This window comes from Euleptes europaea, chromosome 12 (genome assembly GCF_029931775.1).
Source record: "Euleptes europaea isolate rEulEur1 chromosome 12, rEulEur1.hap1, whole genome shotgun sequence".
NCBI classification, from domain to species: domain Eukaryota; kingdom Metazoa; phylum Chordata; class Lepidosauria; order Squamata; family Sphaerodactylidae; genus Euleptes; species Euleptes europaea.
In genome coordinates, this window is record NC_079323.1 from 41,030,096 (window position 1) to 42,183,528 (window position 1,153,433).

A 1,153,433-nucleotide genomic window follows, 5' to 3' on the forward strand; every position below is an offset into this window, starting at 1 on the left:
TCTCTGCAGATCTCCTGCTATTACAACTGATCTCCAACCAATAGAGATCAGTTCACCTGGAGAAAATGGACGCTTTGGCAATAGGACTTTATGGCATTTAAGTCCCTCCCTTCCCCAAACCCCACTCTCCTCATGTTCTGCCCCAAAAACCTCCCCTCGGTTATGAAGAGGGACTGGCAACCCTAGAGACATTGCATCGAATCCAGACCACTAAACTTCAGTTTTATTCATGCCTTTTATTTGTGTAATCAGTAAAATGCACAACTATTATAGAAGAAGAAGAAGAGTTGGTTTTTATATGCCAACTTTCTCTACTACTTATGGAAGAATCAAACTGGCTTACAATCTTCTTCCCTTCCCCTCCCCACAACAGACACCCTGTGAGGTAGGTGGGGCTGAGAGAGTGTGACTAGCCCAAGGTCACCCAGCTGGCTTCATATGTAGGAGCGGGGAAACAAATCAAGTTCACCAGATTAGCCTCTGCCGCTCATGTGGAAGAGTGGGGAATCAAACTCGGTTCTCCAGATCAGAGTTTATATATGAAAATCTACTCATACTTTATATCTAAAATACATATATTATCAGACATTAGACATATACATCAAAGCCAAGGAAATTCATTTTATTATACAGGATAGACGTTTTGGAACAGGAAGTGCCGTTTACTTGTTTTGCGATCAGTTTAGAAGCCTATTTTTTCTTGTTATGTGTATGTGTGTGTATGAAAATAATACAATCAATACATAAGCATTGCAATAGAACATAGGCACACATAACTTTCCCTGGATGACGTCCAATATATCTGATTACTTACACGAGTTTGCATGAGATTTGTCAGGACATTATAATTTACAATTTCATAAGTAAATAAATTATTGATGGCATAATGTTCAACTGGCGTACATAATTTACAACCTGGAAATGGTGCAATAGGCATGCTCTTAGCGGAAAACATAAACTACTGCAGTGTATCTTGAATACTTAATCAGAATGTACTTAACAAATCAAAGTCCATTATTAAACTGTGCTTATGCATGATGTTTAGCAGGTGTGTTTTGGTTTGTAGAGCTATGGGTTGAGATATCAAATGCTTGTTCTTCATTTGGGGAACCTGTGTTTTGCAAAAGCCTGGGATCCATATTCATTTATTGCATAATGAAATAACTCTTTTAAAACTCGTTTTCAACAAAGGGAGTATCACAATATGACAGTTCAAATACTGAGCATGGTTATGCAGATACCACTCTATTATACGCTTAATTCTTCAACTTAACTCATTTTCACTGAAATTGTTTTTAGGTACAGCTTGATGTGGATTTATGCAACATGTACATATTTACAAAACTAAATTACCGCATGGTCCATTTATCCCAATGGCTACTCTGATCAGCAGTGGCTCTCCAAGACAGGAGGAAATTAAGAAATGCTGAGTCTCTGTGCTATGTCAGGTTTAAGATGACACATAACATTACCGGAAAAAAATTGTAATATAAAGTTCAATCCTAAGAACACATTCTTGGGAATAACCTTCACTGAATAAACCAGAATTGGATTCTGGATAGACATCTTTAAGATTGCTCTCTGCAATTTTTAATTTTATTTTTGTATTTAGAGCCCTCTGACAATGGGAGGCCTTAACTGTAGTGTATTCAGCTTCTATATCTATCCAGTTGTGCTCCGATGTCTTTCCAGACCTACTACCTTATATTCTTCAAACACACATGCCCATATATATACAGTATAATATGTAACTAATCAGAAAGTTTTTTCAGGAAATTATATACCTTTTTTCAGATGATGGCATAGGAGATCTTAACATTGCCATTTCATCTATCACTAAAACACTTACTTTCAAATGTGTATGACTGGTAGGGTTGCCAACCTCCAGGTGGGACCTGGAGATCTCTTGCTATTACAATTGATCTTGAGATGATCAAGATCAGTTCCCCTGAAGAAAATGGCTGCTTTGGAGGGTAGACTGTATGTCATTATACCCTGCTGAGGTCCCTCCCCTCCCCAAACCCTGCCCTCCTCAAGCTCCACCCCCCCCAAATCTCCAGGTATTTCCCAACCCAGAGCTGGCAACCCTAATGACTGGTTATATTCAGTAGTGATCAGACTGTTAGTTCATAATGAGCTAGCCATCTTAATTTCTGTGAATCACGAGTCTTATTCGGAAAAAAGGCAACAACCAAGGATTGGTAATTTTATGTTCAAAAGTGAGAATGTAAGAAAATGGAAAAAATGGAACTATGTGCCTCTCCTCCGTAACAAGCTGAAGTCACTCTGAGAACAATGATTACTATTTCTGACCACAGGCAGAGATCTCTGAAGTGTGAAGGTGAGGAAAATAAAGAAGGAGTGCAACCATCTAGAATTCAGAGGTTCTGTGAACAATTGTCCTCTTTGTCCAATGATTAAAATGTGAGGAGTTCAATACAATTTGGTAGATTTACTGGCTGCCAGTGAAATGACATTGTGGGCAGATTTAAAAGAAAACAGAGAAGAGCATTCTTCACTGAAAGTCAGGATTTAGCCTTGGTTATGATGAGAACTTCAACTGTATCAACAGGAACTTGACATACACAAGAAGTTAATATACCCAGCCAGAGAAACTAGAGTAGCTTTCTGGGCTATGAAGTTATGAATTTCCAGCAGCAGAAGATCCAACAAATTACTGTGACTCAGACTGGTACTGGAATATTTAATGGAACTACTGAACTAGAATATTTCATGGTGAGATATATGAAGAATTTAGGCAGTGGCTGGTTGTTTGTTAGAAAGGTATTTATAAAGGTGGTTATTTTTTACTTGACTAGTAGGGTTGTGCAAAAAATAAAATCAGTACATTTTGGGTTTGGGTTTATTGGGCCCAATATTTTTCAGTAAACCCAAAATAAGTCAAATACCCATACTGGTAAATATGGGTATTCAGCTTATTTCCCGATTTACTGAAAAAATTTGGGCCCATTATAGTCTATGGAAAATTCTTTTCAAAGCCCCTGTTGGGGTGTTTTGGAGGTAGAGTTCCCAAATGTTCAGGATAGCTTGAAGGGATTCTCCTTTCATGAACCCCAAAGTTTAGTGAAGATTGGGTCGGGGGCCCAATTTTATGGGGTCCCAAAGGGGTTGCCCCTATTCCCTATAGAAAAAAAGTATTTCTTCACACAAAACATAGTTAAATTGTGGAATTCCCTGCCCCAAGATGTGGTGATGGCTGCCAACTTGGAAAGCTTTCAGAGGGGAGGGGAGATGTTCATGGAGGAGAGGGCTATGGCTACTAGTAAAAATGGATACTAGTCATGATACATGCCTATTCTCTCCAGGATCAGAGGAGTGTGCATATTATATTAGGTGCTTTGGAATACTGGCAGGATAATGCTGCTGCAGTTGTCTTGTTTGTGGGCTTCCTAGAGGCGCCTGGTTGGCCACTGTGTGAACAGATTGCTGGACTTGATGGACCTTGGTCTGATCCAGCATGGCTTTTCTTATGTTCTCATCCCATCTGACTCTGTGAAGCAGGTTAAATGGAGAGATATTAAGTGGTCCACAGTCAGGCTTCCTTCCCTCCTCCCCCACTCAATAAAGAGGCTGTTGAATTTATAGTGCACATGAGCTACAACTCATCTGGTTCTCTAGGAAAATCAGGACACCCCCCCCCCCAAAAAAAAATCCTCCTCTAATTCCATCCCCACCAGTTCTGGCTTTTGTTGACATTGTTCCCTTCTTGTTAGACATGCATATTTAACCTTTGCTTGAAAATGTGTGGCATGATTGATGGGACATTTTCAAATTCTATTTACAGGAAACCAGTTTTAATGAATGTTCAAGATTGGACCTCATGGCATCATAAAAATATATGGTTAATCTAATTGTAAGAACTCTGATCTGAATATTTTTCTGTTATGACATCAGTTGTGGCCAAAGTTCAATACTAACATAGATTTTTTAACTACATCAAAGTTTTAAATATATAAAATATGTGAAACTTTCATGACATGAAGTTTATTCCATGGGATTTGACATATCCCCTGGGTCCCAGGAATAATTAGAAGTACATATCTGTAACATTTCCATGTTGGAAAATATCACTGGTAAGTTCCTCATTCTGCAATATTAAAAGAGTACAAAATAATGATACATCTTAATAAATGTACTAATATGTAAATATGTGCCTGATACATTAATGTAAGTAATCATTACATGTAGTTAAATGCCAACAGAAGTATTTGCAATTCTTTCATTTCTTCATATAAAATTAACAGTCTAAATATATAAAGGAACAATTTTCCGTTGTCTGCTAATCTATTTTCTGCAAGTATCTTTCTGAACTTTGTGCAAGAGACTCTTGGCTGTACATGTCCCTCTAGTGGTGTCCTTTATGTAACTGATGATCACGAAGCCTTAGTTTCACACACCTGAGTCCTATTGCTTAAATGTGTTCAACAAAGCATTAGCAAAGATACATATTATTTATGTTTGGTATTCAGTGACCACAAGTTGGCTACCTTTGTGTATCTAGCACACATCATTCAAAGCCACAAAAGAGATAATGAGATATATTTTCTATTGGACTAAAATTTGTTATCGGAATGCCTGCAGAATATATACATGTGGTTAAATATGTGTTATTTTAAATTAATTTTGCTTTCTTGATTCACAAGGACTTCTCATTCCAATGTGTGTTGAAATGGTATGAAAACAGGAATATAGATATTGCATTACATTAATTAAATGAAATTAAATTCCTTATAAAGTTATATCTTCATAGATGACTAATCATGTTACAAAAAGTAGCTTGCATAGGGGAAGATTTTTCTGCAATATATACTATCAATAATATTTAATATTGTTATAATATTATTTTATTATCAAATTATATTATATGATTAATGTAATTCAATATAATATTTAATAATATCAGGCCTCAGGGTAGGCTACTAAAACAGAGAAGTATTAAATTCAGGACATTTAATAACTGAAAACAAAGCATGCTTAACAAAAAATATTTTCCAAAATAATATAGATTCCTGTGCATGTACCACTCATTGCTAACTACAATAGGCAGTGTCCGTTAAGTATATAAGAGCACCTTTCACTGGCATTGCTGAATGTGGAAGGATACCAGTAGTATGTACAGGGTCATCTATACATTCAATTGAAGCGTGAGGACTTGTTGACAAGTTGGAGCGTGTCCAGAGGAGGGCGACCAGAATGATCAGAAATCTGGAATCCATGCCTTATGAGGAGAGACTTAAGGAGTTGGGTTTGTTTAGTTTGGAGAAGAGAAGGTTGAGGGGAGACATGATAGCCATGTTTAAATATTTGAAGGGATGTCATGTTGATGAGGAAACTAGCTTGTTCTCTGTTGCTCCAGAGACTAGGACACGGAGTAATGGACTTAAACTAATAGAAAAGCGATTCCACCTAAACATTAGGGCGAACTTTCTGATGGTGAGGGCTGTTCGATGGTGGAATGTGCTGCCTTGGAGGGTGGTGGAGTCCCCGTCTTTGGAGGTCTTTAAGCAGAGGCTAGATGGCCATCTGTTGGGAGTGCTTTGATTGTGGGATCCTGCATGGCGGGGGGAGGGTTGGGGTCACTGGGGATGTGGGGGGAGGTAGTTGTTAGTTTCCTGCATTGTTCAGGGGGTTGGACTAGATCCCTTCCAACTCTATGATTCTATGACTTACAGTATGTGAAGTTAAGTAGCCAATTGCGCTAGTTTTTTGTGTGATGGACACGAAATCTGTAGTATGTCCCTCCTTTCTGATTCCACAGTTCTGTGCGGACCCCATCACAATGACAGTCTGCACCCCAATTAGCAGAATTTAAACACTAAATTAAATCATTCGGTAGCAAAAAAAAATAAATCTTGATCGTTACATTTTGATGTGGCAGCCCTGCCCTCGGCTCCTTCCCTCCTCCATTATGTTTTCTTAATGATTTGCAAGATTCTGAAGGAAGGAGAATTTTCTTTTTATTTGCAAATAGTATTCTGTATTACAAAGGATGGTACAAATACCATGATTGTGATGTTTAATCCTGTGAGTGCTAACATAAAGTACTTATAAAAAAAAACTATACCATTCAAAATATTCACAGCATTCTCATTTCCATGTACATCATGAAAAGTAAATATTGTTCTCTGCAGTTAGAACACTGCTGCATACATTTCCAAAGGAATATAACTGGTATAAATTAACAGGATTCATTTGTCTTTGAAAATATAGTGAAAACATTTGTTTCCTAGATAGATTTGTGATCACATTTTTAAATGCTGTAAATCATACTGTTCTGCATGAGAACTAAGAAAAAAAATATTTCCTTCCTATTAAGAAGGCTTATTAGGGTGAAGCATAGCCTTGTATGAGATGACTCATCACAGTGTTCAAGAAGAGTTCATCAAACATTTGCACAGCTGAAGGAAAAGTTTTTAACAGAAGGCAAATGAAAGGACAGATTTTCTCCGGGGATTTAGTTGTGGTTAGGCTATAACACTCAATCCATTTAAAGGACCTGCTGACTACCATTCTGTTCTGTTATGCTGGTTGAATACTAGAAGTAGAATGTGAATGTATACACACACAAGTGGGAAACTGCAAGTAATTGTGGGAAGCATCTCATTTCCCTTCCCTCACCATTTCCTCTTTCTGTTTCCTGAAAGCCCCCATAGCCTCTCCCCTTTTCCAGCTTCCTTCTCTCCTCTTAGGGTTGCCAGCCTCCGAGTGGAGCCTAAAGATCTCCTGGAATCACAACAGATCTCCCAACTACAGATATCAGTTCCCCCTTAGGGTTGCCAGCTCCAGAGTGGGAAATTCCTGGCAATTTGGGGGTGGTGCCTTGGGAGGGTGAGGTTTGGAGAGGGAAGTTTCCTCAGCAGGGTATAATGCCATAGAGTCTACCATTCAAAGCAGCCATTGTCTCCTGGGGAACTGATCTCAGTCATTTGGAGATGTTGTAATTCTGGGTGACCTCCAGCCCCCACCTAGAGGTTGGAAATTCTGGTTGCCCTGGAGAAAAGGGCTGCTTGGAGGATGGAGTCTTTGGCATTACACTCCTCTGAGGTTCCTTCCCTGCTTAAACCTCACCCTCCCAAGGCTCAATCCCAAAATATCCAGCTATTTCCTAACCTGGATTTGGTAATATCTCCTTCCCATCCAACAGCCAACTTACCTTTACTTGCCCCTCTGTCTTAACCTTTTCTTTCCCACCTGACAACCTTTGCCTAGGAAAACTGTGCCCCAGTTTTGTGGTGCCAGCCCCTGGGCTATGCCCACTTGCATGGTAGGAGCCCTCAAGGACTTGTGGAGTGGTACCTCACTTCCCCCTATATCCCCCTCCCCACACTATTTCATCTTTCCACCCTCCTGGTAACCCCCAAATTCTCTCCCTTTTCCCTGCCTCATTCTCTCCTTCTTAGCCATTCACCAACCTACCTTTCATCTGCCTCCCATCTTCAGCTGCATTTATTATTCATTGACTTCATTTATACTTCATCTTTCTCCACAGTGGGGACCAAACAGCTTACATTATTCTCCTCTCCTCTTTTTATCCACACAACAACCCTGTGAGGTGGGTTAGATTGAAAGTATGTGACTGTTCCAAAATCACCCAGTCAGCTTCCACAGCAAAATGAGGATTTGAACCTTTCAGACCCTATTCTGAAGCTCTAACTCCTAAACCACGCTGGCTTTCATAGGTTTCACATTTTTCTGCAAACCTGGGGTCCTTTTCAGGTTTGTAGAAAGATATGGCTTGCCCGTTCACAGCTCCAATCACTGGATTTAAGTTTCTAACTTGTCCAACTTCACTATTAGAATATAAGATACAAGTGGTAACTTGCAAGGACTTGGCAGGAGGCATCTCATTTCTCCCTCCCCCACAATTTCTTTTTTCATTTTCCTGAAAGTGTCCATAGTCTCTCCCCTGTTCCTGTTTTCTTCTCCCTTTCCCAACTTCAGACTTACATTTATCCAACCTTTGTCTTCAGAAAAAATCTTGTTTTCCTCCTCTAAAAACGTGTCTTAAAGAGCGAATGCCAACTGGGACGGCGTGAGCCGGCGTTCCCCGCCCCGACAGCCAGCTGGGAGGCGGGCAGGGCTGCACAGAGCCGGCTGGGCGCATGCGCCGGCTCGCTCTGTGTGGCCCCACCTGCCTCCCAGCTGGCCGTCGGGGCGGGGAACACTGGCTTGCGCCATCCCGAAGCGCCCGCGCCCAGCCGGCATTCGCTCCATAAGACGCACGGACATTTTCCCTCACTTTTGAGGAGGAAAAAAGTGTGTCTTATGAAGCGAAAAATACGGTATTTATATATATATATCCCTAAAGTTCAATGCATGTAACAATACTTTCCTTATTTGTCCATTTTCAGGCCCATAAATGATTTATTTTCCTTTGTTAAAGTAACAGGCAATTCCCCAAAGCCCTTTCCCCTACTTCCTGCTACACAAAATATTTCGGTGAGGAAATAGGGTGGATTGTCCTGCCATTTCCCTGGATAATCACAGGCCCATAAATGAGATTAATATTAATTAGAGATGAACAGCTGAAGCCTCCTCAGAAAATCATGCCAGGACCATTGAATACTGATTACTAGGACTGGAACTCTAAACTAAGTATCTTAGGTTGAATTAGGTTGTGGGTGGCAGATATAATGTTAAAATCCAAAATAAAAGGGAAGATTTAAATGGTTTATGATTGTTTTAGAGATAGGTGTGCTTTACAGAATATGTATTGCGCTGGTTGGCTGGTTTTAATGATGTTAACCACCCTAAGCCTGGCTTTGGCTGGGTAGGGCAAGATAAAAAAAAATTGAAAATAATGAATAAATAATAAAAACAATACCACATGTAATAAGAAACAACTTTAATGCATGTTTTTATGTTGTCTCCTGCCCCATCGTCATCATTCTCTATCACTGGCATGCAGTTCTGGTTTCCTTATCGCATAAAGTCTGTACAGAGAAGTGAATATAATATTTAAATTGTTTATTTGGCAGGGACTACCGCAGTTATGCAGGAATTGCTTCATTAAGCAGCTTTAATAGAACTTCCAAAATATGTTCCTTTCACCTTTTTTTCCGCAAGATTTTTTTCAATTACATTAGCAATTATATTAAAGCACGAGTGTCAGATTTAGCTACAGCAAGCACATTTAATATCAAATGCTATTTTCCTAGGTAAAAGTGGTGAATTCAAATTACAGAGAACTTGAAATGATTATTGGTAGAATCCTAAACAGAGGAACGCCCTTCTAACTCCATTGAAGTGGGCTAAGAATGTCACTGACCTTAGAATGTCACGGGGTTTATGCTACTGGGTGATGAACACTTAGGAATGTAAAATCTTGGAAAACATGATCACCTACAGGAGATTTAAAACATTAGTCAACACTCCTGATCAGCATAAATTTCAAGAAATAAGGGCTATACAGGTAAATTTTCCCTCACATATTACTAAAACAAAGTAAAGATTGAAGCTGTGATACTAAATTAGAGAGGGAGTCCCATGAAATTCAGTGCTGCTTATATCTGAATAATCATGGCTAGGCTAAGAGACCCTGCAAAATACTGTAAACCTTATACACACAGGGCATGTTCTACAATCACCATTCATTGGGGAGACAGAGACATGCACCATTATTTCCCCTGATACTAACATAAGGACTGCACATTTATTTTAAAGGTGTCCATTATTCAACCAGCGTGTAAACCATTGGCAGGCTTGCCTGTGTAAACCCCAGTGAAATGAATGAAATCCATGCAGGTCACTGTACCATGTTCCAGGCCAAGTAGCCCTTTCAGTTAACCTACTGCACAGGGCTGTTGTAAGAATAATTGAGATACACATCCCCAAAGCAAAATCCCATTAAGCGAGACGCCAAAGCCTGCCTGAGTTTCTACAGGTTTTCTTGTAGTTTCACAACTTTGTTATAATACATTATCCATGCTGAATGCTGGTGAATGGAATCAACCATGCATTTAGTGAGTTTGCAGTTTAAACCTTTTTTCACATTGTTAGAATCCCCCCCCCCCCACCCAGATGCTACAGGGATTAGAGAGGGTTGCCACGAAAATACAGACTGCAATCTGTAAACATGACCTTACTGGTAATGCCAGGATACAATAAGAAGCAAATACCGATAAATCATGTAAACAAAGACGCCTCCCTGATATGGAGAAGACAAATGTAACATTCTGAAGGATCATATATCTCTTTCTTTGTTATCAGAGACACTATATTTTGTTATATGGACTTGGTAAAGGAAGCATCCATAATCTTTACATTTATATTTGCCCATTTTGCCTTACTCGATGATCTCCAAATCTAAGTTTTTGGTTGTCTTGCACTGCTGCTCAGAGCGGTAGATTTGTCTAATGCATTCTAAGCATACAGCAATATAACCAATGTCACTGACTATGCAGTTGCAAAAGCAGCACATGCACACTAACATAGTTGGTTTTAAATTATTCATGACCTGCCTAAGGAAGACGCTTGGGCATGAGCAATCGAAGAAATCCAGGAAATTGTAAGTAGCATTCTACACTAGCTACCTAGCCAGCCACCATGGAGAATGCCACTACCACACAGACATAAAACTCCTTGAAACTGATCATTTTGAAGTGATAGTGATTCATTAGGTGACCACATGAGGCACTCAACTCAATGCAAATAGACATTGTGAATAACTTTCATCTGATTTTAAAACACCTGATGGCAAACATCAAATTATCCCTGATTGGCTGTGTGACTCAACAGTTGTGTGATTCAACAGTTGTGGAGGGACAAACAAAGGGGAGGGAAGTTAGTTTCTGTTACCTTCTGTGACGGATAAGGGGTTCATCTGCAGCAGGAGCTGACAGACAAAGAGTGGGGGGAGCCAGAGAGCTGACACTCTGAGCTCTGAGAGACAGGAAAGCATCCAAAGCTTGGGACCCAGCCTGGGTAGAAGGCTGTGAAAGTAGTCAAAGCTTGGGACCAGCCAGAGAAGGCTGTGATAGATTGGAAGCTTGGTAGCGAGACCGAGCGGAAGCCAGACTGTGCTCTGTGAACCTGAGGGGTTCTGTTAAAGCCGAAGCTATTGACCCACACAACCTGTGGTGGTGACAGGAGTGAGAATTGGGTTAGAGAGGGCCCATTCTCAGGTCACAAGGGGAAATTAGTCTCTGAGGTAGAGCTATTCCGGTAGCAGGGAGGTGTGGAGGATTACAGCCACTAAGGTGGGGTAGTCAGAGAGAGCGCTAGGCTGGGGACAGAGACTGAGCATCTGCGTCTGAGTAACAGTTCTGAGGGACAGAACCAAGCTTGAAACTAAGAACGGAAGGAACTTGATTTAAGAAAACATCTAAGCTATCTCTTTGAAGTAATCTTATGTAGATAAACCTGACTTTGAGTTTTCCCTCCAATTTCTGCCTTTTCCTTGAAAATCAATCTCTGTGAGTTCTGTTCAATAAGCTTCCCTGTTTTGTCTGTTTAAGTTAAAAAGCCTCTTGTGTCCTATTTCTCTCTGAGGTAAATACTGGTGTGGGACTGGAGGAGAAGGAAAAAAATCTCCCCACAAATATACTCAGGCCAACGCTTTTTCCCTCAGCATATACGGCTGGGCTGAGTGAGTGGGATATTGAAGTGGTTGAAAGGGGGGGGGTGCGTCATACCTTCATGTCCTGCTTCTAGGCTTTTGAAGACCTCTGACTGGCCAGTGTTGGAAGCAGAATGCTGTACCTGATTGATCTTTGGTCTAAAACAGCAGGGCTGCCCTTATAGTTACCTGCATGATAACAAATAGGGATATGCAAAAAAATAATAATTGGTATTTTCCAGATTCTGGTATATTGAACTGGAAAATATCAGTATTACCACTAGTCCCAAATTCCAATACCAATATGGTGTTTGGATTAGGGTGTTGTAGTTGTTGTTTTTGGAGGGAGATCCAATTTTAGGGGGTCCATTATTCCAAATGGAGAAAATTTCTGAGTGGCTGAGGGGGTTGTTTTTAAAAGGACAGGCACCAAAATTGCAGGAAAGCTGCTGGTGCCTGTCCTTTAAATAATCTCTAAATGTTAAGTAGATTGGACCAAAGTGTCCAATTCAATGGACCCCTGAACAGGCTGCCCCTAGCCATCCCACATTATTTCCTATGGGTGAAAAGAAGGGGGGACCGCCACACTGCTTCTAAGAAAAAGCCATGCCTGCAAGAAGCATCACTGGTCAAACCATGCCTCTCATGGAAGAACCAATGCAACAACCCCAACAGAACCATTGCAGAACCCAGTAATCCAAGTAGAACCACAAGCCAATATGCAAAGCCAAACAAAACCAAAATCAAACCACAGAATCTCTTCCATGGAAACTCCAGGTGGGGCAGACACTTTTGCAAGCCCAGCAGAACAAATGGCAATGTACAGAATGCCCCGCAGAACTCAGTGCCACTCAGTCAAGATCAACAGGACTAATAGGAATCCAGAGAATCACAGACAGCAGGACTGTGCTTTGGATGGCACTGTATTTGGTGGTATGATATAAGCTTATAAATTATGAATATTTATGTATTTATTTATTTTTCATATTTGTAGTCCACCCTCCCCAGCAAGCCGGCTCAGGGCGGATATTGTGGAGAGAAGTGAGAGAGAGAAAATATTTTCTAACCTATTCACAATGCTAGAAAGTCAAGGTCACCTGATGAAGCAATAGGTTCAGGCAGCTAACAGGAAGTACTTTTTCACACCACAAACTCATAGACTCAAGTTCACTGCATGATGGAGTCATCCCAACTAGTTTATATGGATTGTTAACAAACTTGCCAAATTTATATAGACATTTCTTCAATTGTCTTTGAAAGCAGCCTAATTACTACATGTAACCTCATGGTTCATGTGCAGTGTACCTCTAAGAAACAGAGTGCCAGAGCTATGTGCTACCACAAAAATCTTTTTGCAAGGCACTCTGTGATGCATGCTTTTTTTTCTTCAATATTTGGAGGGGCAAAGTACAACTTAGTGTGTAGTATGGATTTGCTTTTGAGACGGTGATTGGGTCCACCTTACACAACAATCAAATTGCTCATAATTTCTACTATTTTAGAAATGGGGTTCTCACTGTTTGAAGGTTTGCAAAACAGATCTTTGGTTACCTTTGATTATTTGCATGCCATCGCATGCCGGTATTGTGGGGCAGGGCTAGTGGTGGACAGCCTGACTTTCTTTTGTGTGCTGTGCTCACAGATCTTTGCACCTGATTTCAAGAGGGTGGCATTTGTGTACTGTAATAGCAGAAACAATTTTCAGCTGAGATCAGATGTATACTCGACGAAAGGGATTTCAATTGTTCCTCACATTAGCATAGTGTCCTGTGGGAAGAATTACTTCCTTTTATTGCAAACAATCTCAGCACGGTGGATAGAATCATATGTGTCACATCACACCAGAGTGAGATAATACAGGCAAAACAAAAGGCAGAGTTATTGTTCCAACAGAACATTCATCTGTGGCGATGATAAACATGTCTGGACCTGGGCCTGGAGCTCTTTCTTCATTATGCTCTAGTTGGATAAGGGCAAAGATATATGCCTTGGTAATAAGTCTGGTTGTTGTTTGCATTTCTTGTTATTTGTACTGTGCCATGGTTTACAACCTTGGTGTTTTCTCATTTTCATCTGCAAGGCACCTGTGCTGAAAGAGAAAAACAACAACAACAAAGAGGAAGATTAAAATCTTTAGGTGGGTACCATGTTAGATTGAGACAAACAACAAGCAGCCAAACGCCTTGGTTTCAGATGTAGTATATGTCCCCAAACCATGATTATCCCCATTATTTTCTATTGTAAAATTCGAGCATAGTACATAGGAAGAGTTTTTTATTTCAGTGAATGAACAAGGGTAAGGAATACTGTTGGTAATAAGGGTACATTCATATCCTACAGCTCAGTCCTGTGCATATTTACACAGAAGCAAGTCTTCTTATATTGCTCACAATAAGAATGTAATAGGATCTGCAGAACACTTGTTTTCATGGGCATTGAAAATACTTTGGTAATAGAAAGTGCATTGGGGTATGCAGTTCCTCTCCCTCTCTTCAGCATGGCTGCCTTTAGTTTGCACACAAGCCTTTTGTTAATGCAACATCAAATAATGTCTCCAACTGCCTAAGTTTTGTAGCACTGTCACTTTTGCCTTACTGTTCTGTTTCAGTTTAATATCCAGTAGGGTAAAAAAAGAAGCCATTGATTACAAGATCTTCAAGTCAAGATCTCAGAAAATGTATAGATCAACCGTATTTCGATTGTAAACTCCTCTTTCTTTTGGCTTTTGGTATGTTTTTGCTCTAAAATATTAGGTACACTGATTACATCCTCCACTTCCCCATCATATTGGCATGGTTCAGAACCAACAGGAATTAAGGCTTCACCTTATGTGCTGCATATGAAGCAAATATAGAAGCTGAATTATGATTTTTTAAAATGTTGCAGTTCCTTATAGAAACTGAAAATAGCATTAAAATCAGGGACTGTGAGGCTCTTGGCAATTCCTTGAAATGCCTTTTGAGTTTCCATTAACAAAAAGAGATATATATTATGGCGGAGGGAGAGAAAGAGAAGATTTCACTGTCTCTGACACAATTTACTCCCAGCCAAAAATATTAGGTTGGATGCAGTGAAGCATAAGGGAAAGGAAAATATGTGCATGGATTGGGAAACCTGCACATCTTTCCACCAGACCTTGCTCAAAAAGTTCACGTTGTGCTGTAATAGGTAAGTTTTACAGCAGTCCTCATGCTTTAGCTTGTACAAGTATTGTGCAAATGGAAGCACATTGTAAGATTTACCGACCCAATTCTCTCGAGCACTGTGCAGAACAGCCCTTCGATGAATGCCTGCTTGATGCGGAAGGGCACTTGTGGATCCAGCCTATTGTGTTCAGACTTAGTAACATGATTTTCAAGGGGGGGGGAGTAAGAAATGAATAGGGGAACCAAAGGGGAAACTGAAGAACCTGAAACCATTCAGTGTACTGAAAGGCAGATGAAGGAGAAAGCACGATTTTTCAGCATCTGAAAATGAAACTGTTGAGAAGAAAAGAGTAACTATTGTAAGCAGTGATGTGTTCAATTTGCAGCAAAACAACTGCCACAAATAATTCTAATTCTATAAAGATTGGGATGAAGGAGATAGGTACCCAGGAAAGCAATGAAGTTTCCTGGGCTATTTTAACTGAACAGTGGTTTCACATGGTGCTCAAACATGCTATAATAGATAAATCACACAGACCAAAGCAGCCAAAGGCATAGCTTGGTTCATTAGCAGGTGCGTGCTTTAGTAACAATGCATCCAGCTATCAGACTTACTGCATAGTCAGAAACAGAGTCACACCCTGCTAAACCCAGTGACTTCAAAGCAGGGTTTAACCCTGCTTAAGGGTGCACTGTTAGGGCTGCAGTCCTGATGATACATACCAGGATGGAGTTACCAATTGATGCAGAGAGCTGGATTCCACACTAAGAGCCCATTCCTGAAGAAGGGGAGAAGCTCCTTAGAAGCCGGCATGACCCTGTGCCGGTGTAGGTGCCACCAGGTGGCATGTATGCCGGTGTGGGGGCAAACATACTGGTGTCTGGGTGCCCTGCCCCCACTGCCAGCACAGCCATGCTGCTGTGGGGGGGGGCATTCCCGGGGCATTCCCAGGGCTGGAGCTGCCTTTAGGCAGCTTCCACAGCCCTTTCACCCCAGGAAATCCCCTTGAGCGGCAGCGGGGCTGCACCACCGGAAAAGGTGGTGCAGCCCCATTGTAGACAAAAAAGCTCTTACTAGTGGAAAATACCATAGGTAGAGGAAATTTTTAGCAGTAGCTTACCCATTGTTTTTCTATAATGCAGTTTATGTATAACTTTATGTATATGTATAATGCAGTTTATGTATAACTTTCCAATATTGGGTTGGCCAAAGAAACCCTAAGATTTTGAAGGTTTCTTTCTTTTTAACATTTCTTCTGTAGTAAATTTTAAGAGCCACAGTTCCACAGTGGAAAATACAGATGTAGGGCTGTCAATTCGGTTCAGCCCGAACTGAAAATCAGCCGAATTTCCCTTGATTCGGCGGTTTTTAGTTCGGGAGGAACCGAACTCAAAACTGGTGGGCACCCGGGGGGGCCGAATTCAGCGAGTTCGGGAGTTCGCGAATAAATTCGGCTAATTCGGGGCCGTCAATAAGCAGCATAACCTTCAGTAAGCAGCATTCTCCTCCCCCGGCCAATCGGTGGCCAAGCTGGGTCTTCTTCTGGCCAATCAGTCAGGATTGAGTACTGGAGGAATCAGCTGATGTGCGGCCGGCTGGGGAAAGAGAGAGAGAGAGGGAAATCCTCATGTGTGTGTGAGGGGGTGCTTGTGCACATTCGCTCCTTTCCATGGCTGCAGGGGGCGCATTTTTTGGGGTACAGACCCCAAACTTTCAGGGGATATTCAGACAGGTTTTCTTAAAAGACCACCCAAGTTTTGTAAACATTGGGTCAGGGGGTCCCGAGATATGGGCTCCCCCCTTTTTCTTTCCATGGCTGCAGAGGGCGCATTTTTGGGTGTGCCGACCCCAAACTTTCAGCGGAGCATCAGACAAGGCTTCTTAAGATACCCCCCAAGTTTTGTAAACATTGGGTCAGGGGGTTCCGAGATATGGGCTCCACCCTTTTTTCCTCTCCCCCCTTTTCCATTTTCGTGGCTGCAGGGGGTGCTTTTTTGGGGGTTCAGCCCCCAAACTTTTATCATAGCTTCAGAGAATCCCTCTTAAGAGACCACCCAAGTTTTGTAAAGATGGGTTCAGTGGGGGCTGAAATATCGGCTCCCCCCCTTTTCTCTTTCCAGGGCTGCAGGGGGCACATTTTTGGGTGTGCCGACCCCAGACTTTCAGCAGAGCTTCAGTCAAGGCTTTTTAAGAGACCACCCAAGTTTTGTAAACATTGGGTCAGGGCCCCCCGAGATATGGGCTTTCCCCTTTTCCCTATTGGGATGAATGGATCACCCTCGAGAGATGCATACATATGGATCTTATATTGGATACAAATGGAATCATATTGGATTACCCAGCCTCCCAGCCCCTCCTGCTGGAACAGAAGACAGCCACAGTAAGACCCCTTTGGGGGCTTTAATCTATAATTTTTCTTTTCTGTGTGTGTGTGGGGGGGGAAAGCAGAGTCTGTGTGTGTGTGTGTGGGGAGGGAGCAGTTTCTGTGGGTGGGGGGGGGGAGCCAAAGGGGGCTTTTGCCGGTTCTGCCTGGGGTGTGTGTTCCCCCTCCAGTCTCTCTCTCCCTGGTTTGAGAGGGGGCTTCATTTTTATTCTTCAGGTTTTTCCTCATTCATAAGATCAGTTAGGTTATTTTGATGCTTGCTCAAAACTGGTTTTCAAATGGTGACTTAAAGAATGCATCTGCCTGGTCCCAAGTCCAATGCAAAAGGAGAAATTCCACCCCCTCCTGCTCATTATGCATAGCTAGCTGCCTCTGTCCCTTTCCATGGTTTGCAAACTCCCAGGTGTCAGGTGTTGCTTTGCACTGTTGCAAAGGTGTTGCATTGCGTGCTTGTGTTGCTTTGCAGTTGTATTGTTTTGCAAAATTCTTCACACCTGCCCCGCCCTTTGCATGTTTGCAAAGGTGTTGCTTTTCAGTTGTGTTGCTTTGCAAAGTTCTTAGCACCTGCCCTGCCCTTGCTCTCATCAGCTGTTTGTCGGGGCTGGGAGCTTTGTGCTTGGGCGGCAAGCTCTGCTGAGAGATACACATTAAGGGTGGAGGGACCCCTTTCAGGGCCCATATCTCAGCCCCCCCTGACCCAATCTTTACAAAACTCGGGGAGTCTTTCAATATATGTCCTTTGAAGCTCTGCTGAAAGTTTGGGACCTCTAAGCCCAAAAATGCCGCCCCCAGAGCCGCGGAAAGGCACGGTTGTGTTTTTAATGCCTTTATTCGGCCGAATTTTTTTTCCGAACTTTGAATTCCCCCCGAATTGACCGGATCCGAAGTTGGGGAGTTCGGACTTCGGCACGTACCGAACCCACAAGGGCCAAATTCGGCTGAATCCGAACTGTACCGAATTTTTTTTTGACAGCCCTATACAGATGTGCAACCTCAGTTTTACCACTACTGCTTCTAGCTAAGGATATATTTTGTCTACCTTTGTAGCCAAAATATATTTTTAAAATCTTATCTTTAATGTTAAAGTTATTCTCTTTGATGATTTACTGCCATGTGTTTGATTTCTTCCACATACCACAAACAAGAGATGTAACCTTTCTGTCAAATGCTTTTTTCTATCCATGGTGACATATTACTCATATGCTCTCATAAGATATAAAATTCAAAAATTACTAATGTTATTGAACCCTTAATTATTTCACTGAACGTACAGTGACATTAGTAACTACAAAAATAGAGTGTGTAGTGTACTGCTGAGAGGACTTCTGTTCAGTTTTATAAAAGATAAGGCCTGAGTTAAGAAACTAGTTTTTTTTCCACTTCTGAAAACAATTGCAAAGAATTTAGCGCATCTAATTGACAGTATATGCAAAAGATTGACGGGTGACTCAAGATACCAATGCAGGGCCATTTCAAATGAATGGCTGAAGCAATCTGAAAGTTAGATTGTGGAAATGTTTATGGGGAGGGGGGCGCAGTATTCATGCCTATCAAAGAATAAGTAGATCTAATTTATTAATAGAACTGCAGCTCTGCATTTTAAAAGTTAGTGCTAAGTTCTCAAAAACTAAAGATGCAATCCATACTTAGACCAAGGGAACTTATTTACAAGCAAACATGTTTAGGATCATATTGTGCTCAAAGTCTAATAGCGACTAAAAGAATAAATCTAGAGGTGTTAATCTGCTGTAGCAATGCCACCTCAAAGATTCACAACATTTGGTTCCTTTCCTTTATCCCTTAGAAGCTCCTTGATCCATTGATCTTGAGCAGCGTAAATCTAATGTTTGAGGGATATAAGGACTGAAATAAATCTTGCCACGGACAATGTAGCCTTGGGATCCCTGTCACTTAATAAAAAGGCATTATGTCAGAGACAGAGGCATTAGATTTATATATTAAAAGGGGAGAGATGTAACGTGATTGAAGTTCCTCATAAAAGCGGCATTCCAAGAGGGCATGAGTTAATGAATCGATAGAGCCAGAAGAGCAAAGACAGGTCCTGTCTGGGTTTGGTATATTCAAAATCCTGCCCTGCATAACCATAGAGGGATTAGCATTCAGTCTAGCTAAACAGAAGGCTCTAGAAAGACGAGGAGTTGTCAAATAATAAGTATAAGCGGGCAAACTGCGTGGTGGTGGTATTCCGAAAAACTGAGATGAACAAACGCAGGAAGCATGAAAAGTAGTGCTGTTATAATCAAGCTCGTTAATGCGCTTTTACAACATTTGGTTCAGTGTAAGCTTTTGTGAATCAAAGTTCACTTCATTAGATACAAGGAGGGTACAACCATTAGGCACCTGGAGTGAGCTTTAACTCACAAATGTTTAAGTTGCAAAACATTGTGTTAGTCTTTAAGGTGTTGCAGGACTCCTGTTTAATTGTTTTTTAAAGACTTATAATACTTCCTTATTTTTTATTCCTGTACAGTTAATAGATTTTTAGAAACGGCTATATTCTACTACTGATTCCTTTAGGGACATTTTATTAAAATGTAGAACAGTACTGCAGTCCAAAGCTTTGCTCACGACCTGAATTCGATCCCAACAGAAGTCGGTTTCAGGTAGCCGGCTCAAGGTTGACTCAGCCTTCCATCCTTCTGAGGTCAGTAAAATGAGTACCCAGCTTGCTGGGGGTAAAGGGAAGATGACTGGGGAAGGCACTGGCAAACCACCCTGTAAACAAAGTCTGCCTAGAAAATGTCGGGATGTGACATCACCCCATGGGTCAAGAATGACCCGGTGCTTGCACAGAGGACCTTTACCTTTACAGTTAATAGATTTTTAGAAACGGCTATATTCTACTACTGATTCCTTTAGGGACATTTTTATTAAAATGTAGAACATACTACAGGAAAAGGAAAAAAGGAACACAGTTTTAAACAGCATGACCGGGTTGGGATCAGGGTGCCCTTTAATACTTGGAGCAGTGTCAGACTTCCAGGTAATCTCATTGCACATTACATCCTGAAGAATGGCTTACACGACAGGCACAAAAAAATTTGATCTATACACTATGGTTAAAAAGAAAAGAAAAGAAAAGATTGTGCTCCCTTCAGTTCTAGACAAGATGCTGACAGAAGATTGCAGACAAAGAGTGCTTCACAGCTGCCTCCTCTGTAGTTTTCTTGACTAATAAATGGTTCATAAGCATGCCATCAGTGTGTGCCAGTCAGCAAATTTTGCTTTGTCTGTATTTCTATACATTTTTAAAGGGGGGGGGGAGGAATCACTGAAAAACAAGATAGTTTGATAGCTCCTCTTCACTCTGAAGACAGTTAATTAACATCAAAAGAATGCTAGAAAACTTTTGTGTGTGTTGATGTGAAGAGCAGGTTGACACGATTGAGGCTATTCCTTTGATTCAGTCCTAATGAGGTGTGTGGGTGGGGGGGGGGAGAACCCAGTACACATCTTAGCTTTGGAGAAAATATAATTTTTAAAATAGTAATGAAAACTGTTGAGGGAAGTTTATGTGTGTCCATTTTCAACAGAAATCTCTGTATTCTAGTTCTACTAAGCCCCTGTCACAAAAAATACAAACACCCCTTTTTGATAACGATGACATTTCAGGGAGGTGGGTTTTGCTTTTATTGGGGTTTCTTTTGCATATATGTGACATTTGTATGATTGTGCAGGATGCTTATGATTATTGTAGGACACACATTATTTAAAGTTAATTATTTGTATAAGTTCACAGTGCATCCACTGTGGAAATATAAATAGTAGATCCTAAAGATGTGAACATATTCAGGTGTGGTCAAAGGCAATTCACCAATAAAACAATATGTTTTGTTGCAATATTCACCAATAAAACAATAAAACAACAAATTATACACTTAGCTCTTTTCACTGTACCATTTCATGATTGTTTGCTGTGTCTTGTACAGCTCAAGGTTATTTGGAGTTCAGCCTTTACTCTGCTTGACAGTGGAAAGAAACATTTTTCTCTGTGATATTCTGTGTAGTTCTGTGCAGAGTTAAACTTTTCTACATCCACTGTCGTCGGTGGACTTAAAAGGGTGTAACACTGTTTAGGATTCTACTGCCAGTCAGTCAGTCATTTTTTGTGTAGCCTATGCCATGGCCTGTGAACATAAATACACAACAAGGGGAAAATGGTGGAGGGTTTTGTGAGTTTTGTTTTTTTGGGGGAAACATTTGCAAGTTTTTAAAAAGATACCCAGCTACGCAAAGCAAGATACTGTCCCTAGGCTTTTATAAGTGATTCATGTGAGCATATCTGTTGATAGCACTCTACTAATCTGAAATTTTTCACTAGGAATAGTCAAAACATGAAGGCATAGATTTATAGGATGGACACACTATTTAATTCCTATGGTAGTGTGGCTATAAATAGTGGAGGGGGCCATAGTACAGTGGCTGAACACACATTTTGTGCACACAATGATCATCTCTGGCTAAAAGGATCTTAGGTAGCCGGACTAGAAAAAAGATCCTTCTCTGCGATCTCTGAGAGCTGCTGCCAGTCAAAGCAGAAAACGTTCAGTCTGTGGCAGATCTGTATCTATCAAAAGAAATATTTTGACGTAAACTTTCATTTCCCCCCATCTGTTAAGATTGCATCCTTTGGTTCTCGTTCAATGTCATTTGAAAGGTATAGGTTGTAGCTGTCATTGCCTGGGTATACAGGCACACCCCTACGACCTTGCCACTAGACACCATTGTCCTACTGTTTTCCCACTCTACACACACACACATACACACTTTTTATTCTTTGTCATTCTACATTGGGGCATTCCCTTTGTCTCATTCTGTTGCCCTATTTACTCCTCAGTGTATTTATTTCCATTTTGTATTAGTTGTTATCTTACTTCAGTAGGATTTTATAGTGCTTTCCTGAAGGGCTCACCCATGCATTAGCTCCGTAATCCTTACTGTAGACTATTTCTTCATATCACATCATTATCATCATCATATGATATCATGATATCCTTCATATCACAGTTCTGGGATGTGGTGGACTGAGGCCACCCATTTAAACTGGGGGTTTCTAGCACATAATCCAAACCAATATATTATACCCCTCACTTGTTTCCAAACTGCCTCCCCTTTCCTCTAAGGCACGGACATGCTGAAAAGCCCTAAAAATCTACCATACATTTTCATTGGGCTTGAACTTCCCTCCATGGCAACAGGGTTTAAAAGGCCCCCATTCAAAGTATGTGCCATGTATTTGTCATCAATTTGTGTTCTGTGGGTGGATCACATCTCATTTGGAGTCTAGATCCTGCTCCTTTTACCACCAGGACCCGTTTGACTTCGCATAGGACGCCCAATCCGAACTGGTCCTGCAACTGCTCTCGCGCCCTTACAGGGCAACACCTATGCCACCGCAGGCCAGCTGGCACTCCAGAAACAGAAATGCTGCTCCCGAAGATGCCTAGCACCCCATGGGGGCAGCATGGGATGAGAAAAAGAAGAAGAAGACGAGTTGGTTTTTATATGCCGGCTTTCTCTACCACTTAAGGAAGAATCAAACTGGCTGACAATCACCTTCCCTTCCCCTCCCCACAACAGACATCTTGTGAGGTAGGTGGGGCTGAGAAAGTGTGACTAGCCCATGGTCACCCAGCTGGCTTCACATGTAGGAGTGGGGAAACCAACCCAGTTCATCAGATCAGCGTCCACCACTCATGTGGAGGAGTGGGGAATCCAACCCGGCTCTCCAGATTAGAGTCCACCGCGCCTAACCACTCCACCGCGCCGAGTCCCCCCAGTCCCTGCGCTGCCGCCGCCCGGCAGGGCTCCAAGGGGGATTGCAAGGGGCGCAGCCGCCCTTGCCTTCAGCGGAGGCAGCACGGGAGGGGTCCCTCGCATCCCACCCGGGTGGGCTGCGAGCGGCAGCCCTTCCGCAGCCCGCCCGACCCGGCGGCAGGGGGTGCGGGTGGGAGCAGCAGGGAAGAGGGGGTCCAGCACGGCGCAGAAATGCCTTGAGCGGAGGCGCCCACCGCCTTCTCCGTGCCCCTAGCCACCAAAGCTCCGAGGGAGGGGGGAGAGAGGGGCCATTGATGCCCGGGAGGTTTTGCCCTGGATTTCCCGCTCTCCAAACGGGGATGTACTAAAACGAATGACAAGTCAGCCCTCTTTTCTCCCATTATCTTCAATGGGCTGTGCAGCCTCTCCCATTGCTTCCAATGGGCTGACTTGTCATTCGTTTTAGTACATCCCCTCCAAACGCCCCTGTCTCCCCTCCAAATTCTAAACCCTCTGCACGGGGGCTTATGGTGGAGTTGTGAGAATTTAGATGGGGGGGGGGAATATGTGCATCTAAAGAGCGGCAGATCCAAAGCAAAACCTCCCACGCATAAATGGCCAGAGAGAGAGACATTACCCCATAGCGACAAGAGAGCCTGTCTAGGGCAGGAATGGTGGTGGGGGGGGGGGAACAGCTCCAGATAACAGATCGCCCCCCCCCAGTCCGTAAGGACGACCAGCGTCCTTTGAATCTCCTGCCATTGCAAAGTTGCCGCCTGCCCAAAAAGCCCAGTCGAGAGCCCCCCCCCTCCCCGCCTTATTTCCCCCTCCTCTTGTCGACGAACCCCCTCTAGCGCCGAACAGGCTGCATTTGACCCGCGGGCTGCTCGCCGCCGCCGAGCCGGGCCAGCTCGCCCTCCTGCCTCCCGCCCCGCCGTCCCCCCCTCTTCTCGACGGCACGACCGAGGCGGGGGTCGCCAGAGTCCCGCCGCCCCCTTCCTCCCCCCACCCCACGCTTCTCCTCTCTCCTCCCTTCCCACGCGCCCCTCGAAGGATCCGGGGATGTGGCCGTGATTCCCCCCCCTCCTTCCTCTCCCGCCCACCCCCCCCTTGGCGGGGAAGGAGAGGGAGCAGGAGGGATCTCTGCAGCCAGCCGCTGCCTCCGCGCTGACCCGGCTCCTGCCTTCCTTCCTCCCTGGCCCAGAGCCGCTCGGCTTGCAGGACCGGGAAAGGGGAGTCGTCGAGCCCCGCGCCGGAGCCGATGGGAAGCCACGGAGATGCCCCGGGGGACCCGATGGGCAGCCCCGCCTGATCGGCGGCAGCTCGGCGTCGGGAAGCCCCGCTCGGGGCCGAGGGGAGTCCGGCAAGTTGGCGCGGCGCGGGCGGGGGGCGCGGGGAGCTGTCCAGCGCTTCAGCCCCTCGCCGCCGCGGCCGGAGCGGCTCCAGCCCGGGCGGAGACCGGCTTCCCGGCCGCCGGCCCCGGGGGGCGGATGGGGGGCCGGGCAGTGCCCAGGGGGTCCCGGGGACGCTGCCGCCGGGCGGGAGGCTGCTGCCGAGGCGGCGCGCTTCGCGAGTGAAGAAACTGCCCCCCGAGGGCCGGAGCCGAAGGGGAGAGGGGCCGTCCGGGCTCCCCCTTTCGCGCCGACACGCAGGTCTTGCGCCCCGGCCGGGGAAAGTTTGCCTCCTGCGCTCTTGGCCACCCGAGCGAGCCCTCCTTGCCCGGGTTGCAGCGTCCCTGGGTGCTGCCGGGGGACCGGCGAGCATCTCCACGACGCCACCTGTCCGCCCACAGTGGATGCCCTTTCTCCAGCTCCGGGAGCACCGGGTCTCCTGGAGCCCCCTCTTGCCCGTGGGGTCTCGGGCGCTGCTCGTTAGCCTGGAGGAGGAAGAGACCGTGAAGCCCCCACCCCCTGCCGGGGGCCAGGACCAGGGGCTCCGGCATCAGCCATGGAGAGCTGGGAAATGGGGGGCTTCCTCTGGAAATTGAGCTTGATCTTCCCTCTGGTGACGGTGTGTCCGGGAGGCTACAGTCACGTCTCCAGCAACCAAGGTAAAGGGGAGCCGTTGGGTGTGGGAAGGGAAGGACTGTTGGGGGGGGGGGAGAGTATTGCATGTGCGAACCAAAATCAACTTGTCTCCTGTCTGAAGCTCAAGGCGTCTGCGGGGCGAAGCCGCGAAAGGATGGCTGGAGCCTCCCGGTGGGTTGGTGGGAACCTTTCTCCTTGTCAACTGCCTCTGTCGATCGACTTGCCCCACTTCGGGGACCGAGGGAGGGAAAGCCTTTGCATTCTAATGCAGGGGAGAGTGGCAGGCAGGCTCAGGTGGTAATGGCAGGATTTCCCAAGGCTGGAGGACCACAGCAGAGGGTCAATTATTCCCAGGCTGAGGAGTGATCTGAAGCTGTGCCACTGATTAAGCACTACAGTGAAACTTCAGAAGCACTCAGCTCCTCATTTTAGTTTGCAACAATATCTTGTTTTCTCCATGGCCCTGAAAAGAGAGCACAAGCATGCCGTGTTTCTTCTTGATTGAAAGCATGTATGTGCTATCTGCAAATTTCTTATCGGTGGGTGGGTTAGTTGTGCACTTGATTTTCTTAAGAAGTCCAGGGAGGGTCTGTTGCAGCTGTGTTACTAAATGGTACTTTGAAAGCCAGTGCCTCCAGGTTTTGCTCTTAATTACCCCCTCACCAGCCTGCCAAAAAGTCCCCCTCCTCTTCCCGTGGCCTACTTAACAACATACTTGATTCACATTGCTAGCCTGGAAATCTTTGGCTGGAATGGAAATGCCACCCATACTTTTGACCGTCTCTGGCACTCTGAAGGCCCTCCCTGCTAGAGCACCATCTCAAACCCCTCCCCCACCCCGGACCCATTTCATAATGTCAGCATGAAGCTGTCCCAAAGTAGCACAGGGAGTGGCAATTGCAAGGGACAATCCAGAGAGCCCCCCCATGCATGCACAAAGTGAATATGTACATGGAACTCCCTGGATCCTGTGTTGTTTTCAGTACGGTACAAAACGTTAACATGCTCATGTAACACAGTATCTGGAATTCTGCACATGTGTTTTTAACATTATCCTAATCCTAATGTTATTTTAGGTGATTCTTTTACCATGTGAAATGCTATCACTGCCTTCGTCTTTTTTTCTCCTGACATCAGCTTTGTATCTAGGCCATCTGTTTTTACATTTTACAAAAGGGAAAATGAGGCTGGGCATTGGTCACTTCCCACAGACCAGCCAGTGGTTGAGCACATGTTTGAACCCTACACATCAATCCAACACTTTACTCAACAGCATCAACTATTCGGTTTAGATCCCAACCTGAGTGATAGGTCAGCCTGCGCTGAAATGTATGGATGTTCATCAACCATTTCCTTTCGTCTTCTAAAAAAAAAATTTAAAAAAAGAGAAAGGGAAAGAGAAAGAAAGGGGAGAGGCAATACAGAAGCAGAACAATGACCATATGTAATAAAAAGTGAACAGTGGGTCCCATGTAGCAGGTAGAGCCCATAAGTAGTTTCCAGACCTGAAATGCTTTTATGAGGTCAACTATGACAAAACTTTCCAGCAGATTTTGTTCTTCTCGGGAGATTTCTGAGTAAGTAAAAAGCTTGATATCTTGTGCTCACAACATAATTGGTCTCATGAAAGGTATTATCTGAGCCATTCCAGATCCCACTTTTCCGTCTGTCGGGAATCTCATGGCAAGCAGTCTTGTTACTTCTTAGTGACCTGTGGCCACGCACAATGACAAGAAAAGCCACAGAATGTCAACAGATGAACTCTTATTGATTTCTGTGAGCAAAGAATTCTACCATCACAGGAAATTGTGTGTGTGTGTGTGGGGGGGTATAATCTTCATAGCAGGATTTTATTGGAAAATACTTCTTATTTGGCTATACTTCAGAGTGCTGTAAAAAATTTTAGAGTAGCATGAAATAATCAATCTGCCTTATCATTATCAAGGCTAAAGGTGGGCTTTCTCTTTTTAAAGACTGGGATTTGTAATTGCAGAGGCAAAGTTGTTCTAGATGAATATGTCAGCATATGAAACTATCCGATACCAAGTCTGACCGTTGGTCCATCTAGTACAGTACTGTGTACTCTGGCCAACATCAGCTCTCCAGGGTCTCAGGCAGGAAAAGGTCATTTCAAAAACCAGCTGCCATTGAACTTTAAATAGAAAATGACAGGGAGTGAAATTGGAATCATGGGCTGTGCAACATATAAATGTTGTGGTCTTAATCATACTTCAAAATTCATCTGATTCTAAAGGCTTTCAGGGTTGGACTTAATCCATGAAGCACATGATGCAAGCTGGTTGTATTATTCTCACCATGATAAATTTTAATTCTCCGACATCCTTCATACAGTTACAGTAACATCATAAGCAGAGTTACACCCTAATAAGTCAATTGAAGCCAATTTGCTTGGAAAGGTGCAACTCTGCTTAGGATTGCACTATTGCCTCACAATGTTAGATTGCTCATTGTGTTATGCCTGGCTTTATTAAACATAAGTGAGTAAAGAGCTAGTGCCTGGCTTCTACAATGGCTTCTACTTTGATATCCTTGGCACCTGGCACTTAACGTAGGCTGTTAGCCTTTCAGAGCCTGTATTACATCTGTGCTCAGTCTAGCATCCATCATACTGTTGACGAATAAACAGAGGAAGGTCATCTAAAAATAGTGTAAAAGAAAATTGATGACACAACCTACTTATTTTGTGATATTGAACATCATGGTAAAGCAAAAACCATTTTCTTAATATGTTCATGTCAAGGGAGGAGGCATAAAAAGTATAACATGGACTGTGAGAAATGTCCTTACATTCTGTGAAGAGCATAATTCTCCTAATGTTAAATTAGTGTGATGGTAGAACAAAATTGGGTAATTTGACCTCTTAAAGTATTCACCAATATTCAACCAATAATAATTAAATATGTGTTTGAATTAGTTTTGCCTACTTTTGCTATAGGTGTTAAACTATTAAATCATTAGAAAAATTAGATTTCAATATACGTTTCAAGATATTACAAAGAACTTTGTGATAGGCCAGTTGCTATTTCCCTACTTCTCTTTGTTGTCGTCGTCGTCTTATTCTAGAAAGAACAAGACAGGAGCGGGAAAACTAATGCAAAATCCATTTTGATTATTGTCGTTCCCTGTATTTCCTAAATGAGTTGATTCTGACATTTATTTTTTATAAATAAATAATTCTGCTAAAATTAAAGGTCAAATATAACAACCATATTATGATCATGTGCTTATATGCTACCTTTCCGGTGAACAGGATGGTTTAAAGCAGAAATCAAGATGAATGCATAACAGTTAGTACACCGTCACATGGTAATAATGTAAACGCAATACAATCCAAAACTGAGTTACACCCTTCTAAATCCGTTGAAGACTTAGAGGGGTATAAATCTATTTGGGATTGCACTGTAAAGCATCAGTCAGAGACTGCTCAAAGGCATCCCGCTTTTAAATAAAATCTACCCTTGCAGCTCACATCCAATCTAACAATATCTCCCCAGAGACCCTATGAAGGATTTAGCCTTTTCACATCTTTGAGAATCCATGCCAAATAGTGGGTGCTAGTTTAGAAAAGACCTTTCTTCTGCTTTTAACTTCACCTGATGGACGAAAGGTGCCAACAGTAGCGCTTGCTGGTTTAAACTTAGTTGGTGGCAGGAATCATACGAGAAAAGGCTTTCCCATAACAGCTCAAAGAACTTTACCTACTGGACAGTTCTAGAGATACCAGAATGGAGCGGTAGCCATTCTCCATACTTGTTGGCCCAACTCACTACCTATTTATATAAAATATCTTCTAGAATATACTGATGGAGTGGTACCTCTCGAGCAGCAAACCAAGGAAGGGTAAATGTTGTCAACCTATCTCATGGGATGTACTACATAAAGAGTTTAATCAGATCATTGGGAGATGGAGCTAGAGGGAAAAGGAACCAGGATGTTCTGGCACTATAACAGTGAACCAGCAGTGGTCAATGAACTAACCTGGAATATATGTCAGCATTACTGTGTCCACAATACAAAGAAATGTGTGGGCTCTGTGTGAGAAATCATTTGTTAATGCCACCAGGGAGTTCATTGCTAGGCTAAGTTTTGAAATACAAACTTCCCAGCTCATAGTTCACACACATAACCCATCAAACGACACCATCCTTTAAATTAAAGATGTGTTCTTCAGATAGTAATTACTTGATTTTTAAAAACAAGACTTTTTAAACTGGGTATCACATTTATTACCCAAAAACATCTGGTGTTAAAACAGCAGTATTAAAAAGAGAAATGTGTTGTGGAGGAATGCTCAAGACAAGCCATTACAACCCAAGTGAAAACTGTCAGGATGGAAGTCCATTTTTAATGGTTACATCAGGAAAATATCAGAGTATAGATTACTCAAGGACAAGATGCAAAACCTTTATATGAACAGCATGAAACAAACTGGCTAAAAATGTTTAGAGTGCCTAATACTAATCCACACCTCTTATTCCAGGCTCACTGACAGAAAATAACTAACCCCACTCCTAATATTGTGTTCACAGTCACTACAGCAGAGTAACATTTCCAGTAGACCTATAAACATGATCCTGCTTAGAATACCTGAATGAGTATTCGTTATTTATGTTTAACTGATGGGAGGGTGGGAACTAAGCTTTTATATGAGACTATCTGCTTGTTCAGTAGAAGTGAGCTAAAACAAACTGAAACATTTCACTCATGTCATAATGATAACTTCAGAAGTGAATTTGTCTTAAGACAATAAGCAAAGGGATGACTCATTCGTATTTGCATCTTGTTCAATTAGCTTTTGACATTTATTATTTTATCTATTTATTTAAAACATTTATCAGCTGCCTTTCTACCCTGTGGCACACAAAGGGGCTTATGAGGTAAATAAAACAATGATTACAAAAAACATATAAAAGACCACAATTTAAAACCTCAATTGTGACTGCCAATAAATAAAAACTAAATTTTGAAAGGACGCATAATCCTAATGGGCTCTACAAACCCATAGGTTCTAGAGGTGACAGTTGTTTCCTCTCCACTGTTCTAACAGAGAAGAAGCTTTAGTTCTTTAAATTTTGTTCTGCAAATGTTGTTTCCCCCTTGCTTGTAAATCACTGGATCGTGCCTTGCGCTATCTCTGGCGAGGCCGACTGAAACAATAGTATTGACAAAGAAGTGAACTTCTTCATTCGTCTTAATTGAGTGGTAACTTCAAAAAAATAAATTGTGACCAAGGTAAGGACTGGTCTCCACTCCTGAAAAGATATGTGGACAGCCCAGATAATTGCTCACAGAACTCTGCGCACAAGAACTGCATCAAAAATGAACTCAAAATCAAGGCTGTGTGAGCTCTGCTTGAACATAGCTTTCCCCCCCAATTCTATACTTCTCTGTGATTAGTGTTTAACTGAAAACATTGATGAGATTTAAACATATTTTTTTATGTTTGGACTGTACATTTGGACTGCAAGTTTATAACAGATTAGTTCTCTTTTATTTAAAAGTAACAAGATCCTATTCTTACATTAAAAGGTAAAGGTCCCCTGTGCAAGCACTGGGTCATTCCTGACCCATGGGGTGAAGTCACATCCCAGTGTTTTCTAGGCAGACTTTGTTTACGGGGTGGTTTGCCAGTGCCTTCCCCAGTCATTTTCCCTTTACCCCCAGCAAGCTGGGTACTCATTCTTACATTGGGGGTGGGGGAAACAGCAATCAAAAACAGATACTAAATTAAGATGAATAGGTAAATGTGGAAGATATTCTTATACGGTTACCTGGATTGTGTTTGTTTCAGGAAGGATTACAGAGCTTTTGGCTTAGGTGAACATCAGACGCAAGGAAAAGAGCAGGAACACATTTTTTAAAATGTGACAGGTGTTGAAAACAGCACAGTGGATTCAAATTTCTGCTGAATAAAAAATTCCTAGATTACTAGAGGCTTCATGCAGTCCTGCTACTGCTACTTAGCATTATTCCAGCACCAGAATCTACTTCATTCAGCCAGATTTCCCCTCAGCTAACTGGCAGGAATTAGCACTGCAATGACAATTCACTCAGCATCCCTTGGCATACCTTATGAGAAGAGCCTTCTATCATTTTCCAGCATATGCAAAAGCTTCCATATTCTAAGTGCATCACTCAGCCAAGAAGACTAGAGGTCTGCTTTTAAGGAGGCAAACAACAAGCCGTAGCAGTGACCAGATCATATTTTAGAAATTTTATGTTGTCTCCACGGTATTTATGCAGGTAGACTTGTGGAGTGCCTGTGAATAAACGTGACTGGAAGAGAAAAAATGGGAAATCCAACCTCACCACTCAAAATCTGCCCCTCCAAGATTCTGTTACCTCAGGACTTGAGCAAATTCATTTTAGGTCCACATTTTGATTCCTAGTTACTCTTCATATTCTACCCCATTTGGAACACTTTTAGTTCTCATCAAAGAATTGTTTCGTTACCCTTTTTGGTTAATTTGCAAAGTTGTGGTGGTTTTTGTTTGTTTGTTGCACATTTAGCTCCTTAAGTCTGGATACCTACAGAGTCTCCTGAGCAGGTAGAGAGCCTCCCTTTTGTGTTGATGGCCAGGTTTTGCTCCACGTGGAGGACAGCCACTTTGTGCCTGGAGTGGGGATCAGCCCATTGGGGGTTGGGAGAGAAGGATGGCCTTGGTCTGATTGTAGGGGGGGATGGAAATTAATCCAATCCCTTTTGGGGGGCAATATCCCAGCACTCACTTGGTGCAGGATATTCCACCTGTATAAAGCAGCAGAGTTCAAAACAGCCAAAAACGATGTGGAGGAATATGAACAGCACACATATTAAAGGGGCCATGGCTCAGTAGTAGAGAATCTGCTTGGCATGCAGAAAGTCCCAGGTTCAATCCCTGGCATCTCCATTTAAAGGGACTAGGCAGGTAGGTGATGTGAAAGACCCCTGCCTGAGACCTTGGAGAGCCGCTGCCGGTCTGAGCAGACAATACTGACTTTGATGGACCAAGGGTCTAATTCAGTATAAAGCAGCTTCGTATGTTCGTATGTTAAGGAATCAGGCCACGACTTTACATTACAGTCTTGGTGCAGCAGAGGCTGGGGGCCATGGGTGCTGTTAACAGCCCAACTGCTGCAGCACCTTCCCCAACCTGCCTGTTGGGTAAGTGAGGACAGAGGGCTGGTGTTAGGGCTGGAAGAGGAAGAAACGGCTGTTCCTAGCCATCCTCCTCCTCCTGGGGCTGTGAGCAGCCGGCTGTTCTTTGCCCTCCCCCCCAGAGACCCTTAAGGGGACTCCCCTTTGGTCATGCAGGGAGCCTATCCTGCATAACCTACACTATGTTCCCTAGCCAATGCTTCAATGCCAGTAGCCAGCTGTGACAGTTAAGCTCTTCAAGAACACACAGTCCTTATATACACCCCAGGGGCTCAGAGCCAGCCAATCAAAGCCCTGGGAAAAATTCCTTTCCAGGCCTGTTAACCAGCGATGCCTTGCAGTCATAGAAAAGTATGAGTAACACAATTAACATAAACTCTGAAAGCATATGGTTGGAGTGGAGGTTCCAGAATGGCACACCACCCTCAGCCAGTTCCTTTTCAACCCAAGCTGTGGACCAGAGGGAAAACAGGGGCTCCAGCCCCCACCGGCACAGGGCTGCTTCTCAGAGGCAGGTGACAGGGAGCTGGCTTAGAGCAAACTTGGCCCATCCCTCTCCCTAGAGTTATCCTTGCTCCCCCCCACCCTTCAGCTACATGGCTAGGAGACTGTCTTACTATTAAAAGTAGTGCCAATCAAGGAAATAAGGAAAGATAATTTGAAATCCCCCAAGATTTCCCTTTCCAGAATTCTCAAACTTGTCACAGGTTTGGGCTGGCTGAATTTGCCGTCCCTTTTTACTTTACCATTACTCAGCTGATCTCAACATTCTGTCCCTTCTAAGATTTTTTTTCTTTTTCTTCTCATTAATATATGCATTCATTTTGTTCTTCACGCCTTAAGACGTCAGCCAAGCAGGCAGATACCCTTGCATTCACACAGGCATGGGTGTCTGTGGGACCAAGGGGGTGCTTGCCCCCTCTGGAATATGTAAGCCACATTGTGCTATCTTGAAGCCTACTTTATAGGCACCCAAATATTATGTCAGTTTAAAGCCATGTGGTCTTTTAATTTATGTCAAAACATGCCAGTGATGGAAATATGTCATTGTGAAAGACACTAGGGTAATGTTTGAATTCACTTGCCTACTGTGCATGTTTCTATATGTGATAAAATGTAAACATCTGTCATTTGGGAGAGGCAGAGCAGGGAATGAATGCATATGGTTTCTTACAGTTCTTTGCATGAAGAACTTGGAAGGCTCTATGAGGGGAGTGGACATGTTCATGGAGGATAGGGCTATGCATGGCTACTAGACAAAATGAATGCTAGTCATGATGCATACCTATTCTCTCTAGTATCAGAAGAGCAGGGCCATTATATTAAGTACTGTGGAACACAGACAGGATGCGGCTGCAGTCGTCTTGTTTGTGGGCTTCCTAGAGGCACTGGTTGGCCACTGTGTGAACAGACTGTTGGACTTGATGGGCCTTGGTCTTATCCAGAAGGGCTTTTCTTAATATGCAAGGTTCAGTTTTGCTTGTTCATGGAGGTTTGGCATGGAAACCATACTGTTAAATTCTACAGTTACAGTTTAACCTCCTTGTCTGTTCAATGTCATTGTTTCAAATATAGGTCAGTGTAGTTTAAACCTTCCTTTCCCAAATAAAATCATATCTCTTCTCCATGGTTGCTGTAAGCAGGGAAACTGTTGGGGGAGAAGGAAAGAAGAATGCTCCTGCAATATATGTGTGTGTCAATACCAGTCAATTGTTTAGTGGACAGGAGATTCCCATGAACAGCTATGGGTGTACAACCCACTTTTCTTTGAGAGCATCTCAGGAATGGAACTCTAATCATTTTCAATAGCTGTTATTAATAAATCCTAATGGAAATTCCTAAAGCCAGGTCATATTTAACTCACCATATGGAACAGCTGTGTGATTTAATGGGAAATGTGAAAGCCCTATCATTTCAATTATTATCAAAGACACTGTACTGCCTAGAAGAGCCAGAAGGAGATGGCAGTGACACCCAAATAGGCCTGTAATTAGGTTGGGAAACCCGTGTGGCTATTATTCATCTGCTTCCAGTCTTGATTTTGGTGGCTACAGGGATAAGAGGCAAATGATTTGTCATTCCTCTTGACCCTGGAGTCAAGCACGACAATCTGTTTTCAGTCAATCAGTGGGAAACAAGCAAGGAGTTCTATATAATTGGACCTTGCCCTGAATCCTCCAGGATTAATTGGTGAGGTTACTTTTGAATCCCTTTGTGATCAGGAGCACTGGCTGAAAATTCATATGCACAGCTGTACTGTACCAAATTCAAGAGGCCAGTGCAAAGAATATCAATGGCAGGGCCTTGGTCTGCTCCTAGTTTTACATGATTTTATATTTTATTTTTCTGTTTGTTTCTCGAATGTTTGCTTTTAGAAACCATTCATAAATGGGAGTCTTGAATAATAGTCAGTCCCCAACCCAATGCACTCATTTTCTGTATATATACCTATGACATAGCTATATTGACGGCTGATTCAGTAAGCCAAAATTGTGAAATAGAGCCATCTGGTAAATGGATATTTATTTTTTGATTTCTAGCCCATCCTTTAATCCCCAACCAAGGCCAGGCATGAATTGAGAGCAATATTTTTTGCAAGGGCAGAACTTTTTATGGAATACTTTCAGGTGGGTAGCCATATTAGTGTGTAGTAGCAGAACGAAATTCAAGTCCAGTGACACCTTCAGAGACCAATAAATTTTTTTGTGAGCCAAACTCATGACTCATGAAAACTTATACCCTGAATTTTTTTGCTGGTCTCTAAGGTGTTACCAGACTCAAATTTGTTCTGCCATTTATACAAGAGCTGCTAGGAGCGTTTCATACTGAATTGTAAATACTTCTTTGATTTTCTTCGAAGTGTCCTCATTATTATTTGTTTGCTTTGCTAGCAAGAGGATTCTCAGGTCCATCCCAGTTTATGCTTTAATGAATATTCAGCCTTCACTGAAAAGGGACTAGGAAGCAAGCAGCTGCTGTTAGGGTTACCTACTCCTGGCTCAAGGTGTCTCCTGTTCCGTTAACAGGGAGAAACTTGACAGTTGCTGCATATTCTGACACACTGCTCCATCTGTCTTCCTCCCCACAGGGACTCTAGCACATTGTAAGGGGAGAAACTACAACTGCCAGTTTCTCCCTCCATACAGATGTTTGAGGCAGCAGTGGCTCCCTTTGGGTCGAGGTTTGCAGACCAAAGTGCTCTAGAAGTTCGTACAATACAAACACTGCAAATCTCATGCCCCAAATGGGGAGACTCAGGCAAATCATCCCTGACAGTGAGTGTTGGAGTTTAAATGCGAGTACAGGAAAGAGAGATCAATGAAGTAGAAGCTTCCATGAGACTTAAGTTCACTGGCTACTTTTTCAGTGCATCTTATCCCATTCGTTCCCCTTTCAACTGACTCTTTGAGCTGAAATGAATAACATGTTGTAAAGGCATTTCACAATGACATGGTGCAGCATAATCAATACCACATAGCCACATTGCTAATTCATTTATGATTCATCTAATTAACAGCATTATTAATTTATTAAAGAAGGGGAGTTTCCGGTGCTTTGTACCTGGTGGGCGCATTCTGAGATTTTAAAGTGCCCCCCCTTCTCTGGACTATCTTTTAGCCTTATTTTTATTGGGAAAGCACATTAGTGCCTGGCTATAATGTTTTTATCTTCTTGTTTTATGGTGAACTTATTAAAGAGTATGTAAAGTTACCCTGTGGCTGTATTAGGGCATGTTTACACAAACTTTCTTTGCTCTCTGTTGGGCATTTGAGCACTGTGTGGGAGGCATCTTTTGTTCATGTTGCAACCTTGTTTTATTGGAAGGGGCAGCCCTTTTCAGCGAAACCGGACGTCTTATATATTCACACCCTCCCTGATGAGCTTTTAGACAATATAATCAAGTGCTTTACACCAGAGCTTTGTTAGTGCCTTGAAAGAGTTTCTGTGTGTGTGTGTTAAGTGCCGTCAAGTCGCTTCCGACTCATGGCGACTCTATGAATGAAAGTCTTCCAAAATGTCCTATCTTTGACAGCCTTGCTCAGATCTTGCAAACTGAAGGCTGTGGCTTCCTTTATTGAGTCAATCCATCTCTTGTTGGGTCTTCCTCTTTTCCCGCTGCCCTCAACTTTTCCTAACATGACTGTCTTTTCCAGTGAAAGAGTTTCTACTTACACGTTATTTTATAGCTAATATTCTTATAGCCATTATTATTTTATGTGTCTGTGTGTGTGCCGACAAATCACAGATGACTTATGGTGTCCCCGTAGGGTTTTCGAGGTGTGACGGTTGAGGGGTTAATCTTCAGAAGAAGCTCAGAGACAAGGAGTGGCCGGAGCTTGAAGGGTCACTCTCTCTGAGAGAAAGACAGGATTCTAAGATTGGTAACCTGCATGATAAGAAGCTGTGAACAACTCTGTGAACTGTCTTGATGATTCGGTTTGACCTAAACTGTGGAAAAACACAATCTGTAGTGTGACAGGATTGAGATTGGGAGGAAAAGGGCCCTTTCTGAGGTCACAAAGAGAGAATGGGCTCTAGAGAAGGAGATATTCCAGTTACAGGGTGGTGTGAAGGGATTACTGCTGCTGGTATGGGGTAGTTCAGTAGTGAGAACCGGAAGAGAGAGTCGAGGAGGATTCTCCATACTTCTGAGTTCTCTGGGAAAGAGAGGTTTTAATCTCTACCTTTCCTGATAGCATAGCAGCAGAGTCTGGTAAAGGAACATCTATTGGAAAATCCAAGAACTGAACTTAATTTATGAACTGAAGCTGTGAACTGTAATCAAGAAGTGAGATTTTGTACCATCAAAGCCATCTGACTCTCTCTGAAGTGAATCTTGTAAATATACATATCTGGTTTTGGTGTTTTTCCTCCAATACAGTTTTCCCTCAAAATCCATCTTTTGAATAATATTTAATAAATTTCCCTGTTATCTATGTTAACTCTAAGAAGCCTCCGGTGTCACATTTCTTATCTGAGGTAAAATAAGGTGGGGACTGGGTAAGGAGAAAAATAATTTCCACATAACACCCTCTGGTTAACAAGAAGTGAGTGATCCCTGTCTCTCTCTGCCTCAGAACAAAAACTGATTATTGGGAGACAGTAGTAGGAAGGAGGGGGGTCTTCATAAAGACAAAGATGTTCAGAGGTTGTTTGCCATTGCCTGCCTCTGCTTGGGCTGAGAGTTCTGAGAGAACTGCGACTGGCCCAAGGTCACTCAGCAGGCTTCATGTGGAGGAGTGAAGAATCGAATCTGGTTCTCCAGATTTGAGTCCACGGCTCTTAACCACTACACAATGCTGGCTCGCTAAGATTATTATTTTATGTGTGTGTGTAAAGTGCTGTCAAGTTGCAGCCGACTTATGGCGACCCCTTTTGGGGTTTTCATGGCAAGAGACTAACAGAGGTGGTTTGCCAGTGCCTTCCTCTGCATAGCAACCCTGGTATTCCTTGGTGGTCTCCCATCCAAATACTAACCTGGGCTGACCCTGCTTAGCTTGCAAGACATGATGAGATCAGACTATACTATGTTGCCTTCCTCCCTTTTATTTAGTCGCTATAGGTTAAAAGCAGAAACTCATACAAAGGAGGGTTTAGGCTCAAAGATTTATTCTGTGTTCAGCTAACAAATGGTGAAACCTTGATGGAAAGAAATTCAAATGTTTTCAAGAGTATTCATTTACTGTAGGTGCTACTTTGGACCCAGTTTCTTTTTATGCCACTCTGTGAGTTCCAAATTTTCAAACAACAGCAAAATGTGTCAGAACATAGCAAGTGTCCACTTGGTTTATGTTTTGGCCATGTAGATACTAAGGGTAAAACAAGATAATACACGTGGCAATTATTGGGTTGGGGGGGGCACCAACTCAATTTACAGGGACATGTGAATTCAGGGATAGGGCTGTCGATTCAGTTTGTCCCGAACTGAAAAACAGCCGAATTTCCCACGATTCGGCGGTTTTTAGTTCAGGACGAACCGAACTAAAAAAAGGCAGGAAATGGAGGAGCCGAATTCGCTGACTTCGAGGGGTTTGGCGAATAAATTCGGCAGATTCAGGGTTCCCCCTGTGCGCCTTCGTGGGGCTTCCATGAAGGCGCGGGGGGGCTCTTTAAAAAGATCTGTTCCACCCCCCCGCGTGCCTTCAGGGGGCTTCCCTGAAGGCGCACGGCGGGGGGCCTTTAAACAGATCTGCGCCTCCCGGCTGGAAGGCACAGATCTGTTCCACACACCCCCGCATGCCTTCAGGGGGCTTCAGAGGGCTTCCCAGCTGGAAGGCGCAGATCTGTTTAAAGACCCCCCCCCCACACGCGCCTTCATGGAAGCCCCGTGAAGGCCCGCGGGGGGGGTGAATTTCCCCCCGAACTCCGGATCTCACGCCGAAGTTCGTGGAACTGAAGCGGGGTAGTTCGGACTTTGGTATGGCCCGAATTTAAACGGGCCGAATTTTGCCAAAACCGGATTTTTTTTTTCAACAGCCCTATTCAGGGAACTAATGTTCTCAAGTGCTCTAGGGCCCAAATAATCTCAAGAGAATAGCGCTGAGGAATGAGGGGCTTCAGCAGTCCCTTCTGTGCTATTTTACCAAGCTGAAGCCTCCACAGGGCGGGGGCTGTTTGCTGCAAGAAGAGCACATGGAGCCCCATAGCAGGGCAAATAGATCTGCCTATGGGCGTTTGGGCTAGGGAAAATGGTGCAAGAGGGAAGGCTGAACCCTTTCCACCCACAGCACTGTGCTTCCAAGCCTATTTGGGCCCTAGAGCACTTGGGAACATTAGTCAGTAAGGTTGCCAGGTTCCTCTTCACAACTGGCGGGACATTTTTGAGGCAGAGCCTGAGGAGGGTGGGGTTTGGGGAGGGGAGGGAGTTGGCAACCCTATTAGTCAGTCACACTCTTGTGTAACTGCAAGTCGGGTTGAAAGCTTCAGACCTGAGTTGTTTCAAATTTATTGTCTAGTTTGGCCCTAGGAGTTCATACCTCTTCCTACTGAAACTTTCATATCTTCTAATAAGTCGCAGAGGAACATCGTTATGCAAGAATTTGTAAAAATGTTTAGTACATGAGTCTTTTTTTCTTCACCTCTTTTACCCAGCAGTATTCTAAAGCAATGTGTGCTGGAGTCGTACATAAAAGCCCGCCCCTCCGGTTCTAAAAATGTAATGCTTAATAAACCATTTAACTTCATAACAGACCTTATTGTACTTACTTTAACTGATACCTGCAGCAACATTTACTACACAGACAAGGAGTTATGGGAGAATGGAAATGAAGGAACGTGCTAGCATTTTGTTTCAGAGGAAAGTCATGTTGCTTTGCAGTAGAAGAGCTAGATTCGAGTTCAGTCGCACTTTAGAGACCAGCAACATTTTCAGGGTATAAGGTTTCAAGACTTAAAGCTCCTTTTTGTATCTGACACTCAGAAGCTTATACCCTGAAGATCTTGTTGGTCTCAAATCTAGCATTCTGTGTTATTGCTCACGTATTTCCATGGAGAGACAGACACCAGAGTAAACTGCATTCCCAGTCTACTCCACTGACCCATTTTTAATCTTGAGAGGAAGGAACCTGATGGATTCTATTGCATATATTCACACTAATGAACACTGTAATAAGCATCTCCATCTTCTCCAAAGGCACAATGAGGACAAAAGAAAGCTAGGGTTTTATTGGATGGTACCAGAATATAGGAAAAGCTGGGATATCTTTGTTAAAAGGTTAACTGAAGTGGTATGAGATGGAAACATCTTCCCAGAATGTAATGCTTTTGTCATTTTGAATAGTTCAAAATAACCAGTGTAGATAGAGTTTTTCATGTGGAGATGCAGCTGTAAGATCTGGCCATGACACAAGATACCTCAGCTGATACAGATATTTACATAAATTTTCTGCCGCCTGAAACCAACTTTAAGGTGACAGAAAGGTTGTAAAGAAAATTATCCAGAACACTCCATTAAATTTTACTTAAGAATTTATTATACACATAAATTCTTAAGAGACAGAGAGAAAGAGGAATGATCCTCAGTTTTTATGCCCTTCCCCCAGGCCTCTGGAGAAAAATGTCTACAAATCTGTAAAATTCCACATCATTTTTTTAAAAAAGCCTTCCTTCTCAATTAAATCTCATAGCCAATTATTATTGTAAAATTACCTGCAGTAAATTACATCTAATACTTATAAAAATTAATTCTTTGAGGAATTAAATACCCTTGAATGTGGGCTTTATATTATATTTGCATCATGAAAAAAATTCATCATTACAATAAGAGTTCAAGAGTTTTGTCATGGTGATTGTGAATATTTTATTGCCATATATGTATTTTAGAAACATCCAGTTTCAGTTTTAATTAGGGAAATATGCATCCCACTATTATACAGATAAGAAAATAAATTAATATCTTGTATACCTTTTTACATTTCGTATACAGCCTCCTAAACTTAAACAACTTCACCCACAATAATGAACTTCTAACATGGACACAGAGTCGGGACCAGGGCTATATTCACTCTGACAACACAATCCCTGGGCCTAATACCGCCAGCCATACTATCTCAGGTTCATTCACTTGTTCATCTTCCAACAATATATATGCAATGAAGCGTCAACAGTGGCTTTCCGCCCTCTACACTGCGTAAATAGGTCAGTCCCTACACAAAAGAATAAATAGGTATACATTTGGCATAAAAATCACAATACGCGTGGGAGAACATTTTAATCATCCAGGACATACCATTGCTGACCTAAGAGTGGTAGTCCTTAAAAAGAGAAGATTAAAGGGGAGATTACAATATGAGATTGCTGAACTTGAGTTCATTGACAAATTCAGAACAATGGACCCCCCCACCCCCAGGACTGAATAGGAACATGGGATTCATGCCTCTCTTCAGATGCTAATTTTCTGCCCTTAAGCAGAAAGCCAGCATGGTGTAGTGATTAAAAGCAGTGGGCTCTGATCTGGAGAACCGGGTTTGATTCCCCACTCCTCCACATGAAGCCTGCTGGGTGACGTTGGTCCAATCACAGTTCTCTCTGAACTCTCTCAGCCCCAACTACCTCACAAAGTGTCTGTTATGAGGAGAAGAAGGGAAGATGATTGTTGTCTGTAAGTTGGTTGTCTGTCTTGTCTTGTCTGCTGGCTGGAGATGTGTCTGGGGGAATAGAATGGGGACAGGGATGGTGCCACAATCAATAGAGTGTGGGGTAGAGGAAGATATAGTGGTGGGAGAAGAACAGGCCAGTTAAGGGGAAGGGACAACAAATATTTGTGTGCTGTTGCCCCTTCTGGTTCTTCTTCCAGCCAGAGTGATGCTGCTGACCACATTAACATCCCACTAGGCTTTAATATTTTGCTCTTAAATGCCAGATTGGTTACAGGTAAAATGGTAGCCATCCACTATTTAATTCTGCATGAGAGGGCTACCATGGTATGTATCAGTGAGACCTGGTTGGGGGAGAGGGAGGTGTTAACCTTTGCCAACTGTGCATCAGCATAGGCCTGGCAGGTGGGGAGGTGGTATCACTGTAGTCTATTGGGATTCTATCCCCCTGGCTCGATGCCCTATCCAGGACTCTGCTGGGTTTGAGAGTGTGCATCTATCAATGGTAATGCGAGACAGGACTGGGATTCAGTTGGTGTACCACCCATTCTGCTGTCCAACTGTCTTCCCATTTGAGCTTGTGGAGGTGGGCTTAGACGTGGTGTTGAGAATGCCTAGGCTGGCTGTTTTGGGGGACTTCAACATTCATGCCAAGGCTACCTTTTGGGGAGTGGCTCAGGATTTCATGGGCTTCATAACACCCATGGGCCTGTCTCAGGTAATAACAGGCCTGACACACTATGCAAGTCACACTCTTGATATGGTATTTTGCTCTGGCCAAGAAGAAGGTGATCTGAATATGGGGAGATTGAAGACAGTCCCCTTGTCATGGACAGATCACTAATCCCTGGGGTTTAGATTTAGAGGGGTACAAAGATTCCACAGGGGTGGGGGATCAATTAAAATATTCCACTCCTATAGCCTGATGGATCCAATAGATTTTAAGAAAACACTGAGGGATTTTCCTGCTGATATGGTCAGTGCTCCTATTGATGCCCTGGTTCATCTCTAGAATGGGGAAATGGCCTAGGCAATTTACATGATTGGACCTAGGCACAGTCTCTCAGGTCAAAGTGCCCTTGGCTTACTGAGGGGCTGTGGATGATGAAAACACATGGGAGAGAGCTAGAGCGATGACAGTAAAAGGCTCAGGATCAATCTGACAAGGCACAGGCCAGAGCTCACTTGAAAGCCTACTCCATGGCAGTGATGGTGGCAAAGAAGCAATACTTCCCCACCACTGTTGCATCTGCACAGTGTAGACCTGAAGAACTCTTCTGGGTGGTCAGGAGCCTACTGGATTCTGGCCAGCAGGAGGTGAACTGCTCTGCAGCTTGCTGGAATCATTTTGCTAAGTGCATCGAAGATAAAATCTCTCACATCTGTTTCAACTTGGACTCTACATTAGCAGCAATAAGATCAGATGGTCCCAGGGTGCCAATTTGTCCAGTTGAATGGGGTATTTTTCAGCTTGTGCAGTCTGAGAATGTGGACAGGATTCTGGAAAGTTTGAGATCTACCACCCTTGCCTCTACTGGCTGCTTAAATCTACTGTGAGGAAGCTGAAGGATGGGATGGTCATTCCTCTCTTGAAGCGGGCAGTGGTGCATCCACCCCTAAAAGAAACCTACTCTGGACCAGGAGAGTTTAATAACTACCATCCTGCCTCAAATGTACCATTCTTGATCACAGTGATTGAATGAATGGTGGCTGACTAACTTCAGGGTTTCCTGGTGGATGACATGCACAGTGATATGGACAGCGGGAATGTGGCCCAATTAATTCTCCTGGACCTTTTGGCAGCTTTTGATACCATCGATCATGGTATGCTTCTGGATCATCTTTCAGGACTGAGACTTACTTTGAAGGAAGGTTTCGAAGTGTGGTGCTGGAGGAGTGCTGCTCTGCCCCTTGGCCTTTGGCCTATGGGGTTACCTATGGTTACATCTTGTCCCTGTGTGTCATGGGTCTGCTTGTCAATGCCTCCTTGGATGAGGAAGAGACAGAAGAAGTCAGCCCCAACCCTTGGAGGCCACAGGACTATTAATCAGACAAAGTAGAGACAAAGTAGAGTCTGGTGCAGAAGGGGAGTCTCAAGCCGAAGTCAGCATGCCACACCTTCAATCTCACACCCTGGGTTCTGAGGCTGTAACAGAAACACTGCAGCCACTGAAGTGTCTGGTTGTCTTATAGAGTCCAATAAAGACAACTAGGAGGAGGTTAAAAGCAACAGTTCTTTATTTAGCTAAACACAGACCTGGGGTGAAATAACCCACAAATAAGATGCAGAGTTACTCACCAGAGAAACAAAGGAAGCTTAGTATCATTTATGCATTCGCATGGGGCAGGCCCATGGCTGCTGACAAGCAGATTGATACACAAAAGCACCAATGCACATTAGGTGTCTACTCCACTCTAATTAGCATAGCCTATAGATATTGCCCAAAGGTGTCTCTAAGCAAGTGCTAGGTCTTGTGATCTTGGAAGTAGAAAACACATTCCTAAGGATGAAGGTAATTCAGAGCTCTCTACTGGTGAAAGGCCGTACCAGGCACAGAGAGCATGATTTGTGGGTTCATGGCTCCCGGATGCCAACTTCCCCAAAGCTTCCATGTGTGTGCATATGAGTACATAGTATTTTATACCAGCCCTTATATCTGGGCATTACACCACCAGCCTCACTTCCAAGGTCAGCTTTAGAATGCCAGAGAAGGTGGGCCCAAAGGGTGGCACAGGAGCACGCAGTTGGCAGCCCAACACTGGTCAGCTTCTGCCTGTGAGCTTGAGTCACCACAGGATCAGGACTGAAAGCTACAGAGGCTGCTGAGTCACTAATGAGTAGCACCTGTCTGTGGATAACTCAGCAGGTTGAGGAGTTGCACCTGCTCCTGATCAGGCTTTCTCTGACAAAGCAGTCACAAAAGAGTGCAGAAGCAACTTGGCCTTAACCCTTGTGTACCAGCTGGTGTGTGGTGCCTTAGAACTCTGTGTGTTTCACTTTGGACTGGATTTGGACTTTGTTTCTTGGAGTTATCCCTTACCTTGGACTGTGATGTGGCTTGTGCTTTCTGGATTTGCCCTTCTGTTTTGATGCTTGAACTTCTAACTATGTGTGTGCTGACTCTGAAGTGTGCCTTGGATTATGCTTGCTGCCTGTTGCCTCAGGCGCCTGTCTGAATGTGGACACCATTTCAACATTCATGTAAAGCTGCTGGGAGAAGTCATTTGGAGATTTGGGCTGAGCTACCACCAATATGCAGATGACACTCAGCTCTATCTTGTATTACCAGCAGATCCCAGGGAGGCTGTGTAAACTGTTAATAGGTGCCTGAAGGCAGTTTTGGAATGGATGAGGGCTAACAAGCTGAAACTTAACCATGACAAAATGGAGGTGCTACTGGTGGGGGAAGTCTGACCCTGGTAACAAGATATCCCCTGTTCTAGATGGGGTTGCACTCCCCCTAGAGGAAGAAGAAGATGAAGAGTTAGTTTTTATATGCCGACTTTCTCTACCACTTAAGGAAGAATCAAACCAGCTTACAATTGTCTTCCCTTCCCCTCCCTGCAACAGACACCCTGTGAGGTAGGTGGGGCTGAGAGAGTGTGACTAGCCCAAGGTTACCCAGCTGGCTTCATTTGTGGGAATGGGGAAACAAATCCAGTTCACCAGATTAACATCTGCTGCTCATGTGGAGGGGTAGGGAATCGAATCTGGTTCTCCAGATCAGAATCCACCACTCCAAACCACCGCTCTTAACCACTGCACCACACTGGCTCTCATGCTGGTTGGAACAGGTGGCAGTGGTGGCCAGTGGGGCTTTTCAGCAGCTTTGGCTGGTGAGCTAGCTGTGGCTCTTCATGGACTGAAAAGATCTTGCCACTGTGGTGCATGCCCTGGTAATATCTAGATTGGATCACTGCAATATACTGTATGTGGGGTTGCCCTTCCACATTGTCTGGAAGCTACAGTGGGCACATAATGCTGTGTTGTCTGGAGTGGATCATAAGAACCATTTCACTCCAGTCTTATTCCACCTACACTCCTACCTTTTTTGTTGTGGCAACTCTGCCTGTAAAGTCAGTGAACATTCCATTATCTTTCATTGTGTAATACCCAAGAAGGAAAAGTATAGGTGATAACAATACATAATTATTCCTATGTTGCCAGTAGAAAATTGAGAAGGAAGATGTATGTGACCTGAGGCTGGTTTCTCCATGTGTAAAGTGTGTGTAAAGTGCCGTCAAGTCGCAGCCGACTTATGGCGACCCCTTTTGGGGTTTTCATGGCAAGAGACTAACAGAGGTAGTTTGCCAGTGCCTTCCTCTGCACAGCAACCCTGGTATACCTTGGTGGTCTCCCATCCAAATACTAACCAGGGCTGACCCTGCTTAGCTTCTGAGATCTGACGAGATCAGGCTAGCCTGGGCCATCCAGGTTTCTCCATTCTGTAGAGTATATAATGACAGAAAATGAGTAAACTAATCTATAGGTAACATCCATTTGTTCTTTTTCGCATGACTAACAATACTCATAAAACAACCTCAGACTTTCTAGTGATTTCCTTTTGACCTCTGTGCCTCTTTGCTTTCTAATGCTATAATCGAAGTGACGTACTAGAGCATTAAATATAATTCTACTTCACCAGACTTTGGCTACAACTTATTTTCCTTAATTCCTCATGATCCTGCTGCCATTATTAATGTAACATAAATATTTGAGGAAAGAGGAGGAGACTGTCTTTGGAAGAAAAATAAAGATTGGCCAGTCCACGGTATCTGTAGCAAAAGATGTTAAGGTATTGCATGCACTGACAAAATAAAGGACATGGTAAAAAGGTATATTTACCAAGATCTCTGCAGCTGCAATCCATTTTATGGTTTAGGCACCTAGAACAAAAAGAGGAAAAGTCACAGAGTTAACTGTATCAGTGATGCATGTAATAACTGATTTGCCTTGGCTGAGGCTCTCCTGTCAGAGTGAAGATACAAGTGACATTTACAACCTTTCACTGTTAGCTATTTCTAGATTCATTTGCTCCAACTACTCCCTTTTTGCCAGGAATAAACTGTGTTTTCTGGTATCTGTCCCTGGAATAAATGTTATTTCTATTTCATCTTGTTAAAAAAGGATAACATTTTAAAAAGTGCGTCTTATGGAGCGAAAAATACGGTATGTTTGATTGATTATTGTTTATACTGGTATCCTGCCCTCCCTCTTTCTTTCAGGGCTCAGGATGGCTAGCAACAAACACAAACATCATAAGTATATAAGTTAAAAATATTAAAACCATAACAAGTGAATTCAGTTCATTGCATCTAGTGCTTTAGATGTCAGAAACAATTGTCCCAATTCAAACCACCAGTGAAGTTCATTGCGCACACAAAACTCTCTATGAGCTAGATCTTCCTTGCTTATTTCAAGGATGTCATCCCATCCTTGTGGCTACCTCCAATCTGCATCTTCTGCCAGTTCTTCAGGGAGGCACTAAAACATTGGAAAATGGCTGAACACATAGATATTCAAAAGTTATGTAATGAACCCCTATGACAGCCCAGCAGATCTCGATAGCTGCTCATACTAGCCATTTGCTAATCCAGATGGGGAACTGTTTTTAAACATGTATCACCAGCTCACAGAAACACTTTTTAATGGACTTTATTGGGGACTTTTCATATTTGAATTTGCTGTAAGGTAAACTGGGTCGAAAACTCAGGTGCCTGTTTCATCTAATTATCACACATTATCACTCAATTTGTTAATTGGTCTTCTTAAAAAGTGTGAGAGAGGGTCCATCAAGGCAAGTCGGTGCTATTTAACTGGTGCATTTATGTATTGTGCCCTTTTATTTATTATGCTGATAGGTCGTGTATCTTACGGGAACTGTATGCCTCCAGGAAAATATGCTTATAGAAACCGGTGATACAGATGTATATTTGCAAGGAAGATGACAGAATCAATAATAGATGAGGCTTGATTACGTGTTGACATTTAGAGCTATGCATTCAGGATGTTAAAATATATTGGCAGCAGAACATTTGTTCTCCTTATCTGGACTGATACCTTTATTCTTGGTTCAAATATAGAACATGATTTGTAAAGGTTAATGTACATGTGATGATTTAACTAGCAAAAAAAGCTCATTTGGTTCACAACTGAGCATTCTGGGCTGATTATAACATGACACCTCACCTGTGTAACCTTTAGGTGCTGCCTTTTAGAGGCATGTGGGAAGATAAGGGAAGATCTTGAATATGATTCTTCTTTCACAATATCTTTACATCACAGCAGTTCATTTTATTTCAGTGGCATTATTACTAGTTAACACCCACTTAAACGTAAGGGAACAAGGCATCAGTTATGTAGTACCATATTATTCTGCTACTCCTAATGCTAACAAATGTACAAATAAATACCATCACAATACTAATAATTCTAATTATGCAAATAGAGGCCACTTGGATCTGCTCACCATTTGTATTTTTAGGGGTTTTTTTTGGGGGGGGGAAGGTTTGAAGTTTGCAAACTCCGTTTTGCACCTCATTCTTTCAATCAGTTCACAACTCTAATTTTTGCACCATGAACTAACTCCTTGATATAGTTCAGTGAAGATTAATGTGCGTTACTGTTTTGTGAACAATATTATCCATTCCGATCATGAGCTATCATGAGTTAACCTCTATATTCATTATTTATAGCAAACTTTTGTTGACCTTCTATTTGAAGGCATGCTGAACCCCAAGGTCCAGACCAGGATCAGAATTGGTCTTTACCATGAGAAGACTCTTTAATCCCATAATCACAATCACAGGTACATATGCAAATTATGCCTTTACATGCAAAGGCATCTATCTATGTGCACCTCTGCAATGGTGATGATGGAGTGTTAATAATTGAAGTTAAATATTTTAAGAGATCCAAATTCATTATATAGTTCTTGTGATGGGAAAAACAGACACAAAAATCCATTCTGATTGCTCAGTATGCATCTGCAATGGAATTTATCCCAGGATTCCGGTTTCTTTCATAGCATGCATAATTGAAATATCATTGAAATACAGCAGAGTTAAGGTTTTACTCTTACTCTCATTTCATGTTGTATATTAAAATCATTTCATCCTAGACCAGGGAGCATAATAGTGATCTCTCTCTCTCTCTCTCTCTCTCTCACGCACCCACACACACACACACACAAATGCGCCATGGGCCAAACAGTTTATCATAATTACAGATTGTGAAATCTTCATGCCAAATGAAAGTGGTCAGTTCAGGAATCAAGGCTTTGTAGTGGCATGCTAAACACAGTTTGTGCCCCTGATGTTTGCATTTCTTTTTGACTGGTGCAGCTGAGCTCAGTTCTTGAATCCACCATGAAGTACTTTGCTTACAAATGATAGATTTGCTAATTCAAACAGTTACTCATTACTTAGCAACCTAATTTAACCTCATTTTTCTGAAAGGTCATTTTTTAGAAAACAAACATCTACATCCTGTTTATCTCAGTGCTGGAGTTACATCTGCCAAATGTCTTAGTCATTTAACATTTTTTTTCTCTGAAGAGAATTGTTTACTAAAATGTATATTCTCACATACATACACATAGACGTATATTGCTTTGCCCTGCCAGCTTCTCAGCAGCACACCAGAGATTCCAGGTGACATTCCCCCTTTGCTCACTAGGACACATAAGAGCCACTTAAGGCTGAAGTGGACCTTTGGAGAATTACTTTGAACTAAGTCACTCAAAATGACATTACTTCGTTTTCAAGAGTAGTGATGCAACGCTTCGGCTGCCTTCCACCCGCCTAACTATCTTCCCCCCAGACATTTTCATTACAGACCACAGGATGTCTCAGAAGTACGGATTTCCTAGGACAGATTTGTCACAAATCCTTGCTCGCAAAACACCAAGTTTCTCATCATTCTCAATGATGCTAATGTCTGTGATTGCTGAAGCACAGAGTCTCATTAGTAATAGTAAAGCCTGCACAAAATGTTAAGCTCCCCGACCCACTGAATGTATAACTAAGATTTTCTATTTTATGAGAAAGTGGAATGTTCCCATTTGACAGGGAGAAGGAGAAGGAGAATTCGTTGTTATATGCTGACTTTATCACTTAAGGAAGAACCAAACCGGCTTACAGTCACCTTTCCTTCTCCTCCCCACAACAGACACCCTGTGAGTTTTGGTTTACCCCTTATTTGGAGATGGCTGACCTGGCCAAACTGATCTGTACAAAAGAAACCTCAAGGCTTGACTACTGTAACACATTCTATGTGGGCTGATTCTGAAACTGCAATTGGTGCAAAATGCAGCAGTCTGCTTGTTAGTGGGATCAAGTCACAGGATTACATTAAATCAATTTTGGTATCGCACCCCTCCTACCTTTATGCCTTATTTTCATTAATTGACTGTCCCTGAGGGTTTTTCTCTTGACTAGGATAAATGCTTTCTCCTCTGCTGATTTGGTGAGAAAATCCAAGGACTACCCTGTTCAGACAGATAATGTTCCTGTGGTCTGGGATGATGGATTATATCTTTGATTATACCTGTGGTCTGGGGTGATGGATTCATCTTTGATTATATCTTGGTCACCCCCCTGAGAGATCTTTGGATACAGCCAGTGATAGTTTATTATGCTCCTCTTGTTTCTGTGTCTTCCCTACTGGATGATACTGATTTTGGTATTACTTTGGCTGTGGCTAAATTTTTGGCAACATTGGTGTCTACGTATGGATGGAAATGCAGGGTGGCATTTGCAAGACTGCTTCTGTTGAAGACCATGGGGTCATCATATTAAATAAAGACAGTCATCCACCTTAAGTGTCAACAAGAAAGGCAAATAAGAAATTAAATACATAAATATTTATGTTAAATATAGTCAAACAGTTATCCTAACTGGCAGCCTTAATCAGGAAGGAGTGTCTTTCTTTAATCTCTTTGTTTTTATATCATCAGCCATGGTATCTTTCTAGACTAGTTGGTTGAGGTTGATATCAAGGATGCCACACTTGGGTAGTTTTGGTCCTAGAAGGTGGACCAGAAATTCCAGAAGGTGGTGCTCGGTGACATTTGCTTGACCATTTGAAATATGGAGTTCTGCAGAGCTCTGTCTTGACCCCTGTGCTGTTAAATATCAATATAAAACCACTGGGAGAGATTGTCTATAGAACTGGCTGACCAGTCCTCAATATGTGGATGACACCCAGTTCTACTCCTTTTCATCTGATTCAGCTGATATTCTGGAAGTTCTGGTTTAAGAAGTGGTACTAAGCTGGATGGGGGAGGGAAGGCAGCATGGTATACCCTGATCTCGTCAGATCTCGGAAGCTAAGCAGGGTCAGCCCTGATTAGTATTTGGATGGGGGACCACCAAGGAATACCAGGGTTGCTATGCAGAGGAAGGCACTGAAAAAACCCACCTCGGTTAGTCTCTTGCCTTTACAACCCTTCAGGGGTTACCAGAAGTTGGTTGTGACTTGGTGGCACTTTACACACACACTCAAGGCTGGATGAGAGCTAATAGCCTCAGTATTCACAAGGCTGGTACTGTTGGTTGTAAACAAGGCCAGTTGAGGTTTATAGAATCTCTATGTTCTGGATAGGTTTGCACTTCCTTCTTAAAAAGCATTTCTACAGTTTGGGGTACACTGCAAACTGGCAGTACAAATTGAAGTGCAGAGCTGCCTTTAACCATCTTTTAAATATCTAGGGTTGCTAACCTCCAGGTACTAGCTGTAGATCTCCCGCTATTACAACTGATCTCCAGCCGACAGAGATCAGTTCCCCTGGAGAAAATGGCTGCTTTGGTAATAGGACTCTATGGCATTGAATTCCCTCCCCTTCCCAAACCCCGCCCTCCTCAGGCTCTGTCCCAAAAACCTCCTGCCGGTGGTTAAGAGGGACCTGGCAACCCTACTCTGCTTCTATTCAAGCAGATCAGAACCCCTCTCCCTCCCCCAAATGTACCCATCCACCTCTGGTTTCCTCACAGTCCACATGGGATGCAGGAGCAAAGAAAGGGGAAGGCCAGTGCCAAAACTTGGAGCAGGGAGAAAAGCATATGCTAGCAGTTTGAGGCTGCCCACATTCAAGTCTTGCTCAGGAAGAGATTACAACTGGCTAGATCTTAGGGTTGCCAGATACCAGGTAATGGTGGGCAATCGCCATCAATTAAGGGGGCTGCTCACTGCCCCTCAGTTGGCCGGTGGGCAGAAACAGGCCAGCTGAGAGGTGGGGGATTAATGTCACTTCCAGGTTTACCCACAGAGTTTTTGGAGGAATATGTTAGAGCATCCCCATCACTTCCAGGGTAAACCCGGAGGTGATGTTATTGCACTGATCACCCCCCTCCAGCCCCATCCCAATGAAGCTCCTGCCAGTGGTGAAGGGGGACCTGGCAACCCTACTAGAGCTTGACCGGATCACAGTATTTGGCTACAGGAAAAGGCAAGGGTATTAATTCTCAATATAATTGATTCCCAATAGAGCTATTAAATTCATAATAATTCTAACCTTTGCTGGTTAAAAGTTGCTCATGCTTCAGCCTGTCCAATTCTGTGCAGTGAGGGCTCCAGCTTTCCAGACCTGTGCTGCCTCTTGTGGAGATGCCTGTTCTCCTTCTCCATCTTCCGACAGACAGTTCCAGTTTGACTGATTTTTGACTTCCTGCCTGCGACCAAAATGCCTTCCTGTCTGGTCAGCCAGCTAACTCGGTAATGCCAGCCCCTGCGAAGCTGCCACAAATCATTCACGAACTCAGCCACTTGTGGGTAGGGTTGCCAGCTCTGGGTTGGGAAATACATGGAGATTTAGGGTGTGGAGCCTGAGGAGGGTGGGGTTTAGAGAGAGTAGGGACTTCAATACCATAGAGTCCAGTTACCAAAGTGGCCATTTTCTCCAGGTGAACTGATCTCTATCAGCTGGAGATCGGTTGTAATAGCAGGAGATGTCCAGCCACCACCTGGGGGTTTGGTAGTCAAACAGAAATAACTAGTGCCCCAAAGGAGACTGTGAAATCAAAAAATTGAGCACTTATGGCATAAAAAAGCTGTTAAGCCTTGTTATTTCTGTTTGACTACCAAACACCCAGCATAGCAACTTGGTCTGAGACCTTTGCATACACGGCAGAAGACCATGACCGCATTATAGGTGACTTACCTTCGCTGCAGGATACTACAGTGTGTTTTACAAGTGTCAAGGACCTAGATAAAGGTTGCACTATTCTGAAATAGGCTTAGCAGCTTTTTTATGCCATAAGTGCTCAATTTTTTGATTTCACACCACCTGGAGGTTGGCAACCCTACCTATGGATAACTTGAAGTTAGCCTCCCCCCCCCCCCAAGAAAAAAACATTTGCAATCCTTGGAAGCACCCAACAAGTCTCTGTTTTTCCTCCTTTTACCTCTAACTCCCTCCCTTAATATATGAAATAAAATAGGTCATTTAGGACTGCATTTTCACACTGAAAAGAAAGCTGACTCTTCCTAATACAATGTTGATATAAATTTTTAAATCCTTTTTATACTTTTTTTTGTTATGCTTATGGATTAAGGTCTTTTGGAGAACAGAACTTCTGAATACCTTCTGAATGTACTGATTTCTTCCAGCAGAACAATTTTCCCAGCAGTAGAAATTATAGTTAAAAATACTAACCCTGGGTAGACATCTATTATACCTATTATCCTGAAAAGATTGCTATGCAAATATTGTCAAAGATTTCAGCATAACAGGAACAGTTTTAAGCCCTCAGAGTTGTTTTGGTCCCTAGGAATGTATAAAATGCTATTTAGTGAAAGATGAAATAGAGAAGCTGCATTGTTACGAAATCTTATTTCACTCCATTTTAATTGCCAGATGTGACATCCCAGAGAATTTTATTCTGCTGTGCTGTTTACTTTATAAAATTTCATACTTTAATGGCAATCAATTGTCAAACAATCAGTTGACACCAAGGAGTAAAAGAAAATCAATGAATACAACTACATTCAAGACTTCCATCCATTGTTCATTTGAAATGGCTGATATTCAGCATCAAATATTTTACTAATTTATTTTAGTAATCTTGTATATTGTCTTTTGGCCTTAAGATACCCCAAGGGAGCTAACAGTATAATTCCAAAACTTACAACAATATAAACTACATCAAAATAAACAATTTAAAACTGTTTATTTATTAATTTTCTTCATTTAGACCCTGTCTTTCTCCCTAAAAGCAACCCAAAACAGGTTACATTATTCTCTTCTCCATTCTGTCCTCACAATAAACCTTGAGATAGGTTAACCTGAGAGACGGTGACTGGCCCAAGGTCACCCAGTGAGATTCCATGGAAGTGTAGAGATTCAAACCTAGGTCTCCTAGATCCTAGCCTAACCACTATACCACGCTGACTGTTTATATAGATATAGATATAGATATAGATATAAAAGCATCAGATACAGTAAAACCACTAGGCGCCATCCCAAGATCAATCAGTTTGACTCAAAGGCCTTCTAGTCTAAAAAGCTTGCAGAGATGACCTCACCACACCAGAATTTGGGGGCAGCTGGTGAAAAGGCTTTCCTGCAGGCCCTGACCAAGTACATTTTGGATAGGTTTGGTTTCCTCATGAAGACACCATGCCTAAACTTCAGTGTTCAGGCAGGCAGGCAGGAGGCATTCCTTTAGGAATGTTTCCAAATTGCCTATAGATTTCCCATTTCTGTGTTGTGTCTCTTTTATCACTCCTTTATAATAGCCAAAAAAAATTACTCACACTGATCCAGTAGGTTCTCTGGAGAGGTGGCATAGAAAATTTCTAGTCAAAAGATAAATCAAAACTGTATTTTTGCCTTTAAGTTTATTGTAAAGTGGACTATTGTTTGTTTCCTCATGTCTCTTCCAAAAAATCTGTTGTCCTGCCTTACCATTTATTATATGACTCTCTAATTATAGTACTTTTTATTATTCAGCCAACACATACAGACTTCTAACAAGCTTTCCCTAAAGAATAAACAAATCAAAACTTATCCACGGAGACTAGACTTTTTGGTCACCTAATACTGGCATTGAACTGTCATTTCTAGTTAGAGAAATATGGGCACATTTCTACAGGGGCTTATAGTTTGTTGAAAACCAAATTCTACTGCCCTTGGGCCTTCAGAACCTGAACTTTACTTTTCTCTATAGAGCAATTAGGCACTTTTTTCAAAGTTCTATGAAATACTACAAACTAAGCAGGATAAATAATGCAAATAAATGTTTGCACTTTTACTTAGAATATAATCGCCTTTGTGATTCAACCACATTGGTGTCTCTTTTCATCCACATTTATTGATTCATCCAGTATTTTAAATGTTAATAATAGGCTAGCTGCCTATCATAGAGACAAACATTTTGTACTTTTAGCAGATTCAGAACAAGTAAAAATAATTTTCCAGGGGGGAAAAAAACTCCACCTGTAATATTGGAACAACAAAGCTTCTGAAGTTTTAACTTAAATTTGATTTAAAAGTTTTCTTTAAAAAGAAATCTTTTTGTTTCTCCACGCAAGTTAAAATTGAATGGCATGTTTTAATTCTTTTTGTAGTTCATTTTACTATGGGTGAAAATGCATGGTCGCTTTAGCCTCCTTTATTCCCTGTTTCAGCCAGGATTCAGCCAGGATCGAACTCTTGCGTTTTCGCTGAGCGTGCGTTCGATCCTGGCTGAATCCTTGCTGAAACAGGGAATAAAGGAGGCTAAAACGACCATGCATTTTTGCCCTTAGCCTCCTTTATTCCCTGTTTCAGCCAGGATCGAACGCATGCATTTTCGCCTAACGTGTGTCCAATCGTGGCTGAATCCTGGCTGAAACAGGGAATAAAGGAGGCTAAAGCGACCATGAGGTTTCGCCCTATAAATCTCAGGGCATGATCCATCCAAGGTGAAATGCTATTGATTTTAACTAAAGAATTTAGAATGTGTTTGCCTGTTTCTCCTTGAAGTCAGTGGTAACTAATGCTGCTTAATCTTGGCTGGATCATGCCTTTGAGTTTTTACTTGATCTATAGGGCCTGTTTAGATAAAACTAAATGTACAACCAGTATGATCCTTAAACTGGAGATTTAAAAAAAAGATATGAAAAAGATGATCAGCACTGTGAAAATGTCAAATGACCGTCCCATCAGACAACATTAGCAGGAATTCAGGTTGATTTGTCACATTATAGTGAAAATGCATTAAAAACCTTTAGGGATGGTAGCAATTTTGTTCATATCTTTTGGAACTGTGCAAAAATGCAGAATTTTTTGGGATTTTGTAATCCACCACAGTTTGAGGAATTACAGAATCATATCATTATTTATTAAATGGCAGGAATAACTATGAGATATTTTTGTTGTTTATGGCAATAGGACATTAATTTTTATATCTATATGGGCAAGCTAATCAAGATATATCATTGATATTATAACAATTTAGTGAGCTGGTAAATTTAATTTATACTGTGCTTGTGTCAATGAATTATGAATCACAGAATTCTTTATAGCCCATGTGTCTCAGTGAATCAATGTTTAAAAAAGTTTTTTAAAACCATTTAGGATTGGATATGTATGTGTTTATATATTACATGCCATTTGCCCAATGAAAATGTAACCTCATTTGCTACATAGGGTCCAAATCCTCAGTCTTTGGTCCAAATCCTCAGTTCTGTATAGTTAAAGCCAGGGTGGTCTAGGGGTTAAGAACGGATGACATTAATGTGGAGAACCGGGTTTGATTCCTGCTCCTCCACATGAGGTGGACTCTAATCTGGAGAACCAGATTAGATTTCCCAGTTCTCCACATGCAATTTAGTTGGGTCTAAAATGACACAAACAATCCGTTAGCCACCAGCTGCTAAAATGGATTATAAGGGCAGTTTGAAAGGGGCCAATGTCAGAATTGGTCCTTGGTTTAACTGCTTATACATCTTCTTACCTCTTTACTTCAGCCTGACTTTATTTTAACAGGGAGATATAATTTGCCTGGGTCTTCATATTATGCTTTTATTTGGTCTGCTGATCACTGTCAAGATTTTATGTGTTCAACGGCTGTGGAAAGAGTAAGTTTAAAGTAGCTAGTCATATTATGCGATCAGTGGTGGATCTACTATGAAACTAAGGAAGCTTAAGCTTCAGGGCCCCTAATCCCAGAGGATAGACCAGCATAGGACAGCTTCTCAAATCTATAGAGATAAGAAAGATGATATTTAACTAAAGATATTGGTGTCATTAGAGACATTAATGATTTCCTTTTAATTTCTAGTTGTCTTGCTTGATACAACCACTGCAATTGGAGAGCTAGGATGGAAAACCTATCCTCTAAATGGGGTAAGCTACTATGTACCTTTTGGTGATTCTGCATGCTACAGTTTTAAAATAAATTATTGTCAATAAATTGCAATTTCTCTGCTTGTAGCCCATTGTAACAGGTATCACAGTATTCAGTTCAAGATGAAACTGGACTTTAGTTTTAAAAAAAGGAACTGCATGCGTAAAATGCTGCATATAACAAAATTTTCTTAGTAAAGGTAATATCTCAGCATTTATATAAAAAGTCAGCATTGTCTCATCAACTGTCTCTCAAAATATTAAGGAAACTTGCAAACTCATGAAAGTGTTGATTTATCAACAATCACAATGTTTACCGAAGAAATTCGATTTTACCCTTGAATTAGGGTTGCCAGGTCGCTGCCCCCAGAGGGAGATTTTTGGAGTGGAGCCTGAGCAGGGCGGGGTTTGGGGAGAGGAGGGACTTCAATGCCAGAATCCAATTGCCAAAGCGGCCATTTTCTCCAGGGGAACTGATTTCTATTGGCTGGAGATCAGTTGTAATAGCAGGAGATCTCCAGCTACTCCCTGGAAGTTAAGGAAATCAGTACAGGAGCCATTTTTCAGACTTTACCCTGGGTGGAAGGAACTCTGGATCTTACCCTTCTTGGGATATATTGGATATTGCAATATTTGAATGCTTACCCTATGGGGATTTTATGATATGGATGATGACAAATGAAATCATGAGACTTTGTGATGAAGGACTGATGAAGAATTGAACTTTTGGACTTCGAAACGATTGTATCCTCTTGATAAACTCTCGTCCATTGACATCCTCTCGTCCATGCATACCTGCCTCTGTGAAGAAAGAAAGATTGATAATTGTACTCACCTTATTTTATTACAAAATCTTTGTGTCTGACACAAGTTGCATGTTTGTATGTTGAAGGTCATTGAGACCACGATTGAAAATTATTGTGTTTACCTGTAATATATTTTGCTATTTTTCACTAGTATTCGCTCCTGTACTGATTTCCTTATCCTCCTGATACTTGTACAGAGGTGTCGTATTTTCTCCTCCACTCCCTGGAAGTTGGCAACCCTACCTAGAATTCTGGTTTACAATGAAAAGAAAGGCTGTTTGAAAGGTTATGTTGGAGGACATTTGACCACCTGATATTAGGGTTTCCACTCTCCAGGTGGTGCCTGGAGATCTCCTGGGATTACAAGTGATCTCCAGATGACAGGGATCAATTCCCCTGAAGAAAATGGCTGCGTTGGAAACTAGACTCTATGGCATTATACTCCACTGAGGTCCCTCTTCTCCCCAAACTCTGCCTTTCCCAGGCTCCACCCCCAAATCATCAGGGATTTCCCAACCTGGAGTTAGCAATCCTATCTGATATTAAAAATATAAATATTATCTAGCATTGAGATTATAAGGTTAACAGATTCAGTTTTGCAAACATTAACCCTAATCAATGAACCATCTGCAAAACAGCATCCGTTGCTGGCCACGGGTGTCAGGGATCAGCAAATGCAAGCTGTTTTATAGCAAGCGGAATTGGATCAGTTGTAATAGCAGGAGATCTCCAGCTAGTATCTAGAGGTTGGCAACCCTATTCCAAATCCTTTCACATGATTTCATGTTTGCGGAACTACAAAAGTGGCAAAGAAAGGGAACACCGCTAAACTAAAGTTAAGAAATATCCTTTGAAAGGTATTCAGAGCAGCTTCAAATAAACTAAGGTTTTTGAACATAAGAGAGCAGCTGAATACATCAGGGTCTATAATAACAGGGCCGGTGTGTCTGTGTGTGTTGTGACTAGCAATAGTGATACAACAAAAAATGGGTAAAGGTAAGAGTATAGGGGTTTTATTCATTTATTTTATCAGATGATTTATTGCCAAGTGCTGCCAAGTGATGGATTGCCAAGTGCCCGGTGGTGGCGGGTAAAATACCGCCATTCACCCAGGCTGCCTGCCGACCTGCTGAGGGCCGGCGGGCACTGCGTGTACGCGCGCACGCACAACAAGCCTACGTCGCTCCCCAGTTTACCCGGAAGCAACGTGGACACTCTAGCAATTTCGGCCAAAAATCTATGGTTTCCATAAAGTTTCAGCCGAGATTGCTAGAGCGTTCACATCACTGCCGAGTAAACCAGAAGTGACGTAGACGCGCAGGCACGTGGGCGCATCATGCCAGGCACGCGCACACACCACACACTCCAAAAAACCTCCCGCTGATGGACCAGCAGGACCTGGTAAGCCTATTTACAGCACACTTTTCTATTTAATATATTACTCATAGCTAAAGTTGCCAGGTCCCTCCTGGCCATCGGGGGAGGGGGCTGGAGGATCGTACCAGGCTTAAAATGAGGCCTAGGCCTCAACATCTCCTGTATGATGATGTCACTTCCAAATACAAAAATAGAAGCTGTTTTTACCATAGAGTTTTGTCCAAATACCAGAGCGTCTCCCCAGTCATCACCTGTGCGATTATGTCACTTCTGGAAGTGATGTCATCATGATGGTGACATTGAGGCCTAGGCCTCATTTTAAGCCTAGCAAGACCCCCGCTGGCCAGCTCGATGGTGCCGGGGGAGGGGCCCAAAGCAGGGGATTCCCTGCCCCCCCCAGGGAGGGGGGTCTGGCAACCCTACTCATGGAAGCATGCAATCAACAGCAATTAAAAATAGATTATAGCAGCCATTAAAACTTACTAGTTTTGAAACCAAAAATCAATTTTAAAAGGCTTTCTAATATTTAAAAAATTAGCTGACTCTAGAAGGCCTCTAAAGAATGAACTGTATCCTATGATATCTCCAGTTTTTAATCTACTTCTGTTTTAAGTAGTTTTACCAACATATTGTAATTTTATGACGTTTCATACTGTTTTTATTCTACTATTGCTGCTGATCTTGTTTTTATTGTCTTACTGATTTATCTTCATAGAGAAGTATGTATTTGCAATCAGTCAGTCCATAAAAGAAATCCAGAAAAAGCATATATCATCTGTTCTCAAGCGGCTACACTTCAAAGATCAGGTTATGCTTTCCACTTGGCTAGTTCATTTAATAGTACATGGAGGACCTTGTATCGTTCAACTTTTAATTAAGATGCAATATATTTAAGCACTTAATCCATTTTATAGATTACTTTCTTATCCTGAGAACTCTTTAAATTAAATAGTTCCTTTGCCAGTATATAATTTATTTTTATGTGATTTTCATTCTCGTTGCGGAATATTTAGAAGGATGCTTATGATGATACAAACATTTGGACACAATAAACCACCAAGAAATTCTCTTGTACAAGCCATCTTTTTAGACTAGTCCTAATCATTTCAAAGGTATTTTCACAAATCTTGGTGGATAGAGCCCATAGAGGACTGGAAGCATTGCTTCTTGAAGAAAACTTTTTGTTTCATTTCTGGACTATTTTTCTTCTGGGAAGAAAGATATATTATACTTCCTCAGCACCATAAAGTATACTTTAAATGCCCTTTTACTGACTCTGCCCTCAGGGACTTTAAGCAATATGACATTTCTTAATCTTAGCCTGTTTCCAAGTTTATGGATTACATTTTTCAGGGTTTTACAGTCCTTTGTATTTTTGAACGGTATTTCCAGTCTATTAAGAAATACCATTTTATATTTCTTTTACCGTTTCATGTATCTCAGATCTTTGATTCTGTCCCACGCCCCTGAAAATATAGGCAAACCAAATATGGGTGAATATTAGCAAAATAACACATTTGTTCATTATATTAGCCTTTTAAAATCAACTGAATTATGGCAGAGAAGAAAACATTTTAGATTAGTCTGACTCACTTCATTGCTGGCATAAAAGGGAATGCCAGATTACTCCTTCCTAATTACTAAAATACAGGGGCTATCCTCAGATAACATCACTTGAAGTGTTTTCTAGTCTCTTTTTAAAATTGCTAGTAGATTGCAATAGCATGGCTAACTACAAGCATGGCTAACTACCATGAACTGTGCCAAAATAGCATCAAGCTTTTTGAAGCATAGTGTCTAGAAGGCAAAAAGGAAAATGCTATTTCAGAAAAACAGTTTTATTGACCCCTTCCTCTAGGCTTATTTGTAACAGCAATCATAGAGTGCTTCCTGTGTGCTTTCTCATGCTTCTTCCATTGATCAGAAGTACATGTGCAAAGGAAAAGCCCCAGCACAGATGCACTGAGTGAGGTTTAATTTGTTTCTGCTATTAGATTAAGTGGCTATTTTTTCATTAGATGTTATTGGACAGGGTGGAGTGGAGGAACATGTGTGTGAGAGAGAGAGAACTTGCCCCCACTTGTTCCCCCTCCCTCCTGCTGTATGGGATACTTGCCACTATAGAATAATAGAATCATAGCTTTGGAAGGGATCACCTGGGTCATCTAGTCCAACCCTCTGCACAGTGTAAGAAATTCACAACTACCTCCCCTCCCACACCCCTAGTGACCTCTACTCTGCATCTAGAAGATGGCAAAAAAAAAAAAAAAAAACACCTCCAAGAACCCTGGCCAATCTGGCCTGGGGAAAAATTGCTTCCTGACCCCAAAATGGTGATCTGCACTACCCTAGACATGCAAGAAAGCTCCACAAGAGCCAAACACTGATGCAAACTTTCCTGCCCTCCCTCTCATAAGCTGCCTAATGTCATAGAATCAGCATTACTGACTAGGGTTGTGCAAAAAAAAAAAAAAATCAATAAATTTCAGGTTTAGGGGTATTGGGCCTGATTTTTTTCCCAGTAGACCCAAAATAAGCCACATACCCATACTGGTAAATTTTGGTTATTTGGCTTATTTTCAGGTTTACCCAAAAGTTTGGGCCCATTATAGTGTATGGGGATTTTTTTCAAAGCTCCTGGGGGGCACTTATGGAGATAGCATCCCCAAATTTGCAGTGTAGATGCAAGGGACTCTCCTTAGATGGTCATAAAAGTTTGGTGAACTTTGGGACAGGGTTACAATTTTATGGGCCTGCAAATGGGTCACCCTCATCCTGCAAGCATTTGCAAGCCAAGCTGTCCATCAGTTTTCAGGTTCAAAAGTTCAGTGTTGGCAAGGACTGTCAGAAAGAGCCAATTCCAGACTGGCACCTCAAAATCTGGGGCTGCCTTTGTTTCTGGGTCGCTTTTCATGATGTCCATGCAAACGAGTTTTCAAACGGAGCAAAAAGGCTTAAATGCAAGAGAAATAAGGCACGGAAAACATTTCTTTTGGTGGCAAATGACATCCAGTGAGCAGTCCTTTATTGTGATCATGAAAAATCTGATTCCAAGTGCAGGGAAACAATATCAGAGCCAGCTGAAGTCATGACCAAGGCATCTCATGTTGACGAGCTTCCTCATCCACGTGGGTGAGGGAGTCTTCTTCAGAAAGCCCATGAGCAGCTGACAGAAACTAATATTCTCTGGGCTGGGTGAGCCCCATCTTTTAAAGTGCTGATCAGCTCACTGCTGTCAGTTGTTCAGACCAGGTTGGCTCCGATTACACGGCCCCTACCTCAAAAGGGCCCAAACTATGGGGCCCTAACAAAATCAATCCAAAAAAAAGAAAGAAAAAGGGGAGAAAGCACAGAGCCATGCCTCTGAGCAAAGGCGAATAGTCGAACCCAAAAAGCCAAATACCTATTTGGCTTTTTTGGGAATCGCCTATTCAGCTTCAGCTTTATCCCCAAGTTTTGGTATCCAATAAACCTGAATCCCGAATATGACAGAGCCAGCTAATTTCAGGTTTATTTTTGGTTCGGGTTTATCGATATGCGCAACCTTATTGCTGAGAGATGGCCATCTAGCCTCTGCTTAAAAACTTCCAGGGAAGGAGAGCCCATTGCCTCCTGAGGAAACCTGTTCCACTGAGGAACCGCTCTAACTGTTAGAAAGTTCTTCCTAATGTTAGGTGGAAACTCTTTTGATTTAATTTCAACCTGTTGGTTCTGGTCCGACCTGGGGTAACAGAATGCAACTTGGCACCATCCTCTATACGACAGCCCTTCAAGTACACTCAAGCTCTGCCCATTTGCTTGTCTAACTGTGGCTTGAGGCACAATAGGGCTCTGTGCATATGCACAAGGTCAGTGTCACTTCTTGCTTCCACCTCTCTTTCTCTTGCTCCTGTCTAATCCAGTGCAGCCAGTAGTTTCTAGTCTATGCATAGAAGAGTAGCCAGGCATGAAAGTGAAAACTCTGAACACAGTATGAACTCTGTAAAGAGAAAGCTCTTTATTTACTAAAACACAAACTTAAGTCATTAGAGCACAAGTGCATTAGAAAACTATATCACAGTATTCCAGGGTATTGCAGAACTAAGAAAAAAAAATAACACATAAGAGGCTGAGTTGTCTAGCCACTGGTGTTACCTTGGCATCCTTTCCTTGGCACTGACTGACACAAGCCCACTGGAACACTTGAAAAAGCAGCTGGTAAAGACAGATTTCATGCCATCCCCACTCTTGTTCCCCAGTCCTAGCTTGTATGCCCCTGAAAAACTCTTCAGACCTTTACCCCTTCCTGTTCCATTGGGTGGGTTTCCGTTTGCCCTACCCTGAGTTCAGGAATAGAGCCCCATGTGGATTATTCTGCATCCCTTTCTCCAATCAACTTAGGCTGTAGGTCTCAAACATTTATGACCCAGCTCAGATCTTCCAAACACCCATCCATTTGTCCCTTTCTGGCAGTTGTGCAAATGGTCACCTCCATGCAGGAAACTCATCTCCATTCAGCCAGCAAATTAAGCTGTTTATAGCTCCCCTCCCAGAGAAACAATGTTTTCCTTGAGCTGGGGGCCTCCTGCGTGTATCTCAAAGCATCTTGCTTTTCACTGTCAACAATATTTACATCGTATTTACATATTTGTATTTTTGAAGTAGATTAGTCCAATCATAATATGTACAAGAAAATTGTTCTGAACAACTCACTGCCTTGGTAAATGCCAGTACTTAATGTCAAATTCTAATGAGATTAGAATGGGGCCATTTGTTGATGGGACATAATGGTTATTGGCGTATTAAGACCAATTATGTCATCAGGCTTGTGTTGGGCACTTACAAGTGTGACAAGATAAATGCCATCCTTTACCAGTAAATTATGGAAATGCAGATGAAATCTGGCCACTACCAATGGCACTAGGCTGGTTTTGAGACAGCAGAATGCTACATTTTCCTGAGATTTTGCATTGAGGTCTGAAATCTTGAGAATTGCTGTTCAACATTTATCATATTTCTGACATATGTGTGTATATTATTGCTCATCATCTGTGCACATAGTATTTTATAGGGTGAAGTGAGCAATTGGTGTTCCTACCAAAAAGCTTACAATTTAATTTTTTTACTGTGTTGAATGATAAGGAAACAGCATAGGGAGAATAAAGATGGAAGAAAAAAGAAGGAAAGGGTAAATGTGGTTAGCCTTATAATTTTGAGCTTATCTGTTTCACTGAGAAGAAGCAAGTCTCTCACTGATTTCAGCCTTATGAGATGGGTAGTTCCCCTCCCACATAATTTAACTGCCTGACCTGGCCATTTATAGAGCTAGCGGGGGGGGGGATTGTTTCACCCACAGCACGGGTACAAAGGTGCCCACAAAGCAAGGGAATGGAATTCCAACCTTACAAGGAAACTAAATTCCACCACCACAGCTGCAAAACTGTTTGACAAATGTTTGACTTGGACGGAAAGTGCATTGAAAGGAGATTGTAAACTGGTTTGATTCTCCTTAAAAGGTAGAGAAAATCAGCATATAAAAATTCTCCTTCTTCCCTCATTCACAGTATAAGGCAGCATCCAAGGTGGACCAGACAGTAACAGAAAGAGAGCTTGCCTATTTATCTAACAGACTTACAGTGCATTCCTAAGGAGAGTTACTCCAGTCTAAGCCCATTGCAATGAATGGGTTTAGACTGGAGTAACTCTCCTTAGGAATGCACTGTTACTCCGGCTTTAACTGATGTGTGACACAGGTAGAAATTTAGCAGGTGAACTTTTACCAGGATGGGGTTGTGATGCTGGAGAAAGCTGTGCCAGGTGAATTGTTGCCATCACACAGCTGTGGATGAAACAGGAGCCAGGAAAAAAAGGGGGCTAGCCTCACTCGCACCACAACATTTGAAAGAGATCGCTCTTACCTCGGTGGACCAATTTGCAGTTTACATTTCCAAGGCTATCTTGAACGCTGAGACTCGGATCCCCAGGGTGCCGCTGTAAAAAAAAGGGAGTTTGTTGTGCGTCTTTCAGCTCTGAGTAAGCTGTGCTTACCTTTTTTTTTTATTTGCACACCTGTGCCTAAAATAGCTAATTAGAACACATCTGCATTGAAAGAGTCAAGCGTGAGCACCCTGGATTGTTTGGCTACAGTGGGACTCCAGAGAACATGTAATCCCAGTGATTGCAGCCATCGTAAACCCTTCCTTGTCAGTTAGCGAGCTTCCAATGAAATTAACCACACATGTAATTACTTCACTTCAGAAATGTATTCCACTCCCTGGTGAGCTCTTCTGAGGTTTTGAATAATTTCCCGTTGCTGATTTATTTCTTTTCTTTTTTTTAAGTTGGAGGAAAGAACCTTGGGTTTGAAATTTGTCATAATAAACAAACTATAGTTTGGCATTGTCAGTTTTAAGGGTTTGGGGCCTCTCTTTTGCTTGCAGCTGATAGATGGCTTTGCGCTTTCCGTTTATAATAATCCACAGTATATTTTTCACTCACCACTAGAATATTTGTCTCCCCCTAAACCAATTTGATAATATTGTTAGGCTCTCTGGCATCCTTTTTCTGGCGTTGTTTATCTCTTACCTGTCAGCCCACTAGCAGTTTGTTAGTTATGGTCATTTGTCTTTTGTGATATATTCTTGAGACGTCTGCTGGCTTTACACAGCAACAATTCTGGCATACTTTAACTCCCACTTTCTTTTGTTTTAAAGTTGTGCTGTTTTATGAGGAATGATCAAAGACCCTCAACTGGAACAGCAGTCATAAAACTGGTGTCAGGATCACAGCCTGGGGGTGTGGGGGGGAGTGGTTTAAATACAACAATCCAAGATTTTTTTTAAAAAAAGCAAAGATCACTGTCCTAAATGTTCAAGCTGCCACTAAAAACATGGCTATTTGCATGCATTTAGGCTTTAACATGTATTCAAATCAAGACACAGCCATGGTGAATATATGGGGGGGGGGGGGGAACTTTTGAACAATTCAAAAGGAAAGGTCACATTTAGGGTAGCCAGGTCCCTCTTTGCCATTGGTGGGAGGTTTTGGAGCCAGAGCCTGAGGAGGGCAGGGCTTAGGGAGGGGAGGAACTTCAATGCCATAGAGTCCAGTTGCTAAAGCGGCCATTTTCTCCGGGTGAACTGATCTCTGTCAGCTGGAGATTAGTTGTAATAGCAGGAGATCTCCAGCTATTACCTGGAGGTTGGCAACCCTACATGTATCTATCCCTTACAAGATGAATGATAGTGATCAGCTAGCTGTGAGGGAAATGGTCTGATTTGGTTGTGTGGAACCACCTTAATGTAAATCTATGTGCTTAGTTAGATTGTGAATTAAGAAAAACCTTCTGCAAGAAGTGCATAGTACTCAGAGGTGTGGCATCTTCTTATGGTGAATATGTAGACTTGTACAGCTGGAAGAATCACAGTGGATTAACTGAGTCAAACGCTTAATCTAGGACAAACTATCAGTAATGTAAATATCCCTGAACAGAAATTAATTTGTACAGTTCATAGACATCAGCCTGATCCTGTATGTCTTTACTCAGCCATTAAGATCCACCAAATTGTGTTGCACTTTCCCCTTGGTATGCAATAAGAATGGCTATTTAATTGCAAAAGTGCATTGCAATTCCATCAAAATCTATTACCTTAATTTTCTGCTTAATCTAACAGCCACATAACTTTTTAGATTTCTATTATGTTAATGTGATCTGATGTACAAATATGTTTGTAACAATGGACATGATTTCAACCTGAAAACTGGGCCATTTAGCAGTGGAGGGCACCCAGTAAGCTGAACAATGTGCCTTGCTAGTTTTCCAGTAGGATGACCTCTAACTAAGACTTCATGCTAGGAGGCTGTCATCTCCTTTCTTCCTCAATGACTGTTGAAATGCTTAGCATAAAGTTCTCAGGAGGGGGTAAAATCTATGTAGAATCCACACAGCTCATTAAAATGCATCAATTTAACAGTAATATAATAGTCTCTCTCTTAAGATTTGCTTCTCTCTTCTCAAAAGCTCTTTCTTTCTCATCCACCTTATTTTTTTACTGTTTGATTGGTTCATGGAATCATAGACACATAGAGTTGGAAGGGGCCATTCAGGCCATCTAGTCCAACCCTCTGCTCAATGCAGAGTCAGCCTAGAGCATCCCTGACAATTGTTGGCCCACCCTCTGCTTAAAGACTGCCAGTGAGGGGGCTGCTCTAGAAGTTGTAAATTAAAGCAATTTTTGCATAAAAGTGGATGATATAAGGGGTGAATGTTTAAAAGCTCCAGTTTTAAAGAAGAAACACTAGTTTTAGTTAAAATGTAACATAAGACAGCTATCATATCAATGGGTAACTACATATTTATATTCATAGAATCATAGAAACATAGGAGTTGGAAAGGACCACCAGTGTCATCTTGTCCAACCTCCTGCACAATGCAGGTTTATTCACAACTACCTCCCCACACACACACCCAGTGACTCCTACTCCATGCCCAGAAGATGGCAAAAAACCTTGCAGGATCCCTGGCCAATCTAGCCTGGAGGAAACTTGCTTCCTGACCCAAAGTCAAGAAACTATTGGCATTACCCTGGGCATGTAAGAAAGGGCCATGAGAGCCAAGCACTGACACAATTCTTTCTGCTCTGCCTCTCATGACCTGCCTAAGTTTACAAAATCAGCATTGCTGTCAGATGGCCATCTAGCCTCTGCTTAAAAACCTCCAAAGAAGGAGAGCCCACCACCTCCTGAGGAAGCTTGTTCCACTGAGGAACCACGTTAACTGTCATGAAGTTCTTACTAATGTTTAGTGGAAAATTATTTTGATTTAATTTCAACCCATTAGTTCTAGTCCGACCCAGAACCAACAGAAAACAAGTCCACACCATCCTTTATATGACAGCCCTTCAAGTACTTGAAGATGGTTATATCACCTTTCGTCTCCTCTTCAGGCTAAACATACCAAGCTACTTCAACCTTTCCTCATACAACTTGGTCTCCAGACCCCGTACTGTCTTTGTTGCCCTCCTTTGGACATGTTCCAGCTTGTCTACATGCTTCTTAAACTGTGGTGTCCAAAAACTGAACTCCACGCCATCCTCTACGTGAAATATGCTCTTGTTCATATGTTGCAAGAAACTACAATCATTAAATGGAAAAGTGCATTTTCAGGTTTGCTTGCTTCATTATCTGAGAAGACACCTGCAACTAAAGATCTCACTGTTGAATTCAAATCACTATGAAATTTGGCTCATTCTCCTATGATTACTAGTCCCACCAATATCTTTTATATTTTGTTTATATGTTTTCCTCCTTCAAAGAACCTTTAGAAAGTAACTTACTGGTCCATCCTACCTTTGAACTGCACATATTTATGTAAATGTTTATATACTGTCTTTCTTAGAATCAAATTGGTTTATAAATATTAAGACTAACAATAAAACCAATAATAAATAAAGCCAACAGTAAAATCCAAGCAGTAAAATCCTAATACTACAAATACAATACTGTTACAAATCTTGCTCAAAGGAGATTCTTTGCAGTATGCACTTTTAAAAATCAGTTCAAAGTTAATCTAAAAAGTTTTGCATCCCCTATAAGAGAAGTTGTTCCCCTAACATCCTCTGGAAAGGAAATCCAGAGTATTAGTACAATTGCAACAACCTTGCACACTTTGAATTAACTAGAAAAAAAGCTGAAACTGTCAAAAGGCCTTTATAGGCAGAGTGAGAATCCTTATATAAGAATATCAGAAACAGCCCTGCTGATGCAGATCAGTGGTCCATCTTGTCGAGCATCCCATCCCATACAGAGGCCAGCCAGTTGCCCTGGAGGACCAACCCTAACATCCTCCCTTGATATTGCCATCATCACATGTATTTAGAGGTTTGTTGCCTCTGACTAAAGAGTTTCTTTTGATGGACCTATCCTCCATGAACCTGTCTAAATCCCCTCTTAAAGCCATCCGTGTCCATGACTATCAGTACATCCACTGGCAATGAATTCAACAAGTTTAATCACTTGTTGTAAAGTAGTTAATCACTTAAGTAAAGTAGTATTTTTTCTTTCCTGAATCTTTTGCCTGTCCACTTCATTGGCACCCCAGTTTTGTGGAGAGGGACAAAAAGTTCTCTTTCTGATCCACCTCTCTTTTTCTCAGTACACCTCTTCATCCAGCAATATTTTTCTTTGCAGCCTCTGCTGCTTCTCTCTTAAGAACATAAGAAAGGCCCTGCTGGATCAGACCAGGGCCCATCAAGTCCAGCAGTCTGTTCACACAGTGGCCAACCAGGTGCCTCTAGGAAGCTACAAACAAGACGACTGCAGCAGCACCATCCTGCCTGTGTTCCACCACACCCAATATAATATGCATGCTCCTCTGATACTAGAGAGAATAGGTATGCAGCATGACTAGTATCCATTCTAACTAATAGCATGAATACCCCTCTCCTCCATGAACATGTCCACTCCCCTCTTAAAGCCCTCCAAGCTGGCAGCCATCACCATATCCTGGGGCAGGGAGTTCCCCCATTTAACTATGCGTTGTGTGAAAAAATACTTCCTTTTATCTGTTTTGAATCGCTCACCCTCCAGCTTCAGCAGCTTCAGCAGATGTCCCCGCGTTCTAGTATTATGGGAGGGGGAGAAAAACTACCTTGTCCCATCTACCTTGTCCCATCCCTTCAGTTACCTTTCAGCTTCCACTCTATTTGGTTTCCTTCTTCCTAAACCCTGTTTCCATTTAACTTCCTGGTCTTGAGCTCCCTTGTCTTTCTAGCACTTTATATGTATGGAGCCAGTTCCCCCTCCCCAGTTTCCAGTTTCAGCAAGAGTTTAAGTATCTAGTAGCTGCTTATTTCCTTTCAGACAGACTTAGACATAAGGAATGTTTGGGATAATTGTCTTCCTCAGTGGAAAAGAGGAACAGAATGCTGAGAATCAAACTTAGATTTCTACAGCATGACAAATGCTGATCAAGTATTTGTAATTCACTAGACAGCACCAAGAGATGGTTTTCCCCTCAATATAGCTGAATACAGAGCTTGCACTATTTAAAAAAGGGCATTTACATTCAACAGTTTAAAATATTAACAGGGAATGATAATATTATTAGTATCTGTTTTAAATAAACCCTTTGATGGAACTAGTCTAACATTTTTAGAATGACAGACCTACGAATGTATCTTTTTTTTAATTATCCTGCAGTTTTGTCTTTCAAATGATTAAGCATTTTCTGTTTTAGAAAATTCTATCACCTGTTCATCTCTGTGGCCAAATGATAATAACTAGCTCTATGGGATATGCATGTGTATATAGTGATGTTCATTTATTGTTACATGAATATATTGTCCAGGCTGCAGAATCCAATCATTGTTCATATAAACTGATCAATTAAGAAATATAAAATAATTTTCTATTTCGATTCCCATTTTGGGAAGCTGTGACCATCACGGTTTTTTTCTAGAAAAATACACACAAACCATTTGAAATAATATATCTGAAAAAAGCTTACTTAAATTTGAATGCAGATTTTAGGGGGAATTCTTCCTCATTCTAGCCAAGATGAGAGGAAATATTGGCTGGAAACCAAAGACTCATAAAAGGGGCTCACGCTAGCCTTGGTTTGTTTTCTTGGAAGAGCTGACCCCTCTGCTATATTATAAACTGCTTTTCAAACATCAGTTTAAAAATGTCAGTTGTCATGAAGCATGTGAAATTACTATTTGAGGGGAAATAAGTGTGCTGTGCCATTGTGGTAACAAAACTAGTTTCACAGTTCTTTGATCCTGGCCATGATATTTTCATTTCCCAAAATTCTAGTCTCTCCTTCCTCCTCCTCTTCCAAGCACTCTTCTTGCCTAGGAGATGGCATCCTATTAACTTTCCCCCCACTTCATATAACTCTCTCCATTATAAACTGCATGTCATTAACATACTGATGGACACTTTCCCCAAATTCCTGGATTACCTCTCCCAGCAGTTTCATGCAAATGGTAAACAGCATAGACGATAAAATGGAACTGTGTGGGACCCAACAGCTTAAGTGCCAGATGGACAGCAATCTCTCTCCCAGCACTTATTAGACTGCCAGCTAGAACTATCCAAATGTGATTCCACCCCCCTACCCCCACTCATCTCAAACAGATAGTCCTGAACAATGCCTTATGGTTTATGGTATCAAAAGCAGTCCAGAAGAAACAACAGTTGCCACTGTATCTTTCTTGGCAAATGTTAATCACAGGAGTAAAACAGGCAGTTTCAGTTCCAAAACCGGGTCAGAAGCCATATTGAAATAGGTCTAGATAAGTCACTTTATCTAAGAAAGTTTGGAGCTTCACAACCACAAGCCCAGGAAGAGAATATTTGATAGTTTTTTAAAAATCATATAATCCTCTGAAGATTCTTTTTTTTTTCATAAGAGACCTCGTGGGTGCCTCAATAAGTACTCAGACCCATCACCTACCTTAAGGAATTAACTAATCCCTGGAAGTAAGCAAGGTTTCTCTCCTCCAGCAAGTTGCAATAAACAACAGTGGTTGAACAAAAGTAATAATATCATCGAAGGCTTTCACGGTCAGAGTTCATCGGTTCTTGTAGGTTATCCGGGCTGTGTGACCGTGGTCTACAAGAACCGATAAGTAATAATGGTCATAAGTAATCTGGACACAAGCTCGTTTGTACCTCTCTGTCTATATATGGTACAATTACAGAGAACTTTCAAAGTTTTTGCCATGAACTTCAGCATTATGCCACAAAGTCATGTCTATCTAGTTCCTTGGTAAAGCACATGCTTGGCATGCAAAAAGTCCCAGATTAAACTCTCAACCCCTCCAGTTAAAAGAAGCTCAAGTATCACTTGGCCTGAGACACTGGAGAGCTGCTGCCCATCAAAGTAGACAATACAAAGCTAGACTGACCAATGGTCAAACTGGGTTTAATGTAGCTTCGTATACTTAGTACAATATTTGTGAGTCATATTCACTTTTTCCAAGTTTCTATGGATTCACTTGAAGGAAGAATTTGTATATCTGTGGAGAGAGCTTATCATCCCAAAATAGATACTACTTGCACCTAATATTTTAGAAGAGACAAGGAACTCTTTGGACAATAGTTAAAAATGACAGAAAGGGGATTTGTAATGAGGAACAGTGGGTGTAGTGGTTAGACCATCATATTGTGAGCGGTAACACCTAGGTTCAAGTCCTTACTCTACCATGACGCTAAACTCTTTCTCATCTTAACCTACCACTCGGGATTGTTATGAGAATAAAATGGGAGAGGAAAACCATGTATGCTCTCCTGAGTTCCTTGGAGAAAGAGCATAATTTAACAAGTGAAAGGAAAAAAAACCCATGCATGTACATCTCCTTTCTAGTTATACAGACTTGAGAACAGATAGTCCTTCCAACTATGAGAGCAAATATGCGCTGTGTTTCCCCCCCAAGCATTCGCTGTATTATGTATTTCATCAACATAATACATAGTATAAGTTTACATTGAAGACAAAAATGAAAAACTCTGACAGTGTAAAGAATAATGTATCTATCTAAATATATAAAATGCTACAAAAAGACGGAAAATATAGCAAATGTTTATGAAATGTTTGGATAAAAACCCAGCAAAACAAAGATTATTCTATTGTTCTGTTACCAAGGATAGGGGGAAAGAGAAAAGGATAAAGACAGATATAATAAGCCACCACAACTGTCCAAATGACTGTATAAATAAGAATTATTTTATATGAAGCTATGAAGATTAGGTGCCAGGAGTCAGATAAATGAGGAGACTCTAGAGAAGACCCCATTCTGGTAGATACCACTTCAATTACAAAAATAGTGATTTTATCAAGCACAACACTGGACTGCCTTCATCACTTGCTTACCGGTTATAAATTCAAGACTTTCAATATGATCTCCCTTGCCAAGAAATAGCATGTGAATCAGATTGCAGTTCAGCATGTAGATAAACAACACCATTTCATTCCCATATTTAATTTTCCTTCTTCTGAATGGTATCACCTCCTCTGGACATGCTGTCCCAATAATAAGAACTCCTTTTGCTTCATTATTTTCACAGCAAGAAATCTGACAGGTGGTTTAGGGCTGACTGAGAAATGACACTCCTACTTAGACCCATTTGTCACTTGTGAATCTGTTCTTTTCTCAGTTTCATGCAGCCAGTTTCTAGCTTCTTAAGGAATAAGAAATATGATTTTAGTGCTTGATTAATGAACAGAAAACAGTGAGTTAATTAATACTAAATAGCAACTTAATGAATTTTAACAAGTTTAACACTGCAAATATTATATGTTTTATAAAATAATAACTCCACCTTGCATGAACATTGAGGCTTCAAATGCAATGTAAATTGTATAATTCTCAAGAGTACATAATAAAAGACACTTTCATGTTATTTTCATACACTTTTTTTGCCGTCAAGTCACAGCTGACTTATGACAACCCCGTAGGGTTTTCAAGGCAAGAGACAGTTGGAGGTGGTTTGCCATTGCTTGCCTTAGCATCACGACCCTGGTATTCCTTGGAAGTCTCCCATCCAAATATTAGCCAGTGTCAGGGCAGAGAGTATGCGACTAGCCTAAGGTCACCCAGCAAGCTTCCGTGGCCCACATGGTCATTCAAACCTTGGTGTCCGAGGTCCTAGTCTGACACCTTAACCACTATACCATGCTGGCTCTTTATTTTCATACATGCATAAATATTTTTAAAAAAATCTTCCTAGAGAACCCATTGCAATCACATTTTTAAAAAAATATCAAGCTACTAACTGTTGGCAGAAATTGATATGTTGAAAGGGAATGGACAGCCCATTCCTGAAGGGGGGGGCAGTTAGGCAGCGGCCCTTCAGTGGGCTGAATACTGCCACAATACAAGATCATTGTGATCTAAGGCAAGCCTTTTCTCTACCAAATTGTCTTTTTATACCATGCTGGAAGGGATCCTCAGCTGTGTGAATCCTTCTAAACCTGAGATGCCATCAGTCAAATGAAGAGTAAGAAGCTTTCAGAGGAATGACAAGACAAGTTGGGAAGTGACTGGCTGCCTGTTTAGGTTCAGGAGGCTTCCGTCCGTTATGCCTACATGCTAATACTGGTCATGGCCTAGACTCAAGCAACTCATAAATATGTGTTTATGTGAACTCATTTCTGATATCTGCATTCATGGCCAAGGACTAGTTTAAACGGACTAAAAAGTACCCATCTGGTTTTATTTATCTATACCTCTCAACTTTTTCTGACTAGTTTCTGATTCCATTGTTTCTTTTCAAAGTTACTTCTGGTTTTCATAACATGTTCTTATTGTGATTTATGTTGTCCAAAAAGAAGTAATCAAAAAGAAAGGCACCAAACATATAATTTATGAGGACAACCAAATCAGCTTATTGCATCAGTAGAAACAATTGTTTCCCTAATTAGACCTTCCTGTGTTGAGAGAGAGGTTAGTATCCATTTCAAATCATTAATAGCCGAAAGGTGGATGGAGTTCCTTTTTTTAGCTCTGGCATAGCTAAAGTGATTGTGTTGCCTCTCTGTTTCATGTAGGATAGCTAAGGGGGTTGGCTTTAGCTCCCTGATTCTTGCCATGATGATTAAGGGGATTTGCTTAAATACCCCATTTCATGTGGTATAGCTACTGTAAAAGGATTAGCTTTAGATCTCATTTTCATGTGGGATAGCTAAAGGGATTAGCTTTAGCTCCTCATTTCATGCCACAATAACTAAGGGCATTTACTGGAGCTGCCCATCTAGTTGCACTCAGAACTTCTGTTTTGTATAATTTTTTTTTTTTGCTAGCCTTAGACTCAAAGACATTAATCTGATTGTACATGTATTTCCATTATAATCATCATATTCTGCATGACATTTTATCATATAAGAGCTTTTAAAGGAGCTAACTAACATATCACTTACCCACGTACCAGCATGGCTTCAACCTGTTGCTGATCATTTGTTTTCATTTTCTTTAGTGTGATTTTATTTTTTGTCCAATTTTTTATTGTTCACATGACATTGCTTTAGAATTTCCTGAGTGTCAAAATCCAGCATATAAATATTTCAAGTAACAAATAATATGTGTTTCAAAACATTCACAGGGCAGCTGTCCCTCTCTCAGCTATGTCTTCATTTGATCCTTTCTCATCATTTATATCTTTCTCAGCCTCTTCATTCAACAAAATCAATTCATTCAACAAATCTAACAAAATTATCCTCCATTGTGCGGGCTACCTTCTGTTATACTTTCCTCCATTTCTCTATTCATAATTTTTGCTGTGCCACTCTTCATAATCCCTTAATTTCTTAAGAAACTCCCCTCTCTTCCCCTGAATTTTACTTCAAACACTGTATTTTCAACAAAGTTTGTCATTAGTGATTACATTCTTCTTTTAATTGTTCTTCAACTCCCCCTTCAATCCATTGCACTACTAATTGTGAATTGCTGAGCCAAATTGTGTAGTGGATTGAGAATAAAGGTTGGAACACTGAAAATTTATTGGAAGCACCATGAAACGTATAATTACAATTTTTGAGAGATAAGGTATAATGAATCACCTTTAATATAAATTATATATATTCTCCCTCACCAACCACCATTATCACTTTTGAGACTTATGACTGTTTTCTGTTGTTTGGTTTTCCATCCCGTGTGTACGATGGTTGGGGAATCCGCCAAAGAAACTTTCTCAATAAAAGTCACTATTTCTAGAGGGTATTTGTTTTGTTTTCTATATAAAGTCAGAAATATTTGGCACATGAGAAGCTGCTTGAGGAAAAACTTTAAAAGGTTTTATTTTTCACTTAGGGGATGGTATAGGTCAGGTTAACAAAGTGTCATTAAATGAACTTGGCTTGTAACATAAAACCAAGGATGAAGAACTTTTTATAGATATATACAAGAGGTATTTTGTAATTGGGATGTTATTAAGATGGTTCACATACACGTGTTGATATGTTATTATGTACTGAGGCTGATTTTGCTTGGCAGTTATTGCTTTGTGCCATACACATAAGCTTCTTCAAACAATAGTTCTTGACTAAGAGGAGTTAGTATCATATACACACTTTCCCAGTTCACTTCTTTAAACTGGCCTGGGATCACCATCTTCCTTAGAGCTTTCCCCTGTAAAACATTTCAACATCACCCTCTTTGCAATAGTTATTTCCCTTTATAACTGTTTATGGAACCTGCTTGATCCTAAAACCAATGTGTGTTCCTCTCATGCCCAAGGAGAATCCATTATAGATAGCTTACAGCTCACTGAGCTGTCTCCAAACTTGTCTGTTAATTGTCTCCTTCCACAGTCAGCCCTCAACTTCCCATTTTCAATGGTCATCCTTGGAATTCCATTCAAACTCCCTGTCAATCATGGGTTTCTATGACCGGGACAACATCCTTAGAATGCAGCTGTCTGTCACAGAAGACAATGGAAAACATAGCATAAGGCAATGCTAGCATATTATTTTGTATATTATCCCACTCTCCCTCCAAGAAGTTTAGGATTGCTTATATTATCTTCTTTCCTCCCTCCTCCATTTTATTCTCACAACAACACTATGAGATGGATTAGGCTGAGAGATGGTAACTGTCCAAAGGCGACCCAGCTATGCAACAAAGTGATTCCCACCCAGGTCTCTTGGCCCAACTACTAAACTACATACACTGAGAAGGACAGCATAAATTTCTTCTGTGAAACGGATGACTCAATTGCTAAGATAGAAAGTGTAACCTTTTTCTTTATCCCTGTAGAAACTAGAATAAGGATTTCTACCATTACTGTATCTAATTAGTTCCTTTTACTGCCAACCTGCTATGACCACTGGTCACCTCCCCCCCCCCACACACACACAACAACAACAACACAGATCTGATTCAGTACTTTTACATCTTATTATGTCTTGCAAAGTGAGAAGTGGCAAATGGTGTTTGCTTAGCTAGCACTGATGAATAGTTGCTGCTCCTTTGGAGAAGAATATAGGTTACTTCTACATGACTGTATGATAGGTGGATAATTAATGCCCAGCCAATAGAGCAATGCACTTAAAAAAAATATTTGGGTGTTCTATTTCAATGATCTTCATCCTGGAAGGCACATTTTAATGCAGCATTGACAATTGCCCGATGGATTATTGGAGTTATCTTCAAAAAAAAATTTTTTTTTAAAGTGGTCAATATTCCAGGGCAAAGTAATTACCCAACTTCTGTATGGGGCGGAGATTTGGGGCTGGAATGCGAAGGTGCTCAGTCAGGTGGAAATTGTGCAGAACAACTTTCTAAGAAAAAATCTGGGCCTCCCTCAGGGTCTTCCAAATGCACATTTAAGGCTGGAGACAGGTCTTCCCTCATTTACAGTTACAGCTCACGTGAAATTGCTAAAATATTTTAAGAAACTGATAGCCTTCCAGAAGATCGCTTAGTGAAATCCTGCTTCTGGCATTATTGGGAGGGAGATTGGGGGATGAGTATGTTGTCCCACATTTTGAAAACCCATACCCTCTGTGAAGCAGGTTAAATTATGGGATACAAAAAAAAATCTGTCACTTGCTCCACGAGCATGATGCCAGTCGAGATGCTGCCCTGATTCAGCACTCAAAGTTCTCTCTCTGGTACCCTTTCCTTTCATAAAAACAAATTCACTTCACAGTACCTAGGCATACCTCACTAGTCCTCCAGTAAGAAAGGCTTTTACCAGATTTTGTTTCCAAACCCTGCCCTCAGCACATCTTGAAGGAAGGTTTGATAAAGTTTCTGTGGAGTAGTGTCTCTGTCCCTGTAGCCAGGCTCAAGTGGAAGACCTCAAACATTATATCTTATATTGCCCCTTTTGTAAAGGCATAAGAAAAAGGCGGTTGGGTCATATTATCATCAATTTCACAGGCACAGACGCAGAACATATTGAGTTTTTGCTGGCGGATGGTTTTCCTTATGTCAATCGTCAGGTTGCTATTTTTGCCTTATCTTTTAAAATTGGAGGGGAAATGTTTTACTCGCTAACCTTAATAGACACTTAGTTCAATTGTAGTTTTAGGTTCTGTCTGAATGTAATCATTTTTGGCATTTTATATTTTAAAGTTGTGGGGGGCAAGGCAGGATGGTATAGCCCAATCTCATCAGATCTCGGAAGCTAAGCAGGGTCAGCCCAGGTTCATATTTGGATGGGAGACCATCAAGGAATACCAGTGTTGCTATGTGAGAAAAGCACTGGCAAACCACCTCTGTTAGTCTCTTGCCTTGAAAACCCCATAAGGGCTTGCTGTAAGTCAGCTGTGACTTGATGGCACTTTATACACACACATTTTATAGTTGTACGGTTTATTTGTATTTTGTGCTTATGTTTTTGCTTTTATGCTTGTAACGACCATGTATTTACAACAATAAACTTCAACATGACTGTATGAGTGTGGAATGAAATGTTTTGATCGCTTTGAATAACCACAGCAACAACCACAGAGAGATAGGCCTCTTTTGAACAAACAAAAAATGACATTGACACAAAAGAAAGTGTATGTATAAAGATGCATATTGATAAGACAGAAATGTGTGGGTTTTTAAATCCCTTTTCAGACAATGCTGCTCATACAGGGTGCTATACACAAACCACCATTGCCATTTTGGCTGAAAGAAGCAATGACATATTTGCAGCCTTAGTACGTCATGCATACCAGAACCTGATGATGGCTATATATGTGTTTCCCTGCCCCTTTCAGACAAAGTGGCAGTCACATACACAGTACAATCCAATCCAATTACTGTTCCTTCAACCATTGTCATGAACAATCACATACACACATTTTCCAGGCTTCCAGTAAGTGTGACCGTAACAAATGAAAGGGGTTTCATCCTTAGGGATATTCACTTTTACACACTTTCTTGTGCTTTTGTAGATCTGAGCACAGGGCTTCTACAGCTGCTGCTGCTTCTTTTCTTCTTCTTCTTCTTCTTCTTCTTCTTCTTCTTCTTCTTCTTCTTCTTCTTCTTCTTCTTCTTCTTCTTCTTCTTCTTCTAAGTTAGCTGACAAGGGGCAGGTTTAAGAGGTGTGCTTTCCCTTGAGGAGACTGATACTATAGTGGTTAAAGTATTGAACTAGGATCTGGGAGACCAGGGTTTGAATCCCCACTTGTGCCATGGAAGCTCGCTGGGTGACCTTGGGTCAGTTACACACTCACAGCCTAAGCTACCTCGCAGACGCAGGGTTGTTGCAAGGATAAGTTGGAGGAGAGGAGAATAATGTAAGCTGCTTTGGATCTCCGTTGGGGAGAAGGGTGGGGTATAAATGACATAATATAATAGAATCATAAATAAATGAACAATTTATTAGCAAAAGTGCCATAAGTTTTCTGAACACTATGTTGACACAGAATCTACCCCGTAACTGTTCTCCCTGAAAATATCCTGCTATTGGGTAAGCAGGGGATGAAGTATCCCCAGGATTTATTAACCTATCCCTATCATCATCATTCATTTATAAGCATTCCTAAATTGTGTGACTAATCTATATATTATGTTAAATCGTAAAACCTTGTACAATAGGTATGTTTGCCTTCATAACTCTGAATCTAATTTACACATCAGGAAAGTGAGGGTGCAGAGAAAAAGCACCGTGGATCAGCCGCAGAGCGCCTGCTTTGCACTGCTGAAATCAGGGTCAGTCCCTGGCATCTCCAGGTAAAAATGATTTCAGCTAGAAATGTTGGGAAATCTGCCTGAGACCCTAGAGAGCTACAGCCAGTTGGAATGGGCAGCAAAATGAGCTAGACTGACCACTCTTTTAATTCTGTATAAGGCCACTTCATATTTAATATGCTGTGAGAAGATTGAATAACTGGCTGAGCAGAACTTGAATTCGGTCTCTTCTGTCCAATCCCAGCCTTCTATCTTTGTGTGTGTGTCAAGTGCTGCCAAGTTGCAGCCAACATAGCAACCCCTGGTGGGGTTTTCAAGGGAAGTGATTAGGTAGAGGTGGTTTGCCATTGCCTTCCTCTGCAGAGTCTTCCTCGGAGGTCTCTTTTCCAATTACCAGCCCAGCTTACCCATCCGAGATCTGAAGAGATCAGGCAATACTATACCATTCCACACCCTATTCTATCTTTAGGGTTGCGTTATTTATTTTTATTTTCCCCTTAAAACTAAAAATAAAGAAAAAGGAAAATTGGTAATGTGCCATTAAATTTTCAGCACCTAAAATGAGAAGAGGAACATTCAGAGATGTTTTGTATGCAGAGGCACTAACTTGCAGCTATATCACATCCTGAATATTTTATTATGGCATACATAGAACGAGCAGTATAGCATAGGCATTACTTCAGTGTCTACAGGCTCCCACAAGATTTGGTCTTTTGAGAACTCTCTTCATAGGTTGCATTAGACTATTACATTCATTTCCTTGAGTTTTAAACTTAACATGCCCAGGAAAATACAGCAAACATTATTTTCTTGCCACACTTAGGCACAAAATATACGTTTTGGTTCAAAAAAAGTGAGGGACTATGTATAATAGTCAAGACAATTTGCCAGTAGGTGTCGGTTTTTACACTGGACACTAAATGGGCATTTAAATAGCAGTCCTTTTGATGTAGTGCTACTAGATAATATTCCTTCATTAAAATTCAAAGTGCATTTTATACCCTACAAGTGAGAATATTCAAGGGAAAAGAAATGGCATTTCAGTGAGAGAACAGTAGTTAGAGGTAGAGCACATGTTTTGCATGTCCAAAAATCCCTAGTTCAGTCCTTGCCTTATCTGATATAATTTATTTAGCATATTCTGATCTTCTCCCTGGGGGGAATCCAAAGAGTCTAACAATGTTCACAGAGGGGGAAAACACACCAAACAAGAAAAGGAAGGGAGACCTGATGGTCAAGCAGGTTCTCTCCCTCTGCTGACTGATCTTGTGCTCAGCTCTAGGCCCAATCCTGAGGCTAAGAGCCAAAGGTCAAGAGCCCTTCTGCTTGTGCCTCTGGGTACACCTGCATATTGTATACCTGTGTGCAGAGAAAAGAAAAACTCACTCAGATGTTATTTTAGCCTATTAAGGCTAGCCTGATCTCGTCAGATCTCAGAAGCTAAGCAGGGTCAGCCTCGGTTAGTATTTGGATGGGAGACCACCAAGGAAGTCCAGGGTTGCTGTGCAGAGGAAGGCACTGGCAAACCACCTCTGTTAGTCTCTTGCCATGAAAACCCCAAAAGGAGTCGCCATAAGTCGGCTGCGACTTAAAGGCACTTTACACACACACACACACACACACACAAGATGTTATTTACCTGATGCAGCTAGCAGGATCTTCATCAGTTCCTCTCCTGCCAGGAGGCTAGGAGGCTGGGGTGCAAAAGCCCTCCCCCAGGCCATTTTCCTGACCTGAAATAGCCCCATGAAGTTGCTTTTTGCCCTGTTTGAGCAACCACACAAATACTTGTGCTAGTACCTGTATGTTTGTCCCAATAGAGCAAACAGAGGCTTTTTAGGGCCATTTTGTTTCGGTGAAATGGCACGAGGGAGGACTTAAAACCTTGCTTCCTTCATGCCATGGTCCCAACTGGAACGGAGCCCAGCACGTGCCTGGTTTTTTTAAAAGAAACAAATGCTGGGAACACCATTCACAGAACTCTCCACATATCATTTGGTATGGCCCCTAAACAATGTTTTGGCAGGGTTTGACTAGCATGTTGCATTATGTAACATTCATGATAAATCTACCGTATATACTCGCGTATAAGCCGAGTTTTTCAGCCCAAAAAAAGGGCTGGAAAAGCCGAACTCGGCTTATACGCGGGTCAATACGGTAGGAGAGGGGAGGGGGAGGAGGGAAGAGGGAGGAGGGAGGGGGGAACTTACCTCCATCACCGCCGCCGCCGGGCCCAGGCGCCTTCCTCCGGCCGGCAGGGGCCTTCCTGCCCAGGCAGGAGGCCCCCGCCGGCCACGCCACCGCCGCCCGCGCGCCTGGGCACGTTCCTCCGGCCGGGGGGGGGCCTTCCCGCCCAGGCAGGAGGCCCCCGCCGGCTGCGCCGCTGCCGCCCACGCGCCTGGGCGCGTTCCTCTGGCCGGGGGGGGGCCTTCCCGCCCAGGCAGGAGGCCCCCGCCGGCCGCGCCGCCTCAGGCCGCGCGCCTGGGCGCATTCCTCCGGCCGGGGGGGCCTTCCCGCCCAGGCAGGAGGCCCCCGCTGGCCACGCCACCGCCACCCGCGCGCCTGGGCGCGTTCCTCCGGCCGGGGGGGGCCTTCCCGCCCAGGCAGGAGGCCCCCGCCGGCCACGCCGCCGCCGCCCGCGCGCCTGGGCACATTCCTCCGGCCGGCAGGGGCCTTCCCGCCCAGGCAGGACGCCCCCGCCGGCGGCGCGGCCGCCACCCGTGCGCCTGGGCGCGTTCCTCTGGCCGGGGGGGGCCTTCCCGCCCAGGCAGGAGGCCCCCGCCGGCCACGCTGCCGCCGCCCGCGCGCCTGGGCGCGTTCCTCCAGCCGGGGGGGCCTCCTGCCAGCCCAGGAAGGCCGCGCCGCCGCCGCCGCCACCGCTTTGCCGCCTTTCCAGGTAAGGGGCTCTTCCCCCTCCCCCCTTGAATGGCACTGGGGGTGGGGTGGGGCGGGAGGGCCTGGGAGGCTGGCGGGAGGGCGACCTGGGGCAGGGCCCTGCGCTCTAAAATGGCGGCCGCCATTTTAGAGCGCAGCATTGCCGGTAAAGGGAATTTCTTATTGACCCTCGGCTTATACGCGGGTCAATAAGAAATTCCCTTTTCTGGCCTCAAATTTGGGGGGTCGGCTTATACTCGGGTCGGCTTATACCCGAGTATATACGGTAAGATGTCAAGATCTCTGGCTCGATCCTAAAACAAAATTTGAGAGAACACTGGACAATATATCTTCGTCAATATAACTGTTTAGCTAAGATTAGCCAAAAAGAAAATCGGTGAGGTTCTCTGTCCTGAAGTGAAACTCAAGACCAAGTTTAGAAATTTTTGGTTAGCCACGTCAAGGAACTTTAAGGGCATAGAACCGAGATACATGTAACTAGTGAAATGTGCCTGGCCCTAATTTGGCTTACATCTAGGGTTGCCAACATCCAGGTACTAGCTGGAGATCTCCTGCTATTACAACTGATCTCCAATCGATATAAATCAGTTCACCTGAAGAAAATGGCCGATTTGGCAATTGGACTCTATGGCATTGAAGTCTCTTCCCTCCCCAAACCCTTCCCTCCTCAGGCTCCACCCCCAAAAAAAACCCGCCAGTGGCAAAGAGGGGCCTGGCAACCCTACTTACATCCCTATCAACATGCATTCATACCGGAGTATGCCATGTCACATTATGCTGCGTGTGCTGCACCACAAGAAGCATGATGTTTATATCTTCAGTGCCATAAACCTTTCTCATGCAAACTTACGGGTCTTCTATGTTTTTACTTTGCATGCTGAGTGTGTTTCCTTTCACTGCTGTAATGACAGTATCGAACTTTACCCCGTTCCTTGAGTGGTCGGACATACTTTTTATTCTGGAAGAGTAACTCCTTGCTAACATTGGCTTTTCTCTCTGCCTTTCATCTTTTTCTGAACTTGGCAGCTATATTAAGGAGCTTTGATGTCAATACAGTTTACCCTTCTAGCGCAGCATAAGCTAATGGTTCTTTGGCAAGTTATTTGACTTTGACATGGCGGTTGGCTACCAGTTTCCTTTGTACTGTTAAGCGACTGCTAAATTCTCATCATGGGGTTCCATTTCAGTGTTACTCTCAATTTTGGCCCGCCAGAGGATTACCTACTGCACTTTCTCCTGGATCAGGCTGCATTTGTTGTACTCACAGTCACCTAGTTTCCCCTTTACTTCCTCCCAATTTTGTCCACGTGAATGCAGATGACTGCAACTCAGGAGCCCTACTCTTGTCAGTAGGTGAGCATGCTTTATTAATCTGGACACCTTACATACTCTTCAGGATGCCAGCTACAGTTTGTCAACCATAATCCTTTGGTTTCTTTCCTTTGCCACACTTTTTGAATACGAACAATGCTGTTCTGTGTCCCTTTGCGCTCAGCCAGCACAAGCAATTCACTTCCTAATCACCAGTTGGTTACTACTGGCACAGTATTCATTGCCTACTTTGCCTCTTGGTCTTTCCTGACCTCAGATATCTTAGCTTGTTAGTATATAATGTGGAGCTTAGGGATCCAGCTAAGGCAGTCTAGTGTATGCCTGAGACTGAAGCTTGGTGTTCAGTATAGCAACTCATATTTCTGCCTCTGGATATTATAAATATAAGATATTTATTTCATAACACAACTAAGAAAGAACAAATTTGTTTGTGCCTATGACAATGAAGTTACTGCACTTCAGTATGCTGTCGTCACCTTCATTTCCCCTTTCAAAATGCTTTAATGTGGTCTTTTATTTATATAACCTGCCCCTGGCATGAACTAGAAGAGAAGGAGTGGCATGGATATATCTTATTAAATACTTCTTTATTATGTAATACCTTCCCGACCTGCTACTTGCTCACCAGCTGTTGAGAAAGACATCTGGCTTCTCCAACACTAGAAACACTACTTTTGTCCAAAACCTCTCACAATAATTTTATAATTAATACTGCGCAACTCCCTGCATGAAGAAACAGTCATCTGTAAAGCACCTTGGTTGTACAGGCCTGCTGACCTAGACAGAATTTTCCTCCTTGCCTCAACTGCACCATTTGCTGCTTGCCCCACTTTTTCACCTTTGCCTGAAGTCACACTGACTATGCCTGATGGAAAAGGCCATGAGCAGTAGAGGGGTGGGGTGGGGGGAGCAAAGAGCCGGTAGCAGCATCAAAGGAACAAGAGGGAATCCTGCTGGTCTTATTCTTGCACCATGCACTCCCTCTCCTAACACTGTGCTTTGTAGTCTTGCTTCAAGCTGGAGCTAGACTCTCCACTTCTCAATGTCTTAATGAGATACCCATAGCCATAATGCAACTCTTTGGATGGAAGACAAGGCGAGATGAACACAAGTAATGAAAAAGGTGAAACAATTCACAGAGGGAAAACAGATCCCAGTGCTATTAATAATGCTATTAAGAAGGAAAGCTCAGCGTAACCTTAAAATAACCTCACTTTAAAGACTTAAATGAGCATATAATAGTAAGTGTCGCTCATTTGGGAGAAGCTTTATTTAAATATATGATGGTTAGGAAACTAAGTCAGTAGAACAAAAGAGTTTGCTGTGCTGGTCATGACAATTCCGAATTATCTTAGTAGGAAAAAATCAATAAAGAGAAATTGTTTGTCCTGGCACCCGTCCTCCCCAAATGATGACACGAGACAACAGAAAGTGGGTTCAACTAGTTTTATTTCAGTTCTTTAATTAATTACATGGCTGATCTATATCACTGTTTATTTCAATAAGCTGATGATTTAGAGGGTGGACTAAACTAGGCATCCTCCTGGTCTGCCTTTGGATGGATCCACCTTCTACCTTGGCTCCAAACTTGGTGTGCACTTCCACTGACCTTGGTTAACACCTCCTGCAAAGCTATATGTACAGAGAGGTGTCCCACTTCATCCTTCTCCCCTAACATGCTACAAGGTTCCTACTAGGTTCAAAAGATGCCGCTCAGCACCAAGGGTACTCCTTGACTAGGTGGTGCAGTGGTTAAGAGCAGTGGTTTGGAGTGGTGGACTCTGATCTGGAGATTCCCCACTCCTCCCCACTCCTCCACATGAGTGGCAGACACTAATCTGGTTAACTGGATTTGTTTCCCCACACCTACACATGAAGCCAGCTAGGTGACCTTGGGCTAGTCATAGCTCTCTTAGAGCTCTCTCAGCCCCACCTACCTCAAAGGGTGTCTGTTGTGGGAAGGGGGAGGAAGAGGATCGTAAGCCGGTTTGATTTTCCTTAAGTAGTAAAGAAAGTCAGCATATAAAAACCAACTCTTCTTCTTCACAGCACACCCAGTCATAAGATTCTAGCCCCCTCCATCACACCAGATGCCTGAGGGTGCTTTTCAATTAGCCCTGCCTATCCTGAGCAAGCCACCCTATTCCTGCCAACTACTTCTGGCCTAACTGTTTTACAACCTGGCTTACTTAATAGGGTGAAAAACCCTGTCCTCTGGAACAGTGTGAAGCAGGTGAAAAAGGAGTCTCGCACTTGATCAGTCTGATGAAAACCCCTTAAAAAATTCTGCTCAGCCCTAAATATAGTGACCAGCTAATCCTGTGCTCCCCATGGAGAGAGTGGGTAGGTCAGCTGCAGCAAAATACTTGTAGGTGAGCGAGCGCAGATGAATAAAGCAGCCTATCTTCTCCTGATTGGCTGATCAAATTTGCCTTGAACCAGTTGTACCTCATGCCACATTTGAAGTTCAGGGGGCTGGAGCAAATTGACCCAAGACATGATCTGGTGTTAATGCCTCAAAGTACAATTTACCTGTGAAGAACATTGTACAATGTAAAGAAAGGAGTAAGAAAGACTAATGAAGAAATTTTTATCAAAATATTTTACAATCCTCTTTCCCTCATGGCTCAGTGGCATTTTGTTTTGACTGGCTAAGTGCCACAAATAAATTATCTATCAGTGGCATTTTGCTGTTTAAGGGAAGGCACATATTTTTACTGCCTCTGCATAATTATAGTTGATCGTTTGATTTTATTAATTTTATGGAGTATTATGCTTTTTGTATATCATCTTGAGCATTTGGCTAAGACGAAAAGATGGTTTTAAAATATTCCAGAAAAATTATATATATCATGGATGAGAAATAAAGAGGATACAAACCAGCCAAATCTTTATAGAATACAATGGACCATAATTAATTGAAAGTCAGGTGCTATAAGTGTTTCTGTGTATTTGCATGCACACTATAATTAACAGAGTTGTCAACTGCCCAGAGGGGGCAGGCAATTGCCTGCCAACTCACTGAGCTGCCCCACCCCTCAGCTGGCCAGTGGGCGGACATAAACCAGCTGAGGGGGGATCTGTGTGCGTGGCATGATGCCATCACTTTCAGATTTACACTGGAAGTGCCAGCGATGCTCTAGCACTCCCCCACCCCGCAAAAAAAAAAACTCTATGGTTTCCATAGAGTTTTTGGAGGGATGCACTAGAGCATCCCGCGTGATGCCGGTGATTCCAGGGTAAACTCGGAAGTGATGTCATTGTGCCACATGCGGATCTTTGCACCCCAGCCCCAACCAATGAAGTTCCCGCTGGTGGGGTTGGGGGACCTGTCTGTTGGATTTAACGCTGGGTCTAGTTTGATTGGCAGGGGGCTCTGTGATCCTGTGGAGTCGGCCCCTCCCTTCAGGTGGCAGTTAGTTCTAATGGACATTTCCAACTGTCGTTTCCAACTGTCATTCCAACTGTCACTCACTCAGTATTCACTCAGCCCTCAGTCTAAGAAGTTTTCAGTCAGAAGTCTCTTTGTATAACTCTGTGTTTGCTCTCTGCCTCACATTCAAGAAGAAGTTACAATGTTTCAGTTAATAAAAGAAAAATAGTACAAACCTCTTAAGGAAAAAATGTTGTTTATTTACAGAACCTTATAATATTTTATTAACTGCAGTTTTCTTTATCCTGAATATGCGTGCTGTTAATATTCCTCCGCATAGCTTTTGGCTGTTTTAACTCTGCTGATTTACAGAGGTGGTATATCCTGCAACAAGTGAGTGCCGGGATATTGCCCCACAGAAGGGACTGCATTAACTTCCCTTTCCCCCCCCCCCTACACTGGCAACCCTAGTAATTAATAAAGTGTCTCTAATTCACTGAATAACTATCAGCAGGCTTGTATTTTCTAAAATGAAAATTCATATCAAAGCTGCTTGCAAGCTGTTTTCTCTTCAAGCATCTTCTGCTGCAAATACAAACAGCTAATTAGAGTTTACTTTATACCTTTGCAATGCCCCTCAGGGTAAGGAAAAGTTAAATAGGAAGAGATATGACCTTCTTCCAAAGTCAGAGACTGAAGGCCAAACTAGATGTTATGTTTCTTGTGAGCCGTCTGAGTTCATCAGATCCAAATTGCTATGCTGCAGTGACACAGCAGCTGGAAGGGAATGCCATTTTAAAGATCAGAGGGGGAGCCCTTTTCTGCTTGGAATAGCACAGTGCGGGGAAGAGGGGCTCCTGCCTCCCCCGTACTGTTTTGAGATGCTGAAACATCCCCTGGCAGGGAGTTATTTCCTTAACTTTGGAGCAGCATGTGGAGTATTCTGAGGGCATGCTGCTCTGAAGTTACGTCAATAATTCTGGGCCAGGGGCCGTTTCCGCTTCTGAAAAATTGTATCCAGGTAGATTGCAGCCCCTCCTTCCCCCAAACTCAAGTGCCAAGCTGAAAAGAGCTCCCTCTGATCTTTAAAGCACAAAAAGAAGCATCAGACTTCTGGCACAAACATGCTGACAGAAAGGCTGACAAGAGCGCAGTCGTCACTGGATTATTTGAGGCAGCAGTATTGTGCAAATATGGCTCTTCATCTCCGTTATGGAAAGGGATTTGGTGGCACATTTTGCATAAACTAGACCAGTGTTTTAGAAAGACATAGTTAAGAAAACTTCAGTAGCTTTGCATTTACTTGAGAAGGGGTGAACATTGCTACTAGTTCTTTCTCCTGCTGTAGCCCTTTGACCCCCCCCCTCCAATTTTGCTCCTAGAGGTCAGCATATCCACAGGAGCTACATAGTAGAGGTCTTCAGGGAAGAAGCGGTAGAAAACGAGTGTTCAGAATATGGTAGGATACAGGCCACTTAGGATTGCCAGGCCCCTCTTTGCCACCGGTGGGAGGTTTTTGGGGCGGAGCTTCAGGAGGGTGGGGTTTGGGGAAGGGAGGGACTTTAGTGCCATAGAGTCCAATTGCCAAAGTGGCCGTTTTCTCCAGGCGAACTGATCTCTATTGGCTGGAGATCAGTTGTAATAGCAGGAGATCTCCAGTTAGTACCTGGAAGTTGGCAACCCTAAGGCCACTAGATTTGCCAGACCACAAACAGCTCCACTTTCCTGGCTGCCACGGAAGCTTTAGGTCTAAATGGAAGTCTTATGCGTAGGCCAGAGGCCCTGCTGGTTGTTCTAAACCCTGAATGCTCAAAAGGGATCACATGACCAGCTGAGAGGGACAAATGAACAAAGATTTCAGCTGCAAGTCTTAAAGCTTTAGCGGTGTGTTTAATTTTAGGTGAAACATCATCTTTGTAAAAGAAGAAACAGGTCAAAAAGATGTGGGGTGTTTTGTTTAAAATAAAAGAGGCTAGCCTGATCTCGTCAGATCTCAGAAGCTAAGCAGGGTCAGCCCTGGTTAGTATTTGGATGGGAGACCACCAAGGAAGTCTAGGGTTGCTGTGCAGAGGAAGGCACTGGCAAACCACCTCTGTTAGTCACTTGCCATGAAAACCCCAAAAAATGGGTCGCCATAAGTCGGCTGCGACTTGATGGCACTTTACACACACACACATAGAAAGAAATCATTAATCCCCTGTTCATCTGCACTGAAATGCTTTTTGCCCAAGGCACTGACAATATCGCTGTATTGTTATTCAGAAATTCAGTGTGTCCACTGAACACTTCCCCCCTCTTCCTCTAGCCTATTATTACTTATGTAACCTTCAGATGGTTCAGTAAGACTCTCTTTTGAAGTCAGCTAGAGACGGAGCAGTTCAGAGTGGTTTTGATTTTTATAGATTAAAGGGATGTTGGTCTCCAGTGACACTGCAGTATTACCAGGTTAGGGCTGTTTATGGAGTGAACAAAAAAGGCCAGTCAGCATTTGCAACTCCGTGACTCCATACAACTTGGCCTCTCTGCTGTCACAAAGACTGGTCAATGAACATTAAAAATGTATTTTCATGTATTCGTCTGCTTTGGACTATACCCACTTTATCATCAATTATTAGGGTAGATAGCAACTACCTGATCTGCAAAAATGGGAATTCCAGAAAAAATATTGAATTGGATCTTTCTACTCCTCACAGCTAAGTACAGAAATTGTTTTGCTGGATGAAGGTTCTCATTCTTAGCTGAGTGAAATAATAGGATACACTCTCATCACATTTCTGAAATTTTTAATGTATGATCCAAGGGTTCAGAAGTCTACCATGCTCCCTACTAACATGACAAGCATGCATGCTCACTAAATCCTAACCTCTGTAAAAAAAAAAAAAGGGAAAAAAAGGATGCACTCCTACACTAAGCATTCTCATATTTGAACCCTTCTGTCTTTGAAATATGTATGCATGGTAATGAGGAGGGGCCATGGATCAGCAGTAGAGCATCTGCTTTTCATCCAGAAGGTTCCAGGCTCAATCCCTGCCATCTCTAGTTAATGGATAATGGGTGGTGGGAAAGACCTCTATCTGATACTCTTGTGACTAGGGATGCCAGCCTCCAGGTAGGACCTGGGGATCTCTAGGAATTACAGCTCATCTCCAGACTATATAGATGAGTTCCCCTAGACAAAATGGATGATTTGGAGGGTGGACTCAATGGCATTGTACCCCTGTCATCCCCAGGTTCTATTCCCAAATATCCAGGAGTTTCCCAAACAGAACCTGGTAACCCTACCCCCCCCATCCCCTGCCAATGGACAGGGGGGACCTGGCAACCCTACTTGTGACCTGCTGCCAGTCAAAATAGACAATACTGTTGTTGAGAGACCAAATGTCTGACTCAGAATAAGCTAGCTTCTTCGGGGTTTCTTCTCCTCCATGTGTTCAATACCATTCTAAAATTACAGAATTCATGATGCAGCCTAACCATAATAAAATCTTCCCACTGCTGTTGCTTCTCAGATTTGTGTCATAATACAATTTCCCAGTATGGGTAAGGAAATCTGCCTCTGCAGGACAGTTGAGATATGGGTATGCCCATGTTTTTGCAATCAAGACATGGATTGGGTTCTTGGAGATGTCCATCCTACAATTTAGGAGTCTTTCTGTGCTAATGATATCTAAGATCAGCTAGGTCCAAGAGGTAGTTAATGGTGTTCTGGGTTTGTCAATAAAACTGCCCTGGTTGCTCTGATTGAGGAACTGTAATAGGAGGGGGGGATACAATTTTGATTCTTTTGAGTCGTTCAGTGATTTTAATACTATTGTAAACTTCAAGATTAAATGGGAGTCACCATTCTCTAGTAGTTCTGCTCCTTTCTTAAGGGTAGATTTCAGATGGTGAGAGGAACAAGCTCTGTTGATTGTGTAGTGGGGCTTTATGAGCCTCTATTTTATCTCCTTTTAATAACAGTATAAACCAACAAGTTAAGGTTATCAGGGAATTTGGAGGGAGGTGGCTTACGTTGATGAGACCCAGTTCTATTTCCTTTTTCTTAAAAAAAAAATCTAACTTACATAATAAAGTGGATGAGCCTAGGGTTAAATGGATGGATGGGATGGATGAAGTCATTTCACACAAGAAGGAAATGTAGTCTTCAACCTGGTACAGTGCCGGTTCTGGACAGTGTACAACATGCATTAAAGGATCAGATGTATAGCTTGGTAACATTTTTAATACAGTCTTATATTTTTTTGCCCAAGATGATTCTGTAGCTTAACATACATTTTTCCAACTATGGTTAGTATGTCAGATGTGCTTTTAATTGAAAATTTATTGGAAATGTTATTGAAAAATTATCTGACTGCAGTTATTGATGTTCTGGATGAATCAAGACTTGATTACCAAAACTCTGCGTGGGGCTGTTTTCAAAGACCTTTCAGAAACTATATTAATCTAAAATTCTGCAGCAAGGGACAGTATTGTCAATATTGTAAGTATAACCTCTGAATTGTAAGATCTACATTAGCTTCTAGTTTTATTCTGGGCTCAATTCAAAGTATGAGGCCTCTGATTCCCAGAGGCCTCTCTAACTTTTACATACCTAGAGATACACTAAGCTCTTCAAAATCACGTCTCTATGTACCCAACCAATTGAAATCAGAAAGGTGGTATCCAGGAACAGTTTGCTGGTACAGGATCCCACCCCCCAGGAGGTGTGCCTGCTGTCCTCGCTGCTGGCATTCAGGAACCCAGAAAAGGCTTCTTTGTTTCATTTGGATTTGGGGTAAATTTTAGGTAGTAACTGGTTTTTCATGGCTGGCCATATCCTGTTGCTGTCATTTTTTCGGTCGTGATTGTTATGTGCTGCTCTAAAAATTCCATTTACACAAAGGCTCGTTTATTAATTTATTTAACACATTTATTTGCTGCCTACTTTGTGGAACTTGAGGCCATTTACAATCTAAATAAAACAGCAACTATAAAAATACATAAAAGGCTACCATTAAAATCACATTTGAGACTGGCAATAAATTTTAAAACAATTAAATTAAGCAAAAGCAGTCCTAAATAAAATGGCCTTCAACTGTGTCCTGAAGAGCAAAAGTGGGGGGAGGGGCCAGGAGTACTTCCCTGAGGAGGTTGTTCCATAATGGTGGGCCTTCCAGTGAAAAGGCCCTCTCTCGTGTACCCATCAGAAAATGTCTTTGGTCAATGGGAGAGTCAGGAAGACCTCTCCCTGTGATCTTAATTCCTGGGCAAGAGCATATGGGAGAAGATGGTCCTCCTGGTCCCAAGCCACATAGGGCTTTAAATGTCAAAACCAACACTTTGATTTGGGCTGAGGGGTGGATCAGAAGCCAGTATAATTGCTGTAGTATCAGGGATACATGCTCCTGGTAGCTGGCCCTGACCTGTAGTCTACCCATGGTATTCAGAATTAGCTGCAGCTTCTGAACACTCTTCAAAGGTAGTCCTAAGTAGAATGCATTGTAATAGTCCAGTTTAGATATAACTAAGTCATGGATCACTGTGGCCAGATCTAACTGAAGCAGGAATGGGTGCAACTGATGCACCCAGTTGAAGCTGGGCAAAAGCACTCTGAGCCACAGCAGCCAGCTTATTTCCTAAGGTGACTGCTGTGTCAAGCAGTACTCCTTCATTTTATAATGTATCTACCAACAGTGGCAAGAGCCCCGTGGTGCTGAGTGGTAAGCTGCAGTACTGCAGTCCAAGGTCTTCTCATGACCTGAGTTCGATCCCGACGGAAGTCGGTTTCAGGTAGCCGGTTCAAGGTTGACTCAGCCTTCCATCCTTTCGAGGTTGGTAAAATGAGTACCCAGCTTGCTGGGGGTAAAGGGAAGATGACTGGGGAAGGCACTGGCAAACCACCTCGTAAACAAAGTCTGCCTAGAAAACGTCGGGATGTGATGTCACCCCATGGATCAGGAATGACCCGGTACTTGCACAGGGGACCTTTACCTTTACCAACAGTGGACATGTAAATAGTTTAGGTACAATCTTGTTCCATTGTATAACAAATAGCTGATATTGTGTAGAAGGAAGGAAATAAAGCTTTCTACCTATCAGTTAGGAATATCTAATGCAGGGGTGTTCAAGTAGATTGTAGTATTGGTCTTTTCTTTTCCCACTTTTTTATCTCAGTACATAGGTCAATGATGTCATGACAGTCAATCATCAGGGAGTCTGCCTATCCTTGCTTGATCCACCAGAAATATTGTGCAATATTTCGAAGGCTATTAAGATAATGCATTATCCTTGTGCTGTGCTCTATCTATTTTATATTGTTCTAGATATGTCAACTTGTCCCTGTGTGCATTATTAAGTACATGGTTTGTTGTATGAGGAAATGGGTAACAGACAAAGACATAGCATCTACCTACCACATATGCTTCAATGAAGGGCTTTTTTCTATTTGAGGAAATGTTCTGGTCCTTCCATATAACACAAGGCTGGCTGAACGGCTGTCAAGTTTAGCTTCCTTAAACCATTCTGATCATTGATAGAGTGTTGGACTTGGTCCTGGTAGGCATCAGAGATGTCACAGCTGAACAAGTTTCTGCTCAGCCTTGAAATTACTCAGTGGTTGTAGATGAGTCGCTATCTGTCATCCTCAGTTTCTTATCTCTAAAATGGGAACATTAATTATCAATAACACCAAGTACCTGTGAGCATTAATGTGATAGGGCTATAAAGTACTTTCAATATGAATGATGCTATAGGAATTGATAGCACCCATAGTATATTAGCAATGAAATAAACTGCTAGAATTAGATATTTCACTAATTCATGCATATAAATCTGAAACTGAACCCTTTCTTTCTAAAAGCACTGTCTGATGCTTACTGTAAATTATACAGGAAATCTTGACTGTATGTTTATTCTAGCAACTGAATTTTAAAAATAATAATGGGAAATCAAGTCCTCTGAGACCTAGGCATATATTTCCAGTTAGAAATCTTAGTAACCCAAGCTTAATCCCAGTTTCTTTTTCTGCCAAACCTTGTTTAGAAACAAAATGAATTCTCGTTTTTAAAAGTTCAGCCTTTATCAAAACATGCTAGGCTGGATAATGTTGAGTTTACTGTAATTAACTTTTACATCTGCATACACACACAATTCCACTTGGAATCAGCATTATTTTACATCTTTAATAAGGTATTTTCTGCCCAACCTACTGTCCCAATAATAATCTTTGTGATTATGGTCCAGATGTCCCCATTGTAGCTTCAGAAATTAAGGAGCTGATCACCCAACTTTCCAACTTTCAGAGTGAAAGCATTCCAAGTGAGGTTGTTAAAAATAATTTTTAATATTATTTCATTTTATTAGGTTTCTACTCCGCCATTTGGCTCAGGGCGGCTAACAACAACCATAATACCACAATTTGAACGTTAAAACAATTGGGATACATGTGTGTGTGTGTGTGTATGTCTGTATTAAAAAAAACTTTAAAATGCAAATTAATAAAAACTAAAATGGTGCCCTAAGAACAAGTATGGCCAGATTATACCAGATGGGAAAAGGAAAGGAAAGGAAAAGGAAAAGGAGGAAAGGAAAGGAAAGGAAAGGAAAGGAAAGGAAAGGAAAGGAAAGGAAAGGAAAGGAAAGGAAAGGAAAGGAAAGGAAAGGAAAGGAAAGCCACCTGGTGTAACACCATTGCTGTCCTCAACCATAGGCCCGGCATCTCTGCTTACTAGGGTTGCCAGGACCTTCTCCTCCTCCGGCGGTAGGCTGTTGCGTGAAAGCGCTTGCATCACTTGCCTTGCAAGGGGGCTTATACCTCTAAGTTTGAGTGGTAAAACGGCCCTTTACCACTCAAACTAAGAGGTATAAGGCCCCTCGTGAGGTGGAACTTCTGGTTCTAAACTGGAAGTGACACGCGCAGTATGCACGGGCGTGGGCACATTTGCCCACCGACCCTCAGGTGGTCGGTGGGCAGAGGGGCAAATTGCTGGGGGTTTGCCCGCCACCAGCGGGCACCTGACAACCCTACTGCTTACAAGCCTTGTGGAACTGAGCCAGGTCCCACAAGGCCCGGGTCTCGTTTGACAGAGAGTTCTACCAGGCTGGGACCAAGGTTGAAAAATTGAAGATTTTGATTCATTGCTAAATTTGTAAAACAAAATGTGTGAGTTTTTGTGGTATCTTTTGCTGTGATGTGAGATTGTTTTACTTCTTAAAACCATTTTCAGGGAGTTTGACAAATATTGGGTGGGAGCTGGAGCTTGTGGAATGAGTTGATGCTGCTTTCCCCTTCTTTTTATAGCCGTGGAATTCCTCAAAAAGCAATTACGGTGGTTCAAAGGCTATCTGAATGCTATGGGGTGGTAAATGGGACCTGCAACAGGATGGGGCAATTGGCAAAAATCTCCCCGAACACAACTTTAAATCCCAGGGAAGATTCTAGAACAAATTATAAAGTGGTCACCCTGTAAGCATCTGAAAACAATAGAGTGGTTAGCAGAAACCAGCATCGATTTGTCAATAACAAATTCTGCTAGACTAATCTTATCACCATTTCTGCTGTGAAAGATAAATTCCAATAAGACTGATAGATGTGCCGATACAGAAGGATCTATCTTCCCTCACCACCAAATGGATACTCCCCTACAGTATTTACATTCCAGTGCGTAAACTGTCGCATGACCATGAAAATGGTCTAACTGCTCAGAATAAATGCACTCTGAGGAAATCTTATATGCTCTTCAGATTTTAGTTAATGCCCTCTATAGTGTCAGCTGGTAGATACTGCAATATTTTTTATTAGGTGCAGAGGTGTGAAAAAAAATTGTCTGCAGAGGTGTGAAAATTGAGGATTTGCTGCCTTATTTGTTTTGCTGCACCATTATAGAGCATATGAGGATAAGGTACTTCCCTGAGCTGTTGAAAGGTCACAAGCATTTTTTTAGATTTACAAAGCATGGTTTGTGTATTTTCTTTCAAGAAAAGGAGGTCAGCCAGGAAGTGGCCACTTTTGTGTTAACTTTGAGCAATACAAGTTTATGGACTTGATTTTCTGCTTCCAAAAGAAATGACATTAGAGTGTCCCAAGTAATGTATAATGAAGTCAATTATACATATGACACAGACAGATTATTTACATGCATATTAATCTGCTTGGAGAAATATCTTTACATAAATTATTTTGATAGGCACTTGAAAAACCAGTGTACCTGCTTTGGTGGATAAATGCCCTGAGTATGTGACACCAGCATACAAGAGGGCAGAAAATGGTTGCTAAAATAAGGAGACAAGGTTTCATACCGTATGAGCTGGAGCAACGCCTGGTTCCTTCTGCTTAGACTATCCTGTAAATTATCATCTGTTTTGATTCTTCTTGCATTCTAGGGGCCCATTCTGTTCTTCAGTTCACTGAGGACCTTGGGGTGAGGAAGCCGGTGGGCTGATAGTCTCAGTGTGAAGGAGTACTTGCAACAAATATAACTGAAAGAGAGCACATTTTGTGCCTATTCATATGAATACATGAAACTGCCTTCTAGGTAGGAAGGTCATAGGTCTATCAAGGTCAGTGTTGTCCATTCTGATTGGCAACAGCTCTCCAGGGTTTTAGGCAGAGGTCTTTCATATCACCTCTACCCAATCCTTTTAACTCTACAGTTTAAAGGGTTGACTAGAGGTGATGTTAATGATTAAACCTAGGCACTAGGGCTGTCGATTAGGTTCTTCCCGAACCGAAAAACTGCCAAATTTCCCCCGATTCGGGTGTTTCCGGTTCGGGACGAACCAAATTCAAAAAAAGGCGGGAAACGGGGGATCTGTTTAAAGAGCCCCCCGCGCACCTTCAGGGAAGCCCCGTGAAGGTGCGTGGGGGAGAACAGCTGTTAGGCGCAGATCTGTTTTAAGAGCCCCCCACGTGCCTTCACGGAACTTCCCTGAAGGCGCGCGGGGAGCTCTTTTTCCCCCCCGAATTTTCCCCTGAACTCCAGATCTTGCGCCGAATTTCGCGGATCGGAAGTGGGGGAGTTCGGACTTTGGCACGTCCCGAATTTAAAAGGGCCGAATTTTGCTGAAGCTGAACTTTATCAAAAAAAAATTCAATAGCCCTACTAGGCACTATGCAGACAAAGTAGATGTTTTATTATAAAGCCACTGATCAACTGTGGTGGTGATGGTGATGTCAGGGTGAGTTCTTACGCTCCACATAAAAATATTTTTAAATTATGATCTGGTAACTGTAGATAAAATTTTGATGCAGAGTGATTGCAGGATTAGTATTTTAGAAAACCTTAACAACATTTATTTCATTCTTTCCACAAATACCCAACAGTCTTAAAGATTATATGGAAATAAAATGGCTTTTGCTGCAAGTATCCTTAATTTCATTTTCGTCTACAGGCTTCTGTGCAGTCCCACATTGGGGACTGCGCACGCGCAGGCCTGCCGCCAGGAAGATTCCATAGCTTCTAAAGGCTAGAATAGGGGGCGCCGCGGCTACTGCGCACGCATCCGTTTTCCCGCCGAAACGGAGTCCTCTAGTGGCAGCGCCCCCGTATTCTCTCAGTTCTTTCTCTGCCGCCGTTCGGGAAAGGACCTTTTCTGCTTCTCTTGTCATTCTGACTGATCTGTGGTGAAGTATTTCTAATTCCTTTGCTACAGATACGTTTTAAACTCAAAATGTCTTCTTCAGACGCCGCGATCTTCAAGAAGTGCCAGAAGTGCGGCTCTAAGATGCCAAAATCTGATGAGCACACCCTTTGTGTTTATTGCCTGGGTGAGGGCCACAATATGGCTGCCTGTACGATTTGTGTTCTTTTCACACCCAGAGCACGATCGGCTAGAGTAGACAAACTCAAGTCTTGGCTCTATGAAAAAGCATTGTTGGGCTCAAAGACGCCAGCTTCGACCTCTTCAGCCGGGCGTGAGCTTTTGCCTACATTGGAACCCATTAGTTCCATGGCTTTGGACCCTCCTGTTTCTGGGCGCAAGCGCACGGTTTCTGTTGACTCTAAGGCTCCCAAGAAAAGCGCCACTGAACCCGTGGGCAAGAAAGCTAAGCGCAAGACAAAGCACTTAGATAAGCCTGGGAAGCTTGCGAAGCCCTCTAAGACCGCTGCTGCGGTTCCCTCGGTTCCAAGTACTACGGATCCGACTGGGTTGGAGGAATCCGGTACTCCACCTCCTCCTCGAACCCCTTCGCCACAGTTGGGTTCCGAGTCTCCCGGTTCCCAGGTGGCTTTTCCTGATCTGTCTGCTTCGGACTTGGACTTGGCTAAGTCCATGTTTATGCCTCCGGCTCCAAACCAACCCTCTACGTCTGCTCAGGCACTTGGATCCGTGCCTCTTCAGCAGTCCATGGGACCACAGCCTTGGTGGTCCCAGCAATGGCCGATGCAGTCTGCTGCTCCATGGAACCCCTACGGTGTGCCTTGGTTCCAAGCTCCATACCAGCAGCCTGTCCCATGGTCCGCTCCATTCCAAGCTCCCCCGCCGGTTCCAGGTCCGGCTGGTGACTCCCAGTTCTCTATCCATGGCAGTGGATTAGACTCTGACAAGGACTCGGTTCCTCTCCGATCCCACCCTGGTTCCGAGACGTTATCGGATCCATCCCCAGATGAAGCCTTCGCTGGCCTTCCTCTTTCCCCCAATGAGGATACTCGAGGCTTTGCCGACCAGATGTTGCGTTTGGCTAGATCCTTAGAAGTGGACATTGCATCTTCTGTGCTCAAACCAAAGGAGAAGATCCTGGCTCCTATTTATTCGGACGCCCCTCTAACTGTTGCGTTGCCTGTACTGTCTGATTTTATGGATAACGCTAACCGAATTTGGGAGAAACCCTCTACCTGTTCTTCTACTTCACGGAAGGTAAACAATGTTTATAGGATTCAGCCTTCCGACTGTGAGTTTTTGTTCTCTCACCCTCCTACTTCCTCTATGATAGTTGCGGAAGTGCAAGCTAAACATCGCCAAGGTATCAATTCTACTCCAGTAGATAAGGACAGTAGGAAAATTGATATTCTTAGTCGAAAGGGTTATACTGCGGATGCGTTAGGGTTCCGTATAGCCAATTACCAAGCGTTCATGGCGGCGTATCAAGGTTACCTGTGGAACCGAATGAGCGCCTTTATGGAATTTTTACCTGATGAACAACGTTCCTTGGCTAGAGTGGTTATGGGTGAGGGCATCAAGTTAGCTGGCAATCAAATGAATGCTGGTCGCCATGCCTCGGACTGCGCTGCACGGGCAATGGCTGCCTTCATCTCGCTTCGGAGATTTTCCTGGCTCAGGTTGACCAACCTGTCGCAGGATGTTAAAAATCATATTGAGGACTTACCTTTCGATGGCAAGACCTTGTTTGCCACTTCAACGGATGAGGCTTTGAAACAACTGAAGGCTCAGAAACAAACCGCCAGGTACATGGGGGTTTCTGCTCCTCCTCCTTCCTACCAGCGTCCTCGTTCTGCTTATAGAGATCGCCAATCTCAGAATCGTGGTCCACGTCAAGGGCAATATCAACCCCAGTTTTGGCACAGCAGGCCCTACCAACCCTACCAGCCTTACCAGCCCTACCAACAGAACAGACGCGGCCGCAATAGGTCTCGCAATTCGGGACATAAGCCTTCGTCTCCCAAGCAGGGCCAGAAACCTGCTTTCTGACTGGAGGGGGAGGGGTGCCCTCCGCAGTTCAGTTTGGTGATCGCCTGGCCCCCTTTTTGTCGGCCTGGCAAGCCATTACTACCGATACTTGGGTTTTGCAAATAGTTGAATTTGGTTATGCTTTGGAATTTGTTGTGTTACCCCCTCTTTCGTCTCCACCCTTCCTCTCTCACCTGCCCTTGCCTTCGTTGGGTCAAGCTTTGCAGGAATTGGTTTTGAAAGGGGCTGTTCAAATTTTACCCATGGGTTCATTGGGTTTTGGGTTTTATTCCAGATTGTTCTCAGTGCCTAAGAAGGATGGGGGCTTACGGCCCATTCTTGATCTTCAATGTTTGAATAAGTTTTTGGTTATTAAAAAGTTTCGAATGTTGACGGTTAACCATGTCCTCTCTTTATTGAACCCTGATTGGTGGTTTGCTGTGATTGACCTCAAGGATGCTTATTTCCACATTGGAATTTCTCTTGAGCATCGGAAATTCCTCCGCTTTGAAGTGGGAGGTCTTTACTTCCAGTACACTGTACTTCCTTTTGGGCTTTCTACAGCTCCCAGAGTCTTCACTAAATGTATGGCTGTGGTTGTAGCTCACCTTAGGTCCCAAGCTATCTCCATTTTTCCTTACCTTGATGACTGGCTTATTACTGCCCCTACTTCGGATTTGGTACGTACTCAAGTTCAGACTACGCTGGATTTGTTGCAATCGTTAGGCTTCCTCATTAATTTCAAGAAGTCTACGTTAGTACCCACTAGACTTACCCAGTTTATTGGTGTTATCCTAGATTCTTCCTTGGGTAGGGCTTTTTTGCCTGATGACAGACGTTACACCATACAGAAACTGGTGTCTGATTTCCAGGCTGTTCGTTTCAGACCTGCTCGGGACATTCAAGTGCTCCTGGGCCTGATGGCCTCCACTACTGCTGTGGTCCCTTATGCCAGACTCCACATGTGCCCATTTCAAAATTGGTTTGTTCGGAATTTTAATCTGTTCACTCACTCACAGTCTAAGAAATTTTCCATCCCCAGGGCGGTCATTAGATCTCTTACCTGGTGGTCTAGAGATGAGAATTTTGCATCTGGGGTTCCTTTTGGGGTGTTCATCCCTACTAAGGTGGTAACCACTGATGCATCTTTGCTGGGTTGGGGGGCCTATTGTGATGACCGTTCGGCTCAGGGCTTCTTCACAACGTTACCTTACAGGCCGTTCACATCGTGGGTTCCAGAAATGTGCTAGCGGACGATCTCAGCAGGAACTTCGCTCCTCATCACGAGTGGTCTCTGACTTGGTCTTACCTTCAGCAGGTGTTTTGTCTTTGGGGATTTCCCGACGTGGACTTGTTCGCAACCAAAGACAACGCCAAAGCTCCAGTGTTTTGTTCAAGGGTGGGATTCGATCCTCTCTCCATAGGGGATGCCTTCTCGATTCCTTGGGACAAAGGGTTGTTCTACGCCTTCCCTCCCTTACCTCTGTTAGTGAAGGTTGTCAAACGGGTCCAGTTGTACAAGACCCATTGCATTTTAATAACTCCCTTCTGGCCCAGACAGGTTTGGTTCTCAACAGTCATGTTCCTCTCACGGAACACATGGTTTCGTTTCCCCCCTGTACCCGACCTTCTGTCTTACAACGGGGTCCCTCATCCAGATCCCGGCAGACTTCGCCTGACGGCCTGGCTTCTCAAGCCACTAGCATAAACTTTTCTAATGATGTTCTGAAGGTGCTATTGAGTGCTAGGAAACCCTCTACCCGTCGATCTTACACTTGCAAGTGGTACCGTTTTTCTGTTTGGGCTAAGGCTCATGGTTTGCGACCCCATTCAGCTCCTTTGCCCAAGGTTTTAGACTACCTATTCACGCTCAAGGAGACTGGATTGGCTACATCTTCAATTAAAGTACATATGGCTGCCATCTCTGCCTTTCATGTCTGGATAGAGGGTGGCCCCCTTTTCTCGCATTACACCTCTAAACTGTTTTTGAGAGGTCTTAATAACCTATTTCCCCCGGTTCCTAAAAAGATTGACCAATGGTCTTTATCTTTGGTACTTTCTAGGTTAATGTTATCGCCGTTCGAACCTTTGGCCACGGTTCCCCTTTCTTTCCTATCTAAAAAGGTTTGTTTTTTGGTGGCTATAACGTCAGCCCGCCGCGTGGGTGAACTAGCGGCTCTGAGGGCTTCTTCTCCTTTTACTCATTTTTTTCCAAACAGGGTGGTCTTGAGGCCCAGCTGTGAGTTTTTACCAAAAGGAGTATCCAAGTTCCACCTAACCCAATCTGTTTCCTTACCAGTTTTCTTTCCTCAGCCTTCTTCCCCAGCTGAACAAACTTTGCACTCGCTTGATGTTAAAAAGGCTTTATTGTATTATTTACAACGTACAAAGGGCTTTAGAAAGTCTGATTCTCTGTTTGTTTGTTTTGCGGGACCCAAGAAGGGTCGGCCGGCTTCTTCTGCTTCTTTGTCCAGGTGGATTGTCCAGGCTATCCGGTCCTGCTATCATCATGCCAGTGTACAATGTCCTGATTCGCTGAAGGCTCATTCTACTAGAGCTATGTCATCATCTGCAGCGTTCCGCAGTGGTGTTCCTTTAGAAGACATCTGTAAAGCGGCCACTTGGGCTTCTCCAGATACTTTCGTCCGTCATTACGCTGTCGATTCTGAAAGTAGAAAGGATGCTGCAGTTGGGAGAGCAGTCTTGCATTCATTGTTTGACTAACAGCTCACTCCCTCCTCCTTGGTGAGTAGCTATACAGTCTCCCAATGTGGGACTGCACAGAAGCCTGTAGACGAAAACAGTGTTTCACTTACCTGTAACTGTTGTTCGTCCAAGGTCTTCTGTGCAGGCACACATCCCTCCCTCCTGCCCCGCTGTGAGCTTTTTACTGTTTGTGCTTGCTTACAGGTACAGTTGGCAGGAGAAAGAACTGAGGGAATACGGGGGCGCCGCCGCTAGAGGGCTCCGTTTCGGCGGGAAAACGGACGCGTGTGCAATAGCCGCGGCGCCCCCTATTCTAGCCTTTAGAAGCTATGGAATCTTCCCGGCGGCAGGCCTGCGCGTGCGCAGTCCCCAATGTGTGCCTGCACAGAAGACCTTGGACGAACAACAGTTACAGGTAAGTGAAACACTGTTTTCTTTTTCTTAGTGTTAATTGGTATGCAGATCCTGCTTGATACCAGAACTTGTTACACACATATTTACTATGATAAAGGAGAGAGTAAAAGAGATATCCATATACCACTAATACTGACAATCTGAATACTTGTGTAGTTCAGTAAAGAACAGGCAGAGCAACCCTGAAGGAGGGGGCAAAAGGTCTTTCGAGCCGGCTTTACCCCTGTGCCGGTGTTAGTGCCATTTGTGCTGGCTAAATTGGTACTAATGCCAGTGCAGGGCCACTTACGCTGGTGGGGAGCTACGCAAGGTGCCTACGCAGCCACCACATCAGCATTTACCCAGCACAAGGGCTTTCACCGGTGCCAAAAATGGCATTCCTGGGGGGCTGACTTTAGTCAGCTCCCTGAGGCCTTTCGCCCTGGGAATGCCCCATTTTGCCAGTGCAAAACTGCTCCTGCAAAATGGGTGGTGTAGCCCTGTGAAACTCAGTGGAGCAGTTTCATGGGGTTTTGAAACAATTCCCTTTTTCTGCATGCATTTTTGGGCCTGCAAGAATTTTTGGGCAAGCAAGAAAGGGTTTCAGTCACTTACTAGCACCTAAAAATCTGGCAGCTTACAGCATTATAGAGTCCAACAAGACAGTCACTTCTGTTTCATCAGTTCAACAACAGAAAAGTCTTCAGAAGTATCCTGATGTCTTGGGAAAAGAACACACCAGTTTGTACAGTGAGAAAAATTGCTCACGCGTTCTAAAATCAAACCATCACTATAACTGCAGCTGTGGCACTTGCATTAGTAAGCAAAGAAGACAAAATGGCCACCATGTGGTCTGGGTCCAATCACATAACATAGGATATCCTAAGCCAAGATGTTTCCATTCAGGAGGCAGCGAGGCTGCGCCATCTGCAGACGCCCCACAACTACTCCCCTTAGGATTGCACTGTAAATCTTTAAAAGAGGAGTGTTCTATATATTGAATGAGATGAAAGACATATTCCAAGTTCATCCTCACAAACCATTTCATGTATTCAGTGGAACATTTTGTAGATGCCTGTGTGAAAGACTCAGTAATGTAACAAGTGCTGAAATACAAAAATAGTCACACGGCCAGCAATATTATACTGGTGATAAAGAAGTAAGAAAACAATATGTGATGTGAAAGTTTCTGCTGTCTCAAAACAAGCGAATGTGGCTTCAGTTCAGAGCAAGCCTGAATTAGCCAGTTTTAAAGCTCTTTCCATAATAAGCTCTACTATTAGTGATGGCATGACTGTTAAAAGAGAAGTGTCTCTGCAAGCTTGGACAATTGGGGGTGCTCTGTTGCTCTTTACAGTGGAATTAGAATGTGTGTGTTGTCTCCTTAACTAAAGGAGTGTGTCACTTGTTATCTAGTAGTAAACTGAGAGTTCCTTTTTCATTCTGACCCTTCCTCTTCTTTCTGCATCTTTGTTATTTCTGTTCTGGTCTTGCTAGAAATCTATTATGCAATCATTCGCACATACATACTCCAGTTTGAGCATAGAGATGAATACAGATTTCAAGGGTAGGCACTCGCTAGTTAACCATGGATCCATTTTTAAACCACATAATTCCATGGTGTATGTGTGTGTGGGGGGGGGATACAATATGACAGAAGAGCACCTGCTGTGAGGATATGCAGAATGCCATATTTCCAAGCAATCTTACAACTGCCCTCCCAATCCCAGCCAATAGAAACCAAAAGCAGCAAATAAGAATTTCATTTTTATCATTAACTACAGATTCTGCATGAAGAGACTAGGAAAATAGTGTCTCCCTCTCACTGTTTTATGACAACAGAAGGAAGAGGGAGATGGATCACATCACTGCTCGTCTCACGCTATTGGCTGATGCAGGAAGGGCGTGTTTTCTGATTGGTTGCCGGCGCAATCACTGTTTCACTTTGTTAGAGCCCTGTTAAGCACAAGCCATTTGTTAATTGTACGCAGACAAACTAAAGCAATATAGCACCATTGTAAGCCTCAGTGATTAAAAACACAAACACCAGCAAGGTCTATGTTCATGTTTGCTTGCACTGAAATTCAGGGATGTCAGTCAATGTGTGCTCTGCCTGAGAATAAGTGAATAGAACAAAAACAGGCCACCACTGAGAGCAGATGTGGGTGGGGGGAGAGAGAGAAGGATTTCCTTGAGGCTTTGCTTGGCTATCTTCAAGCCCATACAAAGTGTTTGAAAAGGAAAGGGGGGTTAAAATCACTGTGGAGCAGGAGGAAAGAAGTGCACACAGCCAAAGACATGCTTCAGAACAAATTTCAGGACTGAACCTTGGCTCCAAAAGTAGGCAAAAATGGGTTACAGTCACTTACTGTGTGTGTTAAGTGCCATCAAGTCGCTTCCGACTCATGGCGACCCTATGAATCAGTGTCCTCCTATCTTTGACAGCCTTGCTCAGATCTTGCACATTGAGGGCTTCCTTTATTGAGTCACAGTCACTTATTGGCACCTAAAAATCTGGCAGTTTACAGCACTATACAGTCCAACAAGACAGTCATTTCTGTTTCATCAGCTCAATAACAGAAAAGACTTGCTTGTCTTCAGAGGTAACCTGATGTCTCAGGAAAGGAATGCACCAGTTTGTACAGTGAGAAAAGTTGCTCACGGATTCTAAAATCAAACCATCACTGCAACAGCAGCTGTGGTATTTGCATTAGTAAGCAAAGAAGACAAATTGCTGAGTGGCTGTTGTGACTGCACGAGCCGGCAGCACTAAGAACAGTAAGGCGGAGAATCTTAAATCCAGAGGCCTGTCTAGAGGAACATGCATAAATTGATGAAAATTAAAGTTACACAGTCAGTAATAATCTAGCAACCTGAGTCTTCGTAGGTCATTTACAGTGCATTCCTAAGGAGAGTTACTCCAGTCTAAGCCCATTCATTTCAATGGGCTTAGACTGGAGTAACTCTCCTTAGGAATGCACTGTTTAACTTCCAGAAAGGGGTTGTAAGGGGGGAAATGGAAATTAATCCAATCCCTTTTGTGCGGCAATATCCCAGCACTCACTTGGTGCAGGATATTCCACCTGATTCAAGTAGCAGAGTTCAAAACAGCCAAAAACTATATATGTGGAGGAATATGAACAGCACATGTATTAAAATTGAAGAAAACTGTTTTTAATAAATTTTAATAAAGTCCTTTAAAACAAACAGCATTTTCCTTTAGAGGTTTCTATAACATTTACCTCATATTAACTGAAACATTGTGGCATCTTAAGACAGAGTGTGAGGCAGAGAGCAAACACAGAGTGATACTGACAGTTGGCAGCGTCAGTTGGTTACAAGTAACTGTCACTAGAAGGGAGGGGCTGATTCTAGAGGAGCACAGAGCCCACTGTCAATCAAATTAGGCTCCAGCATTTAATCCAACAGGGGTCTCACAAGATCCTGATTTATTTCAGATTCCTAGATATACTTGCAATTTAAATATTTATAGTTGCCATGTAATATATGCTTTACAGAAATAAATTCACTGTTTATTAATGCAATACTTACAAAGCTGGTGACACTGCAAAAAGCACCCATGATTTTTGTACCCATCCTCAGCTAACAACATATACAGGGTCAGGATTCAAGAAGTACCACTCGCTATCAAAGTATCCAGAAAAAACAATAAAATGTTTAAATAAGGTCTATATTTCAAAACTAGGGAGTGAAAACTGTACACCAATGCTTTATGCCATTGTTTGAAATACTTATGAGGTGACTATAGCATTTTGAAAATGTCAAAGGGCATTGTCCTATGGCATTTTGCTGTCCACACTCCTGAGTCCTTCACTACTGCCTAATGTGTAGTAATTCAGCCACTCATGATACTTCACAGATTGGGGGAAGGGTCACCAAAAACCTAACTGGTTTCATGAATCCTTAAGTTTACAAAGGGAAGTGGCAGTACAAACAGTATACAAGGGAGGAACCAAAACTTCTAATCCAGCAAATCTTTCTTTTCTGACTCAATAATATAATGTTCATATCCAGGGTTGGGGAGCCCACCCATGCACTTACAGAGGTCAGTAGATGGGAGAGCAAATACCTGCCCCCCAGTACAGATGTGAAAGTTGGACCATGAAGAAAGCTTACAGGAAGAAAGTTGATTCTTTTGAAATGTGGTGTTGGAGAAGAATTTTACGGACCCGGTGGACCTCCAAAAATACAAATCAGTGGGTTCTAGATCAAATCAAGTCTGAACTGTCCCTAGAAGCTAACATGACTACACTGAGGGTATTGTATTTTGGTCACATTATGAGAAGAAAAGAGTTACTGGAAAATTGTGCTAGGAAAAGTTGAAGGCAGCAAGAAAAGAGGAAGGCTCAACATGAGATGGATTGACTAAATAAGGGAAGCCACGGCCCTTGGTTTGCAAAACCTGAGCAAGGCTGTTAATGTTTTGGAGGACATCAATTCATAGGGTCGCCATAAATTGGAAGCAACTTGACAGCACTTAACACACACACAAACTAGTTATGCTTAAGGCCTGCTGAGCCTCATCCTTACCATTACCAGGCACAGCAAAGAGCTAGTGAAAAACTGATGAATCACTGTACAACTGTCAGGCAGAATTTTACATATTATATTTAATACGGCTAAACACTAAATTTAGTCCAGATTACAAATATTTAATAGTGCAGTCCTGAACAGCCCATTGACTTGAATGGAATTAGGATTGCACTGTAACAGCTCATTCCTGAACCTCAAAGCAGCCAGGGATGTCGTGGCCTAGGTACCGCTGCAGCACCTTCAAAGTGGTTTCCCGGCCGCTGCAAGGCTGAAACAGGCCTTTTAAAAGATTTTTAAAAAATCAAAAATGGGGGGGGGAGCCCTATCGAAGACAGCGATGCTGCGCCGAGAAAAACTGGCACAGCAATGCTGTTGCTGGAGGGGGCATTCCCGGGCTGGAGGGGCTTAGGAAGCGGACTACAGTCAGCTCTGCCCCAGGGAACACCCCCACACACACCAGTGCCGCATTTCTCTTCCAAGATTTAGGTCCCGGAGAGCCTGCAGCATTGGAGAGCACCATGCAGCTCCCAGGCGCTGACAGAACTGCCCCCACTGCCAGCATAAGTGCCTCTTATTCTGGGCACTTACGCTGGCCGCGGGGTCACACCACCTCCACTACACTTTCAGCCCCCAACCTCAAGAATGGGCTGTTAGACTATTAAACACTGATTCCATAGATCTTGTAAAATTGTTCAGATAATTAGAAAGAACTAAAATATTGTATAATAATTTAATAAAGTAAATGTTGAGTTACTAGTGCAACTATTTGCAACAACGTTCATTAGCACAGCTTTCTACTAGCAGTATTTAAAGATACATATTTATTTGAAAAATTGTTTCAGTAGTTTCCACAGACATTTTTGTCTTTCAATAAGTCTTTATCAAACATTGCACATATTCCATATACAAAAACATCTATTTATGCCCTGAATGTGTCTTTAATCTATCTTTGAGCTATTTTGTCTGATTTTCTCTTTAGAGGTTAAAAAAAATGTAAGCCAGATAGACTTAGTCTACATATTTTGCAGTTTTCTATGCTTTTCTAATATTTCTGAACAGCTGTTTGACAAACTATGAAGGCGAAGGGTTGGGGTTTTTTGCCTGTCTGCTCTCCTGTGTTTTTTAATCCTTACAAGTTTTTGGTTCTTTCTTATCTTTACTTCCCCCCCCCCATGGTACTGTAATGTGTATTGCAGGATTCCCCCCCCCCTTTGTTAAATGTAGATACAGATATAGATCTTTTTCAGCAACTCCTTTTTATCTTTTCTAACTAGTCTTTTTTATTTTATTTTTTGTATTCCGACTTGATTCCCTGCTGATTTTAACCTTACGAACAACATGTCAGGCAAAATTTTATCTCAGACTTTCTGAAGTCAAGATAAACGTTTTTGTCCATTAATTGTGGACTTCTCTGAGAAATTCTGAGAGAAAGTTCCTTTGTTGGTCTCTATTTGAACCTCTATAGTTTCATCGATCCTTTTTCTAAAGCAAACGTTTTCTTCTAGCCATGTGTCAGAATCTTTCATTTAACTGTGAAAGTGTTTCTGGATCAAGAGTTAGGCACTTGATTTCAGTATTTGTGGCGGTGTGCTGACACAATTGTACAGTGGTGTTTTAAAAAAAAGATGCAGCAACAATAAAAATATATTATAACGGGATCCAGCTTTGTTTAGGTCTGTCATGACTGGGTCAGATTTAGCAGTTGGGGAAAGAGAGACTGCTTAAACTCAGCACTCAGCACTTTCCCAACCATCCCTGCTGTCAGCCACTGAAACCAGGGGCAGCATGCACACATGTGCCTATCCGTTCTGCACACATATGTACAGAGCCCTCCCACACACACACAGTGGGTAGTGTGTCACCACCTGATTCTTGCTTCTGAGGAGATGGCCAGGAATTAGGGTTGGAGAAAATGATCCACACATTTAGCATGAAGAAGAAATTCAGACACCATTAATTAAAGGTGTGGCCAGAGATGTAATATGCTGCTAAAACGAGCTAGGCGCCTCTTATCCCTGCAAGGAGAAATCATACCACTCAGGAAATACGCAAACAATAGAAAAAATTAGTGAGAACATGATCTCATTTTTCCTGTTGTTTGCATATTTCCTCTGAGTGGTCTGATTTCTCCTTGCAGGGGTAAGATCCCCAAAGAGGCTTAGCTCATTTTAGCCACATCACAGCAAGGTGACCAGTTGCTTAGCCACGATGTTCTTTCAAAATTCAGCACATCTAATTACACAAAGCTTAAACATGGGGCTGTTTCACACATATTTTTTAGTATATTGATATCCTTCCCCCCCAATGGATACCAAAGAGGCATATAACATCACTCTTCCTTCCTCCATTTTAACCTCACAATAACAACTCTTTGAGGTTGAACTGAAAGAGAGTTACTGGCCCAAGATCACCCAGAGAGATTCCATGGTGGAGTGGGAATCTAAGCGTAGTCTGCCTTTCTAATCACTACATCATTCTGGTAGACATGTACTTCACCCCATTTTTCTACACTTGAAGGCTGGGGGGAGAAGAGAGAGATTTAAGGTACACTTGGTTGCAACTTTTCTTCATCTTCAAGCAATTTTTAAAAAATATTATAACACTCATTTTGCAGCAGATGTTAATGAAACCTTAATAGACCACCTTAATAGATCACACTGCTCACCACTGTAACCTCTGTGTCAAATTACAGACTAGTGGAAGAAAATGACTGTATTTTATGATGAATGGGATTTTCTGACATGCTGATGAGAGAATGCCCTGAGCATTATGAACGGAGCAACACTTGCAGCTCCATAAAACATCTAAACTTTTTTGGGGAAGCAGGATCACTTTTGATGGTTTACAAGTTGTCAGTTTCCTTGAGGATTTGATATATAAAGCCAGCAAATGTAAATAGAGGTTTCTGCTGTGAATATATGTGGATGGTTTATGCAAGATGCAGTTCTGCATGGAATTTTTATCCAAAGGTGACTGCACTGCTCAGAATATGGGCAGCTGTTCTTATCTTTGTTGAGCATATATTAAAATGCACAAATCTTCCATGGTGCCTTCGAAAGTCCTTTTAGTTTTCCTTAGAAGTAGTAATGGAAAAATGCTTGCAGTGTGTGGAAGTGATATCAAATTGGGAAGGATCACGGGTGCTTTTGAGAGAGGAAGGAATGTGGATTCAACCTTGGTTTCCAAAAATAACAGAATACATGAGGTTTTAATCCAGAAGTGGTACATGAATGAATCATCAGTACTTTACCACTAATTATATTTAGAAAAAAAGATTTTGGAAATCCATTTTTGGATTTTAAAAAACTGACACAGTTAAAAGGCTACATTTCAGATGCATTTCATAGCAATCCAAGGAAGGCCAAGATCATAACGGGTAGCCGTATTAGTCTAGCAGTAGAAAAGAAGGAAGACGCCAGGAGCACCATGTGTGTGTGTGTGTGTGTGTGTGTGTAAAGTGCCATCAAGTCGCAGCCAACTTATGGCGACCCCTTTTGGGGTTTTCATGGCAAGAGACTAAGAGAGGTGATTTGCCAGTGCCTTCCTCTGCACAGCAACCCTGGTATTCCTTGGTGGTCTCCCATCCAAATACTAACCAGGGCTGACCCTGCTTAGCTTCTGAGATCTGACAAGATCAGGCTACCAGGAGCACCTTAAAGACTATCTGGCAGGGTATGAATTTTTATCTAAAGCTGTGACTCATGAAAGCTCATACCTTGCAAGAAATTTTGTTAGTCTTTGAGGTGCTACTGGAATCTTGCTCTTTTCTACAAGGAAGGCCAAAGTGATGTTAATTTCAGTTTTCCGAAAATCTGATCCATTCATGTTCTACATTAAATCATGAATATTTTGCTAAAAAAGAACCCAAACTGTTTTTTTTTTTTATTGTCCTGTTATTGGTTACTTTTATTCTTTCCCGCAAATTCTTTGTCAAAATCTTTTTTCTCTTGCAGAAAGCTATGCACCCACTTTTTTTTCTATTGGCTTTCTAGAGGGAGAACCTCATTTTTCCCAATAAACTTCACCTCAGAGCTGAGGATTCATTCTGACAGGACTATAAAACTTTCTGTTAGGCTAAGCCCACAAGGACTTTTTATTATATCTGTAGTAATTTTCTGATATATTTCAGCATTGTTACTGTTTCCACTCACTAAATATTTTATTTTATATATCTCTTCCTGCCATATCGACAATTTGTAATGTGGTAAACATAAGGTTTTGTCCAAGGACATTATGTTATGCTTTAGTCTTGAAGAGTCTACCCTTTGGTAGCAAAAGTTTACACATACCTGTTTTCCTTTGAAGTGAAATCTTTTATACACATGAATTAACGCAACTGTTGTAAGTTCTATTCTTGAAGTATAGAAATAAAGTGAGCTTTCAATTCCTTTGTCTTCTAAGATATATTTTGGTGTATCAGCCCTACAAGTTATGAACAGATATAAACATACTATGTGTTATAACTAGGAATCTGTATAATTCTATGCTACCTTACCAAAAAGTCAACCTTCAGTTTGAAAATTGTATCCTGTGTGCTAGGCAGGGCAAACTGGCCCTTTGCCCTACCAAAGTTTCCAGTGGGCCACTGCCCTGAAGGTCTGCTGGCACTCAAGAGTTAGCCAAGCTGAGTAGCAAACATGGAAGTAGACAGCGTGTATTTCCTTCCATTCCTCCACTGGCTGGGGCCAGGGCTGCTTGGTTAGTGCCTAATTGACCTGGACTCCCTGCTTCTGTCCAGCGAGAGATATATCCTAAGTCTAATAAAAGAAAGACTAGTCGATCATGAGTTCCAGCGCAAATTTCCTTTAACGCGGTAAATTTGCTCACCTCAATACTTTGGACTTCCACCTAATTACCATTTAAACTACCTGGACTGTCTTGACAATCCTAAGCTCAGGAAAGTCTTTATGCAAGCTAGGACTAATTCATTGCCTTCAGCGATCCTCCATGGCAGATTCCTGATAACACCTTATGCTGAAAGAGTCTGCAGATGTGGCGCATGATGTCCTGACTCCCTGTCTCATATTCTTTAGGACTGCCACCTTTATGATTCCCCAAGAGGAAACCTAATAAAACCTATAGTTTTGAACTTCTCCTCATATAATACGAAAATACTTTACAAACTATTAGCTGATAAGGACCCTGAGACAACCAAAAACGTGGCAAAATTTCTGACGATAGTAGTCAACTGATGGGAATCTAGTCGGAAGTAGAATCACAACACTAAGGAATGATTTATATTAATTTTACTAGCGGTACCCGGCCACGTGTTGCTGTGGCCCAGTCTGGTGAAATGGAAAAGAAAGAATAGAGAAAGTGCACGTTTCTAATATGTTTAATTTCACAATGCTTGTGGGTATACAATATTTTTTGTGGTTCCATTGTCTGTGCAGATATAGAGATTGTTTGGTTTGCCGACTCTAGAACACGCAACATATAATTGTCCATGTGAGAAGCAATCCATGTCTAGATCAAAACCGCACAATTCTAAAGATTGGCTCTGAGCTTTGTTGATGGTGATTGCAAACGCCAATTGAATTGGGAATTGCAATCTCTTAAATTAAAATGGCATATCCGTTGGAATCATAGGAATGTGAGGAGTGAGGACATCTTCACCTTTGAAAGGTCCTGTCAAGATTTCCTAGTTGCAGTTTGCCTCTTCTGTGGTCTCATGCAAGTAAACCGAGGAATAAAATCTAGCTAGCTAGCTAGGACTTGACGTCAAGCATAATGTTTGTGGATTTTTGGTCCAGTCTGAGAGCATCCCAGCCACATTTGCCCCCGCAAAAAGATGGCAAGACCTTTGTACACAACCTCTTTTGAACCACTCCTTTTGCTTGCCTCAGATTTCTACGTCTTCTACATAAAGTGAAGAAAAGTAATAGCACTAAGAACTGATATGAAAAGTTAAGAAGCTGATTTCTATTTGTTGCCATCTTCTGGGCTTGGAGTAGGGGTCACTGGGGATGTGGGGGAGGTAGTTGTGAATTTCCTGCATTGTGCAGGGGGTTGGACGATGACCCTGGTGGTACCTTCCAACTCTGTGATTCTGCAAACTGTTTTTCTGAAGCCCATGAAAGCTCATGGTGAGATGGAGTGTATTAGAATCAAATAATTAAATACAGGTCCAACAAATAGAGATGCCACTGATCATATGACATTCTAGCTTGAAACTCAGCTGTGCCACACTCAAGTATTACAAGGACAGCTAACACTTACTTAAGAGCTCTTCTGATAAATAACTCTAAAGCAGTCCTTTTCATGTGTGCACATTATGCACAGGAGATGGGAGCTTTTCTTTCTGGCAAGAAATCTGATAGCCTCCCTTTCCTTTGCTTGCCCTTTAATACATGAATATTAGAGAGATCCTGCTGGAATATGGGCAAGGGAGGAATATGGAGGAAAAGATAATCAAGGCTTGACTTTGATAGGAAACCCAAATGTTTCCCTTTCCTTGATCTGCCTTAGCTTCTCCTAAATATGAAAGTAAGTGAAAGTGCAAAACCAGTGAATGTACTTGAGAGAGTGGGCACCATTGAACTGGGAGGAAAGGACATTCATAATTTGGCTCTTAGATTCATGATCTGCATGAGGCTGACTTGAATCCAAGGAGAGACAGGGAGCTTGCCCATTTCCAGCCTTGATCCTGTGTCTGATGGATGAAACAACATTGAATTCTTCCAATATATTTCTGCTATTTAATTATAGTATGGAGATGCAGGCCTGTAGCCAGGAATGTTATGGTAAAGTAAGATGAGTACACCAAAAGGGAAGGCTATTTAGTATAGCGTGTGTTGCTTTAACGGCCAACAGATGGTGCTGTTTTCCAAAAAGCATGTTTTTACCTGTCACAGGTAAAATAAGCAGGTTTTTACCTGTCACAGGTATATAAAAACACGCGCGTATTTGAATGCAACGTTGTGTCAAAATTTCAAAGCAATCGGTGAAGAACTTTCGGAGATTTAAGATTTTGAACAAACGAACATTTACATTTTTATTTATATAGATTTTACTCTAACTTTTATCCTTTTATATACTGCAGATTGTACTATGCCAATAAAGGTATTTGAAATTTGAAAATTAGTGCGTAGATAGTGGAAGAATGGGGTGAACCTGTGAGCATCGCTGTCACTGGCTAGAGTTGAGGATGGTAGTGTGAGGGTTCCCGACCTTTCTGTGCAAACTCCATAAAATCACTTGCTCAGACAGTCATGCAGAAACAAGGAACTTTTATTGGAAGCTTCAGATGATACAGGCCGCACACTGATAAAGTTGCAAGTGAATACGGTTTCACAAAGACAGAATTATAACCCCTACAGGAAAGCAGATGTCAAACGTATGTTATGGGAAACTACGAGATAATTGTGCATGGTACAAAACATCAAAGAACTCAGGGCTTGTTAGTACTATCTACTCACCAAGGCCATAGTTGGTGAAAGGGAGTCAGTGAGAGCAAGGGAGGGACGTGGGAAGAGGGAGGGGACATTCCAACCTGGGGCCTGTCAGACCCGGCGCTTGAACCAAGGAAAGGCAAAAGGCCTGGACTGCTTTTATGAGTCCAGGGAGGGGGGAATCACAAAGGCTTACAGACATAGGCATACAGACCCTCACATTCTGCCCCCCTTAAGGCCCCCCTCCCCCGAGTCCGGGCGGACGAGGCTTGTCCGGATAGGCAGAATGAAACTCGAACCAAGCGGGGAGCCGCCACATGGGGTGCGGCCACCCATTCATCATGGGCGGATCCCAGGTGCTTCCAGCGGACCAAATAGAACAGTTTCCCCTTTTTTTGCTTAGAGTCCAACACTTTAGAAACTTCCAGATGCGTTTCCCCCACCACCACCGTAGGCATTTCGGACTTAGGGAGGGGGTGGAACTGAGGAGCAGCGATGTATGGTTTAAGTAGACTGATGTGGAACACTGGGTGTACCCCTTGAAGAGATTTGGGGAGTTCCAACTGCACCGTGACGTCATTGATCACCCGGGTGATAGGGAAAGGACCTACGTAGTTGTCACTAAGTTTTTTACAAGGCCGAAGTGAACGTAGGTTCTTTGTGGAAAGGTAAACCTGACCTCCCACCTTGAGTTCCCACCCCGGAGACCGATGTCTATCGGCCTGGTCTTTGTACTTGCGCTTGGCCCTCTCCAGGTTTTTCTGCAACCAGGGCCAAGTGGTCTGTACTACTTGTATCCAATCCTGGACCTCCTGCACCCCCTCAAGTTCAGGAGTGATGTTAGGAGAACCAAAGGGCCCAAAGTCTTTCCCATAAACCATATGAAAAGGACTGAAACCTGTGGAAGAATGGGGGGCATTATTATAGGCATATTCAGCAAAAGGCAGTAGGTCCACCCAATCATCCTGGTGGTAATTAACATAACACCTTAGGTAGCATTCAACTACAGCATTGACACGTTCGGTTTGACCATCGGTCTGGGGGTGGTAGGCTGAAGAGAGTCCTTGCTCTTCCACCCCCATGACTTTTAGGAAGGCCCTCCAGAATTTGGCAACGAACTGGGCCCCTCTGTCGGAGAGGACCTTCCTCGGGATCGAATGATGCTTCACCACATGATTAATAAACAGTTTAGCCAACTTCTGGGCCGATGGTAGTCCCGCACAGGGAACAAAGTGAACCTGTTTAGAAAATAAGTCTGTTATCACCCACAGTACAGTTTTTCCCCGACTTGGGGGTAAGTCAGTGATAAAATCCATGGCAATTACTTCCCAGGGCATGGTCGGGGTTTCCAGAGGTTTTAAGAGTCCGGGTGGCTTTCCCATCCGTTTTTTGGCAGTGGCGCAGACTGGGCAGCTGCGCACGTACAACTCCACATCGGCTCTCATATCTGGCCACCAAAATTGCCGCCGTAACAAATGCAAAGTCTTTACAAACCCAAAATGTCCCGCAAGTTTGGCCCCGTGAACCATTCCCAGTACCTCTCTGCGGAGTACCTCGGGGACATAAAGTTTACCCCCCTGCAACCACAAGGAGCCCTGTTGGTCTAGGTGTGCGGGGAGAACCTGCTGATCCGCCTCCCTCAGAGAAGCGTCCCGGAGCCGCTGTTGAAAAGCCTCCGGGATTCCCTTGAGGGGAGGAACATCCTGGCGGTGGGATTGAGACCGGGTGGTTACTGCAAGTCCCGAGACTTCCCCTCTCTGTTCCGGGGTAAACAAGGAATCCACCGGCCGGTCAAAGTCATTGCGGTATTGGGGGAGTCTAGAAAGAGCATCCGCTAACGCATTGTCCTTTCCTGGCACATGTTTCAGGACAAAGCGGAACTTGGCAAAGAACTGTGCCCAACGAATCTGTTTCGCGGTGAGCTTTCTAGCACCTTTTAAGGCCTCCAGGTTCTTGTGATCGCTGCAAACCTCAAAAGGGATCTCTGCCCCTTCCAGAAAATGCCTCCAAATGGTGAGGGCATGTTTAACTGCAGCGGCTTCTTTCTCCCAAATGGCCCAGTTGATTTCGGATTGGGAGAATTTTTTGGAAAAATAGGCACATGGTCTCAACTGACAGTTATCGTCCCGTTGCAAGAGGGCCCCCCCCCCATGGCAACATCAGAGGCATCGACGTGGACCACAAAAGGTTTTGCACAATCGGGGTGCGCGAGAACGGGTTCGGACGAGAAAAGCAGTTTGAGCGTATCAAAAGCCTGCTGGCAGTCCGAAGTCCATTGCAGCCTAGCAGAGGGCAAAACGGCTCCCGCCCCTTTCCCTTTTGTGCGCAGGAGCGAAGTGAGAGGGAGCGCTACCTGGGCAAAGTTAGGGATGAAGTTTCGGTAAAAGTTAGCAAAGCCCAAAAACTGCTGTAAATGTCTGCGCGTGGTGGGGGGTTCCCACTCCATTACCGCCCGAACTTTTTCGGGATCCATCTCTAAGCCCTGATGGGAGATCACATAGCCCAAGAAAGTGATGGAGGGTTGATGGAAATCACATTTAGAAACCTTAGCAAACAGTTTGTGCTCGCGCAGTCGCTGCAGCACCTCGCGCACCAGTTGTACGTGCTCCTCCATGGTTTCCGTATAAATGAGGATATCGTCCAAGAAAACCACCACCCCGCAGAACAATAAATCATGGAGCACCTCATTAATTAATTGCATGAACACACTCGGAGCCCCCGAAAGTCCGAACGGCATCACCAAATACTCAAACATTCCAAAACAACTGGAGAAGGCAGTCTTTGGTTCGTCCCCTTCTCGTATGCGGACTCGGTGGTAAGGGGGTATGCATTAGACTGAGTGACCGCATTCAGTCTACGGAAATCAATACACAGTCTTAAGTCTCCCGTCTTTTTCTTGACAAAGAAGGCGGGGGCCGAGTATGGAGCCTTAGACGGGCGGATAAAGCCCCGCGCTAGATTGGTGTCCAAATAGTCTCGCAACACCGCTTTTTCATTTGGACTCATGGGGTAGACCTTCCCCTTGGATAATTTGCCATCCCCCACTATTTCAATAGCACAGTCCGTCTCCCGGTGGGGGGGGCAATTCGTCACATTCCCGCACGTCAAACACATCAGCAAACTGGGAATACTCGCTGGGAAGCTGGGGTAGAGAAATTCCGATAGAAGGGGCCCCCACGAGGGCGGCTGCGGGAGTGCTGAGTACTCGGTCTTTATCATGAAACTCACACGGGTTGCGAGGAAAGGTGAGCGTCCGCTCAACCCAGTCTATGGAAGGATTGTGCCCCAGCAACCAATTCATCCCTAACACAACGGGTGCGGTGATGGGGGCAATGGTAAAATAAAGTCGTTCCCAATGCTCCCCTATAGCCATGACGACCGCAGCGGTGCGGTGAGTCACAGGTCCTTTTTTAAAGTCACTGCCATCCATCTGGGAAAAGCGGATGGGTTCAGGTAGCCGCTTTCGCTTTACGCGCAATTGTCGGGCAGCCTCTTCGCTTATCAGGGTGCGGGCACAACCCGAGTCAACTAGGGCCGTAAATTCTAAACTAGGGCCCCCCTTTAGGCAGTGAGAGATTGACCTTTACATACACATTGTCTTCTTGAGCGCTTACCATCAATGGAGCTCCGTGCACAACGTTCGGAGTGGTCTGCTGAAGAGCCCCCTTTACAGCAGACCGACGGCGTTTTTTGCCGGCGCGTCCCAGTCCTCCTCCTCGCCGGAGGAAGCAGATGCGGTATTTGTAATCCGTGACTCCGATGAGTCAAAGGCTTCATTTGTAATCCGTGGCCCCGATGGGCCAGAAGAGCCCGAGGCTTCGACCTCGGCACGTGCGTGTAAGGCCGAGGGTGCGCCCCGTCGGCTTGGTGCACCGCTCCGGCGGCGAGGTGGCCCCTCAGGAGGGGGCTTCTCAGGTTCGGTCGTTGTCGGACGAGACGGCCCCGGACGTCCAGGTCGGGAAGGGCATTGAGCAGCAAAGTGTCCTTTCCCCCCGCAAACGAGACAGACCCCGCTCTCAAAGCGTTTGCGGCGTTCGGTCATGGAGGGTCCTCCCCCCGAGGGGGGACAAGAGTCCTTCGGATCGCCGGGTCTGTCTCCACGGGGACAGGAGCAGCAGTTGCTTTCGGTTTTCGATGTCAGCGGCATGACGAACCCACCCTTCAACATCGGGAGGGTTACCTTGCATGAAAGCCCAGTGTTGCAATTCCGGGTTCAAACCTTCGCGGAAACACTGCACCCTGGTAGCTTCACTCCAGTCCAAAATTCGACTTGAGAGCGACTGGAACTCGCTTGCATACTGCGTGACAGATTTAGTCCCTTGGCGCAGTTGTTGCAAGGCAGTTTTTGCTCGCTCACCCAAATGCGGGTCCTCGAAACGGTGGCGAAGGGCGATCATGAAGTCATCGAGACTTCGCAAGACCGGGGAGCGGAGCTCATACTGCTGTACCATCCAGGCGGCCGCCTCACCTTGTAGGAGGGACGCCACGTATTGGACCCGGGAGTCTTCCGAGGTAAAAGTCCGGGACTGTTCGCGCATAAAAATATCCACTTGCACCATAAAAAACGTCAGCTGGTCACCCGACCCGTCATACGTGATCTTCAGATCTCGGTGGGCCGGTGGAGCAGGACAGATGGGAGGTGCGGGGCCCACAGGCGGACCTGGTGGTTGCCGTCCGTCCGTCGGAGCCACGGGTGGAGTCTGAACCTTCAGGTCATCCATGGCTTTAGCCATCTCCAGCAACACCGCGTTCATGGTATCCATACGTTCCAGTAACTCCTGGCGCTCTTCCTGCCAGCGCTGCCGCTCCTCATCCATCTGGTGAAGCAGCAGGGCTTCCTTTCGGGTGGGGTCGTCCTCGAACCCCAACCCAGGAACCGCAGTCCGTCGTGACCGCGCGTTGCTCTGCGGGAGCGACCAATGCCGGGGAGATTCCAGCCAGTTCTCCAAGCGAGTTTGCTTGGACTTTGCACCCAAACCTGACCCGGAGTCAGCTCCACTGGGCGTCTTCCCAGTCGACTTCCCGTCCGAAGGGGGTAGGTCAGGCTTTTTGGGTACAGCGTTGTCCTTCTGGTCACTGTCGTCCGGCTTGCCGTTGTCATCCCTGTTGCCTGCCATAGCTGTCCAGGAACGGTACAGGAGCAGGACAACGAGGCAGAGGACTTGCAACTTAATGTGAGGGTTCCCGACCTTTCTGTGCAAACTCCATAAAATCACTTGCTCAGACAGTCATGCAGAAACAAGGAACTTTTATTGGAAGCTTCAGATGATACAGGCCGCACACTGATAAAGTTGCAAGTGATTACGGTTTCACAAAGACAGAATTATAACCCCTACAGGAAAGCAGATGTCAAACGTATGTTATGGGAAACTACGAGATAATTGTGCATGGTACAAAACATCAAAGAACTCAGGGCTTGTTAGTACTATCTACTCACCAAGGCCATAGTTGGTGAAAGGGAGTCAGTGAGAGCAAGGGAGGGACGTGGGAAGAGGGAGGGGACATTCCAACCTGGGGCCTGTCAGACCCGGCGCTTGAACCAAGGAAAGGCAAAAGGCCTGGACTGCTTTTATGAGTCCAGGGAGGGGGGAATCACAAAGGCTTACAGACATAGGCATACAGACCCTCACAGGTAGAAGCACTTTACTAAAATGTGGTTGACAGTGGCACAGAGGAAGTAATAGGCCAACTTGCAGCCATTTGGCTGAGTGGCCCCTGCTGGACTTGTCATGTTCCTGAACATTTTAATGGGACAGTCATTTAACTGTCCCTCTCCTATAGGCCTGGTGAAATAGCTCCATCTTGCAGGCCCTGAGGAACTCTTTGAGGTCCCACAGGGCCCTGATGTTATTGGGAAGAGCATTCTGGCCCTTGTTGAGGACAGCCGCACACTCCTGGGGCCAGGGATCACCAGCAGATTTGAATTAGCAGAATGCAATGTTCTTTGGGGGGGTATACCAATAGAGGCAGTCCCGAAGGTACGAGGGTCCCAGACCGTATAAGGCTTTAAAGGTCAAAACCAGCAACTTAAACCTGATCTGGTATTCCAGTGTAGCTGGCCTATCACTGGTTGAATATGCTGTTGCAGGAGGTCCCTCTAAGGAGCCTCACTGTGGCATTTTGCACCAGCTGGAACTTTCGGATCAGACTCAAGGGCAGCCCTACATAGAGTGAGTTACAGTAATCCAGCCTAGAGGTGACTGTTGCATGGATCACTGTGGCTAGGTCAGGGTGGGGGAGGTAAGGCACCAGCTGCCGGGCCCGGTGGAGGTGGGAAAAGGCCGCCTTGACCAAGACTGTGGCCTGAGCCGCCATCGATAAGGAGGCATCAAGGATCACACCCTGACTCCTGACAGCAGCCACAGGTGTTAAAGGCACGCCATCAAGAGCCGGGAGCTGGCAGCCCGCCCCAAGCCGCTGATGTTGAATCCAGATAAGACTGGGGAGCTGTTGGTCCAAGACAGGGCCAGTCAAAGCTAGAGGAGTTATACTGCTCTAGATAGGATTGCACTCTCATGAATGAACAGAATCACAGCTTGGGGATTCAATCGTTCCCTTCAGATGAATATTCAGGTTGCTTCTGTGGCATGTACTGCCTTGAACCATGTTCGGAGGATTCATCAGTTATGTGCTTTCCAAAGAACCAATATTTAGCTACTGTTATCCATGTTCTGCAAATCCAGGCTAGGTTACTGCAAAGTACTTTCTTTAGCACTGCCCTTGAAAACTGTGCACAAATTTCAGTTGTTCAAAATGGGGTGGCCAAGCTATTGACCATGCTTGGCCTGGCCATCAAGTTCTACATCAGAGGCTCTGTTGTGTAATAAAATCAGAGATGCCATACTGGATCAGAACTGTGGTTGATCTAGTCCACCATCCGATTTCACACAAGGGCCAGTGATTTGCCCTGCAGAGCCAACAAAGAGAAAGTAGAGGCCAAGATGTAAAGAAGGTGGCACATGTGAGTTTTCACATCAGCACATAAATATTCAAGGAAGTTCAGAAACACGCCATGCAGTCTACAAACTGGACAGCATAGTCAGCCATGTAGGAGTGTCTTTTGATGAAGACTTAGTAATAAGTAGACCAGCTCCAACTCTTACAGCTCTGTGATTTTCTAAGGCAGTGCATAATTTTCTCCTTCTAAGTTGCCCAACATAGATTAAAATGATAACAGAGAGTAAATTTAGGAGTTCTGTTCTCCATGAACTGTTCTTTTGTAGCCTGTGTTGGAATTTGGAGGGTTGATAATAATGAGATTGGATAATTCAGTTTATCATTCTGCCACAAGGCTAGTCTATCAGTTTGCCTTAAGCTTTCATTATTACCGTAAATTTTAAAAATTAAAGATGGTAGGTTTGAACTGCCGTTTATGGAACCACCATTTCAAATTTATTGAATTTAAGCAATAAAGCATTCATAGCTATGTAAATTACCATTTGCTTGATATAAAGAGTTGTGAAAGATATATTGAACTAATTCTACTTTAAGAGATTCATTGATTAAAAACTCCTGTGGTATTGTATGCCTTATTTTAATGTGGAGCTCTTGTTTTATTGCAGCTATACAATAACCAGAATGTGAATAGTCTTGTAACAGGAAACATATTTCTGTTAGAGATTGCAAAGATATGGGGAAATTATTGATCAGGCATAATAAAACCACACAAAATATACCACGACAACTGGCATGAAATATTCACAGTGTTGTCAAAGAGTCATAGGTATAGTAATTTTAAATTTATTTGGTCATAGTATCAACAGTAATAGTTTTTGTGATACTCTATTTTGGTTGTAATCTTTAAATATACTTGCTTGGAAGTCAGGTCTGCTGAAATCAATAGGACTTTGGCCTATTTTATATGCTAACCATACAGTTTCACCAGTGCTGAAGAACTTCCCAATGGATTGCCAACAGCCTGGGGGAAAATGTCCTGGCTCTTTAATAGAGGCTCAATGTGTGGAAATGGACAGTTCAAATTTTGCATAACATGGAGGTAAATAACTTCAACTGGTAAAGAACACCCCATTAAGCTTCTATTAAAAGGACAGGATTTTTTTCCCTATGGGCTGTTGGCAGCCTTACTTCTCCTTGTAGTCTCCTTAGTGCATTAATAATACATACATTCCTAAATCACGCGTGATCACTAATAACATGGGGATACTTGCTAGCACAGTACCACCATCAGTACTACAGGCATTGGCATGAGAAGCTGCCAAATGATTCTGGCAACTCATGTAATCTCTGCATGCATTTATGAATAGTGTCATAAGGAGTCCAATCATAAGAAAGTTCTTTTTTCAGGGTGTCCATGCCACATCATTGATGTATGAGTCAGGTTAACTTCCTTTAAGATATAAACATATGCTAGCAGTCTGGCAGATGGCAATCCTGCTCTGGCATCTTAGCACATATCAAGCACCCATTGCAACTATCTAAGTCCGGAGCTGAATGTCCCACTTGCAATAAGTCCTGGTGGGTCTCAATAATAGATATGTCAAATATCGCCCTTAATTATGGCCAATATTTTCACATGCTCGCAGTCTAGTCTCTTAGGTATGTCCACCTATGTGTGATTTTCTGTGCAGAATCAAATTACACAACAGAGAATGTGTTGTAAGGCAGCTATTGATCTTACCCACTTACAGGCTAGTACGTTCTGAAGGCTTTGCACAGATGAGCAAAGTGATCATGGTGGAACATAGCAGGAAAAGCACTTCTGCAGACATAAGGGCCAAAGGCCATGAACAGCTTTGTATATGAAAGCTAGTATCTTGAACTGAGCCCAGTGGCTGATGGGTAACCAATGAAGTGACTATAGAATGTGTGTAATATGCATACTTTGCCTAATTCCCAACAGTAATTGAACAGCAGCATTCTGTACCAGCTGGAATTTCCAGACTGACTTCAAGGGCAGACCTATGTACAGTACATTACAATAATCTAGTCTTGAAGTCACCATGGCATGGATCCACATGGCCAGATTGGCTGCGTCAAAGCAGGGAATCCTCTTCCGAACAAAATGGATGGTAGAAAATGTTTTTATACAGGTGATCTGTTATACTCACCATGGGGATCAGCATTGGTTTAGCAACTTTCCCTACATCATCCTCAGTCTTCTTACATGCTTTTAGCGATGGCCAGCCACTGGCATAAATCACTTTAAAGGGGGATTAGAATTATTTATAGAAGATAGGGCTATCAGTGGTACTAGCTATGGGGAATAAAGGGAACCTCCACATTTATTAACATTCATAATTTTAAAAGTTCTATCAACTAGGTGATTTCATCTCAATAGCAAAAGAAAACTTGCCTTTTGAAATTAGCCCAAGTCTTTACCAAAAACAAATTAAATATTGACAGCTGAGCACTAAATGAATTGTCAGTTGGCCTGATAACAGCAGCTCCCTTCTCCCTGGGAATTTTAGATGAGTTCTGTGTACACAAAGTTCCATGCAGGCATAGTTTCATATGTGAACTCCAAAGTCAATGAAGTTAGAGATTAAAATCAGCACAGTGGATTTTGTTCAAAGCTACTGGATCATAAACCCATAATATGCACTTCTATTTGCAGAATCTAATAGTAAAAGCAAGGGTGCATTTTGCCATCATAGTAAAACAGCTGATTTATATTTATTTCTGTGAAACTGGGCAAACTATGATGCTCATTATGAGAAGACTGAACAAAAGTTAAAGCGCTGCATTAGTAATTTGATTCTTTAAGAAGCTTTGTGGGGAACTGGTCTGGAAATATGAGAAATAAGTAACGAAAATAATTTCTTCATAGTTTGAAGAGATGTTATGTGCTTTTCCTCCAGTTAATTAATTCAGATGTATAATCTTAATTAAAAAATCATAATGAAATAATGTTGCTGATGTCACAATCAACCTGCTCCTTTGTGACACATAATCCTTTCCATAAACTTAATTATATGGTTCCTGCATTGTGTAGGGGGTCTAACTAGATGACCCTGGTGGTCCCTTCCAAATCTATGATTCTATGATCACTTATATTTTTATCTTATATTATATGCATGTAATCCATGTAAATATATTATGCTAAAACTCTTATTATTCAGTTTACAAAAACAGTCCTCTTGCCTTTATCTATATAACTGGGAAACTCAGTAGAATGTATCTTGCCTATGTGTTAATGTCACTGAAAACATGCTAGTGTTTCAGCTTTGGCTCAGAAGGTGGAATATGTATTAAATAGCCTTAAATTATCATCATGGGAGGAACAGTGGCATGATATAGCCTTCCCTCGTCAGATCTTGGAAGCTAAAGAGGGGTAGTACTTGGAAGGGAGACTACCAAGGAAGACTCTGCAGAGGAAGGCAAACCACCTCTGCTTCTCACTTGCCCTGAAAGCCCCTTCCTGGGTTTTGCCATAAGTCAGCTGCAACTTGACAGCATTTTATACAAACAAATTTTTAACACGGAGGATGTTGTTGTTATCATCATCTATACAGTGTGTATTGATTTGTGTTATTAAAATCTACATTAATCAAAATGTTACAGCACATTTTCGTTTTGTTAGTGCAAAAAAATTAAGGAACAGATGAATAAATTGTCATATCAAAATGCACATTTCTGGTTTTAGAAGCAAGGTACAATAGATGCCAAGTAAATTGATTTATTTGATTTCTGGCAATGTTGTACACATTATTATCTCTTTCTACAGTGGCTGTAAAGTACATCTTGTCAGCTACTACAAGTTGTAAAGATCAACCATTCCAGCTCTTCCATATTCAGGCAGACTATTATTCACAACAGTGTTTCTGAGAACTGAATTTGAAAATTAATTTTATATTGTAACCTTTATAAATATTTGTATTAGAATTGACTAATACATTATTGAAATGAGACAGGCTGATCAATTTTAATCAGAAAGACTGGTAAAGGATTTTAAATACTATGAGATACTCATCATAGATATGAAAACTCTTATACTGTATGCAAACAGAATGTGAAAAAATATGAGCCTAATATTGTTTCTACAGTGGTATAATGTATCATTCATTCATATAGACAAAGCACATTTTCAGTACCAACCAAAATTGTAAAACTGTCACACAGAATTTTAAAAAATGAACTTGAATCTATTTCCTTTCATATATGTGTGTGTGTGTGTGTGTAGGGCAGGATATAAATTGAATTATAAACAAACAAACAAACAAACAAACAAACATATATATATATTCCCCATTCCCTATTCCCTATATATATTCCCTATTCCCTATTCCCCAGCTGAGGCCGAGCTCAGGGCGGTTAACATCATTAAATAACGTACGTTTCTGGCCTTGCTGAAACATACATTTTTCTTTATATAGTAACCAGAGCATAACATCCCAAATGATTTTGCAGTCCTGTCAATCAAGGAGCACAGTTCCTCTGACTACCATTATTGACTACATGAGATTTACAATTCTTGTCCTCACCTGAAAGTTGTTTAAACTGTGACCCAGGCAACATTCTGAATCTCCATCCTTATTGAATTCCTGTTCCCAACATCTGGTTTCCAATGATATCAAATGCAATGTTCAATTTACTTCATTTTTCCACTTTCATTTTCATGCTTTCTTGGCTCTCCCACACTCTCCTGGTCAATTACGTTATATTCCCAGAGCAACAGACACCAACATCTCAAAAAATGTTCCTGTTGGTACAGCTTACAGCTGTCCTGCCCAATGCATATTTATGACATAGTAGAATGCTTCTTTTGCATACTGAAGTGTTTGGAAATGTTTAACTAATTGGACAATCATGGGATTCACATTGTAGTATCCACAGTTCTTTTATTTTTACTTTCATTTTACAATCACCACTCAGTTGTACTGTTTGATGGCTACCTGCTTCTTGCCTGAATAAACAGAATTCAAGAGCCACTGTGGTGTAGTGGTTAAGAGTAATAATAATAATAATAATTTATTAATACGGTCACTGACCAGCAGAAAGTGGTTAAGAGTGTAAAATAGGGACATGCATTCAGTATATCTGAGCTGAAAAATAAACAAAAAACGCCTTACAGGTATTTCCCAGGGTTTTTTTCCCCCAGTCAAACACACAATGGAGAATCTGAACTGCTAGCCATCTGTCGCGATTCTCAAAAAAGCCCCCCCAAAAAAGAGGCTTTATTCAGGAATATTGTCGAAGGCTTTCACGGTCAGAGTTCATTGGTTCTCGTAGGTTATCTGGGCTGTGTAACCGTGGTCTTGGTATTTTCTTTCCTGACGTTTCGCCAGCAACTGTGGCCGGCATCTTCAGAGGAGTAACACTGAAGGACTTATTCAGGAATATTCAGGAATGGCGAACAGCAACAGTGAAAGGGGTGAAAGTGTCTTATGCACCTTTCCTGCATTTTGCCCAATGGCAGCAGTTCTTTTACAAGGTTATTTTGCTTCAGATGTACAGTCCAACAACCCTGCCCCCCCATAGCAGGTTTCCCAGGGAACAGGAGGGGGGAAGGAGGCAGTGGCAAATAGGATTGCAGGTATATGATTTGGGAAAAGCTATTATTTGGTATTGTAGCCTGTTTTCTGTTCCAAGTGTTCACTAGCTGGATTGTTGTTGTTATTTATTAGACTTTTACTCCACCTTTTCCAACCACAGTCAAGTTCAAGGCAGCCAACAAACAATAAATACAATGTAATAAATACATTATAAAATACATTATGCAGTATAAAATGGAAATTTAAAATTATTTCCAATGTTACATTAAAAAATTCAAGCAGCACCCCTGGCAGTAATGGGAGAACAACGAAGAACAAGAGGAGGAAGAGAAAAGGAATGGGAAAGGGAATGGGTTGTCCCTGAGATCTTGTTTGAGTTTTGATATCTTTGCTTGCACACACACTGCTTCTTCATTTTGGAGGTATCCACACTGTAATGTCAAGTTGACTGTTAGATTTACTTAATGTTTTCTTTTCCTGTAGATTCTATGAAAGGCTTTTAAAAAGCTGAATGTCTTTTCACGTGTTTCACATTGTTTGCAGGCTGAATGATTACCAGCTATTACTGTGTGGTAGGAACCTTTAGTGTTCTTGTTGTCCATAATTTTAGGGCCTATCCAATTGCTAGGACCTATTTAATACTGCACTTCTCTGCACTCCATGAATGTCTCAAACCAAAAGCCATATCTTCTGCATTGTTGGAATAAAAGAAATACTTTGGTCTTTTAATGGACTGGATCCATTTCTACATTCAACAGAATCAAATGATAAATGTTTTCTTAGACAGTAGCCTATGGATAGGAAGCTAACTGTTTGAATGCACCTCCTGAAAAGTTCTTTCACATAAATAATGTACCAAGGAGATTTTATCCTAGCCTTTTCCATTACATCCTGTTTTTCCTATTAATATGGAATATTTTTGCAGGAGAATATTCAAACATGCCACCCCCTGCTGACACCCTGAAATCCAGGAAAAGTTTTGTGACTCTTTTTTATCATGTGATATTAGGTTGTCCAGATTATTACAAAATGCTAACTGCAAACATTATTCAGCAGACCTTTGATGAAATATATGGGCCAATTTCACCAGGGTAAACACTAAAGTATAAATTTGAGAAAAAAGAAAGTATTTCAATAACCTCAGACATATAAGATTACTTTTTGCTTCATTGGTTTGAACATTTCAGAGTACTGATTTGTCTCAAGTGTATCATTCCAAATAGTGACTCCCCTCACATTGTTGGAATTAGGGTTGCCAACCTCCAGGTACTAGCTGCAGATCTGCTATTACAACTGATCTCCAGCTGATAGAGATCAGTTCACGTGGAGAAAAATGGCCGCTTTGATAATTGGACTCTATGGCACTGAAGTCCCACCCCTCCCCTAACCTCACCCTCCTCAGGCTCCTCCCCAGAAATCTCCCACTGGTGGCGAAGAGGGACCTGGCAACCCTAGTTGGAATCTAAATTATTCAGAGGCTTGAAAGATTCTTAAAAGTTAAACATGCTCCCTTTATATCAATGCATACTTTAGACTTATGTTTTACAGAACAGTTAAAGACATTGTATATATAATCTTGTGTAAAAAAAAAATCTCAAAATGAAAACCTAGCTCCTGTCTGAGAAAAAATATTGAACAATAGGAAAGGAAGGTCTAAAAAAATTGGTTTTGTTTTTCCCCGACTTAGTTAACCTTCAACTTGACCTTCAGAGATAATTTTCATGGAGTTAAAACAAAACTTTATTACCCATGCCCAATAGACTAAAGGTTGTGTTTTTTTTTTTTCATTTTCATACCATGCTAATGATTTTCACCTCAGTGGATTTTAATTAACAAAAAATAACTAGCTACTTGATAGCTCATCATGGTGATGTGTGACCATGTGAAGTCTACTTCGGAATATAGACAGGTAGTGAGGACGAATCTGGCCCCTGTAAAGACAGAAGGCTGCAATTTTTTGCTGCAAGGAAACAGAGTAGCATGTTCAACATTCCCTCAATTAAAATGCCATTCAGTATTAATGGCCCCTATAAGGAAAGTTAATGTAGGTTTAGGCAATCCGTTCAAGTTACTGATTGTGGAAGGCTGGGCATGTGAAGAACAGGAGCAGTAATTAATGGTTGTTGTTTTTAAGAGTGCACAGGACTCATCCATGTTTGAGAACATAAAACTGGGAGCTAATCCATGGTTAAACAAAAGAGAGAACTATTTCTGAAATATTTTAAGGCATATTGAGTGGTAGCATGTGGAACATGTGGTGGATTGGCCAACCTTGGGCCAGTCAGACATTCTCAGCCTAACCTAGCTCACAGGTTGCTATATAGATGAAATGGAAGAGTTAGGCCTGTCAGCTTCCAGGTAGGGTCTAGAGTTCTTGAATTACATCTGATCTCCAGACAACAGAGATCAGTTCCCCTGAAGAAAATGACTGTTTTAGAGAGCGGAATCTATGGCATCACATCCCTCTTGATTTCCCTCCCAAAAATGTGTCTTCCCTAGGCTCTGCCCCCATAATGTCCAGGAATTTACCAAGCTGGAGTTGGCAATCCTAGGAGCAGCGGAGAACAATGTAAGCCGCTTGAGTCCCTGTTGGGGAGAAATGCAAGGTATCAAATCTAAACAAATAAATCCCTGCATAATTTCTTGATGTTTATGCATGAAAATGTAGACAACACCCTTAAAATGTTTGTGGGGGGAGGACGTAAAATGCCAGCAGTTATCAACAAGGAAGAGATAACAAATTGATCTGTTTTGCCATTATTTTTATCTGATCTCTGCTGTAAACATGTTTGCCAAATGACTGTAACAGCCTTCACTTTACTCACTAAGACATTTCTTTGATATCAAGGGGCAAAGAACCAGGAGACAATACTTTGCAGCTTCAAATTGTATTGTTTATTAGGTAGAAGGAGTATACTTACTGTATGATATTATGTTTTTGTATCCCTGTCCTCATCAATGTTGTCTTTAAATGTAGCACAACATGTGTATTAAGGAGGATTAGAATGTTGCACAAGACCTGAGGGATACTTGCCTTGGGAAAACTCACAATTTCACCATTTCTTCACTTTCTTGAGCTACGGAAGGCCAAACGTGACTGCACGATTCAGCTGATGCATTTTTTAATGTATGACACTGTGGCAAACCTTTCTCACACCAAGCGCCTACCACCTTCCATAACCTCTCTCACACAGGTTCGGTGTTTCAGGTAGGCCAGGCAGACACACATCTATACCTGTCTTGCCTCTTTTAAAATATATAGAAAGCCATGACAGTTTCAGATCCCAGGTCCATTCTCCCACTCACAGAGCTATTGCCAGACAGATTAGCCCAGTCCCCTTTAATTATCGCCCCTCACTCAGATTCTGCACAGAGCTATTGGGGTTGGGGAATCAAACTGTTTCATTCACCTGATGTCACTATTAATTCATATTCTAAAATATCTATTGACTAGGGTTGCCAGGTCCCTCTTCACCACCGGTGGGAGGTTTTTGGGGCACAGCCTGAAGAGGGCAGGGTTTGGAGAGAGGAGGGACTTCAATGCCATAGAGTCCAATTGCCAAAGCAGCCATTTTCTCCAGGTGAACTGATCTCTATCGGCTTGAGATCAGTTGTAATAGCAGATCTCCAGCTAGTACCTGGAGGTTGGCAACCCTAATATCAACTGAGATTTTTGCTTTGTGGGGGTTTTTGCTTCTCCTGAGACAACCAACTCACAGGGTTAAACAAATAAGGAACTAACTTATATTTAAGGTTTGAACATAACACTGAAGGAAGTCAGCTTGAGGCTACAATTTAACTTTTGAACTGTTTCCCTATTCCAGCGTTTGGGATCCTTTGTTACAAATTGACTGGGTTTTTTTTTGGGGGGGGGGTCTTTGTGTGTGTGTGGGGGGGGTGACTTTTAAATCAAACTATCCAGCTTTCATCCAGCCCTTCATCCAAGGACCACAGGGTGATGCATGTTTTCCCTTCTTCCAGTTTATTTTTACAAAATCTTGTTTCCTGTCTTAGTATTTTATTAATTTAACTGGCTTATTACTACTTTTTTGTTCGTGTTGGTTTATGAGAATTATTGAGTTTTTCTTTTGCTATTTCTGTAATTTATCTTGTAAGCTGTCATAGAAATCTTGGTTGAGATTTCAAATAATAGGAAAAGGGTAGAAAAAATGGTGTGGGCAAACTGACAAGGAGTTCAGTTTTGGAGATATAAGTAGGAAATTAGAAAGACTTGTAGAGGGATCCCTTCCTTTTTGTTCCATCCTTGCTGGGCTGTGCACTTGTCCACCCTATGGAGCTGCCTACAAAGTGCAGCAGCTCCAGCTTTCCACTTCTTTCCCCCCATCTACCCCACTGCCACCCAAAGGGGACCTGCACATCTCATGGGGGGGTCCCTCCCTCCCTCTCAGTGGACCGGCACCTTGCTTGCCAGCCCAATCAGCTACAGCATCCTCACTGCCACCTCTATCGGCTGGAGATCAGTTGTAATAGCGGGAGATCACCAGTTATTACCTGGAGATTGGCAACCCTGCTCAGCTGTCTCTGGGCATGTATGGACACAGATGGCCCTTCCTACTCCTCCCATTCCCACTCGAGGTAAGTGTATGTTATCTGAGTAAGCACAGACAACGTTCTTTTCTTCGGCGTAGATTTAAGTTCCCCTTTATTTTATTTTTTACGTTTTCTACAACCTTTTTGGTCCCCTGAGTTTGTAGGAAAACTATCCTTGTCTGTACCTGGCCTAATTCTTTGCATCTATCAATCCACCCAGGGGCTACATTCAGAATTGGATAGAAGATTAAATCATGAAGCTGTCTAATTTGTGCAAACAGCAGCATGTGTATATTGTCTTTTCTTGTAAGCAGAAACCTCTGGAAGAAAAGTACCCAGAAAGAGCAGGATGGAAATTTCAAGAAATTTCAAGAGCAGAGATTTCTTCGAACCCCTCCTCCCATACGCTCTATTCATAGAAATTGCTGTTACATCTTGCATGAGTACTCTTCTCTGCATAATGTTACTCGTGGGGCTAGGCCATTTTTGTGAGCTGCTGCTTGCTCAAATTAGGCCGAGTCATAACGTATGAACTTTCCCTCTGTGGATTCATGTAGCGGCACAAAGATTTCTGAGTCATCAGCATAGAGGTTGCGAAAATACATAAACATACACGAGGCAAAACACTGGAGACAGCGAGAGCAGGAAGAAAGGCTGGCTACAGTGAAAGATATTGGGAATATTTAGTATACCGCGAGATTGTATGAAGTTATATTAAGAGCTTAATCTGCTGAATAAAGGAAGGAAGGAAAATCTAAACGCATGAGAATAAGACAATGATTTAGATTTTGACAGGGGAAAAAATTATGTCTTAGTGTATTTGCACTGGAGTGAAAATGTCAGGATCAGATGGAAACAAATCTGTCTGACAATGTGTGAATGTATGAAAAAAGTCATTGTTTTTAGGCTACTCTGAGGGATCTATGGTGTAAGACCTGATTCTCATATGCTTCTTTGCGTGTGGAAAGATATTAGGCCCTGTTTTAGAGAAAAGCACAGGTTTTAATGAAGGAGAGTAAAAAAAATTCTCAATGATGCTTCACCAGAGATAACAAAATAGGTGGCTAGGTTTTACAGACTGGTGAGTGTCACTAGGAAGGCCAAACTGAGCCATATTTTTACCCCAGAGCAGGACGGAGACATATGAGATTACTAGTTAGTTTTCTTTTAGGACATATCTGCCTGTTGTTATGCAGTGTGTGAATTTTAAATATTACTGGATTTGTACATTTTATGTGGGGATGGGAAAACTGAATGTTGTAGAGTTTTAAAGTCTGTGCTGAATTGGTCTTTAGACCACAATAAAAGATGATTGATTGATTGACTGCTGAATTACAACTAATAATGAAGCTCAAGACAATGCATTCTCTTGGATTGAATAGGGACCTGAGATACCTGTTTCATTACTAATGCCGATTTCTCCATGCCTACTACCCCTCTGCATATCACACCTAATCCAGTCATGCCTGCTAATGTCATTAACTTGCTTTTGACATTTACATGCTATTGCCATTGGGTGTCCTAATTCACTCTTCTCTACATAAGGATAGATGGATCCACATTCTAGCTGTATCTGAAGAAGTGAGCTCAGACCCACGATAGCTCATATCCTGCCCGAAATTTTGTTAGTCTTTAAGGTGCTACTGGACTCTTGCTCTGTTCTACTGCTATAGACAGACGACACGGCTACCCATCATGAAAACTCCTTTGTTTTTGAGAAGATTTTTCCACTGAGCTGGGGGAGATTGCACTTTAGGGCTGTTGAAAAAAAAATTCGGTATAGTTTGGATTCAGCCGAATTCGGCCCGTCTGGATTTGGGATATGCCGAAGTCCGAATTCCCCCGCTTTGGGTCCGTGCAATTCGGCGTGAATTCAAAGTTCGGGGGAAAAAATCAGCTGAATAAAGCCATTAAAAACACAACCGCGCCTTTCCACGGCTCCAGGGGGGGCATTTTTGGGGTTAGAGGTCCCAAACTTTCAGCGAAGCTTCAAAGGACCCTTCTTGCAAGACCCCCCAAGTTTTGTAAAGATTGGGCCAGGGAGGGCTGAGATATGGGCCCCGAAAGGGGTACCCCCACCCTTAATGTGCATCTCTGAGCAGAGCTTGCCGCCGACGCACAAAGCTCCCAGCCCTGACAAACAGCTGAGCTGCGGGGAGCAAGGGTGGGGCAGGTACGAAGAAGTTTGCAAAGCAACACAACTGCAAAGCAACACAACCATGCAAAGCAACACGTTTGCAACCATGCAAAGCAACACCTGACACCTGGGAGTTTTCAAATCATGGAAAGGGACAGAGGCAGCTAGCTATGCATAATGAGCAGGAGGGGTGGAATTTCCCCTTTTGCATCGAGTCCGGACCAGGAAAATGCATTCTTTAAGTCACCATTTGAAAACCAGTTTTGAGCAAGCATCAAAATAGACCTAACCGATCTTATGAATGAGGGAAAACCTGAGGACACACAACTGAAGCCCCCCCCCCTCAAACCAGGGAGAGAGAGACTCAAGGGGGCACACACACCCCAGGCAGAATGGGCAAAAGCCCCCTTTGGCTTCCCCCCACACCTACAGAAACTGCTCCCTCCCCACACACACACAGACTCTGCTTCCCCCCCCCACACACACACACACCCAGGAGAAAAATTATAGATTAAAGCCCCCAAAGGGGTCTTACTGTGGCTGTCTTCTGTTCCATCAGGAGGGGCTGGGGGAATGGGTAATCCAATACGATTCTATTTAAGCACGGGAGGTTTTGCCTTGGATTTGCCGCTCTGGAGATGCATACAGGATCGGGTGATCCATTCATCCCAATAGGGAAAAGGGGAAAGCCCATATCTCGGGATCCCCTGACCCAATGTTTACAAAACTTGGGGGGTCTCTTAATAAGGCTTGTCTGAAGCTACGCTGAAAGTTTGGGGGCTGCACCCCCAAAAATGCACCCCCTGCAGCCACAGAAATGGAAAAGGGGGAGGGAAAACGGGTGGATCCCATATCTCGGGACCCCCTGACCCAATGTTTACAAAACTTGGGGGGTCTCTTAAGAAGGCTCGACTGAAGCTATGCTGAATGTTTGGGGGCTGCACCCCCAAAAATGCGCCCCCTGCAGCCACGGAAAGAGAAAAGGGGGAGCCCATATTTCTGCCCCCACTGAACCCATCTTTACAAAACCTGGGGGGTCTCTTAAGAAGGCTTGTCTGAAACTATGCTGAAAGTTTGGGGGCTGCACCCCCAAAAAAAGCACCCCCTGGAGCCACGGAAATGGAAAAGGGGGGAGGGAAAAGGGGTGGAGCCCATATCTCGGGACCCCCTGACCCAATGTTTACAAAACTTGGGGGGTCTCTTAAGAAGGCTTGTCTGAAGCTCCCCTGAAAGTTTGGGGTCTCTACCCCCAAAAATGCACCCCCTGCAGCCACAGAAAGGAGCGAATGTGCACACGCACCCCCCCCAAGAGGATTTCTCTCTCTTTCTCTCCCCGGCCGGGCCACGCAGCAGCTGATTCCTCTAGTACTCAATCCTGACTGATTGGCCAGAAGAAGACCCTGCTTGGCTACCGATTGGCTGGGGGAGAATGCTGCTTACTGATGGTTATGCTGCTGCACCCCGAATTTGCCGAAGTTATTCGTGAACTCCCAAACTCGCTGAATTCGGCTCCCCCATTTTCCCGCCATTTTTTGAGTTCGGTTCGTCCCGAACTAAAAACTGCCGAATCAGGGGAAATTCGGCTGTTTTTCGGTTCGGGCCGAACTGAATCTACAGCCCTATTGCACTTCTTCTGCTTTCCTTGCAGCAACACCTCTTCATTCCTGTGAATTTCTAATGTCATGGCTCAATCCAGGTGCCTTTAAGAGACTCCCCAAGTTTCTGATCCCCTGGCACTTAGGTTATAAAAGAGGGTACCTATTAAAACAACAATGTCCAAAATAAGAGGGAAAGAGAGGTCTCAGCTAAAGGAGGGGGCAGGGCCTCCACAAAGTATAAATGCAAATGTAGTTTGCAAATATAGATATAAACATCAGGGATCCATGACAGTGAGTCAGTGGCAGATGTGGGTTTGCCCTGCCTAATGTGTGAAATGTATCCTTGCTGAAAATATTCTGATAGATTCAGGCGCCAGATGCCAGCTGTCCTTGCAGTTCTCCTACAACTCTGCAGGATATTCTGGTGACCTCAAGTTGCCCTCTCTTAAATCACTGCTCCTTGTGGCTTTAATTTTTCCTCAGGATAAAGTAGGGCTGCTTAATTTATGCCGAAAGCTGATGATGCTGCTAGGCCTTCTGTTTTGTCTACCTCATTAGTGTTCTTGGGCTAGTCCTGCCATCTCATTGGCAGACTACGTACGCCTTTGCTTACTAATGAAGGGTGGGGGAATCATATTGCCAAAGCTCATCAAAGTAGGTGGCATACTCAAGAAGAGACAACATTAACAAAATTAGCATCGTCGCCTACTAGCGACACTTCATGTGTTCCAAAGTCCTCCACCTGTTAGCTTCTGGAAATTATATATGGTTTCAATTAAATTAAATCTCTGCTTTACTGCACAGAGTGGCTGCAATACAACCACTTTTAATAAGTGCTCGAGGACCAAAGAATATTCAGAAGCCTTGGAAGTAAACAGTTTTGCATGTGAATGATTTTCTTTCAAAATATACACTTTATAAATACATACATTCTGACAGAACTACTTCTTCCACAGGTGGAAAGGCTCTTGCTTCTTGGGCTTCTTTCAGTACAATCCTAAGCAGTGGAGGTTTAGAGCCATGTAACTCTGCTTAGGCCTGCACTCTTGGTCTGCTGCAGGGATTTATGGGTACTTCTTCTCTGGATCTGGAAATGGGTACTTCCTCTTCTTTGGATCTGGAACCTCACCCTCCTCTTCAATAGAGTACTAAGTAGAGTAGCATTAGAATCCTGGTCCACGGGAAGGGAACAGCCTAAATAGCTGAATGCAGAATTATCCAAAAACCGTATGACTGCGTCACAGGTAGACCAGGATCAAGGAACAATCTGCCAACTTGATCAAAATCCAACTGAAACAAACAAAAAAACTTTTTCTGGAACCTGGACATCTACAAGGAGGGGACCAGGCAAGACTTTTGGGAAAAGAGGGGATGATTCAATAATAGCAATGCAACTGCACAAATGGTTGCATCCCTGGTCACTGTTTGCCTCAACTCTGTGAGCTGGAATGCTTGAAGATAATCATATTAAATGGGCAGGAATATGCAGGTAGATACAGTTCTTTAGATTCCCTGGTTCTATTCAGTTTATGCTTTTACTGGGGGGCATTTTTGAATGTAGAGCCCCCAAATTCACAGTGTAGCTTGAAGGGACTCTCCTTACACAACCCCCAAAGTATGGTGAGGATTGGGCCAGGGGGTCCAATTTTATGGGGTCCAAAAGGGGCTGCCCCCCTCCATTGACAACCACTTACAAACTTTGCAATGGTTGTCAGTGAAGGAGGAGGGGTGACCCCTTCCGAACCCCATAGAATCAGGCCCTCTGACCAATCTTCACCAAACTTTGGGGTTTGTGCAAGAACAGTCCCTTCAAGCTATGCTGTGAATTTGGGGGCACTACCTTGAAAAATGACACCCCCCAGGACCCGGAAATTTTTTCCCAGAATTGCCTATTTGGCTTCAGCTTTCTCCCCAGGTTTGTGCATTCGGTAAACCTGAACTGGAAATTTACCGAAATGGCTAATTTCAGGTTTATTTTTGGTTCAGGTTTATCGATATGCACACACCTATTTGCAATACATGAGTGATATGGTTATTGTACCATATTCCCATCAATACCTTGGCTGCTTGTATCAATCAAGCTTTTTGATGGCAACCCCACTATTATGAAACAACCACACACACCCCAGGAAGGGGTGCCTGGTGCCCTCACTTTTGATCTTCTGGAGACAGTAGAAGACAGTTTTATTTAGGACTGCATTTGACTACTTTAATTTTAATTTATAGACTGTCCTAATTGGAGTTTTTAAATTCTGATTTTAGGACTTTTTATGATAATTGTTTTATTTACATTGTAAGTTGGTTTGTTATTAGATGTTCCCGTTCTTCCATGCTGGGAGTGAATAGCATATTAGTTTAGTTACAAACTAGATGATAACAAAGTGTGTCTTTATATGGAAAGTTTAATCAAAATATAATAAGACATTTGAAGACTATAAGACATTTGAAGAAAATCTTCAACTGCAGAAGAGAAAGAACCCAAAACATAAATTTTTCTATCAAAGAGGATACTGAATTTATTATAAGAGAATATAAATGAAGGGAAAGTAAACCCTTATCAAAACAATAAATATGTAAAACACCAACCTATTACCCAGCATGTAGAAATTAGTATCATTTTGCAATGGTTGTTCTTTATAATGCTGAGTCAACTTCCAGCCTACATATTTTAGATGATGTTTGGAAAAATAATATTAACAGAAACATTTCTTTTTAAAAATCTTAATTATGTCGATTAGAAGTCCTCTCTCCACCTTATAGCTTTTATGTTCCTCCCAACTAGCATACCAGTGGGACTAAATAAACATTTAGTAAGTTCCTAGCTGGCAGAAATTATATTAATGTTATTTATCATACTTAGATGTTTCCTTCTTGTTCTTCCCAATGGTGACTAGTGATAAACGTTAAGTATGGGCATAACATAGAGCATGTTATGATATTGTCATTGCCCCAATAATCAGCTGGGAGTAGAAGTATGAATGTGTGACTGACTGAACACTGGCAAGCTGTGGGTTGTCTTGAGTGAGAGTAGTGAGCCAAGGCACATGACTTGACGCAAAGGTTTCAGTGGGCATATAGAACTCTGAAGGAGGTGAGGATATTGCTCTAAGTCAGAAGGCCCCAACATGGCACCCTCTGACACTTTTCCTGGTGCCCACCAAGTGTTTTTGGAAAGTGGGTGGGGCCAGGTGGGACATTTGAACAGCAGGGTTTCTTATTGGCCATTGATAATCTGATTTTTTTAAAAAGTTGCTTCAGCAGCAGGTGCCATCACAGCACAATCGGGTTGCCAGGGACCCTCCTGGCCACCGGCAGGGGATGAGCAGTAGGGTTGTGAGATCAGGATTAGGGAACTTCTGGAGATTTGGGGATTGAGCCTGGGGAGGACAGGGACCTCAGTGGGGTAGAATGTCATACAGTCTACCTTCCAAAGCATCCATTGTTTTCCAGAGAAAGTGATCGCTGTAGTCTGGAGATGAGCCTCTCATTCTGATCCTTGAGAGCTTGGGTTTTTGAGGAAGCAACTAAATAACACCAAGTATCCAGTACTCTGTAGTATATAATACCAGGGGCAAGTTATCACAATCCTCCAAATTATCTGGAAGTTTCACTACTCAAGAAGGGAAATGAGAGGCCATTGAGAGGAAAGAAAAGAGAGAATGCAAGAGAGAGACTGTAACCACCAATCCTAGAGTCCAGTATGATCTAATTGCAAGGCAGGGATTTGATACTGCTGGTCAAGAAGTTGTATAAAAGCGGGAGGGGAATCAGATAAAGACTATAAAATTACAGAAATACGCATGTGTTTTGGAGCCAGTTAGCAGTGGAAAGCATACAAAGGATATTTCTGGGAAAGGTTCCTGGCTTCCATTACAGGACAAGTGGAATAACCCATAAAAATAGATTAATGGTCTCAGTGCCAGGTAGTGGGTGAGGTGCAATGCCCAAGGTTACCTATTCAAGTCCATTCCATTTAGCATGATTAAATTGAGTGCAGTCCTACATTTTCTGCTCCTTCTCTGCCTGTTATTCCTAGAATGATTAAAAACCTGTTTACTTGCTTGGATTAATGGTCAACTGTGTCCTTGCCTGAGCTTGTGGAGGTGGTCTTGGTTGTGTTGTTGAGGACTCTTAAGATGGTTGTCTTGGAGGGACTTCACCATCCATGCCGAGGCTGCCTTGTCAGGAATGGCTCAGGATTTCCTGGACTCCATGACAACCTTGGGCCTATCTCAGATAATAACAGGCCCCACGTACTGTTTAGGTCACACTCTTGGTTGGCAGACTGGGTCCGGGAGACAGTAAATGCCTCCCTGAGAGATGGGGTGGTCGCTCCTGCCTTGAAGTGGGCAATGGTGTGTCAACTCTGAAGGAAACCTACTCTGGATGCAGGAGAGTTGAATAACTATCTTCCAGTCTCAAATGTACCATTTTTGAGGAAGGTGATTTGTCACATCCTTCCTGCTCCACCACAGTTTTCCCATCCCTCTCTGTTGCATTTCACCCTTTGTAGGTTATAGCTGGCCTTAGAAAGGGTTGGCAGAACCTAGGGTGTCTTCCCTTTTAAGTCTGTCCAACCCCACGAGATGATGAGATCCAGCCTGATCCCCAGTCCCGCACTCTTCTCCTCAGTGGGCTATAAAGCTCCCTATAAATCTTCCCTCCCCTCCAGAAACTCCTCCATCATCTTGCTTCCCACCAGTCACTGTCGAGGGATGGTTACTTCCTTCTTTCTTCCCTGTGGTCTGGCTCAACCTTGTCCGTCTGGAAGGGAGGGATTTGCTTCTTTTTGACACAACTCCACCCCGCTCTCACTTGCCGCTGCCGCTTCAGTGTTCCTGCCTCCCATTCTCCGCAGAGTTTCTTCTGCCCCAGGAGGCTCTCTTGATGCTCTCTACTTTCTCAGGGAGCTCAGTCCCACTGCTCCATAGAGCCATGGTGCCCTTGCTGATCCCTGCTGGTGACTATTACTGGCCCTCCTCCCTAATTCTGGTATTGTCTGTTAGTGTTTCTATTGAATTATTTTATAATTTTAAATGTTTTTAATTGTCTAAAAATGTGTGCACCACATTGTAAATGCTGATCAGCTGGATAGGTGGCATTAAAATGTTTTAATGAAATTAAATACATAAATAATATTAAAAATACTAGTGGGAAGCTGGCCCCTTTACCAAACTGTGGAACACATAAACAAAATGGAAACCGAACACAAGGGTTTATGAACTGTGCCCTAGAAACCATCTTCCTCATCTCTACCAAACAGAAGTTTCCAGCAGAGAATACTTGTCAGTCAGTCAGTCAGTCAGTCAGTCAGTCAGTCAAGCTTTATTGTGGTACATAACCAGCATAAGTCAAGTGAGACCATTATAGCCCCACACACAAAATGCACAGCCGTCAATACTTTATGCAGCTCATCTTTAAGACTGAAAACTGTAAATGAATAAAAGTGGTGAATTTTCAGGTAAGAGATCAAAGCCGAAGACAGCTGGGGAAAACAAAGTCAGATTTATATTAACCTAATAAATTCTCTACCTGTACATTTACATGATAACATAGTGAAAATTGCTGTGACTCTACACCACAGGTAACACCAGAGTTCATGGACCTTAATGATCCCAACATAGGGAGTAAAAGTTCATGTTTTAACTAGTCTATGATATTCTAGAGATCTTAGATTTAATGTCCTTTCCAGCATAATATACAAAGTAGATAATCTCATAAACTCTCAATTTCAACCTGAAAGACAGATCTTTGTTAAAAAGATGTGGGAATTGCCTCATAGATAATTTAATATGCAGGCTGTCCACAAATATTAAAAGAAAGAAAGAAATACTAGCAATTCAAGCAATTCCAAAGTACCCTGATGTTAAAATGCCTACTAAGCACATTTGGTTACTATAAAATGTCATTGCTCAAGAATGTCACTAACACTAACATAAAATTGTATTTAAAATCTTTAAAATTGAAAAGTACAAGGCAATGGAAAAGGCCTCCATGAAAATTATTACTTTCATTTGCTTCATCTGTATAAACGCAGTGAACTGAATGGGTTGTGGTAAATAAATACATCATATTCATATTTATTCTAATGAGGATTGTGCAGAAATAAATTATTGTATAACGCAAATAATTGTGATTATAATTCATTGTAATGCAGAGAACATGAAAAAGGAAGTTTACTATTCTTTTCAGAATGTTTTTTACAGGGTACAACCAACTGTGAAGATGCAGGTTTTTCAATATGAATTACCATTCATTATATAAAATTATGTCTACAAGTAAGCAATCATGTCATTCCATTTGGTTTCTCAAAGGCGCGATCTTTCGATCATTTATCTTCTTATGCCTAGTCCTTTAAATCCCATTGAGTTCAAATGTGAATAACTGGATCAACTCTAGCAAGAGGTACACTATAGTAATATATGTGCAACCATTCACATAGGTGCAACCATTCACAATGTGAAATGGAACAATGTGGACCCTCATTAGTGAGTGGTTCCCACATTCAGTTTGAACAATTAACCACACCAGTGCAGTTTTACTTTTTCATGGATTAGTGTTAGCATGGTTAAAAGTGGCCAAACTACATGACCCCACATTTTTGTTTGAAGCAACCACCTGCACGTGGCAGCATGCAAAAATTAGTATCCACTGTCAAAATTTAGTCTAGTTCATAAGGGAGTATGTCCCACATCTAAAGTGTCCCTGAAGAATGCTTCTGGCTAACCTATTTTTTAAAATAACCTTCAGACAAAACATGTTTCTCTTCAAATACTTCAAATTCTATGATTGAATCCTTTTTAAGATTAGGAAGGTCCTTGTCACACATTTATATTCAAATACAGGAAACTGCAGTAGATATAAACATAGATGAGACATTCATAAATTGAGGATTTCATTCAAAAAATATTTAATCTTGTTGTGAGATTTTTACTTTACCATCACATTTTGATTCATAAAATGTTCATGCTCTGTCTAAGAGAAGGACAAACATTCTGCTGACTTCAGCTAAGTTTATATACAATGTTTCCCATGCAAGTCAATATGCATGAGTTCTGATGTTTCAGCAGAAGCTTCTCATCGTGTTAAAATAATAGTTATGACCCTGCCTCTCGGATGGCGGCCCATGCAAAAATAATGTGAAATAACACTCAAAATAAAATGTCTAGCATTTACTTTATTGGGATTTCTTATCAGTAATACCACCTAACGTAGTGCTTTGCTGTCTATCTGCAGATCGGTGACAAAGATTCTTCTAACTCAGATTGTTTGTACAGAAGTTTCATTAATGCAGAAAACAAGAGTATAGGGTGTCGGCTTAAATTCCTGTAGGTTTAAATTCTACCTGAACCACATTCTCAGTAGAATTACTCTTTACTCATCTATAAATCTAAAATGTTTGATTTCACAAAATGTAAGGATAAGAGACTAAAGTTCTTTGTATATAGTGAAGGCCATAGAAATGGGAAAGAATTAAGTTGCGTGTTCACTGAATAGTAAAAAGGGCAGTACCAGAAGTGCCTTTTAATTTGTTGTATGTTGAAGCTTACTGACCCAAGATTTTGAAGCAGTGCTTTCAGTGCTGAAAAATTTCCAGTTTCTGTGAAGGTTTTGCAAGTTCAGGTGAAAGTCACAAGCATTGATCTAATGAGTTTCACATCAATATAGTTTTCAATGTAGCTGGAAAAACCAGTGACCTGTTACTTTAACCTTCCTCTCTTCAGTTCTAATTTTGCTTCCTTGACATAAAGTAATGTTGGAAAGGCACTCCCAAATTAAAAAGGTAGCTATATAATTGCTTCGCACTGTTATTTCTGTCCATAATATCACTTCTGATAGCGCTAGGAAAACATGTATTGTATTGAGGCCAGTAGTCAGATATTTTATGGTCAGAGGGCAGAAGTATATGGAATGAAGGTTACGGTTTCCAGTTCCCTATCACCCCAGATGCTGAGACTCATTGGGCAGAGTCTGATGGGGGACATGGCGATGTCACACAACAGGAAGTTAGAGCCTCGCATCACCAATTTATATTAGGGAGCTTGAAAGTGGATATTCATTGGTAAGTAAAATACATTCTTTACACGCTCAGAATCCCACAGTTCTTTCATACGGTTGATTATAGTAAGATGGCTTGCAATTAATGATTAAAACAGATACCAGTCTAATTAAAACTGAGTGTTCATTTTTCTGCTTTTGTCCCCCCAATGGCCACACCTGCTTCTGAGGCAACCTCCAAATTACAAACAAGAAAGACGTAATTGGCCCAGAAAGAAAAGGTGATGGAACAGAGCACATTTGAATTATTTTTGTCAGTAAGCTCTTCTCCTGCAGTTTTGCAATTTCCCATCTCCCATTCCTTCCAAGCAAGCCAGCCAAACACTGTTTGCACATTTCCCATTCCATAACCCAACAAAAAGGGGTAGATATTTTATTTATTTTTTTAATGAAAGCTAGATATTTAAGGAGAATTGCAACATATGGGCACTGGACCAATATGCCCTCTGTAGCTATGAGCCCAATTGCATGCCTTTCTACCTGATACTGCGATTAAATTTTGCAAACAAAATTGCAAATTGGTTAAAATGGAAACTCGGTCTCTTAAACATGGCTACTTAAGTGTTACTCAGCACTTCTTCCTCTATTCATTTAAATCCGTAATGGGACCAGAGACCAGTTAGTTACTCATAGTGATGAACCAGAGTCAGCAGTGTTGTAGGACTAGATGGAACACAGTTGGTCCATTGTGTTAGCTGACTTTTTCTGAACTGCTGGCTGCAATACTATGCACTGTAGTGATAGAGAATGCAGCTGGGAGCAGGAAAACAACTCCCTCTTCAGGTAAGACACCAGGATAATAAGTAGCATAAGGTACCAGGGACCTACTGCTGAAGTCCCCAATTTTAGACACTCCCCTTATAATCACATAATGAAAGTTCGTGTCTTTCGCGGGCAGTAATATATCTAATTTTGAAGTACAAGAAGCAAAGACGCAGAAAGACTATGTATGGTGAAGCGGAGAGAATAATTAAAATTCCCATTTTTCAATGTGTGCTAGTCTATATGTGCCATATACTATAACTGGCTGAGACACTGGGCAAGAGCCCATCTTCTTAAAGGTGAATTTTTGTCCACTTTGCAAAAAGCCTCAACTTCTAGACTTGCCAGGGGAATTTTCCCTACTTCAAATTATTTGAGGAATGACTGAAAGAGATGGTTGTGTTTTTCCTAGAGATGCGGGGGTGTAGGCAAGAACCTGAAGGCCTTTCATTTAAAAAAGAGAGGAAAGATTTGTTCCCTGCTGCTACAGAGGGCAAGATTTGATCTATTGTTACAGGAGAGCAGATTTCAGCTGAACGTTGGTGAAACTTCCTGGTGATGAGAGCAGTTCAAAAACAGAACCCATTACCTGGGCCAACTACCTCACCCCACTGAGTACAACCCCATTGCGGAGTACAACCTGCTGTTTCAAAAGCCCCTTTAGAGCTGCTATTTTTGTTCTGATTCTTGGGGGTTAGTTCCATTATGCCAGTTTGCATATGCAGAAAGCAAGGGTGCCTGGTTCTCCTGCATTTCCTTGTGCATACACACTCGGAGAAGCAACAAGAAAATTAGACAAGGTCACTCAGTAGTGAACATGTCCTCTGATCCTTGGTTCACTTCTCACTGTGGCATATCTCCTGGTTTTCAGCTTGTGTTTCTTGTCCACAGCTCTCTCGGTTTGCTGCTCACAATCCTGATCTTGACCCCAATGAGGTTATAAATCTGTGCCTCCTCTTCCTGTCACATAACTTCACATCATGTTGTTGCATCTCAGTGAGTCCCATATTCAGTGGTACTCATGCATGAAGGTTCTTTCTTGCTGGAAGTCTTCAAGGAGAAGCTGGATAGCCATCTGCGGGAAATGTTCTAGCTTTAGACATCTTGCACTGAGCAGAAGCTGGACTAGAGTAGACAGCCTAGATTAGATTATTGCAATGCACTCTACATAGGGCTGCCCTTGAAGACTCTCCAGAAGCTACGATTGGTACAAAATGCTATGGTCGGAATGTTAAAAGCAGTAGGTTATAGAGACCATACCACTCCAGTTTTTGCTCATCTATGAAGCCTCCAAATTTGCTTCTGGGCTCAATCCAAGGTTCTGGTATTGACCTCTAAATCCCTATGTGACCTGGGACCAGCATACCTTAAGGACTGACTTCTCTCATATGAACCAACCTATCCACACCACTCATCTTCGGAGGCCCTGCTTTGGGTGCCTCCACCATCTGAGGATAGATGGGTTGCAACCCAAGAGAGGGAATTCTCAGTCGTGGTGCCAGAACTTTGGAACTCCCTTCCCAAGGAAATTCGTCTGTCTCCCTTTAGCATTGTCTTCTGCCAGTGGGTGAAAACTTTTTTGTTTTGCTTGGCTGCTTAGCCCCAATGAATATTGTTGGCCTTCCTTCCTGGTTGTGTTGTTATATATATTTAAATGTTTGCCCCAGGCACCCACCCCCTTGAAGACATGAGACAACAGCCTGGATTTAACTAGCTTATTTAAATAATCAGATCTTCATCATAGTATTAAATATGCTATTTAAATTGTTTAGCTATGCTAGGCAGCCTAACCTTAATTGGGCAGATCCCCCCTGACTAGAGTTGCGCATATCAATATACCTGAACCGAAAATAAACCTGAAATTAGCCATTTCGGCAATATTTGGGTTTCAGGTCAACTGAATACCAAAACCTGGAAATCTGCCCAAAACTGAATAGGCAATTCCAGAAAAAGCTGAATCGGATTTTTCGGGTTTCAACTATTCACCTTTGCTCAGATGCACAACTTTGTGCATTCTCCCATTTTCCTGTCCTTGTCGGGTTTTGTTAGGGCCCCATAATTGGGGCCTTTTTTAGATAGGAATCGTGTAATTGGAGCAAAGTTGGTCTGACCAAACTATCCATCACCATTCAGTGGAGTGATCTGGATCAGGAGAGTCTGGAGGCAGAAGGGTCATTAAAAAGACAGGGCTCACCCAGTTCCGTCTGGAGGGATATACCCTCCAACTAAAAAGCACCTGAGTTCGATCCCAACGGAAGTTTCAGGTAGCCAGCTCAATGCTGACTCAGCCTTCCATCCTTCCGAGGTCGGTAAAATGAGTACCCAGCTTGCTGGGGGTAAAGTGTAGAATACTGGGGAAGGCACTGGCAAATCACCCCGGAAACTAAGACTGCCTAGTAAACATTGGGATGTGACATCACCCCATGGGTCAGGAATGACCCAGTGCTTGCACAGGGGACTTTTACCTTTACTTAAAAAGCACCAGCTTCAACAGCTGCTGAACAGGCTTCGTTCTGAAGAAGACTGCTCACCTGCATGGATGAGTAATCTCCTTCACAACAGCTGCCTTGGTCATGACCTCGGCTGGCTCTGATATCACCACCACCACCCCTGAAAGCCTGCTCTCAAACAGAAGGTCATCCCGAGTAGAGGCTTCGTTTCCTCGCACTGTGACCATCTCTTGAAATCAGATTTTTGATTACTATAATAAAGGACTGCTCACAGGATGTCATTTGCCACCAAAAGGAATGTTTTCCTTGCCTTATTTTTCTTGCATTTAAGCCTTTTTCCTCAGTTTGGAAGCTAATTTGCATGAACATCATGCTATGCATCCCAGATACAAAGGGAGCCCCCAGCCTGCCAATCATCTCTTTCTGCCAGTCCTCAGCAATACTGAACTTCTGAACCTGAAAACTGATGGACAACTCGGCTTGCAAATGCCTGGAGGATGGGGGTGACCTCTTATTGGGCCCATAAAATTGGACCCCCTGTGCCAACATTCATCAAACTTTGGTGTACACCTAAGGAAAGTCCCTTGCAGCAACACTGCAAATTTGGTGACTCTACCTCCAAAATGCCTACAGAGGAGCTTTGAAAAAAATCCCTTATGATGGTCAATAATGGACTCGAATTTTTTGGTTAACACAGAAATAAAGCTAAAATATATTTGGCTTATTCCGGGTTTACTGAAAAAAGCAGGCCCAGTAAACCCAAAATTTACCTCTCTTTTTTTTTTTTTTTTTGCACAACCCTAACCCGGACTCCAAACTTGGCCAGCATCTTCTGTCCACCTTGTTTATCATTGCCTGCACCCAATGTGCCAAAGGTTTCCCATTCCCACCCCCTCCCCTGATGGACCACATGGCCACTATCAGCTTCAGAAAGATGTTGCTCAGCACCATAGGTACTCCTTCCCAGCCACACCACACAGCCAGTGATGTGGTGTTCTGGACATGCCTTCCATCACTCCTGATGCCGCACGGTGCTTGTTGATCATCCCTATCTATCGTGAGCAGCCCACCCTATCCCTGCAAAACTAGTTATGGCCTAAACAGTAAGAAGGTCAGGCCTATTTAAGCCAACCTCTGCTATGACTTTATAGAGCAGGCAAAAAATGGCTCCCCTTATAGCAAATGTAGGGAATCCCAAAAAATTCTTGCTTAGCCCCAAAGGCAACCAGCTAAACCTGTGATGTCTAAAGGGAGGGTGGGTTGGTCAGCAGCCAGCGGGAAAAGCTTGGCTGGGGTAATCATGGCTAGAATATAAACTCACAAGCCATGCCTCCCCATTGGCTGGACCCACTAGGAGCTGCCCAATGAGGCTCATGGTTTATTTTAACTCATGGGGCTGATGCAGACTGGTCCCCGGCCTTAATGCTGGGAACTCCACTTTTACTTCATTGTTTAAATATTTCATATGTACTTTTTATTTTCAAAGTTTTTCTAATGTGCTAAATATTTCAACACTGAAATGTTTTGATGTTCACTGCCTTGGGGACCCCATTTGGGTGGAAAGGTAGAATAGCAATATTTTAGATAAATAAATAATATATGGCTTCTTATGTGATTCTAATAGAACTTTCCAGCTTAACCTTGAGAGTAGTCCTACGCAGGTCTACTCACAGGTCTGTTTGATTGAGTTTACTTCCAAGGAAGTGATTGTACTGATCATGGTTGGAATGGAATGTGCATAATCTGGATGGTACTGTCAATTTAATCTGAATTATAGCAGTGTCTTACCCACATGACACTAAGAAGGTGACATTCTCTGAGGGATGATGCACTCCAGGCATTTAAAGCTACAGAACCATCCATGACATACGGCTAGAAGACTATAAAAAGTTAGAGCAAATCCTGAAACACTGGAGTAAGGGGCATCGGGAATGTCCCCCCCCTTTTGCTTTAATGACAGTGCAAATGAAGGTGTACTGTAGTAGGCAGTTCTGCCAGGTGAAAAGCAAGTAATGTTTCTAATAGTTATTTTCTAAAGCTTTTGTAAAGCTGAATATTGCATTTATTTTTTTAATAAAATTAAACAGGCTGTAAAAATGCTTAGCACTGAGATAGGACTAGCAGAGGGTAATAAATCAGAGGCATTGCCCTTTATACTGCTGTTTGTATAACTGTTGAATACAAGTGAAATCTTAGGAGAAAATGAGTTCTGCTTAATGTAGCTTAGTAGATGCAAAATTCTGGGAGAACCATTTCGTCTACTAGTGTAACTTTTTTCTTACACATTCTTTCATATATTGAAATGCTGATTTCCATTATTGCAGTGAAAACTATTTAGCTCAAAGCAAAATTTTGCCTAATGCTGGCATTCTTAAAATTGCAGTATTTCCTAACATGATTTCTCTTAAACTTCATGATTAGCGAAGCATGCCATAGTGCAAAAGATGATGAAATACGTTTTGTGGCACTGCCATTATAATTTTTCCCAATTAGCTTAAAATATGGCTATCTTCGGTTACTGCTAAAACTGCCCATCTCAGAAGACCTTTTCAGTATTTCAAACTAGCCCCCCCCCCACTGCTCACTCTGCTACATAGCATACTATACTTTCAATCTTGTTCTCCAGAACTGCCCCCCCTTGTGTAAAAAGTAACATCTAGTTTGAGTCTCAGACTGTGGCTAAAACTCTTTGTGAAAATGAGTTCCCAACTACCAAGAACACAACTCTACTGCCTTGTGGATCGTACCCAACATATACAGAGTACCAACATGATGTAATTTTGCAATCTTTAGAAACTGATTTGTAATTTACGTTATTTTGAGGAACTCCTGTGGAATTTTTGAACTCGCAACTTCATTCTAACACTCTGGGGTTGACCTGCTGGATAAATTGTATATGTATTCTTAGTAACACCCTCACCAATTAATTCAATCTATTGTCAAGGGAAGGCTGCTCATTTTGCAATTTCTGGACAGATTACAGAACCACTGAAACAGACATATCTTAAGGTTATGAACACCCAACCATGAAGGAAACCACCTTAAGAGAGCAATGTGTGAGTTTGTACCATGCAGTTCTATGGCTAGCATTGTAACTGTGCTTTCTACTTAAGGCTGGTTTCTCACTCCACCTCCCATGTGGTTCCTGGGTGTCCATGGCCCCCAATGGTAGGATTTCAGGATGCATCATAAGCATAGTTCTGGCCTGTGAGCTAAATTGTGCTAACATAAGCCTAGGATCTAAGCCAATATGTTTAATTTCATTTTCACACTAGGCTGGCACATTACTAGCCTACACAAAATGCCTGCCATCAACCAGATCCCAGGCATTCTCCAGCTCTGTGGATTGGCCACCCTGAGGGGGTGAAGGGGACTACCTCCTTTGAGATCTTCAGGAAGCTCCGCAAGCCTTACTTGTTTGACAGGGCTTTTGAGAAGGGTTGAATGGCAGGCATCTTTTAAAAGGGGGAGGGAGGGAGGGAGAGATTTCGGGGTTGTTGTTTTATTCTGGTTTTCGTAGAATCATAGCATCATAGAGTTGGCAGGGGCCATACAGGCCATCTAGTCCAACCCCCTACTCAATGTAGGATCAGCCTAGAGCATCCCTGTCTAGTGATTGTCCAGCCTCTGCTTAAAGACTGCCAGTGAGGGGGAGTTCACCACCTCCCTGGGTAGCTGATTCTACTGTCAAACAACTCTTACTGTAAAAAACTTTTCCCTAATTTCCAGCCAGTACCTCTCCATCTGCAATTTAAACCCATTATTGTGAGTCTTATCCTCTGCCAACAGGAACAACTCCTTGCCCTCCTCTAAGTGACAGCCCTTCAAATACTTAGAGAGCAATCATGTCTCCCCTCAACCTTCTCTTCTCCAGACTAAACATTCCCAACTCCCTCAGCCTTTCCTCATAGGGCTTGGTCTCCAGGCCCCTGATCATCCTTGTCGCTCTCCTCTGAACCTGCTCCATTCTGTCCACACCCTTTTTGAAGTGGGGCCTCCAGAACTGCACACAATACTCCAGGTGTGGCATGACCAATGCTGTGTACAGTGGAACTATGACATCTTGCTAGTTGGATGTTATGCCACTGTTGATGCACCCCAACTGGATATGTTCTTTAACTATTATATGCTACCTTGAAACATGAGGAAAGAGGGTATAAATGTTTTGATAAATAAATATATACATAATACATTTAGATCTTAATACTAATTCCTGAAATATTCCACATTTTGCTATGATGAATGTTTGCATGAATTATGTGCGTGTGTGTAAAGTGCCGTCAAGTCGCAGACGACTTATGGCGACCCCTTTTGGGGTTTTCAAGGCAAGAGATTAACAGAGGTGGTTTGCCAGTGCCTTCCTCTGCACAGCAACCCTGGTATTCCTTGATGGTCTCCCATCCAAATACTAACCAGGGCTGACCCTGCTTAGCTTCTGAGATCTGATGAGATCAGGCTAGCCTGGGCCATCCAGGTCAGGGCTTACATGAATTATACAGAGTTAAAAAAAAGTAAAGCACATACTTCTGGTCTGATTCAGTTTTGCTGCAGCAGCACATGGAGATTTAGAAAATAAATGATTTTTATGTTGGCACTTCCTAGTACGCACTTGCTTTTTGATTGCGATGGGTAGCCTGTCTGTAGCAGTAGAAAAAAGCAAGAGACCAGTAGCTAAAGACTAACAAACTTTCCGCCGGGTATGAGCTTTCATGAGCCACAGCTCACTTCTTCAGATACTTGCTTTTTGAGTTCCGTAAATAAAATCCAAACTTGAAAAGAACAGGAAAAAACATGCCGCTTCAGGTCACTCCCTACCAATTGGTTTAATAGCAAAATCCTGGGCTTATTTTAGGTACGCGTATCAAAGCTGTTTCATGTCCAAGTGTCCTTGGCTTTGCATAGATACAGATTTTTAAAATGTCTGTGGGACTGGTAATTTCTCCCTATGGTCCCTGTCATGAGGCAGAGACCAAATCGTCCCCTTTCTTTGGAATCTAGTAACGAACAGCATATCTCCCCCAAAGCACAGATGTCATCTAGGCTTCCTTTGTCTCCTTGGAGCAGGAGGTGCTTCACAAGAGCCCAGGTAATACTACTATGGTGTCTTCAGGGACCCATTCAGATGAAACAGCGGACGTAATCATAGAATGCTTGCTTTGGAACCTCCCAGAATGTGATGAAACCTCCCAGTGTTTTGCAATTGGCAACCACCATGCCACCATTTTGTGACTGGCCCTGCCCCCATAACAACCATTTGATGCCATGGTGCCACTACTGTTTTTTTTCTAAATCCCTGAAGTGTCGGTAAGATCAACAAGATTGAAGACCCCTGAGCGACATTAACTCCAGTAAAAAGGCATACACCATGGTGTTAGTATTCTGGTGGTGTGCTGGAGGAGACATTAAAGATTTAGAAGCCATATTAAAATACACAAAACAGATGAATTATGACCTCTGAAGACCCTGTATTATTCTGGAAAGAAAGTGCACTGCAGGACAAGGACTGGATTAATGTGTAGATATTTGTAGATGGAACTTGAGTCACGGTTCTTTGGGATAAAATGCATGTAGAGACGTTTTGAGCAAGTTGTTCCTCTGGGGATCCAACTGCTTTCCATTCTCATATGCTTGATGATGACTGTCCTTTTGGATTCTTTTTCTTCCACATTTAGCTGACAATATGGTAAGTGAACCATTGGCAAAGCATCTAATTCTAGCTTCTGGGTGATTATTTCTCTAACAGAGCTAAAAAGAAATCAAGGGGAAGCAAAATCAAAATGCTAATGCTCCTGTTTAAAAGCTGATACATTGGGGGAAGTGATGTTTTATATTTATATATTATATTTATATTCATAAATATAAAATATAAAATGTTGATATTGTGAAGACAGAGGAACCATTTTGTTCTTGGCATCAGTGTATTCCTCATTTTGTATGTTTAAGGCCATTCATGCAGGGTCAGTTTTGATGCTCGCTCAAAGCTTTTTAAAAAAATGCTTATTCATGGTCCCGACGTAAAAGGAGAAATTACACACACACTCGCCTGCTCTTTTGTTCCTTCCATTAGCCAACTGCCATTTGCATAGCTAACATGCAGCTGACATTTTGCATGCTTCCTTGAGGGGATTCTTCGAGGCGGGGGCGGAACCAACACAAAAGGTCTCATTAAAGGGGCTCTTAAGAAATGCGAAGTAGGTGTGCGCCAGCTTCGCAGTCACTTCCTGAATGATGGTTCAGCGTGCAAAACTAAAAAAAAATGTGGGGTACTTAAGCCTGGAACGCGCTGCTAATTACCAAGCATAAATGGCCTTAGTTTTGCTTTTGCAGTTCCCAGAGGCCTAGCAGCATTTGTAGCTAACAAGCAACACCTGCAGCTTGTTACCCCAGCAGATAACATCTTCAAGGACAGTAGTGCATACCAGCTTCATTGGGTGATCTAGCTCATATGTGGGAAGATGGGGGGGGGGGATGAAGTCACTCTTTCTTCCTGGGAACATTATCCCGTCCTAAACCAGTTTGAATCATCCGGAGTCTTTTCCCTGGCAACTACTTTGATTGGGAGATATGGGTCATTTGACCTGAGTTCACTTTCCCATAAATCAAGCTAAGCCTCATGGTGGACATCTTCTATCTTTCTTTATTCTTTTGCTGTTCCTCACCTCAGCACCTCATGTAACGTTGTTACCTCTGAAGTGCTCCAGCTCCAGGAAGTTGTATTGCGGCCTGAACCAGCATAAGTAACTTTTAGCAATACCAGCAGCTATGTAACAGTTAGTACGTATATTCTAGTCAGCTAAGATTTATTATTTTCAAGTCAGTGTGCCCTAAGACTTAGTAACCTGTATTTAATCTTGTTTTGAACTTATCTTAATAAAGCCTCTTTTGCTTTTTAAAAGGCAGTGTTGAGTTTACTGACCTTGACTCGGTTACTCTACAACACTGCTAGAGCTCGGCAGGAGCTCGGCGGTGACATATATTTTATAATTTATAAGCTGCCTTTTGTAACATCTTCAGGGTCGTATCATTAGAGGCAGTCCATCTGAAAGTGGATGCCAGATCATGAAGGACTTGAATCAACACCTGACATTGAGCCCAAAAACAGGCAGTAAATGAAGATGTTGTAAAATAGATGTAACAAGCAGGGAACCTGCAAGGACTTGTGGGGGGGATCTAGGGTTGCCAACCTCCAGGTACTAGCTGGTAATCTCCTGCTATTACAACTGATCTCCAGCCGATAGAGATCTGTTCACCTGGAGAAAATGGCCACTTTGGCAATTTAACTCTATGGCATTGAAGTCCCTCCCCTCCCCAAACCCCGCCGTCCTCAGGCTCCGGCCCCAAAAACCTCCCACGGTTGTGAAGAGGGACCTGGCAAGCCTAGGTGGATCTCATTTCCCTCTCCCCCACCATGTCCCCTTTCACTCCCCTGAACCCCCACAGACTCTCTCTCTTTCCAGTTGCTTTCTCGCCTTCCCACCCACCTGCCAACCTACCATTATCTGCCTCCCCATCTTCAGCTTTTCCTCCTTCTCTGCCCCTGGCAGCCTCTCTCAGGAAAACTATGGCTGCGTTGTGCAGTAGCTAGCAGCCATGTGGCTGAGTCTAATAGTGCAGTTCTGGTCACAAGGCTGGGACCAGGCTTCTGCCACTAAGTGTCCTGAACAACTTATGTTGCTTTTGGTGGCGTGAAGGAATACTTGAGAAAACTTCATACAGGGACGATGATTCTGGTTATTTCGAGTACTGTGAATCTCCATTTCAGTGGTTGGCATTAATTCCAATGCCTGTTTTTTTTTTGCCAGCGTCAGGCAGCAGTGAAAAGATACTATTGCAAATTAAAAGATTAGTTCCAGCATTCGTTTGTTTTCTTTTTCTGTGTGTCTTTTGGACCTTAATTCGTGCCCTCAGTGCAACAGAAAGTATCTGCATATGATAAATCCTCCTTCCCTTTAAAGAAATTAGTCATCATTTAAATGCGGAATCCTCACTTGCCTCCCAAAGAAAGGAGATTTATACTATTAACTACATGGCTAGGAGCAGGATTCAAAGCTCTAGTTTTTGAACTTCAAACCAGGGTTTTGATTCAAAGTGAATATTTAAACAGTTCCATAGAAACTATCCTATTTAGGAGGGTGATAGTTTAACCATTTTTCTTTCTGAGGAGAAAGATGCACTTTGCAGCTTTGGGCTTTAAAAGGAATTCCCTGCAGCAAGACAATGTACTGTGGTTTAGCTGTTCAAACCTAAATTATGACTGTCACTGCATTTCTGTTCTAGTTTTTACCCCTGGAAAAGCCATTTTAATCAGGTTTTTGGTACAACTACATGACTGTCACAGATTTTTAATCACATTCCCCATTAAGAGTAAAATCCTCCAGTATAATATCTTGGACTTTCAACTGAATTTAATGGGGATTAGCCCATTTAAGATTATACTGTAAAGCTAGCCACAACCTGGTCAATAAAGAGCAATTCCTTTACACTATTGGCTTAATTGTGGACAGCTGCCCTGTGGACTGGGGAGTGGACATGTTCATGGAGGATAGGGCTATCCATGGCTATTAGTCAAAATTGATACTAGTCATGATGCATACCTATTCTCTCTAGTATCAGAGGAGTATGTCTATTATATTAGGTGCTGCGGAACACAGGTAGGATAATGCTGCTGCAGTCATCTTGTTTGGGCTTCCTAGAGGCACCTGGTTGGACACTGTGTGAACAGACTGCTGGATTTGATGGGCCTTGGTCTGATCCAGCATGGCTTTTCTTATGTTCTTATGTAATCTTAATATGTATATTTGGAAATAAATCCAGAAAAAAACACTCTGGAAATTTCAGCCTAAAATCTTCATTCCAAAGAAAAGAGTTTCATGGCCATGTTGCATAGAGTCATACATTGGCTTCTTACATTGTCCTGGATGTGTCTAGTGGCATTATTGCCATTTGGATATCTGACTAATATAGACTGTAATATGTCTGGAATGGTCACTCAGAGGTTGCCCCTCCCCCTCACTCATTCTCACCCCTCCATCTGTGTGATGTGTAATGGCTGATGTTGAACCATGGTAGATCCGGCAGTATCTCATCCCAATGGGACGCCAAAATAATGGTCCATTTCACAGCTGGTCTCAGACTAGACTTTGTTTATGAAGAAGACTAATTCAGCAAACAAAACAAAATGCTTGAATAAAATCTTTGCATCTCATATATATATATATATATATATATATATATATATATATATATATATATATATATATATATATATATATACCAAAATAGCAATTCTAAGGGTTTTGATCAAATGTCGCCAATAGCTGTTTGGCTTGCTTTGCCAACAGTAGTGTCTTTAGCATGGTAACATGTGACAGGCTTACATTTATAAACAATTACTTCCTTGGAATCAAAGAGCTTGAAGGAATATCATAGGTCCTGTAAGAAACCACCTGCACTGATATAGTGTTCACTGCAACAAAACCATATATTGCCGAAGACTTCCCATCCTGTCTCACATGGGAGATATATAGGCCACCACTTCATTTATTGCTTTTGTATGCAGGGACCTATCCACAACCAAACTATAGCTGAACAGCATCACTTATGAATGCTCTGCTGGTATATTAAAGTGATTACTGAGTTACTGCTTGTGTTTGTGTATTCTGCCTACAAAAGGCACAATTTATACATGTGCATACCATTCACAAATGGTGCATTTTGTAGTTTTTGGCTTCTGACAGACTGAATGATTGGAAAGCCAAATAAAAGAATATGTACAAAAAAGATAAAGCAGCCTTGATGTTCCCATGCATTGGTTGTCACTTTGTTTGTTTTTAATAACTAAAAAATCACCATGCAAATTTGTCATCTATACTTATGTGCCATAAAACTATGAATGGTTACATTGGTCTTCGAAGATCAGTGCAAATACATTAACTTAGCTAACCATACTTTTCTACAGATCATTACACTATGTACATATTTTCACTGTCTTAAAACTGAACCTGCCTATTATCTTTGTGAACCAAATCACATATTTTTGTGCTTACTCGTATATCGAAATACATTAGGCAGGCAAGGTATAAAACTTTGATTTAGCTTTTGTAAAATAAATAGTATGTTTCAGACAGAATGCTAAAGAAATATAAATAAGTAGCTGCACTATTAGTGACTGTAAACTCTTAATAGCAAAAAGCACACAATGACTATAACTTGAATAAAGCTGGAATATGTGACCATATAATTTAAGTAACTACTCATTTTGAGAGTGTTAGCAAGAGGGGGGGGGGTTATGTGTACCATTTACATTTCTAGCTGTTCCGTGAACTTTATTTTGTTGCCTATATATGCAAATATGGATGCAAACAACATGTATTCCATTTCTTCAGAACGTTTCTACTGCAAATATGAAATTCTGTAAAAGTTAATAATAAAAACACTATGAAGTTTTATGGTAGTGCAGAGAAGAACTCCAGTGGTTTGGGTGGTATTTATGAACAGATGTTCAGCTTTGTGATATATCATTCAATACACAGACAGAATTGCACACATCAAATGTCTTTTTAGAAGGCATATATACCTACCTCTTCTGAGGATACAGTAGTATCTTAGTACACTGTGAAGTCGTGGTTCAATGTGAGTGGTTAGAGGAAACATAATAAGTTCAGTCCTATTATATCTGTTATCAGTGAACGAGCATAATTGGTTGTTCTCTGTTACACTTATTGACTGAAAGGTAGTATGTTTGCTTGGACATCTACTTTATGGTTTCTGGTCCAGTTGTTCTAATATACCAGCCTCTGGAGGAGTTCAAATTCAGATTCTGATTGTGGCTCTCTTTCTCAATCTGCCCACATTTAGATGTCATGACAAACTTCTGCCCATGATAAGGCATGAACACAGCTTTTTTTTTCACACTTACACATTCTCACCCACCTACTCTCCTTGCATGCCAAGAATAATTGAAGGCTGCCAGCCAATCATCGCTGGTTTCTGCTGGAAACAAGAACTGGTTGTCCCTTGAGCTTGCTTTTGTAAGGAAAGATTTGTGTCTGGTAAAAAATGTGATGTATGGAAATCTACAGCAGGTTTACTGCTTAGACAACACGTGCCTATGTATGCTAGGGTTGCCAACATCCAGGCTCTTGCTGGAGATCTCCTGCTATTACAATGGATCTCCAGCTGATAGAGATCAGTTCACCTGGATAAAATGGCCCCTTTGGCAATTGGACTCCATGGCATTAAAGTCCCTCCCCTTCCCAAACCCTCCTTCCTCAGGCTCCACCCCAAAAACCTCCCGCTGGTGGTGAAGAGGGACCTGGCAACCCTAATGTATGCTAAGAAACAAGTATGCATGAGGAAATAGTTAATCAGCACAAGAAACGCCTATGGTGAATCTAAATTTGTTACAAGTATTTCCAGAAAGACTATCCGTTACTTATTTTTCAGTTCTAAATTCATTTACATGGATGCAAGTTGTGTTGATTTAAAATGAGACTAAGGTCATTTATGTATGGGTACTTTCACTCACATTTGTCCCCAGTCTGAATAGGTTGTTTTTGGGAGTTATGCATGAGTTTTCCATCCATTAGAGATGACCTTGTGCCCAGCCATCGAAATGTCCAGGTTTTCCCATTCCTCTGTTAACCCGACTCTTCTATCTTCCCTGAGCAAAGCCTGAGTGAAATCCACATGCAGAAGGCAAAGTGCAGGACACCCAAGCTTGGTTTCACTCTCAGCCAATTACAAAGCTGCATGTCCAGTGGCAGGGATTGAAATACTTCCTGCTTCCTCGGAGCTCTTTGTGAGCAGAAGGAAATATTTTTAAAACTGAGGCTTGGATTTCTCTCCCCCCTCTCACAGCAATCACTACAAATAGGCCAATTACAAAGCAGCATTTAAAGGGGCGGGACTTGGAGACAGCTGGTGCATAGCTTCCCAACAGGAAAGTGTGCATCCAGTGAGCAACGAACCTCAGGTAAAACTCCCATGCATAAATGACCTAACAGAGCAAACCTAAAGGGTGGGGGTAGTTTGGCCAGGACCGCACAGCTGCACAGCCTCCTGAGGGGCTGTCTACTAGACTCAGCAAGCCAAAAATGCTAATTTAATGAAAACCCTGTGAAACTCTCCATTGAATTCCAAAAAGCTATACCACCCTTTAAGCAGGTGTAACTTGGCACCTGAAAAAAGGGGTGTTCCTGGGCCAAAAGGGCTCAGGAATGTCTCCTTTGGCCCCAGAACAAGCCCCGGTGCCTGAGCTACACTCCCACGGTGGCTTTGCCCGCACCAGGGCAAGGCACTGCTACACCACTCTTCCTCCCAGCTTAAGTTCCTCTGTGCCAGGATAGATGCCAGTTTGGATGGTGGAGGTGACATCTATGCCGGCACAGGGATCACATTGGCTTCTATGCCCAATCAGGATTGCTCGGTAAGAGAGTGTTTTAGTTGAATTATTTTATAATGTTAATGTTTTTTTTAATTGTTCTAATGTCTTGGGGACCCTGATTAGGTGGAAAGGCAGCATAAGAATGTTTTAAATAAATAAAACGAAAGCTCATACCCTACCAGAAAATATTTTTGTTAGTCTTTAAGGTGCTACTAGACTCTTGCCCTTTTCTACTACTGCAGACAGACTAACACGGCTACCCACTGTGAATTAAATAAATAAATATTCATATTAATTTCACATGGGAAGCCACTTAGCTCGTACTGTCCCCAGCACTGATATATAGAAAACCATGCTTGGGTTGAGCTAGTTTATTTAAATGACTTGTCTACATCATAAGCTATCAGCCTCCTTTAAGAGAGGGTTGTGCAAGGTAACCTTTTGCAGCTACCATCATTTGGGCAACTCATTGTTTATTCTCACCTGCACAAGAACTGTGCCAAGAGATGGCAAGCTTCACCTCCATCTCCCATCAAGTAAGGGTTTGTTGATGCTGCTCAACATCACAGGCATTCTGTCCCATATCTACCCCCACCTTTGGACAAATGTTGGGCTGGTACATTAATGGCCCTCCATCAGTGCATGATGTTTCAGGGTACTCACCAGTTTGCCATACTTATCATGAACAAACTGCCCTATGCATGTGTAGTACCCATGATTTAGAAAAACAAACTGATTCCAACAGGCAGGTATTAGGGAAAACAAGGTATGCAGTCTTTATTTGACAAAACAAAATATACCCTTTTATCTAGGCTAGGTAGTCTTAAACCAAAATAACCTTTTATCCAGGCAAAATAATCTTACGAGGATGGGAAGTCGTCTCCTCTTTCTGGCAGCCCGTCCTGGTTCTCCAGATGCTTCTTCTCAGTCTCTCACTCCTTATCTGAAGCTCCGCCCTTTCTCAGCAGAGAACTAAACTAAATTTATTTCCCCACCACCATTATTTACAGTGCAGTGTGACAATTCACTCCCTGAAATTGCTTTCACATGGAGAAGGGCTGTATTGAGCACCACCTATCTCCTCGAGTGTACAGTGGTCTTCCGCAGTGTTCCACTACAGCATGCCAGCCCTATGGCCTAACCAGTCACAAGAGCAGGCCTATTTATCCTATTTCACCTGAAACATGGCAGGTGAAAAATGGTCCTCCAAAAGGCCTGCCATAGGAAACAGAAAAATCCTTGGTTAGACTAGTGACCAACTAGTCCAATACTGCCTCTTCAACAGCAAATGCCTATATTAAACAAATATTTTAATTAAGCCCATTTAAGGTTCTCATATTGTCATTTCCCATAGGCTGGGCAATTAACTGTCCCAGCCAATGTTTTGTGACTTATAAGAATTATAAAAGGGTCAATAGCATACTTGCCCCTAAGGGCCATGAATGAACTTGCTCTGTCATGAAAAGCAATATTCATGGTGCTCGCCATGATGGAGATGTAAAAGCTAATCTCTCTGGTGATGTGAAGTATGCAGTGATTCTATGGATTATGTTTCCACAGTTCTACATGTGTGGTGACATAATATCGCATTACTGTAACACTCTGTGCTTGGTGCTGGCTTTGAAGCAGATCTGTAACCTTTAAATCAGGGGTGTCGAACATATGGCCCACAGGCTGGATCTGGTCCCTTGAGAACTTTTATCCAGTCCGCAAGCCAGCCGAGGCAGCCACCACCACCCATCCTGATCTGAGCTGGTGAGGCATGGCCCAGCTCGCCCAAGTGACATTTATGTCATATCCAGCCCTCGTAACAAATGCGTTCAACACCCCTGCTTTAAATAGTGTAAAATGCAACTGCAATGGTTTTAAGTGAGACCTGCCTCCGTGGCTATATATCACCAGTATTGTATTGACAGCATGGGATGTCCATTTGGTTTGGGGGGCAATTAAAAGTCTCTTTAAATGTAACCTTTAAATGATGGATCTCCTCCACCCATTATGAGTTTGCCAATATTACCTACTCTGCTAAGCGTACCCATGCCACAGAAGTCAGCCTCTTTGATTCTGGGCTCAATCACTTCTGAACTGTTAGAGGCTGGAGTTATTCTGAAGGTCATTTGGTGGCAGCTGAACTAATATTCTCACATGGCCCTCATTTGCAAGGTTTTAAAAATATTTTTGATTGTACTGCTGTTGCTGGTTTTACCGTTTTTATCCATTTTCATGGTTTTCTGTTGCTGACAATGCTGGTTTTATAGTTGATCATATCTGTGCTGCTACTCGTTGTCATTTCTAAAGTTTTAAACCGAATCTATTTTACTCAGCTTTTAAGATTTTTGAAGCTACCGTAAATGCTTTCAGGAGACAAGTAGGATAGAAATACCATAACTAAATAAAGAGATTTCAGACAAAAGCTTTAATGTTTGAAACTGAGATAGTATTGGTGAATACAGAACTACTATCTGTCTCCCACTTCCAGATCAAATGCTTTTAGGATTATGGGTATATGTTAAGTTCTGTGTATAATTGTTTCATAAAGAGATAAATATTAATATACAATAACAAATCTGGTTCAGAAATAGCCGGAGGAAAGACTTCTTTAAATGCCATGCTTCCTTCAAATAGTAACAATCATTAGAATGTTAATAGCCTAATCCTCTGGGTTGCTGAGGCCTTGTTATTTTTGTTAGTTACCTTGCTAAGTTTCAAACTTGGCCTTCCACAATGACAACAATTTCTAATGAGTTTCATTATTCTTTGTACCCTTAATATGTGTTTTTGCAAATGGGCATGTTTTTTTTTTTTCATGAAATGCATTTTCTTTGCAGTGGGATGCCATAACGGAAATGGATGAATATAATCGCCCCATCCACACTTACCAGGTCTGTAATGTTATGGAAGCAAACCAAAACAACTGGCTTCGTTCAAATTGGATCTCCCGTGATGCAGCCCAGAAAATTTATGTGGAAATGAAGTTTACACTGAGGGACTGCAACAGCATTCCATGGGTACTGGGGACATGCAAAGAAACATTTAATCTCTATTACCTGGAAGCAGATGAATCCCATGGAATTAAATTCAAACCAAGTCAATACAGTAAAATTGATACTATTGCAGCTGATGAAAGTTTTACTCAGATGGATTTGGGGGACCGCATCCTTAAACTGAACACGGAAGTTCGTGAGGTGGGACCAATAAACAGGAAAGGATTTTTTCTTGCTTTTCAAGACATAGGTGCGTGCATTGCTTTGGTCTCTGTCCGTGTTTACTACAAAAAGTGCCCTTTCACTGTTCGGAACTTGGCTATGTTTCCTGATACTATTCCAAGGGTTGATTCTTCCTCTTTAGTGGAAGTACGAGGCTCCTGTGTGAAGAGTGCTGAAGAGCGAGACACTCCAAAATTATATTGTGGAGCAGACGGGGATTGGCTTGTGCCTCTAGGACGATGCATCTGTAGTGTTGGGTATGAAGAAGTGGATGGTTCCTGCCATGGTAAGAGAATTGTTTTTGATTGTATTCCAAGGCAACCTTTGGTTTTTCCTTAATTACATGGATTTCAGTCCAGTTTTCATTGAACTTCATAGCCAAACTTTCATTAATAAGAGGTAGATGGAGCTCAGTATCTGGTTTATGGTTGGAGGTTGTTTGGGATATATTCAGACTAGGCCTGTACTTAGTGAAGAATGGGTAGATGATATATTTTTGGAAAACAAACCTGTGGGCTTTTAAGAAACTTATGAGCAAAGAGAAATGTTTTAGATTGCTGGTTGTGAAGAATAGTGGAATTGAGTTGCAGGATGGATACCAAGTAATTAAGTGGAACGTATATGCCAAGTTAAATAGAAAAGATTTAATGCAATGTGCTTAAGGAATTTGGAATGAATACATGCCAGAAAAGCAATATATCAGGCCAGCACTTATTCTTTACAGTAATATATGTTGTTTTAATTGGAATATTAGTACAAAAAGTTTAACAATAATTTCAGGTGAAAAAGATAACAGGTAGACGCCCATGGTATGTGCTAGGATAGAAATTTATTGCATTATATTTCTTTCGTGTAGTAGTTTTTCTTGTACTATTGGTTGATGAGATTACATATATAATATCCACTGTGTAACTCTACAGAATAATTGTCATCTTTACAGACCTATATAGAAAAGGGTAGAGAATACTTTATTGTTAGTGCACCAGAGGATAGTATGAATGGTGCCTCTTGATAGCATTTTTGTTGCTTGAAAACACTTGCCCTATGTGGGTTAAAGTACTGAGTTGGGTGAGCCAAAGGCTTTGCCTTTGTTTAATTTCTTTTCTTAAAATCAGAAGGGTCATTGATTAATCTTGTTATGAGTGACAGGAATTCATATTATCTATTTTAGTTATTATTTTAAATTTAGATGGATGAGTTAAGGAACATTCAGCGAACCATTTGGGTGGTTGTTTGCCCAATCACCAAGTGGAACTAGTTTTGCGGGCCCAAGGACAAGTGAAGGAGCAGGGCAAGAAAGGACGCAGACACCGATATATTGGGGGGAAATAGGCCACAGCTTTATTGGCACAACCACAGGAGCACTGATGCAACGTGGGGAAGGATCCCTTATCAGGCAACCTAAAATCATGAAGCTACCTTGTACTGAATGAGACCCTTGGTCCATCAAAGTCAATATTTTCTACTCAGACCAGCAGTTGCTCTCCAGGGTCTCAGGCAGGGGTCGCTTACAGCATCTACCTGCCTAGTCCCTTTAACTGGAGATGCCAGAGATTGAACCTGGATGCCAAGCAGATGCTCTATCACTGAGCCATGCCCCCACTCCCCAGCCTTGGGGGGGGGGGACTGCAGAGAAGCAAGCTCTAGTATTTCACATGGGCACACTTATCTGTGTGGTTCCATTACCACCTGGTGTTACAGGGAATACTGGGGTCTCCAACTTTTAATGGGGGAATTAGTCAGTTTGGAGACAAATTTAGAGCACTAACGAGAGGCTTTAGCGGGGTCTATTCCTGTGTATATGCAAGGATGAGCAAGCCTTAGGGGGAACAAACCCAGAGAGAGATTGAAGTCAAATCAGGATGCACTTTATTTAGGGGAAGGAAAGGGGTACAAAACCCACAGAATGCAGTGAAATACAACACACACACACACACACACGAATCCTATAGGGATAGCACAGAAAGAACTCAATAGCTACCTATTCGATGAAGGTCTTGAACGGTAGAGGCTGCTTATGAGGAGGAAGGGCTGCTTCACAAACCAGCGCGTTACAGCCAGGAGGCCATGAAGAGAATCATGGGGCATTCTGATGGATCCAAAGCCAGATGCAACTGACATGTGCCAGGCAGCCAGTATTTATGGCTGAATCCTGCCCCGGGGCAGGCTGTCTCACAGGGCATGTGAACAGTGGGGCACAAAGATAATAATGCTTCAGGACTGGAGAAAGATTGAGTGGTGAAAAGGTGGGGGCCAGGGTGATCGGAATATGAGAGGATTATCGATGACTGTCAATCACTCAGCGATTGCGTTATTGACAGCTGGCAGGAACTGGGAGCAGAGAGGGGAAGGAGAAGATGGGATTAGCCTGCCCTGAGAAGGAATGTAAGGTGTGGAAGGGGAAAACGCTATTGTTCTGAGTCTGAAGTCATTAGGCAGATCTTGTTATGCCGGCCGTGTCTTCGGTTATGCAAAGGTGTCCAGGAAGACAGCTATTCCAGGGGCAAGTCGCTGGCAGGGAGACTCAGGAGCAGATTTTGGAGTTCTCTGTTCTGCTCCTGCATTCAGATCCAAGATGGAGTTCAGGTCCACTTCCCTTCTCCGGGTCCTGGTGCTGTGTGCCGTTCGCAGGTCTTTGCTGGTTCTGTACAGCGATGTCCGGTGGGGTATCTGGGGTGCTCTTGTGCCTTGGAGTGTGGTGTTATGTCTCGCTATGCCTCCCCTGCCATTTAGTAACAGTCTCAATGTACAGACATGCGAGTCCAAGGGTGTCTATATTACAGGGGGTATAATAGGGTATCGTTACACTGGTGGTGAGACCAGCAGACAGCCTCCGAGCTGGGCATGCTGCTGAGTGGCTTCACCCCCCAAGACCCCTATAAGGTGGTCCCCAACCAGGGGAGGTAGACTTTTTATTATTGTATTTTTATGTGAACACAGTGACTGGGAGAGCACCTGAGACTTTGTATGTACAAAGCAGAAGCTGTACCCACAATCCACTGCTCCTCCTCATCCTTGTAAAATAGCAGAAAAGGAAAAAGCATAAAGAAGAGTGGGGGCAGAAATGGGAGGGCGATGCTCCGAATTGTAACTGCAGGGAGGCAAAATAGTTGTTGTAAGGGAAGAAGGCCACCCTCTAATCCTTAACAAAGGGAGGAAGAAGGAGGGGTTTCAGGTGATCAAATCGCACCAACCAAGTGGAGAAACCCAACCACTGTTACCAGCCAGGCCCAATTGCTGCAGCGCCCTTCTGTGGTGGAGCCCTCCTCATAAGGCCAGCCCTTTTGGAAGGGCTGGCCATTGCAAAAGCTCCCTCTGGGCCGACCTGTGCCTCCATTGCCGCCACTGCCTGTTCGCAAGAAGCTAAAGAATGGGTGCAGTCGAACAGCTGATCACCACTGCTTTCTCCCCGCTGCTGGCCTCACACCCGCAGGGATTCACCGACCATTGAGGGAAGTTGGCACACCCCACCTGATCACACAGCCGATCACCGCTATTGTCTCCCCTCCACCAACCTCATATCCACAGGGAGTCCACATGGCCACGGCCAGAGAGAACTAGTGAAGAGCAGGGGGTGATGGGCGGGTGGCTGAGAGAGAAATAGGCTGGTTAAATAGGGGAAGGCAGGGTTGCCTCAGTCAGCGCTACATGACCCCCTGAGAAATTATTCTCAGAGGTGAATGATATTTTAATACTTCTGCACATCTCCAAATGAATGTCTTTGGTTCATGGTGTTCTTGCTGTGTTTTAAATTCTGCTCAATACGTATGTGTCCATACAAGTGTGAATGATTCAGAAGGAAACTGCAGGACTGAAAAGCTCTAAAAATCATACGTCTCTCTACAAACTGCTTTATAAACTGAACAGTAACTGTCAACAGCTCAGAATTTCTGGTTCGCTTGTCAGCACTGCAGATAAGCAATCATTGTGATGCTATACCATAGATTGCAAATTCTGTCTGGAAAAGTGTAGAAAAGGTTCACAGAGCATAGGATCACATGGTCCAGACAGATTTTTCAGTCTATGGTATAGTTTGTTATATTGCTCTGATGCAGAGGCCCTGAACCTGTAAGACTGTCTAAACTGTTGCTCTACTTACGTTAATATCCTTGTAGCATACATTTCATTATGCAGTGGTCAAATAAATTGAGACATTATATTAATGTATTATTTGCCATTCTTCTTTACGTGAATTGCTTCAAATAACAAACATTTGCCTTTATCCATTATTCCAATTAAACCTGCAAGAAAAAAAATGTTTAGTTCTAGACAGGATGCTAGATAGGGTTACCAACCTCCAGGCAGGACCTGGAGACCTCCTGGAATTACAACTGGTCACTAGATGATAGAGATTAGTTTCCCTGGAGAAAACGGCTGCTATGGATGCTGGAGTCTATGGTATTATACCCCACTGAGGTCCCTCCCCAGACACCACCTCCAAATCTCCAAGAATTTCCCAACCTGGAGTTACAAGAAGACCGATAAACTTTTTTTTTTAACATTAAAAGTTGTGGGAGTTTTCTATTTGAATGGGGGCTTTGGCATTGGGGAAGGGAAGTTTTAACTATTTGCCTTGTGCCATATTTTTCTCCCAGTGGGCAATATATCTCCGGGGTGACACTGAATATTGGGGAAAGGGTTCAAAGGTAAGAGTTAATCCTCCTGCATTGTGGCTGTAATAAGAACTGTAGCCCCATAGCTTCAGGTTAGCCAATAAAAAACACTGTAGATTTAATCATGGATTTTTCAACATGTTTTGTTTGAAGCTAACAGGTTGTTTTCAACGGACTTGGAAAGGTGTAACTCTGCTTTGGATTGCAGTGACTCAAACAACATTCTTTTTTACCAAATCTGATGATCAGTTATGGAAACCATATAAAACTCATAGCATGATTTATAGTAACATATTTCTTGATTGTTTCAAGAATGATTGTATCAAGTCAATGGGAGCGTTCCAGGGGTTATAAACAAACATTTATCAAATGTTTTATTGTGTGTGATATTATTGTTGCTACCTGCCTTGGTTCCTGACTTGGTCAGGAGAAAGGGGGGTATGGCAATATTTTAAATAAATAAAATACTCTTATTTCTTGTAGCCCAGGTTATACCAAGTACAATAGAGTTCTACTTGATTTAGAAACCAGTGTTAAAGCAGAACTCATTACTAGTTTTTGGGGAGGATGTTTTGTCACTGTTTACTTACATGTCACTGTTTACTTACATAGCTTGGATGTTAAGAAGAAATTTGATTCTGGTCAAAGGCACTTACCAATTCACTTTTTCAGATTTAATTATGCATGCTAGATTTTTTTTGTCTTTTTTTTGCTGTCCTCCCAAACTATAAAAAATGAATCTCCGGTGAATGTTAAAGTATACTAAGTTTCTGGTGCTAAGTGTAAACCATAATCTTTAACATTTTTTCGGCCTATATTGCAAACTCCATTGGAATAATTAATTGTCCACCCCATGTCCTGAATGAAGATGCCAAACACAATACTTGAGTTAAACTGCTTTTTATTTGCTCATAGCTGACCTGCACACTTATTACTTCCCACCTCCCCTTTAGTTCAAGTTATCCTATAGGGTTGCCAACCTAGTGCTGGCAACAATTAGGGAACTAGGTAGATGCAGCACTCTAGGTTTTCCCTGAAACTCTATGGTAAAAGCCATATACCAGGGAAATTCCTACAGTATCATGTGATGGAGTGATATTTCTGGATTCCTAGCTGGAAGTGATGTTGTGGTGTCATTTGATGAACGTTCCGCTCCTATTTGACCCTTCTGAAATTCCACTGAGCACCAGCAGGAAACAGGGAGCTCTGGTGGAGGATCCCTCACTCCTAGTGGGCATCTGGCAACTCCACCTATCTGCTAGTATGCCAGAGGGCTCCCAGCATTATAAACCATCTCACCCTGTCTTGATATTCCAAGTGATATTGCTTTTTCATCTTGCAGTTCCTTTAATGCACATCCATTGGGATGCCAAGGGATGCTGATCTTCCATCACCATCCCCCACTCAAGAGAGAGTACACATGGGTTCCTTTGGGCTCAAATAATAAAAACCCAGCCCTGATGAGGTCGCCTCACCAATACCCCTGGATCTGGTCACCCATGGAAGGCTGCCTTTGGAAACCTTCCACATTATTAGATGCCTCAGGCTTAGGGTTGCCAACCTCCAGGTACTTAGCACGGGAAAGTGGTACACAAATGCACATAAACAGGTTGCAAAAAACACATATGTAATGAAGATGGAAAGAACAGACTAGTGTACAACATGAAAGCTTAGCAACTAAGTGATTGTTTCATACTTACCTGTATATTTGTATATAACCAATCTATTGGTGTATATCTGGAGGCAAAAAAGTCCTCTTCTGAGTTTCAAAACTAATTCAGCAAGATATCCAATAGTAGATATAAATCCAAAAGCTGGGGGACGGCCGTTGCACTTTCGTTTCTTCAGCCCCACATTGCATCATTCATTTTATAGTTAGTCAATTACATATATAAGTCCATTTCAATTCAACATTCTGCATTGGGAACCTGTTGACAGTGCTGCTGCAGAATGTTGAATGAACTTACCTGTATATTTGTATATAACCAATCACTTAGTTGCTAAGCTTTCATGTTGTACACTAGTCTGTTCTTTCCATCTTCATTACATATGTGTTTTTTGCAACCTGTTTATGTGCATTTGTGTACCACTTTCCCGTGCTAATTTCCAAACCTATTTGGTATAGGAATGGAGGTGCCTTCATTTTTGTTTTGCTTAACCTCCAGGTACTAGCTGGAGATCTGCTATTACAACTGATCTCCAGCCGATAGAGATCAGTTCCCCTGGAGAAAATGTCCACTTTGGCAATTGGACTCTATGGCATTGAAGTCCCTCCCTTCCCCAAACCCCGCCCTCCTCAGGATCTGCCCACAAAACCTCCCGCCAGTGGCGAAGAGGGACCTGGCAACCCTACTCAGACTGTTTTCCATATTTCCTTACATTGCAGCAAAAAACCTTCACTGTTCAAGCCATCACCCAATAAGGGTGTAACCAATCTTCTCACCAGGCCAATTTAAGGAACATAATCACTCTTAACCACCATTAATAGCCCTAAAGTCAGCAATTTGAAGCAGGCAAAAAAGGACACACAGATTTCTTTCTGCCCAGGCCCAAGATGATGAGGTAATCCCACATCGCTTAAGTAAAAGTAACTGCCAAATGGAGGGACAGAGTATATTTAAATACATGCTGATGCATGCCCTGTGATTAGCCCTTCCTTTTGGGCAGAGAAATGGCAACCCCCTCCACACACACACACACACACACACACACACACACACACACACACTATAATGACTTAGCCTAGTATTTGGCAGTGATCCTTACATGATTTACACAAGGATTTTTTTTTTTTTTTTGCCATCAAGTCACAGCTGACTTATGGTAACCCTGCAGGGTTTTCAGGGCAAGAAACATTTGGAGGTGGTTTGCCATTGTCTGCCTCCATGTTACAACCCTGGTATTCCTTGGAGGTCTCTCATCCAAATACTGACCAGGGTCAAGGCTGACTGAGAATGTGTGTCTGGCCTAAGGTCAGCCAGCAAACTTCCATGGCATGAGTGGGGATTTGGACCTGGGTTTCCCACATCCTAGTCCAGCACCTTAACCACTACACCCCGCAGGCTCTCTACACAAGGATAGGCTCAGTGAAAACTTCAAGAATTATTCTTGATTAAATGAACTAAAAGTCCTAGGACCATCATTCAATAGGCTTTTGGAGAGTTCTTGGTTAAGTTGCAGGTCTTTTCTTTTTCAGAGGTTAAGTCTTTCTTGAAGTTGCCCCCTTCGACTTGGAGGCCTTGGACACATAGGCATAGATACTGCTTTAGAGCGTTGGGAGATTTGGGTAGCAGTCTTCAGGAGCCTATTTTAATTGGTCTAGGCAAATTTTAATTAGTAGAAACAAGAGTTAGAGCACACTTACTTTTAAAGCTACTTTAGTTCTTTGTGTGTCGTGGTTCTTTGATGTTTTATTGTAATTGGGAATGAAAAAAGCCTATCCCTCTAGCAATAAAAGCTATCTCATGTTTCCTTCATTTTCTTTAAGAATGTTCTTTATGTTTTAGTAATATGCAAATGTGTTTAATCTGTACTTTACAGGATGAAAATTCTTTAATAGCTGTTTAGTGATGTGGACAATGCATTCTGCAGACGTCAGATGCATTGTATTATTGCTGAATCCGGACATTAGGATAGGTTCCCAGACTGAGCTTTCAGAAAAATCCAGGTCAGGCTGGAGATAGCATGCCCATGAGCAACATTAATTATCTAAAAAGTAACAAATATGCTTTATTTCATATTTGGAAATTATTTTGTAGAACAGATTTGTAAAACTTCATATAGTCCTGAACTAAACCAAGCATCATATTGTATTATTTTATAGGGAGAGGGGAATCCATATCCCCATTTTTAACTCTCCATCCATTGGAAAGGTTTGATCTAACAAACCATGATTGGTAAACAAAATAATTACTGGCTGTTCCACAACTACTTAACAAGTTTTGTAAAATTAACAGAGTTCTATAGTTCTGTCACCATTCTCATGTTTCTGCTTGTGTAAGAGATTGTGGAAACTCTTGCACAAGCAGGACATCCCCTTTTGTGAGCAGATAGAATTGCCAGCCTCCAGGTAGAGCCTGGAGATCTCCAGGAATTATAAGTGATCTCCAGACTACGGAGATCAGTTCCTCTGGAGAAAATGGCTGCTTTGGAAGGTGGACTCTATGACATTATACCCCACTGAGGTCTCCACCCTCCCCAGGCTCCACCACGACATCTCCAGGAATCTCCCAGCCCAGAGTCAGCAGTTCTACTTCCATATGTGGAAGTGTGCCTTTGAAACCCCTGCTTAATTATTTAAATGTAATTGTTACATGGTGCCCATCATGTGCTTTCTGTCTTGTGTGTAGATCATGATGGGTAGCCGTGTTAGTCTGTCACTAGCAGTAGAAAACAGCAAGATTCCAGTAGCACTTTAAAAGACTAACAAAATTTCTTGCAGGGTATGAGCTTTCGTGAGCCACAGCTCACTTCTTCAGATACAGCTGACATTCTAGTTGTGTCTGAAGAAGTGAGGTGAGGCTCATGAAAGCTCATACCATGCCAGAATTTTTTTTAGTCTTTAAGGTGCTAATGGACTCTTGCTCTTTTCTTCTGTTTTGTGTATAAACAATATGAAACCAGAGAGCTCCTGGAACTCTAAATATGTATTTGTATGCTCCACGTTTCCCGAAAATGCACATTTGAAAAGAATATATATTATTGTTTTGCATGTACATGTTTGAGTGCACTAAAAACAACAACCCTGAAACAACAAACCAACCATTCAAAGAAATATAATGAAATGCAAATACAAAAAAGTGAGGTAAAGGAAATAGCAAGTAATGCTTTAAGTCTGATGAATAGTAGTGGATAGCTCAATGAAGATGTCAACCCAGGGTGCGGCTGCTGTAAAAAAGGCAAATTCCATGCTGGCCATAATTAGACGAGGAATAGAGAATAAAACTGCTGATATCATACTGCCCTTGTACAAATCTACGGTGAGACCCACACTTGGAATACTGTGTACAGTTCTGGTCACCACACCTAAAAAAGGATATTACAGAGCTTGAGAAGGTGCAGAAAAGAGCAACCAAAATGATTAGGGGACTAGAACAACTGTCCTATGGGGAGCGGTTAGGACGCTTAGGGCTGTTTAGCTTGGAAAGAAGGTGGCTAAGGGGAGACATGATAGAGGTCTATAAAATCATGCATGGTTTGGAGAGAGTGGACAGGGAGAAGTTTTTCTCCCTCTCCCATAATACTAGAACACGGGGTCATCTGCTAAAGCTGGAGGGCGAGAGATTCAAAACAGATAAAAGGAAGTATTTTTTCACACAACGCATAGTTAAATTGTGGAACTCCCTGCCCCAGGATGTGGTGATGGCTGCCAGCTTGGAGGGCTTTAAGAGGGGACATATTCAGGGAGGAGAGGGGTATTCATGGTTATTAGTTAGAATGGATACTAGTCATGCTGCATACCTATTCTCTCTAGTATCAGAGGAGCATGCCTATTATTTTGGGTACGGTGGAACACAGGCAGGATGGTGCTATTGCAGTCTTGTTTGTGGCTTCCTAGAGGCACCTGGTTGGCCACTTTCTTAACAGACTGCTGGACTTGATGGGCCTGGGTCTGATCCAGCAGGGCCTTTCTTATGTTCTTAATAGCTTCAAATTATTTTTAAAATAGCACATCTGCCCCCTAGGAATATGGTTAAAGATATCTTGTAAAATGTTACTAATGCCACAGATATGCCATGCATTCAAACGCATAATCACCTGTACTTTCTTTGAAGTAGGACATTATTGATTGCTATAGTCTTATTTAAACCACAGAATTACGTTTATGTTCATCTATTAAAGCACAGTGTTGAGAAATGTGAGTTCAGAAATAAAAGATTCCCTGTTGCAATCTGTAGTTTGAGAAATGCAAACTGTAGTTAATTTAATGTTTTAAATGATTCCATTTTCTAGACCCAATTAATGCATTATTTTTTACTGAAATGGGTTTGGGGTGTGATTTGTTTTAAAAGTGTTCTACACACATTTTAAACCATTTTTAAGTCATTCAAATAAGTGCTAACAAATATTGTAAGCTTGACAAACAAGCCTCATGGGAGAAAACTCAAATTAATAGCTCCATAACATAAATAGTGAGTGGATCTGATCTGCTTTTCCACTGGTGTAAGGGTTTGGAGGGACTCTTTACGAGTCTGAAAATGCTGTGCCTGGGAATGTGGAACTCACATGTATGAAAATCAAATGGATGAAGCTTCTGTGAGGAGAGGAATTGGACAAGATTGTCCTTTCTCCCTCACAATCCTCCAGAAATCTGGTGAGCTATAAGCCAGTGTCTGTATGCATGTATTTACCCTGGGATACTTTATAACACATTTTCCCTATCAACCTTATCTACCTTATCTTCCTTATCTATGTGCTTTTCTGCTAATTGATTAATATGAGATTGTGACCCTGAGGGGCAAATGAAGGATTAACAAATTCTTCTGCCCAAGAATTCCAAATCTGACCATGATCAACCTTGATCTTTCATAAGAACATAAGTGGGGAATCTAGTCCAGCATCCTGTTTCATAAAGCAGCCAACCAGCTGCCCTGGAGGGTCAAAAAACAGAGCATAGAAGCCAGGGTTGATGCTGACCCCTGATGATGCTGACACCTGATTCAGGGTATAAATGAATGGTGTATCTAGTAATGTTAGGATGTTGTTATGAATTGAGCTACTTTGGCTTGAAATGTGAACCAAGATTCTTACATATGCGTAGTTAGTGTTAACCAGGCTAAGTGCCCACAGCCAACAGCTGTGCATGCACAAAGGTTCTTTACTGTTGCCACTTACTTGTGCTGAAGCTCTCCTTGACTGCTATAAAACGACGTGAGCTATAAAGCCAGATGTTTTACAGTTGAATGCACAGAAATTCTTTTACATTTGCTGTTGCTGAAACTGTGCTTGATTGCTGTGAACTACATCACTGGACCATCTGACCAAGCTCACTTTCAATTGATTCTTAAGAACATAAGAAAAAGCCCTACTGGATCAGACCCAGGCCCATCAAGTCCAGCAGTCCGTTCACACAGCGGCCAACCAGGTGCCTCTAGGAAGCCACAAACAAGACGAGTGCAGCAGCACCATCCTGCCTGTTTTCCACCGCACCCAAAATAATAGGCATGCTCCTCTGATACTAGAGATGCTTATGTTCTCCATTTCTGTCAATTCACTAAATTTGTTTCTTGCGAATATTTTACGTGGTGATTGTCTCCCGTTCAGATTTTAATTCTTTGTTTTTTCCCAGGTGTGTTGATTTTGGAAAGAGAAAGGCAGTCGGCTGTTGATGATGGGGGGTGGGTGGGGTGGAGAACTGCGATTCCCAGGGAACAATGCAATAAGGAGTAGGTATAAGGAAGCATTACAAGCTGGGATATAACTGTTGGAAAATAGACTCTTACCGGATAAGTAAGCCTGTACTTACTAAGCCAATCCTTAATCAAAGTGACATGAGTTTATCCATCATTAGTGTTGTTCTAAACAACAAGCAAATCAAATAACCTACTGAAATTTGTTCTCTTCCAATTATTGCGATGAGCAAAACTACCCATGGCTTGAATAAAAATGTGCTCATTATGTGCTGTGAAAGCAAAGGATTTTTTAAAATCTCTTTTTCAAGTGTTCTAAATTGACAAGCGTGTTCTCATACTGTTGTTTGGGAGTTTCAGTGTAGATGCAAGGAAAGCCAGGGTATAGTTAGACAACCATGCAGAGTTCCCTTCTCTGTACACTGGGTGGGATCCTTTGCATCAGTTCCACTAACAACAGCTCTTTACTACAGTGCAAGGATCCTTCTTTTAACACAAGGGGCTCTTACACAGATTATACTGCCTCCCAGACAGAAGATTACTTATCTTTACAAGATAGAAGCATAACCCAGTCTATGAGAATTCATCAGTGGTCCCATTCTGCTGTTAAGTTCTCTCCCCCACTCCTGTTGCCTTGGGAGTCTGTGGAAACTGTAGAGTCAAGAGCAAAAATAGTTATGTGAGTGCACACTTCCATTATTCCATAATGTAGTGATTATGAAGAAAGTACATCTAGGTGTTTGCTAAGCTTCCCCGATATCTGCCAAGTGTGGACATTGGGGGTGGGGGAGTGAAGTCTTCTCTGCAATTCAGGAATCATCTGAAAAGCACATTCAAGTCTTCAGTAAGAGGTCTTTTATGCATGGCTGCTTCACTCACTGTCACCCCTCCAACAACTTTGGGTCTTTGTGTTGATTATGCATGCTGTTTCTGACAGTCAGAGGCGGCCTCTCTGTCCCCCTGCATTTCCCCGCGTTTTGCCCGTGTTTTCAAATTTGAGATAAAACATGTCTCTGAAAACCCAGGCAACATGTGGGGAAATGCGGGGGAAGAGTGAGGTGTCCTCTGATGGTAAGAAATGGCATGCATAATCAACACAAAGACCCAAAGTGTTGGAGGAGTGACAGTGAGTGAAACAGCCATGCAAAAAAGCCCAGACTCTGCATATGACTTATTCTTTAATGGGATGTATTTTTAGAGAGTCCACATGAAATATGGGCCCAGTATTTTCAAAATGTTACAGCTTCACTTCTAACTGCCCTTTCTCCTTTCAAGTTTTATAGTTAATTAACAAGGCTAAAGGAGATAAATCTAGCGCCAATATCCTTTTACGTTGATCACAGGCATGTATAATAGTTGTTTTCCATACCTTCCTCTATCTTTTCCATCTTCAAGGATATAGGTAACCCTGACTGTTCAATAACCCAGCATGTATGAACCTTCTGTTGGCATAAGCTCTCAAATATGTTGCATATTAATCACTGGAAATAATTTGAAACAACATCCCTTTTTGAACTTGTTACAATATCCTTTCTCTAATTCTTCCAAGTATATTTAGTGATAGCAGAGTAGATCAAAATAATTTGATTGAGAAATTACTTGAAGTGCTAAGTTAAAAGTAGAGAAAATGAATTTTGGGGAACATATTTCTTTTAACTGTTACAATTCTGCTCATTTAAAAAACATTTCATTTAGAACACTGTTCATGTATATAAGGTATATGTGGATTGAATGTTACTTTTATTTAAAATTAGCCTCCTCATGAACTGCAGTGACAATGTAATGTTCTTCTGGTTAAGTAACTATATAGAAAAAGCTGGTGCTAAAGCTATGAACAGGTGCTCCTTTGAAAAAGTATAAGAAATTCATGATCAGGGCAGACTTTTATGACATCTATTATATGTGAGGTCAAAACTGTCTCAACATTATGAGCACTGTTTCTGATTCGATCCTTCCCAAAGGAAGGAGGGGCCGTGACTGCAATTATATCAGCAAGTAGGAAATGTAAGCAACATAGGACCTGACTGGCAGATAGTACAGTATTCATTGAGGCACATGCTTCATGACTTCCTCTCACGAGAGTATTTATACCAGTATTCTTTTTAAGTCCCTGAATTTCCTTTCTCATCATCGAACTGCTAGCCCATCAACAAATGAGTGGCGCTCATGTATGACCCCCAACTTTAATATCTGGCACAGTTCGCCTGCAGCCTGCTATCTTTTTGTTGCGCTGAGCCTCTCTGATCCGCGCCACACTAGGTCAATTACTCTCACAGCTCTCTTCCATCTTGAGAGAAGGAAAGGGATTGTGATGGACTGTAATCAGTCAGAAAAGTGTGAGGGACAGAGTGGCAGTAACCTCGTGTTTTTCATAATTGGGGAGACACAGTGGAGCGTTATGACTATAAAGGTAAAGGGGCAAGGACCGGGTCATTACTGACCCATGGGGTGACATCACATCCCGACGTTTACTAGGCAGACTATGTTTACGGGGTGGTTTGCCACTGCCTTCCCCAGTCGTCTACACTTTACCCCCAGCAAGCTGGGTACTCATTTTACCAACATTGGATGGAAGGCTGAGTCAACCTTGAGCCGGCTACCTGAAACTGACTCCCATCAGAATTGAACTCAGGTCATGAGCAGAGCTTTAACTGCAGTACTGCAGCTTACCACTCTGCATCTCGGGACTTTATGTTGTTATGACCATAGCTTGCCACATCGGCCTGGAGTTCTGCTAGGACTTTCTGGTTTGACATTGGTTTTGTTGGTCTTATTGGTTCTGTTTGCATTTGAAGGCTTTTGGTCAATGGTTGCTATTTAAACCTTTTGTATGCTTCCTTTCCACCCAATCAGGGTCCACAATGTAGTGAGCATAATTAAAAAACAATAAAACATATAATTAAAATTATACAATTCAATTAAAAACACAGAAACAATATTATAACAATAATGGCTTCTTTGCCCTGGAGATGGTGTGGGATTCGCCCCCCCCCCCCAGGCAAAAATGGAGACAAGTAGGATGGCTAGAGGCACCTTGTTCAAGTACCTAAATAATTTGACCCCTTTATCCAGTTCACTAGAAACCTGTCGAATGCCTGTTTCACAGGCAGGACTAGGTTCTCTGCAACTTTGGGGTTATTTGCTTGACAAATGGCCACTGCAGCCCTTCTGAAACAGCCTACTCGTAGGGAATGATGGCTCCAAAATTTTCAGAATCCCAAAAGAAAACAACAACAACAAATCCAAAAATAGTATTGGGAACAAAAATAATTGGGAATACCGGTATGAAAACCATTACTGAAATCTGATCTAAAAACAAACAAACAATGAGGATAATCTTTCAAACTCTAGTTTTTATGTAACCCACAAGTAAATGCTCCTAGGAGATAAAGGTGGATATTCAAAAGTTATCATTTGCAGTATGCTTTTACCAGTCTATGCTTTCTAACTGTAGAATAAATTATGTAAAATAAGTCTCCTACCTACCAGTAAAACATCTAACAGAGTTGAAAACTGTACTTGAAATGTCTCTCTGTAAAAGAAGTGTGACTTCAAAGGGATAATGATCAAAGTGTGCATAAATTCCCAAAGGACATGGGAATATATACACAGAAGGATTTTACTCCAAATGCTAACAATGAATGCTTAGTTATTTGGAATCTACTTATTATATAATAGTAGCTATGTATGTAAAATGTCTTAATTTTGCTGTGACAGCTTGACTGTATTCCCACGTGTTAAATATTTCAAAGCTGTCCTTAAATTTATTCATAGACTAGATGAAAGTGTTAATTCTAATTAAAATGATGTTCATTCCAGTAGCATGCCTAATATTCAGCAGGAAATGTTCCAGAAATATCATATTTCCACTACGAGTCACTTTCTTTCCCTGTGAATCAGTTTCTGGAAAAATACAGGATTGTAGACTGCCATTCTACTTGGACCCAAACTAGATGATACATGTGGCATGAGTCGAGTTGGGGATCCTCCCACCCAACTTGCAGGCACACCACCATTAAGGAACTAATGTTCCCAAGTGCACTGGCACCCTATTTGGCTTGGGAACATGGCACAGGGAGGATAAGGGGCCTCAGCATTCCCTGCCAAGCCAAAATGGTGATGGGGGGGCTGTTTGCCCCACTCTATGTCTCCATGAATTGTAGTCAATATACGGGACACCGACAGAATAGGCATTTAAGTTGCAGGAACTTCCTGCAGCCTAAGGTAGAATCTTGCCCAGTCATAAGGTTAATTTTTGTTTCACAGTTAGTACACTTTTACTTTGTAAAGGAGTATTGTCTTACTGTACTCACCAAAAGCCTAGACTCCAACACAGTGGAAAACCCTATTAACTTTTGAGGATAAACCACAACAAACCAACCATGGTAACCTTTAGTTTCTAGATTTGTGATGGCATTCAAAATGTCCCAGTCTCTGGGTTAAACATAACATTCCCGCTTAACAGCTTTTCCCATGTCTAGTAACTGTTGGCAGAATGGTATCATTGATATCCACCATTGCTGATCACATTGCTGATCACACATGAACCATGAAGCTGCCTTGTACTGAGTGAGATCTTTCCCTATCGAGATCAGTGTTGTCTACTCCAGTAACATCAAATGTGGTGCCTGTGGGTGTTCTGGCACCCCTTCCTTAATCCCCAAAGCAACGAGCCACTCATGGCTTTCCTCCACCTTATTAGAGCATAAGACCCTATGAGACATCCCCTCTGTGTCTGCAAGGATTTCCCATCATACAGCGATGCTTGGCTTGGAATCTTCTAATATTTAGTGACTGCCTTCCCCACAATGATAGCTGTTTTGTTGTGGTTCCCACACAATATTATCAAAATTCTAAAGGTGCTCATAGGGTCAACAAGACTGTGAATCATTGGTTTACTCTGACAGGTCTTAGGTTGAGGTCTTTCACATCACATATTACCTGATCAATTTAATTGGAAATTCCAGGGATTGATCTTGGAACCTCCTGCATACAAAGCAGATTCTGTACCACTAAACCACAGACACTAGCTCAATGCTACAATTATGGCATGTAACCACACCACAGCCTATTCAAAATATCCTACATAATTACACATAGAAATTTATAAGATCAGACCTAGTGTCACTGAATAGATGCATATCAGGGTGACAGTCAGTGGACATGTGATGTGTGTTATATTCATACAAATATATATTAAATAGAGTATGAAATGTTTGTACAGATTGGTTCAGCAATAACACCACCAAAAGTGAAACAATTAAAATGTGTCTTTGAGTCTGCATTATGATGAGGACAGCACTCAGGATGGATCACCAGGCAATGTGACCTTGATAATTTCCCATTAGTGTGAGCTGTTGATTTTATACATATGCAGCATCTATTATATTTGAGTTCTCTGTGCATACAGATTTGCTGAATTTTAAATGGCCAGTGTATGGAGCAACCCTGTCACAAAGCTTTATAGATCTGCTATAAACATCAGTTTTATCAGCCATTTGACATTTGCATGCAAATGTATTGCACTGACATTTTAAAATAACTACGTATCCTTGTGGAGCGCACAACTTCCAAAAAGCCGATCACTCAAGCTAAAATTGAAATAAAATCTTTATATATGATTGCTTAAAGTTTTGTGGCACAGCCAAAATCACAATAAACTTTAGATCAAATTTTTAAATGTTTTCTAATGTACATACATGAAGACGTAGAAATATTTGTGGAAATGTACATATTGGTAAATATAAATATATTCTAGATTAAAATGTTGATTAGTATACTAGCTTTGCTTTTCAGGCAGTTAAATACTCATGGGGCGAAAACGCATGGTCACTTTAGCCTCCTTTATTCCCTGTTTCAGCCAGGATTCAGCCAGGATCGAACACACGTTCAGCGAAACACATGCGTTCGATCCTGGCTGAATCCTGGCTGAAACAGGGAATAAAGGAGGCTAAAGCGACCATGCGTTTTTGCCCATGGTTTCAAAAATATTCTTCTGCATGCTATTCATATATTGTTGCTCATGGATTATTTTAAACGTTGTGTTTCCAGAAGACCGTCCATTTTTCTTCTGTTATTGGGATTCAACTCATAAATAAGTCTTCTCCTGTTATCCTAATCTTATTGTGGTGAATTGTTGCCTTGTTGGCAAAGGAGCAGATAAGTCACCCACATCCACAACAGAAATAATTTGGAAGTGTGTAGAGTTTATTGGTTCTTGTAGGTTATCCGGGCTGTGTAACCGTGGTCTTGGTATTTTCTTTCCTGACATTTCGCCAGCAGCTGTGGCAGGCATCTTCAGAGGAGGAACACTGAAGAACAGTGTCTCTCAGTGTCAAGTGTGTAGGAAGAGTAATATATAGTCAGAAAGGGGTTGGGTTTGAACTGAATCATTGTCCTGCAAGAAGTATCAAAGGTAATGTGCTAACCATTGTCCTGTAAGTATCAAGATAATGTGCTAATGAGGGTGTGGTATGTAAATATGGAACCATTGTATCCTGAAGTGATCTATTAATGTGTGAAATCCAAAGCTAATCTGCATGGCTATTGTTGACTGTAGTCTTTGTTAGTCTGGAGGTTTTCAGGACAGGAAACCAAGCCTTATTCCTGTCCTGAAAACAGGCGCAGATCTGTTTAAAGGGCCCCCCGCGCGCCTTCAGGGAAGCCCCCTGAAGGCGTGCGGGGGGGGCGAATTTTCCCCCGAACTCCGGATCTCGCTTGAATGTCGGGGATCCGAAGCAGGGGAGTTCGGACTTCGGCACGGCCCGAATCAAAACGGGCTGAATTTTGCCGAATCCGAACTATACCCAAAAAAATTTTCAACAGCCCTAGCAGCAGGGGCAAGCAGCGCACCGGCAGACAGACCGCCGGACAGACACAGGAACCCCAGCACTTTCCCCTCGGCGATTCGGCTCCAGTTAACACACACATTCATTCCATAAGACACACAGACATTTCCCCTCACTTTTGAGGAGGAAAAAAGTGCGTTTTATGGAGCGAAAAATATGGTACATTTTATTGTGAGAGGATTGAGGGCAGGATTCTAAGCTCCATTCTGATGATACATTTGTGGCATGGTAACCATTAATAAACAAGGACACTTATCAATGGCATGCTATTTGTGTGTGAAGTTTCTTACCACCTAGATGTGGTGATCTTTTAATATATCAGCAAAATCACCCAAAAATGCCTCTCACTATCTGTGTATAAAGTCACTGCACAGAAATGGCTTCTCATGGAAGGAAGCTCATTCAGTTCCATTTTTTGTGTTTTCACAACACAAATTTAGCATCTGAAGCAGAATGAGGTGATTGCAGACAAGGCAAATAAACATGTTCAGAAAAAAGTTTGGTTAGGCCCCTTAAGGCCCTATTCTGCAGTGAAGATCTTAATGACCTTTGGAACAAGTTCATTTATTCATTATGTTTGTCTGGCCTATTTTTATTAGATCCGGGATAATTTACAGCTATTTGTTATTTCACCAACAGGCAGCTGAGTTATTAAAAATTCAGACTGTAATCCACTGGTATAACAGAAACATGATGATGTCACCTCTCTAAATCCCAGACCCAGAAACTGAAGACAGAGATGCTAGTTCCTTACACCCAAGAGATATTTGTGTTTGTCATTCTCAAAAATGAAAACACACATCCCATATTCTACAGAGCAAGTTGAAGGGCTTTAAAGTAGCTTTTGATAGGGCATGAAGATATCATAATCAAATAAAAAAGTTTAACAAAATCTCAGTGGCCTTCCTTAAAGCACCTCTTTGGATCCTACTCAAGGGTATGTGAAAACAGCAAGAATGTTAAGAGTTAATTGGGTGTTGATAGTTAATTTCATAGATGTGCTCAGTTCTGCAAATGTAGTTCTGCAAATGTACTATATGGTTCTGCAAAATATGGTTCTGCAAATGTACCCTCCATATGGAGGGTAAGCTTAGATAGCTAGATAGCTAGGGTTGCCAGCTGCTGGTTGGGAAATATCTGGAGATTTGGAGGCGGAGCCTGAGGAGGGTGGGGTTTAGGGAGGGAAGGGATTTCAATGCCATAGAGTCCAATTGCCAAAGCGGCCATTTTCTCCAGGTGAACTGATCTATATCAGCTGGAGATCAGTCGTAACAGCGGGAGATCTCCTGCTAGTACCTGGAAGTTGGCAACCCTAAAGATAGCCTTGGCAGATCAGGTCATACATATAGAACTTCTCTGCACCCTCCATCTGAGGCTGAGGATGGTGAGCAGCACCTTTCCCGCCATCATGACACTTTGAAAACAGAGGGGAGTTTAGAAGCATTTGTTAGTATGGCTTGAGAAGGGTGGGCCTGTGTGCAAAAGCGTGTGGGGGGGATCAGAAATATCTAACTAGGCATGCCGAGGCCCTTGACACACACATACCCCAAAGCAGCTTTTGGGTTGTACAACTTGTATCCAAAATAAAATGTTCTTATACAGGAATCTATTTTGTCTATTTCTGTGAATAACTAGCAAGTGGTGTTGCCTGTGGAAGATTCTGTTTCGATTATCAAGAATATGGAAATTTCCAAAAGGCTATCTTCTATATAGCCTCTTTTCATTTATACTTAGAAAATATGTTCCATTGAAAACCAACATCTCCCTTTGGAAAGAACTGTAACAGCAGTCAGTATTCAGTTATTCACCATGTGTCTGCTCTGAGAAATGTTTATCTCTTGTCTCCCTTAGGTAGCAATGGCTTTCTCTCTTCTAAAAGAATGTCTACTGGTCAGTGTATTTCTAATTCTCTCAGAACAGTCATTTGCATATCAAAGGCCTGGTATGAGTAAACATACTTCATGGTTCCATCTGTGATTTCATTCCCCATTGAGACATAAAATAAGAACAGAATACTAGTGAAGAAATGTTTGTCCTTCAAGTCCATACTGTTCTCCTTTTGAATTTTACAGAAAGCTATAGCACATTTTGTTTTTGTTTTTTTAATAAACATATTGCAGCAGCCTCTTTTGCCTTAAAAAAAACTAAATAAAATACAGGATAATGGAAACAATCCTTCCTAACAAAAGCTGAAAACAGATCTCTTAATATTTTTGCAAAGGAAATAAATAGCTTCATTTAGAGAAAAAAATCAATATGATTTTTGCTAAATAGTAGTTATAATTCAGCCAGATTAATTAATAGATTTTACAGAATGTCAAAATGTTCAAACACTTTGTTTCTATTTGGGACCCGATACCCATAAGCGGAGGACATATTCTTATTTTTCACCAGGCAATAAAAAATAAAGTTTGCATCTCTTTTAGGTTCTGTTACATTCTTTGAGAACTCAGTCAGCTAAGGATTCATTTAAAACAAAGCATTTCAACACTGGTTTTATATGCTGTTGAATTCTCTAACACAAATTACTGAAACAGAAAACTATCAATATCTTGTATTTACTATCCTCTGGTCTTTCCACTGGTGAGCTGCCTGTAGAGCATTTTCTCAGAGAAAAAAGTGTTAAAATGTGAATGCTTTTAAGAGGTTATTACCACTCTCAAATAATAGAAACCTGCCCAGTGTCATATAGACAGTTGTGATTGCACGGTGCCTGGCATTGAGGTTTCCTAACAGGTACCTAACAGAGGAACAGAGATAGGAGTAATGTTCCCAGGTTTACCTGTACTGTCTCTAGTCCCAGTGAAACCATAAATACTAGGGCATCAGTGACTGACACTCTGATCTGTTTCTTTTGCTTTGTTGTAATGGTATCACCCAAAGCTGTTAAGGGTTACAAGAAGAACCCCCTCCCCCAAAAAAGGCTTGGTGTCTCTGCTGAGAACAATTGGGGAGGGTGTGTGCAGACTAGAGACCCACAACCCATCCCACATACTTCTCAATGTACCTGGTCCCAGCAGGACTGGTTATGAATTCTTACCTGCTTATACCTGCTTATACCCTGCCAGAAATTTTGTTAGTCATTAAGGTACTTCTGGACTCTTGCTCTTTTCTATCTGCATATTGATGCAACAGTTGGAAGCACATTCCAAATGTTGCAAAACCAATATGGTTCAAGCTAATTTCCAACCAACGCAAGTTCTAATGGTATCCCTACGGTATTTACAGTGACATGTAAATTCATTCAGCTGCAAAAATTGATGTTACTTTTTAGTTCGAAGGCAGCTTGCGCAGGGGAGAAGACTACAGAGAAAGGGAAGATTCATTAAGGATACACGGGATGTAGCCACATTGAGAAGAAGAATTTGGAACCTCTGATGCTCACAAATCATCAGAATCAGCGGGAGAAAGATGTATGGAGTTCTATGACCTGGTTGCCCTCTAGCAGCTTTGCTCCAGAAGAAGACCAGCTGTCATTGGCCACATTCCCATTAAGCGGCTCAGTAGCAGCTGCAGACAGCACAACAAAGGCTTAATGGGGCTTCAAGTATTAATCCCCCTTTCGATATTTCCTGCGATCTCTATTTAGTTCTGGGATCCTGGGTGCAGATAGCAGCATGCTTGGCCACTCGAAACACAACTGCTTAGATGACGCTCCACGTGTCCAGCTGTTTTTGTGAAGCCTCTCTCCACAACAGTTGCCAATTGGCTAGTAAAAAACAAGTCTGAACATTTAAAAAAATGTGCTGCTGAACAAGTAGCTGAACAAGTATGGCCAAAGCCTACTAATTTCCACTTCTGGGTTTAAAGAAATATTTTGACTTCTAAAATTGTGTTTACACATGTGTTGGATTTGTACAGAGTGAAGCATATAAATGTGTATGTGTTCATATGCATGTGTGCGCACAGTGTGCTGGTCTAAGTAGGTGCATACTTACTTTAATGATATTGTTCACATGGCCAATTCGGCCCTGAACAGTGTCACACTGAGATCAAAAAGAAAACGTAACTATCTAACTAGCCCATAAAGAAATTAATATTTTTTAAAATCTAAATTGTATGGAAAAGAAATTTGGCAACTGCCAATGTAGCATTAAAATCCACCCCTGCTAAAATAACCTTCAAATTGTCCAATTTGGAGACAGATTCCTGGATAAAAGGCTTTATCCATCTGTCTCTAACCTCACTGAGCAAGTCACAGCTAAACAAAGCATGCTGAAGAGTGTCTATTTGGCCAGCACCACACTGACATACTCTCTTGCAATACGATACCCTATTTAAATGACCTGTTAATTCCCCTGATGAAATGGCATTCAGTCTAGCCAACATAAATAGTCGTCTGTATCGCAGGATTATCAGAAAATCAAAATACATTGGGAGGGATTGCGGCAAGTTTAGACCTAGGTATAGAGGTGAAGCACACTCTACATGCTCTAATTTTAGTACTTTCAGAATCCAGTTTTTGCAAGTAGCTCAAGATGGAAGAAAGAGCTACTGATGACCCATGCTCTTTTAGGTCAGAAAGAGAGATTCCTAAAGACTGGATACGACATTCAACCAGGATTGAAACGTCTAAGCGTTTTACAAGTTCATGCTTAATCTTGATTCATGCTTTTAAATAGGTGCAATTGAACTATCATGCTTGTTCCAGCTTGGGCTACTAAGGTCTTTTATGCATGGGTGGTTAGCTTCACGATCACTGCCATACTTAGGGTTGCCAGGTCCCTCTTCACCACCGGTGGGAGGTTTTTGGGGTGGAGCCTGAGGAGGGCAGGTTTGGGGAGGGGAGGGACTTCAATGCCATAGAGTCCAGTCGCCAAAGTGGCCATTTTCTCCAGGTGAACTGATCTCTATCAGCTGGATATCAGTTGTAATATCAGGAAATCTCCAGCTAATACCTGGAGGTTGGCAACCCTAGCCAGACTGCTTTGGGGCTTCATTGGCGTTATGCATGATTTTTCTGACCTTCAGAAGTCACTTCATTCCCACCTCGCGCTTTCCCTGCATTTTCCTGATGCTGTTTTGCCACAAATTTTAAGTCTGCACTGAGCCCAAATCGATGCAAATCACTGCAATTTCTGTGCATAGCCTTAACTTTGGGTTTCTCTTTCCACTCCCATTCTCGCTTCTCCACCCCTCATCTAACCCTTCTGCTAGAAGCTGGACTAATCCTCCCCAGTCAGTTTAACAGTCAGTGCCTTCAGACACTAGGGATCCAACAGAGCTGCACTGATTCCCCCCCTTGGTTAGTTTTACAGCAAGTGGTTCCAGACACATGGGATCCAACAGAGCAGTGCTGATTTCCCACCCTCCCTGTATTTATGATCAATGCAGTAAGATAGCCAGAAACAAATTGGTTGGGGGGTGCTTGTCCAGACCTTTCTCTGCTTTGGCTATAAAATGGCCACTTGGTTCATTTCAAATGAATCCCACTACAGGGCTGGCGGGGGCTGGCGACATATTTCTTTAAAATACACTATAGTCGATTACAAAGCAGCATTGTCAGGAGGAAGGGACTCATAATCTCTGCATTTTAACTGGGGATTCCAAGGTGCATCCCCAGTTAATTTCTTTGGGGCAAAAGCCCCCATGCATAGAGTTTTGAGAATTTGGATGAGAAAACTGTGCGTCTAGAGAGTGGCAAACCCAACACAAACTTCCCATGCATAAAAGGCCACAGTATCCTTTCCCCAAAACACAGGTACTCACAGAGATGAGTATTATAACAGGAGTGTAGTTTATTCAGACAACAACCAATACTACTCAGATATTACTGGGAAACAAAATTAAAAGAAAAGAACTATAGATGCTTGAATGTGAATCCCATAATTTTCCAGTTAACTCTTTCCAATCACTTTACTACGATGGCTTGTGCCCAGCCATTGCCTGACTATCAGGCTGGGCTTCTTCACTGAGACACACAATAGGGCTTGTTCATTTGCTCAGCGATCCTCTTCCTCAAGCCAAGGATATGAGGTGAGGAGTGTGAAGAGGAAGAGAGTGAGGAAGGCTTAGCACATGATGGTTGACTGGCTCGCTTCTGGCTCATTTCCTTCGCCTGCTTGGGGTGATGCAATCTCAAGCAAACCAAACCACGGAGGACAGGAACCATTAGCTGGGACAACCAAATAAGAGCTATGGATTGGTATGAGCCATTCAGTGAGTAGCCAGCCATTGTGAAAGTTTGGGGCTTCCCCCCCCCCCCCCACAAGGCTTGAATGAGTCTGCTAGCACCAGCAAGTAAGAAACAGAGATGGCTGCAGAGGTTGGAGTTCAAGTTGACACTTGGGATAGCTAGGCTGCTAGTTTTCCAGGCTATGAAAGAGGGAGTGTTATTTTATTTACTTCATGTATAGGGTGCCTTTCTTGCTGAGGCTCAAAATGGATGATAAAATATATTTTTAAAAAATTCCAAGAACATAAAACATCAAAGAAACAATGCAATAGGACTAGAATTACAGAGCTGGAAAACAGTGCAAACAAAAACCCCAAATCTGTCTAAGGCATGAAATACTATAATACATAAAATGGGTTACATGGTAGAAAACAATGCAGTAAAGGCAAAGCAATATATACAGCAGACTACAATCTTTTTCCCTTAGGAAAGCAACCTCCTGAGCTGTTCCCTTATACTACACTTCTAATCCCTTTATAAAAATATCCTTCTGAACATTTCTGTTTTGCACATACTGCAAGATAATAGAAGTGGGGAAGCTTTCCTGATATCAGTCAAGCCTTTTCACTAGGTCTAGTCTAGCATGACTCCACATGGCCAGATCATCAGAGTCAAGGTAGGGGCCATCTTGCAAGCTAAATGAAGCTGGAATGCTCCCCCCCACCACCTACATTAACTAATTTCTCCATCAATAATGCTGGATCCACTTAAACCCCTAGGCTCTTAACAGAGTGAGTGTCAGCTGGACACCATGAAAAGTGGGAAGCACAATGCCCTTTAAGACCTCAGCCTTCCAAACCATCATTACCCCCAAGCAGATGACCATTCCCATTCATGAATGGGTGAAAGGTGAAGGGACCAAGATGAAGGGCAAAAGTAGCCGCTTAACAGACCTTCAGATCTAGAATTTGCTGAAGAGCGGAAGGGAGCACGGGGAATCCTGGTGTTACTTGACTGTTCATAGAGTAGATTTCCCCCTCCCCTTTAGAGCAGGGAAATGTGGATCAAGTGGTTAAAAGACCTTCATTTGCCATGCAACAATATAGTGCCGTTTTGTATCAATAAACCCACGTTAGGCTGTAGGTGGCAGCAAAACCAAGATGCATTATGCAAAGAGAGTGAATGTAGCTATAAAGCTCAATTCATCTATTTCTACGGAAAGGAAAGTACAGCAAGAAACACTTGTTTCCACTTGGCTATCTCTCCTGTGTCACCATATATTATGTTTATATGAATGTTTACACAGCCTGTTTATCTTCAGCAAATTGTGATCCCAGGTTAATGCATGCCAAAATTTTAATCAGCATGACCATTAATATTCTGTGTTGCAGTTTTAGAGCAGAATCATCTCTGTACATGCCCTGCAAAACAGGCCTTGGGCTTTTGTGATAAATGGGAAGCATGAACCTTGTGCTATAGTCAAGCACTTTGAGCAGCTGAGGAACCCTGTCATAATGTTTCCTAAAGAATCTAGTTTGATAAGGGTGCTTAGAATTTTGTTTGTACTTCCCAGCTTCTTCCACAGAACTACAGTCCACAAAGTTCCCTGCAGAAATGAAATGATACTTGAACCAGTGTAAGTTGGTATGGTAGATACAGGCAAATAAACCTTTAGGACCTTTAGCCTAAATAATATATTATTCTTTGAAGCTGTTTCCTCTGACACAGAAGATTCTTGCAAAAACAAGCCTATTGTGCTATTGACTATTCTGCAACATAGCTGGATTTCCCTTTCTATTCACAATTTTTAAAAAAAATCTAGCGTGGTACTAAGCCTGCTTGAAAAGTATGCTGTTTCTTATCACCCTCTCTACTATTTTCAAACTTGGCATACCGTAGTTAAAGACAGTTTGTTTTTTGGGGGATTTTTATGCTGCCTTTCTGGGGAACCAACCCAAGGATGCTTACAAAATCACATCATAAAAAACAAACATTACAAGTTATAAATTAAAGCCCTGCCTTTAAAAAATTCCAACAAGAGAATGTAAAAATATATCATTGGACAGCTTAACATGAGATGAACAGTTTTCAGACTGAAATCACACCATAAGGTCATTCTTAAAAAATCAACCCCTTAATTAAAAGCTGGGGGAATGTTTTGGTCTGGCCCGTAAAAGAAAGTAACATAAGCATTTAGACAAGCCTCAAGGGGAAGGGCATACTACAGATGAGGTGCCACTACTGAAGATGCCCTGTCTCTGGTTGCCACCTGCCTCACTTCTAAAGGCAGGTCCATAAACAGCAGGCCTTGTGAGTTTTCTGTCTTGATTTCATCTCCAAAAGATCTTCCATCTTTGAAATACAAAGGAGCCAGCGGAGTGTGGGAGCCAGCATGGTGTGGTGGTTAAGAGCAGAGGACTCTAATTTGGAGAACCGGGTTGAAATCCCAGCTCTTCCACATGTAGCCTGCTGGGTGACCCTGGGCCAGTCACAGTTCTCTCAGAACTCTCTCAGCCCACGCAGAGGCAGGCAATGGCAAACCACCTCTGAACATCTCTTGCCTTGAAAACCTTATGGGTCTCCATAACTCGGGCTGAGACAACAGCCCTTTGCACACACACACACAAGATGGAAAACTGCAAGACTTCTATGTCCTTAATAATCTGACTTCAAACCATGGTTTCAGATCCTGATTTGATATACCTAATTAATGATCACAGAGTAGCTCATGTTTGGATACTAGTCATGTTTGGATACTATTGTCTCCAGGATCATGCCGAATATATTAGGTGCTGTGAAACACAGGCAGGATAGTGCTGCTGCAGTTGTCTTGTTTGTGGGCTTCCTAGAGGCACCTGCTTGGCCACTGTGTGAACAGACTGCTGGACTTGATGGGCCTTGGTCTGATTCAGCAGGGCCTTTCTTATGTTCTTATGGATGATCACATCAACCATAATTAATTAAGCCTTGATTTGGGGTGATGACTGATTCAAGCCACAATGTAAATGCCGTTACCACTAAAGCAAATAGGGCTGGTACACTGTATGCTACTGCATATTTCTGATGAAACAAATTTGTTGTAGTCTGTTTAAAAGAAATGCAGTTAAGAGACAATTATTTAAAAGTTACTACTTATTAAACTCATGAACATACTTTATGGAGACCAGACCCGGCTCCAATTGTTATTAGCCGAAAGTCATAATTTAGGCTTTAGTGGAAACTAGAATAGTTCCTTACAAACACTAGATTATTGGCTACCTAGTCTGAGACTAGTAAATGGGCTTCACTGCTGTGTATAACAACAGTACAGAGGAAACATGAAAAATTAATGCCTTGGGTAAGGAAAGAAAACTTCATCAGAGAACCCAGGGGAAACTCTTTTAATGCTAACTGTAAACCTTACTATCAACAAAACCAATAAATAGACCACTGTGGACACTGTGGATAGAAACTCATCACAAATTAAAGTCAAATTTAAGAAAGTCTCGGGCATCTATATGGGGAGACTTACTATTAAAAATAAAGGTCAAATATTTTATTAAAAGAACTGGAGGGGATATCATTTTTGTTTCCCAGTAAGGAGGATTGTAATGCACCAAAATGTTAAGAAAAACCATTTCAGGCAAAATTCGATTTTCTAAACCACCAGCATGACAATACTTAGTCCTATGCAAAAGAAGAGTGGCAAATCTCCCTTAGAGCTCTGAGGTAAGTTTGAAATGGTTTTTAATCAATGTAATTAATAAACGAGAATAAGGAAGATTAAAGTAAGACCAAATATGTGTTTGTTGCTATTTTCAAACGTATGAGAGAAATTAAACTAGATCCCAACTACTATGAGTGAAGCAATGTGAAAAGAACAGCCCTGTTTCTGCTCCGTTCCCCCTCAGTCAATTTAGTATCCCATACTCTGCTTCTTGGGATTATGGGTGCTCAGGAACAATATGGGGAGTGGTGAGAAGGAAAAACTGGGAAAAATCAATCCCTTACGCCAACAACAGAAGTACCATTCCACTAATGTTAGTGTCATTATGCTAGGGGAGCATCTTTTTGGGATACTAATATAATTTAACTGGTTTGACTGGATAAACGATGCACATTGTGGGATGTTGTATGAAGTTTAGAATATTCCTCAAGAGTATTAGATATCTGATAATGGGTTTAAGAGAGAACATGTAAAATAGAAGGAATCAGGGGATTTGGCAAGAGTTCTGGGAATCTAAGCCACAATACTTTGGTAAACATTTCCTAGGGAAATACAATTACATCATTGAACTCAAATACATTCTTGTAAGTCATAATGTTTCAAAGGGAGGGAGAATTCTTTGTGTCACTTTAACGGCAGTTTTAATGTGTAAATGCTTTGCTGTTTTTATTTTGCCTCATTTTGTGTTGTAAGATACCAATGTCCTCATTTTAAATATGTAGAGCCTAGAAATACAACCCTATTGAAGTACCCCACTGAGACGCTAGTCAAAGAGCTCTGAGCCCAGCTCTTCCTGTCCACACAGTAAATTACATAACAGCAAAGCCATATTAATTATTAAGAGCAATTAAGAAAAAAAACCAACATCTAAAATACAATCAATGGGAGCTTTGCCAGTGGTTTTTAATAGAGATTGATTGCATGTAAAGTGTACAGAACACAACAAATGGAAGTGGAAAGGATTTGGGGGCAGTTCTCATTTATCTCCATCAGATTTGTGCTGGAGAACTGTTGTTTGTGCCCCTAACGGTGCTGGTACAGCATTCTTTCCAGGTTTCTTTTCTCTTAGCTTTAAGCGCCCCACCATACTGCTAGGGTTGCCAACCTCCAGGTAGTAGCTGGAGATCTCCTGCTATTATAACTGATCTCCAGCCGATAGAGATCAGTACACCTGGAGAAAATGGCCACTATGGCAATTGAACTCTGTGGCATTGAAGTCCCTCCCCTCCCCAAACCCTCCCCTCCTCAAGCTGCACCCAAAAAACCTCCTGCCGGTGGCAAAGAGGGACATAGCAACCCTACATACTGCCATCACTCCAGTTTTCCTTTCAACTGTGTAGGCATAACAGAGCCTGAATCCCCTTCCCCTGCTGTACTGCCATTTTTTGATTATTTTAAAGTCCTGAAAGACTAATTCTGACTTGCCTTCTTTGTTCTTATGATTTCTTCATGCTCCACAATCTATAATTTCTCTAGTAACAGTCAGTTTGGATTAGTTGTCTTTCTTCTCAGCCACACCGTCTGTTAAATTAGAAATTCTCAGTGCCTTTCTCCTTCAGCTGCAGGTTAAATCAATACTGAGGCAGAGATACTCTTGACAGAATTCTCTGTGTTTTTGACACGACTAGCAGACAAACAGATTCAAAGAGCTCAGGCCCTACTTTTGGTAAACCCATTCCACAGCACTGTTGACCTACTAAAAGCTTCAGCTTCCTAGCATTATTGAATAGCCTTCTTGAGTTAACCTCTAAGTCAATCACTTAGGCTGTGATAAAGTTAACCTGGGACTGCAGCACATACTTGAACAGTTTCATTGCTTGACAACATTGTGAACTCTCAGCTAGTTTTAACTGCAGCTTTATGTGAGGCATGAATCCTGGATTAATATGGTTGTTGCCCTCATAACACAACAGGTTGGTTGAGACATAATATGAGGCCATGGTTTATTTTAACTAAATTTGTGAAACCAGAATTCCATTCACAGATGATCATTCTAATCCTGGTTTGTGTCGATAAATGCTGGTTTTATTACTTTTTCTCTTTTATCCCCTCAGGGACTCAGTATCCCAACATGCATTGCAGCAAGGAATGCAGCAGGAAACAAACCAAGGTTAAGACAGGAATTTTGTATTCATTCGTCATACAAAACCAATTTTAAATAACTGTAGTTAATAAACCAGCTTCAAACCAGATCCTGGTTTGGGCATTCCCTAACTCACCATAGTGGAGTGGCCCATCCACGGATGACCACACTAACTAGGTAAGGGTAGTCCCCTGAGCAAACACCGGGTCATTCCTGACCCATTGGATGACGTCACATCCCGATGTTTACTAAGCAGACTGTTTATGGGGTGGTTTGCCACTGCCTTCCCCAGTCATCTCCCCTTTACCCCCAGCAAGCTGGGTACTCATTTTACCAACCTCGGAAGGATGGAAGGCTGAGTCAACCTTGAGCCGGCTACCTGAAACCAACTTCCGTCGGGATCGAACTCAGGTCATGAGCAGAGCTTTTGACTGCAGTACTGCAACTTCTTCATGATGTTTAGAAACAATTTATGATTTAGAAGCACAATCACTCAGGGCCCACACAATGAGTCCTGCAAGTGGATGCTTATGTTGAGTTGTGCAGGTGGACTTCTGATGGCAAAATTCTTGGGTTCCAACAAGGGGGTTATAATCCAAATGATTCACTCAGAGGCAGCAAAATTTTTAAAGCAACTTTATTATGCCATGGCCAAAGAATCCTTCCTAACTACAAAGTCACAAAGCATTCTTTTGAACTTAACCCTTATGAATACATGTACATATACACCTTGTTACATTGTCTGGTTTCCAATCACTAATATGCAATAGCAACATAGTGCATCCAAACTTTCTTTTATTCTGTGCTCTTATGACAACAGACTTGAGCACTAACCATTCTAACAACAAAGCAACAATAAAAGAAAGAGTGCATCCAATCATCTATTGAAGCCCACTTTCATTGGTAATGACCCACTGCGCATATCCAAAATTCATTTTTTTCTAGAGAATTATGGCCTTCGCTACTGATAAATAGCTATGTTCAGTCATCTGGAACCTCTTGTAAAGTTTCTTGTTATTCTACCAACTCTTGGGGTACAAAGGTTCATTCTTAGCTCTGAGCAAGATAAAAATGGCGTCAATCATGCTAACAGGCAATGTTTCCCTTCACTTCTATGTGGTAAAGCAATTGGTGAGCAGCTCTGGAAAACTGTTTGTGTGCATAGAAACCATGCCAGTGCAAATGCGTGTTTTACTGTTGTGGCTAAAATATGGCCAAGTCTTATGGGAAGCTGCTGAGACAAATGAGTTGTATCTTGCACACAGTTATGTCAGCTTAAGTGCTTGAATAACTGGGACTTCCAAAGCGATGATTAGTATTTTCTGCCTCTGTGCTACAAAAGCTATTCTAAGAATAATTTTGACTGCACCTTTGAAACTGACATTATTCTTGTGCGACTTTGGTACCATCTCCTCTTCAAAATAGAGGTTATAAATGAGCCATTTGAGATAAAACGAAATGTCTTAAAGTAATGTCACAGTAAACATCTTTTGTCACTCTAACCACTCAGAGAGGCTGACAAGTTGGTTAAAGGGCATAAAAGGATGACTGACTCTTCAGTTAGTATTATTAACTGTTTTGAAAGCAGGTCCTGACAAAGGAAATAAAAAGTGATAAAGCCCACATAGGCTTGTTAGAGTGAGCTTTGATATTCCCCAGAGAATGGAAACAAAAATGGAATAAAAAATATGGGGTTCTCCTGTTGGCAACCCAACATGTATCATAGTGGCTGGCAAAAGGCAGGACTATTCAAGTGTAATCTAACTAGTTTTGGAAAAATAGAGTCACGCACAGTCCTTCAGACGTCCTGCTTCTTTTTAGAGAGGCTGTTTTGCAATTTAACAATTTCAGGGGGAGCTATAGGCTACTTTTCTGAAAGTATCTAGGAATTCTCTAACTCTTGTTCAGCAGTACTTCAAATAACAAAAAGAAGATAGAAGATAAAAATCCCTTCCCCCCCCCCCCACCTTGGATATTTATTGTTACCTCGTTGTGAAAATGGTTGATGCATCATGTAACATGAGGAAAAGTCATTTCCAACTCAAATAGTCTCTAGAAATGAAGCCATTACATTTCAAACATCTGGTGAGCGAACATTAATCTGTTTCTGTGAATAGACAGTCTTTACAAAAGGAAGGCATAGTCCCTAAATCATGGCTCCGTGCTTCATTTATGCTTTGTAATCTCAGATGTCAACTTTTCCCCTCTGATCAAAAAGGGGTACACGGACTGTCAGACAACAGAGGTACTCTTATAAGTACAGAAATGGCTTGGTACTAAGTATCCATTTGCACAGTTGGTAGATGTAGGGGATTTTGCATCACTACAGAAACCTATGTGTGAGGATGGAACTATCTGTGCTCACAAATCTTTTTTTTTTACACACAGATTGGACCTTGATAGAATGGGGCCCCATTCCAGTGGGCACAAATTCTACATCAGAAAAATATGTGCACAATATATTTAGCACGGCAGAAGTATTAGGATCTGAAAATCCCTGTCACAGGAATGTCAATGCCTACGACTTGCAAAACAGTGATATCATTTCTATGTGAAAATAGCCAAAGAGTATGCATGCCAAGTATAAAATACATCCTTTGACGATGTGAAATGAAATGTGTGCATTGATTTAATATTATGTAACATTATCTTGTTGCAAATGTTGCTTCTGTCGAAAACTAAAGAAGGGAAGCATTAAGTATTTTGGCTCTACCCCATTCTGCATTTATTTATTCTATAATTTTGAAATGACCTCTGTGATCAATTCTAATTGTTTTTTGCCACTCCTGAGTTGTCACCAAAGAGAAAATAATTTAATTTTAACTGGGGATGTCAAATCCCTCAGTGGAGATCTCAGGATGTGGTCCTGGGTTTTTTCCCTACTTACATGCTTGAAGTGTGTGATGTAGTTGTTTACTATGGAGAGCGAGTAATTGGATTAACTGCTGTTGAGCATCCAGCAAAGCCTTTCACTAGTGCTGTAACTTCAGACTCTGATTTCTCCTTTTCATTAGATTAAATCGGAGGTTATTATGCCTAGAGGTAAAACAGGGAAAAGAGCAAATAAGCCTCAGCCTGATAGAAGGAATTATGATAAATGATAGTTTATCGAGCATTGATGTGCATTTTTTTGTTTTATTTGTGCTTAATGCAGATATGCCATATAATGAAAACTTACTGCTGTCAATGCAGTTGTGGCTAGTGTTACATCCTGATAAATCAAGATTTGCAGAAGGCCAACAAGATATGGTGACGTCCTACACCTGTTTCCTACACCTCTTTTTGTCAGAATCCTTGAATATACTGTGTAGCCCAGGCTAACGTGGAATCCATATAGAGGTGACAGGGCTCAGCCTTGATCACATTCCTTTGCTTGGCTTGAGGTGCTCAGACACATCCCGCTTGCAACCATCTCTCCAGTTTCCTGTTTAATCGGCTTGAACCTTGACTATCTATGTCCAGCTCAACTGTACCAGTAACCTGACTACATGTGATTTAATTTCTCCAGCTTCTTGTTGGTAGATCAATCCTCAGTAAGCAAACTTTAACTATATTCAACCTCATGCCTAGATGGGACATATGAATTCCATCATTGTCACACAGATGCACGCTTGTAGTTGGACAGCTCACCTCTTTTTTATTTTTTTATTTTTATTTTTTTATTTTTTGCATTACCATGGGCTGATATCAGGCTATTGCAGTGGAGAAGAAACTAAGAGGTAGACACCAATCAACTGGATTAAGTGTGCCACAGATTTTTTAAGAAATGTAGCATGCTTACATTTATGTAGACTAGCATTTAACATTTGTTTCAAGATACCCAGGAAAACTGGCATGAGCAGCCTACTGAAATGTCCCCTGGCATAGTACAGCTCACTCCTGAACAGATGAATCATCTAATGGAAAAGGGAGTGTGAGGTTGTTGCTCAAATGGAAACATCTGCAACTCTGTTGGCTGCACCGTGCCTTCATAAGGTAGGCAGCTATGTGAATACTCTGCCACCCCACTTTTTCCAAGATAATCATCTCAGGCATCTTCCCTATTCCAGACGTCTTACGATTTTGTAATTTTGTATTTAATAAGAGTTTATATATATATTGTTGTCTCGCTTGTGCTGTATCAATTCAGGCACCTTCCCATTCTGTCCCTACTAGAAGCAGGCAATAATCCAAATTCATTTAGTTTACATTATCCAAAATTCCTTGGCTTTTGGAACTGCCAGGAACAGCAAGAAAGCCTGCCCATCTCACCTGCCAGTCAGGGCATAGAATATTCCTTCATGGCCCCATTTCAAGTGTAATCAGTTGAAGACCACTTTGTGGTACTGATTAAATACATGGGGGAGTAGATTGAGCAGTCTGCCTGCCCTGACCAAAAACTTCATTAGAATAGGCCCAGTTCTCACCTCTAGTCATACATCATGATTTCAGATGGAAGAATTCCTGTTGTGAGACAAAACTCTCTCTGATCTCAGCAATAAGCCCTCTTCCTGCAGGCTTTGCTGTAGAGGATGTGGTGGGGGGGAATCTTGTTCCACATTCCTGGTGAACTTCAGAGAACTATTCCTTATTTTGAAAGTTTTGGAAGAACCAATCAATCACTTTCACCTTAAAAAAGACAGTAAAATGAATGGGGAAACAATTCTTTCCTATATAAATTGCAATTAATTGAAAGCATAATAGTCAATGCACAATATCAGCCATTTTTTAAACTCAGATTGTGCCCCCTCTTAAAGAATGACATTTAGCACATATTATGGTTGTTTTATATTTCCTACACTGGATCATGTGACTCCATAAAACCAAGACAGATAATCACAGTTTCTCAGCTAAGGGTTATGAACAGGTCTGTCTTTCATAACATATCAACAAAAAATAGAATCTTCATGAAGCAAAATGTGTTTATACCCTGACAACTAGCTGTGCCAAAATGGAGATGATTCCTTTATAATTTTCATTACTAATCTATCTAGGAAACATCTTATGAGTGGGGAAGATCTCTTGCAAGTACAGCCTTCCATCAAAACTATATCTTGATGGATGTGATCACAGAATTCGACTAACAGCCTAAATGATAGAACATTCTGGGTCATAAAAGTGGAGCATCACTGCTGCTATAAATATTAAGTGACGCACCTTATAGCTAACATGTTCGTGCATCTTGTCTTGATGATTTAATACTTGCATATGACCTTGCCTTAGATAAGCTGCTTGGTGAATACTGAGAAGTATTTAGCAATTCTCATGATGTATGACTTGAACTAGATGAACATGACATTAAGTTGTCAACAGTTTAACTTGCAAAATCCCACTCTATTTTATCCTTGCTGTTCATTTTTTCCATATATAAGAATAGAATTGGTCATAGATTGTAGGTACCCCTTTCCATGGTTTAGTGCTTTGTTCTTCTCTCATCTCTCAGTCCCTTGCCCTTTTGAAGCTTTTTATACTGCATATGAAATTAATTTCATTTGGTCAATGTATCATCACCTATTTCCTGTTCTGATTGGCCACAGCTTCCCAGAAACAGCCCAGTCTCTGATCACCAGCCATTTGACCTCTGCAGGCAGGAACACAGAGAGCAAGACTTCAGATCTTAACCAGCATACTGGACAATATAGAAATAAGCCGTCCATCAAGTACCCTGCCAGTCTATTTGGGGCCTTATAGTTAAGAAGCAGCACTTTGAATTGTATCCAGAAATATATGGACGGCCAAGGAAATTTTGTCATCACCAAAGCTGGAATTCATAGTTCTGAGCCCTGGAACATGGTTCTGGGGAGCCCAAAGGCGATCCCCAAAAAAAGACAGGGATCTGGTAACCACCTGTTTGGAGTTTTTTCTTCATCAGGATTCACTATTTGTACATGGACTGCACTCTTGCTAGTACACATGCTGGGCTGGAATGCATGGAAATGAAGGACCAAACTTAGATGGTTGCCATACCCTGCGGGCAGCTCTGAAGTCCACCCCAGCAGCTAGAAAATGGAGGCAGGATCCTGGAATACCACATGATTTGGCTGCACATTAGAATCTCCCTGCAAGCAAAAGGTGGACTCCTCCTCTTAGCCAAGGCAGATTTTTCTATAACAAATCATCTTCAGCAACCAGGCAGGTTCAGCCTGCCCTATCTCCATGTTTCTAGCCAACACACTTCCTTCCTTATCCCCCTCAGCTTCTCCAAAAGGCCGGTCAAGGTTCAGGCTGCATCTGGATACAACACAGTCTCCGACTGTAAGGCTCACCTGGCACTAGGCCTGTGCATACCCAAACCGAAAATAAACGCGAAATTAGCCATTTGGGCAATATTCAGGTTTTGGGTTGACCAAATACCAAAACCTGGGAATCTGCCTGAAGCCAAACAGGCAATTCCTGAAAAAGCTGGGTTTCAGCTATTTGCCTTTGCTCAGATGCACAGCTCTGTACTGTCTCCCACTTTTCTATCTTTGACTGGTTTTGTTAGGGACCCATAGTTGGGGCTCACCCAGTCCCTTCCGGAGGGTTATAAGGTAAGGTAAAGGTCCCCTGTGCAAGCACTGGGTCATTCCTGACCCATGGGGTGACGTCACATCCCGATGTTTTCTAGGCAGACTTTGTTTGCGGGGTGGTTTGCCAGTGCCTTCCCCAGTCATCTTCCCTTTACCCCCAGCAAGCTGGGTCCTCATTTTACTGACCTCGGAAGGATGGAAGGCTGAGTCAGCCTTGAGCCGGCTACCTGAAACCGACTTCCGTCGGGATCGAACTCAGGTCGTCAGCAGAGCTTTTGACTGCAGTACTGCCGCTTAACACTCTGCGCCACGAGGCTCCTCCGGAGGGATATACCCTCCAATTTAAAAAATGGCCACTTCTACAGCTACTTATTGGGCTTTTGAAGAAGACTCCTCACCCACGTGGATGAACAATCTCCTTCACAAGAGCTGCTTTGGTCATGACTTCGGCTGGCTCTGATATCACCCCCCCCCCAAAAAAAAAACTGCTCTCAAACTGAAGATTGCCCTGAGTAGATGCTTCATTTCCCCACACCGTGACAATCTCTTGAAATCAGATTTTTGATGACTATAATAAAGGATTGTTCACAGGATGTCATTTGCCACCAAAATAAATGTTTTCCATGCCTTATTTTTCTTGCATTTAAGCCATTTTCCTCCATTTAGAAGCTAATTTGCATGGACATCATGCTATGTGCCCCAGACTTTGAGGCACAAGCCTGCCAATCGGCTCTTTCCACCAGTCCTCAGCAATACTGAACTTCTGAACTTGAAAACCAATGGACAGTTCAGCTCACAAATGCCTGGAGGATGGGGGTGACCCCTTTGTGGGCCCATAAAGTTGGACCCCCTGTCCCACGTTCATCAAACTGTGGTGTCCGTCTAAGGAGAGTCCCTTGGAGCCATGCTGCAAATATGGTGACTCTACCTCCAAAAATGCCCCCATGGGAGCTTTGAAAAAATCCCCATAGACTATAATGGACCTGATTTTTTTTTGTAAACTCGGAAATAAAGCCAAGACACCCCTTTACCGGTATGGGTATTTGGCTTATTTCGAGTTTACTGGAAAAAAATGGGCCCAATAAACCAGCATCCAAAATTTACTAGGTTTTTTTTTCCCCACGACCCTAGTCTCAATGTGGTTCCTTGCTTGCTTGCCTTTCTGCCTGCCCTCTTCTTTTCCAGTATTGCTCAAGTCTGGCTCCAGAAGCTTCTTTGAAGCACTTTATGATTAATGCCATGTTAATTGCCTGACAACTGCCTAGAAGCAATCAATCAGCAAAGGTTTACAGGTACATAAACCACAAAGATCATTCCTCTGTTATAAGCCCCACTTTTAAAACTCCTATAAATTCTTCTGCTGGCTTCCAAACTAACAGTGGTGACTGTAAAACAGCTACTTTCCCCTTGGGGAACCTGAGAAGAGTTTGCTGCAGGGGAGCATTCAGATCCAGGAGCAAAAGTGATTGAGCACTAAAAGTTAACTTCAAACTGAAGGAATCAATCACTCCAATAACTAGCCCCTCATTCTGCATGAATTCTGAGGTCCTATGGAATGAAATGATGTTGATACCTATCAACATCTGAGCTACCAAGAGACTATGCCCTAGGAAGGACACATGAAGCCACAGAAAAAGTTGAAACCCCCTTTCTGCTAGCAAAAACAGAGTGGGAAAGAAACCTGAAGGTCCTTTACCTTTGCTTCTGTGCAGCACTCCATCACAGCACAGAGAATTAATGCTTTTTAAGATAAATTACTCCAATGCACATTTGACTGCTAGTCTGGTTGTACACCTGTGATTAGACATGTGTTGGACATATCACATAGTTACACCCTAACAAAAAACCAAGGCTTGGAATGCCAGATAATATTGTTGTGGTTGCCTAGCAACACCCAAAATAGAATAATCAGTCTCAAAGTGGGACCTGAATTACATCTGATCTCCAGACTACAGAAATCAGTTCTGGAGAAAAATGGCAGGTTCAACATGTAGACTCTATGGCATCAGACCTTGCTTAGTTTGCTCCCTTCTGAAAACTCCACCCGCTCCAGACACTGCTCCCAAATCTGGAGGAATTTCCCAAGCCATAGTATTAAAGTAATGTCACCTACCCCAAACTAACCAGCAAAATCTCAGAATGTAGTCTCATGAGATTTCAGTGTACACTTCTCTCTTAAAGCTACAGACATTGCATCTGTTATTTGGAGGGTTCTAACCCCCCATGTGGTTTTTTTGTTTTAGATTTCTGATGTTTCTTCAAACCTGGGGCTTCCTTCAGGTTTGTAGAAAAATCTCCCCTGCCTGTCTGTTGTGTTGTTGTGTGTTCTGACCTGACATTCCTAACTTTATTTTTCTTTTGCTTTTCCCCTTGATATCTCATTTACCAGCCCAGCCATACTTTTTAGGGAAAACTGTTAAATATAAATGAAAACAAAATACATAAAATAAATGTTACAACATCTGCATGAGAAATACGTAAGAGCTTAAATTTACTGTTTTCTGAGTATAATGTATAACATGGACCAAGACTTGATGGGTTTTGATTTGTTCTACATATTAGCCAAATTATCTTCAAGCTATTTCAATATCCCAATCCAAGGTATATGTGTAAATAATGCAGTGGTAGAGGTTTTCTCTGCTTCATTCCAATTCTATTTTTTCCTTTGACTGAATAAAATAAGAAATAGGTTATGATTTTTAAAATACTTTGACAAAATGTTTTTTGATACAAGATGATAATTATTAATTTTGTTTAAAAGTACACTTGCACTTTTAAACAAAATGAATAATTATCATCTTGTATCAAAAACATTTTGTCAAAGTATTTTAAAAATCACAACCTATTTCTTATTTTATTCAGTTTGTTTATATAGCTTCAATCAATTCAAGCCTTAGAGACTTCTGCAAAAAAAAAAATGAAACTTTAGCATTCTTTGAACAACTTTTCTTTTTCATTGCTCTATTTTCCTGGTTATATCTTTTTTTCCAAATCACTGACACATTTCTTGCAGTGATTTTAAAACCATTATACTTTATTCATTGACTAATGAGAACAGATTCTTCATATTTGCCATTATTCCTCTAGCTTTTTGACAGATTAATCACATCAATTTCTTCTAACCTTTTCCTGTTGTGCCTTACTTTTCCAAATTGTTATTGTATCAGTTCAATGTAGCTATTATAGTGTGGTACCACTCCTTAGTATGCAATTATAATTTGACAGTCTTCTGTTAGTTATGTCAAGTTTCAAAAGAGTAATACGGTGACCACATATTTCACTCTAACACAGGATTCGTTTTTCAACAGAATCTTTAAAAATCCTACATTGCACACATACATGAAGATATATATCCAGGCCTCAATGAAGATCAAATTTGACATTACAATAAATCCTTGAATAGATGTGTCATTTAAAAAAAACAGAGGAAATGAGCTGTAGGACCCTGATTGAGATTGGGGCAGTGGTACATGGGAAGGAATTATGCCACATTATTTTACCCTCCACACCTCAGGAACTGCTTTTTTCAGTGTGAGGGTACCTGCATGGTACCTGCATATTTCTTGGGATTAAGTAAGGTTGACAAGTGTACACCTACCAATCCTGGGAGCATTTGAGGGATGAGAGGGGGAGTGTCACATGACATGGTAAATACCCAGAAATGGCATCAATATGTCATGCAACACCCTAGGAATTCCTCTAATCTATGTGGTAAAAACCATAGAGATCAGGGAAATTCCTAGAGTGCCATGGACACAGACACTGGAAGTGACATCACCACATCTGTGATTTCATTTCCCTTCCCCATTTTGTCCCAGTATAAGAGGAGGGGGGAGCCTGCATCAAGAGATTTAAAAGAATATTTTATTTTATTAATGTTATTTGTAGTCTGCCTTTCGCACTAGGACTCAAGGCAGATTATACAGAGTGAGTCAATACAATCAACAAGATGGGACGAAGACTTCTTGGTATGGTCAAAGACCTCTTGAATAATTCAGTTTGCATAGTTTGTGGAAAGCAAGGTGATTGGGAGCCTTCCTGACCTCCTCAGTCAGGCCATTCCAGAAGTCAGGGGTCACAACAGAGAAGGCACGTGTATGGGCAGTTGTTGACTTTGTCCATTTGCAGGTTGGCACCTGCAGAAGGCCCTGCTCAGATGAGCAAACCTGTTGTGGCGGAGCACAGGAGAAGAGACAGTCTTGCGGACAAGAAGGTCAAACACCATGAAGGGCTTTGTATGTGATGGCCAATACTTTAAATGGAGCCCAGTAACTGATGGACAGCCAGTGTAGAATGGGAGTAATATGCGTGCTCCATCCAGCTCCCGATAATAGCTGAGCTGCAGCATTCTGCACCAACTGGAGTTTCCAAGTTTATTTTGAGGGGAGATCAATGTACATTGAATTACAGTAGTCTGATCTTGATGTCACCATAGCATGTAGCCAGGCAGCCAGATCAGCCTTCTCAAGGTAAGGGGCCATTTTTTTGAGCAAGACTTTTTTTTGCAACTGATTTAACTGGCTTCTCCAGCTATAATGATGGGTCCAGTATAACTCCGAGGCTCTTAACTGAATCAGCAAGGGTCAGCTTAATTCTATCAAAAGTGGGAAGCCTAATGTCCTTCAAGACATTAGCTTCCCAACCAGCATTATTTATGGCATGTGCCCAAGAGGATCCCAAAAATAATTCCCCCCAAAAAGAAGTCAGATAGTACTTTTTTTATTAATACCAACCAAAATATCACAAAACAATGTACAGGCTTTCAAATCCAGCAGAACCCTTTATCTGTACTGATGGAAGTGGCATATCAGATATAACTGCTTCTTGTGTATGGTCAAACACCTAATTTACTAGGAGTTGTCTTGTGTATGTTGGCTGGCTTTGAGATGATATTGCTTTACTTTTTTGGACATAGTTCTGGCCTTAGTATCATGCAGAAGAATGTTGCATATTCACTACTTTAGACAAAACTCTAGTTGTTTGTGTGGGTTCTTTATTGCTCATGGAAAAAAGATTGTATCTGGCAACATGTTTTGACTTATTTGCGGTTAAAAAAAGACATCAATATCAAGACCAGCTGTTCAGGGATTTTGGGATTAAGTAGTTCTTCCTTACTTCTTATGGATGAGGGGTTTTTTTGATGTTGTTTTTTGTTATGACCTAGAATGATTGGCTACCATCTTCAGAATAAATTCATAGCTCAAGAGAAATTCGGAAATGTCTGATTAAAAAGAAATTGCTTTGCCATCAATTTGGGATACGGATTATGCTATTAATGCATCAGAAGACATAATCTTTTGGGAAAGTTGCATGGTCACTTTACATCAGGGTTGCCAGGTCCTCTTCGCCACTGGCAGGAGGTTTTTGGGGCAGAGCCTGAGGAGGGTGGGGTTTGGGGAAGGGAGGGACTTCAATGCCATAGAGTCCAATTGCCAAATCGGCCATCTTCTCCAGTTGAACTGATCTCTATTGGCTGGAGATCAATTGGAATAACAGGAGATCTCCAGCTAGTACCTGGAGGTTGGCAACCCTACTTTACATGTAGATTAGTAACCCTGTTAAAAGACATCTATGTATACTTATCAAGTATTCCTTCTTGTATGCAGAGCAAAACTGTGAAATGACACAGATAGAGTGGCCGGGCCAGAATGAAACTGGGGGGCAAACCTTTCAGGATTTCAGAGCATTGCTGTAGCAATGCAAAATGGCAACTGATAACCGTGGTTGCTACTACAAGGAGGGGAGTGGAAGAGAAGCAAGTGGAAGGAGAGGACTAGAGACAGGAGACAACACGGGGGCTGTGAAGGTCAGCAGCCAGTGACAGGAGATAGAACTGGGAAAGAAGTAGATCTCAGGGGGGGATAAAGGGAAGGAAGCACAGCTGTAATGTGCAGGGTGAGAGCAAAAGAAAACAGAGCTTAAGGCATCAGGGAGAAGAGCGAGCACCTTAATTTACATAAGTGTCTGGGGCCGGAGCAGGCAGGAGCTGCCTACTGTGGCTTGGCCCCAGACTTTCCCAGCCCCAGCAGCCCTGCAACAGCTGGCAACTTACCTGGGGCAAACAAGCTTGAACAAGTTTGAAGTCCCCGTCGGAGAGGGTAGGCCCCAGCCCCTCCGTATTGCAGACAGTGCATGCCAACTCAGTCTCCCACCCTCCAGCAGCCCAGGTAAGAGACAGGCTGACTGAAGGGGAAACCAGCAGGCTATGAAACACCACATCAGATGCAGAGAGACTACACCTGCAGAGGATGCTTGGTGTGGTGACCTAACCTACACCCTGCCTCATGAGTAAATGGTGTGAGAACTCAGCCAAGGGAATGACTGTGGTTGGTACTCAGGAGGAGGATCAACACTGAAGGTGAAGGGGGTGGGGCTTGGGAGAGAGGAAGAAGGAAGGTGGAGTCACCAATGGAAAGGGGACAAAAGAAGGGAGAAGCCAGACAATTAGGAGGTTAGACAGTAAGCCTGTGACAGAGAGTAGGGTTGCCAAGTCCCTCTTCACAACCAGTGGGAAATTTTTGGGGTGGAGCCTGAGGAGGGCGGGGTTTGGGGAGGGGAGGGACTTCAATACCATAGAGTCCAATTGCCAAAGCTGCCATTTTCTCCAGGTGAGCTGATCTCTATCGGCTGGATCAGTTGTAACAGCGGGAGATCTCCAGCTAGTACCTGGAGGTTGGCAACCCTACCAGAGAGACAGAGAGGCTACTGAGTCCTGAGCTCTGAGGGAGCATGGTTCCAAGAGCACGACCCATTCTGAGGTGAGTTGAAGGAAGGTAGAGCGAGTGGAGGAAGCTAGCCAGTATGGCGGGGGCAGCTTTACAATAACTAAGTTACCCATGAAAGTGTTTACTTTTTTAACAAAAGTTGCTGACAAATTTTGATCCAAAGTATTGTGATTCTAATGATGTTCGAAGCCAGAGGAGCAAGGCCACATAACTTTATAAGCTGAGAATATGAATATTTCTTCAGAAGCTATGATGAAAAGGGATTTTGAAGAACATACCCACATACTTAAAAGTTTTAGAATCAATGTTGAACAGCAAATGTGATTTAGTGGCTTAGTTAATACTCATAATTGACCAATTTATCTTTTTAAAATATATCTCAATTGTAATGAAGAAATCAACTACTCAACTGTGGGCAGATATTTCATTTTATATTTTCACAAACAAATTATCATAGTCAGTATGTTTTGGTTCCTCATCTTGTGGAGTAAAAAGTCCAAACTGTATTGTTTTGGCATCTGTATCATTGGCGGTGACTGTCTTATTAAGAAAAAGTATGTTGATCATTTAGCAAAGAACACAGCATAAAAGACAAATATTCAGCACAATTCAGTGTTTTCAATGGAAAATGGAGTAATAAAAATTAAATTGAAATTTGGCCTGTCTCTTTAATTGCGCAGTAACAGATAGCTAAAGTGCTAATCATTTTAAATGTAATTACATTTAATGATTGCAATTGCCACTCATATCTTCTGCCCTAATAAAGGTCTTGTTCACAAAACTGTTATCTTTCTGTCATATAAAAATCATGAATTGGGAATTTACAATAGTTTATTCAAAATGGGAGTGCGGGCTCTATTCAGCAGAGATAATGTAGAGTTTTAGTTTTGTGACCATTTTAAATGGTGATTTCCTTCATTTAAAGGGATGTGTTACTCAAATCCTTAAAGTAGTTCATTGTATCAACTTGTGCTGCTATGGGTTGAACATGCACCGATTGCACATTCTAATTGTTACAGGTTTAGGGTTTTACATAACGCTGTCATCAAGGGAGACAACATCTACTTGCCTTTCCATCATGTCTGGACATAGGCATCAATACAATTATGTTTAAAAACTATATTTTAAATCATATTTGTGGTCATTAAGGTCCACTCAGATGTTTGAAATTTGCTTCATGCCTTATGAACTGTGCTAAGGTTGCCAACCTCCAGGTGGAGCCTGAAGATTTCCCGTAATTAAAACTGATTTCAGACTACAAAAACCTGTTCCTCTGGAGAAAATAGCTGTTCTGGATGGTGGACTTTATGGCATTATGCCCTCCCCCGAGGTCCCTCTTCTCCTCCAACCCTGACTTCCCCTGGCTCCACGCCCAAATCTCCAGGAATTTTCCACTCCAGAGTTGGCAGCCCTAAGCTGAGATGAGCTGAATGCCCTTATAGACATACACAGGAAAGGAGGAATAGCTGTAGGGTTGCCAGGTCCTTCTTTGCCACTGGCGGGAGGTTTTTTGGGAGGAGCCTGAGGAGGGTGGGGTTTGGGAAGGGGAGGGACTTCAGTTGCCAAAGCTGCTGTTTTCTCCAGGTGAACTGATCTCTATCAGCTGAAAATCAGTTGTAATAGCAGGAGATCTCCAGCTACTACCTGGAGGTTGGCAACCCTAGATAGCTGCCTTGACATCTTCATAGACAGAACTGCTGCTTTCATGGCAGCAACTATGGTGAATGTGAAGACACACTTTTCCATTGACATACTCATAATTGCCATCAACGAACAGTCTTTCGTAGCAAGTCGGGGTGATCGGGTCTCTGAGGCAGTATTGGCTGTTTCATGTAGCGTGATTGACAAACATCTGCATTAATTATGTAGCTATCTGAAATCTCTTCACACTGCAGTTGCAAGGTACAACTTCCAATTCAGCATCCATTTACTACCTCATTCTGTGGCATGTAAATTGACCTTAAATCCAGTCAGTTTCAGTGTCCCGTTGATTCTGCAATTGATTGCCAAACTAGACAGGGTTTATCCTAAACTATCTCTCTCCGGGTTACAACTGGGCAATTGCATTTTGCATGCATAGTTGCTTCCATATGGCAATGATTCCCCACTGTTCAATGGTCCACCCCCCACCCCATGCCATTGGATGGCTTTTGGCTATTGGTTTTTAATCAGTAGTTGCTATATTACTATAGTGTTATTATTATTTTTAAAGGCAGCAAATGGCCCTCTGGTAATGCAGGCGGAAAGGGGTGGATGACAGAAGCAAAATGGTGCCTATATGAGTGGGAGGTTCAAAAATCCTCACCTCTCTGTCCACACAGTATGCAAATTCTCTTGCAATGTGGTCATTCAGTGCCAAGACAGTGCCAAAGCAGATTTGGAAAATATCAGAGCCAAGGAGGAGAAACCCGAGAGAGTGGACCAAAGGAGGATGATATTGTGCAGGTGCTTCTCCCCATTTATTAGGGTTTGAGAGCCAAGGCAGAGCAAATAATCTGTAAAGGAGCAACCCATGTCAGTGAGAAGCCTAGGCTGAATATTCTCTCCTGGACACATCGATTTTATACGCATGGCGCTTTCAAATAATTGGCCACCTACCTGGAGCCTCAAGTGGTATAGTTTAAGAAACTTTACTACATGGTTTCACTGAATATATAAATTAGCCCAGTGACTGTTAAGTCATCTATAGATCATCCATTGCTTCAGCTCTTACGAAAACTCCTAAACTCCCCTCGATGTGTTGCTGGCGTTACTCTTCGTTCCGAGTTTGGCCAAATGTCACTCGAAGCTAGGGCATGGTTGGCCGCCTTTAAACTACACCTTAAACTGTGCTTTAGCACTGAGGGGTTCCTAGCTTCTCTGAAGCACGACCCTTTTAAATCCTCATGGCAAAAAATCTTAGATGAGAAACTATCATTATTGGGCTTCTCGCAGGATATGCTTAGAACTTGGAAAAACTGAAGCTTTCACCAAATTAAAACACATTAAAGAGCTTGATTATAACAGCACTACTTTTCGTGCTCGCCGCGTTTGTTCATCCCAGCTCTTCGGAATACCACCACCATGTGGTTTGCCTGCTTATACATATTATTTGACAACTCCTCGTCTTTCTAGAGCCTTCTGTTTAGCTAGATTGAATGCTAACCCCTCTATGGTTATGCAGGGCAGAATTTTGAATATACCATATCCAGACAGGACCTGTCCTTGCTCTTCTGGCTCTATCGATTCACTAACTCATGCCCTTTTGGAATGCTGCTTTGATGAGGAACTTCGATCACATTATATCTCCCCCCTTTTAACATACAAATCTAATGCCTCTGTGTCTGACATAATGCCTTTTCTACTAAGCGATAGGGATCCCAAGGCTACATTGTCAGTGGCAAGATTTGTTTCAGTCCTTATATCCCTCAAACACTAGATAAATGCGGCTCAAGATCAATGGATCAAGGAGCTTCTAAGGGATAAAAGGGAAAAAAGGACTGTTAAGTTGGGGCAACAGCCTGACACAAAGATCAGAAATAGGCAAAGCAACAAATAAAAAGAGGGAAATACACTACTCTAAAGTAGCCACAAATACACTGCTCTTGTCTGCTCTAGGGAAATCTTCTCATGCTTGCCTAGGTTTCTGAATTATCGACAGTATGAGAAACAACTGCATCTCATCTGTTTCTGTTCAGCTGTGCTGTGACTGATAATGTTTCTGAAAGTGCTTCTTTTTATATTTGATGTCCATTTATTATAGGTTACAGTGAATAGTTCACAGCCTACAACGTGAGTAATTCAGGAAATGGATCTGGTAGAATGTACCATGGGGTGAATTTTTCAGCCTGCTTTCTTGTCCGTATTTTAGCAACCATGTCTGGAAAATTTGCTTGACAACAGATGGGTAAAGACTTGGTGATATATTTAGACAGCTTGAAATAATTGATGGGGTCTCAAAGGACTGATCTTGCTCTATAACTCTTCAGTATATGTGTGCAGAGGAAGGCACTGGCAAACCACCTCTGTTAGTCTCTTGCCATGAAAACCCCAAAAAGGGGTCGCCATAAGTCAGCTGCAACTTGACGGCATTTAACACACACATATGTTGAAAATGCCCTGCTCTTTAGTGTGCTCATATGAACTATAGAAGAAATTTGTTCAATAACTTTACGAGGGAGGAGAAGAAGAAGAAGAAGAGTTGGTTTTTATATGCTGACTTTCTCTACTACTTAAAAGAGACTCAAACTGGCTTACAATCACCTTCCCTTCCCCTTCCCACAGCAGACATCCTGTGAGGTGGGTGGGGCTGAGAGGATGTGACTAGCCCAAGGTCACCCATCTGGCTTCCTGTGCAGGAGTGGGGAAACAGATCCAGTTCACCAGATTAGCCTCTGCCACTCATGTGGAGGAATGGGGAATCAAACCGCTCTTAACCACTACACCACACTGGCTTTAAAAAGCAAAAGAAAGGAAAAACAAGAAAACGGAATACTCCAAGTTCCCTGTGGCAGTACCACATTAAACCTGAACAAAATATTCATTAGTAAACATATAGTTTTCAGATCAATAGTATGCACACCCATTATTTCCAGGACTGACATTAAACTTCTGTTCTCTCGGGATTACAACACATTTCCAGTCTACAGAAATCAGTTCCCACTATGGACTTCTTTCCCAAATAAGATAACTTTCCATACAGGATGGTTTTATTCCCCCCCCCCCCACTGTTTTCTTTTTTCCCCCTGGATGTTTTAATTATTAATTAATTGTTGATGTTGATGCTCAGAAAGGGGAAATAAATTAAATTGTACATTTAAAAAAATCAGTTCCCCTAGAGGAAATGGCAGTTTTGGTGGGAAGACTCAGTGGAATCACATCTCCATTGAACTCCCTCCTCTCTCCAAATTCTACCCTCATCAGCCTCTACTCACAAATTTCCAGGAATTTCCCAAGCCAGAATTGGCAACCCTTTCCTGGCAACATTAAGGCACTAGTGCACCCTCAGCAGGTTATAAACTAGTGGGTTCCCTTGCTCATCCTTAAGTATAACCAATTAGAAACATGTTGTTAAAAAAAAACCCTCCCCTGTACTTTGTTTCATTGTTATCGAAAACAAGTGGATGCCCACGAATCCCATCTCCACCCCCCATCGTGGCTCCAGGCCACCCCCCCCCCCAGCCCAGCTCTCTTGCTAGCTTGCCTGGAGCTGCTTGCCATAGCACAGCATGGCCTCCTGCCCCCTCACCAGCTCGCCATTTTGTCTGTGCATGTGATTTAAATATCAGGGGGATTGAACCCCTCCTCGGGATTTTTTTTTTAATTCAGATTTTTCTGCAGACCTAGAGGGGGTCCCCTAAGTCTGCAGAAACATCTGTTGGGGGTGAGGGTGCCCCCTATGTTCGTATTTAGGTATCTGCAGGCAGGAGCACAGGTGGGAATTAGATATATAGATGTTAACAGTATTACAAAGGCCAACAAGACTACAAAATAACACCCTGCCAAAAATACTGTTAGTCTTTAAGGTGCTACTGGACTTTTGCTCTTTTCTACTGCCACAAAATCATTGTTCTAGTGACTACAACATGCCCATGATCAGCTGTTGTTTCTCACAATAACCTAAACGCAATTCTGAAGCAATTTTGAAGCAACTCTTACTGTGCAATCCTGAAGGGGGGGGGCTGAATGTTCTTAGGAGTTGGCGTGACCCATATGCTGGTGACCATGCCACTTGCACCATGCAAACTGGCATAGACACTGTTATAGGGCCACTTACAATGACCCCCCCCCCCGCAATAGCCAGGAAGCCTCTGTGGAAGCGCCCGTTAGCTCTGCAGCTGCACCACCTCCGGCCGCTGAGGTTCCCAGGATTGCTCTGTTAGTCACCTTCTACAGAGTGACCGTATACATCTGATACATCTGATAGCATTGACTCATTGCTTTCTTTTGTTCAATATTCAGCCTTAGGAACGCAAAAGCTGACTTAGTATTTTATGAAGCTCAATGGGACTTACTTTTGTGAAAGCGTTATTAGGATTGCACAGCAACTTTTTTCAAAAGCTGCTAAGATTCAAGCCAGGAACATTTATTTATTTTTATGTATTGGGTTCCATTGGAGTGAATGTTATTGATGCAACAAAGGAAGTAACATGTAGCCAATTGTTTTAATTATTTTTTACCACTTAATTTACTTCTGTAGGTATATCTGCAGCTGCATGTGTGAGGGCATCTTTATTTTATTACCCCTATTATTACTGAATCATTCTGCTGGGTTATCCTCTTGCACATGAAAAAATCAGGAAGCGAAACAAAGCAAGCGCAGGAATCAGAGGAAGGGAAAAGACGTAGACTATTTAATATTTCAGATTCTAGAAGTGTATCTGCAGTGTAGCAGGCTAATGTGTAAGCACTCAGCCTGTGTGCAAATCTTGCTTATGGTGACAAGGAAAGCAAAATGCATTAGGCAATCTAACCCTGATCCCTGGAGGACATTTGTACACATCAGAAAGCCACTGCACAATTCAATATGATTGCTAGTATTTGGCTTAAGAGCGGCTCGGGGCTGAAAAAAGAAGGCCTTTTCAGGACACAAGTTAGGTGACTCAGCTGCGTTTATGGGCAGAGACTGTCGATTCTAAATACCACAGTCCTGCAAATGTCATATTCATGTAGGTAATGCAAAGGGCCAGAAATATTCAGTAGGGGCATGTTTATAAAAAATTAAAGGCACAGTAATCACTAGCTCGTGTGTGTGTGTAAAGTGCCTTCAAGTCGCTGCCGACTTATGGCGACCCCTTTTGGGGTTTTCATGGCAAGAGACTAACAGAGGTGGTTTGCCAGTGCCTTCCTCTGCACAGCAACCCTAGTATTCCTTGGTGGTCTCCCATCCAAATACTAACCAGGGCTGACCCTGCTTAGCTTCTGAGATCTGACGAGATCAGGCTAGCCTGGGCCATCCAGGTCAGGGCAATCACTAGCTCTTACCTTACAAAAAAATGAATAAGGTTGGTTATCTAATGAGAGAATCAAGATATAAGATGAGGACACATAACAAGGAATTCCACCTCATGGTTTTTTTTTTAACACAACCCACCCCTTCCATTAAACTCTTGTTCTGGTGGTGAGAAGTTGCCAAGACAACTTGTAGCAACCCTGTAGGGTTTTCTAGGACAGAGACTAACAGAAGTGTAGCAACCCTGGACTTCCGGTGGTCTCTCATCCAAGTGCTGACCCAGCTTAGCTTTTGAGATCTGATAGCCGGGGCCATCCAGTCTATCAAGATCAGTATTGTCCACCTAACAGCTGTTAGGCGCAGATCTGTTTAAAGGGCCCCCCGCGGGCCTTCATGGAAGCCTCGTGAAGGCCTGCGGGGGGGGGGAATTTTCCCCCGAACTCCGGATCTCTCCCGAATTTCGGGGATCCGAAGCGGGGGAGTTCGGACTTTGGCACGGCCCAAATTTAAAAGGGCCGAATTTTGCCGAAGCCGAACTTTAACAATTTTTTTTTCAACAGCCCTAGTTCTAAGGAGGTTTGTCACATGCATGAGGGGGCTGGCTGTGCAATCCTAAACACGGGAGCCCTGTGGAGATGACCTGCATGCATGGAGGGACAGAAAAAGGTACAAGCATGTGCGCCCTCGTCCTCACCTCTGCACAGTGTGAATGCAGATTGGAAGTGTTTGCACATATGCTCCCTCCCTGTGGTCAGCAATGTTCAGAAAATAGCATCTCAAAGCTGTATGTGCGGCAGTTCCTCTGCAAATTTGCACTGTGCAGACTATTTAAGGATTGTGCGCAGGTGGGGGAGGGGCCAAGGCACTCATGCCTACTCTCCCTCCCCGTGCAGTCAGTAGGGTTGCCAGCTCCGGGTTGGGAAATACCAGGAGATTCTGGGGGTGGAGTCTGAGTGAGGGTGGAGAAAATGGCCTCTTTGGCAATTGGCCTCTGTATCATTGAAGTCCCTCCCCTCTCCAAACACCACCTTCCTCAGACTCCACCCCCAAAATCTCCAGGTATTTCCCAACCCGGAGCTGGCAACCCTACATAGAGTCCAGTTGCTAAAGTGGCCATTTTCTCCAGGTGAACTGATCTCTATCGGCTGGAGATCAGTTGTAATAGCAGATCTCCAGCCACCACCTAAAGGCTGGCAGCCCCAGCTATAACCAGACTTATAATGGCAACAGTTCCTGCCCTGTTTCTGCTCATTTCAGTTTTGCTACTCATGGTACAGGATGATTGCTTATAGTGTACTGTAATAAAAACTCTTTGCAAAAAGAATTTGCAACTGGAATCAGCAACCAGGTTCCAGCCAGTTGCCAGTTCATATCACTTTACAAAACGACCCCCTCTCCGTTTTAACTGGCTCTTGCTGTGTGGCTGGAAGGGACCAGCAGTCCAAGAGACCAAGCAGCATTGGGGACAAAACACCAGCTCCCCAGCAGTAGTTTTGTCAACTTTAGGGATGAGACACAATTCCATCATAAGAATACCAGTTGCACCCAGGAACCGGTTTTGGGGTCCTTACTGTGTCTATGCAAAACCACAGCAATCTAGAATTTTAATCTTATAATCAATTATAAGACTGAAATTCTAGATTGTTGTGGTTTAAATGAATAGGTATTTCCAGACTGGTGTTAATATAACAAGAGCTAGTAAGGAAACTAGGAAACAGATTTTTTTTGAAAAAGATTATATTGCAATATTGATCATCCCAGTAGTAAGCAGATCTGTGATGATGCTGTCCCATGTTGACAGTGCCTGAGAGCTTTTTGGGATGAAACATGTCAACAGTAAAATCCAGCCTTCAGACTGAAAACACAATCTTTCATACATTTGATTGGTTAGCCTAGAATTATTTGTCCTGCTCTGGAAGGACTTTTCTGTGAATGCCACCAATATTTTTGTGAAAGGAACACAGACAATCCTAATAAATAGTACATTTTGCATGGCTCATTCAAGAGTTTGTCACAAAGAGCGACTCAACTGAAGACGGGTTAAAAGAGGGTTAAGGCTCCAGTGAGATGTTTGTGCTTTTCTGACCTTTTATGAATAATTAGAACTGAAAAGACCTATGAATATTAATAGCACTGTTAATTATGCACCTGAATAGTCCTTTTTGCATAGTACTCTTATTGATGTTTACAAATCTCAAACATTTATACTTACCCTTTGCCCACCTTAAACAAAACTGCATGTTTATGGCAGGGAGAGTATTCCAGGGCCTGAACTTTGCCCTAGTCCTCTAAAATATTTCATACTGCAGACATAAAAAGGTGAATGGAATGGTAAAGTTTGATAGGCAACAAATACCAAACACTCACACAAAAATAGCACAAAGCCTCTGTTTAAATCAGTGATATGACTGTATCTAGAATACTTATGTGCAGTTCCGCATTCCCTTCCACAAAGATAATATTGTAGACTAAGGTTGAAAACACATAGCCATTTTGTTTTGCGATTCTCCCGCGAATGTAGTGAATCTCCCCAGTCAATACACATGGGTCGTCTCCCATTTGTGGGATCAACCCACCTCCTTCTGAAACTTCCCCAGGGTTTTCAATTCCTGCTTTATCAATTTAAAATTAAGCATCGCAGCAGTTGTGAGTGCTTGCTGGTGCATTTCAGCACTCAGGTCAACTCCCTGCCAAGAGAAATCATTCCCTGCCCCTGGTGGCGGCAGCACCTTTCTGCCCCCCGGGCCCCGTGCCTCTCTCTCTCCCCCTCTCCCCCCGCTCCTGCACCCTCCTCCACCTCCCCCCCTTCCCTCCTTCCAGCACCAGCCAAGGTTTCAGCCTACCTTCCAGCAGCCTGCAGCCTGGCAAGATAAAAGCATGGAGGCCCACCATCAGAGGTGGAGCAGCAGTGGCTCCTTCTGACGCCAATGCCACACACTTCCAGTCACCACCACTTCCAGCTGCCCCCGCCTCCACCTGTCAGAGGCAGAGCAGCGGTGGCTCCTTCAGGCGCCCCTTCTTTGTCGCCCCATGCGTTACAGTTTTTGAGCGCAGGATTGGAAAGCGTGAGACAGAACAGGGACAAACAAATGACAACCTAGCCATGTGTTAACAGCCTAAGATTGTGTTCAAAAAAGACCAATAAACTTGAGCATGAATATGGAACATGGCTTGTATGAGGAGATATTTTTAAAAAATGTTATTCTTAAGCTTAGGAAAGAGGATACAGAATATGAGTGATGTCCATGAAACTAAATGTATATTGGTAAATGACAAGAGATTAGTTGCTGTCTTTCATCTCCATTTCAATATATGACTTCAAGAAATAAGGTTGGATGCACTCAGCAATTGCTTAATCATAGAAAATGAACAGGGAGTGATAGAGCTTAAGGGGAGAAGGAGTTGGTATTTTCCAAAATTTCCTATAAAATGGAGAGGGAGATGAATGGTATTTACTGACATACCTACAAATGGGAGTGTTGTAGATTGTTTTCACTGTTGTTGCAGACTGAGCTTGGCTTTGCTTCTAATAACGCACAAGCTTGCTCAGAACCCAAAGCATTTTTCTCCTTGCCCCTCCCACTATACTGCAGGTGATCTGCCAAGACTTACTTTTTACATTCACTTGGCGTATTTTTCTGATTAAATATTTGGTTGATGTTTTCTTTCTGAAAAGTCTCACCTAATCAAGCTTGAGAAATCCTGAGACCGCTTACCCTGAGAGAACGTCACAAGGACCAGCCACTCAGACCTGCAAACAACCTCTCTAGCCACAAACAAGAAAAATGGCTTTTCCTCTGAGCTTAATCAGAGGGAAAAGATTGTAAGGATCAAGCTAGAGAAGATAGATAATATGGTTCTCATAACACATTTTAAATGTAATATTCAGGTACACATAGGCTAGATGTGTGCAATGGGAGTTTGGTTTCTTCCATTTTTGTCATTAATTCCAAAGGGGCTGTTTTGTTATGAAGTCTCATGAAACAACTCGATTGTTTCCGCCTTTACTGTTGTTTTCTTTTCATAATTCTGTTTCATTATTATTTCCCTTTGGGTTCAATAGAAGACACCCCCCCTCTTCTTTGGTCTGATTCTTCATGGTTTTCCATCCAAATTGGACTGAGCTCTGGGGCACTGTAGTACTCACCTAGGACACACACATACTGCCAAATTTCAGACTGATAGAGGCAATGAAAGGCCCCCATGTTTAACATTAAATTCTATGGGAGAACTGATAGCAAAGATTCCACACAGTAACACAGACAGCACTGCAGCCTCTTACTTTAAGAATAGTAGTACATGGAAGAGGCAGACTGATAAAGCAAGGACATTTGGAGGAATGTGGAGCATAAGGCATCTGGGGAGGCAGGAAGGCAGGCAGCAGGAGGACCTTGAGGTAGATTTGCTTGGATGGGGGATAAATTTGGAGAGCAGCAGGTGCTCAGGGGAGCACAGATAGCAAGGGGAAATTTCACACAGGTATTAGGAGGAGAGAGGAAACAAAATCACACCCCATGTCCTTCAGGATTGGAATACCTCACATATGTATGTAATCTTAGTGGTTACAACTTGTAGGCAATGAAGAAAGCCTGCCTGAAGAAAGCCCTAAGCCTGCCCACCCCCTCTCTGAAAGGAACACTATGGTCTCTCAATGCTCTTATTAGAAATAATGTTGGCTGCCTTGTAAAAGTGAAAGCAATAGAGGCAGAGACTGCAATAATGAAAGAAACCAGGAGAAAACAAATGAAATTTGGGGGGGTTATAAGTAGGGTCTCCAGGTCCCGCTTCACCACCAGTGGGAGGTTTTTGGGGGGAGCCTGAGGAGGACAGGGTTTGGGGAGGGGAGGGACTTCAATGCCATAGAGTCCAATTGCCAAAGCAGCCATTTTCTCCAGATGAACTGATCTCTATTGGCTGGAGATCAGATGTAATAGCAGGAGATCTCCAGCTAGTACCTGGAGGTTGGCAACTCTAGTTATAGGCTGTTTAGATGGGGCCATGTTGGAACAGTACAGGTGTTTTAATCCATCCGCTACCATATAATAGCCTCTGATCCCTCCCCATGTTGTTATTAGCCCTAGAAGAGGGGGGGTTGCCCTATTGTTGTTCTTGTTGTTTCGTGCTTTGAAAGCTAATAATAATAGTGCAGGAGGGGCCAGTTTCAATTAAGGAAACTACATTGGGGGTGGGAGGAGTTGCAGCCCTGTCTGAAATAGGCTTTTATTTTCCTGTTATAAATTGTGTGCCGATTTGTTAATAGCTCTCCTAATATTGTCTCTGTTTTAATTCTAAGAGTAAAAACAAGATAGAGCAAAAGGTGCACAGAAAACCTTCAATATATAAACAGTGTTTATTCGATGATGCCAAGGGTTTTGCATCAGAAAGCTTCCTCGGGATCCAACCTTGCTAGCAAATGCCACAGGGCTCCTATCCTTTTGGTGACTACAGCACGGGGGGGTGGGGGAGAGAAGGGCTCCTGCCTCCCCTCCCCTGTGCTGTTTTCAAGAGTTGACACAGCCGTGTTTTAATGATATAATGCAGCATTGTTGAAAACATCTTGTTAACAACATGTTTTGAGAGCAAGGTCATAATTTGAATAGGTTAAGCGTCATGCTTTGTTCTTAAAAAAGAACTACTGCCAATATTCTAATTGCTGTGTAACACTTTTTTGAGCCATATGTACATATAACTGTATCAGCCCTGAAGTTCCTATATGTCTTATATTTTAATAATCTTGTGCTTTTCTTGCATGTTCTTTTCATAAACAGAATTACTGATGTTTGACCCTGCAAATTTTGATCAGGAGAGTGTAGTGGCAAAACCTAGCAGCGCCCAGCTGGGTGTTCTGAGCACACCCAAGTTCTAAGAACTTATTTTCAAAGGCTGCCTCATTAGTTCTGAGTTTTCCCTGACGAGAATTTGCTTCTCATACGGTAACCATTTTTTAAAACATTCATTGGAAGTTAGCTGCAATAATATTATTTCTATCGCTAGTAGCTGTTAAATAAACTCTGTATAAAACCATGGTGGGAGGAAATCATCACATCATCATGGACATTATCTAGATATAAAAGAGGATGTATCTCCTCTGAAATGTCTATTTTTCCTTTCTTAAAAAGGACTGTTATTTTTCTTCATCAGCCTTGAAATCTTGGCTGCTGTGAGAAAACAGCTGTGTTGGTTTAAATGATTCAGCTGGTAAGCTGGTGCAATTCAGGTTTCAACACCTGGGTTGGTTTTTTTTCTAGGCAAGATGTCAATTACCTCGATTTTACAGTGATTTGGATCACATAGTTCCAGTACATATTTGAATACTTTTTGACATGGATAATTCTGTCGTGGAATCTGTTTCCTTTCATCACTTTCTTTGTAAAGGGCCTTTTCATTTAAAATATCATTTAAACCAAACTAGATTCATGCCTCTAAAAAGCAGACAGTAAGTATTTCAATTCTCCAGATAACATGTAGAATTTTTCCATTTTTCAACTGATCTTGAAGCTTCTGGATCTGCTGGCCTGCTTCTTGTTAGGGTCATAACCCAAAAAACTGGCATTTCAATTAGGTTGCCATCCCTAGGTGGGGTATGCATAGGGTTGCCAACCTCCAGGTACTGGCTGGAGATCTCCTGCTATTACAACTGATCTCCAGCTGATAGAGATCAGTTCCCCTGAAGAAAATAGCTGCTTTGGCAATTGGACTCTATGGCATTGAAGTCCCTCCCCTCCCCAAACCCCGCCTTCCTCAGGCTCCACCCCAAAACCTCTTGCCGGTGGTGAAGAGGGACCGGGCAACCCTAGGTCTGCACATCTCCTGGAATGACACAGATCACTTCTCCTGGAGAGAATTGCTGCTTTGGAGGATGAGATCTATGGCATTATACCCCTGCTGAGGTCCTTCCCCTCCCTAAACCCCAAGCCTCCCAGGCTCCACCCCCAAATATCCAGGAATTTCCCAGTCCAAAGCTGGCAACCATAGTTTAAATGTAAATGCATCAATCAAAAAAGACAACAAGGTAGCCATGGTTTCTGCCTATATGACAGGGAAGAAAATGCAGATACAATTAAGCACTGGTGTGTGTGTGTGTGTGTGTGTGTGTGTGTGTGTGTGTGTGTGTGTGTGAGAACACTGATTTGATTTATGTTTGTGTTAAATGCAAGGCTTCGGATATTTTTCATGTTAATAATTCTATGTAGATTCACTCCCTAACAAGTAAAAGCAACAGTGCTTATCTCTCCCATTGCAATCAGTGAGACATGAAACTGTAGCTGGATTGTACCTGTCATGTTCATTACAGCCAAAACCTAAGTTCCTGATGATAGTGCATCACCAACACTGCACCAGCACCACTAGTCAGTATGGTAAGCTCACTGAGCATGGGGTAAATACGTTCAAAACAGACCCAACAGCAAAGAATGGAAGGCATACTAAAATATGTATCAACCACACTGTAACCCACAAATCATGGAGCATCAGTTCAAATCCCACCAAAGGGCAAGAATACCAAGTAGTTGTGGCCTCAGAACATGCCATATTCTAGTCATTGCTCAAGATCTATTGATCAGAGGAGTTCTGGAAAGGAAAGGAAAATCAACCATGTATTGAACCCATGAACCCATGAAGCTGCCTTATACTGAATCAGAGCATTGGTCCATCAAGGTCAGTATTGTCTTCTCAGACAGGGAGCAGCTCTCCAGGGTCTCAAATGGAGGTCTTTCATATCACCTACTACCTAATCTTTTTAGCTGGAGGTTCTGGGGATTGAACCTGGGACTGTCTGCATTCCAAGCAGATGCTCTACCACTGATCCCTAGCCCCTCTGCACGGCTCTCTAGAGCAAGGTCTGCAGGTATAATATAGTAGAAATGCCCAGGTACAGCATACCAAAGGTCCTGAGTTCAAGTCCCACATTGGGCAAGCTACTAGACAACCCTGGAAGGAGACCCTGGACCATGGAGGTATCACAAACAGCCTATTGAGATGGGCCTCTCATGCTAATTGCCTTCCCCAAATGCCAGTCATTTTGGTCAGCCGTCCCCCATGTTATTTCTCTGCTGCAATGGAAAAGTTCATTATTGCTACTTAATTACACCTCTGTCAAGGTTTGTTGCCATCCTAAACTGTTCAGAGACAGTTTAGGATTGTGGCATTAGAAACTTGCAATTTTGGAGGTAATACAAAGACAGAAAAAAGTGCATTGGGGCTGTTTGAAATAAACCACCAAAACGAAACCTTTGTTGTGCTTAGTCAGTGACCTGAAACTTTTGACTGTTGGTTGCTGGCTTGTTGATATGTTAATGTGAAGTAATTATTCCAGTGAATTGAAGCTGAAAGTCAACATGTATATTCATTAATTCAGTATAAGAACTCTCATTGTTAATCACAGTTGGGAGATCTATTTTCAGCAAGCAGATTGAGAACCTACCCATCATGCTTTGCCAACCATAATATTTGATCACTTTTAATGTTATCTTTAAAAGTCCCAAGGAAGAAATATTTGTGATAATGTTTTTAAACATTCCATATTGAAAGAACAAATAAATAAATAAATTGCATATATCTTTCAATCAAGAATGAATGCCATATTGCCTTTATTATAAACTGCAAAGTGTAATTTCATACCACTGTACCATTTGGGGGATTATACTAAACACCAGAATAATTCTCAATTTGTAATCAGAAAACATTACTTTAATTAAACCTTTAATGCTTTATGAATATTCTGGGTCTGCTTTCCATAGGGAAAAGCTACCATTTCAGGGCTCATCTGCACACACACAAAAGGTAAAAAGAGATGCTGTCAAGGTGGAGAGCCTTGGAAGTATTTATGGCTATGTAAATATTATCATCTCTACTCTACCATGGAGCATTAGATCATTTGATCTTGTTGATCATCACGGAGTTTACTGTTTTCCCCAAAAATGGGAAAGAAGAACCCCAAGCTAAGCAAAATCTCATTTTATCTTCACTAATGTAGTCAAGTTCATATGTTCTCAACATTTACGTGTAGGTCATTGTAAAATCTATCTTCTAAGGCGGCATCATGACCTCATAATAGATATGTTTTTTTCAGTTACAATTAAATGTCTTGGCAACCAGTGAGGAGAGAGTGTGTGTGTGTGAAGTGCCATCATGTTCCTTCTCATTTATGGTAACTCTATCAATTAATGACCTCCAAAATGTCATATCATTAAGAGCCTTACTCAGGTACTGCAAACTGAAGACTGTGGCTTCCTCTGTTGAGCCAGTGAGGCTTACAAAACATCAACTTGTCGGTAGATCTTTTCAAGCGTATTGTGGCATCCTAGAGATGCCAGCCTCCAGGTGGGACCTGGAGACCCCCCGGAATTACAGCTCATCTCCAGACTACAGAGATCAGTTTGCCTGGAGAAAATGGGACAATTTTGCGGGTGGACTGTATGGCATTGTACCCCCACTGAGGTCCCTGATCTCCCCACTCTCCATCCCCAAATCAGGAGTTTCCCAACCTAGGTCCAGCAACCCTACCCCCATACCTCTCCAGTTAGGGTTGCCATATCCAGGTTGGGAAATACCTGGAGATTTTGGAGGTGGAGCCTGAGGAGGGCAGGGTTTGGAGAGGGGAGGGACTTCAGTGCTATAGAGTCCAATTGCCAAAGTGGCCATTTTCTCCAGGTGCACTGATCTCTATCAGCTGGAGATAAGTTGTAATAGCTGGAGATCTCCAGCCATCAAGTGGAGGTGGTGACCCTACCTCCAGTGCCCATGAGGGACCTGGCTACCCTATGGCAGCCCCACAGAAATGGCATCTAAAGACCAGACTTACCTGGGGGCTGGGGGCCCAAAAAATGCCAGAGAGGTCAGGGAAAGCCTTCAGCTGCCACCCAGCCTGGCAACCCGCAGATCAGCAGGCATGGCTGAAAGGCAGCTGACGCCAGTGGCAGCACACAGAAAACAGGATGTGGCTAAGGGAGCACCCCATCCTTAGGCCACATCTTCAGACCTACCCTGGGGGTCATGGCTGTGGATGTGCTGGAGGGCCCCTAACAGGTCATGAAAAAGCAGCCTAGAAAGAAAAGGGTTGCATGCCAGAGCAGCGCCAGGCTATAATGGCCAGATGGGGTGGAGCTAGGGTCACTCTTCGCTACCAGCAGGAGGTTTTTGGGGCAGAGCCTGAGGAGGGTGGGGTTTGGGGAAGGGAGGGACTTCAGTGCCATAGAGTCCAATTGCCAAAGCAGCCATTTTCTCCAGGTGAACTGATCTCTATCGGCTGGAGATCAGTTGTAATAGCAGGAGATCTCCAGCTACTACCTGGAGGTTGGCAACCCTAGATGGAGCTGTAAAAGCGAAGCTGAGGGCCAGAGCAGGAAGGAAACAGGAAGAGCTGGGGAGTGAAAATGGAAGCAGTGGAGAAAAGGGACAGGAGCACAGCATTGAACAAAGGAGTACAGTCAGTTTAACAACTTCCAGATAGAGGCAAGAGTTCTTCAGGGATTACAACTAGGGTTGTCAGCTCTGGGTTGGAAAATACCTGGAGATTTTGGGGGTAGAGTCTGAGGAGGGCAGGGTTTGGAGAGGGGAGGGATTTCAATGCCATGGAGTTCAATTGCCAAAGCAGCCATTTTCTCCAGGGTAACTGATTTCTGTTGCCTGGCAAACAGTTGTAATAGCAGGAGATATCCCGCCACCACCTGGAGGTTGGCAATCCTAATTACAACTAATCTCTCAACCAAAGAGATCAGCTTCCCTGGAGGACATTGCAGCTTTGGAAGGTGGACTCTGTGACATAACATCCCAGCTGAATTCCCTTCCCTCCCCTAATTTAATTGTTCTTAGACTTTGCCCCCAAATCTGCAGGAATTTCTCAACCTGGAGTTGGCAACTCTGGAGCCCAAGAGGGCTGGGTAGAGCCTGAGCAAAGGAAATCAGAGGCAGCTGTACTTGGCGTGTACCAAATAATGGTGTTTTCATGGACTTCTCTGCCTGGCAGTGAGTTTATGGCTCTAGGAAGGGTGACTTTAATGTAGGGCTGCCAGGCCTCCTGCTGGCATCCTTCTTTGCCTGTTGCCACTCAGACCAGCAGCAGGAGAGGGGGAAAAATTAAAAAGTGACAGCAACAATTTCACTACTGAAAAAAACCTGGAAGTGATGTGGGGTAGCTCTAGGAATTGCTGGAAACTCTTTGGTTTTACTGCTGACTTTCTGGCAATCGCTAGAGCTACCCTATATCACTTCTAGGTATTCCCTGGAAGTGATACAGCAACATCACTGTATTGCATGCCCCCGCATATACCTGCCCCCAACCTTCTTTAACGTTCCCATTCTACTGGTAGGGATCACATGTACTGAACTCTTTTCCAGGCAGGCAGTTTCTCTACAGATTTAGGTGACCTCATAAACACTTTGTGGTTACTTCAAATCTCAACACTTAGCATGTTCCTGACAAGTCAGCTGCACAAAACAGCCACTGCATGTAAAAGCACACATAAAATATTATTTGCAGTGCAATGCCAACAGTTTTAGGAGCTGGGCGCCACACTGGTGAATTTAACATACCCACTAAATATGCTGGGATTTTTCTGTTTCTGCGGTGTGTGCCTTGGACCTGAAATTATATCATGAAGAGTGTTGTCCATTCATCCTTGGGCCATTGTGCATAGCGAAAATATGTGAAACGTCACTCTTGAACTGTAATCCAAACTATAATATTCCTTATAATCAAGAGTGGAGAAGAGAGAGAGAGATCACTGAATGTCCACAGAGACAAATAAGGAGTGGCAGTTTTCAACTGAATATGGAATTTCAGGTTTTGTGTAGCACTGGTCTTTTTCTATTTTCATTAGTAGTCTGAAAGGTTATCCAGGCCCCTTTCTACCCTTTATCAGTTTGCATTTATCTAGGTCATTAACCAACAAGAATGTTTCTTGCTCTCTCCAGTGCCTTCCATTATAGGAATGAGATTGATTAGAGCTTGGGTCAGGCAGAACCTTTTGAGCTGTTGAATCAACTTCCCTCTGAGACCTGACCTTATAGATCATGTACAGGCAATCAAAACATTTTTCCCCCTCAAGCTTGCTTTTAAAGTATAGCTGAGAAGGATCCCACTGTATTGTTAGGACGACAGTGGAGGACGGAAGCCTCTATGGCACATGAGCGGCGTATCACACACACTTTGCAGTGGGGCTGCCTGACATGCGGTGTGTTCGGACAAAGGAAGAGTTGGGGGTCCACAATTTTTGCAGCCCAAATGAAAGTCCCTGGGTCATTAAAGAGTGAGAACCATTGATTTAATTAATTAATTGTGCCTGTGTGGGAAAACCCATCTGGAAAATTCAGTCCAAACTGAGTTGTTGAGAGCCAGCATGGTGTAGTGGTTAAGAGTGGTGGTTTGGAGCGGTGGAGTCTGATCTGGAGAACTGGGTTTGATTCCCCACTCCTACACACATGAAGCCAGCTAGGTGACTAGGGTTGCCAGGTCCCTCTTCGCCATCGGTGGGAGGATTCTGAGGTGGAGCCTGAGGAGGGTGGGGTTTGGGGAGGTGAGGGACTACAATGCCATAGAGTCCAATTGCCAAAGCAGCCATTTTATCCCGGTGAACTGATCTCTGTCTGCTGGAGATCAGTTGTAATAGCAGGAGATCTCCAGCTAGTACCTGGAGGTTGGCAACCCTACGGGTGACCATGGGCTAGTCACACTCAGCCCCACCTACCTCACAGAGTGTGGGGAGGGGACAGGAAGGTGGTTGTAAGCTGGTTTGATTCTTCCTTAAGTGGTAGAGAAAGTCCACATATAAAAACCAACTCCTCCTCCTCCTTTTTCTTCTTGAAATTTCCATGGAGAAATTTAAGCATGCTATTCATAGAAATGCATGTGCCATTTGGAAGCAACAGAGTACAAATGCTTCTTCCCTCCTTCCTGCGTCACTGTTTAGTAGTGGAAAATCTAAGCCCTTTAAATAGGTAATGGCAAGCTTGTTCTGGCAGCGCACACTGTTGCGATGAATCTCACATACTCTTTATACAGCTTAATTTGTTCTCGGACTTTTAAAGTGCAAATGCTTCTCCTTGGGGTATTCGTTCTCTGGAGTGCGCATTGTTTTCATCCTATAGTAATTGCTTGGAAGACATATTTCAGTGGAGCTTGTACCAATGCAGCACTTTGAGGATTGGTCTACCCATGACAGCATTTGAAGTAGTCTTTTTTTTTCTCCCTATCCCAACCAAACCTAATGCTAAGGCTTTCAATTACTAGTCCACAGCTTAATGAATCTTTCAGCTCATTTTAAGCCTGTTCTGATGCCACCTGCTCCCAGCTGTGCTACCAGATTCCTTCGCACATCATAAGAATGCTAATGAGGGCACAGGCCAGGGCTTTTGTCAAGCTCTGAGTGAATAACTGTTATATAGCCAGGGTAACTGTTTTTGTATCATGCTCTTATAGGAATAGCTTTCTGCAAAAATCAAAACAAACAGACTAACCCACCCACCCCCTAGTTCCCTGTGAAAGCTATTTCAAATCCATTAGTAAATGAAAATAGTACCTGCCTTGGCAGCTTTGTTTTCCACTAACAGGTTCTTTGTGTATTCAAATGCAAAAGACTGTCACAACAGTTGGCCACAGTTTGTGTTCACAGATCTGTCCGATTAAGTCAACCATCTGAAATGGAATTTTGAAGGGGCTTTTTTTCCCCCTTAGCAGTCAGGATTAATATAAATTAGATTACATTAGGATCAATTTGGCAACCAAATCCAAATTGTTATGGGGAACTCATGCAGAAGGCCTCTGACTAGTGAAGGTGTGACCTCATAATAAGATTTGTGTGGTTTTTTACTCAGTCTTTGAAAAGATCAAATGGCATTTCCCCCCTCTTTTAAAACTGTGTTAATGGAAGAAGTAGTATTATGAACTGCTTGGTTATCTAGCAGCATATATGCATGGGTGTTTGCACCAATTCAGTACAACCAAGTCCTGCATGATAAATAGGGTTGCCAGCACCAGGTTGGGAAATACCTGGATATTTTGGGGGCGGAGCCTGAAGAAGGCGAGGTTTGGGGAGGGGAGGGACTTTGATGTCATAGAGTCCAATTGCCAAAGCAGCCATTTTCTCCAGATGAACTGATCTCTATTGGTTGGAGACCAGTTGTAATAGCGGGAGATCTCCAGCCACCACCTGAAGGTTAGCAAAAATAAGAAAATCATGCCGTACAAAGGGAACTGAGCACAAATCATGGCAGCTATGACCAGAACAAATTTAAAAGAAGGGACACAAATCTACACTAAAGTATTTATACAAAGATTATGGTAAGACAAACTCATACAATACAAGGAAATAAACAACAATTGCGGCCCACAAATAAGTCCAATCAGTCCACTATCAAAAGATCGATTGATGGGGGACTGATTGGACTTATTGGTGGGGCACAATTGTTTATTTCCTTGTATTGTATGAGTTTGTCTTTATGGTAAATACTTTGTATAAATGGTAAATACTTTGTATTTATGGTAAATACTTTGTATAAATACTTTAGTGTAGATTTGTGTCCCTTCTCTTAAAATTGTTCTGGTCATAGCTGCCATGATTTCAGCTCACCTGAGTCACCTCCTGGAGATTGGCAACCCTAAATTGATAAACACAACCAAAGAATAGTCTTTATTGACTACATAACAGGCCAGGAAAGCTGAAAGCCAGCATACCTCCTTTTATATAGAAAGGATGTGCAGAACTCCTTGTAAAGGGTTATCTTAGCCCAGGGGTAGGCAAACTGCGGCTTTAGAGGATCGCGGCCACCCACCCCAGAGAAGCCACCTTCCCCGGGCACAGAGGGCGCGGGGGGGCTGGCTTCTTTCGGCGGAGGATCGGGGCTGCATGTCGCAGTGGAGGAAAGCCTGGCGGCCCTTCCCTGCCCCGGCCGGGCTCTGCGCACACGCAGAAGTCCTGCAAATGTTCTCCTCCTTTCCGCCAGCCCAGAGCCGCCGCCACGCCTGGGGGGGGGGGCGGATCTTTGCAACGTGCTGGCCCGAGCACCGGGGAGAGGGATGGAGGCCCCAATCCAGCACACACACACCCTCCCCAGCCTTCCTCACCTGCAAGCTCCAGAGTGTCACCCTCGTGGCCTGCCCTTCCCTTCCGCTGCTGGAAAATGCCAGCGAGAGGGGAGGGGGAGGACACCCCTCCGCCTTCCTCCTCCTCCTCCTCCTCGGAGGCCGAGGCGCTGAGGAGGGGTGGATGGCAAGCCGGCCGGGGAGGGAAGGAAGGAAAAAGCCCAGGCGGCGGAGGTGAGGAGGAGGCCGAGAGGCGAGCGCGGGAGGCCGAGGTGGCCAGGATGCACCAGGGTGGCCGCCGAGAGGTCAGTGGGGGTCGGGGAGATGCAAGGCCATTGTTCACATTAAGTGTTTGTCAGTCATTGTCATGATTTAATTTTATGGAAACCTTACTTACTTTTTTCCCTCCTCAGGGGCTATGTCTACCCACTGGCTTTCTTGGCGGTAGACCTGGACTCTTCCTGTTCCTGTCAGCAGGCATGAAAAGAGAGGCAGGAGTAGTGTTGCCAGCTCCGGGTTGGGAATTACCTGGAGATTTTAAGGTGGAGTTTGGGAGGGAAGGGACTTTAATAGGGTATAATGTCCACCTTCCAAAGCAGCCATTTTCTCCAGTTGAACTGATCTCTGTTGCCTGGCGATCAGTTGTAATAGTGGGAGATCTCCAGCCACCACCTGGAAGTTGGCAGTCCTAAGCAGGAGGGGCAGTTCCCTTCGTATGTATGCACAACAGCAGCAGGTCCTTCCAATACACAGCCCCAAAAAGGCAGCTTGGTGAAGGCTTGCATCTCAGAGGTGAGGCAATCTAGCAGGGGAGGATCTCAGCCACAGCTTTAGAATGAATCCAAAGGCACTAGTAGTGTAGTTCCCAAAATGTCGTGAAGTGATGAGCAAGCTTTTGAGGTATTCTTCAGGGTGGATATTAAGCAAACTAAGAAAGCTGGGAGAGAATATAGCATTAATGCTAGGTATGATGCAGAGGCCTTTCCATCTGCTGAGAGCTACAGGCTTTACATGGCACACATAGGAAACCTCAGTAGCTATCGTAGCCAAGAGGGAGGGCATAAATATTTTACATAAATGAATAATACGGTGCAAAGCTGCTCTCCAATTAAGTTCCACAATCAGTTATATTGCACAGTTGGTTGCTTCCAAAGCATACCAAACTGACTGTCTTCATAGGGGCCATTGTGAGGGTACATTAATATGCATTGTAAAGTATTTCAAACACAAAAAGGGCTACAAAACAACCAATTTTGTAATAATTCTGGGAAATCTGGAGACAATTCTGACTTTGAGCTGCACATTGAATACAATTATACAATTACGCAATATTGAAGAGAAATTAATTAACAGAGAACTGATATTTCTTTTTAAGATTCCCTGGGGAAAAAATCCTTCTTGCGAGTGACACTATTTTCTCATCAGCCACTAAAACTCATTTTATAGCTTTCTGTCACACATGAGTGTAGAAATTTTTTTCTTGGCTAGAAAAAGAAAACATATTTTAACTATGAACAGTTTCTTTGTTCTCTGTTGAATTGTGTACAGCAGCTCCTAACCATACAGTGTGGTATGTAGTGATTAGGGTGTTAGACTAGGATCTGGAAGACCCAGGTTCAAATCTCCACTTGGCCAAGGAAGCTTGCTGGGTGATCTTGGGTCTAACCTACCTCACAGGGTTGTCGCTGAGGATAAAATGGATGAGAATAGAATGATGTCAGCTACTTTGGGTTTCATTGGGTAGAAAGGGTATAAACAAAGCAAATGAAATAAAAATAAATGTCACCCTAAAATGCATTTGGTATCACGTAAGAAGAATAATTCGTTTCTTGTTCCTACTGCTTCTGTAAATTAATGGTTACTAAAGGAAGGGTTACTAAAAGAGATAAAGAAATATTGATATCCCAATTCAGCTCAGAAAGCTTGCATCAGAAACCCTGATACTTCCAATGTGTGCAGCAAATAGACCCCATTCCTCTCAAGTGCATGTGTACGCAGAGATGCTGTCTTTTCCCATCTAAATCAGCAAGAGAAGTTCCCAGATCTTTTTTTTATTTTTTTTATTATTTTCTCCAAAATCTTAACTTGACTTTTCAACAAGTTTAAAAGTCCATTGTCATCAAAATTACAATAACAGAAAAACAAAACTTTGTTGATATATTATAACATTAAATTTAAGTTGCGTTTGACCTCCCTCCACCTCCTTCCATCTAGAAATAAAATTATCTCTCTTTTGTAAATGGTTACTAATCTTGCATATCATTACATTCACTAATATATTAATTACTTAATAAACCAATTATAACATAACATTTTACCCTTATTATAAATTTAACATATGATAAAAAACCTATTTTTACTTATATGTATAAAAAAGATTAGTTTAATGAATACCCTCTAAACAACCCCATTTGAAATTCAGTTTCACAATAAGTTTTCCATGCCCCCCATTCTTCCGAAAATTGCGTATTATCTTTTTGATTCATTAAAGCTGTAAGTTTCGCCATTTCGATTAAGTCCATCATTTTCTGAATCCAGTCTTTTTTATCTGGTATTTCAGTCCGTTTCCATTTAGCTGCATATGTCAGTCTTGCTGCAGTAGTGGCATACATCAAAAATGATCTGTGGGTAATTATAGTGTCTGGTATCATACTTAATAGCATAATTTCAGGTGTCTTTGGGATATTATTCTGTAAAATCAGCCTCATTTCATTATATATCATGTCCCAAAAGTTTTTAGCTTTTTCACAAGTCCACCACATGTGATGAAATGAACCTATTTCTTTTTTGCACTTCCAACATTGTGGGGACATTGTTTTGTAAGTCTTTGCCAGTTTTTTCGGTGTCAGATACCAACTAGGGCTGTTGAAAAAAAAATTCGGTAAAATTCAGATTCGGCAAAATTCAGCCCATTTTTATTCAGGAAATGCCGAAGTCCGAACTCTGCCACTTCGGGTCCGTGCAATTTGGCATGAGATCCGGAGTTCAGGAAAAAATTCGGCTAACAAGTCAATGCACAAAAGCCAAAGGACATTAATGTATTAGGATCTGATTGTTTATTCCAGGAACATGGATCATGGTCTCATCCCTGCATACTTACACATGATACTTACATTCAATCCCCTATTTCATTACTTTGCCACAATTTGATGTGGTCAAGAGGCACAATCCAAAATGGGGGCTATGAAGAGAGGAGTTGGTATGATCCTTAATGACTAACCAGGGGAAAGATTCAGCATGTACCCAAGAGCATCCTTGAGTAGTCCTCTTTACTTTCTGCCATATAGATGAATGCCTGCTGTTGGGAAAAGGACCCAGCTTGCTGGGGGTAAAGGGAAGATGACTGGGGAAGGCACTGGCAAACCACGCTGCAAACAAAGTCTGCCTAGTAAATGTCGGCATGTGGCGTCACCCCATGGGTCAGGAATGACCCAGTGCTCGCACAGGGGACCTTTACCTTTTTTATGGAGAAAAGGAGAGCTCTGCACCTTGGTAAGACTGCAGAGAGGTACCGTTGCCAACGTCCAGGTACTAACTGGAGATCTCCTGCTGTTACAACTGATCTCCAGCTGATTGAGATCAGTTCACCTGGAGAAAATGGCCACTTTGGCAATTAGATTCTATGGCACTGAATTCCTTCCCCTCGCCAAACCCCATCCTCCTCAGGCTCCACCCCAAAAACCTCCCACCAATGGCAAAGAGGGACCTGGCAACCCTACAGAGAAGGGTCAAATCCTGCCCACCCAACTCCTCCAACACTGGGTAATCCATCTACATTAAGGAAGTGTATGCGTCTGTGCTCAGAGTCCATGCTATTTTTGACCACCATAATGATGTCAAACACTTCACTCATATCAAATATTTCAAAATGGGCACATAGTAACACCTGAGGCTATCGTACTTCAGTCCCATCATGATAAGCCGAGATTCACCGGAAAAGACAATAATGCTAGGAAAAGTTAAAGGCAGTGGGAAAAGAGGAAGACCTAAACTGAGATGGACTGACTCAATTAAGAAAGTCACTGCCTTCAGTTTGGAAGTCGTGAGCAAGTCTGTCAATGATTGGACATTTTGGAGGTCATTCCTTCTTAGGGTTACCATGAGCTGGAAGCGACTAATACACACAGCGCAACTTTAAAGAAGGTTGAGGTGCTGCTAGTATTGAGATGTGTATAAATTTCCTGGTTTAATATTGATCGTTAACTGTCGAACTGATTGCCTCTATCTTTATAAGAGCAGATGAAATATTCTATGAAGTCATTATTGTGGTAATGCCATCCTGCTTTTCTAACTGCATCATGGTATTATCTGGAACCAAATGGGTCCTTTACAAGTGTAGGTAGACACACCAATGCATATACTCCCACATCCTCCCATAGAATGTATTAGTTTTGTGCTATAACCATATTTAAAGCATGTGCATTTTGTTTGAAAAACAAAAATATTCTAACAGTGCAGTCCTAAACAGAGTTAGGATTGTATCATAAAATGTGAAGGCATTAAATCAATATCAAAGAAATGCAGTTGCTGATGAACCATAAATTTGGATTATATTTAAAAGAACTCTGTATATATGAATAGATTTACATGCCATGTGTTTGACAGTCAAAATGAGGCACAAATTACACTGCCATATGCGTGTCCAGCATATATTATTAATTTTCAGTGTAAGAGGAATCTTGCTGTATTCCCACTTCAGCATTTGTTGTCAGCTTTTAGTATAACAAGCAGTATGTGCCATCATGGTCTTAATTTTCATGCCAAGCAGAGAGTGACAGCTGGGAAGCAATATGCAAGACACATTTACATCTTCTATGAAACTGCAAAGTAGGGAAGAAAAAAACTTTCAGGTCACCATATTTCAAATTTCCCTTTGAAATTTTTTCCTTTGAAATTGCTTTTTCTCAGCATAAAACAGAAGTAACTTTTCTAAGTTTTTTTCCCCCTCCAGAACTGTTTCACACATATTTGCACATAGCAAAAGAGCTATGTGCACATTGTGGGTTTATTTATTTATTTATTTGCAGCCAGCATCAGGAAAAGAGAAAGACCCAACACCAGATGGATTGACTCAATCAAGGAAGCCATAGCCCTCAGTTTGCAAGACCTGTTAATGATAGGATGTGTTAAAGGTCATTAATTCATAGGGTCACCATAAATCAGAAGTGACTTGATGACACTTAACACACAAAAGTCTAAGTAGGGGGCATAGTGAAGTATATTTATTCAGTAGACCTTCCTGTATTGAAAATTCTTGATATTCTGTTTGAATGACAAGCCAGGCTCACGTAAACTGAATTGCTATTCTCCCTATATTGAATTCATATAAGGTACAAAAATCACAGGAATTAATCACAGCAAATGGCTCTCCAAAGTAACTGCCATTTAAAAAAAATGATAGCTCCATTATCCTGATATAGAAAGCAAAAGAGGTATAGTAGCATAGGTCTTCATTTACTCAGGTTTCAGTTAGCTGCTTCCTCTCACATCCTGAAGCTTTCAGTTATCCAGATATTCCTTGACCTCCTCATCAGACTCCGCACACCTCCATAAAACTCATAATATTCCTGCCCATTGTAGGGAGAAAACAATCCATAAAGACCATAAAGGTAAAGGTAAAGGTCCCCTGTGCAAGCACCGGGTCATTCCTGACCCATGGGGAGACGTCACATCCCGACGTTTTCTAGGCAGACTTTGTTTGCGGGGTGGTTTGCCAGTGCCTTCCCCAGTCATCTTCCCTTTACCCCCAGCAAGCTGGGTACTCATTTGACTGTCCTCGGAAGGATGGAAGGCTGAGTCGACCTTGAGCCGGCTACCTGAAACCGACTTCCGTCGGGATCGAACTCAGGTCGTGAGCAGAGCTTTTGACTGCAGTACTGCAGCTTAACACTGCTACTACTTCCGTATTTCAAAAAATCTTGGTCCCTAGTATAAAGTATCACATGCAGGTTGATCATATAGCTATTTACATAGAAATCTTGCCAGGTTCAGTGGGTTTACTCCCAAGTAAGCATGCATAGGATGGCAGCCTTACTGTATCATGCACAGAAAATTTGACATCCCTCAAATCCAGCTCTTGTACATTCTACTTTGATTTTACAATTTTGCATTTGTTCCTGATTAATATGCTTGTGTTCAGTTAAAGAACTATATTATTTTATTTATTTATTATTGATTTATTTAGGAAATTTATACTCCCATCTTTTTGTCCTGATCAGTGCCACCAAGGTAGCTAACAGATTAAAAACATACATAATAAAAACGAATCTTATAAACTATTAAAACAAAACAAAAAACACTTCCTTTAAAACAATTAAAACCAAGCTAAAATACACATGCATATGTGTTAAGGGCTGTCAAGTCACTTCTGACCTATGGTGACCCTATGAGGTAATGACCTCCAAAATGTCTTGTCATTAACACTTTGCTCAGGTCCTGCAAACTTAGAGCTGTGGCTTCCTTTTTTGAGACACTACATTTCATGCTGGGTCTTCCTCTTTTCTTGCTGCCTTCAACGTTTCCTAGCATTATTGTCTTTTCCAGTGACTCTTGTCTTTTCATAATATGATCAAAGTACGATAGCCTCAGTTGAGTCATTTTAGCTTCTAGGGAGAGTTAATGCTGGATTTGATCTAGAACCCACTTATTTGGTTTTTTTTGGCTGTCCACAGTATCTGTAAAACTCTCCTCCAATACCACATTTCAAAGAAACCAACTTTCTTCCTTTCAGCGTTCTTCATTGTCCAACTTTAACAAGCATACATAGTAATGGTGAATACTATGGTGTGTATTATCTTGTCTTAGTTGCCAGCCACACTTCCTTACACTCAAGAAAAGTTTCTAGTTCCTTCATGGATGCCCTTCCCAGTCTCAATCTCCTGATTTCTTGGTTACAATCTCCCTTTTGGTTGATGATGGAGCCAATACACATATAGTACAATAAAATACACATACATGAAAACAACAATTAAAATATATGGCAAGAAGGAGGGATCACAGGGAACACCAGACAAAACAACAAACAGTTTTTACCTGCTGGTGAAACATGGCAACGTAAGGGGACAGAAGAGTCCCTCTGGGGGACAGAGTTCCACAGTTTAGGTGCCACAATCAAGAATGCCTTGTCCCGGATTCACAGTGGGTAGCCATGTTAGTCTGTCTGCAGTAGTGGAAAAGAGCAAGAGTCCAGTAGCACCTTAAAGACTAACAAAAATATTTTCTGGCATGGTATGAGCTTTCGTGAGCCACAGCTCACTTCTTCAGGTATCTGAAGGCTCATGAAAGCTCATACCCTGCCAGAAAATATTTTTGTTAGTCTTTAAGGTGCTACTGGACTCTTGCTCTTTTCTACTACTGTCCCTGATTGTCACCCACCTATTGTCAGAAAGCAGGGGCATGCGAATCAGGGCCTCCAAAGATGGTTGCAGCATTTTGGTATGTTCATAAGGAAGAAAGTGATCCTTCAGGTCCTAAGCCATGTAAGGTTTTAAAGGCCAACACCAGTACTTTAAATTTTGCTCAGAAATAGACTGGAAGCCAGTGTAGATTGGTCAAGATTGGAGTGATTTAGGTGCTTTCACACATGCTGAATTATGCACTTTCAATCCACCTTCAATGCACTTTGGTGATTGTTGCAAGTGGACTTTGCCATTCCACACAGCAAAATCCTGTTACACAGTGGATTGGAAGTGGATTAAGGAAAGTGTATGAAAACACCCCATATGGTCCCCATGAATTGTGAATTTCCAGTGTTAAAGTATGGGAACCTTGCCTTCCATTTTGAAATCCCTTGCACAGGCATTATAGGCTCATGAACTTTGGAAACATAAACAACTTCATCTGACATTTTTAATAGATGAGATTTTTAGCAATTCTGTATGACATTTAATAGTGGCATTTGTTTAATACAGAGAAGGAAGTTAATAAAAATACTTTCAGATCTCAGCTCTTTTCCCCCAGTAAACTATGTGTTTTCTTTTCTGTTGTTTAGCAGGAAAGATTACTCAGATCAAACAATCCAACACAAATATTAGAAACTGCTGTAGCTTGAAAGAAAGATGTGATCGTTTCTGACTGCAACCTTCTCAACATGTGCTCTGAGGTGACTGTAGTGGCAAGCTGTGCACTCTCCCTATTCAAGTTTATTAAATCTAATAGCCTGATTTGCATATTATGCAAATTGTATGTTAATTATGGACCTCCAGAACATTAATTATTATGTTACCTACCAGTTTACTTTGCATTCTCTCCTGTTAAACACAACAAAGATGTTGGGGAGGATCATAGAAGATATATTTGACCCTTTGCTCTTGCTAGATTTACTCTGGCTCTCTTCTGAGACAACTGCAAAGCTTCTCTAGAAAAGAAGATGGGAAATGCACTATGCCGGTCTGAGAGTAGACCATACTGACTTTGAAGGACCAAGGGTCTGATTCAGTATAAGGCAGCTTCATGTGTTCATGTGTTCATGTGAGATGTGGGGACCATAATGGTGCACTGCATTCCAAATAAGGCCACACCAGGGACTTGTATAAGGGAATTTCTCTATGTAGGGTTGCCAACTGAGGGCTGGTAATCTCCAGAGGCTGGGGAAGGTGGTATCCACAGCTACTGCAATATTGTTTCCAGCTGTGTAACCAGAAGAGACATCATTGTGTTGCAGGACACTCTAGGATTCAATCAAAACTCTGTGGTAAAAACCATACACAGCTGGAAGTGATGTTGCGGCATCAACAGGCACCATTTTGCTCAATCCCATTTTTCTTCTATCATCCTATGGAGCAATGGCAGGGAACAGAACAGATAAGGCAGGAAATTGCCCATCAAAACAGGCAACCTAGCCTGCCTATATAAAGGAAATTTTATTCTTAAGCCTTTTCCTGAGGGCATCTAGCATGGAATTTGTGGATTTCCAAAATTTTCTTTGCACGCTCATTTAAGATTTTCAGTAAGCCAGTACTTTATCTTTTGGAACTTTTGATTTGGAGTCCCACAAAACTTTATGAAAACCCTGTCCCAAATCCGCCCGTTCCAAAATAACTTGCCGACTTTCAGGTTGTTTTATCCATTCGGTTGTCCAAGATAGGCAGGCTGCGTGATAGTATAGTTTGATATTGGGCATTGCCAGCCCTCCTCTTTTCTTTTCATCTTGAAGGACTTTGAATCTTACTCTCGGTTTTTTTCCGTTCCAGACAAATCGGTTGATTTGTTTTTGCCAATTATCTAATGTCCTTTCGGGGATGTCAATCGGCAAAAATTGAAATAGAAAATTTAGTCGAGGAAGAACGTTCATCTTTATCGTCGATATCCTTCCTAGCCATGAAATGTTCATCTTTGACCATAAACTCAGATCTTTTTCTATTTTTCCCCAGATTTTCAGGTAGTTTGACCTTAGAAGTGTATTGTTTTGGGAGGATATATTGACACCCAGATATTTCACTGATTCTTTGGCAATTCGGCAACCTGTGATATCTTCAATGAGCTTGTCTTCATCTGCTGTTAAATTAAAAGTCAATATTTTCGTCTTTGTTTTGTTAAGTTTATATCCAGAGTATTTCGCATATTCGATAAGATGTTTGTAAACATATGGGAGTGTTTGCTCGGGGGTTTGACAAATTAAGACGACGTCATCTGCATAACTTTTGATTTTGTGTTCTTCGTTTCCTATTGTTAGACCTTTGATTTTTGGGTCATTTCTTATGTAGTTTGAAAGGACCTCCATTGATAAGTCGAATAAGAATGGAGAAAGAGGACAGCCTTGTCTGGTACCTTTCGTGATGTTCATTTCTGTGGACAACTGACCGTTAATCAGAAGACGAGCTCTTTGTACCGAATATATCGTGTTGAAAACTTTAAGTAAAGTTTCTCCACAGTCCATTTGTTGTAATGTTTTACTAATAAAGTGCCAGGAAACATTATCAAAAGCTTTTTCTGCATCCAAAAATATCATTGCTGTTTTTAATGATTTTGACTTTGCATATTTTATAGCACTAAGAACCAGTCTCACATTATCTCTCATGAGTCTTTTAGGAATGAAACCTGTTTGGTCTGGGTGTACCAAGTTTCCGATGTGTTTTTGAAATCTTTTAGTAATTATAGAGACAAAAATCTTATAGTCAATATTCAATAATGATATTGGCCTATAGGCTTGAGGAAGGCATTGGTCTGCAGCTTCTTTAGGGATTAGTGAGATATGTGCTTCTTGCCATGACAGAGGAATCTTACCGTGTTTTAATACGTCATTGTAAAGAGAGAGTAAAACCGGAGTTAGTTGATGTTCTAGCAGTTTGTAGTATTGAGGTGTTAGACCGTCCGGTCCGGGTGCCTTGTCTGATTTTAAATTGTTGATGGCATCTACAATTTCTTGGGTTGTTATCTTCTGATTGAGTATCTCTTGTTCATCTGGTGAAAGTTTAGATAGTTGTGCGTCAACTAAGTAAGTTGAGAGTCCTTGTTCTCGCAAATCGTCCTTCATAGAGAGTTGCTTGAAGTATTCCAAAAATATTTTTTCGATTTCTTCTTGTTTATTATGAATTATCCCATCAACTTTGGCACCGATTATCTTCCTTTTCTTCTCTTGCTGTCGGAGTTGATTAGCTAAAAAACGACCTGGCTTGTTTGCTCTTTCAAAAAACCTCTGCTTGGCATATTTGACTTTTATTCTAATTTCTTCTGTTTCTATCAACTCTATTTGGTGCTTAGTCATCTTAATGTCCTGTAAGATGATTTTATCTGACTTGATCTGGACTTTCTTTTCCAATTTTCTTAGTTGATCTTGTAATTCTTTAAGTTTCTTCTGTCTCTCTTTTTTTATTTTGGAATTCAAAGCAATCATTTTCCCTCTTACAAAAGCTTTACTAGCATCCCATATGACCAGATCGGACATATCTTCTGTTTTGTTTAAAATAAAAAATTCTTTCAAATCATGTTTACATTGTTCAAGTATTTGCTTATTCCGAAATAGTTGATCATTCATCCGCCATCTTCTAATCCCTGTTTTGCCTCTTATTAAAGTCAATTCGATTGGATTGTGATCTGACAAAATCCTGGGTGCTATAGATATCTTTTCCACATTTGTTGTCATTGATCTGGAAGTCCAACACATATCAATTCTTGAGTGTGATTTATGACGGTTTGAATAGAAAGTATAATCTTTTGTTTTTGGATTTTTCGTTCTCCATATATCAATTAAGTCAAATTCTTTCATTAATTTAAAGACACTCTTCGGCAACTTCCCCAATGTGCTGCTATGGGTCTTATCAATCACGGGATTCACAACTGCATTGAAATCTCCTATAATTATAATTTCTCCTTGATGGTATTCTGTGAGATTCTTGAACAGTGTTTCATAGAAAATTTCTTTGGCAGCATTCGGAGCGTAAATATGTACTATTGTAAAGCAGATTCCATCTGATCCAAAAAGGATTAAAATCTGATAACGTCCGTCCGAGGCTGCTATATGGGTTTTTACCGTCAAAACTTTCTCGTTGATATAAATTGCAAGACCTCTCTTCTTCACCTTCGCCGATGCCAAGTAAGGGGTTCCAAGATGATTTGTGTGTAAAAAATTTCATGATTTTTTTTATGTGAGTTTCTTGGAGACAGATGATATCTTTCTTTTGCTTTTTTAAGCTGTGAAAAACTCTTTTTCTTTTATTTAACTGTGATGTTAAAACAGCGATATTGAAAGTCTGGAAAAGATACAAAAAGAGAATAAGTCCTTCTCCACCATCTATAATGTCACCAACTGAAGCTTATCATGATAATGTAAAATTAAAACCGGGTGTTCACTTTACCTATAATGATATGATAGAGCCTACGGGAGAAATTAAGGATATGTCTAAACTTCAAGAAAAATTTCAAAAGTTGAACTGGCTAACTTTTTTACAACTGAGATCCAATTTACAAAAAGACTGTTTATATCCACAACCATTTCGTGAACTAACCAAATTCGAGCAGTTAATATCTAAAAATGACTCACACATATTAGGAAAAATATATAAACTTCTCTTGAAATACGACACCGAAGAAGAACAAGTGAAAATAAACATGATAAAGTGGATGCAAAATTTCGGAGAAATGATCAATATGGACTCATGGGAAAAACTTTGCTCCTCTGAATTGAGATACACAGTTTCCCAAGAAGTGAAAGAAAATTGGTACAAGACTTTCTATAGATGGTACCTGACTCCCAATATGCTTTCCCAAATGACAACCCCAGGGAAAAAAGGTGCATGTTGGAAATGTCAAGAATCAGACGGTTCTTATTTTCATGTTTGGTGGACGTGTCCAAAACTACAACTATACTGGAAAAGAGTTCATCGTGAACTACAATTGATGTTAGATATGAAGTTTACATATGATCCAAAATTTTATTTACTCAGTATAGTACCGTCAAATTTACCTCAAAAATTGTATGACGTTTTTAAATATGCCACAACAGCTGCCAGAACAATCCTAGCAAGAACATGGAAACAAACCCACACACCTGAAATTGAGGATTGGAAAGAAAAACTTCTGGAATATGCAGCAATGGCTAAAATGACTGACGAATTAAATCCCAAACTTAGTGACTCCACTGAGCAATTTCTGGAAAAGTGGGCATCTTTTTATACATATATGAAACGCAACTAACATAAACAATCCATGTTAAGATATTATATTATTTTGTTTACTTTCTATGTCAAATAACTGGCAAGAATAAGAATTTTTAGAATATAAAAGATTATTATGATGTAAGAACAACAAACCAAAGACATTCTGTAATTTTATTTTATTTAGAAATCATATTACAATACCGTATTGTTTTTATAATGTTAACATTTACCCCTTTCCCTTTTTCCTTTCCTGTACCCCCTAAAGATAAAAAATAAATAAATAAATAAATAAATAAAAAGATTTTCAGTAAGCCAGAACCCTAAGGTCTTTTTCATGGTCTGTCATTTCCAGCTCAGATCTCATTTATGTGGAATTAGAATATTTTCTTCCCTGATGTGCAAAGAACCATGAAAAAATTGGGTTTTCAAGCTCATTGTACTGCTTTAATTTGCTCATGCCTATTGAACAACATCCAAAGAGATGCCCATGGCCTAGGCTGTAGGGAGTGCAAGGGCCCAAACATTTTTTTTTTAGTTTTGTCTCTTTGATTGGTGCCCTGTTCTCCAGCATGCCATATCATTACCTGCTGAGGAAACCTGTCTTAGTTTCAAAAGATCTTACTATATGGTGTGTGAGTCTTTATGTCGGGGGTGGCATTAAAATATTCAAAAAACACAAGTTCAAATATCCCTTGGGGATCTGGAGCTATCCATTCTTTGGATCCAGATAAAATTTTAAGTAACACAGTTTATGACATACAGGTTGATTATTTCTTTTTGCAGGATTAGTTTCTAAATAAAACACAATAATTTAACCCAAGTTGTTCTTTAAACACTCTCCTGCCCCCCACCCCCACGGGCTTATATTTGCCTACAACTCATATTTCACTTCCTAAGCAAATGTCTTTGGGCAAGAGCTCAAATCTGTTGTGTCAATTTTTTCATCTTTAATGGAATGACTTGTCAGGCCAGCCTGCATACTTTCATACCTCAACATTCAGTACTCACTAAACCATCCTGATTAAATCAGGAGTGCAGACAAGAAGACAACAAATGCCCTACTTTTAAGAATACCATGTTTCTCAAATTCTTTTAACCAAAATCCAACTGTATTCTTCTACATCGTCAAAATCATATATAAAGTACTTCAGTCGTTCTGAATCACAGTGCTTATATATTTATACTAAGACACAAATTCTGCTATTATCAGAATATATACAATTCCTTCCACATATAGAGCAAAAAATAAATCAATAGTCACCAGTTTCTATGGGATGCAACCCTTCTTTAAACATGTATTTTATTTATTGCTAATTTATCTATGCCTTTTATATATGCCTATAAGGTATCCAATCCAAACTGGTTACATCAAAAATAAGAATAAAACCAAGCAACGCATTGTAAAACTAATTTTAAAAGGCAATAAAAACCAATCAGCTGTGAAATTAGGGCTGCCCCCTCGCCAGTGGGGCTGAGGGATTCCCATCCCCAGCTGGTGTTTCCCACCACCCGTCTGAGTGGTGGCACTGGCAACAGAAAAATAAAATTTAAAAATGGCAGTCAACCTATGGTGTGAAATCACTGCTAGGAAAACATGGAAGTGATGTCATACCTTTGATGCCATACCTTTCTAGGAATTGGTTGAAACACTATAGTACATAAACTCCTGTGCTGTGGCCTTCGGGCAGCAGGTCCTTCAACAGGTGGTATAAGAGGAGGAGGAGAGACAGAGGGCTGCCCACCCTTCTTGGGGAGAAGCGTTATAACATATCAAGTATCAGAATGTTCTCCTCTCCTCAAATGAGGAAGGAACTTAGGAGTGTCTAGAAAGGTTCCTTCTATTTGAAACAGAGGAAGATATCCTGGACCCTCATTTGTCTAATGGGATTCTGGTCACTTTAATGGGGTATCTAGCCCTCTTGCTTCATCTGTCTTATCCTGTTCTCTTCTGTTTGTTACAGTTTTGTTAGTGTTTTTTCTTCTGGGACAGGGATGACACTCAGCCTTGTCCTGCAGTCGATGATTTTTTTAGGTTATGTTCTGTTGCTACAGCGAGTGATGGAACAACTTTGTGGTTTTCAACAAAAAGCTCTGGAAGCCTTGGAGCTGAAAGTGGGGGTTACTCCTTCTCAGGGGAGGAAAGAATGTCCTGATATCCTGTCTTCGTGGATCATGGGAGAAGGAGTACCACATGTCAGGATGTCCTCCTCTACCTGAAATAGAAAGAACCTTCATGAGAAGTCCAAAGTTCCCATCTCTGCTGTGTGAACCTAAGGGCAGGAACCTGAGTGAGTACCCTATTCCTGACTTACAAGCAAAAAAAGAACACCACAAATACCATACCTGAAAAAAAAACTTGTAAATTCAAGGAGAATATCTTTGGAGTTCTCATAAAGAGAACCTACATTCATTTTTGAGTTTTTGTCGCAGAATCTCCAGATGCCAGAGAGCTAAACTCTTTTTGAAACCAAACAGCAGCTTGGCTGTTTGGCAGTGAAAACTACATATCAGAAATAACTGGGTTTTTTCAGCACTTGTTTTCATTTTTCTGGCAAGGGAAGGTGAAATCTGACATTCAGATAACTCCCACTGGATTCCTAAATCGTCTTTAAAATGACCATTATACATCAAGACTGACCAGGTTTCTAACAAGTACTTCAGCATTTATCATTGTGCATATATAAAATGCCTGCTCCATTGGAAAAAGGACAGAGAATTAAACTTACGTGGGAAGTTTTGAGAGCCATACTAAGTAGGTCTACTTAAAATCCAACTCATATCTACCTAGGGGGGCTTAATCGCAGGAAAGTGTTTTTAGGATTGCACTGTTAGTTCTTAAAGATGTTTTGGAAGTAGGAAAACCCACTTTCAGCATCATCCCTTTCTGAGTCATCAGTCTCCTATGAGATGCTTGCAGTACTCTTATATAAAAGTGTGCATAAATTATCTTTGTGAAAAGAGAACATTTCTTAAAGCTGAGGAAAGCACCTCTCCTTTTCATAGGCAAAATTTGCCCTTTGATAACCTCACACAGTGATATATGTTTGTAAACTAGAAAACATTTGGTTTTATTAGAATATGAAAGGTCAGTTTCCTAAAATCAGATAGGATTTCTTTTAAAAGGAGGGGCGAACATAAGTTTGCATTTTCATATACAAATAGCTCGTCTAAGGATAACTGGCAACATAATTCATATCAGTTTTGCTCCTGCTGCTCTGGGAGGGAAACCAAACCCATGTATGCATTTGTGGATCTTGCTTTCATTTCAGCATCCTGCTGTGAGTGCTGTATGACAGTCAAAGCAATAGCAGGGGGCACACAATAAAGGAGAAACACTGGAAAGTGGAAACACTACAGGCAACTGTTGTCATATTGAATTTGACACATTCAGCAACCTCAAAGCCAATGAGAGGAGAATGGATTTCTCTCTGAACTTCCTGGTTAAGTTGCACGCAGAGTGAGGTGTCCACCTTTGTTGCCGAGGGTAAACATGAAAGCATTTTTTGTTCCAGTCTGAGGATTTGGGGATGCTTTTTAAATGTGCGCTTGTCTGTGTGTGTATGCATGCTAAGTGGAGGCTAGAAGGGTTGTCATTGATGTACCCAAGATTTGGAACGAGGAGGACTGACCTTTTGACTATATTTTCCCATGACAGAAGAGCAGAAAGGAACTTATATGCCTTGCTCACTGAGTATAAAATGAACAATAGAGGAGAGGAGAAGGATGCAAGCCGCTTTGGATCCTTATTGGTGAGAAAGATGGGCTATATACTGAATAAAGCCAATACATAATATCTCCTGTGCCCTCACGTGTGAAGCCTTTTGTGATAATAAGAGGAGAATAATATTTGGGTGCATTGTTCATTGGACTAAAACAGAGATCCAGGATGGTTCGTCTTTACTCAGTCCTTTTCACGTATCACTACATTACCTCTGGATGCCTCAGTCTCTTTCATATGCTATATTCATAGCTCTGTGAAGGACTAACTGTTCTCAGTGTTCTTACTAGGGCTGTGCAAAAAAAATATTCTGGTACATTTTGGGTTTATTGAACTCAATTTTTTTTTGGGGGGGGGGAATCAGCTTTATTTCCGGGTCCTGTCCCCCCCAAATTGGGTCCATTATAGTATACATGGAATTTTTTAGGAGATCTGGGGGGTGTTTTTCAAGGTAGAGTCACCAAATTTTCGGGTAGATGCAAGCAACTGTCCTTGCATGAACCCCAAGTTTGGTAAAGTGTGGGATGGGGGTCCAATTTTATGGGGGCCCGAAGGGGTCACTTCCCCTGCTCCAAAAAGCATGGTAAACTTTACTATGCTTTTATATGGAATAGGGGGGCGACCCCTTCGGAACCCTATAAAATTGGACCCCCTGACCCAAACTTTATCAAACTTTGGGGTTCATGCAACTATGCTGCAAATTTGGTGACTCTACCTTGAAACCCCCCCCCCCCGATCTTATCCAAAAAATTCCCATAGAGAAAAGACGGGAAAGATGAAGCTGAAAAAAGCTGAATACCTATTCAACTTTTCGCCAGTTGGCTATCGGGGTTAAGCTTGATTCCCAGTTTTAACATTCAGCTTAAATTAAACCCCCAAAAAAGCAGAAAAGGCCTTTTTCGGGTTTATTTTCCATTTGGGTTTACCAATATGCACAGCCCTAGTTCTTACCCATGCAAGATTCATTCTACTAAATTATGGAGATTGGCTGAAATCTAATATTAGTTTGTTGTTAAGAATTATTAGTTTGGGTCAGGCAATATATGCGAAGAGCTTCTTTGAAAAGTCCCTCAAGTTGAATATTTCTTTTGCGATTCAAAGGAACAATTATGTACATGACCACCAAATGCTGTGGAAAAAATGCGGCTCCCATGGAAGTTATTGACTATATTAATTTGTTGCATTATGAATTCTTTTGTGATTATGAGCTTTTGAATGCACTTGCTGGGAAAGGATGAATTTGTTCATGTACTTCAAGGCACAGCAAAATGTGGGCTTCTGGGCAAAAGGCAGATCCATCCTTGAAGTTTGTACAGTCCACCTTGGTAGAGATGTAAAGAATTTCTCCTATTTACTGGTTCAATTAAAACTTTGATGGTCTCAGTGGGTTCTGGCTAATTTGAACAGACAAACTTCAACAGAAAAGAAAGCAGACATCAATAGTGATGCCTGTTCAGGGTTTATACTTTTTCCTATCTCCTCACTGATTGTTCTTTTGTTATGTCGATGACTGGTCAATGTTTACTGAATGTGTGAGTGAGGAGATAAGAGCTTCAAGCTACAGCTATTCAGCCATTAGCAAACGTTTGCTTTAAAATTACTACATTTTGCAGTTAACTGGGAATGTCAGTCCTCTAAATAATTTGGTGTTCTCCACAAACTTTAACACATCAGGAGACATTAGTCTATTCCAAATGGTAAAAGTGACAGATATAAAAGAAGGAGTCATTAAGGCATAAACAGATGTCATAAATGACACAATGGGAGTAAACCATGCATTTTGGGGCTGACTAAAATTTAGGTGGAAGAATTGGGCAAACCCTAAAAGAAAGCAGGGCAGAAAATGTCCTGATTCATTCATCCCTGCACCAGGATTTGTGATTACCTTTAGGATGCTGTGTTTGAGATGGCCAAGGGAAAAAGCCTACTAAATAGTGACTATGCTTGCATGTTGCTGGGATTGGCAAAAGGAGAGTGAGCTTAAATGTATGTATACATTGTATGTATACATTGCAGTATAGTAGGGGATGGTGGGTGAAACTCTGGTATCAGACACCAATCAGGTAACTCTAGAAGAAGTGTGCAAGCGAAGAGGTACATTAGCAATCCCCTGCAGTTCCTGGGACTGCAGGTTCCTTTGGGGTTACCCACATGGATTTTGGTGGTGGTAGTGGAAAGGGCTGTCAAGTCACAACCAACTTATGGTGACTCTGTAAGGTTTTCAAGGCAAGAGATGTTCATAGGTGGTTTTAGTAGGGGGTAAAAAGGGGATAGAAAAGGATAATGAGGTGAACAACCAACTTTAAGCAAAACTGCTTTGCTGGGAAGTTTTGGGAAAGACTCCAGTAAAGCCTGGATGGGGACATGTGGGTGGGAAAACATGGATTTTCCCACTCACATGTGCAGCCATTTCCCCTGACACTGACTCTGCAGCAGCCATTTCCGCCCTGCCACTGAGGGCTTTTAATTTTTTTAAAAAAATAAATGACAATTGAATATCATTATATCAAAGTAACGTTATACCTGTACATGTAACGGGTCCTCTAAATTCCTAGTTTTCATTTTTTTAAAAAAGTAAGTCTCTATCCTCTTATGTTGTAAAAAAAATATATCTTGTGTGCACTGAACACACAAGGAGTGAGAATGGCTAAGAGCACACGGGCCCCACCCCATGTGATTTCTTGGTCATATGCAGGCGTGACTGCATGGAAGAAATCGTTGTTCGAACTCTCCTTCCTCAAGATCAGTGACATCTGGAAAGGGGAGGGGCCGTGGCTCAGTGGTAGAGCATCTGCTTGGAATGCAGAAGGTCCCAGGTTCAATCCCCAGCATCTCCACTTAAAGGGACTAGGCAAATAGGTGATGTGAAAGACCTCTGCCTGAGACCCTGGAGAGCCGCTGCTGGTCAGAGTAGACAGTACTGCCTTTGATGAACCAAGGGTCTGATTCAGTATAAGGCAGCTTCATATGTTTATATGTTCATAGCTGATCACAGGGACATACACATGGCCGCTTCCTCCATATGATCACACCCTGCAGATGACTGGGTGATCATGAGGAGGCAGGGGGCAGGGCCAGTGTGCCTGCACCAGCTCTCCCTCCCCATGTATTCAGTGAATGTATGGGGTTGTCTTGTGTACCAGGCTTCTGCAATGGAAGAAACTAGATACTTGAATTAGGCATCCACCTAACTTAGGCATTCGTATTTTGAAATCATTACAGTCAGTTTTCAGTCATTACCAAGAACAGAGTTCCTATAAATGATGTCCACAACTTCATCATATTCTAGTATTTTTATACATTCTACTATTTTTTTCAGAACTAACATGACCCTGTTCTAGCTCAGGATGGGATGGTTCTAGGTCCACCTAAAAAGAAGTGAATGATATCCCAACACACTCATTTGAGTATTAGGATGGGGAGGCCACTTTTGATCTACTGAATGGCATGAGCAGATCTTTCTCCCTGTCTATTTGTAGTCCAAATTGGGGCTGTGTACAGCTTCTAGGACTGATTCATATATTACATAGTTCTAGGGTTGCCAGGTCCCTCTTTGCCACCGACAGGAGGTTTTTGGGGTGGAGCCTCAAGAGGGCGGGGTTTGGGGAGGGGAGGGACTTCAATGCCATAGAGTCCAATTGCCAAAGTGGCCATTTTCTCCAGGTGACCTGATCTCTTTAGGCTGGAATAGCAGGAGATCTCCAGCTAGTACCTGAAGGTTGGCAACCCTACATAGTTCTCATGCTACCACAAGAACTTTGGATTACACTCTTCTGAGCGTTCTGTGATTCCCAAGTGCCTGATTTGGACTGGGACCATGGTACATGTGTAAAAGAGGGCCTGAGCTTCCCTCCCACCACCCCTGCCATTTTCCTGACCTTAAATGTTCCGGTAGAACAGCTTTTGCCTGCTGGGCAAATTTCAGTGTAGTTGTCCTTAAACCTTAGTTTCACAATTCTGTCCTTGTGCTGTGGTCCCAATCCCATGTGTGCCTGGGAAATGGGGAACTCCAAGCACACGTGTGCTCCAAAGTCTTTTTAAATAGACAAGAGTCCCGAGACCTTTTCCATTTTTGCTCATTCCTCTCTGCTAAGATTCACTCTGCTAAAATTCACAGCCACAATCAGTCACATAAAGGCAAGTTTGCTTTTCCCCAGCAGAACAGAAGAACTCTACAGGAGTCTCTCTCTCATTCTGACACAGCTACATGCAATTTATTACAGAAATCCAAAAAGAATAGTACATTGATATCTCCCCCAGAACATTTTTTTCAGGCTGGATATTTAGCAAAACTTTTTCTCTTCAGGCAACATGTTCCCCTCCATTTTGTTCAAAGCACCACACCTGTTTTACTAGTCTCCTGTTCAGCCTATACTGGGAAGTAATTAGTCCTGGGAGCTAATCTATATGGTCCACCAGAAATCTATGCCTGGGTTTCCAAATGTATTTAAAAAGCAGCCACAGATGGCCCATTTTGGAACCTCTTTTCTTTCCTGTTGAGGCTAACTGAAGCCCAGGGGGAAGTTTCAATTGAAAAACAGTAGGGGTTATCATGATGCTCCTATTATACATTAAGTAATTTCCCCTGTTTTTTGTGCAGTTCCCCCACTCTTTAGACGTTTCTGTTCATGGAGTCAGCTTCCAAGAGATGCTGGAGTAAGCTTCCAAGGGAGCCAGTGTGGTGTAATGGTTAAGAGCTGTGGACTCTTATCTGGAGAACTGGGTTTGATCCCCCACTCCTCCACTTGAAGCCTGCTGTGTGACCTTGGGCTAGTCACAGTTCTCTCAGAACTCTCTCAGCCCCACCTACCTCACAAGTGCCTGTTGGGAGGGGGAAGGCATTTGTGAGCCAGATTAAGACTCCTTACAGTAGAGAAAAGCACAGTATAAAAACCAACTCTCCTTCTTTTCCGGAAGCAAATATCTAGGCAATGGAGACTGTGAGGCATCTGTGTCTGTGAGGTGAAAAATCACCACACACCTTCTTTCTTAAAACCGATTACTGAAAATTTGCTGTTTCTCCAGCAGCTTTAAATTCCATCTGCCCATCAAAGTGCTAACCACAGTCTTCTGGAAGGGGTGCAAATTTTGTCAGCCACTTAAAAATTCTATAACAGAGGAACTTCCATGTATACTTTATAGAACATAACAACATAAGGATGGCCATGCTGGATCAGACCAAGGTCCATCAAGTCCAGCAGCCTGCTCACACAGTGGCCAGGCAGGTGCCTCTAGGAAGCCCACAAACAAGATGACTGCAGCAACATCCTGCCTGTGTTTCACAACTCCTAATATAATAGACATGCTCCTCTGATCCTGGGGAGAATAGGCATGCATCATGACTAGTATCCAGTTTTACTAGCAGCCATGAATAGCCTTCGCCTCCATGAACATGTCCACTCCCCTCTTAAAGCCTTCCAATCTGGCAGCCATCACCACATCCTGGGGCAGGGAGTTCCACACTTTAACCATGATTTTGGGGCATGCATAGAGTGCCAGGCATATGTTCTGATGTAACATGAGTGCAATGAGCTTGTGACAATAGAGTTATCATTACTGTAGGGTTGTGTGTTTTTCCTTTGGACTGCTTTGCATTCTCACAGTGTAGCTTTCCTCCCCAAAAACCTTCTATCCTATCTGGTGAAATTGGTGATTATTCTCTGCCAATGAAGACTTTTGTTTTTATTTGAGAGCCTTTGTTTCACTCACCATATTTTTATAATCTATCCATCTCCAACTAGTATCTGAGGTTTGTGTGTGTTAAGTCACTTCCAACTCATAGTGACCCTATGAATCAATGTCCTCCATAACATCCTATCCTTAACAGCCTTGCTCAGATCTTGCAACTTGAGGGCAGTAGCTTCCTTTATTGAGTCCATCCATCTCTTGTTGGGTACCCAGCTTCTGTTTTCTAGGTTGGGTTTTATTCCCCTCTTTTTTCTTTTTCCACATACTGACAATGACTACAACTTAACAGACTCTGGATTTCAACAGGCTTAAGAAAGCTTAACTCAGTTGGCGTAGCCAGTATTTTTAAGAAATGGCATCACCACTAAACCTTTGTAAATCCTTATGAGACAGGCTTCTGATATAACAGTGTTTCTTTCGTCCGGAAAATGCAGGACTCATTTGCACTACAAAACTACACTGCGGCTTTCATCGCCACTCTTTCCTCTGGGAACTGGTTGCCACACTCTTCGCAAAACTCAAGGCACTTTCTTGTCGTTTGCTTCAAAGGAGCGTCATATATTTATGTTACTGTTTTGGATCATGGCTGACATCTCTTTAAGAAAGCCGTAGACAACTCTGTGCTGCGTTAGATCAGTGCACATTTATTTATATGATCTGGACATGCAAGTTGCTTTCCTCCTTGATATAAAGCAAGGTTTTATAATAGATGGAAGAGCGTTTAGTATTGTATTAATCAATATAATGACTGCATCATTAGGACTGGCCTAGTCAATTCTGCCCACTCACTGTTCTGAGGCCCGAAATAACTTTTTCTGGTGAGTACTTGTAAAAATGACCCTTTTCTCAACTTACCTGTCATTTTTTGCAGGTGTGTTTGCCTAGGGCAGCGTGGAGTCTGGCTGGTTGTGTGTGGGAGCTCTGGGGTGGCTGTTGATGATTGACTGACTGCCTCTACAGCGCGTTTTGAAAACTTCAACGGATCTGTAAAGAGTTTCACATTCCAGTACTAGGTTTTTAAAGTTTTCCCTAATAAAACAGGAAAGCGTCTGTCTCGGATAGTGCTTTGAACACACGGATCTGCTTTTACATTGAACCGGACCATCAGCCCCTCAGTAACAATATTATTATCATTATTAACAGCAACAACTGCCTATTCGTTCTTGTAGGTTATCCGGGCTGTGTGACCGTGGTCTTGGTATTTAGAAAATACCAAGACCATGGTCACACAGCCCGGATAACCTACAAGAACCAATGAACTCTGACCGTGAAAGCCTTCGACAATATTTTGAACTGCCTATTCATTTGAGAGTTCTCACTCAGGATGAACCTGGTATACGTTGGTTATTGATTCGTGGTACCCCCTCATGCTCGGTCTGTCCCCAGCTAATTCCCCAACTTAAGTGGAGACTGCCTATTCAGGGTAACACTATTTGGAAGTAATGTCCTTTTTATTCGGGGGGGGGGGCTTAATCCTAGGACAGCATTTTTAGGATTAGAACCTTGATGGTCTACACCTTGTGTCTTCAGAAAGCAGTCCTGACCAGGATGAAATCATTAGTGTTTATGTCTTCAGTATGCTGCATAGCTAAGTAACATCTTGATTTTAAAGAAAGCTTCAATGCACAAGGAAAAGGACTCTATGTTCCTCTGCTTTAGAGTCTAGATCGGTCTATAGTACGTGTGGAAAAGGATAAAGGGCTAAAAAATAAAATAATAATGAAAGGGTAAACAGCTGTGGCGCTCTGTGTTGTTTTAAGGCTTGTTTTTTTGTGAAATCTTTGAGGGGGAGAAGCTATCTGTATCAATGCCCATTCTCCTCCCTCTCTCTCTCTCTCTCTCTCTCTCTCTCTCTCTCTCTCTCTCTCTCATTCCCCTTTCTGTGTGAAAATGTAAAATTTGACACGTGCTTGTCAAGAAGCAGGCCTTCCTGCTCAAAAGGCTCTGCTGTGAAGAGTGCGTGAAAGGTCTGTCGTTCATATCTTCCCGAGCTGTTTTAGGATTATCATCCTGAGGGGGGTAGTCTGTACACCCCGGTGGTCAACGTGGTGCCTCTAAGAACTCCCCTAACCAAAACCACAGCAGCCCCTATTATCCTGCCCCGTGTTCCAAAATCTCTTAATAGATAATATGCATATCTGAGCCACATCCTACTCCTTGAAGAACAGCTTGAGGTTTCCTCGAATGTGTTATCTGCGCTGGCAGGTCCTCTACCACAGCCTGCATTGCATTTTTTGCTCTCTGTGCCCCCATGTGAAGAGACCTTTCACAAAAATGCCCAACCCTCTTCCTTCCCTCAGTTTGATATGTGATCTTTTGTTTTGACATGTCGAGGGGTAAAAAAAAAATCAGCCAGCCAACCATTGTAACAGCATGAAGCGTTGCTTTGAGCCTGTGTGCGTGAATCCCTTCTTGTGCCTATTCATTAATAGCCTAAGCGCATTAAAGAAAAATCTTGACACGAGCTTGCTTCTGAATTTTACACCGCCGCTGTGTCTAATTCGCTCTTCTGTACAATCAGATAGTGCAATCAGATTCTATCGGGACCTAAAGAAGCGTACTGTGGCTCACAAAAGCTTGCACTCCTGCCTGTAATCACAGCATTTTGAAAAATGTGTGCTTTTGTCTGACAAAGTCATGGGAGCAAAGTACATTGACATTGTGCAGCTGATTCACTCTTCTCCATTTGTGAATAGAAGAGATCATATTCTAGCTGTATCTCAAGAAGTGATCTGTGGCTCACAAAAAGCTCAAGACCTTGCAGAAGTTTTGTTAGTCTTTAAGGCTCTGAAGGGAGGTTGGGTGTTATTCCTGCTAAAATGGGGCAAAAAAAAAACAACCCTAAATATCAGGACTACCTCGCTCATGAATTGACAACTGGGTCAGCCTGTCTAGAGTAGGTCATAAAAAAAAAAAAAAAACCTTGGTCTTGGAGGTCATCACTCCTAACAGCTGATGTTGCTGTTAATATTGATGCTTTTTACACACTTGTGCTGCCGGATGCTCTAAATCATCGTTCTAAAACCGCTAGGACATAAGAAATGCCTTGTTGGCTCAGACACTGGCTCCACGAGTCCTGTAGTCTGTTCACACTGTGCCCTGCCAGGTGCATCATGGAAGCCCTCCACAGACAAGACATCTGGAGCAGCCTTGTCCTGCTGTGTTCCAAACCACCTTAACTCAGTAAAAACAGTAACTGTGTCTTGCCCCCTCTGTGCTCTGCAATGCCTTGCCTAGAAGATGGTCAAGATGCCCTCCTTCTCATGAACGGACTCTCGTGAACTGCCTAAGGTTATAGAATCAGCATTGCTGACAGATGGCCATCCAGTCTCTGCTTAAAAACCCCCAGGAAAGGAGCACTTAACACCTCCCTAGGAAAGCCTGTTCCTGTGTAAGCCCTTTTCAACCCCACAGGACTTAACTTGTGGATATAGATGAGATCTGATGCACAGATTCTGCTCCAACAGGGTTTTCCAGGGAAGTCAGTATTCCAAATCAATGTTACAGTTTAGTGATCATACCCCAAAAGGTGTAGAATAAGGAAAGTAAATGCAAACCAGTCGAGCACACATTTAAACAATGTCAGACGATTCATTCTGGTGGAAGGCATAGGTTGTGTTGCCTTTTTTGCACAGGGATGAAATTGCAAAGATTAAAAGAGGCTAACTCTGATGAGACTACTTCCATGAAGGAGACATTTGTTTTACTCTCTATGCTATTGGGAAACAAGGGAATAATAGGCCACAAAGGAGTAAACATAGAACAGTGTGATGGAGGAGCAAAGTAATCTTGATACCGCAGATGGTGATCACAACTATCATCTTGCCCCTCCTACAAAGTACAAAGAGAGTTTAATACGGTCCAAGACCAGCATAAAAACATACCAGATATACATACATAATATAACACATATAAAAGTGCATCTGGTGTGAGCACCTATAACATCTTACAATCTCTCACTCATAGAAGCTGTTAAGCGGTTAATTAAAAAATATTACATGTTTGGAATTAGTATAAACATAAATATAAAATCGCTCAACCATTAAGTTCGACCCATGCACGCCTGATCCTCATTGCTTGCCACCCAAATTTGGCCACTTTAAAAGTTATCTCCATATCCTTGTCTGAGAGAATGTTAGAAAGACTAAAAGCTCTGGATCGCCCTGGGAGGTCCGATAATACAGAAAGAATGGCTTCTCGTATCTTGTTGTAGATTTTGCATTCAAACACAACGTGCTCAAGGGTCTCAGTGCTCCCATCAGAGCAGGGGCATAATCGTCCTGCATATGGTATCTTTTTGAGCCCCTCCTATGATATGGATCATACAATGTGGCTGCAAATCGCATAAATCCAGAATTCAGTTTGTTGGGTACTGAGTAGATTATATGGTCTGCTTATGTGCCTGTTACAAAAAAACATCCTGCAGTTATTGCTGTGCACTGTAAACTTTATTAGTTGATATGGGATATATATTTTTTCTCCTCCCCTCGGCATTGTAGACTATAAATATATCTACTTTTTCTTGGAGGATGAGATCAACGATGTCTCACATTCCACCTCTGCATTTGAGATCCATTTTTTATCTAAAGTACTTCAAGACTACGCTGGTGAATATTTAATTTTTTGGGTGAGGAAAGCAGCGTATTAGTCATAGATTTGACCTTGGGGGCTAAAAGATGCAAGCCGGTGAAAGAGTTATTTCATACGTGTGTGGGTCTCTGCTTTTTCACAGCTTTTGTCATTTCCTATTAGCTTCACTTCACATGAGACCGCCAACATATCAAGCTGGCTTGGATTCTCCTTGCCTTTGCACGTCTTTTACTTTGGCTTGCTTTCAGAAATAAAAAAAACCCTACGTAGAATATGCAACCATGAAAATGTAGCATTTTTCCCCTACACATCCCTTACTCTGTATCAAGAGTTTTGCCTTCAAAGAGATATGTTAATCTTCTGTTGCTCTGCCAGGGGTTGTTTCATTATATGCAGTTCTTGGGTACTGGAAAATGCATCCCTGTATCATCTTAAAACAGTCTGCCCAAGAGATTGCAGCTTGATTTCTGGTCCCAGGGCCAACCAGGGATTGAATTGAAAGTAATAAAAAGGCAGGTACTGGGTATTAGCCAAGTCCCTCAGCAGAAGATGCTATCGTGATTAATATAGGTCTCATTATTCAGCTGATGACAGTCTGGATTCAAAGGCTCTGCAGTTTAGCTTCCATAACTTCTAAATTAACTTGCAAAGGAAAAGCACAGCTGTCTACATGTGCATATACAGTTTCTGACAAAAGCACAACTATCATACCCACATGATTCTTACTTCTTCTTTTTACTCATCCAGCTTCCCTAAATAACAGAATGGTTGTCAATCACTTGGGCTGTCTGAGTTACCCGGTGATTAACGCTTCTGAAGGACATGGAATTTCAGATGGCAATATCGCAACAAAAAGGTAAAGGTCCCCTGTGCAAGCCCATGGGATGACGTAACATCCCGATGTTTACTAGGCAGACTTTATTTGTGGGGTGGTTTGCCAGTGCCTTCCCCAGTCATCTTCCCTTTACCCCCAGCAAGCTGGGCCCTCATTTTACCGACCTCAGAAGGATGGAAGGCTGAGTCAACCTTGAGCCAGCTACCTGAAACCGACTTCCGTCGGGATCGAACTCAGGTCATGAGCAGGGCTTGGACTACAATACTGCAGCTTACCACTCTGCGCCATGGGGCTTTTAATATATATCTTAATATCTCAATAGCATTAATAAATCATTAAGGCAGGGGAATGCTTCTGATGCGGAGATGCTTGGGGCAGTAGCAGGGCAAGAGAGCATGTACATGGTGGGGGAGAGAGAAAAGCCCTCCTGGAACAGACCAAAGGTCCATCTATTACAACTTTCTGTTTTGAGATGCTTCCAGTATATCTACAAGCAGGAGGTGAAGGCAGGGATGGCGGAGGGAGGGGGGAGTGGCCAGTAGTCTTACTACATTGAAAGAATCCAGAGTAATACCTCTCAGTACATATTACAACCTACATTTCTCTGTGCTTTTTTTTTTAAGACAAGAAGTAGAATTCAGTTTTTAAAGATGCAAATATAATCTTTTTTTCCTCCCCCAGTTACCTGATATAGTGTCTCTTCGCATGTTCTGAGAAGTGGCAAAAAGCAGGTGTGCAGATCATTCACTTTTCACACTTCTTGGTAATATGTGAAGGGGACACTGGTGCTTGGCAAGAAGTAAAAGTTCCATGTGTATTTGGAACTTGCAAAATATGTAGACCAGCTTCTGCATATGTTATTCTTTCAATGCCATTTTGTAATTTTTAATTAAGTCAGTGGCTTTGCAATCGTCTCATGCTTTTTTAAGTTTCTTTGTTTGTAGGTTTTTAAACCAATGTTTTAAACATCTCCATGTTGTTCACCGTTCATTCCTCTTCTAATTGACCCATATTGGAAAGGGATAAGGCATTATTCAAATGCCTGCTATAAATGACATCATGTAAAATACAGGACCTTGGCGATCCTAAATACGGCTGGCTGGAAAAACAGTAAGAGTAACAACGTGCCCTTAATGGCATTCATGAATAGGGCTTAACACGGAAACTCATATTAGAACTAAAAGTTCAATGCATTTTAAAGATGAAATCTGCACCCTTTTAACATAGTTATTGTTTTATATACGCCTGTGCCTGTGTAATCTTAGATAAAAGAAGTACTTATGCCCTGCTTCAACCTAGGTTCTCTGTTGAGTTCTACCTCCCCTCCTATCAGTCGAGATGATATAGCAGCAAGGTGGGCAGCAGAAATAGGAGGAAGTCTACCACAGACATCAAACCATGCATACAACGTGCATTCATGACTAGGGTTGCCAACTTCCAGGTACAAGCTGGAGATCTCCTGCTATTACAACTGATCTCCAGCTGAGAAAGATCAGTTCCCCTGGAGAAAATGGCCACTTTGGCAATTGGACTCTATGGCATTGAAGTCCCTCCCCTCCCCAAACTCCTCCCTCCTCAGGCTCCGCCCCCAAAAACCTCCCGACGGTTACAAAGAGGGACCTGGCAACACTATTCACGACAATGTTCTGGAAGAGGCTTGTCTTGTATTTGCCCTTGTTCTTCAGGGGGAAAAAACATGACTTCCAGAATATGTTGGCATGCCCCACCTGGGAGATGACCTAGCTGGTTTCAGCCGGCTTCCTTACTTTCTCATGGTCCTGCTGCCCTCCAACATTTAATTGGGATTTCCAGGATGGTGTAGTTGTTGCCTGTGCAAGAGTGCTGCTTCACCACATTAGAAAAAAAATATACAGATGTATTAAAATATTCACAAAATTTGGGAGAGCTGGGGAATAATTTAATGGCCTTGAAATTTTGGAATTTCCTCTTTAGGGTGTTTTATTTGTCCCCCACTCTCACTGTCTTCTTCTAGTGGATAAAAACTTTTCTGTTTTGTTTGGTGTTCCCTCAGTGACCCTCATTCATCCTCCTTCCCCTCTATGTGTTTGTATTTATGTGTTTGTTATTCTGAATATTTTTATTGTTTCATATATGTGCATTTAAAAATTTGTTTTAATGTTTTGGCTGTTCTCTGCCTTGAGGATTCTGAACTGGGTGGAAAGGCGGCATTAAAATGTTTTAAACATTTAAGGAGAGCCAGCATGGTGTAATGGTTAAGAGCAGCTGACTCTAATCCGGAGAGCAAGGTTTGATTCCCCACTCCTCCACATGAAGCCTGCTGGGTGACCTTGGGCTAGTCACAGTTCTCTCCGAACTCTCTCAGCCCCACCTACCTCACAAGGTGTCTGTTGTGGGGAGAGGAAGGGGCGGTGATCGTAAGCCCCTCTGAGACTCCTTAAAGGTAGAGAAAATCATGACATAAAAACCAACTCTTCTTGTTCTAAATAAAATAAATAATAAATAAATACATTTTGGTTGGACGTAGGGTTGCCAGGTCCCTTCCCGCCTCCGGCAGGAGGCTGTTCTTGTAAAGTGCGCGCACATGCGCCAAAGCGCACGAGGCACTTTCGGTTTAGAACCGGACGTGCCACATTGCAAAGGGCCTTTACCTCTTAGTTTGAGTGGTAAAGCAGCCCTTTACCACTCAAACTAAGAGGTAAAGGCCCTTTGCAATGCGGCACGTCCGGTTCTAAACTGAAAGTGCCTCATGCAGCCCCTTACCACTCAAACTAAGAGGTAAAAGGCCCCTTGCGAGGCGGAATTTCTGGTTCTAAACCGGAAGTGACGCAAGTGGTATGCACACGCATGTGCACGTCTGCCCACCGACCCTCAGGTGGTTGGCGGGCAGAGGAAATTGCCGGGGGTTTGCCCGCCGCCAGTGGGCACCTGGCAACCCTAGTTGGACATCTTGATATGGGAAGATAGGGTGGATATCCAGGATTTGAGACCACATAAAGGAATAAAATCCAAAATGTATCTTGTGTCCAAAAGCAATAAGGCATAGTTTAATAATTCATTGTCAGGTTAAATGTTAAAGGAAGCAGGGCCTGTTGTTGTCCTGGATCTTGTTTTGCAGCTTTACTTTGTGAGCTTCTCCTGTCAGGATCTTGCCTTGTCAGCAATGTGAATTTGTTCAGTTTCTAATGCCTCATATTTCATTAAATTAACCAATCGATGGATAAAAGGATCAATGGGTTCAGCAGCAGCAGCTGGATTAATCACAGAAGGAAAGGAAAGCTGCCAAATTCCGTGACGCCACTTAAATTGATTCTGCCAGACTTTGCTTTCTCAAGAAGCTTCAGCCATGGAACAATTTAAGAATTCTTGCTTAGAAATTGTTTCTTAAATTGATGTCTCCCGTTTACTTTTCCAATATGTAACTGACACTGTAGTAAGTAAAAAAAAACCACAACACTCATGTAGGTACTAAATACATTCCTTGCATTCCCAAGGGCTGCAAAAAAACTTGTTTCTGATAGCTGTCTTTGTGGAGTGAAGTTCCGTGCTCTCTCAACTTCTGCGGAATACTTCTTCCCTATATTTGATCAAGGACGTAAGGTTGCCAACCTCCAGGTACTAAAGGGAACAACAGCACGCAGGCTCCTTATATAGGTAACAATATACTGCGATAGAATATAATTTAGTGAAGATATGTCCTGACAATAGACCTATGGTGGACTAACCTGTACATTCATTTAAACATTATTGTAACTTTGCTCATTTTTGTATTTCTTTGGTGCTTATCTGAAATACACCATTCTTGGACTTTAGGTCTATTGTCAGGACATATCTTCACTAAATTATATTCTATCGCAGTATATTGTTACCTATATAAGGAGCCTGCGTGCTGTTGTTCCCTTTATTAACTAATAATTTCAGCATAGGTTTTCGTTTGGGTAGAACCTCCAGGTACTAGCTGGAGATCTCCTGCTATTACAACTGATCTCCAGCCAATAGAGATCAGTTCCCCTGGAAAAAATGGCGGCTTTGGCAATTGGACTCTATGGCATTGAAGTTCCTCCCCTCCCCAAACCCCACCCTCCTCAGGCTCCATCCCAAAAATCTCCAGGTATTTCCCAACCCAGAGCTGGCAACCCTAGACATGTATATCTCAGACATGTGCCTGTGAGAATATGGCACACTTTTCGACTGGAGCCCTCATACCCACACACTAAAGTAGCCCAATGAAAGGAAGATCAGCTTCTAGATCAAATTCAAGGTGCTGGTGCTAACCTTTAAAGCCCTTAAATGACTGGGGCCTTAATACCTGTGGGACTGCCTCCTCTAATATGACCCCCTGAGATATTTACTTTCCACTGGCTTACTGGTGTCCATCTGGGGTCCCCCTCCTCCTGGTGTTTATAACAGCTGGCTTTTACCACCAAATGCTCCCCCATTTTTACCACGTAACTCTGCTGTATTTTTCATTTCTTGTTAGCTGCCCTGAGCCCTGCTATGGATTTGTGACTTGAATTGGAAACTGAAAACCAAAACCAAAATAGGATGAAAACCAAGAACACATTATATTAAATATGACTCATACAATACATCAAAGCAGGGGGATTAGTAATCTGGATATGATTGATTTCTCTAAGCACCAAGGAGTCTAAGCAAGTTATCTATTCTAGCAGAACGGGGGGGGGGGGGGAAACGATGCAAGCAAGTGGGGAGCACAGAAAGAGATGGAACAATACAGCTACCAATCCTGGGTTCCAGTGGGAGTTTAGCACTAATGCTGCGATCTAGGAAGCAAGCAAATACAATAGTGGAAGGAACAGGACCATCTATCATTTTACAGAAAGACAGACAGAAACTCTGCAGTTCACACAATATAGATTATCCGGTACCACATACTAAAAATCTTAAGAAAGATTCTGTTTCCAGTTAGAGAACCAAGAGACAGAGAGAGAGAAAAGAAAGAGGAGAAGGGGCATAAGAACCAAAATAGCAAGGATGGGGATCAGGTACAAGAGAGCTCCAAATTCATGAGCTCCAAATAAAATTGGTATCTGTAAGGATTGAAAAGCAGATTCAAACCTAGGAAAAGGCAAGAAATGGAATGGAAGTAACTCCAATATGGGCATAGACCCTAGGTAAACAAAATTATATACGGTAATATCAATATAGTCTGGCAAAATATTTCCTTGTGAGAGAACTTGATTAATGATCTGAATTCTGGGCTAGGTTTTGCCCTCCCAGGGTTAGAGTCAAGGTTAAGTCAGGATTAGAGTTAGGGTCTCAGGCACTGTGATGGAGGGGAAGGGACAAATTAGCTGGATATTGCTTTAAAAAGGTAAATGTCCCCTGTGCAAGCACCTGGTCATTCCTGACCCATGGGGTGACGTCACATCCTGATGTTTCCTAGGCAGACTTTGTTTACGGGGTGGTTTGCCAGTGCCTTCCCCAGTCATCTTCCCTTTACCCCCAGCAAGCTGGGTCCTCATTTTACCGACCTCGGAAGGATGGAAGGCTGAGTCAACCTTGAGCCAGCTACCTGAAACCAACTTCCGTTGGGATCGAACTCAGGTCATGAGCAGAGCTTGAACTGCAGTACTGCAGCTTACCACTCTGTGCCATGGGGCTCTTGGATATTGCTTATCACCATAGTTTTCTGGGAACTGTAAAATTTAAGGAAGGGTCCACTGCTCAGTCAAAAAGCATCTGCTTGGCCGGCAGAAGATCCCAGGTTCAATCCCTGTATCTTCAGTGAAGAGGACCAGGTAATAGATGAGACCTTGGAGAGGAGCTGCCCATTTGAGTAAACAACCACCTGTAAACCCTGAAAAGAGTAAATCCCAAAAGACCAATTGTCTGATTCAGATGTGGCTCCATGTGAAGTTTCATTGATGAACTGGGGGAAAGGCAGGGTAGAAATACTTTAATAAATATTTACTACTGAGATGGATTTTCTGAAGCTCAGACTCACTCTTTGACATAAATAAGCCTATTAAAAAGCAAGCAAGAGATACAGTAAGCATTTGTTATGATCAGGAGATTATAAGAAATAATAATAATAAGAGTTGGTTTTTATATGCCAACTTTCTCTACCTTTTTTTCCCTTCCTCTCTCCACGACAGACACCTTGTGAGGCAGGTGAGGCTGAGAGAATTGGGAGAGAACTGTGACTATCCCTAAGTCACCCAGCTGGCTTTTGTGTAGGAGTGGGGAAACCAACCCAGTTCACCAGATTAGAGTCCACCGCTCATGTAGAGGAGTGGGGAAACAAACCTGGTTCTCCAGATTAGAGTCAACCCCTCTTAACCACTACTCCATGCTGGATACAGTATCCAGCGTTTACTGCCTCAATTACTGTGTTGTATACAATCTCTTTTCTTATGTAGCCCTTCATGGTTTAAATGTGAACCATCAATACATGCTTCTAATATAGGGTTGCCAACCTCCAGGTACTAGCTGAAGATCTCCTGCTATTACAACTGATCTCTAGCCAATAGAGATCAGTTCACCTGGAGAAAATGGCCGCTTTGACAATTGGACTCTATGGCATTGAAGTCCCTCCCCTCCCCAAATCCTGTCCTCATCAGGCTCCGCGCCAAAAACTTCCCACCAATGGAGAAGAGGGACCTGGCAACCCTCTTCTAATATGTATATCAAGATTCTGCTTTTAATAAGCTTACATTCAGCATTCAAATCAATCTAACATTCTATGATATTATCATGTTACATTTTTGACAGCAGGAAGGATTTAAAAAAAACAACACTCTCTGGGTGTTTATGCATGGGCACTTTCTCTCATGTTCACCCCCATCTGTCTCGGTTGTTCCTTGGAGTTATGCATAAGTTTTCCCTTCATTAGAGATGCCAGCCCTCACAAATCCTGGACCTTCCCATTCCTCTGTTAACTCAATTCTTCCCTCTTCCCTGAGCTCAGCCCGGGTGAAATCTCCATGCATAAGGCAAAGTGTGGGACACGCAAGCTTAGTTTTGCTCACAGCCAATTACAAAGCAGCATGTCCAGAGGCAGGGATTCAAATACTTTCTGCTTCCTCGGAGCTCTTTCTGAGCAGAAGAAAGGCTTTTTAAAACCAAGGCTTCAATTTCTCCCCCCCATCCTTTTCAGATTGCTCCATTTTTTGTTTTATGTTCTTAAAATGCTTTTTTATGCGGCAGTTGGGTTTGGGGGGAGGGAACTTTTATCTCACTACAGCCAATTACAAAGCAGCATTTCAAGGGGCAGGGATTCAAATACTTCCTGATTTGAGCTCGGAGACTGCTGGTGCATAGACTCCTAACAGGAAAGTGTGGGTCCAGCGGGCAACGAACCTCAGGCAAAACTCCCATGCATAAACAACCTCTGTTATGCTGATTCATTCAGCTTCCTCATAATGAACAAAGCAGCTCTCATTAGCTTTGTAATGATATCTCACCTTCTGTATTAGACATATTAAATCTTCCTTTTTAAAAAAAAATCTTCATTCTCATAATTTTTTGTAAGGTCCTTTGGAGCTGATTGAGTTATGTATATATACAAGCACTCAGAGCACTGGCCTTGCTCTATGCTGATTAATGATATTTAAAAGCTTTTCCATAGCCCAAAGAATGGTTTGCCCAGTAAAAATTAGATTCTGCACAAGGCAGTTTTTGTCAATTAGAAAATGATATAATGGATTTTGTGGTGAAAACATACAGCTGTGGGAGAATACACTGGCTTCTTATCACTGGAAGGATCAAGGAGGCAGAAGTGCACCGTAGTTCTACACAGAGGGTGAAGAGATGGTTGTTTTGATTTTGTTTTGTTCTTTCTCATTACGGGGAACAATGCCAGAACCCTTCTGCGCTACAAGCCCGATGGCCTCTCCCTGGAATGGAAGATGGCAAGTGAAAAATGCGTCCCCATCCAATAAAGGAACTCTGAATGTGCTTGGTATTAAACTGCTGCTCTGGGAGTCCTTTGTCTCCTGAGTTGTTTTGAGGCCTGCCAGCAGGTTGCGAAGCTCTCATGGGGGCCTGGTGTCTCTGATCTGGCAGCAGCCGAGTGAGACTGCTGCCAGATATAATACCACACCGAAGCAGAACTAATTTCATAGTTTATCAGTAACAAAATATAAAGCACCAACCGCATTAGCAAATGGGCACAGAACCATCCATCAAGAAGTCAGTTCAGGTCTTTGCCTGTTGATAAAAAAAAAAAAAAAATTGTTTCACTGTGACTAGATTTGTGGCGGGCAAGCAGTTTTGCTAGTTTGTGTGTTGTTGGGATGCTAGGGGAACACTGTGAGCTCTTGTTGACAAGTACTGGGCAGATTTTTCTGGTGGTTTGGATTCATTCAGTAGTCTTGTCAGAGTCTGATAGAATATCTGTTTGGGGGGCATCTGAGTACAATCTGCAATTGATTGTGTACTCATGCATCAGTGTCCCAAATCCCTCAAATGTTTGAATAAGTTATGCAAAGCAAATGTCTCTAAAATAAGCTGCTTTGCCATTTTCCTTATTTGTATTAATATTAGTGTGCAGGATCATTCCTCCCACCAAACTGCACAAGCAGCTGCTTGGGGCAGCATAATGAGAGGGCTGCCATTGTCCACTGGGAGGCAGCTCCTGTGAGATGACTCGTTTATGCATGGGAGTTTTACCTGAGGTTCGTTGCTTGCAGGACCCACAATTTCCTGTTGAGAATCTATGCAACAGCAGTCTCCAAGCTCAAATCAAGTCCCCGCCCCTTTAAATGCTGCTTTGTAAATGGCTTACTTTGTAGACCTTACTGTGAGAGAAAAACCCACCCCCAACCCAATTGCCACAGAAAAAAGCATTTTAAGAACAAAACAAAAAAAAAACACCTTAGCAATCTGAAGTGTGGGGGGGGGGAGAAATCCAAGCCTCGGTTTTTAAAAGCCTTTCTTCTGCTCAGAAAGAGCTCAGAGGAAGCAGGAAGCATGTGAATCCCCTTCTCTTTACATGCTGTTTTGTAATTGGCTGTGAGAGAAACTACAAACGTGCGTGTCCCGCACTTTGCCTTATGCACGGGGATTTCACCCGGGCTGAACTCAGGGGAGAGGGAAGAATTGGGTTAACAGAGAAACAGCAAATCCCTTGAACCAGATGGTGTGCACCTGAGAGTGTTCAAAGAACTTTCAAGGGAGCTTGCAGAGCCTTTGTCCATCATTGTGTACCCCCACATCAATATATGCACCCCAAACCCCAGAATCAACTTTTCAGTAGTCACAGGAAACTGCAGGAAAAGGTGCTTGTGGTTTGTAGGATCCAGCCCAATATATTTATGCAACAATGTGTGTGTGTGTGTGTGTTAAGTGCCATCAAGTCTCTTCCGACTCATGATGACCCTATGAATCAATGACCTCCAAAATGTCCTATTGTCAACAGCCTTGCTTGGGTCTTGCAAACTGAGGGTCCATACATCTAATACTGGTTCTAACTCTTTTCCTGTTGCCTTTAACTTTTCCTAGCATTATTGTTTTTTCCAGTGACTCTTGTCTTCTCATAATGTGACCAAAGTACAATAGCCTCAAAGTCATTAATGGTTTAGTATATCCAGATGAAAGAAAGATGATACCAGGTTACGCAAAGCTCTTCCTACCTAATTTTCAGAGTATCCAGCTTTGACATTCTATACTGCCTAACAATCTTTAAACTGGGAGAATAGCATTTAAAGATGTTTGCAGGAAGTCAATTAACATTCTGTTTCTATCTAGGATAATTTTGTTTCTGGCTTCTCTATTTAACTTGTGAAAATTGGTCATGGGCATATTATAATGCATCGAGAGCTTTATGCACCATAAAATCATTTGTGACTGAATTGAACTGGATAATTAATAAAAAGTTCTATTTAATATATCTCCAAAGGCTCTATCAAAGCATCAACAAGTAACACCTAATGATATATTATTTATTGAAACTGATGTTTGGTTCACTGATATCGGCAACTGATGCTGAGTTTTGCTCTCTCAGCTTGAGAGCCTTCACACACATATTTCTGAGATTAGCAACATATGCAAGACTGAATGAATATAAAGAATGTACACTGGGTGGAGTAAATGGCCAGTGTAGCTGTCCATTCATGACAAATTATATCTCAAAAAGCAAAATGTAATATGTGAAGTGACCTTAGAGCCATCAGAATACAATCACCAGTGTGGTGTAGTGGTTAAGAGCAAAGGACTCTAATCAGGTGAACTGGGTTTGTTTCCCCACTCCTCCACATGAAGTCTGCTGGGTGACCTTGGGCTAGTCACAGTTCTCTCTGAACTCTTTCAGCCCCACCTACCTCACAAGGTGTCTGTTGTGGGGAGAGGAAGGGAAGGTGATTGTAAGCCGGTTTGAGACTCCTTAAAGGTAGAAAAAATCGGGGTATAAACACCAACGCTTCTTCTTCTAATTGATTCTACTTACAATTCTTGCTGTAAATTCTAAAAATACTAGCTGAGAATATGAAGATAGGAGTAGATAACAATGATCTATCCTGACCTGGACGGCCTAGGGTCACCCAAGCTCATCAGATCTTGGAATGTAATCAGGGTCGGCCCTGGTTGGATGTACTTGAATGGTAGACCACTAAGGAAGTCCAGGGTTGCTACAAAGACAGGCAATGGCAAACCACCACTGTTCGTCTCTTGCCATGAAAACCCTGTGGGGTTGCCATCAGTCTGTTGTGACTCAATGGCACTTTCCCCCACAACAATGATCTGCTGAAAAATATTGGTCCCTAAGGTGGTTTCCAGTAGAGGGAAGAGATGCTGACCACTGCTCTAGGCTAGTCATACCTACACAATTTTAAAAACTGTTCATATAGTCTTAGTGGTATCACATACTGCATTTAGTGAAAAGAAATAATCTAGTCTCCCTTAAAGGAGAAGTGCCGTGTCTGCAAAGTGCATCCAAGCTTCAATTTATTATTAGAAACACATGATGTTCTTTTTTACTAACGAATTCAAACTGATTTTTTATTCATCTTTTGATCCTTGAATTTTAAAAAATTCATTTATCGTCTGCTGATGAGCTGAACCAGTCCAATTAAACTGTAAATAGATATGGGAATACAGTTCTATTTTGCAACTTTGTATCTAATCCCACTGCAACCAATATGCACAATCAGATGTTATGAATAGCAAAATAGACCTCATAAGTTTTACTTATGATCCTTCAGCGAAAACGGGGAGGTCAACTTTAATGGGTTTTTATTTTATGGGTTTTCTTGGGATAGAGTTGTGGCTCAGAGATAGCGCATCTGCTTTGTGTGCAAAGGTCTCAGATTCAGTCCCTGGAATCTCCCATTTAAAAGATCAGATTGTGGGTGATGTGAAAGAATCTACATGAGACCCTGGAGAGCCACTGCCCGTCAGAATAGATAAACTGACCTTGATGGACCAATCGTCTGACTCAGAATAAGGTAGCTTCATTTGTATTCAGTGTTGCTTGTGTTGTTTTTTAAATGCTACTGTAGTTTGAATTAAATATTTGAAATAATACATCTCAAACATTTCTCCTTGGAGCTCTCCTGGATAAAAGATAGGTAATTTATGCATGGGAGTTTTACCTGAGGTTCATTGCTCGCTGGACCCACACTTTCCTGTTGGGAATCTAATATGCACCAGCAGACTCCAAGCTTAAATCAAGTCCCGTCCCTTTAAATGTTGCTTTGTATTTGGCTTATTTTTCATGCTTACTCTGAGAGAAACCCCCCAACCCTATTATCACATAGAAAAGCATTTTAAGAACAGCAACATATAAAATGGAGCAATCTGAAAAGGGGGGGGGGAGAAATCGAAGCCTCTTTTTAAAAACGATTTTCTTCTGCTCAGAAAGAGTTCTGAGGAAGTATTTCGATCCCCGCCTTGGAACATGCTGCTTTGTAATTGGCTGTGAGCGAAACCAAGCTTGTGTGCCCTGCACTCTGCCTTACTCATGGGGATTTCACCCACGCTTTGCTCAGGGAAGATAGAAGAATCGGGTTAACAGAGGAATGGGAAGACACGGACAACCCAATAGAAGAATTTGGGAGGCAGGGACAATTTCTTCATAGTTGTGTTGACACAAGGTACCAAGCCAGAAGTGCCATCATCATACTATGGTGATGCTCTAGGATTCACCTCAAACTCTATATTTAAACCATAAGAGTTTTTAAGAAAATCCTAAAGAATTGTGACAACACAATGATGACACTTCCAGTTTTGCACCAGAAGTGATATGTACATTGACATGATGCCAGAAAGCTCCCCACCCCCATTTCATTTATTTATTTAAAATGTTTTTTTCTCTCACAAGCCTGCAAGCAGTGGCAGGGAATGTGGGGGTCAGACTGGGAGGTCTCAGCTATAGCAGAAGTCCCGCCCCCCATTGCAACCACACTGCTGCACAAATCTCAGTGCCTTTCTGTATATATCCTATGACTTTACTACGTTTATCCTGCTCCCTATATTTGTTGGTTCTACGTCCTACCTAACTGACCACCTGTTATCAACACTGCACCTACCACCAGTCATCTCTATCGGCTGGAGATCAGTTGTAATAGCAGGAGATCTCCAGCTAGTACCTGGAGGTTGGCAACCCTGTAAATTTGCCTTCAATTATCTTCTTTTCCCAGTCTATACTCACTCCAAAATTCAAGACTATTCCCAGAGTTCTACTGCTTTGGTGAAAATCCATCTTGTGTTTCTAAAGCGAAGAGGTTTCACGCTTCCTGTTTTAATAAATGGGAATTGAAGTCCTGTCAAGTTACAAGGACGGATGATCCTTGGTTTCTGTAACTTCAAGGAAGTACTGGCAAATACAGCATGTCTAACTGGCAGATTTAGTATTCCAGGTTTGATACCTCTCGCTAAACTAAAATGGATATCACAAGATAGAGAAGAAGTCAGGGATACTGGGGAAAGAAGCAATGGTTTGTTTGTTTAGCAGGAGAGAGGAAACATCTTATATAAGACTGGGAGGATGTGTCTGTGAGAGGGGTAGGTGAAGAGTGGGCCAGGGGAGACCAACATAGTAAAAGGATGGGAGTTGAAAGACCATAGTGCTTGAGCACATAATGTGACAGTCTGTAGAATGTATTTTTTGCTCACATTGCACAGAAGTTATATTTATACCTCTGGAACAAGATTGAATTTGGAAGCACCTAAATTCTTCCTTTACATTTTAAGAAGTTTTTTTTTCCATCCTGGAATATACTAACCCATATTTAAAACTGGCAAAACTAGAAGACTACAAGCAGGGACCCAGAAGAACTTGTGTGTGTGTGTGGGGGGGGGTGCATCTAATTTTCCTAACCTCCTCTAACCCTTCCCTGAAAGCCCTCATAGCCTTCCTGCTGCCTAGGGTTGCCAAGTGCCAGGTGGTGGCGGGCAAACCCCCGCCAATCCACCTGGCTGCCCGCTGACCAGTTGAGGGTCAGCAGGCAACACATGCACCCGCACCTGCCTGCTGCACCACATCATTTCCGGTTTACACCCGTACTTTCCCATGTTATCCACCTTACTGCACCATATCCTCTTTCTCTCCTCCTTGGAGTCCCCATATACTCACCTTTCCCTGCTTACATCTCTGCTCCCACTCACCCATATTTTATCTGCCCCCATCTGCAATTATATTTATTATTTATTTACTTCATTTATACCCCGGCATTCTCCACAAAGGGGACTCAAAGAAGCTTACGTCATTCTCCTACATTTTATCTTCACAACAATCTTGTGAAGTAGTTTACGCTGGGAGTGTGTGATTGGCCCAAGGTCATCCAACAAGTTGTATCCCACATGTCAGAGTGAGGATTCGAACCTAGGTCTCCCAGATCCCAGTGTGAAACTGTAACAACTAAGCCACATTGGCTTTTGTGGGGTGACTGCTGTTGATCAGTAGGAAGTGGCCTGGATGAGTCATACAAGTCAGATGGTAGCAGTTGTCTGGTGATTGCTGGCAGGCTTGATGCTAATGACTCCTCCCTCAAAGGTGAAAGTAGCTCTGGCAAGGGGCCTGCTCTCTCTGCTACCTTTAACTAACCGAAACCAAGGCTTGAAAGCTGATAATACTATTATAGCTGTGCAGCAATGACCACAATGGACACTGAGAAAGTATTAATTTCTTAGAAACATAGAGGTGGAAGAGACGCAAGGGTCATCTAGTCCAACCCCCTCCCCAATGCAGTAATTTCACAACTACCTCCCCCCACACTCCACCAATGACCTCTGCTGTATGCTCAGAGGAAGGCAAAAAACTTCCAGGATCTCTGGGCCAATCTGGCCTGGAAGAAAATTCCTTCCTCCTGACCCCAAAGTGGCAATCGACATTACCATGGGTAGAAAGGGTTACTGGCCTTATATTAAAATCAACCATTCAGTGTGCACAGTATATTCAGTGATTCATTGCTAAGTTTCAGGAGAAGACTCAAGTTCTATCTAAATAATATATCTTCTTATGCTCCCTTTTGATGCTATGGAACATGCAACCCAGTAATCTTGCTTGAATAATAAGGAACTGTTTTGTGAAACATATATTACCTAAATCTTTCTTCTTCTGTTTTGATTTAAATTTATTCTTAATTTCCATCTATATAATTTAAACAGATATTCATTTTTTCTTGAAATTCAGAAATTGGTCTATTATGTATAAAGGATGTTAGTTTTGCCATAATCACATATTCAGTTAATTTACTCGTCCATTCATTCAAATCTTGGAATGTCTCTGCCTTCCATTTTGCTGCATATGTTACTTTTGCCGCCATTACCAGGTACTTGAATAATTTGCTATATATTTTTTTAGTATGTTGTTAGATATGAAGATATATTGGAATAGTAAGCTCCATTCAAATTGTGTAATATGAATGTTTATGTTTATGTTTGTTTTGTGTATTGAAATAAAACTTTAAAAAAAGAACATCCTTGTATCTTCTGTATTTCTGTACTAGGCAATAAAATATTTAATTTACCCGATCACTTTGTAAGATATGATATAGCACTAATGGGTACATCTAAGTAGGGGTCACATATTACATTAGCAATTTACAAATTTAATCAAGCACTGATTACTAATCTGGCTATTAATATATCAAGTTAAATGTTTTACTGGTATCCCTTCTGTTTCCTAGCCAGGATTTATATTAAAATGCCTGCACACACACACAGAAATCTCCATTTTGTGGCTACCTTCTACAAACAAATAATATTGTGAAAGTAACATGTCTTCTTAGATTTGTAAAAAAAAATATGGCTTTTTATGTGTAGACACATTTGGGATTTGCTTCTCTTTGGTATATTTTAATATGACCTGAAGAATCTATTAGTCTTCTGGAAAACTAATGATGTGCTCATCTCAAAGCAAATTATTTAAATGAACTCAGGGAAGATTGCTGCATTAAAAAATGGAATAAATTCATTGAACTGGTCCATCAGTCTTCAATCATAGCATGATATTGGAAAGGGGAATGGCTCATCAGCATAGCAGCTTGGCACCACACGTTCAGAGATAGATCTGATTTTGTCTGAACTATGAGCTGAGACATTCTCTAGGTTCCTGTGGGTTTCCTGTCAGCCCATTCCTGACCTTGGGGACCGAAAGGGCTTAGAAGGCGTTGTGACCCCTACATCAACATCCATGCCACTTGAGCCATGCAAACTGGCACAGACGGTGGCGTAGTGCCACTTGTGCCGGCCCTCCTGGACTGCCGTGGCAGTGTGGCCCTTGGACACTGGATTGGCCTCCCACTGGTGTCCTGCCGATGCAAGTCCTTGCGCCGGCATCCCAGGAGGCGTTCCCGGGGCGTTCTGGGGGCGGAGTTGCCGGTAGGCAGCTTCCTAACCCTTTTAAGCCCATGAATGCCCCCTTTAATAACAGTGCTGCTGCGCCAGCTTTTTGTTGGCACAGAATCACTGTTTTCAATGGGGCTTTGCCCCCCTTTTCTAATTATTTATTTTTAAAAAGCCCTTTCCCCCCCTCTGCTGCAGTGGCCAAACCACTTTGGAGGCACCACAGCACCGCCACACTGTCCCCGGCAGCTGCAGCTCTCAGGAATGAGCTGTGAGTCACTTGAGTAGTGAATAGTAGAGATGGTTTTGAATTTCTTATCCTAGCTGTGTTGTCAAAAAAAAAAACACCCTGGTTTCAATTTCTATTCTCCTTTGTGTTAATCAAACCCATTATTCCTCATTTTCACACCATTTATTCCTGTAAGGTGTGTGTGTAAAGTGCCGTCAAGTCATAGCCGACTTATGGCAACCCCGTTTTGGGGTTTTCATGGCAAGAGACTAACAGAGGTGGTTTGCCAGTGCCTTCCTCTGCACAGCAACCCTGGTATTCCTTGGAGGTCTCCCATCCAAATACTAACCAGGGCTGACCCTGCTTATCTTCTGAGATCTGACGGATCAGGCTAGCCTGGGCCAAGATATATTTGTGTTTTTTTTTTACACTGTGCACTGGTAATCAGCAATATATATTACCCACTCATAAACAACATACATTGTTGTAAAAATGCCATATACATTGCATGTAAAAACATACAGCGGAAAGCAGAGAACCAAACCATGAAAAAACCTATACATTTTAAAAGAAATCAACGAGGGAATATTTGCTTACCACTACTGAATAGCTTCTTTATGTTAAGGATGCATTCTTTTTTAAGATTCATGCATCCTCTGTCTCATTTTCTTATATATTTCCAACCCATCTCTCTTCTGCTTTCCTTTTCAGTCCTACTAAGCTATCGTGGTTATCAAGGTCAACTGCTGGCCTCTACTCTGGCCTCTACACCAGAGTTATGGTGCAGAGGCAGGCAATAGCAAACCACCTCTGAACGTCTCTTGCCTTGAAAACCCTACAGGTTCGCCATAAATCAGCTGTGGCTTGATGGCACACACAAAAATTGGAACTATAGTACTGACCCGAATGGCCCAGACTAGCCCAATATCATCAGAGATTTCAGAAGCTAAGCAGGGTCAGCCCTGGTTAGTATTTGGATGGGGGACCACCAAGGAAGTCCAGGGTTGCTATACAGAGGAAGGCACTGGCAAACCACCTCTGAACATCTCTTGCCTTGAAAACCCTATGGGGTCACCGTAAGTTATTTGTGATGATGGCATCAGAGAATATGGTTCTGTTTTCTGTTATATATCTCCTCATAGTTAGGAAAATAAGCTTTTCAATGCAGTATTACTAAAATGTTGAATGAGTAATTTCAAGGACTAATAAATATGAATCTCCAGGAGGAATCTGGTTATGCTCGCAAATCTATGAAAATATAATTAGATTTTCATTAAAATCCAGATTTCTCAGTTCCATTAAATAAAAAATCCATGAAAAAAGAAATACTTTCTTTTTAAAAAAAATCCCAGCTATTTAAAAAAAAAAAATCTTTATCTCGATAAAAACAGCAATAATACTAGAAGCAAGATTACCCATAGAGTGTAAAGAATGAGACAAATGGGAGACCAATTTTCAACCCAGTCCTACAAATAAATCAACTGAATGTAGTGGGATTTGCTTCCTAGTAATTATAAATAAAGTTGTCACCTTCTGGTATCCTCTAGTGATCAGTTCTCCATTTAGTGTCCATTCAAATCATTGGGAATTAAAGTGTACTTTGTGCTGGATGGCATCTTTTTTATGAAAAGGAAATATGTACCATAATAAAAGATACTATTTCCCATACTCCTGAGCAACTGTAGAAGGTTATTTCTGTCAAATGTAAAGGGCACAGAAGTCAAGTTGTATAATAAACAAACTAGAATCCAGTTTGGCATTTTCTGTGACCTCTTTCATTATAACTGTATCCCAGACTCTAATTGCACCTCTGAGGATCATTTCATCCTGTTTCCAGAATACAACTTTGGAGCAAATAATATTGGCCAAAAATGAGAAATAAATGTTTATTTTCCAAAACGCTTCTGATTACAAGATCAAGATGCATTTTAGAAAACCCAGAAAAGATGGGCTGCACTGTGATTCTTTCATTAAAAAAAGAAACAATGTGTGGGTTTAGTGTTCAAAAAGTTTCTAAAAACAAACCACTTCTAGTTTCAGCTGAGATATATATGTGTGCTTTCCCTGTTACTTGAATATTAGCAGTGATTACTCCATGCCATTTGTCGGGGTAACTGGGCAAGTTTAACAAGGTGTCTAGTGAACGTAAAGCTTGTCCTGCGATGCACATTTCCAAGGCTGCAATCCTAAAAACTCTGTCCTGGGAGTAAGGCTTGTTGAATAAAGTGACTTATTCCTGCTAAGGATTGCTCCCTATATGACTAGTGCAGTACTTTTATGCTTGCCAGACTTAATGCCCCCCCTCGGAGGTATTAAAGGGTAGTTTTTAAATATCCCCTTTGAAAAAAGAATATGTTTATGTAGTCTGAGTCAATATGATACACTTCAGCATATAATCATAAATTGTCTTCTGCATGATGGCCCTTGTAAGAAAACAATTTTACCCTTGATTGATAAAATGAAATCTAGCCGTGAAACTTCCGTATGCCAGTTTTTAATGAATGACTCTATCCCTGAACTCACATTAATGGTGGTGGAATTTTTGATGGAAGTTGTCAAGACTAGGATCAAAGTTTAAATCATATTTATATGGGAAATGTATGGATTGAGGATTCTTGTGTACCGTCTATGCTATATTTCTGCGAATATGCCAATAAAGGTCGATTGATTGATTGATTGATTGAGTAGTGCAATAGCCTTGTGATTACTTATATAAAATATTACCCATTCCTCATAGAGTAAATGTCTTATGGGTACATATTTGCTTCAAAAAACAATAGAAACTTTTAGCCAGTCTCACAAAATCCCAGTTGTGTCCAATATATCCATTTAAATAAAGGTGCAGCACAGTGTAGGAGAACCCTAAGGAATAATCGAAATAAAAATGTCCAATGACTTAACCTGACAAAGATTCAGTAGCCAGATGGTCCTCTCCCACATTCTGTTGCTTCTTCCTACACTTTTCTAGTACTCATGACTGGTTATGATTTTTCCAAGCAGTGAGGCACAATTGAATGATTCAATGTCAGGAGGGCCAATTATATACAAACACGGCTTTCAGTAAGATCTTGCTATAACTGTGAAAAACTTGATATGATCAAGCTTAATTGTTTATGTCATCTCCAATAACCCCTCTTGAGCACTTCTGACAAGTGATAAATTCACTTTGCAAGAACATCAGATCTAGCCCATGTAAACCTACTTTGCTCTGAAGTGTTCTGAAAGATGACAGTAGAGCCTGGGTGGCTGCGCTGTGGATGAGAAAATTCAGCTTTTCCCACCCATGTGGCAGCTACTTGCCTTAACACTGACCCTCTAAGCAGCCATTTCCTTCCCTCCTCTAGGGGCGTTTTATTTTTTAAAAAATCAGTGCTAGAATAGTGTTATATTGCTATGCCTTTCTACCAAAGTGTGTAACAAGTTCTCTGGGTTCATTTTTTAAGTATGGTCATTTATGCATGGGTACTTGGACTCACATTTGCCCCCATCTGACTCAGTTGTTCTTTGGAGTTCTGCATGAGTTTTCCGTCCATTAGAAATTACCTCGCTGCCAACCCTCGCAATATCCGGGTCTTTCCATTCCTCTTTTAAACAGACTCTTCCCTCTCCCCTGAGGGCTGAAATCTCCATGCAGAAGGCAAAGCACTGGACATAGAAGATTGCTTTCTCTCACAGCCAATCACAAAACAGCATGTAAAAAGGTGGGGATTCAAATGCTTCCTGCTTCCTCGGGGCTCTGTCTGAGCAAAAGAAAGGTTTTTTAAAACCGAGGCTTTGATTTCTCCAAAAAAAAAAACCTTCAGATTGCTCTGTTTTTTGTTCTTAAAATGCTTTTTTATGTGGCTGTTGGGTTTGGGGGGGTTTCTCTCACAGTAAGCACTGCACAGTAAGCCAATTGCAAAGCAGCATTTAAAGGGGCAGGACTAGTTTTGAGTTTGGAGACTGCTGGTGCATAGATTCCCAACAGGAAAGTGTGGGTCCAGCAAGCAACAAACCTCAGGTAAAAGTCCCATGCATAAATGACCTAAGTCTCCAGCTCCCAGAGATATAAGAGGAAAGGCATATCTTCCCAGTGGGAAGGGGTAGAGACTTACTTTTTGAATGCAAGTTAGGAATTCATAGAGCCTGTTACACCTGTTGTTATGGCATTCTCTTGCTATAACAATATTCTAGTGGCTGAGGGGAGAGGCCTGAGAGAATTTCCCATGTGGAAGCCCCGTCACTGCTGCACTTAATCCTTTCCTTTTATTTCAAGCTCATCCGACCAAAGATCTGCGCTTAATCAGCAGTCGCACCAGCAATGGGTACAAGCCCATCCCCATATGGAAACCACCACTGCTACCTTACCTTGGGTTTTTCTCCATTGCTGTCTCATCTTTTTGTAAGGTGAGGTGGGACTGGAGATTTCAGACAATGCTTAAAAGGAGAAGGAAGGAAAGGTGTAGTCAAAGGCAAAGCAGCACCTTCACAAAGCTAATTTTTTGCCAGTAGATGAGGTCTCCAAAGATAGTGCAGGTTTTCAGAGACAACGCCATACATCACAGTGAAGATCACAGTAAAGATCACAGATCTTGAGAGCTGGTGTGGGGTAGTGGTTGGAGCGTTGGACCAGAATCTGGGATGACTGGATTTGAATCCCTGACGCATCTATGAAACCCACCAGGCGACCCTGGGTTTGTCATCATTTTTCAGCCTAGCTTGCCCTCACAAGGTTGGTGCTGTGAGGATTAAGTGGAGGAGTGGGGAACAATGTAAAAAGTCTCTTTCGGTCCCCAATCAGGGAGAAAAGGGGTGTGTGCATGTGTGTGTATACTGCTACACCTATTGTTACAATGGTATAGCAACAGAATGATAGTCTAGTGCCTATTTTTTAAAAACTAAAAGCCTCCTGGTTGATGTGGGGCGGGGGGCGGGGGGGAGAAGAAAATAGCTGCCCTGAGGACAGGGTCAGGGAAAACGGCTGCCAAGTGACCTGGAACGTTCCATTTTTTTGCCTACGCAGCAGCCATCCTGGCTTTACTTTGATCCTTCCCAAAACTTTGGAGCAAAGAAGTTTTGAGAAACCTCAGTGGATAGCTATGCATACCTCCAGAGGTGCACAAATGCACAACAACACAGTGGGGAAGCAGCCAAGCAGGAAAAAAAACGCTACCCAGAAGTGTTGAATTTGGGGCAGATTGAGGATTGGGAGACTAGACTGATTATATTGTGCATGGAGTTCTGTCTTTGAGTAGGCTCTCTTCTTTTCCCTTGCAATTCTTGCTCAACGCCTTTTTTGGGAAGGGGGATAAATAGACTATTACAGAAACACAGGTCTCTGGTGTTCTCTCCTCCAAAAGAAAACAATGGTATTCACGGCTCCAATTTTCATGGCTCAAGAATGGGGCGGCTGAAGCAATATGTTTGTTTCCCTCGCAATAAAGACTTAATAATTCTCTGTCATCACATTCGCTTTATATTTACAACCAAATACTGGAAACGCATGCATTTGGGGTATACAATAATGAGTGGTTTTCTAGCCGGAATTTGCCTCAACTACATGTTTGCACTTTCAAATTAATCGTTCTCCCCTGTTTTGGGAACTCATTAATATGTCTTTAAGGGGGTCGATAGTAATTCTAGTGATGTCTCTGAGGAAAACATTGTTTGCTGCATACGTTTCAGTGCAAGGTGAAATTCTGCTGCTACCCATTGCCACATTTGAATGGACACTGAGATGCTTATTTCAGATTCTGATTGCATATGCATTGGCCGGTTTTTAAAAAAAAGAAGTTGCTTATTTCTTTTCATCTTGAATCTTGCAATCAGCATTCTGCACAGTTCAGTTATTCCAAGCCTGTGATTGTTTGGACTTTCTCAGCATGTTATCGTATTATATCTATAAAGCACTGGTTTTTATTTTAATGTATCCAGTAACCACAATGGTCTCACTGTATGCCTAGCCTTGAGGGTTTTTAGTAGCTTTGTAAAATTAACCATAAAGCTTCAGCAATATCTGCCTGGTAGGAGGGCATAGCTGGGTTTTTAAGCTATATTTACGCGCACTGACTTTTTTGTGAAGTTAAATAATCTTGTCCCTTAGACTCTGGTAAACTGGACTCCAGGAAACATCTATTACAGAATATATGCCATGGAGAGCTTACCACCACCCGAGGAAGTCTGTTCCACTGAGGAACCGCTCTAACTGTTAGAAATTTTTTTCTAGACATTAGGAAGAAATTTCTAACAGTTAGAGCAGTTCCTCAGTGGAACAGGCTTCCCCGGGAGGTGGTAAGCTCTCCTTCCCTGGAGGTTTTTAAGCAGAGACTGGATGGCCATTTGTCAGCAGTGCTGATTCTATGACCTTAGGCAGTTCATGAGAGGGAGGGCATCTTGGCCATCTTCTGGGCATGGAGTAGGGGTCACTGGGTGTGTGGGGGGGGGGGTAGTTGTGAATTTCCTGTATTGTGCAGGGGGTTGGATTGGATGACCCTGCTGGTCCCTTCCAACTCTATGATATTTATGAAATACACCGTTCATAAAAAAGCAAGTTGCATGTATTTACCCATGTTACATTTTAGTAGCTGTCTAGATATCAGAATCTTTTACAGATATATTTCGCTGACTAGAAACCACAATATATTTTCTCTCCTCCCATCTGCCCACCTTCCCCAAGGTTATTTATCTCTGGGTGAGAAGTCTCATGGGTAGGGTTGCCAACCTCCAAGTACTAGCTGGAGATCTCCCTCTATTACAACTGATCTCCAGCCGATAGGGATCAGTTCACCCAGAGAAAATGGCTGCTTTGGCAATTGGACTCTATGGCATTGAAGTCCTTCCCCTCCCCAAAGCCCATCCTCCTTAGGCTCCGCCCCAAAAAACCACCCGCCAGTGGCAAAGAGGGACCTGGAAACCCTGTTACACAGGAATCACTACTGTGGCTGTGTGAACAAAAAAGCTGCCCCAAGGCAATCATCTGTTCAGTAGAGAAAAAGGAGCAAGAGGGATTCCTTCTTCTTCTGGAACAGCCAATGGGTGGGATTTCAGCTTTGCTTAAAGAGCTATACACAACCAACACCAAATGTTGTATCCAGAAAGAGAATTGTACACCATATTTGCACACACATGGTTTGCCATCATTGTGGCTAAAATGTTTTATAAAAATCCAATTTTAGATTTATAGATCAAGAAGCTGCAGTGATAAATATCAAGTAGTGTTAGTCCCAAAGCCTGATCAGGTCCTGCAATGTAACAATGTTAGGCTGCCTCCACCAAGGTTCTTTTTACAGTATCCATCCCTGTTTTGTGTGATCATCACAAATATGCATGGGCATTACAGTGAGGATCAAAATGGCCATTATTTGTAACAGCTACCAGCTTCTACCTAACAGTTGTATCAAACTGTGATGCTTATTGTAGCTAAGCCAATCCATGTTATGGGTAGCTAGATATGTATAGACTTCACAGTATTTTCTGAAGTATATGGGGTATGAGTAGAGTTAAAACTGCATGCCATATTTTCATATAATGCTCTTGGAAACCTAATTTTAGAAGTGTATTCACTGAAGAAGCAACATCTCTCTAGAAACACCTAGTCCTTCCTGTACGAGTAACTAATGAATGAATGGCTATAAGGTATACTACTGTTAGACCTTAAGGCTTCAAAAGTATAAGCACCACTGGACACAGCAGACAAGCAAGCATTAGATTTTGCTGAGTTTCTTGCTTTATATTTCCTATAGTGATTTTCTATTAAGTCTAACCACCCAAATATAGATCAACATAACCCAGGCTACAGGGGTCCCACGCTTGAGGAGCTACCCAGAAAGCCAGTGTGGTGTAGGGGTTAAGAGCAGTGGTTTGGAGTAGTGGACTCTGATCTGGAGAACCAAATTTGATTCCCCACTCCTACACATGAAGCTAGGAGCTAAAATGACTAAACTGAGGCTATAGTATTTTGGTCACATCATGAGACGACAAGAGTCACTGGAAAAGACAGTCATGCTAGGAAAAGTTGAGGGCAGCAGGAAAAGAGGAAGACCCAACAAGAGATGAATTGATTCAATAAAGGAAGCCACAGCCTTCAATTTGCAAGATCTGAGCAAGGCTGTCAAAGACAGGACATTTTGAAGGACTTTCATTCATAGGGTCGCCATGAGTCGGAAGCGACTTGACGGCACTTAACACACACACACATGAAGCCAGCTGGGTGATCTTGGGCTAGTCACAGCTCTCTCAGCCCCACCCACCTCACAGGGTGTCTGTTGTTGGGAGGGAAGGGAAGGTGATTGTAAGCTGGTTTGAGTCTTCCTTAAGTGGTAGAGAAAGTTGGCATATAAAAACCAACTATTCTTCTTTTACCCATGGATTATCCTATTTTGTATGGTGGTATATGGAAGGAATAGTCATCCCGGGCAGAAGTCAGGTTTTTTATTCATTGCTTCAGTGTCCTAGTCAAAAAACTGCTTTTCACTTACACATGAGAAAGAAAAGATTTACTCTGGGACACTGGGGAGAGGTGAGCCTGTTCTTCTTCTCTGTTGATCGCATTAACTGAAAATAAGGCCAGTTCTCATCTGTATATCCCTTCCATTATTCAATTTCTTGGTCACACTAGAGCATGAGAGGATGTTAGGAGAGTAAAATGGAATGTTGAAAATCATTTTTCCCATGTAGATAGGTTTTTTTAAAAATATATATCTATTTGTGTTCTTGTTTTTACAGCTTGCAGGTCAGGATTCTATAAAGCATTTGCTGGAAATATAAAATGCTCCAAGTGCCCTCCACATAGTCAAACTTTCATAGAAGCAACATCTGTGTGTCAGTGTGAAAAAGGTTACTTTCGGGCTGAGAAGGATCCACCAACTATGGCATGTACCCGTAAGTTTGATCCATACTGGTGTTTGAAATACTTCCCTTGCTGCTCTCATTATTTCAGCAGATTAAAAATAGAAGCTATTTTATATTCCACTCACAAAACTAAAGCATGAGAGCATGTTTTCATTAATCAAGAATGCAAATCAGGTTTTCGCTTATTCCCAGTGCTCCTTTATATAAGTAAAAAATGTTCCTTAATCTGAAGTGTCTTTAAAATAGTCCTGGATAAAGCATCAATAAAATCTCAGTTGTTCATTCAAGGTCCATAAATTTCAAATTTGGGGCCTAATAAATATAACATTGTATATAAAAATAACCTGGTACAAAACATACATTGAGATAATAACAAATACAGCATTTCTGACAAAATAGAAATTATATTACTGTGCTGTCTTCAGGCTTATTACTATCCAAAATAACATCCTGTCATATTGGCATAAAAATTAATCTATCCCAAAGAGGGGGAAGAAGAAGTGTTTTGACAGTCATAGTCAGGTATATTTGAAATCACTAGGATTTGTATCTTAATTGCTTTTTTTCTTAGTTACAAAAGTTATGAAAATGAATAGATCCATACGAAATCCTTACACTAAATATGTTATCTGAAATAATTATCTTAAAAATCCCCCTGAGAAGACAAATAGTCCACCCCTTCCACAGATCCAAATATAGACAGAATGCATAGACTTTAAAATTGGGCATCCAGCATTAAATGACCAATTAAAACAAAACTAAGCTATTCCAACTCCATCAGCTACCCCGAAAGGCAGTCCTGCCTGGCAAGTAATATAATCCAACTGTTTAAAAAGTCATCTGAAATTTCCTGTATAGAACCCAATGCAAGGGTCAATACACTCTGGCCAACATCCAAGTTGTTACAGAACCAAAAAGACAAGTACCAAAAAGACAAGTTACAGAAATAAAAAGACAAGTATTTTAATACTCAACATGGGAAGACCCTCGGAAGTCTGGATTAAAAACTCATTTTAGTGTAGGCATTGGCTGGAAACCATGTCCCTTGCCCCTGTACCATCAAGCCATCTCCCCATGTAGGAAGCTATCTTCCACAACTTCATGCATTCACTGATTTGAAGTGAGTGTTCAAATACTTACTCAATCCCTTCCCCAAAGGTGGTATCAATCAATGTCTGGCTCCTTGCTTGAGAGACCCCACCTTGTCTCCTTGCTTGAGAGACCCCACCTTGTCTCCAAATTATAAGCAGCCATACTTACTGCTTTTGGCTAGTCAGGGGCCAAGCTTGCCTTTTTGACTTTTATTTCATAAAAAACAAACACAGCATACCACTTGTAAAGTCAAGGGGATTTGAGCTTGAGATAGTGAATAGAGTATCCTGCTGAGAGAACGACATCAGATATCCCATGGGTACTCCCAAGTCCCAGAGTGTGCTCAGTGTAGCTTTCTAGGATATTGGCAATGTGTGCTTTTCCATTAAACAAGTTAAACAAGGAATTCTATACCTGTTACTGAACCGTGGAACTATAGTCTTTCTTACAAGATATCTTACTAGTACAAAGCGGGGGCAGGGGGATCATAAAGACTTGCAGGGGAAGGGAAATCTCATTTTCCCTTTCACCTTAGCTTATGGATCTAACTGAGGGATCCCCCCTCCCTCCACCAACTCTTCCTTAGCAGTTGGCTAGCTTCTCCTACACACTAGCTCTGGCTCACATCCTACCTCCTTGCGTTATTCTTCAACTAGCTGCTTCCACCTTCTCTTTCCTTCTCCTGGTCCTGGCCACCAATTAGGGTTGCCAGGTACCTCTTCGCTACCGGCGGTAGCTTTTTGGGGCAGAACCTGAGGAGGGCGGGGTTTGGGAAGGGGAGGGACTTCAATGCCATAGAGTCCAATAGCCAAAGTGGCCATTTTCTCCAAGTGAACTGATCTCTATCGGCTGGAGATCAGTTGTAATAGCGGGAGATCTCCAGCTGCTACCTGGAGGTTGGCAACCCTACCACCAGTGCCAGTGTTTCTGTGGCTTCATTATTATTGCACAGAACTGGAATAGTTACAATATTCTCCATCTGCAGTTGAAATACATTAATAATTTACAGTCATCAGTGCACTTGCCTTCCTAAATAAAATATATGGCACAAGGAAATTCCTGAGAATATTACACACAGATGTCTGCAAAAAAAAAAAAAAAAAAGTTATGGTTGCCAGGTTTTTTTCCCCGGTGTGACATATAATCTATGCATAATTTATAAGTGATAACAAAGCAATCAGGCCACATTCATAAAAATCCCAATGACACCTAATTTAGCAGAATCCGAGGATTAGAATTAATTGTCTCTCTTTGTTCCAAGTTCTAAATCTTAGTAAATGATTCACTGCATGTCATTACAGCTTAATATTTGCATGAAATCACAGTTTAGATGGCATAATTTAATGGCAATTAAAAACCTATTTAATCGTCATGCAAATTGGCATGAGAGCCCTTGAGTATGAAGGGTGTCTATCTCTTCAGTATCTGCAGGCGGACAGTTATAAACTTTTAAACACTCCTACCTCAATTGATACCAATTTCCCTATTCATAGCAATATCAACGCATAATAAATCATACCTTTGTTATGAATGAAGTCCCAAATCCTGTGTGCATTGCTTTTCTGCATAAAAGTCTTGGCAGACATAAAATAAGAAAAGAAATTATTTCATAGTTGTTTTCATCAGGTTTAATCTGTATAGAACCATACATACATAAACTAAAATAAAGACAGCATAAAGCTGTGCCCCCAATAACGTCTTACTTCAAGCTATGCAATACTTGAAAACTAAAGGTGGATTTTGACACTACATTTTTTTAAATCCAGACAAGTAGCCCAGTTCTGTCCACATACATTGTTGCTCTGATTAAGCTAAGAAGTACTATGTGTGCAGAGCCAAGCTTATGCACACATATTCCTAGCTGGACAGGGAAATATGTGCATAACTATTACTCTGCTAGTTCCCCCCTCTCTAATCTGATTACCGTGCCAGTGTATTCAATTGTTTTATAGCATATTTGTATTTTATTTATGCTTTGTATCTATGTTAACCACCCCGAGCCCCGGTTACCAAGGAAGGGGCAGGTTAAAAATTGGATAAAATGAAATAAAATAATAAATAATATTCTAGCAGCTGGGCCTGTGTGCAAGATTTCCTTTTTAAAATGTTAAAATACTGGGATTTCATTCTTCAGGAGATAGAGTGAAGGGCTGGATTGAGACAGCTGTCTGCCCTTCTCTACCAAAGAGCTGACTGGGAGGAGGGGACTCAGTCCGCATAACCCACCTGCTTTGCACATCTTCAGATTGGAGTCAAAGTGTCAATTAAGCAACCATGGATATAGTTAGCAATAATTTCTCTGTTCATGGTGGCCCAGATGAAAATTATATCATGTAACTTGGCTCTTGAATGAATTATAACAAGGGAAATAAATGTTATACCCCTGCAGATAATTGTATGAGGGGTTTAAAATAATCTTCAACATTCCATTAAGTATGATCATTTCAAATGTTCTGCACCAGTTTCATTAAACCTGGGGCTAATTAATGATGGGTCAACCCACTCCACTGGCCCAGATTTTAGAATACTTGCCTTTCGTGAGTGTCCCTATCAAACAGTTTGTAGTTTTCTTACCCTAGTTAGGGTTGCCAGCTCTGGGTTGGAGATTTTGGGGGTGAAGCCTGGAGAGGATGGGGTTTGGAGAGGGGAGGGACCTCAGCAGGGCACAGTCCCATAGAATCCACCCTCCATGGCAGCCATTTTCTCTAAGGAAATAGATTTCTGTAGTCTGGAGATCAATTGTATTACTGGGAGATCCCTGGCCCCACCTGGAGGTTGGCAACCCTTACATTAGAAGGCCAAGAAAACTACAATCCCTATCATCCCCAGCAAGAAATGATGGCTGTGGAAGACTAGAGCTGTAATTGCTGTGTTTAATTCTTCTCCTCTTTATTCCTTGCCAAGGTAAGGTTTTATGATTTATGAAGGAAAGGAAACTGTGGTTAATAGTAATGGGTGTGAGCCTCACTTTCTGTCAGGGCTGCTGTGAAAAGAGGTTGAGCCTATCTGAAGTGGAATGAGTTGTTGCTGTTTTTAATTAGGAGGGCAAATTTGCATTCCCAACCACTCATACCTCCATTCACACTTTGTCAGCATCACTAGTGCACTGCTTTGTGGGTTTTGATGGGCTCCATGGTAAACAGGACTAAAGCATGCCATAGCGTTTCACTGAAGTCCTCAGTCTATTCATGATAGCTCCTCTGTGGTAACAGGCCTTTTAGTTTATTAATGTTGATTCTCTTGCTTTGTATGGTATGCATGTCCTCCAAGTGCCATCCTGAATCTATCTGAATTCCTTACCTTGAATCTGACTTTGTTTGTACCTGACAAGTTCCATTGTGATTCTCCCCTGTGGGCCTTTTTGCTCATTCTAGGGAGGCAGCAAGAGAAGTAGCATAAACAACTTGGCTTCCTCTTACCATACTTCTGAATGATCTCCAAAATAGGACAGAGGGCTTTTCCCCCTTTGTATCCTGCAATATCTAAATTATATATTTAGTACATTGAAAATGTATCCATCATTGAACAGTATTGTGTGCATTTTTTTAAAAAAGTACGTACTAGCTGTAGTAAAGGCTACTTTCCTCTTTCTTAGGACCACCTTCTGCTCCAAGGAATGTTATTTTTAACATAAATGAAACAGCTCTGATGTTGGAATGGAGCCCCCCAAGTGACACAGGAGGGAGAAAAGACCTCACCTATAGTGTTATTTGTAAAAAATGTGGGTCTGATGTCAGCCAGTGTGAAATTTGTGGAGGAGGGATCCGCTTCATTCCGAGACACACCGGCTTAATTAATTCCTCAGTGACTGTGCTTGATTTTGTGTCCCATGTGAACTACACTTTTGAAATAGAAGCCATGAATGGAGTCTCGGAATTAAGTTTTTCACCCAAGCAGTTCACAGCTATCACAGTTACCACAGATCAAGATGGTGAGTTTGTGCTGTTTGTTATATATACCCTGTTTGTTGCCTGTATCTTCTTATTCTATATTTATTCTGAAAAATGTAAATGCAGCATTTTTTAATGATTTCACGGAGCTCGGAACACACAGTAAGGCTATTCGGTGGTAGTACTTTGTTTTTAAAAATGACCGTATGGTAACTGGCAAAGTTTCTAGAAATAATAATTAATGGACTATCAAAGTAAAAAGATCTTTCATTCACTGAAAACAATACAATACTGATATATGCTTAATTTTTCTTTAGGCATACTTGAAGTTTTTTACTTCATTACCATTTTACCAAAAAAGCAAGAGTCTTGTGAAACTGACTTTTGGTACAATCCCCCAAGGACTGCAACATCCATTTCCATTGTACTTGTGCAAGAGCAACGCTCAGTAAATTTTGCCCAAAGCATGAAGCTGTCAACCCACTGATTGCAGTTATAATAATTCCATTGGCTTCAGTGTCAGGAATCAATCCACAGTTTCAATGTTATGTGCTTAGGAAATGTACTTCTGATATTTATTTATTTAGCCTATTTTTATCCCATAGTCAAAGGAAATAAGGGCAGCATTCTTAGTTCTCTCATCCTCCACTTTATCCTCATAAACACCCTATTAGACAAAAGAAGAACATAAGAAGAACCCTGCTGGATCAGACTAGTAGTCAATCTGGTCCATCATTTTGTTTCACACAGTGGCCAAACAGTTGCTATTGATGGCCAACAAACAAAGCCTTCTGATGTTGTTTTCTAACATTGGTTTTCAGAGGTTTTCTACTTCGGTATATAGAGGGTTTTTTTACTCACCAGGGCTGGTAGCCATTGATCAACCTATCCTCCATGAATGCATCTAATCCCCTTTTAAATCCATCTGTGCTTGTGGCCATTGTTACCTCTACTAGTAGTGAATTCAACAATTCAGTTACTCATTGAATAAATTAAATATTTAGCTTGCACTTTTAAACAGCTGTATTCAAAAGTAGACTTCAAAACATTGTGTTTTCCTAGCCCTTTGCCATAAATTGTGTGATAATCTTTCAATTTCCTTTTCAACATATCCCTTTGAATTTTTTTTCCAAAACTAGGTATCAGTCACCATAATATTGTTGAATAGTATCCTGGAATAATTAGACAATCTTATCTTAATACTTGCTATGCTAATGATGGAGTTTAGCAATGGCTATGGAAATACAATATCTGATGGCCTCCCATCTATTCGCCCTTTTGTTCCTTTTGCACATAAATATCATCTCACTCAAAATAACAACTAATGTTTGGTTCACATTTCATTATTTGGGGCAGATAACCTAAAAACATAAATAAATGCCACTTATTTTAAAGTCAATGGATATATAATCAACATATAGGTTATCTTAGTAGAACGTATATTATTCATTAATACCCATTTGTAATACCCACCTCTGATGCATATGTAAATCGTATTTAATTAATTATGAAACAACCCCTCATTGCCCCTGTTTCTAAATGTTTTGTTCAGCACTTGGAAAAATTGTTACAAACAACAGTCAAGTTTATTAATACAGTCGACTGACCAATCACGTGCCTACACATCAAAATTTCCAGACACAATAGTTTTGCACCACAGAATCACAGACTGCCCGTACATATAAAGGTGTAAGGTCATTAAAAGCAACCCCTGGTTAAAATGATCACATTAAAATTGATAAAATTGTAAAATATTCTAACAATAATTCTCTAATAAAGCTCTGCGTATTTTAATAGCAACAGCTCAGAACTTGGCAGTTTGGAGCATAAGCTGACGGTCTTCTCCTAATAGGAGTGTTACAAGCAACACACAAATCAACCTCAAGAGGACTTTACAGAGGCCTTGAATCTGATTATATACTGCAAATTGGCTTGATATTCACAAGGATCCAGATTCATTTATGATTAGCCCTTCTGATTAACCATTTCAGATAAACCAGTATGGCATAATGGCTAGACTATGATCTGGGACATCCAAGTTCATAATCCCCATGTTGACATGGAAGCTTGGTGGGTGACCTTCGGCTAGTCACATATACTCAGCCTATCCTCAGGGTACCATATTTACTCATATGTAAGATGACCCTGAATGTAAGACAACCCCCTTAAAATGTTATACACAAAAACATTTTTGTTACTGAACAGAACTATAACGTGTATGCAAATGTAAGACGGCCCTCTCTTTTTTTATGGCAAACCTTTGAAAAAAACTAATCTCGCATTTGAGTAAGTACTGTAGTTCTGAGAATAAAAAGGAAACAGAGGAGAACAACGTAAGCCACTTTGGGTCTCCACTGAGGACAAAAGTGGGGTATACATGTTCTTGTTGCTGTTGTTAGTCATATTTAACCATTTCTGTTAGCCCTACATTTTAATTCATAACAGGTGTATGTTACTGACAAAGTAACTAAAGTACTTAACTAAAGTACTGATACCTCTTCATTCCTTGACTATGCTTCTTCAGTTCCTCGTCAGTCCCATTACCCACCCCCACACAAGCACATATATAAACATTTATATACAACCACCTGTATGTATAACTGTGCCCATTTTAACTGCATTTTGTCCAGAGAAAAGCCAATTACGATTTGTAATCTATGATAGTCTGACAGTAAAAGCTGAGTGTGTACATTCCTTGTATTCCCCCACAATAATTCTTATATTACTAAAAATGCCACTGGTAAAGCTTCAGAGAATTTAAGGATCACTTTTCAGAGTCTCAGTCAGTTTATTTGGACATAAAAGGAGAGTTTTGCAGAAAAAGACATGATGATGAACTGAATGCCAAGCCTCCATAAAACACATTTATGAACATAGCCCCAATTTTGTTGGCTTAGAAATTGTATGGATGTACAGACGAGTGATCACTGAAGACTATATATATGAAAGATCAGAGAAAATGATAATGTCCGTTTCCTTGTGAAGAAAATTAATGGATTTTTCTGGCTGTTGAAAGAAACTACATAGCTAGGCCACTGGAATTTCAAAAATCATTGACTAAATAGTAAAATATTTTAACAATGGAAGTACAAAAGTTTTTTTCTAGCAACCTGCAAAAAAATGCAACATAGATGATTTGATTTAAATGAAGCTGAAATAAGGCACTTGAGTGTTTTAGAAATAAAATAAGTGTGTGTAGAACATAAAAAGATAGCTGCTATAGCAGATCAAACAAAATTGAAAACAGTAGTAGAGGGACAGTAATGTAACTTCGATAAATCATTTCCATTATTAATACAATCTCTCTCCCAATTTAAAATAGTGTACTTTAGAAGAATAAATAATTATTATTTCAGGCATCGGTAGTTTAGAGATAGGTGATAAAATTGCCATATAGTTTATAATTACTCCATTTGTAAACAGATTTTACTAGCTTACAATAGTCATTTGATACATAGGATAATTACCATCCCACCTGAAATTATTTTCTGGTTCAAAATCATAAATAAGCTTTTTCAGACAGACCTGGATTCTTGCTTATTGCAATCTTCTTAGTACTTCCTCGCCAAATTCATTGAGCTGAGGAGAATTGGACTCTTCATTTTCCAAGCATCCTAGAAATTCATGAGCATGTTCAGCAGCTTCTGCCATTATGGGATGCTCAGGTTCCAGGTGTTTCCCCACTCGGTGGATTGAGTCAGGAAGCATGCATATTCCAGGTCCAATAGAGGAACATCCAGACATTGAGCCTGAAAACTCTGCTGGCAATAAAATTTCCTGAAATTTTGAAGCCATGGAATTCTGTTTTGTTTTGTTTTGTTCCTATTCTTTGGCATATTTATGTTTAGTTTTCTACAAACAAAACCCAATATATCGCCAAAAACCAACTCGTGTATACCAAGTATTAGAGAGAGAGAGAGAATTGCCAGTTGCACAGGTATCTCTTTGTTTTCGCCATCTGTGAGGGAGAAAAAATAAAAGTTGAATAGAAAATAAAAATTTTGTATGAAACAAAAGAAAGGTTGTGATTGAAACAGAAACATTTTCATACAGTCAAAACAGCACTATCAGCTTATTTGGATATCAAGCTAGACTTTAAAATATTGCCGGCATTGAACTCTTCAATAGCGTATTATCATCATACAAATTATAGTATGTTTATTGTGTTGTTAGTCATTTAAATAATAAATATATCCTTGCAAATATGTTGTATACGTCAACAGTATGCAGGGAAATTATTCTCTAACATTGTAGATTGTAAAATCTCCACACTAGTCATTTTGAATGAGATAAACCTTGTCTTAAAAAGTATTTCACTCCTCCAAAATAAAAAAATTTTTACAAGAGGTTTGTTTTTTGCTCCCCCAAATACTCAGATTTTTCTGTTGGAAAAACTGAAAAAAGGTTCTTAAAAAAAACATTTCCCCCACTTTTTCTGTTTTTCCCCCCGGCCTTCAAATTTTTAGGCAGGAGAGAGCCTTACATTGTCTTCCCCAAACAGAGTGAGTCAGTTTGAGAAGATGATGGGATCATGGGGAGTTGAAGAGAGGAGTCATCTATTTCATGCTCACATTGACATAATGAGGAATGCTATGGGTCCTTTGCTTGGAATGAGGCTAAACTTAAATGAGGTAATCTGACGATGATCTGAAATCAGCTAAGTTTAGCTTGACTGAGACCAAACCATTCTGAATCAAGCTGGGCGGCTCAATCCTGATGGTGGGGTGGGGGAGATCTGTAGCAACCAGGAGCGGCACAGCCGAGGCTGTGTCCGAGGCTTCCCGGCTGCCACAGAGGCAAAGAAACCCTGTTTAAAAAATAAAAACAGTGGAAGTGGGGAAAATCCCCCATTGCCTCCAATGGGGCTGTGCCACCAAAAAAGGTGACGCAACCCCGCCACCACTCAAGGGGGTGTTCCTGGGGCAAAAGGGCTGTGGAAGCTGCCTAAAGGCAGCTCCACCCCCAGGAACACCCGGGGAATACCCCCCCATGCCAACACAGGATTTCCCTTCCAGGAAAGCCCTGCTGGCATGGCTGCGCTGGCACCGGGAGGCAGCCGCATCAGAAAACTGTTTGCTCCCGTGCCGGCGTAGGTGCCACCTTATTCCATGATAAGGTGGCACCTATGTTGGCACAAGGACTTGCTGGCTCTTAAGGAGCTTCCCCCCCTTCAGGAATGGGCTCAAAGGAGCGTCCCTATTAAAGATAGGTAACTTTAACATAAGTATTGGGCTTGAATAATATTTTGGCCATCAATTACATGTTTCCTATGTGAACAATCAGACAATAATAATTCTTTCCTGCCAAAAATTCTAAATTAGCTAGAAATATTTTGATATTTGATACTTCTGAACTATCATGTGGGCCTGGCAGACAGCAGACATCCCCAAGAAACTGTTTGGTACTTTCTTGTTTATATGACCCACACTCTGGTTGGCTACTGGATTCCTCACGGAATATTGGATGTTGTATTGGAAAGGACTACAAAATTGTCTAAATGTTTTATATGTATGTGTGAGGCCAGATTTTAAGTTGATTGGTTAGCTTGTTGTTCAGGCATGCCTTCAAAATACTCAGAGACCTTATTTTAATTTTATCAAAATGATAGTATAAAAACTTTTGTGCAATTATTTTTGTTAAGGTCACATTTATATGAGGCATTTAGGGTTGCCAGCCAATGGCTGGAACCCAACAGGAGCTGGGCGGGCGACATGGGTGGTGCTGCTGTTGCGCATGACATGACATCACTTCTGGGGGAAACAGTGACGTTACATCAATCTAGTAATTGCTGAATACTGTGGTACAAATGGTTTTTCCTGGAAGCGATGCCATGTCGCACATGACAATGGCAATTTTTATTAATTTTTCTCCTGGTGCTCAAAGGAATGGTGGTGGGAAGTCTGAGTGTCTGGTGGGAGGTCTCTCGCCAGAGCAGAAGACCTGGCAACCCTTGAGGCATGTCATTAGGGCACATTAGATTGCTGGACTGGGCATCTAGCTAGAGTAGCGCCCTGTGAACTACAGTGACGTTTAAAAAAAGCTTTATCAAGGGAGCTACAAGGAATGAAGGACAATTTCTAATCTAAAATCTGAGACCAAGTAAGCGATTAACAATAAAAAAAGTTTTGAGTTGACCATGTGCCAGTAATTGCTACTTGCTTCAGATAATTGGTATGATTAATAAGAACTGCACAAATTCAAATGTGGACAGTCTGCTAGAGATACTCTTCAATAACTAAACAAAGTACCGTATATACTCGCGTACAAGCCGAGTTTTTCAGCCCAAAAAAAGGTCTGAAAAAGCCGGACTCGGCTTATACGCGGGTCAATACGGTAGGGGAGGGGAGGAGGGAGGAGGGAGGGGGGAACTTACCGCCATCACCGCCGCCGCGCCAGGGAGCCTTCCTCCGGCCGGCAGGGGCCTGGAGGGGCCGGCAGGAGGCCCCTGCCGGCCGTGCCGGGCCGCCCACGCGCCCAGGCGCGTTTTTTTTAGCCGGCAGGGACTTTCCTGGGCCGGCAGGAGGCCCCTGCCGGCCGCTCCGCCGGCTCTCGGGCGCTCGGGCGCCTTCCTCCTACTGGCAGGGGCCTTCCTTGGCCTGCAGGAGGCCCCTGCCGGCCGCTCCACCGCCGCTCAGGTGCCCGGGCGCCTTCCTCCAGCCGGCAGAAGCCTGGAGCGGCTGGCAGGAGGCCCCTGCCGGCCGCGCCGCCACCACCCACGCGCCCAGGCGCCTTCCTTCGGCCGGCAGGGGCCTGGAGGGGCCTCCTGCCGGCCCAGGAAGGCCGCGCCACCGCCACCGCCGCCGATTCGCCGCGTCTCCCGGTAAGTAGGGGGTTCAGGGGCTCTTCCCCCTCCCCCCCTTGGATGGCACTGGGGTCGGGGTGGGTTGGGGTGGGTTGGGGTGGGTCGGGGTGGGTCGGGAGGGCCCGGGAGGCCGGCGGGAGGGCGACCTGGAGCAGGGGCCCTGTGCTCTAAAATGGCGGCCGCCATTTTAGAACGCAGCATTGCCAGTAAAGGGAATTTCTTATTGACCCTCGGCTTATACGCGGGTCAATAAGAAATTCCCTTTTCTGGCCTCAAATTTGGGGGGTCGGCTTATACTCGGGTCGGCTTATACCCGAGTATATACGGTAAGAATTTGAGGGTAAGGCTGCCAAACTTGTAATACAAATTTACAAGCTATGTAAATTCTTGAAAAGAGCCTGCTATTTGTATACTTGATCAGCATCTCTACGTCAAATGTCAGCTGACTATAAGTGAAGTCCTGGAAACAACCCTTTTCATTCTATCCAATATCATAAAGAATGTTGTATATTGATATAAAATTAATATATTTGGGTGATATATGGACCAAAGCATTGTGTATGAATGACATATCATAGAAATGAAGAGAATACCTTGTTCTGGTTTTGCATATCATAGAAATGACATGTCATAGAAATTGACATATCACAGAAATGAAGAGAAGACTTTGTTCTGGTTTTAAGGTCTGTAATTCTGTACAGCACTGTACAGCAATCCTTGGGAACTTGAATCAAGAAACTCTTGAAGCTGTTAGAAGCTTAAATGCCCCCCCATCAAATATGATTTACCTTGAGCTGTATATTCCCACCAGCGCAAAGAACCAAATTAAAATAATCAGGCTCATTTCATTTAGTTGGAATCTTTATCACTGACTGATACAGTTAGAAGAGTCATTATTGAATAATCTAGCTTCAATTCAGTTTAAGATATTCCCAAAATAAGATTGTGACTTCGATACTGTAATTAGAAACCTTTGCTACAATACTTGATTGACTAACTGCTGAAATTCTTCAGTCACATTAGCAGCCTCCTGTTTTCAGAGTTTACCTAAATATTTCTGAAAGGGGTTTCAATTAAAACACAATCTCTGGTGTTCCGGCTTCATGACAAGCAAACTGAATGCTTCTCTTCCTTTCCCAGCAAGAGGAATTAGTTTGGTCAAAAGCAGTAAAGGAAGACATTAATCACGGCTAGTCAGTCTGAAGGGGGGGGGATTGTGCTTGTAGGTGTCATGACTTTCACACAAACCTTTAGGGAGCATGTTCAAAGTGAAGGACATGGTAAATTACAAACCAATTCTGCTGATGTTTGCTGTGGGGTCTTTAAAGCAATTATGCCTGTAACAGGTTGCTTCAATTCATTTGCTTCTTAAAACGTAGTTTCCTCATTATAGTCTGTAACCCCTTTCTACGAGTGTGTGTCTTTTCCATATGGATTTGCCCAAGGCTTTCAGTTCAGTGGCAGTTTTTCATTTATATACGCTGGTGGCATTAAGTTGTGCATGTTGGAATTGTGTTGAAAGCAGATTTAAAATTACCTGAAGTTTTCATATTTTTGCAGCCTTTAGAAATCTATTTGTTTTACGGCTGAGTTAGTTTCAAAATAGTATTTCTAATAACATACACTCACCTTCTCCTGACCAGATTTTATAATGAAGAAGGCTTGTCTTCCAGCTTCAATTCTAGATTACATTTTTTTGAATATGCTTTCACCCCTAAGTAAAATTCAAGCTTGCCTCCTAGAAAATAGTAGCAGAGATAGTTCATGTGAAAAGATTAACTTCACTTGGGGAATGCACAGTGAATATTCCATTTTGAAATGTGTATAGCATGCTTCCTATAACCTCAAGGGGAAGTATGCTTTGATTATTTTGTTTAGTGCAAGCAGACAGAATACCAAAAAGTTATGGGATGACAGAACTAATTTTACTAAGGCTACGAAAGGTTTGGCAAATATAAAGGAAAGAATGGATGTTAGCTTACTCTGGTTAATGGGTAGTCCCATTCAAGGATCACTGAGTCAATAGTTTAGTTGCCTTATTATGTACCAATTGTAGCTTCTGTGCCATCTTCCAGGGCAGCCCTACATAGAGCACATTACAGTAGTCCAGCCTTGAGGTCACCATAGCGTGGAATAGCATGGCTAGGTCAACTGAGTCTAAAAATTGAGACAATTTCCATGCCATATTGCCAACTGGTTTACTTTCTTTTCCAGAAGAACACAAATTCCAGTCTCTTAACAACAGTTTAACAATAAAGCCACCCCATCCAGGGAGGAGGGTAACAGATTCCAGAATATCAGACTTCCCAACCAGCATCCCCTCTGCTTTAACAGAATTAAGCTTCAGCATGTTCTTCCTCAGCACAGATTTCTGACATTGTCCAAACACGGAGATGGCTGCTGCTGGAAGCTTGTTCAACATCATGAATAGCTGGGTGCCATCAGCATATTGATAAGTACCCCACTCCGCTTCTTAGTCAGTAATCTCACACAGATGTTAACATTGGTGACCATACTGAGCCATGAAGAACTCCACACAAGAACTCCAGTGCTACAGAGATTGCCAAAACCACTTCAATTTGCAGGATCTGAGCAGGGCTGTCAAAGATAGGAAATTTTGGAGGGCTTTCATTCATAGGGTCGCCATGAGTCAGAAGCGACTTGACGGCACTTAACACACACACACAACTCTTGTTGGGTCTTCCTCTTTTCCTTCTGCTCTCCACTTTTCCTAGCATGACTGTCTTTTCCAGTGACTCTTGTCATCTCATGACGTGACCAAAATACGACAGCCTCAGTGTAGTCATTTTAGCTTCTAGGGTCAGTTCTGGCTTGATTTGATCTATAACCCACTGATTTGGTATTTTTGGCAGTCCACAGAATCCGTAACACTCTCCTCCAACACCACATTTCAAAGGAATCTATTTTCTTCCTATCAGCTTTCTTCACTGTCCATCTTTCACACCCATGCATAGTAATAGGGAATATGATAGCATGAATTAATCTAGTCTTGGTGGCCAGTGACACATCCTTACACTTCAAAATCTTTTCTAGCTCCTTCATGGCTGCCCTTCCCAGTCTCAATCTCCTTCTGATTTCTTGGCTGCAGTCTCCCTTTTGGTTGATGGTGGAGCCAAGGAATAGAAAGTCTTGAGCAATTTTAATTTCCTCTTTGTCAACCTTAAAGTTGTGTAATTCTCCTGTAGTCATTACTTTTGTTTTCTTGATGTTCAGCTGTAGTCCTGCTTTGGCACTTTCTCTTTTAACTTTCAGCAGTAGTCGTTTCAAATCTTCACTATTTTCTGCCAATAATGTAGTGTCATCAGCATATCTCAAATTATTAATGTTCCTTCCTCCAATTTTCACTCCACCTTCATCTAAATCTAATCCGGCTTTCCTAATTATATGTTCCGCATATAGATTGAAGAGATAGGGAGATAAAATACATCCTTGTCTGACAACTTTGCCAATTGGAAACCATTCCGTTTCTCCATATTCTGTTCTAACTGTGGCCTCTTGTCCAGAGTACAGGTTGCGCATCAAAATGATCAGATGTAGTGGTGCACCCATTTCCTTTAAAACCAGCCATAGCTTTTCATGATCCGCACAGTCAAAAGCTTTGCTGTAATCTATGAAACACAAGCTGATTTTCTTCTGAAATTCTCTCGTATGCTCCAGTAACCAGCGTATATTTGCAATATGATCTCTAGTGCCTCTTCCTTTTCTGAAACCAGCTTGAACATCAGGCATTTCTAGTTCCATATATGGTAACAGCCTTTGCTGTAAGATTTTGAGCATCACTTTACTTGCATGAGAAATTAATGCAATGGTCCGATAGTTGCTGCAATCTTTGATGTCTCCTTTCTTGGGAATTGGAATGTAAATGGATCGTCTCCAGTCTGTGGGCCATTGTTTTGTTTTCCATATCTGTTGGCATATTCTTGTCAAGATTCTGATGGACTCCGTTTCTGTGGCTTGGAATAGCTCTATTGATATCCCATCTTCTCCTGGTGATCTGTTCCTCCCGATTGCTCTCAATGCAGCTTTCACTTCACGTTCTAAAACTGTAGGTTCTTCTTCAAAAGATTCTTCTTGGAAAGAATCTTTTATCCTTTCATCTCTTCTGTATAGTTCTTCAGTGTATTGTTCCCACCTTTTCTTTATTTTGTCCTGTTCAGTTAATGTATTTCCATGCTGATCTTTCAGCATGCCTAACCGTGCTTTAAATTTCCCTTTGATTTCTTGGATCTTGTGGAACAGATCTCTTGTTCTTCCTTTTTTGTTGTTCCCTTCTATTTCTTTACACTGGTTATTATAATAGTTCTCTTTGTCTCTACGTGAGAGTCTCTGGAACATTGCACTTAGACTTTTGATTCTATTTCTGTCACCTTCTACTTTTGCTTCTCATCTATCTCTGGCAATTTTAAGAGTTTCCTCAGACATCCATCGAGGTTTTTCTTTTCTTTTGGCTACAGGAATAGTCTTTGCACATTCTTCCTTGATAATATCTCTCGTTTCCACCCATAGTTCTTCAGGTTTACATTCACTTGAACTCAGTAATGCAAATCTGTTCCTTACAGTATCATAGTGATTGACAAATGCAGCAGGCATAACAAGGAACTATTGATCCTATCTACTTGGAGATTGTTGACTAGAACAACCAAAACTGGTTTCATGTCATAGACACACTTGAAGCCAGGTTACAAAGAATCATGAGCAGATGAGTCACCCAGCTATTTTCATTCATTTTCCATAGCCTAGCTAGCATGATGTAGTGGTCAGAATGTTGGATTCATATTTGGGAGACCCAGGTACAAATCGCCACTATGTCATGGACATTTTCTGGGTTATCTTGGGCTAGGGTCGCCAACCTCCAGGTGGTGGCTGGAGATCTCCTGCTATTACAACTGATCTCCAGCCGATAGAGATCAGTTCCCCTGGAGAAAATGGCAGCTTTGGCAATTGGACTGTATGGCATTGAAGTCCCTCCCCTCTCCAAACCCTGCCCTCCTCAGGCTCTGCCCCCAAAATCTCCAGGTATTTCCCAACCCAGAGCTGGCAACCCTATCGTGGGCCAGTCATGCTTACTCACTGTGTGATTGTTGTGAGGATAAAATGGAGGAAGGGAATGATGTTGTAAGCTGCTTTGGGTTCCCATTGGAGAGAAAAGCAGGTTATAAATATCTAAACAAATAACTGGCTTGGAGGCTGTTTCAAAACTATTAATTCTGTATTGAAACAACTAAAGTCCTAGATGTTCAGTTCATAGTTAAATGCTGTGTTCTTTGCATATTATTAATGTATTCTATAAAATCAAAGGGAAACTATGCATATATATTGGAATATGTTAAAAACACCTCAGAATCCTTTACCTAATTATGGGCCAACCCTAACAGGAAAGACCCCTGCAATTCATTCTGATCATCCTTAAGTACAGGAATTATATGGTAAAGTGTACTGTTCTACCCTGTGAGCTAGCACTTCACAGATGGCCTCATGCTATCATTCCCCGGAACCTTTTCCATAGACATTTTCTAGATGTGAATATGTTTTACATTGTTATATCCTTTCAGAACAAAGAGCTGTATGCATACTGCTGCATTAAAAATGCCCATGTATATATTACCTTAACATACTGCCTAAGTTCTCAGCTGTTAGTGTGATATTGTTTGGTTTTGTTATTAAGACAAAAATTTCTGGAACTATAGGTAGGGTTGCCAACCTCCAGGTACTAGATGGAGATCTCCTGCAGTTACAACTGATCTCCATCCGATAGAGGTCAGTTTCCCAGGAGAAAATGGCCGCTTTGGCAATTGGACTCTATGCCGTTGAAGTCCCTCCCCTTCCCAAACCCGCCCTCCTCAGGCTCCACTCCAAAAACCTCCCGCCAGTTGTGAAGAGGGACTATAGGGTAACTGTTGTAGCTGTTTGAGGGAGCCAGAGATTTTGAAATTAGAAACTTAGGCTACAACGTTTTAGTATTAGATTTAATACTAGATTTAGTACTAGAATTAGATTTAAATTCATGGGTAGGGAGGATTTGAAAAGCAGCACACAGTTGCATAGCCAGAACTATATATGAAGCTGTTATGCTGCTGACAGAAAGAACAGAAAGAAATCAGGATGTTTAGGAAGAACATACAATGGTAAACAGAGCTAGATGTCAGTAGATTCTGCATTAGACTTAGGAAAGAGAAAATAGTTCTTGCGAAATGCTTTATGATTAGGTGTAAAGAGAAGTAATTAATAGAATAATATACTAATTGTGTGATTGGTTAACCAGATTTTGTATGCAAATGCATTTGGCTGTAGAACATATTACTACAGAAATAGACAGTAAGTAAAGGGAAAATTTTGAGCTAGACATCTTGCCTGAATGTCATCACTCACAATTTCTGCATAAAAATAAGAGATAACCCTCACTCACAAAAGATTGAAAGAAGGGTAAGCAGAAGAACACCCCTAGTATCACATCGTGGCTAGGGGCAAGGGTGAAGGCTGAGTTTAGAATTCCTCTCTGACTCCTTTCAAAATATAATAGGTATTAATAGGGATGACTACACCAGCCATTTGATACCACTGAGGAAAAGTCACTATGTATGCATGTGTTGAATGCAAGGTTTGTTAAGCCCTTCTCCATTATTTTGTGAGCTCCAAGTGTATCAGGCTTCCTTGCTCTATTGGGCGTATGACATTATCAGTTCAATTGCTGATACTATACATTTACTGTTTGATTAACAAATTATGATGAGTTATGTAATTCAAGGGGCCTAAATATGATTATATAAACTGCTAAAACCCGTGATACCCATTTCTAATTTGGGATTTTACCGTTTGGAAATAAAGGGCCATTTTCTTTTATTAACTCAAGTCACTCAGAAAAAGAATGGAGTTATTCAGATGATTGGTTTATGCCTACTTACAATGATCCCTCATTTTTCAAAATCAGATTGTTTCACTTACATTAATTAATGGTGATTTTCTGCTGAAGCTGAAGATCTGAGTTAATACTGTATTAAATGCAAGCTAATAGTGGTTCAGAGTTTCAGCATTTATTTTTATCATGAAAAATATTCATGTTCAGAACTTTCTCTTCCTAACTGGTTTCCATGCACAGTCCATATGACTTTGATTTATGATGATACTACAAATGATCACTATTGTAAGATTAAGCATGACTGATGTAAATTAATGTCACTATGGTATAGTACTCCCCATCTCTTTATTAGCTATGAAGTAATATGGCATTCAGAATGGCTTCTCCAATCCAACTGCTCTAGTGATGAAAGACACTGTCAAACAGGTGTACAAACACAACGTCTCTTTTTAGAGGAGGCGTTAGCATCTCTGACGGAGAGCTATTGAAAAGAGTGGCCTGTGTGCAGAAGCAGCCTCTCATGACTCTTTCACTGAGATGTCCTAATTAACAATTTGAAGGACCAGAAACCCAGATGAGTGGATCCTCCTGAGGCTTTCATTGTTTTCCATTAAGGTATGATGTGATGAAGGTGTGTGTGTGTGTGTGTGTCCAGTCCTGCCTTCTTCTCTGGTAACTGATAGCCTTTGTTATGGAAATAGACCAAAAGTACATTTTCTGGGCCCCAGGTGGCTGCCAGAGAATGGCTAGTTTCAAAGTTAAGGGTTTATTTTTTTTTAGATTTTTGTAAATATTTTAGGATACTTTGTAATGCCCTATGGCTATACAAATAAACTTTTGACTTGACTTGAGTTAAGATGGAGAGAAAAGGCCAGCAAAGATGAAGGTTTGATGGTAACAAGCATGGAGCCTTTAGATCGGTGGTTCCCAAAGTGGGCAATACCACCCCCTGGGGGGCGGTGGGGTTACCTAAGGGGGCACCAAGAGGCAAGAGGGCAGCAGGGGGAGCTAGTGATGGCCCCCTTCAACTGTGTTGTTCACTAATTTACAATAGATCAAGTTATGGCAGCATGCTGGCAAATTCGGTGGAAACTATCAGAATTTTTTTCCAGACTTTGAAGAGCTGGTACCACTGGATCAATTTCATCAGGTCTGTTGAATAACCTTCAACTAAAAAGTTTTAATACGATTTTGAATAGATGTGGAATTAATTGTTACTGTTTTGAAAAAAAATTGTGAGTCATGCAAACCCCTATTTTAAATAATGTTTTTTATAGGATAGGGTAGGGGGCACTGTGGTTGAATTTATGGAACCAAGGGGGCAGTGGCCCGAAAAGTTTGGGAACCACTGCTTTAGATGGTACCCACAGATGTGCTTGCAGTGAACCTTGGAGGTAAAAGTCTTTGAAAGATCTATTTGTGGTGGGGGTTAGATCTAAATTACTGCTTTTTCTTTCCTGTCCCTCAAGAAGCAATTATATTATTAAAACCAACCATCTGTCTGGCCACTGCACATGTTCAAAAGGTCTTCTCTGTCTCTTTCACATACAGAAAAATAGAACCCAAAGTCATCCAATGTACAATTAATTTATAGAATTCTTTACCTCAAAATGTGTGAATGGCCACTAGCTTAGATACCTAGGCAATAAATATATTCATGCAGGATAGGCTTGTCAGCAGCGATTAGCTGTGGTAGCCATATAACATATTGGGACGAAACCACGGGAGCTGAATTTGTTCGAGGAGAGGTTAAGTGAGTTGAGCCGTACATTCAGCATTTCGCTGTGGTGTTTTACATAAGAAGTTTTCACTTCCGTTTGTGGGACTTGATAAATCATGTACAAATCAAAATACAGACATTAAAAAAATAGTGTGGAGCAAACCAGCACAAGAACACAAACTGCAAAGAGATCCACTTGTTTCAACATGAACTAGGAAACAAAAAATGAAAACCACAATGGGTTCTACTATATTGATACATCAAAATGAAAAACATAGTGAATGTCTATACATTTTTAAAAGACTCAGTGCAACTAAACATGAATCGTGTATATTATGAAACATAAAAGAGAGCACTTGGAATATCAAAATACTGTGGCAGTAGAATTGCCCAACTAAAGTTAACTGTACAATTTCTGGAAGGTCATCCAGGTGTTCAGTTTCTGAGTGATCCTAGATCCAACAGATGTTCAGGTAGTAGCAGTGACTAGGATCACTGCTACCCTATTTCAGTTGTACATCAGCAGCATCCTTTCCTGGAAAAGGCAGATCTGTCCTCTTTCAATCGTATCTTCAACACATCCAGATTAGATTGCTGCAAGTGGGGAAACCACAAGGACTTGCAGAGGAACCACAAGGACTTACTTACACCCACACACACACACACACACACACTGCTACCTCTTTCCCTTCCATGAAAGCCCCCATATCCCTGGTAAGGGCCCTAACCTCCTTCCCCTGACTTTTACGGACAGAAATCATGGCTTGAAGGCTGGCAATATTGTTGTGGTTGCCCAGCAATGGCCATTAAGAACAATCATTTCTTTGAGCTACAGTTGCTGCTTCTATTATTTTGGGGGGAGTTTGTTTAGATTTAAGATTTTTCTGTGAACCTGTGGCAATTTGCAGGTTTATTGAAAGATCTGTCATGTTTGTTCATGGCTCCAATTTCTGCATTTACTATATAATGCTTAGTATGTATCATTTTCATTGTTTTCCAGTTCACATCCAAGGACTAGCTTTTACACTTGAAGCTCTATAAACTGGTGCTTGGATACCTTAGGAATACAATTTGAATCTACTCAGATCATTAGTTTGGTCTTTATTCTGTATGGCACAATGTCTTTTGAGCCATTGTACCTGGGTTTGGAATTCCTTGCCTAGTTCTTTCAGTATACAATTAAGCACAATAAAACTAGAAATGAAACAATATATTTAAAAAAACTATAATCTATCAATAAATGAATGGATTTCAGTTGATAAGCTAAAATGTGTTAGGCCTGAACAAATTTGCATAGGGAGGAGGTTCCAAAACTGAAGCTCCAGTTTGTAGCAAAGCCCAAGAGAGTTTGTGACCAACAATACCTAATTAGAATAATTCAGTTCTTTCTTTCAGATTTATGCTTTGCCAGTCAAAGTCTTAAAGGTCATTGATGTCTCACTATTATGTTGTGTTCTATACTGGACGACCTTGAAAGACTTTACTCAGCGGGTATACTCATTGCAGAATACAATAGCCTAACTCCTTACAGAGGGAAGTTGCATACTACAGAAACTCTGGAAGTTTCCCTGGGTGTAAAGCATACCTCTGATACAATGAAGCCCATGTCTTTTGACCTACAAACAAGTCAATACGTATATATGAGACTGTGTTCTGCATCTGTCACTGTTTACCATCCATCATTTCCTACCAAGGTCATGGTAGCCGTATGTAAGCTGAATTCTCCTTTCTCCTTCAAAAGTCACTTGATTCTCTTATGGACTTTAATTGAGGTGGAGTTTAGTGACTGTGGCTACATTCCTAAGGACATTTTCCTGTGAGTAAGCCCCACTGAATAACATGGGACTTACTTCTCAGAGGACTTGCATAAGATGGTCCCCTATGTATGTTCATTTACTAATTTATTTTATATATTCAGAATATGCATACACCTGCCTTTCTCTCAGATATCCCTGGACACGAAGTTGGATAAGGTATGGTGGATGTTTATATAAATAAAGTTAACTCAATCCAAGCCATATGAATGTTTAGACATTTGATGCAGTATATATAATCTCTAAATATGGCTGCTTAAAATTGAATCTTTGGTTACAAGTTAAAATCAAACACTTGCAAGTTTTATTATGCTGCATTAAGCTCAAAGCAAAATGTGCTTATCCAAGGAGAGGCATGCCAGTTATGTAGTAAATCATTCCCTGGAGTAACTTAGCACTATTACACAAACTTCAGTTCTGCCCCATGTGCATCTTTATTCATGAATCATAATGATAGGCTTAATTATATGATGGAGTACTTTTGTTTCCCACTGGTCCAGCAGTTGTTCAGTAAGTCTTGTTATTCTTATCTTTTCATGTATGGTGCTATGTTTACAGCATATCTTGGGGATAATTATATGATCGAGTACTTTTGTTTCCCACTGGTCCAGCAGTTGTTCAGTAAGTCTTGTTATTCTTATCTTTTCATGTATGGTGCTATGTTTACAGCATATGTTGGGGATAAGCCATTAAGAATGCTATGCAGAAGTAATGCTAGATGGATTGTACTGCTTGGCTTATTTTTGTTGCACATATGTTAATTCCATGATATAAGTGGCATTATGATATAATAAGTGCTGCCGAAGCTGCTCATTTAATGGTTCTACTCTTTCAACATGAATTTTCTAACTTGGTTGGAGCCTAAATTAAAGAATTAAAATCTATTTGCGCAATCCTCAATGTTAATAAGCAAAAATATTTGAAACAGATGATTGAAAATAAATGGAAAAGAGAGCCCATAAAAACCCATGAAATAATGGGATGATGGAGGAACAGTATGAGTGAACCGTTTTACCAAAAACCACACTGTATAGTAATTATACAGCAGGAAAAGAGGGAGACCCAACAAGAGATGGAAGGACTCAATAAAGGAAGCCACAGCACTCAATTTGCAAGATCTGAGCAAGGCTGTCAAAGAGAGGACGTTTTGGAGGACTTTCATTCATGGGGTCACCATGAGTCGGAAGCGACTTGATGGCACTTAACACACACATAGTAATTATAGTTCCTGGCCCTATTAATACAAAAGCTGAACTCAGGCTCAGATAAAATGTGTGTGGTTAAATAGTAATATGAAGGAAGTCATAAAACAGAAAAAAAATTCTGTCTGGGGTTGGCAGGCCCCATCTCCACACTTATCTGCTCCAGAGGAAACACAAGTGGGGGGAAGCCTTGCCCAGGCATCACTGAGGCAAGCAGCACGACAAGAGGTTTTGAGGAAAGGAGCAAGGGTGAGGCCATGCCTGGAAATGCAGCAGCCTCACAGCCTGGCAGCCCCAGTGAATACCTCAGAAGTGAGTACTGTTGCCAGCTCCAGGTTGGGAAATACCTGGAGATTTTAGGGGTGAAGCCTGAGGAGGGTGGGGTTTGGGGAGGGGAGGAGCTTCAATGGGATATAATTAGGACTGCAAGATTACTGTTAATGGTGGGCAATTGCCCGCCAATTACCAGGCCTGCCCACCACCCCTCAGCTGGCCGGCAGATGGAAGAAGGTCAGCTGAAGGGGGGGCGATCCTTGCATGCACACAGCAGTGCACAGTGAAATAATGTTCCTTTCGGGTTTACCCCAGAAGCTACGGGGACACTCTAGCATGTTCCTCAAAAACCTTTACCGAAACCATAGAGTTTTTGGAGAAATGTGCTAGAGCATCCCCGTCACTTCCGGGATAAACCAGGAAGTGCTGAGGACGCTCTAAAGTGCTGAGGACGTTCCTCCCAAAACTCTTGTTTCCATTGAGTTTTTTTAGGGATGTGCTAGAGCATTCTCGTCACTTCCGGGGTAAACCCAGAAGGGATGTTTTTGCACGCATGCACTGTGCATGCATGAATTAAACCCCCCCCACACACACACACACCAAAGCTCCCATCAGTGGCAAGGGGGGTCTTGGCAACTCTAGATATAATGCCATAGAGTCTACCTTCCAAAGCGGCCACTTTCTCCATGTGAAGTTATCTTGGTCTCCTTGAGAAAAATTGTAATCCCAGGAAATCTCCACCCACCACCAAGAAGTTGGGAACCCTAGAAGGGAGGGAAGTCTCAAGCAGCAGGCCAGAGGAGGAGGCCTGCAGCAGCTCGGTCCTGAGCAGGAAGTCAGAGAAGCCACTTAAAACCTCAGGGGAGGGCAGGAAAGGGGAGAGGCCAGCCTGGGAGGACATTTGTCCAAGTTCCCTTCACTCATCGGGGACCCACTTCTGAAGAAAGGGCATTGAGTGAGTCCAGAGTCATCCCACCCCCAGACAATCCATTATTAGAACATCCCAGGGAAGGCCAAGGAGGAAGGGCCAGACTGCTCCTGTGATGCTCAGGGGCAGGTGGATGACTTAAGAGAGAAAGAAGGTCAAGGGAGAGCTAGAATTCATCTCTTCTCCATAAATGTGGCTTAAATAAGGTCAGGCCAGGAAAAAGGAACACTGGAGGGTGCTGTGGCCCCAGACTCCGACCCGCTGCTGGGAAAGTCTGACAAAGGCTTCCTTTACAAAATGGAACTCTTGCTGAAAATGCAACAGTGCTCAAGCCAGTGAGGCGGTGGGCCCAAGAATCTTATTGCTACCAGCACCATCATGACTGTGTGAAAGCAGAGGGGATAGCTGGTTTGATCTTTGCACTTTCATCACTGCAGATGTCCAGAGAGTGGTGATGCAGCCACTAGCTTTATAGGAATCAGAGTACAACACTGTCTAATCTTACTGTTTAAAGGTGTGGGCTAGCTCCTCAGTCTGAGAAAGGTGTTTCTCAACCTCAAGCAAGGTGACTCCTTGACTGCCTTCAGGTCACCAGCCCTATGATTTAAGCCAGGCCACAGCCACCAGAAGATATACAGTGGATGACTCAAGGAACTGAACTAATGTTTATCTTCCTTTGTTGTCATTAGAAAAAAAATCATACTTTTCTTGTTACTTCCTCTTTGTTTTCTGGTAGGTATGACTTGCATACATATATTATTTCTACTTTTGGGGGCCAAATGCTAAATATGAATCAACACATGCATCAGAAAAATAAGTCCCTTCATGGAAATCTGTTAGCAGAAATTTGGTTCTTTTGATTAATCAGTTTGCCTTGGGCTTCTTGTTTCAAAACACACTCAGGGCAGACTTTAATGTCCTACCTGTGCTCATGCCAAAGTGGGTTATTGATGTAATAAAAATTTATTCAGTAGGGAAAGAAAGTGTTTGGAACACTAACCTCTTTCTTTCAGACCACTGGGATTTAACTATAGCACATCCAGGTATAAAAATAGTGTTTTATTGATCTAAACTGTAGAATTCTTAACTCTAGTTTATTTGCCCTTTGATTTTTTTTAAAAAAAATCTATAACTGCCTTAGCTTAAAATCCTTAAAAACCTAAAATCATTGGCGTGAGAGTTTTAAATGACAAGTGATAAACTGAGGCTGCTACTGGCAACACCAAACAAATACCATGTCTAGGGTTCTATACGTCAGTGTATGCTTTACTTCAAATGAAGTGTGACATATTAATTTGGATGTTAATTGCAGTCTTGGAATAACTACTGTACTGCTGATTGGAGAAGGCATAATAATGTTTACCATTGCACAGGCGAAATGTCTGACATATTGAGAAAAAGGAGATCACCAATAAAAATGATTATAATTGGTATTCTGTGCATCTACTGATTGTGCACGTGATTGTGCACGTCCATGGCTATGTCTACAACATGGCAAATGTTATTTAGAGAAAGTGAACATGAAACAGACTAGAAATATTAAAATTCCTGTCAACTGCTGATGTGGTAGCGAATGCTACTAGAAACAATTGCTCTTTAAGTGAATGTGACATTAAGCACCAAAAGAACTTGTAAATTACATATCAATCAATTCAATTTATTACGGTCATTGACCAGCGAAGCAAATATTAAACGGATATTCAAATATTCAACATTGATTAAAAGGTTAAATGTAACAGTATATCTGCTTGTAAGATAGTCAAAGGGATTAACATTAAAAGGTAAAAATATAACAATATATCTGTACATAAAACATCAATTAGAATAAAATGTTTGCAATACAATTAAATATTTACATTAATATTAACCATTCAGGGGTATATTCCATATAAATTACATATCTCTTTAAGTGCTTTCTCATTCATTTTGCTTTACATTCACTAGGCTCAGAATTATTTATCATTAAACTTTTCTGGGAACATTGGTGTACTTTCTGATACCTTAACTATACCATATAGGAAATGAGATTTACTTTCTATTCATCACTGAGTATCAGCTCATTTTGTCAAAAAACGTATTCATAAAATTATTTGTGTGAATGGTGTCAGATTGTAGCAAATCAGCAGAACATAAAGAACTTTTCTATCCACCAAAGGATTACGGAAGCAGACCCAGCGGACAACCTACTGATACCTGGGTACTGTTTGCCCATGCATACATTTTTTGCAAGGTTGCCATTTAAGTGTATAGGTTCTGTATGACTCGTTTATACACAAACAGGCTCTGTGCTGGCAGTACATTACACTCAGAGGGGTTGGAGTGGTGCCTTCCACCAAAGTCCTGTTCCCCTCCCCTCAAAGTACCTAGGTGTACTCATACTGAACATCTGACATGGGGCATGATTTTTGTGGTCCCACGGGCAAACGGCTCCATGGAAAAAGGGGGGGAGGAACAGCAAAATAACACACATACACTGTACTTTTTGGGTAATAAATGGCCACAGCTTTTATTGATCACAACAGAATGGAGCATTGGCAGAAAACCATTCGGGCGGATCCAGGTATCGGATCACCACCTGTCATCCATTGGGTTTTGGAATGGTTTCCAGAAGATATCACTTAATGATTAATCATGCTAAGATCGACATTACTGTTTCAGTAACCACCCTATTTGTCACATGGCTTCTAAGTAATCAGCAGTGCAATCCTAAACCGAATTTAGGGTTGCCAGCCTCCAGGTACTAGCTGGAGATCTCCTGCAATTACAACTGATCTCCAGATGATAGAGATCTGTTCCCCTGGAGAAAATGGTCGATTTTGGCAATTGGACTCTATGGCATTGAAGTCCCTCCACCCAAATTCCTCCCTCCTCAGGCTCTGCCCCCAAAATCTCCAAGTATTTCCCAACCCATAGCTGGCAACCCTAGCCGAATTATACCCTTCAGTCTCGACTGGGCTTTGAAGGATTGCACTGCTGGTACCGAGCAGGTCCCTAATTTCAATTACTGGAGAGAGAAAAGGAAATCATATTGTCAGCTTGCTACAGCAAAGTTAAAAACCTTACAGGGATCAAAAAGTTCCCCTACAATTGCAGCAAAAATGCTTCCACTATGAACATGTGAAGCAGAGATTTGCAGTCATGTAGGGACAGAACAACCTGAAGTTCTGCAAAAATATATATATATTTTTTTACATTTCTGCTTGAAGCCTCAGTGGGGACCCCAACAGCCCATGTCAGATCAGAAGCTGATTTTATGCTAGTCAAATCGCTTGTCCTGATGTTATCATTCAAGTACTGTAGAAAACTTTCTAGAATAAATTAGTGTAAACATCCAAGGATAAATTTTCTGGTTAAAAGAAATGTATGCAACAACAGCTGGACAACCTTGTGAAAATCATATACAGAATTTTAAGATGAATATGCATAGTTAAATTAGTTGAGCTTGGACCAGATATGATTTTTTTAAAAGGCTTTAGATATTCTTTTGTTGCACTTAAGGCATAGATCTGATCCAAACGTCTGCACTGGCGCTCTCTTTGTACAGTATTAAAACTGGGTATTGACTCGAACGTTACTTTGATGACTCTACTAATTTACAAATTATATGTTTAGACCACTTTTCAGGCAAAATGGGCTTTCAGAGCAGCTCCCAGGCATAAAGAAATTATACAAATGACAATTAGAATTCAATACAAATATTTACCAATATTTATTATTTATTGGGGAGGAGATTCTCAGCTAAGTTGTTTTCTGTCTTTCCTCTCATTGCCTCATTGATGAGATTTTGGAAAGAGGGAAGCTCTAGATGGAAATAAACCTAATCAGGATGGTGCTTGGCTGCTTCCTGCCCTTCCTTTGATGGCAGCTGTCTAATTAATATCTGCTAATTAATATCTTCCCTGACCTGGATGGCCCAGGCTAGCCTGATCTCGGCAGATCTCAGAAGCTAAGCAGGGTCAGCCCTGATTAGTAGTCAGTCAGTATTTTATTATGGTCAGTTGACCAGTTCAGCCCTGGTTAGTATTTGGATGGGAGACCACCAAGGAATACCAGGGTTGCTGTGCAGAGGAAGGCACTGGCAAACCACCTCTGTTAGTTTCTTGCCATGAAAACCCCAAAAGGTTGATGGCACTTCACACACACACACACACACAATTAATATCTACTCCTCTTTGGAAGTCTTTTTTAACATTGCAAATCCAAACTGTTGGGGGATGTTCTCATAAAACCACGTCAGACTGCCTGTTTGTGGAACTCAGTGACGTGAAAATGTTTACCATTTTGTTTTCTGTTGAAAACACGCAGACACATGGGAATGATATATTTCAGTTTGACTAATACTGTTGATATTTTGAGATTGTTTATTTGTTGGTGTCATCACTACAAGACTGCTACTAGCAGAGCTGACAAATTTTCTGTGGCTGTTGAGGAACTGAGAATTATTTTGTGGCAACTAATCTAGTCAACTGCAACATCCATTAGCCTTTGCTTAGGCTATCCGATGTGGAGAATATGCAACATTAACCAACAGGAATCCTCTGCAATGATGTTTGTTTTGTTTGGCTGGAGTTTAGTTGTGACAAAATAGACTCAATAATAAATTTTATAAGCTGGATGCACAATGAAGAATCATGAGAAGGAGCAAAAATTTTGAAAGTCTTACCCTTGAAAAATTCTCCTCCAGGATTCTCTAAACTGTCAGGGATTGAGTAAGCTTGGTTTCTTTCTGTTTTCTTTAATAGTTAAAGTGCTTCAATTACCAAAGGGCAATAGGTGCCCAACCCCCAGGGAGCATAATTTGGTCACTCTACCTCTATTCAGTGGCCTCCTTTGACTCCCCTAATTCCCCCCTCCGTTAATTCCCCCCTGCAGACTGGCGCCGTGATGGACGATCCAGTGGTAAGCTGGAGCCAAGTAACTGATGGACCAGCTTGGACCAGCTGCAGCAACCAATTAACTGGGTCCAGCCTGGCCCAGCAGCCACCATGCAACTGGACCCAGCCCAGGAGTAGCAGCCACTGTGCAACAAGGCCCAGAGGCTGAGGCTACCACAAAACTAGGCAAGGTCCCATGCTTGTGGTGTGTCAGGTCCCGGGCGGGGCTAGGAGGCTGGGTAGTCGTGCGATCCAAGGTCGAGTTAGTGGAGATCAAAACAGGAGTCCAAACGCATCCAGAAGAAGAGTCATCAGTCAAGCTGAGGGTCAGAGTGCCAGAAATTCAAGCCAGTTGGAGAAAGGGTCAGGAGCCGAAGTGGATGCAAAACAGTCCGGAAACTGAATCGTTGCTTCCACGGAGAAACCTTTCAACAGCCTGGGATTATATGACCCTCCGGTAGTGTGCTCATTAGCCCCATCAATTACCTAGCCTGGCTCCTCTCAGTATTCAGGGCTTTGTGTCCGTCTATACTCCTGTGCCTTCTTGAGACGGGTAGCTAAGTCTTTGCGTAATCTTTCCCTAAGCTTATCTATCCTTGGGTGTGAATCTTCTATCCTTGCCGGCTGACTCTCCTCATCGTTAATCATGAGAGGAGCTGGAACTTCTGACTCCGTCGGAGGCAAACTTCAGAGGAGACAGAGGGCCCCGCCTCTGCCTCTGTTACCAGCTGGGATCTGTGTCTGTTCAGTATCTAGATCCCTGCTGCTCATGACATGGTGACCACTGCTCAATTGGCAGTGGTGGCTTTACTATGGAACTAATGAAGCTTAAGCTTCAAGGCCCCTGATCCTGGAGGGGCCCTGAAGCAACTTTTTTTTTTTTTAATGAGTGAATTTTTCAACAAACAGAATCATAAGCCAATGGGTTGAAGTACTTAATATTGACCTTAGAATATTCTCTGATACCCATTTCATATAGGGTTGCGAGGTGCCCAGTGGTGGCGGGCAAACCCCCGGCAATTCGCCCCTCTGCCCGCTGACCACCTGAGGGTCGGCGGGCAAACGTGCACGCGCACAACACATTATTGTCACTTCCGGTTTACAACTGGAAGTGCCGCCTCGCGAGGGGCCTTTACCTCTTAGTTTGAGTGGTAAAGGGCCGCTTTACCACTCAAACTAAGAGGAAAAGGCCCCTCGCGAGGCGGCACTTCCAGTTGTAAACCAGAAGTGACAAGCATGCGCGCACGCAATCCCGACCGCAGCCCCGTAGCCTCCCGCCAGAGGAGAGAGGGGACCTGGCAGCCCTAATTTCATATGGCCTCAAAATATCCTTGTAGTTGGTCAAATTTCAAAATTTTCTCAGGGGCTTGAAGCGCCCGAACCCCCAGCCGTATGGGAAGGGAAAGAGGAAATAATGGGGAAGGGGACACAAGGGAAAACAAGATGCATGCCGCAAGTTCTTCTGGTTCCCTGCCTTTGTGTACTTACTTGTGGTTAAGTCAGATGTCCGAATGCAGCCATTGTTGCAAGGAAGACATTTGTTACAGGTGCATCCACATTTAAATGGAAAGTATACTGTTTATCTTTTAAATGTAGTTTTGGCTTTGGTCACCTTGAGCTGTTAGATCTAGAAGCACAATTTTGCAGTTTACTTTCTCTCAGCTTGAACCACACATTGGCTGGATTACATAGTTTGATCTGTGGCAGCTGGCTGGAGCAGCTCCTGCCTCACAGCTGAGAGTTCAACTATGTGGCCTTTTGTTCCTTTCTTCTCTGTGGGTCCATATGCTCCACATAAGCATAAGATTTTCTTTTGGTCATTAAAAATAGATTTCTCGGTTTGTCTTGTCTTTGTGAAAAATGGCTGTATTTGATCCTACCTGTGGGGTAGGGGAAGGACGCTGTGCTATGAGACTGCCATGTTTTAAAAAGGTGTTTAAATGTGTCATTATATTGAAAAAAAATTGATATTACAACTTGACTTTTTCTCTTTCATTCCCAACGAAAGGTCCAAAGAAGAAGGTTTGTTGGTTTGTTTGTTGTTGAGAAAAGTGTTGTACAGAGAGCAATTCACATGGAGAATCACAGTAGGAAAAACAAGCTAATAACTGGGTGGGTGGAAATGTTTCTCTCTGCCCTCTACCCGCTCTACCCCGTGGCGCAGAGTGGTAAGCTGCAGTACTGCAGTCCAAGCTCTGCTCACGTCCTGAGTTCGATCCCGACGGAAGTTGGTTTCAGGTAGCCGGCTCGAGGTTGACTCAGCCTTCCATCCTTCCGAGGTCAGTCAAATTACTACCCAGCTTGCTGGGGGTAAAGGGAATATGACTGGGGAAGGCACTGGCAAACCACCCCGTAAACAAAGTCTGCCTAGAAAACTTCGGGATGTGACATCACCCCATGGGTCAGGAATGACCCGGTGCTTGCACAGGGGACCTTTACCTTTTTGCCCTCTTTCTTGGGAACTATTTTGTTAATGGAGATGTCATTCTGGGTTGCAGCTAATAAATTATTTGTATGTGGGTTCTCATCCAGTCTGGAGTCATAAACCTAGTTATACTGCCCTGAACCTTTGGAGAAATAATGGAATACAAAGCTAACAAATCACAAATGTGAAGAAGCAGCCCCCTTTAGTATGGGGCTCTTTAACCCGCTTTGGCTTCTGAAGGCAAACAGATTTTTTAAAATGTTTTTATACATCTTTAGGATAAAACACTGTCCTCCTGCAGTTAATGAAGCTTTTGTCCAGTTTTCCACAACCTGTTTTGATCTGTTTGCTTTTGTTGCTGTACTTTGTGAAACTTTTACAAAATCTGTTTGCCCTCAGAAGACAAAATGAGTTGACAGAGGCTGTATGAAAGGGACCTCAGAGTTTGAGAAAATTTTGGGATCTCGGGTTTGGGATGTCAGAGTTTGTGGTATAAGCTTTCAAGAGTCAAATCTTCCTTTATATCCGACAACACTCCTACTTGTATCTGACAAAGTGACTCTTGGAAGATTACACCCCGGAAATTGTGTTGGTGCTACTGAACTCAAATCTGGCTGTTCTTCTGCAGATCAACACAGCTGCCATCTGAAACTATCTTCATGGCAGAATGCAGATTCAAACCTGTGACTCTCAGATCCTAGGGAGACACTCTAATCACTATACCACACTGAATCTTTACAGTGCAATCCTAAGGGGGCAAAAAGGGTTTGGAGGCGGTGTGACCCCTGCCACGTACAAATCTTCTGGGCATGGAGTAGGGGTCACTGGGGGTGTGGGGGGGTGGAGGTAGTTGTGAATTTCGTGCATTGTTCAGGCAGGGGGGTTGGACTAGATGACCCTGCTGGTCCCTTCCAACTCTATGATTCTATGATTCTAAAGGGGAATTATGCTGGCGCAGGGCTACTTACACTGGTGCTGGGGAGTGGTGCGGCAGTGCCACGCATGGGTGCTGGTGCAACTATGGCAGCAGCATTCCTCCAGCGCAAGGACTCATGCCAGAACCAAAGGAAGCATTCCCAGGGGTGGGGCTGACTTTAGTCCGCTCCCTAAGCCCTTTCACCCCAGGAATTCCCCCTTTTGCTGGTGTGCACTTATGCCAGCAAAAATGGTGGCATAGCCCCATAGAACTGTATACCGCTCAGGAGGTGGCCCAACTGTGCCGTAGCTGTGCAATCCCTGCCTGCACCACAACTACCACCCCTTTGGATTGTGCTGCCCAAGTATGTGCTGGTTTAAGTATTTTAGGTAATGATTAATTTTTAATTTGTTTTTATTGGGGTTCTTATGGAACTTGCATCCTACTTACTTATAGCATGCCACTCTGGACATTCTTTGGATAAGAAGGGAAGGTCAGAAATCAGTGGAAAGAATAAAATCAAAATATATCATGTGTGAAAGCACTTTAATTTCAACCTGAAATTAGAGCTGGCAGTTTCCCTTCTTCTATCTTAACATTTTGTGGTCCACCTTACCTCTTTTTTCCCCAACCCAGTTCAATTCCAGTATTGAACTCTGGCTCTGCAAAAAGGTATAGAGCACTGGCTGAAAATATTCTCCATTTTTCTGTGCTGTCAGCTATGCCCTTCCATCCAGGACTTTTCTCCAAATTTGCTGCAGTTTTTTTGTTCTTGACAGGCATGGCTCTCTCACAAGCAAATTAAATTATCTGTGTCCATTGCCATAAATCTTTTGATGCCTTTCAGACAAAGGAACTGACTTTTGTCTCACTCACCTTTGTAGTCATGTTTCATTACATGATCCACATTTAACAGAATGCAGGGGAATCTGTATTAAAAACCTTATTGGTGTGGTACTGCTATGTTAGCAATGTTCTGTTCAGACCCTTCAAATACTCTAAATTTATTACTGTGTGATATCTTCTAGGATGTCTTGCTAAGACTCTGACATTTTCAGGGATTCACTTTTCTTGCAGCTTTGAAATATAGGTAATACAAGAGGTATCAATGTTTGAAAAAAACTATATCTTTCAGTGCTTGAAAGACCAGTGTCAATAGGTAGATTTTCACTTGACCATCTTCAATCACTAATTTCTTCAAAATAATGAACTATTCTACATAGGACAACTGGAAACCTCATTATGATATCTTCAGGAGTACCCAATCAATCTGGTTCTGTTCCTTGCACTTAAACACTATGATCTTGTACCTAAAACATCCATATCAAATAAATTTTATTTTATTTATACATCCCATGCTTGTGCTTGTCCACAGTTGATGTATATTGCCCATTTATACTCATACTTGCCTTGATGATGAATCATAAATATTATGAAGTTGGGACCCTTATTTCATACTCAACCACTATCAGTAAATAGAAGTGTCCTCAATGGAACATAAGAACATAAGAAAAGCCATGCTAGATCAGACCAAGGGCCATCGAGTCTAGCAGTCAGTTCACACAGTGGCCAACCAGGTGCCTCTAGGAAGCCCAAAAAAAGACAACTGCAGCAGCATTATCCTGTGTTCCACAGCACCTAATATAATTGGCATGATATTAAATATTAAATAAGTATACATAGCACATAGAGAACTGCCCATCATAGTACCTTGACATAAATGCATGCTCTTTATTTTTAAGCTTTTATCTTTAGGGCTTTTACTAGCTTAATGTATTCATTGTAATAGATGAATTAATTTATTAAATCTGCATACTTCTACATATAAATAAAACTATAGCAAAAAGCATCTTTGAATTTGATGTATGCATGCAAATATCACAGCTGAAAGCAGAATTTCACAAGATACATCCCCTCCTATGCAAGAAAAAGAGGTCTACCTCTTCTAAGAAGGCGTTTGCCACTTACGGATTAGTCAAGTACTTACATTCAAAATAATCAGTAGTCTTGTGAAAATCTGCTGCCTAATTAATGAGGGGGGCTAAGCTTTTCCTCTCAATTTTCCTGTTGAGGAATTTCCGTTCCCCTTTTCTTGTCATTTAGAGGTGTTTTTTTTTTCAGTTGCCCCTCTTTTACTTTCCCTTTTTCTGGCCCTCTTTCCAAAGACACAAGGTATGTGTATGTTGAAACTTAAGAACATAAGAGTCATCTTACAGTAGACCAGCATTTCTCAACCTTTTTACCCTTGTAGAACTCTTGAAATAATATTCAAGTCTCAGGGAACCCCTACATATGATTACATATGATTTACATATGGTTATCCTATTCATCACTATTTCTCGTGGAACCCCTAGCAATTTCTTGCGGAACCCTAGGGTTCTGGGGAACACTGGTTGAGAAACACTGCATTAGACCAAAGGACCGTCTCCATCAGCTTGGTTTGTATCAGCCAGATATTTCCACAACCAGGGTTTGAAGGTCTTCCCTACTGTTGCCAACGAGTACTATTCTGGATGTACTGCTTCTAAACATTATACTTAAACTGCTAATTGTTTTTATAGACCTATCTTCCTGTTAAAGTTAGCAGCCACCATACATTATGTGGCAATGTCTTCCATAAATTAATTATGTGAATCCCCTATCAATGTAATTGAGTGGTCCTCTGCTCTCATCTTGAGAGGTGGAAAAAAATGATCTCTTCCTAGTTTCTCTGCCCAATGCATATTTTTATAAACTTCTAGCATTTTCCGTATATCTGTCCTAATTTTTTTAAAATAGATTTAAAAACTTTAGCCTTTCTTTTTAGGAAGGTGCTCCAGCCCCTTGGTCATTTTGGTTGCCCTGTTCTGTATCTTTTTCAGCTCTGCAACATTCTTTTTGAGATGGGATGACCAGAACAAATCAATCTGTGTAGACACTCATTTTTAAACTGGATGTTTCAAATGGAAGGTAGTACTATTTAGAGGAGATAGTTTTGTATTGGACTTGACAGAGGATCTATTCAAAATTGCCCTCATTCAGTAATGCCTCTGAAAGTTTGTTTCCTACCATTTTAGCAAGTAATTTCTGTCAACAAACCCTCATGACAATAGAAGATTTAAAATCACTATGTGTCAAAGAAATTACTCAACAGGTTTGCTATTAAAGATACAGAAAGACAGTAACAATATTTAGACCCTATCTATATGGGTTCATAGGATTTCATATCACGGCCAACGGAAGGCTTGACATTTACAACAATTATGTAGCCTTTTAGTGTCAGTCATTAGCTAAACAAAGGTTGACAATTGAATGATATTTTATAGTAATAAAAAATGGACTAATTCGAAAATGTAATGCTGATTTTTTTAAAAAAAGCATAGTCCGGAATAGTTTCTTTAATTAAAATAATTATGAGAATGGGGAAAATATATATAATAGTATGCTTTTGACCTCTGAATTCTTGAATAGTATCTAACTTTTTCTTCATTTGATATTTACATTTCACTATAAAACAATTTTCATTTATTTTCTCTCTCTCTCTCTCTCTTTGCCGTCAAGTCATAGCTGACTCATAGCAACCCCCAAGAATTTTCAGGGCAAGAGACATTCAGAAGTGGTTTGTCATTGTCTGCCTCTGTGTCACAACTCTAGTATTCCTTGAAGGTCTCCCATTCAAATACTAGCTATGGTCAGGGCTGAGAGTGTGTGACTGGCCCAAGGTCACCCAGCAAGTTTCCATGGTGAGAGTGGGGGTCCAAACCTGGGTGTCCCGCGTCCTAGTCCAAAACCTTTAAAAAAAGTTATACATTCTGCACTGTGGAGTAAATTAGAAATTAAGGTGGGAAAATAAGGCTTGATCATAATTTAGGCGTCTCATTAGGGTTGCCATATCTCTGGATTTGGCTTTGAGGTAAGGGAACTGATTCTCAGGTTCTCTGGACAGCAGACTGAATGATCAGCTACTCCATATGCTTGATAACATCTTTTGAGACTTCTGTTTATATCTGTTTGTGGAAACTACTTCCTGCTACTGCCTGTGTAATTTGGAGATGGGTAGAAATCTATGGCTGTGATAGCTCATCTAAATTTTGTGTTTAGCACGTAGTTGATTTCCATGTTTTGTATGACTGTGTATTTTTTAGTAGGGATGCTTGAGCAGTTGCCAGTTCAGCTCACTTCCTGCTCACTAGTGGTTATCAGGCAGCCTGTTATCAACAGGCTGTTCGGCTGTTCGCAACTTGTGTATTTGCAGGAACACTCTACTTTCTACCATCAGAAACCAACTCTCAGCTGATGAGGGATTGGAGAGAAGAGAATGAGCTCTTTCTCTACCTTTTGCAATGCAGAGGTCAAAAAGCATTTATTTTGCCCCTGTCCAGCTTGGAAAGGAGGAAAGAGAAGCTAGGTCCTTCTCTCTTTTGAAACGTCACTATTTAGCTATATCACTGAATATATATTACTGAATATATTTCTGACCCACAGGCAACTGCAAGCTTAGTGTTTGGCATCTATTTGAATTGCTTGGTGTAATCCAAATATATCCCTGATTGGCTCACAGTCTGATGATGAGTTGTCAAACAAGTTAATTTTGTCTGCAGCACCAGTTCACTGAGACATTTGCAGATGGGGTGGTGAATAACCCATCTCTTCACAGGCACATGTTTGTGAATATACACATAGATATGATATGCTCTACTTCTAGTACACATGAAAGTACCACAATCAGTACTGCTATTCAGTGTGACATTATGCAGTGACTCAGCTGGTCCTGCCCCATGAGTCTCAGGACTTGGGAGGTTGGGTATCTGGTAGCACTATCCATATATTTTAATACCAGCAGGTCAATACAGAAGTCACCAGACCAGCCTCTGTCCAGCCTCACCATTCTGTACTGTATTGTGCAGTATATCCTGAACTGTGATGGATTGTCTGGTAATCACGTTTTAATGAATATAAAGCTGACAGCATAAGTCATTTTCATTTTATGAGTTATTGAGAGAATAAAAAACCAGCCAGCAAAAAAAAAAAAAAAAAAGGGAATGAGACTACATCTCAAATTAATGCATCTTGTTAGGTCATAAAGTCAGTCACATGCTGTTGAAGAGGGCTCTAATGTATTAAAAATGAAATGTAAAATATAGAATGTGGAAAACATAGCCTTGTTATAGTGACCCCCCCAATATTAACCTTTGAACCCTTGATCATGTAAACAGGCCAGAATGTAATGTATTCTGAGGGTTTAAAGCTATATTTTAGTTAAATGGTTTCATTTGTGAAATAGGCTATGTGAAATAGGCCATGAAACTAGTGAGCATTCTAAGCGTAATATGAAAAGGTGTTCTGAATTCTTAACACAAGAACACTCAAAGCTTCAGATCACATTGACATATGGAATCCACTGATTAGTTCCTAGTGCCTCATCCCAGACTGCTTTATAAATAATTACCGAGAGTGCATACTGTAGTCAGGAAAAATTAAAATAATTGATTATTATGAAAGATAGAGGCAAGCCACAAAACAGAAAACAACAAACAGTCTTTCAGAACTTTAAAAAAAATAGCTATCGTAATGTGGCATAAGCGCTTGTAAGTTGGAGCTCACTTCATCAGATGTATGAAGTGTTACTTTCAGTTGGCACATATTTCTACACAAGAGAGGTTAGAAAGCTCTGTTTCCCAGAACAAGGTACGTGATATTACACTGCATAGTATAGATGAAAAATTCTAGTCAAAAGAGTAAAACATTCATTGAAATTGGGCATAGCCCACTCCCAACTACAGATTCATGAATCTGAATATTGTATGTAAGGAGGACTCCGTGTTGAGTCCAAGTCTGAGTGTACCCAAATCTGCATGTAAATTCTACCTCAGCAGCTTCTGGGCAGGGTCTTCCTTTGGAGATTTTCTGCTGAAATGCTGTAAACATTAAGAATATAACAACAGCCTGCTGGATCAGTCCACCAGGTCCAGCACACTGTTCCACACAGCAGCCAACCAGTTGCCCCAAAGGGCCAAACAGCACATAGAGGCTGAGGCCCTCCCCTGATTCTGCCTCACAGCACTGGTATTCACAGGTTTGCTGCCTCTATAGATGGAGGCACCCTTCAATTAGCTTGGCTAGTAGCCACTGAGGGACCTCTCCTCCGTGAATCTGTCTAACCCCGTTTTAAAGCTATCTGTGTTTGTGCCATCACTGCCTCCACTGGCAGTGGATTCCACATTTTAATTACTCATTGAGTAAAGAGGTATTTCCATTTATGTATCCTGAACTTATTTCCCATCCATTTCACTGGTTGCCCCTGAGTTCTATTATTATGGAAGAGGGAGAAAAATTCCCTCAATCTACTTTTTCTGTCCCATGCATACTTTTGTCAATCTCTACACGTCTCTCCTCAGACACCTTTTGTCTCAACTGAAAAGTCCAATAAGAAGGGTGCTCCAACCCCCTGATCCTCTTGGTTGACCTCCTTTGTACCATTTCCACTTCTGTAATATCCTTTTTGAGGTATGGTGACCAGAAATGCACACAAATGAGGCAGGACCATACAAGGGCATTACAATATAGGCTATCTTATTTTCAACCCCTTTCCTAACATTTCCTAGCATGAAGTTTGTCTTATTCACTGCTGCCACACACAGGACCACGATTTTCATAGAGCTTTCCACTACAACCTTAAAATCTCTTTCAATCTCAGTCTCAGGCAGTCCATACCTCATCAGTATATATTTAGAATTAGGGTTTTTATTCCAGTATGTATCACCTTGTACTTATTCACTTCATTTACTTCATTTACCATGTTTTTGCCCTCTCACCCAACTTAGCGAGATCCTTTTGTAGCTCTTCTCAATCTGTCTTAGTTTTCACCATCCTGAATAATTTGGTATCATCTGTAAACTTGGTTACTACACTGCTCAGCCCCCATTCTGTATCACTGAAGAACAAATAAAATAGCACTGATTCCAATACCAATCCTTGTCGGATCCCACTGCTTACTTCCCTCTGTTGCAATAATTGTCCATTGATCCCTACTCTCTGATTCCTTCAATTTAACCAGCTTTTAGCCCAGAAGAGGACCCATCCTTTTATCCCATGACTGCTAAACTTACTCTTTGGTGAGGTTCTTTGTCAAAAGCTTTTCAGAAGTTCAAGTGTGTGATGTCTACTGGATTCCCTTATCCATATGCCTGTTTATTTATGCATTTAAAAAAAATCTGTGCCACCTTTCCACCCAAATTAAGTCCTTAAGGTGGCAAACATCAAAACTTTTTAACATCAAAACAATATTTAAAGTAAGGTATCTAAAAAATGTGTGTGATGTCTACTGGATTGCCCTTATCGATATGCCTGTTTATTTATGCATTTAAAAAAAAATCTGTGCCACCTTTCCACCCAAATTAAGTCCTCAAGGTGGCAAACATCAAAACTTTTTAACATCAAAACAATATTTAAAGTAAGGTATCTAAAAAATTTAAATTAAAAGTTCACAGAATCAGTATTGCTGACATATGGCCATCTAGCCTCTGCTTTAAAACCTCCAATGAAGAAGAGCCCACCACCTCCCAAGAAAGCCTGTTCCACTGAGGAACAGCTCTGACTATTAGGAAGTTCTTCGTAATGTTTAAATGAAAACTAATTTAATTTCAAACGGTTTTGTCTGGTCCAACCTTGTGAGGCAACAGAAAACCACTCCACTCCATCTTCTATATGACAGCCCTTTGGCCTCCAGACCTTTCACCATCTTCGTTGCCCTCCTCAGGACACATTCCAGATTGACAACATCCTCCTTAAACTGCAGTGCTCAAAACTGAACACATTAAGTGAGGTCTGAGCAGAGCAAAGTGATACTATCACTTTGTGTGGTCTAGACACCAAACTTCAGTTGATGCAGGCCAAAATCGCATTTGCCTTTTTAGCTACTGCATCACACTGCTGACTCCCACACCTCTTGAACTTCCTTCTCCTTAAATATTTCTGACCACTAGATTCTACCCAGGATAACTTTTAAGTTTATCAAATTAATTTTTCTAAAGTCCAACCTGTATATCTGATTACATACAGCTTTTCCCTATCCCAAGAACTCTCCTAGGTCTAGAGTAGGCTTCTTTAGCAGTCGATGCACCACTGCCCAATTCAAGGCAGGAGAGACCACCCCATCTCTTACAGAGGCCTTTACTGTCCTCCAGCCCCCCCCCCCCAACAGATTTAAGCAGCCAGGAGGGCCAAGTGTTGTACAAGCAAGTGGTACGTCTCAAACTTCCAAGAATCATGTCCACATCCTCAAACTGGACAAGCTGAAAGATACCCCATGCAACTGGACAAATCAGTACCCTGGCACCATCCAATCCTGTCACTGCTAATGTAAAGTTCAAATCTGAACAAATACAAAATATTTTATTTATTGCTTGATTTTATTTATTTTTATTGCTTAGCAAAATTATTACAGTGGGTTGCAGATCAGTTCACCGTCTTCTTTAGGCTGGAACCCAATAGGTCCTTGACAACCTGGGAAAGTTCTGCAAGTCTACACTGTGCGGATGCAATAGTAGAGGAGAAATTTTGTTTCCTTTTGGGTTTCACATATGAAGCATCCCACACACACTTACCAGACATGAGTTTAGGCCAGATTTGTTGTAAGAGCTAGTTTGTTTGAATGTTCTTTTGTTTGTTTGATTGACTGACTGATTTATACCTCACTCTTTCCTGGCCAGGCTGGGCTCAGGGCAGCTTCCAACAATAATAATGACAATATATTACAATATATTACAATATAAATATATGATTAAAACATAATTTAAAACCATGCATCCCAATTTGACATAAACAAGATGGCGTCCAACACAGCTGCTTCTTATAAATGGAAACAATATCCTCAGTGGTGAAGTTAGTCTAAAATGAAAATCAGGGGACTGACAATGGCCCAGAAGCTCCTAGGTTCTCTAGGAAATAGAGATAGGAAAGAAAGAACAAGAGGGAAAGGTGGGTAAAGAACAAGAAAGGGGCTTTTAGCTGAAGTTTGGTACCATAATCCACCCCCCATAGTGCTGTTTAGGAGAGTTTGCAGATCCATGAGAATATATTGCTGAACAGATGTCAGCTGTGAGTAATAGGAAACAGGAATTTTGTTGGTTCTTGTAGGTTTTCCGGGCTGTGTAACCGTGATCTTGGTATTTTCTTTCCTGACGTTTCGCCAGCAGCTGTGGCCGGCATCTTCAGAGGAGTAACACTGAAGGACAGTGTCTCAGTGTCAAGTGTGTAGGAAGAGTAATATATAGTCAGAAAGGGGTTGGGTTTGAGCTGAATCATTGTCCTGCAAAGGAATTTTGTTGTTATTCCTTCTGAGCTGTCCTATAGAAAGGTAACTGCTGGCTACCTGTCTAGCCAAACAAGTATAAAATATGCCATGCACTATGTCAGTCACTTGGACTCAGAATAATATTCACATTAGTCTCTTCTCCAAAAAAAAAGTTGCCTGAAAGGTCTTGAAATGTAAGGGCCCAGTTCAATGGCTGTAATTTACAATTTCCAGGTGCTTTACAAAAATTATGTGTAGTTTTTGCAGAAAGACACCGTGGAGACATCTTAATGTCATAAACTACCTTAAGGTCCATTTGCCTAGAAATATCTTCTGCTCTGAGCTTAATTTGGGATGTAACATTCCTTGTTAATGACTCACTCAGGCCTCATTCCAAGAATTCTCATGAGTTCAACTGAATGGTAACTGTGTAAGACACAATTGGCTTTTGGCTCTAGAATTAAGTTCAGTTATTTCTAATGTCATTATATTGGCAACTTATATGAATTCCTTCTTGGCCCCTGGTCCTAGTACCTATTGATGAAGCTTTTTGTTTTAGATGGAGCCTATACAAACTGAAGAACTAACATAAAAGTCCTAGCCTCTCTTGGGCAGTTTCTAATGACCCGAACTGAAGTTTTTCAGTATCATTTTCTATCCTGTTTCTGATGTGTGAATTTACACATTCTGATGAATTGGCTTTTTAAAAAAATGCTATGTGTGAGAGGTCTGTTTTGTGTGTTAGAGGACGCATTGGTTTTGAAATACCATCTCATCATAGTGAAGGAGACTTGTCCAAGGACTCCATACATTGGCAAGAATAATCATGGGATCCAAATCATAGGATCCAAATCCAAAATTTCGTGTTTCATTTCCGATCAGAAGAAAAACGAAAGAAAGAATAATTGTTGGAAATTTTTGGGTGGTTTGCCTTTACCTGCCTCCGCGTCATGACCTTGGTATTCCTTGAAGGTCTCCCATCCAAATTCTTGCCAGGGTCAACCCTGCTTAGCTTCTGAGATCTGACTAGATCAGGCTAATGCATGATTACAAGCTTCAAATTAATTAAGTTTGGGAGGGTGTCTAGGATTGACGAAAATGCCACAAGTGACCAAGTTGTGGATACAGATAAGGTGTTGAAGGTCCATCCATCTTCAGTATACTTGCTGGAAGCTGGGACATGAAAAATGAACCTAAGATAAAAGTTTGCCAACTTCAAGTAATGCATGACCTACACAAAAGGCCAGCCATTGCTTGCTAACAAAAAACTAATATAAAGCACAGTAACTTTTCTATAAAATAAATTATGTATCCATTTTGCTTTAGCTTTGATTTATCTGCACTAAAAAACTACAATAAGAATATAATCATGTTTATCTGAATCTTTAATAACTTTATTTCCAAGTCTCCTTTACACCATATTAAAATACAGTACAATGTAAATCGAGAGGTTCCTGTGAAACACAAAATTGACCAACCTGATACATTAAATCCATATTACTTCAGCAATATTTCACTGTGTCTGGTTCCTCACAATTTATTCTGTAGGCCCTTCTAAGTGCTTTTGTATGAATATCTCTTTTACAAGGAAAAACCTTTGTGGTTTCTGTACAGTCAGATGCCTCATTCAAATGACCTATAGTGGATATATTACCTGAGTGAATGCACTTGACCAAATTTATCCTGATCAGGACACTTTGGTCTTTATTGGTCTGAAAGTTTGACTTTTTTTTTTTGCAAGGGTAGAATCTCTAATTTGTATAACACAGTGCAAGCATAAGAATGCACAAATTTATCCAGATTTGGATTGGCCAGCAATTACTGTCAGAAAAGTGATGTTGCCATAAAGGACGCAGAACTATAAAGCAAGTATCATATCAAAATGTGATTATAGTTTTGTTGATTTTACCAATGTGCCTTTTAACTTCTGGGATACAGCGGACATGATGGTTGGTGGCGAGGTAGTTGTAGGAAAGTAATGTATAATTGTCCATGCTTTGAACTCTCCTTTTCTTATGCATTTTTGAACTGTTTGGATACAGACAAACAATGTATTGAGAACATTCAATTCCAATGATCACAATGTATGAGGGAGCTGTGAATATGGATGCCCAAACACACACCGGTTTAGTTCATGTCATGTTCTCTGCTCTTCAACAGTTGGTTGAATAACTCATAGATCTGATTATCAGTGTTTGAAAGGCTGCTTCCTAACCATTCAGTACAGTGCAAATGGCTTTTCATGCATACATGTTCTCACACGAGTTCTGTTGTGCTGCATAACTGCGCCACTCAGCAAGCAATTGTTTAACTGGACCATTAGATCACTCACAAATCATATACATCAGTCATAAATAAGTGCTGTGTTTCAATAAAATCCTACCTTGTGAGGTTCATCTAAGTTGTCCTTAGTGATGCTAATGGGCCACTGATCAGTTTGAATTGGCAGCATCTTTGTGCATGCACAGGTTTGCAAAAACCTGATGCAATCCAGTTCATCAGGCACTTGCAGCTATTTGGTGCAAACAGATTGGGGGATCAATTTGCATCAGATTGCCATCTTTGGACACAGTACATTTGACTGGCAAACATGTTCATGGCAAAAGTTGTAGCATCTCGAACCATGAATGACACTGGCGGTTGATTCAGCATCTCTGAGGATGATCCATATTATTAAATGGTGCACACAACCACAGCATATATTTTCTCAGTCCCAGCAGTAGGGTTGCCAGCTCCAAGTTGGAAATACCTGGCGATTTTGGGGGCTGGAGTCTGAGGATGGAGGGGTATAGAGAAGGGAGGGACTTCAATGCCATAGAGTCCAATTGCCAAAGCAGCCATTTTATCCAGGGGGACTGATTTCTGTCGCCTGGAGTTCAGTTGTAATAGCTAGAGATCTCTAGCCACCACCTGGAGGTTGGCAACCCTTCCCAGCAGATTTGAAAAAACCTGGTAGATTCTGCAGTTTTCTCACACCGAGCAGGTTGTGCAGCTTTCTTCACACACAACAACGAACCACACTGCCAGGTTTTATCTCACCCTTCTTACAAGAAGCTCAGGGTAGCATAGATCATTTTACACTTCTCTATTTGTTCCTCACAACATCCTGTGAAGTACATTTGGCTGAGTGATTATGACTGGCCCAAGGTCACCAAGTGAGCTTCCATGGCTAAGTTGGAATTTGAACATTCTGATGCACTAACTTTTACACCACACTTCTGCTGCTATTTTTCATTATGAGAACAACAGAGCAATCTTAAGCAGAGTTCTGTGTGTGTTAAGTGCCGTCAAGTCACTTCTGACTCAAGGCGACCCTATGAATCAATGTCCTCCAAAACATCCTATCTTTAACAGCCTTGCTCTAGTCTTGCAAACTGAGAGCTGTGGCTTCCTTTATAGAGTCAATCCATCTCTTGTTGGGTCTTCCTCTTTTCCTGCTGCCTTCAACATCCTCCTAAACCCACTGATGTATTTATTTAGAATTTATTTAGATCATTTTTATGCCACCTCTCCAGGAACTTCTTCCTTCCCTGGCCCTTCTTTCCTCTCCCTGTGTACAATCCAGACATTGAATTCTTCCTTGTTACCAACAAACAAGGTTTTTTGTAACCTCCAAATAGGAGAAAATAGCAATTTTTAAAAATGGCTTAATCATGGTTTGTAGGGAATCGAAGAAACTACAGACTATTATTTTGTCCAGTTTTGACATAATGAAATACTGGTTTGTCAGGAAATCGTCATAATCTGCCATGTGTAAGGAGAAGCCCCCAGCAGCAGACTAGAGTTTGTATTTACATGAGTAGAATATATGTGCCCAATCTGACAAAAATAAAAGATTCATTTGACATAGGCTTAGCACTTTAACAACTAAATACTACAGGCAATTCACTTGACAGTTGGGTTTTAAAGAAAATATTGTCAACTAAATATATTGGCCATATCCAACTTCTTCCTTAATTTACATCATAAATATAACATGGTAAGTAAAATATTGTACACCTGCCTTTTGTTTAGTGTACTCTTCTTAAAGGATAAAATTTCATTTGCATTTTCTTCCCATTAGCAAGCCAATTCCTTGGTGACAAATGAAACCTTCAATACAATAAAATTTACATGAAACAAGCTGTCATATGAGAGCTATGTGGTTGGAATAGTGCCAGTCCATAATAGATTGCATACCTTTGGTTAATTTATTAGCCACCTGTTCCTGAATTCCATTACAGTAGCACATTAAGATGCTGTCTTGAGAGCAGCATTTGACGTTTTGGACCTTTGGGATATATTTTCTTAATAACAATAACAATCAGAGAGGTGAAGTTAAAGATCAGTGCAGCATACAAGAAGAAGCAAGAGAGGCAAAAACACTGAGGTTCAATCTTTTTATTTAATATGAAGGAATTCCCTTAATTAATTTGGCTCATTTTTCTTCCTTGGAAGTTAATAGGTTTTCCTGAGATAATCATATTGTTTCTCATTTACATAAAAGTAAAAATATTATTTAATGTAGAACCTATCTATAACTGCATGTTTTATATAGGTCTTTGTAAAACTGGTTGGTTGAACGATTTTTTAAAAAAATGATTCCCCCAGTTTATAAACAGACTTTTAGAGAATGCAGGTATTGGAATTTTCAGTTCTGTGCTTTTGGACTAGAACAATATTGTGTGAAGTTAAGGGCCTGTTAAGTAACTCAGCCACACACAGAACATACAATATAACCTTTATAAGGAGCAAATATGAGAGATCCCTGACATCACAGAAAATTAGACACACATTTTAACTCATAACTGTTGACATTAATGAGAGTTGGCATTGATTTCAGTGGTAGGAGAGTATCTTTCTCTGATTACATATGGGAAAAAAATGGACTGGATTCACTGATTTACCCTTCCCACTGTAGATCCCCCCACCATGATGTCATTTCTCAGTGTCTGCTATCCTTTAGGAAGACCATATTGTGGAAATCAGTGGGCTGCAGTGGAACGGGGGAGCAGGAAAGTTCTACTCTGCCACTGAAAATTTTAATCTGGATCCACCCAATCTTTTAGAAGATTTTTAGTGAATTGAGAGGCAGTTTATGTAGCGGATACTGTAGTCACGCTTTAGCTGGACTTACTTGACAATGAAGTACATGAAACAACAATGGCATGTTGCAAAATAGCAATGCCAGCTGAATGGTAGGATTTGCATGTAGAATAAAGAAAAATAATGACAACTAACATGAGAACACAGCTGGATGGAGCAGTTTTGATCTTAATGGCCAGGTCTGTAAGAAAAGCAGCTTCAATAGGGGACATTTTTTACCGCAAAGCTGAACTAACTAACCCTTTTCCTGTTTGACATTTTCCTTCTTCAGTTCCTTCCCCTTCTGCAGTTTCTCACAAATACCTCTCCAATGCAAGGTTCAGTAGCTTGGTTACCCTAACAATATGAAGCTCCTCCCCATCCCCACCAGCTTTTCCCACCACCAGTCAGTGGCAGGAAAATCTGGGAGAAATAAGGGGCCCCACTGGTTAAGGCCCCCCTAGGGAAGTCCCCACTTGGAATCAGGGTACTTACTACCTCAGCCAGTGGCTTGTTAGCAGTACTATTTGTGTGTGTGTTAGTAGGTGTCTTTTATGGAGTAGAATTTCCCCTCAATATCAATTGCTGCTCTAGAACATTTTTAGACTAGTAACATTTATTCCAGCATCAGCATCCATTTCTGTCCCTTACACAGGGAATCCCACCTGAAAGATTTATGAAAGATTTCTTCCCCCTCTCCTTCTGTCATTTTTGTTATAAAAATCTCCAAAATGATATCTTTCCTATAAAAATCTCAAGAAGTGAACTCTTAGTTTTCTGTTTTGCTTGCTACAGTAGACTAACACAGCCATCCTTCTAGAGCTTTTTTGGAAGTGTTGGAACAAGATTTGGAGGTAAGAGGAATGCCAAGAAGAGACTGGGTGCCAGTTTGAGTTTTGTAATAACAGGGGCTTGAGAAATGAAAGTCAGGCGGCCCAATCCTGAAAGAGGGGTAGGTGTGCTGTGGCTGGGAGCGGCGCAGCCGTGGCGCCTGTTCAGAATCTTCCCGGCCGCAAAAAAGGAAAATAAATGAAAAACAAAACCCCTGAAAATCGATCCATTGAAATCGACAGAGCTACGTGGCGAAGCCCTGTTGATTTCAATGGGCAGATTTGTTGCAGCCACGCCACTACGAGAAGGGGCATTCCTGAGGCAGAAGGGAATGGGAGCCTCTCAGGACGCCGGCGCGGGAACTTGCACCGCTGGAACGCTGTCAGGAGGCAGTTCTGCTGCGATAATTTTATTGTATCACCCTTGTTTCTCGGCTGATTCGAAGGCACTACATTTCGCCAATAAGAAAACTTGTCTAAATTTATGGATTTCTAACCAGCAGAAATAGTGTGGCAAGGAGAAAGTTCTGTTAAAGGGTATCTGGAAGAAGCAAGGTGAACATTGTATTGTAAGCATCAAGGTTAATAACAAGGCACTTTGGAACCCACAAGGAAACAACGATTTAAAATGGACAGTGACAAATTACATTAGACATATTTGCTTAAAGTTGCTTTCAGGAAATGTGTTTGTCTTGCTTTTAATGCATTTCTGAGGGTTATGGATTAATCCAGTTAATGAAGGGAATTGATCAGCTACCAAACAGGAGATGGAAGTTGACTGGCTGCAGCAGTTGTGCTCATTCTGCTGAAATAGCCATTTTCAAGCATTAAGAAGGAGATGTGAGTAGCTCAAACACTGCCGAGCATCTTCCAAGGCACCGGTCAAAGAGCTGCCTTTTCATTACACAGTGCTGGACATGGTCTCACCAATCAGCTTTGGTTTGGTTTTCATGCAGTTGTCAGGTTTGTTTCCATGATGTATTTTTTGTTTGTTTGTTTAAACATTTATGCCATGATTTCGGTAGAGAGCCAGCATGGTGTAGTGGTTAAGGTGTCAGACTAGGCTTTGGGAAACGGAGGTTCGAATCCCCACTCTGCCATGGAAACTTGCTGGGTGACCTTGGGCCAGTCACACACCCTCGGCCTCGACCCTGGCTTGTATTTGTATGGAAGACCTCCAAGGAATACCAGAGTCATGATGCGGAGGCAGGCAAATGGCAAACCACCTCTGAACATCTCTTGCCTTGAAAATCCTACGGGGTTGCCATAAGTCAGCTGTGACTTGACAGCACTTTATCCACAAACTCACCAAGCTTTTATCTCTCAAGGCAGACTCAAAATGTCTTATTTACATAATATACACAAATGCAATGTGTATATATTATACAGAGGATATACAACACAGACACTTAAGAAACTATAACAGTGCTCAGAAACTGGTTGCACACGAACCCTGTTCACACATTACAATGAATGCATGTAGAATCAACATACAGTATACACTTGATTTTTCTTTATATATGCATCAAGTTATGTTATGTTCAATGCATATACAGCTGATTGTGTGATACAAGCCCACATTGATCCAGATACTGGTTGTCCATTTCACTGGTAAATTGAACACACATTGCTGTTTCTTACAAACAGATGTATGCACGTATATGCAGGATGTACATGAGTTCACTGGAACATGTGAGCACTGGAGCATGTGCAAGTGGAAATACAAGTGTAAACATAATATGTCTGATAGCACAAGCAGCTGCCATAATCTTTTTCTTGCATTTCTGCTTGTGCAATTGCTCTAATGCGCATAGAAATTTTGCAGTGAATCCAACCCATGGTCTGGGAGTTCTGTGATTCCCAGACTTGTGTGGACCCATTTTGCAACTGGACCATAGGGAAAGGGTCTCAGACCTTCCCTCATGTTATTTTCCTGACTTGAGGCAGCCTATGGGAACTGAAATTTTCCCTACTGAAGCAACAACATAAGTTTCCCCAGTGAGGCACATATCAGATCTCTGAGGCAGTTTCAGACTGGAAAGAAAATGGTGCAGGAGAGAAGGTCTAAGCCTCCTCTCTCCATACGCATCTGGGAAGCACAGAACTCCAGACTACATCTATTGACCCAACCCAGGAATGCACATTAACTGCTGTAACACAATGATATGAGTCCTATATACTGGACAGCCTCTTTTCCTTTCTACCACCATGACGTTAAGGTCAGCTGCTACTATACATTTGTGACTGTACCATCCATGCACTTTTCAGTCATCAAGATCACATAAGCTTCCTCAGTGACCACCCATAATTGTGGGATTTCATTCCCCCAGTCATCTGCCAAAATCCAAAATGGAGTACTGTCTGAGAAAGCTGTAAACGTTTCCTCCTTCAGCTGGCATTTTACATTCAGGGATAAATGTATGCACTTTTATTTTCACTGTGGGGCATTCTTCACGGTAGATTTTGCTTCTGTTTTGCCACGGACTAAAGAAAAACACGATTTAAATGTTTTTTTCACGGCCGCGATTTATCCCCATCAATTATCTGTAGTTTTGGTTTTTCATGGGAACAAAGCACGCTGTATTTGACAACGGTTTGGTCTGTTCCTTTTGCAGGAGCCCTCCCCTTCCAACAGGCTCATTGATTATGCCTGCCCCCAGCTCCGCCCCAACTCCGCCCAGCAGAATACCTCGTGTGGATCACCAGCCCCAGCGCAAAAAACAAGCACCAGTCCCTCTGGTCTCCTCCATTTTTCTTCCACCCTCTCTCTGTTCTGCTTTGGGAACAGGCAGATTCCAAATTGGGGGGGGGAGGCAGCGCTTTCCTCAAAGCTTCCCTCTTTTCTATAGGTGTGGAACCCATTGCCCTTTAATTATAGACAGGATTGGGGGGGGGGCAGGGAATCCATGTGCCCAGAGAAGTGTTTAGCTGAAAGTGGGAATGGGGGTGGGGGGAGAGGAAAGAAGGCCCCTGGATTGCGCGCTGGCCATGATCCAGCCACATTGCATCATGAAAGACAGGAGGGCTCCTAGCTTGCATGCCAGCCCCGATCCAGCCAGTGTGCATGGTGAGGGGGGGAAAAGAAAGGCCTCTGGATTGCGCGCTGGCCATGATCCGGCCACAGTGCATCATGAAAGACAGGAGGGCTCCTAGCTTGCATGCCAGCCCCGATCCAGCCAGTGTGCATGGTGAGGGGGGGAGAGGAAAGGCCCCTGGATTGCGCGCTGGCCATGATCCGGCCACAGTGCATCATGAAAGACAGGAGGGCTCCTAGCTTGCATGCCAGCCCCGATCCAGCCAGTGTGCATGGTGAGGGGGGGAGAGGAAAGGCCCTTGGATTGCGCGCTGGCCATGATCCAGCCACATTGCATCATGAAAGACAGGAGGGCTCCTAGCTTGCGTGCCAGCCCCGATCCAGCCAGTGTGCATGGTGAGGGGGGGAGAAGAAAGGCCCCTGGATTGCGCGCTGGCCATGATCCAGCCACATTGCATCATGAAAGACAGGAGGGCTCCTAGCTTGCATGCCAGCCCCGATCCAGCCAGTGTGCATGGTGAGGGGGGGAGAGGAAAGGCCCCTGGATTGCGCGCTGGCCATGATCCAGCCACATTGCATCATGAAAGACAGGAGGGCTCCTAGCTTGCGTGCCAGCCCCGATCCAGCCAGTGTGCATGGTGAGGGGGGGAGAAGAAAGGCCCCTGGATTGCGCGCTGGCCATGATCCAGCCACATTGCATCATGAAAGACAGGAGGGCTCCTAGCTTGCATGCCAGCCCCGATCCAGCCAGTGTGCATGGTGAGGGGGGGAGAGGAAAGGCCCCTGGATTGCGCGCTGGCCATGATCCAGCCACATTGCATCATGAAAGACAGGAGGGCTCCTAGCTTGCGTGCCAGCCCCGATCCAGCCAGTGTGCATGGTGAGGGGGGGAGAGGAAAGGCCCCTGGATTGCGCGCTGGCCATGATCCGGCCACAGTGCATCGAGAGAGAGGAGGGAGATAAGAGGAGGCTTGGAGGTGTGGGCCCAGCTCCAAGCCCCATCCCGGGCGAGGGGTGGGGAAGGCGTGCGGGGACGGAGGGAGAGAAGTGCCAGGATTCTAGGCAGGCAGGCAGGCAGCCAAAGGGGCGGTATTCTTGTCCGAGCGCAGAACTCCCCCAGCCAATCACCGTTCTTGGGGGAGGAGAAAGGAGACGTCCCGGGGAGCGAAGCAAACATTTTTTCATGGGCATCCGCGCAAGAAAACACGTGTCCACAGGAAAGATCGTTTCAAAAGTGGTTTGGATTGCCTCTCTTTTAAACCGGCTTATTTTGCTAAGGGGAGGAAACCACGAATCTGCAGTGAATAACCAAAATTTGACTCCGATGCAAATCAGCATCGAAACAGCAGCAAATCTCCGTGAAGAATACCCCTGTGTGTTTCCCCAGCTCCCTTGTGCAGTAAAAACATGAATAAGCTAAGGAATTGTTCTTTATAAAGTGTATTTCTTTTAAACCAGTTAATTTTTATATCTATTTCTTGTGATTAATAATACAGGTGAAGCTGGATTAATTGCTTATGCCATGAGAAAAGCTTCAGCTTTATTTCAGTGTTTAATCAATCACATGTACGATATATTAGCCCAGTGAAGATGACAGTCAGGGGTGAGTCAACACATAGGAGTGGAACATTGGATCGCACACACTGTCCTCCTCTCCATGTGTTGATGGCCTCTTCTACACAGAAACAGTGGGGACAACCCTGCTCCCTTCTATCCATACATTCATTTAGCCTTGATTTTTTTCTGTACTACTCCCATACAGACATTCCCATTTCTCAAGCTTAGACAATGGTCATCTCGAGTGGATGGTAGATTAGCACCCACCAGAAATAGAACCTTTTCAGTAGTTATCCCAACTTTCTGGAGTGTCCTCCCTCTAGAAGCTCGTCCAGCATGGTGTAGTTAATAGAGTGTCAGACCAGTGTATGTGTTTGTGTGTTAAGTGCCATCAAGTCACTTCTGACTTATGATGACCCTATGAATTAATGTCCTCCAAAATGTCCTGTTGTTAACAGCCTTGCTCAGGTCTTACAGACTAAGGGCCGTGGCTTCCTTTATAGAGTCAATTCATCTCATTTTGGGTCTTCTTTTCCTTCTGCCTTCAAGTTTTCTTAGTGTTATTGTCTTTTCCAGTGAGTCTTGTCTTCTTATAATGTGACCAAAGTATGATAACTTCATTGGTTTTTGTAGGTTATCCGGGCTGTGTAACCGTGGTCTTGGTATTTTCTTTCCTGACGTTTCGCAAGCAGCTGTGGCAGGCATCTTCAGAAGAGTAACACTGAAGGACAGTGTCTCTCAGTGTCAAGTGTGTAGGACAGTGTGCCTGCCACAGCTGCTGGCGAAACGTCAGGAAAGAAAATACCAAGACCACAGTTACACAGCCCAGATAACCTACAAGAACCAATGAACTCTGACCGTGAAAGCCTTCGACAATATTATGATAACTTCAGTTTGGTTATTTTAGCTTCTAGAGTGAGTTTGGGCTTGATTTGATCTAGAACCCACTGAATTGTCTTTTTGGCAGTCCATGGTATCCATAAAACTCTCCTCCTACTCCACATTTCAAAGGAATCAACGTTCTTCTTGTCAGCTTTCTTCATTGTCCAACTTTCATACCCATACATAGTAATGGAGAATATTATGGTATGAATTATCTTAATATTGGTTATCTTGATGTTGGTTGCCAGATCCTTTCACTTAAGGATCTTTTCTAGCCCCTTCATAGCTGTCCTTCCCAGTCTCAATCTTCTTCTGATTTCTTGATTGCAGTCTTCCTTTTGGTTGATGATGGAGCCCAGGAATAGAAAGTCTTTAACAATTTCAGTTTCTTCTTTGCTGTCCTTAAAGTTGTGTAATTCTTCAATAGTCACTACTTTTGTTTTCCTAATGTTCAGCTGTAATCCTGCTTTGGCACTTTCTGCTATAACCTGAATAAAGTTGTCATTATTTTTTGCCAGTAATGTGGTATCATTTGCATATCTCAATTTGTTAAAGTTCTTTCCATCAATTTTCACTTCATCTGCATCTAAATGTAATCCAGCTTTCCTTATTATATGTTCTGCATAGAGATTGAAGAGATAGAGAGATAAAATACATCCTTGTCTGACACTTTTGCCAATTGGAAACTATTCTGTTTCTCTATATTCTGTCCTAAAAGTGGCCTCTTGTCCAGAGTATATGTTGTGCATCAAACAATCAGATGTTGAGGCTCACCCATTTCTTTTAAAACTAGCCATAGCCTTTCATGATCCACACAGTCAAAAGCATTGCTGTAATCTATGAAACGCAAGGTGATTTTCTTCTGAAATTCTCTCATATGCTCCAGTAATCAATGTAAATTTCCAATACGATCTCTAATGCCTCTTCCTTTACTGAATCCATCTTGAACATCTGGTATTTCTCATTCCACATACTTTGAGCATCACATTACTCACATGTGAAATTTCTGATGGTCCAATAGTTGCTCCGGTCTTTGACATCCCTTTTTTAAATATTGAAATGTAAATTAAGCATTTCCAGTCTGTAGGCTGTTGTATTTTTCTCCATATTTGTTGGCATATTCTTGTTAAGATGTTGATGGACTCCTTTCTGTGGCTTGAAATAGCTTTATTGATATCCCATCTAGCCCAAGTGTTTTGTTTCTCCCAGTTGCTCTCAGTGCAGCTTTCACATCACTTTCTTCAGGTTCTTCTTCAAGATTCTTCTTGGAAGGAATCAGTCATCCTTTCATCTCTTTTGTATAGTTCTTCAGTGTATTGTTCCTATATTTTCTTTATTTTGTCCTGTTCAGTTAATGTATTTCCATGCTGATCTTTCAGCATGCCTAACCGTGCTTTAAATTTCCCTTTGATTTCTTGGATCTTGTAAACAGATCTCCTGTTCTTCCTTTTTCTTTGTTCTCTTCTATTTCTTTACACTGGTGATTATAATAGCTCTCTTTGGCCAAATTTTCATGGACAATTTTGCTGCTCTCTTGCCATGGAGCAAAAAAAACCCCGATTTAAAAAAAAAATTCATGGCCGCGGATCATCCCCGTCAATCTCAAAGTAGTTTTGGTTTTTCATGGGAACAAAGCAGGCAGTATTCTACAATGGTTTGGTCTGCCCCTTTGCTGGAGCCCTCCCCTTCTGATAAGCTCATTGTTTATGCCTGCCCCCAACTCCACCCCAGCTCCACCCAGCGGATTACCTTGTGCAGTTCACCTCTGTGGACACGGCCCCAGTGCAGAAAAACAAGCACCAGTCCCTCTGGTTTCCTTATATATTTTTTCTATTTACTATGCTCCCCATTTCCCCCCACCCCCATACTTGGTGACGCCCCCCCCCTTTCCCAGACTTTGACAGACGGTCATCTTTGTCCCCCCCCCCCAGTACAGCTCCGGCCATCCAGTGCCAGGAGCTTCCATCCAAGAGGGCTGGTAACCTTGGGGGCAAGCCTTGGTGGCAAGCGCTCAGGAGATCAAACCGTTCGACTTTACTTTCATGCAACCAAATGTATGGGGAGTTTTGCTTTTGATTTGCCGCTCTCTGGATGCACACTCTCCCTTCCCTTCCCTTTGCAGCATGCCTATTTGCACACTTTCCCAAGATCTCCATAGTTCCTTTGTTCTGTTCTTTTACTAGGTTGGGGATGCACAGGATGCATGGGGGGGGGGGAGAGGAGGGAGACCCAGAGCAGACTGGCCGCCCCTCCTCAGAAGGGTGATGGGAAGGAGTTTTGCCTTTGATTTGTCACTCTCAGGATGCACATTTTCCCCATCTGAATTCTCAAAACTCAACAATAAGCCCCCAAAGCAGAGTTTTGAGAATTTGAATGGGGAAATGTACATCTAAAGAGTGGCAAACCCAAGGCAAAACCTCCCAAGCATAAATGGCCAACCACTCTCCCTTTCCTTCGCAGCATGCCTATCCATCCTGCCTTGGAGGGAGGCTGTCCCCTGGGTGTTGTTTAATTATGTGCTTTTTAATATTCTGTAAACTACTCTTAGGCTTTTAATGTACAGTTGCCAAACTTGGATACATTTGTGAAATTGGGACACCCATGTCAGGAATTCTTTGGCATCCTCCTCTTGGAATAATACATGATCCAAATGCAACAGAAAAGTATTAAATCCTGGGAAGTTATTAGTTGCTAATACAGAAGTCTCATAGAATTCTTCCTCTCTATCAAATTACTTGCAATATTAAATTACTTAAATGCCTTCGCCACATGGATCTATACAGTTGGGGGCGGAGGAACAATTTTGCTTTTAGTCACTCTCAGAAGTTCAAAATACAGCTTCAGTTTTCAGCTGTTTATTTTGATATGACATTAGTCAATACTGCAATCATGGCTCTTCATTTTGGAAGCAAGCACATCAATAAGCTTCCAAAAGCCATTCTCTGCATGAACACGACTACTGAGCAATCGGTAACACTTAGGTTTCCATTTTATGAGGAGCTTCTGGACTCTGCTAATCACACTGAAATATGGTATTAAACAGGAATAACAATGAAACCTCGGAAATGTTTCTGGTTAGGAAGGATAGTGTCAATGCATTAATTAATTTATACAGTAAGTGCTTTGTCCGAAAGTCATTTCAAGTACCATCCATCTTAAAGCCATAATATAAGCAGCAGTTTAGCACTGAGAAACCTTAGACAGATACTTAGGGCAATATTTGTGCTGTAATTAAAAAAAAAAAAACAGAATAGGCATTTCCTGCTCATGAAGACCTGTGCACATGCTGGTCAAGCACAACAGGAAGCAAAAGTAATCACTGGCCATTTATGCATGGGAGGTTTTGTCAAGGTCATTTATGCACTGGAGGTTTTGCCTTGGATTTGCTGCTCTCCAGATGCACATTTTCCCCATCCGAACGCTCAATACTCTGCATGGGGGGCTTATTTTTGAGTTTTGAGCATTCGGGTGGGGAAAATGTGCATCTGGAGAGTGGCAAATCCAAGGCAAAACCTCCAGTGCGTAAATTATTTGCTGCTCTCTAGATGCACATTTTCCCTATCCAAATTCTCAAAACTCTGCATGGGGGTTTATTTTTGAGTTTTAAGAAAGCAGATGGGAAAAAATATGCATCTAGAGAGTGGCAAATCTAAGGCAAAACCTCCCATGCATAAAGGGCCACTGAGAACCTGGGCATGCCAGGTAACGTATCCTCCTAGCATCAGGAGGGGCAAGAGAATCATAGTTAATTCCTATCAGGGCTCTAGTGCTATGACTGTCTAAGAAAGTAAAGGAATGAGCCAACTGTCTTCAGTAGACTTAGAAGGATGTAATTCTGCTTAGGACTGCACTGATAGCAGGGCTGGCTAGCTGATAGGGTTGCCAGCCTCCAGGTGGTGGCTGGAGATCTCCCGCTATTACAATTGATCTCCAGGTGACAGCGATCAGTTCACCTGGACACGTGAACACATGAAGCTGGCTTATACTGAATGGACCTTTGGTCCATCAAAGTCAGTATTAGACAATTAGACTCAGACCAGCAGCAGCTCTCCAGGGTCTCAGGTAGAGGTCTTTCTTATCACCTACTTGCCTAGTCCCTTTAACTGGAGATTAAACTGGGGATTGAACCTAGGACCTTCTGCATGCCAAGTAGATGCTCTACCACAGAGCCACAGCCGCTGGAGAAAATGGCCACTTTGGCAATTGAACTCAATGGCACTGAAGTCTCTCCCCTCTCCAAACCCTGCCCTCCTCAGGCTCCACCCCCAAATATCCAGGTATTTCCCAAGCCAGAGCTGGCAACACTACTAGCTGATGAAACTTTAATAGCATCAAAAGCAAAATATCACTAGTGAGAGCCAGACACTCAAGGTAAGAGCATGCTAAGCAATAAGGAACAATGTACTAGAAGGGACATCCATGAACAATACTTGTTTTGTACTGTGAATAGGTCACATGCTACCTCAAGCAACTTCTCTTGGTTCCTAGTCTCTTTCAGGGTTGTAGGGGGAGCCAGTGTGTGCATCAGCCCACCCAGGACTTTGTGCTGTCTTACCACAATACTTTTAAAAAAGATTTTAAATTTGTGATGTGACTGTTTCCAGTTAAAGAATAAGATTCAGTTTTTAGAAATGGAACATTTCTATTAAAACTTTTTTATTAGCTACTATGACTGTAACCATGGCATGGTGCTTCAAAGGGGTAAGGAAACCTAAAGCAGGGATAGTGAACTTCTTTAGCTTGGAGGGGAAAGACTCTCCCTGCCAAAGATATTACTCCTTCCACTCCTACATGCAAATTTTCTGGGGACGGGCTGGTCCCACCTGGAAATGCTGCAGCTCTGCCTGTTGGGAAAGACTAACTATAGCTCTCCTCTCCAGCTATATTGGAATGGCAAGTACTACCCTACATCTACAATCTAACTTAAAAAATAAACCTGGGCCATGTCCGCACTGCACGTTTGCCGCTCCGATTTATGCGGAGTTTCCTTGCATGTTCGCACTTCATCTCAACCGAAGGATTTTGGAGACATCTTCACAGCAGAATTTCTCCGCGTTTAGAGGATCCGTTTAAACGGCGAATTATTGAAATGAGACGTTTTCCTCATGCAGAGCTTTGAAGTGCGAACATGCAATCAGTCTACTATCCACTTCCCGCTGACAGCCCCCCCCCCCGCCCCTCCGCACTTTCCCTCTCGGCCTCCTCCCGCCTCATGCCCGCAGAGGAGGAGCGGCTCGGAGAAGGGACAGGTTCGGGGGCAGCAGCGGCGCTGGCATTCCCTGCCCCGGCCAGGGCGAGAAAAGTTCCTGGCTGCTCTGTCCACCCCCCCTCGCTGCAGCGGCAAGTTCCGATGGCAGCAAGTTTCGCTTTCCCGGGTGGAACTCCCACCACGCAGTACAATTTTCGTTTTTTTTCCTTTTTGGCCACCATTTTTTAAACTGCCTTCCCCGCTACCGTTATGGAGTACAGCGGAGAAAGGCGGCGTGGTGGGAACAGAAATCATGCAAGCTTTATAAAAAAAAAAAAAAGCGGAGAAAGGCGGCGCGGTGGGAACAGAAATTTTATTTCGTTTTGGATCTTGTGTACTCAACACGTATAAATAGTGAGGTAAGTTGCTGGTGCATTCACAGGCCTGCTCTGATATAGGAATGATGGAGTGGCTGGCCTTGCCTGGACTACAGAAACTATAGTGGAGTCACCTTTCAGTTGTATGAGGGTTGGCTTAAGCTGATGTGGGAATGCACCCCATGTCTTTCCCTCTGTCATAATACCTACTGGCAAAATCAGCTATGTACTCACAGGGCAAGTCATCTATGGGAAATTCTTAATTCTAAAATTGTATTGCCAGTTCCACCCCACTGATATATATTACAAAAGCTTTACAGGAAAGGTAGTCATTCAAACATTATTAAGAATGTAAGAGTAACTGTGATGTATCAGCTCAATGGTCCATCTAGTTAAGCATCCTTTTTCATTCAGTGGTCAACCAGATGCCCCCAGAAGGCCTATAAAAAGAAACAGAGGCCAAAGCCTCACTGTTTTATTGGCCTCCAGTGCTGATATTTAGAGGGTTACTGTTTCTGATATGGAGGTTTCATTTAGTCATCACAACTAATAGCCACTAATGGATTTATCCTCCATGAATGAATTACTTCCTTGTGTTTTCTCTATGTCTACTACCCATAATCTCCATTGGATTCCTGCAAGTGCTAGTATTATTGAAGTAAAAATTATTGAGTTAAAATTCTATTCTCTTTCACTACCCCATGAATAATTTAATAAGCCTTTATCATGTCAACCCTAAGTTGTATTTTTCTGAACTGAAAATCCACCAGACTCTTAAGCATTTCCTTGTATGGAAAGTGCTATTAATTCCTTCATCATCTTGCTTGCCCTGTCCTACATGTTGCCAGCTCTACAATTTTCTTTTAGGTACGGTGACCAGAATTCTCCTCAATAACCCGAATGAGACTGGATCATATACCTATACAAGGGATTTACAGGCCACTCTGTTTTCAGCCCCATTCTTAGTAAACTTAACATAGAATTTGTACACTACTGGGTAGTTCTAACTATATAGCTGTGGCAGAACTGTTACATGTAATTGGAGCTTAGCTAATAACAGGGTATGTGCATCTGCACTATGGTGGATTGAAAAATGAGAAGAAACAAAATGAACACTTCCTGCTGTAGGCAGGACTGTGGAAGGCCCAGTAGGAGAAAATGCCACCATATGTGTTCAGCCAGCAGCAGCAGTGGTTGGAGTACGGATATCAGAAGCACAGCCACTGGCTTTACAGTGGTATGGCGCTAATGTAGAACTATCAAGGCAATTGTCCAGATATGCCTGCATTTCTCCAAGTTATGCCAGCCTTTGGACTCAGCTGCTATCTTAAGCAGTTTATTAACTGATTACAGGATTGTGTCCAATGACTGTTTCAGTTTTCATTCATGATTCACTGGGAAGAATTTTTCTTATCCGTAAAATATAAATACTCAGAAACAAAGAATCCAAACACAGTTAAGCATTTTAATTCCCATTTTCTTATAATTTAATAAGAGACTTATAGTGCAATTCTAATCAGAGTTACTCTTCTAAATCCATTGAAGTCAATGGATTTAGAAGGGGGGTAACTCTGTTTAAGATTTCACTATGAAGCGCGTGTTTAATGGTCAACCACAAAATCAGTTGACGTTGAATGTTTTCCATTTTGGCTGGATCCAGTCAAAAAAATTAAATACATTGGGCTGGATCCTGCTATATGATAGTGGAAGAGAAGCTTTTCTTAATGCTGCCCAGTTGCACAGCAGACCTTGTGAGATCAAGCTCTGACTTCTCATTTCCAATTAGAACTGCTGTAAAAAAATTAAAAGACAAAAGGCTTGCATCAAATGACCTTTCATTTTTTGTACACAGCAATACTAATTGGAAATGAGAAATCAGAGCTGAGTCCAAAGGCTGGCATAACTTGGAGAAATGCAGGCATATCTGGACAACTGCTATCATAATGCTACATCAGGGTCATGCCGGTGTACATCGAGTCCAGTTTGAAGATGGGATATGATGTGATCAAAGAAAGTGATTGTTGGGGGGACGGGTTGCTTGTACAACTGGAAATGCAAGATGGAATACAGTCAAGTTAACTTTTGTTCAAGCAAAAACAAAAGAAAGTCATCACAAACAGACCCATTATTTTGATGTTCCTAAAGTTTTAGCGTCATTCATTGGTAAAGGACTTAACTGGGAAAAATTGTGTCCTTTGTTTATTTTTGTGCGTGTGGATTTCTTAATTTTCTGGTTCCATAAACCAAAGCAATGCTATGGAACATTAGTGAAAGAAACAATTAATGAAAACGCTTAACTCTACTTGCCCCTACAGACATACACACCAGTTGGCACACATTATTACTCTGAAATAAAATAATTCCCAAAGACAGTAAATGACAAAGAACGTATATTGTAAAAAAAAAAAAACATCAGCCCGCAACAGGAAAATCTACATAAATTTATCCCAAAACTTTCTATGTTATGTATTAAATTACTTGGGCCTAGCTCACTTACTGACACGGGGTATGAAAATGGTCAATATTTCAGAAATGAGTAGGAAAATGGAATATTAAACATACATAAGGACATAAGAAGACCCTGCTGGATCTGACCAGTGGTCCATTAGTCCAGCCAACCAGTTCTCTGGAGAGCCAATAACAGGGCACAGGGGCCTGATGTTGCCTACTGGCACAGAGATTCACAGGCTGACTGCCTCTGAGCATGGAGGTTCCCTTTAGTCACCAGGGCTAGTAGCCACTGATAGATCTATCCTCCATGAATCTGTCTAATTCCCTTTTAAAGCTGTTGGTGTCTGTGGCTCTCACTATATCCTCTGGCAATGAATTCCACATTTTAATCACTTGCTGTGTAAATAAGAATTTCCTTTTGTCTGTCCTGAATATTGCCCATCAGCTTCATTGGATGCCCTCAAGCTCTAGTATTTTAGGAGAGGGAGAAAAAGTTCTCTATGTCAATTCTGTCCACCTCATGCATAATTTTGTAAGCCTATGTCATGTTCACCCTTAGTCATCTCTTTTCTAAATGGAAAACTTCCAGACTCTTCAGGCTTTCGTCACTAGGGTTGCCAACTGCCAGATAGTAACAGGAGATCTCCTGCTAATTCAACTGATCTCCAGCCGATACAGATCAGTTCACCTGGAGAAAAATGGCCACTTTGACAATTGAACTCTATGGCATTGAAGTCCCTCCCCTCCCCAAACCCTGCCCTCCTAAGGCTTCGCCCCCAAAACCTCCCGTCGGTGTAAAGAGGGATCTGGCAACCCTAGCTCCAACCCACTAATCACCTTGCCCTTTTCTGTACTTTTTCCAGCTCTGTGAAGTGAATTTTAAGATACTCAGACCAGAACTGTACACAGTATTTCAAATGAGGCCGCACCATAGATCTATACAGGGATATTATAACGTTGGCCATTTTATTTTCAGTTTCTTTCCTAATCATCGCTAACATAGAGTCTGCCTTTTTCATTGCTGCAGCACACTGTGTTGACACTTTTATTAAACTATGTACTATTACCCCAAGATCTTTTTCCCTCTCAGTCTCAACAAGTTCAGACCCTATTAGCCTGTACTTGAAGTTGGGATTTTTTGTTCCAATCTGCATCACTTTACGTTACCAACATTGGATTTAATTTGCCACATTGTTGTCCTCTCACCAAATTTATGGAGATCCTCCTGGAGCTCTTCACAGTCAGCCTTGGTTTTTACCATCCTGAATAATTTTGTGTCATCTGCAAACTTGGCCATTACACTACTCACCTCTAGTTCCAGATCATTACTGGCCCCAATACTGATCCCTGTGGGACCCCACTGCTTACTTCCCTCCATTGTGAGAACTGTCCATTTATTCTTACTTTTTGCTTCCTATCATTTTACCAATTTTTAATCCATAAGAGGGTCCGTCCTCTTATCCCATGACTGCTAAGTTTACTCAGGAGTCCTTGATGAGACATTGTCAAAATCCAAGTATATTTTGGAAATCCAAGTATATAATGTCTACCAGGTCAACACTGTCTACATGCTTGTTTGCTTGAAAAAGACTGGGGGGCACAACAGTACCTCATCCCACCATGCTGCAGGCCTGATCAGGACTGGGCCCTTGTGGCATTTTTAAATGGCCAGAGTTTAGTTCCAAAATAGTGACAGAATCCCTGGACATTGCAATGTCTAGTTTGGCCCCCAGTGTCATGGTAATTTGACTCTTACTCAGGAACATGGATGGTGTCAAATCCACTTGATACATATCTCTAAACCTTTCACGAGGAGGTCCCATGACAAAGGGGAGGGGGAATTAAGTGATAAAATTACATAATGGGTAGAAAGAAAGATTTTGGAAGGACTCACTTTGTGACTATACACATGGAGTGATGAAAAGTATATCTTGGATTTCCATGAGTCCCAAGGAGATTTTGTCCTGCCTGTTCTAACCAGTGTTTCTACACAGTGTGTATTTATATGTGTGTTTTCTTTAGAAAGCATAATTTTAGAAGGGAGCCAATGTTTTATTCAACTGTTTATTCTAATCTTAGTGAATGTATTAATAGACACAGTTCGGGGATAATGTTCTTCAACAAGGAAAACCAATTATCATGGCAAAAAAATGGAACTTTACTAGCATAATGTCCACATTGTTTTTAAAAGGAATATACAGATCTCCAGTGAATGTGATTTTACCTTTGTCAACAAAAACCATTGTCAGTTTCTCTCTTGGTCCATATTTATATGAGCTGAACGGAACAACTGTTACTTTAGAAGTGAATCACCAAGATACATACAAATATTTGTGGTGTAGCACAATGGATGAGAGCCAACGTGGTATAGTGGATAAGGTGTTGGACTAGGATCTGGGAATCCCAGATTTGAATCCCCACTCTGCCATGGAAAGTTGCTGGGTGGCCTAGGGCAAGTCACACTCTCTCAGCCTCGACCCTGGCAAGTATTTGGATGGGAGACCTCCTAGGAATACCAAGGGCTGGACAAAGAGGCAGGCAATGGCAAACCATCTCCAAATATATCTTGCCTTGAAAACCCTATGGGGTCACCATAAGTCAGCTGTGACTTGACAGCAAAAAAAAGCTCAACAGATAAGAGACCTAGCCCCAGGTTCTGAATCTCACTTCTGCCATGAATATACTAGATCAGCCTCAGAAACATGTAGATGACCTTTACAGGACTGTTGAAAAATTACAAGTCCTTTGAACACTTTAAATGCTAATTATTGTGTGTTGTTTTGTTGTTGTTGTTGTTGTTGTTGTTTTAATGAGGAATATCACTGTCAGTTTGCTAAAACTGGTGCCCATCAAATACGGTTCACTGTTGCTGTACAGAAAGTAAACAGTAATGTATTTCCTTTCTGTTGGGAAAATCTAATACATGGGTTTTGGGTATTTGTTTTCAAAATAAGTGACTATATCTGTGCAGGCAATCTCTAATGTTGCATCAAAGAATCAATACAATTCTAAACACATTTTCTATGAGATAATTCACTGGAACCACTCAAAATAATTGTAAACAGAACTTCATGTGATATTTTAGGCACCCTAACTTGGAGATAAGTCCCAACAAACTCTGAAGGACATTGCAAAAAGAGAGAGTGAGAGAGAGACTTTAATGGAACCAACCTGTAAGTATGGTTAGGTTCATTGTTCAAGCATTAGAAAGAATGCTTTGTTCTCAGCATTACAGGAACTACAACAGAATTATCCCTTTAAAGGGTTTTTGGGGACAAAGTCACATTCTACAGACGTCTCCTCCTTCCACTGCTACCAGAACCTGCTGAAACCATCCTCCATCACTGCATTTCCTAGAGATTTACATGTTTCCCTATGAGAAATATACTTGAAATAACAGGTGGGTCTGTCCTCATTTTCCTGGGTTAAATTAGGTGACTCTCATGGGCTTTAATGAGTGCCCCATTTGCTGCCATAAAAAAACACCTTCCACTTTTTCTTAGGATTACCTTAACTCTGATGTTGGTATAAAGATTGGAAGTGAATGATGCCTGGTCCCCACAGCGTGTAGCTTTCATCGTTTTCTTTTCTTTCTTTTTTATTTGCTTTACACCCCAGAGCCTAATCCCCGCATTACAATTGTTTTTGAGGAAATCAATTCACATTCACATCTCTATTTATTTGCTAATGGCATATTGAAATTCATGTCTGCGAATCAATTGCCTCGGCAAAACTCGAGGTATTTTTAAAGAAAGTATTGAACTCTGAGCTCTTCAAAGATAATAAATGTTACCTCATTTTGAATTTTATTGACCATACTCAGTTGAATAAAAACCCCACCAGGCTCAGGAAAGCTGTAGTCTATCTGTGCAAGTGTCCTAGTTTGCTCAGTCATTAACGAGAGAATTGACACAGACCGGGATGGCTCGACGTGATGATTGTGCTCCAGTTGGTACAGGCAGCTGGAAGAAAAAATTAATTTTGAAAACTGGATGGCTTTTGCATACTGTTAAGCAATGCCCCCAATAAAGACAGCTTCTGGTGTAAAGTTTGCCTATTTTACATAGTGTGTTTGCCCCCCACTTCCTGGTAAACAGCACTAAAAGAGATATGAATGCTAAAGAGGATGCCTAACTCTAACGGAGAAATATAAATCCTCTGCATACACATAACCCATATTTTTTTATATCAGGACCATCTAGATTCATTTTATTCATTTCCCGCTGCTATGCTTCCCTAAAAATCTTTGAAATCAGTAGTTAAACATGAGTCCAGGGGCACCTTAAAGACGAACAAAATTCATTCTGGTATAAGTGGAATGAAATGTATTCGTCTTTAAGGTGCCATTGGACTCCTGTTTAGTTTTGCTGCAATAGACTAACATAGCTACTGTTTTGAAATCAATTGCTTTCTGAGTAGATTTGTAACAAATTAGCCATTTAATCTGCAATTTTGATGTTGGGGGAAAGCTCTCTTTTATCCATGGGTACTTTCACTCATGATCGCTCCCGGTCTCAGTTGTTTCTTGAAGTTATGCATGAGTTTTCTGTCCATTAGAGATGACCCCACTGCCAGCCCTCACAAATCCCAGGACTTCCCGTTCCTCTGTTAACCCTATTCTTCCTCTCCCCTGAGCTCTGCCCAGGTGAAATCCCCGTGCATAAGGCAAAGCGTGGGACAGAGAAGCTTGGTTTCTCTCACAGAAGACATGCAGCCAATTACAAAGCAGCATGTAAAGAGGCAGGGATTCAAATGCTTCCTGCTTCCTGTGAGCTCTTTCTGGGCAGAAGAAAGACTTTTAAAAAAGAAGGCTTGGATCTCTCCCCGCCCCCCTTCCTTTCAGATTGCTCCATTTTTTGTTCTTAAAATGCTTTTTTATGCGGCAATTGGGTTTGGGGGGATTTTCTCTCACAGTAAGCACTACAAAGTATGTCAATTAGCATTGTCAGCAGCCTTCGACATGGTCGGTCACGATCTTTTAGACCACTGCCTTGCCAACATTGGGATCCGGAGAGTAGCCCTTCAATGGCTGCACTCCTTTCTCCAGGGTCGGGGACAGAGTGGTGCTAGGGGAAGAGGTTTCGCAGCAGCATCCTTTGGAATGTGGGGTGCTGCAGGGTGCAATCCTCTTCCCTATGTTGTTTAATATCTATATGTGCCCTCTTGCCCAGCTGGTTAGGAGTTTCGGGCTGGGTTGTCATCAGTACACTGATGACACCTAGCTTTATCTGTTGATGGACGGCCATCCAGACTCCGCCCTGGACACACTGGCCAGGTGTTTGGATGCCGTGACTGAGTGGTTGAGGAAAAGCCGGCTGAAATTGAATCCATTGAAGAGGACAGTCCTGTGGCTTGGTAGGGGCGGCCTTGGGGGCAGGGTGCCAGCTCCCGGCTCTTGATGGCATGAGTTTAACATTTTCATCCACCATCAGGAGCCTTTGTGTGATCCTGGATGCCTCCTTATCTATGGAGGCCCAGATCGCAGCCATGGTCAAGGCGGCCTTTTTCCATCTCCGCCAGCTGGTGCCTTACCTCTCCCGCCCCGATCTAGCCATAGTGATCGATGCGACGGTCACCTCTAGGCTAGACTACTGTAACTCGCTCTATGCAGGGCTGCCCTTGGAACTGATCAGGAGTCTCCAGCTGGTGCAAAATGCTGCAGCGAGGCTCCTTTCTGGGGCCTCGCTACAAGAGCACATAATGCTGAAACAACTGCACTGGCTCCAGCTGGAGTATCGGATCAGGTTCAAGGTGCCGGGTTTAGCCTTTTGGGCCCTGGTTCCGGCCTGGTGTCTACCAAATAACATCAGGGCCCAGCGGGACCAAAACGAGTTCCACAGGGCCTGCAAAACAGAACTGCTCCACCAGGCCTACACCTGAGGGCAGCCGCAAGCCTTTCCATTGGTACACATTGCTGGGCCTCCCCATCCTCCCCCAACTGGTTGTGGGGTCCACTGGCTGGCCAGGACTATCCAGCAGCTGAAATTATGCCATCTTGTTTTAAGGCATGTTTTAATATAGTTTTAAATTGTTGTTTTACATTGTGTTGTGAGCTGCCCTGAGCCCGGCTTGCCGGGAATGAGGGCGGGATATAAATGCAAATCATCATCATCATCATCATCATCATCATTACAAAGCAGCATTTAAAGGGGCAGGGACTTGATTTGAGCTTGGAGACTGCTGGTGCATAGATTCCCAACAGGAAAGTGTGGGTCCAGAGAGCAACAAACCTCAGGTAAAACTCCCGTGCATAAATGACCTAGCGCTCTAGTTTCAATATGTAGGGATTCCGTCAGGTGAGTCTTCACCTGACTTGAAATAGAACAGTCACGACATGGACATTTTTGCCGTGTTTGCTAGGACAAGGTCTGAGAAACACTACAAATCTTATACACTACAAAGAACATTTTATTTAAAGCACATTTAAATATTTGTGGTGAACAAGATGGTCCTATACAAACTGAGCATAACCTTTTAGACTTATTAGTAAATATACCTAGATGATATAACGCTTAGATAAAGAATAATCTAGACTAAATCAATTTTAAAGAGAAAACAGAACAGAGGATTTTCCATGCTGTTCTTAAATATTTTCCAGTCAACCTGACCATTATATCTTTTATAAATTTTACAACTTGTCAGGGACAAATGTAATGGGAGCATCTCCCCGAGACCAATTTCTTCTAGAACCAGTTTTACCTGATTGTAATTGCAGTCCAAAACTTCACAAGGCTCTGATTGCTGCATGGGTCTCCTCAAACTCAGGGGCTGCACCTTTTTCTTCAGCATTATAATGGGAGAATACGGCACATAGAACACTCTCTGACTCATCAGTGAAGACAAATGTGCCTTCACATGTGCATCAGATCCTCTGGGCAAGGGGTATATATGCCTGCGTCATCGCCACCTAACCCACTGGTAGTCTAGCTTCAACCAATAATTTGTCACTCCCTGTCAAAAATTACTACCACTTGTATTATCCAGGTAAAATGCAATCCCTCTGGATAGGAAATACAACATTATGCCCAGGCTGATCCTGCTGCATTAAACCTGATATGTCATTGTCATGATTCTATGCACTCTCAGCATAAAATCGCTTTAGAATCGACAGATAAAGCAGCTGCGTCAGGCATTCGTAAAGCATCCCCTACTTTGCCCCCATTCACTAATCATCGTGTTACCCCCCCCAAAAAAAAAACAATCAAAGCACAGACATGGTGGAATGACTCTACTCAGGATGATATCATACTAACATGCACACATGCTTCCAGAAAGAGCTCACCGTGCCCCTTTTGCCCGGGGCCTCCATGTCCAGCTACAAGTACAGCAATTGTCACTGACACCCATGAACTAGCCTAGCCTCTCTTTACCCAGTGGTTAGAAACCCCTTGCAATCTTAACTCACCAGTAGCAAAAAAGAAAATGGCAAGAGCAGGAGCCTCAAAGTAAAAATCTTGGCTAGGGAGAAGCCGAGAAAGGAAGATCAATCACGCGTCTACATCTGGGTAACAAAAAAAGAGAAGCATGCTTACTGGTTGGGGATACACTTCAGGGTAGCAGGCAGCATGTGAACAAGATCTTCGGGTATGGGGGACTGTAAGCTAAATATGAGCAGTCAGTGTGATACAGTATCTAAAAAAAGTGAATGTAGTGCTTGCCAATCTAGTCCAGTACAACCTGCAGACAACAGTTCAGGACATCAATAACCTCTTCTGACTCAGCTGTAAAGCTGGAGAGCTGCCGCTGGGCTGAGTAGACAATACTGACTTTGATGGACCAAGGGTCTGAATCAGTATAAGGCAGCTATACTCAGCAAACACAATGCAACTGGGACAGAGCTTTCCCAGGGAGAGGCTGCCAGGAGGAGGAAAGGAGGGAAAGCTGAGGATGGGGGTAGATAAAGGCAGGCTGGCTGGTGAGTGGAAAACAGAGAAGGAAGCATGGAAATGGAAGAGCCTAAGAGGGCTGCCAGAGAAAAGGAAGAGGAAATTGTGGCAGAAGGGAAAAATTAAAGATCCCGATAAATTTTTAACCCTTCATGAGTCACAGCTCACTTCTTCAGATACATCTGAAGAAGTGAGCTGTAACTCATAAAAGCTCATACCCTGCCAAAAAATTTGTTAATCTTTAAGGTGCTACTGGACTCTTGCTCTTTTCTACTGCTACAAACAGACTAACATGGCTACCCTTCGTGATTTAACCCTTCATTTAGTACTTTTTCCCATTTCAGATTTTTCTGAAAACTTGAGGCTTTTCTCAAATTTGTAGAAAGATCTGCCTGGTTTGCTCATGGACCCAATCTCTAGTTTTAAGTATCCAAAGACCTATTTATTATTTAATAATTATTAGTAAACTTTAAAGCTCCTTGAAACTTGCTTTTTCCTGACAGTTCTGTAACTTTCTCAAAAATAAAGCTTAATAAATAAATAACTTCTGTCGATAACTTCAGTTCAGTCTCAAAAATGTTTTTGAAGCACCTTTTTTGTCCATTGTACATTTAAAAACTACTTCCATTAAAAAGACATGGGGATGTCACTTGCAGCACAAGATGACTGACCTCATATAGCTTTATCTACAGGTATTGATTTTTACCCCTTTCGTTTTGACATTTCATATGATTTCATTCATCACATTGGAAATGCCAAGTTTAAGGGCTGATTTTCATTGTTTGGCTAGAATAATGTTTGAAATCGTTTACTTATCTTTTTGAAACAGTAGGTAGGATGTTTCAGCTGGCCTGACTTAGGGCTGAGTCAATACATAGTTTTTTCTTTGTTAGAGTTTTCCAATATGTCCTTTTTTCAAACAGAAAAGTTAATTGACTTTATGCTGGAACTATCAGTAACATCCCAAAGAGATTTTCTGCATCTCAGTGTATTCAATCAACTAAACAACTTTTTGCAGGAATCCTTTATCCCACATCCCATTTTTAGCACAAATTCTGAGCAAGCTAGTAAGTGTGAAGTGCATCATTATGTTCAGAAGTCAATGAGAGCTTCAATAGATCTGAACTCCTATATTCACAGCCCAGTTGATGGTTTTGGTCAAGTTTTTGAAAGTGTCACAAACCAAAATAATGTTTTATTTTGGGTCATCACATACCTGTTATGCATGTGAAATAGGGTAAAGATTAAAAAAAGGACCATAGAATAGCAGAACATTTAAGCTGCACTCTAAATTGCTGTACATTGGCCATTAAATCTGCAATATCCATAGTTAAAGCAGAAAGTGCTAAAAGCAGGATTATAGTTGAACATCAAGAAAATAAAATTAATGACTACTAGGGAACTACACAACTTTAAGGTTGATGATGAAGTAATTGAAATTCTTACATTCCTTGGCTCCATCCTCAACCCGGCTTATTTTGCTCAGGGGGGGGGGGGAACACGGATCTGCAGTGAATAACCAAAATTTGACTCCGACGCAAATCAGTGTCGAAACAGCAGCAAATCTCCGTGAAGAATACCAGCTTATCACTTCTGATCCCTCTCAGCTGGGTGACATTCCGCCCAAGTCCTGCCCATCCCCTCTTTTCCTATTCCTTGCTCTGCCCCTTCCCCCTGTGGCCAAATCCCACCTCTCATCCTTGCCATCGCAGCTTCCTTCTTTTGGGTGAAGAGTCCCACACTGCAGCATCTTAACATTACTATTTTGGCCCTGCACCTCTTGCTGCCTCTGAAGTCTGTGCCTATAGGGGCAGGAGGGGGCCAGAATCCTGAGCCTCCTCCTGATTCTGCTGGGCCTTTCTCTCTTCAGGTGGCCCTGCACAGGGGGGCTCCAGGGATGATGGCTGGTGCTGGCCTTCCTCACTGCCATCGAGGCTTTGTAACTTCCTCCCACTCTCCCAACCCTCAGAAGGCCTCCTGCAGTGGGACCACACTGTTGGGTGAGTGTGGAAGTGGTGTGCTGAGGAGGTCCAGAGAAACTGGAAAAGCCAACTCCAAACACCGTGGACCACTAAAAAGACAAATAATGGGTTCTAGATCAAATTAAGCCTGAAATGACCCTAGAAGCTAAAATGATAGACTGTGGCTATTGTACTTTAGTCACATTATGAGAAGACAAGAGTCACTGGAAAAGACAATAATGCTAGGAAAAGCTGAAGGCAGCAGGAAAAGATGAAGACCCAATGTGAGGTGTATTGACTCAATCAAGGAACCCACAGCCCTCAGTTTGCAAGACCTGAGCAAGGCTGTTAACGATAGGACATTTTGGAGGACATGAGTTCATAGGGTCAACGTAGTTTGGATGCAACTTGACATCACTTAACACACACACATATATCTACGATTTCTTTATTCCATTTTTACAAGCTATCCAGATGACATCAGGAGCAACCAGTGGCAGATCTACTATGAAACTAGTGAAGCTTAAGCTTCAGGGCCCCTAATCCCAAGAAGGCCCTGAAGCAACTTTTTTTTGTAATGAGTTGATTTTTTAACATAGGACCAAGTCCTATGAGGAAAGGTTGAAGAAGCTGGGTATGTTTAGCCTGAAAAGGAGAAGACTGAGAGTGATATGATAACCATCTCCAAGTACTTGAAGGGCTGTCATATAGAGGAGGGTGGCAAGTTGTTTTCTATTGCCCCAGAACGTTGGGTGAGAACCAACAGGTTGAAATTAAATTAAAAAAGGTTTCCATCTAGTCATTAGGAAGAATTTTCTAACAGTTAGAGAAGTTCCTCAGTGGAACAGGCTTCCTCGGAAGGTGGTAAGCTCTCCTTCCCTGGAGGTTTTTAGAAAAGGTTAGATGACCATCTGTCAGCAATGCTGATTCTATTATCTTAAGCAGATGATGACAGGGAGGACATCTTGGCCATCTTCTGGCCATGGAGTGGGGGTTGCTGGGGGTGTGGGGGGAAGGTGGTTGTGAATTTCCTGCATTATGCAGGGAGGTTGGACTAGATGACCCTGGTGGTCCCTTCCAACTCTATGATTCTATGATTTGTGGGGGAATTCTGCTTAAAATACACTTGAAGTGCCAGGCTGTCTCAAGCCAACTATCAAACACCACTGAGGATCACCAGGCCTAGTGTTGTTTCCCCCCAGACGCTGGTCTATGTAGACCCATGTCTTCTTACACACCAAAATCCTCTGTCTCTGAATGTGGAGATTCTCTTCAGCCACCATGGCTATTAAGTATTAAACTCTCCTCCCTGAATCTATCTTTTAAAGCCACCTGTGCTAGGTGCCATTACTATGTTCATTGGCAGTGAATCCCAGAATTTAATTATTCACTGTATAAAGAAGTACTTCCTTTTGTCCATCCTGTAGCTATTGCATATCAACTTCATTGGGTAATCCTAAGTTCTAGTGTAATGGCAGTAGGAGAAAAAATTCTCCCTATCCATTTATCTACTCAATGTGTAATCGGCAATATCCTTTTTTAGATGTCATGTATTCCATGTGGCTATATGCCAACAACATCTTCCTACATAATACTTAAACAAGAAAAAGAAGAAGAGTTGGTTTTTATATGCCGACTTTCTCTACCACTTAAGGGAGACTCAAACCAGCTTAGCATCACCTTCCCTTCCCCTCCCCACAACAGACACCCTGTGAGGTAGGTGGGACTGAGAGAGCTCTTAATAGAACTGTAGCTAGCCCAAGGTCACCCAGCTGTCTTCGTGTGTAGGAGAGAGGAAACAAATCCAGTTCACCAGATTAGCCTCCGCCTCTCATGTGGAGGAGTGGGGAATGAAATCCGGTTCTCCAGATCAGACTCCATCACTCCAAACCACCGCTCTTAACCACTACACCAGTACACAGATTAGGATAACTGTTAGGATAACTGTTTATAGAAAAGGAAGTTAGACTTTCAGAATATGTCAGTTCTATGGTGCAAGAAAGTTAATGACACAAGAAAGAAATAGAACACATAGGGTTTAGAATACAAGAATCTTTCCTTTTATAAGGATTGGAAAATAAAAATGTTCTTAACTTATTATCTAATAAAGTCTTTCTTGCACCTCTGGCTTTTTGCCCATATTTGCTCAACTTATCATTTCCCACTTGGAAATACCATTCTTTGACTACATTATTAAATTTTACAAATAAAAAAATAAAAAATATAGAGTAACATTCTAGTACTTGTGTTTTGCTTTGAGCAAGCAGAAATATCTGTTTTGAATCAGTGGTGTATACTGCAACTTTAAAAACAAAATTCCACTAACGTAGTGGTTCAGATTGCATACTAGTAGAAGCGCAGTACAGAGTGCATACCATTAACTGCTCATACAATTCTAACTCTAATCTGTTCTTGTTTCTTTATTTAACTACCGTATATACTCGCGTATAAGCCGAGTTTTTCAGCCCAAAAAAAGGGCTGAAAAAAGCCAACTCGGCTTATACGCGGGTCAATACGGTAGGGGAGGGGAGGGGGGAGGGAGGAGGGAGGAGGAAAACCTACCATTGCCGCCATCCTTCGCTGCCGGCCCACTCGCGTTCCCGCGGCCTGGGAGCGGCCAGCGGGGCCTGCCTGGAAGCAGCCCCCCCCCGCCGCCCCCCCCCCCGCCGCCGGCCCGCTCTCCTGGGAGCAGCCAGCGGGGCCTGCCTGGGAGCAGGCAGGCCTCGCCGCCACGCCTGCCGCCCCCCCCCGCCGCCGGCCCGCTCGCCTGGGAGCGGCCAGCGGGGCCTGCCTGCTCCCAGGCAGGCCTCGCCGCCGCTCCCGCCGCCTCCCCGCTCGCCTTCCCGCGGCCTGGGAGCGGCCAGCGGGGCCTGCCTGGGAGCAGGCAGGCCTCGCCGCCGCCCCCGCCGCCCCCCCCGCCGCCGGCCCGCTCGCCTGGGAGCGGCCAGCGGGGCCTGCCTGCTCCCAGGCAGGCCTCGCCGCCACCCCCGCCGCCTCCCTGCTCGCCTTCCCGCGGCCTGGGAGCGGCCAGCGGGGCCTGCCTGGAAGCAGGCAGGCCTCGCAGCCGCCCCCGCCCCCCCGCCGCCCCCCCCCGCCGCCGGCCCGCTCTCCTGGGAGCGGCCAGCGGGGCCTGCCTGGGAGCAGGCAGGCCTCGCCGCCGCCCCCCCCGCTGCCGGGCCCGCGAGGGTTCTTCCGGCCGGCAGCGGCCTCCTGCAGGGCCGGGAAGGCTGCGCCGCTGCTTCCTGCCGCCGCTTCTCCTGGTGAGTAGGGGGTTCAGGGGCTCTTCCCCCTCCCCCCCTTGAATGGCACTGGGGTCGGGGTGGGTTGGGGTGGGTTGGGAGGTCCCGGGAGGCCGGTGGGAGGGCGACCTGGGGCAGGGGCAAGATCTTCCCTGCGCTCTAAAATGGCGGCCGCCATTTTAGAGCGCAGCTTTACCAGAAAAGGGAATTTCTTATTGACCCTCGGCTTATATGCGGGTCAATAAGAAATTCCCTTTTCTGGCCTCAAGTTTGGGGGGGTCGGCTTATACTCGGGTCGGCTTATACCCGAGTATATACGGTACATTTCCAGCCTTCATTCATTTCAAAACAGAGATTTATGGAACAAATGACTGATCATCACTGCTGCTTCTCATTCTAAAGCACATCCTCCTACAGCATCTGCACCTGTGGGAGAGGCACAATAAAGTAACTGTAGCAACAGAGCAACCTCCTCTATTGAATTCAATGAACTTCCATGTTGAGCAAATGTGGTAGTGTCATCATATATGACTCCTGTATTTTCTTTTATTTTCTTTGTTCACACTGAGATCTATGAATAAGTCTTCCAGGCAGAGGTGATCTTTTAAAAAGCCAATCCCTTTTGAATACTTCCCCATGGTATCATAACGTGCCTTACTGGTTTCCAACACCTTCCATTTAAGTAATAATTAAATAAATGTAGTGGTTTCCTCATTATTTTTCTATTATACTCAAGTTTTCTACATAAGCAAGACAGAACACTGTGCCTTATTAAAGATATCTCCCTTAGTCTTAAAGTGTGAGGAAATGCATCCACAATAGTTTCCCAATGCTCTCTCTGGCCTTTTTGAAGCTTTTGAAGCATGGCTCAAGTGAACAGGTGAGTTGTAAGCTTTATGTGTTTATTCATAACATTTTTGCCCTTCTTATTTTTCTTTTTGGAGGTCCAAGTGACTTACCAGTTGGAACCACACAAATGCTAGAGAATAAACAACCACATGCAATTATAACAGTCTTTTATGGGTTGTCTATGGGATTTGATGAGCAGGAACTATTTTACATTGTAGACATTATTTTCCATTGAGGGTGTAACTCTGCTTGGGATGGTGTATGAACACAGTTACATTGTGAGCAGTACAGTTGGTAGTCATTTGTACCTAAGTAGCTTCTAGATTTGTAGAAACCAGTTGTCATTTTATCTCAGAGAAATTCCCAATTCACTTAGATCTGTTGCTAATAGATAAGTATCATTACAACACATTGTAACAGCAGAAAGCCAGACTTGTATATATATATGGAGGCATGAGTGCATGCACATGCATCCCTTTACAGATTTCTGATATGTCAATTTCAGAACCATAATTCAGAAATGAAGGATATCCTGGAAGTACATACCGGTAGTTGCAGAACTGGTTCCTTGAATACTTTGTTACTAATGTCTTGCATGACCTTGATCAAATTACTAGATTTCTCTCTAAGCCACGGCTCCTGAATTGTATCTTTATTCTACAAAGGATGTAAAGGGTATAAAGCATTTTGTTTTGTTTTGTTTTTACCTGTGAAAATCAGATGTTAATCAAATGGAAGACATGAAAGCTTAAAAAGAATTTCTCTGGTTAAGCATGTAAGCTTAACAATTTATATGCTTAAAATATATTTAAACTTTATTGTTTTTTAGCAGATAGACACCAAAGTTGATCTGGATCCATGCAAAAATACTATAGAAACCTTTTGGTGGCCAACTGTACTATTAATATGATCTCACCTAGTGCTAGTATAATTCAGCTAACTAAATGCTATTTAAAATGGCCGTAGATTTCTTGTAAATGTAGGCAACCCGTTTTAATTGGGCTATGTTAACAGCAAGATGACGAAGTTGGCCTCTGGGTTGAAACTGAAAGATGAGATGTCAGCGAAAGAGCTCCATCCTGGCATGCACCAGAGTTTCTCCTTGAGGGTAGTAATTTGAAGTAATGAGTAGTCCTTGTCGAATGACCTTCTACATCTGTTGCACTGCCTAGCCAATCTGTATCTCCCTTTCCATCAATGGCACTTTTACTACAATGAACGGTGCCATCAAAAGACCCTTAAAATGAACAGCACACTTTCCTCATATGTTCATAACCATTTAGCCTGGGACAGCGAGGGTGGCAGAAGTCCATTCCAAACCTTCTGCTTGTGCCAAGGTGCAATTTGTTGATTGAAGAACGCACGCTGATATAGTTGGAAAAGGATAGCACGGCTCGCGTGAGAGGCCACAGGAGTCCACAGAAAATGATTAGAGATCAGAAAGTGTGCTTGAGTCAGTGCTGCTAGAATGCCACCTGGCTATGCATGGTGTAAATGACTTGAAGTCCCCTTCACTGCAGGCAATTGTCAGACCCTTAACACTATATAAAAATACATCTGCTGTTGTGCTGACATCAAAGGGAATAGACTGTTCTGTCAACCCAAAGATTTTATTTTCACTTTTACTTATATCATTTTCATTCTCGCTGTGCTACAATTTTTAAAATTTCATTATGCATATGTGTGTTTTCACGCCAGCTGTTATGGAAAATGTTGATGTCACGTCTATAAAAATTTGCAGTTATTAATAATGGCACAGTCTTGTAATGGCAGTTAATGTAATTGGATTTGTATTGTATTTTGAATATAAATCTCAGATCAAAGAATGCTGAACTAGGGTTTAAGCAGTGGGCTTCCCTTGCAGCAGCAACCATAAATCAACCACAGCCTCCTATTAATCACAATAAAAATAAGATGATCCTGGTGGCAGTGAAAAATCAATAAAAACTTGTAGCCACAGACACTTAGACTAGATTCCCTCATTCTTCCAACTGCATCATGCTTTCATGCTGTATAACCATCACTTGTATTGCTTGGCCTTTTGCCTCCTTCCTGCTGACATATACTTACCCCTTGAAACCACCACTCCATCTATCTACAACAAAAGGGCTGCACTGAGACCCCACAACATACATAGTCTGCAGTTTCCCATGCTTCTGTGAGCCGTAGGGTTGCCATACTCCAGGTGGTAAGCAAAAAACAACAGAAAGGCAGTAGCACAAGTAAATGCAAAGAGTGAACGTTGTTGACAAAATCCAAAAAGTCAGAAATATGCTGACTGTAAAGTACAAAGTGCAACAGTACACAAAAATATATATAGTAGTTCAGATAGTCCAAGTCAAGTAGTCATATTGTAGACCAAAGCCAGTGTGAAGCTACAATATGACTACTTGACTTGGACTATCTGTACTACTATATATAATTCTGTGTACTGTTACACTTTGCACTTTGTACTTTACAGTCAACATATTTCTGACTTTTCGGATTTTGTCAACCACGTTCACTCTTTGCATTTACTTGTGCTGCTGCCTTTCTGTTGTTTTTTGCTTACTACCTACGTTACAACAGGCTAACTTAGAGTTGATTCCTAACCTCCAGGTGGTGGTTGGACATCTCCTGCTAATACAACTGATCTCCAGCTGATAGAGATCAGTTCACCTGGAGAAAATGGCCGCTTTGGCAATTGGACTCTATGGCATTGAAGTTCCTCCCCTTTCCAAAGCCCACCCTCCTCAGGCTCTGCCCCCAAAATCTCCAGGTATTTCCCAACCCAGAGCTGGCAACCCTAGTGTTCCTCCGTGGTTACCAATATCAAAATAGGGCCTGGAGTTCTTCAGGAATTACAGCTGATCTCCAACTACAGAGATCAGTTCTTTTGGAGGAAATGACAGCTTTGAAGAGAGGTATCTGTGGTATTGTAACTCCACTGTGTTCCTTCCCTCCCCAAACTCTGCTTTCTGAGGCAATGCCCCCAAACTTCCAGACATATCCCAAGCTGGAGGTAACCACCCTATGGTCATTTTCCTTGGCTCCTTCCTCTGCAATTGGAGACACCCAAGTTTGTAAAATTTGAATCAGGCTCTAGTTTGCTGTGTTGTCCCAGAACAGGTATCTGACTGAGTAATGTTTATTTTAAACAATAGGTGTAGGGTTGCCAATAGCAGGAGATCTCCAGGTAACAGCTGGAGGTCTCCTGCTATTACAACTGATCTCCAGCCAATAGAGATCAGTTCACCTGGAGAAAATGGCCGCTTTGGCAATTGGACTCTATGGCATTGAAGCCCCTCCCCTCTCCAAACCCCACCCTCTTCAGGCTCCGCCCCCAAAATCTCCTGCGGGTGGAGAAGAGGGACCTGGCAACCCTATACAGGTGTGATTAGCAGGCTATATTTGTGACTACCAAAGACAAACTCTGTTTCTCATACAATCTGAATGCAACCAGAGTCTTGTGGAACCTGAAAGACATTTACTATGGAATTCATGATACAGAGACAACTTGGTCAGATCCATGAAATGCTCTGTGTGTGTGTGTGTGCAAGAAGAGGGATGCTATTACAAAGTGAAACCAGAAGAGGTTGCTAAGCTCCAGGTACTAGCTGGAGATCCCCTGCTATTACAAGTGATCTCCAGTTGATAGAGATCAGTTCACCTGGAGAAAGTGGCCACTTTGGCAATTGGATTCTATGGCATTGAAGTCCCTTCCCTCCCCAAACCCAGCCCTCCTCAGGCTCTGCCCAAAAAAACTCCCGCCGGTGGCAAAAAAGGGACCTGGCAACTCTACTTCCTCTGCAGTCCTAAACACAATTAATGCCTTTTTAGTCCATTGACAAGAAATGGACTTCTACTTAGAACTACACTGGGGTTATGGTGCTTGGAGAAGGAATTAAATGCTCTCTTTCCCAGACCAGATGCAGGTCATCCCTCTTCTCAAGGTAGTTGCTCTGAAAGTGGTGGGAGAACCTGGTAACAGTTCACCAGTGTACATTCTAGTGGGAGCCTCAGTGTATATGGATCTCACATACGACTAAAACGGTTTTCATGCATTCATCTATTCATAGATAACAGCCATTGTCAAGCATTTTTGAAACACTAATTTCCATGCAACACTGAATTCGTATTTTCGAATTACCAGACGTATTTGGTATACTTCTATCGCCATGTAACTAACTACTCTTAACATTTTCAGAGTTTCAAAGTCAATTAATACTATCCAATTTATGATGTCCTAGACCACTGTAAGACTGGGCTTAAATTGGTGCATGACAAGCAGAAGTGATTTGGCTGGCCAGGCTCCAGGATAAAGTACAAACTCCGTACACGTCAGAAGCTTGCGCACATAGTGAGAAACAGGCACTGTGCAGACCGATTAAATAGGTATAATCGCCATGTCCAGTCTAAAAGCACCGCTGCACCTTATAATTACTGAACAAACAATGCAGGAAGCCACAAAGAGAAAAGCTAGTGACTGACTTTTGTTTTGAGGTGTATTACATGCCCTCACTTGACTTTAAATGTGTATGGTTTCCTGCATTTTCCCTACTATATGATCCCTTGTAAGACTTCCAATATGCGTAACAGCACAAGTATTTACACTCTCATTGCTTCTCCTTTTTAGATTAATAACTGTTACGTGGCACAGCAATTCTGCGGTATGTTTCAAAGGTTTTGCCAGGTTTTAGAAATTAAGTGAGATGCAAAGGCAAACAACAGAACCAAACATTATTACTGCTTGGATGTTGTCAACATGTCATATCTAACGCTGTTACATTAATGTAAGAGTTCCCTGTTTGATAGCAAGAAAATTAAACAAGTGTCAAAAAGGTATCCTTAATCCTTAAGGGATCCTTGAAATATCCAAAATACTGCTTAAAATAGAATGGCTATGGTGATGATCCCTGGGATCCATCTGACTTCCATGAAGTTTCAGGATCAAGAGATTCAAGAAGCAGGTGGCATCTTTCTCAGCTGTCAGCCAAGATCAGGGTAGGATGAATGATCTGTAGCAAGCAATTTACTAATTATTTTATGCTTGTGTGAATCTTTTCCAAATGAGTTGGGCCTTACTCTACCATGCTATTTTAGTAGAGTTGCCAACCACCAAGTGGTGACTGGAGATCTCCCGCTATTACAACTGTTCTTCAGAAGACAGAAATCAATTCCCCGGGGGGAAATGGCCACTTGGAAATGGCAATTGGACTCTATGGCATTGAATTCCCTCCCCACCCCAAACCTCGCCCTCCTCAGACTCCACCCCCAAAATCTCCAGATATTTCCCAACCTGGAGCTGGCAACCCTATATTTTAGGTGCATTTCTTCCCAAGGAGTTCAAAAGAAATAAACACATAGTAAAGAATAGTAAAGGAGCTGCTGAGATATGAGAGAGAGACAGACAGGCAGAGAGCTAATGGGGGCTAGAAATATCTGGAACTAAATCCAGGGGGCTAAGGAGGTTGCCAAGGATGGGAGGTAGGGAAAGTTGCTGGGCTGCAGAAGTGATTGGATAGGGACTCTGGTGGTAAGTTACACAGGGCTCATTGAGATTAAAGGATATAAGGAGGGATGCTACAGCAGGATACTGTGGGACAGGAGAACAGGAAATTGGTAAATGCTATAAGGCCCCAATCTGGCACAGGACCATGGCATGGAGCTCTTTCCTCCCATCCTGTGCCTTTTCAAGCGCCAAACAGGCATGAGGAAAAGTATTTACACTCCACAGCTGCTTTGGCACTTGAGCAGGTATGAGGTGGAGGGGAAGAGCTTCACGCCATGGGCCCATGCCGGATTGGGGCCTCACAGCTTTTTTAAATCACTGTAAAATGGTGCCAGCAAACTCGTGGGGGGGGGGAGTCACAAGTTGGCTGACATGTTTAGTTGGGTTCTCAAGAAGGAAACTAAATTGTTTCATTTGATGTGTCAGGCTTTATCTTAAAAATCCCTTTAAGTCTTCTGTAATATTTGCCTTCCTCTCTTACAATGAACCCTCTAGGGTATCTGATAAGCTCACTCTATTAAAATTATCATTAGCTTTTTATTGTGTTGTCAGACTCTGAGTCTGATCAAGGCTACTTCTTTCCCTGGCCTTTTGGCATCGCTGTGCTCCCAGTCTGAAAATGAGGTTTGAGAGATGTCTGCTTGGCCCTTTCCCCACGTTGTAGGACGTCATAGCACATTAGCCATCCAGTTGGGTTGGTGTAACTGATCTCCAGCCGATTGAGTTCACCTGGAGAAAAATGGCCACTTTGGCAATTGGACTCTATGGCATTGAAGTCCCTCCCCTCCCCAAACCCCACCCTCATCAGGCTCTTCCCCAAAAATCTCCCACCAGTGGTGAAGAGGGACCTGGCAACCCTAACTCCAGGAGACTGTAAGCTCCACCAAAGGCCCGTTGTGCCAGCAAGCCCTAAGCTGGGGAAGGAGCCTGGCAGGTTGCAGTGAGGCCTTGTCTTCGTGGAGTCTACTCAGGAGTTTGCCAGCTTGAAGGAGCCCAGCCACCTCTCAGCAGTAGGCTCAGCAGCTCTGACCTTCTTAGAGGAGGTTACGTGGGCAGCCAGCTATTTAAAGAAGTCCAGGGGGAAGGGCCAGTAAGCTCACCACTCCAAGGCAAGCATCCATTGGCCCAGGGGTTTGTCACTCCCCAGGGCTGGATTGGAGAGAAAGGACTGGCTGAGCCCAGGGGTTGCCCTCCCTTGGGGCAGTATTTAAAGGGCGTGCCCAGGAACAGCTGGGGGAGGGAGTATTAGTCCAATTCCAAGGCAACAGTGGATTGGTAAAGGGGTGAGCATAGTGGGAAAATTGGGTGAAGAGGAACCCGCTCCTCTTGTTCTATTCTGAGGTTCTGTCCTGCAGCATTGGCCCAATTAAAGGTGACCCTGGAGATGGAGGGTGAGACAGCCCCGGACTTAGACCCGGCAGCAGGAGAATCTGACAAGCAGCTACTCTTTTTTTTTTTGCTAACGTTACCCAACATCTGGCTTTAGAAGGAGTCAGACACACCTGTTCTATTCCTGTTGTAATGACAGCTTGAGATTACTCCCCCTCCATTCACTGACTTTCACACACAGTAGTAGACTGTACGCACACGATGTTCAAAGATCTCTGTACATTTATCCTTGCAGTGCTCCTAGGCAATCCTTGTTTTATGTTCTGCAGAATGTAAGTGGTGGATCAAGATTTGGTGATTTACTTGCTGCCTGAGTGCATGGCGCAAGATTTATTAAGTAATAAGTCTCCTCATATGAGCACAGGGCCTTGCAGGCCATTTTTAATACGGTGAAATGGGAGCTGCTTTGCTGGTGACAATACTTCAGGTGCCATTGAGCTCATTAAAACGTAAGGCATCATAAGGAGTACAGGACATAATTTAAAAAACAAAAGCAAATAATATTTCAGCAATTCTGAGAATTTAGGGATGCATTCGTTTCTGATAGTTACCACACGATTTGAGGGCTGACAAGGGGTAATGAAGCATTCTTAAGTTGTGTCTTTTTTATCTTGCTGTGGATTGTTCATGGGAATATAATTAAAATTACATTGATGGTAAAGGATTTAAAAGATGAAGAAATATAAATAGCTGCAAGCAGAGGATGGGTTTAAGTCACACAAACTGAAAATACAGTTGTTGTAAAACTTTAATTCGCAATGATGAGTCTAAATGGTTTGTAGTCGTTTATTTCTAAACAATATTTATGTATTACATTTTTATTCTCCCCTTCTTCCAAGGTGATTAAGGCAGCATTTCTCCTTCATTTTAACCTCAGAACAGTCTTCTGAGGCAGATTAGGCTGACATAGAATAACTGATTCTGGGCACCCAGTAGTTTTATGGCAAGTAAGCATTCCAACCTGGGACTCCCAGATTCTAGTCCAGCACTCTAGCCATGATGGTCATTAAATGCTCTGCCCCAGGGTTGGGAGGGAGAGAATGCCAAAAAAAAAGAAAAGAAAAGTCAAGGCCAACAACCATTCTGAAAATTGCTGCCCTGATTGCCCATTTTGTTGGATGTTGCAGTTTCCAATGCATGCACAAAACAGTGTAGTGGAAAAGCATATTTGGTCACTCTTGTCCTTCATCTGCATGTCCCCTCTTGGCTCCAGTGGGATATTTTTGGGGCAGAGCTGAGGCAGGGATCATGTGCGCGCAGCCACACCAACATGATCACGTCTCTTCCAGTTTACACCCAGAAGCGCCGCATCACAATGGGCCTTTTACCACTCAAACTGGTAAAAGGCCTGTTGCAATGAGGCGCTTCCAGGTGTAAACGGGAAGAAATGCATCGGTGCTGCTGCACGTGCACACAATCCCCACTTCCAAGCCAGGCACTGGATTGCCCGCCAATCTAAGCAACCCGGCAACCCTATCCAACAGGCTTCGTGTGGAGGAATGGGGAATCGAAACCAATTCTCCAGATTAGAGTCCGCCTCTCTTAACCACTGCACCATGCTGGTTCTTCATCGGAATAGGAAAATCAAAAGGTGAAACCATTGCAGCTATTGTTCAGGATCTGAAAGTAACAATTAACTTTGTCCTCCTTCAGCTGGCCCAGAAAAGCATAAAGTCTGTAGTGTTCTAAAGTTTGAAGGTACCTTACAGTCCATCTAGTCCAACCCTCTGGTCTGTGCAAGAAACCCTAGCCAGAGCATTTCAGCAGATGGTTGTCCAAACTCTGCTTGAAGACATCCAGCAAGAGAGCTCCCAGATGCCTCTATGGTTGGCTACATTGTTAGCAAGTTTCTCCTAATGTTTAACTGACATTTGTCTTCCTGTAACATAACCCTGTTTGATCTAGTTGACCCATTAGGAGCCCCAGAGAATTAATGTTTGCTCTGCTCTATATGGCAGCCCTTCAAGAATTTGAACAGCAGTTTATGCCCCCCTTTTCCCCAGGCTAAGTGTATCTACGATGCAATCCTAAGGAAAACTATAGCATTCTATGCTCCTTTTTTTTCCTACCATTCTAATTGACTTCAATGGACTTAGAAGGATTTAACTCTGTTTAGGATCGCACCATTTGTTTCTTCAGTGCTTCCTTGTAGGACTTGTTTCTAGATCCTTAACAAGCTTCATTGCCCTACTCTAAACCAGTTTCAAATTGCCTGCATTTTTTTCTTTTTTTAAAAAAACATTTTTTTATTATTTTTCACAATATAACAGAAATAAACATATCTCAACAATATACTCATTTGTAACTACTTATAAAAAGAAAACTCATTACTATTACTGAGAATATGTTATCTATACTATACAATATTATCCACTATATATGACTTCCCCTCATCTCCTTCAGTCACTAATTTTACTGGTTAACACTTTTGCTTTTCAAATTAATTTCTAATCCTGATTTTCTTTCTTACAAACTTGCTTTAAACTAACTATACTACTTCTATAAGCAGTTTCAAGTCCTACATGGTTATAATATCATCATTGTCTCTATATAGCATTCTATTATTCTGTAGTAAAGGGATTAGATCAATATATAAACAAATTTTCCCGTTTACAAATTCATCAGAGTAAATCCACCATGCCTCCCTTACACCCCTAAATTAAGCATCATCTTAGCCATTTTCTTGTTTTGGGAGGAGATCTGCCAGTCCTTCTTCATTTCCCAATTTTTTTTCCATTTTCCAGTGTAGTAGCTGCAATTTTGACCTCTGAAAATATGAAAGAGGATCCCGATGATTGTATCCATTGGCATCTTATTAAATTTTCCTGCAGCATCTTGATAAAATCCTTCATCATGTCTCTCTCCATCGCTGGCTGCCAGGAGATGTTTTCTTGGGATAATAATATTCCTCCTGCCAACAGCAACTCAGACAAGTAGAGTGTAGAGGTATTGAATTCTCTCATGTTGATTTCTCTGGTTGCCAGCTGATCATTTGGAGCCATCTCTTGGGAGTTAAATTATTCTGATTCATTGTCATGATTTTCGGTTTTTATCTCCACTTCCATGTAGCATTCAGTCATTATCTCCATAGTAGGATCTTTTATTTCCATCGGCATAGTCATTGTCATGTCTTGGGTCTTCATATCATAAATCTCCTCAATAATTGTGTCCAGTTTTCCGTTGATTGATTGATATAAGTTATTCATCATTCCAGCTAGTTGAATCATTTGTTGTGAGAACGCTTGTTGTTTTTTAAAGACTAAATCTTGTTGCATTGCAAACCTGTCCATTTGTTTTAGTAACATATCTTCCATCCTCTTGTTTGACATATCTGCTTGGATTCTTATATGAAAACGGGCTTTGTAATTTTCAAAATATCCTCAATTACGCTTCAGAGCGGCACAGTCAGAAAAAGGGTTGTAGACAGGAAACTGCAGTATCATAGACCCTGTGTCATCTCCACTCGGTGGTTAAGTGGTAGGAGCAATTTGATGGTTACACCGGGGAAACTCACTTCCAGTCTTATGATCTGTCCTGTCTTTTCGATGGTAACAAAGCCCTTCTTACTATCTTCCGGTCCTAAGAAGTGACGTGGCTGGAGGACTGATTGAACCGGAAAGAACCAGAAGTGGAGGGGGGGGAGTTTTCATCTCACTCACTCCCCTCAAAGCATTTAATTGGTAGTTGTAAAGTCATTCAAAAGTCCCATTTATTGCATCTACTCACTGATCTAATTGATTAGGTCTTTGTCGGTTCGTTTAATGACGTTTATTTATTTAAAGAGTCTCGTTACGTTGGGCTGGGAGACGCGGTTTTTGTAGGTATTTTTATTGTTCAAATCTTCTCAATCAAGGTAAAAGCAAAAAGTGTCTTTTTACTCACTCTGACTTCCAAAGGTGAGGCATCTTGTTCTTTTCCTAGATTCTTTGATGTTAATGGATAGAGGAGGTCAAAGCCTAAATCCAAAGAGTCATTCATGGCATTGGTAGCCCCCTTGGTGCCGGCGGGACAACATCCAAATCTCCGAGAGGCTTAATGAAAGCTCTCTCAGAGAATATGGGAGTCAAACCACTCTTGACGGCTGCAGGTGAATTCCTGCTTCCCGATCCACCATTTAGAACTGGGTTGGAGTGCTTTTTTGCACCCCAAATTTAAACGACTCTTGTGTCTCTCGGGAGCTCCCAAGAGACAATGGCGCTCGGACCAAACGCTCTACCGGAAGTCAAATTGCCTGCATCTTTTTCAAGTGTAGTGCCAGAACTGAACACAATATTCCAAATCAGATCTGCCTGTTGCAGAATAGATAGGAGGTATTACTTCTCATTACTTCAATATTATGCTTATACTAATACAATCCAAAATCACATTGATTTTTTGTAGTCACATCACACTAGCAATTCATGTTCAGCTTGTGATCAACAGCAACCTTAAGATCCTTTTCACATGTTCTACTGTTAAGCCACATATCCTACACCCTATACCTATGAATTTAATTTTTTCTCTAAAACCAGGCCTTTACATTTGTCTCTGTTCAACTTCCTTTTCTTAGCTTCATCCTTAGGGTTGCCAGGTCCCTCTTCGCAACCAGCAGGAGATTTGAGGGCGGAGCCTGAGGAGGGCGGGGTTTGGGGAGGGGAGGGACTTCAGTGCCATAGAGTTCAATGGCCCAAGCGGCCATTTTCCTCCAGGTGAACTGATCTCTATCGGCTGGAGATCAGTTGAATTAGCTAGAGATCTCCTGCTGCTACCTGGCAGTTGGCAACCCTATTCATCCTAGGTTCCCAATCTATCATGGTCATTCTGAAATTTATTGCTGTAATCTAAAGTGTTTGTTGTCCCTTCCAGTTTTGTGATCGGCAGATTTGATAAGGATTCCCTTTATCCAAACAGCAGTGCTGTTTTTGGAAGCAACCACATAACATCCTCTGTTCACCCTTATGTGTTTTTCCTTTGCTTCAATCTTTCCCCTCCCTGGTTTGGTACTATCTTTTTGGAAAGATTAATGACAAAACATCTTTGGTTGCTAAGTAGACAGGAAGGTGTCCATTTTTGCTTATCCTGCCCATGTCAGCATAATTTTTCTTACCTCAGCCACCATGGCCACCATTTTCCCCACACACTTCAATTGGGCCAGCTGTGAAACAATTTTTATTCTTCATAATGATCCTAATGGTGCTTTGTTCCTCAGGAGAACATTTGAGGGAGATCATTGTGCTGCACCAGGGGGAGAGAGAGAGAAGAGTTCCGTTCTACTAAAGGAAGTTACTTCTGTTAGAGAAAATGATCACATGAGCCAACCCCATGAGATCACAGAACATCTTTCTTTCCCTTCTGCCTGTACCTTTTATGGTCCCATGAAGTGGCTCTTGGTAGTTGAGAACCTGAAGGTTCAGAGTGAAATGCCACTCAAGAGGGCTATGATAAAAAAGGGGAGTCAGCAGAAATTCCTTTCCCCTTGCTTTTGTTCCATCTGTGGAAGAGCTCATACCAGAGGGACGGGGGTGGTGTTTTTCGTTGATTTCCTTTTGAGCTGCAGCCCCTTGACTGCATTTCACTCTGTTCCTGATGACCCCCTAACCCTTAGGGTCAGGTTTTCATGGGCTGCAGAAGGCTGCAGAAGGGAGGGGAGTGTTGTTTTCCTTACAGACTTTTCAAAATAACAAATGAAATAAATAGTTTTTCTGCACTGCACTGAAATAGCATTTTTATCCCTTTGCACAAGACTGTGAATGACCTTAGACCCCATTTATTGCTATATAAGAGATAATGTTATACTTGCTGTCAAGCTTTATAGACATTGTAATTCCGTTATAGAAATCAAGGTTGAGGCATTTCATATGAGAATAATAGTATTTTCTGGCAGAATGAAAGTACACATTTCTGCTGATAACCTCAATTGCAATGTTGGAGTGCACAAAGTCGGATAACGCATTTTGTAATTAACAGTTTTTGGTACCATTCATTTATGCAAGCTATTTACCTTTGGTTTTAAGCAGTCCAAATGTTACCTTGCCAAGGAAACAAAATATGCATGTTAATTTTACTAAGTGGACTTTGTGATACATGTGCCTTTCAATCTTTCATTATCAGAGCTTTAGAAAGATCATCTGAAAATAGAAATAGGACATCATTGTACTACGTGTAAGAGGGGAAATCATTAGAAAAAGCAGATGTTATTTAATGCTTTCCAGCTGATTTTTATCAAATCTGGTAGAAGCTTTTGGAAGGATATATATGCTTAAAACCATAGTGTTGACTAGAAATAAAGTATTTACACTTACTACAGTGGTTTAGGAAAGTGATCTTAAAAGGAAGATCCCTTAGAAGTGTGTGCATTAACTGAATATTTGAACCTAAACCTGTAGCTGCTTTAGAACAGGCAGGGCTTTTTTGACGTGGTATGCACTTAGGGTTGCCAGCTCCGGGTTGGGAAATAAACTGGAGATTTTTGGGTTGGAGCCTGAGGAGGGTGGGGTTTGGGGAGGGGAGGGACTTCATTGCCATAGAGAGCCAGGATGGTGTAGTAGTTAAGAGGGGTGGTTTGGAGCAATTGACTCTGATCTGGAGAACCGGGTTTGATTCCCCTCTCCTCCTCAGGAGCAGTGGAGGCTAATAAGGTGCACTGGATTTGTTTCCCCACTCCTCCATATGAAGCCAGCCGGGTGTCCTTGGGCTAGTCACACTCTCTCAGCCCCACCTACCTCACAGGGTGTCTGTTGTGGGGAGGGGAAGGGAAGGTGATTGTAAGCCTGTTTGATTCTCCCTTAAGTGGTAGAGAAAGTCAGCCTATAAAAACCAACTCTTCTTCTTCTTCTTCTTCTTCCCAATTTCCAAAGCAGCCATTTTCTCCAGGTGAACTGATCTCTTTCAGCTGGAGATCAGTTGTAATAGCAGGAGATCTCCAGCTATTACCTTGAAGTTAGCAACCCTATACGCACTGGTACTGAATACCAGCACCTTGGGGGGTGGGGTTTCTCCTAAGTCCTGAAAAGGGAATTGGTAGAAATTCGTGCAACATTATACATGGATACTGACACTCTTTTGTTATTGTTACAAAAAAGCAATGAGAACAGGAGTAAGAGATGGTGAAAGACAGGTTATACTTGGCTTCCCCAGAGTTCATTTGGATCCAAGTAGAAGACAGACATGCATATATGTGTCTTTTCAAGAATAGAACAGCTATCTGTCAAGTAGGCATAAAACTTCATGCATCTGAAGAAGTGGCCTGTAGTCCACAACAGCTCGTGCCACGATAAATGTTAGTTTTTAAGGTGCCCCAAGATTCTTTCCATTGTTTTTGACTGGAGCAGACTGACATGACTACCCCTCTGGAATATGTTAGCTTGCATAGCATCTGCCAACCTACACTTCAATTACTTTTGATAATGCCATCTGGAATTGTCAAAGGCCTTGCCAAAGTCACATTATATGCGCTGTATTCCCCTTATCCATCAAACCAATTACCCTGTCAAGGAAGTGAAAGAGATACGGCTAGTGATTTTTCCTACTCCACATTCCCCAAATAGTGGGAAGTTCAGAGCAGGTTTTAAGGAAAAAGAAAACAATAGAAAATTAACATGTCTATGGGCTTATTTTTTAATGAATGTACAGGTAGGACAAGCATTACCAGCATGCAAAGTAAACCCAGGCAATGCTACTATTTGAGCAAAAAAAATTCTTCCCCTCACCGTTGCATCTCTTTATATAGAAAATTCTGAAAATTTTGATCTGAAAAATCATCATACAAATTATATTTGAAGTAGATTGGGGCTAAGAGGTTTATGGGAGGAAAAGATAATTTACTATATTTACTATATATATTTCAGTTACAATTCTGCTACTAAGGAGCAGACTTTTGAAAATTATGCAATAGCACATAATAATTTTAGATGCTTCATATAAGTAAAGTCTGATGAGGAAGTCTGATGAGGATAATAATTCATCAGATTCTTCAGTGTAAGGCTGTACTCTGTGAGCCTCTATATCACACTATGATTTATTCTGAACAAGTCCTTGCTGGTTTCTGATTTTTACAGTTATTTATTTTGGATATTTTCAAACTTCTTGGGATGTTTCCCAAGAAAGGGAATTAACAATTTTATAATTTTGTAGTTGTTCCACAGTGGCCTTTTTATAGTATGCTAGTCTCTTATCTTGCTTCAAATATTTTTATAATGGCTTGGTTCAGACAGAATGTGAAACCATGAAACAATGGCCATGACAGGGTGTTTACCTAACCAACATTTATAGAAATCACATAACAAAGTGACTTTGGTCAGGAGTACACGCATTATGTCTCGAATGGTAACACAACAAGCAATAAGTAAGTAAGCAAGCAAATACAATGTAGATCTGGTCCTCCATATTTTAATTCCTGATGGCCACTAGGTATGTGGTGATGCATGACTATGTCATACATGTGTTCAGTCAGTGGATCATTCACCAAACAAAAGCTGTATCTGTGGCATCTTCATGGCAAAGCTTTAACAATCGTACAATCACTGCAGAATGAGACAGCTATACAACTAAGAGATGGGGAGGCCAATAAGACTATAAGACACCTGAAGTTTTTATTTTCTTATGGATTGATATGATTTTATTGCTTAAAATATCTACATTCTAGAAAAATATGTGAGGTTTAGACCAGACTGACTGCAGAAAAAATATTTTTCAGAATAGGTCTTTGCCCTACTTTTTTGTCTGAAAGGAAGACTAGGTTTTTGATAATTCACAGTGGGTAGCGGTGTTAGTCTATCTGCAGTAGTAGAAAAGGGCCAGTAGCACCTTAAAGACTAACAAAGATATTTTCTGGTAGGGTATGAGCTTTCGTGAGCCACAGTTCACTTCTTCAGATACAACTAGATACAGATACAGGTTTTTGATAGTACCGCTAAACAGACATTTTGCTAAATTTAAATAAATAGGCTGCCATGAATGGGAACATACATGGCATACAATTCATACCTGGTACATAATTCATGCATGGTCATAAACAAGCAACCTGTTTTATTTCTGAGATATTTGCTTTGAACACTCAGCAATCACTGTATAGGTACTAAGTGCTGTTACTGCAATTATAAACATCTTTCCACAGTGAACATATTATAGGTTAAATTGCTGTTGAGCAACATTCCCAAAATGATATGTGTGAACGAACCCTAAAGAGTTTTCATGTAGCGTCCCTTAAGGTAAAATATTACTTCTTTCTGAAAGTTAAGAAGCTTAAGAAAAGATTGGTGTTTATCTAACTAGTCATAATTTATCCAATGTACTCCCAGAGCACCCATATGGTCCAGTGTGTTCCAGAACTCCCATTGTCCTTATTCCACTGGAGCAAGTTGGTGTGCATTCCCCTACAGACCTGACCTTCCTCCAGTGGAATAAATTAAACAGTTTCTGTGTGCAAGACACCAGTGTGTGTGTGGATCTCTTTATCAAGATGCTTGTGTCTTCATTGTACGGATCTAGGGCGTGCTTTCACATCTTCTAGACCGTTTAATATATAAAACATGTAGATACAGATGTCACTTACTGCAACACTTGACCAACTTCCAGAATTGAGAGTATCCATTATTGTTTACTGTGACAGTTTTGTTGTATAAAGAAATGTAATAAACTTGTGTTTGGCATGGAAATAATCAAACATAGAAGGTGTACAGATACATATAGATACATATTTTCAACATTGGATCCAATTTTAATCACAAAATGTGTGTTTTATTACATTTTTATTCTACTTTTCAGCCTCAAAAAATTTGTTCCCAAAATTCAATATAAAAAGTTAATCAAGGAAATGAAATCTCAGCTGGAGCTGAAAGCAGGAGAGATGCATGGCTGATGTTTTTCTTTCTTATGATGGCTCAGAGATACGCAGTACAGGTTGAGTATCCCACATCCAGACATCCCATATCTGGACTGACCTGAAAACCAGACCCTTCGAGCCAGCATGCAGGCAGATACGCGTGGCCTGGCTTCTCCTGACTTTCGAGGGGCCAGGCTGCACGGATCTGACTCGCAGCCACGCCACCTGGCCTTTCCAAAGTCTGGAGAGGCTGGGTGGCATGGCTGCAAGTCAGATTGAATTTCGGCGGCGAGGAGGGACGCTAAGCCAATGGCCGGGCACACTCGCAGTACACCCAGTCTTCAGTTTAGCTTCCCATCCCACCACAGTCAAACTTCAGATCCAAAATTCGGAAGGATCTGAACTACAGACCACTTCTGGTCCCAAGCTGTCTGGATGTGGGTTACTCAACCTGTATCATCTCTGTTTAACAGTTTCTTAGGAAATTGTCATGTGATCTGCTGGTCATGTTCTTTAGACATCAACCAATGTTAACTCTTTAGTGCATTTTAAATAAGTTGCATTGTCTTTAACCCATAGTTGTCCTTTTTCTTTTCAGCACCATCCTTGATAGGGATGGTCAGGAAGGACTGGGCTTCCCAAAACAGCATTGCTCTCTCATGGCAAGAGCCTGATTTTCCTAATGGAGCCATTCTGGACTACGAGATCAAGTACTATGAGAAAGTAGGTCTTGAATAAAATGAAATCAGACCTTCAAAAAGTGTGTCTAATTCATTTCCATTTCTTATAGATGACTGTAAAGTATAGCATTTTATTTTGTTTTGATTATCCAACATAGAAAAATTGGCCTTTTAATACGTTAGCACACATTTATGTGACTGTTGTGCCTACTATTGGCAATCATGTTTTCACCCTGGATTTTGTGCCCTGGTGAAGTAATAATATGAAGATTCTGCCAAAGATTCATAATGTGATTTACTGCACTATTTCAGACTTCCATAGTGCATGTGATGTAAAAGAAACCAAGCTGTAATTGGCTGTAAGAGAAACCAACCTTGCGTGCCCCACACTTGGCCTTATGCACGGGGATTTCACCTGGGCTGAGCTCAGGGGAGATAGGTTAACAGTGGAATGGGAAGACCCAGACATTGCGATGGCTGGCAGTGAGGTCATCTCTAATGGACAGAAAACTCATGCATAACTTCAAGGAACACTTGAGACAGACCAGGGGCAAACGTGAACGAAAGTACCCATGCATAAACATCCAAGTTGTAAAACAGTGGGGGGGATGCTTAAGTGCTGCTGTCCTAATCCAAATTGGTCCCGTATGTGCCTGGGAATAAAATTCCAAAATTCTCGTCAACATGATCCGGGTGGACAGCTGGGGGCATGAGGACTTTGTAACATATGAATTGGCTTAATACATGTGCCTGGTTATGAATTCGCCAAACACATGTGATTGATATTGTAAAAAAAAAATCACAGGCTGTACACCAGTGGCTACTGATACTGTATCTTTTTGACTGAAAAATATAGTAGAGAGAATATCTTCGTTTTCTGCAGGTCTTACTAATGATTTTAAAGTGTCCTTTCTCACTGTTCTTGTCAGAGCGGTTGAGTTAACAACCCGTTATTATGTATTCCTTACTGAGCAGTTAATAGCTTTATAGTCTTTTGCAAGAATACACCTGCTGCTCATAAAAACATTGATGTTTGACTCAGTTGATGCATCCTATATTTGCAGTGACCTTGTACAAATTATACAGATCTTAATAACATACTTGAGTTTAAAAGATTTCTAAATAAAATCACATGTCTTTCTTCATAGGCAGGTAGAAGTTTGAGCATTTTATGTCAAATTTGTAGTGGTACAGTTATAACTAACATACTTTCGTGAAAATACTCAATTCCATAACCATATAAAAATAAGTCTATACTAAAATCTGATGGTTTATGCCAATGAATGTTTGAGATGAATATGCATAGAAGTATTTTCTGTTAATGACAAATTATTGGAAACTATTATCTGACAGTTGTGTTTATGAGTTGGATCCAGCCTGCTTTTCACCCATTTTTTCTACCTACTATAGCCCCCAATCTACCTACTATAGCCCCCCATTATTGGAAACTATTATCTGACAGTTGTGTTTATGAGTTGAATTCAGCCTGCTTTTCACCCATTTTTTCCTACCTACTATAGCCCCCAATCCACATGGTTTTTGTATATGCAGGTCCATTATTCCCATCATAACCTTTTTTGGAAAATGTATTTGCTACCTCTCCAGAGACTGGGCTTTTGGGGAATGGGCCATGTTGGAGACCATTTTAGCTGCCTTGAGCCAGTGATTAGGTGGAGAGTTGGGGGTGGGAGCAAGTGTTCATCAGTTCTTTTTTGTTTTTAAAACAAATTAGTACCAATGTGAAATAGTAATTCCAACAAAAAAAGTAATTTCAATAACAAAAAAATTGGTAGGAGCACCAATATGGATATAATGGATTAATATAAGAATCAGAGCTGAGCATTATTCTTTTTATTTGTTTATATATTTACAAAATCTATACCCTGCTTTTCTGCCCTTACAAGGCAGGGTATTGGGCAGGGCACACACATTGTAAAGGGAGGGTGGATCTGTGGCGGCTGGGAGCCCCACAGCCATGCTGCCTCCTCTGAGGCTTCCCGGCTGCCGTGAAGGCATAAAAAGCCTTTTAGTTAAATTCAAAATTAAAAACAGGGGGAAATGCCCCATAGCGACCAGTGAGGCTGTGCCACCGAAAAAGGTGGTGCAGCCCTGCAGCCTCTCAAGGGGGTGTTCCCGGGGCAAAAGGGCTGTGGAAACTGCCTAAACACAGCTCCATCCCCAGGAATGCCCCGGGATAGCCCCCCCCCCCATACTGGCACAGCACTTCCCTTGTGGGAAAGGCCTGCTGGCATGGCTGCACTGGCCATGGACACCTCCGTGTTTGCCCCCATGCTGGTGTAGGTGCCACCTTATTCTGGCTCCTAAGGAGCTTCACCCTCCCACTTCAGGAATGGGCTCTAAATCTGTGGTTCTAGATAATTTACCATAAAATAGTAATAGTATTACCTTACAGACAGAAGAGATTCAAAGCACTAAATTGCCATCTAAATAAAGCATGTGTCTATAGATGGTCCAGTCAGACAGTTAGCTGGGTGAAGAAAACCAGTGAAGGAAATATGGCCATATTTATAAGATTCTAGAGATTATACTGATAATGAAGGTGAATGCTCTAAAATCAATATCAGAGGTAGTTCAAACCCAGTATAGAATGAGATTGTCATTATCTTCAGCATTGCTTTATCTCCTTCTTTTCAATCTGGTGCTATGACACACTGGGAATTGGGATTAATGACATCACATGTATTATTTTGGGACAGTTTCATAAACATACACACATAGCATTTGACATATTGATTCTGAAGCTTTCATCCAGGACAACAGGCATTGCTGAAGCATTATATGATAGCTGGGAAAGTAGCAATCAATATTTGAGTCATTTCAGTGTTTTCTAGCATACACTTTCCACCTTAACTAACTCTGATTGTAGTCGGTCTAAGGCTGATTTAAGTAAGACATGAACAGGAATCTCCCAATGTTATTAAACTTGGTAAATGAGATCTACTGTATCTTTATCAGATATTTTTGGAGCTCTGTTTCCATGCCCTCTTAGTAATAATCCATAAATGTTAAATCATTTTCGGTCATAGTAATCACATATCACCATTCTGTTGGACATGATAAGGGGTCTATGAACACAATCTGCAGTCTACTTGGCTTCTGACATCTCTTCAGATTTGTTCTTCAGTGTACATTTGCTCTTGCATCATCTTTGTTTCTTTGTTCTTGTGCCTTTTTGCTTCCTTGATTCATAGTCCAATTCAAGTTTGTCCCCCTTTGAATTTTTTGCATATATTGTTATCACTCATCTTGAAGGGCAAAATGCATACTCAGTACTTCCAGTTTGTTTTAAGCAGTCAGACTTATTTACAGATTGGTGTTAAATGCCAGAAACTAAAAAGTAACATTTTTTAAAATTTATGTATGTATGTATGTATACACCCTTCTAAGTCTATCTATAAGTTCTCCAAAAGCTTTTAAATTGCTCTGTCTTAACATGTAGGTGCCTGCCTCACTCTTTTTGGGACATTGTTCTGCAGTAGTGGAGTACCAACAGAAAAGATCTGGGCCTAAGCTGCACCTGGCCATATCCTTGAGAGTGAGGGAATTTCTAGGAGACTCTGCTGTAAGAAGCTCACTTGTTGACAACCCAAACGCAACCCAAATACATTTTAATTATTGAAAAAAATACAATAGGCAGTTTTGTTTAAGTAGCTCATAACTGGATAACTGGATAACTAGTAGGGTTGGCAGCTGGCACGAGGTGGAATGCTAAAGAGTGGACGGGGGGGGGGGGTACCATCAACGGAACAGCACGACATCACACCATCAATAAGATGGGTTGGGTTTTTTTTTTCATTTTCCCCCACCCGCCTGCTGAATGGTGGTGGCAGTCAGAGGGTTGCCAGCAGAACATCTCCTGCCATTGCAGAAGATCTGGCAACCCTAATAGTCAGCCATTCAGTTACATAAGGAAAGATGCCTTGCCTATAAAAGGTATGTTTAGTGTGGGGACAAATAACCACTAACTATTTTTAAATGTGTGAGGTTAAATGATTTCTCACGTAGATCCTGGCCTAGAAATCTTAAGTGCCATTAAGTTTTCTTAAGAAGGGGTGGCAAATTTTGCATATTCCTCCCTTCCAATATAGCCTACTTAGCCCCCTAAAATTTCATTTAGGGAGGGGGTGTCAGCAGACCTTCAGGATGCTAATTTTTTTCATTTAACATTTTAGCAAGTTTCAATCTATTTCTTACATTGAACAGGTAATTTTATTCCTCTGCCTACCAATCAGAATGTTCTCTGTTCTCCTGACCAGTTTTCCATTGTACAATGTTGCTTGGTATTTATGTTTTCCATTTCTCTATTTCCATTTTTTACTCTCTTCCTTGTAATTACACCTCTCATTTTACTTTGGTTTTATCACCCAGCGGCAACAGCAGGAACTGTAGGTTACAAGAATTTCAGTAGACATTGGTTCCCAAAGTTAAATGGTTCTTCCCCCTATTTCCTGAACAGGTGTAATTTTTTTCTTTTTCTCTTTCTTCATGTTCTGTGGAAGTATATAATGTATCCTGGCAATCATTTGTGACTGCATATCAACCAGTATTAATGTCTGGACCTTTTTGATATATCTCCATTCCCAATGTGTCACTTCAAGGAGCATTAGCAGCCATGTTCTATTTTTTCCCAGTGATGTTGGCTTATTAGAAGCTATGGGGCACAATAAAAGTTGGTAGTATGTCCCCATATATTTATGCTATGATAAAAACCCCTTAGTTTAAGCTAAAGGCTGGTACCTCCAAAGAAGTATCTTTAGCTGGGGAATTGTATGTGGTAGTTTATTTATAGAAACCATAGGTGGGGGGTAAGCAGCGTGTTCATCATTTCTCTATAACAGCACTAGGTGAAAATTTCTCAAAAGATCACCACATTCAGAAATAGGGTTGCCAGATCCCGCCAGGGTCCCTCCTTGGCATCATTCAGTCGGATGTGTATGAACTGCTTTTGTATGTTCTGCTTTTGTACGTTCTTCTTTGTTCAGTTACATTGTTGTTGTTCATGTTTATCATGTTTTCATCCATTGTATCACCTTTGTGGTTTGTATAAGTGTGTAGCACCATAAAACTTTTTGCACTTTGTTTAATCTTTTCGCATCTATGCTGATTTCCAAACTCAGGTACTAGCATAGAGGTGCCTTTTTCCCACAGACCCCCGCCAGGGGCAGGGAATCCGCTGCTTTGGGGGCCCTCCTTGGCATCATTCAGTTGGATGGTGGGGGAACTTACCAACAGCAAACGAAGGCCTAGGCCTCTGGCACCGGAAACACATCAACGTCATGTCGCCGGTGATAGAGGCCGAGGCCTCGGTTTGCTGGTGGTAAGTTCCTCCCCACCTCTATCCGCCACCAGTTGCAAGGGGGGCCCTGGCAACCCTATTCAGAAATGGGACAGACCCATCAAAAGTTCCAGTAATGGACTTCGAGATCCTGTAGAGAAACTGGTCCCTAGCATTGTTGATGGGAGCTTGGAAGTAAGCAGTCTGCTCCTAAACTACTTTCTTACCCCTCAATAACAGTGAAAAGAGCCATTTACCCACGCACCCACCCCCAAGGCCTGCAGGTGAATGGAAACACACAACAAGCCATTTGCTTCCATTCATCCTTACATCAACATACAGTGTGAGATCTATGCCTAAATTCCCTTGTATATCATCAGAATCATAGCCTCATTTAAACTGTTTATGGGTTTTCCATATCTTTGTTTGGGTATGTAGGATGACACATATTTTCTATGTAAACCATCACCATCTGTGAACAAATTTATTCCTTCAGAACAAAGCCATTTATTAACATCTTGTGCAAGCCAATTTCTCCAACTCCCACTTGATCTTTTTACCCCTCTTGACCGCCAGCACTTCCAAGGACAATGAGCATGTTCAGTTGTCATTGTCTGGATCTTCCTTGCTTTTCTGTGCACCTAGGTAGTCCTTAAAGTATGCAGTAGTCCTGGATTTGTTTTCAGGTTGTTCCCTTTCTGTACCATCATCAGCAAAGAAGTTTGCTTTGAGAAATATTGTAGGATTAAGCAACAGTAAATTCTGTGGACTCTTTCTGTGGTCATTCCGGCCCTTCTCTTTCAAACCATGCCCTACAGGGCAGGTTTTTTATGTAGCTGCATTTTCCAGTTTCAGGGGTGGAAGAGACAGATTGCTGTTTCTCCATCTTGGAAATTGAGCATTATAGAGAACTGCCCTCACAATGATGGAGTTTGTTGGCACTGGTGAAAGAGAAAGGATTGGTTTCACTAACTGCAGCCTCCTGTGTGTGTCTATTTGTCAAGGTGGTTCCCACCACCCAAGTATAAACTTTCCCATGCTTGGAAAGGGCTGGTGGGTAAGGAAGAAGAAGAGGAAGAGTTGGCTTTTATATGCTGATTTTTTCTACCTTTTAAGGATAATCCAACTGGTTTACAATCCCCTTCCTCTCCGTACAACAGACAACTTGTGAGGCAGGTGGGGCTGAGAGAGTTTAGAGAGAACTGTGACTAGCCCAAGGTCACCCAGCTGGCTTCATGTGCAGAAGTGGGGAAACCAACCCGGTTCACCAGATTAGAATCTGTTGCTCATGTGGAAGCATGGGGAATCAAACCCAGTTCTCCAGATTAGAGTCCACCGCTCCTAACCACTACACCACACCGGCTGGATGTGGGACACATTGGCAATCATCAGCGCCTTCCACTGACAAAACTTTTGTCTTTGATATTAAAGGCTGGATTGGTATATCCAATTTTAGGTGACGTTTCAGATGAAGTTTTAGCTGATACTTTCATTGTTTTCGCCTCTTGTGGGTGGGAATAGACATTTGGTTCAGTGTTGGGAGAATTTAAATGAAGTTTGGGCCACATAATTTCCTATTACAAACTTGTGTGAATGTTAGCAGAGTCTGATTGCCTTTTTAGTTATGCTATGATTGTAACACTTGTTGAGCAGACAACATTTAATTGGTTTTTAGGGAATACCATCTTACAATATTCTCTTTGTATCCGTTTTGTATACTCCATTTATATGTACATAAATATTTTATATATTCCTTGTTCCGTTAACAAGCTGATTGCTACAGCAAAATGGAATAATATGCTAGAGGCTTCGTTAAAAATAAATAGCCATCTGAAGACACCCCATAGTACAGTTGTTGTTTTTCAAACTGTTGATCCTATTTTGAATTATGGGTATCACTGATCATTTGCATTTCCCCCAGTATTTCCCTCAACTTAATCATGTAGCCGTTGTTATGTACACTTTATGTTGCTGAGACAGTGCTAATGTGCCATTCCTCAGTGTTAAAAACTTTTCCTTATCGTGCATCATCCTATCTCAGGCATATTGCATTACACGAAGACAGAGTTAGGCCAACTGTATTTACAAGACACCACTTCATGGTGAAGATATACTCTCCGAAACTTCAAATAAGCTAACACAATACAACTCCTTTGCTATGCTTTTTCTCTATAAAATCTCTTCAGTGAATCTTATTTTCTCCAAGCTGGCAGGCTGACAGTGTCTTCTGGTAACTTAATATACCACATTTTTAACACTGTTTTATCATATTACAGATTCATGTGGTGCCCTGTGGGCTCCACTTATATGATATACAGATGCTTATGGACAATTCTGATCTAATTTGAATTGTGGACAAGAGATTTGGTTACCATACTGAAGGTAACTTTGAGAAAGCTGTGAAGTGGGGAAAAAGGGAAAGGACAGTGAAAGGACAATGAATGTTTCTTTTTTATTAGGCACAGGAACAGTTTTTGCTTTCAGGTCTGTACAAAAGTTATATACAGTAGGAAACTCAAAAGTCACTCTGGCCATAATCCAGCATACAATTAGGTACACCTAAACCTGGTCAAACAGCAGCAGAAGAAGCTGAAAGTTAGGGTCGCCAGGAACCCCTTGACCACCAGCAAGGGATAGGTGGGTAGAGTTTCCAGATCTAGGTTGGGAAACTCCTGGAGATTTGGGGGTGGAGCCTGGGAAGGACAGTGGGGTACAATACCATAGAGACCACCCTCCAAAGCATCCATTTTCTCCAGGGGAACTGATCTCTGTAATCCGGAGATCAACTGTAATTCCAGAATCCCTAGGTCCCACTTGGAGGCTGGCATCCCTACTCCAAGTAGACTTGCTTGGATGGGGGATAATGTTTGGAGAGCAGCATTCAAGCAGGGGAGCACAGACTGCAAGGGAAAATTTGGCAAGACAGGTAGTGGGAGGAGAGAGGAAAGCAAAGTCCTGCCCTATCATTCAGTACTGGAATGCCTCACGCATACACATAATCCTAGTGGCTACAGCTTGCAATCAACCAAGAAAGCCCAGAGCCTCTTTTCTCCATCCACCTAAGGAACAGTGTGCTCTCTCTATGCCCTTATTAGGAAAACACTGGCTGGGGAAAACTAAAGAAATCAGCACAAAATGGGGGCGGGGATCATAAATTGTTACATTATAGGCTGTTTGGGTGGAGAATTTATTTCATTTTCATATTAATTACAATAATTACAAAACACTCTATTTTCATAATATTGTAACAAGAAAAGAAATGCACTGTCTACTGGATGTAAGAGAGTACTTAAAGGAGAATTTGATTAAGTTGACTCTTTTTTTTTTCAAAAGAACTGCTTGTCCTGAGAAGTTCTGAGCATTTGTGATGGAGGTAATGGAGGATGTGGAGTAACTCTTACAGCTCATTCCTGAGCCTTTCAGCGGCGGGGGACAGTGCAGCCAAGGTGGCTCCAAAGCTATTCCCCGACCGCCAAAAGGCTTTAAAGAGCCTTTTATTTTTTTGCAGAAAATGGGGCATTTTCCCAATTGAAAACAGCAAGGCTGCACCAGGAAAAGCCTGACACAGCAACTCTGTTGTTGGAGGGGGCATTCCCGGCCTGAAAGGGGTCAGGGAGCTTCCTACTGGCAGCTCTGCCCCTCTGGAACCCCCCAGGAATGTTCCCTGGGATGACAGCATGGGGATTTGCGCTGGTGGGACACCAGCAGGAGGCCGAGCCGGCATCCCAGGGCTGTGCTGCCATGCCTGCACAGGGAGGCCAGCATGCGCAGCCCAACGCCAGCATCCCTGCCTCTCTTGGCAGCACAAGTGGCCCCGGGGGCCGGCGCAAGCAGCTCAGATGCCAGTGCAAGCAGCCCAGATGCCGGTGCGGCCACTTGCACACCTCCTGAGCTCTTTTGGCCCCAGAGCTCAGGAATGGGATGCCAGGGTCACTTCAAATCATTATAATTTTTCTCATGCTCTAGCAAGGGGAAGTTCATGTGTGAAGGTTGTTAAGTCCGCGTGGGGAGGACACACGAGGTCGAGATGGAGTTCCAACAACACGTTTATTGAAGCATAGAACAGAACTGAAGAACTGTGTAAACCGGCCCCGCTTATATGCCCCCTTGGCTGCCTGTGGCCACTCCCCCCCGATCCATGATAGAGGGGAACAACCCCGGGTCGCCAATGGCGCGTGCCAGCTTAGGATCCTTCGTCGGGGACTCAAGCTCTTAAGTTTCCCCCTGCATATCGGCCTAACTATGTACATACATAACAAAGGTCATATACGCATCTAATTTTCCATGTAAACATGGTTTCTAATGCACATATAAGTGGCAAAGTAAAACGTTGCAGACATTCAGGTATGATAGTATACACAAGAATATGCTTTTCCCCTGGGACAGTGAACAACTAACTTAAAAAAGCTTTAAGTGTGAAGGAGCTCTCAGTTCCTATGTTGTAGCCTGGATCTAGCAAACAATAGTTGTTGTGTTTTTCCCCAGCTTAATTGATGTGAAATGTTTTGTTCAACTGCATGGAGTATATTAAAGGACATCAATTTTTAAACCCATGAGACAGAATTCCTCTGTTTCTGGTTTGTAAACAAAAACAAATCAAGAGTTAATTTTCATTTTCTTTTACCCACAGGTCTACCCACGGATAGCGCCGGCATTTTGGCACTACCTGCGGGTAGAAGTGAGTAGCAGGCATTTGAATACTCCCACATTACACATTATATTTTATTAACTCTTTTTGAAGTCCTAATTTGACCATTATGCAAAATATATAGCTGCCATTGATCTGCCATTTTCTTTCGCCCTAGTCTTTTACTAATTTCATATTATGTTGATTTATATATTATAATTACTAGCCCAATTCAGAAGGATATGGTTCTCACCATATGTAAGATAACTTTTCTTATGAAAGCTAAGGTTGTGTCATATATCATGGTGATATGAATCCACTTTAATGAATCCACTTTGACATTCCTTAGAGATATAGATTGTTGTCACACATCTTTCACAATGCAATTTGACTTCATTCATGCCTCTTCTTTTGTCCTGCAGGAACATGAGCAACTCAGCTATTCCTCCACAAGGTCAAAAGCTCCAAGTGTTATCGTCACAGGTCTCAAACCAGCAACCAAGTATATATTTCACATCAGAGTCAGGACCGCAACAGGATACAGTGGCTATAGCCAGAAGTTTGAATTTGAAACCGGAGATGAAAGTAAGTCTTATGAAAGATTGTGATGATGTGTATGGTAGAAGTAGCATCTAAGTATGGCAGCCCAATCCTAATGTGGGGGTACTTTGGAAGCACCTGGGAATGGTGCAGCCATGCAACCTCCTGAGCGGCTTGCTGTCTTGAAGGAAACCCTGTGGATCTCTCCATAGCCTGTAACTCGGACTGAAAGGGCATAGAGAGCTAATGTCAGCTCTGCCCCTGGGAATGCACCCTTTGATGCCAGTGTGAGCCCTTGCGCCGAGGAAATGCTGCTGGCGAGGCTTCGCTGGTGCCCGAGGCTCACACTGTTGCATGGCTCCCTGGAGCCTGCGTAAATGGCCCTGAGCCAGCATGGGTGCCACTTTAGCCAGGGCGACTGGCGCTAACCCTGGAGCAGAGGTCACACCAGCTCCTACCCCTTTTCGCCCCTTTCCCCATTAGGATTGCGCAGTTAGACATTAAGAATATCAGCCAGATAAGTCCACATCACATTAACAGCGCAAAACTTGCACTTAAAAAACACACTGTAAATGTGCATTGCTTAAAAAGAAATCTTGTTTTTTACTAATATTGTATTACATTTTTTTAGAAATACAGAAAAAAAGAAGGGAAGCAGTTAAATTGGAAAGTTTCAATATTGGGTCGGTATCCAAGCCGAGCCCTCTTCAACTTTAACAGTTAATCTTAACTTTTATCAAAATTGATAATTGTAATCTCATTTATGGTGCCTGTCTCACACTAATACAAAAAAATGATTCTAGCACTTTCAAGAAGTGTCATGCTTAAAAAGAAATCTTGACTTTATATGTACCTTTACTTAAAGACTTTCCATTTTTATTTCTGAAGCTCATGTCTTAGGAATTCAGCACTCATAGTAAAGCATCCTAGCCTATTTTGGAGACTGTAAATCTTTAAACTCTTCAGGTGGAACATATTGTACGTGTAGTATTTACTTTTTGTCTACCTTGTGTGTCAGAGATAGAAAATTGATGGATTGGGACTGACCAGTCTGTAAGGAATAGACCATTATAACATGTGACTTCCATTAAATGCCCAACGGTTCTGTTTGTTCTGCAGATATCATAGAGCCAAATAATGTTTCATCTAAGGCTAATGTAATAGAAACCGCTATGTGTGTTTTGTAGAGTTCTCCAAATATACAGCATGAAGGGAGAAATTTATTTAGATCTGTATTACGTCCAAAGCCAGAGTGCCCTTTACACAACTGGTGGACTTTTCCTCAAAATCTTTTCTTGAAGAAGATTCCAGCTAATGAACACACCGCATATAAACTTTGCACAGAGCAAGGACTAGGTCACAGATTATGACTGGAGCATGTAAGCTTTTGGAAACAGCATTCAAATGATGATTGCTATACTAGTGGATGCAGTTTAAAGGTGGGGTGTGCACTTCAAAAAACGTTATTTTAATGTCAGTTTGGGGTTTTTTTCAAGGGTAAGATTTTTGGTATGACAAATTAGGGAGGGGTTGTTTTTGTTAATATGTTTGAGCACAGTTTTCAGGTTTCAGAATTTCAGCACCTGAAAATCACACCCTTGAAAAAACCCTAAAAATTAAACCAATTATTCACAATATTTTCAAGGATTTCTTTTTTTTATTGTTTATTTTTCAACATATTATACAACATGCAACAACATACAATAAAAGGCATACAAACCACATGACATAACAATTCTGCCTGTCAGTACATCTCTAGGACAAGTTACTATTTATGAATAACCGAAATGGGTGTATAATCTTTCTAACCTAAACTGTTATAACATTATTAGATGCTTACACAACATAATATTGATTGGTTAAAACTGCATTGACCTGCTATATATGTATCTATATATTTGCTGATATCAAAAGTTAGCTCATATGGAATTTGAAAAGCAGATTTAAAGATGATGAGATGCTTGCATATATCATAACCTTATGTAGTTATCATCAATATTTTCCATTCCATTTCCATTTCCATTTGGAAATATTTTCAAGGATTTCTGTTGTGCGTGTAGATCATTATTGTTACTACTATTATTAGTACTACTACTACTATGGGCAAAAAGAAGTCATTTTAACAATGGGAAATCCCCCATTGCCTTTAATGGGCCTTTGCCACCGAAAAAGGTGGCACACCACCACTATAGCACAAGGGGTGTTTCCAGGGCAAAAGGGTTAAGGAAGCTGCCCAATGGCAGCTCCTCCCCCAGGAACGCCTTGGGAATGCCCCTTCCATGCTAGTGCGGGCTTTCCCTTCTGCGAAAGCTCTGCCAGTGTGGCTGTGCTGGCAATGTGGGCAGTGTGGGCCCACATGCCCTCGCACCAGCATAGGTGCCACCTTGGCACCTATGCCAGGGCGGGTCACGCCCCCCCTTTCAGGAATGGGCTCTAATACTACTACTACTGTTATTATTATTAAGCATGTATAGACTGCCATCAAGGAGCACGTAACTATAGGTAGTGATAAAAAAAGAAAAGGCTATGTCATAAGTTAATGTATTTTAAAATCAGGATGAAAGTTGCATTGTTTCCCTGTTAATAGTCCAGAATTTAAATACAGTATTTTAAAGGTGTAGATGGGTGCTGCTATTATAATTACATATCTTAAAACCGTTTGATTTTTTTTTTTTGAGTTGCAAAGAAAATTCATAAGAGGACAAGCTATTTAAAATGCACATGAAGCAAACTGTGCAGCAGATAGAAATTTGCTTAAAATTCATTTGTGCTTTAGTGGAGATATAATAGGAGGATAATAGACATACAAAGTAAAGCCAGAAAAACAATACCTTACAATTAAGGGGTCTATGAGATGCATGTGAGTTTCCTTAATGAACAACAAACTGATGATGCATTTATCCAAGGTATAAGCACAACCAAGAGATGTAATTGAATGTGGAGTTTTGCCCTGCAGTGACAATGGAAAGCTTCGACTTTCATTGTATTCATTAAGAGTTTTAAGAGCCCCGTGGCGCAGAGTGGTAAGCTGCAGTACTGCAGTTAAACCTCTGCTCATGACCTGAATTCAATCCTGACAGAAGTCGATTTCAGGTAGCCAGCTCAAGGTTGACTCAGCCTGTCATCCTTCCAAAGTAGGTAAAATGAGTGTCCAGCTTGCTGGGCATAAAGTGTAGACGACTGGGGAAGGCACTGGCAAACCACCCCGGAAACAAAGTCTGCCTAGTAAACGTCGGGATGTGACATCACCCCATGGGTCAGTAATGGCCCAGTGCTTGCACAGGGAACTACCATTACCTTTAAGAGATTTAGCACAAAATACAGTAGAACTAAAAATAATAGTGTATTTAAACTTTAGGCTTTAAAAACATTTTGGGTAAGTTTAACACCAGCAATTTATTGCTCCTATTGCTGGATAGTATACACAATACTTCTATTGGGTTGCAATTTAAATCTGTGGGAATATTTATAGTGATTGCAAGAAGAAAAATGCCTTGCTTCCTCAGACAGAGGATTAACTAGATTTTTTCAGCAGCAGCCAGCCAGGTGCTTCTAAGGAGTGAACAAAACATGACCAGGGGAAATCTGTGAGTAAATTTCCTATGCTTTTAAGAACTCCAAGTGGCCGCTGTGGGGAGCTAAAGTTGGATCAGAAAACAAACACATACCAGGATTGCTTTTTGCTTAGAGGGAGTGAACACTTAGGCAATCATAAAGTGTTTGTATGTCCCCTTCTATCCATGAAACAAATAGCCCATGGGGATCAATTGAGATTGTAAAAATGGTGAGGATTAATTCCTCTTTCCCCGTGCCACAGCCCCTACCCAAACTAAAGCCTCTCTGGAGCTGTTATATAAAGTACTAAAAAGTGCTGGTATTGAAGGTCTATCAGGTAAGATCAGTATTGTCTATTGCTGACTGGCAGTGTCTTTTCAGCATCTTATTTTCAGGACTTTCATGTTATCCACTACCTGATCCTTTTGACTGGCGATACAAGGGAAACCCCAAAAGGGGTAGCCATAAGTCGGCTGCGACTTGAAGGCACTTTACACACACACACAAGGGAATTTACCGAGGTCGGTAAAATGAGTACCCAGCTCGCTTGGGGGTAAAGGGAAGATGACTGGGGAAGGCACTGGCAAACCACCCTGTAAACAAAGTCTGCCTAGTAAACGTCGGGATGTGATGTCGCCCCATGAGTCAGGAATGACCCGGTGCTTGCACAGGGGATCTTTACCTTTTTTTACAAGGGACATTTCTCTGTGCAAAGCAGATAATCTACCACTGAGCCACAGCCTCACCGCGACTCATGGATCTCACATTTCCCCATCATGTGTGACCCAATAATTTCTAGTATGGCCCAATCTCATGTAATCTCATAAAATGTACATGTGGCAGTTCAACACCTTGGTCCCAGAATTTGCCAATCAGGTTTGTTTTTAAGGAGAACCACAATGTGTATATACCTCATGTGCACTGTAAACAGACCAATGCATACATGAGCACAGCTACTCACCTGAAAACGAAATGCATACGTATACATTTTGCTGTGACTTGTTATGGGTACTTTTCCAGTATGTACATGGCAGAAGGCACTTATGAGGGGATAATCATGAGGTATTGCTAATCAGCAGAGATATCTTGTATAAAGGAACGCCAACCCAAATCAGTTCAAACACTATCAGTTCAAACAAAATAAGGTAGTGTATACCTTGTACTTTCCAAGTTTCCTGGTCACAACCTTGCATTGCCGATTGTGGCTTTATACAAATGTGGCTTTATACAAATGTTTGCAGATGGTTCCTACAGAAAAAGCATGAACATGGATGAAATATCAATGTTACATTTGAATGCTCAGAAGGCTTTTCATGTCATTAAATCTGTGACCATGACTCACTCTTGCAATTCAAGTAAGGATGCCAACCTCCAGGTGCTGGAGATCTCTTGCTATTACAACTGATCTCCAGCTAATAGAGATCAGTTCATCTGGAGAAAATGGCCGCTTTGGCAATTGGACTTTATGGCATTGAAGTCCCTCCCCTCCCCAAACCCCACCCTCTTCAGGCTCTGCCCCAAAAACTTCCCACCGGTGGTGAAGAGGGACCTGGCAACCCTAAACACAAGCCTCAGATTTTGGAAAGATTATGTCACCTAATCTTGACAGAGAATCTGCTTTGTGACCAAGAACAAAAACCTAGGTTTATTCATTTGCATTTCTGGAAAATAGTTCTGTTTTCCCCTCAGCCCAAACAGAATTTGTAGTTCACAAAAATTCTGCAAAATGGGAAAGGTCAACCACTTACTTTCAAAATTAAAGATGTATTTTTCAGTTTAGATTTTAAAACAACTTATGCTAACATTAAAAAAATTAAACCATGCAGGTACACCACAGACAGCAAGGAAAAGTAACACATGAATCTACAGCAGTGAGTTAACCTGTGTGAGGAAGTAGTAAGAAATACAAAGGGGAAAAAACAATATGTTGCAGAAGAGAATGCTTTACTATTTTCTAAAGAATTGTTGCCTCTTAGTGGGTGACTTCAATGAAATGCTTTCTCCAGTTTGCTGGATGAAATGCAATCTGTGCTGCTTCAGTTATTTAGGATGAAATTAGATACATCATTACGAGGAGCAGTGAGAAATTTTGGAATGGTTATTAATGGCGGTGCACGATGCAGAAAGAGGACTGTCTGACCCTGCAGGAGTAATAAAAAATAGTTAATTAATCAAAGAGGATGTAGGGTTTTTTATATGATGTGACTACTCAGAGATGTAGTAGTGCATAAAATATCTTTTGAAAATGCCTCTGATTGATAACAGCCATGCACAACTGGCTTGGAGGCACCCCAAACAAAGACTTTCATAGCCAAATGCTAGCCAAATGGGCATTTATATGGAAATATGGCCATAGAAGTGAATTGTATATGAGTAAGCAAGCCCTAATTTCCTGTCACAGCCAGTTTTGGACCACATTTCTTTGCCTTGTTCCTTCTGGTGTCTGTTCCATGGAATCCCTGTTCCAGGCCCAGACATCCTTTCTTTGCTCCTAGTACAAATTTGCAACCTGAGCCTACAAATGCACCCACAATCCCATCTCATGGATCTTGTGAAACAGATTATAACATGGTAAAGGGTTTGCAGCCTGGGCTTCTGCAGCCCACGGCCCTCTAGGACCCAAATGTACCCATTCCTTGGGTTCATGCCTTCTGCTTCGTCGATTCCTCCACGGCCATTCAGTTGTATTTTTCTGATAGTTACCCACCTCTATAGACATAGAACTTCTAAATCTGTTAAGCGTGGCAGATTTTGACCTCTTTCAGTGGCAACTGTGTTGGTTGCTAAGTATCTAATGTATGAGATGACAGTAAGGAATAACGGTTGCCAATTTTGCAAACATATTGATGTTTCTTTAAAGTAATTCCTATGCAGATCCTGGAAGAAAAGTATTTCAAGAGGGATCCTCTTCCAAATGAAAGATAACAAGATCCCTACACACATACCTTTGCCTCTGACTGTACCTCTTCCCCCTGTGCGAGTATAACCTCTGCCTCTGTGGGTTTTATGGCCTAAACCAGGAACAGAACTTGCAGGATAAATTAATCTAAACTAGAATTTAACTCAAAATACTCTCAAATAGAACAATGCAACAAAGATTTATATTGCCAACATATTGGTGCAACAGTGAAAAAAAACAAGCAACAGATAATTTCTAATAGAATTAAATTGCTCTTTCTTGCTTGCAGGCACTTTTTTTTTTTTTAGTCAGGGCCAACATCTGAAGCCCCCCGAGGTGCTGGATTCATTCATTCACTCTTTTTTCAAAAGAAATTCAGTTCCAACAAACTGGACAACACAGTAACGCTTGGAAGACATTGGGTTGGATTCTGCCCATTTTTTCACTCCATCTCACCAAATTGCCATTCTTTTTACAGGTCCCATCCTACATGGCATTTGTTTTTACAGTTCCCATGATCCCCAGCATAGCTCAATTGATGATCAAAGATAATTCCCTTCTCCTTTGTTTACCAACAAGAAACCTAATTGAATTCAACCGATAGCCCTGCAATCAATATATCTAATCCTTAACACTACCCCATCTGTGGATACTTAAATCTAAAAATTGAATCCATGAACATATAAAGATGGATCTTTCTAAAGACCTGGGGAAAGTCACAGGTTTGCAGAAAAATCTGAAATCTAAAAAAAATACTTTGAGGGGTTTAAATCCCCCAAATTATAGAAGCAGCACCTGTACCTTTAAGACACTAATGCCCTCTGCAGTGGCCATTGAGCAAATCACTAGGCATCCATTACAGTATTGCCAGCCTTCAGGCCTTGATTTCTGTCAGTAAAGGGCAGGGAAGAGGGCCCTTTACAGGGCCTTTTTTACCTTTGAGGAAGGATGCATTGGTGCCAGGCATGGTAGCATTACTCACCCAGGCCTGGCTTCTTGCTACTGTTCAACAGCAGCCACCACATAAAAAGCAGTGTTGTGTAGTGGTTAGCATTTGAGACTAGGATCTGGGAAACCCAGGTTGAAATCCCCATTCTGCCATGGAACCTCAGAAGGTGACCTTGGGCCAGTCACATACTCTCAGTCTAACTTACCTCACAGGGTTGTTGTGAAGATAAAATGCAGAAGAATGATTATGTTCCTCTGGATACCCATTGTGGAGGATCATGGGGTAAATAAAATAAATATAGCTGAAGATGGGAGCAGATAAAAGATGGCATAAATGACATCTATGCCGGCACAGAGGTCATGCTGCCTCCAGAGGCGTTCCCCCCCCCTTCAAGATTGCTCTGACCACCATACAATTCCATTGCCTTTGAAAAAGAAGCATTAGTTTCCTTTGCTGTACAGGAGCACACTGACCCACAGAAATACAATTTCTGTTTGCTTATTAAATCAACATTTGTTAGCTTAATCAATTGAGCTATGTCCACAATAAACATAAGCAGACTCAGAGAACAGACTGCAGAACTCTCAGAGCCCCGGGCCTGACGCTAGATTGAAATTCTTAGCTTTAATAGTCCCTAGCCTGGTAAAGTGGTTTCTAGTCTCAGTTGAAAAAGGTTAATCTAGCCTAACCTGGCTAGAGAATGTACTGTGTTCTCATGAGGTCCATGAGATACCATTCTGTTCTCCTACAATGTGGGTATAAGGGGCCGAATTATGTTAATATTACTGGTCTGTGCTGAGACCATAGATTCCTCTATCCCTCTCCTACCCAAAAAAACCTGCAATGTGCCCTGTCACCTTGTAGGGGTGAGAAAGGTGTCTGTATGAAACATTTTGAATATAGTTAATATAATGAATTGCTATGATGTTTTCATTGTTCAATGCATTTAGTTAAGCATGCCACTTATTTCCATGATTTTGTCATGTGTGTTTCACAGTATATTAGAAATGGCCCATCTATTTCTAGAGATTTAAAAGATGTTTGTTCAGATCTATAGCACATGCTTTTTTTAAAATAAAAAAAACACCATCTTTTTTGTTGGCTGTTGTTTGGAATGCCCTTTGCATCTATCAAAACCATTGACAGTTAATTCCTGTCCATCAGCGCTCCAGTCCCTGCAGTGTCTAGATATCTGTCTTACAGCTGCTCCCTTTTATCTGTCCAGCTGACTTTTTGTCACTTTCCTATCTTTCACTCTGCTGGAGGGTCTGCTGGCTGATAGATGTCAAATTGCAATAACTAAAGCATGTAGCTAACGGACAAAATTGAGCCGGTAATAGGGGACGAGCTCACAGAGAGCTGAACGTTCAACCTGTTACAGAAGAAAAACACTTGCACCTTTAAAATTAACTTCAGGTTGCTTTTATGTGCTGTACAGTCAAAGCAAGAGACATCCAAAGCTTGTGAAAAGGCAATGGACTTTTGCTTCCTGGTTGCTTGGGGATTAAATAACATGGTCGCAGCACCAGTTCTAATATTTTAAGTTCTCGCTGCTGGAGATGCACAGGAAGTCTATAAAATATCACTGAGATTCAACATGAAATTAAATCTAGTCATAGTACTGATGTCACTAAAATGAAGATAGATTGCAAAGCCAAATTTTTGTACCACTGATAGAACAGGGCCGCATCATTTCTGACACGTTAGGCTGAACTCACCCATTAGCCATATGCTGTGTCTGTAGATGGGAATGCTTCCAAAATATGGCTCATAGAGTTTCTCTCTAGATTCTGGAGTTCCAAAATACCTGATCTTTCTAAAGTGGAACTAATTCATCAGTGTGTCAAACAGCATACAAAATGTGATACAAATTTTATACAAAAACAACAACAACAACCCTGTGACCCTTAGTGGTGAAGTGAGATAAGCAAGTTGGCAAGCTAGATGCAGTGGTGGGGTTAGGGTATAGAACACAGTCCAGGGGCAGGAATGAGTAGGCTCCTCAGCTGCTCCATAAAAAAAACCCGCCCTCCACAGGCACCGCCCCAAAAATCTCCAGGTATTTCCCAAGCCGGAGTTGGCAACCCTATCCATAAAGGTGTGTCCCCACAAGGGGCCAGGGTTGAGGGTCACAGTCCTACTTGTTTGCAAAGGATGCATCACTCCCAAGTGTGTTGTGGTATCACAGAGAGTGCACACATGTGCATCCTTCTAAAGTCAGTGTTACTCTCCAGAATCTCTGGCAAGTGGGCCAGGGCAGGACTTGGCTCATGTCATCTGAAGTTCCTACACCAGTTGAAGCCAAAAATGCTGCTGGAAGCAACTGTACTTATGATTGAAGGGTTGTTGTTTTTAATTCCCCGTTTCATGCTCCCACACAGTGGTGAAAAACCACACAAAAATAATCTTGATACAAGTGTCCATATACAAATGCATAAAGATTTTCTTTGTGCAAGGGTTGTCAGTGTGCGCAAGCAAATCTGTAATGTAGAGGGGAGGTACTCATATGAATTGAAATCTGTGGAACATTGCACATGCCTTTTATACGAAATCTGGGACGATGATGAATGAGGATACTGCCTGGTTCTAGAAATCTTCTTACTCTGGTCTGGCTCCTGGTGTGCTTTTGAACTATCCACCCCTGCTGTTTTACAGGATTGCCTGTTTGGCTCCTGACCAGCAGAACATTGCCTATAAGGTGCTTAACATGTCCCTTATTTTGCAGTTCAAAACAGGGACCAAAGCCAAAAGATTGTTGACTGCTTCAGGGAAAAGAGCAACTGTGTGTGTATATTATCATACATGAAAGTCTGCAAAGTTCTACTGCCTCATGTATATGCAGTAGAAATAATGTTTACATGGGAAAATAACCTTTTGGAGAGAGGGCTGCAGCTTCTCAGCTGTAGTGCCTCTGAAGCAGCTATTGGAGGTTCTGTTCAATATGGTGACGCAATATGCAGAATGTTTGGATAATGTTTGCATTCCTGGGAATATCATTCTGTGCATAATTACTTGTGATGGGTCATATTTTGCTGTGCTGTGCTTTTCCAAGCAACTGGGACAGAAAGGAGCAGAGACTGAGGCCAAGTGTAAACCTCATTGCTTCGTTCTAGCGATTTAATATTTGGGTGTCGAGTGTGAAAGAAAAGGCTTCCGTGCCTCTGTGACTGTACAGCCACTCACCTGCTTGACTTTCCTGGGACCAGTTTACAATGGGCATGACATGCTCTGTTGTCCCTTCTTGTCATCACACACTAAGAAACTAATGCCAGACATATAACAATAGTTTGTGTTGCTAATTGGACCTGAATTACTGCTGCTGCTGTTAGCTTTTACAGCTCTTCCAAACTCAATCTGCATTCTTCATTTCTAAAGCTATAATTTGATCTTGTTAAATTCATTGTAAATGAACGAGAGTGATGAAGTGGTGCATCAGGCTAGGATCTGAGACCTAGGTTTGAGTCCCTGCTCTGCTATGGCTTTGTAATAATTTTCATTCTGTTTATGTATTTGATTCATTTATAATCGCCCTTCCTCTTCTGTGGGGATCCAAAATGCCTTATAAATGCCAAATAAATGCCTTATAAATGCCACATAAAAAAGCATTTTAAAAACAAAAAGAGCAATCTGAAAGAAAGTGGGGGGAATCCAAGCCTCGGTTTTAAATGGAGCTCCGAGGAAACAGGAAGCATTTGAATCCTCGCCTCTTTACATGCTGCTTTGTGATTGGCTGTGAGAGAAACCTAGCTTCTATGTCCAGTGCTTTGCCTTCTGCATGGAGATTTCAGCCAGGTTGAGTTCAGAGAAGAGGGAAGAGTCAGGTTAACAGAGGAATGGGAAGACCCGGACATTGCAAGGGCTGGCAGCAAGGTCATTTCCAATGGACGGAAAACTCATGCAGAACTCCAAGGAACAACTGAATCATACAGGGGGTGAATGTGAGTCCACATACCCATGCATACATGACAAAAGTTAAAAAAAAAGAACACAGCTAGTTATTTTTACATTTCTCTCAGGGACAAACAACAAAACAAACCCCCCAAATGTTCTCTTGATATCAGCATGATCTCTCTCCGGAAGCAAAATGCCCATCCAATCATAGCAAATTGCATTACTAATAACTGATGCATTTGTAGGACTGCCAAGCTCCAGGTGGACCCTGGAAATCTCCTGGAATTACAACTGATTTCCAGATTACAGAGATCAGTTCCCCTGGGAAAAAATGGCTGTTTTTGGTGGGTAGACTCTACAGCATTATAGTGGGTAGACTCTACAGCATTATAGTAGACTCTACAGCATCATACAGCACTGAGGTCTCTCTCCTCCTCAAACCCCACCTCCAGCAGGCTCCACCCCAAAATCTCATGGAATTTCCCAGTCCAGGGTTGGCGACCATTTGCCTTTGGCTGGTAAACTAATATAATTTCTTCTACATGAAAAGGTTGCTCAGACATTTACTTCTGTGTGTTTTTGTTTCAGCCTCAGATATAGCCGCAGAACAGGGGCAAATTCTGGTCATTGCCACGGCTGCTGTGGGTGGATTCACTCTCCTAGTCATTCTGACTCTGTTCTTCCTCATCACTGGAAGGTAATTTGCAGTGATACTGTGATGCGCAAAATAATCCGGGTTTGTTTGTTTCCTCCTTTTGTCTACCCTGCTTTTTCTAAACTCAAGGAAGTTTACAGTCCATCACTAGGGTTGCCAATCTCCAGGTACTGTTCTAGCAAAAACAACCTATTACAATATTAATCAAGTTACAATATTAAAGTTACAAGTTCTGTGGTTACTACCCTCTTGGACAAACCTGGGGGGAATCCAGTTCCCAACCTCCAGGGCTAGCCTGGAGAAAAAAATTCTCTGTTGCCACCCTCTAGGAATTGCCTGGAGAAAAGAGTGTTTGCCAATCTCAAGGGCTTTCCTGGACTGAAATTCTGTGGTTGCCAACCTCCCTCAGGTTTCTCCAGGAGGGTAGTAACCACAGAACTTGTAACATTGATATTGTAACTTGATTAGGATTATAATAGGTTGTTTTTGCTAGAACACTATTATTCTAACAACCTAAGTTCCTCTTTTTGAGGTAATCTCCAGATACTAGCTGGAGATCTCCTGCTATTACAACTGATCTCCAACCGATAGAGATCAGTTCCCCTGGAGAAAATGGCTGCTTTGGCAATTGAACTCTATGACATTGGTGTAGGGTTGCCGCTGTGGCAGGTAACCCCACGGTAATGTGCCCCTCTGCCCGCAGAGCAGCTGAGGGCCAGCAGGCAATCGTGCACGCACGCGCCGATGCCACACTTCCGGTTTACAACCAGAAGTGCCACCTCGCGAGGAGCCTTAGACCACTCAAACTCTTAGACCACTCAAACTCTGCGCACGCACACACAAGATCTCCACAGAAACCTCCCGACGAAGGTGAGTGGGGACCTGGCAACCCTACATTGGAGTCCCTCCCCTCCCCAAACACCACCCTCCTCAGGCTCCACCCCAAAAACCTCCTGCTGGTGGCAACAAGGGACCTGGCAACCCTATCCATCACAATTTAAAAAGAGATACAGGTGTAGGAACTGCAAGATTGGTGGAGGAGGGAACTCCAATGCACTCACACTGGCCCAGCCTTCTCTCCCCCCACCCCATTCTCCATTTTGCTTCTCTCACCTGCTCTTTCTCTCTCCAGCCATTTTCCTCCATTTTCCACACATTCACTTTTCTCCAGCTGTTTTTCTCCATGTTTTTTCACCTTCCCCGCCTTCCACCTTCCCAGGCTGTTCTACTGCAGATCAGACGGTTGAGGACAGTGACTGTTTCCATCATGCTGGCCTCCCTCCCCTCCTTTATTATTTTTTACCTGTCCTATTAATATAGTCCCCCACCCCTCCCTTATTGAGAGTGTCTATTGTTTTCCGTATTCCTTCCTTCTGAATGGGTTCCCACCTCTGTTTTTGTGATCTGGTTTAGGGCGCCCTGGTTATTTTAAGAGATCTTGTGGTTTTAAAGTGTACATTGTCTGACTTTGAATTGTGCTGGAATGATCTAAGCCGCTCTGAGCCTGACAGACAGTCAGCCATACAAGTCAAATAAATAAATAAATAAAATGTAACCATCAGAGTTGAAGACCTTTGAAAGAAAGGAGCGTGGGCAGCAAGGAAGTGACATTCTGTAGTGTTATTTGAATTCAAGGAATTCGATAATGGAATAAGATAGAGGAAAGACAAAAGTCTCTCTGGGTCCCTTCCTATTTCATTAGATTTGTTTTGTAACATTAAGAACATTGCAAACTACTTCCACTTTTTAACATATCCACATTAAATTGAATTGCGATTTTTCGGTTATGTAATTATAATGAACATATGAATTTACTCTCTGAAGTCAAACACTAAGATAAGCTAGTATTCTTTCTAAACTATTTTTTGAGTCCAGGAAAATTCAAAACAAATAGTCAATTGATTATTGGATTTGATTCAAATTTCAAAGTGCAAGATTGGACTGGTATCCTACGGATGTGTTCTGGCTCACTATGTAGATTTAGCAATTTGATGTACTATCGAATCACAAGGCCACTGATTATTCTATTAATAGTGAAGAGTCGTGAGTAGACAATCACCTGCCAGTGTAGCTGAGTAAGTTATTATCTATTAACTGTAAACAGAAAGCATTTTTTCCTCAAGTTTCATAAGAACATATGAAAGGTACACAGAATGAAATCCATGGGTCTTTGGATCCTGGCCTAATGTGTTGTTTGTACCTCACAAACATTACTCAGTGGAGCATGTAAGAACTGGAAGGTTATGCCCATGCTGAGCATAGTAATTTTACAGGCGGAGGGGCAAAAACAGCCTTTGGGCTTCCTGTCAGTTACAGAAGTACTAAGTTTATGAGCAGGTTTTGCCCCCACTGCAACATTGTCCCCAAGTGAAGCATTTTCCCCCTCAGAGGTAAACTGTATCCATTCTTTTAGCCTCTATCTACACATTACAACATCATTGTGTTTGTTGGGGATCAACACAAGAACTTTATATTGCACATGCAATGGGAGGTTTGTGCCTAGGGTTGCCAGGTCCCTCTTTGCCACTGGCGGGAGGTTTTTGGGGCGAAGCCTCAGGAGGGCGGGGTTTGGGGAGGGGAGGGACTTCAATGCCATTGAGTCCAATTGCCGAAGCGGCCATTTTCTCCAGGTGAACTGATCTCCATCAGCTGGAGATCAGTTGTAATAGCAAGCGATCTCCAGCTAGTACCTGGAAATTGGCAACCTTATTTGTGCATCCCAGCTACATAATGGCTCTTTCTGTTTGCAACCACAGCATGCATGGAGAAGTGGCAGCAGCTTCCCCCACCATGCTTCTCTCTCCTCCTCAAACTCCCCCAAACTATAAAAATCACAGTACTTACCTTGCTGTATGTAAGTTTCACAATGGAGCCAATAGTGGCTTTATGGATCAGTTTGAGGGTGTAAACGCATGGAAGGGAAGCTAAAGTCTCCTTGTCTACTGTTGTCACAAACAGAGAAGAACTCATGTGCATCTAGGGTTGCCAGCTCTGGGTTAGGAAATATCTAGACATTTTTGGGGTGGAGCCTGAGGAGGGTGGGGTTTGGGGAGGGACTTCAATGGGGTATAATGCCATAGAGTCCATCTTCCAAAGCAGCCATTTTCTCCAGATGAACTGATCTCTGCCACCTGGAGATCAGTTTTGATAGCAGGAGATCTCCAGCCACCACATGGAGGTTGGCAACCCTACGTGCATTTCAGACACAAAACCTCCGTTACAAAACTCCCAATACAAAGCCTCATGTTGTTCCCTCATAAATACAAGGACTTCGTAATATGTGACGGAGCCTGAGCTAGGAATATTCCCTGGATAAACTGAGTTTCACGGCTGAAGGACAGATATAGCCTCTCTCAGCAGTCTCTCAGACTGAAGCCTATCCCCATCTCTTGAGTTCTCTGTCATAAACATCCGAGAGTAAAATCCTAGGGTGTGAACGACTCCACACAATCAACTTTTTCATGAACATATGGAAAGAGTAGCATAGTCTTTAATGTGCCGTTATATAGATGTATTTATTAAATCAGGAGTCTACTGGATCCACTTTCATTTTCAGTGTACTTCATTTCATACCAACTACATTTTTTGGCAGTTCTTTTAGCTGCCCATTTCAATTAAATGGACTTTTGTAAGGTTTAGATCTGGAAACAAAAATAATAAGAATTATAATTAACTCTGTGGCATTTGAAGAAGTGAAATACTGTTCTTTTTTTTCTTGAAGGTGCCAGTGGTATATAAAAGCAAAAATGAAGTCTGAAGAAAAACGAAGAGCTCATTTGCAGAATGGACATTGTAAGCAAAGCTATCTGTGATGTTTTCGCATCCAAATAAAGACTAGCCAGTACATTTTTATGTATTTTGCTTCATTTTTGGCTTGTACAAGCAGATTCATAGGATTTCAATGATTAGAGAGAGCAAGAATTTAAAAAAAAAACCTTGATTCAAACCACTTTTAGTAAGAACACAGAGCTCCAGGGCCAATTAGTCAAGGTTGAGGGAGCATCCATTATCTCCACTGTGTGCTTAATATATTTCCAATATTCAGTTGATTTAGGCAATTCCTGCTAACACAGGGATACACATATCAGAGGCTCCAAAGTTTATCAAATAACTTTTGTTAGTTTTAAAACCTGCATTATTTCCAGGGAGCTTGCCTGGGGGGGAATGACCTTTCTTTGCACTTCTGAATAAATGCATTTCATCAGCACTGAAGATATGTTTCTGAATTTCCACCTGCTCCTCATTATGTGATTTTCTCTGAACTTTCCAGCTTCTGCCTCTGGGAACTATATCATGCTAGTTTGGTAAAAATTAATGTTTATCATTTTACGTGTGATTTCTGTCTCTATGCTAACATTTACATAGTTCTGTTCCTTTCCATAAAGAACAAGCACAAGGACACAAGAGTATAATTCTGTGTTGTGTTTTCACCTCTTTGCAGTCCAATTCCATGAATATTTACACAGAAATAAATTTCAGAGAGTTCGATGGAACTTGCTTCCCCGTAAATGTGCTACAGCCTTAATGGTATCAGTTATTTGATACAAATATTACTGTCATCAGCAATGAGATATCAATATATCTACATCTGTCTATGATTTCTTGGAAGATGGTACCACTGACATTATTTGGACTAACTGCTCAGTGATTATGTTCAGAGTAGCAGAATCTTGCAACAGAATTCACATTATGATTACTGTAGCAGTATTTCTTAAAGTTTAAATTTCCCATAGATGACAACTATGGGAATGTGTTTTTATTACGTGTGTGTACATGTAAACTAGATCATTTTTACCATCCTTCTGTTTCTCAGTGCGATTTCCAGGCACCAAAACATACATTGATCCCGACACGTATGAAGACCCATCGCTCGCTGTCCATGAGTTTGCAAAGGAGATAGATCCTTCACGAATTCGTATTGAGAGAGTTATCGGGGCAGGTAAAAATAATCACTCTTTGTACTGTTCAGTACCCTTTTTATTTATTTATTTGCCGTCCACCTTTGTCGCTGAAACTCAAGGTAGACTACACAATATAAAACAATGCAATTAGATAACACAGGGACTCATGCCGGTGCTAAAGGTGGTGTTCCCGGGGGCAGGGCTGACATTACTCAGCCCCCTGAGTCCTTTTGCCCTGGGAATCCCCCCTTTTGCTGGGGAGGGTCCCACTGAACTCAATGGAACTTACTAGGGGTGTGCACCATAGGTTGTTGCAATCCAGATAGACTGCAAAATGCATTGCAGCCATTGGCCAAATAGGAAAGCTCTCCTATTTGTCCCTCCAAAATGCTTCTCTGCCTCCCTTCTGTTGCCCTGGAAACCAGCCAAAGGGCAAGAAAAGGGCAACAGGAGATTGCTCCTTCCAGAGTAATCCAGCAAAGGGAGGGCATCTTTGCCAGCCTAGCAGAACCCACCTGGAAACCCAATAGAGGACCAGCCAAGGTAAGTTTAAAGGGGGTGTTTAAATTTAAAGCCCAATCACCAGCCAGCAAAAGGGCTTTAAATTTGTTTTTAGATTTTTTTTAAAAATCCCTATGTGGCCTTACATGGGCCATTAAAAAGCAAAAAAGCTGAACCCGCTTCCCCACCCCCACAAATCGGCTTTTCAAATTTCGGCTTCTCGACTTCCTCTGGATAGCTGGGGGAATTTTCGGCTGAAAAACAGCCCCAAAAGCTGAAACAGCTTTTTAAAACTGTTTTTCAGTTTGACATATCTGAATGCACACCCCTAGAACTCACTACTAAATAGCAATGGGGGATTGTGCCATAGGATATTTAAATTCATCCCTACTCTGAGATTACACTGGAAGTTTGGCTTGGATCTAGAATGCAATTAAAATTCAGTCTACGGTGAAGAGCCACCAGCATGACATTTTATTTTTTATCTGCCCATGTTTATTTTTCCTATGGAATAGCATAAATATAAAACAAGAAAAACTATACCACACAGATGAGATCTTTCTGCACCTTGCTATTTGTTGTGCTCTGCTCTGATTATTGACCTGAGTTAGTTAATGGAATAATAGAACACTTGCAGGTCTTTATCTGTTCATATACGAATGTCAAACTATGTGCTTTCTGATAGGATCTTTCTTTTATGGTTCATTCTGATCACAATACATTTTGCACTCTCTTGAGCACTCACTGGACTACAAAAAATATCCTGTAGATGACAAGTCAGGTTTGGGTTTGCAAACAGAAAACAAATATTTGCATATGAAAGAGACAATTTTTCCAGTTGTTATCAGCAAAGCTTGGGGACTTTAAAGAGATTACTTGGTTGCTTAACCTACATAGAGTATAGCTGCCAATGCGGACTGCTGCAGCTGTGCAGTGGAAACCACCATTATGGTGAAAACCACCTTCACACAAAAATACTGTATTCAGCATTTTCCCTTGAATTTCGTAGCTGTAGTATAATAACAAATGGGTTCTCCTGTTATAGCATTAAACTTGTTAATTTGTGAATGCCTTATTCAAAAGTGTTATAACAGAATGTGGACCACTTCTTACCTCAAGAAACTGGCATGTTCTTCTTAATTCCAGGACCTATCCAGTTTTTGAATTAACATTTGAGATTAGGGGAATATATGATTAGAAATACAGAACTGCATATTATAAAACAATGCACTGAAATTGACTTGAGTAATTATTATCTAAATTACAAGCATTAAATATAATTAAAACTGTAGCAATAAAACAGACTAAAATATAATAGCAGCAATCAAATAAACAGATTAAAATTGGTTTAAAAGTTGTTTGCTAAATTGTACTTTGTTTCATTTCTGCTGATGATGTGTGGTAACATTTTAGCACTGAGGTATCTTGTAAAGCCATATTCAAGTGTTCAAGTTGCCATCTCTCAAAAAGGATATTGCAGAGCTGGAAAAAGGACAGACGAGGGCAACCTGGAGGGTTGCTAACCTCAGTGGTAATAGCTGGAGATCTCCTGCTATTACAACTGATCTCCAGCCGATCCCTATGAATCCCTGAATCATCAAAACACGTTTGTGGCCATTGCAATTTGAGCACAAACTACATTGCATGGAATATGACTCTCATGGCATTCAGCAAAGGTAAAAACAACATCTCATCTAGGGTTTCCAACCTCCAGGCAATAGCAGAATATCTCCCACTATTACAACTGATCTCCAGCCGATAGAGATCAGTTCACCTGGAGAAAATGGCCTCTTTGGCAATTGAACTCTATGGCATTAAAGTCCCTCCCCCCGAAACCCCACCCTCCTCAGGCTCCACCCCCAAAATCTCCCGCTGATAGCGAAGAGGGACCTGGCAACCCTAATCTCATCACAGAACAAAGACTGAATGTATCCAATTTACTTCAGGTTTTGTGAAACACTCAGTGATTGCTTCATTGCATATGCAGATTCAGCTTTGTGTTTCCTATCCTAATTTCTTCTCATACTATGCAGTTAGACATCTAAGACATCTAAAAATAGTCCAGAATCAACCCCAATCTACTCCAATAACTTCTTGCCATAGTAAATTTACCCTTAACACTCCCCAACAGCTAATGAAAGCTTTCATGATGTAAATTACATTTACAAACTGTGACTTCGGAAGTTAAGTTGGGTGATGAAAATGTGATGTTGTCAGTCTTTCTTCTTATGGTACTCTTTGTAGTCAATTTAACACAGTGATCACAACTCTTTGTTCCCAATCACTGTGCTGGGATCTGTGGTAGGAAATTCCATAGTCCCAAATTAGATTACTCCTTGTGGAGTTTTTAATGGCAATAAGCTAATGTAGACTTAATTTTTTTTTCCTTAGGCCTGAGTGCCAGGGTGGCTGGAATAGGGTTCCCAGGCCTCTCTTCACAACCAGTGGGAGGTTTTTGGGGTGGATCCTGAGGAAGACGGGGTTTGGGGAGGGGAGGGACTTCAATGCCATAGAGCCCAATTGCCAAAGTGGCCATTTTCTCCAGGGGAACTGATCTCTATAGGCCGGAGATTAGTTGTAATAGCAGGAGATCTCCTGCTACTACCTGGAGGTTGGCAACCCTAGGCTGGAGCCTTTGTACTGAAGTACTCCTGATTAGTTGTTGATAAATCCTGATTAATGGTGTGAGGGCTAAGTAAAGGGATAGACTCATTTCTCTCTGATGCAGCTATTATTGCCAGTGAGCATGATGAAAATGATGTCTGATCTTGCCCTCTCTCTGCCTACTCTGCCAGCTTTTGTCTTGAAGATGTCCCAAAATTTGTTTTCTGTTCCTCATGTGACTGGCAGTGGAGAACTGGTCTTGGTCACCTGGCTAGAGACAAAAGCCAACAAAATGGAGGCTTGAAGTCAAAATGGAGGCTTGAAGGGAGAAAGTCTGGGTTTGTTATTTTATTTTGGTTTAAACGGAAAATATTTTTACCTATTACAGAAAGCCCCCTTGAACCACAAGGAAAGGCAGGGTAGAAATGTTTTAATAAATAAATAATAGTGAACACGTCCTTAAAAGTAATCCAGAAGCCACAATTGGTACAAAATGTGGCATATCAACTTTGACTAGAACTAGCTGATTTGAACAAATAATACATCTCCTGGAACACTTTTATTGACTCTTTACTTTTTTTGTGAGTTCAATTTAATATGGTTGTTCTTACTTTTAAAGCTGTTCATGGCCTGGGACCCACATATGGTTGCCAACCTCCAGGTACTAGCTGAAGATCTCCTGATATTACAATTGATCTCCATCCAATAGAGATCAGTCCACCTGGAGAAAATGGCTACTTTGGCAACTGGACTCTATGGCATTGAAGTCCCTCCCCTCCCCCAAATCCCACCCTCCTCAGGCTTCACCCCAAAAACCTCCCACTGGTGGCGAAGAGAGGCCTGGCAACCCTAGGCCCATATATTTGAAAGACAGTCTTCCTTTGTTGACTCATATGACAACTGCGTTCCTCCCAGCGGCTTCTCTCTCTGGTACTGCCACATAGGCTGATGAAAACTGTCTCAGTTCAGTTGTGGCCTTCCTCTGTAGCAAGTATCTTCTAGGATGGCTTTTCAAAGCTGGTTAGAATGTCACCTTCTCTATAGCCCTTCAAGAAATCCTACATTGCAGAACTTTTTAGGCAGACCTTTGAGAGAGTGAACAGTATCATGTGACTCTACTATGGATCTTTCTGAAACATTTATGATACTTGTTTTGACGTTGTTTTTATTTTTTAAAAAATTGGTTGTGTTTTGGAGGACACCTTGAGTCCTTCAGTGTGGGGGAAAGTGTGGGATATACATTTTTAAAATAAGCATATTTATGGTGGTGGTGGGAAGTGCTGTCAAGACCCCATAGGGTTTTCAAGGCAAGAGAAATTCAGAGGTGGTTGCCATTGCATGCCTCTGCATAGCAACACAGGACTTCCTTGGAGGTCTCCCATCCAAATACTAACCAAGGCTGACCCTGCTTAGCTTTCAAGATCTGATGAAATTGGGCTAGCCTGGGCCATCCAGGTCAGGATGTGAAATATAATTATACTGTGAAAAATTTTGTTTATCCACAATCCATGTGTTGATGAAAGTAGTCCTGAGACCAGAAGCGATGCTGTCCATGTGTGTGCTTTTATGCATTAGATACAGATAATTACATATGCAATAAGAAACCCAAAATATAAATTTCTGTAAATCTGACAATTGCTGCTTTTCGCTTAAGGTGAATTTGGAGAAGTGTGCAGTGGTCGCCTGAAGACACCTGGGAAGAGGGAGATTCCTGTTGCCATAAAAACATTGAAAGGGGGCTATGTGGACAGACAGAGACGAGATTTCCTACGAGAAGCTAGTATCATGGGACAGTTTGACCACCCAAATATTATCCGCCTTGAAGGAGTGGTTACAAAAAGTAAGTTGTCTAGAGTTCTTTATTGTTGTTTCATCTTTGCTGCCTTTACCACAGTCCAGGTAGAACAATCCATGTACACATGCAGGTTTCCATATGTTTAATAAGTACAGTGAGGACAAAAAGGATGATGCATGTAGTTCTGGTTACTGCATTGAAAATACAAGCACACTTTTGAACTGTATGCAGGTAATAAATGCATAGGAAGTGCATACTCCTTTGGAAATACCTGCATGGGAATTCAGGTCTCTGAGTCGGGGCTACTTTTAACATCCTGTTCAGAAAAAGCTGTGCTGGCCCACCAGGGCGGGGTGCTGCTGCAGCAGCGCGGTGCTATGAAGAGGCCTGCAGCGGGCGGGGCAGCAGGCTGGGGTTTCTGAAGCCAAGGCTTCCACAACTGGCAGCTGTACTAATTGGGAATGGGTGTAGTAGACACAGTCCAGTAACAGTCCAAAGTTCAGTCAGGGTGAAAGGCAACCCATCAGTGCAAGAAGCAGAGGCGAGGTCAAGCCGGTCCAAGGTCAGGCAGGGAGTCCAGAAGTATTCAAGGTTGAGAAACAGTCCAAGTCGATACACAGTCAGCCAGAGTGGAGGGTAGCAGGTTCGCAATGCGTTGCTTCCACAGCTTCTGCTGACTCAGCCCTCCTAAATACTTGCAGCTGTCTGGGGGAGGCAGCTTCTGTAAAGACTCAATCACTATCTCCATTGCTGTCCCGGTTCCTTCTTTGTTGCTCCAGCCTGGCCGTACGCCGGCATTGTTCTGCCAGGACCCGGCCCATTTTCCTCCGACGAGTCCCAGGAGACATTTGTTCCTCACTGTCTCCCGACTTCCTTGGCAGCTTCCTCGATGTTCCCGGGTCGGCCGGCGTCTGGTTTTCCTTAGGTTGCTCTTTAGCCGGTGACTTTAAGGTTTGTCTTGGCAATACATCACCATCAGCTGTTTTATCTGTCAGTGTGGGTGGGGAAGGAGGACTCTGCCCCTGGATCTGGTCTTCATTAGATTCTGAATCTGTTGTCAGGCAGCCTCTGACAACAGCTTTCCAAAGTCTTTCACAAAATTCTCCATAACATTTTCAAAAACAGAAAGTAAACATAGTTATTACCTATGTTGCCTAAGGGATGCAAGAAATATCTGTGATTTTTTTTAAATTCAGGAGCAAAAAAAATCTCATATTCATAGTTGAAGATAAGTGTTGTTAACATTGCAACAGGATTCTGAATAGTCATGGGTTCATAAAACAATAAAGAAAAAAGTGGTGACTGGCATATGTTGTTTATTTCATAGAGGATAGATTCATCAATGATCATTATCCATGACGGTTACATAGACAGTCTATGTTCAGAGACAACGAATACCAGTTGTCCTACTTGGGGCCTCCATACTATATTTACAGGTCTTCCAGGGATATCTGGTTGGTAGGGTTGCCAACCTCCAGGTAATAGCAGAAGATCTCCTGCTATTACAACTGATCTCCAGGCAATAGAGAGCAGTTCGCCTGGAGAAAATGGCCTCTTTGGCAATTGGACGCTAAGGCATTTAAGTCCCTTCCCTCCCAAACCCCACTCTCCTTAGGCTTCACCCCCAAAATCCTCCGCTGATGGCAAAGAGGGACCTGGCAATGCTACTGGTTGGCCATTGTGGAACACAAAATGCCAGGCTACATGGCATATCAGTGTGAACCGTCAGGGCTCTACTTATATTCTTATGAGTCTCCTAAAGACAATTTACTACATTTAATTTCAAAGTTTAAATGCAAGACTTGATCATTTCAAAACAAAATTCTTGCTATCACCACTTCCTCAGATATGCTAATTTGCTGTGTTTCCTTATGTTCACTATTTCTTTAAAAATCTGTTTAAAGCTTCTGGAAATTGATGAGTTGACAGCATGAGGGAATGATATTACTTATATGATTGCAGCATTACTGAACATTTTTAAAATGTTTATTGTTATTCATGAATGTACAACACAAAGGAATAACAGTATAACACAAAATAAAATGACAAAAACAGAAATATAAAAAAACACAACCAAAGACTAATGGTACTTAACAGTTATTACATTTTTAAAAGTTTAAGATTTAAATCCACTGGCACTGCTCACAAATATATTTTTAGCATTGGTATGCTTCGCAAACTAGCTTGTGAGAAACTTGACAATAAATGATGGAGGTCGGCTGTGATTTGCACACTGCACTGTGCATTGATGGGAACTATGACCAAGGGAGTCTGTTTCCATTTCATACCAAATCTAAATAGTGTAAGCAGAAATCCTTACATTGCATATTGTGTGAATCATGTTTGGCAATCTCACGTACTAAAGCAGTGAGTGGTACAAGTTACTGGAAGTCAATGAGTTTTTGCTGCTGTTTGTCCTATGCTTCTTACTAATATACAAAAGTACAACTATGAGATTGCATGAAAACTGACATGAAAACTGAACCTCTAGAATCAGATGGGACCAGTGTAGCCTATTACTAGTGCTCAGACTGCAGTGCTGGTGACTATATATACAGGTTATTTGGGCTTGTTCCAAATAAATATGGTTTATTTGTAAAACCTTGTCATAAGATTAAGCCCTACTGAACAGAGCTAAGTAGGGTTCTGTGTAGACCTGCTTAGGGTGGCTCTCTAGATCCGTAACTTGATCATCATAGATCTTGCTCAAACTTTCTATACCCTAGTAAAGTTCAGCAGAACCATTTGGTCCTTTAGAGAGAAGGTAAATGCAGGAGTGACCATTAGTCTCTCTGGAAATTCTGTTTACACATTTGCATGTTATAAATGATAAACTGTCTTCAGCATAAGCAAGGCAAAGACCACTGTAGAGTCCAGCCTCAAAAAAAAACCCTAGGCTGCTTCTCCCCAGCCTCTGCTTTCAGGTATCTGGAGAGCCAGGTCCCATATCCTTTCTCACGCCTCTACTTGGGAGCCTTGATCATTGCTTCCATGGGAAAAAAAAAAATATTCTAATATGCCTTGATTGCAAAACCGGTTCCATAACATTGATGAAATACACATTTAATTCACATAATTGCTTCTAATAATGCATAGTAACTTCTCTAGGGTTGCCAGCTCAAGGTTGGGAAATACCTGGATATTTTTGGGGTGGAGCCTGAGGAGGGCGGGGTTTGGGGAGGGGAGGGACTTCAATGCGATAGAGTCCAATTGCCAAAGCAGTCATTTTCTCCAGGTGAACTGATCTCTATTGGCTGGCGATCAGTTGTAAGAGTAGGAGATCTCCAGCTAGTGAAGTGCTCCTGTATTATTATATTAGTAGCTAATGATAATAACACAGTAGGAGGTTGAAAGTTTAAAGCAGTATGTTTATTAGGCCCAATATACATGCTGGGTGGAAACTGCCCAGAGCGCAGGACAATTTACACACATGAACAAAGGATTGCAAGAACCTTTATCACTTCTGGTCAGGGGCGTTACAGTTGCGTAGATTCAATGCACATTGGGTGACTACTCCAATATCTCATTAGAATAGCCTATAGATATTGCCCGAGGCTGTCTCTAAGCAAGCACTTGGTCTTGTGATCCACATTCCTAACAGTCAAGGTAAGACACTGTTTTTCTTTGCTGACCCAGGGTTAATTAAAAGGAACGCCGATGCTCAGTAACAGACACACTTTAAAGTTAACAGTTTTATTACAACAAACATTATTAAACAACAAAATTATTAATATTTAACATTATTAACATTTAACTAATAAGAATTGGAATAAGTTGGAATAAATTGGGCCACAACTTGAATTGGCAACAGCTGCGACCCTTGTGGCGCAGAATGTGTGATATGTCAGGTGCCCAGGCCGTGCCATCATGGCCATAATAGCATCTGCCCACAGCGCCGCCGCTGTGGGCAACTGGGATGGCAGTACCAGGATGACACCAGGACGAACGCCACTAGGTGTTATCCCCCACCACATGGGAAGAGGCGGACAACCTGCCCTGCCATCAGGGCATGTCCCTGAAGCCTCTCCCAAAACCCCATAACTGGGGTTCCCAAAACCTGGGAAGCGACCCCATTACCATGCGCTTCCCCCAACGTGACACATCCCCATGCCAAACCGCCCCAAGTTGTGACAGTGAATAAATTAAACTTATAGGGAGGGAGGGTGGGTTCGCAAGAAAACGGAGTGAGCTGTGGGCGGGCCCCTTCCCCCTTTACATACACTTGGGGGGGCTAGCCACGCCTCCACCCAGCTCCCGCCCTCCGCCCTCATTGGTCAAGATCCTCCCAGATCTGACCAATGAGGGGGCTGTAACCGGGCAGAGCGGGCCAGGCTCCCCACGCACGCATGCGTCAGTTGGCTGGCCCCGATCCCCCACCCCTTTGCCTGCGGCCGTTCCTCCTTCCCCGGGGCAGCAACAAAGGCTCCCGAAAAGGCGGGAACCCGTGCTTACTGGGGAAAGCCCGTACCAGGCAAGTATGTAATCTGTTGGCTTCTTATAGTTGTGGATGCCAATGTTTCCAAAGCTTCCATGTGTGTGCAGAATATGTATGGGCCTTATGCTATGCTCTATACCTGAACATAGCACCTCATAACTTTATGAGTGTTCATACATGTGAAAGAATATATGTTTTCCCATATAAATGAAGTTTACAGGCACTTCACTAGTACCTGGAGGTTGGCAACCCTAAGCTTCTTGAATACTTATGTTTTCAAGAGAAACTTGGTGCCATCATTCTATTTGCATTAGAGCTAAGCTGAGCATAACAATGCCTGACATTACATTTATCAAAAGAACAGGTTCTATAATAAGTGTGCTGCTTCTGCAGAGCTAGCAGTATTTTTATTATTAGAGTTAGGAGTATCTCTAGCCTTGTAGTTAGCAATTCTATTAGTGTAAGGAAAAATAGTGCTATTCCTTTAAGCCAGGGAATCCTGATTATTGAAGTTAGTACCCATACTCGGTCAGATGTTTTGTACTGATTCACTCAATGGTCAACGTGTCTTCCTTTTCTGGGTAGTCCAGTTTTCCTTCCAAACGTTTTAGTGTCTTTGTCTGTTGCTAATTAGTTCTCAGAATGGAGAGATGTGCAAATCCATTCTGTTTTTTCATGGAGTCCACTACGGTTTCCTGTCACAAAATATGACACTGCCACCAGATTCCGGCTGAGATGTGAGTTATACTGAACCCTGTTGGATGCATGTTGGTGTTAATAAAACTTGATTTGAAACTAAATGGACTTCTGTGGAACACTGTGGCAAAGGAGGCATGTCCTCTAGCCTCTGGGCCAAGCATAATAAGACATACATTATTAGTTTTTGTTTTGTTTTTTAAATTCTGTGTCACGATTTCCCATTGAACATTTGCCAATAAAAGCAGAACTATTTCTGTATATCTTTTGAAAATGTGGAATTCATAATCAAATGTTTAGATTTAAGATTTGTAGCTCAGTCATAACTTCAGTTATTCAAAAGGCTTACTGATGTTATGAGATTTGCATCCAGGAAACTTAGTGTTAGGCTGATCATGGCTATACTTATTTGTCTCGCACACTTATAGCTGATGAATCACCAGTTCACTGGCCAATTGAGTTTTATTAAGTTATTGTATACATTTTTGATGGATCATGGACATAACTAACCCAAAAACATTGGTGAATTATTTAACTAGAGATTTACTTGATTAATTGGTGGTGTTGATCAACTAACAGCCCATTCCTGACTCAGGAGGCCAAGAAGGGGCTGCACCGGTGTTGGGACCTCCCATGCCAGTGCCTGGGCTACTTATGCCATCATGAGTGACTCCAACCTCAGTGGGGAGGCCCAGACGCCAGTCCCATTGGTGCAAAGGCCCATGCCAGTGTTCCAGGGGACATCCTGGCATCCCGGGGGCATTCCCGGGGGATGCCGGGGGGTGGAGCTTCCTGTCCCCATTCAGCCCGGAATGACAGTGATGAAAACGGTGTTGTTGTGACTGCTTTTTAGCAGGTGCAGCATTGCTGTTCTCTATGAGGCGAAAAGCTCCATTTTTACAAAAAAAAAAAAGTCTCTAAAAGGCTTTTTTTTTTCTTTTGGCAGCTGTGAAACGGCTTTGGAGGTGCTGCCTCAGCCATGCCGCCTCCGGCCGCCAAAAGCTCAGGAATGGGCTGTAAATGTAAGTTGATTAACTGATGATAGCATTTAAAATAATATTTACACATTATGTACATATTTGAACAAGCCATAACTGAGAAATTGCATGTTATTACTTCAATGTCAAGATGACATAAAGTGAACAAAGGGATGGAGAAAATCATTATGGCCTTTATTTCATTATTGAATAAACATTACCCAATTTACAGTAAATTTATCTGTATGTTGTTGTCCATTTCTTACATAATTGGCTAGCTCTACCACTTCTGCAGTCTTTTAAAAGAAAAGTTGAGTTTAGTAAAGTTTACTGAGAAGACAGAAATTGCAACTAGCATTAACTAACTGTAAGCTTTGCAATAGCAAAGAGGCTGTCAGACTATAAGGAGTAACTTACAAGTAGAGAAGGAAGCACAAGAAAATAAGAGAAGAATTCAGTAGTCTCTGAACAATATAATTACAGCTCTCCCTAGAGCTCTCCCTATATATGTTAATCAACCTTCTCATATGCTGTTGCATCTTCATTATCCTTCCATTTTGTTGCTTTGCAGAGTCCTGCAATCTTGCAGTACATAAACAGTTCATCTTTCTCTTTACATTATTTAAACAACACTACAGGGTTTCTTAGTCATTCATATTCTAATACTTTTCTGTATTTTTTCCCAGTAAGACTGTATTTCCATTAAATGTCTATAAAAGCCACTGGTTCCTTTTTGCATATTAAAATTTTTGAATAGCCCAGATCAGTAGTCCCCAAACGTTTTGAGTCCTGGAGCACTTTTCAGGAGAGAAATTCATCACGGAGCACTAATTTTCACCTAGCACCTATATACTGAACTGAATGACAGTAGTATTTTTTCTTTCCTATCTCTTCACAGAGCACTAGGGGATATTTCGCGGAGAACCAAGTGCTCCATGGAGCACAGTTTGGGAACCACTGGCCTAGATTATGAATTTTCTTTAATATACATGGTGTTTGGTAGCATCAAAACATTACGTTATTTAGGTATTTACCTAGAATTGTGTACAGAAATGGGAAAGGCATACTTTCCACATTCAATGTTATAGATCTTGAGTTATCTTCTCCATTTTGTCTGATGTGGATGGATTACCAAAGGATTCTGTTCTTCTTGTGCAGTAATTTACATATAGTATGCAGCAGTCTTCCTTTACAGTAATTTAATGGATCTTTTAAGATTAGATTTTATATCATTTGTATTTGACTACTTTTTTGGGATCAAAGATGTGGTTTGTTTGTTTTTTAGAATACTGATTGAAACAGATCTTGATATGGAAAGATGGGATCACTGGCTATCAAATATTTGATTTTGAATTCATTTTCCAAATATATATATTTCCCAGAACATTCAGATCTGCAATTATAGGTGTTAAAAGCGAAACGTTAGAGCTTTTTTAAAAATAAAATCTGGACATTGTATAGCTAATTGTGTTCCTTATTTCTCTAAACATTTACTTACTGTTTGAAACAGAGGCAGAGCATAGATGAGTATTATTAAATGTGCTGGCACAAATATTCTATTAGGTTACCTTTCCATCTGAGTGGCTGCTTTTGTTTATTATATATTTTCATACTTCCTTGTTTTGAAAAGGTGCCTTTATTGAGGTTTTAATTAAGTACAAATTTATTAATCAATTAAAAGGCAGATAATTCTTGACTAACTGATGAGCTTAAAATGTATGATTTCATTTTGAAAACTGCTTACACTAAAGTAAAGTTCTGTTCTATGTTCCTGAGCTGAAACACAGTATACACACTATGCGGTAATTATCAGATAGAATCTGACACTGAACTTACTGAGACGTATACCACTATAAGTGGTTAATGAATCACTCCCGACAGTGAAAAACAGAGTTGATCTGCAGTGCTTAGGCACACACTTTCTGCTGCTGTTAGCCATTAGTTATTAAGTCGTAACCATTACCTGTATATATTGCTTCAGTTAGTAGACAATGTGATCCATGAAATGTTTTTATCTGTTGACCTGAAAACCACCAGCTAACTCAACTGCAATAACTTTGAGAGTCTATCCTGTTGATGAACAAAACAACTAAATGACACCATTAGCTGCAGAAGTAAGAGCTATTTACAATACCAAGGAAGCAAACATTAGCACTAATATCACATTCAGTTGCATTGTATGTGATCTTCTAAGGATCGTAAACTACAATCTTTCTGAATTATTTTCTCAGAATATTGTCGAAATGTTTTCACGGTCAGAGTTCATCGGTTCTTGTAGGTTATCCGAGCTGTGTGACCGTGGTCTTGGTATTTTCTTTCCTCAGACTTCAGCATTTCTTCTTTAAAAACAAACATCATGTATATTCTAATTTGCCATTAGCTTACTCTGCTCAGACAGAACCCATTTTAACTATATTGTCTAACTTACAGCAGTCTCCCCACCTAGCCTAATATGCTGAATCTGCAGATTCTGAAGTATTTTCATCTATCTAAACCAGAAATCTGTAGACTTTGTGGAATGCAGCTTTAAATTTAACATGACGTGTTGCATGTTGTGGCCACATCAGCTGTCCCCTTTGCACCAAGTCCATGCCCAGAAATTGTACCACTGCTAATTTTGCATGATTTCACCTTGTACTTCCTGGATTTTTTGTCCGCTTGGCCTTACTATTTGTTTTTCATACCTCTACATACAATGTTTGCACAGTGAGAATATATTCACTGCATCTGTAGAAGCTTATGCTGGAATAACATTGAAGGTGACACAAGATTCAAGGGTGACACAAGACTCAAAATCTATTGCCCATGACATGGAAACTGAGGACTATTACAAATATATTCTGAGGAATATTACCGCCATATTATGTGAGTTAAGTATAGGCCACATTAGTCTGTTGAACTAAAACTAAGAAGCAGCTTTATGTCACCTTAAAGTAAGGTTGCCAGCTCCGGGTTAGGAAATACCTGGAGGTTTTTGGGGTGGAGCCTGAGGAGGGTGGGGTTTGGGGAGGGGAGGGACTTCAATGCCATAGAGTCCAATTGCCAAAGCAGCCATTTTCTCCAGGTGAACTGATCTCTTATCGGCTGGAGATCAGTTGTAATAGCGAGAGATCTCCAGCTAGTACCTAGAGGTTGGCAACCCTACCTTGAAGGTTAACATATTTATTATGCCACAAAATATACACGTGTATATCTAATATTCTGGGATATGCTCACACAAGAATGGATAACATTTTATGTGCAGCTATGAAGTGAGAAAATATTTCTACCCCTCTGTGAGTTGTGCAGTTGTTATTTTCAGCTTTTGAAGGCAAGAATAGTTGGAAATGTTGAATTCACCATCTGTAGTAAATCAAATTCTCTGCCTTTTGATCACAGGTCCTTATTAAAAATACTAGTTATTGCTCTGGTGGAAAGTCAAGAGGTCAGTACAAGCCTGCTAGCATAGGTTGAAAGCAAAACAAGAACATGAGTTTAATTCCTTGCAATGTGCAGTGTCTAACTTTTAACTGTATATCTCTTTCCTCATCACAAATATGTCAGTCGCTGACATTAATAGATCTTCATTCTTCTTTTTTAACTTGGAAGAGGACATTCTGTTTTAAGATTTGAGCCCATGGGGAAGTGCATTGTTCCTGCGGCTTGTGAACAGCATGAAACAATTATAGTGATGTCAGAACTGGCTAGCCCAATACACATTTACACCGATGCAAGTTTCACTGGTTTTATCATGTCTCCCCTTGTCCATCTTTTTTCTAGACTAAGAAGTCTCAGACGGTACAGCCTTTCCTCATAGGAAAGGTGCTTCAACCCACCTAAACATTTTGGTTTCACTCCTTTGTACTTTTTCCAGTTCTGAAATGTCCTTTTTGAGATACAGCAGCCAGAACTGCACACAGTATTCCAAATGAGCATACACCAAGGGGATTACAGTATTACTAGGACATTACAATATTGGTTGTTTTATTTTCAATCCCTTTCCTAATAATTCCTAGCATGGCACCTTTTTCATCACTGCTGCACACTCAGTCAACATTTTTATTGAGCTTTCCACAAAAACCTTAAGATGTGTTTCAGTCTCAGTCTCAGCCAGTTCATACTCCGTCAGCATCTACTTGAAATTATGATTTTTGTTCCAATATGCATCACCTTACACTTACCCTCATTGATCATCATTTGCCACATTGTTGCCCACTCACTCAAATTATAGAAATCTTCCTGTAGCTCTTCATAATCCACCTTGAATTTCCCCATCATGAATAATTCGGTAGCATCTGCAAACCTGGCTACTACACTGCTCAGCCCCAGTTCCAAGTCATTTATGAACAAATTAAATAGCACCAGTTAGCATAACATCTGCTAACTGGCCTGTAATTTCCATGATCCCCTCTCAACCTCTTCTTAAAAATTGAGGTGACATTTACCATTTACCATTCATCTATCGCAGAGAAATTTTTAGTGACAAGTTACATATACTTGTTAGTAGGTGAGTCATTTTATATTTGAATTCCTTAAGAACCCTCAGAACCACCTGGACCTGCAGACTTATTGTTTTTCAGTTTGCCTAGGCATCCTAGAATAGGGTTGCCAGGTCCCTCTTTGCCACTGGTGGGAGATTTTGGGGGTGGACCCTGAGGAGGGCGGAGTCTGATTGCCAAATCAGCCATTTTCTCTAGGTGAACTGATCTCTATCGGCTGGAGATCAGTTGCAATCGCAGGAGATCTCCAGCTAGTACCTGGAGGTTAGCAACCCTATCCTAGAACTTCATCTCATCACCTCAATTTGACTCAGTTCTTCAGACACCTTTCCAAGAACAGTGTCTTTGATGTGGATATGTGCCCCACATACAAAGAATTCATTCAGTTTCTCTGTCATCTCTCCTTCCTTAACCATTTCATTCTGTTGTTGTCCAGAGGACCAACCTCCTCCCTAGCCAGTTTCCTGCTCCTGATATATTTGAAGAAATGCTTATTGTTTGTCTTTCTGTTTTTTTGCCAGTCACTCTTTATATTATCTTTTCTCGTGGGAGTGAAACAACCAGAGCACTCAATCAGAATCTATAAGCAAAATGTGACCTTTACTATGAAAGTGGCAAATATACCCACAGGATTTTTGTAGATAACTGAAAAATGACCTATTTTGGGGGGGGGGGGAAGTACAATAATAAGACTGCCGATAATGTAGTCCAACTATTCTATCTAGACTTGTGTCCTAACAGTCCTAGATCCTTCAAGTTCAAGATAGATCTTACAGTACTGAGACTGGATAGCTAGGGCTGCCACCTCCAGGTAGTAGCTGGAGATCTGCTATTACAGCTGATCTCCAGCCAATAGAGATCAGTTCACCTGGAGAAAGTAGCCGCTTTGGCAATTGGACTCGATGGCATTGAAGTCCCTCCCCTGCCCAAACCCTGCCTCCCTCAGGCTCTGCCCCCAAAACCTCCCGCTGGTGGCAAAGAGGGACCTGGCAACCCTGTGGATAGCTCCAGCAAGCTATTTCCTGGAACAAACTCTTCTGCTCAATTCTTTCAGTTTCACGCTTGAAGTACTGTGTTCTTTACACCCTGAAAATGATGGTCTTAATAAAGTACAAACTTTCAGGAACCTATGAAAGCATGTTCATGATTAAAAATGCATGTATAGCCAGCCCCTTCTAAGTTGAGTTTTAGCAGTCGCATGCCCCAGTTCCATAATGTACACTTGCTAAAAATGTAGCAAAGTGAAATGAACGGGTCAACTGGTGATTGTCTATTGTTGCAGAGAAAAGGAGTGAGGAAAATGTAATTGAAAGCGAGTCACTGCAGTGTATTTAAATACTCTAACCACCTCAATACTGTGTGCGTATTTGAGTGAGAATGTCCTTCAGTACCATTCATCCGTTCCCCTTGAGACTGGACTACATTCTGTGCATGTCAAGGCTTGTTCAGTTTTTACATTTTTCTAGAATTTTGGTATTTTCCTGGCAAAGTGGAGAGATGTGGTTTCACTGACTTTGTCAAGTGAAGGTAAATAAAAGGATGCTATATTTAAATTCTTTCATATTTCAAAATTGTGACTTTTTGGAAAATATATCCACTCCCTCTGTGTGTGCACTAGAATTACAGAGTTTGACATCAAAAAATATTCATTCTTGACCTCTTCCATTTGGTTTTGTTTGGGCTGTAAAATACTGGTTATCCCTGTATACGCATGTTAAGAGCTTGATTATTCAATTTGCTTGGAAGTATGCTTAATTATTCAATATATACAAAATGGGGAATACTGCCACATTCTCATCCTGGCCCTTCAAAATACAAAGCATTCTACGTACAGATTTGGCACTTTGTAATTTGTAGACTGTATGAGGGGTTTTGCATATGTGTAATTTTGCTATGAAGTTCTTATAAGATTTGAAGGAGATTTGTTTTCTTTTTCTTTTTTACATTACTTCTTGTGAGTCTCAATCTTGATAACATCTTCACAGACATGAAGTGTTTAATATTAGCATTAAACACAAGAAAGAAAAGAATATTAGCTAGTATCTCCAAAAGCATCTAACAATTAATTCTACCTCAATCAATCAGACTGCAGAGCATAGTAATCTGTTACACCCATTTACCCACAGTGATATTTGATTCCCCATTGTACTTTTTGTCTTTGTTATAGCATCACTTTTCTTGAATATTTTCTTATGTATTTCACAGTCAACCTGTCAGTCGCATCCAGCATACATAGAGCCAGCGTGGTTTAGTGGTTAGGAGCGGAGGACTGTAATCTGGTAAACCAGGTTTGTTTCCCCACTCCCCCAGATGAAGCCTGCTGGGTGGCCTTGGGCTAGTCCCAGTTCTCTCTGAACTCTCTCAGCCCACCTACCCCACACAGTGTCTGTTGTGGGGAGAAGAAGGGAAGATGATTGTAAGCTGCTTTGAGACTCCTTAAAGGAAGAGAAAAGCGGGGTATAAAAACCAACTCTTCTTCTTCTTCCTTAAAATGAAAATTTAGACCCGAACTGTCTGGGATTCACTGCAGCTTCTGGATGCTGGGATTACAGTTCATGAAGAATGAAATGCTAAGTTTCTTCCTTTTGGGGCCTATTATACCATTGCTTGTAAATTGCCATTATATAATTCTCGAGCGGCAATAGAGCTTTATCATTTGATGAAAATTCACAGAACATTCCTCTTAAACATTCTCCCCTCTGCTTATATGAATTAGTTTGCAAGGCCAGGCAACCACCAGGAGGCCAGGGGCAGGGATATAAGGGGTAGCCATCAGTGTCAGTGTGACATCACTTCTACAGTAAACCTGGAAGAGCCGTCATGCCTCTCTAGGAATCACCAGAAATTCTGGTAAAACTACAGAGTTCCCAGCAATTCCTTGAGAGGTGTGACATCACTTCCAGTTTTCCCAGAAGTGACATCACGCCATCAGCCTGACAGCCATTTTATTAAATTATTTCTCCTTGCCACCATTCGCAGGAGCTAGGGAGCTGGCAAACCTGCTGAGAGATCATTCTTGCTGTATAAGTCTGTAAGCAAGCATTTATGGTTATTATTTTTGAACTTCTTAATATTTCCCATCAAGTTTACAGAATGCATACCTACATGCCTTGTTTTGAGAACTGCAGCTTCAGTTATCTATTAATTTCTCTAGATGCTTTCTTATATTTACAGATGCAGCATCACACAGCATATGCAAACTGTATGAATAGTTTTTTTAATTAGAAAAATTAGCATAGTTTTTAGAATAGTCTTTTCTGTTCATTAGCTTTTTCTGAAATTAGTATTTTTGAGTTTGCATAGCATGTACATGCTTCTTCTTAGTAAGCATTTAAATCAGCATAAATGTATCTGGCATAACATAACTGCAACACAAGCAGAAGGTCATGGTTCGAAATGTGGCACTTGCACAGCTGACGGTGCAGCCAAAGTAAATACTTTTTGCTCACCCAGGAAAACTTGGGATTGTGCCATTTGCTGTTTGTAATTATTGTAATGTAAACAATACATGCCTTCTGTTCTATTGTCCAGTGAATCTAATCTTGTGTCAGCATTCTGCTGATTTTGATAGTTACATTAAATTAGCATTAATTAAGACAGCCAAGACTGCAGATTTGTTAACCTGTATTGACTAAAGCAATTTATGTTTCTCCGCCTCTTAATACAAGTGGTCATGTTAAACCAAGGTAAAAGAGATAATAGAATGTACAGTGCCTGTGTGTGTGTGTGTGGGTGTGTGTGGGGGGGTGTGTGGGTGTGGGTGTGTATGTGTTAAGTGCCGTCAAGTCGCTTCCGACTCATGGCGACCCTATGAATCAGTGTCCTCCAAAATGTCCTACCTTTGACAGCCTTGCTCAGGTCTTGCAAATTGAGGGCTGTGGCTTCCTGTATTGAGTCAATCCATCTAGGCTGGGTCTTCCTCTTTTCCTGCCACCCTCAACTTTTCCTAGCATTACTGTCTTTTCTAGTGACTCTTGCCTTCTCATAATGTGACCAAAATACGATAGCCTCAGTTTAGTCATTTTATCTTCTTGGGTCAGGCTTGATTTGATCTATAACCCACTGATTTGTTTTTTTGGCAGTCCTTGGTATCCGTAACACTCTCCTCCAACACCACATTTCAAAGGAGTCTACTTTCTTCCTGTCAGCTTTTTTCATTGTCCAGTTTTCACACCCATACATAGTAATAGGGAATATGATGGCATGAATTAACCTAATCTTGGTGGTCAGTGACACATCCTTATACTTCAGAATCTTTTCTAGCTCCTTCATGGCTGCCCTTCCCAGTCTCCTTCTGATTTCTTGGCTGCAGTCTCCCTTTTGGTTGATGATGGAACCAAAGAATAGAAAGTCTTCCACAATTTCAATTGTCAACCGTAAAAGTTGTGTAATTCTCCTGTAGTCATTACTTTTGTCTTTTTGATGTTCAGCTGTAGTCCTGCTTTGGTACTTTCTCTTTTAACTTTCAGCAGTAGTCGTTTCAAATCTTCGCTATTTTCTGCCATTAATGTAGTGCCATCGGCATATCTCAAATTGTTAATTTCCTCCCTCCAATTTTCACTCCACCTTCATCTAAATCTAATCCAGCTTTCCTAATTATATGTACTGCATATAGACTGAAGAGATAGGGAGGTAAAATACATCCTTGTCTACTATCCTTGTTACAATGCCAGTGTAGTGCAGAAAAATGGTGGGCTGTGGAACTCTACAAGGGCCTGAAACTTAAACATATCTACATCACACCACAGCTTTTTAGAAGACAGATATGTCCATCAATAGATTATAGTCAGTGTTTAATTTGTAAAAAAGAGTGGCACTGGAGTTCCAGCTAGTTTAGGAACCATTCTGCCTCATGACCTGGTCATGTAAAACATTTGGTATATAAAGAAGAAAGTTGCTGAGGAAAAATACGTTAAAATTGACTATTCATCAGAAACTTTTCAGTAGCACTAAAAAAAGTCAAAGTGTGAGTTTTGGCTTAAATTTATGCAAGATTGTAGTCCTCTCTAGGAATTATCAAATACTTTGTGGTTTTAGCATAGATTTTCTGGCAATTCCTAGAGAGGTGTGATGCCACTTCCAGGTTTTCCCAGAAGTCATGTTGTTCTGTCACTGGCACCTCCCAAAGTCCCCACCCACCAGGTCTGCCAATGTATGTGTTCTAGAAAAGCAGTAGCATTGTTATAAATAGATATGTGGCTTCAGATCTGAAAGGAAAGGTCTCATGAACCTTGTCGTTATTCTTTTCCAGTGCTCCGGTATCTAGACAAAGTCTTCTTGCTACCAAGGCTTCCCTTGTTTAGCCCTGATATCAAATGTTTCATCCTGTATTTTCCTACAAGTGGCTAGATTGTTTCTTATACATTTCCAAATCACAGAAGCCATAGATATTCTACAGGAAGCTCCATCCACTGGCATGGGTAAATGCCAAATGGAGTTTGCACTGCTACTCTTTCTACAGTTAAACAATGTCCAAGCTACAGTTAGACAACATCCAGATGGGACATACAGATACCTCAGAAGGATGACATCAGAGGAAAAAGCAATCATATTAAGAATACTAGAGATTAATTTCAGTTGGTTCATATGGTAAAGAGTGAATGGATGTCAAAGTGGATAGTGTGATCGTGTGTTGGGAGGAAAACCCATATGCACAATCTTTTACCAGGTTCTTTTACCTCCAGTTGTCGAAACCCTCTCTTTATCATCTCAATTCAAATATTCTCAACACAGAAGGAGGTCACAGGTAATCACATTGGTCCAAAGCAAAATCCAAAACCAAAATCCACGAAAATGACACAAAACAGTGTACAACCTTTCAAGTTTTCCTTTTTTTTTCAATAAAAATTTATTTAAAAAAAAAAGTTTTCCAATATTGTTAATACAATGGCTACCATGTTCGCAATAATACCATGAGGCGTGCATTGCTTTAAAGGCCATACTTCATAATTTGTTGTGCTGTTTTTGCGTTATTATGAGGGATATAAACTTTTGATACTGCAGTAAACTCAACGGTCTTATGCAGAATAAACATGATATACCACTATACAGAAGCAGCAGCCAGGTGCACTTGTACAATGATACCAGGAATTTTATACCAGAAATTCATAATTTTCTCTGAGGAATCCATTAATGAGGTCATTACCAACAATGCATACCACCGCCAAAAAACTTACCTAAATGAAAGTCATGAATCTTTTTAATGGCATTAGTTGATCCTTAGAATTCAATGTGCCTGACTCCCACCCGCTCTTCTCATTATAGACTGGCAAGGCTGAGCAAGATTTAACTGCAGAACACTGCAATAACATTATATCTAGGCTGCATCATTAGATACACCCAGGATAATACATAAACAATTATTTAGGATGTTCTACCTCCTTAGAGTAATTTTTATGCATGATGTTGAAAAATTGCATTCAAATATTTAATTATTGCTACAGCTTCTCACACATTCTGCAAAACTTGTTCAGTGGCCAGGTGAATTGTAACATACATCCAAAATGGATTCAAGTGAAGGTTCTATTACAGGCTTGGGAGCAATTCATACAGTAATTCTGCTTGTGATCTTGTGAACTGAACTTCATTTGGCTAGTTTAGGTTTGTTACTGTATCCCAACCATATTTAAAATAAGTCAATATCAGTCTATGTATATCACAGGACAACAAAAGTCCATGAGATGTTTGTAAGTGCCATCAAGTGACTTCTAATTTATAGCAACCCTATGAATTAATTACCTCCAAAATGTCCTATTGTTAATAGCCTCAATTCTTACTAACTGAGGGTTGTGGCTTTCTTCATTGAGCCAATCCACTTCATGTTGGTTCTTCCTCTTTTCCTGCTGTTTTCAACTTTTCCTAGCTTTATTGTCTTTTCCAGTGACTCTTTGTCTTCTTATAATGTGACCATAGTACGATAGCCTCAGTAGAAGCAGGTGCTGCTTTGGGGGGGTGCTAAGTGAAAAAATTTTAAGCTTTCAGATTTTTCTGCAAACCTAGGGCTTTCCTCAGGTTTGTGGAAAGATCTGTCTTGTCTGTTCATGGCTCCAGTCTCTAGATTTAAGTACCCACAGATTTGGCCATGCTAGGAATTATATATATTGATTATTTATACTTACTTTCCTTTTGGCATAAATTTGAACCAATCCCACAAAAAATGTTTTTAACCTATGCATAGATTTTTTTTACATAGAAAGTGACCAAATGTTGCACACTGAACTCTAAAATCCTTTTGTACAAATCTCACAAAAGTAATGGAGATTGACCCATAACTAATGACATGACAAAAATAATTGGAATGATTAAAAAGAATATTTCAGTGTACTTTAGATTATTTTCAGAGCGTACGAGTTTATTATCATTTGGCAAATTCACTGAAAAGAATGAAGATTTGTTTAAGTGCTACTTCTTTCTTGGTGTTATAGCTTACCTTGATAGAGTCCAAGGTTTCTGTTATGCATAATTGGTTCCTAATGTTCCATTTATTTGAAAAAGCAACTACAAAAATAAAAGCAAGATGCCTGTAGACAATGTTTGGCAGATCTACTGTGACTCCTCCGGGACCTATGGGAAATAAAAGGATGGGCTCTGCCTCCATTACCTGCTCCAGCAACTTCATTGCTACCAGCTGTCATAACAGATAACATCTAAGTATTTCTTATGCCAATGTCAATTCCTGGTTATAAAAGGTAGTTCGTTCTCATTGTCTATGCAAACTTCTTATTGTGCATACACTTCGGATCAATGCAGAGTTAGGAAATATAAATAAACCACTATTTCAACAAGAAACCCAGGACATTAAAGGGATTTTTAAGAACAGCCTATGGAAGAGCATGGGTGTACATAATTTAAAGATGGGAACCTGTGTGGCAACTGTGTTAATTTCAACCCGTTTTGTTGCATGTGGTGTACATGGAACTCAGTACTCTGGTATACCATACTCTCGTGATCAAGTTCAGCTAGGCCTACACTAGTGGTCTGCGTACAACTATTTGTGCAACATCATCAAACTGAAATCACCCCTCATACCTAACACATGATAAGCACACCAAAGCTTTGTGGAAGGGCAGCTTTAGGACAGCTAGCTATTGATTGCTCTCCAAAATTTAATTTTGCTTAGAAAAGTGATGATCCTCATGTTAGCATTCTGGCCTTTCCTGAATTACACAACAAACAGAATATATATTTTAAATTATGTATCCTATTTGGGTAATCTTATTCGTTTCTGCCTGCCAGTCATATTTATTTGTTTAATCAGCTAGTAATCATATTTTTATTCAAACAAAGGTAATCATAAAAATGCTTTATATCTAATAATATAGAGATAGACAAGAATGGCAGATGGCAAAATGAATCATATTAAACTGATTTCAGATGAAATTTAGAATAAAAATTATATTATCTGATCAGTATTGGCAGGCAACAGGAGTAAGTTTAATAAATATATATAAAATCTTGCAAGCCTCCAAAGGCAATAAAATGCCCTATAGGTAATAAATGTGCCCAGATCATGGGTTGGACCCATCTAAATTGGCAATTTCCATTGATTCCCTCTTTCTACTGAGGAGCCCCCTGATGTCATTCCTCAGGGTCCCCTTTCTCCCAGGAACAACATTTTGTGGCGATTAGTAGGCTGTGGTATGAAGGGAGGCAGGAAAATTCCATTCTGCCATTAGAATATCTGGTCAGAATCCAACACCATGGAGCAAAAGACAAATTTTATCTGTATTTGGATTAGCTGTCAAGTCAATCTAGAGTAGATATAAAGGATATATTTCAAAAATCTGGCTAATTTATGTGCACTTACAATATAAGGTACAATGGCTTCAGTTTCCCACTGGCTACTAATACAAAAGCCGCACAATCTATCATTTTAGAATATATATTACTTTAAAAAAATAAGTTGGAGGTTAGGTGTTTATAAGTATCCATGGCCTATTTCTCTCTCTCTAATAACCCTCCTTAACAGCAAAGTTTTTGAATGTGAAGACTTTCGTAGTTATGGCATAAACAGACTTCCACACTGCATGCTTTTAGACACTATAAAGCAAATTTAGAAAGGTGAATATGTAAATGATTTTTATGTGAATTTTCTTTCTGGATTTTTTCTGCATTTCTGGTAATCACTACAAAATTATACAAAATTATACCCCATGAAAATAAAAGAATCTGTTTATTTCTTGATTATAATGAGAGCCAGGTGTTGAAAGTCTCTTAGGAACAAGCATGCCTTTGTCGCAGGTTTTCACGGTCAGAGTTCATTGGTTCTTGTAGGTTATCCGGGCTTTAACAGAAAAGAAGAGAGTTTAAGAATGAATAAGGCTTGGCTTCCTGTCCTGAAAACCTCCAGACTAACAAAGACTACAGTCCACAATAGCCATGCGGATTAGCTTTGGATTTCACACATTAACAGATCACTTCAGGATACAATAGTTCCATATTAACATACCACACCCTCATTAGCACATTATCTTGATACTTACAGGACAATGATTAGCACATTACCTTTGATACTTTTTGCAGGACAATGATTCAGCTCAAACCCAACCCCTTTCTGACTATATATTACTCTTCCTACACACTTGACACTGAGAGACACTGTCCTTCAGTGTTACTCCTCTGAAGATGCCTGCCACAGCTGCTGGCGAAACGTCAGGAAAGAAAATACCAAGACCATGGTCACACAGCCCGGATAACCTACAAGAACCAAAGCATGCCTTTCCTTCTCAAAATAGTGGGGATGTGTGTGAGGCAGTTAGCAAAATACATTATTATTTACCAGCAAGGCATTTCTTCATGTTTGTGACTGTTCTCTCCCATAGATGCTCAAGTATACCTTGGAACAAAGTATACCTCTGAAACTATTGCTTTCTAAAGTAACGTATAGTACTTTCAAGTGAATTTTACAATTTATTTCAAAAATATATTGCATAGTGTACCTTTTCCCATCTATTGATTTCTTCCAAACAACCAATGGTTCTCACATATATATCAATCTGAGGCACACTTCAGAATAAAGTAATTTTTAAATGTATGGTATTTGGTCATAAAAGTAAATTTTTAAAATTCTTTACTGAAGTTCCAACATTCATACAGTACAGATGGTACTAATGTAGTTCCTATTGCAATAATTGTGAAAGTCAACAACGGGCCTGTGCAACTCACATTTGAGGCAAGTGCTGAAGGCACATCAAGGCTGGAAACCACTTCCCAACCCCGGTGGCTTCGCAACTGTACTAACACTTAACTGTATAGAATGGAAACTTTAATGTAGAAAGTAGGGCTGTGCAATTTTTTGGGGATATTTTTTGGGTTCAGGTTTATAAACCCGGATTTTTCAAAAAAATTCAGGTTTCATAAACCCGAACCCAAAAAATTTGGAAAAAAAAACCAGAATTGGTCAGATTTGCCCTGCCAGGCTTCTCCAAGCTTCAGAGGAGCCTGGCAGGGTGTATCTGACCGCAATCCAGGCTGTGCTGCTTCTCTGGATTGCTGTCAAATCCGTCCCACCAGGCTTCTCTGGGGTCTAGACTACAGGACTAACAAAAGGGGGGACTCAACCTTAGCAAGATAGACAGAAAAACTAAAAGTTGAGTTGCAAATTTATACAAAATACTCATATTGTTTATTATAAAGTGTACACTCAATTAAAAACACTAGGCCCAAAAATGAGGCTGATCAATTAAAAGACTCTAAAAAGATAATTGCTAATTTACAAACATGGTTGATGATCATAAATATATGTAAATGACTAATAGACAACCAAAGACGTTTCAGCCTATGGGGCCTTCTTCAGTGGTCATACATATATTTCCACTGAGGTCTTGTAATGTATTTCCTGTTTGGTCAGGATGTGTCTATCATCAATCAGTGGTAAAGCATATTGTGTCTATCATCATGACTGGTGATACATATAGTTTATTTTTGAGTATCTTGTCAACTTGCATTTGTTACCTTGCAGAGTGATTTTTGTATGTTTGAGCATACAATATTAGTTACCAGCAAAATTGCTTATAGTTAGCCATTGATTGGATGTTGTTATTTGGTACAGTATTTTTCTAGCCGCATATGCTGTTGCTTGCGTTACACAAGATCTGCAAGCCAGATCTGTATGGAAGCAAGTAGTCCCAATTTTTCTGATTAGCTTCCACAAAGAATGACAACATATTTGTCAGGGTATGGTTCAAGTGCTGTACAAGGCCATCAGACTGTGGGTGGTAGGGTGTAGTGTGGGTCTTATTGATTTCAAGTAAATTACAGATCTCATTAAAGACTCGTGACTCAAAGTTTCACCCTTGATCAGTGTGAAGGGAGCAGGGTGCACCATAGCAACAAACAAACTGTTCTACAAATACTTGAGTGATTTTGTGCTTCTTGGTCCATAGGGGGATATGCTTCTGCCCGCTTGGAGAAATAATCTGCTATCACAAGGATATATATTTATTACCTCTTTCTGTCAGAGGTAGTGACACCACAGTATCCATTGCTACTCTCTCTAATGGGCAACTTGTTTGCGTAGCCACAATAGGAGCTCGGGCATAGTAGAGGTTGTTTTGTGAGCCCCACGGGTATAGCATGACTTTACCAATTTTAACAGATGTTGACCATCTGGGCCAGTAGTACCAGCATTTGACCTTTTGAGACAACTTCTCTATTCCCAAGTGCCCGCCTGTTTTGCTACTGTTTAATTATTTCAAGATCTTGGGAACAGACCCTTCTGGGACCAGTATTTGTTTATAGGGTCAATCTCCCCACACCTTTGAGTATCTAGCTAATAGTCCTTGCTCTAACTGTAGATCTAGCTAAATCTTTATACTGAAGTACACTTGGTTGCAGTAGCGTCTCTTCTGGAAAATCCTGTATATTCTTTTCCTTCCAGTTTTGCAGCTAAGAAGGTACTGTGTCTATTGTTTGGGCCTCCCTTAAGGTTGTAGTTTCATCTTCCTGCATTGGAATGTTTACTTTGCTATCAGTATCCATTCCTTCTGGTTGGTAAGCCATCGGAAAGAATTAAGATCTGTCCTTAGCAGGAATTCTTTGCCCAGACGAAAATGACAAAATTGCTTAGTGAATGTCACAACAGCCGACAGTTCTTTCTTTGTGGTGGGGTAATTCTTTTCTTTTTTGATGCGCAACCTGCACTCTGGACAAGAGGCCACAGAACAGAATGGTTTCCAATTGGCAAAGGTGTCAGACAAGGATGTATTTTATATCCCTATCTCTTCAATCTATATGCAGAACATATAATTAGGAAAGCTGGATTAGATTTAGATGAAGGTGGAGTGAAAATTGGAGGGAGGAACAATAATTTGAGATATGCTGATGAAACTACATTATTGGCAGAAAATAGTGAAGATTTGAAACGACTACTGCTGAAAGTTAAAAGAGAAAGTGTCAAAGCAGGACTACAGCTGAACATCAAGAAAACAAAAGTAATGACTACAGGAGAATTACACAACTTTAAGGTTGACAATGAGGAAATTGAAATTGTGGAAGACTTTCTATTCCTTGGCTCCACCATCAACCAAAAGGGAGACTGCAGCCAAGAAATCAGAAGGAAATTGAGATTGGGAAGGGCAGCCATGAAGGAGCTAGAAAAGATTTTGAAATGTAAGGATGTGTCACTGGCCACCAAGACTAGTTTAATTCATGCCATTGTATTCCCTAGTACTATGTATGGGTGTGAAAGATGGACAGTGAAGAAAGCTGATAGGAAGAAAATAGATTCCTTTGAAATGTGGTGTTGGAGGAGAGTGTTACGGATTCCGTGGACTGCCAAAAAAACAAATCAGTGGGTTATAGATCAAATCAAGCCTGAACTGACCCTAGAAGCTAAAATGACTAAACTGAGGCTATCGTATTTTGGTCACGTCATGAGACGACAAGAGTCACTGGAAAAGACAGTCATGCTAGGAAAAGTTGAGGGCAGCAGGAAAAGAGGAAGACCCAACAAGAGATGGATTGACTCAATAAAGGAAGCCACAGCCTTCAATTTGCAAGACCTGAGCAAGGCTGTCAAAGATAGGACATTTTGGAGGACTTTCATTCATAGGGTCGCCATGAGTCGGAAGCGACTTCACGGCACTTAACACACACACACACAATTCCTTTCTTATTTATTCAGGGGTCTGCTAGCATATGCAACCACTGTCTCCTTCGTGCCATGCTGTTGTGCTAGGACTGCCCCAATATCATTGTCACTAGCATTAGTATACAGCATGAAGGTCAACTGAGGATCCGGGCTGACAAGTATAGGTGTACATATTAGCTTTCTCTTCACCTCCAGGAATGCTTCTTGACAGGCTGCAGTCCACTGGAGTCTTTGCTTCTTTTCAGTTTCATCTGTGTAATGGATGGGCAATTGCAGCAAAATTAGGAATAGATCTCCTATAATATGAAGCCAGGCCTACAAAACTCCTAACCTCAAGCATGGTGATGGCCATGATTGGATGGCTTCTACTTTTTCTGGATCTGTCCTTATGTCACCCTTAGAGATGATGTGGCCTAGGAACTTTACCTCCTCACAGAATAAATTACATTTAGATGGTTTTACTTTTAGGTTGGCCTTTTACAACTTTTTCAAAACAGCTTTCAGTTTCTGTGCATGTTGTTCAAAGGATTTACCAATCACAATTATATCATCGAGATATACTAGGCAGGAGGTGCCCTCCATGTCTGCCAATACAGCATCTATCAGTCTTTGAAAAGCTGTAGAAGCATTACAAAGTCCAAAAGGCATTACATTAAATTCAAAGAGTCCCTGCTTGGTAGTAAATGCTGTCATGGGATGGTCTTCAGGCTGTACCTCTACTTTCCAATAACCACTGGCAAGGTCCAGGGTAGAGAACCAACAGGCATTTGCCAGAAAGGCTAAGGTGTCATTGATCAATGGGAGAGGGTAGGCATATTTTACAGTGATGTCAATAAGTTGGCAATAGTCAACACACATACAAGTCCCACCATCATTCTTCCTCACAAGGACCACTGGGGCAGCCCAGGGACTCACAGAGGGCCTAATATTGCCTCTCTCCATCATCCCTTGCAGTTTTTTTATTAAAGTCAGCTTGGTAATGTATCAGTAACCTCCTGGGTCCCAGTCTCACTAGTCTCACATCTCCAGTTTCAATCTGATGTTTTGATAGCCCTGTACATCCTAGATCACCATCGACTGTGAAGAAGACATCACTGTAATCTTCCAGCAACTCTCTGACTTCTTGTTGTTGTTCTGGTGTCAGATTTCATTTTTCTCAAGTGTGACATTTGTTCAAGAGTTTCCACCTGCCACCTGTTCTTTGCCCTCCTTTGGGTGATTTATTGGCATTCCTGTCTTAGCTTGATGTTAGAGCCTGGATATAGTGTCAAGACATCTGTAGCCACATCCCCCCACACCAACACATCTGAATGGAATGTTCCTAGGTTTGTACCTTGATATATAACTTGGCACTGTGTATATATAGCTTGGTGCACACAGTGGCAGCTCTCAGTGGGACACAGCATCCTTGACTCCTGGCAATGATTCAGGCCACCAGAAATGTATGATGGGCCAATTGTGAGGGTTCCAGCATGCCTTCCTTTACTTCTGTGAAATGTATAACCATCTCACTTCTTGGAGGCACAGTTACTGTCCTTTTGAGGGTTGCTAGGGAATACCAACAATATTGCTGAGCCTTCTAAGCCTTGATTTTTGGTAGTCAAAGACAAAGGGTTGGGAAGAGAGACTGGAAAAGGTAAAAGATATAAGGGGGCAAAAAGGTAAAAGATTGTTCTATGTCTTGAATACACTGGCACATGTATGACACTAGAGATTTTCTTCCGTGATGCTGGAATAAGGACACTGAGTGCTGAACCTGAAATAATCCACCTCTTTTTCAGGTGACCCTTGCACTTCTTTTCTGCCAGCCTCCATTTTTCTCTCAGTTCCCTCTGTCAGATCAGTTTCTCCCTTCAGATAGCTTTTCTCTTCCTCTGCTCTCTTCCTCTTCAGCTGTTTTTTTCTCTCAGGCCACCATCTTGTTGGTTCTAAGCTAAAGCCCAACACTGGTAGTTCAACTAACTGACCAGTCATGCATTTGATAATTAGAAGTGATGTATATAGAATCCTTCTGACCCACATAAATATGAGACATGAAATGACTGGCTGAAAAAAACAGTAGGCAGGTTGCCCAGAGTCCTACGAAGTTTGTTGCTTTACTTCCCACACAAAAGTAAAATCACCTCATAATTTTACAGTTTCTTTATTACCATTTTTATAAAGAACTATTATTTCCACTCTTTGCATATGTATTTGACAACTTACCACACAGGATTTTATGTATTTCTTCACCTAGCCATTAAATGTGTTTTTCGGCTTTGAGAAAGCTATGCATTGAAGACATTGCAGCATCAATGAGAATTTGGTCCAAATACATTCCTTGCATCTTGGGTATTAATCCTGCCACAGTTCTGTGCAGAAGCTTGGTAAATGTTCTCTGTGGTCTAGAGATATAGTATTGATTGTTAGTATTCTGAGGGTAACTTGCAATATGTGTCATTGTGCCATCATAATCCCTGGAATAACAACGCTTATGTTTAGCCTGTAAAATATGGTTTTGTTTTTGACTGCATGAGTTTACCAGCTTTCTCACATGACCACAAGTGATTACCACTTTATAATTAACTGTACATTGTGGCTCTCTTACAAACCAGCAGCTTCTTTTCAGCAACTAAAATGACTGCCTGTTTAATGAATGACCATTTTTATCTCTTATAAGGAGCCTTCCCGGCCATTGGGGTGAAGTCTCTTTGCCCAAGATTCCTGAGGGAAGGATTTTTAAATAACATTCCAGCCCCACATCCTTTGTCAGGGGGAGGATCTTTGCCCCCAAGGATATTCTCTGGTAGGTATTCCATGTGATTCTTCAAAACACTAGTTGTGAGGAAGCTTTAGTACTTGGGCCCAAAATGAACAACGCTGTGCATTTATGATTCCTTTTTGTTTCACAGAAATTTACTATTATTGCTATAGACAGAAAAAAATTCAGAAGTTTTACATGATAATCAAAGTAATAATTTGTTAGGAATCCATTAAAACCCAAATAAATTTAACAAAAAAAACCCCTCTTTTTTTAAAAAAAAATGAATTTTAAGGAACAAAAAGGCATACTGGCTAGTTAACTAAGACAACATGTTCAACCAGTGTATCAGTTACAGATTATGTGTATATTTACACTGGGTTATTCCAAATGTTAGTCCAGTGGCTTCTTAAAGACTACAAACTTTATTCCAACAGGAGCTTTCATAAGTCATCTGAAGAAGTGAGCTCTGACTCACAAAAGTTCATGCTGGAATAAATTTTGTTAGTCTTCACGGTGCAACTGGACATCTGTTTTATTTTGCTGCAATGGTATTCCAAATGGCCATGGAAAACTCAAGCATGCCTGGCATCTTTTATGATACAGAAATGAACAACATCCAATGGTATACACCAGAGGCACCAATCTGAGAAATTGTTAGACCCCTTCAATATATACATCAGGAAAAGTTTTGCTTAAAAAAATGTAATAAAAAGAAACCAGGTTTTCATATCCTCCTGAGTGCCCATTATTCTTCTATAGCATAATGGATTATTCTTATACAGTATAAATTGACAATTAAAGGTACATTGAAGTAATAAATAGTTGCTGGAGAAATACTCAGAGACTGCCATAAAGGAACAATTACCAGTATTCATTCTGAAATTCAAGTACGATTTGTAAAATGCAAGACCAAAAAAAATTATCCTAAAGTGTTTTTCTCAAATCTGTTTACCCTCACTTTACAATACTCTAATATGCATTTTTAACCTGAACCATCATTAATTTTTCCCACTGGTAATATTTACATAATAAAAATGCAGAATACAGCATCATTTGTTCTTAATATTAAATGCACATTGCCTGAAAAATCCAGATGAAATACTTCTTTTAGGTGCTTAATTTATAGGAGTGTAGAATAATAACCACCTACATACTAATTCAGCAAAGAGCAATCCATGGACATTTCAGTCTAATTAGGGCTTAGGGCTGTTTAGCTGAGGGGAGAAGGCGGCTGAGGGGAGTCATGATAAGAGGTCTATAAAATTATGCATGGTTTGGAGAGAGTGGACAGGGAGAAGTTTTTCTCCCTCTCCCATAATACTAGAACACGGGGTCATCTGCTAAAGCTGGAGGGTGAGAGATTCAAAACAGATAAAAGGAAGTATTTTTTTCACAGAACACATAGTTAAATTGTGGAACTCCCTGCCCCAGGATGTGGTGATGGCTGCCAGCTTGGAGGGCTTTAAGAGGGGAGTGGACATATTCATGGAGGAGAGGGGTATTCATGGCTATTAGTTAGAATGGATACTAGTCATGCTGCATGCCTATTCTCTCTAGTATCAGAGGAGCATGCCTATTATTTTGGGTGCGGTGGGACACAGGCAGGATGGTGCTGCTGCAGTCGTCTTGTGTGTGGCTTCCTAGAGGCACCTGGTTGGCCACTGTGTGAACAGACTGCTGGACTTGATGGTCCTTGGTCTGATCCAGCAGGGCCTTTCTTATGTTCTTATGTTCTAATTCTGCATATGCAATAGAAAAGCTAGATTTGAGTCCAGTAGCACCTTAGAGATCAAAAAGATTTTCAGGGTATAGGAAGGTTTTGACTCTCAAAAGCTTAAATGATAAAAATCTTGTTGGTCTCTAAGGTGCTACTGGACTTGAATCTAGCTCTTCTACTGCACACCAACATAGTTGCCCTCTCAAGCTATCTGCATTGGCCATAAGTGCTACAAGGGTGAAGAAACACCTAAACTACATGGGTGCTCCTGTACTATAGGATTCTCCCCGGAAAAGATAGTCAGCTCTGTCAGTTCTGACAGTGCTGATCGCTAGTTTGGGGTGATAATCTGAATGATCATGCTTCCACCTCTTCTTGATTCTGAACAGAAGATAAATAATTCCACTGTAAACAGTACCAGCCATCTGTTGAGAAGGTTTTTGTGAATGAAGACTGTCACTCACTATGTCTGAAGATCTTTGGACTGAAGGTCAACACACGAAGCTGCCGTATACTGAATCAGACCCTTGGTCCATCAATGTCAGTATTGTCTACTCAGACCAACAGCAGCTCTCCAGGGTCTTAGGTAGAGGTCTTTCACATAACCTACTTGCCTAGACCCTTTAATTGGAGATGCCGGGGATTGAACTGGGGACCTTTTGCATGCCAAGCAGATGCTCTACCACTGAGCCACAGCCCCTCCCCTATATTATATTTATTTATAGTGGTAATCACATTGAAAAGTTTCTACAAAAGTGCCTGGCAGCAAACATTTTAGGACCACTGCTTCTTTCCTTTTACTCCTTCTCCCTCTCTTCCCCTCCCACCCCCACTATTGCAAACGTTGATAATTCTCACATTTCAAATAAAACTCATACTGTAACTTCATGCCGTTTGTAATCTATTCTTATTTCCAGAGTTCTGTACAGAAATGAGAGTAAGAATTCTACTATCACATTGTTGAATATTACTCCTTCAGCAAATGTGCTCATGTACCCACTTGTGCTCAATGGGACATCTGACATCCACTGCTCCTCCGACTGTGTATTGTCCTACCCAAAACCCAGGGACTCTCCAACAAGCCCCCCCATAAGGGGTGGAGGCAGCCATTGGCAGATGTCCATAGCACGAATTGCAAACGCTTGCTAACTGCCAAAGGCTGCATGGCCCGCCACCCTCCCATATGGTGGAGACAACGGAATGGCATCTTCAGCTGGCCAAGTGCCCGCTCGATGACCATGGGTGTCTGGCGGTGGGCTTAGTTGTAGGCTGTGCAGTCTGGCAAGTCATCCTTGGGATACAGTGTCAGCAAATAAGGGAGGAAGGGGTATCTTTGGCTTCCCACAGTGCTTTGCCACACCTCCGCATTTCCCCATTTGTGGGTGGTATGGCTGCACCAACATCTGGTGGCAGCAATGGCCACCCCCAGCCTAACTAGACTGAAGCTGAGAAGGCACTGCTGTATAGGTTGGTGGTGGAGCATGTGAAGGTAGCCCTAGCAACCACCAGGACCATCTCTGCCACCACATGCTGCCATGCTTTCTGGTGCATGGTGGCAGAGCAGGTCTCTGCCCTGGGACATGCCACCCAGATGGAGTTGTCCACCCTGAAGCACTCAAACAATTCATTTGGCCCAGTTCAAATATGCATGTGTGCCCTCATGGCCCGCAGTGTCCCTTAGAGCAGACAGTGGTGGAGGGTCTGCTGGGAATCGAGGCTGTCATGCAGTCAGCAAAACCACCCGTGGCAGTGGGTGGCTGCAGCTTCGCAGTATGGTGCAATGAGTGTGAGGGGCCTTCCTGCCCCCTCAACCCTGCAGGGCTCTCCCCCTGCTGTTCCAACACTTTCCAAACCCCCATCATTTGATGACTCCAACCCCTCCGCTTGCAGGTGACTCAAAGTGGAGATGCTGTCGCACGACCATCTATGGTGTTGGCCAACAGGAGCACCAGGACAGCCATTGCCCAAGGCAGCCAGGACCCAAACCAAGAGCCAAGGGAGGAAGGGGCTTCCACCAATGTGGACCCCCCATCTCCCCCATGCATGAATCATGCTGTGTTGTTTTCTGTCAGTCCAAGTACATTTTCTGGCAAAGATTCAGTGGAAAACAAAGAAATATAGAATCGAAAAATCTATTATGCAATAGCGGGCGGAGATAAAACAAAGAATAAACCAGGAACCTTCAGAAATGAAGCTGCACAGCCATTACATGTGGTTAGACAAAGCTCACTAAGAGCCATCTCCCCATTTCTCTCAATATTTGGTCAATTACATTTCAAAACCCTTGTTTGCTGCAAATATTCAACTCTCATACTTGAGTAATATATGTAATCCAGCAAACATCAGTACAAAGTATGGAACATATTGGTCAAATGCCTGTTGCTGCTTGAAGGTACACCGAAAAATATAGACTCTACAATTGCCTGGGTTTCTGCAGTGAATGAAGATAACCTCAATATATACTCTCACAGTTCTGCAAAAGCGAAATTGAATATCATGGCTGTGTTACATTACTCCTGTTTTCATTTTGTGTTTGGATGTGGATTAGGGATTTAACTTGAAATGATTTCTAGTTGAAAGCATATGATTATTTAACAAGTGGTGTATGTTTTAAAGTACATTAAAAGCCCCCCTCCCGAGCCCTCCTACACAGCAGGCAGATGAGTTGGCCAGCTGTCTGGGAGTTTTCTAGCAGAGCTGGAGTAGTTTTATTTTTGTATGCTTGGTGTTATGGGGACTGTGAGTTTGTTAATATTCCCATCAATGAGCTGTTTCTGATTTCACTCTGTACAGATACTCAGTGTTCCACACTTGTATAAAAGCTTCACCCTTCATCAACAGATCCTTTCATTGCTGTTTGGTTGTATCACTGTCCAGACTGAACACATTCTCTTCAGCTAGGAATAAAACCTAAGCCATCAGTTCCATTAGTATAAGTGTGAGAGGTGATAGGGTGAGGATGTGAGCCAAATGAAAGCTTGTGTTAGGTATGGGCTCCATCTCTCTCTCAGCCTGGCTAGATTTAAATATGGCTGGCCAGAAGTAGGGTTGCCAGCCCTGAGAGCTTTTGGGACTGAGGTAACACATTGTGCAGAGTCACTTCCAGTCACATAAACCAGAGTTTCAGGAGATTGGTAGGGCACCACGACAAAACGTGATGTGGTTATGCTACTGGATGAGAAGCCACAGCATCTTCCACAATTCATGCACAATTTCTCCCACTGCTGCACTGGGCAGATACCACACCTACAGTTCACAGGAACTTAAAATAAAGACAGAAGGGGTCAACAACAGGCGAATGACATGGGTCGTAGGTGGGTAGTAGGTAATGTAAGAATGTGTATCCTAGGTAGTTTATCACGTTTCACCATAGGGCTTCTTCAGCCCATAACATTCCACAGAACTACAGAGGGTTCTTCCAACAGGTTTTCTACAGACGCGTGAATTAGCTGCTTCTATACTATAGCGTATATAGAAGTTCTACGACCCACGTCATTCGTCTGTTGTTGACCCACAATCCCAGTAGTATTGATCCGGACTATAAAGCAAGACATTTGCGCCTCGCAAGCTAGAGTCTACTACTATTTCATGGCATAGTGACTGTTGATGTGTTTTTCAGAGTATCACAGAAGATTCAGCTTGCTTTGAAAGGCTACACATTGTCTATAAACATTTTGAAACAGACTTCATGGGAAGGGTATTATTATTGTTGTTATAGTGTAGTTGGTTTTATAGGATGGTTGTGGTATAGCTTTGCTGTGTTTTGCATGTGGCTGTGTATATCGTGTACTTGTACACTTAGTATTTGTCTCTGAGTTACAGTGATAATATAGTGAATATAAGTTGATTTTGACCTACGTGCTGTTTTTTGCTTCGAGTTACCACCTGGAAGTTGGCAACCCTAACCAAACCTTTCCCTGGTTGCTGCTTCTAAGACCTTTAAAACCTGATTATTCTAGAAAGCTTTTTGTTAAGAGATGATGATAGACAGTTGAACTTTCGATTAATCAAATTTGTTTTCCCTGACTAGGATTTTTGAATAGATTGACAGTTGGCAAAGTGCTGCAACATTTGGGTTGAGTATTTAGCTGTATGTATGAATTTTAAAGTATGGAATTTGTTTTTAGAATCTTGTTGCTAGTTGCCCTGAGCCTTTAGGAGAATGGGGTGGGAGGGAAAATAAATAAACAAACACTACTTCCATTATTATATAGGGGCCCAAGACATTTGCAGGCCCTATGACCATGACTTAAGTATTCCCCAGCCTGAATAGGAGGTAGCTAGGTGTATCCTTCAGGCATTTTAAGCCTCAAGCCATTCAGGGAAAATGTAGACATTGCTTAAAACAGCAACACTAACAGTGCAGTCCTAAACAAAAATATACTCTTTTTAGCCTGTTGACTTCAATGGACTTAGAAAGGTGTGGCACTGTTTAGGATTATGCAACAAAATACTTTCATTTAAAATGAACAACGTTATAGCCTTTTATTGTGTAGAAAAGTAATAAATGCATTCCTCCAGTTCATTTAGTCCCTTAGAAGAGGTTGAACATTTCATTATGAATCATAACTGCAAAAAAACCCTCAGTGTGCACTAAATGTATTATTTTTTAGAAATATTAATTTTATACTTTAAACATTCATTAACACAGGCTTTGTTTAAGTTTTTAAATTAATGACAGGAGACAACGTTCTAAATATTTTATCATTGATATAGCCCATTTAATTCTTGCCCTTATTCATCATTCTACCATTCAATTAAATTACACACTGTCAAAATCCTTGGCTGTGGTCAAAATTAGAAATAAAATTAAAAATAAATATTAGATGGAATGTAAATAAAAGAGCTGTTTAAAATTGCATGATTCTGAATAGCATTTGATAGTTTAACATCCTTTCTTTTAAAATAAAGATTCATGCCAGTCAAAGTTGAGCAATTTGACATTCAGTGGACTTCTGCAGGAGAAGAAAGCTCATATTCCACTATGCACTGAAATCTGCTGGATTTAAAATGCTTCACTTTGGCTGGATTGTACTCTGAACTGCAAATGCAATGTGGAAAAAAACACTACAGACACTAAAATGGTCTGTAAATAATATTTGCACAGCATATATCAAGGAGATTTTGGCAATATATCCATTCTCTAGCCTGAATTATGCTGTACACGTGGCACAAACCAGTCCATAAGTAAGGGAATCTATAAAGCATATCATCACCATTAGTAGGCTTGAATGTTTTTTCTACCCTTCTCAGCATTCTCCCTGTTTATAGTCACTTTGTTTTCTCCCAATGACTTCTGTTGAGTTGGTTGGGACAAAGTAATCCTGTTGCAGTCTGGGACACAGTTGTAGAGAGGAAAAGGTGTTGCTGTTAATTTTTGATATCACAACATAAGTCCCACTCAGGGAATTAGAGGCATACATAATTGATTATGCCTCCAGAATCTTGAAGTCTGTCCCAGACATGACAGATATAGATATATACTACAAACACACTGGGAATGTTGTGCTCAGCTCTAGTCCTCCTAGAGGGTGACCAAAAAGGATATTAAAGAAATGGACAGGGTGCAGAAAACTTGATCAGAATGGCCCAGGGTTTGAAGCATCTGCCCTAGGTTGAAAAGATGAAGAGCTTGAGGCTTTTCAGTTTAGAAAAAAGACTAAGGGGTTACATGACACAGGTTTATAAAACTCATACTTGATTTTTTTTTGTCTCCCTCATCCATAACTCGAGGTATGCACTGAAGTTTGTGGACATTAGATTCAAGCCTTTATGTACAGATAACCACTAGTGTCCATAGCTTTTCAAAAGGCTAGATGTATGAACAGAGAAAAGGTTCACCAGTGGCTATTAATTGTGATGGCTGAATGAAGCTAACACTATATTCAGATATATTATTCCACTGAATAACAGTTGGATGCAATAACTAGGAGACAATTTTCTTTTTATTTCATTTATTGTGATTAAAGCTCAGCCAGCAGGATTTGATTGTGTGCCTTTGCTTGTGGACCTCCTGAGACATCAGATCTACTTATTATTTTCATTCCAAGATTTGTTTGCAGTCTTCTGCCCAGTAAGGGCTACCAACATTGGCATTGTGGGAGACAGTGTGCTGAACATACCTCTGCTCTGATCCAGCACTGTACTTCGTATGTTCCTGTGTTTTTAGATGTATCATAAAGATTATTTTTAACATAAATAGTTTACCTTTCAATAGTCTGCTCCCAAGGTGACTTACAGAGATTATACATAACATGGGCCATGACTGCACTACTCATTTTCAATGTTTAATGAAACACCCTATCTTTGTTTGATTGCACCAAAAGCCTTCCCTTTGATTTTGAAAATGATTTCAGAGTGCAGATTGTCCGTGCTTTGAGCATATGCTTATATGACGAAGTTTTCCCTTTCTCCATTTTAAAGAAGACTTCCCCCTTGGTGCGATCATTTAGAGACCTGCCATTCATTTCTCCGCCCATCTCCCTCCCTCCTTTCTCCTGACCGCCATCCATTTCCAATCACTGGCAAACAACTGCAGCTGAGAGTGTGGAAAACACACACACACACAAAGTGATTTCCTCACACACACACACACACACACACACACACTTCCCCTGGATATTTCCCCCACCACTTGCTCGCTTGTTTTTGTTTTTTTAAGACATCACACTCCTACCATACTTCATTAGACTTTGGCGCCCCAAACAAGCTCTCTTCCCCCTCCAGGACAAAAGCAAGGAACGGAATCCCAGCAGGGATTTTAACCCTTTAGCTGATCATCTGAATGCAAAGAAACTTGTGGGAGAGAAGGCAGTGATGACTTGGGCGCCCCAGATAAGCTCACCCCCCCCCTTCCAGGACATTTTCAAAAAGTGCAAGTGCGATCAGAAAATTAGCATTTGTTTTCAAGTCTTGGGGACTGGAAACAAGGAAAATGTGTGGCATGTAATTAGTGCGGTCATGGCCATGGTTTGAAATGAATGGAGGCCAAGACAGGAGAGGTCTGTTAAGTCCGCGTGGGGAGGACACACGAAGTCGAGATGGAGTTCTAACACGCAGCCATGATGTCGGCAAATGGCGAGTCGCTCAGCTTGGCGAGGGCCAGCAAGGACTGCACAAGCTGGAAGGTCCGAGGGCCACACACACTGAAGAACAGCGAGCGCTTCTTGCCGGGGTCCGTGACATTGTTGGCGTCCAAGAAGAACGCGACACAGTCGGCGTAGCTTTCCCACTCGGTGGGGTTGGCGGAGTCGAACGCTTCCATCGAGTCTTTGGTGTCCATTGTGCGAGGTGTTGCATCTATTCGTGAGTCGGAAGATTTCAGCAAGGCGAGCCGGACTGCCTACCGGGCACTGTGAGGTCGCAGAAAGTCGAAGGTGATTTCAGTGAGGGTGATCTCAGCAGGAGAGCCGGACTGCCTACCAGCCTTCGTCGCCACTATTAAGTCCGCCTGGGGAGGACACACGAAGTCAAGACGGAGTTCCAACACAATGCGTTTATTGAAGTACAGAACAGAACTAAAGAACACAGTGAAAACGGCCCTGCTTATATGCCCCCCCTGGCCGCCTGCGGCCACTCCTCCCCTGATCTGTGATAGGGAGAACAACCCCGGGTCACCAATGGCGCGTGCCGGCTTAGGGCCAATGGTGCGTGCCAGCTTGGGCCCATAGCGTGTGCAGGATTTAGGATCCTTCGTCAGGGACTCAAGCTCCTAAGTTTCCCCCTGCATATCCGCCAACTATGTATATACATAACAAGGTCAAATGACAATATTTGTGCACAAATATTAAGTTACGTATGAAAAAAAAGTTACATATGAAAACAGCTCCCACATAATAGGATGTGTGTGACAGAGGACAACCAGTGCCTCAGATGTCTAGCCAAACTGTGGCCTGAACTTTTGACATATAATTAACACAAAAGTCTGATTTCAATATTATGTATTTTTATTTTGTTCAATAGATTACCAACAAGAATATTCTGAAGGGCAACACATTATTGGTAACTGAAGTAGTAAGTCATCTAGTTGTGCAGGCTTCTTGAAAAGATTTCTTGATACTTAAGATGATTGAAAGCCACTTCACACGGATCAGAAATATAACTCATTAAAGAGCTTACATGCAAACTCAGAGTTGCTTACCTATCATTACCTGTCAGGGTTGCATACACACAATTTCCTGTGTCAAACTGATATTCTTACATAAAAGTATAGGAAATCCATCATGTGAAAGTGAGAAGAACTCTGGAAAACTATTCCTCTCTTGAAGGAAATTAGGAAAGGAAGAAACAGAAGCATTGATAGAAATGGTCATAGATATGTATGCCCCAATACAACAGAAATATTTTTTTCATGTGTACTTTAAAAGGAATTTACAAAGAGACTTACAGGTTACAGCTGAAACCTACCACAGTGAGCAATGTGGGACTATATGCAACTGGCATTGTGAAACCTCAGTGCTCTGCAGAAGAACAGCTTCGCTGCATGAGTTACACAAGAGGCACTTGGGGTGGGTCAACAGTGAATCAACTGCTGTGTTTCCCACTGTTGCTCCTCCTTCCCCCCTCCCATTGGGAACTGCTTGTCTGGCCAGAGGTCCCTGGCCCTAAGAATATCTGGCTGTCCTCAACCAGGGCCAGAGCCTTTTCAGCCTTGGCCCCAGCCTGGTGGAACCCTCTGTCAAATGAGACCCATCTCCTACGGGACCTAGCAGAGTTCCGCAGGGCCTGCAAGACAGAGATGTTCCGCCAGGTTTATGGTTGAGTGCAGCAATGGTACCACCAAGAAGCTGGCCTCCCCTTTCCCTTCCTCACTCCCTTTTGTTCATCTTTTTTCCCCTCCCCTGAGGCTGGGAAATAAATTGGAGATCGCTGTAATACCAGCATTCCCTTTGAGGATTTACATTGGCACCTCTGATCCATTTAAGTTCAGCGTGTTAAAAATGTTGGTTGTATGTTTTAATGTATAAAATGTGTATACCTTGATGTTAGCCGCCCTGAGTCTGGCTTTGCTGGGGGAGGGCGGGATACAAATAAAACATTATTGTTGTTGTTGTTGTTGCTTTTATCATTATCGCTTTACCAAGTGATATACAACAGTATATCTAAATCTCGATATGGCTCTATCTGTGGATATTTAAATACAGAAATTAATATAATGAACAAGCAAGATAGATTTTTCTACAGACCTTTAAAAAAAAAGCCCCAGACTTGCAGAAAAATCTGAAATCTTAAAAAAAAATACATTGGGGAGTTAAACCAAAATAACAGAAGCCGTATCTGTACCTGTAAGAAATGAGTGCCTTCTGAGAACTCAGGGCCATTGTGGAGGTTACTAGGCAATGACAATAGTATTGCCAGTCTTCAAACCTTGGTTTCTGTCAGTAAAAAGCAGGGGAAATGGGGAACAGGCAGGACCCGTTCCAGGACTATTTGAGCCTCTCAATCCACTCCTGCTCCCCTTCCCTGTGCCCTGAAGGGAAGCCTCGTCAGTTCTAAGACCAGCAGCAACTACTGGACAACTTGCTACCATGCAATTTGTGCAACTCAGCCAGGTGCAACACGGATTACAGCTTGATACGACACAACTTGCCTGGGCCTAGGGACAGCCTCCACACAACTAGTGTGACTTGGCTGAGTCCAGCTGTGGCTCCCGCACAACTCACCTGAGCAGCTAGCTGCAGCCCAACTTCTGCAAGTTGGCCAGACTTTTCCTATGGAGCGGCTGCATGGGGGGTGGGCGATGAGAGCCAGTGTGGTGTGGTGATTAGAGTGGCAGACTGGGGTCTGAGACACCCAGGTTCCCATCCCCACTCTACCATGAAAGCTTGTTGGGTGATGTTGTGGAAGTTACTCTCTTTCCGCCTAATCTACCTCACAGGGTTGTTTTTAGAATAAATGGAGGAGAAAAGAATGGTTTAAGTTGTTTTGGGTCCCCATTGGGGAGAAAGGTAAGGTATAAATGAAAGAAGTACATAATACATAAAGCTGAAGAATGGAGGGGGTGTATAAAAGAAAAGTTGGTTGGTGGGCAGATAGAAGGAAGCAGGGAAAGGGGGAGAAGATATGGAGACTGCCAGAAGGAGAGAAAGAGGAAATAGTATAGAGAATGGGGTACTGGGGGAAATGATGTGACCCCCATAAGTCCTTGCAGGTTCGCCACTTGTGCTACTCTAATTTGAAACCTTAGAAACTCCGCTTTCCCTCATAGTTTTTGACCGCCTTAATTACTGGGGCATGTAAAGAAACCAACATAAAATAAAACATTTTAAATGAAATGGCTGATTCCCCACCGCTCTGAATTTTCCTTCCAGAAGGGCCACTGTTAAATGCAAATTTTATACATTTACTATTGACTACTTTAATCCCCAGTTCACTCAGATTGAAGAAGGTAGCAAAGATCTGCAATGGAAGCTTCTAGTGTTGAGAAACAGAGATGGGGGAGAGTTTTCAACCTTCACACATTTTAATGTGCTAATAAAGGCCTTGCATTAAGTACCTGCAACAGAAGCGAAACAGAAGCTCAGTGTAGATCTTAAACAGCTGGCAGGCATATTCCGCTAACATTCAGCAATTATTTATTCAACTATTATTTATGCTACAATAAATGTGTCGGTCTTTAGGTACTATAAAACTCATTTTTGTTTATAAGAACGGAGAGTAATTGTAACACCGATTAAACTGTATTCTGACATGGCTCTTTAATTATATTAAAATAATTGATTGTGAATTTAATATTAAAAGAAATTGGGGAAAAATATTGTCCCGAGTAACTGTAGGTTATTTTCCTAGAAACCATGTGGTGCTATATAGGAACTAATAAAGAGCAGGTTCCCAAAATTGGATCTTGCTTGGGATAACAGAAGCAGCCCTGCTTAATAGGGATTCTCGTTGCTAGCATCACTTATAAGTGGGCAGCAAAAACCCTCTATACTGGCCAAGGAGTCTGGCCGTTGGTCTTTGTGTGGTCAGACACTCAAGACCCCCATTTTTCCCCATCAAAATGGAAGAATATTTAGTAAAGAAAAGCTTCTGGGAGCCTAATAATAAAATAATAATGCCATTTTGTAAGGGTTTGGCAAAGTTACATATGAAGGTCTGTGTGTGTGTTAAGTGCCATCAAGTCGTTTCCGACTCATGGCGACCCTATGAATCAATGTCCTCCAAAGTGTCCTATCCTTAACAGCCTTGCTCAGATCTTTCAACCTGAGGGCTGTGGCTTCCTCTATAGAGTCAATCCATCTCTTTTTGGGTCTTCCTCTTTTCCTGCTGCCTTCAACTTTTCCTAGCATGATTGTCTTTTCCAGTGACTCTTGTCTTCTCATAATATGTCCAAAGTATGACAGCCTCAGTTTAGTCATTTTAGCTTCTAGGGTCAGTTCAGGCTTAATTTGATCTAAAACTCACTGATTTGTTTTTTTGGCGGTCCATGATATCCATAACACCCTCCTCTAACACCACATTTCAAAGGAATCTACTTTCTTCCTATCAGCTTTCTTCATTGTCCAGCTCTCACACCCATACATAGTTATAGGGAATATGATGGCATGAATTAACCTGATCTTGGTTGCCAGTGACACATCCTTACACTTAAGAACCTATCCTTACACATATGAATACTATGTGAAATTCCAGTTATACTGGATCTATGTATCTGTTAGCAGAACTATTTTAAAAAGTAATAATAGGCAAATATAGACAAGGTTCTTTGAAAATAGCCAGTTTCTTTATTCCTTTGTTGTTTTATCTGACACTCGTTCCACAAAACTAATAGAGGCATTCCCACAAGATGTGTTTGCTATTTTATTCTCTCCAGGCTTGCATGCAAAATGATTCAGGACAATAGTTCTGTATATATTATTCACTCCTTTGTATTATTAGCATTGCCTAAATAATATCTGATGGGACACCCTGATTAGCATGTAAATGAGGCCATTTCTCCTAGGTAGGTGGAGGGATGGTTTACTCCTGAACACAAACAAGTGAAAAGCTTATCAAGTAAATGCAGAAGTTAAAATTAGTACCAAAATGACTTAGATATATCTATCACAAGCATGGAATATTAATCCTCAAGTATAATGTATATCATGTTGCAAAGCACTGGAAAGACTGAAAATATCAAGCAGAATAATGCTTGGAATAACTGTATGTCTCACTAGATATCTTTATTCCATACAAGACCAATTTGCACATGTATGTTCATTACTTCATGGGCTGGTTTGACCAAAATCCCAGCTCTATGCATGTGGGAAGCAAGAGATGGAAGAAGCATGCTTTACCTACTCACCTACCAAGTGCAATCTTCCTTCAGCACATCTGCGGGCTCTGTACACATAGTTCAATCCTATATTTAAAGTAGGATTTCAACTGTGCCTATGTAGGCAATGTACATCAAATGGTATGATATGCAATATAAGGATCCCACAGCTACTGAAACTGCACCCAGTACAACAAATAGGTAGGGAGGTAAGACATACTTTGCCTCTTCTCCCACTCTTCACCAGACCCTGGCCTAGCCTATCATCTGAACTAGCTAGGGTTGCCAGATCTGGGTTGGGAAATTACTGGAGATTTTTGGAGTGGAGCCTGAAGAGGGTGAGGTTCGGGGAGGGACTTCAATGCCATAAAATCCAATTGCCAAAGCAGCCATTTTCTACAAGGAAATTGATCTCTATCAGCTGGAGATAAGTTGTAATAGTGGGAGATCTCCAGCTACTACCTCGAGGTTGGCAACGCTAGAACTGGCCCTTCGTTGTTCATCCATACATGTGAAAATATATTTGTTTAAAAAGAAAATATTCTTTTTATACAGTACAAATTCTGTGAGGCTAGCAGATGCACACAAAATTCACAGCTTTAGAGAGAAACCTAAGGGGCTGATATAATTAAATATTTTTTCAGGATGAGGAGATGTTGAATTCAAAATACTGAAATAAGTAAATAATCTCACTCCATTTTCAGTGCTTGTCACTGAAGGCGACTGTGGTCTATCAGGCACAGATCTGAACACGGAATTAAATCTTATCTAAGCAATGGTTTGTTTCTGATGTGTTCAACCCTGTTAATATTATCTCTAATGTGGTGAGTTTTAACATTTCCATAAGGGGGCTATTTCACATATAAATGATTTTCCATATTTTAAAAAATCATGGTAGGGTCATTGTTTAGAGATAGGGTTGCCTGGTCCCTTTTTTCCACCAGCGGGAGGTTTTTGGGGCAGAGCCTGAGGAGGGCGGGGTTTGGGAAGGGGAGGGACTTCAATGCCATAGAGTCCAATTGCCAAGGCGGCCATTTTCTCCAGGTGAACTGATCTCTATCGGCTGGAGATCAGTTATAATAGCAGGAGATCTCCAGCTAGTACCTGGAGGTTGGCAACCCTATTTAGAAACCATATATCCATTCCATTTATTTACTATCTCCTTTGACCAAAGGTCTTGAGCTTAACCATAACAATAATACGTAAAATAAAACAACACCAAATAATCAATTTACAATACCCAACATATACTTAAAGTAGAGACCATATATCCTTGAGAACAGGGAGAAGACTGGCACCAGTTAAAAGATAGAACACGATGAGTAGTAAAATGTATTTGAAATGGTGTTATTGTTAGTCTGTCTGTAGCAGTAGAAAAGAGCAGGAGTCCGGTAGCACCTTGAAGACTAACAAAATTTCTGGCAGGGTTTTAGTCTTCAAGGTGCTACTGGAATAGTAGCACTCATTTTTACTGGAATAAATATTGACCACTTTTGGCCTACTGTACACGCATAGCAAGCATGAACGTCCTGCATCCCAAGAAACCCTTCGGAGTGCTCAGGACCATGTCGGATAGCATGGCTATAAATACTGGATTCTGACTTAAGCCACTGAATTAAAAAGCAAAAGAAAATAAATGCCTTCAGTTACTCTGCCGACATGATCAGAGGAAACACATCTCAGAAATAATAGAACAATGAAGTACATTTTCACTACAGAGGCGGATTGTAAAATGAGCAACATATTTTACTAATGCAAGTAATCTTTTTGTAACAGCTGGAGATAGAACAAACCTTTAATAAACCCATAATCCTAACATATTCCTTTACTGTCTTTGCAGGCAGACCTGTAATGATTGTGGTTGAATACATGGAGAATGGATCCCTTGACTCCTTTCTACGGGTGAGGTGTCATTTTCTCAGGACATTTGAATAAGAAGCCATTCTAAGTAAAGATTCTAAATCATTTATCATAAATTAATTTTTACATAATGTTATTCATGGATTTTTAGTTGAAGAGAAGTGTCTTTCCCAGGGTGCAGTTCTTAGCTACAGTGATACATTAGAGCATAGCATGGGGAAGAAAAAAAAAAAGAGTTAAACTGAACAATGTAATTGATTTCTTCTACAAGATCAGTTCCCATATTTAGTAAAATGTATTTGAAATGGTGTTATTGTGAGTAAAACGTCAAATTGAAATGCAAATGCTTTGCCGCATGGAAGCTGCTTATTTTACTTAGTCATTCTTAAATGATTTTCTGGGGTGTGGGGTGGGGAGTTTGGCTTAAGTTGGCTAATTGATTTGTAATTATTTATGGTTACTTGCATTTAACAAATTGTATGGCTTGACATCCATTTAGAGTCAGGTGTTGAAGCTCTGGGAATAAAAGCCAAAAGAACAGACACTGGAGGGCAACAGGCTTGGATGTTAATATCAGAACTGTAAACCCTGTACGACAGATAACAAATGCCTTGATCTTTTCTGTATGCATAACTGCCACTGGTCCAACACTGAAAGATAGAGTGACATTGTGTGGGAGGTGGGTATGACAAGGCTGTCCTGTTATACTTCCAGTGTATTACACTTCTCTTTATAACTAGGGGTGTTCAAAAATCTGCCAATTTCCCTTAAACTCAGATTGCTAGGCATGAAGCTGATCGGTTATTCAACAAGCTTTTCAGCTTTTTGTGCATGTTTGGCATGAACAGAAAACTTGTTGCTGCGTCCCAGCCTTGCAGGGGCTCAGAGATAAGAACACTACTTTCAACTTCTGATCTCCCCCCACCCCTCCAGCTTCTCCCTGTATCTTGTAAGACTGGGACATAGGAAGAAGCTTGGAGGTACAGAACCCATCAAATCTCAGCTGAGCTCCCCCAATCAGCTAAGATCCTGATTCTGTTCTCCCAGCGTGGTGTAGTGGTTAAGAGTGGTGGACTAAGGTCTGGAGAACTGGGTTTGATTCCCCACTCCTCCACATGAGCAGCAGAGGCTAATCTGGTGAGCTGGATTTGTTTCCCCACTCCTACACATGAAGCCAGCTGGGTGACCTTGGGCTAGTTAAAGCTCTCTCTGCACCACCTTCCTTAAGTGACTTAGAGACAGTCAGCATATAAAAACCAACTCTAACTCCTCCTTTTCCTCTTCTTCTTCTATTCCAGCCTTTCATGGACACAGGGGAGAGTTTGGAGAAGGAGATCAGAAGCCAAAGTAGGCATCTATTGAGAGGGCTACTGTTCTCCTCCCCAAGCTTCATGATGTGTCCCTGCAAGGCTGGAAGACAGCAAGACCCCTGGAATGAGGAAAACAGAAAACAATTCCTTCTGATCTTGTCTCCCCAACCCATGCTTCTCACTGCACCCCAGCCTTGCAGGTACACTGCAAGAAGCATAGGAACAGCAGCCTGAGTATACTTTGCCTCCCCAAACTCCTCCCAAACTTCCCAGCAAGGTTGGGACACAATGAAGTTACAGATTAGAAGTGAATAACTTCTCATTTCTGCTCTCCCATGAAATATCTCTTCATTACAACAAGGCTGGGGCACAGTGACTGTGGAGAAGGAGCAGGAAGCATGGGGTGGGGAGATCAGAAGCCAGCTTCCAGGCGTCTGCATACCTCTGCTGGGACTCAGCAATTTTTCAGGGTGTGTGGAACAGAACAATCCTAGCTGGTCCCCTGATTCTCAATCATCTTAGTGGGCCCAGAAAATAGCAATTTGATCTAGCTGTGCTGTGATTTAGCAATGCTTTCTGGAGGGGAGAGTGATCCCTGCTGATCAGGGAGATCTGTGTCCTTCTGATCTCCACCAGGAAATATCACTGCATCCCAACAAGGCTAGAACACAAAAATATTGGAAAGCAGGAGCCATCACCTCCATCCCTTCTCAGCAACCTTTCTTGCAGTAAGATCCTTATGTTCAGCTGGGAATGGGCTTCAGATCTCCCCACCAAAAACACTGCCTCAAATATTGACATGCAAAATACATAGCTATACCACTCAACCAGAAGCAAAAAAATAAACAGGCTTACTACCATCTAGAACACTGTTGCAGCGATTAAATGGAATCATTAGAGTACACAAATGCCACCAGATCATTTTAGAGTATCTGTAGAATTGATACAGCAAGACTCTAACCACTATACCACAATGGCTAGATTTTAGGGTTGCCAGGTCCCTCTTCACCACCAGTGGGAGATTTTTGGGGTGAAGCCTGAGGAGGGTGGGGCTTGGGGAGTGGAGGGACTTCAATACCATAGAGTCCAGTTGCCAAAGCAGCCATTTTCTCCAGGTGAACTGATATCTATTGACTGGAAATCAGTTGTAATAGCAGATCTCCAGCTAGTACCTGGAGGTTGGCAACCCTATTGGTTGGACACTTAATTCCCTTTGTAAATGGCACTTGGCTACTATAGGCCAGCTTCATGTTAAAAGCATTGGGCGCCCATTAGTAAAAAAAAACATATTCTTTTTGCAGTATATGTATATATGTCACCTTTTCTGGAAGTATTAGCTCTAACATCTGTTCCTTATCGTTTTTTATAACAAAAGGGTATCTTTTTCCCTCACTGAGATAGTCAGTGTGTATTTGTGTAAAGTACTGTCAAGTCACTGCCAAGTTATGGTGATCCCAGCAAGGGGCTTTCAAGGCAAATGAGAAGCAGAGGTGTTTTGCCATTGCCTTTCTCTGCAGACTTCCTCCTTGGCGATCTCCCATCCAAGCACTGACCCTGCTTAGCTTCCAAGATATGATGAGATCAGGCTATACCATGCCGCCTTTTTTCATGATGAAATAGTCAATACTAAGCAACATTTCTGTTATATCTTGTCTCTTCCTAACAACTGCTTCTAAACACTTTATGCCCTTATCAGCAAAAGGGTGGAGTCATAAAAGAGCAGTGGTATTCATAAAACATTATGCTTTTAAGAACATTCATTATCTCTCTCAGCTGTGTGATAATATACACACCATTTTCTTGCCTCCGTTGTGGTTTATCAATTCATATTCTTTTCATATAGTTTTGAGATAACATTTAGAGTCTGAAAGAAATTGAGGTATTTCATCTCAATAGCTGTTAATAATTAGCAAAGCAAGAGAGTGAAAATACTAGATATAAAAAGAAATCAGTTTACTTCTTTTTCAAAAATGTTATTTCCTGCCAGTTGCTGGAAAACTAAACTTTGAAATGCCTTTGTGAGACTACAAAAAAAAGGAATCTGTGCATTTATCTCTAAACCATAATAAAATTTTACATTTACAAGGGTTTTTATCTACTGGAATATCAAAGGACTTCACAAAGTGAGTATTTCTTCACATGTAAGGATGCTTTTTTTATAGCTTCGAGCACTTTTATAGAAATATATAAAAGGCAAAGCCAAAAGATAAAAATCCAAAACATAAAGAATATGTTTTGTCATTTCAAGCTTCTGCGCCATCTTTCCAAAATTTAGACAAATACCTTTGTGATTTGTTTACAAATATCAATGAAACTTACTTTATTATTTGAAAGAAAAGAATATTTGGAGGTAATTATCTCACAGTGTTAGATCTGAAAAAATATTCTGACTCATACTACTTGGAGATATTGGAGACTGGTATTAGGAGACTGGTACTGTTTGTGGCTTCCTAGAGGAATCTGGTTGGCCACTGTGTGAACAGACTGCTGGACTTGATGGGCCTGGGTCTGATCCAGCAGGGCCTTTCTTATGTTCTTATGTATAAGGCTATTTTTGCTCCTTGTGCTTCCTTAATACTGAAAAAGTGATGCTGTTTCAGGGTGATCCTAAGGCTTCCTGTGCCATACTTAAGTGCATGGAATGTGACAGTACCAGAAAAGCAATATTGAAGAGAAAAGAAAGCGCAAAAAAAAATTTCTGAGATCTAAGGCTTCCCAAACAGGAACATCTCTGCATTTCACATTAATACTCTGAATGGGGCAATCCAAACAGAGTTACATCCTTCTAAATCTAAGGTCTTTTCTACATGCTCAATTTACTTCTGATTTTCTTGGCAGTCAATGTACAAGCGCTGGAATCGGTTTCGGCAGAGTTCTTTCATGTCTACCCTCCCTCTGCATTTTCACAGTCGTGGAGTCAGTTTATTTCTTCCACGTGTGCCTTAAATAATCAGGATTTTCAAGGGAGGGTACTGTCGTCATAGCTGGTGTCACACACACTCCTTTTATTTTTTGTGCATGCTTTTATTGATGTATCAATATCATGGCGACATTTTAAAATAGCACTAAAATATTGATATATCAATATATTGCTGTAATGATAGGTTAAACAGGTTCTCTGAATTTCCAGCTTTTGTTTTTCTTTTAAAAAAGTAAATCTCGATCCATTTCCATTGCGGAGATATCCCATTTTCCTTATATTTCTGTGAAGGAAAGGGTTTGAAACTCACTTTTTAAAAATGAAAGCTGGGAATTCATAGAACCTGCTTGACCTACCATTACAATGCTCTGTGTATCTGTGTATAGTATTGACTATGAACTTAGGCAGATCATGAGACCAAGAGCAGGAAGGGTTGTGTCAGGGTTTGGCTATCATGGCCTTTCCTTACATGCCCAGAGTAATGCTGATCACCACTTTGGGGTCAGGATCAGGAAGCAATTTTCCTCCAGGCCAGATTAGCCAGGGATCCTGGAGGATTTTGTGGGGGGGGGGGCTACTTCTGGGCATGGAGTAGGGGTAGGATTGCCAACCTCCAGGTACTAGCTGGAGATCTTCTGCTATTACAACTGACCTCCAGCCGATAGAGATCCGTTCACCTGGAGAAAATGGCCACTTTGGCATTGGACTCTATGACATTGAAGTCCCTCCCCTCCCCAAACCCCGAGCTCCTCAGGCTCCACCCCAAAAACCTCCCACCAGTGGCGAACAGGGACCTGGCAACCCTAAGTAGGGGTCACTGGGGGTGTGAGGGGGAGGCAGTTGTGAATTTCCTGCATTGTGCAGGGGGTTGGACTAGATGATCCTGGTGGTCCCTTCCAGCTCTTTGATTCTATGATTAGATAGATAGATAGTGCCTTTTAAAAAAATCAAAAAATGAAACTGCTCATGTTCAGGGGCAGGAAAGGGAGTGGTTCTCAAGATAAAAAAATGTCAATCTGAATTACATGTAGGAAAATTAATATACAAAGAGCTTGTTTCATTGCAGAAATACACTCTGCAGCTTAATTCAACAACATACGTTCATGGATCTCCATAGAGTTTCTGTGGCACAGTACAGCAAAACACCAAATCTTAGCACCAAATTTAAATTTCTAAAGCAAACCAAGACAGGCCGAAGAAGGGAAGTAAAAAATATTTTTCTGAGGGGAAGAAATGTCAGCATATATTGCCCTTTGATGAAGCAGCTATTATATAATCCCCAGTACAGCCTTACCATTAACCTCATCCTTCTAACCCAGAGGTTAGATGCTGCCGTAGAAGCCTGTTAAATAATGTTGGGAACCGAGAGCAGAGTTCCATAAAACAAAGCCATAAAATGCATGCTATAAATCCATCCAACATAGCTTCTGTAGTCAGAGTTCATTTTCGGTGGAGGGGAGCTCACCTGCCATTGCAGAGTTTAATAGTCTCCATCTTTTTGTGTCTGCTGCAGCATATGCTGAAATTGAATTTTTCCTCTTTCATGCAGAAATGTCATTGTTTCCTTTGTATTATAAGCAGCCTTCATAGCAAAATTGCAGAATACCATTCAGTAAAAAAAAAAAAACTTTCACTTTTAGATACTTTTATAAATACCCTCGCTTTTACTTTGGTAAGAATCTTAAATAAAACATTTTACTATGATTTACAGCTGTTCCTAAAGTTTGGAATAGCTGATAACATTTTCCTAAGCTGAAGGACACACAAAAGATTTTGCCAGAGAATAGAGATGGCAACTGCAGCTTGGGGAATTCCTAGACATTTGGGAGTGGCACCTAGAGTAGGGGAGGTTTGGGGAAGGATGGAAACTCAGCAGGGATGTGATGTCATAGAGTCCACCCTGCCATTTTCTCTGAGGGAACTGATCTCTGTAGGCTAGATATCCATTGTAAGTCCAGGAGAATTTCAGGCCCCCCAGGAAGTTGTCAAATCTATCAGATAAGTCAATTTGATATGACAGAGGAAATAGATGCCTACAATTTACACACTCTGGCCACTTTCATCTCTGTCATAAGAACTTAAGAAAAGCCCTGCTGAATCAGACCAAGGACCATCAAGTCCAGCAGTCTGCTCACACAGAGGCCAACCAGGTGCCTCTAGGAAGCCCCCAAACAAAACGACTGCAGCAGCACCATCCTACCTGTGTTCCACAGCACCTAAGATAATTGGCATGCTCCTCTGATCCTGGAGATAATACGTATGCGTCATGACTAGTATCCATTTTAACCTGTCCACAGGTTTTTGTGATGCCCCCAAAATCTGCCAAATATGTTGTGAGATAAAATGAATGTGTGCACCACAGAAAGCAATGGCACTATTGTAGAACTTACAACTCTATTAAAAAGTTAAAATCCACTGCTGCTCCCCGGCTTCATTCAGGCACCTCAGCCCTGTAAAGGAACCAGGTTAAGGCCCTATTCACAGATGCAAGAAAAAGAAGCCATTTCACAAACCACATAGCAAGATGTTTTTGTCAAGTGGCTCCCATGGGTTTCCAGCAATTCTTCCACTTCGCCAGTGGAAGATGCTTCTCATGAGTAGCTAGCGATGTGACTCCATGCAATTGTGTTTGGATGTGTGAACTGGGCCCAGTCCCTGTATCCTTGGCTGAAATGGGATATAAATCCAAGTGTCTTAGATCCAAACCAGACACATTAAGAAAGTGCTCATTCAGCCTATGCTTCTGATTTTCCCACTTCAGGACCATAATACACAACTGGGAGTCCAGAAACACCATAGGATAAGGTACAGAACTTCTCCTAAAATGGAGCCAAGTCGACTACAGGAAATACTCCCAATTAACTATGTAGCTCCTGCCAATCTTGTCAGCTTCTTTGTCAAGTCCAAACCTAATGTATGCATTAGGATAATGGATCAAAGAGTTAAACAAAAGCATTGATAACTGAATGAGCCCATCTCTGGTACAGATTTATCTCTCTGTAATTATAATATTGTATTAAGTAGTGATACTCGGAAGCCATGCAAGGTAGATTAAGCTGAGGTATATTAAGTAAGCCAAGATCACCCAGTGAAGTGCTCCAATAAAGGGAACAGGACTGAAGAATAGCATGTATTGTCTGTTTTCTGTGTGTATTATCTTGCTCTCACGGCAGTCTTCTCTATGAAATACTATGCTCTGCATTGTTAACACATCATTTCTTATATATGTGCTTTGTTTTCCGATTTTCGGTAATCCCGGTTCCATTCCATTTCCATGTTCATTATATCATTCTACCAATAGTGTTGGTTTACACTGAGTAAGCCACCTTGAATCTCAGTGAGAAAAGTGTAGATAATGTAGATAAATAAATAGTAGGGTGGGGATTTGAATCAGGTCTCTCCGTCAAAATTCCTGAGATTTTTAAAAAAATGTATTTTTAATCTTGAACAAAAAAGACCTAAAAGTTAACAAAATGAAAAAGAAACAGAAAAACATAACCTTATTAAAGATTATTAAAGAACACAGCGAGTGCTAAAGATGCATCTACCTCAGCAGTGCTCTGCTCCTCCAAGGGAATAAGTTCAAGGATTGTGTGCTAAACTACTGCCCCTAGAATGGTGGGGCTCTGCCCCCACCCCAAAAAACCACCCAGTCTGAGGGGAAGCCCAGCCATTGAATGAGCTGTCAGCCCAGTGCAGAGGCAAAAACTTGTCCCCCCTCCCACAGCAACTCTCCCTGGGCACACCCCATGCACCAATCCTCCTTGCGCATGAGAGGCCATGGCGGCGGGGGTCTGCACCTCCTGCTGCCCCCCACTTGATTGTCAATGCTTCTGGGTTTGGGTGCCGGGGGCAGCATTGCCAGCACAGCTCCTGGCCTCAAGTGGGGAAGGAGGGTTGGGGAACAGGCCCCTGCATACCCATAAGTGAATGGCTGCCCCTTTGGGTCCTGCCTCTAAAGATGGGGTTCCTATTTGGGTTAAGAACTGGGAGAGTTCAGCCAAAGAGTGTGGACTATGTTCTCCGCTTTGAGTGTTGGCACAAAGTGCTTGCCCAGTAGTGCTATGTGCCCTCTCTGTGCTTTTCCTGCCACCAAAGTACCTCACCACTTCCTCTAAGTCCACATGGCCAGGAGTTGTCAGGCAGACTCCCATGCCATGTGCCCTACCTTGTGAGTCATGGGGCATCCTGGCCAGGGTTTTGGTAGAGCTGGGGGGCAGTGGTAGTGTGCTGGAGAGGGGACTTGGCCACTGCAGAGGTGGGAGATATTGGACGCACCCATAGTCAGCATTCTGAGCTGCTTTGGAAATAATGGGCAGTGTGGGGGGGGAACCACTTGCTTGCCGTATTTTTTGACAGTGCAACTTGGCACCGCTGTCAGGGGGCATTACCGGGCTGAAAGGGCCTAAGGAGCCAACTAACCCTGCAAACCACCAACAACCACACCTGTGCCTCAGTTGTGCTGGTGGGCAGCCACTGCAGAGCTCCGCTGGCAGCCAAGAGCTGCACAGCAGTACTAGGGTCCTGCATCCACATAACTGGCCCTTACATAGGTGTATCTTGGAGATATACTGGTGTAGGGGTCAGTCGGTTCTCTGAGCACATTGAGCGCCCCTCCCTTAGGATTGCTCTATTAGTGATGTATGGCTTCTTTACTTCTCGGACTGCTCTGATTTCTAAATGTTTAGCATAAATTACCTGCACATATTTTCTTTTAGACGATAACATTTAAAATTTAGCTGCTTTCCAGATATTGAAAGCCAAAGGTGTTCACACATTTCAACAGCTAGTGCCATGTAACAAGTTCTCACAGAGGTTTTTCTTTTGGTTAATGGCCTCTGTTGGTAATAAACAGAAGATGCTAACTTGCTATGTGTTGAATGATGAAGTTACTGTGAGTTAAACATGGTACGTAAACACCATCCCAGGATGGATTTAGTCGCATAGGCCTGGCTTATTCATACATTAAGTGGTTCTGAATGTACTAGAAAGACCACACTCTGTACTTCAGGTGACGCTATACGAGGAGTCGGCAAACTCATTAGTCAAGAGAGCCATATATCAACAGTACAACGATTGAGATTTCTTTTGAGAGCCAAATTTTTTAAACTTAAAATATATAGGTAGGTACACTGTTTATTAACTTAATAAACTTTAATTAAAGTTGTAAGTCTTAATTAAACTATAGGTACACTGAATAAAACTTGACATCATACTTAATAATGATCTTATTTATTGATATAAATTAAATTGTAAGTAACGTATCCATAACATTAAATCAGGACAATGACTGACAAACACTTAATGTGAACAATGGCCTTGCATCTCCTTGGAAAGTTTGGGTAAGTCAGGTTTGTATGTTGTTGTTTTTAATTTTAGGCATGATTCCAGGTTCTCATCAATAAGACGACTTCTCAATTAACTCTTGATAAGGTTCATGCTTGAAAAAGCTTGCTCGCATGAATATGTAGAACCGAAAAGGGAAAGAACAGCAAACCCTAGTTTTTTCAACTGATCATGAGTCAGGAATACTATACCAGGTGTTAAAAATCATCATGTCTTCCTTCTCCAGGTCTTTCAAAGCAAACCACTTGTGCTGTGAACTGGCCGAGGGGCCAGGGAGGGCGCCTCAGGGCTTAGGCCCCTCCGTCATTGGCAAGCCCCCCTCTACACTGCAGGGAGCGCCATGCTCTGGCGCTCCCCTTGCCAGCCCGGGAGGAAGGAGGGCCCGCGCAGCAGGGAGGGAGGAGGTGGTGGCCACCGGGGCAGCTCACTCTCTGCCTCTCCCTCCCCTCCGGGCTATGGACGGCCTCAAGAGTGGAGAGAAAGGCGCCGAGCGGGGCCGAACACGGGGCCAGGGAAGGCGCCTCGGGGCTTAGGCCCCTCCGTCATTGGCAAGCCCCCCTCTACACTGCAGGGAGCACCGCGCTCTGGCGCTCCCCTTGCCAGCCCGAGAGGAAGGAGGGCCCACGCGGCAGGGAGGGGGGAGGTGGCGGCGGCCGGGGCAGCTCGCTCTCTGCCTCCCCCTCCCCTCCGGGCTGTGGGCAACCTCAAGAGTGGAGAGAAAGGCGCTGCGCGGGGCTTCCTCGTCCGGGCGACACGCGTCCTTTGGCACAATGTGAATTAGAGGCTGGGATGCTCCATCACAACCCCTCCCAATCCTAAAAGAAAACTTGGGCTTACCGTACAAATATCGACACGGCGGCCATTCCCTCCGCTGCTTAAAAAAAAACCAATCCCCACAGCAGGCCCACCAGCATTAGCGGCACGCGGTCGCTGCTTCATCACTCGAGTGCCTCCTGCACAGACTCTCTCCCCACAGCAGGCCCGCCAGCACCAGCGGCACGTTGTCACTCCTTTGTCACGCGAGAGCCTCCTGCACAGACTCTCTCCCACCCCCTTTTGGTACTGCCATACTGGTATTTGTCTCATTCCCCCCCCCGCCCCCCGTCTCGACCGACATTCGCGACCTGCGTGCACGCACGTGGGAAGAGCCACACTCAGGGGCCCAAAGAGCCACTTGCGGCTTGGGAGCCGCACTTTGCCGACCCCTGCGCTATACCATGTGAAGCATTTCTTTATCTTTTATCTAATGGCTAGTGAAGAATGGAGGTCTGATTGAATCTGTGGAATCTGGAAGTCACACTATTAAACACATTTGATAAAACAACAATAGATAAAGTTTCCCTATAGCATTTTGACTTTTTTTTTTTTTTTTTTTTTTTTTACTATACACACTTAAAGCATAAGAAGTGGCCTGCTGGATCAGACCAGTAGACCATGAAGTTCAGGATTCTGTTTCACACAATGGCCAAAGAGTTGCTTTGGAGAGCCAACAATCAGGGCTCAGAGACTGCATTCGTCCCACCAGTATTCCATTAATCTTTCTTTGATTCCTAACAGTTTGTTGTGGATTTCTGGAATCAGGTTACTGTTGTGAACACATTTATTGTTGTTCTTTCTTATTTCTATATAAACAGGCTCTGTTCCTTGTAGTGATCATTTTAAATAACTGCTGCATGCAATCCTGAAAATGTAGCATACACACACACACACACATTTTCAGGATCGCACGCAGCAGTTATTTAAAATGATCACTACAAGGAACAGAGCCTGTTTAAAATGAAAGTAGGCTATAGAGATTAATCTAGATCACCTGGAAGGTACCTTACTGTTTAAAATTGAGAGATGGTGAAATTAATTACTACATGCTGTGCTACATCAGTGTGTGTGTGTGAAGTGCCGTCAAGTCGCAGCCGACTTATGGCGACCCCTTTTTGGGGGTTTCATGGCAAGAGACTAACAGAGGTGGTTTGCCAGGGCCTTCCTCTGCACAGCAACCCTGGTATTCCTTGGTGGTCTCCCATCCAAATACTAACCAGGGCTGACCCTGCTTAGCTTCTGAGATCTGACGAGATCAGGCTAGCCTGGGCCATCCAGGTCAGGGCTGCTATATCAGTGCTATGTTCTTATTCAAATTTATTGCTAAAAATGTCTTAGAACATTAGTTGAGCTCTTTTGGGAGTTTTCTCATTCAAAAGCAGTGCTGTTGGTATTAGGCAGCATCTCTTTCTCCACTTGTGGAAGCTACTGAAAAGAATTCATAGCAAGAACAAGATGTTTTCAAAGGCACCTTCTCAAATTGTTTTGGTAGAATTGTCCTTCCTGTGTCAATGAAGAAGCCCATGGGCATGTGTTAGAAGTTTGCTGGGTTACTCCTCTTTCCTCTCTCTGTTGTACCTTCTGGAAATGGACATAATGCTGGAATGGGAAATAATCACAGCATGAGCTCTTCACATTTGGCCCAAGGCTTCCCATGCTGTCCTGGCCATATGGGAGGGAATACCAGTGCTATAACTTCTAGCTACCAATGTAGTGTGGAAACAAGAACATAAGCAGAACGTTTTAGATCAGACCAGTGGTCCATCTAGTCCAACATACAGGTTCACACAGTTGCCCTGGACTGCCAAACAGACAGGGCATAAAGGATGAGGCTGTGGTGTAGTGGTTAAGAGCAGTGGTTTGGAGCGGTGGACTCTAATCTGGAGAACGGCAGATGCTAATCTGGTGAACTGGGTTGGTTTCACCACACCTACTCATGAAGCCAGCTGGATTACCTTGGGCTAGTCACAGCAATCTTAGAGCTCTCTCAGTCTCATCTACCTCACAGGGTGTCTGTTGTGGCGAGGGGAAGGGAAGGTGATTGTAAGCTGGTTTGGTTCTTCTTTAAGTGGGAGGAAAAGTTGGCATATAAAAACTAACTTCTTCCTTCCTGATTCTGCTACCTAGCACTGGTATTCAGAGGTTTGCTGCCTCTGGATAGGGAAGCTCCCTTTAATCAACATGTTTAGTAGCCATTGATGGGCCTTGCCTCCATGAATCTGTCTAACCCCTTTTTAAAGCCATCTATGCTCATGGCCATCACTACTTCCTCTGGTAGTGAATTCCACAGTTTAATTTCTCATTGAGTAAAGTACTTCCTTTTGTCTATCCTTAAACCTAACTTTGACTTTTATTCAGAGCTGATATTGTAATGAAATAAAATTTGATTGATAGTCTATCCTTAAACCATTTCCCTACAATTTTCTTGGGTGTCCCTGAGTTTTAGTATTATGAGAAAAGGAGAAAACATTTTCTCCATCCACTTTCATCACCCTGTGCCTGGATTTGTATGTGTTATTTGGCTTTTCTGATCCTCTAAAAATTGTTGGACATGCATGTAAAATAGATTAATTTGTACCTGCAATTTGTACCTAGAATGTGTAGAATAGATTAATTTGTACCTGCAACTACCAAAGTATTCATAAACATATTATTTATTAACCATTCCACATGTATCTCGAGTAATGGCTATTTATTTTATGCCCCCAAAAGAGTTTTTTTGCAGGTTAACAATTTTATGACATTTTCAAAAATTCATACCTTTATACCCCAGAATAAATTAATTTTTGGGAACGGTTCCTTCTTTCAGTCAGTACTGCCCTCACAGAGAGGCTGTCCATACTCAAAGTGCTATATATAATCTCCAGAAATGTGAATGCTATGCACCCTTGATCCCCTATAATCAAAGGTTAGAATGGAAATCCATTCAAGATTTCACTCAAAGTATGATTAACTGCATAAACTGGTTGCATCTTTGGAGCACTTTTAAGAACAAAACTCTGATGCGGAAGGAAAAGCTTCCACTGGAGAGGTTTGATTTGTTGCCCACAATACTTTATGCAGTGTTCTGCAACTGGCTTGGAATATTTCTTGAGTCAGATTTTTGCAAAAGCCATCAGATGTTGAATATAAAACAATTTCTTTCATGTGCATTGGATGGGCAGCACAAATGTGCAACCAGCCAGGCATTAGATATACATTTGGCTGTCAAGGATAGTTTATTTGGCAAAGCTATTAAAGGCTGTTTAGAATTTGATGGAACAGCGCTCTGGATAAATTCACTGAGGTTTGAATTGTTGCCAAGGCTGATAAACACCCTTAGCAGCCACTGGGAATTGTATCAAAAATACACCTTACATTAACCCCTAAGAGTCAGAAATAAGCCTTAGATAAAAACCTGACATCACTTAGATGCTCAGTAGAATCAATTTTGTATTACCTTGGGGAAAATAAAAAGATCAAGGAAATGACAGAAAATTGCCAGAGAACCTCAATATATAAGAATATCAAAATATCTGTCTATTCAGAGTATGTTTGCATAGACATTCAAGTCTATTAATGAAAACTGTGAACATAGCCCAGAATGAGTTGTTACAAGGTCATGGCACAAATAAATTCAGAGCCTGCAACTGCCTAATTTAGCCCTAAGAAGCAGCTGGGGGATCTGGACTAGGACCGTGAAGCCAGGGAAGAGGGAGTTTAACTCTTTTCCTTATGCTATTTCTCCAGTTAAACCATAATTTAGTTTCCATAGAGGTTTTTTGCGAGTGCTGGAGAGTCCCCCCAGTGCGATGCTAAAGCGTGGAATAAATCACCAGCGTCTGAAGACTCAGCGCCAGCTCTCCTTCCTCAGCGGCAAGCAGAGCTCCCTCCAGGCATTTTTTGTTTGTTTTGCTGCAGGTAGTGTTTCAGGAAGCCTTAGGTCTCCCTCGGAGGAAGACACAGGTCTGGGCCGGCTCTTTAGGCTTTCCCTGCGGCGGCTGCCGTGCTCACCTTGTTTTCTCCTCTCCAGCGACCCTCCCCGCCCACCCCAGAACCTCCCCGCTGATCAGCTGTTTTTTTCAATCAGCTGTTTGGAGGGGAGGCACGGAGGATGGGCTGCTTTTCTCTCCACGGCAGGGGGTTGGGGCTGCCCCCAACAAACCTGACCTGACGTCATCACAAAGATGACACTGGTGGCAACCCCCAACCCCGCCTCCCTAAATCTCCCGCCCGCCAACTGGGGGTCAGCAGGCAAGGAGAACAATGGGTGTTAGATTGCCCACCAGAAGCGGGCACTTGGGAACCCTAGTGGGAGCCCATGAAACTGATGGGGGGATCCCATCTTCCCCCTGCTTGAGGGCAATCCTATCTCCTCCCCCCATGGCCCATTGAGGCTTCTTCCCCCCATCGTTGCCGCAACTGCCCCAGGCCCAGCAAGGCACCCAGCCTCTGCTGCTTAGCCCACTGTGGCTTTCTCTCCCCCCCAGCTTCCTCCTCCCCAGAGGTGGATCTACTGTGAAACTAATGAAGCTTAAGCTTTAGGGCCCCCAATCCTGGAGGGGCCCCTGAAGCAACTTTTTTTTAATGAGTGAATTTCTCTACAAAATTGATGGGATTTTTTAGTGATAAAATCATAAGCCAATGGGTTGAAGTACTTAATATTGATTTTAGAATATGCTCTAATACCCATTTCACATGGCCTCAAAATGTCCCTGTAATTGGTCAAATTTCAAAATTTTCTTGGGGGCTTGCAGTGCTCAAACCCCCAGCTGTAAGGGCTCACTGAGCTCACCAGAATCTATTCATAGTCTACATTTTTGCAGCTGCATCCTCAAATCCTACATTGGTGCACTGCTTAATAATTCTATAGCTCAGCCCTTAGGCTAGAGCCAATCAGAACCATAAAAAGACATCTGAATTCTCGATTCAGGCTGCATTTGTCTCATTTGTGCATTTTAACACCAAAAGATCAGATTTTCACCTCTTTATCCTAATGTGCCCTCTCTGATGACCCCTCCCTATTATTATTATTATTTATTAGTTAAATTTGTAGCCCACCCTCATTCCTGATCAAAGCCGGGCTCAGGGTGGGTGTCATGATCCTAAGCCTCAAGTGCAGCCTACAGGCCCTAGGGAGGCCTATATTAAAGTAGTTACCAGGCCTACATCTCCGGGCCTTGTGATTGGTGGAAGAGGATTTACAGGGAAGGCTAGGGCCAATCAGGGGTAAGGGAGTGGTGCCTGGGGAGAAGGAATAAAGTGCCTTGCCTGAAAAGGGAGGGGGTTTACTCCTAGGGAGCAGGGCTGGGGAGAGACTGCTGCAGATGGAGGGATCCCTCATCCAGGAAGAGGTGAGTTAGCCTGAGGCCTAGTGCCAAGAGACAGCTAGGGACAGTAAAGATAGATGTGTTAGGGGTTTTATTTGTTTGATTGCCTGCCTTTACTGGTTTTGTCGCCCTATTGTGGCTTGAGTTATCATTCTTATTAGACCTTTTTAATAAACTGTTTGTTACTCTGCCCTGGGTCCTCATGCCTCATTTGGTCACCTAGAAAGTATACCCTGTTGGGAGAAGAAGCATTCAGGGGCAGGGAGGGTGCTCTGGGCCTTCTTGAGTTAGGCTCACACCAGAGTGGTGGCAGCTACTGAAGATCCCCCTTCCTCTCTCTTACCTGACAGCAGGTAACAACAATCATAATAAAATCATATGTATCTAAAATTCATAACTAATCAATAAAATTCATAAAACCATTCAATACAGTTAACAAGATGGTACTCATATAATTACAGGGCCACTGGAGGCCCGGCCAAGCAGCCAAATCCTCATATCAGAAGCCCCAAGGGAGAGGAGAGAGAGGCCAGTAACGATGACAACCTGTGGTTGCCCTCAGTTGTAGGCCTGGTGGAAAAGCGCTGCTTTACAGGCCCTGCAGAGCTTCTGAAGGTCCCATAGGGCCCTGATGTTACTTGGAAGATCATTCCATCAGGCTGGGGCCAGGGCCTTGTTGGATATTGCCCTATTGTTGCTGGTTGCAAAGGGGGCCCCATAACAGTTCAAGCTTCAGGGCCCCAAAAATGTAGGTCTGCCACTGCTCTTCCCCCTTGCTTATGCCCTTGATCCCGAGCCCAGTGGGGCTCTCAGCGTCTGCTGGAAATCCTGCTGTGGCTTCCCCCCTCCCCCATCACTATCACTGCTGACAACAGCAACCCTGGCCCAGTGAGGCTGCTGGTGTCCTTCTCACATGAGTGGTGAGTGTGTGGTCTGCGCATGAGCACACAGTGCTATTGTTTAAAATTGGGGGGATTTAAACCCTGCGAGATATATATATATATTTAATTTTCAGATCTTTCTGCAGACCTAGGAGGTCCCCCTAGTCTGCAGGAAAACCTGTTGGGGGTCAGTCTGCCCCCCCCCGATCTGTGAAATTAAGTATCTGCAAAATTTTGTATCCCACCTTTCTCCCCTTACAAGGGCTGTGAAAACTGCTAACAATTTAAAACATACATGATAAAATCACATTTTAGAACCATTAAAATCAACCCCCAACACACACACACATTATTAAAACAATTTAAAAGGCAGAGTTAAAATACATTCTAAACATAAAAAACAATTAAATTATTGATTAGGAGGGATATTTTTTACCTTGATTGATATTACTAAGTTAAATGACAGAATTCAGGTCTGTATGTGTATTGTGATTTCCCACAACCTGAGAAAAATATTCACATTGTGCAATTGGGTGCAGAACTCAGACTGGTGAGACTCAATACAGAGGCAGAGCCCCCATAAAATAATATTGCCAACACAGCAAGCTATGGGGTCAGTGAACAAAATAAGCAGGGGCTGGCTCCTAGTTTTAAATTAACAAGTGTATGATCTTGGATGCTTCCGCACATAGTTGGATATTGCACTATCATTGTGCTGTAGCAATAAATGAAAACTGGACTTTCCTGTGTAGATAAGACACTCCAGTTGCACATGAGTGCTATAGTTTGACAACAGCACAGTGAGATAAAGCCCTGGTTTTTTAAAAAGATGCAATGAGACTGATTTTTTTCCTTATTTTAAAAAAAGTTGGGTAAAGTTTTTCAAGAGCTTTACAGCAATGTAATCCACAAAGTCTCCATGTTTAATTCAAATCCATGGATTGTACTTGTTATGTGACAATGTGTAAAATGTGTGTGCTTTTTGAAGAGTTAAGCTTTACTACTTTGCCAGCTTTCTAGCATTAAAAAAAAAATAAAAAACTGGAAACCCACTGACATCTGAATATATTTTGGTCAGGATTCATGGGGAGGACAGAGAATCGCAAAAAGTGGATTTACTTAAATATTTCATTGAGCGGCCCTATTAACTGGAAGAGTGAAAACATAATGCTATTTTCAACTGTGCTAAGCAATTAATCTGAACTGCCTGTTGTTGGCATGTTTGAAACTGTAGTTAGAAGGCCAACATTAAGACCTGAGGTTTTACGTCTTGTTCCAGCAAAAGGAAAGTGCCTACTGTGTCAAAATTGCTATTTAAACTGTCTGTGCTCCCGAGCCTACATACTGTGCGCCACTTTAGTGTTGCTTGCCAATTCAACTTAAACTGGAAAAGGAAAGTAGTTCTAGCTGCACAAAAACCTCTGAAACTTTTATATCTTTCACACACACCCACATCTTTACGTATTTGTGAATGTATCTTTTATAAATTTATATTATTAATGACAGTAGGTTGGATACAAAAGTGCCACTACACTATCAATGCAGCATTTGACTGATGCAAAGAGAGTTCCACCAGCAAACAACACTTCTTCCACCTGAGAAAGGCTCCTTGTACTGATGGAAGGAGCCTTGCATAAGAGTAGAGCTTCGTCTTTACTATAATGCAGTGTTAAAATCCAACCTCCCATCTTCAGAATGTGCATCTTAAATTCAAGGTACAACCTGGGGGGCAGCGACATAGGGGGTGATGGGGGGGTGGCATGACATTATTTTGGGGGGCAAGCTTGGACATGATGGAATCACCAGAAGCTCTATGGCAAAGCCAAAGAGTTTCTGGCAATTCCTAGAGTGAACTGACATCAGTTCCGAGTCACACCATCACCAAACAATGATTTTTTAAAGATTATTTTTCTCCTGTTGGCCACTGGAGCGGCTGCAGGACCGCTAGGGACAGGGGATTGCCCTGCCCCAATGAGAAAATGGCAGTGCTAGTGGATCTATGCATTTGTACTGTGGATTGTTCATGTCTTCTTCATAACAAAGAAGGGTGTGGGGCTCCTCCCTCACTGCCACCACCCCCTGGCCTTTGGCCATTTGCTACATTACTGCCTTGGGGTCTCCCAAGGCCTCAGAATAAGAAAGGAAGGCACAGGGTTGCACCACCGAAGTCTTGCTTCTCTTTCCTGGAGCAGTGTTCCTCCAAAGTGTAGCATACTCCTCCTTTGTACTCCTGTAGTCTCCCATTCAGGTTCTAACCAGGGCTGACCCTCCTTAGTTTCCAAGATCTGACAAGACCAGGATAGGTTAGAGCAACTACAGAATTAACTTGTGGCACTTACTGCAATAGACAGAGCTGGATCTATGTACAAACTCAGTAAGCTATAGGGCCTCAAATTATGAGGGGCCAAGGAAGGAAGGAAGGAAGGAAGGAAGGAAGGAAGGAAGGAAGGAAGGAAGGAAACCTAACCCCTGTGTGTGTTAAGTGCTGTCAAGTCGCTTCCAACTCATGGCGACCCTATGAATCAACATCCTCCAGAATGTCCTATCTTTGCCAGCCTTGCTCAGATCTTGCAAACTGAGGGCTGTGGCTTCCTTTATTGAGTCAATCCATCTCTTGCTGGGTCTTCCTTTTTTCTTCCTAACCCCTACAGTTATTAAATTACCTTTAAAAATGCTATAGCGCCTCTTAAACTTGATATGGCTATAGGACCTAAACTTGTCTTAGTCCAGCCTCGGCCACAGCAATGCCCAGCAATTTAGATGACTTTAAAAAGGGATCAAACAGACTTATAGAAAGTAGATCCATCAATGCCTAATAGCTGTAATAGCTCAACAGAACCTCCATTTTCAGAAACAGTATACCTGTGGTCTTTCCAGGACATCTGGCTGGCCACAGAAGTAGAAGATTGTCTGATCCAGCAGGATTCTTCTTATTTTCCTGTGAAGAGGAATGAGTGAACAATGGTCCATAAGTATGTATGGGTTTTGTAGATAGAAGGAACAGCCTTTTATTTTTAACAGTTTTTAAAAGTTACTTTTCAGTGTTATTCTAACAAAATAACTTTTGTGGACACTTGCTTAAATGTTCCTCAAGTTTTGATTTTGTTTCAAGTACTGTTCATATCAAAGACAGTCCTTGAGGAAACACTTCCATGTCCAAAAATGGATTAGAAAGGTAAGAGCTAATAAGAGTTTTTTCTCATTGGGTTTTCTTTCCAACTCTATTTCCACTGGGGTTTCCTAACTGTGTAACCTTGGACAAGAGCCTATCTATTATTTGATATTCCCCTATCCCCCATTTCTGAGGTATTCCATCTTTCATTAAAAGACTGTCACAGATTTAAGAAATGAACCTTTTTAATTTGTCATACATTCATGTTTTTTACAGTCGTCTTTGACAAGCATGGTAGTGGAATTCGTAAGAACCTATTTGTATAACAGATTTTTAGGTCTTTATCACATTGTTGCTTTAGAGCTGGTTGCTAGAAAATGAACTGTGAACATTGTGGGTTGACCCAATGGATTGTGAAGCACCGGCGAGGTGCAGTGATATGGTGGTCTACCTTCAGTGGTGGAACATATGCCTGAGAATTACTCCCACATTGTACTGCATGTATAATCTACGATCAGAATGCATTAACTTCCATGGTAATAAGTCCACCCACCTAGACTGAGTGTGATCCAGCATGGAGCAGGTACAGAGGAGAGCGACGAGGATGATCAGAGATCAAACCCTATGAGGAAAGGCTGAGGGGGTTGGGAATGTTTAGTCTGGAGAAGAGGACATTGAGGGGGGGACATGATTGCTCTCTTTAAGTATTTGGAGGGCTGTCACTTAGAGAAAGGCAGGGAGCTGTTCCTGTTGGCAGCAGAGGGTAGGACTCAAAATAGTGGGTTTAAATTGTTGGTAGAAAGGTACCGGCTGAATATTAAGAAAGAAATTTTTACAGTAAGAGTTGTTTGACAGTGGAATCAGCCACCTAGGGAGGTGGTGAGCTCCCCCTCACTGGCAGTTTTTAAGCAGAGGCAGGGCAAACCCTTATCAGGGGTGGTCTAGACTGATCCTGCATTAAGCAGGGAGTTGGACTAGATGGCCTGTAGGGCCCCTTCCAACTCTATGATTCTATGAGTTAATGCCATCTCTGTTGTATGAACAAAGAAGGACAGGAGGAACAATGCAGGGTTAAGGAATTTTAGAAATATCTCCTTTCATTATGGCCCATTTTTGTGTGAAATTAGATTATTCCATGCATGGCTAGATGCAAAAGTAGAAGGAAAAATAAAAATATGACGTAGACAGGTTCTATATACATAAGCAGTTTGATTATGAAAGATGCATCAAGGTGCTCTATCTTATTCTGATATTGCCAGCAAGGGTTGTAGAAAGGTTGAAAGAACCCAGCTTGCTTTTGAGGGGTTCGTTCCCCCATCTGAATGGCAAAGGTCAGAAATTAGTAATGGGGCAAGGGTTCCAATATATACCAAAAGGGAAAAGAAGAATTAACTGCATAATAGATAAAGATCAGTGAAAAGTTAAAAATGAGCAAGCTATATAAGGGCCAGAAGTCATTATAAGGAAAGTTGTTGAGAGACTTGCTTGGATTAGGAAGATATCCTTGTGCTATAGGAGGGTTAGACATGTTAGAAATGTACATTGATTTAAACTAGTAAAACTTAAAAATGTAAACCTGCTTAAAGATTTTAACCAGACCCCCTATCTTTCTTGCAGAAACATGATGGCCATTTTACTGTCATCCAACTAGTTGGCATGCTACGTGGGATTGCTTCTGGCATGAAATATCTCTCAGACATGGGTTATGTACACCGAGATTTGGCAGCTCGGAATATTTTGGTCAACAGCAACCTCATGTGTAAGGTGTCTGATTTTGGATTATCCCGTGTGTTAGAAGATGACCCTGAGGCAGCTTATACAACAAGTGTAAGTTTTTTTTAAAAAAATCTATCTACCTACCTATCTACCTATCTACCTACCTACCTATCTACCTATCTATCTACCTACCTACCTACCTACCTACCTATCTACCTATCTACCTATCTATCTATCAGAGTTTATGAATTTGGCATAGATATTTCCCTTATATTCTTTGCTGCAACTGGGATAATATGCAGATTGGCTGGCTTTTGAATTAGCTATCCCTGTGACTCAGTTACCTTTGCTATGAAACTAGATGTTTCAAATGTCATCTTTATTTATCACTGGTTATATATATTTTCATCTAAGAAGCTTTCTCTGTGTTCATTATCTTGGGTCACAGCTGCCCACTCACCTCATTCTCTTTGTAAATTTGAATAAGCCTATTGTCTTGATATTATTACTTCGTGTTCCACGCATTACTTCATGGTCAGTATAATAACAAATAGTAAAACTCTTGTATTTCCATTCTTTAGGCAAGAATAGTTTTTATTTCAAATACATTTTAAATCTGGAAATATGGAATGACCTGAGCATAATGCTGTTCATGCATGTTTCTGCTAACTTAAACTTTCATTTCAATTCACTTCAGCTCTGTTTGTCTGAATATTACCCAATAACATAAGTAATGGCATTTTTATTCACGTTATATAAGATGGCACTGAGTTTTGAGGAAAATTGATCTTGGCCACAAAGGCAATAAAAATATTATGGAAATGCACTGCTATTGCCTAAAGCCTTGCACCTAGGTTTATAACAAAAATCTAATTTCATAACTAGGCTGAGTATGAAGCTTACATTTGTTTCATTAGAACCATAGCATAGAAAATGGTCACGGATCATGGGAGTGGCATGTATCTAGCCATGCAGTTCCTCCAATGAACAGCATTTCCAGTTGCTGGAGAGCGGGTGGTGATCTGTTCTATACCAGTTTCTTCCATCCCACTGCAGACTCCCACTTGGCTCCTGAAAATCCTCTGCCTTGTAGGAATAAAATCTCGGAGGGCTCAGTGAGTTGAAACAGGAAGAAATGGGAAAGTACAGCTCCACTATGGTCATTTACGCATGGGAGTTTTACCTGAGGTTCGTTGCTCGCTGTAAGGCTGTTGAATTTAAAAAAATTTGGTATAGTTCGGATTCGGCCAAATTCGGCCCATTTAGATTCGGGATATGCCGAAGTCCGAACTCCCCCACTTCGGATCAGTTCAATTCGGCGGGAATTCAAAGTTCGGAAAAAAAATTCGGCCGATTAAAGCCATTAAAAACACAAACACGCCTTTCCGCGGCTCTGGGGGGGCATTTTTGGGGTTAGAGGTCCCAAACTTCCAGCAGAGCTTCAAAGGACGTTTATTGAAAGACTCCCCAAGTTTTGTAAAGATTGGGTCAGGGGGGGCTGAGATATGGGCCCTGAAAGGGGTCCCCCCCACCCTTAATGTGCATCTCCTAGCAGAGCTTGCCGCCCACGCACAAAGCTCCCAGCCCCGACAGCAGTTTGCAAAGCAACACAACCTTGTAAAACAACACCTTTGCAACAGGGAAAACCAGAAGACACAACTGAAACCTCCCCCCTCAAACCAGGGAGCGAGAGACTCGAGGGGAAACACACACCCCAGGCAGAACCGACGAAAGCCCCCTTTGGCTTCCCCCCCCACCCACAGAAACTGCTCCCTCCCCACACACACACAGACTCTGCTTTCCCCACACACACACACATACACAGGAGAAAAATTATAGATTAAAGCCCCCAAAGGGGTCTTACTGTGGCTGTCTTCTGTTCCATCAGGACGGGCTGGGGAGGACTTGTAATCCAAGATGATTCCAATTAGGCACGGGACGTTTTGCTCTGGAGAAGATGCACACACAGGATCGGCTGATCCATTCATCCCAATAGGGAAAAGGGGAAAGGGGAAAGCCCATATCTCGGGACCCCCTGACCCAATGTTCACAAAACTTGGGTGGTCTCTTAAGAACACTGGTCTGAAACTCCGCTCAAAGTTTGGGATCTGCACCCCCAAAACTGCGCCCCCTGCAGCCACGGAAAGAGAAAAGGGGGGGAGGCGATATTTCTGCCCCCACTGAACCCATCTTTACAAAACATGGGTGGTATCTTAAGAATAATTGTCTGCAGCTATGCTAAAAGTTTGGGGGCTATATCCCCAAAAAAGCGCCCCCTGCAGCCACATAAATGGAAAAGGGGGGAGGGAAAAGGGGGAGAGCCCATATCGCGAGACCCCCTGACCCAATGTTTACAAAACTTGGGGGGTATCTTAAGAAGCTTCATCTGAAGCTCCACTAAAAGTTTGGGGTCTGTACCCCAAAAAATGCGCCCCCTGCAGCCATGGAAAGAAAAAGGGGGGAGCCCATATCTCGGGACCCCCTGACCCAATGTTTACAAAACATGGGGGGTATCTTAAGAAGCTTCATCTGAAGCTCCACTGAAAGTTTTGTGTCAGTACCCCAAAGAATACACCCCCTGCAGCCACAGAAAGGAGCAAATGTGCACAAGCACCCCCCACACACACACGAGGATTTCGCGCTCTCTCTCTCTCTCCCTGGCCGGGCCGCACATCAGCTGATTCCTCCAGTACTCAATCCTGACTGATTGGCCAGAAGAAGACCCAGCTTGGCCACCGATTGGCCGGGGGAGGAGAATGCTGCTTACTGACGGTTATGCTGCTTACTGATGGCCGAATTTGCCGAATTTATTCGCGAACTCCCGAACTCGCTGAATTCGGCCCCCCCGGTTGCCCGCCAGTTTTGAGTTCGGTTCCTCCCGAACTAAAAACCACCGAATCAGGGGAAATTCGGCTGATTTTCAGTTCGGGCCGAACCGAATCAACAGCCCTAGCTCGCTGGACCCACACTTTCCTGTTGGGAAACTATGCACCAGCAGTCTCCAAGCTCAAATCAAGTCCCGCCCCTTTAAATGCTGCTTTGTAATTGGCTGCAGTGCTTACTGTGGGAGAAAAGCCCCCCCCCCGAAACCCAATGGCTATATTAAAAAGCATTTTAAAAAATGGAGCTCTCTAAAGGGGAACCCAAGCTCAGAAAGAACTCCCAGGAAGCAGAAAGCAGGAAGCATTTTAATGCCCACTCCTTGGCACGGTGCTTTGTAATTGGCTGTAGTGATGTCTGTGAGAGAAATGTCACTCCCCCAAGCTTCCATGTCCCGCACTTTGCCTTATGCATGGGGATTTCACCCGGGATGAACTCAGGGGAGATGGATGAACCGTTAATAGAGGAATGGGAAGTCCCAGGATTTGTGAGAGCTGGCAGCGAGGTCATCTCTAATGGACAGAAAACCCATTCATAACTCCAAGGAACAACCGAGACAGACTGGGGGTGAACATGAGAGAAGTACCCATGCATAAGCGACCAAAGTAAATGGATAGCTGATTACACCCCAGTGCATTTAGAAGTATCTTCGTAATCTTGTAGTTTCCCTTGCTCTTAAACTATCAGCTTTAGTACTGGAGGAGGTTGAGCAGTTTCAGGAGCTGTGATTATGGCTTCTTCTAAATTTCCAAAGCTTGATTTGATCCACTGTATGCCTTAATTACCAAATATAAAAATAATGTTGTGGATGTATGAGGTATGGTTGTGTTGTCCTTTTCATCAGTTTGCCTACAAATATAGTGCTTCTACTGCCGCTGTAGGGGGAGACCTCCCAGCAGCAGCCTCTGACCCTTGCCACCTCTTGGCATGGCAGTAAACGGGAAAATACACTGAAGCTTGCCTTTGGCATGACATAATTGCGTTGATGCAACACTCTAGGATTCACCAAAATTCTATAGTAAATCCATAGATTTTCCAGTGAATCCTAGAGTGCTATGTTGATACAATGATGTCATTTCCGGATTTCCCCCAAGAGTGACATTACTCCAGTGGCACCTCCCCATGTCCTTGCCACTCTCTTTAATCTCATGCAGGGTGCAAGCCACTGGCTGGAAAACAAATATGATAATTGGTTCTTGTAGGTTATCCGGGCTGTGTAACCGTGGTCTTGGAATTTTCTTTCCTGACGTTTCGCCAGCAACTGTGGCAGGCATCTTCAGAGGATTAACACTGAAGGACAGTGTCTCTCAGTGTCAAGTGTGTAGGAAGAGTAATATATAGTCAGAAAGGGGTTGGGTTTGAGCTGAGTACTGTCCTGCAAAAGTAATGTGCACATTACTTTTGCAGGACAGTACTCAGCTCAAACCCAACCCCTTTCTGACTATATATTACTCTTCCTACACACTTGACACTGAGAGACACTGTCCTTCAGTGTTAATCCTCTGAAGATGCCTGCCACAGTTGCTGGCGAAATGTCAGGAAAGAAAATTCCAAGACCATGGTTACACAGCCCGGATAACCTACAAGAACCAATGAACTCTGACCGTGAAAGCCTTCGACAAAATATGATAATATACAATTTGAGACGAAAGCACAACCTTTATTGTTTTCAGTTTTCACTGGGGCCTGCATATAGAGCTCATGTTGTATAGAGTGTTGTCAGACATTTCAAGAAGCATAGAAGCCTGAATGAACCACACTTCCTATTCTTATGCTCCTTCTCTAATGTTTGAAAAAGAAGTCTGTGTAGAGAAGTTAAGTAATCTCAATGGATAGCTGTGCTAGCTCCCTCTTCAAACATAACAGAAAATGTGCAAAAAAAAACCATATAAAATGTGACTCACACAAATCCTCTTGAAACATGCAAAGTCGCTTCTACAAAGAGCCACAGAATTATAAAAAAAATGTATCCACCAAACTACCCAGTTTACAATTGAAAGGATATTATAAAATAATCTATTATATATCTGGCATAAGCAATATAAATACTTATAAATTTTATTCTTTCTGTAATTCATGTTTTCTTTATATACCTACTGGTCGTGGACTGTAATAATGAAGAACTGAACTGAATATAAATACTTATGAAACAGAGATAAAGAGACATTTGAAAACTAATGAAGGAATAAACCAATTGTTAGAAAGTTTTATAATTATGATAGTGACTTGTTCCATTGTCATTTTTAATTTCCGATTTGATTTAGAATTTGAATTGAGAAGGTCAGATAGTTGTAGACCCAATTAATATCCACAGCGCCACATAGGATATAGCAGATACATTCAAGCTCAAATGGCATGACCCAGCATAGCAGATACCATCTACCAGATCGGCTTGGCAAGAGTCCTTTTATGCAACTTTGTAAGGGCTGTGAAAGCGGGCCTTGGGAAGAGAGCCCATCTGCATCAATGGATCTGGGATTGTACCCAGTGACAGTATGCTTGCATGGTGGTAAAACACCTCCGTTTTCAAAAAGCATTTTAATTTTTAAAGTTTCTTACTAGAATAGGAAACTCACATAAAGTAATTGGATTATTACTGGGGGTATTAATTATTCTCTATAATTTATCATTGCTACCTTTACAATATGAAATATGTGTTAGTATACTGTACATTGTTAGTATACTGTACATGGGGGAAGGGATATAATGTCATCTTTTAGTCTTTTCAGGTTAACAAATGTCGTTCAGAAACACTTTCACTAATTTTGAGAAAGACCACAGATATGTAATACCACACAAGTGCGTTTTTTTCAGTCAGCTACATCTTCTTTAAGCAGCACCAACAAATTCTATGCGGAAAACATACAAAACTGTTAACTCCTTTATTAGACATAAATCTGTTTGTATTTAATTCTTAAGCTACAGCTCTTACATTTATGTAATATACATAACATAGTTTATATACTTCTACAATTGCTGTCTGTCAGTCTGGTTTTAAAGCCACAATGATTCTGCCAAAATAACCTTAGAAGATGCATGTTTGTGAGCAATAATAGGTGAGACACAGCCGAGGTTGTCTCTCACCCACCACCACTCAGATAGAGCATATTTTTATAGGCAGACATCCATACAGAGTTGTTTCGGCATTTTGCGGGCATCTTGCCAATATTCATTGGCATGTAAATTTCAGCCAATAGTCAAAGTAACCACATTATCCACATATTCACATCAAGGCCTGTATTTGGACAATTGTTTATGTCTTTGTTCCTTCCGTTTTATCAATTCCAGCCAGACAACCGCTGTAAAAACAGAAAATAGTCATGAAGCACTTTAAAGAGTAACAGGTTTACTGAATCAGAGCCAAGTCACATTATGAACAGGGACATGACATCCAGATCGCGAGATGTTATAGTCCCCTTTTACCCCACATTGGTCAGTTTGCACCTGGAGTACTGTGGGCAGTTCTGGAGTCCTCACTTTAAAAAGGATGTGGACAGAATGAAGTGGGAACAGAGTACAGCAACTAGAAGGATCAGGGGCCTGAAGACCAAGCCCTAATAGGAAAGGCTGAGGGACTTGGGAATGTTTACTGTGGAAAAGAAGGGGTTGAGGGGGGATATGACTGCTCTTTTTACGTATTTGAAAGGCTGCCACCAAGATTAAGTTAATTAATGACATCGTACCCCCTATTTACTATGCATGGGTGTGAAAGCTGGACAATGAAGAAAGCTGACAGGAAGAAAGTAGGTTCCTTTGAAATGTGGTGTTGGAGGAGAGTGGTACGGATACCGTGGACTGCCAAAAAAACAAATCAGTGGGTTATAGATCAAAACAAGCCTGAACTAACCCTAGAAGCTAAAATGACTAAACTGAAGCTATCGTATTTTGGTCACATTATGAGAAGACAAGAGTCACTAGAAAAGACAGTCATGCTAGGAAAAGTTGAGGGCAGCAGGAAAAGAGGAAGACCCAACAAGAGATAGATTGACTCTATAAAGGAAGCCTCAGCCCTCAATTTGCAAGATCTGAGCAAGGCTGTGAAAGACAGGACATTTTGGAGGACACTGATTCATAGGGTTGCCAGGAGTCAGAAGCGACTTGACGGCACTTAATACACACACACATACTTAGAGGAGGGCAGGGAGCTGTTCCTGTTGGAAGCAGAGGATAGGACTCACAAAAATGCATATAAATTAACGAGCTGAAAGGTACCAGCTGGACATTAGGAAGATTTTTTTTACAATAAGAGTAGTTCAGCAATGGAATTGGCTGCCTAGGGAGGTGGTGAGCTCCTCCTCTCTAGCTGTCTTCAAGCAGCAGCTGAACAAACACTTATCAAGGATGCTCGGCTGATCCTGCATTGAGCAGGGGGTTGTACTATATGGCCCCTTCCAACTCTATGATTCTGTGGTCTACTCAGGGTATATATATTTCTCATTGGAACACATACCCCCCCTCAGGAAAATGGCTCAGGGGAAAGGCTGAAGTGCCATCTCCCCACATACTATAATCCTCAGGATCGGCATTGACTGTTTTGATTGGCAATGGCTCTCTATGGTGTTAGGCAAAGAAAGATTTTTTTCAATTCCTAATACCTGCTGCTTAAGATCCTTCGGTGGAAGATGTCAAGTATTGGACTGGAGACCTTCTGCATGTAAACCATGTACTTCATGATTCATCCCTTTCCAAGCCATGTGCATAATAGCACATGGTGATATGCACAAATTCAGATCTATCTTGCTTAGGCCAAATGGCCAAGTTGAATCAGCTAGTTAATGCCCAGCTTGGTGGTTCAAAGTATTTCAACTCCTGCTGAATCCAAAATCTGACCCTTTAAATTCTCAGGATATGACAATCAGTTGTGGTGCTTTTGCAAAGTATTTTTTTTCTTTACTGATAAAATCTGTCAAATATGTCCTGTTTTAGATGCTGTTTGCTTCCTGGTTACAGAAATAATGCATGGATCACTTAAGTGAGTCCTGGATGACCATCATAAATCGGTCACTAACTCAGAGTACCTTTCCTCAGTCATTAAAATAGGCGGTCATCAGCCCATTACTTTAAAAATCTTCACTAGAGAAGAATGATGTGGCCAACTATCATGCAGTCTCTAATTTGCCCTTCCTTGGCAAGACAAGAAAGAGCAGTCACAAAACACCTCCAGGTCTTCCTGGATGACTTATTGGCTCTAGACCCCTTTCAGTCTGGGACAGAGACAGCTGGTGGCTTTAATTAATGATTTCCATTTGAATGTGGACAAGGGCCGCATCTCTTTGTTACTCCTACTGTATCTATCCGACAGTGTTTGACACTGTGGGCTATGCCATCCTGTTGAGGCATTTGGAGGTAGAAGTCAGGATTAAGGGTTCTGCCTTGGATTGTTTTAAATTGTTTCTTATAGGCACATCTCCAAGTTGCTGTTGGTGGAGACCAGCTGTCATTGGTTTGGAATTTGTCTGGTGGAATTCCTCAGGGCTCAGTTTTATATCCCATTCCATTAAATCTGTATGTTCCCTAATCCTAGTCCTAATGCATTGTTCACTGATTTTCTTATACTGTCTGATGGTAATGTTTTTATCCCATAATCTGCCCTGAGTCTCAGCAAGAAAGGTAAACTATACAGGAAGGAAGGAAATGAATGAATGAATGAATGACTAGAGTGATAATATCACAAAGAGCTTGCAATACTTTTCTACATTAGGAAATGCATACGGTTTCAGTATAGTCTTCATTTTCCAATAAAGTGTTATCTTTACAACACTCTTACATTATATAAATGGGACTTGTTTTCAAAAGCATTGCTTTCTAGAGAAGGCTGTAATTCTGAAATACATGTTCAATCCAAACATCCTTCAACCTGTGATGCAGGCCTTATCATTGTCCAATTAAACTGTTTAACTCTGATGGTCCCCAGCAGTCAACAAGCTGCCAAAAAGTTATATCAACAGATGATACCGTCTGCTCAGTTTTAAAAGGCACAACATAGCACTGAGGATATATATGTGTGTTTCCTGCATCTTACTGACTCAGGGAGGTGCCCCAGGCCTCAGCTACTGGGAGTCTGCTTCTTCCCTCAGCCAGCGTGGTGTAGTGGTTAAGAGCAGTGGACTCTAATCTGGAGAACTGGGTTTGATTCCCCACTCCTCCACATGAGCGGCGGACTCTAATGCGGTAAACAGGGTTGGTTTTCCCACTTCTACACCTGAAGCCAGCTGGGTGACCTTGAGCTAGTCACAGTTCTCTTAGAGCTCTCTTAGCCTCATCTACCTCACAAGAAGAAGAGTTGGTTTTTATATGCCGACTTTCTCTACCACTTAAGGAAGAATCAAACCAGCTTATAATCACCTTCCCTTCCCTTCCCCACAACAGACACCCTGTGAGGTAGGTGGGGCTGAGAGAGTGTGACTAGCCCAAGGTTACCCAGCTGGCTTTATGTGTAGGAGTGGGGAAACAAATACAGTTCACCAGATTAGCATCCACCACTCATGTGGAGGAGTGGGGAATCAAACCCAGTTCTCCAGATTAGAGACCACTGCTCCAAACCACCACTCTTAACCACTACACCATGCTGGCTCTGTTGTGTCTGTTGTGGGGAGAGGAAGGGATTGTAAACTGGTTTGATTCTCCTTAAAAGGTAGAGAAAATCAGCATATAAAAACCAATTATTATTCTCTCCACGGAGGGACAGGGCAGGGCAGCTGGATGAAGAAGGTTCCTGCCTCTCCTGCCTCCCTAGTGTGCAGGCATTGCCAAGGATGATGGACAGCATTTTCCCATCTCCCTCCGCCTTCCTGTGGTGCAGGAGAAGACCAGGTGGGTGGGTGCTACCTTTCTGCCTCCCTGAGGGGGCAGCTTGGGCACCCAGAATCTTTGGGCCAGCCCTGGACTCCACTGGATGATTACACCTTTCAGGCATCATAAACCTATTTGTGTGTGTAAAGTGTCGTCAAGTCGCAGCCGACTAATGGCGACCCCTTTTTGGGGTTTTCATGGCAAGAGACTAACAGAGGTGGTTTGCCAGTGCCTTCCTCTGCACAGCAACCCTGGTATTCCTTGGTGGTCTCCCATCCAAATACTAACCAGGGCTGACCCTGCTTAGCTTCTGAGATCTGACGAGATCAGGGTAGCCTGGGCTATCCAGGTCAGGATAAACCTATTTAAATAATATTATATACTGGTTCTTAAGTATATTTACTGAGTTGGATTTTTTTAACCAGACAGAGTGTCTGTGTGTTATTTCTGAAACCCCACTAGACCATTGTATAGGTTTCACTTCCATTGTGTGTGTGTTAAGTGCCTTCAAGTCGCTTCCGACTCATGGCGACCCTATGAATGAAAGTCCTCCAAAATGTCCTATCTTTGACAGCCTTGCTCAGATCTTGCAAATTGAAGGCCAAGGCTTCCTTTATTGAGTCAATCCGTCTCTTGTTGGGTCTTCCTCTTTTCCTGCTGCCCTCAACTTTTCCTAGCATGACTGTCTTTTCCAGTGACTCTTGTCGTCTCATGACGTGACCAAAATACGATAGCCTCAGTTTAGTCATTTTAGCTTCTAGGGTCAGTTCAGGCTTGATTTGATCTATAACCCACTGATTTGTTTTTTTGGCAGTCCACGGTATCCGTACCACTCTCCTCCAACACCACATTTCAAAGGAATCTATTTTCTTCCTATCAGCTTTCTTCACTGTCCAGCTTTCACACCCATACATAGTAATAGGGAATACGATGGCATGAATTAATCTAGTCTTGGTGGCCAGAGTCACATCCTTACACTTCAAAATCTTTTCTAGCTCCTTCATGGCTGCCCTTCCCAGTCTCAATCTCCTTCTGATTTCTTGGCTGCAGTCTCCTTTTTGGTTGATGGTGGAGCCAAGGAATAGAAAGTCTTGAACAATTTCAATTTCCTCATTGTCATTAATGGAAGCTAACTTCCATTAGCTGCTTATAATAAGAACTTTGTACTTCTGCCTGGTTCTCTCGTTTCTTTAGATACCAGAAAGTGTTTATTTGGCTGATACTGAGTTTTGTGGAGCTCAGTTCTGTGCCTCATGTCACTGAAGGCAAGGCTTGTAGCCATCTACTTTAAAAAACAAGGAAGAATTACAAGTTAGTAACATTTAACCTGTGGCGTTTGTTTGTCAGGAAGGGATAAAGAAGACATTCCAGATAACAGAGGAGGCTGTTTTTTGTCATCGAAATACTGTTTTAGTACATACTGAATGTTGCCATGACAACAGGTACACACACAATGACATGTCTATTTTATGAGCTGGTAGAAACTCATATCAATATGAAGAGAAGTGCTTGAACCCTTCCTGGTTTATCAAAATTCCTACACTCTAGGAAGCAGATTAACATTTTGGTCACCCTGTTTGATCCATTCGCAGAGGAGAGGATGAATTCCAGACCACATATTCAGAGAACTAGGAATGCTCCATGTCCAGGCAGTCAGCTGTTTGTTTAATTTGGGTACTTGTCCTTAGCCAGAGGATCTGTAAAGGTAAAGGTAGTCCCCTGTGCAAGCATCGGGTCATTACTGACCCATGGATGACATCACATCCTGATGTTTACTAGGCAGACTCTGGCCATTTATGCTTGGTAATTAGTAGCGCGTTCCAGGCTGAAGTGCCCCGTATATTTTTTTGAGTTTTTCATGCTGAACTGTCATTCAGGAAGTGACGGCGAAGCCGGTGCATACCTGCTTCGCATTTCTTAAGAGCCCCTTTAACGCGACCTTTTGTATTTGCTCCGCCACCACACCGAAGCATTTACTGAAGGAACTATGAAAAATCACAAACATGGCTTAGCTATGCAAACGACCATTGCCAATGGCTATGCAAACGAAGAAGCAGGCAAGTGTGGGGGGTGGAATTTCTCCTTTTGCCTCGGGTCTGTGAATAGGCATTTTAAAGGTCGCATTTAGAAGAAGAGCTTTGAGCGAGCATCAAAATTGACCCTGCATAAATGACCTTTTGTGTACGGGGTGGTTTGCCATTGCTTTCACCAGTTGTCTACACTTTACCCCCAGCAAGCTGGGTACTCATTTTACTGACATCGGAAGGATGGAAGGCGGAGTCAACCTTGAGCCTTGAGAGGATCTGTGCATGCTTTCAACTGAATGCATGACCTAACATGACCCCTCTCTCTGTCTCTCTCTCTCTCTCGCTCTCTCTCTCTCTCTCTCTCTCTCTCTCTGTCTCTGTCTCTGTCTCTGTCTCTGTCTCTCTCTCTGTCTCTCTCTCTCTGTCTCTCTCTCTCTGTCTCTCTCTCTCTGTCTCTCTCTCTGTCTCTGTCTCTCTCTCCCGGGGGCCAGGTCTACCAGCCCAGATGACCTGGCCTCCTGGAATAGGACTCGCTTCTCTCTCGCTCGCTCTCCCCCTGGGGCCCAGTCTTCCAGCGCTTTTGCTGGCCAGCCGGCCGGCCTGCCTGCCTTTGCAGGGCTGCGGGAGGGAGGCTGTACCGCCCAGCCTGGAAAGGCAACCCGCCCCCTGGCCGTGGGAGGCCGCGGGGGCTTTGAAGGGCTCCGCGCGTCCAGATTCTGGTCTAACACTTCAGTATACCATATATAATTTTGTTATTTTATTACTTCGGTTCCTGTTAGCCATTTTGAACACATAAAGCTGCCTAACACTGAATCAGACCATTGGTCCACCATGGTCAATATTGCCTATTCAGACTGGCGGTGGCTCTCTAGGGTTTCAGGTGGAGGTTTTTCACATCTTCTACTACCTGAAACTTTTAACAAGAGATGCTAGGGATTGAACCTGAGATATTCTACATGCCAAGCAGATGCTCTTCCAACAAGCCACAACCCTTCCCCTACATTAAAATATGTTAAGCATTCTTTCACCTATGGGATGTTATCTCACAACTGACTTGAATTTTAATTTAACAGAAATAACTGTGTCTTCATGTTTTATCTCGTCAGATCTCAGAAGCTAAGCAGGGTCAGCCCTGGTTAGTATTTGGATGGGAGACCACCAAGGAATACCAGGGTTGCTGTGCAGAGGAAGGCACTGGCAAACCACCTCTCTGTTAGTCTCTCACCATGAAAACCCCAAAAACAGGGGTCACCATAAGTCGGCTGCGACTTGACAGCACTTTACACACACAATGCATATTTATATTGTAAGCCGCCTTGTGTTCCGCAAGGGAGAAAGGTGGGTAGCAAATGTTTTAAATAAAACAAATAAATCAATAAAATGCCCTGTTGCATAAAACAGTAAGAAAAATGGCATGTTCCATTTACTAAACAATTAAAGATCTGAAGTAAGGCAATTGCAGCGCAATGTTATGCAGAGATACTAAAATCTAGGGCCACTGAAACTGACAGGCTTAGGCTTGAGTAACTCTGCATAGATTGGGTTGTAATATGTTTATATGTAATATTTTATTCATATTTTTATATGTACATATTTTGAAATGTACTTGCATTTTCAGTGCATGCATTCTTTTGGAAAGCTATGAAGAAGATATGAATGACATTCCCTATTGGGAATTGTCTATAGTTATCCGAACTCTGAATGTGTGCTTTGCTGTTTACTCTTCAGATGAAATTACAAGAACTAAATTGCCTATTAGCCTATGGTCAAATTTTAGGTATCCCATAGACTTGAAAGAGTGCTCTAATTTCATGCCTATAATTATCATCAAGTCACACTTCGTCTAAATGCCAGATTTAAAAAAAAAACATAAATTTGACAAATTACATCACATTTCATATGAAAAGAGGACACAATGATCTATCTGTTCATGAAAATGTGCTATGATAATAGTTGTTTGACTAAGAATTGTATGACTTGGATCCTCTGTGGTCTTTTGTTCGATAAAATTAATTTACTAAATTCAGTGTTAGATTATAAATATCACTGCAGTATAAAGTGCAGTGCATTGGTTGGTTAATTTATTTTAAGTAGCCTTGACTCTTCTGCCTTTGACATTCAATGTTTTGCCATTAATTTACTGGAAACAAGCATCCCATAGACTTTATCCTTTAAAAATGTCTGCCCATTTTCTTGTTCCACATACTACTAAATCTGGGCTCGTCCACTTACCAAATAATAACTTCCTGCAGTTTAGAACCCCTTTGTATGCCAACAACAGGGTCAATAAACCATATATCTGGTGAACCAGGTTGGTTTCCCCACTCCTACACGTGAAGCCAGCTGGGTGACCTTGGGCTAGTCACAGTTCTCTTGGGCTAGTCACAGTTCTCTCTGAACTCTCTCAGCCCCACCTACCTCACAAGGTGTCTGTTGTGGGGGGAGAGGAAGGGAAGGAGATTGTAAACCGGCTTGATTCTCCTTAAACCAACATATTAACCAGCATATAAAAACCAACTCTTCTTCTTCTTCTTCTTCTCCTTTTCCTTCTTCTTGACACATGAAAAAGATAGTTCACACAATGCAATGCCAAGAAAGTTTTTTTCCAGGTTTAAAACAAAGCAGAATTTTTTGCAAAAACAGTTCATGATTTGTGTAAGAATGAAGGAGGATGCTGTGGAAACAAATGGTACATGGAGAAAATGGCTGCTTTGGAGGGTGGATTCTCTAGCATTATACCTGGCTGAGTCCCCTCACCAAACCCCACCCACCCTAGACTCCACTCCAGGAATTTCCAAGCCAGGAGCTGGCAATCCAGGCCTGGACCCAATTAGTCCTCCCTCAAAGGCCAAAACTGCCCTGGAAAGGGCCCTGTCCCCTGCCCCTGCCTTTTACTCCAAGTCTGGAATGCTGTTGTTGCCTAGCAATAGCCACTGGGGAAATCTGTTTCTTAAAGCTACAGGAACTCATTTTATCATTTTGGGGGTTTTCAAACCCCCCAATAATTTGTTTGTTTTTGATGTCACATCTTTTCTGCAAACCTGGAGCCCATTCACAGCTCCGTTCACAGGCTTTAAGTATCCTCAGATTTGGCCAACTTGGCTATTTGATATGATAAGATAGGATATATTTGACAAACCTGTTAATAGAGAAAGAAAGATCCTTGACCTTCTTGGAGGAAAGGTAGGATAAAAACATAATAGAAATCAGTGGGTCTATCACTATATTGGATTGTGTTCTGTAGGCTTAAGATTAATTTTCTTCAGATAAATCTGATCCACATTTCACAGATTCATATATAATGAAACAGCATTTATACTGGTTGCATCAGGAAATCTGCTTGTCTGAAAGCTAAATATTTTGCCATGGAACTTTCTATTTTTGTATTGACAAGGTACGTAGGAATTGATGTCATTTATGGCCTTTGACTGCCCCACTGTGGCTGCACTGATTTTGCATTAAAACATCTAATAATGTTTGGCTCTTCTGACAATATTGAAAACAACAGGATCCCTAGTCTGTCTGTCTCTCTTTCTCGGTACAGAATATAAAACCTATTTCTTACTATGCAAATTTGGTACACAGACACAATTCTTATAAAAGAACTGATCAGAAAATGCAAAACTGTTCAGTGATCAAGCTTAATTATCCATTATTGTGCTATTGTGTGTTTTAGCTTTAAAAATATGACAAAATTGCACATTGTGAAATCAGAACTCTTCTTTTTTGTTCATGTGTGTGAGTGTGCGTGTAGGAGAGGTAAATTTCTTCCTCATATATTTGTTTAGTTGATTGACTATTGTATTGAGAATAATCCAATTCATACCATTTCCTTTAAGCAGGACACAATTAACACCAAAAGCCTGAAGTAAGAGAGAAAATGTGGTTTACTTATAGTTCAGACAATGCTATAGCTTCCCTTGCCAGATTACATTAAATAAGCACAATTCAAATAAATTGAAAAGGTAATAAATGGATGAATTTCAGAACTTTAAAAACCTTCTGCCGTCCCAGCCCTAAAGTTCTTCTGAAGCTTTGTTTGGTTTTGAATTACTTGGAAAAAAACAGAGAAAGACGAAAAATTACTTTTCCAAACAATTAGGCTTTGAATGAGCTCCCTGTTGTGCAGACCAAGGACTTGGCTTGGATCCAGCACACAATTTCAGCTCTTGCACAAGTGGAATGCAGGAAGACCACAGTAGCTGTAGCTACAGGAGCTAAGTCAAATGTATTGTATCCCCAACTGTATTGTATCCTAAACCAAATTTATTTGCATTTCTGCTTGTACAAGACATTTAGGGAGGTTAGGACGTGAACCTAGTAGCTTCTTCATTCTCAGAATGGCTCCGAGTTGCAGTATGGGAGAAGATTACTACACAAGCTCGTGTGTGTATGTCATTGTGTATACCAGCAAACTAGAATAGAGTGGGAAACGTTGCAAGAGATCATTCCACAAGCAGAACTGTGCTAAGTAGATTTCTTTTTCCATTCATGCATCACTGGAACCGATAACTTCTTTCTAAATAACAATTTGTAAAAATGAATACTAACATTAATATCTCTTACATGAAAACTTAAAGAAAAATTAAAAAAAATTACACATCACTACTCATACCACTAGCAGCAGATACCAGGAATAGACACACCATGTAGTCGAAAGCTTGCAAATATTGTGCCCCCTTCCCCTAAGTCATTGCATCAACTAGAAATGGGTGGTTGTCCTGTACAACTCACTGCAATAAAATGTTTTGATGGTTATGCGTTCAGATGGATTTTTAAAAGATTTATGATAGCTGCTAGCTGTGATCATTGAACAGGGAATGTGATTGATTCCAACAGTTTGCCACAGGTCCAGGTGGTGAACTCAACACAGAACTTGTCTGATTACCTAAATCCAGTAAAAAAAAAAAATTTTTTTTTTAAGAACTTGTCTGATTACCTAGTGTCATCACTTGCTTTTGTTGCAACTGGCCCAAAAGCGAAATATTTTTAAAGGGGTGTGTGGGGAGGGGGGTTTCATAGTCATTTGGCAACCATAGTTTTGTCCCAGGGTCTTCCACTAATTACATTTTTATAGAAATCACATGGTGTGAGGTTTGTCCTGCATCAGCCCAGCCCGCCTGCCTTCTGCTGTCCTGGTCAAGATAGGGCTGGTTCCCCTGCCAGCCTCAGAATGGGAAAGAGAGGGGGGTTTAGGCACCCTGGGCATCTTCCATTTCCTGGGCTAGCTCATATTTGCACTCTCTCGCTCTCTATCTCTCTCTCCCCCCATGTGCTCAGCCCAACATTCTTCCCTGACCTGGCCTGAAAGCCTCCCTTTCGTGTGACCCTACTTAAATACAACATTTTTTTCACTGATTATTTTGCTAATCTGTTGGAGGGTAGTAACTGGATATAACTGTGCCTGATTTCAAACTTCAAATGAAGGATTAAGTTATGATTTCATAATACAAAAGTTCATGAATTTGTTGTGATCAAATTAAAATATAACTTTTAGAAACCTAGCTAATTTCTATATAAACTTCCCAACCCATGACACACGTTATGTTACAAAGGGACATCTTTTAAAATATAGTTGTAGTGTGATTTTGGTTACTTTCACTGGATCTCACTGGATCTTCATAAATTTGTGTTCTCTTTCTGTTGGATAAGCAGGTGGTGGCAGTGGCCAGGAGAAGCTTTCACCAGCTTCGGCTGGTGAGCCAGCTTCAGCCTTTCCTGGGCAAGATCTTGCCACTGTGATGCATGCTCTGGTATAATCTAGATTAGACTACTGCAATGCACTCTATGTTGGGCTGCCCTTGAAGAGTGTCCAGAAGCTACAATAGGTACAGAATGCTACAGCCAGAATGCTAACTGGAATGGGTCATAGGGGGAATAGTATTCCAGTCTATTTTTCATCTACACTGGCTCTCAGTTGACTTCTAAATCCCCTTCAAGGGGACCACTACTACCTGGCCACTACAGTCACCTTCAGGGGACCTGCTTCAAATGTCCCCACCATCCAAAATTAAATGGTGAGCAACCTGAAAAAGGACCTTCACCATTGTTGCACCAGAATTCTGGAATTCCCTCTCCAGGCAGATTCCTTTATCATGGTTTTCTGGTGGCAGGCAAAAGTCTTTTCTGTTTTGTTTGTCATTCCTTATACTGACGCTCCTTTCCATTTATGTATTTCATTAATTGTTTTATATGTGTGTGTATTTGTAAAGCTTATTTAATATTTCGATTGTTTGCTACCTTGGGGGCTGTAAGTTGGGTGGAAAGGTGGCATAAAATGTTTCAAATAAAATAAAATTTAAATGCGGTAAAAGTTGGCTGTGTGGGTGTGCATGTCCTCTGCTAAGTACAGCAAACTTAGTCTTTGATATGCTCAGATTTGGACCACTGGGCCATCCTACAGTGAATGGGGACAGGAAAACAATTTAAATGATGCTCAGGGCGGTGGCTAAAAAAGCAGAGAAGTTATATCATTATCCAAAAAACAAATAGCTAACTTAATAGAAAAAGAGAGTGAAATCTTATCCTATTGTTCATTGTAAATTATTAAATAAAAATAATTGATGCAGTGCATACAAAGCGGCTTTTTAAGGCCTTTTCTAAATGGGTGCTACCAAAAGTAATGGCTCAAAGAAGAATCCTTCTCATAAAGTATTTAAAAGGCTTGCAGCTCGCTCCTTGAAATAAATATTTGGAATCCATTAAGTTAATACATGGGTTTGTCTTTAAAAAAAAAAAAAAAGCAGATTACTTTCCTGCTGATTGAACATTCTGCTATCGTTAGAGGAAATAATTAACATATTTCTCATGCTCTAAAAGGAAAATTGGTTGTTTTATTTGTGTTTTGATAAGTGGAATAATTTCCCATATATTTCCAATGGTAAGATTATAATTGCATCTGCACTATAGAAAAATAAATCTATTTTAATGTGCAAAATCTGATTGTCTTGTCTTGTCCCAAGTGTGTTTATTTATTTAGTCTCCCTGAAAACTTTCATTAGTCTCGGTGTCTCTAGAATATGAGGATATTACCCAAATTTGGTTTACATGGGAGAATGCACCAGTAGCCGTAATAGCCATTACTCTCTTGCCACCTTGTGGCATTCCAATTTTTAAAATGAAGGACTTTACAAACAAAGCAACATGATTCTTAAGTGTAATTTTTGGAGAAAATTCATAAAACTGTCCTTCCCCCATTTTCCAACCCGAAACAGCCCCAGAGGGCACCATAAATGAAGGGCAAGAACTATAGCTGCTGTGAACTAGGAAGACCAAGTGAATGAAATGCCAGAATTATCTGACAGTTGTGAAAATTTGTGTCAAAGTTTGAAGTCAAAGATGCTAAATTGCTGTTGACCCAGTCTGAGGGGTAGTTTCTGCATGTAAACAAAATGAAAGATTGCAAAAAGAACATCTACCGATAAATACAAGTATAATAACTACAATACAGGTACTCTTTATTCTCTGGTGCATTCATTATCTTTTCTTATTTGGCTCCAGTTAGAAGAAAGCTAAGAGATGCTGAAGAAATAATGAGTATTCCAAACAGGAAGGGGCTCAACCAAATAACCTTATTCGCTATTTGACATTCTAAATCACAGGATTATCTGTGTTATCTCCAAGTTCTCTCTGTGATGTATCGGGAAGATGAAGGTACTCATTATAAAATAGCAAGTGACTGCACCCATAGCCAGGATATATAGGTCATTTGCTGTGGAAGCTGATTAGAGTCTAGTATGCATCTGTTAATCCCCAGCTATAATGGTGAGTCACTCAGCCATCCCTGGCATATTGTCATAGATTAGGTCACAAGAGGAAAGGAAGAAGGTCTTTAGAAGGCAGTTCTTACACTTCTTTCTACTAGTCATCTTACCAAGAAAGTAATGATGTGAGCAGAATATACCATTACTTTCTTTTAGGAAAATAAAGACCTAATTCTTGATTGTTCTCTCCCTCAGTCCCACCAAAATTTAGCCTAACTGTGCTCTTCTGGCAGCCTCTTTGTCTACACTGTCTGCTGCACAGGAACTTTATTTGGATTCAGCTTTTTTCATTCAATCAGAACTTTTGTTCCGATTGTCTAGTATCCTTATGGCACATGCTTGAGATAATCAATTGATTTGGAAGCTGGTTCATTCATTCATTCATCCATTTAAAATGTTTACGTACCCACCTTTTCCCCAGGATCCAACAAGAATGTAAAAAAAAATTCAATTTAATTAAAAAATATTAAAACAGCACATGAGAAAGAAAACTAAAAACAATGTATGCACCAATTAGTAGGATATTCCCCTTTTGTCCCAGCTCAGATTGCCCCATCAGCTCTCCAGAGCAATTCTGTTTTGCATCCTCACCAGAAAACCACAAGTGTAGGACACCATCTGATCTCTTCCGGGGGCCCTTGAGAGCCATTATGTGGCCTGCAAGCCAGCCAAGCCAGCCACCCCCTCTCAGTCTGGGCTGGCAAGGCATGGCCCAGCCCAACCAAGTGACATTTTATGTCATATCTGGCCATCATAACAATTGAGTTCAACACCCCTGCAGGAGACTGTTCCAGAGACGTAGGGTGGCCTGTGAAAATCTCAAGCCTGGACTGTGGTAAAACATGCATTAGACAATGGGGGGAGGGGCCTAACAGGTGGAATAATTCATGCAAAGAGCACCTCTGCCTATATAGAATCACACAAGCCAGTGAGACAACAATATGACTGGAGAAACACTGTATGCAGAAACATCAATTTGGTACAAACTGTTTGGTACAAACATGGGCTCAATGTTATGGTTGGCTGATGTACATGTTTGAACCATATCTGCTGATTTTTCTCTCTCCATTTGCCTAGCAGTGGGAAACCTATGGTATGGAGGGAGGCATCTCTGGTGAAGTTGTAATATTCCCAGCAATGCGGTGACATCACTTCTGGCATGACCATAGAAGTTTAACCATAGTTGGGGAGAATGCTACAGCATTCTCTATGTAGTGATGTCACTTCCAGGTTGCACTGGAAGTGATGTCACTGTATTGCTGGCAATGGCAATTTACCATTTCCCCCCCTCCCTGCAAGCCCACCAAGCAGTAATGAGGGAAGAGGGTTAATGGCAGGAGATCTCCCTTCAATCTAGGAGACGTGGCAACCCTATGTTTACCTATCACTGACCCTGAGTAAATAAAGATAGCATGGGGAAATGCAAACTGAAAGCAGAGAGCAGCCACACAGAGACTAGGGCTGCCAACCTCCAGGTACTAGCTGGAGATCGTTATTATTTATTTATTATATCTTCTGCTATTACAACTGATCTCCAGCCGATAAAGATCAGTTCACCTGGAGAAAATGGCCACTTTGGCAATTGGACTCTATGGCATTGAAGTCCCTCCCCTCCCCAAACCCTGCCCTCTTCAGGTTCCACCCCAAAAACCACTTGCCAGTGGCAAAAAAGGGTCCTGGCAGCCCTTACAGAGATCTTATGCTACCACACGAAAAAAGCAAGAGCTGATCCAAATTTCATTTGGACTAGTTACTTTTCTGAGGTTAAAAACAGGTCATGCTCAGCTCATGTTTGATTGGATGCTTTTTGAATGCAGACCAATAATGTCTGTCAACAAATAGATGGTTCTTTATTCCTGCCTTCAAATCTTATAGAGCCCAAGACATAGTGGCTTGTCCAAGGCCACTCAGTGAGACTTGAACTTGGGGCATCCAACTAATTATAGCACATCCTTTTAATAGCCTTATTATAGCACTACAAGCCCTGACCCTGGATAGCCTCAGGCTAGCCTGATCTCATCAGATCTCAGAAGCTAAGCAAGGTTGGCCTTAGTTAGTATTTGGATGGGCAACCTCCAAGGAATACCAGGGGTTGTGATGCGGAGGCAGACAATGGCAAACCACCTCTGAACGTCTCTTGCCTTGAAAACCTTATGGGGTCACCATAAATCAGCTGTGCTATTTTTGAGAGCCAGTGTGGTGTAGTGGTTTAGAGCAGTGGACTCTAATCTGGAGAACCGGGTTCAATTCCCTACTCCTCCACATGAAGCCTGATGGGTTACCTTGGGCCAGTCACACTTCTCTGAGTACTTTCTCAGCCCTCGCGGAGGCAGGCAGTGGCAAACCCCCTCTGAACGTCTCTTGCCTTGAAAACCCTACAGGTTTGCTATAAGTTAGCAGTGAAGTCACGGCACTTTCCATCACCCCAGTCACTTGCCTCCCCCTTCTTGATCCAACTCATTGGCTGTTCAGCTGGAAGAAGTCTTTCTCTCTCTATTAGTGGATTTCATTCTCTGTAAAAAAAAATAATAATAATTCTCCAGGGATATATCTGGAAAGACTGTGGAAGTATCTCCTCCTCCCTCTGCCCCCACCCCCCGCACACACACACACACAGAAAGGCCCACAGATTCAGATTTGATTTTTTTTTTTGCATAGGGAAAACATTAGACTTAAACAAGAGTACATCATAAGAAACATTAAAGAACGGTATACATATTATTCCATAAGATTATATTTTAATAAGCACTCAGACAGGAGATTCTCAAGATGAATTTGCACTGATGCTAAACCGAATGTTTTTTCTGTCTGTGTAATGGGGATTATGCAAATATTTTTCATAGGGACCCAAATACTTGCAGTTTCTACCTCTGTTTTGAAGACATACTTTAAATATTAAAAGTCTTCGTTAAAATACTTTGTGATTATAGTCCTCTCCAAACATAGGTAATGACACAGATTCTCTTCCAGATGCTAAATGACACACTTGCATGTATTTTTCATGTTGTGTGATGGGGTCCCCAACTGGGGGCTTGTGGGTACCATGGCACCCACCAACATCTTTTCCAGCACCTGCCAAGTGTTTTTAGGAAGTGGGCAGGGCCAGACAGGACTTTTGCCCAGCATGGCTTCTGATTGAGTATTGGTGGTTTCATTGGCTGCACAGATTTTTAAAAAATCTTGCTTTGGCAGCAGCTGCCACCACAACACAAGGATCTACACTGTGTTACTGAAATTAAGCTGTGGCAATCATTTTGTGGCTGGCTCCGCCTCCTGCAATAGCCATTTTGTGGCAGCCATTTTCTTGCTGCAGCCACCATGCCATGTTAGAATTCCAAATGTAGCCACAGGCTCAGAAAACTTTGGGACCCCCTGCTATAGCACATAGTGTCTACAAAGCATATGCATAGAGAATATGTTTGATTACATTAGACATTATCAGGATATAGTGCATACAAACGGTGCATTAATTAATCAGATTTATTTTCAGTACTTTGAAAAGTTTGTAAATGAAGAGAGCCCAGACAAGAGACAACAGTATGCCTGCAGAATATAGAAAACAATGTTGTAGGAGAAAAAACAAGATAAAACAAGGAAAGGCAATTCTACTAGGCAATTCTATCAAGGACACAGGCAGTAGAGACAGGCACAGTCTCATCAAGATCAGAAATTGACATCTCTTTGATATCATGAGTACAAATTGGGTTTGGCAGGATTTGGCCATTTGGATTATTTTGGGGAGAACACTTAAGCAGTATAATTAAATGATATCTCGAAGTCAGAAAATGCCCAAGAAAGACAACGAAGGTTTTGAACTGTGTGACTATAAGCATTGAATGCTGTAGGTTAGGTAGTGTGCAATTAAGTTGAATCAGGTTGTTGTTTTTTTTACTCTGGGAGCAGCAATTAAGATTACTCATTTGCTAAAAATCTGCATAGTTTGGGGGGAATCAGAACAGCAGATGTTATAGTTGCTCTAAGTATCTGATGACAAAGTATAAAGTAAGCATGGCTTGTGCATCAGTTTTTTAAAAGCTTGTGCAATAGAAGTGTATTCTGCAGCATCCTAAATTTAAGATACCTTAAATATTTTTCAGTTTAGAAAAGTTTTTATCTTTGAATCACATTCCTAAATGCAGTGCTTGTAGTGTCAAAAGCTAGATAGCATGTCCCCTTGTTATTCTGATAAATGCACTACAACTTCCACGCAGACACAGAGATTTATAGTACTGATTCAAACTCCCCCCCCTTCATCCTTGAGTAGTAGAAAATTCAGAGTGCCTTACAAGGCACTCTCCTTTGGAGAGGGAGTACTCGAGACTTCTGGTACTTTTATAATATCAGTTTCTTCAGTTACCCAATTTCCCCTGCCATCCTAAACTAGGGTTGCCAGGTCCTTCTTCGCCACCGGCAGGAGGTTTTTGGGATGGAGCCTGAGGAGGGCGGGGTTTGGGAAGGGGAGGGATTTCAATGCCATAGAGTCCAATTGCCAAAACGGCCATTTTCTCCAGGTGAACTGATCTCTATCGGCTGGAGATCAGTTTTAATAGCAGGAGATCTCCAGCTAGTACCTGGAGGTTGGAGAAACCCTATCCTAAACCGACAGCTACGAGAGAAGGGGTGGGGAGGATACTGGCCCCTAAATGGGCTTCCTCCAGCACAACTCCTCTGCTCCAATTTGCAGCTTCCTAAGTCTATACTTGCTTTTAAAAAATATGATAAAACATATTGAACATGTGCCTACTTTGGCCTTCATATGAGCAGAGCTATTTCCAGGTGGCATATTTAATGGCACGTCTTTCCAATTTTCTACTTCCTTATAAAGTAATCGTTTCCTATAGTGAGTAATTATTAGGACACAATTATGCTGATCAGAGCTTCAAGCTTTGCCCTTTGCTCCATGGTACAAATGGGTTCTGTGTTATAGCTCTCTTCTTCGCCATATGAAATGAAAGTAGACTACAGGGGGAGAAATAAAGTTAGGAATTGCCTGAAGGGGTTGTGGTTATGATGGTGATTATGATTATACACTATATACTGGAACGCTTTCTTCATTGTGTGAGAGAGAGTGTTGGCTGGGGAGAGAATTTCAAGCATTCCGTTCCCACCTCTGATGTTGTTTCTCTTGTTCAGCTCCTGTAAGCCATTTAAGAGGGGCAGGAGGTATTCGGTGCCTCTGAATGTCACTTGAAAGTCAAACACAAATCTTTTGCCTCTTTTGTTTTTTATTTGCCAGTTTCTGTCTTGCCGGTGTTTTCTCCAGGTGGGCGCTTTTATTATTACTACTATTATTAATAATAATGTTGCCAAACATCTAGGTAATAACAATCCTGGGTCTGGGAAAAGAAAACAGATCAGGAAGTGTTTTTTTACCCAGTAGGTTTACAATATAAATAACACTGTCAGAAAAACAAAGCTCAGTGGAAAGAGTTGGGTGGAGCAGGAAGAACGGCAGCAACGGGAAGGATAACTATCACAGATGAGGGCACTGAGCAAGGTGAATCTGTAGTGATCCAGGAAAGGCTTTGCAGACTTTGAGGGGGATTTTAAAAAGGGGAAAAGGTATGGTTTGACAAGCAATTTTCAGGTACATGTGCTGGCCAAAAAGCATAGTGGTTAACTGCAGGAAGGGGAACAAAACAGGCAAGCAGCAGGGGAAGGAAGGAAGGAAGGAAGGAAGGAAGGAAGGAAGGAAGGAAGGAAGGAAGGAAGGAAGGAAGGAAGGAAGAAAGAAAGAAAGAAAGAAAGAAAGAAAGAAAGAAAGAAAGAAAGAAAGAAAGAAAGAAAGAAAGAAAGAAAGAAAGAAAAGCAATTTTGGTTATTTGTGTTAGAAAGAAAGAAAGAAAGAAAGAAAGAAAGAAAGAAAGAAAGAAAGAAAGAAAGAAAGAAAGAAAGAAAGAAAGAAAGAAAGAAAGAAAGAAAAGCAATTTTGGTTATTTGTGTTTGCACCGTGACACATTATACTGTATCCTGGTCACTTCTCATGTTCTGCTTCTTGGAGGGTTTTTTCCCCATTTGCAACACATTGTTAATGGTAGACCTTTGTAGATGGTCCATCCGAATGCCATGTAGGGAATAAGGTTCATGTCAATCTATGTAGCAAAACTGATTCACCCACATTATTCTGCTCTACCAAAGGGATGTGGCACATACTCAGAAGGCCCAGGTCCCAAGTCCCCAGAAGACCCCAGTCCTGTTCCACCATCCCCAAGAGAACTAAGAACCTTTTATCACAGCCATCAGTAGAAGCAGTGTAGAGTTTTAGTCCTGCTAATCAGAAACCTATATTCAGTTTCAGGGACTTTCATTCCATTTACTGATCACAAATGATTACCCCATCATCCTAATCCAATTTACCTTTTGGACACAGGTAGAGTTGCCAACCTCCAGGTAATAGCTGGAGGTCTCCCACTATTACAACTGATCTCAAGCTGATAGAGATCAGTTCACATGGAGAAAATAGCCACTTTGGCAACTGGACAATTTTGGCAATTCCTCCCCTCCCCAAACCCCGCCCTCCCAGGCTCTGCCCCCAAAACCTCCTGCTGGTTACAAAGAGAGACCTGGCAACCCTAGACACGGGAAAATCTTAGGAGTCCTGTCTGTTGCAGGAATTCAAATCCAGACAGGACTTTCCCCCCACCTTTGCCAGGTGCCTTGATAAGATGAGCCATCGGGGTTGTTATGGGACAGAATTATTTCAAGAAAAACACCAGAAATTAGTTACTATATGTAGAAATTATGAAAAGTCATTTAAATATGTATACATCACCAAAGTTGAATCCGAAGCCTTTATTGGCATAAAAGATAAAGCATACAAAAGAATTACGTAAGACTATAATGTACAAGGTTCATCAGACCTCTATCATTTTTACAGTAAAATCGATTTAAGTTGATTACTTAATTTCACAGTCCTAAGCCAGCCCTATTTGATACCCAAGCGCTCTTGTTCTTTGATTGTAAACTTTAGAAACCTTGCCACCAATTCAATTTTTATTGGGTCCTGAGCAGTCATAAGAAGAGACACCTTAATTTTGGCAGGTAACCATTCCCTATCCACAAAAAACAGGTCTATAAACTGAGAACAACCCCTAGCATAAATCGAACAGTTAAGTAGGACATGAGGAACTGATTCTATTTCACCCTCCCTGCATGGACAGCCCATATCCGCATATGAGACCTTATTAAATCTTCCATAAAGCAGGGCAGAAGGAAGGGCATTAAATCTAGCAAGCATATAAACTGATTATATGGCCAGGGCTCCCAATGTAAAGGGGAGCATCTACTGCGTGCAGATCTAAGCTCCTGCAGATCTATGCCCAAAGTCTGTTCTTAATCAGTTCAAACGCTGATTTCTCTGTAAGACAGAGCAGAGAATCCAACAGGAAACCAGGCTCTGGTTTCCAAGCGAATTTAGTTTGTTTCTAGGCAGAGCGATGTGTAAGGGACACAGGATGGTTTTATTATACCAAAGGCCATCAGTATGTTCCAGCAGCTCTTAAGGTCTTTAATGCTAAGTCAACTTCTCAGCTCTTATATGGAATTCCAATTTGGATCCATGCTTTAAACCAGGATGTTGAAAAATACAAGTGCCAAAGTCCTTAACTGTTGGGGAGGGGTGGGTTGTTCTATTTAGTAAGTTTCCACAAACGGTTGCATGTAATTAGAAATATTTATAAAAGACAGTATGTAAAAATAGTTGCATGTTTCTGTTTCATGAGATAAAAATAACCACTACCCCAGTGATATAATTGCAGAGGTATTTTTAGAACAATTTAAAAACAGACTTGCTTTTCTGAGTAGGGATTTCTCTTGGTACATTTGGTATAAATGCTATGAATCTCAAAAAGTCACCTTCAGTCCACTGACTTAACAGTCTATTGATGGAAAACCCAGGGTCCACTTTTCTTATACTAAGAGTCAGCCATGCTTTCTTCTGTTTCAGCGAGTGCCCAGAAATATCACATCCTGTTAAAAGCACTGAATTATTTATGATATGAAAGGTCTTCAGAAGTGCAAGACTGCAAAGTTGTCATTTTTTATTTTGCAATGCTGTGTTTGTTTACATTGACCTCCATTTAAGATTTGCTGAAACAACTGGATATTGGCCAGGATTGCTTCTCAGTTGTTTTTATATTTGACAATATCTGAATCCCAAAAGACTGGTTCCAATATTTAGATATTGCAGTATGCAGGACCATAACACCAGGATAAATATGATGACCAGGCTTGGGAAACTAGGCTTTGCCACGAAATAAATTACACCATGTTTGAGCTAGGCATGCCAGCATATCAATGCATTCACAATTAAAATTGGCCACAGCAGACTTCTCCCATGTGAGCATATTACTACCCCTGCCGCTGCCAGTACCACCACCAAGACATCATGTTTGAGCTAGGAATTCCAGCAGATCAGTAGTAGTAGTAGAAGAAGAAGAAGAAGAAGAAGAGTTGGTTTTTATATGCCAACCTTCTCTACCACTTAAGGAAGAATCAAACCGGCTTACAATCACCTTCCCTTCCCCTCCCCACAACAGACACCCTGTGAAGTAGGTGGGGCTGAGAGAGCTCTAAGAGAGCTGTGATTCGCCCAGGTCACCCAGCTGGCTTCATGTGGAGGAGTAAGGAAACCAACCTGGTTCTCCAGATTATTGTCCACCACTCATGGGGAGAAGTAGGGAATCAAACCCGGTTCTCTAGATTAGAGTCGACAGCTCCTAACCACTGCTCTTAACCACTACATCACCCTGGCTCTCATGTATTTATTATCATAATGCTGTTTTCATGAATGGAAAAGATTGGGGGGCTTATCGCACCCAGTCTGGGAAACGTCTCTCAAACCCTTTAAAAACGTTACATTCTTTCCCTCACGCACCACAGATCTCCTGTTTCAGCTTGGAAATGCTTTGGAAGCGCCAGACATCTGTTTTTTCCAAAAATGCCTATAGCACGATGTATTTCCTTATGTCATTTCAAAACCAGCAAGCCAAGAGGTGTGTTCAATTACAAACACTATTCTGTTCTCCTCCCCCTTCTCGCAACACCCAATGAAAAGCCTTTCTCCTTGGCATAGAAAACCCAACTCTTCTTCTTTGAAATAAACGCCAAGAAAAGCAGAGGGGTCGGGGGGCTGCCTCGCTCCCTGCCCATGGCCCGGGAATCCCTTTGCCGGTGGTGGGGACCCTAGTCTCCGCCGGGCTCGCAGCCGGACGGCCAAGGAGGTCTGCCGGGGTCGGCAGCCTCGGAGCAGCCATGGGGGCTCCGCTCCCCCTCATGCTGTGGAGAAGGACAGCCGCCGCCAGCAACCCCCCCCTCCGCCGGTGCGTCCCCAGGAGCGCTGGGCCCGCGGCTCTTGTGATCTGCCTGGGAGCGCCGGGAGAGGCAGAGGGTTGCGGCCGGCTGGAACAATTATATATATAATTAAATCTTAAGTGGCACTGGTAAATCCTGAATCATTCCACCTTGCACAATTTGCAGAACCTCAGCAAAATGCTAGTCTCCCTAACAATTTTAGGAGGTCTGTTTTTCAATAAAATAGGAGCAGACATTGAAAAAGCCCTAGACCTAGCAGTGGCCATCATAACTACCCTACTAACCGATAAGTGTTGATCCAAGGAACCGAGGTGTTGCACAGGTTGATCCTGGGAGGGTGGTCTTGCAGGTGTGTGAGCCCTAGGACATGCAGAGCTTTACAGGTAAAAAATAGAACCTTGAACCTGGAAACAAACTAGCAACCAGTACAGAACACACACACACAATTTCCCTTATCCCAACCCCAGGCTGTCATCTTGGGCTGCAGAGAAAAGGAGAAAAGGCTCTCTTCTCCCTTTTGAAATGGGAGCTCAGAAGCATTGTTTAGATCCCTGCCCTGCTTGGAGGGGAGGGAAGAGATATGAGTTCTTTCTTCTCTCCCTTTTGCAACTTCACTGTTTCGTCAGCCCACTCGGAAGAAGTATTGAGTGTGGAGAACCTGAATTTAAAAACCTGCTCAGTCTTAGATATAGACCAGTAGCTATCATCAGCCCCAATTCCAGGGGGGAGGTAGTTGTAAAGTAACGTTCTCACAGGAATAATATGAAACTGTTATGTGCAGTAAATTTTAAACTGTGTGTCTTAAACTTGAGATCCAAGATTTGCATGACAGTAGACCTTCGGAGCCTTTGTGCTTCCTCAAAGCAGCCTGCTATGATGCCCAAAGAATTGCTTCCAAAAATTGATGCCACTCTGAACACTGTATCTGACACAGCACTAGGAGCGACCATCCTGGAGAAGCACCTAATGCACTCATTGGGTCCTGCCCTAAAAGTGCTTGACAGCCCATTCCCAAGAGCTGCAGTGGCTGGGGATGGTGCGGCCGTGACGGCGGTGTGGTGCCTTTAACAGTAAACAGTAAACAGTACCTTTAATGGCATTAACAATAGGAAAACAGAACAAAGAAATGGCTAGATATAAAACTAAAAAACAAAGAATTTCACATTTCATCAATAATTACATTACAAAACCGTTAATTATGAGCTCCCCTCCTCCTTCAGAACCTTGGCCAAAAATTCAGCTACCTGATTGGTAACTTCAGGACATTTATCAGCAAGTAAATAGTCTATATCTCCGGTAGACAGCGCATTAATGAATTGGGGAAACGAACCAATTAAACAAAACCGAAGCTGTGTGAAAAGTGGACAATATAAGAGAATATGATGTATTGTGTCGGGTTCTTTACATTGACACCTACAACATCTTGCTTCTCGTGGAATTCCCTTATATCTACCACTAACAACAGCTGAAGGAAATATGTTGAATCTGGCCATCAAAAATGCTCTACATTTTGGTGCCTTTAAAGAGGTTTGGCTGCTGCAGCGGTGGGGGAATGGTGTTTTTTAAAAGAAAAATAAGAAAAGAGGGGGAGAAGCCCCGTTGAAAACAGCAATGCTGTGCCAACAAAAAGCTGGCACAGCACCGCTGTTGCTAAAGGGGGTGTTCCCTGGCTGAAAGGGGTTAGGAAGCTGCCTACCAGCAGCTATGCCCGGGGAACGCCTCCCGGGATGCCGGCAGGAGGACTTGCACTGGCAGGACACCGGCGGGAGGCCGAGCCGGCGTCCGAGGGCCACTCTGCCATGGCAGTCCAGGGGAGCAAGTGGCACTACTCTGGCGTCCGTGGCAGTTTGCATGGCACAAGTGGCACGGATGCCGGCATAGGGGTCTCGGCACCTCCTAAGCCCATTCGGCCCCCAAGCTCAGGAATGGGCTGTTAGCAGAGGTATAGGAAAAGACACTACTGGCGGCTGTGCGTGTCGCTCAGTATTAATCCGTCTTTTCCCACGTCATCATCGAATTGCCTTTACTAGGCCACCATATTTCACTTTAATTTACTTGAGACCTCAGCCTACAAATCACCATGTTTTCCTATCTGACAGCCACATCTAACATTCCATCTGTGTGTGTGAGCAGGCAGGCATTCTGTAAGGAACATCAATAAATTATTTTGTCTTTCTATTTGTCTATCTGAAATTCATGCAACAGAGATTCAGGCAACATAGAAGTAGGCCTCCTTGACTTCTTGGCATCCCAAAGATTCTTTAAATTTAGTCCTTTTTAACATAGGTGCTGCATTAACAGAGATTACTGATAGGAGTAGAAATGGAGAAACATATGCTTCTTTTATAGCTCACAGAAGGTCTTCACCACAGACGTTGCACTTGGACTATTAGGCAAAATGTCCATATAATCCCGTCATTGACAATTGCCTTTACCCCAGGACAACAGTCAAACCAATTTGGATATAATTTAGCCAGATGGACATGTTTTATTTACATGTAGCCTGAATGCTAGGAGCAGTATTCCTTCCTAAAATCCATTATAGGTTTCTCCCTATGAGTCTATAATGGTGTGCTTGTGCTAATGTAGCCTGATGTTCACTTAACACAAAAAAATAAGGAAAATAACCATTCTTAACATACTTTGGGATGTTTTGAATCCTAAGGAAAAGGAAGAAAACATGTTTTCTAGGCATTTGGCAGAAGTGTCTCCACTTCTTTTCTGCATTTTGTATTCTGCACAAGGGAGTACTGAAATTAGCCTCCTTCTATGTGAAACACCAATATGCAAAAATAAACACTACTTTCAAATAAATAAAACATGGGGTACAATCCAACCGAAGCTGAACACATTTAAGTACCATTTTGGTTTCAACAAAATCGAGGTACACGTGTGCTCTCATGGTACAGGGATACAGGAAAGAAGGGGGCATTTTCTAAACCAGCAGCATTCCCCTGGGGCTGCAGTTTGCCATGTTAGGATAACCCTGTTTTAAGAATTTTTAACATTGCTGACTGCCAGAAATGTGACGGTCCCCATCAACTACCAAGCTCTAGAAGAAAAGACATAAAACCATAATCATTGCAAGATGAATGCATCCCTGAGGTCTGTTTATCTCTGGATAGCATGATGTAATGCTGCAGACTGCTTAAACTTTATTTTCTGATTAGAACTTTCCACAATACATCATTAAAGTAGCACCTAATATATTACAGAATACACTAAATATTTCCTGAGCAAGGTATCCTGATGACATAGTATACTAATATGTCATTGTCATCATGTTATCACCACCACAGATGATGATTTAATTTGATGTATAGTCAGGGATATGATGATCCAATGATGTGTTACTCAAAGAATAATGTGTCTATAGAAAATGGCAAGGAGACTGATTTATAGGATAAAAGATACCTTGATCCTAGACCTAGTATATGCTTGTATTTATGGCATCCTGAGGCACTGAAAAAAGAGAGGGACCTATGCAGCATTGTAGCAAAGGGTATTGTATTAACTAGATCTTCAGACACCGTAAATCAAAACAATCTTTACTGACTACTACAGAACATACTGATTTACAGTAGCAGAAGACACAGTCCAATATAGCAGTAAAGGAAGAATGATAATAGTGTATAGATTTAAACTGTGATCATATTGCTATCACTGAGCTGGGAGAAAGACTCTCCAAGATAGGCAGAGCTGTAGTAACTAGGCGTGTGCATATCAGTATGCCGAAATAAACATAACCCGAAAAATACCTTTTCGGTATTTGGGGGGGGGGGTTAATCAGCAAAAAAATGGCGACAATAAATGGGAGCTAAAAAAGCAGATCCCTGAATAATGCTGAATTTATTTGGCATTATTCAGGACTACTATGGCCCCACCACCATTTTTTCACCCCTCCCTCCCTTTCCCCCTCCCCTTTCCTCCTCACTTACCTGCTGGCTAGGCTCGCTCTGGGCGAGCTCAGCCTTTCAGTTCATCACCACCTCGGCAGGATTCTACTCCAAGCCCCATGTGGAGCCCAGTGGCGGCCTGTGCAGAGCTGCCACCACCGTCGGGCTCCAATGGTCTCGGAGGCAGCTCTGTACCCACTGAGCCATAGCAACCCTGGAGTAAAGGTAAGTTGGGGGGGAGGGGAAACCGGGAGGGGGTAAAATTCAGATTCAGGTCTAATAGACCTGAATTTTTTCAGGAATCCAGATATTCCCAATATGGAGATTCGAGAATACCCAGTTTTACCCAAAAAAAATCCGGTCCATTAGACCCGAATCCGAATTTTACCAATTTTTTTTTGCACACCCCTAGTAGTAACCTCCTTTTTTTGACACCTAGGCACCAATGACAACTCTGAAAAGGGAATCAAAAGGTAAATGCTGATTATCCTTTCTTAAAATTGGAAATTTGAAAGTCTTTGGGCTGGATCTCTATGATAATTTCTGTTAACTTAAGACACTAGAAGTAATGGATCAGAATTTTGCTTCCTACCCCATCTTGCTGCAGCCCTTCCTAAAATGCTGATTAAGAATAGTAATGATCAAGAACAGCAAAAGCTGCAAATTGAAGGTCTGCAGTAGGCAAGACAATAGGCAAAAATCACTTGCCCTCCTTCCTTTATCAGATATGATTTTAGGAATCCCAAGCCCAACTCTCTGCTGATAATTTACATATACTTGTCAGTAATATTCTCACCATAATTAACTATGTAAACCAAACCTTAAGTCAAAACGTAAGCCAACAGCAGCCACCCTATGAAAGCCAGTGTGGTATAGTGGTTAGAGCTTCAGTGTCTGGGAGACCCAGGTTCAAATCCTCATCTTTCTGTGGAAGCTCACTGGGTGATTTTGGACCAGTCACATACTTTCAGCCTAACCTACCTCACAGGGTAATTGTGATGATAAAAAAGAAGTGGGAAATGATGTAAGGTGCCTTGGCCCCCACTGTGGAGAAAGTGGGGGCCAAGTGGGCGATATAAATCAGGTAAATAAATAATAAATATAGCTGAAGATGAGATGAAGATAAAAGGTAGTTTGGTGAATGGCTGAGGAGAGAATGAGGTAGTGAAGGGGGGGAGGATATGGGGCTTGCCAGGGGGGGAGGGAAACAGAAACAGGAAATAGTGTGGGGAGGGGGATACAGGGGAAAGTGAGGTGCCAGCCCACAAGTCCTCGAGGGTTCCCTACCATTCAAGTGGGCCTGACCCAATGGCTGACACCACACAACTGGGCCAGTTTTTCTAGGGGGTGGGGGGAGAGAAAGCTTAAGACAGAGGGGCAGATAAAGGTAGGTTGGCGGTTGGGTGGGAAGGAGATAGGATTGCCAATTCCAGGTTAGGTAATTCCAAGAGATTTTGGGGGGTGGAGCATGGAGAGGATGGGGTTTGAGCAGGGGAGGTCCTCAGAAAGGTATAATGCCATACACTCCACCTCCAAATCAGCCATTTCTTCCTGGGGAACAAGGGTTACCTACCTCCTGGTGGGGGCTGGAGATCACCTGGAATTACAACTGCGCTACATTTAACAGAGATCTGTTCCCCTGAAGAAAATGACTGCTTTGGCAATTGGACTCTATGGTATTGAAGTCCCTCCCCTCCCCAAGCCCCTCCCTCCTCAGGCTCCACCCCAGAAACCTCCCACCGGTAATGAAGAGGGACCTGGCAACCCTACCTAGAAGGAGAGTAGGAAGCAGAAAAAGAGGAATGGCTATGGGGTTTTTCAGGAAAGAGGAAATAGTGTTGGGGGGGGGAGGAATGAGATGCCTCCTCCAAGTATTTGTGGGTTCCTGCTTGTTGCTAGATAATTGCAGATCACGGCCTGGCCTGCAAAATGGGCATAGGGTTGCCAGGTCCCCCATGGCCACCGGTGGGGGTTGGGGGTAGGGTTGTCAGATCCAGGTTGAGAAACTCCTGGATATTTGGGGATGGTGCCTGGGGAAGACAAAGACAAATGCCCTAGAGTCCACTCTCCAAAAATCCATTTTCTCCAGGGGAACTAAGCTCTGTAGTCTGGAGATGAGCTGTTATTCCTGGGAATCCCCAGGTCTGGAGGCTGGCATCCCAAACTGGGTTGCATGTGGTGAGAATGTGCTGATAAAATTCAGAATTGGTAAAATATACACTACAATTTAATATTATAGGTGGAGTATCACATTTTAACTAGGTGTTGATATGTGTGGTCAGGGATCCATTTATGTGTCCTTGTGAATGAGACCCGCTTTCCAATTCAGCCCTAATTTACACTGGGGTAGCGTGAGGGTCAAGATGCCAACCTTCCTTCTGTTGACACACTCAGAGTATACCGGAGAGTAGAGCATAATTACAATTTAGGGACTTCTACTGGCTTCTACTATAGGGCTAGAAACATGAAAGAAAAGAAAATATTCCTTTTTTCCTTGGTTTGAAAAAATAACAGACAACCCCCACAGTGGGAAATAGGGACTAGAAATATTTCCATTATTGCTTGAGTTGGGGCAAGAAATGGTAGAACTCTATGTTGGGAACTGACTTCTTAAACTAAACTTACTAGACGAATTCTGCATGATCTATGATTTATAGTTCCCATTTATCTAGAGGACAGTGAGCCCTCTTTCCAACCTGTCAGGCTGGGGTGTACGTGTTTTAGTTCCATTTTAGGAGATGGTCCTGTTGAAACAAAATGTTGCACTAAACAAATCAGTGCTCACTCATTAGATAAGGGGCTTTTGACAGCGTGCCCTGACATCTTGCCTCTGAGCTGCAATCTGGAACCATTCGGAGGCGGCAGATGAAAACTGGCTACATCATAAGCATGTGAATGGCATCATTACGGCTGTGTTACAAGAGGAAAGCAAAATTAGCATTTCCCCGAGCTCATTATAAATTTAAGAAATGAGGTAAAATGTAGAATGGCCTTGTATGAGGAAAAAAGCTTGCTCGTGCAAATCTTGCTGTCTAAGGCCTATGACAGTTTTTGATTGACCTGCTCTAGACACTACATAGTGATCCAATGGACATTTATTTTAATTTGTTGATAGAGCACTCTATAAACAATGGAGATGAATAAATATTTTCATTCTACTAATATTATTATAGAGAAATGCCCAGCAGAGCTAGAGTTTTTTGTTATTACTTATCAAGAACTAGAAATAGTACTTGAGTTGTGCTGAAGTAAATGTGTCCTTCTGTTATTCATGAGCCGATATTAGACTCAGGCCTTTCGCATAGTTCTGTAGGAAGTGTAAAGGGTTTTTTTTTTCCTTGCGTAAAAATTTCCTTTAAAAAGGTAATTAAGTAATAGAATTTCTCATTCCTTTGCATATAATGGCTTATGCAAGAGATGAATTGTCTGTATGAATATTTACAATGCAATTTCGTTTAGCAATTAGGGGTAACAAAAGGGATTGTCTTATGTCACAATACTGTACTAAGTTTGCCAGCCAGCTGGCTGGCAACCAGCAAGAGCCTGGGGAGCAGGGCCATGTGGGGGGGGGGGCACCATCAGTGCAACAATGTTACATCTCTTCTGGGGGGAAACAGGTAAAACCATAGAGTTTCTGGCAACTCCTAGAGCTACGTGATGTCATTTCCAGGTTTTCTACAGAAGTGCTGTAATTTTCACACCAATGACAATGCACTGAGCGATAGTGGTTACCATTGTGATGTCTCCCACCAAAAGCAGGAGACCTGGCAACACTATAGCATCACTATAGCATTACATTACATTGGGATTTTTAAGCAGATGTGATGTCATGCACCGCTGAATGTCATTTCTGGCCTGGACCTTTTCTCCCACTTGGAGGCCTCCCACGATAAGCAGGCAAATGGTTTCTCTAGACATATGTAGCTTGCTAAACACACTTTCAAGTGGGGCTTCCAGTTTGTGGTATGTCTGGTAAGGAAGTAAGGAAGGGCTTCTGGGTCCTTGTGTGGCTAAAGATGGAGGATGGGGGTAAAAGAGGCAGCCTGTGGTGGTAAAGTTGGAAAACTGCTGTTAATAGAGAGTAGTGCTCCATTCAATTAAATATTTAGGTATCGCAAACTTCTCATGGGTATATAATAAATAAAATCAATTAACTGCATCAGAAGCTTTTCCACTGGCAGTACTCTTGCGGGAAGAGAATGTTTTTCAATACTTGCCATTATATTCAATAACAGTCTCACTTGATCTGTACTATGCTTCACAAAGCCCACTTGATCTTTATGGAGAAGATGGTGTAACATTTGTTGTAATAAATGCACGACGTTTTATTCCAGGCCCTAGTCAACAGATAGCACTTGTGAGATATTGCTACTAAATGCCACCTGGCATGCTCACTTTCAGTATGGCATACTCAGTAACTACAACGGAAGCCCTTTGATCGTTTATTACCCACTCCTGAGCCAGCTTGAAAATTCTTCTCCGCCATATTTTGCAAGACAAGTAAGAATAAACTGCTGGCTCATGCTCCCTTACATCTCTGGAAGGGAGACAGATACTCGCATTGTTTCATAAATACTAACGTAAGAACATAAGAAGAGCCCAGCTGGATCAGACAAGTGGTTCATCTAGTCCAGCATCTTGTCTCACAAATCGGCCAACCAGTTCCTCTGGAGGGCCAACAATATGGCACAGAGGCTGAGGCCTTCTCCTGATGTTGACTCCTGGCATTGGTATTCAGAGGTTTACTGCCTCTAAATGTGGAATTTCCCTTTAGACACCAGGGTCAGTAACCACTGATAGACCTATCCTCCATGTATCTATCTAATCCTTTTTTAAAGCTGTTTATGCCTATGGCTATCACTACATCCTCTGGCAGTTAATTCCTCATTTGAATCACTCACTGGGTAAATAAGTATTTCCTTTTGTCCATCCTGAGTATTGCCCATCAGCTTCATTGGATGCTCTCAAGTTCTAGTATTTTGGAAGAGGGAGAAAAAGTTCTCTTTGTCAACTCTCTCTACCTCTTGCATAATTTTATAAACCTCTGACATGTGACTCTAAGTTGTCTTTTTTCTAAACAGAGGAGTCCCAGACAGCCTTTCCTTGTAGGAAAGGTGCTCCAACCTCCTAATTATCTTGGTTGCCCTCTTTTGTACTTTTCCAGCTCCGCAATATTCTTTTTGAGATATGGTGACCATACTGCACATAGTATTCCAAATGAGGCTGCGCCATAGATCTACACAGGGGTATCAGCCATTTTATTTTCAGTCCCTTTCCTCATAATCCCCAACATAGAGTTTGCTGTTTTCATCGCTGCAGCACACTGGGTTGACACTTTCATTGAGCTGTCTGCTATGACCCCAAGAGTCAGTCTCAGCAAGTTCAGACCCCATTAGCCTATACTTGAAGTTGGGATTGTTTGTTCCAGTATGCATCACCTAATACTTATCAATATGTTATCCATGCACCCAATTTCTGGAGGTCCTCCTGGAGCTCTTCACAGTCATCCTTGGTTTTCACCATCCTGAATAATTTTGTGTTATCTGCAAACTTGGCCACTACACTACTCACCTCTAGTTCCAGATCATTTATGAACAAATAGTAACCACCTCAATTCTGATCCTTATGAGACCCAACTGCTTGTTTCTTTCCATTGTGAGAACTGTCCATTGATTCCCACTCTTTGCTTCCTGTCATTTAACCAATTAAATGGTTTGATCCATAAGAGAACTCATCCTCTTATCCGAGTCTTTGGTGAGGTACCTTGTCCAAAGCCTTTTGAAAATCCAAGTAAGTCCAAGTAGCTAGAAATTCAAGTAAGTCCAAGTAAGTCCAAGTAGCTAGAGTCCGGTATATTTCTAAGGGTACTAGGTGCCCCTGAAACCATAAGAGTTCACTGATATACAAACAGTGCATTCCTCAGATTTTGGCATTTGGGGACGGCTGGGAGGAGACGCCACTGCGGTGCCTCCTAACCCGTTTCCCCGGCGCCAAAAACTTTTTATTAAAGCCTTTTAAAGGCCTTTTCAATTTTAAATGGGTCTTTTCGCCCCATAGAGAAAAGTGAGGATTCGCCTGCTAAAAACCAGGTGCAGCCTCGCTCTTCTTCCCGCCAGCTTACCCAGGGCGAACGGGGATAGGCGGCTGCCTAACGACAGCTCCTCCCCCAGAACACCCCAGGAACACCTCCCAGGACGTCCCCCTGGAACACCAGCTCAGGCCTTTACACTGGGGGGATGCCAGCAGAAGGCCCTGCCGGCATTCCTGGGCAGCGCTGCCGTGGCGGCGCCTGGCATCCGGACCTCCATGCAGGCGCTGGGGCCACTAACTCCATCATAAGTGCTGGCACAGGGGGCCCGAATGCCAGCGCAGTGCCTTCCTGGCCTCCTAAGGGCTTTTGCCCTTAAAGGTCAGGAATGCGCTGAAAGTGACCAAACGGTTATCTTTTTACTGTTGTTGGGGGTTTTTTATATTAACTTGTCAAGATGCAAAAAAAAAAAAAATGATGCCAGCATTTTGAAGAACCCTATTATATACACATCAATTTCAATGTGATTTCACGTATCTGTATGCAAATCCACAGCTTGTTTATATGAAATGGCAGGCTTCTTAAGGGATTTAGGAAAATATTAAAAGGAAAACTTAAAAATGGTAAATGAAAAGTAATAATTATCACTCCCTTCAGTGTGCTGTTTTTTCAGTCAGTATGCTTACTTTTTGTGTTTGATGAGCTTTCAGATATGACTTGAAAAGTATTAAGATTTGAGATGATGAAGTCTCATTAATTATATGAATAGTAAGGGACTTAAAATGTATTAGATGATTTGTATCTCAATTATGATATCATTCTATCAGTGTCATATTAGTAAATGAGATCACAGGAGAAAGCCGATATTCTGCCAAAGGATATGTTCCATTTATTTTTTTCACATTTTTTAGGCAGTTAGGCAGTTCCATGGGGCAACAGAATTCTAGCCTAAAAATGGGATCTATAAACTAAGGATGTTTCAACGTATTTTCCAGGGTGGAAAAATTCCCATAAGATGGACAGCTCCTGAAGCTATAGCCTACAGGAAGTTCTCTTCAGCAAGTGATACATGGAGTTATGGGATTGTCATGTGGGAAGTGATGTCATATGGAGAAAGGCCATATTGGGAGATGTCTAACCAAGATGTAAGTATTTCCAGCCCAAAACCTGTTTGTTCATATAAATGGTCTTTAAAATCGTTGTTCTTCCAAGTTACTCCTTGCTTAATGATCTGTAGACATTAATGGTTATCTATTTTAGCATTCCTACACTAGAATAGTCCTACTGTTTTCAAGTGGGTTATCAGATTCCCAATCATTGTGGTTATTACTGGATATACTTATTTCTGTGTGAGCACATTAGGCACACTGTGCAATCCTAAAAGGATTTACTCCAGTCTATTGATTTCGAGGGGCATAGGCTGGTGTAACTCTGCATAGAACTGAACTGACAATGTATATGTATTCTTAGTATTCTTTGTTCCAGCAGCATGGGAAAGTAGGTTATTTCGCTCAAAAAGGGGTAAGCCATAAAGCAAAAATGTAGGTGTTGGAGGAAACATCATCTTGTTAATGAGGGCCATAGTTACTTTACAGGATTGCTGTGACGATAAAGGGAGATGGATCATTACACTGAAGAAAAGGAAAGCTAAACATGCAATTAATATTTGTTAGTTGTTTTACCTTCTTGGAGCTTGATTTCTGATGCACATATTAATGCCTGCTCACCTTCATTTAAAGTGGCTGCTGTCTCTGAATGTGGTGTGTGTGTGTGTGTGTGTATACACACATAATATTCACATTGGCAAATCTTGTAGCATTCTTTTTCTAATTTTATTGTTGACAGGATTTGTGAACACTCTACCCAAAGATTGATCTCTTCAGCCAGTTTTGCTGAAGTCTGTCACAAGAGCTACATACCTGCATATAATCAGGAGGGAAAGTGTGCCTGGGGTATCCACAAATTGAATTATGTTTTTATTATGGGCCGTCAGCTGTCGTGCTCTATTGTCTTCAGCACTTACTACCCATAGCCTGATGGGTGACACCTCCATGATCTGCCATTTGATTTCACTGTTCTATAGAAAAAAATATGGAAGTGGAAACAATGCACCCATGATGTACTGCCTGTTCTTAAACAGCCTGTTGTGGGAGTACCTTTATACAAGTCTTCTATGGTTACGTTTGTGTCACTGTATACAATTCTGGTTGCTGCATCTCAAAAAGGATTGGGTATTAAAAAGCTGGAAAAGGTTCAGGGAAAAAACAGCCAAAATGATCACAGGGTTGGTGTGTACATCTTATGATGAAAGGCCGCTAAAGCATTTGGGGGTTTTTTAGGTTATAAGAAAGGGAACTTGAAAGAGACATGGGAGAGGTCTACAAAATGATTGTTTACAGAAAGTAGATAGACTTTTCTCCCCTTCCCACTATATTAGAATTTGGGATCACCCTATGAAATTGGTTGGTAGTAGAATCAAGACAGGCAAAAGGATACTAGTTGATTTTTAATAATCATTTTATTACTCTAGTATAAGATGGGCTACTTGATAAGGGCTACTTGATAACTGTTTTATTGTTGTATTCATTCAAACTTGTGGTCATGCTGATTAATGCACATTTACAGTGTGTGGCAGGTGCTGGATATGTCCATCCATTGTGACTGTTGCACAGCCTTTTATGTCCTCATGCTTAATTAGTAAACATTAGTTAGGCTATTGAAATTTCTGTGAAATTTCTGTGGAAACTCGGATGTTGACGAACAGATAAAAATGGGAAAGTAACTTTGGGTAAAAAAAATGCATAATTCAGTGAATAGGAAGCAATTCTGCAGTAACACTATCACTACCAGTCACCAGAGGGGTCTCAATTACCCACTTTTATATAAGGCCAAGAAAGTTTTGGCTACTAATTCACTCCTCTAGATTTTACAGAAGATTTTTATACAGCTTGGAGTTGGGTGCCATTAATATGCTGATAAACCAAAATATATAGAGGCTAGGTACTATAAATATAGTTATGTCAAGAACAAAATAGTACCCAAAAACAACAATAACAAAAAGCAATATATTTACAAACAGTGCTATTCAGTGCTATTCAGTGAATGTGCAGACTTACAAAACACCTATATATTAAATAAATACACAAATGAACACACACAAATGCAAGACATATATGACATCAAACCTGGAAGGACCACAAAGCCATAGTGGCAACACAAAAGTCCATGACAAAGGCAAAAGCCGGTGGAAAAGTCCATTAGAAGATGCTGCCGCGTTCTGTCATAATTGAAGAGTCCAGGAATGACAACGTGGAATTCTTCCGGTAAGTGTTATCTTGATCAATTTGGCACGTTTCACTTATTTGGCTTCGTCAGCCCGATACAAGGTTATCAAACTATAAAACCATAATAGGCAGTAAATATTCATATGACCATCAAGGTTCTTAGCCCGATCTCTGAAAGCGGATCATCTAATGGACTTTTCCACCGGCTTTTGCCTTTGTCATGGACTTTTGCGTTGCCACTATGGCTTTGTGGTCCTTCCAGGTTTGATGTCATATATGTCTTGCATTTGTGTGTGTTCATTTGTGTATTTATTTAATATATAGGTGTTTTGTAAGTCTGCACATTCACTGAATAGCACTGAATAGCACTTTTTGTAAATATATTGCTTTTTGTTATTGTTGTTTTTGGGTACTATTTTGTTCTTGACACATCGATATGCTGATGACATGCAGCTCTTCCTCCTGCTGGATCAGCACTGGCGTAGGGTTGCCAACCGCCAGGTACTAGATGAAGATCTGCTATTACAACTGATGTCTAGCCGATAGAGAGCAGTTTACCTGGAGAAAATGGCTGCTTTGGCAATTGGACTCTATGGCATTGAAGTCCTTCCCCTCCCCAAACCCCGCCCTCCTCGGGCTTTGCCCCCAAAACCTCTCGCCGGTGGCAAAAGAGGGAGCTTGCAACCCTAAGCTGGGGGCAGGGCATTTGGCACTATCCCAGTGCCTAGATGCTGTTATCGGGTGGTTAAGATGAAGCTGGCTAAATTTGAATCCATCCAAGATAGAGGTCATGTGGAAAGATGGAGATGCTAGCTGAAGGGTCACTCGATGGTGTCCAGCTGATAGCTGTAGACTCTGTAAAAAGCTTTGGGATTTGGCTGGACTCTGCACTATAGTTGGATAAACAAGTGTCCACAGTAGTGCAATCATAGTTTTTTCACCCACACCAGGCTCGCCAACAGGCTCCCTATTTGTCTGGGTCAGACCTTGCCACATTGATCCATGCAACGGTCACCTCCAAATCAGACTATTGCAATTTGCTTTACATAGGGCTACCCTTGAAAAAACTTCACAAGCTGCAGGTGGTTCAGAATGTGGCTGCCAAGCTACTTACTGGAACATCATAGTCAGCTCATATTACTCTAATTTTGCGGCAGCTGCACTAGCTACCAGTTCATTTCTGGATCCAATTCAGGGTGTTAGTGTTAACTTCTAAAGCCCTTTATGGTCTGGGACCGCCATAATTATGGGGCCACCTCTCCCATTACAACCCCTGGAGCCCCCTTTGGTCATTTTCTTGGGGCCTTTTGGAGGTGCCTAGCCCCAGAATGGTTTGGTTAGCTGTTTCCAGGGGAAGGGCTTTCTCAGTTATGGCCCCTACACTATGAAATGCACTCTCTGATGACTCTGGGCACTTTCACATGCGGAATAATGCACTTTCAATCCATTTTCAATGCACTGTGCAAATGGATTGTACTGTGTGAAACAGCAAAATCCACTTGGAAAAAATCATTAGAGTGCATTGAGAGTGGATTCAATGTCTTGTGGGACTTGCTTAGTTTTCACGGAGCTTGCAAGACCAAATTGTTCAGGTTGGCCTTTGGAGGTTAATCAGATGTTCTGGGCTGATTTGATATTGGTATGGTGCTGAATCATATATCTTAATTTTATGTGTATCATCTGATTTTTATTTTTAACTGATTTATTAGTGGTGACTAAAAAAATCTCATTTAACAAACAAACAACTGCTATGAGATCACATTAAACCTACTGGAAAGCCATATCCTGGAGCCATCCTCCAAGGAGTTTAAGATGGTATACATAATTTTTCCCCTCCTTCAAAACATTCTTGTCAATCAGGTTAAACTGAGAGAGAATGAGTGGCCCAAGGTCAGCCAATGAGCTTGGTGGCAAAGCAGAGTCTCCTCAGTCCTAGTATGAACGCTATACACTATTTATGTATACTGTAGTGATGTACTGGTTAAGAGTGGTGGTTTGGAGCGGTGAACTCTGATCTGGAGAACCAGGTTTGATTCCCCACTCCTCCAGATGAGTGGCTGATGCTAATCTGGTGAACTGAATTTGTTTCCCCACTCCCCCACATGAAGCCAGCTGGGTGACCTTGGGCTAGTCACAGCTCTTAGAGCTTTCTCAGCCCCACCTACCTCACAGGTTGTGGGGAGAGAAAGGGAAGGTGATTGTAAGCTGGTTTGATTCTTCTTAAGTGGTAGAGAAAATAGGCATATAAAAACCAAGTCTTCTTCTTCTTCTTCTTCTTCTATATATTACATTACTTTCAACCTTCAACCTCCCAAGTACCATTCCTCTAAAACCAGTAACAATACAGTGCATTGGTTCTTGTAGGTTATCCGGGCTGTGTAACCGTGGTCTTGGAATTCCAAGACCACGGTTACACAGCCCGGATAACCTACAAGAACCAATGAACTCTGACCGTGAAAGCCTTCGACAATACAGTGCATGATGGTTGGTTTTGAGGTGCAAAATTATCCCTAGCTAGCACATTTTACATAATTGCTAAAAAAACACAGAGAGAAAACCCCACCAAAACAGGCAACTCAAAAAGGAAAAGAAACGGTAAAAATACATCTATGTTCTCTCATTTTCTGTGTTTTATGGTGGTGATACACAAAATACTCCTAAACCAAGAGACAATATTGTCTTATCGGAACAGGTAATATAATGGACACAGGAAGGGTGTTAATCCCCATTTAGGCAAAAGCCTATATTTTCAAATCATTGCTATTTATGGATATAATTATCTTGTGGGTTATTTGGCGCTGGAGTTTACAAATTCAACTCAGTCAATGGATAGGTAGACTTTGAAGCTGGCTTTCCAAGTGTGGTGTCAAAGGCAGATGAGTTCAGGAAAGGACACGTAACATTTAATTATCACCACTTGCTTTAACATTTAGCCTGTCTTAGGCTGGGGAGAAAAGACAACATATGCAGGGCAGTCTCCCTAAGGCACTGTGCTATTTCCTGGAATGTGATGAAGGCAGCAGTGAGGTCACTTTTACATCTAGATTGTAAATTTATCAAAATGTAACCAAAAGGGAGTTCTCTATCACAGAACTTGGATAAATTATTCAATGAAACGAAAGGAATATTGAACGGAATATAACGAGCATATGGAACTAAACATTGATTTTTCTAATTTGGGAAGCAAAGCTAAAATAACTATGACATTAAGTCACTAAAAAAAAAAATCCCTGAGTTTCCTTTGAATTCCATAACCAACATTCGTTATTAACTGTATTTCAAGGAAGAGAACTTGAACTGGGTTCTAAATACAGACTTCACAGGGAGTTGTGACTTCTTGTGACAATAACTGTGATATTCACAAATTAGTGAACAATTTACTCGTTTGGCTCAGCTTCAGGGCTGCTGGGACCTACTAAATGTTGGTATTGTTTCAATTGTACTCCAGAATCTCAACTGTGTGAATCAAATTCATTTGTAGAATCCAGCTGAATGGGGGAGAACATTCCACATCTAACAATACACTAATATATGTGGGATCTTATATATTATTCCATATTTATCTCAATGTAGCAGTAGACTGGTGCAGTCTGCATTTTAGGTATATGGATGGATTCAGGCATGCCACTGAAATAGCCCTGAAGGGATTATCATTGAAATCATACTGTTCTGGTGCAAGTTGTTTTAAGATAGCAAAATTAAGATGTAGAACTAATTAGATCTACTAGGAAATACGTTCCATTGAGAGACCTGTTGAGGAATAATCTGTATAATTCTGTTCTACACATTATGGATAGCATTCAGGGTGCCTTACAGGCCTCAGACATCATGTGAGATGAAGTTTTATACACGGAACTATGTTTTATCTAAGGAAATCTGTGACGTGAGGCTCTGTCTTAGACCATTTGTCTTAATGGGTTCCATGTCAATTCAGGTCTACGTCCATGACATTAGACATGGAGTCTGTATTGCATATGGAAATGTGAAACCACATCATCTTGCCTCACTCTGAGTTTTTCTATTATTATAGGTCATTCTGTCCATAGAAGAAGGTTACAGGCTTCCAGCTCCCATGGGCTGCCCTGCTTCTCTTCACCAACTAATGCTTCACTGCTGGCAAAAAGAAAGAAACCACCGGCCAAAGTTCACAGACATTGTCAGCTTCCTAGACAAATTGATACGCAACCCCAGCTCTCTTCATACTCTAGTGGAGGATATACTTGTGTAAGACTTGCCGTAACATACTTTTTTTATAACCATAATGATAAATGACAGCAGGTAGCACAGTGTTATCATGGCAGTGGGATATTGCGCTGCTGTGATGATGGAAGTAGCCGCCATGAATTTCCAGCAGCTAAAACACAGAATTTGGCTAAAACATTGGCAGGAAGTTACCTTTTCATTTTATGTGTGTAATTACAAGAAATAGGGGACATCCAGCTGCATAATGCAAGTAATAAGTAATAACAACAAGTGAATAGCAAGTAATTACAGGAAAGAAGACTCAGAGAGCCATTGATATTTAGAATGAATATTTCTCTTCTTTGTCATCAGTTGGCTAAAGAAAATGTGTCATCCTATGTCACTCAGTTTATCCTAAAAATCTGTAGTGGGACCATAATACTAGTAGCAATCAATCAATCAATCAAAACTGTGCATGAACACATTATATTTATTTCTGTTGGGGTTACGTGTACCAAATGGTATGAAGGATTACAACAGAGAAGTCCATCTCTGACTTATTTGCAAATGGGAAGTTTTCTGGTTAGGTCTCTTTAAAAAACAAACCAAGCCTGAAACTGAAAATTGTTCTATATATTGAAATTATGGTTGATTTATTCCAGAACAATCAAATCCCAGTTGTGACTATAACTCTGAGTCAGGTTCTATGAAGGCAAATGGATCTTTTCCCTCCTACAACAGCCTGTAACTCTCAAAAAGGCATTGCCAGTTGTCAGGGGCCCAAAAACTATGTGGTACAAACAGCAGAAGACTTAATTGGACACCATCACGTTCACATGCTCTCTTCCACCAACAGAAGTCCTTCTGCCAGCAGAAGGGACACTGGCAGAAAAGGCAGAGAGAAGCAGCTTTTTCTGTTTCTCCCTCCTTACTGCAGCCACCCTTTGGTTGTATGACTTTTTGTTCATGAAGGTCCCCTGATCCCTGGCCTTTTTGGGATCACAGGGAAATGCTGTAGGAAGGTGGGAAAGATCTCCTTCCATTTATGCCTTGAGCATTAATAGGATCATAGGATCCAGCCGACTAAGGTTACAATCTAACTTTACTTGCTTGGTTCATCTGATACATTTGTTTGTTTATTATGTTTGATTTCTATCCCACCCTCCCCCGCCAAAGCCAGGCTCAGGGCTTTTATTATATATTACAAATATGTCTTCAGAAAACTTAGGCTAAGTTCTTGTATCTGCATTTATGTGTTTTTTGTTTGCATTTCCCCCCTACAGAATGCCAGATTCACCTGGTGAAGTTCCAGAATACCCTTTCTTTGTATCAGTCAGTGACTGGCTGGACTCAATAAAAATGGGCCAATATAAAAATAACTTCATGGCAGCAGGGTATACAACTATGGATCTTGTTTCAAGAATGAGTATTGAGTAAGTCTGCTTTAGAACTTCCTTTACCCCTGCAGTTCTCTGTAAATAGGATTGCCAAGTCCCTCTTCACCACCAGGAGGAGGTTTTTGAGGGGGAGCTGAGGAAGGTGGGGTTTGGAGAGGAGAGGGACTTCAATGCCAAAGCGGCCATTTTTTCCTGGTGAACTTATCTCTATCAGCTGGAAATCAGTTGTAATAGCAGGAGATCTCAACCTAGTACCTGGAGGTTGGCAACCCTATCTGTAAACTTCATTTATGGCATGTGAAGTCGCAGGCACGGTTCACAAAAATGTGCTTAGTCCAATCATGTGGCTGTTCATTTGGATTCTCTGTTTTCGTTGCTGTTTTCATTTTCACCGTTAGCAACGCACCTCTATTCTTAACAATTTCAAGTCTCCTTCCAAAATATTTGTTAGCTTTTCAGGCTACGGCTTGCCAACAGGGAATAATTTAATTTGCATATTTATGATGTACTGTACCTACTGCCGCCAGAGCGACTCCTAAACTTTTTTTTTTTTTTTGGCATTATAGTGACATTAGAAGAATTGGTGTTGTACTTATTGGGCACCAGAGACGAATAGTGAGCAGTTTACAGACTTTGCGATTACACATGATGCACATACAAGAGAAAGGATTTCATGTATGAAAATTCTAGAAGCGACTGTGTTTTGTGCCTCAGCATTTCTAAAAATGGAAGACACTCTCATTCCTTCTTTCTGCTCTTCCCAGCTTCAAGAACTGCAACCTTCTGATCATACAGGAAACATATAATGTTTACGTTAATACTTCCAGCTTGGAATTTTTAACCTCACTCCATAGTTTCTCTCTCAGTTAACGGCCAAGAACATCCTGGCCCACTGCAAGACTGTTGCTGCACACTGGTGAATAGCTCGGCATGGATGTACAGCTCTGTACAACAGTAAAGTATCTGGAAAGCCTTCACTGACTTCTTTGAAAGTTTAAAGCCTTCTCGGCTCGGAGTGGCTACCTTCTCGATATATTAAAGTTTGATGGTAGAGTGACAAAATAATAATTGACATTTCTTTTCATGTTTTGTGACCATTTAGCTTCCAATATAACGTGTGCAATCAAGAGAAGAAAAAGAGTTTGACATAAATATTTATTTTATTGTTAACTAAATCCCAAATGTATGGATTGTATTGTTACATTTACTTTGTAATAGTTGAATTGCTGGTATGGAGAGTTTTAGAGTTCTTGGCCAAAATGACCAATGACAACTTATAGTGAATACTTGTGTGTGCACAGACTGAAGTGAACGATTAGCGAGAAATGATGGGCTATCACATTTTTGTGATACTATGTATTTAGATATATTTGCTCGGACATCTAAGGGTCCTTTTTTGCCTTTTATGGTTTGGAGTAACTTGCAAAATTAATATAATTATTGGCTAGTTCTATTTTTTTTCAGTTTTAAACATCTCTATATGCCTCTACTGTATACTGAACTTTCCCTGGAAAAGTTCTTTTAAGAAACATGCAATACGTGATAATTGTCAGCTATTCTGTACAGTGCAGCAATGCATATATAGTCACATCTGATACTTATGCTGCAGAAACCACAAGCATTTGCTACTTGTGAACAAGGGAATTCTTCACTGAATGTAGTAGTTTTATTATGGCATATTTCTGCAGGCCAGCCTTTTTATTTATTTGAAAACAAATCAAACGGGCAGTTTTCCAAATGTCTATTTTATTCCATTTTTTTCAGTGTTGTGAGAATGTTTTCAGTTTTCCCTTGCTTTGACCGTCATGATTTCCAATCAGTATAAATGGAGGAAGAGTCTAGTGATAGCGTTGCTCTCCATTTGCGCAGTCATGTTCTTATCCATTCAAGGCACTAAGGTAACTTGATCACTACAATATACTAGGTTCTCGCAGGGAAAGGAAATAATAGTATACAAAAATGTTGTCCATTACAGAAATAAACCAAACAGATATACAGGAATCAACGTGGTGGTGCTTATTATCACAGCCACCTTAGATATGTTAGTCCTTCCAGTCATAATCTTTAATAGCCATATAATAAAGAAAATGCTCTACAAATAGCTGTACTTCTACAAAACTTTCATAGATCTATTGGGCTATATCTTCCAAACTCTGCATGTGATATGTGCTGCTGTGTACTAGAAATGAGCACATCTGCATGCTCTAAAAGCCATGCACAACCACACATATGTCACATGTAGAGACAAGACAGCACAATACATTAAGACAGATGATGTGAAGCAACACTAGAGCATTTCTTTTATACTTAAAGGGTAGATATGGGTGATTTAAGAGGAATGTTGCAAGAATTTGTTGTTTAATTTACCATTTTAAAGATTATGAAAAGGGTATTGTGTGTAACTAACAGTAGTAGAAAGAAAGTCTTGGAAGGCTGGCCCTCTGGTTTCAATGAACAGTACCAGTTGGCTTATTACAGAACTGTGCAAATTATTTTTTCCCTTGTATTACTATGATTGTAGTGTAAAAGGCTGTGTCAGACTACGCTTTCATTTGACTCCTTAATGCTCTTAGTGCCACAATGTAGCCCAACCTTTTAATGGATGCTAATATTTTTGCCTGTCTTTTGCAAGTTTAGAATTAATTTCAACAGCCAAGTTAACTTTGTGCATGCAAGCACTCCCATTCTGCATGTCGGGTCTCAGCCACAGGACTGGAAGAAACATGTTTTGCTTCATGTCTTTCACAATTGTTTATTGACAAATTTTTTATTGACAAATGCTCATTTTAATGTTTGTGGGGGGGTTGTTCTTTATCTCATATGGGAAAGCAGCCATACAAGTTGTAATTTCTAAAAGTTCAGCCTCCTGTGTAAAAGAAACATTTCTTTTTCAGTTTAGCTTTTACACTTTTCCAGAGCTTTGATGTCTACCTTATGCCAATTTGATAGCTTTGCCAGTAATATTTTGGCTCTCCATTGAAATGCTGTGACTAAAGACAAGTTCTCACAAACAAGAAGCCCTATGTTAGCCACTTTGAAAGCAATCCTTTTTTATGATTTATGGTAGCATGTGAGCCACCACTGGACATGCAGAATAAGCACTGGCACATGGATGTCTTGCTAAAGGCCCTTTCACCCATGCTGAGTAATGCACTTTCAATCCATTTTCAATGCACTTTAACAATTGTTTGCAAAAGGATTTTGCTATTTCACACAGTAAAATCTGGCTGAAAAGTGCATTGAAAGTGGACTGAAAGTGCATTATTGGGCATGTGTGAAAGCGCCCTAAATGGGGCTGGTTTGGAGTGGCTGCTTGTTTGGGAGACTGTTGCAGGATAATACTGAATTGCCAGTAGCCCAAATGAAGGAAGAATACATTGCAAGGACATGAAATCTCTTTGCTTCACTGACAAAAAATGTGACTTTTCAACCTGTGTTGGTTACATTATGAGTGTTATTTAAGTATAACCCTTTAATGTAACCCATTAAAACAACAAATGTGTCTAAAAGCACTCCCTTTTTTGCAGTTAAATATACCTGAAATGACATCTTGCCAAATACACAGTCACTAATGCATTCAGCTAATGGTACTTACTTGCTGTTCAAAGAGAATTGGGAGGGTGGTCGTACCAGCGTGGTGTAGTGGTTTGAGTGTTGGTCTAGGATCGAGAAGAACCAGGTTTAAATCCCCACTCTGCCACGGAAGCTTGCTGGGTGACCTTGGGCCAGTCACACACTCTCAGCCTATCCTACCTTACAGGGTTGTTTTGAGGATTAAATTGAATGCAGGAGAATGGTGCGAGCTGCTTTGGATCCCTATTGGGGAGAAAGGTGCTATATTGGATGGATGGATGGATGGATGGATGGATGGATGGATGGATGGATGGATGGATGGATGGATGGATATCTCTATTGCTCTGGCATGTGCAAGTTCTACTTTGAATATCACAAGAAGTGCCACCAGCTAAATACAAAAGTGACTGTGAATTTGGCTGATGGCTGCTGTTATCTGGCAATATTAGAAGGTTCTCCATGAGCTGGGCCTTACTTCCAATAAAATGTGTTTGGGACTGATGTGCATATAATAAGAGTCTATAAATTACGAATCAAATAAGTTTTTATTATAACTGTTTGGACATGCCCTTTCTCATAAGTGCAGATATGTGCATTCCCATTAGTGTGTACGAAAAAAATGCATGTAGCATATACATCAATCTAGTTACAGTATATAGACAACTTTGTTTCTAGATTTATCACTCTGTGGAAAATATATTTTCAATAGAAAAGGATAGAGAAAATATCACAATATAAACATGTATTAAATATATTTTTATAATAATAACTATCTAAAGACAGAGAAAAGAAATAGTGGGAATTCTGATAGTAATGGTCGTGGTTAAACATTTTAAAAAACTTTTCCTGAATTTTGCTGCTGTCATTAATGGGGTTTGGGTTTGATTCTCTCCCTGTTTTATTATATAGCTTTTTCTTCATAATATTCTTCATCAATTTCCAGTTTCCAAATTTTAGAAGCTGCATGGGGGGGGGGGGTTGTATGTTTTTCCTTTAATGGTAATAATCTGTAACTTCAAGGCATAATGCAGATTTCCCCCTATCAGTGATATGTACATTTCCACAAAACATTATATGTGCATCTTAAACAATTGCTTTCAACTTTCACTCAAATTAGTTCACTATTTCTCCAGCAGAAAGCAATTTTTTTTCTTACAGATTTAGCACGTATTTGGATTTAAACAAAACAGATAAGCAAAGGTGTTGTGAAAAGACTCAGAAGAATAGCTAGTCAGTAACTTTCAAGGAAAACATATTGTCTCGTAAAAAAAATTCATGGTAACATGAGATTCTGAAATAGAGTGGAAAATGAGGTATAGGTCATTTTATTTTACCCATCACGATAAGAATGGCTACCCTAATGTTTGCTTTGCATTAGAAAGCAATGGCCACAATTCAGCTTAGAGTTACGCTTTCCTAGACCCATTGATTTGGATCACTGGCCCTTAAAAGTGGTGATAAAATTAGGAAAAAGTAGTGACCTTTTCTTTCCTGACTGATATTCTATTTTTTCTAATCTCATTTAGAGTGGCTTGCTAAGCATAAGTTCTAAAAGCAGTACCCCGTACTAATTTTTAAATAGTAATTTCAGCAGCTGCATAAATCCTCTGTCACAGGATAAGGACATCACATCTTTTCTTCCAAACAGATGCTTAAGCACCCATTTAGTCCTTCTTACAAAAACAGAAGGAAATGGCCTATGATTAGCATTCATAAAGCATAGTTATATAGAAGCAATGGCAAAGCCACTGATTACAGTCCGCACCTGATTTCTGTCAAGTGTAGCAGAATTTCACACCCACACAGAAGAAAACATTTTATTTGGACTATCTTGTGCTTCTTCTCTCTAGATTTTCTACCATCCTTAATTTTTCATGTCAATATTTGGGAATATGAAACAGATCCAGAAAGATGATCAATACATGAAACTTCTTGTTGGATCAACTTGAATAGGTTTAGAAGCAGTGTGTCTCAACTAATCCAAATAATTCTGATATAACTGGTTTGTGGATGATCCAATATATTTGCTCTGGAAAAGATCTGAAATATTCCCATGTGTTTCTTTAAGACTTCAGACTGGAGTGTGTATCTTCAAGATCATTAACTATAGTCTAATTAATACCAACATCATGCCTTATCATCTTGAACATGATGTCAAATTGTTTGAAAAAATGCTACCTGTTTACTAGACAGGCACATGATAGACTGCCATTATTTCCAAGCTGATGACTGAAACTAACTATATTAAAAGATCATAGATTCTTAACAGTGTTATATCGTTTCAGTAATTTATTCAAGTGACACTAAGGCGGCATAAACACGCTGGCACCGGGGAGCCGCGGAGCTGTGCCAGCTTCCGCCACCAGCACAGCCACACTGGCAGGGAATTCCTAGAAGGGAAAGCCTTTGCCGGTGTGGGGGAGGCATTCTCAGGGGCAGAGCTGATATTAGTCAACTTCCAGACTCCTTTCAGCCCAGGATTGCCCCTTACTGCTGTGACGTTGCTAGGCCACCTTTTTGGGTGGGGCAGCCCTATTCTTTTTTTTATGGGAGATTCTTTTGCCTTTTCCATTCCCCCCTTTTTATTTTTGTTTTCTGGCCACCGCGTATCCACCGTCCCCCCGCCTCAGGAATGGGCTGTAAAGGTGTTAGACACCTATATGAGAAATTATGTAATGATAGAAGCAGCAAATAAAAGCCGGAAATATGGCTGTATTTACAGTATTCTCAATTGCTGTCTGATAGGAACCTGCCCTCTTCCCTTCACAATGGGCATTATTAAATGGAGCTTATTTTTTATGTAATGTAACTAGAACTGGAGTACAAGAATATATAACAAAATGTTAAAATACAAAACTATTAATAAATTATGCACATTTATGAAGTTTACATGTCACAGGAATGTGAAATTCTGTAGCTTACAAAACTAATTCTAAACAGGAGCATTCTTTGGCCCCAAATATGCTTAAAGTACCATTACCAGTTACTGCATTCTCAATCATTTTAAGGTGCTTCTACTAAACAAACTTCAATAACTTATCCACAACATAGCCCATGAGGCTGATCTTTAATTTTCCCATTGTACAGGTAGAAGAGAGTGATTTGCCAAAAGTAAATCAGTAGTTCAGCTGAAATTTACACTCAAGATTTCCTAGAACAATTTCCTAGAACAATCTTAAAACTCGATTAATTTTACAAAATTAGCTCTAATAGCTTGCTCTCTTCATTATTTTGTATACCTTTAATAGTAAAAGCAAAAATTTACTTTCAGGCTGTGTTAAAATATGCAGCCACTATTATAAATAGTAGATATGCTTCAAAACAAAGAGGCTATTGTTCTTGAAAGCCCCAAGTAAAAATCAGAATCTGTAAGTGAAATTCCTACAGAAAGAAGCAAACTCTCAGCAGCTCTAGGATCATTCAAATAAATGTGCACGCTGTCCCAGTAAAACATAAAATAATTACTGAAATTTTGTAACAGAGCTTTGCACTTGACACCACAGTGATTAATTAGCAATGAAGTTTAGGAAAGCACTTTATGTTTATTCCAACTTTGCCTGAATCTGTTTTTAAAACTTTGTATTTAGGTGATTATACAGGAAAAGTGATGGTTCTTCTCAAAAAATTAGAATGCAAACGTCAGCAAAACAATAGTTCTCTTTTTAGTTGTATTGGGGTTTTTTGTTTGTTTGTTGTTTAGCCTCTTCCATTAATTAAAGCATAGGAAGATTCAGCAAGTTGTACAGTCGTAGTATTGTACGTAACTTGATCGTTCTGAACAGTTTGTTATGCTGACATAACCCATGAAATGTATTGAATTTGTCAAATGGTCATGTATGGGATACTGTTTTAAACAACAGTTGTGTCTAAATACAACTTCTGGAGCTTCTAAAACTGCAGCATTGTCAACCTTTTAAAAGTTTGTAAGTTATCGATGGCCTCAGAGCATATCAGTTTCGTGTGCATCATCCTGAAAGCCACCATGTGTATAGAAAGAAGCCAGACTTTGTTTCTCTTCTATGGCTTTCTTATTTGTAAAGATGAACTTCCTTGAGCTGCGGCATTCACAAAAGATGAAGGAAACGCCAAACTCTGATCAAGCTACGTTCTCCAAGCACAGGAGCTGCAATACAGGCATGGAGCTCCTCCCCTGGAATTCATATCAAAGGAAGAAGCCAACCGATGCACAGATTCTTTTGTGCATGTGGATCATCTCCCTCCATTGATATGAACGTGGGTACCTCACTCTACCCTTTATATATATATCTAAGCCACATGGGTCCTGGACTGGGGCATTTGTACTCTTTTGACATAATGCTATGTCCATCACTGATTATTAATATTTATGTGTTATGAATATTTAGTGCAAACAGCAAGCAAGAGCTACTGCATCTGAGGAGAAGGGTGTGGTCCATTTTTTTAAAAAAAACTTGTTTGTTTTCCTCTTGGGACGGGATACCATTGTATACGGTTATTTCCCTTTTGTATCTTCCATTTATACTCCATTGGCACTCTCTGATCTTCTTTTCTTAAATTATAAGACAGGAATAGCTATTCGAAAGAAAATCTAACATGTTGATCTCCATTCCCAAGGGGATATAAAGTAATTTTTCTACTTTAAATTAAAAGTTAAATAATCCACATTTACTGGAGAGGTAATATGATTTTCCTAATTTGAAATCTACTACTATGATAATACAATGTTCCATGTAAATTTTCATGTGCTGGCATGCCTATAAGTTAGTAGTGTAATAAAATGCTCAGCTCTCATAACTAGGGCATTTTAAGGTGAATTGCATTCATACGCCATCTATTTGCAGAAAGAATATGGGGTTTGGCAAAGCTACATGCTGAGCAACATAATAAGATATTTGTACAAAGTACAAGTTACTGATGATTATTGTATTTTATTTTTCTATGATTTCCTAAGAGGCATTATCAGGTCTTACAGATGGAGTAAGCCTGTTTATTAAGATATTTATTAGCAAATAAAAGTACAGTACTGGTGGTTATTTCTGAGTTGAAGTGTTTTGTTTCATTCCACTATAAACGCAGAGGAGGATATGCATACAGTGATAAGAGTTCACATAAGACCACAAAGAACCAATGATTTTATCACATCCACAAGCCAATGGGAACAAAGATAGCCCTGCAGCATCTCAGGACTACACGGACATGAAAGCAAATTCCTGGATGTAACAGTTATATCTTGTAACAGCCAGCATTTTTTCCCCTCATTGGTGCCAAGACAAAGTTGAGCTAAAGTCCTCTTACATGGAGCTGCTGCAGGGATACTCTGTGATACTTTCTGTCTCACCCCATCCCAGGTGAGAGGGTGTGAACAGTAAGGTAGCTCTAGCTATCTTTTACCCTTCAGGGTAAACAAGCAGCATCTCGGATGGAATGATTCAGGGGGTTCTGTGTTTTCATCTTTTCTCTCGTGTGATAGAGGTGAAAACCTCTACTTTTCTCTAGCACTTATAAAGAAAAATAGAGACCATAAATGTAGTAGAGACCCAGGCGGCAATCCTAAGCATTCTCATAACAAAGAAAGTAGGTTTTCCCTTCCAAATAAATCTATGCAGCCAGTACCAAATGTTATTTTGCTGACTACTTATAATCATGCTGGATTGTCTGACAACAACTAGCAAACACAGCAACTGGTATCATAGGTAGAATGCTAACTGGTTCGGTTTGAATTAGCTTTCTGTGTCCAGGAGTAATTATGAGATTCAACCTATTTGCTAGTAAGCCTAACCCTGAACATCTTCTGCCATGGAGAAAGAAAGGAAACCCCCTACTTCTTTTCCAAGTATGAAGCTCAATATCATACCAGAAAATTACATCTTTCCTAAGAGGCTATAAACCACAGAAAAACCCAATATATTCACAACATAAAAACACTATCTATAAGGTTCTCTCAAACAAGGCAAATTTTCTACATTAGATTTAATGAAAGTGTCCATCAGTTTATGGAATGGGTGCTTCCTATGAAAGTCCCACTTTAAAACTTCCTATACAAATGTAGTGACACTAACGGTCTAGTTAGAGGATATGACATTTAGATTTTATTAGGGATGGATGCCAGTAGCACCTCGATTCTTGTATAGGTCAGAACTGCAATCAGTCTAAAGAACAAGAACATAAGCTGTCAAAGGGCACCGTGGAGGAAAACTATAACAGGGAAAAGTCAAGGCGCTGCCACACCAGGTAGAATTTCCATTCACTGGGGAAAGAGTGTTGAACATAATTACAGAATAATTAGTAAGCCGCTAATATATTAGTAGATACATTAGCAAATATATGTACAATCATACATATATGCATTTGTAAGGATGCTCATACCACGTACTCAGACTACCAACATAAGCAGATACTCTTCCTACATGAATTTGTTTGCATTTACACATACAGACACTGGGCTGCTAAGACGGAGTGACTGGGGGACCAAAATTCCTGGGGCTCAAATCAGCATGGGGCCCATTAAGCGAGTGTCAAGCTGAATTCAGTCGAACTCATTTCAATTTATTTTACTTTGAATGCAGCTCTGCACTGCAGCTACTGGAAGCAGGGAAATCTGAGCACAGTAAACAGCAGTCATGCATCTGCTTGCCTGGCCTTTCTGCAAGGATGAAGCAAACTCTTGCCTAACTGATCATCAACCAAACCAGCATTGGAGCAAGACAAAACAGGCCCCTATGATTATTTTGCTTGTTCTTTTCTGCACTTTTCCCAGCCCTTTTTTGAGATGTGTTGATCTGAACTACCACATAAGGTTCCGCAAGCTTGGTAACACGTCCACCACTAAGGTGAGGAAGGATTATGCTACACACATTAAATTCACTTTTTATGGCATGAAAGTAAATTTATTTACTTATTTAACTCATTTATAACCTGCTTTTCTCCCCAATGGGAACCCAAAGTGGTTTACATCATTTTCCTCTTCTCTGTTTTATCCTCACAACAACCCTGTGAGGTAGGTTAGGCTGAAAGAGTGTGACTGGCGCTAGGTCACGCATCAAGCTTCCATGGCATGAGTGGGGATTCAAACCAGGGTCTTCCAAATACTTAATTCTTGTTATAGTAAGTATACATAATATGGTTAAAAGCTGGGGCACCAGGAAGTATTGGGGGAGCAATTCCCTCTGCACCTTGTCCCCATTTAGAAAGGGGAGCTCTGAAACACCATCACATTTAGTAAAACTTTTTTTAATGCACAGAACAAATTAACCCCCGAGATAATTTATAGCATTTAATTGCTCCTCTGTCTGCCTTCTCCCACCTTACTCACAGCCTAACTATGGGGGTTGCCGCACTTTGTATTCCCAGCGAGGTATTAAGAGTTTGAAAATTATTTAAAAAATCGCTTTAAAAGGGTTTTTGGATACCACGGCTTATAAATGGTTGGAAGACGTCTTCACAGCTAAAGGGGCCAAACAAAGTGCGAACAGCATTTTTTATAACGTTTTCAAACTCTTAATACATCGCTGGGAAGACAAGTGCGGTAACCGCCTATAACAAGCAATGAAGGCGCACTACCTTCCCAAGAGTAATGTGTTCCTTTCTGGAGAGCAAAGCCCAGAGAACAGACCTGCGTAGGGCTGTTTAATATTGCTCTGTTATTGAGCATTGTGTCTTGATTCCTCTCCTTGCAACCTCGAATGGAAGCTTTTAGAGGAACCGGAAGGGAGGTCTTACTGGAACACTGTTTCTTCTTTATACTCCTCTTTGTGATCACACACACATTGCAATAAATGTAGGACAGAGCTTCGTTATGAGCCAAAGAGACAAGACACTTGAGGAGTGCGTCGCCCTTTACATCCGGCAACTCGGGGGAGAAGGGAATGCTGCTGGCTCTTTGAAGGCTTTGTCCAAGGGCTCCCTCTCTTCCCAGTAGCAGCCCGGGGGTCTTCTTTCCTCTGAGGAGGCGGGTGGGGGAGAGGAGGCTGAAGTTGGTACCCAGGCCAGTTCCCAGTTGGTTCCCAGTTCCTTATTGTATTGTATTTCAACGTGTGTGTGATCGCAAAGAGTACCAAGAAGAAACAGTGGTCCAGCAAAACGTCACTTCCGGTTCCTCTAAAAGCTTCCGTTCGCGGTGGCAAGGAGAGGAATCGAGCTTGGTGACGAGCCGGAGAGATGAGACGCGCGCGCCGCCCTTTACATCCGGGTCCCCGCGCGACGTTTCCTAGCGCCGCCCGTGGAAAGAGCCGCTTTCCTCTTTCTCCCCCCCCCGCCCGAAGGTTCTGACGGCCGCTCGGTCTCCAAGGCAACGACGCAGGCGTCGGGGGGGGGAGGGAACGCTGCTGGCTCTGGGAAGGCCTGTCCAACGGCTCCCTCTCTCCTCAGTCCCTTCGTGAGTAGCAGCCCGGGGTGGAGGGGGGGGGTCTTCTTTCCTCCGAGGAGGCGGGTGGGGGAGCGGAGGCCGTGCGGGCCAGAGGGCGAGGGATCGGGATGGCTCGCAGCGGCGAAGGGGTGTCGGGACGGGGGTGGGGGGGGTCCCTTGCGAGCCTGGGACCGGCGTGACCCCGGTCAGGCGCTGAGCTCCTCCCTCCCCCCCGGGCAGCTTGGCACGGGCTCAGCGTGCCCTGGAAGCCGTCCCGGCGATCCGTGCAAAGCGGCGGCGAGGCGTGTTTCCCCGAGGCCGCCCTTGCAAGGGGTCTTTGCACGGGGGCTGCGGCACAGTTTTAAAGGGAAGTCTCGGCCGTTCGCTTAAAACGAGCCTAAAGCCAACCACGCCCTGGCCTGGATGGCCCAGGCTAGCCTGAACTCGTCAGACCTCAGAAGCTAAGCAGGGTCGGCCCTGGTTAGTATTTGGATGGGGGACCACCAAGGAAGTCCAAGGTTGCTGTGCAGAGGAAGGCACTGGCAAACCACCTCTCTTAGTCTCTTGCCATGAAAACCCCTAAAAAAAGGGGTCGCCATAAGTCGGCTGGGACTTGACGGCACTTTACACACACACACAAAACCAACCACTGCAGCCTTTGCAAATGCTGGTAGCTGAGTGGAGCCTGTTTAGGATGGAGGGGTTTCCGCAGAGACCAAAGCCTCCCAAACAGGAATTGCTCTACTGTTATCCGGGTCTCCTCCTGGGCCTTTGACCACGAAAGGGGTTACCGCATTGTGTATTCCCAGCGATGTATTAAGCGTTTGAAAACGTTATAAAAAATACTGTTCGCACTTTCTATGTATTCCCAGTGATGTATTAAGAGTTTGAAAACGTTATAAAAATACTGTTCGCACTTTCTATGTATTCCCAGCGATGTATTAAGAGTTTGAAAACGTTATAAAAAATACTGTTCGCACTTTCTATGTATTCCCAGCAATGTATTAAGAGTTTGAAAACGTTATAAAAAATACTGTTCGCACTTTCTGTGTATTCCCAGCGATGTATTAAGATATTGTCGAAGGCTTTCACGATCAGAGTTCATTGGTTCTCGTAGGTTATCCAGGCTGTGTAACCGTGGTCTTGGTATTTTCTTTCCTGACGTTTCGCCAGCAGCTGTGGTTGGCATCTTCAGAGGCGTAACTGTCCTTCAGTGTTACTCCTCTGAAGATGCCTGCCACAGCTGCTGGCGAAACGTCAGGAAAGAAAATACCAAGACCATGGTTACACAGCCCGGATAACCTACAAGAACCGATGTATTAAGAGTTTGAAAATGTTATAAAAATACTGTTCACACTTTCTATGTATTCCCAGCTATGTATTAAGAGTTTGAAAATGTTATAAAAATACTGTTCGCACTTTCTATGGCTGTTACCGCACTTGTATTCCCAGCGATGTATTAAGAGTTTGAAGACATTCCAAAAAATACTGTTCGCACTTTCTATGTATTCCCACCGATATATTAAGGGTTTGAAAATGTTACAAAAAATACTGTTCGACCTTTGTTTGGCCCCTTTAGCTGTGAAGACGTTTTCCAACCATTTATAAGCCGTGGTATCCAAAAACCCTTTTAAAGCGATGTTTTTTACAACATTTTCAAACTCTTAATACATCGCTGGGAATACCCCCTATATATTCCCACCAATGTATTAAGGGTTTGAAAACGATATAAAAAATACTGTTTGCACTTTGTTTGGCCCCTTTAGCTGTGAAGACGTCTTCCAACCATTTATAAACCGTGGTATCCAAAAACCCTTTTAAAGCGATGTTTTTTATAACATTTCCAAACTCTTGATACATCGCTGGGAATACCTAGTGCGGTAACAGCCTAAGCTTCCCCAGCTCAGGCTTTTCAAATAGCTTCAAGAGAAATCGGATGAAGCTGTCTTAGCCCAACCCTTCCATCATCTGACTGGTCCATCTAGTCATCAGCAGCTCTCCAGGCTCTCAGGTGGAGGGATCTTTTCCTGTATCATTTCACCTGGAAGTGGCAGTCTTGCATAACAGGTCAAATGAGGTGAAAATGGAAACTCAGGCCCTAGTGCGTAGCTCCCCCGCTCAGACATGTTAAATGAAACCTCTGCTTCTCTCAGTGCGCTTCTCCAGCTTTGCTCGGAAACTTGTAGCAACCTATACATCCTGATAACATTTATCAAAAAGAAGAAGGAAATTTGGCCCAGAGGCCAAAACACTGCTGAACTGATGTCTTTTGTTTTTTATCCTAGTATAGTTCTAGTGGTTAAGAGCGTGGTGTAGTGATTAAGAGCGGTGGACTCTAATCTGGAGAACCGAGTTTGATTCCCCACTCCTACACATGAAGCCAGCTGGGTGACTTAGGGCTAGTCACAATTCTCTTAGAGCTTTCTCAGTCCCACCTACCTCACAAGGGAAAAGGAAGAGAAGGAGGTTGTAAGCGGGTTTGATTCTCTTTAAAAGGTAGAGAAAATTGGCATATAAAACCAACTCTTCTTCTATCATTAGAATGTTGCTTGATTAAATAGTAAAAAGACCGTGCCTCTTTGTTGCTCTTTTTGGACTTATCTGCAGCTTTCAATACGTAGCTTTGGGGTTGGTTGTCATCGATATGTGGATGATACCCAGCTCTATATATTCTTATCCAAGTCTCCTGGTGATGCGGTAGAGGTCCTAAATCAATGCCTAACTGCTGTGGTAAATTGGCTAAAAGTTAACAAACAAGCTAAGCCCTGAAAAGACAGAGGTAATGTTGGTTGGGATGATGGAGATCTTGAAGGGCACTGTGCTCCCCACATTTGATGGGCCATCGTCTGAGAGCCATGATCAGGGCACCATTATTGTTATTAATATTTAATGTTTTAATTATTGGTATGGTGTTTATGATTTTAATTGTAATAATTTAGTTGTAATAATTCTGTATTATGACCCGCCCTGAGCCTGGCTTTAGTTGGGAAGGGGGGATGATTATAATAATAGCAACAGTAACAGTGGAGTTCAGCTGACCCTTGCTTACTCGGTTAAGAACTTTGAGTTTATACTGGATCCAATTTATTTGCTAGAGAAGCAAGTTAATGCAACTGCAAAAAGGGATTCTCCCAACTCAACCTAACCTATGAGATGGCCCCTTACCATGATATGGCTGATCTGGCCACTGTGGTCTATACTACTGTGTTTAGCTTACTGAAGCTAGGCTCTTACTATGTAATTTTTGTATCATTTAGTGTGTCATGTTAAGACTTATGTTTTGCTTCAGGTCTGTTTTTAGATTTCTGATTGGTTCTACAACCCCAATCCTATTGTATTGTTTATTAAATACCTCATCCTGTCAATTGTATTGACCCATTACATGTAATCCATCTTGAGAAAGGTAGACTATAAATGCCGTCAGTAAAATAATAATAATAATAATATGTATCCCTTATCTCCACTACTATACTGGCCTTTACAATCCTTTCTTGTCTTTACAAGGAGCCTTCACACCCACTCAGACTCCTTTGCTGCTTCTCTTCTTTTCTTGATTCATATGTGTTGACTGTTCCAGATTCCAAGGTGCAATTGACACAGTACTGCTTTTTTCAGTTTTTTGCAGACAAAATAAAAAATTGTTTTGAACAAAGTGGAAAAGGACTTAATAGAGTGTTAGCGAGGAAGCCAAATTGGTTTACCTTTGTCTGGCAGAATTATTTCCCTTTAGCATTGGTGTAAAAGACAGAAATTACATTGCTCAAACGTAACTATTCTTTCATTTCCATTCTAATAAAAGTTCCTGTTGATTTTCTTACAACCCTGCTAAAGATACTAGAGATCCTATAAGCAAATGCATGTAGCAACCTAAGCCAGATGCCATTTCTGTCTTTGGGAAGAATATAGAACTGACTTCCTTGCACATGGTACTCTTCTAGGGTAACTGTTCGGGAAAAGCTGAGTATAATGTGTGTGCTCATATTCATCCTCCACTTTTAGGGGAAAAAATCACAGATGAAATCTGCTTGCCCTTATGTCACTGCAAGCAATCACCTAATTTTTCATCATGGTAAGATGCTATTGCAAAGTTGCTATGAAAAAATAACTTCAAAATAAGGTTCCTGGCAGTTCAGACAAGGTGTTATTTTAGATGTCATAAATCAGAACACTTTTTAAGTTGAAATATGCTTCTCTGTAAAAATATGATCACCTTCAGAGTGTCAGAATTCAGTAACACCTGCAAAGTTGTTGGACCTCCTTCATAGGTCTGGGAGGTAAATGCTAGTGTTTTGCTGCAGGTTGAGAACATAATCTGCAGACCCCACTCCATAATTGCTCAGTTGCAATCCTGCCATATTTTGGAATGTGGGTTTTGTAAGTCTCCATCATTAAATATTAATTTTACTGCATGGTCTGTAAGATCATTCTGGCTCCTTTGAGTAGCGAGTGAAAATACACCTTATGAGTATTTAGTGAGGATTCTGTGGCTCTACTTGCTTACTTACGACAGCAGAATTGTTGTTGAAATTGTAATATGCATGCATTTTTGGTGTAGTTCTTCTATAGGATATGCATTGAGCTGAAAGCTGATGTTTAGAGTAAACATGGATCACTGCATAGAGGATCCTGCCTTAAGGCATGGGGTTGACTAGATGTTCTTAGTGAAGCTTTTCCCATTGTAGCAGGAGAACCTGATTTTCTTAAGATCTTTGTTCTATGGTTTGTCTATATCTGACTGAATAATTACAAACTGTTACTGCACCGTGAAATACTTAATTTGTTGCAAATAATTTCACTAACCTGGTTGCACTGCATAGTATAACTTGCTGAACCAAGGACACTGTACTTTACACTGAGTTCTAACTAGCCAATCTGCTTTAGCATTAAAGCTCTTGTCAAATAATCAGCTTACCTTCTAGATACTTAGGTGAAACAACCTGTTGTGACAGTGTTTGAAACCATCTTCTCTCAAGGATCTTTGTCTGAGCACATTTCCTGTCATGTCAACAGGCATATTCTTCAGAAATATTGGTACTGGCTGCTATTCAATCATCATTATGGGATTATTTGACAAACTAGCTAGCTTGCTTGGTTTGAAGAAAAAAGAAGTCCATGTTGTGTGCCTTGGATTGGACAATAGTGGCAAAACTACTATCATCAATAAACTGAAGCCATCTAATGTAAGTAGGCTTTTTAGCATGTTGACAGAGTGGGTATTGTGAATGCTGGAAAGCTGATGCTAATGGATGTTGCTCTAGTATGTGATTTAGCCATGCGTTGAAGTAATAAATTTCCTTATCAGTTTAGTGTAGAAGAGTGTAGAAAATCTCACCAAAGGGGGGATTAAAACACTATAAAATATTAAAATCTGGTATGGCAAGAATTTTCTCAGGATAAATTAAAGAAATAGCAAGAATTAAAGGTGACTAACCAAGATTTCAGAATTTAATTTGTGGAGGGGTTGTGGCTCAGTGGCAGGGCATCTGCTTGGCATGCAGAAGGACCAAGGTTCAATCTCCAGTTTAAAAAAAAATATCACGTAGTAGATGAGGTAAAAGAGTTCAATTTAAGACCCTGGAGAGCCGTTGCCAATCACAGTAAACAATACTGACCTTAATGGACCAATGAGTCTGATTCAATATACGGCAGATTCATGTGTTCAATTGACTTTGAAACAGCATAATTATTGCTACTCTCTTTAGTTTTCTATCAGCAGATTTTAGTTTGATTTTAGCTAAATTGTAAAAAAGTGAATGGATTTATATACTTTTTAATGAAAAGCTTAATAATATATTCTACTTGCCACTCCTTTGGCTTTAAATATAGCTGGAGTATTTGCAACCAATTAATGGCTCACAAAGTGAGAGCTGGACAATGAAGAAAGCTGATAGGAAGAAAGTAGATTCCTTTGAAATGTGGTGTTGGAGGAGAGTGTTACAGATACCCTGGACCACCAAAAAAACACATCAGTAGGTTTTAGATCAAATCAAGCCTGAACTGACCCTAGAGGCTAAAATGACTAAATTGAGGCTGTCGTACTTTGGACATATTATGAGAAGAGTCACTGGAAAAGACAATCATGCTAGGAAAAGTTGAAGGCAGCAGAAAAAGAGGAAAACCCAACAAGAGATGGATTGACACTATAAAGGAAGCCACTGCCCTCAGTTTGCAAGATCTGAGCAAGGCTGTTAAGGATAGGGCACTTTGGAGGACATTGACTCATAGGGTCGCCATGAGTCAGAAACAACTTAACACACACAATGGCTCACAAAGTAGTCACTACATTAATAATGAAAAGTTCTAAAAATAAGCACCAGTAATCAAAATATAAACTATAAAAAGAAGGGTAACCATGTTAGCTAGGTGAAGGCAAAATGATCAGTAATGCCATTCTAAGCAGAAATATACCCTTCAATTGCTATTAAAGTCAATGGATTTAAAAGGATATAACCCTTTTTAGGGTAGCACTGAAAGAGTTGTGATTGTTAATCATTAAAGTAATACTAAGATATTTTAGTTTTTGAATGTAGTGTGCATGGTTTTTTGAATCTAGTGTGCATGTTTTTTTTAAATCTAGTGTGCATGGTTTTTTGATTGCCCCTTTCCAATTATTTCCACACATTAATGTTTTTCTGAAATTTTAGAGAACCTCATGTAGCACGTGAAGTAACATAAAAAATACATTCAGGAGGGGAAAGCATAGAAATGCAGGTGCTTGTTTAATAAACTTTTTGATTGCAGTATTTATTAATTTTTTGAGGACAACAAATGTGCTGCATCAACTCTGTAGATTTACTAGTAGGTGATCAAGATAATACCCATTTCTAAATACAGATTAATTTTTTAAGGATTTGTTTTCTAACTCAAGAAAACATTCTTCATTGGGTCTTAAATGGTTGAGTCCTTCTCAAATCAGTTTCTAGGTAGAGGTGAATGAAATGTTAAGAATTACTGCATACTGGGTACCTGTCCAATTAGTGATTATACTTTTCATTCTGTGTATTTTTAAAATGTTGGGACATCATCAGTTTTCCAAAATATGTATTTTCTTTATTTTCTGGAACCAACATAGAAAAAACACAGCATTAAATGTTAGTTTACTCAAGAAGCAAATTACGAAAGGTGGTAAAGCCAGATAGAGCCGAATGGGCGTATTTTAATTTCTTCCGTATTTTTTTAATGATTCTGGTTTTTTATATTTTAACTTGTTGTTATATTGTTTTAGATTGTAACAGCCTATGGCTTTATACAATAAACTTGACAGAATGTTAGTTAACACAAACTCAGAATACTATTCTTAGCATTTACAGGACCAAAACTTCATGTCATTACAGAGAAAAATAATGTACCAAAATAAGCCTTAATAACAGCAGATGAACTAAACAAGTCTGATTGTGGATACAGGTTATTGATTTGGATCATCATAGCAAATAAAAAGACTACAGTGCTATCACTCTGCAGATTAAGAATTTGTAGAAGTAAAATCACAACTTTCACACTTCGTAAACATTTTTGTGTGTTATCTGCCTACTGCCAACTTTATAATTTTATTTTAATAATATTGTATGGATGGTAATCTGAATAAGTAAATACAAATAAATAAGTAAATACAATACACATAAGTATCATAGTATTACAGTTTTATACAGATTTGTTTTTAAGATGAATGTTTTGTTTTTGAAGGCTCAAACTCAAGATATCGTTCCCACAATAGGATTCAGTATTGAGAAATTCAAGACATCCAGGTAAGCCATTTTATTTTCATAGTACAATTACACATTTAGAGCAGCATATCATCTTTTTCATGAGATACATTAGATGTAATAGTTGATTCAATCAATCAATACCTTTATTGGCATATTGGTTAAAATGACAATTGTATAAAATGGATATCTGGTAAATAAAAATACAACTAATAAAATTCATTCATGGTAGGTAATAGTTGATTATCACAAGATGTCATATCACTTACTGTGCTCCTTGATATATATTTTTTTCATTGCTGTACTGACTATAAACCTAGGTAGGTTTCTAAAGCTTAGAGGAGTTTCATAAATACAAACTTCATAGGCAACATTCTATAAGAAAATAACTTTCACAAAAACTTTCTTTCAATATTTCCTTTACATTTCAAGTACCCTTGATTATTTTGTTCTCTGCTTGAGATATATAAACTGAAATTTAGAACTTCCTATTGACTAGAATGCTATTTTTTTAAGTTATCAACCTTGCATCTCAACCCAACACATGTGTAGTAAGAAACAAGCCAAGTATGTGTAAATGGGATTACAGCATTGAATTAATTCAAATTCAAATTATATATTTTACTGTCTCTTTATAGTTTGTCCTTTACTGTGTTCGATATGTCTGGACAAGGTAGATACAGAAATCTATGGGAACACTACTACAAGTAAGTAGCTTTTTAAAAAGAAACAGTTAATCACTGGTTCATTTAATGAGACTTATGTTTTGGTTTCTTACTTATACAAAATCTCGTATAAAATGACTTTGTTTGGAATTCCTTAATTATTTTTTCTTTGTTTCCTAGCCAAGTTAATTATGTGCTTGGCTATGCAGAATTTCTAAACTGCTCTGCCCTTTATTCATTGAGCAACGTTTTTGTATGATGTACTTCTGGATATTTGGACAAGGGCCCCATAAGGTCATTGCATTTGGAGACCTTTATACAAAAGTATGCTTTTATTGAACATTTTAATGGCATTTTAATTACATTATGGACATAACAACGTACAAAGTTATCATAACATAATTCATACATAAGAGATAATTGATTGGACCAAAACCAGCCCTTGCACAGATGGAAGGTAGATCTCTTAGCACAAAGTGGTATGGAAGATTTCAGTGGAATTCCCCTTGACTTGCATCTTCCTGTGCCAACTTTCCAGAGTGGCTTTTTGGGAGCTGTGGAAGAAGTGGAACTACATTTCAGGTTTTTGAAATCAATCTTACTATATCCTCAGCATAACCAAGGAATTAAAAGCATTAAAGATTACCGTAATTGTTTCCAGAAAAAAAAGAACTTGGTAAATTTGGATGGTGGCCTTTCTGTCCTCAGTTTTAATATAACCAGTCTTCGTTATTAGAAATGTATTGTTATACGACTATATATAATTAATCTATGTAATTAATCTATTAACATGTTAAATATATAAACATTAACAAAGTAATCAATTGACGAATGAAAAGTAATTATAGTTGGGATCTGTTGCCTAATGCTTACAAACGATAAAATAAGCCTGTGCAGCAGCTGATATGATCACAACAGGGTTTGTTGGGTATCTCTTCTTCCGAGGCTGTAAGAAGCACAGCTGGCTGATCTCATGCTTTTTTGGTGTTGGCCCCAGATCCATGCTGTAGAAGGGGCTTTCTATCTTTTAGAACAAGATGGGAAATGAAGCTCTTAAGAAGAGCTTTTGAAGGGACATTTGGCAGGCCAATCTGTATAGATTGTCTGATTATCATGGATTATCCCTGTTGGAGAGCCAGCGTGGTGTAGTGGTTAAGAGCGGTGGTTTGGAGCGGTGGAGTCTGATCTGGAGAACCGGGTTTGATTCCCCACTCCTCCACATGAGCGGCGGAGGCTAATCTGGTGAACTGGATTTGTTTCCCCACTCCTGCACATGAAGCCAGCTGGGTGACCTTGGGCTAGTCACACTCTTTCAGCCCCACCTACCTCACAGGGTGTCTGTTGTGGGGAGGGGAAGGGAAGGTGATTGTAAGACGGTTTGAGTCTCTTTTAAGTGGTAGAGAAAGTAGGCATATAAAAACCATCTCTTCTTCTTCTTCTTCTTCTTCTTCTTGTATACCACCTTGGTCCCTGAATACAGAGAGAGGTGGGTTAAATTTTGTTGGGTTTTTTTGGTGTGGGGATAGTAGTGTCAATAGTTTTCCAAATAATTTTACAAGACAAATCTTCTGAAAAAACTAAATTTTGCTTTATTGGTTTAGAACATTGTTTCAGTTTCCTAAAAAAAAGGACACCAAGATAGAGTATAAATTGAAGTACTTTTTAACAAAGTTAATGCTTGGAGTACTTTTTAACAAAGTTAATGCTTGGAGAATATAATAATAATCTATTATAGGTTGACTTCAACTGAGGGCCTTCTAGGAGCTCTGCACCCATAGCTGTGGATTGTGGGATGCTTTAGGCCTAAGTATTTTTTTTCGAATCTTCACGTTTTACTCTGCCCAGCCCCCAGCCCAGCCATGACTGTTCTAGCAGAGAGACATACCTCTGCTCCATAATTTTTTCCAGTAATATATTTTGGTTTTATATTGCTTCTGCATTAACTCAACCATTCAAATTTAATTATAAGCCAACAATCAAGTGAATTATAGAAGATTTGCTGTTGTGGACCAGGGTTCCTAGTTTGGGAGGGAAGATTGAACTATTTAAAAATCCTTGCTTTCCATATTCTACTTTTGTTTTTCTGATTTTACCAGTACATATAGTTGGTGGCTTTAGCTACCTGGTAAAAATTACTCAATATTTCTGCTAGGAAATAAGACATTAGTTTAAAAAATTACACCATCAGTGGGGTGATGATGGGGTGGCAGTTCCAGGTTGAATTTTCTGTGTTACTACACAACTGCATTATGTCTGGATTAAATCTGTGCTAAAATGTTTGTTTCAAATGGAATTTGCAATGTTTAGAATTTCATTTAGAGTATCTTCCCTAGAATTGTTCACAGCTAAAGAATTCTCTGGATGTTAGCCATATGTAATTGTTTAGGTATGGGAAAAAGTTAAGCCTTAGAATGTCTTCCTTAGTTTCATACAATGAGAACTACAACTATCCATGGGTTTCGTATGGAATAATCTTGATCGAATGAACTTTTTTCTCAAATGGATATATGAAATGTTGGAGTGGGAAAGGTTAACAATGTCTGTCATTCTTTTACTATGTATAAATTAGAATTTATCTCAAGCATAAATCATTTATCCAATTCCAATTACCATTAAATAAAAGCTGTTGCTATCTAAATGATCTTCTGTTACACAAAATTTCTTTTGAGAAGAGGCGCTTATACTATGGCCTTTTTATGCATGGGTTGTTTCCGTCGTGGTCAAGACCCGACTACTTCGGGGCTTCATTTTTATTATGCACATTTTCTCCGACCTTTAAAAGTCACTTCACTCTTCTCCCCTCCATTTCCCTGCGTTTTCAGGATTCTGTTTTGCCGCAGGTTTAATATCTATGTCGATCCCAATTTGATGGCTAGTCCTGTGCATAGTTTTGCTTCAAGTTTGCCTCCCCATGCCCATCCTTGCTTCTCCCTCCCTCATCCAACCCCTCCCCCATGAAGCCTTTTTTTTTTTTTTGCGAGTGCAGGAAGGAGAGAACGCTAGAATTCTATGAGACTGCTTTGTAATTGGTTGTGTTGTTGTACATAAGGAACTTATGGAAAAAACTAATATAAGTGGTCCCCCCCCCCCAAAAAAAAGGTCAGTTAGTTGGCCAGATCTTCTGAAGCACCCTGTTTGGTAACAGTACAGATGCCCTAATTTTTTTGAATTGTATATTGGAAAAATTACAGGTTACAAAATTACATGCTGCAAATTAATATGCTGTAATAAACTAGAAGGAATATGACTGTATATCTTTTTTAAAAAAAAAATCCATCCCTATTTTGAAAGTAATCTGAGTTGCAGAGAGAGGCAATTATTTTGTTAAAGTCTAGAAGGAATTGGGTGCCTCTATCTAGTACACTAACTCACACTGAAGTAGGATTCTGATTATTTGTTGTTCAACATTTTAGAGAACCTATAATTTCCTTCTTTCTATATTGTACAGAGAAGGCCAGGCTATTATTTTTGTCATTGATAGCAGTGACAAACTCAGAATGGTTGTAGCCAAAGAAGAACTTGACACCCTTCTGAATCATCCAGGTGAGGAGACCCTTTATCTTTTCCTGAACCCTACTTGTTATCTTTGGCATAAAACAATTATTGTGTATTAATTATTCAGTTAAATACTGTTTACCTTTTCAAGTAAGTAGGAACTAGAATAAAGATGTGATATCTTCCTGTACTGCCATAGTATTTTTCTGCTAATTGGAGTACCACTGTTTGGTACTTATCAATGGTACTGAGCACCACGAACAAATTTCAAAAAAGTAAAAAGTTAATTGAGCATGCATAAATTTTGAATTTTTCAAAACCCTCAATCTGTCAGTTTACTGTACTGCACTTTTTTGCTTTGTGAACCCTACTAAACTTGCCAATGTGTCAGAAACTATGTCATAGTTTGATGAATAGCTTGTTGCTCAAGTTTTGGCACTGGCATCCGTTCTGTATAGAATATCTAGGATAGCAACGTCTGGTGTATGTGCAACCTGTTGCCCCGTGGCTTGGCATCCTGAGGATATAACTGTGTGGCATAATTCATACCAATTTTGATAAAACTGTCCGCATATTTCAAAGCTTGGACCGTATCTCCATCACGAATTATGGGAACTGTTACAGGAATACTCAGTCAAGACTGAAAGCAGGTCTTGTACTCAGGCAACTTACTGCCGCTCACTTGCTGTCTTTCCAACATCCTTGCATTCATTTTGAAAGGGCAGTTCATTATTCAGGGCCAAATAAATATGGAATGTCCTGGATTTGCATTCATTTGTATGCATGGTGAAGGAGAAAGGCAGAAATAGATGACTAGGAATCAGTGGTGGACCTACCTTTTTGGGACCCTGAATCTTTAACTGTTATGGGGGCCCCTTTTGCAACCAGCAACAGTAGGGCAACATCCAACAAGCTCCAAAAGGCCTTGCGGCCCTTGCAAGGAACTCAAGGCCCAAATGGCAGAGAACAGGGTGGCGGGGTGGAGTCTTTGAAAATGGGCCATACAGTGACAAAATAAAACTACAGAACTATTAAGCCGTGCACCAACAAAGAATTTGAGGATCCAGCTGCCGAAATGTAGGCTGTGAATAGATTCTGGTGAGCTCAGTGAGCCCTTACAGCTGGGGGTTCAGGCGCTGCAAGCCGCTGAGGAAATTTCAAAATTTGACCAATTCCAGGGACATTTTCAGGCCACGTGAAATGGGTATTAGAGCATATTCTAAAGTCAGTATTAAGTACTTCCACCCATTGGCTTATGATTCTATCGCTAAAAAACTCAAATCGATTTTATTGAGAAATTCACTCATTAAAAAAAGTTGTTTCAGGGGGCCTCTCCAAGGTTAGGGGCCCTGAAGCTTAAGCTTCATTAGTTTCACAGTAGATCCGCCTCTGCTAGGAATGATGCTCATGAGCCCAAGCTCCACTTTGATCTCATTGCATGGGGAGATGGCATGGGAAGAATAACTACCAAACAACTCCATAGTGCAAAAGTAGCAAGAGACTTCTATTTTTCAGATACTGCATTAAAAGGATCATTGTGATTTTTATGCAGTTTTTCAGAAGAATTATTGATGCTTGCAACAATTACCACTTTCATGAATGGTGACAGAATGGCCCCAGTTAAGTTCTCTTATTGCTAGTCATGTATATGTTCTATGATGTAGTTTGCTTTCCTCAGTAACATAACTCCTCTGATGTTAGAAAATATACATGTATAGAAAATATACATGCCCAGTGGTAATGAAATTTTATTGGCTGCATAGAATGTTTATGACATAGTTGTCTATTTTCACTCATTCATGCATAGGCCAAGAATTACCTTAAATATTAATTGCAAATCCTTATTCCAGATTATAACTTTTTCCGGTCCAAAATTTGGATTTCATATTTTAATGGTTTTTAACCAGCTTTTCATTTGGGTATATTGGAATGTCTTCAGTAAGGCACTTGGCTTTCATTATAAGCAATTTGTACGGCAGTCTTAAATGCATGCATGAGTTTAGGAGGGTAACTTTAGCTCTACTGAAATATGCACCTGAGGCTTCCTGACCCGAGTGTGCATCTTGGTAGAATGCAACCATCAGAGGATGACAGTGGCAGGTGAGCAATGTATGTATCACTTTTCCTTCTCAAAATTTGTTACACGTAAATGGTGATGGGAATAACAAAATGTTGCTCTTGTTTTTTCCCCCTTAGATATTAAACATCGCCGAGTACCAATTTTGTTCTTTGCAAACAAGATGGACCTCAGAGATGCTGTGTCATCAGTAAAAGTCTCTCAGCTATTATCCTTAGAGAATATCAAAGACAAGCCATGGCATATCTGGTAAAGCTGTATAGTTGTATGTTGTATTCATGTAGGCCTGAAATGTTTGAAATTACTAATTGTAGTATTGATCGTTCTGTTTTAAAAAGATAACTGATGATCGCTTGTAATCATACATTTTATTGAGTGGAGGAAAATCTTTTGTAGAAAGTCTACAAATGCTGATGCTGAAATTAAGCTGTAGTCAGTCTCACCTGAATTTCCAAAGCAATGCCCTGATAATAATTTTTCATACAAGGTTGGCATTTGAATTCTCATGTTGGAGCTATGCTTTTTTTAAAAAAAAAAAAGAATAAACTAGTCAGAAACTAATTTTCAATATTTTATAGTAACTCTAGAAGCATACCAATTGAAATTAATAATATCATCCACTCAGTTATTGCTGAGGGACAGTGGTAAAATAGTTCTTATTTCAAACAAGTATTTGTAATAATAAATCCCAGGTAACTTTTCTATACATAAAAACTCATACAGTTGGATCCAAAGGTGCTGTTGTACTGGTGGAACCGAAAACGGAGGGCAATTTTTGTCTGTCTTCTCCCACTGCAAACCTCCACTTTGACTCCTATATTGTTTATTAAAGTCTTCTGATACACAGGAGCAGAATTTCCATTGGCTCGGATCTGAACATCACATTCTGTGAGCTTCAGTCAGTCTGCTGTACTTCAGAGCCAATCCATAGTTCTTTAGCACAATAGTATCCTTCTGTTGTTCTGCACTTTGAGAGCTGTAGGTCTTCAGCATCTTTGGAGAAGGGTATCCAAAATATCAAGATAGCAAAATGTGTTAAGATATAACCAGCATCTCATGGATAAAAACAGTTCAAGGGTTTGCAATCACTTTAAACAAATCTGGTGTACCATTTGAACTTGTGGTATTTAAGACCTTGAGGCATAGGTCTGTATTAAAATTAGTTTTAAGAATGTGTAAAAGATCAACTTGTTTTGATGCTTATCTTGCAAAGAGGAAGGACTAAGCCCTCCCACAGCTTATAGTTTGATCATATGATTTGTGAGTACGAGGGTGCTCTGGAAGCCTGTTTCCATTTATGCCCAGTATTCATTTATTTACAAAATTTATATTTCACCTTTCTGCCCTTGCAAGGGCCACTAAGGTGGCTAACAATTTAAAACATACAAGATTAAGTTACATTATAAAGCCATTAAACTCAGCCCCCCCCCAAAAAACATACAACATTAAAACATTTTAAAAGAGTTAAAAACAGAGTTAAATACATAATAATCAGTTAAAATAATACAAAACATAAAACATTGGTGAGGAAGGAGAGATCATTGAGGGAATGCCAAATGAAACAAAAGAAGTCTTAATCCACTGTTGGAAGATGGCAACAGAAGAAGACAGGCAAATCTCCCTGGGGAGAGCGTTCCAGGGCTTTGGTGCCATGACCAAGAATGCCTTCTCCCAGGTTGCCAACCACCTGATCTTAGAAGGCAGGGGCCACTGAAACAGGCCCTCTAAAAATGACTGTAATGGTTGGTTGGGTTTATAAGAGATTAGGTGGTCCTTCAGTTGTGTTGATCCCAAACCATATAAAGCTCTTGAAGATCAAGACCAGCACCTTGAATTGTGCCCAGAAACAAATTGGAAGCCAGTGTAGCTAGGCCAAGACTGGAGTCATATGGCCCCTATGACCCATTATAATCAACGTCCTGGCTCTTTAAGGGATGAGGCCATTCCCTGGGACATGCATTAAAACATACTTCTAACTAACTTCATGATTTCTCTAAGGTAAAATAAGCATCTTCAGGAAAGAACTAGTATTCTAGCTGTGAGCCACCTGCCCATCTGGCCACATACTGTTTAGCTCTTTGCTTTACATCTTTATGGACCCCAGTACAAGAATAGTATACCTTCTCTGGCCTGGCCTTAAATGAAACAAATATAAGTATTCATTAGGAGTGTGCAAAAAAAGTCAGTATTTTTTTAGATTCAGGTACACTGGACTCAATAACCAGAGAATCTCTGCAATGGAAGCTGAAGGTGTTGGGGGGGCGGGGCGGGATTGCAAGCACAACAGAATCAGTGACAATGTACAGATTCCCAGCAGAACCAATGCCACGGTGGTATTTCAAGCCCTACTGGAGTAATGTCAAACTGGAGAATCACAGCAAAACAAATCCAAGGAAAGTGGGGGGGGAGACACAAAGCAACTCTTGCAAAGAACAAAAAACCTCTTGAAACTGACAAACATACTTGAAATAGACAGAAGCAGCCTGGCAAGCTGATAGAAACCCCCGGAGACACAGAGGGGAGGAGAGAAAAAACAGTCCTGGGAGCCTGCAAATGCTGGCTACCGATCTTCCTAAAGGGGCTCATGGAAAGTGGGCAGATGAGGAAAGTAAACTGAGAAATAGAACATAAGAACATAAGAAAAGCCATGCCGGATCAGACCAAGGTCCATCAAGTCCAGCAGTCTGTTCACACAGTGGCCAACGAGGTGCCTCTAGGAAGCCCCCAAACAAGACAACTGCAGCAGCATTATCCTGCCTGTGTTCCACAGCACCTAATATATTAGGCATGCTCCTCTGATCCTGGAGAGAATAGGTATGTATCATGACTAGTATCTATTTTTACTAGAAGCCATGAACACCCCTCTCCTCCATGAACATGTCCACTCCCTTCTTAAAGCCTTCCAAGTTGGCAGCCATTACCATATCCTGAGGCAGGGAGTTCCACAATTTAACTATGTGTTGTGTGATGAAATACTTTCTTTTATCTGTTTTGAATCTCTCACCCTCCAGCTTCAGCTGATGTCCCCTCGTTCTAGTATTATGAGAGGGAGAAAAGTTTCTCCCTGTCTACTCTCTCCATACCATGCATAATTTTATAGACCTCTATCATAGACCCTTAACTGCCTTCTTTCCAAGCTAAACAGCCCTAAGCACTTTAACTGCTCCTCATAGGGCAGTTGCTCTAGTCCCCTGAGCATTTTGGTTGCTCTTTTCTGCATCTTCTCAAGTAAGTGCCAAGGAGAAGGAAGGGAAAGGGAAGTTAAAGCTGCTTCCATCTCCGCTCTCCCCCACACCCCGCCCCATGGCTGCATCCATTGTTTATTATTCAGTTTCCTCATATATTCCCACCATTTTGTGGATGTTTTCTTAATGCTTTCTGGGGATCATTCTTACAACAGAACCAAGACAGCACAAGTTTCCCAGCCCTTGCCTCACTGTATTGGCCATTTTTGTTTGTTTGTTCACTTTGTAGGGGGCAAAGAAACTCAGCACAATGACCAGATATCACTTGTTACATTGTTGGTAAAAGAGGAAGGGGACATGCCGGATGGATGCTTTGTGTGGGAGCAGACGTGCTTCTTCCACATAATCTAGTCTTCAGTATGAATGTATATTTACAGTTCCTACTCTTTGTAAAACTTGAACTTTGCTAACTTGAAAATATGATTTATTTTCTCAATATGTTTTACATTCTTTTAAACTGTGGTCTATATTCTTTTTAGTGCTAGTGACGCTCTTAAAGGAGAAGGACTGCAGGAAGGTGTAGACTGGCTTCAGGGTATGTTCCACACATTTTGCCTTAGCCGCTTCTCTTTTCATAATCTCTTTTTTAAATAATCTTTTTCACCATTTCATTTTGCCTTATTTCTACCTATTTCTGCTATCAGATCAAATTACACAGTGAGTATCCATGACAAACTCAACATTTGTAATCTTTTTACCTGTGCTTTATTGCTACAGCAAGCCTAGCTGAATTTAATATTCACATTATTTTATTTTATTTACTTTATTTATACCCTATCTTTCTCCCTAATGGGGGCCCAAAGCAGCTTACACTGTTTCCCCCTCCTCCATTTTATATTCACAACAGCCCTGAGAGGTAGGTTAGGCTAAGAGTGTGTGACTGGTCCAAGGTCATCCAGCAAACTTCAATGGCAGAGTAGAGATTCAAACCAGGGTCTCTCAGATCCTACTCTGACACTCTAACCACTACATCCCACTAGCTCTTAATATTAAAAAATTCTCTTAAATTAATCTCTGTATATTAATTTAAATTAATTTACATATAATAGTTCTACACCTAAAACATATATAATTAAAACACACTTTTAGAAGAAGTGGTTGTGATGCAGTGTGTGATATTGCAGAATACCATATCTATTGATTTTACCATTGAAAGTAGTCAAGATTGCAAGTCTTCCATATGTTTTTCATTTAGCATCATATGTTACTAATGGAGAAAATCTTTATTACATACAGTAGTGTACACCAGAAGACTATTGCAAATGGCTTTTCTTCAGTCACTGCAAACAAAAACATTTTAAATTGCACATGAGGGGAACTTATCTCATGAGGTAAATGAGTCTTAATTGGTTTCAGTAGAAATAGAATATAATCAAAGAATTAACATTTATGATCAATTCTGGAACTTGGGGCAGGGTCCAGTACAATTCTCTAAATAATGTGTGCCATCGACAATAGTTGTGATTCTAAAACTTGGCATCAGTATTTTACTTAAAAGACACCACAAGATGTCAGCAGAGACTCAACTTTGAGAGATCAAAAGCAGGCTCTACTATGATACAAAGGGCCTACTTGGATACTCAAACAGCCAAAACATCAATTGACCCATTGTTCAAAACTACCTTTCAGAATATCTGTAGCTGTGAATCCAATGTGCACCATATACGTGTGCATCAGTGTTTGGATTTTTGATAGAATTTTCCTTTTGGCTGCCCCATTTCCCCCCCCCCTTAACTTTGTTTTATGCTTGCCAATCTTTAAAAAAACTAGTTGGATCCCCCCTCTCCAGGGAACCTGCCTGAGGCAGCTTACAAAATAAAACAATAAAAACATAAACTACCATAAATTTACCTAAACTTGCCATTCAAACACAGCAAATATTAACTAATGTTATTTGATTTAGGTAGTTTCCCACTAATGTTATTTGATTTAGGTAGTTTCCCTTTTGCTGATGACAAATATTGGAAAGGAAACTGTGTGTGTGTGTGTGTGTGTGTGTGTGTGTGTGTGTGTGTGTGTGTGTGTGTGTGTGTAAAGGTTCACTATATTTTTTATGTTTGGTGATCTGATCACAGTTTTCAGGGCAGGGGATTCTTTACCAGGGTGGACTAGGAGACCAAAAAAGCTCAGAAGAGGGCCTGCCCCCTCGCTACCATGCCCACTAATGGAAGGAGACCCAGTTGTAGTGGCCACTGTCACATGATTCATCAGGTAGTGGCAACTGGGTGGGGAAGACTCAGGAGGGGGGTTTCCCAGGCTTTTACCTCTGACCATAATATCCAATCCATCTGTTCCCTGGTCAAATTTCTGATCTAGTTTTTACTACCTATAGTTTGTTATGCTGTCCTAACTGACAAATTATGGTCAGCTCCTTGCCTTCAAGCTATGATCTGAAGCATATTTGAAGACCTGTTTTAGAGTAAAGTCACTGATCATAGTTTGCCAATCCAAACATCATATTAATATAACTTGAATAAAAACCAGGAAGTAGAGGATGGAAGCCATGCAAGAGGAGAAAAGAAGCACGTGAACTTGCAGGAATACCAAACCACGGTTTGTCATTAAGACTGAACACTCAAGTCTTTACCCATTTCTGCACAGATGTAAACACATGTGACTTACAGATCTATGTAATTGTTCAGAAGCTTCAATAACACCAGTAATCTTTAGACAAAATAACATAAGCACATATTTTAATGTGAGTTTTGTTTATTTTATCTAGATCAGATTCAGGCAACGAAGACATGAAAAGCTAATAAGCTCTGAAAATACCGTTAAAAGACCATTTGTGGATGTATATGACAAGCCTTGAAGACAAAGACTTTTTAGGTCTGTTTACAGCAGTGCGTTTTATCAATTCCTTCTCTTTGGCTTAAACAAAAAGCCAAACTTTAAAAAATGTCATATACGGACATTCACGACACCAGCCAACCATTTCAGTATGGTTAGACAGAACATTAAAATCATGGTATACTTGATGGTGTTTTGGAGTTGGTGCCCAATAAGAGACATCTTTAAACCTCAATAATTTGGTTTTCTATGAGCTCTCTATATAGTGTCTTCTTTTCAGAAGTACTTATTGAAATATACCTTTACCAGAATGAAAGTTTTATTTTGCACAGAAACCAGCTTATACCAATTAATTTTTCATAGTGTCTTTTAAAATATACCAATTACATGTGAATTGTGTTTTTATAAGCAATTGTGGATATTTATGAGTAACTTTCTACTGGTATATGGTGAATTGTATTGTGTCCTGTAACAGCTGAAACAATATTTTGATAAATAAAATATAGTACATGACAGACTTACTGGGTTGTGTGTGTGTTAAAATGAGAGGTAAAATGGTATGTAGAAGATACAGCAGTCTAAAGTGTTCCACTCTTAGTTGAACTCTTGTTACACAGTGCTTGTCATTTAGATGTTAATCTTTTCATAGACTGATTCATTAATATACTCATCATATATCTTTCAAGTACAGAATCTGAACTTCTCAACTTCTAAATGTACCTAGAGTAGATCAAGGCATTCTATTCAGTACTGTCTAACGAAAGTCACATAGAATGATGTTATTTGAAAGGGTCTGATGTACAGCATCTGTGAGTAACTTTCCTCTTAGCACATTTTAGAGGTCCATCAAATATACAGTGGCCACAGAACTAATTGCGTATTTGACCCTTTCAAATTAGACTATTCTGAATGGATACCCACCCCCTGCACATGCACACACCATTATAGAGTGTGAAATTGTACTAGCCTGAATCCACATCCAGAGTCTCAAGGCAAGGACTTCTGCAGACTCCTAAGAACACAAATATAAAATAATTCCCCCTCTTCTTTCCGTAGTCTTCTGTTGAGCTTGAATGTGAAAAGGTGTGGGCTATTTGCTCAGTCACATGATTCTTGCCACCGCTTCATGCACATATGTGGTTTTGTAGATGTGGCAGAAAAGTGTAATAACCCCATGCTGCCTGTACTAATATGAGAGCTTTTCTCCATCTTATGTATGCATGGGCTCTGTGGCTGTGATTAGCTGTCAGGTTATCACAACCCTGTCCTCAGTCTATCTAGTCATTGAGGTAGGAGGATGTTTTCTGGAGCTGTGTATGCCACATAGTGCTGTGTTTTCTATGCCAAACACCTGGCTAGTGCAAAGAGTGCATAGGAGATTGGATGTTGACTGACCTAGGCACACCAACGTTACTGCTCCGCATGTTCCCTTCTCTGCCTAATGTCTCCCTCGTACTACATAGCTGTGTCAAAGCTATGTGAGGTAAGCATTTTGTACTGATGCAAGACAACTTCTTGCAACAGAACAGCCTTATCACACCAAGGTAAGGGGATGGGTTGCAAACCTATCCGGTCTTCTGCAAAAGCAATTGCCTACATGCCAGCAGCAACAGTGCTTTCCACCCTGGCAAGTAAATTCCCTGGAGCCACTTGATGCTCTACTGTGCAATTAATTGTGCACATTTAAACCCATTGGTTTCAATTACCTACACAATGAGGCAGCACCTAGGAAAGGGCCATTGGCTGTTGCAGCAGCTGACTATTTTCAGTCCGTGCATACAGTGGAACTGGCCAAAGAGGCAGCAGGAGGGAGAACCTCCAAACCTGGAATTTTGTAGCATGCACATGACCACGAAGCTCACGGGAAAGGGGAATCTAAGGCCCAGAGTTTATGCAGGAACAGCCACCATACTTTTTTGACAGTCTAATCTCTATTTTTTTTTTTCTTATCTGAGTTAGCTGGGTGTGTGTGTGTGTGTAAAGTGCCGTCAAGTCACAGCCGACTTATGGCGACCCCTTTTGGGGTTTTCATGGCAAGAGTCTAACAGAGGTGGTTTTGCCAGTGCCTTCCTCTGCACAGCAACCCTGGTATTCCTTGGTGGTCTCCCATCGAAATACTAACCAGGGCTGACCCTGCTTAGCTTCTGAGATTTGACGAGATCAGGCTAGCCTGGGCCATCCGGGTCAGGGCTAGCTGGGTTTATACCTAGATAAATGAGCATATTTTTCTTTCAGTTTTGTCCTTTGGTAGAATGAACAACGTATGTGTTCCCAGAGGGAAGTGGATTCTTTTAATTTATAATGCTGTGATTTTATTCCTGTAGATGAAGCTTCTCTTATTACTGATATTTTTTTTATCCTGTCTCATTCTCCCGTCCTGCTTTATCCTGAGAACAACCCTGTGAGGTAGGTTAGGCTAAACGAGATTGCTGGTTTAATATATATAATAAGGAATCAAAGTTACTGTTGCATTATCTTAATGGAACAGGTAATATTGTGTCAGTGTCAGACTTTACAGCTGGCTAGTAGAAAATAATAGTTGGCTTGCAGGCTTGGCCACGGATTCTGGACTCCTGATCCTATCCTAGTTGCATTGCTCTCAGCAGAAAAAAAGATTGGCTTGCTACCGGTAATTTGGTGCTAGCTAGCGTGTTGTTTCCTGTTCTTCATGGCATTTGTCTTGTTAAAAGTAGTCCTTTTTTCACTTAGCTGCAAGGAAAAAATGAGAGTCATTTCTTTCTGCCTTTTCCTGAAACTGATGATATAATTGGACTTGAGATTAGGAGATCCATGAGTAGAGCTTCTCAAGGGTTTTTTATAATACAAATAGCTACCTGTAGCCATAATTTGCATTGAGATCAGCACCTCAGGAGGATAGAAGGCTTGGTCCTACTTCTGAATGCTTTGCCAATCAAAATTCCCCATACACATTGGATACCCAATCCAAATTGGGGCCTCACACAGCTGCAATGTGGCTTTGAAAACACAGGGGAGATCAGATCACAGATGTTGGTTCAGCATACCAGTGAACAATTACTTATGCACCTCAAGTAAGGAATGGAAATTTTCATCTGATTCTATTTCAATACATTTGTTGCTATGGTTGCTGTAAAAAGTTCACTCACAGTAGGTTATGCTAATAGGAAAGTCATAAAGGCCTCTTCGAGGCATCATTAAAAAAAATGGCTCCTTACAATTCACTCTTTTCCTAACCTAAATAAAGTGATGTCTTCCTGCTCATAACTACTATAGGAGATCTTCACAATATCGACTGCCACAGTGAGCCAGTAACATTTCATTTGATTTTTAAGTTTCAACATCAAAAACCAGGTTCCATCTTTGTTTTAAGTCCATGTCACATACTCGGCTCTATTAGAAGTTGAACATTCTCTGTCACTTGCCAACTCCCATGAATAGTTACTTCTATCTAGGGTTATCTCAGGAAATGTAGTCCTCCTTAACAATATCACTCCCTCAGGAGTACTAGCCTCAGAAATTGAAAAATGGCATGCTGTGATTTGGTGGAACCTAGAAAATTATTCAATTTACAAAATATTCCTAAAAATATTAGAAGAATAGAAATGTGGGTGGAATCTTAACCAGCTTTTTACTAAGGCTCATTTCCTGCCTCCCTCTTTTTCCAGCAGCCCTTTTTGACCTGTAATGACAAAAAGCTATGCAGAAAGATGGGCTGCAATGAAAAGGAAAATCAGACAAGATCCAGCCCCCTTTGCTGTTGTGACAATGGAAAGCTGATAGGGTACAGTCCCTTATATTTTCTTATCTTTGTGTCTGTTGAAATATTATTCTAGGATTTAACAAAGTTATCTGTTTTTAAGTATTTGTCAGAAACCAAGGCACAAGCTTAAGTGTACATGATTAAGTGTAAAATGAAATGACTAGCCTAGCCCCATCCTGTTGTAGCATAAACAGAGATTTTTATCATTAAAGTAATAGGTGTGTTTGTGCCATAAGTTTAAATTGGGTTCAAGAGGCTTGTCATGGCTCCCAACTAAGCAAATGGTCTTTATTTGAAGAGAACAGATATTCTAATAAATTCTCATTGTCATCCTAAAGCTACAGCCCCCAAATTAGCAAATTTAAATTTGTGGTTTCAATTTCTGGCATAAATGTGCTGATTATTTGTGGTTCATTCTGCTGCAAGGGAAATGTGGCTCTGTAACAACATTAGGATGTAATGTGAGGTGCTATCAGTATTCCTGTCCTGTATCCAAAAGCCCTAAGTACAATGCTCTTCTTCCACATCGAGTGGTTTTTCTTCTATCTGACGCTCTGAAGAAAAGCTTCCAATGCTAAATGAGGTAAATAATCAGCGGGGAAAGAGGGTTCCTGTCATAAGGGTCTCTTTAAATGTTTTATTGTTTTCCTTTGTATTGCACCAGAGGACTACTGTTTAATCCTATGCTTTGCTGCTACACAGCACAGATTAGGGTCAGGCTAAAATTGGCCTGCTTAAATATCCATGTATGCTCTGTGATCCTATGCACATCTATTCAGATGTGGAAGGAAGAGCAGGGGTACTGAGTATAATTCCCTGTCTTGAACAGCTCATTGCCATGATCTTAGCTTTTAAAAAAGGGCTGGTAGCCAAGCATGCAGCCCTCCCCCTTCGGCTAGGAATATGTTCATGTTTCCTTCTGCATATATAGTGCCTCTAGCCCGATTGTAGTGGCTGAATTCAATAGGACAGTCTTCCACATAAGTTTACATAGGATTGCAGCTCAAAAAAATACTGTGTGTTTTTAATTTTGTGGATTAAAAACTCTAAAGTGTACCTCTATATAGTTTACTCAAAATTAGGTTACAGGAATATCAAAATTCATTTTGTAAGGAAGCAGCATAGTTTTAAAGAAGAAATGTTTTCATATTCAGCTTTGGGAAAACAATTTAATAAAATATTTCAAGAGTCCCATGTGAGATGAAAATTGGGTGGGGGGAACAGAATTTTTAAATTCAACCATCTGTTCACATTAAAACAGCAATCAGCCAGGAGCTTCCCCATGTGTGCAAACCATTCTAGCCTGAATGGCAACAGAAAATAACAGCTTGTCATATGAGTTCAATGTCATTTAAGAAACTGAGTCCAGTGAAAGCTGCAATATGCAAAAAGAATACTGGGAAAGTATAGGATGCATCCCTATGTTCTGTGTTTAGTATTATTTTAAAGACTCTGGTTGCTTTGGGCCATGAGTTATTACATCATATTCTCCGCACGTGGCAACTTGAGGTCTCATTCCCATCTGCTTGGTTTGTATGCATTTCCACGGTCCTTAATGTTGACAGCTGCGTTCAGAGGCCATTGCCACCTGCCACATGATAAATACCCTCTTCTGTGGAACATACGCAAATTTATATTCCCATGTTTCTCTTTGTCTTTGCCGTGTCTGCCTTTTGCAGAGTATTTGATGGCATGGAACAGAAGGGATCCAGCTCAAATAGGCTGTGGTCTGTCCTATCCCTAACACTTAAATCTACTTCAGCTCTCTTTCTCCCTCTCAACCATATGCACACAGAACTGCAAAAAACCTCCAAACTCTGGACACAGAAAGGACCTAGGTCTCCAGATTTGTATAATGAACCAGTCTGCTGTTAATCAAAGTCTAGTGTTCTCTAAATCATTAATACCTCTTATTCTACCCTGTGGGGATCCAAATCACCCTGCAACATTCTCCCCTTCTCCAATTTATCCTCACAACAACCCAGTGAAGTAGATTAGGTGGAGTGTGTGACTAACTCAAAGTCATCCTCAAAGTCCCATAGCAGAGTAGGGATTCAAACCTGTGTGTTCCAAATCCTAGTCTGACACTCTAACAACTTCGCCACACTGGCTCTTTAAGACATGAAATATGATGAGCCAGCCTGCTCTCAGTAAGGGATGGTGAGATTTGGTTTTACTGGGAATGAACAGGCTTTTTTTGGGGGGGGGGGTAAAGTATCCCGCTTGGTGGATGGGGAACCAACACTTCCGATTTTTGTTTGGAACTTTTCTATGCTTCTGCAGTTTTTGCTTTTTAAAATTAGAAGCCGTATCAGCTGCATTAGATGGACTATACCTATAGCCTTGAGTAGAATGTACCCGAAAAGTACGTTGGTTGTACCATGTAGGTTGATATCGCTCCTTGGTTTTTGTTTTCTTTAATACGACGCGGGGAAAAGGAAAAACACTGTCCAGTGTAAAATTGGGTTTATGTGCAAGATGTTTCCACATGAGAGATCGGAGTCCAATTACTTTGTTACTTCATTCCTGGGCCAGCAACAAGATTACTGGCTCGTGTTGCTGCACAATGACCTTTCTAAGTAATGCAGCAGTAGACTGAGCAGAATTTGGATGGCGCAGTATTCTTTGACTGCCTGTACTAATGTCTACTTGTTTGTGATAAGATTGAATAATAGTTCATACAGCTAGATCTGAATCCAGCAGCACCTTAGAAACAAACAAGATTTTGGGGGTATGAGCTTTCGAGAGTCAAAGCTCCTCTGTCAGATGCATATCTATTGTACGGCAGTGCAGACCAACACGGCTACCCTCTGAAACTTTCAATAATGGTTCATAGTACTTCTAAGCTGGGGTTCTGACATCTCTTACAGTGTTGGAGATACTTGGGTCAGTTAGTTAATCCCCGTGGCGCAGAGTGGTAAGCTGCAGTACTGCAGTCCAAGCTCTGCTCACGACCTGAGTTCTATCCCGATGGGAGTTGGTTTCAGGTAGCCGGCTCAAGGTTGACTCAGCCTCCCATCCTTCCGAGGTCGGTAAAATGAGGATCCAGCTTGCTGGGGGTAAAGGGAAGATGACTGGGGAAGGCACTGGCAAACCACCCCGTAAACAAAGTCTGCCTAGGAAACGTCGGGATGTGACGTCACCCCATGGGTCAGGAATGACCCAGTGCTTGCACAGGGGACCTTTACCTTTTAGTTAATTGCAAATGTTACATAAAGCAAGATCACAAGTTGTATGGCTGAAGGGAGATCAAGCTAAAACTGAATCTAGATAAGATGTAGGTGAGACTGGTTGGCAAGGGTGATGTTCTGGAGGAAATTGCACTGACTATTTTTGATGAACTGTGTCTTTTTCTTGCTGACTTTGTTAAGAGCCTGGGGGGGTTGTCTCAATCCAGCACTATTACTGGAGAAACGGGTTGGTTATGCTGACAAGGAATTTTTTCCAACTATTATAAGACGTGGAAATTAGGTTGGATCCAGATTAAATGTTACCATGGCAGAATGGAAACCCGCCGCCACTGCCGCCGCCCCAGGCACTGCAGTCCACTGATCTCCATGAAATGCTACTCCTGAAGATAGGGGACCCAGAGGGATGACATGAACCAGGAGGTTTGCGTCTGGAAGGGGGAATTGGTAGAAATTGCTAATTTAATATGGATCCAACCCATTTTCTTCTCACGTGCACTACAGTGCCCTCTAGGCTAGTCTATTGTAGTGCCCTCCAGGCCAGTCTATTGTAATGTTACCATGGCAGAATGGAAACCCGCCGCCACTGCCGCCGCCCCAGGCACTGCAGTCCACTGATCCCCATGAAATGCTACTCCTGAAGATAGGGGACCAAGAGGGATGACATGAACCAGGAGGTTTGCGTCTGGAAGGGGGAAATGGTAGAAATTGCTAATTTAGTATGGATCCAACCCATTTTCTTCTCACGTGCACTACAGTGCCCTCTAGGCTAGTCTATTGTAATGCCGTTTTGTGGGCCACCCATTGGAAACCGATGAGAAACTTTAAATGTTCCAAAATGCAGCAACCTGATTACTTAACAGGTTTAGACATTTTGTACATGCCACCCTGATTTGCAGACTTTATACTCGTTCCTTGTTTCAGAGCTCAGTCCATAGCCTTTCATTCTTTCTTTTTCTTTCTTTTCTTCCTTATTTCCATCCATCCATAGTGGACCCAAGTTGATTCTTAAGTGCATGCCACTAGAAGCCAGTGCCTTTGCACCCATTCTGTTTTCCAAATGTCTGAATAGGATGGAATAATCTCTTATGTCAACTGCCACTATTAAATCCACCAGAATCAGTAGAGAGGTCTTGCCTTGACCCCTCTGCAAACAGAGATGGTCCAAGTACTACTCGTGAGAAACCACGGGAGAAAGCGGCGAGGGAGGAAAGCTGCCTGAGAAACCTGGGACGCCAGGCAGAGCACGGCAAAGAAAGCTCATATGCTGGGGTGCCACGGAAGCCGCAGAGATGCGGCAAATCAAAAAAGAAAGCCCGTACCCCCGCCAAACAGCTGAGTGGCAGTAGGGCGGGGGGAGCGAAACCAGCTGGTTGGAAACTTAAGATAGGAACAGGAGGAGGCAGGGAAAGCCTCACGCTGGCACTTCCAGTTCAGGTAAGTGCAACTCTGTTTTTACACTGTAAGTGACGTCATCGCGTAGATGACACTGGTTGCCGCCCCCAACCATGCCTCCGTAAATCCACCGGTTGCAAGGTGGGACCTGGCAACCCTACACATGTGCCATTCTTTGAACTAGGGTTGCCAGCTTTGGGTTGGGAAATACTTGAAGATTTTGGGGGTGGAGCCTGAGGAAGGCATGGTTTGGAGAGGGGAGGGACATCAATGCCATAGAGTCCAATTGCCAAAGTGAGCAATTTCTCCAGGGGAACTGATTTTTATCACCTGGAGATCAGCTGTATTAGTGAGAGATCTCCATCCACCCCCTGGAGGTTGGCAACTCTACTTTGGACCCATGGCCACTCTGAATATCTTCTATATTATTTTATGTCTTTGCAGTTATGATTATTGGTACTGCTGCTAGAACTGCAGTAGGATATTTTTAGTGGTTCACTTCCTTGATTACTGTAAACCATCTATTGCTTATGTAATAGCTACATACATTCATTTGGCGTCATTGACCTGTTCTAGAATTGCATTGTTTTATTGGAGTGGACTCAGAGAAGTTTGGGTTGTAAATGGAGCTCTGAACAGCATCCACTGCATTTTCCAGCTTACTCCCATTTTCTTTGTATTTATTACAAGATTTATATACTGTACTTTTTCCCTCATTGAGAGACTCAATGGGTCTTACAAAAATGCATCCAATAAAAAAGAAACACACCACCATAAAGTGAAAAACATCAAAACAAGAATCATTAGAAAATCCATGCTACATGTGGTCCTCACTAAAGGCCTGCTTAAAAGGGTTCCTTCTGCCTTGCAGTACGGTTGCCAACCTCAAGGTGGTGGCTGGAGATCTCCCACTATTACAACTGATCTCCTGGCACCATAGATCAATTACCCCAGAGAAAATGGCCACCTTGGCAGTAGGACTCTATGGCATTGAAGTCCCCTCCCCTCTCCAAACCCTGCCCTCCTCAGGCTCCACCCACCATGTCTCCAGGTATTTCCCAACCTGGACTTGGCAACCCTAGCCTTGCATGTTTTCCTGAAGGCTAAGAGAGAAGAGGAATTTCTGTCTTTTCTGGAAGGTCATTCCAGGGGACAGAGGACACTGTGGTGGAAGCCTGCAGGCTGAGGCATTTCTTACTAGCCTACATGATGGTACCATGAACAGGAGCTGCTGGAAGCCCAGAAGTTGTTTCAGGGGTAGAGATACAAGAAGTTATGTGGTCCCCAGGTCACAAAGGGCTTTAAAAGTAAGAAACAGCATCTTAAATTGAATTCACAATCAAGCAGAGAGACAATGAAGATATGTCAGTATAGGTGTTAGCTCCAGTCAAAGTTGGTGCCACATTTTGTAAGAATTGCAGTTTTTGGAGTGTCTTTAAGGGCAGTTGCGTGTACATTGCCTGAGTCTAAGAAGGAAGATAACTTTGTGCTAGATGTAAGTGGGGACAACAACTTTAGACTACCATATTAACTGGTTTTTCCTGAGCTCCCTGTAGCTAGCTTCTGGGGGGGGGGGGGAAACACCTTTCTTTAAATGCAGATTATGTTGGCATTTAAATATAACTCCTAATGAAATAATGCACACTATCCTGACCTTGTTTCTTTATATTTTAGGAAGATTCCATTTTATATAAATTCTCATTTCGGACATGATTTATGTAAATCTGATAAACAATGGCAGACCTCCCTGCCAAATCCTATGCAGACTTATGTATACTGAAGTCCATTGTTTTCAGTAGGCTTAGGTGTGCTCTAACTGCAGGTCTAGTCTGTCAATTTAGGAGTAGTGGGTAGACAGTAAACAGAACTTTCAAGGTCATTCAGTCTATAAGACTGGCACACAATCAAAATCACTTAGGACTATCAGTTTATCCTTAACAACATACTCTCAGTCCTGCTGCTCGAGACATGCAGTTGAGTGAAATATTAGTGTGAAGGGGCAGAGTACCAAAGTGGTAAAATAGAGCGTTCCATTTCAGACTACAAGGAAGGGATTGCATTGTTCATAGTTCCCATGCATTAATAGTTTCCTCTAAGTAGAAAACTGACACCACATGTGAAGGGCTGGGTTAGCCTCTCCTGTGCTGTGCTAATTTTTTTAACGTGCTGGAAGTTTTTACGGTGGAGAGAATTAAGAATATGGCTGCCCCTACCTACAGCCTGAAATAGTACAGCTCATTCTACCACCTCTCTCACATTCTGTTTTGCGTAGAGACCAGGGATGCCCAATGTGGTACCCATGAGTGCCATGGGGCCTATCTAGGGTTGCCAAACTCCAGGTACTTGCTGGAGATCTCCTGCTAATTCAACTGATCTCCAGCTGATATAGATCAGTTCACCTGGAGAAAATGGCCATTTGGACAATTGGACTCTATGGCCTTGAAGTCCCTCCCCTCCCAAACCCCACCATCCTCAGGTTCCGCCCCCCAAAACCTCCCACTGGTAGTGTAGAGGGACATGGCAACCCTATGCTGACCAGCACCTTTCTTGGTGTCTGCCAAGTGTTTTTAGAAAGTGGGCAGGGCCAGGGGGAACGTCTGTCCAGCAAGGCTTCTGATTGGCCACTGGAGATCTGATTCGTTGTACAGATCCCCCCCCCCATTTCTTCAGCAGCATCTGCCACCATAGCACAAGGATCTTCACTGCATGACTGAAGGTAAGCTGTGTGTATGCAAGAAAGTATTTTTAAACAATATGTTCATTTTAGAAGACACGTTGAAGAGTTACTATTAGAGCTATGCATATCCCTGACATTTTGTGGTCAGCTCCATCTCCTTTGGCAGTCATTCTGAAGTTGCATTCACCACCATATTCCAAAGGTGTCCATAGGCTCAAAATGTCTGGGGACCTCTTGGGTAGACTAATGGTCTCAGAGTGGTGTAGACTATATTAAAAGAACAAACAAAGCATCACACCTTTATTTTGATAGCTAATTACAAGTTTAATGAAAATTCTAATCTACATTGATTTGAATTTGTTGATGTTGATCTTTCAAGACAGGTGTTATATTTCCTAATCAGCAAGTTGCCACCAAAAGTTGAATGCCACGTTTTGCGCCAATTACAGTTTGTCTTTTCAGGTTGTCTTTAAGAGCAGTTCCATGTAGTTACGTATTGATAATTGTGGTATATTGAAATGTGAATTTCAATATGAATGCAACCATCCGAAGTGAGTTGTGGCTCACGAAAGCTCATACCCTACCAGAAAATATTTTTGTTAGTCTTTAAGGTGCTACTGGACTCTTGACCTTTTCTACTTCTGGGAACAAAATATTTGCTCTGGGAATGGAATGACAGCCACAGAGTGGAACAAAGGTCCCTAGCAATAGAGGCTGTGCTCTGGGACTGGAATGACAGCCATTCATTTTCTTTGCAACTTTTTTTGGGCTGTCACGTTTTTCAAAAGGAGCCCATGCAAGTCAATTGGCATTCCTGCCTCCCATCATCTTCAATGGGCCTTCAAGCATCGTATTGTTTCCAATGGGCAATCCTGCCATTCCTTTCAGTGCATCCCCTTTGCGACATTTGTCAACCAGGAAACGCCAGCGCTCTTGCCCATTTTTTATACGCCGGTTTTCTCTACCTTTTAAGGAGAATCAACCCATCTTACAATCTTCTTCCCTTCCTCTCCCTACAGTAGACGCCTTGTGAGGCAGGTGGGGCTGAGAGAGCTCTTAATAGAACTGTGACTAGCCCAAGGTTGCCCAGCTGGTGCCATGTGGAGGAGCGGGGACACCAACCTGGTTCACCAGGGTTTGAAACAGGGAAGCTGGCAGCAGAGACGGGATTACTGTGAAACTAATGAAGCTTAAGCTTCATGGCCCCTAATCCCGGAGGGGCCCCCTGAAACAACTTTTTTTAATGAGAGAGAGAGAGAATTTATTTACGGCCCTTAGCCAGATAAAACAAGATAAAACAGAAAAAATGGACCAATAAATTCTTACAAACAAAGAATTACAGTCCGAGTCTTAAAACACTTAAAAAGAAAATTACAGCTGGGACACATCTGTCAATTGCGCTAAGAGGCTGGAATTAATGAGTGAATTTCTCAACAAAATCGATTTGAGTTTTTTAGCGGTAGAATCATAAGCCCATGGGTTGAAGTACTTAATATTGACTTTAGAATATGCTCTAATACCCATTTCATGTGGCCTGAAAATGCCCCTGGAATTGGTCAAATTTCAAAATTTTCTCGGGGGCTTGCAGTGCCTGAACCCCCAGCACCTGGATCCTCAAATTCTTTGTTGGTGCACGGCTTAATAGTTCTGTAGTTTTATTTTGTCACTGTATGGTCCATTTTCAAGGACGCCACCCCGCCACCCTGTTCTCTGCCATTTGGGCCTCGAGTTCCTTGCAAGGGCAGCAAGGCCCTTTGGACCTTGCTGGATGTTGCCCTATTGTTGCTGGTTGCGAAGGGGTCGCCGTAACAGTTCAAGCTTCAGGGCCCCAAAAATGTAGGTCCGCCACTGGCTGGAAATAAAAAGCCCATTCAGATCTCATCCGTTGTGCGCAAGTCAATCCCAGGGAAATCTGCGAAGCTGGCTTCCCAGCGTTTAGGAGGAGGCATTGGTTTCCACGGGGCTGAAACCAGCCGAGATCCAGCGGCTCTGCCTCCACGGTTGAGCTGCCAAGAGCGTGGCTGATCCAGGAAGGAAGCGGCCAGCGATGCCCCCCGAGCGGTGGAAACAAATGCCACAGTGGAGCTTTCCTGTTGCTTCAAAAGGGCAAAAACGCACGGGAGGTTTGGCCTTGGATCTGCCGCTCTTGAGATACACATTTTCCCCATCCAAATTCTCAAAACTCTGCTTGGAGGCTTATTGGCCATTTATGCCTGGGAGGTTTTGCCTTGGATTTGCCTCTCTCTAGATGCACATTTTCCCCATCCGAATTCTCAAAACTCTGCATGGGGGCTTACTGGCCATTTATGCAGGGGAGGTTTCGCCTTGGATTTGCCACTTTTATAGATGCGCATTTTCCCCATCCGAATTCTCAAAACTGCATGGGGGCCATTGATGCACGGGAGGTTTTGCCTTGGATCTGCCGCTCTCTAGATGCGCATTTTCCCCATCCGCGTTCTCCAAACTCTGCATGGGGGGGGGGCTTATTGTTGAGTTTTGGGGATCTGGCTGGGGGAAACGCGCACCTAGTCAGCGGCCAGGCCAAGGCAAAACGTGCTCCGCGTTTGCGCCGAGTGGTTTCGGCTGCGAGCCGGAGCGGCCGCCCCCTTGCACGCTTGCCCTCGAGGAGCCGCGCGCCCATGGGCGGCCGCCGCCGATCCCCTTTGGAGGGCGGTCAAAAACTCGACCAACCTGAAGTTCTCGTGGAAGGTGTTGCCTTGGATGTGTCACTCTTTAGATGCACATTTCCCCCATCTGAATTCTCAAAACTCTGCACGGCGGCTTATTGTTGAGTTTTGAGAATGTGGATGGGGGAAAAGTGCATCTAAAGAGTGGCAAACCCAAGGCAAAACCTTCCATGAATAAATGGGAGAGAGAAAGAAGAAAGAGGAGGAGGAGGAGGCGGGGACGCCATGCCCAGCCCAGCCCCCGGGAGCCCACATTGCTGCTGCTGCTTGCAGGGGAGGGGAGGGGAGGGGAGGGGAGGGGAGGGGACGAGCGGCTCCAGCGGCCGTGGCTCCTCCCTGCGGGGCGGGCAGCCGAGCTGCGCGCAGCCGGTCCCGGAGGAAGCAGGGAGGCAGCGGCTGGCTGCTGGAGCCACTTCCCTTCGCCCGTCCCGGCTGGAGCAATGGGCTAGAAACTTAGGAGCCGGGCTTTGGGCGCAGGGGTCGAGGGGGGAGCGGTCTTCCTCCCGGCCAAGGGGGTGCGTGCCCGGAGATGTCTGGCGGGAGCAACCGGAGGAGCGCCTCCGGCTCCTCCTGGCACAGCAGCTTCTCCCGGCTTTTCAACCGGAGCGCGTCCAAGGAGGAAGAGGGCAGAGCGGGACCCCGGCGAGAGGGGGCAGGCGGGTAAGGGGAGAGGGGGGGCGCCTTGGCCACCTTCGGGGCATGGGGTAGGGGTTACTGGGGGGTGGGGGGGAGGTAGGGGTGCATTTCCTGCATTGCGCGGGAGGTTGGACTAGATGACCCTGGGGGAACCTTCCAACTCGGTGGGCCCTTTCTCACATCCTGTATAATGCACTTTCGGTCCACTTTCAATGCACTTTAACGCTCGCTCGCAAGTGGATTTTGTCATTTCGCACAGTCAAACCCAGCTGCAGTGTGGATTGCAAGGGCATCATTTGGCACGTGTGAAAGCGCCCTCTGATTCTAGGTGGGGAGCGAGGCGCTTGTCCCTCCTGGGCGGTACTTGCTTGCCTTCTCTGGGACTCGCGTGCCTCCATCCTTGTTACCCACTCACCGCCGCACACCCCGGCCTTGTCCTCTTGTTCCCGTCCTTCTGTCTCTCTCCTGTCTTTTTTGCACCCTAGGCAAGGCTGACTACTTGTGCCTCCCCATGGCTAACCAGTTTTCAAAAACTGATGTAGACAAAATAAACGCAACGCCTGATGCATTCCTACAACACTTCTGATAAGATGTTATAATTAATTGTTTTCCATAGCACTGTTGTGGTACTTCTCTTAAAATAGAAATTGGCAGTTGCATTTTTCCCAAGAAACCAATCTGTTTAAAACTGTGCCCCTCGGGCCGGTTCTGCGCCCCTCTGAGGTCTGCGCCCTAGGCTAGTTCGCCTTAATGGTAGCACCGGCCCTGGGGATCACTGCCAAACGGTGTACAAGAGAAGTAGAAAGAGAGCAAGAATCCAGTAGCATATTGAAGACTAACATTTCTGGCAGGGTATGAGCTTTGGTGAGCTCACTTCTTCCGATACAGCTAGAATGTGCTTGTACAAGAGAGCTGGAGGGAAAGTCTTAGAAACTTTGTGAATGCGCGAGAGACTGTGACTATCATCTGCTGTGACTATCATCTGCTTGATTCTTACATCATTCTCTCCGCTGAGAAAATAACATGGTATCGGCCTATTCAGATTCTTCAAGCAGTTTAATGCGGGGCAGAGCAGTTGGCCAAGTACATCTGAAGGTGTGAGGAACTGTAGTTTGAAGTGGAGGTTTTTGTTTCTCCTTAACTTTCTGCATCAATGTTTGCTGAAGAGCTACTTAATGCATCTTTTATTGGCTCTAGTCCACAAACCTTTATGTTACAAGGGTGTTTGTTTTTGCAGCAGCACACTAACAGGGTTGGAATTTTTAGTCTAAAGGTTTTACAACCTCCTCCCCAAACATTACATGTTCAAATAACCAAAGAAATTGAACTAGTGACCAAGGTAAATAATGTTTCTGTGTTTGTATAATACTGCAATTAATAATGAATAGCAGTGTTCAAATTAAAATCTGGGTTTAAAAATTTTGCAGTGCAGATTCTATAGCAGCAAATATGCTGTGTTCTCCCTCCCTTCCTTCGGGGAGATATTTGGGGAAAAGGAGTAGGCTTAAGACTTCAAGTTGCTACTGCGTGATAACTCTCCCTGAAACTTACGTATGGACAAGTTGAAACTTTCTTAACAATTGATTACTGATAGCCTCCTTTTCTTTATGTTCCTCCTGTAGAGCATGAATGAACATAGTACTATAGAATATCACTTACTGCAGAATACTTTATTATATGACTGAAAATTACATGCACAAATATTATAATGCCACAGGTAGATTAGAGACCCACACCCACTTTACTTACTGTCTGTCTGTCTGTCTTGTTGAGACACAGATTAGTTTTATTGCATTGTTTTATCATTCTCTAATCTAATACATGCAATAAAAATACAATAAAACTGGATTATGCAGGGAGAACAATGACATAAAAACAGTATAGTAATCCAATAAACAATGCAATCTGAGGGGGAGAAAGGGCAAAAAAAAACTACTCCAAACTTTTGAGACACTAAACTATAATCTTTTTCCTTTGTTTTAAAATGTGCCCTCCTGAAGAGTTCTGTTTTACCTGTTCTGTGGAATGATAGAAGGGTGCTTTTCATCAGGCAGGCCATGCTACAAGGTGGGGTTTACAACACAGAAAACTCAGGTACAGGTCGCTGTTGTCCTCAGCAGCCATCTTTTGCAGGGTGGCACCTTCAGGAGGTGTTCAGATGAGTGAAGCTGTCTTAGTGAAACATATTGAGAGTGGCTAGACCTTGAACTGAACTAATTGTGACAGAGGAATGGGGGTAAGATGCATACTCTGCCTAGCTCCTGGTTGTGAGTTGTGGCATTCTGTACCAGCAAGAGTTTCCAGGTTGTCGTCATGGGCAGGCTTATGCAGAGCATGGCATAATAGACTAGCTCTAAGGTTACCATGGCATGGATCCATGTGGCCAGGTCAAAATAGGGAGCCATCCTCCAGGCCAAGTGATGATGGAAATAAGCATTTGTTGCCGCTCAATTAACTTGCTTATTTGGAAAGAATGCAGGGTCCATGTAGGGTCCATGTATCTTGGCCTTTCAACAATGGATTTGCATTTCTCCACTTGTATTTGTTTACCTTGTCAAGAAAGTCAACAAGGTTGTGTCTGTATATCTTAGATGGCAAAACTGGGAGATATTTTTTAGTACTTTTTATCCATGCTTTACATTAATGGTTAGAATCTTTGCATGCTCTTCTGTCTGGTCATCAAGCAACTACATCTCTTAAAGGGGGTTGTTTAAGTCATATATTAATTTGAATCCTAGCTAAACTATAACTGAAATCAAGTGACTTTTGCAACTGCTTTACAGAAAGCCGAACAGTAATTTCACATCTTGTTCCCATTTTTATTGAGCAGTGACACATGATACGATGGTATTTTTTTAGATTATAAAGTAATGTTGGCTAAAGTCTGTTTATTTAGGAAGCATGATAAAGATTGGTCTAGACTCTAGAGAATAGGTGCTGACAAAAAATATGCAGCATGCAATAATATATAGAGGAAATAATATAACATCTCTTGCTGCTATGGGTTTTTATTGCTCTTAGTTCTTTTGTAACATGATGTGGTTTTATCTTTATGAACTGGAAGCTGCGTTCAGAGACCATGAGCTTAATAATGAATAAGAATAAAACCAGCTTGACAAAATATCATCCACTTACAAGAAGTAGACAGATCTTTCTATTGTGGTAGAGGAAAATGCTGGGTATTGCTAGGAAACTCATAACAAACTACATTGGCACAGATAAAATTTAAAATGAATGTTTAAAGCTAAGTATTTTGACATTTTTAACACTGGCTGTTGGTTTCAATCCAGTTGATGTTGCACTTTATAGGATGTTACTAGTGGCAAATCTCCATCAGCAAAAACACACCAGGTAGGGACGGTTGAGCATCACAATGCACTTCTACATCAGCTGCACATGTAGATGTCCCTTGTAAGATTGAGCTACATATCTTGTCACTATAAGGAATAAATATAAGAAATCTGACATCTGCTGTACATTGCTTCCTTATGGGTGGCTTTCAACTGCTTCTGAGTGTTTTTGTTGATAAAATGTAGCTCACTAGACACGTATTTGGAGGAGCACAGTAGAGTGCTGAACATTTTTAAGCCTAGAAGTTAACAAGGGAAGTGTTAAGACAATACATGCAATGTAAGTGTGCCCCATTGCAATCCTGTGAGTGTAATTTAAATCTAATTATGTTATAGGTTATAGATGTAAAGTATAACAACTTTAGGATGTGGTGAACAGATGTCACATTCTTCAGCTATGCTTTTATACTTTATCGTATGGTTGATGTGAATTTATGTGTGGCTTTGGTCAAATGTGCTTGTGACAACTTAATTTTAAAAGAGAGTATTAGAAACTGAATGTGAATTTAAGAAGTGGTATATCACTTTGGGCCCTGACCTGGATGGCCCAGGCTAGCCTGATCTCGTCAGAAGCTAAGCAGCTAGTATTTGGATGGGAGACCACCAAGGAATACCAGGGTTGCTGTGCAGAGGAAGGCACTGGCAAACCACCTCTGTTAGTCTCTTGCCATGAAAACCCCAAAAAGGGGTCGCCATAAGTCGGCTGCGACTTGACAGCACTTTACACACACACACACACACATCACTGGATTTTAAAAACCCAGTTATATATTGACTCCTTCATAGAATAGCTAGATTTGAGTCCAGTGGCGCCTTAGTGACCAAGACCAACATCTGATGAAGGGAGCTGTGAGTCTTGAAAGCTCATACCACAAAAATCTTGTTGGTCTCTAAGGTGCTGGACTTGAGTCAAGCTGTTATTCTGCAGACCAATATGGTTGCCCTCTGAAAATACCTTCATAAAATAGGCTTCCAAATGTGTTGTAATTATGTTTAATCAGGTATTTTAAGTAATGCACTGATTACATTAAGGTTACCGCTACAGTTAAATGTCCATATTCATGTCTTGCTCGCATTGTCTCTTCTGTTTTCCCTGTTGAGTACTTTAGATTGTAAACTGTTTGGATGCAGGGAACTTTCTGGTTTTTAAAAAAAATTGAATTCTGTAAGTTCCCATCTGGTAGAAGAACACTAATGTCACACTGGACTGTTCAGAGCAGTGACTTGCAGAGAGCTGCCCTCACAATGGCAGTCAACTAGAAGAACCACATTTACTTCCATCTTTGTCATGAGGCCTGAGCCTCAAGGAGGCTTGCAGCTTACCCGTTCCTCCAGTTCACCTGTTTCAAGGTGGGAACAACCACGAGTCTTACCAGGCAACGTCCTTTCCTACCCTTCTGAAACTTGGCGCTGGTGCCACATTGAGGAATGGTGCTCGGAAGAGCCACAGTTGGCATGTCAAAAAGGTACATGTGACTCCCAAGCCACTGAGTGAATGTCTTAGAGGAAAGTGGAATACAAATGTGTGAAAGTGATAGACACAGGTGTGCTATATAAATACTAACAATGGCAATCCATCTGTGGAACAGAATAATTCAGTCTAGTTTTGCTAAATTTCAGCTCTAATGTTTTAATTTAAAAGCGCATTTCTCTTATTTGTTTGTAAACCGAGCAACAAAATGTTGGCCCACATATGGCTGGACTGTATAGGTTGGAAACAGGCCGTTCAATTGTGAGATAAAGTAGCAGCCCAGGTGCAATGTTAGTACTTTTTCTTACCAGCTCCACAGAGTTGGCAAGCAAAGGAACTCAGGGGTTCCATAGCTAAGTTATTTTAACCATACTTTTACATAATTTAATCTATATGTTTGATTGCTCGGATGTTTTAATTTTTTTAACATATATTTGCTGCCTTCTGGACGCTGACAGGGTGGAAAGGTGGCATAAAATGTTTTAAATAAATAAATGGTCCTTGGCTAACATGTGCAATAACTTGAGCTGCTGGATGGCTTTCTTGTAGACTGAGAATTATACATAGACTAATGGGACATTTCATGGACCTTGATGAAGGGACCTGGGATCTTGGTTTGACTCCTACTATTATGGGCACGGGGAGGGGGTTCTCATTGGTTAGTCCTCTCCTGCCCTGTCAGATCTCTCCACCTGTGCCATAAGCTTCTTTATAACAGATGAATCTTGTACGTAAATATGATTTTTGACTTAATTCATGATTGAGTCTTTAAAAGACACATGAATACAAACGCAGGACATTTGAATTTGGCAACAGTTATTTATGGTTTAACTCAGTATCCAAATATGCTGGTCATACTATTGTGACTATATAAGACTTTTTCTGTACAAATAATGCACTTTTGGTTATTACAAAATTTGATTTTTTTTAAACTTCAACATTTATTTTTTGTTACTTCAAAGGTGGTAAAGGCTAAGGTAGTATGCAAATGTAGCGTAAGGTGCAGCAGTTTGCAGCATCCATTTTCTATTATTGGGTATATTTGCAGTTTTGCTTGTAGAACAAATTCTTTATATTTCATAAATGAGACAAATAGTACAATGTTACATGCTAAGTTTTATAAATTACACTTTCTACGTTAAGCCAGTAAAATTAGCACAGGGTGATGGTGGATGCGTGGCGGCCGGGAACAGCGTAGCCATGGCGCCTCCCCAGAGGCTTCCCAGCTGTCGAAAGTAAAAATAAAACAATTTAAAATGTAAAATGGGGGAAATGCCCCCATAGAAAACGGGGAACTACACCACCAAAAAAGGTGGTATAGCTACATTGCAACTGGAGGGGGCGTTCCTGCAGCGAAAGGAGTTAGAATGCTGCCTAAAGGCAGTCCCAGCCCCCTGGAACACCCCGAAAATGCCTCCCAGGATGCTGCTGCTGGAAAGCTGACGGGAAGCAGCGCCGGCGGCAGAGCCCTGCACAGCAGCGTGGCTTCCTAGGGCTGGCATGAATGCTCCCAGTGCCAGCACAGGTGTCCCTTATCCCAGGATAAATGGGCATTTACGCTGGCACGGGGTCACGCCAGCTCCTATGCCGATTCACCCCCCCCTTCAGGATTGTGCCCTACATGTATTTCAGCTTTTCCCCATTGCTTCAAACCTACTGGAAATTTTGCATCTTTACATACCTCTTCACTTAGGAGTTATTGCCTCTGCTTTATTATTCCTTTATTTGTGGTAAAAGCTAAATACTACCAAATATGTGCTGTATTCACATGCCAGAATCATTACTTATAATTTGAAAAGCATGTTGTAAAAACCTCATCTGACCTATTTGTCTAATGCATGGCTTGTATTAATATTGTGTTTGACAGATGCTAGAAGGAAAAATGCAGTGTAATCTGCCATAATCCTGATGCTCAAAGCTGTCTGCACAAATAAAGTCTTCTATTAATATACAGTGTAGACTGTTTGTTTTGAATAATATTAGTCAATAATATGTTTAGCATTAGAAGTGAAATTTAAAAAAGGTTCAGTATCAGTTATGTGAGAGTGAGATTTTGTGTGTGGTGGTGTTCACTTTTTTACTCTTCAGAATGCTCCTAGCAATGATTAAATTTCAATCCAACCTGATCAATTAAGTGCTGAACGCATAGATAAGTAGGTTTGAATAGTCTTTTACAGATATGCATTCTTTCTATTATAGGGAGAACCAGTTAATTCCAGGCAAAATGAATAGTAGTACGTAACGAAAATGATCTGGCATTTAAAATTTTAATAGATTTTTCTTCAGGGTCAGACATGTTGTTTAATAAGAGGAAGAACTTCAGCGACTGGTCCTCTGTGTGCTTATTCTTCTTTTTCCTGTAGGGTAGGAAGTGCAGTGACTGGACTTTGCATCTTCTTAGCCTGGAGCCATTGTTAGTGCTTACCAGCTTTAGGACAGTCTGTACATATTACATGGCAAGCATTATGTCTGTGCATACACTAGTTTTAATCACTCCCAGTAAATTAGTCCAGATTATATGTGTGATATGTCTGGAGGGGTAAGGCATATGCACTTTTTCATGTAGTATAATGATAAATGGGTTATGTGGAAACTAGACCAAATAGCTATGAGTATACTTACAAATCCCTGCTGTATTGTAGTAGGGCAGCTAGGAACAGTGTGATGAAAACTGTATGGGGTCATTATGAGTCAACTGGAACTTGACAGCACTTTATACACACACGCACACAAATATCTTTTTCCTCAAAGTGCTACAGTTTAGTCTCTGTAACAGAACTTCGTTCACGATCTCTGACTGCACATCTGCTGTTCTATGTGTTAATGTGCAACTACTTCAAAAATGTGCTTTCACTTTCTTTAGCTCACTTTTCCTCAGTCTCTTTAAGACCAAGTTTATCTGACATTTCTTGTGAAGCAACCATTTGTTCTGTTTGTCATTAAGTTTTGGAACTGGAGAAGTGGTAACTAGGAATGGTGTAATGTCTGAGCATGAATCCAAAAAGTGAAGCACCAAGTACAAGATATATTTAGTAGGGGAAAATGGCTAAATGGCTAAAAGATCAAAGTAAATATGATAACCATTTAATAAACATTCGAATAATCTTAAAGAATGTGCTAGAAGAACTGTTCCCTTAAAATCTGTAATGCTGCAGTTGATAGTTCTGGTGAAATTCAGATGTACAGATGGAGAAGGATCGGGTAGCTGATTACCCTCAGTATGAATCAATTTTTATCTTTGGCATATTCTTTTTGGGTCATTTGAACTCATAAAATGGTTTCTAAAATCATAATACTTAAAATGCTGGAGGGAGTAACTTTTTGCAGAACATGTCCAAATGGACTTGATATAGGGTGAGTGCTTCCCACCGTAGCTGCTGAGGCAGATGTTCCATAAGACATTTGGGGGAGTGTATATATGTATAACTCTTGGCCTATCTCCAGTCATTTTAATCTTCCCCTTATTCCTGTTGTCCTCTGTCATTCTTGGTCTTTTCTCCAGTGTCTTGTTTATGTACTTAACTTGGGACACTGACATGTTCAGGCAGTTATTAGCAAGGTTAAATAACAGACTTTCTAGTAATAGTATTGGAATAATGGTACCATGCACAATCTTGAAATGTCCAAATCTGGTCTCTGTAGTCCTTGAATTACTCCTTTCCATACCCACCCAGCAATATTACCAAAACCAATATATCTCTGTTCTCTTGCCAGTGCTCAGTTTCCTTCTAAGTTCCAAGCATTTGTACTCAGCTCTGCAAACAGATTCTGTGTACACAACGTGGGTGGGGTGCTTAAATAGCGGAAGAGAGGGGATGGGCTTTTTCTCTGTGTGCTTCCAAGGGATTGTTACGAAGAACAAAGACAGGGGAATTCACTTGGCCAAATGTTTTGGGCAGCCTTTGAAAATTTAATTGTGTCCTTGTATATATGTTTTAGAGAGAAAGTTATATACGTTTTAGAGAGAAAGTCGAAAATATCTTACAGATCATGTGATTGAATTGCTCGTGCAATTCCCAATGTTTCCAGTGTATCCAGATTCAGAACAGTTTTCTTTTGATTCTACATTTTTTCTCTGACTTTAGTACTTACATTAAGAAACTGATGTTTTTTTTTTTAATCAAATGCAAGGAATACAGAACAGACTTTGAAAACTTTCTGAACATTGCAGCTGACAGGTTTGGCACCTCCCGTGTTCACGGAAGTGATATTCAGATTATACTACATGAGTAGATTGCCTGTAACCCTCTGCCTTCGAAGTTATGGTACCCATTTCTGGAAAAGTTGGCTATCCCTGCAGTAGAAAATGAATGCTCATCTTTATAGTAATATTTCTGCTCTTCTAATTGGGGTGTAATGGGAGTAGATGACAGATGACTTTACAGCGATACAACGTCTTCAGTAAGAACCTGAGGCAGTGCTACTGCAGGCTCTTTTGCTTGTGCTATCTTGCAGGAACGCCTATGTTTGGAATGGTTTCTTGTGCATTGAAGAACTTTGGGGAAACTGCTGCCTTCACACTGTGTCACATTAGCTGTTCCTTGGGGGGGGGGTTCTTCACTGTTAAGTGAGGTTTTGTTTCTCTTTGAGAACAGAAATACATATCCTTATTTTCTCCTTTAAAATACAATATCTTTTTCCAGTATTTGCAGAGGTTGAACATGTAGAACATTCTGTGAAAGAAGCAGTGAATTGTAATATTTTCCAGTACTGAAAGTGATAATCTAGGTCATGAACTCTGTTCTGCAGTAACTGGCCTGTTGTCAGATTCTAAATATAATTTGGCATAAGCAGATGTAGTCTTCTTATGCTCTGAAAGGTAGTCTTTTTATGCTCTGAAAGGTAGATTCATGTTTCTGTAGAAAGTACAGTTTGGGAATAAACAACCTGGTAATTATTTTATCTACAAAGAGAAAACTGTTAAGAGTCAGCGTGCGTGGTGGTTAAGACTGTAAGACTAGTATTTGGGAGACAGGTTCAAATCCCCACTCGTGCCATTGGAAGCTTGCTGGGTGACCGTGGGCCAGTTGCGTTCTCTTAGCCTAACCAACCTCACAGGGTTATTGTAAGGATAATTTGGAGGAGAGGAGAATGCTGTAAGATGCTTTGGATCCCCACTGGGGAGAAAGGCAGGATTTAAATGAATTAAATAAATAAATAAATCTGGAATGTAAAACAATCTATTTACATATTAGGAGCATCATGTAATATATTTTGGGCCTGTAAAAATAATGGCCAAAATTCATTCAGTTGTATGCAATTTAATCACATTTTTTCTTTTTTATTTATTAACATTTTCAGACATTTTTCCCAGCAGGATTTAAAGTACATTTGACAGATCTTGATTGCAGCAACTGTGTACTGCCAGTCCAGTTCTCAGAGTAGTTTTCTAGCACAAGCTCCATTCATGTAAACAGGAACCCTGAGGGCCACACGTAGGACTGGGCTGTATGTTTGTGTGTCTTTGGTATTAGCAGAAGCAGTACTGATGTCTTAAGTGAGATGTGAGCAAATAAGAATGGGTGAGATTTTAATGAGATTTTATGATAGATGTCGTTTCATTCTAATGGTCATGTTGGAAGAGTAAAACTCATTTGAAAAATTCAGTTCATTACTAACATAATTATTTACAATGGGGAAAGGTAGAACAGATTCTTCAGTATTCGCCAGTGTTATCTAGGCGAGGAAACATTCTTAAATGTCTTTGTACTTGAACAAGTTCGTCTCTGTATGTTATCTTTAAATGTCATACAACTTTGAATTTTAGCATGAAATTAATGTGAAGCCCCATGTAAATTGTAACATATGCTGATTCTGTGTGTTGCTGTCTTATGTGTACAACAGGTGCACATGCATGGCAAAGCTAAGTCCACTAACAGCTTTCCCCCATGTATGTACATTCAGCAGAAAACTGCATGTTCAGAAGTGTGTTGCTTGTGTAAGTTTGAAGACACCTGAAGCATCACTATGCTGAACATTGGGAAGGGTTTGCTAGCAGAAAAAATGCATAAAGGAAAAGCCCCAGCAAAAGGATATAAAGGCCAAGTAGAAAGTGGTTTGACCAAGATGTAAAAACTGTGCAGCCAGAGGGAATGTCATGTCATGAAATGGGAAAATAAAATAAAGGGGAGCTGGTCCCTATGCTTAGTATCATAACTGCTTCAAATAAATTAAAAATAACTAAATTTTACTTTTCTACTTTTTTCAGCTTTGAAGTTAAGGAAAATGAATCTACCAGTGTGGCATGTCGGAGAAAGGAAAGTAACCTTCTCCCAAACCTGACAAAGGTATTACTCTTAAAGAAGACAGTATGATTGATTGACCTCAGAGTTACAAAACGTTTAGGATTTTTAAAAGCCATTGCAAAAAGGGTGTGCAAGAACCTGTTACTTTGGAGTGCCTTTTTAAAAGATGGAAAATAGCCTGTTTTATTCTGTGCTCATGTCCTTTCTGGCTAGGAAGCTCCCTTTTGGTCTCCTCTTTCAATTAATCAATCTTTATTTATTGCATTAGCCCAAAAGAAAGAAAGAAGAAGCCATAGCAATAATACAAAATAACGTAAAAATCCCACCAAGATAAAATTTAAAGGGATAATTTAAAAATGTTTAGACATTTTGCAGGAAATATTATAATACAAATTTATTATATATATTAAAAAGGAAGATGTGATGGACAAGGGGTTAAAAGCTCAGAGACCAAAAGTGGACAGAGCCAAAAAGCTGACACTCTGAGAAAGTAGAGAAAGGATTTAAAGCTTTCAGGTAGCCGGCTCAAGGTTGACTCTGCCTTCCATCCTTCCGAGGTCGGTCAAATGAGTACCCAGGTTGGTGGGGGTAAAGGGAAGATGACTGGGGAAGGCACTGGCAAACCACCCCGTAAACAAAGTCTGCCTAAAAAACGTCGGGATGTGACGTCACTCCATGGGTCAGGAATGACCCAGTGCTTGCACAGGGGACCTTTACCTTTTACCTAACCCGCCTGAGGAGGCTGAAAAAAGAGTCCAAGATTTGTAACCCGCCTGAGAGAAGGCTGAGATAGATTCTGAGCTGGGGAGCGAGACTGAGAAGAAGCAGGACTGTACTCTGTGAACCTAAGGGGTTCTGTAAAGCCTGAACTAGTAGAACACACAACCTGTGGAGTGACCGGATTGAGAACTGGGTGAAAGAGGTCACAAAGGGGCATTAGTCTCTGGGGCAGAGCTATTCCGGGTGCAGGGTGGTGTGGAGGATTACTGCCAACTGGTGTGGGATCGTCAGTGAGAACTGGAAGAGGGATTTGGGATATCTCCCCATACTTCCGGAAGTTCTCTGAGGAGAAAGGGATTCAAACTCCCTTCGCTCCTGTGAGCTAGGCTGGGAACAGAGTCTGTGAAACCGAATCTGAGTTCTGAGGAACACTTCTGAGGGACAGAACTAAGCTTGAAAACTAAGAACTGAAGGAACTTGTCAAAAACATCTAAGCTAAAGACAACTAGAGTAACATCTGAACTAAGCTCTCTCTGAAGGAATCTTGTGTACATATATGTGATTTTTAGTTTTCCCTCCAATTCTGCCTTTTCATCAAAAAATCCAACTTGCAAATACTGTTCAGTAAATTTCCCTGTTCTGTTTCTTCAAGTTAAGAAGCCTCTTGTGTCAAATTTCTCTGAGGTAAATACTGGTGTGGGACTGGAGGAGGAGAAAAATAATCTCCTCACAAATACACTCAGGCTCTTTCCCTCAGCATACACAGACAGGCTGAGAGAGGGGGTATTAATAGGGTTGCCAGGCCCCTCTTTGCCACCGGCGGGAGGTTTTGGGGGCGGAGCCTGAGGAGGGAGGGGTTTGGGGAGGGGAGGGACTTCAATGCCATAGAGTCCAATTGCTAAAGCGGCCATTTTCTCCTGGTGAACTTATTTCTATCGGCTGGAGATCAGTTGTAATAGCAGGAGATCTCCAGCTAGTACCCGGAGGCTGGCAACCCTATCTGTAAACTTCTTCATTTATGGCATGTGAAGTTGCAGGCACGATTCACAAAAATGTGCTTAGTCTGGGGACCTGAAGCAGCTTACATCAGTCTCCTCTCCTCCATTTTATCCTCACAACAGCCTTGTGAGGTTAGGCTGAGAGCATTTGACTGGCCCAAGGTCACCTAGCAACCTTCCCTGGCGGAGAAGGAATTAAAACCTGGGTTACAAGTTCTCCGTCTGACACTTTAACCACTACACTGGCATACAGCTATCTACCCTATATTCACAAACAGTTCAAATACCATTACAGCAGGCTGCTCATTCATATCTGATGTGTTGTTTGTGATGATGCATAAGATTTATTGGTGGTTAAAATGCTTTTGGGATTATGCATTATCCACAGTTCCCATTATGCCTCATTTCTGTACAATTTTGCTTAATACTGCAAGGAAGCATTTGAGAGTAGGAGTTATTCCCAGAGTAGTGGCACTGGTACAGTTGACTGGTTTCCATAATATCCCAAGTTGCCTTGGGATGCCAGTGCAAGATAATTCAATTAGTTGTGACTTTGTGTCAGCACAAAGTGGTTTCAGCATTTAAAAAAAGAAAGCCAGGAGTCGTTCTTTCTTAATGTGGGTGGGGAGGGAAAGAAATATTGATCAGTTGGGAAGCCATTACCTAAGTCTAGATACTCAAAAAGCTCAAGGAATAAATTGCTGCAGATCATACTTGAGAATCTTTCTATTTTTATTTAAAACATTTTAAGCCCACTTTGCTCCAAAAAAGGACTGAAGGTGATAACTGTATTTAACCTTTGCTTTGCACTTGTACGCTGTAGGCATTTGCTTTAGTGGAATTCAAATCACATTAATTGCTAGGTGAGTGAAATAGCCATACAATAAAAATAGATCAACCATACAAAGTATAGCTAAACAACAGACTGTATTATACAATAACATTGACAAGCACATACAAAAACTCCTATTTCTTAAGCATAAAGACACACAAAAAACCCTAGAATTGGTACCTGTTGGACTTTTTGTCTGTCTTTAGGATAGTGAATTTTGGAAACCTTGGAATATTGTGACTGTGTCTTTATGCTTAAGAAATAGGACTTTTTGTATGTGCATGTCAATGTTATTGTATAATACAGTCTGTTGTTTAGTTATACTTTGTATGGTTGATCTGTGTTAGAGTTTGGAGTAACTACATTTATACACAGGTGTCTATTTTGGCATACAATAAAAATAAACAACTAAATATTTTAATTGATAGCTTTTCCAGAGATTAAGGATAATAATTCCTATCTGAGGTCATAGCAACTTCCATGCAGTGCATTAGTTGCTCCTCATTTTATTTGCCACAACTCCTTTTGCTTCTCTTTCCCTTTGATACCCCCTGCCAAGCTATTTTAAAATCATACACAGTAGGCCTGCTTTGATTGTATTTCTTCAAATAGAAACAGATCTGAGGAGTTAATAAAGTATGATTGCATTGATACAGTGGGCATAAGCAGTTGTACAGTAGTAGTTCATATGCTTATGTAAATATACTTCTGATTATGTATTCAGTCTTTCATGCACTGGCCTTTGAGGTTTTTGTTTCTGTGAAGTGCAAGGTTTATGTGATTTTGAACATATGGGATACCATATGTTTTCCTTAAATCCCCAAATAAAGAATTTGTAATATTTAAGGGATGAATCCAAAGAACTGCAAGCAGAACAAAGCCAGCAGGACAGGGACACTCTTCCACAGAAGCTTGCATTATGCAAGAGTTTCTGCAAGAGTTCATGCAGTACTATAATATTTAGGCTCTATAGCAGTTCTGCCCAGCTGTGCAATAGCTTACACAGGCATAAAACATTTTTTTGATTTTAATTTTGTTTTAATCACACAATACTACAGCTCAAGCTACAAAGCAGCTGTTCTGTGAGCAGAAGAAGCTTTCCCCGTGCCGAATGACACTTTTGGATCCAACCCAGCATCTGCAAATTAAAAATAGCAGGTTGGATCCAATGCAAAATTGAAACTTGTGCAAGAGAAGAAATCATAAGAAAAAGACTGCATTAGCAGCTTGTGTAAAGTCAAACTTACTGTAGCCCCCTCTGTATTTCCACTTGTGCAAAATCTTGCACAACCAGTTTTCAGGCACTAGAGAGAAAAGCAGTAGGTGTTGTACAAGTTCTTGCACAAGTAGAACTGCGCTAAGTCCTTTTATGTTTCTGCTTGCGCACTGGAGGATCCAATCCAGTATGTAATATATTTGGGGAAATTACACCACTGGGAAAAGTTAAAGCATTATCTTTTTCATATTTTGTGGTGAATGTTTGTCAAACTTTGTGGGTTGATCTGGAATAGTCAAGTGGAACTGTGAGGAAATACTGTTTTCTCTCTCTGAGAGAAGGCCATCCTTGATGCTGGAAGCAGTGGTACCTTTCTTTCTGATATGAAATATGAGCGGGGGAAGCCAGTGTTGCTTTTGAAAGAGATCTCATGTTACAGGTTTTGTAAAAGATCTTTTTCTGCTTGAGTCTGCCAATCACAGTAGACAATATGAGCTAAACTAACTCATTTTCTGATTTCGGAAGGCAGCTTCGTATGTGGAGTTTCATATTCCAGTTTTACAGTAGTTTTGCTCTTTTGTACAGTAATTTACTTCTGTGCTTAACATGTGATCATGAAAAGCTTTTCTTTTTTTAAACCAAAGCAATTTTCAAGACATCTTTTCCTTCCATAAAGGACCTAGTTTCCACCACTGAATAAAGCAGAGAGCATTCTGGATGATTCATACGACAATGTATGAAATCTATAAAATAATGTGCGTTGTCTTCCAGTATGCTGTAAAGGCAGTCAGTATGTTGCGGTGGATGGAGTGCTCGGATCCCAGATCCAGGCTCAAATCTTTGCTTAGTCATGTCCTTGGACCAGTCATAACCTCCCAGTATAATATACCAGTATGATGCAGGGTGGCTGCTATTCTAAAACAAGGGGACATTCCATGTGTGCTTCACTGAGCTCCTTGGAGAAAGGTTGAACAGCTAGATTTGAGTCCAGTAGTATCTAGACACCAACAAGATTTTTTGGGTATCAATGTTTGAGTGGAAAGCTTTCTTCATCAGATAGGTGCTAATGGCTGTTCTACTGTAGACTGACATGGCTACCCTCGAAAAATATCTTCATTAGAGAAGGGTCAAAAATACCTACTAATTGAGCTCCATATAGTATGATGATAACCCTAGCTTGGGTCTCCATTGTTAATAATAAAATCCCCTCTTTCCTTTACAGATTTCAGTAGGTGAAAATAAGAACCTCTCCACAGAAGAGCTAAGCAGGTCCCCAACTCGGGAAGAATTAAAGAAAGCAAGTAGCCTTCCCAGTTTGGCTCACGAAGGCAAGGCTGCCAGTAATGGCAGACAGCCCAAAGAGGGATTTTTCCAGTTTCTTGGGAGTTTATTTGGCATTGCTTCCAAGTCCTCCTGCAAAGGAACTGAACTGTCCATACCTGGAGATGTCAGTGGCAGAACTGGGAAGGATTTTGAAAGTCCAGCTATCCACCAGAAAGGTCCGCATCCTGAACCAGAAACATTTGGCTTTTCAGTGTCTGCGAATGCATGTGGGGTGTCAGATAAAATTGAAGAGAAGACCACCTGTTCTGACTTGCAAGACTTACAGGAAGCACAGGAAGAAACTGCTGAAGAATCAAAGTAAGTAAAAAAAAAATTAAAAATCAAGAAATATGTCCTGTTATTTGTGCACACTGGGCTGCAAGAGAAACCTCTGCCTGTGTGTTGATATACTAGGCCTACATGTTTCCATTCCTGAAGGATACTGACAAATGGGCACAGTAATGAAGTGCAATTTGCTATTCTGAATCTTAATTATTTGTTAGTAGCCATCACAGAGACTAATTTATAAATTAAAAAGGAAGCTTGCAAAGACAGCATAGCATGCAACCCTAGGCATATTTACCAGTGAGGAAGAAGTTGCATTGGACTCGGTCTTACAAGGCAACCATAAGTATGTTTACTCAGAAGATTTTTACTCCAGATCAGTGGTTCCCAAACTTTTTCAGGCCACCGCCCCCTTGGTTCCATAAACTCCTCCCCAGTGATCCAGTGGTACCAGGTTTTCAAAGTCTGGTAGTCGTTTAGGAAGAACAAATTTTTATGTGGTTCTGGTTGAATTACATTCCTTCCAAGTTTTATTTTTATAACTGTTCTTGAAGTGAGTAAAGTACCAACCTCTTCTCCCTACAGAGAGCAGGGAGGGGCAGCTGCTCAAATACCACATATAAATCCTATGGAATTCAGTGTAACTTACTTCCTTGTAAGCATGCTTTGAACTGCAGCCCTGCTCTTCTTGTCACCTTATCATGGCTAGTTTGCCTTCTAACTTTTAATCCAGAAATTGTAGAGTTCCAAGTTGTTGTGATGGCTTTCCATGAATAATTAAGATTGACAATTGCAATAGCAATTGCTGTGTTGTTATTGTGAGAAAAAGTCCTATGTGTCCTGCAGTGATCTCAGAGCCAGCGTGGTGTAGTGGTTTGGAGCGGTGGAGTCTGATCTGGAGAACCAGGTTTCATTCCCCACTCCTCCACATGAGCGGTGGAGGCTAATCTGGTGAACTGGATTTGTTTCCCCACTCCTGCACATGAAGCCAGCTGGGTGACCTTGGGCAAGTCATGCTCTCTCAGCCTCACCCACCTCACAGGGTGTCTGTTGTGGGGAGGGGAAGGGAAGGTGATTGTAAGCCGGTTTGAGTCTGCCTTAAGTGGTAGAGAAAGTCTGCATATAAAAACCAACTCTTCTTCTTCTTCTTTGAAGAGAAAGGAAGCATGTGTTGTTCTTGGCAAATAATATTTGGCTACTAAAGCAGCATGATTTGCTTCCAGAGGTTATAGCCGTTAGCAGATTTTAGTGACAGTCTTTGTGTAGTGTAAGATTTTGCTATTTCCCACCTGTTCTGCATTCTGTACATGAGGGCAAAATTTGTATTACATTCTACATTGCTTTGGAGTAGACAATAAGGATCGTTTCAGCTTTGCTACTTGACCTAGTGAGGGTTGAACAACCTGTGTTGTTTTCAAACGTTCTTGAATGTATTTTGTGGTAGTGAGCATGTAAAATCAGTGTCTATTTCTCCCTCTAATCCTTGCCTATGTTATCAGGATGATAATGTGTTTCAAGCAAATATGCATTTGTGTAGGAGTAATCTGTAGAGCATGGATTAAGTCTGAGTAAAACCCATTCATTGATGGACAGAGATGCAATCTAGCCATTCCACGAGCTGTTCATCCAGTCTGAGATGCTTTGAACATAAAAGCTTATACGTGCAATTATTAATCCTTGGCATTTACTTTTTGCACTCTACACCCCATCTATCAGGACTGAGCCATGATAAACTCACATGGAACTCCTTCAGTTTGTTTCTCTGTTCCTGAGCCTCAGGGAAGCAAAGGCAGAACCAGCAGCCATCTGTTTTCTCATTGTCACATTTAGAAGTGGTATACCAAAGGACCTAGCCTTAATTGTTAGAGTAATGTTGTGTTTCAGTTTCCCAATAAATATTGGCCTAGCTTTCGTGACTATCCCAAGGTTTCTTCTGTCTGAAACTATAGAAGGCAAATACTGTTCTCTTCCAATATCCAGACCAGCAGGAGTATTCTAATGTGGAAAAAACCTTCACATCAGTTTTCTGTTTCCAGGTTATTCTCCTCCTGAGTTCAAGATCATTTGTGTCGGTTAATTCAGTTCTGTGGCTTCCCTACTAAGAATGTTGCACCACATTACTCTGTAGTCCATTTGTAAGTGTTTTACATGCAAATGCAATAGTACATTTTAATGTTTCACATATCCTCCACATTTCTGCTCTTTTACTTTTGCATCTTTAGTTACTGGTGTTCTGAATAGAATCATAGAGTTGGAAGGGACCACCAGGGTCATCTAGTCCAACCCCCTGCACAATGCAGGAAATGCACAACTACCTCCCCCAGTGACCCCTACTACATGCCCAGAAGATGGCCAAGATGCCTTTCCTCTCATGATCTGCCTAAGGTTATAGAATCAGCATTGCTGACAGATGGCCCTCTAACCTCTTCTTTAAAACCTCCAGGGAAGGAGAGCACCCCACCTCCCGCAGAAGCCTGTTCCACTGAGGAACCACTGAGGAACCGCTCTAACAGTTAGAAAATTCTTCCTAATGTCTAGACAGAAACTCTTTTGATTTAATTAGGAAGAATAGAAGTTTATCTAATTCTATCTTTCTCAGCAAGTTTTTGTAAATAAAACAAGTGTACCATGATTCTTGCTTGTAAACAACAACCAAACAAAAAATCCTAATTGAACTAGTTGGCTTTCACTCTTATTTTAGACTGAAATCATTACTGGATCTGATTTACTGGGGGATGGCCATCTTATATGTTTGTGTCTTCACATGTACAAGATTTGTTTGGTTTTGTGAAGAGCTTATAACTCAATTTCATATATTGGTGTAAAGTTGTCGTTGATGGGTTACAGTGCATCCCTTGCATCTGCAGATTGGCTTGAACAGACTGTAGATTGCCGATGTAGCAGCAGTCAGGATGCTACTGCTTAATCCAACGCACTGCATTGTTGGTAAAGCAGTTCATATGATTGGAAAGCTAGATTTTCTCTCTGTATGTTGATATAATTCTTGTTGGCTTGTACTGGGGTCCCCAGTGTGGTGCCTATGGGTGCCATGGTGCCTGCCAACACCTTTCTTGGTGCCCACAAAGTATTTTTAGAAAGTAAATGGACCAGATAGAGCTTTTGTCCAGCAAGTCTTCTGATTGGCCATTGGATATTAGATTAGCTGTATAGATTTTTTTTCTTTGTTGAAATGTTGCTTTGGCAGCAGCTGTCACCACAGAACAAGAATCTTCTTCCTATGACTGAAGATAAGCTGCAGCAGCCATTGTATAACTGGCTCTGTCTCCTGTGATAGACGTTTTGTGGCTGTGCCCACCACACTGTATCAGAATTCCTAAGGGTCAAAATGGTTGCTGACGCCTGGTTTATACTGTGTTGCACCATTTTCCATGTGGAGGAATTATGGGGTCCTTCAGCTGCTAATGAGGGATTTCTCAATAAGAACTGTGGATGAGTTTCTCTGAAAGATATCCACTACTGCTGATCTTTTGAAATCTGCATTTGCAGATTAATCTTCAGTGTGTTCTATGACATGCTCTGTTGTATGCACACCAAGTTATTGTAATGCTTAATAGCCCTGGCTGGGGTTCCATGCGATCAGATTGTGTTCTCCAAAGCTTCTTAAACTGTGGGACGCAACCCTATATGGGGTTGCGTAACTGAATGTGGGGGGTCGGGAAATAATTGTTTTAAAATAAATTTCGTTATGATTTGTTATCAGTAAATGTTTGATTTGTATACCCGTTTTATATACCTATATACCTGAGGGTCACGTAAAAAATTCTCGGGCAAAAAGGGGTCACGAGTGGAAAAAGTTTAAAAAGCCCTGCTCTAGAACATGCCTTAAAATCATCTGTGTTGTAAGGTTCTGGAATGCTGAAAGTTCGAAAACTACTGTTGTAGTAGATAGAAAGTGGTTTGGAGATAATGAATGCTGTATTGTAAGTATTCTGGTAGCTTACAACACTACAGTGTGCTTGCTCCTATAACTGAAGTTTAGTTTCAAAGGCTTGTTTTTACTTTTATAGTGACATTGGAGCGACAGTGTTGCTGTTGGTTCCCTTCCCCCTTTAGGCTCTCTCTTGGAAAACCTAATACTTTTATCCTGCCACACCCTATGTAGCTAAGTATAGTTAGACTTAAAACATTGTGTGTGTGTGTGTTTAAAGTGCCTTCAAGTCGCAGCCAACCTATGGCGACCCCTTTTGGGGTTTTCATGGCAAGAGACTAACAGAGGTGGTTTGCCAGTGCCTTCCTCCCATTAGGGGACTGTAATTCTGATCATTTGAATAACCTTCTTGGAACAGAAGTACTTATTGCTTATAACTGCCAAGTATGAAAACTTGTTTGGTAAGCTCACATACCCTATGCTCGATGACTGACTTTCATACCATGTTGATGATTGTAGCCCAAGTTAGTTTTTATTTATTCTGAAAGTTCACGCCACTTTCCAACAAACATGGGTGTGTGGCAATTGGTTAAATAAAAAGACAGATGGCATTAGTGAAAGTATGTGGAAGGGAGATATAGAAGGAAGGACAGGAAGAGGAAGAGTGGGAGATTGGTATGTGCATACGAGCTCTTTCAGGGCATAACAACACAGTTACTTATTAAAACACGGGATTCTGTTCTAAACTTTTAAAACCTCGAATCGTGTGAGATTTTATGTTACCGTACAGCATTTCAGCAATCTTAGATTTTTATTTCATTAGTGAGCATCCCTAAGGCTAGGTAAGAATTTCTTCCTGGGTTGCATTCCAGATTTGGGCCAAAGGGCAGCACAGTGATGGAGTGGGATAGATCTCTATTTTGTTACATGCAGATAGCATTGTTGCAGCAAAAACATACAGGGGTCTTGCAAGATTTGAGGCGATACAGGTCTACGGTCTTGATTTTGCAAGCTAGATCAAATGCCTTCTATTTCCACCTCTAGCAATCTGCCTTTTCCCTACTTGTTCTGATAATGAAAGAGAATCAGCAAACAGTTATGCTCATAACAAAGGCTTTATTGAACTCTTATTTTGTGAGCATATAGTATTGTCTGTAAACGCTCTCACTAAATTCAGATAGAGAAGTGAAAATAATTGACACATTCTTGTGTGCATGAAAATGAAGAATAAATTATAAGATACATTATAACTGATGAACAATTCCAATTATTTAATGTGTCTTTTAGCAGAAAATTCTTGTATAAAAGGTAAAGGTCCCCTGTGGAAGCACCGAGTCATTCCTGACCCATGGGGCGACGTCACATCCCGACGTTTTCTAGGCAGACTTTGTTTGCGGGGTGGTTTGCCAGTGCCTTTCCCAGTCATCTTCCCTTTACCCCCAGCAAGCTGGGCACTCATTTTACCGACCTCGGAAGGATGGAAGGCTGAGTCAACCTTGAGCCGTTTTTTATGTACTGTAATCAAAGCTGGACGGTGTAAAATGAAAAACTTAGGTTGTGAACCCAGTTGCAAGGATGGAAGTAGGTTCAGGAAAAAAACTTTCTTTACAGATTTCTTGACAAATAGCTTGGTTTATCTAATCTTTATTCTGGAGTGAGGCTGGTGTATTGATGATATTTGCTACATACAAAGGGAATCTTTATACAAATGTTTGTTTGTAACAATTAGGCAGTGATTAAATAGGCTTGAAACCATTCTGTGGTGTTTTCCCATGTAAATATTGTGTGTGTGTGTTTTATTTCTATGTTTTACTGTGGAGTTTTAAACATATGTTGCTGTGATCTAAAATGTAGGCCTCTAGAATAAGGATTAGAGGGGCTGAATGGGTGGTTGAAATGTGTTATGATTAGATAGTAGCTGTACCCTAGGGAGCAGAGTTAACTGTTTTGTTCAGAGAGAAGCTTTGTGTAAGAATTAGTGCTGAGCAGTATGTGTGTAGAGGAAGGAGCTTGAGTGAGATGCTGTAGCCAGCGTACGAGAGATATCTGTGTGGACGTTAGCCTGGGTGGCAAGCTGGGGAGTTCAGCTGCGTGGAAGTTATCAACCTGGGTGGCAGGTTGGGATATTAAGCTATAAGGAAGTTATTGGCCTAAGTGGTGAGTGAGATAATAAGCCTGCAAGGTTAAGTCTACTTAAGGAATTATTATATTTATGTCGCTATTTGAAACCATTAAGCTTATTGTGTGTTAAGTGCCGTCAAGTCGCTCCTGACTCATGGCGACCCTATGAATGAAAGTCCTCCAAAATGTCCTATCTTTGACAGCCTTGTTCAGATCTTGCAAATTGAAGGCTGTGGCTTCCTTTATTGAGTCAATTAAGCTTATTAGCCATACAGAAACTGTTACACTGTGTGACACACCTTATTCACTCCCACATGCATGGGAGTTTTACTTGAGGTTCATTGCTCGCTGGACCCACGTTTTCCTGTCGGGAATCTTTTAGGGTTGCCAGGTCCCACTTCGCTATTGGCGGGAGATTTTTGGGGCGGAGCCTGAGGTGGGCAGGGTTTGGAAGGGGAGGGACTTCAATGCCATAGAGTTCAATGGCCGTAGCGGCCATTTTCTCCAGGTGAACTGATCTCTGTCGGCTGGAGATCAGTTGAATTAGCAGGAGATGTTCTGCTATTACCTGGCAGTTGGCAACCCTAGAATCTATGCACCAGCAATCTCTCAAATCAAGTCCCGCCCCTTTAAATGCTGCTTTGTAACTGGCTTACTTGTAGTGCTTACTGTGAGAGAAAACTCCCCCCCTCAAACCAATCACCACATAAAAGAGCATTTTAAGAACAACATGAAAAATGGAGCAATCTGAAAGGGGGGAGGGAGAAATCCAAGCTTCAGTTTTAAAAAGATTTTCTTCTGCTCAGAAAGAGCTCAGAGGAAGCAGGAAGCATTTGAATCCCCTCCTCTGGACATGATGCTTTGTAATTGGTTGTGAGCGAAACCAAGCTTGCGTGCCCGCACTTTGCCTTATGCATGGGGATTTCACCTGGGCTGAGCTCAGGGGAGATGGAAGAATTGAGTTAACAGAGGAATGGGAAGACCCGGACATTGCGAAGGCTGGCAGCGAGGTCATCTCTAATGGACAGAAGACTCATGCATAACTCCAAGGAACAACCGAGACAGATCGGGGGCAAACATGAGTGAAAGTACCCATGCATAAATGACCACAGAGTGCCTACCACCCTCCACAAACTCTCTCCCACAGGTTCATGGTTACAAGTAGGTCCTGTACTGCTGATCCACGTTGGGGACTCAAACACTGTTCCATTTACAAGTGACCCCCATTGATTCATATCCCAAAATATATATAGACTGAGGTCTTAGCTTGTGTACGTGTGTGTGGGGGGGGGAAGTGTCTTTCCCTGAATCACAATCAGCCCACAGGGTTAAACAAACAAGGGGTTAACTTTTATTTATTGTTTGAGCCTTAAGCTGAAGAAAGACAGGTAGAGGTTACAAAGTTTCTTTTCCATTGACTGTTTTCTGTCTGCTTTAAGCTGCTCTTTGCCTGCCACAGCTTCACTCAGCCAGACACACTCTCAACTCCCTGACTGCTGTTTCTCACTCAAAGGTCACAAAAGACATGAAATTGTTGCAAATGTGGTGTTACGGTTTTAGACAAAGTTACATGGGGGGGGGGGAGTAAGTTTTGAAGAGGGATTTGAAAGAAAAGAGAGAACTATGTTCATGTTCAGGGAAAAAGCTCTAGGTTGAGAGAGCTGCAGAGGAGAACTAGCGCACACACTTTCCCACCTGCCTGCATATATCATCAGTGGTGTAGTGGTTAAGTGTGGTGGACTCTAATCTGGAGAACCGGGTTTGATTCCCCACTCTTCCACACGAGCGGTGGACTCTACTCTGGTGAACCGGGTTGGTTTCCCCATTCCTCCACATGAAGCCAGCTGAGTGACTTTGGGCTAATCACAGTTCTCTCTGAACTCTCAGCCCCGCCTACCTCATAAGGTGTCTGTTGTGGGGAGAGGAAGGGAAGGAGATTATAAACTGGTTTGATTCTCCTTAAAAGGTAGAGAAAGTCGGCGTATATAACAAGTCGTTTTCTTGTTCTTCTTCATTCCTGCCATGCTGCTACCGATAGTATAGGAGGCAGGCAATTGTTATTTCTTGTGCAGAATTCACCTTTCAACCAGGCTGTTCATGTTCCTACTGAGCTACCTACCTGATTATCCACATTTTGAGTGTTGATCAGACTAAGAGCAATATGTGGCCAATTAATTAAGACCATGTGGTGTTGGAGGAGAGTGTTACGGATACCGTGGACTGCCCAAAAAAACAAGTCAGTGGGTTATAGATCAAATCAAGCCTGAACTGACCCTAGAAACTAAAATGACTAAACTGACGCTGTTTTGGTCACATTATGAGAAAACAAGAGTCACTGGAAAAGGCAGTCATGCTAGATAAGGTTGAGGGCAGCAGGAAAAGAGGAAGACCCAACAAGAGATGGATTGACTCAATAAAGGAAGCCACAGCCCTCAATTTGCAAGATCTGAGCAAGGCTGTCAAAGGTAGGACATTTTGGAAGACATTGATTCATAGGATAACCATGAGTTGGAAGCGACTTGACGGCACTTAACAAATACACACACACACACACACATAAGACCATGGGGAGTTGCAAGGATGGGGCTTATTTTGCCCAGCAAGCTGTCTTCCTTCCATTGCTATAAAGACTTTTAAAGATCAGGATTACAAATTTCAACTAATTTAATTTTAGTTAAAAAAATTAAATAATCAACGTAGTTTATGACAACAAAGCCATATCAGCTATGGGACACAATCATATTCCTTGTATTTCTGTTAAACAGCCAAGCAAGAGAGTATAAATGGTAATGAGAGGTAGTAAATGAACTATGTCACTGTAACTAGTGCCAAAGAATAAAAAATGGGAAGAAACTGGGCTTACCATGAATTTTTCCTGGTTGGCATTTGCTTCCTCTAATTGAAGTAGAAAATACACTTTCCAGGAGCTTCACCAATTTCTATTTAGAATTTCTAGTGCCTAGAAAACGTCGGGATGTGACGTCATCCCATGGGTCAGGAATGACCCGGTGCTTGCACAGGGGACCTTTACCCTTACTTTTTATCTACTATAACCCTCTCAGGGATGACAAGTGTTGTCCATAGAAGGCTTAATGGCTGAACAGCTCTGTTGTGGGTAGACAGATGGAGCTGTTGGAATATGTATTTCCTTTTGATTGAGCAAAATGCTTTTAAACACAAGGTGGGCATGCTGTAGACATATACAGCTCTTAAAATGTTTAGTAGAAGTGACTAGACGGCACTTAACACATACACAATAGGGTTGCACTGTACAAAATGGTTTAACAAACTTGCTTGGATAAAGGATTAGCTGACTATATTGCTGTGTATAGTTTGTTGTAAGTAGGATCATATATGTGTAATTTCTGTACTGCTTAATGTGTCATGTGAATACTTACTATGCTTCAGTTCTTTCTGGTGGTTCCAGGCTTCTAAAATCCTAATGCATTGGTTACTGATTGTCCCATTCTGTTGATTGTACTGACTCACTATGTGTAATCTGCCTTGAGTCCCTGTGAGAAAGGTGGACTATAAATAACATAATTTTAAAAAAAATCATGTCCGTGATGATAGCATTCCTGCTGCATTTGACTGGATTAGAAACCAAGCAATACAGTTGGAACTTGATGTTGGAAAGTTTTCTCTATAATGTTGCAGAACTCAAAACATCATCAGGAATTTGGTCCAGGAATGCAATCTGGGACTCTGCTAAACATATTCTTCCCGCAACATGGTGGCAAGTCCTGTGCAAAACACAGCCTCTGACTCCTCTTGCTTCATGGCTTCTTCTGATTCATCCGTCTTCTGCAGCACGTAAAAGAATCCTGGAAACACACTCCCAAATCAAGAAACAAACTATCACGTGAAAGAGTAGAGAAGCTTGTTTCAATTAATGCAAACCTAATGTTTTCCGAAAGCTGCATGAGGATAGAAATGAAGGCTCAGAATCAGAAGTTTCAGAAACTGATACTGATTAGAGATTTGAAATGCTGATACTTTTATTTTTGAATGTGAATAATTTTGTACATAATTAAAAAGCCATAATGTGTATGCTGATACACTAATGAATAATTCGATGCTTTAGTGTTATAAAGTTTAACTTTATAAAGTTTAACATAATCAAAATATGCTACTTATTTTATTGTGTGTGACTCTGGTCAGGAGAACCGGGTTTGATTCCCCACTCCTACACATGAAGCCAACTGGGTGACCTTGGGCTAGTCACAGCTCCACTTACCTCACAGGGTGTCTGTTGTGGGGAGGGGAAGGGAAGGTAATTGTAAGCCGGTTTGATTATTCCTTACGTGGTAGAGAAAGCCAGCATATGAAAACCAACTCTTCTTCTTCTTCTGACTAATATATTTTATGTTATTGACCACAAAGCTTCTGTTTTCCATTTAACTCCTATTTTTCAACTTTTTAAATAGCAAAAATTAATGTACATGTATACTGAGGTAACATAGGGTGCATCAGCTTGCAGTTTTTTCTCAAATATTGGGTATATTTGCAATTTTGCTCATAAAAACTAAAGCATTTATAACTTTTAAATTACATAAGTGTGGAATATTGCAATTTTATATGCTAAGTAAGTTATAAATTATGCATTTTATGTTGTTAAAGCAGTAAAATTAGTTTAATTTGATAGAACAATAAGAGTACAATCCTGAAGGGAGGAGCCGGAGCCACATAGGAGGTGGTGTGACCCCGATGCTGGCGTAATGAATGGGCTGCCCTTATAGCATGTATTTCAATTTCCTCCAAAATTTCAATTTTTCCCCCAAGGCTTCAAAATTTCTAGAATTTTTACATCTCTATACCTTAATAATATACAGATAATCTTTCCCTGCTAAATTTGTATAGCTAATGTGAGCCATGTATGATCATGATTATTTCAAATCTTGCATCAGGGCTGTGTTTGTTGTTTAAATACATTTTTATCTTGAATAAGAGGCTTTTAGTAGTCATTGTACAAATGAATTAAACCATGTTTTTGGTTTTCTTTTAAAAGCTGACATTCAATTGAATATGCATTATATATCAAACCCAGTTCTCCAGATTAGAGTCCATCGCTCTTAACCACTACACCACGCTGGCAAATGGAAACTTATAGGTCTACTGTATCCCACTCAGAGCTTATTCATATGACACTTTTAATATGCCACACTAGGCAATTATTGATATTGTTCAAAGCAGTTGCTTCATCACAACCTGCTGCCTGAACTTAGTGCATGAAACTTCCAAAAATATGGTGTGTTATGTTATGACTGAGTCTTGGTACATGGGGAAGGTTTTGGATGAATCTGTGTTCATCACAGCTCCACCAACTCATCTCATTGCTGATTTTAAAGGGTCTTTGTACAGTATATTGGGAGAGTAATGTGTTAAGTTCATGTAGCAGTTATTTTCCCAATGACTTTGGAGCAGCTTATGCAAAGGGGGAATATCCTGTCAGTACGGCATAAGGAGTGCTTTTTAATGCAGTTTTAATGTATTTTATCCCATTGGTTTTATACTCTGTGGCTGCTGCTGTTGTTGTTACCTGCCTTACTCAGAAAAAAATATTTTAAATAAGTTATGGAGAATGCATGCAGGAGGAGATGAGGTTAATGGGCACAATCCTGCACCCCTCCTTTGCACAAGCCACTTTCCCGGTGCTGCAGGCTTGTGAACAGTTTATTAGAATAGAGTAAATCAGCCCTCTGAAGTGGATAAAATACCACTTCTAAGTAATGGTAATGGCAAGGTGTGTTAAATTGATAGAAAAGTAATCACTGCACAGAGACCTACAAGAAGCCAAGTCTCCAGAGGAAGCTCTCTATGCCTACAACTCTATCGTAGAAAAGTAATCAGCGTACCTTTCTAATAAAAAATGTAAATGGATAAATGTTACATACATTTATAACAAGCTATGCAGCAATGGGAAAGACTTTGAACCAAGTCAATTAAATTCACTGCCAGTAATAATCTACGTGAGAACTGGTACAAGCAATTTTTTAGATGGTACATCACATCAATGGACATTAAAAAAAATGAATGTATCATATGACTGCCGGTGCTGGAAATGTGAAGACAAAGATGGAACATATTTTCATTTGTGGTGGACATGCAAGAAAGTTAAGAAATTTTGGATACAAATTCACCAAGAAATGCAGAAAGTCAAGAATCAAATTTCCTTTGAACCCAGAAACTATGTTGCTAGGAATTGAGCCAGAAAATTTGGACAGAAACCATCGAGAAATATTTGGCTATCTGACAACGGCGGCTAGACCAGTACTGGCAGCATCTTGGAAACAGGAGGACATTCCAGATTTGGAAAAGTGGCAACAAAAGATGGACAATTTTGCGGTGTTGGCCAGACTGACCAGCTTGATGAAAGAGAAGACTGAATAATCCGAAAAGAAATGGGAATGTTATTTTGATTATGTTAAATGAAAAGGGTAGACTGTTAGATATAAGGATCAGCTTATAAAATTAGCTATTTAGTATAGAAGGAATTTATTAACCAAAATGTCGAATATAAGAACAATGTATAAGTTGTTTGAAATGTACGATGAAATAGACGCCCCGAAGGAGTTCAAATTGTGTGAATGTATGTGTATATAATTTGTTTGTTTTTTCTTGAAAATGTCAATAAAACATATATTTTTAAAAAAAGCTATGGCTGGGATGCAGAAATGCTACTAGCAGGAACATAAACAAACTCAATGCTTTTCTGCTTGTGAAAGATGTGGTACAACACCTAGTGCTTTCCTCCCTGTATATTTTAGTGCCCAGAAATTGGCTTCACAAGATCTTGCATAAACAGAAACACAACTGGGAATACAGTAAGCTTGACTTAATACAAGCAGCTACTGCAGCCCAAGCAGAAATGTTTTGCTGGATCCAACCCATGATCTTGCATTTGAACAGAAACCTTGTACTCTGTTTATCTGCAGAAAGAAAGGTTCCTCAAATTGTGCCTAATAATAACTTGTTCCTTAAAACTACTTCTTAAGTAATTGGGGAAATACTGAATTTTTGCAGGATGTTCTAGCCGCATATTTTTTTAAAAACTGCTGCAAGGGGTTTTGGAGCCTATTTTGTAGCCTAAAAAACAATGTTAAAGGCTTATAAAGGGAATTGCTTTTCCTGTACAAACACCGCCCAGACATGTCCATCACTGAAAATAGGCTGTGTAATTATTTAGAAAGTATAGTTTTAGGAAGGATTCCTGGTTGGATTACTGCTAATGAGCATTTCTGCCTATATGCATCTCTGATTAGAAAGTAAATAACTATAAAAACATCTCATGCTAAACACATTTGTGCTGGTACACAGCTGTATATTTACTTTGGTGGAGTTGAATGGGAGTGGAAGTTAAGTGGAATTGTTTATGCTGGGGGGTTTCAAATTTTTAAAAAACGAGCAGTTTTAAAAGCACAAAGGTTTCAAATTTTTAAAAAACAAGCAGTTTTTTAAAAGCACCAAGAGTGTCCTACAATCTTTGTGCTTTAAAAAAACCGCTCATTTTTGTGCTACAATCTTTGTGGCAAAGTAAAAAACAACAACCCTAAAACATATTTATGTAGCCGAGTGTATCTACAAACTCTTACCAAAGTGCCAATAATTATATTTCTGTTGTTCCAGAAAAACAGACTGTGAGCTGGACGCACCTGCAGTTACTTATGCAACATATCGAGGCTCAGCAAGAATTAAGCAGTTGCTTAAGAAGCAAGCAGAACTGGAGCAAGAAAAGGAAGCTCCAACCAGCACTAATAGTTCTACTGCCAAAAATAATCAGACTGCGGGCCTTCCAGAATCGGAAAATACTGCAGCAAAAGCAGGATTGTCTTTAAAAGATAATGCAAAATCTGAGACAAAAGATGACAAAGAGAATGCACAGATGAATACCTTCCTGGCATCCGTGGACCTGAAAAACAATGTGAAGGATGTCTTGGGTAGCAGTGACAACAGAGAACCAAATAATGCAATTACCTCATTGGCAGAAATGGAAACCGTGAAAAATTGCATCAAAGAAGTGGTTTCTGTGAAACATGCTTCAGCTTCCAAGACAACAGAAGTTAATAGGAATCTTCTGTTAGAGCCAATATTGTTGCCAAAGGAAGCAAGTTCTAGTTGCCAGAATATAGATCCTGTTAGAGTGAGTTCAGCAAATAACAGATTGGTTGAAAAGGGAGAGGAGGTGTTAGGGGAAACAGAAACACAGCTTCAGCCAAACAATGCCACCATTGTTGACTTTCAAAAAGGAATGCGTTTTGGTGCCCTTTCTAATACAGAAACAAAAGAGTCAATTCAACATGAATTTTCATCTCACCCTGAAGTATACTCTTCTGACAATGAACAACAGTTGCTAAAAAGCAAAATCCCCTGTGATATTCGGGTTGATGATCAGTTCAAACTAAAATCAGGTGACCAGATATTGGATTTAAATAATCATTTGTGTCATAGGCAGACAGGTAGCAGTATAGCAAACGGAAATGAAAGTTCACACAAACATTTGACTGACGAGAAGGAGCAAACCCCACAAATCATTTCACCAAACACACAGTTGCCTCTCCATGAACAAAGACACAGAGAAGAATTGAATGATGTGGAATGCAACAAAACCAGTATAGTGACAGAAGGAATTAATCCTTCTGCTTCAGCCCAGTTCCCAGAAACAATTCAAGAGGTAAACATTTGCAGCAAGAACAGTCCAAAGAACCAAAGGACCACAGAGGCAGTGGAACTTACACAAATCAATCCTAACTTCACCATAGTTTCTGACTGTGCTACCTTGGAGAATTTTTCTATGCCTTTGGTTGAGGGTGATCATGTTGAAGTGACAGAAGCATTGCCCAACATTACTCAGGTGAGCAATGCCAGCACTTCTCTGTCTTCTGTGGAGTTTGGAAATGGGCAGTACTGTGTGCCATGTACTTCCTTAGAAACTGAAGGTAATATCCCTGGCAGTGCTGTGGCCCCTGTAGATAATTCCCCTGTAATCCTTGAAACCAAAGATGGAAGCTGCCATTATCTTAGCCACAGAAATGATGAGACTCTGATACAAATACCAATCAGTTTAGATGGGTCTCTTCTTCCTCTTGAATGTGGAACCAGGCCCCTTGAATCTGAAAAGACTATGCTTATAAGCACAGGATCTGCTATCATGGCTAAGCCTTCATCTCTTCAAACTACAGACGTTACGGTTAATAACCCAGCTATATCTGCAGGAAAAAATGATCTATTAGTCCATGAAATGACAGATCATTTTGAAAAAGAGAAGGCTCCTGCTGTTCCTGAACGTAAAGAGATCGTTATGATTGGTCTGCCTCCAGTCTCTCCTTCTAAAGATGTCTCCTTGCCCAAGGGCTCCCCTCCTGCTGTGAAACCAGAGAAGAAGAATTCTCCAACCATTCTTTCTTCTCCTTCAATGTCTGTCTTGGCCAATCATTGTTTCATCTTTGAAGATAGCATCTGTTTGGATGATACGTCTAAACCTGTGCCTGAAGATCAGAGTCTATTGAAAACTTCATATTTCTTGTCTGGTAATAAACAGGAGAGCACTAAAAATTCTTCAGGGGCTAACTTTGGCGAAGTATGCTGTTCTGTCTCTGCGTGTGAAAACATCCGAGTTAGCAAAAATTCAGAGATCTACAGACCTTTGAGCTCTCTTACTACTGAATTTGGGGGTGCAGATCAAATTTCAGATACTGTCCAGGAATCTGCAGATATTCCAGAGACTAAGGTTATCTCTGACACTCCTGAAAATGCTAACATAGGAAGTGCGACTTCGCTCTGCTCTGAAGAAACGGAGACATTTGGATCATGTTTCTTGGGCACTGGATCCAGTCTAGGAAAAGAGATCTTTCTCGTTTCTACACGTGAAGATGAATGTATTTGTAAGCCTGCTTCTCCTACTTCCTGCTTTAAAGATATTTCAAAACTATGTTCTCCTGCCTGTGAAACAACTGATGAATTAGGCAAAATTCATTATTTTTCTGTTAATTCTGAAGATAGGATCACAATTTCATCTACCCATAAATCTGTTGGTCTGCCAGCTGGATCATCATTTGAAACTGCTTGCTCAGCCCCATTTGTGGACTCAGTTGCCTCTGATGTAGAAGCTGTACATCCTGTAAAGATGGTACTAGAAAAGGCATTCGAAGTACAGCAGGAGAAAGAGATGCAGAGAACTCCTTCAGAGCAAGTAAATCTTCATTGCCTTGCTGCTTCTGTTTCGAAAAACCCTGTTGAAATGAATGATCAAGCAATTACTGCTTTGTTTGCAAAATCAAGCAGCCAGTTTTCTAACGAAACACTGAAAGATGTTGAAACAAGAAAACAAGTACAAATTAGATCCCAAGACTTAACTCTTTTGTTTAAAAAGGCTGATGAAATCGTTGATGCAGTTCTGTATTTAGCTATTGAAGAAATACAATCAAAGCAAGCAGTAGGTATCTGCCAGAATAATGACATTAAGGCCAGTTTATTGGGACCCAGCCTTCAAAATGAACAGAAAACGGAAAAAATAGAATCAAAAGAAAACCAGGTAAAGAACTTGTCATTAAAACATTTCAATGAGATGTGTATCAGAAGGCTTTCCGGAATTAAAAGGAAAGATACAGTTGATGCAGACATTCAAGATGAAATTGTGCCATTTGATATTACTAATAAAATTGATCTACATAGTTCGCTAGCACTAAAAGCAAACGAAATCATTGATGATGATGTTAATGCAGCCAAACATAAACTAACATACAGTCAACAGGAGGAAAGTCTGAGCAAGGGCCCTTCTCAAAATACCGTACTTATGTCTAAGACTGAAGCACCAGAGAAACTGATTATGGATACCAAATTAACAGATAAACTTTCTGAAACAGCCAAAGAACCGTTGATTTTAAGCCAGGTACACCCAGCTGAAGTATACACCATAACTGCTGAGTGTGAGACAGCAAGCTCCTTGGCTTCTTTGGACATAAATGATGACAAAGAAGTAACAGGGGGAGAAATTGTACCAAATAAAGTATTTGCATGCCAAAACAATGGAGACAAGTGTAGTGATTCCTCAGCCAGCCTAGAATCCAGCCCTGCAACAGTAGGCAAAGGCAAAAACAATCAGGGTGTCAATGGCATTATGCACATGACAGATGCTGGTGGCAAAGTGAGTGACTGGACTACTGGCAGTAAATCTGATTACTCCTTATATGCAGGAAATGTAGAGAGTGTTCTGACAAGAAAGCAATTGCCGTCATGCCCATCTCTGCCAGAGAATGTGTCACTGCCAGCCTTTAACTCAAATGTTCATACATATGCCCATTTTTCTAACAAATCCAAAGGGGAATATAGGCCTTTAGATTTACTTGGAAATAACATCGGGGATGGTTTGTCCAAATACAGTCACAACTCCAGCAGCCTCCCCTTCTTTGCAACAGTGGAACCACATGAAAGCCCTTGTGTAATAGACAGTGAAAAGAGTTGTGACGAAACAAAGAGAGACTGCACAGAGTCGCAGAATAAAAACAGTATATCTGAATCATCTTTAAAGAGCAATTCGCCAAAGATTGAATCAGATGTTGCCAGTGAAGAAGAAGAAATAACTGGGATTACGATGGATATGCACAAGGAAAATTACCTGGATGATGTTAAAGAGAAATCCCCACAGTGTTTTGTCTTTTCTGTACCAAAAGAATGGGAAAGTGATTCTTCCTTCACTATTTTGTATGAAGATTCTCTTCAAGAGAACAGCTGTTCATCTGCAGAACCAGAGCATTCCTTGCCATCACTTCCTGGCCTTTCCCTGAACAATATTGAGCATCTTCTGATGTATGAAGCAGCAAAGGGCAAACTTAACTCTGGGCAAACCTTTGAAGATGGCAGCCAAGTAAAAGAGATGCTAGACAGTACTTGTTCAGAATCATTCATGACAGTGGAGGCAAAGCGCTACAGAGTTTATCCATTCTCTCTGTCTCCTATATATGAAGATGACAGTTCACAAGAAGACTTGCTGTCCACAGATGTCTCACCAGGAGGCCATTTTAGTGAACAATCAAGAGAGAGCAATAACCCATCCTCATCTGTCTTATCACTTCTGCAGTCAGTATCTGAACGGTTAAAGTCTAGTAACCGATTCGTTGAAGAGGAACTTTGTGAAGAAAATGAACTGGAGGATACAAAAGAAGCATGTATTCCAAGTTGCTGGGCAAGCAGCCCAAGTACAGCAATCCTAGGAAATGTTCATGAAAGGAATTTGCTTTCTAGGCACTCGCATCTTCTGTCTAAGGATACGCTTAGTGCAGAAGAGGCCTCACCTCTCACCTCAACGTATTCAGCTCAGCTGCTGCAAAAATATGACCTTGACACTAAGCCTTTTTCCAGGAGTGTGTTCTATGAATGTTTACAGAATGCAGGCAGTTACCCATGTGAGAAGGGAACAAGACTTGGAAGTCTTTTAGTGCCAAAGGATCATCAGACCAAGTACAACGATTCACAAAAAATTGGAGCTTTTCAAATGGTAAGGTGATTTTCATTACTTTTGTATGTATCTATGTAATCAACTAGTCGCATGCATTCATGTGGATTTCAATCTTAACTGTCTGTTGGACAAATTATTGCTTAGAGAAAATTAACATTATAGTTTAGTTGAGGCAACAGTCACAAACACACGTTGTGGGTCAAACTTATTGTGGATCTAGGATATTCCATAAGATATTGTCCTGAGGAGAAAAGCTCAATTTTGCTATGTTTGGTCCACAGTTGAAATGCAGGCACATTCCTCCATTTCAGGCAGTGTGCAGAGGACCTGGTACGCTATTTAAGCATTTCTATCTCACCTTATTTCCTCAGTCACAAGGCAGCAGCAGCAACCAAGTTACAGGAACATAGATGGTAAAAGTCCAATTAACAAAATTCAAACACTGATTAAAAACATATTTTATGAATTGAAAAGTACTCAAGACTTAAAACTTAGTTTCAACAAACACTGGAGCAGAACAAGCACAGCCAAATCTGCTGAAACTATTTACCCTGCACCAAATGTTCTCTGGATTAAGACTGCTGTAAATGCTTCCTAAATGTGGCAAGTATCTCCCTCTCGCACTTTGGGAGCCATTCCAAAGGACTGGGCCCACCACAGAAAAAAATCATGAGATGTCCCTGTAGCCGTTGGGACGATCCTAAGGGAGGGCACTTTAAGGAGGAGGCTGCCTGCGGAATGTAACTGGCACAGGAAAGTATAGGTAGATGAAACGGAGCAAATTATGTTTCTGCTAAGAGACACACAAAGAAAATTCATCTATTTCTTGCTTGGTTTCTCCCAGACTACTAGGGAGGGAAAGGAACTTCTTGTGTACTCCTGAGAAGGAGGATAACAATATTCTTGGTAACTAGAGAACCACTGCCTTATATCCAACCATGGGCAGATTTCACAGAAAACGTTCTTGCTTCCCCTTCCTGCTGAGCATTCCCTTACCCCCACCCCAAAATCCTGTTATTGGGGGTCAGCAGACTCTCAGGAGCTGCATAGAGGCAAAAGAGAATTGAAGAAATCACCACCCTGTCTATGCAAATGGAAAAGCCATTTCGTTGGAGTAACTGTGTGATAGGAGTTCCTAGTATCCTCAGCAAGAGTATAAATCAAGCAGAGTAAACAATGGAGTATTTCCTGTTTCAAGGTTTAACACCTGGGCAAGCTATTTTACCTTGCCTTGTTTGTTGAATAATATGGCGTAAGCATTTTACGTTACTGTGAACAGCTGCTCAGTTATTAGTGACAGGCATAAAACTAGGTAGTGTTTCATCATCACTAGCTCTAAATACTTCCATGACTATATTTGTAATGTGGTCTCAGTGTTTGTTTCTTGTTAGGGTACCATGTATGTCTTTTGATTAAGCTCTGTTTTATTAAGTGGGTATATCAATTTTGAAGGAAAATACACTGAATATGAACCATAGCTAGCTTATTAGTACTGATCTTTACCATTAATGGTACCATTCCTGTTCAAATATGAAAGTTAAATAACATACTGCCTGAGTGTTAACATGATAAGGAAGATAGGAGAGCAGGATATAGCTTTAAATTGGAGTTGCTGATATTCCCATGGGTATATTTACACATGCATCTATGTCTTCCCACAGACTCCTATATCATGCTGACTCTACAACTTCATTGGCTGTCAGTTTGCTTCCTGACCCCATTAAAAGCATTGCTGTTAACATTTAAAGCCCAAAATGGTTTTAATCCAGGGAATTTAAATATAATTTGAGTCCAGGAAATTTAAACAAACTGTAGCTAAATATTGTCAAAGGCTTTCACGGTCAGAGTTCATTGGTTCTTGTAGGTTATCCGGGCTGTGTAAAAATTCCAAGACCACGGTTACACAGCCCGGATAACCTACAAGAACCAAACTGTAGCTAGTTTAGGGGAGAAACCCAATTCAAATGATCTCTTTTGTATGTGTACTTTAGGGTCTTGCTTGGGGCCCCTTCTCTGTGTACTCATACTGGAATTCTCCTGGTGAAATTAGCCTTCCTCGATGGCATTTTAGTGTTAAGTTAAAGCCATCTTCTTTAACAGAGATTTTGGGACCTTTAGTAAGATTTACATATTTCAGCCATTCTCTGCTTTTGATATGTACATATTTAGAAAATTTATATGCTGCCCATCCAGAGACCTGCTCAAGGCAGCTCTCACCTGAAACAGTACAACCAATGTATTGCTTTCTACGTTATCCAGCTAATTAGTTTGTTACTTTGTTGACTTGCCTGTAATTAAATTTGTATGTTTTCACTTGTGCTGTATTGGTGTTACCGTAGTTGTCTTGTGGAGTCACATAAACTAAAAGGTGGGGTATAAACATTTTGAGCCTGCCTTTTTTCTAGACAACTGGGATGTAAAGGCAGTTTGATTGCACTCCATCCTGTCAGTGTACATAGTGCAGTCATAACATAAAAATGCAAAAGCGTGTGCTTCCTTTCCCTAAGGGTTTGAGAAATATTGGAATAAAGACATGCTGATTTGGAATAAAGAAATACTGGTTTAAAAATACAGGCAGAGCTTTGTCAACCAGCATTTGGGTATCCAGAACGCTTAGGAAATCAGCAGAGGGCAACCTTCTCCCCCTCCCCCCAACCGACATACCTCTGTGTCTTTGGGTGTGCTTATACACCAATCCTGCCTTGCCAGCTCGATGCTTCTGGCCATTGCTGGGCTTCTGACAGCTAACACTGTCAACTGATGCCATCCTCAGGTGCCTCCTACCCCCTCAGCCTAGCTCAAGCAGCCAGAAGCCAACTCTGCTGAAGGACTTCCAGGCAGCTTGTCTGCCTGTTGTGTAGGATGGCTATATGGCTCGGGGAAAAGTGTCCCACCTGATGTGGGGGCTGTCATCATGGTGTTTCTGTGCCTTAGGGTTTGATTTCCACAGTTTCCTCTGGGTAGGGGCAAGGCAGAGCAATAAACACCAGTATCTGGAATGTTTGATTAACTAGCAACACTCGTTCCCTGCAAGTGCCAGATAACAAAGTTTTTATTGTATCACTTGTCGGTTCATAGTTGCGGTGAAATAATTTTCTTGAATTTCTGCACTTTAATTTCAGTGTCCCGTTGACAGAGAGAAACTCAGGTGTAATCCAAGACCAGGAAAAGTGAGTGACACTTTAACTGACTGTTGAATAAGAGATGTTGATTGTTTTGCAAATAATATTTGAAGGGAGTGGGGAATTTGTTTTAATGAACCTGTTGAGTAAGGAACAAAATTAATTCAGCATTTACCTGGCTGTGTTGTTAACCCAATTTGTTCTAGTAGCCATCTATGGGTCTTACCGGATGCATGTTTCAAGAATGCCCAGTGTTTTTTCAAACACATTTTCAGGTGGCTAGGGTTTAAAGGAGCATAATCTTCCCCACACCATTTTCCTAAGCTAAAACAGCCCAAGGAAGTGTTGTTTGCCCTGTTTGGGTTACTTGCTTGTAACCCTATCAGAAAATACAATTGTCCCTAATGGGATAAATCATAGTACCCTGAGGGTTGTTTCTGGGAGGGGGTCTTCTGTTTCCCCACCCACCAGAAAATTAACTTTGAAAAATCAAAGGGCGTGTCAGTCTGGTTGGATCCTAAATTAGACACTGAATAGTTGAAGGGAGCATTTGCCCCCATTTAAACCTTTCTTTCTTTGTTTCCCCCTGTTCTTAGACCGAGGTCTTGAACAATAAAACCACCCACTTAAACCTGTGGAACTTGTGCAAATGGTCTGAATAATACTTTTTCATTAAGAAGAATAGACACAGAATGTGTAGATCTTTGCTTAACGGTGTTTCATATTATTTCAGATGGTTATTTGTGATCTTAAGGACAGCAAAAATAAACATGAAATTTACCATGATGAACTAGACACTACAGCCTGGATGTTTTCAAAAGAAGCATTAATCAGAGTTGTTAGAGGATGGTATGAAATGCATACTTTTCATTTGCACCCTAAACCTGACATGTTGTTCTTTGCTAAGAGGAGCTCTATTTTAGTACAGTTGTTAAAAATAGAGTATTACACAAAAATATGGGGGGATATAATAATGTTCTACTAGTATTGGGGTTATATTAGCAACTGTTGGGTAAAATGGCTACATTCCTGCATTTATTTTATTGATATAGCTGGATGTTGTATGAAAAACCACAATTTCAAGGTCAGAACTTTGCTCTGGAAGAAGGAGAGAAGTTACTAGATAGTATCTGGAATACTCACACTGAGAAGCATCAAGGAAACTTCACAGTTGGTTCAATCAGACAAGTAATGAAGGTGAGCACTTTACTGCTAATTATGAAAGACAAGGAGTAGTTGCAGTGGTCATAGAGGTGCTTTAAAGTTTTAATCCTTCCCTCCCCTCTTCTCCATAGTAGTCTATGGGAAATCTTTCTGAGGCTCTGAGGGGAGGGGCTGATTTTTAAGGTAGATGCACTAATTTGCAGCATAGCTGCTTAAGACACTGCTTAGAAGAACCCCTCAGTTTGGTAAAGATTGTGTCAGGGGGTCCAATTTTATTGGCCCCCATATGGAGGATCTATTGGGGGCCAATAAAATTGGACCCTCTGACCCAATCTTTATCTAATTCAGGGTTCTTCTAAGGAGAGTCACCATCAGCTATGCTGCAAATTTGGTGCCTCTACCTTAAAAAAAACAGCCCCTCCCCTCAGAGCCCCAGAAAGTTTCTCCATAGAGTAAAATGGAGCTGAATTTTTTCGGGATTCCCGAAAAAAGCCCATACCAGTATGGGGATTCAGGATTTTTGTGTGTGCACACCCCTACCAATGTCAGTGACAACCAGCTTCTGAGCACCTGCTGAGGTGTCAATTATCAAAGAATGTTAAATAAAAGAAAATGAGTGTTATTGTTTAAAGCAGGTTTGTTTTCTGAGTAAAAAATAAAGTAAAAAGTAATATCATTTATTGGCTTTTATGTATTTATTTACCTGTGTCTTCTATAAAGGTTGTATCTCTGGTACCTGGCATTAAATTTTATGGTACACATGGCCCAGCCTGACCAAATGACATTTATGTCATATCTGGCCCTCTTAACAAATGAGTTCAACACCCCTGATGACGCTATTTGGATTTTGGGTTATATCTGTAACTTTGAAGCTATTTTGATGCTGTTTTTATTGATGCTAGTCCTGCTGTTTTATGTGAAAGTGCTAGCCACCCAGATGATTCCATGCAGCTATGCTTGGAGAGATGTAAATATCCAACTACAAAAAGTTTACTTGGGTTTATTTTTACTGTCTGGTTTACTTTGCAGAATTATAGTGTTCCTGAGATTGTGTTTTATCCACAAACTGGCGGAGATAATTCTCCAGTCTGTATTCAGAATGCAATTGCTAATTTAGAAGAACTGGAAATCAAAAATCCTATTCTTGTTGTGAAAGCAGGAGTGTGAGTACCAGTTTTATCTTATTCATCAATATATCTGATTCTCGACATGACCAAATCTGTGGATACTTAAATCTAGAGACTAAAGCTATGACCAGACAAAATAGGTCTTTCTACGCACCTGAGAAAATCCACAATTTGCATAGAATTCTGAAATCTTACAAAAAAAGAGGGTTAACACCCCCCAAAAAACCAATAGAAGCAGCACCTATTCCTTTAGTACATTAATGTCCTCTACAGTGGCCATTGTGGAAGTAGCTAGACAACCACAAGAGCATTGCCAGTCTTCAAGACTTCGTTTTTGTCAATAAAAGGCAGAAGGAGGGGGCAGGGCCTTTTCCAGGCTTATTTTGGCTTTTGAGGGGAAACTCATGGGGCCAGGCCTGCCAACAACCACTAGCAGGCCCAGCTGCTAACTAGTATTCAACAACAGCCAGTGCACAAAAACTAATGTGGTATTGTTAGGAACTAGGAGACTCAGGTTTAAATTCCCAAACTGCTGTGGAATCTCACTGGGTGACCTTGAGCCAGTTATATGTTTCCAGCCTAACCTACTTCACAGGTTTGTTGTGAGAATAAAAAGAGGAGAATGATTTACTCTGCTTTAGGTTCTCACTGGGGGAAAAGGTAGGTATAATAAAGTAAAAAAAAAAATTCAACGGAAGATAAAGGGGGGAAGATAAAAGGTAGGGAGGCTGGTGGGTGGGAAAGAGAGAAGGAAGCAGGGGAAAGGATATGTGGACTGCTGGGAAGAGGGAAAGAGGAAATAGTAAGAGAGGGGATGCAGAAGGCATCTCATTTGCTTCTGTAAGTCCTTGTGGGTCCCCACTTGTTTTTATCTAATTTCAAGTCAGTGAAATGATGGACTAAGTAAGTCAGCAATCAACAATTGTTAGCTGTTCATATAAGTAAAGCTAAAGCTAAATATGTAACTCACAATGTGGCAGTACTTTTCAGTGTGCAACCACTTCCCTATTTGTTGTAAAAAAAAATCCTGATAATCTTAGGTTCATATGTGCATCAACTTGCTCTCCCAAAGGAACCATCCTGTTTATCAGCTTTGCTTATGGAAAAGAAAGAATGGAGTGATTTCACCTTCTTTTTCTTTGACTCGTGTGTGCTCTGGGAATCCTGGAATAAATTTTCCTGGAGTCAGAAATGGCTACTGAAAGGAGGGGAAAGCAGGCAGGATCCATGATTACATTGGATCTCACCATTTGTTACAAAACAGGAGCTTTTAGGGTATGTAAAATGTTATCTGATACTGTTTCTTGTAGGTGCTGTCCTTAGCAGCTGCTTCTGTGCCATTTGATTGGATCCAAAGTAACAATTACATAAGCGGAATGGGCTGCATCTCATATTCCTGGGGATTCCCTGACCCTCATGAGCAGCTTTTCAACAGTTAAATAGTTCAATCATGTTTAGAACTATAAGACTAATAACTCTTTAAATTATGTTATGAGAAGTATACATCATACGCTGAACCTGGCTCATGGAGTGCAGATTAAAAAACCCACACAGTAGGACCAGGTACAGATAAAGGTAGTTTTTCTACAGATCTGGGACGATGCTCAGGGTTGCAGAAAAATCAAATCAAAATGAGTTTGTGTGTGGGAGGGGGGTTGTAACTAGAAAAGTGTTCTCTATACAAATGCAGACAACTTAAAGAATGCAATGTGATGCCAGGTTGGAGATATGTGTGAAGTGACCGATGGTAAAGAAGCCAAGCAGGAGAGAGAGTGGGAAAGTTTGCAGGAGGAGGAAGCTGGATAGGCAGCAAAGCAGTAGCAAAGCAGCACAGCTTTCTCCTTCATTCCACAGACCCCTGCTGTGACAAGGAGATAAGGAATATTGGCTTTGGTGGCCAAGAAGAGGAAAAGCTACTGCTTTTCCCTTCCTTGCCCTAGTGCCTACCCCAGTGCAGGAGAGAAGGCGAGCAAACAGCAGGGGCCAGGAAGACATGATGGTGATAGCATTTTTCCCTCCTCCCTTTCCCACCTGCTATCCTAGCCCCTGCTACAGAAAAAGGATGGGCAAGTGGAGGTGGCTATGAATTGGAGGAGGATGTGGCTGTGGTGGCATATCCCCCCGTCCCCATGAGAAAGTGGGAGGCAGGAAAGGATGGGACCAGATGGCAAGGAAAAATGAGACAAGCAGTGGTGAAAAGGCAGAGAAAGGGCTGGAGAAGCAGAAGCACCAGGAAAAGGTGGGATTTCACACACACACAAGTCCTGCTGGTCTCCACTTGTAATTTTCTAATGCTCGTAATCAAACTAGGTCAATAGCTGTTAGTCATAATGGATAAATGGAACTTCCACGTTATGCGTCAGTGCTGGGAATATCAAGGGAGGATTGTTTCCCCTGTGCCCTGCATCTGACCTTTCCGGAAACGTCTGACTGGTCAGTGTTGGAAACAGAATGCTGGAATAAGTCGCCCTTTGAGCTAATCCAGCAGGTTTGTCTTAAGCAAAGTGATGCTTTAACATGAGTTAACATTGTGCTAAATGAGTTAATAAGCCATTTTCTTCTCTAATAGATGGCTTGCCTATTCAGAAGCTAATTACAAAGGAGAGGTGAAGGTTTTGGAAGAACATCCCCATGTATGTGAACTTTTCGCAGCTGGCACAAAATCCTTTCATCCACTGAAAATGGTGAGGAAGTAAAATTTTCTACTCAGCTAGCATCAATCCATCACCACCTCCTCACAGTCTTGTATCAGATTCTGAATCTGTTCTGTGGCCAAACCACCCACGTTGGCTGAGATGATCCAGATCATGCATCAGTATTCTGTGTCACAGTTCCAAGGATAATTAATGGAGTGAACAGTTCAGTCAAGAACTTGCCTGAGGGAAAATACTTTTGCTTAGTGATACTGGTTAGGAAGAGACTTCATTCAGATGTACTGGTTATCAAAAATTACCAGTACTCTTCTTATCACGTAAACCTGTACTTTACAGTATGATAACAGAAACACTACTCTTTTATTTATAGGATTTGTATGGCACTTTTCTCCCAAGGAGACCCAAAGTGACTTACAAAAAACTACTGAAATATAAGTTGTCCAAACAATATGCTTAAATAACAATAAACAAATGTGATGTTCTTGACTTTGATATGATATCATGAGAGGTTAAAAATCAAATTAAAATTTTCTGTGCACAGAGTTCTTATGCAAAATGGATAGATGTTCAACGCTCCCTTTTGAATTGCACAGAAATATAATTTCTTGCATGCCATGTGAATGTTGTTACACCCCACCCCACCTCCAGTGCTCAAGGAGCACTTTTTTGTAGGGGGTAAATAGGTACAGGAATTGGAAATGTTGTCTTCTGTTGTTTTATCTGTTGAAGAATTCTTAATTCTTAGCATGCACGTAAACACACATGCACAAATATATTACCTTGCTTGAGATCACTATTTATTTTAACAGCCACTGGTTTATTGTCAGAGTTATTATGTTGTTGTTTGTTTTAAATAAATAATTTTAGCTCTGAGAACAAATAAACTTAAATACAGTATAAACCTTTGGAAAATTACTCCAGTGAGCTTGGATTGGAGTAACTGCATAGGATTGCACTGTCCATCACATAGTTTGTCAAGCCATCATAATTCACAATTATATTTAAGCATGGACCATAGCAGAAGATGAAATTACCTCACAAACTACATTTATTCACATATACATAGGATTAATGGAGTGGAAACATGATCAGATTTTACATCTTAATTTTTTTATTTTGTTTTAAATGTTAGGGTGGCCTCAAGGTACAAGTGCCTATGAATGTTAAGGTAAGTACAGAACATATTAACAGTAAATTAATATTGCTTGTAGTCTTTGAAGTACTTAGCATTTTTTCTGGAATGAGTGTGGCATAGCACATGAATAAAAATTTTCTGCATTAGAAACTCTGCAATTTTTCTGCATTAAAAACAGTACCATCTTATGTAGAGTTTCTCACTTCTAAGCCCATTGACTTCAGCAGACTTAGATGGGTATAATTCTGCTTAGGATGGAACTGTTAGTGAAATCCAACAGCTTATTTTTTTTTACCAACATACCTGAAGGACCACCTACTCCTTTATTAACCTGCCCAACCACTACAGTCATATCCGGAGGCCCCAGTTCAGGTGCCCCCGCCCTCTGAGATTAGGTGGGTGTCAACCCAAAAGGAGGGCCTTCCCGGTCACGGCATCAAAGCTTTGGAACTCTCCCTCCTGGGAGATTTCTCTGCCCCCTTCTGTTGTCAGGTGAAGACTTTTTTTGTTTCACTTGGTGTTCCCTCAGTGATCCCTCTTTCCTAACCAGTGTGTTAAGTGCTGCTTTTATGTTTTGTATGTATTTTAACTTGTTAATTGTTTGGATGATATGTGTTGGGGGGGCTGATTTTAATGGTTTTAAAATGTGGTTTTATTATATACGTTTTAAATTGTTAGCAACCTCAGTGGCCCTTGTCAGGGCAGAAAGGCGGCACATGAATTTTATAAATCAAAATAAATAATGTTTAGGACAACTGATGTGTTCTTGATGTCACAGCATTGTGCAGTTTGCCACTTGCCCTGTGGTGGCAACCAGTCATGTGGGATAGGAAAATTCACACAGTTTGTGGTATTGTCAAGGCACGGGTAAATTGTTCTATGAATTACTGAGGGAAAGAGGGAAATTAAATGCATGGTTTGCTTTGCTTTTCTTTTTGCAGTGTCTACACATTTCATGTGTATCTGTTACTAGGCTTTCCCCTACTGCTCAACTGACTTCTGATTTTCTTGGGAGTCGAGCCACAAACATTGGAGTTGGTTTAGGCATTGTTCTTCCACACGTTTGCCCTCCCTCTGCATTTTCACAGTTGTAGAACTCGCTAATTTCATTCCACAAATGCCTTAAATCAGGATTTTCAAGGGAGGGTGCTGGCATCATTGGTGGCATCATAGCACTGCCGCTTGTTATTTTTTGTACATGCTTATATCAATAACATGGATGTATTTTTTTTTTTTAAAAAATCATAACCAAAACCACCCATCTTCAGGGCAAGGGGAGGAGAGAAAGTGGTTTGACAATGACAGCAATTCAATCATCAAAAAGTAGGCTGGAGGTGGGTGGGAGTGGGTGGGACAAAGAAAGCTGACAGAAACATTGCATAGGAGGAAAGCAACTCAAAATCAGCTTCCAGAAAAAGATTGGGATAAAAGTGGTCTCGAACCCATAAAAAGTGTGTGTGTGAGAAAGTGTGAAGAAACAAAAACTAAAAGCACAAAAATGCATGTGGAAATCAAGGACTAAACTGAAGCAGTTTCAGACCAGAACCAATGGAAAAGCCCCCTGTGGAAAAGCTCACTGTCTCAAACTGAGCAGATATGAGTTTTTCATAATTGTCAGTGGAAAAGATGATCCACAAATTCCGACAGAATTCCCCCCCCCAAAGGTGGCTGTAACATGTAGGCATACTAACCATGTGGATTGTGTACGTTACAATGAGACTCTTCATACCACTCCTGGTGACCACCATTATGCAGTTTCAGTTGCAACTATAGTTGGAATTTTACTCTTGTTTTTGGCATAATTGCCTTAGTTGCCCATAATATGTGCTCCAGCTGTCATCCTTCAGGAAGCTGATGTGTTTTGTGAATTATTTAAACTTTGTAGTAACCAGACCTGGTAATTAAGTATTTGTTTCTGCTTCTCTGTTACAGCTGTTATAGACGTGCATTTGGAATTCTTATTGCCTAATAAGAATTACGGGAGCCAGCGTGGTGTAGTGGTTAATAGCGGTGGTTTGGAGTGGTGGAGTCTGATCTGGAGAACCGGGTTTGATTCCCCACTCCTCCACATGAGTGGCGGAGGCTAATCTGGTGAACTGGATTTGTTTTCCCACTCCTACACACAAAGCCAGCTGGGTGACCTTGAGCAAGTCACATTCTCCCAGCTTCACCCACCTCACAGGGTGTCTGTTGTGGGGAGGGGAAGGGAAGGTGATTGTAAGCCGGTTTGAGTCTCCCTTAAGTGGTAGAGAAAGTCGGCATATAAAAACCAAATCTTCTTCTAATACAGGCCTTCTCAAAATGTGTAAACTTCTTTGTTTGGAATTTTCACCATGTTCAACTTCCCCTTTTTCAAGTTCAGCCAACACATTCACCTTCTAGATTGCACTTTAGAAACAATTCAAGTAGGCAAAACATCTGTTTCTGAAGAGAGTGCACTAAGCAGAGCACTTAAACCAAGCTATTAGATGTGCCGTTTCCTTGTATCTTATGAGAGAAGAAACATGATCTTTAAAAGGACAATAAAACCCTAGTCATCTTGTATAGTGAAAAGTTAATTTATGCTTAGATTTGGGTTTTTAATAATCTGGTGAAAGTTTTGCCATCTGTTTTAGCCTTTATCTAAGGATGGAACTAAAGACAGTTTAAAGAGGGCCTCGGCATCTTGAAGACTTTGGAAAACAAATTTTTGAAAACAAAACTATCTCTCTATTCTTTCCTCTTTTTGTTTCAGAAATTATGAAGGGGGAAAGAAATGGGAAGTGTTACTTCTGCAACAGCCCCCTTTCCCTCTTCATGTCATCTTAATTTTGTCCCCCAGGAAAATGCATGATAACTGTTACCCAGCATACAGGCCATCATTTAACCCTAACTGTACTGTTCCATTCTGGAATAGATCACATACTTCAGTTGGCTCTCCTACCCAAAAATAGGACCTCCCATCATAAGCGCCCTACAGATCAATTAGGGCTACAGTGTGCCTCTAGTTTAGTAGCAGAAGCTAAAGATACCAATAACGAGGTATCTCCAGGTGGGGAAAAGAGATGACTGAAAGAAGAAGTTTTAAAAAAAACACTCTCACAAGATATTCAGGAAACAGACCCAAGATCTAGAAATATATGTCAAAAGGCCAACTATCTCACATTCTGCAGATGGTGATTTATGAGAAACCACACTTTGAAGGATGGTGTAAAGAGTTTTCTGAAAATATTGATTACGTTCCAGCACTGTTCAGAGATGCTGATGATTTCCAGGGGATTGGATCAATGTGTGTCATTGGAGGGATGTAAGTATGATTTCATTTCCAATTTTAACTTATTTCCTGAGAACATTTCCAGGTATGTAGTGTGTGTAAAGTGCCGTCAAGTCACACCCGATTCATGGCGACCCCTTATGGGGTTTTTAAGGCAAGAGACTAACAGAGGTGGTTTGCCAGTGCCTTCCTCTGTATAGCAACCCTGGACTTCCTTGGTGGTCTCCCATCCAAATACTAACCAGGGCTGACCCTGCTTAGCTTCTGAGATCTCACGAGATCAGGCCCAAATGCTATTGATTATTCTAATTGTGCTGGAAACCCCAACTTACTTGCCCGTAGGCTCTTTACCACTTATGCACTGTAAAACAGTTTACAAAAAGAACTCACAATTTATTTTTTTATTGATACTGATATCAACACCCATTTGTTTTGTTTTGAGAGATGGTACTCAATGATCTGCCCAAGAGAGCCAGAATGGTGTCGTGGTTAAGAGTAGTGGTTTGGAGCTGTGAACTCTAATCTGGAGAACCGGGTTTGATTCCCCACTCCTACACATAAGTGGCGGATGCTAATCTGGTGAACCGGATTGGTTTCCTCACTCCTACACATGCAGCATTCTGGGTGACCTTGGGCTAGTCACAGCTCTCTTACAGCACTCTCAGCCCCACCTACCTCACAGGGTGTCTGTTGTGGGGAGGGGAAGGTGATTGTAAGCTGGTTTGATTCTTCATTAAGTGGTAGAGAAAGTCACCATATAAAAACTACTACTACTACTTCTCCTCGTCCTCTGATTGACAGTTATTGATACAGCTAGATATCTTCCAACTAGCTCATACTTAACTATCCCTCAGCCTCTGTGTACCCAAGAAAAATTATGCACATTTCCTGCTAGTCATGTGTTATCCTGCAAGCAGCATCCCCTCCTTATTCTGGGATTACTACAAGTCTCTGTAAAAATTAGGCATACAGGGGAGAAAATTCCTCATTTCTAATGACACAGTATACTGGATGTTCTGGTAAACCCCAGATTTTAAAAGCAGTAATTTTCTCATTTGCACTTTTCCCCCTCTTTCCCCCCCCAGTTATTTTCACCACTGAACTAATTTAAAACAAATGCTACTGACAATGAAATCCATTCTTGGTCAGATATTAGTCCTGACAGAATTTATATAGTAATAACAAATTGCCAAAAGATTTCTTTTAATTAAAAGGGACCGTTTCATAACTTTTAGTCATTGTTACTTTGGCTGCATAAGTTTCTTTGTAGTTGAACTTAAGAGGGGGAAGTGTATTGCATTTTGCACGTCATTGCCTTGCAGGGGTGGAAGAAACCTGGGAGATCACGTTACTTGGGATCCTCAAAATTTTTCTTTGTTAGTCTCTCTTGACTCGGGGGGGGGGGATATTTGAACACACACATCCCTTGGAAGAGTTGGTTTTTATACCCCTTTTCCCTCTACCTTTAAGGAGTCTCAAAGCGGCTTACAATTGTCTTCCCTTCCCCTTCCCACAACAGACACCTTGTGAGGTAGGTGGGGCTGAGAGAGTTTGGAGAGAACTGTGAGTAGCCCCAGGTCACCCAGCAGGCTTCATGTGGATGAGTGGGGGATCAAACTGGATTCTCCAGATTAGACGGCTTTTAACACACACACAGAGAGAGGATTTGTGTGATACGTGTTCTGAAACTTGTCTAATGAAAATCTCCTGAAATGTGAAAGAATAGATGTATACTGTAAAACCAAGGTCCCGCTAGAATACTACCATGCCACTCTGAATTGCTTGGATTAAGGCAGGCAAAATGATGCTCCAATCTGCTGTGTTAATATCAAAGTGAAATGCATGATGAGAAGTTTAGTATAGTTCTACCATTCATTAGCAACTATTGCAAAGGCAATTCATCACTTTTTTCCCTTTGTGACTACTGTAGATGGGTTGCTTATGAGAAGGAACGCTATAAGGGCCGGCAGTACCTGTTAGAGGAGGGAGAGTATGATGATTGGCAATTGTGGGATGGAGTTAGCAAAATCCTGCTGTCTTTTCGGTTTCTGCAAGCTGTAAGTACCACTTTGTCTGCATGATTATTTCTTCCCTCCAACATTTGTTTGTTCAGTTTCATTGAAACTGAACATAGATTCATTTTTTTTAAATCAGAGGGAAAAGTGAGTACCTTGTTATTCTAAAATTTGCACTTATGTCCTAGTATTTCTTGATCATGGCAATCACACTAACACTCCTTCAATGCATATCTTATTAAAGCATTTATGGAAATTGCGAAGTGCACAGGAGCTTAAATTCGCTTTATACAGCTTCCAAATGAGAGGATCACAGCAGATTTCCCCCCTCATATGAAAAGTGAAAATTGACTGTGAACGGCCTTTTGCTTTAAGACAAAGCAGGGGCGGGGGGGAGAGAGATCTGTTCCATAGTAAATTTTCCATACTCTCCCTTCTAGGAAATCTTGTTTTTAATTAATTATTTGCTTTAGTAGTGTCTTAACGATTTCAAAACTGATTTTGAAGATCTGAAGGTCACTCAAAGTCAGACTCATTGACTGGTCTGTGCTGTCATCTAAAGTGCTATAGCAGCATGGGAGGCCCTAGTTCAGACAGGGGCTGCGGTGGGTGTTAGTCCTCCCATCTTGTCATTTTCCTGATGTAAACTGCCTCTGTCCTGCTTCTTTTTGCCCTGCATGCATTCCCAGCTGCAACCTCCATGTACTAGCTGGAGATCTCCTGCTATTACAACTGTTCTCCAGCTGATAGAAATCAGTTCTCTTGGAGAAAATGGCCACTTTGGCAATTAGACTCTATGGCATTGAAGTCCCTCCTCTCCCCAAACTCTGCCCTCCTCAGACTCCACCCCAACAACCTCCTGCCGGTGGTGAAGAGGGACCTGGCAACCCTAGAATGTAGCCAAGGGTGTATATTTGGAAATGCATCCAAAGGGCAACCTATTTAAAGTAATGCAGTATCAATAGGAAACATGTATTCAGATGTATACCTAATCTATATTAGGAGCTCCTGATTCTCATGCAGAAGCCTGGTTTTTCATCCAGATCACCTTCATCTCATCTAGATCAGACAAAAACCTCTTTGTCATATTTTGGTGTGTAAAAAATGTCATAGGAATTAAAGTAAAAATGTATGAGTCTGTCGTCAGCAGAAAACGAAAGTTCTTTCTCTAGAAATGAAATTCTGAATGCCCTGACTGCAGAGTCAGCAGCTACCCCAGGCAAACCAGAGTCTAATGCATAGCATAGTCCTGTGAGAAAACTGTTATTTGTGCTGTGTATGGCTCTTTTATAGACAGGTTGACATCAGTTTTTCTTGCAAAGCATGGAAGGATAGTTCATAGCCTGAACATAACCAATCTTAAGGATTTCTCAGATTTGTGAATTAAGCCCATGTGTTACAGGACTGTTAATGCAGTTCACTTTCAAAAATGATAAAATATGTTTGCGATCCTGGCTTCACTCATTTGTGCACAGATCTATAATGTCAGTTGAACTATGTGCAGATCAGTAGGTTTTTGACTACAGCTTTAGCAGACAAAATCTTTGTAGATAATTAAACTCAACTTAACATATAATGCAACGTTTTTGGAACAAAGTTTTTATGTAAAGATACTAATGGTCAAAATATTAGTGATGTCATAAAGAATTAAGGGGTTGTATACCACATGGAGAGAACCGGCACTGTCAAGATTTCCCTATCCAGCAATATGACTACTATCATATTAACTGTGGTTTGCTCTGCTTAAAAAAAAAAAAACATCCTTGTTTGGGATTGGTTTGTCAGTCATCGTTTTAGGGGAAAAGAACTTACTTGGATCTAGGCAAGACCCAACTCAAAGTAATGGTGCTTTGGTTCAGATTATTCCCCAAACTATGATGTATAGCTGTAGAAGTGAGCCACAGAATTCCTTCTCCTCTCTTGTGCACAGCTTCTCTTTCAACTCCTATTTTATTGCAAACCATAGTAAGTTCTGCAGTTAGTATTTCCCTCTGAGCCAGTATTGGAAGCCACTTCAGTCAGTCTGATTTTGGAGGACAAGCACAAACCATAGTTGCCTGTTCAGTTGCCTGGCAAACTCTGGTTTCTGCTAAATGGCAAACTAACAGTAAAAACCATGTTACAAAAGGGAAATAAATTGGAAAGGGGAACTGGAGTGAGGTGTAGTGGTTAGAGGGCTGGACTAGGACTGGGGAGACCATGGTTGACATGCCCACTCTGGCCCAAAGTCATCCAATAAGCTTCATGGCTATCACACACACTCAGCATAACATACATTGAAGGACTGTTGTGAGTATAAAAATTGAAAAGGAAAGGACCAAGTGTGCTGCCCTGTACTCCATGGACAAAAGACATGATGGAAATGTGACAGATAAAAAGGAAGAACGGAGCTTATTCATGGTCCTCGAAAATCTGTCTTGGAGGATCACCTCAACCAAACCTATCAGTCAAGAGGTGGATCAGAGTCCAAGTAGAGTCATCTCAAAATATTTATGTAATTGTAGAATTCTACTAATCCCTGATTACATAATTGCTATGTAAAAATAAATCACATTGTCTCAAATATTCCCTAAATTCTAGTTTTATTCAATTGTAGGACTTTATGGCATCAGAAGTCACACTTTTTGAAATGGATGAGGAAAATGGAAAGCTGTTGGAGATAGTAAATCAAGAAATTCCTGACTTGGATCAGGCTGGGTTTGGCCCCATGACAAGGTCACTTAATGTCAAGAGTGGAGTGTAAGTTCTAATTGATACCTTTGTGCAATGAAAAATAATTAGCATGCAAAGATTTTTCTTCATTTGTCATGCTTTGCTTAATCTTCTGTAAAATGGTAAGTGGAAAAGCAAATGTGGTTTGAAAATAGTGCCTTAGAATGAACCCCAGTTTTTCTGGTTCCTTGGGCAAATTCCCCATTTCTTTTATGATATTACTAATGGCTTTTTTGCTGTTGAATTTCCTTTCAATTTCAGTTGCTCAGAGTGTCAAGAAACCCCTAAGAGAAACTTGATCTAATCAAACCAGAGTTGTCATAATTTTTAAACAACCCTATATCCTAATTAAGCAGAATGGTTACCTGCTTGAATTTAAGCATTTAGGCACCTAGGGTAAAATCAATCAAATTATAGGTATTCAGTTTGCATGCACTCTAGTATATGGATTAGATTGTAATGCTAACGAGCCTGAATCTATAACTATATGGGTTTTTGTTTGTTTCTCCAGTAAAATTCAATATATGAGAGAGAATGGGGACGGAATGAACAGTGAATTTAGAGATGGCATTGAAATATTTGTTAAGTATTTGTCTCCTTAATTTCTGGCAGAATATAATTTCATGCTTGCGAACCAGAGCCCAATTTTCAGATATAGGTTCCTAAAATTGACACAAGTGGACACTTGTTCTGGTGCTGGCAAATTTCATTGCTGCTGTTTCAGCATGTGGAGGAATCCCTGTTTTTTTGTAGTTTTTTTGGACAGGAGGACCTGTTAAGGGACTTGCATAGGGGACAGAGCCAGCAAGTGGGATAGGTCAGCCATTTTCTCTTTGTACTAAGGCATTTTCTCCTAAGGCATATGGAACAGCTAAAATGCCAACAAAGCATTAGATCACCTGGAAGCCACAACAGAAGGGTGTCATTTCTTTGGTTTTTATAGCCAAGCTGTCCACTACTAGATAATAGATCATAGTCTCATTTTCAGTGCCTGTTTCATTCCACATTGACTGAATAGATGAAAAGGTTTTTAAAGTGGAGCATTTTATGACTGACTGGTATATATTTGAATTGCTGTCTTGCAAATTGGTTCCTAAGGACTTCCCGTGTCTGTCACATCCAGGTGGGTTGCTTATCAGCAGAAGTACTTCTGTGGAGAGCAGTATATCTTGGAGAAAGGAAAATATAAATGTTTTTTTGACTGGGGAGGACACGATGAGACTATCATGTCAATCCGTCCTATTAAATTGGTAGGTCATTTCAACTGTTGGGAAATTGTATGTTGTAAGATAAAAATGTAGTAGAATATATATTTTACAATAATGGCTAGAGATTGGGTGCCATGATTGAAAAGGCCCTCGCTTAGGTTGCCACTTGCCTATGTGGTTTGGGACCCACATACCTTCTCCCTAATGATGACCTACTCCCTTATGAATCTACCTGACCGCTGTGCTCATCTTCTGAAGCCCTGCTTCAGGTGCCTCTGCCTGCTGAGATCAGGCAGGCAGCAATTGAGGGCGTTTCCAGTCATTGCACTAAAACTCTGGAACTCCCTCCTCAGGGAGACTTGTCTGCCCTCTTCTACTGCCCTCTTTTGGGGTATAAATTTTGTAAAATAAATACAAAACGTTTTTATATACTTTCCTATTTAAAGTGCTCTGACCTGAATAGCCCAGGCTAACCTTATATTGTCAGATCACAGAAGCTAAGCAGGGTCATCCCTGGTTAATATTTGGATGGGAGACCACTAAGTAATACCTGGGTTGCTATGCAGAGGAAGGCAATGGCAAACCACCTGTTAGTCTCTTGCCTTGAAAACCCAACAGGGTTGCCATAAATGGGCTGCGACTTGATGGCAAAAAAAAAGGGGGGGATCAGTAATCTGGATACAGTGAGATTTGCACTGGCCTTCTATTTAATAGTATATTCACTGAAAACCCCAAACCCCAATGTTCCAACACAATAAAAAATATGAATAAATCTCAAATAGGAAGTTAGTCTAGAAATATTTGCTTGATCAAATTATTGTCATTCCATTGTTTAGTCTTAATACGTCTGACAAATATTTTTATGTATTGATATTTTTATATCATTGTTTTAAAATTTTATGTTCATTTGTATTTTAAATGCATCAATGTCTGCAATATTTTGATGTTTTAATGTTAGCTGCCTTGGAGACCCTGAATTGGGTGGAAAAGCAGCTAGAAATATTTTATTATTGTTGTTGTTGTTATTGGTTATTATTATTATTAATAATAATAATAAGTTGAGCTGCTTTTATGAACTGATAAAGTATAAGATTTGTTTTCCATATATAATTTCTCATTTGCAGGAGCCTCTGGAACACCATGCACCCCATCACTGGGTAAGTTCTTGTAAAATGATATAATTTTTTGCAACAAATTCTCGACTAAAATGCATACATTTGTTTTGTTAGCCTTCTTCACCAGTAATTCATCTGAAGTCTGGGTCCCTATTCAAGTTAAAGGTTGCTGATATTAACTCTACATTGTTGGTTTCCTCTTGTGCTGTAAATCAGGATGAGAAATCATAGTATTAAAAATTGCTGTCTTCTTAGACAATCTCATGTTAAAAATGTTGTAGTTTATTAACCTGCAGCATTTTAATCTGTTTCTCTGTGCAGTGGGACAAGCATTCACATTTTATAGATGTGAGTCAGAAGAATAGGGCGCAACATAAATCGGAATGGGCAAAAAAAATAAAAGGGCGAGAGTTAATAAGAAACTTCAAGACGTTACATAACAAAACTTGCTCTGATTTCAATAGAAAGTTTCACAGTTGCATTGCTCTTACAAGTAATCTTTTGATATCCACCTTATTCAGTGAATCCTTTATTTCTAGCGAAGCTATATATAGAAATTGACAAATACTCCACATTCACTCTTTTTTACATGATTTGTGGGTTTATTATTCATAGTTTGTTTGCTTTTTCCTTTAATCGTCTAATAAGGTTATCTAGTGGCCCTGTATTTTTAAAAAAGCAACCGGAATGAAGTGGTGCTATGAATAAAAACCCAGTGAGATTTTCTGTCTTTTTAACTATATAAGCAGTTAGCTAGGCCACTTTAAAAGGGGAAAGACTCTGCCAAATTTTGGCTTCGGTTACCTGGTATGCATTGTTTGTTTTTATAGGTGTATTTCTCAGAATAGTTTAGGAACTGTCTTTCACAGCTGCTAGCCCAGCCCTTCAGAATATATTTCCCTTCTGAAGTCATAACTGATGCAGTACTCTAAAGAACAAGAGTTTCCTATCCTATTTTGTTGGCATTTTTAAGAGGAATCTAAAAGTTTACTAAGTTTCACAGAAATTTGATTGCTGAAGTGTGTTTTTAACAGTTACCATAAATAACTTTATTTTAGGTGCAAATAAAGTCATTTCTTAAGGTTTCAATCATCTGCAATAAACCTCAAATGTACCAAATTATACAAGCCATGTTATGGAGCAGCCATTAATAATGTCAATTTTATGTAGCCCAGATTCTGCATCAGTATCATTTGGTTGGCTTCAAAGCACAGAAGGTCCTTTCCGCTCATGGAAGGGTGGCTATATACTGAGGCTGGAATATTGTGTAAGAGAAGAACCAAATCCAGAAATGTTCTTGCAGAAACACAAAAAGTGCTTTAAAACCTCCTTTTTAGAGCACAGTGTGATTGTTGTATTAGCCGTTTGTGACCATTTCTGGAACAGCACTAGCAGCGATATTCCTACCACTCGCCATTCTTTGGATCAAGTGCATTTCTTTATTTAGACTATGGCAATTCTTCAGACAGCCAAATATTAAGCTAATTTTGGGCTATAGATTGTTTTGTTTTTGCAAGGGTTTTCTATTGCCTGGACACTGGATAGAACCCACCTCTTGTCTGCTACCTTCTAAGTCCCTGGAAAAGCATTCATCAACTAGTAGCATTTCCAGTTTCTCTCCTTCCGTCATTATTAAGTGTAGGTGCCAAATGATCCTCTCTGGCGTCTATAACAAGCCAAGCTGATTATATATCACATCCTAAACTGCTGCACAGCCACACTGTCCAGGAAGATGACTCAATCTTGCATGCTGTTTTTCTTTTACAGTATAGTAATGAGTCATATTCCAGTTTACTAACATTTTCTATTTTATACCACTGGTGCATGCTTTGCAGAGAGCACTTCCTACATATGTCAACTTTTCACTCAAGCTAGTTGCCGTATACATTGTTAATAAAGTCAGTTCAAACCCGTGTCTACTGAGTCTTTGACATCATGATGAAATAGTGATTTCTTTTTGATGGGCACAAAGCTAAAATTTTGTTGTGTTTGTACACTTGCTGTTTCAGAAGGCTTCAGTCAGATTTATCAGTTTGTCATAACATTTGGACCTGAACAAACTGGAGATTGTTTTTATCCCAAGGCAAATTCCAGTTTGCTGAGGTGTCAGCATTTGGGTGTCATGATAAACTGAAGCTTCTACAGTGAACTTGAAATAAATCTTCAGTCATGCCATGTATGCAAAGGGAGGAGGTGGTGAGTGAGCATGCAAGTTTGGTGCCAGATTCACACCTCTCTCAGACGCACTTATTTTTGGTTATGACTTTTAAATGCAACCCAACGGGTTGAAATTAAATCAAAAGAGTTTCCATCTAGACATTAGGAAGAATTTTCTAACAGTTAAGAGTGGTTCCTCAGTGGAACAGACTTCCTCGGGAGGTGGTAAGCGCTCCTTCCTTGGAGGTTTTTAAGAAGAGGTTAGATGGCCATCTGTCAGCAATGCTGATTTTATGACCTTAAGCAAGTGATGAGAGGGAGGGCACTTTGGCCATCTTCTGGGCATGGAGTAGGAGTCACTGGGGGTGTGAGGGGGGAGGTAATTTGGAATTTCCTGCATTGTGCAGGGGGTTGGACTAGATGACCCTAGTGGTCCCTTCCAACTCTATGATTCTATGTAACTTTAAACCTCAGTTTTTGGTTCCATAATGCAAGCAATGATACAGCCATTACTATGGAAACTGTTGAGTCAACCCAACAAGTGCATACCAGTCATCACCATTGCTGTCAGAATTGCTGGAGAAAGCTGATACGTCTTGGATCCAAAGAACTGTGACAGAGAAGCGTTTTCAAAGAAGCTGTTGGCTGATTCCTCCTTCCCTCTTAACTTGCCTCTCCTGAAACTGGAGGATCCTCCTGCGCCTCTTCCCTTTGCACATGGAGTGTAATTGAAGACTGACTACCAATAAGTCTACCAACTCTGATTTCTCATGATATCTGAATGTTGGGCAATTGGGCAAACTAGGAATGGCATGGTTTACAGTATGAGCAGCAATGAGTAGAATCAGCAGAAATAATTTATTCCTTTGCTTTTCGGGGGCAGCATTTTTACAGATCCCTCATTGTTCTTGAGGGTCCCTAAACTTCAGGAGTGGCTTGTGAGGAGCAAAGGGGGCTTCCCTGATAAAGGGGAATGGGCAAAAATGCCCTGCCTACAGACACTGCTTAATTCATGATTATATGGATCTAAGCGTATGTGTGTGTTTTTTAATGTACCCCTTTTTTGGCTGTTTAAAGTTTCATAATATATAGCTAGACCAGTATGTGTTCTGTACCAACAATAATATATACATTCATTTATTAGCTCCTGTGTGTTCATAATTTATTTTGCGTCTTTGTAGCTTAAAGTGTTCAGTAACACACATTTCCAAGGATCGTGTGTGGATTTTACAACAGAGGTTTCTGATTTTGCATCATTCAAACCACGTTCTTTTAAAGTTCTGCGAGGATGGTAAGTTGAATTATTCATTGCTCTCTTTAATGCAGCTTGGGAAACTATTTTTTAATCTATATTTACTGCCTTCCGTTTTTTTGTTTCTAAACTGCCTTGAAAAATTATCTTCGTTTTAAGATGAAGATGGCTGTGAGCTACGCAGCTGCTGCAGTCTGCAATGAAATTTGTGCCGGGTTGCAGAAATAAAGTTACATAAATGTTGTGTAGGACTCCTATCCTTGACTGCCATAATGGGCTGCACCCAAAGCAGGGTGAGGGAAACACTGCTTGCACAATGCGAACTTTCTGCCTCTCCCTGTACACTGCAACCTCCAGAAGGCTTTTCCTAAGGTCAAGGAGCCTTGTGAATTGGGTGGTACAGGGGGCTGCAGAGGGATTTGCAGAAACTGAACCCAAAGCCATGGTCTTTACATTAGCACTCTGCACTCTAAGATATTGCAACAATGAACACAAACAGTTTTTGATGGTTTAGTCAGTGTTCCTTTAGATTTCTTTGCTATACATATTTTAGTCAGGGGCGGAAAACATAATTAAAATCGTACTGTAACAGGCAACATTTCCTTGTTTGTTCTTTCAGTTGGCTGCTGTGTTACCAGGGTGAAACTACTGATAACCAGTGTGTGCTGGAAGAAGGCCTTTACACTGACCTTGCTTCCTGTGGCTGTCCAGTGACTGCAGTCGTGTCCCTTCAGCCTATTGAATATGTAAGAATTGTATTGAAAGGGCTTTTCCCATCAGCCCAGCCATATTTAGGGAATGTCTTATTAGATTTTGGAAACTGATAATCAGAGAAAACCTCAGTCTTGGCTCACAAGTTTTGATTTTAGAAAAGTTAGGCCACCCAAGTCTGTCTTTCTCAAAAGACTCTTATGATGCTTACCTAGAAAGTGTCCCAACAACCATCACTCAGCTTGGCACAATGGAGAGGAATGGTAGAAGTATTTGGCTACCCTGATATGGGCATGCTTGTAAAGTGTCTTATCTGCCTGCATTTGGAATTGTTCTTGAAGTGGTCATCTGTGCATTCACACAACCCTTGCAACAGATCCCTTTAATTTGCTGCAACGTATTCTTACACTTGGGAAGGAACTGAGCAGGGAGGCATGAATCGTGCCCTTTGCACATATGGAGTCCAAGCTGTGTCTCTGAGAAGAGATTTTTGCCCCTAAACAATAGCTCTAGAAGTTTCTGAATAGCAGCTTTGTGCAGGTTCAAAGCCCCTCGGTGTGAATTCCTGGATAACCACTTGAAGAACAGCAGTTACAGGTAAACAGCCTGCTTTGTTTATTTAATCAGTTGCTTAATATTCCTTTTGGTGGTGCACAAGAGAAAGTGAGAGTGATTTCTTTAAGAGCTAATTCTCCCTTCCCAAACTCCTAGTATGCTTCCAGAGTGCACGTTTCCTCTGAAAAGAAAATGTTTTTTTGGCCCCGATATTTGTCATTTAATTCTAGTTACATTTACAGTGCAAGAGTAAAGCTAATCATAATTTGTTGTACCATTTAATAACTGGCAGAAAAATTAGCAATGGCAAGAACATTATGCAGTGTGCTTGAGGGCCTTCATGGCAGGAAATAGACATCTCTGTACAAGGAGGAACTTGCCCAGATTTTACGTCCAAATTGGAGTGATGTTATCTCTATAGTGACTCGCTGTTCTAGAAAAATGGAGTGATGTTATCTGTATAGTAACTCGCTGTTCTAGAAAGTGGGGTTGTTGTTTTCGGTAACACTGTTAGAGGTTGATCCAAACGAGCACAATTATGGGAAACATCTGACTGACTACTTTGGACAATTGTTTCAAGCCATTATACAAACCTATGTAATACACATTTTTGAGATGGTGGCTGAGATGCTCCTTTTGCACATGTGTACATGTCAAAGGTACTCATTTATTTATTTATTTACTAAATGTTTGTTACATTTTTAATTTAAAAAAATTCAAAGTGGTTTAATTACACAAAACAACAGTCTACCAAAACACACACAAAAACATAAGTGGCTCTGTAAATAATTCCAAAATTAATCCAGCCAGCAGCACAGACCTCACACAAAATTTGGTTGTTAAAGACATTGTTTAAAAGTATGTAGAACAGGTGTTTGTCATTCTCCAACAAGAGAGGTATGAAGGCTAAAGGAACATCCTGTCTGCTTAATAATAGGATGGTAACAGAAACAGCATTGCACTCTACTGTATGCCACTTTTGCATCCAAAAATCCAGGTGCTCTAACCAATCACAAAGAGTGGGTAAGGGATGGATTTTATAAAACATATTCCAGAGTATTTAAAGCCTTAAAGGTCATAATTAACCCCTTGAAATGAAACATATTAGCATTTAGTGGCATTGTTATAAAATGAATGTGATATAAGCTCAGGTATTTATTCTATTTAAAAGGTGAACAGCAGCATTTTAAATTAATTGCGTGAATTTTTCAAGAGCAATCCCGTGGAGAATAAATGCCAATAATCTGATCTGGAAGTTGCCAAGTCGTGAATAGAAACAATATAAGCCTGTGAACTTGGCAGCATCTCAGTTGTCAGTAGGCTGCTAATCTTTATAGTATCGTGGCCCTTGAAGGCACTTTAAAAGTAATTTTGTTAATCCGTTGGAAATAAACCAGGATTAATTAGACATAATCCATCCCCAGTGGCTATTTATTTAACCTATTACCTTCCAATTACAAGAAGTTCTATGTGATGACCTGCTGCTTAATTGCTTGCTCTTATTAGTTTGATTTTATTTGGTTTGTGGTGTTTGCTGGCTCAGAAGTCGCTCCTGCATACTGTTTTATTAGGAAAGAACAAGAGAGTAGGTTGAGGTAAGCTTTATTTGGGCAGATATATATTTTTAGGAGCTTAACTGTGTGTTATTGTGGAGTTGCCAGCGAGCCAGAAAATAATACTCCCTCCTTCTCTGATGCTTCTAGCTGGAATTAGCAAGTGAAACTAATTCATGGCATCGAGAGGAACCTTATCACTTGCTAATGGTTGCAGACCAAGTTGCTGTTCAAAGCATAGGGACACTAAGGGCTGGTCAAAAATGTGGCAACTCTTAAGTTATCTGGCAATGTAACATTTTAAAAAAAAGAAAGTTAGCTTAGTACCTCTCTAACATATAAATAATGTGTGCTGTGTGTGCTAAGTGCCATCAAGTCTCTTCCAACTTATGGCGACCCTATGAATCATTGTCCTCCAAAACATCCTATTCTTAATAGCCTTGCTCAGGTCTTGCAAACTGAGGGCCGTGGCTTCCTTTATAGAGTCAATCCATCTCATGTTGGGTGTTCCTCTTTTCCTGCTGCCTTCAACCTTTACTAGCGTTGTCTTTTCCAGTGACTCTTGTCTTCTCATAATGTGACCACAGTATGATAGCCTCAGTTTAGTCATTTTAGCTTCTATAATATACCTACCATGGCTTCCTTTATAAAACATTCACAATAAATACACATTATAAAAGACTCAGGAGGACTGGTTTTGTTTATAGACAGAAGATTCCTTGTAATACAAGATTTCCTTTTGAAGTGTTTTACTTCTTCAGACTGGAAAAAGATATTATAAAGAATGGTGATGTGAGCTTGTTGCCCCCTTCCTAGATAGCTTTGTCAAAGGAAGCTGATACCAGTGAATAAGATAAAGCAGTTGCCACATTCATAGGGGTAAAAATGATTGGGTAAAAATTATTATATTAAAATTTCTAATCTGCCTTTCACTAAAATTTGCCTTCAGTGTAGCCTACAGAATTTTACACCATAAAGTTATTAATTACAACCAGCTAAACAACCTAAAATCCAAAATAATAACAGTGATAAACAGCAATTAAAATAAAAGCACAATCCTATTACAGTATTTGTCATCAGAAGCTTTGGACAAGTCCATACTTGCCAGTATACTCTTACAGTGTAGTTCCCTGATAAATATAACTATACAGATTTGCAGGGTACCACCACAGAAAAGGCACTGCCTCTGGTAGCTAATCACCTGTGTTACAAATGTGGAGGTTCTTAGAACAAGATGATGATATCAGCTGACAGGTTCATACTTGGCTTCCAGAGCTCTGAGTTCATTCAGATATTTAGCTTAGCAGTCAGATGTCATGGTGGCCCATGCCTACAGCCTTTCTTTCATTTTTTAATTGGTCTTTATAATGGGAAATAAGGTGCCTAGGGCTCCTTCTGTCACAATCTTCTGTGCAATAATTTTTTTAAAAAAATTCTGAGACACCAGTTCACTGAAAGTGCTCCCTGATTTTGAGAATTATTTTGGTAAGAATACCAGGTTACATAGAATGTGGTCCATTCTTATGTTCTTGTGTTTCTCTTATAGGTTTTTGCTGAGTCCTTCATCAGCCTTTATGGTTTGGAGAATTGTGAAGGCAGAGAGTTTCGTTTACAAGAAGCTGCCAGTTCTGTTCTGAATAAGGATCTTCACTTTCTTACTCAATCCGTGTGGGTGAGAAGTGGACAGTAAGTATATTGAATTCTACTTTATTCTACCAGTTATCCCACTGAGAGTGGAATTCCTTTATTATTCACCACAGAATGGGGTGGACTTTGGGTTCTTTTTCCTCTTTCTAGATCTTTCACCTAAGATAAAATCTCACCAAGAAAATCTAAATGATCGGAATGGATGTTATGTATGGATTTTGAGGAATTCTAGCACCTGCAACTGGTATGTCTGGGGCACACTTCCCAGACTCTGTCAGTTGCTGTTGGTATTCCTTATTTCTAAAGGATTTAGACTTGCTGGGACTAGAAACCGTGGCTGAGGAACGAAGCAAAAGCCCAGTAACTATCTATACGCATGGGATAGGAACTATATATTTTCAGATATAAAAAATGTTTGTTTGTAAGCCCAGTTTCCAGTGAGGTCCTAATGGTTTGCATGCATAGCATGTGTTACCCTTACTAGCTGTACCAGGTAACCTCTGTGTTTACCTCTAGGTAGCTGGAGCTAGGTGACAAGTTAACTGCCGCATGTCTCCAAGGTCAAACTGGATTTTGCACTTGTGATCCATGATGAGGATTTTCTGTTTAGTTTGTCTGATGTGTGTATGTGTTTTAGTTCAAAGCTGCAATGAGTAATGGGGGTGAATCAGGTTAGTAGAAGAGTGCTGGTGAAGGGGGTGTTTCAACCTTTCTTTCATATAATTTCCAGATCTAAATGCTATTCCACCCTCATGCTGCTAGGTTCTGTTTTATCCTGCAAGGGTATAGAGATTGGGAAACTGAGGGACGATTAAAACACCCACTTTACCAAGCCCCCTTACCCCCCATTGCTCGCTCTTCCTTTCTTTCCTTTTCGTTCCCCTCTCTACAGCGGTTGCTTAAAAAAAAAAAAAGGATTGCGCCGTTATATTTCAGTTACCCTTACATGGAAATAGTTGATAACAAATCCAGAAAGATGTGCCAAAATAAAAGCAAATTTTTTCAGAAAGCCTGGGGCACTTTAGATCAGTTTCTGGCAGTTTAAATAAATCTTGATAATAAAGCCTGCAACATACTAAGTGCTTAAGAAGAAAAGTTGGTTTTTATACCCTGCTTTTAAGGAGTCTCAAAGTAGTTTACAATCCCCTTCCCTTCCCCTCCCCACAACAGACACATTGTGAGGTAGGTGGGGCTGAGAGAGTTTGGAGAGAACTGTGACTAGCCCAAGGTCACCTAGTAGGCTTCATGTGAAGGAGTGGGGAAACCAACTCCGTTCTCCAAATTAGAGTCCACCACTCTTAACAACTACAGCACTACACCACGCTATATACATAAACTTAATAAAAAGACCACTGAATTAAATTGTCTGAGGCTTTGCATTTGGGTGTCATCAGTATGCAGATGACACCCAGGTCTATATTTCATTATCCAAGCTCCAGATGTGTCTGTCTTGATTCTGAGATGGTGTTTTGAGGCTGTGGTCAGGTGGCTAAGGCAGAACAAACTGAAGCTCAATCCAGACAAAGAAGCAATCATAGATGCAATGACAGTGGCTTTTTCAGAGAAGGTTAAGAGCTTGGGGGTGCTTATGGACCCTGCTTTGCTGTTTAAAAAACAGGTTGGCTTGGTGGCCAGGAGTGCCATCTGTCAGCTAAATCTGATTTGCCAATTCTTGTGTTACCTAGACTCAGCTAATCTGGCCACGCTGATCTATGTTTCTGTAGCTGTACGGTTGGATTACTGCTACATGCTCTATGTGGGGCTGCCATCGAAGATAACCTGGAAACTACAACTGGTCCAGAATTCAGCAGTCTGACTATTGTCTGACTATAAATGTTTTAATAAATAAAAAATAACCAACATACACTCTTGTATTCTACAAATATGTGCAACAAGTGAAGATCTCAGAAGGACTTGCAGCAGGGCTTTGATTTCCCCTGTATCCTCCCCAGCACCATTTCGTCTTTCCTTCCTCCTCACCCACCAATCTGCTTCTGTATTGATGTACTAGCCTTGCCGTACTGCCTTGTGAAATGATAGGAATGAAGATTAAGACCATTGCTAACTACCATGTTACAAGCAGGATAGAAGAAGCAAACATATGATGAATAAATTAGAGTGTCAAACTGGCAAAACAGGAAGTACATTCTAAGATAAGTTTAGAAGAAAACCATGAGAACCTGTGATACAAAAAGCTCAATCTTTCATCAGATGTGGATTCTAAGTGTAGCATTGAAAAAAAGAAAAGTAATTACCCTTAACAATGCAAGCAGAAAAACAAATGCTAACAGTAAGCCATTGCAGAATAGAAAACAAAACTTGGAGCCCTGCAGTAGATAACCTAGGAACATATATAATTTTAACAAAGCAAATAGCTTGGACAGTAAAAATGGCTTCACCTGGCACCTAAAGCTCAACAAACTCAGCAGCAAAGAAGTTGCATGGGGAGGGGGGAGAATCTAGAGGCAAAGCTACCTATCTTCAGAAAATGAGGTTCATTTTCTGTACAGGGCTTCTGAGGGAATCTCAGCTGCCAGGTGGGAAGTCTTAAGACTTCTGAACGTTCAGGGTAGCAAAAGCTCAAATGGCTGCCCAGCATCCTGTCTGAATTGGGAGATGTTCTGATGTCCCGTGTGAGTGATGTAATTGTTTCATTGGGATTGGCACGGGCTGTTGCCTTTCCTCAAATAGGCTATTCTGGTACAGATGTTTGGGATATATAGAATTCTGCTTAAGATGATTAGAACTTGGTCCTCCTTGCCGTGTGAATGGTTCCCATGGTAGGGGCCTTCCAGTGGCAGCTAACAAAGTTTTTTGTTGTTATTACAGAAGACCTGTCCCCAGTTCCTGTGAGTTTTAAGGGATGCAATTATCTATTTTTAACTATTGTGTATGGATTTTATTGTAAACTGCCTTTATTTTTAAGTCGCAAGGTAGGTTACAAATCTTCAAATTTTGGTCCCTTTCCTGAAATCCAGTTCTGTAATTATATTAAGGTTTTATTCTAATGCAACAATCACTTACATCCTTGGCACTTAAAGTAACTTTGTTATGGGAAGCATGGGTATCTTTCCAGTGTGAGGAGTGTTACACCTATTTTGTAAAGCTGTTGCTGTTCAGATAGTAAGTTTGTGTTCTGTTATACACTAGGTGGATTGCGTATGAAGGAAGCAACTTCTTAGGGAAACAATTTCTTCTTGAACCTGGCAAGATTTTAAACTGGACCCAGTTTAGTGGTTGGAAAGCCATTGGCTCCCTTCGTCCTGTGAAGCAGGTATTATCGAAAAGGGTTTTTTAAATGTGCCTGTCTCTTTTGGAAAAATAGACTTTTAAAAAAAATCTTGATCCTATTTTGAGTTTTTCTGTTGAAGAGATTTGGACTAGGCCTATTTAATAAATCTACATGTGTATCAAATTTCAGTTTTCTACCAGTTGTGCAAACATTCTGACATTTTTGATGCCCCAGGTAATGGTGAGACACCTGGCTTTGTCTTGGGTGGCTTCTCTTGGGGAAAAGGTTAGGGATTTGAGCTTCTACACAAGATGATAATTATTCTTCTCTATTTCAGCCAGCCGTATACTTCAGAATAAAGAACAGATCCCAAGATAAATATCTGACCATTGTTGGGAATCTAATAGATGCAAGAGCTACATCAGTATGTCTTTCCCCATTAAATGGCAAGGATACTCAGATCTGGCTCTACAGATATGGACTCATCAAATCCAAGGTTTTTTGCTAGTTATTGAAACTGCAATGTTTTAATTCTCTCTGCTTTGTCTACTGTTTCTACTTTCAAATCTAGAAAAAGCCCCCATGAAGAACTGTCCTTTGACTTTCTCCTGCATCCTCCTGTTGCGTATGTGTCATACATAGCCTAAGCTTAAATCTCAGTTTAGATGTGGACTCGGAAGAAACCGGAAGGTCCCTTCTTTTATTCCACTTTTCTACTGCAAATTATGCCCCTTTGGCCCCAATTCTCGTAGCAGCAGTAACCTGGCTTTAAAGACACAAGGTTGATGAGGAACAAGCAATTATTTTCCCTCTGCAATGATCCTACCAGCTGTTTCCATTCTACCGGGTTACAGACTTGTTTTTCCACTGCATTCACAACATTAATTTTCTCGATTATATAAATAAGGCTTTAGATTACAAATGTCTTGGGGCAGAAACTAGGGCAGTGTTTTAAAACCATGAAAAGATCACTAATGTGACATTTGCTGGTTCTTGTAACAGCCTTCAGGGGAGGACAAATTCTTCTTACTTGCGTATCTTTTCCAAGTTCTGATGCATTAGCAGATTGTGTTTGGTTCCTTGGGATGAAAAACTCTCTAAAACGTTACAGCATTATTTTGCATTGCTGTGATGTTCTCATTTGTTTCAGATTTCTCCTGCAATCTTTATCATGCATCAGTAACAAACAAAACAGAGTTATTAATAATTACTCTGTATCTCTTGGAAGGTCATTTTAATCCTTCTGTAAGGTGTCAGCCAGGCTGATGCTAAGAGAAGATATGTGGCGAATGGAACAGCAGTTGGTACAAGGGGAAAGTATTTAATATTTGAATTGTCCCTACGCGTTTCACATACGCTTCCTCAGGGAGATCTTTCTTAACTCAAATGTCTCAAGCAAGCAAAGAAACAATGATTTAAGTTAAGGAAGATCCCCCTGAGGAAGCATATGCAAAACGTGTTGGGGCAATTCAAATACTTAATACTTTTCCCTCGCACCAATTGCTGTTTTTTTGCCTTCGTTTGGTTTGGTGCAGCCCTCTTTTCTTTTCTTTTCTTTTGCTAGTGAAACAGTGCAAAAAGGCAACAAACATTTATACAGCAAAAATGCCTTACCTCTGTTTAAGAGATATCCAGAAGCTGAATTGTCAGGGAGCCACTGTTCCACTAACACCCATCTAGAATATTAGTGTGAATCCTTTTGCATGCAGAGTGGATTTTTTGCATTTTCTAGATGGTGCAAACCACAGATTTTCATATCTGATATGATTTGTAAAATTTATGTTCTATTGCTCTGGCTTGAAGCATACTTGAAAGATTAGAAGCAGGAAAACGTTGCCTTCTGGAGAATATGAAACCTTAGTATTGCTTTGTGCTAAGGCCACATCTGCTTAAAGGGGTGGTGACAGATACAGTGCCCTGCTGGCCTGTATCACACAAACATTTGTGTGTGTTTTTAACTGTCAAGTAAAATGTTCCACGTTAAACCAAGCAGTAATAAAAGCAGTAACTTGTTCTCTTCATTAACCAGTTGTGGTGGTGATGAGTACAATCAGCCGATGGCTACACCACATTTTCTATAGACATCTCTACCTGTAGACCTCTACTCTGTAGACATCTGGAGTCTATCATGGCAGTGAACAAATTCTGTTTTCCAATATACTTCTAGGTTAACGATGCTTGTCTTGATGTCATTGGAGGCAGAGATGTACCAGGAGCTAAAGTAGCGCTGTGGGTAGAGCATGGAAAAGCAAGACAAAAATGGACACTCAACAAGGATGGGACCATCAGCTCATACCTAAGTGACCAGCTTGTTCTTGATATCAAAGGTACTAACCAAAGCCTGCATCTATTATTGCTCTTAAATTAGTAGTTTAAATTACTTATAGTTTAAGTTTACCTGGAATAAATATGCACATCTGTGTGAGACAGGACTGCTTCTAGATTAGGTATTGGAACACCAGTTTATGACTTACCAAATACATAGACAGTTAAGATCGTTGCATATATTATTGTTTTACTTGGAATAATGGCTTCAGTTTCCACATGCAGATTCAGTGTAATGCCAAACCGAAGTTTGGAGCTACACAAAACAGTCTTGAGCTCATGCACTCCATCTTCCCCGTCTCGTTTTGCACTACAGCTTCTTCCATCCCTGTTTCTGAGTGAACAGTAGGTTGTCTGGAGGTCAGAATTGCAACCAGGATTAAGCTGAAGCTTGTTGGTGTAGCAGTGAACCATGATTTGGTGCTATGTATGAACCAGTTCATTGTGAAATTAAATGAAAGTTTTGTATGTACCGTATTTTTCCGTGTATAAGAAGCCCCCATGTATAAGATGACCCCTATTTTTTTTAACACAAAATTAAGAAATCAGGGGTCGTCTTATACATGGGGGCGTCTTATACACGGAAAAATGTGGGCGGGGTTAGAGAGCAGGGCCCATCGAAAGGCCGGCCACCAGCTGGACCGGGTGACCAGGCTCTTCCCCACCTGTTCTCTTCCCCACCTATCAGCTGACAGGCAGGGAATAGCCCTGTCGCCCTGGCCGGCCAGTGGCAGGCCTTTGGGTGGTAGCCGCTCTCTGTCTCTCTTCAGGTGGTCGCCGCTCTCTGTCAGCAGACAGGCAGGGAAGAGAGGGGGTGGGGAAGAGCCTGGTTGACCTGGCCGGGCAGCGGCCAACCTTCAGGTGGTCACCACTCTCTTCCCCGCATGTCAGCTGACAGGCAGGGAAGAGAGCGGGTGGGGAAGAGCCCGGTCGCCCTGGCCACCCGGTGGCCGGGCTTCAGGTAGTTGCCGCTCTCTTCCCCACCTGTCAGCTGACAGCTGTCAGGCAGGGAAGAAAGCGGGCGGGGAAGAGCCTGGTTGCCCTGGCCAGCCAGCGGCTGGCCTTCTGATGGGCCCCGCTCTCTTCCCCGCCCATATTTTTCCGTGTATAAGACGCCCCCATATATAAGACCCCTGATTTTATAGGACGACCCCATGTATAAGACATCCTCCAATTTTTTACTAAAATTTTTTAAGAAAAAAACATCGTCTTTGTCAAAGAGCTCCCCAACCTGTCTCCACCAGTTGGAGGCTGCTTTGGTTTGGTCAAAAGTTTTCCAAAAGACAAAACCTTGAACTCCAGGCTTTCGCCCCAAGTCCAAGGAGTAGCTGCCACCAGCCCTTTCAAAAGATTGAGCTCCAGGGGGAAGATAAGGGCAAACCTCTCCCAACTCACTCCAAAATTGAGTGCAACGCTTACCCTGCAAGGTAGAAGCCTGCCAGGGAAAGATTACACTCCCAAAATGTCTTAGGTTTTTGGTAGGTGGTTTTTACACTCAAACAAGGGCACTTAGAATTTAGGCTTGGAATCCTAAAATCACAGACACAAGCCATTTAAAGGCTAACAATTTATTTATAAGATTCAAGCTGGTTTACAGGAAAGAAAAGTCATGAAGTGTTAAGCAAGAAAACAATAAACTATTTAGCATAACTAGCTAATACATTCAAAAACCCTTTTGGTTCAAAAGGATTGGCAAAGGTTTCTTGCATCAGGTCTATAGTTACCAAGTTCCAAAGATGCTTCCAGCATTCAAGAGTTTCAAAAGGTTGTCCAAAGGTTTCTCCAAGCAGGTCAGCTTGACCAGAGTTTCCCCCTCAAGAGCCAAAATCAAATGGGTTGTGATGCAGCCAGCACAGCTCTCCTGCTGTACCCCAAAGCATGCATAGTTTTCTCAAGGGTTGGTTTGTCCTTATATTCGTTTTCTCAGTGGCATGAGCTCATAGAGGCCAATTGAGAAAACGCAAGCACTTAGCTGTTAATTAATCACTTGGTTAGAATTGCTGACTCACTCAGAGATATGTTCAGGTGAGGAAGCCTGCAGAACTACCTGCACCTGGATATTGTCATGATGGCTGACCATTGAATTACCATGGCAATGCACGGCCTTGCATTCCAAAAAGGGGAGAGGTTAACTAGCACCAGCTGGGGCTTACCTTACTACCTCCATAGAAGCAGTTTTCAAAAGGAAACTTATTTTGCTGGTCTAAAATCCCAATAACACAAAATCTATAGGCCTCCCAGGCCTGAACCAAAAAATCATGCAATCCAAGAAATTGAGAGACCTCAACTTCTTGACAGTCTTATACACGGAAAAATGTGGTACATAATTGTAACCATTCCTTTGTGCGACATTTCCTTTTGGAAGTCATGTTCGTATCTGATATTGAAAAGTGGCTCTAATATTCCGAGAGAATTTATTTCGCCAGGGATACTGCTTTCAGAGAAACATCCTGGCCCTACCTGAAGCAGGAAATCGCTTCTGTCGTTCTTAGGGTTCCAAAGAAGGTTGTTGTGATATGTCTATTCAGTCTCTGTTTTAAGGGATGCAGTCACTAGTGCGTAATAGCAGGGTCCTATGCAGTATAGTCCTGAGATATCCACATGTACCTGTAGCTGCACAGCAGCTACCCATTTCCTAATCACTGTGCAAAAAGTAAAATGTCTGAGTAAATTATCCATTTGCATTTTGTTCATCCCTTCCCCCCCTCTGCCTTACATTTCCCCCCTTACCCAGTACCGATGGGTACAATGGGACCATGAAACATCCGTCCTATTCCTGAAATACATTGTGATGGACTAGGTACCCTGATTGTTTTTCACAGTCACTGAAACAATTGGCAAACATGCACAGTTCTGGGGGGGGAATTAATTTAGGTTCACACTTTGAAGAATTTACTGGCAGTTTTTAAAGCGTTACATTTTTTCCCCTACATGTTTCCCCCCCCCCTACTTTTCTGTACCCCCTTTATTATGAAAATAAAATAAATAAAACAAAAACACAAAATTATAAAACGTCTACGTTGAACAAAAAAGTGCTTTCAAAATAGTTCATTAGTCTGTACTAAACAGCAATCTCTAAAAATTTTCATATTTTAGGAGGCTATTACTATGACAGAAACCACATTGTTGTAAATCAGTTCAATGTCAGTGAATGTACACAGAGGTGGAACTTTGAAATATTATGAGCTGGTCCTGGGACTGTAAAGACATTAAAAACATGGACCAGTGGGACCCGAACATACACTTGAACAAACTACTTGAAGTCACACAACACTGGACCGCAGAGGATCTGCCTGACTTCACCGTCATATTTGGCATAGAGTCAACAATTATCAAGCTTATTAAAACAAAAACCTAGCTATGGAAAGTTAATCCTATATAAGCCTGGCCAGATGGGACCAGTGGCAGATTTAGCACAGGGTCCCATTAGGCAGTGACCAATAGCAGATGTTACCATGGTGACTCTGCAGTCTCTTGTTGCTTATTTATTTTGTGTTCTTGTAACTTTTTTTTTTGTCCAAGTAAGGATAGCTTTGTAAAACTTTTTGGCTGAGAAGCTTTTCTTACCTCCTCCAGTTTTTAAAACTGCCAGTTGAAGCTTACTGATTATTGCAGTTGTTTTCATGTTTAAAAATCTTGTACTTGGAAGATCACAAATGATTAGTCTCGGGTAAGTTTCATCATTATACTTTATGTACACTACTACTCTGGCCAATATCAAATCTCAAAATGGTAATAAAACCAATGTTGTGAGAACTGTACATGAAAAGGCAGTTTATTTGTTGCTACTGGTTCTCTATTCTCAGGAGCATTCTATTATCTGTAAAGTAGTTCAAGAGTATTTAGGGGGGAATTCTGTGGCTATTCCCCATTTCTTTATTCAACACTGAAAATACAGGTTGATGGAGAATATACCTCCACCCAACTCTGACATAATGCAATATCTGCAGCTGAGTTTCATTCTTTATACAAAAGCTGTCTACAGTTTAACAGTTAGTTGTGACTGTATGAAGTTAGTAGATCACTCTGGTCATTTCTCCAACCCAGCCCATATTTGCTAAAACAGCAAGTACTTATGGGCCGGAATACTGAAATTAATTACCCTAGTTCTGTGACTAGGTCTTTAAATAACTAAGCTATTGTTTTAACGCCATAAAAATAAAAAGGCTAAACTGGCTCCTGTGCAGGAGATGTGACTGAATCTCAGGGCATTGGTTTTCATGGCTGTAAGGGCTACTGAATTAGATCAGCACTCTAATACAGGAGGAGTTACCACTTTTCTCCAGCATTGTTTTCCCCATCTGAATCCTCTTCCCCACAGCAGCTGCTGTTTGCATCCTTACAAAAACATTTTTATTACCACCAGTGGGGAGAGGGGAGGTGGTAAAATATTCCTGCCCTTGTGCTTTGATCCGATTAAGCAGATTCAGCAACAATCTGTTTTGCGATCCAGTCTCAAATATCTTGTCCAACGTTTGTTTTGTCCCTGTTATAGTCTTGTGATAACTGCACCTGTCACTGGATTTCTTGATCATCTCAAACTGCTGTCAGGAACAGATTTAATGGATTGTTGTATAAAAATAAGGTGCAAAGGGGGCCTACTTGCACTGGGCAAAATCCAGCCTAACATAAAAGCACTTTTAGTCCAATTTCAGAAGGAAAATATTGCCTACCAGAGAGCACATAATTTTGTAAAAAAAAAAAAAAAAAAACTATCAGAACTAGTCTTGTAAGAAAATTGAATACTTCCTTTTAGCTTATTTTTAAAAGTATGCAAAATTAGCTGTTCACTCCTTGTACAGTAAAGGAATAGCTTAAGAATTCCAGCATAAATAAAGTTCAGACTTGGTTCTCTTCTATCCCTATGGAACTTTCCCCATATTTAGAAAGTTGATTCATGACAAACATTGTGTTACTCAACTTGGGTGTTAAGTTGCAGTTTAAAATGCCAGTTCACAAGGTGATGCTATCACAACAGAAAGGTATGCGATTGCAGCTATTCTCTCCACTCCAAAGTGGCAAAAGCAAAATCCCCTTTTAAAAAAGGTTCTTGCCACTCTGCTGTTTAGCAAGAGAAAGGAGCAGTGGCGTTTTTTGGGGGGGGGGGCTTCATTTGCCCATACTCAGTTGTTGGATTGCAAAATATACATATAGATACTACAACTGATAATTGCCCAAGCTGGAGAAGTTGTTTCCTATGTTGGGAAAAAAAACTTGTTTCAGTATGTCTTAAATGTAACCTTGTAAATAAATGAAATCAAGATCAATTAGTTAAAACAAAAAAACCCTATTTTTTCCCTTTGATTTCTGAACATCATAAAAAATAGACTGCTGTAGAAAAGATGACAAATCTAAAGCTGCAAGGTTGCCATCAGCAGAAACTCGGACAAACTCTATTTTTATATAAAGAGATTGTAATTTTAATATATTAAGAAAATCTGAGTGCTGGTCCTATGCTTCAGCTCTAGCCCCAACCAAGCAAACACCAGACACATGAAAGCACAGCCTGTTGGGCCATGTAACATTTTATGCTGCAGTTTGCAGCAAACTAGGACAGGTGCAACAGCTCCTCTCCAAGCAGGGATGCCTCAGGCTTTGGGTGTCTGACCACAAACTACTGCAGTAGCTTCCACCTGTAAACGCAGCATTCCCTGTTACCTGTGAGCTGTGTAGCGTCCGATCCCCAGGTGCAGCTTGGTTTACTAGAGCTGAATAGGTGTGTAGAATATGCCCTAATTGCACTTTAGATTGTAAAAAAAATGATCATGTCTACTTTTTGCATTTATGTTGTTCTAGAACTAGGTCTTTAAATGTATTTTCATCTAAGGCACTTAGTAATAGACAGAAAAATCTGTCTGTTCAATATCAAAAACAATGGAACAACTTTTAAAACTTTGTGGTTTCAATGCTATGCGATATCCAGTGAACCTCAGTTGATCTCAGCTGGTGTATCAGTGTTATGTCTTGGGATTCTGATCCATTCCCATGTCCAGTGCTCCGGCATTCAGACAAGTGTTGCACAGAGATGTTACATGGAGGCCTAGCTAGCTAGCCATTACCACCCCCTCCACTCAGTACCAGTTACTTCTGGCCTACAGCACGAGTAATTTGCACTGAGAAGAGACTGAAGATTGGACAGTGGAACTGGATCGTGCTCTCAGGAGTGTAATGAAAATTTATGAATGTATATTTGTATAGCTGCTGCAGGGAAGGGAAAGATCATGTACATTGTTGTAGTCTCAAAATGCAATAATTTTTTAGCAACTACTAACTGTTTGTTCTAATCTTTTGCATTTTGTCTAAAAAGTGACCTTATGTATAGTGGATATGTCTCTGTACCACTGGATTAAAACACTTTAAAATACATTCAGTCAGTATTTGTCTTTTATTTGTACAAACTGTGCAGCTGCCTTCAATGTATACAGTGGAATATTAAAATCACAGAGGCCCTCTACCCACTTAGTCATGCAGTGCTACAAATTTGAGCTGCTCAAACAGAAAAAGAACACTCTGTAGTCCTCTTGCAACTGCAGTCGTTTTTAAAAGGCCCTGTTATAGAAAAGATAGTACTTGTCTTCTTCAAAACACACTAATTTAAAAGGGTTTTTTTCCTTTGAAGAAACATTCAAAATGCAGTTTTGTTAGTTTAAAGCAGTATGCAAGGAATAGGGAGAGGTAGATCTCCCATGTCATCTCTCCACTATATAGCAACTTTAAAAATCTGTAGTGGTGGGTTTGAAAAAGTCCCCTAAATGGTCCTTCCTGCCCCAGGACCATAATTAAAGAGCTGAATCTGTGCACTTGTTCATGCCTCTTACATTGCGTTATTACTCTGTGCCCAATTAACAAAGAGCTACTGTTCAAACTGTAATTGTGATGCAAATAGATGGCAGATACCTGCTGAGAAGACTATTGCAGATATAGCTAATTACATAGGTTATCGTACCACAACAGTGGTATTGTGGATGAGAGGAAATAGCACCAATATGGTATAAAAGGCCCTTGCGGAGGCTTCATATTTTAGCAACTTACCAGTGGCATACCCTTCCTAGACAGGGAAACGGGGGGAGGGGCTAACACAAAAGGGCTCTATCTTTGTATTATACAAGGATTCATGTTCTATCACACTATAAAAACCCTTTGATGTCCTTTATATATCTTTTACAGCTGGGATATTAACTCACATGTAACGCAGCATAGTATGATGAGCATATTGTAAGATATGCCCCGTCACTGTAAGAAACATTTTCTAGAACGCAGCTTATCAACCACTACCTTCTAAATCTTCACGTTCACCACAAGCTTCATGTTCACCACAAACACTAGGCAAAGTCTAGGCAGTGAACTCTGATCTGGAGAACCGGGTTTGATTCCCCACTCCTCCACATGAGCGGCGGAGGCTCATCTGGTGAACTGGATTTGTTTCCCCACCCCTCCACCTGAAGCCAGCTGGGTGACCTGGGGCTAGTCACAGTTCTCTTAGAGCTCTCTCAGCCCCACCTACCTCACAGGGTGTCTGTTGTGGGGAGGGGAAGGGAAAGGTGATTGTAAGCCGGTTTGAGTCTCCCTTAAGTGAGAGAAAGTTGGCATATAAAACCAACTTCTTCTCAACTGGGCTTAAGAGGTTTTATATCCTTACCGGTGTTCGCATTCTACATTTCAAGAAATCAAAAAGCGACCTCTTCATTGTTTTTTTATTTATGTGTTACAAATCAGTGCAGAGTCTCAAAGATTATTTTACCAGTGCACAAAATAACTCCTGAGAGTTTTGGATATTTTAGAATACATAATCAAATCCTTTCATGTTATGAAAAAAAGAGCCTTCACAAACTCGAGAGGCAACGTTTTGCTCTTCCACAGTACAGGCAGAGTTTAAAACATTTTTAACTTTAAAAATAGATCATGCTTTAAGTCTCCCAGTGAAATAGACAGTAGCTCAAACTGCTCCATGTTGGCCAGCTTACACCTTCAGATTACTTCAATAAGCAACTCGCTCCACAATGATACTACCAAGTTTTCTTTCTCTGCATCTGAAGGCAGAAGCAATTCCTTCACACAGATCGTATTGCAGCTCCAGATTTGCTTCAGTGCATCCATATGTGAGAGTGGAAACCGTAACCCATGAGTCTTTAAATTAAAAAAAGAGGATTTGTTACAGATATCTGGCTAAACAAAGCATTCAACATCTTTTGCGAAGTACTATATGCATGTGTCCCTTATGAACAGAACAAAGAACGAACCTGGGGTATTCCTTCCTCATTCGTATCTTCATCCCCCATCATGTGCGCTTCTCTCTTGTTTTTTAAGGAGTGATAGATATAAATCATCTCTTTGTGTGTATCATCCTAAGAATCGAGACAGAGTTTATCAGTTAAAGCAAATCTGAATCCCTCTGATACCCAACAGATCGATGCAGGAGCCTCGCCATTCATCTGTTGTGCGGGTAGCAACAATCAATATAGTTCTTATAAAATTATGTACTGAACTCCTCAACTAATGTCAGATTTGGTTATATTTTTTAAAAAAAGCTGAAGTCTAGTTTAAGTTCCTCCCAAAATATTTTCATTTCACCTTTGCTTTTTAGAACACAGCAAGTGTGTCACTACAGTGTCGTAAATCCTAATCATGTGCTGTGGGATACAACTAAGTAGTTTAAAAATAACACAGCCACTGCACCAAAGCAGAAAGCTTTACTGAAAAGCTGTTCACTACAGGCATTCTCCGCATACGCACCAAAGGATCTTGATCCGGTCCCACTGTAATTACAGTGTAGTCTTTAAACTGTAATCTGATCGTGCTGTCAACTTTGGGTAGCTTTCCTCCTTAAATGGAAAATATAAACACATTACTTAAGAGGAGAGAATGTTCCACTCTCTCAATTAAGAACAAGGTACTGCAGTCAACCCTGAAAATATTTATTTACAACCTTTGTATGCCACCTTTCTGCCCAATTAGGTCCCTCAGGGCGGTAAAAACTGTACAAACAATCAAGGGGGATAGACTGGCAGCACATTCCTGAGCTTTAAGGGCGAAAGCCCTTAGGAGGCCAAGAAGGTGCTGCGCCAGTGTTTGGGGCCCCCCGCGCCAGCATCCAGGCTACTTACAATGGCGTTAGTGGCCCCAGCCCCGGTGTGGAGGCCCAGACACTGGGCACCACTGCCACAGCACTGCCCCAGAACACCGGCGGGACCTTCTGCCGGCGTCCCACCAGCATAAAGGCCCATGCTGGCATTCCGGGGGGGAGGAGCTGCCTTTTTAGCAGGTGTAGCCTCACTTTTCTTTATTGGGCTTTTTTTTTTTTAAGTTTTTGGCGCCAGAGAAACGGGTTAGGAGGTGCTGCAGTGGCACCTCCTCCCCGCCATCCCCGAATGCCAAATTCCCTAAATTTGGTTCCATGTTCGAGAAACCCTTTCTCAGGTTGTCACCAGTCTAACTTCAAATGATAGGGGCACCTGAAGCAGGGCCTCTGAAAATAATAATGGGTCAAGTAGGTTCGTATAGGAGTAGGGATCCTTAAGGTATGCAGGTCCCATATAGGGCTTTAAGGGTCAATACCAGTACCCTGAATTGGGCCTAGAAGCAGATTGGAAGACAGTGCAGTTAGAACAAGGCTGAAATAACTCCCTGCATGAGAAGTCTAATTGCATGATCTCAGTTACACCTAAAGTGTAGACTCCCATGGAAGATTGCAGAGAATATTTCTTCTACTAGACAAAAGACAAGGCTTAATTTTTCTCATACTAGAAATAGCAGCTGTAATCTTTTATGGGTACTTCCTAAAAACCAAAAATAAATTGAGAATTTTTAAAAGCATAGCATCTGGAAGGGGCCTTTTAACAAATTTACACATATTACTTCATCTGTGGCAAATTGCAGCCATGTGACTGATAGATAAATAAAGAGTTGCACCATTGTATCTATCATATGAAGTGGTTCCTCACTCTTCATGGGAAAACCACCAATAGTATTTTTATTGCTTTTAAGTCACCTGGAGCCAAAGGGTCAAAGCTATTCAGAAAGAAGGGAGGTAGTCTGTTCATAATGAAATCTTTTTTCATGTCAGATGACTTCAGCTCTCTGCCATTTTCCAGCTGGTCTGCAAGATGTCTCAGGAAACCACTTAGTCTCTTGGACGATTCAGACAAATCCATTTTCTAAACAAGGAGAAAAGTGTTGGAAACAAGATCCTAATTTACTAGAGAAGGAAGTACAAAACTCTTCAGGTTTTACACATGCTAGCTCTCCCAAGCTACTGTGAAGTCTCCTGTATAAAGAAAAGAGTTGTCATGAGTTTTCTGGGAGTAGCAAATTTTTCATCCCAGGGTCAAAGTTTTGGATAAAGATCTTGAATGCAACCAATTACCACACTGGAAATATAGTAGGGAGCTCTCTCACTTATAATATAACTTGCTTATCATCTGGAATATGGTTGCTGTCAAGCTATAGTCAGTAAATATATTAGTTATTCTGGAAAACTTCAACCTAAATTAGAAAATCCTATGTTCAGATCATCCATATTGTTCTTAAAGTGAGATGGGAAATCATAAGATCTGGAAAACAACGTAGGCCTAGTTTCTTTGTCATGGTTCCTTATCGTTAAGCCTTTAGCATTTGTCATGCTCACAATGACAAATATACATCTGCAACATCAAGGGATACTACATTCATTTGATTTACTAAAAATATAATAAAAGCCACCGTTTGGAATACTTCAGCTTCTGGCATCTTTTTGAAGCACAATATTTTATACTTGCTCTTAGGTGACTGGCTCCTTTTTAAAGAAATCTTGATTGACTCAATTATGTTCCCATAATAAAGAGATCAAGCTAGGAAGAAAAATAAAGGAAAACAGGGAGCCATTATGGTGTAGAGGATTAAGATTAGGATTGGGAATACCCAGGTTTAAATACCCACCTTGTTATTCATCTTGTTGCTTTACACTGGGCCAATCACATACTCCCAGACTAACCTAACTCACAGGGCTATTGTGATGATAAAATGAAAGAAGAAATAAACAGCTCTTTGGATGAAGAGCAAGATAAAAAATGTACTAGATAAAACAGAAAACATCAAGGCTTAGCAGTCATGCTTTGGTCTCCTTCAAAAGAATTTTTTTTAAAGAGCCAAATAGTATATAAGATCTCTTCTAAGAGACAAAGCCAATATCCCTTCTTCAAAAATTTTGAACTCCCAGTAGATATCCAGGGAATTACTCTGTTTAAAATGGAGCCTGTGAACTATTCCTCTGAGAGCAGAGCACACGTGGTTTTTCCCTCAGCCATCTTTACCATCAGTAACTGTCTTGGTATACTCTTCCGAAAGTCAATGTCGTCTTTTGCTGAATCCAACACAAGTCCAGGAATGACATCCAACAAGAAATCTCTCCAAGAGCTGTGTGCAAAAGGCATTAAAGAAATTAAAAAGGATAAGCAAGTCAGTCTGACGCAATGTTTCCTGTTGAAAATAAAGAGCACATGAAGGCGGGCTTCAAGCATCAGGCCCAATGGCCCAACAGCCAAAGAGCTACCGGTAGTTCCAATTACAGTACTTAAATAATAAGCTTGCTTATTTTATTTGTACCCTGCCTGAAGTGGTTTTCAAAATAAAAACAAAACCCATTTAAAAACACATTAAAATCCAGCATTGGGGGCGAGGGGAACCCATGCAAGCATAGGCCATAAAAACAGACAACAGGCAGACTAAAAAAACAGTTTTAAGACTAAAATAGTGGGTTTTTAAAAAATCAACTCCTTAATTAAAAGCCTGGGTGAACAGAAATGTATTGGCCTAGTGCCTAAAAGGGAGCAATATAGGCACCAGGAGAGCCTCAACGGGAGAGGCATTCCATCAGCTAGGTGCCATTACTGAAAAAGCCCTGTCTCTGGTTGCCGTTCAGATTGCCTTTGAAAGTTGGGTGACAGAGAGCAGGGCTTATCAGGCACATCTTAATTGGCAGGCTAAAGAATATGGCAAGAGGCAGTACTTCAAGTACCCTGGCCCAAACCAAGGGGAGTGCAAACCCCTTCAGGACAAGATGACTCTTCAATCCTCAAGCAGCTCTGTTATTGACCAGGAGCACCTCTGTCTTTTCTGGATTGAGTATCAGTTCATTGACCCTTATCCATTCCGTTATTTATTTATTAAAACATTTATATCCCACCTTTCCTCTTCATTCAATAAGTTTAAACATCCCCATCTAAAACAAAAAATAAAATAACAAGCCCCCAAATCCCTCCCTCCTTAAAAGATACCTGCTATTTAAACCCCCTCAAATAGCCCTGGCAAATAGGTAGGACTGGCAGCACCTCCTGAAGATCCAAGGATCAGTTATTCTCTGTATTAATAAAGAACTCCTTTTGGTTATTTTAAGTGTTGGGTTAATTTTATTAAATTTCCTTTAGTAAGACCAGGTGTTAAATGTTTATTACTGCCATACAACACCCAGTCAACCAATGTGTGTGTGTTAAGAGCCGTCAGGTCACTTCCGACTCATCGCAACCCTATGAATCAATGTCCTCCAAAATGTCCTATCTTTGACAGCCTCGCTCAGATCTTGCAAACTGAGGGCTGTGGCTTCCTTTATTGAGTCAATCCATCTCTTGTTGGGTCTTCCTCTTTTCCTGCTGCCCTCAACTTTTCCTAGCATGATGGTCTTTTCCAGAGACTCTTGTCTTCTCATAATGTGACCAAAATACGATAGCCTCAGTTTAGTCATTTTAGCTTCTAAGGTCAGTTCAGGCTTGATTTGATCTACAACCCACTGATTTGTTTTTTTGGCAGTCCATGGTATCTGTAACACTCCTCCAACACATTTCAAAGGAGTCTACTTTCTTCCTGTCATCTCTCTTCATTGTCCAGCTTTCACAAAGTCAACCAATACTGACTAAGAATTACATTTAGAAAGTGCTTTTATTCTTTTTTAAGGAATTTCTACCCATTTCCCCCTCAGGACTTGGGAAAGCCCCCAGTATAGGTGCTGATACTCATAGTACCACCACCAAAAAAAAAACCCTGCATTTATTGAGCCATTTAATTCGCTCTCTCTAAAGAACTCCTAGAAACATTAATGGTTAAGAGACTGGAATAGTTATAATTCTTCTAATCTAATTGTTTCTAATATCATACTCCAGATATAGGCCGAAAACTAAATAAAAGATTATCTCAAGTTATGTAGCCAATGGCTTTGCCAGGGGCTAACCTGGAACTCTGACAGTTAGTCAACTCAAAAGGCTGTAGACCAATTTTTTTCTTCTACATTCCAGTTTCTGGAGACCTAGGTGGTTGTCAATATCTACCTATCTATCAAGGGAGAGAGATGGAGTTTGCCAGGTATACAATAGCCTTGGGGAGGGGGAGGGGATGCAGTACCTATTCAATGAAGGTAGCAGGAACTTTCTGACATCTGGCTGATAAAAAACAACATGGAAAGGGTCTCAGACAGAGAATCTTTGTCATGTTGAGGCAATCCAGAGCACATGATGAGATGAAAAAAGATTTTGGAATTCTTTTGAGGAGGGTTGAACTTCAAGGAAAGAAGCTAACAAGATGCCTGAGAAAGGGTAAAAGGAATCTGCATTATTTTGCCTACATCTTAAATTACCATCACAGGAACTAAGTTCTAGACCTAGGGCGAGAAGATGCATATATTGCCTATTTTATGTTCCTTTGCTCAGATGTTTGTCAGTTTTTGCTCCATTGTAAGCTTTCCCTTTTTTTAACCAATGGCTACTTATTTAACAAAAGATTTTGTCAGGGTCCATTAGAGATCCCCTGCTCCAAGTAATGTGAAATGTGGAGCCCAGACCATACATAGCTTTAAAGAGCAACGCCTGCACCATCAATTAGACTGAAGCAGCCAACAAAGTAGAGCCTGCATGTGCTTCTGCCTGCCTCCTTAACCATAGAAAAGATGTAGAACTTTGCATTAGCTGAAGGTTCTAGGTACTCCTCAAGGGTAGCCTCATGTAAAGAACACTACAGAAAAGTTTGGAAGTTACAGAAGCATGAATCAGCATGCTAATACCCTTGTCTCTCAGGGCAGAACCAGCACTGCAAAAATCAATGAAAAGCTGTTCTAGAGCCAGCTATCCAATAGCAGGGGCCAAGATAACACCAAGACTGCACAACTGTGCCCATGGGTCAAAAAGCCGATCAATACAACACAGCACATGGGCTCTCAGCTGACGCAATCAAGCACTTCACAGGACTTCACTTAAAGCAAAGCATTTCAGTTGGTGTTGAGCATGTGGCTTCCACTGCCTCAAAGTCACCTGCAAGAAAACTTCACGAGAAACACAAAATAGAGTGCTTACTTGTTCTGACACATGCTGATGGTCACGTGGGTAGAATGAGACACCCCAGGAGGTGTGTCAGCTTGGTGAATGGTTCCTCTTGGAAAATATAGCAGATCTCCAGGCTGGAAGGAGTTGGGTGGATGCAGACAGTTAAAATTATTATTTGGATTTTTAAAATGTAGTGCCTTATTAATTTAGTTTATGGGGAAAATATATTCTTTCACATATATGTATATTCACATAGCATGAGACACACACACACACACACACATATACACACACACACACACACACACACATACAGATCTAGAATCACTATGCATGATGAGTAAAGTAGCAATCTTTGGTCAAGAGACATTTACTACTGGGTCAGGTTGACCCAGCAAGCAGTTTGCAAGCCAGCTGATCTCACTTGGTACAGGCAGGTTCCCTAATTAAGCCTGGAGCTTTGATTTAAGACAAGAAGTGTCATCCTGGAATGTAAACTTGGTTTCCTCATTAACCATTAGGGAACGCCTTGAAGAGCATTTTCTATTGGATATGCAAATAGTTGCTTATACGTCTATAAGAGTTTATTGGGCAGTTGAGTCTTACGTGTGTATTACGCCTCTGTAACCACCCATTATCAAAGTCTATATCCATGCTTGCAACCCTTTGATGTGGGTGGAAATTGCTCTGCGCTTTAGGCAATTTTCACCAGCATTTTGTGTATTGGCCAATAAAAACAAACTGCTTTGAATCATCAACTTCCGACTGTTTTATTGTGATTGAATATTGATACAATACAACAGGCTTATCAAAAGGACTACAATGCTGTGCTGGTGAATATTTTTAAAATCCCTCACAACCACCAAAGACAACTGAATCTATTATGCCAGTAAAGGTTATCTGATTCTGACTTGACAACTGAATCTACCATTCCAATCTCACAGAACCCTCCCAATTTCATGCACAGCTGTACTCTCGTAGAAGCATTCCAACCCCAAACCCTGCAGCTAAACTATATATATCATTATATTTATCCTGCAAGTCCAGAAAAGTGTATATTTACAGAATAAAGGTAAAGGTCCCCTGTGCAAGCACCAGGTCATTCCTGACCCATGGGGTGACGTCACATCCCGACATTGACTAGACAGACTTTGTTTACTGGGTGGTTTGCCAGTGCCTTCCCCAGTCATCTGCCCTTTACAGAATAGTCACCATTATTTACTGTGAACCGTATCATACTGATCAGCTAAGTGTGATGCAGATACTGTGGACGGTATCATATCATTCTGATCAGCTAAGTGCGATGCATTCCATCAGCACAAGACACAATCTGTAGTGGGGGAACCTCTTGCATCAGGGACTTGAGCCACCTTTAGCCAACCAGAGTTCCAAGATGCATGAAAGGTTGTCAGGAAATTCACAATATTATGTGAATTAAATCAGCCATGTCTTCACACCCCCATCTACACTCTTGAGCATGATTCACAAGTAACAGCAATGGTTTCTCATTACAGAAATCAGCCTTGGGATCCTCCATAGTCCACCTTCTCCATAAACACAACTCAGAAATCAACTACATTCACAACAAACCATGATTTGTTAGGTCTGAATGCACCACCTTATTAGTCCAGGTTGGAGGGAAATGTACAAACCATGATTTGTTGCTTGAACAAAACAACAAAGATTTGCAGTGAAAAAAGAAATTATTTCCAAAGAAGGCACAAGTGGGGAGGGAGCACACCAAGCCAGTGACATCTCAGGCTCATTCCCATAATGACCATATTTTTGCTGCTGCGCATGAACTATGTATGCCATACACACCAGGTTCTATGGGAAATATGGGAAATAGATCTATGGGAAATAAAAGTAGTAAAAATGATTGAAAGCAGAAGCATAGTGAGATAAACACACCAAGAAGGTCACCATGACCTTCCCCTAAGATCTAAAAGAGGCAGAAAAAATTACTTCTAATATCAGAGTAATTCAAGGTTGTAAGGTGAAGGAAGAATTTAGTAAGGTGCGGGGTAATTTGTTACTTCATTTTGGGGAAACCTCTGACTGTAATATAAGTAATTTAATTAGGTAAAGCAATATTTTGTGTTTCAATGAGCAGAGAATTTAATGGCATGCAGTGATGCCTCCATTGGGGTTAGCAAATGAAAAGCCATGCATGAACTTCTTCTTTGGTCTATGTAGTCTTGTTATCATGTTTTTTTCCTTTGGTCTATGTAAATCTATATTTTGTTCTTTCTATGTTTATTTGTTGGGGGGGAATTAAAAGGGGGAAAAGAGGCAGACAAGCTTCCTTGCCATCAGAGAGTGGATTTTATACACTTTTGAAAGAAATCTTCCCGCCTCTAAGGTCTAAAGGTCTACACCGCATGCACCAAGCACCAGTACCTTTAATAAAAAGTCATGTGTTGGAGTTCCTATTCTATCCTCAGGTTCAACATTGTATTCCTGAGCTAGATTCACAGTAGGTTGGTACAGCTGCCAGTGCTTCTCTCCTTCTAGCTGCAGAATAAACACCTGCAAAGAACAAAAATCAATACTGCATCAAGAAGCCCCATGGTGTCTACCTGGTAGACATAACTTCACTGAAGAACATGTCTTTGTTGGCAGTTATTTATAAAACATAAAATTATCCTCGTAACACTGACAAGAAGTAGGGATTATCTAAACTATCATGAACCAGAAAGTACCAATGTGAATGCACATTATATATATAACACATACACAATGGCTTCCAGGAAGTCACTTTATTTCTGCTGTCAAAACAGTTGTGGCAAGGATACTTCTAGGCAATTTTGTGTCCTCTTACCTCAACGTCATCATAGTGTGGAGGCAGGCCTTGAGACCCTGGAGGGGTAATATAAACATTAGATCCAACCAGTGAGCCAAAGAAGCATTCCAATTTCTCCTGGATTCTCCAAAGTTCATCCTTTTTTTTAAAGGAAAGATAGAGAGTAAGTTAGGTAAGACAATGGATTTCTCTTTCCTCCATCACATCTACACTATATTCTTCTAAAAACATACACCATTCTAGGCAGACTGACCTGTAAGGGACAAACCAACAACAGGCACTAGTCCCTCCCTCCAATAAGGGTGCCTGCTGCTTACAAATGTACTATTTGTAAACCTATCAGCAGGTAGGATCAAATTTGGATATTGTATTAACTTGACATTACTGGAAGCAGAAACAAAATGGACAATTAAGTTAGACGTAATCCTGTACAGCATAGTGTTCCTGGAACACAAGAACATTCCATTTAACCATGTTTCATTTTAACTGGTCCACTTTATATTCTCCTCCAGCCAAGTTTTTCCATTAACAACAGTGGTCCATTTCAATTTATTTGAGGAACTTCACTATGCAGTTCCAAACAAAAAAGATTCACTAGTTCATGAGAAAGCGCTGAATGGAGGGTGGAGCCATGCATGCAGGGACGGTGGCCAGTCATTTTCGTGCCCTAAGCAAGGCTAACTACTTGTGACCCCCCCATTGCTAACCAATTTTGGAAAAAAAAGATGTCTTGTAGAAAAAAATAAAAACACAAAATGTTTTATAAGATGTTATAATTAATTCTGTTCCATAGCACTGTTGTGGTACTTATCTTAAAATAAAAAATATATATAAATTGTCAGTTGCATTTTTTTCAAGAAACTAATTTGTTTAAAAACTGTGCCCCTCAAGCCAGTTCTGCGCCCCTCGGTCTGCACCTTAGGTGATCATCTAGTTCGCCTAATGGTAGCACCGGCCCTGCATGCATGGTTCACTGGTAGATTATCTCTGCTTGTCTTGAAAAAAATCCAAGATCCAAGTCTCTAGTTAAAACGGGACCAGGTAGTGAGTTATGTGAAAGACCTCTACCTGAGATCCTGGAAAGCTGCTCCCACTCAAGAGTAGACTGTATTTACCAATGGTCTGATACAGTGTAAGGCAGCTTAATGCGAGTTCATGTGTATTGGGAACAAAATCTTTTTAAGCATAGTAAATAAATAAATTTTATTTGCGGCTAGTATGCCAGATAAAACAGGTAAAACATAAACTGACCATACAGAGTAGATGTTTACAGCTTTTTAAGCAAATTTATATATAGTTACAGTGTAATTCCTTTAAAGCACAGTACACACCTACGAACACATACCCAAATGAAGTAGGCAAGCATCAAAATTGCTTTGGTTATCACACTACCCAGAAAATAATTGTGTCCATCACACATGGCACACTTTCTCTTCACTTTTACAGCAGATTACGCCACTCAGAAATTTCTGAACTTTATTTTAATAATTTTACACGAGTAACAGTTTAGTCATAGATATTTAAATTGTTCTGGAAACAATTCTTGAACTTACGCATAAATGAAAAATATCAATTTCTAATGAACTCCCACTCAGTCCAAGTGTGACAACTTCTTCCAGATTCAAATACCATACTGACCTGAACCATTCTTCCTCTTACACTAGAAATCTTGGCTTTACCTACCTCCTGTAGGTCGAAATGAAATAAAGTTTTCCTGTAAAACTGACATTCTGTGTAGCTTCCTGAGACTTAACAATCAATTTAAATCTAGTAAACTAAGTATATATTGTATCATTTTCCAAAACTTCCAAAGCCAAGAAAGATTAAATGAATACTGTTTCCAAGAATATCCAAATCAGCATCAATGACATCTGAAACATCCCTCATCACCCCCCAAAAGGTGATGCAAGCTAATTAACCTTTTTTGCACGTTAAATGCTTAGGAAAAAAGAAAACCTGCACCTCAAATTCATCTCTTACTACAGAATTTGAAAGTTGTACCTAGAGACCAGCTGTATCACACGCTATTAAGTCTCCATATTTCAATTTGTTGAAGTTAATACCTTCGCTGACATCTTGCCACCACAGTGGTAACTGCGTAGCCAGAAGGAATAATAAAGCAGGCAATACAGAAACTGAGCAATTTACTTTTTTCTTTTCTTTTTTTGAGAAATTCCCTTCAACTCTTTTCCAGCTGTGCTGGTGACAGTAACACATAACACTGAACCCAGATGGAGAGTGAGATCCCAAGGCCTCAGTTAAGCATAGACCTGCATTAGCTCAACATTACAATTGCAAAAGCCACCACAAAGTAGGGCAACCACAAAACCTCACCTTGAATCGCTGGGGCTGATGAAATTGTATTGTTCCTTTTTTCTGATCAAAATCTCTCTTTAGCTGTGCGTAGCTGACTTTGCCATCTTTGTTAAAAATCTTCTTTCTCCCATTCACACATTTGCAGACGTTGATATCCCTTCCGTAACATAAACCCCGGTTGACTAAGCTTTTCAGGTCAGTTAATTGAAACAAAGACTGATAGCAGGATGCCATGGAGGGGTTCTCTCTCTTAAGAAGCAGCGGCTTCTGCTCCCAGTAGTCTCTGAAAAATACCTCTGGTTTGATGGGAAAGATCAAACTTGCAAACATACTTTTTGGATGGTCACATTTCGTAAGCAAAGGACACGCTGTTTCCACTTTTGCTTGTTTGCATGGTGTCAGGTGTTCCTCTTCTGTTCCAGTCTGTCTCCTTCCTTTCTTTGGCATGATCCTGTGCAAGTGCCCCAGAAATTATCAGTCCAATTCTATGCACGTTTAACTGAGAAGTAAATGTGAAATGAATGGAACTAAGCAAGCATGGACATGATTGCAAGCTATTCTGGGACTGTCCCATTGAATTAATGGAACTTACTTCTAGGTAAACATAGGATCAGGTTGCTTGGTCATAACCTTTAAACATGGCTAGCCAGAATGGCACCTCACTGATGTCAACTTGAGGACTGAAGTGCCTGTTGGTAGCATTTTATAAAGTAAAACGGAAGGATCAAATACACAAAAAAAGGAAAGACACTAGGCAAACCTTTACGGGATATATTACCTGCAAATATTATCTGTAAAAGGCAAAGGGTTGCAGTATGTAGCACTGTCTACCAAAATAAAAATAGCCTATAGATACACAGATGCAAGTTCTACTGATTTCCAAGGAACTTGCTTGCAAGCAACTTACTCACAGGATTCATGGAACTTGCTCATACAGGACTTCAGTCTTAGTTGGTTCTCCCATTTCCCAGGGATTGTTCAGAGAATCACAAAGGCCCTTAGAATATTTAAACCTTGGAGAATGTTTCAGAGCCCAGTACTTCTAAAGATAATGGAGTCCCGCTAAAAGCTAACAATCTACAACCTATTCAAGTGGTGAGGCAGCACTCAAAAGGTGACACATACTTGAGACCCCCCCAAAAAAGGGTCATTCCTAGACACTGGGAAGTTCACACACCGACACTGTTTACTGAATGACAGCAACAATGGTCGTTTATGCATGGGTACTTTTACTCACATTCACCCCAGTCTGTTTTGGCTGTTCCTTGGAGTTATGCATGAGTTTTCCAACCATTAGAGATGACCTTGCAGCCAGCCCTCACAAATCCCAGGACTTCCCGTTCCTCTATTAACCCTATTCTTTGATCTCCCCTGAGATCAGCTTGGGTGAAATCACCATGCATAAGCCAAAGCATCGGGGAGTGATGTTTCTCTCACAGAAAGCACTGCAGCCAATTGCAAAGCACCATGTCATGGGGCAGGGATACAAATGCTTCCTGCTTCCTGGGAGTTCTTTCTGAGTATAAGAAACGATTTAAAAAACGAGGCTTGGGTTTCTCCCCCCCCCCCCATTTCTTTTAGAGAGCTCCAATTTTTAAAATGCTTTTTTTCAGGGCACTTGTGTTCCCACTGGTGGGAGGGGGACTTTTCACGCAAGTAAGCACTACAGCCAATTACAAAACAGTGTTTCAAGGTGGGGGGACTCAAATGCTTCTTCATTTGCGCTTGGAGACTGCTGGTGCATAGATTCACAACAGGAATGTGTGGGTCCAGCGAGCAACAAACCTCAGGTTAAACCCCCATGCATAAACAACCAGAAAGAAACAACTTTCAGATGTGAGAGGCCACTGAACCACCAAAGTGCAATTTCATTACAAACACAACACATGACAATGATGCCAGTTCACATGTTCAGTGCAAGAGACACTGAGTGATCAACGTATTTGTCTGCATCAGCATTAACTGGGTTATTGTACATGTTTAGACCCATGGTGTGTTTTTCTGCTATAAACCCAAGGCTAATCTTCTACATTACTACGAGAGGCTTAGAAACCGGGGGGGGGGGGGGGAACCTGAATCAAGTTTTAACAGGGTCACCTCAGCTCTTCAAGCCTTTGTTATCAGATGACATGTATGTTGGCTCTGAGATAAAGCTTTCAAAATGCTGGTCTATCTGGCTCCTTTAGATCCCGTGACATGTTCTACGACGATAATTGCCTTGTATCCTCAACTAACCTTCCCACTCTCTCTGCTGGGAAAGCGCTGCTTATTGTCAGCGGCTGGTTTCGCCACAGAGGTTGTGTTAATGCTGCCATCATGTAAAGCATTTTGGGTTGTTTGTGTTTTTTTTTGTGTATTTTTAAAGGAGCGCAAAGATGCTGTGCACACGTCACCATCGTGCCATTTAGCAACCTCTGCAACCCCCTGGGCAAGGAAGGCAATGCATAAAACATTATTTCCCTTTCCTGCCTGCTACATCTTTGACTAAATATTTTAACAGGTACCACTTTATGCGCCCTTCTTTTCCCGGTCAAAACCTATTCAGGAAAACAGAGCACTGAGAGAAAACTGGAAAATTTAAAATGATGGCGGTGAGGAGGAGCTAGAATTTTTCTCACAAACTTTTATGAATGACCAGATCAGAATGTCAAAAAGTAAAAGAAACTGGAGATCTGTGGTGCTTGTCTCTGGAAATGGAATGCTCTTGATTGATAACAACCTTTATTTTCTAAGGAAAATTGGCAATTTTAAATAAGGGCTGACTTTAGAAAGGGGAAAGGAAGCATCCGTTCCTTAGAATGAATTCAGAGTGTTCAAAGTAGAAGAAGAAGGGTTGGTTTTTATATGCCAACTTTCTCTACCACTTAAGGAAGAATCAAACCAGCTTACAATCGCCTTCCCTTCCCCTCCCCACAACAGACACCCTGTGAGGTGGGTGAGGCTGAGAGAGCTGTGACTAGCCCAAGGTCACCCAGCTGGCTTCGTATGTAGGAATGGGGAAACCAATCCAGTTCACCAGATTAGCCTCCGCCGCTCATGTGGAGGAGTGGGGAATCAAACCCGGTTCTCCAGATCAGACTTCACCACTCCAAACCATCGCTCTTAACCACTACACCACGCTGGTTACAAACTTTGTGTACCGTACTTTGTGGTACATTACCTTAGTGACACTTGTGTGTGTGTAAAGTGCTGTCAAGTCGCACACTTACAACTCTGTAAAACTGGAGATGGCAGGCTGAGGTTTTAAGTGTGAATGCCTCCATATAGTCAGTTAGTTTTACAGCACAGGTGAGCTGTGATTTGGATTGAAAATGTGCTGTTATTTCAAGAGCCCTTTCTGCATTTCCACAGCTAACCTGAAATATCTGTAAATACCCCAGTCATAGTGTGCTTCTACGAGGCCTGTTCACATCAGACAAATCCAAGGAGGGCACACTGAATATGGGGAAGGGGCCAATGAGTATTCTGTTGAATGCCTGCAAGGAACCTACGTGTTTGCAGCTGAACATATATAGAGTGATCTCTCTCTCTGTAGTATCAGGAGTCCTTAATAGTCAGTATGAGATAGCAGTCAGTGCTTCAAACTAGGGCCCAAGAGACCCAGGCTTGAATCCCTACTCTGACATGGAAGCTCCCTGGGTGTTCTTGGGTCAGTCATTGCCTCTCAGGCTGGCCTACTTCACAGGGTTGTTGGGAGAATAAAATGGAGATGGGATGAATGGCATCATAAGCCATACTTGGGAGAAAAGTGTGATAGAAATAGCTCAATAAATAACACCATGCATGTAAAGTCTATGCAGATGTGTGACAATGCATCAGAGTAGGGTTGCAGGCACAGTTGCACCCCACACATGTATACACACACATTTGCTCACTCTGGATGTCATCTGAACTACACGTCCATGGATGCTTAAATCATTGTCTCCTATCAAGAGAACAGGTTGCACTGTCTGTTTTATTGAAGGAAAAGTCAGTTTTCTAGATATTCCTTTGATGGTGGTGAGTATTTCACCTCACACTGCAGACCTTCTTGTCCCCAAGTCTCCTGCAAGTAGGAAGCCCACCTCTACCTTCCTGTTACTGGCTGCGTCCTTTTCCCCCATGAAAGTGTAAACAGGCCCCATGAAAATAGCAAAGGTATCAGCCACCCTGGCCTAGAGCACATTCCAGCCATTCTTGGAAACAGACCAGCGCTGCTCATCGGAAGAGCCAAAGGCTCCCAGCTCTTACACCGTGCTAAGGCTCAACCGTCCAAGCAAAGGCCAATCTGGCAACCCCAAACAATGTGCAAACCTATCAGTAGTGTTGCCAACCTCCAGGTACTAGCTGGAGATCTCCCGCTATTACAACTGATCTCCAGCCGATAGAGATCAGTCCACCTGGAGACAATGGCCGCTTTGGCAATTGGACTCCGTGGCATTGAAGTCCCTCCCCTCAACAAACCCCGCCCTCTTCAGGCCCCGCCCCCAAAACCTCCTGCGGGTTGCGAAGAGGAACCGGGCAGCCCTACCTTTCAAAAACGAAGAAGAGGGCATGAAAAATGAGAACGCCCATAAAACAGAGACGAGCTTTAGCAGCAAGATAGGAAAACGAGGGTTTACAAGCACGGTGGAGTGGCAAAAGGAGGACCGCTAGGGTTGCCAGGTCCCTCTTTGCCACAGGTGGGAGGTTTTGGGGGCAGAGCCTGAGGAAACCGGAGTTTGGGGAGGGACTTCAGTGCCATAGAGTCCAATTGCCAAAGCGACCATTTTCTCCAGGTGGACGGATCTCTAGCGGCTGGAGATCAGTTGTAATAGCAGATCTCCAGCTAGTAGAAATCATACCTACCTGGATGCTTTGAACCTTGAAAAGAAGAAAACAAATAGGATAAGATTATTACATATATTGTTCATTGCTATATATTTGTTGTTAGTCTGCACTTGTTGTAAATATTGTATTGTTTGTCTTTCTGCACTTAATATATGTGATTGCATTTGATATTTGTGCTGGTTTTGTTCTTTATAACAGTACCTGGAAATTGGCAACCTTAAGGACAGGCATTAGTCAAACATAAGAACCTAAGAAAGGCCCTGCTGGATCAGACCAGGGCCCATCAAATCCAGCAGTCTGTTCACAGTGGCCAACCAGGTGCCTCTATGAAGCCACAAACAAGACGAGTGCAGCAGCACCATCCTGCCTGTGTTCCACAGCACCCAAAATAATAGGCATGCTCCTCTGATACTAGAGAGAATAAGTATGCAGTATGACCAGTATCCATTCTAACTAATAACCATGAATACCCCTCTCCTCCATGAATATGTCCACTCCCCACTTAAAGACTTCCAAGTTGGTAGCCATCACCACATCCTGGGGCAGGGAGTTCCCCCATTTAACTATGCCTTGTGTGAAAAAAATACTTCCTTTTCTCTGTTTTGAATCTCTCGCCCTCCAGCTTCAGCAGATGACCCCGCGTTCTAGTATCATGGGAGAGGGAGAAAAACGTCTCCCTGTCCCCTCTCTCCAAACCATGCATACTTTTACAGACCTCCATCATGTCTCTCCTCAGCCGCCTTCTTTCCAAGCTAAACAGCCCTAAGCGTCTTTAAAAAATATTTTATTGGAGCAGCAGGTATTTATAAGAACCTAAGAAAGGCCCTGCTGGATCAGACCCAGGCCCATCAAGTCCAGCAGTTTGTCCACACAGTGGCCAACCAGGTGCCTCTAGGAAGCCCACCAACAAGACGACTGCAGCAGCATTGGCCTGCCTGTGTTCCAAAGCACTTAATATAACAGGCATGCTATATAAGAAATATAATAGGCCTGCTATATAAGAACCTAAGAAAGGCCCTGCTGGATCAGACCAGGGCCCATCAAGTCCAGCAGTCTGTTCACACAGTGGCCAACCAGGTGCCTCTAGGAAGCCACCAACAAGACGACTGCAGCAGCACCCTCCTGCCTGTGTTCCACCGCACCCAAAATAATAGGCATGCTCCTCTGATGCTAGCTCCTCTGATACAAAGCTCATAGCCCAGCCCGGTCGTTCACCGGGCCTGGGGCGACCAGAGGACGCCCTCCAGAAGCCGGCCGGGCAGGAGACCTTCGCCCTCCAGCCAGCCAGCCAGCCCGGCTCCCTCCCCTGCGGCTCTCCATACAGACCTGCCGGGGCTCGACACGTGGGCTGCCGCGTGGCTCCCTGCGCGCTTCCTCCCAGGCGGGGAAACCTGGGCGGGGCGGGCCTGACGCGTTCTCCCCCTCCAATCAGCGCCGCTCGTGGCTCGCCCGCCCAGCGAAGGGGCGGAGCGGGGCTGGCGTCATCGCGGACGCTGCTTTCTGGTTGGGCCGCCGCCTGTTTCGCTGGAGCCCCGGGGAGCGCGAGGCGTCTTGTGGGCGCGGCTGGCCGCCTCCGCCTCCTGCGCAGTTGTTGGAAGAGTGTCAGGCCATTGATGCGCGGGAGGTTTCGCCTTGGATTTGCCTCTCTCTAGATGCACATTTCCCCCCATCCAAATCCTCACAAGCCCCCCCATGCACAGTTTTGACAATTCGGATGGGGGGAAATGTGCATCTAGAGCAGTGGTTCCCAACCTTTTTTTGACCAGGGACCGCTAGGACTTTTTTGCTCGGTGCAAGGACCCCAAGGGTCAAAATAAAAATTCCGAGAATTTGAAAATAAACTTTAATCATAACTGTTAGTTAAACATTAAACTTACAATAATATTTGAATATATATTTTTATAATAGAGAGCTTTTCATTGAAAATATTAATTTATTATGGGTTTATAACTTTGTTTCGCGGACCTTAATTTAGTTCTCATGGACCCCTGGGGGTCCGCGGACCCCCGGTTGGGAACCAGTGATCTAGAGAGTGGCAGATCCAAGGCCAAACCTCCCATGCATCAATGGGCAAAGCCTTTAGGTCTGGAAACCTTCCATAGGGGGTGGCAAGCAAGCCCTCCCTAATGGCTGTCCATCGTTGCTCTCTTTTTCTCCACTTCGTCCTCCTCAGCCTCTCACATTTTCATCGTCCCCCTCCAGCTGAAAGGAAGGGGGAAAGGCAGGAGAGAGGGAGAAAGCTGTTCAGTGGGACATAGGAGGAGAGCACTTTCACACAACCTGAGTAATGCACTTTCAGTCCACTTCCAATGCATTTTAACAATCGTTTGCAAGTGGATTTTACCATTTCACGTAGGCCATTTATGCAGGGATGATTTTGATGCTCGCTCAAAGCTGGCTTTTTTAAATCCACCCTTTAAAATGACTATTCACGGTCGGATGCAAGAGGAGAAAGTCAAACAAATTCCACCCCCTCCCCACCCACTCACCTTCTCTTTTGTTTGCATAGCCATTAACAATGGTTGTTTGCATAGCTAAGCCAAGGCTGTGATTTTCCATGGTTCCTTCAGAAACTGCTTTGATGCGGGGGCGGAGCAAATACAAAAGGTCACATTAAAGGGGCTCAAGAAATGCAAAGCAGGGATGCGCCAGCTTTGCAGGGATGGCTGGAATGATGGTTCAGCGTGAAGAAATAAATATGCGGGGCACTTCAGCCTGGAATGTGCTGCTAATTACCAAGCATAAACAGCCACAGTAAAATCCAGCTACAAAGTAGATTGGAAGTGCATTATTCAGCATGTGTGAAAGTGCCCTTAGTGTTTCTCTTTCAGCGACCTGGCCTCTCGCCTGGTCCAGTGCAGGGTATTATTGCCCTCTGCCTGCTATGGGAGATGTATGGCACCAAGCCCCTTGCCACCAGTCTCTTTAAATCTGTTGTCTTCAAACATCTCAACCTGATGCTCTTTGAGCATTGCCTCCTCAAACTCTGACTTTGGCTTGGCTGCAGAGGGGGAGGAGATGACCAAAAAACCCTTCCTCCCTTAGATATTTGATCTCAAGGGGAGCCTTGGAAACTCTCCCCTTGGAAAAAGATGAGATTCTTTATTGCAGTCATGTCTCCCCCACCTGTGACTTGTTATGAATGAACTTGGTTGCTGTAAAGGCTGTGCTTGTGTGTGTGCAGGATTGGGGAAAGGGGGTGGTGTGGAAATAGGGCGATGAACTGAATGAGCAGAGCCCCTTCATGGTAGCTGCCATAGTGGGGGTGCAGTTTTGCACCCCTGTGTAGATGCAGCCAGCTAGACTGTTAACAATACTTTAAAGGCATGTTTGACGATGTTGATAGTCTTTGTGACCTGTAGGATCAGGTCTTAGAGGGTAACTGATTCTATAGAGCTACATCTCAAAATCAATCATCTCATTAGTCAGTCTCACCTTTTGATGGGAAGCAGTCCACGGTATTGGCAATCCACAGTATTGGCAGTGTAAAGGCTGGCAAATACATACATTAGGTTTTAGCAGGCTTTGTACAGAGTTTTACCAATGCTTCCAAATAATTGTATTTAGGAACATGGTAAGTATCCTTTTCTGTACTGGAAGACTAAACCTTGTTATCATAAAAGTGAAAATACACACTGCAGAAGGAGCCTTCTTTTATTTTAGCTCACTAGTAAGTAAACAAAAATATTATGCCACATAACAACTATCTCCATTTTGCATATGAAATTAATTTCATGTCAGATACACATTATTGTAGCGAAACGTCAATTACCATTTTTAAAAGCCTTCTAGTGGTGGGAGGTGGCAGCTTCAGAGGGTTGGGGGCAAGAAAGATGGTGCTGCTGTGAATGGGACCTGAAAAAATGCACCCTTTTATGCAACGTGATTGATATTTTCCCCTAAAAGATCAAATGAAACCTAGCTTGGGAACAATTGCAGCAAAGTAGAGGGAAACATGGATAATAGATGATTAGGGGATGATGTCCAAAAAACCCTGTCAGGATACTCGGGGATGGTTAACATAGTTAGGCCTTGGGCATTGGTTCCCAAGTAAAAGAACAACTCGTTTCTCTTGAGATCCAAACAACTGTATTCTTTAATGTTTAACACCAACTTGATAACAATAGAAAAATGCAGAACTGGATACAGGAGAATTGTCTGTTTCTTATTCTATATTAATTCCAATTTATAATCTTCTGAGGCCTTTTCTGCTAGCTTTCTCGTGGGATGGGGAAATCTCCTCTTCCCAGGACTTCAATGTAGCAGCTCCCTTTGTGGACTGCCTTGAGACTGGCTGTAGTCAGGTTGCTGGGGTCTAGCTTTCTCCACAGCTATTCTGCCCTCCCTGGTCTACAGCTTCCTCAGCTCTCTGGCACCTTCAATCTCCAAGGGAATCCTCTGCTACAATTATCTAGACTTCAGCTCTATCCCTGTCTTCTGGAGTTCTTCCTCTGCCTGACTGCTTGCTGACTAAGCGAGTGCTACTTATAGTTTGAACGGGATTGAAAACTTGTAACTAGTGATTGGCTCTTATCAACGTTTGCTAAAGGGCCCAATAAGATTGCTACCTTCTCCCTGCTCTCTGATCGGTTCTTTTCTTACCAGGCTAAGGGACCAATGCAACAGCTCTGTTTTCCCTCCTTCATCTCTAATTGGTTAGCTTTACAAACCCTGAATTTGCATGATCGTTCAGCTTTCTAATACACATAAAGACCATAAATTCATTCTAATGCATATACTTTTATGTTTACAATCATATATATACAAATATATACATTGGGTTTTTTTTATTTCTTCACACACTCCTTTCTGGTTTAGACACAAAACTGGAGCAAAAGCTCCATGTGGACACAGCCCGAATTAATTTGAGTAAACAGACAACTGTATTGCATCATTGAACACATGGTTAATGCCCAAGCTGGGATCCTTGGTGTCTCCTAGAAGCAAGTCCATTCAAAATTCCAACATGGTGCTCAAAGATGTATTGCAGTCAATACAGAGTGGCAGGATTACTCATTCATGCAAAAGGACTTCATATGGATTCAAAATTATTGCACAGAACATCTTTTCAATACTACTATTGTTCATGCCTTTTTCCTTTCCTGCTTAGCAATGTATGATTGCAGCTTCCTTATCACCTTTCTTAAGCTAATTAATTATGGTGAATCTATACATTTGGGATCTGGTCTCTTTTCTTATGGCTTCAAAGTACCCTGGGGAGAAGGAGGCATTTGATCAGGTCTCTAGCAGGAGGGATGTTTAATCCCTCTCCTAGCCTGCTTTCCTGAACCTAACTAATACAGGTAGATAGATCACGACGTTAAGTCGGTCACTAGCAATAAAAAAGAGCAAGAGTCCAGTAGCACCTTAAAGACTAACAACATTTCTGCCAGAAATTTTGTTAGTCTTTAAGGTGCTACTGGACTCTTGCTCTTTTCTAATACAGGTAGAATATCCCTTATCCGGACATCCCATATCTGGACTGATCCTTTCAGCCAGCATGCAGGCAGATCCATGTTGCCTGCTTTCAATGTTTCCTCTCACATAAAAAAATAGAGTGTACACTGCATCGTAGGTGGAGACAGTTTGTTGTTGGTTGCTCTTGTTTAACAGCTGATACATGTATTCTGGTGAGATAATTACACCTTTGCTTTCTGATGATTCAACGTACACAAAATTATTTTAAAAACATTGTTTAAAATTCCATTCAGGCTGTGTGTATAAAGTGTATGTGTGTGTGTTAAGTGCCGTCAAGTCGCTTCCGACTCATGGCGACCCTATGAATGAAAGTCCTCCAAAATGTCCTATCTTTGACAGCCTTGTTCAGATCTTGCAAACTGAAGGCTGTGGCTTCCTTTATTGAGTCAATCCATCTCTTGTTGGGTCTTCCTCTTTTCCTGCTGCCCTCAACTTTTCCTAGCATGACTGCCTTTTCCAGTGACTCTTGTCGTCTCATGACGTGACCAAAATACGATAGCCTCAGTTTAGTCATTTTAGCTTCTAGGGTCAGTTCAGGCTTGATTTGATCTATAACCCACTGATTTGTTTTTTTGGCAGTCCACGGAATCTGTGTATATCACACATAAATAAATTTGGGTCCCATCCTCAAGATATCTCATTATGTTTATGCAGAAATTCCAAAATATTCCAATATATGGAAGGATCCCAAATACGGACCACTTCTGGTCCCAAGCAGTCCGGATAAGGGATACTCAGCCCGTAGTTCCTTCTATGAATTTCTTCCCTGCAGCTATGCGCCTGACGTTCTTTAAAATTTGAAGCATCATGTGAAGCTCTTCTAGGCTTTTGATGATGCTTATTGTTTTACTAGTGCTGACTGGTAATTGTTCTGGCTTTTAAATGTTGTTTTAGTTGCTGCTTATTTTTTTATGTTATGAAATTGTATTGGAAGTTTTTTTGTATTTATCTTGCTGTGAACAACCTTGGAAACAGGTTTAGAGGTGGTCTAGATTTTCAATAAATAACGGCAGCTTCAGAAGATTCCTTTCACCCAGTAAATGGTGCAGGGAGAAATGGCACTCCTTCTTCTAGCATTGTAGCCCCAATCCTATTAAGAACCCCTGCACACAAACATGCACACAGCCATGATCTCCTGTGTAGTTTGGCTGTCAAATGATGTCAATCCTTACTATAGAAAATTGGGAGACTACCTAAGGTCCAATTTAGATGGGACAAGCAGTTATATATTACTTTCCCATAATATTCCCCCAGCCCCTCAAAAGAGGTTAGTGCAGTGATGGCGAACCTTTTAGAGACCGAGTGCCCAAACTGCAACCGAAAACCCACTTATTTATCGCCGAGTGCCAATGCGGCAATTTAACCTGAATACCACCCCCAGAGGGGGCCCAGAGGGAGAGGCTAGGGTTGCCAAGTTCCTCTTCGCCATGAGTGGGAGGTTTTTGGGGTGGTGCCTGAGGAGGGCGGAGTTTGGGGAAGGACTTCAGTGCCATAGAGTCCAATTGCCAAAGTGGCAATTTTTTCCAGGGGAACTGATCTCTATTGGTTGGAGATCACTTGTAATAGCAGGAGATCTCCAGCTAGTACCTGGAGATTGGGAACTATTGTTTTCTCTCTACATATCAAGACAAATGGAAAGGTGTTTGGAGGATGGCTTGTGAGCACTTTAAAGGTGGAATAGGACTGCACGCCCCTCCACCCGCACAGACCCAGAGGGCGCCAGAGGAGCCGCTGGAGGGAAAGAAGGAAGGAAGGAAAGAAGGGAAGGGAGGGGAAAAGGGAAGGGAGGGAGGGAGAGAAAGAAAGAAAGAAAGAAAAAGAGAGAGAAAGGGAGAAAGAAATGGAGTGAGGGAGAGAAAGAAAAGTAGGGAAAGAAAAGGACAGAGGGAGACAGAGAAACAAAAGAGGCCATTTATGCATGGGAAGTTTTGCCTTGGATTTGCCACTCTCCAGATGCACATTTTCCCCATCTGGATTCTCAAAACTCTGCATGGGGACTTACTGATGAGTTTTGAGAATTTGGATGGGGAAAATGTGCATCTACAGAGCGGCAAATCCAAGGCAAAACATCCCATGCACGAATGGCCAGAGACAGGAAAGCCTTCCCGCTTCTCTCTCTCTCACACACACACACACACGCCCCCCTCCTCCCTCAGCCTGCAGCAGAGAAGGGGGGCGTGCGCGCAGAACAGCCCGTAGCACACGAGAGCCGGGAGACCCTTCCCTTCCCACGGAGGCTCGGTGTCCTGCCCAGCTGACAGCTGCCCCCACCCAGCCGGGCCCCCCGCCAGCAAGGGAGGGGAAGGAGGCGCCCCAGAGCCTCCGCCTGACTTCCCACCCGCGGCTCGCCAGCCACCAGCCCTGCCACTGCACCCTTCGCCTGTGCACAGGGCTGCCCCCCCCCGGCCGCCTCCCACATGCCCGGGGTGAGCAGCAGCAAGAGGAGGATCCCCCGCCTGGCTGGGCCTCGCTGCCACCGCCTCCACCCACCCCTTTCAGAGTGGCGCTCCGGCGGAAAGGAGGGAAGGAAGGGAGAGGGAAGGGCGCAGAGGGAGGGAAGGAAGGAGGGAGCCCAGCCTAGCTCAGCGCCCCTCTCTGCCTGCCTGCCTTGCCCAGGCCCCTAAGCCCCCTGCCCGGAGGGGATCTCCCACCCGGCGTGCCTGCCCCAAGGGGGGGAAGCGGCGAGAGGCGAGCGAAGTGGGGCAGAGGGCGCCTCCTTCATGCCCACCGGCCAGCCATGCCCCTCCGCCCGCACAGGCCCAGAGGGCGCCAGAGAAGCCGCCGGCCATGCCGGTTGTGGGCGCCCAGCTTCTGTTCCCCGCTCTCCCACCCGCCTGGCCGGCCGCGCATGCTCCAGCAGCGGCAATGGCGGCGGCTTCTGTGGGAGAGTCTGGGGGCCACTGCCAATGATGTCGGAGGTAACCCCTGGGCTACAGCCTCCCCCATCCGGGGCAGGGCAGAGCCGGAAAGGCCAGCAGCTGGAGGAACCACGCGTGCCGGCAGAGAGGGCTACGCGTGCCGGAAGTGGCACGCGTGCCATAGGTTCGCCAACACGGGGTTAGTGGAACATGATTGTGAAATGAGACAAAAGAGTTAAGCAGCCTATTCCTTCTCCACCTCCACCACCCCGCCATTGTGACATTTAAATTCTCAAGCTCCTGTTTTGTTTTTAAAACTTAAAGACACACACAGAGTGATAACACTCCTTCGTTGAATGCAATCCTCTGCACATTAACTTGGAAATACATCCCACTAACACTAGAAGGATTTACTTCTAAGCACATACATAGGATCAGATTGTAAAGCTACTGCTTCAAGCTGCCAACAAATTTTAGGGGATATGGTATTCACTGAAATTGTTCTGGATTGTTTAAATGCACCACATTGTTGGATAGAGTAACACTTATTTATACACCATTTCAGATATAATTTCCACCAGAGTTTCTTTCTTTTTTGAATCCTTAGGGGCCATGATCCTTGATTTAAATTACTAATCATCAGTCATTCAACACATATTTAATGGTTAGATAGAGTATCAAAACCTGGCTTAAATTCTGTGTATTTAATACTGTACAATGTGCACCAGCCCAGCCAAGGTCCCTGATTAGTAATCAATTTATAATTCATCACACAACCAGAATCTGTTTCTTGAAAATAATCTAAGGGATGACTTACAGATGATGGGAGAACATAGGCAAGAGTAGGGATAAATAGCTGCTGCTTGCACGAGGAGAGGATAACATTGGCAATGTCATAAATTGTATTGTAAACTATTCAGCAGCATTGTGGGAAGCCTTATGTAACTGGAGCCACTAGCGTAACTGCAGAAGTAGACGTACCATACTGCTGCTGTACAAGGCAGTTGAAAAACCACTTATTTAGAAATGTTGAGAGTCACTGGGGCTGTCTTGTTAGTTAACAAGTTTCATAGTCAAGGAGAAAATCACTTCTTTGTTATCAGAATCTCGACTTCTGGTTGAGGTGAAAACGGTCGGGTATGTGTGCCTCCGCTCTAAGGTGAAATAGAGCTTTATATATGTTATCAGAATCTCTTCTTCAAACTCTGAATTATCTCCTATGTTGATTGTGGCATGCATGCTTTAACATGCATTTCTGATGTGCTCAAAGGCAGAAAGCATCCATGGCAGTCCTTTTCATTTATACATAAAAACCCCAGTAAAAAAAGTTGAATAGGATGTATACAATAGGAAATATAATCCTGGAATACGTGTCAATTACATGATTGTTCTGCAGAATAATTCTGCCCACATTCCCTCTCAAGGATCTTTTCCTCTTTATGCCAGGTTCATCCGGATTGGTGATACTGGGTGTTCTCCCTTGTATTGAACTCTCTTCGGAATGGACTGAATAGGTGGTCAGGTCAATATCGGTGTCCGTGTCATGATAGCAGCCATCAAATGCCATCGCTTGCACTGCATCAATGTTATATGTTCCAGCAGCCTAAGAACAAAAAGGATTATTACTGGCTGGATAAGAGGAGCCGGTGCAATTTCAGCTGTCATCTTATTATATACAGGGTTTTCTTTTCAATGTTTTCTTATTGGAAATAGTCAAGTAGCAAAGGTGTTTTCATGAGTGACATTAATAGTGCATTCCTAAGGAGAGTTACTCCAGTCTAAGCCCATTCATTTCAGTGGGCTTAGACTGGAGTAACTCTCCTTAGGAATGCCCTGTAAGGCTACAATCCAAGTCATGCTTCCACACTGAACCACTTGGGACCTTCTTCTGGGTAAACATGCATAGTTTTGCATTGCATAAGTGCTTTCAGATGGAATGCTTCACTTGAGAATGTTGTTAAATAGAAAGTACATGAGTTGTAAAAAAAGAATTTACATTCTTGCCAATTAAATTTTTCATTATAATTATAGACATTGGAAATACAAACACCACCCTCAAATGCCATTTGGGAAAACAATCTAAAATTCACTGCTAGCATTTTTCATGAATAATGGGAAAGACTTGTTGAAAACAAAACACTTGGTTTTTGTCAGAATGGATATTCTAATTATATAACTGTGATGTCATGTGATCTGTCTAGCCAATCAAAAATAACCACAGCATTTCGATGCAGAGAGAGGCTGCCAGGAATTCTGTGTTCTGCCCACATCTCCTCCCTTTACAAAAAGTAGAAATGGATACCAACTCATAAACATCAACAGGCAGTAAGGTGCAAATCATCAGTGAAGCAAAGAAATGATGGCAAGATGCCTCCTCCTTAAGTAAAATGATATACAATCAACAATAGTACTGAAGCCTTGATCTTTGGAAGCCATTTTGCTGCAGCAGTACACTGAAAGCTCTTTCTTCTGGCCCCTTAATGTGGAATGGGAACTATGGCAGATGGTGACTTGAAGAAACGTAGGAAAATAAGAATGTTTCAATCAAACAGCAAGGCTGAACGCAAGCTGAATAATCTACTTTTAGTCCACTGTCAATGCACTTTAGTGATCATTTGCAAGTGGATTATTCAGTGCGTTTGAAAATGATGTATCAGTGGGAAGGGAAGGGGTTCTTTTTCCAGAGGGGACCTGGAAAAGACTGGTAGTATAGACGGATATGGCAAAACAGACCATTGGGGCCTGTATGCACAGAGGCATGAAGATGACAAGGGGCCCTACCTGGGAGTAGCTAGCTGGAAGAGTAGCTTTAACAGAGAGTGTGAAGTAGCGCTGTCAAGGCTCAAGAGTCCAAACGCGGTGAGATCGCCATTAAACAACTCCAGGACCCATTAGCATCCAAGTGCCTCAGGTCTGTCCAGCAGTCAACACAGCCACAGCACAGACATCACAAAACAAGGCTATTGCACACCATAGGTTGGATCCAGATAATTGTGAACGGAGTTTCGCGCACAGAATGAATCTTTCCCCACCTCTCCCTTCATATTGCAGACCCCTGTACACTGCCAAAAAGTCATTATTGAAGGTCAGAGACGCCTTGAAAACAGCATGGGATGCAATGCAGGAGGCTGAAGTAGGAAGAGGGAATCAGCAGAATCAACACCCCCTGCGCACCAGCCTTGCGTGAGCAGAAGGGCCCTTCTGTTTGCACAATGGACGTTTGTATCCAAACCAATTTGCATGGTATTTTCTGTGACTGAAACACATAAAGGTTTATACCTTCCCTTTCTTTTTCAGCTGTTTTCGTTCTTCCACTGTGGTGAGATAATTTACAGCTGCATATTCAATGACAGACAGGAAAACAAAGAGGAAACTGATCCATAAGTATATATCCACGGCTTTTATGTAAGACACCTGAGGCATTGAGGCACTTACTCCTGTGATTATGGTTGACATTGTCAGCACAGTATTTATACCTAGGAATCAAGGGGAAATATCACTTAGCTCCTGCATTTTGCTACATTATGCACAGTAATAAAAATGGTTTACAAAAGGCTGATGGTTGGCCTTCCTTCCCACCTTAGCCAGAAAATATACATTTCAGGAAATAATTGAACACTCTAGATCTATGACACTGTTGCTATTTTCCTACCAACTTTGGTTTGGTGGTAATGTACGGTTAGCGGGATCACTGACTTTTCCTCCAAACCTTCAGTGCAGTTCCCCTGAAAACATTGGCCCTAACCTGAAGTAGCCAGATGCCTAGCTTTCCCTTCTCCTTGGAAGTATTCCCTAGTTCAGCTCCATTATTTATTTTTATCTATTTATTTGTTATTTCAATTTAATACCTCACTCTCTCCAGCCAAGACGGGGCTCAGACGGGCTCACAGGGGAATAATATCCCATTTAGTCAATAAAACCAGTTAAAACAACATTAAAATAGTCCTGTGAAAATGTAAATCAGTATCCTAAAATTCTCAATGGGACAGCATGACTGTTCTGTGGTGGCTCCTACATTGCAGAGCAACCCGGCTATTAAGAAGCGTCTTCATGCTTTATCCTTTCACAAAATGGGCAAAGCACAATTGTTCAGGAAGGCATTCTAGTAGACGGATCAAAGCTGCAGTGTAGTGGTTCTGCTCAGGAGGTGGGAGCCTTTCCTCCACTGATTGTCTCGTTGCCTTAAACAGATTAGTTGAAACATCAAGGAATCTTGTGGCGTCTGAAAGATTTTGTGCGCTAAAGGGCACTTCAGATGCAAGAAGTGAATGTTCACACCTCTTAAAGGGGCCTCCAGCCGATACAAGCTTATGTTTCAATAATAAATCTGTTACTTTTTAAGGTGCTAGAAGACACTTAATGCTGCAACGAACTACCGTATTTTTCGCTCCATAACACACACTTGTTTCCTTCTCAAAAGTGAGGGGAAATGTCTGTGCGTGTTATGGAGCGAATATGCGCACAGAGTCAGCTGGGCGCGCTGGAATGACGCGAGCCGGCTCTGTGAGCCCTGTTCCAGCGCGCCCAGCCGGCTCTGGGCGCCCCGCCCGCCTCCCAGCTGGGAGGCGGGCAGGCCCACAGAGCCAGCTAGGCACGCTGGAACAGGGCGCACAGAGCTGGCTTGCGTCGTTCCAGAGCCGGCTCGTGTCGTTCCAGAGCCGGCTCGTGTCTTTCCAGCGCGCCCAGCCGGCTCTGTGCACCCCGGGGTGCAGAGAGCCGGCTGGGCGCGCTGGAACGACGCGAGCTGGCTTTCCCCACCCGCCTCCCAGCTGGGAGGCGGGCGGGACACACAGAGCCAGCTGGGCGCGCTGGAACAGCAAGCCGGCTTTCCCCGCCCGCCTCTCAGCTGGGAGGCGGGTGGGGCGCCCAGAGCCGTCTCGCGTCGTTCCAGCGCGAGCTGGCTTTTCCCGCCCCGACGGCCAGCTGGGGGGGGGGCGTGTTATGGTCAGGTGCGTGCTATGGAGCGAAAAATACGGTAACATGCTACCCCACTGGAATTTGTCAATTATATCAGTTGTGAATTTCAGGACTGGTTATGAAGTACTGCTATATGTTCCCTGCTTTCCTGAGCAGTCAGAAGTTCTTTTGATGACAGAGAGAGCACTAGAAATTTATGGTGTTTTTGTTATATTGTCTTTATTTGAAAGCAATCAGGGGGCCACAAGGACTTGTGGGAGGCATCTCGTTTTCCCCTCCCCCCACTATTTGCTTTTTCCCTTCTTTGGCATTCCCCTTAGCCGTTCCCCTTTTTCTGCTTCCTTCCTACCCACCAGACAACCAACCTTTATCTGTCATCCTGTCTTAAGCTTTCCCTTTTTCCCTCTGTCTGACAGCATGTCCTCAGGAAAAATCTGGCTCAGTGGCATCTGGCACCAGGCCCAGATGAGTGGTTAAATTTCAGTTTTCTGCAAACGGGGCTTCCTTCAGGTTTGTAGAGAAATCCCCCCCCCCGTCTCTCCCTAGCTCAGTTTTGTGGATCTATTAATCCACACTCTGAGGCTCTGTTTGGAATTACATATACGATATACAAGAGGGTTACCGGGGGAGGCCAAGAAGCATACCTGTAGAGCAGCAGATCTATTAGATCACATCAGCTCCACAGAGAAAGAGCGATTCTGCACCCCAGAGTACTTCTGCCAGTTCACAGCAGTTTCTGACTGTTTCCCTGTCCAAACTTAAAGCTGCTCTGTCTTCACACACAGACCTGCATGCCCCCCACCTTTCAATCGAGAAGGGTCATTCCCTCCAAGCTCTGATGGGTGCTCAGACAGAGCTATTTCCTCATGATTGTGCCATTAAGGAAACAGCCGCAGTCATTAATGACCACTGATATGCTTTTGTCCCAGGATCTGGTTCCAGCCCCTTTAGATGAAAACAATTTACATTAATTAGATATTGAACCCATAACAGCTCTGCTGAATGGATTTTGTTTGCTATATTACTCCAGCATTGGAAAATCCTATTTCAAGTGCCAGTATACTGGGTTCATGGTGGGTGGAACTATTAGGATGGCACAATAGTGAATCATCCTGGGAGTTGCCTCAAACACACAGCCTGAGCCTCTTTTCTATCCACATTTCATGCATGGGGTACAGCAGCTGCATCTCAGGGAGAAGCTGGTAGTACTGAGACACACCATGCCTTAGGCTGGCTGGCTGCATTACAGCAGGGAAAGGAGTTGCAGTATCTCGCTACTACAACAGTTAATGCACACTAGGTATTCCCAACGATGTATTAAGCGTTTGAAAATGTCATAAAAAACATCGCTTTAAAAGGGTTTTTGGATGCCACTGCTAAAAAATGGTTGGAAGACATCTTCACAGCTAAAGGGACCAAACAAAGCGCGAACAGTATTTTTTATAACAGTTTCAAACTCTTAATACATCGGTATTAAGTGTGGTAACAGCTGTAGTCTTATGTGGGATTCCCCTCACACACACACATACACATGACCTCCTCCCACAATTCTACATCCACATGATAGGGTTTAAAAAAAACAAAACACAATGGGGAATTCATATCAGGTAAACTACAGATGGGCATATTTTTGTTAGTGTGGGTTTCTTCTATAACAAAGACTCACACTTTGGAAATCAGAACAGCTTTGCTGGCATTTGACAGTGAAGTACTTTTTGAAAGTGAAGAATACAGGACCGTATTTTACAGTATCAGGCCAACAAGAAACAAAAACCCTGCCCATTATGCAAGGACTCATCTGTCTCCAGACCACATTTCCATATGCTCTCCTACTATTTGGTAGGCATCTTGCAAACATGGCAACAAGGACAGGGTATAGCAAACAGTACTGTTAAAGAATAAGGGAGACAGGTGAAGGTATAGACAAGATGGCAGAGTCTGTTGACATAACCAAGGAATAGAGAGAGAGAGAGCAGGGGGCAAAGGAAAGAAAGGCCAGGCAAAGCCTGCTGGGAAGGAAATGGGCTGACACTCGTCCCCAGAGTCATACCCATCTCCATAGCCACACGTCAATGCACAGCCCTGTCATTTAATGGTGGGCAGCTTGCTAGTATCTCATATGAAACTGGTTTTTAAAAAATAATTGTTTCCCACTTTAAAACATTGCAGGAAGAGCCCATTAAGTTGGAGGAAGGCTCCTTAGTCTGGAGGGAAGCTTCAAACTTTGCTTAGTGGAGTGGTAGGGTACAGGCCATGATTCTTAATGGATATGTTAACAAACTCCATGCTTTCTCTTTTCAAACCTATGGCTCTCAAGGGCATCCCTTAAGTAAGGAGCAAGACACCACACCGTCCGTTTCTGGGAATATTGCTCTGTTAATAAGTATGAGTAATGGGAAATCAACCATTCATTTTTAAATCTTCAGCAATTAAACATGGCCTGATTCTGTGAGCCGCTATGCTGAAACAGTGGCTCATAGGACAGGGCATAAATATCTATTAAAGTCAAAGCTTTTTTACTTTAGCCATATTGATTCTTGAGGGGGGGAAACACAGAAAGTGGGGAACCTGCATGGATTCTACGCACTGCTATAATGAATAATTAAAGAAGAAAACATACGCCTTATTTACGGGCTCCACCAAATGAATCCTTGCTTGTCTATTCCACCTACTGCTTAAAGGATATTTTCCTTTTATTTGTAAAGAAAACCGTCATCATTCACTATCTTAAGCAAGACTTTAAAAAGATATATTGAATATCACATTACATGACAATATCACATGAGATGCCTACCAAATGATGGAAACGTGTGTGGAAAGAGAGCTATAACATGTGGAACTGGTTGAGTGTCATCTCCAACTCCCCTTCCCAGGTGACTATACCCCTCTTCCCTGCCTTTGGCTTCTGCCTTCTTCCGTTCTATCCCTTGGGATGTTTACCTCCGTGCTGCTTCTTCGGTAATTTCTGTATAGTAGTCTGTTCCCTCACCCCTTCAGTCCTATTCAGCTGTATCCCATCTGTTGCCATATCACTGAAAGGTCTACCAAATGATAGGAGCACATATGGAAACACGGCCTAGAGTGATGGGTGATCTTAGCATAATGAGCAGTTTGGTTTTGGTTTTTGTTGGCCCTGAATCTTTTGAAAACATGCCCCATAATATCCCTCAGTTGCGTTTCCAGACAAGTTGGTTGTTCACTAATGTATGCCCACATTCATTCTTGGCGTTCTGCTTCCAGCCTGTTAAACGTAACAGTCTTTGTTCTTATTCTTAGATTGTTGGGTGTTAAGCATGCAAGTAGATCTGAAATGCAGGTGATGATTAGATGAGTGGCTGGTGATGAAACAAAGGTGCAGATGCCTCTTTCAAGTGGGGAAAAAATGAGTGCTATTCCTCATAAAGTTCATAATTGGCAATTGGACTCTATGGGGCATTTGGAAGAGAGCACTTTCCCATGTGTAACTTACATATAGGGTTGCCAACCTCTAGGTGGTAAGAATCCCACAGCGCTGGTGGAGATTGTTGCTTAACGTCTAGGTGGTGGCTGGAGATCTCCTGCTATTACAACTAATCTCCAGGTGAGTTCCCTTGGAAAAAATGGCCGCTTTGCCAATTGGACTCTATGGCATTGAAGTCCCTCCCCTCTCCAAATCATGCCCTCCTCAGGCTCCACCCCCAAAATCTCCAGGTATTTCCCAACCCTACTTACACAACTGAAGAGGGCTTCAAGGGTTAAGTACAGGCCCAGCCTGGTGTCAGCCCCAGCCATAAGCCCCCTCCCTCAAGACCCAGAGCCCGCACTTTCTATGTATTCCCACTGATGTATTAAGAGTTTGAAAACGTTATAAAAAATACTGTTCGCACTTTGTTTGGCCCCTTTAGCTGTGAAGACTTCTTCCAACCATTTTTTAACCGTGGCATCCAAAAACCCTTTTAAAGCGATGATTTTTATAACATTTCCAAACTCTTGATACATCGCTGGGAATACCTAGTGCGGTAACAGCCACTGTCTAAACATTTATTAAATATGTGTAATGCTTTCTAGCTCTGACCTGGATGGCCCAGGCTAGCCTGATCTCGTCAGATCTCAGAAGCTAAGCAGGGTCAGCCCTAGTTAGTATTTGGATGGATAACCACCAAAGAATACCAGGGTGGCTGTGCAGAGGAAGGCACTGGCAAACCATCTCTGTTAGTCTCTTGCCATGAAAACCCCAAAAAGGGGTCACCATAAGTCGGCTGCGACTTAAAGGCACTTTACACACAATGCTTTCTGTGCACCCATCTAAATTGAGAACAAACTGCAAACTACTGAGTTTTTCTACCATCTTCTCGTACATTTTTTTTCTTTCTGCTTCCATTCCCGTCCCCTACCCCACCTGTTTTGTTCTCGATTTTACTGAACATATAGCCTGAAGAAGAGTTTGAAGGAACTCAACAACTTGTTCAATAAAATGTGATGTTTAAGTTAGTCCTAATAAAAGATACTGCATGGCTGTTGCCCTTTGAATTCTTTTAAATAGACAAACCTGACTACTTTCAGACATGTTTAATGTTCTCATAGCCATCTGAGATTAGCATACAACTTTGTGGTACAGTAAGACTATGCAAAAAGGAATTATGTTCCTTTTTTCAATATATTAATCAAATGTCAGAGTGCATAGGAAGAACAAGATAATACCATCTCTCTGATTCTTACCTACTGACACACACCTTCTCCAAGCTAGCAATAAAGCCAATAAAGCTAACTTATTGGCCATTTATTCATGGTCAGTTTGGATGCTCACTCAAAGCTCTTTTTAAAAATGCGACTTTAAAAATGCCTATTCATGGTCCCAACGCAAAAGGAGAAATTCCACCCCCACCACTTGCCTGCTCCTTTGTTCCTGATTGCAGAGTCATTAGCATGTGTATAGCTAATGCTCCGCTGTTGTTTTGCATGGTTCTTTGAGGAGGATTCTCTGAGGCAAACGCTAAAGATCGCGTTAAGCGAGCTCTTTAGTAATGCAAAGCAGGTATGAGCCGGCTTCACAGTCACTTCCGGAATGACGGTTCAGCATGTAAAATTTCAAAAAATATGCGGGGCAATTCAGCTTAGAACACGCTGCTAATTACCATTAATAAATGGCCATTCTCTCACTTTTTAACACACTCCAGAATATCTTTACGTGAGAACTTACCTAGTGACACTCTAGCAGGAACAGCTCTTCGGTCAATCCAAAATGAAACCCATGACAGCATCACCATCAGCATCGATGGGAAATAGGATTGTAGAACAAAAAAGAAAATATGCCTTCTCAGGCCAAAATTTATAAAAAGTCTATTGTACCAACCTGTTGAAAAACAAACATGTTCATTAGTATCTCTACCCAGTTTTTCTTGCACTTTGCTGTGCTTAACACTTCCTATGTCCTTTACTTACTTACTTGTCTTTCTTTCATATTTACCGTATTTTTCGCTCCATAGGACACAGCTTTCCATAAGACGCACCTAGTTTTTAGAGGAGGAAAACAAGAAAAAATCTTGTTTTCCTCCTCTAAAAACTTGTCTTATGGAGCGAATGCCGGCTGGGCGCGTGCACGTCGGGACGGCGCGAGCCGGCGTTCCCCTCCCTGACGGCCAGCTGGGAGGCGGGCGGGGCCGCACAGAGCCGGCTGGGTGCATGCGCCGGCTCGCTCTGTGCGGCCTCGCCCGCCTCCCAACTGGCCGTCGGGGCGGGGAACGCTGGCTCGCGCCATCCCGACGCGCACGTGCCCAGCCGGCATTCGCTCCATAAGACGCACTGACATTTCCCCTCACTTTTGAGGAGGAAAAAAGTGCGTCTTATGGAGTGAAAAATACGGTAATCCTAAACTATTTTGCAACAGAAATAGAAACTGAAGTCCTTGGAATCTGGAATTGTCTTGAAGTACTGCAGCTTTATTCCCCGAGGGTCTGTTTCCTTAAAATCCTTAAAGTACTTTAAACTCATCCAGTGGACTTGAGATCACTGCCTCTGTGAATGGAATACACCGTAGTTGCATTCCGAAGAGCTCCTTTAGGTACACTCAAACATTTGCATGTACAAGCCTGGATTTTTACTTTTTTCTTCTTTCAATTTCCAAATCAGTCTCTCATCATGACATTTGAAGGGCTTCTGATAGAGAAATCCATCCCAAGTCCTCTTGGGCATGCTGAATGAGGCGATAGGTTCTTTGGATACAGGCCTATACATGTTTGTGTGACTTAATGTAGAAATGCAAAAAAACAAAGAAAAACAATCCTCTTGGATTGAATCTTTGATTCATCCTACATACTTGGCCCATTTAAGCATTGCAGCCTGTCTTAAACAGTGTGGTTAAAGCAGAAGAGAAATGATGGCTTCTTGGTGAACCTTTCAGGAGGGAAGATCTTCAACAGCACAGAAACCATCAAAGAGAACTTACGATCCAATTTCAACAGATCCCTAGTCTGTATATCTGCATCTAATATACACAATACCAAAACACTGCCATTTCTAAAATGATGCAGCACAAAAGTGTAGACAACTGAGGAAGGCAATGGCAAACCACCCCGTAAACATAGTCTGCCTAGTAAATGTCGTGATGTGACATCACCCCATGGGTCAGTAATGACCCGGCGCTTGCACAGGGGACTGTGTGTGTGTGTGTAAAGTGCCGTCAAGTTGCAGCCGACTTATGGCGACCCCTTATGGGGTTTTCAAGGCAAGAGACTAACAGGTGGTTTGCCAGTGCCTTCCTCTGTACAGCAACCCTGGACTTCCTTGGTGGTCTCCCATCCAAATACTAACCAGGGCTGACCCTGCTTAGCTTTTGAGATCTGACGAGATCAGGCTAGCCTGGGCCATCCAGGTCAGGGCACTACCTTTACCTAAATGATAGGGAATAAAGATAACATTACCAGAGTACAGGCTATGAAACATAACTGCAGAATTCAATTTAACCTGCATTGAAACACAACACACTGTGAAATCAGCAGTCCTATCCATGAGAAAAAGTTTATGGGATACTTCATATAATCACATTTGCTGTTGTTCCTCACTAAAAGCACTGCTTTCCTATTAAGCATTTGGTTACTGGATCAGCAGCGCCACATAGGGGTCAGCCACTTAACTAGCTACTAACACAATGCATGGAGCAAAAATAATACAGCTTAGTAACTTAAAGGAGGAAAACTGTAGCTGCAGAGACAGGAACTAGCTTTTATGGTGGATATCAAATCAATTGCAAGGTAAATCCCTTACAATAGAGAAAACTCTTAAGTCTAAAACCATATCTCAATTATATATTTCCTAAATTTTGTCACCATGGGGAAGCTGTTTATTTGTAACTGGAGTTTTATATATGCAACAACACATACTAACTTTAATGACAAATATGCTTGTTAACTTCTTTTTATCTTCTAGCCGTTCAGATGACAAATGTGTGTGTTAAGTGCCGTCAAGTCGCTTCCGACTCATGGCGACCCTATGAATGAAAGTCCTCCAAAATGTCCTATCTTTGACAGCCTTGCTCAGATCTTGCAGATTGAAGGCTGTGGCTTCCTTTATTGAGTCAATCCATCTCTTGTTGGGTCTTCCTCTTTTCCTGCTGCCCTCAACTTTTCCTAGCATGACTGCCTTTTCCAGTGACTCTTGTCGTCTCATGACGTGACCAAAATACGATAGCCGCAGTTTAGTCAGATGACAAATATCATCATATAATTTTCTAGCTAAGTATCAATGAGATGATGCAAAACAGATCGTTAATTACACCAGGTATTTCATTTTAAAACAATGTACATGGAATTGTGAGCAAGTATTCCTGTAAATGGTTTTAAAAAAAAAAATGTAAAAATAATTGGCTTGGCATATGTGAAAGTTATTTTACAATATGTAAAAGCTGTATTCATTTTACAAGGCTTAATATGAAAATACTTCTAATCCACTCATTAGTCTTGATTATTAAACAGGCAGATGCTTTGTGCAAAATGGCTAAAATCCTGGGATGAGCAACATGTAGACAGTGGTGCAGGATCATGCCTGCTGGCCTTAGTGTACTGACTGGGTAGAGCCTCCCCAAAGATGATCTGACCAACATGGGGGTGTGGGGGGTATTAGAAACAGAGCCAGTGAATGCAGTCCTGCTTTCCCTCCATATTCCCAAAACTTTTCGTGATCAGCACAAGACTATACCATCAACCTTAACTATACCATCATCAACTGATCAGCAATTATGTAAACTATCACAGCAAATACTGCAAAGCAGCTAATTTGAGCCAAAGTATGGCACTGGGACTTGAATGTAGTGCCAGGGGTCAGGGCGTGGTTCATGGGAAATAATGGTATGCTTCTGATCAAGTGCACAGGGTCTTTTCTTCATCATTGAGTAACAGGATGAAAAAACTTCCAAGTCATATAAGGCATAGTGACCCCAGCTGCACCACTCTATTTAGGACTGCGGCTAAGTATATGTTAATAATTCTCAGCAGGGGTCGTATAGACAAATCTACAAATCTTAGGTGGAATTCAGAATTATAAAGGGCCTTTAGGTGTTTAGGCAGCCTGTTGTCCACACTTGCAATGGTTTCTGGCAGCCAGTAAAGCACAGTTGTATTTGACTGCTCACCATGAATGGAAGATAAAATCCCAGATTCTGATATCTCCCATAGGCTCTTTAAAAAGTGACACTCAGACCATTTATACATGGCTGTTTCCTCTTGGTCACCCCACCTACTAGTTCAGGATTTTGCTTTAATTATGCTTGCATTTGCTGACCATCGGATGTCGCCTCGCTCTCCCCACATGTTTCTGCTGGTTTTGCCTGCATTTTCTGGATGCTGGCTAAACACGAATCCAGAAAGTCAAGCCTAACATTGAGGAGTAGGCTGATGGACATCAGGCACAAAGTGTGTCTGAGATCTGTGAGTCATAAACATACTTATGTAAATAAAGTAGTCTGGAGTGCTGGTTTTATATCCCAATTGTTTACTTGCGAGTAGGAGGGCATTCAATTATAATGTCATGTACTTGGTGGGCAGTAGTGCGTATAAAGGTGGAGTACCACTGATATACATATTATTCAACCCAATACAAATTTTGCCCTTGTTCCTACTTTGTTTTGGAAATGTATTTAAAAGATTTAGAGACCATCCTGTCTTCTAGAAAACTGGGATACATAGTGTGTAACAAGAACAAAATCAATAATCATAAAAGAAAAACAATCAAAATATCCAGCAATAGAAATTTTTTTTTACAAGGCCAAACTGTTTTCCTTACAGTGTTTCCTTCACTCATCCAGATAGGCCAAAAGCTCTTTTTAAAAGTTTCAGACTTGCATCCCTTCTGAAACTGCAAAAGGGACGTGGATCTTATAATGCCCTCTAGGAGGCTGTTCCATTCCATAGCCAACACAACAGCTACAGAAAATGCCCACAAATGGGCACTCCTAGTTTGCACTGTTTGTTGTGTTAAGCAGGAATGGAAATACTGTTGTATAGAGAAGACTCATATATTACGAAGAGCACAATCACCTGAATATCAGAAAATAATGTTTCCATGCACATAAAGCTGCCTTATACTGAATCAGACCATTGGTCCATCAAGGTTAGCATTGTCTATTCGGACTGGCAGCAGCTGTCCAGGGTCTCAGGTGGAATTCTTTTACATCACCTACTACTTGATTCTTTTAGCTGGAGATGTACAATATGCAAGGACTACATGCAATTCGCAAATGCATGTAGCAAAACTATAACAGCTAGAATGGGAGGAGGAGGTTAGGAGAGAAAGTACTGAGGAGAAACAGTGTTTACCGGTAACCATTTCCAAAACTGCTGCTTTTCTGCTGCAGCTCTCCCCCAAGCAGGTTTTCCTCTTGTGGGATTCCACATGTGCCGAAGGCAGGGGCTTGCACCGAAAGAAATGGCAAGGAATAGCTAAGCTGACAATTGGCATTTTTGTAACCACATAGTATATTTATTCATTCATGCAAGCCTGAACCACCAGTGTGAGCAAGAAACATCATATCTGATGTTTTACATTTAAAAATGCATGTACACTATATATAAATGAAGGAGAGTGGTAGCCCAAGTCCAGATAAACCTACTGTGGAGAAAGAAGAACAGTTCTGTAGAACAGTTCTTGTATATAAAGCGTTTTACTTACTGTTCTTATTTGCAAATAGAGGGTAAGAATATCAATATTTTCACCTGTCAGTTAGATACTATACCTGTGCTGCTGTAGAATGCAAGTCCACTAGAAGCACTGAATTCTTCAATGAAGAACTGGGAAAGGGAGATGTGCTCATCTGTGGTGAGGGATTCATTGCCATGCTTCCAATAAAGCATCAGGTCATCTTCATTGTATGCATCTGTGAGAGGATTAAAAAATGAACGATCATGTGCCTGTTGTTCTTGTGTTTAGTAAAAGCACATACATTTTTAACTTAAAATATATTAGAAATAAAGGGAAAACTCTGAACATGGATTATCAGTGTCGTTCAGTGGTACTCAGAATTTGCACTGGCGTTTGTTTCATTCTCCAGATTAGAGTCTGCCACTCTTAACCACTATACTTTACACACACCTTTTTTGAGTCTGTATACTTCATAGTTTTCCATCCAGATTGGTTACAAGGCAGAGGGGATATCAGTATTCCTGGAGGGCATACATAATGCCAGATTTCAGACAGACAGAATAAAGGAGTCCCTTTTTGGATGCAATGAAAACCATCCATGTTTAACATTTAAGTCTATGGGAGAATTGATAGGAAAGATTCCACACGAACAGCACTGCAGCTACATACCGTATTTTTCGCTCCATAGCACGCACCTGACCATAACACGCCCCCCCCCAGCTGGCCATCAGGGCGGGGAAAGCCGGCTCGCGCTGGAACGACACAAGCCGGCTCTGTGCGACCCGCCCGCCTCCCAGCTGGCCGTCGGGGTGGGGAAAGCTGGCTCGCGCTGGAACGAAGCGAGCCGGCTCTGTGCGCCCCGCCTGCCTCCTGGCACGAGCTGGCAGGTACCTAGGCAGGCAGCGCAGAGCAGTTTAAATACCCCCCCGCCCGGCTTCCAGGGAATCCCTGGAAGCCGGGGGGGGGGGTCTTGAAAGTGCTCTGTGCTGCCTGGGATGGCAGCGCGGAGGAGTTTAAAAACACCACCACCACCCCGCCGCCGGCGGGCTTCCAGGGAGTCCCTAGAAGCCAGGCGGGGGGGGTCTTGAAAGTGCTCTGTGCTGCCTGGGATGGCAGCGCGGAGGAGTTTAAAGAACCCCCCCGCCCGGCTTCCAGGGACTCCCTGGAAGCCGGGGGGGGGGGGTCTTGAAAGTGCTCTGCGCTGCCTGAGATCGCAGCGTGGAGAACTTTCAAGACCCCCCGTCCGGCTTCCAGGGACTCTGCTTTAAAGCCTCCTCTAAAAACTTGTTTTCCTCCTTTAAAAACTAGGTGCGTCTTATGGTCAGGTGCGTCTTATGGAGCGAAAAATACGGTATATCTACTATATCCTCACTATCACTGTAAACAACAGCATCCCAGTCTTCCATCCATAGACAAACCAATGACCTCTGCTGATTTTCTTAGCATCTAAGTAATACAAAATTAAACCACTGCTGTTTCCCTTTGCTTAAGGAGAAGAGGGTGCTTCTCTGTCTCTTTTTATAAATATTTATTGTTCTTTGGAGGTTATTCTCAAGAACATTTGAGGAGCCCAGTGAGGTCTTAAGAGACCAAATGCTCCCATGTATTCTATTTTTATTTATGTAGAATAGGGGCAAAGAGCCGCGGACTCTAATATGGAGAACCGGGTTCGATTCCCCACTCCTCCACATGAAGCCTGCCAGGTGACCCTGGGCCATTCGCAGTTCTCTCAGAACTCTCTCAGCCCATTTGGAGGCAGGCAATGGCAATCCACCTCTGAACGTCTCTTGCCTTGAAAATCCTACAGGGTCGGCATAAGTCAGCTGTGACTTGACGGCACACAGGCACACGTTATTTATAGTCTGCCTTTTTCACTGGGACTCATGGTGGATTACACAGTCAATACAATCAATGGGCGAAAACGCATGGTCACTTTAGCCTCCTTTATTCCCTGATTTGCCCTGACTTGGATGGCCCAGGCTAGCCTGATCTCATTAGATCTCAGAAGCTAAGCAGGGTCAGCCCTGGTTAGTATTTGGATGGAAGACCACCAAGGAATACCAGGGTTGCTGTGCAGAGGAAGGCACTGGCAAACCACCTCTGTTAGTCTCTTGCCATGAAAACCCCAAAAAGGGGCCGCCATAAGTCGGCTGTGACTTGAAGGCACTTTACATACACACATTCCCTGATCCAGCCAGGATCGAACGCACATTCGGCGAAATGCATGCGTTCGATCCTGGCTGAATCCTGGCTGAAACAGGGACTAAAGGAGGCTAAAGCGACCATGGGTTTTCGCCCAGCAAGATGGGATGTTCAATAAACAATGAAACAGGATTTGGGTTGTAGAGCCAACCAGAAGTCTAAAAATTAGAACTGAAGCAAAGCATAAGTGTTAACGTGACACATTAAATGGTATCTCCTATTTAAAAAACACACACATGCAGATATAGAGTATGAAAACCAAGACACACTTACAGCTTTCCAATTCGAGAGAGCAGTTTTGAGTGTCAAGTGGGAACCTAGTGAAGTCCATGAAGCACATAGCTGAAACAGTTATCCTGTCAGAAAGGTAAGACAGTAAATTAAAAAGCAACCTTTATTGTTGAAAGACTTAAAATTGTGGATTATAATCTAAAATCAATGAACTGAGAGACTGCAAAGAGGTTCGACCACTGGGGCAGAAAAGGAGCACCTGTGCTCTTTCCTCTATTGACAAAGAGAGAGAAGAACATACATGCACCTCTTGCCTGCTGTGGATTTGGAGCGTTAAGTGGGCATTCTGACACCCTCTTCTTTTTGTCTACTTCTGGAGATGGGTTTTATCTTATAAAATTGTAAAAGCTCAAGATCAAGTTTGCCTAGCCGTGGTCATGACAGATACCATCTCCTATCATGTCCTTCCCTTCCTCTTCCTTCCCCACTTTCCCACAGTCTTTGGAAACAGTTATAAATAGTTCTGTTTTCACCCCTGATACGTCACCTCAGCTGTTTAACCTTTTCCCCTCAAACAGTTTCCAAAGCTAAAAGTGGAGGGCTGCTATTAATTGGTAGAACCACAGAATTGTTGTTAATTAATACTGCCCTCTTTTGACAAAAGGCAAAATGAGTTCACACTTAGCGCTGTGGTATTGCTTGTCCTTGCATGCTTTAGGCACAGGAGGGTAGGAAACAAGAAACATGAGTTTCCAGAACAAGGGAGAAAATTCAGCAGGAAGGAAGGCAAGGTCTGACAAGAGCCAGATCTAACTATGAGAAAGACATAGTTAAGACCCAGGCAAAACCTAACAATGAAACGTTTATAGGACTACCATTTCTGGGGGGAGTAATGACAGTCAGCAACCTAAGGGGACATTTATTACCCAGGAAACCTTTTTATCAGTCGTCCTATAAATACTTCCAAAGTAGTCAGCAGGTTACAAACTAAAGTCTCCTAGTTCTAGCCCTAACAATACTTTACAGGCACAAAAGTAATGCACCTTACTTCACACAGGCTTGGCTGCAATCCTGAAACCATTTTATGCTCTCTTATTAGAAACAGACAGGCAGTCTATCTACAAGGCAGGCTGGGTTGCCTGGGACACAATCAGTACAATAGAGTATAGGGCTATTGCTGCTTAAGTTGGAGTAAGAGATACAAGGACTGCAACCAAATAGGAATACAAGAATTCTAAAACTGTTTAGGATCAGGTGTGTCAACACACAACACTGTCAGCATTATACTAGCATCACAGGAGAAATGCTACTGCATATGTTTAGGATTATCTTGAATTTGTATAGCCTGATCTGGTGATTAAACTTCTACGTATGTGGTTTGCAAAATAAAAGCTGTTCTGGTTGTAAAGCAGTGATTCATCTTCTATAATTTGTTCTGTTGGAATGTTTGCTTAATATGCTCAGTGAGCAACGCAGATCTATATGCTGCTACATAGCTATATCTTTATAGCTTTCTAATTCTGAACATGGCCAATAGTGTGGAGATTATTCACACAGTGTGGGACCAGATACAGATAAGAACTGTCAGGTTTAATTGCTGTTTGAGTTTGAGGAGGTAAGTTGGGGGAAATATTTTAAATGGAATGAAATGAAATGAATCCCCGTTTGTGCTTAAGCCCAGAATTACAGCTTCTTGCTTTAACTCAGTGAAGAAAGCATTGTTCCTGTACTGGTCACAAATGGTGTTTTCACTCAAAGAACTGTGACTTGTGAATTCAAACATAACAGGAAATCCCAACTAGTACAAATTGTGGTTAACAATCAGGTAAAATCCCTAGTTTGAAATCCCAGTGTGGTCTGCATTCGGATGTCGTAGCTGGAGTTTGACCAAGCCACAGTTTATAACCAACCATGTATGATGATATCTAATTGCAGTGGGAGTATAGTGGTAGGAGAATTAAGCTTAAGGGGAGAATTCAAGCGTAGATTGAAATACATTACATTCTTTTTATAATGATAATACTTAGGATGTATATAGTGCTCTGCACTGTTCAAAACATACATAATCCTCATGGGTTTTCTGGAGTTCTTCCAAGAGTGGCTGGACTGCCACTCATGGAGCACAATCTTCTTGCCTCCCGAACACCTGCAAAAGCCTGAAATGTCCCCCAAATCCTGTTGCTGGAAGTCCCCCTCTGCAGAACTAACACCTTAATACTCTGGCTTTGCTAGAAGAGGCCCATACTTTTAAATCGTGTACCCCTAGGGTTGCCAGGTCCCTTTTCGCTACCGGCGGGAGGTTTTTGGGGCGGAGCCTGAGGAGGGCAGGGTTTGGGGAGGGACTTCAGTGCCATAGAGTCCAGTTGCCAAAGCGGCCATTTTCTCCAGGTGAACTGATCTCTGTCGGCTGAAGATCAGTTGTAATAGCAGGAGATCTCCAGCTAGTACCTGGAGGTTGGCAACCCTATGCACCCCAAACTGTGAAATGTGCAATCAATCAATCAATCAAGTTTTATTTTGATACAATATCAGCTCGGAATCTGCAGTCATGTCCCTCTTGTCCTTCCCAGGGTACACAGAGTCAGAGAAAAGGTGTCAACCCCCCAACAACAACCACCTTTTCTGCTGGCAAAGGCTGAATGGGAGGGAAAACGGGAACTGCTTCTCTCCACTCAAAGTGCTTCATCACAGCTCCAAGTGAACAAGTGCTTTTTAAGGTGAGCTCCCCCCCCCCATGTACGTCTGACTACAAGTCCAGTCACTTGCCTATGACCCAACGTGTGTTGGGCGTATTGTGTAGGTATGCCCTGACTGATGGAAACCTGTGGCTGTCACCGGCTCTTGTAAACGGACCTTCAGTGCCTGTTCTTTGAAAGTCTACGTCACAATGGATTGGCATTCATCACACATTTGTGTTTGTTCTCCTGAGACAGGCGGGGGGGGGATAGAGGAAGGACATTGTGCTTACCGCAAACTGAAGAGTACATTGCCATCTGGGTAGACACGTAACATAACATTCTCTACAGTTGTGTCATGGATGAATGATCTTTTGGAGTGCACAAAAAATATATCAGGTACCCAGATCTTTTTTATAAGTCTTCCATCAAAGGTCATGCTTTTGTTTCGGGTACTAGGAAATGAGAGTCTCTCATCTTTCCAGTAGTGTCTGAGGTATAAAGTCATCGTGAAATCCTTTATGTAAGGGAAATATAAAGGAAATTAAGAGAGATATTTTTTTAAGATCCACCAGGTATCCATTAGTCACTGTAATAAAGGTAAAGGTCCCCTGTGCAAGCACCAGGTCATTCCTGACACATGGGGTGATGTCACATCTCGTTTCCAAGGCAGACTTTGTTTTATGGGGTGGTTTGCCAGTGCCTTCCCCAGTCATCTTCCCTTTACCCCCCAGCAAGCTGGGTCCTCATTTTACCGACCTCAGAAGGATGGAAGGCTGAGTCAACCTTGAGACGGCTACGTGAAACCGACTTCCGTCGGGATCGAACTCAGGTTGTGAGCAGAGCTTGGGCTGCAGTACTGCAGTTTACCACTCTGTGCCACGGGGCTCTTATAGTCATTGTAATACTGCTGGTAAAAGAACCCAGTGCTAAAGACTTCGAGCATTGTAAGATACATGATGGGATTCTTCCCACCGCTTCTTAAAAAAAAGCAACTGCAGCAGCAGCAAGGGGCCCTGATTTGGACTGAGGTCAAGGGAAGGGAAGAGGGAAGGAGCTCAACCCCTCCCAAACACTTGCAGCTTCGCCATGAAACCATCCCCCTCCTCTGGTTTATTAGCCTGGGAAGGGGAAAAAACAGGCACTCTCTTAGCTTGTTTCCCTTTCCAGAGTTCACAATAGCCAGAGTTTCCACCAATTTCCACCAGCAACTCCACTAGCTCCCCTCCCCCATACTTTTTGCAGCGCTGGTTAGGCCGTAGCCCAGTAATAAACACAGATTATCTTAAAGTTCATATTCTTAGGACTAAGTATACACTGTGTGCCTCCTTTTCTGTCTCTGACATAGTTTCAAAACAATTGGGTTCAGTCCTTGCACTGCTCTGTTGTTTTGTGTTGGCCAATGGCCGCAACAATAAAATGTAATGTAACTGGGTTCAGTCAGCCTGCATTCCCTTGCTTACACCATTGTTGCAAGCCCAACTTTTTTTTTAAAGAGAGCAAGGGTAAAGCTCTACAGCAAGCACAGCACACTGTTCACGGCCTATGCAATTGTAGCTGCATGAAGGATGAAGAGGTTCAATGCATAAAAGACCACAGTCTGATTGAGTCAATCAATCAATTTATTATTATACGGTCATAAACCATCAAATAAAACAGGATTGCAGAATTGGTTGATAAATAGTAACACATGTAGACAAAATATGGATAAAATTACAATACTTAAAATGATAAAACATTACAAAAATGGTCCAGTCATAAATATTCCTAAAATTAATATAAAACTCGTCTGGAAGTTTCCGGACAATAAAGATCCCATGCTTCCTTGGCTGTTGCATAGATTCTGTCCAGCTCTGCCTTATTTTAATTGCTAGCCAAGCAAACCTGGCAACTCTATTAGTTAAATTATCTATTGTGTCTGATAATAAAAGCTTAAGTCATTGTTTCCTCAGAACTCTAGGGCAATCTACAAGTAATGGGATCAGTGATCTTGTGCATATATGATCGTACAGTTTGCATCTGAATAACACATGTTCCGAGGTTTCAAGTGCATCTTGTTTACAAGAGGTTCAGTGAATGTCAGCGCCATTCACAAAGATCCCTTTCTACTGAATCTATCACAAAGCAAATACAGAAGTCACCATGTAGTAGCAGAAAGAAAACAGTTCTTTAGTTGAGAAATTTCAGTTGCCTGACTGCTGCGGTATTTTAATGTGCCATGCACGCTTTACATGATTAGTGGTTTTCCCTGAGAGCTAGTATAGCAAAGCAGCTAATGGAACGGGCTGTGATCCCCAGTTCAAATCTTGCCTCTGCCATTCTAGATGGCCATAGACAAGCCAGTCTGTTTAAGCATCAGTTTCATCCTTCCTACACACATATATCTGCTGTAGGTAATAATACTGGCCTACCATACAAGGGTATTATAGGATCGCAACTTAATGTACTCAAAGCGCTTTGGGTACCAAAAGCATTGTCTAAGTGCTAAAATATTGTAATCTAAAAGGGTAACCAGGAGAAGAACAAGCCCAGACAAAAAGCAAAATTCCCAGTGCTGCTACAAGTGTTACATATTTCCTACACACTGAGAGCCAGTGTGGTGTAGTGGTTAAGAGTGGTGGACTCTAATCTGGAGAACCAGGTTCGATTCCCCACTCCTCCACATGAGTGGCGGACTCTAATCTGGAGAACTGGGTTGGTTTCCCCACTCCTACACATGAAGCCTGCTGGGTGACCTGGGCTAGTCACAGTTCTCTCAGAACTCTCTCAGCCCCACCTACCTCACAAGGTGCCTGTTGTGCGGGGGGGAGGGAAGGCAGTGGTAAGCCGCTTTGAGACTCCTTACGGTAGATAAAAGTGAAGTATAAAAACTGTTCTTCTTCTACACGCAAAGCACCTTCATGTAGCATAAAACCGATAGGTATGTTGTGAAGTGTGACACAATCATGTGTCTTCTGGTTTCCCATCCAAGAATTGAATTTGGGACTACATGTATGCAAAGGAAGCACTCTGCCATTGAGCTATGACCACATCTATATAAATGGTTAAGAGACAATGAAAGTATCAGTGGGCTCACACAATGGAGTACCGTTCACACAATGTCACAGTGTTTGGGTTAAGCAATGTTCAAAAATAGGTTTTCAAACTGGTCCATCTAGCTGCCCTTTTAATATCAGCTACCCGTTTTGGCATATTAAATGTCTGTTAGAATTGCCAACTGGCAACCTTACTTGGAACTGTGTACAGTTCTTATTAAACCATATTAATCCAATACCAGCACTGGACCAGCAGATCTTTGGGCCTCCTCTCCTGCAACCCAAAAGTGATTCCCAATAATTGCAGTTCTGATTACCACAGCCACAGCTGGATGATGAAAAGCTTACCATGTCAACTTCTGAAATACTGTCAATACTTTCAATTTGTACATCAATGCCCACTGGTATCGGTGACCCTTTAAAACAACAGAGAACACAGGTATGATGATCAGGCATGTCAACTGTAAGCTTTTTAAAAATTAAGGCTATGTGAATACTAACCGTAGAATTGACATACATCAATTTCTTGAAATTGTCTTCAAGAACTTAAAATGTGATCCTTATAGAGGGGAGTCACACTGAACCAAACTATCAGTTTCATGCTTAGGTATAACAATAACCAGGTAGCACATTTTATCTTCATAAGAAATTGCTTCCAAACCCTGGCAATGGAGAACAAAGAAAAGTGCAGTGCTGGAAAAGTTAAGCCTTGCTTCTCTCTGCTGCTTGTCTGCTCTCAAGCAACTTTTTATTTTTTGAAAAGGACCGGTGGGCTACAGATTTAAATGCATTTGTATGGGATGCACAGTTTGACCCAAAGGCTATGGCAATATGGGAAACCGAGCATCCTCTGTAAAGTGGGGTGTTACAAAACCGTTGTGGCTATAAGGTATGTTACCTTAAGTGATCTTCGCTTTGCAGGGAAGGAGGGGCCAAGGCTGAGAGAGAGTGGCTGGCTTAAAATCACAATGAGTTCATGGCTGAGATGAGATTTCAACAGCGGACTTCGTGGACCGCAACTCAAGCCCAAGAACACACAGAGAGATGCTTGGGCCCAGATGGTTCCCTGCTTGACTGTGCGTCATTTGTTATGAATGTTTCTCCAGGGCTTTCATCTTTCTTATGCTTGGGAGGAAAGCAGAGTCATGCATTGAGATATTTAAATGTAATCATAAAAGGGGGAAACAGTCATCAGGTATTGCTGTGACCAGAGGGAAAAAAGAGCAAGGTTCATACAGGTTGCAAGAACATTAAATGAAAATTTGGCACTTGGGAGGGGAATCAAAAGTATAGGTATTCAGGCAAAGTTCCAGTTGTTATTTAAAATTAATATATACATTTTATTCTTCGGTCAAACATCAGCTCTTTTCTGTAGCCTTCAGTCATGGGCTCCTTTCTTTTTTTGCCCTCCTACCCAGTTATTTTCGCACTCCTCCCCTCAGTCCTCTGGACCGGTCCCGCTCTCTTCTCTCATTTTTCTAGTGACTGCTGCTTTCTCGGACCTGCTGTCTTCTCTCAGACTCTTGCCTCCCCCTGTCCTGGGGGTCTTGCTCTTCTGCTCCTCCTTCTTTAATCTCTCTAGCATCTGAAATAATTCAGCCAGGTGGCAACCAGAGATCCTTAGGAGATGAGCGACTCAGCCAATGGGAGCCTCAGGCCCTTGTGTCCCTGCTCTCTAATATTATGCCAGTAATATGCCAAGCATTACCAGAGATTTTATGGCTACCACAACGATTAGAAAGGAACAAGCAGGAGACCCACAATGACTTGCAGGGGGCATTTCATTTCCCCCTCTCCCACTATATCCCCCTCCCTGAAAACCCTATAGCCTCTCCCCTTTTCTTGCTTCCTTCTGTCCTTCCTACCCACCAGCCAAACTACATTTATCTGTCATGGCAGAGAGGGGATTCAAACCTGGGATCCTAATCTGAAACTCTAATGACTATACCACATTTGAGGAGTGGCTGCTATTGAACAGTGGCAAGCAGCTGGGCCTGGATGAGTCAGGCAAGTTGGGTAGTACCAAGTTGCCCAATAGTTGCTGGTGGGCCTGGCCAAAACAGACCTGGAAATAGCCCTCCCCCTCCTCCTGCCTTTCCCTGACAGAAGCTGGGTACCCAAGGTTGGGTGAAAAGAAAATATATATAAGTCTATGCATCAATACTGAAAGTATAATTTATTGGAAACGCTATGTAAAAGTTAAAATTATTTGAAAGCCTTAAAATAGCACAATGGCATTTCCTGAGGTTGATAACTGTAACCACATACCAAACGCGTTTCGGCCTATGGGGCCTTCATCAGTGGTTAATTAAAACCCTTGTTAAGCCTGCACACATTTGCAGAAATACATTAATAAATACAAACATTTCAAACCCAACCAGGCATGTGTATATGTTGTCCGGTTAGTATATCTCTCTCATATACTATGTGTGCAGGTATCAATCTAGTAAAGCAGGTCTGCTTTACTAGGTTGATACCTGCACACATAGTATATGAGAGAGATATACTAACCAGACAACATATACACATGCCTGGTTGGGTTTGAAATGTTTGTATAGGACATTTTGGAGGACTTTCATTCATAGGGTCGCCATGAGTCGGAAGCGACTTGACGGCACTTAACACACACACACTCTCTCCTTTTCTATCATTCCCATCTGTATAAATGTAAAGCTAATAGTAACTACAGTGGTCTTACAGAAGCGTAGCTCTGCCTAGGACTGCCCCGCCAATGCATGTGTCATCTAATGTTGTTTTCAATTTAAACTGTGGGGAGTTGAACAGCCTATCCCATTTTTAAATGACCTAGATGGCTGGGGATCGAGTGTCTTACTGCAGAAGAAGAAACCATTAACAAGCATGGAAAACCAAATGCAACAGCTCTTACCTCCAAAGCTAGGTCTCAGTGCAAAATCATGGTCTTCTATGCGGAGAAGCTGCTCCGATTTTATGGGCCGCACTTTGGTGCTGTCTAGTTTTCTCATCCTAAGTTCTCGTTTGCTGCATTAAAAAAAAAATATTATTTGGTGTGTTTTTTTAATCTATACATACTAAGTTCTCTCAAGTTGTTCTCTCAAGTACCAATGAAAAAAACCTACAATTAGAATTTCAAAAACTTAAAAGGATCACTGCAAATAAAGCAATTAAATCAGATTACAGCCCACTAAACTCTCAAAATTATACAGAACAGTACAATGATGTAACAGGTCAGTTCAGAATAGCCATCTGCCTCATCTTCCCAATGCTTGTGCTGTAATAATAATATTGTAACTTTTTTCAGAAGATGAGGGGGGTTACCGCACTTGTATTCCCAGCGTTGTATTAAGAGTTTGAAAACGTTTTAAAAAATACTGTTCGCACTTTCTATGTATTCCCACCGATGTATTAAGAGTTTGAAAACATTATAAAAAATACTGTTTGCACTTTGTTTGGCTCCTTTAGCTGTGAAGATGTTTTCCAACCATTTATAAGCCGTAGTATCCAAAAACCCTTTTAAAGTGGTGTTTTTTATAACATTTTCAAACTCTTAATACATCACTGGGAATACAAAGTGCAGTAACCCGAGGACAGACTAAGCAGCTGCTTTAGAGCTGGTGTAATGTGTACCCTAAGGAGTTTCCCTAGGGAGGGAGCTCTAGTCCTTCTGAGCTTAAAGAAACAAGAAACACAAAGGAGGAATTCTTCTGAGGATTTTAGGGAACAGGAGAGTTGGAAAGCCATTTGTCTTCCAACAAAGTAGAGGCTATCAATCAAATGCCCCCACCCAAGGACAAGAAAGGCCTTTCAGAGATTCCTAGGCACTATACAGTTCCTGGCAATTCAATTCAATTCAATAACCTTTAATAGGCATAGTACAAAAAACAGCTCATACAGATTTTCATGAACGAGAACAATTCGCACAAATCCCTGCTGAACAGACCAGGGCCCCTACAGAGTATACAATACAATTAAGTGTAAAATATATAAAATGTACCATATTTTGGGGTTAAAGAAAAGGTTATAATAAAGGATTAAAATAATCTAACCATCCAGCCAGACTGTGACATAATAAACAATGATGATCATGATCATTATCCAATCTCTAGATAAACCACATCACAGCAGCAACTTAAAATATTAGGCAGGCTTCATAGATCCCCTTCTCAGTAACATTACCAAAATTTTTGCAACCGAGGCAGCTGTTTCAGGCTTGACATCGGACAGTAGAGCAGTTAACATTCGGCTTTTATTATTGACTAACTCAGTATCAAGCAAATCTAGTAGACAGTCATTACGAAGTCCCTCACCCAGGCGACATTCCAACATAATATGCATAAGTGAGTCTGGAGATCCTGAACCACAGGGGCAGCAGTTCCTGGCACAATACATTCCAAATGAATCAAGTCTGACCGTACCCCAGCACATCCTGTTGAGGGATGACGTACTCTGGCAATGGGGGCACGAGCAGCAGAAAGCCTTGGACAACCTCAAACAGGCCATCACAACTGCTCCTGTATTCTGATATTTTGATCCAACAGAACAGCTGGAAACACAGACAGATGCATCCAAAGATGGCTCAGGAGCATGCCTGTTTTAGCAGAAAGAACCTATTGTCTATGCTGCTAGAGCACTGACACAAGCTGAACAATACTATTCACAGATCAAAAAGGAAATTCCACCCTTATATGTTTGGCGCCCAAGTGTTAGCCCAGTGGAACCACAAACCCTTAGAGGCAATCTTTGCCAAGGCTATTGGGAAAGCTCCTGCACGCCTATAAAGGTGTACACAAATAAAAACATCCAGATTGTCTACGCTAAGGACAAGGACATGCTCATGATGGACATACTTTCCAGAGCTACTACAATCCCTTCCCCCTCTGCACCAGAACCTATCCATGAGGAGAAAGAAATTCACAGTCTTGTGGACAAGGAGCCACTCAGCAACTCATTGCTTAAACAAATGCAATACCACACAAGGCAGACCATGAATTACAACTCCTCAGAGCCCTGAACGTCCAAGGGTGGCAAGGGAAGTAAGTTAATTGTGCTCTTAGACCTTACTGCCCCCTCAAAGACTAACAGCGCATTCCTGAGAGGAATGCATGCGCCGGGCTTAGGAGGCAACGCAGCGGCGTTACCTCCTAAGGAGGTTTCGGCACTGCTGAAACCTCCACCCGGCACCAAAAATACGTGCAACAGAGGTGCACGTAAAAGGTGGCGTATCTCAGCCAAAAAAAGGGGGCGTTCCCAAGCAGAAATGGCTCAGGAGGCTACCTAACGGCAGCCCCGCCCCCAGCCGGCGCCGTTACACCCCGGGAATGCCTCCTGGGATGGCGTAACGCCTCCCGGGTTGCTGCTGCGGTTGTGGCCAGCGTCCAGACGCCGGCAGCAGGCTCCATCAGCGTCCGGGCCCAGCACTGCTGCGGCAGCGGCCAGAGACCCGCGGCCAGCCCTGCACGCTGGCACTGGGGCCACCAACGCCGGCGTGCGCCTCCTGGATGCCGGCGCTGTGGGCCCTTGCGCTGGCTTGAGCCGTCGCCGGCCTCCAAAGGGGTTTGGCCACGGCCACCATCACAGCTCAGGAATGGGCTGTAAATCAGAATTTAAGATTATTTTCTTATTATAGACCCTAAAATATTCCCCAAGAGGCACAGTCTCACATGGTGACCCTGCTTCACTGTCTCCATCAAGGCAGGCAAGGTCAAAAGCACAGACTTGTCAAATCATGTACTGGCCACATAGAACACTGAACTGAACACTGCGCACCACGCCAGGAACTTCAACCTAGCAACTGCAGGGAGCCAAGGATCTCGTATGAGATCCCAGGCTTGTCTTGATTCAAACTAGCAGATGATTTTTTGGAGCTCAATAACCAGTCCTATCTTAGATTCCTTGATCATTATTCAAAATATGCTGATGTTTTGTTCCTGCCCGGCACACTTGTAGCCAAGATGGAAACATTGTTTGCACATCATGGTGTTCCTAAAAAACTCATGCTTTCAAAAAAAACAAACTTTAATAGATGGTTTAGATTTCCATTTAGCTTTACTCACTCTAAGAAACACTCCTATTTCAGGTTTGAATTATACCCCTGCACATCTCCCGATGGGAAACATTTTGCCCAGCCCTCTGCCAGCCACATCAGCAACACTGACACCCAGGATACTGGCTGATGTTTGTTGGAAGACTGTGCTTCTTCCACCCCTATGAGACAGGATGGGTACCCTGCATCATAGAATATTTTTCTCGGGTTGAGTATTGGGGAAATGTAACATCCCCATAACAGAAATACTGCCTTTAGTTCTGGCCTAGCCCAAGTTTTCCTGCTTTGCTAGCCAAATAATAATCCCCCGCAACCCATGTCTTCTTGCATGCTGAGAAGCAGAACAATTGCACATTAAAAGATAAAGAGCTAACTGGGGCAGTCTTTTTAAGGTTAATGTTTAATATCTGTTGCTCATTTGGTCCCTCTCCTTTTATAACCAGGGTTGCATCCATTTAAGGCTGGATATTGTGTTTATGGTTAGGCTACAGCAAGCATTCACCTCCTGGATTGTCTTGGCCATGCAGGAAAATGCAGCTGTGAATTGTTGCTGTAGTGTGGTATGTAACCATATATGGATGTAGGCCATGTCTATGCCCTGGGCTGCCAGGGAAGATCAGAATGAAATGCAGAGGCAATCACTGGCCTGAGGAGCTACAAAGCGCCACCGAACCGCATGATTCTCTGGAAAATCTCTGATTACATCTCCAGCACTTCTTTGTAAACAGAAGCCATGAAAGGCTATGATTGGGATCAGGACCATAGTCACATCATTTTCCCAATCCTATTTGACCCCCCAGAAGGCAATATTTGATCTGCTGAGGGAAATAATTAGGCATTCTACCAGCATTGGGTATGATTCTCCCAATATGCCAAACATCAGCTTGTGGGGCCATTGAGGTTGGAAAGCATGGTGGGGTGGGAGAGTTAACCCTCCTTTTTCCATGTGGCAATTCCAGTCCTAATTGGGGTCTACCATGAATGCTATTCCTCCCCACCCCCCAAAAAAAAGTGCAGATCCAATGACAGTTCATCTAGCATTTCTGTTCCTGTGTGTATCCTCCAAAAGTGCAGGCAGTGGTTCTTTTTCCCCAAGCCATAACTGAGGTAGGTGCCATAGAATTTGGGCACCTTAGGGAGTTGTCTGTTTTGCCTGTATGGCTGGGCCAACTCAGGGAAGGATCTCTTAATTCCCAACAACAAATAAATAACAACTGAACCTTTATTGCCTTCCATTTCCAGTCATTTTCATATATTTCCTATTCTTTTAATTTGTCCGGGAAGCATGCCTAGAGGATTGCACCCTTAGTGCATAATTATGTCATCAAGTCAATCACTCAGGTTCTATATCCTAAATCGCCACTTCTATTTATGTTGCATCAGAACTTTTTAGAATCATGTGTCCATCCATAAAAGGTCATTAGTGAGCACAGGTGATTGAATGTTAATATAATGAGTACTTGGAAATTTATTTCTTTATTACAGCTCCAACTTACTTTGGAAATCCAGAATTAAGCAGAGTATTTGTTTTTAAGAACCACTGTGGCTCTTCTAGAGAAAAAACTATGGAAGCCTGAGTATTTGGGCTATCCGCGGAAATACAAGTTATTGGCACTTTCACTGAGTGACACCTTTGGTAACAACCTATGACACTTCAGGATCTCCTTACCATATTGTCAGAAATGTCAAAGTAAAAAAATTAAGCTTGTTTTAAATTAATTCTTGTCTATGAAATTAAAATTAAATAAAGGCTTTCAGTTACAAACCACATTTTATTACGTGATCACATATTACGGATATAGTCCAGATAAAGTTAGCCAGTTCAAGTTCTGTTGAAATCAAGAGGACTTCAATTGTTTGTTTTGTACTGAAATCCAACAGATTTCAATTTCCATTTGAGGCATTTGTCTTTTAAGAATTGCTACAGGAAAACTGAAGATTGTAAATTAAGGAATAAATAAGTTTTTTTTAAGGTATAATTGTGGGCACTGGTTGGTGCTGGTATATTCATTCTTGTATTAGTTTTCTGTTTATTCTTAATTTCCATTCAGCACTAGTTCAATACGACTGTAATGTTAAAATTTTCAAATGGAAATTAACTCTACATTATTTGGAAATACAGTAGTGATATTCACTGTTCAGAAAATCACAAAACAATGTTGTATCTTAAATGTAATTAGAGCAGGGAAACTCAGATTTTAAATAACCTGTATAACCCATTATCAGGGATTTCTAGCTCTAGGTATATACCCTATAAAGTAAATTCTCTACCATGTTTACCAAGGATTGTATGAGTACATGGAGGGTTTTAAGAGGTGCTTGAGTGGTAAGTGATCAAAAATTCAGATTTCAGTTGCAAAGCAGCACTTTTAAGCTTTAGCAGCAATCCAAATGTATTAAAACATAAAAGTGGCAAAGGTGGCGACCGCTAAAGAGCTTAGTGTAGATTGCCTTCCGTGTCTGTATGGAAAGAAGGAATGCTATGAAAGATGCCAATGAAAGCTTTATGTGCAAATCATCTGGACAAATCAACACATAATTGAACAAGTTCTGCAAAAGCATGAAGTGAAATGAGCACTCCAGACAAATGTTTCCCGTGTTTCAAAACAGCTTATTCCAACAAAATTCACCTCCCCAACACAACATGTCCCAACAGTTAATATCACTGTGTGTTCAGACATCACTTTTAACCAACATTCACTTGGGATGTGCATGAGACACACTTGTTCTTGAGCCGGCACACTTCCCTGGCTTCTCCTTCCCTTCCCCCGGAGAATTCTGGTTAGAAACTAAGAAAGCCATCCTGAGCGGATCGACTCAGAAGTATTTACTATTTTATTCACTGGGGCTTATTCTCAGGAAAGTGCTCTTAGGAATCCACTGAAACTCCATTTACCTGTGATGTATGAATACAGGACGTGGGTAACAGAAGTTTGTTTATAACTGGGATGGTCCATGAGGGAAGAGAGTGAGCAGGAATGAGGCACACTGGTGAACCCAGCAATAAACCAAGATTTTTCAACAGGTATGAAGGCAGGGCGCTCACAGTGACATCTGGAGGCAGCAACTCTAAATGAGATAAAGAAATCCTCTGGGACAAAACACCTTGAAACACAGAGCAAAGTAAAACACCTTCTATGAGCAATGAACTAAAGCCGCTGGCCAAGACTAAAGTCTCTGTAAGATCTGCAAATTTAGTGGAGTTCGCATATGTGAACTCCACAGGAGTTTGTTAACTAGAAAAAGTACTTCTGCCTATTCTTCCTTGGTGGTATTTTAAAGTCATCATCACAGTTGGGAAAATGACTTCTGCTTCCTCGTCATATACTGCTTTCTTTTCTTTGCAGGGCCATAATGCAACTTTGGAAAAAACTAGATCCATATAATGTCAGTATTAAAATGTCCTGACCTGGATAGCCCCAGGGTAGCCTGACCTGGTCAGATCTCAGAAGCTAAGCAGGGTCAGCCTGGTTAGTATTTGTATAGGAGACCTTCAGGGTCTCCCATACCAGGGCCATGATGTGGAGGCAAGCAATGGCAAACCACCTCCAAACATCTCTTGCCTTGAAAACCCTACAGGGTCACCATAAGTCAGCTGTGACTTAACGGCACGAAAAAATTCTGAATGGTTTAAAATATATTAATTCAGAGAGCCAGTGTGATGATGTAGTGGTTAAGAGCAGCAGACTCTAATCTGGAGAACCACGTTCGATTCCCCACTCTTTCACATGAAGCCTGCTGGGTAACCTTGGGCCAGTCACAGTTCTCTCAGAACTGTCTCAGCCCGGGAGATGGCAGGCAATGGCAAACCACCTCCAAACATCTCTTGCCTTGAAAACCCTACAGGGTCGCCATACGTCAGCTGTGACTTGACAGCACACACACACAGTAAAGTGTTGTCTGAAGCTTGGGGTTAACAGGTGGTAGCACTCCAGATGGATTTGTAGGTATAGCAATTAAAGTATAAAATCAGCACTGGCTAGCCATACCAGTTTCCTCTGACAGCCAACACCCTTTCTTTGAGGCACTCCTTCCCTTTTTGACTTCTTTTGGTGCTGTCATTATTGGGGAAGCTGCTGTCTGGAAATACACTAACTCTCAGAGTTCCATATGCATCTTGATCCAATGGGAGAGGCTGTGGCTCAGTGGTAGAGCATCTGCTTGGCATGCAGAAGGTCCCAGGTTCAATCCCCGGCATCTCCAGTTAAAGGTACTAGACATGAAGGTGATGTGAAAGACCCCTGCCTGAGACCCTGGAGAGCCACTGCTGGTCCGAGTAGACAATACTGACTTTGAGGGACCAAGGGTCTGATTCAGTGTAAGGCAGCTTCATGCGTTCATGAACGTTTTCTCAAAAGTAAGCTCAACTGAGTTTCCATATAGATTACTTTCAAATGTGTAGTAATTACAGCCTTAAATAGAAATCTCCTATACAACCTCAGGTGTCCATGAATTCTATCACTGGCTCCTCACTGTAAAAGAAGCTTCCAGACAGAGAGGGGCCATCGTGTTTATACCCACGACTATGCTCCAATTCAATGTTAGATTTTGTTACAGGGAACGTTTATATAAACTATGAATACTGAATCCCAGAAAATGATTTCAGTGATTTGTAGAACAGGATGACAGGGATGATTGTGAAAACAGATCTCTTGTCACCCTGCTAATGTACCCCACTCAGACTGCTGTTTCTTCTCTACTGGAAGGAAGTGCAAGACATCTGATTCATGTCAGCAGTAACTGAACTCATAAACCTCAGCAGTCATCAAAACTCACACAGCCTTCTGAGCACCCCAGTTATGTAAGCTTGTTTTGAATCCGCTTTTTAAACACAATCCCTCCGATTCAGACAACTGGAAGCATGTAGAAAATGTGAATGACCCCTGTGACGTGCATGGAGACCTCCACAGGGGAAAAAAAGGATGACAAGGACCTCTCTGCCCCTGGATACGGATGAGGGATGGGGAAGTAAGGTTGCCAGATCCAGGTTGGGAAACTTCTGGAGATTTGGGAATGGAGCCTGGGGAGGACAGGGACCTCAGTGGGGTACAATGTCATAGAGTCCATCCTCCAAAAGCATCAATTTTCTCCAGGGGAACTGATCTCTGTAGTCTGGAGATGAGCTGTCATTCTGGGGGGTCCATAGGTCCCACCGAGAGGCTGGCATCCCTAGCCCTGATCATCTCCCCATCCCCATATGAGCCTTTTGAAGGGAGTGGGTAGGTAAAGGAAAAGAAATGAAAGCATGCTGCATTGGAACCTATTTTTGTAAGATGATCCCCTCATTCATTCATGTCTTGTAGACACAAAACTCCAACATCTTCTTATGCAACTCCTGTTCATTTCTGTAGAATCATCTGTAAGATATTTCCAGGGGGTTGTGATACAAACATATATAAATTTAAGCCCACAAAGAGCTAGGAGTTAGAGAGTAATCCTAAACAGGTCTGCACAGACTCCTACTCAAGGCTATTCAGTGAGGCTTACTCCCAGGGAAGTGTTCTTAGGATTGCACTTGGAGACTCTGATAAAATAATTTCCCGTTAATATTATCTATATTCCAATGTTACCCTACTTCACTCCTTATGTTTTTTTAAATAGTCACCATGGCATCCAGGTCTATGGGGAAAATATAATGACAAATTATAACATCAACTTAAAAAATAATATCTTACCAAGAAGAATTTAAGCTCCTTTTGTGTGGTTATTTTAGCATTTCACATTTTTGTGCTACACTTTGTGCTAACTAATAACCCTGAGACTGACAGATGGTTACATAATGTGTTCATACACTGTACATAAATAAAGATTATAAACAAATATAAGACATTATGAAAGGGAAATTCTATTATTGCTTTTGCTGATTAAAGCATCCCTTTATGCCTTCTTTCTTGGCATTACTGAGTTTGGACAAACGAATGAAGCGAGCCCTTAGGGGTTGGTCAGGTCGTTTTTGGGACGATGTTGTCCAGCCAACAGAATACATAAACAGACAGCGGCCATGATGCCCAGCATGCCTCCTGCTCACCTGTTATGCCTTTTCATGAACGACCTTTGAGGGTGACGGTGGTGGTAATGGTGGTGGTGGTGATCGCTGTGGCTCATTAAAAGAGCTGTTGGCCAGAGGCAGGTGAAAAGCAACAGTTTTATTGCCAGGACCATGTCTTCCGATCACTGGAGGAAAACCAGCTCAATCAGCCCACGTTAATAGCCTTTCATTCTGGTGCTTCCGGTTATTAAGCAACATCATACGAGGGAGAAGATGCAGGTAGTGTGAAGCATTGCTGACTGTCGGAGGCGAAAGCATCTCAGTTTTCATTCTTCTTCTATCTGCAGTTTTTAAACAATTCTTAAAATCCACATCGTAGGGTTTTGCTGACCAGGTGCTGCAGTTTCAGCTTTCGAAGTCTACTAAGTATAACAGGGAAGACCATTTATCCCATTTCCATCCATTTCTTTTGTCATCTCCAGATTGTATTCCTTGTCCAGTGCTTTGCCACCCGCTCAGTATTCTCTTTGATGGAGCCTTGGCGCAGACAAAAGGGTGATGTCAAACATTTAATCCCCTTAATCCCCCACAACACCATGTACCAAACACACACACACACACTTATATTACTCTATGGAAATCTGTGATTAAAGATAAAAGGTCAGGAAATTAATCTTACTTACTACTGCATATGTGGAAAATTATTTTGGGCAAATACATTAAAATGTTCAAATTGGGTAAGTAGCATTTTTGCTTCACAGACATGGAAATTATTTATGAACACATAATAAGGTAACTGGCATCTCTCTTGATGGGAAAAACAAACTGGTATCTTGCTATCTGAAGAAATGAGCTGTGACTCACGAAAGTTCATACCCTGCCAGAAATTTTGTTAGTCTTTAAAGTGCTACTGGACTCTCGCTCTTTTCTACTGGTACCTTTGTGTTTGGCATTTTATCTGATACTTGGAAACGCGAAGTGTCGTTGGCTGAAAAATCTCTAATTCAGAGTTGTTAAGATCTTTGGATGTTGCTGATAAAAATGGAAAGTATGGTTTGTGTTTCAGAGGAAACAGAGCTGCTTTTCTGATTACACAGTAACAGATTTATTAAAAAAAAATTAAGCTGAAAGCTATTGTCTCAATGATAGTAGAGATTTTGTTTTCCTCCAAAGCATTTAAAAACTTTAAAGAATTGATAAGGTCACATCCTTTGAATTAAACAGCCAGGTAGAATCAAGAAGGAATCATTAGAGATATGTACCCAGGTATTTATGGCCTGAAAATATACCCCCCCCCCAATCCTTACTGGTATGTTTTGGGTATATTCCACTCAGCCAAAATGGGGTTCAGGATTTCAGAATACTTAATATCAATTCCCAAATACCCCGGAAATATCTGGAAATATTCAGGGCCATTTTAAAGCTCCCAGGACTGTTCTTCTCCCATTTCTCAGGGTTCCCTGGCAATAGGAGAGTGGGGAGGTAGACAGCTGAGAGAGGCAATAGGATCAGATGTTAGAGGCAACACTTGAACAGTCTGCCCAATTGTGATGATCCTCACATGCCTCCATGAGGTCCAATTACACATTTGGTTTTTTAATAGACTATGGCCATGTTGGCGAACCTATGGCACGCGTGCCCGACCCGGCACGCGTAGCCCTCTCTGCCGGCACGCGGGTAAGCAGCTTGGGACGGGACCGAAAGTCCAGACGGGCGAGGCAGCGACGAATGGAAGAGGTGGAGAGAGAGCAAGCCCGCTTTCCGAGGGACAGGGCGAGGAACCGGCAAGCCAGCAGCCAGGAGAAGACGGAGCGCAGAGACGCGGCAGCACGCCGCCGCACCCCAGCTGTAGCCCCGCCGCACGGTCGTGCCTGCGCCAGTCAGAGGACTTGGCTGGGGGCGTGGGGAGGAGGGCAGGATGTTCCAGCCCTAATAAGGTCTTGGGCGGGACTAGAGGGAGGGCTGGAACATCCTGCCCTCCTCCCCACGCCCCCAGCCAAGTCCTCTGACTGGCGCAGGCACGACCGGGCGGCGGGGCTACAGCTGGGGTGCAGCGGCGTGCCGCCGCGTCTCTGCGCTCCGTCTTCTCCTGGCTGCTGGCTTGCCGGTTCCTCGCCCCATCCCTCGGGAAGCGGGCTTGCTCTCTCTCCACCTCTTCCATTCGTCGCTGCCTTGCCCGTCTGGACTTTCGGTCCCGTCCCGAGCCATTTACCCGCGTGCCGGCAGAGGAGGCTCCACCCCGTCCTCGTCGACCCGTAGCAGTCCGGGGGCTGCAGGGACACGGCTTCTTGCAAGGGAGGCCAGGCCCGCCCGCCCGCTGCAAAAGGCCCCCGAAGACCGGGCTGTCACCTGCGGCGCCTCCCCCGCTCGGCCAAGAGGAGCCGCTGCTGCCGCCCCGGTTCTGTCCAGCGCGCAGCCCAGCCGAGCGGCCTGGGAAGCGGCGCCGGGGAGCGGGAGCTGTTCGTGCGGTGCGGGGGGGGGCGTGCTGCGGTGGCGGCCGGCGGGACTTATGCCCAAGCAGCCGCGCACCACTTCGCCCTTGCAGCGCTGCCTTCTTCTTCCTCCTCCCAGAGGCTCCTGGCCCAGCCTGGGCTCCGTTGCAGCTGGCAGCTGCAGCCGGGGGGGGGGGAAGCGGCTCAGCTCCTGCCAAGGGCCCCCCGCCATTGGCCTGCCTGGCCTTTCCCAGAACGGACGTTGCAGAGCTGGGGAAAGTGTCCAAGAGGGCGGCCAAGACGGCCAACCCCTGGGCGCCTTTTTATGGGGACTGTAAGCAGATGATGAGAGGGAGGGCCCCTTGGCCATCTTCTGGGCGTGGAGTAGGGGGGGTCACTGTGTGTGTGGGGGGGAGGTAGTTGTGAATCTCCTGCATTGTGCAGGAGTTGTTTTTTCTAAACTAAAACCTCAGTATTCAGGTTAAATTGCCGCATTGGCACTCGGCGATAAATAAGTGGGTTTTGGGTTGCAGTTTGGGCACTTGGTCTCTAAAAGGTTCGCCATCACTGGACTATGGCAACCAGATTTTATCTTTTTTTCAGCTGTGGACTAGATGTGACTTGTCAACCTCTGTGGAAAGGCAATATTTACAACTGCAAATCTGTTGGTATCTAAATATGCCCCTGGAGCACAAAGTGTTTCCAGGGTCTCCCTTATTCCTGGAAACTCTCATTGAATCAATGCAGAAAATTAAACCTACACTGTTTATCAATACTTGATGTTGACTAATGAATATCATATGCAAAGTCTTAGGAATGAATGGACTTAAAGTGCCCTGTTTAGCCAAAGCAATAGGATATGGCCCTAAACTTTATACCAGTTGTTTCTATGGATCTGAAGCTGTGACAGAACATGATACTCTCAATTCTTAATTACAAATTTAATTATACTTGCGTCTCAGGTAAAAACTATACCTCCCACCTTAGAGCCTTGCAGTCCACTAAAAAGTGCACTTCACTTGGTTGCTTTCGGATATCCAAATGGCTTTCTTTCCTCTATTACATCTTTTGCTAGGATATCATTTTTTTTAAATTAATCTGTTAAGCCTTAAAGTTCTACAAGATTGCTTTCTGTTTCCACTAGCAACTGTTAGTATATCGGGTCAGTTATCTAACCTAGGCCTAACCTGGCACCCACTGAAGATGGGCGCAGGAACGGAGTGAAGCACAAGAGCAGGCACTGCTGTGCTGCCAGGGACAAAATGGCAATCGCTTGGCACCCATATTGGGATAGCTCCAAACAGGCTGAGAGGGCAAGATCAGGCCTCCTTCATGACTCTCCCAGGTCAATGCCAGGTGCAAACCTCACACAATAGGAAAGATAGCTACCTCCTTTGCATTTGTGTTCACTCTCTCCTTGCAATAGGTATGCTAATCACGCTAGAGTTCAGAGACAATGAAACTCCCTTCAGACTCCTGGAGCCTCCCTTAGGGCTGGAGGGCTGGGTAATCTCATCAACACACCCATGACTCACCCTCTGTCACTCCTGGGAACAGGTCCTATTTCTCCATCTAAAACTCTATAGCAGATACTTAACCATACTTAATCAGAACCACTAGGGGATTGTCTCACACCTTCCCTCGTCTCCTGTCTTTTTCTTACTCAAATAACAAATCCAATCCAGAAGCAATCAGCCTTGTCCATACCTGCTCCAGGGCAGAATGCTGGTATAAATACAGCCACCATTTGCTATGGTTCCTTGTACTTCCTTTTGGATCCAAATGCTGTGCCCCACACTTTGCTGTGCAGCTTCTTCCTAGCAAGAGACACTGGTCGTTGATCGCTCCAAGCAGCTGCTTCCCCGGATCTTGTCCCTCTCCTCAGACAGATAGCTGTACAACTTCCCTATATCCCTTTTACCTATAGATCTTGTGTGTGTGTATGCTCTTATATTGTGTTTTGTGTGTGCTTGTACCCCTTTTAAATCTCTTCAATAAAACTGCTTTCTTTTTTATACTAACGTTTATTTATTGAAAGCTGATTTGCTCATCCCTCATATACAGATACTATGACAGATAGCGCTATCTTCTAGGCTAGAGTGATACATAATACCAAAATACTGAGATATTGTGGTCTTCTAACCACTAGATACTGCAGAACACATGCAAATTATTGTTAGCCACAAAGAAAAGTCCAGAACAGGATATATCTAAGAGCTGGTTCACACAGTATGTTTTTTGCTTCTGATGAATACACCCAGACTTTCTAAGGTATGCATTCATGTGGAGTAAAGAAAGATATGCCAGCAGCAAATCATGGTACAGAGTATCCCTTATCCAAAAATCTGATATCCAAAATGATCCAAAATCTACGGTAACACATCTGGTGAAATAATGACACCTTTGTTTTCCGATGGTTCAATATACACAAACTTTGTTTCATGCACAAAATTATTAAAAATATTGTATAAATATCAAAGAAGTTGGTTTTCATACCCCACTTTTCTCTACCTTTAGGATTATCAACGTGGCTTACAATTGCTATCCCTTCCCCACAACAGACCCCTTATGAGGTAGGTGAAAGAGTTCTGAGAGAACTGTGACTAGCCCAAGGTCACCCAGCAGGTTTCAAGTGAAGGAGCGGGGAATCAAACCCAGTCCCCCAGATTAGAGTCCATCTCTCTTAACCACTACACCTTTAGGCTGTGTATATAAGGTGTACATAAAACATAAATTATTATTATTATTATTATTATTTAGATTTTGGTCCCCTCCTCAAGATATATCATTATGTATATGCAAATATTCCAAAATCCAAAATAATCAGAAATCCAAAACACTTCTGGTCCCAAGCATTTTGGATAAGGGATACTCAACTTTTGCAGTGATCCTATCCACAGGAGTGGATCTCACCTTACTTCTGATTACCCAGTTCAGACTTCATATTTGTACACATAAGATCACAGCCAGTCAGGTGTGCTTGTGATAAGGGTAAAATCACTGGAATTAGCCAGCCCTCCATTTGATAAGAGCCCTGTGGTGCAGAGAGGTAAGCTGCAGTACTGCAGTCCAAGCTCTGCTCACAACCTGAGTTCGATCCCCCACGGAAGTTGGTTTCAGGTAGCCGGCTCAAGGTTGACTCAGCCTTCCATCCTTCCGAGGTCGGTAAAATGAGTACCCAACTTGCTGGGGGTAAAGGGGAGATGACTGGGGAAGGCAATGGCAAACTTCTCCATAAACGAAGTCTGCATAGTAAACGTCGGGATGTGATGTCACCCCATGGGTCAGGAATGACCCGGTGCTTGCACAGGGGACCTTTACCTTTACCATTTGATAATTCCAAGATTTCAACAGGTTTAAATCAAACTTCACTTTGAATCCAGCAGTGTCAGCTGGACATCAGGAAACCTCCCAATTTCAACCAGAGTCAGTCAGATAGGAAAGCAGTCATGGAAATCCACAGCAAACTCGCTGTACTATAGGGGTTTTACTTATCCCTTTGGAGAGAAAAGGGTACCAGAGTATCATATGGAGCAGAATGTAATATCATTTCCATTTCCATTAAGAAAACAGGTTTATTGTTTTGATGTAATGATTCCTAAGAGAAGTTTTCAATGCCGAGAAATAAAAGCGAGTTAATGGACAATGTTTGTAATGGGCTAGTCGTCTACCTCTGTGCTGTGGTTTTTAAAGCAAACATACACAATTAAAATTGAACATCTGGCTTTATGCTGCCATTAAAATGTTTTCTTAGCTTTATCCCTTCACTTTTTACCCAAGCAAAGCTCATAATGCTTAGCTTTTAAGAACAACGTAATAGAATGTGACAGTTCTCATCCCCCTTTGAGGGGGCAGAAACAAAGAGAAATTCATTTCATAAATAATTACAAAGTTTAATTCATAGTTTTTCCCATATCTAGATGTAGGACAGGTCAACAGTTTAAAACCAAACACAGATATCAAATAACTATTAAAGACAGATTGGAAATTACAGTTATGCTGAACTTCAACATGTGTGTGTGTGAAGTGCCGTCAAGTCACAGCCGACTTATGGCGACCCCTTTTTGGGGTTTTCATGGCAAGAGACTAACAGAGGTGGTTTGCCAGTGCCTTCCTCTGCACAGCAACCCTGGTATTCCTTGGTGGTCTCCCATCCAAATACTAACCAGCGCCGACCCTGCTTAACTTCTGAACGAGATCAGGCTAGCCTGGGCCATCCAGGTCAGGGTGAACTCCAACATACAAGGTATAAAACCAATAGAAAAAAAAAACAGAAAGCAACCTTGAAAGACCTGTTGTATTCAGAGAATGGCCTGGGAGAATAAGATATTAGGGTTGCCAGCCTCCAGGTGGGGCCTGGAGATCTCCCTGAATCACAACTGGTCTCCAGATTATAGAGATCAGTTCCCCTGGAGAAAATGGCTGCTTTAGAGGGTGGACCCTATGGCATTATACCTCTCTGAGGTCCCTCCCCAGGCTCCTCCCCCAAATTCTCCAGGAATTTCCCAACCCAGAGTTGGCAACCTTATACGAGACTCCTGAAGGCTTGGTGCATTAACCTCAGGAAGATATTTTAGAAGCAGGGCACCACCACTGCAAAAAGCCTCCAGCAAATCTTGCGAACTCGAGCATCCGCTAAAATAGGGAGGCTATGATAACATCTGCCCTGACCTGGATGGCCCAGGCTAGCCTGATCTCATCAGATCTCAGAAGCTAAGCAGGGTCAGCCCTGGTTAGTATTTGGATGGGAGACCACCAAGGAATACCAGGGTTGCTGTGCAGAGGAAGGCTCTGGCAAACCACCTCTGTTAGTCTCTTGCCATGAAAACCCCAAAAAGGGGTCGCCATAAGTCGGCTGCGACTTGAAGGCACTTTACACACACGCACACACACATGATAACGTTTAAATACTGTATCCTATGGTGCTGCTGGCTGCCCTGCTTCCTGATCATTTTCCACACAGTCTTTATCCCTTTTCAGTTTCTTTTCTTCTCTTTGTGCTTCTTCCCCTTGTGCACTGTCCTTTCTGCTGTTTCCGTGGTCAGCTTCCACATTCTTTTCCTTCCTGTTTCTCTGCTCCTCTTCCCAGGGCCCAGTTCCTGAGGGGGGCATTGAGTAGAAAGTGCGCTAGCCCCCCCCCTTCCCCATACCTGCCTATGTGTCCTTCCCTCACCTACTAGCAAGCCTTCCCATACTCACAGTCACTCACACTGTCTACACCTTTTCTTAAGGGCAATGGGTAAGGTTGCCAGGTCGCCTGGATCAGTTCCCCTGGAGAAAATGGCCGCTTTGGCAATTGGACTCTATAGCATTGATGTCCCTCCCCTCCCCAAACCCTGCCCTCCTCAGGCTCCGCCCCCAAAAGCCTCCCGCTGGTGGGAAAGAAGGACTTGGCAACTAGGATTGCCAACCTCCAGGTGGTATAGCAGACTGAAGTTAGCGTGCTGACAACAACTTAGCAAACAAAACAGCAACGATATGCGAAGAATACAAGTGGTATTAATTTATCATATCCACTGTAGTGTAAATAAACAATAAGTTCTGTATACAACACTTGGTATACTGATATACAGAAGTACAAACTTGTACAACTTGTCAATAACAATAATTATTACATGTTAAAAAAATTTTTTTTTTGTAAATACACTGTGCATAATAGCATGTGTAGCTTGTCTCTTGTCCAAAAGGAGTGTAAGAGTTCTTTCTACAGGTGTCCGGTAACCATCTGTTTCGGCTTGTAACAAAGCCTTCCTCAGGGACCACTAAATCATAACAAAATAATTATATACAGTATATGTAATGCAAAGAGGCATAAGGAAAAGAATACAAAAAACACAAGGTATAATATACACAAAGTAAAAGAGAGTACTCACACGCTTGCTGTTAATAACTTGCTTGCGCGTTGGCAAAGTAGCTCAATCATAACACTCTATTTAAGCATTGCTAAATAGGTGATAGCAATGCTTAAATAGAGTGTTATGATTGAGCTACTTTGCCAACGCGCAAGCAAGCCGAAACAGATGGTTACCGGACACCTGTAGAAAGAACTCTTACACTCCTCTTGGACAAGAGACAAACTTAACCTCCAGGTGGTGGCTGGAGATCTCCTGCTATTACAACTGATCTCATCGAATCATAGAGTTGGAAGGGGCCACACAGGCCATCTAGCCCAACCCCCTGCCCAATGCAGGATCAGCCTAGACCCTTAAGGCTAGGGTTGCCAACCTCCAGGTACTAGCTGGAGATCTCCTCCTATTACAACTGATCTCCAGCCGATAGAGATCAGTTCACCTGGAGAAAATGGCTGTTGTGGCAATTGGACTCTATGGCATTGAAGTCCCTCCCCTCCCCAAACCCCGCCCTCTTCAGGCTCCGCCCCAAAAACCTCTCGCCGGTTGCGAAGAGGGACCTGGCAACCCCTACTTAAGGCGCATTTTATTACTGTTAAATAAACACAAATGGATTCAGATGTGAGTGTGAAGAGTTAGTGCCAGATGCAAGTAAACTGACAGTATAATATTCAGAATGTTTCTGGGGAAACACAAACACCTTTGCGAAACATCTGGTTTTTAGTTAGTTCAACTGTCTGGCAGTGGTTTGAGCTTCAGTCATTGTGGACACGTACACACCCCAAACCCTTCCCTTTCATTCAGAAGGACCTTCGGGATGGGGAGAGAGGGGTAGAAATGTAATAAAATCATAAATAAATAAATAGAAGATTAGTATGGAAAAATGACCACCTGTTGGTTTTCAGTCACTTGAACAGCATCTACTAATTAAAAAAAATCCATGTACCAAAAGGGAACGGGCAACCTGTTACTAACCTCACAAGCCCAGAACTGAATTGCAGGAAGCCTACTGGGCCTAACAAATAGTTTTCTGAGGCTCTTGTATGCCTGCCTCATGTTATGCTGTCATTGATGTTTCGAGGAAATCACATATTTTGGAGTGTTAAAAATGAGCTGGGGGGAGCTGTTTGTTTTGTATAAACCACTGAGCACTAGAGGCCAGGAGGCAGAAGTACAGAGCCGGGGGGGGGGGGGATGCTTAGACCGAGGGAAGACATGTTGTTCTTTTGTACACAATATATTCTCCCGGCTGTTCTTAAGGAGGTTGCAATCCCTCAGTGCTGCCAGATGCTAAGAAACATGGAAGGCAGGCCACCCATCTAAATGAAATTACCGGGGTAGGTGGGGGAGAGGTTGTACACTTGGCCACAATTCTGTCCAAACTGCAATTGGCCTCGCTATCAGAATTGGTGTGATGTAGCAAGCTCCCAATGTCTAGCGGGATTGTAGCAGAAGTGATATAATCGTGACCAGTGTCTGAGCTACGCCACAACATGACAATGAATACACTGTGCGCGCTCCAAGCTGCACGAGATGTTAGCACCACAAAAGCTTAGCGAAAGCAGCTTTCCCTTGGTACGAGTTAACAGCTGATTCCCACTACAAAAGGCGGGGAACAGACAAGGAAATTTACTGCAACAGAATACCTCGGGCAGATTACGTGCTGTTATCCAGTAATCCTCTTCTGGGACTAGCTGGGAAATTGCATACCAACGATTCATACCCAGTGGTCTGAATTCTGGGTGTGCCGATTCACACAGGATTGTAACTGGGGTTGCCAACCTCCAGGTACTAATGTTGCGCCTGAGCAATCATACCTGCATCACATTCAGACGTGCACGCAAGCTACATGCATAAGCCACTGACTCGCAAAAGCCATTAGCTGGCAGAAGCTGCTTACAAACAAAATCACAGAAGCCGCTTCCCAGTGGCCCCCCTTTCCTTTCTCTTGCATACACTTCAAGTCAGTAACAAGTTAGCACGCACACACACAAATTCCAAGGAACGCTCTGCGTTTCCCCCCTCCCCTTCAGTAACTTTCGCTTCGCTCTGCAAAAGGACACTGTGAGCTTTCTCAAGGAAACAGGCTCCATTCATTAATGTAGCGAGGCTCGCGCACGCACTGAAGAAACTAATGACGTTGCATTGATAAGCTAAAATCGGATGTTAAGAAAATGTATCATTTTATAAAACGTCTATAAAACCTCTTGCATTTGCCCTGCCTCGGTGTGACAGGATCGCAGAGCTGTTTGTCTGTATCCTGGCTCACCCAGTTATGACTTCTTGGCCAATAAAGCAAGGTGTAATCAACCAACCTCCTGCCCTCATTGCTCTCATTGGACTCTACGAGAATGGGGGGAGCACCACACTAGCTGGCGATCGCCTGCTTTTACAACTGATCTCCAGCCAATAGAGATCAGTTCACCTGGAGAAAATGGCTGCTTTGGCAATTGGACTCTATGGCATTGAAGTCCCTCCCCAAACCCCGCCTTCCTCAGGCTCTGCTCCAAAAACCTGCTACCGGTGGCGAAGAGGGACCTGGCAACCCTAATTGTAACCCATGTGTGTAACGAAAGGCTCACATGCTGATCAGCAGGGCAAACTTGGGCTACATCCAGACATCACTGGATGTTCCACAGACCCCTAGCACTCCACAATAGGAATCATTTGCAGCTGGACTTCCTTGTCCACACAAGACAATCCAGCTGTGAGCCACTGCTAGCACACAATGTTATTGCAATATGCAACAGTATGTAGGCCCAGTTCTGAGGACCAAGCTACATATGAAAAAAGAGATCCAACGTTAGGATCTCCTACTTTTCAAAATGAGCAACCTCACCTGGCTGCAGAGAGGTAGCACTGGGAAAGGGGCGATTAACCTAATGTAAATCCCTCCCCTAAAACTACAGCTGCAAGGAGAAAAAGAGAGGCGTGGTATTTGTTGGCAACTTCAAGAAAGCAGAAGGGAGTTACAAGAGGAAAATAGACACAAGGAAAGGGTTAAAACACCTCCTCCCACACCCACAGTGCTTCTTAGCAAGTCTTCAAAGCAACCTCCTGCAAGTACCTAAATCTTTTTTTAAAACCAGGAAATCCAAAACACAGATCTCCTGTAATTTTGTTCATCCCACGAGGAATGCTTAGCAACCTCAGAAGTATTCTTTCCGATTGCCAGTCACCCGCTACCGATATACCGTGTCACTGCATCCCCCCACCCCCCTGGATTACCTTTCTGTTACAAACAAACTTTCCTGGCAGCAGCCTGGAAACAAGCCTCTTTTTAAAAAAGATTTTATTTTTATAGATATAAACAGGAAAAAAGCCTTGTGGCACAGATTCGTCCTTGTGACCTCACTGACTCAGATGCGGCAACTTGACAGTTTCACGTGGCCTCCACTTGGTGGCAGTATTGCACAAGCCAGCTCCTCTGAGAGCGCCTGTTCAGAGTTTTTATTCATAAAAATACATTATTCATTAAAAAATACATTACTTCATGTGACTTTTTATTACTGTTTTACACAGTGAATTGCTTTTCTGAAAAGCCACCAGAAAGTTTGAAACTGCTGCCTTCGTTCCTCTGAAGGGTTGTCAGGTCCCTCTTCACCACCAGTGGGAGGTTTTTGGGGCAGAGCCTGTGGAGGGCGGGCTTTGGGGAGGGGAGGGACTTCAATGCCATAGAGTCCAATTGCCAAAGTGGCTATTTTATCCAGGTGAACAGATCTCTGTCGGCTGGAGATCAGTTGTAATAGCAGGAGATCTCCCGCTATTACCTGGAGGTTGGCAACCGTATTCCTCTGGATGCGGGGAGAAAGAAAACTTTCTATTCCAGTCCAGATAATTCAGGAAATTGTTGGACAAAGGGCAGTTTGCAGGCTAGACGCTGCAGCGCTGACACAATGGGATCCCACTTCCGTTTCCTCTGACTTTTGTGACCCTGTATGGTACTGGTCCAAAAAGTAAGGTCGGGTCACACAGTTACTGAGTACTTGCATTTCCTAATGATGGCTTGAATGAGAGGGTTTTTTTTTAGCGCATTTATAAAATACAACTTAGCATGGGGGCATCTTTGTGCAACAAATGCCTATCCCTTTCCCCCTCATCACTTAGGGCAGTGGTGGCGAACCTATGGCATGCGTGCCAGAGGTGGCACTCAGAGCCCTCTCTGTGGGCACGCGTGCTGTCATCCCAGCAGAGTTCGCCCGAGTTCATTCCCCCGGCTAGGGAGGTTGGGGACCAGTGGTGCCTTCCGGGCTCCTTCCCACCACCTTCTCCGCAGTCGCTGGCTGTGTGCTCCGGAAGTGAAGACAACGATGAGCCTTCTGCCGAGGACTGGAAGAAACAGAGCCGGGGCAGGGCTGGACCGGGAGTGGGACGCCTGGGCGGCCGTCTGCGGCGGGTTGGTTGGTGACTGCAGCGCGGGGAATTGGTGGTGAGGGCCGAACAGGGGCCTGCCTGGCGTTTGTGCTGGAGCCAAGCCCTTCGCTTAGCTCAGGTTTCCACTCTGCTCATTCATGCAACCGAAGGTTCCTCTGAGCGCGTGCAGAGGGCTGTCCCCACCATCAGCCCCCCCGCATAACAGTTTTTTAATTCGTATGAAGATAACAGTTGGGAAAAGAACCAAACTGGGGCAATGCTCCAACTGCTTTCCTTCCCCCGCTCTGCTGCCCATGCAGGGTTGCCAACCTCCAGGTACCTCTTGGAAAAGGAAAAAAAATTATGCTCCTAGTCATGTTCTAGGACTTTTCCTTCATTGTGGCCAATTGCTTTACTGTGGACATTATTTATGTCTGCACCGAAGGTTGGTTATTCTTATATGCCTATGGTAGCATAAAGAAGTAATTTTTGTTTATTTGCAATTGTTGCTGTTCTTTGGTTTGCTAACCTCCAGGTAGTAGCAGGAGATCTGCTATTTTAGTTCACCTGGAGAAAATGGCCGCTTTGGCAATTGGACTCTATGGCATTGAAGTCCCTCAGGCTCCGCCCCAAAAACCTCCCACAGGTGGCAAAGAGGGACCTGGCAACCCCTAGCCCCATGTGGACTTCTAGCTGTGTTGGCACTTTTCAATAAATAAGTGGGTTTTGGGTTGCAGTTTGGGCACTCGGTCTCTAAAAGGTTCACCATCTCTGACTTAGGGTATAGGCGTTCAGCTTATATTTCAACTGACTTAAAGGGTGGGGGTAAGATAGTGTCCTCGGTTTGATGCAGACACATGGAACCCTGCCCGCCTGGGCAGATGTTAAAATCAAGTCATTATATGTTTGTAGAGGGGAGTGGGATTCCACCTGTTGGCACTGGGCCCCCGACTCCCACAATGAGAGCCAGCCTGGTATAGTGGTTAAGGGGGCGGACTCTGATCTGGAGAACCAGGTTGGTTCCCCCACTCCTCCCCATGAAGCCTGCTGGGTGACCTCAGGCCAGTCGCAGTTCTCTCCGAACTCTCTCAGCTTCGCCTGCCTCACAAAATGGCTGTTATGGGAGGGGGGAGAGGGAAGGCGACTGTGAGCCGCTTTGAGGCTCCTTAAGGTAGAGAAAAGCGAGGCATTAAAACCAACTCTTCTTCAACTTCAAGGAGCAATATGTGCTTACAAATATACATACACTGGCTCTTCCATATGTGGGGTAATGCTGTTTTTGGAGTGCAAGAGCCCACGTGTGACGTGGGCCAAGCATGTGGCGGGAGTTCAAAATGACTTAGCAGATGCTTTATCCCGCATCCAGGATGAGAGAAAGGAGCCCCGTGGCGCAGAGTGGTAAGCTACAATCCTGCAGCCCAAGCTCTGCTCACGACCTGAGTTCGATCCTGACGGAAATTGGTTTCAGGGAGCCGGCTCAAGGTTGACTCAGCCTTCCATCCTTCCGAGGTTGGTGAAATGAATACCCAGCTTGGTGGGGGTAAAGGGAAGATGACTGGGGAGGGCACTGGCAAACCACCCCGCAAAGTCTGCCTAGTAAACGTCAGGATGTGACGTCACCCCATGGGTCAGGAATGACCCAGTGCTTGCACAGGGGACTTTTACCTTTACCTTTAGGATGAGAGATTCCGCAGGCTGGCCCCAGGGGCAAACCAGCACCCGGATCCCTTCCCAGAGGAACTCTGGACCATTGGCGACAAACCATAATGGAAGGGGTTTTCCAGTCTGTAGCTCCATCCACACTAAGGTCATATACCTCAGCTGCCTTGGCATTTTTGTCATTCACAGCCAGGTCAAACGGGCCCCCCACATGGCCAACATCGGAGGAGATGGTGCTGAGGTACCTGTTCAGTCTCAGGAAGCGGCGCCAAGAACTATAAGTTGCCACATGGCGGCTATTTCCTTTTTTAGTAGAGCCTATGGGCACTCTGACCCTTGCGCCTCCTTTGTGGCCAAAAAAGCAGTTGAGGGTTGGCGGCGCATATTCCCTCACCAACCTGACTCTCGCCGGCCTATCACCCCCCGCTGCTGTCCTCCGGGCAGTCCTGCCGGTCGCGTTATGAGGCATCCTTGTTTGAGGCAGTGTTTGTGGTGGCTTTCTTCGGGGCACTTCGGGTGGGGGAACTGGTGGTTAGTTCAAGGGGGGGACGTTTCTGGCTGGGCTTTGGGTTTTTCCGATGTCCACTTCAGGGACAGGGAGGTGCATCTCTACATTAGGCAGTCCAAGACCAACCAGCGGGGTCGGGGGGCAGTGGTCAAGCTGGGCTCTGCACCTATGCAAACACTGTGTCCAGTGCGATCACTATCAGCCTTCATGGGGGTGCGTCCAAAGGGGGGGGACCATTGTTGGTGCATGCAAACGGGTCCCCTTTGACCAGGTACCAGTTTGCCAGTGTGTTGCATTTATCCCTGGCCAAGATCGGGCTCCCCTCTGGGAAGTTTAGCACACACTCATTCAGGATTGGTGCGGCTACAACTGCAGCATGCGAGGGGCTGACAGAACCAGATGGCATTCTGGCGTTTACAAAGTATACATCAGGCCATAAGGTCGGGGGTAGTGCTAACTGCTTGTGCTTAAGTTGCAGCCTTTACTCGAGTTACAGAACAGAGCCTTCAAGTTTGGATATGTGGCCACAGCATCGTCCATTGGGCTGGGAAGTATGCTGAATCATCAGGATGGGGCCGGCACTTGGGGTTGGATGGCACAGTCCATGTGTCGCGGCTGGGATGTCGGGGCATGAGATGGGGAGCACTTCGGAGGAGAGCTGCAGCTGGCGGACCCCCAAGTGTGCTGGTCATACAACTGGGCGAGAATGACCTGGGGAAGATGCGCAGTATCGACCTACGAGCAGCGGCATCTGATGACCTGAGGACCCTGGCGATGGAATGGCGCAGCACTGGCCTCCTGTGGTCTGACCGACTAGAAAGACGGTCCTGGCAAGGTGCAGTGGATCCGGAGAAAGTGGACAGAGCCAGAGAGTCACGTCAGCCTTGGGGAAGGTGGTCATCGCTCTAGGTGGTCAAGTGATACAGCAAGTGATGGTCAAGTGATACGGTGGTCAAGTGATACGGACATTACACACCGGATCAGAGCCTTGTTTCGTTCTGATGGGGTCCACCTGTCTACTTGGGGCATGGACATTTGGTTGCATGGCATCCGCCATGGCATACGGACTTGGTTGCAGCGCTAGGCGTTGGCGGGAGTCAGTCAGGGTCTAGGGATACCGACCAGCTCTTGCGGCGGTTTGGCATCGGGGCAGGATCCAGTTTGGGGTAAAAGCCGGCCTGCTTGCCCCATTTCCCAACATGGAGGATCCCAATAAGGGATTTTGGGGGAGGCCGGAAGGGGGCATGCCAAGATGGAGGGCTGCCAGGAACGACCCTCACTTGGGACTGTCAGGATGGCCTCCCTCCAAGTGGCAGGGGACCACACAGGTGGCTGCCGCCGTCGTGTGTCCCTGAACTGCCATCTCTAGCTGTCCCAGCAGTGTTGCTGGGAGCTGTGCGTCGGCCTGCAGTGTGGCAGGTCGATGATAGGATAATGCCCCCATGCCATGCCAATGCCTTGCTGCTGCAATCAATAATGTTGTGCCATTTCATCCAAACTAGGTTCTGTGTATTCTTTGCTTACATTTTTGGGTTGCACGTTACATTGCTTGTTGACTTTGGGACACGTGTCTGGCTGGGGAGCGCCCTGCACCGCTAAGCACGAAGCCGGCAAACATGTGCATATTTATTGCACGAATAGTCTAATGGTGCAGTTCAGAGTTACTTCAGTCTAGGCCATTTGATTTCAACAGACCTGAGTAATTCTGCACAGGAGTGTACTGTAAATGCTGTACAGAACAATTCATTATTTTGTTTAAAATAAGGAGAGGGAAAAACTTGCTATCATACTTGCAAGCAGAATGCAACAATGGATGACCATATAGTTGCCATCTCAGTAGTCTCGACGGAACATTTATCCAAGTAAGTATGCTTAGAATAACAGCTGTAGTTTCTAATTCTGAAATACACTCAGATCTATGAAAGAGGCCGCTGCTTCTCAGATACTATCATATCTGATACTCGTTTGGCTTTTAAAAACTTTAGCAGCTTCACAGTCACCAAACGAAGTCTTGCCTCCAACCGGGTGTTGCCATGGTAACTTGCAAGGTTGCAGAGTATTAAGACCTTTCAGACTGAAGGACGGAAGGAGTAATGGAAAATGAGTATAACTAAAGCCTCTGGGAGAAAAATAACTCAAGCAATATTCAGCTGGTTCTGCTTCCAAAGCTCGGAGTCTGGCAATAATAAAAAAGAGAGTGGTCTCTAATGAAGAACTAGGTAGAAGCAAATGGGACCTGAGGGCCACTTCACATTACCTTTTTACTATTTCTATAGTGCCATCCAGTTGCATGGAGCTATACTTTTTCCGTGGGCCAGATTTCCCCCCCCCCCCCCAGTGTTATCAAGAATGCACCAGGTGGGTTGTGCCCCTAACACAAAGCCTGTTGCTGCAGGGCAATTTGCCTCCGATAAGAACAGCAAAACCAGGTAGCAAAACATCTGAACATACCCACCTAAAAGTGAATATCGAAAATCAGTAAAACAAACTGAGTCCTCTAACTTCGTGGTCTTTCAAGGCAGCTGACAGTTTCCAGACTACTTAGAATACGTCCCCAAACCTCACAAAATCACTGGGGGGGGGGGACCAGTGAAATCTGTATAATCAACAGAGGACCTAATGTGACTATAGACTGGCTGCTTTATATAATGATTGAAAAGACAGATGCAAATGTAAAACAACCACATCTTTTAATAGAAAGCAACAAACATGCAAATAGCAGGTATATAAATTTATTTGAACCAACGTTTTTACTAGAAGGTAAGTTATTTTAAACATTGATCCAAGCCCCCATGTTTGCAAGTTAAGGGAAAATATTGCACTTCGCATTTTCTAGCACCCCTCATACATGGCAAAACATTTTAAAAACATTTTGCTTATTTTACTTGCACACTCTCGCAAGTCATGCACACATTCATTCAAAATCAAAATGTTAGGTTACCCAAAAGCAAAACCTTAAAATTGCACTAAAGCTTTGTAAGGAAAAATATAATTCATGACTTATACAAATTTCATGGCGTCTAGGTGCGGTTCAGAGAAGAGCCAATTACTCTTCGTCTTCGTTTTCATTTTCTTGGCCAGACCCTTCAGACCGGTCGCCTTCCAGCCGGTCTGCAAGAGAGAAAGAGCAATTTTTAAAGGACAAGACATTTCAGGTAGTTTTTCCAATTTAGAAAACAAAATTGCATAATGTTTCCCTCAATTTCTGTCCGGTGTACCATGGCAACAAACCAAACAGAAATAGACAGGACATAGAGTGCAATCCTGAAAGGGGGGGTAGATTTACGGCGGCCGGGGAACAGTGGAGCCGCGCCGCCTCCTCACAGGCTTCCTGGCCGCTGCGGAGACAAGAAAAACCCCTTAAAAACGAAGAAAAATAAAGATAAAGGGGGGAAATGCCCCATTGAAAAAAGGCGGCGCAGCCCCACCACCGCTCAAGGAGGGGTTCCCAGGGCAAACAGGCTGTGGAAGCTGCCTAGAGGCAGCTCCACCCTCAGAAACGCCCCCATTAGCACGAGCTTTGCCTTCTTGGCATTCCCCTTCAGGAATGGGCTGACAGTCTGATAAAAGTAGCTACTTTGGGTCCCAAGGAGAGAGAAAAGTGGGATAAAAGTATCTACATAAATAAATGCTAAGAAGCTTAATGGTGGACAAACAGTCAGAAGCGTTAGAGATTCTGAACAGAAGTATTGTCGAAGGCTTTCACGGTCAGAGTTCATTGGTTCTTGTAGGTTATCCGGGCTGTGTAACCGTGGTCTTGGAATTTTCTTTCCTGACGTTTCGCCAGCAACTGTGGCAGGCATCTTCAGAGTAGTAACACTGAAGGACAGTGTCTCTCAGTGTCAAGGGTGTAGGAAGAGTAATACATAGTCAGAAAGGGGTTGGGTTTGAGCTGAGTATTGTCCTGCAAAAGTATTGTCCTGTAAGTATCAAGATAATGTGCTAATGAGGGTATGGTATGTTAATATGGAACCATTGTATCCTGAAGTGATCTGTTAATGTGTGTAATCCAAAACTAATCTGTATGGCTATTGTTGAATGTTGTCTTTGTCTGGAGGTTTTTCAGGGCAGGAAGCCAAGCCTTATTCATTCTTAAACTCTCTCTTTTCTGTTAAAGTTGTGCTGATGTTTATGAATTTCAATGGCTTCTCTGTGCAATCTGACAGAATAGTTGGTAGAATTGTCCAGTCTTTCAGTGTCTTGGAATAAGACCCTGTGTCCTGTTTGTGTCAGTCCATGTTCAGCCACTGCTGATTTCTCAGGTTGGCCAAGTCTGCAGTATCTTTCATGTTCTTTTATCCTTGTTTGTATGCTGCGTTTTGTGGTCCCGATGTAAACTTCTCCACAGCTGCAAGGTATACGATATACTCCTGCAGAGGTGAGGGGGTCTCTTTTGTCTTTTGCTGATCGTAGCATTTGTTGTATTTTCTTGGTGGGTTTAAACACTGTTTGTAGGTTATGTTTTTTCAAAAGTTTCTCCATCCTATCAGTGACTCCTTTAATAAACGCACTGCTAGCAAACGGCTACTCCAAGAATGAAATCAGAAGGGCCATTGAACCAAACAAAAATCAGAAAACTCAAGAAAAACAGTCTCCCATAGGAAAGGTATTCTTGCCATTTATTAAAGGAGTCACTGATAGGATGGAGAAACTTTTGAAAAAACATAACCTACAAACAGTGTTTAAACCCACCAAGAAAATACAACAAATGCTACGATCAGCAAAAGACAAAAGAGACCCCCTCACCTCTGCAGGAGTATATCGTATACCTTGCAGCTGTGGAGAAGTTTACATCGGGACCACAAAACGCAGCATACAAACAAGGATAAAAGAACATGAAAGATACTGCAGACTTGGCCAACCTGAGAAATCAGCAGTGGCTGAACATGGACTGACACAAACAGGACACAGGGTCTTATTCCAAGACACTGAAAGACTGGACAATTCTACCAACTATTTTGTCAGATTGCACAGAGAAGCCATTGAAATTCATAAACATCAGCACAACTTTAACAGAAAAGAGGAGAGTTTAAGAATGAATAAGGCTTGGCTTCCTGCCCTGAAAAACCTCCAGACAAAGACAACATTCAACAATAGCCATACAGATTAGTTTTGGATTACACACATTAACAGATTACTTCAGGATACAATGGTTCCATATTAACATACCATACCCTCATTAGCACATTATCTTGATACTTACAGGACAATACTTTTGCAGGACAATACTCAGCTCAAACCCAACCCCTTTCTGACTATATATTACTCTTCCTACACCCTTGACACTGAGAGACACTGTCCTTCAGTGTTACTACTCTGAAGATGCCTGCCACAGTTGCTGGCGAAACGTCAGGAAAGAAAATTCCAAGACCACGGTTACACAGCCCGGATAACCTACAAGAACCTCTGAACAGAAGCTTCAGCAGAACTTTGCACAGGGGTTGGGGATAATCAATAGGGTGGCTGACTTGTACTGGAGCAGTACTAGTCAATGGAAGACCTGCAGGATGTCCTTGCCCCATATAGTTTGCTTCGTATTTGCATTTACACAGACCTGAGAAAGTAATAATCTTTTTTTTAAAAATGGCTAGAAAAACTGTATAGAAATAGTCTCCTACGTAATAAATGAAGTCAGTCAGAAGGGTGCCAAAAATCGCCCTACCTGCTCTTATGTGGTTCAGAGATGCCAACATCCTTAACATGAAAGAAGCTGGAACAGTGATTGTGTTTCTGGTTTCTTCCAGCATTAATTCATTTCGATTTATGACCTACAGGACAAAAAAACAAAAAGGGGGGAAGACAGTTACGGAACAAAAAAGGCAGAAGAGCAAGTGTTTCTTCTAAATATCCAACTATCTAGAGAGAAAAGGCCTTCCTCTGCCTGAGAAAGCTGCTGCCAGAGTAGATAACACTGAGACAGATGGACCAAGCTGATTGAAGTCTTTTGTATCACAGTCTATAAAACTCTACATTACTCAAAACAGACTTCTGTGACACATGTACTTCTTGCCAGGTCAGTGGTGTGCATGATATTTAAGCATTGATTCCAGGACAAATACCGTATATACTCGCGTATAAGCCGAGTTTTTCAGCCCAAAAAAAGGGCTGAAAAAGCCGGCCTCGGCTTATACGCGGGTCAATACGGTAGAGGGGGAAGGGAGGAGGGAGGAGGGAGGGGGGAACTTACCGCTGCCATCTTTTCTCTGCCGGGAGAGGCCTCTAGAGGCCCTCTGCGGCCGCGGGGAGGGCGCTCTGCCCCCCCCGCCGCCTTCTCCCGGCCGGGAGAGGCCTCTAGAGGCCCTCTGCGGCCGCGGGGAGGGCGCTCCGCCCCCCCCGCCGCCATCTCCCGGCCGGGAGAGGCCTCTAGAGGCCCTCTGCGGCCGCGGGGAGGGCGCTCTGCCCCCCCCCCCGCCGCCATCTCCCGGCCGGGAGAGGCCTCTAGAGGCCCTCTGCGGCCGCGGGGAGGGCGCTCTGCCCCCCCCCGCCATCTCCCGGCCGGGAGAGGCCTCTAAAGGCCCTCTGCGGCCGCGGGGAGGCTGCTCCGCCGCCCCCACCGGGCCGCACCACTTCCCGCCGCCAGGAGCGGCCTGGGGGGGGCCTCCTGCAGCTGCAGGAAGGCCACCCCCACCGGATCCGCAGCTTCCCACCGCCAGGAGCCCAGAAGGTAAGTCTGCGGGGGGGGGGGGAGGGGTTATAAGCCGACCCTCGGCTTATACGCGGGTGCCTAATTTTTCCCCATTTTTGGGGAGAAATTAGGCACCTCGGCTTATACGCGGGTCGGCTTATACACGGGTATATACGGTAGTTCATTTGTATATCATTATTAACATTTAATAACATTCCTATCTGAGCTGCAAGCACCTTAGATTTCAACTTTATTTTCCACTGATAAAAGAAATCACACCCTATCAACTGATCTCTCTGTGGTGTTCATTTATGAAATAAACATTTTGTTCCTACTTGCACATAGGTGTTAGATAAGTGGAGAAAATATCAACTGCTTCCAACCAAGCAAGTTCTGCACTATTAAGGAGATTTTCAGAAGTTCTGACAAAAGTCACTTTGTACTTCTTTCAGAAGAAATTTTGGGAAATAGTGTTAATACAGAAAAATATAAATATCATCTTACCTCATCAGCAAGCTTGCGATTAAAAATCTTGGACTCTTCTAGTGGTGACCAGATTTTTATATCATAATCAATACCCGATGAGGCTAGAACTAAGCAATTGTTTAAAAATATATTAGAAAGATGCTGTATGTTTTTATTTTCTTTACTTCTAAGTTCACAAATGCAAAACACAAATAGATAGAGATTTAAGGAGACAATGTTGAAAGGTTTTATTGCCTTCCCTCCTTTTATTTAAAGTTTTTCATTTTCAATGCACTGTCATGTTAAATTTAGGGCTTCTCACCTTCAGTTTTCAAATACATATCTATAAAGTCAATGGGATGAAACCAACCATCCTCCAAATAGCCTTCCTCCAACTTCTCTTCCTCCTACAGAAGACCCACTTGATGGAGGAAAAGCTCCTTAGGTTGAGAGAAGGCTACCAACTTTGCTCAGTGGAAAAGTAGGAAGGAGGCAGGATCCACCCCTATATATTCATATGTGAATATTTGGAAAAAATTAGGCCATGAACCAGTGAAGATGTCAGTGAATATAACCAAGTCTTCCCTACCAACTCACAACAGGAACCTCATGCAGCTGTGGGGAACCCGATCACAATCTGGAGCCCTAGATTAAAAGTATCCCATAACATTAATACAAACTTTTCCCCAAATAGTCAGCTTTTTTGTTAATCTTGGATGCAAATAATTAAAAGGTTTGCTGCAATCTAGTTCAGAGCAAAACATATGCCTACAATTTCTTCCATTTGCTTATCAATCTGCACTCTTTTTAAAGTATCAGCTCATTATGACCTATCCCCAAAATTACTTGGTTTTTTGTTGTTGCAAAAATCACCCATATGGTACAAACAGAGCCAGCTTATCAGACAGGAAAAAACAACGTTTTCCAAAAAAGTGTGGGTAAAGCAAAGATTACAGCAATGTGTTGCATGATCAATACCAGGCAATACCAGTTCAGGAGACAACTCTTCCATATTCTTGGGGAGAAATGAAAAGTTGGTACTTCTAGCCAAAATTTAAAACAAAGCCCATTCAAATCAATGCCAAATAGGCACTAGTGTCATAGTGCTAATTATGAAATATGAGGCCCTCAGGCAATGGATCACTTTCTTTGGGAGGAATAGCTACATTGCAGAAACTTCACTCACCCGATGTCCTTTAACTACAGACCCGACCACTACCACTACTGCTGCTGGAACTCTGCTTGCTCATATAAGAGCTCCCTGCTATTGTCCCTGCCGCTCCACTGATGAGGAAGGCAAGAACAGCTGACATCAATAAGGGAGCTTGTCACTTTCATTTCTACAGTTTGTGGTCTAGGAAATCCATAACAGAGCAATAGCATTTTAGAACAAACAATTGGGGGATTAGCTAAATAATGGGAACAGGTGGGATTATACCACTAGCTACAGTGACCAATGGGAGCCTCCATCTACAGAGGTAACTAATCTCCAAATAATAGTGCTAGGGGGCAGCATCAAGGGGAGGCCTTTGGCCTTTATGCCCAGTTTGTTTAGTCCTCCAAGGCAACCAGTTGGATACTGTATCAAACAGTATGCTAGACTAGATGGACCACTGGTCTGATCCAGCAGCCTTTATGCATGTTATTATACACCACACACATCACAAGCCACATGTAAAACAAAAACTGTATGTCAGTTCGAATCTGAAAGGACTGTTGTATAACTACAATGGAAGTGCCCAAACTCACTACAAACTGAGAGGACAGCATTATGTTCAAACGAGGCTCGTAAGAGTAAAGTGTGAAGTTGGGCATGTGTTTGCTGGGCCTGGATAACGATGAATTCTTTTAATACCAGTGCAGGGATAAGTGGAAAAGAGAAGCACACCAGAAATCAGTAAGATCCTTTTCTCTTTTGGGCACACATGTAAACTTACGAGAAAATCTTTATCCTCTCTCATCTAGGACTCTTCTTTAATGGAACAATTTTTCTGAACAGATAAATTGTTGACTGCTTTACGACCTGACACTAGCATTTAGTTAAATATTAGTAAGGCCCTTCGATTGCAAGCCATTTTTTTAATGGCCTATTGTTTAAGCAGAACCTGTGTGACACACCCAGCTTTCAAGGACATTGCTACAAACTATGTAAGAGTAGGTGTGCTGAAGACAGAAAGTGACTTACTTGGGTCGAATGGGTGTGGCTGCAGACAGTTTACCACATGGTTATCTGCTTCCAGGAGCATCAAGTGCTCAGCAGTATGTCGATCCCAGATGAAAATATGGCCACAATCTGAACCGCTCATAACAAAGTTAGAACCCCAGAAATTAGCTTCTTTTATCTACAGGAAAACACAAGTTACAATTCTTAAAGGCATGTTAATTATGGCTGGCATTCTTAATTGGAAAACATGGAAGGCAAGACATTAGCGACATGAACCAAATACAATATATGAAGGCAAACATGTTTTCCCCAAACACTGTTACCAGAGCTCAAAATTTAGACAGAAACACAAAGCGGACAAGACATGACACCCAAAAGTATAAATGTGCTACTTAAGTAGCAGTGAACAGAGGAAAGAAAGGGGAAACATTCAAATTTTCACAATAGACTCAGACTTGCAGTGGTCTGGACAATCTGGTAGCACGAATATAGCAAGCTTGAAGTAGAGCTTTAAAAAGAAACAGGAAAAATGTATGGTGAGTCACTGGCAGTATTATGGGGTTAGATTATAGTCTCAAAAAAAGACACACTAATCCCATTTTCCCTGCACCCCTTTTTCCTATTTAACAGTTTGAATCAAGATATGTGGATAACAGCTAAAAAGCACTAAACAGCTGAAAAGGACAGAAAGTAGCCAGACCACCATAAGTGTGTGCAGGGTCAGAATTACCAATTCCACTGTAGTACACAATCTGTTCTTGAACTGATCAGAATTCAAGAATAGCGACCACCACATTATCAAATTCAACATGCATGTGTGTGTATATATATACACACACATGTGGATATAAAAGGAAAAGTCTAGTACAGTTATATTTCATTTTCAAAAACAATTTTTTTTAAAGGGGGATTATTTCAAAAGGAAGTTACAGGGAGTGTCAATAGGATCAAATCTCTTTTTAACCCTAAAAACTATTTAAAACAGCAGCAGCTATTACATATCATGTATACCAACGTTTGGTTGAAAAGTTCAACAGGATGCTAGCATGGTCAACAACAAAGTCAAGAAAACTATAAGAGGCAAGAGGGCACCTTTAACAAGTAGAAGATTTGTTCAAATGAGGAGCACCAAATCTGGCACAAGTGTAAGTTGGTAAAAGGCAAGCAAAAAAAATTTTTGAGGTGAATGTTGTTAAAAACTTAAATAAGAACTCTTTATATTCTTTAAAACCAGGAAAGCTGGCAGAAAAGCCAATATGAGATGGCATGTGAAAGGATTGCTAAGGGGAATAGGGAGAATGCTGAAAAGATGAATGAATTCTGTTTGCCAGTTTTTAAACTGAATAATATGTTGGGCAAATTACTGATGACCAAACTACTCCCTCCTCCTGGGGAGGCTGTCTGAAGTACTATGTACAAGATGTGACAAAATCATAGGCTGACAAATTAAAAATCAACAAGTCACTAGGTTCAGATGGCATAGATGTGAAGGTTCTTATGGAACCCAAATGTGAAATTGCTGCTTTTTTCACAAATATATGCTTTATTAAAATTGGCTTTCTTTCTGGAAAGTAGCCAATATAATGCCAATACTTAAAAAGGAATCCAAGAAATTACATAATTATATACATTTTGGATAAACTTATGAAAGGCATTATTAAACTCGAAACATGGATGCACTATTATTAAGGAAAAATCAGAAGGGTACTTGCAAAGGAAAATCTGTACCACTAGTCTTTTGAAGTTCATTAAAAAAAATCTTTTCAGAATGATGTATTCTAGTTAAGATGGAATTCACACATTACCAGTAGCACATGTTGTGCTTTTTTATATATATACTGTACACACAGACAGATTTAAAACATACGTGTTCTAGTTAGGAGAGAGACTATGCAGGCAATACACAAAGACTAGATCATCACCTTTTGATTGTTATTTTTTATATAGACAACATGGTTTAGGGCAGTTAGTGCCATCAGATCAATTATGTAGTATTTTTTTAATGTTGTGTTATAGCCAATCCTTTGTGATAGAACTGCGCACACTTCAATTTCATTATAATATCTCTCTCTTTCTTCTGACGCATATAAGCATAACAAATACTTATCACAAATCAAAAGATGACCTTAGCATGAAACAATGTACCATTGTCCGGGAATTACGGTGGCCTTTATAAACCATTTTTATTAGAGGACGTCTAATATTCAAGGTTTCCAATTCTTCCATCTCTTTTCTTTCTTTTCTTCTTCTGAAGAGTTCCTGGATACGAGCAACAGCAGATCGCCTACGAATTAAGAACAGAATGCCCATCAGAAAGCTACATTATGATGTGGTGTATGAGAAAACCCATGAGCGACTAGGCTGCTTAAATCTCAATGGCTACCGTGGGATTTACGGAGACTAACTGTATGCAGAAAACCAGAAGACAATCCACACAATGCCTTTCATTCAGACCAACCAAATGACACATGACAGTGTGCAGGCTTTTAGGTTCACCAGAACTCTTAATCAGGATGGATGTTACCAAAAAATGTTTAATAAGATAAAGGAAAATTCCTTTGGATGTGGTGGTGAGCCCTGGTCATGCCAGCACTGTATACACAGCTGCTTCAAATGATGCTGACTCCACATTACATCCAGTTTGTTGGGCAACTGTTCCCAGATCCATTGCACAGAAACCTTTGCTAGGATGAAGCTACTGATGGTGCTTTCTCCAAGCAGGTAGCATGCTCAAGCCTACAGATGCAGCTTGTGAAAATTCCCCTTCGGATGCTGTAAAAGGCACCAATAGAACCACGTGTCTTTTTTCAGCATAATGATCTCATTAGTAGTGACTCACACTAGCAGGCTTTATTAAAAATGACTTGCTTCAGTCTAGCCATAAAAAGGCCGATTCAAATTGTCTACACTAACCTGGTATGATTTTAACATATGCACATTAAGCTACTTTCAAACGTGCAACTCTCAGGTAAATTCTGTGCTAACTGTCCCTTGAAATTTAGTTGACACGCACACTTGAATTGGCACAGAAAACATTTTTTTGAGGAAAGAAACAAGAAGCAAGAAACATGGTTTTTCCTTTTTAATTGTGGGTGGTTTTTCCTTGAAAAGTAACGGAGAGATGAGACTTGGAAAAAAGCCACCAATTAGTTTGATATTCCTTAACACATCTTCATATATACCATTAAGATTAATAGTAGTAACAGAAGATGATATCCCATGGATTAGACATTTATCCCATTCTTCAGATAAAAATAGTCTTCCCCCAAACTCAACACACTAAGTTCATGGCAGCACCACAGATAAGACATGATACAGCCCTGTCTTCAGACTTACATAGTAAAAGACAATATGCAGAAAAGAAGGGGAGTGGAAAGGGAAAGGTAAGAAGAGGGATCAGTTTGCATATTTATTTAGAAAATGTACAAGTTGCCTCGGTAGAGGCTTGCTCAAGGCAGACGCCAGAAAGAAGCTGGTACCTATACGTGAGGCGACGCCCTGCTGATCCTCCTACTGGGAGGTAGAAGATGAAACTAACCAGTGATCCTTAAGGGTTTTCCTTCAAACAATTCTCACACTATTTACATTCTATACACAAAGGACTCTTTATTCAAATCTCCAGTGTGTTCCCCACATCATTTCAAGCCGATGTAATCCTACAGCATACAATTTCCACCAAACAATAACCTGTACCTCATGCCATTCAGATCAAACAAGTTTGTACAGTATTCTAAATTTCTGCCATTATGGTGGGTCAACCTATGTCTTTGAAAGTTTAATCTTCCAAGATACTCTTAAATATACCAGAGGATGTCACTGAAATTTTTCTGAAGGCTGCATTTTAACATTTGCCCATCAACATGCTGTAAATAGTCATTAGTAACACCCTGGAAGCATTATTTTTTAGTTCAACTAAGCTCATTAAATGAATTTTCCCTAACTTTCTATTTCTCTGAAGAAAGGTAAGGAATATAGGTTATTCTCTCCTTGGTTATATGCTGAGTCAATTTACCATGATACCAAGAGGTGAGCCTACTCATCTTCCCAGATGGTACAAATGTCTCCTTGTAGGAGCTCAGAAGATTTGCATTTGTGTACATTCTAGTTCTGTGTGGTGGTGGGGGACAACAGTTGCCCCACACTATTTTCTGAACCAATACTGAGTTCCAGGATATTAGAATTTTTAAATCCCCAGAAATGATGTTCTTTTATGTCCTTATTAATATTTCCTATTCACCATTTTGTTCATGACTTGGGTTTGGATCCCAGTGCATCAACTCATGGTGGTGGAGCTCCACTATGGAAGAGGGAGCAGAGGGCAACTTTGCCCCCTTCACCCTCCACAACGCAGCCTCCTGACCCCCATTAGTATGTGGCCGCAGGAGTTCCCTCACTTTGGGAATCAACCTTCCTGGGGTTGCAGGGGACTGCTGTGGGGAAGGAAACACAGGAAAGATCCACAATCTCTATGCTGATGGGTCATGGTATGCAAGCTGTGGGTACCTTTAATAGGGCTGAGGGAGCCTCAGCTTGCTTGGCATGGTCTGTGAAGCTCAGTAACCCCTTCCCCTTTGTTCCTTTTAGCATGATTAGGCATTTCCATACATGATGCAAGTGAATTCCAATGAGCACTTCTTAATTTTCGATGACTGAGAGAACTTATCAAAACCTACAACATGGCCAGAAGACAGATGCACACTTAACTTTCAGAGGTGCTCTTGTTCAGAAGGTGATGCTTTTCAGAGTCCCCAAACTTGATCTGTAAACTTTCCTGAAAATTAGTCGGGAGACCAAAGGTAACCCCTGGGGATGGGGACCTTCCTAATCAGCAAACTGCTTTTTCAACTCCAGAAGGTTTAAAGATTTAAAGAGCACTCTGGAGACGAGTGGAGGAGGCACTTTCTAAACAAAAAAACAAATGCGAACGTGAAATGTGCCCATATGGATCCCAGCTCGCCATTCTTGCATGTAAGAATTATTTTTCAGTTTGTCCACTCATAGTTTTGACAGATTATATCAGCTGGTGAACAATGTGTTCAAACAATTGTTGCAAAATAGGGATCCTATAAGCAGACCTTGAAACAGTGGAACATGCAAAATACACTACGTGCTTTAATAGATAAAATTAGATGGACTTCATTTCATTGTACATTTTTAGTACTGCAGTCGTCTTTAATGAACACACTAAATAGGTTAATAAAGTTAAACCTTCACACGGCAAGTTGTTTGCACTATTGCTGGGCACGACATGCAATCACTCTGCTCTTCAACCCTCACTATAATGAAGTTTAGTAGATTTAAAACTGACTAATACAAGAAATGGTTAGATACTGCACCAAAGATCTAATCAATCAGAATTCCATATGGAATGGGAATTTTGAATTACCTCATTATTCTATCACCTATTGCTGTTCCTCTGATATATCTAATGAAAGGAATAACAGCTGAAGTCATTCAAATAAAAATAGTACGTACTGTCTTTAAAAGGAATAGAGTAAAATGTGTTCTAAGTTCAAATTATCAATTTCAAATTTATACTGTGTTGCAAATAACTTCTGAACAGAGGGAGTTAAAAGATGTTTTCAGCACCATTATGGTTTCTCTTGCATGTTTCCAGCAAAAACCCCATATACATTTGCCAAGTATGTGGATTTCCATCAGTACTTTGGTATTTGTGGCAGCTTCCAAGTTTACAAAAAGGCTGGAGCCAACAATCTGTAGGTGCAAGGACTGCTGGTCTTTCCCTTGTTCCCTTGTCATCAGCAGTCCTTTCCCATTCTGGGTAAGTTGATTCTCCCAGAGTCATGGGACCCACATGGACTATGTGTGTTTGGAGGACTGCACAGGAGAGAGGCACAATCACCCTCTCCTCCATCTTACATCAGTTATGGCTCTGCTGACGGTAGGAGGAGTGAATTTCCCCCCTCCCCAGCACAGCCTCTTGAACAATGTCCATGCAAGTCCCATGAACTTGGGAATGGATTTTCCCCAGGGTCATAAATGACTGCTGGTGACAAGGGAAAGATCTGCATCCATCTGTGCCTTCTGTTGACAGATCACTGGGTCTAACTCAATATTTATTAACAAGTTACAACAACATAAAGGTTCAAAAACTGAACTGGTCACATATAAATATATATATATATTTACATTTGAACTATTTTTGCCTTTTATATTTAGCAGATCATGCACTGCAGAGGGAACCATGATGAATGTAGAAGTGATCAAACTACTAATACATAATACATTACTTAATATGTATACTACCCTAAACTCCTTATAGTCAGTAAACTAACAATGTAACAATAATAGTTTGCGTTATCACTTTTTGAATAAGTAAAAATAGTTCTACTTTTGTGACTAGAGCCAGAAAACTTCCCTATTTAGTAGCAATTAAACATAGCAAGTGTTTTCTCCCTATACTGACCTGCTATATTTCACTATTGCAATTCTGCACATTCTCTCCCTTTGATGAATAAGGATAAAGGGCCAATTTTGTATGCACACTAACTTTAAATGGGACTAAAAGGTAAAGGTCCCCTGTGCAAGCACCGTATCATTCCTGACCCGACGCTTACTAGGCAGACTTTGTTTACAGGGTGGTTTGCCAGTGCCTTCCCCAGTCATCTTCCCTTTACCCCAGCAAGCTGGGTACTCATTTTACCGACCTCGGAAGGATGGAAGGCTGAGTCAACCTTGAGCCGGTTACCTGAAACCAACTTCCATCAGGATCGAACTCAGGTCGTGAGCAGAGCTTGGAATGCAGTACTGCAGTTTACCACTCTGCGCCACGGGGCTCTTTTAAATGTGACTAATAGTTCATAATTCATTGCTGCAGAAAGGCATATGCTTGGGACCTTAATCTCTTAGGGAAGTGGAAATTATTGAAAAATAATAAAGATTATTGTGATGTTACCTATGGAAAATGGTAGAAGATATGACTTGATTATTTATCGTAAAAATCTCCTGTATCCCAAGGTGCTTCAATATACACAAATCTACAAGAGGCTAGAATGGAAATATGACAATTGTCGAAATTTCAGGATACAACCTAACTTTTAAAAACAGCAAAAATAATTTACAGTAGTATTAAACCAAGCACATTTTAAAATAAGTAAGATCCCTGTACTATCCAATTGTCTATGAGCCACTAAAAGCGAGCCTAAATGAAGAAAATGTCTTGCAAGACTTCCAGAAGACATAAAAGGCTCTTAAATCCAGTCTACTTCACAAGTGTGAAGAAATCACTGAGAAAACCTCTCTGTGTACATTTGTCATGCAAACATGGCACAAAGAGTACATGGGTGAACAACTTCTAAACCCATGCCATGTAAGACCCACATGAGAAACTAAACATATGCAGAAACATATGCAAATCTAGCTCATATTATAAAAAGAATTTGTTTAAGCAGAGACAATGCACTGAGGAAGAAATAAAAATGCCCAACCACAACTACAGATCTACAAGAAGTCAGTGAAATGAAAGAATAACTCTTCTTCCCCGAAAGTATATTGCAAGTTGCCAGCAAGATGCACATGACCCTGTGGCAAGAAGCTTAGCATGAAGTTCCCAACGTTCTCCTCAAACAAAATCACCAAACATTAGGGAGGAGTGGTGGAGGGAAGGAATACTGCAATACAAACCTATGGCCTACTCCTCCACGATACCTTGCGCCAGGTATCAGCACAGGGTCATCATCACTATCATCAGTTTCCTGGAAAACAGAACTTCTTGTGGATGATTCTTCATGAGAAGCGAGCCCTGCGGAATCAGGCTGGGGCTGAGGTTTGGGATTTGTATTGTTTAGGTTGGCAGTGGGTTCTCTACTTTGCTGGCTCAGACTTCCTTGCTCTTCAGCATCTTTCCTTGATAACCTGCCAGACCCCAGGGGAGTACTTATGTCCAAATGAGGATCATCTCCTTGTTCCATACTGGTCTCAGGTGGGTCAGATGCATCATCTGATAGAACAATGAAAATCTGATAAGTTATCTCGCTGACTACATTTTGTATACGTATGAGAATGTTATGAAGTTATAAAATAACATTAATAGAGATAGGTTGCTGACAAGAGATATAAGTAATAAATGTAGCTAGAATTGACAAACCCAAAGGACCTGGAGAACTGTATTATACATTAAAATGTAACATACCTGAATGGGGTGTTCCAACATTTTCATTTGTAAGTATCAGCTCTTCAACATTTGTAATATCCTCCTGTGATTCTTCAAGGGCTCCTGAATTTCAATATTAAAAATATGCAATAAGAATTGCCACTGTATATTAAAATTGTTATAAAAAAACTGGTAGTCTAGTAGAATATGTTACATGATTAAGGAGTGACCTTTGACAAAAAATATTGAAAAACTTTTATAATACACCAATCATCCCCACCTAAATATGAAATAAAGGGAATGGAAAAAGAAAGCTGCCTGATTCCAACTACTTATACAGGTTGAGCATCCCTTATCTGGACTGCTTAAGACCAGAAGTGGTCCGTATTTCGCATCTTTCCTTATACTGGAATATTTGGGAATTTTTGCACATACATAAATGAGATATCTTGGGGATGGGACCCCACTTCATTTATACAAATAGCCTGAATGTAATTTTAAACAATATTTTTAATTGGTTCTTGTAGGTTATCCGGGCTGTGTAACCGTGGTCTTGGAATTTTCTTTCCTGACGTTTCGCCAGCAACTGTGGCAGGCATCTTCAGAGTAGTAACACTGTCCTTCAGTGTTACTACTCTGAAGATGCCTGCCACAGTTGCTGGCGAAACGTCAGGAAAGAAAATTCCAAGACCACGGTTACACAGCCCGGATAACCTACAAGAACCAATGAACTCTGACCGTGAAAGCCTTCGACAATATTTTTAATAATTGTGTACACTGAACCATCTGAAAGCCAAGGTGTAACTATCTCACCTGTATCAGCTGTTAAAAAAGAGCAATAATAAACAACAAACTAACTAACAACGGCAGGCTTTCAGTCTCCACATTCGATGCACTGTACACTGTACTTTATTTTTTTAGGTGAGAGGAAACATTGAAAGCAGGCAGCACGGATCTGCCTGCACGCTGGCTCGAAGGGTCTGGCTTTTGGATCTGTCCAGATATGGGATGTCCGGAAAAGGGATACTCTACACATAGCACATCCTGTGGATAAGTAATGTGAATAGCCTAAGCAGTTGAAATCTACTGGTCACTTTCAAGCAGAAGTGAGAGATATCAATATTCATAAAACTATCGCTAGTTGTTTCTTGAATTAGCCCAATCCAACCCAATGGATTGGATCCCGTGGACCCATTCTGTTAACACCAGCACTTTCCTCAAGTGCAAGGAGCATCCCACAGACGCAAGAGGCTCCTTGTGCTGGATTAAAGCACTGCCTTTAATGGAACAGGGCTGTAGGATGCAACCCATTACTCCTTAGCAAAGCATTTTAGGGGTTGGATCCCACTTCCACAGGAACAAGGAGTTCTGCTCTTGGAAGACATGTTTCACAACTCCGCCCTCCCTCAGAAGCCTGAAATGCCTCCTGAGATTCTGCTCCTCCAAGGAAGCCCTTTGAGCCTGTAGAAATGCTGTGCTGGATCTAACCCTACATGATGGCTTGTCCATAACTGTATTTTAAAAGTTCTTTTACTTTGCAAATATTTACCACCTTCGTGAACTATGAGAGATTAATCTTTTATAATCTATGGTACCATTTTACATGAATCTGGATAGATGGTTTCCTTGGCCACAGGAGATGGAAGCCCAGATGAAAAAGAACCATGAAATCAGTTCCATGAGTCCAAGAATACTTTTGACTTATTTTTCATTGGGGGGAAAAACTCCCACAGCAGATGACAAGATACGTCTGCAACTAAGAATATTTTCAAAAGCACTTTGTAATATGGCACTGGCCACTGTTAGTGAAACAGAAATCAAATTGAGCTGCTATGGCAGCTTTTGTGAGTGTAGAAAGTTGGGATATACATTTTGTAAAATAAATATTTCCACTGGGCTACTGCAACCCCCACCCTACCCAGCTTTGCTTGAATACTTCCACTTACTCTTTGCAGCCAAAATCAAAAATATTGTATTAGGTTGAGAAGTGCATCTTATACATGGTAGACACAGAAACGTTTGAATGTTCAAAGATGTAAAGGTAGAATATGGACCTTGCTATAGCTATAACTTCACATCTTACTTGATTCTTCACTCTCTTGGGTTGGTGGCTCTGACCTCTGGCTTCTTAGGGATTCTTCCTGACTTTCAGGCTTGCTGTGACTTCCACTCCCTCTGGAACTTGAAGCTGTGCTGCTCCTACCAATAAGATCATGCAAAGAGAGAGAGAGAGAGACTCAGCATGAAAACTACAAAAACAGGACAATTTTACTACCACTTCTACTAAGCTTTAGCATTTGTTGACATTATTAAAAAGCCAGCTAAAAGACATCTTAAGACAAAGTTTCAGAAGCCTTTTGCAAAACCTACCTAATTAGTATTCAATTATTTTTATAAAATCACAATACATGTTGGTTTTATAACCCTGCAGCATTTATGCCATGAGGTCTCTTCCATCTTGCCTCCCATCTACATGAAACCACTTGGAGACATTGTACAGGGGCTTGGAGTGAGGTGTCAGCAATAGGCAGATGACACCTACCTCTACTTCTCCCTATCAACTTAATTAGGTGGATCTCTGGAGGTCCTAACAGGCACTTAGAGAAAGTAACAGGGCTAATAAACTGAATCTCTGTGCAGACAGTACTAAAGTGCTGTTGGTCATTGACAAAGCCGCTTGATTACAATTGGGTCAGCTTGTGCCGGAGAGGGTTGTACTCCCTCTGAAGGACTAGATTCATAGCTTGGAAGGGATGCGGCTGGAAGCTCAAGTCTTCTCCATGGCACGTAGCACCTTTTCTCAGCTTCATCTGATATACCAGCAAAGACCATTCTGGGAAAGCGAGATTTGGTCACAGCAATCCATGCTCTCATCATACCCAGGTTAGATTACTCTAATGTGCTTGCCCAAAGTCAACTGGTCCAAAATGTGGCAGCCAGAATACAGATGGGGGCTTGATACAGGCATCGTATCACTCTTGTACTGGAAGATCTTTACTTGCTGCATGTTTGTTTACAGACTGAAAACGGAGTGTTGGTTTTTACATCAGGTAAGATCCATCTCCCAAGACCAGCTCTCTGTGTCTCTCTGCCCCAACTGCAAAGGTGAGGCGGATGGTGACTGGCCACTAGGCTTTTTCAATGGTAGCATGCCTTTGGGATTCCTTCCCACTCGAGCTCACCTGGCATCTGCTTTATTACTTTTTAGGTGTCACACTAAAATATTTATTTTTACACAGGCTTTTAATTCAGTTGTTTTAAGGTCTGCTTCTAGTTTGAGAGCTCTTTTATAGATTTTCTAAGCTGTTTATCTTATGCTGTTTTTATATCCCTGGCCTGTTTGTAAAGACTTGTTTTTAATACTGATAAATGATATTGTTGTTTCTTATGATTTTAAGACATTGTTTTTACTTGGGAGCTAGACCTGAGCAGGTCTCTAGGGAAGCAGCATATAAATTCTCTCAATAAATAATGTATGCAGTTAATCAGGGTTGGTAGTTTCGATGGCCTGATAGTGTGTACTGATTTTTGCTACATTTTTAAATCATGCAGTAGAAATAATTGTAGTACTAGAATAAATAGTAGTAGTAGTAGTAATAGAAAAAAAGGTATACTGTACACTTCAGTAAAAATGAGGGTTTCAGATGACAGCCTGCATATTTTACCATAACAGCAGCCCTGCTAGATTAGACCAAATATCCATTTAGTCCAATATCCACAGTGATCAACCACAACACCTACAAGCAGGGCATGAAAACAAAGCTTCCCCCTGTAGCTTCCCTACCATGGTATTCAGAGGTATGCTATCTCGGAACATGGAAGTTGCATTTATACATAATGGCGAACAAATATCAACAGACCACACATTTGTTTAATCCCTCTTTTAGAGTAATCTAAACCAGGGGCCACCACAGCATCTTGTGGCAGCAAACTCCATATGACAATTATGTGTTGGGCTAAAAAGTACCTTTCCCAAACTTACAAAAACCAAAGTACATTAGTACATAAAATAATAGCAACAACTGCCCCCTTTACCATTTTAAACATTCCTTCTAGTATTTTAAAGATCTTATTCATGGAGCAGATAATATTTTCTAAAAACTGAATGCACCATATATTCATTATTCTAAAGTAATATATCTTCCATAATCAGATCATTACTACAGTACAGTACAAGGCAACTATAAAGATAAAGAAAGGTATAAGTACTATAGTGACAGAAGACATGGCTTACATTGCAATAAGCAGTCTTACCATTCATCAGTGAAGTCCAGCTTTATTGTGCTCGTAGTTGTTCCTTCTGTACTGTAATGTAAACTTAAAACAGGTTCGGCTGTTCCTGGCCTTGGGCTCATCTTTTCATCATCTGAAAGCAAAGTGTTTTTAAGTGTGACCACAAGACTTTACATGAACAGATCATAATCAGGAAGACAATTTGGTTTGTCTTACTAATATGTTCATAACAATGCAGCTCTTGAGGAGCCTACACTAAGGTAAATGCTTATATATTAGCTAAGTTCACTTTTCATTTCTTTGAGGAAGGCCTAAAAATACCAGGGCAATAAAGAAATGAAGCTTTAGAAATGTATATGACATTTCTTCAGAATCAACGGGTGCCATTCCATGCAGAGACTCATTTACCTTTAAAAGAAAAAAACATAAATCTATTGTCTAAATATAATACATCAGAAATGTTTCTGACAAACATGCTGAATACATCTTGAAGACACATCCAGTCAATACTTTGAATATACCTATATATAACCTATTTGTTCTGCTTTGATGAGCTCTAGTGAGCAGACAAGTATGAATCACTCTTACATTTCACAGAATACAAAAACTTGAGTGCAATGCATAAATATTCTTTTACAGTGGGCTACATGCAGGCAACAGGAACTCATTTGGTGCCCACATTGATGGGTATTCTGCTCTGTTAGGTATGCTAGGTAACCAATTCACAAAGATACAGCATCCTAAAAACAACACAATGGAGAGGAGAACAATCTAAGCTGCTTTGGGTCTCCACTGGGGAGAAAGGTGGGATAGAAATTATGTAAATAAATAAATCTATTATGTACCAGGGCAAAGATCCTAAGCAGGTAGTCTGCTTCTCCAACCCTCCATGATTCAACTCTGAAACAGACACTGACACCCCCCCCTCCACCCATGACTGTGTATATCTTTCTACAACACACCAGTGACCTGGATACGCACAGGAGCTGCTAACCAGTTAGCAATTCAAAAGAGAAAGGGCATTTCTAAATGCTTTGGGCTGTTTGTCCAGTGACACTAGATTGATCTTTTAAATTCATTTTGCAAATGGTTCTGAAAACGACTGTGTACAAATGCTTTCTAACATATGCTGCAAGGATGAAGAGGGAGAAAGGGGGCAACAAATGGGCCAGCTATGGGAGGTGATTTACAAAAAGCAGATCCAGAAAATTCTAGAAGAGTAGGTTATATGGCCAGGATTTGGAAGGCATGAATGGAAAACTACCGGTAAGTCGGAGCCTTAAACTTAACTCCATTATAGTATGCGTGTCTCATTTGTTTTAACTTCTGAGCTAGAGCCTTCTGTAATACTCCATTTTAAACTAATTTTCTGACTATAAGGAAAACAACCATATATAGCAAGCTGCCTCTAGACAAAGCCTTGGATCCAAAGAACTAAGCACTATGTACATGTACTGGGGCTTTTCTGGTCCCCCTTCCTACTGTAGTCCCTACTGCTCTTGAAAACCCGTTAATGAGCATCAGGGATCTACTGTAAGGCATAGGGAGGTATGCAGCTAAGGTGGGTTGGAAATTGGCAACCCCCATGTACATATAGTTACGTTTTCCACTTGTGCATAATGTTCTCTGGATTTCACCCAAAGTCTTTAAGCTTTGCTTGCTTAGCGGATTAATTACATAGGACATCGTAGTATCAGAATATTAATTGATGGATATTTTGCTTCGATCAAAGAGGAAGAACGATTGCAGTGTCCACAACTGCCAAGCCATAATGAGACCTGTCAGTAAAAGTAATGATCCCACAGTACCCACTTAATGGTCACACAGACCAGCTAAATCTAAATAATACTTCAGAGTGCTTAGCTTCTAATGACTCATGGGCATCAAAGTAGTCCATGTGTATTTCTATTCAATGGATCAAATCTAAATATAAAACCTCTTAATCTTGACTTGATATAAATTACCTATGAAGATGAGGGGTATCTTTTTATGATCATAATGAGAAACTCACACATTTGATAACCAGAAGGAAATGCCTGTGAGGCTGTACCAAGCATAGCCACATCCAAGGTTTTGGCCCAAGATTCAGATTTTCTTTCTCAGGTTGACTGGTTGAAATCTCAGGGCTATCAGCTAGACCACACACTTAATGTCTTCTTTTAGCATTACTATGCATGCCTGTTTGGGAAACTAATGCACATGTAAACTGGAGATGTGAAGCAATAATCTGGAACCAACAGCTAAACTATCTTCTATGTTTAAGACATGGCTGACGTGTTTTTTAAATTGTGTGTAGTCAATAGTCCAGGTCTTCTAAACAATGAAGCATGTTTACAAATATGGTATGGTGAGATTCTAGTGGTAGGTAGAAGTTCTTCCCCCTTGAACTGCTATTCAATCTGATATCACCAGGTCCTGCTCTTCACCTTTGCCTACCCAGGAATTAGGATGCTAAAGACCCTCGCTTTCACCTAGAAGTGTGCATGGCTTATGTGATCTACCCACCCTGCTTTTTGAAGCAGACACTGAGATAAGAAAAGCCTACTATAGCATGGGGCTTTAAGCATTAAGGCCTGTTTCTCATGTGCGAGGCCTGAAATCTTGCTTTAGCACACCAATATATATAAATCTTACATCCTGGAACAAAGTAAGACATAGATCTTGTAGCGTGTTTCTGAGATGAAGGATTACAGCAATCAGATGGACTTTTCTTTCTTAAGTTCATGAACAGGCCATTGTTGCTTTGCAATCTCTTAACATACCTATCTAAAAGAGTTAGCAACACCAATCATTAACAGCAAGAAATATAGGCTTCTTTTTACAATGCACTAGGGCTTCAAAGTCCTCACTGTGGTCAGAGAATGCCTGCCCTCAGTTCTTGCTGCCACTCTGAAAATAATACCCCCCCCCCAAAAAAAAAGACCCTGGAGAAAAACCCAAAAGCAACATGTTTTCTTTAGGAATCGCTACGAACTCTATGGTTTTACCATATAGTTCATGGGGGATCCTAGAGAGGTGTGACATCACTTCCATGTTTGCCCTGGAAGTGACCTCAAGCTATCGCCGATGGCATCCCCAACCCTGCCCCCACCAACCAACCACAGTTAAAATATTAGATGCAGTTTGTTAACTAGCAAGTTATATGAAAATATAATTTCACATTGGAAAGAAAGTTTATTACTTTGATCACAGACCAACATTCTGCTTCATGCCCTTCAAAATGGAGACATTCTGTTCTACAACCTTGTCTATTCTAAATTATGAGTTGTGGCTCATAAAAAAGTATGAGGAAATCAAGATCTACTTTCCCCTCATACGCACATCAAAATATTTGGGGCTAATTGTGCTTAATACAGAACCCATTTATACATATTTTTCTATGACGTAGCATTATCCTTAATTGGCCCAGAAATGAGTGGCCTAAACACAGATTTATAACAAATAATGCATTGCCTCGTTTGGAGGAGATACTCTGGTTGATCTGAAAGGGCCACTTAAAAATCCCCCTTCATTGCAGGTGATGTGTTCACCTTTTCCAGTAAAACAGCTAATATGGGTAAAGCAAGTAAGCCCCATTACAAGAAACTATTTCAATCTAATTATTCCTCAGCACATTAGATTGGAACTAGCTGGCCCTTAATCTGTAAACTGTAAACTGTTCTGTAAACTGGAGCGGTCCATCTTATTGATCACGTTTTATTTGTATGTAGACGACAGAAAACAAAAGTGTTAAGGAAACAAGGAACGATCCAGGCAGTTATTAGTACCTCTGTAACAGAGTGACAATCAGCAGCACCAAATGCGAAGAACAGTCAAGCGGCAACTGCGTTATTTTGTTCTTGATAGGAAGCATTGGAGCAAACAATAGCAGCACAAACTAAGTAACTACACCAGCTGCTTAATAAACCTTGACAAATGACAACCTGTAGGCTGAGGGTCCTGTGAGGAGCCCTTAGGGGAAGACTGATCAGAGCTGGAAGACTGTTGTGCTGAACCCTCAGCTATCTCTCGCTGTCTCTGCTGTTCAGCCTTCTTAAGCCTCAGCCGCTGCAGACCCCTACGGAGTATAGCTAACTCAGGCGCCATTAATTCTGACAGACAGGAAAAAAAGGGTGTAAAAAAGAAACAGGCATAGAACATAGGATAAAAAGAACATAAAGACTAAAGAGAGAGGTAATAGATATTGAGTAGAGGAATAAAAGCAGCAAAATTCTTTTTTTAAAAGCAGATTACTAATACTCAGTAAATGATATGCAACCTTGTCTATTAAAGCATGCTTAATTGAATGTATCCTTTTTTCAAATTATGTGAATTATGAAACTCATTTCTCATGCTTGGTGCCTCTTCCTATCCCCCAAAATTGAAGCAATTACATGAAGTAACTTTTTTTAAAAAAAGCTAAGGTGGTATGTCATGCATGAAGTTTTACTACAGAACAGGTATTTGTGATTTAATGGGTGGTTCCTTCCCTTAATATATTAATTAATGTAAGATTTTAACATGGAATCAAGGAGACCAAAGACCTGATCAGCATGTAGAAAAGTCACTTTTTCTAAGGGAAGTGACTGTTGCCATCAACGTTTCAGTATGTGGACGTATATAGGGTTTTTTTGTATTTACTGTTTATTTAGAGACTTAGGTAGTGTCTAATGATTCTATCATGTGAAACAACTCTGCGTCTGAGTAACAACTGATTTAAACTGAAACAGCAAGACTTTAGTAAACGGGGTCATTAAAATCTTCCTATGCTGGTGGCCTAGAAGCACTGCTGGCATGGTGTCCCTGAATCATTCCCAATTTCTGTTTGTGGCGCATTATAATCAGGGTGCCATGGGTAGAGCTGCTTCATTGTAGTACCCTAGCACCTAGAATCCAGTCTCTCTTGCCATGTGCCCCCTCAACATTCACTTCCTCAATTCTTTCCTTTCCATATAATCTCATTATGCTCCATATTTGGAGAAGAGTGCTAGACTATTGACCCCACCTTCACCTCTTAGCCATGAAATTTCTACCTCCATTTCTAGCGCAGACTGATGGAAAATAACCCTAGGTGTTGTTTCTCTCTCTCACACACACACGCACACAATGTCTCACAATCCTGTTATCACAGACATTAATTGTATGTATTGTGTAACTGCCATAAATAAAGTTTTTTAAAAAAAGGATCAACTGGCGTCTAACTAATGTGGACATATATAGGTTTTTTTTTTGTATTTACTGTTTATTTAGAGACTTAGGTAGTGTCTAATGATTCTATCATGTGAAACAACTCTGCATTTGAGTAACAACTAATTTAAACTGAAATGGCAAGACTTTCGTAAACGGGGTCATTAAACTGGTTTAAAACCTTTAACTGGTTTGTTGTTTGGGCTGCATGTCCCAGAGAAGTTTGGCTGTAACAGCCACAACACAGTGGATGGCAATAGTATAGATTCAGACTACCACGAACAAAATCCTATTCAAGAAACAGGGCTCTCCTACCTCTTCCTTCCTGCTGCAGTTCTTTGAACCCCCTAGAAGCCTGCTGCTGAAGGTTGGGGGCACCGTAGAGTCTTATGGGCTATGGCATAGAAGCTACAGGAGGAGGATGGGGCTCCACAAAAATCCAGAACTCTCTTCTGTGCAAGCAGAAGTACTTTCAGGCAGTCCTGGGGCCCTGCCAGCACCCATTTGTCATTACTGAGGCTACATATTTAAGAAGACAGTTGACTGCTGAAGGGGGGGGGGCAAACTACACAGCTCAGGGTCTGAGCAAAGAGAAACTGCAAGAACATCCCAGTGACACAACACTTCCAAAGAGGGTAAATTAAATAGGAATTGTATCCTATCAGTCACTTTACGTAAATCCATACCACAACTCTGAGGTATCCCATTGCACGTACCCTGACAGAGATAATACCTTTGCCTAACGGTCTGCTTGAATACAAAATCTCCTGTTAGTGTCCCTTTTGTAAATAAAAGTGCTTTGAGCATGCAGTAGCTACTCTCCCCTCAACAAGACAGTGCTTTGTATTAACTATGTAAGAGTCTCTCACATTCACAAATCGGGCGTCTATCCAGAGTAACTCCATATTATAGCTAAGCAAGTATATTTTAAAGGTTTTAAGAGGACTGCTTTAAGTTTGAGCATGTTTAGATTAAGAAAACTAGGTATCTAATTTTGAACATCTAAAAAGCAGACCAGCTGTTCTGTACCAACGTTCTAGAGAAGAAATATAAAAAGTCTGGACGGCCTCGGGTCAGACTTCCAACCACCATGAAATTAGCTCTGTAAACTACGAGATGCTACGAGACAAGCAACTTCAGAAATCAAGGGAAGCCATTTCAAAAGAAGTTTGTGACACAAGGAAATCTTCTGATAAAGGGGGGGGATCAAAAATTCCATGAGGGATGAGCTTAAGCAGCTCTTTGAACCCAGCCGTTGATTTCAGACACACTGGGCTTTTATGTATTTTCAGTTTCCTCATGTCTAACCTGATTCTTGTGTGCGTGTGTGTTTTCTTTCCAGTTTTGCACATGTTTTGCTCCCTCTGATGGTCGAATCGACATCACACAGCTTTAAATGAAGCGTTTCTCCCAGTAGTTTAAATCAGCAGCTTTTTGTGCTTGATTAAAACTGGTGGGTGATTAAAAACTGGAAGGTGGGAACAAGAGTGCCACACTGCAGGCCTGAACAGGATTGGGCCCTCATCAAAGCATTTTTAAACAACTTTAAAATGGCAGCGGCATCCTTGCAGCAGCCACAAGGATGCCGTCATGTCTAGTCTGGCCCTGAGAGCTACTTCACATTTAACCAGAAAGCTATTCGCTGTAGATTATAACATTGTTTCCTGTGCATCTCTGAACGCTCAGCGGATACTTTTATGACATATTAAATGCCTCTCGGGTGGTCTCCAGTTTCATTCCTGGAATTAGGCAATCCTAACGCTTCATCAGACGAATCTAAGGACATTTTTCCTACACAAAAAATACCCAACATGCAACAATTCCCAAATGCATGTAATTGAAGCAGGGTAGACATCTGCACAGTTTCGTTTCATGTACAGAGGTGTATCAATTTTACATTTTTCCTATGCAAAGATTACCTCCATGTAGGAAATGTATTTTGAGTTTCTACACTGGCTTGCTGCCCTGAAGGATGCTCACATCCTGATAAATTAGATTATGCCATTTAATTAGCATAAATTATATTGCGCTATTTAAAATAATCTGATACACAATTACAATAAAAACAATGAAATGACAGTGTAAATCAGAACATGCAAACTGTCCAAATAAAACTAACACAGACCACTACTATTCTCCTCCTTCCTTCTAGCCATAAATTATGGCCTTCACTTTTCCTTCCTTACAACCCTTACTTTAACCAAAGCCTCCGTTCTTTCCGACGCTATATAACTGTGCCTCTCTGCCTAGCGAAGATGCTATTATTTGCTTTGTACAATCCATTACTCTGATCCAGATCACAGATACGTGATTCAAGTGAGAAATGGTACACATGAACACAGAGGTGGAGAGAGGAAGCTAAGGCAAATTGAAAGGAGGGGTTCCTAATCATCCAGCACATAGTTCCATGTTCTGTGTGCAGAATGTTTCCGATCTGAAAGGGAGACAACAGATCTCCTTGGGTCCCTGCTTTTTTATCTATACCTGCTGCTGATAAAGCGTTTGGATATTTAGGATGGAGAAAAGCCTGGTACAAGGAAGCCCAAGGAACAGATGTCTCATTGGTTATTTAACTGGCTACTTACCCGACTGTCAACTGCAGAGGTGGGAGCACTATGGACTGCCAGCCAGCTGGTAAATGGACCAGTTACACCACCAGTCAAGTAATCTTGTTGTGCTTTAGTTAACTGGTTCTAATAGTCCAGTGCATATTGTGGGGCTTATTGCCAGGCTGCCTCCAGTGACTGTTATGGACTGTGAATCTTATTGTTATGTTGTTTTAATGGTACCCACCCTGAGCCTGGCCTTGGCTGGGGAGGGTGGGTTATAAATCTAACAAGTAATAATAATAATAGTAATACATGACATAACTACACAGACTTTAGCAATAGCTGGGATACAACGAACAACTGGTTGTGTACCCAACGGGACTTTGTACTCATGTCTCTTCAACAGTTACCCCCATGTCATGAACCAAGCTGCTTTAGGAAATGAAGAGAACTTTTACAAGCAGATTGTGATATGTCATTAGGTTCTGACGTTCAAAGTAAAATAAAACAAAAAAACACCGAGTTGGACCCAGTATTCCCACTTTTCCTATGGTACAGTAGAATCACCTTCATGGTGAATGTCATTGTTCAAGTTATAAAATGGAGTTACCTCTGATGTAATACATTACCTGTGCAAAAATAACAATGGCTAGAGTGACTTCAGGGCAAGTCCCAGAAAGACAGGGGATGCTCCCCACCAAACTGTTGGGGAAAGGATGCAATTCAGGCCCGATTCCTGTGACACCCAAGTTGTTCTATCAAGCTGGAGAAGAGTCCTAATGGTAGGGTGCAGAAAACTAGCCCTATTATTCTATGCCTTTTGGGGGGGCAGGCCACAACTGATGACTAACTGTGTTGTAGTGAGTTACAGCCAAACTCCAGCTTTTGCAGAGGCATCTAGTGAAGGACCGAGTGAAATAATTAGTATTTACTATTAAAGGATTAATAGTTTCACCTGAACTGCCCCCTCTTTGAAAACATGTACTCCTTTACAGCCACACACAAAACTCAGCTGAATATTGGTGTACTAAATCTCCATTCCAGTTGCGCCACACATCTAACAAACTTGTATTAGATGAGCTACCTAAAGCATTCTAAGGGTGAAACTTAGTTAAAGCATACCAGACTGATGGAGTGTAGGAGGTACAGGGGTCTCCGAGGATGGTCTTTGTTCATTGTCAGGTGATGACAGTAAGGAAGTAGAAGGGGGGCTTTCTGTTGAAGAGGATGTTGAGGGAGCTTGTGCTGACATTGTGGAGGAGGATGACTGCAGCTGTTCTGGACCATCCACTTCCATTGTGGCCTCTGCTTCAGTACTTGCAAGGGCACCAGCAGCAGAGACGTCTGATCTATTAATTTCACCTTTGTGGGGGAGGGAAAACAGCCAAACAACTTAGTAACAAAGAACTTATTCTATGTTGCTAGCTATTTATCTGATAAAAGGAAGTGCATAACACAGTACATCATGAGAATGGACCTCAAAGGGTTTGAAACCTAAAATAAAAAATCTAATTAAATGCCACTTCCAACTGCAAAACAACTTCATTGATATTTCATACTGAAGACTGGGAGTGTTAAAAGTAGTCACCTCTAGACCGAGATCTTCCTCTTCCTCTGTTGCTCTGTGCGACTTCACTGGCTTCTTCAAACCACCTTGACAACATGTCGGACATTCTTTGCATTAATGAGACATTGGGGCTCTGCTCCCCTGTATGTAAGCAGACATGATAAAGTTTTTAACAAAAGCAGTACAATAGCTCTGTGCCTCAACTACATGAAAAAGCACTGAAATCTTGCCTATTCAGGCCTCTGCAGAATGAAAGCAATGGCTCAAAATGAGACTAAAAACGGAAGAGCAAAATGAAATTTTGTAAAATAAAGAGCTATATAATACCTTTCAAATCAATTAGAGTATACTGGTACCATGTTTTTACAACCCAACTCTTCCTTTATTACAAAATAGAAAAGGGGGGGGGGAGGAGGGAGGAAGCAAGTATGATAAAAGGATGTTGAAGAGGATACAACTTCCCAGTGGTACCTTCCATACAGGCCCAGAAACAAATAAGCAGCCAGTGCAACTGTTTTGAAACTAGGAAGATATGTTCCCTTCTATTAATGTGGGTCAGCAAATCAAGCTGTCATATTTTGTGCCATCTGATGCTTCCAAACAATCTTCAGTGCCAGCCCCATGTAAAGCACATTATAGCAATCTAGCCCAGTTGTGACCGCAGCATAGGTAACTGTGGCCAAATTCTGCCCTCTTGACCACATTAGTTGAAAATGTACAGATATAACTACATTATACCAGCTATATGATTATGCAGCTCATCCATATGAATACTGTGTATTACACTGCAAGCCTGAATCTAACGTCAATAATGCAGTCAATGTCTACCATCACAAAGCTACAGCAACATTTGACATTGACTAAATGATATTCGATGTAACAGAACAAGTATCATTTTGGTTCAGAAAGTAAGAAGGGAAAAACTAAACTTACCATCTCTTTCTCGTTCACTTTCAGGCCTTGCCCTCGGCCCAGTATCTGACCAGTCTCCTCTCAGTCGCAAACGTTTGACAGGAGGTTGCCGTAACTAGAGAAACACAACAAACAGGGGCCTTTAAGATGCACAAGTCCTATACTAACAAAATAAGGTTGATTTATGTATTAAATGAAGGCCAAAATTCTCACACAGTTTATTGCAGTAGTGTTTTCGGCTTGTACTGTTGTTAGCAAGACAGATGAACTGACAATCGTGGTCTGACAACTAATTTGGTCTGGAAAAGAAACCATTGAGCACCAGTGCAGGCATAAGGGCTGATTTGTTAACCACAGGCAGCAATCTAAATGGTTGCTTTAGGAACACCCTAGGGCTTAGGCATGCCCAGTAAGAATTGTTTAACTTCGTCCTTTCAAAGTAGGTCTCCACGACACATTAAAAATCGTTTTTCAAACTTTCTTTGGTTTCAAAAGATGTTTGCTCTGTGACACAGTTGAGGCTAACGTTTGAAACGCAAATTAAGAGTGTTCTTGGGTGAGCTATGCAATCCTTTGGATTAGATCATGGTTAAGACTGGAACCAAACTGCAAGATGTACTACCTCCTTACAATCTTCTGCTTTGTAGAACAAATTTCCCCTTCCTAACATCACTTAAGGAAAACGACTATACAAATGTTAACCAGGATGCTTTGCTAGTTGGTTTGAAAAAATGAAGGGTGTTTACTGCTTTTTAGTATTCCAAGTAAGAATATAACCCTTTTTTGGGGGGAGGGGGAGGAACTGTAACCTCAAAAGTTAAAAATAAGTATTCTGGAGTCTCAAAAGACAAAAGTGCAGTCACTTTTTAATTATATTGATTTAGGATTGCATAGCAGCTATATTGTAAGGTAGCTAAATGATTAACATCTGCATGCCTAATAGCAAAAAACATAATACTTCAGTTAATAAAAAGAAGGCTTTTTTTTTTTTTACTTTTGACAACAGCTATGGATTTTGCCATTGAAAAATGCCTCGGTCTTCTATAACTGATGGCAGTGATGGCTACAGGAACACAGTTAATTGCTTTACTAAGGGCAACACTTGTATCTGTGGACTTCACAGAGTGGGAGATCCCTATTTCCCATTCATGCTGCAGCCCGTTATGCCTCTTGAAATTTTGTCCCTGAAGTCAATAGACACCCAGGAACACAACAGGGGCAAAGTAGGGTGGAAATCAGAAGAAACTGCTGCACCCTTCTATAAACGGAAATGAAGTTCTGTTGGTGGGGCTGCATGATTAAATACATGCCAGTTTTATCTTTTGGCAATTTTTGGTAATCTCCTTGTAGTCGTGTAGTGAAGAGTACATTTTTAACAAAATGCTTGGCAGTCTTTTCACCTGCTGTGGAAAGTCAGCAAGAACAGGCAGTTTTCTTTGCTTCGTTCTTTTCATATATAACACTGTTTTAATGCATTGTTCTCCAATTTTGCATGTCAGCCTTGTTGCATGATTTGCATGCAACTGTATGTTGCTATGTTGTATGTATTATACTGTTTTTGGTGCATTGTTCTCTAGCATTATGATCTAGTTTTATTCACTACTGGTTGCTTTATACTGTTCCTATAACATTCTTTTTAACTGATAAATCTGCCTTGGGTCTCAATGAGAAAGGCATACTATAAATAGGGTTGCCAGCTCTGGGTTGGGAAATATCTGGAGATTTTGGAGGTGGAGCCTGGAGAGGGAGGGGTTTGGGGAGGGACCTGAGCATGGCGCTGTGCCACAGAATTTGTCCTCGAAAACAGCCATTTTCTCAAGGGGAACTGATCTCTGTCTCCTGGAGATCAGTTGTAAAAGCAGAAGATCTCTAGCGCCCACCTAGAGGTTGGCAACCCTAACTATAAATTAATATGAAGTAAATAAACAACTAAAGTAGCTTGGCAATATTGACCACATTTTATATTGCAAATTTGTAACTCCTTCAATATCTCTGTCTGAGAAGGGGAAAAATTATAAAACTGCTTTTATGAGTTCCCTTAGTTTCAAAAAGAATTGGGCCATGTAGCATGGGGGTGGGGGAAGGGCTACTTTTCAAGACAGGAGCTGCTGGGCACGGGGAACCAGTGGCACCTAGACATTTATTGGATTTGCAGAATTTATTAGGTACACAGAGACATTTCATAATCTAGTTATACATGCTTTCATCATATTTGTATTTGAATAAATAATTCAGAGCATATATGTGGCTTGTTATATCAGTCTTTTTTATAACATGTAGGGCAGAATATGTTTTTTGGAACGTTAGTACTGATGGATTCTTACAAACAGTGCCAGATGAACTCTTCGTGTTGCTATTTCTGTCTTCAAGGAAACATTCTGTTTATTAGTACATGGCTGCTCCTATATCTAGAGTAGAATTTCATATTGGTAAGCCTGTCCAGCAAGTTTTTGCAGCCATATCGTGAAACAGAGGGAAGTTCTCAAGAGCCAGTTTAGATGTGAAGATATACAGAATACCAATATATCATGGCATACCACAAGATTCCCAACTTGCTCAGGATTTAATGATCAACAATTCAGAAATTGCTTTCTTGTCTAATATAAGCAATCGCCTACAAAATATACTGCATTTTTACTGTGCTTTAAAAGATTAAAGATCTCTTTCCACTTGCCACCAAGGACAGGCACAATTTGTGCACAATGGGCAAATATGTACAAATAAGGCATAACTCCTGTCGCCATTTATGTGAAATTATGTCCACAGTAATTAAACACTATATTTTCACACTGTTGTCCAAATACAGATTATTCAGGATCTACAAATGCTGCTTAGAAAATTGTTTTTATACGCTCAAGATGCTATATTTAAGTGGATAAAAGAACAGCAAAGTGTGCAATACAGCATGCATTCCCATCATTCCTCAAGCATGTCCTTTCTTCTCCCTTTTTTTATGTTCACCCTTTGATACAATACATCCATGGGCAGGTTTCCTTGTATGCTTTTAATGTTGTGTATATTGCTTAGTGACCACATGTCTATAAATAAATATTATTGCATATCTCTAAAAGTAGTTCACTACAATATCCTGATCTCTTATTCTTACCCACACTTCTGCTCAAAGCTAACAACCAAGTCAGAGATTTGTGCTTAGCATAGTAGAATGGATATTTTTCTAGAATTTGCATATTATTGACCAGTACAAAGGGAAATCATAAATAAACCAACCTGCTGTTAAAGTAGGGGTGCTAATTTTTTAATTAAACACTATCAAAATTAGGACTATAAATTTTAAGCAGTTTTTCTCGTGGAGTCCTGACTAAAGCTTTGATTAACCTACAGGACCAATTTTAATTGCATTGGCAAATGTTAATCAATAAGACAACAAACTAAGGTAATGCTTTCTTTTTAAGGCTTTTTGATTCTGATATAAAGAAAATAATAAAGACAGTCTTTCCTTATAACAATGTTTGCCTGCATTCCTAATCTCACACACTCCAATCCTCTCCTGAATTTCCTAGTTTGCTGAAAATACTGCTTGCTGTGATATTCTAACAAGCCACAAACTGGACACCCACTTTAAACCATAGTTTCCAATTCACAACTTACAAAAACCATCATTTGTCTGACTGAGAAGTCACAGCAAGGTCTGATTTCAGTGTATCATGAAATAACTGGAGTATGCGAGGAGAGGAGGGAAGGAGAGAAGGGAAGAGGAAATGGACGAGCCCAAGAAGTAGGCCCAACAGCCCTATCACGGCTAGGCTATTACATCTTAATGAGGTCACAGAAAAATAACTGGTGCTTAGTAATTTTGAAGTTGGCTTATGATTCCTTCAGTTATTTCAATGCCATCGATACTGAGGGCTGAGTAACACAAAAATGTATTTATATTTAGTCAATAATTCACTTTGTTGGTTACACAGTCAATAATTACTCAACTAGAAAATCTTCAATCAGCTGATAATCCAATAAAGATATGTATATTCTATGTGGTTACATCACAGCCTTAGGTCCCAAGCACATTGCTTCCCAGATGTCAATTTGCAAACTGCCCCACTTTCTTCATTTCCAATGGATCCCCAAATCGATTTTAATAAGTTTTCTTGCAAAAATAACATGTATATACATTAAAAGGTACTAAGAGATATGGCATCTTCTCTTCAAAAATAACATTTTTAAAGAACTGTTTCAGTATGGCTGATTTCTGGTGTTAAGGCTTTTGTTGGTAACACACACTTACCTCTTCTCTTCTCTCATCTGAAGAAGGAACTTTAAGTTCTCTAGCTGTATCATCCTTGGGGTCAAACAAGTATATGTAGTCTGAAGAATAACTCACAAGAATTTCTTGGCCATCTTCACTGTAGCATAAGGATGTAACTCTGCAGGATTTATTGTTGAGATGGGGAGGAACAAAACGGGCAACCAACCCTGTAGTGCCCCGACCTGCATAATTACCTGAAAAAGACAAAAAGGTTTACATTTCACACATGCAAATTAATGCACCTTACATATCTTTTCTAATACTAAGTCAAAACAGGAAGAGTGCTTTTTGCAAAAGATTTTGCAAACTAAAAAAAACAGGCACTGACTGTTCCTGACTTTTCCTGGTCTCTGTGTGTGGGGAGGTGTTCCACAAAGGATTTTAGAGCGACACCATTTCTTTCTGCCTTCATTCTGGACAGGCTTAATAGCATTGCTATGAAGCAGTTGTGATGCCTTTATCACACTGGCAGAATAACACTAGAATTGTGTATCAAGAAAGAAGTCACCGTTAAAAATTGATAAATTTTGCACAAGGATTGACTGTTTTCCTGTGAATACACAGTACTGTCAACAGTGAGAGTCTTTTTGTTTGTTTTTTGCCATCAGCTCACATTTGACTTATGGAGACTCCTGGTGGGGTTTTCAAGGCAAGAGACATTCAGAGGTGGTTTGCCATTGCCTGCCTCTGCATCATTTTAAATAACAGAAATTCAGTCTACTAGCATCGTAACGCAACAAGGGAATGTTCAAACAGTAGTTACATTATGGGGTGTAGGATGGAATGATTCTATGGGGGGGGAGGGAATCATTCCATCCCACACACCTCCCTCAGGCATACTTCATGATAATGCCTAAGAAACTGCAAAGTAATGTTAAATTAAATTCTGCACCCTTCTCCAAGCATCGCTCAATTAATCACTGAAACCCCACCCTTAAGCCTTTATCCCCTAATCAAACTGTAACTGAACACATCTTCTTCCCCGTTTTATCTTTGCCTCCGTTCTGCTTCCGTCCCATACAACTTCCTTGTATGTTGCAAGTTCCTCAGGGCAGGAATTTTTTTTTTTATCGTTACTCTGTGAAGTGCTATGTACAGTTATGATACAATGTTAAAAACAAATAGTTAATTTTTATGCTGGATATCATGAAACAGAGATAACAGCACCTCATAAAAAAAATAACCTGCACTTATTAGTGATGGCTGTAACTTAAAGGAACTTACAGCTTCTGGAAGGGAAACTGCCTCTTATTATGGGCATGCAACTTTCTCTCTCTGAGACACTTTTAAACAGCTCTTGCACCGATACGGAATCTCCTCTTTTAGCTCAGGGGACCTTATTAAAAGTCACATTTTAAACAGCAGTTTGGGAATACATGAAAAGAAGGGGTGACTGTGGGCTCAATGCGATAGTCACAAACTAATGGCAGTGTGCATGTATGCCTCTAAATCAAATTTAGTCACCTTTAGAAGATTTTTATCCTGCATTTCTATTAAAAAGTACTCAAAGCAGCTACACATAAATGTTTGCACATCTTTAACTTTCAATCCATATTACAAGAACATTTCCAACCCAAGCCTAGAAGAATGTGAGATTCTTTCAAAACTGTAAAACAAGTTACTATAAATACAAATAAATAAAATAATCAGAGGCTTTGCAAATCAATCTCTACACAGAAAGTATGCCTTCTAATAAACAGTCGCATAAAAAGTTGACATCTGATAAAATTTAAATGTAACATTCACATATAAATCATTTTACAATATTATATATTCTCCTACCTGTTGCTCTTGTGCCAAGCATTCGCCGATCATATATCCTTACTGAACTATCAGAGCAACCAACTGCAAGGTAATAAGGAATTGGAGGGCAAATAGCTACAGAGGTGGCAGCCCTTCTACAGTTTATTAGAATATCCTAGAACAAAGGGGAAATATTACACTTATTTAAAAAGCAAATGAACACCAGGCAATATATCCTCCTAACTAATTAATTTTAAAGTAAAACCAAGAGAGCTCATTGTAAATTTAGTCAAGTTTGCCCCTCATTAAAAAAATTGTTTTAAGCATTATTGGTAGGCAAACAGAATAGCTACTGAAGTGTGTCTAGGAAGATAAACAGCACGGACACAATGTTTAATTTACCAGTTTCTGCAATAGTTAAAAGTGACTAGGATGTGGATGGAAAAGGCAGAAACTACCTAACTAGTTTTAAAGGACTGGCAATGTAACCCTGTATAGTTACTCCAGTCTTACCACTGACTTCAATCAACATATGAAGCTGTCTTATACTGAGTTGCACCATTGGTCCATCAAAGTCAGTACTGTCTATTCAGACTGGCAGTAACTTCCCAGAGTCTCAGGCTGAGGTCTTTCACATCACCTATGACCTGTTCCTTTTTGCTAAAGATGCCAGGAACTGAAACTGGGACCTTCTGCAAGCTACGCAGATGCTCTACCACTGAGCCACAGCCCCTCCCCTTAGACAAGAGGAACACTGTACCAGATTGTGCTGTGGGCTATATGAGATTTATCTATAGATAACTGGCCGTGAGGCAAGAACAATACAGTGAGATCAAGAACTGAAAATAACTACAACATAAGGATGAAACAATAGTTAGTATGGACTGTAAAACACTGATAAACTAGATGGGTATAATGCATACTTGAGGGAAAACACCATTAGCAAAATCACCAAAATTGTTTTAAAAACATGTAAATATACTTATACATCCTACCATTCTGCTCTGAGAAGTCTACTGTCTTCCTCCAGCCTAAGGAGCTGTACTTCAGTGTAAATATCTCTTTCTCCAGTGAAAGTTAGAGGAAGACTTCAAGCTTTGCTGAGTGAAGGTCCCTGGAAATTTCCCCCCCAGATTTGTCCTTCAGTAACTTACTAGAATCCTAAGCAGCAGTACTCAAGCAGCTCAGGATCTCAGATTCTAAACACACAGTACAGCTTTTTATGTAAAAGTTTCTCTTACATCTTTACAATCTTCTTTTGTGCAACTTGTCTTGATTCTAGTATCAAACCATCTTACGGTGCCATCTTCACCACATGACAGGAAAGTATAGGGATCATTTGGGACTGTCATAATCTTGAACATAAACAATAAGAACAATTTAATGTCGCAAAAACCAGTAAATGCTTTAGAAATAAACACCAAGACCAAGCAAATTATTTTGTGGACCCAAGAAAACTTGGGATTTCCTTTTCTTGAAAAGGAGTTCCTTGGATCACATAGCGGTGGGAAAATGCAATCAAGTCACAGCCGACTTATGGTGACCCCAACAGGATTTTCAAGGCAAGAGATGATCAGAGGTGGTTTGTCATAGTGTCACATAAGGAGTTTTTGAAACTGAGGGGAATTTCAAGTTAAGTTTGATATGAAATTTTCTACAAAGTTTAAAAATCCACTAGACACACATGCGCTCTTGGGAAAGTCTAAAGGTTCTCCTTGGATGCTGAGACAAGTATCAAGGGCAACTCAGTTTCTAAATACTTTAAAAAATAGCTCCCAGTATAAGTTTGAATTAACTCTGAAAACAGTAATTCTGAATTATTTTAACTAATAACAGCTTTTGTAAACACACTGATAGCATAGCATGTATGGTTACAAGAACGGCAAATATATAAACGTAAGAGTTACACTTTACAAATAAATTACAGTAAGCAGCTGTATTGCAAATTCTTGGGTAGCTCCAAAGAACTGAAAAGCAAAGTATAAATACAGAAAACCGCAAAATAGTACTTAAACCATCTCCTTAAGGAGGTGAATGTATGCAAAATAATATATTCTGAATTTGAAGATTAATTCAATACCAACTCCAAAGTATGATGGATCTAAGGAATTTCAAGCACAGTCCCTTTCCCACCTCCCCTGTTGTCCTGCTGTTCCCTGGGCCTTCAAGAATGTTGGAGCTACAGTGTGGTGTTGGAGCTGCAGTGCCTGCACAACACTGGCTTAGAGTCAACAATATTTAATTGCAAAAGTATGAGTAATAGCCAGGCATTAGAGGACACTCATATCTCTGTAGAAATTAAGACATTAAAAGGTAGTATTTTGAAGTACCTCGTAAGTAGTTCCATAGTGGCATGTAAATTGGCACTGTCTGTTGGTTTCAGCATCCTGCTCTACGTTAGTATAAAAAATGACTCCATCTCCAGAACAGGACACAATCTGCTTATCATTGGTGCATGGTAAGAATTTTGCACTAAATATATTTGCCCTGTGTCCTGAACGAATGGTTGTTAACACCTAGAAAACAAGCATTATTAATGTAAGTTAAGTAATACATGACAAACTGAAAATATGCACGTTTCCTTCCCACCTTACTGGGGGGAAAAAACTACAGGAAGGCTCCCATATATCATTGAACACATGAAACTGCCTTATACTGAATCAGACTCTTGGTCCATCAAAGTCAGTATTGTCTACTCAGACCGGCAGCGGCTCTCCAGGGTCTCAGGCAGAGGTCTTTCACCTCACCTACTTGCCTAGTCCCTTTAACTGGAGATGCCGGGGATTGAACCTGGGACAATCTGCATGCCAAGCAGGTGCTGTACCACTGAGCCATAGCCCCTCCCCATTGTATTACTATATCTTCATAACCTTTATCTTTTTGAGATAGGTTAGGTTGATAAATAATAACTTGTTCAAGGACCACACATTTAGTACAGACCTAATATTCGCACCAACATTTTCATATTGTCTATTTCTGTACTTTTAAAATCACCCCCAATGCATTACTGCTTACAAGTATTTTCATACTAAATGAAACATGAAACAATATTCTTCATTTATGAATTAAAACAATGCCACGAAGTAGAAGTACAGAAAGCAAATGTGGGACAATACATGCCAACATTATCAATATTTCCATGATAAGCTATAGCAGCTAACGAGTCAGAAACACACAAAATTAGATGTCCTAATAATTTTTGTGGTACAAGCAACAAAATCAATACCCTGAGGAAAGGTGCTATGAGAACAGCTGCAGGGAAGGAACATACATGGGGGTGGTAGGATCAAGATCACACTGAAAAGTCCTATGTAGTATGCTGGTGGGTCTTGTTGGTTTTTGTAAACATAAGAAGCAACTCTTTCAAGCAAAACAGAACATCCTTCTAGAAATATAACCCTAGGATCCATCAATATCATAAAACAACATTTCCGATACAATCAAATATATAAACATAAGCAAGTTTTCAGCCCATGCAAGGAGACAGTAAACCATCTTACCTTCCTACTGTATGGATTAGTAATTACAAGATTAGTATCATCAGACCCAGATAAAATATACTCTCCTGTATCATTCCAGCAAATTGTATTCACCTAGGAGTAAATTTTAAAACAAATTAATTAGATCTGAAAAAAATTTGACTGAATTTTGTTAAGCATGTTCTATGATCATGATAATTTTCATATTCAGCAGTAAATGCACTATATTAGACTACTTGCAAGAACCACCTTGGAAAAGTACAGCAAGACCCTACATTAACAAAATGTACTAGACTGAATATTAAATTTGATTTATAAAACATGAAATAGATGCCTTTAAGTCTACTGCATTTTGTCATGGAAAATACAGTTCAAAAATATTTTGTTTAAGCAGTAGGAAGGTAAAAAGCCACTTACACAGCCATCGTGCACATTCAGCGTTGCTTCAAGTTTTAATCTTTGGATAAATTCTCTTCTCCCTATTTAAAAAGAAATAACAGAATTAGCAAACTACTTTGACTACTTACAGAACTTTGATCTAAAAATTGTTAACCAACCTACTTTGATCTCATCTTTCCTTCTATAGAAGGTACTGTACTGCCTCTATCGCCAAGGTTCTAAAAGGTGAGCCTCCCTAAGGTGTGTGAGAATTTGCTGAGCAATATGTAGCCCCTTCCTAATTTTGTCCAGCCAAATGTGCTGTGTAGCCCCAAGAGTTAGCCAACAAAAAGGGGAATACAGATGGCACAACCAGAGTATACCATAACCAAATCAGTTCAGTATTAGAGACAATACCCTCCCCCAAACTTGAGCAGATTGCCCCAACTGGCCTCAGCACTTAAAAAGTTCTAGTGTTCCTTCCTTGAGAAATAGCACGTGCTACATGCCCCTGACCCTTCCTGTGGCTGCACCTGCAAGGACAAGAATTAACACTTCCAGATGAGTTAGTGGTCCTTGCTTTAAGAACAAAAAATATTTTCAAGTATAACTAAGCACAGAAAGATTCACTGAATCACCTACAATTTAAGTCACAATAGTAGCACTTAGTCACTTGTTGACACGAGTTATAGATATTTCTTGCTTCTCTCATAAAACAGTTCTTTCAAGCACATGGCCATTTTGTGATTTTTAGAAAAAGAAACCCATCATACACCATACCCTAGAACTCCATATGCCCATATATAAAAATTTCATTTGTGCAAGGATATCTTCAAAAAGAAAATGAATATATTAAAAAAATAAGGCATTTTAAATGTTCTTACCTTCAACATTTGACTTAAAAAGGCTTACAAATAACACAAAAGCTACACAAAATAGGAAACACAAGAATGACGGCCAAACCACATGATACATGTAAGTTTTATGTAACTGTAGCTTGAGTCAAGTTCTTATCTTCAAGAACTGAACATCTACTTTAAAATAATCTCAGGTAGCAGACTGGGTAAACACCCTTTCCTGAAACCTCAAAGAACTAACAGCAGACATTACTGACCTATATAGACTGACGGTGTTATCAGTGCAAGGAAGGTCCTTATATCAGGGCAGCAATAATCAACCATGTTATTTTGATGCTTGAGTTATGGTGAGATATACCCATCATGAGATTTAAGAGATTTTATTATATATGTTCCATACATTTTTGCCATTATAAGGTCTTAAGTTACTTCTATTGCCAAAATATACTTATACACACAAGCCAATCAAAGCCAGCAAGTTATTCCTTAACATCTGGCTGCCAAAATTCATAAAACATGAAGTGAATAATTTTGATGAAATGTTACGTACAGAAGCATTACACTACCGAAAAGCCAGGTTGTAGAATCAACATGGTACAGGCGCCCAACAATTTCTTAAAGTTTTGCCTTTGAATGAGTATTCTGAGTGCTACAATCATGATTTTTTTAGACAGGTGTCTAAAAAAAAACAACCTCAAGTAAAAGAATTAAGCAGAGTTGTAGCTTCACAGCCAATTTTAATTTCAATCACCAAAATGCACTTTCCTGTTTCATTCTAGTACATAAAACACTGTTCTGTAAAATGAAATCTCGACGTCTATTATACTTTCAGACATACCACAGGTCCTAAATGAGAGCACGGCTAAATATAGCCTTTCCTGTTTAGTCACTGATAATGTTACAGAGGCACTTGAGCCTTCAACTGAAGTAAACAGTGTTGCAGCATCAACCTAAATTAAATATTTAAAATAACAGAGGAAATTTTGATTCTCATGACTAAGGAATATTAATATACATTGTGCCTTTATAAGATTAAGTGATATTGAAAAGGTTTATTTTATGCACAGTTCCATGCTGTCAAGAGCACTTCATCACAAGCACAAGAGCTCAAACACTATACAGCAAGCCTAGCTTTCACTGAATTGGTAGACTGGGTTGTACTGCTTCAGACTACAGGTGTGAGAGAGGGCGTCATGGGGCTGAATAATCTTCTAAACAATATAAGCTTTGCAAATCAGTGAAAGCACCATCTGGGTCAGACTGCGGTGATAATGGTATACAGACAAGCATCGGTAAAGGTAAAACTCTCATAGGGAATATGGTTAAACAAGCTTTACAGCACAATCCTAAGAGGGGGTAGTTCTGGCGCAGCTGGGGACAGAGCAACCGTGGTACAGCTGTGCCGCCTCTTGATCGGTTTGCTGCGCCATTCCATGGGGCTACACCACCATTTTTGCAGGCATAAGTCTACACTGGCAAAAGGGGCCATTCCCAGGGCAAAAAGGCTTAGTGAGTGTCAGCCCCACCCCAGGAACGCCCTCTTTGACACCAGTACAAGCCCCTGCGCTGGAGGAACGCAGCCACCGAGGCTGCGACAATGCCCATGTGCGGTGCTGCCGCGCTGCTCCCCGGTACTGGCATAAGTGGTCCTGCGCTTGCTCCTAAGCTGTGCTCTGGGACATGTTAACTTACCACACGTAACACTCTACATGAAGCTCAAGTTATACTTCCAGATCAGATACACTTAAAAGGAGGAAGAGTGATCACAGCACCATTCCTTCCATTGCTGGATTTTACTGCTAACACTGCAACCCTGAGAAGGCTACAGTTTTCTATATTAATGTACAAGTCACTGCATAAAATTTCCCACTAGAGGTCAAGTACTGTGTAATCAACACAGCTGTGGTTTAACTACAGAGATATTCAAAACAAACTTTATAAACCAGGGGGCTCAACCTATCTGGGCCTGCAGGGCACCTTTGCAATTTTGACACAGCGTGGTAGGCGCCGCCACAAAATCACTGCCACAGCTTACCTTCAGTCACACAGTGAAGATCCTTATGCTGTGGTGCTGCTGCTGCCAAACCACCTTAAAAAAATCTGCACAACCAATCAAGTCTCCAATGGCCAATCAGAAACACTGATGTTCAAAAGCCCCACTCACTTAAAAAAAAACACTTGGAGGGCACCAGGAAAGGGCACCATGTTGGGGACCTCTGTTATAAACTGTAGCCTTCTTCTAGGTTTCAAAGCATTATTAAGAAATAGGATTGATACAATACAATACTGTAAAAGAAAAATAACACATTTTCAATGGCGCAGGAATAAAAAAAATACTGGAGGACCTTCCTCTATAATTAAATTATGCCCTCCTCCACTACCCACACACACTGCACTTACAATCCTAAACAGAGTTACACCCTTCTAAGACCATGGAAGTCAATGGGCTTAGAAGGGTGTTACTGCTTAAGATTGTATAGTAACCATATTAGTCTGTCAAACAGAACATAGCCATATAAATGCCAAAGACATTGTTTTATTCACATTTGCCTGACATAGTTTATTAAGGATTTAATATAACCATTACAAAAATGATAAGCAAGCAGTAAAGCAACACTAGACATCTGACTTATCAAGTACATTTCTATACATTACTGTACTCTTCTCCTTAACCTCAACAATGACTGCAAGTTGGTAGGTCATCATTTACAATTATTAATTTACTTAAATTTTGAAGAAAATATATCCTATTTTTTTCCAAAAAAATTTTTGATTCTATTTAGCCATTTTCTTATGTGAAATTACTTAAGGCATATGGAGTATCTTAATATGTATCTTCTCCAAACCAGTATACTAACTTCCAAATAAAGTGCTTATAGGTGTGAGGCTAGCAAGGAAAACATTCAAAAAGTGTACCTTGCCTAGTCAAGTGTGCTGAACAAACATTTTTGTCACCCTACAGGAAATGCAATGCTCAGCAAAGTACTCTCACAAGACCTATAAACTTTCTCAGAATGCATTACAGAGCTACTTTCAAACTGATGCCACTATATTAATAATGAGATCTCTGGCTATCTGCCAGAGTTCAGCCTAAAAGCTTTTGCTCCATGAAACTAATGTTATGACTATGCTGCATAAGGTAGCCATGCCTATTGTTGTCCTTAATAATAAAATACGAGAAGATAGCCACTATATTAAGAGGGAATTTGCCTCTAAAGCACAACTGAATTACAACTAAGCAATGCAATCACACAATCTATTATAAAAAGTAAACAATAGTTAAATGCATCAGACTAGTCATCCCACTAAATGTATCAACAGCTCAGAGGTCTTTAAAAATGGGGGCACAATTGCCTGACTAACCCAATTGTTCTATGAGACACAAGTGCAGACAAATGAATCCATTGTGTGATTGTATAATCAGGATAATTTTCACGTTAATTATTTTGTAGAAGAAATGTGTCCGGAGCCTGCAGCCCAAGCCCAACGCTCACCAGCTCCACAAGCGGCCTGGCAGCCAGCGGCAGCAACAAAGCAGGCCAGCCAGGAGCTGTGGATCGAATCCTCCAGTCAGCCCCAAGAGGAAACAGAGGCCAGGGCAGCAGCCCTACCCAAGGAAGACATGGCAGGAACAGCCAGTCATGGGGGGAGGAGGGGCAAGAGCCCACACGGACCAAGCACATAGCCCTTTGAGGCAAACAGGAGAAAATGGGGCAGAAGGTGAGGGAGGAGCCATTGGCACTGGGCCCTGTTCTTCCCACAAGCCCAGGCCCAGGGCTGTTGGAATTTGGAGAGTCTGCCTCTAGGCCCCCCTTTAAAAAACTGTCAAGCGGTGGGATAGGGATGATGAGACAGACCACTCCTGAGGCTTGCAGGGAGAGAAGGGCTGTAAGAGCAAGCCGGCTGGCTTGGGGTGAAGCTGAACCTCCCTCCTCTCATGCTTCTGAGGCCCATCTTAGGCTAACGTCTGAACGGAAGCTAGAGAGTGAGCCAGTCCCGAGCTCTGACCCACTAACAGGGGAACCTCACAAAATGTTGTTTGGATCTGCTGACTTAATTAGAATTACATTGTTGAAACTTTCTATGACTAACTGGCTAATACTCAACAGGGCGATTTCAAAACACTGAAACTAATGCTCTTCTTTTTGGGATGCAACTGCATGACATCTGGATTCTTCTTATTATTCACTAAATTTTATTGGGTGTTTGACGGTCTGGTGTAAAATTATTTAAAAATTGTTACAGAACTATCCTCTTCATGCTATTGCAATTTACCTTCTTAAAGCTTTTCGTAATTGTATTTGTTCATAAAAATATTTGCACTAACGATTGTTGCTTATGGTAAAAAACTATACAATATCACACACAACTTTCAAAACCCAGATGGGTTTGAAATTTCCCACCCAGAACTACAGTTGCATATTCCCTTAAGATCACTCTACCTCCTCTTCTGAGAAACGCCTATTCATGTCTCTAAATTCTTCATATTACAGACCTACCTCTAGAATTTTAGGCCTGAATGCAGCACACATCCTCACATCAAAAATCTTTACACTGACACTTTTGATTTGTATTATATACATATCTTCTTAGACGTTAGCTTATCTAAGTCGACTTTTTGTAATCAAGTCATGCCCAAGTGTGAGAATGGGCTCTCTGACCGTTTAGCTCTCTTTGTGAGTTCAGCAGGGTAGGGCATCTTTCAGTGCAATCCTAAACAGAGTTATACACTTCTAACTCCGTCAGGCTAAGAAAATGGTGCAACAAAGAGTGAGGGACATTGAGCGGCAGATGGATCTAGAAAGAACTCCCACCTTCTTAGCCCCGGATAAATCCAGATATATTGTTGCCCCTGCCGCATATCTTTTCACTCTGGAACTAAATAGTCATAGAAGGGCCTTTTCACAAGCCAGATGCTCTGCCTTCCCCTTAGCACTCCTAGAGGGGAGATATAAAAAAGTCCCCATCTTAGAGAGATTATGCTGGTGTGGTATAGGGGAGGTAGAAACCATGGAGCATATTCTCATCCGCTGCCCTTACTATGAAGAGATCCATGGCAAATTTATCTGGCCCTCCACTAACAAGCTCTCTGATAACTTGGAGGCGGAGAGGGCAAGGAAGCTCCTCTTGGATGAAAACCCAAGGGTTACCATAGATACTGCTAAATTTTGTGCTGCTGCGACCAAAATTAGGCACAAATTGCTGGGGTGACATGCCTTATTACCTATGTATACAGTACCGCCCTCTTTGGATTTTATGTATTTTATATTTTTATACTTGTATTTATGTATTTTATATTTTTATATTTGGAATTTCTGTTTTTAATATTGATGGGATTTTAGTCAACTGTTGACAATTCTACTCTTTTGTATGTGACTGGCTATGTGCTGCATTAATAAATGACACGTCTAACTCCATTGAAGTCAATGGGTTTAGAAAGTTGTAACTCTGGTTTAGGGTTGCACGGTAAAAGGGCAGTCTGAATTTGGCCACAGAAAGAGAATGAAGCTCCAAATTTTTGGAACTGAGCGGCTGAAGCAATCTGGGGGCAACACATGTTGTGCTCTTGCTTTGGGACTACAGCTGAGTCTGTGCACTTGCTTTCTTGCCTACCTGTATGTTTGCACATAAAGGTACTCTGAAAATATCCTCTGGTGCCCTCTTTGAAACTGAGCCCTTGCCTAGGGCCTTGTTGCTGCTTCAGGAAACAGTGGAATGTGACACAACATCAGCAGCACTAAAAATGCAGCTTTGTCGAAATAAGAAAAAGGCACAGATATGAATGAAAAAGATTATTAATTGATCACCAACTGGAATTATTAATCTGTCATTCGGAACACAATTAATACAGATAGAATTACTCTTTCAAACTTCAAACATTCTATCATACAGATTACTTTTCAGTTCAATTGCACACTAAGTTCCGTTACAAAGGTTATGGTATACATTTAAATGTTTCAGAATCATATTCACTTCAGCAAATTTATGCAAGACTAAATTATAGCTCAATCATCTCCATTTGCTAGGGGCCCCGTAAGTTCTTCACCCCACTCTCCCTTTTGAAGAGAAAGCATAACATTTGCTGCTTTTCTTCTCACAGAGATAATAGTAAAGAATGGGGAGGGTGGAGAGAGACTAGTGGCTCAGCTACTTCAAAGATTCTCAGACATTTTCACTGAACTTATCAGCACAGACTGGCCTGTGAAACTGATCTAGCACAGTCAACACTTCTCTCTAGGATCCCATGTTCTTTGGGGGAAAGGCCAATTCCTTCAAAAGGTAAACAAGTCAATAGAGACTATGGTTTAACAGATAACTCATTTAAAAAACTGGTACAGGATTACTTAGCTGTGAATGTGTGCTTACCTTTAGGAACATTTCAAGATACACAAATGTAGCACAGGAACAAATTTTAACTCTATACTTATGCAAAGGGCTGGTCTTAAAGGGTCAATGATATATTCTGTGTGAACAAGCAGTTTTCATGAAGTCAGTATTGACACAAGCATGTGAATAATGCACAACTGAAACACTGTCACCTCAACAAATATTGGGGTTTAATCCAAAACCAATATATCAAAACCTTAACTTCATCTAAAGTAATATTGGATCAAAGAGTTCTCATCAACACTCAGATGCTGACTGAACTAAACACTTAAGTACCCACTGCCACCTAACACATTCAATAGGAATCTAAATCTGGATGCACATTTATATAAGGTGCCCATGTGGACTTCCCTTACTAAACCTAAGAATTTGTTTTTACTATAAACATAAACATATAAATATCCACCTACATTTCTAAAGCAATTAAGCATACATGCAACAGTGCAGCCTAGAGCAAAGGAAAGATACAAATATTTTAATAAAAAATTAACCAAATGAAAACACTACATAAATGTTTTCAGCCTTCCCATAACAGGGTTCTTTCCATGCTGGAAAGACAACCGTCCCTGATCTACAGGTCATTTTGCTAATTTATCAAATAATAAAAACTTAAATCAAAGAAGTAAACTGAAGATATGCTACAACCCTTTCTCAAGGCACTGGAACAATGTCTTCTCTAATTAACAGAAAATAAAAGCAAACATTTGATGTGTTACCATGATAAGGTAAACTTGGAGAGCAACGCAAATAGGAAAAAGGAGTAAGGACATTTTTAAAAAATTAGTTAATCTTTATTAACGCCTACAAAAAATACTAGCCATTTTCTTTCAATGGATCATTATTCTAAAAGGGATTTTCTACGACATTCCTTCCACTCAAGGGAGTAGGAAACAATTTCTAAGTCTCCCGAAGCCAGAGCCCAATGACGTGCGAGTTAAATGCCGGCAAGTGTTAAGTACATCCTGAACCAGTTTAGCTCATGGTAACTGCCTACATCAGCGCTAAGCCCCCTTCTGATTCCCACCTGTGACTTCTTAAACAGCAGCCTCTTGAAAACCCTCACACAGCGACATACATTCAAGCAAACTCAAGTTACCAAAACTACTCTTGATCATTTATTGGCTTATTGACAATAGTTTACTGATTTCTTTGGAAGGTGTATCAATCTGTATGTGCATGTAATGTTTAAGTGTTTGTACTGTTTAAATTGTTAATAATATATATATATATTTTAAAAAGTAACCCAAACTACTTCATGCCCAAGTGCAACACTTTGTTGGGTGGGGGAGCATGGAAAGGCCTTTCCAATTATTTTAAGGCAAGGTGGGAGAAGGTGAAAACTGCACATGCACTCTGCATATGCAGGGCCGGTGCTACCATTAAGGCAAACTAGGTGGTCGCCTAGGGCGCAGACCTCAGAGGAGCGCAGAACTGGCCTGAGGGGCATAGTTTTAAACAGATTAGTTTCTTGAACAAAAGCAACTGACAATTCATATATATTTTTTATTTTAAGATAACAATGCTATGGAATATAATTAATTATAACGTCTTCTAAAAAGGTTTGTAGGAATGCATCAGGCTTTGATTTTGTCTACAAGACATTGTTTTTGAAAATTGGTTAGCAAGCCTGATCTCGTCAGATCTCAGAAGCTAAGCAGGGTCAGCCCCGGTTAGTATTTGGATGGGAGACCACCAAGGAAGTCCAGGGTTGCTGTGCAGAAGAAGGCACTGGCAAACCACCTCTGTTCGTCTCTTGCCATGAAAACCACAAAAGGGGTCGCCATAAGTCGCCTGCGACTTGAAGGCACTTTACACACACACACACAATGGGGGACACACAAGTAGTTAGCCTTGCCTAGGGCGCAAAAAAAGACTGGCACCGGCCCTGCGCATATGTCAGAATATTACTGAAAAAATACTAGCGCGTGTGTATTATATATATATTGTTTCTGCTGATATATATATATATATATATATATATATCAGCAGAAACAATATCCGTTTTAAAGTAAAACCTCAAACCCGAACACCTTCAGAAAGTAAAACCTCAAACCTATATATTTCTGAAGGTGTTCGGGTTTGAGGTTTTACTTTAAAACGGCGGATTCAAAGAATTCCTCTCTCTCTCCCTAAGCAACCAGCGTAAAAAAAAGTCATTTTATTGTTAAATTAGTGATACTACTTGTTTTTCTTTTTATTATTACTATTATTTATAGTATTGGATATTGTTTCTGCTGATATGTTAAATGAAGAAAATAAAAAAATATACATTATTATTTAAAAACAACAACAACAACAAAGAATTCCTCTCTCCCTAAGCAGCCAGCGTAGAAACTTGTGGTCGGGGTTTCCAAGAGGCGTGCAGCCAAGCACCGCCTCCCTCCGGTTTCCCAGCGCGGCCCGAGGGGCTGAACTCATGGCCCGGAGGCCAGCCCCGCCCCCCCCCGCCCCCCCCGCCCCCGGCGCTGTCAAAACCGTCGCAAGCGCTGCTGGGGAGGGACGACCTTCGACAACCCCCCCCGCCTTTCCGACCCCGCCCTCTCCCCTCCCCCCCGTTCCCCTCCTCACCGAGGTATCGCCTCCGCAGCAGGCCGGGCTCCTCCAGCCCCAAACTCCGCTTCCTCACATCCCACAGGAGGTGGGTGCAGCACCCCCGGGACATGGCCCTGCGCGCTGACGAGGGGGCTCCGGCTGGCCGCCGCCGCCAGCGACATCAGTCGCCGCCACTCGCGACCGCCACCCTTGCCTTCACCATGGAGACGCGCGGGCGCGCTTTGCGCGCGCGTCACCGCCGCCACCGAGCTCACCCCTATCGGGCAACAGCCGCCGCGGCACCAAGCCCCGCCTCCCACCTCCCCCCCGGCTCCTCCCCCGTCCACAGAGCCCCTTCGCCAACGAGCCGCAGCGGTCTCGCGAGAACTCCGGCCCGCACGCGTCGTTCCCGCCCCACCCTCACGGTGACAAAAATGGCAAGAGAGGGAAGCGGGTCGCGCCGCGATCCCTTCCGCGACGGTCTTTTGCTGGACACTGGCAAGGCCGCCATCTTTGACTTGGGCAGTTCCTTGGCTTCTCTCGCGCTCTCCAGACGCCGCATGTTCAGATCCAGTGTTAAAACATCGACGAAGTGTAGACGGCCACGTTTTAAAACGGCTACACGGCTCTGTGGTGCTGCGTCAGAAATTTTTTTAAAAAGCACCAAGGCGGACATGATTGGTTTCGTAACCGACCTCCGTGCTATAAACGAATGCGAGAATCGTCATCGATCGTCGCCCCACCCGCGCTGTCGTCATCAAAAGCGGACGCGAGCTTGACCGCGTTAATGTCATCGGGAAGCTGGAGGGCAAGCCGGTATAGGGAGCGAGAGTCGCTGAGCCAATAGCGCGGAGGCCAGCTGATAAACCCCGCCCCTTTCTGGCTCGACGAACCAATCGCAAGCAAGCTCACAGGGCTCGCCCGACCACCTGCTCGCTTGGCTTCCCCGAGGCGGAGGAGGACGGCGGCGGGTCGACCAGGAACGGTGAATTGTCGATTCCCGCGGACGTCGCTGCACTTACGATGGCGGCCGCCGCCGTCGCGGGGTTTCGTGCCTCTTACCATCGCTTCTTGGACCGGATCGAGCTCATGTTGCCAGCACGGCTGCGCCCTTTGTATAACCACGCTGCAGGTAGTGGGAAGGGGCGAGAGGGGATGTCAACGATTCTCCTACCCGTCTTGTTTGCTTGCTTTATTGTCGGGAAGTGTGTGAATGAGAGGGAGATGGGCCCGATGTAGTCTGCTTGACTCAATAAAGGAAGCCACGGCCTTCAGTTTGCAAGATCTGAGCAAGGCTGTCCAAGATAGGACATTTTGGAGGACTTCCATTCATAGGGTCGCCATGAGTCGGGAGCGACTTGACAGCACTTCACACACATAACACACACACAGTCTGCTTGGGAAGCCACGGCCTTCAGTTTGCAAGATCTGAGCAAGGCTGTCCAAGATAGGACATTTTGGAGGACTTTCACTCATAGGGTCGCCAGGAGTCGGGAGCGACTCGAGGGCACTTCACACACATAACACACAGTCTGCTTGTGATACTGCAAAAGCAAAGAAAGCTTGCCCTTATGTATCTTTTGGATGGGCGTACGGTGTTGGAATCGGTAAGGAGGGTCCATGTTTCAGTGCTAGGACCCTGACAGTGGAAAGACGGTGGGGCACCTTTCATCCGTTCTGTCAGAGGCTGCGTAGCTTGGCATCAGTGTATCCCATTCTTAGCCTTCCCTTCCTCCGTGGGTCTCTTCTCTCCTTTTGGTTATTACAACAGCCTCGTGTGATAGTTAAGGCTGAGAGAGAGACTGATTGACTTTCAATCGTGAAATACTACCCCTCTGTTACATCTGGTCACTCTCTTCCCTGTGTGTGTTGAGTGCCATCAAGTCGCTTCCGACTCATGGCGACCCTATGAATGAAAGTCCTCCAAAATGTCCTATCTTTGTCAGCCTTGCTCAGATCCTGCAAACTGAAGGCTGTGGCTTCCTTTATTGAGTCCACCCATCTCTTGTTGGGTCTTCCTCTTTTCCTGCTGCCCTCAACTTTTCCTGACCGTCTTTTCCAGTGACTCTTGTCTTCTCATGATGTGACCAAAATACGATAGCCTCAGTTTAGTCATTTTAGCTTCTAGGGTCAGTTCTGGCTTGATTTGATCTATAACCCACTGATTTGTTTTGTTTTTTTGGCAGCCCACGGAATCCGTAACACTCTCCTCCAACACCACATTTCAAAGGAATCTATTTTCTTCCTATCAGCTTTCTTCACTGTCCAGCTTTCACACCCATACATAGTAATAGGGAATACGATGGCATGAATTAATCTAGTCTTGGTGGCCAGTGACACATCCTTACACTTCAAAATCTTTTCTAGCTCCTTCATGGCTGCCCTTCCCAGTCTCAATCTCCTTCTGATTTCTTGGCTGCAGTCTCCCTTTTGGTTGATGGTGGAGCCAAGGAATAGAAAGTCTTGAACAATTTCAATTTCCTCATTGTCAACCTTAAATTGTCTCTCTTCCCTCCCACCCCACAAACTCGTAACGCTCTGGTTAATAGTCTAATGATGCCACTTGAAACCCCTACAGTGGGTTAACTTTGCTTCCCCTCTCTGGCATTAGCGGGAGGGCTGTGTAAAGGCAGAGGAGCTGGATGGGGATAGGAGGTTTTGCAAGCCCTTTGAAAAAATATCTGCGGAGTGTTTCCACAGCCTCTCTTTCCGTCCTGAGAACTTACAAGCCTGTTATATAAGACCTCATCAAGAGGAGGATGTATGGCTTTTCCATGCTTCTGTCCTCAGTTTATTGTTATACAGCACTCTCAGCCTTTGTTATTGACAAAGATGCATGTCAAACAAAACCTCTCTAGTTTTGAAAGAAAGGGGTGGAGGGCTGAGGTGACCAGCTGCAAAGGGGAATTGTCATGCAGTGATAAGAGAAGCTATACTTGTTGCAAATTTCTTCTTTTGTACCCTGAAAAGGGTAGGAGACCTTTCTCATTTTGTATTTGCTCAGTCTAGAGCACTGGTTCCCAACCGGGGGTCCACGGACCCCCAGGGGTCCGCAAGAACTAAATTAAGGTCCGCGAAACAAAGTTATAAACCCATAATAAATTAATATTTTCAATTAAAAGTTCTCTATTATAAAAAATATATTCAAATATTATTCTAAGTTTAATGTTTAACTAACAGTTATGATTAAAGTTTATTTTCCAATTCTCTGAATTTTTATTTTGAACCTTGGGGTCCCTGCACCGAACAAAAAAGTCCTAGTGGTCCCTGGTCAAAAAAGGGTTGGGAACCACTGGTCTAGAGGATACATGGCCTAGGGTCACGTTGAGATCCGAAAACAAACTTCTCACTCATCCTTAGTTCCTGACATAACACTTTCACAGGAACCTCTCCTATGCAAATGTTAATTTGAAGGCTTGGACAGGGGAACATTTTCAGTGAGACACATGTTATTTTGGTTGCCCTTTAAAGAATTGTTGTATGCTTTTTGTTTGGAATTTTGCTATGGCCCAACACAACTATCTCTCAGCCTTAATGTTTTGGTTCACAACAGCTCCTAAAATATACTTCATGGCTATCAGCCATAGAAACCCAGCAATAAAACTTGTAGTCATTCCGTATTACAAAATAATCTAGATGTTAAATCAATGATACATTGCTTTAATTTCTTCTCTCCAGCTGACACCTCTATTAGACTGAATCTGTTAACCATAGAAAAGAGCAAGAGTCCAGTAGCACCTTAAAGACTAACAAATTTTCTGGCAAGGTATGAGCTTTTGTGAGCCACAGCTCACTTCTTCAGAAGTTTGTTACCCATAGTTTCCCTTGAATTTATTACTGAGGGAAAAGAAGAAACTATTTGTAATCTTATCTTCAACGATAATCCATTAGAAAACAAACTACAGATTACCATTTGAAACTGGCTTTCTCAGCTTCTGTATCTCTCTGTATGGAATTTTTCAGACTGTGGGGCTGTGCAAAAAAGAAAAATCAATATGCAAATTACAGCTACCCATGCTGATCTTTTGGGTGCAAATGGATTATGGCAGGGCTCCACAAATCCCAGATTGCCATGGTGCCTAGTGGCCCTAGTATTTTCAGCAATTATTTTATTGTATTGTCTCTCATCAGTTCTCAGTGGTTTATCAAAATGCTTTGTTGCATGACATAAAACTAAATGTACATAAAGTTCTAGTCATTGTTTGTTCACCACCAGCTGGTGAAGACTTTTTTGTTTCATTTGGCATTCCCTCAGTCATCCCTCCTTCTCAACCAGTGGCTTTATGTTTTGTATGTTTTTTAAATCAGATTTTTAACTGGTTTCAATAATGTATGGGGGTACTGATTGTAATTGTTTTATAATGTAATTTTATCTTGTATGTTGTAAAGTGTTAGCCACCTTGGTGTGCCCTTGTAAGGACAGAAAGGCAGCATATAAATGTTGTAAAATAAATAATGCTAAATGGAATGTTACTCCATTCAGTGGTGATGTATGAATTTGTTGTTTAAGCAATTACTTTCTATACTGGTTCCAATATTCACTTAAATGGAATTTTGAGAGCTCTAGAGGTGACCTTAGGCAAGCTTTGGACTGCCATCTGCACCCTATGGTTGATAGTAACTGACCTACCTTGCAAGGTTTTGAGGATTACTGAAATAATGTAGGCAAGACACTTTGTGAAATATAAATGATTGATGATCATAATACGCTTAGGCCAGGTCTCAGGGAATAGGGCTTTTGTGTTCTTAGAGATGGAAGGGTCACAACTAACTCCAGTGTTGCAGCTTTCCCTTCTCACACAAGAGCTCCTTGTTTTTGTAGAAACTGAAGGCATACAATAGTACTATTAGCATTTCTGAAAAGGTCCACTGTGAAAAGCAATGTTTCAAGAGCCATTGGCAAATTGGGGTGAGGCTCTGATGAGAGGGTGCTGAACCAAGGTGCTGATCAGTATCACACCAATTGAAAGTTGTTACTGGTGTTGTGCTTGAGGCATGTTTTCAAGAATAAAACCCGTGCAGTATGGAAATACAAGTCCAATGTTATTTGTCCTTGGTACAGGTCATTTGATGGCCTAATGAGATAAGTGACATTTCCCCTAGAATATTAGTGCCAGTATCTGAGGAATATCCCTTAGGTGTTGGAACTGTCCACAAAAGGACTGTTTTCCACTCCTGAAGGATTGCGTGTGTGTAAAGTGCCGTCAAGTCGCAGCTGACTTATGGCGACCCCTTTTGGGGTTTTCATGGCAAGAGACTAACAGAGGTGGTTTGTCAGTGCCTCCTGAAGGATTACTCTTCTGCAATTAGGTGGAACCAGAATTCAAACTTTTAATATAGCACCAGGGCGTGCTCTCTCTCTCTCTCTCTCACACACACACACACTAAAATTCCTTATTCTTGTCCTTGTGGAACAGTGAGAGCCAAAGTGTGTTTACTCAGAAATAAGCTCCACTCAGTTTTGATCCCCTAATTTATCATTTCCTAGAATCATTATGAAACGAAACCCACATTTACTCTTTTTCATTTCTGGCCCTATTTGTAGCACTTCTGAAGGACTGAAAACCAGCAAATAAACAGCAAAATTAGTCTTGTCAGATTGGGGGAAATATTTTAATATAGGGGGCATCAAAGGGGGGAGATGAGAAACAAGAATAAACTGAAGTTCAAAAGCAGAGAAATACCTTGTTTGGTGTTCCTCCTCTTTTTATTGGGGGAACCTATGTGTGTAACCTTCTTAGCTAGTCAATTTCAAGGGCAGACCATCCAGAGTTTAAAAGAAGGAGATTTGTGATGGGATTGCCTGTCTCTTTAATTTCAAGTAGAGCTGCTATAGGAGGACAACTCAGAGGGCAGCCATAGTGTTGCAAAAGATGGGTCTGAACCTTTCCTCCACCTTTGTTTTCTACAGGGAATATCGCCATCCCTGCTCACCCATGCTATTTGCAATGTGAACTGTGTGTGTGTGTGGGGGGGTTTCTACTGCAGGTCATGACCCTGGCCCTCTGCACCACCCCTTGTAGCTGCTGGTTTTCAGTTCCACAAGTATAATAGTGACATTGATGGCTGTTGTTTTTTAAAGACCCCCCTGCCCAAAACTTTTAAATGGTAGCACAATCAAGGAATAGTGAGGAGGAAACTGCCAATGTTACCCATCTGAACACTCCTTGTGACAGGGGAACTGAAAAGCCCTTGTCTGTTCTCCTCTACTACGTTAGCCATGCAATTCTGTTTTAAAGTTAAAAAACCACATTTGTCCACAAGAGTTCTGAAAGAAGTAGGACAGCATAGAAAACTGTGAACTGCAGTGCATCCATTACGATTGAGTGAAGGAATCACGGCAATTCCAAATTAAATGGCCAGTTTATATAGGACTTCTGTGTAATTAACAAGTCTGCTTCTTGTGTGTGTGTTAAGTGCCGTTAAGTCGCTTCTGACTCATGGCAACTCTATCAATCAATGTCCTCCATTATGCTAGTAGTTTATCATATGCTGCAGCATTGTGAAAGTTGCTAAAGATCCAGTTCCTCTAGTTCTGATTTGTTTTTATGCAGTGGAGAAAGTTGCTGCTGGCAGCAGGAAGGCATGCCTTGGTGCATCTCATTTGGTCCTTTGTATAGTTACTCTGAATAGAAAGCTCTTTAGAATTCCTCAGAGGCATTGTGAATAATGGAGCTTCTCTTGCAAGAAATGTGCAATTTACAACTCTTCAGTCTATTAGGCAAAGTCAGATTCTTAATAACCTTGATTGCTAGAATATTTTTTGTTCAAACTAACATATACATTATCTATTTATTTTACCTGCAGACTTCCTAATATTTCTTTAATTTACTTCACTCAAGCACAGCAGGACATAGCAACCTATTGAAGAACATCTATCCTTTTAATAACTTGATAAATGTTCGTGTCAATTTGTAATATGCAGTGTTAAGATTTGTGTGTTGTTTACACTACTTGCACAATCTATTCATAGTGCCTGTGCATGGAGCACCCTATCTCTGCCCCTTCTCTTCCCCCATATAAAAATGAGCTGTTTGAAAAAATTTTTGGTAAAGACTGAATTGGTGTACCCTTTGAAGAATGTCAGACCTTTTAATGGAAACATAGCTACCCAATTATTTTAACTTTTGTTTACAAGATGATTAAAACAGAACACTTTCCAAAAGTGCTGTGAATGTCTGCCCTGCTATAAGAACATTAAGACAACAGGAAGTCTGAGTTCTTAAAATTACTCCATTTGCAAGAGACAGCAAATATGGTAGGGTGTTCATGAAAGCTTCAGCACTTGAGTACATGGCTCTTAATGAAGAGGCTGCCTTCCATTTGTGAATGGATAAATATGTCCGCTGCCATAATCAAAGGCTGCATAATAATTCCAGTATATCTAATGTTTCATGTTTTTAAAAGTTGCTGTTCAAAAGATTCCAAGTTTCCCCTTGAAACAAACTTGGATGTAGGCTATTGGCATGTTAATAAATTAACTACAAACTTTTTCTTTCTTTTTCTTTTTTTTGCAGTGGCGTTATATTGTCTGATGGGTGCTGTTGGTTAGTGTCAGACTATGGCGTTTTACACAGGGATGTTTCCCCATAGTCACCCCCGCTGACTGCTTCGGGGCTTCCTTTTGCTTATGCGTGCCTTATCTGCCCATCAGAGGTTGCCTTGCTCTCCCTGTGCGTTTTGCCCATGTTTTCCAGATGCTGTTTTAGCTAATATCTGGAAAAGGCAGGCAAAACGCACGAGGAGAGCAAGATGACCTCTGATGGGTGGATAAGGCACGCATAAGCAAAAGGAAGCCTCGAAGCAGTCAGCGGGGGTGACTGCTAGGAAAACATCTCTGCATAGAAGGCCTATGACTGGGGATACCCAGATTCAGATCTCAATTTGGATATGAAACTCATAGGGTGACTTCAGGCCTGTCACACACTCTTAGGCTACTTTGCTTGGTGTGCCAGTGGATTAAAACAAGTGTTTCTTTGCTTCTTTTCTAATTAACGGTTAATCTCCAGTTCTTGCAGGACTATAGCAATTCTCTTCCCACAGTGCACCTAGAGGGAATGGATGGTTACAGATGCAATTAGCAGATTGGACAAATATAATAGTGTTTACTTTTTACTGCTTGGCGGCCCCAACTTGTGTAGAACTTGGCCATCTATAAAACAATGAAGCTGTGTTATGAAATGCAATATAATATAAATGTTATTTTGCAATTTATTTAGCCAAGTTGATTTATTGATTTTTAAGTGTATTTGTTTGTCGAATGCACCCAGTCATTCTTGGGTTGGATATGCCTTACTTGTAGGCCATGCTCATGTTAGCCGAAATGCTCCTTTATGTGGGGAAATTAGCTGAGCAATCGGTAACTATGTATTTATATAGCGGGTTCGCACTCAACTCTACCAGAATCCGTTTAATGAGACGTTTGAATAAAGACAGACAAAAGGATTCCAAATTGAACAGTGTTTATGTACTCAAGCATTCAAATGGTGCAGCACAAGCATACAAAGAGACTAGTAAATTAAAGAGAGTAGTACAGAGACATTTGCCAATGTGGCAGGTTATCGTTGATCCAATATTTACCGTATCTAGATGAGGTGTTGTCCAATCTCACGCAGGCTACAAACAGATTGAAAAGGAAGACCGAGATGGGGGTAGGGGTTCCCGTAGACTTGACCAGCAAGGCGGGAGGGAGCGTGGTAAGGCTCGCGAAACCAAACCAACAGAGTAACGGCAAAGGTGCCAGGAAAGACCTAAGGTGTCTAGAATGGGCTAGGGGCATCCCAGTTATACTATTTTTCTGGGGGCGGGAAGAGGGGTTTTACCCCTCCCAGGTTCCCAGGTGACAAAAGGTGACAAAAGGATTAAGCTCTGTCTACCAGGGCAGGGTAGTGAGAATTTGGAAATCTATTCTAATGCCAATGGCTTTCGCAACCCGTGATGGTCTGGAATCTCCCTGCTGATGTGATTTACATTCAGGAACAATGGGAGCGATCTGTGCAAATGTCCTGGGGTCGCTGCAGCTGGACAGGGGGGATGACTCATCTTGATATCAGGATCACTGCTAACGACCCATTGAGCAACGGAGGAAGTTGGGAGGGGGAGCAGCTCGCATTGGGTACGTGGCTGTCAGCTCTCTGCGAAATGGCTGCTGCTGGAACAGAGGTTTACAGGAACATGGCTCCTCTCAGGCTCACAAGAGACGGCCCTTTGCATCTGGTTCCTAGCGGCTGGTTGCCCGGGCTGGCGAGAGCGGCTGTGTCAGTTTTCAAATGAGCCGCGCCGCGACCGCCCAGTAGCGTTTGGGGCAGGCGCGTGGCTGGAAAGGAGTTAGTGCGCTTGCATACCGGGTTGCCAGGTCCAGTCCTGGAGATTTAGGCAGGCCCGTATGCTATCACTCACGTTGCCTTTGGATGAAACATTCTAGTCGTAATGATGAAAATTACTGCTAGGAAGCCTCAGGCTGTGCAGAACTTGTCCACTTATGAAAGAATTAAGGTGCATTACAAAATAATCTGCCCCTTGCATTATCTTCTGGAGAAGAGGGGCTGCTGGAGAAAAGTTGGCTGTAAAATACCATACCATTTTGTGGGCTTGCTTTCCTTACATTTTTACATATGCTGTCAAATGGATGCTGTCACAGTGAGCTGTCTGGCAACAGGACCTCCGCAGGACTTGCAGGGGCAAATCACCTTGGTGCACACAAGCCACACACAGCTGGCAGCTGCAGAGGACAGGCGAGGCGGGGCTGCAGACTTTGGATTCCTTATTAAGAATGGTAGCCAGGTGGAGCCAGCCACATCTTTGAGCCCTGCCTGGGAAAGGGAGCAACCTGGGAAACAGCTGCGGCGGAGACAGGGCTTCAGGACACTTCTGGTTGGGTGAAGGGGTAGAGGGGAGGAGCAAGCCAGGGGAGGGGAGTGGAAGTGTGGCCTTTTGATGGCGGATCTGCAGTAGGCCAGGAAAGATGCAATATCCCTGCTCAGGCAACTTGCAAGTGTAGAGGATATGGAAAGGAGGAAGAACAAAGTGGCGTAACCTCCCTTTCCCCTGAGGCCTTGCCAGCCCTCCACTGAAGGAAAGATCATGGGGGAGCAAGGGCAATGTGATCTGAAGCAACTATAGCCAAACTTCTCCGGTGCATCTAAAAATAGTAAAATACTTGATGTCATTGTGCCACTTCCCAGTAGACTGCATTTCACAATACAACAGGGGATGACACAAAATGCCATGTAGCAGGGGGAAAGCAGCTGTAGGACTCTAGCCTTGTTCTTGCATTGGAACAAGCACTGGGGTTGCAATTTTTCCTCTGTCCTGTGACTCAGCCTACACATTGCAAAGAATGAATGCCCTGGTTCTTCCCTCAGCATCTCCCGCCAGAGCTGCCTGCAGCTCAGGAAGAATGCCCTGTCAGGAGGACACATTGTATCCACTGGGGAGTTGGGTCTTCTCATTTCCCCCACCCCACCCCCATGGAGAAGTTATGTTGTGATAAAACCCAAATTATTGCTTTCAGGAACTTAAGAGGCTTTTTATGAGAAGCAATATATGGGGAGGGGGGAGGTATCCCAACTGCACAAAGAATAAACTTCAGGGTTTTTTTCCCCTTTACCAATCTGTATCTGGCCAGAGCAGTAAAGCTACTTGCTGTTCTGAGATCTAGTACAACAAAACTGATGGCATGGTGCAAATTATTACACAACAGCCAGTCCACAGATCAATTTAATCATACTTTGCTTATTGCTTGACTAACAGATCGAGTATGTAATTCCACTCTGTGTTGCTCCCGTTTTCTGGTTTTGTGCATTAACTAAAAATGTTCTCTTACAGGTCCCAAAACAGTGTTTTTCTGGGCACCTATTATGAAATGGGTAAGTTGACTTTTTAGGCCAGTATGAAATGCATGGAACCCATGAGCTAAAAGTGTTAGGCCATGTCCCAATTATATTGGAAGTGGCTACAAATATTTGCATACGGACAACTTTCTGAATATGGCCAGACAGCTTCTCTAATCTGACTGAAAATATTGACCAATAAACAGAATATGTTGCAAGAAAGATGTGTACAAATACTGCCAATTGACCTGAGTTGAAAGGATGTCTGCTCCCTGGTTGGTTGTGTCAAACTGCTGCATTTTCTGACAGCTTAGTGGAAACATATTATCTCCACTATTCTACATAACTGATGCCAAACTCCAAAGACCTGCATTAAATTAAGCTGTGTTAAATTAACCTCATCTTGTTAGCATCTACTTTAATGCATGATGGAGTCTCTGTAGAGCAGGTTTGATATGAACATTCTGCTTAGCGCACAATATCAGCCATGCTGTGGCCTTCTGAACCAACAAGAATTTCTGAGTTGTCTTTAAGGGCAGACCTATGTAGAATGCATTACAGTAGTCTAGCTTCGAGATATTGTAACATTTATTTATTTATTTATTTATTTATTTATTTATTTATTTACAAAATTAGTATCCCATCTTTCTGCATTTACAAGGGTCACCAAGGCGGCTAACAATTTAAAATATACATGATGAAATCACATTTTAAAAGCTTTTAAAACCAAAATCAACCCCCAACACGTATCATTATACACTTTTTAAAAAGAATTAAATACATACAAAACATAAAACAGCAATTGGTTAGGATCATTGAGGAAATGCCAAATGAAAAAACAAAAACAGATCTACATGGCCGGGTCAGCCATCTTCAAATCTATGTGTGCTTGGTAGAATGCCCTTTTTTACAGCTGCATTAGTTTGCTTCTCCAACAATAAAGCTAGATCCAGCCCTAGGCTCTTAACCAAGTAAGTGAGAGACAACTCGACCCATCAAAAGTGGGGAGCTCCGTGCCCTTCAAGGCCTTCCCAATCCATGTTTTCTCTGTCTTGCTAAGGTTTAGTTTCAGCTTCTCTATCCTTAGCCATTCAACTACAGTAGTCCAGGATTGGTTCAGAGACTCTATATTGTCACCAGGCGATTTGGATAAAGACATGTACAGTTGGGTGTCATCAGCATACTGATGTCACGCTATTCCAAAACCACAATTGGTTTTTTTCCAAGGGCTTCACATAGAGATTCAACCTTGTGTAACCCCACAAGGCAGGTCCAATATGATAGAAAACTTGCCCTATGTAGCAACCTTCAGAGTTCTATCTAAAGAACTGAAACCAATCCAAAGCACATTCCTTAATCCCTACTTCTACCTCCAGATGGCTCAGGAAGATGGTATGGTCTACTGTGTCAAGGGCTGCCAATGTCTAGTAAAAGCAGCAGAGAGCCATAGCCTCTGTCTACATTTAGATGGAAGTCATATACTAGGGCCACCAACACTATCTCTGTCCCATAACCCAGTCTGAAATTGGACTGAAAGGGATGGAGGGCAGATGACTGATCCCAGAAGGTTGGTCTGCCACCACTTTTTCTATCATTTTGGCAGTTAAGGCCAATAAAGACTGGGCCATATCTAACCACATAATTTTTCTCCAGCAATTTTTTTAAACAACCGATGGTTTTTCGCCTGTTTTAGGACACAAGGAAAAGCATCCCGGGTCAGTGATTGATTTATAATGGATATTAGGGACACACTGATGTGATTTTTCCATGTTTTATGTATCCAGGGCAGGCAAGGGTCTAATGAACAAGTGGTAGCCTTCAGATTCCAGGATCCTGGTGGTATCCCTCACAGTAACTAGCTCAAAGTGATGACAGGGGGACCAGATGCTGTGTTGGGGGTTACTAGTGTCTCAGCTGTAGCATCCAAATCAGAATGTATTTGAGTGATTTTCTCAACAAAGAAATTTGCAAGGTGTTTCGGCTAATTGTCAATTCCTGGGAGTTTAAGGGCTCAGACTTTGGACTCAACAAGTGGTGAGCTGAGCTGGGTGTGAACTGGATGCTGCAATAGTAGCAGCAAAGTAGGATTTCTTTGGTGCCATCACCACCACCGAGTGCATTTTTCTAAGCTTGCTATAGCATAGCCTGCCAGTTGGAATGCATTTTCTGCCAGCAGCATTTGAGTCTCCCCACCCTCTTCAAGTCACCTAGTTCCATAGTAAACGAAGGTACCTGATTCCATCTCAAGGGTTGGATGTCAACAAGGGGCCACCATGGCAAGAGCTTCTCATTTCAGGCATCTACCATGATCTCAAAAAGGCCATCAGCTGGGATCTGAGTCACCCAAGGCATTCTGGAGGTTGGCTGGATCCGCTAGTCTCTATGGATGGACCATTTTAGCTTGCTCCTGCCGAGCATCGGTGCCACATTCACCTGAGCCTCGATAATGGTTAGACCATGGTGCAGAGTATGTCTCCATTTGCCAGAGTAGCTCTTTTCCCCCGCCGATTCAGACCAAAAATTAGGCCTAAAGTATGTCCTTTGTTATGCATAGGGCCTGAGAGAGGTGGCCAGTGAGACTTCTAAAGTCTTGTGCCACCTTGCCAAGGTGTCAGTGGCATGGATTTGAAGTCACCCAGGGCAATCAATCTGGGTGCCTCCAGCACTAACCCTGAGATTATCTCTGTCAGGTCAGTCAGGGTGTCCAGTGAGGAACTAGGTAGGTGGTAAAGTATTAGAATGACCAGTTCATCCTTGGGACCTAAACTGAGGGAAAGGCAGTCAATGCCATCTTGATAGTCTGAGCGGTAGCACAGCTTCATGTGTACTGTTCATGTTGGTGTCACCCAGCATGGCTTGTTATCAATGGAACATGTTTCAGTAGGAAATCTTGTGTGAAAACACAGACCATACTTAACTCTTAATATGAACATGTATTCTTTTATATAGCTCCCAATAGGCTGGTATTGTACAAGGTATGATAAGCAACTGGGAATGCTTCCCAGGCAGGCCCAAAACCTTTTGAAAAAAGTTTAGAAGCTTGTCTAAATTGAGCTGATTAAAGAACCTCTTTGCTGCCGGATGGGAAGTTTCTATGGGATTTGTCTTGCATGACGTTTATTTTTTCCTGCAGATTAATCTCTTTGCATTTCCCCCCACTAAAGCCTTCGACAATATCCCCCCACTAATTTTGGCTGATTTGTGTGGTTTTACAAACTTATTATGAACATGGAGCAGCTGTAGAAACTGGCAACTCTTATGGATCCATCCATTGTTAAAATGCCAGTTAACGGCAGGGTGCACAAATGTACTCACATGGTGGCTTTTGATTTAGCAAATGGGGTAGGGTAGGGGGAGTGAGTTTGTCTTACCAGTTGAACTGAGTTTAGGAAGCAGTCTGAAAACACATGAAGCTGCCTTATGCTGAATCAGACCCTTGGTCCATCGGAGTCAGTATTGTCTAACCAGACCGGCAGCGGCTCTCCAGGGTCTCAGGCAGAGGTCTTTCACATCACCTACTTGCCTAGTCCCTTTAACTGGAGATGCCGGGGATTGAACCTGGGACCTTGTGCATGCCAAGCAGAGGCTTTACCACTGAGCCACAGCCCCTCCCCCCAAAAAAGTTAAGACTCTTTGCTTTATGGGTGCACTGGTATAAACCACTACTTGCACCACTGCAGTTTTTGAATCCACAGGCCTGGCAAATTGGGTCCTTGGCCGGTCCTTTGGAGAAACTTACTAATTACTTTCTCCTTCACCATCTTTCCTCAAAATGCACCAGAGCATGCAGTATGCTGTCTAGAACTTGAATAGCTTAAAACTATAAAGTGCAAAGGACAATGGCATCTGGGTTCTGACTAGAGTATGACACTGATGTAATTCAGCATTGTCCCAATGAAGCTGAATGCTCCTCCTTTTTACAGGGTTTGGTCTGCGCTGGAATGGCTGATATGACTAGGCCAGCAGACAAACTCAGCACGTCGCAATCTGCAGTGTTAACGGCTACAGGTACGTATGATGAGCATCTTCAGCAATATTTGTCATCTTTGCCTGGTTAGAATATTAGCCTTGAACCAGGGAGACTTGAGTTTGAATGGCTTGTCACAACTCTGCCTAGCACCGCTCACAGCAATGAGGAAGCAGTGGGATAACTCCTATCCATGAATGTGCACCTTGGGGAGAGGCTATACATGAGGAACGATTACTTTTTGAAAGCAAAGTCAACCCAAAGCAGAACTGAATTTCCAAACTTGGTGTTTCATTTTCTAAAAGATTTTAAATGCACATTTGCTTGTTGAAACAACTGAGGAAACTTGTTTAATCAGTAGAATTGGCTAAAAACTGTTAGCTGGGAACGATACAGATAGATTTTTGGTTGACTCAGTGGAGCATTAGAATTTTTCTTTCTACTGATATAAAACCAATCCCCATGAGACGCTGACTTCTGCTATTGCAGTCCCTATGCTGCTGTACTAGAGTGGTTGACTGAATAAGTTTACATACATGGACCTTTAGCTACAGTTTTGTTAATGTATTAGTCTTTGAGAGACTGAAAGTTTTTCTTAGGCCAGGACTTTCCAGACAGACTAGGGTTCTTGCTGGTCAGTTTATGTAGCAACTATCCAGACTGGTTGCCAAACTTCGAGGCTGCAGGCTGCGTGTTGCAAAAATCTGCTTATCCTGTTTGATATTGTGCTAGTCACGCTGGAGACCAAAGCCCTGTGCACAAATGGTGTGTTCATTGCTGGTTGGCAGGGACATGGCATACTTTCCTGCCCATTCTGACAAATGGGGCATCCTTGCTTGCCAGCGTGGTGTAGAGGTTAAGAGCGGTGGTTTGGAGCTGCGGACTGCAATCTGGAGAACCGGGCTTGATTCCCCACTCCTCCACATGAGTGGCAGATGCTAATCGGGTGAACCGGGTTGGTTTCCCCACTCCTACACATGAAGCCAGCTGGGTGACCCTAGGCTAGTCACAGCTCTCTTAGAGCCCCACCTACCTCACAGGGTGTCTGTTTTGGGGAGGGAAGGTGATTGTAAGCCAGTTTGATTCTTCCTTAAGTGGTAGAGAAAGTTGGCATATAAAAACCAACTCTTCTTCTTTAGGAGATTCCATCTTCTGATCATAGCCCCTATGTGGAAGAAATGGCCAATGATATGTCTAGGACTTGCTTCCGTATAATACAACCAAAAATCCATTTGTATGGTTTCCGGCTAAACAGTTTCTAGCCAATTCTACCTATTAAACAAGTTTCCTCGGTTGATTCAACAAGCAGATGTGCTTTCAAAATCTTTTTAGAAAATGAAATAGTTCTGCTTTGGGTTGATTTTTTAAAAAAAGTAATCATTCCTCACTTATAGCCTCCCCAAGGTACACATTCATGGATACTAATTCTGTGTGAGGTAGGTTAGACCAGTGTGGCCCAAGGTCATGGCAGAGTTGGGATTGGAACCTGGGTCTCCCAGATCATTGCCTTACTGCTATGTTATACTGGGTATAAACACCTGTCTGGTTACAGACCACAATCAGTATTACCCTTGAAATACTAATAAATGCATTTAATTATCTTCTCTGTTTATAACCCAACAGGCCTCATCTGGTCAAGATATTCCTTAGTTATTATTCCTAAAAACTGGGGTCTATTTACTGTTAATTTCTTCGTGGGTTGTGCTGGTGGCTCTCAGCTGTACCGTATCTGGAGGTAAGCACTGCAAACAAGTAGGAAGGATTTTGGTTGACCTAGCATCTGTTCCTCAGGTTGATCAAGCTCTTCAGTGTTGCCAGTGCTTCCTGGCATGATTCTTGTGCTCTTAATGCTACATAAAACATAATCAGGATGAAAGAGTCTACTGGCATGTAGAAAAGATGAGTGGGCCCACAATAATCTGCTGAATTTTTTTTCCTATCAGGTTGCTAGAGGCCCTAATAGGGGTGCCTTCATCTTTTGCCTTATGGCCCACAAGCTTCTTTGGCTACTTCCAGAGGATACTGAGTCCCAGCTTTTCTATCAATATTCTTCCATCTTAAAAACGAGCTTCCTTTCAAAACTTCACTGGATTTGTGTCTCCAACTACAAGAGATTAACTAACTATACCTGTCCAGTTTCATTCACCCCGTTTGCTGAATCTCTACCCTACTACAGTGGCTGGTCCTTTGGGAGTAAAGAATTTACAACTTTCTTAAGCAGTTCTGACTCCCTTATTATGGAATCTTTAGCTTCAGCTGAGCAAGACAGACAAACTGATAGCCTCCTTAGTGCTTCTCAAACTGGAGAGGCTTGAGATCATACAGGTACACAACATGTGGCTGTTCAGTCCTGACTAAAGTGGGCATTGCCATCTAGCTAAAACAATGTTGTAGGGTGGATATAGAAGTCTCTGTTGTCCATTTAAGGCTGTGGCAGAGCCTGGTCTAGATTTCCAGTTGCTATATTTGGCCTTCGGGCAAGATGGAACATGGTGCAAAAGTAATCACTTTTCTATACTAATTCAGTTTTCCAATTCAGTGGCATGGCTACTGGAACTGCTGCAACTATAGGGAGGGGTAGCATGTGGAGTTTCACGTGTAGTGTATAAACATAATTATTAAAACCTTCAATGTGATCTCATCAAATGTCATGTTTGGAATCAGTTTGAATATGCCTCCCCTCCCATCTGAACATAGAAGAGTTGGTTTTTATATGCCAACTTTCTCTACCACTTAAGGCACAATCAAACTGGCTTACAATCACCTTCCCTTCCCCACAACAGACACCCTTTGAGGTAGGTTGGGAGCTGAGAGAGCTCTAAGAGAGCTGTTCCTAGCCCAAGGTCACCCAGCTGGCTTCATGTGTAGGAGTGGGAAAACCAATCCGGTTCACCAGATTAGAATCCACAGCTTGTTTGGAGGAGTGGGGAATTGAACCCGATTCTCTAGATGAGAGTCCACCGCTCCAAACCACCACTCTTAACCACTACACCATGCTGGTGTAGAAGGGAGGGAGGTGGTCTTACTCATTTCAAGTTCAGATTGGAAAGACTGGTGGTTCCCAATGACCATCTTTACTGCTTCTAGGTCACATCTTTCAGACAACTAGGTGGAATATGTTGCTATTCTTGATTTGGGCAAACCAAAAATTAGTGTACTGTGTTATTTGCAAGCTGAAAATATACTACAGTTTCAGGTCTCTTTGTAGACTGTGATAATGGCATTGAGTATTTAATACTGTTCTTCTGAGCTCAGTACTTCAAAGTAAACAAGACTGGGTGCTATGTAGATATGGGCCCCAAGTCTAAGAGCAGACGGTCTCTGCAAAAATCTCTCCAATCTTGAGTCACCATCGCCACTTTAATCTTGCTTACATGCAACTGCTAAATTTAGTCTCTCAAAGCCTGGGACAGTCATGAGATATACCTATGTTCCTGTTCAACTGTGAAAATAATCAATGGTGGCCTATAAGCACTGACTTTATTTTCTCCTGACAGGTATAACCAAGACCTAAAAGCCAAGGAGAAGGAAGAGAAGCAGCAATAAAAATGTAGTTCATCTCTTCACAGTTCAGCTGTGAACTTTTTCCAGGGACCTAGTTGTAATCTTGTGCAGTTGTCCACCGTGAATTTTTATTAATGTTTGAGCATGTTTTTCTATAAACTAGAAAACAGTCTCTTTACACAAATAAAGTTTGACTTGCCTACAGTAAAATGCTTTTTAGACTCAGATTTCACAAGCCAATATTCTGGTCTGTCAACTGGGTTAAACGGCAACCCAGACTGTAAAATGTGTCCTCGGTTAGTTTAAAGTTCATTTGATATACTACGACATGGCTCAGGAATAAAGGTGACTTGCCCAATCATTTACATTCTGACAGAGGACCTAGACGTGATCTGTGGGGGGGAAACTGTATGAGTGTTTAATGACACTCTTCATCAATAAAGTCTTACTTTTTATGAAACCGATAAAGTTGTGTACAAGTGAAGCTTAAGGTTGTCTGTTTACCTTCTTGTTACTTGCTGTAGCAAAAAGCTGCCTTATGGAGAAAGTTAATAATCTTTTCCTAGATACAGGTATAAATACAGGAGAGAACTATAAAGTATTCTCTCCTTAAATTAGTATCTCTTTACATATAACCAAATACTCTGCTTTTCCTAGCAGGTGCTACTACAGCTAGCCTAGTCAGGTGGTGTTAATTACCTTGACTCCTTGCCACAAAAGTAGGAAATGCAGAAAAGTTTGACTCAAGTATACATGGATGTAACAACTTTAGAATTGAGTTCTGAGCTACTTATTATAGCTTTTCTGTATTGGCGCCAGAGCAACAATTGCATGAATTTGAGTTGTTGTCTAGACCTGGACTTAGTTTTACTGAGAATTTCTAAGACATTTTATCAACTTCTTATTTAACCTGAGGGCTGTCACTTTGTTTCCTGAACTCTTAAGAGCTATTAACAATTTCACAAGGCTGCTTCTGTTAAGACAAAGAGATCCTAGAAAGGCAGAAGTGACTGTTCCTTATGGTTTTAGCAGCTTTTGTCCTCCACCTGAATCCCATCCTGAAATCAGAGGTACCTGAAAGGCATTGTAATATCCCCCCTCATCACTTGACATAAAACACACAACAGACCACTAATGGAAAAAAGTGTATTAAAATAGTCACAAGCATACAATAAAAAACATGTAAATATCCAATGTGATGCGTGTCCAACTCAAAAGCTAGTCAAAACAAAAAGAATGCTACCACTGGTTCCTACTTTAACTTTACAAAGACCATGGAAAATAAACAATTTCCCCCAATTATACACCCATTTTATAGGTGTCTACCCCTTTCTTCCCCCCACCCCTCCAATTTAGCAGCATCAGTGTGGTCATCTCATAGTGGTGCTTTCCAGAAATGATCGAGCTGCCCTTGTAGCAGCTGCTTCTGAGGAAGTGGGGAAGGAAGAAAAGACAACTGTACAATGAAATAGAAAAACTCAGTTCCAGTTTTTTTTTTTAAAAAAGTGCAGAAATAAAGTACAAAAGGGCTCAATAGTTGCATTGGGTGGAGCTATGTAGAGTATAGGGAGATCTTGGGGGGAAAGGTCCAAGGCTTGAGTGTGGAGTTTCACAACTGGGAGTCATTTATTTGTTCTTGATTGCCTTTCACAGAAAAAAGGGCATTAAAATACAGCACCATAGGAAAGTTGCCCTTTATACAAGCCAACTTGTCCCCTAGACCTTAACTAGGAAACATGGTTTACGAACAGAGAAACCAAGTAACTTCCCAGCCACCATATACAAAAAGTCCCGGTTTTAAAATATGACGGTCTTAAGAATGTAAACATGATTTAAATAGATTTCATTTGATGATCAAACACCTGCTCACTTCACCAAAATAACTGTACACTGCGAGGAAAGCCTTTGAGTGTTATGTATACAGAGCAAGTTACAGGACAGATGTTCAGCCAAACTACTTCAAAAAATTAAGACAAAACAGTTCCAGTTTCTCTATTTACACACTGAAATGTCACCACTGGAGCCACAGCAAGTGCTCTAGGATGAAGAAAGCGGTACCACAAATAAGGTTACTGCTACAATCTGAAAGATCTTGGAATTCCTTTCCCAAAAGCTATTGACCACATTGTGCCCACACCAACATGGTCATTTGCCACGCAACACTATTTAGAGGTATCTGATTGAGATGAAGGATATAGTTGTTAACTCACTGACTAAGTATCCATTAACAATACCAGCTGCTTCTGTAAAAGGGGGCGATTTTAATGTTGCTCGACTGCATTTCACAAAGCAGGGAGATTTTTTACTGGTGGTGAAACCTTGGTAATCAGCAGGTTGATAAACACTTCCATCAATTGAAAGGTGCTCTGATTAAGTGAGCAATTGATTTTTAATGCAAATACTTAAAAATCCAGGGGTGGTTTGCTTCTTAGAGGCAATCTTCTTCACCCACACAGGAAGGAATGCCTCTTCTGACACAGATGTGCCTGTCTAATGACAGTGTCTTTTTCTTTAAAACTATTGTCATATTCATACATGAATGTTTCCATATGCAATTACTGATAAATTAAAACCACTAGCTGATTAACAAATCTAAGAACAGCACATGGTACACTGGAGAAATACATCACTGAGTGATGTCCATTGCATTCTTGCTTAAGTACTCTTTCTTAAGAGTAGCCACACTGTGGTTCTTGCATTTATCAAGAAGCTTGCTACTTTGCGGTTACAAAAAATCAGCACTAAAATGGGATAGGAGGGGAGGACGTCCCTCCTACATTAAACAATATTCAAGCTTCTAAAATACTGAGGAACTAGGATGTATAAATGCACAGCTAGTTTTGAACATTTCCCCACAGAAAAGCTGTGGGTTATATCAGGCATTTGTCCACAGTGGGTCATTATGTTGCCTGCATTGTGACAGAAGGTAGGAAGTGAGTGACTATTAGAAACAGAAGCAGGGGGCAGGGCGAGGGGTGGGGGAGATTCACTCCAATAGTAAAAGTCTATTAAATTGTAGAGTCTACCCTATGAACTAAGGGCTTGTATGAGAAATCATTTAATTCTGTTGTAGTCATGCATAACTGGCTTGAGCCAATATCTAACCAACGTATGGATAGCATCAAACAACTGCTACTAAGGCAGACCTTTCTCACACTCCACCAGAGTTTAACCTGCATATAGTCAGAGGGATAGTGGTATAAAGTAAGTGTGAGAAACAGCAACACCCTTGCACTGCAGAGACACCCCACCCCGCTTTCAACCTTCCTATTATGATTCAGTAAATGATGGTGATCTTCCCTGCAGTCCAACATCCAGCACTAGATGGTCATTCTAAAGCAAGAATGAGCCAACTTCAATCATGCATTTTTTTTCTTGACTAGAATCCTCATGATCCATTATTCAGCAGATACCCAAAAGGGAAAAACTCGGTTTTACCTACCATTATTTTTTCTTGCCTGCAACCTATCTAAGCATAAACAAATATAAATAAACCCCACTATTGAACATTTGAAAACACCTGCAATCTAGGTTATGAAATAGTAGCAGCCTTGATTCCTCTTAAAAATATATTCTTGCAACTGGAAATTTTTAAAAACAAAGCCAGCTTCCGTGAACACCTAATTTACCAGTCCCAGAGATCAAAGGAGGTAGCAGTAAGCTGGCCACAGCACAGCATAAGAATCTCTACACAATGTTTTCTTTAATGTTTCTGTGAGAACCAAGGCATTAAAAAGCTAGTGACATGAATATGTTGGTCCTGTCCTGAAGCAGAACAGGAACACAGCAAGCCTATCACATGTCATGGCTTCTTCCCACTGGAGTGAGATTAGATGAAGGCAGATTGCTTTGTATCCTTACTATTATCGCAATAAAATAAAATTTCTCTGACAAGCCTTCTCTGCTTCCTAGAAGTAAACTAACATGAGCTTCACTGACAGCCGTGCCAGGATCAAACAGCAAAGGTTCACCATGTACTCTCTCCCACCCTTTTTTTTGGTCGAAGTACGAACATGCTTCACCCTTGTGGGAAAAAAAATCCCACTATGCCCATAAGAACCAATCTCATGTGGGGGCGGGGGGTATGTAAAGGGGCTTCTGCTAACGCTTCCTTGTTAAAACAGCTTTATGAAGACTATTAGTGAATTGGTGATGTTAGTGTAATGCCCTAAAGATAAAGATAGAAATTTGGCTTCGGCCAACAGAGGTTAGGTTGGGAGCCATGGGGAGTGGAATGTTTTCCCTCCAGGGAAAGAGATTAAGTGGATATTGAAAAGAGAGGACAGGAATCAAGTTTTATGAAAAGGTGAAGTGTGGAAAGCACCAGAGTGGGGGGGTGGGGGGAAATCATGCAGAAACAGTTTTCTTCATATCAATTTCATCAGAGAAACAGAACCTGTAAAAACAAAAGTATCAAACCCATTTAGAATATCCAGGAAATTTCCAGTTTTCCACATAACTATTAAGACAAGTTATCTAAAAGATGTAATATGAATTTTCACTTTCTTCCCCTTATCCTAGATACAAAAAAAAATATTGGTAATTCATTAAGCAGACTTTTTACCATATTTCATCATGCAACATTGGTCTCATTTCTGTACGATTAAATAGACTATTTACACACAATACATATATAATCTCTTTCTCTCTGTATGCACATGCATTGGTCCTAGCCTAGGCATCAAAGGCCACATGTGAGTTCTCTGGGTCAATTTTCTTCAAGCGATTCCAGTTAGAATTTTTGTTTAGCTTTGGGTAGGTCGGGATCTCCTCAGTTCTTCCGAATGTCAGCATAGACCACAGACTCTGACTTGATGATCTTGTCACTGTAATGCCCGCCAGAGTGATCTAACTGTGCATAAATTACTGGGCCCTAAAAATGGGGGGAAAAGAAATCTACAGTAAGCAAACTAAGGTGAGAGAATGTGTCTTTCATCCCGTTATGGGTACGCATATTTTATTTAGTAATTTGTTCCCTGTTCTCTGCTAAAATGCAACAATCAAGACACAAAGGCAAAATCCATCAACAATTTTAACTAATGATACCTCAGAGCAAATTACAGGGAAACAAAAATATTACCAAATACACACAGAGAAGTTTCAACACATGAGAAGGTATGCCAGTTAGGTCAGCTGCTCTTGAAATGATTTTGCAAGGTGCTATTTCAGCAGATTAATTTTCAGTAATATGTTTTCTTAAACATTTTGTTCAGGTAGACAAAATCACCTGGTGACAGCACTGTAATGCAGGCTGAATGGAGTGCTATTTCAATGGGGCACAAGCATTCCCTGTGCTACTGAATGGGTTCACTCAATAGGTTCCATTTGTCTTCCAGTGCTGAGTCATGGCTTAGATCCTACACATTCCTTCTGCTTACCCAGTGCTGTGCTCCTTTGCAGTGTATGAAGCACCATCTCTGTGAAGGAGGACTGGCACTGTGGAAGCAGAATGAAAAGAAGAGGAGAAGAAAAAGGGAGTGGGAGGGGGACAGTTGGTTTTTATACACCGACTTTCTCCACCACTTAAGGAAGACTCAAACCGGCTTACAACCACCTCCACCTCTCCACAACGGACACCCTGTGATGTAGGTGGGGCTGAGAGAGCTCTAAGAGCTGTGACTAGTGCAAGGTCACCCAGCTGGCTTCATGCATAGGAGTCGGGAAAGAAATCCAGTTCACCAGATTAGCCTCCGCCGCTCATGCGGAGGAGTGGGGGAATCAAACCGGTTCTCCAGATTATATTCCGCGGCTCCAAACCACCGCTCTTAACCACTTCACCATGCTGGATCAAACACCTATCTCAGGCAGTGGAATTATATATTAACACCACTATTCATGGAACCATCTTGTAGACCCGTTAGGGAATTATACACCTTGGGAATTTCACTCACCACATTAAGCACATATGAGGATACAGTGATCACAGTTTGACCAAATTATCTTTGTGATACTGGCCTCATGCATACACCATCACAAACCTATTTGTTCATGGCAGGCTTCCCAAACCAGGACACTTTCAGTCATACTCTGTACACAAGGGGAAGAACGGCAAACAAGTGGTGTTTCTTCCCTTTATGGAGAATCATTGTAACATCTGGGTCTGGTCACTAGGAATGATTTAGCGCCTCCACATGCGATGTCCACAAAGATAAGATACAAAAATTCTTTAGTACAAAATACCTGTGTACGTTTGTCTTGCTCCTCTAGGTGGCAGCAATACTAATGCAATGTCAGAACAGAAAGCAACTAGGAGTTGAACAGTCTATAAGTACTTTATGTTGAACAAGTTCATTTGGTTGATTTATGAAGCTTCCAATAACTGAATGGGTGTGCCCTTGTAAGTCAGGGGAATTGGAGTCTATAGAGCATGTTTTGCTCAGGTTCTCCTTCTATGAGGAAGCTCACCGTAAGCTAATCGTTCCCCCGCTCAGCCAAATCGCAGTCAGCATAGATGAAGGGAGAATTAACAGTCTCCTCTGAGAAGGGAATGGAGCCTTGACTACTTACCGTGAGGGCTCCTTCTCTTCTGAGGCGGAGGGCATCTTGGAACTGTGGGTTATTGTCCACGCCCCTATTCGGGGAGGCAGGACCAAAAAGATTTCCTGCTGCCCCCTATTGGGACACTAACCCGCTGAACCTCAGTCACAGGCTTGCTTAGCTCTTAAATAGGTCTAACGGAATGAAACGTAACCTTAACCAAATAACACAGGAAGGAACTTGACAAACAGACAAGAATTGGGACCGGCATTAGGTCTGAAGCTGTCTTCTGAAGATATGGTCGATAGCACGTTGTCTTGACTCTTCGTCCGGGTGGGCAAGATGCCCTCCGCCTCAGAAGAGAAGGAGCCCTCACGGTAAGTAGTCAAGGCTCCATTCTCCTCTGAGGCTCGGGCATCTTGGAACTGTGGGACCTATAAGAGCTCCCATCCGGGTGGGTCATGAGTTCTCTTCCACTACGTGCTGTAAGACCCTGCGGCCAAAAGCCGCCTGTGCAGACGACCATGTATTAATCTTGTAGTGCTTGACAAATGTTGACACGCTTGACCACGTGGCTGCACGGCAAATTTCGTCAACAGGAGATTGCTTGTCAAACGCTGCCGTTGTAGAGGCGCTGCGAAGCGAATGAGCCGTAATTCCCGGTGGAAGAGGAGCCCCCGCGGCTTTGTATGCCTCAGCTATTGTTGACTTTAAGGTATAACTAATGGATGCCGCTGACATTCTGAGACCCTTGTTAGGGTTGGATATGTTAACAAACATATAGTCCGTCTTTCTCAGGTCTGATGTTCTATCAATGAAAATGCGCAAAGCTCTACGTAGGTCGAGAGAGTGCCAAGACCGTTCCTTTGGGCAAGATGGTTTAGGACAGAACGATGGTAAGGAAATGTCCTGACCGCGATGAAAAGGAGAGTTAATCTTAGGGATGAAGGTAGGATCTGGTCTTAATACCACCTTATCCCTATGAAAGATGCAAAGTCCCTGACGGATGGACAGGGCTCGCAATTCTGACACTCGGCGAGCCGATGTGATGGCTACGAGGAATAGAACCTTCATCCTAAGAAGTCTAAGAGGAGTTGTCCGAAGGGGCTCGAAGGGTTCCTTCGTTAGGGCCTTAAGAACGATGTTAAGATTCCAGGTAGGGAACCGATGAACAGTAGGAGGTCGAGTCTGGGAAACTCCCTTCAGAAAAGAGACTATATGCCGATGCTTGGACAACGCCACTCCATCCACCATTGGAACTACTGTTGCTATGGCCGCAACCTGTCTGCGGAGAGTAGAAACTGCTAGGTTTAGTCTCACTCCCTCCTGTAAGAACCCTAGGATGTTGCTAACTCCTGGTTGAAGAGGGTCAAACTTCTTTCTACGTGCCCATCTGACAAACGCTTTCCATGAAGCGGAATATATGCGACGGGTTGCAGGTCTGCGCGCCTCTAGAATGGTGTTTACGACCTCTGTAGGGTAACCCAGTTGTCCAGGCTCATCCTCTCAAGTGCCAGACGGTCAAGCAGAACCAGTGGGGGTCTGGGTGGGCTAGAGGACCCTGGCGTAGAGTCCCCCACTGGGTTGGAATTCTCCATGGTTCTTGAACTGCTAGTCTTTGTAGAGTGACGAACCATGGATGACGAGGCCAAAACGGGGCCACTAGAAGCACATTGGCTTTTTCCAGCTGGATCTTGCGGAGGACCTTCGGAATGATTGGCAGAGGCGGGAAGGCGTACAACAGAGTCCTTGGCCAAGGACTGAGAAGAGCATCGATTCTTTCTGCGTCTGGGTGGAAGTATCTGGAGAAGAATCTTGGGAGTTTGGAATTGTCTGACGAGGCGAACAAATCGACCTCTGGAAGACCAAATTTTTGAGTGATGAGACGAAAGGAGTCCTGGTCTAAGGCCCATTCTCCTTCGTTTACTTGCTGCCTGCTCAACCAGTCGGCTTCCACGTTGAGAGCGCCCTTTATGTGTTCCGCCCGTATTGATAGAACCTTGAACTGGGCCCAGCGGAATAGTTTGACCGCTTCCTGATGTAATGTTGAAGACCTTGTGCCCCCCTGTTTGTTCAGGTGGGCCTTGGTAGTCGTATTGTCCGTCCTGACTAGGACGTGGTGGTTGCAAACGTCCGCTGAGAAGAATAGAAGAGCCAGCCTCACCGCTCTTAGTTCCAGCACGTTGATGTGAAGGGTCGACTCCTGAGCAGACCAACGTCCTTGGGCCATTTTTCCATTGAGGGTGGCTCCCCACCCCTCCAGGCTGGCGTCCGTAAAGAGCTGGAGAGGATCCTCGTGCAGGTACTGTGTGGGTTTGGTTAAATTCTCTCTGGAAGCCCACCACCGCAGGCTCTTGCGGACACTGAGTGGTAAGGAAATGATTCTGTCCCTCTTCATCCCAATGTCCCCTTGGTATGGGCGAAGGAGCCACTGTAATTGTCTGGAATGGAACCTGGCCCAAGGCACCACTGCTATGCACGAAATCATGTGCCCTAGAAGTTTCGCTAGGGATATTAGCCTGGCTGATCTGGAACTGGCGACTGTTGCTGCCCGACTGACAATTTTTTCCACTCTCTCTCGGGACAAGGTTACAGTATTTTTCCGAGAGTCTATTCGTACTCCCAGGTGTACCAGAGATTGTGCGGGGCTGAGAGAACTTTTCTCGAAGTTCACTAAATATCCATGGTCTTGAAGAACCTGGACTACTCTGTTGGTGTGGGTCCGGGATTGTTCCCTGGATTGTGCACAGATCAGGATGTCGTCCAGGTACGGATGTACCTGGATAGACTCCTGTCTGAGGGTGGCCATAACAGTCACCAGGGTCTTCGTGAAAACCCGGGGGGAGGAAGCTAACCCAAAGGGGAGGGCCCTGAATTGATAATGATTGATGCCATGGGTGAACCGAAGGAACCTCCTGTGGGCTGGATGGATAAGAATATGGAGGTAGGCCTCCGTCAAATCCACCGCCGTCATGAAAGTCTGAGGCTGAAGGGACTCCATGATAGATTTTAACGTTTCCATCCGGAAATGTTTGCGCCTCATTCTCCGGTTCACGTACTTTAAATTGAGGATAGCCCTCCAGTCCCCATTTTTCTTCGGAACCGTGAAGAAGATGGAATAGATCCCCAACCCCCTCTCCAGGTTGGGAACCCTCTCCACGGCTCCTATGTGCAAAAGGTGTTGAATTGTTGTTTTTGGGGAACTTATCCCCTTTGTCGGATCTAGTCGGGCCTTGTCTGTGGAACTTCCCCCCTTTCCGAAAGGATCTACTCTGGTTCCATGAGTTACTCTGGTTCCAGGAGCCCTTTCTGTAGTCCGCCCGATATCTGGGAGAGACCTTGGAAGAACGAAAGGACGGGTAGGAAGAGGATCTATTCTCCTTCCGAATTTGCCTAGGGAGAACATGCTTCTTATCCCTAGTTTCAACCAAAATCCCATCCATTTTTTCTCCGAAAAGCCGACCCCCTTTAATGGGGTAGGACATGAGAATGGTTTTAGATCTGAAATCGGCCGGCCAGGCCCTTAGCCACAGGGCCCTTCTAATGGATGTGGTAGAAGCCATGGCCCTAGCCGTGAAGGACATTGTGTCCAGAGAGGCATCAGCCATAAGAGTGATGGCACTAAGCACTCTTTCCAAACCCCCAACTACCCTGCGGTTGTCGGGCGGTACTAATTGTAGGAGTTTTTTGACCCATAAATAGGAAGCCCTGGCAAAAATGGAGGTAGTAGCGCTAGCCTGAATGGCTAGGGCTGAAGCCTCATGAGCCTTTCTTGCCAAATGGTCTGTCTTCCTGTCCAGCTGGTCACGGATGGATCCCACCCCATCCTCGGGAATCAATCCAGGGGTCTGAAGGTCAGCCACTGGAGCATCCACTACATGAACCTTTAACATCTGCATGGCGTGAGGGGCCAGGCTATAATGTTTTTTGACGTAGGCCGGAACCTGCTTATTAGAGGAGGGGTTATCCCACTCATCCGTGAGGGCCCTAATGAAGAACTCTGGGAAAGGAACCAGATTGCTTTGAGTCCTCCTTCTGGGGAAACATTCCTTCACTCCCTCTTTAAATCTTGACTTAGGTTCCTCTGAGGGCTGTTGCTCCTCATTAAGATCTAAGGCGATCATAGCCTTTGCCAACAAACCCTGAAAGTCCTCTCCCGAGAACAACCTGGGCTGTTGGTCATCAGGACGGGGGGTCTCGTCCTCGGAGTCGAACTCCCCTTCCTCGCGTTCTTCCCCTTCAGATTCCTGATCAGTGGTAAAGGTATCCTGATGGCTAGAGGAGTCAGAGCCAGTTTGAGAGATTGGCTGTGACTGTGCCTTTTTGGCAGCCTTAGTGGGCCAAGAAAAGGAAGTCTCCTCTCTGGATGGCCCCCCCGAGGTGGATGAACTGCCCTCCTCCCCCACTGCTTGGGGTTGGGAAACTGATCCTGAAAAACCACTAGAGGGCTGAGTTAAGCGCATTTGAAAAGCCTGGAAGGCTTGCCACTGCCTCTGTAAGGCTATATTAACCATGTCATTAGCCTGATCTGCTGTTAAAAACCTCCCTGTTGCCGCCCCTGAGGTGGGAAAGGGGTTAAGAAAAGGCTGATGGGCTGAAGCCTGCTGCATTGGCATAAAGTGGCCCCCTATAGGACCCAGCGAAAAGGCGGGAATAGGTGCTGCAGGCTGTCTTCCTGTTTGCTCCGAAAGGGGGGGGGGTACGTTACCACCTCCCGACGGGAGACTGTCTGTCGCCACGGGATCTGGCGTCGCGGGCGAAGTTGCTGCCGAGGAGGGCTGGATCCGCGAGTAGACAGCCGGGGGCTTCCCGCTGGCTCTCGCCGCGCCTACGAACTTCCCGCTGCCGCGCTTCCTGCGTTTAGCGCCGGCAAGGGACGGCGCCGTTTTTCGCGCCTTTTTTTGCTTGGGCTGAGTGGCGCCTCCGCGGCCTTCCTGCGGCTCCCCGCTCTCCTCCGTCGCCAGGGTGGTGTTCTCTCCGCCCTTGGTCGGAGCGCTGTTGTTCGGGGCGAATTGGACCAGCCCCCCTGAGTAGTCCTTCTCCGAGAGAAGGTCGTCTTCTCTGTTCAAAATGGCGTCCGCCATTTTCTCTCCCCTTCTTCTTCTCGCCCCAACACTCAGGACAACACCAGGAAGGTCGGGGGAAAGGACACCGGGTAGGTCAGGTCGGGTGGGGAGGGGATTGGAAGGAAGGTTGAGGAAAGGAAAAAACACAAAAAGCCTCTAAATCTAGCCTAAAAACACAGAGCTGTGAAAGCTCACTGCTCTCCCCGCTAGGCAGGACAAAAAACTGAGGTTCAGCGGGTTAGTGTCCCAATAGGGGGCAGCAGGAAATCTTTTTGGTCCTGCCTCCCCGAATAGGGGCGTGGACAATAACCCACAGTTCCAAGATGCCCGAGCCTCAGAGGAGAATGCCCAGGTGGCAAAACAGGTAGCCAAATTTTGTGCAATAGCATATAAAGATTGACCCCTAATGTTGGACAATTGCAATTAAATAAATCATAATTTGGTCAATTTTAATCTATTATAAATTATTTGGAAATTTTAATTAGGAATGTTTTTTGGTTGAACTGCTGAAATTTTTTACCTTTTGTATAAATGACACATGTGTTTTACTTGCTTATGCTGTATTAATAAATCTGAATCTGAGATCATTGGGTTCACAAGGAATCACCGGTTAAAGCAACATGTTTCTGTAATCTAGAATTATCTTCACCTATTTTAGTTGGCCTAATATTTTCCCCAGTTTTCATCAGGAATATGCCATCTTAAGTGTCTATAAAATTTCATCACAGAGTTTCTTAAGAGGAAAGAGAAGAGTTGGGCTTTTAAAAAGTCTGTCTATTTGAAGGATCAGTAGTGTAGCAAAAAAGGATTTTAGAGGAAAAGAATAACATACTTATGAATAGATGTCAGGAACCAAATAATAATATGTTGATATGCAAACTATCCCATGTGAATGTGTCTCACACAATAAAAAGAGTATGAAGTGGTATGCACAAATATTTGCACCTCAGAAAACCATTATATATGTGCAGCTTGTGGTAAGTGATTTTAATTGAATTTGCTAATTAGAAGAACCTGGAATATTTAAGGTAAACAAGTTCAGAATTCAGAAGGGCTATCTGGAATCATACATAACATTTATACATAATGCATACAAGAACTAAGATAACCAGTCATGTAATTACTGGAACTAGAAGGCAGAGAATAGAAGCCATTACATTCAAAGTGAATCAATACTGTACAGGCAAATGAGAGGAATGTGAACAGACACATTTGGTACTAGACAGGCATGCACAGCTGTGGAAAGACGATGCCTCAAATGAATTACAGATAAGGACAAGAGCAAAAGCAAACCTGATGAATAATCAGCCAGTCCAAGATGAAGTGAACTAAACAAGGTCAGGATCCATGCATGCCATTTGAAACATAACCTCAAGCAACCAACTTCTTGTCTTCACAACAGGAAATCAACTTCATGATTTGCAATAATAGGGTGACTATACAGTTGTAGTAAGTAAATAGCATGTGCATTACCTTGCTATCAGGGATAAGGTGTGAAAGTGAAGTGTCCAATTTTTTAAAGTATGAACCTCCGTGCCTTTTTCTCTCTTTGTTTAAAAAAATTCTGTATCATCATCTTGACAAACCCCTATGCCTGTAAAAATGCACAATCTACTACACATCAAGAACACTGCCTATCAAGAAGAGACAAAAAGAATACTGTCCTAATTCTGCTACTTCCTATGCCCCAAGAACAGCACAGCTCTCTCCACAGAAAGGAAACCAAAGTCAAGGTACAGAAACCAACTTATTTTGGTACATTTAAACACAGCATCCCATCAAAGAAGATCAAAGTTTCCAGACAGATCCATTAATAAATTAGGCAAGCGACCATCTTTATTCCTGTTTAGGCCAGAGGCAAGTTATAGCTTTCATGTGCAGACTGTGTTCATTGTACTTCCTCAAACGCCTATGAAAAGTAACCTATAAATGGTTGGCAAAATGCACACTGATATTTCGAAGCATGTCGATCCCCGACAGGACAGACTGACAAAAAGTCCTCTAAATCTAAACCAACTTCACATGACAGCCTTGTTTGCCCCAACAGCAAGACAATCAGCTGCTTCCATAAATATAATTCCTTTCAATCAGCATCTCAAAGCCAGCTTCAAACCAGTGAAGAGTCATCAGCCATAAGCCATGTCTTAAAAATAATGAAGGCAGTTCCCAAGACTGTACATTTATTAATGCAGTGTCCCATAGTACCACAGAGAGATCTATGCAAAGTCATGTGCACTGTTCCTCTTTGTCAAAGGCATTTTATAAATATTTCTCAAAACCTCACTTGGGAAAAAATGTCCTTTTACACAACTTTCTTTCCTTAAAATTTCTTAGCACCCCTCAAACCTACCTTTCTTTTCATCCTGAGGCCTATAGCATTAGCAAGGCTTACCTTGAATTGGTTTTAAAAATTTCCACCCAACCTCTCATATTCAATGAGGAAAGGAGACCCAACTATCCCCCCTTTCAGTCAACACACACTACCTTACTAGAATGTCCCAGCTTCCAAAAAGCGTCTTTCATTTTGCTACTAGTACACACAATCCATTTCCTATTGGGCAATATGCTAGAATCAGCATTTAGAAATGGTGGATTAGTACTTAATGGTGTTCTGAGTAACTTTACACATGTTAAGGAAAATAAGGTACAAGGGACTACAATATTGGTAACTCTGATAAAAAGGCATCTTAGAACAATTTAGAACAAGCAGCACCCAGCACTGCAGGGATCCAAAACATGCTGGAAAAGACTAAAAGACAAACCTCTGCCGTTAAGGAAGGGCAACCCAATCAATTCTCCATAGATCAATCCACGCAGATCTGACAGCTCTAAAACCCACCAATTATATCAACGGTATCAGTATATTAATTATTTCTACTGGAATAACTAGTGGTCAAGCACAAACCAATATCCCAAAACTACTGGGGTGGTTCTGATGCCTCTAATTCTACAAGCACAAGGCCCTTTGCCTGCTCATCTTCTTCACTGCAGCACAGCTTTTTGCCACACAGGTCCTTCAACTCCCACCAGTACTTTTTCACCACTCACAGACTGCTGCCAGGAGAAGGCAAAGGGGGCAAAAATCCACCCTCCCTAATACCTTCCACTCAGACAACTACAGGATCACACTCACTGAATCCAACAAGTCATTTCAGATCAACATGCTTTGCATATTCCTCCACTGCAATAGAGCCTTTTTTACTTTCTAGATGCTCAAAAGAGTTAAGAATACAAGCAGCTATACAATATATCTCCCGCCCCTCACCGAGGATACCACCTGGAAGGTCTCCAAGCCAAGAGTTCTCAAAGCAGGATGATGCAATTTACCTGGTGCGATCGGATGGGCACGCTGTTTACCAGACCCTCTGTGTCGGAGGGGGACTTCCTTGGAGCCTGCTTAACCGGAGACACCAAGCTCTCAGATGTACTGCAGCTGATGAGGTGGCAGAGCAGCATTTGCAGGACAACATTCAAGAGGCAAACACAAAACAAAACAAAAACAAAGGCAAGTGATGGCAAGATGACGTGGCAACTTATGCCAAAGTAAAGGGTGATCTCAACTGATGACAAACTAACTCCTCATGCACCCTTTCCCTACTTCTCATCAGTACAGTTGTTTATGCATTTTCTTTCTCACAGCAACCCAAATGCAACTGTTAAGAAGGAAAGCAGCTTTGCTAGAAGCCAACAGCTTTCACAAGAATTCTTGCTAGCTGTTGTTCTCAATCACATGGATAATTCTTTTAAGATGGAGAGATGTAATTATTTGCCTTACCAGTCTGAGGCATCACAGCTAGCTCACACCACAAAGGCATAGATGAACCCTTGAAGATTAATCCCCTTAGCGAGAATTAGTCTTCTTACTGCAACTTAATGCAGGAGGCTCTTCTTGAATGAAATGGGCCATCAGGAAGACATGTTACACAGCCTATTGTATTAAGTCTTCACTATAGTTGAAGAAGTATTGCCTCGACTTTTGAAGATTTCAGTCCTTGAACAGAATGCTGGTCTGAATGTTGTTGCCATTAGAGCTCTGACTGATCTACTCAAGGAGCACTTTGGAAACTTGGGAAGTACCCATGTCTAGAAGCATCAGGTGTGCATTCCAATATGTGCTCTCACTTCTACTTGAAAAAGCAGGATTCCTCAAGATGACTGCCCAGTGTTAAGGTAAGGTAAGCCTTACAAATCAAATTTAACACTGTATGAACACTACAGTAACCCTCCCTTACGTCACTGAACACAGTCACTTAACATTAACCTATTTAAACTAAAAAACTACAGGGGGCAACTGGGATCGGAGAAAGTTGTTGTGTTTGCATTTAACTCTTTCCCTGCCCTAGTACTCCCGTTTTTCCATGTGAGGTTCCAAATGCATGTTTGCCCAAGCACTGGAAAGGGGTCTCTTTGAGCAGGAACACACCAGGAAGGGGAAAAGGTTAAGTGCCTCCTCGTTTTCCTGTTTAAAAAGGAGTCATGGCATAGTAATATTAGGAATATCTGCATGAAACTTCTAGTATTTTCCCCTAACAGGAATATAAACTCATGCCCTTTTCCCTATTGATTTTTCTTGCATGCCCATTACATGTAACATACAAGCACACATGGATCATGACAACATGACAATAACATTAAACAGAATACAGTTCCCTGCAAGCCATTCTTTTATCCACTATGAATATTTAAATATTTAAAAAGCAGACATATGAGATTTAACAGTACACAGGGAAATATAGCACTAAAAGGAGAACCAATAAATAGGCCTGCATTCTTATTGGGACTGACTCAAAGCAAACTAGGTAGCCAAAGGACAAGTCAAATGCATGGAGTTCACTGCAAGAATTCATGCAACCTTTCATGGGAATCTAAAAATGAACACTGAAAGCAAGGTTTGTGCATAGAGAAAGTTCAGTTGGTTGCTGACTATAAAAGATTCCATCACGATATGGTTTGGCACCCTTCACAGTGTACAGAGTCCAAATTTCCCACACTCTTTCATGCACATGAGTTTGCTGCCAAGAGATGGGAACTAATTCTGAAAATAAGTAGCACTGTCATCACAATCTTTTAACAAATGAGACAACAAAACTCAAGCAGTAGATGAGACGTGCTGCCCCTTCACCAACAGTCTACAAAACAGGCTTCCAGCACAAGTGATGGAGTTATGTTAGCCAGGTTGTCAGCAAGGGAGGCAGAAATGCGTACACGCAGACAAACAATGCAACCAAAGAGCAACCACCAACGTGATTAGTTACCATGGTATATAGTGGGACTGGAAGAGGAGACCCAGCCCTGTTACATTCCCAATCTTGCGTCTATATCCGGATCTCTGTAAGGAGAGGAAGGTAAGAGCAGGATCCGATCCCAGCACACCAAAGCAGAAAGGAAAAAACCAAAATGTCAGAGTAAGAATAGAAGTTGTGGTACTGCCATGCAAGGGTTCCCAACACCACACAAATCAATCCATTACACACTAGTGTTCGTTTCACTGAGAAATAAGACAAAACACCTTAGTCCTGCTTAGTACCTATACCTCCCTGGTTTGTTTTTGTATCTCCTAGCATAAACACACAGCTGGTGCAGTCAATGAATTTTTTTTTTAAACATTGCTAGGAGACGATTGATAGCAATGGAATAATTTAGCACAACCCCAACCCAGCACACCTCAAAGTAGCTTTCAGAAGCAACATACTGGAGTGAGAGTTAATTACTCATATATTAGGCTGCCTTCAAGCTGTTATGGGAAGATGCACATGCAGAAAAGGAACTAGGCTTTCCACACTGAGCTGACACCGCAGATTTCAGTGCACTCAATATTACCACTGACCTCTACTGAAACCCTCTTTAAAATCTCCAGCTGAAAAGAAGGTAACAGCAAGAGAAGTCATCAATTAAACAAACCCATCAATTATTAGACTTTTAAAAGGCTGTATTGATAGTATTTGCAAAATGCAAGAGAGGAAAGAGTTGAGGGGTGAACTGATGAATTCACATAGAATGTGGGAGTTTAGTTTTTTGTGTGTGTACAAAGGCTGCATTCTGTTGGGAGTTAAGTGCTAAAGCAAATGCGACAGTCTCACCACCACTTCACGCAAGAACCCATCTGCAAAATGTCACAACATCTTCAAAAGCCTATATCAAAGCTCTACATGCTGCCTTGAAATACCCTTGGAAAATTCCTGAAAGCAAAATTAAAGATACTCTGAGCGCAAAAAAAAAAAAAAAAAAAGAAGTCATGCAGATGAAGCCAATGAAGATAGTAGAGGAGCTGCTTTCCCAAAGCTGGGGTTGGAAACCTCTGACAAGCAGACTGTTGTAAAGGAGTTGGCAGCTACAAGCTCAGAAAGAGAGCTGTGTAATCCATCCAAAATGTAGAAAATGTCCAGTCTTCACGTTCCATGTTGACAACTGCAAGAAACTTTCTTTTGGACTACAGAGTGGAGGACTGTCTCTGTGGACAACTTTGTGTTACACACCTCTCTCCCTCCAACATGTGTACGGAGATCTAACAGGACCTGTACACATGAGGGCAAAATATTTCCCTCTATGCACAATGAAATTAATCGTCATCCTAGAAGAGATATTTCCCAGCTGACTTGAATAATTTGGAATTCTACAGTACCATCCTAAGCAGAATTACATCCTTCTAAGTCTATTGAAGTCAAAAGGCTTAAAAAGGTATAACTCTCCTTAGGATGGCTGTGTTGGGAGTTGATGTGAACAATTTGGTATTCTAAATGTTGGGAGCTAACAAGACACCATACATTTGCTATTCCTAGTTCATGTCTATCCAATACAGCCTTCTGAAATACGAGAAATAAACAGAGGAATCTCTTACCCAGAGTAATGCTTTTTAGAATTCTTCTTTCTGTATACAATGCATACGATGAGAACGATGAGCAAAACTAAACCCAGAACTCCACTAATGGCTACCCCTGCCACAAGAGCAAGGGGAAATACAGGCACGCTACCTGCAGAGAAAAGAAAATCCTGCTCAGTTTGTTTTATTTTTAAGTTGATAAACACGAATTGCTTTGGATTTTAAATGTATACATTTAAGTCAGCAATTGTATGCATTTTTCTTTTTACAAATCACAGTGTACATCTAAATTAATGGGCATATCCTATATGGTTTTTTGTATTGAACTTTTCTACATACAAAGAACTTTACAATTCACTTCTCATTTTTCTCCAGAAGGAAAACTCTTGAGAAAATTATGCTAAGAAGTAAGCTACCTGTTGAAGTCCCCCACTGGAGACAACTTCTTACTTTAAAACTGTGAAGAAAACACACAAGCTACCTCCTTAGTGGAAAAGACATGTGCACAAGACCTTCAGCATACCCATAAGCAGCAGCTGGGGAGCAATGGGAGCCCCACTTTCAAGTATTTAAATCAAGTACATGCCAAATATTATTGCAAAGCAGACACCACTCAAGATGAAACAAAACAGATGTTCAAGATGTTGGTGTGAAGTGATACATTCATACTGGGGCCTATGGATTATCTCTTAGACGATCAAGATGGCATTCACATCAATTCTATCTGTAAATCTCATTTGTACAAAGTACTCCTTTCAGTGACCACTCCACAACTATAGAATTCCCTTCCCACAGGCTTGGATTTGCTCACTAGCCTTAAACTTTTCACTAACACCAAGGTTTTAACTTCACTTGCTTTTTTACCAAAAATAAAAATAAAAAATGAAATGACAGTTAACAAAATGCAGTAGAACTTAGCCAACCCACACACTTAGGAGAATTCTAAGCAGACCAATTTCCTTGAGATATTTCATCACAAGGTAGAATAATTCCATTAAGCATGGCATTTCCCAGCCCATTCTTATCCAGAGACGCTAATACCTTTCTCCACGACTCTGAGTTTGATTTCTCCTGGAGTGACAACTATATCTGGAGGGTTCTTCACATCACAGACATACGTGCCATTGTCCTGAAACCGCATGTTTGCGATACTGATGGATGCATCTTTCTTGTTAAGATCTCCAGACCAGCTGATTCTGTCCTTAAATACATCTTTCCCAGGATATGCCTTTCCATTGGAATAATAGAAGAACTGTAAGACAAAAAAAATGCAATATGAGCATATTTTTCCTACCTGCATTAATTACCTCTACTGAACCTGATATCCAACTACATGGTGCATGGAATCTGGATTCCAGTATACTGGTAAAATTTCCAAAAGGATACCCGCTTCCCTTTTTAAAAAAAGTTTATCGCCCTTTGAAAACAACACAACATCACCTACTTTAGGGTAGCACAAAGTCTAAGAGCAGCTGCAAGTGGCCAGGGTGAGATCTCTCACCAATATATACCTTGTTGCATCTTCCTATTGCTCTCCTTACTTCTACTGCCCCATTACCACTATCACCACAATGGTCCTATTTACACACTCCAGTGATAGAACCCTGTACTAATATGGGTTTAAATAAATCATCTCCTAAACAAGACTTTTGCCAGCAGAGATTTTAAAGCATAGTTTCCTGCAGGACACATCAGGTCTGGATCCATTCCAGTCTGGCTTCCCACCTGGCCATGGGACAGAGATGGTATGGGTCACACTCATAGATGATCTCCGGAGACAGCTGGATCAAGGTGAATCAGCGCTGCTAGACTTGCTCGATCTGACGGCAGTGTTTGATGTACTCGATCATGATCAACTGACCCACTGCCTCACCGATGTTGGTATCCATGGGATAGCCTTGACATGGCTGAGCTCCTTTCTCCAGGTGTGTGGAGTCCCTCAAGGGGCAATCCTCTCTCCCATGTTATTAAATATCTACATGCATGCCCCTCACCCAGGTGGTCCAACGTTTCAGGCTGGGCTGACGCCAGTACGCTGATAACACCCAGCTTTTTCTGTTGATGGGTGACCATCCAGATACCTGCCCTGGATTTTTTGGCCAGGTGCTTGGGGTGGTTGAAGCAGAGTTGACTGAAATTAAATCCATGGAAGATGGAGGTCCTGAGGCTGGGTCGGGGAGATGAGGGTGTGGATGGCCAGTTACTGGCTTTCAACGGGGTGCAATTAACAGCAGCTGAATTCATCAAGGGCTTGGGGGTGATCCTGGAAGCCTCCCTTTCAATGGAGGCACACATCACCAATATAGCCAGGTGGCTTTTTATCAGCTTTGCCAGATCAGGCTACTGGTATCCTACCTTTCTTGCCCTGACCTAGCCACAGTGATTCATGCAATTATCATCTCCAGATTGGACTACTGTAACTTGCTCTATGCAGGGCTTCCCTTAAGACTGATTCGGAAACTTCAACTTGTCCAGAATATGGCAGCGCAGGCCCTTACAGGGACCCTTGGAGAGCACATATGCAACCAGTGCTCCGTCATATGCACTGGCTCCAGACTGAGCACAGGATCAGGTTTAAGGTTTTGGTATTGACCTCTAGAGCCCTAAATGGTCTGAGATCATTGTATCTGTGGGACCACCTCTCCCGATACACCCTCAAAGAACTCTGTCCTCAGCTGGAGAAAATCTACTGGTGACCCCTGGCCTGAAAAGTATCTGGCTGTCCTCAACCAGGGCTTTGTCAGCTCTGGCCCCAGCCTGGTGGAATGCTATGCCCAGTGAGGTTCAGGCCCTGCGGGATTTGAAACAGGACCACAGGGCCTGTAAAGCTGAGCTATTCCACCAGGTTGAGGGCAGCGATGGTTTCCATCTGGCTGGCTTCCCCTCCTACCTGCCTCTGCTGTGCTTCCCACTACTGTTTTGTTGTTATTGCTATTACTTGTTAGTAGGTTATTATTGCTGCTAAAATTGGAGGCACCTAGTTTTATTGCTGTTGATAATTTTATTGTAACTGGTGGCTTTTAAACAAATGTTTAGATGGTTGTAAGCCTCTTTTGAGTTTGACCTAGTCTGGAAGAGCGGCCTAAACATCTAACAAAATAAAAATAAATAAATAAAAAGGAGTCTTCCAGAAATTATAACACTTCTGGTGTCAGTCCAAGACAAACAGCACTAAAATGCACATTCTTACCAGTGAGAAAGATGGGCAAGAACAGACAAGTGTCATGTGAAAAGTGAAGGTGTCATTCTAGTGTATCTTCACTTTTCTCAGACCTGTACTTAAATCTAGCCTTACTTCAAACATCACCACTTACCGATACAATAGAAGGTGCTCCCTCTGCTTGAAAGCTCCAGGTCACAGAAGCTGCACTGCTGATCACCTCTGTAGATGTGAATGTGCATTCCAGTTTTGCCTCTGTCCCATTCTCCACAGAGAGTTCCGATGGTGTGTAGACTTCTACGGCTGAAACCTGGACTGTGAAAGAACAAAGAAATTAGAACATGCCACCCAAAATCCCCCAAGACCTTTGATGAGGAACCCTATGAATGAAGGTCCTCCAAAATGTCCTGTCTTTGACAGCCTTGCTCAGATCTTGCAAATTGAAGGCTGTGGCTTCCTTTATTGAGTCAATCCATCTCTTGTTGGGTCTTCCTCTTTTCCTGCTGCCCTCAACTTTTCCTAGCATGACTGTCTTTTCCAGTGACTCTTGTCGTCTCACATATATATAATAGATATAAAAGGCTTAATAATTCAACAAGTATGCTGTCAAGCTGAGGACAGAAGTTATTTAGTGCACTTCCCCCCCACCCCCGGACAGATGCTTCTCCCCTCCTCCATTTTACCCCCACAACCACCATTGAGGTATCTTAGGCCAACAGAGGGTGACTGGCCCAAGCTCACCCAGTGGTTTCAAAGCAAGCAGGGATTTTAACCTGGGTCTTCCCAATCACATGTAACAATAATCGCTATGCCATACTGGCTCTCAAAATGGCAGGGACTTAGATTGTTTATTCTGAAACTATCCAATGATCCTTTTATTTGCAGATGAGTCAGGCCATGTTGGTCCGGAAAACAATGCAAATTTGGAACTGAATTATCCAGCAGTTGCAGGCAACAGCTCTTTTGAATGGCATTGCTGGATAAAAGCACTGCAAAGTTAAAACATTCTCCAGTGACTGATGAATGGAAAGAAGACTAACTTGTCTTGAAACACTTTTAATGGAAGAGCCTGTCAGGTAGAAGCCATCCATGAATTAAAAATTAAAAGAAGAATTAGTTGGGGGAAAAGAAAATGTAAAAAAAAGCTCACCTCCAAAACAGTGACCCCGGCAACTCCTGGTAATGTTGCCCTTTCTAAAAAAGTAGGTGCTCTACATGACTGTATTAATCCAGAAGGTTGTCTTTATGAAGAGAATGGTTCCCTTCAAAAAGGAAAGTATACCATTTTCATACAGTTTTAAAGGGGTCAGTGTGTTCCAGTATTGATTCATCTAATCCTTTAGAGATGTTTTGGCCTCCAGTACTTCCGGCTAAGCAGATGCGGAAACACAAAAATCCGAAATAGAATCTACAGCTGCCCCCAGCTTCTACTGCCCAGCCAGGTGTATCCTGTCTACATCTCCCTTTCCAATTATTTCCAGGCACCTGTATTATGAAGCTAGGAATCTGGTAGCAGACATGAACAATGCTTCTCCTTAACAGGTGCTTTGAGGTATTTTCCGCTATCACCATCTGTGCTGAACTCCCTTCACACTTTATCACAAAATGCTGGCAAGAACCCAACCCACACACGTAACGATTACTACTCTCATATGTTCTGTCTCTTCTCCTCAAGCTTTTCCAGTTCCCCTCAGTGGACATGCTCATCTTAAACTGCAGCTAAAGTTAAACCAATTATTTGTCCTTAAGGAAGAAGCTTTTATCCTTGTCGATTGTGGGGAGAAAGCCACAGTACTTATTTTGCTACACCTACGTTAAATGTACATTTTCTCCCATATGAACCTATCCACACACTCAGATCATCTGCCCTCCTCTACAGTTCTCCATCATTGGTAGCTGGTTATTCAGGACAAGGTCTTTAAAGTGGCAGCCTTATGTTTTCGAACACCCTCTACAGAAGCACAGCTTGCTCTGTCTGTTCTTGACGGTTTTTAGACAGCAGGTCAGAATAGTGTCATTTCAGAAGGCTTTAGTTAACTGTTTGTGACCTGATGAAAAATTTTGTGGATTATTAGCTCAGCTGACAGCTATACACAAGCTTGAGTTTTATTGTTGCTTTCAGTTTACTAATTTTACGGCATACTGTAGCTGATGTTTTAATTGTTATAAGCTGCCCTCTAGGTCTACATAAGTCAAAAGGTGGGATATAAATACTGTGCACAAAGTAAATACATTTGAACTCAGAATTCAGTTCCTTATTATAACCACAAAATACAGATTATGCAGTCAATGAATTTTATGAACTCTCAAAAGAAGTGTCTTTTTCTCCTGTGTAAACTGTAGACTTTCAAGAAGGCTATAGATGCTTCTGCAATGTTTCTCACGGGATTATCTGAATCTGTGCAACAGGGACGTGCAGTTATTGCTTGGAGATTTGTACAGCTGGCAAAGGTTGGTTGGCCTTGGACTAACCCTGACAACAAATCATCAACAACAGCAGCTGTTCTATAGTCTCTCTCTCTCACACACACACACAAATAAACCCCTGTGACTTAGTCAACATAAAAATCTGGACTAGAACAGATTTCAGACTTCTGACAATTAAAAGCTGGACACCTACAGGCAAAGAAATATGCATTTGCTGAAGGCACACAGATAAGGGAAATATTCAGCAAAGCTCCTGTGCTTTACACAGCTTGCTGTCACTCCCCAGGGGCTTTAATGGAAAGTTTGGAAAAAATGCATGTCTCCTAGAATTGGGGGCCCTTTCATACCCATCCCATACCCCCATGTAGCAAGCAGGTGAAATCAGCAGTAGCTGACAGCAATGTTAGAGCATCTCTCTCACACTAATATGTCCTGCCTCTGTCCTTTATTCACAGGCTACAGCCAGACAGCATATGATGCTATTCTACTGCTGAGGCTAGAAAATCATTGAGTAAATATCATCTCCTGCTTCAGCACTGATGAGGCTCTGTTTTCTGGTTGTTCAGACATTAAATGTTACGTTTCAGCAGACCTGGTTACCAAAAAATATTCCCCCCCCCCAAAATCTTTATTTAAACTAAGACTTTTGAGATACTCATGCATGAGCACAAACATTCTTCCTCCTCAACCTATTTCAGTGAACATCAAGAGGAGTAATATTTAGCACCTATCTTGTCCACATCAGTTTTAAATCCAAAGCAGGTTGGAACAACAATTAAATAAAATGTGAACATGAGTTGGTGAAAAGCAACATTTTAGCAATAAAACAAAAACCCATCTCTATTCTACTCTAGCCTGTGTTTACAATGAAGTCTGTTAAGCCCAACTAATGTTCACCCCCCATACACACACACACACAATACTGCATGTATCCGTTATCAGTACAAGCTCTCTTCTTTCTACACATACGTGTGGAAATGTCATTTATACCTATATCTGGCTCAATGCAAGGCAGAGGCTATAGCTCAGTGGTAGACAACTAAACTTTGTATTCAGAAGGTCCCTGGTCTCAGATTAACAGAGGTTGGAAAAGCTGCAACAAACTGCCCAGTTTTGCTTATTCAGTCAACCGAGTGTGCAGTGTGTGTGTGAAGAGCCATCAAGTCGCAGCCGACTTATGGCGACCCCTTTTGGGGTTTTCATGGCAAGAGACTAACAGAGGTGGTTTGCCAGTGCCTTCCTCTGCACAGCAACCCTGGTATTCCTTGGTGGTCTCCCATCCAAATACTAACCAGGGCTGACCCTGCTTAGCTTCTGAGATCTGACGAGATCAGGCTAGCCTGGGCCATCCTTTAACATCTAAGGTCCTAGAGATCCAATGGTCTATAGCAGTGAATGGGACAAATTAGGGCATGTCTTCATATTAACTACATGAAATAGTTAACCTAAGAAATAGTAACTTGCATAAACATTGTGCATACAGATTCTATGTACTACATCTAACAGTAGCATTATCCATTTTATCACACTAGCTACTATGTACAATTACCTGGGAATATTACACAAAAGGCTACTGGGTATTAATCATACAAAGAAGACAAAAAGTGGGGAAATGTTACTGTAAGCATAGTATATTTTAACTTGTTATATTGTTTTAGATTGGAACCGCCTATGACCTTATACAATAAACTGCATCTGATTCTGATAGTACATGTCTCCCCACATGTCTGTGCCAAAACAGGACACATCAGAACTTTAGAAGATTGATTAGTACCGTGTCAACTGAAGAGAGGAGCATGTTTTACTATGCTTTACATTATGGTATTTTACTTGACTATGTACACTAAGAGCTGCACATTGCTCCAGGAAGCTGTATATCACACAAATGTAATTTGCTATGAGTATCTGTCAAGAGCATGTTCATTCCCAAAATAAAAGATATCTAAAGTTTTAATGACAGTAGATTTGGCACCAAAGAACAATCTGGAGGGATTCTCAAGATGGTCTTCCAAATCAGACCCATCTGCCAAAGAATACTGCAACGTAATGTAGCTGCCCCCTTTGCACATGTTTGCAAGAAGACCATTCTCACCAGGTTCTCTGTTCCCAATGTAAGCTAGAAAACTCAGCAAATGCTTCAAGTCCCTAAAGTCAGTTATTATTGGGAAAAGGCTGACTGATCCAAATCCCTAATGCGTATTTGATACTTCATGTTTAAACCTTGGTTGCAGCTAACATCTTTAAACACCCTGTACTGAAAGAGCTTCAATTACCTCTTATCCATACAGAAAGAAACCATTGACCTTTTTTCCATAGCAACAACTTGTATCTTAACAAAAGCAAGATTTGAAAGTTATTTGGCTCTTTTTAAAATCCTTTTAGACAACTGGATCTTTAGGTCCTTTTAGACAAAAACAGGAACTGCTCAGCAGTCTCTCAGAACCTCAAGCATGTATATCTGGTCTTATCTGACATCTGGAACAGCCATTAAAAATCATACATCAGACTAGTATGTTTCACAACTAGTATGTATTCCAACAGTAAAATATTTATTTACATGAAATTAGCATGAAAATATGTAAGGCGAATCAGTTGCAGCTTGCAGTCAAAAAGTAGACGTGCTGCTTTTCACTTTAAACACCTGCAATTTTCAACTGTCAATGTTTCTCAAGGGGGAAAAGTTGCAGTATTCAATTTGTGTTATGTTATTGCCACTTTCAAGAATTTGCAACAGACAGCAACAGGAAGGCTAATAGACAAGGAGAACATGCTGTAAGCTAGTTTTTCAGGTGGTGACAGGTCATACCAGTTCTGTTGCTCTCGCCAACCAAGCCATAAGGCTAAAGCATTTCTAATTTGATTCCCTAACTGCTTATCCCCAACCCTGATCACCATTCTCCCTTACAGCGGATGGACTGGAGTGCTGCTCGCCAACAGAAGTAGCTGCAGGACAAGGGAAAGGAATTAAGACCTGAATGGCAGGTTCACCTAGAAAGTAACAGTTTACCATCATAAATGGCAGTAATTAAATCTAGTTTTAAATGGGTCCAGCAGCACTATCATTATGGTGTTCTCCAATGCCATCTAAGCAGAATCAGAATCAGATAACCTTTATTGGCATAATGCCATCTAAGCATCAAGACACCACTATCTACAATCTTCATACTCGTAAACTGTCGCTCAGACAAATCAAGTAAGGTGTCAGACTAGGACCTGGGAAACCCAGGTTCAAATCCCCATTTGTGTCATAGAAGCTTGCTGGGTGACCTTGGGCCAGTCACACATTCTCAGCCCTGACCCTGGCTAGTATTTGGATGGGAGAACTCCAAGGAATACCAGGGTTGTGATGCGGAGGCAGGCAATGCCAAACCACCTCTGAATGTCTCTTGACATGAAAACCCTACAGGGTCACCATAAGTCAGCTGTGACTTGAAGGCAAAAAAAAATAGTGATACAAGATGTATCTTACTATGGAGATCCACATATTTAGATCCATATCTAGTTCCTACTTTGGCTCCCCTGAGGTGTGTCCTTTGGCACACAGTAGATTCAGAAGGGGTACCAGTAAAACTCTACCCCACCCAAATGCAGTTCCAAGCGTAACAAAAGGGAGAAGCCTGAATAGGTCTGCTGGAAAGTAATCAAATCACTTTCCCACTTAAAATTCAGGGGATGTCTCAACAACTGACTATGATAATACACCCTTAATGCACAGTTAAGCCTATTATTTTCCCTGGATATAATCATCAGAACGCTTCCAGGTTTTTGTTCACCCTCCAGGCCATCAAGTGGCCACTTCATTCCAGCCACGTATGGCCAGTTTTTGGTATGTCAACCAGAATTTTTATTGCGATCTCTTCATATTATACATCATTTATAACCCACCTTTCTCCATATATTGGGCACACACAGCAGTTTCAAAGCTGAAATTAATGTTTTTCAGGTGATTAGTCCTAGGAATTGTGTCTGAGAGTACATGTCTGTTTTAGTGATGTGACTGGGGAGGATAAAACCACTAATCCACTGATTGGATGTGCGGGTCAAATCACATGAAAGCTAAAAAATTTATTTACGTGTCTTCTGTCCCATGGTGGAAGGGATATTATAATCAGCAATCTGACATGGAAATAATGAATGCAAGAGAAACTAGGGAGGGTCACAGTACATCTGTGGTGACCTCTGTGGAAGAGTTTTGTTGAAATAGGTATTATCCCCAGAAAATGTCTACATTAAGCTTCTATTTTTTTTAATATAATAGTTTCACACTTTATTTTTCCTACTCAAGAGTTTCAGTTCAAATATTTGTTGCTATTAAGACACAGACTTAACATGGAGTATTTTAAGTCAAAACAAACATGCTAAATCAGCTCACACTCTGTTTAGGGCACTGGGAAATCTTCCAGAAAATTTTCTTCAAAACCCACATCACTGCCTGCAGCCAAGCAAAATGGTCCGGCATACTGCTATTAAGCACACATGTTGGTGTTTGCCTGCCTCTGAACTAGTCCATAAAATGGTTCCATTAGTCTGCCTTTTAACATGTACCTACATGGAGGTGTGCCCTACAAATAAATAGTTAACATTAATTATCTCCACAAATCAGGACATTAACTAAGAAAAGAATACCCAGCAATGTGTCTTGCTCTGAAATTATTGTCTGAAACAAGCTAATGTCTTCATTCACAAGGGATCATAAAGTCACCTTCATTCGGGGGGAATTGTTTACTTCCATATGGCCATTCTGAGTATGAGTTCTTACCTTCAGATAATAACTGCAAATCATCCCCAGTTGCACACAGATAGTTTTTGACACAGTAAGAGAAAAAGCCATGACATTGACAGTTGGCAGAGTTTAGAGTATTCTGTAATGAGCCTGAGGCTAGTTTGGATTTTGATCACTACATAATAAGCCAGTCACTGAACCTCTAAAGTGCAACCTTGACTAACATAAGGTGAACATTCCCAAATGAAGACTTATCAAGAACCACCAACAATTCACTCAAAAATAATGTAGAATGATTATTTTTTGTTCTAGGACATCAAGACCAATATTTGTTGTACCATACGCTTAAACTAAGTAAATAAAGACAAAGGTCAGCCTGTTTCAAAGTTGACACATATAGGATTCTTTTTGCTAGTGGCAAAACTGATAGTAATCAGTGTTAAGGGCACAGAGCCAGAAGTACACAATATGCACAAACATACCCAGAGGAATAGCTGCGTTAGGACAATGTTATTTCCTCAATTATGCAGCTACAAAGGATTCTTATAAATGTAAGGGAGTCTGCAATGCACACTGAACACCATTTATCAAACTAGATGTGGAATAACAAAGTCTCCTTAAGCCAGCAGAAGTACCTTTGAGAGAGAAAAATATATTTTATTTTGGGCAAGCTACTCACCACATCTGAAGACAATTAATTGCAGATGACATTAGAGATCTGAAGGACCGGGGAGGCAGAAAAATTCAGCAGGGGATATCCCCCCCGATTTTTGACAGAAAAATTGGAAATTTGGGGGAGCAAATTGGGGGAGTGTGTGTGTATATAAAGTACCATCAAGTCACAGCCAAATTATGGTAACCCCGCAAGGTTTTCAAGGCAAGAGACTTAACAGAGGTAGTTTGCCATTGCCTTCCTCTTCATGGCGACCGATATTCCCATCCAAGTACTAACCAGGGCCAACCCTGCTTAGCTTCTGAGATCTGACAAGATCAGGCTAACCTGGGCCATCCAGGTCAGGTAGAATAAGTGAAATGCTTTTAAAGACAAGGTGGGCATGCTGTAGACATATACAGCTCTTAAATTCAAGAAGCATTTCAGCACCTAGAAGGATACCCAATTGTTATGAGGGGAGCATGCAGTGCTTTCATTGCTTCTCAGCTGTTGCATGCTTTCTGTTGTCGTTTTTGACAAAACTCCTTCCCAATGACTGACCTCTTTACCTCTCCCTCAAACCACTGTGACAGATATACACAAAGACTGGGTAACAAGTAGCTCACTGTTGGAGGGGTACATGTGCTAAGGCAGTATAGGCTGCATCATCTTGCAGTTTTCCCTCAACTATTAGTTACATCTGCAATTCTGCTTGTAAAAACTAAAGCATTCAGAATTTTTAAATTCCATAATTGTCAAATATTGTAATTTTATATCCTAAGTCACTTATAAATAATTTTATGTTGTTAGAGAAGTAAAGTTAGTTTACGGTAGGTTTGATTGGACAGTAAGGATCACATCTTTCCCAACATTTAAATTGTTTTTCCAAAACTTTTTTTTGGTACCTTCAAAATGTCTGGAAGTCTTACATCTACTACACTACATGTGATTTCTGGACTAGAACACAGGCTTTGTTCATACGTATGCCTGAAGCGCTATACAATCCCAATGGTCAAAAAAGGCTTCCCCCTTACAGATCATAGAACCATAGAGTTGGAAGGGACCACCAGGGTCATCTAGTCCAACCCCCTGCACAATGCAGGAAATTCACCACTACCTCCCCCACACACCCCCAGAAGAAGCCCAAGATGCCCTCCCTCTCATGAACTGCCTAAATTCATAGAATCAGCATTGCTGACAGATGGCCATCCAGCCTTTGTTTAAAAACCTCCAGGGAAGGAGAGCTTACCACCTCCCAAGGAAGCCTGTTCCACTGAGGAACCGCTCTAATGGTTAGAAAATTCTTCCTAATGTCTAGATGGAAACTCTTCTGATTTAATTTTAACCCGTTGGTTCTGGTCTGACCTTCTGGGGCAACAGAAAACAACTCAGCACCATCCTCTCTATATGACAGTCCTTCAAGTACTTGAAGATGGTTATCATATCCCCTCTCAGTCTTCTCCTTTTCAGGCTAAACATACCCAGCCTTTCCTCATAGGACTTGGTCTCCAGACCTCTCACCATCTTTGTTGCCCTCCTCTGGACACGTTCCAGCTTATCTACATCTTTCTTAAATTGTGGTGCCCAAAACTGAACACAATACTCTAGGTGAGGTCTAACCAGAGCAGAATAAAGCGATACCATCACTTCACGTGATCTGGACACTATACTTCTGTTAACATAGCCCAAGATTGGAGATAAGCAATACCATATATTCAATAGGTATTAGGAAACTCCATTAGTTCCTGACAGTGTGAAACTTCCTCTTCAATAGAACCTGCCTCAAGGCAAGTTACTGGAACTGTGTCATCAGTAAGTGAACTTTGAGACTACATTTTTTGAAAACACTGCTCAGAGTTCTGTTCAACTAGTATTTCAAAATTTTAGAGTCTAGGTATGTAATCTTAGTGTGGAAAATCACAAGACAGCACATGCAGGTCATGAGATGATACACAATGTTGCTATATAACATCACTGTAATTTGAAACACATATTTGTTGACTTCCATGCACATGGGCTAAGAGTCATCATTCAGAAGCCTCCCCGCCCCTTACAAAGGCAACAGAAACAGCAAGTTATTTCATGGCAGTTTAAAAGCCCAACTGGTCCAGGAAAACTTCTTTCCTGGATCAGCATGGCCTTGCTGTTACCAATTAACTTTCCATAAATGCAATATTCTGCACGCTGTTAACTCAAAAGTAAGTGTTGAGGGATGATAACAGCATCAGAACTCTTGTAATGCTAGCACTTCAATCACACAGCTAGCCCGTTACAAATAAAGCTTTCTTTGATATCAGTCAGTTTATTCACTCACTCCTCTACTTGCTCTTCAACTTGAAGAATCAAAGCAAGAATAAAAACATTCTCTACCTACATAGACAAAACTACTTCTCCAGTCTAAATGATATGCGTACACTGGCAGAGGGATGGACAGGGCAAAACATGTTGTTTTGCAGGTAATTTCTCTTCTCTTGTCTCAACATGAATAATATTACCGGTAATGCTCACACTTCTGTGAAATCAGAATCTTTAACTATCATCTGACTTGGACAAAAATGAAAAAAAGAAACCTGGATTCATGGATCCAACATTCTCCAAGGACATATTTAACAGAGACTAGGGAGGAGGGGACTGTGTTCTGCCCAAACTGTGTGTGTGTAAACACTATTTCCAGGATCTCGATCCATTAAAATGAAACTGGGTTAAGAAAACATTTAGACTGCAAAATGGTCATGCACTCAACTGGGATTCTTAAGGAACGCCAGAAAAGGGCTTCTGCTAACAAGAGCCGAGATTTCTTTTATCCTCATACTATCTTTGAGTGTCCAGGATAAAAGAAGACATGTTAAAAGTGAAGTGAAAATGACGGCTTCTAAACTGTGACCTATGTGAGTGTTCTTGGGTCATTTCTGCATACTGGTTAGCATTTACCAAGCTAATGGCAGTAAATGTGCTCTTTAAGATGAAGGGTTCAGGCTTCAAAGTTCTGTTCTTATTTAAAGCATATGAAATATGGCTTGTCTGTGGCAGTATTTCCCATCCATGGAACAAAAGATTTAAAAAAAAAACAAAAAAAACGAAGTGATTACACATATTTTCTGAGGCATAATACAACTTTTTAAAACACCACCACGATCACGCTAAAACTATTTTCTTTACATTTCTGTTTAAAACTGCACTTTTCAACTCTGCTATTTCAACTTGGTAAACCGGAAAGTGACTTTCACAGACTTTTTAGAAGCCAAGGCAATTCACGTAACTGTTGCCTTGGATACAAAGGTGAAAGAAAAATACGGCTAACCTAGCGACATGCCAGCAAACCAGAGTGGAAAAAAATCAATGATTTTTTATTTAAATCTGATTTTTTTAATGCTTTTGGGGGGGGAAATCTATCTAAAGATAGTTTTCTATTGTTAGTCCAAATATTCATCATGAAATAAGAATTGTTTTTTTTTAATTATGTAGCATGAGGCTGTATATGCATGCAATGTTTAAATTTTTTGGTAAATGAATTCCATTAATTCATTCACAATGTCATGCTCTTCCAGAGGTTTCTGTTAGGTTACTTTGGGCAGCTCTTCCAGAGCTGTTTCTGTAAGATTATTTTGGGCCATTCTTCTATCTAGAAGATATTATCACAGATGCTTGGTTTTGCAGTTCTCAAAACTGAATTTATGTCTCCAGAGATAGCATGCTTCTTCTTAAGAGCAAAAATGTTATAAAATAAACATACAGAGTTGAGAAAAAGACCTTATTCCTATTGTTCCTTTGCTAATCTAGGCACACAGAATCAATACCTTACCTCTTAAGTGCTAAGTTTCAAGAAGTTCAATTAATAGAAGATTGTTTGGAGTGGAATAGATCTGCACAAGGAGCTAAGTGTGAGGAGGGAGGCGCAAGCAGTAAAAGTGAAACCTTTTTGAGCAGAATACTCCACAAGTCTTGGGATCTTTGTGTGTATAGCCTGAGGTTTATCATATTATTCTCTTCCTGGAGGATAAAATCTATAATGTCAGTAAGCCATAAAAGAGACCCACTTTGGGAATATTTTAATGAAGTTCTTCTGTGTGTGTGTAAAGTGCCTTCAAGTCGCAGCCAACTTATGGCGACCCCTAAATCAGGCATGCATGCAAAATGCAAACACTGCAACAAAGAAATGCAAAACCTGGCAGCCCGAATGAAACTGGAGGAAGATAATTATGAAATTATTGTGAGGTGATCAATGTATTTCTAATAGTAAAACCAAATCAGTAATTTTGTATATATAATTGTAAAACTAATCTGAACAGTTGTTCTAAAAATGAAACCTTCATCTGGTTGTAAATATTGAGATTATACCAGCAAGAATTAGTCTTTCAGCCCATTTCTAAGGGGGGGGGGGAACACGGCAGGTAGGAGTGGAGCAGCATGCTACCTCCACAGAGGCTTTCTGGCTGGAATAAACTCCATTTAAGAATAGAAAATTGGAAAATAGACCCACTGCCTTTAGCAAGGCTATACCAGCAAAATAGCTGGCGTACCAACACTGAGGCATGAGGCAGCATTCTTGGGGCAAAATGGGTTAGGAAGTTGCCTAAAGGCAGTTCCGCCACGAGGAATGCCTCCCAGGACTCCGGTGCCAGGACAACACCAGCAGGGAATCGGAGTCCCAGTGCTGAACTGCCACATCACTCTCCGGGGCCAGTTTAAGTGCCCTTTATCACGTTGCAAAGGACCACTGATGCCAGTGTGGGCTTACACCGGCTCCTATGGACATTTGCCAACCCCCTTCACGACTGCACAGTTTATGTAGAAAACCATTACTTAAATCTAGTCTTTCTGACTAGTGATTTAAATTGTGATTCAAATCAAATTGATTTAAATCAAAGCCATCCTGCAGCAAACCAAAAGGGAAAAAGTTGGCAGGTGACATCTTTATTGTCACATAAAGCCCCTATAGAGCTTTATTGTCACATAGAGCCCCATGGCGCAGAGTGGTAAACTGCAGTACTGCAGTCAAAAGCTCTGCTCGCAACCTGAGTTCAATCCCAACCGAAGTTGGTTTCAGGTAGCCGGCACAAGGTCGACTCAGCCTTCCATCCTTCCGAGGTCGGTAAAATGAGTACCCAGCGTGCTGGGGGTAAAGGGAAGATGACTGGGGAAGGCACTGACAAACCACCCCGTAAACAAAGTCTGCCTAGGAAACGTCGGGATGTGACATTACCCCATGGGTCAGGAATGACCCGGTGCTTGCACAGGGGACCTTTACCTTTAAAGCCCCTATACTTTTCACTGTACACACTTCATCGGGGGAATCAGAGTTCCTTTGTGACCCACATAGGGTTCTCGAGGCAAAAGATGTCCAGAGGTGGTTTGCCATTGCCTGCCTCTGCCAAGAGACCCTGGACTTCCTTTGAGGTCTTGCATCCAAATACTAACCAGGGCTGACCCTGCTTAGCTTCCAACATCTGATGAGATCGGGCTAGCCTGGGTCAAGTGATTAGGGGCAAACCAAAACTAAATTTATTTTAATTTTATTTAACTGCTACTCCTAATAATCCCATTAGCCTTCACTGCCTTTTAATTGTACCAAATGTCTGAATTCTGATCAATAGTACCTTGAATTAAGAATGCCTATTATGACTAGCAGGTAGTATCAAAGTTGCAACATCTTCATTTCAAAAAGCATGATCAGTACAATAATAATACAGAAATAATACCAAACAAACCAATCCTACAGCTGTAGTAAGCAGGAAAAAGAGGAAATTTTACAGTTTAGACCAACAGTATTTCATATTAGTTGACTGGACCCATACAGCGAGAGAGAGAGAGAGAGCGCGCGAGAGCGTGTGTGTGTGTAAGTAAGAGCCCCGGCAAATCGCAGCTGACTTATGGCAACCCCATAAGGTTTTCAAGGCAAGACACTATCAGAGATTGTTTGCCGGTGCCTTCCTCAGCATAGCAACCCTGGAATTCCATGGTGGTCGCCCATCCAAATACTAACCAGCGCCAATCCTGTTTACCTTCTGAGATCTGATGAGACCAGGCTAGCCTACGCCATCTAGATCAGGTCTTATACTGTATTACTTCCTAAACTAGGGGTCCCCGATCTTTTTGAGCCCCATACACTTTCTAAAAACACTTGGCGGGCACCAAGAAAGGTGTCAGCGGGTGCCATAGAGCCCATGGACTCTACATTGGGGGCCCCATCCTAAACCAACAGAATATCTGAAACACCCAGAAAACTGCTACATGGCGATGCCTTGTTACAACATGGTCAACGTAACAAAGCTAAGTAATAGGGAACATTCAATTTGAAACTGTTAAGCAATTTATGGAGATGATGCACATGGAATGTATACACCAGTATGGTGCTTACAGTGTTGAACTAGGATCTCGGAGACCCAGCTTTGATATCTCTGCCATGGAAGCTTGCTGGGTGACCTTGGCCCAGTCATTTTCCCTCAGCCTAACCAATTTCACAGGGTTGTTGTAAGGATAAAACAGATAACTGCTTTACAGTGCATTCCTAAGGAGAGTTACTCCAGTCTAAGCCCATTCATTTCAGTAGGGTAAATAAATAAAGCAAAACATGGCTCTGTACAAACCATATACGGCTTTTTAAAAAAGCAAATGAAATCTTTACGTTGATGTATATTGGAGTAGGGTTGGATGCTAGAATAACCAGTAGGTGAAAGGAATGGCAGGCAAAATAGTTCATCTGATTGCAGAGCTACTTGGAGATGCTTTACAGAAAGGGAAATGATAAAATAAACTAATGTCAGTGCTCCAAATGGATGCAAATTTAGCCCAGTGTATTATAACAATCACACTGGGTGCTATTTTGAGACCTCATGTGCACCACTTCCAAATAAAAGACTCACAACAACTAGTGTTAGGCTGCTGAAACATTGTGGATTATTAATTAACATGCCAATTACCATCATGTTACACTGTGTATATTGTTATGCAAACAGGCTTTCTCATACTGGCCCTAGGTTGAGCACTAGCTCTGAATTTTGATGTAGTTCAGCTCTTTAATTAAAGGAAGTTACTGGACTAGACTAACAAAATTTCTGGCACGGTATGAGCTTTCATGAGCCATAACTCACTTCTTCAAATTCTAGCTGTATCTGAAGAAGTGAGCTGTAGCTCATGAAAGCTCAAACCCTGTCAGAAATTTTGTTAGTCTTTAAGGTGCTACTGTACTCTTGCTCTTTTCTACTGCTATTAACAGACTAACACAGCTACCCATCCTGATCTATCTCCATTGGCTGGAGTGTACATGAAGATGCCTTATATAAAGTCAAGCCCTTCAACTATCAAGGTTGGTATTCTTTACTCTGATGTCTCTCCAGGGTGCCAGACAGAGGTCTTTCACATCACCTATTATCTGAGCCTTTTAAATGGAGATCCTGGCAGAATCTGGGACCTTCTTCTGGAAAAGTAAATGCTCTACCATTGAGGAACAGCCCCTCCCAAAGCCTCTTCATGAAGAAATATCCACAGCGGCTAATGGACAGATTAAATTTAAAATCCACCCAGCTCCTGGCTAGTACTGCTTTTTTTATATAACTTAATACTAGTAGGTTTTAACCACACTATTGATTCAATGACACATTGTGTAAGGCAGAATAGAACATGGTAAGAGGCAAGGATCATTTTACAAAGACAAGGAAATACAGGTTAAGTAGGCTTCATCTAGAAACTGTGGATGATAGAACAGGTAATCAGGCTGGTGACATTACTAACAATTGTAACTTGTGAATCAATGGGACCACTACACCAAAGAAAAAACTACAGGGGGGGAAACTGCTGTGTACATCCAATATCCCCCCCCCCCCGTTCCAACTGATGTAATACATTGGGGAACGAGCCAAAGCAGGCTGACTTAAGCACATGTGGTGAAGCAGTTCACATTTTGTCAAGACACTGCAAAGGCTTTGGGGAGTAAATTCATGGCAGCGGGGATCCACTACGTTAGGGAGTGGAGCCTAAACCCTAGTTCTGTTATCTAATATAAACAGGCTCCATCTCCAAGAGCCAGATCAGCTGAACCCAAGTGTCACCATTCTGCTTCAATGGGTTATCCTGAGGACCCATCATGTCCACCCTAACGATGTGGGCAATGTGGAGGTGGGGGGCTTAAAAGAACAAGGGACACAAAAAATAAAACACAACCTTAGCAACAGCCTAGGAGGCTTATCTGTAACCGGCGAAGAGGAGAGACCGCTTCAAGGACGCCACCATTCCCTTCCTCCCCATTCAAGCCTGCCTTATCCCTGCATTACCTTATCTGGTACTACTGTGAGCTAACCCTCCCTTACAGCAAGAGGCTGGAGGACACACACACAAGAAGACAACCTTTCCTTCATCCCTTAGAAGCTCCTTGATCTTGAGCAGCGTAATTTTAAATCTAATGTTTGAGGGATATAAGGACTGGAATCAATCTTGCCACAGACAATGCAGCCTTGGGATCCCTGTCACTTAATAAAAAAGGGCATTATGTCAGACACAGAGGCGTTAGATTTATATATTAAAAGGGGAGCAAGAAATCAACTAAGGCCATTTATACATGGGGGGGGGGTTTGCTTTGGATTTGCCACTCTCTAGATGCACATTTCCCCCATCCAAATCCTCAGAACTCTGCAGGGGAGGGGGCTTATTGTTGAGTTCTGAGCATTTGGATTGGGGGGGGGCAACTAAAGAAGAGTAGGGCCATTTATGCATAGGAGGTTTTGCCTTGGATTTGCTGCTCTCTAGATGCACATTCCCCCCCCCAATCCAAATGCTCAGAATTCAGCAATAAGCCCCCCCCCCCTGCAGAGTTCTGAGGATTTGGATGGGGGAAATGTGCACCTAGAGAGCGGCAAATCCAAAGCAAAAACCTCCTATGCATAAATGGCCCTACTCTTCTTTAGTTGCCTTTTTTTTTAATTAGCCCAGGGTTCATTTGCACAAAAAAAAAAAGGATTCTCATGTACAGCCTGCCACTGTCACATCAACCCCACATTTAACGGCACCATTTAAAGGATATTCATTGATCTAACCCCTTAATTCATATTTCGTGTTAATTTTTATATTAGGTATTGATTACAGAATGTTGGATAGGACAAGAACAGACAAATTAAAACAATATTGGGATTAGTCCCGTTAGCAAAAGAGTATACAGATTTAATTTTAGGTGGAAGAGGGAGAGAGGGGGGGGAGTCCTTTGATTGTTAAACTGGAATAATACTTGTTCGTTTCTTTATTATCACTATTGTATTGTTTTGAGGGCTATATTAAATGAAGAAAAATAAAAAAATATATATTAAAAAAACAAAAAAAAACCACATCCCTTTGCAGGACCGGGGTGGTGGTGGTGAGCAACGGTTGGTGCGAGGGCGCTGGGGAAAGACCTCTGGTTTCGCCCTCCTGAAATCCCACACAGAGATATCTCTTCACACACACACACACCCAAAAAAACAAAACACCCCATAACCTCCACGACCCGCCCCGCCAAGGCAGCATCTCCCTCCGCCGCCGCTTCCCCCTCAGGTCCTACTACAGGCGCCGCCGCCCAGGTTCCCTCAGGCCCCTCGCCGACAGCAGCCGCTCTTCCCCCTTCCGCTCTATCACCCCCCCAGGTCTGGGCTCACTGAGGGAAGAAGGAGGACAAGAGGCAGCGCTTCCTTCCTCTCTCTCCCTCGCTCTCTCTCGCCCGCCCGCCCGCCGCCCTCTCAGGAAGGCCGCCGCACTCACCCAGGCTCAGCGCCGCCGCCAGCAAAAGCGCGGGCAGCCGGGCCGCCGGCGTCGCGCGCCGCCGCGTGCCGCCATCGCCTCGTCTCGCCGCTGCCGTTGTCGCCGCCGTCCCCGCCGCTGCCATTTTCCTGCCTCTTTTTCCTCCCATTGTTCCACCCCCACCCCGCTTGCGGTGGGCGGTGGGCGGGAGGGGGGATCTCCGCGCGGCGATTGAGCACACGGGCTGTCAGTCACGCACACCTCTGCTCCTTTTCGCCCGGCTCGGCCTTTCCGGCGCCGTGATTGGAGGATCCGGGCTGTCGCTCCTCTCCCAGGAACGGGCCTAGGGCGGAGGGAACGACCGCCCCGCCTTCTCCTGCGGCACGTGACCTCCAGCTACCTTTAGAGAGCCGCAGGAGAGATTCCAGACGGGGGTAGCGGCGGCGCCGGTCCGTTCCAGGGCTAGGCTCGCATGAGTCGTCGGAGGTGGGCTTTTTTTGCCCTGCTAACCCCAGGCATCACCGCTATACTTGCCGGCAGGTCAGCCCGGTGGGACCTTCTCTTTGTCTTGTTGGCATGGTCGTCCATCACGCGCCACTGGATGACCAAGGGGTTCACTTTGCTTCTCATTCAATTTCATGGCAACATTACACTGTGTGCAAAAAAAAAAAAAAAAAAAGGCCCCACACTTCACTGAAGAATTTTGGAAACCTTCCCCTACTACGAAGGGAAACGGCGGAAAGAAAAAAAAAACACTGCCGCGCTACATTTTAGCAATCATATGGTAGAAACCAACCTATAAACTCCTGCAGCAAAGCAAGATAGTTGCTACTTTATAGAACATACTGCATACTTCAATTTTATTTTAATGCCTTTGATTCCGAGCCTTTTAATTAAAGGGGAGAAAAAAACCTACTGGGCGACCATTCATATAAGTTACAATGAGGTTTCGGTAAAAGCAGCATAAAAAACGGAGAGGGGTAGAGAAAGGGCAAACTAGATTCTGACTAGGGCAAGAGGATTCTCATACATCAAAATGCGTCAGAAACATCTTTGTGTGGCTCATCAAGTAATGCATAAAGAAGATCTGCAACTAAGGTCATCTTTTTAAGGATTTCAGCCTTAAGGTTCTATTTCTTTTAACTCAACTGTTGTCTTTAGGTGGTCCTGAAATGCACTAAAGAATAGTAATGGGGGAGGGGCTTTCTGATTTAACTTGAACAAGTAGGTCCTGAGCCATGCAGAGAAGGAGTAGCAAATGGTGTAATGAGGATGAAAAGACTGCAATGAAAGAATAGGGATTTCAGCTTGGAAAAACTAAATTACTCTGTTAGTAGGACACATTTACCTTTCCATTCAAACCGTTGGGAGTCCCTGATTGGTCTTAGGGCTCCAGGACACCCCAGATTACAAGGCAGGGTATTACACTATATTGTGAACTGCAATGAATTTCTTAGTTTAGGATGGCAACAGACAAGGTTTTACTTCCACCTATCTTTCATGTTGCCAAGGAACATATTTCTTTCTCTCTATTCCTCTTCCCACTATGTGCAGAATGTACCCAATGGTCTTGGCAATACACCATTTGAAACTTCTGCCTGAGTTCCTAACAGCATATTTTATTTTACCATAGGACTGAACAATCCATATATGCACATGAGTTCTCTACTGGGAACTCAGTTTTCAGGTGAGTGGGGCCCAATTCATGTTGGGACTGCAGCACACAAGGAAAGGGGGCTTCAGCCTATCCTCCCCAGGCTATTTCCCTAGTTTCAAATGGCCCCTGGAGGATTGCTCTTTGCTCCCTTGGGGGGGTAACCACTTGTTCTGATGAGATACATCCAGGTGGTGGCTGGAAATCAACTGATCTTAAGGTGACAGAGATCAGTTCACCTGGAGAAAATGGCCACTTTTGGAAGGTGGACTCTGTGGCATTAGACCCCACTAAAGTCCTTCCCCTCACCAAACCCTTCCCTCCTCAGGGTCCACTCCCAAAATCTCCAGGTATTTCCCAACCTGGAGCAGGCAACCCTAGGGGTACATGAAGGTTTCCCCAGAGGGGCAAATAGTGCTCTCCAACAGCCATTTCAGGCCAGGAAAATGGCATGGGGAGGAAAGGCATAAGCGTCCTCTTTCTTTACACTGTGGTTCTGTCCCAAATCAGCCCCACATGCCTGGGAATTGTTCCCTGTAGGGAACTCACAAGAGTATGTCTCATGATGGATCCATGCCTGATCTGAGGACTGCATATCAGGTATTTAGGCCTTAATCCTGGCAGTACCTGCAAAAAGTGGCCATGTCTGTCTAGAATGTACAAAATAGTTTATCCACAAAGGGACTTAACCACTTGCTCATAACCCATTTACATTCCACCTGAGTTCTAGCCAGCAGTGAGCAAGCTGCATGATTTGGAATGGCACCAAATCACCATTCCACGGACCTCTGCCAGTTGTATAAAGGTGCAAAGAATGGCCAAGGCTATTTTTTTCCCCGGTGAGCTCTGGTGCCACCATTTGCAGTATGAGCACAGTACTGGCATTTCCTTTGGACAAGACAATCACCATCCATTAAAATGATCTCACTCGTTCCATATTTGGAGCAGTAGCCGTTGAAACATCTTCTGTCATTTATTGGCCAGACTAGACTGTCTCTCCATAAAATATGCAAACCATACAAGAAAAACTGAAACATTTAGTGAGGGAGAACTCTGTCCCTGGGTTTTTAGTAACAGACTTGAAAATTGCCCTACAATAGCAAAGAGAGACTCCAGCTTGAGGCCTCTGGGTTGGAATTCGTATACAGATTTGATACTATCAGATTCAAAAAAGCTTGGGAGTGGCTGGCTCTCTGTAGAAGGTAATTGTTCCTCTTTAGAGGTTTATGCGCATTATTCATTTTACTCTGCCAATTCATTACCAGTTGGGAATGGTCCACACCTATTCTGCTTGGATCTTTTACTGTTTTGACTGTATCTTGTATCCATTTGAGCTCTGCATAGTAAATGTAACACACTAACCTCTCTCTTGACTGTTCGATGTTCTGGCCTCACTTTATATAACATCTCTTTCTCAAGCAAGCACACACATACACAAACTTCTTCTCTTTGTACTCATGTGATTAATGTCCCTAGATATGTAATCAAGCTGCAAAACGCAGCCACAGAAGGAGCCAAATATGGATTGGAGCTGTGGTGCAGGGAAAGGGGTGTTTAATTCTTCTGAGCATAGTTTTTCCTTGCTCAGAAATGGTCTCCCTTAGGCTACTTTAAGAGAATAAAGCCAAGAACCTAACTGGGACTTAAATCATACAGTAAAAACATTGCTGATAAGTGGGGGGGAACCCTGAAAGTGGGATGAGAAGGACAGATCCCCATATGTCAAAAAGGGCAAGAGTCCAGTAGCACCTTAAAGACTAACAAAAATATTTTCTGGCAGGGTATGAGCTTTCGTGAGCCACAGCTCACTTCTTCAGGTATCTGAAGAAGTGAGCTGTGGCTCACGAAAGCTCATACCCTGCCAGAAAATATTTTTGTTAGTCTTTAAGGTGCTACTGGACTCTTGCCCTTTTTGACTACTGCAAACAGACTAACACGGCTACCCACTGAGATCCCCATATGTGGTTGGACCCTGAACGACTAAGTGTGTATGTGGCAATTGAAGGTAATACCATGCATCTGAAAGCCTATTTAGCAGCAGTTTCCCTCTGCTCACCAAGGTAGTTTGCTAAAGAATCTGAACACTCATATTGAAAGTTCAGGGTCTTGCACGGTCTTGGATGTCCAGGTGATCAGAAAAACAATTCCAACCAAAGCTGGCTTGCTAGTTGCAGAGGTGTAGTCTTGTCACTAGCTGCACTTTTTCTAGATGGAAAGGATCTGGTCAGCAACACACACACACAGATTACTTTTCAAAAGCAGCCCCTTGTAAAGAAGAAGAATTGGTTTTTATATGCCAACTTTCTCTACCATTTAAGGAAGAATCAAACCGGTTTACAATCACCTTTCCTTCCCCACAACAGACACCCTGTGAGGTAGGTGGGGCTGAGAGAGTGAGACTAGCCCAAGGTTACCCAGCTGGCTTCATGTGTAGGAGTGGGGAAACAAATCCAGGTCACCAGATTAGCTTCCGCTCATGTGGAGGAGTGGAGAATCAAACCTGGTTCTCAAGATTAGAGTTCATTGGTCCAAACGGCTGCTCTTAACCACTACACCACGCTGGCATAAAATGTTCGGAAAATTAAGTTGATCCAGAATGTGGCTGCCAAAAGGTTGCCAACAGGGCAGGCCAACAGAGCATATTGCTATGATGTTTGAAACAACTGTACTGCTTCTGATTATTTTCTGAGGCCAAGTTCTGGTTTGATCTTTTAAACACTCTGGGATTAGGATACCTCAAAGGACGGCCTCCTCACATATGAACCTGCTCAAATGTTTAGGTCATCTTCCGACGCCATATTCCCTGTGCCCTATAAAAAGGCATTTTTTTGGTGGCAAGAGTAAGGCTATGGAACATCTTAGCTAGGAAAGTCCCTTGTGTTTCTTCTTTGTAAGCATTTAGGATGATGATCAAGTCTTACTGTTATGGATTTTCTTTTGCTGACTAGCTTTGTGTTGCTATGTAACTGATATTGTTAGGTTGTTTTTAAGTTGTATATATTGCATATTGTTGTACTGTGATTTTAACTTGTATTAACTAATTCATGAGCCTTTATTATGGTAAAAAATGGAGTCTCTCAATGGATAGTATTCAGCCATGTTGTTCCTCAGTTGAAGAAGCCTGACTCATAGACTCATAGAATCATAATTCACAGTGGGTAGCCATGTTAGTCTGTTTGCAGTAGTAAAAAAGGGCAAGAGTCCAGTAGCACCTTAAAGACTAACAAAAATATTTTCTGGTAGGGTATGAGCTTTCGTGAGCCACAGCTCACTTCTTCAGAAAGCTCATACCCTACCAGAAAATATTTTTGTTAGTCTTTAAGGTGCTACTGGACTCTTGCCCTTTTTGACTCATAGAATCATAGCGTTGGAAGGAGCCATACAGGCCATCTAGTCCAATCCCCTGCTCAATGCAAGATCAGCCTGAAGCATGACTGATCATTTAAGTGGCTCTTCCACTAGAGAAAGAGACACTTGAGTTGAAGGAACTCTCATTAGGCAGGAGGAAGGCTTCAAACTTTGCTTTATGAAATGGTTGAATACAGGTCAGCATAATCAATTGGCTATGCTTTAGCTGAAGGCAATGCAAAAGGCTATGGCTGATTCTTAAGTGAAATTTGGTCCATATCCAAAATTGCTACAAACAAAACTAATATACAGGTTCATTGTCTGGAATCTGATTGATAATGGTGATAAAGAAAAAACTCTCAGTATGTATGGACTGGTTTTGCTATACTGTTGTATTGTTTTACTGCAGGGTGACAGGGAATCAGGTTTCAAGCATTAGTGCTGGTAATGAAGTGTATGAAGGTTTCAAAAGCAAACCTTAATATTTTCTCACTAACTTTTCTGTTTTAATATCAATCTCCATTTTGAATTTCCTGAGTTTCCTGGTTAAAAACATTGTTTATTCCACAAAGCCCAATACCTCTGAACTGAATTTATTCTCAGTTATATTTAATACATTATTTCTTCATTGACAAAATTAAGATTCTACCTTTTTGTCCAACCAGACCACTAATGCATAGGGTTGCCAGCTCTGGGTTTGGAAATACCTGGAGATTTTGGGAGTGGAGCTTGAGGAGGGTGGGGTTTGAGGAGGGGAGGGACTTCAACGGGGTATAATGCCACAGAATCCACTTTCCAATGTGGCCATTTTCTCCAGGTGAACTGATCTCTGTCAGCTGGACAGAGAGATCTCCATCTAGTACCTGGAGGTCAGCACCCCTACTAATGCAGCTAGCAATTAAATATAAAACATGATAATAACACATCATAAAACCAACTGAAACCAAAACCCTGAGAATGGCACAAGTTTCACACATGTGAAACAACAAAAACAGTGGTTAAAACATAGGACAGGAAGCTCATTGGGAATATTATGATAACTGAGGGAACACCAGGCAAAACAATGAAGCCTTTGCCCACTTTTCCTAGAACAAAAAAACTCAAAGGTTTGGTGGTTTATGTTTCGTTAATGTTAGTCACAAGACAGTTCTGTTGGTCTGTATCTCCATGCAACAAATAATGCTGCAGTTCTATCTAGAAGCAAAGCACTGTTGTATTTTCTTTCAGGTGTGTGGCACCAGCAGCAAGTGATATTGAAGAAACATCCTATTTTACTTTAGGAAACTATTTTGAGGAAACTACTGTTTCTTAGGATGCATCCAGATGGATGCACAAAAAATGTTTCCCCACCATGCAAGCAGCAGTAAGTGGAGCAGGAATTGTGTCTTCTGTCCGCATACCATGTTCCCTCTCTATTTACTACTGCCATCATCCTAGGGTTGCCAGCTCCGGGTTGAGAAATACCTGGAGACTTTGAGGGTGGAGCCTGAGTAGGGCAGGGTTTGGAGAGGGACTTCAGTGCCATAGAATCCAATTGTCAAAGCGGCCATTTTCTCCAGGGGAACTGATCTATATTTTTGTAAGTATATGATGGATTTTTGTATATATTTATTACTAACTATGTTAGAAGTGTTATTTATTGTGGTTTGATATGAAATGTGTTTTAAAGATAATTGTGACTATGAAAGAGCTTTATTTATTGTATTACATAGGAAGAACTGAGGAAGAATTGGGCTGTGTGCCTTGAAACGATCGTTTTCTCCTGCAATTAATCAACTGCTGCAAAGAAAAGAAGTACATCTTTAAGGACATTTCAATTGACTTTATTTCAATACTTATCTTACATAGGAATTGTTGTGAATTTGTTTTTTGGGAAAACTTTACATGAAAAAGAAATAAATACATATGCTTGTTGGGAATATATGTTGTTGGTGGGCATATTACCACGTACTGTAAATATATAGCCAGAATATTGTTGGCATTGCTCACAGCTATTCCTATACTGAATTTCTCATCTTATGATAAGTGTATAGAGGTGTCTGATTTGTCTTCCACCACCTGGAGGTTGGCAACCCTACACCATCCCCACTCCTCCCCCTTGTTGTGAATGTGCAGTGTGGTGGCAACTGCACCAAGCCTCTGATTCCCAGAATCCCCCTTTCCCAGTCCATCGATAGCTCAATACAGATGCCTCACAGGGAGGGAGGAAGAGTGGGTGCAACCACTTCTTCTACAGATGACCAGGCAATTGCATGGAGGCAGGGGCAGAGTACGCATCCACATGCACACACTTCGTCCCCATGTGGTGAGTCAATGTGAGGGTGGGGATCTGTACCTGGCTTCTGTTGTAGCAGTACAGCATGGGTTGGCAGGGAAAGTGGGGGAAAGGCCTTCAAAGGGCTAAAAGGGGAAATGACATGGGCCTGCACCATTTTGAAAACAGAAGAAGAGATAATGTCATGCAGAGACTGGGCAGTAAAAGTAAATCCTCTGTATTATAGACTGCAGGGTGAATAGCATTTTCAGCAGGTGTGTAGGATTAGATTCCACAACTACCATCAAATATGTAGCAGTACTTGAGAATGAGCAACCTTGCCACCCAAGTTACTGTACATTTTATTTTACCCGCTGCTGCACCGATTTACCTAAATGCTCAGGAAATTGGTAGTCTTACATTTGCAGAACTAGCTCTCCTATTCTTCTGTCTGGCATTTGCCTTTGGACAAGGCAATTACCATCCATTAGAACAATCACATTCATTCCATATTTGCATCCGAAATCTCTGTCATTTACCTGGCTAGAGTAGACAGTCTTTACAAAAGAGGCACAAATCAGACAAGGGCCAATTAGATTCATCACAGGTTGATGTACAAACATCCGTAAGCATTGTTAATTCTGTATCAGACTGTGTAAGCAACTGTCCATGAGGCAAGACCCACAATTTGGGTTAACAGTTTACATCAAGCCACACAAAATATTAGGTAAAAATATCTCATAAAGTTTATTTCCGGATGTATATTTTAACTTTCTGTATTTATGACCACTGAGGAAGGCCTATTCAGACCAAAACGCGTCTGGTCTAGCATTGGTCATTTACATTGATTGTATATCAACTGTGTATAAGAATTTTATAACTGATATTTTTATATGTAGCCTGTATTCCAGGCCGTGTGCTTTTAACATGTTTTATAGTGCATACCTTGCCGTAAATGTAATTATTTTGTTATAGTGTATAGTTTGTAGCTCACCCTTTGAAGCTCTCTCCTCACAAATCAGACAAGAACAATGGAAACACTTAGTAGGGGAAACTTCTATCTTTCAGGACATTTAGTAACAGACTTGAAAGTTGTCATTCAAGGAGTTTCGAAAGGAGACTGCCGTCGGAGGCTGTTGGGCTGGTATTTGTGTACAGATTTGCTAGTTATCAGATTCAGAAGGGCTTGGGAGCGGCTAACTCATTGCACACTGTTCCTCTTTAGAGGTTTATGCACACTATTGGTTTTACTCTGCCAATTCATTACCAGCTGGGAATGGTCCACACCTAACCCTTTGGACTACATCTTGTTTCCATTTGTGCTCTGCATAGTAATGTAATATACTAGCCCTTTCTCTTCATTGATCAGCCTTCTGGCCTCACTTTATTGCAACCCCATTCACAGACATGATTCTTCTCTTTGTACTCACATGTGTGGGCTAAGAATTAGTATCCCCAGATATGTAATTGCACTGAAAAAGCAGCCATGATTTGGGGCCAGGGTGCTGGGGGGGGGGGTTAACTCTTCCCATCATACTGAGCTTCTTTAAATCCCAGTGGAGAAGAAAATGCATTTTTTCCTCTATTTTTTAAAAAACTTTTAAAACATCTTCTTTGGTCTTTATCCCTTATGCTCATCTGCCACCGTTTATCATTGAAGGTAAAATATATTCTATTATACGCCAGTAGTTTGATGTGAGTCATAGCATAGACACTGAAGACCACAGGTCAGCATGCACAAAAATATAAATTTGTTATGAAATTATTTATTGAAGGTATAACAGTAATAAGGGCTGTTTAGCTGGATGTGTATAATCTATGTACAATTTCTCGATAATGCATTTAAAGTTACTGTAATTAAGAGAGGCAATAATCTCTGTTCTATTTCACTCCTCTAATTAAATTCAAATAGCCAGTTTCTCCCAATCTAGTCTGTACCACAAGTCGCCACTTACAAAACACCTGCTTGCTACACCCTGAGGTTTTCTTTCTGGTCAGGCTCTTCCTTGGTTGTCAGATAGCTAAAGACTGTACTTCTTACAGAGTATGAGCTTGCTTAATTTTGAAGTCTTCCTTGGCTGAATTCTGATGTTTCCTGTGCTGTTAATGAAGTAACTGCTACTGAAGCCAGTCATTTTTTCATCTTGGTCAGGACTACGTCTGAAGAATCTGAAACTAGAGCACTCAGGAGTAGTTCCTAGGAGCTTCTACTGCGTCATCTCACTGATTCACCTTAGGTTCTTCTCTCTCCAAACTCCATCTTCCTTTGAATCAATCAGCCCAGACCACAAGCAATGGCAACATCAGGCGTTTTACTGTAACTCCAACCAGACTGTGTCTAGCCTTATATACTTTCTCGCTAAGACTTCTTCAGCCAATAATATCCATTACCTCTCAGGTCACCAGCCCATTGATTCATAATCATGGAATAATGAGAGTGACTATAATGTCCACAAACCATGTGATCATATATGATCCCTTCATGAATGCCTCTGTTCTCATATATAACTATATCTATATAAATAACTATAGAGCGCTCAAGGATTACCATAAACCCCACACTTTCCCCAGGGTTATAGTAACTATGACTCAGCTCTGCCTACACTGCATAGAAACCTGGCAAAACCTCTGCTGGAAGTAAAATCTCTTTTGCCTCAGAAACGTATTCCCTTTTCTTATGTAACACTTATTTTCACATTTCATACACGTTCTGTGCACTTTACACAAAATACGAAAACTGTTTCTCTACATGTGGGGTGTGAATATGTGTACGTGGAAATGGCATGTGGAAAAAGGTTAATTCTACCAAGCCAAACTAATTAGCCCCTGCCATGCAGCAAAGTTTAACATTTAGATAAAATTGTAATATTTATAATTGCATTTTTATTCCACTTTTCATTCAAGGAGTTCAGAGCAGTGTGTACAGTTATCCTCTCCTCCATTTTATCCTCATAACATCTCCGTGAGGTAGGTTAGGCTGACGGTGGGTGATTGGCAGAACATCACCCAGTTATCTTCATTGCAGAGATGGAATTTCCACAGCATTATAACTTTGGATTTTTTTCAGCACCATGGAAATTGTCAGTCCAGAACCTGCACTTGGACCTAATAGAAGGCTGTGTTTGATTAAATACCGGGTTTTTTTGTGACATCTGAATGCTGGCTACACTGCCCAAGAAACTGTGTTTTGTGGGAAGGCACTCAACTGGGATTCTAAACCGCAATTTATCCCTGGCCCATTAAGCTCTGCTGGTATTAACTGTGGTCTGTCATTATGCCTGAATTCAGAAACCACAATTTGTTTAGTAGCCCTGCCTCTTTTAGTGACCCAGATACCAAGCTGGCAGTACAGAGAAGCAGAAAAACCTCCTGTGCTTCCATGGTGCTTTCTCCGGACACCTTCCCCACTCTGCATGCTTCTCTCCGTGCCACCTGCCTGCTGATAGTAATGACAAACCAAGCAGGAGCTCCAGCCTCTGCAACAGAGACATTTAAAAGACTGCAGGATGAAAACGCTTGCTTAATCACTTTTTTTTTAATTTTTACTTTGGCAACATACACTGTTGTTTGTCTGCAATGGGAACATGAACTTTGGGGTTAGGGGGTACAGAACAAAAATTATTTTGTGGCAGTCATTTCTACATACATTGGGTTGGGTCTTATGACTGCATTCCACCATATCTTCTACCACCAAAAGACTTCCTCCAAGAAATAAATTCTTTATCCATTAGAAAAGGTCATTCAAAAACTTAGGGCCAAAGTAGACAGGATGGTGCCTGTGGATGCTGCCATTTTAAAGTGATTTAAAAATGCTACAAGGCCGTGGGCTGAGGGGTTCTTTCCACCCCACTGCATCTTTTCAAGTGCTGAAACAGCAGCATACCACAGCAGCTGTTTCAGCTCTTGAAAAGGTGGGGAGAAGAACTACAGCACCTCAGCCCACCACGCTGCCCACCTTGCAGCATTTTTTTAAAATTGCTTTGAAAAGGCAGCAGCATCCCTGGATCAGATGTGTGGATGACATTGCATCTAGTTTTGCCCTTAGCAGGACATTCATAAGATCCAACATAGTGAAAGGAAATCACAGGGTCCAAGCCATTAAAAGCAAACTTCCTCATGTGGCGCCTTTGGTAAGGGTTGGGTTACCTGTGAAAAATCTTTCTTGAGACACACAACCAGAAGCTGTTCCCATGAGCAGTAGAGTTGTGCATGTGTGTGCTGCAGATAGAATTGGATGTGTGACGGTGGGAGAAATAAACACAACTAACTGCTGAAGTGGCAAGTGACTTCTCTAAGCCAGAGTTACACGGGGCAGTGACATAATTCAAGCAGAATACATGCTGGGATACACTTTGGGATACTTGTCTGTCCTCCAACCCAGCAGAGGTATGAAGCTGCAAAGGCCACACACCTCAAAGAGTTGTAGGAAATGCATGCCCACTTGCCCCTGCCAAGGACAGACAGAAGAAAACTGACTAGCTGCCAGAGCCATAGCAATTTCTACAAAATTTACCTGCCAAGGAAGTTTGGGCTGACTGCAATCATTGCTCCCTTTGTGTTTGGGCAATGTATATCTGCTTGCATTCTCTGCTCCTTAACACAAACAACGCCACAAACTTCCTCCTCCGAGATGCAGCTTTGCAGCCAGGTCCCAAAGGAGAGAACAGCAAAATATGTGAGCTATTTAGTTTGATTCGAAGAAAACCACATGCTCAAATACAATCAGCCATACTGTCAATCTTTGTTTTAGTTATCTGTTCCCAACCCTATCTATGCATATTTGTTCTTAAGTAAGTCCTGCTGAATTCCGTGGAGTTTACTTTCATACAAGTGTACCTAGAATTGAAGCAGCAAATTCTAAAAGAGGTATTGTTTCATCTGAAAAATGCTTTAAGTCAGAGTCTCTCCATAAATGACCACTTCTGGGACAGCAGAAGGGAATTAAGGACAGGTCCTCACGTTACTGGAATATTGCCTTACTGTATATGTTGACTAGTATCACCAAATCATATTAGTTTATTGACTGTGTTAGTGTTTAGTCCAGATCTGGTGCCTCCACGTTCCACATAACCTTGAATACCCAGTGCTGTTGCGGACCAAACAAACAAGAGAATGCTGGTGCCCTCATTGCCTCATGTCTTCACCTGTAATCTTCCCAGAGGAATTTGGCTGGCTTTTGCTGGAAGCACGCTGGACTAGTTGGAAGCAAGAGGCTTGTCCAAAGCCACAAGGTGAGAATGAGTTAGGGGTGGGTCTTAGTCTCACAATCCCAAAACCCCTCCTTTGCTCCCACAGACTCTGTTGCAACACAACATCCATTTTTACAGAAGGCAAACAAGTTAGGTGGAGATAAGAGAGATAAACGACAAAACAGAGGGCAGGTCTAAGATCACAACTACCCCAAACACCCACATCAATTCATCCTCAGTCAACATTGCCTAACATTTTAAAATTCTACCAAGACTGTGTCCAAATAATTTCCTTCCTGTTTCCCCACTTCCCCCCCCCAAAAAAAAACAAACCTCCTGTTTTTCCTGTACCTCCTCCCAACTCTAGCCGGAAGTTCACGTCTCAATAAAAAGTGGTTTTTAAAAAAATGTGCAGCAAATTCTGTAAAGTTTGTCAGACATACATCCTGTAACAATGTTTTGTATAAATTCTAGTTTGACTGCTTGTTGTACTTTAACCATGCCCCACCAAACAGAATGAAGATATTTCCTTCGCTACTGTTTTGGGGCCAGATAGAGCAATGCTGCTCAACAAACTGATCTGTGAATTCAGGTGTCACAATAGACCACCATTCATATAAACCACAATGGATTGTGATATCCAAACACAGCCATACCATTTAAGGCAGGGGTGTGGAACATCAGGTTTAAGGCCTGCGAAATCATTTGGTCTGGCCCTTCATGGGTCCTTGCAGATCTCTAGCACAGAAGGATTTAAGACTGGTGATCCGCACCCTCCCGCAGACAGGAATAGCCTCTATTCAAGGCAGATGTGTTTGTTTTGCCCAGAAAAGGAACCCTTTTTTCCCCCTTGCAGAAGAGTTGTTAGCTATGGAGCTGCTAGGACCGCCCAAGAAACTGTGTTAATAATTCTATTTCACTCCTCTAATTAAATTCAAATAGCCAGTTTCTCCCAATCTAGTCTGTACCACAAGTCGCCACTTACAAAACACCTGCTTGCTACACCCTGAGGTTTTCTTTCTGGTCAGGCTCTTCCTTAGTTGTCAGACAGCTGAAGACTGTACTTCTTACATACATCTAGAGAGCGGCATTTGTGGCATAGTATGCATTGATGCATGGGAGGTTTGGCCTTGGATTTGCCACTCTTTAGATGCACATTTCCCCCATCCAGATTCTCACAACTCAACACTAAGCCTCCAGGCAGAGTTCTGAGCATTCGGATGGGGAAAATGTGAATCTAGAGAGCGGCAAATCCAAGGCCAAACCTCCCATGCATCAATGCATGCTATGGCAAATGCACACTTTGCCACATAAGGAGGCGGGGCTGGGCTAGTCCGGGCCCGGCCCGGGAGGCTTTTGCCCAGCCTTCCTTTCCATTCCCCGCGCTGCTGAGCGCCGCCACCAGCGAGAGCGCGCGTCGGTGGGTCCGGGTTGCAGAACAGCCGCCTGCAATGGCTCGAAAAGCCGCCGGGTCGCTTTCCTTCCACCACCAAGGAGTTTCGTTTGGCCCCTTTTTCTGGACAGCCAGCTCTGCGTGGGCTACACGTGCCGGAGTTTTCTCTCCTGGTCTCCTTAAGGGGAATGGCTGCGGGGGATCACGGCATCGCTGCAATCATAAGAACATCAGAAAAAAGCCCTGCTGGATCAGACCAAGGCCCATCAAGTCCGGCAGCCTGTCCACACAATATAGCAAACATTTGTTTTGTTAAAAGAAAGCTACATGTTCAGAGTCTTTCTTCGTGCGTGTGAACCATAAGCCGCAAGATCACGATCTTTTCGCATTTAAACTCAACACCTGTTCACTGGTTATAGTGAATACATGTACACTCTATGTACAATGTATACTCTATTTTTTTCTTTATACGTTCGTGCTAAGTAATTCTCATGCTACAATCAATGCACATACTGCTGAACATGTAATTTGAACCTCACATTTGTCCAAGTACTGGTCCCTGGCTTCATGTGTAAATTGAAAACATGTTGGCTCTTTCTTACCAACAGATGTATGCCTTTACATGAACCTAAGAAAGGCCCTGCTGGATCAGACCAAGGCCCATCAAGTCCAGCAGTCTGTCCACATAGTGGCCAACCAGGTGCCTCTAGGAAGCCCATAAACAAGACACAAGAACCTAAGAAAGGGCCTGCTGGATCAGACCAAGGCCCATCAAGTCCAGCAGTCTGTTCACACAGTGGCCAAGCAGGTGCCTCTAGGAAGCCACACACAAGACGACTGCAGCAGCACCATCCTGCCTGTGTTCCACCGCACCCAAAATAATAGGCATGCTCCTCTGATACTAGAGAGAATAGGTACGCAGCATGACTAGTATCCATTCTAACTAACAGCCATGAATACCCCTCTCCTCCATGAACATGTCCACTTCCAAGTTGGCAGCCATCACCACATTTTGGGGCAGGGAGTGCCACAATTTGACTATGCGTTGTGTGAAGAAATATCTCCTTTTACCTGTTTTGAATCTCTCGCCCTCCAGCTTCAGCAGATGACCCTACATGCTAGTATTGTGAGAAGAGGGAGAAAAGCTTCTCCCTGTCCCCCCTCTCCAAACCAGGCACAATTTTATAGACCTCTAGCATGTCTCCCCTCAGCCGCCTTCTTTCCAAACTAAATCCTATGCGTGCTGTCTTGGGAGTGAGTCCACTTGGAAAGACAGCCTGATCCTGTACCTGCATGTTGACGCAACCCCTCCCCCAAGGAAACGTGCATAGGATTGCAGCCACAGAGGGACACCATGCATTGGGTTAGGTTTCCATATAATCCAATAGGTTTGGCCTGAGCTTTCCTTATGGAGTATCCGGATTACCCACCTCCTAGACAACGTCGCTGTACCTTCTTACAAGGTTGTGGTTGTATGTGTGTGTGTAAAGTGTCGTCAAATCACAGCCGGCTTATGGCAACCCCTTTTGGGGTTTTCATGGCAAGAGACTAACAGAGGTGCCAGTGCCTTCCTCTGCACAGCAACCCTGGTATTCCTTAGTGGTCTCCCATCCAAATACTAGCCAGGGCTGACCCTGCTTAGCTTCTGAGATCTGACAAGATCAGGCTAGCCTGGGCCATCCAGGTCAGGGCTCTCACAACGTTACGCACCTGTAAACGTCCCAGCTTTTTGTCCAGCTTTTTGCAGGACAATGATTCAGCTCAAACCCAACCCCTTTCTGACTATATATTACTCTTCCTACACACTTGACACTGAGAGACACTGTCCTTCAGTGTTACTCCTCTGAAGATGCCTGCCACAGCTGCTGGCGAAACGTCAGGAAAGAAAATACCAAGACCACGGTTACACAGCCCGGATAACCTACAAGAACCAATGAACTCTGACCATGAAAGCCTTTGACAATATTTTAGGATACCGTTCAAGGCAAGCTAATTGTCAGTAGCGTGTTTTATTTTGACATGGGGTGCACCCTTCTGCATTTCCTGCCTCGTCCTCCAAGATGTCGTGTGAACGCCAAAGAACTTCTCCAACCCTAAGGGCTTTCCCTTCTACATATGGACCATCCAGAAATACTCTAGATGAGATCCGTCCGACGTCTTTCGTGTCCTACCTTGACCAAAGAATTTTGGAACTTCTACATTCTGTTTAGGGTCGCCAGGTCCCTCTTCGCCACCAGCGGGAGATTTTTGGGGCGGAGCCTGAGGAGGGCGGAGTTTGGAGAGGGGAGGGGCTTCAACCCCATAGAGTCCAATGGCCAAAGCGGCCATTTTCTCCAGGGGAACTGATCCCTGCCGGCGGGAGATCGGTTGTAATAGCAGGAGGTCTCCAGCTAGTACCTGGAGGTTGGCAACCCTAATTTTGTTTGAACTTAGGAAAACTGAAGGTTGGGCATGTTGGTCAATGGGGTGGGGGAAGCAATAGTAATGTAATGTCTTGTTAGGAAGGAACAAAAAAAATGATCTTAATTATAAAAATCACGCCAGTGTCTTTTCTCTTTTACACACACCCATGTTTGAGGCATGGCATTTTGTGGGAAGAGCCGTGTGGCCATCGTGATGTCCCCCCACCCCTTGATGCACCATCTTCATTGATTCAATGAACACACCAGTAGAGCAAAGGCCCAGGAGGAGAAAGAGGTGGAAAGCATATTTAGGTAGGGGAGATTAGTAGCACAGCAAATTCATAATAAGAAGTGCAGCGCACTGTGTAACTCACACACGTGCAGAGAACCCATCCATAAATTGTGGGTTTTCAATGCATTCAATGCATTTCAATGCATTTTCTTGGCCTTTGTATTTCGGCACCCAGATTCCAAGCGGGGATGCAGAATTCAGGGCAGCCAAGAAAACCACGTCTTACGTTGCATGACCACAGCAAAAACGGGACAAAGTGGATAGCTAATTGTATAACAGGTACGTCCGTATGCGTAGCTGTAACTTTCCCTTTAGGGAAATACAATTCTACCATAAACAAACCACCGGAAGGAAGGGTTGACTTTCTTGACTTGCATTGATACGCACGCGTTTCTGCATCAGGTTGTTCTCTTTAACCAAAGCAAGTTATTTAACAGTTAAATGGCATCGCTATTTCCGAATTCAAGGAACCAATGCCTAAAGAGAACAATTTCCGAAAAGGGTAAGTCAGCAAAGTTAGCCTCCTGTATCATAAAGACAAGGATTCAACAGCCTGGCTCGTTGGTCTAGGGGTATGATTCTCGCTTAGGGTGCGAGAGGTCCCGGGTTCAAATCCCGGACGAGCCCTTCTTTTCCCTCTTCCAACAAGGGCGCGATAATTATATATTTTCCTGTATATCTGTTTTTAAGGGGTTCAAAACAAACGTTTCCAGCATTTTTACCGCTATAATTGTTATACAACTTAGTAGGGTACGATGATATTGTGTGGAAATGCGACCCTTTCGCGGTTTGTATTTCTCATTGCATCACCTTATGGCGGATCGTGCAAAAAATAAATAAATAGCCAGTTTCTTGTTTCTTTGTGCCGTTATTTTCGTATATAAAATAACTGTAATAATTCATGATTTCGTGCAATTGGAGGAGCCTGAGAAGAAAATAAAATGAATGCAATTGTCCTGCATTTAATTTTCAATGAAAACAAAACCCAAAATAAAAGACGGGGTTGAGCCTCCTTTAAATTTATACGCATGATCTGCTACTCCTTTATTTGCATTTCATGGTTCTGAGTCCGCACCAACTGCAACCTTAATCGGTCAATATTTTGCTCCTCCTTTCAGCCCTTGGCAGTCCGCGTTAATATTTTCTTCTGGGTGTGTGTGTGTTAAATTGGTTTTCTTAAGACTGCCTCTGGCACGTCTTCCCTCTAGTCTCCCCTTTCCCGTCAAGCTCTGTGTCCTCAAATAACCCCCCCGCTAACGCGGAAGATGAAACAGCTGTAAAATTAATAAACTGCGGAGGCCCCCCCAAAATAGGAGAGGAACGTTTCGACCCACTCCAACAACGGGCTCGTCCGGGATTTGAACCCGGGACCTCTCGCACCCGAAGCGAGAATCATACCCCTAGACCAACGAGCCGCTCTCTACGCCTTGTTTCTCAGCCAGCTTCTTCACTTTTATCCCGCCCCCGTTGCACTACGCAAGCAATTTTTTTTTTTGCAATCGTTTGCGTGACTTCCGGGAGACACCTCCAAGCACCCCTGCCATTTCCAAGGATGGTTCCGTCCGCCGTCCTGTCCGTACCCGTTACTCGCTTGAACAGGTCACCTGACCGCATCGCCCCTCCAACTCTCTCATCGAGAGGGGGGACAGGAGGGTGGGCGGATCTGCGCGGACTTGCCACAGCGGCGCTACACTGCGGGGAGAGGGCGGGGAAGAAGTCCCGCAGCCCCTCCGTGAGCCTCGCCGGGCTCATGAAAGGTCGGTCGCCGTCAGCGGGGTTAAAAAAATACAATACAAATCCGTTGGTTTCTGTTCCCAGCAGCGCCTTTTTCACAGAATGGCTTCAGGCGCCCGCTTTCTACCGCGGAGGGACACCGGCTCCTTTGACCAGTCCTTCCACCCTTTGAAATCTTGGCCGTTTTCTTTGCCGAACGGAGCAACCGTTGCAAAGTCCCGGATGGTGGAGCCGTTGCGGGGGAAGGAGGGTGCCAACCTCCAGCCCCTCTCCACGGCTTCTGTGTCCTTAAGTGCTACAAAACAGGCAGGAGCCTGTTTTTTGTGTGGCCACACTTTTGTGTGGCCAGGACAACCCAGGGTGCCAATTCCTGACCTCTTATACAGCTTTTGAAGGCACAAAAACACTGCCTTTTTTGGGGGGGGGGAGGTAATTCACAGTGGGTAGCTGTGTTAGTCTGTCTGCAGTAGTAGAAAAGGGCAAGAGTCCAGTAGCACCTTAAACACTAACCAAAATATACCCTGCCAGAAAATATTTTAGTAGAAAAGGGCAAGAGTCCAGTAGCACCTTAAAGACTAACCAAAATAGACCCTGCCAGAAAATATTTTTAGTAGAAAAGGGCAAGAGTCCAGTAGCACCTTAAACACTAACAAAAATATTTTCTGGTAGGGTATGAGCTTTCGTGAGCCACAGCTCACTTCTTCAGATACAGCTAGAATGTGAATCCATCTGTCTTTAAGTAGAGGAGAGTGAATTCAGACAAGCATTAGTATGTAAATGTTAACAGTATGTACATGTGAATAGAATCCCATCACGCCTGCTATTCACATTTGCATACTGTTAACATTTACATACTAATGCTTGTCTGAATTCACTCTCCTCTACTTAAAGACAGATGGATTCACATTCTAGCTGTATCTGAAGAAGTGAGCTGTGGCTCACGAAAGCTCATACCCTACCAGATAATATTTTTGTTAGTCTTTAAGGTGCTACTGGACTCTGGCCCTTTTTGGTTTTTTTTTTTTAAGTTGGCAAATCTAACGTATGAGGCGCTTGGGCTCAAATTAAACATCCTGGGCAATAAGCACAAGAAATGACTTTCCCCTCAACTTCAATCCCAGATTCAATACCACTGCTTCTATTGACAGGGTTGCCAGGTCCCCCTTGGCAACCGGCGGGGGATTTTTGGGGCAGAGCCTGAGGAGGGCAGGGTTTGTGGAGGGGAGGCACTTTAATGCCATAGAGTCCAATTGCCAAAGTGGCCATTTTCTCCAGGGGAGCTGATCTCTGTTGGCTGGAAATCAGTTGCAATAGCAGGAGATCTCCAGCTAGTACCTGGAGGTTGGCAACGCTATCTATGGAGTATGTTTTTGTAGTTTTCTCATGGTTTTGCAAATATTTTGTGTAGGGTTTTTTTTTTTTTAAGGTGGTTGATGCATTTTAAAACAGCGGTCTTCAACCTCTTCTGAGCCTGCGGGCACCTTGGGAATTTTGAGAGGGGCTGGTGGGTGCTGCCCAAAAATGGCAGCTACAAGAGGCACAGCCAAATGGAGCGCATCCTTCCTCACACACGGGAAGAAGGAAAGCCCGGCTGCCTACCTGTCCCCTGATCCCCCTGTGGAAACCTTTTCCATTTGAATGAGGGCAGCCAGTAACCCTTAGCCCCATCCTGCAATGACCTCACCCACTTTCTGAAAAGCTCTGCGGGTGCCAAGTAGGTAGCTGGCAACACAGTGTTACCCTGTTATCATGGGAGTGATGTTATCATGTACAGGTGGCGCTCTGGCATTCACCGGTCAGCCCCAAAATTTCCCCTAGAATTACCCCCTGCTGCCCGGCTCAGCAGTGGTGGCTGGCCAAAGCCATTGGGGCACCATGGTCCCCACAGGTGCTACACTGGGGAACCCTGTTTTAAGATAAACGGAACCCTGATTTTACCATCGCTTAGCACTGCAAGCATGCGAGAAAATGTGATAGGTAAAAATCAGCACTTGGAATTGAATCCAGAAGCATGTAGATCAATGGTACTCTCCGCTACATTTGCAATTACTATCAGCCAATAGAGCCACATTTACTTCTATCCCTGGCATGAGGTCTGCACTTCATGGAAGCTCACAGTTTATCTGTTCTTCTGGTGGTTGCGGTTGCAAGGTGGGAAGCACCTCTCGCTCTCGATCGCAAGGGCCTTGCCCGCTTTCCTGAAACATGGGGCTGATGCCATATTAGGGAAAGTGCCCAGAAGAGCTGCAGGTGGCATGTCAGAGTTACATACGACTCCCAAACCACTATTACTGATACAGACCATCAGTGCAATGGCTTTAAAATTGATGCAATATGATATCAGCGTGTTCTAGTTAAAAGGTGAGCGTCTGCATTTTGGACTATCTGTAATTAATGAGATGTTTGCCTAAGCTACCTTTGGGCATCTACTCTAGCTTTACATAGGTGATGTGTAGATACTGCACATGGGTTAAGAGCCCTTTAAATGCAACACCAGCAGCATGAAACCCTAACTGGACGGAGCGCTTTTTGGCAGCATCCACATGGGAGAGGCTTCCAATTTTAAACTCCCATCAAATTCAAACTCTTTGGCCACAATGTACAAGACATTGTTTACTCAGCTCTTAGTTCAGCTGTTTATCCGCCCTGCTGTACCTCGCTGGACATTTCTTCTCCAACAATTCATGTGTCATTTTGCTAATGAAATCCTGATGTTGGAACAAGCATTACTGCAGTATATATTGGAAGCTCATAAAATGGCGCGTCTCTCCAGGCGGCTAGACTCTGTTTACCAGCAAGCATCTTTATCCACTTTCTTGAAGCTGACTAATTTCATTTTAAAGGGAGCTCGTTCAAGCCAACAGGAATTGTACCAACCCAATGTGATAATGTAAGCTTTTGATTCTGGTACATCTCTTTTTTTCTCCAAAACCTTTTGATCGGCTGTATATTTCTTCAGCCAAAATCTTACATATGTAAATGTAGTTCATTAGAAAGGCACAGACTATATCAGGGTCCTTCACAATAATAAGAGAATAATGTCAGTTGTGGCATTCCTTGACAGGCTTCTCACTGTAGCCATCCCCATTTGAGTTCAGAGGAACTGATGACACATCCTCAAACTGAAGTGAGCAGCGCTGGGTATTCAGGAATCCTTTACTTCTGTACCATTCACATACTTTTCATAGAAAATACATTCCTCGCTGTTTCCTCGCTGTAAGGAAGATCCTGCTTGTTAAAATAATGTGATAACATAACAGACATTTCTGTTTTGCTTACCGGAATGGTCTTTCTTGCAATGCGCTTATCACCACGAGCTTTTAAAGTTAATGTTTGATAGCTTATTAGCAGGTGAGTTCCTGAGATTTGCATTACATACACCATAAACGTTGGGTTCTGGGAAGCTTATCTTTGAAAACTAGCATCCCCTCTTCTTCATGCTTCATTAATGCTTTCAAAACTCCCCTGAGTTTTAAAGATGGTTTACTATGTGAAGCAGAAGCTGTAAAATAGGGGGGAAAGTCGGCTGGGTGGATGGAACGGTATTTATCTTTGTGCATACTGTGCTTTTTAAAGAAAACAAATGTTTCAGAGGAGGGCAGCCTTGTTAGTCTGGAGTAGAACAGCTAGACTCAGGTCCAGTAACACCTTAGGGACCAATAAGATTTTCAGTGTATAAGCTTTTGAGAGTCAAAGCTCCTTTCTTTAGAAAGCTTATACTCGGAAGATCTTGTTAGTCTCTAAGGTGCTACTGGACAAATTTATTTTTGCATTGAATCAGTAGTAAAAGGTAAGGTAAAGGTCCCCTGTGCAAGCACCGGGTCATTCCTGACCCATGGGGTGATGTCATATCCCGACGTTTCCTAGGCAGACTTTGTTTACGGGGTGGTTTGCCAGTGCCTTCCCCAGTCGTCTTCCCTTTACCCCCAGCAAGCCGGGTACTCATTTTACTGGCCTCGGAAGGATGGAAGTCTGAGTCAACCTTGTGCCGGCTACCTGAAACTGACTTCCATCAGGATCGAACTCAGGTCGTGAGCAGAGCTTGGACTGCAGTACTGCAGCTTACCACTCTGTGCCACGGGGCACAGTAGTAGTACTCTTCCAGTAATACTTTCCTTGTTATTCCTGGCTGGAGTTGTAAAGTACCCATAAAGGAGGGCCATATACTTTAAGTGAAGTGTCCAAAGCAACAAATTATAACTTTTTAATGTAAGAGTCAATAATTAAAGAGCTGGAGTATATGAGTGGAGGTTAAGGATGAGAGTTGCAATGCCACACTTCTGTTGTTGTAACCTGTTCTGGTAGGCTAGCATTTGGTCCATTATCACAGTATTCAGACCAACAAAACAATAAAATCGAACCCTTGTATGCCGGTTGCTTCAAAAATCAGTCAGCAACAACTGAAATATTTAGAAGGATTCATGCTGGTTTTCTTATGACATATGGTATATGCCCCATGTAGAGAAATCCACATGATTATTATTTTTTCCACTGGGTTAGAAAAACCTACTGCTCTCCAGAATTTAAAAAGTGAAATATGTTTAGCAGAATGATTAAGTTGCTGCCTCTTTCCTTTTAGAGACTCCATCCTTTTAGGGATGGAGAACCTGGCCTGCAGAGAGCTCTGAGCTTGAGCCCCACAGCTGACACTCTCCATTTGTGAATGAAGCTGATTGTTTGGGTTCATTCCAACTGGTTTCAGGCCTGGTTATCGCACTGAACAGGCCTTGGTCACCCTGGCCAAGGGCATGCACCGGGAGATTGGCAGGGAAGGTACAACCCTGTTAATGGCCCTGGACCTCTTGGCTGCTTTTAATACCATCAGTCATGGTATCCTTGTGGACCACTTTTCAGGGTTGGGACTGGGAGGTGCTGTTCTGTGATGGTTTCAGTCCTACACTGAAGGTAGTTTTCAGTGTGGTGTGCGGGCAATGCTGCTCCACCCCTTTGCCTCTGACCTACAGGGTCCTGTAAGGTTCTACCTCCCCCCCCCACACACACACATTTTTCAACACCTATGAAAAATGGCAGGGAAAGGTCATCCGGAGATCAATGGGTTTAGAAGAGTGTAACTGTTTAGGATTGCATTGCAGTGGTCTCATTTAGTATAAAGCATGCAGAAGACATTCAAGAACGGCAGATTTTCTTATGAACCTATAAGTTCTTCAGCGAACGTTTAATGTTACCATTAAAACACATAGCCACTATTAGGAAAAAGATGACTGCAGGAAGGTATGCAAAAAGGCAGTTTTATATATGCATATTTTCTGTAAAACAGATTAGAACTCAGATTAGATTAGAACTGAACCGTATTGATCCTGAAAACAGTGCTGTTTAATAGGCTTAAACTCCATATCTAGGGGAACAGTTGTAGAGTATTACTCCCAAAAGCACAGAGAGAAGATAACTGAAGATCCTGAAGGCTGCTTGTGAAATAAGCAGGAAAACCTGGCAAATAATTGCTGGTGAATGGTGTGGCATCACTAGAACAGCATGTTGGGGTTAGCTGGGCAGTGCCACTGTCTTTATGAAATGACCACACAACCTCTTGGCACCACTGGGATACGATGAATGCGAGCTGCCATGAAGAAACCAATTGTCCTCCCTGTCTTGTGGGATAAGCTTGACTATTATGTAGAGTCTATCATGATTCAAACAAACAAACAAACAAACCTGAAACAAGACTTTTTAGGCAGTAAGTAGGCGTCTCTTCCAACACACTCTTCAGCCAAAGTTCTGGCAGATATCTTTCCTTTGATTTAGGCTGCAAGATCAAGAGTGAGAATGAGATATGGAGCAAGTCTGAATCTCCATATCAGTTTTCTGGCATATGCAGCAGCCCTGAGAGAGGATAAACCACCCGTTTTTACCCAGAGAAACATGGCAAACTTAATATCTTTTTATGACAGATGGTTGCCACAATAATCTCTGTATGTATCAGGTCTCAGACGTTTCCATGAGCGCAGTCAGCAGTGCATCTATTTCAAGTACTGCAGCAGTTATTTTCAGTTCAATCAGTTTAAGTTATTGCTAAAGTATAAGAGCAAATTATGGGTCACTGGTATGAACTGAATCTTTGGTTTTTATAAATGATATCCAGAGAACAAATACAGAGACATTATTCTGCATCTAAAAACAGTCTTGGCCATATAATACAACGCTGTCAGGGCAAACAAAATAGATCATCCCCCCCTCGCAGTTTATCTTAGTGTATGAAATTCATTGCTGCAGAATGTTGTGATAGCCATTAGCATTGATTACTTTAAAATGGAGGGGTAGATAAATTCATAGGAAAGTACATAAATTACAATTGTCTGGAACAGCTATAAGTAGAACTTCCATGTTCAGAAGCAGTATGTCTGATTGCTGGGGTCCTTGCCACTTTTGCCTTGTTTGAAATGCTGGACACAGTCTAGATTGACCTTTCACTCCATCATCAAAAAATACTTACACTGATATGTAAAGTGAAAAATATAATGCCAATGGTCCCTTTTTTCTGCACTTCCAGTTTAGTGCTAACATGCCAAACCAGCAATGTGTAAAGTTTCTATCTGGAATAAGGTTGCCAATAGAGCTGGAGAATAATGTCCTGTGCCTTTAATAGAGGCTCGATGTGTGGCAGGTGAAGCTTTCTATGGCTTGGAGGTAAATGACATCATCAAGTAAATATCATCCCATTAAGCCTCTATTAAAGGGACAGGACATTTTTCTCCAGGCAGCTGGCAACCCATGGAGACAATCAGTAACAATTTGAATGTTTTTGCTATTCCTCTGCTGATGATACTTTCCCCATGCTGCCATCTGTCATGGCAGCCATTACTTCTAACTGCTATTAGCAGCTGACATGCTGTTGCCATCTGTTTCTGACAAAAGGATAATGCAGTCTATAGATTTTCTATTCAGACAGCTTCCCGAGTGGAAGCGCTGAACTTTGCAAGGTATGGTTTCTTCTGCACGTCAGGTTTAAAGCAGATGTTGCTTCAGTCGAGTTCTTAAAGTAAGCAAATATAAACCCTACAACTGGCCACAAGGACAGTTCCCTTTCAAATGGCTGTCCTTGACTTTCCAGTTGACATAAAGAACAATCAGACAGTCAGATAAAAACAGTGCCAAGAGAGACCCAGAGTTAATCTAAGCTTCATGTACAAAAACACCCACAGGCTGCCCACTCCACACCCAGCAAAGCCAGAAGAGCTGAAGGATAAGAGTCTCATTCTTACCCTGCCAAAAGGAAAGTTTCCTTTGCCACACATGTAAATTATTCCAGAGTCCCTAACTAAACCAAAAAGGATTGTTTTGCATGGTTCTGTGGGTGACTGTGTAATTGATATGCATACCGTGGAGTTATAGTAGGCAACCCACAAGAGGTTTGAAAATGTCCACTTTAATCAGAAAACGTAATTAATATGCATTAAAGTTCTTTCCTCTTGAAAAATACTGTTAGAGCTGGACGGTAGAGCAAAATGTGACGCCTCAGCAGCTGTTGCTTTCTGTAGCTGAACAAAGAAGACTTTTCTCCACCATTTCTTTTGGAGAATCACCAGCTTGAGAAGCCTTGCATTGTCTGCATGGGACTGTCTTCCCTCCAAATTGACCAGCTTTGCTGCAGTAAAGAGCCTAAGAACTGCCAAAAGGAAAAGAGTAATACTGGCATCCTTGGGATTTCTATATTAAGAAGAGCCGAAGGTCATTCAGAAGCAAGAACTGTGCTTGGGATCCTACCCTTATCTCAGTGTCCCCATTCGGCATACAGCCAGTTCTTGTGTTATCACACATTGGTGCTTGCAGCAGTTTTTTTGTCTCCTGCAGGCTGTGGAGTCCCAGTGTCTTGTGTGTCTGATCCCTGCTTTGTGTTTTCACTCTTACAGAAGTTATCCCCTCTCTCTCCTTCATCTTTATTTCCCTCTTTATGATCAGAACCATTCTCATCCTCCCTACCCAGCAAAGTGTTCTTGCGTGACTTTCCTTCTGTATCCTCTGCAGTGCTGCTATGTGGATTTCGCTCCTTGTCTTCCTTGATGTTCTCATGTTGGTTTTCCTCTGCAAGGTTCTGGTGTGGCTTATCTTCATCGCTGTCCTTATCTAATGTCCCTTTTCCTGTTCCCATCTCTCTCTCTTTGTTTGCTGTTCTTCCAGATCTCTGACTTGGTAGCGGTTTTTCATCAGATGTGCTCACGTTTTGTTTCACATTGGGGTCTACTCCATCTACAGTGGGAAAGAATAACTTCACAGTCTTACTCTTGTCCATGAATACATCATCCTCATCCTCCTCTTCCTTGGCACCATTTTCCTGAGGTGAAACTGTCCCCCCCAAATCTTGGTCATCACACTCTGACTGTGACTTTCGAAATTTTCTGGAGGGAGGCCTGCGTTTTATTGATCCCCGCGTTCGTACCTAGAATAGATAATAAAACTAAAGTTGAAAACCATGAACTAGATCAATGTTGCAATGTCAGCAAAAATAGCTAACAGGTACTTCTGTGCCCACCTTATCAGACATGTACTAGTTCTATTCTATATCATGCTCCAACTCTATTCATCATTATTCACCACCACATTCTCTTTCACAAGACAGATAAGGTTGCACCTTATCAGAAAAAGATGAAGCAATGAACAGATTATTTTACGTGATGGACTTTATATGCAAATTCTGGCAAACAAAACTGTTGTTTAGGTAGATAACTAGATGATCCTTGAAAACAGAATTTGGACTGAAGAATCCTGACTCATTCTCTTGAGTCAGAAATCACAGTGGAAACTCACATGTTTTATTTTTGATTAAAAGAAGGAAATAATATGAGTTTAAATGTTTGAGTACTGATGGTCTTGTATCGAACTATGAATCCCAGACCTTCTCTTGCTCTCTCTGCCATTGTACCTTACATCTTAAGGCTTTTGGTCTCAGGGATCTCAGATGACTTGACAAGACTGGACTTCATGGCTAGAATCTGGATTTAGCAAAACAAAAATCCAGTACCCACAAAGAGGCAGGCAAGTTCATACTCCAAATCCCAGGCAGGGTTCAAATCCAAAGTGCAATGTGAGGGTAAGGAGAAGAGGCAAAGAGATAGCAAGTAAAAATATAGGAGGATGCCAGATATGATTGGAAGAATGAAAAATGGCCACTGTATCCCTGAATAAACTCTGAAATCATTCTTGTTCTCTCACGGAGAAAGACTTTAATTACTATTTTGCTTTTTGCAGCCAAAGCACTTGCTTCTTGATTCTTTTTTATTGTTCATGGTTATAATTTACTAATTGTGCAATTATAGTATTTTTTAAAAAGAATTATAGTTCAACTGCTTTGGCTACAAGGAGAAATACAGTAGCTAAATCTCTTCTCAGGAACAAGAAACAATTAAGGGTTGATTGAGGAAAGCCAAAGCAACCAAAAGTGAACAAGAAATAATGAATAAAGCTGAGAACCAGAAGCAGCTGAAAACAACAAAACGAGGAGCAAAATGTAAAGGGACAGCAGGCTTGGAAAGCCTTAACAGCACTTACTAGTATATACCAGACAACTGGTGCTGTAATCATATTTATTTAAAAAATCACCCCAGATCAGTTCTTCTATAAAGTGTAAAGGATGGAGTGGAAGGCCAGGAGGATGTCTCCCCCTGATCAGCCACTCTGTCGCCACCCAGTTGCTCGTGGCCCTGTTTGGCATGGGCTCCTGGGTCCCCATCAACTCCCTGTGGGTGGAGCTCCCAGTGGTGGCGAAGAGGCTTCCTGAAGGTAAGGAGCAGGGCTGGGATCTTGCAGCCCCTGCAGTTCCCTGGAGGAGTTTTTGTTGCATGGAGCAGGGGTCACTGGGTGTGTGCGTGGGGGGGGAGGAGGTTGTTGTGAGCAGGGGGTTGAACTGCTGGGTGGCCTTGGGCCAGTCACAGTTCTCTTAGAACTCTCTCAGCCCCCTGGGAGGCAGGCAATGGCAAACCACCTCCAAGCCTCTCTTGCCTTGAAAACTCCACAGGGCTGCCATCAGTCAGCTGTGACTTGACAACACTTTCTACCGCTGCATACCTTATTATAAAACTGAAGATGAGTGCCCTCTGGTGGCTGATCAAAGCTAACTGGCGTCTCCTTTGATTCGTTTGCCTGAGACTGAATTTGTGGACTGCTGGGAGTAGTGGGTGGGCTGTTAAATGGAGAAACCATTGCTTTTAGGCCAGGGCTTTTGGGAGAAGCCCCTGGCAGTAACGAAGCTGGAGCAAATGCCAGATTGGCCTGCAAAGAGAGAGAAAAAAAGTCATTGTTTTCATCTTCCTTCCCAAGATTTAAAATCTTGGCTTAATATTCTCACCCCACCTATTTCCAAAGCCTCCTTTGTTTGTTTTGGACGTTAAGTGTACTGAATAATGCACTGACACCATCATCCCCAAGTGTTTACTTAGATGATGCACCAGTGGAACTTTATGTTAACTTAGAATACACCTCACTCTGACTGGTAATGTCGATACTTCTTGGGCCCCTGTGGCGAAATGCTTGAAAGGGCATTTTGCCACAGGGACCCAAGAAGCAGCAACATACCAGTCAGAGTTAGAGCCAGAATTCACACATCAGCCATGAAGCTCACTGGGTACCCTTGGGCCTCTCACAGACACTTAATATACCTCACAGGGTTGTTATGGAGAATGGAGGGTACTTTAAATTCCCTGGGAAGAGTACGGGATAAAAACCACACAGATAAGGTTTCCATGTTGGCCACCTTTTCGAAATCGCTTTTGTTAACCACAACCACAAGAGGGAGCCCTTGCACTGAAAATGACTGGCATTTGTTTCATCACCACATCAACAAATAATCTGGGGCACAGGAGATAAGACAATTGCCCTTCCCAAATAGCTGGGGACCCGAAGACTATTCTTGGGTCAGTTAAAGCTTTATAGGTTTTCCAACACCTCAACCAAGAGAATACATCTCTAGCAGTTTGGCATGGAAGTGGTAATGAAAGCTCATAATATTAGCTTTCAAATCTTTTCATGCATCCTTGTCCCGAAAGCACTCAATGCTTAACTGTGTTTTAAAAACTTTCTTATGGTCATTCCAAACAATTACATAAGTATGCTACAGGAGAAAGGCATCTGGCTGTGATGTTGCTCGCATGGCCAGATTCCCAGATATGGCAGCTGTTAAGGTAACTGGAGTAGAAGAAGGCTCCTAGCACTGGTGTTTCCTCCTCGCACTGGTGTTCAGTGAATACAGAGGTTCCTTTTAGCAGCCACTGATGAACCTATCCTCCATGAATCTGTCTAATTCCCTCTTAAAGGCATTCTATTCTTGTGCTCATCTCTATGTCCACCAACAGTGAACTCCACCATTTAATTATTTGTTGAGTGCAGAAGTATTTCCTTTTCTCCGTTCTGAATCTACTGCCCATCAATTTCAGTGGGTGATCTTGAGTTCTAGTATTATGGGAGAGGGAGAAATAGCTTTCTCTGTCCCCTTTCTTCACCTCAAGCATAATATATATGTCCCGGGAGGGGCCCCCCCAACCCCCCTTCCCGGGCCTTGGAACGGCCCCACACTCACCGGGGGGCCGCGAAGGGCAGCGTCACCACGGCTCCCTCTCCCCCCAGCAGCCCTGCAAGCCGGCCGGAGAGGAGGAAACCCAACAGGAGCCGCCGCCGGAGCCGCCAGCAGAAGCCCCGCCAGCCCAACCCAAGCCGCGGCAGGAGCCTCAGGCCACCGCCGCGCCGGCCCAGCCGTCGCCGCGGGGGCCGGGGCTCGACCCGGCACCATCCCGGGAGCCCCAGCCGGAGGCGCAGCAGGCCGCCCCCGCACAGGCGAGGCCGGAGCAGCTGAGGGCCGCCAGCCTACAGGGCCGGCGGCCGGAGTAGAAGCGCCCGGGAGGGGCGTGGAGAGGGCCGCGGCGGGGGCGGCCCCACCTGCGGCCCAGCTGATCGGCGGGCGGGCGAGGGCGGGGAAGCAAAGAGGGCCACGCCTGGCTGCCTATGGCAGGGAAGCCAGCCCTCCTCTGCCCTTATATGGAGTTCCTGGGGAGGGTTAGGGGCGGAGCGGGGGAGGGGCTTCTCTGGCCTGGAGAGATATAAGGCCAGAGAAGTCTGCCTGCCGGGGAGGATACCAGAGCCAGGGAAAGCTACAAGGTGTGTCCTGTGGCAACCTGGCGACGGCCGAGGGAGAGTCGAGCTCTGACTCCCCCTCGGATTGGTCTGAGGCGGAAGAGGTTGTCTCAGCCGCAACATCCTCCAGGTCAGAGACCCCCACGCCGGCCGCACCCAAGGAGCAGCGCGACAATATAATCTTCTATCACAACCCCACATCATTCTTACTTTTACCTGTTGTGCTATATAGTATAACTTTGGTGTTGTGGAGATAAACGAGTACCATAGGATTAATCAGATACACAGATAAATTTTAAAAAGTATAAAGAGAAATGAGCCAATAGAATGAACCATGACATTTCTAAAACTTTATTTTTCTAAAAGAGTGATGGATGATATGAAAAGGGCAGCAAGTCTTACCTGGAGTTTTTCAATCATGGGAGAGCTTTTTACCTTTACCTTTGGAGGATGAGAAGTATTTGGAGAAGGCTTCTGTAGAAAGAGAAATAAGAAACAGCTGAAATAGATGACTGGCCACACAGTAAGGCTGCAGGCAGGAAGAAAAGCTGAAGAAAGCACGGTCTTCTCACATATTTTGCTGCCCAAGAATTAAGATTTGTGGTTGCCTAGCAACAGCCATTGATGGAATCAGTTGCTTTAAGATACAGACGCTCCTTTTATCATTTTTGGCTTTTTAACCCCCACCCCCCAAAAAAAATATTTCACTTTTTTTTTTTGTTATTGTTGCAAACCTGGGGCCCTTTTCAGGTTTGTAAAAAGATCTGTCTTGCCCGATCACAACTCCAGTCACCAGATTTGTACATTTTATGTGGGGAAAAACTAAATGTTGTAGAGTTTTAAAGTCTGTGCTGAACTGGTCTTTTGACCGCAATAAATGATTGAATTGGAAAAAAACTCCAGTCACCAGATTTAAGTATCCAAAGATTTGGACAACTTCACTATTAGACTATAAGATGAGGACCTAAGAGGATAATGTCACCAAAGGCAGAGTACCCAAAGAGCAGACTGTACAACTCTCCAGGTCTGCATATCTCCTTTCATGGAGTAGTGGTGGTTAAAGGCATGCAGTAAACTGGGAAGACCCCAATTCCAATATCAGCCATTAGCTCATGGCCTTAGGCAAGCTGCCACCTCTACACCCCATATCTTCAATATGGGGATAATAATACTGGCCTACAGGCTGTTGGAAGGAGCCCCGTGGTGCAGAGTGTTAAGCTGCAGTACTGCAGTCCAAAGCTCTGCTCACGACCTGAGTTCGATCTCGGCAGAAGTCGGTTTCAGGTAGCCGGCTCAAGGTTTACTCAGCCTTCCGTCCTTCCGAGGTCGGTAAAATGAGTACCCAGCTTGCTGGGGGTAAAGGGAAGATGACTGGGGAAGGCACTGGCAAACCACCCCGCAAACAAAGTCTGCCTAGGAAACGTCGGGATGTGATGTCACCCCACGGGTCAGGAATGACCCAGTGCTTGCACAGGGGACCTTTACCTTTACAGGCTGTTGGAAGATCAGTGGGCTAACAAATACCAGCATGAAGGCCTGTGAGTACTTAGTTCCGGGGTAGGGGGGTAGCTGTGTTAATCTGTTGCAGCAAAAATAAACAGAAGTTTCTCTTGTGACTAACAAGTTTTAAATTCTATCACAAGCTTGCATGCATCTAATGTGGCCTTTAGTCCACAAAAGTGTATGATAGAATAAAAACTTACCAGTCTTTAAGGTGCTGCAAGACTCCTCTTTATCAGAGTACTTGGTAGGGTTGCCAGGTCCCTCTTTGCCACCAATGGGAGGTTTTTGGGGTGGAGCCTCAGGAGGCCGTGGTTTGGGGAGAGACCTCAATGCCATAGAGTCCAATTGCCAAAGTGGCCATTTTCTCCAGGTGAACTGATCTCTATCAGCTGGAGATCAGTTGTAATAGCAGGAGAACTCCAGCTAGTACTTGGAGGTTGGCAACCCTAGTACTTAAGAAAATCACTTTATATGAACTATATATTGAGCCATCCTATGTCTGCCTGGATCTGGCTGCAGCAGAAAGCCTCCGTTTGTGCAGCTTCCAGCTGACTTTGTTGAGACCATCAGAGGTAGGGTTGGCAACCCCCAGGTACTAGCTGGAGCTCTCCTGCAATTACCACTGATCTCCAGCCAATAGAAATCAGTTCACTTGGAGAAAAAGGCCACTTTGGCAATTAGACTCTATGGCATTGAAGTCCTCCCCTCCCCAAACACCGCCCTCCTCAGACTCCGCCCCAAAAACCTCCCGCCGGTGGTGAAGAGGGACCTGAAAACCCTGATCAGAGGGGAGGGCAGGAAACAACTAGCCAAGAATCCCCTCCCCAAGGGAATACTTTATTGCATTTTAATTGTAATTTCTATTGTCTTTCCATTATTGTGCGTGGCCTGAAGAACCAATGTTTAACTGACAAAGAAACAAACATCTGTATAATCTATATAAGAGGGAAAGGCATTACTGTACTTTTCCACCAATGTATATGTGCAAAAAACTGAGTAATTTTTAGTAGAGTACAACAATTCTGTTTATCAGTCTCTCACTAATTCACATTGTAGCTTTGGGCAAACATTAACCTATAGCTAGCCTTTTTGGGGAACAGATTCCCCATCTACAACCTGGAGATTTAAAACACAGTAAAGAGCCAGCGTGGTGTAGTGGTTAAGGTGTGCCGGACCTCACTCACACCATGGAAGCTTGCTGGGTGACCTTGAGCCAGTCATACACTCTCAGCCCTGACCCTGGCTAGCATTTGGATGGGAGACCTCCAAGGAATACCAGGGCTGTGACACGGAAGCAGGCAGTGCCAAACCACCTCTGAATGCCTCTTGCTGTGAAAACAGGGTTTTCCATAAATCAGCTGTGACTTGACAGCAAAAAGAGAGAGATTTGGTGTTTGAAATGCTTGTCACTTAGAAAATGAAGACTGAAATGTGCTAATCTAGAAGAAAATAATAATTGAAAAGATGTATGGGAATTATTAAGGTATTTTATCTGAAAACTCCCCCTCCCCACAGGCTGCAGCTGCATCAAAGTCAACCTTTCCAAACCAGGACTTAAGAGGAAAGGGGAAGGGGATCGACTTGGATTATTTCCACGTTGTTTTGCCACAAACATGAACACTTAATAAATGGCAGCTCTTTTAAACAGAACTACAAAACAGATCTGGCTAGCATGTGGGATTTATGTGTCCTGCATAGCTGAGTCAGATGATAGCGAGAGAAGCCTGCAAGGAAAAACCGGGAAGGTTTGTGCAGATAGGCAGGTTGCCACATACCTAGCCAGGCACTGTGTGACTCGTCCAGAAGCATGGCAAAGACAGGTATGTTTATACGCATATGCACAGTGCACAGCCTGGGCTACTACTCTCTGTCAGCTGGGAGGACCTGATTAGCCCTTGATCTAACAAGCTTTGATACTTAACATGGCTCCAGAGTCCTACTCATGCTCCTTAGGTAGGGAATGTCGTTCTCCTCCCCCCCCCTGTGTTAGCACCGCCCTTCCTCTGCATGCCCATCTTTCTTCACCCTCTTCCATCTGTCAAAATTTGGGGATTTTGCCAAATGCGGATAGACTTTGCTGCAAAAGATGCTTGAGAGACCCACCTGCCTGATCTCTTCAATGGCCTGTCTGTGTCAAAAAATAGAAAGAGAGTGCACATTTCCATAGCTTCCTGTATTGTGCTGCAGTTTGTAATTATGCAGTATATCTTGTTGGACACTCCCGCTTCCCCAAGACATGAGAAGCGCAAGGGCAGCATTATCTAGATTTGGTTTCCTTTGGATAAGACGGAACTGGAGACTGATGGTGTCTTCATAGGTTGTACTTTAATTACAAAGACATAAGTACACATGACAGCAAAGCTACATATTTAGGCCGTCACAGTCCACACCAGGCTTTTCAGTCTTCAGAGTCACTAACATCTTATAAAAGGAGAGCAAATTACTCCCTACAGCCTTTTCTTCAGAACACCAATACTTACAAGGTCACCATTCTGGCCAAGCTCTGTCTTGTGTGTATGGAGAGGGAGGGTACATGGTGGTTTTCGGCGGGTTGGCTTATTGGCTGGTATCTAAAAATAGAGAAACAGCTAATCAAGCAACAGAAGAGGAAGGAAGGAAATTCAAACAGTAAAATGCAACTTGCGTTTGGAAAGAACCCAACAACAGCGATTGTTGGGGAGAAGTTAGGAAATTACGAATATTTTGCCTGACTTTGCTGTTCTTCTTGTTCTATCCCACACTAACAAGTATAAGGATTATTTTGACTTCCTTTTGCTTTCACTATTTTGTTTGAAATATGCATTTGTTTCTCTGCTGAGCTGTCTCATAGAGTACTACAGCCCCCTAAAGGGTGCAGTGTGGAAATCTACTGGACAGTAGTACCAGTGATACAGTTCTCCTGCCTCCTCCCATGCCTGTACAGTGTTTGAAGGCAAAGTTCATATACATACTGGCCCAGGCCTTCAGACTTGGCTTGGAGACTTTAGCAGTATCATTGGAGGGAGAAAACAATCCCCCCCCCCAGACTTTGCCCTGAGAATAGTCTATTTTAGTTTGCATGCAGCTTCCTCTTTGCAGGGCAAAATGGTTCTATTTTAAGTGCTTAGCCGCTCTGAGCTTGGCCTTGGGCCCGGGAGAGCAGGATAGTAAATTGTACTAAATAAATAAATAGAGTAGACATCATCCAACTTTTTGGTAATTGTCCCACCTACTGCACATGTATTCCCCTCCATTACCTGTGCACTGGATATTTCACTATACTATTTCTCTTGAATGTGATCTTGCAGATCATTTCTACAAGGGTTATAGTGTGGTAGGGCATGCTTTGAACTGGTGTTCTGGACAAGCCCTTAATCTTTATTCCTGTTGAAAGTTGTAGTTACAGATTGTGCCTTTAAATTTGGCAGTGACCATACCACACCTGCATTTTAACAGCGCTTCAGCAGTGAGTAACATAAATCTCAAATATGTTTGAAAGTCAGCGCAGCCCTTCCTGACCGGCCAAAGTCAAATCCTGCTCTTGATGGGTTATGCTTTCCGATTTGCTGGCTTTATTTATAGTTTGCCCTTCTCACTGAGACTCAAAGCACACTGCAGAGTATGACCAACCGGCATAAAACAATAAACAATGAAATAAGACTGGGTTACAAAATTAGAAAACAATGCAGTAAAAAAAGATAATAATACAAGAAACAGTGCATTGGAAATACAATATCAGCGCCTTTATAAAAACACTCTCCTGAACAATTCCACTTTATTTCAGTTCTTTTCTCTCTTTTAAAAAAAACAACTGTTCAGCTCTGTTCCTGCAAAATGGACATCTTTTATACACTTCTTAAAGATACCTTGTTGGAATTTCTCCTTCAGATTGGTCAATATCCCAATAGTCTCAGCTGACATAATCTTTACTTATATAACTTGTTTACCACTTAAAACTTACAAACACATGTACCACACTTAAATTCTCTTATCTATGTTCTTATCTATGCTAGCCCTGACCTGGATGGCCCAGGCTAGCCCAGTCTTGACAGATCTTGGCTGCTAAGCTGGGTCAGCCCTGGTTAGTACATGGATGGGAGACCACCAAGGTAGTCCAGGGTTGCTACACAGAGGCAGCCAATGGCAAACCACCTCTGAATGTCTCTTGCCTTGAAAATCGTACAGGGTCACCAAAAGTCAGCTACGACTTGACGATATTTCCACCACCACATGTTCCACACCCCACAAAGAGAGTGAAGCTTATTCCTAGACCAATCCAATTGATATTAATTGTACAAACATCCGATATTACTATGGGAGGTATCACATTGCATTACAGAAAATCAAACTATGAATTAACATATTTAAAAATTGTCTGAAGCCAAACGAGGATGCATAAGCTTTACCTGCAAACAGAGGCAGGTGAAGGTTTTCCTCCTGGTAAATGCACTCTGCTTCCCCCTGCTTTCACTCCTCAGATGAAACATGCACTGCCTCTTAGGTCGTTTATGCTTGGGAGTTTTACCTGAAGTTTGTTGCTCGCTGGACCCACACTTTCCTGTTGGGAATTTATGCACCAGCAGTCTCCAAGCTCAAATCAGGTCCCGCCCCTTTAAATGCTGCTTTGTAATTGGCTTACTTTGTAGAGCTTACTGTGAGAGAAAATTTTACCCCCCCAAACCCAACTGCTGCATAAAAAAGCATTTTAAGAACAAAAAAAGGAGCAATCTGAAAGGGGAGGCAGAAATCCAAGCCTTCTTGGATTTAAAAAGCCTGCTCAGAAAGAGCTCTGAGGAAGCAGGAAGCATTTGAATCCCCTCCTCTTTACACGCTGCTTTGTAATTGGCTGTGAGAGAAACCAATCTTGTGTGTCTTGCACTTTGCCTTATGCGTGGGGATTTCACCCAGGCTGAACTCAGGGGAGAGGAAGAATTGGGTTAACAGAGTCCCGGGATTTGTGAGGGCTGGCCGTGAGGTCTCTAATGGACGGAAAACTCACACATAACTCCACGGAACAACCGAGACAAACCAGGGTAAATGTGAGTGAAAGTACCCATGCATAAACGACCATAATGAAATGCTAATTTCCTCTACAGTTTTTACTCTTCCACCTATGGCTCAGGAGGATAATCTGTCTTTTAAAATTATTATTTTGAGCATCTCTCAGATGTGTCTGATTACATATTTGTCCATTGCTTTGTTGTTGTTATGGTGTTTTTTAAACAATGCAGTCAGCATTTGTTTTTAAACTTGGAAGAAGAATGGGAGTGAGATGGTAGCTGTTTGATTGGCCCGAGTCTCGGCCACTTGGCGCAGTGTTACACCCCTTCAGCTCTGCAGCTGAACAAATTGCCCCTGACCTCAATTCTGGGGGAAATTCTCAACATCTGCCCTTCCATCATGGACTCAGCCAGGCAGCTCTGCGCAGGCTGCCGTCTCCATGCCCCACGTGGAGCTCAGAGGTGGCGGTGGCCTGCGCAGAGCTGCGAGTCAGGCACGATACGGGGATCTGCTTTTTGGCTCCATTTCAATTGCCACCATTTTTTCGGAGGGGGGCTCCTCACAGGGACTCCACTGCCTCCAAGTCTACCATAGAGTTTCTGGCAGTTCCTAGATTTACTCTTTGCAACTTTGTACCTTTTCTCACCGGGTAGCTCTAGGAATCCCCAGGAACTCTATGGTAAAAACTTCCTATAACTTGATGAGGCCTTATTTTTCTTTGTAAATTTTTCCCTGGGACATTGCCCCTCCCCACAACCCTCCCGCCGGTTGCCAGGCACTGGCAACCCTATGCTCATTGTCCTCTGGGGATCCAGAAAACCACTAGATGACAATAAAAACAGGAAGAACTGGCCTGTTTGAGACTCTTCCAGTTTATAGTACATTTGAGAGGGAGATTAGGGTCAGGAAATGTGTGCCAGGAGGCACATATCCCTTGCACCTATTCCCCTTCCATCCATAAGCCCAGGATTTTAAAAACCTAGACATTTGGAAGTTTAAAAGATCCAGGCAGAGAGATTAATTAGAACAAGAAAAAAGCACTTCCTTCAATCTTACACTCCCAGACTCTTTTCGAACTGCAAAGGTGCCCCACAACTGACAGTTTATAGTATCCTGGAAGGAACAGCATTAGGGTTAGGAAATCTGTGGTGGGAAAGGTAAAAACACTTGTCCTGTATTATACTGCTCTGTTTTCAGAATAGATTCGCAGCTTCCTGTTCATCCAGCCTGTGCTTCAGCAGTCAGAACAATTGAAATATAGTCCCATACTACTGAGGTAAGAAATGACTTTTCTAGCCTGGAGCTCAGCAGCCTCAAGCTGTTGTGTTGAGAGGAATTTCTCAACCAATTGTCCATCCTGTGATTCCTCAGTTGCTGAATGGTTCCTAACCTCCTTTCCAGAAAGCGATGGTTGATCTTGGAATTTCCCTGCTAGTTGCGCCACAGATAAAGATGTAGTCTTCTGTACCACCACATTGGTCTCAGATGGTTTGTCCTGGGTGAGGTGGGGGGGGGGGGACACAGAAACAAAACGTTTGTCAGTTCATCAGAAATACAGGAAACCAAGAAAGCTGTGAAAATGAAAATGCTTGCAAGATATCTGAGAACACCACGCTGGGTGCTTGCTGATGCCTATAAGTTGCACTGCTGAATAAGCCACCACTACAAAACAAGATGTACTGGTAACTAATAACATTCAAGACTGTTTGTTAAATCTGAATAGATTTATTAACAAATAAAGATATAAGTAGAGTGTTAAAAATATCTTGTGTACATGATGCAATTGAGAAACGAGTACTGTACCAATTCATGAAAAAGCAATATGGAATCTATTCACAGGTGCCTTAGAAAAACAGTTTATTATACGGATTGTCACATAGTTCACATAACAAGCATCATGCTTATTTTTCATACTCTGGTTTTAAAGCATGTGTGAAGATTGGTTTCGGTGTTTCCACTTACTGGCAGGAAACCCTGGGCATAAAAAAAGCAGAACAATTCTTATCTGTAGTTATTATGAGACACAAAATAACCTCAGTGAGCAAGACTGGTATGAGTGGCTGCCAGAATGGAATGGGAATAGGTGGTTCCAGTTCTGTTTGCCAAGATAAGGGGAATACGGGGTGGAGAGGACCTGTAGCAGACTGACCAATGCCAGGGGGCAATTTATCTCTCCTGCATTTTCTCATTTCCCCTAGCAAGGCTCCCTTCTGATTTGGAACCTGGCTGGGGACAAGTTATTTTAAACCAACTCCCATGTTCACAGGGGAAAACTGGCATACCTAACAAAGTAAGTGGTGGCTCACAAAAACTCATATTAAAATAGATATTGTTAGTCTGTAGGCTTGCCAGTCTCCAGGTACTTAAATAAATTGATACGTGTGATGAACAAACACTGGTTGAAGAGAAATACAGCACCCAGCTCAAACAGTACTCTTTTATATAGAATGGGTAACAGAACCTCCAGATAAAGAAATACTATAAGAGTGCAACTCTCAACAAAATTATTCCAAATACATTTCAGCTAAATTCCAAGTCATGCTAACATATAGCATCTCGCATAAAAAATGAAAAATACGACATTGATACCTGGTTACCTCACCAGTCAACACTAAACAGGAAATACAAAATCAGGATAGAAATACAAAGTCCAAAGTCCAACATCCAAGATCCAAATTCCAGTATCAAAGTCCATTCCAGGGTCCAAAATCCATATATAAAGGTTTCAAGTTTCAATCAAAGTCCATTCCAAGATTCAAGGTACGTATGATTAATTCAAAATTCAAAACGACACCTCCAGATTTGTGTACGTTTCGCCAAGGAAAAGCTTCTTCAGTTGATTAATTCAATCAGGAAAAATATCATTCATTGGGGTACAGTGACCTCTGTAAAAAACAAACATTTCCAACAGAACCCAAAATATAATAGCAATAACAATTATCCATTCTGTCTAATAACCCTATGATAGTTCATACATACCGTAGACCAGCGACCACTCGGGCTCTTTCCTATCTCTGAGGGCTGGTACTGATAGCTCGAGATACAAGATTAAATGCTGGTTAACCCAGCTGGTTTGCATTAGGAAGGTAAGAGAAGTTGTGTAATTTAAAGAAGCATGGTTTACAAGAAACTTTTATAGGAAACTAGTGAGATCGAACTCGTTGTTCAGACCTGCAGGGGAAAGTGTTTTAAATAGATATATAAATTTCATTTCATGTCTATGTAGAATTTTAGCAATATCCTCATGTTGAAATCTGCGCGGCTTATATTGCCAAAGCGCAAAGAAAAGTAGGTCCGTGTCTGAATGTCCCTTCTGTAGAAAATGGCTGGTAAGTGGTGCCTCCATGGTCCTAGAGCGAATCGTTGCTTTATGTTCGCCAATGTGTAGCTTTAATTGGCGACATGTTGACCCGATATACATCAAAAACGGGCAAATAATTGCGTAAATGACATTTTTGGACGCGCAATTAGTAAATTGTCGCAGGGTGTATTTAAAATTAGAACCTGACGCGCTTACTTCCTTGATAGGCAAACTAAGAGGACAGAATGTGCATGCGCCACATTTATGGTGTCCAGGGATATTAACCCCTTCCCGACTTGGTAACCTGTCGGTTTTCACAAGGATATTACACAAAGATTTAGTTTTTCTGAGGCCAAAGATCGGAGGTTCAGAGCATCCTGAAATATTATATAAGATGTGCCAATGTCGGCGAATAATTTTCTGAAGTTCATGAGTCAGATGATTATATTCAAAAGAAGCAAAAATCCTGGGAGGTTTCAGTTTAGTATCATTTTGGGGATGGAGCAAGGTGCCTCGATCCTTCAATGCCACTTTAGACATGGCACTAGAAATCGTAGATGGGTCATATCCTCTATCAAGTAAGTTCTTATTCAAAGTCTGAGCTGCGTCTGTGAAGTCTCGCTGAAAGGTTTTCCTGGAGAAAATGTCTGCTTTGGCAATTGGACGCTATGACATTGAAGTCCCTCCCCAAACCCCGCCCTCCTCAGGATCTGCCCCAAAAACCTGCCGCTGGTGGCAAAGACAGACCTGGCAACCCTATTAGTCTGTAAGGTGCTGCTGGACTATTATAGGGAAGGGTTAAGCAGTCTCCCCACCCAGTATTTCTCTCCAGCAAGTGCCCCCCTACCCTGCAAGAAATCTAAAGGAAACATGTGGCTGGGAACTGTGGGTTTCTCTCAGCGTATCTATTATAGCCATACTGTTTCCCAAGTGTGAGAAACTGTGGGGCCTCCAGTCCCCAAGAGACAGCAAGCATACCATTTTAAGATTAGATTAGGACAAGAGCCTGTGGGCTGCAGGACTGACAGCTAGAGTACAGACCCTCAGAGCATATCCTCAAATTTGACAGATTTCTGCTTTCCTCTTTGCAGCAGATATATCAACATGGTTGGGGGGGGGGTCAAAAGGGGAGCTATACAGCTTTTACACCAGGCAAGAAACTGGGGCAGGAACTGCAAGAATGTCCTCCCTCTCACACAAGAGAGAATTAATTGACTCTTTTGCTCTAAGGCAAAAGTGAGTCGTTTGTTCACCCCGATACTGCAAATATACCCTTGCTACTTTGGCTTTACATTATAAGGTTTTTCTGAGAGGCTTTTGTTGCTAGGATGTACAGGGTGGGACAAAGAAGCCAGGCAACTCAGAGTTCTGCAAATGGAGCTTCCGGCAGTTTTTTTCTTCAAAGAGCAGGCATGCATGGCCCCAATTCAAATTGGGACTATGGCATGCAACAGGAAAGATTTTAAGTTTTCCTCCTCTGCATTTCCCCAGCACGAAACAGCCCCATCAAGCTGCTGTTTGCCTCATTGATGTAGGTTTTGAGGATGACAGAGTCCTTCCTATTTCTGATCACTACAGTGTAATCCTGGCCAGGAGTTACACACATGGCTAGGACAGCTACTAATGCCTCAACCATAGTACAGTGCAGTACTGTACCAGCAAAGGGGTGGGGGGAATCCACTGGCATAGTGATATCCAGGCACCCATGGGAAGATGTCACCAGAGAAGCCCTTGCAAAGATGATGGCGTGGTTTTGGGGTGTGTGTGGAGGGACTTGTAGGGTTGCCAGCCACAGATGGAAACTGAGGTGTGCTGTTGTTGCACCAGTGCATGGTCGCGTCTAGTTTTCGTCATAGAGTTTTCAGTGAATCCTAGAGTGTTACACCCCCCCATGTTATGATGTCACATCTGGGTTTTGCCCCATTTCGCTCCACTTTTCCACTGTTGGCCTTGCAAGTGCTGGCAGGGAAGTGGTGAGATGTCTCCCCCTATAGACCTGGTCTGCCTAGGGGGGAGGAGTAGGGTTTAGGCCTAATTACATATACAAGAGAAAAGGTGGTAGAATGAACTCCACCTAGTGTTGCCAACCTCCAGGTAGTAGCTGGAGATCTCAGGCTATTACAACTGATATCCAGCTGATAGAGATCAGTTCACCTGGAGAAAATGGCCGCTTAGCACTCCAGGTATTTTCAAACCCAGAGCTGGCAACCCCAGGTCTATATACATTCCATACACGAGTTACTGAACTGCCATTGTCTTCTCCTACCACACACACACACAAACACATAAATGATTTCTGCACACAGGGTTTTGCTTTGCTTTTGTGCTCTTTAAAGGAAATTCCTCAGATAAGAGTAACCACCGCCAGTGAATGACATCCTGTACTGTCAAGATGCACAGAGAAGAAGTAATATGGGTCTTGGGTCTTCTTGAGATGATGTTAAACTTCAGTGGATGTTTTTGCAAATAGAATGTTAAAGATTAGAACCATATCAGAAAATACTGGTTATTGATTTGTGAACAAAAAAGAAAAGAAAAAGAAAATTAGATATGGAAGAATGACTCCCCTGCTTATGTTTCTTGATTTATAAAAAGTTTGGCGATCCTGGTCATGGATGACCACATAATGTGGTCAGAGACTGAAGTTTCCCTTTGATAAATGTGAGTTCTAAGTGACTATGGCCGCATCCACATGGTAACAGTTATCTGTGATGGATCCATTCCTGCTGCAAAGGCCTCAGCATCCTACATGGTTTTCCCCCACACTTTCCTGGGTCATCCTCTCATGGCTGCCGTTCCTCACCCCCGTGCCAGTGGAGGCCTTATGTCCAACGTGAGTGCTCATGCTGGTATCTTGGGAGGCGTTCCCGGGGAAGGAGCTGCCTTTAGGCAGCTTCCTAACCTACGTCAGTCCCAAAACGCACCATTTTGCAGGTGGTGAGATACGCCTGCAAAATCGCGGTGCAGGCCTGTAGAACTCTATGGGGAGTTCCACTGTTTTTTTGGTTTTTTTCCCAGGAAAATAAATTTTCATTACTTTGTCGGCTTGCTGTGCTGGCAGCAAGTTGCTCTGGAGGGAGTGCAGCTGCGCCACCTCCAGCCACCGTCTAACCACTCCCCCCTTCAGGAATGGGCTGAAACTAGGGTTGCCAACCTCCAAGTACTAGCTGGCAGTTGGTTGTCATATTAATGTTTTTTTGTAACAATTACTTCTTTGTATTTTGAATATTGAGTTTAAATTTTGAGCCCACAAAATAACTATCTTAAACTATGGGAAACAATAAAAAAAGATATGTCAAGCTGGTCAAATAAGAGACTTTCTTTTTTGGGATGCATTTCGACAACCCAAATGAATATTTTACCGAGGATATTATTCTTATTCCAGAATTTACCTATTATCTCCCAAGTAAAATATTTTAATGCTTGGAGAAAATCTGAATTTCATCTGGCAAGGGAAAAACCAAGAATTGCTTACAAATATTTGGTGGGCTCTAAGGATAGAGGAGGTTTTGCACTCCCCAATTTTCAATTATATGCTGAAGCGGCCGCTTTAGTATGGCTAAAAGACTGGATTGAACTTTCCAATGCACGATTACTTGACTTAGAGGGTTTCGATAATAGAAGTGGATGGCATGGTTATTTGTGGTATGATAAAATAAAAATGCATACATCATTTCAACAACATAGAATTAAATCTCCTTTATTTAGAACATGGCAGAAATACAAACATCTTCTCGAACCAAATGTGGATATCATCACAAGAAATGTTGATATTATGACCACTCAGACCCGCACAATGTATCACTTACCAGGATCTTTTAAAGTGGGAAGGTAGTAAATGCTCACTGAAAGACTATGAAGAAGTAACGGACCTCCTGACCTGATTTCAATATCACCAGATCAACTGTTTTTATACAGGACTTGAAAACAGGATTTTCCAAAAATAAATCAACTTTTCGCAAACTTTTATTGGATACAAATGATCATTTTATATCCAAGATATATAAATTACAATATAAATTATTGTGAGCAAGAACGGATTAAACCTACTATGATTACCTGGGCACAAACACGGGGCCATGATATATTACTGGATAAATGGGAAAGCCTTTGGTCTCGAGATATGAAGCTTATTCTCGCTCAATTATTAAGAGAAATATCTATAAAATGATGTATAGGTGGTATTTAACACCTAAAAAGATGGCAACGATTTACAAATCAATGTCCCCAAAGTGTTGCAAGTGCAATATAGAAATAGGTTCATTTCACCATTTGTGGTGGACCTGTGACAAAGCAAAAATCTTTTGGGACATGATCTACAATGAAATAAGATTGATTATACAGAACAATATACCTAAAACACCTGAGACGATGTTACTTAGTATGATACCAGATTCTATCTTAACCCAGAGATCATTTTTAATCTATGCCACCACTGCTGCAAGACTGATTTATGCAGCTAAATGGAAATTGATGGAAATTCCAGACAAAAAAGTCTGGATACAAAAGATGTTGGAGCTGGTGGAAATGGCAAAACTTACGGCATTGATAAATCAAAAAGATAATATGCAATTTATGGGAGAATGGGAGGAATGGAGAATTTATTGTGAAAATGAATTTCAAATGGGGGAATTTAAAGGTTATTCATTGATCTAATCCACTTATTATTATTATTAGGGATGTTTTTATATTAAAATATAGAGTTATAAGACGGATAATAGTTATATATGATTTGATAATACAAATTTATTTTATTTTATTTCGATATAAAAACGTATCGATATATGTGTGATAATATTAGGATTAGAACTTTATACAAGAGAGTATATAAATTTATAATGAGGTAGACGGAGATGAAGGGAAAGTCTTTATATTATATTTAGATAAATTTGTATTTTCAACAATAACTCATTGTTTTTTACCTTTTCTGACGATTTTTAATAATTGTTGAACTGTTTGTTTATATATTGTGAATAATAATAATAAAATTATAAAAATTATAATTATAATTATAAAAAAAGATTTTGAGCCCACGTGCTGTTTATTAGGTCCAACCTCCAAGTACTAGCTGGAGATCTCTTGCTATTATAACTGATCTCCAGCCGATAGAGATCAGTTCACTTGGAGGAAATGGCCGCTTTGGCAATTGGACTCTATGGCATTGAAGCCCCTCCCCAAACCCTGCCCTCCTCAGGCTCCACCCCCAAAATCTCCAGGTATTTCCCAACCTGGAGCTGGCGACCCTAGCTGAAAGTCACGTGGATGCTCCAAAAAACAACAACACTATTCTACTTTGAGAGCCAGGATGCATCAAAGCATCTGTGCGGTTGCAGCCTTTCTTAGTTAGGACCAGATAGGAGGAGGATGCTTTAATTTTTACTTCTTGGTCCAAAAGGACAGCAGGTAATGGTATCCCTAATCTTCAACCCGATTATTCCAAGGAAGACCTTCAGCTCTGAGAAAACTATGGCAAGCGAGATAAGCTGGCAACTACAGCCCTGTATGAATGAACACTTCTGCTTCTGAATCCAACGTGCTTTTAAAAATCTGCTATTCACCATACATAACAGACCAACGGTGAAATCCTAAGCACGTCCACTCAGAAATAAATCCCATTGAGTTCAACAAGACTTACTCCCTAGTAAGTGAGTACAGGATGGTAACCTAACGTTACTAAACAGTATGATGCCTGATATTGAAGCAGGAGGAAACAGGCCACACAGCTGTTAATAGTAGTCATTTTCAGCCCAGTCGCATCGACGATATTTGGAATGGAGTTTTATGATCTTAGCCAAAAACATCCATCCTTAGTTTAAAACAAAACTTGCAATGGAAATTTTTCGTCCATTTGTGTCTGTGAATGCAGGAGGGAGGAGGGAAGCTTTCACAGGAATCGGCCTTGTTCCCACAAGATATTAGCATGACCATAGGCCTGGCAGCATTAAAGAAAAAGTGCTCTGTTCCTCTTCAGTACTGCTTTATTCTAGAATAGGCAACCTCTTCAGTGGAAAGAGAAAGCCTCAAAGGGTAAATACTACCTTCTTATCCAGCAACAGGCTCAGGTAGGGTTGCCAACTGCCCGGTTGTGGCAGGCAATTGCCCGCCAATCAACTGGGCTGCCCACTGACCAGCTGACAGGAGGAAGCAGAAAGAGGGGGGACGATCCCCCGCACACTCCCGGGATGACTCCAGCCTCCTGCTCCCCACTGATCAGGCTTGCAGCGTGGAAAGGGAGGCTGCAGCGTTCCTCCCAGCCCTGCTGTGCGCGCACTCCGAGATCAGCATGCACAGCAAGGCTAGGAAACCGGAAGTGGAGTCGGGAGTGCGCAGGACTCCCTCCTGCCTAAGGTAAGTGGGGACCTGGCAACCCTAGGCTCAGGTCTGGGCACCCCCCACCCCCCAGCTATGGACCTTTTCCTGCAAGGGGAGTGCAACCCTATCCAGAACAGTGACACCTTAAATCTTGGGTTAGACTTTCCGCTCACCAATAGCACTTCCATCTTGTCAGGATTAAGCTTCCATTTATTAGCCCTCATCCACCCCAAAGCATCCTCCAGAGACTGGTTCAGGCTTTCTACAGCCTCCTTGGGATCTGCCATAAGCATGAGATAGAAACATAAGAATGTAACATAAGAACAGCTCTGCTGGATCAGACCGGTGGGCTACTCCATGAATCTATCTAATTTCATTTTAAAGCCATCTATACCTGAGGTCATCACTACATCCTCTGGCAGTGAATTTCACATTTTAAACATTGAGTAAAGCCATTTGGTTTGTTTTTTTTGCTGGTCAGTGACCGCATTAATAAATTACACATTGAGTAAAGAAGCATTAAAGACCTAAATCTACTGTCCATAAACTTAATTGGGTGCCCCTGAGTTTTAGTATTTTGAGAGAGGGAGAAAAAGTTCTCTCTGTCCACTCTCTACTCTATGCATAAATTTATAACCATCTGTCGTGTCTCCCCTTAGCTGTCTGTTTTCTCAACTAAGAAGTCCCAGAGGTTTTTCTCATAGCAAAGGTGCTCCAATTCCTTAAACACCTTGGTTCCCCCCTTCTGTATTTTTTCCAACTCTCTAACGTCGTTTTTTAGATACACTGACCAGAACTGCATACAGGATTCTAAATGAGGCACAATGAGAGCTGAGTGACATCCTCATACTGGTGACAACCCAGCCCAAATCTTTGGATGGCCTCACCCAGTGGTTTCATGTAGATGTTGAAAAGCATGGGAGACAAGACAGAATCTTGCAAGACACCTCAAGTCAGAGGACAAGGGACCAAGTAGTAGTCTCCAGTGCCACCTTCTGAAACCTACCTTCCAGGTAGGACTGCAGTCACCACAAAATAGAATGTCCCAGTCCCAGCCTGGAAGAGAGGTCCAGAAGGATACCAGGATTGGTGGTATCAAAAATTTGTGCTGGAAACCACTTACTACTAAACCTCAATCATGCATTTACTGAAGGAAGCTATCAAAATGGATCATCCACATATTGATGCAGATGATTTTCTGGAATAAAAGTTTCATACATCTCTGACAAGACCTAGTTAAAAATAGTCTTGAAGACACTTCATAAAATTGTGCTTTATCTGAAATGAGACCATTCTCACAGCTGAGAAAAGTACGTTCTGGCTTGAAGAATAGTTTGAATAGGTGATAATTGCACACAACTTATGCGGGAGACATATACAGCCCAGCATAAAAACCTAAAACAATACCACCAGATGTTGGTTTAACTGGTAATAAATACAACCTATTACATGCCTGGCAGGTTGTAATTGTAATTGCCTGTACAGTAAATATATTTGTAATGTGTGTGCATGTTTTTATATGATTTAACTAGACCACTGAGGAAGGTCATATAGGCCGAAACGCGTTTGGCTTGTGGTGACAGACATCAACCTTAAGAAATGCCATTGTGCTATTTTAACAGTTTTTAAATAATTGTAATTCTTATATAGCGCTTCTAATAAATTATATCGTTTCATTATTTACATACATTCTTTTCATCCCACCCAACCTTGGGTACCCAACTTCCTCTTTCCAGGTTGGGTTCTATTCCCCTCTTTTTTCTTCTGCTTGAGTTGTAATTGAACATAAAAACTACATTCGCCCAGAATGCTGTCACATTACAAATGTCTCTTCCACTTTCTCTTCTGTCTGAGCAATGCTAGCGTAAGTTGTAGCAATATGGAAAAGAATGCTTATGTTGTACGTCCTGGAAGGAACCAGGAATTGGGCACTTTCTGTTTCACTTCAGTCTAGGGTTGCCAACTGCCAGGTAGTAGCAGGAGATCTCCTGCTAATTCAACTGATCTCCAGCCGATAGAAATCAGATCACCTGGAGAAAAATGGCCGCTTTGGCAATTGAACTCTATGCCATTGAAGTCCCTCCCCTCCCCAAACCCCGCCCTCTTCAGGCTCCGCCCCCAAAATCCCCCGCCGGTTGAGAAGAGGGACCTGGTAACCCTACTTCAGTCGGACCTGAGCAGAATAAAAAAGGCCACAGATTGAGAGAGCTCTGGAAACAATGCATTCAAATCAAGTTGTGTCTTCTTTTCTCCAAAGACAGAGTGGTTTTATAAAGAGAGAAAGAACAAACTTTGAAACATAAGTAATGACAGAAAGGCTTAAAGGCAATTTAAATGTTACGTAAGAAAATGCTCTCCAAGCAACAGCATGGGGTTAACTTGTGTCCTTTATCTTGTTTATTAGTAGGTAAGACTCCAGACACATCACATCGGATGGCATTTTAACTGGACCACAAGTATTCTGATATCTAAAAGAACTTTTGTCGGTCAGCAATAAATAAACCTGAGCACTATAATAATTACCCAAAAAAGCAAATAGCCAAGAAAAGAAAAAGAAATAGGCATGAGGGCAGAAAAGAAGGACAGTGAATCCAGAGACCGTGTATGCAGACTGCTATCCAAGAATACATCAGATAACTCTGAGTAGAGGTTACTCAGGAAGTGGCTATGTGATGCTCATGTGAGCCTTTCGACTATTTCCCTAGAAGGAGATTCTACAGTAGCTGTTCGGATTGGGAGCCGAGGAGCAGGCCGGGCACTTTCTGCAAGACGCAGCACGTTCCAAGATTTAAGACAAGTGTCAACAAACGGCTCCTAACTTCACTGACTGCCTTCCCCGACAGAGCATTGTGTTTTTTTCCCTTGCAGCCTGCCTCAGCTTTATCCTCCCCACTCCACCCATCCTGCATTTGGCAACATGAGCCCCTTTGTAAGAGGGAAATTGTGCAATTCATGTGTACAGTACAGCCTTGTAACAGCAGTACAGCTGCTTTTGGCACTGAACAAAGCGGAAGCTGTAACGGCTACAGTCTGCCTTTAGGTCATTCTACATGTGGCTGTACCACTTTTCTGCTGAGCTTTCTCCTAGGATAAGCAGAAGGACTACCTCCAGTTCATGCAGCCGCTCCACCAAAATAGGGATTGAGGAAAACTCATGCTCAGCTCTTGCATTTAGTAGCTAGGGTTGCCAATCTCCAGGTACTAGCTGGAGATCTCCTGCTATTACAACTGATCTCCAGCTGATAGAGATCAGTTCACCTGGAAAAAATGGCCGCTTTGGCAATTGGACTCTATGGCACTGAAGTCCCTCCCCTCCCCAAACCCTGCCCTCCTCAGGCTCTGTCCCTAAAACCTCCCGCTGGTGGTGAAGAGGGACCTGGCAACCCTATTAGTAGAACTTGTGGAATTTGTGGTTCCCTAGTGTTGTTGTTTTTTAATTTGCAAAACTTTAATGAAAACCCAGATGCCTTTTAATGCTAGTGTTGGAAGAGGAGTCAGGGATCTTGGTCTCCTTGGAAGGTATTGTGTGATTGCAATATTTATTATTTATTTACTTCATTTATACCCCACCTTTCTCCCCAATGGGGACCAAAAGCGGCTTGCAACATTCTTCCCTCCTCCATTTTATCCTCACAACAACCCTGCAAGGTATGTTAGGCTGAGAGCAAGTGACTGGCCCAAGGTCACCCAGCAAGCTCTCATGGCAGAGTAGCATTTGAACCTGACGCTCCCAGATCCTAGTTTGACACTAACCACTGCACCACCCTAATTCTAATGCCTATTGATATATCTCTTTTTAAGATATCATATTGGGCTGACATTTAGCCAACATTGTGCATAAACCCAGCTTATGCACACGTCTTATTCTTTCCTTCTTTCTCCTTTCTTCTCACATACAGCACAATTAAGGAATCCTGGTTGAAAACCAACTCCAGTTATGGGTGACAAATGATGGCAGGTACTGAGGTAAACCATACTTTGTTTCCCTCCCCAAAACATGACGCCCCTACATCACTTCCGGGTTTGCTCGGAAGCAACGTGGACGCTCTATCAATCTCTGCCGAAACTCTATAGTTTCCATAGAGTTTTGTGGAGGTTGCTAGAGTGTCCGCGTCGCTTCCGGATAAACCCTGAAGTGACACAGGCGCATGTGCACGCGTTGCCCGCCGGCCCTCAGCTGGTCGGCGGGCAGCCCGGTGGATTGGCAGGATTTTACCCGCCACCACCGGGCACTTGGCAACCCTAGTAAGAAAGGAGAGAGGAAGGGGGAGCAAGGCACGTGCACAAGCATAGCCACGCACTGGATTTATGCATAATGTTGGCATAAAAATATTGAAATCTGAATGCAGCCTTTAGTTTACCTATTGTTAAGTAAGAAGATTATCCAGGAGAAAGTGACACACTGCAGGCCAGAAGCAACAGGGGATTACAGAAGGCTGCAGAACAAAAGGATGGCCGGGCCTTCCATTTACAGAACATGCCTGGCAAAAGAGAATGCAAATTAAGTCTGTTGTGTCTTCCACACAGGGATGGGATTTTGTGGTTTCCCGGTTGCTGCAGATAAGGTGCAGCTACAATGGGGCTTCCACATGGCAAGTTTCTCTAGTTTCCCTGCCCCAATCCCTTGGCAGCAGCCATCCCCACCCCCAGGCCACAAGGTGTTCGCATTACAAAAAAAAGCTAGAGTATTATTATATTGATATACTGCTAACTATTAGGGTTGCCAACCTCCAGGTACTAGCTGGAGATCTCCTGCTATTACAACTGATCTCCAGCCAATGGAGATCAGTTCACCAGGAGAAAATGGCCACTTTGGCAATTGGACTCTATGGCATTGAAGGCTCTCCCCTCCCCAAACCCTGCCCTCCTCAAGCTCCACCCCAGAAACCTCCCACCAGTAGCAAAGAGGGACCTGGCAACCCTACTAACTACAGGTATAGCAGGTTCTCTGAATTCCCAATAAAAAAGTAAGCCCCCTTTTCCTCATATATTTGCAAGGGGAAGGGCTAGACTAGAGACTTACTCTTTTTTTAATGAAAGATGAGAATTCAGAGGACCTGCTACACCTATTGCTGCAACAGTATACTGAGAAAACAATATTCTAGCACCAATTTTAAAACACTAAAATGCACCTGGTGGCGTGTGGAGGAAATTGCTGCCACGGAGTCAGGGGGCTTTTATGCATTCTCAGTTTCCTCGCATCTAACTTCATGTTTCTTTGGGGGGGGGGTTTTCTCCCACTTCTGCATGTGTTTTGCTCCCTCTGATGTTCAATTTGACATCACACAGTTTTAAATGAAGCGTTTCTTCCTGCAGTGTAAATCAGCCTCTTTTTACGCTTGATAAAAAATGCCGTTGTATTGAATTGACCACTAGAGGGAGCAAACTGTGTGCAGAACTGACCCCACCCCCAAAAGAAACAGGAGGTTAGATGTGAGGAAACTGAAAAGCCCAGGGTCAGGGAAAATAGCTGCCATGTGAGCTGGAAAATCTAAACTTCCCCACCCATACTGCATTTATCCCAGCTTTAATGTGATCTTTCCTAAAACTTCAGAGCAGGTTTCAGAAAGATCAAAGAAAAGTGGGGGGAAAACCTGGAGATAAACGCACCACAAAGTTGTGGGAAATCAGTAGGGTTGCCAGGTACCCCCTAGCCACTGGCAGGGAATGGGTGGTGGTGGTAGGGTTGCCAGATCCAGTTTGGGAAACTCCTGGAGATGAGGATGGAGCCTGGGAAGGACAGGGACCTCAGTGGGGTACAGTGTCATAAAGTCCACCCTCCAAAGCATCCATTTTCTTCAGGGGAACTGACCTCTGTAGTGTAGAGATGAGCTGTAATTCCAGGGGATCCCCATGTCCCACCTGGAGGCTGGCATCCCTAGGAATCAGGAAAAAACCCAATCCCCAAAAGCACTGAATTTAGGGCAAATAACCATGCAGAAGCCATCTACATTGGCCCAAATCTGTTATAAACTCAATCTTCTAATCTTATATTGGTACAGGACAAAAGAACTACGTTACCAAGAGGTATTTCTAGATTTGTCTGGTTTTTTTCAGAGTGTGTTTATTTAAAAGGACAGCAAGCAGGGCTGCAGTTTGTATTACAACTACTCAAAAGTAGAAATAGTTATCAAAAATTAGGGATACCAGCCTCCAGGTGCGACCTGGGAATCCCCTGGAATTACAGCTCATCCCCATACTACAGAGATCAGTTCTCCTTTGGAGGGTGGACTTTATGACATTGCACCCCACTGAGGTCCCTGTCCTCCCCAGGCTCCACCCCCAAATCTCCAAGAGCTCCCCAGCTTGGAGCTGGAAACCTTACCTCCTTTCCCCATCCAGTGGCCAACGGGGACCTGGCAACCCTATCAAGAATACTAGATTTTTAAAAAATTACTTCTATGTTGTCTGCAAAAACTATTCACTTAGCAGCAATTTCTGACTCCTGAGTATTCTCTAACTCAAGTATAGAAACTACAAGCAGGGACAGATGAAAAACTCAAGGGGAACCTCACTGGTCCCTGCTTTATCTTCTGACACTCACCCACAGACCCTTTCTCTGCCCTTTCATCCCACTGCCGCCCCCTCCTCCTATAATTTTCCTGCCATACCCCTTATCCTGAACGCTGGCCTTCACCTCCCATTGTCCTCTTGCTGCCCTCTGTTTCCTCATTCTGGCCTCCCTGCCATCTCACCACTCTGCCTGCTTGTCCATCCCTGTCCTTGGCTCTGCCTGTTCACCGATCTCTTCTCTCACCGCTGACTTGAAGGGGCCAGCCACTCGCCAGCCGGTCCTACTAGCTGAAGTGCTGCCACCGCCTGCCTGCTACAGCAGCTACCGTTCCCCCAACCACCTCAAGCAGTGGGGGGCAGCAAAAGCGCCTTTCCTGCTCACCCAGCATGTGCAGTGGGGGGACAGCAGCGGATGCTTCTTCCACTCTGCCCACCATTGCTCTTCCCTTGCGTGCACCTGTCTCCCGCCAGTCTTCCTGCCTACCCTATTCCTTTACCCATCTCTGGTGCCCCGCTTCCACTATCAAGCAGCAGCTTCAAGGTGCATTACCTGTGCATGCATAGACAACACTATTGTTTTGCAGGGGTTAACCCTTCTAATCCCCCCCCCCAGTTTTCAAATTATTCTGTAAATTTTGGGGCTCCCCCATGTTTGAAGAAAAGTCTTCCTTGTCTCATTGTGGTCACAATCCATAGATTTAAGTATCTGCAGTTACAGTTGAGAATTAGATATATTGATAATTAGAGGGTAGTAGCCAACCACTTAATTATGTCAGGCAGCCCTTGAGATGGCAAACAAACAGTGCGATCCTATGTGCAGTTACTCCAGGATTGCAGAGTTTTTAAATTATTTCAACGGATTTGGACTGAAGTAACTCTGTATAGGATGGCACAGAAAATGAAAGCTTTAATATTATCTTGGCAGGAAATGGGATTTCATCATTTCCCCATAACACACCTCCTTTTCTTTCTTTTTTGGTCAAGTGCTATTTATTTAACTTAATTTATACCTTGCCATTCTCTCCAATAGGGATCCAAATCAGCTTGCATAATTCTCCTCTCCTCCATTTTATCCTCACGACAACCTGTGAGGTAGGTTAGACTGAGAGTATGCGAGAGTAGGCTGAGAGCATGTGCCCCAAGATCACCCAGCAAGCTGCCGTGGAAGAGGGCGGATTCGAACCTGAATCTCCCCGATTCCAGTCCAGCACTCCAACCACTGCACCACACTGGCTATGAAGAATGATTACAATTAATGATTATAATTATGAATGATTATAATTAAAAATGAAAATCTGTAATAACATACTTGACCATCTGTAATAACTAGGGTTGTCAGGTCCCTCTTCGCCACCGGAGGGAGGTTTTTGGGGTGGAGCCTGAGGAGGGCGGGGTTTGGGGAGGGGAGGGACTTCAATGCCATAGAGTCCAATTGCAAAGCGACGATTTTCTCCAAGTGAACTGATCTCTATCGGCTGGAGATCAGTTGTAATAGCAGGAGATCTCCAGTTAGTACCTGGGGGTTGGCAACCCTAGTAATAACATATAATGAAGGCAGTTGTTCAGATGCAGACCTTTTAATGCAGTGGAGATGTTGCAATTTATACACAAAACGGTAAGATCAAAATTTGCTCTGGTTGCAGCAGAAGCACAACCTAGACCAGCTTTGCCTTTCCCAGCAGAGATAAAGGAAACATCTGTGAACAGAAGGAAACGACAAACACTAAAAATATTGGCCAGATTTTCTATTGAAAAGCATCTTATGCCGTTTGAATAATCTACAATATTAAATAAAAAGGATCACGCCCTTTGAATTCCTTCTCTCACTGCTGCTGTGACCTCTTCGCACAAGCGACATAGAATAGCATTACATTGTGTCAGAGTTTCTGTAATAGCTTGAGAGGTACTGTCAGAAACTGAACTTGACCAAAGACATGCCCACTTCCAGTAGGTAATTTTTCTCATGTGGGTAAATTTTGGTGAAGGCTAAATCTGGATTTGTTTAGAAGGGGTAAGTTTCTTTGGGTCCTCTAAGAAATGCTCGGCAGTGGGGAGCATGAAACAGAATATCCATAATCACCAACTGGTTGTCTTAAGGAGTTTTGGCAGGCTGATTTATGCTCCTAAAACAGACCAAAGCAGGAAGCGCCTTATATAGTGTAGTTATGCACAGTCACCCAATAGGAACTTTTGGCTAGTGCGTAGGGTTTTTGGGTCTGGATTTATAGTAAGTTGTTATGCCTTTCTTCTCTCTGTGGTATGTAAGAAGTAAGTGGTTCTCTAAATACTGTCTGTGGAGATTAAGCAAACTGACAAAGATCCAATGAATAATCTGAGATGAAAACATACTTTGTATTGGGAGCATTACTCGGCACAAGTGTAGTACTTTACAGGTACGGTCAAATTTCTGAGATAAGTGTACCAGGCTAACATCATTTTATATATGGATAAAAACTGAGAGCCAGAAGGGAAGGGGAAATAGACTACATACATGGTCCAAATTTGCTTTTACAAGAAGGACTGCAATCATAAACAGACTTGAAAATAAATTCCACTAAATTCCATCAGGCTTCCGAGCATGGCTAGTATCAGGCTGAAAAGTTGGATTAAATGTTGCAACCGTTTCCCGTATCTTTGTGTGTTGTGCCAGAACAAAAAAATTCCCCTTTGCCTCACAAGTATTCTTCCTATAGGAATCTCTCTAGTCTCGTGGGTTCACCACAATTCCCATGCTCATGGAGCCCCATTCAGATCATGGCCATGGGGCTGGTGGAGAACGGGCATCAGCCTTACCCCCTTGCCGTTTTTCCAATTTGAAAACATCTGGGGGGCGCTACTTGGCCTGTTGGGAAATGTTTCCCCAATAGGACAAATAGTCAATTGGAGGAATAAAGACCTTCTGATACTTGATGCTTCAACCCCTCACATGATTTCTTAAAGGAAGAGGAGAGACCACAGCAGAGGACACAGAAATGCTACCAGTTGTCTGGGACCAAGGCACAGACAGTCAGAGCAGTATCTTGCTCAAAATGAAGAGAGCACAGAGGCAACACTGAATCAGAGTAGAAAATCATCCACCCACACTCAAAGATTGTGGTGGATCTCATTGTTGGAGTGTGTGTGGAAGGGACTTCCTGTTACAGGTTTAGTAATCCCAGTGGGGGGGGGGTGTCACTGTAGGGATGCCAGTCTCCAGGTGGGACCTGGGAATCCCCCAGAATTGCAGCTCATCCCCAGAGTACAGAGATCAATTCCTCTGGAGAAAAGAGATGCATTGGAGGATGGACTCTATGGCATTGTAACCGACTAAGGTACCAGCCCACCTCAGGCTTCACCCCCCAAATCTCCAGCAGTTTGCCAACCTGGATCTGGCAACCTTCCTCTCCCACCCCACTCTACTTGTAAATCCCCCAAGAAAGATGATGCAAGGCTTGTCTTTCTTTGGAATTTACAAGTAGAGTCCTCCAGATATAGCTCTGTGATTCTGGACTCGGGTGGATCGTGTTTGGTCACTTTGTAACCTGTGTTCATTGTGTATTTTCTATCAGTTCATCTGCTGCTAGTCTTCACCTTGCTGTATTGTGCATATTCTGTGCATTATTATTGTGTATTGTTAGTGTGTCTGTGAATGTCACATTGTTTGGTTTATTACATTTTTGATATTGCACCATTGTGCTCTTTTTTGGTTATCTGTATTATATTCAGCATAGGTTTTTTTTTTCATTTGTATACCACCTGGAGGTTGGCAACCCTAGTCATAAAGCACTTTTGAATTTTTCTCCTATTATTTGCATGCATGTGTGAAAGACAGAAATGCAGTTTAAAATGCACTTGTAGAAGGTTTTTTAATCAGTTGGCCATGAACAAGAGTAGATTTTTTTTGTGCCTTCTGTGAACAGAGGCATTCTAGCTAAAGGATATTTTAAAATCCTCCATCCATCATTTTCCTCACAGAATTGTGTACATTTGAGAATGGCTTTTTAATCTGAGGGGGCCTTGTCATTTTCACTGGTGCTGATTTTTTTTCCCTCTTCACACCCCCTCCGGTGAAAATGACATCATCTAGGGGGAATCTCATCAGTTTCATAATACTGTGGAAATTGCAACTGGCAATCTTTTTTTCCTGCTGATGCTAGAGGAGATTTTTTTTTAAGGTGCTCTATGTACACCCATGCTAGTGTGCATACTTCAGTGTAAGAAACAAATAAACAAACAAACTGTCAAGGCATTCAGTGAACCTGACAAACCACCTCCCGACCTTGCCAACTGTATTTGAGAGCAGGATGAAGGAAACGGTGGCTGGGCAGGATACTGTGGGACATCTGTTGCTAGCTGTTAGGCTGCACAGGTCAACATCTTGGCTAGTCAGGTGCATGGACAGTTTCTGATGTGGTAATATATCAAGTGAGAAAGTCATTATCTTGAGAACTCTGGTCATGTGCATTAACGGAAGTGTTAGTGAATTTCTGAATGATCACTAAACCACAGTAAAAATGCACATGTGACTTTGGCCTTAGGTGTGATGCATGCATTTCCATCTCTGTCACCTGGACATACCATCTGTAAGAGACAATGTGACTTTATTATATATGTAGAACCGAGCATACCACAGGGCCTACGAATTTATAGTAAAACAGCAATTGCAATAACACAGATATGCCAGACCAACTATATCCATGGATTATGATCCAAGCATAAGGATTCTCCAACTTTGACATATCAGAGTCTTCTGAGGGAAAGGCATCTGCTAAATGTATACAAAGGTATTTTTCATTAGCTTATTTGACTTTGATGTGTTTCAGTTTTTTTGTTAAACATATTGCATAACTAACTGTCCTATCCAAATGTGTGTGTGTGTGTAAAGTGCCGTCAAGTCACAGCTGACATACGCTCACCCCCACCAAGCAGCTTTCGAGGCAAACGAGAAGAAGAGGTGGTTTGCCATGGCCTTCCTCTGCATAGTCTTCCCTGGAGGTCTCCCTTCCAAGTACCAACCCTGCTTAGCTTCTGAGATCCGATGAGATCGGGCTATAACACGCCACCTTCCTTTCCGAATACATTGCTACTATTAAATCTAGCTATGATGAACTATTTATAAACAAACGTGACTCCCAACACATGCAGAGTACCCTCTTTCACCACTGAGTAATTGCATCATGTCCCAGTACATTTAGGATTAAGAAGCAGGGCTTCAGAACTGACAGCATGGTTTGAACTCCAGCAGGTCTGAACTCCAGCACGTGTCCCTCACCTCACCATTTGAGAAACACGGCCCAGAGAATTCTCTGGGAAGCCCTTAGAACAGCTTTTCTGGGACATAAATGGCTAGTTTGAGCATATCTTTTTATAATTAAAAAAATCATATTAGAAGGAATGTAGTTATCACTGATAGGGGGCAAGGCAAAAGAAGTGAAAACACTTTGCATGACTTTATTTCTCTGCCTCTTAGCCAGAAGTACAGCTTGCATTTCCTGCTCTGGGATGAGTGACTTTAGTAAGTTGCACAACTTGAAGAAGAAAAGTTGGTTTTTATATGCCGACTTTCTCTACCACTTAAGGGAGACTCAAACTGGCTTACAATCACCTTCCCTTCCCACCACAGACACCCTGTGAGGTGGGTGGGGCTGAGAGAGTGACTTGCCCAAGGTCACCCAGCTGGCTTAGTTTGGAGGAGCGGGGGAACAAATCCAGTTCACCAGATTAGCCTCCGCCGCTCATGTGGAGGAGTGGGGAATCAAACCCGGTTCTCCAGATCAGACTCCACCGCTCCAAACCACCGCTCTTAACCACTACACCACACTGGCTCTCTCTTACATAACCAACAGTGCCTAACCAGAGCTTGCCTTCATCCAGTAACACCCAGATCTCTACAAGAAGTTTGCTGGAGCTTTCATCCAGTCTCCCATCTGCACTATTCTGAGCCCCACTGACTTCAGAGGTCAAAGGGGGTGTAACTCAGTGCAACTTAGAACTGCGTTGCAAAATACCAAAGCAGCCACAAGGAAAGATATTCCATTTATAGTACAATTGTTGTCCTGGTACACCTGTGGGGTCATGGTCAGTTTTCTGCTGAATTGTGCCTGTTGAAATAACCTGTTGAAATATTTCGCAATGTATTGCCCGACACGGGCTCAGTAAAGCTGACAGAAATGGTATTTGACACAGTCATTTGCTTTCACCAAAACGATCCCCTCCGATAGGCGACTGTTCTTAACCCCCTTTCCAGATATCTGTCTGGTAACTGTGAGTTTTCCTCCCCTGTAAAATAAAACAGAAGACCACTGGCACCATAAAGACTAACAGTCTGCAGGACTACCTCTCCTGGTACACTCCCCAAAGAGCTTTACGCTCCACCAATAGCAATCTGCTGGTGGTCCCCGACCCAAAGAGTGTGTGGCTGTCCTCTACAAGGGCCAGGGCTTTTTCAGCAGGGCCTGTAAAAAGGAACTATTCCGCCAGGCCTATAACTGAGGGCAGCCACAAGTTTATCCATCGTTACTGGCCTCCCCATCCCTCCCCCCACTTGGTACTTGGGGGGGTTGACCTGCCAAAACCCAGTTGCGTGGGGTGCCTGGGTTGTTTCAAGGCCATCATGTTACGGTTTTAATATGATGTTTTAATGATTGGTTTTAACCACTGTTGTGCTTTTATGTATTAAAAAGTTGTTACCTGCCCTGAGCCCGGCCTTGGCTGGAAATGAGGGTGGGCTATACAGCCAAACAAGCAAGCAAACAAACAAACAAAAATTTTATTTAATCATGAGCTTTTGTGAGTCAGAGTTTACTTCTTCAGATGTGTTGAAGGGGAAATTGTTTGGGGAATTCTTATAGAGAAAATTACAAGGGTGGGGGAGAATCGAGGCAGACAGGCTTGGCGTGATTCCCATCATAAATCTGCCAGGTTTGGATAGGCAGCCAGCTATTACGCCAAGAGATGGGGAAAACTGGAGTTAGATTGCTTGAAAAATGATAATGAATAGGCGTGCTCAGGCACCTACTAGTTGGGCTCAGATCCTGCTCACCAGTTTTGAGCAGGTGATCATTTGATGATGTGACCATCTGCACGTGTCAGAATTATCTTGCATTAGTAAAGCTGTTTAGTCACCACACAGGCCATTTCCAACAAGTTCTACCTGATGCCAGTAATGTGCAGGCCATTATTCAGTGCCTCTGTCCCCACCCTCTTTCTTTCCTGATCCCTACAGTCATGTGGGGAGATCTGGTGATACATTTCTACCATGTCCAAACAGCAGTGCAAATCCAGATGATTCATAGCTACATGCCCTAGCAAACTATTACTTTAGGGAGTTGCTCTCTTCCTAAAGGAGCAGGTTCATACCTTGGAGGTGCTCCTGTACCTGGGCCTCCTGTCGGATAAACAGGGGACAGTGGTGGCCTGGGGTGCTTTTCATCCAACTTCGGCTGGTGAGCCAGCAGTGGCCCTCCCTGGGCAGAAAAGATCTTGTTACCAGGACATGCACCACAGTGACATCTAGACTAGATTACTGCAATGACTCTACATGGGGCTACCCTTGAATACAGTGTGGAAGCTGTAGTTGGTACAAAATACTGTAACTGGAGGATTGACTGGAAGGGGTTATAAGGACCATATTACTTCCAATTGCTTCCGGGCTCAATTAAAGGTGCTGGTATTGACCTTTAAAGCCCTGTACAACCTGACACCAAACATACCTTAAGGACCACCTTCTCCCTTAGGAACCTACCTGCTTGCTCCAATTATCCTTGGAGGCCCTGCTTTTGGTTGCCCCTGCCATCTGAGGTTAGATGGGTGCCAACTCGAGAAACGGCCTTCTCCACTGTGGCACCAAAACTTTGGAACTCCCTCCCCAGGAAGATTCATCTGTCTCCCTCTATTGGTGTCCTTTGCCAGGAGGCGAAGACTCTTTTGTTTCATCTGACATACCCCCAATAATGGTTACTGGCTCTCCGCCTGGTGTTGTTTGTTTATGTGCTTTTAATTGCATTGTTTTATAATTTTAAATGTATTTTTAACTTTTCAAATGTTTTCATGTTTCTTGACGTTCTTTCTTGTGGACCCTGAGCAGGTTGAAAGGTGGCATAAAAACGTTGTAAACAAAATAAAACAAATACTTACAGACTACTGTAGTAACTGGTGTTCAATTACCTCAACACATTGTATACTTTAATAAACTGAGCCTCAGGGTTACTGTTCCCCATGCTGCTTCCTCAGCCCATGAAGCTAGTTAATGAGGTAAATGAAAGCAGAACTCGACCTATGCTGTAGACAGCTTTTTCTGATAATGTTTTCAAATAAACAGGATTCTCAAGCAAAGTAATTCTTAACTTTCTACTTATTACCACTTTGCACATTAGATTTTCATGTATGCACTTGTATGAGGACATGAGTATTTTTATAACAGGAGAACGATTGCCCAGATGTCTTTCTGGAACTTGGCTACTGGTCTCTGGTTTGCAAACATAAATCTGTTCTCAAGTTATATTTTTCTTAACACCTACAGGGGGTCTGCTGGAAAGAGATCTGCATGGCAGGGTGCACCGAGTCCTAACTTGTTTCAAAGTCAGTGGACTTGCTTAATGCAACTCATGGATGTTCAATGGTATTTTGTCAAATCTGCTCAGGTTAAAAAATAAACAAACTTTTTTTGAAAAGTACCGATGCTCTACAGTGGGGTTACAGAGGGCGCCTATATTAATATTTCTCTTAGTGTGACATTTTAGTGACAAAGAGAAAATACAGGAAAATCCTCCCTAAAATCAATATAATGAGGTGCGGAGAGCACCACGAGAATATTGCTCCTCAGGGTGCTCAGTCAGGGCACGCTGTACCCGCCACAGATTCATGCCCATCTGCCATGCAAGTGGGCAAGAAGCTCATTTGGACCCTTATCACAAGCTGAAAGTCAAATTCATGCTGATTTATTTACTTATTTAGGTATCTTTATCCCAGTTTTCTCCCACAATGGAGACTCCCCAGTTACTGATCCCTTGGTAAGCTGGTTAATAGGATGCATTTGTTTGGACACAAATTTTGAAGGGCTGCCCTGCCCCCTGGAATATGCCTTTTTCCATTTAGATTACACAAGTGGGGCCCCACAAAACTCACAGGGGGAAGTCCCATCTCCCCCCATCACAGCTCCAGGCCTCCTCCCCTCCCCTCCCCCCCAGCCCCAATTTCTTGCCGGCTCACCCAGCCAAGGCCTCCCCCCGCAGCTCCACTCTTGCTGGCTCGCCTGGAGCCAGAGGCCCGCGAAACTCAGGGAGATTCCCATCTCCCCCTCCCCCACCCCCTTTCCAGCCCAGCTGGACAGGCCTGCCAGTGGCTCCCAGGCGCTGCCACCACGGATGGGCCTGCCAGCAGCACTCTGGCTCTGCCACCACAGAGGCAGCTGCCAACGATAGGTGCGTTGTCTGCATGTGCACAAAGAAAACGTTTGTTTTTTTAATGGGGAGATTTAACCCCCTTTTTAAATTTCAGATTTTTCTGCAGACCCAGGGGGTCCCCCAAGTCTGCAGAAAAACCTGTAGGGGGGAATTGTGTCCCCTATCTGTGGGTTTAAGTATTCGCAGGCAGGGGGCACAGTTGGGAATTAGATATATAGGTAGGTGTAGACATGGTACAAAAAAAAAAGGATGGGTGATATTGGTAATGGAGTGACTGTTCTCTGCAGAACACCTGCATCTATTGGGAAGGATAGTTATGTTTGGGTTACTCTTCTTACATAATAAATTTGAGAAAATATAAATTGGTGTGTTGACAGAAAGATTGCAGGGGAAAAACAGTTACGCTATTCATCGGTTAGGAAGAACAGATAGTGTTCATGCAAAAGACTGAAGAAATGCATTTGTATAATTGCAGAACTATGTTTTGTTTGCTTTTTTACAAATCAACAAACCTAGGTTGCCAACAGTACTCACTAATTAATCAGACATATCTTGGATCTCTGATCTTTACAAGTTATATCTCTTCAAAGAACAGCTGGTCACACCAGCTGCATTTTGTATTTTTTTAAACTTATGCTAAAAATGTGGAAGAGTGATGAGGCCCTTAAATGTGGGATGTCACTGAATCTTGCCACTTTACCAGCTGACTGAAAGCTAGCAAATATAACCTCAAACTCTCAGAAGTAATCCTGACAATTACAAATTAGGAGTGTCTGTTCTCTTTAAGGCAGTGTGGCCAAAGCTACAGTAAAGATGGAATGAATGACCATCTCACAGTACTTTAAGGAAGAACCAACACAGTTTGTGTAAAAAAGAAAAGAAAAAAGGAATCACACTTTGCTAACATACCACAACTGAGAGTGTTGATCGAGCATGTGAAAAATGTGACCCAATAGATTTGGTATTTTTGGTTTTCCTAGAAATCTTGGACCTCCCAACAAGTTCCTTGACAATGTCTGTTTATCAAAACAAGCTAAGGAGTCATGAGATGGGAGGGTCAGCAGCTAGTTAAAAGACAGCTAAACAACATAGTAAGGATCCTCTTGTTTGCTTTCATCACCAATATGAAAGCAGAAGCTTGGAGGCTGGTGAGGGAACTACCACACTTGGGAATTTTCTGCACACTTTCCCTCTATTATTTTCCAAACTTTTCCTTTACACAGTGACTCCACATTAGCTCTTGAGGGTGTGGTCATCACCGCTGTTTTGGCAACACACTGCCCCTCTTTTTTATTTATACATGTGCTATAGGGCTATAAAATTAGAAAACGAGAAGTGGCAACTGATAGTTAGAGTGCTATAGCTCTATAGCAATTACTGATTTCAAAATAAAGCCATAAAAACCTCTGTGTTCGTGCGGCAGGAAAAAATACCGGGAAAATGGCACCCACCAAAGACTGACAGTAGGAAAATTATGCTGATGTGGGTGGGGCATTTGCAGGAAAAGAAAATGCACACAAATCCTTCCACAACAGCATGCTAACTTATTTCTACAAAGATCAGATTAAAGTTTGGACGACATTTTGTGTTTTGCTCGCCGCTGGGGCACATCCCCTCATAGCACTCAGCACTTCCAGGATGATGGTTCCACACTGCGGGTTTTTATGTGGACCAACCCCGTGTTTTTGTCCTACCTTCCTGGACACACTTTTCAGCTTGCAGCACCCCCCGCCTTTTGTACATCTCTGCTGTAGTGATGTTACACTATACCAAAGACAAGCCACTGCCCATTTGCACATGTGCTATATCGCTTAACCAGGTACTACCCCCTAAGTCCACCTGTGAATTGTATCTTGCGTATCTGTCCAGCCATTGATTGGTTTGTTGATTTCCTGTGTTTGGTTTGTTGATTTCCTGTGTTTTAATTGGCTGTGCAGTCCTTGTTCCCTTTCTGAACTATGGTCAGTAGCTAAATAATACTACAAAGCAATGATCATGGACGATAGCCAGGCAAAAGTGATGTTGCTTTGGAAGGTTGCTGTTGAAATTCTGCAAAGCACCTTTACACTGTGTGCTGTTCTTCTGAATAGTGTCCAATGTAGGGAAAGAAGAATCTCTAATCCAAATGCAGATGTGTGCAGAGGAAGGTTGCTTGGAAGTGTCTCAAAGAAGAGTTACTCACAAAGGTGCCATTTAAGGGCACGGTGGTATTCCCTTGCTGACATCAGCTGATTAGCACACGCAAAGTGTATCACCATTTCATAGGGTTGCCAGGTACTGGCTGGAAATCTCCTGCTATTACAATTGATCTCCAGCCAATAGAGATCAGTTCACCTGGAGAAAATGGCCGCTTTGGCAATTGGACTCTATGGCATTGAAGTCCCTCTGCTCCCCCAAACCCCGCCCTCCTCAGGCTCCGCTCCAAAAACCTCCTGCCGGTAGTGAAGAGGGACCTGGCAATCCTACCATTTCAATGTATTGCTAGCATCCAGGGTTGTTGTTTTTTAATCGCATGGGCTACCCACTGCACACCACAACAAAATATCAAATTGGGCGGAACCATGAGAAATGGGAAAGGCATCACAGACAAGCAAAAAACCCGCAATCAAGGCATTTCAGAGTAAAACACTGAAAGAAAACAGGTTACAGAAAGACCAGGAAAACAACGGCAAAAAGCCAAGATAGCAAGGGACATGAAACAAACCTGTGAGGTAGGATTGCCAGGTCCCTCTTCAATGCCATAGAGTCCAATTTCCAAAGTGGCCATTTTCTCCAGGTGAACATAGCTCTAGAGATCAGTTGTAATAGAGAGATCTCCAGCTTCTACTGGGCAACCCTACTGTGAGAGAACTACTTTTACAAATGGTAACAAGGGGAACCCGAACTGCAACAGTAAGCCTGTCTGGAAGATATCAGGGATTCGTGGCCACTTTTTATAATGGAGAAAGGTAAACAGTAGCACATTCCGAAAGATTTGTGTTGGATCCTATTCTATATTCACAAAACAATAAGATGGTGGATAAGACATATCAAAAAAGTTATGACTGACCCTATGTATATTCTACTGGATTCTAGTTTTGTGACTACTGCTCAGGGAAGGGATAGTAATTGTGGATAGCTGAATGAAAATATAAACCCAAAATTTGCACCGAATTTTGCTGCAGATTGTAGGGAGATATGATTCAAAAAGACCTGTTCACATTGTGCAATGTCCTGCCCCTCTTGTCTTGTATCGTGCAACAGTGATTAGCTAACAAACATCCTGAGAAACAACGGACAGTAAGGTTGCCAACCTCCAGGTAATGGCCACTTTGACAATTGGACTCTATGGCATTGAAGTCCCTCCCCAAACCCCGCCCTCCTCAGGCTTTGCCCCAAAAACCTCCCACCAGTGGCGAAGAGGAACCTGGCAACCCTAACGGACAGAATAGTGGGCTGGATGGCGCATCCGTCTGGCTTACTACAGGAGTTCACTTTAAGCCAAATTGTTATCAGTACAATCACAACAAGCAAGAGAGCATCTGTGTCTTCCTTCCTTCCTGTAGACGCTATAAAGACACAAGAGAGACAGCCAACAGATACTTATCAGCAATCTATGGGGGACACTGGCAACACCACTACCCCCTGCACATATCTCTAATGTGGATTTTGGAGTGCATCAACTCAGTGCTGCATGTCTAACCGTATCTAATCGGCGCCAAATTAATCTTCAGCTGCATGAAAACTAAACTAAGGCAGATGGCAGAGGGAGAGGCAAAACTGTCCCTTTCCTGTTGCGTGAAGGCATCAAGCCAGGGTCTTCAGAGGGGGAGGGGGGACACACATTTTTTTACCCTGGCACCTGGCAAAGCTGTACAGGCCAACAGCTCCTCTGACTGGTTTTGTCTGTCGTCACTTTTGCCTGTTATCGGAGGGAAACTTCCTTTCCCCCCAAAAAGGCTACACTGCCCCAGAACTCCAGTACTGCAGATCACAGCGACCATTATTTTAGAAACATTGGTGTGAATGACAATTGAGATGGGATGGAAGCTGAAGAGAAGAGCACCTGACTTTTAAGCGTACCCGCCCCCATGCCAACTTCCTATAAAGCTTGATTTATGAAACTTACTTCACTGCTGACTGACGTCAAATTTACCCCTTTACCCTTGCCAGTCACAAGATGAAATACTGGATGTGCTATTGTCCTGCCTGCCACTTCTACTTGTATTTCATTTTCAACAACATGTAAACATTATGCCTAAAATATCTTTTGGAAACAAAATTGAGATTTTCTTCAGATACATACCTCTAGACGCTAGGGTTGCCAACCGTCCTGGAGAAAAATGTACTGTCCCTTTCACAGAGGTCCACTGTGTATAGAAATGGGCAGATGGAGATTTTCCTGGCATAAAGGTCAACAATATCTCCTGGTAAGTAACACCCCTATAAGCCACTATTAAAGGGGCAGGGCATTTCCCCCAGGCATTTGGCAACCCTACTAGAAGCTATAACTCAGAATAACAGCACATGAGTTGGTTAAATATAAGTAATGCCAAAATACTCAATGTAACTATAGCAAAATGTCTGGGAAGGACAAGGGAATTTAATTAAGTACTACTAGGAGTATGACCCCTGGTGAAGTAGAGGCAAAATATGAAAAAGTAACATTAATCTAAAGTACCATAAAGCAGAATGTTTGTGCTCTACATGAACTTATCAGTTACATGGCTTCAGTTTTCTAAACTTTTCCCTTCAGATGAAACCACCCATAATACAGAAAAAGGCAATTTGAACAACAGCACTACTCTGACAGCCTAAAAGTGACCCATTGTTTATTCCATATGTAAGCTGTTAGCCAATTTCTGCATGTGACACAGGAATTAATGTCTTGTGATCTGATTTTCTGCCACCCTGTACAGCACCAGGGCTTGGACTTTATAGAATACTCCTTAGCTTAGACAAGCATTATCTAATGTTTAGTGTTTCCTATAAGAAAATGCCATAAGGGGCATTGCAGGCATCCTTACAATGAAAGATAACCCTGACAGAAATTTGAGATAGTTTCAACTGGCCTGGTTAGCAACCTCTGACCATACCTTTCTGTGCCTCTCCCTTTTAGGATGTGATAGCCCACACTGAGTCCTTGTCTAGAAATTAGAACCATGTGATCAATCAAAGTACACCCCACTTGCATGATAGCAATACTCTCCCAACTCTCTTATCAAGGGCCATAGTACAGTATTTTGCCTGCCTATACACTAGGGTTGCCAACCACCTGGTGATGGCTGGAGATCTCCCGCTATTACAACTGATCTCCAAGCGACAGAGATCAGTTCCCCTGGAGAAAATGGCCACTTTGGCAATTGGACTCTATGGCATTGAAGTCCCTTCCTCCCTTCCCCTCCTCAGGCTCCACCCCACAACTCTCCAGGTATTTCCCAACCTGGAGCTGGCAACGCTACTATACACACTGGACGAGGGAGGCAGGGTACCTGTTCACCCCTTCCCTCCTGTTCAAAACCATTGGCTATATGTGCAGTCTCAGAAGGGACCCCATCTCCACATAGCATTGTCAACAACCCTGGCGGAAAAAAATGTCCTGTCCCTTTAATAGAGGCCTAATATGTGGAAATGGGCAGCTGAAGCTTTTCCTGGCCAGAGGTAAATATCATCCCATTAAGCCTCTATTAAAAGGACAGACATTTTTTTCTCTAGCCGTTTGCAACCCAATTCCACAGAATTAAAAACAGACTAGACAAAGGCTTACAAAGTAGTGGTATGTTGGCACAGGTACAGAGGGAGGCAGCCTCGCTATTAGTTAAAAATACTTGGTAGACAAGAGCTCCCATGCTGGAGTTAAACCTTTGTGTGTGTGTGTAAAGTGCCGTCAAGTCGCAGCCGACTTATGGCGACCCCTTTGGGGGTTTTCATGGCAAGAGACTAAGAGAGGTGGTTTGCCAGTGCCTTCCCCTGCACAGCAACCCTGGTATTCCTTGGTGGTCTCCCATCCAACTACTAACCAGGGCTGACCCTGCTTAGCTTCTGAGATCTGACAAGATCAGGCTAGCCTGGGCCATCCAGCTCAGGGAGGCACAAAATAGGGTTGCCAGCTTTGGGTTGGGAAATACCTGGAGAAGTTGAGGGTGGAGCCTGAGGAGGGTGGGGTTTCGGGAGGGGAGGGCCTTCAGATGGGTATGATGCCATGGAGCGCACCTTCCAAAGCGGCCATTTTCTCCAGGTGAACTGATATGTCACCTGGAGATTAGTTGTAATAGCAGGAGATCTCCAGCTACGACCTGAAGGCTGGCAACCCTAAAAATAGTGCAGGAATGGAGATAGGCTTGGGTCAATAATCACTAGCTTGTATCACAAGCACTCACACAACAACAGTCCCCACAGTAGACAACAGCAATTAGCGCCCAGTATGGGAAAGAAGTCATATTTTCCAAGGCATAAAATATTATGTTTTGTCTGCAGGGAAATGTGCTCGCCCTGCAACACAGATGAAACATTGAGGTAAGCTGTGTAGACAGTGCATGACACACATGCATTTATGCCGCAGCAAATTAATGGTGAGCTCTGAGAGCTGGTTGCAGTCATTGCTCTTAAAATGCCAAGGAAAATCTGTTGTCTCATGTTCTTCTGTTTTCCTGACATATTTTAAATGACGTCCTGAGCACATCTTCTGTGCAAATGTACCAGCACCCCAAGATCCTGAGATATCAGATCGCCTTTCTTCAGGCCGACGTCTTGCTCTTTCCACCTAAAAATCTGTCCTAGTTGCAGATAAGGCACTCAACACAGTAGGGGTCGTGCTGAGAAAGTTACGCTCACTTAAAGCCTATTGAAATAACAGAATTAAATAAAACTTAACTTATTCTGTGCCATGGCGAAAATCTAAAAAATTCAGACTGGAGAAGTAACACCGATTTCTAAAACAATCCCTCTCCCAAGCAAGGTTATTGTGGCTCTAAAATCTGTACGGCAGGCAGAAATTCAGCATGTGAAGCGCTCACCCCAACTACATCTCCAAGTGAAGAAAAGCTTCACCTGTTGAATTTCACGGTACCCGGCAAAGTGAAAATTGAATGCCCAAATGTTCTTTCAAAGAAAGTGGAGCTAATCTCAATTTTCACAAAAGTTGGGGAAGAACATTTTTTTATCTCCCAATTCAGAAATGAACTTCACGAACATGTCTCAGGCGCTCACAGTTTCCCTTAGCCAAACACAACTCTAAGTGAGGTTTCCAGTTCTACAAGGGGAGAGAAAATTGCACCTTGTCCTAAAGTTACCAAAAAACAAACAAAACCCTAAAACCTTGAGCAGATTATTGAACATTTCTTAGATAAGACATGCCGGTCATTTGAGCTGTTCAACTTTAGCCACATCTGTTTGAGTCACATTGCAAAACAACACAGAGATAACTAAAGAGAGAGAGAGAGAAGGTTCTTTACCTCTCTGCTAGGCAGGTGTGGGATGTCCTTGGGAAATATTTGTTCCCCCATCCCTTTCCTCTGTCCGCTGTCCCTCTTCTGTCTGCAGACACAAAAGGCTCTGAAGGAGGCAGGGGTGAAAAGCTGCTTGAGAGTTTAATATCCAAGTCCCTGCTCAGCTTAAAAACTATCAGTCCTAAGAGGCCTGCACTAGAGAACAAGGAAGGAGGGTGGGGGAGAGGAAGAGAGGGTGGGGGAGAGCAGTGGGGAGGCAAAGCAATCAGGGTTTAAATTTAGACATGACTCTAAACATACTGTCTTTCCCAGCCTGCGGTGCTTAAGAGAGAGCGAGCAGCCAGCGGATTTGCCTGTGCCTAAACCTGACCCTCCTCATTTGTTCTCTTCCTTAGTTGTTCTTCTTTCTCAATTTCATTCTTCCTCTTTTTGTAGAGTCTCTTTCATGAGTCATGCCCCCCCCTCCCCACACTTTGGGGTACTTTTCCACAGTTTGCTTGCTTTTCTACCTAGTCTAGGGTGGGGAACGCAAGGTAGAAAGCATCTATGTGAGGCATAAAACTTATTGTTGGGGAAAACAAGATGTAACCTTTTCCCTTCTACTCTTGCACTTCCCTAATACTTAAGGCCCTGGAAAATAGGGTCTCGGATCTCTGCTGTATTCACTACAGTCTTGCGAATATATCGATTCTTCTGTTTGGATCACAAAATATACAGGCGTATGGCAAACTTGTGCTATGAAGGCACCCCTGCTTTTCCTACCAAGCGCCACTCTGAGGTCACAACGTAGAATTGATAACACGCTAAAAAGGAAGAGTCTTTCCTCAGCCCGTTCTGAACTCTCTATTATCCATTACAGCAAGTAAGTGATGCATTCTCTGGCTCCAGAATGGAGAATTGGTTAGAAGTGCTTTCCAAATTATATTAGGTTTTGTCTGCAATTTCTTTTCTTCAACCTGTATTCAGCTGTGTGTAGTTAAAAGATCCCTTGATGATTAGGTAATTCCCTACAAGGAAACTGGAGTTAACTAGAATTAATCTGGATTACCAAGAGGACATTTGATATTACGATGGACACTGATCTTAAAAAAAAAAAACACCCATATTTTAGTTCTTGTTGATTCCAGTGTAATTTTGTTCTTCTGCTTACAACTTTGAATTGATTATAAAGCCTACAATCTGAATGGTCATCACAATCACTGCATTTTTGGAAATGATCTTCAGTTTACAACGTTATATCAACACCACTCCTTTTCAGGAATTCCCTTTGGGCAGCTCTTAATATAAGACTTAGAGGAGTGAGTCACACTATCAAATTCCTCGTGATCTAATATATACAACTGCACAGAGAAGGCTAATGAGCAACAGACTGTATGCGGAGGCAGCTAACAGCCATTCCTGGGATCATGTGAATGGATGACATTGTCTGAGACCTAGGGTTGCCAGGTCCCTCTTTGCTACCGGCGGGAGGTTTTTATGGCAGAGCCTGAGGAGGGCGGGTTTTGGGGAGGGGAGGGACTTCAATGCCATAGAGTCCAGTTCCCAAAGCGGCCATTTTCTCCAGGGGAACTGATCTCTGTCATCTGGAGATCAGCTGTAATAGCGGGAGATCTCTAGCCACCACTTGCAGGTTGGCAATCCGAGTTTCAGATCAGAAAAACCTGTTCAGAAACTAAACAGGGATTTTGGGCACTGTTTTGGTTTGGAGATATCCAAATGTACACCCTTAACGAATACTATACCAGTGATATAGTAGACTAGCCCTTTTCAACACAAATGGCAAATTTTCTAATCCCACAGCAGAAAATAATGAGCAAAATGTAGGGTTACAACTGCATTGTGAAAGAAGTCCTGTTCCTTTCATAGAGGATTATTTATCGGCTATTTATTAGGTTATATTATTTACTTCCATGACATGAAAAGCTTCAGCTGCCTATTTCCACATATTTAGCTTCTATCAAAGGGTTGGGACATTTTTCTCCAGTCTTGTTGACAACCCTAGGCAGAAAGCCCAGAGACATAAGGGGGCCCTCCTGCTGTCCAGGGGCGAAAACGCATGGTTTCTTTAGCTTCCTTTAATCTGTTTCAGCCAGGATTCAGCCAGGATTGAACGCATGCGTTTCGCTGAACGTGCATTCGATCCTGGCTGAATCCTGGCTGAAACAGGGAATAAAGGAGGCTAAAGCGACCGTGCGTTTTTGCCCCAGATGTCCTACTCATTGTCTTCCTCCATAAACAGAGCCATCGTTAGTCTGACTGCCTCGAAACAAGACAAATGCCTTGAAAGGAAAGGGTTAAGCAGCTCCTCTTCTCCATTCTTCCTTTTCCAATGCTGCATTGTATTGAGAAAAACGAGCACACACACACACCATTGGAGGAAAAAGACAGGTAGTTGCTTTGGCTACTTAGGAAATCTTTATGCCAATAAAGGTGATGATTGATTGATACTTAGGCAATTTTCCATAGATGCTACACTTTCATACCATTAGAAGTGAATGAGAAGGAAAGGTCTCCCCCTACCTGAAATAAATGAAGGCAAGTTTGATGGCAGCTGTAACGGGTGGATAAAGGACTTTCGATACAGAGAGTCTCTCTTTTCTTTTGAAAGACTTCAGCAGGTATCTTCTTTCTTTTAGCTTGCAGCAACTCTGCTCAGAAGCAAGTCCCATTTTATTCAGTGGGGATTACTCCCAGGTAGGGTTGCCAGGTCCCTCCTCACCACTAGTGGGAGATTTTTGGGGAGGAGCCTGAAGAGGGCAGGGTTGGGGAGGGACTTCAGTGCCATAGAGTCCAAATTCCAAAGCAGCCATTTTCTCCAGGTGAACTGATCCCTATCAGCTGGAGCTCAGTTGTAATAGCAGGAGACCTCCAGCTATTACCTGGAGGTTGGCAACCTTACTCCCAGGAAAGCATTCTTGGGATTGCTATCATAAACCCTTATGGCCAGATTATGAGGCTTTTTCAGAGTTTTGTGAACAGAAACTCATCTAAATCCTTAGGAGACTGTCTTCCCCATCCTACCAAATATCATGCCTAGGTAGGCAGTTTGCATCTAGAATATAGTGCAAAGGGGCCGTTGGTCCCAGCACTACAATCCTCACCCTCCTTTGGCTGCTATTTATTTTGAAGTGTAAAGGGTAGGGTTGCTAGGTCCCTCTTTGCCATTGGTGGGAGGTTTTTGGGGCAGAGCCTGAGGAGGGTGGAGTTTGGGGAGGGGAGGGACCTTAGTGACATAGAGTCCAATTGCCAAAACGACCATTTTCTCCAGGTGAACTGATCTCTATTGGCTGGAGATCAGTTGTAATAGCAGGAGATTTCCAGTCAGTACCTGGAGGATGGCAACCCTAGTAAAGAGACTGGAGAGCTGATAAATGTCTCATCTAGTTGCATCCCGAAACTGGGCTGGTTAAGTAAAAAGGACTGTACAATTTATAAACCTTATTATTCTCTTTGTGTGCACAAGACGGAAGGAGCAGACAGTTATTGTGGGACCTTAGCATAATTTTCTTTCTCTGAATGCCACAGTCTTCTATATCAGATGCTTATTTCTGGCTTGTTTATGTATGTATAATATGTATTCTTATGTTTTCCCCCCCTTCTGCGAGGGGTGAGAAGTACAGGGACCACATTAACTGGGTTGTCTTTGAAGGAGGGACCATTGGAGCCTTTGGGTGTTTTTGCCATATTTGTTATTTACAAATATGAAACTGAAGTGCAGGTGGTGGCAAACCGGCACTCCTACAAGACAGCAGATCTGGTACACCACATCAGATTGCGAGAGGGAGAGAGAGAGCGCCTACTCTCCCTCGGGGACTTCAGCCAATCCCCAGCAGTGTCTGTCTGCTTCTCTGACTCTGCCAAACCTCAAAACTGTTATTATACCCAGACACACACCTGTCCCCTTCCTTCAGCTGGGAGGGGTCACCTTCTCCAAGCTCTGATGTGTTTTTGGAAAGAGTTGGAGAAACTTCCACTGTAGTTCACCTTGTTTTCCCCTACAGCCTGGCACTGGTCACTTTAGGCCAAATCTTTCGCAGTAATTAGCAGTCTTACAGCCGTATGTCCATGATGGGGGGCCAAGAAGACTCTCAGGACCTACAGGGAAGATTATTCTCATGTCCTCCCCAAGCCTGCCACCTGGGCTTTTGATCAGAACCGGGCCTCCCACCTGCCTGGGAACTGAGTTCTGTTCATAGAACTTGCAAGGCATGACTGCTGGAAAGGCCTTGTGGAGGACCAGAGGAGGAAGTGAGGATAATGGTCACATAGCTAGGCCCCAAGGAGATGCCGTTGGCAACCTCACTACTGATAGGCCCAAGTTTGTTATTAGGAGTGTGATAAAATGATTGTGATAGCGAGACTTACCAACTTTCATGGGTCCCTCTACATAGGGTTGCCAGCTCCGGGTTGGGAAATACCTGGAGATTTTGGGGGTGGAGTCTGAGGAGGACGGGGTTTGGAGAGGGAAGGGACTTCAGTGCCATAGAGTCCAATTGCCAAAGCAGCCATTTTCTCCAGGGGAACTGACCCCTGCCACCTGGAGATCAGTTGTAATAGCAGGAGGTCTCCAGCTACCACCTGGAGGTTGGCAACCATGAGCCAGGCCCCTTGTTATGAATTTCACTTGAATGTTAAAAACTCATTACTTCAGAGTCTAGAAATAATGTGTTCTGAAGCCACACCTTAAATTGTGGTGCAAATTATGGTTTGTCTTGTACGCACAAAATGGGTGGAAGAAGATAAGGAACCCCTTTTCCCTTGCAAGAGGCAAGGTAAAGAAGGGAAACTAGTTAACACCTAGCAATTCTTATCCTAAATTGGCATTTTGACAAACACCAGCTAGGAAGTGCCGGGTGTAGCATAAACTCTACCTTAAATGGGCAGCGAGATAGTCTCACAGCCCTTCCCCTCTCCTTCCGTGGTTAGACCCACAGAACTCTTTCCAACATTGTTACAGCACTTAACTGTCACTCCTTTTGGGCTCCACACATAACAATATTTCCTTTATGCTACTACAGTACACTGGTTTGGTTGACACTGGTTCAGTGGCAAAAGGAATGCTCCATGCAGATTTTATTTTCTTTTGTTTGGGGGAAGGCGTGAAAGCCTTTATTCCATGGATGAATGTGGGCATGCACAAGGGCATGACTGAGCAGGGGTTCCGATAAAGAATCTATTTCTAAAGAGAGTTGCTTGGGGCATGAAATGGCATTAGGACAGGAATGTATATGCATTAGGGAAGCAGGCGCATTGGTGCATTAGCTGGCTGGTAGTTTGCATCACACTTGTCAGATTACTAAGCAGTTGTAATCAAATTTCCATCTAGAGCTGAGCAGGGCGAGAAGCTGGCATCGGACGACTTACTGTTCCTGCCTAAATCTCTGTTACTAAAGAGGGGAGAACGCAGCAGCTACAAAAGAGGATTTGCATTTTGTAGCTTAATAAACCTCCCAAGCCAACATCCTGTTTTGTACAGAGTATGAGTCTTTAACCCTTCTTTGACGAGATTAACAGGAAATGGACACGATCACTTTTTTATGCGGGAACCATGCATTTTGTCATAAAAGCCAGCCAACTACCGTATTCACTTGAAAGGAAGGTAATCCTGAATGCAAGATGACCCCTAAAAATGCTATATCCCCCTGAAATTTTTACTGGACATAACTGTAACTTGTATGCGAATGGAAGACAACCCCCTCTTTTGTTCTTTTATTCTTTTTGCTGGGGTACCTGGAAAAAAACCCTTAGTCTTGCATTGGAGTAAATACTGTATATTTACTCCACTTTACTGTATATTTACCTCTCTCTGCCAGTTACCAAACTTGTAACACTTGAGATTTCCATCCTCCTCTCGGAGGAGTTATCTCCAGGAAATGAAGTCAGTGGAAACTTTATGTACTACTGACTATTTGTCGTGAAATTCTGCAGCTGTCCTAGTACATTTGCACGTACACGCAAGCATCACAGAGATTTGCCAGTGTTCAAAGAGAAGCACCTTTCTTTGCACAGAGACTTGGGACTTGGACCAAATGTACTTAGGCTTACTCTAAACCTGGTTCTATTTAAATCAGTTCCCATCTGGGGTTTTCCCCCTTAGGATAGGGGCAAGGTACATTAGAACGACAAGAGGAGATCTTGACTATGTATGGCTTTTTAGCCCAGTCTAGTTTGTCTTTGTCTGTGGGTGACAAATGTTATGCAAAAGCATCTCAGTAACATTTCTGGTCTGGCTGTTCTGAGACTCATGGTGACGTTTGTTTGCAGGATTGTCAGCATGGCTCATTCAGGCCCACCTTTATGCTATAAAACAGCATTAAAAACAGCAGGAATAGATCTTCAAACCACTATGTCATGCCTCAGACAGTTTTGTTTCATTGTACCATTTTCTGTTGCATTGTTTTCCAGCGCTGTAATCTTAGTCCTAGCCCTGACCTGGATGGCCCAGGCTAGCCTGATCTCATCAGATCTTAGAAGCTGCAAGCACTGGGTCATTCCTGACCTATGGAGTGACGTCACATCCCGACGTTTACTAGGCAGACTATGTTTACGGGGTGGTTTGCCAGTGCCTTCCTCAGTCATCTTCACTTTACCCTCAGCAAGCTGGGTACTCCTTTTACCGACCTCAGAAGGATGGAAGGCTGAGTCAACCTTGAGTCGCTACCTGAAACTGACTCCTGTCGGGATCAAACTCAGGTTGTGAGCAGAGCTTGGATGGCAGTACTGCAGCTTACTACTCAGCGCCACGGGGATGTGGATGTAGATGGAGCCTTAAGCACTGGTAAAAGCAAATGTTTAATCTTATTGGTTGTGACTTCTAGGCAAATTACTCAGAGCCTTTTATCTATTCAAATTAATATACTTAATTTATTATAGGCACTCCATTTCGGGATAGGATAAATATAGTTTCCTAATCTAGTCTAACTAGGATGGAGGGAGATTCAGGACCTGCATCCTGCCTTCGTGGTCGCAAGATGGAGAAAAATGAGTGCATGCAAGTGGAGGTGCGAAAAGGAGGACGTTTCCTGAGAACAGCAATCTACACATCAAAGGGGCCGTGTGAGAGCAGTAGAGAAAGGATGCCCCAGTGCCTTGACCCCTCTATCTCTCTGACTCTCTAGTCAAGTCCCCCTCTGAAGTCTGAGGTTAAGAGACAGCGCAAAGTCCTTCGCTTCCAACAGAGACTGACCCAGATCAGAGACTAGCTAGGGACCATACTGGCAAGAGTCATAGTCAAGAAATGATTAATGACAGGAAGTTGACTTGGCTCGTGAGACAGTGCTATCTGAAAAAGACTCTGTAGTTTATTCACCAGAAAGGCTAGGCTAGCGACACTTGAGAGATGAAACAGTCCCAGGCTCAATTATCTGCAAAGCAGGTTGTCAAAGCTTCAATGAAAGCCTGGGGTGGGGGGAGAATTGTCAAATAAATTGCCCAGTCAGACATCGGACAGATGTGGCGGCAATCTTCAGCCCGCATTATGTAATGGCCAGGGCGGGAACAACAACAATATCCTGAGAGAAGGCAGGCCCTGTCCCTGTTATCTGGAGTTGGAATGGCTCAGCCAACAAAGGAAACAGGCTGTCTAGAGAGAGGGCTGGCCTTTCATACTCAAGGGTCCTTTTATCTGGAGGGAGGGGATTTCCCAGACAGAGGTGGTTTTATCCAAAGCAAGAGAGATTTTAGGATGGAGCCCAGTTCCTATGACATTTGCTCTAAAGTGGCCTTTAATACCTGAAAGGAGAAAGCAGGAAGTGTGTGACACAACGCTACACTACTGCACTTTATAAAAACATATGAAACACCATAAACAGTATGAAACAGTAGACACATCCATTTAGCAAAAATACAAACTGTTGGGGAAGGGAAGACAGTGAAATGTATTATTTATGTAAAACACAAACATCCCACTCTTCTCCTTTTAAGAAATGGAGCCAAGGCAGCTTGTGTGGTTAGAGTGATGGACAAGGATCTTGGTGACCCGGGTTCAAATCCCCACTCTACCATGGAAGTGTGCTGGGTGACCTTGGGCTTCCCCTCCCTCACAGAATGGAGAACAATGCTGGATGGAGAATGCAGAACGCAGAACACTTCGGGTCCCCATTGGGGAGAAAACTACGATAAAATATCTAAATAAATAAGATGGTAAAATAAAAACTTTTTTTATTGTGCCACAAGGTACTGTAAAAAAAAAAATCTGTTCACTTTGATTAGCTACTTGTGAAACTAATATTCATACTCCCCCTCCTCCCAATGTAGCTCAGTGGGGCACGTTGATAAAGCTGTGTCTGCTATACCATTCCAGCAAGTACTTTTCAAAATATTGTCGAAGGCTTTCACGGACAGAGTTCATTGGTTCTTGTAGGTTATCTGGGCTGTGTGACTGTGGTCTTGGTATTTTCTTTCCTGACGTTTCGCCAGCAGCTGTGGCAGGCATCTTCAGAAGAGTAACGCTGAAGGACAGTGTCTCAGGAAAGAAAATACCAAGACCATGGTTACACAGCCCGGATAACCTACAAGAACCAAAGTACTTTTCAGTTGGCAAAACCCTGTGACAGTTTTCATCAATCTAGCAACTTTGACTTTCTCCTTTTTTTATTGGACAGACAGCATTCCGCCAAAGTAAACTGAGGGAGCTGCGCCCTCTGGTGGCTGGTGAGCATTAAAAAAAATTCAAAATACGGAAGGCAATGTTTTTATCATTTATTTATTGACTTAGAAAATTGACATGCCACCTCTCCACCTGCTGAACGGGCAGCTTGCAAGTCAAACAATAAAACAAGGGTTTGTTTTTAACAACTACTTTACTTTCTTTTTCTTATTTTTTTTTTGGGGGGGGAGGTAAAGCTGTTTTGATCAAAAACAGGTCAACTTTAGAAAGTCTTGATCCCCCCCCCCCACGAGGTACAGTGGAGAAAAGCCAACCTATCTCTCTGCTGTAAACACTTTATAACTCCTTTGAGATGGAATATTGATCACTTAAGATTAGCAAGCCGAACACTTGTGCACTAGGGTTGCCAGGACCTTCTTCGCCACCGGAGGGAGGTTTTTGGGGCGGAGCCAATGGTGGGCGGGGTTTGGGGAGGGGAGGGACTTCGATGCCATAGAGTCCAACGGCCAAAGCGGCCACTTTCTCCAGGTGAACTGATCTCCATCGGCTGGAGATCAGTTGTAATAGCTAGCAGGAGATCTTCTGCTATTACCCGGAGGTTGAACAAAAGGAGGTTTTGATGTAACAAGCACACAAGCCACAAATCATAAGAAATAGCAATGTCTATGTCGATTTAAATTATATTGTGTGAGCAACCTACAACATCACAAACCATGCATCAAAAAGCATATTACAGCCTATGCTTAAATAACAAAGTGCAAATGTCTTCACAACATAAGTCAGAATAAATGTACAAGAAATGGTACAATTCCCAAGATGTGCAATAAATTTTGTACCACAATATAATTTAAATCGACGTAGACATTGCTATTTCTGACCTGGAGGTTGGCAGCCCTACTTTAAAAGGCACCCTCAGCCAGACCAATACTGACCCACCCCCCCGGTGTCGCCGCCCTCCTGATCAGATCGATATTAATCTCCACGGCACCCTGTCTCGCACAGGACCGGGGATTCAATGACCCAGCGCCATCGGTAGAACGCTGAGTCATCCTCTCCCAAGTTTTCCCCCGCCCTCGGCGAGCCCTCATTGGTGACGACCGGAGAGCTTTGCGCCGCTATTGGCCAAAAGTGGCACGCCCCGCCTCTTACCTTGGCTTCTTTTCTTCCCGGCGGAAAGCGCCGCCCGGCAGATAGTTTTGGCGCCGAGGGCAGGAGTTGGCTTGATGCGCATGCGTACGATGTGGCCGCTCTTGGGGCTGCTGCTGGCAGCAGCGGCGTCGTCAACGGCCGCCTCGGCGGCCCCCCCACCCGGCGACCAGGCGGCGCGGATGGCGCGCTTCGTGGCGCACGCCTGCGACTGGGCCGCGCTGGCCACCATCTCGACGCACCCCCCGGTGCGGGGCCAGCCCTTCGCCAACGTCTTCTCCATCAGCGACGGGGAGGCGCGCAACGGCACCGGGGTGCCCTACCTGTACCTGACCGCCATGGAGATCTCCGTGCGGGACCTGCAGGTGAGAGGCGGCCGCGGGGTGATGGGAAAGACCTCCGCCTGAGACCCTGGAGAGCCGTGGACAGGGGCTGTGGCTCAGTGGTAGAGCCTCTGCTTGGCACGCAGAAGGCCCCAGGTTCAATCCCCGGCACCTCCACTTAAAGGGACTAGGTAAGGAGGTGATGGGAAAGACCTCAGCCTTGAGAGCCTTGGAGAGGGGCTGTGGCTCAGTGTTAAGAGCCTCTGCTTGGCATGCAGAAGGTCCCAGGTTCAATCCCCGGCGCCTCCAGTTCAAGGGACTAAGTAAGTAGGTGATGGGGAAAAAACTCCACCTGAGACCCTGGAGAGCCGTGGGCTGTGGCTCAGTGCCAGGTTCAATCCCCGGCACCTCCACTTAAAGGGACTGGGCAGGTAGGTGATGGGAAAGACCTCCGCCTGAGAGCCATGGACAGGGGTTGTGGCTCAGTGTTCGAGCCTCTGCTTGGCATGCAGAAGGGCCCAGGTTCAATCCCCGGCATCTCCAGTTAAAGCAGTGGTTCCCAACCTTTTTTTGACTAGGCCTTTTTTGCTCGGTGCAGGGACCCCAAGGTTCAAAATAAAAATTCCGAGAATTTGAAAATAAACTTTAATCATAACTGTTAATTGAACATTAAACTTAGAATAATATTTGAATGTATATTTATATTTATGTATATTATGTATATTATGTATATTTATAACAGAGAACTTTTAATTGAAAATATTAATTTATTATGGGTTTATAACTTTGTTTTGCGGACCTTAATTTAGTTCTCGTAGACCCCTGGGGGTCCACGGACCCCCCGTTGGGAACCAGTGAGTTAAAGGGACTAGGCAAGTAGGTGATGGGAAAGACCTCCGCCTGAGACCCTGAAGAGCCGTGGACAGGGGCTGTGGCTCAGTGGTAAAGCCTCTGCTTGCCATGCAGAAGGCCCCAGGTTCAATCCCCGGCACCTCCAGTTAAAGGGACTGGGCAAGTAGGTGATGTGAATAGAGTTGCCAGCCACCAGGTACCATCATTGTATCCTGCTCGGGAACATTGTAACTAGTTGAAATTGTCTGTGCAACCATGTATCAGTGAATTATTATCCCTATGAAGGAAATTATGTAAGAAGAATCCATGGTTTGCCTTTGCTGATCCCTATGGGATAGAGAAATGTCTGGCTCTAGAAGCCTCTTACAAGACGAGTGTGAATATTACTGATTCTATTGAACAGGACTGAGGAAGGCTTGAGACTTGAAACGATCGTATCCCTTTTCACCCCTTCTTTTTCAAGACCTCAACCTTGGATTGAAAGTTACTGTATATGTATTTACACACCTGTATAACTTGTGTACGAATTACACTTTTGTCATTTTTGATGCAGCATTGCCTGTGTCCTGTACTTTATTCCTGATCTTTGATATTAGTACAGAGGTGTTCATTTTTTATTGCTTAACCACCAGGTACTAGCTGGAGATCTCCCACTGATAGAGATTTGTTCACCTGGAAAAAAAATGGCCACTTTGGCAATTGGACTCTATGGCATTGAAGTCCCTCCCCTCTCCAAACCCTGCCCTCCTCAGGCTCTGCCCCAATACCTCCCCCCGGTGGCAAAGAGGGACCTGGCAACCCTAGACGTGAAAGATCTCAGCCGGAGACCCTGGAGAGGCGCTGCCTGTCTGAGTAGACAATACTGACTTTGATGGACCAAAGGTCTGATTCAGTAGAAGGCAGCTTCATGTGTTCACGTGTATTCCACTGTGTCCGTCAGGAATGGCATCTACCCTCCTCTTGTTTAGGAATCCTCTTGCTTTTGCTCTGCGTGTTGTAAGGCTGGGCTCAGCCCTGTCTCTGGATATAGGGGGATGAGACAGCTTTGAGCGGAGGCTTCGGTGAAGTTCTGTGAGGAATGTCCTTCCGGTGCTTGTTCACGTGGAGCAGAGGTTTCCAAACTGCTCGGTGGAGGACTTGGTGCTCCCCGAAACATCTCCTAGTGCTCCATGAAGGGATTGGAAAGAAAAATACTGCTGTTGTTCAGTTTAGTATATAGGAGCTAGGTGGAAATTAGTGCTCCGGGACAAATTTTTCTCCTGAAAAGTGCTCCGTGACTCAAAAGGTTCGGGAACCTCTGATATGGAGTGCTACAGAAACTGGTTCCAGGCTTCATTAGGCTGCTGTCTTAATTTCCCCATGAAATGGTGTGCATGTGTATTTGTTTGTTTACAGTTGTTTCCTACTTTTTGATCCATGTGTACAACTTCATGAAATACAACTGTTATTTAAAAAAACACACCCACCAATCTTAAAAAAAACAAGGAAACCCTAAGAGAACCCAAGGTAGATGGAATTGTTAGGACAGAGAATGGGAGATTCTTTAAAAAAAAAAAACAACCTTTGGGTTTAAAGAACTTAAAAGCAAACTGGAACAAGAACAAACATATATATGAAATGACCTGGATACAATCTGATTGCTCTGAAGCAATGCTGTCTAGAATTGCCAGATTGTATGTGCCTTTCCTAATAGTTATGTAGAAGGGACAGTTTTAGCAGGTGCATCTTTGCAAGCCACTTACAGAGAGAAGGACCATTAATTGAAATACTGTCTTTTACATATAGGGGCAACCCTAGACTGAATCTGACGAAAGAAGGCTGTAGGTTCAGGAAGAAAGTGGCAGTAATCTATGGATAAGATTTCCTTTGTGATGTTTTCCAAGCAACACAGATATTTGAGATCGCTGTTTCTTTTTCCCTTGGGTGAACTGCTAGTTGCTTCTGCTGGTTAGTGAAATGTGTGCGATAACAAATAGTGTTTCAAGCAGCCATCAAGCTGTTTTCATGTGGGACGCATGCATATTCAGTAGAGAAATAAAAGTCGGGAACTCTTTGTGGTATGGTAGGTAGCTTGTCCTGACCTGGTTGGCCCAGGCTAGCCTGATCTCGTCAGATCTCAGAAGCTAAGCAGGGTCAGCCCTGGTTAGTATTTGGATGGGAGACCACCAAGGAAGTCCAGGGTTGCTATACAGAGGAAGGCACTGGCAAACCACCTCTGTTAGTCTCTTGCTGTGAAAACCCTTGAAGGGCTCGCCATAAGTCGGCTGCGACTTGACGGCACTTTACACACACACACACACAGGTAGCTTGCCAGGGTTGAGGAATCTAGTTTCAAATCCAAAAAACCCTTGGCTACTCAAGACTACCTCCTCTTGTATCTTGGTACCGAAAGCCCTAGAGTTCTATGAATAACTTCTTTCCCCTTCCCCCTCTGTCCATCTTTATGGGCACCTACAGTCATTACAAATTCACGTCAGATTCCTTCAATAAGGGAGAGCAGTGCTGCCAACCGGCAGGTTTCTCCATTGAAAAATGACAGATAATTAGATTGTGTTTATGAGGTGGAGAGGGTGGCTATTCATATGGCCATGCCACTTCTCTCTCACACGTGTGGATTAAAGTTGTCATCGATTTCCTGCATTCTTTGGAAGGGCAGGGAAGCAGCTCCAGGTAAAGGGATTACAAATGCTTCACAACACTACTCCTACCGAATTGTGTTACACTATCATTAGGCCGGATTTTATTTCTCTGTAGTGTTAGATAGAAGTGTTGGTTTGAGAAAATGTGTGAGGAAATGATAGCAATAACCTTGGTGCAGTCATATGAAGCAAAATGGAAGCACAGCGACCCTATTCAGATGTAACACTTAACAAAGATTTCTTAAACACTGTGCAAGAAGTGGATTTGGAGGGGAAACTGTAGTTAGGAAAAGCATAGAGCCAGAGCTATTTTTATGTTTCACTTCAGAGAAGGCATAGATCTTGGATGGTACAGAATTACAATTCTTAGATTAAGTTCATAATTTCAGTTCAGTTCCCAGAACTTCTTATAGGCATTTCTATTCAGACTCTGTTGCCTAGCTATCAGGGAGTTGGAGGTGATATAATCTCTCTTTCCCAGAGAAACACAGAAGTATGGAGATTTCTCCTCAAATCTCTCTTCCAGTTCTCACTATAGATATACTCCACCCTTGTGGCAGTAATCCCTAAACAACACCCTGTATTTGGAATATCTCCTTCCCAGAGCCAATTCCCTTCCAGTGATCTGAGAAAGGGCCCTTTTCCTCCCAGTCTCTACCTGTCACACCACAGGATTTGTTTTATGCCAGCTTAGGCAAATCTGAACCCTCAGGTTCCCAGAGTCAAACACAGCTACCTAGTCGGTGTTCTTTTACTTGTTCACATGGCTGGGGGGTAGGGAGTAACTCATTTCATTACTCAGCAGTACCTCTCATTCAAGCAAAGGTTGGTGACCCCAGAAATATATCTGAGTCACAGAAGCAGAATGTCCGATCTTGCATTTCAAAACTGTTTGCTGGTTTCCCTTTGCAGGAGAGGAAGGAGCCTCTCAGAAGGACTGTGGTCTCTTATCTCTTGCAGTATCCAGGACAGCTGTGTGGTATACCATTACGTGGTGCACACTGTGTACCGTCTGCTTGTAGATAAGTGGTTGAACTGCTTCTTGGAACTAACAGTCAGTGCAAAGGGCTGATACTGTTTAAATATGAAATGCAAACTTCTTTATTTTATGCTTAAATCATGTGCTTCTGAAATTTCATTTCCTCCCCTGAAAAATTAATCTGAAGGAATTATCCAAGAGGTCGCCGAACCCTTAAATTTGTGCTGGGAGGGCAGATTTCGGTGTCATGTGACTTTTCAAAAGGTTGCATGATTAGGTCATAAAATGTCTGCATGACAAAATGAAAACTTTTTGTTTTAGTGGAGTAGAATGTGGTGACCTTTCTGCACTAGCTGTCAGTGGAATAGGGAGGAGAAAAAGATTTCCCTGTTCTCGCTGCGGCCTCTTGTACGGTGATGCATTTTTCCTGTGATTGTCCCTTGCGATTTCTAGAATAAGTAGCAGGGTGCTGGTGGGAAGGGGTAGTAGAGGGGGAAACCTGCTCTTCCAGCTCCTTTTGCAATATTTGTTGCTGAAAGTGACATCTGAAGGCACCTGGTAATATGTTAATATCCTGGATACGCTGAAATGCGGGTTATGAAATCCACTTTGCTCCTTGTGTTTCAGGTCAACGGAAATGCCTCCTTAACACTCTCCTTGGCACAGACTTCCTATTGCAAGGAGAAGGGCTATGATCCTCAGAATCCTCTGTGCGCCCATGTGATCTTCCATGGAGTCGTTGAGAAGGTAGAGTGTAGTATTTATACATCTCAAGAAAATTATATGCATGTGGTCTCAGAAGTTTAGAGTGGCCTTCATAATATTGCTTCTCAAGTAAACAATCCTAGCTTAATGTTCTTTTCTTGAAATGACACATTTAACTGGAGTGGGATCCCAATTAATCTACAAGTTGTAACCTTGATGCATTGGCTATACACGAGTAGTATAATTGTCCTGCAACAATGGTCAGGAGATTGGGAGTAGCTGTCTTCCCCACCTTCTCATGTGTAAATTTCTACTGTTGCCCTTGTTGCCTGCACCAGTGGTGATCTTGTGAGGGAACGTGATCCTAGTCTGCTTCTGATCTCTTAACCACATTTGCAGGACCACTGTGATAACATGGCATGCTGTTTAGCTAGTGATGAAATTACTACTAAAAAATACCTTGAAGGAATTGCTGTTGTCTTGCTTACCTGACACAGTTTTCATCCTACAACTTCTCTTGTTCTGGGCTTAAATTTAAAGCCGAGCCATGGTTTTTAAAGATGACAGACTTATGCTATATAGGCAAGGTCTCTGAAATGGCAACTGGTTGATGTTTGTATGGAAAGAAGTTTGTTTTTAATGTTGTACTATTGTTAATCTTAATAAAATTCTTTTTTTTTAAAAAAAAAGATAGATAATAGCCTGATCACTCAATTGTAATTGGCAGAGCAGTAATTGGGGTCCTGGTCAAATTCAGTCATATTATCTGCAGTACCAAACTGGCTCTTTTACTTACTTACTTATAAAATTTGGATCCTGTCTTTTTGCCCTTACAAGGGCCATCAAGGCGGCTAACAATTTAAAATATGCATGATACAATTACATTTTAAAACCATTAAAATCAACCCCTCTCCAAAAAAAATACATCATTAATACAGTTTTTAAAAGAGTTAAAATACACACATAGCATAAAAACGCTCTTCAGGAAGAAGGGATCATTGAGGGAATGCCAAACGAAACAAAAAAAGTCTTCACCCACTGGTGGAAGAGGGCAACAAAAGGGGACAGACAAATCTCCCCCGGGGAGAGAGTTCCAGAGCTTTGGTGCCATGATCAAGAAGGCCCTCTCCTGGGTTGCCACACAAAGGCTGGGCAACCTGAAGCCATGGTGTGATGTTTATCACTTTCATGAGGCCTTGGACTGTTTGTTGATATTCTGAGGATTTTGTAATTCATCTTAAGAACAAGTTGTTAATCCTCATGGTATCAGGGAGGGAAAAAAACTTTGCAGGCATAGTAGCTATCTCCCAGTTTCACAAATAAGAAACCCGTTTTTGTTTTTGTTTTTAAAAAGGAGCTACCCCATGTTTATGTCAGAGCCTGTCTATGTTCACCTCACAGTCAAGAACTTCTTAATGAGTTTGAATAGTTGGTCCTGACAACAAGAATTCTCATCCTGCTCAATTGATTGCAAGTCACTTCAGGCTGAGAGTTGTTAGATCTCCAATAATGCTAGCTAACACTTGTTTTCTAACTAGTGGTATGCCTGACACTGGGACTATTGCTGGGAATTGCTTGATTATTCACTTCTGGTGTTTTTTTTTTAAGGATCAATTCTGAATCAAAGTGATGTAGCTCACATGAAGAAACCCCATGTGTTTCTTCTCCCCACGTTACATTTTGGGTGACTGAAAAGCTTGCAAAACTTATTGGAAACACTGGACGGTAAATTCCCAGCATGTATGAATCAAGTCACCATGTAAACATTATGCATGTTGTATATACTCCCTAGACGTCCTCTGTTGAGTTGGTGGAATCCAGCTTCAAATGAGAAAAGTCATGTTGAATCTGAATTTTCTAGGTATGTTCCTGATACTCTAAAGAAGCTCAGAAAGCATGCACAATATTTTGTGGTGGTTTGGTTGGCCCTAATAAAAGGTATTACATGGATTTTGAAATCCGCTCTGACAGGATTAGTTTAACAGGACCTAACCTGATGTGGCATTTTCCACGTGTATACTTACAGATAAGTAATGAGTGCTGATTCCATCTGATTATGGCCACTCAGTGTGGATCTCGTAGCTCTTTCAGCATGGAAGAAAATGGGTTTGTTTTTTTTAAACACATTTTACCTTGGTGGGAAGAAAAAACGAGGTGGGAGTCAGCTGCTGGGAAAGAGGGAATTGAGGAATCTAAATCTTCCACTGCAAGGAGTGAAGGGGCTGGGGGAGAATGGATTGGAACAACGGTATATGAATGGCTTCCCTCCTAAGGTTGCCTGGTGGTTGGGGATAGGAATGAGAACAGGACGAGAAAAGGGCAGTGGTGACGGATGTACCTGACAAAAGCAAGGCCTGTCTAGCATCAGATGGGCAGGGGCACCTGAGGCAGGCCCTCCAAAGATGACCTTAATGGATGGGTAGGTCTCTATGGGAGAAGGCAATCTTTGGTATGCTGGCCCTAAGCTGTTCAGGTCAAAAACAACCCCTTTGTCTAGAAGCAAATCAGGAGCTAGTACTGTTGAAGCAAGACTGGAGTGATATGGTCTCTGTGACCCACTCCAGTCAACATTCTGGCTGCAGCATTCTGTACCAACTGTTGCTTCTGAACAGTCTTCAAGGGCAGTCCATATAGAGCACATTGCCATAATCTACTCTAGATAATTAGAAGAAGAAGAAAAAGAGTTGGTTTTTATATGCTGATTTTCTCTACCTTTTAAGGAAAATCAAACCAGCTTACAATCTCTTTCCCTTCCTCTCCCTACAACAACAGACACCATGTGAGGTAGGTGGGGCTGAGAGAGTTTGGCGAGAACTGTGACTAGCCCAAGGTCACCCGGCTGGCCTCGTGTAGGAGTGGAGAAACCAACCCGGTTCAGATTAGAGACTGCTGCTTATGTGGAGGAGTGGGGGATCAAACCCAGCTCTCCAGATTAGAGTCCACCGCTCTTAACCACTGCACCATGCTGGCTCTTTACCAGGTTATGCACCACAGTGACAAGATCTTTTCTGGCCAGGAACGGCTAGAAGCTAAAACTGATGAAAGGCGCCCCTGGCCACCGCTTCCACCTGTTTATCCAACTGGAGCCCTGGGTCCAGCAGCACCCCCAGGCTTCAAATTGGTTCCTTTAGGGGGAGTGCAACCCCACCCGAACAGGAGAAATCAGTAAAGGGTGTGCTGTTTTCGTCAGCAGTGTCCCCACTTCCATGCCACACATCAGGATGCTTCTGTTACAGCTTGCAGTTCTAAAGCAGTTTGTGAGTGATATGGCATGGGAACCTGTTTCAAGAAAGTAAGTCAAAAATTCTTAGGCCGGTGGAAGCTCCTTGTGAGATCATATTCAGATCTGCAAATCTAGGTGTGTTTTACCCTGGTCTCTCCCCACCGCATCTCAGGGAAGGATAAAATTTTGTGGCTTATTATTAGGCTGTACTCTGTTTGCTAGGTGACCGGATCAGAAGCCGACTTTGGAAAGATGGCGCTGTTCAGCAGACATCCTGAAATGAAGGCCTGGCCTCCCGGTCATGACTGGTTCGTTGCCAAACTCAACATTGCCAACATCTGGGTCCTGAGCCATTTTGGGGGAATCGAAACTGTGACCCCTGAAGACTATTTTAAAGCCACTCCTTAGTAAGTATCCAATTTCAAAGCACTTTTGGGGAGGATTGAGGTTTTCATCTGATTCCTGGTTCTATATCACTTCTTAATGGAGTAATGTTTTTGGTATTCTCATTAGGACCTCTTCTAAAGTGATTTCACTTGATCTTTCGGGAAGTTGCCATTACACAAACATATTGGGATATGGTATATTGGCATAGTTTCCGTGTGAGGGATGCTAAAAACATTTCAGGCTGGGAAGACTTAAGAGGGAACTGAGTACTGTTAAGATCTCTTTTTGTCTAGTGATTAAGGTGAGGTGTGATTAAAAAAAAAACACCTATCACTTGGATCCCTTGACACCAGTGACTCCCTGTGATCTCTAGAATCTGATACTGGTCATGGGCGGGGGAATCTTGTGGATAAAATGCTGCATGACACAGGGTTGAAGCAAAGCAGGGGGAAAATCAGAAGTCAGCCCCCCTTCCTTTTGCATGAATGGAAACCTTGTTCTGCTGCGTTTCCTCTGCCAAAAGGGGATTTCCACCTGACTCCCCCTCTTCATTGCGACCCCCATGGTATTTTGTCCTTATGGCTCCCCTGCCCTCCGTTATGAGCATTTGGTGTGAATGGGGGATCACCCGGCTGCTGGGCAGAGGCAGGAAGGGATTGGGTGCATTGCTGTGACAATAGGAGCCAAGGCCATCTTTCCAGTAAAGTTAGGCCCTTGATATGTTGTGGTGAAGTACCCAAGAGGTTGTGCACAACCCAGTATAAGAACATAAGAAGAGCACTGCTGGATCAAACCAGTGGTCCATTGAGTCCAGCATCCTGTCTCACACAGTAGCCGACCAGTTCCTCTGAACGGCCAGCAACAGGGCAGAGAGGCTGAGACATTTTCCTCCTAGCACTGCCTTCTAGCACTGCTATAAGATGTTTACTACTGGTGAATGTGGAGGTTCCCTTTAGTCACCATGGTTAGTAGCTACTGATGGACTTCTCCTCCATGAATCTGTCAAATCTTCCTTTAACGTCGGCTGTGCCTGTGGCCATCACTACATCCTCTGACAGCAAATTCCACATTTTAATTACTTACTGTGTAAAGAAGTATTTCCTCTTGTCTGTCCTGAATCTACTACCCATCAGCTTCTTGGATACCCCTAGAGTATTTTGGGAGAGGAAGAAAAAGTTCTCTTCATCAATTCTCTCCACCCCATGGAAAATTTAATTACCGTATTTTCCGGCGTATAAGGCGACTGGGCGTATAAGACGACCCCCCATTTTTAGAATTAAAATACAGAGTTTGGGAATGTCCCAAGGAAGGTGTCACCCCGCCCCCCGCCCCCAGCAAAGCATGGGGAAAAGGGCCCCTTCCCTCTGGCCCTTGCCCTGCCTGGAGAAAGAGAAGTCCTGATCCAGCACGTGCAGCCCCTCGGCCGGAGAGGGGGTGGGGGGCTTCTCTTGGCGTCACCTCCGCCCAGGCCGGATTTCGGCTCTTTCTGCAAGCGGCGGGAGCGCCCGAAGAGGCGGCCGCGCGCCGCTCCGGGTCTTCGGAGGGATGGTCGTGCCGGGGCCAGGGGGTGCTCGTTGCGCGAGGGGCAGCCGGGGAGAGAGGGGGGGCGCAGAGCCCAGGCAGAGGAGCTGGCGCGAGAGTGCGCGGAGAGACGGAGAGCGGGGATGGCGTGCCTCGGGAGGCAGGCGAGCCGGAGCCGAAGGCGCGTCGGGGGCCCCGAGGGGAGGGGAAGCAAATCCCTCCCCCCAAATAAAACACGGGAGGGGAGGGGAGGGACGGGAAGGGAAGGGAGGAGGAAATACGCACGCAAGCCCCGCGCGCTTACGCGGGAGTCAGCGGGCGCACCTGAACTCCGTGGGGCTGGGACGGCGCTCCGGAGCGGAGCCCAGAACTTGGGGGCGGGGGGGGGGCAGACCCCAACTCTTCCTGCGGGAGCTGTGCGCGCCCCGCCGAGCGCGCTTGCCAAAGTCCGGCTGGAGTTGAGCGGAGGGGGCAGAGGGGGGGCAAGGGCTGCCCGCGCGTCCCCCTGCCGCCCCATCCCTTTGCAGCAACCCGCTGCACGGCTGCCCATCCCAGCCCGTCGGCGGGGCGAGGGGCGACCCCTCTAGCGCCCCCTCTAGCGCCCCCTCTGCCGGTCTCGGGGGCGCGCTCTCACCGGGCGGGCTGCTGCTGGGGCGGTATCGCCGGGCGGGCACTTGGCGGCTGCTGCTGCTGCCCCTCGAGCAAGGCCTCGTCTTCTTTCCCCTCCCTCCCTGGAGGCGAGGCGGGGAGAGAGCCTCCCCGGGCAGCGGGAGCCCCGCAGCCAGAGATGCCGGCTGTAGCCGAGGCTCAGCCCTGGGCTCCGGCGGGAGGGCGGGAGCCCAAAGCGGCGGGACGTGGCTCTCGGGGGGAGTCAGCGAGGGGAGAAGGGAGCGGGGAAGAAGAGGGGGACAGGGGCGAGAGTAAGGGCCCCCGAGAAGGGCGAAGCTAAAGGCGAGGGGAGAACTGAGCCGACGGCCCGCGGAGGGCAGGGCTAAAGGGGGGTTTAGAGGGGAGGGAAGCCCATAAAGGCGGAAGCTGAAGCGGAGGCCGGGGAGGAAAGACGGTACCCGGCGTATAAGACGACCCCCAGTTTGGAGAAGATTTTCCTGGGTTAAAAAGTCGTCTTATACGCCGGAAAATACGGTAGTTCTAATTTCCTGGATTTCAGTTAAATTAGGAACCGTCTAAGCATAATTTCCTGTTGTGAGGACATAAGTGCTGACCTTCCCCTTGATTTCAGTATAATCCAAAATACTGGTTTTTTTTATCCCCAAGCGGGTTATAGGCTTGTAGAGAGAAGTATCGAAATACTTAGAATGTACTAGTGCCTGCATACCAGTTTAATTGCTTTTCTTTTCACTCTTTGTAGTTGAGAAAGATTTTTGGATGAAATGAATATCTGCCGAACAGCCTAGCATTTTGCTACCCAGAAACACAGATGCTGGTGAAGAAGAGATAATCCTGTGGAATGTCAAATCTGGACCATCTTCTAAAGTTCCTGATGACATTACTTATGCTGTGCACACTCTGCGCAACCAAGCTTTTCAAATCTAGACCCTGCACACAGAGGGAATCCTGAATCTGCATCCCAAGTATTTAGAGCGCTGCAATGTGCGTATGGTAGCATAATTCATTTTGCTTTTGCCTCAACAAACATGTTCAAAGAAAGATGCCAACGAGGGCACCTCCCTATCTGCAGAAAAATGCAGTAGGAAGAAAGGGGGGGAATCCCAAATTTAATGTGAACTTTCAGTATCATGGTCTTAAGAACACTTTTCTGGGAGTAAACCCCATTGAACAGATCTGAGTAGGATTCGGAGTAGACCTGCTTAGGATTGGTCTCTACATGTAGAGTAAGTGCTGCCCCCTGTAGTGGGCAAAAAAATCTTTGCTTTTGCACAAGCCAAACAGATCTAAAGCAGAGTTTGAATTTAGTTGTGTGCACAAACGAATGATTTGTGTTGTCACAACTGACCAACCCTACTATTAGGGGATGTGCCCTCAGCCTTGACCCAGCTAGGACCATCTCGTGTGTGAACACGTACCTCCACCAGCAAGACAAATCCAAGTTTGGAAACTAGATATTGCGGGACAGTGCAGTTTTTCACAATGCTTATCTGTAGCAGTAGCAAAGAGCAAGAGTCCAGAAGCACCTTAGACCAACAAAATTTCTGGCAGAGTATGATCTTTCATGAGTCACAGCTCACTTCTTCAGTGCTGTTTTTATGTGTGTAAATCTAGAACTGCCCTAACAACATGGAAAAAAACTGTTTATCACATGGAAAAAAGCTGTTTAGCAGCAAAAGGGCCATGTAGATAAGTAGAACTGAACTCACTTCCTGCCTTTGGCTTACCTTGCCACAGGCCCTTTCCCTTCAGCCAGACTTTGAGCTTGGCTGAAGATAAAAGCAGGGAATAGAGCCACAGGGAGGGTTCTGCATTCCTCACACTTGTTGTCTTTATTGCTATAGCAAAACAATCAACACCCCTTCATGCTTTCAGTAAGTTCCGTGTTTATGCACAATGACTTCCACCAGTTCTGGTGTGATACAGTATGAAGAATACCTGCTCAACTGGGGGCATATCTGCACCTTGCTAAAAACTCATGTCTGTAAACTCCTTAGGCTGACTTTCAACTTGCCTGGAGTTGATTCTTTTTTTGGATCATCGTCATTATAAACATCTGAGTTGTCCTCAAGTCTGACCTTCATCAGTGTTCTGAAGAGAAGCTATCCAGTGGTGGAGTAAAATATGGCAAATGAGGAGAGCCTGACTGTGGCCTATTAACGCTAATTAGAAGTGCCTTCCTACACAGTGAAGTAGTCTACAAAACATGAGGGGATTCAGCATTAGCAATGCCAATGGCTCATTGCACCATGGCTGAAGCAAACCATGGAGAGAGGAGGAGAACTCATCCATGAGAGAGAGGATGGAGCCCAGAACATGCTCCCAATTTCCTGTCCTTGTCTACTCTCACTCCAAGGATTTTCTACATTGCAGCTACCTGACTGATGCAAGTTTTTTATGTTTCCACATGACGTCATCCTCTATTTGTGCATAGGCTGTTAACAGCCCATACATTTCACACAAAAAAATCTGCTTTACTTTAAACCTGTAAAAACAGTGTTTCTTTGTCTTGACCGCTATCAGCCCGAGCATTTTCGTGTGTGTGTGAAGGAGAAACAGTGTAATTGCAGAACCTTGGTGAAATGCTAGTCAGTTACTCTTTTCTTCTGTTGATGACCCTGGCAACAATCAATAGACTGTTGCAAGAGCGATTTCAGCTGGGTACCCAAGGTTGGGTAGAAAGAATATATGTGTGTGTGTGTGTGTGTGTGTATGTATGTATATAAATACTGAAAATATAATTTATTAGAAGCGCTATATAAAGGTTAAAATATTTAAAAACTTTAAAATAACACAATGGCATTTCCTAGGGTGGATAACTGACCACATTTGAAACGCGTTTCGGCCTATTGGGCCTTCATCAGTGGTTAATTAAAACACATGTTAAGCCTGCACACATTTACAGAAATAAATAAATACATATACAAACAGTTCAAACCCCACCAGGCATGTGCCTAGGTTGTAAAATCTATTACCGATTACTCAAACATCTGGTCAGATTGGTTCTAGTTGTAATACTGGTTAGTATATGTCTCTCATATACTATGTGTGCAGGTATCAACCTAGTAGAGCAGTGTCAACCCTAGGAAATGCCGTTGTGCTATTTTAATGATTTTAAATATTTTTAACCTTTATATCACACTTCTAATAAATTATATTTTCAGTATTTATATACATATTCTTTCTACCCAACCCTGGGTACCCAGCTTCTGTTTTCAGGTTGGGTTTTATTCCCCTCTTTTTTTCTTCCGCAAGAGCGATTTCATACAGAATCGCATCAGCAACCAGACTTACAGAATATCACCTTGGTGTGAGCAATATTTTGCATTCACCACATCACTCTTGCCTAAAATAAATAGCCAAGCAAATTGACTCTCAAACGAATGTAGTATCATTTTTGAAGTAAATTATGTCATATCTTGATTTGTGTAATCTGATTATTTCCATCAATCACAGATTTAGGTGGGAAATAAATCTGCCCATTACTGCAGGATTACTGCTCATTAACTGTGTCATATTGAATCAAGAGAGATTTTGATAGTGAACCTTAAAATGCATAGTATTATGAAAGCTTGTTGTCTTAGTGTGGGGAAGAAAACTTAACCCTAGTCTGGTTTTGCTTGATCAGTTCATGCATTGAGTGTACAGGGTTCATATTACGGGCAAACTTCCATCTCCGCTGATGGGGATTGCTTTTCTGTGTTACAAAGTCTTTCTTTTCCTTTATGTACTCATGAAGGTGATCAGATTCATGAGGGAGATGTAAAGAAAGACAGTTACTACAAATTTGCAAATGGTAGCATGAGTATAACCACTTCAAGTCCTAAACTGGCTCTGTTCATGTTCCCTTGCTCTCTCTAGGGTTAAGCTATAACATGGCTGCTCCCTCAAGAGGGGAAGGGCCATGGTGACCGTCCAGCTGGTGCGATTGTTTATCAATTCCCACTTGCAATGGAGATTCAAGACCCAGCAGGCTAGTCTGTTTTCCTGCTGTTTGCCTTGTTTTCCCCTTCATGTTAGGTTGTCCCATTCCCTGTGCAAGGCCTCATCATGATTCTCCACCCACCTTTATTTTTTAAATTTTGGGATGCATGCCTGCCACTGCTTGGGATGAAGCTCAAAGCTGAATTTTTTTTTACCTCTGTGCTCAAGCAGCACAGCTGTGGAATAATGCAATCCTAGAGTCTTTCTGCCACACTCTCCACGCTTGCCTTCCTTTAATGAAGTAACATTTGGACAAGGTTTCTCATTTGGGAAAGGCAATGGGGATGGCCCCCTCTCCGCTTCCTGCTGAATGAACGAATTAGTTCCTTGCGAGGGTGGGCAAAGCAGTCGGGCCAATAACCCACCCACCCCAATTAGAAAGTTAAGTTACAGCTACATTTCAGTTCTTGGCCAACAAGGTCCCCCTCTCCATGTACGTCAAAGGATCTCTTTGCTCTCTTGGCTAGGGTGACCCCTCCATCCACCAACAAATTGGTTCCTTGCCCAATTACCCAAGTGTACTCTGTGGAAGCAAATTCCTCCTCTCTGTGTCAAAGAATCTCTTTGTATTTCAGGCTGGATAGTTAGTTCAAACAGCATGGTAAAAAAGGTAAAGGTCCCCTGTGCAAGCACCGGGTCATTCCTGACCCATGGGGTGACATCACATCCCAACGTTTCCAAGGCAGACTTTGTTTGCGGAGTGGTTTGCCAGTGCCTTCCCCAGTCATCTCCCCTTTACCCCAGCAAGCTGGGTACTCATGGTAAAGGAAGGCATTTTCTTTGGTTATGCTAATGGCAGTAAACATCCAGTCCCTGACCTACCCAATCCTCCTGTCTCTGTCTGTATTGCCTACAAACTTCTGTTATATCCACACACCTGTCCCCTGAATAGCCAAATATCTATAAAGTTCACTGAAAGACACACAAGCACACACACAACTTTGTATGTTCATTTGGCAACAGCTCTGCAATCTTGCTCAGTGCCCCAAAACTGAAAAAAGCTCGTGTGACACTTTGTGTGTGTGTGTGTGTGTGAGAGAGAGAGAGAGAGAAGAGGCTTTTTTTTCCCATTGAAACTGAAGGTGTCCCTTCTCTTTTGGACACCCCAACAGCAATAGGGCAAGAAAGATCCCCCCCCCCCCAGGTTTTAAAACCAGTGTTTCTTTTAGTGAAAAAATGGGCTGCCCATGGTGGGGGCATGAATACAGGACAATATAATGTGGGAACAGAAAAACAAAAAAACACATGAGCTAAGTGGTTGAGACAGAAAATCCTCTGTGTGAAAGCAGCCCATATTGGTGGTTCTTTTCGTTCTGCAGGTATTACCTGTCATTCATTTTCTTTTGCAAATGCTTTCTTTGAACTCTATAAAAATATGCAAGAAGGAATCATCTGAACAGACTGCCTCCACCATTTGCCTCAAATACCCTTTGCTTTTGTACATGGAAAGCCTACCTGTGGGTAGACATGGCTGAACACTGGAATAAAATACTTTTGGGATGAAGTTCTTATTATATTAGACTGTGCTAATCATAATCAGCAGCAACAAAAGAATTTCTGTTGGTATGAATTACTTGGAGACCCATAAAAGCATTTTTATAAAGTTAAAAATTGCAGCATCCAAATCAGACACTCTTCCGTTGGTCATGATTTTTTTTAAACGACTCCTATGTTTGACTAGAGGAAAGGGGGATATAAATGCTTTAGTTAATTAGTTGGTTAATCAAAAAGAAAAACTCTTAAGGCCAAATCCAGTAATGCGGAATAGAGAATGGAAATCTCTTTTTCCCTGTTATGTGGTTTTAGAATTGTTACTTTTTTCTGCCATTGCTGTTGCCTTATGTTCCGGACCTGGTGGATTCCCTTCAAGAATGCCTGATTTGGCTAAAGCAATGATTTAATGCCCCCCCATGCTAATAGCAACCTTGACTCTATATGCTAATAACAAAGATTGTGGGTGGTAGTGGAAGACTGATGGCAGCAAAACATTTAGGAAGCACTGGGGGGCGGGGAGCTGAAACTCCTCCAAAGCATACTGTAGCTAGTTTTACCTACTGCACCTAATCCAGCTGTAATGGAGGTGAGAGTATAGATATGACTGAGGACAGTGGGGGCAGCAGGTAAAGTGTCACCTGTCTCTCCCCATTCAGTCAACATTATTTGGCACCTGGGGACTCGAATTGGCACCATTCAGCACAATGAGCGATGGCGTCGAAACAGATAATTAGAAATTTCTGACTATATAAGGGTCTTGCCTGCCTAATCTACCTCAGTATAAGGCATCAGAGTGAGTGTGGGGGCAGAGAGGGTTGGGGGCGGATGTGGATGCCTTATTTAACTGAAATTCCTGGAAATTGGGACTCTTAACTAGAATTAAACTGTGAACTCTATGTGGGGCTGCCTCTGAAAACAGTCTGGGAACTTCTGTTGGTCCAGAATGCAACAGTCAGGCTATTTGGGGGGGAATTCGATAGAGGAATCATATCACCCCTGCGCTGACAGCTCTGCACTAGCCACTCCAGTATTTCTGGACACAATTCAAAGTGCTTTAAGGCCCTAAATGGCTTGGGACTAGGGTACCTGACAGTCTTTTCCTGTACTGTCCAGCCCACCAGAAGATCTGTCTCAAGGCCTGCTTCCTGTTCCCCTGCCTTCTCATGTAAGGTGGGCAGCAACTTGAGATGGGGCATTTTTAGTGGTGGCACCTGACCTTTGGAGTACTCTTCTCCTTGAGGATTACCTGGCGCCGGCCATGCTGTCTTTCAGGCTCCAGGCTAAGACATTTCTTTCTACCCAAGCTTATACCTAAGGTTTTTTTTTTAAAATCTTTCTAGCAGTTTTATGGTCTGTTTTTGGTTTTCTTAGGGATTTTTCAGGTTTTCAGTTATTGCATTATGCTTTTTTATGCCAAAATGACTTGTTTTGTATTTATACTGTTAATTTATGATTTATTTCCTAAATAAATAAATATGGAGTGAGTCAGATGTAACTAACCAGGGTCATGCCCAACACAAATGCTGGTTTGTTTGTGGTATCTGAAATGAGCTTTAATCTTCCCTAAAGACAACTAATTTGTCCACCTGTATTTTCCTTGGTCCTTGATTTGTAGGGAAGTAGATTTTTTTTTTAAAGTAAGATTGTGTAGATCTTGGCATATCATGAATGACCAGAAGAGGGTGCCATACACTGTAGATTATTTGATTGATGATGAATGCCATTTTCTAACATTAGTTTTAAATGGGTCTACTTTACTTTAAGCCTGGGCACAAACACTTGTTGATAACAGATGGAATCTGGGATGCTTAGGACTTCCTTTTTAAAATTATTGGATGCTGAATACTACATAGCTCTAAAATAATTTGTTGCAATTTCTAGACATGTCATAATCCTAGTTAAATTTGGAAATTTTAGTGTTTCTTAAAATGTACAACTTTCGCTTACCTGGGAATTCTGACTCTTCTACAAGTACACATTTACAGGTTAGATTAAAAAATAAAACCTATGTTGTGGGCTGTCTTTTACAGGTTGTGTCTGGTGATCAAATATTTTGAGTATCGGAAGCATGGGATGTTCAGCTTTGTGCCAGATGAAATGTACAAGGTTTAGTGCAATTTGTTTTATGTCAGTCAGGGGATTAGTCAACGTTTCAGCATATCTAAAGACATTTGCCATTTGGGCTTTTCATGTGTGTGCAATGAATGCACAACAATCTTGGGGCACTGTTTATTGCAGTGAACACACAAGAACATGACAGTTTTGCCAGGTGATCCCCCCCCCCCGCAAAAAAAGATAGTCTTCAGTCAGATATTCCTTGAGCAACAACTTTTTAACTGCATTAAGGGGATTTAATCATGGTTGTGACACTCTTACGTTTTTCTCATTGCTGCCGATTCAATGTGGCTACCATGGGGTTTACCCATGGTAGGTTTTCCCCACACTTCTCCCTACTCTAGTCTGCCCCGCCCCATGGTTTTTTAAATCATTATGTCATATTGTTATATAGATTGTGTCTATTAGATCCTCTGAATCCCCCCTCCAGCTATGGTTGCCTACCACCAGGTACTAGCTAGAGATCTCCTGCTATTACAATGGATCTCCAGCTGATAGAGATCAGTTCAGCTGGAGAAAATGGCCGCTTTTCCAATTGGACTCTATGTCGTGGTGCAGGCGAGGGCTGTAAGCTGTAAGCGTAGTCTGGAGAACAGTCCAAAGTCATTCACCGTGAAGGCAGAGTCCGAGATAGCAATACAGGCAAGGGAAGTCCAAGGCGTTAGTCAGAGCCAGTCCGAGAAGTCAGGATACCAGGAATGCAAAGGATAGCAGGGAAACAAGGCCGGTACACAAAGAGGTTGGTGACAAGTTGCTTGCACAACAGCCAAGCCTAACTGATGACTTAAATCCCTTCCCCTGCTGCTGTAGCAGAGCCAGCTGATGCTGATGAGGCTGAGTTCACAGGTGGTGCTTCAGCCCTGCTCTTCCTCATCACTGCTACTGGGGAGGTTCCTCTGTAAAGCCTTCAGCCTAGCACTCTGCCGTCTCTGCTGCATTGCCAGACGAACCTGTTTTCTTCTCTGCTCCAGTGGCCTTGGCGAGGCCTCTGGAGACACTGCATGTTGCAAGGTGTCAGGTCCAGCTGGAGTCCTTGAGCTGGCAGGCTGCAGGCATGGTGAGTCATCTCCTGACTTTGGCTGATCCTCTACTCTGGCAGGCTGTAGGCCCTGTGGTTGTTCCTGTGGGACTTCTGCCTGAGGATGTCCCTCTGTTCTGGCTTCTATTTCCTCTTCATCAGAGGAGGGCTCTGCAGGCTGACTCATGACACTCTATGGCATTGAAGTCCTTCCCCTCCCCAAACCCTGCCCTCCTCAGACTCCACCCCAAAAACCTCCCGCCGGTGGCAAAGAGGGACCTGGCAACCCTACCTCCAGCATTAATTAAAACAGTCTCTAACTTCTTTTGGGGGGCAGATATAAGAGAGGGAGCATCCAAACTCACTGAATTCAGACTTGACTAAAATGTGTGTGTGGTTGTCTAGGCCAGCCTTCATAGAACTTGGCGTACTTTATTCCCTATCGAATATGAATCAGGATTCGGTTTGAACAAACAGTTGACAGTTGTAACACATTGAGAAACGAAATCCTGAATTAAGCCATTTTAAATGCCTCTGTAGACCAGTGGTTAGCTAATGACTCCTTCTTATGTGTTAAGAAGGTGATTAGGATGAAGCAGGGTAGTTTCAAGGCCTATAGATGCAAATTTGGTTGCCCTAGAAAGCTGACTGTGGACCATAGCTGGCAGCTGAGCAACCATTGTCTTATATCTTACAACTATTGAAAACCTCTCTATTTTACAGACTGAAATTATTCAGTCATCCCAAAGCTGTTGCCTACTGCTGCCACACCCAGCAAAACAATCTATTCTAAATATCTCCCCCAATCCTTAACATGAGCCTGCCCTATCCCAAATGGTACCCTAGAGTTGACTATCTTTCTCTGCCTTTGTTTTCTCAAAGATTGTCCATGTATGACTCTGGAAGCCAAATAAAAAATCTGAGATTATGTGTCTGAAGCCTGAATGTATAGCTGAGTGCGTAAGAGTAATTGGTTGCTAACTGAATGCAGGTGTTCAATTAGAGGATTAATTAATTGTACTGTATAGTAAACATTGTAAATCATGGTAGTTTATAATGTAAACTGAGAGCAGGAACTTGAAAACAGGCTGATGGAAAATTCTTCCCAATCTTAGGCTGCCATCCAGACAGCAGCTTTCGTCCGAGTCAGTGAACTTGGAAATGAGATAATATCGTGGATGTTCTGGCATCCAGTATGCGGGTTTGGACTGTACCAGGTGATGTCTTGCTGCCAGTAAATGATCACATTCAGTTATTTCAGTGTGATTGACACTGGCAACATCTGGAAGAAAGTCTTGTGAGAGCCAATGGGGTGTATTGTTCAGTGTCAGACTACAACTGGAGGGATCTGAGTTCAAATCTCCACTCTACCATGTGTGATCTTGTGCTATTCATTTTCTCTTTTTCTAACCTGTGTCACAGGGTGGTTGTTAGGAAAGAACCATGACTGCTGCTACTTAGAAAATGAGTACGGTAAAGAAAATTTAAGCAACCATGCATGAAACCACACCTTTGGTAAAAACTTTGCCTTTTGTTTCACAGTGGATCATTGAGTGACATCAAAACATCCTTGAGGAAATCCTTTATTACCTGCTTATAATTATGGCTTGGTTGCTGGGTTTTTGTTTGTTGATTTTGCCTATTAATAAGTACTGGGCTTGTTGTTACAAAAAGAAAAAAAACCGGACTGTGATCTCAGAATCTTTACCATCTCATTCATTGCCATCCAAAAAGTTAAAACTCTTTGGCTCTATCAATTGCAGAGTTGGCATTTCAGCAATTACTTCATCTCTCTATCGCAGTTTCAGCCACCACTATTTAAAATGGAGACTGACAGACCGTTTTAAAATGAAGACCTGGCAACAGTAAGCGGTGTGTGTGTGTGTGTGTGTCTGTGAAGTGCCGTCAAGTCACTTCCGACTCATGGCGACCCTATGAATGAAAGTCCTCCAAAATGTCCTATCTTTGACAGCCTTGCTCAGATCTTGCAAATTGAGGGCCGTGGCTTCCTTTATTGAGTCAATCCATCTCATGTTGGGTCTTCCTCTTTTCCTGCTGCCCTCAACTTTTCCTAGCATGATGGTCTTTTCCAGTGACTCTTGTCTTCTCAGAATGTGACCAAAATATGATAGCCTCCGTTTAGTCATTTTAGTTTCTAGGGTCAGTTCAGGCTTGATTTGATCTATAACCCACTGATTTGTTTTTTTTGCAATCCACAGTATTGGTAACACTCACCTCCAATACCACATTTCAGAAGAATCTACTTTCTTCCTATCCGCTTTCTTCAATGTCCAGCTTTCACACCCATACATAGTAATAGGGAATACGCTGGCATGAGTTAACTTAATCTTGGTGGCCAATGACACATCCTTACACTAAGCATTAGAGAGTCATAAAATGCTAGGTAAAATCCTGTTGAAGTGCTACTTGTATTTCTGTAGACCAGAAGCCATTGGAATAAGAACATAATGAACAGGTGGCTAAATTAAAGCCATGTTTGGGAGCAATCTTCATCTTCAGAACCTGTCCTTTCTGTCATTTTGTCTGTGAGACTTTTCCTGTTATCCAAGTGCTGATTATAGTCTGCCATTTTAGCAAGAGGCAGGCAACTGTTAAAGCCACAGATGTGTCTCAAATAGCAACAGTTTGATCCCAGAAACAATGAAAACATAGACTTTCAAAAGTTAAAAACCAGGAATGGCTATAGTAAAATATAGAGCCCGAGATCCCTGTTTACACTTCTTTGCTCTCCAGGCGTTGGTCAGTGTGTAGGGGGTGGTGGTGAGATAATCCCCTTGGAATGCAGCAATTAATATCTATTTGCTAGCAATTGCTGCATTTCAAGGAGATTAGCACAGTGGAACCCAATTATAGCCGAGTGAAACTTCCCTGTTAGGAGGAGACAGACATTGTCCAACAGTAAAGTAATTTGAGAGCTGTGATTCTGTTAAATGTTCTCAGTATAAATCATTGGTTTGTGCACTATGGGCAGGATTGTTCTCTTTTTATCCTTCTGCACAACAAATCAAGTCAAGTTTATTTAAAACAGTCATAGACCAGAATATAAATAAGAACACAATTAATCCATAAGTAAAATAGCTTACATACTACCAATATACATCTTATTAAAATATGAATTTACATAAGGCATCTTTATACGCCACTCCGCCTTTTCTTAATTTTAAGAACCAGCCAACCAAATTTGGCAACTTTACAGGTAATCTCCTGCTGCTTATCCGATAGCAGGATTGAAAGAAGAGACCTTCTATTTTCATGAGGGTGACATGCAATTATAGGCAGAATCAGGGATTCTCTAATCTGCCTATATATTCTACACTCAAAAAGAATATGTTCTAAAGTCTCTACAGAGCCATCACCGCACTCACATAGACAACTTCCATATGGCACGCCTCTATATCTTCCCTCTAGAACAGCTGTGGGTAGCATGTTATATCTTAACAGGGTAAAAATCCTCCTATATTCCTGGTTATCCAATAACTTAATATATGGCATCATGACCACCCTATTCAACCCACTTATATCATAAAGAGGGCTCCTTAGCCTATTCATATCGTGCTGTCTTTCGACATCCAATATACGGAGTTTAACAATTTCTCTTGCCTGAGCATAGTCATTTGTTTTGTAAAGTTGTTTCGACAGGCCATAGTAGCTCAGTTTTTGCTCAATCATCTTACTCCAAGGGGAGACAAAGGTATCTGCCAGGGTGAGTGAAACAAGTTGCCCAGGGAAGTAAATCAGCTTAAGCCAGTAAAAAATGGCAGCGATCCAAACTCTAGCCTCGACCGTAACCATTCCAACCTCCAGTCGAATGGCAGCATTTGACACTCCAGTAGATACTTGGAGGATATTTCTTAAAAATTTAGATTGAGTTTTTTCAAGTAACATCTTATTTGCCATTATACAGAGTGGGGCTCCATATAATAATTGAGCCAAGGATTTCATATTAAAAAGCTTAATAGCGGCCGCCACATTCCTACCCCCCTTAGACCAATAAAATCTTTGAATAGCCCCCGCACTCATCTGAGCATTCAGTGAGACATGGGCTAAGTGGGCATTCTTCGAACCAGACTCTTGTAAAGTTACACCTAGATATTTATAGGTATGTACCTGTTCTATCGGGGTAGTGTCTATACGCCATGAGTGGTTTTTTGGCCTCTTAGCAAAGGCCATTATTTTTGTTTTTGAATAATTGATCTCCAAGCAGTTCTCCTTACAGTACTGGTTAAATGCATGGAGGGCCCTTCTGAGACCAATGGGAGTTCTAGATAATATTACTGTATCATCAGCATAAAGAAGAAGATGTAGGTGTTTGTCAGCTAACTTAGGGGGATGAAACGCTGGACTTCTCAAATAATCCACAAGATCATTAATGTAGAAGTTAAACAGTAAGGGAGCCAATATACAGCCTTGTTTCACTCCCTTTAGTGTTCTTATTTCCTTGGTCAGCTGACCCTGGGGATTACATCTTATTTTAATAGAGGTGTTTTCATGTAGAGCTCTAATCAGAAATAACAGTCGCCTATCTATATTGGTTGCTTCCAGTTTTTCCCATAGGATGATTCTAGACACAGAATCGAAAGCTGACTTAAGATCAATAAATGCTGTATATAGGGAGACCGTTGATTTAGAGGAGTATTTAGCTATTAAATGCTCCATAATCATACAATGGTCCAAGCATGAGCGACCCTCTCTAAATCCGGCTTGTTCTTCTGAAAGGCAATTTTCCTGTTCTAACCAATCTCTAAATTTCCATTGCAGATGTCTTGCGTACAACTTACTAATTATGTTTAATAGACTGATAGGTCTATAATTGGCTGGGTTTTCTTTGCAACCTTTCTTATAGATAGGGACAATTATTGCTAGGCCCCAATCAGGAGGGATCCTACCTGTTCTATCAACTGCAGTGAATAGTGCGGCCAGGAGGGGTGTCCACCATTCCACATTCCTTTTAATTAGGTCTGCAGAGATTAAGTCACTTCCCGGAGCTTTACCGTTCTGTAGTGTACCTATAAGATTCCTCACCTCTGCATATTGCACAGGGGGCCAGCATGGGACACTATTCAAGTTCTCAGTGGAGGGGGTTGGGCTCTCCAAGCTAGAGTAGAGGGATCTAAAATGTTTTTCCCATGCTTCAGGTAGAATAGTATTATTGAACGCCATAGTGGAATTGGTTAAACGGCTCGAGGTCAAGGACCAAAATAACGATGAGTTTTTATCCCTTATTGCTTGTGTTAGCTGTTGCCAAGCTAACTCCATTGACTCCTTTTTTTTCTTACAAATGAGGGCTTTATAATGAGACTTTAAGCTCTTCATTACCCCCATCAAGGCCTCATTCTCACTACATCGATATTTAATATAGGTGGCACTAAGGGCCCTCTTGGCTTCCCTGCATTCACTGTCAAACCAGGTTTTGGAGTGTACATTTATCCTCTTTTTAAGTATATAGTTAGGCTTAGTAATCACTTTGTATATTTCATCCGTTATCTGTTCATAGCATTCTAGCTGTGTGTCAATGTTTTCATCATCTAGTAATCTCTGAGCTAAGGCATTTAGAGGACCCGATTGAAGGAGTTCTTTAATACTTTTATCAGTTCTATCATTCCACCTGACTCTACAGTGTTTTCTCTCGTAAGTAAGGGTCTCTTTGTGTGTTTCTGTAATGCGCAGGTTAATATCTGGAGATTCAAACATCATGATAAGTGGTAAGTGATCACTATCATAAAAAGAGGACACCTCAAAGGATTCAACAGCTTGGACAAAGTTGTCAGATACCATAATATAATCTATAACACTCTTCCTAGTTCCTGAACAATAAGTAAATTCCGCCGGATGGTCGTTAGGGTATGAGCCATTTAAAATTAAAAATTTGCAGCTGTTTGCCATCTGTGTCATCCTATATCCGGCATAATTTGATTTTAAATCTTTGGAGGATCTAGGAAATGGAAGAACTGGATTCCTAATTTCGGGAAAGCAAACCTTGTATTTCATGTGTAAGCTATTGTCATCCCTTCCCACCCTGGCATTAAAGTCCCCGCCAATGATCACATAAGTTGTCGAATTGACCTTTATAAGATGTCCTATGTAAGCCTCAAGCCCCGCCCATATAGTCTCAATTTGAGATTTAGTTTTAAAAGGGGGACAGTATATATTAATAATTAAATAAGATATCTGCTTATAAAATATGACCACAGCCATAGCAAACTTCAAGTAAGGAGCTAAAACTTCAACTCTAATATTCAGGGCTGTGGAAACTAAAATCCCCAGACCCCCTTTTGCTCTACCATGAGGGGAGGGATCAGCCGCTAAATCGTATGCTTTAAAACCATTAAGTATTGGAGTATGTAAACACCAGGTCTCTTGTACAAGTATAAAATCAAGTTTAGTTAAAAAATTATATGTATCCTGATCCCTAATCCTAGCCTGCCAACCCATAACATTCCAGGAGACCAATGAAAGAGTCTGTGGTGCAGTTACAGAGTTCAGTAGTAATGCCCCATCCAGTCAGTCTGCAGATATCATATCCAGTTGTCCAGATGAGTCTATGTATATTGAACCGTTTTTACCAACACACCAGTTCATAACAGCATTTATGGGATGTATCGAAGGTAATTCAATTTCATCCCTCTGCTGAGGCTCAATACATGCCTTTCCCTTATTAAAATGCGGGGAGATGATTGGGAGCACTGGTTGGTAGGAGCACTGCAGGATGTCCTCAGTTGATTGGAGATCCGTCTGATTCACAGGCACATCCCCCATTTTCAATAAATTACTCCTAAACTCATCCAGCCCGTTAATGATATCCTCTTGATCAACTCTTGAGAGAGAGGGAAAGATATTGAGTATTTCCTCTTCCATCATGTTGTTAAGCTCCTTACAATCCAGACTGGTATGAGTTACTGGTGATTTCTCTTCAATAGGGTTTTTATCCATCTCTGCCTGGGTAGTGTGGTTTCTCTCAGCTGGAATAGGCACCAAGGCCAAATCCTGCTCAAGTATTCCCGTCTCAAAATCCCATTTCTTTCTCCCACAAACAGTCTGCTGGTTTGGGAGGAGGGGAGTAATCAGTAAGTTAGAAAAGGCTCTTACTGGAAAAATTCCTTTACTATTCAGCATATCCTTTTGTCTCAGCAACGTTGAGGGAATTCTTGAACTCTTGAAGGTGAGCATAATTCTCTGGGCCTGATTCCAGTTGCTTACAGTTTCAGCCCGAGTAATGTCTATATTGGGGCCACTCATACTGAGCAACTCACTCAGATGTTTGGTGGCCAGATATTTAGAATTCCATGGTGGCAAGTACCCTCTGTATTTGTAAACTGTTAAGCAAATCTTATGAGGCTGAAGAATCAGTAGTTGTTGGCAATTTTTGCATTGCTGGTTCCTCTCAATTTCCCTCTTTGCTGACTCTTCAGGAGCCCTACTTACAGTTGCTGAGGTAAGGGGTGGAAGCCAAGGATAATTAGAGTGTTCCTTATGTTTCGATAGAGTCTGCATCTTATCTGTTAGAGATTGTACCATTTGCATAAGCTTTTTTAAATCAGCTGTGATGTTACCAAGATGGGCAAAAATAATATCAACTGTTTTAGCCGTTAATTCAGAAAGTTTCAGAATAACTTCGGCCTGTTCCATCTGCTCTTCGTTCTTATCTGAATCCTTAAAGGGAACAGCGGAGTTATTTACATCTTCATCTACACCAACACTGTCCTCCTCATTTATGTTGACTTCCAGAGGAGTAAACCGATTCTCAGTAGGCACATTAAAAACTGTAACGTTCCTTGAGGGAAAGTAGTCAGCTATTGTTGTCTGTTTGCTGGCAGGAGGAGAGGATATTTCCTCCTGTTCCCTTGGGCGTTTCCCACCTCCCATATTAAACTTGATAAGAGTTTAAGTCCGTCCAACCAAAACACAAATGCAGAAGCTGTCTAACTCTCCCAGCAGTGTTATGCAGAAATAGTCCAGGTGGCATGAATAAGGGATAAGGAGAAAGAAAATATTGTTGTACTTGCGGAGCATAAGACTGCAGCTACTATCCGGTCGCCATCTTGGCCTCTTAACCGCACAACAAATCAGCTGCGCGCCCTGCTGAGGGTTACCAACTTGTTTGCCAGACAGAGGGACTTGCTATTTAGCATCCATTATCTTTGTGTGAGCATCTCTAAAAGCAGCTTTAAGTATTAGCTTTGATTTTACTCCCTGGGACTAAAATATGATCATTTTTTACTAAGCACGAGTCAGGCACTGCAGGAGACTTTGATAGTGCCTTTCGCCCCAAGTTTTAACACATCTTCTCCTCTAGCTCACGGGTGATGAAGTTATTCATTCTGCCTGCCAGATTTGTATTAAGCGGCCTCAGGAGAGGCTGTGCGTAGACCAACAGGCTTGTTCTTAGCAGCAGTTGGTGACTGATGATTATGGATAAGCTATCTGTGGTAACAATGCAAGAGTTATAAATAACTTCAACTTGGTTCTGACGTAGGTTTGTTTTTACTTTTCATTTATTTCCTGTTAAGACTTCAAACCCTGTGGTTTTCATTACTCCAAGCAAATACACCATGCAACATTTTAAACACTAAATGGTTGTCTCTGAGGATGGATTAGCTTCCGATAGCATATGAGCCATTGCCAACACGACCTGTATATCCTCTTTGTATCTGTGTTTAAATATTTTTTCTGTCTACAAGTGCAAGTTACTGGTGTGTATTAAATAGGGCAGCCCATGGTGTCTGCTGCCACTCCAAGCAGTGGTGGGAGAATATATTTTTTAAACCCACACATCAGCATCATATCTGCTACAATGTCATTTCCAGGGAACACCCAGACATAATCTAGGGTAGCTCTAGGAATCACCAGAAACTCTATGGTTTTAACAAAGTTTCTGGTGATTCCTAGATCTACCCTACATAACTTCCAGGTTTTCCCTAGAAGTGATATCACGGTGCGCACAATTCTGTGCCCCCATATTCCTGCCCCCAAAGCTCCCACCAGTTGCCAGGCACTGCACAGCCTTGCAACCCGTATCAAATTTTACCCACTACTGGAGTTTGCAGGGCCACTGTTTCTCTTTTGATTGGCACAATACTATTGACATACAACTTGTCTGGAAATAGTAGCACACAGAACTGAATTTTCATCTCCAAATGCCATAAATTTGTTCCCTTCATTGTGGTATGTCTTGGCTTCTGATATGCTAAAATGAAAGGAGCAAACTTGTGCATGTAAATATGAAAATTTATTTTCTGAGAGAAGGAAAATACACATTTTGAAATTTACAGTGCTATCCTAAGAAAACTTTCATAGAAGTAAAACCCACTGAAAAGACCTGAGTAGGATTCTGAGTAGACCTGCTTAGGATTGCTCTCTTAGTAGAGCATCCTGTAGAACTGTCTTGCTCATTCAATATACTTTCTAGCTAGGCATTTTTGAGACTAAAGGTATTGAAGTAGACACTTACATGCAGGGCATTTTTGGTGGTGGTACGCCCAAAGCCTGGATTCAAACAATAAGATATTGGCTCAAATTATATTTTCAAACTGAGCCAAGTTCCCTTTTATATTTCTTGAAAAGTGAACTTCATTATTTCTCATGGGACATATTGATTAGATCTAGACTCTGTCAAATTGGAATTGATTTAGATAATCTTGCTCTGGCCAATGAATCTTACATCTTTAAAAGAATCAAGCAACTTCTCCTTGATGTAGAATTGCAGAATTTTAACCCAGCTCTTCCCCCCATCTGCTCTCCGGCGGCCCTAGGCCTTAATAATGGATCGGGTAAAATGGCTAGGTATCTAGATAACCTAGAGATACCTTCTCAACGCCGCGCTTTTCTATTAGCTAGGGTTAATGCATTCCCATCTAGGATGCTTTTAGGCCGATACCTCCAGATCCCTAGACATGAACGCCTATGCACATGCGGTTTAAACTTGTTAGATACAATTGACCACATCCTTTTAGATTGCCCCTTCTATGTGACTCTGCGGGATAAACTGCTATCTACTTTGTTCCAGTACAAGACATACAGGAGTAATGAAGTGAAATGCAAATTTCTTTTGAGTGACCATGATCCCAAAATTACTGCTACCGTGGCTGAATTTCTTACAGGAGTTCTTAAAGAACAAGAAAAGTTTTATTAACCCGACTGTAACTTATATGTATTGCCCTTTGGAGGTATTTTGTTGTTGTTTTTTCTATCTCTGTCTTTGGTATGCCAATAAAGGTTAATGAAATGAAATGAAATGAAATGAATGGTGGTGGTACGCACTGGTGCTGAGTACCAGCATATTTTGGAGGGCTCTCCCAAGTCCGAAGGGAATTGGTAGAAATCTTTCTTTCTTTCTTTCTTTCTTTCTTTCTTTCTTTCTTTCTTTCTTTCTTTCTTTCTTTCTTTCTTTCTTTCTTTCTTTCTTTCTTTCTTTCTTTCTTTCTTTCCCTACCCTACCCTACCCTACCCTACCCTACCCTACCCTACCCTACCCTACAAAAAACACAGTTTACATGAGAACACTTCCACTGAATCCAGTGGAATTACATCAAATGGAATCATCCAATGGAATTATGTATGCATAAGAGTGAATTCACGGAATCAAAGATTAGTATAGGCTTGTTGCCTATGTTTGATATGGTTCTCTGGATGTTTGCATACAGGAACATGCCATGAAGTAGACAATATTGCTTATCACAGTGTGGAGTAATCCTGTAAAAACAACAAACCACACTGGTCTAAGTTCTCTTATTAGTCTGACCTGCTGTATCATTTCCTTTTCTACCAACTCCCTGCAAATTGCTTTGATTGCATGTGTACATTAAGTGCATCTTTGGCCTACCATGTTGAAGAGGTTTTTTTATTCTGTCATAGGGACTAGATGAAGACTTAACTTTTGAAATTGACTTTTCTTTTATATAGTTCAGTAGGCACTACCGTTTCTTGTTTAAATCAGTAATCTGCTGTTAGTTCAACTTTTCTTACAGTGGCATCTAGTGATGGAGAACAAGCATTACACTTAAATGTTAGTATACCATCTGAGATAAAAAGGGGGAAGCACCTGTATGCGGACAGGATGCTTACATAAGATGTTCAAATCCTACCCAAGGTAATCACCTACAAAAAGACGTCCTTTTATACTGGCATGCAACCAAATTTGACCCAAAGCCCTGTTATATGAGAACAGAAAAGGTTCTGCTCCTGTCCTTAATAATGAGGACCAGAGTAGAAGTGGGAGAAGATAACACTCCCTTCCTCTTCTTTAATGAGGAGTAGTGTCTTTGCCAGTGTAGGCTAACCCAGTGATAGGAACGAGAGGAATATTTCCATCCCTTTGAGGCAATCTGTACCTCCCACCCTTATCTTTGGAGAATGATAAATCCATATCCCCCAAAGCACAACCTCGAATCACTGAGAGGGGTAGTCATGCTGATACCAGGGACAACTGGATTTGGTGGGTGGGATGAATATTCTTGCCCAGGTACCTTTCCTCTCTCCCACCCCCCAACCTGAATTCTGTTCTTGAATAACTGTCTGTTCCTTCCCCAGTGCCGCTGTTGTTGGAGGAGAGGACTTTACGACCTGGGAAAAAAACTACTTTCTACTTCAGTAGAAAAAGATAAAAGGCTGTTTATCCAGTGCAGGTCTGAGACAAAGGCAGGATCAGACATCTCCACTCCAAGCTCTCACTGTAGAATACCCAGCAGCAGTTTCTTCCCAGTAATAAGTGATTTGACTATGATGAAGTTGCTGACATATATGAATATCCAGTCAGATTGCATCACGGTATACCTATCTGCAAAAACCTACCCTGTACTGGAAAGTTTCCTCTCTTAAATTGTTGCTGTCAACAACAGGTGCACTTTAATTCCTAGTCTGAATGTACTGAAATTCTCACTGCAGGGTCATGCCAAACTCAATTCAGCAGTTCAGAAGCTGCATTAAGTTATTTTCTTTGGATTAGGGACAGTACGGCTGCTGTTGCTAGCAACACAGAAAGAAAAAAATAGGAGGTACATCTTCTTGCAATGGTGCAGCACTATGATTTGCCAGATGTCCTTTATTTTGAGGGATGCCTCTTATTTTGTATCTTTTCCCAGACCATCTCAGTCTCATAGAACACAAACGATGTGATTCACGTCAAACACCAGAATGCCAACATTCTTTGGATTGGCCAAATAAAAATTTAATGTAATTTTGGGGAAAGGTGCATCAAATGAAAGTCTCCCTGCTCAGCTATTAAAGGTACAGCAATGCTGTCCAGTAATGGATTGTTCAGCACTATTATTTTGACTTCTTTGAATCTGAAATGAAGCTGTATTAAAAATGACAGATCAGAAGACAATAAAATGTTTGCTTAGTGCTGCAGGAAGTACCTGTTATTCCCATCATGACCCTCCCAACAGTGTGTGTGTGTGTGTGTGTGGGAGTCTTATTTGGAGAATATCCCTCTAGCAACCAACCACTGATAATATGGCTTTTCAGGCCAGATGTTTTTTAATTTATTATTACTGCATCTGTAAATCAATTGAACGTGTTTTCAAGCATTAACATATCCAAGTATGAGACACATCTGCTTTCCCCTTAATAAATGCATAAAAGAGAGGACATGGAATCTGACAACCATCCAAGTGTGAGCAATGAGAAAAATGTGCATATATTGGGGCAGCTCAGAAGCATCCGTCCAATGCTTAAGTAGCTCACAACAGTCCTTATAAACTCTTTCCCTGTATGATGTGATGAAGTCTGCACATCTCTTCATGAGGGAGGTAGTAATTACAATATCCACTGAAAGGTGTTGCATAGCCTTACTGACAATATTCATGTGGAACAGGATGTCACACCATACTATGATTGGTAACAAGAACTTGTTGGTCTGCTAGACACTGCTTCATGACGAAGACCTACATCTACTTGAGGAGACTCTGCTGCTTCTATCAAGGCAGCATCAACTTCTTCCGCTTGATATTGAATAGGCTCCACACTGTCTTTATGACTTTCCCAGCGAGTGCCACTCAGTGGTTTCACAGTAAGGTCGGGTGCATTTTTTTCAGTATCTGCCACCATTTAACAGAGACGGCAAATAGCACAAAGATGTGCTGTGACATGCTAAAAAGAGAAACGGATTCCTTTGATGACGTTTGATGCTGCATCTGAAACTACCAGATTGAGAGAGTGATACGCACAGAGCACAAATGAAGCTCGTTGATCCTTTGTAACACCTTTCGTTTGTCCATGTTAACACCATTATCATAGCCTTGGCCACTGCGATCCTTAACGTTCATGTTATTTTCCTTCAGCGTTCTCAACAAGAGCTCCGTAAGCCCTTGTCCCGTCGATTCATGAACTGCCCTGAATCCTCAGCAATGTTCTTTTGCACAAATGTTGCCTCCATCTTCATCCACAAATCTTACTGTACATGACATCTTTTCAGAGGGACTTATACCAGGTGTGCAATCTAATACGACAGAGTAATATTTAGCTTTGTCCAACCTGTTATAATAGGTGATCAGTTCATTCTGAATGGTTTTCCTGCAGGAGAGTGATCATTACACTCCTGTGAAGATACACACTGCAAATTCCTGTGCATTACTTCACCATACTTGCCAAGTGGCTGTATGAGACTCTGAAAATGGTCATTGTTATCTGCATAACAATGCCGTAGAGCTTGTCCAAAGATCCCCAGAAGGCCAAGTTGTATGATGTCAGGAACACCGTAATAGCTATTAAGCGTTCAAGCAAACCCTGCCAACGCTGAATTTCTCAGTTCATAATCTGCCGATGCTCTGCATCAATGCAGTTGGTTGATCTAAACCTGGGTTCAGTTTCCTTCCATTTGCAGTATGCAGTCAAATGGCTTGGATGACTTTTCATGCTGTTTCAGAATATCACTTGTTTCCAATCACTAGTTCCAGTACTCCCAAATGAAGAACTGGCAGTAGCACCTCCTGGAAATATTTTGCAGAGGAAGCAAAAACCTTGTTGGTACATTTAAAATATAGAACAGAACAGACTTTATTTGCAGCCACAGACCATCAAATATCCTAAAAAACTGAAATTAAATACATACATAAATAGTTATGGACTGATAACCCAAAAGATAAAAATGTAGTGGAGATTAAAAACTGGAATAAAGGGATAAAATCCTCCAAGATGCGCATAAAACAGTAGAGATTATAATAAAAGATTGGTTATTTCAGAGCCTTAAGTGCATTTTGTCTTATTTTAGTTGCCTGCCAGGCAAATCTAGCCATACTAACAGATAAATTTGGTGTTATATCTGACAAAAGGAGCTCTAGACGATGTTTTCTGAGAGGTCTGGGACAATCCACTAACAAGGGAATCAGAGGGCCTGAGGGTATATGATCGTAAAGCCTGCACTCAAAAAGGATGTGTTCAGTTGTTTCTAATGCATCCTGGTTGCATATACATTCATTTAGAATATACAAGACAGTGCCTTTTCCAGTTCTGATGATTGTCTAAAACGTCCCCCTTTTAACATACAAATCTAATGCTGTGTCTGACATAATGCCTTTTCTACTAAGCGATAGGGATCCCAAGGCTACATTGTCAGTGGCAAGATTTGTTTCAGTCCTTATATCCCTCCAACACTAGATATATGCTGCTCAAGATCAATGGATCAAGGAGCTTCTAAGGGATAAAAGGAAAGGAAAACTCCATAAAAGTGTTTGAGAAATGACGTTTGCTCTGATCTACAGGAAAAGCCAACTCCTCAGTTTTGCTTGGACCATTGGAAACAACTACATCAACAAATGCAGCTTTGGCCACACTGTAGGACTTCAACCTGGTCTCCCAGATCCTGCTCTAACCGCTCTATAATGTGGATCTAGGGTTGCCAACCTCCAGGTGGTGGCTTGAGATCTCCCGCTATTGCAACTGATCTCCAGGCGACAGAGATCAGTTCCCTTGGAAAAAATGGACACTTTGGAAGGTAGACTCTATGGTACTATACCCCTCTGAAGTCCCTCCCCTCCCAAACCCCACCCTCCTCAGGCTCCACCCCCAAAATCTCCAGGTATTTCCCAACCCAGAGTTGGCAACCCTAGCTGGATCTCTAGAAACGGAAATTGTCCTTCCTTCCTATGACCTGTAATTGTCTTTTGAAAATAAGACACTATATTTTACATAACAATGGCCTGTCTCTATTTCTGTTCCAGCAGGATAATCCTCATTATGGAAGTGTTCCAAAATAAATAAATTAGAGTTAAAATAGGCTAAAATCTTTTCTTCCTTTAGTTCCCCTTACTACTGGTGGCGATTCAGGCTCACCATTGGCAGAAGCAACCATACTGAATAATTAAAATGATGTTTAATCTAATGGGCCTTGAAGGCTTTTATTAAGTACTGCAAATCTTTGTCTAGAAATATGGGATCCAGCTTTTATGTTTTTCCTACTGTTCTTATTTAAAATTTGCCCCAGTGCTAATAAATTGGCCAGTTTTCAAATGGCATACATTTGAATTAATTGACTCAAACACTTTAGCAGAGTCCTTCTCTTCACTCTCTCCCTTCTGAAAGAAGTGGCAAACTTAACATGTATACTTAACTTGTATACGTAACATGTATACTATACTTAGTATAGTGTGTTTGCCCCCAGAGCTAGAGTTGCCAACCTCCAGGTGGGGCCTGGAGATCTCCTGAAGTTACAACTGGTCTCCAGATAGGGTTGCCATCTCTGGGTTGGGAAACACCTGGAGATTTTGGGGGTAGAGTCTGAGGAGGGTGGGGTTTGGGAAGGGGAAGGACTTCAATGGGTATCATGCCATAGAGCCCACCTTCCAAAGCAGCCATTTTCTCCAGGTGAACTGATCTCTGTTACCTGATCAATTGTAATGCTGGGAGATCTCCAGCTACCACCTGGAGGTTCAGCAAACTAGAAACAGCACTTCACAAGCTAGACACAATGATTATAAAGTAGTGGTATTTAATAACATATCCACCACTGATAGTATGTAGGCAAAAACATGTGTTGTTAATTATTGCCTTAAAAGTAACACCTTGCAACAAGGCATAGTCCTCTCTTTGGTGTTACTTTTAAGGCAATAATTAACAACACATGTTTTTGCCTACATACTATCAGTGGTGGATATGTTATTAAATACCACTACTTTATAATCATTGTGTCTAGCTTGTGAAGTGCTGTTTCTAGTTTGCTGAGTATCCTACAGCACGCTAACCTCTGTTTACCACCTGGAGGTTGGCAACCCCATCTTCAGACTGCAGAGCTCTGACTCCCCTTCTGGAGAAAATGGCTGTTTTGGAGGGTAGACTCTGGGTTATCACATCCCTGCAGAGCTCCCTCCCCAAACCCTGCCCCCCCCAAATCTCCAGGAATTTCCCAACCTGGAGCTGACAACCCTACCCAGAGCACTAAACTGGCCATTTTCCAAAATCAGGTGAACTTCTTTTCACTGCAACACTACAACGGGAGAAGCTGCAATCCTGAGACTTCTGTGTACCTTGGCACTCCTAATAGGGTTGCCAGGTCCCTCTTCACTACCAATGGGAGGTTTTGGGGGCGAAGCCTGAGGAGGGACTTCAGTGCCACAGAGTTCAATTGCCAACGCGGCCCTTTTCTCCAGGTGAACTGATCTCTATTGGCTGGAGATGAGTTCTAATAGCAGGAGATCTCCAGCTAGTACCTGGAGGTTGGCAACCCTACCTCTTAAAGGGACAGACGTTGTCATTTGCTGAAATATGGGCACCCTGCAGAGATGAGAATATTGTCTTTGTTTATTTAAATATAGGAGTTCTTCAAAAGGGACAGACTTACCCTAGCCTGACTGCTTTTTCTGTGATGAGTGATTGTTTCCCCCTCTAGCTCGGCACTGATGTTTCACAGGGGACATTTTAAAATGCACATACATTTAAATGAATTGCCATGCAAATGAGCCGTGACAGCTTTTTTCCTCTCCACAAGAGGTGGCAACCCTATTTGCACATGTTAATTAATTTAAATGCATGCACATTTTAAGATTTACCTTTGCATAGAATAGATGCTGAACTAAAAAGCAAAGTGCCTGGGTTAAGGCCCATTTCAGTCTGGCCTGTGGTAAAATACTTTATTTATTTGTAAGCACCCTTCCTACAAACTTGCATTTCTGTGCCTATTTCATTTTCAAAAGTGTGCAGGAGATACTGGCCAAGGCGGCCCCAATCCAGTGTGGTGTAGGAGTTAGATTCCAGACTGGTATCCCCATTGTGTGAACATGAGCCAGTCTCTCTCTCTCTCTCTCTCTCTCTCTTTTATCCTAATTTATCTCTCGGGGGTTGTTGAGGGGATAAAATGGGGGAGAGGCAAATGATGTAAGCTACTTTGGGTCCAAATAACAGCAGTGATTCCCCCCCACCCCGAACTCTGGAGAGCCAAATCTGAATAAGATGATTTTTGAGCAATCAACTGCTACCACCGGCAATCAAATCTAATCAACACTTCCAGGCTAGAGATTAAGGCCTCATAGGTCTTACAGAAAAAAACAAAAAACCTTGAGCCTAACATTTTCTCCTTCAGAAGAAGGGTAGATCTTTGCCAGGATTCAGAAAATATTCACGACTTTCACTGATTACTGCAACTCTAGGGTTGCCAACCTCCAACCTCCAGGTAGTAGCTGGAGATCTCCTGCTATTACAACTAATCTCCAGCCGATAGAGATCAGTTCACCTGGAGAAAAATGGCCGCTTTGGCATTTGGAACTCTATGGCACTGAAGTCCTTCCCCTCCCCAAACCCCGCCTTCCTCAGGCTCCGCCCCAAAAACCTCCCATCAGTGGCAAAAAGGGACCTGGCAACCCTATGCAACTCCCAAGTAAATAAATAGCATCCACACACATGCCACATATAGTTGCCAACCTCCAAGTGGGTCTTGATGACACCAAATTATTTAGGGCGGTTATAGCAAAAACAGACTGTGAAGAGCTCCCAAAGGGTCTCTACAAACTGGAGGAGTGGGCATTATAATGGCAAATGAGATTCAATGTGAGCAAGTGTAAAGTGATGCATATTGGGGCAAAAAAATCCCAACTTCACATAATCACTGATGGGATCTGTGCTAGCAGTGACAGACCAAGAAAGAGATCTTGGGGTGGTAGTGGGTAGCTTGATGAAGATGTCAACCCAGTGTGCAGCTGCTGTGAAAAAGGCAAATTCCATGCTGGCCATCATTAGACAAGGAATAGAGAATAAAACTGCTGCTGTCATACTGCCCTTGTACAAATCTATGGTGAGACCACACCTGGAATACTGTGTACAGTTCTGGTCACCACACCTTAAAAAGGATATTACAGAGCTTGAGAGTATGCAGAAAAGAGCAACCAAAATGATCAGGGGGCTAGAGCAACTGTCCTATGAGGAGCGGTTGAAATGCTTAGGGCTGTTTAGCTTAGAAAGAAGGTGGTTAAGGGAAGATATGGTAGAGGTCTATAAAATTATGCATAGTACGGAAAGAGTGGACAGGGAGAAGCTTTTCTCCCTCTCTCCTAACACCAGAATGCGGGGTCGTCTACTGGAGCTGGAGGACGAGAGATTCAAAACAGATAAAAGGAAGTCTTTCTTCACAGAACGCAGTTAAATTGTGGAACTCCCTGCCTCAGGATGTGATGGTGGCTGCCAACTTGGAAGGCTTTAAGAGGGGACATGTTCATTGAAGAGAGGGTTATCCATGGCTACTAGTAAAAATGAATATTAGTCATGATACATACCTATTCTCAGTATCAGAGGAGCATGCCTATTATCTTGGGTGCTGTGAAACACAGGCAGGATGCTTCTGCAGTCATCTTGTTTGTGGGCTTCCTAGAGGCACCTGGTTGGCCACTGTGTGAACAGACTGCAGGACTTGATGGGCCTTGGTCTGATCCAGCATGGTTTTTCTTATATTCTTCCTGAATTACAACTGATCTCCAGACGATAGAGAGTAGTTCACCTGGAGAAAATAGCAGTTTTTCAGGAGTGGGCTGTACAGCATTATATCCTGCTGCTGAGCTCCCTCCCCTCTCCAACCTCCACCTTCCTCAGGCTCCACTCCCAAATCTCCAGGAGTTACCCAACCCAGAGTGCCAATGTGGTATAGTGGTTAAGAGTGACAGACTCTAATCTGGAGAACCGGGATGGTGGGGGTGGTTTGATTTCCTGCTCCTCCACATGAGCCGCAGACTCTAATCTGGTGAACTGGGTTGGTTTCCCCCGCCTCTACATACAGCCTGCTGGGTGAACTTGGGCTAGTCACAGTTCTCTCAGAACGCTCTCAGCCCCACCTGCCTCACAAGGTGTCTGTTGTACGGGCACGCGCAAATGTAAGCTCATGAAGTTAACTGTGACTCACAAAAGTTCATACCCGGCCAGAAATTTTGTTAGTCTTTTAGGTGCTACAGGACTGTTGCTTCTACTGCTTCTTCTACGGCTACAGACAGATTAACACGGCTACCCATCGTGATCTACTCAGTAGTGTGTTCAGGATTAAAGCCTGAATGTTTAAACTAGGCAGCCTCCACCAGTGGAGCTGCCGCCAGATTAATTTTTGAACATATGGAGGTAAAAAAACCCCCAAAGCCTTCCCACCCTATATCATACTACAAACCCACAGCTCTAAAGCTTTCTGATAGTGCAGAAAAACTAAGTGTACATGTTTCAGCCACATTGCCAGCAGGTGGACTCCGAAGCATCTTATGAGCTTTGCACTTCCTGTGGAGGCAACCAGAAGAACAAAGCAGGTGGAGGGGCCTTTTTTCTTTTCGTCGTCCTTCTATCTGCTAAATTGCAGCCTCCGTTCTCCCCCCAGCCTGCGACCTTGGGGTGGGGAGGAGTAAGATGAAGTGGAAAGGTATCGCTGTCTTTGCCACCCTCCAGGCACTGCTCCCAATTACAGGTAAGGCTGGCTTTTCAGATTTGAGGAAACTATTTTAAAACTCTTTTGGAAATGGAGGAATGAAATGCCTCTGTCGAATGCTCCGCTCTCCTCGTACCAGGGGAGGATCTTTGTTTGAGCTCGTGCCGTGCATGTATGTTCTCCTGCTTATAATGCTGTAGTTCAGCCCCCACTCCCCACAGCCCCCTCCCCATGTATTTTTAAATAAATCAGCCCTTTGTAAGCTAGCGAGGGGTAAAGAGGGAATAAAGTTGACCATATTCTGGGGTTCTGTGCACAGAAGCTATACTTCCAGGTCTGGTGGTATTTATATACAAACGTGCATGTGTGTGTTTGGGGGGGATCACCTCAAACATTGTGTTGCCCACCTGCCAGACACTGCTTGACCTCTGAAATCATCTGCCGCTGCATCTTATTCCACACACTGTTCTCCTGATGGGAACTCTGGTGGCTGATCTCCAGGTTTTTTGAAGGAAGCGCCATCATGTTCTGACCTGTAAGGATTTCTAAAGAAGCCTGCCTTAAAAGCAAGATGGACACACGTTCATTTCTCCAAATAAGCGGACTGTGGGTGTCTAGTGTCATGTTTAATTTAGCCCTAGGAAGCTAATAAAGGGGTAACAATGCAGCTGCTTCATGTCAGTTGGGCAGGAAAGTCAGTTCTTGTAAATGAAGGCTGCCGTTTTATGCATACTTATGAAGAAGAAGAAGAAGAATTGGTTTTTATATGCTGAATTTCTCCACCACTTAAAGGAGAATCAAACCGGCTTACAATCACCTTCCCTTCCCCTCCCTACAACAGACACCCTGTGAGGTAGGTGGGGCTGAGAGTGCTGTAAGAGAGTTGTGACTAGCCCAAGGTCACCCAGCTGGCTTCATTTGAAGGAGTGGGGAAACCAGCCCAGCTCACCAGATTAGCGTCCGCTGCTCATGTGGAGGAGTGGGGAATCCAACCCGATTCTCCAGATTAAAGCCCACCGCTCCAAACCACCGCTCTTAAGCACTGCACCACGCTGGCTCACATGGAGTAAGTCACCTGGGGGCACAGAGGGACTTCTGAGTAAACATGCATAGGTTCAAACAGTGTAAGTTTCATCTTCCTCAGTTTTTACCTCAGCAATGCAGACATTGGGTCAGGTTCAGTAATGCATGAGTGGAAAGGAAAATGTAAGTGCAGGTCGGCTTGCACAAGCAGTAGTGCAACAGCTGCAGCAACACACAGTGCTTTGATATAACTTTGTTATTGTGTTCAGTGTGCCTGTAGAGCAATGGAGTGTACAACGGATGGCCCACATGATTTTGTTGAGTTCCATTTTGAAATTGTATGAGAAGTATCTTGTGCAATGTGCGTAAAAGATGGTGGGGATACAACTGCCTTCCCTTTGCGCAAACAGACCCCACAGGCGTAATTTCAGCACTTGCGCCTGTGCAAGGATTGTTGCGAGCATGGAAATCTTCTGTGGGATCCAACCCACCGAGAAAGACTTTGCATGCGTAGCTTCTCAAAATTTTCCAGTCACAATGAGTCAAGTCAGAGTCTGAAATAAAAACTAGGAACTTGTACCGCAGCAAGTTTTAATTTTATCCCAGTGTGCCTTTTGGTTGCTTTTATGATTTTCTTCTTAATATGAAAGTTAGGAACTTTCAAAAAGAAGAGACCAGCTCCGAGCAAGGTGGTCCCTGAGCAGAAGCGCGCATCGGCTTGGATTCAGCAATGCGCAAGCGGAAACATGAACAGACTTCATGCAGTTTCATTTGTACAAGATCTTGTGCAATGCCTACTGCTTTACTCCCTATATGTTATAGTGTTCAGAAATAGGCTGAGCAAGATTGTATGCAAGCAAAAACACAGGTATAAGATAAAGATAAAGGTCCCCTGTGCAAGCACTGGGTCATTCCTGACCCATGGGGTGACGTCACATCCCAACGTTTCCTAGGCAGACTTTGTTTAAGGGGTGGTTTGCCAGTGCCTTCCCCAGTCGTCTTCCCTTTGCCCCCAGCAAGCTGGGTCCTCATTTTACTGACCTCGGAAGGATGGAAGGCTGAGTCAACCTTGAGCAGGCTACCTGAAACCAACTTCGGTCGGGATTGAACTCAGGTCGTGAGCTTACCACTCTGCTCCACAGGATACAATAAATTGATGGGCAGAGCAATCCTGGGGCGGGGGGGGAGTTGCAGCTGGGCCATCTCTTGAGTCATTTGCTTCACTGAGGCAAGCAAGCTGCACAGGAAAAGACCCCAAAGGCCTGGGAACTGCTGTATGTAGTTCCATGGGCCTTTGCCACCATTGTTGCCGGCATAAGTTCACGCTGGCAAAAAATGGGCATTCCTGGGGCAAAAGGGCTTAAGGAGCTGACTAAAGTCAGCCCCGCCCCAGGAACACCCCTTTGTTATTGGTGTAACCCCTGCACCAGAGGAGCACTACCACAGAGGCTGCGCCAGTGCCCGTAACTTGTGCTACTGCGCCGCTCCTGGGCACCAGCGTAAGTGCCCATGTGGATGGTGCAAGTGGCACTTATGCCGGCACAGAGGTCATGCCACCTCCAAAGGCCTTTTGGGCTAGGGTTGCCAGCTCTGAGTTGGGAAATGCCTGGAGAGTTTGGGGGTGAATCCTGAGGAGGGCGGGGTTTGGAGAGAGGAGGGGGTTCAATGCCATAGAGTCCAATTGCCAAAGCGGCCATTTTCTCCCGGGGAACTGATTTATATCGTCTGGAGATCAGTTGTAATAGCAGGAGATCTCCAGCCACCACCTGGAGGTTGGCAACCCTACTTTTGGGGCCCCTTAGGATTGCACAGTTCAAGCGGCTACTGTAATGTTTCCACTTGCATTTCCACTTGCTCAAGAGCTCTAGCACAAGTGGAAATATTATGCTGGATCCAACCCACGGTATGTTGGATTTGTACCGTGTGTTTTTACTGGGCGTAGATGCTGCATAAAGATTCTATAGGGTAAACTAAACAGATTGAGAACACAAAAAAACAGAAAACAAATGTACGGTACAGTGCAATATACAAATGAACCAATTCAAATATGTGCACAAAATATAACACTAGTATTTAATATGTCAATAAGTCAAAAACAGGAAACAAATGTGCACATTCAGTAGAATAAAACATGATGTAAAGTAAAATGAAAGACAATGCCAATGTTTTTTGTGCTCTCAGTCTCTTTCATATACCCTATCTATTTTGGTTGAGTAGTTTTATTTTCATGTGGTGTTGTGTCTTTTGGGAATTATACAGTCTATATACATAAGCTGCTACACACAGAGGCATCTTTGCATGAGCTCTGATCAATGAATGGAAGAAGGAAGGGGTGAAGACAACTGTTTCATTATTTTCAATAGATTATAAAAGAAGATGTCTTATTTTAACTATTCAGATCTGACTCTTGTGTAGGATTGGCAGGTCCCTATTCGCCACCAGCGGGAGATTTTGGGGCAAAGCATGAGGAGAGCGGGGTTTGGGGAGGGGAGGGACTTCAATGCCACAGAGTCCTATTGCTGAAGCGGCCATTTTCTCCAGGTGAGTTGATCTCTTTCGGCTGGAGATCAGTTGTAATAGCAGGAGATCTCCAGCTAGTACCTATGTAGAAGCGTTACTTCCATTTTCTTGGACCCAATGCTGCTATTATCTAGTGAATCAATTATAGTATGGAAAAAAAAGAAGTCCTAAACTTCTGAAAACCATGGGTAGATAAATCTTTGCCATCTAGTTGGTACCCAATATAGCTTTGATTGCAGCAGGCACTTGGGTAATATACAGTCGACTGGGATTGTTTGGTCATAGGAGCAAGTCAATAATAGTACCATTGGGTATTCAAGAAGAATCCACACAGCTTTTTATTTTAAAACTATATTTGACTGGGAATTTCTCATCACTGATTGGTGGGGAGAAAGCACTCTGGGGCAATATGACTATATTACCACCTCCTGGGCTTTTAATTAGTCTAATTTTGGCTTGGTGGTAGAATTTTGGCTTGGTGGTAGCTGACTTATGGTAACCCTATAGGGTTTTCAAGGCAGGAGATGTTCAGAGGTGGTTTGCCATTACCTGGCACTGCGTCATGACCTTGGGCTTCGCTGGTGGTCTCCCATCCAAATGCTCACCAGGGCCAACCCTACTTTGCTTCCGAGATCTAATGAGATTGGGCTAGCCTGGGCTATCCAGGTCAGGGATGGCTTAGATACTTTTAAAATCTCATGCTTACTGGCACTCTGTAGGCAAAATTGCTTGCATATATTAAAATAGATTAAACAGAATTTTAAAAAATTGATGAATGCAAGTGAACAATGGTTATATTTTTGAATGGCCATCTTTGGTTGTAATTTTTGTATTTGTTTTTGTAAAGCCTGCAGAACTAGCCAGGTAGCAATCCTGGGGAGACGCACGATCCTTACATGTGTGTGTGTGTGTGTTAAGTGCCGTCAGGTCGCTTCCGACTCATGGCGACCCTATGAATGAAAGTCCTCCAAAATGTCCTGTCTTTGACAGCCTTGCTCAGATCTTGCAAACTGAAGGCTGTGGCTTCCTTTATTGAGTTAATCCATCTCTTGTTGGGTCTTCCTCTTTTCCTGCTGCCCTCAACTTTTCCTAGCATGACTGTCTTTTCCAGTGACTCTTGTCATCTCATGACGTCTCATGACGTGATCCTTACATGTGATGTCAATTTCTGTCTGTGCAGGAATCTCGGGGCTTTTAGTTTTAATTTCAAAATGAATTTGATTTAGTAAATATCTCCTATTTAAAACAGACTGTCAACTTAAGGTTTGAAAACTGCTCAGGGTGATATTCATAGCTGTGCTGAATATGTTTTTCATCACCTATCCAGTTATCTCCACAGACTTATGAACTCCGTGATCTTTGCTAGTACAGCATATGGATCATTCATGGACGGAAATTATATTTTTTCTCTCTGTTAAGCAGAGAAGTGTAGAATGTTGGCCTCAGCGTGTTACCTAAGCACCAGTGTATTGCAGTATCTGTGTGCTATTAATGGTATAGCAAAGTCTAAAAGAGGTCATGACGCGAGTAGACCTAACTAATGATTTTAACTTCTGGACGGAAAGAATGGGTGACAGGCAAAATTTTCAGTTTATTTTCACAAGAGGCTAGAGATCACTTATTTTCTAAGTACTCCACAGCTGGGCTCAGGTATTAGGTAGTCCAGCAAAATTGCTGGGCTTTTGTTTTACCATGTGTGTGTGACAAATGCAAGTTCATGAATTCCAGATACAGGTTCAAGTCACATGTGCCATCTGTGGTCCAAGTACACCAGTCCAATGTTATTAAACAGCACCATACCTCCAGCTGCCACCACTACCATTAAAACTAAACGTCTTTCCCCAGCTGTATTCTTTGAAGATGTGTCCTTTGTAGACAGCTTCTCCTTTTGTATGCATAACTGCCTCTGCCACCTGTATTTTATGCCATTGTTCCAGAAAAACTGACTGTAAAAAAAACCTGCTTTGAACTTTTTAGTTTACGCTGAAGCAAGTACATCAAAGGGTCCTAAGCATTTTTGAAAAAAGCATATTTGTAAAAGAGGGCCTTAAGTTGAATGTTCTGGTGTGGACTTTTAACCAGTAAATAACAGTCCACTTTCTTTCTCATTCTTGCTCTCTGAAAGGCTTTCAGAAGGATCTTGTGAAAGAAAATATGTCTTTTTTCTTGACCAAAATAGGGCTGGGTCGAAACAAAAGGGAGACTTCTACGCATGTTTTCATGCCACCAAAAAAGATCTTCGTTTGAGACAGGTTTGTTGGGGTTCGTTTTGGTCAGGGAACTGGATTGATGCTTCATGTCTTGGCTGCACAGTATTTTTTGCCTTGGCAACTAGGGTAATCTGTCCCTTTCGCAAGCCTACTGCCTCAGCAACCGAAATAGTCTCCCGTCTCCCAGCGCCAATTTATCATGTGGGTCTTTAGTGAAACTCTCATGTTTCTTACAAGGTCCCTTATTTTACACCCTGTGTAAACATCCCTTTTGTTGTGAAAATATAAATCTGTGAAAAATTTGGCTCAGCCCTAGACTAAAGTAATCCTTTTTATTATTATGATTATGTGATGTCTGTTTAAGGAGATTAAAAATATTCTGGCCCAAACAGAGTACAATTCTAAAATTTAAATTTGATTATACAAAATGAAGCTGAGTAAAATTTAGTATTATAAAGTTTGGGAGTTCATACTGTATTAATCGTGGCCCTTCTGTAACACCCCTCCTAATTAGCAGCAGTCTTCATCATACAAACTGCAACCTGTGCAAATATATAGAGGAATTGCAATTAATGTTCCCGTTGAAAAGTTTTAAAATTCCATCTTTCTTTGAGATTGAGTCCAATAGCACCTTAAAGACCAACAAGATTTTTAGGATATAAGCTTTCAAGAGTAAAATCTCCCTTTATCCGAGTCCGCTTTGACTTGAGAAAACTCATGCCTCGAAAATCTTGTTGGTCCCTCAGGTGCTACTGGATTCGAATCTAGCTCTTCTGCTGCAGGCCACCGTGGCTACCCTCTGAAATCGTCTTTCTTCAATTCGGCCCACTTCTTCCCATTGCCTACTAATTTTTTCGGTTGTTGATGGGGCAGCCCATTTAGAGCAGTGGTTCTCAACCTTTTTCCGACTGTGGCCCCCTTCCGACCTTGTTTCCTTCCTGTTCCCCCTTCCCGTCCTACCAGTAGAAAGGTAGCCATTTAAATGTTTTGTTTGTAAATAGCCAAGGAACAAAGAAGCATAAACAGCCACAGAAAATGCACACATGCAGTTCTTATTGGGAAACTGAAATTTACAAAAAAAATAACCCCACAAAAAGGGAATACAACACGCTAATAAACAACAATGTTCACATACAAGGGAGAACAAAGCCTCTGCCATTATTGCACAAGATTACAGCGATACAAAAATCCACAGCTGCAAACGATGCACAGAAGTGCAATGAAGCAAGCCATGTGTTAGGTTTTCATGTCTGTCTGTTTTCTTCACTTCTCACTTTTCTCTGTGGCCCCCTAGTCTCGTGCTGTGGCCCCCCATTTATGCAATTTTTACCTGTGGCCCCCTTGGAATATCCTGGGGTCCCCCAGGGGGCCATATGACCCCAGGTTGAGACCATCGATTTAGAGTGATTGCAAAGTGATGCTGTGTGTGTGTATGTGTGTGTGTGTGGGTAAGCTCTGAAGATAAACACCAGCAAGCCCAGTTTCTACTTTCTCCATGACTGTGTTGGCACAGCTGGAGTGATTTCTGGTTTCGTTTGGGAACTGATCTCAGAGTGAATACTCTTGTGAGCTCAGTTGCTCTCCCACTGTGTCTGTTTCCCTGCCCCGCTGGGCTAGGCTGGCACATACATAGTGCACACCGCTCCTGGCAGCTTGAGTATAGTACACATGCCTAACCCTTGTCTGCATCTGTTTGTTGACCCTCCCCCTTATTTTTTCCCCTCCATAGTGCTGAAGACCTTCCACTACCCCTCAAAAACCCCTTCCCAAACTTGGGAACTTCCTAGCCTATATTTATTTACTTCATTTATATTCTATGTGAAGACATCCTTGTTTACAAGTAGATATAAACATACATTATCACTTTCCATATCTACTGAATCTTCCTTTGATTCCTATGTTGGAAAAATACTGAGTATTTTAATTAATTTACTTGCCTCTGGATAATCCAGATAACTCCTGGCTGACACTCATCAGAAATTTTTTAAGCAGCCGGTATTTTATGTGCGCAGTTTAATCCTGTTTTGTAACAACATGAAATTTGTGAGCTCCAAAGTAATGGGATTAAATATGCTAATGCAGATGATCAACTTCATCAAGTTATAGACAACATGTATATTCTGGAAACATATGTTCTGTTCTTTTGTTGCCAGATATCCTCCGTTGACTATTCTCCCCTCTGTGTACATGGGGGTACTGACAGAAAAGCCTAAAGTAGTTTAAATATTTGTGCTGATTTCTGTATACATTGATCTCCGTAACATTGCATATTATGAACTGGCATACTAATAAATTTAAGGAAATGATGTATCGTCTTTTAAAAGGCCATTGGATTTCTTTCAGTCCAGGTGCAATTGCTAGTGTGGAGAGGAGAGACTGGCAATTATCCATATTGTTAAACCCCAAGACTAGATTTATTACAGTTTGTTTTGAACGAACTACAGAAGTGAAAGCATAAAAATTAGCTGTGGAGTCCTCCAGAAGCCGTTTCTGCTACTCAGACAGCCAAGAAAGAAAAGGTATGCATAGAGAAAGACTGGAAATATTCTTCATTCTGGAAGGAGCTTCAAGGCATTGAGCAGATGAGTCAAATTTCTATCACCCAATACCTGGAGTTATCACCTTAGGTGAGGAGGGTCTTTTGAGCTAGGACACCTCTTAGCTATGGCAATTAACCAGTCATATTGGGAAGAAAGGGCCCGTCAACTTTTTTCTGGGATAATTCTTCAATTTTGGAAGCCTATGAAGTTATTTTGTACTTGGCTGCCAATCGGGTTGCCAGGTCTCTCTTCACCACCAGCGGGAGGTTTTTGGGGCGGAGCCTGAGGAGGGTGGGGTTTGGGGAGGGACTACAAGGCCATAGAGTCCGATTGCCAAAGTGGCCATTTTCTCCAGGTGAACTGATCTCTGTCGGCTGGAGATCAGTTGTAATAGCAGGAGATCTCCAGCTACTACCTGAAGGTTGAACAAAAGGAGGTTTTGATATAACAAGCACACAAGCCACAAATCATAAGAAATAGCAATGTCTATGTCGATTTAAATTATATTGTGTCAGCAACCTACAACATCACAAACCATGCATCAAAAAGCATATTACAGCATATGCTTAAATAACAAAGTACAAATGTCTCCACAACATAAGTCAGAATAAATGTACAATAAATGGTACAATTCCCAAGATGTGCAATAAATGTTGTACCACAATATAATTGGTTGGTTTGAGCCAGTCTGCTATTTTACACAGCGCTACATTCTTTCAAGCAATTAATAACAACACCTTGCAAACACTGACCCATCTTGAAAAGAAAGAAAGCCACTTCATGAAGAGACTCCGTTTTTCCTAATTTCTCTTCAAACTTATAATGTTTGAAGTTTCATTTAATTACATTGACAATGGCTTGCTAATGCTCCCCCATTGATCTAGCAAAGGTTTTCTTTTTATTGGAACGTTGTTAAATTCTAAAGGAAGAACATAAAGGTAGTTTTACTAAACTTTATCCAGGCCAGAATATTGCCCAGTTAATAAAGATTAATTATATATGCTATGTATCAGAAAGCTAAGTTCAATTTCTTATGTGCCCAGTGCCAGCAAGTTATGTGGAGTTTTGAAGAATAAAAGCTAAGTATATCTCCATAATTAAAATAAACACCATAAGGCAAATGGAATTTAAAAATAGCAGTTATGAATTATGTATGTAGAATTTTTAAAACACTACAGTGAAGAAAACATGAAATATTTCTAGAATACCATATGTTCTGCACTTGAGTGACATAGCAGAGGGTAGAGAGTAGTGTATCCTTTTCAATTTTTAAAAAAATTAAGTCTAAAAAGGAGTTTGACTTTTGTGTGGATCTGCATGTGTTAAAAAAAATTCACTGTTTTATTTAAATAAAAGCTATGTTAGAATTTCACCATTTCCTAAAGTGGGAAGTTGTTACAGTTTTTAAAATTAGCTTTTCTTGGCTTGCCCAATTGTATTGCTGTATGTATGTGTGTGTATATATATATATATAAACTATATATATATAGTTGCTATAGCAATTTTGTTTTAAATTATAATCATGTGTGAGTGTCTATTAAATATCTCTGAATCAAAGGCATTCTACTAGCATTATATATACAAGCAATTATGGTAGCACAATGGAAACTTCATTCTATATGTCCTCAAAGGCACTTCTTTAATTGTAGGAGCTAAGACTTGGTCCAAATTGCTTTTATATCGTTGTAATTTAAAATGCTTTGTTAGTACATGTGAATATGGCACCTGGCTTTGGTAGTTATTCCAGATGAAGGATTCAATCCTAACGATACTTTCCTGGGAGGAAGCCCCACTGAATAACAGGGGTCTTACTTCTGAGTAGACCTGCTAGGCTTGCTCCTTGTGTACGTGTAAAGTGCCGTCAAGTCACAGCCAATTCACGGTGACCCCAGTGAAGGGCTTTCAAGGCAAGTGAGAAGCAGAGGTGGTTTGCCATTGCTTTCCTCTGCAGAGTCTTCCTTAGTGGTCTCCCTTCCAAGTACCGACCCTGCTTAGCTTCGGAGATCTGATGAGATTGGGCTATACCATGCTGCCTTCCCAGCCCAAGGATTCCTCCTTAACCCACATAAAATAGAAGAGTTTGGTCTTATGAATGTGCAAAGTAAAGTTTAAGCTAAAGCAATACCTTTCATATTTTGACCAATGGCAGTAATAATCTTTTCTTTTAAGATGCATTGCACTATTACTTCTCTATTATTTTGCTAGCTTGCTAACAGTGCAGTCCTAAGGAGAGTTATACTCTTCTAAGTTAGCTAAAAGGGTGTAATTTTTTCTTAGAATTTCACATTCAATGACTTAAAAGGTTTTTTTTTAATAGTGATGAAAATAGGGATAGCATAGATACACTATTTTTTAAAAAAAATCTCATCCAAGATCACCAAACATTATGCAAGCAGTAACAAAATAAGCAATGAAAATGAGTAGTAGGCAGAATTAACCTGTGTCCCTAAATGGAACTATGAAATATTTTTCAGGGGCCAAACCTGGAACTTCTATGCTGTCTTTCAAGTTTGCTAAACTCACTGATAAAATGTTTATTGTATTTATTTATTTACTTAATGTATCCCTTGCCTTTCTCTCTAGTTGGGACTTAAAACACATTCGTCTCTCTTAGTGTGTGTGACTAGACCCAAGGTCACCAAGGAAATTTCCGTGACAGAGGGGAGATTCAAACTTGGGTTTCTCAGATCCTAGTCCAAATATTTATCTAGAGCTCCGAAATATTTGTCTGTCACTTTGTTGCCTACTTTTACTTTTGGGTGAAATGTGACATGTCCTTATAAGCCAACTGGCCGGGGTTAACTGTTGACTCCTAAATTTCTACGTCATCTCTGCCAGTGATTTCTTGTTAGAAGCAGGGAATCAGTTGTTTCTGACAATTACTAGGGTTGCCAACCTCCAGGTGATGGCTGGATATCTGCCACTATTACAACTGATCTCCAGGTGACAGAGATCAGCTCCTCTGGAGAAAATGGCCAATTTGGCAATTGGACTCTATGGCATGGAAGTCCCTCCCCTCTCCAAACCTGGCCATCCTCAGGCTCCACCCCCAAAATCTCCAGGTATTTCCCAACCCAGAGCTGGAAACCCTAACAATTACTCAGGTGAACAAGTAAATAAAATGTTGTCAGGGTTGGGCCTGACAAGTCCTCCTCGAAAGATGAGGGGGGTTGTTGTGACCAAAGCTGCAGCAATCACAGAAGACCCACAGTTCCTAGCCCCCAGACACCCAGGACTCAGATAGGCCACCTGGTGAGATCACAGGACGAGAAACCCAAAGGTCTGATGACATGGGGGTCATCAAAGAGCCCATCAGTGAAACCCACCCTTCTCCATGGATCCCATAGACCCTCCCAGAGCCCCTGGAGTGGAGGAGATGGAGAATGCAGGTAAGCTCTGTCGATGGAGTGCCTGGTTGGCTGCCTGGGACCTCTGCTCCACTCATGAGGCTTCTGACAATGAATATCTGTCATGAGGTTTTGCAGGATGCTGGACTAAGTTGGGCTGTAAGTGCCTGCAGGATCCTGGCCTTGGTGACAGTGATATGAACCCACCTCCATAAATAGCCTCAGTCCTGCCTGGAGGGGGGCAATTGTGGGGTCAACAGTTTCTCTAAAGCTGGGTGTTGTCTATCTTTGTGGCTGCCTGCTGAGCAACTAGGACCAATGTTATGCTTTGAGACAGAAAAATGTCCTGCAAAGTAGCTGGCTAGCTCTGTCAAGAAGGTAGCTAGAAAGACAATTAGCTGGTTATGTAAGCTGTGAGGGTACAACAGTTGTTTGTAGTTCAGCCTTTTAAGAAATCAGAAAAGCAACCAATAGGTAGGGCAACATCTGTCAGGATCTGAACTGTGAGTCCAACAAGGGTACATTGGATTTGTATTCTAGAAATGGGATATTTCAGTTGTGGTGTGACTTCAAACCTATAGTTTAGATCTTAACCATTTGTAGGTCTATGTTGCATAGCGGAATTTGTGGAAACAATTAACCTGCCCAAAGTCTACTGTGTTAGAAATAGATAATCCTGAGGGGTGCTTTCATGAGGGTCTCTTAGAGGAGTGTGACTTTTAGAAAATGCTCCTTCCTTTGAAACTCTTTTACTGGCACTTCAAGGAACTGATAAACTGACAGTACCCAGACAAGTAGACTACCAGTATGATTCTATATGACAGTGATGGTGAACCTTTTAGAGACCGAGTGCCCAAACTGCAACCAAAAACCCACTTATTTATCGCCGAGTGCCAATGCGACAATTTAACCTGAATACCACCCCCAGAGGGGGCCCAGAGGGAGAGGCTAGGGTTGCCAAGTTCCTCTTCGCCATGAGTGGGAGGTTTTTGGGGTGGCACCTGAGGACGGGGTTTGGGGAGGGACTTCAGTGCCATAGAGTCCAATTGCCAAAGTGGCCATTTTCTCCAGGGGAACTGATGTCTATTGGCTGGAGATCACTTGTAATAGCAGATCTCCAGCTAGTACCTGGAGATTGGCAACTAGTTCCTTAGTGTTTTCTCTCTACATATCAAGACAAATGGAAAGGTGTTTGGAGGATGGCTTGTGGGCACTTCAAAGGTGGAACAGGACTGCACACCCCTCCGCCCGCACAGACCCAGAAGGCGCCGGAGAAGCCGCTGGAGGGAAAGAAGGAAGGAAGGAAAGAAGAAAGGGAGGGGAGGGAGGGAGGGAGAGAAAGAAAGAAAAAGAGAGAGAAAGAGAGAAAGAAATGGAGCGAGGGAGAGAAAGAAAAGTAGGGAAAGAAAAGGACAGAGGGAGACCGAGAAAGAAAGAGGCCATTTATGCATGGGAGGTTTTGCCTTGGATTTGCCACTCTCCAGATGCACATTTTCCCCATCCGGATTCTCAAAACTCTGCATGGGGACTTACTGATGAGTTTTGAGAATTTGGATGGGGAAAATGTGCATCTACAGAGCGGCAAATCCAAGGCAAAACCTCCCATGCATGAATGGCCAGAGACAGGAAAGCCTTCCCGCTTCTTTCTCTCTCTCTCTCTCTCTCTCACACACACACACACACACTCACACACCCCTCCTCCCTCAGCCCACAGCAAAGAAGGGGGGCGCGCGTGCAGAACAGCCTGCAGCGCACGGGGCGCCGGGAGACCCTTCCCTTCCCGCGGAGGCTCGGCGTCCTGCCCCGCTGACAGCTGCCCCCGCCCAGCCTGGCCCGCCGCCAGCGAGGGAGGGGAAGGAGGCGCCCCAGAGCCTCCGCCTGACTTCCCACCCGCGGCTTGCCAGCCACCAGCCCTGCCACCGCGCCCTTCGCCTGTGCACGGGGCTGGGCCCCCCCGGCCGCCTCCCACGTGCCCGGGTTGAGCAGCAGCAGGAGGAGGATCCCCCGCCGGGCTGGGCCTCGCCGCCACCGCCGCCACCCACCCCTTTCAGAGTGGAGCTGCGGTGGAAAGGAGGCCCGTCTGGCGCAGAGGGAGGGAAGGAAGGAGGGAGGGAGCCCAGCCTAGCTCAGCGCCCCTCTCTGCCTGCCTGCCTTGCCCAGGCCCCTAAGCCCCCCGCCCGGAGGGGATCTCCCACCTGGCCGGCCTGCCCCAAGGGGGGGAAGCGGCGAGAGGCGAGCGAAGTGGGGCAGAGGGCGCCTCCTTCATGCCCACCGGCCAGCCATGCCCCTCCGCCCGCACAGGCCCAGAGGGCGCCAGAGAAGCGGCCGGCTTCTGTTCCCCGCTCTCCCACCCGCCTGGCCGGCCGTGCACGCTTCCTCCAGCGGCAGCAATGGCGGCGGCTTCTGTGGGAGAGTCCGGGGGCCACCGCCAGTGATGTCGGAGGTTCCCCACCCCTGAGCTACTGCCTCCCCCATCCGGGGCGGGGCAGAGCCAGAAAGGCCAGCTGCTTGGAGGAACCACGCGTGCCGGCAGAGAGGGCTACGCGTGCCATAGGTTCGCCAACACGGCTATATGAGATACTACTTAATGTACCAGTTCTGTGAAACACCCTGAAAAGAAGGGGGGAAATACTGGAAGATCTTTTTATAAGGCTTACCTGCTATCAGACCTTAATAAAAGACACCACACTGCAAGCTTATTGATTACTAGTATATTAAAGTACAACTTGCCCTTTCTTGTCTCCTGTTCAAAGTCATTCATTTTGGGGAAAAACAAATAGTTCTCCTTGATTTGAGAACTTCTGTGTTGCTGTTACAGAAGAGAAGCCATTCTGCATTTATGAAGATAACCTGCCTTTTTCAGCTGTGTGTAAACTGTGCTCAATTACTTCTTTGAATACATGAAGACTGCTTTGAGTCTTCAACTGAATTTAAGTGGGTCAGTTTTAAGACAATTTCCCTCATAGAAAAAAGTTGAAAGATTCATTTTACAGTACGCAGGTTAACGGTGGCACTTCATTACTTATTGTTGCCATAATAAGAATTTGTACAGTGCTTTGTCTATATTAATCCTTGCAGCAATGCTATCAGGCTAGCTCAGTATTATTACCCTCAAATTATAGGGCAGGGAGGTGGAAGGCTGAATAGAAGAGGGAGTAGCTTGCCTGAGGTCACAGAAAGTGCTAGATTAACCAGAGTTGCACCATTCTAAGTCCATTGAAGTCAAAGTGGTGTAGTGGTTAGACCGTTGGACTAAGATATGGGAGACCCAGACTTGAATCCTTGATCTGCCATGGAAACTGGCTGGCTGACCATGGACAAGTCATAACCATTCAGCCAAACTTACCTCACAGGGTGGCTGTGAGGATCAAATGTAGGGTTGGCAACCTCCAGGTAGTAGTTGGAGTGAGTTGTGATTTTTATTTGCAAAAATGGTTCTCAGCCTTTTTAGCATGGTGACTCACAAATCCAAAATAACCTGGTATGGTAAGCAGTACCTATTAAGGCAGCAGGAAAAGAGGAAGACCCAACAAGGGATAGATTGACTCTATAAAGGAAGCCATGGGCCTCAGTTTGCAAGATCTGAGCAAGTCTGTTAAGGATATGATGCTTTGGAGGACATTGATTCATAGGGTTGCCATGAGTCGGAAGCGACTTGACGGCATTTAACACACACGCACACACACACACACGGTGACCCACTTATGAAAATTCAGCACACATAAGTCGATAAAACCCACTTTCATAGCCTTGGTGACCCACTTATGGGTCAGGATCCACAGGATGGGAAAAGCTGGTCTCCATCATCTTCCTGGTAGAAGTGGGGTGTGACAGATGAAGACCTGTTACCCTTTGAAAAAAAATGTTCTGATGGCTGAATTCATGCCAAGGCAATGGTGTTGGATAAGTGATTGTGTTCTGCGGTCATTACCACAACAGTGAATCAGAATAATGCACTTTTACTTGAGTCTAGTTGTGGTCAGTCTGAATCTTCTTCCACCTACACTTTGTTTTGTAGAAAATTGGTTTCCGATAGTTCAATATTTGACTGAGCTTGATAAACTTCCTTCAAATTTAATATGTCATAACTGGTTGTATTTTTGAACGGGAAATGTAAGGTTGAGTAAAGTTGACTGGTTGTTGTAAGGGCAGTATGTATTGAATTGTATTGTATGGTATGTTATATCGATAAAGTTTAAAAAAAAATGAATTCATGCCAAGGCAATGGTGTTGGATAAGTGATTGTGTTCTGCAGTCATTACCACAACAGTGAATCAGAATAATGTGCTCTTACTTGAGTCTAGTTGTGGTCAGTCTGAATCTTCTTCCACCTACACTTTGTTTCCCTCTCTGCTTCATAACTATTAAGTTTTATATAGCCTCACAAATACCTGGATATTATGTTATGCATAATCTAAAAGAAGACTGATAGTTTAACGCTCAGTAGTAGAGCATCTGCTTGGCATGCAGAAGGTCCCAGGTTCAATCCTTGGCATCTCCAGTTAAAGGAACCAGGCAAGTTTTAACCTCTACTTAGGACCCTGGAGAGCCGCTGCCAGTCTGAGTAGACAATACTGACTTTGATGGACCAAGGGTCTGATTCAGCACAAGGCAGCTTCATATATTCATGTATTCAGATGTGAGGGAGATCTGGCTGCGACATCTGTCACCCCATTGATCGCCAGGGTTGATTCGGCTGATCTGGCTGGCTAGGCGGGTGTCCCCTACCTCCCTCATCACTCCATGTGCATCCCTCCCAAAGCTGCGCACTCGGTGGAAGAGGACAACCATCCCATCTCTTTGGTCAAGAGTATTCATGTATTCAATTATAGATTAATGTGGATAGAGTAGGAAAGAAATCTGTTTTGTGTCATCCAACATTATTCTGAAATACTTTCAGAAACATTTCACTGTGAATCACTGATTAATATTTAGGCCGCAGTCCAAAAAGCTATTTATTTATTAGAGTATTTTTGTGTTGTTCTCCTTCCCAAAGCAGCGTACAGAAATTTCCAAGATATAATGCAAGTTACCTAAACAAAATAGATAAATGAACCTATCCTGGGTGGGTCCTGATTCACTGGGCTGGCTAACATAGACTGTGAGCATCTTGGGCTTGTGTTTCTTGCCTTGACCAGGCTAAGTACCTGCAAGCAGAGGAAAACAAACAAACTCAGGCCAGATGGTATTCAGCAGCTGCTCACATGCAAACAGGATCTTCACCTGCTAGCTAGGCATGTTTGGGGGAGTAACTGCATATACCCAGAGCTTGCTACTAGGATGGTAGTCCACTGCAATTATTGTAGTTATAGACTGCTTTTACTGCATTGTCTTTGCCTTGTAATTCCATGTTCTGTATTGTTTATAGTTTACCTTGCCTTAGATTCTCTAATCTGTAAAACCCTGTTGCGGGGGTCCCCAACCTTTTTGAGCCTGTGGGCACCTTTGGAATTCTGACACATTGTGGTGAGCATGACCACAAAATGACTGATGAGGGAGGCAGACACACACGCATGCACGCACACAGAGGAAGCCCAAAGGCAGGGGACAAAAGGAGCGATTTTGAAAAAATGCTCTAGGAAAGAGGAGAGAATAAAAGAAACACTGGTGGTTGCTTGTGCTGAAACAGCATTATTTTAATCTGAACAGCCAACCAGAAGCCCTGCTGGGCAGGAGCCCACCCCCACCCCCAAATTCTGGGTTGTTGATTCAGATGTAACGATAAATTGTGATTTGCACTAAATCGGATGACAGCAATTGACGTCCGGGTAGCAAAGAAGGAGGGAGCATGCAAGCATCAGGCTTGTTCAGTTGTATTATTATGCTGGTGACTTTGGGTAACCTTCCCACCGTGCATTGATTTGACAAACAAACATAACCTGTGCAGCAAGGAAAAGCAGTTTAACCAAGAACGACTCCAATTTATTCAATTGCATAGAATACTTTGTTTACCTGAGCGCCGGCTACTTTCCACAAGAGTTGGCGGAAAACATGAGCACCGCTATTTTTTGATGACAGAAAAAGGGTGACAAACTGCACTGTCATTTCAACTGAAACCACCCACCCACATTATCTGGTTAATCCAGGGGCTAACCTATTTATTATATGCCAGTTTGGGCTGCCCAGGGAAGCTAGTTTTCTTAATCTCATGTAATAACGGCTGTAGAGTGGAGGTGGTATTGACAGCTCCTGCTGGCAAAAGTGACAGCTTAATGCTGACAACCTCAAAATCAGTTGAGAGAGGGTGGAGGGGGGGGAATAACAAGTGGGAACGTGAGCGCTGGCAACTCTACCCAGTGGGATGGAGCGTTCTGTGGAATTAAAGGTTTTCTTAGCACAGACAATGCTGCCGTGATTGCCTCCTCTTACACCATGCTGCATGTGCTGTGCTCTGCATCTTCCCCCTTTTCTTTATATGCCCCACTGCTTCTCCTCCCACATGGCACTAGATGCTCTTTCTAACTTAAAAAAAAACCCCACTAGTCTCAGTAGAAATAATGTTGAGTCCTTGTTCTCTATATATGATATGCATCAGTAGCAGGTCCTTCCAAAAAAGTAGCAAAATGGCAGCTTTATTGGGGCTTGAGACTCTACATGTGGGGTTCTGGGACTCTCTTGTGGGTCCCTACCAATGGGTTGAAGACCACTCTTCCAGATCCATGGCCTCTCTCCCTTCCATGAATATGTTCCTCTGTGTAATTATTGTTGTAGTGTGAAATTCTGGTTCATTTGCTCCAAGAGGCATATGATATAGGTGTCTTCTAATGCTGTGGTTTATCTGTATGAAACTCCAAAGAGAAGTCTGGCTCTATCACCCTCTCATTTTCCATATTTACCTATCAAAGTTAATGTGCCTTGACCTTTTTACACATAGGCTGAAGGATGACCATACATTAGGTGGTTATGGTGACTTGCCTGAAGGATGACAATCTGATAGATAGTTATGACATCCCTACACTCTTTTGACATATAGGTTGGGTGAGTTTGAGGAATTCTAACACCATTTTAATACCTTGAGCAAGCAAAGATTGAGGGGCAGCCATTGGTGACAGGGAAACCCAGAAGTGACATCACACCTCTCTAGGAATCACTGAAAACTCAGTGGTAAAACCATAGAGTGTCTGGTAATTCCTAGAGAGGACTGATATCACTTCCAGAGAAAACCCAGAAGCTATATCACACCATCAGCCTGATGGCCATTTTAAAAATTCTTCTCCCACCATTACTTCAAGCAACAGGCAAAAACAGGAGCTGGGGATGGGGGATGCCTCACGCCCACTGGGGGGGGGATTGGCAACCCTGTGAGCAGCATCAGAAATGTTTAGATAATTGAAATGAATTCTATTTGTGAAAGTTTATATTCATGTAGATAGCAAGCAGACTGTCAGTCTGGATGAACAGGAATTTCAAATATTCAAAGTTGATCTTGGACAGCTGAGTTGTGGGGATCTATATAGCAAACCCAGCAGAAACATGAGACCGGGGCACCATCCCTGTGGATCATGTTCAGTCTGTCCATTTAGCCTTCCGATCAAACAGGCCTCCTCCTCAACAGGTAATTTTACATACACTTTAAAACAATTTTCCAATTGCAGCTCACATCAAGTTGTTTACGCATTGATTTGCGGATGTTCTAAAATGTACGTGGGGAGCACAATTAGACAAGTCAGGCTTAGGATAGGGGAGCATGCGCAAGGATCAGGGTGGGTACGAAAGACGCCCAGATCGTAGATCACTTCCTTACTCATGGCCATTCTGACAGGGACTTATGTTTTTTTGTTTTATGGCAATATCATCCTAAACCTTTTCAATCTCAGGACATCAGAAAAATATTAATTAGACAAGAAATGAAATTTATCTTTCTTTTTAAAACATTGACTCCAAGTGGCCTGAACACAGAATTCGACCTATCCTGTTATATTTAATGTGCAATGTACCTTAAGAGTACTCTGCCATGTAGGCATGTAATCCACAGCTGTAGAAGATAAAAAGTACATTAACGGGGTAGGTCCTCCACACGCCGGGAGGATTCCACCCGTCAGAATAATTGACACAGCGTGTGTGGTAAGTGAGCCTTACATAGTCAGTATGTAATTATGTAAAAATTATTTTATTTGTGTAAATATTAGAAAGGTGTTTATTCTTACAGCGCACAGAGCAGCAGCCAGACTAGCAGTACAATGCGTGATTGTACAGAACGACTAAGTTAAATTGACTCAGAGCATGGAAGAGCATTCTTATTCCTAAGGAAAGATAAATGCTAACTGTCAAGCTGAAGAAAGTTTGAAACATGTAAACTAGGATCGACCACATGTCCTTGCCATCTCCAGCCCAGGAGGTTCCCTTCCCATATCTTGGACCATATGGGCAACTGCTGATTCGCACTGAGTAATTTTCTCCAGCTTGGGAGATGTTTACTTTATAGGACGATGTCCTTGGTATCATTTCTTAATGGACCTTCATTTTTGCTGCATTTGCATGCAGAACTCGTTTCTACTATTTTGTAACATTTGTATCAATCCTTTAGAACGTTTGTATCAATCTTGAGATGTATCAATTTTGATGTCACAATACATTTAGGTTTAGTCACATAGTCAGGCAATAGAATATTTGTTGTGCTTGATTCTGTTGAAGAAAAATATAAAACTGAATACACAGTAAGTGGTTGATGTTATTGAACGAGCCTACGTGCTAACATATTTTTGATAACCTCCAGGTACTAGCTGGAGATCTCCTGCTATTACAACTGATCTCCAGCCGATAAAGATCAATTCCCCAGAAGAAAATGGCCGCTCTGGCAATTGGACTCTATGGCATTGAAGTCCCTCCCCTCCCCAAAGCCCGCCCTCCTCAGGATCCGCCCTAAAAACCTCCCGCTAGGTGGCGAAGAGGGACCTGGTAACCCTGCCCTCTAGGAATCTAGAGTTCTTCACTTTACCCCTTTGTTTGGCTTGAAATAATAGCAAGTGCTTTCCCAAAGCAAGGAAGCACTTGCTATGTTTTCCAGTTAAAGGAAGGTGTAAGGAAGCTGGATGCCATTGCCTAGAAAGGCTTTTTGTTCTCTACTCAACAGAATAGCATTGGTGAGATCCTTTCTATCTTTCCCCAATTTCTCTCTTTTTTGCCATGCTGAGAGGCAGTAATGAAGAAGGAAATCCCACTGAGTTCAGATAGTTTTATTTCACATTTCTCAGTATCCACACCCTTTGTTTCTCTCTTCTTTTCCTTCTTAATTTTGTGTTTCTTTAAATGTGTGAGGGAGGTCCAGGGGGAATCTTTCTTCTGGGCCCGCAGTTCCTCTTGACAGCCCTGCTTTGATCTAAACAGGCTGTATGCAAATAGAAAGAACACATCTGGGATTTTTTTCCAATTTATCTAGAAATTTTTATTACATTTCTGGGTAAACTGTACTAGCCGGGGAATTACCGACCTATCTATGATGACAGTTGGATGGCAAAAAACAGAAAAATGAAACTAGCAACTTGTAAAAGAATAAGATAGAAATGCCAGCTCTTGTGTCTGTGAGTTGTGTCAGTCAGTCATTTATTAATATGGCACATAGCCAGTCATACTCAGAAGAACAGAATCGTCAACAGTTGTCCAATATCCCATCGATATTAAAACCAGAAATTGCAAATATAAAAGTATAAAATACATAAATTCAAGTATAAAAAGTACATAATACATAAAACCTTAGGAGGGCGAGTTGTGGGTGTATTTTGTAAAAAACAAAATTGTGGAACACCAAACAAATGTAATGATTATTATAGAATTATAGTACTGAATACCATAATAAAATTAATAGGGTAGCCAACCTCCAGGTACTAACTGGAGATACTTTCCCAGCTCCAGGTTGGGAAATACCTGGAGATTTTTGGGGCAGAGCCTGAGAAGGGTGGGGTTTGGAGAGGGGAGGGACTTCAATGCCATAGAGTCCAATTGCCAAAGCGGCCATTTTCTCCAGGGAAACTGATCTCTATCAGCTGGAGATCTGTTGTAATAGCAGGAGATCTCCAGCTAGTACCTGGAGGTTGGCAACCCTGTCTATATTATGCCCTCGTGTGGAATCTGGTGGGCCTGGTGATGGTGGGACGTCATTCCCCAGTAGTGCACAGGGAGAAGATGAGGCAGAAAATTGTACAAACTGGTCTTTTTGCCAGATAATTCTTTTGATTCCATACCATTGTGTACTCCCCCCCTTCTTCAATCTTTTCTGAGGTATTTCCTTTTATTTGCAGTTCTGTAGTTACAGTTAGTCGGCTGGATCTCCTAACTTGGAGCCCCAGAGAATCTATTGCATTGCTGCTGTCTCTTCCTGGCCTTCCTTCGTTCTGGTGTGAAGGGAAGAAAAGGGGGATGAGCAAATCTCCCTTGCCTGTTACGTCCATTACAGGCTTCATCAACTTCTATCCATTGTCTTGAAGTGCATGAAAGTCGCAATTGAACTTCAGGTGCAGTACTTAAAAAAAAAAAAAAAACTCCTGCTGTGTGTTGTAGGTGCTGCCTGGCAGACCGGAGAGCAGTATTCATGTGATCTCCAGACCAGTTTTTCTAAGCACAGGCTTGCCCTATTCTTCCTGTTCATAACAGCACTCGGGTTCTGAGCAACTCTTGAAACCAGACCTTCTAATGGTTTCCTTATTGATGTTCCATTTTCAGTTGGATGTAATTTTATGCTTATCAAAGAGCCAAAATGGGAAAGCCTTTCTGTACTCTTTAAAAAAAAAAAGAAGAAGATGAAAAGTAGAAAGGGAGGTGGAGAAAAGGGAGGAGGGGAGAAGAGAATAAAGGTTGGTTGGAGAAATAAATTAAGCTGCAAAAGGTTAGGCTACTTGCAGAGAAGAGGCCCAGTTAGCGGATCAGAAGAGCAGCAACGGACAAGATTAAGGGGGAGAATTAGGCAGGGTAGTTTGGCAAAGGTAGCTTCATGTTGTTCCTGTCGAAGCAAAGCTGCAAATTGAAGAGACATAAAGCACAAAATTGCTCGTGGCTTTTAATCATATCATTCGAATCAGTAGCAACATTAGTCTTCCTGGGTATTTTTTTGAATGATGATTTAAAAAAACACAACCCACGTAATTTAAGATTCGTCAACTATGATCAGCTGCCACCTTCTGGAAACATCCATTGAGTGGAGGGCAGGGCTCCCACAGTCTCTCCAGGTTAATACTGCAGACAGAAACAAATATCGCTGAAGGACAGGGAGGGCGCATGACACTCAAACTCAGCCTGCTGTGAAGCTGGAACTCTTTCTATAGGCATGTGTATGTATGTAATATATCAATTCAGTATTGCCAAGCTGAAACAATGGGTTGCCACATGTTTTAGTTTTCTTACAGATGGCATTGTCTGTTCTGGTGATTCTCAAACTTTATTACATTGAAGGCCACCTGTTCCAGCTCTCTTGTTCTTTTGGGTCCGCAATAGTTGTTTTACAGTAGGACCATTGCACAGGAGTTTGGATTGGGTTGCCAACCTCCAGGTACTACCTGGAGATCTCCTGCTATTACAACTCCTCTCCAGTCGATAGAGATCAGTTCACCTGGAGAAAATGGCTGCTTGGGCAATTGGACTCTATGGCATTGAAGTCCCTCCCCTCCCCAAACCCCATCTCCTCAGGCTTTGCCCCAGAAACCTCCCACAGGTGGCAAAGAGGGACCAGGTAGGGCTGCCAGGTCCCCTCTCTCCTCCGGCGGGAGGCGATTGCGCACGTGTCACTTCTGGTTTACAACCGGAAGTGCCGCCTTGCGAGGGGCCTTTTCCTCTTAGTTTGAGTGGTAAAGTGGCCCTTTACCACTCACACTAAGAGGGAAAGGCCCCTCGCGAGGCGGCACTTCCAGTTGTAAATGTCTGGTTGTAAACCGGAAGTGCCGTGTGCGCACGTGTGTGCATGTTTGCCTGCCTACCCTCAGGTGGTCGGCTGGCAGAGGGGCAAATTGCTGGGGGTTTGCCTGACACCATCGGGCACCTGGCAACCCTAGGACCAGGCAACCCTAAGTTTGGATGAGTTATTCCGAATTAAAATTCAATTTCTGCTCTGGGTGCTATCTCCACAAGGGATTCTTTGACATTTCTCCTTCCACAGCAATTAATCTATCTTTTTTTTGGGGGGGGGGGAGATTCCTTACCTTTTTCTATGGTAGGTTTGCAAAGAGGAAATGTTTGGAAGTAGTCTCCTGCATGTTACCATGACCTTGGTCCTTGTCAGTTAATTAGGGCCAGTCTGCCATCCCAAGCAGTATCTCACACTTTCAGGCAGTTAGTTGCAGCACCTACGAGAAAAAGCTGTTTCAAGTTTGAGAAAAATTGATTTTCCTCTTCACAGGATGGCTCCTTATGTAAATATGTCTGACACCAGGTCTGAGCTCTTGTATTCAGGCTGACAATGGGGTAATCTCGCCTACAATACAGAAGAGTCTATACATGTATCAGAATAAGCGGTAGAATTCACTACATCGGTAACTACAGGTGGGGGAGCTGCATTTTTCAGTGGTTCTGTAAAAATGCTCCCTGCAGACAGATAGCTAGCATGGCAGGTGGTTTGTTTTCTCACCTGATTGTTTTCTTTACAATCCACTTTTTACAGAAAGCATAAAAGTCTCTGTGGGCTATTCTAATTTTTAAAATTATTAGATTACCAAAGAGAAGATTCAGGATCCCAAGTTTTGAGATACAGTCTGATTCTTATAAGACAATAATTGAGATGAGTAAACTGGAAAGCACTGTCAAAAATTAGGTTTTGACAAACAAGGGTTTTACTGCATGAGAATGGAGGCAGTGTGGTACACATTTTAGCCACATTTCATAATAACCACTGCACTGTATATCACTTTACTCTGCTCTGGTTAGACCTCACCTAGAATATTGTGTTCAGTTTTGGGCCCCTCAATTTAAGAAGGATCTAGACAAGTTGGAACGTGTCCAGAGGAGGGCAACAAAGATGGAGAAGGGTCTGGAGACCAAGTCCTATAAGGAAAGGTTGAAGGAGCTTGGTATGTTTAGCCTGGAGAGGAGATGACTGAGAGGTGATATGATAACCATCTTCAAGTTCTTGAAGGGCTGTCATAGGATGGTGGAGAGTTATTTTCTTTTGCCCCAGAAGGTCGGACCAGGACCCACAGGTTGAAGTTAAATCAAAAGAGTTTTCAGCTAAACATTAAGAAGAACTTTCTAACAGAGCGGTTCCTCAGCCTACAGCTTCATGAGTTGTGTTTTTATCGAGAAGCAAGTCCCAGTGAGCTCAATGGAACATGCTACTTATAACAAAGCTTTGTATTGCAACCCCAGACATTTCTGTCTGAACATCTGCTCCTGTCTTAAGAGCTGTTGTAAAGACAAAAAAGCAGCAGCATCTTTATTATAGCCTTCATAGATAAAGTAGCTACTTACTATATATTTTTAAAAAGTTAATTGGTGTTGCTCTTTGGTTAATGGCTTTTCAGTTTAGCATTGTTTGCATATTTACATTTGCGTATTGCCTTAATACTCAGGTTGGACCACAAAATATATTTCATACACACTGTGACAGGACAAAGAAATGGGGGCATTTTTCACGGTAGATTTTGCTTCTGTTTTGCCACGGACTAAAAAAACCCACGATTTAAATGTTTTTTTCATGGCCGCGATTTATCCCCGTCAATTATCTGTAGTTTTGGTTTTTCATGGGAACAAAGTACGCTGTATTTGACAACGGTTTGGTCTGTCCCTTTTGCAGGAGGCCTCCCCTTCCAACAGGCTCATTGTTTATGCCTGCCCCCAGCTCCGCCCCAACTCCGCCCAGCAGAATACCTCATGCGGTTCACCAGCCCCAGCGCAAAAAACAAGCACCAGTCCCTCTGGTCTCCTCCATTTTTCTTCCACCCTCGCTCTGTTCTGCTTTTGGAACAGTCAGATTCCAAATTGGGGGGGGGGGACAAGGCAGCGCTTTCCTCAAAGCTTCCCTCTACTTTCTATAGGTATGGAACCCATTGCCCTTTAATGATAGACAGGATTGGGGGGGGGCAGGGAATTCATGTGCCCAGAGAAGTGTTTAGCTGAAAGTGGGAATGGTGGGGGGGGGGGAGAGGAAAGAAGGCCCCTGGATTGCGCGCCGGCCATGATCCAGCCACATTGCATCGTGAGAGACAGGAGGGCTCCTAGCTTGCGCGCCAGCCCCGATCCAGCCAGTGTGCATGGCGGGGGGGGGAGAGGAAAGAAGGCCCCTGGATTGCGCGCCGGCCATGATCCGGCCACAGTGCATTGAGAGAGAGGAGGGAGATAAGAGCATGCTGGCCGCTACTCTTCAGAAGAGTGATGGGAGGGAGTTTTGCCTTGGGTTTTCCGCTCTCAGGATGCACATTTTTCCCATCCGAATTCTCAAAAATCCCCCCTCCCTGCTGGGGCAGAGGGACCAACAGCCCCTTCCCTTGAACATCCCCCCCACGGGTCCAGCTGCCCTAGACTGAGCTGCCACCACCACCACCCCCAGAGCACGAGGAGCACATGGCGTGGCCCCGCCGGTCTCCCCCTGGAGCCGTCCGTCCGACGTCCCCCTGGGCTTGGAGGTGTGGGCCCAGCTCCAAGGCCCATCCCGGGCGAGGGGCGGGGAAGGCGTGCGGGGATGGAGGGAGAGAAGTGCCAGGATTCTAGGCAGGCAGGCAGGCAGCAAAAGGGGCGGTATTCTTGTCCGAGCGCGAAACTCCCCCAGCCAATCGCCGTTCTTGGGGGAAGAGAAAGGAGACGTCCCGGGGAGCGAAGCAAACATTTTTTCATGGGCATCTGAGCAACAAAACACGCGTCCACAGGAAAGATTGTCTCAAAAGTGGTTTGGATTGCCTCTCTTTTAATGCGGCTTATTTTGCTCAGTGGGGGAAAATACGGATCTCCAGTGAATAACCAAAATTTGACTCCGATTCAGATCAGCGTCGAAACAGCAGCAAATCTCCGTGAAGAATACCCCATGGTGTTGTCGCGGTTCGGGCCGTTAAGTGCCTACACTCTTAGAAAGGACCCCTTCCTGAGAAGGGATATGTTATCTTATTCAGCGAGACACCACTAGACCGGAATCAACGGTTCCTAGAAACTTGTTATTGCTCCTAGGACATCTCTTGAACACGCCAATAAATTTATAATAATGGACAAGAGTAGAAGTATATAAAAAACACATTTATTTTACATTATATAATATATGCTTTTTGGTTGCAAAGCCTTAAAATATCATATAAGGATAGACATCATTACTCTTAAACATGTTTATGTAGCAAGTAATCATTCACATTCTCTATGCCTCCTTAAAGGAGTATTTTAGTCAGAATATACTCATAAAGTATCCTTAGTGCAATGCACCTTCATTCAGAATATAAGGTTACAGAAATCCTGTCAAAATATGGTTAATTCTTTGGAGAAAGATTTGGTTAGAAGCATCCTAACCTAAATCATTCAAAACATCATAACATTTCTGTACAGAAGACACACTATACCTTGCTGTGTCATCTGTGTCATCTGGAGTCCTTTAAGAGTCTAAGCTCTATGAGAACATATGAAGTTATCCCAGAGTATCTGTATTTGCTAAGTCTTGAATCCTTTAAAGACTTCTATTAATATTCTGAACTGATCATCATTAAGATCAGGCATTGTGTATGTACATGCTATGCATGCTCTTTCTAGTTTTAGACAGCAATGCTGAATATATAAATACTATGTGTTAGCTTAAAGCTGTTTACAGGCTCTTTGACTGTGCCAATCTGTGTATGTGCATTGTGCATATCTCACAGAGTACAGAGAATCTCCTTTCCCTTCTCTGGTCTCTTGCTCTGAGGAGGTTCAGAAGTCCCTCTGTTAAGTAGAGGACGTTCTGACACAATCCCAGAGGTCTATCTATTAGCCCTGTATTCAGGATGCTTCTTAGCATTGGTAAGCCAAATAGGCTTAGTTTGTAAGAATCCATAAATACAATGGACTCTCAGTGTTCCAATACATGGAAAAATCACTGCACTTAGATTCCTATTCAAAGAATAGGAATTCTAAGGGTCTCTATCCTCTTCTAGGAATAGAGCAGTCTCACAAGAAGACTGTAAGTAAGATATGTTGAAATATCCAGATCTTGATACTTCAAGATATCTCTGAGAACTACTGTCCACGCAAGAACAGAGTTTCAATGTTTTACATCTCAAGCCTTTTGAGATGGAGAAGTGTCATTCCAGACAGCTGCAGTCTGTCAGTCATAACACTCTAAAACTGCTAGCTGTTCTGCAGCTGTATTTATGCTGTTTCTAGACCCATTAAGAGTGTTCCTTTATCCCCTCTTCCTTATCCTTCAAAAGGGTACCTTTATTCTCTCTTATCAGATACCAGGAGCTTAGTGGCATTTGCTCCTGTCCTCTGATATCTTATTGTCCAAATATGGACATCCTTCCCTTTTATTCCTCTGTGCCTAAAGTATAAATACTCATTTCTGAGTTACATGATCACGTTACATATTTAATTTCTATACCATCCTCTTTGTTAGGACTATATGCATTAAATGAGACTACTTAGAAATCTGTAGCACAACGTTTAACTATATAACTCATGAAACACAATTATAGCTGACATTGTCACTTGCAAAGTGTCATTTGTTTACATTTGGCTGCATAGCCTTCAGAAGGCAAGAAAGCATATTACTCTTATCTTTGAGAGAACTTTAATGCCTCAATAGCACAGTTTCAGCTATTGAGACCTTGAAAAGGCCTTTGAGATTCTGACATCTGGCAGCTGAGTCAGGAAGGTGACTTTACGCTGCCCCTTCAAGGGAAGGTGCTCAGTCTGCCCCTTCAAGGACAAAGCCAGAGTAACTTTAGTAGTTAGCTTTGATAGAGCTAACCTTGAGCTAGCCTGTCAGCATGACACAGACATTCATTATACATTACACAATCCTCTATAGTGGCTCAGTTTGCATGATGTGTTTAAGCTCTATATGGAATTAATTCTGCACATGTTCACAAAATACCATGATCATGTCAGAGACTGCTACAGTGTTTTTGTCCAATTCCATCCACAGGGAAAAGTTGTTTTGGCCCCATCACCTCCCCCTTGGTCCTGAAACCTGCTTTGTCCAAGTTTTCAAGCAGAACACAGTCTCTAGCCAGCGCAGGACAAAAGGTGGAGATTAAAGGGAAGGAGTAGCACCTTATCTTATTCAGACAACTTGGCTGGATGCGAATCATGAGCTTGTTAAGCCCCTAGTTTGCACACAGCATGTAGCCCTGCTTTAATTAATTAATTAATATTTGTTCTCCACCTCTCTCCCCAGTGGGAACCCAAATTGACTTACGTTACTCTCCTCTCCCACATGTTATCTTCACAACAGCCATGTGTGGTAGGTTAGGCTGATAGTGTGTGACTGGCCCAAAGTCACCTGACATGCATTTATGACAGAGTGGAGATTCAAACTTGGGTCTCCCAGATTCTGTTCTGACACTCTAACCACTACATTTTATTGCCCCTTGTCTGGACTTCCCCATTGATGTTGGACTCTCATAGAATCCCACAGTAGCAATAGACTGCAGCATCCTCTCCATTTCTCTCTACCTCTATCCATCGAAACATTCCATTCCCTACCTTCTGCTTGAGACAATAGCTTGCTGAGACTCCTTGGTGCTTGAAATCAGTCTCTCACATAGATAGCTCACCTCCCTGCTTTGAGGTGTTGTTGGATTCCTCTTTAATGCATCTTATTTCTGATTTTTATCCTATTTTGTTTCTCCGTGAACTCCTTCAAACCTTCCAGACTTGCACTGGTGCCTTATCACCTATTTACAGCCACACACCCCAATCACCAGTTTGTGGGTCATTGCTCAGAACTGGTATGTTTCCTTGGTTCAGTCCACACCAGCAGCTTCCTAGGCTAGTAACCGGCTATAGAGAAAAGCTAGTGTAAGGGTGTGAGTTACTGGATGTTAGATTGGGAGTTTATGCAGTGCTTTACGAATTGGAATGTATTCCCATTTCTCAATGTAAAAAAAAACCCCACACATAGTACTCAGCAGGCATTCTTTCCTCAAATACATAACTTTGGTGTGAGGAGAAAAGGCTATAGGAACACAGTCAGTTTTCCCCCAGCAAGCTGAAATTCTTTGTTATCTTCTTCCATGCTAGAGAGTTATTGTTGGAAAGTGCTATAACAGGAAGTGGGATAGATGCGATCGACCATCTCAACTTCTTCTCCTGCTTTTTCCTCCTTCCCTAATACTTCTGTCCATAACTTCTCCCCCCTCCACTCCTTCACTCTTCGGTCTTAATTGCCTGTTCAGTTTCTCTCCCTAGAAGTGCTTCAGTCAGTCTAACTGCGAGAGGCACATCAGTCACCAGCGAAGGTTGTTCTGTGTTGAGGAAGTGGCTTTTTATGCTGGTGACGTGTTCTGCTTTCAGTCCAGCATACAAGGGAGGACCTGATGTGGATCCTGCAGGAGGAAACCATTTAGGGGGTCTTGGCGCAGCTCTCTTGTAAGAGCAATTTCAAAGGCGATGTGATGTGACTTCCCTTGCGCTGTGGCTTTAATGTGTCTTCCTGCTGTGGTAAAGGGGGAGGGGGAGGGGCTGAGGGTGGTTTCTGCACCAGCAAAAAGAGGGTGAAACCTTGAGTTTTGCTTGCTGTTTCAAACTTGAATGAGTCCCGTGTATAAATATGAAAGCATTGACCACATTGGGAGAGCTTATGCCTGTTGACTGGAGATGACTTGTATTAGCAAACTACACACTTTCACTCAGTTAACACAATAAAAATGAGGAATACGTTGTCTTGAGACTTCTTTCCAAATTGAATGAGGACAAGGTAAAAGTATCAAATTATTTCCTAGCATTGGCATTGCTCCACTGAAAACAACTGGTCATATTAAGGTGCCGTCTATTAAGTTGGTCCATTGGTCCACTTAACTTAGTATTGTCTACTTTGATTGGCAGTGGTTCCAACTCTGTAAGTAGAGATGATGGGTTAGATTCTCAGGCCTTCTGTGTTCAAAGAATGTACTTTACCTAGGAATACCAGTTGGCAGCCCAGCCTCCCTGGAAGATAGATAGGTAGGTAGGTAGGTAGGTAGGTAGGTAGATAGATAGATAGATAGATAGATAGATAGATAGATACTGTATTTGCGGCCCTTAGTCAGATAAAACAGGAAACATGAACTAAAATATTCTTACAAGCAAAAAATTACAGTCCGAGTCTTATAACACTTAAAAGGAAAAAAATTACAACTGAGACACATCTGTCATTTGGGCTAAGAGACTGTTCTATGGCGTTGAATTTTCATTGCTGCTGTGCAAAATTTCGCAACCTGAAGAGTGATTGAAGGATTATCCCCTTGTAGGAGCGCCTCTCCTGTCCTGTCAGGTCCCAAACTCGATAAGAGGGGCTCAATAAACTTCCAATGGGGTAACGTATAAAAATTGCAGTTCAGGAGGGCATGCTCAATAGTTTCTAAGTCCCCTGATTTGCAGGGGCAGAATCTCTCCTCCCAGAGTATCTTCTTAAATTTCCCCTCTAGCATAGCAGATGGTAAGTCTGCACACCTAGCCCTTCTATAATTATTTATCTCCAAATAGTGGAGATAGGCTGCTGGTGCTAGGATGTATTTTGAATGGATGGGTGCCATGAATAGAGGCGCCCTTGCTAAATCTGCTTGTCTCTCAATGTCTTTAATCCTTTGGGTTATAATTAATTTAGCTTGTTCCCACCCTAACTGAAGTAGTGCTAGGGGTGTAAAACCCAAGTTATTTAATTTGTCTTCTATGGCTATCACCCATTTTGACCTAAAGGTGTCACAAAGGATCAGTGGGAGAAGACCCTTAGGGTTGAAGTTAATTTTTAGCCAGAGATAGATCGAGGACAGGACAATCCTTGCCTCCACCTTCACCATGCCAGTTTCCAAACGGATCAAAGCATTTGGAACACATCTTGGCAACTGTAGGGCGGCTCTAAGGAACTTGGATTGCACACACTCAATGGGAGTAAGAAAAGAGGGTGGAGAATCGAGTTGTGTTCCATATAGCATTTGTGCTAGGGGTTTCGCCTGATAAAGTGCTGCTGGAATATAATGTGCACCTTTGGTCCGGAGGAAATTGATTATTAATTGAGCTGATCTTTCCCCCAAATTGGCTACATGGGTATCCTCCCTGGAAGCTTTGAGGGTGGGACGAGGGGGGGAAATGACTTTGGACCACATGCTGACATCACATCCAGGCAAAACCCCAGATGTGATGTCAGCTCTTCTACCAATGCTCTAGAAACTCTATGGAGTTATAGACTCAGATGTAACATCGACATGTAGCCCAACATCGTTTTTGCCCCCTGATGCTTCTCCTACCAGCTCAAGAGACGAGGATGGGTAGGAGGACCCTTCGGCAGGAGATTGCCTGCGAAAAGCAGACATGTGGCATTCCTAACCTTACCAATGAGGCTTGGTTGTTGGCTCTAAAGCCCTACGTAAAACCTGTTGCTAGGATCTCTAGTCGCCTACATACAAGGAAAAGCTGTGTGAATTGGTTCTTAATAACCACTTGTTCCATAGTATCAACACTGCTGATTCCTAAAGACCAGAAATTTTATTTTCACTGGAGAAAGTAGAAAACTGTTACTCCGAGACCCACTTCTGTCTGTACCACTCACACAAACATATGTGAGCCAACAAGGAAAGGCTGAGAATTAATATTGTAACAAATAAAACAAATAAATATGGTAACCAATTCTATATAGTGTGATCCCTTGGTGCTGGGGGAGCTGTGTAGATGGGGACTATTGCATGGCTTTTTCCCAGCCGGGAAAAATTGCCCCAGCCCATGAAGCTGATGGATTCACACATGGACCCCAGTGGCATAGAGCTGACCATATGAAAGCAGATACTATGCTGTACATTTGGGCTGGGTCTGGGTATGTACATTATTTAGCAAGATTCATGGCAGAGTGGGAATTTGCATGTGAACTAATGGTTTTTTGACATCTTGAATTACACATAGAAATTGTAGTTCCTTTATCTCTTATGATATTAAAACTCTACTATAATGCATGCATATCTAACTCTAATGCACCTTTTCTTGTGCCCAAAGCAGAATGGGAACTGGAAAGCCCATTACGCTTCTAAACATTGGCTTATTTTTAGGATTATTTGGCGACATTTCTTTACTTGGACGCTGCAATTCTTTGCTGTTTTCTACTTATTCACGCAAGTCTTTCTATTAAATATGTCCAAATATATTTGCAGAAGAAGATGGAGTCTAGATAAACATCTGTCTTTGAGGAAACCGTTGTGACTAGCTTGAGGTTTCAAAGAGGACAGGGTTTGTGTAAAATGGGAAGATGAGACTGTGACCGTTTAGATGTCATACCCAGTTCACATATGCATGTTCGCACACAGAATTTACTGGTGTTTTTCCCCCTCATCACACAGAGAAAGCAAAACCAAACAATGATTTGCTTGTGTGAAACAATCATCAGTAATCAAATACTAGTCAGAGAGCACTTTCATATCAATTTATCTCAAATTTTTCAATGGAGGCACTAAGCCCATTCCACTGCAAATCACTGAATTATAATCAGCAGAGTGATAAGAATGATATTCATCTGGCGTGCAATTCAGCTCTTGGAGTCAATCAAAAGATCACTTTGGTTTTGGTACTGCATGTATACAAAATGTATCCTGTCTACTTTGCGCAGACAGATTCATCGCCTGAAGGGAGAAAAATAAAGATATAACAATGGGGTTGAAGAGAACATACACAGAAGGGTGCTCCGGGAGTGCTCTAGTTTTGAAATATGCTGCCCAGTTCACTCAGTCTTTCCTGCCTGCATTTTAGCCAGTTGTGAATCATTAACTTTGATTTGAGCTTTTAAAATTATAGGTTGTATATATGTTAATGGACACATCTTCTGCAACAGACAAATAAGGACAGTAGGAGCCCCTTCTCCCACTATATTCCAGAGTTCTGACTTCATATTCCTTTCTATATTCTATTTATTTTATTCACTCATTTATTTAAAATATTTATTAGCCATCTTTCTACCTTGCAGAACTCAAGGTGGCTTACAATGCAGATAAAATACGTAAAATGGAATACATTAAAAAAATTAAAATCACAATTTAGGACTGCCAGTAAATTAATGAATGTGGTCCCAAATAAAACCATCTTCAGCTGCTTCCTAAAGATCAAAAGTGTGGGGGCCCAGTAAAACTCCTTGGGGAGGTTGTTCCATAATTGAGGGGCTGCTACTGAAAAGGCCCTCTCTTATGTATGACCAGATGAGATTCTTTGATTGATGGGACAGGATCTCTCCCTGCGATCTCAATTGCTGGACAGGAATATATGGAAGAAGATGATTATCCTTTAGATACCAGAGTTTCAAGCCCAAAACCAGCACCTTGAATTGGGCTCAGGAGCGGATCAGTAGCCAGTGTAATTGATGTAGTATCAGGTTCACATGTTCCCAACAGCTGGTCCTGACCAGAAGTCTAGCTGCTGTTGGCAAAACCTGTTGGCAAAACCTGTAGGGAATTTTAACTGAATAATAAAATATATGTTTACTTTACTTGCAGCATCAGCCTTGGGCTTATTTTTATCCATTAGTGACTGGTGCAACCCTTTTATTTTCGCCTTACTTGTGGAGGGTGCAGCATAAATTATACACATATACTAGGTTATGAATCCTAGGATGTTGCAGTTAGAACTGCCTACCACATAAAAGTACCATGAATTACGCTAATCTGTGTTTGGAACATGTGACTGTTTTCAGGTTTAGAGATGTGAAAACCTGGAAAAAAAACTTTTCCCCTTCAGACTTTTGTTTTCCATCTTCCATTTTTTATTGTTACTACCCCCTCAGATGGCAAAAGTTATGATACACGTGCCATAGTAGCCTATGGAGCAGCAATTTGTAACTCTTTCTCAAGTATTGGGTATACTTGCAATTTACCTTAAAGAAAATGAAGACCTTTATACTTTTAAATTCCATAAATATAACAACCAGTACAATTTTCTGATGCATTTTTACATTGTTCAATCCATAAAAGAAGTTTAGTTTTGATAGGAAAGTATTGCATATATTTCCCTTTTCCCTCAGATGTCCATTTTTCTCCCGGAAAAAAGGGTCCTGTCCCCCCCGCGGCTTCAAAATTTCCGGAAATTTTACATCTCTTTTCAAGTTTTATACTATTGTTATAGCAAAGTACTGTCCTTGCAAGAAAAGCATATAACAAGCATCTGAGTGCTTCTGTGCTCAGATCTGAAGGGCTGACTTTTCACATTAAACAAAATGCGATTCTGTTCATTCTGAAAGTGTGTAAAGGCTTAGCTGGATAGCTGCCAAGTGTTTTGAACAGATTATTAAATGAAGGGCCCTGTGGCGAAGGGTTTAGCTGGTGAAGGATTTTAATTTTGCAACTCTTTAGTAGCTGTCTTTTGTGCAAAGCATCCAGCGGTCTAAATGGGTTACGTTTACCTCACGGAAGGTGGCCAAGTTACTGGGAAGGTCAGTTTATGAGAAGCTGCAGCTACTCCTGTATCAGAAACTGTTTTTGGTTTACCGTTTGTTAATCTGTGGTTGCACGTATTCTGGCCACACTTATTTCTCTGCATGAGAAGGGAACTGATATGGTGAAATGATACTGACCACTTTTGTTCACCTGGTTCAACACCAGGGGAATGCATATAACAGGGAACGGCTGTTTGCAACCTTTCCCCTTTGTACTGTTTCCATGCTTCCTAGTAGGGTTGCCAGTTTCTTGCTGGGGGTGGCGGATCTTCTGGCCCCCCCCGGCTCCTATGCCTACTGCTGCTCAGCTGGGCAGCAGGAAGAAACGTTCAGGCAAAATGGGGAGGGTGTATTATGGAACTCCTCTTGTTTTAATATATATTTTTCAATTTTGTTCTCACACACCAACTAGGGTTGCCAAGTGCCAGGTGGTGGCGGGCAAACCCCCGCCAATCCTCCTGGCTGCCCGCCAACCAGCTGAGGGTCGGCAGGCAACTTGTGCACGTGGGCCTGCCCAAGAGAAACGTCACTTCCGGTTTACACCCGGAAGCACCGCATCGCAAGCTAGTTACCACTCAAACTCCCAGTTTGAGTGGTAAAGGCCCCTTGCAATGCAGCACTTCCAGGTGCGCACGACCCCCTCCCCACGACAAAAACCTCCCGCTGAAAGAGAAGGGGGACCTGGTAAGCCTAACACCAACCGTCATTATCTCTGTTGAGACTTATTTGTTATGACACCGTTGACACTAATTATGAAGGATCAAAGGTCAGAAATATATGGCACTTGAGAGGCTTTTTGAAGTACAACTTAAAAATAGTTTTATTTGTCTCTTTTTGGAGGATTTCAAAGTCAGGTTAGCAAAGCTTCATAACAGGAATGTGGTCTGTAACAGAATAACAGAACTTGAGGTGGTTGTGTTCAAGTGATATATTGTAATTCCAAATGTATCAAGGTGGTTCACAAACAAGTGTTCAAACTTTTATTTTCCACTGAGAGGAATTTCTCTTGGCAGTCACTGGTTTGTTTCTTAAACTTAAGCTTCTTTTACACAGTGGTTCTTTAGTTGGAGCAGTTAGGAACATTTACACTCTTCCCCAGTTTCTCCTTTAACTGGCCTGGTGTGAGGGTCTCTGTCTATGTGTCTCTGCTTCCCATCACCTGCCTTGTTATCAGTGAACTCGTAAAAGCAGTTCACACCTTCTGGTCTCAGGCGCCAGGCCTGATTGCCCCTAGTATCTTCCCCCCCGCTGTTCTTCCTGTCAGTACTCCCTCAGGCCGATGCGGCCTTGGAAGTGTGATAGCTTCACCAGACTTCCTGGGACTCGTCTGTTGTTTTGTATTATGCCAAGCTTGTAACTTCCCATAACAATAAGTGTGAACCCCAGTGCCCCAGTGCCCTGGAGTCAATATATTCTGTAAACCCGAATAGCCCCTCACTTGCAACTTCCTACCTGTGCCTGTCTCATCTCCTGATGTCTTCAATAAATCCTTTGTTTCTTTATCAACGTCTGAACATTTGATTTGGAGAAGTAAACTCAGAGAGAGGGGATCTCTCACATTAAGTTGCAAGTCTTTGCCTCTCGGACTGCTGCTGTACCTTTTGGGACAGAATGCAAGGCGACGAGGAGAACACCCCTACTACCCCTGACGCACCGAATGAACCGGTGGTGCCGGAGAAACCGGACCCCAAGGAGGAGGGTGCCAAGCCAAAGAAGCCTAGGGATCCCATCCCCGACCAAGGCCGGGACGGACGTCCCCGAGGACTTTTTAACAATTGGCTGGACTCCCCCAAGGGTTGGTCTCTCTCCAGAACCGCGGCGAAGGATCGCCGATTGGCCTTCCCCAGCACGGGACTCGAAGGGGACCCGGCACGCAAGGAGGCCCTGATGGAGGAAGAACGCAAGCAGTGGCAGGAGGATCGCCAAGCTATGCAGGAGCAGATGGAGACCATGCAGCGTGTGATGGGTGAGATGGCAGCGGCCCTGGACGCGCTGAAAGTGCAACCGCCCGTCGGCAATCTCCCGGACGGAGCACCGGCAGCCCCTCCCGCGCCTCCTAGCCTCCCGTCCCGTCGGGACCTGAAAGTCACGTATGACGGTTCAGGGGACCAGCTGACCTTTTTCATGGTCCAAGTGGACATTTTTATGCGAGAACAAGGCCGAACCTTCACTTCCGAGGAGTCCCGGGTGCAGTACGTAGCTTCCTTACTGCAAGGGGAGGCGGCCGCCTGGATGGTGTTGCAGTATGAACTCCGCTCGCCGGTGCTGCGAACCCTGGACGAGTTTATGGTAGCACTCCGAAACCGCTTTGAGGACCCGACTCTGGGAGAGCGGGCTAAAGCCTCCCTGATGCAACTGCGCCAAGGGACCAAGTCGGTGGCGCAGTATGCAAGTGAGTTCCAGTCACTGGCCAGCCGAATCCTGGACTGGAGTGAGGCCACTTTGGTACAGTGTTTCAGGGAGGGCCTCAACCCGGACCTCCAACATTGGGCCTTCATGCAAGGGAACCCCCCGGATGTGGAAGGTTGGGTTCGCCACGCTGCCGACATCGAGAATCGCAAACAACTTTTGACCTTGTCCAAACAACGCATTGGACGAGACCCGAGACCCCGGAGCGACCGGGGCCGAGACTTCCGACTGGGGGGCAGCGGGGGTCCCTCGGCCGCTGAACGCCGCAAGCGTTTTGAGACCGGTGTCTGCCTGACCTGCGGAGGTAAGGGGCACTTTGCGTCGCAATGCCCCTCTCGTTCGGGCCGTCCCAACCCCCCACGCCAAGCCCCGACTGAACCACAGAAGGCGGCTGCCGAGGACCAGCCCCGCCGCAGGAGCGGACCACCGGGCCGACGTTCCGGCGCACCCTCCGCTCTCCATGCGCGCCCCCAGGACGGGGTCTCCACTTCTACTGGCCCAACGGGGTCCCGGATTACAAGTACTACTTTTGATTCGGACGGGTCCCCGACCGCCACCACTCTTTCCCCCTCTTCCAGCGAGGAGGAGGAGTGGGAACAGCCGGCAAAAAATGCCGTCGGTCTGCTGTAGAGGGGGCTCCGCGGCAGACCGCCCCTGTTGTTGTGCAAGGAGCTCCACCGATGGTAAGCGCCCAAGAGGACAATGTTTATGTGCGTGTTCACCTTTCCCTACCAAAAGGGGGTCCCAGTTTAGAATTCCCCGCTTTGGTTGACTCGGGGTGTGCCCGCACCATGATTAGTGAGGACACTGCCAAGAAACTGGGAGTCCGGCGCAAGCGGCTTCCGGGACCCCTTCGCTTTTCCCAAATGGACGGGAGTGATTTTAAACGGGGCCCGGTGACCCACAGAACTGCAGCCGTGATTATGTCCGTGGGGGAACATTGGGAACGCTTGTATTTTACCATCGCCCCTTTAGTAACCCCTGTGGTGTTAGGGATGAACTGGCTACGGGGACACAACCCGTCCATCGACTGGGTTGAACGGGTGCTCTCGTTTCCCGAAAACCCCTGTAGATTACATGACAAGGAACGGGTTGTCCGATCTCCGGCCGCCGCTGTGGTAGGATCCCCCCCCCAGCCACCGTTCCTCCTCAACTGCCTACTGAATACTCGCAGTTTGCGGACGTCTTTGATGTTAGGGAATGTGACGAACTACCCCCCCACAGAGAGATGGACTGCGCCATCGAAATTGTGGGGGAAGGCAAACTGTCTAAAGGGAAGGTCTACCCCATGAGCCCTAGTGAAAAGGCGGTGTTACGAGACTATCTGGATGCCAACTTGGCGAGGGGTTTCATACGCCCTTCCAAGGCTCCTTATTCGGCCCCAGCCTTCTTTGTGAAGAAAAAGACGGGAGATTTAAGACTGTGCATTGACTTTCGTAGGCTAAACGCCGTCACCCAGTCTAACGCTTACCCTCTCCCTCTTATTCCCGATCTTCTAGCACAATTAAAGGAGGGCCGAATCTTCACCAAACTGGACTTAGTGGAAGCATACCACCGCATTCGCATTAAAGAAGGGGACGAACCCAAAACAGCCTTTTCCAGCTGTTTTGGAATGTTTGAATACCTAGTCATGCCTTTCGGACTTTCGGGGGCTCCCAGTGTGTTTATGCAATTAATTAATGAGGTTTTACATGATTTGCTGTTTCGGGGGGTGGTGGTATTTCTCGATGACATCCTTATTTACTCTGAAACCATGGAAGAACATGTGCGCCTAGTGCGAGAAGTGCTCCAGCGGCTGCGGGAGCACAAACTATATGCTAAGGTGTCCAAATGTGATTTCCACCAACCTTCCATTACATTTCTTGGGTACGTGATTTCCCACCAAGGGTTAGAAATGGACCCCGCAAAGGTCCAGGCGGTGCGGGATTGGGAACCCCCCACTACCCGCCGCCAGCTTCAGCAGTTTTTGGGGTTCGCTAACTTTTACCGCAACTTCATTCCCAACTTTGCTCAAGTTGCGCTTCCCCTCACTGCCCTGTTGCGTACCAAGGACAAGGGGGCTAGCGCCGCGCTTCCCTCAGCCCGTTTGCAATGGTCCCCCCAGTGCCAGCAAGCTTTTGAACGTTTAAAGCTGCTTTTTTCATCCGAACCCGTTTTGGCTCACCCGGATTGCACCAAGCCTTTTGTGGTGCAAGTGGATGCCTCGGATGTGGCCATGGGCGGGGCCCTATTGCAGAGGGATGAAGGGGGGCGGTTGAGACCATGCGCCTACTTCTCCAAGAAGTTTTCCCAGTCCGAAATCAACTGGGCTATTTGGGAGAAGGAGGCGGCGGCGGTCAAACATGCCCTCACCATATGGAGGCACTTTTTAGAAGGTGCCGAGCTGCCGTTTGAAGTGTGTACCGATCACAAGAATCTCGAGGCTCTCAAGGGAGCTAGAAAGCTCAACGCCAAACAAATTCGGTGGGCCCAATTCTTCGCAAAATTCCGGTTCACCCTCAAGCATGTCCCTGGCAAAGAGAATGCCCTAGCCGACGCTTTGTCACGACTTCCCCAGTATCGCAACGATTTCGATCGCCCAGTCGACTCCCTGTTCACTCCCGAGCAGCGAGGGGAGGTTCCTAGCTTAGCCGTCACTACCCGGTCCCAAGCCCAACAACCTGACACCCCCCCTACGCTCAAAGGTATCCCGGAAGCCTTTCAACAGCGGCTCCGGGACGCCTCCTTACAGGAGGAGGAGCACCATCTCCTCCCCACGGGCTTGGAACGAACCAACACCTGGTGGGTGCAAGGGGGAAAACTATATGTCCCGTCCTCCCTTCGTAAAGAGGTATTGGGACTTGTACATGGTGCCAGGTTGGCGGGTCATTTTGGTTTCATAAAAACTCTTCACCTGGTACGGAGGCAGTTTTGGTGGCCCGGTATGAGATCCGATGTAGAGCTGTACGTGCGCAGCTGCCCCACTTGCGCCACAGCTAAAAGACGGATGGGAAAACCCCCAGGGCTTCTCAAACCGCTTGAGAACCCCTCCCGTCCCTGGGAAGTCATCGCCATGGATTTTATCACCGACCTACCTCCAAGTCGGGGAAAGACGGTTCTCTGGGTAATCACGGACCTCTTTTCCAAACAGGTCCATTTCGTTCCATGTGCAGGTCTTCCTTCAGCCCAGGGCTTGGCTAAACTGTTCGTCACACACGTCCTCAGGCTACACTCGATCCCGAGGAAGGTCCTCTCCGACCGGGGGGTCCAGTTTGTTGCCAAATTTTGGCGAGCCTTCCTAAAGCTAATGGGGGTGGAGGAACAGGGCCTTTCTTCCGCCTATCACCCCCAGACGGATGGTCAAACTGAACGAGTAAACGCGGTGGTAGAATGTTATTTGCGTTGCTATGTAAATTTCCACCAGGACGACTGGGTCGACCTGCTGCCATTTGCCGAATATGCGTACAACAATGCGCCTCATTCCTCTACCGGCTTTAGTCCCTTCCAAGTAATATACGGGACGGAATTCGGTCCTTTCGGTTCCGCTCCCGTCACGCCAGAGCTCCAGTCCACCCCTGATCTTCAGGAGTGGATTCAGGTAGTCAAATCTACCTGGCCATGGCTGCTCAAAAATCTTGAGAGGGCAAAAAGCAAGTACAAGGAACAGGCAGACAAACACCGGTCTCCGGGATGGGAACTTAAGGTGGGAGAGCAAGTCTATCTGTCCACTAAAAACCTCCGCTCTCTGCGTCCCTGCAAAAAACTGAGCGACCGTTATGTGGGACCTTTCCCCATTACCAGAGTAATCAACGAGGTTACCGTGGAACTGGAACTCCCAAAGACCCTCAAGGGGGTCCATCCAGTCTTTCATATAAGCCTCCTCAAACCTTATGTGCCAGCTCCCCAGTTCCACCCCCTCCCGCACACGAGATTCCTACCGTGGTAGGGGGGGATACCCATTTGGAAATATCCAAGGTTTTGGATTCCAAATGGAAGAAAGGGAAACTGTTTTACTTTGTTCGTTGGAAAAACCTTGGGTCCGCTCACGACGAGTGGGTGGCCGCACCCCACATGGCGGCCCCTCGCTTGATCCGAGAATTCCACCTCGCTTATCCCGATAAGCCTCGCCCTCTCGAGGACCCTGGAGGGGGGCCTTAAGGGGGGCAGAATGTGAGGGTCTCTGTCTATGTGTCTCTGCTTCCCATCACCTGCCTTGTTATCAGTGAACTCGTAAAAGCAGTTCACACCTTCTGGTCTCAGGCGCCAGGCCTGATTGCCCCTAGTATCTTCCCCCCCGCTGTTCTTCCTGTCAGTACTCCCTCAGGCCGATGCGGCCTTGGAAGTGTGATAGCTTCACCAGACTTCCTGGGACTCGTCTGTTGTTTTGTATTATGCCAAGCTTGTAACTTCCCATAACAATAAGTGTGAACCCCAGTGCCCCAGTGCCCTGGAGTCAATATATTCTGTAAACCCGAATAGCCCCTCACTTGCAACTTCCTACCTGTGCCTGTCTCATCTCCTGATGTCTTCAATAAATCCTTTGTTTCTTTATCAACGTCTGAACATTTGATTTGGAGAAGTAAACTCAGAGAGAGGGGATCTCTCACACCTGGGACCACTCCTTTCATCAGAGCTATTTCCCGTTACTCTTAGGGATCACTCTGTCTACCTTAGAGCTGTCTCCCTAGATAACTGGTTATAGAGCCTTCCTGATCCAAAACCCAAATGTATTCCTTTTCACTCCAGAGGAGAATCCTCCACCAGACAGCTTGCAGTTAACACCCCTGTTTCCAATCTCTGTTAACTACTCTTCCAGTCAACTGTCAGTTCTCAACTGTCAGAACTCTCCAACTGCCATTCTCAGAATTCTATTGAATTCCCTGTCACTCAAGGGACAACTTCATAGAATGCAGCTGTCCATCACAGAGTGACATAGGTATCTCTGTCATAATGATGTTGCTTCTGTTACAACCTGAAAGTGATGTCATCATTCCCAGTGACGCTCTAGAATTTGTCCAGACAGTTCTGGGTGAATTCTGATTCTAGAGCATCAATTCTGGCATAATGCCATCACTTCTGGGCTGCACTGGAAGTGACGTTGATGTGCTGGAGATGGTGCTTGCTCCCCCCCAGTGAAATGGCTGTGCCTGGCAACCTTACTTTTTGGTTTGATGCCCTCATCTTCTTCTTGACAGAAACCCAAATTTACATATGCACATATTGTGACTTACTAGGTGAATGTAGCTAACCAACTGTATGTGCTGTGCTAGATCAGATCCAATTTCTGAGAAGTAGATTCCATTGACATAAGCAGAACTCGCTTCTAAGTAAACATGCATATGACTGAACTCTTAAGGACTTGCATTGTTGCTTGCTACCATGGTTTTGATCATTGTTATAAACACTGATATTTTGGGGACCTTCCCAAGGAGCTTGGGCAGTTGCTGAAAACACCCATAGCTTGTTTTAAACTGTAACAGTTGTTCTAAAGGATATTCTATGCTGCCTCTCTCAGGGGTCGAGTGTGGTGGATTAAATCAAGCTCAGCCCATCAGTGAATTGCAGTAAACTGAGTGCAGAATCAGACACACCATTTTAAAAGAGTAAAATAGTTTACACTCATGGAAGTAATTGTCTAGTGGGATGCTTAAAATTAGAATGCAGAGAACATGGGGAAATGGACTGCAGCGATACAGCACTGGCAAGGTTTATCCATGTTGTGCAATATTTGTTCAAGAATTACATCATTTGATTGGCTTATATGGGGGTGGCCAATCAAATGCTGTAATACTTGAATTGGCTTATACTGGGGTGGTTCCCTGAGCTGAATGGCCCAGGCTAGCCTGATCTCATCACACCTCGGAAGCTAAGCAGGGTCAGCCCTGGTTAGTACTTGGATAAGAGACCACCAAGGAAGTCCAGGGTTGCTATGCAGAGGCAGCCAATGGCAAACCATCTCTGTTTCTATCATGCCTTGAAAACCTCACAGGGTCACCATAACTCGGATACAACTTGATGACACTTTCCATCTTGTATGTGGATGGACTGAGGTGTTAGAAAGGTAGGGTTGCCAGGTCCCTCTTCACCATCGGCGGGAGATTTTTAGGGCAGAGCATGAGGAGGGCAGGGTTTGGAGAGGAGAGGGACTTCAATGCCATAGAGTCCAAGTGCCAAAGCGGCCATTTTCTCCAGGGGAACTGATCTCTATTGGCTGAAGGTCAGTTGTAATAGCAGGAGATCTCCAGCAAGTACCTGGAGGTTGGCAACCCTATAGAATGGCCTAGGAGTAAGCTGAGTAGAGTGACCCTGGCAGGAATTGCTAGATTCAGAGTCAGTCAGTGATTAGTGTAGCCAACTTGTGAAGGGCTTTTCCTCCTCTCTTTAACAGAAGTGTTATCTCCTGCCATTAGCAGGTGATAATACGTATCTTCATGTTGGGAAAAGATAATCTGCTTGTTTCTGCAGGTTAAGCTATGATTAAATGCATGGGAGGCAACCAGGCAGGAATTTTTCTGGCTAGTTGGCAAACCTACCAGTGATAATGAAGACCACTGCCTTCTCCTACACTACTGCTGGAAAGCTTCCTGTCCTGTTTGGCCTCATTGAGGCATTTTCTTTTAATCAGTGTGCAATCAAATGCCTCACAAAGGGTAGCTGTGTTTGGTGCACTGCTTGTCGCATTTTGCTGCATGGAGGCACAGCTATCATGCAGTAACAATGCCTCAGCACACATGCACAGTGTCTTTGGCTTGTAGCAGCAGTCACTTCTCTGGGCAGGCTATTAGCTACTTTTTGGGAGGAAAAATGGACATGTAATGACAGCATCTGCAATGGGAGAGACTGAGTATACGCCATCCTTCCTAGTTCTGGAGATATTTTGCAGCATGACAGATTTTTCATGACAGGTTGTATACTCCCCATCCGCAGGTCCCTCCACCCTTGTTTGGGTGTGAAAATATCATATTGCGCAGTCTCTAAGCCTCTTAATCCCTAAATTGTGGGGTAGGTAAATATGATTCCAGTCGTGAGCAACAGCAGGGAAAGGGCCTTGGTAGCCGCTACAGAGTGCTCTCTATTGTGCACGCGCAGGGTAGCCGATGATACTACATTAATGGCAGAAAATAGCAAAGATTTGAAACGACTACTGCTGAAAATTAAAAGAGAAAGTGCCAAAGCAGGACTACAGCTGAACATCAAGAAGACAAAAGTAATGACTACAGGAGAATTACACAACTTTAAGGTTGACGATGAGGAAATTGAAATTGTTGAAGACTTTCTATTCCTTGCCTCCATCATCAACCAAAAGGGAGACTGCAGCCAAGAAATCAGAAGGAGATTGAGACTGGGAAGGGCAGCCATGAAGGAGCTAGAAAAGATTGTGAAGTGTAAGGATGTGTCACTGCTGGCCACCAAGATTAGGTTTATTCATGCCATCATATTCCCTATTACTATGTATGGGTGTGAAAGCTGGACATTGAAGAAAGCTGACAGGAAGAAAGTAGATTCCTTTGAAATGTGGAGTTGGAGGAGAGTGTTACAGATAATGTGGACTGCCAAAAAAACAAATCAGTGGGTTATAGATCAAATCAAGCCTGAACTGACCCTAGAAGCTAAAATGATTAAACTGAGGCTATTGTATTTTGGTCACATTATGAGAAGGCAAGAGTGACTAGAAAAGACAGTCATGCTAGGAAAAGTTGAGGGCAGCAGGAAAAGAGGAAGACCCAGCAAGAGATGGGTTGACTCAATAAAGGAAGCCACAGCCTTCAATTTGCATGATCTGAGCAAGGCTGTCAAAGATAGGACATTTTGGAGGACCTTCATTCATAGGGTCACCATGAGTTGGAAGTGACTTGACGGCACTTAACACACACACACACAGGGTAGCATTTAGAGGCAAAATCTGTCAGGAGGTGCTTTTTAACACCACAGTGGCCAGGCTTCACCGCTAAGGCTTGGTTTATACTTGGTTACCAGTGGGCCTCCAGGACACCAACCCAATGGGAAACTGAGGGAGCCTGTTAGGGTTGCCAGGTCCTTCTTTACCACCAGTGGGAGGTTTTTGGGACGGAGCCTGAGGAGGACAGAGTTTGGGGAGGGGAGGGACTTCAATGCCAATAGAGTCCAATTGCCGAAGTGGCCATTTTTCCAGGTGAAATGATCTCTATTGGCTGAAGATGAGTTGTAATAGCAGGAGATCTCCAGCTAGTACCTGGAGGTACTAACTTTTTAAACTAACTTAGTACCTGGAGGTTGGCAACCCTAGGGCCTGTCCACTCTTGGGTTTGTGTGGAATGGCATTCGTGTTGGCTGTTGCAACGATTTTACATGAGAGAGTTTTGGGGAAACCCTTTATTTGCCCTTCTTGCAGTAGCAAGAATTGAAAACAGCTGACTTCCCCCCCTTAAGTGTGACTGAATGTTTTTGACGAACTACAAGCTTGCTCGAAAAATGAGTAAATTAAGATTGGCTTTGGTGCCTTATGAGTAATTCAGGTCTTCCCCGTGAGTTTCAGAAAGACATGTGACTACCTGCTGTTGGACATCTTAAAAAAAAAACACCAGAGAGGATGGCTGGAAAATAACCTTTCTGTTTTTGCATGCTGGCAGAAATGTGCTTCCATTAATCTACATATGTTCCCCCCCCCCCCACACACACATACACACTTTCCCTATACAAGTAGGGTTGTCAACTGCCAGGTGGAACTTGGATATTTCTGGAATTACAGCTGATCTCCAGGTGACAGATCAGTTCCCCTGGAGAAAATGGCTGCTTTGGAGGGTGGACTGTATGGTATGATACCCTGCTGAGCTCCTTCCCTTCCCCAAACCTCATCCTCCCACAGGCTTCACCCTTGAAACCTCCAGGAATTTCCCAAACCCAGAGCTGGTAACCCTATATATAAGTAAAGCTTCTTACTGTTCCTTTTTCAGCATGTTGTAGCAAAAATTGTGGTCATATAAGACTATGAGTAGGGTTGCCAACTTCCAGGTAGTAACAGATTAAACCAGGGGTGGGGAACGTCAGGCCCGGGGGCCGTTTAAGGCCCGCGAAATCATTTGGTCTGGCCCTTCATGGGTCCTGGCAGATCTCTAGCTCAGAAGGATCTAAGTCTGGTGATCCACCCCCTCCCACGGACAGGAATAGCCTCTATTCAAGGCAGATGTGAGGTTGTTTTGCTGAGAAAAGGAACATTCCCCCCCCTTGCAGAGGAGTAGTTAACTATGGAGCTGCTAGGACTGCCCAAGAAACTAATTTTTAAGTTGATAATTTTGTATGGCCCGCGAATGATGTTATAAATATCCAAATGGCCCTTGGCGGAAAAAAGGTTCCCCACCCCTGGATTAAACAAATAAAGGCATCACTATGCTTGTACCTGAATAGGTTTGGAAATCAGCACAAAGTACAAAATTACAAAATTATTATTAGTGATTAGGACAAATTACAACAAGTGCTATACAACAAATATCCTACTACTATAATACATAAGAGTCACTTGATGTCAACCATTCAGGTGTACAATAATTCTTTGTGTTACAGATGCAAACATGCAATTTTTCTTTATAATATAGTTGGAAAAGTCCAGTTCAAGTAGGATATCCAATGATTGGTATAATCCAAAAGGGATAAGCTGGGGGACGGCCGTTTCAAGAAGTTTTCTTCAGCCCCATGTTCAATCAAATCCCATTATAAAATTCAAAGTCTGGTAATTTGTATCCCTTGAGGAACTATGAACCTGACTTGAAACAGTATTGGATCAACGATTAATGACAAATTACCAGACTTTGAATTTTATAAGGGGATTTGATTGAACACGGGGCTGAAGAAAACATCTTGAAACGGCCGTCCCCCAGCTTATCCCTTTTGGATTATACCAATCATTGGATATCCTACTTGAATTGGACTTTTCCAACTATATTATAAAGAAAAATTGCATGTTTGCATCTATAAATTATTGTACACCTGAATGGTTGACATCAAGTGAATCTTATGTATTATAGTAGTAGGATAAGTATTTGTTGTATAGCACCTGTTGTAATTTGTCCTAATCACTAATAATAATTTTGTAATTTTGTACTTTGACTGTGCTAACTTCCAGGTAGTAGCTGGAGATCTCCCGTGATTACAACTGATCTCCAGGCGGCAGAGATCAGGCTGCTTTGGCAATTGGAGTCTATGGCATTGAAGTCCCTCACCTCCCCAAACCCCACCTCCCCAAACCCCACCACCAAAATCGCCAGGTATTTCCCAACCCGGAGCTGGCACCCCTATGAGAGAAAGTTGTACAAGGTATACTTCCCTTTTGAACCCTTTAACTTTTTTGCCCTTATATGTTTAGTGTTACAGCTATGCAGAGGAAGGCAATGGCAAACTACCTCTGTTAAGTCTTTTGTCTTGAAAACCCCATAAGTGGTTGCCATAAGTCAGCTGTGACTTGATGGCACTTCACACACACACAAACTGCTGTGAGCTTAGAGGATATTTTGGAGAAGGGCTCCAAATCCCCCCATTTCTTGCAGACCCCTGGCTTGTCATGTCTAATAGCCATTGATAGAGCTGTCTTCCATGTATTTCCATTATCCCCTTTTTAAAGCCATATGTTGCCCTTCCTACTAGGGCTGAAGAGTTTATTGGTTTCCCCCCACAAATTGTGTTTTTAAAAGCAGTGTTCAGCAGTGCTTTTTCAGCAGTGTTCCACCAATAAATCTGTTCCACCAATAAATGCAAAGTAGCCATTAAGTGTGCTTAAATCTGTTGTAGGCCGGAGCATTTAATTTAGTTCTTATTGTTGGAAAAGTTATGACTGCAATGTTTGGTTGAAAGAAATTCTAAATTAAATCTCTGCAAAATGTCAGCTCATCAGTATACTTTTAACAGTTTGAGCTATTACTTTTCATTACTTAATTAAATGGATAAAAGCAAGATAAACGTCTAACAGACTGAGAATTGAATTTTTCCTGCTGGGACATATCATTTAAAATTTTTGGGGAAGGACTGGACATTCAGGTTTTGCGTACATTCAAGGTTAACTGGAGAAAGTATTTTGATATTTCAAAATAACTATAGTATTATTGTTAACAAGCATTGTCCTTTTGTTGGTGAAATGGGGTTTGTGCCTTCAAGATGTCTACTCAGTACTATAGGTGGCCAACCTCCAGGTACTAGCTGGAGATCTCCTGCTATTACAACTTATCTCCAGCCGATAGAGATCAGTTCATGTGGGGGAAATGGCCACTTTGGCACTTGGACTCTATGGCATTGAAGTCCCTCCCCTCCCCAAACCCTCCCCTCCTCAGGCTCCGCCCCCAAAATCTCCAGGTATTTCCCAACCCAGAGCTGGCAACCCTAAGTACTCAGTGTGTGTGTGTGTAAAGTGCCTTCAAGTCGCATAGACCCATTCAACAGGTTATAACAATATTCATGTCTGATTAGAACCAGACAGCTGGCCATGGCTCAATGATTGAGCATCTGCTTTGCATGCAGAAGGTCCTAAGTTCAATTCTTGGTTTGGCCAATTAATGGATCTCATGTAGAAGGTGTTGAGAAACATCTTTCACTTTCTAACACCCTGGAGTGCAGCAAGATAGATACAAGTTAGATACAACAGTGGACTAACTCAGTATTATGTGGCCTCCTGTGTTCATAGAGCCGCAGAATGGTCACATAGGGTCTGAAACACTAACCCGCTGCACTTTTTAAAAGCTTAACTTTATTCTACTTGAAGAAGGCTACTCTAATATTTTTCAAACTTTTTAAATGTATGTAGTACATTGTCATCCTACACTTCCAGTGGCTTGAAAATTCCCCCTGCTTTGATCTGTAAATACTACAGCATGGAATCATGTTGTTGTTGTTATTATTATTAATTTTCTTCCAGATGCTAGCATGCTGGGGCTGGCAGATCCAAAATTATGCTACCTTCTCGATGGGATCCTCTTCATTTATGCTATACTCATCACAGCCTTTTTTGTAAAAGAGAAGGTGAGTCTTGCCTCTTCAAAATGGGGAGAAGCTTATTCTCGTATATGAAGAAAATATTTTTAGGCTCCCTTCCTTCAATTGCATACTTAGTTTGAGTACCCCCCCCCCTTTTCCCAACAGAAGAAGACAGACATGATCTTGAAGGAGAACTAAAAAAACCTGTTAGGTTGGAACTGGTCAGCTAGAGTAATTCCAGCAAACCTTTCTTTGCCTTCGCTAACTGGCAGTTTATGCTAGCCAGAAGTTTCCACATTCAAACTGGCAATACCTGATTACCTGATATTGGGCAGAGGCTGCACCAATACAAAGTTGTTGCTGTTTTTATAAGCCATCTACAGTCTCAGCAAGAAAGGTGGGCTATAAATAAAGTCCTGAGTAAATAGCATAGGCTCCTCTTCCCTTGACTGTTCTAAGCCCTCTCAAGTGAGGCACAACTTTTCACCAGCTAGGTAGACTGCAGTGATGCCATTAAACTTGCCAGACCTTACTGAGGCTAAGGTAGGACCCCCTCCCCCAGAGGTCATTTAGGGTTGCCAGGTCCCTCTTTGCCACCAGCAGGAGGTTTTTGGGGCAGAGCCTGAGGAGGGCAGGGTTTGGGGAGGGGAGGGACTTCAATGCCATAGAGCCCAATTGCCAGATCGGCCATTTTCTCCAGGTGAACTGCTCTCTATCGGCTGGAGATGAGTTGTAATAGCAGGAGATCACCAGCTAGTACCAGGAGGTTGGCAACCCTAAGGACATTACAAGTACCTGACATATTGTATACCTCCTTCATTGATTTTTTTAGGACTCATTCTTTAGGTGAATGGCTTCCTGAAGCCGTGTGCATATGCAGTGAAATGCAATTATATGTAGTAATCACAAATGATCTATACACAGATTTAATACTTGGATATATAGGCAGCAGCTCACTGTGGGAAAAAGGTGTGGTGTGAAGTATGTCACCTGTCACTTTTAGCCTGTAGAAATTCTCTTAGATGCAGTTAGAGCTGCTAGCTTTTTTAAAGGTCCCTCTTCCTTCCTTTAGCAGGTTTTACCTGCAGCCATTAGTGGGTGATAATGTGTATCTCCATATTGGGACAAGATAATCTGTTGATTTCTACAGGTTAAGCCATAATTAAATGCATAGGAGGAAGCCAGGCAGGCCTTTTCCTGGCCAGTTGACAAACCTAGTCATGCAGTTCTTCCAAAGCACAGGGGAGATCTTTAAACAAGCAAGGAAGAGATTGCTTTCTCTTGTTTCTAGTTCTGTGTCCCACTTTCCCCCCTGGATAAATTGGAATTTTCATTCTCTGAAGCAATAAACTCGACATCTTCTCTCAGCGGTGTTAAATGCAACAGAAAGAAGTGTGAAAGAAACAAGTATAAATGGGTGACGGTAAAAATCGGCTAGAAAGGGGGCTGTGTGCCATTATCAGTCCTGCCTAAAGATGAAAGGGGCTGATTTTAAAAATGGGAGTCTTGCCAGAAGAGAAAAAGCCATGTGGGTACGCTTCCTGAGAGACGTTGTGCCTGACTGCAGGAGCCATAGCCTCAGCCGCATGTCAAGTCCAGGCTGTGATCATTAGGGAGGGGATGGTAAGACCCTCCTGAAAGGAGTCAGGAGTGAGCAAATTGGCAACCAGCTGCTTGCTCCCAGTCACAGATACTTCTGTACTGGTCAACTGAAAATCAAAGTCCATTCTTTCTTCCTCAAAGTCGAAAACCACACGGAAGACCCGAAGGCGAATTCAAACACTTGACAGCAACTATTCATGGTCCTCAGGTTACCCCCTTCAAATAGAGTTAGGCGTTAGAAAGCAGAACCTCTATCATTTTCACCCTGTCTTCATGATTAGCCCATCTAATAAACCAAAGACTGAGAAAAATTCTGTGTTGGAAGAGGAGAGGAAGATTCTCTCCTGTTGCCGGCCTTCCCTCAATGGCAGACTTTTTGATGTTGAAATCTTTTACATTTGGATACTGATAAGGAGTGACTGTTTGGACCATGTTTGATGGGGAGAGTGGGAGTCTCTCTTTTAATTAACCAGGCTTAGGTAGATCCTCGTTGTTGTCACCCAAAGTTAGGATGGGAATGTAAGAATGGAGCGCAGAAGCTTTTCAGCACTGAAATACAATTAATGACTATTTGATTCCTTCCAAACAAAAAGACGTAATTGAAGGTCTTCCAGACTTGGTTTTCCTTTTTTGCCGTCAAGTCACAGCTGACTTACAACGACCTCATAGGGTTTTCAAGGCAAGAGACAACCAGAAGGGGTTTACCATTGCCTGCCTCTGCGTCACGCTCCTGGTATTCCTTTCGAGGTCTCCCATCCAAATACTTGCCAGGGTCGAGGCTGAGTAAGTGATTGCTCTAAGGTCACTTAGCAAGTTTCCATGGAGGAGTGGGGATTCAAACCTGGGTTTCCCAGATCCTAGTATAACATCTCAACCACTACACCACCATGGCTCTCTAGGTATCAACTGGATTCCTATTTATACCTATTTATCAAGGTTATTATAGTTGTAGTTCCTGCATTGGACTAGATGATGTGGTGGTCCCTTCCAACCCTGTGATTAAATAAATGTGCATTTTGTTTTCTGTCAGGACCACAATACCAAGAGGTATTATGATCAGTGAATCAAAGTGACTTGTACTAGTGGTGCAGGAATATCAAGGACATTAAGCAAGGTGAAGTGGCCCCCTCAAGGAAATGTTTGGGTACCACTGAAAAGAAGCAAGCCTCAAGTTATTTAATTCTTTATTATATTTTTATCGCAGTGGGAGGCCCGATTGGTATTTCCTACCTTAGTCAGCAAAATGTCTGTCTGCCTCTGGGAATAGCCACAATCTTTGTTAATAAATGGGGAAGCCATCGCTTGGACCCATATTGGCTAACAGCCTACAGCGCAGCCACCTTTGGGAGCATAATATAATAACAATTCTGCATTTCTTTTCCTTCCTTCCTTCCTTCTTTCCGATGTGCCATGACTGTTCCTCAAGATTGTGTTTGCATAGAAAATGTTAACATTTGACCAGCTGTCCACTGATACAACACTAGATATCTCCAGAAGCAACTCTATGAGCAATGTGTTGAAAAATGGTGCTGCTGCAATTGTGGAGCTTAATGTTAGAAAACTGGAACGCCATCTCTGTACAGGCTGGGACACAGATTAGTTTTGTTTTTTGAGAGAAATATGGGGGGGTTGTTTCCCCACAAATGCCATAACAAAGGAAAGTGAAGGGGGGAACTGAAGGGCAAAACAAAAAGTGAGGCAGCTTCTTATGCCCAATGTGGGGTGGGGAAATGCTTTCACTAAGCAGCCTTGAAGTACAATCTCAAAGTGAGAAACATCCCAGTATCTTTGTGACTGCCAAGTGGAGGTATGCAGGGAAGTTAGGGTTGCCAACCTGCAGGTGGTGCTGGAGTTCTCCCACTATTACAACCAATCTCCAGCGAATAGAGATCAGTTCACCTGGAGAAAATGGTCGCTGTGGCAATTGGACTCTATGGCATTGAAGTCCCCCCCCCACCTGCTCCAAATCTCACCCTCCTCAGGCTCCGTCCTCAAAATCTCCAGGTATTTCCCAACTCGGAGCTGGCAGCCCTAAGGGAAGTACTTGGTTTCCTTCCTGACTCATACACTGTATCCACAAGTTCAGTGGGAAGGCACAGATTCTTCTCATCCCACTTTGGTAAAAGCTTTAGAGCAGGGGTGTCAAGCTCAATTGTAACGAGGGCCAGATATAACATAAATGTCACTTGGTCGGGCTGGGCCCTGCCTCTGCAGCCCAGATCAAGAGTGGAGGGGGTGCTGCCTTGGCTGGCTCATGGGTCAGATGAGAGCTCTCAAGGGGCCGGATCCGGCCCGCTGGCCTTATTTCTGGCACCCCTGCTTTAGAGCCTTCTTGTATGTCAGCCTGTTTATTCATAATTGTGGGATTACATGGAAAGGATAGGCTTCACTGCAGTGTCCCTTCTAGGCCTTGAATCTTAATTGAAAAGCAGCTGGGGAGCCAGAGATGCCAGAAAGAAGGAACGGCTCTTCATTAGCAGATCTCACCAGTGACCTCTTGTCTCCATTGTTAATCTATGCACTTCAGGGTGAGAAGGCACCAAATGCCAGTTCATTAGTATCCTAAGCACAAGTCTGGTACTCTGAGCCCTCACTGAACTCAATTACATTTAATTCATGCAATGCTAGGGAAAAAAGGAGGGGAACGAATAGACACTTTTTATGATGACCCTCTCAAATTCTGCATTTTGAACAGCCAACTCATGGCACAGCTTCCATTCACTTATATAACCAACATAAAGCATGCTAATTAAATAAGGGGCTCGAGAGTAAAGAGACTTCAGAACTTTTAGTGCATTATTTAGGCAAAGGGCTGGCGTGGGAAACAAAAGAGGGGAATGCTCACCTGGGGGAAAAAATGTATTGTGCTGGGTGAAGACCCAGCCAGGTAACCTCACCACTTTATAAATCATTAGCAGACAGTACCCTCGTTTTAAGGGCAACCTGCAATTATGAAGAATAGAAACGTGCTCACAGAATGGCTTAGGTATGTATGCATGCACTCTGCTCAACAATTCTTTTTCTGTGTTTTTCCAGTTAAGCAAAGGCTCTCCTGAACCCTCACAAACTCAAGGCCCTGGCGACGTATACAATGTAAGTGGCTACCTTCTTATGTCTCTTAATTTACGTTTGTATTTTTTAAATTAAGTTTTACTGAAATATGCAGAATATTACAGAATATGTCAAAACATACAAAAAGACATAATATACAAAAAGAAAAGAAGTGAAGAAAAAAGAAAAGAAAAAGTGAGATATAAAATACAGAAACTGACTTCCAATCTCCCCATATAGAACAGATTAATATATATCTTATTTCTTTTGTGAATAACTTTGATTTTATCTGTTTTTACTTTAATTATTATTTAGCTATTTTCATCTTAGTCTACTGTTTAATAAGTTTAGGCTCTAAAACCTATGGTCATTTTTTTATCCCTAAAATATTGATTTACCGTATTTTTCGCTCCATAGGACACACCTTTCCATAAGACGCACCTAGTTTTTAGAGGAGGAAAACAAGAAAAAATCTTGTTTTCCTCCTCTAAAAACTTGTCTTATGGAGCGAATGCCGGCTGGGCGCATGCGCATTGGGACGGTGAGAGCTGGCATTCCCCGCCTCGACGGCCAGCTGGGAGGCAGGCGGGGCCACACAGAGCCGGCTGGACGCGTGTGCGTCGGGACGGCGCGAGCCGGCGTTCCCCACCCCGACGGCCAGCTGGGAGGCGGGCAGGGCGCAAAGAGCCAGCTGGGCGCGTGCGCGTCGGGACGGCGCGAGCCGGCGTTCCCCGCCCCAACGGCCAGCTGGGAGGCGGGTGGGGCTGCACAGAGCCGGCTGGGTGCGTGCGCCGGCTCGCTCTGTGCGCCCCCGCCCGCCTCCCAGCTGGCCGTCGGGGCGGGGAATGCTGGCTCGCGCAGTCCCGACGCGCATGCGCCCAGCCGGCATTCGCTCCATAAGACGCACGGACATTTCCCCTCACTTTTGAGGAGGAAAAAAGTGTGTCTTATGGAGCGAAAAATATGGTATATATACTGACCATACCTTCCAGTCTATATCAAAGTCAGAAACCCAACTATCTTCAATATATTTACTTAACTTGGCTATCTTGGCCAACTCTACAACTTTTTGTTGCCATTCATGCAATGTGGGTACTCCTTTTGTTCTCCATTTTTTCGCCCATACAATTCTTGCTGTTGTCAGATATCTAGGGATATCTCCCAGCTGCTTGTAAATGAAGAGAAGTGATGAGATGAAGTCTGACGCGAGGGGATTTAGTCACGAGGTTTCATGGGTTTGCCCCAGTAGCTCCAGTTAGGATCGGAACCAGACATCTCTGGAGTCTGCAGCAATCTTAAATAGATCCAAGTTACCTCACCGCTTCTCCCAATCCCTCACCGCTACTCCCTTAAAACCATGCATGGCAATGTGGAGCCTCAGAACTTACAGCCTAGCTACTATAGTGAGTATGTTGCAGCACTGGGGGCTGTTGGGAACCCAGCATACTAATCATATTGCCATGAAAGAAAAGCCAGGCTGTCAGTTGCCATAGCACTGTAAGTCTTGGGAAAACTAATTCAATAACTGTCTATATGGCTCTCTCCTTCTTTCTTCCAGTCTTTAAGGGCACTTTCACACATACCGAATAATGCACTTTCAATCCACTTTCAATCCACTTTCCAGCTGGATTTTACTGTGTGACACGGCAAAATCCACTTGCAATTGTTAAAGTGTATTGAAAGTGGATTGAAAGTGCATTATTCAGTATGTGTGAAAGTGCCCTAAGTGAGTGGCACTTTAGGTTAAGAAAGGATGCTGAGATCTCTGCATGAAGTCTCCACCATCTTGTCCTCCTGGACTCATAGACTCCTTTTCAAATTTAGTGCTAGCTGTTGGGTAGAAGGGAGAAAAAAAATATGGTGTGTACAGCTTAGGCAGCCCTGCCGTGAAAACCAAGTATATGGTTGACACAGTCTCCACTTGAATTGAAGTTTAGTAACACTCATGCAAGAAGGGAGATGAATTGAGACGCTTAATAGAAGACTGCGCTACAAAGAATGTGCATGGGAGTTCTATCCCCACTGTCCTTTTCAGTCTCAAATACAGTCTCACCGTAGTGTGGGGAGTGTGAACTGGCACCAATACTAGCATGGGGAGGGAGAATTACAATGACAACAGTATAGGCATTAGAAATGTATTTGCCAACCTGCCCCCCTCCCCCGCCAAATCTGGCTCCAGCCCATGAGAGAAGGGACCTTCTGTACAATTTTTCAAAATGCTCACAGGTTAGCAGAGTTGCCAACCTCCAGGTGGGGCCTGGAGATCTGATTTCCAGACTACAGAGGTCAGTTCCTCAGTAGAAAATGGCAGTTTTGGATGGTGGACATTAAAGGATGATACCCTGCTAAGATCCCTTCCCTCCTGAAATTCAGCCTTCCCCAGGCTCCACCCCCAAATCTCCAGGGATTTCCCTTCCTGCAGTTTGCAACCTCACAGGATTGTGGAGGCTGTGTTGCAGATGATGGAGAGGGGAAAGCAACAGGAATTAAGCCTCAGTGAAGAGGTCTTCCCTTACATAAAAAGGGGGGGGGGATGCACTTCCACACTAAAGGTGAGGTAGTGGTGCGTAGCCAACCAGTTTTAAACTCTTTAGAAGGTCTACAAGCGATAGAATGGGTGTAGCAAGAATTGTTTTCTTGATCTCTATCAACATCACAAAACAGTATCTTGGTGCAACCACATTCTGCACAGCAACCGCCACAGAAAAATGGGGGGGGGGGAATGAGTTGAGGGAGTGGAAAATGGGAGAAAAATCAGTTTGGCTACTGAAAAATGTAATCTTGGACTAGGCGGGACACAACAGCCTAATGCACATACACAATTTTTAGGCTGAGGTCAGTTGGCATAGCGTATGCATCGCCAATACTCCCAATATCCTACATTAATTTGATCTGCTTTAGAATGAGTAGGGGACAACAGATCTGCATGCTGGAGGACTCAAGCAAAGAATAAAGATGAGCATCTTTCAGGGCTACTTCTGCCGGATGTGGGTTATGAGCGTAATGCTGGTCTCAGGCCATGCTCGAGGCACAGACCTGGTCAGACTGGGATAAGCTGAGACATTCCTTTGAGCCTCATCCCACCCAATGGGTTTCTGTGTGTTTAAATTTCAGAAATTGTCTCATGCGCGCAGAGATGAGTACGATATGCTAGGAGCCAAGAGAGACACTGATGTTGAAGTGGGGGAGAAAAAGCAGGTAAGTCTGCTTCCCACTGCATCCTTTATCAGGTTTACATTTTGTTCTTTCCGTTCTGCTGCGTCTTGTGCTGAAATACATCAGGTGGCCCCTTGGGCATGACCCATTGTGCTTGGGCGAAAGCTACAGCCATGCTATCAGTGACCTCTCTGAAAAGCTACGCCAGTCTTATGGAGGGCTGGGAGGTTTGTGTGCAAACGTAGGCTTTTAAATTCCCCAAAAAAGGCCACACGTGACTACTGTGGAGCGATTCCCCCAGTGCTTCCTGCATCCCATAAGAACCCTTTGAAATGATTCACATGAGATATCCTTTTCTCTTTGTTTTTCAGCACAGAAGAAAGAATCCTCAGGATAGAGTTTACTCTGTGAGTAAAACAAGGAATTGGTTCTGGAAGCAGAGTCGAAAATGACATTATTTATTGTTATAGAAGGGCACTTGCTCTCTTCCTGGCTCACTAGTCATGCTTTAAAAAACAAAACAAAAACCCCTTTCTCCCATGCCTTCCCTCTTTTAAATCACTATATTTACTGTCCAATAGGCATCTGAAAGAGCTACCGTAAATAAGTGCCAGTGTTATAACACAACACTCTTCCTTCACAAGCATATATTAAAAATCTGTCACTTGTTTGTTTTGGACTCTTTCCTTGTGAGCCTGCTGTTGCCAATTACTCCTCACAGGAGGTATTTCAAGCACCATCTGATTTAGCTGTTGGGGTTCATGCTCCATCAGCCAGCCTGCCTTGCTTTACAGCACCTGCTTAACCCTCTTAGTCTCATTATCACTCTCTAATTCATCCATTTCTTTCTTTCGTTTTTTTAAGGCTTTATTGTACCTGCTTGTACCCACTTCGAGAGTGTGTGTGTCATTGTTTACCTATGTCCACCTCACTGCAGTTTGAATGAGTCTGCTGCACTAAAGAACCCCATAACGTGAACACCAGTTAACACCTCTCTTGATTTGGAGGGGTGGGGAACTTAATTCAAAATCCAATCCCATGTAAAAATCATTCCCCTTCCTGCATCATTGCTCCTAGTGGATTATTCCCTAGTTGTATGGGATGGGAGGCAAGGAGCCCCGTGGTGCAGAGTGGTAAGCTGCAGTACTGCAGTCCAAGCTTTGCTCACGACCTGAGTTCAATTCTGACAGAAGTCGGTTTCAGGTAGCCGGCTCAAGGTTGACTCAGCCTTCCATCCTTCCGAGGCAAGTAAAATGAGGACCCAGCTTGCTGGGGGTAAAGGGAAGATGACTGGGGAAGGCACTGGCAAACCACCCCGTAAACACAGTCTGCCTAGTAAACCTGGAGATGTGACGTCACCCCATGGGTCAGGAATGACCTGGTGCTTGCACAGGGGACCTTTACCTTTTTTTATGGGATGGGAGAAGGCTTACAGAGAAAAGACAGAGAAATTTTTTTCCGTGTAACAAGAAGGTTGTAAAAGCACTTCTAAAAATAGCAGACAATGAATTTTTACTTACTTTAACTCTACTTTCTGCTTTTCTATGGCCAGTCTCTACAGCGGGATAAGATGGGTGATGCATACAGCGAAATTGGAAAGAAAGGGGAGGTGAGTGATGTTTCCTGTTGCTGTGTATACCATAGCAAACATTATAGAATTCTCTTTACCATTTAACCAGTAGTATTGTTTGTTCAACACTTGTTTTATTATTTACTGATCTTTCAGTTGTTGTGTCAGAGTCTGTAGCATCTGCTTAATAGAGCCAGAGTGCAAAGAGACCCACAATGAAAACCAACAGGGGAAGGAAGAACCCCTTGGACTAGGGCATATCTATTAATCTTGGGTTTCTCTTTTCTCAGAGGCGCCGAGGTAAAGGCAACGATGCTGTTTACCAGGTAAGGAGTGCTACAGAAGGAAAAGGGTTTTAATCGAATTGGAGTGAGCTGCAGGAGTCTCACACCCATATGAACCAGTCTTGCATAAATAAAGGACGGTGTGTGTGTGTGTGAAGTGGGGTAGGGGGTTATTAAGGGTGTGTGTGTGGGTTATTTCCTTTGCCGTTAATGATAAGTAGCTTGCAAACTGCATGCAACCTTTGCCAATGCTCAAAAAGCTTGCTGTTTTAAACTGTTTTTGTTTTGTACATATGAAGCCTTGCACTGGGGAATTGCTTAGGGCAATTTATATTTATGCATGTGTTTCTTCTGGGCTGCATATATTACTAGTCCTTCCTCTGTGACTAAACTGTAGTGATCAGGCGCAGCCTTTCAGTAATAAGCTCGTCACGATGTCATCTGTCTACCAGGGACTCAGCTCAGCAACAAAGGATACCTACGATGCCCTTCAAATGCAGCCGATGCCTTCTTACTAGCACAGCAGGTTCCAACAAGACAGAGAAGCCAGGGCAGAGGACTGAAATCCTGTCTCCATTGAAGATAATTCACTCAGGGAACTGTTGCCTGGTACAATTGTGCCATTTACAAGAGAGTCTTCCCTTCCTAATGAACTTCAAATGATGGCTTTTGAAATGTACATATTTAAGAGAGCCTGGAAATGCACAGTTGCTCAGTTAAATTCTATGGGGCAAATGTTGTGATTGGTATTTCTTATCTGTAAAAGATTTTTTTCCTTATCTGTAAAGTTTTTTTTAAAAGGCTAAATACATAATTTTAGTTTGGAGGTGCCATAGTTATATAGTCGATATTTAGCACATCTACAAGCTGTTTACTAGACAAATGCAAGTTTGGCAATTTTGCAGCATGTTTAATTTGTACGAGGAAGCGCCTTTGTTTTCTTTTGTAAGAGATGCATTATAGTAATGCTCCACTATTACCTTTAATGACAGGTTACAGAGTAGCCAGCATATGAAATCAACGCTGAACCTGCTCAGTACTGGATTAATTCAAAGGCAGCTGATTTTATTAGATCTTGAAATGTGCCTTATTTTTTGTTTGTTTGAGGATTTTTCCCTATAGAGCTTGAGAGCCAATGGATGAAGGATAAGGAGGATATAAAAACATGAAACTTTGAATACAGATTATCAAGCAGATTATCTGAGCCAACTGAACTACCAAATGGAGACCTCAGAGGAAGGTTGCTTCATGCTATACCATGATTTTTCTGCATACTTTCAGGTTAACTGTTGAAGCATCAAGCACACTGCCTTTACTACCATGGGTTGTGTGATGGATTGCTTAGATTTACTATGCAGGGTCAAAGACAAAAATTAAATTCACAGAATATAAAACATTGAGCTCAAATTGTAATCCTAAACACAGCTAACCTACTGAATTTGGAGGGACTTCTGTGTGAACATGCTTAGGATCACATAGAATGGCACTAACACGTGAAGAAAATGGACCCGCACTGTATGAAAATTTCAAGCCACTGCAGGCAGGATGCTTCCATAGTTAAGAGAATGGGCCATAGTATCATAGTCTGCCTCCAACCGCAGTCTTCTCCCTGCCCAGCATAAAAGGCCTTGTGTGTAGATCAAGCGTTAGATTTCCACCTATACTAACTTGAGTCCCTTTTAAGCAGTGTTTGCAGCTGGTTAGTGAGCTTTGGATGAAACAGAGGGGTTTAACGCACGGCCAATTTGTCTCGCCTTTGTGCCTTAAAAGTAGCGAATCCCCGTGGTCCACACGCACGACCGTCCAAGGGCTGCGCATCGGACCCACCTTAGTCGTGAATTAAGGCAAAAAAACCCGGGTTAAGCAATCCCTGGTTTCTAGCGATCTTTTCGGTGCTAAACTGCTACTTTTTTTTATTTCGCCACATTACCGGAACGCTGACGTGCGTGTAATGACTCGACTAGCTCGCTACTAATGCCCCTTACCTGTCTCCTCCATCCTGCCCCCTTTCCTGCGCGAGCAATTGCCGCTTCCGGTCTCCCGTCCCGCCCCCTTTCCTGCCCGAGCAATTGGTTGAGACGATGGTATACCGGAAAGCTGGTGTTCCAAGGAAAAAAAAGGGGGAGAATCGCCCTTTGATTGGATAACCCCTCAGCCAATCCTTGGGCGATGTCACTCCCCTGCTATCCCACATTGCGAACTATCCCACATTATATGGTTGGTTCAAACGCACGGGGAGCCTCCAGCAGCTACTTGTTTCAGACTTATAGTGGGATGGGCTGGAGTCATGCATTTGATTATCCAGGCTTAAATATTGTGGGATTAAAATATTGTGAGATAACAGAGGAGCGAACCAGGAACATTCTGCCCATGCGTTAATCCCCACAATCTTGGTTAGTATTAAACCCAGTGAGTTAATATTGGTGGCAATGTCATATTTAACTGTGGTTATTGCTAGGGGGAATTTGCTTAGGATCGGGTGCTTAAGCTCACATTGAAAGAGATCAAGAAGGCTCTCTCTGAACCAGTCCCACCTCCCGAATACTGGGCTACATACAGGCATCTGTGTGAGCATTCAAAGAAAAAGGTATTCTGGTGGATAGTAGGATTCTGAATGCAGTTGGCAGGATGCTCAGTTCAACGTCTCTCAGGTGTCTAATATTAGAACTGTATTCCATCTGTACTTATTTAATCTATTGTCTTTACCAATGAATAATTACACTGACGTTACTCTAGGGTCTTAAATTTCTGTCTGTATGACAGGGTTTGATCAGTGCAAAACGGATTCTCAAGAGACAAGGTTATTCTTGTCACAGACCTGAGTTAGCGACACTGTAATAAATTCTGCATAAACAGAAGATTACTTCAGCCTTTGTGACCGCCATTGGAAAGAACTTTCCTGCTCAAGTTGGTGCTTCCAGTTTCTGCTTGGAGAACCAGTTTCTTCAAGGGTTAGCTAGGTGCTGCATGTTACCATCAGCCAAATGGACAGCAGAAGCTTGACCAAACCTGATCACTTAAAAATGTATGCTTGATCCCAGAGGGTAACTAAATTTTTAGTTAAAACAAAGCGGTTTGTTTTATCTCTGAATGACTGAAAACACATTCAACGTATTTTAAATAAATGTTTAAGTATACTTACATTTATTTCTTTCGGCATTATTCCAAAGAAGCTTGAATAACGTCTCTAAAGTTTCTACAGTTTTGGTCAAGCTAACAGAAAGCAAAAATATAATATACATGAAACAGTACTTTGGAGAACGACAGTGTCCAAGATAATTGTTTAATAAATCATATTTTAAAATATTTTAAATAAAAATATCTCAGGATTTGCACAGAACAAGCGTATTTCAAACAGGTGAAGCAGTTAAGTGTGCCACACAATTTTTCAAATCTGGTGGTGGGTATTACACATTTTCCTCAGGCAGTAACAGCAGAATTCCATACACAGTTTGAAAAAAAAATTAGTTCTACTGTAGAGATGCAATGAAGAACAGTCTTGCCGTCAGAATAGATTTGTCAGAACAAGGAAAACAACATCTTCTAAGAATCTTTTGTCAAGCAGAGCCGTGCCATAGGATTTAGGGGCTGTAGTAAAGAAAGCAGGTTAGATGTAGTGGCTAGTGGTGGATTGGGATCAGGGAGTTCACATCTCCACTGTGCCATGGAAGCTTGCTGCGTGGCCTTGTACCAGCCATACACTCTAAGCCTAACCTATTTCACAGATTTATTGGGAGGATAAAATTGAGAAGGGGAGAGTGCTGTGAGCCACTTCCGGTCCCCATTGGGGAGAATAGTGGGGTATAAATGAAGTAAAAACAACAACACCCAATTATGGGTAGACCATAGCACTACAGTAATGCTCAGACTGTGGGAGAGGCCCTATGAGGGAAAGACATACATACGTAAGACAGCAGGAAGAGCCGTGTGATGGGTCCAGGGAGTGCAAGAACCATGCAGAGGGAAAAGCTAGAGATGGTGGTTGATTATTGGATGAGAACAGCCTCCCCAAACAGTGGCCTGCATACAAGGTAGTCCTGTGGGGATTCTATTCATCCCCCTGCCAGAAGCTTGGTATGTAGAAATTTAGTAGAAGGGGGCTCAGTTTCAAGAAGTCTGAGGACTAATTCAGAGACAATCTGCTGTGACGACATGCAGGTTGGTTATTTTCTTTCTCAACAGTGACAGTCCAGTATTATTTTATTTTTAATGCCTCGTTAATTTTACATCAGTGCCCTCTCGGGTCCAGAAATGGGAAAGACGTAGAGATGTGAAAAGATGCTCCTGGCACGGTGAGAAGACAAGTTTAAGAACACTGAAATGATACACAATTCAGAAATGGTCAGGGTCTTTTTCTGTTTGCCGCATATAAATTACAAACACGCTAATAATATATGTAAATAGGGTGGTATGTTATAAACTGAACGCTGAACATCCTGTGCAATGAACGCAAGGAAGTCGGCATTGTGAATTAAAACCAGTAGTGTATGCATTTTTTAAAAACAGAGCTTTCACTAAGAAGGAGAACAGAAAGGTTTACCTGGTTTTGCTGCCTACAATTACAGAAGAATCCTGTCTTGAAGTGGCTTGCAGCTGGTGGCAGGTAAGGACAGAAGGCCCAGATCACTGGGGTTTAAGGCAGAGAAGAGGAAAGACAACAAGGTTCTGCCATTTCCTTTCAGCTGAAATGAGCACTTGCTTAAAAACCACAAACAAGCGCGTGCATGTTAAAACACTTGGAAAAATGGTTTAATGATGTTTACAACAGAAATGAACTGTACAGTTACAGTAAGATTTATATATATAAAAATTACAGCAGACAAATGCATCTACACAAAATCTACCATTTCATCCTGATTCACTGTAATCTACACAATCTCTCAATGCCCACAGCCACCTGGGGGGGGGGGAATAGAAGATATCTTTAAAGAGACAGCATCATTTTCATCTCCACTTTGGAGATGTGCCAAGTTTCAGAATATGGCCTTACAATCCTTAGATTCAAAGTTATGCAAGAGCACATCTGATCAGAATACCACAAATAGGTGACAAATGTTGAGGGAAACCAAGCTGTACAACTTGAGAGGGTGAGAAGGCTCTAAGAAAAAAAAAGCTATCTTGAAAACACAATTAACACCCCGATCTCAAACTAATCTGCACTAGAGAGAATGAGTATCTCTCTCAGATAATCAGTTCCTCCAAACTACTGTTTTACTGGCAAACACATTTTATTTGTCTTCTTTTCATACTTCATCTTTGGAGGTACATTGATGGGGCTTCCAGAAAATTGTACCTTTAAGGGAGGGCAAAAGTACAGTTTACCCTTGCAAAGATGCTGTCTCTTTAAAAATAAACAACTCCCTCTTGGGAATGGCAATCAGAGAAATGCAATCTAAATTGACAATCTGGTGGAAATTAGATTATGTACACTTTTTTTCCAATTATGAACACCTAGGCAGTGAAAACTGTTGTGTTAATACATACATAGACACACCCAAAACATACAAAAATACTATTATTTCAAACTACTAAGAATAAGACAATTCAGTTATCTCCATGCTATGACTTTAAGAGCATTACACTGAAACAAACAAGAATTTAAACGACATTTTTAATATCCCAGAAATATACCAAAATATACATCTAAGCTTTGGAATTACTGAGGTTAGACTAATGCAAGTGCTGGGTAATCGTACTTAATACACAAGTCTAAGGTTCTGCAGGAAAGAAATTATCTTTGGTATCTGCATCAGGCTAATATTAACAACATTTGGATTTTGCTTTGGGATAGAGCTTGTATGACCCTAGAACCAAACACCCCCTAATCAACTGAGATTTAAAAGATTTGTGTAAAAAGTTCCTTCATTGGCAACCCCCCCTCCCCCAAAGTTTAAAAAGTCATAGGCATCTACCTACCACAAAAGGTTGAGAAATACAATGCATAGTTGCACAGTGGTGCTGCAAAAATAAAGAAAAGAAAAAGGAGTATTTTTTCAGAGATTTCTCACAACAGGACAGCCTCTTCCAAGCAGTGGCGGGAAGGGGGGGGGGAAAGCTCAGAAGTGCACCTCAGCGTGTATTAATCAATATCACCCAGCTCCCAAAGGGTTAAAAGCACCCACCAGAGCAGCCAATCATGCACCAATGTCTTCAGCTTCGCAACCAATCCACAGAGTCCCATCATTTCCCCATCAAGCTCCTTTCCTCCCAGGAGCTGTGCACCTTTGGGTTTGGGGAGCTCAAAAGACCTTAAGTGTCCCAAAAAAGTTAAGCACAGGATGGGATGTGGGGTGGGTGGGTTCACCTTGCTGGTTGGGATCCACATTGCCATGGACCAAGCCAGTCCAAACTGGAATGCAGGAAACCACCTGAGTTCTAATCCCTCCATAGCCACAATGGCCGGCCTCCTAGATATGATTGGTGCTGAAGACGCCCCTTTGTCTTTGGTTTGTTTGTTTGTTTTGAGTTTATACAATCATTAGGAAATCTTTGGTTTTGGCTGGAAATCTTAAAAGAACAAAACAAAACAAAGAAACCGCCCCCCTCAGCATATAGCAGTGCGCCGTGACCTGGCAAAGCGACTCTTTTTTGTAAGGGAGAGGAGAAACTACATTCAAAGTAAAATGGCGGAAGGGTCAGGGTTGCAGCTTCTGGTTAGCCTAGAGGGAGGAGTAACAAGATTGTCAAATAATAAATGGAGGAAATTAAATATGGGGAGATCCTGGTAAAAAAAAAAAAAGAGAAACGTTGTGAGCAATATGCATGTAGCACTTTGGCTGAGAGGAGCCTTCAGGGTCCTGCAGTACATCATAGCCCTGACATTTTCACCAGGGGGGAGGGAGAAGGCAGCATACAGGTTTCATGCACAGCGTGGGGTGTGAAGATAGATATTCACAGACTATGAGAGGACCCCTGGTAACCAAAAGAAAAATAAGATTGCAATTTGCCCTCAGTTTGCAGTAGCTTTTAAGCAGCAACATTCAGAGGCTTTAGGGGGTCTCTCCCCGGGGTGGCAGGTCACGGAATGCTATAAGCCAAAGTTCAACGTTAATCAAGGGAGGGAGGGCAGACTTGGCAACTCTGTAGGGTTTGGAGAAAGTTAAAGCAAGTTACTCAGTTAAGAGTTAGAAATGAGGTATACGACAGCTCCCGTACCTGTGGCGGATAAGTACCCGACACCTACTCACACCCTAGTCTTAGATACTACCACAGAAGAAGGAAATGGAACAGCAACATTGGGGGGGGGGAAGTGGCGCAGAGAAACTGTATTATTAGATGGAGTTTCACAGTGCTCTCAGATGTGTTGACACCTGGCCTCTTACCTCCTCGACTGCACAGAAAGACCAAAGATGCTTCAAATAACCAGAACTGATAAGCAGATCAGCATATGGATGTCCGCTATGGTGTCTCCCTTCAATTCACATATAGAAACCGGATCACAAATACCGATTGGCTCATTGCCATTGGGACTTTGCTTACTTTAGTTAACAATTTTAAATTTGCAGCACAAACTTGTATTCAACCGCAGCATTCTTATCACCAGTGGTATTCAACTCAGCCTTCCTGGTGAGTTAAAGTAAGCTGTCGCTATAAATTCTTTGAGAAGGATATTATTTTGGTGACTTCCCCCGAATGTTTAAGGAGAAAGATGACCATGGAGGTGGATTAGAGTCCATAAATATTTGGAGGAAGATTCCACAACAGATGGTTGTCAATCTTTTCGCCAGAGAAAGGTGAAGAGAGGAAATAATGCAGAACAGACACCACATCCTAGCTGCCCTCACTGAGGCCCTTCCGTTCACCCTCCCATGTCCCAGTGGGTTGTTTCATTTCCTTCCTCATATTTGTTTTCCTTAAAAGCACACCTTGTTTCCCACATCTTTTGTTCCAAGTGCTCTTATCTTTGAGAAGCCATTTTCCATTTGCCTATTACCTACCTATAAATCTACCTAGTTCTTAGAAAAGTCACACAATATTAATACCACTTTACATAATGTCTGAACAACAAGTCTATTAGTAAAGCTTTCAGTGAAGTTCTGCAACCCAGTTGATTTCCAGAGGAAGAGTAGCTGGACGTCTAATATATATTTACCCTCTCCCTTTCTTCACATGAGCATGCCAGAGTTAAACTGATGGCACCCTCGGTCTCAAGCCAACAGCATACTATGTGACAACGCACAAGGCTATTCCGGGGAGTACAGAAAGATGCCTTGAGGCTTTTCCACCACGAGAAGAGAAAGACATTGCACAGGACATTTTAACTGATTCAAACCAGAGGACGGCAGAGTTCTCACATTTATTTAAGAGCGGAACTAGGGTTCCCCCTTTCCCAAGTAGTAGCCTTTGACCTAGGTTGTTGCGCTGAACATGTCCTCAGTCAAAACAAGGATCAAACCAACTCTGTGCAAAAAGGTAGAAAAAACCAAAACGAGGCCAGGTCTTCGAAGAGCCACCAAGCCAAAGCTCTAAGGCAGCCCAGCTTTTCCTCCTAAGACACTCTTAAAAACAGCAGAGCTGACAAAAATTCATCAGTGCCTTTGGTTCCCCTCCTGTTGAAGCTCTGATTTTTTTAAAAAGCAATATGCCACACATAACACACACACACACAGGTTCATACACCCACACCCTCTACATTCCTCTGTAGACTCAGAAGGGATGATTTAGAGTCAGGATGGGAGCAGATAAAATCTTCTCTCTGGACTTCCACCCCAAATCCAAAGCATGCACAGTTAGGGAAAATGGCCCAACTTCCCTCCAAGGAACAAAGTAAAATAAAATAAAGCCATCTAGCAAAAAATATCCTCCTTTCTCCCAAAGACTGACAGGCTCTTCATCTCTTCTCAGGTACACTATACTCAGGTGCTAGGAGCAGGTTAGCTTTTAGTTTGGTTTCTCTTCTGCAATTTTTGGTCTAGACAGGATTAGCATTGCTATTAGAAAAGGAAGTACTTAAAAAAGATTTCCATCTATTAACAAGCACTTACATTCAGTAACACCACAAGTGGGGATAAAAGGAACCTGTTTTACTTTATTCTCCCAGTTTGATCAAGATGCAAAATATTTCCCTCCCTCTCTAAAAGTTAAATATCTTGGCCCAACTGCAGCCCTAGCAGCTACAAGGACTCCTTGTACTCACACTCCAAGCACACCACACCTTTGCTCAATATTTACATCTTTACCATGGTCGTGGTAGGCCAGCAGGAGGCAGAGACCATGCATATAAAAGAGGACCCCCAAAGCCATACAGCAACTCAGATCTGTTACTTGCAAGCAATTATGTAGTGTGCTGTCAATTAATCAATTCTCCATTCAGGAATTACAGGTTGCTTCCTTTGGCAAGACAGAAACAAGTTTAAAAAAAACCCCAAAAAAGCAAAATTGTGAGCAACATTTGCTTTCTAGCACAGCCAATTCTCTTCGCTTTCCCTCCCACCACACCCTCCTCATACCCTATAATGTTGTGGCCTAAACAACCAATTGTGAATACATACAAGCACTTATCAGGATTTTAAAATAGTTCAACTAAACTCTCTCTCTAGAATCACCTCCACTATGGATAGCGTTTCTGTCCTCATTTTCATTCTGCAAACAATATTAAAGCTCTGCTGAGGTATTTAATCAAAGGTGCTGGAAAGCCAGCTGCTTCCAAAAAGCACTGTTCCCACAACTCTGGTTAGAGAAGGACAAACGAGGAAGGATGGAATGGGACTCCTGGTATTCCAGTGGAGAAGCCGCCATTTTGCTCCTGAGGGACAAAGATTATGAAATATTTCTTACCAACAAAAAATGTGTTATCAATATTAATCCCAGCAACATATAGTCCAATGCTTGGGCAAAAGTTGGAATGCTTCAGGAACAAAGTCTTGTCAAAAAACAAAACAAAACAAAGCCAGTCTGTGCGAATACAAGCCGTTCTTTCTCTTACAAGGCTGCTTCCAGTGTGACCCAAGCATTAGTTCACACATTATGATTGGCTCTGAGGAAGATTATCTTCACACATGCCACAGTATCCTTGTCTATACTCATGGTACATAAACTTGCACAACACACCGTATTAAGTTTAAATTCCTAAGTGGCAATTCTCACTATGTAGGAAAATTGTCATATGTAAAGGAACCATCATACTTGCCTAGATTCTATTTCAAGGAAATTAATAGGTAACTTTTTGACAATGCGGGATGAATTTAAAAAAATTGAGCAAACTATTCAAAGATTGGTTTATGATGAGGATAGACTGGGAAACCTATCAATGCTGGTACCAATCTCACTTGGTTTTTCCTTTTGCAATTGAGTAAGATTCTCCTCTCCGACATAACAGCAAAATTCTTTCAGCATTACATTGTGAACTTCTGCAATCCTCCACAGAAAAATAGGAATTGAGTGTACATTTTATTTCCCATCAGCCTTTAGATCAGAAATGGCTTTTGATGAAATCTGCGTAGCTTGAAAATATTTATGACATGCCAAAAGAAATGTTAAAAATTGTTCGCTCACAAACTATACAGCAAGCCGCTCAACAGTTATCAATAAAATTACAGAAAATGTGGGTAGAGGGATACACTGGCACTAGTTCCATAAGCAATCTTTATAATTCACCCTCAACACAAGACATGGACTCCACTATAAAGTCCATTCAAGATGCTCAAGGATCTCTCCCCACTTCAGTCAATAGTTCCCTACTGACAGCATACATTTGGCCCAATCAGTCCATGAAGCAAGAACTATGCAGGAGAATATCTCAAAGAGTGTATTGCTTTGAACGTCAGAATGTAACTTTTGTAAAAATTGGCTAACGAGTCCTGAGAAGTTAGATTAGGGATGGATAACCATTATCAGCCAGCCAGATTCCTCCTTTGGTAGTGTTTAATCTATAACCATTTATATCTATATACATTTATGAACTTCTACAACCCTTTTAGAATTCATATTCCAAAAAGTGCATGTAGGCACATACAGAATGAGTATAAATATACTCCTAACATCAGAGATCAGCTGTTCAAGTCAAAAAGGCTAGAGAGACTTAGTATTTGGGCTATTTTCTGATGGTACTTATTAATGGCGATTAATAATATGAAGCAAAAAAAGGAACGTGTACAAAAATTCCCACTTCCATATGACAAATCCAAGCAACTCCATTGTTACTAATAGGGGCTTTTGACAGCTTTATGTAGCAAAATATGATCAATTGGTAAGGTAAATTAAAGAATTTGTATGGCAAGCACAGTTATCACTTTGTGTGGTTCCAAAAGCAACATGACAAATTTTAATGCCACCATTTTACTGAATGCTAGCCAGTCAAGAACCCAAAAAAGAGTGGTAAAATTAAGCATCACCACACTTTGAATTGTGAGGGTGACTGCATTTATTGTGAGGGTAACTGCATTTACCAATAGTGGAACCATTACTGTGTTGAAAATGGGAACTTGGGTGAGAATATTTCCAGTGAAGTCTGAAGGTCCATATTGACATTTGGCCCTAAATTTACTGTATCTTCTCAGTTTAAGGAGAACTTCCTGAAAAAGTTACATCAGTGGTACTTTATAGTACATGAAATATGTGGTAATTCACCTGATACATGTTGGTATTGTAAATCACCGAAAGCAGATTTTCATCACATGTGGTGGGTTTGTCCACGAGTTAAAAGTTATTAGAAAACTTGCTCAGATATACTGGTGGCTTGCTATGGATTAAGTTCCTCCCTGTCAATAGAGGCCTTGTTGCTCAACTAGGTGCCAAAGGTTCTGAAAGCCTTACGCCCTACGGTGTTGCATCTTATTATGGTGGCTAGATTTGTATTTGCAAGACACTAGAAGCGAATACAGGAATAGACACAAAAATGTCGAGAGATCTACCAACTGATAAAATTAACTGATCTAAGGAATGGGAAAGACTCAAAGCAGACTGAGTTGATTTGGAAGCCTGTGGTACAAAAATTACGCTATTTTATTTTGTAAGGTTTGCTTTCTCACCATGTGGTAATCGATACTTTTGCATTTTCCTCTTTTGAAATAAAATTAATTTTTTTAAAAAAAGAATATATGCTTTCTCCTCTGAGCTCACACTCACGTTTCCTTTCCACGTCTTGGGATCCTATATGCCAATAAAGGTGCTGCCGTGGTTGTTGTCTTGGGCTCCTACGGATCTGCTCCTTTGATGCGCATAAGAAGGCTCCTGCAGCAGGCTCTTTGCACCAGAGGGAAGTGCCACTGTCAGCAGAACAGATCTGCAGGATCCAAGCCAACGTAGCATTTTGTGGGGGACAGCATAATATTTTAATCTTGAGAACATATTCAAATTTTAAAAAACACACAACTCCTCTAGATTCTGCTTGGATCTTGCTCATCACACAAAAATCATGTGACTCTCACAAGTGCTAACCACTGTATCAGAGCTGGCTTCCTCTTAGGTTGGAGTACAGCCCAACATCCACTCAGTGAAACAAGCCTTCAGTCTTCAGCTCTGGGCTGGAATGGTAACCAGGCAACATAAATATTCTCATAAATAACATGCAGATTTGACGTATATATGATGTTACTGACAATCAGTGTGAGAGATGAAATACAGGTTGTCATGGAAAGTCTACATTCTTTACGTTTTCATAATATAAATTAGCAATTGGTGCAAGGGAAAAAATAGTTAATAATTAAACTGCCCCTACGCATTTCGCATACACTTCCTCAGGGGGATCTTTCTTAACTCAAATGTCCCAAGCAAGCAATGATGTTTGAGTTAAGAAAGATTTCCCCTGAGGAAGTGCATGCGAAATGTGTAGGGGGCAATTTAATTATTAAATATTTTCCCCTTTGCACCAATTGCTGTTTTTTGTCTCCGTGTGGTTTGGTGCGGCCCTCTTTTCCTTTGTTTGCATAATATAAATTTAAAACTAACAACAATGGGAAGCAAGACTATTTTTGTCACCTAACCTAGCTTACCAGTGAAACTGGGATAGCATAGAGGGATAAGGCAACAATGCACCTTTACGCCGAGTTTCTGGGCATGGGAAATTCATCAATCTTCTCTCCTCTGTTCTTCCTTGGGTCTTCAGTCAACTGATAGCATCTTTGGTTGAATTGTCCATTAGGAGCATCTTAAATGACTTATAAAATGTATTCTGCATGCAACAATTTTGGAACAAAGGTCTCCCCGTTTACAACTGAAGCTTTGTAAACTTTCAGTTTTAGAAATTGATTCCATTAGGGAGGTTGCGCCATTCAGAGCTGCTTTATATGTTAAAGCGGAGAGACAGGTCTTAGTTTCTGACATGGGTCATCTAGGTATTTCTGTAACATGTGACATGACCCACATGCACCGCAATACAATCCCTGGTTTCTCTTAGGCATGTAACCCTCCACCATGTACACAGGCTCATGAATGAGAACACCATTGAAAAGCAGCCCTGCAGTGTATCTGGGATACTCCAGACAATGCTCCTAATCGCTTAAACACACAATAACAGGAAGAGGCTATGGGATCACACTCAAGAGTCCCCCTTTCAGTACAAATTCCCCCATCAAACTTAAAATATGGTACAGACTCATACTGGCATTGACCTAAAGCATGGTTAATGTTAACTGAGGTTTTCCACCACTGAACAATGGTTAGTGGCAATATGTATGTTTAGGATTTGAGGAGAAATTTGCTCTTGAGACAGGAGAAGTATATATCTCACAGTGTTCATGGTTAAGGAGCATGGAATGTCAGAGGAAATGACCATCTTATACATATGCCTTTATAGGTGGTAGTGAAAAAAGCTGAAAAACCATTAGAGGCATGTCTAAATTCACCCATACATCCATCTCAATGCTGTCATATTTTGGTATCCAGTGCAATGGCACATCTACATATGCCGGATCAGTGACTACATATTTTTGGGAACATGTCGATCAGTAATGACTCTGGGTCTGAAGTCTTAACATCTTCAAGGCAAGCTGCTACTCTAATCCTAGGCCATCCATTAGGTACATGGAATTAAGTTCCACTGAGGTTTACTTCCAAGCATGTCTATTTTAACTTAGGGTGCAGGTTATGGTAACATTTAGATTTGCTTTTCATCCATCTATTTAATTTTAGTTTTTGAAGAGTTTTCCCATACAGCATGAGGGGAGCAACACTGAACTGCATAAAATTGCCACATAAAACTCACTGAATTAAAAAAAAAAAAAACAGAACTGAGGTCAAACAGTAAGTGTGTTTTGTACTGCTATGAATTTCCTATGTTGTATGAAAGACACTGGGGGGTCTCGAACCAGTGAGTCTGGAAGAAAGGCACAGGTACCTTATTCCGTGTTGACGCTTGCAGGCAGAGCAAATGGCTGGCCTGGTTTTTGCTGCTCACAAGTGCCATCACTACTAATAGCCAGAGTGGATACTGCAGCTTTCAGGCACAGAATAAGATGACCTAGAGGGCCAATAAAGCCCCTCCTGGCTTGAGGTAACTGCCAATTTTGGCCTGGCTCAGCAGCCTGAGCAATTCAGAGAAGGCTCAGCTACTACAAACTGCGTGGAAATCCTGCCTGAAGTTGCTGAGCTGTTTATCTGCCTACCAGCGTGCCTTTATGTCCATGTGCCCCCAAAAAGTAACTTCAGATGTTTTATAAACAGCTATAATTATTCAAGATGGCAGAACAACGCAGAGATAAAAATTTATATTCAGGGACATCTCATTATCATCACAAGCCTTAGCATGCCACCAAAAGACTAATGTATGTGTCCAAAAAGCAACATAATTTAGCTGCCCAACAAAGCCACCTTTTAGCTAAGGCTCTATCTAATGTTACATGTTGCTCGTGTGTACATCAGACATGGGAATATGCAGTTGGCAGCACATGACCAGACTTGTGAAACAGCAAGTCTATTGTGAAATTCTGGATTTCAATAACAGGTTTGTGAGTATGGGGTGTATGTTACCAATTTCCACCTTACACTTAACCATGTATGCAGCTGGGGCCACAGTTCCCTTATTTACAGAAAGTATCTAATCTGGCTTTAAGCACAAATAGCTTATTCTGACTTTTCCAGCCATGCAAAGACATTTTTCACTCTGGCCTTTGAAATGAGATCTGAAAGTGTGCATGAAAAAAGAGTGCCATAGCTGAAAACCCTGTGCACCAAAAATGGAAACTAAATAAATGCAACTTTTTGTACATATAATATTGGAACCATTTCCACCAACTGACGGGGCTAAGCCCTGCAAATGAGAATCAGTTTTAGTCAACACCACACGTGTATTGTGGATTACAAGAATTGCACTCTGCAGTGACTACAAGAAGGCTGCTGCTACTCTTAGAAAGCTCATGCCTTTTGATGTTGCTCAAACTATGCAACAACAGATTTTTACTCCAACTCCTAGGTTCTCAAGCAGACTCCAGTTCTAATTTTGTTCTGCTATCACAATCAAATCATAAGTACTATTACCATAACCAAGGAAGCCAGAAGCTATTCTCTCTCCAGAATATGTAGTAATGCCCTATGTACCCATTTTTGCACATGCATATTCTTTTTCTTAATGTGTACAGCCAAAATATAAGGCCAGGTCAAGAAGGACTAGTGGCAGCCGTTAATGCTTAGTTTTCTTTGTGGCGATGGAAAGAGGTTATAATCAGTCTTATGGTATCACAAGACATATAAGGACTGGAGCACATGGCATGAAATGAATATATTTCAACCAACGAGTTTACATGCAAGCTTTTGAGTTCCAGTTTGTCATATTGCTATGCATTCCAACTTGGCCTATTACGAACTCTTGCAGGAGCACAGCATCTGTCCTGCTTGGGCTCAACACAATGACAAAAAGAAAAGGCCTGAAAGGTGCTCACGTGGACATTATGAGGGTATTGCAACAGTACAATAAGTTTTGGTAGCCGCCATCTGAGCGGCCTTAACGTTTCAGATATCTACACATTAAACGCTCTCACGGCAAACCACGAGAAGAAGAAACTCCAGCCACACTGCGGAACACGCACCTTCTCTAAACCTTAAAGAAAAGTGTTATGACCATTTAAAAACCCACATTTTCCTTATTTTTGTATGTAAATGTAAAGGGTCTCCCTGCTTGACACTTTAAAACCTACAGCCGAATGAAATGCCATGGTTCAGAAGTCACCACCATCCTCTCTGTCTGTTCAAACCTGTTCGGGCACACGAGCCGCTCTGGAGAACAGAAAGGTACTGACGTCTTACTTCTCTGGACAAAATAAATTCATGTGATTGGTTATTTCCTTTGGTAGAAATTAGTCAACACTAGGTGCCCCCCCCCCCAGACCAACATAGTAGGTACCTGCCTCTCCTCAGCTCTTCTTTCATACATCCACCCAACTGCTCCCAGTTGTTGAGTTGGGCCACCTAATTTCTTAACACACAGTATTATTCATAGCCCTATACTTTTACACTGAGACTGAAGTCATGGAGACAGTCACACCACAGTATTTAGAGTGAGCCAAACACCTAAGGAGGATGCAGGATCAGTTGGATTAGTAACAATCTGCCATGGCCATTCTATTTACATGCCAAAGCACGGAAATTAGATAATCAAGTAAGAGTCTGTCTGCCCCAAGGATATACAAAAGACCAACCCCCCCGAAAAGATCAAAACAAGCAGCAATTTTATATATATATATAAAAAAACAAAAACAAATGAAAAAGAAATTGTCAGTAGCATCTATCACCTCTCTGCATCTGAACTGCACTTATACAAACTAGTCCATTAGTACAGCAGCTTGCTAGAAATTGACTTTGGTTCAAGCTTAGTTTTAAAAAAATAAAACATTAAAAAAATCAAAACACACATTAAAGACTGTGGACGGACATTTGCTCATTTCCTTGTTTGCAGTTTACAAGTTTTTTTAAAAAGGTTTTAGGAAGAATTTGTTATTTTTAAGTAGCTTGTGAAACGGTAAGTTGAAGATTCAGAGATGAACAAGAAGCAAAACAGCATGAAGGTCTGGGGGAAAGAGACAAAGATTTCTGCATTAATGCAAGGCTCATGAACTGGGTCACCAGTCAGCAAATGCAATGAGAACAGGTTGCTGCCTTTCTGGTATCAGATGGCGAGATGTTGAAGAATTACTTTGGTAGGGAACGGAATACAATTATATGAGCTAGCCACTTTGGAACTTCCCTTCTCACCATCTTTACTGAAACGAACCACCGGGCAGTTGCCCCTCCCTGAAGATACTCTCCAATTCAGCCCCAAAGATAAGCAAGTTCCACATCAAGCACACTGCAGCGATCCAATTGCTTTTTAGAAGGTTTTGGTCCCTACATAACAGTAGGACAATGAAGATCTGAGTTAATCTCTGTCTCTTCCACCCTTGTTAGCAGCTGTTTGCAAATATCACTCCCCGCATTGCTTGGAAACATATTTTTCCCTCTAGTAGAAGCATTTTCTGCCGTAAGTGAGCGAGCCAGCAGCCTCACCACCCAGACACAGTGTCAAATATTGCAAGATACATGCAACATGCCAGTGTTCACCAGAAAGACAGGTGCTCTCTATCCCACAAGCAGGCTGGCCAGGTTTTTGATGATTCCTTACCATCTGTTTCCCCAGCAGCAAATAAGTGTCAAAGAACACCGCAGACTTTTCAGAATGGAGCAAGAACTCCAGGCTGCTTTCTTATGGCTGTGTTGGCATAAAAATGGTATTTTCTGTCCACCTGACCCAGTTTACTTTCGGATAGAGATACCCCGAGTTAAAAATATTTTCAATGCAACCAGTACTGGAGAAACCAGCAAAATTTGTTCTTAGAGATGAGCCAATGCAGTTCTTAGAAATCCTATGCCAAACGGACAGCCATGTGGGAAGGTTACATGGATGCATATATCATCAATACAAGCAGCCTCCTGAGAAAGTAAATTACAGAAATATATTTCCAAAAGTTGTAAAGTGGCAATTTCCATGCTATGGTGAGATAAGAGAGCTACCAGCACTGGTGCTGAAGATAGACTCTGCAGGGCCAAATCCTTCTCCCCTTGGCATCAACAGGAGCCAAAGACGTGCAAATGAGAGCTAGATTTGGCCCAAGTATGCTGAGCGAGCGGCTGTCCAGTCTGAACTCCCACCTCACGAGCATGGACTATCTTTGCACATTACCCTCCACATGTTCACTTAGCTGCCCGCAACAGTGGCAAAAAGCCTTTCCAAACACCTCTGAGTCCCAAGAACATACAAGCCACGGAAGAGGAAACACATACATGTTTGTAAAAGACAGGGCAGCGAGAAATTCTCCTGCTCCCCTCTCTCCCTTCTGCATGGCATGGGAGCTCACTAAAAATGATCAAGGAGCAAAGACAAATGCGTCCAAACTATATATATATATAGATATATATATAAAAATAATAATAATAATAATCATAAAGAGATACATCAGTAATACAGGCCTGCCTAAATTGTACCAGTTAAGAAAGGAACCCCCAACACGATTGATAAGATTATAAACACCTTGTATGACATTATGGCCTGTACAACAGACCAATAAATGATAATTAAAAAAAAAGATATTTAGATCAAAAAGAAAGAAGAAATCCCATTCCTATGTTTGAGTTGATAACCCACCTTAACTTGCCATTGAGACTGCTGAAAATGATAAGTAGTCCTTTTTTGTTTTTTTTTTACATTTTTGGTTAGAAAGTTCTCCAATCAATGAAGCAATCCTGAAAAGACAGCGTCTATTATAAAATTAGGCAAATGTCTGTCCCAGTTTTAAATCCTTCCTGGGTTTCTTTTTTTCCCCTTCTTCTTCCCATCTTCCTTTTCTCGTATTTTTTCTTCTCTCCCTCGTCCCCAGCAACACGGCGAGAGGAAGCCAATCACATCTTGCAGTTTATGAGCCCAGCCAGCAGCCAAACTCTCACAGGAAGGGGGGTGGTGGCGGCGGCACAGCTTGGCCTCACTCACTGCGCCTTGGAGGCAGTAGTGGTGGTGGAGGAGGAGGAGGCGGCCCCGCTGGCAGAGGCCACCGTGAAGAGAGAGTTCTGGATAGACTCTGATGAGGTGGAGGCGGCGTGAAGGCTGGCGACTGGTCCGGAGGCCCCCGCCGAGGCTGCAGCTGCAGAGACCAAGCTGACGGGGTTGCTGGTGAGCAGTGAAAGGTTCTGAGGGTTCAGGAACAGGGGGGCAGTGACAATGTTGGGCGTCCCTCCAGCGTTAGCAAAGACCAAGTTTCCAGTTGCATCCAGTGATGTTATTGGAAGAGTGCCACCGGATGCAAGAGCTACAAGAGGAGGAAGGACACAACGTGAGCGTTGGCAGCTCTAAAACCAAGAGGGCTTTGCTGAATTTTGGAAGATCAATGGAGCCCCGAAATCAACCCTCTTCCAACCAGTCTGCAATGCCAGTGAGAACTGGATTTAGAGTGGCTGGGGACAGAGGACTGATCATAGCCTAGAGAAGATTTTAAGATTTCTTATTTATTTATTTGTTGGTTTATTTATTGTACTTCTAACCAGCCCTCCCCCGGCCAAGCTGGGCACACGGTGGGTAACATTAAAATTTCCAAATAAAACGTATAAAACCACAAAACCCATAAAGCCCATAAAACCATTACTCAATTATTAAAAAGATGGTCTGCATATATATATATACAGTGCCTGCTGCAGCAAAAGATGCCAAACCCAAGACAAACCCGCTCAAAACAGGGTCAGCTATCCAGCCCCAGCAAATCAATTGTAAAATAAAAGGGAGCGGGGGGTAGGAAGGCCAGTATTGATCTCACCTGCGGCTGTCCTCAGCTACAGACCTGGTGGAATAGCTCTTTCTTACAGGCTCTGCGGAACTTTTTCAGGTCCCACAGGGCCCTGATGTTACTAGGCAGAGCATTCCACCAGGCTGGAGCCAGGGCCGAAAAGGCCCTGGCCGAGGACAGCCGCACACTCCTAGGACCGGGGACCACCAACAAGTTATTATCAGCAGAGCGTAACGCTCTTCAGTGGGGTATACCAAGAGAGGCGGTCTTGTGGATATGTAAAGTGAACGTACTTGTTACCCCATAAGTAACAGAGTCTGCTGGAAAGACCCATTAAGTTATGAAATCAAAAGTTCCTGCAAAAAAACCAGGTAAAGCTGGATTTGTAACCACCTTAACAGCGCTTTAAATCATTCATGGGACCGCCCCCTCCCCAGAACTGTTCTATGATAACAGAAGGTTATCCACCTTTGAGCATCTGAGTGATGTGACAATTTGATCGATTCAGTACCTGCTCACTTGGAAGAATCACTTCATACTAAGAACAGTTTCAGTTATTTTTGGCTTGCAAAACCTAATGAGCAGCTAGTTAGTTTTGTGAACAAACAAACAAATAAATAAATGAAGATCCTGATTATGAACATCAATGAAAAGTATTTTTTTATGCTTTAAAACATGATTTGCTTTAACTTATACACATTACATTGGATAGCGAACGTAGCAAGCCTGGTCAAACTAGATGCTTTTGGCTGTTGAAACTAATCTGAATCTAATCTGGGGGTTTATTTTCAGGAGAAATAGCAAGAGAATTTTGAAGGGTGCCAGAAGTTTCCATAACAGCAAAATTTCTCTGATGGTTTCCATGCATCTCTTATAGGAACTAGTGTCTAACGGGTTTAAAAAAAACACCTTGCTGGGGCAGTAATTTGCACAAAAGGCCATTCATTGCACAATAATTCATGACAAGTTGCCTCCATGGCATTTTACATTAAATACTGTATTTAATAGTCTTGTATTTCAGATTCGAGTCCCGTGGCGCAGAGTGTTAAGCTGCAGTACTGCAGTCAAAAGCTCTGCTCACGACCTGAGTTCGATCCCAACGGAAGTTGGTTTCAGGTAGCCGGCTCAAGGTTGACTCAGCCTTCCATCCTTCCGAGGTCGGTGAAATGAGTACCCAGCTTGCTGGGGGTAAAGGGAAGATGACTGGGGAAGGCACTGGCAAACCACCCCGCAAACAAAGTCTGCCTTGGAAACGTCGGGATGTGACGTCACCCCATGGGTCAGGAATGACCCGGTGCTTGCACAGGGGACCTTTACCTTTTTATTTCAGATTTTGCAGGAATTTATGATCACTGTAATTTATGTGTATCTCTTCTTGAACATTATAGGTCTCTATGACACTGACTTGTGACTGGAATCAAGAACAGAATGGAGACAAGTGAGATAACATAGGAGGGTATCGGAGAGGGAGGGTCAAACCTTTTGCCTAGCTATCCAAACTGCACCTAACAATATCAGGCTTGCGCTTTCTCTACTGGCATCCAAATCCATGGATGTTTTGAGAAATGGTGTAACATCTAGCCCACCGAGGGGGAGCAGAAGTGTACAAGGGATAAGATGCAGGGAGAGGAGGATAGAAAATCTAGATGGGACTTAGGACCAAGGTTACAAAGCCAGTCCTGTAGGGGCTATCCTACCATTCTATCATCTCAGTATACTGGGGTTAGTGGAGCCCCAAATCTTTCACTAATGACATGACAACCATAGATCCCTCAGATATAGTAAATGACCGCACACATGGCTTAACAAGCTTTGGATTTAGTTTTCTGCAGTGGTCTGAAACAGGCAATTCAATTATCTGGGGTAAGCCGTAGACGTGCAGTTGGCATGATCCAGCTCCCACCTTCTGAAGGCACAGTCTCACCACCTGGAGATGGTGGAATAGTTGTGTTCTTCTGCTTCTGAAGACTCAGAGAGGCAACGGGATTCCAGACATTGCTGGCAGATACGCCTACTCATGCTGTTCCTGAGGCTCTGCTGTGCCCAGAAGCAGAACTGTGGTGGACATCTGGGGCTACAGTGGGAAGGGGACAGTGAAAAAGTCATACTCCACTGACAAAAACCTCTTCCACAGCCAGGTTGGTCCTTTAGAATGGTTGCTATGCCTAGAATGTACAATAACTGAGGGAGTTCTTATTTAAACAGCACAGGTATGCAAAGGAGAGATTCTGAGCAGTCACCCCCAGTTCTGCATCACCCTTCTCTAGGAAACTCACCAAAAGCTAAACCTAAGAACATTACAGAACAGTCACCTACTGGTGTCAGTGGGATTTCCCCAAGTCTGCATGCTTAGAATTTCACCCTTTCTTATGGGAAAAGTAGAACACAGAGATGTGAAGCCAGCTGTAGTCTACTCACCTTGAATAGTTGCCAGTGTACTGTTACTCATCAGAGCTGGGCTGAGAGCACCGCCTAGTGTCCCTGGGTTGAGACTGAGTAAGGCACCTCTGCAATTCCAAAACATGGGAACAAAAACAAGATGGACGGAATAATTTCCAGGCGGGCTGCTTGAGACACATTCGACATACGAATCTACAAAGACATGACTTAAGGGCCAAATTGTATTTTCCCTTATCACAGATTATCACAGATTCAGAAAGATCCTCACAACACACCATTGCTTGGTTCAGCAGACCATGGCTTGCCCCTACAAGAAAGAGTTCTTGGGCTTACTCATACAATCTCCTCCCCTCAAGAACAAAACGCATAAATGAAATTTTAAATTACTAAAAAAAAAAAGCCCTCCATTCTGCCTTTCTCCTGAAAAGGACTCATGGTGGCTTAGCTTTTTTGTGTCTATGGGAAACTTAAAGTTTGCAGTTACATTCAAGTAAGCTTTTTTGTGTCTGTGGGAAACTAAAGTTTGCGGTTACATTCAAGGCAGCAAATTATCGTTTTGTGTTTGTCCTGAAAACCAGATTCTGAACTGGGAATGAGCAGGTTTGGAATACTGGTTTGTAGGGCAACTGCAGAATAAGTGAGTTGTGGCTCGCGAAAGCTCATACCCTGCCAGAAATTTTGTTAGGCTTAAGGTGCTACTGGACTCTTGCTCTTTTCTACTGCAAACTACAGTTTGTCATTTTGGATGGCATGACTACTTATGGTTTACATTTTCTACAGATCTAGAACTAACAACTTTGTGCATGAAAAGGGAGAGCGCGGAGAGCCAGGAGGCTCATACAAGACAGTCCCCAATGTCTTCTGGATTCTTTTTTCATAGTGGCAAATCATGGCTCCCTGACCTGGATGGCCCAGGCTAGCCAGATCTCATCAGATCTCAGAAGCTAAGCCGGGTTGGCCCTGCTTAGCATTGTGATGGGAGATCACCAAGGAAATCGAGGATCCCTATGCAGAGGCAGGCAATGGTAAACCACCTCTGAATGTCTCCTGCCTTGAAAACCCTACGGCAGGGGTGGGGAACGTCAGGCCTGGTGGCCGTATAAGGCCTGTGAAATCATTTAATCTGGCCCTTCGTGGATCCTGGAAGATCTCTAGCTCAGAAGGATCTAAGACTGGCGATCCACCCCCTCCCACGGACAGGAATAGCCTCAATTCAAGGCAGATGCGAGTTTGTTTTGCTGAGAAAAGGAACCTTCTTTCCCCCTTGCAGAAGAGTCATTAGCTATGGAGCTGCTAGGACTGCCCAAGAAACTGTGTTAACCCTTTCCCACCAGGGCTGTGGAGAAACGTATTCCCTCTGTACTACAAGAGGGCTGGGGGCGGAAGTGGAGATAATGGAGGGGTTAAAGGGGGCAGGGCCAAAATGCGCGGGGGCGAGTTCTTAGCCAGTGTGTCCTCATTTTATTCTTGCAGGCGGAGGTAGCAGGCGCCAGCTGTAGAATCTGGCCCTGACCATGCGGAGCAGGAGCAACTACGGTGTGCAGCTGGACAGCTACACCCGGCTTGTGCAACAGACCATCCTGTGCCACCAGATGGGCGAGTGCGCCACCGGTTGGATGCCTGCCTGCTTGCCCGCGCAGCTGCCTGCTTGGGGCTTGGTGGGTACCCCCTCTCCCTTCTGGTTCTTTCCCACTAAGTCCTGCAAAAGACGAGTAGGGTGGGAAAGTGCCAGATCAGGGCGTTACTGGACTGGGCTCCTTCGCCTACAAGCCCCGAGCTGCTTGTTGCTCACTCCGCTTGTGTTTGCTGTCCTGCCTGAATCTTTTGGGTCCAGCTGGGGACGGCAGAGCTCAAAAGCAAGTTGCTCTACGTGGCAGACACTCGGAGACGTCTCCAGTCGTGCCTCTTGGCTAAATGTTTGACCAAATATAGCAGGCTTATTTTTAAGCTGATAATTTTGTATGGCCCGCGAATGATGTTATAAATATCCAAATGGCAGAAAATGTTATAAAGTTATAAATATCCTTGGCAGAAAAAAGGTTCCCCACCCCTGCCTTACGGGGTCGCCATAAGTCAGCTGCGACTTGACGGCACTTTCCACCACACCACCAAACCATGGTGGGTTAATGTATCCCAATCAAACCTATGAGACTGGTGGTTATTCCCTCATTATATTTATATCCTCAAACAGTAACTCTCAAACCCCCAATAATTAGTCCCTAAAAATAAAATAAAAGTGGCAAAGAGGTTTAGGAGCCGTATAATCTTGAAATGAACCTTTCAGACATAACACTTCACACTTCATTGTTCAAACATCCTCTTTTTCACTTAACTACTAAATGCAGAAGACCCGAGGAAACTGATTTTCAAACAGAACAATTTTTTTAACGGGAAAATACTTACCCAGCTGCAAACTGCGAGGATGCCATCAAACCCGGATTGAGTCCTGCCGCTGCTGCCATGGCAGCAAGGCTTGCGTTCGCAGGCAACTGCGCGGCTCCTTGTAACGCGGCCGCTGCCGCAGTTTGCAAACCAGAGGCCGTTACCATCACCTGGTTGGTTCCAAGAGCCGAGGACATGGGGGTGGAGGTTGTCTGCGTTGTGCTGGTCTCACTGGCACTGGAGGCCTCCGAAGTGGAAGCGGAGGCAGAAGGAGAGGGGCTCAGCGAGGGCGATGTCACTGCTGAGGAAGCCGGAGGTGCGGTAGAAATCACAGTCGCCGTGTTGTTGGGGATGGTTTCCGTGGTGCCTGAAAAGGATCGTTTCAGTTAGACTCAAAGGTCTGGCGAGCTTGGAAAAGACCTGTGCCCGCACAAACCGCGCTGCACAAAAAGACGTCGACCTGCTGGAATGAGAGGGCAAATCACATCCGCAAAAGACTGAGCCATAGGAGCGGATGTCAGGCTGGAGCTAAAGCATGCTGATATAAAGAGGCTGCACTTTCAACCTGAGCAAACCGGAGAGCCGCCTTACGATCGGAGAAGCCGTGCGGACGTTCCCGGCAGAAATGACAGCGAATGGCCTCAGTCTTGAATCAAAAGAACACCTACTTTTGCAGAGCACTGCAAGGAAAGGAAAGGCCCACTTTTCATCTGTTCTCACTGTGCCATTTCACAGGCACGTGTACTCTGTTCAATTACACTATGGGCAATATGCATGTACAATATGCATGTACAAACGTATTTATATCGAATATTTCTATGCTCTTTAGAGCCCTTCTCCAGGCCGCTTACAATTAAAAAACACATAAAACACAAGCCATAAACACACACATAAACCTCTAATTAAATCTTAGCCATGATCACACTCTAGGGCATGGTTGTCAAAGGTAAGGCCCGAGGGCTGGATCTGGCCCCTTGAGATTTCTTCTCCGGCCCGAGAACCAGCCACCCCCCCCACTCCTGATCTGGGCTGGCAAATTCGCTGCAAGCTCGCCAGCTGAGGCAGCCACCCCCCACCCTAATCCCAAGGTGTCAATTATCAAAGACTGTTTAAATAAAATACTGTAAGAGTGTTCTTGTTTTAAGCTTGTTCATATTTTATGTAAAAAATAATATTATTGTGTCTTCTATAAAGTTTGTATTTCCGGTGTGTGTGTGTATGTGTGTGAAGTGCTGTCAAGTCGCTTCCGACTTATAGCGACCCTATGAATCAATGTCCTCCAAAACGTCCTATCATTTTAGCTTCTAGGGTCAGTTCAGGCTTGATTTGATCTAGAACCCTAACCTTGCCAAAAGGTTCTTTCCTAATCAAGCAATGGATCTTTTACATGTTCCATTAGTAGATGACCCAGTAGTAGCCTTCTTATCAGATGACCTGGTCACAAAGGACAGCAAAGGAGCCCTACTGGATCGTAAACTGGATTATACCCTCAAAACATTGCATGAGGCCTCAGCTATGGCCGTCGGGGCTGAATCAACGGATGACTTCCTCCCAGGAGACAGAAAGCTCAAGGTTTGGTCCTGTCTCCTTGATGGTTGGTGTTTGGAAAAAATCAAGGATTGATATTGACTTTTTTCTTACATTTATCCAGGAGTCGGTTCCTGCCACTTGGGATCTGAAAGATCTCCTTCCCTTCACCTGTATTCTATAACTTTTTACATACCCGTATGTTGTTCTAAAAGCATGGGCTCAGTCAGCGCCAGAATACCAATGCATACATCAGATTCTGTGCTCCACAACAGTGCCAGGAGACAGGCAGCTGACACTGTCGTTTTTACAGAACCAAAACTAGACATGATGCTGGGAGATGAAGAAACAAATAATCTTTCCAGTAAAAAGGCAGTGCCTACAGTTTAGATCTGGGCTTTCCCCCCTTTGTGCCGTTTTGCTGATCAAAAGCCATTTCCCCATGATGTTATTAATCCTGGGAAGGGGCGGGAAGAAGAACATGAACATTTTTTTTCCCTTCCAAGGATAAGAACGCACTTTATTAGGGGTGTGTGAGGTGTCCATCAGCACAACTGTGCTGGAGAGAGACAGGTTTAAGGCTCTCTCCCCTGCAGTACAGCTCTGGTCTCAAAGCTCTATGTGACTGCTATGGCATTTTTTAAAAAGCTGAAATGATCTGCTCACGTAGTTCTCAGCATTATCCCTCTTTTGAAGCTAAAAGATGCTATCTTTCTATGGCTACCTGTTGAGTCTCTCTGCGCTGTGGCCTACTCAGAGTTACTGAATTATCATGTTCTCAAGCCCCGATCAAAAGAATTAAACGCTGCAATCTTCTAAACCTCTGTCAGCAAACAGCACCCTTAAGCGCATTCTCCAGTTTTTAACGCCCATGAAATCGCAGAAGGGCACAATTTTGCATTCCCCGCACAGTCCACACGATGGCCTTCGACAGAACTGCTGATTTACAACAAACAAGGCCTCCTGCCTTTAAGTGACACAGCAAGGAAAAAAAATGAAACACTTTAATTCCATTGGGTAGGAAGAAGCTTCGCTGTCTGCCCAAGAACGTGTACGAAAACCCGGCGATACTGATGTCCTGACTCCCAATGCCCCACACACATGAATATGTTTACCATCTTAGCCTTGGTCAAACTATTGCTTGAGGATAAGGAGGCTGCCATATCCCATGCAATGGCAAAATACTGCTTTTTAGCTATTAAGAAGAGAAGCATACTCACAAGTAAGGAGGTGGATTAATGACCTTATATACACAGTACTAACTTATATTGTGCCCTGACCTGGATAGCCCGTCAGATCTCAGAAGCTAAGCAGGGTCAGCCCTGGTTAGTATTTGGATGGGAGACCACCAAGGAATACCAGGGTTGCTGTGCAGAGGAAGGCACTGGCAAACCACCTGTTAGTCTCTTGCCATGAAAACCCCAAAAAGGGGTCGCCATAAGTCGGTTGCGGCTTGACGGCACTTTACACACACAACTTATATTGTAGCTGAGGTGCACATAATTTACTTATGGTTGCTATAGAGCTATCATTAGCTTATAAATTCCATCAGGGTTTTTAGTATCTTGACTTTATACAGTTTCCTTTTTTCTTGTTTCTCATTTTATAACTACTGATTGTAATTTGTATGCATGCTGGTCTTTGACTGTAACAATAAAGAATGATTGATTGTTTACCATCTATATGCAGTGTTAATCATTCGCAGAGTGGACGGCCACCAAAGTTCAACGGTTCTTAAAAATAATAGCAAGAACATCTGTATCGATGCTGCTTTAGAGGCTTCTTACCTGTGACTGACAAACTGGTTACAGCAGCGCTGGTTAGAGGAAGGACAGGGTTGACAGTCAGGGTGGTAGCGGCACTGCTTGTCACAAGGCTTGGTGTGGTCGCCACCTAGAGGTCAGAACAGAACATCTGAAACCTTTACGGGGTGGGGGGTGGGGGACAGCAAAGCTAGTCTCCACGGTCAGGGGCAAAGTCTTCTGCCAGAGAAGCTGGAGGGCAACAATCAGGCCGAGGAAACAGCATCTGGGGAAGGGCTATCGAACCCTTTCCCGTTGGGCTGTTTCCACAAGTGAAATCCCCTATGGCTATTTGGCCCATGGGGAAAAGAAACAGTTAGACCCCCTCTCTCTTGGCATTGCTGCATATCTCAGTTTCCCCCAAAGCCCCGCTCGGATCTAAAACAAGTAAAATAAAAAAAATCCAAAACCTACAAGAGTTCCTGATCACTGACTCTGGCTGTTGCCCAGTTCAGCACCTTAGATTTTCCCTATTTACCAACCGGTACAGAAAATGGCAAACACATGCTTATGAAACAGCTCTGGCTTCTCACACTAGACGAAGATCAGGTTTTCATTACCGCCACTTGTTTTAAGCCAGAGAATCATTAATCGTATCTTCCATCTCCCCATGTGTGCTGTACTAAAGCAAATTCTTTTTGAAAGCGATCGAAAGAGAGATTTGAGTGCAGTATGAAGCAGTTATTGATCGAGCTGGATGTTTCAGGCTGGGTAGTGATGCCCTATTGATTATGTTTTCATCCTGCCCTCCATCCAAGGAGCTCAAGGTGGCATGCATGGCTCACCAACTCTCCATTTTATCCTCACAACACCCCTGTGAGAAAGGTTACACCGAGACAGAGGGAGAGGCTGGCTAAAGGTCACCCAAGTGAACTTCATGGCTGACTGGGGATTCATGTAACAACTGGAATTCATTAATCTGCGTGACACCTTGTATCATGTACAAAGCAGGAGCAGTCTGTACTGTATGGAGTACAATAGTGACCACTGGTGGTAGCAAGATGCCAAATTTTCTTTGATAGCAGGACAGAAGTGGCTATTTTCCTTCCTGGCCGTGGTATGACTCAGTTTTTTATTCTTACCAGTGAAGTTGGACAAGGAAAAATTGCTTTGATGGGCGAGCTGCTGGTTCCACCACTACTGGGTGGGTTGATCCTTTTTTCTTTCTGGCGCCGGTTACAGAACCAAACGCGGATCACCTCCTTCTCCATGTTCAGCTGGTCAGCTATCATGGTGATCTCTTCCGAGGTAGGCTTTTGGTTCTGAAAGAGACACCGTTTGAAAACAAAAACTATTCTCTGCTACGAAAGTACAGTGTAGAGACAGGACAGCACCCCACATAAGCAGAGACAGTGGAAGTCAATAACTCAATGTAAGAACACCCCACATCATTTGTAACACATGTACGTCACAGTAAGGGAGATGCTACCAGTTTTTTCTTCACAGGTGATGTGGGAAGCATGAACCAAGGAAGCTCAAGTGACTCATAGTTCCTCTATCACCCCTTTTTTGTAATGTGCAAAGCCATCCACAGTGAAACTTGCATGAACCCTTTGTGCCCAGGTCCGGAAAGGAACACAAAATCAACTTTTAAGAGTGTGTTCTAAATGTATATTGTGAGTAGCTTATTTTTAGGTTCTTCAGCCACCATCTTATTTCCTTTATTACGAGGGCAATGACATTTTATAGCAAGGTTTCATTTTTCCACAGTGTAGTGTAGTGTAGTATAGAGTTCTGTTACACTGCACCAAAAACTAGAGCAATACGCTCTGATATAATATAGCAGAACAGATTTACTGACCTCCAGGAAACTCTTCTCTAAGGCCACACGTATGTTGGTCTCTATGCTGGTGCGTTTCTTCCTCCTGCGGTTCAAGCCCTCAATCCCCAGCCCTGGAGAATTCAGGGCACTTGGGCTGGAGAGAGCTGAATCAGATGAGAGGTTCTCTGAAAGGAGTCAATGCAAGTTGCGACTGTCAACATATTTGGTATAAATAGAGTTGACTTATTGCCATAATCTGAAAAAAGCAATGCTATCCATTTGCTGCTCAGCTTCAAACTCAGTTCCCACTAAGACAATGTAACAGTTAAGTTTGCTCCTTATGCCATTGTGCCAGCCAGTTATTTTTTTGATGTGTTTGTCAGCAGTGCACAACCTTAAGAATATAAGAAGTCGCAGCTTGATGCTTACAAAGCAGAGTACGCTTTAATGAGGACCCATCAGAGGGAAGCAAGGCCCAACTGTTTTCACGCAGCAGCCCATGTTGTACAACAGGAGTTAAGTTAGTGCTTTACACACGCATGCGACATATATCCCTCTTGGAGAATGGGCTGATGTCACAGGACTCTTTTGGAGCAAATAATGCAAGGCCTAACTCTCTCAAAGAGCAAAACTGGGAAGATCTGTTAGAATTTCATCAGAGATCTGCTGGGAAGTTTTGAGGAAGTGTTCACCTGCATCATTGAGCCACTTTTCCAGAAGTGGTTTTAACTTGCACATGTTCTTAAAGCTGAGGTTCAAGGCTTCAAAGCGAGAGATAGTAGTCTGACTGAAGTCATTTCCATAGAGTTTACCCATCGCGAGCCCAACATCACCCTGCAGGGATGGAAAGAAAAGCAACTATACACCAGCATCTATCTACTGAACAGTCTCTCTCTTTTTTAACAAGCAAAATTAATTAAAAAACTTCAGTAGCCATGAGTCGGAAGTGACTTGACGGCACTTAACACACACACACAGATGCAACTGAGTGACATGCAGATTTCTTCCTCCATGGTGATTATGCTGCTAGCTCTCCGATGAATTAGATCATCTTCATAAGGAATATGGATTGGATTCCATTAGCAGAGAGAATCTGGAAGGGGACCCTCCCAACTCCCCATTCTCCCAGAGGTTCCCTGCGTGCAGTGAAAATCCTCTGCTGAGAGTTAAGCAAAACTCATAAATATTTGGGCACAAAGGGGTATTGGGGGGAGGGAATAGCTGCCTCCATAAACTGTTTCATAGACTCAGAAGGGGCCATACAGGCCATCTAGTCCGACCCCCTGCTTAATGCAGGATCAGCCTAGAGCATCCCTGACTAGTGCTTGTCCAGCCTCTGCTTAAAGACTGCCAGTAAGGGGAAGCTCAACCACCTCCATAGGTAGCTGATTCCACTGTTGAACAACTCTTACTGTAACCCCCCCCCCCCTTAATATCCAGCCGGTATCTTTCTGTCCACAACTTAAATCGATTATTGCGAGTTCTATCCTCTGCTGCCAACAGGAACAGCTTCCTGCCCTCCTCTAAGTGACAGCCCTTCAAATACTTAAAGAGAGCAATCATGTGACTCCTCAACCTCCTCTTCTCCAGACTAAACATTCCCAAGTCCCTCAGCCTTTCCTCACAGGGCTTGGTCTCCAGGCCCCTGATCATCCTTGTCGCTCTCCTCTGCACCTGCTTGATTCTGTCCACATCTTTTTCATTTACTCCATCACAGGTTCCAGCCCTGTTATTTCCAATATAGTTTTGAAAAACTGGCTTGAGGCAGACCGCCTTGCAGCAGAGCTAGCCACGAAAAATGTAAGGTATGGCCAACACATTTCACAAATTCTGCACTGTTGCTTGATTCAGTTTTCAAGTCATTGGTTTGATCAAGGAATTGAGCCCCCTTCCCTGCTTAGTGAGATTTGGGTGGCTGAAGCGTTGCATCCAGCAGATTCTGTTTTAGTACCGAGGGCCATATCAGATTTGGGAACCTTCCGATCCATAAGTTATGGTTCAAGATAAATGCTGCTTCTTCGTAACACGTTATCTGAGCAGACTGAGAATCTCTACAAGTAGGGCTGGCAAAGGATCAGTATCTGACAAAAACTCACTTCATTATTCTAGAACAATTCATGACAAATCAAAGTGACGAGGCACTGATATTTTACAATATGACAGCAACTGGCAAAACATATCCATCTTTCCCCTTCACTTGGGGCAACCATCTCAACATGCACAACAAAGGATTCTAACCTCCACGGCACTCACTCTAAGTACAAGTTCCCTGCTTTCGATACTTATTTTAAACTATAAAGCCTTCTTATTACAAAGAAATTATTACTTGAAAATTGAAATGTAATAGGCAATTAGTCTTCTATGTAAATTAGAACCTAGTAATTATTTCTGAAAGAGAAAACAATAAATCTATAAGAGTCTGAAAGTAACCTACTGTGCCACTGGCAAAGAATTCTCTTTCACAACACACAGGCATGCAATCTCATTATGAGAATTTAGCCTTTATTACTTAGGTTTTCTAATTACTACCCTCTTACATAATTAAGCAATAACTATCATTATAAACTAATTATGTATATAGCCACACAATAGAATGGTTAAGTAAATACTGCGCCGTTTGGCCTCCTATTGGTAAGAGGTTTTGTTATAAGAACAGAGAAGCGCAAGAAGCTGCCCCTTCGACGTGGATGAAAAGCTCAGTTGGGGGATGGAGAATCATCTTTCGTTAGCTCCATTAAGGAAGGGCTGATCTAGCTGTAGCATAAGATATTAATTCCGCAGAACTTGCAGTTACCAGTTAAGTATGTACATGGGAGACAGTTGCCGCAAAATGCATCATCTATGTAAGCCTGACATAAATAATAACGTGACATAAATAAGGATTTCACACTGAAAGTCAGCTTTAGTCTTAAAACAATTCTGGCAGCTACAATTCTGAATGTACTGAGATCTTCCATGATAAAAACCAGAGGATTTGGGGCATTTAGAACTTGCCTGAACAATAAATCTAATCTTAGCCCACGATTTCAGCAAAATGAATTTGCCTGAACTCTCAATAAACTGCAATGGATGGTTCAGATTTAAAGCAGCCTTCAATACTTGAACACACCACTTCTGTTTACTCTTGTGCACACACAAAAACCCACTATGCTTTTCAAGGAAATAAAGTTGGCTTACCCATAAGCTTACATTCTTTGAGATGGCATCTGTTTACTACATTGATTAGAATTAGGGATGTGGTACAAATCTGATGAGTCTGGATCAAGCCACTGGACTGGGAGGAGGAGGAAGGAGGAGTCCATTTTAACTGGACCCATTTCAATAGTCTGTAGTATTTTTTTAATTTAATATATTTATTTTTGCTTTGTTTATACCCCACCTTTCTCCCCAATGGGGATCCAAAGAACTTTATGTCATTCTCCCCTCCTCCATCCTCACAACACCCCTGTGAGATAGGCTGAGAGTGTGTGACTGACCGAAACTCCCTAGCAAGCTTCCATATCAGAGTGGGGATTTAAACCTGGGTCTCCCAGATCCTAGTCCAACACTCTTACCACTACACCACAAAGGCTGTGTGTGTGTTATGTGCCGTCAAGTCGCTCCTGACTCATGGCAACCCTATGAATCAAAGTCCTCCAAAATGTCCTATCTTTGAAACCCTTGCTCAGATCTTGCAAATTGTGTGTGGCTGTGGCTTCCTTTATTGAGTCAATCCATCTCTTGTTGGGTCTTCCTCTTTTCCTGCTGCCCTCAACTTTTCCTAGCATGACTGTCTTCTCTAGTGACTCTAATCTTCTCATAATGTGACCAAAATACGATAGCCTCAGTTTAGTCATTTTAGCTTCTAGGATCAGTTCAGGCTTGATTTGATCTAGAACCCACTGATTTGTGTGTTTTTTTGGCAGTCCACGGTATCCGTAACACTCTCCTCCAACACCACATTTCAAAGAAATCTACTTTCTTCCTATCAGCTTTCTTCAATGTCCAGCTTTCACACCCATACATAGTAATAGGGAATATGATGGCATGAATTAACTTAATCTTGGTGGCCAGTGACGCATCCTTGCACTTCAGTACAAAGACTACAGATCCTGAAATGCAGCCCAAAAGGCTTCCTTGGTGCTGAAGTAATCTCTTAGAGGAAGGAACGAGGATGGCATGTTCTCTGCTGTGCCTCCCTCCTCCAGTAAATAGCCCAAACCCTTACCTCCATCACAACTGTGCCTACACAGCATGGAATAAAAAGAAGAGTTGGTTTTTATATGCCGACTTTCTCTACCACTTAAGGGAGAATCAAATCGGCTTACAATCACCTTCCCCCCTCCACAAGACACCCTGTGAGGTAGGTGAGGCTGAGAGAGTGTGACTAGCCCAAGGTCACCCAGCTGGCTTCATGTGTAGGAGTGGGGAAACAAATCCGGTTCACCAGATTAGCCTCTGCCGCTCATGTGGAGGAGTGGGGAATCAAACCCCGTTCTCCAGATCAGACTCCACCGCTCCAAACCACCGTTCTTAGCCATAACACCATGCTGGTTCTCTTGGACATAAGATCTCTTATTGGAAACACAACACAAGGCTTCACTGATCCAAAATAGGTCCGTGTACAATCTGATTACTTTGCGGCCTCTGATATATACAGTAACTGCTTTCTAGAACGCTGTTTCAACACAGTGTTCTTTGTCCGGCAGGGGAGGGGGGCACTGGGGCTGTTTAGTAGATTTATAGCATGAGTGGAACTGTGGGGCTTATGGAGAAGGCACACAAGGCATTCCCCACTCCCCCCAGCTGATGGGACCTTTAGTGGACTTGGAAGGCAGCTCTGGCCTTTCCTCCACCACCAGTGTCATTGAATGGCCAGTGCGTGGGACTGCACTGGGCCAAGAACAGGCCGGCGTCTCCATCCAAGCCCCGTCAGCTGGAGAAGACAGTGGGGAAAGTCGGCACCAATCAGATGTTCGGTATTGCAAGGAGCAGCCCAGCTCCTGGAAGAGGGAAGCTGAGCCGTCAGGTGTAACGGGTGTTATGCATGGAATGGCCCGCACAAGACTTCCCTGGAGGAGGTGAGGTCAGGGGCTGGCAACGGCTAGAGAAACTCTCACAGCTCAGGGCCAAAGAGGACTCCCAGGCTTGGCTGCTCCGATGCCCAGAGAGAAGGGAAAGGAGCAACCTGGAAGGAAGGACTAGGACTGATTACAGTGGAACTAGGATGAAACACAGTGTTGCCAGCGTGGTGTAGTGGTTAAGATTGGTGGTTTGGAGTGGTGGACTCTGATCTGGAGAACTGGGTTTGATTCCCCACTCCTCCACATGAATGGTGGATGCTAATCTGGTGAACTGGATTTGTTTCCCCCTGGATGACCGTGGGCTAGTCACAGCTCTCTCAGCCCCACCGTCCTCACAGGGTGTCTGTTGCGGGGAGGGGAAGGGGAAGTGATTGTAAGCCAGTCTGATTCTTCCTTAAGTGGTAGAGAAAGTCGGCATATAAAAACTAACTCTACTTCTTCCCAGGCTAATGCCGGAGGGAGCCCCATCACAGGGTGCATCCAGATCTAACTCTGAAAGCATCTCCATTAGAACCAGTGGTTATTTATACCTCTTATAGCATTGTTTCATGCAGACCTGTTTCCAGGAACTTATCTACAGTATTACAGGAGGGGTTCACCCAGTACTAAGTAAAATATATCCTGCATGCCAACTTATAAATTTAGCCTCTTTGCTATTATTTCAGACAACGACGTAAACCTATGTAAAGCAGTATTAGGATGGGGCTGCTTTTCGGTGGCAGAATACCTGCTCTGCATGCACACAGTTCCAGTTCCGTGCCTGGCCTCTCCAAGATTTCAGGTTGCAACTGTCAGGAAAACCCCGCTCTGGCTGAGACCCTGGAGAGGTGCTGCCAGTCAGAGGAGGTGATAATGAACTCTATGGACCAATAATTGGACTTGTACCTTTTTGCATATCTTAAAAAATATTGCTAATTGGAAAGGGTACTGCTCTGTTTCTTCCCAAATCGGAACAATAGTGATGTACCCCTTCCTAGGAAGATCTTGAGTTTTCAGCCTTACCTGAGTGAATCCAAGTTTGATCCGTCTTTGTTTGAAAGTCTTGGCAAATTGCTCAAGCTCCTCAAGATCACTGGGCTCTTCCAAGCTGGGGGTATCGATACGCTTTGGTGTTGACTGGCTCTGTGGAAGTGGCTGAATAGGGGTCGCTGCTATTGTGCGTGTTGGGGTTGCTGGCTGCTGAAAAGTGACAAATTAGAAGATATTGTGAAGTTATAACTCTCCCAGGCTAGGGGGGTCTTTATATACCCAGAAGGCTTCCCCAGATATGCAGAAAAATATGACTTTGTAAATTAACCAAAAGAAATACTATCCCCACCAAAGAGTCTGACAAATAGGTAATATGCTCATGCATATTCTCTGTGGTGGCTCCCACCTTGTGCAACAGCTTGCCTGAGAAGGTCGGGAAGGCTCCTGCGCTTCTATCATTTCACAAAATGTGCAAAACAGAAAAGTTCAGGAGGACATTTCTACAATGGAATTAGAATTGTAGTCCAATGGATCGACTCAGGGGGGTGCTTTTAAAAGGGAATAAATAAGAGAGTAGTCTATTGCAATGTTTACTGTATGTCTCACCTTATTGTTCTATCTTTGTAACCCACTTTCTGGATTATGATATGTCATGCCTTAGACAGTAATTTTTTTGTTTTGGTGAGGTTTTTTTTAATTATTGCTTTCTAATACTGTAATCCTGGTACTAACTGCATTGTTTATTGGATGCTTTATGCTGTCAAACTGAATCTTTTCAAATATTTTGCAATCTGCCTGGAGTCTCGAGAAAGAGAAGAAGGCTATAAATGAATAAATAAATAATAAGAATTGTATAATGAAATATTTTGGGGAGAGGAAGAGTTCCAAGTCGCTCCCCCTTTGCAATTTCTCACACAGTATCAGGTGCAAAAGCAAAATCAACAACATCATCATTCAGTTTTTCAGTTTCAGTACCTTTATTGGCATACCAAGGACAATAAAAAAGAGTAAACCTAGCCACTATACATCATTTTACCTTAATTACATCACCAAGAAATTTGGCTACAGATTCAATAATCTCAGAACTTCGGGAGGATAACAAGTTAATCTTACTATCGTCGGCTTGATTAGCATAGTTTGATAGAAAAGGATCTAAAAGGGCAGCACGAATTTTGAAATAAAATGGACAGTACAAAATAATATAGTCAATACTTTCTATCTCCCCAATAACACAGTTACACACTCTAGCGGAGTATGGAATTTTCTTGTTTCTTCCAAACAGAATGGCAGAAGGGAAAACATTAAAACGGGCTAGCATATAAGCTCTCCGAAGATGGGGAGCAGTAAGACAGGAGAAGTACTCTGGGAGAGAGTTTAATAACCCCCAACGTAGTGGTGAACATCTACCAGAGGCCAACTACGGCCAATATCCTTTCCTCCTATCTTTTAACCCCATTCCGTCCTCCCCTCACTAAATTAGTTTTAGGGAAAAGGCTGACCTGAGAGGTGAAAGTGATGCTTGGCTGAGACTGCAGGAGGTTGGCTTGGCTTTGCTGAGGTAGTTGCGTTAAGAGATTCTGCGCTTGCAGTAGGCCTGAAACAGAGAAGATGTTAGTAAGAAAATGTGGGGGCCCAAAATGTGTATTTCATTCATGCACTGTGCTGACAATCCTGCGCACAGCTGAAGGAAATCTATTTCATGTCTTGGGGCTCTGTCACTTGCCGAAAAACAACTGAGGCCTGGTCTACACATGCAACAGAATGGATTGTAACACTTTATGCAGCACTCTGTGGGATCTGATTTCTGAATGCTTCCCACACAGTCAAAAACTTCCTGCAAAATAGGTACCTCATGACAAGCCCGGTCCCCTTCTTGGTAATTTTCTGTTTTTGTGTAGTTTTTCATGCGGGGGAAAGAGCCTTGGCTACTCACTGTGAAGGCTTCTTCTGCTCAGAGGGATGAAGGACATCTTTAGAATGGGTGTTTTCCATTCCTCGTGCTCCGGGAGGCAGGACTCAAAACTTAATTTCCTGTCACTTACGGGAAAACGCCCCTCCTTCCCTTTCAGTTTAAAGACTTTCCGAGTAAATACATTTCAAAATTGGACAGGTATAAGATATTAAAGGTGAACAGTAACAAGGTTGAACAACAGTATAGGTGAAGAACATGCAACTATCACAGAAACAGTCCCTGAACAGGAGGGATATGAAACTGAGTGTTTAGGAAGTGATCCTGTATCCTAAGAGAGTAAAACTATCTGTGAACTACTAATTGAATTGAGAGGACGTCTGGGTGGGCAAGATGTCCTTCATCCCTCTGAGCAGAAGAAGCCTTCACGGTGAGTAGCCAAGGCTCTTTCTCGCTCAGAGGGAGAAGGACATCTTTAGAATGGGACATACAAGAGCTGTCCCGGCCCGGGTAGGGTTCAGACGTCCTGGAGTACACTCTGTAAGACGCGCCTGCCAAAGGCGGCATCCGAAGAAGCATACAGATTTAATTTATAGTGGCGTACGAAGGTGGAAATAGAAGACCAGGTAGCGGCCTTGCATATTTCCTCGAGTGGGGCTCCCCGATCAAATGCGGTAGAGGTGGCTGCGCTTCTAACTAAGCGGGCTGTGCGCTTCTAACTAAGTGGGCTGTGAAGGAATGGGTAGGTTGCTTTCTCTGTACGCCTGTAAGATGCAGTGGGTGCTAGCTCGGCTGATGGATGCCCTAGACATGGGTTTGCCCTTATTAGGAGCTGACAGATTAATGAATAGGGAGTTGGAATTTCTAACTGTTTTTGTGCATTCTATGTATATGTAGAGAACCCTTCTAAGGTCTAGGGAATGCCAAGCCTTTTCTTTCATGGTCTTAGGCTTGAGACAGAAAGAAGGCAAGACTAGCTCTTGTTCCCTGTGAAATTGATTGTTGCATTTTGGGATAAAGGACGGGTCCGGTCTGAGGACTACCTCGTCCTTGTGAAAAATGCAAAGGTTTGGTCTAACTGAAAGAGCCCCCAACTCTGAAACTCGACAGGCCGAAGTGACCGCTGTTAGAAATGGGGTTTGCATGCATAGCCACTTTAGACCTATCTGACTAAGTGGTTCGAATGGTGGTTTTGTGAGGGCCGTCAGGACGGTATGAAGACTCCATGAGGGGTATCTATGTTTAACCTGAGGTGATGTTAAGCTGACCCCTCGGAGAAAGGACTTGATATGAGGATGTTTGTTTAGAGAATATCCGGATACTCTGGGTACTATAGTGGCGATGGCTGCTAATTGTCTTCGGAGAGTGGAAGGTGCCAGACCCTGAGCGCGACCATCCTGGAGGAAGGCCAGAATACCGACCACTCGGGGTTTCAGAGGGTTCCGGTGTTTACGTCTACACCAGCGAGCAAAGGCTTTCCAGGTGGTATTATAAATCCGCTGGGTAGATGGTCGTCTGGCCGCAAGGATGGTGGATACGATCTCGGAATTGTAACCCTTATCTAACAGTCTGCTCCGTTCAATAGCTATGCAGTTATTTGGTACCAGCTTGGGTCCGGGTGGCATATTGGACCCTGTACAAGAAGGTCTGGTCTGTCCGGGAGCCTCCAGTGGTTGTGTTTGGATAGCTCTATCAAAGATGGGAACCAGGGGCGATGGGGCCAATGAGGAGTCATCATGATGACCGACGCCCTGAGAAGATGAACTCTCCATATGACTCTCGGAATGAGAGGGAGGGGGGAAAGGCATAAAGAAGACCCTGTGGCCAAGCTGAGAGGAGAGCGTCGATTTGTTCCGCCCCCGGCTGTTGGTACCTGGAGAAGTATCTCGGAATCTGGTGATTGTTCTTGGAGGCAAAGAGGTCTACTAGGGGAGTGCCGAAGTGAAGAACGATGAGGTGGAAGACGTCTGGGTGGAGGGACCACTCGGCTTTGTCTAGGTGCTGCCTGCTGAGCCAGTCCGCCTGTATGTTCATGGCTCCCGATGTGTTCTGCACAAAGGGAGGAGAGATGAGTCTCCGCCCACAATAACACTGCTGTGGCTTCTTGGTGGAGAGTTGATGACCTGGAGCCTCTGATCATCAGGTCCTTGCCTACTAGTTGTTTTTGGAAGTGCTGCAAGGCTCTGAAGATGGCTCTGGTCTCCAGGATGTTGATATGTAGTTTCTGTTCGGTGGGGTTCCATGATCCCTGCGCTGGTTGTCCAAGTAGAGTTGCACCCCATCCCGACAGGGAGGCATCTGTGAACATTTGTAATGGGGTGGGCCTGATGTATTGAAGGCCCTTGGATAGGTTCTTCGGTTGCATCCACCAGAGAAGACTGGACCTGGCCGCCTTGGAGAGGATTAGATGTCCCTTTTTTGAACAATGTGCTTCTGATGGTCTCTGAGGAACCACTGGAGTGATCTTGCTCGGAGGCGAGCCCATTGCACTGCTGGTATACAGAAAATCATGTGTCCTTGTAACTTTGCCAGAGCCATGAGACTTACCGCTCGAGATTTCAGGGCGGATTTGGCCAGGGAGTGTATCCTGAGAATCTTGTCCTCTGGTAAGATGAGTGCGTTGACTGTTGTGTCTATGTAGACCCCTAGATGACGAAGTCTTCGAGTGGGATCTAGATGACTTTTTTTGAAGTTTACCAGGAGCCTGTGAACTTCTAGGGTCTCCAGTACCTTTTTTGTATGTAGGATGCTCTGAGTCGTGGATGACGCGTATATGAGGACGTCGTCCCAATAGGGATGTATACTTATTCCTTCCTTGCGTAGCAGTGCCATCACTGTCACCAGCACCTTGGAGAAGACACGTGGAGCTGAGGACAGACCGAAGGGTAGCGCCCAGAACTGGTAATGATGACCTTGATATAGGAACCGCAGAAATCGTCTGTGATGAGGGTGAATCAAGATGTGTAGATAGGCCTCTGTCATATCTACGGATGTAAGGTAGTCTCCCGGCCTTAGGGCCTCCGTGATGGATTTCAGGGTTTCCATCCTGAAATGCTTTTCGGGAACGTGCCTGTTTAGGTGTTTGAGGTCTAGGATGGCTCGCCATCCTCCGTCTCTCTTGGGCACGGTAAAGAATATTGAGTAAATTCCCAAGAAGCGTTCCGATGGGGGGACTAGTTCGATGGCCTTGATGTCGTGGAGGTGTAGGATGGCCTGGGAGGTCCTCTGTTGCCTTGTCCCTGTTCTTGGGAGTCGGGGAGACCCTCATCCGATCTGACGGAGTCCTGAAGAATTCGATTTGATAGCCTTGGCGGATTAATTGAAGCACCCATACGTCTGGTTGGGAGGCTTCCCACTGAGGGTAGAACAGTGAGAGCCTGCCCCCCCACCGGGAGTGGAAGCACCCATACCATACCCATACCCATAATTGAAGCACCCATACGTCTGGTTGGGAGGCTTCCCACTGAGGATAGAACAGTGAGAGCCTGCTCCCCACCGGGAGTGGATTGGCGTCATTGTTTCGTTTGGCATGTAGACTTGTCCCCTCTTTCTCCTTGAAAGTTGGAGAATCTATTAGATCTTGAGAATCGACCTCCTCTTCGAAAGTAGCCACGGTTCGAGTTTCAGTGACCTCTTTTCAGTTCTGGCCTGAAACGTTGGAGGGTATGGTAGGAACGAAAGGACGCATTGGATGAGAATCCTTTAGAGTCCTTGCGTAAACTCTTGGGGAGCATCTTTTTATCCCTAGTTTCCACCAGGATGGAATCATGCTTATCCCCGAAAAGTCTCTTCCCCTGGTAGGGATAGCCCATTAGAACCGATTTAGATCGGTGTTCAGTCTGCCATGGGCGGAGCCAGAGAGCCCTTCTAGCGGCTGAGGCAGTAGCCATGGCTCTAGCCGCAAAGGTCATAGTATCTAGAGTAGAATCTGCTAAAAAAGATACAGCTCTCAGAATTCTTGACACGCCTTCAAGGGCATTTTTGTCTTCTGCAGGTATAAGCTGAGCTAGTTTCCGGGCCCAAATAATGGCCGCTCTGGAAACTAAGGCCGATGTTATGGAGGAACTTATGTCCAAGGCGGAAGCCTCATGAGATTTTTTACATGCAAGTTCCGTCTTTCTGTCAGCTGGGTCTCTAATCATCACTAAGCCCTCCTTGGTGACCAGATCTGAGGAGTGTAGTGCTGTAACTGGTGACTCCACGAAGGGAGCCTTCAGTAGCTCGGATGTATTGCTGGCTATGGTGTATAAGTTTCAAGTAGCTAAGGGAACCTGTTTGGTTGCCATGGGTTTATCCCACTCCGCCTTTAGTAAGATAAGGAAATAATCTGGGACCGGTACTGCCCTATCTGGGGCTTCATGCATATGGAAGAATTCTTTGGTACCTCTCTTTTTCTGCTCTGATTGTTTTTCTGATTCTTCAGAGAGGTCCAAGGCTGCTAGTTAGTAATAGAGGAAATTCCTCAGTATTAAAGATTCTATTTTGTTTAGGTTGCTCAAGCATCTCTTCTCCATCTGAAGAGAATTCGCCCTCCTCATCACTCCCTTCGTCTGCAGAAGAGAAATGGGAGGTGGACTGTTGCAACAGGTTGCTACGAGGGTCTACAGAATTCCTATGTTCCCCCCCTTCCAACTGGTTGGTAGAGGGATCCAGCACCTGAGCTATGGAACTTCCCTCTTGTCTGGCTGCAGTCTGCCCTGCTATGATGGATGGTGAAGGGAAGACTGGCTGTGCTGCTCTTAAACCTTCAGTGAAGGCATCTTTAATTAAGGAGGAAAGCTCTGCCTTTAAAAATGAGAGGCCGCTAGCATCAAATAAGGGAGGGGGAAGAAAGACAGGGGCAGTTGTCATAGCATCGCCAGGGACAAGTTGAGGCGAGACGCCTGGGAAGAGGGTGGGTGAGACGCCCATGGGCGTGCCGGGGTTAAGAATGGGCGAGACGCCCGCAAACATGGCGGTAGAAGGGACTGGCGAGACCCCAACTGCTTGAGTAATCCCCCGTGCGCTAATTGTGGGAGGAGCGGCAGACGCTGCTGTGATCTCCCCAGCGCAAACCGGGGCGAGGGAAGCAGCGGTAGCCGCTGAAAGCCCCGTGCCACAATCGCTAGCTGCGGTTTGAAATTCGGCTGCGTGCGCTGTATTTTCCAAAGCGGCAAAGGCCGCTGTTCCGCCCCCTGTAGCCTTACCGGCACGGTTTTTAGAGGCGGCCTGTGGGGCGGGTGTCGCTGCGGCTTTTCCTTTGTTGCCGCTTCTAGGCGCGGCGGAGGAAAGAGAGGTGCGGGTGGCTGAAAGCAGGCGTTTAGCGCTGCTGGTTTTAGAGGTGCCGGTCTGCTTTCTTTTGCCCGATCCAGAGCCCCCTTTTTTCTTACCCTTGATCTCAGTGGGGTAGCTGCAGGATGGTTGCTCCTGCGTTGTCTGCGTAGGCTCAAGTAGACCCGGGTCTAGATCTCCCGGGACAATGAAGGAATCGGGCTGCTTGTCCGCCATTTTGTAAAATGTAAAAAATCTAATAAGGTTCAGTAGAGAATTAGTAAGGAGAAGACAAGAAAGGAAGGATAATCTATACTAAGAAGAAAGGTAGAATGAAAGAACAAGGCTATTTCCTAATAGGTCTGCAGAGAGCTGCAACTCTGAGCTGATCTCCCGACGAGGCAGGAAACAAAACTGAAAGGGAAGGAGGGGCGTTTTCCCTTAAGTGACAGGAAATTAAGTTTTGAGTCCTGCCTCCCGGAGCACGAGGAAAGGAAAACACCCTTTCTAAAGATGTCCTTCTCCCTCTGAGCGAGAACATTCATACACAAGATCCCCCATCCGCAGCTTGAAACGCTGCCATCTGACCAAGACAGCATGGGCCCGCCTAACTCTGCCAAGCCTGAATTGTAGCAGGAGGAGGGGATACCAGTTGAGTTCTGGAAATTAATGGGTTTCTTGAAGCAGAAACTAGCTGGAAACCATTTGGGCATCATCTAGAAACACACATTGCATTAAGGAGTCTTAGAGTCACTCTAGCATGCAGAACAGGTAGCAGAAATTGAATTTTGATTTTTAAAAACTGGAGCCTTTAGCCCAAATTCTGGTCCTAAGTGGGGAAAACCGAGTATTTGACAACTCACTCCTGTGGAACTGGCCAAAAAAACAAAACAAAAACAAAACACTGATGAAAAGGGGCCTGCATACTCATAAGGGAGTATGTTTCACCCTGCCTTACAAACTTGGCAGTTCCTCTGGAAGAAGAAGAAGAGTTGGTTTTTATATGCCGACTTTCTCTACCACTTAAGGGAGACTCAAACCGGCTTACAATCACCTTCCCTTCTCCTCCCCACAACAGACACCCTGTGAGGTAGGTGGGGCTGAGAGAGCTCTAACAGAGCTGTGACTTGCCCAAGGTCACCCAGCTGGCTTCGTGTGTAGGAGTGGGGAAACAAATCCAGTTCACCAGATGAGCCTCCGCCGCTCATGTGGAGGAGTGGGGAATCGAACCCAGTTCTCCAGATCAGACTCCACCGCTCTTAACCACTACACCATGCTGGCTCTCTTAGCAAGGATGGTTCATTCATATCAAGATAAGCTGTAGCAGCAGAAAGCTTAGCCCTAGGCACTAGTGTGCTCATGGCATGCTGAGAAGCTGAACTCCAGGCGAGGGATATACTCACTCAGTCCCACAGGAGTTACAGTTGGATTAACAACCCTGAAATAAGCAATGCTGCTAAGCCCTGAGAAGAAATGGCCAGAAAAAAATGCAGTTGTCCTAAGAATGCTTTGGAGGTTCCTTCGTTAACCCTCCACACTTAAAAATGAGCAGTGCAAAAACTAAGATTCCAAGCTCCCTTCCCAAAACAGGAGAGATTTAAAACAAACAAACAAATTAATTCACAGTGGGTAGCCGTGTTAGTCTGTCTGCAGTAGTAGAAAAGAGCAAGAGTCCAGTAGCACCTTAAAGACTAACAAAAATATTTTCTGGCAGGGTATGAGCTTTCGTGAGATATCTGAAGAAGTGAGCTGTGGCTCACGAAAGCTCATACCCTGCCAGAAAATATTTTTGTTAGTCTTTAAGGTGCTACTGGACTCTTGCTCTTTTCTACTAAATAAACAAAAGCAATAGAAGGCCCTTGGCTCATGGATTTGAGCTGCATTTATTCACTCAAGAGGAAAGAGGTATCAGACTTCCTTGAATGCATATCCCTGGGAATGTATGGCTCCTCTTGGTGGTCGGCACGCAACAAAACAGATGAAGGGGACTATTTGACAAGTCATCAGTGGCATCTTTACAGAACCACTGGGCGAAAACGCATGGTCGCTTTATCCTCCTTTAATCCCTGATTCAGCCAGGATTCAGCGAGGATTGAACGCATGCGTTTTGCCTAATGTGCGTTCGATCCTGGCTAAAACAGGGATTAAAGGAGGATAAAGCGACAGTGCGTTTTTGCCCCACAGTGTCCCCGTTAAAGCCCTTTTGGAAAAAACCCCGGCTCACCCTGCTGCCCCTGCGGCGTTTGTGAGATGATGAACTGTGCTGGTTGCAAGCTGGTTGTTGGGTGCACCAACACAAACTGTTGCAGGTTGAGATTCTGTTGTTGGAGCTGCTGCAGGTGCTGCAAATCCTTCAAGAAGCAAAACGGTGTTAGGAGCAGCCCAAACTTAGACGTCCATTCCCGCCCTTTAAAGACCCTTTCAGAAAGAAGTGCCATTCAGGGCAATGGACAAACTCACTATACGGCCTGCTAAAAAGTTGCTAACGCATTAGCATAGTACTGATATAGGATTATGGGTGTAACCTCTGGCACCTCTATCATATGTCTTGAAGGTTTCAGCTATACCATAGGGTTCCTCAACAGAAATAGATGCTCAACGCTAGGGAAGTACTGATGTTTTTGGCTGGCATGGAACTCAGTCACAGGAAGCCTCCTTCATTTTCTGTAGCAGTCTTCAGCTGGCGACAGGGTAGGAGTGGAGGCAGGCAAAGAGAATAGCTGCCATTGCTATCAGTATCCTTCAGATGAATAGGCAAGAAGCTCAGGCAGCCTGCAGAAGGGCCCAGCCCAGTGAGTACTGTTCTGAACAGCTGTTTCCACTGATGCATCTGCCAGAGACAAAGTATGGGGAGAATACACATGGAACATCCTATATGTTGTGTAGTTGAAAACAAGTATACATGGCAAAACATGCCATCTGGCAGTGGACTAATCTAGTTTGCCAAAAGCCATGTTTCTTGATTTAATCTTACAGAACTACCTCTAGGAAACTCCTGGGTGGGCTAACAGGATGACCTAAGCGGACAGGAAAGCCCCCAGATGCAACAATACTGGCCTATTCTAACTACTCAAGCTAACTATTCTACCCAGCACAAGCACAATGGAACAAGAGCTTGACTAAGGCTGCAGTGCTATGCATATTTACAAGAAAGAAGAAATCCCTCTGAGCTCAGAGAAACTTTCTTCTGAGTAAACATGAAAAGCAATGAGCTGCAGGTCACCCAGTGATGCTTTTCAGCCAATGCAATGTGTAATGTGTGTAGATGATTGTTCAATAGCTTCAAATTGAATTTGAATGGGGCATGTTAACATTTTTCTTGCAGCATGTTAAGAAGTGCTTTTTTACACCTACATGGAGTCAGCTAGAAGGGACCACCCAGTCAAAAGGGCATTACTTTCCAGTACAATGGACAACAAAACTAGCCCCATTTACTTACAGTGCACTATAATAGCAAGCAAAATGTTACAACCATTACTATATAAAATATAGACGCTCTCTATTAAATATATATATAGTAATAGTATGTATTACTCAAAAACCTGCTAGCAGATTTTCAACAGCATCACCGTTATATTCATATCCCAGCAGAAGGTTCTTTATTGATTGCACTTGAGGTTAAGTCATGCTTGTAAAATCAGTTAATTAAAAGAAATACAGCACTGCCTCTGATGCTGAGGTCGGGCCACTTAATCAATTATTCAAGAAATGTCATGCTAAAACAAACAAATACTTGGGGTAATGTGTTGACAATAGCAATTCAAATAAGCAAACCTGGCTATGCTTAAAGAGCAAAATACACCTGTACGCTCCAACCTGAAGTTGAATGTTTCCCCAAAAGGAATGGATAGTTTGTAGCTTTTCTCATACATTTCCTCCAAGGATACCAGAGCAGCGCACATGGGTGTTTTTTGTTTTGTTTTGCCTGTAGCATCTCATGAGGTAGGTTAGTCTGAGGAATACATGATTGGCCAAAGAGCACCCAATGAGCTTCATAGCCAAGTGCGGATTTGAACTTAGGTCACCATGTTGAATTCCAACCCTTGTCTATTATATGGGGTGAATGTTGCAGCCAGATCGCCCTCACATCCGATATAAGACAGATCCATGAATTGTCTGTGGAAGGCAACTTGCATCTCTCTTGCCTATATTTTACATGAGGAAAAGTATAGCTCTCCATAAGAGGTATGCGCAATCATTGGGAGACAGGGGAACAGCAGGCTATGTAGCCAAGAGTACTCAAAAGCCAGGGTACCTGTAGGTCTTCATTCAGTTGTTTCAGGGAGAGAGACAAAAGGAGAAGATGTGTTTGGCCAGGCCAAAACTATGAACGCCCTGAAAGGTAAAGCTCACCTGTGCAATTTGTATGGGCTGAGACAGAGGGATCTGTGTCATGGGCGTTGCAGCAGAAGCGGAGATGGTGGCGCCTGCAGCATTGTGCTGCTGACTGGCTGAATGCTGCACTGCAGCGGCCAGCAACTGTGCCTGTGCCTGTTGTAGCAATAATTGCTGCTGGGCTGGTGTCAATGTGAGCTGCAAAGAAGTTTGAGGAAAGGGGTTAATGGCGCAAAGAGTAATCCTTTCCGCGAATCGCCAGCGCTGCATCTAGACTGGCTTCCACCAGACAATTCTACAAAGGCACTAGCTGTTTGCTCTAGGTACGTTACAAATCAACCTCTATAGATAATTTAAAATCAGGGTGCTGGCACAGGCATTATACCGAGCCTATTGTGACCACTGGTTCCACTGGGATTATAGAGGCTTCTCTATGGCCCCGCTTCGAGATTAATGGGAAAAACGTAATTAGCTAGCGAGCAATAGAAAGAATCAGCGGCGACAGGAAATAGCAAGCAAAAAGGACAAGCCATCCACTGACAGGCTTTGAAAGGAAATTTACACCCGCCAGAAGCACAAGTGATTAGCCAGATGAATGAGAAATACAAATGCTGGCTGTGGTTACCAAACAAACTGATAATACTCCAGCTGCTTCACATTAGCATGAATCCCTGCCATGTTCCATCATCTCCATTATGCCTTAAGATATAGCTAAAGAACATGCGCCTCATTTGTTTCTCTCCAAGCCCCCCCACCCCCCGCATCCACCTTTTTTGTTTTGATAGGATTGAGCTGGTAGGTTGACATCTCTGCCAGTTTCCAAACATGCATTATCTCTATGAAACAGGTGGTGTCAGACTCTTTCCTGTACGTGAATATTCTTGCCAATTTTTTTTTTTTGCATTGAAAGAGTCCCCATCTTCCAAAGACCTGCATCTGGTCTCAGTGTGGCCAAGAGTGGTTCTAGACAAAATGATATGTTTGGAACAGACTGTTCGCTGTATTGATGCAAACATACATTTTACAAATCAGAACTACGAAGAGTAAAAAATCAGACTCAAATTAAAGCCCACTGAGTATGGAAAGAATTACTCTATAATATCTTCTGGTGAACAATCTGCCATAAATAAAACCTAAGCACAGTGAGTTTACAGATGGCCGCCAACTTCTACAAAATAAACAAGGGGGGAAAGCCTCCAATTTTCCATTCATATCTTAAAAATGGTAGAAGAGATTATCATTTTTCACTCTCACTCTTACAATGGAAACAAACACTGATAGTTTACAAAAAGTTCTCAATCCCATATGAAGGCTTTAAAAGGAGATCTAAACGTTCATGGCATCCAAAATGGAGTAACATCTGTAAAAATACTTAAATAGTTCATCTGATATTCATGAATACGACTGAAATTTCATGAGCATATTAACATCTGATTTGAGGATAACCCCAAACCCTCCTTCACTGTAATCATGGAAGTCATAATACTGTTTCTGTGACATCATCAAGAATATGTTAGCACTCTGATGAGACTCAAAAAAGGGAAATATGGAGCAAGAGAAATCTTTTCTAAAAAAAATGCTGCCCAGTAACATAACACTTGCTACCGTTTACTGATAACCTGAAACCAAAGTGTCCTACTAAAATCTTCAGGGGCTGTCCTTATAGAAATTCTCCATCTGAGCCAAGCGCAGAGCTGTGACTTGGCAGGGTGTTTCAGACTTATACATACACAAGAGGGAACCCACAAGGACTTGTGGGAGGCATTTCACTTCCCCCTCTCCCGCTATTTCCTCTTTCCTGAAAGCCACCATAGCCTCTCCCCTTTTCCTGCTCTTCTTTCCACCCAACAGCAACCTACCTTCATCAGCTTCACTGTCTTAAGCTTTCCCAATCTTCCACCCTGGCAGGCCCTACCTAGGAAAATTGTGGCCCACTTTTGTGGTATGGCCACTGGGTCAGGCACACTTGCCTGCTAAGGAACCTTCAAGGGCTTGTGGGGTGGCACTGCACTTTTCCTTGTATCCCACTCCCTACATTATTTCCTCTTTCCCTCCTCCTGTCAATCCCCATATTATCTCCCCTTTGCCTGCCTCCTTCTCTCCTTCTCAGCTACTCACCAACCGACTCTTTATCTGCCTATCATCTTCAGCTATATTTATTATTTATTTACTGCATTTATACCCCACTTTTCTTCACAGTGGGGACTAAATCAGCTTACATTATTCTGCTCTCCTCTTTTTTATCTGCACAACAACCCTGTGAAGTAGGTTAGGCTGAAAGTACATGACTGGTCCAAAATCACCCAGTGAGCTTCCACAGTAAAATAGGGATTCGAAACTGGGTCTCCAAGACCCTACTCTGAAGCTCTGCTACACCACATTGGCTTTCATAGGGTGCCTGCTGTTGAACAGTAGCAAGCAGCCAGGCCTAGTTGAAAGCTTGAAAGTCAGTTGGCATCAGGTCAACGCAAGTCAGTTGGTATCAGGTCACCCAGAGGTTGCTGCCCGGCCTAGAGCTGCCAACCTCCAGATGAGAACTGGAGACCTCCCAGAATTATAACTGAACTCCAGACAACAGATATCTGTCCCCGTGGAGAAATTGGCTGCTTTGGAGGGGAGGACTCTATGGCATTATATCCGACTGAGGCTTCTCCCCTCCCCTCCCCTTCCCAAACCCTGCCTCCCACAGACTCCATGCCAAATCTCCAGGAATTTCCCAACCTGGAGCTAGCAATCCTAGCTAGTCTTCCCTCAAAGGGCAAAACAGCCCTGGATAGGGCCCTGCACCCTCCCCCTGCCCTTTACTCACAGAAACTCCAAGCCTGGAATGCTACGGTTCCCTAGCAACAGCCACTGAGGGAATCACTTGTTAAAGCTACAGGCACTTCTTTTATCATTTTGGGTTTTTAAAAACACCCCCATTTTTTAAAAAAAGATTTCACATTTTCTGCAAACCTTGGGCATTATTCAGGTTTGTAGATAGATCTCTTTTGCCTGTTCACCGTTCCAGTGGATTTAAGTATCCTCATATTTGGCCGACGTCACTATTAGTATATAGATGTATTTTATTCCCCACCTTTCTTGAAGCAAGATTCTACTTGTGGCAACGTACATACAAATAAATACTACCATGCTACAGAAAAATCAGAATTTAAAAATGTAACAATTTAACATCTCAAACAACTGACAGAAGACATAAGAATGGCTTCAGAAACAGTAAGATTTTTACTTTAAAAAACAGTAACATTGGGATTAACAGGGCCTTCCTAGATGGGAAGTGCCATGAAGCCAAGCCCACCTCTTGCCATAACAGACAATACTTCTTGTGACATGAACCAGCCTTTCCCACATGAGACATAAAGAAGAGGTGTTCTGCCACAAGGTTCGATTCAGGCAGCATATGGTTTAAAAAACTAAAAACCAGCCCCTTGAATTGAGCCCAGAAGACAACTGGCAAATAGTGCAGATTAGGGCCACATGATCCTAGCAAACTGCTCCCACCAGAATATAGGACACGATTTCACACTACCTGAAGTTTCCAAATTCTCTTCAAGGGCAACTCCACACAAAATGTATTACTGTAGTCAAGCCTAATTTTACAAATGCCTGGATGACAGTCGCTCAATCACGCATCTCCAGGTAAGGCTGCAGACAATTAATAAGACAGACTGGTGGAAGGTGTACCTGGCCATTTCTACCCGGACCTAACCCACCACGACTTGGCTGACTGCAGAATCCACACTGTATGTCAGCAGATGGTGGTCATCCTTTGGAAAGCAGGGATGAGAAACCAGGATTACTTTTCAACCAACCAATCACTGCCTTAGCACTATGTCAGATAATACCTTTACTAGGACCAACAGAAAATCACAAAGCAGTGAGCAAGATTTCACAGAACTTTTTCTTGGAAGAGAAGGATGGGCAAGAAGAGAAAAAGTTGCAGAAGCCCCATCTTCAGTATGTTACAGTGGTGATTCATTAAGCCATCCACAACCCTATTACTAGGGCATATTTTTTAAAAAAAGGTAAAGGTCCCCTGTGCAAGCACCGGGTCATTCCTGACCCATGGGGTGACATCACATCCCGACGTTTCCTAGGCAGACTTTGTTTAGGGGGTGGTTTGTCAGTGCCTTCCCCAGTCATCTTCCCTTTACCCCCAGCAAGCTGGGACCTCATTTTACCGACCTCGGAAAGATGGAAGGCTGAGTCAACCTTGAGCCGGCTACCTGAAACCAACTTCCGTTGGGATCGAACACAGGTCGTGAGCAGAGCTTGGACTGCAGTACTGCAGCTTACCACTCTGCGCCACGGGGCTCTTAGGGCATGTTTTAGGGATGGTGTCATGATGAGGCTTGGAGACAAAACATACACACACACAGCCTCTGACTTACTGCATCGTCTAAAATTCATCTCCCACGTCACTAATATAAGGACTATTGATACTTAAAAAGAATCCAAAAAGACACATACAAGCAGATTCTTTTTGTCCAACACTAGCCTTTTCTTACTGGAACAAGAGTATTGGAACAAGTTGTTCCCTGATGAAGTGTCAAAGAAGTGTTACATTTGATACACTATAAATTGAATATATATTGCATATTTGTATATTTTATATAATTTCTATATTATTGTAGTAATCAGATATTCATTTCTGTGAGATAAGAAGTACAGTTGTTACCTCTTTCTTTACTTTCCTAATACTTTTTAAAGGACTATTAAGTTTTTCTTTAAGCTTGCCCCCTGCTGTACCAGTATCCAGTATATTCTGATTAGAATGACATTTAAATAATTGCTGGCATTTATATTTTCAAAGTAGGTCTGGCCAATGCTTCATTGTCCTAATATGACCCCTGAGCCACTGGCCATAAATTAATTTAACCTGCAAATTGTTTTCTGAATCACCATTTAAAGATTGTTATGTAATACGATAGGCTTCTACGGTGCCTTATATCAATATCAATCTCTCTTCCTTTTTCCCATTTTCGTTGGGGAAAAATAGATATGCAGCTTGAAGGAGTTCTGTGAACCTCTAAAGCTAGCTCATTTTGAGTTTTAGCTGGTTGTCAGGAGCAGGCTATGAAGCCAGTGCATGGTTGTGCTCCCAGGTGTTGTTTTGCAGTTCTCTCCAAGGCCAGTCCGTGCCCTGTGTTTAAACTTCTTAGAGTCCTTCTCAAATTCCTTTAGTGTGGGAATTGCCAAGTACTCCTTCCTGCCTCTGGGAGGGGGGTTGCCTGGGTTACTGGTTACCTCCTTTTGATTTTCTATATATGCCATGTGCCTTACCTCAGCCCCTTACTAGTATCATTCTGAATATAGTTTCTGTAACCTGTCGATTCTACCCAATAAAACTGCTTTCGTGGATTTGCCGTCTGCTGAATTCTGTTTGAGGGATGGAGTGCAGGGCTAGAGCTTACACCGGTCCTAATAAAAGTTCCTGCTTGGTTTAGAACTGACGCTGCTATTCCTACTCCTGATCAAAATGGAAAAATAGAGCTAGGTATCACTATGTCGATGATGTCTCACTCCAAATGAGACATAAAACAGTTGTGGGAGATAATGATATTGCAAAGCATCAGAAAACAGTTCTCACAGAAGCAAGGAATAATCTTCCACATTATCCTTTACAACTGCTTGCACAGGAAAGAGAAACCAGCACATGGTCATCATACTCCTCAAGGTCCACCCATTACCATGATCTGGAAGGACAAATGTCACAGAGGTCCTGAAAACACAGCAGGAAGTATTTCTCTCTCTCAACACATTCCATCAGGACACCAAGCTGGGTGCACTTCCATGACTAGGTCTGACACTGACAGGTCAAGCAAGGGTATTTGCTTTCCAGATATGCCTGGAATTAAAATGCAGTGACCTCGTATTGCTTTTTAATTGGGCAATTAGCTAGACAACACCACCAGACGGGGGGCTTCTCACAATGCACTTGGGCTCCTCTTACCCCAGTGATCTGTCCTCCGGCCAGCATGAGCTGGGTCTGGGGTATGGCCGCCTGCACTGAAGGCTGCTGGGAAGGCTGGCTTGGCTGTTGACTGTCCCCAGATTCTTCATTAGATTTAGACTAGGAAAGAAAATATATAAGCCTTTGTAGAGCAAAATATGGAAGGACACAGCCATCTTAATTGTTCTTCATTACAAACTCTTATGACTGATATACGTTAAGTGGTTTGAGAAATACCTGCTTACTGTAATAATTAATTCCCATAGCATAACTGTAGATAATGGAACAGGATTTCATGTGATAACATCAATTGTAATAGAAGAAACAAGCAACAATGAGTGTAAATGAACAATTCCCCAAACAGTCACCCAGGTCCAGAATCGCTCCATATGTTCAAGACCTCCAATTCACACAGACAAATGGTGGTTGAGGCTAGTACCTTGTTTGGCATATAACAATGATACACCTGAATTTTTAAATATATATTGTGTACACATTTGCACTGAGAGGGTGGAAGCACCCAACATGGTAGTTTGGATCAGGCCAGTACATATTCTTTCCATACAAATACAAATGACCTCAAGTCAACATACAGTTGCAAAGTAGAAAGGGTGCTCACTTGAAAAACCTTACGTACTGAATTGCACTCAGGAAAACACTCACACACACACTCATCTTAGTCCCTAAATTAGAGAAATGCAGTATTTATATAGGCCTTTATATAAAACCATTTTATAAAAGAAGAAATTCCTGTAGCCATGAGGGATGAAATGCAAGCGAGAAAGCACATGAAAAGGAAAAAAAAACAAGAGGAGGGGGGTTATGGTAATTAAAACTGCTTATGCAGAACATTAAAATTCTGCATAGATTTGCATATTTTCTACCACCTGTTTTGGGGACTGCAGAGCAGGCTAATTAACATAGAGGCTCTGATTAATTCTGCCAGTCATTGAGAGATAATTACAGCACAGGACTGTAAACATTCTACACTGGAGATATAGCCTGTTTGCCAACATCTCTCTCAGGGATTGAAAGTTTACCATGGCAACCAAGGCAATTTTCTGCCTCTTTCTCTTGGAGAGGAAGGTCACTATCTCCCCTTTTTTCAAAATCATCATATGTAACTAGGTGCATATTCTAGGAGGTTTCCAAGAATGCTCTATCCTAGCTCCTTAGTTCTCCTACAGAGTGAAGCCACTGCACAATAACACGATATGCTTTTCCCTTTTGATGCATTGCTCAGATGATCTCAAGAAAGGGAGCAACCAGTGGATTGTAATGCTGTAGGGCACTCTGTATCATACACAGGGTAAATAGCTGGACCCCGCAAGAGCAGGGAACAGCAAGGAGCTTTAAAATGTAATCATTTACTAAAGTAGGAAAACCAAATCACGAATTATGGGCAAGGCTGACAATTTCATATTGGCGCCAATTCTGTTCAGCTTTCAAGAAAGCCAAACTGGACACAAGGATTTGGTTCTGTAACACAGCAGGAGAACTACTCATCTCGTATAAAACAACAACACTGATGTATCAAAAAATACTTGTTCCTAAATGACCTCTGTGAGTACTGCAAATTATTGGTTTGATGCAAATGCGCAAGGCACAGAAATTCTTACCTGTACATTTAAGGACTGGGCTGCAGCCTGTAAACTTGATCCAGTGAGCTGAACCTATAAAAATGATGTTGAATTTAAAAAACAAAAAAAGGACTTTGTAGACTTCAACTAGCTATAAAACAAAGTTTTGCAAACCTGTTAAGCAAAGACGATAATATGGGGGAATGAGAGTTTTGAAAAACCATTTATTATGTTTGGGAATGCCATCTTGACTTTGATCAAGTTAAGACAGAGCACATGCGGTAAGTCTGTTACCACCAGCAGCTTCTGTAAATGAGAACCTTTAAAAACTGGACTCTTTTCATCCAGACTGCTAAATCTTTAAAATACATAAAAATATTATCTCTGTCCCTTACATCACACAGTGAAAACACCATACAGTGGCAGAATACTCAGTCCCATGCCTCTTCTCACTTAACTACATCCTCTGTAAATCAGAACGGAGGGCAAGGCTGTCATATTCAGGGAGACACTTGATTATACCGCTGCTAAAATCTATTTGCAATTGGCAACCAGGGACTGCTTCATGTGCTACTTTTTCCAACAGAGAGATTACTTTCCAAAGTACTGGTTTCTAATCTATATGCCTGGAGAAGAGGCCCAAAGTCCACCATTCATATACTACACACTTGAAGCACAGATCAACCTCTAGATCAGAAAAAGTAAGTTGTAAAGGGGCCCTAAGTATAGCACTTCATCAAAACAGCCAATAAATCTAACACAGTAGACTGACATTTTATTAAAGGGGGAGGGAAGAGAGTCAGATATGGCAGAAGACCATTACCATACCACAATGCCTGTATTCCACACCACTGGGCTTAATGTTTAAAATACAAGCAGCAGATGGAACAATGAATTTTTTTTCATAGCTCATAGAAATACCACTTTACCTGTAACATATGTTACAGATGAGCCACATACGTGCTCAAAACTAGGTAACGCATGAAGGAATCAAGTGACAGGAGATGTGTTCTATGTAAAACAGCGGCATGTTCTACTTTACATGTGTTCTAGCACAGTTCTGAAAATTCAACACTACGTTCTACCAAGGTAACCTAGGCAGAGTAACACTGCAGGAAAGCATAACTCCAAGCATTTTTCAACATTTCTGGATTTCTGTCTGCAAGATTATTACATGCCATGTGTCACCAAGCAGACAATTTGTCTCCAAAAAACTCCTATCTCTAGTGCCAGCAACCAGTTTAATCTGCCTGCCCAGCAGTATTTTGAGATTTCAACTGTATTAATTGGAGAAAAGAGTCCAAAGCAGAATCATGCACAGCTGTCTCAGAGAATTGGCTAGCTTAACAAGCTACTAAATTTTGGCTACGTTCAACTCTTCGTTGCATGAGCATATGAATGCAGTCTTCTAGGTATAACATGCAAAGGCTTGGGAGCCTATTTCAACCAAAGGCCTGAAATTAACCGCTCAAGGACAAAAACTTTCTGATTAGATATTCTGAATGGAACTGTGGCATAAAACAGTGCAGTGGTAAGGCGTCTCTGGCTGTCGGGTACCACTGGAAACTGATCATTCTAGCTAAGTAGATAATACAATAGCGGCCACTTCAGAAATTTCAAATATTCACTAGCTCTTAGGAAGAGAGATTTTAAAAATATGCCTTGCCTCACTGCTCATCAACCCCCTTCACTGGAAGTCAGACAGCTTTGGATAATCATTTTGGGTATTTTCTACCCCCCAAAAGAGGAGAAAGATATCCAATTAAATCACAAAGCACTTAGATTTGCAGAAAAAAATGTGGTTTTGTCAATCCACATATCTGATAAACTTGACAAAAGGAAAAAAAATGAACTAAGTGCTGATTGCAGTGTTTGTAGACTGTAGAGCATTCTGGCTTCAACTGAACACAATAAGCTTTCCCCATCCACTGGCTTAGTGATCGAGATGCTATGGAATGTTTATGAACATCCAATTGCCTTGAAGATTAAAGAAAACCAGGCAAGCACACATGGTTTACGAACAGAGGGTGTGTGTGTGTGTGTGGGGGGGGTTCAGCGGAGAGGAGTCGGACATCATTACAGATGTGTGGGTCAGAAGCTGGACTGTGTGCATGTGTGAGAATGACATACATAAACAGTACAAGCATAGCAGTATTGAGCTTCTCCAGTATTTATTCTTTCTCCACTGTGCTCAGCTTCACTATTCCCCAACTGCTCCCCTCACCTTCAGTTTCTTGCCTTCTTACATCCATACTCACACTCCCAATATCCCATGATATTGCAGCAACAGGACCAGAGAAGGTGTACACAGATGAAAGACTGGGGCTACGCAGACTGAAATCTGAACCAGCTCCCATAGCTCCTGCTGGCATTATCAAACAAGCTAGAATACAGGACACAGGCCATCATCCCAGACAGCAATGCTACCCAAAGCAGAAGCCACGGTTAACCTCCATCCCCCATCCTTGAGTACATTATTCCCCCCCCCCAAAAAAATAAACAGATGTTATCCATTCCTAAAGGAAATAATGGAAAATGCTTCACTTGCCCAGAACCTCTGACTAGGGTTGACAACCTCCGGGGGGGGGGGGGTGGAGTTCTCAGAACCACACACACACACACACACCATGCCCACAACTCCCTCCATATGGCCCAATGAGATACTGTACTAGATAGGCCTGCTGACAAGTCCACAGTTCACTCGTTTTGGACAGAAAACTTAGAATCATAGAATCATAGAGTTGGAAGGGACCACCAGGGCCATCAAGTCCAACCCCCTGCACAATGCAGGAAATTCACAACTACCAATCCCCTCCACACCCCTAGTGACCAGAAGATGGCCAAGATGCCCTCCCTCTCATCATCTGCCTAAGGTCACAGAATCAGCACTGCTGACAGATGGCCATCTAACCTCTTCTTAAAAACCTCCAGGGAAGGAGAGCTTACCACCTCCCGAGGAAGCCTGTTCCACTGAGGAACAGCTCTGTTAGAAAATTCTTCCTAATGTCTAGACGGAAACTCTTTTGATTTAATTTCAACCCGTTGGTTCTGCTCCGACCTTCTTGAGCAACAGAAAACAACTCGGCTCCCTCCTCTATATGACAGAACTCTACCCCTTTCTTGGCTTTGGCTGCTTTTCTTTTCTTCTTCCAATGGGCTACGCAGCCCATTGGAAAGTAATTAATTCTTAAACTTGGTACATTTCAGGCATACCACCCTATTCTTGTGCATCTGCTCATGGGCTCAGCTTCGTATCTTGCAGAGAAAAGCTCCACTATGCTTACTTCTAAGTCTTGGAGTTTAAAACAACTTACCTGATGGAGGTGTCCAAGGAAGGCCTGGGCTGTAGAGATTGCCCCTGCGGCAGGCACAGTCTGTTTTTGAAAGTCCAGGCCATTTGTCTGTGTGCCTACAGGGATAGACAAATTATAGCCTATTAACATTCTCCCAAGACACCAATTCTGAAAAATCTCTGGATTCATTTTTTACTTTTGTTGCTGATTCATCAAAGTACTGGCACCAGAGCACAGCCAAATTTAAGAGCAACTGTTACCTTATGGGCTTTTTGGGCTCTCGGATCAACTAAGTGCATCACCTAAACGCTATCCATGTATCATGTTGAGACAGCCAAGAGACAGAGAGAAGCAATTTCTATAATTGCCAAGTTTCCCACCCCTAGATAAAATCCAGGCAGCTTTTGGAAGCATTGTAACAACCTTCTATTTGGCACAGGTTATAGAAAGTGAAACAAACCCAAAGCCTTGGATTTTATGAAAGAGTTCCATGCATGCTGGATAGTCTCTGCCGTGGAGCACACTTTCACTAAAAATTCCATTTGTGGAAGGGCCAACTGAAAACCACTGATCTTGCGCAAACAGATGTTTTAGAGGAAAAGGAACTGTGCTCCATGGCAGGGACTATCTACTGGGCACATAACCCACTGACAGGATCCAAGCAAAGTAATTTAACAGAAGAAAGGTAGCTCCATGGGCAAAGTGGCCAGGGTAAAAGAGCGAGACACGTAGCAGGATTCACAACAAACATGAGAATGAAGATGAAAGAGAGGGAAACCAATGTTAAAACAATACAAGATGAGAAGTTATAAAAGAATGAAGATGTGTTTTAACAGTGCTGGGGGAAAAAACTTTAGTACTAGGGTAACTACAGGAAAACAAGGATAAAGCAGAACCTAATATACCACTAGATTACAATCTGAGAAGCAAGAATTGGCATAGACATGATTGGAAAAACTCTGAAAGTGAGCCTAAAAGGGGAAAAAATGGATAGAATGCAGAAGTCCCATTACCAATCCACAAGAATATCACTACGAGAACAAGATCTCTACATGAAGCATTTTTATGATATTGTTGCACATGAATATTGCACAAGATATTAATGAAGGTAACTGAATTTTCAACTTGATGTAAGGGCTCCTTCCATATTTTTCTATAGCTTTCAATTGAAACGATTTTAAATTCCATGCTTAATTTTATAACACCTGGTAGCAAGGGCTTTCCTCTGCCTCCACACAGGTAAATCTATTAATACAACTGACTATATTTAGTGTAATCATTACTGATCTCATTATTTTGTATAAATGAGCCTTTGTTTATAGGTTCAGAACTAGAAGAGGTAACTAGAATTCTCCGGAGTAGAATGTTTATGGGCATATTTAAATTATTTTCACTGCACTGTTCAGCATGGTACTAGCTTTGATAGTGAAAGAGTTCACATTCTGGATATTCTTATAACTTGGAAAAAGGACTCTGATAAGACTGACTAAGAAATAACAGGTGACACCAATTTATTCCTGATGTCCGAAAGCTGTGATCCAAAAGAAAGGGAATTCTGCCAGTGGCCAACTGATCATAGTCTATAGAAAGTGAATTAAGACAAACAAATATAGAATGTATACTAAGACAAACAAATATCTTGATATTAGAGAAGTGATACCCTGACAGCAGAGTTGTCAGTCGACTATTCTTTCATGGTCTGGCCATTTTGATGGGTTTTTTTAAAGGGAGGGGGGAATTAGTAGCTAGATAGATTTAGTTATAATGATGCGGGGGGGGGGGGAAACGTACAGGATGAGGAGCTAATTTCTCATTCAATGTTTATGCATACATGAGTTGGGCACATATGCATACTTCACAAAAGTTCTCTATGCATATATGCAAGACGTCAAAAGGAAGGCCAAACACCAATCTGCTTGTGAGTGCTGCTGCTCTTGAACATGTGGGTCACCCAACATTCTCCAGCATGGTTGGGCTAACTGCAGCCCAACGCTAACAACAGAGTGGTAGGAGTTGCCCATTGGGTACTAATCACCATACTGCTGACTGACCACCCTGTTTCTGGCCATCAGCTGCCGCTGCTCACAGGCAGCTGATGGGGTGGCAAAGGGTCAGACTCCCAAGCCCTCACACCATCTACCCTATACAGCTGCCAATGGCACACTGTGCACCTAGTCCAGTTGCTACTATTCAGGGCATAGCAACAGGCAGCGGACAGGGTAAATAGCTGGTGGTTAAGACTCCCCGCCCCCGTTTGCCTCTTCCTACCATCTAGAATCATGCTGTGGCTGAATGAAGCAGCCACCAAGATAGTACAAGGGGGAGTAGAGAATATCTGGATGTGTGTATGCATATTAGTGGGAAGAAGAGCACGTGAGAGAGAGCCAGTGTGGTGTAATGGTTACGGTGCTGGACTAGGATCTGGGAAACTCAGGTTTGAATCCCCACTCTGCCATGGAAGCTGGCCGAGTGACCTTAGTCCAATCACTTACTCAGCCTAATCTACCTCACAGGGTTGTTGCCGGGTATAATGGAGGAGAGGAGAATTATATAAGCAGCTTTGGGTCACTAGTGGAGAAAGATGGGGTACAAATGAACTAACTAAATAAATTCAAACACGTGTGCAATGGGTAAATAGAATCAGATGCTTATTTTTAGTTGTATTCATATGCAGATTTTGAGTAGTATGCAGTGTGTAGTAAAGTTGGCTCGCTTTCTCAAATGATGTCTTTTTCATAGTTTTTGACTTTGCTACTGCAAATTCACTCTCTAGTACAACAGTCACTCAGATTTAGTGTTTCCCATCTGTATAATGGGTCAATGTCTTCTAGAACAGCTTTAATTAATGTCTTAACAATGACAATTTCTTAATAATAACAACATGGAGGCTGTACATGTAGCTTGATTTGTAGGCTGTGCTCACCTGTTTACATTTAGCTTTCGCTTTGTGCTTGTGATAAGATTAAGTGTGGCTTCTACAGGGATGATGTGTGTTGTTTTGGTACCATATATGGATGTACTGCTTGGCGGCAGGGGACTTATAATATCAGGCGATTGGAGTGTCTTTTTTTTCTGTGAGCTTCATTTCCAGAGGCACAGGGCCTGCCCATCGACTCCCAAGGGGCTCTGCCTCACTCACCCTCTGACCATCACCCCCCCAGGTTCCCCCTCCACAGAAATCCTATGAGAGACACTTCGAGAGAGAGATTTCGAAAGTGTACTCATAAACTAAGCAAAGGGGGACAGAACAGGCATACTAATAGGATATGATAAATGTACCTGTCATACTCAGTATATTATCCTACAGCATTGGCACTTCCTAATGCAAACACACAAAAACAGGAAAAGACTTCTTCTCTGCCACTCCAGACTACATCTAATGGTCTTAAGTTACAGAAGGGTAAAGCGGTTGACCGTCAGAAGAAATTTCCTGATGGAAGGGGTGCTCTCCCCTTTGCTGGAGGTTTTCAAGCAGAGGTTGGTCAACTATATGTTAGGAATGTTCTAGCTCTGGATTTCTATGCCGAACAGGGTACAGGACTAGATGGCCTTTTCTAATTCTAACTCACCCACCACAGGCGGTTCATGTGTACACATGCAAAGTAAGAGTCTGGTTACGGTGATGCAAATAATACGGGTAAACCCAAATGCACTTTATTTTCTGATTTTAAGTGATACCCTGTGAATGGCTGGATCTAGTCGCCCTGTCTTTTGAGAGAAATATTTTGAAACTAAGATCAGAGTTTGAACGACACAGAGCGTGAATACTTCTGCATGACATTTTAATCACATTTAATGACAGTAGCTTGTATCCAATGAGATCTGCTTGTGAAGTGGAATTTGCACAGGATTTTCCTGCTTTCCTCTCCTACTGCAACCTACTAAATCCTCCTAAAATTTTGTTCCTGAAGGTCGAGGAGATCTGCAGTAGGTAGACGGAAATCAGCAATCATATGATTCCAGCCTGAGAGATAAACTGATATTTCCACTCTTTCATCACGGCCACCATGAGAAGACTACTGAATCTTCTTTTATCACACTCAGAATAAACTAGTATCTGCCCAACATCTAGGATACAGATCACAGTCTCTTTTTGCCTATTTATGTAGCTTTAAGCACTCCCTACCCTTTCATACCCTTTTTACTGTCCCATGGGCAGAAGCTGGTCTTCAGAAAAGTGCCAGCTTCTTCATGGTGGTGGTCACGCCACTGTTTCTACTATCCTTGTCACTTTTATGCAGCTGGTGCCACCATGCTCTAAATTATTTTCCTACTAAGTTCATGCCAGCCAGGATAATAGGAAATAAGCTGGGTAGGTAAGGAGAATACACATGTGTAGTTGTTGATCAGTCATTCATAGTTGTTGATAAGTCATTCAAGTATCTTCTAGAAGAAGTTGGTTTTTATATGCCAACTTTCTCTGCCACTTAAGGAAGAATCAAACTGGCTTACAATCTAGCGCTTCCTGTTATATTTCCTAAAAACATCAAAGGATGCTTGCATAATTCCTCAGCAATCACAATGCGATTTCCCTTCCTGTTCCACCTGAACCCATAGTAGCCCAATCACCTAGAAAGTTATGTGGTTGCTGCTGCTCCTTAAAGGAGTGAAAGAGGATAAACACACTATTCAGAGCTGGTTTGCCCCAATGACTAAATCTAGTTGATATTAACTATTCTAGATCCCTCAGGATAAAAGGTATTTAGTAAACTATACATGAGCCACTTTACGAACATGTCTTAAGTTTCCAGAAGTGACACTATTAACTTGAAATCATGTTAATTTTAGAGAGAGACAGCTAAGACACCTGCTCAGTTACCATGTTTCCCCTTCATAAGGGACCTCTTAACTTTACCTCTGAGAAAAATGTTATAATCATGGCCACTATTTTAATACCTGGCAACCCCAATTCTCACCCACGTGCAAAGTAAGAGTTTAGTAGCATCTTAGAGATCAACAAGATTTTGGGAGTATCCGCTTTTGAAAGTCAAAACTCCCTTTGTCAGCTTTGACTATGGAAAGCTCATACTCTGAAAATCTTGTTGGTTTCTCAGGTGCTACTGGACTTGAATCTATCTGTTCTATTGCAGACCAACATGGCTACCCTTTGAAGTTACATGCAAAGTAAATTTCCTTCCAGTTTGTTTTGGACAATGTCATGCTCCCAACCAATTCTAGGGTGATTCAATTTCCAGTATGGCCTGTGGTTCCTAATATATCACAAAACAAATGTCTTCACAGAACAGATACACAGACCTAAATGTTTAAGCTGAATCCTAAGTACTCTTACCAGACCAAAATCAAACTGAACACAGCAGGACCTATTTTTAGTAGACATGTTTGGATGAGATTGTAAACTGCTTCAAGCAAGACTGGAAAAGTAGGATAAAGATATAAATAAACAAAGCCTGCTTTTCTGAACCTTGGAACAATCGCTTCCTTTACCCATTTAATTCACAATGTGGGCATTTCTAAAAGACTATGTAGGGTAACAAATGAAGGACAAATGAAGGACAAATGTAGAGGAAGTTACCGAGAACTAGTTTATCAGTGCAGGCTGAATTGGGCAGCATTTTATCAAGAGTCTTGCTTCCCAATATATCACAAACAAGATTACCAAACATATTGCTACCCCCCAAAATGCAGAAAACCACCTTAGAAAAAAGCTACTGTCAAACAAGAAAAGTGGCTTTCGTCCGGAGAAAAATGGAACAGTATGCTGAACAGAAATAGGGGAAACAGTTTTATTATTGAAAAGAATTAGAAAAATTGAGATATATATGAGAACGGAGCCTTGATTACTTACCATGAAGGCTCCTCTCCTGAGGTGAAGGGCGTGGGTTGTTTTCCTTGTTCCATCCGGGAAAGGCAGGACTAAAATCTAACTTCCTGTCCCCCCTGGTGGGAAAACAGCCTGCAGAAGTCCAGTTTCCTCCTGCCTTCTAAGGGGAAGCAGGCTCTGTAGCACAGCTCTGTGATTTAGTCAGTGTAGGGTAATTATTATATTCTATTCTAGCCTATCTGAGATACATATGAGAACAGATGGCTGTGCAAAATCAATGATAACAGGAAGTGTATGCAAAATATGGGCACCATCCAAATGCACTGGTTACAGATTAGCCCCTTACCTTTACAGTCCCATAGTACAAACTTCATAGTAAGACCTTCCCTAAAGGCTAATAATTTTAAATTTCAAAGTGTGTTGTTACCTACACTCAAAGACATGCACATTTTGCAAGGCCCCATCATCATTGACAAAAATACTATGAGCATACTTGTGGTGGACTCAGCTCACAAGCAGTGATAGCATCAATAACTTCGGGAAACAAACTATAAAATACCCCTAGGCAACTAAACCATCTGGAGCAAAAGCAAACTGTGGCACTAGTAATGAATATTAAGGTAAGGAGAAAATTGAGAAACGGGAGCATTTGATAGGTTACGGCACAACACTGTCTACCTTTACACGATACCTATTCTACCCAGAAAAAGTTAGGTTGTCCTTTTTCTACTACCAGGAAAGCGCCAAGTGGACAGTGTTGGTGTTGACTCTGCTTCCTAGACAGAACAATCTGTCCAATAAGGGGGTGAAAAAGACTTTGGGGACACAAAATCGTTTACTAATACTATTAAGCATCTATTATGGTGTATAAGCTAGGCACGATAATGAACACAAATACCATGCTTAACTAGGAAGCTTATGACAATGTCAAGAACCAAACAACTCCATCTTCTCCCCCTTTAATCTTATAGCTGTTTTGTTTGTTAAAAAGCCATCCAACAATCAATTATCTTTTTCAAATCCATAGTTTCATTATAAAGCCAGATGACAGCACCATCTCAGTCTTACCTGTGTCCCCATCCCCACTCTCCATTTTTACAGGTTTACTGGTTTCTGACGGAGTGTTCATTCTTGAGTCTGCATTAGAAACAAAGGTAAAGGTAAAGATCCTACCAATCCTATCTGTTCTACAGTACAAAACATCAAACACCACACTGGATCAGCAAATAGTACACATTAAGTCAAACTCAAAATGCAGTTGTTGGGGATACATCAAGGAAATATCAAAAGGAACCCAGAAAACTAGGTCACAGAAATTTTTAGCACCACTGCAAAACCCTTTGAAATAATTATATTCAGTGGGCTGGAGGGGAAAGGCATCCACTGAAGATGCTTCATAAAAGCTTGTTTCTTCATTTGTTGCAAGTACAATCAGTTAGCCAATCACAAAGGGCTAATGCCAGCACAGGCTCCCAACACCGCTCTGCCACTCTCAGGTGCCACGGCAGCCTTGCAGCAGCTGCCCATCAATGCAACTGAGGCGTAGGCCCCCATGCCAACGTGTTTGTGGGTGGTTCTGGGGGTGTGGCCAGAGTCAGTTGGTTCCCTAAGTCTTTTCAGCTTGGGAACTCCCCCTGTCAGAGGCTGAAAGTTATGCCAACAAAAAACTTGGTGTAGGGCACAGGCGCCAATTTTACTCAACAATCAAATGCCCACCCACTGCCATGGCCACGTCCACAAGGCCTGAAGCAGCTCAAGATGTTGAGCACAGGTGCAACCAATAGTCTCCCTCTCCTGTGACAATGAAGCCCCTCCACAGCACCCAATACTGCCCCTCCCCCAGCCCTACAAAACCCCTCGCTAGGACGCAGCTCAACTCACGAGGTAGGTGTATGGCACAGGACTCTGTCTTGGAGCTCCTTGTTGTGTGGACTTAGAGCAAGTGGCGAGGCATTTTGATGGCAGGCAAAGCACAGAAAGAGCTTAGCACTACTGGCTGAGCACTTTGCCTCAACACCCAACAGGGAGAGCAAAGTCCATACTCTCTGGCTAGCCTCTCCCATTTCAGAACCCAAACAGGTACCCAAACTCTGAGGGCAGGACCCAAATGGGCAGTCACATATTGACAGGTAAACAGGGACCTGGTTCCCAAACCTGCTTTCCTGTACTTTGTTCATGGCTGGGAGCTGCCCCGGCAACGCTACCTCCCACACCCAAGTCCAGCAGCACTGCGGGCAAGAGGAGGCGGCAGGAGCTGTGCCCTCCAAGCACCATGGCCCTTCACACACAAGGGGGGGTTGGTGAATGGGGAGTGTTCTGGGACAGCTGCAGGGGAAGGTGGCCGACTTTTCCGCTCCGCACTGGGATGTAAGCTTACTCCTTTGCCAGGGCGCCTGCAAACAGGGCACTTTGTTGCAAGGGGTGGTGGTGGAGCCCTTCCATTCTAAGTGGAATAGGTTGCCACACAACCATTGAACTAATTCTCTTACTGGAACAGAACCCAGTAAGGTGCATGGATTATTAGGACTTGCTGAGCGCTTCAACACCGGACAGGTGAACGTGGTTTGCATTGCGCCAGCCTGTGTCTGGGGGGGGGGGGGGAGTTGCGGTAGAGTTTTGCCCCATGGGCCACGGAGCGGAATCCCTGGCAGCCTGTACAGACATGACTGCATGCAGCTAGGCACTCCTGGCTGCTTGCTGTCGATGCATGTTCCTCTGTTTTGCTCTCCTGCAAGTGAGGATTCAACAGGGAGGCCTCTGGGCATGGCTATTGCTGTTCCCCGCACCCATGCACACACACTCTGCATCTAGGCAGCCCTTCCAAGTTTCACCTGCGGCTCCACCCCACTTAGACGCATGCCATGCCAGGGAAGGCCCAGCCTATATCTCCATGGCCCCAGAAAGATGGCAACTTGAGTCATCAGACCTCACCAGGATTTGCACTTCAATAAAGTCTAGCTTGTGCCACAACCATGCCTGCTTGTTTGGTTCCAACTGCATGACAGGAGCCCCCGGCCCCACTACCACCCCATCTTTGACTCCCCCTGAGGGCTGCCTGAAGATAAGTCCACGAGGGAGGGCTCTTGAGTGGCTGTGGACGGTTGTGAAGGTGCCAGATGACCATCATGGTCATCTGTCAAACATCGCAGGGTTGCGGCAGTACCTCCAAGGCTGACCTCATACTTGGTCCCCCCCACACACACTTACCTTGTCGGCTGTTTTGTGAAAGGGGGATAGGTCAGGGGGTAGTCTGGGTGAATGAGACTCTGGTGTAGTGGCAGACTAGGATCTGGGAACCTCAGGTTCAAAGCCCCACTCATGCCATGGAACCTAGCTGGGTGACCTTGGGCCAGTTGCACAGGCTCAGCCTAACTTCACTCACAGGGTTGGTGTGAGGAGAAAAGGGAGGAGAGGAGGATGATATAGGCCACTTTGGGTCCTCCCTGGGGAGAAGGATGGGATATGACTACAGTAAATGAATGAAGTAAATAAATGTGTGCCTGCTCTAGGAAAGGGGAGCTCTGTCTCCCGGGGAAGACATCCATGGAGGTTATCACTGAGGGGGCTGGAGATGGCAGGGTACCTGGAGTCAACGGCTAGGAGAGAGGCAATGCAGTGGGCAGACTCGATGACTTTGGAGGGGAGTGGGGAGAGCACGGGTAGGGGAGGCAGGCAGCTGACTCAGGTCCCGGATGCTGTAGTGGAGAACTCTGAGCCCTTGCTGGGGTGGCAAATGAGAGGGAGCTGCTAGAGACCTGTCGTGGGGGAGGGATGCTTTCTCCTGGGACACAAAGGTTGGCAGCATCTATGGCAACAGCTGCCAGGCATCTGAAGGGGCTGCTGGATGTGGCAAGGGACATCATGGACAGCCAGGTGCGCACTAAGAGGGGATGTACTGAAACAAATTACAAGACCACCTGTTGGGAACAATGGGAAAAGCTGGAAAGCCCATTGGATATACTGGAAGCTCAGAAGGCCAAGTGACTTGCATGGGCTCCACTGAAATAATTTATTGCACACAAAACTTACAATGAGAGCATAATGGATTTAGAATGACGGACTCTGGGCACAGACAGATTGCTCTGGGACTGGAACGACAGTGCCCAGAGAGGAAGGATGGTCATTCCAGGCCCAGAACACTTCTGCTCCATTGAGGAGGCTATTGGGGAATCTGTTGGCGATGCTGCATGACCCCACATCTGAGCACACCCCAGAGGCCCTCTCTCCTGGTCCGCTGCTGGTGGGGATAGTCATGGGGGTGGCTGGGGGTGCCCTCAGCAGTATGGCTGGGCTGCTGTGAGGTAAGGCTGCCAGTGAGCAAAGGATATCTGCAACTGCACAAACTCTCCTCGACATCTCCCTGTACCCCTTCCCAGGAAAGGGCACCCTTTGCACCGTGTGGGTTGAAGGCCTGCTCGGGCTCTCTGGGAGAGGGGAGTTGCTGGGGCCCTCGCCAATTCTGTCAGCTGCCCAGGGATTTGTGACAGGACTCGGTCCCTTTAAGGGTGGGGTGGGGGGTATGCCGCAGACAGGGAGCCAGCATCCTTGGCTATGCTCCTTCTCGCCCCTGGGCTGTCACATGCGCAGGGCCATGCTCCTGGGCCTGCTGGCCCCGATTGGTTCTGCCTGCCCTATCTGTCACAGCCCAGCCATCGCAACAAAACACCTGGCTGGGATGCTATGGCGCGGTTGGTGGGGACGATGACATAGCTAAGGCCTCAAAATCCCAACTACAAACACTTTTTTTCCTGCCAGCTACTCTCTAGTCAGGCAGCCCTTAGGATTGCACTGCCCAGGAAGTTCCCTAACACTGCTGCAGCAGATGAAAAGGCACTGAGCAGAAAAGTGCTGCTCTTTTCTGTTGGATATGCACATTCTGAGCTCCATTTCAGAGGGGAAGATCTTTGCACCTAAAAGCTAGCTCCAGAATTTGTCAAATCATAGGTCAGAGCAGCTGCGGAGCCCATACGAGTGACACACAAAGACCATGAAGTAGTAAACGAAGGCTTAATTTACCTTTAAAGACTTTGAAACAGGATTAGAACAAGGGGGGAAATCAATCATTATTTATGGCAAGTGGCAAAAGATGAACGAAATCACCTAGAAGAACTTTGACATATCCCTAAGACTGTCATTCATCATACTCAGCATTCTTGCTGAACTGTAATTCAGTTGGTATAAGATCAGACTCCTTTCTGCAAATTGAACTGGAGCTTGTCAGTATAACACAATGTTAATGAAGAACACAATTGTTGCAGCCAACAGATTTATTCTCATTACAGTGTACTATCAATTCTCAGCCTTCTTCAACTAGTGTAAATCTCTGAATTTTTTCATTACTGCAAGAAATACAGACTTTAGAAATAATACGTAAAATGAAATACAGTGCTTCACATACTTCCTTACTTGCAGCTGTGCCAAATTTGTCAAGTTAAATTGTTGCTGCAATAGTTGACATCTTGAGGGGGAAGCATGACTGTATTTGTGGAGAAAGTCTTACCCTTCCATTCTTTCATACAATTTTGCTTATTTTGCATTGCAGATGAAGGGAGTAATAAAAACAAAAACATACATACATACACCCTGTTCTGGTTGCAAACTACTCCCTTGGAATAATAACTATATTACACAGAATTTAGATGAATCCTATTTAATTGGATTGTAATTGTCTAAGAGAGCTTTGCCCATCATGCATTTCCACTGAGGTACTGGTTCCCAGTTGTGGCCCACTGGTTAAGTGTAGGCACTGAAGGGCAGGCAAATCCTTCAAATCTCCAGGTGTTCTGAATATTGTCCCAGGCTTCTCTTATGTAACAAAGTAATAGAGGAGAATGAAAATAAGCAGCAACTAGCTAAAGAAAAAATCAATAGACTTTGCTGTACTAGGAGAAGACATCCTCAGAAAGCAGACTATGTTGGAACTATAATTAACATTCACCAGAAAAGTGGGCAGACAAGTACACATTAAAACATATATTAATACATGTATTGTGACAGATGGCTGACACCTTCTGGGAAGATATTAGCCAATACATAGAGGCAAACATTGGAAGAAGGGCACACTGGGGTGGAAAAGGAAAGGAAATAACTATGTCAAATCCACAATCAGAACATGAGAGTATTTTAAATTCCTAGGCATCAGCAAAACAAAAACACCTCTCTCAATAACCTGGTTCATAAAAGAAGTAGGATTTTTCATGCTGTGGACAGTTAGCAATAAGGAACGCCTGAAACTTTTAACCTACAGCAAGGAGCATCGGGCCAGACATCTTAACATTTAAAACTAAGCTGCTATTCTAAAAGACATGCAAAGCTTAAAAAGCGCAAGCTGGCAGCACAGTATTTTCCTCCATTAAGCTATTAGAGTTATCGAAGTGTAAGGGGTACACAGATTGGGTCTGGAGAGTGGGACCTAAATAAGAAATAAAAGGATAACACTGTGGGTGTGGAAATGTTGCCAATAGGGAGCCCTCATATTTTCTAGAAGAGTCAATTGCATCAGTCCAGCCTTTGAAATAACAGACAGGAGAGGAGACTTCAGCAACTACTGCTGCACCACAATGATTCACTGTAGTCCTGCCTGTGACTATATAATCTGCAGCACATATACAGTCTTCTGCCTCACAGGAAATTCTTCAGTCCCCCCAAAGAATAGCATGATATAAAGATCAATTGCTAGATGATTACAATCTTGGGGGATTACTGAGATGAATTATTTTTTCTTGTTAAGGTAGGAATGGACATACAAGCAATGGTTAATGAATTAGACACACCTACATTACACACACCAAGGCTAAAATATGCCCAAATACATGCTCTTTTTTCAGAAGTTTATGTGAAATCTTTTTTAAAAACCTCTTCCATAACAACAACAATAATAACAATAATGTGTGTATGTCATGTCAGTATTATATAGCTACTATAAAGGGCAAATCGTTTTACCACCCTACATCAACAACTTCATTATTTTTGAAGTTCCAGGTTTGTATTGGCAAAAAATATAGCAAGTTGAGACAGATTTAAAACAAAAACAAACCCCTGTGCCCATGGAGAAGGGTTTTACCTTAGGAAGGGTTTTACCTTAGGAGAAGGGTTTTACCTTAGGAAGCAAGATTATTATTATACTCCCCCCGCTGCATCTTGAATTCTGTCATAATTTTGCAAATAAAATAAAATGCTCTGTAAAAGGTGTCGCAGAGAAAATGCAGCCACCTCCACTTTCTCACATTTCTAAGCACTTGGTTGTTAGAGCAGGAGACGGCTATCCTGAGCTCCTCGAAGGAAAGGCAGGACAAAAAAAAAATAGACTGTTAAAGGGCAAACAGTATGTGATATTATGTAATGGACTATCATACTACACAATTTGCTACCACAAGATACAATGATGGGAACTACCTTTCATTGCTTTATAAGGTACCTGTATTCATAGTGGGTGCATTTTATCAATGACTATATGATATGACAGCTAAATAGAGCTTCTGTGAACACAGGCAATCGCCCTCTGAATACTTATTTATTCTCACCAGTGGGGACCCACTTTACTTTTCTCTCCTCCATTTTACCCTCACAATAACCCTTTGAGGTAGGTTAGTCTGAGAATGTGTGACTGGCCTAAGATTAACCAATAAGTTTCCATGGCAGAGTGAGGATTCGAACCTTGGTCTCCCAGGTCCCAGTGCAACACTCTAGCCACTATGCCACACTGCCTGGATACCAAGTGCTGGGGAGCAAGAACAAGGCAAAGCTATCACTCTCATGATCAGCTTTCAAATTCACAGACATCTTGGTGGTCACCAATGGGAACAGAATGTTGCGTTAGCTGAATTATCTTGTGTAACAAGGTAATTCCTGCTATTCTGGACTTCCCTTACATTAAACAATGTATCAACCCAGGCAAAATGTATTATTTTAAACTGCTGGGCTCAGCTACTATAATTTTCCTAGAAGAGGTTTAAAAACATCAAGGAGAAATTTATTTTATGTATTCCCAAGCAACATAAAATGTCATACACAGTGCCAAAATACTGCTATAATCTAAAAGTACAAGAATCAAAACCAAAGCAAGGACTGAAAGCACCAGGTGCTGAGCTGGTCATATTCTGGTGAGCTGATATAAAAATGAATGTCGTTTTTACTAACGTTAAAGAGAGCTCCGGCGTCCCCATAATACAGCTACAAGGGCAGTTATCAAAAATTAATCAGCATTTCCAAACACGTATGAGCAACTATAAGAATGGATCTGTTATTATTGATAAGCTTATAAATCCACCTAACGCTTATGCACTGACGAAGGTGTGTCATGAGATATAAAGAATTCACTAAAGGCAGAGTGAGAACCCTCTGTACCAAATGCTTCCCAACATCCTTACTGCATTGTCTTACTGCAAAGTTGAGTCTGAATGCACAGGGAAGAGCTGTGCATCTTGAAGTAAAGATATTGCAAGAGTTCAGTTTGCTTTGCCATCATTTGACTCTAAATCTTTTGATTATGAAGTCTTAAGATACTACAGGCTAGAAGCCCTAAAGATAAAGGATGGACTCGGCAAAATCTTAATAGCCTATACATCAGTTTACAATATATAAATATTTTTTTAAAAAAACATGCAAACACAACTAAAATGCTGTTAATGGTTCAGCAGGAAATACTGTACTGCTCACGATCACTACTAGAAGAGGTATCAGAAACACCGACTGTGCTAGCAACCTTGTTTGCCACTAAACATTGGGGCTGTTTGCATCACCTACACCCACACAAATATACCACTCAGGATGAATTGATCAAGCCTGTAAGTCATCATGGATGGAGCTTTCTCCCTCTCAAGTGTCATTTTAGAGAGAAAGGCACAGGAAAACAAAACCCTACTTCGGTCAAAAATCAAGCATTTTTTCAGATTTAAATCCCACAAGCATCTGCCCTGAGTGCTGCTTGAAGCTGGAGCAACTCTAGTCCTTCCCAAGCAACACAGCAAGATTCTTCTGAACATAGAAAAATGCACAACCTAGGAGGCAAAGCTATCACATTAGTGGTAGTTCTCCAGCCTTCCACCCGCCTCTCTCAGTCCTGCATATGTGATTAAGCACCTATGCATAGTCAATCTTCACAACCGCTATTTCCATATTAAACACTTGCAAGAGTCGGTCCAACTGGTACCCACCTAGAACGTAGTCGCTGCAGTCCAGCATAGCTGTGCAATCCTCTGCAGATTCGGATAGTCCAAGGAAAGGGGGGGGGGGAAGGAAACACTATTTGTAAAATAAAAACCTACACTACTGCTCTTAACGGAACAAGAAAGGGAGGGGGTGGGGATAGAGAAACACAACTTCGGTTACACCATAGCAATCTTCTACTGAACAGAGAAACTTCAGTTGCTCTGTGGAGTTTTAGTCTCTCCTACTAGCTGTGTCTGACATTGTCAAGGCGACTGAAGCATGAAAAGTTCCCCTTTTTTAATAAAATAGAAACAAAGATTGCAGCTGGCAGTTTCCATAATGAAGCTTAATCAGTATGCGCCTGATTAGGGCCTTATGCAAATCTCCCCTCGTTAGCACAGCAGCCAGCACTTTGAAGTCCATGAACAATTCATTTGCAGAGTACACTGAAAGCGCTCCCTGCATAATTTAAATCATGATATAAATATTTATCAGCTCATTTGCATATTAATTGGCAGTGTATGAAGGGAAAAATTATCTCCCAAGTGCCAGCATAATAATTAGGGAACAAAATGAAAATTTCTTCCAATAGCTTTCCTTCTCAGACCTAACTTGAGCACAGTACCATGGGGGAAGTAGGGAGGGGAACGAGGCAAGATAAAATTCTGTTAAAATGCCACTGAAATGACACGTACAAATTAGAAACAACTCTACAGACTTAAGCACCTTTAATCTTATTCCTGCTGGCAACAATGACTTCAGTAATAAAGGAGATTTGGAAAAGCTTTCTACACAATCCAAATAATCCCAAGAAAACAATTAGCAAGGTAGGAACTGAACACAGACCTGTCTTGACGATTGCCTGAACATTTATGTGGCATTTCCCAAATGCATTATATGACTTTTTAACAGTTCCACCAAGAAAAAGAGAGAGAACATTTTATGCAAGAACGAGCAGTAGTATAAAGCAGATAATTCGCATTCAGCGCTTTACCAACATAGCCCAATACGACCAAATACTAAGTAATATTTGAGCCCTTCAGATCCTCTAATGTGTCTCAAATAAAGATGCTATTATTGCATTAACTCATCTTTTTATGCATCTACCCAGGAAAACAAAATTTATTCCTAAATAAATCTTCTACAAGGATCTACCTGAGACTATGGTTGCAGCCTGTGGACCACCAGGAGCCTTTGGAAGCTCTGACAACCAAGCAAGAAGGAAGGAAGGAAGGAAGGAAACGTGATGGTTTATGTGAGGACCTCTCTCACAAAGTAGCTAACAAATTGAAACAGTGTACAGATTTTTTTTTAAATCGTACAAACTAAAAATCATGCATCGCCTCAAATGGCTGGATTTATGGAACAAGACATTTAACAGGACACTTCCGGCATCGACAGTCATGTTACGTGATTAATCATTTATCTCTTTAATTGGGTATTAGCCCTACTTTCCATTTCCATCTTATCCCTACATGGAATAGATGTTTTGGTCCAGACATACATTTTCCATTTACTAGCTACCCATTTCTCTTTTGGGTCCTTGCTTTTGCAGTCTAGAGCCTGGCTTGTCCCACTTCCTTTAGCTATTCTGTCTCCTATCCATTACACAGCATCTTCTCTTAATATCTTCACAACCCCCTCACCCCTGTGCTTAGGGTTGCCAGCCTCCAGGTAGTAGCTGGAGATATCCTGCTATTAATCTCCAGCTGATAGAAATCAGTTCACCTGGAGAAAATGGCCGCTTTCGCAATTGGACTCTATGGCATTGAAGTCCCTCCCCCCAAACCCTGCCCTCCTCAAAGCTCTGCCCCCAAAACCTCCCGCTGGTGGCGAAGAGGGACCTGGCAACCCCACCTGTGCTACTTCCTTTATCTTTACACCTCATGAGCCGTGTTCACAAGTTATAGTGATCACACATTCAATTCGTACACACTGTATACTTGTTTTAATTCTCTGTTACATTCAATGTATGTACAGCTGAATATGCAATATAAACCACATATTTATCCAGATACTAGTCCCTGTTTTCAATTGCAAAGTGTACACGTTAGCTTGTTCTTTCAATCAGATGTACATGCATTCACTGTAACATCTGAACAGGGCTTCTGCCACCTGCTGTTTCATTGGGTTTCTGTTCATTGCTTAACTTGCACTCTTCCTTCAGTCATCTTGTTTCTGAGTTCCCTGTTTCCTGCCTCATGAAACCTTTCCCAGGTTTCAGCATGCCTCAAATGACTACTCACATTCTTAGGGTCTATACGAGGGCACATATCACAGCCAAACTGACAACTTCCATTTCCTTCCAAGATGCTGGACTGCAAATCACTTTATTATCCAAGTAGCTATAACGTTCATGACCATCACACCAGTTCTCTACCAACTGATGTCAGAGGCTTCACTGTCATGAGGACAATACCATATAAGGCCCTGGGACTTCATTCATTCATTCATTCATTCATGATGTCGTATTTTCCCATCTGTTTTAAAAATGCACGTTGGAAAGTGGACAGAAAACCTATATTTCACAAAACTTTTGAAGCATTTTTATAGGGTTTTATTTTTTAAAAAAATTAAAGGGAGAAGTCTTCAGCTATTTTCCAGCAGTTTCCCTACACATATTTTAAAAACAGAAGTAGGAAAACCTGTTGTCTCAAATGGCCAATAAGGCAATCCTTGTACGTCCAAATTAGGTGAAACTTCACTTTCCAGCTAACCAACCTTTCCATTCTGAATTCCAGACAATACATTCCTCGAACTCCGTTCTCTTTAACTGAGGTGCTTAACGATAGCATTGACTCCCATATTTTCCTAACCATGTAACATCTGAAACAAGTTCAACACATGTAGTCCTGACTACTCCAAATAATGGCTGAATAGTTGCATTCAATTTTTATATTACAAACTGCCTGTTTTAATGGATGAATGCCAATAAAGGAGATTGTGATTGTGAAATTGTGACTTCTGTATCTGAGTTCCTCTTTCTCCTGTAGAAGCCATTGTCTACAAGTAATTGCAACACTGTGGTAGAGCACTTTGCAAAGTGCGCAGTGCAAAAAGGGCAAGAGCTCAGTGCCTGTGGATGTAATGATAGCCAATAGCACAGATGGTTTTAAGATGGGATTAGACATATTCATGGGAGTTCACTTCAGACCTGTGGAAATCCGTCTCTGAGATGTGGGGATGGAGGGGGAAAGTGTTTGCTCCATCAGGTAACTAGCATGATGTAACCTACTTAGATATGTGTTTCTTTTATTGGTTTAGATCTGTATCTCTTGCTGTGATGGCTATTTTCCATATATGCAATCTAATCTTTTGTAATAAAGTTTTTTTTCATGTCTAAGAAAGGAGACTATGCCTGAAATCTCACCTACACACTAAGGCTGCTCTTACACACTAAAAAACACGCACTTGCAGGGGGAACTAAGGTAGCTGGAAGCTCTGCCCTTTGTACTTGCTCAGAGGCAGCCTTACCGGGTTCCCCAAGGCTCTGGTTCACTGAGGGGTTGGGTTTTATATCTTGGGGTGGTGGCAGGAAAAGGAAGAGCGCTTTTACATGCAGGCAGAAACACAACATGTACGTCAGAACACACAGACCCAGGGTGGGAATTTGACAGTGATGATACTACTGCCACCAACAGCCCAAGACATGTCCAGATATGTTGCTCCCAGGGGATGGGGGACACCTAGGAATAGCTTAGGGGGAGAAATAGGCAAAAATCAACTCCCTGCACTCAGAAATTCTAGATAGGATCCAAGTGTTGTTTCAATTACTTGGTATTGTTATTTGTACTTAAAAACTGCTGCTGAACTACACATTACATTAAATTGAAAGAGCTCTGAGTTAAATTGAAAAGTAAGTGGGAATGTGTTAAGAAAAGTTTAATCCCCCTACTCCAAACAACAGGAATATTTCTTCTCCGATCTGTGTTTACTTACACTTTTCCTTCTCTGCCACAGTTGTTTAGTGCTGTCTTTCCATCAGCCATTTTTATCACATTCACATTTATCACTACTTGCCAGCACCTAGTCAAACACGGCAGTTTCTGGAGGGGGGAGGGAAGAGATCTTACTGACAACTCGAAGACGCTTGTCATCTACCACATCCAGAATAGTTGGGTCTTACTAAAGTGGGTGTGTTGACACATGCTGCGTTATGGGATATTTTAGAGCTTTTGGGGATTCGTATGTTTCTAGCAATTATTATCATCTGCCTTCTGATACCTGCCCCGGCGTCCTTTCTTTACGCTTTGTTCCCACTACCACCTCATCCTCCCATCTTTTCCCTTCCACATCTTACTTCTCTCCCCCCTTATACCCAATATTGGTAGGCTTGCCAACTTCCAGGTACTAGCTGGAGATCTTCCGCTATTACAACTGATCTCTAGCCGATAGAGTTCAGTTCACCTGGAGAAAATGGCCACTTGGCAATTGGACTCTATGGCATTGGAGTGCCTCCCCTCCCCAAACCCTGCCCTCAGGCTCCGCCCCAAAAACCTCCCACCAGTGGTGAAGAGGGACCTGGCAACCCTAAATATTGATTCTGACCTCCCTCTTGCCCTCCTACTGCATCTTCTTTCCTCAATTTGACCCCCCACCACCATCTCCTTGCGACTCTGCCTGCCTACCAATTCCCCCTTGCTGCTCTGCCTGCTTGCCCATCTCCCCCTCAGTTGGCAGGTCAGCCACTTGCACAAAAAAAACTGTATGGATGAGGCACTGCTGCTGCCTGCCTGCCCCAATGGTTCCCTTGCCCTGCCCACCCATTTGCCTCAAGCAGTGGGGGGTGGCAGCAGCCCCTCTCCTTCCCACTTGGCTCACAGGGTGGGGAGTGGCAGCTGCTTCTCCTCCTGCTCTGCCCTACCATCCACCTGCTCCTTGCCACTCTCCCTTTTCCTATCCACCTATAGCACTGCTGCCTCTGCCATTAGGCAGCAGCTCTAAGAGAGGTGCAGTCTGTGTATGGACAGACAGTGCTCCTCTGTTTGGGGAGTTTAGCCCCCTCCCCATTTCCCCTTTGTTTTGAGATTTTTTTTCTGAAAACCTGAGGGGTCCCCCCAGTTTGCTGGAAAAACTTCCCAGTCTTTACTTGGCACTGATCTGCAGATTTAAGTACCCACAGATGGGGGCATTTTGACTATTAGATATACTGATTGTTCCTAGATGCCATCTACTTCCCTGGCAAAATAAATCAACTGCCAGTGTGGTATAGGAGAGTCAGCGTGGTGTAGTGGTTAAGAGCAGTGGTTTGGAGCAGAGGACTCTGATCTGGAGATCCGTGTTTGATTCTCCACTTTTCCACATGAACTGGATTTGTTTTCCCACTCCTACACATGAAGCCAGCTGGGTGACCTTGTGCCAGTCACAGCTCTTAGAGCTTTCTCAGCCCTACCTACCTCACAGGGTGTCTGTTGTGGGGAGGGGAAGGTGATTGTAAGATGGTTTGAGTCTTCCTTAACTGGTGGAGAAAGTCGGCATATAAAAACCAACCCTTCTTCTTACTGTACTCAACAGATTATGGCTATGAACTGAATAGGCAGGCATGTAAAATGCAAGCGGGGAAAATGCATACAGAATAAACAGGAATGAAGACTAACCAGAGTGCTACTACCTGGGTATTACACTCTTCATGACTATTCTGTGATGACGGCAGCAAGTATTGGTATTTTACTACCATTACTCCATTTAGAGAAAGTCATCAAGTGAGCTGTTCAAGTGGTGACGGGCTTTTCCATCTGGACTCAGACAATTCCAAAGTTCATTGTGACAAATGTTAGGTGTTTCAGATACAGCTGCTCCAATTTCCCAGCATTTAGATACCATTACTTCAGCAAGGCCAATACCAGGATGTTAACAAAACACAAATTTGCTTCAATTGCTTGGGTAAATGTTCATTACTGCAGCACAAAGATATGAACAAGTTGGAGGAGTGTGCCCAACAAATTCTATGCTTGACCATTGCCATTGTGGCACATTACATCTAGCAGAAAGGGGTTATGTAGAAGGGTCCTAGGAAAAGTTAATGCTTCTCAAAGGACATTTTTGTACCACAGGACAATCCTCCAAATGTGTCTACCACCTATGCTATAGCCACATTTCATATTTGTCTCCAAAATAAGTATCAGGAAACAGTATTGTGTTTGATAGATTTTGGACCTTTGGTTGGGTCAGAGAGAGCTGGTTTAGGGATAAAGGCTAGAAAGCACTTCGCACATTCCCAGAGGCTTGGGTTCTCCACACCTCCTCTCATTCTCACATAGTTACCTAACCCCCCAGAAGCCCCCAGCTTCTCAAGGGCTAAGCGATAAAGAGTTCTAATATGTTTAAGTGCCCAGGTCTAAGTGGCATCAATCTGCATGTCCAACTATTTTTTCAGAGGCAAGTTGCTTGGCCAACAATGGAATACTTTTGTTGGGTCCAAGGTTCCTCCATCTCTACACTGGGAAACACGCAATCCAAGCCAAACTCACCCAGTATCTTCATCCATCCAAGACTATTAGCAGAGTCAAAAACGCCATGAAATTCAACCTTGAGTGGAATTGCAACATGCCAGTCTCCTGCTACAGAAGATCCTCTGAGAATAAATCTTAGCTTCCACCACACTCTGAAGGAGGATTTGGTTTCCCTGATCTTAGTTTATATCATCAGGCATACTTGTTAACTTGTACTCATTACAAACTTCTTAAAGGATGAGGTGGTTAACACCTTGAAGGAGGCCGTTCCAACGCATTTTCCTGAAGAAACTGTCCTTTGAGCTGACTGTTGAAAGATGGCAAATATTCCCTTCTTGGGACAGGTGCTCAAATGACTGGTGGCTGTACAACTTCAAGCTTTCATAAAACAGACAGACTCTCTGGATTCATTTCATTTTGGCTTCAGACCTAATTTCAGAACTGAAACTGCCTTGGTAACCTTCAGGAGGGCTCTGTCAGTAAAGTCTCACTGCCACATCTATGCTCATCACATATACAAAATGTCATATGTACAGGGCAAGGCAGCTTCATGTGCTCAACCATGTCAGTGCAATGCCATAAGATATAAAATATAAGATGTAAAAATTAGCATCAAAGGGAGACACTTTGACTTGAATACTCCAGGCATTAGGAAGACCACAAGAGAAGGTACAAAGGGGAAAGTCAAACAATAGGGAGGTGTGACAGTAACTATACCCGTGTAAAGGAGACACAGCAAAAAAGGTTATAAGAACAGACACACAGTCAGGACAGCCTGGTGGAAAATCTTACAAATAAAGACTAGATGTTGAATTAGTAAATGGCTGGGCCCAGTGGAAAGGTTAAGCAGAGAGGCAGGATTCTACAAATGCAAGGCATTTGTGGGGGGTCATGAAATCTCATCAAGGTAACCATCAGGATTACATACTATCACTCCTCCTGAGTCTGTATATTTCTGGGATGGGGGCTCTCTTCATATCAAATGAGAGGCACAGAAGACTCTGGGGAGAAGAGAAAGAGGAAGGGTGAGCCTTTTACTGCACAGCAAGACAGATTCTTACCCTCCCCATATACCTCCCCACACCCTCTGGGCATGGCAGAATACTGTGTGCAATAACAAGTTTGGGAGGCCACAAGTTTGGAATGAGAATTCTCAACTTCTGTCAAATGGCAATATTTACCATTGCAACATCTGTTGGTATCTAAACATGGGCCTGAGGCATTAAGTGTCTCAGAGTCCCCTTTGCTCCTGGAAACTCTAATTGAATTGAGGCAGAAAACAAAACCTACAATATTTGTCCATAAATATTTGATGTCGGTTTTTAAATATGATATGTAGAGTCTCAGGAATAAATGGAATAAGGAGCTAGATCACCCAATGGGATATGGCCTTAAAGTTTATGCCTGCTCTATCCATGGATCTTAAGTTGTGACTCGTTCAGCAAAAAAATTATATTCAGGATATACCAGACACAACAGCAACTCTTTAGCAAAGGACTGAATAAAGTGTCTAACTGCTGGCGTTGTAACTCATAGGATGCGTCCCTTAAACATATGCTTTGGGCACGTCCACTCATTCGGGTTTTCTGGGAAGAAGTTATTACATCAGTTCACTTCAGTGTATTTACAGTCATTTGACCCGCAAATATCAGCACAATACTCATATCAATTTTGTATTAGAACGTTATTTGATTTTTGAGGATACTTATGTACTTTTAAATTATCGGCCCATCTCCTGGAGGCTAACTGATGGTCAACGAAAATGGACCCTCCATGCTCTGACTACAGCTAAAAGACTCGTATTACAACACTGGAAAGATAAAAACCCCACCTCTGGTAAATCAATGGACTGAGGATCTTAGAAGTCTATCAATATTTGAACACATGGCATATAGATGACAACTGTGTATGGACTTATAAAATCTTATGTGTAGATTTCCCCCACTGTTGTTATATTTTTGTTTCTACTTTGTGTATATCTTTTTTTTAAACTTTATTTAGTTGTTAGAATTTAAGCCCCCCCCCTTATTTCTTTTTTGAAAGAAAAAAAGCTTTCACTGCTCTCAAGGCAAGTTAAATCCAATGCTGCGCAACGTCAAGCTGACCAATGCATTGCTTCCCATCAGGAATCAAATGATGCACTTCCCCAGGTGACCTCAGATAAGCAGGTTCTGAAATACTGCCTTAAAGTTTTGTTCAGAGTTCAAAAGGCTCCCAGGGGTCAGCCTTCAGGCATCACCAAGTTTCAGATCCTTGGAGAAGCATTTCCATATTAGTCATGATTTCAACTCTTTGGACATCAGAAACATTAAAGAGGTTTCTGCAGCCCAGATGCTATCTGGCACTTAAATCAATTATTCTGCCAACCAACTGGAAAAATATATATCTATAAAGCTGTATGTATCATTTTGGGCTTGAAACTGAACAAATACAACAAAAAGAGTGCCAGATGGTAGCACTTCATTCCATTTTCTCAAACATTCAGAAGGGAGGCATGCTGGCATCATTTTAGACACAAGTTTCAACCAGAACTGTCCTTTGAGATACAAATCAGCTCTCCTTAGATATAATTTTACAAAAGTGTGTGGATCTAATGATACCAGTTGCTGGGCCTGCAATGAAAATTTGTTGCCACAGAGTAGTCTCTTAGTCCAAATGGCAGATGTTATTTATTTTATTATTTTTATTTTTTTAAGTGACTTAAGACTCGGACTGTAAACCTTTGTCGGTAAGACCATTTTAGTCCATGTATCTTGTTTTATCTGGTCAAGGGCCGCAAATAAATTATCTATCTATCCAGTTGCTGGGCATTACTGCCAGGAGGTGGTTCAGTGTTCCAAGTTCTATGCCAAGCCATTACAGAGGTCTCACCGTCCCTTACAAGAGGATGTGGCAATGTCCCAACAGCAATTCTCATTTTATCCCACCATGTGCTATTAATCTCTACGAACCAGCTCTCTACGTCTCAAAAGTAATGAACTTCAAGGATCCTTCCAGGTTTTCATCAAGATGAGTGCAGTCTTCAGCTGCCCACTACCAAGAGCAGGTGCTTCAGGAACTCAGACAAAGGAGACTAGTTTCAATACCATTAGCTGGGCGGAACTGAGAGCTATCTAAGAGGTCTTGTTCCAACTTACTTCACAGATGAGGGACCAGCACATCATGCTGCACGCAGACATACAGGCCAAACACTATGTGAGCAAGGAAGAAAATTATCCTTAGTACACCTCAAGAAAGCCAAAGAGACAGTGTCATGTGCAGAGGGAAATATGAGATTTTTTCATATGCATTTCAGAAAGCACAAACATCACCATGCACTGACTCTGCCGCCAGTTTCTGGATAAGGCAGAGTTGGTGTTAAATCCTCTAGCGCAAGTTAGACTCATCAGAAGGGGAACTCTTCACATTGCTATCTAACCCCCACATGAAGAGTTCTATTTGGGAAGCACTGGGCCCCATTATGTGCTTAGGAAAGACTTGCAGTATTTTTTGCCCTTTCCTTTTGTCTGAGCGATACTCCGGTCTGAGTGGCAGTTCAGCAGAACCAAAACTGGCAGCATCTCACAGACCAACAAAATAGCCTTAAGCAGAGTTACACTCTTCTAAGCGCATTGATGTCAACAAACGTGGAAAGGTGCGATTCTGTTTAAGAATGCGCTGCTAGTCACCTTGCAATTTCTGCCAGTTTAGAGACTTCCACTGCAACAGGACTTTCCAATTCAGGCTTGGAACCAATAGCCACATGCAGTGATGTTTCATTTGTCTGAAGACGTAGTGGTGCTACTCAGAGGGATTCTGTTACTTTGGCTATCTGCTTTTCACTTTGCTGGCCTCCAGAAAAGGTTTCTTTCTTTCTTTTTTGCTTTCAAAATTGTAATTATGTAATAATCCAACAAAACAAACATCACATACCCTTACATACCACAGTTAAATTTACAAAGCAAATTAACATATCCACCAATTACCACCTTAGTGTTTTAACATCCGAAATCACAGTCTGTAAAATTACTTTCTAATGGGTGAAACTTCACATTTTTCGAGCTAATGCCCATATACTCATAGGTTTCCAAATTCCATCTGAATTTCCCATATTCTTTAACTGCTGATACTGTGTCAATCGAATTAACTTGAACAAGTCTCTCAATTTATTTAGCTAGTCTCTTTTTTGAGAGAGCACCTTTTGCTTCCAAAAGCATGTGAAAACTAATCATGCTGCTTCAAGTGTACTCAAGACAAACATCTGTAACTTCTCAGGGATCACAGTCACATAATTAAGCAATAAGGAATCCAGAGTACAAGAAGTTACATGTGATAACATCTTCCAAACTTCTGAGCTCAGATGCACAACCACCACATGTGGTAAGAAGACTCCTTACAAAACCAACATCATTTTATTTTTTTTATATTCCAGGCTATTCATGGAGAGAGATGCCATTGGTTTATCATCTCCATAACATTTTCTCAAAGTAGACTAGCCCTAACTATAGATTCTGTAAAGATAAGGAAGAGTTGGTTTTTATCTGTCAACTTTCTCTACCACTTAAGGAAGAATCAAACCGGCTTACAATCACCTTTCCTTCCTCACAACAGACACCCTGTGAGGTAGGTGGGGCTGAGAGAGCTGTGACTAGCCCAAGGTCACCCACTGGCTTCATGTATAGGAGGGGGGAAAACAACCCAGTTCACCAGATTAGCCACCCTGCTCATGTGGAGGAGTGGGGAATCAAACCTGGTTCTCCAGATTAGAGTCCACCGCTCCAAACGACCACTCTTACCCACTACACCACGCTGGCTCTCAGCCTAAAAATGTGAAATGTTCAGTAATGTTTTAAGTCTCGGGGGGGGGGGGGGTTATGTTTTTGCCAGAAAAAAACAAAATTTTAGGGAAAATTGAAATACATGCTATAATACTTCCTTTCCTATCATACCTAAACTTATTTTACTGATTTAACAACATAAAATGAATCACTTAACTTAGCACATAAAATTGTACTATTTGCCATATCTTTGGAATTTAAAAATATACATATATTTATTTTATATAAGAAAAATTGCAAAAAAGCATTAAAAACTGCTTCACCCTATGCATAGCAAATGTATCTTTACTTTTTGCCATCTGAGAGATGGGGAGGGGGCTTCAAGGCAGGAAATAAATTCTGTAGGAAGTAAAAGAAAGTGAATTATTTGGACAGACACTCTCTCATAGAGTCACTACAGGAAGCACTGCCAACATGTTTGGACAGCAAGGTAAACTGAATTGAAAACACATTAGAGCATATTAATTGCTGCCAAAATATTTACATTTTAAAAGGTTCTTCTTGTATACATTTATAGTATAAGAGGTTTTTATTCTTAAAGTGCTCCTAAAAGATCATAATCTTCCGTGGGGGGGGGGGGAATTGAGAAAAGTCCTCATACTTTTTCATGCTGTATGCTTGGAATGAGTTAAATGTTTTGTAAGATAAGGTTCTTCTCACTCAAAAAGAGAAACTATTTCACATAACTTTTTTTCAACACCCCCCCCCATTTCCCAAGTTTTCCTTTGGAAAAACTAAAGTCCTCAAACTCTTTCCTAACATATATTCTGAGTGTGAAAACCTTGCCAAAAAGGATTTTATTCATTCTATAAGAAAAGTATTTCATAGGACTTTTTAACACCCCAATTTTTCTGTTTCCCCCCGGAATCTTCACATCTCTACTCCATACATCAGCATTAACTACATAGCCAAGATTTTTCTACCATCTTTCCATATAATTTTGATTGGATTACATTCTACCTGCAGAACTGAAGAACAAATACTAGAGAAAGTATGTTTCCCTTCTTCTACCATCAGCTTCTGGTATTTAGACATTTCTCTTAAAATTTCACCGTTCCTTATTTTAGACAACCAGAAACTCTTTACTTGTAAGTACTGGAAAATTGATACCCTAAATCAAATCATATGAATTACCTCATTACACTTAATTAACTTTCTGTACTGCCCAAGCCCCAAATCCTAAAATTGCCCAAGATTCTATACCAGGCTTAAAATTACAGGGTCTTACTATACAAGCTAAAGGAAAAGTGGGTGGGGATAGTTTATTATTTTTTAAAAAAACTCATATAAGTATATTATTTACAATTTCATTGTTGTTGACATAATACTTTTTCCCGTATAATTGTCTGACTCACAACCATACTTCCAGTGGTAATTTAACTAAAGTCTGTCCTAGTCAATGAGTAATCCTAGAAGCTCTCTCAAGTCAGTATGATAACCTTTACCAAATTTTACAAGTTTTTATTCTACCCTACCCTTTAGCCCCTCAAAGTTCCCAAACTACTCCCGATTTAAAAATTACAGAATGTTATTCAACAAAACAACAATTCCACACTTAATAATCCACAAATAGAAAGTGCCACTATTAAGTTTAGGTACTATATATAGAGTACAAGCTGCATGTAAAATAACAAAATTTATGCACAAGCAAATTTCAGTTGACTTAACTGAAGACTGCTTTATATGTTATACCATTTTGCATATTTTACACATGCACTTGAAAGAGTTTAAGGTGGCATTTAAATGTCAAAACACCCTCCAAAGTAAACCCTGATCAGGCATGAACATAACTTCCTGCTGTGCTCATAAATGCCCCCTCACCCCACTTCCCCTATTCACTGCTCTAACATACTGAGATTGACTGAACACCCAATAGAACTCCAGCGTATCGTGACATCTGAACACAGACACCCAATTCACTGAGGAGCCAGCATTTGGACTTCAAGGTGTGCTGGAGTTTGATTTAGCCAGGCAGTGTTAAGTACACTTATCAGGGATGCTCTAGGCCAGTTTCCCAAGCTTTTTGAGTCATGGAGCACTTTTCAGGAGAGAAATTCATCACGGAGCACTGATTTCCACCTAGCACCTATATACTAAACTGAATGACAGCAGTATTTTTCTTTCCAAACTCTTCATGGAGCACTACAAGATGTTTCGCGGAGCACCAAGTGCTTTTTGGAGCATAGTTTGGGAACCTCTGCTCTAGGCTGATCCTGCACTAAGCAGGGGGTTGGACTAGATGGCCTGTATGGCCCCTTCCAACTCTATAGATTCTATAATAAATCAAGCCCCATGTGTGAGCAGTGGTCTTCAACCTGTAGTTCAGGGCTCTCAGGTGGATCATGGAATCCATTCCCAACTGCTGAGCTGTCATTCCACACCCTGCTTTTTGGAAGAGCCTGCTTTTTGCACTATTGTGCAGAAAGCCAGTGTTAGCCAGGCAGTGTTAAATCAAGTTCCATGTGTGAGTAGTGGTCTTCAACCAAGTAGTTCAGGACTCTCAGGTGGATCATGGAATCCCTATTGCTGAGCTGCCAAAAATTTATTGCCGCTTTTTGCATAGGTGTGCAGAAAGCCAGGGCCTTGCTCCATGCCCCTCTTTGTACACACACTGAGAGAAGCAGCTGGAAAGCAAGCTGAGGTCCCTCAGCAATAGAGAGGATTCTCTATCAAGAGACACCACTTTCCTCAAAAGCTGTTCGCCAGACCTGAACTTGCCACCTCGGTCCTGCCAGTCAGACCTCTAACGCTCCATACGGATTTGAAGTGCGCGTCTCCTTCCCTGCCAGTGAGATCACAACTCTGGCCCCTCCTCTTCCTATCATGTGACTCTGAATGCGCCATGGATGCAGTTCAGCGGGTGCTATGCTGCCACTTGGACATGAAATTTAGGTCCCAAACTTGGAAAGACAGGACACCACTGCACTGGAGAACAGCAGAAGCAGCGAAAGGCATGTGTAACTGCAGCAAAACAGTATTCATTGCCAGTTGGAATGAAGTTGCATGTTGCCGATATGCCTGAATGCAACTTAAGTGCATGCCTAACAATATGAAATGTGAACAGGCAACCACATACATCACAAAGCTACACTTGGCAAGGAGTCATTTCCCTGTACCAAATACACACGTTAGAAAGAAGCCGGAGTTTGCCTCAGTGTAATGCAGGCAATGGCTAACCACAGCCAATGGCTAACCATCTGGTTATACTTTCTTCATGGCTATAAGGCAGTTTGCTCACTGGGATGGTCTTTCAAATTCATGACCTTAATCTTATATCACCCTCTGATTTTGCTCAATTGTATACATCAAAGAATTCCACCTTTGTTGCAATCTTCTCTTACAAGATAAAATCACAACACTGACATTTACGGGTATGCATTTCCTTATCCCTAAAGTATTCATCAATAAATTATTTTCATAAACCAGAAAGGAATCAAATGACATACATTTTGTTCTCCCTTCTCCTTTCATTTGATGGTTTGAGAAATTGGCAGAAAGGAGAGAAAGCCATGAATTACTTGCTAGCTATCAACCTGGGTTGCCAGGCTGTTATTGGGAGGGCAGCAGAGTTCTTTGTGGTTGCCACATGTGCCTGTAACTAACTGGCCGCAACCAACCAACTTCTGTTCTGCACCTACTTCTGCAGCCAGGAACTGAAACAGCTCTTTAATCAAAATTCTTTCCCTGCTCTTCTCCCTTCTCTCTTTGCTGCTGTGAGGATACGGCTGTCACATCCCAACTCCCCCCAAAGCCAGAAGAAAATCTGCATATTATGCAAAACAGCTGGGCTAATCATGCAAATAAAGTATGCAAAATTAGCATCCCTCATTTGCATAATTCCCATCTGGTACTTCATCTCTGCTTCTATCAAATTCTAGAGGAAGCAAGGGGAGCTACAACATAAGCCCTCACAGTGGTCCATTTGCAGCTGTCAGGATTGAGGGGCTTTTTCACAATTCTACAGCTCCTGTCCAAGGCCACACCAATGCTAAGAAATATGATATGATATATTGCTGCTTTAACAATGCAAGGCTAGAGGTTCTTGATGTTTAAGATATACCATGCTCTGCAATAAATATGAACTTTATGCAAAGGCTAGAAGGGTTCCTTTTTCTCAGGAGGGGATTTCACCCTTCTCAGGAGGGCCACTCAGAGAAGGAGTAGGAGACCAATTGAGGCAAGGTCCCACTAGAAAACGGAATTTCTGACAAGACCCAAGTCCGCACATATTCTCATCCTGCCTCTGGAGTTAACTACTTGGAGATCAACTTGGGCTCGTGATTGTCAGTTACTGAATCTTGTGAAAAATCCAGATATGTTAATACAGAGCTGACTCTCAGAGGTGACTCTTAAGAGAGTCAGATGCCAGTATTTGTCTCCACTGGGGAAGTGACTAGAAGAATGAAAGGAAATTATATAGTCGCACAGCTTCTCTAATGGTGCTTCCAGTTACATTCAAAGGAAGATGGACACATGAGGTGAAGCTAGCAACATGATTGTTTCCCATGCCAGCATTGTGAGCATACAAACCAACTTGCTAGCTATTCTAGAATGTCTCCAGTTAATGCAGAACTCATATTGCTTTGGACCAACTCAATAATCACTCATACTAGTCAGAAGAAGGTTTAGAAACTATTTTGCATTTCCTGAGTAGATTACGGGGGAAAGGCTCAAGTGAATTTTAACTCAGACTTCTCCTTGCTTTGAGTGGACTGTTATGTGCATGTCACAGGTCCCCAAAATATTTAAATAACTGATTCTGCAACATACCAAGTTATTTTTAAAAGGCAGATTTAGCACCCAGTTACAGCGCTAAACGCTTGCTTCTCAAATTATCTCCATCCATTTATTCCACATGAGCCTCAGAAGCAACTGCTCACTCTATTTCATACCAGGAAGAGAGTTTCCGGTTTCTATAAAGGAGATGAAGCAGGTATTTGTTAGGAAACTGCAGTGCAGTTGGGAAAGCAACCAGCTCCTTGACGTGCCAGAGAGCTTTCTTCGTATCAATGTAGTAGAGTTATGGGTCAAAAATGTGTGTCATCTCCAGTGGCCTAAGTAAATATCAGGGGAAATAAATGAGGAAGGAGAATTAGCTATAGTTAAACTGTGGTGCCCTAACGTGGGATGATCAAGGATAGCTTGATCTCATCAGACCTCAGAAGCTAAGCAGGGTCAGCCCTGGTTAGTACTTGGATGGGAGACCACTAGGGAATTCTAGGGTCGCTATGCAGAGGAAGAAAATGGCAAACCATCTTTGTTAGTCTCTTGCCTTGAAAATCCTATGGGGTCGCCATAAGCTGGCTGCGAACTGACGTCCCTTTACACACACAAACAATGGCCACACTCGTTTGTCCCATTTAAAGACCTGTGTGTGTGTGTCTCAAATACAGAACCCTGGGAACAAGGCCCGATACCTTTCTGCCTGTCTTACCACAGCCACAAACAACCTAGTCCTAATATGAGCCATTCTGCTATTCTGTAAGAGGTAATTCTAGGAACTGTAACTGGGATCAACTCAACAGAGACTGGAGGAGCCAGCCAGGATCACAGCAGGAACCATAGAAGCTCTAGCTTATACTTGGCTCTTCCTCAGACCTTGCTCTGCATTGCTTGCCTCCTCTTTCTTAGGACCACTGCTGATGCTTTGGACTCAACTCCTCGTCTGATCAGGACTGCCCCTTTTGCCTTCTTCATCTAGCTCCCTGTTCTGTGAGGCTAGTTTAGCCTGACCTGGTCCCAGCCCCATAAAGCGATGTGAACTGAGAAGCTAGATTAATGGATTTGCACAAATTAAATGCCATTTGGGGGCTACCGGCACCCAAGCAGTGGTAACGTTAACAGTTTATCATGGGCTTTGGAGTTCTAAGGTCTCCCATGTCCCTCTTTGGCTACATGGCCCAAACATTTGTAGTGCATAACCGTTGCCCCAAATCTTCAATACTCAGCTATATGGTAATTCTACTTGTAGCTCAAGGAATGGAATTGTGGTAACATGTACTAGAAATGCCTTCTTTTTCATATGTGGCAATTGAAGGTTAGTTAGTAAGGTTATGTCGTAACCATAGGTCTACCCACTTTTATCAGCACACTTGACCAACAGGTCCTGCCAGACCAACGTTTCCTTCTTTGATTGACTGACGAGCTTACTGGATTGTGGGAATGCCGTTGATGTTGTTTACCTGGATTTCAGTAAAGTTTTTGACAGGGTTCCCCATGATGTTCTAATGGGTAAACCGGAGCACTGCACACTAGACTATGGGATAGGTAGGTGGATAGGGAACTGGTTGGAGAACCACACCCAAAGAGTTGTTGTCAATGACTTTTCAATATTTTTATAAATAATCTGGATGAGGGGGTGGAGGGACTACTCATTAAATTTGCAGATGACACCCAATTGGGAGGAATAGCAAATACCCCAGAAGATAAGAGATAGACTCCAACGAGATCTGAATACACTGGAAAAGTGTGTGGATGTGAACAAGAAGCAATTCAACAAGGATAAGTGCAGTTCTACATCTGGGTAACAAAAATGAGAAACATGCATACTGAATAGAGGATACGCTTCTGGCAGTGTGTGTGAACAAGATCTTGGGGTATAGGTGGACTGTAAACTAAATATGAGCAGTCAGTGTGATGCGCCAGCAAAAAAGGGTAATGCAGCCTCGGGCTGTATCAACAGAGGCACAACATCCAAATCACAAGATGTTATAGTCCTGCTGTACACCACACTGGTCAGGCAGCACCTGAAGTACTCTGTGCAGTTTTGGAGGCCTCACTTCAAAAGGGATGTGGACAGAATGAAGCAGGTGAGGAGAGTGACAAGGATGGAGACCAAGCCCTACGAGGGAAGGCTGAGTGATCAGTCTGGAAAAGAGGAGATCGAGGGGGACAGACATGATTGCTCTTCTTTAAGTATTTGAAAGGCTGTCACTTAGACGAGAGCAGGGAGCTGTTCCTGTTGGAAGCAGAGAATAGGACTTGCAACAATGGGTATAAATTACAGCCAGAAAGGCATGGCTGGATATTAGAATTTTTTTTACAGTAAGACTCGTTTAGCAATGGAATCGGCTGCCTAGGGAGGGGGTGAGCTCCCCCTCACTGATAGTCTTCAAGCAGTGGCTGGACAAACACTTGTCAGGGATGCTTTAGGCTGATCCTGCCTTGAGCAGGGAGTTCGACTAGATGGTCTATTTTGCACCCCGTCCAACTGTGTGATTCTATGAGATTTGGCCTAGCCATATCCTAGTTCAGTGTTAAACGAAGAAGATTCTGTAGTCCTTATGTGGTCAGAACCAACATTCCACTTCCTCTTCCAGACTGCTATCAGGCTGCTGAAAGAGATGTAATGCTTTCTGGAAATTAAGCAGTTTAGGTGATAAAAGAGTGAATTGTATTTGCAGGGTCAGGAGGTTGTATGTTATACATAAGCTAGTGGTGATTCCACCCCTGGGAGGACAGATCGTAGCCAGGCCTGGCAGCATCCACCAGGCTACTTGCCCAGTCCCCATTGTGGAGAAAGGTACATTGTTTATGCACCGAGAAGGTCCTTTCCGCTCTGAAGTAGAAGGTCATCTTGGAGCTTTGGGTGTTTCTCGTCCCATTGCTTGGAGAGGCAGGACTAAAATTAAACTACTTCCTGTCTCGGGGCGAGAGATGCCCACACTTCCAGTTTTCTACAAAGAGCTCACAAGAGACAGGTACACAGGTAAAGACAACACAAAACAGCTAAGCAATAGTAACTGTCTAAACTTTTTGAACAAGAATGCAGTAATAACTTTGAATTCAATAAAAAATTCTGTAACAAGGCATATGTGAATCGTGTATGTTTAATCAGATTGTCCCTCTTGGCTGAGGAACGTAAACAGCCACCCTTGGAAGATGAGTTACATCTCCAGGTGGGCAAGATGACCTTCTACTTCAGAGCGGAAAGGACCTTCTCGGTGAGTAAACAATGTACCTTTCCCGCTCTGAAGGAAGGTCATCTTGGAGCTTTGGGATGTCCAAGAGCTATTACTTTTGGTGGGAATCTAAGTCCTCTTCTTCCACCACATGTTGCAATATGTGTCTACCAAAGGCAGCCTCTGCCGAGGCTAAGGTGTTAATGTGATAGTGCCTAATAAAAGAAAAAGGGTTGGACCACGTGGCCGCCCTGCAAATTTCATCTGTTGATGCTTGTTTGAAGAAGGCTGCCGAGGTGGCAGCACTTCGTAAGGAATGGGCTGTAATGCCTGATGGCGTCGGTATGCCGCTGGCAATGTAAGCCTCCCTAATACAGCCGCATATGGTCGAACTGATTGACTGTCGAGACACTGACATTCCCTTGTTGGGTGCAGCTATCAAAATGAACAGGAATTCCATCTTTCTAATGGTGGCAGTCCTTGAAATGTATATGTGTAAGGCCCTGCGCAGGTCCAGCGTATGCCAGGTACGTTCCCTAGGGTTGGTTGGGTTGGGGCAGAAAGACGGCAAATTGATCTCTTGGGTCTGGTAGAAACGGGACCCTACCTTAGAGTTAAAGGATGGGTCGGTTCGCAATACCACTCTATCCTTATGAAAGATGCATAGGTCCTTACGTATGGATAGGGCCTTTAACTCTGAGACGCGTCGGGCCGAAGTGATGGCCATTAGAAAAAGTGTCTTCATTCTGAGAAGGCGTAGGGAGACTTCTCTCAATGACTCGAAAGGTATCTTGGTCAGAGCCAGTAAAACGGTGTTGAGCTTCCATGTGGGAAAGCGGTGCACCACAGGAGGTGAAGACTGAGCCACTCCCCTTATGAAGGCCTTAACCTGAGGATGTGAGGACAGCGAGACCCCATCTATAGTGGGGCAGACCGATGCGATGGCCACAATCTGTTTATGGAGAGTAGAAGCCTTTAGGTTTTGTCGGACCCCGTCCTGTAGGAACTCCAGGAGTTGTGGTAAGGTTGGAGAAGTGGGGTTGGCAGACTTACGGTTGCACCATATAGAATAGGTCTTCCATGTATAATTATATATTCTTTTGGTCGAAGGCCGTCTGGCCTGCAGAACAGTAGAAGTCACTTCCTGAGACAGGCTGAGGTCTAATAGCCTAGTCCTCTCAATCTCCATGCAGTCAGCTGGAACCAACCTGGATCTGGATGTACTATCGGGCCCTGTCTCAGAAGGCTCGGCATTATTGGCAACTGCCATGGTGAGCATATGGACATCTCCATCAAGGCCGGGAACCACGGGCGGCAAGGCCAATTTGGAGCTATCAGGATGATTTCCGCCCTCTGTGATTGGATCTTTCGAATTACCTTTGGGAGAGTCGGTAGAGGTGGAAAACCGTACATGAGTCCCTGGGGCCATGGTGACAGGAGGGCGTCCACTTGCTCCGCATCCGGATGGTAGAATCTGGAGAAAAATCGGTGAACTTGTCGGTTCTGTGCTGTGGCAAACAGGTCGACCTCCAGAATGCCAAATTGGTCTGCCACTAACCGGAAGATGTGTGGATCCAGTGTCCAGTCCCCTTCCTGGACTGCTTGGTGGCTCAACCAATCTGCTTCGAGACTGAGGATGCCTCGGATGTGATCCGCCCTCAATGACAGGAGATTTTTCTCTGCCCACGTCAGGATAGTGGAGACTTCCCTGTTTAGCCGTTTTGATCTTGACCCGCCCTGCTTGTTGATGTGGGCCTTGGAGGCCACATTGTCTGTACGTATGAGTACGTGGTGGTTCTTCAGGATATGTTGGAACTTCAAGAGGGCCAGGCGTATGGCTCTCAGCTCCAGGAGGTTGATGTGCATCTTGGCCTTCGACTGGGTCCAGGTACCCTGGGCGAATGTTCCTGGTGCAGTTGCACCCCATCCCTCTAGACTGGAGTCGGTAAATACCTGTATTGGAGTTTCATGCAGGTAGGGTTGACCGGAGGTCAGATTTGTAGGGTTGGCCCACCAGGTTAGGCTGGATCTGGCTTCCGCACTCAGAGTAAGACATTTGTCGATCCTGTGAGGGATGAGGAGGTGGTAAGGCTGAAGGGCGGTCTGAAGAGGCCTGGAGTGGAAACGAATCCAGGGTTCCAAGCCTATGCAGGATATCATCGAACCAAGGAGTCTTGCAAGGGCCATAAGCCAATGATGTGGCGCCTTGGCCGCTGTTCTGGCTGCGGTGGCTAACTTGATCGCCTTGTCCTGAGGAAGGGATACTCTGTAGCCTGGAGTCTATAATGGCCCCTAGGTGGCGAATACGCTGCGCCGGCCTGAGTGAACTTTTGTTTTGCTTATGAGATACCCATGGTCTTGTAGTGTCTGGATAACTCTGTCTGTATGTTTGATGGCTAGCGCGATGGAAGGGGCGCAGATCAGTAAGTCGTCGAGGTAGGGGTGCAATTGAATCCCCTCCCTTCTCAACGAGGCCACTAGGGTAACTAGGATCTTGGAGAATACCCTCGGGGCAGAGGCAAGGCCGAAGGGTAGAGCTCTGAACTGCATGTGTAAGTCCATGTATCTGAACCAGAGGAATTGCCTGTGTGTGGTGTGGATGGGGACATGTAGGTAGGCCTCGGTCAGGTCTATCGATGTCATGTGGGTGCCGGGTCTGAGCGCCTCGATGATGGATCTGAGGGTCTCCATTCGGAATAGTTTCTTCTGGACAAAGCAATTCACATATTTGAGGTCTAGAATCGCTCGCCAGTCCCCGTTTGTCTTTGGGACAGTAAAAAATACGGAGCAGACTCCGGTGGATCTCTCCAAAGGTGGCACCTCCTCTATGGCCCCGATTTCTATGAGATGTGAGATGGCATCCACAGTTCTCTTGTGTTTTACCAGATTTTGAAACAATGGGGAGGGTAGAAATCGGTCTGGTGGAGATGCTCGAAATTCTATTAGGTAACCTGATTGGATTGATTGTAGTACCCAGGCATCCGCTTGGGTACTGATCCACTGTGGAAGGAAACTCTAAAGTCTTCCCCCCACTACAGTGATTTTGGCGTCACTGCTTGTTCCCTCTGGAGAACTTGTTGAACTTGTCGAATTTGTCCCCTTTAAAGGTCTGAGATGGTGGTGGACGTCCAAATTTGTTGAATCTTCGAAAGGAGCCCCGCTGGGATGGCCAGGAAGGGCGCCTTTGGTCTTGCCTAAATCTCGACAGAGTGTGAGAGGAGCGGAATGTTTGAGGGTAGTGACTTTGTTTGGAATCCTTTCTCCGGTTCCTAAGCATGTATTTGTTTTTGTCCTTGGTGTCGGCCAACATTTTGTCCAACCTTTCACCGAATAGCTTGCCCCCCTTGAAGGGGTGGGCAAGCAGTATGGCCTTAGACCTGTAGTCAACCTGCCATGGTCTCAGCCGGAGAGCCCGACGTATGGCTGTGTTGGATGCTACTGCTCTGGAGGCGAATAGGAGTGCATCAAGAGCCTGCAGAACTCTGGATAGGCCCTCAGCTACCCTCTTATCAGCCGTGGGAAGGAGCTTGATAAGCTTCTTTGTCCATGTGTTCGTGGCTCTGGCTATGAGGGCCGTGGTTGTGTTGGCCTGTATAGCCAGGGCTGAGGCTTCGTGTACCTTCCGTGACAGGAAAGCCATCTTCCTGTCCAGCATGTCCTTAATAAAGACACCCCTGTCTTCCGTGAAAAAATCAGAAGTTTGAAGTGCAGTGACAGGTGCATCTACTACGGGTAGTTCTAACATGTCCATGGCATAAGGTGCTATGTTGTATAATTTTTTGGCCGTGCCCGAGAATTGTTTGTTGTGAAGGGGCTTGTCCCACTCAGACCTTATCAAGTTCTCAAAGTGCATAGGTAGAGGAACTCTGATCACCTGAGAGTCCCCCTGAGGGAAATAGTCCTTGGAGCCCCTGCGCTTTATTTTAGACTGAGGCTCTTCTGAGGTCTCAGGTTCACTTAATAAATCTAAGGCAAATAAGGCCTTGGCCAGGAGAGACTGGTAATCTTCATTGTTAAACAGCCTAGGCTGTTGTTCCTGAGTTACTGGGAGTATCAGATATGAACTCTCCCTCCTCTAATTCGTCAGCAGCAGATTCCCGACTGACTGAAGAAGCATCATCAGCAGTCACCTGAAGTCTATTGGGATTAGACTTTAGTGCAGCCTTGGTTAACCATTGTCTGGTAGAATGACTGCAACCTGGTTCCTCCTGCAGGGGATCAGATAATGCAGAGGACTGGGAAGCTGATTCAGAGCTATGGGAGCCCCCATTGGATACATTCCCTCCCCTTTGTGCTGACATCACCAGGGCTTGCAGTTTCTGGAAATGGATTTCAAAGGTGTTCTGAATTAAGGTATTAACCCTCTCCTCATTTAGTGTATTTAAAACTGGGGCCCCACTCTCAGCTGAGGGGGGGGGGTACTTTACCCTTGGTGGTCTTATCCGTCTGTCTGTGGGCAGAGGAGCCGGCAGGGACCTTAGAGGTCGAGGCGGCACTCTGCTTGCCATGGCGTTTGCGCGCCATCCTTTTCCCGCTCTTTTTGCCCTCCTTGTTTGTTGCGCCACTGCTTGCCGCACAGAACTTTTCGGGCTTGGGGGGGCTGGGGGGCTTCCCCTGACCCCCGTTCTGAAGCTCCGTGAACTCGGCTAACAGAAGGGATCGTCCTCGCCTGGCTGCTGTAAGCTGCGTCGTGGTCATTGTCGGATAGAAGTTCAACTTCTTCCGACAGAACTGCGGGGGCGACCATTTTGCCTCGTCTCCCTTTCTCAATCCCTTCTCAGGCGCAAGCTAGAGCCCCAGTCGGGACAAAGACGAGACGCGGACAGAGACAGTAGGGAGGGAAGGTGGGGGGGAACAGCTTGGACGGAAAATACAAGAGGAAATTCTAAGGCTATCCTTTAAATGCTAAGTCTCAGCTATGGCTGGGTTGTCCTCTCTCCGCAAAGGCAGGAAAATAACTGGAAGTGTGGGCGTCTCTCGCCCCAAGACAGGAAGTAGTTTAATTTTAGTCCTGCCTCTCCAAGCAATGGGATGAGAAACCCCCAAAGCTCCAAGATGACCTTCCTTCAGAGCGGAAAAGGCAGGATATAGATGAAATAATAAATATATTGACAATGGGGGGTTGGCTAGGGGGATGGAAGGAGAGGGAACGCAGGGAAAGGTAATGCCAGGGGCTGCCAGGAAATAGTGTGAGGAAAGGGATACAGGGGAAACTGGGTGCCTCTCGCAAGTCCTTGAGGGTTCCCTACTGTGCAACTTGGCCTGGTTCAGCAGCTGGCACTGTGCAACTTGGTCAGACTTCTCCCAAGGAGAGGTTTCCAGCTATAGGAAAGGTGGGAAAATGGAAGACAGAGGGGCACATAAAGGTAGGTTGGCTGGTGGGTGGGAAAGAGAGAAGGAAGCAGGAAAAAGAAGAGGCTCTGGGGGCTTTCAAGAAGGGAAAGGAAACAGTGCTTGAAGGGAAACGAGAGGGCCCCCACATCCTAGTGTGTCCCCCCTCCCCACGCTTGTTCTGTATAATAGAAATTATACGGAACGAGCAGGGGGACCCACAAGGATGTAGAAAGCAAAGTTTTCCCTGAGCTTTCATGTTCTGCTTAATGTGATTTGAACACAATAAGGTAGAGACTGAGACAAAAAATTTAAAACCCCAACCCCCAAATCTGTTCAGCTTGGTCACTGTCTTGTCTCCTGCTTCTGATTAGACAATTTCTTGTGGTTGCAGTACTGTGCAATGAAATTTACTGGACTAAGGTATTAAGAGGGAACGGTACAAGAAAATGTAAAGCGACATCACAATTTAAACAATACCCCGCCTCCAAAATGTCTACAAAATTCCAAACGACGTGTGGGTCTGCCAAGAAGTCTGATGAATAAGAAAACAGCTTTTGTCGTCCAAACTGGCAGCCTCAAAATGACAAGCCTTTTCTGGCTGCCCACCGGCTAATCTGAGCTCCCCTTTTCTTCTTTTGAAATTTCCCCAACTTAAATTGAATGCAAATAAGCCAGGTGTGGTCCTTAGAACAGTAATCAGCAGCTAGTCCCTACTGAGTTCCCATAGCAACATACACAGCTGGCAGCGAAGCAGAGGTTGTTTCTGCTTCAGATTGGTTAGAAAGTTTAAACACTTACTGAGTGAAATGCCAATTATGGCATCTCACAAGGAAATTTTTTAATTTTTTAGAAATCTCGACTTCCCTGACTAATATAGAAAATAAAGCAAAGGGCATGCCGCTAGACCAACTGCAGTTCACATCCTGGCAACAAAAAGCAATTATCTGTTATTTGCAGAAGAGGAAACAACAGTCTGTCCATGATGTAGTGCGGACTACTTTCCATAGAAATACAGAGGCAAAGGATAGAGGTTACGTTCCAAACGGCCTCAACAAATTTGATGCATGGACCACAGAGAAGTAATCAGCCCCATGTTAACAAGTTTTAAATATCCTCCCTCTAATATGTATTCAGTGCATTATTATTTTTTTGCTTTCCGATTATTAAGTTCTACAATAAAAATTCATGGTTAATTTCAGAGGTACTGAAAACTATGCAAGGTTGTTTGGATTAAGAAACGGAGGTTCAGGCCATTTTTATAAGTGATGTTTAAATCAGTTTTGGCATTTCCCACTTGGGAATAAAATTAGCTTTTGAAATGGCTCTCTTTGGCCTTCTATCCAGTGTTTGGATAGAAACATTTGGAAACATCACATTGTCTAAAAGGCGTTTTTATCACATAAAATGCTCTTCATTGCACGATTTATGCTATTATAGAACTATATACAGATCACCACCAGTGGTTCAACCTGATTCTGAAATGTATGCTTTAAAAGACCCTTCATGTCACGGGCAGAGCAAGACTCATTTAATCTTGTTCTTGAGGGAGAATCTTTTGTTGCTGTATAGGCAGGGCAGCCAGCACACCAAAATTACACACCCAATTACTACAGCTCAATTCTCACCATAATTCACCCAAGACATCAGTCTCCAATACTGTAATTGATGTTTCCTGAACACTAATTTGTTATAAACCAAAGTGTTCTTCAAATCAGTCTTTTACCACCTACGACCAGGATCTCTGACTTTTGGTTGCACAGCCCACTTAGATTTTGTATCACAGAATTACATTTTCTTGTGGACTTGGTACAACCTCCTGGAAAATTCTCCTGTTCACATTCCATTCAAATAAACTGGTACCCTTGTGCAGCTCCCATTCATTTCCGTGGGACCTGAACGGGAAAAATTCCCAGGAAGTTCGCATCCAAAAGCAATTGTGAAATAAATGAATTTCTACTTGGTTTTCTATGCATGCATCAAGGGAGCTGAACAAAATCACTTACTTGAAGACCAAGTGGCCAGACCAATCAACACTGTACATGTGAGGGAGAAGATGTATGCAAAGAAACTGAGCAAGGAACTTGAAGGTTACTTAATGGTGTCTCCCAACCCTAGAAAGGAGCACAAAGGAAGAAGGGACAGGGGGTGACAGAAACAGAGGGGCAGCATGCACAAAAGGAAAATATTTTCCCAGCACCACGTATGACAACAGCTCCGTTTCCAACATCATCATGTATACATAGAGGGCCCATGGGGGGGGGGGGCTATAGGTGCCTTATCTAGGGCCTAAGCATGAAGCTATCTTTCTCTCTATAGTCTACTGTTAATATAATTTTCACTTACACACACATTTTAAGTGTGAATTAATACGGCTTCCAAATGGACATTTTTAAGTTCACATCTTGATAACATTTAGGAGGACTTCAGAAGCAGGTGTTGCAGTTTGAGGTTACAACATGAAATCTTGTTTGGCATGGTTAAATGCCTTCTTTCCTCATTACCCACTGGCCAAAATGTGACTGTGACTTTCAATCAAGCCCTGTTTGGAACAGACCAGGTGGAAGAAAAGGGAGCCAAATAGAACAAAGATCAGGTGGACCTGAAAGGACAATAAAAGTACTGGGCCAGGGCCTTCAGGCGTAATACAAAGTGGAAGTCAGCCAGCAGATAATTAAACAGGGAACTCGCTAACAGAGAACTGAACAGCAGATGGCCAGGGACTTTGGGCTCAAAGCCAGAATGGTTGGTACACTCAAGACCAGACTTGCTATGGATGATAAGCAGCATATGACCAACTGGGGAAGGCTTGGCTAGCCAAAAATTCAAGCTAATGGCTGGTATAAAAGAAAAATCTAACCACAACTGTGATTGGATGCAAGTCTTTTCCATGTTATTCTTTCGTTCTTCTTCACAGATGGGATATTTGCTAACAGCCAAATATTGTTACAGGGCAAACACTATTTCATATTTGTACTCTTCATATTTTTTCCAAAAATGTCCAGGATGATTGGTTTTTTGATCAGATGTTAGGTAAAATCTTTCTGAGTCTCAGTGCTTTTGGCCATAACAAATTCTCATTAGGTCCTACTGGATCTTATATCGCTATTGTAAATGACTTGAACTGTCTCCTCTGTATCATTATGCGTAATAGCAATCTGTTCTTTCTATTTCTGAAATTCCTCCTGTAGAAAGGCCCTTTTCTGATGATATACATCTTCACTCGTTTTTTTAATGTTTCCAGCATAGATTATGATGCGTGAATTATTTTAAAAGCTCTGTACTTTTAACAACCAACATTCTAGATGCCTGCTAAATATGATTACTATTCTAGATTTCAGCTTCATCATTTCTTATGTAGAATTATTGGTGGGGTGTGCTTAAATTCCTAATTGTCTTATCCAAGCATATCTCAACATATTTTCACTTCTCTCTTTATTCCAGTGTCCCAGGATTGTTTCAATCGTATGGGAAGCCCTACGTTCCTTCAAACCCAGATAGGCTTAGATCCAGCGATGTCCAAATGGACAGTGCAGTTCTACCTGTGCAAGACCTTGTGTACCACCAAGCATTTTCTTCCCTATATGTTACTGTGCTGAGACACTGGTTGCACAATATCTTGCGCAAGTGGAAGCACAGGTGAGAATACAATAAGTCTGACTAGCAGGTATTGACATTTTTTTTCTCTTGTGTTTCCACTTGCACAAGAGCTCTAGTACAAGGAGAAATTTTGCACAGGATCCAAGCCACTGGGTTTCAAGTCACAACCCACACTCATTCCTAAATTGTTACATGGCTGCTAAAATTAGACTGTATCTTGAATCCAGTTATATCATTCAGCATGTGATGCTGCAACATTTTAAAATTCAATCCAGGATTTTACTAATCCAACAACATTTCAAAGATATCAGATTGGATGTCACTGGTCTGTTATTTTTCCTGACACTAGATCATTTCTGGGGAGTCTGGAGGCCAAGCAAAAAAGGCAGGAACTGATGGAACAGCCAGAGTGACAGCAGAAGGCTGGAGCAGGAGCTACAGTAGAACAAGCAGACAGTCATAAATGGAAGAGGACAACTGTGGTTCTCCCGAGTCTGTATATTGAGGATAACAGAAATATGGCAACCCCAATCAGTTTTCCATGATTGCCGACCCATGCCCACACAAGTTCAAGGAACAGAATTTGCTTTACTGATTGTATGGAGAAATGCAAAGACCTGCATGAGAATCACTGTACTGAACTATCCAGCCCACCCAAATACTTAACACATTGTCTTACTGTTGTTGTTGTTTTTTTGCAGTGTTTACAGGTGTGTCAAGAAAGCCAAAATTTTAACTGAAATATTGGTTATGCTTCTGATTAGAAGAAAAAACAGAATGCTGCTTTGAATGACTCCACAACAGGTTTGAGCAGTAACATTTTATTAAATAGACAATAGTTTATCAAACTGAACATTCCTTGACCATGGATGAAGGTACATTCCCAGATAGATCAACCTTGGACTTATTGGAAAGATTTCTTCTAATTAGAGTTAAGTGGATATATGTTTGATGGATGGACAGCTCTTCCCACTAGGTTCAGGAAACAGGGACCAATTTCCAGCTTTTTATCTACCCTCTGGGATGCACCTTCCTCTTCCAGCTTAGAGAGTTCTCACAGAAGTCATGATTTGTGTCACTTTTTCTGAGAAACCCTCTGTCATCAAAATTAGCCCTTCACTGTTAATTTCAACCTTCCTGAGTGTGGGTGCTAGATGAGATCTCATCAGTAGGCTGATCATTAAGGGATGAGTTCTGAACTAAATAATCCACTAGCTATCAGAACACACATCTCCTTGGAAGCGTGGTATGTAATTAAGATCCGCTGGTTCCCAATTCAGTTCCTTTAAGACCTTGGGAACGAATGGGACAAGAAGAAAGGAATAGAAAACAGAGTTGCACTTACCTGTAACTGCTGTTCATTGATGTCTTCGGTGCAGATACACATGTGGGACTGCGCCTGTGCGCAGGCCTGCCGCAGGAAAACTTTTACTAGCCTTAGACCTCGAATTGGGGATGCCCCTCCCCTTAGCAGACAGGGCCGGCATTCGCGCCGAAATCCCCCGCGTGCTCCCGGGTGGGGCATCCCCTCCCTCCTCAGTTCCTTGCCCGCCGCCGACCAAAACATAAGCGAGAATAACAGGTAGTCAGGAACCAGGGGTAACAACCACCATAAATTAGTGCTGTTTGCACCTTCTTGTCTAATTTCCTTTTTTTTTTAGGTCGACAGCGGGGTTGGAGGGAGGGATATGTGTCTGCACCGAAGACGTCAATGAACAGCAGTTATAGGTAAGTGCAACTCATCTTCCGTCTTCGGTGCAGCCCCACATGTGGGATATTAGCAAGCTTACCCCTAGGAGGTGGGTGTCGATCTAGGACAGGGGTCGCAAAACCGTGGCTCGCGAGCCGCATGCGGCTCTTTGGCCCCTTGAGTGCAGCTCGCGCAGCGGAGGAGGAGGTGCCCGACTCGGCTCGCATCTCGGGCAAGAAGGCGCAGCTCCGCTCCGTCCCCCGCACCAAGCAGCTCGAGAAGCTGGGCGTCTACTCTGCCTGCAAGGTACTGGCCCGGCCCGGGGTTTGGGTGGGGTGCGGTGGAGGGGGGGGGGAGAAAGGACGGAGCCCCCTCCGCCACAGCTCCTGCACCTTTCAGGGCTCCATTGGCCCTCTATTTTCCGCTGCCTCCACTTCCTCCTCCTCCTCTCACCGGTCTCCACCTCCCCCCCCACCAGCACCAAGGGGGTGGGGGCTCAAGGTCACACCCTCGCTGCAGCAGTGGCGGCGCTCTGAGGCGCTCGCCGGCCGGCCCCGGCCTTCCCTCCCTGGCGGTAGCAAGGTGGCGCCTTCCATGCCCGCCAAAGGCGCAGGCGGCCGCTCCCCCTCGCCTATGCGCCCAGGGCGCGCCAGTGCGGAGCAGCCCCCCTCGCTCCAGGGAGGCCGCTTCTCAAGCCCGGGCCACTCCGCAGCGTCTGGCAGGGAAATGGGGCAGAGGGAGGTCTGGGCGAGGGCGAGTGGGGCCGGCCCAGCGCCGGCGGCTCTCTGCTGCGCCTGGGCGCTGTGCCTAGCAGGGGCAGGGCTGGGGTCGTCGGGGGCAAGTGGCAAAGCAGAGCCGGCGCACCTGCGACATGTCCAGCCCCACTGAGCCGGGGCCTGCTGCTGCTCTCACGGCCGCGCTGCTTGGGGGGGGGGCTGCTCCCAGCTGCTCCTTCCCTCTTGGCTCTGATGCCAGAAGCGACGGTGGCGGCGTGCGGGAGTTGGGGGCAGGGGGGCGCGTAGGACTCCGGGTCGCCAGGAAAGGCCATGCTGGGCTGCCTTTTGTGAGGATGTCTCCATCTCCCCCCCCCTCACATTGACCTCCTGGAAGCGCCGTTATGCATGTGAAATAGTCTCGGGGCGGTGGGAGAGGGGCAGAGGGGAGGGGGGTCGCTGCCCGCCTCTGCCCAGGGAGTGGGGGGGGAGCTCGGTGTGGCCGGGCTTCCTCTGGCGGGATTAGCACGTGTGAGCATAGCTCCTGTTCGCTTGGGCACAAAGGTTGGGTGTGTGTGTGGATTGGGCCCCACTTTAAAGAGTGCATAAAGGAGGTGAATGGAAGGGAAGAATTGGTTTTTATACGCCGACTTTCTCTGCCACTTAAGGAAGAATCAAACCAGCTTACAATCGCCAATAAGGCTCACAAGGACTTAGGCCCAGAAAATGTCCAGGAATATTAAATGAGAAAATAAGAAAAAGATGCCTTTGATCCTGCACAAATTGCCTTTTCCACCCTGCTTAGTAAGCACAAGCGGTCCACTCATATCAGGAAGTAAGGACTGGGGAGTATAAATTTCAGGTGAACACAAGAAGAAGAGTTGGTTTTTATATGCTGACTTTATCTACCTTTTAAGGAAAACCAAACCAGCTTACAATCACTTCCCTTCCTCTCCCTACAAAAGATATCAAGTTTTATTCAGTGTACCTATAGTTTAATTAAGACTTAAAACTTTAATTAAAGTTTATTAAGTTAATAAACAGTGTACCTACCTATATAGTTTAAGAAATTTGGCTCTCAAAAGAAATCTCAATCGTTGTACTGTTGATATTTGGCTCTTTTGACTAATGAGTTTGGCGACCACTGATCTAGGAGAACAACGTCTGCAGCACCGCTCTGCCCACATCTTCATCTCTTCTTGCTTGCAGATCCAGCGCGTAATGCTTGACAAACGTGTCCTTGCAGGCCCAAGTCGCTGCTTTACAGATGTCACCAATCGGGATCTGTCTGTGGAACGCAGCAGAGAAACCCTGCGCCCTAGTAGAATGGGCTCTAACCTCTAATGGACATGTCTTCCCTGCCTGCTTGTAGGCGATCTTTATTGCTGAAACTACCCAGCGTGCTATGGACTGGGCTGATGAAGCTTTACCCTTATTGGGACCGTGATAACAAATAAAGAGTTGGATTTCCTAAAGAGCTTGGTCCTATCAATATAATAAAGCAATGCTCTTCTAAGATCCAAAGTGTGGAGGGTCTTCTCAGCTCGAGAAGATGGGTTCAGAAAAAAGACTGGTAAGACCAAGTCTTGGGCCATGTGAAAACTAGAAATCACCTTGAGCTTGAAACTAAAACTGGGGTGTAACACTACCTTTTCATTAAATACCCTAAGAAACGGGCTATCAATTCTCAAGGCCGCTAGCTCTCCTACGCGCCTAGTAGAGGTTACTGCAACAAGGAAAGCTACCTTTGCAGAGAGTAAAGGTAACTGAACATGGACCATAGGTTCAAACGGGTGTAGCATTAGCTTTGCTAGAACCATGGAAAGAGACCACTGTGGTGTCAGCCGAAGAGGAGGAGGAAACAGATTACTGAGTCCCTTCAGAAAACGCTTAGAAAGTGGGTGAGGAAAAAATAGAGTAGTCCTCAATTTTGTCATGGAAAGGGGAAAGGGCAGCTAAATGAACCCGCACTGAGGCAACTGAGAGACCCGTCCTAGTGAGTTCAAGGAGATAGTCTAAGATTCTAGGAAGTGGGCAAACAAAAGGGGATAAGCACTTGGATCTAGCCCATGCCTCAAATCTACTCCATTTTCTGTCATAGGAATAGCGTGTAGAGGGTCTCCTAGCCTGGAGAATAACTTCTCACACGGGGGAGGAAAGCCCTATCTTTGGGATGGAAGGATCCTCCACGCTGTGAGATGCAATCTGCTCACGTCGTGATGTGCTAGGTCTCACCAACGTAGCAGGCCCAGGTGATCTGGGAGGGTAATGTGTACTCCCTGGGCTAGGAGTACCAGATCCGAAAACCAAATCTGACGTGGCCACCTGGGGACGATCAGGATGCATGAAGTGTTGTCTGATCTGATCTTCACCAACACTCTCGCCAAGAGGGGAAAGGGGGGAAAGGCATAAAACAGGTTGTCTGACCATCTGATCTGAAATGTATCCCCTAGGGACGTCCGATCGTTCCCTGCTAGAGAGCAGAAATTGGCTGCTTTTTTGTTGAACCTGATGGCGAACAAATCTATCTGGGGGAACCACCACTCCCTGAATATGGGTAGTAGGAACCAGTCCTGAATCTCCCACTCGTGGTTTGTGATAAATTCCCTGCTGAGGGAATCTGCCCAGAAGTTGTGGACCCCCGCTATGTGGATAGCCCTTAACTGGATCTCGTTCGAGATGGCCACTTGCCAGACCCTCTGAGACTCCTTGCATAGAGGAACAGAGTCTGTCCCTCCCTGTTTGTTGATGTAAAACACCGTACAGGTATTGTCTGACTGGAGAAGGGTCCTGGAGCCCCGAAGGATATCTGCAAAGGAGGTAAGTGCATAACGAGTTGCTCTTAATTCTAGCATGTTAATATGTAAAGAAGCTTCGAAGGTGCTCCATCTCCCCTGGACAGAATGGGTACCACAATGGCCTCCCCAGCCTTCCAAGGAGGCATCGGTGGTGAGAGTAAAGTCTGGACTTCAATAACCAAAAGGCATGCCACTCATCAAGTTAGGTTCTGAGAGCCACCATTAGAGGGATCTGAGAATCACTCTTGGGATAGAAAGTCTATGCATTCGGGAATGGCGTTTAACATCATAAGACCTGATAAACCAATTCTGTAGGTCTCTCATTCTTAACCTAGTGAAGGGGGTAATAGCTGTGGTGGAGGCCATCAGTCCCAAAAGTCTCTGTATGGAGACTATTGGTTGATGTCTACAACGCTTAAAGTGTTGAATCATACGTTGTACAGCTATGACCCTATCTTGGGATAGGAAGGCTTTCCCATATGAAGAGTCCAGTACAGCGCCTATGAACTGAGCCTTAGTGGAGGGGATCAGTTTAGATTTTTCAAATTGACCATTAAGCCCAACTTGTCGCAAGTCAAGAGGACTAGTTTTAGGTGGTCTGAAAGTGTCTCGGGATTGACTGCAGTGAGAAGCCAATCGTCAAGATAAGGGTATATACTACATCCCTGGTCCCTGAGGTAAGACATGACCACGGCCATGCACTTTGTGAAGACCCTAGGAGCTGTAGCAAGGCCAAAGGGAAGGACTGTATAGCGGTAGACCTCTGTTTCATACCTGAACATTAAGAACTTTCTATGGTCAGGGTGAATAGACACGTGGAAGTATGCATCTTTAAGATCTAGCACAGCAAACCACGTATTCTGGGAGATTAGTTCCATAACAGAAGTCAGAGAGACCATTCGGAACTTTGAAACTCGTAAACTTTTATTAAGGATTCGGAGATCAATGATGGGTCTGGATCCTCCGTCCTTCTTGTCCACCATAAAAATTCTGGAGAAAAAACTAGAGCAATGAGGTGAGACTCTTTGAACGGCACCCTTTAGGAGGAGCTCCTCCAACTGTGGGGCGAATTCAGGGAACGGGTTGTCTCTTGCAGAAATGGCAGGAGAGCAAACTGGAACGAACTTAAACTCTAGGCGGTAACCTTGTATGATAACGTTTAGGACCCAAGAGTCCGAACAAATGAGGCTCCAAGCCTCTGCGAACTGTGCTAGCCTATCTAAAAAGGGTAGGTTCCCTTGGCTAGCTGGAGGTAATAGTCAGAACTTTTGACTCTGTTGTCTCTGTTTCTTCTGTTGAGGGCCCGAGGAGGGCCTCTGTTTGAAGGGAGGTTTTCGTTGGCCTTGCTGACCTTGCTGGTAGAACCTTCCTTGAGGAGGATACGGTTGGTATCTTTGGTAGCGGTTGGATCTCTGGAATTGTGGGTTGAAACCTTGTTGACGTTGATGGAACCTGTCACGGTGCGGTTGAAAGGATGGTGTGACTCCCAGAGATTTTGCCAACTGGCGGTCTTTCTTGATATTGGTAAGAAATTCCGTGGTGTTGGCTGCAAACAATAGATCTCCTTCGAATGGGAGGTCTTCTACCTGAGATCTGGTGTCCAAAAGTAGCGCCGTGGTGCGTAACCAGGCGTGACAGCATAAAGTTATGACGGCTGCCATGGTCCTGGCTGCAATTTCAGCTGAATGCTTCCCTGCATTGATCTCCTTTTTGGAGAGGCGAGTAGCTTCTGATTGCAGCAATTTTAAAGCTGATTTTGATTCATCAGGAAGTAATTCAATATGGGGTCCGGACTTTTCACATAGGAATAGTTGATAGCCCCCCATAATCGTCTGGTAGTTGGCAATTCTAAAATTCAAGGCGGCAGAGGTGTAGATTCTTCTGCCCAATTGGTCCAGACGCCTACTTTCCTTGTCTGCAGGGGTGGAATGCTGACCTTGTCTCATTCTGGTTTGCATTTCTCCTGTAATAATCGAGGACGGGGGTGGATGTACTATTAAGAACTCAGCAGACTCAGGTTTAATTCTGTAAAGGTTCTCAATCTTCTTGGATGATGGCGGGATGGAAGCCGGTTTTTTCCAGACAGACTTAGAGATGTCGGCAAGGCCTTCTAGGATTGGAAAGGCAGCGATACCTGGAGAGTCAGGGTAAAGGTGGCTCAGAATCTTATCCTTAGGCTTGTTGTCTAAGGTAGAGATGTTGATGTCGAGAGCCTCAGCCATCCTGATCATTTGTTCGGTTCTTAATTTCAGATCTTCTGAATGAGATACTGATTCCAAGTCTCCTACCAGCTCGTCTGGGGATGGTTCAGAGGCCCCTTCAGAGCTATCCGCAGACTCTCTAGTCTCAGCTTCCTCTTGGTCAGAGTCGACTCTGGGGCTCCCTTGAGTTAGAGGGGTGAAAAGTGGGGGGAGTTGTGGGGTCTGTAGAACCACAGGTCTGCCTTGGATGTTGAGTTGGCGAAATCTGCAAAATTCTATCCAGTCTTTAACCAGCTCCGGTGAGATGATAGGCTGAGCTGAGGAAGTGGATGGCTGGGGATTCTTCCTCGGAAACGGAGAGTTCGGACCCGTCGGGGTCGGATCCAAGAGGGTCGGATCCGATAATAAGAGCGGGTCTTCTAATGGTTCCAGCTCGATGTCAGAGAAGCACTGCAGTGGGGAGCCCGAGTGGAAAGAGGGCGTCCTTGGAACTTGTGGAGGAAACGGGCGGGATGGTGTTGGATCCCGGGATTTCCTAGCTGAGGTGCTCGTCTTGGTAGAGGAGCCGGATCTGGCGTGCTTCTCCTTGTGCTTGGTTTTATGCTTGTGCTTTTTTGGTGCATGGGTAGGATCTTGGATCCGAGCTGGATCCGGGGGCTGGTTCTGAGCGGACGGATCGCGTATCCCCCTGTGTTCTGAAGCCGGCTGACGGGGAAGGAGTCGTCAGGGCCTTTCTCCATAGTTCCGCGTTCAGGTGGTTGGCTCTCGCATTTCAGGCTCGAGTGGAGAAGCCTTGGCAGATGGAACATTTTGAGACCTTATGACCTTTGCCCAGGCAGATTAGGCAGAGCTCGTGTTGATCCGTATGTGGGATCTTAGTAGAGCATTTAGGGTATAACTTGAAGGGGGTCTTTGGGGCCATCACGGCCCTCAGCACGCGGCCAAGGGGACCGGGGCGCGGAGGATATCTTCTCTCTAAGCTTATCCTCGTTAAACGTTGATACTGAAGAGGGCTGGCTAGGCGGACCTAAGTGACAGCTCCGATAGGAATGACTCACAGTTGAAGTAAAATCTTGGAAGATTTTGAGGAAAGGAAAGTAATCGCTCCGACCTTGGCGGCAGCAAAAAAGGAACTGAGGAGGGAGGGGATGCCCCGCCCGGGATCACGCGGGGGATTTCGATGCGAACGCCGGCCCCGCCTGCTAAGGGGAGGGGCATCCCCAATTCGAGGTCTAACGCTAGTAAAAGTTTTCCGGCGGCAGGCCTGCGCACAGGCCCACATGTGGGGCTGCACCGAAGACGGAAGATGAACAACATGGACCGACCATGGGGACACTCGGGCATCGATTTGCTTTGCACAGGCATGCTCAAAACAGGTAAAGAAACTGACCAGTTGAATGTTCATGGGCAAGGTGAAGAGACCCACTGTGGAGTTATAAGAACATAAGAAAGGCCATGTTGGATCAGACCAAGGTCCATCAAGTCCAGCAGTCTTTTCACATAGTGGCCAACCAGGTGCCTCTAGGAAGCCCATAAACAAGACATAAGAACATAAGAAAGGCCCTGCTGGATCAGACCAAGGCCCATCAAGTCCAGCAGTCTGTTCACACAGTGGCCAACCAGGTGCCTCTAGGAAGCCACTAACAAGACGAGTGCAGCAGCACCATCCTGCCTGTGTTCCACCGCACCCAAAATAATAGGCATGCTCCTCTGATACTAGAGAGAATAGGTATGCAGCATGACTAATATCCATTCTAACTAACAGCCATGAATACCCCTCTCCTTCATGAATATGTCCACTCCCCTCTTAAAGCCCTCCAAGCTGGCAGCCATCATCACATCCTGGGGCAGGGAGTTCCACAATTTAACTATGCGTTGTGTGAAAAAATACTTCCTTTTATCTGTTTTGAATCTCTCACCCTCCAGCTTTAGCAGATGACCCCATGTTCTAGTATTATGGGAGAGGGAGAAAAACTTCTCCCTGTCCACTCTCTCCAAACCATGCATAATTTTATAGACCTCTATCATGTCTCCCCTCAGCCGCCTTCTTTCTAAGCTAAACAGCCCTAAGCGTCTTAACCGCTCCCCATAGGACACTTGCTCTAGTCCCCTAATCATTTTGGTTGCTCTTTTCTGCACCTTCTCAAGCTCTGTAATATCCTTTTTTAGGTGTGATGACCAGAACTGTACACAGTATTCCAAGGGTGGTCTCACCATAGATTTGTACAAGGGCAGTATGATATCAGCAGATTTATTCTCTATTCCTCGTCTAATTATGGACAGCATGGAATTTGCCTTTTTTACAGCAGCCACACACTGGGTTGACATCTTCATTGAGCTATCCACTACCACCCCAAGATCCCTTTCTTGGTCTGTCGCTGCCAGCACAGATCCCATCAGTGTATATGTGATGTTGGGATTTTTTGCCCCAATATGCATCACTTTACACTTACTCACATTGAATCTCATTTGCCATTTTAATGCCCATTGTTCCAGTATGTAGAGATCCTTCTGGAGCTCTTCACAGTTCGATTTTGTTTTAACCACCCTAAATAATTTGGTGTCTTCTGCAAACTTGGCTACTTCACTGTTTAACCCCAACTCCAGGTCATTGATGAACAGGTTGAAAAGCACCGGTCCCAACACAGATCCCTGAGGCACCCCACTTCTCACATCCCGCCATTGTGAGAACTGACCATTGATTCCTACTCTCTGCTTCCTATTTTTCAGCCAGCTCTCAATCCATAAGAGGACTTGTCCTCTTATCCTGTGACTATGAAGTTTGCTTAGCAGTCTTTGGTGGGGGACTGCAGCAGCATTGTCCTGCCTGTGTTCCAAAGCACCTAATATAATAGGCATGCTCCTCTGATCCTGGAGAGAATAGGTATGCATCTGACTAGTATCCATTTTTACTAGTAGCCATGGATAGCCCTATCCTTCATGAACATGTCCACTCCTCTCTTAAAGCCTTCCAAGTTGGCAGCCATCACCACATCTTACGGCAGGGAGTTCCACAATTTAACTATGTATTGTGTGAAGAAATACTTACTTTTATCTGTTTTGAATCTCTCACCCTCCAGCTTCAGAAGATGACCCTGTGTTCTAGTATTATGTCGTGAAGTGATACAAAATATCAGCAACAGCTAACGCACCAAGGGACCAAGCACCTGAATTCAGGTGCTGCCAGATAAGCCAGCTGGCTTGAGAGTTGCTGGCTCTGTCACTTGGTTCTACTGGCATAGTGCTGGGCTTCTTCTCTGCCTCTAAGACCAAAGTGACTGAATCATAGTCTATAGCTCCATCCTGGAGCTCTTCAGCCTCACGTCTACCAGCCAATCAAAGCTGCAGAGCTTTCCTGCATCTCAGCTTAGGGTCAGCCTTCGGAAGGTCATCCCCAGATGAACCTCTGACCCTATCTGAGGCCTGTGTGGAGAAAGGTACATTGTTTACTCACCGAGAAGGTCCTTTCCGCTCTGAAGTAGAAGGTCATCTTGAGCTTTGGGTGTTTCTCGTCCCGTTGCTTGGAGAGGCAGGACTTAATTTTAAACTACTTCCTGTCTCGGGGCGAGGAACGCCCACACTTCCAGTTTTTCTACTAAAAGCTCATGAGAGACAATTAAAACAAATAAACCAACATAACAGCTAACACATCGTAACTGTCTAAACTCTGTAACAGGAATGTGACAATAACCCTTATAACATAGGAACACAACTCAGTGGTTAACGACAGACGTTAACAAGGACTCTGTACATTAGTATCATTTATCTTTGTATACCAGTAACTGCTTGGCTGAGTCCGGTTGGTCAGCCACCATGGAAGATGATGATCCATCTCCGGGTGGGCAAGATGACCTTCTACTTCAGAGCGGAAAGGACCTTCTCGGTGAGTAAACAATGTACCTTTCCCGCTCTGAAGGAAGGTCATCTTGAGCTTTGGGTGTTTCTCGTCCCGTTGCTTGGAGAGGCAGGACTTAATTTTAAACTACTTCCTGTCTCGGGGCGAGGAACGCCCACACTTCCAGTTTTTCTACTAAAAGCTCATGAGAGACAATTAAAACAAATAAACCAACATAACAGCTAACACATCGTAACTGTCTAAACTCTGTAACAGGAATGTGACAATAACCCTTATAACATAGGAACACAACTCAGTGGTTAACGACAGACGTTAACAAGGACTCTGTACATTAGTATCATTTATCTTTGTATACCAGTAACTGCTTGGCTGAGTCCGGTTGGTCAGCCACCATGGAAGATGATGATCCATCTCCGGGTGGGCAAGATGACCTTCTACTTCAGAGCGGAAAGGACCTTCTCGGTGAGTAAACAATGTACCTTTCCCGCTCTGAAGGAAGGTCATCTTGAGCTTTGGGATGTCCAAGAGCAATTATATCGGGTGGGAATTAGTCGACATCATCTTCCACCACGAGTTGTAAAAAACCGTCTCCCGAAGGCTACTTCTGCCGATGCCATTGTATTGATACGGTATTGCCTGAAGAAGTGGAGACATTGGACCCCGTAGCTGCCTTACAGATTTCTTTTATGGAGGCTTGCTTAAATAAGGCCGCTGAGGTAGTAGTACATCGCAGGGAGTGTGTAGTGATGCCGGATGGTACGTGCAGGCCACTGGCCAGGTATGCTTCTCTGATACAGCTGCGAATGGTCGAAAGTATCGCTTGGCATGACATGTGTATGCCTTTGTTGGGAGCTGATATTGAGCTAAATGGAACTCCGTTTTTTTTTTTAATTTATTGTAACTGTTCTTGAAATATATATGTACAATGCCCGACATAGATCTAAGGTATGCCACTTACGTACTTGGGATTGGTTGGATTGGGGCAGAAGGAAGGGAGATGATTCTCCTGAGCATGGTGGTAATGTGAGTTCACTTTGGGAGTGAAGGAGGGGTCGGATCGAAGGACCACCTTGTCTATGTGGAATATGCATAGATCCTTGTGTATGGAAAGTGCTCCCAACTCCGGCATGCGGCTGGCCAAGGTAACCACCGTTAGGAACAACGTCTTCAGTCTGAGGAGACGTCATTCTGAGGAAACGTAAGGAAACTTCCCTCATTGGCTCGAATGGTTTCTAGGTGAGAGCTAAAGGAATCGCGTTAAGCTGCCGAGTTGGAAAATGATGCGCCAACATGGGGAGTGGATTGCGCCACTCCCTGATAAGGTTTTAACCTCCAGATGAGAAGACAGCGGAATCTCGTCAAGCTTTGGAAAATATTGAGGCAATAGCTGAGATTGCTTCCGGAGAGTGGATGCTCTGAGATTTTGATGTACTCTGCCCTGGAAGAATACCAACAGTTGTGGCAAGGAAGATGATCTGGGGTTGGCGGACTTTCGTCCATACCACCTGGAGAAGGTCTCCCAAGTATACTCATATATCCTTTTAGTGGAAGGTTGTCTGGTTTGTAAAATGGTTGAGACTACATCTTGTGACAGGCCCGGATCTAGAAGCCTAGCCTTCTCAACCTCCACGCGTTCCACTGGGGCTATCCTCGGACATTAGACTCTGAGGCCAGGGGAACAATAGAGCGTCCGCTTGCTCCGTGTTCGGGTGGAAGAACTGGGAGAAGAATCTGTGAACTTGTCGATTCTGTGCAGAGGTGAACAGGACCACATTGGGATACCAAATCGGTTGGTTATTAAGAGGAAGATATGAGGGTCTAATGACCACTCCCCTTCCTGGATGGACTGGCGGCTGAGCCAATCCGCTTCTAGGTTGTGTATGCCTCTGACGTGTTCCGCTCTCAAGGAAAGTAGATGTTTCTCCACCCAGATCATGATGATGGAGGCTTCCTGATGCAAGCGTGAGGACCTGGATCTGCCCTGTTTGTTGATATGGGCCTTGGAGGCCGCATTGTCAGTCCGTATGAGGACATGGTTGTTCTTCAGGATGTGATGGAACTCCAGCAGAGCTACCTCACTCTGAGAGATTGATGTGGAGTTGGTTTCTGAGAGGCCCGAACGCCCTGAGCAGAAGACTGGATGGGAGTTCTCATGTAGGTAAGTCTGGCCCGCTGTCAGATTGGTCTGGTCTATCCACTGTCTTAGGCTGGATCTGGCTGTTGGCAGCAGGCAGATGTGCAAAATGAACAGCTTGAAGGGTCGTAGAGCTACCTGAAGGGGCCTGGTGTGGAACCAGGACCAGGACACTAAGCCGATGCAGGATGTTATTAATCCTAGAACTCTTGTGAGAGCCATGAGTTGATGTTGTGTAGCTTTGGCTGTGGACTTGGGCAGTAAGGCTATCTTGAGTGCCTTGGCCTCGGGTAGAACGACCTTGGAGTCTATGAAGGCCCCCAGGTGAAGGATGCGCTGGGCTGGAATCAGGTAACTTTTGGCTCTGTTGATTAGGTAACCAAGACCTTGTAAGGTCTGAACAATTCGGTTGGTGTGTCTGGTGGCTAGCTGCTTGGAAGTTGCGCATACGAGGAGGTCATTGAGGTATGGATGCAGCTGGATCCCTTCCTTCCTCAATAGGGCGACAGCAGTCACTAGGACCTTTGAGGCAGATGTAAGACCAAAGGGCAAGGCTATGAATTGCATGTGGGGGTTCAGGTAATTGAACCTGAGAAGGCGCCGAAGGGCAGTGCATGTAGGCTTCAGTTTTAGATCTATGGAAGTCATGTAGGTGCCAGGTCGCAGGGCTTCGACAATGGTTCTCAGTGTTTCCATAAGGAAACGTCTTGTCCGGATAAAGCGAATGACAAATTTGAGATCTAAAATCGCCCTCCAGACCCCGTTCTTTTCCTATTTGAAGGAATGCAGAACGGCCTCCATAGTTCTGCTGTGTTTGTCTTTGGTTCGATATTGTGGGAACTCCACACTTCGATCTGGTAATTTCCCTTAAAACTCTATTGCATATCCCTGTAGGATTAATTGCAGAAACCCAGGCATTTGCCTGGGCTCTGCCCCACTGTGGGAGGGGCATTTGCAGTCTTCCCCCCACTGCTGTGACGTTGGCGTCACTGTTTGTACCTTCTTGGGAATTTGTCCGATTTGTCCCCTCTGAAGGTTGGGACAGGGGGGGGCGGTTGAATCTATCGAACCTTCGAAAGGAGCCTCTCTGGGAGAGCCGGGAGGAACGTCTTTGATCCTGTCTAAACCTAGACAGCATATGGGAGGAATAAAAAGGACTGTTGGTATTGATTTGGCCTATAGTCCTTCCTATGGTTATTTAACGTGTATCTGTTCTTGTCCTTGGTGTCGAACAGCATCTTATCTAATCTCTCTCCAAGAGTTTTTCCTCCCTTAAAAGATGAGCCAGCAAAATTGGCTTTAGATCTATAGTGAACGTGTGAGTTCATAGCCATAAGGCCCTTCTAAGAGCTGTGTTAGAAGCCACAGCTCTGGGGTCAAGACTAGGGCATCTAGGGATGCGTCTGCCATGAAGGAAGACACCTGTAGAACTCTAGGCCTTCAGCTGCCCTTTTATCGGCTGTGGGCAGACGCTTAATAAGCTTTTTTGGTTTAAGCATTACTGACCTGGGTGGCCCAGGCCAGCCCGACCCCGTCAGAACCCACAAGCCAAGCAGGGCCAGCCCTGGCCAGGATCTGGATGGGAGACCACCAAGGAACACCAGGGTCGCCGCGCAGAGGAAGGCACCGGCAAACCACCCCTGCCAGTGTCTCGCCATCAAAAGCCCTAAAGGGGTCACCATAAGTCGGCTGCGACCTGAAGGCACTTCACACACACACATTAGTGGCTTTGGTTATGGATGCTATGGTTGCTTTAGCGTGAATTGCCAAGGCTGAGACCTCGAGCGCCTTTCTAGACAGGAAGCCCATTTTTCTGTCCACATATCTTTAATAAATCCTCCCCCATCTTCAGTAAAAAATTCAGAAAACTGCAGGGCTGTAACTGGGGCATCTACAACAGGTAATACTAGCATACCCATGGCCCCAGGATCCATCTAATACAGTTTCTTGGCATCGCCAGAGAACTGTTAGTTGTGGAACTATTAGCTGTGGAGTGGCTTTTCCCACTCGGACCTTATTAGGTTCTGAAAGGGCAATGGAACCTTAATAATGTGTGAGACACCTTGAGGGAAATAATCCTTGGATCCTCTGCGTCTGGCTTTTGGTTTGGGGCTCGTCAGAAGCCTCTGGCTTGCTTAATAGATCCAGGGCAAATAAGGCTTAGGCTAGCAGGGATTGAAAAATCATCAGGGCTAAGCAGCCTAGGCTGTTGCTCTTGAAATACAGTGAGCTCTTTGTCAGAGACAAGAACTCCTTTTCTACCTCCTCGGTTGCGGATCCCCGGCCGAGAGAAGAACAGTCGTCACCAATGGTCAATTCATGCCTATTGGGGACTGATTTTAAGGGCAGCCTTAGTTTACCATTGTTTGTTAGTGATAGAATGGCTGCAGCATGGCTCCTCTTGCTTGAGATCTAAGCCTGCATAGGCCTGAGAAGAGACTAGGCCCTGTACTCTCCCTTGAGAATGAACTGTGGCGCCCCCTGGGTTTGGGATAGATAAATTCAAGGCCTACAGCCTTTCAAAATGTTTTTCCCACTATGAAAATCACCTTTTTCTCAGATAAACCCTTTTCTCAGTTAATTCCCCTGGGGCCCCACTCCCATCCGGGGGTGGGGGTACTTTACCCTTTGAAGTCTTGGAAGGATTTTGCCAACTAAGCGATCGGAGGAACCGGCAGGGACCTTGGAAGGTCGAGGCGGCACTCAGCTTAGTATATCTTCTTGAATGTTTCCCGCTCTTTTTCGCGGTCGCTCTTGTCGCCGCTTTTGCTGCCGTGCGGGAGGCGAAGAAGCTTCCTTGGCGTCCCTCTCTGAAAGTCCGCCGGAGCGGCTAACAGTGGGAGCCAGCTTGTTATGGCTGCTAGGCGCTGCATCGTGATCTGAGTCGGAGAGAAGTTCTACTTCCTCCGCTACTGCAGTCGCGGCATCCATTTTGGGCGTGTCTTTTTTTCCCTTTCACAAGCCCGATGCAAACCGGCTATGCCGCTGCGGAACGGACTGGGAAGGCAAGACACACAAAGGGAGCCAATACAGAACAGTTAGGAATGGAGGAGGGGAACAATGGAATAAAACAAGAGGATAGAAGAACTCCCCTAGCCAATCTCCTAAGATCTAAGTTCCAGCTATGGCTGGAGCGTCCTCTCTCCAGCAAGGCAGGAGAATAACTGGAAGTGTGGGCGTTCCTCGCCCCGAGACAGGAAGTAGTTTAAAATTAAGTCCTGCCTCTCCAAGCAACAGGACGAGAAACACCCAAAGCTCAAGATGACCTTCCTTCAGAGCGGGAAACAGCCTTCCAACATGGCTGAGGCAAGACAGCAAATTGAGTTCCAATTTTAAAGCAGTTTGGGAGGGAGACACAGGATAGGAAACACAGTGGAAAGACAGAAAATATGAAGAAAAGACTGAGAGGAAGGTGGAAAAAGAGGAGGAGAAAGGGCAAATGACTCAAATACCTAGCCTGTGTTCAGTGCAAGGAAGAGCTCATCACAACCCCTGTGCTCCTGACCAAGTGAACTGGAAGAGGAGGGCACCTCCTGGTGGGGAGATACAAAACTGGACATTAGTTCCTGCTTCCTGAATCTGAGGAGAACACTACCTATCCATCAAGGACTCCTGTCTTCTCTGAGCATTTAAGCCATTGCCAAATGTGTTTAAAATTGTTCATTGAACTCCCAGACACACCATTTTTCAAAATGCGAGTTGCTTCCATTTTGAAATGAGAGAGCACAAAGATTACGCACACCACGAAAAAGATCTGGATTCTACACAATGCAAGTGCTTTGGTTCCTACACCCTGCAAGTGCTTGCACTCAGTCGAGCAGATCTGCCCTGCCTGACCCCTTCCCACATCACCCCCACTACTCATGGAGTAGCTAGGGACTGGGGGACCCGGGAGTTGCACCAAGGGTAGGGAACTGGACAGAACCACCCTTTTGCTGATGGAGTCTCTTGCGCCAGTGAAATCTCTGCTAGAGAAGTCAGAGGGAAGAGAATTTTGCCCGATTACCTTTCATCACTGCAGTTATCCTCATCATATGGCTTTTTGGCCATGGGAATATCACAGTTCCAAGAAATGTCTTTTCATTGATAACAGGATTGCTGGGCATGGTAGGAGATTCTTTTCTTCTGTGGCAAAAAATGCTCATATTTTGTAGGATACCACTCACTATTTTTTTTATGTGAGTTAAGTGGCCCATTCCAAGTCCCCAAGTTAGGGGTTAACATAAATTAATAATTTAAATCATCTTTCTTGTAAGCAAATAATGAGTATATGCTTTTATCCACTCCCACACCTTTTCACTTAAATGACATACAGGAAGGCCTGCCCCCCTTTCTGTCCTATAATACACTGGGCATTTATTTCACAGCAGCTGACCTTCAACTTGAAGGGCAGGCCAATGTTTCTGAAATCTAGCTTATTAGCTTCCACAAATTTGATGTCAATCAAGGTCAGCACAACGCATAAGCAGTTCTAGGATTCAAAAGGTAAAAACAAAGTTCAGAAAGACTTAACACACTGGCTAAAAAATAATACCTTATCAGGAGGGTAAATTTCAAAAGAAAACTACTTATCAAGCAGAAAAGGGAAAGCAGAACGAGAGTACCTTCAAAGTCTATAGGACATTGTGAGCAATGATGTGGCCTTTGTGACCTGAAAAGCAGTTTTATTAGTTTGAGAGGAAAGCTTGCTTTTGAAACCCAACCTCTACTACAGAGCATTATTATTGAACAAAAGACATTTAAAAGCCTGTAAAAATTTTGCCTTGAGAGAAATAATTCTATATAAAACAGGATAATTTAGTATCAGTAGACAGAAAACCATTTCAAAATAAGATTTCATGTTATACAATGTAACTATGCCTTATACTTCTAAGACAAGGGTCCCCAACGTGGCACCTGTGGGTGCCATGATGCCCACCAACACCTTTCCTGGTGCCTGCCCAAATGTTTTCAGAAAGTGGGTGGGGCCAGGTGGAGTTTTTGCCCAGCAAGGCTTCTGATTGGCTGTGAAGATTTTTTAAAACATTGTTTTGGCAGCAGCTGCCACCGTAGCACAAGGATCTTCAAACGTTTGATTGGAGGTCAGCTGTGGCAACCATGCTGTGGCTGCACCAACCACGCCTTGTCAGCATTCCAAAGGTGCCCGCAGGCTTCAAAAGGTTGGGGATACCCTGCTCTAGAACCTCCATGCACACATACACACGTGGTATACAGAGAATGCTCTACCAGCAGCAGGGAAGGCAGCAGATAACCGGCATTATCATAAATGCTGCTGACTTGCTAGAATGCTTCAGCACTATCAAAACAAGCATCCTCACGCTTCTTTCCCTTGCCAGTCTTCATATAGCACACTGGTTCATGCACTTATAAAACACCTTAATACAATGGGCCATGGACTGGCATGTCTACCCAGATGTTATCCACTGATCTCCCTGTGCGATCATTTTCTCTTATTTAATGCCTACTAGCTACCTCGTCTCTGAAACTGGTTCAAAATTCTAAATATTTATGATTATCTGCCAAACAACATGGAAATTTACATTTTATCTACTTAATACGCATGATCTGCTCAATAATGACCGGCAGCCCTTGCTTCTCACTGAGATTATAATGTTGTCAGGTAAAACAGGATGCAGCAGTGGCATGAGAAGAAAAGAACACTGGAAAAAAGTAGCATCCTACACACATCTACCAAAACTTGTCATGGCTGTGGGTAATAAGAAAAACCCTACCTGAGGTCAGGAGGAAAAGTTACCATACATTATTCTCTAAAAGATTATATTTCACTTTATAGTACACCCCCCATTAGGTTGACTATGACTTGATGCAGTCTTAAATGAATGGATTAGATCTAAAGGAGTCGTTCTGCCCAAGTAACAGCATTTTCACGGGAGTATCATTCCCTTTTGTTTAGAAAAAGTGAACTATAGTATAATGCACTTTTGTTTGGAAAAAGTGAACTATAATATAAAATGACTTTTAAAATTTGAATCATAATTTAAAATCACCTTGATTTATATCAGTGAGGAAGGCACTGGCAAACCACCTCTGTTAGTCTCTTGCCATGAAAACCCCAAAAAGGGGTCGCCATAAGTCGGCTGCGACTTGACGGCACTTTACACACACACACCCTAAACTGGACAAATTCATTGTGGACAGTCTATCAAGACTATTCAACTATAATAAGTGAATGGAAGCTCCATGGTCCTAGGCACAGTGCCTCTGAATACTAGTTCATATGGGGCAAATTGCAAGATGGGGATTGTTGAACTTAAACTATGCTCGTGGGTTTCCCAAAAGCATCTGGCTAGATGCTGTCTAGATGGATTGACTTTTGCTATGATACAGGAGGGCTTTTCTTACACAGAAAATATAGAAAATTTAAAGTTATTTTAACAGGTGCCCAGAGGTTGTATAATTGAGTATTATAATTGCATCAGTCATGGCAAATTTTTGCAATGCCTCTGTAGCACCTTAGGCAATTTCTTTGTGTTAAGAGTTTTGAAAACTAAGCAAAATACAACCACACCTAAAACAGGGGTAATGTAGGTGCATAATATAAAGCAAATGAAAATACACACCGATCCTAAGAAGTATTTTTCAGGGACCATAAGATTTCAACTACTGATTATAGTGACAAAGACCACAGAGGACCTGGAACAAACTATGTGCCATAATACAACTACTGTGTTAACAATTTAATCTATCATTAGAAACAGATTTTTTAAGCAACAGTAATAAAATCCAGGGAAAAGCAGTTGAAGAAGGCGTCCATTCTCAAAAGGAGTAAACTACAAATATGAAAAACATCTTGCATTGATAATTCACTTCAGCAGTCAGACAGAAACAGCCAGTTATGCTACCTGTGCTTTGCTGTAAGGAGATTTTTCCTTAAGACAACAATCGCCCAGAGGGGGCAAAAACCAAACAGAGAATAATTCTGCACCTGATCATGGGTCAGGAAAGACTAGGAATAGAAAGTTGCCTTGCTTCACTCCCCCATCCCACTACCTGCCTACATTCTTTAGGCCATCACAACAGGCTATACTTCACAACAATCCTTTTTTGCTTTGATGTTATTCCTGTGAGTTGAATAAGCCTTTCTTGCTGAACCAAAAGCCAATAATTCACCTCTTCAGCATGCATAAATCTGGTTATTAGTGTACAACAGCTTAGTGTCAGTTCAAAACCAGAGGGTCAATAAGACTCTGTAAGAGTTAGCAAAAAAAGTTTTTTGGGCTAATTAAACAAACTTGAGACCACTGCCTCAGCATGGCAACAGTGACCCAATCAAGATTCAAATGGTATTATTTTTACACTGCTTCAGAATGTATTCAGGATCACCACTCAAAACATGAAATTATACACCAATGTAACACTCACAAAAAAGGAGATTCTAATCAAGTAACAAGGACATTTGTGTAACTAATCAAGGCATGAATATCAAATTTTAGGGACAGGTCAAATTGTGGTCCGAAGGCCAAATCAAATCCCCAAAGATTTCCTACCTGGCATCTAGCATAGCTACTGACCCCAAGGATCCACTCTGCCATGAACATTAATTATACACCTCAACCACTTTCTCCCAAGCTGAGGTACAGGTGAAGAGCTTTTTAATCCCCTCCCCTATAGTATGAATAGCAAGAATGAACCCCTAATTCAGCATCTCAGCTGACCACCCCCATGCACAAGTCAAGCCATGAGCAAATCATTAATGCCTTGATGGGCAACAGGGTTTTACCAGACCTCTGAAGGAAGAACTTAGATCTTTGCTTTTAAAAAATACTTTAATTGGCTAAGGAGGAGGTAGGCAATTATAGACCAGTCTCCTACCTGCCGTTTCTGGGGAAGGCGATAACAGTATGTAGTGGTGGAGCAGGTCCAGGGATTCCTAGATGACACACCTGCCCTTGACCCACTTCTATCTTGCTTCAGGCCTGGACTCAGAACAGAGAGAGTTTTGGTCATACTGGCAGATTAACTTCATGGGCGGTCTTCCCTGGTTATATTGTCAGATCTGTCAGCTACCTATGATGTGGTTCACTACTCCATTCTTACCCATAGGTTGGAATATTGGGTTAGTATTGGAGTAGCTCCCCTTCAGTGGCCTTTGTCTTTTTTGTCTGATAGGATACAGAGTTTCCACTGCAGAAGTAGAGTTAACGGACTGGGCAGTACCCCAAGGTTCCACGCATGTGCTCTTCAATATTTATATTAAACTGCCGAATTCAATCATCCAGAGCTTTGGAATAGAATATAATGAATATATGAATAATACCCAGCTCTAAAATTCATTACCTAAGCTTCCAGATGCATCCATCTCTGTTCTGAACCAGTGCTTTGAGGCTGTGGTCAAGTGGCTAATACAGAAGCAGACAAGACAGATGCCAGTTGAGAAGACTGGAGTGATTAAATCCACTTGTTTTGGATACAGGAGTTGGCATTTGCAGAGCAGATTAAGAGTTTAGGAATGCTTGGTGTTTGAGAAGCAGGTTGATGCAGTGGCCAGGAGTCCTTTCTATCAGTGGCATCAGGTTTATCAACACATCCCTTTCTTAAGAGATATGAAGGCCTGGGAAAAACATCAAGTGTTTTTTTTTCCTTTTCAGTTTTTCCAATGGAAAAATATGGACATTCTGGAGATCACAACCTCTCCTATGTTTACTGCACACACATGCAAAATATTTTCAAGAATGTTTATTATTTAAATATGAATAATTTAAGCATCAATTTACATGCTATAATGTGTTTTCTGATAATATTCTGCTAAAGAGTTTAGTGTTTTCAAGGTTAGAAAGCTGAACTTGATAACCAAATATGCTGGTACTTACTTTGAATGTATAAAACTGTTTCTGTCCAAATAATACACTTCCTTCTATTGCAAAATTTGTTTTCTATCTTTATTTGTTCCTACCTCTTAGATGGCAAAATTACATGTGCTAAGATAGCATAGGTTGTAGCAGTCTGCAACTCCCTCTCAGCTACATCCCCAATTTTTCATATGGAAACTAATTTTTTCCCATTCAATAAATATGCCAAACAGTACAATTTTATATGCTAAATTATAAATTATGAATTTTATGTTAATAAATCAGCTAAACAAGTTTCAGTTTGATAGGAAAGTATTCTGTACACTTCACTTTCCCCCAAACATTCAGTTTTTCCTTAAACAGAAAAAGACCTCCTCTTCCATGATTTCAAACTTTCCAGAAATTCTACCTCTCTTCCATTTCTGAGACTCTAGGCCACTCTAATCCATACTTTCATTGGCCTGTAGTTGTACTACTATAACATGCTTTATGTGGAGCTGTCCTTGAAGAAAACTTGGAAACGGCAACTACTTTGGCATACAGCAATGCAATTCCTGTTAGAGGTTAGCAGATGGGAATATGTCTTTCTATTTTAAAAAGGCTAGAAGTGCTGCTAGTTTGTTTCCAAGTTCAATTAAGGTGCTCGTTATGACCGTTACAGCCCTATATAGCCTAGGCCCCACATATCTGAAGTACCATTTCTCCCCACGCACCAATGACAGTCCTTTAGCCGTTGTTTTCTGCTTGTCTCCCCAATTAAGGCTGCAAACCTGGTACCCACCAGAGCCCATTCCTTTTCAATAGTGGCCCCCACCTTCTGGAGTGGGTTCCCTGAGGAGGTACGGAGGGTGTCATCCTTATAAGTTTCCAGGAGGTGCTATAAGACTGTTTTTGAGTTGCAGGCATTTTCTGGGGGAGGGAGTAGTGGGGCTTTATTGTATAATGGATGGTTTTAATTTAGAATGGTAAACCACCTTCTGGACCAAAACCAGAGACACCCAGGTTTGAATTCCTGCTCTGCAATGGAAGCTTGCCAGATGATCATGGGCCTGTCATACTCTCTCAACATAACCTACCTCACAGGGGTTTTGTTGGGAGAATAAGGTAGAGGAGGGGAGAACGATACAATAAACCACTTTGAGTCCCAATTAGGGAAAAGCAGGATATAAATAAGCCACAAGGGAAAGCCAGGATGTGTGTATTTAACTAAATCGGCAGCAAACAGCCAAGGTGCTGAATAACAGGAGGGTTCTGAAGGCCACCCACTGCCTAGATGCTTGGTAACTACCCTAGAGGGTTCCTCATGTAGAATCATACAAGGGTAGATAATATAACACTGTTTTTTCCTGCTAGCTCCTCTCTCGCCATTAAGCCCCTGTTACTTTACACATGGCACAAGTATGTGCACCCACACAGGAATATCTAACATCTTCAGTTGGCATTTTGGAATTTGGTGCCACATGCATACTCTGTATGCAGTTACAATGGTGGTATTTTGACACTGCACGCAACAGAACTGCCCCTATGTTCCATCCTCCAATTAATTCCAAGCTTGCTCTGGAGCTCCATCACTTTGCATGAATCTCTAATATAGAGTTTAGTGATACAGATCCAGTTTAGACACATGTCTCCCTAGCCAGGCATCAAAACCTAAGCTAACAGCTCCCACCAAGACAGGAATAAAAAGCAGTGGAGGAGATATTTTCTTTCTTACAATCCACTAGCGCGTGAGATTCTGGGTCCAGTTAGGGAAGTGGGATCTTTCACACATGACCCATGTCTAGCATACACATGCAGAAACCACAGACAACACTATTGGGTAGTCAATCATTCAGGTACCTGATAGTAGCCATGGAAATCCAGGAATCCTCTGAATTCCAGGCACTCTTCTCCTAACACATAGCCCATGGCTTTCCTTAAATTTTACTTTATGGCTAGTTATCCCCCTTAGAAAGTGAAGACAGAATCATAGAGTTGGAAGGGACCACCAGGGTCATCTAGTCCAACCCCCTGCCCAATGCAGGAAATTAACAACTACCTCCCCACCACATCCCCAGTGACAGAGCACTCCCGACAGATAGAATCATAGAGTTGGAAGGGACCACCAGGGTCAATACCACCACCAGGATAATACATAATACCACCCAGATAATACATATCCCTCAATTCTGTATAGGAGCTTCTCTGTATGTCCTTCACATAGGCTCCAAGCCATGCAGCAAATTAGCCAGCACTGACAGAAGACGCAGTGGACAGATCCTGCTACTACACACTGCTTTAGTATATAACTCTTTTGTTAAATTATATACCAGGTTTCCAACTTCATTGAGCCAGTGGGCACTTTTGGATATTGAAAACAGACAGCAGGCACCACCACAAAATGGCTTGGGCAGGCAATCTCCTACTGCTGGGCCCTCTCACTCACTGCCTCTGGGGCCAGCAGCAGAACAGTTGGGATAGGAAATGATGTTGCACTATGCGTCAATGTCACATCTGGGCAAAAACCCAACCATTAATTCAGTACATCAGCCAATGACTTGAAAGTTTTATGGTAATACCAGAGTTTCCAGAGCATCAGCTGACGCACTATCGTCACATCCAGGCTTTCACCCAGATGTGAACACATAGCACAATGTCATGTCCACCCCTTGCCTCACCCCAAAAATTCCTGGGAGTGCCAAGCAGTGGCCTGGCATCCTACTGCCATTTGTGCGGTGCAGCTGTGCACAAAATCGCTGCCCTGCTGCCAATCACAGAATGTTGGCGGTTCCAAGGTAAGTGTCCTCTTATGATGGATTAGGTGCTTCAGAATGGGTTCTCCTTGCAGACATAAAGGTGATTTCCCCCTGGGATATTCTGAAGCCTCTCTTGTTCCACTGAGATGGATGAACGTTAGGACTGGTTCTTTGGTTTGGGGCACATACTTAGGAAAAGAAGGACGTGGCCATGAGGAAATACAAAGTCAGGCAACATAGTTGGAAATTACTATTCTGCCTCAACACTGAAGAGAAAAAAGGCCCCCGTAGATCCTCAGCTGATTCCTGCCCTGGAGCAGAGCACCCAATACTTGGAGTTGGGCAACATGGTAAAAAGATGTAACTCTGGCATGTCTCAGTAACGGAATATCAGCTGCAGCTAGATGCTGATCAGGGATCATAGTTGAGCAACTGCTCCTCTACAACTGAAGGCGTCTGTCAAGTTGTCTTCAACTGTCATACTGATGGTGAATGGTGATACGTTGTACTAGATGCACCCACAGGTAGCAGTCTAGGCAGTTCATATTGCTAGATGTAGTGGCATCCTGTTTGTAGCAACTGTGACATCAGTGGCCACCCACAACGTTTTGCCTTGCAACCTGGGAAGAAAGGTTCAAAGGAAGGACTGGATTGCTCTCCATTGGCAGCTAGGACCAAGGCAGACATGGTACATAGAGTTATGTGCACTTGGTAGAGAGGGTATATTTGTACAGTTTGAACAGGGAAGGTGAAAAATTCTGTGGTGCATGCCAGTCTGATACTGGGGTGGGTGACGACTGAGATGTGAGATATTTAACAATACAAGATATTAAAGCTACGCAACAGCCAGTGGAGACAAGTCGATTAAACAGTCAAATACATCACTCGGGAGTTACCAGATGTATTTGTATGATGAGATGTAAACTGATGTTTGAAGGAGAGTGATGAGTTGCATGATGTTGCCAGACCTGCAAGATGCCAAATGATCTGAAGTTGGGAAAGATAAAGTCCCAACTTGACACAAGCAATCAGTCCAGTTTTTCTTTGGGGAACTTATAGATGGCTATAGGAAGACTTAGGGAGCATGCACAGTAAAAACGAGTTTCTGCTCCCTCTCCAGTGTGTCATTGGTCTTGTTAGTAAACCAACCTTCATCTTCAAAAGGCCACTCCATTATAGCTCTGCATTGTGGCATCAAAAATATTGACTGTAGCCATGCACGGTGCCTAAGGGTTGTATCCATGGACTTTGAACCGCAATCAGCAACAAGTTGACAGGTGGTGATGACCTGCTGTTTGATAAGCCTAAATTCACTGTCTTTAAAGATCATGACCCTTTGCTTAACCTGGTCAAGACATTGTAGATTAACTCATGTTACCAGGATCAATGGTGCTGTGTCCAGGAGTCCAGTGAGAAGCCCACTGAAGAACCTTGGTACCAAAGGGAGGGGGGAGTGATCTGTCTCAGGGTCACCAGTGCTTGCATACTTTGCCTGGATGACTGGAAAGGCAACGGTGGAGAGCCCTCCAATTGTCTCAGTGACAAGAAGCCACAAGTTGGACATGCAGAGAGAAGACCCTATGTGCTGACAGGGTTCCCAAGATGGGGATGATGTTCTGGAAGACTACCAGTATTGGTTCCAGTTCCTCTGTCTATAGGGGAATGGGCCAGGGCTGGTGAGGCAGGGAAGGAAGGAGACTGACATTTTGCTTCTTAGCCTGCCAGAATTTTTGCAGCTTTTGTTTGTGCTGCTTGATTCGGGCAGGCCAGAGGATGAAAGGGCTCTTTCCAAGAGCGAAAACCCAAAGCTTGGTGGATTGGTTTCCTCTTGTCTGTTCAATAAATTTGAGGCAGCAGATGCAGATCTCTAAATTGAACTGTTTTCCCAGGCACAAGAGACACCAATCATGGCTGTCAGTTGAAGGCACCTTCCTGCCTTACTAATGGCACCTTTTTCAGGTAGTCTTTTCCACCACAGGTGCCAGAGTGTTACAGGAAACTACTGAAGATTAGACAACGTGATGAAAACTGCTAGGAAGAGAAGATAATATATATGATGCATATATTGTTTTAGAACAGAACCCTCAGAGACAGTAATTCTGTTGCTGCAACTGACAAAATAGAACTGAGTGGAACCATGCAACTCCTCTCCCTTGGGCATACACAATCCAAGCTGGGTCTGAAGGGGAAAAACACTTGCACCTAAATACAGTTCTAGAAGTTTCTGAATCAAAGCCCTGCACAGGCATAAAGCTAAGTGTAATACAGAGATCACAACATAGTAGCATACATTGATGTCTACATTTCCTCAACTAGTATTAATAGGTAATTAAGTAGTCCTGTCTTATATTAGGCAACATGCCATGCACACGGATTGCATAATATCATATCATCAGTATCACCTCATCAATCCTATGCAAGTATAACTCAACCATGCCAGACTAAGCTTGGTCCAAGATTACACTGTACATGTCCTCACCCAGCAGAAAAGAGCAACAGTCCAGTAGCACCTTAAAGACTAACAAAATTTCTGGCAGGGTTTGTTAGTCTTTATGGTGCTAGTGGACCCTTGCTGTTTACTACTGCTAGTGACAGACTAATACGGCTAGCCATTGTGATCTATGTCCTTACCCAACAAGATTACATTGTATTTATTCTTCGCCCACAAATATCATAAAGAGGATTTATCCTAGACTCCTCTAAACTGGTTTGCAAAACAGCTTTCCGGTTCCTATACCATTTGCTGAAAAAGCTCACTGGGTCAACAGGTCAAACTAAATGCTGATGTCAAAGACATTCTTTCTTCTGCATTTGAAATTAACTCTTGAACACCTTGGGATGACTCCACAATGATTTTTTAAACTAACATTCCTCCTTCCTAAATAGCACCTCGCAGACTACTCCTATCAATTCATCCAGTTTCTAGTATACTGCACTACTGATCAAGACACAACTTACTGTAAGCACCAATGTAGTGAAAAGTTGCAAAATGGCCATGGCAAACCATGGAAACTGGCAAGAAAACCTTCCTTTGCCCTTTCTGTAATGTCCACTGGTGAAGCACCAGCTGGAAATTATTCAGATTAGGTATGCTAATGTGGCAACTCACCTGCATAATTAGCTAACCCAATTTACATAACATGCAAATCAGGCCACCCACATTTGGGCACCTTAGATATGGCACACTTCACTCAAGTGAACGGGAAAAAACAACCTTCAAGGTTTCAGTGTGAATTTTCCCTTACTATATAGTTTTACAAAGACCTTTGGAAGTGAGATTTTTTTCTGATAGGATGATAGACATATCCATGCACCATACAAAATACTGCTTGTGTACCTCGCTAAATAAAAATTACTAACGACCTAACATTCTACCATTTATGTATAAAGTTCAGTGGAATTCCTAGTACTGAACTGGTCTTCACAGGAAAACCCCCCTACATACTTAAACAGCAAAGAAGCCCCCATTGTGCTCCCATCTCCTTATGGTAAATTGATCTCAGGGGATGACTTAGGATCCCAGATTTATTCCTGGTCAGTGGCTCTTTGTTCAAGCAAATAAGAAGGAAACATTTATTTTTACTTGAGAAGACCAAGGATGAAGCAGTCAATCTCCTATTGCAACTGTCTGTCTTGAGGCAGCCGTATCCGGTGCTATCCTATACAATGACTGCAGTTTCCAGAAGAATGAGAATTCTCTGTTTTAACACAGCTGTACACAAAGATGCACAGTAGGAAGTAGTAAGAAAACTACGGCATGTTATTCTACAAGACAGACAGCAATAGAAACCATGCACAAAGAAAATTTTGGTCAGATTCAGTAGAAAGACTATTACAGCAGCCTAATTGGGGGTAAGGGGCACCTTTGTTCATAAAATGGTCTCCTTTTTCAAGAGTTTGTGAACTACTTGACCTTGATAGACTGGGGGGAAAAAGAGGGAGACAAAGAGAAAAAGAACAGAGAATTTTGCTTTGAAAATTCAGTTGTGCTACATGCTCTGCTGGCTCTTTATGATGCCAAAATAGGCTCAGAACTCACTTGATCCTACAATAGGGTTGTATGAATTGTTCTGTCTTGCATTAGACAAGACAGTAGACAGAGGCAAAATCCAAGATGACAGAACAGCAAGGAAATAAGTTTATTCTTTCTGGGTTCTTTTCATTTATCTTCACTTATCTTTACCTCTGGGCTGAATTCCAAATGATCATTTTAACATTATCAGGAAACGATCTGGCCTCCAGTAAGTGCATAACAAAGTATGCATTTTATCCACACGCCAATTAGATTTCAGTAACTTTCACTTCCATAGTCTCTGGAAAAGCAAAATAAATAGTGCCATCTGGAGGACAGCACAAATGAACACTTCAGCAAGTTAATAAATAAGAATTTATTTCCATTTTTACAGATCTTTCATTAAAACATGAAAAATTATGTATCCTAGTCTTCCTTCAAGGAATTCAAGTTTCTATGCATGGAGCCATAGTCTCCCCCCACTCCATACAATCAGCACAGTTAGATAGTGATGCTAAAATATATTTATGAGGAAACTCACACTGCCAGCAAAAACATCCAAAAAGCATCTTAAGCAACACAATTTGTTCTATGCTCATGTATGAGCACCATTTTTTGTAAGGGGTTAAAAAGCAAGGAGAGGCAGGCAACAGCAAACCACCCTGGAACATCTCTTCCATTGAAAACTCTACGGGGTCACCATAAGTTGACTGCAACTTGACACCACTTTCTACCATCGCCACCAAAAACACTTTCTACCACCGCCACCAAAAAGCAAGGTTGGGGATAAAATTTAAATACACATTCAATGCTACATAAATGCAGTTCTCAACAAAATGCTGATGATTTGACTTTTTCTATCACTACCCAAGTATGTATTACCCAAGACCCTGTTAACTGAAAATGCAGCTATTACCATCCTTCAGACTCTCCTCCATTTCTGTTTAGCTGCTTGCATGATGGAAATCTACCTTAATGCTATAATTAGAGACTACAACATGGACCAGAGGCTCCCATCCTTTTGAGCCCATGGATACCTTTGGAATTCGGAACAGGGTGGTGAGGACCAACATAAAATGGCTACCCCAGGATGCAGAGCCAAACCCACAAGAGGATGAGAGATATGGAATATAAAACACACACACACACACACACAAAGAGGGGGATATAGATGGCAGATGACAACAATGACCAACAGGTGATAGGGAAGATAAAACACAGAGTGAAAAGTCCCTTATTTGTATGAAGACAGCCACACTGGTCCTGTCCTCACAATGGCCCTGCCTACTTTTCAGATGAAAGCACAAGACAGGCATCTGGGGAAGAATCTGCAGGTGCCATGTTGCCAACAAAAGCCATCTGAGGAACCCTGACCTAGACCATAGCTTTCTCCCACTAAGCTCTTGTATCATCAACATATCTACATTCTAGCAGGCCTGGCCACTTGCCAGTCTTCTCAGAGGTATGCTAGGAGATCACGCATCCTAAAGGACAGTAACCACTTGGGCATTTTGACAGAACTACTCTCAACTAGTTAGCCCTCTTAGTAGGGAAGAAAAATGCTAGGTTGGTAGAGGAACAGAATGCTAAAACTGGACAGGTGAGAAGTTCTGAGCAATAAATGTGTTAGAGATGGTGGGTGGAGCAGATTGTGGTTTCAAAAACTGAGAACAGATGCTTCCAGCCTTCCCACTTCAAACTTCAGTGTCTTTTGATGTTCAGCATAGGGATGGAGATCCTTGAAGAGACAAAGCAGCAGAGAAATGCTTCTTCAGAAGGGGGGAAAAAAAGGAATAGGAGATGAAGAACATGATTACAGAGGGACAAAATGTTCCTTCTGGATGAGACTGTTAAATGAGTGTACTTTTGGCATCTCCCAGGTTTAAATATCTACCCATTCCAGACTGCTTGTCTTCACAATCCATTTCTAAGTGTACCCACTACTACACTATCTGAACTCATCTTCAAGGCATCTTAGAGAACGAGAAGCCTCGAGACACCATTTTTGTGAGGGATTAAAAAGCAAGGAGAGGCAGGCAATGGCAAACCACCTTGGAACATCTCTTGCGTTGAAAACTACAGGGTCACCATAAGTTGACTGCAACTTGAGAGCACTTTCCAACACCACCAAAAAGCAAGGTTGGGGATGAATAGATGAATAACTATATTGGGGAAGAAGAGTAATGGAAGAAAATGGGGGGGGGACTAAAACTTCTTCACTTGGAAAAGACACTTCAGTGAGGCATTTTGGTATGGTCCAATTAACACAGTTTTTGAAAAAGATCTATTCAACATTAAATCAAGTTTTACAATTTATATCAGAAGTGGCCACAAATAAACAGATTACATAACCAACGTATTCCAGGTCAGCATGACTTCTTAGTACAAAAACAATACAGAAGTAATATCAAAATATCAAAATATATTAAGGTGTTAAATGTTTGTTGCGAAATGCTACCTTCTAGTAGGTAGTCTGTATTTAACGCTTGTACAGAACATTCACAAATGCTTTTGATGCCAATTCTCCTGATCTTTTGACATCTCCCCACACACATTACATTTACATTTGAAGTATTACTTCTTAGACCTGCCTCTTGATGGTTCTACACAGGGCTACCCTTAAGGCTGCTCTGGAAGCTTCAACTGGTCCAGAATGTGGGGGCGAGGGTCCTAACAGGGACCTCTCGGAGAGCACATATCCAACCAGTGCTCCGCCAACTGGATTGGCTCCAGATTGAATACCGGATCAGGGGTTCTGGTTTTAACCTTTAAAGCCCTAAAAGGTCTGGAACCTTCATATCTGTGGGTCTGCCTGTCCTGGTATACCCCTCAAAGGGCTTTATGCTGAACAAACAACAGCTTACTTATGGTCCCCAGCCCGAAAACTATCCAGCAGTTCTCAACCAGAGCCAGAGTTTTCTCAGTTCTGGCCCTAGCCTGGTGGAACTCTCTGTCCAATGAGACCCGGACCTTGCAGGATTTAGCTCAATTCCATGGGGCCTGTTAAGACAGTGATGTTCTGCCAGGCTTATGGTTGAGGGCAGCGACAGTTCCATCATTAGCTGGCCTTTCTATTCTATCTTCATTTTATTTTGTTCCATCTTTTAGTTTACTGCTATTTATGCGATCTTGATGCCTGTCCGTTCTCCCACCTACTGTTATTGGAATGAAGGCATCATTGGAATTACCGGACCTAGATCTTCGGTTTTACAGAATTCTTATAGATTTTAACTGTATATTGTATGGAGCTGATTTTATGAATTGTTTATACATATTGGCTGTGAGCCGCCCTGACCCCTGCCTTGGCAGGGGCAGGATAAAAAGCTAATAAAATAAATACATACATACATTTTCTGGAGTTGACCCTCTGACCCTTCTTCAGTTACCATTCTTGAGGAAGGGATAGGTTCCTTGGGGGGAGCTTGGGGGGAGGGATGACTTTCCTTTAAGTCTCATGTTCTTGGAGAGGCAACCTTATATGACAAGATGATATCTATTCAGTGCTGATAATTTTTATCTTAACTGCTGATTCATCAGAAAGCAGCTTATTTTGTTGCTAACCAGTCACTTCTATGAGGTCACAGATCTTCATACTTCACATGCAAAATTTTCCAAATCAAAACTTCCTAGAGGTATGACAAGAAAGTAAAGATTAATTTATCTTAACTGTTGTAAGAATTTAAAGAAGCTGGTGTATTATAACTGTTTTCTATGTGATCTCTCCTTCTCTCTTTCGCAGCAGCTGCACCAGTTCAGGGAATCTTCCATCTACCTCCTATTTGTTGCGATGTTAAAACGCAAGCACCTTAACCAATTAAGGCCTGATCCTGTTCCAGTAACTACGATCAGAAACTTGTGTACTGGGAAAGGAGCAAACAACAAATCTATTAAGCTGCTTGTATTCAGATATACACAATGTCCATTGAGAGAAATCCTCCAACACCACATACATTTGAAGCAGCGGTTTAACTGCCATACCAAATGACTTCTTTATTGTAGAAGAATATGTAGAGCAGGGGTTCCCAGCATGGTGGCCATAGGTGCAATGGTCCCGCCGACACCTTTTCTGACGCCTGCCAAGTGCTGTCAGGAAGTGGGTGGGGCCAGGTAAAGTTTTTGCCCAGCAAGACTTCTGATTGGCTGTGCAGATTTTTTTAAGTCTGCTTTTGCAGTAGCTGCTACCACTCCTCAAGGATCTACACTGTATTACTGAAGTTAAGCTGCGTTAATCATTTTGTAGCTGGCTGCGCCTCCTGCAGCAGTCATTTTGTGGCAGCCATTTTGTTGCTGTGCCCACTATGCTGTGTCAGAATTCTAAATGTGCTCACAGGCTCAAAAAGACTGGGGACCCCAATGCAGGGTATGGAGACTAGAGGGAAAACATTTTACATATGTTTTATGCGTACTTGGGATCAGTTACCCCAAAGTACACAGGAACGATGTATGCTACTAGGCAAATAGTATCTGTCACTCTGTCTGGCTTTCCCTTCCTTATATTTAAAAGCAGGACAGCAAATACCTTAATCTTTTCATTAATGCCGTTACATGCAAGGTTGCCACTGCATCACATTATCCATTATTCAACTCAGGATGAGATCACCTGTAAGAGACATTTAGGCTGGCATTTGTTTAGATGCCTTTGGTGGGGGGGAGTGAACATATACACACTCTTGTTGCGCCTAGCCAACATGTGTTTCTGGGATGGCACTGATGGCTTGAAATGAAGTGGGAATTCTGCTTATCTGCCATTTACTGTGCCATACAGTTCGGAAGGTTGTGCTGAACCTTCATAAGCATCTTCTGGTAGGAAGGTTAGCTCCAGTGATTCCAAGAATGATTTCCCATAGGCTCAGACTCCTTGGGGCCCTAACCACCAAAAGCACTGTGTTTTGTCTTAATAAAGTGGGAAGTATAGTCCCCTCTAGAACAATCCAGCATTTAAACAACCAGCAACTTCTCTGGATTCAGTTCTAGCTTGTCATTTCTCAGCCACTTGACTGTGACATCCACGCACTGTCCAAACACACATGGCCCTGCTTTTGGTGGCTTATCCAAACAAACAGATCTGGCTGTTATCAGCATATCGATGACACCCGGCCTCAAAGCTCTAAACTTCAGGAACTAACATAAGGATTAAACAACATTGGTGAAAGGTGTGATCTCTGTGGAACACCACAGGTTCAATCCCATACTACAGATTCACTGTCACCAACAAATTTGTGCTCATCCAGATCAAAACAAAGGAAAAACAACAACTTTTAATACCCACCCTGGTCTCAAGGCATCTCACCAATATAGAGTGGTCTACTGCATATAGGGCAACTGAAAATTCAAGCAATTTTTTTTTAAAGCATGCATTTCCTTTGTCCATCTGCAAAGAGGCACCATCCACCAGACAAACCAATACAGTCTCAATTCAAAAGTCTTGTAAAAGCTTTCACTGAATATCTACTATATATATATATGGTGCTGCTTTTAAATATGTGTGTGTGTAAAGTGCTGTCAAGTCACAGCTGACTTATGGCGACCTCCTAGGCTTTTAAATATACAATGAATATTCATTACACAAATTTTCACACGAAAGTGTGCTAGTGAACCTCGCAATGCTGAATACAATTCTGCAACAATGAAGCGACTCAGATAAACTGCAATCTTTCCAGTGAAGTGTGCATGTTTAAGATGTGCATTATCTCTAAAACAGAATCTGTTGCAAATATACCTAAAAAGAGATTTACATTTGTCACAATGTAATGCCTGCTGCATCATTACTCAGAGCAGAACTTCAGAGGTACCTTGATGATACATGTACCCGAACCATTCCAATCTGGTTTCCAACCTGTCTGTGCACCGGACACAGTTTGAGAGCTCTGATGGATAACTCTGCTACAATAAGATGCAGGTAGCCCCTCCCCTTTAGACCAGTTGGACTTACCTGTGACTTCTGACTTCCTTTCAAGTTTGGAGTTATTATACCAACCTACTCATCCTCATACTAGAGCAGGGGTCTCAAAACTGCGGCTGCAGAGCCGCATGCGGCTCTTTGGCCCGTTGAGTGCGGCTCTCAGAACTTGGTTCGGAGCCCCTGCTCTTGCGCCTGCTCACGCCAGCAGCCGGGCTGTGGAGCCGGCGTGCCTGAGAGAGAGAGAGGGCGGGCGAGCGGGCACGCTGACTCTTCCCACCCCCGCCGTGGAGAATGGCCGGGTCCCCCTTTCCCCTCTAGCCGCGTGATTGCTGTGCCAGCGGCTCGGCGGTTCCTGCCCCCCCGCCTATCAGCTGTTGGGCAGGGCGGGCTTCCTTTGGTAGACCTGGCCTCCGGCTGAGTCCCATTGGGAGGCCATGTCTACCCACTGGCTTTCTTGGCGGTAGACCTGGACTCCGAGGAGGGGAAAAAGTCCCCCTTCAGAGGCCAGGTCTACCCATTGGCTTCTATGGGCCTCCGGAGACCAGGTCTACTGCCAAGAAAGCCAATGGGTAGACCTGGCCTCCCAATGGGACTCAACCGGAGGCCAGGTCTACCAATAGGCTTTTATGGCGGTAGACCAGGCCTCCAGACGAGGACTCCGGACGGGGAGGGGGAAATGGCAGGGACTTACAATTTAATTTTTATCAATAAATAAGATCACTATTAAGTATGATATCAAGTTTTATTCAGTGTACCTATAGTTTAATTAAGACTTAAAACTTTAATTAAAGTTTATTAAGTTAATAAACAGTGTACCTACCTATATAGTTTAAGTAAGAAATTTGGCTCTCAAAAGAAATCTCAATCGTTGTACTGTTGATATTTGGCTCTTTTGACTAATGAGTTTGCCGACCCCTGTACTAGAGTATAACCTGCTCTTAAGTCTGGTTGCCAACTCTGGTTTGAAACTAAGTATGGGTGTAGGAGGCCAGTGCCTCACACACATTCTCAAAGCATAACTGCATCAGAACGTTGCACAGTTTCCCCATGGCATCATCAGATCCTTACTTAGGAGACCAATGGCCAAACCACATGTGATGTGGTTGCACCCACGGACACTGCCACCATTTAAAAAATCTTATCAGGTGATTTAAAAATACATGAGGGGCCCAATCCTGATTGGGCCTGCACTGTAGAAGGATGAGGTACCACATCCACACCTATGGCTGCTTCAGCACTTGAGAAGACGACAGAGGGGTGAAACAAGAGTGACTCATCCTGCACCACTGCAGGCCCAATCCGGATCAAGCCTTTGAAGCATTTTTAAACCGCCGCATTAGGCTTTGAGATAACAGTGGTGTCCAACCTGCGGATGCCATCACATCTAGCTTAGCTCAGAGAGAGAGAGAGAGAGAGAGAGGAGTTGCTCTCTAGACGACGAATTGGAACCAGTGATCCCTCTGTGGAAGGCACTGATGGTAGTGTACTTTCTTGCATTCCCCTCTACCCAATAGTCCCAGCCAATCCTGAGAAAGTTAATTCCTAAAACCTGCATGGACTAATAGCCACACAAGTCTGAGGATATAATGTGGAGAGGGGATAAAATTATCCTTCCTGCCTCCTCTCCTCTGTTAGCAAAGGTGAAGTGATGGCCTACATGATTTGCATTTCCTCTCCCACTACAGAGGATCCACATGTGTTTTTTTGCCAGCCATGATTTCTTATTCCATCTAATTTTCTTCTCCCAGTTCCTCTGGAACATGCAAAGAACTTGGGAGAAAGAGGTGAAAAATCTGTTATGCACGCAGGGTTTTAGAAAAACCAAAATGGGGGGAAGGGGGAGAGGTTTGCACCATTTCTGCCTTCTCCAAAGCTCTTCATAGTGCAAGGTAAGACCTCCCACCAGTGCACTAAATGATAGGGATAGCATGTGCCTTGTTCTCACATGGACTAGCCCACTTTGAATTGTTTTCTAGAAAGTGGGTTGGATAAAAGAAATGAATTAGCTACCATTTATTCAAATACAGTAGATCAGGAGTGTCAAACATAAGGCCCTGGGACAGATCCTGCCCCCTTAGAGCTCTATTCAGCCTGTGAGCCAGCTGAGGCAGCCACCCCACCTCACCCTCAATCTGGGCTGGCAAGGCATGGCCTGGCCCAACCAAGTGACATTTGTGTCATATCCAGCCCTCATAACAATTGAGTTTGACACCCCTGCGTTAGATCAAAGCACTGGTCACATTACGGTGAACATGCATAAAACCTCCATGTATGTGCAAACACCTGTTTGTAAGAAAGAGCCAATGTGTGTTCACTTTAGAAAAGAAACCAGAGATCAATACCTGGAAAAATATGTGCAATAAATCATATGTTCAACTGTACGTGTGTTGAATGTAAAATGAGAATTACTCAGTGCAAGTGTAAAGAAAAATCAAGTGTATACTGTGCACAGTTGCCTTGTTCCCATTACAGTGAATGGGCATACATCCTTCCTGGATGTGCATTTATAAGAATGCACCACCACACATTCACTTTACAAATGAAACCAGGGACCAGTACCTGGATATCACATGTTCAGGTGTACAGATGAGAACTGCTCAATACACATATGAAGAAGCATCAAGTGTAAACTTGTGAACACGACTAAATATGCATTTGTTCACTGTAAGCTCTCACATACTTATATATCCCCATTGCATCAACAATAAGCATCTCATGAAGCAGCCAGACTTGAATACTATTGAAGTAGCTACCACCAGCAGTATATTAGCGAAAGGCTACACATCCCACTCAAGTCCTTGCTCAAACTATGCCACCAATGCTACTAAATTACATATAACAAAACTATGATGGTTCTATCTGATTGCTTCTATTCTGTACAAGTGATCACTAGTAAAGGACTCCTCCTTTGCTAATGAAGCATGCGTGTACAAAGCATGTGCAACTACACATACCAGCATTTATTTTTATCTACATGCAACTGATCCATACCCATAGCCAGAAATGTTGTGGTGCTCTTGAGGGTGTTTGAGGCGAAAGAAAAACTTAAGTCACTCCAACACAGTAAATAATAAATGGTGTAATGTATTTTAATTTACTTAGTAAATTAATGTCACCTCTCCAGAGCCTTGCTATTTGAAATATTAAGAATACCAAGTACAGGACCATGAAAGATCCTACAACCTTAAACTGCCCAGATGAGAAGATTATTTTGAAGCACTGCAGCTTTGTGATGGAAAAAGCCATGGTTAGCAGATTGTCCAGTTCTATGCTCTTTTGGAAAGGTGTACAAGCACTTTCAGAGTCTGGATTCTGCAACTGTAACATTGTCAGGCAATTTTAACGACCCCCTGCCATTTTTTTAAAAGTGCATCTTGGGAAACGTTTTTAACCCCCTGCATAATCCAAAGAATAAGGATCTTTAGGCTTAACACTTTGGCCAATAAAGCCATTATGGGAAAGGAATTATGTTATGCAACAGAAGTAATTTACTCATAAGTTGCCAGCTAAGACCTGGATAGCCCAGGCTAGCCTGATCTTATCAGATCTCAGAAGCTAAGCAGGGTCATCCCTGGCAAGTATTTGGATGGGAGACCTCCAAGGAATACCAAGGTCATGACTCGGAGGCAGGCAATGGCAAACCACCTCTGAATGTCTCTTGCCTTGAAAACCCCACCAGGGGTCACCATAAGCTGTATGTGATGTGATGGCAAAAAAAAAAAAATGTACTCTGAGCATTTAACATTAATTTGAGTTTCCTCTTGTTGTCATGTAGCTGGTGCCATGTGGCTGTTATGCCCATAGGCTTGCAGCTCAGTAGGTCCCATGCTGCCACCTGGGTGGGTGTGTCCTAAGCCTAGAAATGTTAACAGCCACTATCTAAAAACATCTCAATATTATTAGTTTTTGCCAGTATGGAAATCAGGAACAAAAAGTTGAGAAAATAATTTAGCAATATTGCTGTAAAAAAGGGGGGTTATTTCTAGGGCTTAAAAGAATGCCCTATATTCACACAATTATGCAACTAGCTTTATAAGACCAACAGGACGCATAAAGTCTCCTCCCCTTTCTTCATGGCAAATCTTTTTGAATGGGAAGAGAAGGTTAACAGCAGCTGCTTATATGGCATTGAAATGTGCCATTCGGAGGAATTTTTTTCAAAAATCCAAACACTCTTCAGTTTAACATGTAGATCTCAGTGTTATGCAGAACAGAAGAAATGCATTTTCAGAGAAGAAATGTACATCAATAGCAAGAAATTTAGTCAGCTAAACTTTAACAACACTACTCTTCAACAAGGATACCGTCATACACAGTAAGAAAGGCATTCTGTACAAATTTACTTGGGGAATAAGCATCACTGAAATCTGTTTGAGTCGCTTCAGAGTAAGGATTTCTAGATTTGGGCTGCAAGTATCTGGGCCCAATACGGCCTGTGTACCATCATAGGTCCTTCAAGCCGCCTCCTACTGTAGCTCATCAGAGCCGCTCATCTGGCGACCATCCATGCTCGCCTCTTTACAGTAACTGCTCAACTTTTTAGTTTTCTTTGCTGGAAGAAGCAAGAAGGGTTCATAGCTTGGCCCATTTCCATAGGTAATGCAAGGCCATTCTTTTTAGGCATGCTTTCAATGGAAACGGGCTGAGTGGCAGATTATATTGCTGGTGGACATGAGGGCTATCATTTAAAGCAATAAAGGCAGGATAAAAGCATTTTAATTAAATAAATAAAGTGTCATGGCAACTGTGAGAAAGTTAGCTAACTGGAGCTCATACTTTATTGTTTACAGCGTTCCTGCATATACATGCTTGAAAATGTGAACATAACAAGTTCACTCCTCTAATCAGAAAGTCTCCGTAAGATTCACAGCTTTGAATTCTGAACTTTCAATTTGAGCTTCATGTCTTCTGAAACAGGTCATCTGCTTCTTGATGCTTTTACATATTGGTCTGTTCCTTGACTATGTGAATCTAAATGCAAACATTCACCTGCCTATTAAACAATACAAAAGATGGAGGATAATTCACAGTGGGTAGCCGTGTTAGTCTGTCTGCAGTAGTAGAAAAGGGCAAGAGTCCAGTAGCACCTTTAAGACTAACCACAATATTATCTGGTAGGGTATGAGCTTTCGTGAGCCACAGCTCACTTCTTCAGATACAGCTAGAATCCATCTGTCTTTAAGTAGAGGAGAGTGAATTCAGACAAGCATTAGTATGTAAATGTTAACAGTGTGTACATGTGAATAGCAGGCATGATGGGATTAGGTGTGGTATGCAGAAGAGTCTGTGATGTCCAGGGGAGAGATGGGTGTGGAGAAATCAGCATTGGTAATGAGCCATGAATGCAAGGTCTTGATTCAGCCCAGGTAATGCATTGTCTTTAGTTTGAATATCAACTGTAATTCAGCAGTTTCTCTTTCCAATCTCCCTTTGAAATTCCTTTGTAAGAGAACTGCTACTATTAAATCTGCAACAGAATGTCCTGGAAGGTTGAAATGTTCTCTCACTGGTTTTTGAATATTGTGGTTTCTGATGTCAGACTTATGTCCATTTAATCTTTGTCTAAGAGACTGACCTGTTTGTCCAATGTAGATTGTGGAAGGGCATTGCTGGCATGTGATGGCATAAATCACATTAGAAGATGAGCAGGAGTATGAACCTGAGATAGTACGGCTGACATTGGTGGGCCCAGAGATGATGTTCCTAGAATCTATATGACGGCAAAGTTGGCACCTTGGTTTGTTGCAGGCCTTGGTGCCAGAATCCATGTTCCTGATGGAGGAATCTGAGATGTGAGATGCAAGGGGAGTCGGAGGTTGCTTTTCACAAAGTTATTCCCTCACGTTAAAGAAACAATGTGCTTGATAGATGCCCAGGCTGCTCCATATACATGAAGATGTTTCTCCATGCTGCAACGTTTTACAAAACTTTAAACATTTTGTGCTGTTTGCTTAGTAACATAGCCAAATGCAGCAGCAATCCTATCATTAGTATCCATACCACCAAAGGCTACTGTTGAAATGTTAACTAATGGTTTGGTTTTTTAATGTCAAGTCGCAGCTGACTTACGGTGACCCCATAGGGTTTCAAGACAAGAGACATCCAGAGGTGGCTTGCCATTGCCTGCCTCTGCATAACGAACCTGGTATTTATGGCCTCCCATCCAAATACTAACCAGAGCCAACCCTGCTTAGCTTCTGAAATCTGACAAGATCAGGCTATCCTGAGCTGTCCAAGTCAGGACAATGGTAATTACCCTATTTTGTTAATTGCTTTGAGAACTTTTTCTTCTTTCTGGTGTTAAAAACCAGCTAATAAATTTGAAAAATATATAAAATAAATATCTAAATATCAAGATTTGCAGTGGCATAAATTTACTAGCCTTATTATCTTAAAACACTGTTTTCAGTGCTTCACTCCACATTCCAAAAGACAAAGTATTTCCCAATTTTTCCACTCAGGTTTCGGGGAGGGGGGGAATATTTCCCTCCGTTAATTTGTTTGTTTTTCTTCCCAGATCTTAGCACCTCTCTGATGCCTTCACTTGGGTTGTACTAAAATGAATGACTAACTACTAGAAGGAACCTGAGGAACAAGCATGAATGAATTTTGAGACACACATCGAAGTTGTCTGTGTGGAAAGGGCCAGGATCACAGGATTCAATGCAAATATGAGAAAGCAGAAAGGAAAAGGGTAGGTAGGAAGACACTGACATGAAAAAGTGGTTAAATTGGAAGGACAACAGCATGGGAAATGAATATAAGACGTGACACAGGAATGAGGGCCCTTGAGGGAGGCAACAGCACCCACAGTGAAGTTCAAGGAAGATGGGTGGAAGAGCAATAAAAGATTGTCATTGCACACTTAATGCAATGCCCATGGGATAATCCTATGCTATGTCAGACCAGACACTGTCAGCTACTGTGAAGAACTGTCATTCCACTCTGTACTTTGTCATTTTACCTTCCACTCTTTGATCACACTGTCATTATGCTCTGGACACCAATCTAATGTCATTTCAACAATACACACTATTTTCTTACCGATTTTTCATTCTGGACATGTCGAGTGTCAATCTACCATGGGAACATCATTTTACTCTTCCTTCTGTCATTCCACTGATAAGCCCTCCCCCTCAGAATCCTAGTCATTCCATTGTTATAATTTTGGGTGCAAAGATAGTACTCTGAATAGCCCAGCTTGCGCTGATATAATACCTCATTCCCCCTTCCCAGTATTCATAGAATAATAGAGTTGGAAGGGACCACCAGGGCCATCTAGTCCAACCCCCTGCACAATGCAGGAATTTCACAACTACCTCCATGCCCAGAAGATGGCCATGATGCCCTCCCTCTTATGAACTGCCTCTCATGAACTGCCTAAGGTTATAGAATCAGCATTGCTGACAGATGGCCATCTAGTCTCTGCTTAGAAACCTCCAGGAAAGGCGCACTTACCACCTCCCGAGGAAGCCTGTTCCACTAAGGAACAGCTCTGTTAGAAATTTCTTCCTAATGTCTAGGTGAAAACTCTTTTGATTTAATTTCAAACCCTCCCCCCGGTTGGTTCTGGTCCGACCTTCTGGGGAAACAGAAAACAACTCGGCACCCTCCTCTATATGACAGCCCTTCAAGTACTTGAAGATGGTTATCATGTCCCCTCTCAGTCTTCTCCTCTTCAGGCTAAACATACCCAGCTCCTTCAACCTTTCTTCATAGGACTTGGTCTCCAGACCCCTCACCATCTTTGTTGCTCTCCTCTGGACACATTCCAGTTTGTCTACAGCCTTCTGAAATTGTGGTGCCCAAAACTGAACACAATACTCTAGGTGAGGTCTAACCAGAGCAGAGTAAACTGATACCATCACTTCACGTGATCTGGACACTATGCTTCTGTTGATGCAGCCCAATATTGCATTTGCCTTTTTGGCTACTGCATCACACTGCTGACTCATGTTCAGAGTTTGGTCTACTAAGACCCCAAGATCCTTTTCACATACACTACTGCTAAGACAAGTCTTCCCCATACTATAATTATGCATTTGATTTTTCCTGTTCTGCCCCCCTCAACACACACCCAGTCTCTAGCCAAACTACCCCTCCACCCCCACATTCTTTCCCTTTGATAGTGTTGTATTATACCACTGACACCTTTCATTAATCAACCCTGCAGCTATTTACTGAAAAACAAAGTAGAGGCAAAACTTAAGTAATATTAACAATTAGAATAAAAAGCAGGTCAGTGGGCACTCTGGATATAGTGGACCCTACAAAACCACGTGTGTCTTTCTCACACTAATTCTGTGTTTAGATGTTTGATTCACTGCAGGTTGGGAACCTTCAGCAATGAGAGCTACAATACAAAATCAAAACAATGTGCATATTCAATTTCATAAAACTGTATAATTCTATTGCAGAAAATTGTAAACTATTCCTGAGCTACCATGACATGTGATTTAAAAATTACAAGTTTAAGAATATTCACAGTGGGTAGCTGTGTTAGTCTGTCTGCAGTAGTAGAAAAGAGCAAGAGTCCAGTAGCACTTTAAAGACTAACAAAAATATTTTCTGGCAGGGTATGAGCTTTCGTGAGACACAGCTCACTTCTTCAGATAAGTTTAAGAAAGTTATTATTTTTTCCTTTACTCCTTGATCCCGATTCTGACAGCACTTTGGCAAAAGTTTTTAAAGTACTGCGACCAAGAGGAACTTAAAAGGAACAAAAGTTCTGAAAATAAGTTATTCTTTATCATGAGCTTGAGGACTGAAAAAAAATTCAGGTGCTTAATGCAATGGTAAGACAGGAAAGACAAAACCTGAACTAGCAATTATTCCCCCAGTGAAACTCCTGTGCAATGAACCTTTTAATAAAGTTGGGTTAGTTGCGTAATTGTCAGTAACTTCCTTTTGCTATGCCTTACACCATTCAAATTTACCCCATTATTGGTCAACCCAAAATACTCCAACATGAAATGTGTTGTTTCACCAACATTATATTTGTTAATTATGTAATTTTCTTGGCGTTACCAAATTCACAGAACAATATCTTCATGGGTGAAGCTACTATACCCAACAAGCACAGAATTCTTCTCAATTTTTTAGAATCAGTTGACAAAAAAAGGAAAAACAGATTTTTCTTTGAGAAATTTGAAAAGACAAAGAACGAGAAAAAAGGAAGAAAGACACTTGTCAATTCTTGTTCAAAGAAGAATTTAAAAGTGTAAGTATCACCTTTCTAGGATAATATGAAGTGTTGCCAAGGTGCAGACTTGCAAAATCTGCCATGACATGCATACCAGTACACATGACCACCTGGTTTGCCCTTCATCAAACACAGATGGCACATATCTAAGCAGAGCTATATACACAGGCAGCGCTGTGCAACCTCAATTCTACACTGGTGATGGAAAGGGCCATCAAGTGGCAGCCAACTTATGACAACTTATAGGGTTTTCAAGGCAAGAGTTGAAAAGAGGCAGTTTGCTATTTCCTGCCTCCGCATAGGAGTCCTAGACTTCCTTGATGGCCTTCCATCCAATTACTAACCAGGGATCTCATGATATCAGATTAGCCTGGGGCATCTAGCTGTATATTAAAAGGTAAAGGTCCCCTGTGCAAGCGCCAGGTCATTCCTGACCCGTGGGGTGACATCACATCCCGACGTTTACTAGGCAGACTTTGTTTATGGGGTGGTTTGCCAGTGCCTTCCCCAGTCATCTTCCTTTTACCCCCAGCAAGCTGGGTACTCATTTTACCGATGTCAGAAGGATGGAGAGCTGAGTCAACCTTGAGCCGGCTACCTGAAACCAACTTCCACTGGGATCGAACTCAGGTCATGAGCAAAGCTTGGACTGCAGTACTGCAGCTTACCACTCTGCGCCACGGGGAACCTTAGCTGTATATTAACTACTCTCAAATCCTATTCACAACAGGTTTGAAACTTCTGGCTACTCAATCTGCTTCTATAAGGACTAGATCTGTATTTCAGTACCATGCCAAACCCATCATTTAATTAATTCTCTACAAAATAACAAAAGTTTATGTTTACTGTGTTTACTAATAAACTTCAGCTGCCCAAATAATAAGTTTTCCTTGGTTAACACACAGGTGTAAATAATACAGCTAAACTGGGAAGGAAACACTGCAAAAGATGGTACCGTATGGCAGGGTTTCCTAAACTGCAGGCGCTCTCAAGGAGAAGCAAATCCACCATCTGCACAATTCACTGGGACTTCACTTACATATGCTATAGCAGTAGGGAACAGTTGCCCTAACTACTTTAGTAAAATAATTCACTTCAGCTGTACTTGCACTGTGGAAGTAAACGGCTGCTGAATGCCTCCTACAGGAGGTAAGTGCAAAGAGAAATCAGGGAGAGATCTTGCGTCTATGCTGAGCATCACAACACTATATGCTACCCCAGGACACTGCATTGCTTTTTGCATACCGCATAGGTAATCTGGCTGCCTCAAAGTTTCCTGGCATGAAAAGGAAGGAATAATTCAGAGGCTGCCACAGCACACGAAGAGGGACACCACATAACTGGAGCTACAGTCTCTTCAGCAAGCAGAGAGGCAGTGATGGAGGGCATTGGTAGGATGGACACTCCCATGCTTTATCGTGCCTGTGAGTTTTATTGTACAAAATATCCCTCCTCAAGAAAGCTCATACCCTGGCCAGAAATTTCGTTAGTCTTTAAGGTGCTACTGGACTCTTGCTCTTTTCTCCTCAAGAAATTACCTCAGTGGTTTCATGTTCCATGCAGAGTGCACATCATTACACAGACTTCTCTTAAACCCAGTCCAAGATAACTATATCATTAAATCCGTTAACACAGCAAGACTAGCATGATGAAGTTTTAACACAGTTTTTAAAAATTACTTGTTAGAATTAGTAGGTGCTTTTATCTTGCAAACTTGATAAGCAGGTTGCACAGCTAATTCATAATTCACATAAGGTTTCTCTCCAGGATGTTAAATGCAGAATCAAGGTTTCTATGTTATTTGATATTTATTTAGGATATTTCCGTGTCACGTTTTCAGTGTCCTATTCAAAGTAGTTTACAATTAAAATCACAATATTAAAACAATCCATTAATATAGAAATCCCTGCAGAAATCATAGAGAATATAAATGACATCACAAGAGCTAGAAACTTTACCAACCAATAGCATATAATCTTACCAGGACTGCATAGGAATGTCACCAGCAGATTCTTCTCCCGACAGTGCAATTAACAAGATCTACTGCTAATATCGCAAGCCCTACCCAGAATCCTGTCAGTTTCACAGCCACAAATACTCAAACAGCAATAGTGAGACCCTGTAAAATTTCTGATATATTTTGAGTTGAAGACTACGATCTCACATAAAATGCTCATTCAGTTTCTTTCAAACAACACAAGGGCAGAGAGGATAGAATAATAAACATACCATAGACTGAGGGAGAGGCCAAGTGGAGCTGTTCCCCCCCCCCCCACTACATACAAGTGTTATAATGGAACTTCAGATTGGTCAGATATCAGAATCAATAGTCAATGAAAAATAAAATTTCCACCCTGCTAAAGAAAGCATCAAGGTAAAATGACAATGCTAGTCTACATTCCATGCCACGTAAGTTATGGTAATGGGCTACTTTCCGAGCCTCAGCATGTTCAATGTGTTATTGGACAACCCCGGGCACACAAAACTATCAGATCTAAAATGAGAAAGCTAGAATGCTGGGTTTATAAAACTCCAGCTTTTCCTAACACCACAAAATCAGCATCTAGCAAGCCATCCTTTAAAACTTATTAAATTGTCAGTTACAATGAAATTTTGTTTGCAAGATGTGATGTACGTTTTTATCATCCAGGATAAAATATCTACAGCCTCAGCAGTGGTTAAATTGCAGCTATAAAGGAAATTGTCCTCAGATAAATGGTTTCCCTATGAGAAGGTTTCACTACAACACCTAACTCCAGGCCAATAAATCAAATTAACTGCACCTTGTCCTCTGGCCAGTGACATCATCAGCTTGACCACATATTGTGAAATGGATGCAGGAACATATGTTTCGAAGGCATAAAAGCATATTACATTTTTACCCAGCCAACCTCATGCTGCTGGTCTATGAAGTGGACAGCGGAATTATCTGGTTAACAGTTTGTACAGGCTCCTCTTATGATGTTACAGCTTTGTATGTTCTGAGGCTAGGAAAAAAAGCATAAGGCTACTTACTTCAAATTCAAAATCTTTTAATGAAATTTACAATAATTCTGATTGTTCTTGTGTACACATTCTTCAGAGTCACACTTCAAGGACTGCTTAATATTAATCAGACACAGACACTGCAAAACATTCTGCTGTCAGGTTCCTTCCTCCACAGATTAAAGAGAATGGTCACTAATGAGAACTACATAAATCTGTCAAGTTTGCTAACACTGTATTAAAAGATACCACCGTTAAAATAATTAAAAAGAGAGCATTGTGTCCTACAACAACATCATTGCCACAAGTCACCTTGTTAAAATACATCCCTTTGCTTCAAAGACAAACTACCACCAGCAGTTAAATATACATTGTGACCACATCAGTCATATTTTAAACATCAAGATGCAAGCTCATTTTGTACCACCTCTGGAAACCACAATGAATTTATATAATGTGGGTTCCAAAGGCTTAACTGTCACCCATTCCATCACTGCTTCACAGAGCTCAACGCACAAAAAGACCCAAAATTGTTAAATTAAGTGTGTTACAGATTTTACCAACCCAAAACTGTAAATAAAAAAACTGGGGGTGGTGGTGGTAGTGGGGCAATAAAAAGTCAATCAGAACAAAGAGTGAGGAAAGCCCCCCCCCACACACACACACACAGTGATCTGCAAGTAGCAGCTTTAGAAAGTCCTGTTGTTGCTATAAATTAAAAACAAGCCCCTTATTTGAGGCACGCGAGAGAAAAAGAGAATCTGTGAGCAGATCTGATGCTGCTCATGCCCCAGGAGGGTTTTGTTTTTGCTGCCGGGGCTGGGAAGGGGGCAATTCGGTTATTAGTAAATAAATCAAGCCGCAGAGAGCGAGGCCTAAACGGCTGCCAAAGGAGCCCGGGCCTAGCCTCCCTCCCTTCCCCTCCACGCAGCCCGAGCTTGATCTCAGGGCCCTGCTCGTTGCCAAGAAAATGCAAAAAAGGCAAGAGAGCCGAGAAAGAAGAATCATATTGAACCACAAAAGCACATGGGGCGAATGTAAAATATAAACACGGCGTTGGGCTCTGAGTGGCTGTTATTAAAGGCCTGAATTACTAAACATGAGAGGCGGGGAAAGCCAGGCGGCCATTTCAATAATATAAACCTCCCCGAATTAGACATTATTCAAATGAGAGGAGAAGCGGAGGAAAGGAGGAGGAGGAGGGGAAAGAGAATTAGAAGGCAGCCCTCGCCGCTGGCAGCCAACCTGCTGCCCCCCCCCAACCCCGACCCTGCCACCCAACATATGGGGAAGGGGAGGGGGGGAGGAGGCATTGTTAAGCGCCCTTTCCCCATCCCCGCCCGTGACCCGGCCCCGAAGAGACTGCTCCGTGTCAGGAGATCCGGGAGGGCAGCCCAAGATCTGTGGGGGGGGACACCCCCAATATGGGGCATCCTAAGAAAGCCCCCCCCAAAAAACACCACAGACTAAAATAAAAACCAGCCCCTGTGCAGAACAGACCCCTTCTGGCCAGCCTGCACCCCCCCCCTCGCTTCCCTCAGGCCAAGCACCCCCAGCCCTGAGCACAACCCCGAGCGCCCCTTGGCGCGCAGGCCTCGGCCTCCGGGGCCGTGAGGAGACGGGCCGGGGGGGGCGCTGGGACACCCCCTCGGCCGCCCCATGCGACACCGGAGGGCCCGGGGGGTGGGGTCCCGCTCGGGGCCCCCAAGAAAGCGGAGCCCAAGGAGGGCTGCAGTTCTCTCTCCCCCCCCCCTCCCGGGCATTATTGTGTGTGTCCCCCACACACACACATATAAACACACACACACGGGTCGCTCTCGTATCAATATGCACAACGGCTCGGCGGTGGCGACCGCGCCGGGCCTAGCCGGGCTGCGAGGGCGCGGGGTGGCGGTTGGTGGGTGGCGGTTGGTGGGGGGGGGCAGCGCCCGTTGCCCCCCGCGCGCGCGTTCTGCGCGCCTCTCGCCTCTCCCCCGCGCGGCGGCTGCCCCCCAGCTCCCTCCTGCGCCGTTAATTATAATAATCCTGAGTACTAATAAATTATGCTAAGCGAGGGAGGCGGGCGGGGGGGGGGGAGCGCCGCCGCCGCGCGCGCGAGTATGAATATGAATATGTAAAATGCAGTAATGATTACCTGCCGCCACCGCCGCCGCCGAACTCTCATCTTGACTCGCTGCTCCTCCGTCCGCCATTTTGAATATTTTAATCAAAATCGGCCGCCCGATAAACCCTCCCTTGCTCGGCCGCTCCTGGCTTTTCCCCCCGCCCGCCTCGCGCGCCCTATTGCGCAGGCGCCAGCGCCGGGCCTCCCTCCCTCCCTCCCTCCCTTGTAGCTTCACGCAGGCGGCGCGCATGAACGCCTTCGCTCTCCCCCCCCCCCCCGTCCAGAGGCGGCCGCTATGCGACGGGAATGGGGTGGGACGGAGGATCGCCTGGCGTGGCGGCTCCGGACACTGGCCGGCCGCTCTTGCCCGCGGGGGCGAATGAGCAGGAATCTCCAAAATGGGGAGCAAGGGGGGAGGTTTTTTTTTACCCAACTCAAAAGCGTGCCGGATATAAACAATTGGGTAGATAAGATTAAACAAACTAATGCACTGATCAAGGTGGCTTATTATAAAAATAATGGCTTATTATAAAAATAATTGTAAAAATATGGAAGATCTAGATGTCGTCTGGATCCCAATAATTTCCAGAATGGGAAAAAAAAACTTTCAAAAATCTAGAACCTGGAGTGGAAGACGAGCAATGTTTTTGCTGGCTTTAATATGTGTAGCTGAGTTCGTTATTATTGTTATTGTTGATAATTCACAGTTGGTACCCGTGCAGTAGTAGAAAAGGGCAAGAGTCCAGTAGCACTTTAAAGACTAACAAAAATATTTTCTGGTAGGGTATGAGCTTTCGTGAGCCACAGCTCACTTCTTCAGATACAGCTAGAAAGTGAGTAGTAGAAAAGGGCAAGAGTCCAGTAGCACTTAAAAGACTAACAAAAATATCATCTGGTAGGGTATGAGCTTTCGTGAGCCACAGCTCACTTCTTCAGATACAGCTAGAACGTGAATCCATCTGTCTTTAAGTAGAGGAGAGTGAATTCAGACAAGCATTAGTATGTAAATGTTAACAGTGTGTACATGTGAATAGCAGGTGTGATGGGATTAGGTGTGGTATGCAGAAGAGTCTGTGATGTCCAGGGGAGAGATGGGTGTGGAGAAATCAGCATTGGTAATGAGCCATGAATGCAAGGTCTTGATTCAGCCCAGTTAAATGCATTGTCTTTAGTTTGAATATCAACTGTAATTCAGCAGTTTCTCTTTCCAATCTCCCTTTGAAATTCCTTTGTAAGAGAACTGCTACTCTTAAATCAGCAACAGAATGTCCTGGGGGTGATGATGTGTAGCTGAGTTCATTATTATTGTTATTGTTGTTACTTTTATCTGTAACGGTATGTAATTTTGATTGATTTTTTTGTTTCTTTTTCTTTCCTCCAATGTTATGCATGTATGTAACTTTTATGTATGTAATAAAGTTTTTATAATAAAGAAATCAGGAGATTGAGACTAGGAAGGGCAGCCATGAAGGAGTTAGAAAAGATTTTGAAGTGTAAGGATGTGTCACTGGCCACCAAGACTAGATTAATTCATTCCATCATATTCCCTATTACTATGTATGGGTGAGAAAGCTGGACAGTGAAGAAAGCTGATAGGAACAAAATAGATTCCTTTGAAATGTGGTGTTGGAGGAGAGTGTTACCGATACTGTGGACTGCCAAAAAAACATATCAGTGGGTTATAGAGCAAATCAATCCTAAACTGACCCTAGAAGCTAAAATGACTAAACTGAAGCTATTGTATTTTGGTCACATCATGAGACGACAAGAATCACTGAAAAAAACAGTCATGCTAGGAAAAGTTGAGAGCAGCAGGAAAAGAGGAAGACCCAACAAGAGATGGACTGACTCAATAAAGGAAGCCACAGCCTTCAGTTTGCAAGATCTGAGTAAAGCTGTCAAAGATAGGACATTTTGGAGGACACTGATTCATAGGGTCGCCATGAGTCGGAAGCGACTTGATGGCTCTTAACACACACAAAGTTTTTAAATTAAATAAAAAACGTGCATGGCTTGGTTTTTCCGTAGGGTCTCCCGTGCCAGCCTTCGCTAGCTTTGCACCCCTTGGTCTTTGGGGTTGTTGAGATGGGTGCCTCACTTTGGGAAGCTTTGAGCCCAGATGTTTTGTTTCTCCACACTTTCCTCCCCACCCCCTGCACGAGCGAGGGGGAGATGCTGGTGCCGCTGTCTAGTACCCCTCCTTTCTTGGCTCTTTCCACACGCCCAGCCCAATCTGGAGCAGGCTTATTTTGGGCTGCGACCGTTAGGTCAAATCCCAGGGCGGATGTCGTCAAAGACATTAGGAAGAATTTTCTAACAGAGCGGTTCCTCAGTGGAACAGGCTTCCTCGGGAGGTGGTAAGCTCTCCTTCCCTAGAGGTTTTTAAGAAGAGGCTAGATGGCCATCTGAAAGCAATGCTGATTCTGTGACCTTAGGCAGATCATGAGAGGGAGGGCACCTTGGCCATCTGGGCATGGAGTAGGGGTCACTGGGGGTGTGGGGGGGGAAGGTAGTTTGGAATTTCCTGCATTGTGCAGGGGTTTGGACTAGATGGTCCCTTCCAACTCTATGATTCTATGAGCCCAATAAGTTCGTCTGGGTTTTCTTGGCAATTAATGTACAAATTGCTGGCTCAGGCCTCTCCACTCTCAAGGTAATATGTCTATAGTAATACTACACTAACAACGATATTGTATTGTTTCTCAGTTTCTGCATCTCCTCTTGAAGCCTGAGGGTGATGATGCTGGGTTACCTTACAGGGTTGTTGCATGTCACTATCAGCTTTGCTAATCAGCACTAACCTAGAATACCAGATAGATCATGATGAGTAGCCCTGTTAGTCTGCCACTAGCAGTAGAAAAGAGCAAGAGTCCAGTAGCACCTTAAAGACTAACAAACTTTCTGGCAGAGTATGAGCTTTCGTGAGCCACAGCTCACTTCTTCAGTTCTAAAATACCAGGGTGATGATAAAACTGGACTGTTGTCAGCCATTCTCAGCCTCCCTCTAAAAGGTGGGGATAATAATACAGAACCTTTAACTTCTAAACTGCTTCCTGCTAAAGCAGATCTACACACACAGTCTCCCTTTAACAGACAATACTAATGAACAATTTCCTTCTAACGTACCAAATGTCTGTAGGGCGATTTTTAGAAAACCTCAGCAAGAACATTTCCCCTGCACATGAGATTTGAAACGGTGTTTTGTGAGGTGTATGGGATAAGATGCTGTAAAACCGCTGCGAGTGATTGCAAAGCACTGCCTTTCTACAATTGCT

General features: G+C 42.5%; 11 protein-coding genes and 2 non-coding genes across 17 annotated transcripts; 6 read left to right on the top strand and 7 right to left on the bottom strand.

Moving 5' to 3' along the window:
* Nucleotides 1-24,833: 24,833 nt before the first annotated feature.
* On the top strand, nucleotides 24,834-517,456 carry EPHA6 (EPH receptor A6). Its single transcript, XM_056858093.1, has 18 exons — nucleotides 24,834-24,936; nucleotides 56,432-56,496; nucleotides 161,760-162,423; nucleotides 280,100-280,255; nucleotides 284,913-285,248; nucleotides 372,911-373,035; nucleotides 383,338-383,500; nucleotides 395,338-395,446; nucleotides 399,126-399,196; nucleotides 400,218-400,343; nucleotides 405,065-405,250; nucleotides 431,541-431,666; nucleotides 447,435-447,496; nucleotides 468,766-468,975; nucleotides 508,558-508,707; nucleotides 514,877-515,070; nucleotides 516,312-516,461; nucleotides 516,992-517,456. The coding sequence occupies exons 1-18, from the start codon at nucleotides 24,834-24,836 to the stop codon at nucleotides 517,104-517,106; spliced, it is 3,111 nt and encodes a 1,036-aa protein (XP_056714071.1). The 3' UTR covers nucleotides 517,107-517,456.
* Nucleotides 517,457-533,366: 15,910 nt separating this feature from the next.
* Nucleotides 533,367-548,360, top strand: ARL6 (ADP ribosylation factor like GTPase 6). 2 transcript variants are annotated; one of them, XM_056858725.1, is made up of 8 exons: nucleotides 533,367-533,501; nucleotides 536,005-536,066; nucleotides 536,663-536,731; nucleotides 540,138-540,232; nucleotides 542,381-542,510; nucleotides 545,986-546,041; nucleotides 546,151-546,163; nucleotides 548,229-548,347. In XM_056858725.1, exons 1-8 carry the CDS (start codon nucleotides 533,379-533,381, stop codon nucleotides 548,260-548,262), a joined length of 582 nt encoding a protein of 193 aa, XP_056714703.1. In that variant the 5' UTR covers nucleotides 533,367-533,378; the 3' UTR covers nucleotides 548,263-548,347. The 2 variants fall into 2 exon arrangements, with proteins under 2 accessions (XP_056714703.1, XP_056714704.1); XM_056858726.1 differs by lacking the exon at nucleotides 546,151-546,163 and having other exon boundaries at nucleotides 548,229-548,360.
* Nucleotides 548,361-638,407: 90,047 nt separating this feature from the next.
* On the bottom strand, nucleotides 638,408-650,308 carry RIOX2 (ribosomal oxygenase 2). Its single transcript, XM_056858728.1, has 9 exons — nucleotides 649,879-650,308; nucleotides 647,563-647,682; nucleotides 647,142-647,270; nucleotides 644,772-644,875; nucleotides 641,748-641,850; nucleotides 640,448-640,613; nucleotides 639,193-639,281; nucleotides 638,700-638,804; nucleotides 638,408-638,586 (listed from the first exon to the last, which is right to left on the bottom strand). Exons 1-9 carry the CDS (start codon nucleotides 650,305-650,307, stop codon nucleotides 638,428-638,430), a joined length of 1,404 nt encoding a protein of 467 aa, XP_056714706.1. The 5' UTR covers nucleotide 650,308; the 3' UTR covers nucleotides 638,408-638,427.
* Nucleotides 650,309-664,300: 13,992 nt separating this feature from the next.
* On the bottom strand, nucleotides 664,301-698,359 carry GABRR3 (gamma-aminobutyric acid type A receptor subunit rho3). The gene is made up of 9 exons (XM_056858727.1): nucleotides 698,226-698,359; nucleotides 689,063-689,175; nucleotides 686,524-686,591; nucleotides 683,434-683,657; nucleotides 680,508-680,590; nucleotides 678,127-678,267; nucleotides 673,102-673,254; nucleotides 666,285-666,481; nucleotides 664,301-664,608 (listed from the first exon to the last, which is right to left on the bottom strand). Exons 1-9 carry the CDS (start codon nucleotides 698,357-698,359, stop codon nucleotides 664,306-664,308), a joined length of 1,416 nt encoding a protein of 471 aa, XP_056714705.1. The 3' UTR covers nucleotides 664,301-664,305.
* A 17,301-nt stretch (nucleotides 698,360-715,660) lies between these two features.
* On the bottom strand, nucleotides 715,661-764,610 carry DCAF6 (DDB1 and CUL4 associated factor 6). 3 transcript variants are annotated; one of them, XM_056858720.1, is made up of 21 exons: nucleotides 764,458-764,610; nucleotides 754,685-754,746; nucleotides 754,289-754,381; nucleotides 753,119-753,304; nucleotides 752,030-752,143; nucleotides 750,828-750,963; nucleotides 749,025-749,239; nucleotides 744,803-744,896; nucleotides 743,891-744,010; nucleotides 743,425-743,664; nucleotides 738,511-738,678; nucleotides 734,609-734,720; nucleotides 732,438-732,553; nucleotides 730,394-730,477; nucleotides 729,886-730,201; nucleotides 727,628-727,666; nucleotides 724,387-724,525; nucleotides 722,263-722,419; nucleotides 720,117-720,205; nucleotides 718,650-718,755; nucleotides 715,661-716,098 (listed from the first exon to the last, which is right to left on the bottom strand). In XM_056858720.1, exons 1-21 carry the CDS (start codon nucleotides 764,549-764,551, stop codon nucleotides 716,034-716,036), a joined length of 2,745 nt encoding a protein of 914 aa, XP_056714698.1. In that variant the 5' UTR covers nucleotides 764,552-764,610; the 3' UTR covers nucleotides 715,661-716,033. The 3 variants fall into 3 exon arrangements, with proteins under 3 accessions (XP_056714698.1, XP_056714702.1, XP_056714699.1); XM_056858724.1 differs by lacking the exon at nucleotides 738,511-738,678; XM_056858721.1 differs by lacking the exon at nucleotides 727,628-727,666.
* An 834-nt stretch (nucleotides 764,611-765,444) lies between these two features.
* MPC2 (mitochondrial pyruvate carrier 2) lies at nucleotides 765,445-782,896 on the top strand. The gene is made up of 5 exons (XM_056858609.1): nucleotides 765,445-765,553; nucleotides 775,249-775,289; nucleotides 779,177-779,261; nucleotides 780,844-780,955; nucleotides 782,718-782,896. Exons 1-5 carry the CDS (start codon nucleotides 765,445-765,447, stop codon nucleotides 782,764-782,766), a joined length of 396 nt encoding a protein of 131 aa, XP_056714587.1. The 3' UTR covers nucleotides 782,767-782,896.
* A 4,214-nt stretch (nucleotides 782,897-787,110) lies between these two features.
* Nucleotides 787,111-821,896, bottom strand: MPZL1 (myelin protein zero like 1). The gene is made up of 6 exons (XM_056858190.1): nucleotides 821,773-821,896; nucleotides 804,402-804,562; nucleotides 802,129-802,339; nucleotides 801,106-801,238; nucleotides 797,595-797,700; nucleotides 787,111-787,597 (listed from the first exon to the last, which is right to left on the bottom strand). The coding sequence occupies exons 1-6, from the start codon at nucleotides 821,894-821,896 to the stop codon at nucleotides 787,496-787,498; spliced, it is 837 nt and encodes a 278-aa protein (XP_056714168.1). The 3' UTR covers nucleotides 787,111-787,495.
* A 16,942-nt stretch (nucleotides 821,897-838,838) lies between these two features.
* Nucleotides 838,839-838,910, top strand: TRNAP-AGG (transfer RNA proline (anticodon AGG)). Its single transcript has one exon. It is a non-coding gene; the product is annotated as a tRNA-Pro (tRNA).
* A 716-nt stretch (nucleotides 838,911-839,626) lies between these two features.
* On the bottom strand, nucleotides 839,627-839,698 carry TRNAP-CGG (transfer RNA proline (anticodon CGG)). Its single transcript has one exon. It is a non-coding gene; the product is annotated as a tRNA-Pro (tRNA).
* An 8,087-nt stretch (nucleotides 839,699-847,785) lies between these two features.
* Nucleotides 847,786-891,683, bottom strand: RCSD1 (RCSD domain containing 1). Its single transcript, XM_056858676.1, has 6 exons — nucleotides 891,521-891,683; nucleotides 859,969-860,073; nucleotides 856,079-856,168; nucleotides 852,498-852,569; nucleotides 850,038-850,241; nucleotides 847,786-848,412 (listed from the first exon to the last, which is right to left on the bottom strand). Exons 1-6 carry the CDS (start codon nucleotides 891,569-891,571, stop codon nucleotides 847,786-847,788), a joined length of 1,149 nt encoding a protein of 382 aa, XP_056714654.1. The 5' UTR covers nucleotides 891,572-891,683.
* A 9,677-nt stretch (nucleotides 891,684-901,360) lies between these two features.
* Nucleotides 901,361-910,397, top strand: CREG1 (cellular repressor of E1A stimulated genes 1). Its single transcript, XM_056858697.1, has 3 exons — nucleotides 901,361-901,633; nucleotides 906,689-906,808; nucleotides 910,212-910,397. Exons 1-3 carry the CDS (start codon nucleotides 901,361-901,363, stop codon nucleotides 910,395-910,397), a joined length of 579 nt encoding a protein of 192 aa, XP_056714675.1.
* A 42,205-nt stretch (nucleotides 910,398-952,602) lies between these two features.
* Nucleotides 952,603-1,000,649, top strand: CD247 (CD247 molecule). Its single transcript, XM_056858191.1, has 8 exons — nucleotides 952,603-952,657; nucleotides 990,358-990,461; nucleotides 995,055-995,111; nucleotides 998,184-998,267; nucleotides 998,597-998,632; nucleotides 999,778-999,834; nucleotides 1,000,086-1,000,121; nucleotides 1,000,532-1,000,649. Exons 1-8 carry the CDS (start codon nucleotides 952,603-952,605, stop codon nucleotides 1,000,595-1,000,597), a joined length of 495 nt encoding a protein of 164 aa, XP_056714169.1. The 3' UTR covers nucleotides 1,000,598-1,000,649.
* An 18,310-nt stretch (nucleotides 1,000,650-1,018,959) lies between these two features.
* POU2F1 (POU class 2 homeobox 1) lies at nucleotides 1,018,960-1,150,245 on the bottom strand. 2 transcript variants are annotated; one of them, XM_056858251.1, is made up of 16 exons: nucleotides 1,150,189-1,150,245; nucleotides 1,064,834-1,064,902; nucleotides 1,058,005-1,058,099; nucleotides 1,054,730-1,054,783; nucleotides 1,053,111-1,053,230; nucleotides 1,047,176-1,047,355; nucleotides 1,045,047-1,045,173; nucleotides 1,037,163-1,037,257; nucleotides 1,035,697-1,035,870; nucleotides 1,030,324-1,030,465; nucleotides 1,029,671-1,029,816; nucleotides 1,028,952-1,029,131; nucleotides 1,027,855-1,027,960; nucleotides 1,024,562-1,024,907; nucleotides 1,022,177-1,022,265; nucleotides 1,018,960-1,019,287 (listed from the first exon to the last, which is right to left on the bottom strand). In XM_056858251.1, the coding sequence occupies exons 2-16, from the start codon at nucleotides 1,064,892-1,064,894 to the stop codon at nucleotides 1,018,968-1,018,970; spliced, it is 2,235 nt and encodes a 744-aa protein (XP_056714229.1). In that variant the 5' UTR covers nucleotides 1,064,895-1,064,902; nucleotides 1,150,189-1,150,245; the 3' UTR covers nucleotides 1,018,960-1,018,967. The 2 variants fall into 2 exon arrangements, with proteins under 2 accessions (XP_056714229.1, XP_056714228.1); XM_056858250.1 differs by having other exon boundaries at nucleotides 1,035,697-1,035,873.
* Nucleotides 1,150,246-1,153,433: the final 3,188 nt, after the last annotated feature.

What these genes read in the sequence shown, in the direction of transcription:
- MPC2 (XM_056858609.1), top strand. Translation starts at nt 765,445, where the DNA reads ATGGCGGCCGCCGCCGTCGCGGGGTTTCGTGCCTCTTACCATCGCTTC. An exon ending in TTTGTATAACCACGCTGCAG is followed by an intron (nt 765,554 to 775,248) that starts GTAGTGGGAAGG and finishes GTTCTCTTACAG; the next exon opens with GTCCCAAAACAGTGTTTTTC. An exon ending in GGGCACCTATTATGAAATGG is followed by an intron (nt 775,290 to 779,176) that starts GTAAGTTGACTT and finishes TCCTTTTTACAG; the next exon opens with GGTTTGGTCTGCGCTGGAAT.
- POU2F1 (XM_056858250.1), bottom strand. Translation starts at nt 1,064,894, where the DNA reads ATGAACACTCCGTCAGAAACCAGTAAACCTGTAAAAATGGAGAGTGGG. An exon ending in TCCTTGGACACCTCCATCAG is followed by an intron (nt 1,054,784 to 1,058,004) that starts GTAAGTTGTTTT and finishes TCATTTTTATAG; the next exon opens with GTTCAGCTCACTGGATCAAG. An exon ending in CCCAGTCCTTAAATGTACAG is followed by an intron (nt 1,053,231 to 1,054,729) that starts GTAAGAATTTCT and finishes TTTCTTTCCTAG; the next exon opens with TCTAAATCTAATGAAGAATC.
- ARL6 (XM_056858725.1), top strand. Translation starts at nt 533,379, where the DNA reads ATGGGATTATTTGACAAACTAGCTAGCTTGCTTGGTTTGAAGAAAAAA. An exon ending in CTATGGGAACACTACTACAA is followed by an intron (nt 536,732 to 540,137) that starts GTAAGTAGCTTT and finishes TATATTGTACAG; the next exon opens with AGAAGGCCAGGCTATTATTT. An exon ending in CACCCTTCTGAATCATCCAG is followed by an intron (nt 540,233 to 542,380) that starts GTGAGGAGACCC and finishes TTTCCCCCTTAG; the next exon opens with ATATTAAACATCGCCGAGTA.
- RIOX2 (XM_056858728.1), bottom strand. Translation starts at nt 650,307, where the DNA reads ATGCCAAAGAAAGGAAGGAGACAGACTGGAACAGAAGAGGAACACCTG. An exon ending in CACATGACTTTTTATTAAAG is followed by an intron (nt 644,876 to 647,141) that starts GTACTGGTGCTT and finishes AACTCCTTCCAG; the next exon opens with CCTGGAGATCTGCTATATTT. An exon ending in ATCAGCATGTGTCAGAACAA is followed by an intron (nt 641,851 to 644,771) that starts GTAAGCACTCTA and finishes TTTTGCACACAG; the next exon opens with CTCTTGGAGAGATTTCTTGT.
- GABRR3 (XM_056858727.1), bottom strand. Translation starts at nt 698,359, where the DNA reads ATGGTCCTGGCAATAAAACTGTTGCTTTTCACCTGCCTCTGGCCAACA. An exon ending in GTATTTCAGAAGTTGACATG is followed by an intron (nt 683,658 to 686,523) that starts GTAAGCTTTTCA and finishes CCTTACATAAAG; the next exon opens with GATTTCACGATGACTTTATA. An exon ending in AATGTACTCTTCAGTTTGCG is followed by an intron (nt 680,591 to 683,433) that starts GTAAGCACAATG and finishes CCTTTCTGACAG; the next exon opens with GATAACTGTTTCAGCTATGT.
- RCSD1 (XM_056858676.1), bottom strand. Translation starts at nt 891,571, where the DNA reads ATGGGGGAACAAATATTTCCCAAGGACATCCCACACCTGCCTAGCAGA. An exon ending in CACACCTGCCTAGCAGAGAG is followed by an intron (nt 860,074 to 891,520) that starts GTAAAGAACCTT and finishes CACCTCACCCAG; the next exon opens with GACAAACCATCTGAGACCAA. An exon ending in TTGGCCAGAATGGTGACCTT is followed by an intron (nt 852,570 to 856,078) that starts GTAAGTATTGGT and finishes CTCTTTCTACAG; the next exon opens with AAGCCTTCTCCAAATACTTC.
- CD247 (XM_056858191.1), top strand. Translation starts at nt 952,603, where the DNA reads ATGGATCCCATAGACCCTCCCAGAGCCCCTGGAGTGGAGGAGATGGAG. An exon ending in CCTTTTTTGTAAAAGAGAAG is followed by an intron (nt 990,462 to 995,054) that starts GTGAGTCTTGCC and finishes GTGTTTTTCCAG; the next exon opens with TTAAGCAAAGGCTCTCCTGA. An exon ending in AAGTGGGGGAGAAAAAGCAG is followed by an intron (nt 998,268 to 998,596) that starts GTAAGTCTGCTT and finishes TTTGTTTTTCAG; the next exon opens with CACAGAAGAAAGAATCCTCA.
- MPZL1 (XM_056858190.1), bottom strand. Translation starts at nt 821,896, where the DNA reads ATGGCAGCGGCGGGGACGGCGGCGACAACGGCAGCGGCGAGACGAGGC. An exon ending in GAGCACCTTCTATTGTATCG is followed by an intron (nt 802,340 to 804,401) that starts GTAAGTGGTGAT and finishes TTTGTCTTACAG; the next exon opens with TTCTTCTATTATTCCAATGG. An exon ending in TGCCCATCCGATCGCACCAG is followed by an intron (nt 787,598 to 797,594) that starts GTAAATTGCATC and finishes CCCCATTTTTAG; the next exon opens with GGCCCAGTAATTTATGCACA.
- DCAF6 (XM_056858720.1), bottom strand. Translation starts at nt 764,551, where the DNA reads ATGTCCCGGGGGTGCTGCACCCACCTCCTGTGGGATGTGAGGAAGCGG. An exon ending in GCTGCGGAGGCGATACCTCG is followed by an intron (nt 754,747 to 764,457) that starts GTGAGGAGGGGA and finishes CTTTTTAAATAG; the next exon opens with GGAGAAGAGAATTTATCCAA. An exon ending in ACAGGACCCTCAGCCTACAG is followed by an intron (nt 734,721 to 738,510) that starts GTTGTCATTTGT and finishes CTTTGCTTTCAG; the next exon opens with ATGATGAAAAGATGAGCCCA.
- EPHA6 (XM_056858093.1), top strand. Translation starts at nt 24,834, where the DNA reads ATGGAGAGCTGGGAAATGGGGGGCTTCCTCTGGAAATTGAGCTTGATC. An exon ending in TGAGAGAGTTATCGGGGCAG is followed by an intron (nt 400,344 to 405,064) that starts GTAAAAATAATC and finishes TTTTCGCTTAAG; the next exon opens with GTGAATTTGGAGAAGTGTGC. An exon ending in GCCCCCAAGGATATTCTCTG is followed by an intron (nt 431,667 to 447,434) that starts GTAGGTATTCCA and finishes CTGTCTTTGCAG; the next exon opens with GCAGACCTGTAATGATTGTG.
- CREG1 (XM_056858697.1), top strand. Translation starts at nt 901,361, where the DNA reads ATGTGGCCGCTCTTGGGGCTGCTGCTGGCAGCAGCGGCGTCGTCAACG. An exon ending in TCTCCGTGCGGGACCTGCAG is followed by an intron (nt 901,634 to 906,688) that starts GTGAGAGGCGGC and finishes CTTGTGTTTCAG; the next exon opens with GTCAACGGAAATGCCTCCTT. An exon ending in TCCATGGAGTCGTTGAGAAG is followed by an intron (nt 906,809 to 910,211) that starts GTAGAGTGTAGT and finishes TCTGTTTGCTAG; the next exon opens with GTGACCGGATCAGAAGCCGA.